The 847,680-nt window shown below is 41.5% G+C and overlaps 31 protein-coding genes and 2 long non-coding RNA genes across 129 annotated transcripts; 17 read left to right on the forward strand and 16 right to left on the reverse strand.

Moving 5' to 3' along the window:
* Positions 1 to 221: 221 nt before the first annotated feature.
* VWA3A (von Willebrand factor A domain containing 3A) lies at positions 222 to 44,365 on the reverse strand. Of its 27 annotated transcripts, none has more exons than XM_083800323.1 (37): positions 44,218 to 44,365; positions 43,360 to 43,444; positions 42,999 to 43,119; positions 42,072 to 42,196; positions 41,923 to 41,997; positions 40,474 to 40,528; positions 39,626 to 39,724; positions 38,486 to 38,592; positions 38,071 to 38,196; positions 36,649 to 36,757; positions 35,939 to 36,004; positions 35,342 to 35,467; positions 33,937 to 34,075; positions 33,744 to 33,847; positions 33,421 to 33,501; positions 31,192 to 31,286; positions 29,604 to 29,723; positions 28,657 to 28,731; positions 27,823 to 27,967; positions 26,650 to 26,848; positions 26,146 to 26,216; positions 25,035 to 25,193; positions 24,175 to 24,265; positions 22,936 to 23,046; positions 22,362 to 22,459; positions 22,059 to 22,211; positions 21,243 to 21,351; positions 19,797 to 19,941; positions 19,216 to 19,360; positions 17,985 to 18,136; positions 16,692 to 16,818; positions 16,020 to 16,117; positions 14,454 to 14,517; positions 11,954 to 13,214; positions 8,315 to 8,400; positions 2,146 to 2,327; positions 1,276 to 1,364 (listed from the first exon to the last, which is right to left on the reverse strand). In XM_083800323.1, the coding sequence occupies exons 2-34, from the start codon at positions 43,401 to 43,403 to the stop codon at positions 13,209 to 13,211; spliced, it is 3,540 nt and encodes a 1,179-aa protein (XP_083656449.1). In that variant the 5' UTR covers positions 43,404 to 43,444; positions 44,218 to 44,365; the 3' UTR covers positions 1,276 to 1,364; positions 2,146 to 2,327; positions 8,315 to 8,400; positions 11,954 to 13,208. The 27 variants fall into 27 exon arrangements, with proteins under 27 accessions (XP_083656446.1, XP_083656435.1, XP_083656449.1 ...); XM_083800321.1 differs by having other exon boundaries at positions 2,146 to 3,702; XM_083800322.1 differs by having other exon boundaries at positions 9,390 to 13,214.
* A 96-nt stretch (positions 44,366 to 44,461) lies between these two features.
* Positions 44,462 to 75,993, reverse strand: MOSMO (modulator of smoothened). Its single transcript, XM_083800406.1, has 3 exons — positions 75,387 to 75,993; positions 56,900 to 57,112; positions 44,462 to 48,294 (listed from the first exon to the last, which is right to left on the reverse strand). Exons 1-3 carry the CDS (start codon positions 75,490 to 75,492, stop codon positions 48,110 to 48,112), a joined length of 504 nt encoding a protein of 167 aa, XP_083656532.1. The 5' UTR covers positions 75,493 to 75,993; the 3' UTR covers positions 44,462 to 48,109.
* On the forward strand, positions 75,130 to 83,423 carry PDZD9 (PDZ domain containing 9). Of its 2 annotated transcripts, none has more exons than XM_083800398.1 (5): positions 75,130 to 75,478; positions 77,331 to 77,455; positions 79,638 to 79,814; positions 81,505 to 81,700; positions 82,690 to 83,423. In XM_083800398.1, exons 2-5 carry the CDS (start codon positions 77,428 to 77,430, stop codon positions 83,009 to 83,011), a joined length of 723 nt encoding a protein of 240 aa, XP_083656524.1. In that variant the 5' UTR covers positions 75,130 to 75,478; positions 77,331 to 77,427; the 3' UTR covers positions 83,012 to 83,423. The 2 variants fall into 2 exon arrangements, with proteins under 2 accessions (XP_083656524.1, XP_083656525.1); XM_083800399.1 differs by lacking the exon at positions 75,130 to 75,478 and adding an exon at positions 76,063 to 76,263.
* Positions 83,424 to 83,573: 150 nt separating this feature from the next.
* On the reverse strand, positions 83,574 to 94,477 carry UQCRC2 (ubiquinol-cytochrome c reductase core protein 2). Its single transcript, XM_083800382.1, has 14 exons — positions 94,282 to 94,477; positions 92,758 to 92,850; positions 92,497 to 92,646; positions 91,536 to 91,600; positions 90,471 to 90,527; positions 89,996 to 90,120; positions 89,385 to 89,482; positions 88,905 to 88,962; positions 88,626 to 88,721; positions 87,408 to 87,607; positions 87,058 to 87,138; positions 86,430 to 86,506; positions 84,634 to 84,787; positions 83,574 to 83,815 (listed from the first exon to the last, which is right to left on the reverse strand). Exons 1-14 carry the CDS (start codon positions 94,315 to 94,317, stop codon positions 83,732 to 83,734), a joined length of 1,374 nt encoding a protein of 457 aa, XP_083656508.1. The 5' UTR covers positions 94,318 to 94,477; the 3' UTR covers positions 83,574 to 83,731.
* Positions 94,478 to 94,835: 358 nt separating this feature from the next.
* Positions 94,836 to 106,217, forward strand: CRYM (crystallin mu). Its single transcript, XM_083800396.1, has 8 exons — positions 94,836 to 95,139; positions 95,383 to 95,533; positions 96,574 to 96,636; positions 99,209 to 99,310; positions 99,840 to 100,023; positions 102,175 to 102,296; positions 103,159 to 103,243; positions 103,918 to 106,217. The coding sequence occupies exons 1-8, from the start codon at positions 94,967 to 94,969 to the stop codon at positions 103,980 to 103,982; spliced, it is 945 nt and encodes a 314-aa protein (XP_083656522.1). The 5' UTR covers positions 94,836 to 94,966; the 3' UTR covers positions 103,983 to 106,217.
* Positions 106,218 to 108,992: 2,775 nt separating this feature from the next.
* On the reverse strand, positions 108,993 to 119,569 carry ANKS4B (ankyrin repeat and sterile alpha motif domain containing 4B). Its single transcript, XM_083800388.1, has 2 exons — positions 113,878 to 119,569; positions 108,993 to 110,675 (listed from the first exon to the last, which is right to left on the reverse strand). Exons 1-2 carry the CDS (start codon positions 114,039 to 114,041, stop codon positions 109,625 to 109,627), a joined length of 1,215 nt encoding a protein of 404 aa, XP_083656514.1. The 5' UTR covers positions 114,042 to 119,569; the 3' UTR covers positions 108,993 to 109,624.
* A 126-nt stretch (positions 119,570 to 119,695) lies between these two features.
* On the forward strand, positions 119,696 to 125,734 carry ZP2 (zona pellucida glycoprotein 2). Its single transcript, XM_083800358.1, has 18 exons — positions 119,696 to 119,863; positions 119,944 to 120,020; positions 120,174 to 120,257; positions 120,349 to 120,443; positions 121,256 to 121,414; positions 121,747 to 121,791; positions 122,029 to 122,193; positions 122,633 to 122,729; positions 122,802 to 122,983; positions 123,345 to 123,474; positions 123,652 to 123,833; positions 123,912 to 124,003; positions 124,111 to 124,235; positions 124,533 to 124,722; positions 124,985 to 125,120; positions 125,200 to 125,296; positions 125,381 to 125,467; positions 125,552 to 125,734. Exons 1-18 carry the CDS (start codon positions 119,817 to 119,819, stop codon positions 125,692 to 125,694), a joined length of 2,133 nt encoding a protein of 710 aa, XP_083656484.1. The 5' UTR covers positions 119,696 to 119,816; the 3' UTR covers positions 125,695 to 125,734.
* Positions 125,735 to 131,378: 5,644 nt separating this feature from the next.
* Positions 131,379 to 132,810, reverse strand: LOC310882146 (melanin-concentrating hormone receptor 1-like; the record flags this gene model as incomplete). The annotated part of the gene is made up of 1 exon (XM_083800487.1): positions 131,379 to 132,810. Exon 1 carries the CDS (start codon positions 132,339 to 132,341, stop codon positions 131,379 to 131,381), a length of 963 nt encoding a protein of 320 aa, XP_083656613.1. The 5' UTR covers positions 132,342 to 132,810.
* A 1,965-nt stretch (positions 132,811 to 134,775) lies between these two features.
* LDAF1 (lipid droplet assembly factor 1) lies at positions 134,776 to 140,256 on the reverse strand. 2 transcript variants are annotated; one of them, XM_083800510.1, is made up of 5 exons: positions 140,005 to 140,256; positions 138,611 to 138,749; positions 137,849 to 138,017; positions 136,894 to 137,032; positions 134,776 to 135,653 (listed from the first exon to the last, which is right to left on the reverse strand). In XM_083800510.1, exons 2-5 carry the CDS (start codon positions 138,680 to 138,682, stop codon positions 135,560 to 135,562), a joined length of 474 nt encoding a protein of 157 aa, XP_083656636.1. In that variant the 5' UTR covers positions 138,683 to 138,749; positions 140,005 to 140,256; the 3' UTR covers positions 134,776 to 135,559. The 2 variants fall into 2 exon arrangements, with proteins under 2 accessions (XP_083656636.1, XP_083656637.1); XM_083800511.1 differs by having other exon boundaries at positions 138,611 to 138,745; positions 140,005 to 140,207.
* On the forward strand, positions 138,756 to 204,992 carry DNAH3 (dynein axonemal heavy chain 3). 7 transcript variants are annotated; one of them, XM_083800419.1, is made up of 62 exons: positions 138,756 to 139,935; positions 141,380 to 141,545; positions 145,076 to 145,174; positions 147,295 to 147,520; positions 149,026 to 149,095; positions 150,162 to 150,351; positions 150,882 to 151,071; positions 151,601 to 151,796; positions 152,756 to 152,881; positions 154,254 to 154,449; positions 155,804 to 155,983; positions 156,689 to 156,825; positions 156,981 to 157,086; positions 157,671 to 157,849; positions 159,155 to 159,339; positions 160,550 to 160,673; positions 161,237 to 161,390; positions 162,641 to 162,785; positions 163,064 to 163,275; positions 163,571 to 163,662; positions 164,085 to 164,199; positions 164,761 to 164,877; positions 166,054 to 166,233; positions 167,609 to 167,745; positions 168,455 to 168,656; positions 169,496 to 169,588; positions 169,873 to 169,983; positions 170,945 to 171,059; positions 172,462 to 172,660; positions 173,344 to 173,452; positions 173,731 to 173,844; positions 175,063 to 175,239; positions 175,943 to 176,034; positions 176,469 to 176,688; positions 177,494 to 177,628; positions 178,824 to 178,935; positions 179,445 to 179,686; positions 180,301 to 180,401; positions 180,480 to 180,585; positions 181,904 to 182,033; positions 182,538 to 182,774; positions 183,143 to 183,246; positions 184,144 to 184,438; positions 184,902 to 185,081; positions 186,139 to 186,262; positions 186,354 to 186,510; positions 187,423 to 187,566; positions 188,216 to 188,882; positions 189,009 to 189,174; positions 189,522 to 189,738; positions 190,669 to 190,851; positions 191,731 to 191,929; positions 192,808 to 194,949; positions 196,207 to 196,432; positions 196,774 to 197,018; positions 197,877 to 197,993; positions 199,042 to 199,196; positions 199,978 to 200,145; positions 201,591 to 201,733; positions 202,312 to 202,516; positions 204,181 to 204,318; positions 204,502 to 204,992. In XM_083800419.1, exons 2-62 carry the CDS (start codon positions 141,501 to 141,503, stop codon positions 204,853 to 204,855), a joined length of 12,225 nt encoding a protein of 4,074 aa, XP_083656545.1. In that variant the 5' UTR covers positions 138,756 to 139,935; positions 141,380 to 141,500; the 3' UTR covers positions 204,856 to 204,992. The 7 variants fall into 7 exon arrangements, with proteins under 7 accessions (XP_083656545.1, XP_083656550.1, XP_083656548.1 ...); XM_083800422.1 differs by lacking the exon at positions 138,756 to 139,935 and adding an exon at positions 140,147 to 140,281; XM_083800421.1 differs by lacking the exon at positions 138,756 to 139,935 and adding an exon at positions 140,254 to 140,379.
* Positions 204,993 to 205,972: 980 nt separating this feature from the next.
* On the reverse strand, positions 205,973 to 221,410 carry LYRM1 (LYR motif containing 1). 6 transcript variants are annotated; one of them, XR_014572825.1, is made up of 6 exons: positions 221,224 to 221,364; positions 214,006 to 214,164; positions 212,875 to 212,967; positions 210,935 to 211,191; positions 210,299 to 210,484; positions 205,973 to 209,245 (listed from the first exon to the last, which is right to left on the reverse strand). XR_014572825.1 is itself a non-coding variant. In XM_083800507.1 (5 exons), exons 2-5 carry the CDS (start codon positions 219,479 to 219,481, stop codon positions 211,075 to 211,077), a joined length of 411 nt encoding a protein of 136 aa, XP_083656633.1. In that variant the 5' UTR covers positions 219,482 to 219,541; positions 221,224 to 221,354; the 3' UTR covers positions 207,671 to 211,074. The 6 variants fall into 6 exon arrangements, 3 of the variants coding, with proteins under 3 accessions (XP_083656633.1, XP_083656635.1, XP_083656634.1); XR_014572826.1 differs by having other exon boundaries at positions 210,299 to 211,191; XR_014572827.1 differs by lacking the exon at positions 221,224 to 221,364 and adding an exon at positions 219,440 to 219,541 and having other exon boundaries at positions 207,671 to 209,245; positions 210,299 to 211,191.
* On the forward strand, positions 221,317 to 247,033 carry DCUN1D3 (defective in cullin neddylation 1 domain containing 3). 7 transcript variants are annotated; one of them, XM_083800490.1, is made up of 5 exons: positions 221,321 to 221,456; positions 222,054 to 222,205; positions 231,532 to 231,608; positions 236,694 to 237,226; positions 239,069 to 247,033. In XM_083800490.1, the coding sequence occupies exons 4-5, from the start codon at positions 236,796 to 236,798 to the stop codon at positions 239,559 to 239,561; spliced, it is 924 nt and encodes a 307-aa protein (XP_083656616.1). In that variant the 5' UTR covers positions 221,321 to 221,456; positions 222,054 to 222,205; positions 231,532 to 231,608; positions 236,694 to 236,795; the 3' UTR covers positions 239,562 to 247,033. The 7 variants fall into 7 exon arrangements, with proteins under 7 accessions (XP_083656618.1, XP_083656614.1, XP_083656616.1 ...); XM_083800489.1 differs by having other exon boundaries at positions 222,054 to 222,187; XM_083800492.1 differs by lacking the exon at positions 222,054 to 222,205 and having other exon boundaries at positions 221,317 to 221,456; positions 231,532 to 231,817.
* A 1,591-nt stretch (positions 247,034 to 248,624) lies between these two features.
* REXO5 (RNA exonuclease 5) lies at positions 248,625 to 267,969 on the reverse strand. 4 transcript variants are annotated; one of them, XM_083800446.1, is made up of 20 exons: positions 262,776 to 262,899; positions 262,130 to 262,167; positions 261,597 to 261,718; positions 260,581 to 260,707; positions 259,618 to 259,705; positions 258,317 to 258,466; positions 258,074 to 258,162; positions 257,153 to 257,268; positions 256,171 to 256,309; positions 255,537 to 255,631; positions 254,632 to 254,734; positions 254,032 to 254,168; positions 253,600 to 253,708; positions 253,148 to 253,258; positions 252,882 to 253,019; positions 252,264 to 252,356; positions 251,563 to 251,782; positions 250,964 to 251,157; positions 250,236 to 250,345; positions 248,625 to 248,836 (listed from the first exon to the last, which is right to left on the reverse strand). In XM_083800446.1, exons 4-20 carry the CDS (start codon positions 260,644 to 260,646, stop codon positions 248,767 to 248,769), a joined length of 2,028 nt encoding a protein of 675 aa, XP_083656572.1. In that variant the 5' UTR covers positions 260,647 to 260,707; positions 261,597 to 261,718; positions 262,130 to 262,167; positions 262,776 to 262,899; the 3' UTR covers positions 248,625 to 248,766. The 4 variants fall into 4 exon arrangements, with proteins under 4 accessions (XP_083656572.1, XP_083656573.1, XP_083656571.1 ...); XM_083800447.1 differs by lacking the exons at positions 262,130 to 262,167; positions 262,776 to 262,899 and adding an exon at positions 267,852 to 267,969; XM_083800445.1 differs by lacking the exon at positions 262,130 to 262,167 and having other exon boundaries at positions 262,776 to 263,001.
* Positions 262,160 to 268,709, forward strand: ERI2 (ERI1 exoribonuclease family member 2). The gene is made up of 8 exons (XM_083800451.1): positions 262,160 to 262,322; positions 263,137 to 263,270; positions 263,417 to 263,544; positions 263,688 to 263,844; positions 264,535 to 264,635; positions 265,829 to 265,910; positions 266,595 to 266,683; positions 266,888 to 268,709. Exons 1-8 carry the CDS (start codon positions 262,279 to 262,281, stop codon positions 268,229 to 268,231), a joined length of 2,079 nt encoding a protein of 692 aa, XP_083656577.1. The 5' UTR covers positions 262,160 to 262,278; the 3' UTR covers positions 268,232 to 268,709.
* LOC310882333 (uncharacterized protein) lies at positions 268,704 to 339,673 on the reverse strand. Its single transcript, XM_083800953.1, has 46 exons — positions 339,564 to 339,673; positions 332,791 to 333,058; positions 332,338 to 332,548; positions 330,795 to 331,002; positions 329,796 to 329,939; positions 328,775 to 328,931; positions 327,764 to 327,843; positions 326,642 to 326,765; positions 325,915 to 325,995; positions 325,663 to 325,764; positions 324,646 to 324,773; positions 324,415 to 324,514; positions 323,676 to 323,795; positions 322,993 to 323,075; positions 298,502 to 298,636; positions 296,307 to 296,580; positions 295,652 to 295,862; positions 294,917 to 295,124; positions 292,904 to 293,047; positions 292,284 to 292,440; positions 290,531 to 290,610; positions 290,036 to 290,159; positions 289,595 to 289,675; positions 289,297 to 289,398; positions 288,170 to 288,297; positions 287,984 to 288,083; positions 287,283 to 287,402; positions 282,998 to 283,149; positions 282,799 to 282,896; positions 282,292 to 282,496; positions 280,077 to 280,127; positions 279,391 to 279,454; positions 279,073 to 279,241; positions 277,804 to 278,036; positions 276,234 to 276,444; positions 275,306 to 275,513; positions 274,929 to 275,072; positions 273,920 to 274,076; positions 272,933 to 273,012; positions 272,081 to 272,204; positions 271,424 to 271,504; positions 270,638 to 270,739; positions 270,053 to 270,180; positions 269,842 to 269,941; positions 269,294 to 269,413; positions 268,704 to 269,116 (listed from the first exon to the last, which is right to left on the reverse strand). The coding sequence occupies exons 2-46, from the start codon at positions 332,989 to 332,991 to the stop codon at positions 269,033 to 269,035; spliced, it is 6,114 nt and encodes a 2,037-aa protein (XP_083657079.1). The 5' UTR covers positions 332,992 to 333,058; positions 339,564 to 339,673; the 3' UTR covers positions 268,704 to 269,032.
* Positions 308,510 to 322,979, reverse strand: LOC310882137 (acyl-coenzyme A synthetase ACSM4, mitochondrial-like). Of its 8 annotated transcripts, none has more exons than XR_014572822.1 (16): positions 322,121 to 322,979; positions 320,589 to 320,700; positions 320,091 to 320,241; positions 318,534 to 318,799; positions 317,487 to 317,697; positions 316,871 to 317,078; positions 316,323 to 316,466; positions 315,396 to 315,552; positions 314,684 to 314,763; positions 313,777 to 313,900; positions 313,197 to 313,277; positions 313,008 to 313,109; positions 312,213 to 312,288; positions 311,453 to 311,552; positions 310,609 to 310,728; positions 308,510 to 309,800 (listed from the first exon to the last, which is right to left on the reverse strand). XR_014572822.1 is itself a non-coding variant. In XM_083800452.1 (16 exons), the coding sequence occupies exons 2-16, from the start codon at positions 320,625 to 320,627 to the stop codon at positions 309,714 to 309,716; spliced, it is 1,998 nt and encodes a 665-aa protein (XP_083656578.1). In that variant the 5' UTR covers positions 320,628 to 320,700; positions 322,121 to 322,979; the 3' UTR covers positions 308,510 to 309,713. The 8 variants fall into 8 exon arrangements, 7 of the variants coding, with proteins under 7 accessions (XP_083656578.1, XP_083656581.1, XP_083656579.1 ...); XM_083800452.1 differs by having other exon boundaries at positions 312,213 to 312,340; XM_083800455.1 differs by lacking the exon at positions 320,091 to 320,241 and having other exon boundaries at positions 312,213 to 312,340.
* PDILT (protein disulfide isomerase like, testis expressed) lies at positions 333,073 to 363,783 on the forward strand. The gene is made up of 11 exons (XM_083800512.1): positions 333,073 to 335,891; positions 346,410 to 346,616; positions 349,408 to 349,541; positions 351,548 to 351,685; positions 352,371 to 352,481; positions 353,768 to 353,893; positions 354,858 to 355,055; positions 355,365 to 355,485; positions 356,842 to 357,023; positions 360,767 to 360,856; positions 362,329 to 363,783. Exons 1-11 carry the CDS (start codon positions 335,693 to 335,695, stop codon positions 362,398 to 362,400), a joined length of 1,578 nt encoding a protein of 525 aa, XP_083656638.1. The 5' UTR covers positions 333,073 to 335,692; the 3' UTR covers positions 362,401 to 363,783.
* Positions 340,873 to 530,585, reverse strand: LOC310882150 (uncharacterized protein). Of its 5 annotated transcripts, XM_083800501.1 has the most exons (19): positions 527,303 to 530,585; positions 525,426 to 525,614; positions 501,680 to 501,795; positions 475,422 to 475,481; positions 444,896 to 444,966; positions 416,727 to 416,919; positions 407,290 to 407,451; positions 405,034 to 405,214; positions 402,872 to 403,005; positions 400,122 to 402,784; positions 397,127 to 397,290; positions 381,153 to 381,286; positions 350,560 to 350,746; positions 349,646 to 349,786; positions 347,603 to 347,696; positions 343,545 to 343,673; positions 343,013 to 343,198; positions 341,334 to 341,401; positions 340,873 to 341,014 (listed from the first exon to the last, which is right to left on the reverse strand). In XM_083800501.1, exons 3-8 carry the CDS (start codon positions 501,713 to 501,715, stop codon positions 405,140 to 405,142), a joined length of 597 nt encoding a protein of 198 aa, XP_083656627.1. In that variant the 5' UTR covers positions 501,716 to 501,795; positions 525,426 to 525,614; positions 527,303 to 530,585; the 3' UTR covers positions 340,873 to 341,014; positions 341,334 to 341,401; positions 343,013 to 343,198; positions 343,545 to 343,673; positions 347,603 to 347,696; positions 349,646 to 349,786; positions 350,560 to 350,746; positions 381,153 to 381,286; positions 397,127 to 397,290; positions 400,122 to 402,784; positions 402,872 to 403,005; positions 405,034 to 405,139. The 5 variants fall into 5 exon arrangements, with proteins under 5 accessions (XP_083656627.1, XP_083656630.1, XP_083656628.1 ...); XM_083800504.1 differs by lacking the exons at positions 475,422 to 475,481; positions 501,680 to 501,795; positions 525,426 to 525,614; positions 527,303 to 530,585 and adding an exon at positions 499,073 to 501,656 and having other exon boundaries at positions 416,727 to 416,784; XM_083800502.1 differs by lacking the exons at positions 475,422 to 475,481; positions 501,680 to 501,795; positions 525,426 to 525,614; positions 527,303 to 530,585 and adding an exon at positions 499,073 to 501,652.
* Positions 445,755 to 465,006, forward strand: GPR139 (G protein-coupled receptor 139). Of its 3 annotated transcripts, none has more exons than XM_083800481.1 (3): positions 445,755 to 445,984; positions 459,869 to 460,035; positions 461,984 to 464,293. In XM_083800481.1, exons 1-3 carry the CDS (start codon positions 445,864 to 445,866, stop codon positions 462,032 to 462,034), a joined length of 339 nt encoding a protein of 112 aa, XP_083656607.1. In that variant the 5' UTR covers positions 445,755 to 445,863; the 3' UTR covers positions 462,035 to 464,293. The 3 variants fall into 3 exon arrangements, with proteins under 3 accessions (XP_083656607.1, XP_083656605.1, XP_083656606.1); XM_083800480.1 differs by adding an exon at positions 448,530 to 448,687 and having other exon boundaries at positions 445,849 to 445,984; positions 459,869 to 465,006; XM_083800479.1 differs by having other exon boundaries at positions 445,763 to 445,984; positions 459,869 to 464,290.
* On the forward strand, positions 523,708 to 541,194 carry GPRC5B (G protein-coupled receptor class C group 5 member B). Its single transcript, XM_083800478.1, has 4 exons — positions 523,708 to 524,744; positions 530,595 to 531,608; positions 536,125 to 536,237; positions 537,624 to 541,194. Exons 2-4 carry the CDS (start codon positions 530,603 to 530,605, stop codon positions 537,666 to 537,668), a joined length of 1,164 nt encoding a protein of 387 aa, XP_083656604.1. The 5' UTR covers positions 523,708 to 524,744; positions 530,595 to 530,602; the 3' UTR covers positions 537,669 to 541,194.
* Positions 531,662 to 598,328, reverse strand: IQCK (IQ motif containing K). Of its 5 annotated transcripts, none has more exons than XM_083800499.1 (11): positions 598,273 to 598,328; positions 586,890 to 586,974; positions 586,695 to 586,795; positions 584,570 to 584,625; positions 582,743 to 582,881; positions 580,736 to 580,833; positions 574,556 to 574,608; positions 574,360 to 574,437; positions 563,846 to 563,930; positions 558,327 to 558,438; positions 555,392 to 556,867 (listed from the first exon to the last, which is right to left on the reverse strand). In XM_083800499.1, the coding sequence occupies exons 3-11, from the start codon at positions 586,738 to 586,740 to the stop codon at positions 556,767 to 556,769; spliced, it is 768 nt and encodes a 255-aa protein (XP_083656625.1). In that variant the 5' UTR covers positions 586,741 to 586,795; positions 586,890 to 586,974; positions 598,273 to 598,328; the 3' UTR covers positions 555,392 to 556,766. The 5 variants fall into 5 exon arrangements, with proteins under 5 accessions (XP_083656623.1, XP_083656625.1, XP_083656622.1 ...); XM_083800496.1 differs by lacking the exon at positions 598,273 to 598,328 and adding an exon at positions 592,761 to 593,116 and having other exon boundaries at positions 555,393 to 556,867; XM_083800498.1 differs by lacking the exons at positions 586,695 to 586,795; positions 586,890 to 586,974; positions 598,273 to 598,328 and adding exons at positions 585,332 to 585,429; positions 586,074 to 586,163 and having other exon boundaries at positions 555,393 to 556,867.
* On the forward strand, positions 586,104 to 598,007 carry KNOP1 (lysine rich nucleolar protein 1). Of its 10 annotated transcripts, none has more exons than XM_083800461.1 (7): positions 586,166 to 586,237; positions 586,705 to 586,767; positions 587,244 to 588,594; positions 592,552 to 592,620; positions 593,123 to 593,200; positions 595,582 to 595,929; positions 597,009 to 598,007. In XM_083800461.1, exons 1-6 carry the CDS (start codon positions 586,224 to 586,226, stop codon positions 595,891 to 595,893), a joined length of 1,887 nt encoding a protein of 628 aa, XP_083656587.1. In that variant the 5' UTR covers positions 586,166 to 586,223; the 3' UTR covers positions 595,894 to 595,929; positions 597,009 to 598,007. The 10 variants fall into 10 exon arrangements, with proteins under 10 accessions (XP_083656590.1, XP_083656586.1, XP_083656587.1 ...); XM_083800462.1 differs by having other exon boundaries at positions 597,030 to 598,007; XM_083800459.1 differs by lacking the exon at positions 597,009 to 598,007 and having other exon boundaries at positions 595,582 to 595,994.
* Positions 598,329 to 599,007: 679 nt separating the features above from the next.
* Positions 599,008 to 655,989, reverse strand: VPS35L (VPS35 endosomal protein sorting factor like). 2 transcript variants are annotated; one of them, XM_083800432.1, is made up of 31 exons: positions 655,868 to 655,989; positions 651,959 to 652,058; positions 650,849 to 651,016; positions 650,416 to 650,538; positions 650,046 to 650,070; positions 648,921 to 648,997; positions 647,805 to 647,933; positions 644,686 to 644,770; positions 643,601 to 643,660; positions 641,453 to 641,549; positions 641,016 to 641,063; positions 639,894 to 639,987; positions 637,918 to 637,995; positions 637,171 to 637,293; positions 635,908 to 635,954; positions 633,836 to 633,947; positions 633,483 to 633,599; positions 633,131 to 633,184; positions 632,647 to 632,727; positions 631,763 to 631,825; positions 630,653 to 630,738; positions 628,845 to 628,925; positions 626,117 to 626,180; positions 624,205 to 624,303; positions 623,282 to 623,359; positions 622,366 to 622,480; positions 610,075 to 610,214; positions 608,193 to 608,358; positions 607,293 to 607,411; positions 600,356 to 600,502; positions 599,008 to 599,769 (listed from the first exon to the last, which is right to left on the reverse strand). In XM_083800432.1, the coding sequence occupies exons 1-31, from the start codon at positions 655,882 to 655,884 to the stop codon at positions 599,671 to 599,673; spliced, it is 2,892 nt and encodes a 963-aa protein (XP_083656558.1). In that variant the 5' UTR covers positions 655,885 to 655,989; the 3' UTR covers positions 599,008 to 599,670. The 2 variants fall into 2 exon arrangements, with proteins under 2 accessions (XP_083656558.1, XP_083656559.1); XM_083800433.1 differs by lacking the exon at positions 655,868 to 655,989 and adding an exon at positions 655,372 to 655,591.
* Positions 655,990 to 656,026: 37 nt separating this feature from the next.
* CCP110 (centriolar coiled-coil protein 110) lies at positions 656,027 to 675,445 on the reverse strand. Of its 6 annotated transcripts, none has more exons than XM_083800427.1 (15): positions 675,316 to 675,445; positions 673,777 to 673,927; positions 672,300 to 672,428; positions 669,190 to 670,834; positions 668,076 to 668,200; positions 667,755 to 667,935; positions 666,457 to 666,596; positions 665,966 to 666,082; positions 665,584 to 665,685; positions 665,188 to 665,304; positions 664,605 to 664,684; positions 663,950 to 664,012; positions 663,346 to 663,405; positions 662,670 to 662,752; positions 656,027 to 658,347 (listed from the first exon to the last, which is right to left on the reverse strand). In XM_083800427.1, exons 2-15 carry the CDS (start codon positions 673,921 to 673,923, stop codon positions 658,295 to 658,297), a joined length of 3,042 nt encoding a protein of 1,013 aa, XP_083656553.1. In that variant the 5' UTR covers positions 673,924 to 673,927; positions 675,316 to 675,445; the 3' UTR covers positions 656,027 to 658,294. The 6 variants fall into 6 exon arrangements, with proteins under 6 accessions (XP_083656553.1, XP_083656552.1, XP_083656554.1 ...); XM_083800426.1 differs by lacking the exon at positions 675,316 to 675,445 and adding an exon at positions 674,604 to 674,728; XM_083800428.1 differs by lacking the exon at positions 675,316 to 675,445 and adding an exon at positions 674,475 to 674,595.
* A 150-nt stretch (positions 675,446 to 675,595) lies between these two features.
* Positions 675,596 to 682,833, forward strand: GDE1 (glycerophosphodiester phosphodiesterase 1). 3 transcript variants are annotated; one of them, XM_083800484.1, is made up of 6 exons: positions 675,596 to 676,000; positions 676,594 to 676,769; positions 678,095 to 678,200; positions 678,992 to 679,084; positions 679,716 to 679,927; positions 680,309 to 682,833. In XM_083800484.1, exons 1-6 carry the CDS (start codon positions 675,746 to 675,748, stop codon positions 680,454 to 680,456), a joined length of 990 nt encoding a protein of 329 aa, XP_083656610.1. In that variant the 5' UTR covers positions 675,596 to 675,745; the 3' UTR covers positions 680,457 to 682,833. The 3 variants fall into 3 exon arrangements, with proteins under 3 accessions (XP_083656610.1, XP_083656612.1, XP_083656611.1); XM_083800486.1 differs by having other exon boundaries at positions 675,697 to 676,000; positions 676,598 to 676,769; XM_083800485.1 differs by having other exon boundaries at positions 675,936 to 676,049.
* A 612-nt stretch (positions 682,834 to 683,445) lies between these two features.
* TMC5 (transmembrane channel like 5) lies at positions 683,446 to 717,315 on the reverse strand. Of its 8 annotated transcripts, XM_083800440.1 has the most exons (25): positions 713,316 to 713,968; positions 713,122 to 713,220; positions 711,637 to 711,657; positions 711,418 to 711,503; positions 703,157 to 703,318; positions 702,407 to 702,606; positions 701,897 to 702,001; positions 699,205 to 699,304; positions 698,504 to 698,594; positions 697,934 to 698,182; positions 696,538 to 696,689; positions 695,846 to 695,990; positions 695,110 to 695,265; positions 694,372 to 694,538; positions 693,667 to 693,745; positions 693,203 to 693,300; positions 691,388 to 691,483; positions 690,724 to 690,799; positions 689,275 to 689,408; positions 688,209 to 688,382; positions 686,949 to 687,027; positions 686,531 to 686,623; positions 684,790 to 684,888; positions 684,464 to 684,509; positions 683,446 to 683,897 (listed from the first exon to the last, which is right to left on the reverse strand). In XM_083800440.1, the coding sequence occupies exons 5-25, from the start codon at positions 703,228 to 703,230 to the stop codon at positions 683,803 to 683,805; spliced, it is 2,508 nt and encodes an 835-aa protein (XP_083656566.1). In that variant the 5' UTR covers positions 703,231 to 703,318; positions 711,418 to 711,503; positions 711,637 to 711,657; positions 713,122 to 713,220; positions 713,316 to 713,968; the 3' UTR covers positions 683,446 to 683,802. The 8 variants fall into 8 exon arrangements, with proteins under 8 accessions (XP_083656566.1, XP_083656565.1, XP_083656567.1 ...); XM_083800439.1 differs by having other exon boundaries at positions 713,122 to 713,968; XM_083800441.1 differs by lacking the exons at positions 711,418 to 711,503; positions 711,637 to 711,657; positions 713,122 to 713,220; positions 713,316 to 713,968 and adding an exon at positions 714,889 to 717,315.
* Positions 714,026 to 729,293, forward strand: TMC7 (transmembrane channel like 7). 2 transcript variants are annotated; one of them, XM_083800449.1, is made up of 16 exons: positions 714,026 to 714,222; positions 714,475 to 714,709; positions 717,350 to 717,498; positions 717,860 to 718,027; positions 718,224 to 718,309; positions 718,834 to 718,979; positions 719,456 to 719,603; positions 721,178 to 721,348; positions 722,510 to 722,667; positions 723,592 to 723,706; positions 724,220 to 724,317; positions 724,622 to 724,805; positions 725,659 to 725,789; positions 726,081 to 726,236; positions 726,998 to 727,076; positions 728,142 to 729,293. In XM_083800449.1, exons 1-16 carry the CDS (start codon positions 714,156 to 714,158, stop codon positions 728,199 to 728,201), a joined length of 2,151 nt encoding a protein of 716 aa, XP_083656575.1. In that variant the 5' UTR covers positions 714,026 to 714,155; the 3' UTR covers positions 728,202 to 729,293. The 2 variants fall into 2 exon arrangements, with proteins under 2 accessions (XP_083656575.1, XP_083656576.1); XM_083800450.1 differs by lacking the exon at positions 714,475 to 714,709 and having other exon boundaries at positions 714,113 to 714,222.
* Positions 729,294 to 729,619: 326 nt separating this feature from the next.
* COQ7 (coenzyme Q7, hydroxylase) lies at positions 729,620 to 733,531 on the forward strand. The gene is made up of 5 exons (XM_083800500.1): positions 729,620 to 729,918; positions 730,927 to 731,041; positions 731,153 to 731,292; positions 732,685 to 732,753; positions 733,399 to 733,531. Exons 1-5 carry the CDS (start codon positions 729,655 to 729,657, stop codon positions 733,474 to 733,476), a joined length of 666 nt encoding a protein of 221 aa, XP_083656626.1. The 5' UTR covers positions 729,620 to 729,654; the 3' UTR covers positions 733,477 to 733,531.
* Positions 733,532 to 752,114: 18,583 nt separating this feature from the next.
* On the forward strand, positions 752,115 to 757,406 carry ITPRIPL2 (ITPRIP like 2; the record flags this gene model as incomplete). Its single annotated transcript, XM_083800477.1, has 1 exon — positions 752,115 to 757,406. A coding segment is annotated over one exon (1,791 nt), but the record flags the coding sequence as incomplete, so codon positions are not given.
* Positions 757,407 to 757,565: 159 nt separating this feature from the next.
* Positions 757,566 to 806,642, forward strand: SYT17 (synaptotagmin 17). Of its 7 annotated transcripts, XM_083800471.1 has the most exons (9): positions 757,566 to 757,800; positions 765,182 to 765,387; positions 772,744 to 772,761; positions 774,125 to 774,273; positions 779,288 to 779,436; positions 779,860 to 780,479; positions 791,813 to 791,933; positions 792,742 to 792,897; positions 805,476 to 806,642. In XM_083800471.1, exons 1-9 carry the CDS (start codon positions 757,788 to 757,790, stop codon positions 805,670 to 805,672), a joined length of 1,629 nt encoding a protein of 542 aa, XP_083656597.1. In that variant the 5' UTR covers positions 757,566 to 757,787; the 3' UTR covers positions 805,673 to 806,642. The 7 variants fall into 7 exon arrangements, with proteins under 7 accessions (XP_083656597.1, XP_083656600.1, XP_083656596.1 ...); XM_083800474.1 differs by lacking the exon at positions 765,182 to 765,387 and having other exon boundaries at positions 757,566 to 757,839; XM_083800470.1 differs by lacking the exon at positions 757,566 to 757,800 and having other exon boundaries at positions 764,199 to 765,387.
* Positions 768,273 to 769,726, reverse strand: LOC310882157. Its single transcript, XR_014572829.1, has 2 exons — positions 769,605 to 769,726; positions 768,273 to 768,390 (listed from the first exon to the last, which is right to left on the reverse strand). It is a non-coding gene; the product is annotated as an uncharacterized lncRNA (long non-coding RNA).
* A 2,417-nt stretch (positions 806,643 to 809,059) lies between the features above and the next one.
* On the forward strand, positions 809,060 to 815,609 carry CLEC19A (C-type lectin domain containing 19A). Its single transcript, XM_083800506.1, has 5 exons — positions 809,060 to 809,216; positions 813,831 to 813,996; positions 814,407 to 814,500; positions 814,738 to 814,870; positions 815,335 to 815,609. The coding sequence occupies exons 1-5, from the start codon at positions 809,126 to 809,128 to the stop codon at positions 815,412 to 815,414; spliced, it is 564 nt and encodes a 187-aa protein (XP_083656632.1). The 5' UTR covers positions 809,060 to 809,125; the 3' UTR covers positions 815,415 to 815,609.
* Positions 815,610 to 830,494: 14,885 nt separating this feature from the next.
* On the forward strand, positions 830,495 to 840,017 carry LOC310882156. The gene is made up of 3 exons (XR_014572828.1): positions 830,495 to 831,403; positions 831,544 to 831,754; positions 838,180 to 840,017. It is a non-coding gene; the product is annotated as an uncharacterized lncRNA (long non-coding RNA).
* The last annotated feature ends 7,663 nt before the right edge of the window (positions 840,018 to 847,680 follow it).

An 847,680-nucleotide genomic window follows, 5' to 3' on the forward strand; every position in this document is an offset into this window, starting at 1 on the left:
TGACTATTTTTATTTATACATATTTTATTATCTTAACATGCTTGAAGTGTATAAAGGGTATAACGCTTTGGTGACAGTATTTCTATGTACGATGAGTAATGTGTCTGACTACTTTTACATTCAGATATAGTCTTTTCCTCTTACCCAAAAGTTTCATGTTATGTAGATATAAAGAAAAAATATAGAATTTTAGAGACATTATAATTACCTGAACTTAACAGGTATGATTATATTTTTGAATGCTTGGTATATCAAACATTTTATCCTTGAAGACTCCCTGACTTCTGATATATTAATGTCAAATAGATGTTAGCCCACTAGTCAGGAAAAAACAAATTAGAAGAGGAATATAAGAAAAGACTTGATTCTGCTTTTTAAATCCACTTTATTTCATGTTTAGGTCACAGTTATTCAGTAAAGACAGTAACTCATTACCATTTAAAACTTTTTTTTTGTTGTTACATAGATGATACGTTTAATTTTCTGTTCAGTTCTTTCCAACTTTTGTTGATTTTTTTTTTTTTAATCAGGGCATTCATATACAGCTATACTGACAAGGAACAGCATGCGTAAACCATCTGCTCTGTGGGTTCATCTACTTGGGAAGACTGATTAGAATATCATTCTAGGATAAGCAATTTCACAAGAGTTACCTGTCTGCGTGCTTTCTTCTGTACGAAAAGTGAGTTTATTCTACAATAATTGCTACCCTTTAAAAATGTACTCAAATTATACAACTGAAATGACTGGTATTCCAAATCATAATATACTTATAAGAAATTACTGCAGTTAATTTTCCCACCTAGACAACTCCTATTGTCTTGATTCCTTGCATGGCCTTTACACATTAGGATCTAGGCTCTTAAGTCCCCAAACTAATCCAGAGTACATACACCTAAAATCAATCAAACTAAGTCACTGTAAAGTGGGAGGCAAACCGGGTGCTTGCCACTCTACTTTAGGAATATGGACCCAATTCAATTATGGTTCTCTCATATTTGGAGTGGGTCCTGATAGCAACATCCCCATGCATGAAAGTAATTGCAGAAATCTTACAGCGGCTGGGCATAGGTTTGCTCTCAGTCATTTACACCAGGGTTCAGCAGAGACAATGCAGAACTGGCCATGATTGGCAACTGTCAGCTGCATCACTTCCAGGATGACAGAGAAATACTAGAAGAACAACAAAAAATGCATCCTGCAGCATGCAGTTACAGATTATTTTGCCATTGCCTAGTTAATTTTTTATAATTTTGTTTTTGTCATTTTTCTTACTTTCTGCTTCACTTTTTGGATTTCAGACACAGGGAACAAAGTAGCAGATTCTCCATGCTGTTATGCTGTTTCAACACAATGTCAGCTCACTAAATTCAATGAAATGAATAGCAGAACAAAGTGAAACTTATGAGCTCCTTATGTTGAAAAATATCCTGACATTTAAAAAATGAAAAATAATTCACGTTCCCAAACTAAATTTAAATTGGAAATAAAACTAAAACAGGTACACTTCCCTTGCTAAGGAAAATAAAATTTTCATCTCTAAATCATGCTACACAGTAGCTTTAAGCCATATAAAATTATTTCACCTTTTCTTCTGCAAAAAAGCACCTTTTTGTACACTGAAGTACACTGACAGCTAAAGTCAAACTTGTCACGTATACCATTAAAACATATTTTAAATTGGCATATATTTAAATACTGACAGCTGTCATTAATATCTCCTTACATTTTGTTTTAAGTTAGATGGAGGTTGTATCAAAAAGCATCTCACAAGTTTGAAGATCTTGCCAGAAATCTTTCTTAAAAAGCACTAATAGAATTAGTACATTTGTCAGCTTCATAGAATTAGAAAATTATTAACAATTTTTCAATGTATACAGTTGCATATAAGAAAAAAATATATATTTCCAGAATCAGTAGCTTCCTTGTTTCTCTAGATTTTGGAAGAGCTATTCTGACTTATTCATGCATGGTTACATCCTTGCATTCATAAGCATAGTTACGTCCTAAGCAGTTCATTTAGTATGAGTTCCTCTTAGCTCCCCTACTTGCATTTCAAATATTAGAAATGCAGAAATGACTTCCCCAAAGAAAGTTAGTCAAACATTTCAGATTTTTAAAAATAGCTAAAGAAGTAGTAAGTACCCTTGGTAGAATCCTGGATGTCAGTGTTATCCCCGTGCTTCCTGTCCAAGTAAGATGGTGAGACTTCTCTTTGCTGGACAATTAGTAACTTAAGGGCATCAGGTACTCTAGACAAACATCGAGATGTTCACGTGTGCTCAGGTCCTTTTGTTGTTCCTGCTCCTTTGTAGCTGGTGGCTGGGCTGGGAGCCAAAAAAGGGCAGGGCTTAATTTGTACATAATTTACGTTCCTTTTCAGGAAATAAATAAATAAATAAATGAAGATCTCCACATCAGATCCTTCTAAACATCTTACTGTTACCTGGTAAAACCATTGATAAGACACTAGACAGCACAAATATACTACTGTAACATCATTCTGTAGATAAGTTGTACTAGATCACTAAAATGTCTCAGCCAGGGTTCTTGAAAAGTACAAAGAAAAAGGTTCTTAAGAAAAACTGGAGAGAAAGTCTTAGCACTAGTGTTTGAAAACAGATCTCTCACAGTGTGAAACTTTGGTTGGATACATCTCATCTAATAGCAGGCTGAATGGAAGTATGTTTCCTTTCCACCTATGGTTTTCAATCTAAATTTGGATACAGAGAAGAAGGAAAAATCTTGTTTGACAAAGGTACTTTGCACTTTCATCCTGATTCTTCTATCTTCATCCCCAATCCAATTTTGTATTTGCAACGTAGGCGCAAGGTTTTGTTCTCTCACTTCCAGGATGAGTGAAGTACAGGCAGCAAACTAACTGGTACACAATAGAACAGGAAAAGACTTATTCTTAAATAGTGCATTTAAAATTTATTAATCAGTTAATTTATTATTATTATAGAAGTTCTCTGATCCTAGGATTTTAAAGCACTTTTAAAACACACATCCTTTTGCAAATTAAACAATAAGAAATCAAAGCCAACATTTTTAGATGGGTGTGTCTAAAATTAGGCCTCAAAGCAGTAGTTAAGATGCTAAAGAAACACTCCCAAATCTAAATATAAATGACTACAATTTTAAGTGTTGGCATGCTAGAAATATCTCAAGTTCATACGTGACTTTGCAATTTAAATGCAATTTAATGGTCACGTGTTGACAAGGACTCAGACTGACACCTAGGCAAATATATTTTAGCATAATATATATGCACTGAAGTCCTTGTAGTCTGCATTAGAACCTTTAAACCTGTCAAGCTAATTTGCACTTCTCAGGTTGCAAAATGAGTAACAAACCCAGCTCAGAGTAAAAGCCCCAGGAGTACAGAGTTCTTTTGGTTGAGATGGTCACAGCACTCAGATTTTATCATTTTGCCTGAGAAAGAAAGTGGCTATTCCATCCATTCCTAGACTACTAAAGAACTCCTCCACAAGTCAAAGCACCTGGTCAGCATATTCGTAGCATATCTATCCCTCATCGCTCAGTGAAAATAAACCAAGACTACTTTAACTTGACTTTGGGTTCCACCTTAGCCAGAAGAGCTTTTCAGAATGAGTGTTGTGTACCTCACCTGTTACTCTTATTCTCATAACACAGAAGAGAGGTGGCCATAATTTATTCACTGCATCCTGCTAAGTCTTTCTGAAAGAAACAGACGCTAAAGTTACAATGACAAATGCTGCCACGTTTAGACTTAAGTTTGTTTTTGGTCTTGAATCATAACTTATACAGTTGCCCTTTTCTACCTTTTCTCCTATAACCGCTCACAGTTCACGTAGGCAGACAGAAGTAAATAAGACAGCTGATACTTCCAGCAGATGACTGCATAAAATGCAACAGGAAGGACTACAACAGGAAGATTGCCAGTTTACACAGAGAAGGTCCACATTTCTGAAGTATCATGTTGGCTTATCAAAACGTTACTCACATCCAGAGTGTAAAGCAATGTTGAAATGTAATTGCCCTGTTTCATAGAGGACTCTAGTAAGCTTACACAAGCTGATTTTACTCACATGCTGATAGATTCACTGATAAATCTGAACTGAGTAAGGGTGAGTAGGGTTCAGGACGTGAGTAAGACGAGACACTGCATGTCTCCAGGATACAAAGAAATACCCTTGTCCCCATTGCTTGTTCCGTGGGCACGAGAGCTGAGTGTTGGATCACAGACAGGTACAGACAAGTATTAGCTCAGGGCCTAGGAGCCAGACGTGTGGAGACTGGAGATTGGCCCCTTTCATTCAGCAGCTCCCACTGCTGTCAGAGGTGTGCCAGTTCTGGACGCAGCTGGGAAGGAGCCTGTTTGGGAATTGGTGTTGTGCTCTCTCCAGCAGTGTTGACAAGGCCTCTAGATTCTCTCTGCTGCAGCAGACTTAACAGGTGCAGGTGCCAGTATAACACATAGATTAAATATAGATTTATCCGTATGTTTAAGAAATCTGTACAGAAACCTCAATTAAATCCTGATTAGGCTGATTTTGATGAAACACCAACTAGAGATGAGCACATATTTTTTCCTAACTGCTTATGACAATAATTTTATGTGCAAATTTAGATATACACAGGTGATGCAATTCTCTATTAAAAGAAGTTACATACTTTGAGGTCTTTATTCATCACATTAAATATAACTAGGGCTGATTTAACAAATAAGTAATCTCTCTATACTCTTGCAAAATGCGACCTCAATTATTTTACCAGTTCCCTATTCTGAAATATTTATCAGTTTTAAATGTTTTATTTCTCTACTTTACTGAAACCCCTTTTGTTCCTTTATTGCCAAAAGGATACATCGTTTATTTTCTTTGTATTGTTCCTTATTTTTCAGCCTATTCCTGGGCTTTTTATCATCAAAAGTAAAGGGCAAATTATGCAATAGATCACTTTAAAAGCATATTAGAAACAGAAAGCCAATCTAGAGAGAATGAGCAAATAATTGTGTTTGTATTTTACCTTAAGGCCTAGGCATTTCGTTTTTTGAGCCTACCGATTAGTAGTCTCCCAAACTTAGTTTTCCTTCAGAGGAGTCATCTCTCAGGCTATTATGTTTCATAGCACAGTCTGGAGAATGTGACACAAATCTACTTGCAAAGTTACATATCCACTACAGTCTTCAGTTCATCATTGAGGTGCAGGAAAAGACAATCCATAAAACTAGAAACAATTTTTAAAAAAGAACTAAAAATATTTGAAGGCTAAAAAAAAGCAAACCCCACAGCTATCAGGTTGAAAATATTATTTTTAATGTAACTGAAGATGAGAAATCACTAGAAGGATTTAAAGAGGGTGACAGGATAGGAAGATCATTTTTGCAGGAACATGCCAGTTCAACCTGAGCAAGGCAGGACTGCCTTTCCAGGCTGCAGAAAGGCAGTGCTCCAACTGCGAGGTAACAGGAACTTGCATGAGGGTTTATAATTGTGTGGAAGTTATTATACAGAAGGCAGCCTTTAACAGAGACGTAACCTTAGCATGAAGAACTAGAAAGAAGTCTGAGTTAACATGACAGCCGGATGTTTGGCCTGAGTCATAGGCAAGATGGTATGCTCTGGAGTGCCGAAGGGCAGAAGAATAGCAGAAAACCTTAAGAGACTAAGCTCTCTCTTAAAGCTATGTTGAGCTGGAAATGTCCAAGCTAAGGCAAGAACACAGGAGTGAGATATGAAAGGCTGAAGTAGGCATGTGAATTGTTCACAAAATGGTTATTGAGATTATCCAGAGAAAGAAGAGATAGCTTGATATAATTATAAAGAAGTTAAGGGTGGTGGATCTTCCTTATACCATATTCTGAAAGCAATTAAAGAGCCAGAGGGGAGAAAAAGGAGATGATGTAAGTGAGTAAAGGGAGAATAAGAAAGTGAGCAGGGGGCACTATATTGAAACCAGACACAATCCTGATCTTTGCTGTCCATACCCTAATATGTATGAGAACGATGAATTGGGGAGATTGCCTTCTCACCAGGAGACAGCCTCAGAAGTCCAGATAGTTAAAAGTACTGTCAGAAAACCTCACCGTTGTTTCTTTTCATCTTATTTCCTCTTACTGTAATCAGATCAAAAGCTGTTATGAGCAAAGAGGATAGTTGGCCAAATGAGGGTGTACAGTAGGGGAAAGGCTGATTGTGAGTGTCAGGAGTGATCAAAGAAGCTGCATGTTTGTGGCTATCTCCAGTGCCCTAAATTGCTGCCCTGTTGAAATGCTGCACTGCTGACTTTGGTTGGGTTCCTGTGCCTGAAGTTCTTTGTGGGAAGCAGGGTATGAGGGGATGTTACTATATCTGTCTGGATCTTCTCGCAGCATTAAATCAAAATTAAGTCATAGTATACACCCAGGCGAAGGAGCTAGGAAAAGTATGTAGCCTCCCTCTGTGACTTTACAGAGCAACCAGGGCCTGAAAGAGGGAAGGACCGAGAGACTAACATTAAAGGACTGGCGTCCTTGATACATGCTGCTTTTTGCTAAATTCTCTGGAGATTTTTTTCTAATCTTGATTTTCTAGAACTTGTCTTGCTTTCATACCACAATTTCCCCAGCTTTCACGTCACTGCTTTTAGTTTCAGCTAACAGTCATGATAGCTGAAACATCAACAAATGATACGATGTTTCATATGAAACATCATCAAATTTAGTATAAACAAAGTATATTATAATCAATTGCTGTTTGAGTTTTTTAGTTTTAAATGACCACATAAAAATCTTTACCACTTGACCTCAAATTACTTCCATAGAATAAAGTATAAAAAGTCCTTATGGAGAGTCTGAAGATCTGAAAGCCTGAGAGATTCTGGTAGCTTGAAGGTATGGCTACTCCTCTCTAGGTTTATGTACAAGAACCAGGAGTACAACACTTAGGAGTTTTTCAGCCTCTTTCTAAAACTGTCAGGAAAGCTGTCATTTTCAATAGGAAGAAATTACATTTGGCAAAAAACTTTTGTATGCACTATTTCTAATGCACTACCACTTCTTGACGCTTAATGAAAACAATTCCACGAGAAAGAAAGAAACAAAACCCTACAGTGCTCAAATAATCATCGTGAGCTGCAGGCTTTTCATCGAATAACCAGTCTAGTATGAAAATCTAAACTTACTTTTGTGTTATGCCCATTGTTCATATGTTGTATCTAGTCAAAAGGTATGAGTAACAGTAATCTTCAGTACCTCCAAGATAAGCAAAGAAATACATGTATATAAATTTAAGCTAATTGAAGTCTTAGGCTTTCACAGGCATAGACACAAGGAATATACAAGGGATGGCAAAGATCCAAAGGGGAGTATTACTTAGAATTATACTGTGCTCTCCCACTCAGATCCCTGTAGCAATTGGATAGTGTGCTTACTGACCAATGCAACAGCATCCTATTCTGCCCCCTACTCCTTTGGTTTATCCAGTTGTGCCTCTACATTACTGCTACTTAACAATTTGTGTTTTCTTTATAATACACTGTAACAATTTAGCTGAAATGAGTACAGCATAAAAATACCCTCTAATCATTTGACTTATTAAAAAATCTGTATCTAAAACCTAAATAAGTAGAGTTGTTCAGGCTCATAAGTGATTCTGAACACCTTGTGCACTTGTTCACATCCAGCTGCCCAGCCATATTCACTACTGACACAAACATATGATTTCAGAGTGGTAAGACTGGTTTGGACAGCGTACCGAATCTCTGATCCCCATTGCAACCCCAAAAATGTCTGGAAATACCTGTTGTAGGCTATAAGTACTTTTGTAGTCACTCTCTGTGACTACAAAAATCAATCATCGTTATAAAAAACACTGAGTCTAAATCAACAGAGAGCTGAGGGAAGTGAAGTGATAGTGGTGAAGTATTCAGGTTTTAAGTGAGATGACAGAAAAAGCATTTAAATCAGAATTGAAATCTGAAGGTCTTGCAACGTTAATAGAAAAGAGGAAAAAATGGAACTCTCCTCTAAACACCTCTATGCAACTTGCTGTGCATAGAATTTTCGCTTCAAAGAGAGGAATCATGGGATCTGAATTTGGGAGAGGACACTGAGAATATTTATTTTTCATATACATTTAATCAAATGCTAAACATTGCTACAGAACAAATATTTCTAAGGAATAAAATAGTTCTTAAAACTGTGTCACAATATTAATGCAAAACCAGATGTAAATTACCACCCAAAGTACACATCATAAATGCAACATTAAGTACTTTACGATAGTACAACATTCTTCACATTCCTTGCTCATTTAGAAAAGGAAGATACAGAGGCTGAACAACTTACCTGTGGTCATGCTGCAGTTTCATGCCAGAAGAGAGAAGACGCAGATTCTTATTCCCATTATTACACAAAACGCATATTTTCTATACCTAACACAGCAAAAGAACAATGGTTTGCTAAACTAAGTTAATCTCTCCTGGGCAGTTGAGTTCCTTCTGATTTTTTGATAGGCAAAAAGACAAAGCATTCATCACCGTGCACTTCAATAGTTTGCCTTTCATAAAGATACTTTTCTGTATAATAACAATGCAATTACATATTTCTGAATAACAGAATAGTTACTTATGCGCGTATATTGTTTAAAGCAATGACACTATGCTGTTTTGTTTCATGTTCTGCCATCTGTTAGTGGGTTTTTATTTTTAATATCATCAGATACAGTATTTCTAGAAGCAAGCATATCAAATACTTTAAACAGCTTTCTCAAAGTTTAAAAAATCAGGGTTTTCTATTATATTAATCAGACAGCTAGCTGCAAAGCTGAGAACTCAGATTGTTTTAAAATCCCTTAGATCTTCATTAGCAAAAATCTTACTCCATCCCTTCCTTTTTCCTGATCTTTGTGTATTTATTTGTTTTATGATTCAACATATTTCATCATTTCCTCTTGGAAGGAATAAAGCACACATGAATACTACAAAGCACAGCCTTGGAATGTGCCATATAAAATACTTGTCAAGTTAGGCTCTCGTTTACTCTGCATTTGTGGTTGCTTTGCATGCTGCAGAGTGATTTATATGCCAAATGAAATGGTAACTCAGAGGCTGCATTGACAAGGTAGGGTGTATTACAGGAAGAAACAAAGCAACTTGTAATAGCAATAATGGGCATGCCCTTTATCAGCTCTTAGGTTTGTTAGAAAGGGGGACAGTTTGTACAACGTTTAAAGGAAGGAATAAAAAATAAATGCATCATAAATAAAAACACTGCATTGTACTGAATAAAGGCATGTTTCTTTGTAGAGAACAGGGAGGAGAGTTTGCCTTCTTACATACAGGAGTCACAGAGAAAACTGAAAAATGCAGGAGCTATATATATATTAACACATGCAGATTTAAAAAGATTATGGAAGACAAACCCTAGCAGGTTTCCTTTTAATTCAAAGTTTTTCTGTTATTGCACTGGAAAAGAGAATTAGAGATCATCATTACTATTACATATTTTTTCATACCCATAAAAACACTGCAGGAGTTAAGAGGGCACAGGAGGTGGCTTAGGATAGATGGAAGAGAAGGATTTATTTTGCATAATGAGTCAGATATCTTTTAAAATCTTGTCATAATTTCTACTAAGTTTCATTTACAATTTTCTATTTACCTCTATTGTTACTATAACCCAGAAATTGTAACATAATATGCAGAATTGTCCAAGTAGGAAAGGAAAAAGGAAACACCCTCTAAAAGACACCAGGTTCTTAACCAATAAAGAACTACAAAGTAAAGAGCCTCAGTGCCATCTTAACTGTGGCCACAATGACAGAGGAAGCCCCTACCACTGAAAGCATGTAAACTTTTAGTCTACAAGGTCTGTCTATTTTACCTATCACACTCTGGGTAGAATTTAAGATTCTAAATGATGAAGCCTCATATGATAAGACAGGGATCATCAATTTCTTTGTACTGTAGTTCCATCAGTGCATTCGGTATAGATACCTAAACTCTAGATTCTATCTGTTATAAAAGACACAGGTAAAAAAGTAGGATATTTTCTGATGCTCGCAGGTTTCTGAAACTAGATTTTCCATTCTCTCTCTCAAAACTATTCAGAAATCAAATATCTAATAAGCATCTGCTTGAGGTTGTTTCACAGAGGACTGAAGTTTGACGGAATGAAATGTATCCTACATATATCTAACTGGTCAAGATGCATTAAAATGATCGAATGAAAATTCTTATTACTGAGTTGTACTAACACTTCTGGGTGCCTAAAATCTTGGAACTTTGTGGTTTCAAATCTAGAAAAACACTAAACAGAGATAATATGCCTACAAAACATGGATAAATTCTTACTGGACAGAATTCCATAGGGCAGAGCACAACACACACTTATTGCTGACTTCTTCCTTAGAAGCCGCATAAACTTGCTGGGGTTGTCTCAAGTTCAGGCATAGTTAGATGGATGAATTTACTGTCCCAAGCCATCTCCCCCTCTGCTGTCGGCTGTTTTCCCCCGAAGCAGGTATGGCTGAAGCACACACAAAGGAGTTCCTGAACTACCAGTTCATACTAAGCTAATACGAACATCTGCACTCACACAGAGGTTACCCATTCTTGCTATGAAGCCAGCAATCTTCTGATAAGGAGTTGAACACATCCTTCAGGGTAACAACTGGTTTAGCTGTTTGCCTTTAATTCACTACATGCAAATCAACATATTCAGTGAGTCACAGCAAAGACATTCACAAACAAGCTGGCAGAAAAATACACAGCTTTGTCAATTATAAAACTCCTCTTATATTATGGCTTGAATACAGTGAATTGCATTCCAGGAAGCATGAACCAGAAAAGCAAATGACATATACATGACAGATCAACATAGAAAAGCCATTAACAGAGCACTTGATTAACGTGGTCGTCATTGCTGACCCACCTCCTTAAAATGTTTTCCTGACTAAGTAGTCCTCAGATTGATGGGAGCAGGTAGGACTAGAGTTTCCGGGTAGGTAATAGGAAGGCGACAGAAACTGTATTTTAAAGGAAGGAGCTGCTCTGCAGGCAGCCGGACTGACCAACCTGCAAGACAAGGCTTCAGAAGCATGGAAAGAGAGGCTACACAGCTTGAAAACACTTCCAAAAGAAGTGAAGTTAGATGGGATGCAATGGCTAAATACTGCAACTCCCAACAGTTTTAGAGCTTCTGTGGTTACAAAAATTATAATGCAAGAATTTGTTCCTTACTTTCTTGTTGCATCTTTCTTGAACGGAAGGCTTAGGAACCCTTAGCTCACTCCACCAGCAAGAAGACAACTCACAAAATCCTAACATGTATTTAAGTCTACTGTCTGAACCTGGGAGTATGCTCAAGAGAATCAGAGCTATGAACAAATGACCAGTCTAAACTAATGCAAACAAACAAGAGATGAGATGAGTATTAGTGTATATTGCAGTGAACTTCGGATTACATAGATCCATTGATGATCAGTCTACGAGATATTGTTTAAACCATATTGTTTTGAATGAGTAAAATCTACAAAAAATAACAAATACCATACAGAAAAAAAGGCTGCGAATGAGAGGTGTGCCAGACTGCAATCTAACACAACACACAGAAATGTTCTGATTCTTACCCACATTTGCAAAATTTGTCATATGCATTACTATCTTACTTCATAAAGAGTCTATGATATCACTTAACGTACCTGCACAAGTATATTACCTTTTAAAGCCCTCTATAACAATATCAGAATATATGCTACAGCATTGTGACATTTCTTAAATCCTCCAAGGAATAAATAAGCATCTTTCCATCCCTTTTGTCATTAATCATCATCTAACATTTACATACATTCAATAAAAATGTAATCAGTCCTACTGATTTACAACCAAGATTTTCATATCAAAGCATCTTAGTAGTTACACACATACCAACACATATAAAATATACTAATAAAAATCACAGACAATGATACTTAGCATAAGACACCTTGTTAACTGCAGTATTCCACAGTAGGTTGGTACTAACAAGGAGGCAGGAGGCAGGTGGTGCAGAGCATACAAGGCTAAAAAGAGACTTTTATGATAGAAATAAGTTTTAATTCTTTATAGAGACAAAACAGATAGAGGAAAAAAAAAGAGAGTATCTCCCATATGAAATCATTCCCACCACATGGCACTCAGGACATGTGAATAGCTCCTGAATAAATTCACACCAAGTATCTGTATTTTGCATTCTGGATTGTTTTTCATTAAATATTACATATACTAAAACCTGAAATGAATTCCTAGACCTCTGAAGATAACACTAAACACCTACAAAATGCTAATGAAGTGTCATCACTGAATTCCTCATTACAAAAACATGTATTTCATAAATAAATTGGAAAAAAAAATGTGACTCGATACTGTAGTTAGCTTACATTTGATTTTCTTGTAATGGTACTGGAAAAAATTTTTAATCTTTCTATGGCAGGAAACGTAAGAATTTAATAGAATTACTTAGAAGACTGGCAGTGTCTGGTTATACAAACATAACCATGCTTTAAGAATATCAAGATATTTCTTGTTTGCATGTCTGAAGATTTCTGAATCATCCACTTTAATTCCTTCTCTACTGCCAACATAGAATGAAAAAGGTAGAAATAATTATTAGCAAACTTCTTTTGGCAAAAACATTCATTCCAAGCTTTGTTTTCTACACTAAGATTATTTCTTGGACTTCCTATTCAAAATTGGAGTACAGAATTCCCTTTCTAGTATCATAACCCTCTGTCACATCTGTTAGGGATAAGAGCACCAGCAAACAAGTTTCAAAGCAACTGCCAAAAAAGACATCTTTGGCATAACCACCAATTGATCGAAGCAATTACAAGGATGATGCAGTAAAATATTTTTTCCCAGCCTGAGGAGAAACAAGAGTTGTGATCCCTGTATAACTACTATATATAAATTCACTATATTTTCTAAAATTTGTATTAACCACGTTGGAAACTATCCTTTGCTTATGACTAGACTTTGGAGAGTGCAGGGCTTGATTTACTTCAAGTCTGCAAAACCTGCAAGTGAAGTAAATTAGCATCACTTATCATCTGTAATCTCTTCTCTGCCAGAAGTTTAGAGACAACAAAGAGTACATCTTTCCTCCTTCTGCTCGAGGCTGGAAGCTTTACGCATACAATTAAAGAGAAGGAGGCTAGTGGTATCACTCCAATCATCTTCGGCGTCCTTTGTTGGTATAAAATTTAATCCTACAAGTCAAGAACATGAATAATTTTTTAAATACAAAATCAAAATATATGAATCACATAAGCTCACCATCAGAACTGAAAAAATGGTACTGGAAAAACAATATAAATCAGTAACTTTAAATCTTCCTTATTTTTTTAATTGTGCTACAATGTTATGTAGTTTCTGAAGTACGTTAACAGGAATGTCTTCCTATACACTTTACAATCAGCAGTTTACCTCAGAAGGCTGAAAGACAAGAGATAGTTGTGGGACACTAGCCTCTGTTTCTACATGTCCACAACAACTTTCTTGCTACTACAGGATGGTTGTCCTGTTTCTTCTTCAAGCTTTAGTGGTCAGCCCTTATACTCTCAATTCTGCTCATATTTGACCAGATTCCAGGTTTTATACTCTACGAAGCAAGTCTTCTTAATCAGCAGGTCTGACTGGATTTTTTTCTTCCCTTTGAATGACTGGGCAGTAACGTAAACCAAAATACAAAGTACAGCTATAGAAACAGGGATCTTAAACACAGTCTCACCATACATCTGCCTTACCCAATCCTTGACGAACATCTCATCAGGCCCGAGTTCTTTACTACAACTCTCTCTGTAGTTGTCTGCCTGTCCATTTTTCCCTTCAAACAGCTCTGTGACAAATGCTTCTGTCAGCTCTTGCTTTTCTTGTTTAATCCTGAGAAAGCACTGTTGCATTCACAACCAGCAATTTCTCTTTTCCTGTATTTTTAATTTGCTAATTTAAAAGTAGCGGGTTGGCTCTGTGAGTGGTTTGATTTGTCCAGCTGCCTCTCCCACAATCTTGTAATAATAGTTCAGTGTTTGTTGAGGTTGTTTTTACTATTAACGTGATCTTTTTCCAATCAGACTTGCTCATTTAGCTGATAAAACATGCAGCCCATGTAGCACTTCTTATTACAGCCATTATATCTGGTCCTAACTCTCTCTCTAACATGCTTAGCTGCTTATTCTTAGAAGAAAACTAAACCATTAATAATAAATACACATGTGCCTAGCTTTGTTCACCCCAAACAACATACTTCTCTTTGAAGCGTTCTTTGTGTATTAGGTTATACTATGGAACTAGCTCAGCTAAGCACTAGAACCATTACAATGTTTTCAGCATTGGAAGTGTCATTCCTGCAACTTAATACACTTTACGTTACATTTACAAAACGTTGTCCTTCTATTGAGATATTTAAACAATGTGTAAGCTATGATCTATTTGTGGTGACTGTTTACCTGAGAACTTTTTTTAAAGACAGAATTGTCCTTTTGGTTCATATTCCAATTTTGTAGTAATAACCTGTTTGAAAGAAAAAATAAAACAAATAATTACAGCAGCTTTTCATGAACGTATATAGTAGCTTTATATGTCTGCTTAGCCATGTCCTTGTGTGACAGAAAATCTTTTGATTGCAGAGGTATAATGCATTTTAAAGCTCTTTAGAAATACTTTTGCTTGCTATTACTAACAAAGTGGTGCTTTCTGATTCTGGACTGGCAGTCAAGAAGCATTAACTATGAAGGAACATAAGGATCAATAAAATTTAACTGTCCTTCCCTTTTTGTTTCTAGGCAGGTATCAAACCTAACTCTAAATGACACTAGAAGCAGCAGGGAATGGTGTGCCACCTGAGCCAATTCAGTCTACTGAGATACAGTTGGCATGCAGTGCTAATGCAGTTATATTGCTCCAAGGAACTGACTTGGCTCATTTGGAGTCCACAGGGATACCTCTGCCTAACATCCCATTGTACTGTTATCTGTTACATTACTGTTAACAGAAAAAGGAAAAAGAAGCTTCATGCTAAGGGAGGATGCTGAAGAGAAGATAAGGAAGAGAAAACAAAGAAAAACCTGAAGAGTGTCTGGCAGAACATGCAGAGAGATAAGATAATTGGAAATTACAGTAAAGAAGGGAAGAGGGGAAGACACGGGACAAATTCTGGTAGGCCCAAGACTTAAAGGGGAAAGGAAGAAGATTAAGAGTCATATTATTTAGGAAAGCAGAAAGACTGAGATTAGGAGGTGAGGTCTTTGAGAGGAGAACAATCTTGTTAAATCCTTTGGTAAATCAGGACATGTAAGAGTGAAGAAGGTGGTTTAGGTAATCCTCCCAGGAAACGGTTAGTGGAAACTTTACAGGTCTTTAGAAGCAAAGAGAAAAGGAAATGGATAGTAACTTGAAAAGTAGATGGGTTGAGATGGGATTATTTCAGAACAGAAGATGTCACGTTATTTAATGGGACAACTTAATTCTACCAGGCAGAGAATGGATGGTGATGCAATTAGAGAAGTCAGGGTAAGGTAGGATAGAAGGAGCCCATGCAGATTTCAGAAAATAAAAAAATAATTTGTATTTCAGAGTAAGAGGTCAGACTAATGGAAGAGGTACTAAAAAGGTCATTTTATTTTTTCATAATATATACAAAGAGAAATACAATTATTTGGTAGATGATAGAACTCAGCAAGGAGATGAACAACTTCATGTCATTTCCCTTTGATATAGGAGATGGAGGGACCACAACTGAGAAAAAACAATAGCCTGGAAGTTTAACACATTGTTAGACCATTGCTCAGATCCTTTACTATGATGGTTGCTAATAGTGTAAAGACCATAAAACTGAATCTCTCTAAAGCAGACAATTCATTTGCATGTTCTTTTCCAAGCCTCAAAAAACCCTCTAAAACTGACAGTACAAGAAACAGCACTTCTTTTACAAATAGCAGATACTGACAGTCAGATATTCTTGTCTTTACTTTGTGAAATAAAAATGTAATTATTGAAAGATTCTTGATACTCACCTCAAAGATTTTGCCTGCTTTAAAAAACTTCTGGCTTTTGCTACTTCTTCAGTAAGTTTCTTTAAATCATCTCCTTCAAAGTAAGGGAAAACTGGATCCTAAAAACAGAATTAAAATATTCTGCTTTATCCTGCAACTACTTATTATTTTCAATTTCTACCAATTTAATTAATTGAGCTAAAACTCTACATCTCCTTGCCCCTATCTACTTGCAGAAGCCTTGGAATTACAAGGGGAGAGCAGAGCAACTCTGGATTGAATATGACTGCTCACTAATACTCTTTCCTACTGTGGCAATCACTAAGGTCTCTTGGTATAGCATTAATGTGCTATGTAAGAATTTTACAGTGACAAATGAAACAGAAGATGGTGAGGATAAAAAGGCACAGTAAAAGCTAAAGCTAGCTTAAAAACAGCGTCCAGATATAGGATGATTTTGCTTCTCTTTCAAAAACTATATTGCGTTATATACTTCTTTCAAAGGCTAGGCCACCTGGCCAAGGCAACTAGCAGACATACAAAACCAGATATTAAGATTTCTCCTTTTGGTTGCAATATAATGTATTTTGAGTCCTGTACTACTACTTCTAGTGATTTTTATTTTTTAAAATGCAGTTTTACTACAGATGAAGATTAAGTTGGAGTGAAACAAAACCAAACCATTTAACATACATCTTCACCATCAAACCCCTCCACCAACATTCGGTGTGCTGCTAACTGGCCATCCACATCTCCAAAACTGCAGTGGTAGCGCCCTCCTGTTTGGGACGCAAGCTTCTTCAGAAATTCATTAGCTTCTCTGTTAACAACAAAACAGTAAGTGACTCATGAAAATTATTTCTCTGAAAGCAACAACAATAAAAGAAACTTCTAAGCATTCCTCAAAAAGTATGATAACAAAACAAGCAGTTTGGAGGACATGATTATATATTTCTTTATCGTTTCTAATCTTCAAGAGTTAATGAAGAATATACTGTACCTAGTTGTCATAACCTCCGAAGACAGGTTATTTTTGAACATGAGGTTCAGTGTAATAACAGAATCAAAAAAAACAAAAACAAATCAGAAAACAGGTTGGCAAGGAAAAGGCAGCAATATTTCAGACAGGCTAAGAAAGCCAAAAGCTGGGAGACTCCATAAGGGAAAGGAACATTTTGTGCATGCCCCATAACTTGTTCTCTTGTCTAAGCCTCTATTGCTTGCCATTATCCAACATGTCCAATGACTAGTACAGTTGCTATTGTATTCTTATTACAAGTATGCTAAATAACACACTTTTACTGCCATGGCATTTTAGAGTCCTTTCTCTGAAGCACTAGCATTATAATAGTCTCAATTTAAGAACACAAAGGCTGAGTTCTTTAAGACCTGGGACAACTGCTGCATTTTGAGGTGGCAGAATAGTTATGTACCTATTCTGGACAGCTTGAAGAGGTGGTCTGTTTGGCTGTCTGCTCCCTGCATCACACAGCCACAGGTGAATGTGGAAGAGCACATACTTTCTGGTATTGTTGCATGGTCTCCAATTCTGGACCATGCAAAGAGCCCTCCAGAAGAGCATCCAGAGATGTATCTTCAACCCAGACTCCATCATGGTTGGCATTAACACTTTCCCAGTGCTCCTTATTCCAATTTAGCCTAGTCTATTATTTTTCATGCATCTCTAGGGAGGTATACATGAAAAATCACTGATAGAACTATACGAATGCTGCAGACTATGGATGCATATCACAACTCCATGTGTGTGAAGGCGGTTCTCTCAAGGACACAAGCTGTGGGAGATACAGGCCATGCGGCAATTACCTGTGTCAGAACAGCTTGCCCAGTTCCCACTTGAATGAATGCCTCGCTCAAACCTGTTGTTCAGTGAACTGAGCATATGGCATGCTCTGAGAATGCAGCCCTCTGACAATAAATAAACTAATAATTTTCATGATTGTTTTGATCTTGCAAAGTATCACATACCTGTCCGCACAGCTAAATGAAATTGTGTGGATTTTAATATCTTGTTTCTTTCTCAAACTTTCAATTTCTTTCAAAATCAGACTGCAACTGGTATCTGGTTTTCCATCAGTCAATACATACAGTGCCTCTATATCTTGGAAGCTGAGAGCTTTCTGAAAACCAGAAAACAAGCTAAAATAATTAGAACATTTATATGAAAAGCAATTCTTTAAAATGAAAACACTATTCCAATGATGTAAGACAGCCGTATAATTACCACTTCGTTAAGCAAGTTAGTATTGTCTTTTCACTAAGTATGAGAGAGATCAAGGATATAACTTTGTAAAAATAAACAAGTAGATAATTTGTACCATATGGCACTATAGTCACAAAAGCAGGACACCACCAAAAACTGACTCCTTGAAATAAGCTAAATAGATTCAAGTAAATAGATTCAGTTAACTGTTGTTGGAGAACTGCTGACAGAATATTTTTTCAGCCCACTTTGTGGGAGTAAAAGATGCTTAATGGCTGAAAATCAGGCTCATTAGGACCTGGACATTTTATATTATGAAAACTTGCTATGATAATTAGTTCAGTGGACATCTCTGCAATATAAACATGTCTTCTAATTCTACTGCACTTGATTTGCCAAGAATTCCAGAAAATTTATATGAAGATTCTCTAAAGGTATCTAGAACAAGAATCACTCATTTAGGGCACAATTTTTCTACTGATTTAAATTTTAAATCTTATGAAATTGCAAGTTCTTTCAGTCTATTTTAAATTGTTATTACTAGTTAATTTTTACACCAAGAATTTTTATAGAAGTTTCTTCATCTGCTACTGAAGTTCAAGAATCACACTCAATGCCTATGTGATTCTAACCACCATTACTTCTTTAAAATCCATGTTTGGCTCAGACCAGATGTATCATAACCACAATTGTACATAACCATCATTTTGAGGAATTGGCTATTTTCTCTCTCCATGACTGTTTGAACACAAAGATTAATGCAACTACTGACATTTCACATTTTTCCTAAACTCAGTATGAACAATGAATGTTTGTATTTTTGAGCCTTGTGGGCAGGAACAGTGGCTTAATTCCAGATCCATTTGGTGTTTTGAATACAAGAAGTGTTGTGTACTTTGGCCCAAATGTTTTCTAGTATATTATCAATCATATGGAAGTGTTTTATCAGCACAAGACTCTCTTTCTTCTCCAAAATATAGTACATAATTTACTAACCTGTAAAGCCATAAGGATACATGTATTACCATGAGCGTGGAATTTGGACACCCACTGTACAGCATCATGACATGTTTTATCAGTTGCCTGTACGAGATACTCCCTCCAGCTCTCTGTATTTTCTGAAAATCTCAGCAGGTTAAACCTGAGGAGAAAAATGACCAAAATATTTAAACCTAATCAATACTATCAGTCCCATTGGATAAGCTAGTTTTGAAACAGAAACAAAACCAAAAACCAAACAACCAGAAACAATCAAGAACCTATTATTGGAATAAGAACGTGTCAGAAAGCGTAACTCATTCTGCATCAACAGAAAGTCAATTGGAATGCTGAACCCAAAAGGTTAAACAGCATCAGCCTATGGCAAACATGGCACAAATCTTAGAGAGCTGAGAATTCCAAGCTGCTTAAAATGAAAAACAAAAGAAAAAGCACTAATGCCACGTGCATATTATGCACTAACATACAGTAATGACTTGTACTGTGTTTCAGTACTGTATTTTTAGTAATTACTACATAATCTTATTACATAAGAATAAGTAGTGCAGGTTTCAGCCTGTATCAGTAGTCTATCATACCTGACTTCATTTTTTCTCAGCTGTTCCCAGATAAGAGATGCAAGTTCTTTTGTGATATGTGGCAAATATGGGTCCATGGAACCAGAGGTATCAATTAAAACACAGACATTTGCTTCTAAAATGGTACCAAACAATCTTCGGCTTCCTGCATCAGATCATTCAAATGTCGTGTCATTACATAGGCTTATTTTGTTGAACATAAGATTGTATTGAGCATACAGTAAAACCTTCAGTCTTTAGGAGTTATTCTGGGCACACCTCTACATAATAAATTCTAACCTGTGTGGAAACTAAGCAGTTCAAGGGTTAGTGATAGAAAAGTTTTCTGCTATTACAAATCTAGTACTATCAAGCATTAATTACTAGCCAATTGTTACAACTTGCATTAAAAATGTGTAGCTCCTACTTTGCAACACAGAAAAAGATGAACGATTTCCTAACAAACATATTTATGAGCAACAGAGGGATCAAAATACTTATCACCAGCAGTGATGCTAAACTTCTAAATACGGCGTGTTCTTAGTAAAAGAACCAAAAAAGCTATTTTTTTTGTGTACATGATTGTGTTTCTTCTGTTGATGGAAAGCTTCTAACACTATGAACATCTACCTTGTATTCATGAACACAATACATAAAAATTAAAATTTTGCATCACGGCCATAATTATTTCACTGCAAGCTGGATGTATATCTACTGCATAGATGTTGAATTCTCTTATAGTCTTATTTTATCGTCATAAAAATACTTTTTAAAAACAGTTAAACAAAATAATAAGTAGATGATAACAATAAAACAGAACTTAAATGATTGTGATGATAAACTTACTTTTGCCTTTACATTTCTTGTGCAATTACAGTGTACAGACCTTTGTTATGATGACTGTCATAAACTGTGCTAAAGAACTTGCTAACTTTGGCCTACCCTGTGTTAGATACTTTGTCTTGCCCTACTCTTAGTGTTGGATACTAAATGCCAAAGACGTCTAGTGTGGAGGAGTCAAGAGGAAATGATTTGCAATTACGACATTAAGTTATTAAACATGTATTAGAAGGTCGAATAACTAGCACTGTCATTTAACCTACCACATTTGGGCTTGAGGTTAACAACTCATGTTAAAGGAGGCAGCTGGCATAACTCAAATCTATTGTTTAAAACTGTGTGTCAAGCTCACACTTCATTAATATTTTATCCACAAACAAAGGCTCACTGCTAAAATATTTTTTTAAAGAAAAAGAAGAACTTAGTTTCCAGTGCATAGTTGAAACTACAAGCAAACAAATGGAATTTTACAATTCTGCAGCTACAAATCACAGAATAGGCACAATAGCTCTTTGAACCTCATATTTGACGTCCAGACTTATTCAGACTAAACCCCACAGAAATAGTAGACAAGAAGATTTTATAAATGTTTAAATTCTGTTTTACAGTAAAGATGCACAGCACTACCTGACAGAAGCCATTGTATTCTTTGTAGATAGCGTTGCAACACCTTCTCCATTTGTTCAGTGTAGATTTCCAGTTGTTTAGATTGAACCTGCAGATGTTTCACAACCCCCTGGAAAATTCAGTTTGTACAATAGCATCTTACGTCAACAAGTATGAGCTCTGCGGCTATATATGCAGTATTAGCAACAGAAATCAGGGTGATTAGTTGTTTGCCTTTTTTTTTTTTGTCTTTAACTCTATGAAATAGTGTAAGAAAATTTCTATGGCTCTGTCACTACTAAGTAACTGGTTTACCTAAATTAGGAAAGCCTAGTTCTAATCTCAGCCAGTTGTATTGAGCAACAAAATTATATAATGTGGCTGGACAGGTGCTTACGTTGCATTCCTTCTGACATTTTTGTAGATAAAATAGACCAATAATACCCTGGACTTAACTTGCTTTGTTTCTCTGGTAATTGCACAAACCAAACCAATCAATATCCAACAGTTTCCTAGTTTCCACTCTCATATGATATTCCAAAGCCTTACTTACAAAGAAATTTTAAAATTATTATTCACGCTGGATGAGCAGAAGAGTTGCCATACATTCCAAAGATCCTATGCAGTTTGCATTTCAAATATGCTAAATATTTTTTGTGGTGAACAGAAAGCTAGAGAAAGTCTTCTATTAGCAGGGTGGTTTAGAACAGAAAATAATGGAGGAAAGTGGAAAACACACATTACATTGGCATGCCACAAACACTGATTATCATGCACTGTCTTTAGCAAATATAAAGCCTATCAACTGTGTAGGTATATGACATCTGCAAAACTTACATTGACTTCTACACTAGGGAATATAGTACAGTATTTTGCTGATACTTTCTTGTGCAGAGACTCCACAATTTTCTTTCGGTGAGTACAGCTTGGACCAAACATCAGTCTGGGCAATTCCAGTTTAAGTTTTTTAATACTGTACTTAGTCAGCCACTTGTAAGAAAAACAAACGGAGCAATTGGTTTTTAGTAAATATTAAAACTGCTTAAGTAATAACATGTTGTACAGAATCACAATTAAGACATTCACATAATTCATACTAAGAATTCTAAAATGGCTATTTATTGATAAGGAACAAAATACCTCTTTGCTTGAACAGATTTCCTCTTTTTTTGGCAATGTAACAGATGGAACACTCTTTCTTGTGCACATTGTCTTTGGATACTTTTGGTATACTGTACCTAGCAAGAAAATGAACAAAGTAGCATTGGGAACCTTAGGTTACTTCTTCATAGCCCTTCATACATGACTTCATAGCCCTTTTGAGGTTACATATTGGTAAAACAAAACAAAACAATACAAACAGCCAAACAAAAAGACACCTACTATTTCACACACAGATTTTCATTTGACAAAAATGGAAAGTTTCTATAAAAAAGTGACTTCTAAAGAAGCCATTTAGTTTTAAAAATTACCTTAAAAAATAAAATCTTCTACTCACCTAAGCCATGGCATTTTTCCTTAAAACATCTTTGACCAGAAGATCTCAAAGCACTTTACAAAAACCGATTAAAACACTCACTACTATTTGATAAATGAAACTCAATTCCATTCACTATTTAAAGCTCACTGATTATATGTGACTTTGCATCCAAACAGTTTGATAACGCAAAGACTGATAAAAAGGCTTCACCAATAATATCTTGGTAACACATACCCACATTTCTTCCTTTATCAGTATAAAATACTGACACAGAACACTCTGTCTGTTTCCTTGATTTATGTTTTCTTTTATTCTCAGTCTGAGGCCATTGTTTTGTTGTTTGTACTACAAACAAAAAAATACAAATGTTGGTTTAATTTAGCAAAGTGTAAAACTGACATGCAACCCAGTTCTTCAGTTCATAACTTCCTATTGCCACAATTATACATACTTAATTTTCTTAGATACTGGTCAAGAAAAATCCATATTATAGAACTAGTCATGTTCGTTTCATACAAATGGAACCATAATCTTTACGACTTATAAATTAGCATCAGGAAGAATGTCACATGGTATAACCTGAAAAGATTAGGGGCTCAGAAGAAGTATAGCATGTATTGGAAAAGCCAGTTATCATTGCACACAGTACCTCATATGCAAATATGAATCCAGATTTGTAAACATTGCTGTATAGCAATAAATCAATAGATATCAAGGCCCAAATTTAATGCAAAAAATCAAAACAGAACAAACAACAAGAAAAACACCTCTGCAGACGTTAACAAAGATGCAATGAACAAAGAATAGGAAAATTATAAAAATGGGGGAAAATTTTAAAAATGGGGGAGGAAGGAATTGGACTTTAATTAACCAACAGTGACTGGAATAAATTTAAGAACTGTTCTATATACCAGCAGTAGCTGCAAGAGACAGCACTGCAGATAACCTGATGTTTGTGTTGAAGTTTCCCTTCATTGCTGGATCATAAATAGAGCAGCATATTAATAACAATTGGTTACAAGAATATTAACAGAAATATTATATATTGAACTAGTAACATAAATCTCTGAATTGTTGAGCCTTTGATAAAAATGGAGTATGAATTGAAAACCAAGAAAAGTGAGGTTTTAATTATGTCTTCGGGGATATGATAAAAGGGGGGCTCTACTTTCCACCACACACACTTAAATTTCCTGATGCAGGATGAACGTTCAGTCAAATAACCTGGAAATTGTTATGCAGCTGGACACTGTTCCTTCCTCTCCCAACCTGTATGGAATCTAGATACATTACAACTAAAACTCATACAGAAGTATTTCAAAAACAACTCCAATGTTTCCTATCACTGACTACAGATTAAAATTGCTTATGTTTCTAAAAATTTAAGATTAAATCTCTCAAGTCTAATTTAATACTTTATTCTAAGCAAAAACCAAGCAAACTAAAGACAAAAAGCCCCTAATCCATACAGACCTGGTGGAATTTCTGCTTTTGCACTAGTAGGACGCCATGCCAATACTCCTATGGAAGTAGTTTTCTCTGTACTGTGGTTGTCTTTAATATACTATATAAGCATAGATAATAAAAAATAAAAAGTTTCAACCATATCATAATTACATAAATTATTCCAAACTGGAACTATCCTTCATTATTCCCTAATTCTTGTTTCACACTGTCTCTTCTGACTTCAGTCATTTATACTCCCAAGTAGTAAGCACTGGCACTGGCCAGATTTGCCCACTCTCTCAAAACAGATACATAAACTGTCAAAATTAACAAGGAAAGCATCAGCAAAGCCCAAGGGTCTCAGAAGTAGTATAACTCCATGGAAATAAGCACAGGGAGCAGGAAACAAATCCCAAATCCTATTTCTTGCTTTATATTACCTCTCTGTGTGGCCAAAGACATGCTACTCAGCTGCAGCTGTTTCATGTATACATGAACAGGATACCACAAAATTCAGTACTTCCTAGAAGGTCTTGCTAAATAGAAGTAATTTGGTAAAACACATTTCTGCTTTGCCTTTGCTTTTATTAAACACTAATTTTTTAAGGTCAGAGGAGGAATTAATTAGATAATTTTAGATACTACAATATTGTTTAATTACTACAATTCTACTTAATTAGCAGGATTTATTAAGATGTACTTCTCTGTTTACGTAGCACTTTGAATGCAAATTAAAATGTAAATTCAGAGTAGTATCACGGTACTGTTTTTACTTCCTTCAAATTTTCAGCCTAAGCACTTCTTTCACAAAGACCAGCATGAGCTGGGTAGAGTTGCTAATTAAAACAGACTGCATCTTAAAAATAAGACCGTGAAGAATTTCAAACCATTCTAGCCAGGCTCAGAGCTGTGGGTTTTGGAGATGGCAGCTTCTGTGGCTTTCTTTTCTCTTTTGTCACAAGCATATTTGAGCTTGCTTCTGGTACAAGTGGATTAGCAGACTGATTTCCTGAACGTTGCTTTAAGGATTCCACTAAGAATGCACACTGAAACGGAAGTTCACACTGTTCAGTAATTCATATACATGAAATTTAAGTAAATGACATTTCAAGGACAGACACCCTTTATTTTTAATTTTTACAGTAAATAAAACAAATAGAAAATGTACTAATATGGTGACGCTTAACGCCTCTAACTTCTTTGTACTGTGCTTCCTCAAACACATAGGAAGAAAATCCTCTGTGTTCTGAGCAAACATTCTAAAAGAAAATGCAATGCTACCTGCATCAAAACCAGAACAAATAGGAGGAGGATGAACCTAATACATTCGACTATTAAACTATAATATAAAATATGTCAAGATCCTATTGAGTATCCACTGACTTTTCTTTAAAAACAGAACCAAACAAAACAACAACAGATTTTTGTCTCAGACTTGCATTCAACAAATTGCTCTGACCTCCGGACAGGTAATTTCACTGTAAGTATCTTTCTCATCACACTTTTATAAGAAACAGCTATCATAATGCCAGGCTGGCCACACTGCCTCAGCAAATTTGTTGGATATCTTTGGGAAAAATTAAGTGCATTTAATATCGAGAGAGATTGTCTAGTTCTACACCCTTAGTACACTTTTGTGCCAATAACGCAATAACACTCCCTCTGCTGTGCTTTATAGGAGTAAATGAACAATTAATTCTACTTGAGAAGAACTCATCATAGGACTGGCCACAAAGACGAGAATCGCTTCAGTTGTAAACTGCTTATATTTGATAGAAAACCACAGACAGTCCAACACCAATCACTGCAGTGCTACTGTATAACTGCTTTCTAGTCCATGTTTACTCTACAGTGAACTATTCTCACATTCTAGAGTGTTTCTCCCCATCTTACAAGGGTTTTCATTTTGTCCAATTTTCTGCTCTGCCAGCTGAACAAACACTGTGGATTTTGTTTTTCTGAAGAAAAACGGAATTTAAAAAGATATATAATTCATACCTTTTGGGAGTAGTTGTTTGCTTTTTCAATTTCAGACACAATAACAGTGATATCATCACTTTCAAAAATACCTGATAATCAAATATACGCTAATCAGTATTTTTAAATGTAAAATATATATACATATATATATTTAAAGTATACAACAATTTGTAGAGCATGTCAAATATCAATGAAAAGAATCAGAAAACCTTCTTTTCCTGTATGCCAGGTAGTCTGGAGCTACTACACTAGTAAATAAATTTTAATTGTACATCTTTAAAATATCTACCAGAAAATACTGAATTTTAATAGAAAAAACAAATTCCTGCATTAACGATGCATTATAATATTCTACAAGACAGCTAAAAGCCTTTATCAAACTAAGACCTCTGTTTATATCTCAATATTAGTGTAGTATTATCACATCCTAAAAACTAAACAACTTGCTTGGGGGAAAATACATTAACACATATTATTTACTTAATTAAAAAGAACTAAGTGCTGGCTTTCTTTTTCATGTACCTGCTTCTCCAAACCAATGAAATCTCCCATTGGCTGCAGGTACTATTTCCTTAAAAGCGATGGCAGTTTCAGTTGGGTTAGCATAGCGGGCTGGAATAATCCCACTGGAGTCAACATCTTCCATTACACTGAACAGACAGACATGAAGCTGCAGATCAAAACCTCTGCAAACCTCAGCCATATAGGTACTGATTAAGTGCTGCAAAGCAAAAAAAAAAAATCAGTAGCGACCCTGTACCTCAGATGAACTCCCATCTATTCCACTGTTTCCTGAACTGATGAACAAACAGTGCCCAGCGTGTGCAATTCAGTGGAGGAATACACCCCGAGTAGCTGAATGCCTCCTTAAATCATGTATATACACAAAAGCTAATGCTGTTATTACTTGTGACAACACCAACTGCACTGCTGCAGCCAAGAAGTGAGTTGGGGTAGTTATGAGAATCAAAACCCCAAGGTGACGGTCTTCAAGCTACCCATGCACTGTAGCAAAGAAGTAGGGATGGAAATTACTCATCTGGACTTTCTGTATGCATCTTTCATTCTCTTGTTTTCTACATAGGCTTTTAACAATTTCTTGGGTTTGCCCAGAATTTCCAGAAGTTTAGTAACAAAGGCAAGACAGGCCTACTGTACACACATAGGTAAGCCAATTGGACTACTCTAAGTTCGGAAGTCCTAGGCAGTGCAAGTGGCTCAACAGCAACAGAGCACACACACTATGAAAATACATCCAAGCAGCGGACTACTGTTATTAAAAAGAGGAGGTGTTTCTATATAGTGTACTATGAAATTTCACTGTAAAATTATCTGTGGCTTTATATCATTATATCATAAGAAAATTATACAATACAAAAATCTGAGTGGGCTTCTTCAAATTAAGAAATACGCAGTGAATTGATAGCCACAGCTGGAGTGAGACTAAGATCTTAAAAACACTTCTAGAGTTTTCTGATTCACATATTATTAATAATTACTACCTCCAACACATAAATAGTGACTGCAGAAAGAAAAGTCTGAGATACCAACATTTGTGCTGGCTTAGATAAGTAAAGAAGTATTCCACCAACAAGCTATAGTGAGTAGCCAAAAGAGAAAAAAAAGATAAATACAGTTGAGATTAATTCTGATAGGAACTTTCGGAAGAGCTGTAAAACCTGTGATGATACTCACTGTTTCCTGGTCAGGTATTCCAGTAGTCAAGAGGTAAAGTCCTTGTGATTTGTGTTTATCTTTATATTTGAAGTCTACTTCCACAGCTCGCCTGAGAGCACTCATGAAATTTCTACTCCCTCTGCATTGCAAGCTCAACACCCACCTAAGAAGAAGTTTACAGTTCAAAGAATTGATCTAGAAAAGCTTTTGTTTCTGCATAAAGCAGTAAGAGAACTAAGAATCTTAACTAACACTGCTCTGGAGTCTGAAATTTTTGACAATGACAGCCAGTAAAACCAGATTATACATGGATCCAAATCACTTGTTCTAGTTTCTGTATTTCAACCATGACAAAGTAGTTTTTAAGATAAGAATCAAAGCACAGAGGTGAAGAAAAAATGTAAGAGCAGAACTGACAGGAATAAAAGAAAACCACGGATGTATAATGAAACCACTGAAGATATAATTCCATAGAGAAATGTGGGATTTGGTTCCAGTGTATGCAGGGAAAACCATGGTTTAAATTCCAGATCTAAACTGAATTTGAAATAGTTTTAAATTCTTCATGTAACCTGTGTTTCTTAAAACTTCTCTATTCATGTACATATGTATTCTGTATACATATGAAACACAAAGTCATTAGGACATACTAACTTTATGACACTGTTTTCACAACAAATCATCATAAACAATCACTGTAGAACAGTTCATGGCAAATTATTTTTGAGATATGGTAAACGTCAATTTTCTAAACTGTTTGCAATGCCAATTAATTATGTTTCTCTGTTATATCTGCTTCATGGTATCTATGTTCACGTAATTCAGAAGTATAAGAAAGTTATTTCATCCTACCTCCAAGCTTTTTGTAAGTTTTCTGGTTGGGAAGGAACTAGTTCCAGCTGCCAAGGCACAATGTCACTCCCAAATCTTTTACAGAATGATAATAGCAATTAATTTTCATAGAACAGAGAAAAGGACTGAATGAATTCTTAAAAAAAAAACGATTTGGGTTATTAAGAGGTAAAATTTTTCTATTTCAAATCATTTAGTTATTCCAATTTATCCATCACTCAGGGGTTGTCAGAATTTCAAAGCAGCGGGCCAGATTGCGTTTTTCTGTCTTGAACAGTATGCTAATGAGCTAGTAAAAGTTCAGCAGAAGACAGAAAGGCTTGCAATTAAAAAAAAAAAAAGAGCACCCACAAAACCAAACACCCCCCATACCCCAAACCAGTAACACTGAGATGCTGCCTTCATGACTCTGCTCTCCTCTCCTACCAAATTTGGAACTCCACGAGTTGTTGTCTCTCTTTTTTACCTGTCATTCAGGAACCTGCCAAGCTGCTGCTCAGCAGTTGTGCCATATATTTCTCACTACCAACATGAATACAGATTTTTAGTACTATTAAACAGTAAAGAAGTGTTGGAGTTACTGTGAAATTTAAAGGGCACTCTCAGTAATACTGAGAAACCTCCAAAACCCTCATCTAGTAAAAGTTTCTGCCATGTGAATTGATACTGTTGTTATGAACAATATAACAGAAAGAGAATTTGATCCAATTGGTTTCAGTGCCCCCTCCCCCCAAATGATTTTTAATTACTAATTTCGTCTCTGTACATCTGATCCATAAATCTATTCAATAAAATTATATCAGTGTTTCTCTTGCAACTATTTCATCATAAAATGTGAAATACAACCAGAAATCTAAAACATGCCCATTAGTAACTAGTCTATCAGCATCCTTCTTTCATTGCAAAGTTAAGAGTATTTTAAAAGATAGTCTTAAGTAGCTGCTTACGCTATAATATTGAAGTAATCCTTATCTGACATTTGTTCCTCAAGTAAAAGTCGCAAATAATGTTGGATATGGATGATGTACATAGAGTTTGTTGCTGATATATCAACAAGTATAACCACCCTGTATAAGAAACATGTTATTTGTCAAAAGAACTTAATTACATTTTTTTAAAATCTTCACTGCACTCCTTAGCTCACCAAGAAAAGCATCTACTAGCTATGTATAAAAATAGATAAAGACAATCAATATAAGAAAAAATAATCTGCAGAACATCAGGTGAGTTTTTTTTTAAAAATAATAACAGAAAATTCTGTCTTCCTTAGGCTATACAGTAATCAGGGTACTGGCACATGTATTGCCGTATTGGCTGTTGAACCCTAAACAGCTCCTCTTTCTTCTCTGTACTTGAATATCCAGAACATGGCTGAAACATGTGGGTGTTATCCAACAAGAAGAGTTGTTGGATAGTCCATTGTTCTTTCTCCAACCATCATTCAACAAACATATAATCACTCAAAGATAAATGGGAAGTTTTCTCCCAGCAAGTCCGTGATAGACAGGCTGCTCAGGTATCGACTGATTGATGTTATCTGGTACACGTTACCTGTTTTGAAGAAAAGTATTAATGATGATCACCTTCAGTATAGTCATGTATGAGATTGTGCTTGTAGACACAATGCAGGATGGTCAGTGTTAACAGACGGGATACCTTGGGAGCAGTGGTTATGAAAAAAATCACAGATGTGATGGACAGTGAGTGGGACAAGAGTTCCCAACACAATACAGTCACCAGATGGGCTAATTCAGTCCTGGACAAATGAACAAGGAGATCTCTAGTAACAGAGGCCTCAGCTATTTTGTTGTCTGAATTCATATTCACATTCAAAGTTTGTAAACCTAACAGTAAGAGCATTTATGCAACTGATGTTGGATGGGAGACCTCTGGTAAAGACACAGACACAATGTAAATAAACACTGTTATTGTTACTATTATTATTGAGGACGATCCTCAGACAAAGTCAGGTAAAGACCTCAAAACACACGCAGGGAAGTTTTTTTTTTTTTTGGTATATCTACACTGACATTTGCATCTGGCACTTGAATGCACCTTACTAAGTGGTGGAGGCAGAAGGTAGTTGGTACGTTGAAATCCATCTTCTGGTAAGAATCCATAAGAGGATGTGCAGAAATACTCTGGTATAAATACTAATAGCATGAGTTGAAACCTGATGTTAACACTACATTTGGCCAGAAACATCAGGTTCTGTTTGTGTGTGATTTAAGACAGAACATGTCCCAAAGGCTTACTCCCTAGAAAACTCAAATTTAAGAGTCTCATCCTGTAAATTGCACGGTTTTCTTGACTGACAATCATTGGATTTAGTAAATTCACTAGATTATTAAATACAGGAGTATCAGCATCTGTTGTCAAACATGGATTGCTTGCACTGGTTGTATCTGCAATTGCCACTTCTACATATGATTGTTTTCTCCTCTGTGTTCCTGAGTGCTCACTTAGACAAAAACCAAAGGTTGACAAATGAGAATCATCACCAATATACAGAATACGACTGTCAGAATACGATACCTCTTTTCACAAACACTTCCCCATATTCTTCTGCTAGCAACGGACAGCCAGTCTATTCGTTTTTCATATATTCTTACCATTTTAGCAAGGAGTTTCTGTGGATAAAATATAGAAAATTTAAGCCAAAAATAAATAAATAAATAAGTAGATCTTTTATTGACAAATTTTTAATCCAGAAGTAACAAGACAGCATAGTAATGAAAAATATTAATAATTCTCATTAATTTTGACAGTAGCATTTTATTCTTAGTAAAGATTAGAGAATACAGTCTATGAGATAAGCATGAAACGATAAAAACCAACAAATGATCTGAAGTCTCTTCACTTCTTCAAAAAAAAAGTTTCAGAACAGTTATTGCAAGCTTACGATTTCTTCAACAGCATTTTTAGGCAGTGTTTGTAATAAAACAGATCATTTCAAATAAAAACATGTAATTCTTTAACACAATATCAATTTGAAGACATTGGGGCACTTTGACCAAACTCCACAGAATATGACCTTTGCAAGCATATGCATGCACTAACATGCATGAGGTCAAATCAATCTAGAAAAGGACATGAAATTCAGAAAACAACTACAACATTAACACAGTTTTGGTGCACAAAACACGAGTATCTACCAGGAATCAAGAAGTCAGATGCTGCTTTCATGTCAGCCAGTTAAACTTTACAGTCAGACCGCAAAATAGAGTTCTACAGATTTCTTATCCCTCCTCCATTTTAAAGGAATATTTGTCCTGCCTGGAAACATTCTCATAGCCCTTCCTCAGTGGAGTAGTATGGAAGAGAGCAAAGAGAAAAGAACAGACCACTCTATAACGTATCTTGACTACCAATATCCCCAGGCAGCTTCTATTTCATTAAACTTCTCCTACTCTCTGATGCTTTGCATTCTTACCAAGGAAGAAATTCTCAAGAATCACTACTGCCTGTAAGAATTCCAGCTGCCTTCACTGTGTTACCGGTATATATATCTCCACTTCTTCCACACTCACAAGAGTACTCAAAGATCTTCAATATCCCATACAGTGTAAACATTCTCCTGGCATGACAGTAGTTTTAAGACTACCTATATAGTAATATTGACCATGGAAAATATCTAAAAATCCTAATCTGAATCTAAAAATCCTAATCTAAATCCAAAAATCCCTGACCTAATAATGTTTTTAATTCATATACAAGCTTGAACAGAAAACTCTAGTAACAGCCTTGCTATCCTCTTGAAGAAAGTCTGACAACTGCCAACCAGGCTGAAGGCAAATGCAAAACTGGGTAAGTTTGTGCAGCCAGTTCAGAAACTTAAGGTGAATGTGAGGGATGTCGGAAAACACTGTACAAAGCAGCTGGAAGGAGGCAGAAGGAAAAAAGTAAGAAGACATGTTAGAGCATTGTCTTAGACATCAATCTTATCTGTTCTTCAGACTGAACACAATTCCAGTTGTGCTTAACACAAATGAAGAACACCTTTTGGAATAAAGAGCTACTATAACCTGAGGCAACACAATCAGTAATTAAATCTTTGGTGTCTGTCTAGAGGGAAGCTTTAAAAGAGAGCTTTACAAACAGTGTTGTAGATGGCGACACTGGTGAATTCAATAAGAACAGGGAAATTCCTGATTAAATTTTGTTTGCTGCTATAAATGCCTTTGTGCATAATCTTTCATATCATGCGACATCTCTTATTTCATGTAACAATCATCCACGCTTGCTGCTACACTAATTCCTAGAATGCTCTTCTTGTATGCCTCCAGTCCTTCTTGGCCTAGCCAGTAACAATTAGCCATTCTTTTTCATAAGACTTGTTTGACTTCCAAAGAGATAAAATAGGAATTTCTTTTTTAATTATTAAACTAAGATGAAATGGGATAGTTTTGTTAAAGCAAGGAAGAGTCCTCTATTCCACTGTATCCTTTCGTTGTAAAGGTTATAAGATTCATACATATGGTATGGGTAAAATAACGTGAACATGCCCTTATACACAGATCATAAAATGCACGTTGCTATATTTATGAGCAATAAATAAACTATGAGTTCACCAATGAACTCCTTCTCTCACTTACCCGTCTACCACATCAAGCTAGGTCCCAAGTCCAGCCAGATGACTGCAGACTTGCATGGACAGCTGTCTGCATGTGAATCCCTGCAGTACTTATGTAACATGAAAATTCACATGAAATAATTAGATGATAATCTAGCCCTGATGAAGCCATGTCACTACAGACAACTCACCTGATAGTTGTATAATACTGGCAGGTCAACATGGATATTTTTCATAGTTCCATCATGCCATTCAAACTGCATCATCACTTTCTAGAAGGATAAATAATACTTTGTGTGTTTACAGAACCCTATAGGCTGCACTAGCATGGAATTCCTTCCTGAATTATTCTTAAGAATAATATAAGCATCTGGTTTGAATACACAACTCCAATTTCATTTAAAGCCTGAAGAATTTCATTATCTTGTAAAGCACCAATTTAGTTGGAAAAATAAAGCAGTAGAAAGAAAAAAACAATTTTAAAAAGAAGAAGAAACAGGTCCCCATCACTTGCCTCATGTAGAGTTGATGATACTGTTTTTTGAAGAATAGGTACAAATTCTTCCACAGGAGAGAAAGCATTGGGAGCCAAAACTTGATAAAGGTTTAACTTCTTAGCTATAGCAAGGAACAAAGAAATTAAATAAAACATGTTCTCCGTCTTTAATTCCTGTTTCATACCTGTTAAGCTTTCCTTTCTGTGCTACCTTTCAATCCATTTGTCTTTAACCAGTCTGTTGAGGTTTTGGCCAGGAAGCATGGTGTTTGAATAACTAATGGTCCTTCATGCTTTGGAGGCTTTGGTAGGAAGCTGGAAGTTGCTGTATTTGCAAATTCTGTGGAAACCTAAAATGGATTTTAAGAAAAACTCTTGCAAGTTTTAGTATACTTTTTTCTCCACCTTAATCCTCAATATCCAGCATACAATATTTGTTTTACTTTTGCTCACTGGAGTGCTGAGATTTCAATAATCAAAATACTTCAAAACTTGCTACCATTGGTCCTCCTAGAAATAGATTTTGTGGGACAGTGCTCCATTAAATTCACTTTATTGGCCACAATGCAAAAATCCACAGGGGAAATGAAAACATCATGGTCGTATGTACTGACTGGAAAGTAGCCAGTCGTTTCTCTAAGACAAGGCAGAAAAAGATCTTCATTATACACACACCGAATTATTCTCCATTTCCTACTTGCTCTAAGCATAGAGTCAAAGTGAAACATATTCTACTTCCATTCACACCAATGGAAACAAGTCAACAAACTCCTGTAGGGCATTAGAACTCTTACTTAAAAATGGGTAAGAGACCTTGCTTTTAAGAGTGGATGGAAGTTTGTGGAGATGCTTTTTCATGCATTTTCATGCTTTTTCATGGCTTTAGGTGACCAGCCATATGGAAGTTTGTGGAGATGCTTTTTCATGCATTTTCATGCTTTTTCATGGCTTTAGGTGACCAGCCATACAAGGGCACCTGATGGAAAATTTCACTCCCTATTTAAAAGCAAACTTGTCCACTTTACACAATTGCCTTCACACAATAGTGACAGAGAATAGACTATTTGGTTAATATAAAAATTCCTCCACAGCCATAGATTTGTAGAACAGTGCTGCCAAATTTTTAGCATAAAAGATTGGCAATCATATGTGAACTCGGCAAATTTCTAAAATTCCAGGCTTATGGACGTACAGAGATGAGAGTTAGGCAAAAGAGAGATGCATATTTCCATTTATGACCATCTGCACAGGGTGAAAGAAAGATACGAGTAAATAACCTATCAGAACAAAGCAGAACTAGAAATTCTCCAAACACTCCATAAAAAGAGGAAAAATCACAGGAGATTCTTTTACTTTCTCATCCAAAGTTCATCAAGAGCACTTTGAATTTATTTTATTGAAGAAAAGACATTTTGGAAAACATCTAGCAAAATGTCTCCTTTGCTAGTTTTGGCCTTGCTTTGCTCTTCCAATGGATGACCAAAATATAATACCTACGCTTTACTTATCACAATATCCAACTAACCACATACTTTTCTTTTTTCATATTGTGAACGCTAAGAAATTCTACCTCTGATACTTCAAAGCACATTTGAAAACAAAATATATACACATACATCTGCTATTCTACTGGTAAGCAAGCCACCAATTCGCCTTTGAAAGTTTTGTTTGATACTCTTGAGCAGGTCCTTAGCCTTCTGGGATTCTTGAAGTAGCAGATTAAGATCACTACTATCAGAAATCTGTATATATGAAAAAAAGGGGGAGAAAATAAGTTAACTACTATTCAAACACCAGCTAAGCACAGCTTTCTTATTTAATGGATATGCGTCCATATAGGACTGCCTGGCATTGCAGAATAGAACATAAATGTACCCAACACACTACATATAGAAGTTATTAAAAAAAATATATCATTTGATTATTGTTTTGAGTCAGTGTACAATAAACCCATCACTAGTTTCATCTCATCCATCAGCTTTGAGTCAGTGAGAAATATTTGCAATTTACAAGAACATTTTCAGTATTTTCAGTCACAGAAAGAATTAACCACAGGTTTATTGACCACATCCTCAGCACTTGTCAGACCAAGAATTTTGGAACCAGGTATTGCTATAAACTTATATGCAGATGATAAGTAGTTTACCTTCTTAGAGTAAAGAATCATCAAATAGATGAGAGAAAAATCCTTCACCTCTCTGGCTGTCACCTACCTCCCCCTTTGAAGAGTAGCAATGATAACGGCCTCTTATAAGTTCTGCAAGGTTCTTTAGAACTGCCTACATATATAAATAGGAAGAAAAATAATTACTTCAATTTGGTAATCTCTTTTGATAACATGGGTTGTTAGTATTCAATTCTCAACTAGAGATAGAGAAGAAATCTTTAAGATACATGTAGTGAGAAAGCCAAAGAGGTAAGATGTTTCCATTGCTTTTTAAAATAGGAGATGTTTTCACTTCTACTTTAAGAGCATGGCTGAAAAACTCAGTAAAGACATTTACAAAACAGGTAATAAGGAGCAATTTCATTCAGTGTGCTTATTCACAAGTTTATTCATTGCATTAAAATGCCAGTTACTTCCTTTGAAAGCAGGCTTGTGCTAGTCAGATCAAAGGTATATCACTGAAGTCAAGAAGTATAAATATTAGGCTTTGCTTCCTCTGCCCACATTTACTTCTTAAATCCTATGCTGTTTTATTTTCACATCATGGCTTTGTATGAACCAAGATGAATAAAAAGATGCTCCAAACAAGTTACTTCATTTGTGCAAATCTGCTCTGAAAAAAATACAACTCTAGATCAGGAAGTCTTTAATGAGTAGTTTAGCATCTCCACAAAGTATATGAGAGAAGACACTGCAGCTGGATAGGAAATAAATGAAAGGACACTGGAGGAAGTGAGTATCAACACAATTACTTACAAGAGCAGTGGGACTGCTGCAATCATATATAACAACATGAGCCAGAAGTTTTCTCCCCAGCATACATTGCTGAGCATAGTCAGCCAGTATTTCCAAAGGCTGATTAGTGCTGATGTTGATAAATAAATAAACCAGGAGGAAAAAAATAAAAAGATCTTAGCAATGACGGTAATGAAACAGGGTGGGGGGAAAGGCCATACTGTAGAAGAAAGGGAAGACAACAGTAAGGGGAAAGAAATTTGACCTCCCCTTCCCCTTTCAACAATTACTGAGGTACAACTACTGGAGTTTGAGTCTGTCCTGAAAATCTGAATGTTAATAAAAGCACTAGGATTCTCTTTTGCTTCATAACGACCTGTGGATGAATAAGTTCTAAGTTGTTTGTCGCTAGCCATGGAAGCTAAAAATCAGGAATTATGTTTTTGCCCCTTCAACAAACTTCAACAGAAAAGTCTTCAACACAGATCTTCAAGTGTATGTACCTAAGGATGTCCACTGCCTTCCAAAGGCACCAAATAAAGCAAAACTTTGCTTTGTGATTAGAATTTTCTGACCCCCCACAGCTTTCATTCCTGGAATTTTGGTGGCTCTCCATGGCTCATAAAAGCCTTTCCTTCCAGCTACATTTCTGCCAGGGACAGAAATTATGGAAATTTTCACTTCCACATACTATAAACTTCTGCTTTCAACATGTTCAAAGCAGACCCAAGCAAAACTTGGAATCTTTTAAATGAGCACTTTGTATTCAGTAAATTAGCTGAAATGTAATCTCAGTAAACCTTAAATATCCAACTTGCCAAGCTTACACCACCCCTTTTTTGCACTTTTAAAATAAATACAATGTATAAATACGGAGTACAGTAAAAATCCCAGAACCCTTACTGCAGCCTTTTTCTTGTAATCATGGCTCCAGTACTGCAAGTTTTCAAATGACAACAGTAGAACTGAAGAATTCAGTCCATAATTTACATAATCTCAGCAGTGCTTGTTGACTGGTTTCTTTTAATTAACCAGACATTTCAAGTTTTCCACCAGCACCACTAAGACCACAGAGTGAAGACTACCTTCCAAAGTTTAATGCTATTTTACAGCAAAATATAGCTACTCATCTAATCTCAGAAGTGCGGACCCTTTCAGTGAGATCTGCTGAAGAATTTTTATTGATGTAACACTAGAGCTAACAGACTCTCGGAAGATTACTGCATTAGCTAATCTGCAAATGAAAAAAGTAACTTCGTATTAGAAGAGATGAGATTTGTAAATAGCAAAAGTGGGAAGAACTAAAGAAATTCAGTGGTACCAACTTAAAAGATGTAAGACTTGAAACTTAAATTTTCTATTTATTTTTGTATCAAGTTCATATTCTTGTACTGATTCTGTATCCAAGTTAAAACTGGTTGTTAGAACAAATAATGGACTTACCAGCTTCCTACGATAATAACCAGAGAATTCAGCTCTTTCATTGTAAGGACATGTTTTAAGGCTTTCAGTAAATTGCAGCCTCCACCAGGGGCCAGCTGCTGTACCCACTGTCTTGCTTCACGTAGCCTATAGGAGGAAAAAAAAATGAAAAAAAAATATGCACACTCAATCTGCAGATGCTGAATAAAATAGACCATGAAGATTACTACAAACCACAGGGGCTGCTAAGACATTTTATACATGAACAATCAGTGTGAAATCACTAACTGCACTTCAAATTCATTCTTTTTTCCTCTTACGAATCACAACAGGCACAAGATGATGAACACTAATTATTATCTCCAGGAGACTGCTTTAATTACACAAAGACATTGTCTGAAACACCTTTATTTTACAGAGAAACTAACTTACTTACACATGAACATTGATGGTTTTTGGACTCTCCCACAGAGGTGAAATTTCTGTACCAAATGAGAGGCAATACAATTGCTTCTTATAACACAGCTGTTCATCTATTAAACACTAATAAATACAAAGTTTATTAATACATTACTATCCATGCTGCTACTAGTAGTTATTATGTAAAAGAATAAAAAGAGAAATTTACTAAAAATAGTTGCAGTAATGTTTTCAGCTCCTGCAGAGAAAAGCTTCCAAAGGAAGTCATACAGATTAAAGTATTTCCTAAGGAGTACTCAAACAAAACCTGCAAACTTACGGTAAACCAGCCAATTTGTTAATGAAGGCAGGGAACATTTGTTCTACTGATATTATTTTTTTCTCTTCAGTTGATGTGCATATGAAACAGAACATACTGATCTAGAAGGGGCATGCTCACCCACCAATAAATTACAAAAATGTTGAATACATATTCATGGATAGGGCTAAACAACAGACGAGGCATTAGGGCTAAGCCAAGCAAACTTGAGTTTTCTTAAAGCAGCTTCATTTAAAATGCACAAATGAAAAATGCAGAAAATACAAATCAATTTTAAATAATTCCTGATTGCAGTAAATAAAGTTCTACAAAGTTTCAAAATTAGAGCAAAACAGCTACGTGATACATTCCTTACTGTAAAAGTTTTATAAAAGAAAAGGGCACAATAAAGGACAAGTTTATTTGGGGACTTTGGGAAGCAATTAACTCACCAAATTTTTGACCAAAATTGTGATGTGCATCTTGTTTTGACAAAACATACAGGCATAAAAAACCTACACTTAATATACATAGCTTTGTGTACAACTTGGTTCTAGCTCTTAAGTTGTTTCTGTTAGACAAGTTTAGAATGATAGAGACTGCTGGTACAAGCACTGAGAAACTGCTAAAAGTTGGTATTATTATTATAGTAGGCAACGTCTAGAACCAAACAAACTCCAGTAACAAAAACTGTAATTCCAAAGATGTTTAAATATACTTCTTACAACAGAAAACTTCCACTGTATTGTACACTATGAATTCAAGCAGATTTTTCTTCCCCTTAGTTCTTTACTTGTAGTTATTCCGAGGCTTGATTATCATGTTATAATAGCCGAAGTCTGCTTTGCTATTACTTACCAAAAGGTCTTTCTGAAAATCCAGTAGTCGAGGTCTGTAGTTCATATCAGACACATCAACCACAAGTCCAACTTTGGTTCCTTTTACAAGGCCAAACACCTTGAACAAGAAAAGTCACTGTAAATATTAAGCTTACCTAAAGTTCAAAAATGTTTCTGTTTGTTCCGTACAATGCCATGGTAAATTCAAACACTACGTATTTATTTTCACTTTAAGCTCTCTAGCACAAAAATGAGATGGCGACAAAGACAAGAAAACAGGAGAGTACTGCTGGCTCACAGTTTATCCTTATCAGTGAGTCATATTGCCTCCCTTGCAAGACAATGTATTCATCGTTTGGGACAATAAAATCAGGACTTTGTGTATAGCTTCTTGGTCAGATTAAATCAAGCCATGTTGTGGAAGCTGGATTTTGGGATGCTGCTTGTTTCCCTGTCCTCTCTGAGAGGGAGTTATGTCTTTACCCATTTTTGACCATTAGCACTGCTAGGCACAGTAAGTGATTAACCAGCTGTGCAACAGAGGACACACTTGACCGAAAGACAGCTGCGTTCCAGTCAGAAGTTAAGCTCCCCTTCATCTGCTTCTGTTTAAATGGTACTGAGAGGCCCTGATTAAGATTGCTAAAAGAAAGACTAAATCTAGAAAGCAAAAAACCCACATATCAATGAAAGATCAACAAAAGTAATAAATTGTTGGGATAAGTAGCGCTGCATACAACATGAAACAGTAAATAATGAAAATACATAACATTTCTGGAAGCCACTTTTCACTAGTATTCAAAGGTTAATTTATTCTTTAATACTATAAAGAGTTCCCTTCTAAAAATATCCTGCAAAGTTAGTTACCTTTCTGCTGTCCTTCAACAGCCACTGAATTCGCTGCTGATATAGTTCAATCACCCTGACAAAAGGCATAGCACAGCTTTAGCCAAGACATTTTTTTGCATTCTGTATCAATGTAATATTGCACAATTTGTCTTTATCATGTCCTTTTTCTTGCAGATGCAAAATCACGTTTTGAAAATACTGTTTTCAGTATTTATACAAATAGTGGTTGCAGGGCTAACCATTTAAATACCCTTCCCTAAAGTTGCTTAATTGACTAACGTAGCTGGCTGAAAAAATGGATCACTGAAATGTTTTCTTATCAGTTTTATTATTTATTTATTCATTTTTTTTTCTACTGAGAGGAAGGAGAGCTGTGTTCACCATGTGTATGCATGAAGAAAAAAAGTTCAGGCAAAACTGAGCTAGTTCATCACACATAGCTTATTGCCAGGAGATATATTTAATACAAACTACACGATTGTTTAAACTGTTTAAGACACTCGTGAAATACAACTTTGTGATCGGAAGGCAGCACGTTCACTGAAGTTCTGGACTAAATGCAGCACAACTTTCAGCAATTTAATTTTAAAATAGGCATAAACTGAGGTAAAACAAAATACTTGCTGTCCCCAAACATTGCTTTATGTGAACCAACTTATTTTTAACACCTAGCGCATTGTTTTAACTATTTGGAGAATAAAAGGTTTCAATCAGCACTTCAAAGTAGGAAAAAATCTTTGCCTTGAAACATGAAAGCTACTTTTTTTAACCAGATTTGCTGACACTTTGGTTAGATGGCAGAGTACTGAAGAGGGACCTTCTGAAGATTCAGGATCTTCACGACTGACATAGCGAGGTATGCTGAAGTAATGGCACTCCTAGGCACAGTCTAACAAGTATTGTGAAGACTAGCAAAAATATTACTGTACAGCTTATTGAACCTATTCATTGAATGTCTTCCTCAATTTAAGTTTTCTTCATTTTATACATTTAAAATTCATTTGGTTGTTAACAATTTTCTAAGTATCTGCTACACAGGCTTTTTCCCTCCTGGTTCCAATTCAAACTACTTTCAACATTCCATTCCTTGAACAGAAAACTGAGCAATACTGCCTTTCATAACTACATACATGATTTGAAACTACTGTAAGTTGCAATAAACACAACACACATATATATAGTATTACCTGCGAAAAGTCAACAATTCACGAGCTGCCTTTCTAAAATCAGCTTCCTGCTTCAGTTCAAAACCTGATTGATAGACATATTCCCCCCCTCAAATAAAAAACCTCAGCTATACTGACACATAATCATCGCCTGCCTTGAATCTCAGCAGAAGGGATTTAATACTGATTTAATTCCCAGAGATAACAAATTAGGATTGAAGAAAGTACCTGTAAACACCTAAAGAAGAACAGGGATAAGGTATCAGTTAGTATCAAAATTATCAACAAGATCAAAACTTACTCAGAAAGTCTGGACTCAAAATTGGTAACAGTCTCTTCTGTAAACTCTATCTCTTCAACACCGTTTCTTGAATTCCTGGAACACTACGCATAATTAGCATCAGACACACACAGAAATCAGGACTAATTAAAGGGCAACATTGTACTTACAAAATAATATTGCCTTCATTCACCAGATGTTCTAATGTTAATTGCAAGGATTCTAAACTGTAGTTTCTTAGCCATTCTTCTGTGGTTTGTACCTTTTTTGACTGTATTTTCTTCATTTCTACTCTCTATAAATCAATTAAGAAAAAAATAAATGCAGTAGAAAAAATGAAATGTGCTGTTCAAATGCAACAAACATCTAAGTTCCAAGGACGGCTGCTGTGAGGCTGTACATAGTCAAAAACAATGTAATTGTAGGTAGTGCTACACAGCTACATTCAACAACCAGTAAATTTTAGGACAAGGGATAGCAAAAATACTCTGCAGTTGGGATAGGCCTACTACCTTATCTGTATTAAATATACACTAAGAAAAATAGGGCTGGAAAGCTCAGTGTTACCAGCGCGACTGAGTCAACATAGTCCAATATAACACAGTTAGTACACTATCTTGAATCTGGGATACAAAGTAAAAGAAGGTTTCAGAATACTCCAGATTGAGAGCTAAAGGAAAGAAAGAGTTTGGAGGAGGTAAGAAGGAAGACAAGAAATAGTTCAGCAAAAGAAATAAAAGAATATACCCTTGTGATTAACCAGAAAGGGAGAAAAATTAAGCATCTCCAACACCTGCCTCACAGATTCTGAAGGGGTATATACTGTCTTCCATTTTTCTAAAGAAAAACAGAGCAGCAACTTTCAATTTACTTTTATCATTTTGCCTGACCTGTTCACATACCGATTCATCTCTGCAGAAAAACGTCATGTGGACTCATGACTTTCGTGACTTTATCTATCACATTATCTGTATATATATGCCAATATATTCAAGGAGACGCATCAGTTGTATGTCAGTTTATTTATTCCACACTCTGTATTTATAGTGTGTGTGTTACTTCTCTAGTTGTTCCATTTAGCAGGAAAACTTGCCTACCAGCAGATCTTGTGTCTCATTAATATGCATTTCCAGCAATCCATTATCCAGTCCTAGATCGGACAGAGTAAAATCTTGCCATGGTGGATGATCACGCTGTACACTGGATTTTGTGGTCACACTACAAGACAATGAATTTTATGGGATGACTTAATTACCAATAATATTCTTGTACTGACACACAGCCTTTTAAAGTTTTTAATGTGGGAAGTGTTTTTATATTTTGCCATTTGTTTACACACTCCATTTGATATCTGATAAGTGTTTTGGAGGGATATACTGCATAGTTTATACAAGCTACGATTATTTTCTCTATATATACTTATGAAATCCCAATAGAATTTTGTAACAGTACCCTTACCCAACGTTTTCCAAAAACTGATCATTGTCCAACAATTGTGCCATTTTCCTGACGTGTGTTTATTCATTATATGAACAGACTTAGCCTTTAAAAAAAAAAGACAAGAGAAAATATTACAGTAAAATGCTTAAAATATACTATTCACAAAACATTGACAGCAACTTTTATATAATAATTACATTGCACGTAGGACAACAGAAAATTTAAAAGCAGTTGCAAAGAGGAGTCACAATTATCCATCTATAGAAAACGCATTTAGAAAATACTCTGGAATAGTTATTTGTTCAGGGGCTTTATGAAGTTAATTATATGTATGCACAGCTGCTGGGAGACAAGCGATACAGCTCAAGCAGAAAAAAATTACCAAAAGCAAAAGCCAGGGCTCTGCAGGTGAGCGTGAGCTGCAGGGACAAGAGGCAAGGAGCGGGCTGTGAGGCACAGACGTGAGTTGGGGGAGTTAGGTTGACAAAACTGGCACAGGACGGTCACAGAACCACCATCATAAAACCATCTAGGCTGGAAGTGGTCTTCAAGATCACCGAGTCCAACCATCAGTCTGACCTGTTGAGGCCTATCGCTGTTTTTTCACTTCACCGGGCTCTTCCAGCTCACCCCGTCCCAGCAGGTTCCAGAGAACCCCCTCCCCAACACCTCCTCTCACCACGGGCGGGAGAAAGGCCCCCTCAGCGCCCCCACCGGCCCGTTCCCTCCAGCACCTCCCCCCACCTCACGGGGACGGCTCTCCAGCCCCTTATCCCTCCTCCCCACCCCCGACAGCCCGTGTCCTCCCCGCGCTGCAGCCGAGAACCCCCCGCACCCCCTCAGCAGCAGCACCGCGAGGCGCCTCCCGGCCCTCACCCGCCCGTTCCGCCGTGCGGGCCGGGTACCGGCGGCGCGGAGCGGCCGGGAGCAGCCGTCCCCCGGCCCCGGCTGCACCTCCGCGTTACGGCGTTGCCGGTGGAGACGGGGCGGGCCCGGCGGGGCCGCTGCCGACCGCCAGAGGGCGGCGATGGGCGGGAAGCGCCCGCGGGGCGGCGGCGGCGTGTGAGGGGAAGGCACGCGCGCGAGGCGCCGGTTCCAGTCAGGGCAGCCGGGGCCGATCGCTTTAGTAGACAATTTATTTTGATAAACTTGCTCAATAACAAAAATACAAGTGAAGAAAATTATGTTCATTTTATACAGTTTGTATTAACATTTGTTCAGAGATCATTACTTGGAAAAAAAAATAAGTGTTCTAACCGATTAGAAAATAATCCTTGGTAAAGGTGGTGCGGGGTGGACGGAGGACTCAGACGGCCAGGCCTCGAGCAGGACAAGCGGCCTGGCAGACACTCTTTCCTTCATTATTGTCATCCTTCACAAAGTTTTTAAAGGACAGCTTTCATTTTTTCCCCCCTTCGTTTGTTGGGGCACACAGTAATCTACAAGTGTGTTCTGGAGTGGTTAAGTAACAGCTCTAAACACAGGTATTACAGAAGGGCCCCCATCTGGCCGTATTTACAGCAGCCAGGGGGTCAGGCTCAGGTGATGCTGCACCCTGCCAGCATCTCCCGTAAAGCAGGTATCACTTGCCAGCAAGGTAACAACTGACTGCAGAATATTAAATGGTTAGACTCATGTACTCAAGCATCCCACCCTCCTCTGAGAGGAATGGCTTCCAGCTTCCAAAGGATTTCAGATGAGCTCAACCATAACATTTATACAGACAAATTAACTAGTTTCCCTTCTGAAGGTATTTTAAGCTTCTGATTTCACGTGTTGTTAGGCAAATAAGTGACAAAGTGTGCACATTGGGATGGGCCATGAAATGTTTTAGAGAATGTTGAAGCGTAAGACTAAAGAATGTCTAGTGATGCATGAAATGAGCTGTCCTTCAAAAAGTTAAATATAATGGCTGGCAGAATTAGAAAAGTTTATGTAAACACTCACCATAAATATGGGATTACCTTTGGAGAAGATTCATATGGAAACATTTGCTTTTCATGAACTGAAAAAGTCTACAGATGTTTAGGCATGTTCAATACGAACTTCTTGTAGTTTAAAATTAAACCTCGTGCAAATAAAACCTATAAATAGTATTCAGCAGATTTTACAGTGATGCTCTTAGGTATGAAAAAGAATGCACACATCTTTCAAACAAAAGTAACAGACAAAAGTTTGACAAATGATTGCACCATAAGACAGTGTTTTATATACAGCTTACAAGATATGATTTTCTGCTATAAATTATTACTGTACTACATAGTACTTAGTGACTTCATTAAAAGCAACTGTTGACAGCTGTCTCTTAATTTACTGAGTGGAGGTTTTTTTTTATTTTTTTATTTTTTACAATGCAGATGGCTGTATCTATTTCTGGACTTGAAATGCTCAAATATTTAATCAAACAGCCAGCTAGTTAAATCTCCACTATTTAATAATTCATAGCAATAGCATTGGCAGATCAGAAAAATTTCCAGCCAGCCAGCCACAGACTGGCTATGCTCCAAGGTAAGTGTTCATGTTTTTTATTGCATGAGGATCCATTTAATCAAAGCCTAAATCAACCGTATACATGATGTTACTATATCCAAAATAGGTGAGGAAGAAGAATCTTAGCAGTCGAGAAACCTGCCCCCTTCACTCATGTTCCAGTTAAAAAACCTCCTAGAACTCTTTACAAGAGTGACATTCCTGAAAACAGAAGAGCTTTTCTGCATCAGAATTGCTAAGTTTTAGTCAATAGTTCAGCTTCCGGTACACCACCAATAACACTGAAAATTTAGACACATCCAGCAGCTTAACCTGGCATTTTATCTCTCTTCCACAACACTGCTAGAGGGAATTAGAGTATCTGTGCAGATGAAGGCTTAAGGAACCAAATTATCTGTAAAGCATCAGTTTTAAGTAGGTGCCTGGCTGTACTTACAGATTAGAGTAGTTGAGAAAAAAGCATTTTTTGAACACTTCCTTCTATCTGTGAGTGAACTAAGTGGAAAAAAAAGTCACTTAAAAAATGTTACAGTAGCAAATTTGTTCAAAACCATCAAAATGTGAACTATGAACTGTTTAATTCAGCAGAATCAGGGAGAAGTAAGAGGACCAGAGTCCTGTAGGATTTGAATGGCACAGAGTTTCAAAGAATTGTGCAAACTGTCTTATCAGCTTAAGTGTCTGAAGAGAAGTGATTATTTTGGAAGCTTCTGATTATTTCAATAACATTTTTAAAAGTGCCTATTAATGCAGTTCAAACAAGCTCCACAAAACAGAACTTGAAACGTACAATTTTTTGTTTGCTGTCATAATGGACCTCAGATAAAACCTTGGGCTAACTGGAAAATGAATATAGATAGTGCAGGCAGCTTTCCTGGGACACCAAGAAAAAATTTACTTTCTGCAAGTTTAGATTGAGTAGTAAATTATGACAATACCTATGGAGCCGTGCTGGAAAGTAAAACTGCTTTTCGTGAGGAATACTTCAGATTTGGATGGTCCTTAAATCCACATTTATAACTACTTCAGTGAATAAGGCATATACCATTTAAACAATTATACTGCTTTTTTTAGTAAAGGTGAATAAGTTCATCCATCTTTGCAGTGAAATAGCGTTTGCATTACTTTAAACACTGCATTTTACATGTGCTAGAGAAATGCTTATCTCTGCTGTAAACTGCAGTGCTTGAACTCATATGAATATCAATAATAACAATGTAGTAGAAAAAGAGACTTTCTATACAACAGTTGCTAATAATTTAAATAGTGTCAGTTTCCCCAAATTAGGATTTTAACTTTAAGGTATGACATGATCTCACCTTCTACCCTCATATACAAATAAATTACCATAAAAAGAACTTCAGCTTAACTTAAAATTGCACCTAGAAAGGCATGGGATCATTTGTACCTATTACAAAAACTGTTAAAATCAAGGGCTGCTACAAAGAATGAGGTAAACTGAAGACTCTCAGCTATGTGGCCTTCAGAGAAATGGCTTTTTTTCTATTGAGTTCTAGTTTTGCACACCACAGTGTTTTGCTAGCAAAGCGTTCTGAGTTCTTTTCCAGAAACCATTTGTGTATATATACATATATATATGTATATACACACCCACACATACACACACACACTGTATACTGCATCAGCAAAATATATATATATATTTATATATATATTTATATAAATATAAGGAAGAAATCCCCCTCTGAAATGTTCCTTAGTGTTTTTCTAGAGCTTATGGGGGAGGAGGGGATGTACGTCTTCTTGCTGTTACATATGTTTTGGAGAACAATTGATCTATTGGCTTCTTGGTGCAGTAATGCAAGATCGATCCATATTGGTGCCAAAGGCTTTGCGCATTAGAAGAAGGATGTAAAATACTAATCTCCTAATCAGTGAGGCCAGCCTCACTTGAATTCCTCTGCAACCCTCTGGTCTACAACAAAGTTCATAAATACTTTGACTTCTGAATCATTAGACGTTAAAAATGGGAACAGTACAGTAAGACGGGGCATTATGCTTCTCAGTGTAAAGCATTCTTCACTAGTTCCTATCACAGTGCAGACCTGACTGCATTAAATATGCTCAGGAGATTAGTCAACGTTGTCTGTATTTGGTTATGGGAAAGGCTCTCCTTTTTTCAATCCAAAGTGCATAGTGAGAATAAGTCAAAGCATTCCTTTTTCAGTAAGTGTTTAATAGTCATATCTAGGCATCCTCCCAAGAATGCAGTTCTGTGTCTCTTTTCCAAAATAAAGTCCCACAGTCCAGACATTCATCAGCCAGGTAAACAAACTTTGCCAGCAAATAGAAGTCCAACTATTGTAAAGAAAATGGATAAGACAAACAGTACATACGAAGACCCAACCACTGTATTATTGGGTAATTTATATGGTTGACCTCCAACTTCATTGATGTAAAATCCAATTGGAAATATTAGGGCTGCCATACAGAATAGAATCACTGCAAAGAAAAAGAAAAAGACAGTCACTGCTGTGACTCAGAAGAGTCAAAATATTTACAAATCCATAGAGCAGTATAGGAAAGCAAGCCAAGTATTCTGACCAAGCCTAAGAGCTGAGATATTCCTATACATAACTTGCTTGAAATGACTGAGTGTGCTCTACCTTGCTTTTAAAAGATCCATTATCTATCCCGAAGACAGACTAAAAGATCCCCATTTTAACAGTAATTTCAGCCTTGCTCACTGGATCATGAACTCTTTAAATAAATAAATTTAGAGGATGTACTTCTACCACCACCCATGAGTCTAATCACGAAGTTCATTACTCCTTCTAATTATTTTAGCCATTTCCTCCCCCGAAGTCAAGATAAACTAACATTCAACATTGAAGAAACTCATTTTTTAATCACTTGTCTTTTTCCAACTATAGTTGCTGTCTCCCATTCTTCCAAAATCTTTTTCTATCCAAGCTTTGTTAAAAATAGAAAACATTGTCATTATGGTTTCTTTTAGATTAAAATACAGCAGTTTCCTAAATTTATTTCATTTCTTAAGGAAACATTCATATATCCTTAAGATTTTCCATTGGAGTTCAAAGAAAGTTTTCTGATTCAATTTAATCTAAGCTTCTTAGCAAGAAACTTCAAGTTCAGACTCCATGAACTTAGAGAACCAAGCAATGACACTTATTTCACTTGAATAGTTGGACTTAGGTACATGGTTCATGTTTACAACTGACTCTGTGTAGATATACAAAAAACAGAACCCCTATTAAAGCCATTCATTAGAATTACACTACGGATTTCACAGGCCTTCAGATATTAAGTGACCAACACTTCTCACAGCACACTTCAGTACTCTGATCAAACCCAGTAAAGGATATCCAGCGTTGTAATCTTTCCCAGATGAGAACTCCAGTGTTCCTACAAGACGCCTCTGGATAAATAATCTTACTTAATTTGAACATAGCAAAATGCAGGGTTGTACAGCCTCAACCAAGGGAATGACTTCTCTAAGAGAGAAGAGACTCTTCACAAGAAAAAGGATTAGCTTTTAAGTTGGTTTGATTGCATATTCACGAATATAGCATTAGTTACTTTTTTGTTTTTAAATCAGTATTAGCACAACAGATTTTTTTTCCACTAGTTAAGTCAATGTCTAGTGCCTTACTGTTATTTCATTTATATATATTTCAACTTTATTTCAAACATTTGTTGTGAGTGGAACATGGTATCCCAATACTCATTCAACCAAATATAAATTACGTCTAAGGGCATGTCCCACCAACTATATACATACTCATCCCACCATCCCATATGATGCACAGCTCACACAAACATCTCTCAGTTCTCAATAACGCACACTACATACTAGTTCACTGAGTTTCCTCTCACTTAACAGACTGCTGCTTTTTATTTGTTAATAAGAAACACAGGTGCTGTCCTTGTCAGTACTCTCTTCTCTACCACTAAGACAACGAACTCTAGGGGTGCTGTTCCCTACTTGGGCTTCCTGCAATTCAAACAAGCAACAATTTAAAACAAACAAAAAAAACATACTAGTAATAGCCACAACCTTAATTACTGGCTCCTGTGCAAGTCAGCAGTACTCCAGATCTTTTTGTTTCCAAAAGGTACCTTAAATTCAGCAGCTCATCTGTCCTTACCAGGACAGTCTCTATTCTTTCCAAATGCAGAGATGATGGGTTAGAGCAGACTTAATAGTTTGTCAAGCAACTTCATTACTCTTCTTCCTGCCTAAATACATGTGCTCCTGTCTTTCCAGCTTTACAATGTTACATGCCCATACTAAAAACTTTATCAACTCCATGTTTATTCAAGATCAACTGCTTGTCTTTATGTATGTCACATCTTAATGCTTAGTTCTTGCAATTTGCATAGCACAGGTCTCAGCTTTGAGGAAAAATTCTCATGCTCTGTAGAAGAGACTAGTTATGGGCATGAAGAATCTGAATTCAAGAAATGTCCATGAAGAATTATGTATATGAACCAAAAGGCCAGTTTCATCACATGATGCACATCAGACTTTCAGCTGATCCTTGCATTCCTAAACATGAAGCAGCTTACACAATACCTTGAGTTGAATGCTGCCAACACAAGAATCAGCCTCTCTGCTTACTTATTTATTCCCCAGTAAGTATTTTAGTAAATAAAAATAAACTAAGTAATATGTATATACACGTTCCACTAGAGGGAGCTTGTGACTTGCTTTTAATATAACTACGCCAGCAGATTATGGAAGAAAAAGAGCACAAACTAATCTGGCAACTGCATAGTTACTGAATTCTTGCTCAGTGCTACCACATTAGACCATCTATTAAAACAAAATCAAAGAACTAGAAACCAGACATTAAACATTACACACGTTAAACATTAATCTAAAAGTTTTTATCTATTTTATTGGTCCACATAATTCCATACAACACAATCAAATCCTTAAAAGATTGTTTCCTCTTTTTTAATTGTATCTTAACCAGTAAATGGTTCATCTGAGGAGAGAAAGATCGGGTATATGTTTCTTGAGCAGATTTGTGTAAGCACAGAAGAGCTCTGTGTGTAAGTGGTCCAGAAAACAGTGGTTGATAATGCATACTTATTAATGCAACACATAATTAGTAACAGTTTCAACAATACTCTGAGGATGAGTCACATTATCATAACTCAGCATGTTTTCTATTACATCCAGTTTGTCCCTGAGGAGCATTCCAGTTATTTACCAAACTTCTATTAGATTTTTAACAAAAATGCACTTATAGGAAATAGCTTTATGATTCTGAAACAGCCACCTCCACTTCCAGGATTAAGTCTCCTTTGTTACTTTCAAGAACTACATAGCTGAAAAAGTTCTGATGGCGTCATGGATAAGGCTGAAGAATATATCTTTATTCTCTCCCCTACTGACCAATTGTTCTTTGAGGTGCATTGTACATACCTGCACCCACCAGCACTTCCAGGTCCGAGACCTGTTACTGGCATTGTACTGCCAAGCCAAAAATTTGCCCAGTATCTCATGTTCTTGTGGGAGGACAGAATAGGCAGGTACCTCAGCCCTCCCTCAGTTTGCAAGAGGAGAAAAAATAAATTCTGCAAATGCAGACTGTGAAGAATGCTAATGCACATACACGCTTCAAATGTTTGTTAAAGAAGTAACCAGCAGTCTTTTTTCTTCCAAATAACAGTGCACATGTTCTGCTGCAAGGGTTTCCAAGCAATTTTCCTTAGCATGGTCTAAGAATTTTTAATCTACTGAAAAACAGATTTCAAAGTCTGTCAGATTAGGAAGTCTAAGTTATCATCTCAAAAAATTGACATATTAAGAAAAAATGCGTGATTAATTAATTAAAAAGAGACAAAATCCAAGAAAGGAAGCACTGAGTTAACTTAGTGTATATATTCTTCTAGAATGCGAATTGCTGGCTAGAGCTGTGACACAAATGTAGCTTTCCAAATCTGGTCGTATCAGCTCAGCGAATTTCCAGCAAAATCTCCAGCAACCCATAAAGAACTTCTTCCTCAGGAGTATGTACTTATGATTTCAGGGAAAGTTTGCAGAAAAAGACACAATCATTACAGTTGCTATTAACAAAAATATTTAGGTAACAGAACACAATTTCTAGTCTGCTTCTGAATGTTGTCTGTCAAAAAAGGTCTAGATCCTTTAATTCTTAAGCTTGAAATTGTTTTGAGCATCCAGTGACAGTAACTTCAAAGAATCCAGAATAAAGTGTATTGAAAGAAGGAAAAGGCTATAGACTAGTCTTTAGGAGAGCATGGTACTACCTGCTTGTCTATTTTGAGATGCATAACATAGAAAGCAGCAGCTTGTACAAATCCTTTGTAACCCAAGAAGCCCTTTATTCACTCAGAAACACCAGGAACAAGTATTTGCAAGATAGCTAATACTAGTTAAGAATGTGATTGTCCTACTGTGTTTCTACTTGCATTCCAAAAATCAAGCCCGTTACACTCATGAACATGTAAATCCTCATACAAATGAGTAACAGACTCTCTGGTAACTGCTAGAAAAAAAGGTAGAATTATGATTTTCTATTCAGCATCTTTTCCCTTGATATATCTCAGAGAAGCACCTACACTTCAGTGGTGGTAACAGAATTAGTTCCTTTTCTAGCTGTAGTAGATGGTAGAGACCTGAATTTGTTTAAGATGTAAACAGACCTTGTAGGCTATTCTACGAATTCCTGCAACATTCAAGATTGTTATAATATACAGAATAGCATATAGGTGGCCTCCGCAGAGGATAAGCTCTGGATACAGTTCCTAATTATAGATCTTAACAGTATCTGTCCCAAGGACCACAAGAATTACAGCTTTAAAGATTTACCATAGGTTCGCCACATCCTATCTTCTAAAACAGAAGATGGCATAATGACCTGTAAAGGAAAGGGATTTAGATTAATTTGAAGCAGGACTAGCAAGAAAGGAGTAGTTTCAGAGATACATGGAACAATACCAAAGCCAGGTTTCTTGCCTGCTACCAACTTATGCCTCCCTGTCACAGGGCAGAATTAGTGATGAAGCAGTACAGAAGCTGGGATGGTAACAGCTCACACTTGAGCAACAGGTAAGTGATACCATGCAATGAATAGCTGACAGATCTTTGGTTGCCATCAACAGATGAGGCACAGCTGTGAGTCTGCAACTCCTCTTTTATTGAGGAAGCACACAAAGACCTGGGCAGTACAGAAATGAACACCAAGAAGGAATCTACTCTTCATTACATTGCATGAATTCAGCACTACAGTTAATGGGACTCAGAGAACAACAATAGTTCTGACAGCGTCTATGCCCAGGGTGACAATACCTATCACATCAGTAGGAATACTATGATTTTTGCAAGACTCTTCTCTACAGGAAGCATAGGAAAACTTCTGCATTTGCCTTTAGAAGACTTTTGTCACTCGTGCAGCGTGATCTGGAAGACTGAAATCTCTCTTCTGTCTGCAAAGACAGTTTGCAGAGAAGCCTGAAGGACAAGTTTCTACATAGTAAAGTCACCAATGGCTGAGGAAGGATGCAAATGCTGTGCTAGTAAATACTCTCAGGTGCATCCCTTTAAAAGTGTATACAGGAAAGCATATACATGAAATAAAAATTAAAATTTTGTCCTTTGCATGTCCCTTAGCTAAGGCAGACAAGATCACTTGGCAATAATTCATATTTAGTAGGTGCACTGTTGAAAAGTGTGTTATCCAAGATGACAAGACTACAAGCAAAAATTCCAGCAAAGATAAGGTACATAATATGGTTAACTTTTCTCCAAGCCTAATTTCTCAATATGATTAAGAAATCAAGGAGAGAAACAGTTTTTTGCTGAGGAAAAAGGCTCTGATTCTTACTTCAGGAGAGCTATTCCTCTGTGACCTTTGCTGGATACAAAAATAAAAGCAAGCAGGCTTCTCTGCCATAATCAGTAGTGCCAACAAACTGCTGAATACAGAGGGATGTGTGTGAAGAGTCACCCAAGAACCTATAGATCCCATCTACAGCCATAACTTGGGTAAAAAATGAAAGTGAAAATCAGACTGCAATAAAAGGTGATACCAACAGCCCAGATAAAGTCACCACAATCCAAAACAATGTCGAAAATCAATCTAATACTATCTTAATCTTTTAGTTGTAGCAGAAAAACTCTATCCTACCTTTGCTTCTCTTTGAAGGGGTTGGTATAGGCATGCCAAGCAACCAGCACTAGTTTATGACCTGGACTCTTCTTCCCTGAATTATCATACTGTGCTCTGTAAAGTGAGCAAAGGAACGAAGCGCTGAGGATGTTTGCACCAGTTTACTCTACAGACTTCGATCAATTGAGAAAAACATCAAATAGTCCCTTAGGGTCTTTCACATGATTATTACAAAATCAAGACAAAGAAATCAGGAAGCTTCTCTTTCCCTGCACAATGTTGTTAAACAGCTACAGGGAGCTGCGCTTCCAAGACTTTTCTCTTCTGCAAGGGAGGTCTTCATCCTCTTCCTCAAAAAGAGAGGTTATTTCAGATAGTTATCCAGGAATAAGAGTGAGACTCTCATCACTCTTCTGGATAGCATTCCACCCCCTTGAACAGAAGGGTATTTACGCAGGATCTGGAAACAAACTGACTCAACCCATCAGGGTCAAATTCCAGCATGAACTGGGCAAGACTGACCTCTTAGCAGGCCCTCCTTGCTACTGACAGAGTTGCAAGGAAAGGGCTGAGCAAAAGGATTCCTTTGCTGTTACATGATTTAATTTAGACCCCCCTTGCATTTGAAGAGAACAGAGCTGCCAGTCCCAGAGCGGCCTTTAGCAACCCCAGCAAACTTTGCTGCCACCTAAGACAGCACATCCTATGTCATGTTCAGAAAGTTCTGCAAGAATATCTACTAATTGCCTGTACTGAGCTGTGGAGTCTTGAAATCACCTGCAGAAGAGATGTAATACAATTATGAAGTTTTCTCTACCCCCTTCTACTGAGTTACCCATCTTTTCATAACACAGTACTCTGGCACTTCACAGGAAGGACCTGTTCATTGTAGTCCAAGTTAATTCCACAAGTCCACATGTTGCCTAATACCAATCTACAAATACTAAAAAATCTACAAAACTAATTTGTGTTGCCATTCAGTGAACCAGAGAATTTGTTCTTGTCTACCTCCTGAAAAATAAAGAACTCTGCCTTCCATTCACTTCTTTTCCCAAAGTGACTTTTCTTACAAGTGAGTCAAGCAATACAATTTCCCATCATCACTGTTAACAGGAACACAAAGGTCACAGAGTTGTACGTATTGGAGATGAATATCAAAGATGTTGAATTTCAGCAACACAGTCATATCTTAATAGAATTATAAGAAATTCTGAGTTGCAAGAGAAAAAAGTTAATATGCTTCATTATTAAACATAACAAAGACAAGTGCAGGTCCTTCTATATTTAGACCTTAATAATGGACCAGTTGCAAGCCCGAAGGCATCTACAGAAAAAAAGAGCTTTAGGTTACCAGAATTTTCAGCTGAACCACGCAAAGCTATAGAAAGCTAAAGATGCAAGATTTTGATTAATGGAGATATTTTAAAACACTAAAGTATGTAAAGCCCAAAATGCAAGTTGTGAATTAAAGAAAAAAACTCAGTAAATAAACCAACATATAGTACTAAAAAAAAAAACCACGCCATAAAACAAGCTTTGACTTTAGCTCACTGTAAGCATTTTAATCTTACATAGCATTTTGAGCTCAAACCCTCCCTGCATACATCAGATACACATGAAATATGTATAGATATACTATGGCAACTAGAAAAGTTGGGCTGTAATATTCAGTAATACTCATGTCTATTTTAGTCATTCACTTGAAAATAAAAGTCAATCACAATGAATACAGCATTTCAACAGCTCCACTGTCTGCAAAAGCTGCACTACCAATTTAATATGCTATGTAGCAAAGTTGTCAGAAGGACGGCTTTGACTGTACAAGTGCCTCAGCAAAGTGCCTCTGTTGAAGCTCAGCGCCTTTTTACATTATTCCCTCCCCCAAACAAACTTCAATCTCATTCATATTAGATGTCATAGAGTTCCATTAAACCTTATTTATGTCTGTGTAAACCACAAACTTGCATCTTCCAGTTAGTGTTCACACTACCTTTAGTGGTATGTCATAATTCAAGTCAATTTAAAAGCCCTCAGGTTTCCAGTTTTTTCATGCTGTCATCCCCACCATTAAGGCACCATTTCACAGTTGGCATAAGCCTGTAACACACACCAAGAAAAGGAAGTTTGAAAGTTACTCCCCTTACTTGTTACAACTATTTTTCATTTGCACTGAAGTAGCCACAGCATGTTTCCCCGTGCAGAAACACAGGGCTGCTAGAGGAGGCTCAGCCTGTGCTGGGAGGAATTATGCCAGTACTCATGCAGAGCAGAACCAAGGGAGGCAGAAAAACACTGGTACTAGTCCCTCTGCTAAAGCACTGCTGCGGGTCACAGGAAGAAAAAGTCTCAGTGCTGTGAAGCACAGCAGATGCTCTGCAGTGGGCAACCCTCCTGCATAGCCAATTAGGATGCAGATATTCCGAATAAAAAACCTGTTGTGAGCATCAAGCAGGACTGAACCAGCATCAACCCTGAATGAGGTATTCATGAGATACCTGAAAGAGGAATGGATTTCAGACTCTACTAAGTCTCAGATGCATCAACTGCTTTCTCTACCTAGCGGAGGGAATTTCCAGTCATTCCATTTTGCTAGGAGTAAGACTGGAGATATGGGTATGGGGAAGACACAACCTGGGACTGACCTCTTCCACCTCTGCTCATTTTCTTCAGCCAATTAACGGCACTCCTCAAGGAAGGTAAAGGGATCAGGGAATGCAACGCCTTCCTTTAATCTCACCTTGGGCCAACAGGCTATTAATCCCTCTCAATTATCAATCCCTCAATTTTTGAAGAATTTCTTTTTTCTCTCAGATGTGGTATTTGAAGAGAAAGAACGTTTTATATAGTAGGAACCCTACACATTGTTCCCTGACAACAGCGTTATTTTAGACTCCACCAGTTTATCCTGTGTACAGGTCAACTGTGTAGTTGAGGTCACTTACTTCCAGTGAAAGCTATCCAGCGGGCATATTTAGTAGCTTCTCTTCGCCAGTGGGAAGCCACCAGCAAACCACATGTGACAGTTAGTGAAATGATTCCCATAATGATGAAAAATAACGTAGTGACCCACTCAGGAGGCAGCCGTGGAGGAATACAGGTCCTGTCACGTCCATGGATGGTTTGACACTGTCGCACAAGGCCAACTGTGAGAGCACCTGAAAATACATAGCAGAGAGGCAAGTAAACTTTCAAAATCCTCTCTGAGGGGCGCTCAGCTGCAAATTGAATCTCAGATTTGTCTAGGTATAAGGGATTCTTTGATGAGCCCTAATAAGCCTTTCAAAGACAGAGGATAGGAGGGACATCTATCTTCATGTTCTTTCATCAAACCTTTGCACAAATTGAAGTGAGATGGCTACAGGCTGTACAAGCTGGTTCTTGAGTGGCAGTCGAGATCTAATCAAAGGGATAAAGCACTCCTATGAAGCCTACCACTATCAGCTAAAATGGTAGTGGAGGTGTAGAGTTACCTCATCTTTGGAAGAAAAAATACTTTTATAATCTGATAAAATGGGATGCAGCCCCCCTAACAGGTCTTAGTCTAATGCCTTTTTCTCTCATCTGTAAACACAGCTTTAATCCTCAAAGTCTTGCAGTAGAATGTCCATTTACTTCACATGAAGATTTTAAGAATGTTTTCCAAATAATCCACTTCTTGACAATAACTGTCTAAGAGTCAATTGACTTACATCTATTCTTTTGTCAGCTAACAAGAGTTACAACACACACCACCTGGGATATCTATACTACTAGCCAAAGAGATCCTAGGAAAAGAACGAGACTGGTACAGGAACTGTATTGTTTTGTCACAGTCCACCAGAGGAAAAAAACAACCAAATCATTTTAAAATTGTAGTTGACTCTTACAGTAGCAAACTGGAATGCAACCAACAGGCTGAGCCTAAGACATATCATGACAAGCAGAACTCTGTAAGTGACAGAAAATCAGATGTTTTCTATTAGATCCAAGTAAATCTGAGTTAGTAGCTATTTCAGTGCATCTGAGACTAATACATAAAGCAGCTTTTAGTAAGCTTTAATACTGAAGTTCTTTACCTGGAAAATTTTAATGCAACATTAACATGTAAGGTTAAAATCTATTTCTTCCTGCAACACTTAAGTCCTATATTCCTCAATTCTTCACAATTTTTCTTCTGACCTACTTCCTTAAATAATCACAATTGTCCTTTATCTAAATTAAAGTCATCAATGGATAGCATTAGAGTCAACACTTTCCTCCACAAATTATTTTAAACAGGTCAACTATAACATTATTTACTTAAAAATAGAGTGTGCAACTCAGAAAAAATGAAAGATTCACTGAAAGATTCAGAGATGTATTTTCATCTTGAGTAAAAGTTTGAGTAAAATCCTTAAAAATGTGTCAGTTACAAAACCCACTACTGCAAAACTGGCATTTTCTACTCCAGATATACAGCAATCGTACCATGGCTGCACACCAGGATTAATCAGAACTCAGCTAGAATTACACAAGCAGACTTGCACAGCCCACATGCCTGTATACTAGTTTTGCATGCAGGGCTTCTCAGTTCCTTTTTTGCAGCCTGCCATGTTTTCATTTTACATCAGCTGCCAGGGCAGAAGGGAGATGTGCACGTGTCCTTGATAGTCAAGCTCCCTGAAACACACACATATTGCAGAACCTCATACAAAACACTAAGTAGCTTGGGGATAAAGAGGCTATTCACTGCAGCATGACAGAACAATAAACTAATCCCAGTCGCTCTGCAAGAATAGGATTTAACATCAATTTTGCTGCCTTTATAGCAAAAGTCAGTTCTGTCTAAACTGAAGTTCTAAACTAAAGAATAACTTTTAAAAGTGTAAAAATTACATCATGAGCTCAAATATTTCCTGAATTCAGAGACAATAATTGAGCGCATTTTTAACTTTGACGAAAGCAACAGTGCTAAGGCTTTGAACCCTAAGCCTACAGACTCTTTGGAGGTCGAATGAGGGTAAGAAAAGGTTTGTGAACTATTTCTAAAGGTTCCATAAAGGTAACTAGGAGAAACAACCTCACTCATAAATTTCAAGTTCAAGATTAAGTTCACAATACCGGGTTATCTCACACAAACTGAGGGAGCACGAAGTTAAACCTCATAGCTTGCTCCCAGTGACAGATCTCCTGTTGAATGCAGACTTCAAAAGAAGAGCAGGTACAGAATAAATGAACGCTTGAGGCTGCAGAACCTCATACATGCCAGCCAGGATTATTCTGCTGGGCATATTCATACCTACACAGACATAAAATTTGATTCCATAAATAAGACTTTTCTTTGGTGTGTAAAAGGAGTATTTACTTGCCATAAAACTCTACAGAAGAGTGGGTTTACGTGGTATTTGATTATGTAGGTCCTGCTCTAAAGTCGGCAAGCAAACAGTTGCTAGGCAGCTGCCAATGATATATCTAGGTGTAGAAAATCTTGGTTACTCTTATCTGATTTACCACTGAAAGGAGGGACAGAGATACTATATTGGACAGTCTCCTCCTGCCTGCAGTTAGAGAACAGCCCAATAGTCCATCTCAAGCCGGTCATCAAGTTCCAATCTTACCCCTAGGAAAAAGGGGCTTTTAATCCTTCCTTCAGAACAATGCCAGCGTAACTGCTGAAAATCTAAGCACCACATGCAGCAGTAAAACAAACAGCAGAAATAATGCTAGTAGATAAAGCAGCTTAACCAGATACACTCTACAGCCCTAAAACACGTGCAGCAGAGTTAGCATGCCTGCCCATCCTCCAAAGCCCCAGACCTGCAGTGAGCTAGGAGGACAGCGTGGGCATGCTGAGGGCGGCTCCCCTCCCGTCACATCACATCCTCCCCCTCCGTAGCTTCCCAGACCAGCACTGCGCACCTCAGTACAGCCAGTGCAAGGAGTGATTAGTATATGCACTCAGAATTACTAAAAATGAGGCTCAGCCTTGATCAAAGCAGAGGATGCTGAATTGAGCAAATGTATGTGAAGTGGTCCTTAGTCTTTTCCAGTAAATCTATTCCCTAAAGTACCAGGGTGCTTCAGACACGTGAAACCGCCTTCCAACAGTGAGTCTGATCATAATCAGGACTCCACATTATACCAGTGAGAGATTTCATGATCACATTCCCACACTACCTTACCTTACTCCTCCAGACCTCCAGTAATGCTTATTCTGACACTGCTTTTTTTTTTTTTGTCTTAGCAGGATCACTAATAAAAAGGCTATTTAACAAATGCACTAAAATTTGGGAGCATCATCTATTTTATAATTAAGTTTCACAAAACCACAGAGAGACAGAGGGGGGAGAAGGCACCCCACCAAGGGCAGGCAAGCCCTAGGCTTTCCCATTCGAGCAGATGTGCCGCTGCGCTGAGCAGACCCACGAGTCCCATGCCAGCCCTGCCGATGCTGTGCCATCCCTCTCCTGTTTCCGTGGTAACTACAGAGCCACCAAGGAGGAAGCACACACTGCGGGGAGAAACAAAGATTGCTGCAGCCCTTTCACTCCCCCACCTCTCCATCACTTCTGAATTATTAACAGTGGCACAGCGAAACCACGTCTGGAAAGCAGGGGCATAATAGCAGCTGTTCAGATGTTTGCTGTTTATCTATTATTTGATTGTCAGGAATGTGCAGGATCAAGCATGCCACATGGACACAGCAGAGGTGCCAGTGACCTGCAGAGCTAACTGTGGCACAAGAATCAATTAATATGATAAAAGCATGAGGCAGTGAACGAGGTGGGGCTCAAGCATTGCAAAGTCAGAGCTCAGCAGCTACACTGTCACACGAACATACAAAGCACAAATCCTCAGAACTGCTTTTCCTCATAAAGCTTGGGACACCTGCCTGTCCCCTGCACTTCCCCCACTTGCAAATACTCTTTCCCCTTGTTTTAGAGATAACACTGTTCCTTGGGTTTAAATGCATCTGCAACCTTTTATATTCCCTGACAACAGATTCCTCACTTTTACCTTCCATATATTAACCACATCCTAAGCAACATGCTTATTACTAACATTAAATTAGTATTATGGACAAATACGCCTACTGAGGAAGTTAAAACAGTCAATTGCTCCACAACAGCCCACCCACCTGCCCTCCCTCCCTTGCAGTCCTGATGAGATGGAGTGCTTCTGCTAGAAACCCCAGTTGCATCTGCCTGACGATTTCTGCTCAAACTTCTTTTTAGCGTACAGTACATTTGTTATGTCATCTTTGCTAAGCAAAGAACATAGTTTACAGGGCTCCTAATGAGCCGCTGGAGATGTAAATCTTAGAGCACTGCCAATGTGGCAAGGACAATGTTTTATGTTTTAGTAATGAGCACAGTACATGGAGCTACGTTATTTGGGCACACTAAAACATTCATAGCTGCTGGTTAGGTAACAGTCACATGCCAGACAATGACATGTAAAATAAGGGCAGCTCAGTTAAGCCATTTCCTGCAACTTAACTGGGCCACAGACCAGGACAGGAGGAAATGAAATTATTCTTGGAAAGTTTCTAAGTTCTGTCCAATTAATAAACTTGAATGGAAAAGGGGCCAGGTCTACCTAAGTGGAGGAACAGACTGCAGCTGTCTAAGCACAGATGCAGCTCAGTACTTGATCCAAGCGGAAACTTGAAAAGTCTAAAGAGAATGCAGTGATTTGTTCATCGCAAACTAATTCCCTGTATCAAGTTCAGGTTAACCATCAAGTTGACTTTGGCCATCTTGCCTTTAACATGTCTGCTGCTCCTTGCCTGCAACCAAGCCTCTCTGACAGGTGAACGTTTTCAAAGTGAGCGAAGCATAGCCGAGGAATTCCTGAGAGGAACAAACAACAGAATAAGGTAAGAATGGTTCCAACACAACTGCCCGTAACAGCAAACAAGGAGGAAGTATTTCCAAGAAGATTTCTTTCCCCCCAAAGTAATTCAAAGAATTCTGCATTTTTTCCTTTTTTTTTTTTTTTTTTTTTAAGTGGGATGTTTCCCAGTCTTACATACCAAAATCATTTTCCTGCAATGGAAATTTTGTCACGTTGGAGCATTTGTAAATCACCGTACACACACAATTAACTGCAGCTAAGTAACTCTAAATGGAATAACACCTTTTTCTACACTTCTTTGCTTAAGTCATTGTTGTAGGACAGTATCTGGATTACCTAAATAACTATAAAGGGTATTGTAAAAGGATCAAATATAAGAATAGGATCAAGTGCCAATTTCCAATTAAGTATGAGAAAACCACATCTGCTACATAAATAATTACTTCTCTTGTGAGGAATGGGGCATAGTTTGAAGAGATGCTGTTTAGCACTTAGACCACTAAAATAACTTCAAGGTTACCATGCAAATCCTGTATTCGCACTGTGGTATGACAGATTGATTCTTTTACTGCAGATGATCCACTGTGTTGTTCAGTTAGTAGATAAGAAGTAACCAAGTTCTGACTCACTAAAATAAGATTTATGAATGTTAAAGGATGATTTAGAGAAAGGGTTAAAAGAACAACAGAGGATTAACTGCAAATGCACAGAATACAGAGGAGTGCAAAACACAATGGATTATGAGTTATCATTTCTGTACTTTGTATGCCAGATCTTAGGTTTTTGACTCCGTCTCTTGAATTATGTAACAGTTATGCTAACCTTGGAAGAAAAGTTTTAAGAGTTGATCATTTTGAAGCAGACCAGTATTATTTTATAATTTGACCTTTCTTCTGGTCATTTGATATGTCCCATAGATATTTATTGGTTCAAAACCCACATCTAAAAAGTATTTTTTACAATGTTGAAAGATCAGTTTTAATAAAGACCTAGATTTACTTGCAAAGTCCTTGCTTTACCTAGACTGAATCTTTTAAGAGCAAGTCAACATTGCAAGGTACATTATATAAGCTGCTATTTCTCTTCTACTCCATTTATCCCCTTCTCTGAACTCAGAATGTTCTTTACTTCTCAAACCAACTTTGAAACGCACTATTCTTATTGCACTAGAGATACATAAGGTGTTCCTTTGTCAGAAACTCTTATGAAAAACCACACATATTGGCAATAATAGATGAGGTAACTTCCCTAGCTTCAGTTTACTAGCTGTGATGAACCTATTAATTGAATTCTATTTAACAATCCAATACCCAGACAACTTAACTTATTAGGTACCATTTTTGACATTCTTTAGAAATCCAAAGTTTAATGACTTTTAAACAGAAGAATTCTCATTTTAAAGATCTAGTCAACGTTAAAGGGTCATGGTTTATCATGCAGCCTTGCTGCTGAAGACCATCTGGTGCCTGAATTGTCTCAAAAGTTTTCAATTCAGTATTTGTATGACGCCTAATTCAAACCAAATCCCCCTTCCACAAAAAACAGCCTTTTCCCTCCCTCCCACCACCCCCAGAGAGAAAAAAAATAGGGGCCGTATATTGGGGAAGATGACTTATGACTTAGTAGTATTAGAGAAATTTATTATTGCAGATGAAAATCGTTACGATATAGGAGTTTAAGTGGTGTTTAAATTGCAGACATTTGGACCAATAAGCAGTAAGTTTATTTCCGAATTCCAACATCCAAGGCTTTCAATGCCAGGCGTTTTTTATTATTATTTCCTTTAAAAAAAAAACAACAACAACAACAAAACCCAACAACAACAAGATGGACCACCACACATTGAAAGAGTTATCCTCAGGCAACAACACAGGAACAACTCTCCTGAGGACATAACAAAGGCTCTGAGCGTTCTCACATATCAGAGCCAAGAAATCTGCCCATGCCAAAGGTATTCTTTGCTACTTTGGAATACAGCATTAATTAAATGTTGGTAAACAGGATCTCTAATAAGTTGCATCCTTCTGGTTGTTTGTTGACACTATAAGCATTTGCACAATAGGACAGAGTTGTCAGTGAGGACTAGAATCTTGAGTTTCTCAAGTGGCAAGGGCCTGGCAAAAATACCTTGCTTTGTTTTAAAACAAATCAACAAAAAGCTTAAGGTTTTAACTTAAAAAGAAAAAATTAAACGAAATCTATAGTTATTTTCAGTCTTCCCTCAACCAAAATAGAGCTACTCAAATTTGACAAAATTGTGCCTAAAAAAAAGATCAAAGGCAGTGTCAATATTTAAGTGTTTTTCCCAGTCAGCTCTGCTAGTTTTATGCCATATGTTCAGTAGAAAGCCAGAAGCTGTGACACCTACAGCTGTTCTGCCGTTTAGCATCTGATGAGCTTCTGTGCTTTTGAAGAGCGTTATATTTGGCCTGTAACGCAATCCTTCTCCTCCCGTGCACCACGCAGTCCTACCCAGCCTCCTCAGAGCCCTCTGAAGTGGCACGGGCAGGCGGCTGAGCTGGGGGCTCGCCGAGGCCGGCCAGCACCTACAGGAGCCAGCAGCAGGCGGTGGCCGGGCTGGCTCAGTAACGGCAGCACCAGCTGGCCACAGGGCAGCACCACAGCCAGCGAGAGCACTGAAGTTCCCAATTGGCACTTCCTAGGGGATCACCTCCCACACTGGTGTCTTACACCAATCTGTTCGTGGGTTGGCAACAACCCTGTCCTGTTGGGTATCAGGACTGTCCGCTTTCAACTCCTTCTGCACATCTTGAAGTACCATTTCACCAAGTCATTTGACTTGTGGGCTCAGATGTCCAAGTGGATCAGGCCAGATGTACCACCACCAGCAAATCACACCAAGTAAAGCATCCTGTTGTTCTTTCTTTCTTTATTCAAGGAGGAGGAACATCTGTCAAACTTCCTGTTCGCAACCTAAAGCAATTTCACTGGCCTTGTGACAAGGGCATCCAAGGGGAGGATGAAAATTCAAGTTCTGGCCCTGCACTCAATACCGCACATTTTAAGAAATCAAAGTTGGGAGGAAAAAGGATCATTTTCCTGTCAGCCATAGCTGCTGCTGATCTCAGCTCTTGTCAGACAAGCTCTGAGAACACCCACTGGTCTGGCTCTTGCATGGTCTGACAAGCCTCCCAGTGGTGTAAGGTGAAAAGAGAGGTGTTAAAACTTATTTGCAAATTTTAGGTGTCTGCTCCTCAGAGGTTACAGGTCCAACAAAGAATATCTCCAATGAAGAATTTATTCTCTGTGAGTACAGCCTCGTGCTGAAAGACAGACTGACACACAACTTAAGTCCATACAATCTACCCTCAAGGACAGCCCGCAGTTTTCTAGCTGATTAACATTTTAAACTCTCCTAATTTAAAGGGTAGCTTTAACTTCTCAGGCAAATAAAAAAAATGCTTCTTTTGTAGTAATAATTCTCAATTTTAGGCATTTCCTCATTGCTCCCATCACAACAGAAACATTAAAAACAATGGAGAACAGGAAGGCAGGAAGCATAGGCAGAATTTATCCCATACTATAACTATATATATATATCCCGATATCCCTACTATATATATATATATATATATATATATAACTATACCCCATAGTTATATTTTTCTTTATCCATTTTCCTATGGGAAGTCCTTGTTTTAGAAACCTGCTGAATTTAAGGCTGGATTATTTAGGCAATTCGCACGTGTTGTCTGTGTGGTGATAACACTCCCTTATCACAAATCAGCATCTACAAATATAGACTGGAAGAGCCTGGAGACTTTCTTGGATAGAATAAGAGAAGACAGACTACTTCTGAACAGTTCACCTTGCACTTGACTGAGATAAAATGTGAGCCTCTGAACAGCAGGGCTCAGTCCCTTCTGAACAAGTGGGACTATTCTTAAAAAGCAATCAGATATTATATTGTGCTCCAAAAAGCCTATCTGCTCACATATGTTTATACAGTTGTTACGCTGACATTCTGAAACAGAAGCCTCTCTAATTTTAGATTCAATGTAAGCAGGCAAGAAATGCTCTGTCTTTATCATTAACTTCATCTTACCAAACACACACTTACAGAGCATTTACTTCAGATTATACTGGGCATGTGTCAACAGACTTCTGTTTGTAAAAGAGCAGCTACTGCTTCTAACTTTTACTCTATTTCACCCTTTTCACCTCTATTTCACATTTTTCATGTATTAAGCTTCAGGGTGCTTTTTGTAATTGCTGAATGATCCAATAGTATTCCACTGAAGATTTTATGAGACCACATTAGAAATCTTTGGCCATTTGATCTTTCCAGGTTTCCCGCACAATCTCGTTACATGGTTTTAAAACTGAATTAAGTGTGGGTTTAAAAAACGAAGTGAAACATGCTTCTTCCCACGTGAGTTTTTGCAATGAAGAACTACATCATTAACATATGAATTTAGGTGCATGATTAGTTTCAGAATGGAATTCAACCTAAGGAAAAAAAGGTTTTCCTTCACCCTTGTGGCTTCTCTTCCCCCACAGCATGCTACGCCTACAAAACTCCTTGCATTAACAGGCACAGAAGCTGCAGGGCATTTTCTCCTGTGTAAGAACAGAGATCAGATTCCTCCACTGTGGCAATTTTGGAGCTGACACTTCCACTACCACAGACTGTGGGAATAAAGTTGGTTGCTGTGTATGCTTTGGAAAAAATGAAGAAGGTAGCTCTGAATGCTGCAATTTAGAATATCTCTATTCTCTACAGAGAAGACTGCACAAAACAGTAAAAGCTTTGGGGATGCAAGCTAAAAAAATATTTGCAAGTCAAACAAGTCGCTTTCTGTGCGAAAGTCAGCTTTCAGGAAGCTTGAGGTCCGTGACAACCTCTCATTTTCATTGTCTTCACTTGCATTTGGTATAAGGACGTCACAATTAAAGGCTGCATGTTTGACATGTTAAGTTCACACTGATGAAGTTACAGATAAAATTGTTCCCCCTTGTACACTCGCTGTGCCTATCAAGGAGATCAGAGTCCATCTCATTTCAGATGTTTACAAAGATTATTACTGCAGAAAACAAACCATTTCATTGAAATATCTAAATAACATTAACATGTGTGCCATCAGTTAGAAAAGTGTAAAAATAACCTAGATTCAAAACAATTGTTTTGATGTTTTCGCAGCAAAGAAGTTCTGAAGAACACTAGACAACCAACTTATCCCATTCTTTATTATTCCGATACCATAACTACTCCTTAAAATACAACTGAATTATATAACTGGGGAGCAGGATGATAGTGGTAGGAAAGCAGGCAAGCTTCAAAGCCAGATTCATAGTTAATGCCGTAAGTAAACAGTGTCCCCAAGTCTACTCTTTGTCATCAACAGAAATTAAATCAAGAAACAAAAGTGCACAAGTCTGCAAAAACAAGAATGTCACTTAGTTTTTCTAGCATAAAGTTGCTAAGGTGACCAGTTTTGTGGAGGGGCTCCCTTTCAAAAATGGAATCACTCCTTTTTTCATAAACTTTGCTTCATAATATTTTTTTAAGACGTCCAGTACTACTTTTTCCGTTCTCAAGCCTCAGTGTTTCTTGGGACTATCCATACATTACTTTCACTTATGCCGTAACATTAAAGTATAATCCTATGCCACAAGGTTCTGCAAGGTTATGAAGAACCTGCAGATCTTACTGATTATCTACCTAAAAGTTATCCATTGTAGGAAACTAAAATTATTGTCGATGTTCCAGCTATCCAGTATGATGTTCCAGTAGTATCACTTCTGTTGCTCTAAAACACTATTTGCTACTTGTGAAGGATTTTCAGAAATTCTTGAGGAACAAATCTTGCTGCAAGTGTGCAAGCCTCATGCTCCTGAACCCATGAAGTAGATTAGAAATAACTTAGACTTAAAAATAACTTAGATTTCCTCTTTTAGGAAGCCTGCATGTTGAAGTGCACAGTTTATTTTCACAAAAACAGCAACAGCTTCTTTCCAAGACATAACAGAACAGCTAACTTTATGGCAGTCCAGGAGGATAACTGTGGTTCTGACCTGTAGATATAGCCATTAAACATCAGCTGGTGTAACGCCATTTTGAAAACAGACATCTTTCAGTTCTTACTGAACTTACAGGACAGATTCTGTCAATTCACTTCCCACAAACCACTATTCCTTGATGGTCACTCCATTAGTTTAAGCCAAGTGCAAAGCTGAGCCCTGCAGTGTCACATATGAGAATGAAAGACCCCTGGTCTTCTGACACACTGTCAGGAGGGGAACTCGCTTTGTCTCAGGAGTGAAGGCCACACTGGTCATTTGGTTTCCATTACAAGTGCTTCCACTGAAATTTCTGCATTTTCTTTCTTAAAATAATCTACACTTCTTGTGTATCATAGGCTGCCAAGAGCTGGAAGCAGTCACAGCAAGAGAAGAGGAAACCAGGCAAGAAGAAAACGTGGGCAATGACTGGAGAGCAACAAAACAGAAAACACAGGGATAAGAATGCTATAAACAGGGAAGTCAACTCCATGACGAGCATTACAAAGGTAAACAACTTGACTTTACTGCCTAAGAACACCGTAATTGATTAGTTTTTTTGGAAACACCGAGTTCAGAGACAGCTCAGCCCTACTAATGTAGTGCCCCAGTATCCACACAGAGAATTGCTTGCAGTCAAGTTCAAGGCATAATGTGAGATGTATTCAACTGGAAAAATATTTAAACTTAAGTGGATTATTAGCCATTACACCTTGAGAGACTGTCATCCTTAATAATCCCAAAGTGCTTTGGAAATTCCAGCACAGAACTGCACCTACCGTGAGGCTCTTGGGTAGCAGCCAACTGTTGCTTATCACACGACATTGCACAGATAGGAAACGATGGCCTCTAATATTGCAGTAAATCCCTGGGAGGCTTTAGATGCCAACACAAGGGAACATTTCAGTTCATCCCAAGGATGTGGACATAATAGACTATGTCTTGCTCAAAGAGAGGAAGCAACTCTACACACTCTGGAATTCTGAACCTCTGACTAGTGTTTCAGTGTGGATAGTGCTTCATATTTGATTAGCTTGCCCAGCAGACAAACCATCCGACCATGCTCCCTAAGGTACCCGAGAAAGCCCAACCTCTTGCAATCAATTCTACTTACAAGATTTAAAAAACATATACAAACATGATAACGCATAAATAGGAAATCAAATGCAATAAAATAGGAAGAAGCCAAGAGCTTCACCTTGAGAAAGGATCTAACCTACAGCTTAATTCCATATCGATTTATATGGAATTGGTAAATTTAAGTGTTTTGCCACTCCAATGCTCTAGCATGTCTTCCCTCTCCTTAAAACAGACACGTACCCTGCACAGATCCTCTTCTTGGCCATATCTCCAGTTTTTTCAGATCTGTGTATATCTCCATCAGTCAGAGGCTTGGGGAAGAAAAGTGAGATTGAGAAGGGCAGCTGGAGTACACAAAAGGGGACTGCAGCAAAGTTACCATAGAAATTTTTTCCTCCTGCATATAGTCCCCAATAAAAAGAGACTATGTCCATTAATTTGTAGGCACTGTAAATTACAATAAGAACTTTTAATTAAGCAATAATAAATTGATTTTAAAATCTGAAGTTTCATAAACTGTGAATTTATAATAATATATCACTCCCATATTACTTTGTACAAGAAATAAAAACAGCCTCCATATTGTATTTGTTCCACCATACTACAAACGTCATTTTCTATTTAATTCTAAAGCAGAAAGCAGCACTTAACCTCTACAAAGGTTAATACTCTTCCTTATCCATGAATTACTCTGGTTACATTTTTTTCTGAATTATGCAGATGTCAACAAATTCTGGAAAAGGATACTAGAACCAAGTGGAGAAGAACTCCTCCATAAGATGTAAATCCTAAATACCATACCACAAACAGGCAAGAAAAGTTAGTTCTCTCTACTTTGTTTCAAGACTATTAAAAAAAAAAAAAGAGGATGGAAAAAGTTGAGCTTGTGAGATACATATTAAAAATGTAGGTCAGGCTTAAAAGTTTGACCTACTGATCTTCTTTGCTTTGGCAGAAGTACAAATTGAGTTTACATAATGCTACTCACATGTAAGTGCTGGCTGGGAACTAAATGATACAAGTGTTTTTAATAAGCCTAAGTCTTTAACAGGATTCCATTTTTCAGTTTTCAAACAGTTTTAAATCCTTATTTTGTGGTACAAAAAGAATCAAAGCTTTGCTGATAGTGCTCACAGGCATTTCTGAGATAAAGAATACCAGCTCTGGTTTACTGACGAAAGAATTGCAGCACGACCATGACAACTTTCCAACATCCAAAGTCAGTCATGCCAGCTGCTAGATTTGAAAGGAAAATACATGTTACTGGATCCCAGATCTGTACTCTACAAATTATGTTTCTTACCTAATTTTTCAGTACTAGAGACTGAGGAATTCCACAGGATTTGGTGACACACAAACTAGCAGTTTTGTATGTTCAGACACTACTGAGAAAACAAAACATTCACCTAACACACAGAGTTAATTTGTATTTGTTAAAATGCAAATGTAAAACATCAGTTCCTCTATGGACAAAACCAACCAGATCTCTCATGCCTGCCCTGGCAAGCTCAAATAACCAGGCTGACACAGCTCTCTTTCAGGAGATTCTTCCTACACATAAAACAGTTCCATATGTTTAAATGTTGAGCAAGCACAAACTTAATTCATTACAACAATGCCTTACTATTAATTTTTCTCATGCCCTAAGGCCTGGTCAGTTGCAGAACCCAAACACAATTCAAGCCCTCTGCTTTGTCAGATTTTAACATCCACTTGAAAAACATCTAGTCATGAAATGGAATGGAAATGTTAAGGACAGCACTGCACTCCCGACGGAGACACATCTTCTAACAGACTGCTCTTGTCTTCAGACCACTTGGTCTCTACATTCTTTACCAGGCCTTACCAGTTCTTATTCAGTTTTGTTGGTGGTTTTTAGAGGCACTGGCAGCATCTCTAAACTGCAAGCACTGGTGCCTACATCTTAAGGCAGGTCCTGATTCCCTCGCTGCCCAGATCAGCAGCTTACCACAGAGCACCACCTCTGCCTGCCTGCTCACACACCTGGGGCACCTAAAGGGAAGTGTATTATTGGAAGTTGTATTCAAGAACCTGACTTCAAACACCTCTGATGTTCACAATGGCTTTGCAGATTGCTTTGCAGTAGTTGCCTCTTTCTAAGCCATGACAGCATGTAACTCTTCATTCTCTGTATCAGAGCATTCTTACATATTCACAGCACACATTCCAAACAAGTCAGTGGAAGGGCATATAACATCTCCTGTCACAGTGACTGCGTGTTATGGTGCAAAAGAAACAGAAAAAAAAAGGCATTTCAAAGAATTACTTCCTATCACGCCACATCATTTTCTGTTAACAAATGGAAGAAGCATGTTGTGGCTTGAGTATATTGCGAGGTATTTAACAGACGATCACCAGAACCCTTCTGAAAAGTCAGTTATACATAAATCAAAGAAAACAAAACATTATCTACTTCAGCACACAGCACAGTAATTGCTCTGTGGTACAGTTCCTCCACAGAGCAGCACGAAACATTACCAGGTTCTCAGCACAGACCCTGAAGGGCCATACTGATTTTTAAATATCTTATCGCTACATTTTCCAGCAGACAACTGCATTTAGAACAATGATACCAGCTGGAACTCAAAGTTCGTACCCTTTTTAAGTTGTTGATGCTTTATTTAGCAATACTGGTTGATTCAAGTACCTTCATGTGGCCTTGGGCTTGTTTCATGCATAGCCAGAGCTCCAATTAGAGAAAAACATTTCCATAGCAGTTTGATCTGAAACTCAGCAGGAGCTGGAAATCACCGCCAGGTCATATCACCTGCGATACCTCATAAGCTGATCCCAACAAAGCGACTGTTTGAAGTGTGGGGAGAAATTCCTCAGGAGGAGGTATCAAAAGTGGTGTAATAACACTGAACAGCAATCATCTCCTACATGGGTTAGAGCACTTCACAAGAGCAGGGAGTTAATGCCTCATTAACTGAGGAGCAGCCATTGGGCATAGCTTGCTCCATGGATGCCACTGACTCTGGAATCGTACTTCACAAATAACACAGCAACTGAGTATGCAAAACCAAGAATTACACAGAACATTTTGGAAGATACATGGAAAGTCAGCATTTGTAAGCAAAACAGAGACAAGTGAAACCCACAACTGACTGTCATACTGTTACTTGTACAGCATGGTACAAAAAGCTACAGAACATGGCAAGTATTTGCTTTAGAAACATCCACCAGAATTTAGCACCCTGAAATTCTGACATTGTTTTATTTAATGACTGCTACAGCAAAGGTACACTTTGTACTATAAATTGGAATCAAATGCACAATCACGCTACATAGAAAGGGATGACTAAGTCACATAAACAAATGGATAGCTTAACTTTCCGAAGGAGGATTTTGTTTGATTAAATTCTGTTGAATTATTTGACCTATTTAAAAAGCATTTCAAATCAACCCCCCACGTGTACAGCTTTTAACATGTCTAACTTCAACCATACGTGCTATTCATATCCTTTTACCTACAAAGGGATCAAGTGCTGATGCTAGAATAACTTGTATCCCCCCCCTTCCTCCCTTACTGAAGGCAAATATCAAAATCATTAAAGAGCATCCCACACAAAAAGGGAACATATGGAGATAAAACAATCCGCTTTTGAAATTCATTGCAGAAGTATACAGATACAAGAGCAAAATTCATTACTACTGAAATCAGTGGGAGTTTTGGAATTGACTTAAATTAAAGCCAACTCTGCCCTTATTTCTCACACAGAGCATCAGGTCACAAAGAAAAGGATGCCCGTGCAAGAAGACCGAGGTTTCCACATGGGAGTTATCAGTACTCTGTGCTTGTACACTACATGTAACTAAACCTCAATGAGAACTCTGAAATTTCATTTCCATCTTTCCTTTATAATCTTAAAGAAATACTTGAAGCCACGTGAAGGAACAAATCTTGCAAAAATACTTAAAGAAAAAGCACCAAATGAAGGCTTGGACCCATATCCAGGAAGGTGTATTTCCTCTCTGGCCTAACGACATATAAGCATCTGAAACCTTCAGTGCTCTCAGTTGTACTCAATTCCTCAGTTACAACACTGGAGAGGAAATTATATAGCCAACATTTTTCAATTGACTACAAAGCTTTTTTTAAGAGTAAGATTTAGGAGACAAATGAGCCCTGGTCTCCACATAACATAGGCTTCTTTAAACAAAATACATAAAACAATCTAGATTTTCCAGAAGAGTATTAAAGCAGCTCATCTGTTTTGCTATCCAATTTAGCAGAAAATCACCATTTCCACTGGAGTAAGATGTACATGCTGTTTAGCATTTGAATCAGATTTTTTTTTTTTTTTACCTGAGATATAAGCCCAGGTTTCCAATCTTAATGGCTGTAAACAGCTCCAAATGAGCTGGTACAGTGCTGTCTGCCCAGATTTGCAAGACCTCTGCTCCATGCAACGCTCAAAGAGCTGCAGTACCGAGCAGCCCAGGCTGCTTCACGCTGCCTTTCAGAATTCCGAGGACAGCAGCCACGCAGGGACAGCATTACTCTCCTTTCTCCTTGGCACTAGGCTGACTTGTGGAAGCAGAATCTAGAATCATTCCTATAGGAGACGAACCCAGGGACAGAGAGGTTAAGTAAAGAAACAGTTTCTTTCACCAGCTGAGGGCACAACGCTTCAAAACAGTACTTAGCTGTACGGATGGAAGTCAGAGGGATTGAATGCAGTTCAAGTGTGGTATTCTGCTAAGCATCCCTGAATCTCGCTAGCAGCTGCGACAGGGTTTATGGGCAGGGCAGCGTCTTCCTGGGCCCTCCTTCACGGCAGCCTCTGGCTACTGAATGGCACTCAAACACATTCCCCTCCTAAATCAATACTACAGTGTTTACTACAGGAAGTCCTCGATTCAATGGGCATCCGTGCACTTCCTTGCTTTGCCATTGGGGCAAAAGGCTCATTTGCAAAGCTCTAAGTACTGGGAATAAATGTTTACATTGCTTTTAACCAGAAGTCTCGTGATAGAGGACATCAAATCCCACATCAATAAAACCTACAAAATGGTCATTAAGGAAGCAGCCATATGACAGCTAGCTCTCCTTTGTGACTTTAAAAAGCCATCAACTTGTTTGGCTTCAAAACATAGCAAAGGAGCCAGTTTTAGGTCTGTCAAAATATAATTGAAGAAGTTAAGTGCTTCAGAAAAATCCCTACAGATTTCGTGTTTGCCAGCTTAATTAAAACCGAAACTTCTTTGTACCCCTAAAAGCAGTACAGGATAGGAATGGCACGATGATCCTCACGTAATCATCCATCAAGAGACTCAGAATTAATGATTTCTGGGCACAATACATCAAGAAGCAATTTTTGTTTTATGAGTAGGTATTAAACACTTTTCTTTAACAGAGATATCAGTGGGCTGTACTTAGCTCCACAAAGACCTCTTTTCTCCTCCCCACGAGCAACTTCTTCGAAACAGTTTTTATCTCACTTCTGTACAGGCTGAGAGAATCCAACATTTTCAACACTGCATAGGGTATATGAACACGAGGAAGGACTTAAGACAGATATACTTAAATGTTTCAAATGAAGATTATTTTATTTGACTTTAAGCACCTCAAGAAGGGCTCCTTGCTGCAGCACTGCTGCTAGGTGTACCTGTAAGAGGAAAGAACCAACTACTTTATGCAGGCATAGGCAGGAAGATCACGAGAATTAGCTATAGGGAGGAGTGAAAGCATCTAGGGAGATCCTGAGTGCTGAACTTTGGGAAGGGAAGGGACTCATTCCTCTCTGGACCAGGCAGGGAAAGCCAGGTTCTGTCCTAGGCAACTAGAAGCTAGTCAAGCAAGTCACAAAGATGAAGATAGCCTGGTCAGAGGGAATGCCCAGTCACCTGTCTCTAGTAGCCAACATTTTAAATATGCTACTTCATCAGAGGAAAGGAAATACAATCCCACCGAAAACAGCTCCATCCTCTCACAGACATTGAGCATCAGGCAAGATGCAAGACGGAGAAAGAAAACCTTTAAAGCCCTTTGCAAGAATTTACCACAGAAAGCTTTACCCCAGCACCCCTTTTCTCTATACCTATGGTTTGCTTGGAAATCAGAAGCGTAAGTCAGTTGGACCTGCAGCAGACCAGCCTGCCTCCCTGACAAGGAGACCGGGCTCCTCCGGGGCAGGACGTGAAGGAGCGGCTCCCCTCCTGTCACTCTGCCTGTCGCCTGGCACCACGCGTGTCCCACCGGCCGGCTGAACCGCTCACAGACACTAGGAAAAAGACGAGCAAAGAGCCTCGCTCTTCAGGGAACACAACGCCAGGCTCCAAACTAAAGCCAGGCGGGCTCTAGGCTCAGAAGCTGGCAAAAGCCAGCCTGCAGAGCACGTCCTGCGCACACACAAGAGGGGGGAGCAGGGTTTGCGCCTCCCCGCACCAGGCAGAGCGGCAGGACCCGACCCGCCGCTCCCAGAGGAGCGGGCACCGGCAGCCCCCAGCCCCCAGCCCCGGGCCGCTCGGGCCCCGCCGCCCCCTCACCCGCGGACTCCCCGGTGTTGATCCAGTCGGGGTTGGCCAGGCTGGCGATGGCGAAGATGTCGGCGGCCAGGAAGAGGCATCCTGAGATGATGGTCAGTTTGTCCATCTCCGGCGGCTCCCGCCTCCGCCCGGCTGCCTCCGCCCGGCTCCCCCCGCAGCGGGCCCGGGCCGGGGGCGCCTCACAGCCGCGGCTCCATGGGCCCCGCGCTCCCCGCGGCGGCGGCGGCGGCGCCACGAACGGGGCCCCCGGGCCGAGCCGGAAACGAACCCGGCGGGCGGGGGGGGGAGCGAGCGGCTGCTCCGGAAGGGAAACCCGCCGCCCTCGGGCCGCGCCGGGCCGGGCGGGGCTCACCGGGGAGGGAGGCCTTCAACAGGGGGCGGGACCTACCGCGGCCGTACCGGGAGCGGTGACCGGAGGGGGGCGTGGCCTCCGGGAGAGGGCGTGGCTTGCCCCGGGCTGCTGCCTGAGGCGCGTCCCCGCTGAGGGGCGGCGGTACCTGAGGGGGTTGTATTTCGGCCCCTCTGAGGCGCCCCAATCCCCCCTGACCCTCCCCAGTCCCCCCCCAGGGTATTTTTCACCTTTCAACCCGTTCTTCTTCCTGCCCCGAGCTGAAATTGCTGTCCCTGTACTGTGTTGGAAAAAAGAACTAACTCATCTTGTCCAGAACTCACCCGAATACCTCAGTTTTTCATGACAGGCTTTTCTGTGGGTTAACCCATACTGGAGGGAGAGGGAAATGCTTGGAGGCAGTTAAAAATGCTCCAAACGAGGGAAGGCAGCCCAGTTTTGGTCACAGCAACCACCCCATCGGTATTCTGACTCTGGCATGGCGATGTGAACTAATTGGCTTTCATCCAGCAATCCGCAAACCTACAGGTGCTTATAAAATACCCGATTGCATTCATGTTTTCTCCTATCAACAGCAAACACCCACCTGTTCGTACAAAGGAGTGGAGCTGGACGTATCTGAAAGCCAATCCGAACTGACCCAGATGCCAAGCAGGCGACCATGCAGTTTGTTTTTGTTTGTCTTTAATGCAGATGGCACGCTGTACCAACAAAAAGGAGATATTAGGAAAGTGAACTTAAAGTGTTCAACAGCAATCGGAGAGCCTTACTATTTTGAGGACAAGAGTTGTATTTATTCTCCTAGCCTCGAGAGATTTTCATAAGGGTGGAGAACATAATAGGGCTTTTGATGAAAAACAGCTGAAATTGTTTCCTTCTAACAGGGAACAATTGGTGTGTGGCAGAAGTGGTAGAATTGAGATTTTATTAAAAATATTTTAAAATCATATTGCACTAACAATGGGAATCCAGCAGTCTTGAAAAGAAGTTATTTCCAAGAATCATCTGTAACTATCCTTTAGTTAAACCAGCTTTAAGTGGTGTTTAAATAGTTTCAGTGCAAGCATTATGTAAAAGTCTGCCTCAAAATTAGTTTATCATTAAATAACTCAGCTTCACGGCAAAGGGAGTAAAGGAAGGGCGGGTAGAGAAGACACAGAAAAGGAAGATTTATTTAACGGGCTTCTGACACACAGACAAATCTGAAGTCAGAAATAGTGACAGAATACAGTCTTCATACCCTGCAGACTCTGTGGTCAGTTATTTAATTTTTCTCAGGTTTATTCAGAGGCAAACACATGCCAAAGGATGCTGTGTGAAGTACACAGATTCTCTGGAAAGTCTTGAGGCCCCGTGCAGGGCTGAGATACTGACAGACAGGCAACCTAAATTGAGTAACTCCTCCAGACTGCAGCAGTCCCCTGGGCGCAGCCACATCTTTGGCTCACACCACATGTCCCTGTGCCTGCATCTCTGACCAGCAGACTCCTGCTCACCCGGTGCGGGGGGCTCAGAATCTGCCTGCCCCAGCATTCTGAGCAGTTAGTAGGGGTTCAGGTGGCCTCCTTGTCTGCCAGTACACTCTTCCTCTACAGGTCATCATGGAGGCATAGTGCATTTCCAAGAGGCTCACCAAAGACCCACCTGCCCAGTGATTTTGACTGCATAGAAACATCTCTTTGCCTGGATTCAATGGAACGTAACCAGTCTTGGGCTACAGGTGGGGATGAAACTAAGGATGTTTCAATCTCTCTCTGTTTCTTTTTCCTCTTCATTTCCATCTCCTCACTCCTGTCCTGATACTGTTCTTCCAGTCCTATATTTCAGTAGTCTGAAGCCTCTGAAATCCTTCTATCAGTGTATCTCCTTCACAGAGTCCCATTGCCCCACATTTTCATAGTATCGAGATATTCCTGCTCTTGAGGTTGAGTATTTGGAGTGGAATCATAGGCAAATGACAAAAGGAAATGAAAGCTCTTCAGCAGAAGGGGACTGGATAAGATCCTGTGCTACTACCTGCAGAAACCGCAGAATTTAAGGGTGACCTTGAAGAAAATCAGTACAGTGTTAGGGGAACTGTAATGTAAATTCTGTGACAGAACAATGAGTAAATCAAGATAATTTCCTTAGAGACTAAATAGACTGATACCATGTATGGTTAAAGGAAAAAAGTCTGAAAGTGAAATCACAGCATTGTCTTTAAATGTTTTGTGGGCTTTGAATTAGTCACAGCTTTTATGGCTTTAAAACTATTATGCCCAGCAAGACAACTTAAATGAAAATAAACTTAAAATCAGGATTCTGGCTTCAAATTAGAGTTATCTGGATTTGTTAATAGCATTTTTTTTCCCCAGTGGTGATCATTTGCAGACCTACAACTGTTCAAGAATTTTAATAGAATTTGCTGAAAAGTTGTGGATAGAAAATGATATAAAGAAGCCCTGCATCTCAATATCATTTGTTTACCTTCATTGGCCTGGGAGTTAAGTACTCATCCTGGAAGTAGGAAATGAGCATTCAGTTCCCCCTTCTGGCTGAAGGAGATTGAAACACATGTATCGGAAAGAGCAAGAACACCCTGGGAAAGGCTTAAATCCCTTCCATTAATACTGCACCACTTTGCATAAATTCCTGAGCTGGTGAAAGAGTAGCAGGCCAGACATCTGACGTCTCAGAATTCTGAGACTGTGTTCCAGTGTCAGTCTTCCTTTGCTTTTCTTAAACAGCCCTGAAAATTAAATACTTCATTCAAATCAGATGTAGTACTCTACTCATCAACAACAAAAATCCCGTATTTGTCATGGGGAAGGAAAAGAAAATTCAAATTGTTTCTGCTTCCTTCTCTGTTTTTCAGTTCAGCAGCCAAACTGACAAATCACATGTTCACATTACTATGCTTTTAATCCTAATTTCTTATATTCTATGCTGTCAATTAGAGCCTGATCCAAAGATTTACAGAAGACATTGGAAAGGTGACGAAGGTTCCATATTTTACAAAAGGGAAAAATAGTGTGAATTTTCATTAAGTGATTTCAGACAGCTGGAGACAGACATCTCAAGCAGTTCAAGTTATTACCGTTAGAAGTAATATTTAGAGATTACTTAAAACAGAGCATTTTATAACTCATTTTTAACAGAAGATGGCTTATTTTAGGAATCTCAAGCATTTGTGTGTCAGTCTTAACTTCTCCTGGTTATTGATGAGGAGAATAGGCTTGAGAGATGGAGAACGTAGTTTATTACCCTATTATATTTCTTGGTGGAGATGCTAGGATAATGTCGTTTATATTGTATTACATGTATTATGCATTTTAACGGATAGTGGATGCTCAAGAGTATTTTATTTCTGCAGGTGCTAAGTATGGCAATTGCAGTTGCTTCTCTCATGTCAGCAGTAGGGTGTGAAACCAATCTGCTGGAAATTCATAAATCAATCTCCTCCGTAAATATTGATATGAAAAATTCCATTTTTGGTAGGAAGTCAATCCTTTCTTGAACTTCTTAACAGCTGACAGCTCCTCTGCTCTGTGATTCTGTACCCTGTTCTCTACTTTCCCTGAATATATCAGCCTTTGTCATGAATATTTAAGAGAAGTATTGGATTTTTTTTCTTGGTAAAAATGTGTGACTTTTAAGAAATAAGTTTCTAAATAAAAAATACTTTCAAGATATTTATTTGCAGAGAGCTAGTTTATGGAGTAAACTGACTTTTTTGAGTGTTGTTATTACAGCTTTTTGTCAGCTACTCAGCGGGCAATGCTTCTAAGAGAAGCAGTTAAGGATGAGGGACTTAACTGTTTAGACAATCAAGAATGGGTGCAGCCTCTGCTAAATGTCTCCTTAAACATTTTATTGAATAACGGTATCACAGTTTATTCAATTTTTCCCCTGGCTTTTCAAAGGACAATTACCAGCACTGGAAAGCATTACTCAGCACAGATGGACTACAGTATTAAAGGCAAATATTAGGACGGGCAAACAAGGATTGGGTCTTATAATCATCCAGAATGGACCATATCTCCAGATAATATGCCTGGTTGAGAAAAGCTCTGCAGCTAAAGATGGAAAGCTGAAACCAGGTAAAACAAAACAAAACAAAACAACAACGACAAAAAAACCACAACCAGTAATATTCAAATTTAATAGCATTAAAAATATTGCCATTCTGCATTTATGTTTCAGGCCTGTCTCTGATGTATTTACACTTACACACATCAGAAGAAACTCAATTTAAAAACCACAGAGCAAAGAAACTAGCACAAACTGTATAATGCTCAGTGCCAACATTCCATTGTAATGGAATACCTGTGATCTTAAAATAGCTGATACAGACGACTATTTCATAATCAGATCAAGGTTTAAATCTTTATATTATTCTACAGATAAAACATATTTCCGATTCATCAGCAGGTTTGTTCAAGAATAGTTTGTCTATTACCATTATATAGCAATGAGACTTCAATAATTTCTTTCTTTGTTCAGTGCATTGTTGTTCAAATAATTTCATTCTACAAATAATGCAAAACTTCCTGAGGGCTCGAAATTAATTTGCCTTACTGTTTGCTTTTTATTTCTCTTCATTTTACAAAATTGTTAGAAAGTAGTAATGGACTAATCTCTATGCTCTGACAACCCACGGAGACGTTCCCCTTTCTAAATGTTTTAAACCTGAAATGTGCCTTCCTCAAAATACCTTCACGCTGCAAGAGGTTATCCCAACACAAATCTTTAGGGGCCACTGAAGGATATTTAGCACAAAACTGATAGGTGAACTGAAAAGCTGGGTAGTGTATCAGACTATCAGTGTATAGATGCTGAAGCGGAGGCAAAACTATCTTATGTCTGCAATTCAAAGATAGCTTTGACTTGCCACAGCAGTGTTATCAGCATAGTATGTGCAGAAAATCAGAATTCTGAAATAATCCGTTAAACACCAGTAGTTTCTTGGAGATATTTTAAAATATAAGGACATTTATGACTATGTATTTTGAAACATGTAACTCGCATGATTTACCTTTCTGATTAAGTGAGGCTGAGAACTTACAGCTGTTGGTAAAAGGTTTTTCTGTTGCTTTTTTAGTACCTGCTATCTTGGTACTTGTTCCAGAATTTCATGTTTGTGCCCTAGCAGAACCAGTACCTTGCATCAAGCTAGAGTGGAGAGAAAGTGTGATGATAATGGAATAGGAGTAGCAGTTAATGGAAAAAGTGAATGAAAATATGGTTCAAATACAGGCATTTGTAACCCAAAAAGAGTTAAGAAAATAGAGGAAAGGGAGTGAAGCTCCTTGATCTGCTTATTATGGCAGCAGACAGCTGTACTGCTTATTTAAATTCCCTATGCTGTTCTGTTGCAGTTCAATACACGTTTATTAATAACTGCTCCTCTTCACAACAGGTAACGTTACTAATCAGAGAATTCACCATGGTACCTTTGTCTTCCCTAATAAAACCCCACAGAAATGCAAGGTAACACTGAATAGGTAATCTAAAGTACGGTACATTGACTCAGAAACATCCCGAAGCATGTAAGTCAACTGCAGCTTTCCTTAGTGTTGTAAAAAAGTTAGTTCTTGACAGAGCTGTTAAAGAACTTTTCTTTCATTAAAAAAGAAAGCAAAAGTAAAGTTGCATCCAGTTGAAGAGCTGCTAAACATGCATTAAAAAAAAAAGCAAAAATATAGCAATTAAGACTACCTATTTTGTAATATGGACATAAACTTGAGAAAGTCTTTAAAACTGATTGCTGTCAATTTTCTTCCTTGGCAGGTGATGTTCTAATAAAGATTGGACATGCTGACGTTTTAGGATGTACTCTGCAAGAGCTTGGGAAACTCCTGCTCAATATTCCTGTAGGGACTACTCTACAAATCAAGGTTTACAGAGATTTTATTGAAGTACCTCAACACTGGCAGAGCGCAGTTGAATTAATTCCTGAAGTAAAGCTTCCTGTGATGACAGCAGAGTAAGAAATAAGTGTTGTACATAACTAGAATTTCATACCTTGCTTATTAGTCTAGCAAGAAAGAGTGTTAGTTTTTTCATTTCAGGGGTCTGTAAAGATTTTTACTTTTTCTCATGGCGAATTGTAATTTGAAATATCAGAGATGTTTACTTTTCTAGTTTCATTCAAGACAGGGTCAGGATAAATATTATTTTAGACATTCCCCTTTCTCCACAGAAACCATAAAAATTCTGGTTTCCAATAATTCCCCTGAAGTCCATGAGGCCATATTAATTTGTAATAGCCAAGGATGTAGACACTTACAAGTAATCAATGATCTCAAGATGGAGGTCTTGCTAGAACCATGTTAAAAGCTAAACTGTTTCTTAATAACTCAAACTACTGACAGTGGCGAATAACATTTTAAATTCACTGTGAGGGGAAAAGCACATATCTTGGGAGAACCACTACATAAATACAGCAGCTTTTAAAACTGTATTGCTCGCAATCCTAAAGGTGGTTCATATAGCAAGTGTAATTAATCTAGATGGGATACATGGCAGTTACAAGTTTTCCTGAGGCACAAAGTTATAATAGAAAACCTCAGAGCTAAGGGAAGGAACCTAATTATGAAAAACAGATAATTAGGCTGGAACAGCCTAACAATGAGACAGAGAGGAAGCTCACGCATCAAAGGGCTTTCTAAAAGATTAAACCTCTAGGCTTATGTTTAAATAAATCAAAGTATTTACTATTCCAAAGGAGCAGAAAAACAGTAGCTTGCTTTTCTTTTGACCAAAGAACAGCTTAGCCACTAGAGTCCAAAGGAAACAGTGTGCAAAGGGCAATGGACAATAGCATTACTTTGGTATTAGAGCATCTACAGAACCAATGAACTTGTCTTTAGAACAAGTATTTGCAAAAAAAAAAAAGACTCCGTGATTAGGCAAGGTAACTAAATGACTAAGGGAATTATCACATCTGAGTAATTCCACACTGTATCCTTTCAGCACAAGTGAAGACACTGAGGACGAAGACACGGGGACCAGTAGTGATGATGATACAGACTCGGAAACTTTTCAGTATACATCTTCCCAGTCATCCTGTTCTGAGTTTACTCATGAATTACCATCAATATACAAGATTTGGTATGTATCTGATACAATCCAGACACTTACAGAAGGGAGAGACAGTGGGTGTGACATTGTTCTTCATAATGATGTTGACGCACTGTGCAATTCTGAGTTTGATGCTAGTGGTGTTGGACCTCCTTCATACCGGACTGTGGAAAACAGTGAGACCAGTTCCTCTTCTTCCCACTCTTCAGTATAAGACACAACCTGTCTGAAGGAATTTGCCTTTGCTTTGTAATAATTCAAAACTTTGACTTCTTCAAAAGTTGATTTTTTTTTAATACATGCCTAGACTTCCGAAAACACAGAAGTCCTAGCATATTTAAAATTACATGATAGCTATACAAATCTGTTTTAGCAGTGCCCTCCCACCTCTCAAAGGCCTCTATCAATGCTAGTTGTGGACAAGATGCTATGGAAACACTTCTACCTCTACTAGTCCCAGATGAATAGGAGTTGCAAGCTCTAAGAAGCTATAATATAGTTATTTTTGAAAGTAAGTTTCTTCATTTATGCAACACAAGGATGGTGCAGATACAAAGTTTATCAAGAGCTTTTCCTGTTCCTATACAAGAATACATAGACAACCAATAATGATTACAAGGTTTGTCTCGATCACAAGGATCATTTTTGACATACATATTTTTTATATCAACTAAAAGTTACCTTATTTTCTCACAGCAGTTTTATCTTCAACATACAAGGCCAGACTTACTAGCATTATAGATACCACCTTCAGTGAAAAAAATCAACACAAAGTGTATGAACTCAGCACTTTATTTAATGAGTGCAAGCCCACAATTACACCAGGTTAATTTCCTGAAAGAACTGAATTCATAAATAACAATGTAGTAATTTCTTTAGAACACAGGTGATTTATAGTTCAGGTCCATCATGAAACGGTATCCCAGCTTTGTTTTTACAATTCATCCAGAAAAGGAGTATTTCCCAAATCACCACTAGCTGCCATTGATTTCTTCCCACTGACAAACTTCTTTGCAGCCTGAAAACACACCAGAAAAATTGATGTAAGGATATATTCACTACAACAGAGTTTATCTTGCCACTCATAGCCTCAGTTTCAAGTCATTAAAAAAAATAAAAACGACTCCATGACCTACTATAGTAGGTCACCAAGTCAACAATTTTCCTTTGGCTGTCTAAGCTTACTTGCTCCTAATTCGGCTCCTCATTACTTTAAATAGGAATGGCAGAATGACAGCTAGCTATAAAAGGCATAAACTCTTTGAAAGTGGATATTCCCAGAATTCTAATTATACCACCACAAGATACAGTGGATCTGTCGTTATTACTAAAGCTATTGCTAGTTACCACTGCAACACAAGTAAGTGATGACTGGAAAAATAAGTTTTCTGTCTTAGAATTTCTCTCTGATGGATTTTTGGATGGAGTTTGCTTCAAGTATAAACTGCATTGCTATTCTGAATTACCTTGCTGCTATATCAGCTTATCACTGAAAGCCTAGTTGTTTTATTAAGCGCACCAAGTATTCTAGGCTCACGATTCCTACAAGTCTTAACACAGAAGTGCCCATACTGAAACTCAGCAAGTTTTCCTTTAATACTGGTTGGCAGTTTGGTACTCTCAGCTACACTGGCCTTATATAAATAAATACATTGCTCTTTAATTCAATTTAAAAGACTTTCTGTTAATAAAGGCCTCAAAAGATAGACAACTGGTATTTGTAAGCTAACTGCTTAAAAGAAAAGATGTGTGTTTTTTTAACAAACGAGCACCACTTTTGTATTAAAAACTTACATAGTGATTAAGGAACACCTGTACATGCTGACACATACTTACATTCACAACATCAGCAGTGGATACAGAGTCAATTTTTTGAGCAACAACAGATGGTGATGTGTGTGTGCCAGAAACCAATGACTCGGAGCCAATTTCATTCAGCAAACCTTCTGCAGATTCCACTGACATCAAATAGGTAGCTTTCAGCTGATTTCTGCCATCAAACGAAGCATTAACAAAGTGAGCACATAGGTCCTGTTATTACCACCCTTGCAAGTGCAATGAGTTTTTAGCGCAGAGTTTTTAGCACTTGACCTTTTCAAGATTTTGAAAGATTTTCCCTTTCAAGCATGGAAGGTTTCTATGGTTAGTAAAGAGGTACCACAAATAGTCAAAGCATGAAATCAACAGGGTAATGGAATACCACCTGCCTTGGAACGATCAGCCACCCCACACAATCAGGAGATCTCTAGCTCAAAATTTGTTTCTGTTTGAAGTAACTAATACAAGTACTTCACAAATTAGACAAAATAACCTATTAAGTTAAAAAATTAGGTTTGAAATTGATGCCTGCATCTTATCAAGAACTGATGTGTGTAGAGCAATTTTCTGGTAAAGCAGCAGTGATTGTAAATGTTCCTTGTAGAATAGTTCAATTTTCTGTGAAAAGACACCAGATTTATACTGTAATTTTTTTTTTCTTGGTATAGACAGTCTTACTGCTACTCAAGAAAATCTTAATGAAAAAAAGTTAAAGTGGCAGAAAATAGTTTATTTCAATAGAATAGGATTAGGTACCTTGCTATTTTTGACTGAATTGCAATACTCTACAAACATCACTGACCTTGAGTATTTTTTGTCACTCATATAAAACAAGTGTAAAACACAGAAAATATGTGAAGCAGTTACAGAAGTTAAAAAATAAGTAACTAAATAAATACCACCATACCAGTGTGTGCAACTCCCTAACACTAGGCAGCTTCTTAGCAGACATCCACACAACTAGTAATGCCAAACATAAAGGTACAGAATGTACCATTTAGCTACAAGTGACAGTGGAACAACCAGTCATGTCTAGCTTATGTATTCTGTAATCAAGATTTACATGGAGCCCTATACGCATTTCATATACACAGCAGACAGCATTTTCATTTTTCTACTTGCGTGAATCTGTACCGTATTGTATTGCCCAATTACAGCTTTAGAGGCTCAGTGCAGTTTAAACTCTGAGTAGCATTAAACACCACCTCACTAAATGTGCATAGCCCTCTGTAAATCAGGAACTCTAAAACTCTGCTATTATTGCACCTCTGACGGCAATTTTCCCCACCTCAAATGTTCCTAAGGGAAAAATATATTTAGAGCACTTGGATGTAGTATCACTAATTCAGTGCTTTACATTTGCAAACCCTCATTACTGCTATTCTTAGAAGACTCAGAAGGGCATAGTTGCTTAATATGACTGTTTTAGGAATTACTGCAGTGTCACCGTATAGGGAATTACCTAAACAATGCATTTTAGAATTCTAATTTAAGTGCCTTAGTAAAAGAGAGTATGATTAAAACAACATCATCTGTTGATGCTTGCAAATTTCTTATATCAAAACAGTTAGTTGAAAACATTAACATTTATTTAACAAGTTTTTATGAGGAAATACTGCTAGCAGAGAATTGGTGTAGCTTCAGGGAAAATAAAGTCTATTGGTAGTGCTTCAATTTTAACACAGAAAAGTAAACACTTCGTAACAGAAATAGTTACAGCACTATACAAGCTCTGCTGTACAGAATAGCCCAAGTGCTTGACAAGTGGATGCACATTAAGAAACCTCTCCATCACGAGATGGTTCTTTACTCACTTTGCCTTTGTGACATCTTCATCTGTGACACTGCCTTGAGCAATTGCCTTCATCTGGTTCAAAGCAGCTTTAATGACCTGAGAAAAATTAAATCACGTAGGACTTCTTCCAGCATTAAATTTAAACATGTTATTTCTATTATCTGACATTCAGAAAGACTTCGGGGAAAGCAGTTGATAGTAGTAGGATTGTTAGCTCAGCCTCAATGCTGAACAGCTTTAGAACAAAACTAAAAACACCCATAAAGGCCAAAACATGATTAAAAAAAGCTGTGTGGATCTGAATTGCGACACCATGTTAATTTATATGGCCTCACCATTTTTCAGAGTATTTAGTTCTGTCAGCTTAAAGAGCCGGCATGCTCATCACAATCTACTTAGGTTTAAAAATGTGAAGTCCTACAATCAGCAATCCATGGTACTTTACTAGCTCTAGTTCATGTTACACATTTATACTTCTCAGAAGTAAGTCTCATTGCCAGCCTGCAGAGATGTCATAACTGAACATGCAGCATTCTTATACAAAAAGCCAGATCAATTGTATATAAGAAGAATTAGTCTCTGCCTCAAGCCAAAGCACTATTTTGACAGTTAGGTTGTTAATACTTCAATTCTAATCGGCAACTCACCTGCCCAGCATCTTGAGCCTGGGATATGGTATAAAATCCAAAGAGCCCAGAATCAGAGTAATTAACATTAAATGCGGAAGCCTGAAAAACAAACATTATTATCTATTGTTTCAAGTATCAGAACAACTCAGTATTGAGCACAGGAAAGTTACTATAAGGATCCAAAATACTGGAATTCAGGAAGCTAGACTCCACCTGTGCAAAGGAAAGATCACACTGGAATGCCTTCTCTGAAATATTTTACCTTATGCAAGAATTAACTAATGAAGATTCTAGCTGGAAATAGTAACCTCTCAAAGGATAGCATGCATTTTGCTTAAAACATCAGTGTAGTAACCTTTTGAACTTACATCAAATGGCTGAGTAGTTGCTTTAGCAATACTCTGGTACAGTTTGCTGGTAACATTGCTTCCCCTCTTGATAAGGGGTCCAGCACCCAAAACATGCTGAAGGACACTGAACGCATTTGCGTCCTCACTTCCAACAGCAGCTCCTTCTGTTACAACAGCAGCGTGGACAAGGCTATCACCATTCTGTTCTCTGATTTCTCCTAAAAATACAGTAACAGAATAAAAGATAATGCAGCATTCAGTTATAAACTACTACGCATTCAGAGGTATGGAAAGCAAACACTTCTACCCAGGAGTTATTTTTGTGATGGAGAAGTCAGGTTGTGGAGTTACTGCATATGCAGTCAGAAAAGACAGAAAGAAGCTGTTAGTAAGCTGTAGGTCATCCTGTAGCTTCCTAATCATTAAACCCCCTTTATACTTACAACCCTAAGAGGTTGTTCTTAACACTTATTAAAACAAGCAAATACATTCCTTTGAAAAAAGCATTTAATAAAATCCTCTGCATTCAAAAAAAAAGTCTTGCAAGCATAAAACCAAGTACATTACTACACCTTATTTGAGCCTGATCCTAACCCACACCTACTACAAGATGACAAAACTCAGTGAGTCTCCAGATAACAAATACACAGAAAAAGTAGTGTACCCTCTGTTCATAAGAATATTCTGTTTTTATAGAAACTGAAGTTATATCATTCAAACCTCAAAACTTGATATTTTTCCATTTGTCTACTGAGTGATCTGATACCCCAGCTAAAGAACAGTGAGTGGCATTAGAACAAGATACTGCTCTGAAAGAGCTAAGCCTTGCTTTGTCTTTTATTAAACACTTAAGACAGTCTAACAGATCTTTCCTAACAGTCTCCGACTGATTCTAGACATTCTTAACCTACTCTCTACCTTTCCCAATTTTTAAGGGAATCTTCCCAAATATGCCAAGAAAAAACATATGCTAGCTTGTTTTTCCACTTTACAGAAAAGATGATCATGCAGGTAAAGCTTTATTGAAGATACAGGTTCTGTTTTATCCCAGGACCTTCCATGGTGGGGAGAAGGAAAATCCTCTGTTTATCTAGGTGGGAGATACCTCTCAACTGTTATTTCCCATGCAGAACATTTAGCACATCTATATAGTTTTCAACTGTAACTTTAAATAATACTACCTTTATAATAATCCCCCCAAATCATTCCGAACAGGTACAGGAAACATATACTTACCCCCTCGGTAGATAGCCTTTACACTAGAAGTACCAGCTCCACTTCGGATATTTAGAAACTGCTCTGCAACTTGCTTTAGGTTAGAGTGCTTTACACCTGCAATGCAATAGTTTATTTCAAGTAATGTCATGTTACTGAAAAACTATAGTACTGAAAAACTATAGCAGTTACATAACAGTGTTTTTAAATGTATCGTAACAATCTACTTCTCCGGAGAACTCAAATTTCTATAGTAGTTTTCCCTTATGAATTGCAGTGTCCATTAAAGAACATACATACCTATTCCTACAAGAGCCATTCTCGCACTTGTGAAATTGTTCTGTACAAAATGGTGAAGCTGCAACAGTAAAGTCACATTTTAGGGTATTTGTTATAAAGAACAAAAATGACAAGTGAGTTCCTGACATGCACTGTTCAGACCTTATACTTCCTAAAGCAACCGACTCCAATGTTTCCAAAAAGAACTGTCTACAGAACGTCATTTTACATGCTTTCCAGTGACAGCCACAAAACCCTTTTATACAAGACACATTTCATTGACAGCCTTACTATCAACAGAAAGCCACTGATGTTAACAACCTTTCTAAATGTGAATGTGAGTTCTAAACTCAATACTAAAAGCATCAAGGCTACAGATTAGTTTAACACCAGACTAATAAGATAATAAATACTTACTATATATTTGCTAAATTAATTTTCTCTGTCAAATATCAACTATCCTTGGAAAGAAAACTTAGACTTATAACACAAGAATCCTACCTGCTCAGATGTAATTTTTCCAACTCTGTAATCTGGACAATATAAGGGATTTGCTAAAGCAGTCTTGTAAGCTGCAGCATGCAAGTTTTCCAGCACTCCTAAGAGGAACAAAGTTTATGATTAACATAATAGCTCCTTTTAATGAAGATTATGAATGAATCTAAATGTTACACCAGTGACTGAGCTACGGTCCACTTCCACACTAAGGCATTCACCCACAAGATCTGCAATAGCAGGACTGTAATAGTCCAATAGTCATTGAGTTTTAGCTAAGTCCTTAAGCAACAGTCTGCAGACTTGTACCTTTTAAAAACACTAAACACTTGTAAATGCTCAATGCTTTTTGGCCTCATCAGCAAGCTGCAGATACAATCGGTTTTTGTTTGTTTTTCTTTTGGGATGGAGAGTAGTAAAAAACAGTAACTTTATATAGGAGATGGAAAAAATCATGGATTTGCTAAGAAGTCCCATAGCAACAGAAAGACCATACCTATCAACAGGGAAAGGGTGAAAAATGAAATGACCAGGTGACTAAGCAAAAGTTTTCCAAAGTTTGTCATTTTGAAGATACTCCCATGAAGCCAATACATTGGATCAGAAAATACACCTACCAACTTGAGGATTCTGAAATGCAACTGCTTTGTCAACTTTTAATTGTGGCTGAAGATCAGTTACTTCCCATCGTCTGAACTCTGGAGCTGTGGTGACATTAAGAAGGTACTCCATTACTGTATCACTAGAGAAAAAAGTTACAAAGGGATTAAACACCACAGAAGTAGCATGTATTTCTTTCCAAGTTGAAAGCAACTCAAACCAACGGATAAGGAACACATGAACAACAGAGTATGTCACTAAAGCCAGAGTAGTTATTAGCACTGCTGTATGACAGATGAGAATTCTAATTCAGTTCTGCCGCATTCATATGCTTGTAGGAGAAAAACAGGAGGTAAATATTAATGCAGTAATTTACTGATTTATTACCACGACATTAAAACTAGTGTAACTCCTACCCTTTAAAACGGTAAGTCTCTGCTTTACTAAAGAGCAATTAAAATTATTTGGTTTACAGTTTATCTGGATACCTACACATAGTCACGCAGGCATTCAACAGAATAAGTCATTTTCTCTCTCGTTGAGTACACGCTAAATGAGAAAAAATACAAAAGCCATTTTAGCAGAGAGCATACAAAGATGTGGACTTCTACACATATTCTCCCATTGTCTGAAACTTTCAGCAAGGTATTGACTAGAATACAAGTTAACCTTAACTCTGTTTCAGATGAATGTTTAAAGGAGCGATAATAGGAGCATTTTGATACACACACAGTCCTATAGCAGAAATAGATATACCTAAAACTCATGTCTTAGGTATTCAGGTAATAATAAGTATATTCAGGTTACAAGTTCCATGTGACTATCCAAATATAGGACACCATCATAATTCAAGGTAAAAAAAAAGAAAAAGAGCCAAAACATGAAAAGCCAAACATGAAAGCTGAAGAGCCAAACATGAAAAACGTGTATGAATAGCAAACAAGGTAATTTAGAAATGATTCTCTTTGGGCAGAAAACAGTCTTTTTCATTTGCTTCAACATATTTTTTTGCTTAACAAAAAGGGTAAAGTTTAGATTTATCTAAATCTGACTTTAACCAAATTCTACGTAAAATAATCGTACTGGTTAATTTCCAAGAAACAATGCAAGAAAGCAGGTACAGCTAGATCCCTCTTTTCTCTCTTAGGTTTTGTTCTCTAGGCTTTAAAGTCTCAAGTCACAAAATCCAGCAGCTGTTTGAATTGTTCCCAAAACTGCAGTATGAGTGTTATCTATTCACAAAAGAAGGGAAAAAATAATAATAATAAAAAAAATCAGCAGATCTCAGCAAGTTTAATCTTGAAGACTTAAAAGGCAGAAAGCACATTAAGCTTTCTGTACAAACCATAAAGCTATTATTTAAAACGCAAATCATGTGTGCGCTCTTGAACCTTAGTGAAATGAGGAGTACAAAAGTCATTCCTTGTCAATGTGCACCATTCCCACACTGAGCTTATCCACCTACATATTTTAATGCTTATTGTTTTAAGTTTCCTTTTGTCATGTAGCTTGTTTTTATCTTACCAAGATAGACTAGGTTTATGTGCGGTTACGAACCTTAGGCTACCCCCAACAGCTTCAATGCCACGAGTTATCCTGAAGGAAGATGCTCCTTTAGTAGTCTATTAAAAAAGAAATAGGAAAGAAAATACTTAAAATTATAGCTATTTTAAGAATAGATTTGCCTGAGGTGGTTCAGCACTCAGGCAGATTTGAAACAGTATCTGTTTCTTCATTTATATAGAAACCATTATATATGTAAGAAAAGTTAAGCCAACTTACTGCACCCTTACTCACAATCATTTCTATCATCCTCTCTGATTTTCCAATATAATTGCTCACATAGTTGCTCCCCAGCCCCGTTCCATGAGAATAATCCAAATTTCATCAAACATTTAATAGGATTTTTAACTTAAATAACCTTAACACAACCAGGACAATGAATGCCTATACATACTGTTAGGCTACAAGCTGTCTGCGGAAAGTGACTTCTGGCAGTGGTTAGGAAGGAAGTAATATGCAGCTGGGACATTATTTTTTTCCTGCCTGAAACTGAAGTAGATTGAGAACATTTCACAGCAGTCACTAGTGCTGAGTAACTGTCACAACCTGGCTGATGTGCAAGCATCTGCAGCTACAGCCAGATAACAACTGAGAAAAGCATAGAACAACAATTTGGAAACTTTCTACATACACACGCGAGTTTCTATCAGACATCTGAATTACCTTTTACTGCAGCTTAAGTAAAACAAGCTACATGCAGAGTTTAATATAGTTGAATTGTGTACATAGTTTAAGACACTATGAAAAAGTACAGAGCCAAATAAATAACATTGCCTTCCAGGAAGTAATTGCATTTTTCCTGCATTTAAGCCCAGCAACCAACTATCAACGTACATTGTTTTCTGCGCTGTATGATCACGTACACTTCATTTTACCATATCACCTCTTTTTGAAGCCATAAGCCTCCCACCATTTCATCCATCGACAAAAATAGTAACAGAGAATAAACACCTACCAAAGTAGATGCAAGACGAAGTAAGTGAGCAGTTCCCAAGTTACCAGTGGTTTCATATCTGCTGCCCGCTTTAATGAACACACCAATTCTTGAAGCTGGAGAAAAGTTTTCCAGAGATGCAATTACTAAGCCATTTGGTAATTTTGTGATCTGCATTAAAATAAAATTTGGTTTACTGATCCACTGGAAATACCGTCACAGGTCTTCTTTGACTGACTTATAAATAAATAAAAAGAGAAAAATACCAGTATTCATACTGACCTCCAGATCCTCAGACTCTGGAGATAATTTCACTCGTTCAGCAGTTGCTGATGGTGCAACTTTAGGAGCTACTTTCAGTGAGTACAGTCTCTTCTAGAGGATGAAGCATAAAAGAATGGATTTTCTGAATTAGTTCATCGTGTAACATTGTATACTGAAAACGCAAATGAATTTAAAGTTGAAATGCAATAAACAACTTCAAGTCCCACGTTAAACCAGTGATTTCCTTTTAAGTCCTCCAGTCACTTTTATGTCACTGTTGAAATCTGTGCAATGATTTATGTAAGGTCTCTGGAAGTTCAACAAATAGTACTTAGGAAAGCTGATTTTTCTTCTTTGTCATCCCGTAGTATGAATCTCTGTTGACGCTATATAGTCTGTAAAACTACTGTATAGGAATTAACTGAACAAATAGCTACAATAATCCCCATAAACGCAGGATAACTTCACAGATAACTTTATTTGGTACAGGCAGTTCAACTCAGAGTCAGAATATCAACCAATCTACACTGATTACTGAGCACAAACAGAACACAGATGCAAGTCCCCAAACTGCAGAGCAATAATTAGAAGTAGGCCTTCAAATTGAACAGGTGAACACAAAAGCCTTCCCTTCACTAGGTGGCAACTGAAATAACATTAATGTTGATTTCAAATCTTAAATGCTATTCCCTTCCACATTTTTTCTCTGTAAAATAAGTGTATTTATTGCTCTTCTCAAATAAAAGGAGAAAAATCTCATCCCCTTACATCTCAAAGTAAAAAATTGAGTGACAGGAACACCACTGCAGTCAGCGGGAGGGACAACAATGCTGGTACTCCCCTTACTTCACCACAGACACCGTTTAACATATTATGAGTCCAGAAAAAACTCCTTTCTTCCCTCACCACAAATTCGTTAAGACATCTAATCTTAACCTCTAAGCCTTCTTATTTATTAACAAGTAGTGTATGCCTAAAATTGACTTTGAAACACGCTGACACAGAAACTATCTGCCATCCCCTCAGGATGCTTCCAGCAGGCAGCTCCCCCAGGACGTGCTCCGGCCTCCCCGGGACGTTCTCCAGCACCACCCCGCCGCCAGGCTCCGCTCGCCAAGGGCATCACCTTGGCAGAAGCGCCCCAGGCCGAGCCGGTTCCCTGTAGAGCCGCACCGCCGGGAGGCCGCTCGCCCCCCTCCCCACCAAGCCGAGCCCCTGGGAGCCCCGGGAGAAGCCCCCGGCCCAGCAGGAGCTGCCTGGAGCCCCCCTCCGGGCCGGGCCCGCGGCCTGCCTGACCTTGAGCCGCCCCCTCCCGCTCCACTCCGCCGCTCGCTCTGCCCCGGCCCCGTCCTCCTGCCCCTGCCCCTCACGCGCAGCCCCACAGTTCTGCCCGCGCTGCCCGCCCGCTGCCCACCGACACGGCCCGGCCGGGCTCGCCGCCCCGAGGCCGGCCCTCAGCAGCCACCAAGACTCTGACAACCGCCCTGGCGTCCTCCTCCACCTCCCCGCCGCGACACACCGCACCCCTCAGCCCACGCTCACCGACAGAGCCGGCGCGACCCCCGCGAAGCCCCTCATCCTGCCGCGCCCCGCTGAGGAGAACAAGATGGCTGCCCCAGGGGAAGACTCTGCCTTCCCGGCACACCCTGCGCCGCCGCGACTTTCTAGCAAGCCAAGAGCGAAAACTCTACTGCTCGCGGTTACAGCTCCGCCTCAGGCGGGGGCAGTTGTGCGCATGCGCAGGCGGCAGCTGCCCGGCCGGGGGGGGGGGCGCATCTGCCCGGCCTGCGCGGGGCGCTGTGGGGCGCGCCGCCATCTTGGGGCTGTGGGGGGCCCTGGGCGCGCCGCCATTTTGGGGCTGTCGGGGGCCGAGGCGAGCCATGGAGCGGCTGTTCGGTGGCGCTCGCAGCCGCCCCGTCCCTCGGCAGTGCCTGAGGGGGGCCGGCGGCCGATCTCGGGGTTCTGGAGCTCGCTTAAGCCCCAGCGGGGCCGTTTCTCCGCCCGCTGTGTGTGTTGGGGGTGCGAGGCGCCTCAGCAGCGGGCGAGGACAACGGGAGGCGCGACCGTGCCCCGGGGGGCTGAGGGAGGGGGAGGCCGGGCCCGCGGGGCGGTGCTGCTGAGGGGCGGGGGGCGGTGGCAGCCGCCGGATACTTAGCGGCGGCTGGGGGGCAGAGCCTGATACCTCAGACCCGTGCCTCTGTCCGGTGCTTTGGTCCCGCCGCTCGCCATGGGCTCGGCTCCGCCCGTCTTCATCGGCTGCGAGGAGGTGGAGAAGCACCTGCACCGCGCCAGTCTCCTGCTGCCGGCGCTGGAGGCCGCCCTGGGCAACTTCTCGGCCGGGGCGGCGGGGGGCGTCGTGCAGCCCGTGCGCGCCGTGGTGCCGGTGCGGCCTCACGGCGGGTGAGGAGAGCGGGGCTGCTTCCCCGGGCTGCGAGGGGAACGGGCCGGGCAGGGGGTGATGCCTCCCGTGGCCGCTGTCAGAGGGAGGGGGTCGGGCCCGCAGCGGGGAAGGGGAGGGATCGATGAAATGAAAGCGTCGGGAAAAGGTGGTGGTACCCAGTTGTTGATTAACTTCCCCGTAAGCGCTTGATGTTAACCGTTTCGGTGTCTCGGATGCTGAAATTAAGTAATCCTCTTCGAAAGGTACCTGGGAGTTATGCCTGCTTACAGCGCCGCAGACGATGCTCTGACAACCAAGCTGGTGACTTTTTATGAGCACAAGAAAGATTCCTCTGTTCCCTCTCACCAAGCGACTGTCCTCTTGTTTGACCCAACCAACGGCTCTTTAAAAGCTGTGAGTTGAGTGCAACACTTCTGCATCCTCCTCTGTGAATGTTCTGCCAGCTCTTCCTTTTAATTTGTAGACGTTGAACTTCACTGGTGTAAACTGGTGTAAGTTTATCATTAGTAAAATGTGTTTGTGCCTAATTGGAATTTGGCCGGAGGTCTTACATCTTTCATGTGTGTTAAACAGTGCTCTGTGTCCTTTTGTCAGCTGTTTACTGTCATGTGTGGTTTGAAGGGAGTCTGGCTCCCAGGGTGACTAGAAGAGAGAGATGATCTGGAAAAGCTTACCTTGAATTTTGAAGGAAAAAACCTTGCTGAGTAAAGAATCTTGCACCATCTTAAGCCTAAATCTAAAGAGAAATGCAGTTGGTATCAAAGGGAATAGTATTCACGATCCTTTTTTTTTTTTTTTAAAGAATGTTGGCCATTTTAATTACACTGTTGTAATGATGATTATTAAAGGACAGAAACTGGTCATGAAAAGTATAATAGCCTTTCATTCTACACTGTATTGGCAAAACATCCTTTATCTTAAAGTCCCAAAAGTCATTTATACACAGCAATTAATACACTTTGAGACTGGGATGTCCCCCCATGCATGATACACACATGTAAGGAATTCCATGGTTCTCTGTCACCCTTCTGTTACAGAATAAGACAGTGCAGCTCAGGAATTACTGCTAGCTTGCGCTGGTCCCTGATTGTACCAGAGCGCAGAGTATTGCAGTTGTATCAATTCCTGTGCTGGAGACCCAGGGAAGTGCAGTGCAGCTGCATGTGAGTTAGGAGTAGCTCAACTTTGACCGCTTTTCACTCCATTTATGCTGGTGGAATGGCATGAAAGAACTGGAATAAGCAGAGAATCTGCCCGCCTTGTACTTGGGCTTCATGTGGTTTGTGGTTGCTGCAGTACTAATTACTGACCTTTATATTTTTGTCTATGCCCTTTAATATCACTTTATGCATATAATCCACAACTTGGTGAAAATATTGGGCATTTATTCATGTTTTTACTGTTTGTTTCAGTCTCATCTTGTTTTTTAAAAGGTTCTAGATGGCAGTGTCATTACAGCAAAACGAACCGCAGCAGTTTCTGCAATAGCTACCAAGGTATGTCTTCTATTTCTTAAATCAGAACAGAATCAGTTAGTGGTGTTATCACCACCATATATATATATACATTTATTTATATATAGAAAGTAACTACAGAGAGTGACATAAGTGTCTTTCACTGCATGTCAGTTTACTTCAAGTACAGCTTTAAATTAGAATTAAGTGTATGTACCTTCAGGGAAAACTTACAGCACAATTTTCTGGTTTAATTGTGTGAGTCCTGTTTGGCTTTAATATTTTGTATTTGATGGTACGAGGAATCTGTGCTGTGTTTTTGTGGTTCATTCTGCATACTCTTCAGGGATTTTGCTTTGGTTTCCTCTGATTTTTTGTTTTTTTTTTCTGTGCTTGACTTAACATGCTTCTTATGGCATTGGGTGTTAAAGCTGTGGTAACGTATTCAGTTTTGTTTAGATGTGTATTTTCTGCTGTGAGGTCAGTAGGGGTGGATTTCATTGGACCTGGAGAAAGAAGAAAAAAGTGTATTTCTAGGGGGGCAGTGTGTGTCCTCTTAAGGCAGATGATGTCTAAGATAGTTGGATGACTTGTCCAGTTGGTCAATTTCTTTGTCAGTGGAAGATGTCCAGATGACTAGCCCTGACTACAACCATAAACTTCCGTGTCTGAAAGACAAGTGATGTAAATCTTAGTGTATGTTGCTTTACATTGTTTCAGATGGAAATTGTTGCTCTCAAATTCTTTTTTAAAACAATATTTGGCTGGGCCCCTATCAGTGGGTAGAGAGCAAGTCACCTTCCATTGCGCAGCAGTATTTTAGTCTTCACCTCAAAGAATGAGGCAATAAGAGGGCCAGAGCTGAAAAATACTTTTGTTTTTCACCTGTCAGCTTTACATCAGACTGAAGGCTGACCTCACCACTTCGTTAGTGGCAGTCTTCATGCCAGCCTAAATCTATCCATGGCAATAGAACTAAACTGACATAAAATTGGAGTGAAGAACCTGTCCCCAAGAGCTTCCCAAGGGACAGAACAATTTAAAATGGATTCCTCAAACATTAGGTTATAGGCCCTCATTCATTTCATCTATTCTCTACTTAGACGGTTCTGACAGTTTTTACACAGTCAGGGCTCTGCTGGCCTCAGAGGAGTTTGGCTGTTAAAGGGACTTCAAGATCAGACCCTTCATTATTGTCTGCTGTTTTGGGAATTATTCAGGAGTGTTTGAGTTTAGCTCATAGTTGTCATCTTGCCCCCTTTATGGCATTCACTTTTTAAAGACCCAGTGCTTTTATGCAAGGAACCTTTGAAATAAGTGCTTCAGTGTCTTTGAAAGAAACATTAAAAAGAGTTCTTGCTACTGAAAAATGTGATCAATGAGATTTTTTTCAATTTTCTTGCAGCAGAATAAGTGTTGAGAGCCTACGCAGTTCAAAAGCTCTTTATTCAGAAGTGAGTGGCCACAGCAAATGCATAAACAAGACACAAGGATAGCTTAGGGCTGGACTCCAGCAGCCCTCTCTTCTCCCTTGCCAAGTAGTGGTGAATCACAGGCAAGAACTAAACCAGAAAACCAAAAACAACCATAAGTCTGAACTTCAATATTTTTTTTCACATTGCTGTTTTTACAGTACATGGTGCATACATACAGTTTTTAAGAAAATTCCTTTCTCAGGCTTCTAAATCAGGAGTTTCACCATCTGTTGTGTCTAGATCTAGAGATCATTGTATTTTGGGATACAGGATAAATATATGTAGCAATACAGGGTATCTGGGGAAATATTTTATGTATGAGGAAAAATGTTGAAAGGGCCCAGTGCTATCACAACTTCAAATGTGGACATGGGCAGTGTAGGAGAAAAGACAAAAAACAAGGGGTGAGAGGAACCTGAATGTAATGCGGTGTTGATATATGAGGGGGGAGGGAAAGAAAGGAGCTGGGGACGTCCCAGTAAAAGGACAGGTAGGAGGTGGCAGAGGGAAAGGGTATCACCACACTTGTTCAATCAGAATTACCTCTTGCGGTGCTAAATTCTGCTTGTGTTACAGTTTGTGACTTCACAACTGCAAAAGAAGGTTTATTTTGGGCCTGCCAGGAGCATTTTACACACACAGCTACCACTTTCACTACTGATAGCTTTTGGTATTGTGAGCCCTGTTTTCAGCCAGTACAGAACATCAACGCTACAGTTTTACACTTCATTAATCCCATAGATGTGATACATTATACTGATATTAGTGTGTGCTAAGGCCCCAGAATCCGTGTTAGTTCACGCTGTTGGATGTTAAGTCTGAATTTCAGACTTAACAAACCTAAACAATTCAAATCGAGAATCAAGCCAAGGGGTACTTTGGTGCTATTGACGCTAGCTTTTGCATTATCGTATATGTGTGTGTGTGTGTGTATATATATATATATGTATATAGTGGTTATTGAATATCGATTTCTATTACTAGGAATTTAATACTAGCTTTTGCACAAAACCATGATTTTTTTTGTTTAAATGGATTAAGATTACTGCTTTCTTTTTGTAGTATTTTAATATTTATTTCTTATATCTGTTAATATATTGTCTTACCTATGCTTTTTTTTTATGTTTGATACCATTTAGTTGTTAATGCCAGCTTTTGCAGAAGTGCTGTGCATTTTGGGAGCTGGTGTTCAAGCATATAGCCATTATGAAATCTTCATGGAGCTGTTTACATTTAAGGAGGTAATGGACACAACAGGGCACATTCATTTTTGTCTGTGACATTTCAGGAGCACATTTTATAAATAAAAGATGCTACAGACAAAGTTTCATGTAAGAGATTAATGGTATTTTTGATTCTGTTTATGCAGAGCACAGTAATACTATGAACATCTGTAAAATTTCGTGCTCAAATGTTGGTCCAAGCGTGTTGGAAACAAAGTCATGTTTCAGATGGCTTTTTTCTCTGAGAAAATCTTACTACGTATGCCATGTTTGAGTGAGCTTTCTGTGACTTTCCATTAAATGTATTTATTGGAAATACTTGGGTTTTATAAATACAGTTCGACAAGGAGCTGTTATTCTGGCATTGCAAAACAGCCATTCAAATGTAGCTGACCACCCATGGAATTTACTCACTTACATGATGACAGTGTTAAAGGGGAAGAAAAAAAGTTTAGGATGGATGTGACTGAAAACTGAAACAAAGTCTGTTCTGTTTCAACAAGGAGAAAATCTCCAGGCTGATCTGTTTTTCCTTTCTTCCTTGAAGGTCAGGATATGGAATCGCACAAAAGAGAATGCAGTGAAGTTTGCTAACTCAGTTAATGGTCCGGTGCAGGTCTGCTCTTCTGCTCAGGAGGCAGTTACAGGGGCTGATGTGATTATAACAGTCACCATGGCAACAACACCAATTTTATTTGGAGAGTGGGTAAAACCAGGTGCCCATATCAACGGTATGCTATGTTCTTGTCATTTAAAGGATGTATTTATTATCATGTATGTTCACGTGCACCATCTTTGCCGCTGTGTTGTTATTTCATGTTCACTTGCTCTCCATTTAAATAGCCTGTACAAAAATGTTATTTCCCAAGTGATTCCTGCTCAATCTGTTGTTTTGCTGGTAGCACTCATCCTTCTGTCATTCACTTTCATAAGCTCCTCTATTTGTCCATTTTGGGGCTGATCACATTGATTTTTACTGGAGTTAAAAAAAAAAATAAAAAATGCAGTAACCAAGTAAGAACCTCATAGTTTGACCTCTCATTATAGGGAGGTTTTTTTTTTTCCTGCCTTATGATGTTACCATGGTATTGTTTGGAGTTCCTGGACGTGGTCAGATTTGTTTATTTTTTTTAATTGTGGGCCTGATTCAGATGACCTTGTGAACTTTCCAAATGGCACGGTAATGAGGCAAAAGCAACTTGTCAAAGGGGACGATTTAAAGTAAGTTCCCACATTCCAGCAGCATCCTACCAATTTTTCAAACTCTATTTAGTCATTTGTCATTGAATGATGTCTGTGTTATGTCACGGCATGGTAGCCAGAAGTACAACCAAAATCAATTAAGATCTACAGTCACTGAAGCGACACATAACACAAAAAACCTTTTCCTTTCTTTGTCTTCTTTTCTTCTTTCTCCATTTAGGCATTCAGGCAACATGGAATCTGTTATTCCATAACAGTCAGACACTTTTAGAAAATGTTTGACTACAGTAAAACTTTCATTAACCTATGAAAAGTTTGTAATGATCTTTCTGTACTTAAGACAAATCAAGCAGTTTAACTTCTTTAGTTTTTCTAGGTATGTATAACCTGCTCAATTTGTACTACTTACAATGTTGCAAGGAGACAATAGGAGCTATAAGTTTAAAAATCCTTGTTAGTAAAATTCAGCTCTGTCTGCTTGTGCAGGTCTTTGCTGCAAACTACTTTGCTTCTGATCTGTTAAGGATAAATGAGGGATTGTTCAAATCTTATTTGTCTCTATAGACATGTAACATGAACGCATTCTGGATCAAATTCAAGGATGATAAAATTCAGGTCATTTGGCAACGATCTGATGAAAGAGGAGGAGGGTGCAAGAGATAATGGACAAAGGGAGATGGTTTTCTTATGGCTCAGCTACCCAGAGTGTCTGGCCAGGGATAATCATCTGACAAACATAAAATGTGTTAGAGAAGCTGTGTTAGTTAACTTTGTTTGGGGGGGACACACAAACAACCACCATCATTTAACTTGGCAGTCACAGAAACTGAGGCCACTGTCTGCAGAAGAGATGTAGTCTCTTTAACCTTAAGATTATCTTCCCTGAGTTGCCTTGCCAGATGATTGAGGTCTGTTCCAATGGTGCCTTATGTAAGCAGAAAAGAATAATTATGTCACACTTAAGTACTGGTGTCATTCTCAGTGCTGCTAACAAAGGCTTGTTTGTTTTGTACTTACACATACAGTTTCACATCCGTACAGAAATATAAAGGTATGTGATGAGGGAAGGCTGAGTGCTATCTCCCCTTCTCTGCCTTGTTAGCATTATTTGGTAGGAGCAGTTTGACTAATCTACCAAAGAGATGGAAACAGTGCCAGCGAAGAACCTCAGTTCTGTGAGATTCGCTTCACAGAGAGTTGCAGCTTAATGCTTCAGCAGGTTGAAGTGCAATGACCTATTGGTTCCAGTTGTTCTGGGTTCGCTTATGAGGATTACAAGACCTTTGTCAGCAGCAGCATCTAGCTGACTAGAGCTCAAGGTTGCTGTACATTTTAATGAACAGTAATGCTTTTGGAGGGTTGGACCCAATGTCATCTTTAACTGACGCTAATGGAAATTTAAGGCATTAGCACCTTACAGAAGCAGGCCATATACACCTCGGCATTACAGCTGAGGCCAGGTTGAGAGAAATCCCAGCCTTCACCAGTTGTTCAGGTGCATCCCGTTTTGTGTTGTTGTTTTTTTAAAACCAATGAGCATGTCACCAGTGATAATGTCAGACTGTATATTACATTTCCACAGTAATGTCCATTGTTAGTTCACACGTGTCTTTTGGACAAAACATGTTTTGAATTTGCTTTAAATATTCTTCCCAAGTTCATCAGTTTTATTGTCTTAGCTGTTGGAGCAAGCAGACCAGACTGGCGAGAACTGGATGATGAACTGATGAACAATTCTGTTCTGTTTGTGGATTCCAGAGAGGCTGCTCTTACTGAATCAGGAGATGTTATATTATCAAAGGTGAGGCTTTTTAAAATGAGGGACCTTCTCTTTGTGGCAGTTGGCTTGTGTTCGAAGTGAGCTAGTGTGGATGATGTGCTGCACTGAAATTTTTCAGAGCATCAGATGTGGCTGCTAGGAATTTCCAAGCACAGGCTGAAAGATAAAACAGATCTTGAATGGGAAATTCTGTGTATCTCTGATAGAACCATGTGCATTCATTATTAACCATTACATGGCACCATATGACATTAGCATACTTTCAACATTGGTCTTTGTGTACAAAGTATTGTTTTGAAAGATGTATGTTTCCTGCACCATTCAGTAGTTCTTGCATATTTTTCAAATCTTTTTGTTAAAACCTGTAAATTCTTTCCCATGAGATTTCAGTGTGACTGACACAAATCTGGCCTCTAGAGACTGGATGACAGAAGCCAAGCAGTTACTGATCTGCAGAAATTTGATGGGAAGAGACTATTTTAGGTTTATTGGAGTTTTCTTCTTCTAATATTTGTACAGAATGAATATGGTTTCCACTTCTGAGGTTTAATATAAGAGGGTCAGATAAAGTAAGGTATGTGAAGCCACGTCTCTTTTGTTGGATAGGTAACAAACTATCCACTGTGAAAAGCTTATTTACGGAGGAAACTCTGACAAATGTTTTTTCCCTGAAAAGCATTCCACTTCTCTGAGATTTCTTTCCAGTTTCTCTATTATTGATCTGAATACTGATCTGCTTTTCAACAGAAAGGAATCAGTTATGGGATAGCAGAACTGGAGGGGTTTCTTTTGAAGTCACTCAGAAAAAAAAAAGTTTTAATGTACATACGGATATTACATTTCTGTATAAATATATTTTTTTATAAATGTATTTTTTTCACAGGCGGAGATTTTTGCTGAGCTGGGAGAGGTACTGAAGGGTACAAAACCAGCCCTGCCTGAGAAAACAACAGTCTTTAAATCACTGGGTAAGCCCCTCCTATGTGCAAGCCTGACAGAAGACAATGCCTTGTTATTTATTAGGTCCCCCATGCGTGGGAAAACTGCTGATAATCTTTAAAACTGCAGTGGCAACACGTTCTCCAAAAGGAACTAGACTGTGATTTGCATTTTCCCTTATTTCACTTTTTATTGATTTAGCAGGACTGATGTAATAAAAAGAGATAAGAAAGCAAGCAAACAATGGGAAAAGTACCTTTTCCATTTCAGTTATTCAAAATGAGTGCAACGTTTATTAAGACAGCTCCAACGTGAATGTCCTGTTGTCATGCCTCTAAAGTCTGTCCAACCTACAGATAATGTGACAGTGCAGTGTAGAGTTGTGGCTGCCGTTTGGGGGAAGGAACAGGAGTGGTGATTAGTTACCATGTTCTGAGCTGCATGATGTATCTGAAAGGGTCAAACTGTGATGTAAACGCTGAATCAGAAAATCAGATTCATGCTATTACATTAACTTCATATCAGACACACAACAATTACATGGTGACAATAACTTTGAACATAACACTGAAGGTGTTTGGGTTGGGGAGTTAATCCTGTTCCTGTCCAATTAGATAACTTCCTAAGTCCTTCTGTTCCCTTCTGAAGCTATACTACTGCATACAGCTGAAGAGCTGTTTGAAGATGACTAATTCTCTTTCAGGGATGGCGGTTGAAGATACAGTAGCAGCAAAATTTGTTTATGATTCCTGGTCAGCTGCTAACTAAAGACAGAAGTCTACAATGCCAACGAGGCCATAAAATATGAAGAAAATCATTTGCACTTAGTTTCCTTGGATTTTTTGCTAACGAGAAAGGCAGCAATCCTGTTTGAATGCAGCCCTTCTGCAACTTTCAAGAATGAAAAGTAAAATGTCAAGTGTTTTCCAATGACAAGTGTTAGATACCTGCAGTATTACTAGTAAATGTATCTCATGTAAATGGCAAGTGTTAGATATTTGCATTGACACTAACAGGTATTTATGTATTTTGGTATAATTCTGGAATCAGTGCATTTCCTCCTTAATTATTTCTGTAGCAGGAATCTGGGGGTAGATTTCATGTTTCCAGAGGGGTAATTCTTACTGGGTAGAAGACAGCAGTTCAGAGAACAGAGTGATGTTTAATTGTGATGGTACTTCAAATAGCACTGTGGTTTCGGTACTACACGGGCAGTTACCTAGTCTTCAGTCTCTCCTGGGGACACAGCCCACCCAGGCTTAAGTACGCATCTTCCCTTCCAGATCAGGCTGGGGTCTAGAAGTCACCATCCTTACTTTCAGCCCCTGACAGCCCTCACTTCCTGCCCTCAGACCCGATTGATTTCCATTTAAGAGCACGCTCCTGAGTGGGACTTTTGTATTAAAAAATGATGCCTTCCCTATGGTTAGATGTGTTTCCATAAAAGACCTGGCTCAGGAAGGCTCAAAGAGTGCAAAATCGGAGCTACTATTATGTACATTTTAACTGGGAGGAAACTATATGCAGTACCTTTTTTAGTACATTCCTGTTTGGAGTTTTGCAATTTTCTTGTTGCAAGGAGTCATCCAAAATGTGAGCACTAAAAATGTTTTTTGACTTAACTTTTATCTGTATTCTCTTGGGAGATTTGCCTGTTAATCTATAGTGTTTGTAAGTTCTTTTCGAAGTTTCTTGAAGGTTGAAACAACGCTGAGTTCAGTGGGATAAACTTCAAGTATACAGGCAAATATTTTCAGCTTGGCTGTACCATGCACCATTTGGTAATTGTTCTTTCATGCCAGTGGGTATTTGCTGGAGCAGGAATTTCAATGATCCTTTCTTGCCAGAGGAGCCCAGGGATGTTCTACAGAAGAAGTTCCAGTTTTGTGCTGTTATGCAACTGCCTTACAAAAGATTGAGCATATGCTGAAAAATAGCCATTGCCCTGGAAACAAATTCTTGTCTCAAGCCAGAGTTGTGCCTTGTGAAATTTTATTTCGTCTTGCATATTATTTCATGTAGGCTATTCCTTCCTTCTGTAGAAGGATTAGATGACATAGAATAAATGGAGCAAGAGGAAGGAGGTTCAGAAGCAGTTAGTGTTAAAGCCTCTGATGGTGCGTAAGTAAGTGTAGAAGATGTTAATGAGTACAGTGCAGGTGTGGCGTAAGTAATACTCCAAATTATAAGCTTGGTGTAAATTAGTTGGAAAAAGCTAGTAAGTGGCAGAGTTTATAATGTGTACAATTTCAGCATGGAAGGATACCAGGCCAGTAAGTGAATGGGGCCAAAGGATATGTTCATGAGGATAAAAATTTAACTCCACTGATCTTATTTATATCAGTGGAAACAAGAACAGATATTTCTCTACTACCTTTTACACTTTTTAATTATAGCAAAGTTACCTGTGTATTTTTAGACGTGTTTTTTTCTTCATGTCATTCATGAAGCATTCAGAAACGTGCGTGTTGGCTGAGCCTGTTACTTCAGTGATGGAGAACTCCACTAGCATGAGGCAAATGTGACAGCCTTAGGTGTTCTGTAATTCAGGAACTGTATGGACACTTGCACTTACTATTTATAAGAAAATTATCAAAGTTCTGTGCCTGTATGGATCAAAATTTGTAATTTGAGATGAGGCACGGTGTTTGGGAAGCAGACATACGGTTTATTTTCACATGTACTTGTCTACAGACTATGCACTTTAAAAAGTAGATGGAACCAGTCCAAAGACCTGAGTCTGAAAACAGTGTTCTCAGCTTTCCTTGGCAATAGGAGGGTCTGGGAGCCTAGCTTCAGCATTTTACTTCTGAATTCTTGAAGAGTGTTCAATTCAATTACAGTGGAAGTTGCTTCTATGTCATCTTAGATTTTGGGGGGTGGGGGAAGGGTAAAAATAGTAGGCTTAATTTCCATGTTTTCTTCTCTTACAAATTAGTGTCTCAAGATTTGTGTAACTTGCATTTATGTTAAAAATAAATAGCTACTGCTGTTTGACTTTCATTTTGTTATCCATTGTTTGTTCTGGGTAGTGTTTTGAAGATCAGGAAGAAAGTAAGCTGTTGCAGTGACTGCTGTTACAGTAAATGTGATCACAATGTAAAGGGAAAAAGACAGACCGCTCTGCTCCATTGTGATACTCAGTTTTGCAGTCATTGTCCTGCATTGTACATTCCCTCCTCCTGATCTCTGTCCAGTGCAGAGTAATAAATCCTTAAAGAAAGAAAATCTTGTAGTTGGCAGAGCTGTGTTTGTGTGAGATCCCATGGTTTTACAATTGGCTTTGGATCGGACCATAAGATCGCACATGATACACGTCTCTCGTTGAATGTGCTGTATGAATGTTACTAAGGAGTGAGATCTAGGATTCACTAATTTAAATGCTTCCAAATTATAGAAGAAACAAAGAGGGTGGTGAAAAACTCGAGGGAAACAGCAAAGGGTGGGGGGAGGGGGAATGAAATGTGAGCATTCTTACTGTTTTTCCCCCTCTATTGTTCAACATGGCTGTTCTATGCCAGAGGCCGATTTCCAGGACCACCCTGCAAGAAAAGGGCTGGGAATATTTTACTGGAGTTTAAAATGGCAGCTGTATGGGGGCTTCCTCAGTTGCCTAAAAATCCATGGGGCATTCTCTGGGACTTAATATTCAGCCTCTACATGCGGCTCTAGGACAAAGGTCTTCTGTAGATCTTGTGCTCTATCTGCTAGCTCTGTAGAGTTACTGCAGATGCCTAAGGACACACTGAAACACACTGCATGCTTGTGACAACTGCATCAACCAAATTATGTGCAGGTAGTTTCAGCCATTCTCTCTGACTGTCAGAGGTCTTAGCAGTTAAGCAGGTTTACAGATGAATATGCAGAGAGAAATTTTCAGTGCAATTCAGAGATTCTCCCAATCTGGTACTCTTAAAGTATAATTTCTCCAAGTGCCTTTATGGGTACTCCATTTGGCTCTGGTCAGCCACAGGCACCTGCATGCTTAACAGAATCTTGGAAAATATTTCCCTGGATAAAAGGATCCAATCCAGTTGTTTAAAGTCTGGCTTTAAAGGTGCGTTATGCTCACCACCTTGTACTAGCGACAAGTCTTCAGAGCAGCAGTGCAGCTGTAGTCTCAACCTGTTCTCAGGGGAGGTAGAATTCAGCCAGGGGAGCTGCAGGGCAATGAGGCTGGGCTTGCTGCTTCCGTGGCTGCTGGGAGAAACAGGAGGGATCTCCCCCCTGCTCTGCTGAGGCTGGGAGCAGGGCGGGGAGAGGCCTGGCTTCCCCGGCAGTGACACAGACGTCCTAGCACTGGGGCTGTGGCTCTTACGCTGTTCTCAGCCACCTGCACCTGCAAGGAGTGGCTCGTTCCACCTTTGCCAAGAAGTAATTCTGCCTTGTACTCTGGCCAGCAGTGCAGGGGCTGCCTTAGAACTGCACAGAACAGTTCAAAGACCGTTTTCTTGTTTCCACTCAATTCCCTGACAGAATAGCAGTGGTGGCTCCACAGAGGCGGAGCTGCTCTGTGGTAAGGGTAGCCACTGACCAGGCCCTCCATGAGTGACACCGTTCACTGCTGGTGAGTTGTGGGAAGGTCACAAGCACTTGTTTAGGCAGCTAAATAGAGGGGCCGACTGGGGGTGAGAGTGCCAATCCTGAACGATGTCCAAGTTACATTGCAAAATAAATGGCTGTATAGCTTATCGGGTAGAGCAGGATGGGGAATGGGGTTGTAGGCCTAGTCAAGCAAACTGCCCTGCACTTTTACTTCAGTTGTGTGAGTGAGAATGATAGGGTTTGACCCTTCAAAATCCACTTGTCGTATACCCTTGAATACCAAAAGTTCATCGTTTGCTTCTTGTTTTGTTAAAAATTTGGGTGTTCCATAGCCAAACCCAAAACACCCCAGCAGGTTAATAACACAGAGGCTGAGGGATGCTGTCTGCTTTAATTGCTGTGCTGAACACAGCAGTCATCTGAGGTTGCATAGCATAAGATTTTGATGTGACTGCTTAATAGGAGAAAATATCAATGTGCTGAAGTACAGGAATCCAAGGAGAAAAGAATGCAGAATAAAGTCCAGCCAAGAAAAGGAATCATCATGAACAAATCAAAGAAATGAGATGTAGAAAGAAGGAACCATGAGAAATAGATAAATGATAAATAAATGTCCATAAATGGAGTATACTCTGAAGGAAGAAATCATAGATATATATAATAAAAAGATATAAAAAGAGATTTAAAGGTAAAAGTCCTGTTAATAATTGTGCTTCTAAAACCTCAGATGTTAGCCAGAGCATGGTTACTACAAAGCCTCATTAGATTCACAAGACAACAGGAATGATTAATTCATATCAGATAGTGCTGGCTTCCCAAGGGAACAGGTCCAAGACAGATGAAGAGAAGCCTGATGTGGGTGCCTCCGGATGGACTGTAAAGAACAGGAGCTTCCACAGAAGCGGTTTATTGTTTTCTTTCTCTTTCTCTTTTTTTTTTTTAGGTTCAGTGTATGTGTACCCAGTCACATGCCATTTTGAGGCTGAGGCTGAAAATGACCAACAGAAAATGCTGGATGAAAGAGCCATAGTTTCTGGGACTTTGCATGACAAATGTACCCTATAGGAACCAAGCTGAGGACATAGAAAAGATCAAAAACTTTGAAAATAAATCCTTAGCTTCTTGTAGTTAGAAGGATTGCATCTTGATGCCACTTAGGACATGATGGATGCTGGCAAATGGGTCCAGTGTAGTGATACAAGAGAAAAGAACGTGCAACTCACACCAAACATCTCTCGGCAAGGTACTTCATATATTTTTAAATTAATATAAATGCAGTAGCAAGAAGCCTGACTGACAAGAACACAAAACTTGCTGTAAATTACTCATATTTATATTAATTCAGCAGTTAGAAGAGTCAATAAGTCACAGCTGAAATCAAGGTTCAGATTCTGCTTCTAGCATACCATCACTACCAGGAAGGGCAGTTTGTAGCAACCTAACAGAAGTGAATGAGTGAATGGAGAAAACACAAAGCTCTCAAGATTTGGGAATGCTTTTTTTTTTTTTTTGTGGCTTTGGAGAAGAAGGGAAGGGTATTATTAAAGAATGTGGCATGTCTGGCCTTCAATAATATTTTAAGTTATTCAGACAAAAAGAAATCCAATCTCCATAAGAAGGGAGAAAAAGCTTTGAATCTAAAGCTTTTAGTTTTTTTACCTTCACATTCATTCTTTTTGGCAGAATGTGCTTGAATTAACATCCTGTGTACCACAGCCATCTATGTCTTTGGCCTTGCTATACATCCTAAAGCAATTGGTAACCTCTTTGCCTTTCACTTTAGCAGATGTCTGAAAAGAACTGCATGCTATTTTGAATCAGGAAAAGATAATCAGTGTGCAGGTTACAGCAACAGGTACATTGATTTATAAGCAAGTATCTACAGTCTTTCCAGGGTCCTTGAGAGCCTGTTTTCTTTTATTCACAGCATTCAGGACCTTCTTTCTTGGCCCCAGCTCTATCTGAATGCTTTGTAGATCTTCATCAGAACATAGCATCAGGGTGTCTAAATCTATTTTTTCCCTCATGAAGACTGGAAGAAACTCATCCAGCATCTGTGATGCCAGAAATACCTCAAGGGGTGTGTTTTCTGCTTCCTCATCATCCCAAATGAGTTCCTCCTCCTGCCAAGGGATATTAGCACCATTTTCAACATCATCTTCCCTGTCATTCTCAGCATTTTCATTCTGAAAGAGCTCACTGGACATTTTAAAGCTTATGACTTCTTTCTCAGAAGACATGCTTCCAGGATTTACATCTGCAGCCAAATTCCTTCCAAATACAATCTTGCCGAGACCTGGCCTCTGGAAAATAGAGAGCCGACTGTCATTGTCATTCAGTAATTCATCCTCTTCTTTCTCATCAAATAAATGCATCACACTTCTCCTATCCTTGTCATCTGCTTGGCCATTGCTTTGTGTTTCCTGGCTTCTTGTGCTACCAGCTGTCTTTTTTGTCCTCAGTTTGAAGGTATCTTTCAGATTTTTGGAGAAAGGAGTTGTTGTATTTGAAGTGAAGAGGCTAGGCATCTTTACCCTTGAGTGTGTCCCTTTGGAAGAGGTTACTGTGCCAACATTTTCTTTCATATAATTCCTGTTCATTTCATGTTGGTGTTTCTCTTGTCGCTTCTCACATTCCTTAATTTGTTTCTCCACATTCCTCTGGGCCTGGGCTTTTTGTTTGGAGACCTTCTTTGGGTTCAGCATGTTCTGCTCCGTGGCAGCTTTGTCCAGGATTCTGACGCATTCATGGCGATCTCTGCTGGCAGCCACCTCAAGAGGTGTGCGGAGGTCATTGTCCAGAGCAAATATATTGGCACCAAAGTTGATCAGAAAAGAAACGCAGTGGATGTGACCATTGCAAGCAGCATGATGGAGAGGAGTGCTCCCCCAGATGTCACATTTGTCTGGATCACCTCTGAGAAGGAAAATAGCACAGAATGAGCTGGACGTACCCAAGCATAACACTGCAGTGGAACTGAACAAATACTAAATGTTTACCTCAGCGTTGCTGTGAGGAGTACAGCACAAACAAAATGAGTCAGTTTAGCTCCATTCTGGAGATCGGTGCTGCACCTACTTACCTCAAGCACTGAGTATGCAGGCAAAAGGCTGCAGCTCTGACTACTCTGCCACAGACTGCTGAAAGCAGGCTTTGACTTATACTCATTGGAACTGGTTGCAAAACTGTTTCAACTGCTCCTGGGCAGAATATTTTAGAGGCTTTTGGGTGACTCTTTCCTTTTGCTTGTCAAACACAAGGACAATATTAGGAGGATTCTTCAGTGATTGCATTGATGCATATGTATTGTGTCCATACAGTCACTTCTTTAGCAGGTAATAGGTAAATGATTAGGAGTAAAGCCCTGATTACACATTTCTCTCCATTGCTGCTGGATTAAGCTGAGACTGATGCTACTGTTTTTCTTCATCACTTTTGTTCTCCTTAAGCTTCTTTTACTCAAGGGGTTTGGAAAGCAGAAGCTCATTTGAAAACAAAATACCATGTCTTTTCAATAAAATTTAAAGCCAGAGAACTTTTTAACTCTTGCACTGACTTCACATTGAGCTGGTGCTTGCGGACTAGAATTGGCTTGAATCTATTAATTCTTATTTGGTGGGATCAACATCAGCCATGGTTCCGATCAAAACTTGGGTCATCTGTGACCAACAGGTCAGGCAACCACAGTATTCCAAAGCCTTTAATAACCTTGGAAAAATTTACAAAGTCTTGGATATCTGTTCCATGGCAATTGCACCATGGATGAAATTGTACATACTATCACAAAATCTCCTTCAGGTGTTGGTCTCTGTCAATGAATATCTCTGGAAGAAAAAACACTAACATATTTGCTGAGGGCCAGTTCTGAGAACATCAGAATTCAACCTAAAATGCTACAGGCAAGTGGGAGACTAGAGGCCATGTAGAATTGAAGCACGCAGCTGCTTGTGTTGAGAAACAAGAGCAAGCCTGAGCAGGCCAGGCTCCGAGAGTGCAGGCATTTCTACAGGGAGGTGGCAGCTGAGCATCAAAGTTTTCCCACTTAGACATGTGGAAACCATGTGTACAAATTTCTGCTTTTGTGGCTGTACCCTGGGGAACTGCTGCAAAGTGTGCCAGATTCCTTCATTCCCACATTAGCAACTGTCTGCATTATCCTGGCCTTGGAAGGGCTGGGCCATCCATCCTCCCCAGGGCCCCTTCAGAGCTGTTTGAGGTCTGTTTTCCCTCTGGAGCCTGCCAGCCTTTGAGTCTCAAACAATTCACAAAACAGAGTGTCAATTCCCAGCTCAGGGGGACTTTGGACAAAGTTTTACATCTACTTTGGCATCTCTTACTCCTCTTCCACTGCTTTCTCAAGCACGAAGAAGGAAGCTCACACAAAAGAGAGCAGATCTGTTACTTGGTCTTGCCTCCATTCATGTGCCTTCAAAGCAGGCAGAGAAAACACCTCTTAATGTCTGGGAGACAAACTCTTACAAGATGAAAGGGATTATTTTTAATAGTGCTACATTTTCCAAGGGCTGAGTGTGTTGCAGGCTTCAGAGTCCTAAAATCTGCAACCACTAGAGAAAAAACATCCTGTATCTCAGTGCCTTTGTCAGAAAGCCTTCTTTGCTTCAAGGAAAGGATGGCTTCATTAAAAAAATTAAAATACTTTCTCAGAAGACACTGCCTGACTGCAGAACAGGTTGAACACCTTCCAAAGTTCAGCTTCTGCCAAGAGAACTACTGAGACTACAGCCATATCTCTGACAGCCTCAGCCTACTGATTGTATCAAGAAATCTTGGATTAAAATAGAAGTGGATGTATATGTTTGATAATTTTGAGAGCAATGCTATCCCAAAGTTGCCCTCTACCAAAAAAAAAAAAAAAAAGTGAGTTAAAAATACATTAAGTAACAAATAAATAGAAATTTCTTATCTTTGTGTCACCTGCTGTGACTTCTATGAGCATATATAGTAGAAGACATTTTTAACTCACATATTGAAAAGATTACTTAGTTATTTGTTCATTAGGTAGTCATTCTGTCTTCTAGATGTTCAGAGACCTTTACTGACTCTAGGTATTTCCTTGGACCTGCCTTAATTATACAAGTTGAAAAACTGCCAGTCTATTTTTGCTTTTCCTCGGGGACACAGCCATAGCTGTAGAGTCCAAAGGTCTTTTTTATTGTACTATTATAGCCACGCCTGAGCTCAATGAACCTTAAAGCACGTCTATGACAAACCCCTTTTTATTTTATATTTTCATTTCTATTTTTTTTTAAGAAAGTAACACTAAATATACCCAAATAGTTATTAAACTTTCCCTCCAATCTTCTTTAAACTGTTATGATTGAAAATGCAGGTTGATCTTCATCTCATTCCAGAAAGAATATTTTATGTACTGCATTTTCTTCTATTAAATCTTGCTAGAGAATCACGCCTTAAAAGGTAGACTTCAAGCAGAGAAAATACTGAGATGATATGTAGAGGTAATGGCCTTTTCAATAATACCTTTTTACTTAGTACATTTAAATGACAAAAAGAGAACTATTACTATTAGGAAAAAAAAAAACAAAACAAAACAAAACACAAAAACAGTAGAAAATCTTTTTTTTTTTTTCTTTTTCAGTTTGCAAGGACCCTACCCAAGTTCTGAAACAGTACTACAATTTTTAGTGTGATGGTAGTTGCTAATACTATAAAAAACAGAGAAATAACAATTTTAGATGTTACTGTCTCAAAACTATCAGTCGTGACTTGCCTCTGGAAAGCATTAAATCTTCTGGTGTCTAATACCTGCACTTTAGGAAGCAAATGAGATAGATTTTTTGCTAAAAATATTTCAGACAAGGCATTTACCTTTAAAGCCAGTTCCAAAGATATATAACCACAAAAGGCTGTTGGCCCACTTCTCCATTAGAGAGAGCTTCACCAACCCCATGTACAGACCCGTTTACAGGTTCTGGGCCTAAACCCGTGTGAATGAGGAGAAACAGTTCTTGGCAATGCATTGAAAGAAATGACCAGGATTTTCAGCCTTTTGGGTCTGGTGTCACGGCAGCATTAGAAATATACACTAATTATAGTTTTGAGCCACAAGTTCATGAGAAATGGAGGCTGATTCACTCACCCTCTCCGGCATATGACCTCTAGAGCTTCTAGATACCCGTGGTATGCTGCCAGAAGGGTGGGCGTCATCCCATCTTCATCTGAAGTATTAAGATCTTTTCTAGTGGCTTCTTTCAAAAGGTCCAGATTGCCATCAGCTGCTGCTTTGTGATACCTGCTCGACATTTTCAGTAACTTCTGGTTTCCTGAAGCAGCTCTGTCCAGACGGTACAGCTACCCTTCCATTACAGGGATAGTCCATTAATGATTACAAGTTGAGACGTCACCTTGAGGATGAATATGAGGAGGCAAAGTTCATCCTAGCAAACAACTGGAGTGCTGCAATAAGGCAGCGGTGTGGTGAATGCTTTCATTTCCTGAGGGGTGGCTCTGCTGCTTACCTCCCATTGCATATTTGTCTATTTAAACACAGAGGGGATTCATTCATCTTTTCCGTGTCTCAGCTGCTTTTCCAAACTTATTTATTCTGGGAAAACTGTCTTTGAAAGAAGCTTTAGCATTGATGTCAACGTGACCAGATTTCACCCTAAGTAAAAACAAATCCTTGAGTTTTGATAAGCTAAAATATTGTGTAACCTTCACCGGGGAAGCTGTTTGTAACCTGTCATTTATTTGGGTTACTGCATTTAAAAACAAGCCTCTCCCCCGCAAAGACAGCCACATCCATGAAGCGATTTGGTGCACGCAGACGGATGTGTGGGTGGAAGCAGGCCTGTCAGGGCCGGGAGGTGTTCGGCTAAGGCTGGCCAGCTGGTCCACAAGGCACAGTAGAGAAAACCACAGTCTCCAATCTTAACACACTTGGCAAATGTAAGCTCATCTAACTGGTACTGTAATCTCTATGTTTGGATGCAGGTGAAAAAATCGGAATGATTTCCTCAAGATGGCAGACGGAATTTAAGAAATAGAAACGTGATGGTCCTGAGCCCACTGCCCCACATGCACTGCAGTCCTCACCGTGGAACAGATCGGTCCAGTCCCATTTTCACACTTCCTGTCGTAGAAATTATTTACATTGATTTCAGCGGAGTTAAGGGCTACGCCTATGAGTGAAAGCTTGTAGAGTTAGACCACAATTCTAATGTTTAAGTTCAAAAGAATTGCTAAGAGAAAACCACATAAAAAGTCAGCTTTAACACAGTAGCTGAGAAGATATCAGTAGGTAAATAAAATGCCCCGGGCTGTGTGTTATTCTGGTCACGCTGACAACAGCTGCCAGCTCAGTGTTACTTTTTTGTCAAGCTGTTTTCCATGACTAACTGAATTAACCTGTATCTCAGAGAGAGTACTCTTGGCAATTAGCAGTGAGGTTCTGTTGCTTATTATGCCCCTGTTACAGAAGCGGTAGCGATTGCAAACCAGATCATTGTCTGAAATTGGTGCAATTACTGGATGGAGAGCCACCTCATTTACTTCCCATAATGCCACCCATGTAACGCACAGCAGACCTCTCCAAATGGGCTTTGTCTCATAATTATTTTCTCAGACAGGGACTGAAGAGCTCTTCAGGAACAAGCTTGTACCAACATTTTCCTCCACGTAGACAAGAAGAGCCTGTCAGGTCCTGTAACAGGTTTGAATCTCTGAATAAACAAGTCCAGGTAGGGGTAAGCTGAAGCTCTGGTTTTCCTTCATGCGGTCCACAGGCAGGGCTGCCCCAGTGCTGCCCGGCCCCCCGGGGTGGTGAGGAAGGGCTGTGCCTCACCCAAGCCCACCTCTCTCCTGCTGCAGGGGACAGTTACCCTCAGCTCTTGTCAGGTTCCTGGCACTGCTGTTTATACCTTTCTAAGAAAAACTGCAGTGATTTATTCTATTTTCTATTTAACCAGGCTCAGCACTGAGTTAAATTTACAGCTACTAGAAAAAAAATGAAAAAAAAAAGGTGCAGAACAAAGACAGGTAATACACACAGTTTTTACATATATTTTAGATTAGCTGTTTCTCAATGCCATCACATTTTATTTCCTTTACTTAATAAAGGGTATTATAATTTCTTTTACTCTCATGAGTGTAGAATGATCACCCTGGCATGTATTACCTATACCACCAGTGCCTGGTAGCAGAGAGGAGACAGCATTTTTTTCTTGTACGTTGACATCTTGCATTGTCGGTTACATCTATCAAAGTGAGTCAGTGGTAAAAGAGTCCTTTTTGTTTTCTTTTAATTATTGATTTCTACTATAGAATTATATTCTTTAGCTTTTCTGTTAACTAATTCATCACACAAAATATTGATCTCAGAGAGATTTTTGTCATTTAACATCTCAAAATATTTACTTCAGAAGAGAGTTGCTTTATATGATACTAAGTGGAAAATTATTGTTTTAAGTTTTAATTAGAGGTAAAGCAAAACCCACTTCAATTGGAGAGAGGCTGTAGGACTTTCTCATTATTTATGTCACAAAAGCAGGCATCACAAAAAAAAAAAAAGACCAAACAAAATCTCCATCTATTTCTAAACTCTTGGTATTTGTTTATTCTTGTCCCATCTAAAAACCTCAACTTAAAATGCAATAAATGATTCAATGTCAAATGAATTAAATTTCTCAGCCTGAATGGAGATGTGTCTTTTGAGAGCAACGCTCAAAATTGAGAACTTTTTAAAGTCTCTAAGTAGTTAGAATGAAGCCTTTCTTTTTGGGTCTGAAAAGAACTTCAAAACCATTCCACTTCCAATTGAAATGTCCTACCAGGCTCAGGAGAAACTCTGTTGTAATGGTACGTGTTGTAAACTAATGAATTATTTAACTAGCAGTTTTCTTTTGTTATTGGAATTTGCTACATATATGATTATTGTTCTATTTCTTTCAAGGACTATCTCAAAGAAAATATTGCCAGTTAAACAAACTATTTATCTAGTAATACTACAGCATCACTAGTTACGTTGTTCTAGATAATTCAGAGCCCTGTATTACTTGCCTGGGAGAAAAACAGCGAAGTTGTGCCATCTGTTTTGCATGAGGTATTATCTAGCACAACATTGCCTCATTGCAACTTTCATGGGCAATAAATGCAGGATGGTAAAGGCCATACAACGGGAGGCAAGTAAGTCTCTACTTGTCTAATGAGATTGCTGGAACTAATGGGCTTGGAGAAGAATGAGGTTGTTCACACAGGGTGACTGTGGCTACACAAATCAGAGATGATAGCAACATCTAAACAACCATAAAAAGGTATTTTTCACTCCTCACACAAGCAAAGCTCCCACTGCTGTGTCCAAGAACACCGTTGCTGTACGCGCTGTTTCCACAGAGAGGTTGTGTGTCCCCCCCCACCAGCGCTGGCTGAGACCCCATCCTGCAGTCATCTTTGCTCAGGTTGTGGGCTCCAGCCCTCGCCGTCTGCCTGCATGCAGCATTTCAGCAGCAAGGTCCCAGTTGATCGGGAAAGATGCATGAACTGGAAATTTTGCAAACCCAGCAAACCAAAGCCCTGTCTCTCTTCACCCTCACACCTCGACACCCGCCCACGCTGGGCATGTAAAAGCAGACTGGGGGACTTCTGTAGGGCTAGAAGCAGTGATGATGTTGTGTGACAGTGAATTGCTGTCTGAAATGCTGTCCTGCTGCTGCTATGTGACCCAAAGGCAGGCAAAACCCATGGGAATGTGCATCCGGGCTGAGATGATCTGTGTTCTCCAGTGTTGTTATGCAATGCCCCAGTGCTCAGCACTGATCTTGAGCAATGCCTTTTTTTTTTTTTTTTGCCGAAGTCAGAAACTCAAATAAGTAAACAAAGAAGAGGAACTGAAGAGGAGAACTTGCAGGTTTTTTCAGCAGAAAAGTAAGAGAGTCAAGGAGATAGTTTTGTGTTCCAGGACATGAATTAGATATTTAACCACATAACTCAGGCCATAGTTATTTTCACAGGTTCAGCAACTCAGAACAGGTGGAACTGAACTTTTTGAAAGGAGAAATGGCCGTGCTTTCTCTGCGGCTTGTGTTGCACACCCTGGAATTCAGACATGTTAAGTGAAGCAACAACCAATTATCCTAGCACATGCTGATGGATCACATCCTGCAATCTTACAAACTAGAATATTGATGTCAGGAGATGCTAACGTGCACTGCAGGGCAAATCCAGGTGACTATGGCAATCGCATTGCTCTAACTGTTAAATGCTGTTTGGTCCACCACTATCTTTCAGCTAACACAAGCCAGAATCTGTTACAAGCCATTTGGGAGCAGGCAAAACCCTCAGTTAATTCTAGCAGGCAAGGCCAGCCTGTCCTTCTGCTAATATACCTTGCGTTGTGTTGCATTTCTCCCCAGCTAGCAGCAACACTCAGACATGACCTGAGATGGAGCTTCTGCCGTGTAGCCACCAGCCCAGCATCAGCCAGCCTCCAGGAACATGACCTGCATCTCCCACCAACTGGATGAAGCTGTGAATCAGGCACGGGGAAACTGAACGGGTTTAACTTTGCATCAGATTTGACTCTGCCTGAAAGTACCTCGCTTGGGTAGTTTTACAGAGGGCGTGTACTTGAAACCCTTTTTTCCCCTACCGTGTTAAGTCCAAGCTAAATAAAAATAGATAAATAATGCAACAACCTAGCACACAGCTTCAGAATCTGTTTCATTAATTTTCGCTATAATCATGGCTTTTGAGAGCAGTGATTCCGATTGTAAAATAAATAAATAAAGGCACATGGTATACATTTTGTGAGTCCAGGGGTCTCTGGGAAGTTAATTTATTGCCAAAGCTTTGCTTCGTACTAATCCTATTGATGGCAAAAGCAGAAGTCCAAATTGTTTTTCTGCTACTAACATCAGCTGCTATTTACTCCAGTGTAGTTGCAGATCCTAGCTTTGAACAGTAACAGTCCAGAGCCTCCAGAGATCTTCCAGTCTAAAAATTGATACGTGACTTCTCACTTCCTTAACCTGCCACTCATGTTTTCCTCCTAATTAGATCTACTATCAGCATTGCAGATTTGTCCATGCAGGGGAACAAAATATTTTCAATTACATACAAATCTACCAGTGGAATTCTTTTAAATTATCAGAAAATTGAAGTGGCACAGTGTTGTGGTTTAACCCGGCTGGCAGCTAAACACCACACAGCCGTTCGCTCACCCTCCCCCCTCCCTCTCTGGGATGGGGGAGAGAAACGGGAAAGTGAAGCCGGTGAGTTGAGATAAAGACAGTTTATTAAGACAGGATTATAATAATAAAAATAATAATGATAGTGATAATGATAATAGTATTAATAATAATAATGTGTATGAAACAAGTGATGCACAATGCAATTGCTCACCACCCGCTGACCGATGCCCAGCCTATCCCCGAGCAGCCGGCCCCCCACCCCGGCCAGCCACCCCTATATATTGTTTAGCATGACGCCAGATGGTATGGAATACCCCTTTGGCCAGTTTGGGTCAGCTGTCCTGGGTCTGTCCCCTCCCAGCTCCTGCTGCACCCCCAGCCTGCTCGCTGGCAGGACAGAGCGAGAAGCCGAAAAGTCCTTGGCCTGGTGTAAACACTGCTCTGCAACAATTAAAACATCAGCATGTTATCAGCGCTCTTCTCATCCTAATCCAAAACATAGCACCCTACCAGCTACTAGGAGGGAAATTAACTCTGTCCTAACTGGAACCAGGACACACAGAAATCTCCTTTTAAAAAAAAATAGTTGACAAAAGATGTACATTTTTCTATGCAATATCTGGCAAGAGAATAAAGGGAGTAAATTTGGGGCAAGAAGAAAATGCCTTAAAACGGTATACAACAAACAGTGCCAAAGCTTTAGCATCACTTTAAGGTCTCCTATGAGCCCTCCTCCTCACCTCCTCACCACAAGCAGGCTACACCACAACAAGACACAGGTGCAAACTCTCTGTCCTTTAGGCAGCAGAAAGGCTGCACCTGTGTGGAGCCTGCACCAGGTCCTATATAACTCTGCCTGGGCAGCCCAGAGTAAGCTTGTGGTGGCAAAGAGATGTGGTTGTGTGTGGGGCAGCAGTGCTTTAGTGCACCAAGGATGTGGTGAGTGGGGTTTGGGTGTGGGATTGAGGAGCTGAGCTCTTTCCTCGCTGCTCTCTGACTTGCTTCTGTTGTGCTTGCAGGTTGCTGCTCCTCCTGTTTGTATTTTTGCTGCCCTTGGCCCCTTGTGCTGGTGGCCTGGGGGATCAGGATCTCTTAGGTAATAAGACCTCCCTGGACTGGTAGGGGTTTGGATGGGGTCTCTGTTTGCTTGGAGCTGCTTCTCCCTCTCCTGGTGTGAGAGAGGGCTCTGGGCTGGGGGTGCACCTCCAGGAGGGTGAGGGCAGAGCTGATTGTGGCCTTTGCTTTGCAGAGAGTGTGACCTGTCATACAGACAGGATGGAGGTTGAGTTTTCCAGAGAGCTTGGCAACTCTTCCTGGCAAGTGTATGCAGTAGGTAGGTATTGCTGCTGGCTTGGTCCTTTCCTCTGTAGCTTGGAAGTAGGTGGGTGCCTGCCTGCAGGACTGATCATTTGCCTTCTTCATAGATGTGAGTGGTGAGGAAATGGTGTCCTGTGACCACACTATGGATTATGAGAAGCTGTTGCTCAGTGTCCCACTTCTGAACTGCACTAGCCTGGAGGTAAAGGGAGTCTCTGTTCTACGAGTGTGCTGTTGATGTTTTCTGGTTGGTTTTTTCTTGGTCAGGATTGGATTTAAGAGGGTTTCTAGTACTAATTTGGTTTTCAGTCCTAATTTCATTCAGGAGTGGAAATGCCTGGGTTGGTCCAGGGGACTACTGACTTAAGCTGCAAAAATACTGTTGCCTGACTACTTATTCTTCTAGCTGTCCATTAAATGCTTTTGGATGCCACCATAAAAGCTGTGCTCTCCTGTAATAGAGTTGAGAGCTAGCTAAAATGATACCATGTAGGGAAGTAGATGAGGTCCAAGAATTGCATAGTACTTTATTTTTACATATGTATACTGATAGATCAAATAATGCAGATTATCCTCTCTTATGGTAGAGCAGTAACTGGGAGGCCACCCCAAACTGGCCTCAAAGGCAGAAGCTTTACAGCTATCAGTTGCTTCTAGGTATTAGAAATGCCCTCAGACTTCTGTGGGGTTTTGTGGTTGTTATCAATGTGTGGTACTTATTAATGTGCTTTTCAACAGCTGCTACTACAGCCCACTGGTCAGGCAGTCCTTGCAGCTTTCTAGCTTCTTGATTCCTGTATCTTTTAGAACTTTTTACTCTGCAGCCTAGTCTTGCGTACCCATGATTTTCTAGAGAATCCTTTTTCTGTCATAGAACTTCTAAAATAATGGTTAATCTTGTCCTTGCTCTGGTACAAATGCCTGAAATAACTCTAAGTTGGAGCAAGTCATAAAGACTTGTTTTTGTGCTGTGAGTCCTGCTTCTTTCTAATTAAAGTCTCCTGTTGCCTATAGCATGGTCAGCACCAGCTGAGACTGAGGCTGATGGTGAATGACACAATGGGAGAGGAGAAGAACATAACCTACAGCACTCACTGCAGTGTTGTCCATGCAGATGAAATCATTGCTCCTTTCTTTGCTGGTGCAACAAACTGTACAAAAGACTTCATGGCAGTAAGTAGAGGAATGGGAGTGCTATAGGTCTTTGTGAGGCAGGATGGCTGTCTGTCAGAACTGTGTGGCTGGGATCTGCAGAAAGCTCCAGCCAGCTTCAGGGAGGTCTGTTGGCTGTGTCCACCTTGGCATGACCCACAGCTCTTTGAAGAGCTAGTCAGCAAATTGACAGTAACAATGCACATGGTCTGGCTCCGGCCCTATTGAAGGGGGAACTGGGATGCTAAGGCCAGCTTCTGCTTTGGAACCTTGTAGCAGAGATTTCTCTTGAATGGTAAACTCATAACTATTGTCTGCTTGTGTTGTCTAACTCTTGTGCTTTTCTTTCTCAGGTTACCTTCCCAAGACTCATTCCAAGCTTCGATGATGAGCATACAGTAGGTGACCTTCTTACAAAAGGGAGGATGTGGGTGTGTCTTGGTTTTGAATCTAAACTGAGCCTAATGCTTTCAGGCTGGAATACTTGCATCTTGTTGGGAAGTCTAATTTGGTGCTATCAGTACTGTTAGCTTGAGTGTAGCATCTGCAAGGTGGCAGCCCTGCAGGATGAGGAACTAATGTTTTGCTGTTGTGTGGTTCTTTTCCTTCCTAAGGAAAGATTTCCTGCTTTGTAGGTTCCAGCAACTCCAATGACCTGGACTCTGACAATTGATGATGGAACCAGGGTACACCAGCTGAGCCTTGGGCAAGCCATGCAGCAAGGCTACAACTTTCTAGCTGATGGACACAACCTGATTTTTCAGGTGGCTTTTACTGCTACTGGAGTAGTCTCATACAAGGTAGGTGCACGAAGAGTTAGGACTGGGAACTACTTCTGCTCCTTCTGAGTCCGGACACCTTCCTCCTGTTGAAAGCACCTGTAGATGTCAGAGCTTATGTCATCAGATGTTGTATTTAGCTGGTGTGTGTGTATGAGTCTGTTAGACTTGACATAGTTGCCACTGAATTGTCCAGCCCTATAAAATGGGGGAATACAGTGTGTGCCTCAGATCAGCACAGCTGATAGGTGTCTACATAGTTGGGATTCCAGCTGCAGCCTGTCCCATGAGCATCTGACTAGCAGTGTCATGAGCAGATGCTTTCTGGAAGGGTGGGAAGAAACTGTTCAAGATATGTAAAGCAGCAGCCTTGGATCAGATATGATATACCAACCTGCAGGATTCATCCTATGATGGCTTGAGCTGAGTGCACTGTAATAGAGCTGTATATCTTTTGCAGCATGATGGCAAGGTGCTCTACACTGTGGCACTCAAGCTCACATACGGCCCTCCTGAACGTAGGTTGACTGTGGAGTCAAGAATGCTTTGTGCACCAGGTAATGCATGGAAGGTGGTCCTCCTCTGCCCTGAGGAGTAGGTGTTATATCTTAATGAGGCTGTCATTGCAGGTCCAGCAGTCTGTAATGGAACACACATGACTGTTGTCATCCCAGCCTTCCCAGGCACCCTTAAGGCTGTGGGTGTAGAGGATAAGACCATCCCAATGGACCAGCTCCAGGAAAATGGGATTGCTCTGGACACCAATAGAGGGGTCAAGCTGCATGTTAGCAGGGAAGTCCTGAAGTTCAGGGTGAGTTCAGATTCTGGGGTCCTGGGGGTTGGTGTGGTAACTCATGTAACTCATTTGTGTTGACTGGGAACATGGTCAAAGCTTTCTGTGCTAAGCATTGGTCAAGTCAGCTGTGTGCCCTGTGGCTGGCTGAGGGCAATTGTGGTTAAGGCAAATGTAAAACTGACCATGGCAGACAGCGATCACTCAAAGGTAACCCAGGTTTCATGAAGTATGCTCTCAAAAAGAGCTGGAGGTAGACTTTGACTAGCTGAGTGAAGAGCAATGTGGCCACAGGGCAAGTAAAAATAACTTTAATATGCATGTGTGTTAAAATGGACACCTGTATTTATACTACAGGAGAGTAATTGTTGTCTTCCAGCTACATGGGGAGAGCTGCCCAGGAGTTCAGTCCTACATGTCTGCCTTGAAACTGGCTTTTCAGTTCCATGGGGAGACAGTGGCAATGGTGATGCATCCAGAGTGTCCCTGTGACCAGCATATACCATTAGGTGAGTGACTCTGCAGTGGACTCAGCCCAGTCTGCTGCTCAGCTGGTAATACTTCCTCCAGGCTTGTTCTTGAGCTAGGCCTCCACAGGAAGGTACATCTCTAGCTAAAATACACTTGCTCTTGTCAGAGTGAGCCACCCCTGTCTGGGCATAATAACTCCTGTAAATCTGTTCCAGCTGCTGTATGCACCCAGGATGGGTACATGGATTTTGAAGTCCTTGCTGACAGTACTGTACCACCACTGGACTTGGATACTCTTAGGCTGAGAGACCCAGCATGCAAGCCAGCCTTTAAGTCCTCGTTGAATGACAGGGTTTGGTTTCATGTCCCACTGAGTGGGTGTGGAACCAGGTATTGGGTAAGTATGTTCCCAGGGCTAATGGGGAAGACTTCGTGCAGTGGGAATACCCTCACTAATGCTGTTGTTACTTCTCAGCTTGATGGAGAGAAGATCATTTATGAGAATGAGGTGAGGGCACTATGGGCAGACCTTCCATTGCGCAGGATCTCAAGGGACAGTGAATTCAGGTGTGTCTGGGTGCCTCTTTAGGTGGTAACTAGTTCTGGGTCTAGGTATCTTCTGTGTGAATGTGATAGTATGAATGTGATACTTACTTGCTCCCTCATTCTTACAGATTAACAGTTCTGTGCTCCTTCAGCAACGGTGATGCATCCCTTTCTGTAAGGGTAGACAACTTTCCTCCCCTGTCTTCTTCAATGAACCAAGGTCCCCTCTCCTTAGTTCTTCTAAGCTACCCAGGTAATGCTGACTCTAGTTTCAGATAGCTGGGGAAAAACTGAACCTTCTGGTGAGAGGGAGGGTATATGAGGGAGGGTATATAGGTGAACTGATGCTTGGACTTCCAGTGACTTTATATGCTTTCTTCTCCCATGCTACTTGAGGTAGGAAATCTATAGTCTTAAATCTATAGCTTAGTATCTGACTCTTGGACAAAGTGCAGCTGGCAGACTGGCTGGTCTTGAAGAGCTGTAGGCCAGTCTCTTCAGGACTCTGCACATTAACTTACCTACTAAGGTTCTGGCTTGTGCCTTGCAGAGGACTCCTACAGGCAGCCTTACCGTGATGATCAATACCCAATAGTAAGGTACCTACGGCAGCCCATCTTCCTGGAAGTGCAGGTCCTGAACCGCAATGACCCCAACCTTCATCTTGTATTGGATGACTGTTGGGCAACAGCATCACTAGATCCAAGCTCACTTCCCCAGTGGAATATTGTTGTTGATGGGTGAGTACTAGTGCCCTGTTGGCAGTGGGTGGCAAGATTCCCCTGACTCTTCCCTTACCACCACCTCTCTATAGAAACAGAGCCTCAGGTATAAGGGCTTTGCTAGAGGTGCACTTTCAGGCATCTTGGTGGCACCATCCTGGATATTTTGGAATTTGCAGGAGAATGGCAACATCTCTACATAGAAAGCTAGCCTGCTTCTGAAAAACAGATCTGGCCTATACTGTACTATTCTGACTTGCTTCTTCTTAACCATTGGCAGGTGTGAGTATGACTTGGACAGCTACAAGACTGTGTTTCATCCTGTGGGGCATGGTGTCAGCTACCCTAACTATCGTCAAAGGCTGGAAGTGAAGACTTTTGCCTTCATATCTAGTGACAAATCTCTCCCTGGCCTAGTAAGTGACACTACTTCTGCTTAAAACAATAAGTAGGACCAGTTATTTCTCTAAGTGATGGATCTGTGTTTTTTTTCAGGTGTACTTCCATTGCAGCGTCCTGATCTGTAACCGTTTCCAACCAGACTCCCCTCTGTGTGTGACAAAGTGTCCTAGACAATCTAGAAGCAAGAGAGGTAGTGTCTAAGCAGATGTTAGGCTGCACTGATTCAAGATAAACCTGCTGTACTATGAGGCTCATCTCTGCTATGTTATTGTAGAGAGTGGGATGCCAGGTGTGAACTCTGCTGTGGTGAGCTTGCGGGGTCCTGTTCTCCTTGTGCCGGAGGGATGGTCTGCAACCCAAGGTACTAAGCAAATGTTATGGTAACATATTGCTTAGTCTGAGGATGCAGCTTTTTACTGTACTTAACTTTCTTTTCCCTTTGTAGGGAATACTCTCAGCAAGGAAGTATGGGCTGGTGTTACAATGACTGCTGTTGCCACTCTCTGTCTGCTGGCCACAGTGCTGCTATTTTTGGCTGTTCTTAAATGCCTACAGAGAAGAGCATCAATGCTAAATGTAACATGTTAGTGCAATTTTCCAAATAAACTTGGAGTGATGTGATCCTTAACCCTTTCAGGAAAGGCTTTTATCTCTGGATTTTTTTGTATATTTCCTTGACAAGATAGATGTCTTGCTGAGCAGTGGTACTACTACACTATTTGGTCAGAAATCAAGCTGAAACCAGAACCAAAGCTTCTAAGATCCTTCATGTTGAGTAGGCAGTAACCTGTGACTGGCCATATGAAGCTTACTGTCTTTAAAGGTGACATTGAGAATCAAGTGGCTGTAAGAGACAAGTGAGCTCTATTTTTCTGAGGAGCTAAGGATTGTGTATCGGTAGCTTTTAAGATCATTATGGTTGATCTTTAACTACCCTTGAATTGTGGGCTTCAGAGATCACAAGATCTTTGAAGATAAGTGGGCCTCAGTAGTGGTATGCTGAACCCCTGGCTGCTCAGCTGTAGTTTGCAGCTGACCTTTTTTACCCCTGGATTAAAAGCTTTGTGGTGCCTTCCTAGGGGTGAGCTGTGGAACAGTTAATAAATGGGAACAGGGTTTTGGGGCCATCTACTTTAAAATAGGAAAGGTTGTGGGTGTGCTTACTTGCAGAGGGGTTACTGATGGAGGTTTTGGGACTAGTTTTTGTCTACAGGTGGATGAAACTACAGGGCTGCTTCTAGGAATAAGGTGCAGTGGAGCAAACAACCTTAGGTTACACTTGACACAGTGCTCTGATCCCCAGAAGTGCTGCTGCTGAGCACCTCTGCCCACAGTTGCTGTTTCCTGTTTGTCTTGCATCAGACTGCTGTCATTGCTATTGATTATTGATGAGCAGAGTACATTTTAGGCTCCAAGTTCAATGTTTCAAACTCATGTTTCTTGAGTCCTTACTAGTGTGTCTTACACTGACAGTTTATCCTGTGTCACAGAGTAGTAGTCATCCAGGGATAATCAAGTGCTTTGAAAAAAATGCCTTAAAAATAAGGCGCTATCTAACAATCATGAATAGGTTTGTTACTCAATAATGAACTTTTCCAGTTCCCTGTCACTTCGTAAGTGCTTCATACTAATTACATATTTTCAAGGTGTGCGTTTGGTAGGTCCATTTCAGGCTTGCTTTCTTGTGGCTCTCCTTCTGTCAGGGTAGAGTTCAGTGCAGCACATACATTGTCTACTATGTATTCTCTCTCTATCTTCTGTATACTTATGAAACTGCATACTGCTTTCCTCTTAATCTCTACTTATTAAGAAACTTAGTTTTACCTGTTACCTGTAAATCTAACTTCCTATTTGGTCTGGAATCTTCTATTGCTGTGTTACTTTATCACTGAATTTTACAGCCTATTTCCTTGAAGTGCTTATCAAATGCTCTTTTTTAAAAGAAATCCACATAAAGAAATCTACAGCTGATACTCTAGTGGCTGGCAGTTTCCTGACAGTTCCCTGACCATTTGTTGAGGATAGGGGGGAGTATGTAGTGTTAAGGCTGTTGAGAATTAAGGTGGAGGTGTTCCCTTGAAAAGGGTGGGTTGGGGGGAGAAGAATGGAAAAAGCAGCTGTTTTTTCACTGTAATGTACACACTGAAGTGTAAACAGCTGTGCAGAGAAATGGGAAAGAAAGCATTTGTACCTTTTTCCTTGGCTGGAAGGTACTCATAAAAACTATGTGGTAGTGAATCATGTTTGCTTTCTGATGTTTTTGTTACATGCAGATCCTCCTATCCTCCTACTCAGTACAGAACTGGAAAAATCAGATTTCAGTTTGGGTGCCAGGAGAGACTGAAGATCTCCCAAGTCTTCCTTGGGGGTTCCCTGCACTATTAGTATTCCCTTCTATCAAAAAAGCCTTGAATGATATAGGCTACTCACTTCTATTTCTAAAATATTCCTTTAGAAAGAAACTAATTTCCCTTCACATTTTAATCTAGATAAGGTAAACATTAAACACTACTGCATTGTAGAGAGCCAAGTAGGTTAACAGGGTATTTAACCTGTGAGCAGAGAATGGCAAATACCAATGCTACCTCAGAATTAATGATGCATCCTTTGAAGACTGGTTGTGCCATACTAATTAGATGGAATTTGATGTGGGTCTTATGTTATCTATTACAACAGTTGATACCCATTCTTACAGAATATAATCTGGATAAGCAAGAGACAGTTTTATGATGCTAAATGTTAACTTGCCATACTATTTTCCTCCTGCTGCTGTCATAAATAGTATGAGTATGTGGTTGGTTCCTTAATTTGCATAGTACATTCACTTGCTTTTGATTTATGCTGAAATGTTACTATATTTGTGAAATACTATTTCCTGCTTCTGCTGTCTCATGTGAAGGACATGAACTGTCATGAATTACCTTTCCACACTAAACCAATCAGTGGTAGTCCTGGAGTGCTTGGATTAATAAGGTTCACTTTAAAAGTACTGTATCTTCAGTATGAACATGTAAATTGTTCATATGTTTTGTTGCAGAGCAAAAGCACCGATGCCTAACACTACTAGTCACTAAAGAATTACTGCACTTTCAAGTAACGTAGGGAGGCTGTGTTTCTTAGTTTTGCTGTCCCATAAATGGACCCTAAAAGTGCTTGTACTAACTATTCTGGTATGAAAGGTGGTAGCACTTAGAGCTTCAGCAGGACATCAGATACAGTAAATCAGTGCTTTTGGTAAAAGGTCAGCTTATGTTTTTAAAAGTCACTGTATGGTAGTTTGCTGCTTTTAGTATAGGAAATGACAGCGCTGCCTGTAAATGTAACAGTCCATTTTCAGTCAGTTGAGGTGGTTCCAGGCATGCAATTAAGCTTTATTTTATATTCTGTACATATGACTTTACACAGTTAAGGAAATGGTGCATGAAAATACAATTGCGCAGAACAAAATGGAGAAGAATTAAAATGCTCTGCACTGTGGGTGTGGTAACTTGAGTTTGACTGTCTTACGCCTTGGAGTAAAGGGGGAGAATCATCACCAGAAGTCTAGCTCTGTATTCTGTGGGCATGTGGGACATCAGATGAAGTCGGCAGACAACTCTACTAATGCGAACTGTCAAGTCTTCAGTGCAGAAGTAGCATAGGAGTGGGGGACTCACCTGCTGCAGTCTCTTCACAATAAGCATTATTAATGAGTTATTTTGAATACATACAGGGATTTTTAGGGTATACTTTCCAAATATGTGAATTAATTCTGTGAGGGGAGCAGGAAGTTCTGAGAGAAAATAGAAAGGTTAATCACTGTCAATGGAAGCATAATGAAACTGTTTCAAATCAGAACCATTTATTTACAAGGTGTATTCACAATCTCTTACCAAGTTGATAAGGGTTAGGTTTGAAATGATTGAATGGGTTGTTTCATAGCAAGCAACCTTACTAAGGTTAAGTCCCATTGCTTTGGATTTTAGGTGTAACATGGAGTATTTATATCAATGATGGAATTCATACTCTTGTTCTTGTACTGAAACTGATAGTCTTACTGCTACATGAAAGTGCAAAGCAGAATCTTTTCTAGCTAGGTCACCATATTTACAGTAATGTTACATCCAGTGATAAGTAGATACTTCCTAGGATGATGGACCTCCAAGTACCATTCTCTCCTTTGCAGAGTTGTTCGGGGGGCAGCAGAAACAGCACAGCAGCCCTGCCTCTGGTTTTTAGCTAGCTGTTTTCTAATGCATCTTACATGAATTGTGAAGCAATAGCAACACTCAAGTAGTGTTGTTCCTGGCTGTCTACATTTCTTTTGTAGAAGCTAGTGAAAGTGGTACTTAGAGAAGAGGGGTTTATGTTGTTAACATAGCACTTATCTGTATGTGCTCTTGGCTTTTCTGAGCCAAACAAGGCTAATGTTCTTAATGTTTCTCCCTCCTCTCCTCTCATTCTGAAATGTGGGAAAAGATTAGTGCTTGTTTGGGTAGAGAAGCTTTTTCTCTCTGCTAGAATGGAGATCCAAACTCCATCTAGAACAACTAGGATTTACATAATGTTATGTAAGCTGTCACATGAGTATTTACCACTTGTCTTTTACAGAACAATATCCCCATAAATTGTTGCTTAAGTAGCTCATGTAATCACCTGGAAGGTCTCAGGAGCAAGGACCCTTGAAACACCTCACTTACCTATACCTTTACCTACAGCTAAAAGCTTGCTTTTGCTGTTTGACTTCTTCTATCCTTTGCACTATTTTTAATAGCTGGGGTGGTTATATAAGGAGGTGGAATACAGTGACAGCCCCACAGGTCAACTGAAGGTGGTTCTAGCCTGGTTCCTGTTTCTGGCTAATATCTGCTTGGGGGAAGGCTGTCAGACATGGCATATGAGAGGAGATCTGTCCCTAGTCTCCAAGAGGATTAACTTCATTATTCTCCCAGGGTGGTTCAATTCTGCTGTACTTGTGGACATCAAGAGGGAGTTTTGAAGTCTTAATGAAGCTAACCTATACAGAAGGGTATAGTGCAAATAATGGTGCAGCAAGAGGACAAAAATCAAAACTATTGCATGTGGAGACAGCAGATGGCAAGGAGGCATTTGCTACTGGATGTGTGGGCAAGGCTCTGAGTAGCTGGTTGAGAATCTGTTTCAAAGCTGTTGGCTGCAAACCTCCTCACAAGGGCTCAGGATGTTTGGAATACCCTGGGATATAAGGATGAGGGCTTTGAGAGCAGCCCTCTGAGGTAAGCTTCTTTCTGTAGTGGGGCCCACAAACCTTTAGGAGGCAATGCTGCTCAGAAGGCCTGAGTTGGTCATGCTGAGGAACCAGTTGGGCCTGGTACCACCATGGTGGAAAAAGCACCTGCTGTTTCCCTGCTGGGCTGCCTCTCTTCTGCGGGAAGCCAAGAGTTGAAACAAGACTTTAGTACCATCTCCACACCTCCCTTGCTCACAGCTGGACTTGTATTACTGTCCTTGCGTGGAGTAGCTGCCCCAGTCACGTCCTGCAAGCACCAGGCCATGATAGCTGCCCACCTCTGGTTCTGGGTTTGAGTCAGCTGGTTGAGAGCTGTTTGTGGGGTGTGTGGAAGTCTTCTCTGCTCCTGAAGCTTATCCTATGATAAGCCTGTGATATGGCCATACCTTAGCTCTATATTTTTCCAAGAGCAAAATGGACCATTGTAATAAAAAATTATTTTACATAATGAGGAACTTCACTGGACTGTTAAGTAATGTTAAAACCAGCAACACAAACTCATCATTTGAGGGATGACTTCTGTCTCCAGTAAAAATATGTGGTTTATGCTGACCTAGTTCTGTTGCTTCAGCATATCCCCTTTTGAAACCATGGTAATGTGGTGATGGTGCAGTACTGAAAGTAGCTCTTATTAAAAGGATATGTTGAGAAGCTTTGAAAGGAGCAGCTGATAAACATATAAACATCAGGGCAGCAGGAGAGAAACAGCTCCATGTCCTATTTCTAGCTGCTGGCAATTGAGAGTTCACAGCTTTGGCTCCTGATAAGTGCTGATGACAGAATGAATTACATAATGGAAAATCAATATAAAATGTAGAAGGAAATAGTGTGCCCAGACTCTGAGCTGAAATATATTTACTTGTTGCCCAAGTGGTGCCTTTAGTTTGTCTCCAGGTGAGGTGAAGACACATCCTCTGGGATAGTGCATGGTGCTTAATTTGCTAACTGCTGACTTCCATGTTTCCTCAGGAAAGGAGGAAAGTGACTGGGTAGTGTGGGCATACCGTCATTGCTGCATGACTTGTTACCTGTCAGAGACAGGCACCAAATGCCGTAGTGGCTGCCCTGACTCACTTGCATCCCCATGAATGTTTTTGCTCCCCTTTGGAGTGGCCTGTCCTGCAGCTGCTGGCCTTACAGGGACCCTAAGCTGCCTTGGAAAATTCTGTCCCAGGAGGATGTAGATAAAGGGATTCAGAAAACTGGCATAACTCAGGCTGATGGCCACATTGTAGGCATAGTGGAAAGGCAGGGTAGGGTGAGTCATGGCAAGCTGGGCCAGTTGTAGGAGGTGGAAAGGTGCCCAACAAACAAAGAAAGCTGCACAAATAGCAATTGCTGTACGGGTCAATTTCTTGGTTCGAGCAGCCCTTGTGCATCTTTGGCTCATCAGTGCTTCTGAGGACCTGGACATCTTGAGCAAGATCTTCCTGTAAGCCACTGTGATAAGGCCAAAAGGGATGGCAAAGGCCAGGAAGACCTGACAGAGACTGTACCAGTAAATGTCCCTCCGAGGGTCTGGCAAACAAATCCCACAGCCTAGCAGCCCTCCTGGCAGAGGGATGAGCTGAGCATACAACCACACAGGTGTAATACTGAGGAAGGAAAAGGCCCAGAGCACACAGATGACAACGATTGCCATAGGGGGCTTCCTGAAGCGAGTAGAGGTGAATGGGTAGACAGTGGCCAGGTAGTGGTCGATGGACATAGCAGTGAGAATGTAGGTGCTGGTGAACTGGCTGTTAGCATCCAGGGCAGTGATGACTGTGCACATCATCTCCCCAAAGTGCCAGGCTCCATCCCCAAGCAGCTGGTGGATGAGGAAGGGCATGCCCAGGAGGAAGAGCAGGTCTACCATGGAGAGACTGATGATGAAGATATCTGGGACGCTACTGCTAGGGCAAGATTTCTTAAAGACTATGCAGATAACCAGGCTCTTACCGATAATGCCGAACAAGGTGGGCATGATGAAGCTGCCATAGCTCATCCTGGTGAGGTCATCTGCAGAGATAAATTGCAGGCAAGAAAATAAGTCAGGTGTGCCAGGGCCACAGCTGAGGATATGCCTTCTAGATATTCTAACAGACAATGAGTGATCAGAATCAAAATGGTAATGGATTTCTTAGGCACACGTAAAGAGAAGATGCGCTTTGTGTATGCGGTTGTGTTCAACCACACAGGCACTTTCTCAGCAGCTTTCACAATCTTACAGACTGAATCAGATGTGTCTAATGAAATGTGCATACACCCACTCCTCCCTTCATATGAATGAACATTTAAACAATCAAATGAGAGAACACTGGTTTGTCATTCTGTATGTGTGGGTACACCTCTTCAGATGCATATATAAAACATTTTATGAATACATGCATTATCTGATGCATATGTTCAACTGTATGGATATTAGTATCCCTATTCAGGCTTTCAAAGCCATCTCAAATGACTTTTCTTCTTCCCACTGCCTTATACCTATCATTTATATATTTTCTACTTACCCATTTATTGCACTTACCAGACATAGAAAAGTTTTGAACAGCCTTGGAGTTGTTGGGGATAGAGATGTTCAAGCAGTCTGTGTGATTTGTCTTATAATCCATTCTTCAGTAAAAACTGGCCCCTACCAGCAGCTTCAAGATGCTGGTGTTTCGTATAGGAAAGAATAAAGGTTGCTGATTCCTCGGAGGTCTGTGGAGCTGCTCAGAAAGCTAATGCTCTAAGAATCAGCAGAAGCTGTTGATGTGGGTTAAAAAGCTGCTCCTGTGCTCCCTGCACCACCACCAGGCAAAACTGGTATCAGGATGTAATGAGTCAAAGTGCCTGTCATCAGGCTGTCAGTGGAGTGCTGGAAATGCAATTGCAGGGAGAGCAGAATTTCATTTTTAGTGTTGAAGGCAGTAATCAAGATCCACTGAGAGACTAAGCACTGGACTTGTGCTCTGGAGAAGCAAACGAGGACTGGAAGTAAATAAAATCCACTAATAAAATGATGGGCAGTAAGAATAGAGAGCACATCTTGCTTTTGGGGGGATAACTGAGCGTAACTTAACACAACATTATTCTGCAAAGAACCATGTTAAGCTAAAGTGCCTAAAACTTAGTTTGTGGAAAGACTTGCAAGTGGAGATTGGGGTTAATCTCTTTCGACCCTCAAATATGATCTTCCCAAAAGTGAAAAGGTATAAGCTGCGTAAGTATGTATGTGGAAATCAGCTATTTTGTGGCTATACCTGATCAGTTGCAGCACATTGGATAAACAGCATCATTATTTCCCTCCTGTGAAGTGTTTTCTCCATTTCAATTCATTTTGAGGTCTTAAGCATAGCATGGTAATAAAGTTGTAGGTTTCATTTTAGGCAGACTGATGGAAGAAAGTAGCAGATAAACAAGGGATTGATTTTCAAGGTGTACTTAAAATTACAATAATTTGGTATGTAATAAAGGCAGAACACTGGAGCCATTAAATAATTGAGGTGATGACTGTTATAATCAAGTCACATTGATCTCTGTCTTATTTCCCTCATAACAATTAGTTTGCTTGTAGCAGCCACTAAAGTCCTAGATTGAGGGCATTACTGTATAGACATTTGGAAAGTAAGATTAGACTCAAACTATATTCTGATGATTAGGGACAGCAGTCTAGTGAAAGGCAGGAAGGATTATATAATGATTAGAATGCTATTTCGAGGCTCATTTTTTCGCTAGCCATAACAATTTCTAGCACTTAAAAATAGTTCTTATTTCAGTACTTCACAGCTCTTAAAAGCAGGTACCGGTATTTGCACAAGGGATAATGCATACCATTTACCAGACACTGCAAAACACCTCTTTTCACCTCAGTTCTGCCAGCATACAACCTTGTTGGAGTCTCTTCATTTGCAAACATTGGTATCCTTCATTTTTTTTGCAGTCCTGTATACGCACTGGGAATGTGCGTTTGGGTTGTATTACCTACAGCTCTGATGTGCAGTCTTACCCCTGGGCAGCACCACACAGTTGTTAGTATGTCTTTCCATTATTCTACACACCAATCCTGATCTGCTGTAAACTGGTAAAGCTCTATTGTAATTGACAGCCACTGCAGATTTGATCAAGTGGAAATAACAGCAATGTAAAAAAACTGTGCCCATATACTCATATGAAACCTTTGTTCCATCTTTTAGATGGATTTCTCCAAGGTGTTTGTTATATAAACAGTACCACAGCACTAGCTTTTTTTTTACAAAGAGAAATAGAGAAAGCACACTTCTGTTTGTTTTGTTTTTTCCTCCTGCCACTTGAATATTTTTATCAGCTAGAAATTAAAAAAAAAATAATATCTGGGATAAAACTTTGAAGTATCTGAGAAAAGTGTTACCTACCTAGTAGGTTTTATCTTGAAAGGAAAACTTTTACCGTAAATAGAATATCATAAGACAACTTGGTTAAACAAACAACACTTTATTAAACTAATATAGTTAGATACTTTCTTAATGCTTAAAAATATTATAGCATTTGCAAAAATGGGAAAAGTTTAAATAAAGTACAAGGTTACAAATGAGAAGCAAAACAGGCAATTTAAATATTCAAAATAATATAACAAAACGCAAGACCAAATTGCACACCATTGATGTGATGAGGCAATGAGAACAAGGAAAATAACTCCTTCAGAAAAATGCAACATTTGAAGGTATATAAAAGCTTATACCACGAGTTAAGGTATGTTGTAACTCAATTTTTCTCTTAAAATATAAAGCATCAGCATGGCATGCTCACAGTATTTTAACAAAGGCTGTTAAGGCTTAAAAATATTTTTCAACATTCAAAAACATTTGATGTTCTGAGCTTTGTCACTTATGTATCAAAACGGCCCATGGCTGCATACAAATTTCAAAAGATAGTACATTTAAAACTCCAGTAACGAATGGCAAATCAAATACCCACCTACCCCTTTCACCTAATTGTCACCAACTTACTAGTGGCTGTTATTACATCCCTTTACCAAATCCTTTGGAACATCTCATCATGCACATAGACTTAATATCACAATGCACTGCTTAATAGGTATTCTTACTATTAGTTTTACAGTGACGGTATAAGATGCATATTGATTTTTTCACTTCCCATAAGGAGTGCACAGAGGTTGAATGCTCACCAAGTAAACAATTACATTGCAAAGGTCAGAATAGTACACTTATGTGCATATGAAGGAAATGGGGAGAATTCCACTTATTCGTTCTTTCCTTTGTTGGCAGAAAGATCCGTGACAGAAGGATTCTTCTGTGAAGAACTTCCATTAGCTTCTTGCTTTCTTATCTCACCTCTGTATACAACAGAAAAGAACGGTTTTACAGCCTGTTCTTTCATAAGATTATTGTCTTTTAACTTTCGCCTAAAAGCTGAGCAACATGAGACAGACCTATCTGAGACTCCTGGAACATTCACTGCTGGTCTACCAGAGTTCTCTCAAAAGGCACAGGAACATAAAAAGAGCGATCTTCCAGATGCTATCTGTTACATCAAAGTTGTATGATTGGTTTGTAGGCTGGGCTGTATATTAGAATATGCTATAGAAAAGTCTTTGCTGGAGATGGCTGGCAATATTAGGGACCTGGCAGCATGCCCTGGAGGAGTGGTACAGAGCCCTGGAACAAAGTCAAACACGCTGGGACTTGCACCATGGTCTTGTCTTACTGAAGGTATCATGGGCTCCACAGGCAGTTTTGTGTGGCCTTGAGAACTGTGTGGGAAGCACTGCTGTGATGGAGCAAACTGAGGAAGTCCAGGACAGAGCAGCTACAATTTTTCTTGCCCTCCCCTATGCTTAGGAATGATTGTCATTAATTCCCTTGTAGATGCTTAAGTGAGCAATAGATGGCACTCCAGCATAATCTGCTATTGCCTCTCACCTTTAGCCACTTGCTTAGTAAAAGCATGGCTAAGGCAATGCTGACTGAAGTAGGCCTCCAAGCCTCAAGTTCTGAGAGCACAGGGAGACATGACTGGCAATCAGCACATGTACAGAACCCAGCAAAGCGTGTCATTTCTATTATAGCCACACGCTTCCTTTTAACTACCCATCTACTTATCCTAAGGCTACAAGTAATTTTGGTCCAACATTCTGTGAATGCAGGTAAGCTGAGACAGCTGGGTATTACATCATATGGGAAGAACTTTGTGGCATACTTGAGGGAAAGCTTCATCCTCTAGGCAAGCTTGAAAGTGTGTTTTAATGACGTTTAAAGCATTATTTATTCTGAGACAAAAACATACCTTATTGTTTGATACTACAGTTACATTGTGTTTGCACATATACATTTGAAGACTTACTTCCTTTTTCTGAAGCAGCAGAGGCCACATATTAACACTCATCAAAATACATATTGATAACTAGCCATTTATGTTGAATATTAAATCACCAAGGTAGTCAAAGATGCTCTAGCATTAATTAACATTCATTAAACTAATCAAAAGTGGCTAACTGTTAAAGTAAATGAAGTAACCAATGTAATAGTGAAGTTGTAATTTGAAGTCAGACAATGGATCAAGACATTAATTATTACCTTGAAGCATACCAGTAGTTGACCAGAGTTGAAAGAACGATGTAACAAACACTCAGTACTCCAGAAACTCCAAGTGATAGGGCACCCAGGCCACACAGCACGCAAAGAAGGGCTATGCCACCTATGGATATTACAACACCTAATAAAAAAAATCAAGGTTGTTATTTAAACAAGTTTATATGTAAGTAAATTAGAAGAGCAGACATTCTACCACAATCCCAAATTCAAACCATTCAGAAAAATGGTCTACCGTTATCAGCCACTTAATAGCTAAGAGCCTCAGTCTAATAGGAAATCCCCAGACAGCACTCTGAAAGAGAACCACTCCTTCTAAGATTTATATTATTTATGTGAAGGGGAAGGAAGGTCTGCCGAAATCAGAGCAATGTTTTCTCAAGCTCTGCGTGCACCAATCTCAATGATCTGGAGTGATTATTTATCTCTATATACTGCACATTTTGTTAATACCTTATGCCATGCTAAAGCCTGTCATACACCTCCGAGTAGCCCATGAAGAACCTTCACTTTGGAGGTGAAGGGGCAAAGAAATTGTCAGTCATACTTTGCCAGAGATACACAGAATATCTAGAAGAAATCATACTTCAGAAAGTTTTAATGCCTGGCATATAAAATAAGACCACATTAAAAAAAATAAATAAATGCAAAATTGTCTTCCATAAAAGACTATATACTAGAACTATGCATGGTCAAGATAACTGGTTTAGCTCTGTCCAGGTGGTTGATATTAAACAGGGAAATAGGATTTCCCCTGTATAAACTACGGTTAATCAGATTAATCTTGTATTAAGAGTTTCACTACTGCTGAGAGCTAAGGACTACATACAGAAATCTTCAAACACTTGAACTGGGAATTCCAAAAGGAAGAAGAGAAAAAGGAGAAGTTGTCATGTCTTAAAAGGGAAAATGTAAATAAATGCATACTTGCTTACAGTACCTTCCATGACTATCACACCGATACAAGCCATTATGGCTGTCGTAACAATAAAAATCAGGAAAAATGCAACAGGAATAGCAGACACCGCAACAAACATCAGGAGTGATAAGGCAACAAAAGGATGGTCATCTAAATATAGGCCAACACGAGAATTCATAAATGCAACAACCTGTGGACAAAAGAAAAATATTTCAGATTTTGTTTTTATCTCATCACAGATAACTTTAAAAGGTCACAGCTACTTTAGTGAAAAATATGGGTAGCATCTTTTTCCAAGTCTGCAGCTTGAATAGAGGGCAACCATTGCCTTTAAATTTCACAGGCATGAGGACCTATTGCAAATACAGGTAACTGCATAGCAAACACCATCCTAACAAGGGCAGATGTGTTTCTCTTGGACTTTCCAGTTCCGTTCTTGCACAAGCTGTTATACCTATACACTACGATTTTACTGTCGGGGAGACATTTCTCTTCCTTTAGGGAAATAACCCATTTCACTAAAATGCCACTCTTCTGTCTCAAATAGTTATGACAGTAAATCAGAGTAACGAAGAATAGATATCCTGTTTTGTTAATTGTGGAAGGTGTGGGAAGCCAGACCTTCTCATAGGCTCCTCAGTGTTCACTTAAAAAAGGGAGTGCCAGTGTTCTCCATAAAACCAAAGTTTTGAAATTGCATTTAAATAAATTGGGGTGAGATATTCCAAGAGTTACAAAAGGAGTATATTATAAATGTTTTATAAAATTGTAATCCAGACCCACATTTGAGTTGCTGTGGATGGACTCCACCACAGAGTGCCATTGCTTCTGCAGCTCTTGCATTTCTTTAGACATGTTGTAATCCCCAGTGACAATTGTGAATCTTCTGAACAACCACTTCTCATTCAGCCATCCAACCTTCCTTAAAATTAAGGTAAAATTAGTAACACGGTCATGCAGATGTTTCCAGAAAATAAAGTTTTTCTCTTGCAAAAACAGAGAATGTACATTTCAGATGTTAAGGTCATCCACAGAGTTTAAAACTTCACTTTTACGAAAGTAAATCTAGTGCAGGGTGCTCCTCCCTGAAAACTCTTCTGAAACTCCCAAACCCAGAGACAAGTATGGATATAAAAGATAATTCTCACCTTCTTCCTTTATAACATTAACCCTGTATTTAACCATGAGGGTACTGAATCACCAGTAAAAAGTCAATTCTATCTATATAGACAATTATCACTACTAGTGTTGATAACTTCTAATACTTACAATAATGAGAGTTGTTTCTGTGAGTAGCCTGCTATTCAGAATTGAAACCACACCCTGTGCAGTTTCAAAACTCAACATGTAAAGGAAAAATATTTTCAAACACTGACCACGTTTATGACAATTTTTAAGCAACATCAGATCAAAAATCTTTTTGTTCCTACCTCAGAAAATGTAATCTGTTGTTAGGGAAGCCATTATCAGTGGAAGATTAAGAGATGTGTTTTCCTTATTTTAAATCTAAATATTCATCGTGTCAATGTTACATATATAAACATGCTATATGTATGTATACATGCTATATGTGTTTTTATACTTTCGTAATATATATGCATACACATATTTAATACTTATAGACGGTCCTTCCTTCTGTTTACACAGCATTTTTATACAAAAACGGTTTGTCCCTCGTTCCTAGCGCAACTCAGCACAGACACCCACAGGTGCGCGCCACCCGAGTCGCCCAGGCTCACGAATTTCACCCGGCGCGGCCCACCTACGGGGACGAGCGAATTGCTGCCCCTTGCACACCACCACCCCCGGCCTCCTCTCGGGCTTTGAAGCTGGGGTGAGCGAGGACCCGTCGCTCCTCGCCCGGCTCCTCACACCGCCGAGACCCGCCGCCGCTACCCGCCGCCCTCAAAGCGGGGCCCGGGGCGAGCGCAGCCCGCGGCGGGGCCGGGCCCAGGCCGCCGCCACCCGGGGCTCCGGGGCACAGCGCGGGGCCTCCCCGCGGGGCTCCGCTCCTCGGCACGGAGAAACCGGGCGGGGGCGGAGGCCGTTGCCCGACCGAGCCGGGGCGGTGGGGTCCGCCGGCCCGCGACCGCAGCCCCCGAGGCCGGGTGGGTTGGAGCGGGGCGGCGCCGCTCCCCGCTCGCCCTCCGCCGAGCTGGAGCCGGCCTCCCCCTCACCTGCGGCGGCTGCCCGCCGGGCCGCAGCCCCCCTCGGCCCTAAGCCCGGGCCCGGCCTGCCGGGGCTGAGGGAACCGCTGCTGCCGCCGCCTCCGCCGCTGTCTCCTCCCCGCGGGGGCCGGCGGAGCGGCGGGCAGGGCCGGGAGGCTGGAGGGGGGCCAGGGCTTCTCCCTCGTGTGGCACAGGCGGTATAGAGGATTTCAGCGAGGAAAGGGTTGAACACGCTTCCACACACCGCCCGAGGGTTTAGGGGAATTCATTTGCTTTTTATTTCCTGGTTTGTGCACTTTCGTGTCCCCTCAAGTGCTGCCCATCGCGGCCGGTCCCAGCATCCTGCCTCAGCAACTCGGGGCTGTGCATCCCCAGGGTTTCTGGGTAGGGTTTGCCCTTAGGGCACAAGTTGTATCCTTGAGTTTATTATTTTTTTTAATTTTAAATTTTTCCTATGCTGGAATTAAGAACAGAAAATGAGGATATCAGCAATGACCACACAGTTCTTCCCTCAGAGAAGTGTGGTGCTCAGGGGCTTGCTCAGCCCTTGGGGTGCCACAGGCCAGGCCAGGAGATGCACAGTGACTGCCTTGCTTCCGAGCTACAACTCATCTCGTGATGTACCAGAAATACATGCATGTTTATATTATAGAGAGAAAATTCTACCATCCACAGCTAGAGGGCTTTCTGCTGTTGGAGGCTATGAAGGCAATTTTGAGTGAATTGTGGCTGCACAGCTACAATTGGCTCCACAATGTAGTGGAGCTGCAGGGGTGAAACGCTTTGGCTGCCATAATCAACATGTTGTCAAAAGAAGCAGTCCTGCCTTCTCCTCTGTTTCTAGTTGCTTGTTCCCACATTTCCACCCAGTCCTGCTGCCTCCTTGGGTGTGTGGGTGGCCACGCGGCAAACCTGTCTGGGGAGGTGTGCCACGTGAGAAACTATTACTTAGAAAATCTGCTGGATTTTCAGCAAGAGCTGTGCACCATATGGTATCCCAGCACTTGTACTGGGATTAGGAAGGGCTCAGTTAGGTGTGTTGCACTACTGTTTGCGCTGGCTGCTTTCCAGGGCCATTATAATGGTGTTACATGCAAGCCTGAAACTTCAGTGATTTCCCAGGCTTTTGCTACATAGAATTCTTAATGCTGCAGTTTACAGTCAGAAATTACCAAAAGTTCATGTTTCTCCTGACTGCTTTAATGACTGGTTTTTGTTGGTGCCAAAAGGGGAGTATTGTAAAACTGACCATTACAAGTTTCATGATTATTTTTTAAAGGCAATGAAATAAATTGGATATTTAATTTGGAGCATGCTGTTATTATAAGGCAAAGATGACTTTTATAAAGTATGTTTTTTTAAAAAAAAAAATTTTTTTTTTTAGCCTATCACACTGTCCAAGGTTGGTATCTCTGAGGTGCTGGTTTCATTGAGCTCTGCAGATACAAGGATCTGTGCAGACAGATGGAGTAAAGGGGAGACTTGCATGTTAATGAACTTGGACCATGGGCTCTGAAGAGCACACCACAAGATTCTACAAGAAGAGGATGGTGAGGGCAAGTTTATTTTGCATGAACTATTAGTGTTTATATCTGATATTATTAAAGTGCATAGTATATTGGTATACCCAGTAGACTAGTGTATGTAAAATTGAATTTCAATTTGTTGATTTTATATAAATATATGTATTTTAAAGTGAACATAGGGAAAAACTAACTGGTAGTATTATAGTGTCACATAATCCATTGATAATGGCACTATAAAATGTAATGGCTCCACTGAGTTTGGAAGTATATTGGAGATTTTAAATTTCTGGCTGTTTTCAAAACATGACTTAGCTGCAGTTTTGGAGGTAGTCTTGTACGTTTTAGTAATTTATTTTCCTGCTATGTGTAACTGTATAATCTCTTTCCACATAAAATAACTGTTTTTAATGCTTCCCAAACAGCACAAGCAATTTATTTAACTTTAAAGGGCATGCATATAAAAACATCTGAGTTGTATGCAGAGAAACTATAGTTATCACAACTGTTGCTTAATTGAGATTGTCTTCTTGCCAGCATCATCTTGAATTAGCAGGAAGATATTCGTGTTGCAAAACAGCACCGAAGTGTTTGTAGGGTTACCTCATAAACTAGCCGAGTAATTTCTGTCTCCATCATTAGCAGTGCTGGCTGTTTACCCATGCAGTTGGCTTCTGTTTAAAGTGCAGCTTACCTTCTGGTAAAAACTTTGTGTGGCCAGGAAAGGACAATGTTTCACTCTCATCTTGACCTACTGCCATATACACAGAAAACAATGCTGCTGTACCAGGATAACATCCGTTCTCACATTTTACATAAAACAGGATGAAAAACAACATCCAAAGATGTTGGTGAAGAGTTTAAGTTAAAACGGAAGGTTTGCTGTGTTGGGCAGAATGCGTACAAGGCCTCTCTGGAGGGTCAGCGTAAGGAGACTGCACTAGATTTTATGTTGGATAGTAACAGCTCCCATTTGTAAAGAAATTTGAAGGAGGACACTTTCTCTCAGCACATAGTGACAATGGTGACTGTAAGGCAAATGCATACAGATCTAGAGGAATGGGGAGTACAAGTATCCTGATGTCTTTGATCTCTGGGGAGTTTGATTTTGAATGGTTTAAAAAAATTGTGGTGATGTTTGGATTCAAGATTTTGAATCTTTATTTTTTTTTCCCAGTTCTTCTTATGAAAAGTCAAGTTTATACTACCTTTCTTGTTCTGGGATCTCCCTTGCTGTGTACAGTGTTTTCATACAAATGTCAGAATATCTAAGATGTTTTAGGACTATGTTTTAGTAGCTTTTGGAGGTAAGATGAACCTGTTCTATTCCTCATCGGTTCCGCAACTGAGTCTTTGTGACCACAGCTTGGCGCAGCACAGCGCTGAAAGGAGCTGTTTTCTCAGCTCTGGGAAGACAGGGAGGAAATTCCTGTCTCCTAGCACCAGCTATGCTGTAACTGGGGCAACAAAGCCGAGGACTGAGAGGAAGAGAAAGCGTTGGAGAAGTCCACCTAGCTAGAGCAGGCAGAGGAACGGGTTACTAGGGCGTCTGCAGGTAGTTTTCCCTCTGACCCTGCTTACTCCTACACTCTGTGGTTGTTTAGGGCATGTGGGCCATATCTCTCTTTCTCTTCTCTCATTCCTTTGGACATGTTTATTTCTCATGGCAGTTAATGTACGGCTAAATCTGCTGTAAAGCACTACTGAGGATTCAGAGTCCCTGGTGCCTTAGAAGAGAGCAGGGAGTGGGGAGGAAAGAAACTGGAGAAAGTGGAGAGGGTAGGGTGGAAAAAATTGTGCTTGACAGATGTCTGGAGAGAGTAAGAAAGTGAAAAGTGAGCTTGAACAGGAAAAGAGACAAAAAGAAAGTGTGTGGTCTGGAGGGGAAAAAGGCCTAGTGTTGTAAGCAAGCAAGAAGAGAGCTAGGGGAGAGTTTTTTTTTCCTTGCAGTTGGGATAGGAAGCTGATTGTCTTGGTACCTTTTGTAGTACCAGAAATAGTTCTCTAACTCTTTTTCAGTGTGAGTAACTACCAGGATACTTATTTTGAGGGGGAGGACCGAAATCTTCTAAGCAAACAAAAAACAGGCTGATGAAAGACAAGGCAAAATGAAGCCAACACAGAGACCCAGGGTCCCAGGGGTAAGTTCTTTCCACTAGGACTTTGAAAGATTGATATCTTTTTCAAATTGGCCATTACCAGTGGCTTATGGTTTCACATTAAGAAGGACTCTATTTGAAGACACTCGTTCAATATTTTTTGGGCCTTAGCCTTTATTATAATATAATTTTTATTAATAATTCTGTTGCTCAAGTATTTAAGAAGCATTAACTCTTTAAATGGTTACGTAGCATATATATCAAGAGTTGCATTAGAATGTACAATGGTTTTCTTCATAACTCTTATACCTTTATGAATGAACAAGTCTACCAATAAACTGCACAGCTTATTCTGTAAAAGTACCCAAAAGCCCCATCCTTTAGTCATTAATCAAGGACAATTCATGTCATCTTTACTGAAGTATGCCTGGCAGTTATAATAATTTCTATGCGTCTGTGTGCATGCACACTGGGGAATACCAAGGAGATAAATCAGATCAGTCTTTTCTCAGATTTTATTTCTAAATGGGCTCTACTTTGATGTTGAGGAGAGCACAATTTTATTTGTATGAAAGCTAGATTTGGGCAGCCAGGTTTTCTAGTCATATATCAGAAATCAATTGCTATTTGCTGTAAATGTATTAGAAGTTATGTAAAAATGGTTATACTTTATTCAATCATAATTGTACGGGGTAAAAACTTTGTCTTTCATGGTGATTTAATGCAATGGCATTCAGATACCACATACTTCCACCTTTTTTTCTGGTAGTCTTACTGTGTATTTGGGAATTTATTCCTCATTAGTGTCTTAAACAAATATGGTTTAGGAAACTCTGAACAGACTAGGGCAGGATTTTCGCCGTATACTAAGGAAAATTGTGATTCAAAAACATCTCAAAAACACTGTGGGGCTAAGTAATTTTGAGAAAATACCCTTAGAAAATTTTACATGATACTATGGAAGGCTACCTCAAACTTTCATCTCCTTGAGGTGATGGAACATTGTCCTAAGATATATTAGGTATTCTGATGTTTGTATTTAAACATTTTGCAGAGCCCTCATGAACAATCTGTTCTTCCAGTGATCTGGCAGGCTTAATATTGTAATATTCACTGTTTATACATTACGTGGAGTTTTTAGTAGTGTATTCAACTAAAAGATTTAGAAACCTTTGAACTGTTTTCAGTGATATATAAATGTTTAAATGCTTTATTTTTTTTAATCTGACATCTATTAGTAACTAGATACATTATCAAATGACTACAAAGAAAAATGCAATCTGAAAGCCTGCTTTGCTGAGGAACTCCATCCGGAGAATGCCCATGTCCTTAACATCAGAAAAGTAGCCCTATTTCATTTTCAGTGTAAACTGAAAGTCCTTATTCTTTTTGGATGAACCTTTTTCAAAGCAATGTAATTCATAAATGCCTTTGAAAGTGTTTTTCATTTCTCTCTAGTCACAAAATGATTCAGTGTATAACATGAGCCATGCAAAACAGTTACCAGAGTTACCACCCATACCTGCTTCTTCAGCTACACCTTCAGATTTGTATCAGGTATGTGCGCTCTCCCCTTTTGCCAGGATATATGTTAAATTACATGTGCTAGAGTGACTTTAGGCATTATATAATACTAGGCCTTAGGAATTAAAGATGGGAAAAACTAATTAAATTACTCATGTTAAGTACTAAGGAGATCACTGGGTATTTTATTAGAGCTGCTCTTATTTAAAAAAAAGTGTTGTTGCAACTTCTATTATTATTTGGATACTAAACCGTGGCAATTTAAATGTTTGTTACAATATAGTTCATTATTATTTGCTGTTACATTTTGGTTTTAAAATATTTTTCATCCAAACAAATTGTGATTTTTTTCCTTTTTTTTTTTCCCAACATAAATATTTTATGGCAGAGCACAAAACAACTGAATTAGAATGCTGTTCCAAAAACAGCTGAGAGCTTGGCAGGTGCAGCACTGATCTGAACAAACAACTTGTACAGATGACACAAAGAAAAATTACATATGCCAGCACTTAATGGGAAGAAGAAGAGAGGGCTGGCGTTCCCTATCATATGTGCCTCCCAGTTGCTTATTTGGCTCATTTGTGTCACTACTTCAGTTTCTCTGAGATGTCTTTTATTAGTAAGCTACTGTTTGTGAATAAATTGTAATGGAAAATGTGTTATTTTGGACTTCATTTGAGATTAAGAAACTTTAACTGAAAATGTATATTTTTTAAAAGTGAAAATTATTTAATGAAATGCTGCATTAAAAACTTTTATTGTCATCAAAAACTCAATTAAACTTTCTGGGGACGTGTCAAAGTTTAAATACAACACAAGCTGATTTAGCCACTGAAATTTTTGTCACATAAGCACTAGATTTTTGCCAAGTGACTACACTCTCCAGAGAGAGAGCAGGCTTTTTGTGACCAATTTTTTGCCCAGGTGGTTCCCTTTGGTATTACCATTAAGAAGGCTTTGCATGCAGAAAGTTGTTCTATGTAGTGGGTAAGAAAGAATGTAGTTTTGAAAGCAGACCTAATTAGGAGAAGAGCTGAGAATTCAGAGTTTATGCTCAATTCAGCAATTCCTAAAGATAGCCAGTGACTTTCCTCAGAAGATCTCCAAATCTCCAAACTATTTTTAATTCTTTTATGAGTTCATACCCCAAAATTGTAATTCAGGGACCTACTCACCTGTCTAGTGTGTGCAGTGGAAGAAATGGAACTGAAATGATCCTGTGAACTTTCAGAAGCTATTTTAAGGAATATGGTTGCAGCAATAGTGTGAATGACTTTTTCTTTGCTGGTAAGATTAACCTTGTCAGTAAGAAGAATTCAAGGCAGAAGCAATAATCTTGCTTTACTGAGTCTTCCAGGATGACTGGAAGAAAGAGGAAGAAATGGGTAGTACAGATACAGTTGTGTTATTCCAACTAAGTAAAAAAAATCACTAAACCAGATGTAATACAGAAGCTAAATATGAATTTAAAATAAGAGCTATAGGCGCCATGATGTGAATTACATTAATTATTCTGTCTTACATGCATTTTCTCTCTTAGGGTATCTTCATTAAAAAAAACTTACTTTTCAAACCCACATCCCTTATGCCTGTGAGCTTCCTCATTAAAGTTTAGATCTCAGGACTGATAAAGAGCCAATCGATAGATACTAATTCACCTGAGAAGAAACATGGAATGAGTAGACAGAAGAAATCTGTTACAAATTGACATGGGAGAGAGAGAGAGATGAGAGCTGAATTTGTTAATTTGTATTATTGTTCAACTATTACAAGGATTGAGTATAGACATGATTAACAAACGCTTGAAGAATAATGAGTTTTCTAAATTTACCCAAATGTATGGTGAAGAAAAGAAGCAAGAGGGAGATGTGGGGAAGTAATGAGTACCAGATAATGTACTAATGCTTTCCTCTGATTTATTAAAAAAACAAAAACAAAAACAAAACAAAAACCATGAGTACTCCCACAAAAGAGTTGTATAAAATTTTTCTTACATGTATGTGGAGCATTGGGATCTAAAAAGAAATTGGTGGTCAAATGACTCTGACTCAGACTTGTTTATTTCATCTTTGTGTTGATATTTGTAGCTCTGAGTAGACTTAAAAATGCTGTGCTATGTAAAACTATGATTTCTTTTTTTATTCCCATTGCAGTTTGTCCTTAAAAGAAGATGTTATCCTCGTTTGATGCAACAAGCATCATGGACTTTGGCAGCTCCATTCAAAGAACAGAGTCACTACCGAAGCCCAAGTGACTCCATAGCTAATAATTATACTCCTACTGCACGGGATTTAAAACTGAAAAATCTTCACAAGTTAACATCCTCATCAATGACAAGGACATCACTGGGTTCAGCGGAATGGAGAACAGCCTCACCGTGTATCCACATTTGAACATGTTCATAGGTTTATCCTTGCTTGTTCTGTACATTACTTGTTTGTTAAAGCGTCATCTGGTGAAATCACTCTTCCCTAATAAATGCTTCCAAGCTTATTACCTCAGGGTCAGTATAGACAAATTGCCAAAAGCGTGCATTCATTTTAGTAAAAGTAAGGCCTAATAAATTTGTTAGATTCATCCTCCCAAATAATCACACAATTATTAGGAGGGAATTGTTTGCAAAGCAGAAAGTGAACAAGATGCAAGCTCTGATTGTTGTTAGAAGTAAAAATTGGTACCAGCAGCAAAATACGGAAACACATTGAACATACGCACCTCTAATGTTCATATTCATGAGTCTTGCATAGCACAATAAAATGGGGGACAGGCATCAAAATGTTCCTGTGAGGATCAACTCCAAGTAACATTACTTAATACACTTCTTCTGTCTAAACCACGCAGTAGAAGTTTGTGTTAGCAAAATGTATATGCACATGTAAGTCCTATGATATGAGATATTATATGCTGTTGATTTGATATAACATTGTGATATAATTCAGGTAAGGATATCAAGAGCTGTAATACTCTTGCTATTTAAGTTTACTGATCAAACATTCTACAAAAAGGTTGTTCAGGCTTTTAAATATCTTACCAGTTGCAGGTGTCAAATTAACTCCAATAATTAGTCTTCAAATTCTAGAACTAAGTTATTCATGAACTTTATTTCATTATTGTCTAATTACATGTCCTCTGTATCAAGGGAAGTCATCCGTACACTATTGCTTTCTGTATAACATTGTTCTGTGAAACTACTCATCCTACATTGTTGCTTTGCTTCTCTCAAGTGTTAGAAACTGTTTTTTTACCCCTGGGATAGATGACACATAATAGATTCAATATCTGCTTATTCCCCTTATACATCATTTAAGAAGGATTTGATTTTGTTCACTAGGTCTCTATGGTTTCTTAATTATACACCTGATTCTCCTACTCATTGTATTTCTATAGTACATGGGTGGGATGTGGGAAGCAGGTCGTGGTATGTTTCTTGGAGAAAATTCATAATGTATTAATTTTTTTAAAAGATGTGTTTATTTGTACACATGGTAATGATTTGTACTTCTCAGATTTTTCATATGCAATATATTCTGTGGAGCTATACATTATATTGAACTGCTTTTAAATTCAAAATATGAAGTCACAGGCCAGAAAACATGGTTTGTTCAGAGAGATATGTAAGCACTGAAGTCATAAGCGTGAGCTGAATGCTTTCCTAAACCTAGTTTTCAGTTTCAGACTCAGCAAGATTCTTTAACATGTGGTTTTAATGCCTTGCTAAATCCTAAGTCAGAACTGAGGACTTCTTTGTGATACTGCATTTGTCTGGTATTTCATTACCTGATGGAATTGATTTAGGTCTTTTTTTTTCTTTTTTTCTCCAATCTAAAATAATATCTTATTTGAAAAATATTCACTTATGTGATTTTCTTAACTGACACTTAAAGCTTCAAAAGATTTTGCACCTTCCAGGAAGAGATTCAAACTTGCACAGAGAAGTCAATGTGATTCTGATAGGTAATGTTCTGTAATAGTATAAAGATACAAATGATTACAGTCATTCTAGCTATTTGATTTGTGCTTTAATTTTTCTTTTGACTTGGATGCTATGTTAAGACTCCAAGTATGGAATGTTAAGTCTCTACAAAAATGTACGTGCATCGCTACTGAAATTTCATTGTGTTCTAAATGAGTAGCTTTCACTGCTTCTTTGTGGCAGGGCAAATTTCAGTCTTAGGCATGCTAACAAGGTCTTCCTTTTACAATGATTGACTTGAGAACCCAGAGTTTAGTTAATGGAGATGCAACTCTCAGTTATGCTGTCAGTGTTTAAATGCTCTGTAATGCTCCTGCGGTTATGCCAAATTGGGCACTCTTCTATAATGAGTGTGTGTATATATATATTTTTTTTGCTTGTATTCATCTGTAAAGTAGGAACAGAAATAGTCACCTGTGGAAGTGCTATGACAGTAACTGTCTTGCTCCATGGTAAGATAATGTGGTGATCTGTATCATAAAAATGACAAAATGGAAACTTAAATTCTTTTCAACTGAGGATGGGATTATGTGGAATAAATCAAGTATGGAGTGACAGTTTGTTGGCTGATTGTTGCTTATCCTGAGCAGCGTAGAGAAAAGATTTATAGAATATTGCATATAACCTGAGAGTGAAAACTGCAGTATAACATACATATGTGTGTGTATATATATATATATATATGCAAATGAGCCAATTTGAACTTTTGGTTCAGATTGTTAAGATTTTGGAAAGATAATCACCTGAAAATAGGTAAGATCTTGGGCAACCTACATAATAATGCAAGTAGGCCTGGCTCTGATAGAATTGCTTGTAAAATCTTGCTTGTCTCAGTGATATTGTACAATAGGAAAGTTTACATGATATTAAAATGATAGATTGTATTTCCTCTGTTAAAGTAATATGGTAAGTTACACAATTTTACTGAGTAATTGAAGTACTTCATCATAGGTCATACTTGTCCTCAGTGCAGTAGCTTATCGTTTGTCCACTTTAATTTAAGAATCCATTACAGCTTCTTTATTCTCTTATATTCTTTTGTTTCAGAAGTACACCAACATTGTTAAACAGTGTGGATCTCATTTCACTGTGTGTACCTGCTCATATGCCAGAATTACATGTTATACATTACACAGACAACCAACCATTGACTCCAGAAGAACAGTTTGTTGTCATGCACTTACATGAGGAGGAGATAAACAAGCAAGAAAATTCACCTTCAAGTAATGATATAGAGGTATTTACTTTTCGTTTTAAGGTTGAGAAAAGTAGCAGCAATAATCATCAGTGATATGTCTATAATCTCTTTACTTAAAAGTAGTTGAGAAGAGAATGCAGTGCAGGACGTTTAGAAGATGTAAATATGAATATTTAGCAACTGGCTGTTAATTTTTATTTCCTTTCCTATTTGTTTCTCTTCCTAGCTACTTAATGTGCTTCTTGTCCAAAGGGTTTGCAAGTAAAACTATCCTTCTAAATTCTTAACCTCTCACATTGTTGGCTTGTACTTCAGAGATCAGTAATTTAATATGCTGCACTTAATTTAATATATGCTTACCTCAAAATGTGCAAGTATTGTAAAAATGTCAGGCATTAACAGTGCTTTAAAAAGAACCAGGAGATAGACATAGCCAAAATCTGTGATATTCAAGCACCTTTTGATTGCAGAAAAGGTTCAAGTAATAGAAGGGACAAAAATATTTCATAGTAATTCATTATCTGTCAGAAACTTCCTACAATAAGCATAATTTAAACATTATTTTGTAGCGGTACTGTTACTACATACATAATGGAGTACAGGAAGACATGCTGGCACCTCAGGATAAGGAAGTGATGAATGTAATTTTAAAGCAAATTCCAGCTCATCTTCTTGCTAATCCATACCTGGAGAATTCACTTGTATGTTTAAAAGAGGAGATTAAGGCAGACTATCGTATCAGCCTCATGAAAGCTATTGGTAAGACTCATAATCTCTTAGCAATTCAGAATATGTAAACATTTATTGCACTTTAAGAGCAAGTCTCCGTTTTGTTCTTAGTGCCAGTGGAGAGTTCGTTTGGGGTCAGATAATATAGATCAGACTTTGAATATCACGTTTCCTAGATGCAATGGATGATTTCCGTTATATTAACATTTCTGTGTTTCACAAACATTTAAGAAGCTTTCTAAAAATCATGCTTGAAATGAAGGTATTTCTATCCCCAGTTAACAGACAAGGTGTTGAAGCGCTAAGTAGATGGCTTGGTAAGGTAGGATGAAAAGCCGTTTCTCCTGTCTCCCATTTTTAGAATCAGGACCAATCCTTGTTTTCTTATTCTGAAAAAACATCATAGTTAAGTTGGTAATTTGATTATTGTGCTGTACTTACTCCTAAAAACAAGATTAAAATGTAGAGAACTCTATGAGTTTATGAGCTATAGAGATCCTGTGTTTTCATATGTGGGTATGATGCAGTCTCACCGTGACATATATATGATTTGTTCCAGTTGATTACATCTTGATGGATCCGGCTGAGAGGGAGAGACTTCTAATTAGAAGTACCCCATGCCCTTTTCCCCAGAGAGTTATCCGTGCACCAGTCCCATGGCACAGCTCTTATGAAGAAGCAAAAAGCTGGAATGAAAACAATCTATTCACAGTGAATCCACTGATGTACACTTTGCAACAGCTTTGGCTTTCTGAGTAAGAAGTCTTGTTCATAGGATCACAATTAAATTGGGAATGTTCTCATTTAATGGCTCGATTAGAGTGCATCTGCTGACTTCTCTACGTATGCTGCTGAGGTCCTGGTGGGGGCAGTAGAGAGAAAATGAGTTCTCTTTTCTGAAGATTTTTTTTTTCTCAGTCTGTAGCAATCTCAGCCATCTCCACCTGCAGACTGTAAATGCAAGTGTGAATGTTTTACATGTCCACAGTGAAGAATGTGGATGTAGTGCTATGAAAAGGTCATCCTCTTTGTTAAAAGATGTTATCCCTAAATTGAGTCCATGCTCAATTAAATAGTAATTCAGAATTCTCATCTTCGTTCCTGAAGTTAACAAAAGAAAAGCATTCACATCTCTTTAAACTGAGTCCCTTTCAAACGTTTGTAGTTGGAAGTTGTACTGGGGGCTTTGGAAAACTGAGGCATTTTTTTCTTGTGAAGTTAATATGGTAGTTACTAATCCTGAGGACTGTTTTTTTTTTTTTTTCATTTAAATAACATTTGAAGTAGTTTAAGCTCTTGTTTGTTACAGACTGTAATGTATGCCATGTTGATGAAATTAAAAAAAAGATTTCCTCCTCAGGGTAGCCAGGATAGACAAGAAAGTACTCTGACTGTTTTAGAAAAATTAACACAATTTGAAATCTGACAAGTACAAAATGAAATTTATGAAGCCCTTTACATTTGCTAATAGCAAAAAACAATCAATCAAGCAAACAAAAAATATTAGAAATGGACTTGCTGGACAACTTAGCAGTGACAAGACATGCATCGACGAAAAATATTATTAGTACATACAGTACTTCCAACATATACATATATACACTACCTACAAGACTTTCTGACTATATTTCATAATAGTTTTTTGGTTTTATTTGTTTGTTTAATTTTAAACAGAGGTCCTTAAAGCATCTCATGTTTGTTTTACTTTCCATAGATATAGTTATCTAAGGTTTGTCCGCACTGAAGAAATGCTTTGTGGAGACCTACCACTGCTGCCTGCTGAATTTGTGGATGTCATTCACAGACACTGTGTGGAAGCTCGAGATATTCTTCAGAACAAGTCAGTGCCAACTGTAGTAACAGTAGATAGAGTATTTTAGGGTCTGATTTATGACAAGAACTGCACATAAATGTGCAGTTTTAAAAAATTTTGCCCTATAACATGAGAAACCAATAAATTGATTTGTACATAGAAGTGTTCAAATCCTAACTTCATTAATGTAAGTGAGGACACGATTACATTTTGGTTTCCATTTATATGGACTTCAGTTGCAAAATAAGGATTTTTAGGTATATGTTACAGATCCTCATCTAGGTAAAACAGAGCACAAAATTCTCATTGACTGCAGCAGCAGACTGCCATTCCCATACAGATCCAGAACCATACTGCTTTGAGTGGAATATTCTCTTAGTTTTAAAGGAGACCCACCTGCATCCTGAGGCCTTTCTGAAATATGAAAGAATTATTTTTCTCTTTGGCTTCATGCTGTTTGCAGAGGAGTGTGAAAGGGGAGCTGGCTGTGAATGGATACACTTCCTTTTACAAACTGTTTCTAGCTTCAGTTCACTGAAAATTCTTGTTAAGCCCTGTCCATTTCAAAGGATTTTCAGAAAATACGTTGAATGGCTTATGTTGATACCTAATAAATTCTATCCCGTGGTTCCCAGAGCCTCTAGAGTTCCTGTTTATTATATTTTATTATTTTTGTATTAACTAATATACATAATATATATACAAAATATACATATTTTTAAAAATAGGGAAAAACTGGAGAGCTTTTTTAAACAGATCTTAGATTAAGACGATGCTAGTCCCAACCAAAAGGCTGCCAAAGCAAAGGGATAAATAAATGATAGGGAAAAACATCTGGATCCTGAAAGAGCTTTTGGAACTGCAAGAGTGCTTGCACAAGAGCAAATGGGAATAAAGTGACTACAAATACAGGCAGATTGGAAATAAGAAGGTTTCTAACCATGAGAGGAAGGGAGGCTAAATCAGCCATTCATCTATAAAACTTGTGACAAGAAACACAACTTTTTTCATTATGGAAATAAATTAATATAAGAAAGAAATTCTATGAGGTAATAGGCCATGATAGTAGGGGGCATCGTTCTGCCACTTGATATCTTTTCCAGTCTCAAGGTTCCCACTTAATGGTAATCTTTTGTCACTACTGTTTCATCTATTCATATTAATTTAAACTAATAGTAGGGGCCCACGAAAACAAGTACCCTTAACTTAAAAAAATAAGTTTCCTCCAAGTCCTGGTAGATACAGTTTTATCTGACATGTAGTTATCAGTTCTTTGGTAGCTTTTTGGATTTTGATCATTCTTTGGGTAATTTCTGAGCTTCATTCATAGAATTCATTGCAAGGAGCAAGGTAAGACTAACAAGCTTTTAAAAACTTTGTATGTATTGCCTTCTTTTAGGTGGATCCCAACTTGTGCATCTATCTTCCTCGATGAGAAAAGGAAATGGCTAAATTTTGCTCCTCAAAATGACTATGACTCACCTCAGCAAATTGAAAGCTATTTTAGTTCAGTGGCGACTCTAATGTCCTTACAACTACGTGGAATGGTTGTTAACTCCTTGGAAGATCTTCTTGCATTTTTTATGATCTACAAGGTATATGCTGTGAGGTGTATCTATGCATATAGTTTTCAGTGTTACATAGAGACAATAATTCGTCCAGCTATAAAGTGTAATGCTCTTTGAAGGCTAAAATATTCTAGATCTTGTCTTAATAAAATATGTCTGCATCCTTCAAACTGTTCTGCCTACTAAGTGGATTTTTTGAGTGGTCAAGAACTGCTTACTCAAATAATCCTTTTGCAGGCCTAAGCTTATAATTAGCAGTTGTAAGAGTTTACAACTCTGTCTTGAATGGAAGTAGATTTCTTAATATTATTTTTCAGTTTTATCTGTTTTGGCCTTAACCTGGCAAAACACTCTGAAGTATTTTGTTCTGAAAGCACACAAATATTCCTTGAAGTAAAAAGTGTGCATAGTCATACACGTAATCCTTTGCAGAGATAATTTATGTATGTGGTGTCCCCATCTATGCCAGATGAGTGCCCTGTATTATTTCAAGTAACGCACTCAAATGTGAAAATAAACATTAGATTGTGAAAGTTTTCATCACTGGTTGCCTCTTAGTGGACATGAGTTCTTTAAGTATCAGATCACACAGGATCTGCCATGACAAGACAACATGAAACCTATTTAAACAGAATGAATGTGTCAGCTGAAATACCGCATTGCAACCAGAGGATCACACGCACAATCATAAAATCATAGGGTGGTTTGGGTTGGAAGGGGTCTTAGAGATAATCTAATTCCAACGCCCCTGCCATGGGCAGGGACACCTACAACTAGACCAGGTTGCTCAAAGCCCTATCCAACCTGGCAATGTGGTACACTATGTTGTCAAACTTACGATAGGCCTCACCTTGCATCTGGATGATGGTGCTGCTGCTGCTGCTTTTTTGTTTGTTTGAAATCATTATAGCATCTACATTATGATTCTAGTCATGGATTACGACTCAGTTACTGTAAAAGTAATTTAGGGGTAGTACAGTTCTTTTTAACCATACAAGACAATTAAAACAAACAAAAAAAAACCAACAACAAGGTCTTGTATTTGATGCTGGATTTTAGTTCTGATAGCATTATAGATTTTTTTTTTCTTTGAGTTTTGGTTCTGCATGGTAATTAGTGCTTTACTTCTGTTAGTTCAGTAAAAACTGAGGCAATTAGGCTTAGATCCAGTTTCCTAATTCCAGATGTTATAGATTCATTTAAGAGTTGGCCCTTCAAAATTTTATATAATGGGGCATCAGTGTTATGAACAAGAATCACTGAAGAAAATCCCATTGGTGCTGTACAGTTAAAAGTGGGGGGAATGTGAATATTTTTTAATTATTATTATATTTATCGCAAGTTTATTTGACATGTCCAATTTTAATTCTTTTTCCCTAAGGATGGGAGTGATTTTACAGAACCATACCAAGACATGCAGTTCTTTGTACCTCAAATGCTAATAGTCAAACTCAATGTGGAAGAACCCAAGATTGTCTTTGAGCCATCTTTGAAAGAATGTTGGGATTTGATCAGTCATTGCTTCAGGGAGATCCTACGAAGTGCAGAGGAACTTCCAAAGGTACTAGATAAATTAAAGCTGCATGCAAAATACAATGTGAATAAAAATTGTCTGTGATATAAAAATGAGGCAGAAAACTGCCATATACAGCATAAAGATGAGGGTCACATATCAGGAACTATGTGAACTTTTGTGATTATAGAAGATAGCATAGGAATTGTTATTTTTCTGATTCAAGTTTTAAAGTCCTGGTCTGATTTTTGTGTGTGTATAGTTTTCACAAACAAACTGCATATGTAACTGAGTGAAAATTTGTTCAGAGATTATTACTACCTTTGTTGCTACAGTTTTTCTTATAGTTTGTGTTTTTTGTTGTTGTTGTTGTTTCCTACAATAGAAATACTTTGTATACTTGGATGAGTTGCATTTGTTCCATTGTGCAGCACCCGTTGGGATACTTAAATGTTTCTACTTAAAATGAGAGGAACAGCCCATTTAAGTGCAAACATGGGGTCCAAGAGAGGTTATCAGTCCTTTAGTTGAATACTTATCTTGGCACTTTTAATGTAAATATCAATACCTCTGTATAGATTTTTTGTGTATATGTACTGGCTTAAGCATTCAAAATGTTTGAGCTCCATAGAATTGAAGGCCCAGGCTTGTGTTTACCAAATTATACATTTTTTGAAGTGGATGGTGAATGGATTAATATCTTATTTCCTCTGTTGTACATGCTATCACATTATTTGCAATGATTTCCTTCAGGTAGAAAAAATTCTCTTTCCACAATTAAAAAGAGATGATCTCACTCTCCGTACGGTCAAACCAGATGAATCGTTGGTTTCAGATTATGTGAACAAGCTTGAAATAATCTTTGAGAGCAACATACTTGGTCCACAGAAGTAAGTTTTTTCTGTTGGCTCTGTTGCCCATCCAAGTCCTCAGATTCATAACATTATCTCTTCAGCTCAAACGTTAAACAGTTTGAGCTGATTTGTTTCTTATTATAGAGAATCTTCGCATTGGGATCTTGTTGTTTTTGTGATCTGTATTTAAGGTATTTAAACGTGTACAAGAAATACAGCAATCTTTTGAACAACAGTGCACAGCAAGATGTTACAGATTTCTTGAAAGAAGGTCATTCTTTAGGAGCTTTGGCAGAGGTAATATGTAACTGACAACTGCTTACATGTTCATACAGCAGCTAACACATCACGCTTGACTTCGTAGTATATTGCTGTTCTAAAGAATTTCCGTTTGAATGGCTATGTTTGCCCTTGGGAACACTAGGGAATCCATTGCACTTTACATAGCCTCTTACTGTAGGGCTGCAGTAGCAATGGAGAAGGAGGTTTCTCTATGGCCTTCTTCTGTGGGTTTTGTTGGGTGAAATAGCCAGTGGAAGACTGCCCAGAGTATTTGTTGAATCTGAATCTTACTGGTCTTTTGATTGTCTTGTCCTTCGTCAGCCCTGTCTACTTTGTTTGCTGCATTCCTGAGTTAGCTTCTGGCTGAATACTTCCTTAAGCAACTTATGGTGTTCCTTAATATGGCATTTTATGGTGCAAGGCGTTCAGCCCTGAAATCTGTGGGCAGTAACTGAGCTCTGAAAATATATAAAAAGAAAAAAAATGTTGTCCCTTCTTCTGCTTGGAATATATTATCCACTTGCTGGATGGGAATTAATTAGCTGTTTCATCTATAAAGTTTAAGGAAAAACATCAGATTTATTCTTTTCCATTTGTAGAAGATCGACAGCTTAACAAAACTGAAAAGAGAGATTACGTCTATGCATGTTACTGTCCCTCTGGCCATGTTCTGTCTGGATTCTGTACAACTGAATGAGGAACTTTGCATTCGGACTCAAAATCTTAAGGATAGATTGATTGAATTTGAGGTGATGGAAAACAGAGAGTTAAATAAAAGGTACATGTTGTTGTCGCATGTTGTTGTCGTGCATGACTGTTGCTGTCTGCACAGACTAATGCTGTATATCTGTGTCTGAGATAACTTTATTCATCTACTGGCTTTTCTACCAGTGCTGGCCAGACAGGTGCAAGGAAACCAAACCAGTATCTAAAATTAACAGGTATAGAAATACTTGTAAATAAACACATAACTTAGTCTGTATAGGGTGTACATAAAGTTTAGACTGAAAATATGGTGTTGCTCTTTCCTCCTTGACTGACCTGCTAAGATTTGAGTTGAGGCCCTTGCTTTCCCTGCTGGCATCCAGCTAAAGCTACATGAAGAATGTACTATGGAGCTAAGTTTTTGTGGTGTCTCTGATTTATTTATTTATTCTGTTAGGGAAGTACTGGTCCTCATTTCTTATGATGGCAATTTTAAGTAAAAAATAAAATAAAAAACCTAAGGATATAATTTGGCTCCAGTGTAATGGGATAATCATGGTTCTGTGAATTAAAAGCAAACAAACAAATAACACAGTGGCACATAAATAATTATTTCACAGTGAATGGAAAGAGACAATAACCATTGTAAAAAAAAAGGGGGGGGGGGGGAGGTTCAACTCACTTGTCGGAAAAGCACCTCCAGGTGGAGATGAACTGCTCTTTAGCAGCGCCTCTGTCTCTGCTTACTGGGGAGGGAATCTAGGCAACAAGCTTATGCTGAACATCTAAGATTTGGAAGGCTTGAGCTGGTTTAAATCAACCTATTTGTGGTGTGGTTGCTGTTCACATGCCTGCTGTCTGTATAGATATTGGCAGTACTGAGCTAGAATCTGGAACAAGAAAATTTATAATTTTAACAAAGAGGAAAAATAATTTTTTCCCATGTGCAAACCAAATAAATAAATAAATGTGATTTTTTAATAATCTTCCTCTTTATAACTGTGTTTCATCCCATGCACTTAATTTTATTTTTGTGGGGTGATTGTGAGCTCTTGCTTACTGTATTCAATCATTGCTTTCTGCAGCAAGTCAGATCTTGAAAGAGGAAATTCTAGGCCTATGGGAAGTAAACTGTTAATATTCTGTTAATTGTATTATGGAACCAATGTAGTTATCACTTTATTATATATCAGTTCTTGTAAACATAGTAGGACAATAGAAATTATTGACAGAGTAAAATATCATCCTTAATAAATGCATGTCTGCTGTGTGAATACATCTGAACACTTACTGTTTAAAAGACAAACTTCATTAATAAGGTCTTGCATCTTACTTCATTTATGATCCCAGTAATATGTCTCTTTACTTTTTGTTGTAGACTTTGTGATGAATATAACGTAATTGCAAAGAGAATGAGTGAGCTGCCTCTGAATACTGAAGAGCTAGTGGAATTTGATGCATTCTTAAAGAAATCCAGTAAAGTTACTGCATCTAAATTGAGACAGGAGGTCTCTGAAGCGGCACGCAGACTGGAATTCCTCATGGACTATGCTGATCTTTCTAGTATGTCTCACTTACAGATTATGAAAGTCTCCACATGGAAGTGTTTATATATAGATACTGGGATAGATGTTGCATCGTCGAGAATGCTGATGAAAGACTGTGTACTGAGAAAACTCTGAAACATTTTCATAGAATAGGCAGTGATTCAAGCAGTACTATTTCATGTCATAATAATGAAATCAAGTAGTTTGCCCTTTGTGAAATCAGTAGGCTGTCCTTTGTGAAAGATATTTCTGCCTACTCTATCCAATGCTGCAGGGATTTTGAGGGAAATCATATGGTAGTTTGGAAATGTGAAATAATGCCCAGCAACAGTTTTTCAATATATGGAAGTGTAATGAATTTGTTTTATTGGAATACTAATTTTGGAGCAGGCTAATTATTAGAATATTTTTGCCCATGTTAAGAAATTCAATCAGCATCTTTACATTTTAATTTTTAGCAGATGTCATATTTCACAAACAATATTTTGAAGAAACTAACACCTGATGTACTCTCTATGCTTTTCTGAAGGATGAAACATACCCTCAGTGCCAGAAATACAAATGGCTCAATGCCATTCATTGGATTCTAGTGGAATTCCCAAGTGTATAAACTGGTGGAACTAGAAGCACAATGTATCCTAGTTCCACGTGATAAAAGTTTAGGCTGAGCAGAGGCTTCACGCAACATTTATTTTGCCAAAGGGTAATGAACTGAGTGTGCTGAACAAATAGACAAATATGAAGATGTAAATGTTGGCTCATTGTAGTTATTATGCTATTGCTGTTGTGAATAATTCAGCATTTACACATTGTGGACTAAATATGTTTGAAACATTACTTTTATCCACCTTGTTTAGATATTTTTTATATATTTGGTTTGGAATGGTCTGTGTCTTTATGTAGTTGGACTTAAATACAGTTTAACAGAATACATGTTCTGGAATAGTTGTTCTCACCAATTTCTGTCTAGCTAAGGTCTTATTCAGAGAATTTTACACTGTTCACTTGATTTTAGAGTCTAATCTGTTTCAGCAAGCAGTTCTTTTTGCAGTGAAGATAATGCTGTTAGAAGCTTGAAATACATGGCTTCTTGGAACGCTTATTTCTAACTCACGTATTCCTAAATACAGTTTTAGGTTTTTTGCTTACTCTTCACACCAACCATTCTATTAGATCGTTGCTTTATAGGTATTTTCTTCAAGATATCTATTTTGTTTTCTTTTTAGGTTATGACATACACCTGAATAGCATGGTTTTCCATTGGCCTAATAAGATTGAGATAATGTTTGATAACAGTAGAGATGAGTTGTATAGCAGGAGGAATCATATAGAGATGGTTTTGCTTGAAAGGTATGGTGTTAAGACATTTTCTTACACTGGATATTTCTAAAGAAAAGAAAATATCTGAAAATATCTCATCAGTAAAAGGATATCTCTTTTACCAGTAAAACTTGGAAAGTAGTTGAGAAAGTAGGGGAGAAACCTGGTTTGCAGTATTATGGAGGTTTCAGAAAAATATGTTTGATCAGGGTAGATTAGAATATTCCTATAATTAAACAGGTCTTAAAGGAGAAATGAAAGATATTGGTAGAATAGTCCTAATTTTGTCCTGTTATATTGCTAGGCTTGGCATTAAACATTTTCACAATGTTTTCACTCTTCCTTTATTTGCTTTAAGTGGTAAAAGTAGCAAATGTAAGTGAACTGAATTTGAAAATGAATTCTAATGCTGTTAAATGCATATGGTTGACATAACTGATAAACTAATGGGTTTTGACTGGAATCTCTACTTAGTTTACACTAGGACCGAGATCAGTTTTCATTTCACAGTGCTTGTTATAATTCATAAAATAACTGAAACCTGAAAAGGAATGAAACAGAACATCTTATTACTTTACCTATCTTTACCTCAGGATTTCTCAGTTTGATGAAACTCTTGAAGGTTATAATAGAGAAGTAGAAAGCTACAAAAAGCGGGATGTCATGACCATAGAAGAAATGAAGAACAATGTTGAGAAATTTAAAGAGTTAAATAAGAATCTAAATAATGCACTAGCAGAACTTGAGGTTAGTATTTTTGACAGGTATAAAGTGGGTTACAGTGTGTTGGATGAATGAATGTTTTTTTCCAGGTTCTGGACATATATTGTCAAGCTGGCTTTAAGATTCCCAAATTCACCAACAAATGGCCAATATCTTCTCGTCCCCATATACAGTACTAATGTTGAGCTGAAAAGCATATTTTCGGGGGGAATGTTTAGAGAGTTTTTTAAATTGAAATAGTGAATTTCAGTATTTCTAAACAGTCAGTAGTAGCAGGATACTATCCATGAAAAACAATTTTTCTGGCAGAGCTGATGAGGAGAACAATTAGGGAAGTGGTATTTTCCCTGAATTGTGGTTTGTGCTACTTGAGCTGCATTTAAGCCTCTTTCATTGTTCTCTAATTAAAAACAAATGCTCTCCAACTGTATGTATCATTTCCAGAAGTTGCCTATAAGCATTAATATATGTTTTCAGATGTTAGAAGGAAGCTGAACACTGAGATTCCTAGATTCTACTCGGGGCTCTTTAACCAATATGCTGTGTGGTTCTTGGCTGAATAGTTTCTTAGCTGTGCCTCTGTTGGGAAATGAGAATGGTTACCTTTGAGAGATCTCACAGGTATTGTGAGGCTTAATTAATGTTCTAAATCACAGTGAGATGATGAGATTTCTGCATATACGGAGCCTTAAGAATCAAGCTGTTAATTAAGACCTGCTCAAAAGAGAAAACTGGACCAATTAAATCAGTTTGGGATATAGATAAATTGCTACAATCCCTATATATCAAGAGCCTTAAACTGATTTAAAGGCATCCAGTGTATCTAGTTAGTTTGAGTTAACAGCATTGGTAAGTTGTAATGGTTAGAACAGAGTAAGTTATTAAGTTGGTGAAATTTCTTAATACATATTCACAATGAGATTTGTATCCACACAATTTAAATGACACCATGAACAGCTGAGTGAATACATGAAGTTAAAAATTACCTTGGATCTTCAAGTTTCTCTGTCTGCAACTCACATAGAATGATTAAAAGTCTATTTTTAAAACAGATATTTAAAATTATTCGAGTAGTAAAAACTACCAACAAATAACTAAGGGAATTTACAAGAACACAGTTATTTACCTGAAAGCCACAGGCTTAAGTCTACAAAACTGGCTGGTTTTGACATGTGAAAAAAAAAAATCCTATCCAACATTACTTAGTAAAAAGTTAAAAAGCAGTAGCAGGAATTTTTGATGGAAATATTTTTTTATTATTATTATCATTAAAGGCTATTAATAAAGAAGAGGAGTTACTTGAGCGGAATAAGAGTCAATTTCCCTTACTGCAAATTATAATCACAAACAAGCAACCCTTTGAACAACTTTGGTTAACAGCCTATGAATTTCATACCAAGTCTGAGGAATGGATGAATGGTGAGATACTGATGAAATGTGTCATTTTCAGTTAGTTAAGTAGAAGCTGAACGTGTTGCTTAGTTGTTGTAATAAAATAATTTTGAAGAAAGAAGCAGTGAAATCAATCAGTGAAATAAAATTGTTGACATGGATTTTGCATAAAGATTTTTTTGTAACACAAAAGATTTCCAGTTAAAGGAGAATGACTATAAATACCTGTAAATAAACCACCCTGATAATCCCCTTGTGCTGAATTACACTGCTTTTTTTTTTTTTTTTAATGTTGCTGTATTCAGGATCTCTCCAGAAATTGAATGCTGATGAAATTACTGAAGAAACTGGAAATATGTGGAGGACTATGTACAAGCTCAGTAAGAGTTTTCCAGATTTGGCTGGGCCTAGACGCTTAGCAGAAAGTACAAAATATAAACTTGATAAGTTTAAACAGCATCTTCCTGTCCTGTCAATTGCTTGCAATCGTGGAATGAAGGAGAGACATTGGGAGCAGGTATTTTAAACTCTACTTTAACTGTGGGGGTATCCTACCTCAGAAACTGACAGTTCAATGCAGTACTCCATATATTAGTAATAGTTCTGTATTTCACAATAAGATGATTCTGTATCCTGTCACTTAATAAATGCAGTTTTGAAATTTTTAATGGTACAGGCATGAGCTTCTTTGAATTAATGGCAAAAAAGCAAATTGGGGTGCTGCACTAATACTTTTTTAGCATTTTTGCCTTGCTGTTTACTAAGTCTGTTAGAAGCATCCACCTCAATAATAGATTTTTCTTTATTTTCAGATTAGTGAAATTATAGGATGTGAGATCAAACCCAATGAAACTACTACTCTTCTAAATATGCTGGAATTTGGACTCTCAAAATATATTGATCAGTAAGAAGCTTACTCTATTCTCAGTTTTTTTAGACGATCACGATATTTCGTATGTGAGATACAAAATTCTAGTTTTATTTTTTTTGTGTGTTGTTCAGAACTTCCATGTTTTCACAGCTATATCTTATTAAGATAGGGATGGAAGTGTCAGATGTCTTTGTGGAACCAAGACAACAAAACCCAGAATCATATTCCCAAACTGCTTAATTTCTGCATTTGGAATTTTCTGTCTCTATTTGTCTCCAAATTCATACTAATTTTTCTAACTTGGTGAGCCCAAAAGTGAATAAATATTTCCTGAAATAAGAGTGTGTGTTACTAACAGATATCCAAATGAAAGGGAAAGGTAGTCAGCTTTGCTTCTCTTCACTTCTGCTCCATTGCAAAAGTATTTCTGAGATACGTGTTTCATTCCAATTTAGGCTGGAACCTATTGGAGCAGCTGCAAGTAAGGAGTATTCTTTAGAGAAATCAATAGAGAAAATGAAATCAGAGTGGGTCAACATGCAGTTCAATCTGGTGAAATACAGGGATACTGTGAGTAAACATGAAATCCAGATACACATTGTTGAAATTAATTACTTCGATTCTCAATATCAGTTCAGAAATATTAGAGGGAAGTACTGCTGATACATTGTGGCATCATGGAAAGTGGTATCATACCTCAAAGCCTGGGCAAATGTATCCATTACTATTAGTGTGTGGTTAACTTTCAATCTCAACATATTAATCCTAACAAATCTGTGAGCCTGAGAGCTTCTGCAGTATTGTATGGAAAGGTGAACAGTAGTGAAATTTTAACTTGCCCAGAAGATATAGGAAATCACATACTGTGCAAAAGATTGTTATAAGTCACTAGCATCTCTGGCTAGCTTCCTATTCACAACACCAATCCATCTCTTGACCTTTTAAATAGAGATGTACAGGAGAGATATCATTTCATATCTTCAGACATATTGCAGACTTTGTGAGTGCCTTGCTACTTTCCTGCCTTCAGAGAAAAGGGGGGGGGCAGCAGGAAGCTGAATGAGTGTAAGATTGAAGAGCAGCTAAATAAGCAACTGCTATTTACCTTAGCAAAATATGATGTCTTTACAGAACAACAGCATCCTGTCAGCAGTTGATGACATCCAGCTTTTACTGGATGATCACATTGTTAAGACTCAGACAATGTGTGGCTCTCCCTTCATCAAACCAATTGAAGCTGAATGCCGGGTAAGGAAAAGCTGGTTTCATTGAGCTTCTGTGTTTCTCATAATATGATTTCTGTAAGTCCTTTCAGGTGTTTTGGCATGATAGAATGTTGTATAGTTTTTAACCATTTCTAAGGAATGCACATTTGTATCTTTATCTTTGATTGAAGTTTCCAGACAAAGGTATGCAAGGCTTGCTTTACAGCTAAAGAAAATATAATTTCATTGCTAATCTAGTCATTATATGTATTTTTTTTAGTTCATTGTCTTGGGTGGAGAAGTTAATTTAAACAAATCCTACTGTGTTGTGTAATAAGACACAGGTCTGTCATTTGTTAGAGATGATGTATTTGTAATCCTCTGGCATTGGCACAATACATAAGGCAGCAGGGAGGGGAAAGATCGAACCCACTATATAAAAGGCCTGCAAAATGGCATTTACTCAGTCTGCTGGCTACCTTGTCAAGGTATCTATTCACTGCTGATCAGATAGAAGTACACAGCTAGCATTTCAAAGAGTTTTTTTTTTTTTCCTAGAGAAAAAATGTGGCTTTACTTCTTCACTGCTGAAAAACAATCTTGTACAAGTACTTTAAAAGTTTCTAGCTCCTTTCGCATAGATTTTGCAAGTGTGTGTATGTGCTTCATTAAGGTATAAAATATCCTTTCATTCGATTGCTAGCTGTGGACATTAGCAGCCAAATCAACTCCTGTAAAGAAAATAACTTTGAAGAAAGCTGGAAGCATGAACTCTGTAGTCTCATATTCCTTCAGCCCTGAGTTGGAGAATTGTTTATCATAGAATCGTTAAGGTTGGAAAAGACCTTCAAGATCATCTGGTCTAATCAATTAGTTTGTAGAGAAACAGATGCAGAATCCACTCCTGAACTGTTGTTAAACAAGAAGTCATCCATCATACAAGTAATATTGATAGGACAACTTGTGGGACTACAATATGAGTTAGTGATGCATTATCAGTCCCTGAATGTTTAGGCCTTTCTAAAGAGGTTCTTTCCTGTAAGTCTGTAACAATACAGGAGAAACTGTTAGAGTGGTATGTTTCCAAAGTCCTGTAACAAAAAACACATAGGAATCCTTTAAGTTAGTAACTTGTGATTTTGTACTGTTGCTCTTCTAATCAATCTCCAGTTTTAAATGGCTGCTCATAATTCTTAAATATTAAATATTTTCAATACAGGCTTGGGAAGAGAAGCTGACTTTAATGCAAGATATTCTAGACAGCTGGTTAAAATGTCAGGCAACATGGTTGTATTTGGAACCAATTTTTAGTTCAGAAGACATTATAGCTCAAATGCCTGAGGAGGGCAGAAAGTTTGGGGTTGTGGATACATACTGGAAGGACATTATGGCACAAGTGGTAAGTGCTTGTATTCAATAAAGCATGTATTGGATACATATCTGATAACAGAATGATTGCTGTCATGAAGATGTACAAGCTTGCTTTTTTTTTTTTAGTTAGATATTTGTATTCAAGTCACAAGAAGGTCTAATGTGGAGTGGGAAAACCTTTACTAAAGCCTACCAAAATCTAGTCTTGCAATAAAAGTGGTAGATCATATCATTACTACTTTGAGGTTTCCGTAGAGGATGGATATTGCAGGATAAATTAGAGCTCAAGTAACGTTTTAATTCTAATTTTTCTGGCTTTTGTAGAGAAAAAAAAAGCCAGAAAATATACTTTCATACGTTTTTTTTCTGGCATTTTTCAGTTAAATGGTCAGAATTAGGTAGAAAGATGAATAATCTGTGCTTTCAAGATCTGCTTAAGAGTTCACTAGTAGTAAGTCTTCACTGTATACAGCCGGATTTTAGATTAGTCTTTTAAAGGCTCAGAGATTATTACAGCAACTAAATGGCTTATTTTCTTTTCTACCTTTCTCCTCCTCCTCCCACCCACCCTCCCTCTTTCTTTCAACCTTTCTGCCTTTGGGGTGATGCCCCATGTCTGTCAGTGTACAACAGACATTTGGATAATACCCTTAACAATATGCTTTAACTTTTGGTTAGCCCTGAAGTGGTCAGGCAGATTGACTCAATGATCTTTGTCTATTCAGCTGTTCTGTTCTGTTCTATTCTATTCTATGGTTATTAGAAACTTCGGTGAATATGTAGTGATCTGATAGTGTGTCAGGATAAGGTTACAGAATGATTTAGATTAGAAAAGATGTTTCAGGTCATCAAGTCCAACCATCAACCTGACCTACCAATTATGGGGATAGTAAATGACATTGGTTATTCTGTTCAGTTTTATACAACTAAGAAATTGGATAAGAGGCCAGATACTTAGTGGTAGTATGAGCTGAGATCTTCGTGAAAAACATTGGCAGTACATGATTGTGTGACAAAGATGTTGAAATAATCAGTATAACAAAACAGAAGCTGAGACCCGTCTAACAGCTTAGGCCAAATAATTTCCATGTGCTGTGACTGACAAAACTTAGATGTGAATGGAAAAAAAATGTAGCAAGCCCAAGATACAGAAGGAAGTGCCAAAAAAAATTAATTCCTATGAGTATTGTTGCTGTATTGTCTGTAAAGTTGAAATCGGTAAAAGTGTTTAAAAAGCAAAGCTATCAAATAATACATACATATTTAATAACATAAGGGCACACAACAGAGAAGAGTGTCTAGTTTTTATCCTCCTAAAACATAAGTGATTGATGATAACAATTTTTATGTATGAACATAATGTGACTTTTAGCAATTTCTGCTGTGTATTTGTTTTTATAAAGGTGAAAGACACAAGGGTGCTTGTGGCAACTGAACAGCCCATGATGTTAGACAGATTTCAGGAAGCAAATACTCTCTTAGAAGACATTCAGAAGGGGCTGAATACTTACTTGGAAAAGAAAAGATTATTTTTCCCAAGGTAAATTAATTAAGCAGGCCTAAATTAGAGATAAAAATCCAGAAGCTCTTTTAATTTATACTGAGCTGGTAAGTCTCATTTCATAAGCATGTGTGGGACGCAGTACCATGCAACAAGAAAAAAAAAAAAGAAAACCTGTTGTTTTTTCCAAATTTCCATTTATTTTCTCAGCTTCAGTTAAGTTTGCAGTGCCAGGGACAGGTGATAGTGGGGAAGCAAAAATCTGTCTAGCACAGCTTTAATTTAAGATTAGAAACACATCATCACTTCCAGGGCATTTTGAGGGAATTTGCTATTTTCCCATAACTGATTCGTAATTATCTCTCAGCCCTACTCTCTTTAGCTGTGCAGAGATTCATAGTACATTGGAGTTGTATATGATCACGAGGAACAAGATTCTGTGTTTTTACACAGAATTTTTTTATTAGCTGCACAGACGTACCTGGTATTTCCTGTGTGTTTGAAATGCTTGTTTTTTCTTCTCTGCATGAAAGGATGGTCACATTGAAATTTTGAAAAAACAGTGTCATTAATTTTATAATGTTAACAATAGCTTAGAAAAGAGATCTGATATGATAATTTCCCCTCTGTTATATTACTGTCCTAAGCAACAATAAAAACAATTTGATTTTTCTTGCTAACAGTAGAATTATAATGACAGTTTTCTTGTTTGGAAAGTTTATATTCATTAATTGTGTTTTCCTAACAGATTCTTTTTCCTGTCTAATGATGAACTGCTTGAAATACTCTCAGAAACAAAGGATCCCCTTAGAGTGCAGCCTCATTTAAAGAAGTGTTTCGAAGGAATTGCTAAACTGGAGTTCACGGAAGATCTGGAGATCCTAGGAATGATCAGTTCAGAGAAAGAAATTGTTCCTTTCATAGATAAAATCTATCCGATGAATGCAAAAGTAATTTTTTTTACTATGTTATTAAATTAATGTTTTGCCTAAAGTGTATTTTTTGGGGGGAATGAGATCCAAGGCATCTAGGATGAGATCATGAAAGGTGTTTCAGAAGTGAGAGTGCAGACCAGTGTTCTAGAACAAAAAGGAATTCCTACAAAAAGGAGTAAGATGTACCAAGTTTTTGGTAAATTAGTCTGGGCACTTTTCTACATCTTTACACACTATCTACTTTTAAGATGTTATTTACACACACACTATATTTACATACTTACAAATACATGTATACATATGTGCATTTATATATATATTTGCACAGCATGGCTAAAACACTGCGGAATGAAGGAAAAGATGAATGACTGCCACTGAGGAGTCAGAGCCTTAGTTCAAAGGGTAGCTGGGTATAAATTGTGGCATTTACCTGAAAGGAAGTTGTGGGGAGCTGGGGGTCAAACTCTCACAGGTAACTAGCAATAGGACTAGAGGGAATGGCCTCAAGTTGCGCCAGGGGAGTTTTAGGTTGGAAATTAGAAAAAATTTCTTCTCAGAAAGAACAGTCAGGCATTGGAATAGGTTGCCGAGGGAGGTGGTGGAGTTACTGTCCCTGGGGTTGTCTAAGGAAAGGTTGGATGTGGTACTTACAGACGTGGTTTAGTGGGTGACATTGGTAATAGGGTGATGGTTGGACCAGTGCCTGTCAAATTTGGATAATTTCCACCTATTTATCTCCCACAGAGGTCATAAGAAAGTATATTTAAGCCTAACATATTTCAAAGAATTTGCCCTTTAAAAAGAATATAATTAAGAAATGTTTACTGACTCTTAACTGTTTTTCCTGTTTGAAGGGCATGGTAGAAAAATGGCTTTTGCAAGTCGAGGAAATGATGCTGGCCAGTGTAAGACAAGTTCTTCAAGATGGTATAAAAGGATACATCGAGGTAATTATTCCTGAATTATAGTGTAAAGTAAGATTTCACAAGCAACTGTACATGAACAGATTGTTCACATTCTTCTTAACCAGGGAAACATGTTTGAAGCTAAGTGGAATCCATCTCTTCTTATTTAAAGTTTTATTTCTGATTTTCTTGGGGAAAAAGTAACAGAGCTAGTTCTCATTTATTTTTTGCATGAGACAAAATAAATTTGGGGAAAATAATTGTTATTAGTGCCATAATCGGATGTGTTTACATGACTTTGATTGGAATGGATCTTTATGTTTAAGGTTCCTCGAAAAACATGGGTACTTCAGTGGCCTGGACAGGTGGTTATTTGTGTTTCATCCATTTACTGGACAGAAGAAGTGTCTGAGGCTATAACAAAAGGAACTTTACGAGTAAGATTTTCTTCTACCATTCTATTAATTATTAAGACAAATTTGTTATTTTGCACAAGAGCCTTTCCTCATATGTTTGTGGTGCCTTTGTCATCAAAAAACTTTTACATAGCACTTTGTTGAGGCTGATGAAATGCACACTCAAGTAATGAAAATAATTTCTGTTGAATTCAGTGGGGTTTTGTCTGATCCTAATATAGGTGGGTGTATGAGGATTTATTTGGGGATTAAATCTGTCAGCAGATAGTTTGGGCTGCCTTTTAAATGTGAATAATAAAGTTTATTAAAACTTTATACCAAATACTGCATTTTAACGTTAGCTTTTTGTTTCCATATCTTTACTGAATATCTTAGATTTAACTTGCCTGTGTTGTTTAATACTAGTTGAAGATCTTATTTTGCATACTCAATCACAAAATTCCTGTCTGACCATTTCTTCAGTCTGGTGAGGTTCCTCTGAATGGCAACACACCTGTAGGGTCTATCAACCAGTCTTCCCAGATTTTGTATCATCTGGAGACTTGCTGAGGATGTACTCTGTCCTGTTGTCTAGGTCATTAATGAAAATTGAGACAGTGATATAAAATGTTTATAGTAAAGTGTGGAGAATCTTCGATTTATATTGATGTTATTAATTTACAATTTACTACAAATTTCCAGAAGTGAATCCAGATTCACTCAATAGAGTCTATACATTTCCTATGATAGAATTTTGGCGTTTCTATTAGGAAGAAAGAAAATACTTCTGTTTACATTATTTTCAAGCCATAAAGCTTTCTAAAGTGTTCATAGTAAAATAAAATGCCAGTATATGAAAAAGAATTTAAAACATTTGTGTAGTGCCAGGAGTTTGATTACTATATTCTGTTAGAGGGGCTGTTTCCAATGATTGCACCCATGGGAGTTCAGGAAATGCTAGCTACAACATTATACTAATGCCGGTGTTCTGTTTCTGTGACAGGATTTCTTGGAGAAGAGCAATCTACAAATTGGAGATATTGTTGAGTTAGTGAGAGGAAAGCTGTCCAGTGGAGCCCGGCTAACTCTTGGAGCTCTTACTGTCATTGACGTCCATGGTAAACGTGCAGTTGCTAGTACTCTAGGGCCATGCTTCTGTAGTTAGCTTGGTGAACTATTAGAGAGAAGCAGCTAGAATACTTTCTTCACCAAAAGGACCATGGCATAAAATGAGTTGGAGAGTTAACATTAAGTTTCTTTCGTTAATTCACAGAAGTTGAAAACTAGATATACTGGCTAGAATCATGCATGAACTAGCTAAGCTATTTATTTAGGCACAAGGACTTTAAGTAACCTTTGTGGGCTGCACAGTCTCAGTTCTTTTCTGATTGGCCTCCCTTTTTCTTCCAGCAGCAGGACTGATGAGGGAGGGAGACTACTTACCCTCTCACTGGGGAACAGCAGGTGGAATTCTTTAGCTTTGCTAGCATTTCTGCTGCTTGAAAGGAGTGGAATGGTGGTGTTCTATGCATTTAGAAGCTCTTCACAAACGTAAAGTTGGTACATATAGCATAGGTGCTGTTCTACCTCTATAGCTGGGAAAGGAAACGGCACCTTTGATCCTTGGGGGAATGGACACCCACTAGACTTAACTGCTGATGGGAGGCTCCTTAGAGGATTGAGACTAGAGGATTTAGATGTGTAGTTAATGATCAGAAAAACACAACAAATATATTATTTCAGCAATAATTGAAAAGGCAGAAGTTTAAAATTCTGCCTTAAAAATTTTATTCTATCCCTGTGAAACATTTTTATGCTGCTTAGATCATATAAGGGCATTAAAATAAAAATTATTTCACTTTTTATTTTGCCACATGAAGCTGCGATTTGTGAACTTTTTTTTGAGTGCTTCCAGTCTTTGTTTCTCTTCAGCTCAATTTAATATTTAATAACATTAAACTTGCTTCCTGGATTGTTCCTGTATATAAAGGAAGGAAGAAGAAAAAGTAAGCTTTTAACTTTAATATTTAAACATCATTCAGCATTCAACCATGCAACTGTGTAACTGTATTTATAGAGCCAAATTCTGTCTTAAACAACGTTCTTTTATTTCCTGTCTTTTTTCTGGTCTATATATCAGAGCGGAATTTGATCATGAGATTGGATTTTATATCCTACTAAGGATTTAAATGAAGCCTTGTTTTTCTCCTGCGCTAGTGGGAAACAAGTATCCCATGTGGGTTGTTTCAGCTACTGACTGTAAGCAGCCTTTACACTGTTATTGCATGGTGGGCTGATGGATGTTGCTCAGCCCACTGAGCACTGGAATCTAAATCAAACTAACCTGACTCCCTGTACAAAACGGATGGAGATTTCTTTCTAACATGAAATTCAACCTACTACTCTGAATGTTTATTTACATAATTATAAGTAAATGTTAGCTTATTTATACATTGTTTTAAGTAAACTAACATAGTAGAAATGTTTAGTTTTTAAAAAATAATCTCTCTTTATGTGCAGCTCGTGATGTGGTTGAAAAATTGGTTGAAGACAAAATCACAGATCTGAATGACTTCCAATGGATTTCTCAGCTGAGATACTACTGGGAAGAGAACGATATAATAGTGAGAATGATTACGACAGAAGCCAAATATGGATATGAGTATCTGGGCAATTCTTTACGTCTGGTTATAACACCACTAACAGATCGATGTTATAGGTAAAACCATGTTTAAGAATAACATATTTTTTTTTAGATTGGTCTATACTTAATTTCATTTGTTACAATTAATAATAGTAGGAACCTTAGCACCTAAGATTTTCCCGTAGGTTCTGGAGGCAGATTTTACATATCTTCTTTGTCCAGATATGGTACAATATTTACAATGTTTAGATTTCTACACCAGTAGAGCAATAATTTCTATAGTATCCAAGAATGTGCCTCTGAAAAAAGCTGGCAGATCATGGCACTGAAAATATAAAGAACTGTACAATAGCACTGGTCAATGCTTTCTCAGCCTTTTCTAAAAACTGGCTGCATTTATAAAGCCAGCCTCAGGTTCTTGTCATGGGGAGTGCTCTTTGATGAAAAGGTGTGTTTTTGCAAACTCTGACACTTTCCCTGTGGCACTGTGCATTTGTTTGTGCAACCGAGGATATGCAGAGTGGATGCATGTAATAAAAAGCGTTGACATTCCTTGTAGAACAATTGGATGAAAGCTTCTGCTTCTGGGAGTCATTTATGAGACAATAGTAGGTTGTTGGCGCAAGCTGTAAAGTTGGTAGGGAACAAGTAAATCATTTTCACGGGAACCTGTATAGGAAGAAAACTGACCCATTCCTTCAGAAGCAATCTGCCATTAGAAACCACTATTTCTATTGACTGTGTTCTTGTTTACATAGGACATTAATGGGTGCCTTGAAATTAAATCTTGGTGGTGCTCCAGAAGGACCTGCTGGGACTGGCAAAACAGAAACAACTAAAGATCTAGCAAAAGCACTAGCTAAGCAGGTACCAAAATATAATCTTTTGGTTTGGTTTGGTTTTTTTCTGGATACATAGATAGATCTTGCAATGTCATTCTTAATCAAGTACAGTTCATTCTCTACCTGTTCTTTATTCACAGAAATAGTTGGTAAGAAGCACATGTTTAGGAATGTGTCTATATGTTGTCCTAGTGTAGTCATCAAAAACTGGCAATAATAATCCCTTCCCATTTTAGACGCTAATGATTTTATAGTGGACTTTGCATTAATACTGAGAGATGTTCTCTGTGTGTTTTGTTGTAGTGTGTGGTCTTCAATTGCTCCGATGGTCTTGATTACAAGGCAATGGGCAAGTTCTTTAAAGGATTGGCACAGTCTGGTGCATGGTCCTGCTTTGATGAATTCAATAGAATTGAGGTAACTTTTCAACTCAGACAAGTAAAATGAGAAAGCTTTAATCTAAGACACAAGAAGTTCTAGATTTAGATATCACAGCATTATTGCCAATTTTCTACTTTTATTTTGTGATGTAGCCTCGTTGTTTTGATGATCAATGCCACTGAAGTAGGTACTTAGGTGACTGTTGTCGGAGCACATGCCTGCCTGTGCTGTGTTGCAGAAGTCTTGTGTTCTGGGTTTTCCAGGTGAAAAAAGAAAAAAACAAAACCACAAAAACAACAACCCTACTGACATCTGATTTCCACTTTTGTTTGTGACAATCATAGTTAATTTGACTCCAGAGCAACCCAGATTTTTGTTGGGAAAGAACTGTACACCTCTTTTCCTTGAGGCTGCATTTATCTATGTCTAACACAAGACAGACAAATCCCAGTGGAGGAATTCCTGTGATGGCTAGTTGAGTGTCACCGAGTGACCAGGTTAACTAACTGTGTAACCAGGTGCATCTAATCCCCTCCTTGGTATTGCTCTGATACATACACGCACACACACACACATATATGTATATGTGGGTGGGTGTGTATTTTTTTTGATTTTGTCAGTGATGACTTTAGACAAGTTTTATTGTTATTTTGATGGAGTTAGATTTAGATCAATATTAGTAAGTCTGGAAATTCCATGAAGATCAGTTTTGTATGTTTTAGTATCTTTAACATCTTAATTTCTCCATTTGTCTGCTGTAATTTGAATTCTCATGACTCAATTGTTAGCATTCACGTTTTCCAATATTCTGCTACTTTAATATATTAAAGTGCTGAGAATTAGCCCTAGGCTGCTTTATTCATTCCTTACGTTTCCCCTCAATTTGAAATATTGAGTAAATCAGTCTTACTGAAACCCCAAATTCTTCATGTAGTCTGAGGCAAAAGGCAAGTGCTTTTGGAGGCCTCCAGAGGGAGTTCCTGTCCACCTAAATTTAGTGTCTACATTCAGGAAGATCATCTGGAGGCTTTCAGAAGCCGCTGTTAATGTCTGTGCGTTGGTTGGATAGGGAATGGGGGGTACTAACTTTCAGAGGATTGCTTCAATAGGCAGCTAATATTTAGGCTCAGTTGTCAGACTAGGTATTACCTGGAGTGATTTTCACCTGGAGGAATGCAATATTTAGCCATCAAAATATATAAACAAAAGCATTTTCCATTGTCTGATGTTTTCCAATCTGTTCTGCCTTATTAGGTTGAAGTATTATCTGTAGCTGCTCAACAAATACTTAGTATACAGCAAGCCATTATTCGTAAACTCAAAACATTCATCTTTGAAGGCACAGAGATCTCTCTTAATCCTACCTGTGCTGTGTTTATCACAATGAATCCTGGGTATGCTGGACGGGCAGAGCTGCCTGATAATCTGAAGGTAAATCTGGAATTTTCATTTCTTCTGGAAATTAAACAGAATTTGCTGCTTCTTATCTACTTTAACAAGAAAAGAAAGACATCGATAAAGTATTAAAATGATATAACTTATTCTGCTCTGCTATTCACTAAGGTTTTATAAGTTCAGGGTTGTACAAAGTGCACAGACGAAAGGTCTCAGTCTGATAACACTGATACCTGTTCACAGCTTTAACCGTGCTCTCTTTATGTGGAAATTCTCCTAGTTTACAATCCTGAGAGTTCCAAATGCCAATTTAATTATAACTTTGCAAGTTCCTTAGACACTGCAGAGAGACTGATATGGTCCTAATTTTTTTCCCAGCTTTGGCATGCATTTTTTGCATGACCTTGTACAAAACATTAACCGTGCCATGTGCTAGTCTCTCTATTATGAAAGAGAGATGAATAATAACTCATTTCTGTCTATGAATAGTTCCTTAAGATTATGACTCTCTCTAAATATTTGTTCTTTCAGTGCTTATCACAGATCTCTTGATAAGATCACAGTTCTAGTAACAAATCTAATGCAACCTCATTTATGTTAGATAATTCCTAAAGTAATGAAAAAGGAACATGAAGTATAAAAGTTGATAAATTTACAGAAATACTATTCTTACAAAATAAGCACAAGTTATTACCGTATTACATACTGTAAAATTATCTCTTTCTTTTTATTCTTACAGGCGTTGTTTCGAACAGTTGCCATGATGGTTCCAGATTATGCTTTGATTGGAGAAATTTCACTTTATTCAATGGGATTTTTGGACTCTCGAAGGTAAGGCATGCTGAATATTCCAGTTTGATTGTGTCACCTCATTCCTATATAAGGCACATATGCATATACGCACCTTTTGAGGCATGGAATTCTGGAAGGCTGTCCATGTTCTGTTTCTTCAGAAAGTGCTTTTTAATTTCCTACTTTACAATCACTCCTCATTTACCACATACTTTTGACAGATATGTACCTCTACACAGAACCATTTGGAAAATGTATCGTAGCATCAAACAGAATTCCTAACTGGCGCACACATTCTCTGGCACGTCACAGTCTACAGTTTTGCTTCCTAGATGTTTTAGGCCATTTTACCAGTTTTACTAGTTGGTGGGTCTGATAATCACTGCAGTGACTTTGTGAATATAGGTACTTTACTTATTTTCTTTGCATGGTGAGATATTTTCATTCTACATGTGGTATTTTAATACCCACAGTCTTGCCCAGAAAATTGTTGCCACTTACCGTTTGTGCTCTGAGCAGCTGTCATCTCAGCATCACTACGATTATGGAATGCGTGCTGTTAAATCAGTCCTGACAGCAGCAGGAAACTTAAAACTGAAGTATCCAACTGAAAATGAAAGTGTATTGTTACTTCGGGCTTTGATGGATGTTAACCTTGCCAAATTCTTGGCACAGGATGTGCCATTGTTTCAGGTAAGCTGTCAGGTGGGTGTGTTTAAATTTTGTGATGATGAGGTCCATCAGAAGAACCTGCAGAAACAGGTTATCATGTTAATTTATAACAGTTTGATCACAATACAGCCATATTAGTGTACAGTTAATTCAGTCCACTGATCTGGATGCACTCTTGGGTTCTGTTGTAGCTCTTAGGTTATTCCATGAAATGTGTTATAAGATATCTTGCTAAAAGTCACTGTGTTGTTTCATTAATAGAAACCATTTTTTTGCAGTTTACGTTCTAGCTTTGTGCTGCAAAACAGGTGTAGACAAGTGAATTAGTCAATTAGAAATTTGAAGACAGAATGAAAGCAATGAAGTTTTGCTCATATGCTGCTTTCATGACTATGCTTCATGACTATGTTAAGCTACAGATCAACCAATATTAAATTAAAGACCCAAAAGCTAAGGTGCAAGCACAAATAGTCATCACGCTGAAATTTCAGAACACATACACTTTTATTTAATCTCTGAAATTCTTTCAGCCTCTTAGTTTCCTGCAATACATTTTTTGGTGCAAATTTGCAGAAGGTTAAGCTTTCTTCTACAATATCAATGTGTGTATGAAGATTGCAGGCATTCACTTATTTCTCATGCATGCAGAATACTTTCACAGCTATGTTTTGCACTGAGAAGTTAGTTTAGTCCAGCAAAAGACATTTCACCTTAAGTTCCTGCTACCTGTGTGAGTATTGTTTTACTTGTAGATTATTACACTTCAGGAATTTTCCCTTTTTGTATCTGTGTTTAAATAGTGTTCTATTCTGTCTTTCCTTAACAGGGTATCATATCTGACCTGTTCCCTGGAGTGGTTCTTCCTACACCTGACTATGACCTGTTTGTCAAGGCATTAACTGAAAATATTAAAAAAATGGATCTTCAACCTGTTCCATGGTTTATTGGAAAAATTATTCAGGTTTGTTTTCTTATACTTCTGGGGGGAAAAGAGTGTGAGAGCTGATGACTAAGAAATATTCTTCATTCACTCTCTGGCTGTGTCGTGAATGAATGAATAGCTAATTGTCTCCACGATCAGTTAAGATATTACAAACAGCATATTTTTACTGAGGAAAAAATCATGAAGAAAAAGCCTGCTTTGCTCATAGTGAATTTTGAATTCAGCCAGTTTGTGAAGGAGCTAACCCATGTAGCAACATCTTAGGTCTTAGGATTCAGGATAGAAAACTAAGCTGAATCTGTTAGTAACTGAGACAGCACAGCCTAGCAAATTGACCTCTGGACTGGAAGTCAGGCTCTGTTCCCAATTTTTCTTACAGTCCTCCTAGAGAAGTCTTAAAAGGGGTGATATTTTTCATCTTTGTTTATGCTTCACCTCCAGCTCTGTTTTCCCATTGTCTCCCATGTACTAGTATTAGTGACCTTTTAAAGAGGAGCAGAAATGCATGGCCTGGTGTTCCCTCCAACATCAGTTCAGACGTTAATGGGTTTATGCTGCTTTGCAAAGCATGCTTTATCTTTCATTTAAGTAGTGGTAGTATTAACTAGTAAAGGATTTAAGCTAAACCATAAAATAATCAGTTTTAATATCAACTGAGATAAAGAATATTTTCTTAGGTGTTCCTTTTAGGGTTCTGTTTGAAGATGTTCTGTTTGAAAGCTTTGACTTGAGTTAATCAAGTTCTGGTGGGGTGACTGAAGAAGTTACCACCCTTACTGTTCAAAGGCAGCCCTGGTGGAACCGGTTATATGAAAGATCCTTAGAACTGTAGTTTCAGTTCCTTTGTATTAGACTCATTGATAACCACTGATTTCAGTTTAGGCCTATACGTTGGACTGTGATCAGCAGAGTCTAGTGAGTGTAGTCACAGTTTATACAATGAAGCTGTTACACCTGAGGGATGACCTTTAGGAAAGAGAAAGGGAGGACAAGTAGGGGCAAGGACTTCTTAAATTATAACAGTGTGAATTGCCATAGTAATTTGCTTGCACTCTGATCTGGTTTAATGCTTCAGTCAGCCTTAATAAAGAGCAGATGTTTGGCTGATATTTTATCCAGTTGTGTCTGAATGCAGGAGAGATACCTATAGTTTCATGGACATTATGCTTATTTTTGAGCTACGCTAAAGATCAGTCTCTTGTCACTGTTACAGATATACGAAATGATGCTGGTGCGTCATGGTTTCATGATTGTTGGAGATCCTTTGGGTGGGAAGACCTGTGCGTACAAAGTGCTAGCTGGAGCCCTTGGTGATTTATGCGCAGGTAACATTGTTCAGCCACAAAATTAGAATCAACTTCATTTAATGATAAGTGTAATTTTTTTGTTTGTTTGTTTTCTTTGTAGAGACATACTGAAGTTGCTAGTCCTCCTGTATTCTGTTTACTCATCTATTTTTGTCTGGTACATTTTTCTGGAAGTTTTGTCTATATTTACTGGAATATTAAAACATACAAATGTGTTTACACTTTCTTGAATTTTGTTAAGCATTGTGTTTGTACATAATACTCTTGCAAAAGCAGGCTTTGATGGGGAAATTGTAAATACCTCCCATAAATGTATAAAATCTCTTCTGCTTTGTTCTTTCTTTTTTTTCGTGTGTTTTTGTATATTTCACTTTGCACTTTTGTTGTACAAGTAAAGGAAATTCTTACTTCCAAATGTCTTTCCTTTTTGCCTTGTGCTGCTAAAGTAGGATCCTTTCAGGAATGTTCTTAGTTGCTGAATTAAACTAACCTATCAGATTTTCTCATCTGTTTGTTGTCTTATACAGCAAAATCAATGGATGAATTTGCTGTTCAATACAAAGTTATTAATCCCAAAGCAATTACTATGGGACAGCTGTATGGCAGTTTTGATCCTGTAAGCCATGAGTGGACAGATGGGGTTCTTGCAAATGCCTTCCGGGCACAAGCATCTTCTACTACAGATGATCGAAAGTGGATTATATTTGATGGCCCAGTAGATGCAGTTTGGATAGAGAACATGAACACTGTGCTGGATGATAATAAAAAGGTAGCCTAACTTTTGCCAGTTACTGTATACTTGAACGTGTATACTTTATTGTAGTAGGAGCGGTATTATTACCATGGTGGTCAAAGGGCATAAAGACAATAAGGTACAAGCCTCGGGAAAAGCTGATGTGCTTAAAAGCATTGCTTTTTCCCTCAGTTATATGTTTTGCTTTAGTAGAAGATATTAAGCTGTTACTTCTCCCTAGAAGCCTTGTCTTGCTCTTATTTTATTGAAATGAGGTTGTTTATTGAGGCTTGTTTATTGGCCATTTTAGAAAAACAAAATAAGTAAACTCAGTTCTGGAACTGGAAAATGAACTTGCATAAATTACTTAGTAAACATATTAACTAAAGAAAAGCTGCAGGTCGTAATTGCTTTTCCTTACAGAGTTATTTAAAGATATAGCATTGTTCTCCCTGTTTCTGCAAGCCATTACAGTAACACGTGGAAAAGTTGAGGCAAGGTCAGATGATGTCCTGTGTTACAAGAGCACGCATGAGTGAATGAGAAGCGACACTAAGTAGAATGTTCAGTGATTGTATGACAGGCATTGCTTTGACTGAATGATCAGCACTGGCATGACTACTCACGTTTAAGTGATGCTTTCCTTCTAGCTATGCTTAATGAGTGGTGAAATAATTCAGATGAATTCAAAAATGAGTTTAATCTTTGAGCCAGCGGACTTAGAGGAGGCTTCTCCAGCAACTGTTAGCAGGTAATGTGAAAGCACTCAAACCTGAAGTGTCCCACTTTGCATGCCTATTCCTGTACCATAGTTGTTTGTTCTTCCCAGGTGTGGTATGATCTATATGGACCCACAGCAGTTAGGTTGGAAGCCACTGAAGGATTCCTACATGAATACACTGCCTCCAAATCTGCAGGAAGAACACCGAGAACTGGTGAGAGATTTAATATTTTTGGTGTAGGTTCCATTTAGCACATTAACTTTAAGGTGATGTTCAGTTTATCAACTTGAAAGCTGGCATGCAGAACCAAGCATATGATTCTTTCATGATTTATAGGGTGCCAGATCTACAAGAGGCTGTTGTAATTTATTTTGCAGTGATCGCTGTCAACCATTTTTGTAAGGAAAGTACATGAGAGCTGGAGATGCCATGAGTAACAGAAATACAGTGTGGGAGAAACTGAAAGATTTAAAATGTTTTGAACTCATTCTGTCTGAGACATTGAGAGTTCAGCTTGAGAAATACTTATTAATTATAATAATGTTATTATTATAGCTAAATCTTCAAAGGCTTAGTCACCTCAGGAATGCAAGCTAAATTGTCCTTCGTGTGTTGGTTGCTTGCATGAATAAGAGCTCTTTGTGTTGTGTGTTACATCTTCAGTACAGATGCAAATGAAAGTAGGTGTTTGTGGTAATCACCTATTAATTTCATCAAAATTCAAATTCTTGTTTATTGGTCATTAAAATCTAGTAAAAGAATAAGAAAAAAATATGTTTACAATTGGATTAGAGCTGAAGAAAGCTTTGATTTCTGTGATCCGACAAGATGCTTTGAGCTTTTGCAGGAAATTGGGACTAAATTCAAAAGAAATACAAAGACTATAAAAGCTCTTTATTGAAAAAGTCATCTTAGTTCATCAAAACAAATTATTTCTTAATTAGCAAATAAGTTAGTGCATCCTTTAGTGCGTCTCCTTGAGTACTAGTCCCTGTGAAGAGACTAGGTCACGGTTCCTTTCCTGTTTTCCCACTTGAATTCATGGAGTAGATACCACCAGCCTTGGTCACTAACTACCCCGATGCTGTAACACTCCTGCAGGTACGAGTCACTGCTTTCCAGAACTGCTATGGCACAGTAGCTATGCTGGGTACTCAGTAGAGGCCAATCCTTTTTAAAGGAGGATGAGGCCCATATGCTTATTCCCACTGGAATAATTTTGTTGTTGCTTATGCAAAGCAGTGGCCTCCTTAGGCTGAAGTACTCCTCTGCTGTCTGGACAACTAACTGGGTAGCAAGATTTCTGGTGAAAACTTCCCTTCACAGAAGCGGCTTGTTTTCACCATCAGATAATGACAGTGTGACTTTGTGATCACTTATGTACTGCCTCACAAAGGTTCTTTCCTGATCTTCTTTCCACCAGCTTGAAGAATTTCTGATACTTTGTGTTTTAATGAGAGAGAATTGGGGGACAATGGGAAATGTGGCAACTCCAGCATTGTTTTAAAGCCATTTTCTTTTCTCCTGGCAGGTGAATGACATGTTTATGTGGCTAGTAGAGCCCTGTTTAGAGTTTATTCACCATCATTGCAAAACCATAGTACAAACATCCTCTATTCATCTGACTTACAGCTTGATGAAACTTTATACTTCTCTGCTTGGTAAGTACCCTAAGCCTCATTCTTTTTATTTCAGTTTTTCTTTATTTCCTGTGTCCCGTAACAAGATGCAGATTATCAGATGCAAGGAAATACCAAAGGAATACCTTTACTGCCTGAGACCATATGACACAAATCTTTTCTTATGGATCAGTGTATTAATAATAGTGCTTTGACTACCATACAGAGCTTTCACACTGGGACATTGGTGTTATTACAAAACTGAACATGACTTTTGAGTGTATTCCATGTGTTTTGTTTGCAGTTTGCTAGCATTTGAAGAAAAAAACCACCACCAACAACAAAAAAAACAGACAATTTGTAATTGCTTCTCATTTATTTTTATTTGTAACTAGTATTTTACACAGACAAGGGCCTCACTATCTACATTGTTTTTCTTCCACTGAAGACAATGCTCTAAGTTTGCCTCAGAATACTTTTGCAAAGATGTGTTTTGGATTGGGACTTATGGTTGTTACTGGCATTTAACTAAAATTTGTGTTTTAGATGAAATAAAGCAACCTGAGGAAGAGGGGAAGGAAAGCATGTCTAGTCAGCAGATCACCTTGTGGCTGCAGGGGCTCCTCCTTTTTGCGTTGGTTTGGACAATTGGTGGGACCATTGATGCAGACAGCAGGAAGAAATTTGATTTGTTTTACCGCAACTTGCTAATGGGACAGGACGATGGAAACCCACGCCCTAAAAATGTGAAGCTTACCAGAAACAACATCTTCCCAGAAAAAGGTGCTTCTTCATAACTGTACTTGCCTGGCTTTTTATAAAGCAATAAGAAGACTCAGCACTTTAAGGGAGAATAGAATGCCTGTCAGATATTAAGTCTGCAGCAGAGCCACCATCTGCCAAGCCATAGGCTGCACAGTTGGGTGTCCTTTTAGCCAGGTGTAGCATATGCCTCATATACTCAAACAACGTAGCTGAATTTGACCTAAAATAATTTTGTGATGATAATGACAGTGGGGGGAGGAGGGTGTCTCATGAAAAAAAAGGCCTTCTTTATCTCACAGTGTTGGACATCTCACACTAAAATTATAGAAACTTATTTTTATTCTTTAATCAGATGGTTTTCATATGTTCTGTTTTTTAATTAACAGGGACTGTTTATGACTTTTACTTTTACAAGCATGGCAGTGGTCAATGGAACCTGTGGACAGATTATGTCACAAAAGAGGAACAAGTTATCTCCCCAAGCGCTAAGGTTTACATTGATATCTATCTTTATAGAAAATTATTATTTCGCTAAATGATTTAGAGGTTTAAATCAACTACCTTTGCTAACTCTGATTCTATTATATTAGGCTGTTTAATGTTTCAACAGCAACATTTCATTAATGTCTGTAGGCCCCTTTTCACCTTTGTATCTTAGTTCTGGTATGACTGATATCATGATACAGTATGCATTAATTAGAGAAACCAAGCAAAAACCTATACTACTTGCTTGGGATATGGTGGGCAGTACTGAGAGTCCTGGATACCCTTCATTTTCACAGAGTGGGACTTGCATTTTGATGGCATCTGTGAACTCAAGGGAAGTGTAGCACAGCAGAGATCTATCTATATGAAGTACTTATTCTGCAGGTGTCATTTCAAAATAACTTACATAATGTTTGTTCAGCTTTTCATCCCATTGTACTTGCAATTTTATTTTCTATTAAATACATGAGAAATGTAAGATTACATTTTATTTTGTTGTCTAAAATCTTTTCTTGATGACTAGCACACAGTGCACATTAATGAAAGTGGAAGATGGGGAAGAGAAAGAAATTTTCAAAGCTCCATGCCTTTCCCTTTGTACAACAGGGGGACAGAATTGAGCCATGCTTAGCCATGCAGTTCTCCTTCCAGGCTTTATATAGTGTCTATGAACCATAATACAGGTAAATACCAGTTGTGCTATTTAATGTATAAACACTGAAGAAGTGGTGCCATCTATGCTATATACCAGAACCTCATTATAGCCTAGATTTTCAGAGAAAAGAATTTCATCAGCGTACATTTGTGCTACAGGTTTCCTGTAGTTACATAAAAATATTCATGTAGGTTGTAATGTTAGATGTTTGATTTTCATGTGCTGTTTTACTTTCCTATGTAACAGGTGTCTGAGCTGATCATTCCAACAACGGAAACTGCCAGACAAGTGTTCTTTCTTAAAACATATGTGGAACATAACGTCCCTTTGCTTTTTGTGGGTCCCACTGGCACTGGAAAATCAGCTATAACAAACAATTTTCTACTACAACTTCCAAAGGAAAAATACATCCCAAGCTTCATCAACTTCTCTGCAAGAACCTCTGCTAACCAAACCCAAGACATTATTATGTCCAAGCTGGACAGAAGAAGAAAAGGATTATTTGGGCCTCCTCCAGGGAAAAAAGCTTTAATATTTGTGGGTAAGACCATTTTTTTCATGTTTTTATATAGTTCAAATTCTGTTTATAGGCAAAAGAAGTGATCCACTGAGATTAGTAATTTTGATTTGCCTCAGTGCTTTTTGTTATCTTTTCAGGCATCCAAGGAAGGATTAGCAGTGCCCCCTGCTGAAAGGTTTCTAACTGTTGAAGTGACAGTTGTCTTCAGATTAGTTAATTGACTCATTTTAAACGTGTTGCAGTGTGACACAAAATAAAATAAAACCAAATCACTAGCCACACTAAATTAAACCCTGATTTTTAAGCATGTCTGCAAATGTAATGTCATTTGATTATTGTTTTAATGCAAAGTAAGAATAACAAGATAGAACCTTTTTCTACCTCTATTTCATTTTTTTTTATCGTCTTCTTTGCTTTGCAAATAAAAAAGATATGATTCCTAAACATTCAGGATTTTTTTCCTCAGTACCTCTGTTTTCCATAGATGACCTAAACATGCCAGCAAAGGAAGTGTATGGAGCCCAGCCACCTATTGAGCTTCTCAGACAATGGATTGATCATGGTCACTGGTATGACAAGAAAGATACATCCAAGATTAATATCGTAGATGTGCTGCTTCTTTCAGCTATGGGTCCACCTGGGGGAGGCAGGAATGATATCACAGGTAGGAAATCTATAAAATATAGTGAAAAGTCTATATGAGCACGAGAGAAAAATGTGTCACTGTGGCAAGTAGTTATTTAATTGGCAGAAGTTAAGAGGCACATATGATTTTGCTGATGACAGATTCTCCATTTATCTATCACTTGTAAACCTTACAGGTACGCTCACTGTCTGGATTGCTCCAAAAAGAAGTATGTATACTCAAGGTCAAATGTATACCTTTTCAGGGGGAATTTAATCAACATTAGGAAACAAATGATGAAAGCTATATTAAACTTTGAGAAACAGACACTTTTTCCACTTTCTATTCTTTGGAAAGGGAAGAGAGCACATATTTTTGCCACGTCTCTCTGGCTACACTATCAATTCTCATCCAAAATCCTATCTCCTGCTGCTAAGATAGGCTGTCTGCATTTATTTACAAGCATGTTGTCTACAAATCTGTGATTCGTGTCATATTACCGTAAGGGAGGTTATATTTTCTGATGAAAAAGTTGTGTCAGTAAAAGCCTTAATGTAGCTACAGCTCCATCATTACAGTCATTTATGCTTCATATTAACACTCTAGTACGGGTATAACTGTATGCGTTCTGAGAAGGCATTATTAAAATAACTATTCTGATACAGCTAAATTTGTAAAATTTACTAGTGTATAGACTGAATATTTTAGATGAAGGCTGAGAACAAGGTGAGTTGCTTTTGTAAAGTTTTACTGTACCTTTACTTTTTGTAAAGTTTTACATGATTGTCAGGGCTAATGTGAGCTGAAATTTAAATTTGGGTAATAGTGTCCCTGTTGTAATGAAAAATCATGTTTTTCATATTAAAAACAGTCCTTTTAAGAGAAATACTGACATTAAATATAAACCAGTTGATATTGCTTTTGCATCACTGCTGGGGTAGAAATTTACCACAAACAATTGAAGAGCTGGAGCCAGATTCAAACATTCTTTGAGTCCATTTCTTGCGAAAGTCAATCCTAGACAAATGCTAGGTGAAAGGTGGAAAAGTGCTTGGATGTTGCTAGATTATTATTCATCTTTTTCTGTGTATTTCAGGACGCTTCATACGGCACTTGAATATTGTATCTATTTGTTCTTTTGATGACAACGTATTAACCAGGATTTTTACTGCAGTTGCTGATTGGCACTTTAGCAAAGGCTTTGAGTCGGTGTTTCTAAGGTGATGTGATATATTTCCTGTAATACTTTTTTCATCTTTTCTCCTGCAGTTTCTCTGCAATTCTTATATTGTATCTCTTTTCCCTCTTCAGACTGGGTAAGGTAATGGTCCAAGCAACAATGGTGATTTATAAAATGGCACTTGAAAATTTTCTCCCAACTCCTTCAAAATCTCATTATGTGTTTAATCTACGAGATTTTTCCCGGGTTATTAAAGGAGTGCTGCTCTGTCCACACACTCATGTGCAAGTAAGCTGTAGTTTAGTTATGTTGCTGTAAGAAAGAGGAATGGGAAAATCAAATTACTGGTGTAATATTAGTAAGCAAATGTCTCAGAATACATGAACTACGATTTCAATTGATTTACAAGGTTGTAAGTCAGGATAGCACTCGAATACCTTGCTCTGTATTTTCTGTCCATCTCTGACTGAGGGGAAACAGCTGTTACATTTGTTAATGTTCTTTGCATGTATTATAATTGTGCCCAGAGGTACAAGGTCCAACTCTTAAGGCCTGTACATCAAGTCACTTGTACTAAAAAAGTACACGTACTCAAGAAACAAATGTGGGAAGAGACTCAGTATCTGTTTTACAAATGGTGAGCTCATCAGTGAGCAAGTCAATTTAGCTCAGAATTTGGCTGTTGTAACATACTACAATTGAATACTGGCAGATGTGTAGAATTTTCATCCTTTGACTTTTTTTCCCTTCATTTTCAGTAAAACTTCATCTTAAAGGAATATTAAAAGTTCTGTTTCTACTGAGGGAATGTTTTGGTACAGGAACAGATTTAAATGTCTATTCAGAGTGCATCTTGGCCGGCAACAGAGTTTGAGTGGGGTAGGGTTAGAGCCCTTGTCTTAGCAAGTTTTATTCTTTACTTTATGTAGAAAAGGTGGGGAGATTTGATACAGGAAAGGAGAATGCATTGACATAACAGTCCCAGATTGTATTGGCAGGAAGGGTAAGATGGTCACTAGGTGAAGATGCCAATTAAGTTAGCAGATGCTGAGCCGTGCACCGAATAACTTGAAATTGAAAGATTCCCACCAAGATTAGTACAAGATATATCAGGTTGCAGATGAACATTTCTGTCCTTCTGTTTTCAGACAAATCCTGCCCAAACTATGTTTATATGTATTCTTGTATTTATATTTTCAGGATGAGGATAAACTGATCAGACTTTGGATTCATGAGATATACCGAGTTTTCTATGATCGCTTCGTTGATGAGGAGGACAGGAAGGTATTCTTTCATATGGTAGAAGAGACGACATCAAATAGCTTCAAGCAGAGCCTTGATAAGGTATTTTTCAGTAATGTGCTGGGCCTAAGAACGAGACTGATATATTTTCAGAAATATTTAAACGTTGAGATTGCATTAGTATTGGACACATTTTGTATGATTTCTATCACTGCATTTATAAGAGTTTGGATGGTCTTATATTTGTATTATGTATTATACATATTCTTGTGCAAATTAATAAAATTATATCTGCATGATTAATAACTTCAAAAGGATTCTGCATTGGTACAGGGGACTATCTGGAATAACTGTCTTACACTGTATATTTGTGCTCTTGCTTAACATACATTTGAATGAGCCACTGGGAGTAGCGGGTACATTTCTGAGAAAGCTTTTGGGAACTTGTCCTGTATGTGACAGCAAAATCCGCCTGTGAGATATGCACCGTGGAAACTTGCATGTCAGCCTATAGCATATTACCGCATTTAGGTGGTTCCTCCCTTCCCTTTCCTCACCTTTCCCCCACATTTCCGCCTCTCCTTTTCTTTCCTGTTTTCTTTTTTTTCTTCCAAACTAAGGTAATAACTAGAATAGCTGGAAAACAGTGCTTTCCACAGTATTATTATTACGTGGATGAGAATGATAAAGGCTTTAAGAAAAATATTCTACAATAGTCTGAATTATCTGTTGATTCTTGTCTTTTCTTTAGGTATTGAGTCATCTCTCACCTACTGGCAAGGTCTCTGATGATAATATTCGCAGCCTCTTCTTTGGAGACTATTTGAAGCCGGACAGTAATGTAAAAGTGTATGATGAAATTACAGACTTGAAGCAACTGACAACTGTGATGGAATACTACCTGGAGGAATACAACAATATCAGCAGAGCACCAATGTCCTTAGTCATGTTCAAGTTTGCTATTGAGCATATCTCAAGGATATGCAGGGTATTGAAACAGGATAACGGACATCTGTTGTTGGTGGGGATTGGTGGAAGTGGCCGACAAAGTGCTACCAAGCTAGCCACCTACATGAGTAGCTTTGAACTCTTTCAAATTGAAATTACAAAGTCCTATGGAATCAACGAATGGAAAGAAGATATCAAACAAGTGATGCTGAAAGCTGGTGTTGGTAACAAGGACATGTCCTTTTTGTTCTGTGATAATCAAATAAAGGATGAAGCATTTGTAGAAGACATCAACATGCTTTTAAATACTGGTGATGTGCCTAATATCTTTGCAGCTGATGAGAAAGCTGAAATTGTAGAGAAAATGCAAAGTGCAGCAAGGACAGAAAACAGGAAAATCGAAGCTACTCCTCTTGCTATGTACAATTTCTTTATTGAAAGGGTGAAGAAAAATTTGCATATTGTCTTAGGTCTGTATATAATGTGTTATTTCTTTGAATGTTTTTTTTTTCTGCTTCCTAACTGTGGACAAACTTGGTTAACAATCGTGTGGTTCTGTTTTTTTTTTTTTGTTTGTTTGTTTTGTTTTAATCTAGCAATGAGCCCTATTGGTGATGCATTTCGGAATCGATTACGGATGTTCCCTTCACTGATAAACTGTTGCACCATTGATTGGTTCCAAACCTGGCCTACAGATGCTTTGGAAATGGTTGCTAACAAGTTTTTAGAGGATGTTGAACTTGAAGATGACATTAGAAAAGAGTATGAGTTTATCTATCTATGAGTTTATCAAGAAACATATGAAGCATACCTCCCCCTTATTAAGCATAAATGACCAGGAAATTGTCCCTATAGATTGGCCAAGCTAAACCAATTCTGTGATTTCAGTGCAAGACAAAGATACCTAGATATATGTATCTGACGTTTCTGAAAGTCAGAACATTCTTTGAAAGGAGTCTAAAATATTTCATATAATGGGGATTAACAATTCTGCCTTCACTAACACTGATATAATTTCATAGGCTTAGAGTAATTTCCTCATAATTAATGTAAAAACAGATTATATAAACAGATTATATTTATGTATTAACAAGAAAAAATTTCTCCAGGGTTGTATCCATGTGCAAATATTTCCAAGAAAGTGTGAGAGTGCTCTCCATCAACTATTACAGTACACTGCGAAGACACAACTATGTAACACCAACTTCATACCTAGAATTGATTCTTACCTTTAAGACTCTGCTGAATAGCAAAAGGCAAGAAGTTGACATGATGAGAAATCGCTATCTTATGGGACTTCAAAAACTTGACTTTGCATCTTCACAAGTAAGTTTCAGATGAAAACACTAAATATATGGCATATGCATATTTTAGTGTGAGATCTGTATAAGGTGATTAAAACTTAAAAAAAAAAAAAAGTTAATTAAATTCCCTCTTCACTATATTCATGATGCTGTTGATAATTTTCTACAGAAAGCCATCATGAAGTTAGACTACTGCTTAGTCATTTAAACTTCGGATTATATCACTTAATACAAAGCTACATGAAGCTGATGGTACTCGTTGAATGTCAAAGGGAAAAACCTTACAGATTTCATTATTTTCTCAAAACTTTATATCTAGAATTCATGCCTTGGCATCCTAGTAGTTATTACACTTTATAAAATAGGGAAGAAGATGAAGAATATTGTAAGACATTAACAATATTGATTCCTGAGTAGAATCCCAGTAGAAAATTGATCAGGTTCAATGTAAACAGTACCCTCTTCAACCCATCTGATCCAGGGACTGATCTTTCCAAGATGTAAAGTAAGGGGGCTTCCAGGCACTTGCCTGATAAAGAAGAACATTCAGTTTGTAGCTGCTGCTGTCACTAATTCTGTTTCAATCCCAGTTTCTTTTGGATTTTATATTCCACCTGTGTAATAAAGGATTATTTGGGGTTCTATAAACTGAAACTGCCTGTAAAGAAAAAAAATATGATTGATCAGTGGTGAACTTAAGTGGTTCGTAAGAAAGGAAACATATTACATGGATGATTTAAAAACCCTCTTTAAAAATTCTATTCAGTTAAATAAAATAGCCCTAGTAGAAACAGGCCAGAGGAGTATTTTAATAATTATTTAAGATCTAATGTCCCTTTTTAGATTGTATTTAACATAGTGTCTTCTGATCTTTCTTCCTAAGACAGAAAGACGTGAAATGCATGCAGATGTTTATAAAGATTTCTTCTTGATTTCCTGTTATGTTCATCAGGTTTCAGAGATGCAGAAAGAATTGACTGCCCTTCAGCCTGAACTGATTCAGACTTCTGCAGAAACAGAAAAAATGATGATCCAGATCGAAAAGGAAACAATTGAAGTAGATGCAAAGAAGGAGCTTGTGTCAGCAGATGAAAAAGAGGCTAATGAAGCAGCAGCTGTTGCTAAAGCTATTAAGGTAGTGTGTAAGTGGTGGGTTCTAGCATCTTTCCAAGTAAATTTGAGTTGTCATGATGTGTTAATGGGATGATCCAAACTCTTAAAGTAACAAAGTTGCAAGAGATGATGAATGAGATGATCCTAATATATACAAGGTAAATTTTGGCTGCTTAGTGTATGATTGTATCTCACAGTACTGCATAGCTTCCCTTACTAGTTCATACCCCAAAAGCCAAATAGCTTTCATTTCTGTACTAACATATTCTGCTTCTCAACAGATTGAGTAATGAGTTTAGATTGTTTCCAGGCCCAGATATGGTTTGTTTAGAGTTAGCTGAGCTAAGCTGGCATAGCACTGCACAGAGCCCTCTTAGGTATAACCGAAGAGATATTGCCATAGCCAGATGTCTGTAGCACAGAATTTCCTGTGGGAAGATGCGGGATTCCTCAATATATTTTGTAACCGGTTGGAAATGCCAGTGATAGATAGATAATTACTGAGATCTGGGTACATGATAAAGAATTTAAGCTACATGGTATGTATTTTCTACCTGATCAGCATTCTAAGATTTAACTAAGAACAATTGTATCTAACCTGTATTTTAATTCTTTTTGTCAGACCAGAGAGACTATGAGCTTGAAAGTTTGTCTGGCTTTCTCAGCTATGAGTTGAGCTTATGAAAGTTATTAATTTCTCTACAAACCTTCCCTCTTTAAACTGCTCAGACAAATTATGAAAGTAGTTGTCTCTTTAAGAAACACAATCTTGTGAAGATTCCTTTTTATTAGGTACTTGCAGGCAGATAACATTCTCTGAGACCATATTGGAGAGGGATAATCAGATTGCAGACATGGTATTGTGTGAAGGGTTACAGGCATCTCCTCAATGTCTTAACAGGATGAATGTGAAGGAGACCTTGCTGAGGCCATGCCAGCTTTGGAGGCAGCACTTGCAGCTCTTGATACCCTGAATCCTTCAGACATTTCTCTTGTGAAATCCATGCAGAATCCACCTGGTCCTGTTAAGCTCGTCATGGAGAGTATCTGTGTCATGAAGGGAACTAAACCAGAGAGAAAGCCTGACCCAAGTGGCAGTGGTAATTACATGATATTTCTTATCCTTGCCCTAGGAATGGTTGAGGTACTGCAGTGTTGGACTAGTGAAGTGCTTTTAGTGTCAGTGCAGCCATGTGCACAAAAAGTGCATTTCTGTTAGCAATGACATAAAGCTACACTGAATAGCTAAGAACTTCTTTTACTGTTGTCAAATACTGTACTTGCTTGACTATTGCATAAGCCTTGTAGATATGGTCCCACTGGGTGCAAAGTCACATCTTCAACTTGCTTTTATCCAGTTTTGAGGTTGACATTGCCTTGAGGAGCTCCTGGAGCTGGAGGTGCACCATTCATCTGTGTTTTCCACTCTAAGTCCTGCTACTAAATGCTATCAAATATACTGGGAGACAGAATTCTAGCTGTCCCCCTGCCATAGGTAGTTACTCTAACAAACCCTTTTGTTGTGGATTATGTTATCATTGTGAGATTGTACAGGATTTATGAGGTAGGAAAAGAAAGAGACTCTTTTCTTTCACTTCTCTTTACCTTATGCCCCCACAATTCAACCCTTAATAACAGAAAATAAGAATTCTGTAAATTTGTCTTTCCTCCAAAACTGTCTCGCTTAGATTAGGAAATAACACTTTTGCATATGTGATAAGAGAGATTGTGTAATAATTTGTTTCCTTTGTTGATGTAGAATTATTATGTAATTAATAAATATGACATAGGTTAGTGATGCTGAAGTTCCTGTCTGAATTTCTTTAGGGGAGAATTTTCCAAAACTAGTTAACACTAGTAGCATAGTAAAATTCTGTTGCAAAATCATGATGTTAATTCTTCATGTTATGTTTCACGTATTTTTTTCACTTTGAACATGCATGACTTGAGCCTGATTTTAATATTATGTGTAATATAGGTAAAATGATAGAAGACTACTGGGGGCCCTCTAGAAAAATTCTTGGAGATCTGAAATTCCTTGAGAGCTTGAAGGCATATGACAAGGATAATATTCCTCCTGCTATAATGAAGAGAATTAGAGAGAGGTTTATCAATCATCCAGATTTTCAGCCAGCTGTCATAAAAAATGTATCATCAGCTTGTGAAGGACTATGCAAGTGGGTGCGAGCCATGGAGGTATATGACCGTGTTGCAAAAGTGGTTGCTCCAAAACGTGAACGTTTGAGAACTGCAGAAGAGTTACTGGATGTTCAAATGCAGAAGCTAAAAACGAAGCAAGCAGAACTTAAGGAGGTAGTTGATCGCCTCCAAGCTTTGAATGATGACTTTGAAAACATGAATGACCGGAAGAGAGAATTAGAAAATAATATTGAACTCTGCTCAAAAAAGCTTGTGAGAGCTGAACAACTAATTAGCGGTCTTGGTGGAGAGAAAGACAGGTGGACAGAAGCTGCACGATTATTAAGAATCCGGTACATAGACCTTACAGGAGATGTGTTGCTATCATCAGGAACGGTGGCTTATTTGGGAGCCTTTACTGTAGATTACCGTCTACAATGTCAAAAGCAATGGCAGGTTCTGTGCAATAAAAAGAACATACCGTGCTCCAGTGATTTTACCTTAAGTAATACATTGGGGGATCCAGTCAAAATCCGTGCATGGCAGATTGCTGGATTGCCAGTTGATTCTTTTTCCATTGATAATGGCATAATTGTTTCCAACTCAAGAAGATGGGCTTTAATGATAGATCCTCAAAGGCAAGCTAACAAGTGGGTAAAAAATATGGAGAAAACTAATAGGCTGTCAGTTATCAAATTATCTGACACACATTATGTTAGGACATTAGAAAATGCTATTCAGCTTGGAACACCAGTCTTGCTGGAAAATATTGGTGAAGAATTAGATGCCTTCATAGAACCCATTTTATTAAAGCTAACATTCAAACAACAAGGAGTAGAATACATGAAATTAGGGGAAAATATAATTGAATATTCAAAAGATTTCAGGTTTTACATAACAACCCGCTTAAGAAATCCTCATTATCTTCCTGAATTGGCTGTGAAAGTTTGTATACTCAACTTCATGATTACACCTTTGGGTCTTCAGGACCAACTTCTTGGAATTGTAGCTGCAAAGGAAAAGCCTGAACTAGAAGAAAAGAAAAATGAACTGATTGTAGAAAGTGCAGCCAACAAGAAACAATTAAAGGAAATAGAAGATAAAATCCTGGAGGTCCTTTCCAAGTCAGAAGGAAATATTTTAGAAGATGAAACAGCAATTAATATTTTGTCTTCATCCAAAGAGTTATCTGAAGAAATTTCTGAAAAGCAAAAAATTGCTTCTGCAACTGAAATGCAAATAGATTCTACTCGAGTAGGGTATAAGCCAGTTGCTCTTCATTCAGCTGTTGTCTTCTTCTGCATCTCTGATCTGGCAAACATTGAACCTATGTACCAGTATTCATTGATTTGGTTCATTAACTTGTATGTTCAATCCATTGCTAAAAGCCGAAAGAGTGAAGACCTAGAAGAGAGAATTAAAAATATAATTGAGCATTTCACAGTAAGCATCTATAATAATGTCTGTCGTTCACTGTTTGAGAAGGATAAACTGTTATTCTCCCTCCTTCTGACAGTAGGCATTATGAAGGGAAAAGACCAAATAGATGATGAAGTTTGGCGTTTCCTACTGACAGGAGGTGTTGCTCTTGATAATCCTCATCCCAATCCAGCTCCAGATTGGCTATCTGACAAATCGTGGGCTGAGCTCGTACGTGCATCTTCTCTGACAAACCTTAAGGGACTAATGGAACATGTAAGGGAAAATTTTTCGAAGTGGAAACTAATATATGACTCTGTAAGACCCCATGAAGAAAAATTCCCAGATGCATGGAGTATGTTAATGGGGTTAGATCGAATAGTTATTCTCAGATGTTTGAGACCTGACAAAATTGTTCCAGCAGTGCAGGAGTTTATTGTAGAAAGTATGGGAAGAACATTTATTGAACCACCTACTTTTGATCTTGGAAGAAGTTACAATGATTCCAATTGTTGTGCCCCTTTGATTTTTGTGTTATCACCAGGTGCTGATCCTATGGCAGGTGAGATTGACACTTAAAATCCTTTTTTTCTCTCATTAAATGACATTCTCTCGTTAAATGACAGTCCCTTCACCTGATCTTTAAAGTGTCTTTAAAGCGTCTTTAAAGCACAACACAGCAATGATGGAATAGCAAGCATTTGCATCTGCAAATGACACAAAAATTGCTAGAGGGTGGAATGCATGAAGTGGTGATGAAATATATGGATCTGTGAGCAGCAATTCAGAGGTCCGGATATTTTTAACATCCAGACCAGTTTATAATTTATGCTTATATTACAATTCCTCCAGTGAGTGTCTGGGAGTTGCTCCAGTCTTTGTAACAACCCCTTCCCCAGAAAGATTCCTCCCCTGTTACTAATTAAATGGTGCATATGGCCACAATGAAAAGCACATCTGTTAAATGTCCTTTAAAAAATAACCACCCAGATTATTTTTAAACCTGGTTTTCTGCCAAAACGATTGTAATGTGGATCTGTGCTGTAAGGAAGTATTTCCAGGAGGTACTGGCTTTGATAGTAAAGCAGTAGGATTACTTTCAAGCCAGATAATATAATTATAGAACAGCTTGAGTTGGAAGGGACCTTGAAGCCCATGCATTTCCACCCTGCTGCCACCCACTAGATCAGGTTGCCCAGGGCCTCATCCAACCTGGCCTTGAACACCTCCACGGATGGGGCATCCGCAGCTTCTCTGGGCAGCCTGTGCCAGTGCCTTACTGCCCTCTGAGTGAAGAATTTCTTCCTAACCTCTAATCTAAATCTCGCCTCTTTTAGTTTAAAACCATTCTTCCTTGTCCTGTCATTGTCTGCCCAAGCAAATAGTTGCTCTCCATCTTTTCTATAAGCCCCCTGTAAGTATTGAAGATCTAATGATTTGGTTCAAGCTCAATCCTATAAAAGAAACAGAGAGAGTAGACAGGAGTAGCACAGGCTGGAACTGAGCACTCAGGGCTGAAGAAAAGGGCAGGCATTTAACAGGGCTATTTTTTATTATTATTTTGTTGTGTTTTATTATTACTTTGCACATCTAAATTTTAGCATGTGCCTCAAAAACACAGGACTGATACAGAGTTCGATACTACTTGTAGGTTGTTGAGGTGTTGTTGTTTGTTTTGTTTTGTTTTCATTTAAGTAAAATATCTATTGACTTTTACACCTTCAATTACTTTTTCCATTTTGAAAATGATGAATGTAATATGGATCTACTTTCTAACAGATTTTGTCTTTCTTTGCGCTTGTGAAACTTGCCATCATAGGTTTGCTAAAATTTGCTGATGATGTTGGCATGGGAGGTACAAGCATTCAGACTATTTCACTTGGACAGGGACAGGGCCCAATAGCAGCAAAAATGATTTCTCAGGCTATTACTGATGGAACCTGGGTAGTGTTACAGAACTGCCATCTTGCAACCAGCTGGATGCCTGCTTTGGAAAAAATCTGTGAGGAAGTTATAGTGCCAGAGAATACCAATGACAAATTCAGGTAGGAGTTTTAATATTTTGCTCTTTTTATGTATTTCTTATTTGCTGAACACACTAGTAAAAACAAATGAAATTTAGTTTTTATGAATAACTACTTATAAGATTCATATTAATGTATAATAATAAAATAAAGATACCTAATCAGAATGTCATCTTTCTACCTGTTTAATATAATCTTCTTTATGCTTGCATTTTAGAACAAATTTAGATGTTATCATCATAGTTAAAGAAGTAAAACAAACAAAAAAAAACACAACAAACTTAGTCTTCTGCAAATCAATACTGAGGACTTGTCAATATCAATGATTTTTTGATAATATGCTTTTTTAAAATTCTTTGCAGATTGTGGTTAACCAGTTATCCATCAGAAAAGTTTCCTGTTAGTATCCTCCAGAATGGCATCAAAATGACAAATGAACCGCCGAAAGGGGTTAGAGCGAATCTTCTTCGATCATACCTTAATGACCCCATCTCTGACCCTGCATTCTTTAGCAGTTGCCAAAAGCCAGAAATATGGCAAAAAATGTTGTTTGGTCTGTGTTTTTTTCATGCTATTGTACAGGAAAGGAGAAACTTTGGCCCATTGGGTAAGGTTTAGATTATTTTGCATAGTTTCAAAAAGATTAGTAGTTTTGAAATGTATTATCGGAAACCCTCTGTAAAAAGCAATGTTGTTGTTAGCAGCATTGCAGGAGCGCAATCTGTATTGTGAAGAACATAATGAAGTTCAAAAGCTGTTATTTACAGGGATTCTTGTTCAGGCAAAGCTACTCTTGGAGCTACTAAAAGTGATACCCTTGGGGGGGAGGATTAGAAAGCATCAGTTTTCCAAGGAAATATATCATACAGTATTTGCATTAAATTATAGCTTACTAAATTATTATTAATTTAATACTGTGATGATCACTAACTACAGTAATTTATCAAATCCAGTTCTATTTTAAATTTTCATCTTTAAAGACATATCTTCAGTAGTGCCTTTGTGTGTACTTTTTTTAGCAAAGCTAGTGCATATGTTTACTTGGTGTAAAATCAAGTTTTGTGGCTGCTATGTGTTGTTAATAACACAACCGAAAAGATAAGTTATATATCAGTAAGTTTATCTCCAGATAGCAAAAGATTAGCTGAAAGTACCGAGTAGGTCTGTTCTCTACTTCAGGTAAAACACAGTGTTTCAGGAGTGAGCAATGCCAAATATCTATGCTGATGTTTCAATTGCATAGAATGATGGTTATAATGCCTTAGAATACAATACTGTTGTGGAGTCATATTTCTCAGTTGTACAATAAACAGCCTGGTAAATGCCAGGGCTTCATCTTGGTGTTATCCGGCAGCTGTGATTTTCAGCTCTGTAGTATTAGTGTAATACCAATACCATCATTTCCTGAGCATGGTTATCAGCACAGTGCACCATTTACTCTGTATATCTTTCCTGAATTGAACAGGTTGGAATATTCCGTACGAGTTCAATGAATCTGACCTTAGAATCAGTATGCGACAGATCCAGATGTTTCTGAATGAATATGAAGAGATCCCTTTTGAAGCTCTGACGTATCTAACAGGTATAGGTGTTGCACCCTCTAACATATATTGAGTTTGCTAGGCACTTTCAGTTGGTCCAGCGATAAACTGAGTGCTTGACAAATGTAGTAGATTCCATTCAAGTTTACTTTCTTGGTCTTCCACATAATGACAAGTTGGATCCCAAACCCTCAGATTTGATTGCTGTCTTGGCTTATATATAGCTAGAAGACTTACTAATGGTCCAGCAAACCTCCTTGTCTTTGTTTCATATATGTTAAAAAAAACATCAGTGGCCTCTGCTTCACCTTAGCTGATCAATATGTCAGATCCTGACACAGTAAGCATTGGTGATTTGCTATAGGATGTGATTATCCTCATCAGTTTAAAGCAGTAGCTGTTGACCTGTGTAAACAACTTAGTTGCTGTGGCAGTTCTCTTTCTCCAGAAAGACAGCTGCTTGTTGACATCTCCCTTGTCAACTCTATGATTCCTGATTTTTGCTATTATTATAATTAGCTTTATGAAGAAACAGTGTAGGGACGCAGGATTAGAGTAATAACTGTGAGCTTTTAGCTATTCCCTGGACTTTATATCTGTGAAAACCTTCACTCACTACTTCCCCATTTCTTGTCTCCAACCCCTTCTGTATATTTGTGATCCCTTGTTTTCTACTGTATGCATAAGTAATCAGCTTTGAGTTTGTGTGAAAGAAACAAGACAAGGATCAGCTATCTCTCACTGTTCAGATTCTGACAGTTGTAAAAATTCTTACCAATGAGAACTGCAAGCAAAACAGCTGTAATTTGAAACATGCCATTATTCATTGTGGCATGAGTAGCAGTTTCTCAGACCATCTCAGAGTGTTCCTTATCTTTCACCATCAGGACGCACAGATTGAGCTCACAGTCCCAAAGGTGTTACAGTGCCTAATTTCCATTGAATCATTGGAAGTGCAGTGCCCAAAATTTTTTGAAGATCTGGAGCTCCAGGATTTCAGCTTACTGGAGCAATACATTAGTGTAAAACAATTTTTATTTGTTCATTAACTTTAATCTTTTCATCCTGCTTTTCTCTGTCCTTTCGCAGGGGAATGTAACTACGGGGGAAGAGTAACAGATGATAAAGACAGGCGGCTTCTCCTGTCCCTTCTTTCTGTATTCTATAGCAAGGATATAGAGCAGGACAAGTATATGCTTGCACCTGGAGATGACTACTACATACCACCACATGGTCCGTATGAGGTGAGGAGATAGCAGATATAAATTCTCCCTGAATTGTTTTGAAAAAGTTTATCTACACTGCACTTTTATATGCTAAACACAACAAATAGAAACAACAACAACAACAACAACAAAACACGAGATCACAAGGCCATGCCACACTATACAATTTAAGTATGAAATATGAATCTGGTACTTAATATCTAACACACACCAACAGAGATGTAACAATGTACAGTATCTTCCAATATTCTGATGCATGTTGATGCAGAGAGCAACCTCTGTGCAGGTTTCCAGTACAGTTCTGGAAAACCAACAGGAGTCAGGCTTAAGGAATTTACAGGGTAGTTCGGTACTCTCTTGCAACCACTTTTGCCTCAATAGCAATGATCAGGGTGAGAAGGTAGAATGGCAGGTATTTTGTCCCCTTTTTCCCTTCTACCAGCTACACAGATATCACAAATAGGTGTGATTTGAGCACACTTATTTAGTCTGCAGTTGTAAGCGTTAAACTTTCCTTGCATGTTCTTTTATGTACATTTCTTTTCCATGCTTTCTCTTGCTACTTATACGAGGGTAGTAAGGCCAATTTCTCAGTGAGTCTTTGAGCCATTGAAAACTTTTATATATATATATATATATTTATATTTATCTGTGCAGCCTGGATGTCAATTCCTGGATGATTTAACTGGGAATTTACATGTGTGGTTCTAAATGGGAATGTCCTAATAAAGTTGGAATTACTGATCATTTATGAATATATTATTGCATGATTTCTGTTATTTAATTGTTTCTTTTACAGTCTTACATTGAATACCTAAGAAACTTACCAATTACAACACACCCTGAAGTGTTTGGGCTTCACGAAAATGCAGACATCACCAAGGATAACCAGGAGACTAATCAGCTTTTCAGTGGAGTGCTCCTGACCTTGCCTAGAGAAGCAGGGGGAGGTGGCAAGTCCCCTCAGGTAACTGGCGAAGAAAGATCAACCTGCAGCCTGGAAAAGTGCCCTTTCCCCTCATGCCCTGGTTCTCAGAATAATCCAACACCTCTCATCACATGAATGTTGTGTAGATGTGTAGAGAAGAGGGAGTTGATGCGTAGAGAAGTAAATGGATTTGAACTAGAAGAACCTTTAAAGATGGAAGATACAGTAAAGACTTTGTATTCGAATAGGTATATCTAGGTATTAAAATACCACACAACCCCACCTAGTTAAATAGAACATGTAATTTGAATAAGAAAGTTTCTGTCCATGTTTTATAACAGCACTTGAAGTGCTTCACTTCAGTCATGAATTGTAGTTAGAGCACAGTTAACAAGCACAGCTCCTAGAGAACCTCAAATCAAATCCCTCTCTAGGCACTTCTACAGTATGACATTCAATTTCGGTCTGCAAATTTGAATGTTAGAGGTTCATGTACTGGCCTGACATCAACCATTATTGTTTGCATGACTGTCCCTATCATCATTAGGGGATGGACTCCAGAGTGCTAGGAAATAATATCAAGCTAGTCAACTGTCAGGCAAGCAATATAGCAATAGCTAGAGGTGAAAGTCTTCTTCCTGGTGAAGTTTGTGCTATAATGGCACTTCCACTCTATTTTACTGCTCATCGAATGCTCAGTTTTTGAGGTATGATTTTCTGCTTTCACTTGGCTGCTTCAGTTTATACAGTCCCAGACTTAAATCTCTGTGTATGACTTGTGTGGCACAAAGACAGGCCAATCTGGCATAACGGAACTGTGTGAACCCAGACCTCACTGTTGTCTGCACCTCCACGGGACCTGTTTGTGAAGGTGCTGGGAACTTCTTTTTCTTCATCTTGTCCTAGTGGCTGAGGTTACTTGGGCCCTATCCATGCCCCTTTGAGATAGGTAAATGGCCTTTCATGCCCCCCTCAGAATTGATATCCTGTATTTTATACACACATGGATTCTAGAAAAATTGAATTGATGGAGCCTCATTTCTTGTGAGGGTGTATAGTGATTGTATTCTCTGATGTCTGATAATGCTGAAAATTAAGCTTCTCTCGTGGCTGGGATGTTCACATTTTCATTATTCCCATGCTGCATACTTTGTCTTTTCCTTCATTGTGGCAATAGTAGGATTATGCTCATCTGTCCTGCTGCCTGTTTCCTCAGAATTTGCCTAAAACCTTTTTTGCAAATTAAACTCCAATTGTTAACAAATGTAAAATTATTGAGAAGAGAAAAGGAGCAAGCAGGCACATGCAGAGACAAACAGGATGATGAACAAAGAGAGTATGATCATGTAAGCATTAGGAAAATGGACTAAAATACCTATGTGGTTATACAGCAAAAACATAAAGTCCGTACTGTTTTGAGGAATTTCTTGAATAGAAATAGGAAAAATGAAAAGTCCTAATTCACGGCAAGTTTGTGATTTCAGAAAACTGTTGAAGATTTGGCACAGGACATCCTAACCAAATTACCAAATGACTTTAATGTTAAAGAGGTTATGAAGATATACCCAGTACTTTATGAAGAGTCCATGAATACAGTTCTTAGGCAAGAACTGATCCGATTTAACAGGTATGGTTCAATGTTTTGTGTAGCATTACTAAGACTGAAAAATGCTTGTTTGTCAGTGCTAGCTGCTGACAAGCTTTAAACAGTTAAAAGCCTTTCACAATACATGTTTCTTAAGATGATAGATTATGCTTTGGATGAACCTTATTAGAAAAACCTGAAAGCTGCAGCTGAGTACCTGAATATAGAAACAGAACCTACTTTCGTGAGTGTGAACTTAAATCAGATTTGAATTTGTTTTGTTGAGATGGGGCAGCCTACATTATTCTTTTAAATTGATATCCATTCCCTTATATTCATAATACACTACATTATCTACTGTCAGAATCTTAAAACTCTTGTCATTTGATTTCTCTTGTCTAGAACAGGAATTTTCCCTATCTTTCTTTTCTGTATGTGTGTGTGTTTGTTTGCGTTTTCCAAGTTAAATAAGAGTTTTGATTACTACATGTGGGATAAAGATTTTCTGACAGGACATTCCCAAGCTTTGATCAGCCCTTCCTTCAAGTTGGAGTTGGAGGTCTATAGCCAGATAAAAGTATATGTTAATAATGAGGTGGCAATTTCTTTTTTATCTGAAGGCTTACTGAAGTTGTTCGGAGCAGCCTTGTTAATTTAGGCAAAGCCATCAAAGGGCAAGTGTTGATGTCATCTGAACTTGAAGATGTTTTCAACAGCATGCTAATGGGAAAAGTGCCATCAATGTGGGCTGTCAAATCCTATCCATCACTGAAGCTGCTGGGCAGCTATGTGTCTGATTTGCTCTGTCGTTTGAACTTCTTCCAGGTATGCTAAACTGAGACTGACAGGTCTAAAGACTGGGTAGTTGAAAGCTGAATGGATAAAATTTGTATTGGTACTGTCCTCACTCAACAGTACCCCCAGTAGCTCCAGATTGTGAATTATTTGTACACACGCATGACCAAATACACACTGCATTAATAGCACTGGAATATGCTGGGCCACTGTTCTGCAGGGCGAGTCAAGGAATATATTCTTTGGTGCTAGTCCAGTGCAGCATTTAGTAGTTTCAATTTTTTTACTTCTACAAGATGCATTTTATTTTGCATTGATGTCGTAATGACTCCTCTGCTCAAAGAACACTGAGCTAGGAGTAAAAATGCTTTAGAAACAAACCTATGGTGTATAAGAGGCACTATTAGATTTTATGTATGTGACTGTAAATTTCTCTGAAGTTAAGTAAACAGTGACACAACTTCCACATACCTTTTGAACAAGCTAATTGATTCTTTACTCAGCCTTCCATTATTTCCCTCACATTCTTAGCGTACTCATTAAATTGCTTAAAGTTTCAGATGTACCTTAAATTGCTGAGATACTGAGATGTAATGGAATCCCATGCAAATCACATGAGGAGAAACCTAAAAAGAAGCATCTGGAAGTCTTATATGAGCAGCAGTTTCATGTTTGCTGAATTACAGTACTATATCAGTTTTGTTTTTTTTTTTAACTTAACATAGCTCCTAATTGCTTAGACTGGTGTGGGGACATTGTGTCCTTGCCTTACTGCCTTTGTGATTTCCAGCAAAGATACTAGTCCAAGATCTCCTTGTCTGGCATCTTTGTACAGGAATGATATCCACTACAAGATTCTTATTTGTTGGCTGTAGTGATAGATCACCTTCATAGTGATAGTTAAAGATACTATGTGAGAAAATCCAACCTTTTTTCATGTTAGGAAATCTGGGTTTACAAGACTGTAAGAGAAGGTATATTGATAAAAGTATTCCTTATTTGCTTGTTTGCTTATTGCTGATTAGCATCTAGACTTATAGAATATCCTGAGTTGGAAGGGACCCATAAGGATCATTGAGTCCAACTCCTGGCACCACACAGGTCTACCAAAAAATTTAGACCACGTGACTAAGTGCACAGTCCAAACGCTTCTTAAACTCCAGCAGGCTTGGTGCAGTGACTACTTCCCTGGGAAGCCTGTTCCAGTGTGCGACAACCCTCTCAGTGAAGACTTATATTATTTATAACCATAATATGGTTATGCTACTTTCTGAAATTTCGTTCAGTAGTGCTGAGTTCCAGTTGTTGAATGAGTAATTATTTTTGTTACCATCTAAAATAACTGACTTAGGTAATTTGTATATATGTTTAGGGGCAACATTTAATATATATATATATGTATATATATAATATGCATTTATGTGTGTATATATATACATGTGTATATGTATATGTACACACACATATATATAATTTATAATATATATATACCTAATATATAAATATATATATAATATAAATTTATAATATATAAATATATACCTAATGGTAGTATCCAGAGGGTCCAATCAAAGCCCAGATCTTATTGTGCTGTTCAACTCTATCTCAGAAAAAGACAACCCTTTCTGGTGAATTTGCACAGTGAAGCCACAAAATGTATCTTTAATTCTGTTTTTTTTTCTTTCCATATTCAGGACTGGGTCATCAATGGGCCACCCACAGTCTTTTGGCTATCAGGATTCTACTTCACGCAGTCTTTTTTGACTGGTGTTTTACAAAACTATGCCAGAAAATACACCATACCAATTGACCATATTGGATTTGAATTTGAGGTAAGAAAATGCAGAGGAATTCTGTTTTTCTTGAACAGCTTGAAACACGTTCTGAAGCAGCAGGGAATAGAGTTTTCAAATGATAAGAAATTGTATTTAAATGAGTAATTTCGGATTATCACTTACAGGATTTAATATACTCCAGATAAAAATAAAATAAAGCAAATGGTTTCATCATTCCAGGTGATGAAAGAGGAGCACACAATGGAAAAAATGCCGGAAGATGGAGCTTATGTAAAAGGCCTTTTTTTGGAAGGTGCACGATGGGATAGAGACTCCTTGGTGATTGGAGAATCACTTCCAAAAATCCTTTATGATTCCTTACCCATAATTTGGCTGAAACCTGGAGAAAGTTCCAGATTTCGTCATATGAATATCTATTCATGCCCTGTATACAAGACAAGTGCAAGAAGAGGTGTCTTATCCACTACTGGCCACTCAACCAACTATGTTCTCTCAATTGAACTCCCTTCAGACAAGCCCCAGAAACACTGGATAAATCGAGGTGTGGCAGCACTATGCCAGTTAGATGACTGAGAGTATGCAAGTCAAAACACTCATATTTTGTAATTAAAAGATACACTTCACTCCCTAATGGCTGCCTTTTTTTTTTTTTTTTTTTAAACATCACTACCTTCTGCTGTCTTTAAAGCAGCTCCCAATTTCCTTTGTTTTTTTTTTTAGCCATTCTCAGCCACTAGCCAGAAGTGAGTGAAAATAGAACACTGGAAACAGATACTTATTTCAAAGGCCTGTGCTTTGTCTTGCAATACATCAGAATAAACAGAACTCCCATCAAGTTGTGTGCCATCCACATTATTGCAAATCTTGTGAAATTCTAATATTATCAGCTTGCTGTTGTCACAGCGCCTTTTTTCCCCCAATGAAATTGGGCCTAAAGAGTTTTGCTGCTAATTTTAATGGGAATCTAATCCAGAGCTCTTGCAAATGGGACTCTCTGGATTTGCCTACAACTTCTGTGTCCCAGGAATATATAGAGCAAAGAGGGAGGGCACAAGCATAGACTGCTCTCAACATGTAAAACTAATCCTCCACTAGAATTAACTGCCAGAGCTGTATTATAAAACTATAATATCTGGCACTCCTTGAACACGTGCCTCAGAATTTCCACGGAAGAATTCTATGTACCACATGCATTGGGAACCTGCCATTTCTCAGAGCAGTATACTTGTCTCATAATTTTTTAACTTTTTAATTTCAGTATTACTTACATACATATCCCAGGTGCCTGATAAATGCAGCTATGTTTCCTTTCTCCCATAGTCTCAGTTCACTTCTTTGTCTGGCCCTCTTGCATGTAAGACTAATAAACCACCTGATATTTTGTACTTAAGCCTTTCATCAGAGAAGCTCAAGGTAGCTTGCAAACATTAATTAAAAATAAAATAGCCTGAACATCTTCAAAGCGCTATGCAGTCATTAACTAATCCCCACAGCATGCCAAGATGGTACTAAAGATGGATCATTAGACTTTTTGTACACACAGTACAAGGGAAACACAAAGATCAAGGCAAGCATTTAAAAACAAAACAAAACAAACGCATAAACATCCACTAATTTCAGGTCTTGTTTTTTTTTTTTTTCATTGCCCAAATTGCAGCATTTTAATGACTTGCTTGAAGCCTCACAAAGTCAGAGATGTAGCTTTAATTCAGCAATTCCCAGTATCCTGCTACAGTGATGCTACTAGGAACTTATCTGTTCTGTCATGCTTAGCTGTTACAGGAGAGAAGTGTTCGTTATTGTTTTCTTAACCACTGGTTTGTTTTATGTAGCTATTCATTAAATAGCAACTTTTAAGAATGGCAACATACAGGTAAGCAAGAAGTAGTAAGTAGTATTACAGGTATGTTGTGCAGTGATCTACATAATGATATCCATAGCTAATTAGTACCAGTATCTTTATGTACCCTATTTGATGCCTCATAAGTAGTACAGTATGCAGGCATTCAGTGCATCATGATTGCTACATGGTGACTAGAGCAAAGATATCAGCAAGAACACTTAATGGATATTTGTTTTAATAAAGGGAACAGAGGTATACAGGTCTTTCAACTTACTGATAGGGAGAAACTATCTGTAACGATTCAGATGAAATTATGTTTGACACCTACAGCAAAGATAAAACTTGTCGTGTATGAATGTTACAACATGGTCACCCACATTGACATTTTTTGAGAAGAGAACTGTATTTCAGAAGATCTGTAAGTAAATTAATTAAAATTTCTCCTTTAAAAACATAATCCTTTGTTTTCTAAAAGTAACATGGACAGTTTTTAGTTTTCATATCATTAAAACTAACTGAAATTTAGTACATATTTAAACAAAGTGGTAATTATGATATTTTTGAATGGCTGCATCTAATTGTTGTGACTGTCAGATCACTGATTAGGTCACTGTGACATTAGAGATAACAAATCAGTCACCAGCCTGTTTGCACGCAGTCCAAGGAGGCTGGACCTGGCTGTAGATCTCTCCCTGTGGATCTGTCAGTTCAGTCACTGCTCTTGAAAGGAGCTTTCTTTTTACATTTGAGCTTATTCATGTAACTCACTCTGATCACTTAGTGTGAGAGAAGTTAAAATTTTAGGATTGAGTTTCTCCCTCCTTCTTTGGATAATGCTAGTTTTGCAAACAGTCCTCTAAATTAAGCCATTATAAATTAAAAGCCAGATTCACTAGTATGTGCTAGCTGAATTACATTTTTTTGAGATCAATTACTTTTGAACCATTGAAAAATATGGAGTCTGTTGTGTGGGTTTCTTTTTACTGTCTTTTTGTGAACAAACACAAGCTGATAGTTAATTAAATGACACAGCTGTGAGTCTTGTGAATATACAGTGGCTTTGCTACTACACTGCGTACAAAGGCCGTGTTGATATTCTAAAGGTTTTTGTGTGTTAATGTTTAGATTTGAGATTAAGATATCTCTTAGAACATATTTAAAGATGTAATTCAAGCTTTTGTAGATGTGACCAAAATATGTAGATAAGAGAGAAGTCCTTAAGAGAGGGTTCATTTATCTGTCATTTGCTATGTCCCCCTTTGCCAGGGATCAGGTACAGCTGAATTGCTTTAGTTGATGAATACTGAAGTCTTGAAGAAGTATGTGATTTCCTGGGCTGCCCTTACTATTAGAGAGAAAGCAGTGGAATTTACTCTGTTAGAGAGTTTTTTCCGTGATTCTTTTGATTCTTGAAAATGAACATCCTAACTTTTTGTTGAGCACTGTCTAGGCCTTCCTGAAGAATGATACACTGTCCAGACATTAGACTTCACAACCTTTCTTGGCTGAGATGCATTAAAAAAAAAAAAAAAGGCAACCCAACTGTTAGTTGGACCAACTTTAATTTCATTATAAAAAGGGAAAAAAAATGGACAGATTAAATTCCTTGTAGAAGTAGTACTAGAATTCTTGACTCTACAGGCTTACTATTTCCCTTTCTCAATTAGAAACTCTTATTAAACAAACCACACACACACACACAAACCCAACCTGTAATTATTACAAATCATAAATTCTCAGCCTTACTAATAACTCAAAGCAGATGGAAAAAAAATGCAGTATACAGGCATTACAGAACAAGAGAGATTTGTTCCTTAAAAACAGCAGATAGACTTTCAGCTGGGGATGCTGTAAGACAGGTGGGGTTAGTACATTTTCTCAGGAAATGCAAACTTTTCTTACACCTTATCTGTACAAAAGCTGCTTCAGAAATAGAAAGGGTTACATCTGATTTTAACACTGTTGGGCTTATAAAAGAAAATTATACAATGAGAAAGCAAAAAGACAACATAAAGGCCCCAAATTCTTCTACTGACAGGTTCCTGTAAGCTAGAATGTTTGGCTAATTAGAAAAAAATAGGGAAAGGTGCAGGTCTCTCCTGTAATTAGTATGCTTGAAATTGAATTCATAGGTATGATCGAGTAAGTGACTGTCCTGTTTGTGGATAAAAGATGGATATTACTGATATCAGTTCTGACAGATACGTAGTAGGGCCCCAGAAGAGTGAGGCTGCCTTATTTTCTCCAGATCTAAATGGGATTACAGGAGCAAACTTGCATTACTAGGAAGATGTATCAGATGACTGATTCGTTCTTAAACTCTGTTTTGTGATACTTCCCTTGGAATAGATTGGGTCACTGTGACAATTTAATCAGAATTTCTTCACCCCTAGAAAATATTGAGTGGGCACATTCAGGTGCCAAGTCTGACATCTGCTTAAATGATCATTGCAAATGTTAGTGTTAACCTTGGGTTTATAAGTGCTTGGCTTCATATGTTGTAACCTTTCTAATGATGGAGTTAGGGAGAGAATTTCCAGGGAAGAGATATTATTTGGATATTCAAGGCCACATGTCCTGTCAACAAATCACCCATGTATTGTCTACTAGTTAGCTTGTAGGAGAGTTCAGGAAGCTGACTCAGGTTTTATTTCTAAAGAATATCCAATTAATTTGACAGGTTATTATTCTAAAGCATCTCCTGACTAGCATGATAAATTGGAAAGAGACAGTATTTACTGGAAGGAGAGTAAGAGAAGCTAAGGAAGTACAGGACGGAGTGTACACTGACTGAATCCAGTGCATGACAAACTCTTAAGAACTCACAGGCATTTTAGTGCAGCATCTTTTTGCAATTAAAATTAATGTGTAGGAATACTTCTTGACAGAAGTTACATGGTCTTTGGAATTTAAAGGAGTACCAGTTGAGACATCTGCCGACCTTTGACCTCAAAAACAAAGGACTCTTGTTTGAGACTGGTTCTCTTGACTCATACAGTGTTTAGCTTGAGCTGTGAAAGAATGGCTTTGCTCTCCAGCCTTGACAATAGAGTTGATGTAGTCCTTCCTTTAGCTGAACAGCCTGAGGTTTTAACGAATTTCAGTCTTTGCCTCCTGGTGCTGGAAAGTGATGAGGATCAGTCAGCAGTTAATCATTTCTCAAACACTTACTTTGGAAAATTAATAGGCTGTTTAGCATTTAAAAGCATCTCAAATAATGTGATGCTGTTACAGAAGTTCAGCTTACTGGATTTTCAGTTAAACAAGTTGGATACTCATCTTAGTTTCTTTAGGCTACTTGAGCCTTTTTAAAAATTGAATATTTATATTTCCCTTCAGAAATAAACTTAAATTCATACTGTTATTTCAATTTGGTGTAAAGTGTCTGTAATTTTAGGGATGGATGCTCACTCAGGAAAGAGTTGTGACTATAACACAGACAGTAAATTTAGACTGCTTATTTACATGACTCCTTATTTGCCTGATGAGTCACAGCATCAGTATCTTCATTAGCCACATGAATTTTAAAAATTAAAAATATTAAAGTCATAGTTTCATGACAAAGAATAAGCCTAAGCTTCCATTCAAAATGCTTATCTCTACAAGGTTTGCTTTGGCTCAGCTGACATATCTCCACATTGGTGTTTCGGAACTAAGGACAGGAAAAGATTGTTTGGGAGCTTGTTTCAGTGAAGGACTAAGCAGCACATAATCATGTTATTTTTACTGTCTCTGTCTTTCACCCCCCTCTTCCTAGGTTAAAGGAGTTTTATTTTGTGTTTTCTTGGCATCAGTAAATTTGCAAAGCTCCCACTGACAGGCAAAACAATGGCATTCTACATGTTCAGCGCAAGGTACTTCCCACATAAGGCATTCCAAGGAAATAATTATATGGGAATAGATACCCTTGTGGACTGGAGCCATAAAAGGTAGTCAGAAATTGGGCTAGCCAGTACCTGTCATGCTGACTAGCTCTTCTCATTGTTTCCGTGTACTTTCTCATCTGCCTTTTTTTTTTCCACTCTTGAAAGTACATTCTTGGGGGAAGAACTGTCATTCTGTTCTGTATGTCATCAGTAAAAAACCTAACGCTAACATAATTGTTGAGAAAGTCAGGGTGCTGATTTTGTTGAAAGACTAAGCATGTAAAAATGCACAGTGAAGATTAATTACCTTAAGTTTGTTTCTGCAGTGATACCCTGAAGGGAAAGTTTTCAGTCAGTTCATACATGAGAACAGGAGGAATCCAACACTGGAATGTTTTGCTCTTAGTTGTGTAATGGGATTCCAAACTTTGCATTTCATCTCCATGCCCTCTCCAGAGGAAGGTGAAGCTGACACAGAGGCTCCACACCATTCCTGTGCAGTTTGCAAAAAGGAAAAAACAAACGGTGGCATTTCTGCTGTCTCTTTGCTCCTGTCCCTTTAGAAAATATATTTCACCATAAGGGCACTATGAAACCAGCACATTCCTCCAGGGTCAACAGGCACAGCAGGGACAGGAGAGGAAGGAGAGCAGCTGCATGTGGCAGTCACCACATTCCCACGTGAATTCATAAGCTCTCGAGGCACTGTGACTTCCCTTATTCTCCTGGACTTTCTTGCTTTTTGCTGACACAAGGCACTGCCTTGACTCAAAATTGAGCATATATAATCCTCAAACCTCCAAAGAACCCTGCTACAGATTAACAGAGTTTGAAAAACTGCTGTAATTTGTCCTGATGCCAAAGTAATCTTCGTATCACACCTCACTCCTTGAAAAGTGCTACTTTTATTGATGAGTCAATGGTTGAATAGTATTAGACCAACCTTATCCATCATATGCATTACATCAGTTAGCTTTCTGGCCTCAGGAAATGTGGGAGCAAGTGACCAAAACAGCTTCATTCACAGTTGTGCACACAAATCACCTGGATTATAGTCCAAACACATCACAGTTTAGTGATGGGTTATGAAATTTCATCATGGGATTTCAGGTATATTGGCTTAGAAATCTTCCTCAACTTTTCCTGCTGTCGAAATGTACGGCCTTGTTTATGGGCAAGACCCATAGGAGGCAGATGAATCTGGAAAAGAAAATCCCATCAGTTAGGTGTGAATGGAGAAACTACCAAAAAAAAACCCAAACCACCACCAACAACAAACAAAATCAAAACAAAAAAGTATGTATACAGACTAGATTTCTTTGAGCTTTAAATAATTTTCTCACATTTTGGAGAGGGTAACTGCACTGTCTTAAACCAGGTTTTTAGATTTCTAGGCAGAGAACTCTCTGAAGAGTGATTAGTAGCGTGACTTTGAGGCCTTAAACGTTGTGTTTATTAAAATCCTATATATTTTAAGCTTTAGTAACTCTGTTCTGCAGTTTGAGATGTTGAAATATGACTGCTGCCAATACTCCAGAACAGCAAGACCCAGAAAACCCTATACATTTCTGAGTAGAATTCTTAAAGCTTTAGTCATACCCAGCTAGCAAGCCACAAAATAACGCCAAGCTGTATGTATTGAAAGACTGCCTTCTTATTGTCACAATTATATATACTATATTCAAATGCACACTCAATGTCATTGATTCTACAAGCAGAAGGCTCGATAGGTGACAGGTTTTTCTTTTGATTGACAAAGTCTTTATACTTTTTAAGACTGGGAGTAGGAGTCATGCAGCTATATCCCCCTATAAGCAATTGAAAAAATGTAGGTGTTACCAGTCAGATGCTATTGTTGCTGAAACTATCACCCTTTAAGACAGCTGTTTAGGTGCAAATAGTAGTAAAATTACTGACTAAACCTGCAACAGACATTTCTGGAATCTGAAAAACAATGATCATCCAGTTTATGTGAGAGTGATGATGTAGGACTGATCCTTTAAGATTTAGAAGCTGCTGCAGAACTTATGTTTTGATGCCTGTTTCTAGGAGCACAGTTTGCCAGATGTGCATTGTTGTTCTGTATACTGGAGCAAAAGAGTGAGCCATATATGAAAGAGATGCTAAAAATGCCTATTCTAGGCAAGCATCCGATGAAGAAATAGATTAATTTGTACCATGACCAGCTTGATAATGAAACTATAGATGTGAAAATGCAAACTAATTAACAGGAGCAGGAAGGAAGTCTCTGTGGGATACAGCGTAAGGTAATACAGACAGAAATGACTGGACAATGAGGAACCTATATTGCATGGTGCAATAGAAGATACTGTTACAACTTCCAGCAGTTTCACTAATCTAAGGCATGTTTTTCTCTAGGAACAGGTGAAAAGAATCAGCAAGATAGGAAGGTGTTTTTATAAGACCTGACTTATGTCAGGGAGAACAGTTATGAGTAGCATAGGCTATGAAAATTATTACATCTATGGCAGATGTAATGTAATGAAGTATTCCGAGTCTGTTTTATTCTCTTTTAATTACGTGGAAAGATGATTAAATGGATTTGATTCTGTTACCATTTTTTTCTATGAGTCATTGGTCAGTCAAGGCTGTCTAAATATTCTCAGTCCCTGGGAGTTTAACTGAGACAACTACATTTAGGTTTTGACTCCCTGAGTAGAAATTAGCCAACTTAAAGCGAGAAAAGAAATGGAGAATGTTTCAATGTGCAGTTAGCTTATTTGGTTCTGATTTAGCACAGTGTTTAAATACAAGCTTATCTAAAAATGCAGTGTGCTGACACTAGTATGAACTTACGATTTTATTGTCAAGTGAGAGCTAAGTGGGTACTGATGAAGTCTTTGTGAATAGATTTATACTCACAGGTCTTGGGTAGGGGATGTTATAATGAAGTCCAATTTCTATTCTTGCCTCACATTCTTCTATGCACTGCTGAATCAACTTTGGATCTGTTACCTAAGATAATTCAGAGTTAAAAAATACATATATATATATATTTGTATAAGTACAACAACTAGCAGTTGGAAACTCAAGTGTAAATGATGTGGCACAGCCACATGACTTGCTTTTGGGCAATCCCAAGGATATAATGATTTTATTTTGCACATCCATAAAATTAACATTACCATTTGCCATGACTCAATAGTTCTAGGCATTTAAGGCCTAGAGGCTGTCAGAACTGACAGTATGGTATGAAAGGAGGGTTTTACCCAAACATGGTATTTTATCTGTAGAAACAATACACGTGTAAACTACCATTACATCCATGGAAAAGCACACTCACCCATTCATCACACTGCAAGGTAGCTAGAGGAGAAAAAGAGACTCTTTGGGCTACATTCTGTTATCATTCCATCAAGAAAATCCCTTTGAAGTCAGAAATTTGGTGTTAATTAGGACTTAATTTTTATTTTTGCATCAGTGGAATTTAGTCCCACACTGAAATGGGATGTAAAAGAGTATTATGACCTTGGATTACAAAAAGGACATCTGATTACCATGTAGTCTGTTTTGTCCCTTTTGTAAGAATTTTGAAATGTTGTCCTTAAGAAAAAATAAATGAGACTTTTATGAAAAGTGCCAATAATTGCTGCTTTGAAATTAGAAAAACAAGCATAAGATGCTACTGAGCACTGCTTGCCTTTGCATGGGTAATGATACACTTTGCTAGCTTTCTAAAAGATCAAAAGGTGCTTCAATTACATGGGCAGTATCTTTGGAATTAACTTATTTTTCTCCGAGTTTTTTAATGATATCTCTAGACCTTTTAGCCTTCTATAGGAGTTAAAGGTCTGAAATGGTTTGAGTTTTCTTATTAAATTTCACCCCTGAAATAATAAACTATAACTCAAATATACCTTATAATGTGTTATACCAGAATTTCTGGTGAAGGAAATTTGGGGAAATCATTCTTAAATTCATACCTCAGCATCCAGTCACTAAGAGAGTACAAAAATCATTCAGAAATTCAAATCTATAAGGACACCCACTTACATCTTTGTTTTTTCGGAACAATGTTTTGGCTTCCTTCTTAATGTAATCTTTCTCTTTAAGAGTTTCTTCTACCTGTCCTGATGCTGATTGCCATTTTTTGGCTATCCGGAATATCTTGCGGTAAAGGCCAAGAACTTCTTGTCGAGTAACTGGTGTCATCTAAAGAACAAACAAACAAAGAAAATAACACAAAAGTCCAAATTTGTACATGAACACTTGTTGCTAAAAAGGCCACCAAACCTAGTTTTTCACACAGTTGAATTAGTGTAAAAATATTTCCACCATCTAAAGATCTGCTGAGTCTTATGAGAAGAACTGAAATAGCTGTAAGCAATAATGAGCTGATGAAAGCTGAAGACTCGGTCCATTAAAGCATTTAAACTAATACTTAAATCTGCCTCCATTCAAACAGCTTGAGCTCCTGCTCAAAGTTAAGCACCTGCTGTAGTGCTTTGCTGAATCAGAGTCCTGGTTCCAGAATGGCCAGATTTTGTCTCCCTGCTATTTTGCAACAGACATTGGGCAAGTCACCGAAACTCTTACTGAGCGTCCCCTTTTCTATTGTAACAATGCTGACCCTGTCTTTGCAAAGTGCCTTGAGACCTGTGAATAAAGTATGTGATAAAACCACTACAATATTGCTGGAAACCAGTTTTGGTGTCAGGTGCCGAGAAGCTTGTTCATGATACCATTACGGTATGTAGTAACGATTCAGCCGGAGTTTGATGTGATGAAAAGGTGATGAAAGCAATGTTATTTAAGCACTGCAAGAGAGGCAGACTACCTGCAGATTTAGGAAAGTCCTGATTGTCTTGATTTTCAGAGAGCTAACTGCCTGCTGAGCCCCCTGAATCAGCCTCCAGGTGTGCTGGGAATCTTTATCAGAAATCAAAAGTGAAATCCTATTCTCATTCTATGTAAACGAGTACTTTGTCATGGAACTAGTGCCACAACTTCATCCCAGACCAGAAACATCCTGGAGACAAATGCACTGCTGGAGTAGCAAGACCGCTTCTTCCCCAGAGTCATATTCTACTCCACGTGGATTAGATTTGCTGAATCCATGACTTCTGCTTAAGGAATCATCAAAGGTACCTTACTGTCCAAAAGTAAAATGCAGCAGGACTGCAAAGTGAGTAAGTGTATGGGTGCAATGAGGAACAAGTGTCAAGGAGGGGACATCTGAAGGTCTCAGGATCCATTTGCCAACCTGGAGCTCTGGTTACTGTGGCTAAAGCTACCCTGAAATCAGACCTATGCGCTGGGAATCGCTCCTCCGAAGTTTGGAACAGGGTAATTCAGCCTGAACTGTCTTCTGGAGGAAGCACTCTCTGCCTTAGTGGTACAGGAAATCTGCAAAAACTTTGACAATGTGGATATTTTATCTCCCTGCAGTCTGTGGGAACTCCTGTTACTGTGGAAAGCACAAGAGCGTTTTAAATCAAGCCATACAGTTCTCAAGGGGCTGCAGCCGCTCTTGGGATAATATTGCAGCACAGCCCTCCTGTCGCTTCACACATTCACACGATCTTTCCCTTACCAAATTCGGTTACGGATGTTAACCTGAAGACCAGATTTGGCTCACAGTTCTTTTTGCTAAGAAAGCTAAACTTTTAACTCCTAGCCCTTTTTGTCTTAAGCATTGCCATGATCTAAAGAGTTGTTTCATGAACTCTGTTGTGGATCTGAAGAAGTATAGACATAAAACTATTTTTATCTGATTCTTAAGACAGAACATTATTATATTCATATTTTAAAACATTTAACCAATCATATATTTTCCCCACATATAAAAATGATCCTTCATACCCAGCACAAATTATTTCTAGAAAATGTTGAGGAAACGTATCTGCAATAAAGAAGATAGGTAGTCCCAACTCATCAAACACCTTGGAATGAATGCTTTGCTTTATCCACTCTACAGCTCCATTTCAGACAAATAAATAAATAAATAAATAGTCATACACAAAGCTATGCATGCACTTGTATCTGAAAAATCATCGCTTCCCTCTGCTGAGTGCATTATATTCCAGAGAATGAACAGCTCAGTTACGAGGGCTGACCTGGCACAAGCCGAGTCCCAGATCACGGCCTCACCTCCAGCCCCTCCTGGCCTCACCCCGCTGCTTTCATTCGAGGGCGTCACCTCTGGCGTTGCTGCTAATGCTGTTTGTTCCCTGATGACAGCTACTAAAAGGGAGTTCTGAACTGGAGAATTTGAGCTTAGGTTCTCATGTAATCCATAAAGCAAAAATAACAGGAATAATTTCAGGGGAAAATAAGTTTAGAATACAGGTTTAAACTCTGACCTATGCATCAGACAATTTCTGAGGCACAGCTCAGGGCCATGCATGCCCTTAGCTCGGAGCTGTAATCACACCTATTGCTTTTGGATTTTGTCTAAAAGTTTCAAACCAGCATTCTTTTTTTTTTTTTTTCCCATGGGTTGCTTCCACTCCTCCACCTTTTATTTACTTTTTCCTTTCTTTCATTTCCCAGTGTTGGAATGGATACAGGGCTGCACAGCCCCTCATCGAGATACTGGCTGCAGTTTTGCATGGTTGCTTCTCCTTCCTGCATATGATAGATGATGTAGAACACATTAAGCAGATTTCCAGGTATACTCATCAACCAGCTGCTCCCATAGGTGATTTTAGTCAACAATTTCTACATTACAGACCTGCTCATAAACCATTCCTGCAGAGATACGTAAATGAAGGTGTAAGGAGCTCTCCACGCCCTCACTATCGTGGGCAAGGATGAGAGAACAGTGGACGACATTCAAAGCATGGGTCAGACTCTGATCTCAGAGTGTAAACATGGAGTAATGCCACTGAGAGAGCAAAATTATTTTCAACATGGAACATCGTAAAAGAAATTGAAATTATTTTCTTTGGTATAAACAGAGCCCACACGGCCAGAAACGTAAGTGATGGTACAAGTCATGTGTTAGGTGCAATTTCATCAAGTGACGCTACTTGTATTAGTTTTGTGGGTGTGCAAAATGACTCTGAGTGGGACAGAAAGGAAGATAAGGGAAGCTTTCATGTCCTCTTACTTACTCATCTTGGCATTTAAATCATAATTATATTTCACATCTCTGGAATGCTAAGTGGATGTTACACCACTTTCCCACTAACATTCATCTTGTGGTAGTCACACCCATTGTTTAACTTCTACCACCCTTCATTTCATGGCAGAATTCAGCCCACAGATGTTAACCACAGGCGTTTTTGTCAAGAAGTACATGGCTATTGTATTATCTGAGCAAATCTCAGGTGTTGACTGCAACAAAACAAACAGGGAGAGGTCAAAGGTAGGTCTGCATGCACAAACATATCAATGGGAAAAGTGGCATGCTGGTTTTGAGCTGTTTGCTAGAGTTAAGCCTTTGGAAATACGCCAAGCATTGGCTTCCAAGTAAGCATCTGCTGGATGCTGAGGCAGAGCTCTGACAATGCAGCGTTGTATCGTTCTTTTGATCTACATGCAAACCCCTGTTATCAACATGCAGATCAAGCACATGAAACATCCCATTGTATCCAAACCTGCAAAGGAGGCTTGAGCACTTAATGAGTTACTGCATGATAAAAATGCAGATTTTTTTTTGTGTTAATTAAAACAAATAGTCCTTTAGACTATAAAACGCAATAGCAAGTTCTTCTTTCAGGAAACAAATACACATGCCTTTGGTTTTTTGGATGCTTTACACAAAAGTTCAATGATCTGAACAATCAGTGAAACACCTGTCTTTTGCTGTTTGCAGGTTTGCATAGAATTTACATTAGAAGTTTATTTAAAAAATAAAAAAGGAAGGAATCTGTCAGAGGCACTGTAAGGTGACCCCAACAGTGCAGAGTCAAAACGAAGACAGGACAGAGGGCAAGCTGCACAGATACCAAATACTCATATACGAGCAGCTAAATTAGAGCTGCTTCCCAGCGATGGATGCTTGGCTAAGAATGCATGTCCAGCACCTTCCTCCTACCTGCACAGCTCCTCTGCTGAAGGTGTAAGTCTATTTTATTTCATCCTTTCAAGTCAGTTATTAGCTACTCAAGTTAAACATCAAATCTGCCAGCAGTGAGTGTATAAAGGATTGTAGGAAACAAAGGGTGAAAGTAATAGCCCATGGAGAAAAGAAGGATATTCTAAAACATTTTATCTCTTCTTTTACATCCCAGCTAACTAGGGCATGCATTAGTAACGCACAGATGCTTAGCGCTGATGGTGAAACCACGTTTGCTCAGAGGAGAAGGTGGAAAAGAACCCTGCGTGCAATCATTTGAAAAGCACATTTGAACTTCTCAGCTGTGAAGTGTTTTATTTAGGACCAACACAACTTCTATTTGACAGCTAGGTTGCTACTGTCAAGGAGTCCTAAAGACACAATGACAAACTGCTGGGCTGATTGCTTATGGAAATAACTCAAAAGCACAATGTAGTGACGTTATAATATAGAACATGATCAGCTTCAGCCCGTATGAGAATCTCTACCTCATATTTTCAAATGTACCCTTTGGCTAACGTTTATTTGAAGAAACGCAAAAAACTGCATAGCTAAATTATACCACTTAGCTAAGCTAATGCAACAGATAATCAGTCACTCATTTCACAGCTATCCACAGCAACTGCAGGTCAGTAATCCGTATTCATGTTTTGTGCAAGTTTGCCAAAGCAAGTCCGCTGCTCTTAAGGGACAACAGCTGGCACCGTGAGTTCCTGTGGCACAAGGAGAAGAGAAGGAGCTATCACAGGAGCTATCACTCCTGTGATAGCTGCGCAGGTCACTACCTTCCAGAGATACTAAATTTCAAAATCCACTTTCCACAAAAGTCATTTAATCTTCTTCTACTCAAATCAAAGACGTAGTGGCTTTTGACAGCTAGTTCACTGCACACATTTGACCACATGTGAATGCATTCTGTAGTTAGCAAAGCGGCAACTTTGTCTGATTTTCATTTTTGATTGAATATTTTTACCTTTTTTATTTTTTTGATTCGGACAAAACCAAATCACAGTGAAGCTTCAATCACAGCTGAACTATTCCATTCAATCACAGCTAAAATATTCCATGGTGAATAACAAACTAAACTTCACATGGTGAAAAACAAACTAAAATGAAAGATTGTATTCTTCCACGATGACGTTACATTTTCATTTCTACCAGTGATGCAAAACCTTTACATTTCAAGAAATTTCCATTAAGGATTAATTTCATTTCAAGTATTTCTCATTGTTTCCATCTACTTGCTATGGTCATAAATCTAAGCAGATTTGGTGAAGAAGTTATTGAACCAAGTTGTTCAGTAATTGGGAAGCAAGGTGAGTTTCAAATGGTTTTACATTTTGTTATGCTAGTATCTTTCTGCTGGCAAACTGAAGTGATCTGAAACACTGAACACCTCTTAACTAGCCTAAGTCTTGTACTTACGCTGTTCAACAGCTGGGTTGAGAACTCCGCCATTCTATTCATGCCTGGGATTTTTGACTGAACTTGGATCTCTTTTAAGCTTTCTCCTACACATGGAGCAGCCTTTTGATCAGAAAAAGGAAACCAAATGCAAAGAGAATATAATTATATAGTAAAAGGAAGGGCTTGGATTTTATCACTGGTTTTCCCATGTAATTTCAAGTAGGTGAAAGTGCAGAAAATTAGGATTCTGTAACATTCTCTTCATTTGAATAAATGAAAATGGAAACCCTTAACTAGTTCCTTTAGATCACAGAGTTTTCATTCTCTTAGTCTGAGGCTGTTGAGGCATTATCTGGATTTTGTAGGACATACTCTTGCTCTGGGAGTGCCTCATGTGCTTCAGTAGCCTCAGGAAGAAAATACAAATGCTGACTTAGACTATGGAGAGGAGGATTTAAAGCAGAAAAAAATGCTTTAAATACTCACTAATTTTCTGTTAAAAGGCATATAGTTTCCAGTTAAATCCTAAAGCAATATGAACTTGTCTCTAGTGTCATGCAACCCTGTCACTCTTAATTTCATAGATTTAGAAATGTTTTCTCCTCGTATTTAGTTCTCTATTAGTCATAAACAGAGAAAGAGGTTTTAATGCAGTGCAACAAATTTAGCAGAGAAAATAAAGTCTCAGCTATCCTTGGATGGCCTTACTTATATAATATCGATGCATACAAAAATATAGCAACATAGACATAAAACCCAGCATACGTTTACTCACCTTATTCATACATTGGCTTTAAGCCAAATGCAACTGAGTGTATGAATACAAGTATTTCCCAGCACTGGAACCGCTCCCAAACTTGAGAACAGGTATAAATATTAATGCCAGCAGAGCAACAATCCTCCCTGCCCCCTTTCTCCTTTCATTCCTTGGTGCATTTAATAAAACTCCTTTTGTGAACACTGTGCTTCAGTTTCCAAACACTGCTGTGCCAAGACTTCCATACATATGCTACTAAAGATTTTTAGTCACAATTTGAGAGCTATAAGGAGGATATATTTTGAAAAAGATATTTGGTTTTTGGAAATCAAGTGTACAAATTTCATTCAAATTCTTATGTTTTGCTAAGTCTCACCAATATTTACATTTGACTGTCCTGGGTTGGCACATGGTTTTGGGGGCCTTCTGCCCCACGGACTGCAGCTGGAGCACTGAAACACAGCTGGGCACAGTGACACCTGCCCGAGTGCCCTCATATCTGTGGGAGAGGACACTCAGGGCAGGTGGTGTAAGGGATGGAGGACACCCTGGTCTATCTTGGACGTGACACTGCAGTCACTCCAGCACTCTGCAGGGAGCTGGGCAGGGGAGGAAGCAGCCACCTTCCCTGCCCTGCAGCCATGCTCCAAGGGGCAGGCAATGGCGCTGCAGGCAAGTGCAGGGTGCTGCGGAGCTCGACTGTGCCTGGCACTGCCAGTGCTAAAATCACACGATCACAAAACGGTTCGGGCTGGAAGGCACCGTAAAGTTCCCACCCCCTGCCCTGGGCAGGGACACCTCCAACTCAGCCCCGACCTCTGCCAGGGCCGGGCCAGCCACAGCCACAAAATGGCGGCGGCCGCCCCCTCCCCCCCGACCCGCCCGGCCGCCGGGGGGCGCTGCAGGCGGGGCACCCCCTGCCCCCTGCCGACTGGGGCGCAACCAACGCGTGCAGCAGGGGGGCAGCACTCCCAAACCTCCCCTTTCCCCCTCCCCCCCACCTTCTCCCCCGCGCCTCCTTCCCCCCCTTCCCCCCTTCCTTTACCTCCACGCCGCGGCTCTCCGCCACCGCTCTCCGCACCCTCCCCGCGGCGGCTCGGCCCCTCTCCACCCCCGTGGCGCTCCGGCGGTGGGCTGCGCCTCGCCCTTCCTGCCCTCACCGTGCGTGCGGCGTCGGGCACGCAGCCTCACGTCGCGCCGCGCCGCCAGCTGACTGCTAGCCTCCCGGAAGTGATGCGGGGAGGGGGGGAGGCCGGCCGCCTCGCCGGGAGCGCGGCGGTGAGTGAGGGAGCGGCGCTGCCGGGGGGGGGGGGGGCGCCGGGACCGGGGTCTCCGGGGGGCTCCGCGCCGCCCCTCGGCCCCGCTCGGGCGCTGAGGGGGCTCCCCCCGGCCGCCTGCCCCTGCTGCCGGGGCGTCCCGCAGCCCCGGGGCTCGCAGCCCCAGCGCGGAGCGGCCCCGTCCCGAGCGCTTCGGGCCGGCCGGGCCCGGGCCCGCGGGGCGCGTGAGGGGGCTGGGGGAGGGGAGGAGTGGGGCGGCCGGGCACGGGGCGGCTCTGCCCGGCTTTGTGCGGGCGGTCTGTGAGGCCCCTGAGGTGCTGTTACCCGCTGGGCACCGGGGGGATGAAAGGCAGAGGGAGCGGAGAGCGGAGGAGCCGGCTGCCCGGGCAGCCCTCGGTTGTTATTTTCCTTGTTTCAGCTTTTGCTCCCTCTCCTGAGCGCGTTTCGCTCCCCTCCTGCGCTCCTCCTGCCTGGGAGGGCTGGCGCGGGCCGCTCGCTCTGTGGGGCTGTGCTGACGCTAACAGGCCGCTTGCAACAACTTCTGCGTGGTCAGGGCTTGACGTGAACGTTGGTTGAAGGGATGTGTCTGTCCTGTCAGCGCCCTGGTCGCTGGATCGTCGTCTGAGCATCCTTTATGGAGTTAATGCTGCTGGTGTGCTGCCCTTCAAAGCGTTGTGTCGATAACTGAAGAGCCTGATGCCAAGTACTCAAATACACATCGATCCACAGCTGGTAACTTCTTTTTAAATGGTAACATCCACAGCATAATTTACAGGGGTAACAGTGTCAGTGCTCTGAAGGGCTATAGCAGTACAGACAAAAAGCACAGAGCTGACTGAACCTTTACAAAACCTGTTGACAGGCCTCAGTGGCTGTTGGAGGTTTGTTGCACGCTCTGTCTTTTCTGGGAGAACAGTTGATCAAAAGATATCTCTTCTAAACACATTCTGATTAGCTGTGTGAGAGCCTCTTTGTCAAACAGTTAATGTGTGACTAAGGTATTAGTGTTTTAGTTGGGATTGCAATGGACAGAGAGAAGGTCTGAGTGCTGGTGTTTCTTGGGCGCATCTGAAGTCTGCTGCATGCTTTTCTGGTGTAAGATACTCTTCAGAAGAGGAAACAGTCCCTTCATTAAGGCTGTGTGTGAAAGTAGGGAAATCTGCCTTCATGTTCTTGTCTATTCTGTAGTTTGTCTTTAAAACCTTGTACCTTCCCTGCACAGGCGTTACCTAATGGTTTGTGGAAAACCTTCGTAGCCCTTTGTGTGACAGGCAGCCTGAAGCCTAAAGCAAAGATTTCCTGCAGATCAGCAGAAAAGGAGAGCTTGTGATCTGTGTTGAATTAGTTCAGATTAGTATAACTGGCTTTACAACCTTACTGCAAATATCAGCTCTTGTAATGATTTCTGAAATTCTGATTATTTCCTAATAGCAAGTTCTATGTGGACATGAATTGTTATCATCCTTAAACAATATTGCAGAACTCTTAATGGGGCAAACTTACAGCTGTGATACTGTTTGACTGCTCGATGTGATGTTTTTGAAACTGCTTTCAGCTTGAGACTGATAACCTGCAACGTGATCTGTAATCTGCTCCTTTGAGGCTGAGTTAGGTGGCTACTCTGCAGGGTTTCTTGCTTTATTTTGGAGTCAAACACTGTCACGTTCATAGTAAGTTCTAGCCAATTTGTGTCAGCACTTCTTATAATTTGTTGATCTTGGAAATTCATTTTAATTACATCTTGTTTCTATTTAGCATTAAATAACATGAAAGAAAAAGATGATTTGGTGAATTAAGGCTGATTTTGCATCAAAACCCAGAACAGCTCTTTTGGAAGGCCTTAATTTAGTTATAGTAGTGTGTATTGAGGAAGAGAGGCTGCCAGAGCATTTGGTGGACTTCTAAGACAAAGGGACTTGTTCTGACAAATTTGTGTGCGGCTGAGGGGGAGGCTCAGTTCTGCTCATTTTTTTGGTTCACCTTAAGGACCAGGAAGAAAATTGTGTTATGTTGTGTGGATGTGTACTGGGGCAGGGGAATAACAAGTGGACAGAAAGGAGGTGGAGGAATGAGGGATAGACATGACTACTCCAACACTTTGAGCCTTGTGAACTTGTATTTCCTCATGGCAGAAAATGATGGTAGGGTGGTTTGGTATAAGCAGATGCAAGCTTGTGAGTCTGCAGGAATTTGAGTACCCCAGTACTGCTCAGAACTGTCCCACACTGTGGCACTCTCTTTTTTTTCTTGGGCATGGGGAAGTGTTCATCAGTGTAATTAATGTAGAGCCTCGGGGCGCTGTAAAACCCATCATCCTGTTGTTTTGGCTGTTTGTGAGAACTTTCGAAGCGCAGGAACAATGTCATTATTCCATTAGGCACGTGAGTCTGTAGTAATGAAGGGAACAGGAAAACTCCTCTGAGTAAGAAGAGACTGCAAAATGAGAGGTGTGGGATGTCAGAAAAACAGTGCTTTCTTTCATCCTCATCCTTAAAAATAAAAGAGGAGCTGAAGGTTGCCAGCCAGAACTTTTGGAGACTGAAAGCACAATTTGTAAACACTTGAGGGACTTGCTAGTCACAAGATAAGGGGGAACCCTCTAACAGCCTTCATCAGAATTCCCTGGCTGGGCTCCTTCTCTCTGGCTCTTTCTCCCTAGGGGTCTGCCTCTTATCTTGCTGGCTTCCTTTCCTTCATTGGCCTCTGACTAATAGGCTTTGTCTTGTGGTTACTGGAAGTCTAATAATTCCTTTTGTCTCTTCCCTCTTCCTCCTTTAAAAAATACTAGATTAAATGGCTCTAATGTTTTGCAGATTATCTGTGGTGGTGACATGGATTAATTGTATACTTGACTCTAACTTACTCAGCAGTAATGACATAGTAGCTTGACTCGAAACAATGGTAATTTCATGGCGACTTGCATTAGCAAATGTTGCCTTTCTGGTAACGAGCCACCTGCAATTTACTGCCTGTAAACACAGGACACTTGTAAGCTGTCTGTGCTGGCTGTCTTGGTGTCTTCTGTACCATCAGTCCAGAAGCAGTCTCAAGCACGTTGTGTGAAGCACTCGGCTCAGTCAGCTATCTTTTTTTTTTTTTTTAAGCTCTAGTTTGAGTCCAGTAATTACAGATCTGGGTTGAAGCCTTCCCAGGGAATGATCAGAAAATCCAAGGCTTGCGGACGTGCTTGCATTGTTTGCTTCTACCTCAGCTTCCCCCTTGCATGAAAAGGTTTTGAGGAGCTGCACAGCGGTCAGTAACTGGCCGTCAGCAAGAGGCTGGAGCACCCCGGGGTGTTGGTGGTTGGCAAAGCAGAGGGGAGCTCGCTTTGTCCTACCCCAGTGCCGTGTTCTTTGTGGTGACATAAGGAGCTTCTCCCTGTCACAGGTAGCTGTGGTGTGACGCTTCTACATTCTGATTTCAGTGTTGACCAGACCAGAGGAAATACAGGGGGAATAGGTGAATGAAAGCTTCGTGCCCTAAAGGTAATGTGAGAACAAGGCTGCTTAGACTTGGTATGTGCGTGTTTTATCCCTGTCTGGGGGGACAGCTCTCCCGTCAAATGAAGGAAGCAGAGAATTGAGTTTTTGTTTAATTGTAATTCTTCTTTATGTGAAGAGTGATGGTTAGGGGATGACTTAGTTGTATTAAAGAACTCTTTCTTGCAGGTAGGTGTACTGTAGAGAAACTAACAAAGGTATAGGTGGTAAGGCAGGATTCCAGTAAACAGAATGAGCTGTGATAATCTTCTGGTGTCTCAGGAAGAATAGTTAAAAATGCTGTTCTGTCTGTGACATCTGTTTTGTGAAAGACAAAACTTACTTAGCAAAATGTGAGAATGCTGTTACTGACCTTCTGTCACAGTGTTTTATTCCCAAAAAGTCAGGCTGCTGAAGACGGTATGACAGTCATAGTTATTTGTTGTCTCACTTTTCCTACTTAGTGTCTGTGGTTTTTTTAAACCAAAACGATTTTTGTGCTCCTGAAAAATACCAGTCTTATTTTTGCACCCAAGTAGTAGCAGCAAGTGACAGTTTTCATTTCTTACTCTGAATTTTTTTAGTGTAACGCAGCTTCTCCTTTTGCAGTTTTGAAACGTCTAATGCTGTCAGTCTTTTGTTTTAAAGTGAGAGGGAGAAAATCATCCTAGCACCTAATGGATATAGGAGGCGTGTGTAGCTTAGTAATAGACTCATAAATCCAAATGTCCTAGAACTTGGTCATATGCTGACTGTTCAGTATTTCATCACAAATGAGTCTGTGCAGAGATCCTTAAGTACTTTGGATCACCACTTAAATGGGTGGTCTAAAAATGCCAAAGGTCTTATATGTGAAGTATACCAGCTTCAAGCATAGTTGCCTGGGCCTGGAGTTAGTGATTATATTTCTTACAAGACACAAAGATAGATACCTATAAGCCTTGACAATTCTCTTAAATTGTTACTGAGCAAAATCAAGGGTAAGTCAAAACACATTTTAAAAGTGTGTTGGTCAAAGCTGCCACCGGACTTGCTAAGAGGAGCTGAGAGTCTTTGTTGTAACTGATGACCAAACTGAAGTATTCAAAGGATCTACTTTGAAGGTGTTGATACAGCTAGCATCTAAATAGTGCTGTATCCTTCGTACAGTGTGAAGTGCCCTGTAATAGGAAAGTCAGAACTAAGGTCTCTGTGGGTGGCTTTGTGTATTTTCTGCTTTAAAAACTACAGCTGGAGTTTTAAAAATCCAAGCACATGCTCTTAACATGCTTTTAGATTTCAGTTAGCTTTAGGCCTTTCACTTAGCGCAATTCTTTGTATGTAACTTAAATATTATTCCAATATTTACGTGGTCGGCTGGTCATGAAGTTCCTACACAGCCGTATGAAATGAGTGATTCTTCTGGCTGGCAGCCCGTAAACTACATTACACTTTACCAAGAAGGCTGGCGGTGCTTCTGTAAACGTCTTGTGAGCATCTGATGCCAGAAGTGACCTCAGGAGATGGTCTGGCTCTCGTCTCTGGGCCTGTCCCTGCTCTGGCCTGGTGGGTGGGTGTGTGGTTCGAGGTTCTCACGGCCGCCTTGAGACATGCTGGAGGTGGGACCCTGCTGACCAGAGCTGCTAGGAGGTCTTTCTGCTTGTGTGTGGTTCATGTAGTTTTCTTTGTTGTTGTGAGCAGTGGGAAATAGAAAGTTACTTGCTACATCACTTTTAAGCATATCTCATTATTACAGGAGTCACTTATTAGCTACCCAAATTACATTCGCTCAACCTACCATATGGAGGTACCTCAGCTGCTTCAGGATGAAGTCTGCCAGCCGAACGTGGAGCAAAAGAAAATCCACACACACTAAACTCAGTTTAAAAGAAAATGTTTTTCCATTGCAGAGTGTGTTGTAGATTGAGGTCTCAAAGTTATCCTGGTTTGGCTGCAGGACAGTCGCAGATTTCTGTAATTTACAGAATTGACTGAGGCAGAATAAAGTAAATATTTGTACCACAGCAACTCTCAGATGTTTACAGCGCAATGCATCTGTGTCAGATATCTGAGGATCACGGTTTCTGTCGGTTCCCTAAGCTGCAGCTTTGCTGTAGCGAGGTGAGCTGGCTGTGTCTGAGCACAAAGGAGCTCTTGCCCTGGCGTGTGCTGCTTCAGTGATTCATAATACATATCAAAGTGTTAAAGGTCTGTCATGCTGTGCACAAATTATGGTGAACCCTGGAAAAATGAGGAAGGAATATTGTTTTACAATCTTTTGCATGTTAAGGGAAAAAAGAAGTCATTAAATGATGATTTGCTTTCCTTGTAAGTGCTGGACATTGAAAGTTATATGGATTTTGGCAGGGAAGCGAGGGGAGGTTGATGGTTTCAGTAGATGGACATGAACTGCTCAGTGACTGAATCTTTGTTTTTTGAAATTGGTAGGTTCCAGCTCCTCCAGGTTTGAGTTACTTGCGGTGGAATACATGAGTTTGCTCGTGTAGAAGTATGTAAAGTTTGTACCAGGTGGGAAATTGGATGGAATCTGCTATGGGATCTGAGTTTGGCTTTCCTGAAAATTGGTAGTGTCGCCTCAAGTGGCTGCAACCTTTGACTGTCTTAACTTCCCCACTGTGTGTTGTCTTGCTCATAGCCTCAGTAGACTCCTAAAAACAAGTACTGCTGCTCTGTAAATTAGTTCATTAACTTATTTACATTACAGAACCACCTGGAGGCACCCTTCCAAGATTATACACTATTTAACTAACTGGACTTGGGTTTGCTCTGTGAAAATACAATAATCCTAACAAATCATTCCACCCACCTAATAAAATAGGATGAAGCATGTAGTAGGAAAGGATTTAAAACTTTTTAATGGGGCTAAGTGGAAAAGACAATGAAAAATAATCAGCATGTAAGGTATTGTGTGGTTAGAGAATGTAAAAGAAAGGGAGGGATTCAAGCATGATGCCTGTGTGTTGAAAAAGCTGTTTAAGGAATGTGCCTTCCACGAGCAAATGTAGTGAAGTACCTTTCCCTTCTCTTTCCCTATCACTTCTCACATTATTATTCATTTTTTCTTAAGCTAACCTCATACAATTAGCTGCACACAGCGAGCTACAGATCTGAAACATCTGTTCCAGTGTTTTCAGGCTTTTTTTTTCCCCATTGTGAACATGAAATGTTTTTATGCCCTGTGTCTTAGCAGGGTGCTCCTAGAGAGTGCAGAGAGTGGGTTTCTCCTGCTCGGTCTTGAACGGAAGGATCTCTGGTGACGTCTCGGGGCTGGATGTGAAGTGACAGCGCACGGCGTTGAGGTGTGGTTGTTAAAGGGGTTCTGGCCTGTATGCTGGGTGCTGTAGGGCTTGTCCAAGGCTGTCTTTGGAGGCTTGGTGGTAGCTCTGGCTCTTGGCGCTGAGAGCTGGCCCCTGACTGCCATTTAGCCTTCTGCCAGGTGGCAGCCAGAACTCCATGCGGTCCCCTACGCCTGTGTGAGTGCCTTCTGCTCTGATACAGGTGTGGTTTGCAGAGGCAAACCTTGTCCAGTCTGATCACATTTCTAAATACTGCGCTTTGATTCCAAAGCTCAAAGCAAGGCTCACCAGAAATGGTTTGTTAACCTGATTTGGGACAGGTCAGCAGCGTTCCCATCGGGATTCCCCCCGAGCCATAACCTGGCTCTAGTTCATTGACAGCTGCTGGAGCTGCAGGAAGCCTGACTAACTCGCAATTCTTTTTTTTTAACTAGTTGCAGCGGGACTTTCTTGCTTTTAGACTTCCTCTTGAGTAGTTTTGCCTGGTGGTCCTTCTGCGGCAGAGATGCAGAGCAGATGTGTTACAGCCTCGTGCTGGCGCGCTGCTCGGTAAGGGATGCAGTGAGGGGAGTTCGGGGCTTCTGAAAAACCATCACATGTCTGTCGTACCTGTGTCCAGGTGCTCGGGCTGAGGTAGTTTCACTGCAGGCTATGGCTTGGAATGAGCAGTTCCCATAATGTGATGGCTTTGGTAGAAGCTTTGTTCATGCTTTAATGTTTACTCACCAAGTGCGTAAATGCAGGGCAGGTGCAATGTTGATCCCGCTGAAGAGGGAGACAATACTGCTAACTCTTCACTGATTCCACACACAAAAAAAAAAACCAAAGAACTTTGCCTTTAGTAAGCGCACTACCAGCTCTTGCTCTTGAAAAGCAGCTGAGGACCAGCGTTCAGGCACCAGCAGCCTCAGGGCTGCGGCGTTTCTGTAGCGTGATCCTCTGGGTGCCGGTGCTCGGGAGAGTGCGGCTCACAGCAGGGAGCCAGGCACAGGTGCAGGAGGAAGGCAGGCGAGCCAAACAAGGGTCCTGGGGATGCTGAGGGCTTGCTTATTTTCCCTACAGACTGCTGCACGGGGTTGGTAACGAATGAGGGAGGCTGTTTGAGTTGCCGTAGCCTGATTCTTGTCTCATGCCAGCCAGGGGAGATGCTGTGTGACCACGGCACCGAGCCCTGCCTCTGGAGCCTCACCCAAGCACCAAACTCAGACCATGCAGGAGAGTGGCAATGCTGCTCCCCACCCCGCTGCATTCATCTCCCATGACATAGGCTGGAGTCAGTCTCAGCATCGCTCTGCTGTGATGACCTTTAAATACAGGCTTGAAGAGCTCCTCGTGTGTTTTCAACTAACTCATACAAACTTTTTATTCCGCGCCCTGTAATTGTGTTGTCACAGAAGTTTAGGCTTGCTGCTTATATTAAAAAAAAAATAAAGTGAAATGGACAGCTTGGTAGAATAAAAATTATAACAACAGAGGAAGAATTGTGGCTGGCAGTTCTGGCAGATGTTAAAATTCCTGGCTCTTGACTGTGTATCTACAGGTCAGCCAACGTGGAAACTACTTCAAACAACCTGGAAAACGTTTGGCTCTTGTGGAGTGGGGCTGAACTCCATCAGCTTCAGCTGCCTTTGAACCTGCAGTACGCATCAGTTCCAGTAAGGGCTGTAGTCTGCTGGAAATGTGGAATTGGTGGGTCAGAGGCGTCTTCCAGAGAAACACCGATCTGTTTGAGGAGCAGTTAGTTTGTTGCGTGAAGTTGCCATGACAATGCCGTTTTAAAATGAGAAGTGGGAGATGCTGCCTCTCCGCTATCTCAGCAGGCCCCTGGGGAAGGAGGCTGCACGCTGCCATGTTCTGCCCGTCTCTCCTTTGCTCCCCAGGTGATTTATAAAAGGAATTATTTAGTTGCAGGAGGCCAGAAAAATATTATCAGAGAGGTGCCAGATGTAGAATTTCATTACATTCAAGGGTTTGTGGGAAGCTGTGTTCACACAGAAGCCCGAGTTGGTGCTTGTGTTGTGCAGGGTGGCCTCTTTGGGAGGAGCGTGGTCTGAAAGAGCTGGGGGCTGCTGCTGGTATGCAGGGGGGCTTTGGAGGCAGAGGGTGTGAACCCACAGGGAATGGGCTGTTTGGAATGCCAGCCTCAAAGACAGTCGAAGAAGGATTCAGTGAGGTGTGTTTTTGCGCTGTGGTGTGTATTACAGCCAGAAGTACCACCCCGTCGTTCCTGCTGCTCTCAAAGCTTTTGGCTGCCTGTTTCCCTGGCTTGCCCCTTTTATAACAGCCTTGGCTTTATAACAGCCAACTAGGTTTTATTCTTGTTTGCTCAGCATATCTGAGTACAGGGCTTGAGTTTGGGGAAAACTCAGGTGATCTGGAGAATGGCACGTGCAATAGGAACCAGTCCTGTGGCTGACTTTCTACACCCATTCCCTGCTCTGCACTGAGGAAGGCACTGAAGCAGCTAACGTTCCCCCTCGTTTCCCAACAAGAATGTCTCATGTAAAAAGTCAGCGTGCAGAAAGGCAGCATTTGATCACCTCCCTGCTCCCTAGAAGTACTGAGAGCTGTAAAAACAAGCCTTTTGGTGGTAGTGTGACTGAGCAGAGGAGCTTTGCCGTCGCTTTCTTGTTTTTAGCTTTTTTCCTCGATCAGGTACGAACAGAAGTGTTGTCAAAGTGCTGTGGTTGTAGCCCGTGCTATACAAACCAGACGTACCTTTGTCTGTCGTCATCTCTTCGGAGCTTCTTACTTACATTAACAGAGCTGGGGACTTCAGAGAAGTGAAGCTGAGCCAACTGGACTGAACATGGGAAAACAAACATGGAAAAGAATGCACTAGAGAATGAAAAAAGAGTTACTTTCTAGACCGAAATCATGCTTTGCTAGGTAGCAGCTGTCTGGCATTCAGATTAAACAGCCGCTTGGCTAACATGCAGTGGCAGTGATAGCATGGCCTCTGGTTTGCCATGAGCACATGAAATGAGGAATTAACACTGCCCTGCTGAAAGCCATAAAGCTGTCTGGAAGTGTGTGTGTGTTTGCTTTTAACAAACATTTGAACTTGTCTGTTATATTCAGTACCTGATCTGTGCTTTCTATAATAACACATAGTGGCGTCAATGCTACTTAGTAAGTCCAAAAGTGAGGTAGTTTTGTAAAATGACTCTCTTAACAAACAGAATTGGGCTCTACAAGGTTTTATTAAATGCATAGTCACTACTGAGCAATTTGCTGGGTTTTATGGTTTTTGTAGTCTCTTTTAAATGTAAAGATTTGTGCGGTCCTCTTGTTTTTACAGTGTTCCATGTGGAACCCAGGGAACCTGAAGGAGGCTGCAAAAGCTAGTGGAATGATTCCCTGTGTAGCTGAAGCTATGTAAGTAGATGTTTGCTTACAAGGTCACTGGCACAGCACCAACTGTTAGAGCAGCGATTGCTTCTGGTTCAGCAGTTGCAATGATCCTCTTGTGCCTCCCCTATGGAAAGCTTTGTGTGTCTGTTCAGAGCTGGAAAAAGATGGGGCACCCATGATACTGTTCCCTACGCTCTGCTATTTTAGAAGTCATGCCTCCTTGCCCACAGAAGGTAAATAATGCACAGTGAAATTCTGTGAAATTCTTAAAGGCTCTGCCTGATTATTTGCAAAACATTGAGGCTTGGTTAAACTCCGGCAAATGTTGTCTTTGCCTTAGCTACTGAACCCCTACTTGGGAAGGGATTTAATGTGCGGCTGAGCTGTGTCCCCTTTTGTTATGCAGTTTCATAATCCTGTCTTTGAAGTCTTCTTGAATGTATGTATGTTTTTTTTTCCTGTTTCTTGATACTTGATACTTTTTGAAACTTGCTGTAAATACCTTGTGATGCAACCCTTTATTAAACAGCATAATGCTTGGCTGTGTTTTGTTATTCTCTGGACATAACCAATAATTTCTATTACTACAATAATGTTAGTCATTGAAGAAAAATACTGCGTAACTTAATATCCCCTTCACATTTTCACTTCTGCTAACTCTCCCCCACTGCAGTTCTGGTGTTTTCAGTTGAGCCACGGTGTGCTGCGTGTGACAGGGTTGTTACTGAGTCACTTTGTTGTGCTCCCTTCAGACCTTGGGTTATGTCTGATCTGGTCACTTGAAAATATTGGATAAAAACCAATTGCTTTGCAGCACTTGAAAAAAGAAAAAGAAAGAAAAAAAGAACAAAAACAAACAACCCAAGCATTAGCAAGGTCTCTCCCATCTCCTCTAGATTTTGTGTTTAATGTAGTGGGTGATACAGTTGTACATACCCTTTGTTCTTGGAGGGTGGCTTTCCTTTAGCTGGCGGCAGTTACCAGCACTAGTCTTCCTGTGTTTCCAGTTGCTTACTCCCTTCTAGAAAGGAATAGAGAACATCATTGTTGATCTCTGCTTAGCAGTTCCTGTTCTGGGGAAGATGGCCTCATGGGCATCTCGGTGATTCATATTTACTGTAGGTTATTACTCAATACTTGTCTGAGTAACCAGACTTCTCTGGGAGTACTGCCTCCTGTAGCGCTGAGTGTGTTCCAGTGCTAGCCCTGGATTTTGATCTTTACTACGAGAATGGCAAAACTGCCAATCAGTGCTGCCTTTTTTTGTTGCACTGACAAGTTGTATAAGCATGTTACAGTAATTTTGCTCTTAAGAACTGATTGTTTTGGGAATTGGTGCTTTGCCACCAGTCCAGTATAACCTTTGTATCACATAACAAAAGAACTTTATACTTGAAGTTCTCAATCCAGCTGGGAGAAACATGTCTGCACGTCTTTGTGCTAACTTCAGTGTAATCGGTGTGACCTAGACGTGACATTTGCTTTGCTCTACAGTTAAATGAGTAGCTCTGTTTGCTTTCAGGAAAGTGTTTTTTTTTTTTTTTAATGCTTGTTGAACACTGAGTTCCGTGCAGCTCCCGATGCTGCAATCAGATCCTTTCTCCATCCTTCCTTAACAAAAGGTTTGAGTTCTCCCACTTGTTTCTATCTCCTTCCGAGGCTCTTACTGCTTTCATGGCTTGAAACCTGAGTCACGTAGGAAGCGGAGGTGACTAGTAAGTGAAGTGGATCCAGCGAAAGCATTTTATAAAAGGGTAACTGATGGAGCGCCAAAAGACTTGTCTCTTACAAATCCAGATAAATTGACAAAGTGTCAGCGGATGCACCATGACTTTTTTTAGCGGTTTTTGCTATTTTGGGGGTGGAGTGCTTCAAAGTACACATGGCACACGGCATCAAGTTTCAGGTAGTAGAAAAGTGAGGAATTACAGCAACTATACTTGAGTATCTTCTGGTGTGTTTGATGAGCAGGATTGTGCTGTGAAAATCTCAGTCAGGTGGAGAAAGGAGGATTTCCATTGCTGCAAGGAAGAGCGATGCTAGCAGAGCTCTGGCAGTGGCAGCTCGTGGGAGCAGGAGCAGCCTCTGTAAGGCAGGTAGGCTGGGGTATAGGAAACTCCTCTGTTTAGAGGGGTGCGCTGCAGGGGACTTGCTTGACTTGCACTCCCTGGGTTAACGTTACTGTACTCTCCAGTGGGTTTCAGAAACAGCAGTGAGGACACTTCCTCAAGTATGGGTGTTAATAGTGCTGGCTGACCTTCCCTCTGTCTTCTCATGGCAGCAAACAACAGCAAAACTCCCGTTTCCTCATACTGATGATGTCACTTTGTAGATTTCAATGTTAGATTATTGTTATTAATACAAGCTGTTGTTAGGAAGCGTGGCACCATGAATCACTTTTGTTAGGCAAGTGTGTGGACAGAGCTTGTAAGTTAGTCTTGCAAACTGTCTTTCTTTTTTCAGATCTAAATGTGGATTACTAAAGTGAATTGGCTTAATCTGTCCATTGTGCTGCATGCGATTTGACATCTACCAGCTGCTTTAGAAGAAAGTACCATTTATTAATAGGCAGCTCTTCTTTAACCTGCCCATAGGGAAAAGCTGTTCCTAATCCACAACAGCTAGCAATTGCTGTTATATCTTTGACCAGAAAATTTTATAAACTGTCTAAACTCTGCTTTAAGCTCTATTGCTAGCTTTTAGATTTTTTTTTATTCTTTTACTTGCAGGCTGCACTTTAAAGAAAAACTTAGCCAAATTAGTGCCAGTTGCTTTTGAGAAGCTGATAGAAGAGCAAGAGTTAGTGTAGACTTAGCATTTGAATTCTGATTAATTTAAAGAAAAAAAGAAGGAAGGCTGATATGCCTAATAATACCCTATTTTGTTTTGGTGTAATGAAGAAATGACTGGTGCAGACTGAAGAAGGCAATGTTCCTCAGACATATTGATAGCAAGGAACCAGTGCCAGGCTGCAGTCTGCAATTCACAGAGTTGTGAAATACCAAGGAACCGGGAAATTCTTATGGGTTAGGTGAACATGCATATTTTAATGAATCATCTGAATACAAATTAATAAGAAATTATTCTCGACTAGGTTAAATTGAACTCTATTTGCCTATAAAAATTGTGTTCCCAGTTCATCTTTAAAGCAAGTTTATGAGAGGATGCGCCAGGTGTTTGTTTCTACCTGTTGCTTTAAAAAAAGTTATACAAATTCAAAGTGATTTTCTTTAATTGAAGAGTTGTTAAATGACTTTTGTTAATGTAGATTTCTAAGATGTCAGGTTAGGAAAATGCATAGTTCTTCCCCAATTCTGCACTCTGTTGCTCTGTTTTTTTTTCCTACCTTCTTCCCATTTCCATGCTCTCTGCAAAGTGACTTCAAATTATACCTGTGGACTGAGTGAAGCCTGTGAGGCTGACTTGGATGCTGTCAATAAAACAAGTAGTGAAGACTGTAGGAGTGTAGCTATTCTAAGATAAGCATTGGTTTAAACTGCAGGTTCATACTTGAAAACTTACTTTAAAAAAATGTATGGAGAGCCATGTAAGTTGTTTTTTTTTTGGTTGATTTTTTGAGGGATTTCTGTGATTTAGTCTGCAGTTATAGGGTTTGTTGTTGTGTGAGGAAACTACTTGATAGAGTTGTAGTTTGTGGGTTATTAACTTTAAAAAATAATTTTTTTAAAAAAAGAGGGGCTGGGAAACCAGGTAGCTGAAACCAGCATCTTGACTGTTTTAGTTGTACAGAAAAAAAGGAATCCTTTTTGGTCATGAAACTGCCTAAGTGCCGTTTTGCCAAAATAGGTATGATGGCTGAGAGAAGATGCATGCTTGTAGTCATAATTTCTGGAGAATTCATCTATTCTTGGTGCTCTTGTCCCAGATCGGCTTACAGCCTTAAATATGGAGTTCGGTCTCTGTGGAGCTTTCCCCAAGAAAGAATACAGAAAGACTGTCAGGACATCTGTTTTCTTCCTTTATATTTAGTTTTTATCTCTTTTCTTTTCTTGTTCTAATTCTGTAACCTGGAAGCAATAAACAAAAAGATGAAGGAAATCCAATTTTTGTGTTGGAGGCTTTTTCCTAACTGACAGCAGAGATGAAATGTGAGTAAATGGGTAAAGGAGGGCTGTGATAAGCAACTGCCTTCCCGGAGTTGATGTTTCTAAGAAATGGACTGTCTGTGGCATGGCTGCATGCTGATAGCATGGTGTCAGAGAGTTTGCTTGGGTTTAATGGGGATAACCTAGAGTCTGTTCCCCATGGGTGAAATACCTTTTCCAAATATGCAATGTTTTAGCATTATGATTTAGAAAAACAGTATGAAGGAATCATTTTGGCATTTTAATTTGGATTTTAAAGACTGAACTAGAATTACTACTTCTTATCTGTGCGTATGCCTTTCTGGAGAGTTTAATAAAAAAGGCCCCCTCTCCTTGTCTGTCTCATTACCTGGAGGAAGAGCGCACTGAAACAATGAATAATTACTTAAAAACCAAGCAAGTGTTGTCATCTTTCTGCAAGCATGTTCTTTGTGTTTCCAGAACAAAGATCTGGATTCCCAACTCTGTTAAAAAAAAAAACAAACAACAAACAAACAACAAACAAAAACAAACTTGTGCTGCTTTGCTAAAGGTACGGTTCTAGCTCGAGTCTGTGTCAGGTTGTCTCATCGCTGTCCCCGTGTTTCCCCCACCCAGTGCTTTGTTTCAGTGTTTTGTATTCTATAAATAAAACGCAGGTATACTTTTTTAAAACCATTTCCTTTAGAATATTTCTGGGTTAGAGTAGTCTGCCTTGATGAAGTCTGTACATGAATCAACCTCTTTGTAACCTATGTTGCAGTAAGAATTTTAGGAATTTCCTTTATTAGGGCCCATTAGTATACTGCAACCACTGAGTGAGCTGCATTGATTTCTAGGTGAAGCAGCCTGAAATTGCCTGAAATTTACAGCATGTGCCAACTTTCCGTACACTGCTCCTTTTCAGTACGCAAAACTTAAATATCCTGCAGTCTGTCTCTTACTGGTGAATGTTATCCCACATTTAATACTTACAATATTCTTTGTGGAGAAGCAGCTATTTCACTCTGAAACTGTTTTTCAGGTTAGTTGACTGCCGCTAATGGCATGGTGAAATGTGTTGAAGAGCAGCTGCGAGGGTGTCTGACGGCGAGGGGACTGCTCTAGAAGCTGGGCTTGCAACATCATGGGCCAGTGTGTCACAAAGTGTAAGAATCCTTCGTCCACCCTTGGCAGCAAAAATGGGGAAAGGGAATCTGGCAGCAAGTCGCACAGTAAGAGAAGCGCAGTCCACAAAGACGACCACGCTTCAGCTTGTGGGAAGTCTTCAGGAGATATACTCGTGAATGGGACAAAGAAAGCGGACACTGCTGTCGAGTCTAGCCAGCCTTCAACGTTTCCTGGGGATACAAAGAAAGACTCTGTCTCCAGTGCAGAAGAATCTTCACTCCAAAGGATTGGAGAGTTATTTAGGAGATACAAGGATGAACGGGAGGATGCCATACTGGAAGAAGGAATGGAACGATTTTGCAATGACCTCTGCGTTGATCCCACTGAATTTAAAGTGCTAGTTTTGGCTTGGAAATTCCAGGCTGCTACCATGTGCAAATTTACAAGGTTAGTTCTTGTAGAACTTGTAATTATTTTCATATGTTAAAGTATATCCTGTCATCTGTATGTCAGAGACAGCCTCATTAACTTCACTTAGTTATTTTTTCTAAGACTTGCATGTTGATCAAATTAATTCCTGCCGCTGCAGAAGAAATCTTTTGTGTTGTCCACTTCTTTTCCCCTCACAGTGGGTTTCAGAGCTGAAAATGTTTTTGGACGTTATGCTGCTAATGACGGACAACGTAGTGGCATTCTGAATGGATGTTAGTTTATTCTTGACTTACAAAACCAGTTTTTCTGTATCCGCCGTGGTCTTAATGATAAGATTGGACACTGAAAATCATTTTCGCTTTAAAATAATGTGAGATTCCTTAGTAATTGCTACTAACTCTGTTATCATTATGTGAAGAATGTAAAGCAGACTCCTTGCTAAGAATCGTTCTTGCCCAACCAGTGTTACATGTAATGTCTTTTTCCAAGGTTAATTTTCCTAAAGCACAGAGAAATGTTTCTGTGGTGGCTGGCAAGTGACTGGCATTTGAAGTGCTGTCTGTCTTTCTGGAAAAGGTTGTCTGTCAGTCAGCAGGCTCGTAGCATCAAGAATGCTATAGGAAGTGACAGAACAGCTAAAACTTAGCAGCAATCCCCTGCACCCCCCTCCAACATGACTACCCATCAGTCAATCCAGAGTGGTTTGAGTAATAACTTTTTATTCAGCTATAACTTTCAAAGTTACTTTGGTGTTCTGAGCCTTAAACCGAGCCTCTGTGTCTGAACACAGCTTCCCTGCGTCTGCAGAGGCGGTGTGGGTGTGTGCCACATAGACGAGTTACTCTGGGATGCCAACGGGGATTTGCTAGGGGCTGAAGGAGCAGGTACCTGCTAGCGTGGTAAAGGAGTCACAAGTAATGTCTATGATTTTGCACAGCAGCATGGTTTTTATTGGTGTTTTGATTTTCTTGGAGAGATGGCAATGCCAGTGGTGAGAGGGTACTTTTGTTCAGTGGCCTGCTCCATGATACTGGTGCAGGTTGAGTTCCATCACAGAAGGCAAGGCAGTCCTGTGGTCTGAGCTCTGTGCTCTCCTGCCTTCCCTCCAGCCCGTCCTGCATCAGAATCCGTGGTGTCGGTTAGTATAGCTGGTTACTGTACTGCAACACCTGACCATGGGCATTGGATAAATCTGTTAGCCACCTGCCCTCATGGCCGGATTATCGGGGGCTTCCTGAAGCACTGCTTTTGAAGCAGTTTGTATGTTGCCCTGTAGCCTGTGTTACGTGGTGCTGTGCTCTCTCAGCAGGTGCCTCCGCTGACCGTCGCAGTTGGCACCCCTTTTATTTTGCAGCACAGAAGAGCAACCAAACACTGAAGGAAAGCCACCCCGAACTACTTTCCCTTGCAAACGGCTCATCCAGAGCGTGGCACTTAGGCATAGGCGGTATCACATCGAGCTGCTTTGTATGTAGTGCTACAGGGAGCAAATGGTGTTCTCCAATGCGTTCAGCATTTTTTCTGTGGTAGATTTTACTTGTGTTTGTGGGTTTGTCTGTTTTTTTGTGAAAGGCACTGGGTATGGTAGTGTGAAGCAGTCAGAAAGCTGAGTTTTTCAGACGCTAGTAGAGGCCCAGCTAGGGCAGTGTGCGCGTTGTGAATGTTTTCCGAGCCAGCACAGGCTTTTTGGAAACGTCTCCTTCCCGTAGGTGTTGTTACCAAGCACTTTGTGCCACCTTGCTGGCGGCCGCTGTGTGTGTTGAGGTAACTCTTTCCCTGTGGCGTATCTGAGCGGAGATGGGAGGCACTCAGCACATGAGAGGCGTTCACACTAATTTCTCTTCTCTTGCTTAATAGGAAGGAGTTTTTTGAAGGCTGCAAAGCAATAAATGCGGACAGCATTGATGGCATTTGTGCAAGGTTCCCCAGCCTCTTAAACGAAGCCAAGCAGGAAGATAAATTTAAGGATCTCTACCGTTTCACCTTTCAGTTTGGCCTGGACTCTGAGGAAGGACAGAGGTCGCTACATCGGGAAATAGCCATTGCCCTTTGGAAATTAGTCTTCACCCAAAACAAACCCCCCATTTTGGACCAGTGGTTACACTTCCTAGTCGAGAACCCCTCAGGAATCAAGGGAATCTCCCGGGACACGTGGAACATGTTTTTAAATTTTACTCAGGTGATTGGACCAGACCTTAGCAACTACAGTGAAGACGAGGCGTGGCCGAGTCTCTTTGATACCTTTGTGGAGTGGGAAATGGAGCGAAGGAAAAAGGAAGAGGAAACCAAATGTATTGCATCTTCAGACACAGAGGGTCTGTGTACAGAAGAACAGACTTACAGCATTTAAGCAGTGGTGACAAAAGCAACCTGTTGCCCTTCATGAAATGTAAACTCTGGATGTTTCTGGAGATTACCAAGGCTCCAGATCTTTTCTACTTTACACCTTTTTCTGCCTTGTATTTGAAAGGGCTCTAAAATGCTGTATCATGTTTTAGGCACTTTCTTAATTTTGGTTATTCCTTTTATTCTTGCCCTGAAATATTTGACTCTGGCTACAAGTTAAGCATTCTTGGTTTCTTTTAAGACTTCAGATTAGTATAAGTAAGTCTGATATTTCTTGCACAATGTAGATCTTTTTTAGTTAGGTTAAATTAACATTGCTAAATTATACAGTGCCAGATTAAGTTTTTCATACTACATCTGTCAGGGCAGGTTTGTACTGTGTGTAGTGCTGTTTACATTGTTGAAATTTTAGGCTGTAATAATTTTAAGGTTTTATACCAAGACAAATAGCAGTGTTAACTGTTAACTATAAATGCATTAATCCCCTGGTAATAAGGCTCTTAAAAAAAAAAAAAAAGAAAAATTCCAACATAAGCAACAGCTTTTTGTAATATGGCTAATGCCCACTTCAAGCTAACTCTCAGCGATTGAGTCCAGATCATTCCTTTTTTTTCAGAGTTTCAAACTAAATGTTGGGATTGTTTTATAAAATTACTGTACCTGTCAGTCAACTGAGTGGTAGATGATGATTTGTATCTAAATCTCTTATACAACACATAATAAAAGAGCAGTACTACCTCAGTTTTATTGAAAGTGGACTTCTTGATGGAATTCCATTTTCTCTGGAAGTTGTATTTTTGTGGTTACACGAGAATATTTTTACTTGACTAAAAGAACCAAAGGTTCTGCTTCTTAAGTTTGTTAAACATTGACAGAAGCAACACACAAGCCCTAAGTCTTCAAGGAAAACTGTGGTATAATTCTGCTTTAATTTGTTTGATTTATACCTAAAGTATTATCTTACTTGTCTGGCAAGCACAGTACTTCTATGTAAGGAACTATCTTTTGCATTAATATTGATGAACCAATTTTTTTAAACCTATATTTAATTGCTAAATCGCAGTTAATACTCCACACTTGCTGGAGCAACAATATCGGCATCTGATGACAAAGTGAATTCTTAATGTGTTCTTGATGACAACAGTGTAGATGAGTCATTTTTAGACTGATTTGATAATATTTGGATAGGAGTCAATTTATTATTTTACAATGCCTGTATTGGGATTATTTGCCTGTTGAAACTGTTGTGACTTTAAAGGGAGTTTTATTAACACTGGTTGAAATTTTTTTGGTTATTGATGCTACCTTTTTTAATTTTAGTATGTCAACTTTTTTACACGTTTTGGTAAAAGAGATGATTGCCAAGGCTTTCTATTAAGCTAAGTATCAAATTCATTAAGCCAATACATTTACATTTTACACCCTTTCTTTTCAGAGCTGTATTTCAGGATCATAAAATGGCTTCAGTTAAAAAAAACAAAAGCAAACAAAACAACCCATAGCATCTAACGGCTTTTGTAAAGGTTTTAAAGCTAAAGGAAAACACAATTTTAAGTGGTGAGCATGTCCTTGGATCCCAGATAGCATGCATCGCCCAGAGGGGTCAGCAGAGAGGAGGAACTCCTGAAGCCTGACGCTGGCTCTGCTGGTGCACGGCCTGTGCAGTACCGTGGGTCTGAGGTCATAGATGAGTAACAAACCACGGCTGTCTAAAACTGCGTAAAAACAAACCCGCAAGCTGCAGACAGCATCTCTTTCACCTAGTAAAAGGAGAACTTGGTCCATGCTGCTTTTGGAAGCTCTTTCTGGGAGACGTGTTAAGCTGTGGAAAACAAAGCTAGTTCTAGCTGAGTGTTCCTTGGCAAGAGGGAAGCCCTGATCTTGGTTTATTGTAGGTGAATATGCCCGAAGCTTTGTCCCTGCTACTATCATCTTCCAAGCTACCCTGGCACAAGCGCTATTTGGCAGCAAAATCTTTGGCAAAACAGGCAGTAGCACTTGTGCTGGTATAATTGAATTTATGGTGAGACTTCTGCTGGTGCTGTTATTTAATTAAAAAAAAAAAAAGAAAAAAATAATCTCCAACAGAGGCTGCTTTGTTAGCAAAAGTTCCAGATGGAGACCTGATTTGACAGTAAATGACTGTATTAAGTTTGAGACTACTCATTCATTCAGCTATTAAATGCTTTGTTCATCACTTCATCTTTTTCCTAAAGGGAATTTTAAACCGTTCAGTGTGTGACAACTAACTGTTCAAATGAATACCCGGTGCATGTGGCAGCGGCTGCTACCGAGCTGTCTCTGAACTGCAGCAGCTCTGAAGGATCAGGGCTTGAGACCTTTAAGGCAGGCGTTTGTCTGGTCTGAACGTGGATTGCAGCAAGGAAATGATCTGATAGCATGGCAAGGTTTAGCCATTTTAGTGCAGCAAACATAATGCAGTTTCTTTTTCAGGACAGTGGTGGTGAATATACAGAAGGGAAAGTTTCCTTTCCCCTTGTAGGAAGAATCTCCGGCTCTCAGCAGCTCCTGCCCCGTGCTTTCAGTCTGAGAGGAAAGCCGTGCTCCTGTGCTGCTCTTCCAGCCCAGCAGGAGCAACTCCAGCCTGTTGGGTAAAATACGTGCAAAAATAGCCAAAATATCTACCTGGTAAAGAACCATTTATTTTCAGTCTAACCTCATTATTTACAGTACAGTTACAGAACACAAGCCAGGCCTGTGTCTGTTTTAAACTCCTGAGCCAGGAGCTACAGTTCAGGTGCAGCTCTGCCACGGTAGCGAAAGTGAAAGAGGGCACTGGGCCCACGCTGCATTGCCTGGTCCGTCTGTGGTCCTGAACTACAGCAGGCTGTGCTCTTCGGTGCTGGGGCAGTGCTGTGTTGTACGTGCTTCTGGGATGTCTTCAGCTATATTGGAGCCTCTGAAAATTGCTTGTTTAATGGTTAAGCTGTGAATATCTGTGGAACAGGCCAAATACATTCTCTCTCCCTTCTCACATAGTTTAAGTCTGTAATGTGTAGGTCACAGGACTGCAGTGATGCTGAAGTCCTTGAAACCATTGGAGCTATTTAATTTTTTTTATCAGAATATGCATTGGAAAACTTGATGCATGTAATGAATCTGCTGCAACTTGGGATAAATAACTAGGTAATTATATTATATAGATAGCTTTAGTAATATACTGGAAAACCGGTCTGATGTCCACACTGCGGCATTTTATTGCCTTCCCTTACGTGCAAAGAAATGCAACTCCTGTGAACTGTACTCCCTACTAGAACACTGACCGCTTGCACAGTGTTACAGTTTGCAATACCTTTAAATTTGGCTCCCAGGTTAACTGGAGGCTCAGCTGTGCCAATTCTTTTGGGGGGGGGGGGGGGGGTGTTTCAGAGGTCAAGGACTATTTATTGATTCATGTGAAGATTTGAAAGATTCCACCCATAGTTGGCCATGAAACGTGACTGAATGAAGTAATTGACATTGAACGTTAATTGTGAGTTTACTTGCTGCTGGTGCTATTCTATATGGAGAATTATAGCTTTTTAATACTGTGCAATTGTAATGAAAGAACCACAGGAAAAATAAATGAAGGTGTGGCAGAGAATCAGGTAGCTTAAGCCTGTGGCAGTTCGGTCCACCGAACAAGTGCTGACTCCCCGAGGCTGGCACAGCAGCTCTGCTCGTGAATCAGCCTCTGAACCACGGCAGCTTTTCAGCCAAGCACGTGTAAGCGCATGAAAGGCGTTTCCCCTGCTCTGCTGAAGAGACGTGACTTTGGGGTTGGTGAATAGCAGCTGCCCCTCTTCTGGAGCGGCAGCACCGCTATCGGGGTGGCCGGGCTGCTGCAGGCAGTGGTGGCCGTGCCTGGGTGAGTGCTGCCTGACTCCCTGCGTGTCCGCCAGAGCCTGAAGAACCTGTGGGTCCCAGGACAGGTACTGCCTGTTGTCACCTGCGTCCCCAGGCAGGGCTATGCACTGACTGGCGACCTTGGTGTTTTCATGATGCTGTCAGCATGAGTATCTTCCTTACACTTCTAAGCCTTGTTTAAAAAAAAACAAAACAGCAAAGTTAAACACTGCGTAGTTAATGGCCACCTCAGTCTGCTGTAATTTGTTGGCTGAGGTTACATCATTCCCATTCATTGGAAAATAATAGTCATTGTGAATTTCTGGGTCTGGCAGCCTTGTGTTCTGCAGCATGATCCCTTTTTTTTTTTTTTTTTTTTTTTTAGAAATCCTTGATAAATCGAGTGCCCAAATCTTGAAATGTGTGCATGTGAATTTAGCCTTTCATATTGAAAAGGAAGATGCTTAACCTGAAACTCAAAATTCTTCAGGGTAGTATTTCAGTATAGAGCAGAACATAAATATTGAGTCAGTTTTATTTTTTTCAAATGCATACGTAGTAAGAGCTAAGTATCTGCTTAAATTTTGTGTGCAAACCAAAACACCAGTGTTAAAATTTTCTCTCTGGACTATTGAAGATTGAATATTTGTTTTTTGATTGTCAGCTGAAGTGACATATGTGAGATTATAACTCGGAAGGCTGTAACTGCTTCACCATGAAGTATGTAGGTATCTCTACCTCTTGTTCTTAGACTTGAACAGTTTAAGGTTACCATCCTTTTCTCCCAGGATTTTATGCCTGGGTAAGTAAGATTTTTTAAAATTGACCCAAGTTAAGTATTATCTATATGCCATATTTCTTGGTATACTGCTTTTAACCTGCATGCACTCTCCCCTTTGAAAGGGAGCGAAGTCAAGTTGCAAACAAGTGTCAGTCCTCCGGGTGCTAGTTTTGGAGTGCGGTAGAGTGACTGGAGCTACACCACGTGTGGCTCAGGGGCTTTCATGTTCCTGCTCAGGCTGCCTGCACTGACAATACATTGAAGGTGGAGCAGCTGCTCCCCAGGAGGGAGCCATGTCGCTTTTTCATTTGCCCCTGAAAAACTTCAGAAACTCACCTGATGCTCTGCTGTAAGCGTATTTTTCTTTTGGTGAAAAATACAACGGCTTGTTCCATGTTGTGCTGTACTGGTAACAGCCAAAAAAAAATGGGGGGCTGCAAAAGTGTAAGGGCAACACACGTGTTCCCTCCCCCCTCTGAGGGCAGCACCTTCCTCATGATATGCTTAGAGCAGAGCTGGAGAGTTCACAAGTGCGTTGGAGATGCTGGGCTGGTTCCAGTGCTGTTTGCTCATTAATGCAGTTAGGTGGTGTCTCTTCCCTGCCACGCAGCTGCGCCCCTTGCTTTCCTCCCTGGAGGAGCCTACAGCACAACCGCTGTTATACAAAGTGAAATGGCTGGTCTGCAGCAAGTGCTGCCACAAGCTGCTGCTTCCAGTCCGAGGGCTGTGCTGCGGGGGGACTGCTTGCACTATGTGTACAGGCCCGCGTTTCAGGAGCCTGGGGGACTGGAGATGATAGGTAAAAGGAGCATGAACGTGCCGCTAACAGCTTGCCTTAAATCACTGATATTACAGCGGGCCCTCACTACTATTGCAATCCTCAGTCTTTCTGTAGTTAGGTTTCTAAATGTAACAGGTTCCGGAGGTTGTACAATTTTTCTATTTTTAAAAAGCTCCTGTCTTTGCGAAATTGCACTCTTCAGATGAGCCCTTTCTGGACAACACGTCATTTTACACACACACAACATACCTTAGTCTCCCATGGTCGTGCTGTAAACCCTCCCCTCCCTCACACCTGTAAATTATATTTGGCCTGAAGGTTGCCTGCTGTTGAAGCAGTGTGTTTACTTGAATGTTGCCGTTTTATGCAGTTACAGCTGCCGGCTCTTGTTCTTCTCTGGGCCCACGTGGCACCTCCGTGCAGGGGCAGCGGAGTTGGAGGCTGGTTGCTGGTTTTATACTCCCCCATGTAGTAAATGTTAGAGGACTTTGCATAATAGTGCTTAATATTTTGAAGCGGTGACTTTTTAGTCACGTTAAACATAGTTATCTTAAAAATATTCCTTCTTTCTTATCTGCAAGTTTGAAATAGTCTTTTGAAGAGGAAATGGGCTGGCAGGAGCAGCTGGACGGGCTCATGCTGTTAGTTGCTGAGTGTCTTGGGTTCCAGGAGTAGTGGCTGCAGTGTGCAGGGTTAGGGCCTAACCCAGGACTCCGGGGGCTGTACTGGCTGGTCCTGAGGGCATGAAGCAACCGCAAGTCATTAGCAGGCTGCAGGGAGGCGACTGTCAGCATGGGCGAGCTGATGCAGCTGGATTTCTTGGAGTACTTGCTTGTGGATCTCAGCCCCAATGTAGTCCTGTCATCCCTTATGGCAGGTATGCATTTTGATGGTATATTTGTTCCCAGAGAAGTAACTAACCAAGGAAACAGTGAAAGCACACCTTTGTGCAGCTTTCATTGACCTGCATGTGACTACAACTAGCTGACCAATCCCTCGGTTCCTCAGTAAACCCTCAAGGGTACATAGGATCAAATCTACTGTTCTCCGTGTCAGGAGCGATTTTGCCTTTTCAGACTTGCCAATAGATACCGTGTGTGATCCGATTCTGTCACTCTGGGAAACGATGAATGTATTGCTTGTCGTGGAGCAAACCATGCTTCCTCTTTTAGACAGCACGCTCCCAAGTGCTGTGTAAATGTAATGCTTGAAAATGGCTGGAGTAAATTCTGTTTCATGTAGGACCTTTTTATAAAGGGATGTGGCCAAATTTGAAAAAACAAGCTAGAGACAAAGTGGGAGAAGTTCAAGATGATGCATCTATACTGAGTCCCATTTGCTTTGTTGTTTTACAGTTACTTTTTGTGTATCAAATTTTGCTCACCATTATTGTCTGGAACAGAATGGAAACAGCATCTTACAGAATGTGCAATCTAAGGCACAATGCAAATAGGTTGTAATAAGAAGGTTGTCTTCACTTGATAGCAATCCTGAGTGCAATGTTCTTGTTGTGTTCCTTTTGAAAGAAAAGCATTAAGTGCAGTCTGAGGTTTTTCTTTACTTAAAAGCAAAGCATTGGTTTGTCCATTACTGACTTCTTGTGGAGTTTGTGCCAGATGTATATTAAATATTTTGGTGCTTTTTCTAATCCAGGCTGCCATTCATTTACCTGTGAGATTACTGTATGTATGTCTGTATATTTAAATGACCAAGCCCTTAAAGGAAAACAAAACACCACCACCAAAACCCAACAACCTTCAGTCACCATGTATCCTTACTACTGCAGCTTTGTAATGTTCCAGAGCTTCTGGGTTTCCTGTATTCCAGTGAAGTCTGAGGGAGGGAGGGGAGCAGCTAGAGAAACCTAATCCACTGGAAAGGGACCTTGCACGTTGTTCCGTGCATTACTGAACAAATGAGTAACTTTGTGGTGTTTACATAATGACACTTTGGTGTTCACTTTTTTGTGCTGAAGCTTTGTACAAAAATGTCTTATTTAACGCTGAAGTCCTTTTTACATTTTCAATTAAAAGGGGAAAAAAAATAATTATTTTCTCATGACTGTAAATAGGACTCTTGCTAGTTTTATTTGTAATCCACAGTTTCTCAAACAGGAATCTTGGATGCTTACTAGGCCTTCTCAGGCCTTGCTGGGACGTGACCACATCATTTTTAAGTGCATGTAGTGAAACCTAGCTGCTTTTGTTGGTGTCATTCAAGGCTGCAGTGCGTGTGTCTACAAGCAACTGCTGGATGTAAACAACTGTAACAGGAGTGTTCTTACGGAGGGATGAGCGCGGAGGTCAGGTCAGTCTGCCATTCACCCTAGGGGCCAGCTCACCCAGCTGACACCGTGGTCGCTGCTGCGCTCAGGTGAGCAGCGGGGCCTGGCAGTGCAGGACGAAGGACTGCCTGCTGCTCTGGTTTTATAGCGGCACTGTTGCCGGTGTCAGTGTAGTCATCCCCATTTGCAGTAGCTAAAGCCTAAGGCTGCCAGGCTCACTTGGCATGGATCCGTTTTGGTTTTAAAAGGGGGGAGAAACAAAAAAAAAAAAGGACAAGCTGCTTTCATCTTGTTTAATAAGAGCTTTCATTTCAAGAGCTTGGAAGGCTTTAAATTCTAGGTATGAGAAACACTGATGTGAGCATCTCCTACCCACTCACTAGCACTGCCTCTGCACGAGTGCTGCATTCGCCTTTCCCCACTATTTTTGCCTGCTCCTCCATGCAGCATCTCCCAACTTCTACGCCATAAATGGCTCTTTGCTCAAGAGCTGTGCAAAGCGAACTTGGGATTGAAAGTAGGAGGGTGTGATATTCTATCAGCTGTAATGCATCGTGTCTGAAATAATAACGCTTTCAAAGTTATCTCAGCCTATTCCCATTCATCCCAAGAAGTCCTTTGTCTTAAACTTGGTAACAAATGTTTCCTTTAACTTTTTTTTTCAATGTCCAAAGCTTGCCTAGGCATCCTTGTGCTTGCAAATTCAATTACCAAGAGATGGTCAAGCAGCCTTTATTTCTAGGTGGCAGTGGCTGCAAAGCACAGGTCTGAAGCTGTTCAGGCTGTAAACCATCTCATCCTACTGCTGGTCATGTACTGACTGTTACAGCAGCTCTGCACCCAGCTGCCCCTGAAACCATGTGTGACGTTCACACAGGTATGTGCATCCCCTAAGAGGGTCCTTGTCCCTCCCCCTGCAGCCACTGTAGTCTTTTTTTTTTTTTAAAGGGTGATGGAGGAGGAGAAAGTGGAGACTGTCCAAGAAGGATGAATCACCCATTCCTCCTTTCCATGGACTAAGTACAGTGCTTTCCCAGAATTGTTTGAGGAGCTGGCACAGCACCTTTCCAGAGAGCCATGCAATTCCCAAGAAGAGCTTTTAACTGCTGAGCAGCTGCTGCAGGTACTACAGTATCTTGGCTTACTGGTTTGTGGCCTCCAACATTTTGCTGAACACAACCCAGCTGGTATGTCAGGCTCCTGCAAGGAAACAACTTGCTGAATTAGAGCACAGAGCAACACTGATTGGGGGTTTTTGCAAAAACAGTGCCTCTGCTTTGCCCCCAGCTCTTCCATGAGCTCTTGCCTAGGTCACTGCCAGGGAAAATGCTATACCAAGAAGGGTTAACAGAAACAGTAGTATGCTTTTAAGACGTTTTGAATACCTTTTATTTTTAGACTTTATAAAAGATATAGTGAAAGCCTATTGTTCTCATGATAAGGGGTCTTTACAGAGACATCAATATTTAAAGTAATTAAGAATATCTTAACAAAAGATTGCTTTAAAAGTTGGCAGCTTAACAAGCACTGCTCCCTCTGTCATCTTTTATTCCCATCAGACCAAGGCCAGACTGCGATCCGTGTACGCTGCAACATAAACAAGAGATGTTATTTCTGTTCAGGGTAGCGTTGATGCCCAGAAGTTAGTTGGCCTAGCAGTAAGGAGCCAGGAAGCCCATGTGTCAGCACACTGAAAAACTGCAAGGTTGGGTTGTTCTTTGTTTTTTTTTTTCCCCCAGCCAACCATGAGTCATCATTATTTTAAACAAGAAGCCTGCTCTGACCTATCAGTCCTCTGGGAAACAGTAATTTGGGATCCTCACTTGGCAAGAAACCTCTTCCAGGCCTGGGAAGGTGCAACCCTTTTTCCCAAACTGTCCCAGACATGGCTGAGTTACGCTGAAGCAGTAGTTGATACCACCCTTATGCAAGAAAGCAGTTGTAGAGGGCTACATGCAATCAGCATTTGTCTAATGAGGGAAGAAATGCTGCTGCCTCATTTTGCATGCTATTATTCTTTGGTGTGATGGGAAACCAGCTAAATGCTGTTAAGGAAAAAAAAAATAAGGTTACCAACAACTGCCCAGTTAGAGCAGGCCATGCCAAGAGCAGGCTTTGGCACATACCCTTGCTGAAAGGGTTTGTCACAGGCACTGAGCCTAAGCAGCCTCTGGGCTTGGGATGCCTCCCCCCTGCAGGGACAGCGGTCACGAAGATAATACAGCATCAGGCGTCCTCTCCTCGGGAAGCTTTGCAGGTAAGAGGGGGGAGCTGGGCCTGGCTGCGTAGCCTGACAAAAGAGCTGCTGCTCTGGCTCCCTGCTTCTATAGCAGGGCCTGGCTCGTGTCTCCCCAAAGGCCTGGTGCCCCTTGTGTTGAAGATGAACTTCAAAAAGGCAGGGGTAGACATGACCCTTGTCTGGCTGGCTGAAGAGCAACGCTGAACAAACTGAGAGAAGACCGCTGAAATAAGAATGTATTCAGTAACTAAGGCCTTGCCTGGGAAAGATTCAATTTTCTTGTTAATAATTAAACAAGGAATGGCTATCCATGGCACTTCGGGCCCTTGGGAAATAAAGGGAGCCTACCCCCTGTGGAAGCATCCCTGCTATTACCCCTGAGGCCCAACACAACAACTTGCTCTTTCCTATGAAAGCATGGCAGGGTTTTTTTTTTTTCCCTCTTTCCCAAATCATGCTTTCATGTCCCTGACAGAAGAATGGAGTGAACCTGGATCCCTGAGCCATACTAAGGATGAAGCATGTAAGGCAGGGTACCACAAGACAACTGGTAGATGGTGCGGGGGAAGGAAGAGGGAGGGGTATGATTTTCTTTGGTTAACAAAATAACTTGACCCCATATAAAACACTACCAACAAATAGTAGAGCTTCTGAAGTGTGTTTCTCTCCATCCTTAAATGTCTTTTCTGCGAGGATGCTGCAGCGAGGGAAAGGAGAGGACTCCTAGCAAGACAAGGGGCAAGTTACCTGTTTGTTCCAGGAAAGAGAACAACGCACAAGGTATTCTTCTGCAGACTTCTATAAAGCTTTTTTATAATCTGGTCCAACTTCTTCACCTTTTTCCTTAGATCCTGCTCCTGTGTAACAGAATACAAGCCTTGAAATCCCCCGTTCTGCTGCAGATATGTCACAATCACATCTAAAAGTGTTTATGCGGTGACTCACCCTGGAGCCCTGTCAGGGATGAAAGGGGCGATTCTGTTTCTGGCTAGCATTGGGAAGGGCAACAGCCCCTCTGCAGGGAGAGCACACACCCTACTCACGGGGCACTGCAGCTTCCTCCAGTAAAAATGTGAGCTGCACCTAGATCTGTTCTTTCCGGTAGGCTACACAACTTGTTGTCTCTCTCCAACTTCCATACCCCTTCCTATACCTGTGCATTGCTCAGCGTGCTCTCAGGTGGGAGGCTGCAGTTCCTCTCTAGGGAACTCATTGTTCCATATGCCTGGGCTGTTTTTAGTTATACTGTACCCCACTAATGCCACGTTATCTCCTGGGATCTTACGTCTCCAAGCTGTCTTATGAAAACTGAGCCATGGCAGCCTCTGCACCAGCAGAAGATCCTACTGCTACATCCAGCTCTGTACCTAAGCCTCCTCCCAGTGACCACCTCTGGTTCCCAGGGCAGCACGCAGTTCAATGCCATTAACCTCGCTAACAAACTGCAACAAACACCAGCCTAGCCTTAAACTCACAGAGTCAGGTAGAGGTGCCGTCTTCTCACATAAGCTGTTTCCTACTTGCTTCTCCCTGCTGTGATTCATTTGCCAAATCCATCTCCAGAGGTGACCTGAAGCAAGCGCCTTCCTACTTCTTAACTTGCTGCCCTTCACAGCCCAGCTGTTTATAACTTCAAGGGCATCCACAGCACTTTGTGATGTCTGGAATTCTGAAAAAGAATGAGAAAGGGATCACCCTTTGCCAGTTATGTTGCCCTGTTCTTTGGCACCTGCAAGGCAGTGCTAAAAAGGTGGAGGGCTAAAGGGAAATGAGAAACTGAGATCACTGCAGTAAGCAGATGCTCATCCTGCAAACAGGTAAGTGTCAGACTAAAGAACTGCCAGTTAAATGCAAGACCACTCATCTGGCTGTTCTCCTCATTTTTTAGAGGTGATTACATGTCAGTGCAAAGCTGCACACTAGCCAGCTGTGCTTTCACCTGAGTATTTTAAATACTGTCACTTGGAGCAGACGTGAGTTTCAGTTGCTCTTGCCGTGTCACTGTGAATTTTCCAGTACTGCTGAACAAGCTTATTTGAAGGAAATAACCAGGCTGCATTGCAAAGCTACTTACTGAGGAAACAGCAGTTCCTGTGCCTTCCACTCTGGAGATCCTTTGGCAGGAACAGAGTTTCCAGGGCTTCCAGCTGGCTGAATTCTTCTTGCAAGTCTGTCTCTGTTAATGACTTCTTTAGACCCGCCACATAAATCACACCTTCATTTTCTATATCCAGTTCTAGTTCCTGTATCAGAACATCACAGTCCAGCGTTGCAGCAGAGACGGGTCTCTGAACCTGGGGTGGGTCCAACAGGAACAAACACAGCACATCAGCCAAAGCAGCTCTGTGTTCTGAGCTTCTGTTTTAAACGGTTCTGTCCAATTACCAAAATTCGGTTAGCTATTTTCCCTTCCGTGACCAATGTAATTAAGGAAGGCTAGATTAATTAGTCATGAAAGATATGTCTGTAATGCAGGACAATTAAGAATACTACGTATGTGGCATTTTAACACCCAGTTACTTGGCTCCTCATTTTTAAGACACAGTTGCCAGGTCAGAATGCTTTCTGACCCCCTTCTGCTGGCAGATGGGAAAGAAAGAGGGCAACAGCCATCTCCTTTCTGCCAGCGGCCCTAAATTGTCTAGGGACAGGGAGATGGCAACAGCACAGCCAGCCAGGGTTTGCCCAGACTCTATGTAGGCATTAAGAAGTGACATATTAGCCAGTATTCCTGTGCTACATGTAACTTGGGCTTTTGCTATTTACTTTGTTTACCTTAATGCAGGATCCTGCTACCTCAGCTCCATCTAGGCTTTCCACAGCAAGCTGAGCAGCTTCCAGCACTTCATATTGGACACAGACGTAGGGCTTGAAACAAGATAATACACTTCAGGTTTATGAATAATACACATTAGCCCTCCCCCTTTACAACTCAGGTCTCAATAAGTTGTGTGTTTTTTTGTTGTTTTTTTTTTTTTTTTTAAATAGGTTATAAAAAGGTGTGGGTTGGTAATACAGGTAACACTCCATATACTGTAGCTGTTTAAAAAACCTTCAATTAACTTGGTAATTATTAGCAACCTTGTTTTGTCACTAAAGACCTTAGCATATCAATGCTCTTGAAAGGAACAAAAATCATCTCGGTTTCACCAGTACTCAGTTAAAGCTCTCTAGCTTGAGCAGCACTTATGTCACATCAGCTGTGCTTATTCTTGTTGCTGCGTGCAGCAGCTTTTATACATGCTGAATTGTTGTAGCTCATGACCAAACAGCCAGAGGAAAAAAACAAAGGCAAAAGAAAGGTATTTAAGTGGTTCTCATCCACATCTATCCTAGAGATTACTCAGGACTTCACTGCCTGTCAACAAGCTGAATGCTTTGAGTGCCCCTCACCTGGTATGTTTCCGTTACCACTGTCAGAGACTGGATTGGCCCACACCTCCCAAATTCTTTTTTCACAGCCTTCAGGCAAAAACTTTCTTCAAAAGGACCTGCATAGACTGTCAGCATGTCAGTCAGCTTGCTTCTCACCTGTGGGAACACAGATTAGAGAAGGAACTTCACAAAGCAAAGGAACTACTAGATGCCTCCAGATACGCCTCTTTCCAAACTGAGCAATGAAGACTAGTCTTGCTCAGGAAAAAAAAAAAAAAAGGTACCTTTTCACAAAATCCAGCAAGAAGATGAGATGCAATGTACTCTGGACCCAAACTGAACTGAATGATACTGAATGTGGAGAGGGGAACATCTTCTAAGGCTCTCTGAAGAATCTGGAAGGAAAAGAGTACACATGGCTCAAAGAGGTGCAAGATAATTCTACTGCAAAAGACCAGAAACAAAGCTCTTGAATTTAGTTCTCTACTTTAATTGTCATTATTGTCCAAGGAAGCCCTCAGGCAGAAATTCTTCTTTAGTGAGTCATGAGAGGGTGATAGGGGATCAAAGCTTATTTCTGAAATAAGAAAATGGATTTAGCTAACCTGGCATTAACACTATTGCTAATGCTACTGTCAGCCAGCTTTTTAAAATAGGACTCATCAACCCACCCCCAGAACAAGAACTTCAAACTACTTTGAAGCTTGCTTAGACCAACCCACCCAAATCCATTCACCTGTTTGTTTGAAGTGCTCATGTTACTCTGACACAGGCCAGAAGAGTCCGCTTCCTGTCTGCCCAAAAGGAGAGGTTTTTGGCCGGTCACCTGCAAGCAGTCTAAAAAACTAGCAGAGAGAAAAAAAAAGCTGTGAATCACAGTAGTTATTGATATGGTGAGTTAAAAGCATGCAAGGAAGTGCCTGTCACTGAGAAATTATACAGTTCATTAAAGAAATCTTAAAGAATATTCTTGCCCTCAAGATCAAAAGCAGCCTGGAAAATGCTTTGTGAAATTTAAGATACTATTTCTGAAAAATTTTCAGTGCTACTCTACAATTATCTGTGTCTCTCTGAAGACACTGATGGCTTCTGAAAACATAAGACACTTCTTTGATTTCACTGAGGATTCAATCAAAGGAAAAACATGCATATCTGAGAATCTTATTACCATGGTTTGGATGGATGCGGAGGATCATTCGACTGCTTCTGGACTCTACATCCTTGTGGCTGTAACGCAGATTTGTTCTGTGAGACCTCAGTCAGTCTTTCAGCTGTCAGCAGCATTTCCAAATTTAGTTCTGCTACCTTGTGGAAGGAAGATGAGTAGATGGCTTTCATCTCAGCTAATTGGAGCTAACCGAGAAGCATGTGCCTTCTCTATGAGTCACCTAGGCACATTCCACACTAGTGGAGAAAGACAGACATTCATTTCTTGCCTTATTATTTCCTGTTGTCATTTTAAGCATGCAAAACTTAGAGCATCAACCAGCATGTCCAAAACATCCTCTCCAGAAACCAACAATACAAGGGGATTCATAAAACCTGCTGAATCGCTGCCAAAACATGCAAGGTCCCTCACTTCTTTATTTAGAAAAAAAATGATAGGCACTCCTGTAGGCTGCAAGTGTCTGAATCTTTCTTCCCCCAATACCCCTCTGCAAGATCAGCCCAATTTCTCTTATAAATTGGTAAGAGGATGGGCAAGAATACTTTTTCTTCATATACACAACTTGTATATTCTGCTATTAAAGACATTAGATATAGCTACCTTTGCTGGTCCTTGCTCAATAAAGAATTGAGCCAATTCCAATGCAGCTCTTGCATCTTCTGCAGGATCATGACCAAGCTTCTGGTCACACTGGATCTCCTTCCTAGGGCATCAAAATTAGGTGTACAGGCAGGTTATCTGTTTTTCCATACTGGCCAACATCTCGTCTTTTCTAAATTGGGTCTTTTTCAGGCAAAATAGCTTTCCCCTCTCCAAAAAGGATTTCAATTCTGTGCAGCAGTATTCTTGTGAAATATTCCCCAAAGTTACTGCAAGAAACATTTTTTGCAACATTGAGCAAAACACTGTTTACAGGGTTTGACAGAAGCAGCAGTAATACTTGGTACTCCGAGGCGTGATTATTTTTAATTTTGCTTTTTCCTTGACCAATGACCCAATGCACTGGCAGGGAGGCAACCTCCAATTCAGTGAGGTTTGGAGCTACAGAGTAAATGGTGCGTGCTGGATTGCTAAGATGTGCTACGATAGCTAGTATAGTAAGGGACATGATTAAGTCAGTAAATTATACTTCCATAAGTTAGCTTTTCTTTCTAGATAACTGCAACAGATCTCATTTATGTAAGCCAGAGTTCATTTGCTGCTCTACAATTTCATATAGTGGTAGAAGTGCAGAAAAGCTAGTTTTATGGTTCACATACAAACGAGCTCATTACTGGTTGTGTCATAGCATCCCTGCTCGCTCAAAGATAAGCCAATTTATTACACTGCCTGATGTTTCAAGCACACAGTAAACTCCTCTTTATTGTCTATTTGCACAGCCTGCTCTCCTTCCTTTTGAGTTTTATCAGAAAAAAAATTTCTCATCCTACTGGTGGAAGAGCAGGACCCTATAGCCCCCATAACAGTTTCTAATGCTTCCCATAACAAAGCAAGAATAATCTTACCCTAAAACAGCTTTGGCTAGAAATTTTAGCTTAAATCTTCGACCTTCATTTCTGGCAAAAAGCAACGAAGTATCAATAACACTAGGGTGGATCATCTGGAGGAGAGAAAACATCACCAGTTTAATTTAAGAACAGCACTCACACAGAATTGGGCAGTGACTCCATTATCTGTGCCTCTACCCTTTCATTTCAGTTGCCCATTTCTCACTGACAGGTAACTGGTTCGGACAAGAGAACACGTGGGAACCATGAAACAGGCCCAAATCTCCTTTCTAAAGGTCTGTTGGGAAGACCTAGGTTGGGTTGGAATGATTATGACTCAAGCATTTGAGATTGGTTAAATTCAGTACAGGAAGGACTTCAGTTCTTCCCATGACAGAGTGATCGAAAGCACCTGGCTGAAGCAGAAAGGTAAAGCTTCTCTTGCAACCTTCCTTCCTTTTGGGTTCTGAACAGCACCTTGCAGGTTTTATAGATGTAAGGGGAGTATTTCTCTTTTAAATCCTTACAGCCATAAAGCTATTCATAATGAAAAGCAATTAACAAGTGTTCACTAATTAAAAAACATAATTGGAACTTTTAGGCCTCAAATTAATAGCAGTTTTGGGAAAAATACTCGTAGAAGCATACTCACTTGCAAAGCCTGGAGATCAGCATTTAGAGAATGACCCACCAATACTGCATCATGCGGAAGTATTTTTTTTAATCTGCTTTGTACGTCTGGCAATCTTGTTTTCACTGGAAGCAGCATTTTCCTTGTGATTCCTGAGAATCTTCAAAACAGAAGGTGGATGGAGTACAAGCAGTGCATTAGCAACAGCACTTACTGGAGAACATTACAAGCAGGGTATGTAGAAAAAGAACCCAGTGTAACTAATGACAGAATGCAATTTACTGGTTCCTCTATAAGTGCATTCCAACATAAGAGGACATACTGCACAAATATTAAGCTGCTGCAGCTACCACATCTGTTTCAAAAGTTTGTTCTCTCTCACGCATAACTTAAAGTGATGCAGTTCTTAGCACCAGATAGCACAGGTAAGGAAATATTGTAAAGCTGACATGGAAGGAAATGCTTCCAAGTAACCTGAGGGAATTGGCACTTCACCTCCTGGATACATCCAGGCAAAGTCTTGGAGAAGACGTGGCTTGAATTTTGCCTTCTTTTATTATAATACTAAGCCCAGCCCTAGAGCTCTAAGTGAGCTGATGACCTGCACTGTTCATTTTCTACAGATGAGCAAACTTAGCTACAGAGCAGAGACCCAGACTGCAATCCCGTACTCTTACTCACCCTGTATCCGATTTTATATCCGGCAGTAAAGAGTAACCTGTACTGTGTATCATTAACCTGTAACAGAACTTTTCCTAGAACACTGCAGAATGATAATGCTTCTGTCTAGACATTGGGGCACTGCACAGCAGGGAGTGCATACATAACATTGGTTATTCTACCCACAAAGCACAAACTGGATTCTTAACACCAAGTAAAATACAGTAGACATCGGCGAGTAGACAAGTGTACAGACCAAAGTTTTCTGAAAGGTCCTGTGTTACAGGCTTGATTTGAAAGGCTTGTAGCTCTTGAAGAGATAAGAAACTTCAGTACGAGTCACCTGGTGCGGTAGTTCACTATTGTGCTTTCAGGTTTGACTAGTTCATTCAAGAGGCATTGACCCTGTGCATCCACCAAAGAGACACGAGTGACTTCATTCCCCCTTGCAGTCAGGCACTGTCAGGAAACAGCAGAGGCAGCTTTTGAATCAGCACAATGCTGCCATTCAACAACCTTAACTGAGATCTGCTTTGGCTACAGCCAACATCACTGCTAAGGAGTTGCTTTACTTAGAGATCTACCAGTTATAGCTTGCTTTATGTAGCACGCTTCATTTGAATTGTTAAATGCCCACCATAAACACAGCAAACATGCAGGCAAGCACAACACAAAGAAAGGCTTTACAAAGAAGTGCTGATTTCACAGAATCAGGTTGTACTCTGCACTGCAGGGCTGCAACTGACAGCACCATCACCAGAGAAGATAAATGTAATTTAAAAGTAGAGCCCAGATCGCATCGTTAGTCACTCAATGCTGATGCCGACTGGGCATCTCTGCAAGGCCAGAACTGCACTAAGAGAGGAATCCTTACCACAACATGCTGCTGGAAGAACTGGGATGGCTAAAGGGGTAGCAGAGAGACATCTCTGCATTCCCAAACTTTGGGGAGGGCTGGGAAAAAGAATTGTTAAAAAAATAAAGTCTCAGGAGTTACTGCAGCATTGGAGATAGACCTGGCAGTTCCAGATGCTGTTCTGAAAACCACCACGTAACTGAGCTCTCTGGTGCACTGCTCAGGAAGGACTTTGAGCCCTTCCTGTGGTTGTATTAACACTGGTACCATCACTGAAGGGACTGGCAGCAGATATTAATACATCAGAAGGGGTTTAATAAATACCCAGGGTGCCTGGCTCATTTTGGAATAGCTGCTTGAAGCTTGATTGCTTGACTATGCTTTGTAAGGTCACGTGTTTATTTTTACCATTTCACAATCCAGACCAAAGAGGGGGCTGCTGTCTGTCCTCTGCTGATCACACTCTGTATGCACATAACCCTTACAGCCAGGGGAGCCTAAAACGAAAAGACACCTGTGAACAAGACACAGACCTCTCTCTTCTAATAGTCATTATGTATCTTATATGACCAAACATATCATTAACTGGCAAAATTAAAAACAGACAAAAACCAAACCAACCCAACCAACCAAAAACTTCAGAAAACTGACCTTTCAGGGGATAATCATTTTTTTTCAGCTCTTTTGAAGTTAGAATGTACCTAGTAAGGCCTTGTTTTGATTCTCCGTATTTCCGGATGATGGGATCACATTGCAAGTCTGAGTTTTTAGGAATACATCCACTGCTAGTGGAAATCAAGCCTGTAACGTACAAAATCACCTGTCAAATTCAGATAGCTCTCCTTACTTGCAGTTTTCTGCATTAGTACGCACATTAAGAGGTTACACCATATCACAATAAAACACTACGTGGAACAATAAGCTGTATATACATATATATATATAAGGATAAATGATATATGCTGACATGTGACAGGGTACTTGAATCCTGCTCCCAGCTCAGCTACTGACAGCTGATTGTGAGCAAGTCACATCACAAGTCTGTCTCACATTCCTTTCAGTAAGAGAGAACGCTTTCCTCATAAGCATGACAGCATAGTCATCTGTTACCTCATGTAAGCTGTAAAAGAAGTACTTTTTATCTACTTTCCGTGTGAAATTCTTTCCCCAAAGTATTATTAGGAGAAAATGCACTCTGTGGCTCAAAAAGAAGCAAGCATTGAACTGACACCAGAATCCACAGCTGTATAAACTCTAACTATTTTGTAGGTGATTCTCTGCAGATTGCACTTAAAGAAAAATATACCTGACATCTCAGATCTGTGACTGTGCAGTAGGTTTACAGTCAGGATGCTAGAGGACTTTGTCAATACATTGAAAGCAACAGCTGTTCATTCTCCCATTTAGGACTGGAATTCAAGATTCTTTGTTACACTTCTAACAATTTCAGTGAAGTTCTCATGGTAGTCTCTTGCGGGTTTTGTACAAGCCCGTTGGATTACAATCACCTCTATAAAGAGTGTAAAAATAGGAGATCAGTTGTCAACATACCTGTTCTTTACCTTGATTTGCAGCTCAGTATAACAAAAGAAAACTACGAACAAATGAGTAAGTACTTAGCTTGAATCTAATTTCTATCTGTGTATCTATTATTAGACATATGTTACAATAAAACAATCACAAAATGGGTAATGAAGCATCAGAATTTTGGATTAAACTTACTAAAAAAAAAATCTGTTCTTTTTACATTTACTTGTGACAATGAGCCCAACAGAGAGTTACTGAACTAGTTAGGGGAACTAGCCTTTTGGCATAAGCTATTATACTTGTTTCTTTGTAAACAAGTTCACCATAGCAGCAAGCTGGGATTGCACAGCATGCAAAGCTATTAAATTACCCTTGAAAGTGAATCACTGTGACTGAAACGGATGATGCAAAGCCAAGCAAGATACCTTGTGCATTGTTTTGAGGTTTCATGTTTGCTCCTTCTCCATACAGGTTGGCTAGGAAGCTAGCTGAAGAAGGTGGTAATGTAAATCTCTGGAGAGAAAAAAAAAAAAAAAAAAAAGACGTTTTAGGAACTTTGAATCATAGCAGAAACATCAAGCATATAAGATGCCTTTTTATCCCCAAAGCAATAAAATTTAGAGAAAGATGGTTAAAAAAAAGTAGCAGAAGTATGTTGGGCATTTTCTTAGGAAAACAAAACAAGACACAAACCAAACATCTTATGATGATGCACACTATAGAATTCTTTGTACTAAGGAAAGATTTGCCTTCCCAGATATGACTGAGAATGCAAGTTTCAGACTTTCATTGATAGAAACTAAAGCAGTTCCAGACTTTCCAGTTAAGCCGTCATTTTGCGTTTGCTGCAGTTCAGAGAGAATTCTCTGGAAGTCCCAATCAAAGCACTTCTTTCTTCCTTCAAAAACGTTGCTTGTAGCTCAGAAAATTAAAGTAGTTATTTTAATAATCCTTTTGGGAAATGGGAGAAGTTTGATATAAAGTGTAAATTGTCAGAGTGAGATTTTTCAACCAGTGGGAATAGCATAACTCTGTTGAGATTCTCCTTACTCATACCTTAAAGTAAATTTCAAATCAACTGAGGTATTTTCAATCTCCCAGGCATCCTGAAGATGTTGGAAGTATAGAGGGCTGAAACACCAATGTATGCACATTTCACCTGGTAAGGCTTCAAAGACTTAAGTCTTGAAAATCTGTTTCCAATATTAAATCCCTGGCCTTTGTTCTGAGCTTACAAAGGCCACAAACAGATCCTCTCATTGCTTTGGGAGTCAAAGACAGACTCTTCCTATTGGAAAGACAATAATTTCACTGCAGCATTAATCACTGGGACATGCTTTAAGGATTGCAGGAATTTTAGTAGACATCAATATAGCTTGGGGACTTACATGCTGGAACACTTTTCTGAGGTGTTTGAACTGTAAATAGAATTTGTAGAAATGGAGTTGGCTCATCTCATGTAGAACAATAACCACAACCCCAGCCAGGTGGCTTTGGTGATAAATATGGCACCAGCTGCAATTAAAAAAAAAACAAAGAAATCAAAGCAAAACAATCATCAAGCACTCTTAAAAACAAACTTGGCACCAACCCAGCTTTTAGGTCAGTCAACGGCAAAGTGCCAAGTGACTTCAATGAGAAGAGGCTTTTAAAGCTTATCTCAACCAGCCACATATACCTAGAAGCAACATAACATGAGAGACAGAAAGGATGAATTGTAGCAAAATTCTGCTGCAGTACTATTTCAAGTCATAACTTACCCATCTCATTTATATGCATCAGAATAGGAATACATACAAGTAACTTCAGCTGTAATGATGCAGTCTAGTCAATCAAACTGAAGAATGAAATCACTTCATCAAAATGAAAGTTTCACAAAATCATTTTCTCTTTGACAGTAAAAATCCAAAGTGGAGCATTTTTACCTTTAGCTTTATTGCCAGATTTATTACATTTCACCATATTTACGCCATCCGAGGTTATATACACTCCTGAGCCTCCCACTTCCATTGCTGAGAAACTGCCCCAAAAAAGGGCAGTGATTAAAATGTCTTTCCCAAAACACTCTAGAGAAAACATTTCAATTATATCTGTCATGAAACGTTTTGCGTTAGTATTTTAACATCATTTTATTCCTCAATGTGTGAAGCTTCTGTACAACAAAATTGTTTAGTTTTTGGTAACTGCATGAAGCAAAGTTATGAAATGGTAGAATTTTTATCAGAGGAGAAATTCTGGTCTCTGGCCAAGTCTAACAAGAACCATATCTACACAATGCAGTCTGTCATTATGGGATCTGTGCTGCAAGGATTCTAAAACAAATGTTGCCTATGCTTTTAGGTAGGTTTTCACAGCATATGAGGACATAAGACAGGGTTGACTCCCAAATATGAAGGTGTTATACCTGGGCTGCGTGGCATTGTGGCATTTTCCCAAAGCTGCATACTTTAACAACTCATAAACCTGGTCATGGCTGATTTCACAGTCCTCACCAAATAAAGCTGCAGACAAGTGAGATGACTTTTCCTGCAAAAAGGAAAAGGCCAGTAAAGAAAGTTTCATGTGATCACACAAGTTTACAGAAAATGAAGTCAATTATACAGTAAAAGGAAATCATTTACCACTTGGGTGCAATCAACTACACGTAAAATAACTCTTCCATTCAATATGGACAAAAAGTTTCTTTCCAGATCACACTTCAATATAAATTTACTCTCAGTGTTTCAGTAACCCAGGTCCTCTAACTTTACAGATGTATTTTGTAACGATGAACATGTGAAGACATACATACTAAGGAGACTTAAGGTTACTTAATTTGCAAACATGATGTGCTACAGTCTCAACCCATTCACCCGCTTGCTGCTGTAGAGCTTTGGGCATTTATACAAGCGTTATATGTAGCCACTTGTTTTGTTGAAACCCATTTACTTCATTTACACTGTGTCATCTGCTTTGGTGGATGGATCTGCTGGCCTCTGCAGGAAAAAGAATGTTTCATTAACATGCAAGGAAGATACAGGAAAAAAGCATCAGACTAGATGCGATGAAATGAATGCTACCACACAACTCTGCACAACAGCTCTTTAATGATTCTAAAATCAAGAATTCTCCCAAGCTACTCAGCAAGCAGGTACGCTATTTTGGAGGCCTCTGCTGCCCATCTGCCCTGTTCCAATAGTGCTCTTTAGGCCTGTAAGTTTTTACGGATGTTCTTTTTTACCTAATGAAAAGACATCACGGCATACTGATGTCATAGCTGAAAAGAAAAAAAGCAGAAAAAAACCACAAACAAGCAGACAACACTACAGATCGAATCCCGCAGGGGGCTTATTCGGGCAGCTGCCTCGCTACCAGACAGTGTTTTCCCCAGCACGCTAACGAGCCTCGTGCTCGTTAGCTGTGGCAGAGCCTACCCCCCTGGGCTGGGCTGGTGCAATTTAAGGCCGTAGGTTAGAAGTTAAACAGAGGTGCCAGCCTCTGAGGCTCGAGCGGTCAAACCCCCGCTAGGAACAACTCGCGACACCATGGCCCTCAGCCTCTCGCTCCTCACGCCGACCCGGGGTTCCCCCCCCCGGCCGCCCACCTTCGCCTTGTGCCGGCCGCCCCGCTCCGTCCTGCTCCTCTTCCGAGCTGCCCCCAACCCCTCCGCGGCGCCGCCGGCCTCAGCGGGCCTCTTGCAGGCGTTCCCGCTGCCGGCCATGGCTCCGCTCCGGGCCGCGGGAGGTTTCCTCAGGGCCGGCCCCGCTCCGCCCCGCCCCGCCCGCTGCTCGGCGGGAAGCTCGAAATGGCGGCCGGCGGCCGGCGCTGAGGCGGGGATGGCCACCAAGCGCCTGGCCAGGTGCGGGCCGTCGGGCTGGGCACTGGGGAGCGCCCCGAGGGGGCTAGGAGGGGAGGCCGGGAGCGGGGCGAGGCGGGTGCTGAGGAGAGCCCGGTGCCGCCCGCAGGCAGCTGGGGCTGGCGAGGAGCAGCGGGCGGGCGCGGAGCGGAGCGGCGGCGGCGCAGCGCTTCGGGCACCTGGTGGTCGTGGACCTGGAGGCCACCTGCTGGCGGGGCGAGCGGCGCCACAGCCCCGAGATCAGTGAGTGGCGGCCCGCCGGGTCCTTGGCGCCGTGTTTGCCCTCCCCTGACGGCTCAGCCCGCGTTTAAGCGGACGGAATAACCTCTGTGAGCAGCTTTAACCTTTCTGGCCCTTTTTTCCCCCACCTCGTTTTGGTTTTGTCGCAGTTGAATTTCCAGCAGTCCTGCTAAACACTGCCACAGGAGAGATCGAAGCTGAGTTCCACACCTATGTCCAGCCCCAAGAGCATCCTGTGCTCTCCGAGTTCTGTACGGAACTGACCGGCATAACGCAGGTATAGTGCCGTTTAGTATGAAGTTAGAATTGCTACTTACTACTATTTTATGGAGACCTTTAAAGAGGGCTAAGGAGAAATAAGCCTCAAATAAATTTCAGTCCATATTAACACATACATATTTCTTCTTCTCTTTCATAAAGAATCAAGTCGATGAAGGGGTCCCTCTAAACATCTGTTTATCGCAGTTTTTGAAATGGATTCAAAAGATACAACAGGAGAAGAAAATTGTATTCAGTTCAGATATTCTAAATAATTCTACTTCAGAAGCAAAACCAGGTACTTTTGTCACTTGGACAGGTAGGTAAAAGTTTCATTTGATTTTTCTGCAAATTAATACCCATTAAAACTGAACATTTGGTGGTGCTAGTAAGATTGCATCTTCACTGCTAGGGAGTCAAAATCCTGTTAAATATTAGGGACGTGATATTGGGTAAGACTGAAAATATGAATACTGTTGAATTCTGACTTGTTCACTGCATATTTGTCTCTAGGGTTATCGCATTTTTCTGCTTTACATAGACTGCAATGTGTTGCCATTCTCAACAAGTGCAAATGATTTAGTGAGGTCTCCAAGATATTTATGCATCACAAAGTCAATGTTCACTAAGAACACGCGCTCACTTGTCGTCTTATCCCATTGCAGCAACTTAAGTGCTTTTCATGTCCAAAGGCTTCATGTGTCCTGTACGCATCTGTACAGGATGTTACTAGTACGTTGATTCATCTCTTTATGTAGGTTTTTAAGGCACGCTTAGGACAGCGATGGAAGTACAGCAGTACTGGTGACCTGCCCAATTAAATGTCTGTGCTCTGTATCTGGAGTTATCATGCAAACGGTTGCGTTTTTTCTTGCTGAAATTTTTTGTGGTTTTTTTTTGTTGTTGTTTTGTAACCTCTAGTTCATTGAGATGAGAAAGGCCTAATTGGAAGGCATCAGGACTAAAAAAATATAATAAATCCTTATTTGTTTTTGCTTTTTCTGTGCAGACTGGGACCTGGGTGTGTGCTTGCAGTATGAGTGTAAAAGGAAGCAGTTGCGAAAACCTGACATCTTAAATTCCTGGATTGATCTCAAAGCAACATATAAGGTGAGAAAAATCATTAGACTGAAACGCTTATACCCATGTTACCATCTCAAAGGCCAAGTATATCTAAACTAATAATGTATGTTCCAGCGTCTAGTTACCCCTTTGTTTTCTTTCTGTGTTATCACTCAATAACAAATTGCATGCTCTAGAATAGCGTGAATTTTAACAGAGTCTTAATGCTTGGAAAAGTATTGAGTGTTTCTGTTACATAAATGAATGATAATCCCAGAACATTTTTTTGAGCTGCTCTTCCTTTGCTGACATCTTTTGCTCTGATTGCTGCCTTAACTCCTGTTTTTCCTATGCTCTCCTTACTGCTTTACACTGCTGCATGGAAAATAGTGATCCTCATCTGTTTAGAAGGTACATATGGATATAGTATGGGAATTAAATATATACATATATATACACACTTTGACCAGAAAGTATATTCTGAACAGCATTAGTAATACTGGAAAATGAATATATATATATATATATATATATATATACGTATATAAAAATGAATTTATACTGAGAAGATGAAAGGCTTTGTGTATGTGTGTGTGTTTGTGGTGGTGGGATTTTTTTGGCTTGTTTTTTCATAGTCTACGTGGCAAAGAGTTCTGCCTTAGGGACTAATGGCACCTGGGTTCCCCTGTGTAGCCAGGGAAGCTTTCAAAGGTTTATCCAGGAGTCTTACCTGTCCACTGATACTTGGAGTTTAAGCAGCAGAATTAAGTCTCTAAAGATAAGCAGTGCAATTATAGGAGAAACAGGGAATATTAAGTGAGAAAAAGTACTATATTTGGCACATATATAAACTCTTTTTAATGCTTATACCTTTGCAATGTGCAATGGTTTAAATATTCAAGATAGTACTTATAATTGTATTCCCCACGGCTGTTGTTCTGTTAAAGCCTTCATCAATGTAAACTATAAAGTGCAAATGAAAATGAAATGAGGTTAGATAGAATGGATTAGTTTAAGGCTGGGAGAAGGGATTTATGGTTCTTTCCATTCTAATCTGTTACAGGGTAAGTCACATACTGAGTTATACTTATCTTCATTTTACAGTTATGATAAATATTTGATTTGCACAATGGCCTTGTGAGATGTACTATTTGTAAGGTGATATTTTTGAACTGTTTTTCACTCCACTGTGAAGGCGTTTTAAAATACTTTTTATTAACCACCTGCATGTTTTTCCCTAGGCCTTCTATAATAGAAAGCCTAAAGGACTAAATGGTGCTTTGCAGGATTTGGGGCTAACTTTTGCAGGACGGGAACATTCTGGTAAGCATGATATGATCATCCTCATTTTAATATATATACATATCTTTTATAAGACTAGATAGCTACTATTTAGCTTTAGTTAGCTAAACTAAACTAGCTAGTAATATCTACTAGTTAATACAAATCATAAATGTTACTTCCAGGCTATGCAATGTTCTGTTCAACAAAACCATCAAAGTAAGAAAAGACAGATTATTCAAAGATTAGTTTGTCATTTCTAACCTTGTGCTTTGTTTCAGAAATCTTTCCTAAAACTTTTGCCTGTATGTTGCACAAGATCAAGCTCTGGATTGCTAGGGTGCAAAAGAAAAAAGAGTGGGGGAAAGATAAGAAAACTTGATCTTCCCTGATAGGTCTGGACAGCTTATTAGTGTAAGAGAATACCAGCACAATGTGATTTTTTTAATTATTTTTTTTGACCTAGCTAATACAACTGAACCTGGATTTTGATAATTGTGGCTATATATTCAGCTGTATGGGTTGGTCCTTCAGATGTTTCAGCACAGGGGATTTTTTTTTTCTTTTTAACTTCCACTGCCCTTTTTTGAACTATATAACAGTGTCAGAATTATGTGAATCCATTTCATTTATGTAAGGTGTACCTAAATGTCACTTTTCCTCTAATAAGAACCATCCCCAGTAGTAGTTTAAAAGGAAGGCATTAATATAACCATGCTTTTGAAGGGTTGGATGATTCTCGGAATACTGCCCGTCTTGCTTGGAGGATGATTTGTGATGGATGTGTGTTGAAAATTACTAAATCTTTGGATAAGGTTAGTAACTATTTCGTATCTATCCTCCTACTTGTCTTATAGCCTGAAATACAGATGAAAGGTGAGCTATAACAAAATCAATATCTTGACTATGAATAATAATAATATCTCTAAGCTGACACACTTACTAGTTTTGTACATTGATTTCTAAAACTTCTTGGGTATTCACTCTCCAAAATCTTGTTTGATTTATGGACTCCCTAGGCATATCTGAAGAAGAATTTAATTTCTAGAACACTGAATGCAAACTTCACTGACAAGACTCCACTGGGAAGTAACAGCAAACCCGAAACATCCAGAGAGAGAACTTGTAAAACAAACTCTCTGGCAGAGAAAAACCACAACAGTATTGTGGGAATTATCATAAATTCTAAAGTACAAAATGAAGAACAGCAGACCACTTGTACCAATTCCTCTGCAGACATCCATGTTGCATCTAGCAGCAGCTTGAGGACTGACTTAAACAATCAAGCCCAAAGCTCTTTGTCAGTGTCTACTGACAGACTTCCTCTTCCTCTTGGACATGTGCAGCAATCTCACAGTAATTTATCAAGAGGCATTCAGCAAGGATTGAACAACGGGCATATTATGAGTACAACCAGATACAGCTTTCCAGTACATGGATCAGGACTAGTACTTGTCTCCACTACCATCTCCTCAGTTAACATCTCCACTGAGGATATCAGTACTAGTTCTGATTGTTTACCTCTGCTGGCTGACTGGGAAGATGTAGCTTTAATACCAGAATCTCAATCCGAACAAAAATCAGACTGTGTTGAATTTAAAGCTGGCTCAAGTATGGATATTTTAACAGTGTTTGAAGAAGAAACAATTCCAAAGCAATCAGCTGTGATGAGTTCAGATAATCAAAGTTCAGGGAAAACTGTTGTACCCGTGGAACCTCTCAAATCTATTATTTACAAAAGTCCTGATACTACTATCTATAATGTAGGAACAGTACAAGGGCAGACTTCAAATCTTTCAGCTTTTAAATTACCATCTGCAAAGGTAAATGCTATTTCATCACAATCAACATCAATGAAAAATAATTCTACTCCTTTTGAGGTTCCTAAAAGAAAGCCAACTAGTCCAAAAATGTTCCCACCAGCAAAGAAACGGTCTTTCTCTATATATAAAGAAAAAAATGCATCTTTTGATCATTCTTTACCTTTAAGAAGTTCAAACTTGTCCAAAGTGTCTCATGCCATTCTGAACTCCACAGTCAATCTGAATCAGTCTGTAACAGCTGTGAAAAATGAAAAACCAACTCCCCCTCTGTGTAACTGTGGTCGAAGAGCTAAAAGGCTGTATGTATCAAATGCTGGTCCAAATCATGGCAAAGCATTTTTTTGTTGTCCTGTTGGCAAGCATGACAGTAATAAGAAAGGTTGTGGATACTTCAAGTGGGAAAATGCCTTTCTAAAAGAGAAAACTAATGTTCTCACCCTGAATGCAGGTGCCTCAACCTCTCTTAGAACTTGCCCCAGTACTTTAGGAAATTCTTCCAACAAAAAACGTTTGTTCCTTAGGCCATCTATGAGAACTTGACATTTACTACTTTTTTTTGTCTTAATCTTTAATCGTTAGTTAACCATACTTAATATAACCAGGACAGTGTAATGATGTCGAATGTTTTCATCCCATTCTCAGAACGTGACATTGCTTGGTTAATGTGGATAAAAATTGAAATTGTTCAAGCATACAGAAATATTCATATATTATAAACTATATAATTAATGAAGTGTGAGAGAACAGAAAATACTAAATGCTAAAATTAGTATGAGCAGCTGTTATTATTTATACTGTATCATGTATTTTAAATTCTTTGCTAGTCTAGTCCTCAACACTTTAATGATGTAATTTTACTTGCACTATTTCTTCTAAATATACTTTTAGTGATTATAAGTATAACTTTGAAAATGTATTTATAAGTTGTCACACTTTTCAGAAGTGATTCTTGAAGCAAGTGTTCTTTTAAACTCTTTTTTTAATTATTTAAGTAACAATAAAGATAAAATGCCAGTGACACTTTCAAGTTTATTTAATGCATCTGTTGTACTCTTGACTACATGAGTTTTCCATTTCATTTGTATCAGTCTGTCTGCTTTTGTACTATGAGCTATTAGTGTAGCACCAGGGACAGCCGAATGCTGGGGATCAGGTAAGAATTTAGGAGTTGGACATGATGATCTTAGAGGTCTTTTCCAACCTAAATGATTCTATGAATTTATGAAAACCTAAACTAAGAAGGCCATAGTCTTTTACTCTACATTACCATGTAAATCAGCATTATCTTACTTTTGTTTAAAAACAAAAGACCTACTCTATAAAAAAAACAACAGAACTCTACTATTTTCTCCACTCCTTCTGGCGTAGTTCATTTCTTTGGATCTTCCCACTGACAGTTTTTGGCAACTGTTGAACGAACTCCATCTAATGGGAAAGGGAAGAAATTGCAATACAAAATAAGATACGCTTTACCTAAATTTTGACTTACTTAATCTCAGCAGCACAGCCTTATAAGCCATATAACAGTTGATACCTGCTATCAAATAATTCACTACCTGCTACTGAAAAATATTTAAAATATTGGGGTAATTGAAGACTCACCTTCCGAGGATACTTGTATGGAGCAGTAACTTTCTTAACATGGTCCTGTAGCTCTTTCATTATTTCTTCTGGATCACGTGAAACATAGTCAGATGTTAAAACAACAAAGGCTTTCACTACCTTAAAGGAACAATGGGTTAAATGTCAATGAAACACAGCACAACAGTAAGATTTGAAACATTAACCAAACACTTGCTGACAAAATGTAGAACAATGTATAGGGCTGATACAAACAGCTTTGCCAATATCTGCACATGCTGAATTTGTATGGACCGGAGGTAATTTATATACATTTACTAAAGACCCATAATTTTAAGTATTTGAATGTTAAGAAAAATTTTCAAATGGTGCTTTTGTTATATGTGATATTGGGGCAACTGTCTCAGGTCAGTTTTTCTGGCATGGAGGGATAGAGTAGAATGCCAACTTGAATTTATTTAGTTTAAAAAATTAATCACTGGGTAGACAAATACAGTGGAAAATGGGTTTCAACAGCTCTGGTATGCACAAAGCTACTTTTAGATATAAGCTTGTTTAACTTTGTTTACCTCTCCCCTGATGGGGTCTGGACTGCTGACTACTGCTGATTCCACCACTGCGGGATGCTCTAATAGGGCACTTTCTACTTCAAATGGTCCAATACGGTATCTTTAAAATGAAAGGTCTTTTTGAAACACACATTTGAAATACACATACCATCACACCTGAATCAGCTGTATTGTTCAAGTTTGAAGATGTATTATTACTCAGTTAAATTACCCAGCAGAAGTAATGACATCATCAGATCTTCCAACAAACCAGAAGTATCCGTCTTCATCCATAATCCCCCTGTCTCCAGTAACATAAAAATCCCCACGTATTGTTGCCTCTGTTTTCTCTGGATCATCCTGGTAAACATGAAATTGTATTTTATATAAAAACAGCTTGAAAAATACATTACATTGCATTCTAACATATTCAGTATATAAGTTATGGTAAAGCCAAATACTTTTCAGACTGGTCCATGTCATCATGTGCATCAAATTCAAGTGGGACACAAATAATGATGAATTATAATAAACATTCACCATTACTAATCCACAAAACTAAATCTGTCAAAGATTTCCCTTTTTATTAAGGAAATAACAATCAAAAGAAAGTGGATTTTAACTTGTTAGGCAAGACACTGTCATGGAATGACTAATTGTGTAAGTAGACTAAATAGCTGCATAAAAAAAATGGAAATCCCTCTTTCCTCCCCACAGGCTTTTATCCTTCTAAGTAGAGAATATGTATAGGAGGCATCAGATTCCTTGTGACAGAGATTTAACAGGACATCTGCTTTAATTGTAGTAGGGTTCTTACAGTATAGCAAGTAAAAAGAAAAGGCGGTCTTGTAGGTTTTACTCTGATGGCAATATCTCCTTCTTTTCCAGGAGACAGAATATTACCATTTTCATCTATAATCTGAAAATAAACAAAACACTGTTTTATTATCTTGGACTCAAAGTAGAAATCATTAAATTAAGATTATAGAATCTTGGTGCTCATTTAAAGTATTTAGTTGAAATATTTCCTGGAAAATTATTCGGAGCAGTAGAGGACAGGTCTTACCCTGACATTTCAAGTGTAAGATCACTACAAATCCACTGTATTTCACACTGGGTCTTTTATCTGAGGAATTCCAAATACTGTGCTAACATGTATTGAAGTTGGTAAGACCCCAGAAGACGATAAGCAATGGGGTGGGAAAACCTTAAGAACTGAAAGATACTAAAATCTTAAACAATATTGCAAATTGATCTAGTGCTAGAATCTGCATCAACAGTTTTGTTATCACCAGGAAATAACATTCGCTCCCACTCTTCCTTAACTTGGTAATTTAATTTCTGTCATTGCCTTAGCATTTGATATATAACCACCAGTTATCAGTAGGTTGCCATCTATGTAACCCTGTTGAGGCTGATACAACAGGGAGGTCTAGATGCTCACTTGGCACATTCAGTTTGGGACAGGAACATGCATTTCTTTTTCACTCTTTCATTTCCTGTTGAATGATGCTACACAGTACAACTCCATGTTAAAGCTTTCAAACCTCGCTCATGGAAAATGATTATTGAGAGAGAGACAGTGCCACCAGAGGTACAATACCTTGACATCATATGTTGGAGATGGTTTTCCCATAGAACCAGGCTTAATTTTCATTCCCTTAAAATTTGCACAGACGACCACCTGTAACAGATGTGTTTGTTTGTTTTTCTTTTCTTAATTAAATGACAACTTGTACATTCAGTCTTTACCTCAGGTTTAAAATACTCAGCTAACATTGCAAATTTCTATAAGAAATAATAACGGTCCTCATTATAATCATATATCCAATGATTAAACTTCTAGAAATAAAGTACGCCCTCGATATCTTGCCCACAGCTCCAAACAATGACAATGAATGTTCTAAAGATAGCTTTTAAAGCAGAATTTGGAATGCAGTAATGAGGAATATACCTCTTTTGTGTTAGTTCTCAAATCAAAGCTCACAAGAGTGAGTAACAGTGCTTGGATTTTCGGTGAAGACGTTACAGTTGTTCTAGGACTTTAAAAAAAACACTACGTTTTTCTACTGTTGCCTATCACAATTGACTTTGTAACTGTTGTGATAGTTGTGATGAATCGGTGTTGTTGGAATGTGCTGAAGGGATGAGGAGTATATAAACCAAATACAACCGTGTAATCGCTTTTTCTTGGCAACATGAATGGAATTTATTGTTGTATCTGTAAAGCATAATTTTTCATCTGTAAAGCTGTACATACTGTTTCTGTCTGTCCATAGGCTTCATGAACATCCAGCCCAGTCTGCACTTTCCATTTTTCCATCACATCGGGGTTGATCGGCTCCCCCCCACTCACACAGTGACGCAGACTTTTGAATGTATAGCTTGGTGGGAAAGAGAAATTAAATAACTGCCAGTTATCTATCTGTTATGTCCCATTCAATACTCTGTTCTGGTATTGTGGGAACCTTTCTACACAAAAATAAAAATTTTACTGAGAGCTATTAATTCTGTTTGAACTGTGTAGCACTGAACAGAAACAAATCTGAAAAAAAGGCAAACAAAAATGAAAAACACCTGTTTTACTCCTGTATTATTTGAAAATCTTACAATCAATATTGTGTTTCTAACCCTAGAAACTGAACTGGAGTCTAAACCGAAGAGGATTGATGAAATTCAACCCTAATGACAAAAAAAAAAAAAAAAAAAAAAGGCACAGGAGAGTTAAATGAGGCCGAAGAGTTTTTCATACATTTCACCAAGCTGTACTGACATACACTTCTTGTAGTGTGTATGACTGGGGAAACACAGTAGAAAAACAAAGGGAAGGAGAACGTGACTATAAAAGCACTTTGGAGGATAGGTTAAGCATGATACCATGATTATCTTATTATAGCTTCAGCTAAACTGCTTTTCACTGTTATTTATGAAATCTGAGGTGGCACCCTGACTCTTTCTGACTTTCTTTATCACACACAAGACTCAAGATGCTGAGAAATACACAGAGTTACTGTTACACCATTGTAAATCTGGAATAAAATCAAGGTGAGCTGAGCACTTGGTTCATTGTTTTGATCAAATCCACCACTAGAGGTACTCTGCTTTTTCTTACCTGGACAGTTTATGTTGCACAAACATTCGATATGCAGTTGGAGAAGAACAAAAGACAGTTATGGGGTATCTTGACAAACTCTAGAGAATTTAGAATAAGAAAAGTGAATGTTGCCAATACACTGAAACCCATGAAGTCTCATCTACATTATAAGAGATAATGTAATGATCTCTGTCTACATCGAGTTTATAAAACACATGAACAAAATGTTAGTGTCCAAAAAACAGTTAGTTCTATAGTTGCCAACACCAACATACAGAAGTTTTATCTAACTAGTTTCTTCTTCAAAACAGAATCTACATCATCTTTCAATTAATTCACCACACCAGAGTTTTGTGCTCTTGAAAGCTTTGCAGTCCTTGTTGCAGAGTTTCTTCATAACTGAAGGTTAAGTAGAAAACAAGTGAAACCATAAGGCTACTTTCTGAGATATTCTGTAGGAGTAAAACCAAGTGTTCTTCAACAGAGCCTAATGTTATCTAACAGTTTCCAGCCATCTAAGTAAAATAAATATGATGATGGTAGTCTTTTTCAAAGGACGAAGGGTTGTGTGTGGAGGACATAAGACAATATAACGTTGATGCCATTTGTTAAAGAAATTCAGCCTTGCTGCATCTTCACTCCTTAACATTGGATTACTTGGTGCAGGCAACTGAAATTCTCATTTATCTGTTATTATCACTTATTTTAATAACACCACTAAGTGCTCTGCAAATCCCAGTCCAATTTCTTTCGTGCTTCTTTCAGGCCTTAGAATGAATGTTTGCAAGCTTGCGCAGTAAAACCTGTTTTCAGCAGAGTATATGATTAAACTGTTCTGATGTCAATTGTGCTTTTATGTATCTGCAGCACTTAGTACTGAAATAATGACTTTATATTACCGTTGTGCTGCATGCTGCCCCCTGTGCACCACCAGGGGAAATGAAGGCTTTGACAAGACCAGCAAGCAAGAATAATGCTGTTTATTGCTGAGCCCTCCTCACTTACCTCAAAGACAGTAATTGGGTTGAACTGTGGCATTTTATGTACAAATACACATGCCCCTTGAATCCACGTTGAAAAAACACTGGTCCAAGATGCCTTTGCCCAGCCTGTGTCTGATGTGTTCCAAAATATATCTGAAGGAGTCAAGTCCAGCCAGTACCTGGTAACAAAAGGAAACACGGTTCACAATCTGTATTTGGCAGGAAAAAGACAAGCATTAAAACATCAACACAAGATATGTCATGGAGTCCCATCCAGCACTGTTTGTCTTGGGTAAATGACACTTAAAAATGGCTGAATTTCTGAGCACAACTGAGCCACAGCACAGTGAGGATGTCATCTGGACAGACTGATGTTGCATTTTTCTACAGGAAGTTATACTGATGGACAAGCAAACGCCACCTCAGAACGTGGTACTGTATGAATGTAAGATTGCCAGGGTTTCATTGAACACACTTTTAGAGATAAGGATTTTTTTGTTTGTTTGTTTACTTACTTTCACTTTGGTCTCTCCTGATTTGTTATTCCTTCCCAGTTTCAGTGAAGTGTACTGCCATATCAATTTTATAAACAACATTGCTTTATAAACGTAAGGATTCTGAACTATCAACATTTTGTTCCTGTGGGAGTTTTGTCTAATCTAGACGTGTGTGAGTTCAGTAACCTCACACCCACAGTTTTTTCTCTTTTATGATATAGACTTTATAAACTTGTGCTGATGTTCGGTTTGGGGTAATCGGTTAACCGTACACAATGAAGAAGTTATCAAAAGTTAAAGAAAACACTGAGAAGAAATTAGTAAGGCCATTTGACTGCTACATTCTATACATACTGGCTAGACTCAAAGTATGACTTGTTTCCCAGGAAAAACAAACAAACCTCGTTCAAAGTTAAAAGAATGATTGTTTTTTAAAAAAGTGAAACAAAGGCTTCTGGAAAAAAATCTTGTGTTTCTCTTCCTTCTGCCATGTGACCAGCTACACAAACATGTCTGCCAAAGTAATATCCATACCTTCCACTTACTGTGAGGCCAATACCACAGCTGCTGTGGGAATGTTCAGTCATTTTGGGGAATCCTGTAGTTCCACTGGTAAAATAGATGGCCATTGGATCTTGATGCTTTGTGGTCACACACTGGTGACTAGAAGGAGCATTTCTTTAAAATAAGCAAAACGATGAATAAAGTGATTTGAAAGTGTGACTTACATGCTCTCAAAAATGTTTAACTAAAGTTTTGCAGCAATCAGAAACATCAAAAACACTGACATTTTTCCATTGCGTAGCCCTAGAAGGATAGGAACATATTGGCACGTGCCAGCATTTCCTATTCAAAACAAACTAACATGTTTTTATTTTTGTTGTGGCACTTTCACAGTGGTGGTAACTCACTTCAGGAGATCTTTAAAGTTCAGCCATCCTTCTCTGTGGCCCTCTGACACAAGCAACTTGAATTTCAGAGACTGGCATTCAGCCCCAACTGAATCTACAGCTGGTGCCACAAAATCATCAGTGATGATGCACTTTGCCTTGGATTTCTGTAGTCGATAGAGAATGTCCTTCACTGTCAACTGCTGCGTGCCAGGAATCAGGACAGTTCCTAAAGGGGAGGAAGTAGAATGGAAAAAGAGCTTAAACATTTAATAATAATAATACTTGTACCTACAAGCAGACTTCAGCTTACCTAGTGCTTTTGAGTGAGACAAGGCAGTATTAAAGCAGGATTTGGCCCTACATTTGTAAATACACTGATTTATTTGATGGATTAAATTCTATGTGAGGGTTAGCACAAGTTACCCAATACTAGGCTGATCACAGGACACTAACAGAAATCAACAGAACAACTTTTCTTGTTTTGAAAACACCTCCACTGGACCATGCCTTCTCTCTGGACTCAATTTCTTTACTGGTAGACAGAGCTGTACCCTGCTAGTGTTTGTGAGGCACCAATACATTATAGGTTGTAAATTCTGGCAAGCTGAGTACGTAACAGATCCCACAGGGGAACATATGAAACACTTGGTTAAGTGTGGGTTAATTTCACTGCAAGTTTGCAAGAAGGTGCATTTGTGATTCATCACAAGCGCTGGAAAGAGAATGACAGAGGCACAAGGACTCGCAGGGTTTCCTTAACAGATAGAGCATGTGCAGAAGTCCTCCAAGTATCACAAAGATAAACTTGGCACGAAGGATGTTCTTGATCAGTGTGGCAATAGCTCATCTTCAACAGCATGTTTGTAGTTCTGATTGTGTTAAAAAGCAAGGATTGGCTTAAGTCATAATTTCTATACCTGTATGCTATTTGTATGCTTTTACCAACCTGTTCTCAAGCAAGCCACATTCACCAGCCACCACTCTGGGATCCGGGGCAGAATCAGAAGAACTCTGTCTCCCCGTTGCAGACCACAGACATTGGAGAGTACATTAGCTACTTTCCTGGAAAGGATTCCCAGCTCCTCAAAGCTCCATTTTATCTCTTCTCCATCACCATCTACCCACCATAACGCAGGATTTTTAGTTTTTTTTCCCTCCTGTAGAACAAAAGGGTGCAGTGTAAACACTTCTTTTTAGAAACATGCTGCCTTTAAGTCTGAGGAAGAAGAGCATTTACCAGTTATTCATTGCTGGAGAAATCTGGGGATGTAATTGAAATCTGCCACTGATTCCAAATGAGGCAAAGAATTCTCCTTCAGCATAAACAGCCTATGAATGTCATTTAAGAAATTAAATTTGTTTTCCTTTCCTGAGCTCACCATGTTACACTCTGAAGAGGTTGTACAACCTTTTGTTTCAGGCCATGAAAACAAAGCAGCTGATAAATATGGGTTCTTCTGGGCTGTGCCCCAGAGTTTCCCAAACCCTCAGAAGTCATTTCCAACTTCATCTGGAATTGGTCCTGTTTGGTAATTCTGAAAATTAAATCACAGGTTCAAAAGCATAGGCCCACACAGTGTGAACTGATGTGTGAAAAGTGAAATATATGTATACAATGTGCTCTAAAGGGGCCCAATGCATTTAGCAGTAGCACTGTGCAAGCCGCTTCTTGAACAAAACTCTCTGGGGCAAAAGAAATATGGTTTATTTTTAAATATTTGAAGGTACAGTAACTCTAAGGCTCATTTTTAGGAAGCAGATTTTAGCTGTGCACTTCAGAGGGCACCAGATGCTGTTTCTTGCTCCATTTACAGCCTGCCAAAATCTGTTTTTTCTGCAAAAGGAACAATTGCTCCCTTTGTGTCAGATAGGTGATACCTCTGCTCTGTTCCTGCTGCCAGGTGGACGTAACTATGTTTAGACCCTCATCATGAAGAACCTGAGCCTGCAAAACCAGTCCTACATCCACAGACTCGAGTTACATAACAGGATAGGTGATAGACCTATACTTTCTTTTTTCTCCCTGTTTTTCTCCTTTCCTTGTTTAGACCTCGTGTCTGTTTGGGCACTCAGTTTTCAGTTTTGTAGATATAAAGTCCCTGATGCAAAGATTTCTCAGTTGGGAAAGGATGGAGAGGTTTGACATTACACAGTATTATTCATTCTGTAGGCAGGCAATGAAATGTATGGAGGTCAAGTGATTTGGCCAGTACAACCAGACAGGGTGCAAGTCACAGCTGATGGTGGAACTAATGTGTGGTTTAGAGCGGTAAAAAGTCCATTGTCTCATTCTTGAAGCACCTGCTTACAGTCATTCTCACTGGAGTTACTGATTAAAACAATGAACTACTTGGACTCATGGACAGGACAGCATGTGGCCTACGGGATCTGCAGATTGAGAATGCATGAGATGATCATCAGATTATAATCAAGAGCATAACTCAGTGGTTTGGTTACTGGATTTGTCACTGACAGCATTAACTACTTCAGCATCTGAGAAACCACGGAACTGTTACCTTTTCTATTTCAGTCCATCTGTCCAGCACATCGCTTGCAAAGTTGAAGTACTCTGGCACCTCTGGTCTGTACTGTTGTTTCATGGCTTCATAACTAAAAGAGGTGGAAACCGTGTAGCTCTGGCTGCAAAGCTGGAGAGATTTTCTCAGGGCAGCACGCAGAGATACAGCACTTGGGACCTTCAGTAGAAAATGCATGGCAGCAACAATGGCTATAGCCTCTCCGAGAAATTCTGCAGTGACACAGATACAAACCTGGTATTAGCCACGTGGTTTCAGAACAGCTTTTATCATCACACAGTGCATACACTGGAATAACAGTAACTGTTAATTGGAATGCCTGCTGAGGACAGCTCTGGTTTTGCCACTGTGTAGCCCCTGCTCTCTCCTGACCATCATGCAGTTGAGATCCTGACCACACACTCAAGCAGCAGCACTCAGCCCCATCAGTGTGATAGCTTACCTGTTCACACTCCTTCCCTCCCCACAAGCCCTGCTGATCTGGTAGATCACATTGCAGTTACCTTATATAGCAGAGAGGTGCTGAAAGCTCTTAAACTGTGACTTCTGTAAATGAAATGTCTGCTACTGATTGACAACGCAGAAGTACCAGTGTGGACCAAGATGCCACAAAGATAATCCAACAATCCTGCGTTAGTTACTGGCTGACCAGTGTTACTTAGTACAAAGACATCTGTAGTTTTTCTAGTCTATCAGCACTGGGAATATGCTGTCTGCCAGGAATTAAATCAATGTAGGAAAGCCCTGAAAATAGTTTTAGTATTGATGTATGAAATACTATTTTGATGTGTGATCAGCAAAAAACACCATTTTATGAGATGGGGAAACTTTAAAAGACTCCCCGATAAAGGATCCAAAGTGTAGAGCCTTACTTCTGTAGGCTGAACTTCTGTAGCCTGAACTTAGCAGGAGGACTGAAAAATCTGAAGTCATTATTTTCATGCATTGTCAATTTTTATTTACAAAATAATATAAACAATGATAATTCCTTACTGAATTAATAATCATCCAGCTGCAAACCCATGTGATTTTAGTGATTCAATGAAGCAAAAAGACTTCTTTTCTTTTTCAATCTCTAACATTCAGTTTGTGTATGAAAAACACAGGAAAGAAACACAGCCAAATGAAAGATGCAGAGGAACAGGGAAAAGAGGGAATGTGGTCAGACAAGAAGCAAATCCATACTGTTCCAGTGCCAAAAAAGTGCCCTGGCCAGCAGCTTTCAGGGGTGGGTGGAGGGTCAGTTACCTTGTGAAAAAGCTGTCAGTCCCAATTTACTGCTTCTTGGCGTTGCACCAAAATGGAGTCCTCTCAGTGTTGAGATGCATCCCAGCTTTGACTTCACACACAGATCTTCGACTCCTGGCTGTGCACCTATTCTGGCACTGTCACTGCATTCAGTGACCGACTCCTGTGTTTGTTACATGTACTTTGGACTCACACAAAAGGCAGTCAAGTCCTGTCCAGTAAGAAGAGCGGACAAATTTCTGCAGAGCTCCAAGAGGGAGTAGAAAGTGAGAGGTTAAAATCTCTCCTATTTCTTTCTCCTCCCCTGCTCCCACTCACCAGCCCCTGGATAAAAACATACTTAAGACCTTGCTGCAACCAAATCACATCTGTTACATTCTGCCTAGGGCAACACAGGGAACAACAGCCTTATGATTAATTAATGGGCTGTGTGAGTACACTGCTGAGCAGGTAGCTTGGGGTACCTCAAGAAACCATAGCAGTTCAGCAATGATTGACAATGAGTATTGATTCCTGGGATGCTGCTGCTGGTGCCCTGACCAACTGTGTTAATGTGTACGCTAGAGACTTGCGAGGTTTTATAAGTGCTCTGCCTCATGTTCAGAGAACAAACAGTTAAGTTGTGCTCCAGCATTGCTGCCTCCTCTGCTCCTCTCCCACAGGAGAGATGGGAGGGAACATATGCCAACCCCTCTCTGTCCTGGCCACAGCAAGGCATCACTGCAGAGCCTGTCATCAATGTGGGCATGGCCATGGCATTGGTACATACTTTTGCCATCAGCCTCCGCTGCAAGGATGGCACTTGCCAGGGAGGTGGAGACAGCTGTAGCTTAAATTGAGGCACCAAGATTTTTTTGTAAGAGTTTGGCTGCTCAAGACCTAAGTCCTTCCTGCTGCATCTTCATTCTCTAAGGCCAGCAGAGAGATTGCTAACACCCATCAATGTGTTTGGAGCAAAACTGTCCTCTCAGTGCTGACCAGCAAGGGTGGCGCTGCAGTCTTACCTGGCATGTGCTTTTGCCTGCACTCCCTTCTGGGGTTCTGCCCATGTCAGTCTGTGACAAGCAGACAAAAAGGCAATGTTAACCAGCTCCCTGAAATGTTCATTGCAGCACAAAAAAAAAAAAAAGATTCAAAAGATTCCCCCAAACAACAAAGCTGCTCTCTACCTAGCAGTAAAGAAGGACCTGCAGTCTGCAGGAGCAACATTTTAAAAAGCTCTTTGAAATGCAAGCAACAAAATCCTCACAGAAGGCCAACAGCCTTAAAGGGATTCCCTACTCAGGTTGCATCACCCCAGAGGAGGCACAGAAGTAAACCAAACATGACAGCAACCAGCTTGTGATGTCAGTGAATGCGCCAGGAATACTTAGGAAGAAAAACCTTCCACAGTGACCAAAGTGTAAAAGAGGTGTAACTGTTTCTCTGTATTATTCTTTTGATAAAGCATAAAACTATTTTCCTGAGCACGGGCGGGTTTTTCCAAAGCCCTCAGCTCTCCTCACCACAGAAGCACCCTAGTTATGTTCTGCGTGGTGAATTGCATGTCCTCTGCACCGCTCACAGCTGCCTGCAGAAATCCTCCCTCCTGTGTGTCCTGGTTCCAGTTAGGACAGAGTTAAGTAGCTCATAGTAGCTGGTAGGGTGCTATGTTTTGGATTAGGATGAGAAGAGCGCTGATAACACGCTGATGTTTTAATTGTTGCAGAGCAGTGTTTACACCAGGCCAAGGACTTTTCGGCTTCTCGCTCTGTCCTGCCAGCGAGCAGGCTGGGGGTGCAGCAGGAGCTGGGAGGGGACAGACCCAGGACAGCTGACCCAAACTGGCCAAAGGGGCATTCCATACCATCTGACGTCATGCTAAACAATATATAGGGGTGGCTGGCCGGGGTGGGGGGCCGGCTGCTCGGGGATAGGCTGGGCATCGGTCAGCGGGTGGTGAGCAATTGCATTGTGCATCACTTGTTTTTTACATATTATTATTATTAATACTATTATCATTATCACTATTATTATTATTGTTATTATTATAATCCTGTCTTAATAAACTGTCTTTATCTCAACTCACCGGCTTCACTTTCCCGTTTCTCTCCCCCATCCCAGAGAGGGAGGGGGGAGGGTGAGCGAACGGCTGTGTGGTGTTTAGCTGCCAGCCGGGTTAAACCACAACACTGTGCCAGGCTGTCCCCACAGGCCCAGCTCCACAGACTATTGCTGCAACTCACCAGAACTTTGAGTCTTTCACACACCCCCAACCCAGCAAAGATTGCATGACTTTTAATTTACTTGTGATCAATAATCCCACCAAGGTATAACAATTGCTGTAGAGTTAAATGAGCCTCCAAGACTTTGCAGGAGCAAAGCTTTATATACAATGTAAATGTATTCTCCTGTTGCAGTTGTAACAGATAAATACTTCCATTCATTTATGAACTTTTTTCCCCTATTTTATCCTATGTGTAAATAACATGATAGTCCTGCCCCTAGTGCGGCCTCCTTAGCTCTGTCCTCTACCTGCTTTCACAAAATATCTTCATTTTTGATTGTCCAAAAAAGCTCAAGGGCTAACAGAGGGAGATGAGGCCCTCATGGACAGTAGTACACAGAAGCACCTTCCTTCAGAAACCAATGCTAAGTGGTGTGCATTTTTACTCTGGTAATACATTTTGAGTATTTCAAGGTTAAAATTACCTGTATGAGGAGTTTCTGTTTCAGCTGGCCCCTTTACACCATGAAAACTTCAGGAACTTGACAGGCCACTGAGGAAAGGGCCAAATAGCGGCTGTTCCTTCTGCTGGGGCGCACTCATCATGTGGAGGCAAAAAATAAAAAAAAAAAAAAAAGCAGGACTGAGGCCAGCTGGCTCCATCGCTCTTGAGTGGCAGCCAGCCCACTCCCGGGCCCACCTTGCCTCCTAATTCCACAATCATTAACACAAACCGAGCCTTTAATCCCGGGACTGAATTTCCAAGCACAGAAAAAGCAACCAAGACGAGCGACTTTACTCAGCGCCGGGAGCTCAGGCTACCCTGCATAGCCGCGACGTTCCCGGGTGGCCGTCCCTCCCGAGGTAACCCACCCACCCTTTCCCGGGGGCTTTATTTATTTTTATCCCCCGGGAGCGCCGCCTGGCCTCCTGCAGCCCGGGACAGGGGGGCCTGTGGCGAGGCCCGGCCGTGAGGCGGCGCCGCATGGTGCCCCGGGCGGGGCGGCGCTGACGCCATCGCGGTGCGCGGCGGCGGCGGGGCTGGTGTCGGTGTCTGCCGGTCGGTCGGTCCCGGTCCCGGTCCCAGTCCATGGCCACAGCGGAGCCGGTGGCGGCGCGGAAGCGGCGGCCCAAGGGCCACTTCGCGGCGGCGAGGGCCAAGCGGCCCCGCGGCGGCGGGCGACAGCTGGAGGCCGGCATGCGCGGCATCCTCATCACCTGCAACATGAACGAGCGCAAGTGCGTGGGGGAGGCCTACAGCCTGCTCGGCGAGTACGGGGACCTGCTCTACGGGCCCGAGCAGGTGCGTGCGGGCTGCCCCGGCGGTGACGGGCGTTCCCCTCGGCGTGGTGGTGGTAAGGGCCTGCCTGGGGGGGAGCGGCGCAGCCTTTCTGTCCCTAGCTGCACCCCGCAGTGCCCCCCGGGGGTGTCGGCTTCCACAAGTGAAGCCCTGTGTAGCCCACCTGGTGATGTGGCCCCTGCCGGGTTTTAAGCTTTCAGCACTTTTGCCCTGTACTTACCGAAGTAGGGACGTGCTTTGTGTGAACAGTTTTCAGATCCCGAGGAGCGGCTCTCTGGAAGCGAGAGGGAAGAGGATGAAGACGACGTTGAGGCTGCCCTGAAGAAGGAGGTCGATCAGATCCGCACCTCGACGGAGCAGAAGCTGCGGCGGTTCCAGTCGGTGGAGAGCGGCGCCAACAACGTGGTCTTCATCAGGACCCGGGGCATAGGTGGGACACAGACACTGTATGGTGCTGCAGGGATATGCTTCTCTGAACAGCATCGGTTACAGGCCGCAGTGTGGCTGCCCAGGAGCTTGTGTATGGCAGACAAAGAGAGTTTCTCCTTCCCTTTAACCTTCCTGCTGAATTCTGTCATAAACAGAGTTGCTAAAAGTAGAGGAGTCTGCTTTGACAAAATGATCCTCAGGTATCCAGGTCTGGTGTATTAAAACAATTCTCCCCAGTAAACAATTTGAGGCGGACCGCAGTGCAGCTAAGCATGCATTTTCCTGGCTTATTAAAGGGGGGGGGGGAAGCGCCTCCAGTTTGTTTCTCATACCTAGCTGTTTGTCTTTTAGAACCTGAAAACCTGGTGCACCATATATTAAAGGACATGCATGCCACTAAAAAGAAGAAAACAAGAGTCATTCTGCGCATGCTGCCCATTTCTGGAACTTGCAAGGCTTTTATGGAAGACATGAAAAAATACACGGAAACATTTTTTGAGCCCTGGTTTAAAGCCCCTAATAAGGGTACTTTCCAGATTGTTTACAAAGCTCGTAATAACAGTCATATGAGTAGGGAAGAAGTAATTAAGGAATTGGCAGGTATGTATAGATTTCACATAGAATGAAAACAAGTATAGAAGCAGCCACAATTGTGTGGATAACAGCCTAAGTCAGACTACTAAAAGAAAAGTTGTCTAAATGGGCATACGTATTTGTTGCTTAAAATCTGTATGTTGAATTACAAAAACTTCTCTGTGACTGTGAATACAACTTGATATCAGTGTGCCTTGTTGGTGCTGATGTCTTAAGAGGTGATGAGCAGAATAGCGTACAGTATTGAATTTAATTTGGCATGTTAGTTTCACATACTTTGAAAGGACTGCTATCAGGCATTTTCTCTGAATGCTATATTGAAATAAGATATTGCTATTTCCATTGAACGTACGACTCATAAAATAGCTCTGCCTTACTCAGGTATTTTGTTTCTTGATAATTGCAATGGGTTAATTTTTCAGTTACTGCAGTCCTACTGATGGTATCTTCTAATAGTTGTGCTCTGTTCGACTATTTTAAACAACTGCGATAACTAGCAATTAGTTACAACTAGGGGGGATGTTGTCTTCTCTAACTTTTATCCTTTTAGTAGTGTACACTGATGCTCTGAAACCATTTTTCCATCATTTTAAAAACTATATCTTGTTTTACAGGAATTGTGGGCAGCCTCAATCCAGAAAACAAAGTTGATCTTAATAACCCACAATATACAGTTGTGGTAGAAATAATAAAGAACGTCTGTTGCTTGAGTGTGGTGAGAGACTATGTTCTATTCAGAAAATACAATCTACAAGAGGTAGTAAAGAGCAACAAAGAAGATGCACAACAAAACCCATCAACTGTGACAGAAGAACAGAACTTGACAGTAGTAAAACCAGAAACCGAGGAGGAAAAGAGCTCAGAAGAAGTAAAACAAGAGAACAAGAGTGAAGGTGAAATACAAGCTGAGTCCAAGGGGAATGATACGCTGACAGTGTAGAAAATGTGGTAGAAAGATCAACACGATGGAAACCTGTTAAAAACGTTGCCCTAGAGTTCTGTAAGCGTGTTTTAAGGAGGAGAGTGGGTTTTGTTTTGAAATCTAGTTTTTAAAATCCACACGTGTAAGAATTTTAATGTTCACTGCAGGTGGAGCTGACTTTATACTGCAGATGTAAGAATGCTTCACCACTGGTGAAGTTTGCTGTCATTCTTCTACAGCTTGGTTCTGCATTGCTTTTTGTTAGCACAGAAAGCAGGTGTATTTGCATGCATACATAAATGCCACCAACCCAACACAGATTGACTCTGTTTTGTTATATCTGATAACTACAGAAATCAAAGGCAGTGCAGAATCAACTCTGTCAGGAAGTATTGACGAAAGTGAGAGATCTGAAGAAGACGGTTGCTTGCAGAGAGTTTCTAGGGAAGTGATTTGACAACTTGTGTGACTGCAGAACTCAGATATATTTTTCTATGTAAACAGCAGAATGAGCTAAAACTCCTGATCCTTTCCTGTATGAGAGAAGGTTGTATATACATATCCCTCTGCAAGGACGTGCTAAGTCTTGAAAGTGTATTGGAAGGACCGCTACGATCAAAATACTTGAATACTATGAGAGAATTTAGAATAATAGATTTGACTGTTCTACAACAGTAGAAGTACGGTGCAGGCATTGCAGATGGTTTTAGCAAAAGCTACATGTGTGTTTACATTAGCTGTGTATACAGCAGTTATTGGCTTATAACAAATGCTGTATGTGGTCACTGAACAGAATCCTTTCCGCTATTTTCTTGCAAACAGACTTTTGCTGCTCTTTCCAAAGACATAATCCTTGGGGGGGGCGGGGGGAGGGAGGGGTTGTTGGCAGAGGCTTATTAAGTCTTTGTTCTTATTGTTTCCTTAAGTTTCAAAATTTGAATTTAAAAACTGCTTGGAAATTTCTAATGAAAGAAGCTCTCCATGATAGCACATTGGATAAGGGGAAATAAATTTAATTTTTGATACAGTTTTAGCTTTACAATGTTAATTTTGTTTCATATTGAAAGTAATGTCAGTTTTTCTGTTGTCAGTTTGTTACAGCAGTTCTTTTGATATCACAGTGACTGTGGGGAAAAAAAAAAACAACAACCAAAAACCACAGCTATAACCTGCTTTACATTAGCATTTGGAGTATGCTTCCAGTACAACTGTCTAGCTTTAGTATTTCATTTCTAGTATAAAAGCCTGCGGGTTGCTAATGGGAAAAGCGTGTCTTGCTACTTGTCTTGGTTTAATGAAAAGGATTTGTTCAACTCAAAACAGTGTTTAATTTGTATTTTCCACTTCTGTCAAAACTGTTTTAGAAGCTGGAAAATTAAGAGAACTTTTTCCCTAGTCCTGTATCCCTTACCACCCATTTATTAAAAATATGCTTTCTTAACTGCGTCAGTGTTTTCCTTACGTTTTAAAGCTTTTGTGTATGGATTAAAACCAGCAATGTCTAGGTCACTCCTAGGAAAGAACCAGTAGAGACCAGACACAAAGGCCAACTGTGACTGTTTATTAGTGGCTGATGTTGGTGATCATGATTCAAGACCGCCTACTCATCTTATTACCAAGGACAAAGATGGATTCATCATGAATAGTGTTTTTTTTTTTTCCTTCTGCCTCTCACTCTTAGAGGTTTAGAATCTACAGGTCTTCAGAGGAAATGGCTGAATAACTGCCATCCCTTTGTCTAGTCTGTGTCTGACATACAGATGCTGCCTATGCTGCAGGCTTAGGATGTCCACATTTTTTTTTTTTTACTTCTGACATTTTTTCTTTTTTTTTTTTAATTTGCCCTTGCTGCACATTCATTTTTAACACACATATTTCTGAACCTGGAGGCTTTCAAGATGCATATAAATAGGGTGCTTAATTTGGATGTCTGCATGATCTATAGCCATTTCTGGGTACGTTATCACCTACTACTATGATTTCCTTATTAATAAGCTTCTTGTGAGTTAAGATATCTGGTCTCAAAGAATTAACAGACTGCTCCTTCACCTGGTAATCACTTCTACCATAATTCTGACAAGCGTTAGGCAGCTGGAAGATGCTGCATTTACACATGCTTTGCTAGGTATGTTTGATTCTATGATTTTTGTTAAATGAGCACAAACATTTAAGGACCATACAGTTGGGACTTTTTAAACCTTGTGCATTAGTACACATTCACTGCCTAGTGAGTGAAATACAATCCTATCTTGGTGCTTACAATTGTAATAGAAAATCTCCATTATAAGTGGAATCAATGGGGACAGTTTTTTTAGATTGCTTATCATAACTAAATCTGTCCCCACTCTTTGTTTCTCAGTTCACTCCGTCTGATTTTCCCAGTGATTGTCTTTGGCAGCTGCTCGACAAATTCAATCTGATTAAAAAGAGGGAAAAAAGTAAAATAAGCAGATTTCATTTATAGATTTTTGATTCAAAATAACATAGGTTTCCATTCTGTTTAATTTCAATAAGAATTTGGTGACTTGTAGAATAGTTCCAGTTTATTTTTCAGATTCTGTAGTGTCTATTATTTTCCACAGTCTTCCTGAAAATAGTATTTGTCATTTCTCTTGCATACCACATATTTGGGCTTTTTGGTTTGTTACTAAATTGGATGTTATGAACTGAGTCTAATCCTTCAGTTTCTAGCCTCTCTCCACTTTAAAAAAGTGATTGGAAGTTCTTATTTATTTTTTAACACACTCTTATTTACTTGCCTTTCTGGGGTACTTGTATGGAGCAGTGACTTTCTTGACATGATCTTGCAATTCACAGGCCAGTTTCTTTAGATCTTGTGTCTTAAAGGAAGGAGACAAGACCACAAAAGCTTTTACCACCTACAAAGGGAAAATAAACCAAAATTACAGCATTAATTAATCTAGAGCAACCTAGCAAATGAGGCAGTTAATTGCAAATAAATGAGTATTGCCTGTAGTATCAGCTTGCTGTTTCACACCTGTGCTGTAAACAAATTTAAAATTGTGACTAAATAATGTTTCTACTTTATAGTAACGAAGGTACTAAGTACCACAAGACAAGTTTCAAAAGCTGCTTCAAAATTTGTAAAAGTTCTGCAAAAGACTGTTATAAAGTTCTTCGATGCTGGGGCCTTTTCTGAAAAAATTTACATTGTTAAATTAAGGAATATAATTCTCCAGGCAGTAGGTGAAAGTGTACACCAATTCTTACCAGACTCACTTTTATATTCATTGTCATGTTCTTTAACAGACTAATGATTATATTGTCACTCAAAAAAAACATACATGGAATATGGGATATACAAACTACTGCTTCACTCCCTTTGAGTAAAGTGATGAAAAAGTTGTGATAGCTATACTAAGGGTCTTATGAATTCGGTGGCAACTGAGTGTAAACTGATGCAAGACACTTCATGAATGGAAGAGTGATCACTAATTACCTCGCCTCTGATGGGATCTGGGCTGCTGACAACAGCTGACTCAACAACAGCTGGGTGCTCTATCAGGGCACTCTCTACTTCAAATGGCCCAATACGATACCTAGGAGAGAGAAATTAAATGCTTAGATGAAAAGTATATAGTTATTTCTTAGACATTTCTTGGCACTTCAAGTGAAATCTACAAACCCAGAGGAGATGATGACATCATCAGATCTCCCCATAAACCATATATAACCATCCTCATCCATGCTCCCTCTGTCTCCAGTGATATAGAAGTTCCCACGGATTGTTGAAGCGGTTTTCACTGGATCATCCTGTTGAACAAGCAACAATTAAATACTCAAAATATTGGGAAGCCTTAAGCTTAGAGATGAGTTTTGCCACTTTGGACACTACCCATAATACCTTTCATTGCATTCTTTCTAAGAGCTTGTGCTTGTTTTTTCCACAAGGGAAAACTTATCACAATGGCACATACAGAAGTGAAGATCACACAGTAGGTCTGTTGAAGAAAGGGGGAGAGAATGGAGGTTTCATATCATGAATTCCTTGCTCAGTCCAAAAATAAATAGTTTATAATATTAAGAATATTTTACCCTGCCCCTATCACGGTAGCTGGATCTCAGATGGAACTTGAGAAATAGAAAATCACTGTCTCTATCTGGCCCTGATCAAGCTACTTTTCCCTTGGGGTGCTTATAACTGCACCCTGGTCGAGTCACCAAGTTTGAAGAAAAAAAACCATACATACAGCAGCACTATTGCTGTATACCTTTCTGGATGAAAAGGGATAAAGAATAATGGTGGGAGGAACAAATACATATACTCAGTATTTGTGCATAATTTGGGTCTACACTTTAAGAATCTCCTCTTGCCTTCTATGCTGTCTGTAATTATGAAGAAGAGATGGTGGGAGAAGCAAAAGACCAGTGTTTCTACACAAAAAAAAAGTAACATAGAAACTGCAGAGTTGCTCCCTCAAAATGCACTAGGGGTGAGTACACCCTCCACTAAATTTGAAGGAGAGGGCTTCAGTTTGGCAGCTTGTTTTGGATTAATTCTGTTACAGGAGTCAAGGTGGGATATGCTGGGGAAGCGTATGGGTGACCGTCTGAGGCTGAAGTTTGAATTGTTGCATGTTGCTGCCATTGGTACTTTAGCTAATTCCACTGAGTCAAAAAGTCACTGAAGTCAAAGCACTGTTAAGTCAAGAAGAGCCACAAGCCTTTTGTGCTGCACTTCTTCCTGTTGGTATAAATGTATATCATGCTGCAGGCCTGAACTGGCTCTCAGGAAATTCACTGTTGGCTTACCACGTATCGAGTGAAAAAAGTGAATGGCCGCTTGGCATCAATTTTGATAGCAATGTCTCCTTCTTTCCCAGGAGGCAGAACACTGCCTTTTTCATCTATAATCTGCAATAGAATAGGCAAATGGGTAGTTAGGTTTTCACATTTTAAGAACACCATGTTCTAAAACTAACCAACACAACAGCTTAACCACTCACAGCCCTGAATACCACCATATGGTACTGAAAGTTGTACTGTATGTTGCGCTTTCCCATTTTTCACTTCCTATGATAACAGCAAACAGAAAAGGAGATCACCATACCTGAACATCATAGGGGGGAGCTGCCTTGCCCAAGGAACCTGGCTTAATTTTCATTCCTTTCATATTTCCACATATCATTCCCTGTTGGAAAAGACAAACAACCAGCCCAGATGTTTTTCACTGTCATTGCTGAGGCTACTCCTGCTCTTGTACTGTGCCCACTGCTGAGCTAGCTTAAGATCTAAATCTGCCATCTGTGTAAGCCATAACATTTGAGGACTTCACTGAGAGTCTTCAACAAAAAGTCTATGACATTTTACAGCCAGTAAGCAAAACAATAAACCCTCCTGAAGGCAACTGCTACATATTTTAATGTCAGCTTTCTTTCTCAATATATATAGCCAAGTTCTGTATTTGCCAGGAGGAATGAGATATCTGAGTCCCCTGAGAGTCTCAAGTGATAGCTGAGCTGTAGCCCCTTACAAACGAGGGTGAACGTACGACTTCTGTTTGGCCATAGGCTTCATAGATATTCAGTCCTGTTTGGCTTTTCCACTGTTCCATCACTTCTGGGTTGACTGGTTCCCCTCCACTCAAACAGTGCTTCAGTGTCTTGAATGCGTACCTTCATAGACAGAGGACATTGCTGATATCAGAGGAAAGAAAGGCACAAATTCTGCTCTCCCTGACATCTGTATGTCCAACCCTGTGACTTCAGGGCATATTGAACTTTCTTAGAGCTAGGATTGAGAGAATGCCTAGAGGTATATTTATTGTGTAATGCCTCAGGGCAAAACATGCTCTGGGTTGGAGGTGGCAAAGGGTAGGTTTTGTCACCTCTCTGCAACGCTGAGGAAAAGGCTGCGCCTCCTGACAGTCCTTGCCTCCAACATAGAATTTCCACCACTCTGAGAGTTTAAGTAGAAAGCAATATTAAGGCCCAGGCAATAGCTTGTCTGGACATGGCATGGCCACTTGCTAACAGACGTGAGGTACCTGGTGAGGTCGTGCTGTACCAACATACGGTAGAGAGTTGGGGCGCTGCACAGAGTGGTCACTGGATACCTGCACAAGGTCTGACAAATTAAAAAGAAAATTAGAATTCAACAATATTGTTTTGGGAAAAAAAAAACCAAACAACTTGCTGCTAACGATTCATTTCTATTCCATATTAGGGCACAAATTGTAAAGCCTGACTGTAACCTCACTTAACATTGTAAGCCAAAGCAAAAAGAAGTCAAACCCACGAAGTAAAACAAAACAAAACAAAACAAACAAACAAACAAACAAAAACAACTGTGACTGTCAGTGTTGAGATAAGATACTACAGTGCTTAAAACACCTGCTGAAGAGGTGATACACTGTGGTAAATTGCTGGTGTTCATAGTTTGTCCTGATACTCACTTGAAGCACAAAGGACCATCCTTTTGTGTGAAAACCTGGCTGTAGAGGTACAACATAATTTCTGAAAGGGACTTCCGTAAAGCACACATTTCACCTTAGGACAAAGTCAGGCACTGCAAAATGGAGGCACCTAACATGAGAGGTTTCTTTTGAATATTTTGCCTATGTCCGTCTTTTATTTGATCTCACGCTGAAAAGAACTGCCACAAAGCTCCAGACATGCTGCAATTCCTCAGCAGTCCTGACAAAGTGCCTGCCATGCAGTACAATGTGCAGAGCCAAACCTCTGTAAGTCCAGGCTGGGTTGAGAGGAATGCGGTATTAAAAGGTTTTGGTGTTTTTTTTTGTTTGTTTGTTTGTTTGTTTGTTTTCAGGCTGGCACACTTATATATATATATTCCTTCTTTGGCTGGCACTGAACACAGAACATGAGTGCCTTGCTAGAAAAAGTAAAGATCTCAGCTGAGCCTCCTTTTTCTGATGCATCTTTTTTTCTCACCAATAACACCAGCAAATGATTCTCAATCACTCAGGTAGAAGAACTAAGCCATACTTTATATTTTTTAAACCTCACTTCTGCCTGCAGTGAAAGTTTGCTCAGAGGCAGGGGACAGGTAATGATAAACAAAAGCAAAGGGCAGACCTCTCATTTACCAGTCTTCACTCCAGTCACACCATGGGTAAAGCAGCCTCTAATGTCTACTTCATTTTGTGCAGAGATCTGATACCCCATGCACGTTGCAAGCAGATGTCAGCAAGGCTAAGAAATTTATTTAAAGAAACTAAAACCAAACTAACAACTACCATTTTGAAAAAGGAAATGGGATTAAAATGTCCAAATAAACCTCGTGGTGTTAGGAACGTACACTTTTCCACTTTGAGCCATTTAGGAATAGCACTCTCCCCTTTTTCTGTTGCAAGAGTAAATCTCAGATTAGCTTGAGAAGCTTGAAAATAATTTGATTTAGGAACAAGCCCATCTCACTACTTCATTGTTTTCCAGTGCTGACTTGTCTTTCTTAAGGGTCAGAGCATCTTAATTAAAATATTAATTTACATGTAATTCAGCTCATTTATCATTTCAATAGTGAAATACAGGAGGGGAGAGGTTTACGTAATACCAGTAACTCCTGCTGATCAGAAGCAGCTGGTAATATCCTATGCCCAAAAAAGTCATGCTGCAAAATCCTTCCTGTATTATATTCCTATTCAAAGCACAATCACCTTGTGGTTATGCCAATTTAAAACAGCTAATCCCATCAACCTAAGAGGCTTAGTTTTGTGTCCTGCCTGGAAAATAACATGAAATATGAGTAACTACTCATTGTAAGCATGGTGTTCTTACATTTAAGATTACTTTTGGATCAAACTGTGGCATGGCATGTACGAAAACGCATGTACCCTGGAACCATGGACCAAAAACATTCCCAATAGCTGCCTTTATCCAGCCAGTGTCTGACATGTTCCACACGATGTCTGAGGGAGTCAAATTCATCCAATATCTGTTAAAGACAAAGATGACCAGTATAAGGATAACTGCAAGTGGAAATCAAAAATGTGAGAGGTTTTGTGTGTTTTTATTTTTTTGGCCTATTTTTATTTTTTTGGCCATGCCTTTTTAAAGGCATGGTAAATTTGATCCAAAACTCAAGAGCTCAAATAAATGGTTTTTACCTATCCTTTATACTGATGGTAAACATAAAGAAAAATATATGGTATCCTTACTGAGTTTTCAAAATATGTTATTTTGCATGGATTACACGGCAAGCAGTTTCTAAAATGGTGCTTTATACCATGTCAAACAAGATCCTTGCTTCCTAGGTACAATTCAGCTGAAGAGACCACAAGAAATGACATGCACTGTATGTGAGAGCCTCATCATCTATCACAGTTTTATCATACAAAAATTCTTCTGTTTGCTTTGTATTTCAGAGCTGTAAAAGCATAATTAGCTCAATACTTCACCTTCCACAGATAAAAAAACCCAGACCAAAGCTTCCATAGGAATGTTCAACCATTTTGGGGAAGCCTGTGGTACCACTAGTAAAATAGATTGTCATTGGATCCTGGCTTCTTGTCTTCACGCAGTTATGGACAGCAGAGGCAGCCCTTGAAAAAAGGAAACATATGAAACAGTGAATGATGTTATTTGGCAGATTTAGCTTGGCTCCTTTAAGCAGGATTGTCTGTATAGTGAGGTGTTAGTGCTAAGAAACTACTGAGATTCCTTCACTCTTGCACTGCTAGTTCTGTATCAGTGTCGTTGATCTCGGTCTTTAACTTTTCTCTGTGTACATCTTCTCCACAGTTATACCCCCAACTGGCTCACTTTCCTTCACCTCCCATAACCATCAAGAGTTCCAGCATCTTGTGTTTGACCAAAGTATCCTCCAGAAAGCATATCCTCCAGCCTTAACGTGATTAGCTAAGGGCAGACCCACCATTTCAGGTGGTGGATGGTCCCACCAGTTAATTATCCTGGGGAAGCATGGGGATGCACAAATTCCTGGCAGTCTGGTCCATGACAGGGAGATATTTCTCATCCCGTAATGGGATGAGAAAGCAAAACCACTTCTTCTTCTGTGCCAGGATTGATGTTTGAAAAGGTTTTGCTTGGCACAGAAACACTGCCCATGCCTGGCCCCCACTGCGAGGTTGGGCTCAGGATGTCTGTCTTCGTGGGCCCGCTGTCTCCTCGTGCTGGCTGGCAGGTAGCCTCGCTGACAAGGTCCACAGCCCCCTGACCACCTCAGCAGCTGGCTAAGGCAGCTGAGGACATGGTGCTGGGAGGCCGGGCAGCTACCCCAGTAGGTAGGCAGGCTGCCAGCGATCTGGCGAGACAGCAAGCCCAGCAGGACAGCAGCCCAGCAGTCTGAGAAGACTGGGAGCCTGACAGCCGAGCAACCCTGGAGCCAGACAGCCAGCACTTTGCAAGGCAGCCATCTGGGGAAACCAGACAGCCTACCTGCCTGACCCCCAGTGGCAGCCTCTGTAGGACTGACACAGTTCCAGACAATATTCAGGTTTTATCAAATCAATTTTACCCACTGCCATGGACCTGAGCCCTGAACTATTAAGCCCAGCATGCAAGAGGATGCTTCAAATCCACTTGACAATGCTTTAGTAGCTCTAGGAGGTTTAAGAATGCAGTGTTACTGCTTTCTTTGTCATCCAGTTAAGCGGCACTGAGGTGGGTAATTGTTTGAAGGAAATACAGTGACAACCGGTAATGCTAGTTCAGACTTCAGTGGTTGTAAGAGTGCACAGAACATCTTACAAAGCTCTCAAAGTGACTAAAGAGCTTGTATTCCACCATGAAAGAATGTTTTTAGTTACACAGATGCTTTTAACAAAATGCCAGTTTGTAAAAATCACATCTAGGACCCTGAGCACATTGCAGCAGGATATTTTGCTTCCCTACCCTGTGGTGCTTCACCACCCCTTGTACAGTCCTGTGCACTGCAGTGAAAAGCTGTCTGTTGGGTGCCACTTCGGTAGCTGCATTTCAGTAGTGACTCAGGTGGATTTTTAAATGCATTAGGAACATTTTGCACTGTGCTCTTTTAGCTTTTCATAGTGAAATGCTATTCACGTAAGTCTTATCATCATCAAGTTTTAGGAATATGGATTGGAGTAATTTGTATAGAATATTTTTCTTTGAACTTTAGAGGGCAAATAGCCCGCAGCTGTCAATGAAAGACTTTCCTGTCCATTTTCACATATTATTTTCCCATATTATTTCATAGTCATATGAAACAAACCTAGATGTCCTAAGACTAAACTACACTTTTTTTTTTTTTAACTTAGCAATTTGGCTATTCCCAAATATTCTCTTTCTTTGTAGAACACTGACTAAATTGCCTTCCCTCCGCCCTCTCAAAGGTATTAGTTCATTAACAAGACACAAGTATGTGTTTAAACAATGAGAAATCTTCCATTTGAGGTAACAGTGATAGAGCTGAGGCAGAAAGCACGCACTTGAACAAATCACTGAAGTTAAGCCACTCAGCTCTTCTGCTTTCAGATACAATTAGCTTTGTTTTCAGAAACTGGCACTTGGATGCAACTGAGTCCACCGCAGGAGCAAGCTCATCAATTGTAACAATACACTTAGCCTTGGAAGCCAGCAATCTATAGCAAATGTCTTTTGCTGTCAGCTGTGTTGTCCCTGGGATGAAGACAACACCTGAAAGTACAATAAAACGGGAAACTTATTAGCTATTTTTCACTTTCAGCCCTGCTCACTTCATAGCTTCTTCTGATTTGTTGAATATCATCACCATTCAATCCAGAAATGAGATGAGGGTTAAACAAATCACACATCCCTTAACAGATTGACTCTGCTTCCACTTGAATACAGATGTGCAGATCTAAAGCACAAAATAGTTTCTGTTTCTAAGACACCCTTTGCTCCAGGCACAATGTAAGTAGAAGGTATAACTTCAGGGCAGTTAATGCTAGCAGCTTTAACATAAATCTGTTGAAATTAAATCAAATTGATTTCTAAATCATCACAAGCCACAAAAAGTGAAAGAAAACCAATGAAGGTAATTTCACCAGTCATAAGACACTACCCCTGTCAGCACCTTTGATTGTCAAATATTCAACCTACAAAGTCAGGTAAGAAATGTAACTGTTAAATGAATTGTTAACCAACTTTTGACACAGAAGGTAACAAGCAGTCCACAGACCATCAGGAATGATACAATTCACCTGTTCGCATACAAGCTGTATTCAGCAGCCACCACTCTGGGATTCTGGGTAGAATTACTATAATTCGGTCTCCTCTTTGCAGACCACACGGGCCAGAGAGCACATTGGCCACTTTTCGTGACTCAAAGCCCAGCTCTTCAAAGCTCCACTTCCTTTCACCTCCTTTTCCATTTATCCACCACAGAGCTGGGTTTGATGGTTCCTTTCGTTCCTAGAGACAATGCAAGAACAAGTGACATGCTGGTTACTTCCAAGATTCATGTAGTTCCTCTGGGACGCTTCAGGCAGTGCAATTCAACAATGTTATATATTCTAGGACAGGGCAAGGATCTTAAGCATGTGTTTAGTTTCGGTTTAAAAGAACCCTTTTCTAAGGCACATAAAAGTTTGTGTGTATATTTAGCTGATTTGCAATGCTCATAAATTACTTGGAGGCTTTTACAAACCCGGCACTTTGTCATAGATACAAAGCACCATGTCCCCTTTGATGCTGAAGCAAATTGACTGTCCTTTCCCTGCAAAGTAAGACATTAAACCAGAAAAAGGGGAGGAAATTCTGGTCCTGTTGAAGTCAGTGACAGTTTTAGACATGAATTTTGGGGATAAAGGCACAGTTTCATTTAAAATACTGAATCTGCAGGGTCGGAAATACTACCTTTTCTATTTGAGACCACTTGTCCAGCACATCACCTGCAAAATTGAAGTACTCAGGCACTTCCTGTTCACAACGACCGATGGCTTCATAATCTGAGAGATTCAAAGGTGCAAAAGTCTTACGACACTGGTGGAATAATCTGTAGAGTGTCTGGATTCTCCATGGAGACCGCAACACTTGAATTTCAAGTAAAATCTTCATGGCAAAACCAGATATATGTGGGCTTTTGGAGAGGATAACCACCAGAGCTATTTTTTTAATGATTATTTCCCTTCTAAAAGAGACAGAAAAATCAGTAATAGCATTATGATGTACACATTCCCAGCTGACTCCAAATAGATCAGATGTATACAGAGCAGTAAAGTCCACCTCTTCATGACACTTTATCCCACCTCTCCTTATGGTTAAGATAGAGTTCCAATAACCCTTTTAAGTCTTTTGGTTTTAAAGCTGTCCACAGGCTTCTCATAGAATTCCCCCTTGAGATGACAACTCCCATGCTGTCCAACCAAAGGATGGACTTGAAACTGTGGACACACCTCCTAAGAGTTTTTGGCATGTTGCATGCGAATAGTGTGTTTGGATGGGCACTACTGCAGTTATTTCTGTCAAAAACAGAACAAAACAAAAACAACAAAAAAACACCAAACCCCGGATAGCAGAAGCCAGTTTTTAGCCCACAATTAGAAAGGATGAACCCCGTGAACGCCTTCTATCACCCCACTGAACTGGTTGCTGAACTCAGTCCTAGAGATGCTTAGGGCTTAGGTTATTTGTTGTTTGGACATAACGCGCATGACAGAGTGAGAGACTGAAGCTGGTCATTGCTCCTGATGTTTACTATGGATCAGCACTGCAGGGAGGCCGAGGCTCATCAGTCCAAGAGCAGGTGCCAGCAGGGACAGCTCACACTAGGCACAGTCTCTCTGAATGTGCTGGGCATGGAAAGAGCTAGCAGAGCACCCTGCGATGAGCCCAGGGAGTTCCCACCTCATTAAACTGAAAGAATGAGAAAGACACCAATGAATCTGGTCCAGGGTGCTCTGCCATCTTTCTGCTTATCTTCAGATATTTCCATAGCCCATCTGTAAAGCTATTGCTCCTGTTTAAAAACCTCAACAGTAGCAAAACCTCTTGCTCTTGTGATGCCAGTAGCAACACAGACCTCTTCCAAATCATCTCTGGAATTTCTTTGTTTATGCCACCAAACAAAAGTATTCCAGAGATCCACGATGACCTCCTTGAAGTTAACCTAAAGACCAATCTGGTCTTTTTATAGCTCTTATCCTCCCATTACTATTCCCTGCTCCCATCTATGAGATTTACTGTGGCATCAGGTCCTCAATCCAGCTCTCCAATTGTCAGGGTTTGGATCCAATATTCCCATGTTGTAGGCACCACGGGAGTCTTACCTACCTATACAAGGCTACCAATTGCAAACACGGATTTGATTACAGGATGGCTGCCATCATCTGTCTCTGGTACTGGCCTTGGAATTCAGGACATAATGATCACGCACAACTATTCAAAGCCCAGGGTAATCACCAGCAAGCAGGGGCAAAGGAGCTGTGATGGAGTTTGTGCATTTAGCCAATATGCAAGAGAGGCAATAAATATCCATGCTGTTATTTTTTTGCTAAAGCAAAAAACACAAAGCAGAAGTATGTTCCACATTGCACTGTTTGCTCTCCTTTCCTTTTGTCCAAACAGAAGATTTGCAATCCACCCATGGCATTTACCTTAACATATTAGTCAGATAGCAAAGTATCATGAATAACTCAAAGGTGGTTTTTCACTTTCTCTTATTGATTTGCTTACTGGAATAATGTTTTTGCTACGTTTGTATTTATCCCTAAACATACACAGATGAACTTGGTTTCACAAAATAAAATAAAATTCATAGTTATGCATCACAATGAAAATACTTTGCAAAAGAGTGAAGCCAATTAGAGCTGTATGTATGGGAACATGGTGCTCACAGTACATTCAGTCTCAAAGACTAAAATAGAGAGGCTTTTTCTTTTTTAGATTTTTTTTTTACTCTGCTTATAACATATTGCTTCTTATCTTTATTCTTAACAGTTCATGAAAGAAAAGTCCAATTCCCAAACTCACAATAAATCAGTGAAAGCTGTGCAGAAATTGGCTACCACATTATTTTTCTCCCAGATCTGATACAGTGATTGGAGACTCACACCTGGAAAATGTTCTTCCAGAAAGAAGCTACTTCTTCAGTCTGCTTGACACAAAGCAGAAAAGTACAACTGCTCTCTGGTAGTCCACTTTCCTTCGTAAAAGTGAAAATCATATGAAGAAAGAGGAATAAAATGCTGCATTATAGATTTTTCTTTTAACATTAGCAGAAATCATCTTGCATATTTGAGAATAAGTGTTTTAACAATCACTAAATAAAAACTAATTTCTGAGGGCAATTGAATAGGTTGTCCTTACCTGGAGATGTTATTTGTGATCAGGTGAGACTTCTTTTAACTCTTACACACGTATCTTGTGTAGTAGTTGCTGGCAAGTATTGCCTGTAGCTCTCTGAGCAGTCATAGCCCTTCATTAGCATCACACATCACATTCTGTGGTGGGGATTATTTCCTCCTGAGAGTGAAGATTACATTTCACCAATTACCTTCTGAAGAAAGGCACAATTACTGAAAAAGTCGTGAGAAGACAGAAAGAGCACTGAGTACAAATGACCACATTTCTGGTTCACTGCCTTAGGAGAATGGATAATCCACCAAAGATTAATATATAACTCCATTCTATGGCACCAATTATTTTGGAAACTGCAACAGTAGGTCTTTCTTTTCAGGTCATGGAGTTAAACACAGTATGAGAATTGGTACAATAAAAATATGAAGATTTTCATAAACCTGGTGCTGATAAATGTCACCTGTAATATCTGACAGACAATTACATGAATAAAATATATGCAGTTCAGCCGTGTGTCATCAGTTCCGATCAATGAAAACTCAAGCTATAGAATCATTGCCATGAAACATGGTGACAAAGATGAGGTGAGACAAAGTCCACGCTCTGGAAGGTAGCAACACAATGTATGAACTATAGGTTTAGGAGAATCTACTATGATCACAGTACAGCATTTTAGTATTGCCACCTGGAACGCTGAGTCCAGCAAGGGGAAAATATTTATAAACTAAGACCTAACTAAATAAAGGATATACATAAGCATACATATAGACCATATAGCATATATAGACTGTATAGAAATACAGAGGAAATAAACTGTATGATTAAGGATCAGAGTCAGGAAACGACAAGAGATGATGCTAGAAACTAGCAGAGATAGCAGCTGTAATGGACTATGGAGAGGCAGAACCAAGCTGTTAGAGCCCATGCGTCTCTGCCATATCAATGTATGACTGATTCTTCATATAGACTGCTAAATTGCTACATGTTAGGAGTACCTGAAAGCTTTCAAGTCACTTTTGCAAACTGAACCTAAACTCTGAAATTACTCAGAGGTAAACTATCCAATCTGGCATCAGTGTCGTTGCACAAGTCAAGTACAGCCTCTCTCCCTGTCTATCGTGTCTTATTGTAGACCCAGAACCAACTCCCAGGCTAAATTCTGTAGAGTTCACTGTTAGGAGATTACCCTCCCCACCTTGGTAAACTACATACAACATAATGAAAAAGCATATACTCAAAGTTAAAGTAATTGTAGACTGTCCACCTCTCATTTTAACATTTTTTTAAAAAGGGTGTGCAGCAGAATTCCTGAAGTGACACTATTAGCTGACGTTATGGTAATGTGAAAAGAGAATTACTGCATTCTTCCGATTTGACTGCTATTTTAGTGGTTCTGCTTTTGCTCTTACCATTCTTCAGTCAAGAGCATGAACAAAGATAACTATGGATAGAGGTACATGGAAGCCCCTATACACAGTCAGAGAAATTAAGATGGACAGGACAATGATAAACACAGGGAATTCCTAGTAAAACCTGGAGAAAAACACTGTGTGGTGCTCAGTTCTTTGAATTTTCACTTCAAGAGCACATACAGTGAGATTCAGAGTAGGAACGTTTGGGTTGGGTATTGAGGAACTTCATGTCTTTATAGCAGGGCACAGCATCTTCTGTCTTCTCTCCCCACGGTGCAAATAATTTCTCAAATTCCTCACACTGCCTTGACTGGTAAGTGGCTTTTGAGTTGTATAACACACACACACACAAAAAAAAAAAAACAAACCAAACCAAACTAAAAAACAAAACAAACAAACAAAAAACAACCCACAAGTGTGCCACTCTGAACACATGGAGTTTCTAGCATATGAAAACAAGAGAGCCCATCTTCAATCCAGTTTGGAGAGACTGAAATCAATGAGTGAGTTTGCTCACACACTTGCAAGGCAGCCAGATTTGGCCCATTTCGCAGAGTAAACCGGGGTAAAATCCTAAGGGCAGTCAGGGGTTTACAGCAACAATTCGAGTGACATCCAACCTGGCTGGCCTGCATTCTGTCAATGCATTTTGAGACACAGCACAGCTGCTACTGTTTGGAGGTGTCCTTAACCGTTGTTCAGTGCAACAGTGATGGGCAATATACACACAGATAGGTCAGACAGGTAATTTGTCCTCTAAGTCCTAGAATAAACAAATAAAAAGTATGCCAAGCTTTTGACTGGACACAGCATACTGCAGCAGCTTTCTGCCAGCACACACAGAAAAAAAACACTTGACTGGTGATTTTTATGATAGCAGCGATGAAATCTGGAGAAGTTTCTCATTTGCTCACCAAAATGTAACTAGCTGCCCCCAGAAAGTAGGATTCAGAGCAGCTGTTGATGAGAATGTACTGGAGAGCATCCCAAGGTAGATAATGCAGTTCCAGTCTGACATCTCTGTTGCTTACTTCAAGTACAACACATTGGACAGGAGGTAGCCTAAAGACTTTCTCTCTGGAATGAATCACCAAAGGAATAATTAAAACAATATTATATATAAATAAAACCCCCAAATGTACCCCACACCTCTTTCAGTCACTTTTGTCATTTCCTGAAAAATATAATGCTCTCAGCATGCAAATAGTCCAGTGAGTGAGGTTTATTTTTCATTTCATGCCTAGTTCTGCTCCTACAGAAATCAATTTTCAGCTATCCCCTGGTTTCAGCAATGCAAGTTCAGATCCATTTAGACGGTTGTAATCTACAAGGATGCAGTATTTTGTGCATTTGATTTCTCTCTCTCTAAAAAAAAAGCAAAAAACAAAAAAACCCTCATGCAATTGCGTACTTAGTAGGTGGAAAGCAAAGCAATATTCATTTCAGAGCTTAAGGGTATGAAAGAGGTAAGTACTCTCCTGGCACAGCATCTCCTGGGACTTGTGTTTTTTTGTCAGTTAGTAACTCAATTAGTTGTCCTGAAAGGTCATCAACAGCTTCACTACATAGCATGTTTGTTATTTTTCCAAGCTCTTGAGACAACAGCAGACGTGCTCATGGGTACCACACAGTGGGTTTAGAGCAGAACCAGGACATTTTGAGATAAATAAACCTATTTTTTGGTTCACTGGTGTTTTTGTGTGCCCAGTAAACGCAGCAAGACTTGGTCATAAAGTTCAACAGCTATTTACGTCGTCTGAATCAAGAATAAAGAGTATGTGGGCTGTGTTGTAGCAGCACTGTTTGAGCTGCCAGTGCTATTGAGGGGTAACAAGAAATCTGAGATGCAACCTAGCAGGGATGAACTAAGCCTCTGCTGCTGCCATACCCACGTAACCGTGCTTGACTGTTATGGAAATACCTCGTAGTCTAAACTCACCACTCAGCCCAGAAAATCCTTGATCATATTTAATCCTGAAACTATATGTGACTGGCTAAAACTAATGTGGAAGTCTGATAATCAAAAACAATTAAAATTATTCTCACAGAATAGTGTTTGATACCTACTTGCAGTCATCCTAAAATTCATTGTGGCTTTCAGCAGTAACAATGCACATATGAAAATAAAAGCAAAAGCTAAAGGAAAGTCTTATTTGCCCTCTTCTTGTTACTTTCAATACAGTTTCTCTCACATATATTTAAAATCATAGGAAATATATTGCTTTAGAAACACCTCAAAGCACAAGAACAAAAATCAGCAGCTACTCTTGATTAGAAGGTTGTTCAACACCTCTTAAGACTGATAGGATGACAGAAGGCAGAAAAGCAATCCAGGATCAGCACATTCTGACTGGGAGCTCAGCAGCAAAGTTCTTTCTCATGCTTTGTTCCTTAGTTGCTTCCTTTGGATTTTCCCAGAGATCATCTTTGGCTGTTGAACAAGCTCCACCTAGTTTATAGAGAGATAACAACAGTACTTAGCAGTGTGACACAGCTGGACTGTTTTTCTTTTTTTTTGTGGCAAGCCTGCAATTTCAAAAGTTATGGGCTCTTTTGAGGATGAAGCAGGCAGGCCACACTCCAGCTCCAGTGCTTGACAAAAAATCCTTCGGGATTTTCCTATTCGGATTCAGGTTTTGTATCATTATAAAAATGCACTAATACATTGGTGAGTCCAACAGGCCCAATGTATATAGTGAGAACCCTGTAACTTCAGCAGAAAGGAAAACTCCTGGGTGAGATTTTCCCTTGTATTAGGAGTAATTTACACCACGAGAACAAGGCTTAGGGGAAACCCCACCCAGACCTGTTTGAAGACCAATATGGGCTAGTGCCAAAAAGCAAGAATTTGTTCTGGGATTATATTTTTAAGATTGTTTTAAAAACAATTACTTCCTAAAATCATAATTAGAATGTTAAAAAACTTCTTACAAAGAATAAATTGATTACAAGAACAATCTGATTTATTTGCTTCGAAGTGGATTACTTTGCCAAAACATATTCCAAATCTGAATGCACTTAAAAAGAATCAGATTCTGAAGCTGTGACCAGATTACATTATTCAACATATTTTTTATGGTTGCACTTAAAAATCCAATGCTATTTATAGTTATTCCATTCAAAAATGGGATTACATTTAAAATACTCAACCTGTTTTCCCTCTGCTCTAATTAAATCAACGAGAGAAAAAATTAATCTCCCAGAACAAAGCTGTTACTTAGGAAAAAGGAATGGAAATTTAAAACCATGTATTGATGCTGTTGAAACCCTGTCCAGAAAGTGAGGAAGCCAAAGGCAGACAGTGCAGTCCATTGATTTTTGGTGGGAACTGGTGCATCGTTGCTTAGCCAGATGGGGCTTATTCTGCTATCCTGGACAAACTGATCAAGTTTAACTCTGAACGTGGACGCCCTGGAGTTCTTTTCAACCATTCTAAATACACTACTTGTGGAGTTTGATTCCTGCAAAGGAAGCCCCACCTGTGAAGGCTGTACTACTGTTCACCTCTGCACAGTCCACTGACACCAGTAATGAGCTGTGAAAATCACGCTGCAATTCCCCAAAACCTGCTGTACCCTTTCAGCCTGACAATCTGGCACCAGAGAAAACTGTGACAACTCTGCTGAGGAACTCGACAGGCTATTGATTGTTAACAGCTGAGGCTCTCACCCGCACTGTTGTATGTAAACTCTCTGTTATTGTAAAATCTCAGCATCATCTTTGTTTGGTTAGTCAATGAAAATGTCTAGAAATACATTTAATATTTTATAGCTGTATTTAATTTGTAAAATCTGATTCTTGTGTTTAAACAAATTAAGCTAAATCTATGCTCGTAAGGACAATTTGATTAGATGAAGGAGCATTTAATTTCCCTGTACGTAATCACAGTGCAATCTGATACAGGTTCATCTGTAGTCTCCATGTAAGATCATCAGATCACATCGGCACAGGCCTATGATGTTCAACTAATTAGTGTTTACTTATACAGCTAGAATGTGGTCAGATTTTTCAAAGTTGCATTTCTAAAAATGATTAAAAGACACAGAGGTACCAGGAGAAAAAAGACAAAACTCTATTATTCAAAAATGTGAGCCGTTTGTATTTCTAAACTGATTATTAGGCTTGCTTAGAGTAGTTTTCACTTAAGGGTGCATTGCCAAGAACTACTTGTCTAATCAGAACTCATTGGTACTTGCCTTTCTCAGGTATTTGTAAGGTACAGCAACTGCTTTCACAAGCTTTTGCTGATGAAGAATTAATTTTTCAGGATCATGAAATGTAAATTCATGAGACAGAACAATAAAAACTTTTACCACCTCAACGAGAGAGATAGAGTTAGGCAACGCTCAGCAATTGATATCTTGATGAATAACATTCAAAAGAAAGACTAAGGTGAATAACTCAATTTTCTACAATCAAACTCCTTTCAAGCCAATGGAAATACAAGTTTCTAGGACAGATGCTGGATAATTTTCTGTACCTAGAGAGCAAATAAGAATTTGGTATCAAGAAGCAGAGCAGGCCAAGTAATTCTCACATCTTTGGTTCAGTGGTAAACCAAGCCAAATCAGACCAGCTATTCATGAACATCAACAGCTTTCTTTACTTTCTTTCCAGTAACATGAAAAAGGTAAATGACTGCAACTGATTTCAAACTGAAATACTTCATTCACCTCAAAACAGAAAACAGCAGAATTCTTTTGGTCAAATAAAATATTTGGAGTTAATATGATTCTTGTCTTAAATTTAAATCAATACTCAAAAATTATTTTGTTTCAAAATGAAAAAGTAAAATCTTTTGATTTTGACAACATCAGAATGTAATATTTTATTAAAAGAATGCTGTAAATGCAAAGCTGCAATCATTTGGAGTGATTTTTTTCGATACTGGTGTTTCTTGTAGGGGGATTAGCAAATCCAGAAACTTGTATCTGTGGGGCTTGGAGTTTCTCCTCATCTGAACCACTGAAGTGGCACCATGGCATAGTCTAGTTTGAGTTCAAAATTTTCTCCAAGGAACTTCTACTCTAGACATCTGTAAGGACATTTCCATTGTATGCGAGTGTCTGCAAACATACTGCTTTGGTCTGGCTGTTACATTTGTAGACATCTAACCTTATTTTTTCATTCTGCTGTCATGCCAGGGTGGTCCTGAGCAGCCTGGCAAAGTTCACAGAGGCCTTAAAAAGCTGAGGACCTTCATGCCCACAGCCTCACTCCCTCAGTGGGGACCTGACTTGAGAGCATGTAGCCATGTGAAGTGTGGACTTCTCAGCAGACTGAGACCTTGGTGAAACCAAATTTGACAACAGCATTTTGTTCTTTCTTCTTCTGGTAGAAATCATAATAAGCAAACTTCTTGCTTTTATGGGGGATTTGATTTCCTGTGCTTACAAAGGTTTCTATGTTCCCCTCAAAGCCCACGGGATTGTGCTGGAAGATAATTTTCCTTTGGATTTTAAGACTGTATGGTAGGAATCCACTAGGAAACAAGCAGCTGCTGGACACTGTTGCTCTGAGACGGCCAACAAAAGCTCAGACACTAATGATGAGCTTTTGATCTGCATCTTAAATCTAATATTTGAATGTGAAGGTTGAACTTGGCAAATTACCCCTTCTGTAACTGATCTTTTCAGTAATGAATCCTTCTTACACAGATTTACTTACAGTCATTTCATTTATAAATTGTGCTCATTTTTATTTGTACAGGGGGACTATTAAGACTCATACAAAGCATTAGCATAATAATTGGTTTTACATCAACAACATCAACAATCTAAAAAGCCTTATGAATAACTGAAAACAAACTCACCTAATTGCTGCTCTATTTTTCATTACAGCTTTACTCCAATTTTTTGTATTGTGGAAAAAGAGATGAAGTCATAGATCACTTATAAAATGTTCCTGCTCAATGGACTGGCTAAAATAACACACGAAAAGTCACAAAAATTGCCATCCAGCAAATCTGTGAGACCATGTTCCAAACACATTCTGGAAATGTGTTAAGGACTTCCAGACATAAAGCTAAATATTAACTTTCTTACTAATGCAAGCAAAGCAATTTTATGGGCTAAAATACACACAACACTATATATATGTCTATATATACACAGACACACAGTATGACTGTATACCTGTAATATTGAGTACACACTGTAACTTTCTACAACTGTTAGTTCTCATTGTCTATGACAGCATCATACATGAAAGGATCATTCCTCAATACTGCAGATAATCTCAAATTCTCACTGCATTTACCTCAGAGAGACTGTTAGAACAAAAGATGGGGTCTCATGCTCGTACCTCTCTCAAAAGTCTACTATTTCAAAATAATATTTAGTATACATATTGCTTGTGCTATTTAGTATTCTTATACTATGTGTAAGAATATTCCTTACAGTTTAAAAACTCCCCAAAAAATCACACTTGAACTTTGCATTGAGAATTCCACTCCTGGTTTGTGCTTGGAGTACAAGAGATACTCCATCAAAAGAAGGGAAAACCTACACATGGTTCTCATCCTACCAACATAAATGTGGATTTTGAATCTTGCTGAAATAAAACTTCTAGACCTTTATCTGTAGCAATGCATTTTCAGGACTTGTGCTGCCATGGTCCCAAACAAAAAACGAACAAGCAGACAAAAATTGATATAACCACTAAGGGGAAAAAAATAAAGAAGAACCTCTTCCCAGCTGAAACTGAAGTTTTGTCTCTTTATAAAACTTCAAAGGAAAGAAGTCATTTAAAACAACTGGAATCAGTTGTTTTACTTGTCTCCTATCCTTAGAACAGCTGTGTTGCCCATTCTAAACACACTTAAAACACCACAGAAAGAGTACAGGGCTACTTATCTTCTGAAGCAGGGGGAGAAGACCACGGAGTCCCAAGAACACAACAGCTTCTTCCTTATGATCCAGTTCTGTTTCTTTGAAATCCTAATATAACAGTATTGACTTTGCAGAAGTTCAGCAAAATATGCGGAGGCACTGGCAGCATTAACGCCTGGGGGAGCTTGATTTGCAACCTTACCATAGCAATGTACTTCTGTAATAAAGTCATCATGTTGCTTCCATAGGCTTTGGATGAGAAGCTAAAACCTCAGGAAATAAGCCATCAGAAAGCTAACAGGAAAAATATATTCAATACAGAACACCTTTTCAGATGCAGCTATTACATTATTTTATTGTCTCTAAAAATAACATTAAATTGAAGCTGGGCTATCACAGGACTGGAAAAGAGGCCTGAAAGACAAAGGCTGGTCTACTGAAAACAGTATTTTTCAGCTAGAATGATACAACCCAGTCAGATTTCAAACTTCATGGTTCCAAAAGACAGCCATGTGCTGGAGAGAGATTTTGCTTTCAACTGCTTGCATCTGTAAATCCACGTCTCCAAAATCATTCTGCACAGATTAGAGGAAATTTATTGGTGATTCTCTGGATCTTGGGAAGAGGACAGTTAAACAAACCATCTACCCTGAATACGAGACAGAAGAGTATAATGAACATCAATAATTAAGAGGTTGCTGCAGCATGGAGCAGGGTACCTCGCAGACTACAGCAGAATGAATAACCTGAAAATATGTTTGACTTTGATCCTAGCCCATTCATGCAAAAAAATGGGTACTAGAGAACAAGAAAGACCCATCTTCTAGAGTCAGCTAAATAAGGGATTGCAGTAGGTCATAGTTCGAGCACTGAAGCCTGGCAAAAACTATTCTAGCAAGACAAACTTGAATTTTGAGTCAAAAGACTCCTGACCCCACTGAAATCAGTGGTAGAACTGTTATGGTGGGTGTGGTACAGTTTCATTTAGACCTTTTCTAGGCTTTTAACTTTCCCAACTCTCAATTTAGCTGCTCGATTTTTGGGCCCTTACAATTTAGTGATGGAAGGAAAAAAAGAAAAAAAAAAGCAATCCCACCAACCCTCAAACATTCCTGGAGTTTAACGGCCCAAACAGCTAATTGCAGTGCCAGGGATAGTTTCTAGGGTCTCTGAGTTCCAACGCATACACCTGCTTATGATTATACTTTTTGCATCTGGCTGAGCATGCAATAGTAAAACAATGTCTGAAACCAAGCAGAAAGATCTAGAAGAGGCAGGGTCCCTGGAAGGTCCAGCAGTATGTGACTTTTAAGGGAAACTGAACTGGGTATAAATAAGAGCTTGAGGCAGCGATGAGTGACGTGCCAAAACAACTGCATTTAAGTAACTCATGACTAGTTTTACAATTATGTAATCTATACTTCTATAAATCTTGGGAGTGAAATAGTGAAAAGTGTTATGAAATCTCTGTGAAAGACTAAGTAGCATTAAAAAAATGAAGTGATTATCAGAAAAGAACTAAGTAAACATTGTATTTATTGATGATTCCTTTCATTTCAGCCGTTGCTGCTACATAAACTGTTTATTGTTTCATTGACATAACCAAAGTGTTTAAGCTCAAGAAACAAAATGCTTTATTTTCTCAAAATTAGCATTCTCCAAATCTCACTTTAAAACAGCGCAGTAGACACAGAACTCCAGGCAGTGAGACAGCTGTAGAAGACCTTCTTTCCTGCCCTGAGATGCTGCTGTGTTCTGGCAATTTCCTCTTATTTAATGAACACAAGAGGCCCACTGAAGACATTTTCATGATTTAATGAAAATTCATGCCAGAAAATAAAGTCTTTGAGTATATAAAATCAAAAAGCCTGAAGATGAACAGCTAAGAACTAATACAGCCTTAAAGCTTGGCCCACTATTGCATGTGCAACTGAAGGAACAGTATGTACACTACCGTACATGTTTCTTCATAAAGCTAAGAGCTAAACATTAAACTGACACGTGATCATCCAAACCAGATCACAGGAGTTTGTTCACTGGATTCACCTCTACCTACGTTGCAGAGAGAGCCTGGTCCTGCAGCAAGTGGCTAGTATGGCCAAGAGCCATGGTTTGTTCTACAAAGTGCGTCACTTGTCTAACAGCAAACTTTATTTTAAAGACCACCACAAGTGGTACGGGAGTTTTTGTCTATTGCATGTGAAGATCAGAATAGAGGGTGAGCAATGAAGCTACTGTCCATATTAGACAATATTTGCGGAAGAAGCATATGAGACACTGAGTATCAATAGAGGAGTCTTTCCATCAGTAAACGTTAGGAGGACTGCATTCACTTTAGAGCATGTGGCATTTAAGGACACATTTGAACACCTCAAAGTCATGTCTGTCTTTTTCTGCGACTTGGAACTATACGATCTGTATCAGCGATATCTCTTCACTGATTTTGGATGCTCCCTAAAAGAGAAGGATCACCAGCTAAGCTTGAGCTTTTGGATATTAAGAACTAGAATGGAATTGTATGCTTTGTTCGTCCTCCCAGCAGTGCTTCAGGAACTGAACCTGTGGCACTGACAGAAGTTTTGCAAGCATGTGCAAATACCATATTTCGGTATTATCTACAGGTTTTGATGCTCAGGCATTTGACAAAAACCAACTAGGCCAGTTGTAACAGAGAAATATAGCAACAGTGGAATGAAAGAAGTTCTGTTAAGTTCCAAACAATGTTACATCCGTCCCCACTCTTTATTCCTTAATTCATGCCTCTTAATCTTCCCAGTGATTGTCTTTGGCATCTGTTGGACAAATTCCACCTAAATAAAAAAGACAGAAGACAATGTATTATGTTCTCTGTAGAGTTGGTTTTCCAAGAAAGGCATTCAGGATATGTGGAAAACATGGAGGCTTCCCATCACTAAGAATGTCTTGCTTAAAGGATCAAGTCCATGCCAAATCAAGGCAGCACAATGCAAATCTTCTGTAAATTTCTTTGGCTGCCTAGATGGCCAAACATCTGTGTAGCTGCCTCCCAGCTAACCAAACTGGATACTCTAACAGAAGGATGAAGACCTAAACAATATCAGAGGACAGAAATGAGTGACAAAATGAAGAGAAAAGGGATGCTATTGGCACAAAGTCTTTAACCGTCCTTAGTTCCTACGCATTCTACACGTGTGAACTAAAGCACTGTTAACGGTAATTTTCTTGTAGTGTTGGGTTTTCTGAGAAACATGAAGTGCATCCTCCTGGACTTTCCTCTTATATGTAAACTGTGAGGACCATTGGATAAATATTTACTCAGACTTGGTCAAGTGCTACCCCTGAAGTCACTGGAGAGTGCATGGTTAAAGGCAAAATGCAAAAATGGAGAACTGCAATTGTGACCCTGACTTAGAACATGCAGATCTAACTAGGATATCATACAAAGCCTAGAAATATTTGTGAGGTTTAAACAAATACTTTACACAAACTATTGTTATTTAGGAAGATTTTTCTGGAGCCTGTGCTCTAGCTGATCCCCTACCACTGTCTTTTTCAGGTGAACAATGAAAATCCACATTATAATTCTCCCATGACTTATGGAAGGGTGCCCTAATTTAGTTTCTCCACAGAAACATTTACCTTTCTGGGATATTTATATGGAGCAGTAGTTTTCTTGACATGCTCCTGCAATTCACAAGCTAAGTGCTCCCGGTCGCTGGATGAAAAGGTGGCAGACAGGACCACAAATGCTTTCACAACCTGTAAGACAAGGTCAGCAAGAGTGATCTGGCACTGTCAGTTTTTAAGAGCTGATACATTGATTACCAGTAAGTAGTCATAACATGCAAGAGGTAGAAAGAGAAAAACCAGCACAGTGTATGAAATGGTTGTGCCCAGCTTCTGCACATGTACATGAAAAAGGAAAAGTTTTAAAAAAAACCTTTCCTGTCCCCATTACAGAGAAGGAGGATTTGCTCCATGGTCTCAGGGGGATGTAAAGAAGACAGGGGTAACAAGAAGTGTCTCAGCAGAGGCTGCCCAGAAGCTGAGGGACATTCTATTTCTCTGAAGTTCACACTGAGGACAGTAGGACTGTATCATCCCAGTGCAGGACTGTGCTTTTCCCACACAGGCAACCCAAGTCAAATGTTAGGGCAGTTAGAGTATAACTTTGAATATACCAAGACAGCCAGAAACAAAAATTTCAGTGTGTAGAAAGTGCTTGATAACAAGCAGGTCTGATGAGGGGAAAGCAAATGTCACTGTAATGCTCTCTACAGAGAAGACCCTCTTTGAGATGAACAAAAATTAAGAAGAGCAAAGGCATGTAAACAGGAAGAGGTTTGCCTGTCATCCCAAGTAGGATTATCCATGATGGCATGACTGCCTTACAGCTGTACATTACAGCAAAGGAACTTTGCTTTATATAGCTATATATTTAAACAAACATATTGCTTCCCCCATTGCTGTTCAGCATCACTACCTCTCCTCTGAGGGGATCTGGACTGCTGACAACAGCTGCTTCTGCTACTGCTGGGTGTTCCATCAGCGCACTCTCTACCTCGAATGGCCCAATGCGATACCTAGGTAAGGAAAGAACAATGAAGGATTTGATTTGATGAGCTGGAAAAACAGTACTAAATGTTTTGGCTTTTTAAAATTTGCATAGTGGAAAAAAAAACAACTACAGCTAATACAGGCAGAATGGGAAGGCTAGCTGTATTACAAGGTAGGAGCATTTCATGGTGATCATGTGGTAGAGGACTGCTGGCAGACAAGCAGTGGCTACCTCTCCATCTCTCCCCAACTCTCCTGGTGGCTCCTGAGCTGTGGCTACACCAACCCCGATAGCTGGGGTCTGCAGTACCTGCTGATGTCACATTACGGTATCACATCATACAATACCAAATTGTTTCATTTCAACATGTTTGCAAGAAAATGTTTCAATGCTCTTTGATAGAGGTGTCCTTCAATTTCAGCTAAAAAACAAACTAGATTAAAATCCCTCCACTGCCATTGGAATTTTTCACTGTGTTGAAACAGATGAGATGTTGCAGGGGAAATTGTTACAGATACATGACCAAGATGACACTGCTGGTCTATGGAAAACTAATAATAGATGTGAGCATTCATAAGGCAAGTGGACAATGCATTTCACAAAATCACTGTGTCAGAAGCTCACCAGAAGTGTAACACGTAAGACTATACAATAGCAGATTTAGAAAGGAAGCATGCAAACCAACCCTGAAGAAATGATGATGTCGTCATCTCTTCCAATAAACCAAAAATATCCATCTTCATCCATAGTCCCTCTGTCCCCTGTGACGTAAAAATCCCCACGCTCGCTTTCAGCAGTTTTCTTAGGATTATCCTTGAATTGGTTTACAAAGTCATTTAAATTTTTAGCATGTATCAGCTATGCATTATGCTATAACACATAAAATGCTAAATTAATTGGAACATAATTTTTTCAGTCAAGGCTCTTGAAGAATTTTACTGACATTGCTACAAAATACAATAAAACAGGTTTAAAAAAAACCAAACTGACTCTTGAAAAAAAATTAACTCAATCTCAAATAAATTATTCTCTTTGCTTTTCTAACATCCACCAATCCAAATAAGTGAATTACTCGGTTTTGCTCTAGATTTCTTGATCTTTTGGTCAATCCTTACCATAAATATTTATCTAGCTTTTCAGATAGTGTACAGTGAACATATGGTACTCCTCAGTGAGATCATGGTAAGTGGGGAGGATGTTAGGGAAATGTTTTAGGCTGGGTTTTCAAATCTGGGTTTTAAAGTTCTGGACCCAAAATCTGAATCAAAGAATAGGATGAAATGAAGTCTGGATCACATTTTTTCCCCTCTGTTCTCAACGGCATCTTCTCAGATTCTCTCTACTAAACCAGATTGCTTCTACAGGTCAGGACTGAAAGATGGGTCAGCAAACCTGAAAACTGGTGAAAAATATCGGGCCTTTATAATCCCTAAGGAACTGGAGATATTTTGGGGAGACTGCTGTTTTGGAAAATACTTACTATATATTCAGAGAACAAACCAAGTGGCCTTATAGGTTTGCTTCTGACAGCAATTTCCCCCTGTTGTCCTGGAGGCAGAATATTAGCATTTTTGTCTACAATCTAGAATGAAAAACAACATGTACTTGAGCCAAAAAAATAAACAACCCCCCAAACTGATGAAAAAAATCTAAAGAGTACCCAACAAACCTGAACATCAAAAAGGGGAGCCGCCTTTCCCATTGATCCAGGTTTAATCTTCATCCCCTTAAAAACAGAGCAGATTATTCCCTGAAAAATAAAAAGCAAAATAAAGATTTGTCACAGAAAACTGCTACATTCACATTCAATTCATTAAGTGTATTTTCCAGAATAATCTCAAATTAAGGAATTAAGATTCATAGGATCCTGTATATTAGTGCTGTATGGTAGAAACAAGTAAGATCAAGAAACAAAGAATCCTGTTCCACTAATTGCAAATCAGTGCCTCTACTAGCCAATCTTCTTCCTTACCTTCAGACTCTGCCCTTTTTGCTGTCACTGTCAATTAGAATTTGCTTAATGACATTTAAGGAAATATTAGAGCTCATCCCCTCCCAACTATCCATGTTTCTGGGTGATTCTGTGAGGACAACCGTGAAAATGCGTTCTGTCAGAGATTATCAGTAGAGGTGGTTACTGAAACAATCACAGAAACATGAAAGAATCAACAGTGTTCTTGAAACCAAAAGCATCATAAAGCAAAAAGGAATTACAAATATTTAGCAGAATATTGACACTATAGATGTACCGTTTCAGTCTGGCCATACACTTCATGGATGTCCAGCCCTGTCTGGCTTTTCCATTTTTCCATAACTTCTGGGTTTAGTGGCTCTCCTCCACTCATGCAGTGCTTCAGGTTCATGAATTTGTAACTTCACATGGAGTTAAAAGAACAAAGAGAAACACTTACATCTACCAAGTCAAAGAAGGAGCAGAAAAATAGCATGCAAGTGTAAGCAAATAACTCTGGAGTGCTGCTTATTGGGAGAGTTATTCCCATGAAATAGGGAAATCAAAGGACTCCTGATCCTTTGGCTCCCAATAAAGCAAGGATATCAGTCTTTACTCAACATTATAAAAAAGTAGTAGCACAGGTCGACACACATGGAAAACAAAGAAATTTTTTTTTTCTGAAGTCAGTTGGAATTTAAGCATAAGCCTGTAACTAACCCCAGATCAATTTGCTGAGCCAGGGGCCTGATTGCTGACCCTCAGCGAAAGTCCAAGTGAGAAAGTGCAAGAGAGAAGAAACAAATGGTGCCAGTTCATTTGTCAGTGAAACTGGAACAGAAGATGATGTACAACTGCTGCACCAAGTCAGTCCCCAGCAGTTATGTTAATGCTGACTTTCTAGGATAACAGCCCTTCCCAAAGCACGGACAATTAATGTGGTAATGAAAACTAGGACAGAATTTTACAGGCGCTCAGTTTCATACCCTCTGGGATTTGCTTACAAGTTCAGTAATGAAAAGTCTCAAGTTTCTCATGGAAAACATCAAGTTTCTCTATGTTTGATCATAAAGCTCAGCAAAACTCACAAATCTTGTATGACTGTCTTTTCATAAAGGATATTTTAAACTGAATTACTACTAGTTAAAAAGCCAGATCTGGGAGATCACTAAAGGGTAGTTAGGGTAGATAATCTCTTAACCTACCTGGAGAGATCATTTTGCACCAGCATGCGATACAATGTTGGAACACCAACCAGAGTGTCAATAGGGAATCTGCAGAGAGTCTAGTGAGTTAAACAAGATGACATATGAAGCTCAGACCAAAAAAAATCTGCTTTGTGTAAGTACAGTACACAGGTGATGTACAGTAGGGGACAAACGTAGCTCTCCCTTCCATGCAAGAGCACCAGATACTCTCTGTTGGGTAAGAAACTCTCCTACACTTGGCATAACAGGCTGAGAATCACAGTATGTTTGACTGGACAAAATCCCATGCTCACATCCCTACATAGCACCCAGACTGCACAGCTGGAAGCATGGGCAGAATAAGCCTGTCTACATTACTGGGATGTTTTCACTTTCATCTTGGCCAGTACAGAGAATCACTTCAGATTCAGTTTGCATTAATGCCAGGCAACATTACCTCCACAGTGACTGGAAATATATGTAAGCAATTAGTACTGCTTTTGGGATGATTTTCACTCATGTGCTCACCAGCTATGAGCAAAACATATGAGGGAATCTCAGGATTGGCCCCTTCTGTGTATATTAAAAACATGAATAGGGCTTTATGGAAAGGATACAGCATCTTGAATGCAACAGTGGACATAACCCTCAATAAATCTTTGTATGCAGTTAAGAATTATTTTTTGCTCCCTTTCTGCAGATTAACACATATGCATAATTTCTTCCTTACATTTAGGATGGTTGCTGATTCAATCTGTGGGAGCTGATGCACAAAGATGCATGATCCAAAAACCCAGGGATCAAAAACAGATGTCAGTGAAGTTAATATCCAGCCTGTGTCTGCTGTGCTCCATATTACATCTGATGGAGTCAAATCCAACCAGTACCTAACACAGGAGGGAAAAAAAAAGAATAAAAAGGTAATGGTAACTTTTTTTTTTTAATGAAAGAAAACTAAAAAAAAGAGCCATGTCCCTCCTCCCCACCCCTTACACACACACACCCTCCAAAAAAAAACCACCTTCTAATGAGCTACATGGGCATTGGCCACTCTCAGTAAGTTCATCTTATGAGCTAGCTCTGGGATAAAAGGGCACCTAAGGTTTAAGTACATGTTTGTACAAAGAAATATATACACATAAATGTATCATACAGATATGATGTCAGTCATAACATAGGATAGAGTAAGGGAAAGAACTCCAATAAAGTGAATTTACACTAGGGAGGAAGATAGAGCTGAAGCAGAAGCATGCATGGACGCTGTGTTACACACCAGATATTTCAGTTCTAAGTCTGCTGAGGGACCAGGATGATCCGTGTAACCAACATAAACTCTGACTCTCTTCATCCACACACATAACGAAACTTTTTATAGCCCAAACAGCATGATATCTTTCGGTACTGCACGCTAGAATATTCCCAGCTGATGGCTGTCCTTTGAACCACTCTAAAGAAAGGCTAGGAGATATTCATTGGAACATGGAAACACTGGGGCTGATCCTATCGCCTGGAAATCTGTCAGCATTTCAAACCCAATTGCAGAGGAAGAAGGACTGTGGCCATACAATTGAGTATTTCTTACTCAGTAACTTCTCATCAGTTCTACTACATGCAGCTCCAATTATCTCACATTCAACCAGGCTCAAACCTTTCATACCTTTCACTTAACAGGGGTCTGAAACCAAGACTACCATGGGAATGTTCAGTCATCTTTGGAGAACCTGTGGTTCCACTGGTGAAGAAGATATTCACTGAATCTTCAATCCTTGTTTTGACACAGGAATGGTCAGCAGATTGGTTTCTTTAAAACACAGAATGCAATTGTGACTTCAATGGTTACTTTACACAGGTTCCAGAATCTAATGATGGGTTACGCATTGCAACTTCTATTTCAAATAATCTTCACAGAAGCTTTTAACCAAACTAGATTAAATAATGTCAAGTTATGCTTTCCTCAGTGATAGACTTTCCCTTAGAAAGAAGAGGATAGAAACTTCCTGGAATAAGACTGCTGTTAGTAAACAACTGCTGTTAGCAAACAATTCTGATATGAAAACAACAATCAGGCAGTCATGCCTACTAAGCCACTAAGGCTTAATGTTATTGGATAAGTATTTTCAGTTGATGAATACTTCTAAATGAGCACTTATGGAGAACATGTCTACTTTCTGCATCATGACTGCAATGTCACTAATGCATACTCACTTGTACAGTTCACTGAAGTTTAGCCATCCCTCCCTACTGCCTTTGGACACGATCAGCTTGGTTTTCAGAAACTGGCACTCAGAAGCCACTGAGTCTACTGCGGGAGCCACTGTATCATCAGTAATGATGCACATGGCCTTTGAAGCCTGGAGTCGATATAATATGTCTTTGGCTGATAATTGGGACGTTCCTGGAATTAAGACAATTCCTGGAAGAGCAATAAAGTTAGTTTGGGATAACGTTTTTTACATCTGATCCTTTTCTAAGAATCTAAACTACTAACTATTCCCAAACCAACCTCTAAGATGAATTTGCCCTGACATTCCCAAGTCAGTTAACAGTGGAGTAATGCAGCTGCTGTGCTCTCCTGTAAGAAATGAATTGTGGACCTGTCTGCTGACCTCCATAACTCCCCATCTTCTGCCACCTCCATGATTCCAGGTCACCCATCCTATGGCACCTAGTGCAAATCCTTCAGGACTGCCTGCATAATTGGTAGCTAGGACACTTGCTAGATTATTAATTTATATTACTTCTCCTTTATAAACAATTCTTGATCCTCTCAGATGATTTAGTTTATTAACCAGTTTTACCACTCTCAGATATGCTCACTGACCTGCTCGCATACAAGCCACATTCACCAGCCACCATTCTGGGATTCGTGGCAGGACCACAATAATCCTGTCGCCCTTTTGCAGTCCACATACTTTAGTCAACACATTAGCCACTTTCCGTGACAGGAAGCCCAGCTCCTCAAAGCTCCACTTCACTTCTTCTCCTTTTCCACTTATCCACCAAAAAGCAGAGTTTGATGGTCTTTTTCCAGCCTGCAAAACATAGGGATTCAAAACAAAAACAGTTTCTTCCAAAAGGTCATGGAATTCTAAAGCACAAATATCTGCAAATTATGGAGCATTCAAGTGTTTCACAACTTGCACATGAGCTATTATTTCCCTTTTCCCTTTTTTAATGGGTACAAGACTTGTTATTGATCATGCTCAGATATTCCCAATAAACTGCCCTTTTCTGAATCTGAAATGTTTACCAGCCTGAGTGTCTCCAGACTCAAGTCCTAGTCTGAATCCTATTTCAGTTTAAGCTTCATGCTGAGCATTAATGCTCCAAAGAAGGTAACACTTAACATGCAACACTTGACCTCATATCCATGATATTCTGGATGGAGTTGTGGAATACTAATACACAGAAACTGCACAAACAGAGGACAAAATAAAACAGGACAATGCAGTATAACAGGACTAGCATGAAAACTCAGAGAGGAGTTAACCAGCTACAGGGCAGAATCTACCTTGGAACAAGGCAATTACATATTTGTGGGAGAAATTTCCCTGGTATGCACTATTATTGTTAAGCTACCCTTATTTTTATGATGCGAACATCTAATATTATGGCATGTGGAAAGAATAAGCGCAGCCATTCCAAGGTTAAATCAAAGTCATAAAGGTCTTACTAATGCTTCTTCTACCTACACAGAGAGCACCAAGGGTCAGAGACATTTTTAAAAAATAAAGCAAGCAGTGAGACTCTGTATCATTACCTAATGCAAATTAGTTTTAGCAACTTATTTTTTTTTTTAAATAAAAGCAAAACATATTTATTTCAAATGAATTAAAGGATCCTATCTGCACAACAAAAGATCATCTACCTTTTCAATTTCAGACCATTTGTCCAGTACATCACTTGCAAAGTTAAAGTACTTTGGTATTTCTTGTTCGCCCCGCCTGACAGCCTGATACTGTGAATACACATCAGAGGCAAGCAGCTTGGGGTGTCCATGGAAAGTCCTATACAGAGGTTTCTGAGTCCACAAGGATTTTAGAATTGGTAATTTGAATATCTTCATGGCAGAAGAAGATGGATGTAGATGCTGTAGACTACACAAGAAAGGTAATGGAATTGTTGCTATGAATCCTGCAACAAAAATGATGAAAAAGACAAGTATCACCTCGAAATTATCCAAAGAAAGATGATTCAGTTATGAACAGATTAATTATTAATGGAAGTCACTTAGGCGATTCGCAGCAAAACTGATGCTTCTAATAATTTCATTAAATGCAAAGTTCCCCAGCCTGCTTTCTTATATTTTGTATGAACAGCTTTTTAAGGACTTAATATACCGTCCTCATCTGGTATCTTTTCTGTAGCTTGGCTGAACCTTATAGATTCCCAATGTGCTCTTTAGGGCTGCTAATGGCCCACAACTCTCTTTAGTCAAACACAACATCAGCTTGTTATTGTCTACATTATAAGAAGGTTATTTGTTTTTACACCACTGCACTCAGTAGCTGATTCTCTGAGACTCCTTTTCCTTCACAAGAAACTAAAGGATATTTCCAGTTTCTGTTTCTTCACTGTAAATGCCCTCCCTTTTCCACCTGTACTCACCATAATAATCCTAAATGCTCTCAAGTCCAGTGACTTTCTTCCTTTCCTTGACTTTCTTCCTCTCCATTGCTATTTTTTCTTTTTTTTTCCTATTTTTTTCCCATCTTTATTGTTATTTTCAGCAGTCCAGAAGATTGCTTCAGAACCTTGCCAAACTGTCATTTTAATGCTATTTAGAAGCTTCTGTTAAACATACACGAACATTTTGAAGCATGGAGCAAAACCTGGTTTGTGTCTGGAAGAGCCTGCAGTCAGAGCAGGAGACAGTGGGGTCCTGGAAGGCTACAATGATTCTAAAATTGGGGCCCATCTATCGATTTTCCATTTTCAACTGCTACATGCAAATTACTAGGCTCATTACAAGCTACGGTGAATGACTGCTGATATACAGGTTATTTTCTTCCCTGTTCTTACAAGGATGAACCCATCTATCAGCTAGGAAAAAATTATAAATAAGCTCTTGATTGAATTCTTTTACATGTTAAATGTCTGTGGCCTGAGCAAAGCTGCAAAGACAGTGAGCTTTGCCCTTTGTCCCACATTTTTAAGTTAGTTTTGTATTCAGCACTCTAGTTACCTCGTCCCATATCCTCAACCATAACCACTTACCTCTGATGCACTGATCATGGTTTTTATAAAAAACTTTATTCCCCATGACAAAACAACTAATTTAACAGTGGAATTATTTCAATTTTTCTTCGCAGAAGCTCTTACAATAATAGTTAATCTTCCTATGAGGAGAATGAACCGAGATACCTGTGACTTTCACAACTTAATCTTTTCAATGATGTTTGACAGCATAAAAAATTGTGTGTACCAGATGCAGAATGTTTCATCATCTTGTTACACTTTGTGATCTTTGATGAAGAAAGAAATCTCATGAAGATATTAGAATCCTTCCAGATATGCACAAATGAGTTACTGGATATAGGCCGTACAGGAACTGTCGTGTACTTACACAAAACCTGCTGGAGTGTAATGCATGATCATTTCTGCCATGAAAAAAAACATTCAGTGACTGGTAATATCATTCTGGTAAAATCACTGCTGGGAAATAGCAATACCAGAGATCCTCAAAACAGTTACTGATTCTTCACTTCTAATTTGCTGAGCGAAGGCGAATTTCACAAAAATATTTAACCCAGTACATTTAACTCATTGCCTTTAACACAGTAGAATAAGCAAAGAGGCAAGGCGGAGCTCAGTGCCTGGAAGTCAGCACAGTCAAAGAGAAACATGCTCTTGGCTCAGCGGCTGACAGGAAGGGCTGAGATGGCGTTGCAAGAATTCCCCTGGGAGGTCTATGTTTGCTTACCCCCAGCAGGTCTGCCCGGCTCCAGTAATATCGGTTCATGATTATCAGCAGGGTTCCAGTATGAACAGAGTTACCTGCACCTCCAGAACCATCAACAATGTGGAGAACCAGACTGGATAAAAACAGAACAACTTGAATCACACTAAACATTTCGGTGACCAAAAAGAAAGTGCTTTGCTTAGATTTACAAAGCTCTCTCAAATAAAATTTGAATACATTTGAAAGACTGTTTTAAGAGAATATATAGCAGTAGCTTAAAAATGTAATTTTTCTGGAACGTTGGGTCTCCCATCCCCACCCCAAACAGATAATTTGGTAAAACCAACAGTAATTCATGGTGTACTCAAGGCTACACTGAGACTGTGGTAGAGAAATCCTGACCAGTTTTAAATAATCCTGTAAGGTATCATTTGCTCCAGAGGAAAAAACACTTGATTTTATATTCACCTCACATGATTCTACATCCTTAAGTGGCATCTTTTTCAGTAACAGTAGGTAAAACAGTGCTCAACTCAAAAAATAAATCCATTAAAATCAAAAGAACTAGGTTCACAGCAGTAAGGGGAATTTTTCCCTTGACAGTGAGAATCAGGTTCCCAAGGGGGTGTTTAATATACCGAATGGAAAGCAAAACGGATTGAAATCCAGCACATGCATTCAGATAACTACAGTATGTACCCCAGAGGGATTGTGACAAGCAACAGGAGAGCCATGTCATCTACTTCAGAATCAGGATTATTGAGCAGAAATTTAGAATTTAAGTGATATCTACATTTTAAATCAAAACCCTATTAAAAAGAACTGGTGGAAAAACTTCATGTAAGAAAAGGTTTTACTTTACTTTACCAGTGTTTTACTGGTAAAATATGGACTTTTAAATATCAAAAATGGATATTGGAATAATATATTTTTTAAAATACATTTTTAATTATTTTTCTTAAGAAAACATCCTTCAGTAAAATTACCAAGCTTTTTGTTAAATATAACCTTTCCTTGAGGTTGTGACCGCTACTGTTAATAATGATAAACAACTGATCTACTTTAATTCCTGTAACAGAAAGGCCTAATTATTTTGATTATTATTTTTAATAACATAGTAAGCCATTTTTCATTGCTCATTCTGCTTTAATTCTATGATTTAGTTAAAGCCTATAGATCTAAGAGCATTGTAAAGACAAAATATACACCACAACTGGTAAAGAGGAGACTGAGGACATTTAGGAACAATGTTCAAGACAGGAAAGGGTATTCAAAGCTAACAAAATGAAAAAGATTTTAAATTCAGGGTTCCCTAGTGGTCTGCCAAAATTTATGTGAAGTTTTACTGAGAAAAAGCCTTCAACAGTTCTTAACACTTTTACCTGCAAAATTAAAAATGAAAATGAAACAAGAAAATTGAGAAAAGGGCCCAGTAATGACAAAGTCCTCTGAATAGCTGCTAGAATCAGAAATTATTTTTCCTGATTTAGTACCAACTGCTTCTTCTCAGTGATTAGCACCACTGAAAATTCAGACAAACATGATTTACTGACCTGTTTGCTGTGGACACTACTGAGGATCTACTCCAGGCAGCTCAATCTTCAGTGGTTCATTCAGCTTTCAGGACATGTTTCCCAAAGAAGCACTGGGAAGATTGGAGATGCGAAGCCTGGACACACTAATCAAGAAGTACTTGGAGTGAAGCCCTTTCTACTTTATCATTTGCTTCTTTTGAAATAATGAGAACAGAACATAGTACAAAACTGACCAGGCAGTACAATTCTTTTCCATGGAGTAACCTTTTTCTTGTAATCATTTACACTGTTGTAAATTGTGTATAATTTGCACCTTAACCTGAAGCACTTTGTATATTCTCTTCTCCTCTTTTAACCATTTATGTAGATCACAAATTCATCAAGACAAGAAGTAGTTGAAGTTGTCTTTCTCCTTCCATCCAGAAAGAATTTGGGAATATTATAGTGACAGTTTTTAAAGAGGGAATATCACTTCATCATTGCATATACTCATTACAGGTAAAGATTTTTTTTATTAACTTATCATTTATTTGTAATAGTAAAAATTGTTGTAGACTTTTTTTTTTAATAAAGCTGCTGTTTATATTAATTCCAGTAAAAAATTAAACTTTTGTACACTCTTCAGTCTCTGCCTTCTCTCTTTCATTCTTCATTCATAATTACTTGCATCTTCTTCCTTCTGAAAATTTGTAGGTCAATGGTAAAAGTGGTTCTAATATCACATGTCCTCAAGTCACGTGAATGTTACCTCCTTTTTCTCCCCCCATAGCTTGTTCTTCCATACATTCTCTTAGTGCTCTGGGTCATGATAACATGCCAAGTCCAAACACTGCTATGGCTGGTATGGATGATGGAAATTTTCTCTTCTCCTCCATTTCCATTAATCTTACGCTTTTCCCCACTCTTTGTTCCTTAGAACCTTTCTCTGGATTTTCCCAGTAGCTGTCTTTGGCAGAGCCTGAACAAATTCCACCTGAATGACAAAAATGCATGCTCACTTTCAGCCAAGCAAATTCTGATTAATCTTTGAGATGCAAGGAAAGACATACCAATATTATAGATAGAGTAAAAAGCTGGGAAGCTGCACAGCTTGGGGGTGGGATGGTGAAATTCCTTACTACACATCTTAGCTGGGCTGCACAGGCAGTAATTGCAGGGGCAAGAACCACAGTCCTGAAGGTGTGTGTGCTTCAGCTATTACGAAAGCAAATTATTGTTGTTTTTCAACTCCTTTGATGCCAGCAGGAATTTCTACTTTGCTTTGGCTCAGAGTCTAAACAGAGCTCAAGGAAGGAATTGGTAAGAACGAATGCCTTGTCCATCAGAATCACTGTGAAAATCTTGTAATTCATGAAAGTAAGATTAGTCCCTGATAAAGATAAAGAACCACTTCCTCCTTTTGGGTTCTTTCTAGTGAAAACAGCAAACCCAGGGCTACAGCTGACTCTCTAATTTATTTTTATTTTATCTAACTATGTTTAAAGTGTAAGTCAGCAGTTGAAAAGGAACTGAGGCAGGACAAAAACAGTTCAGTTCCTGACACAATTAGAAGACCTTTTTGTAGTGTACTTACCTTTCTTGGATACTTGTAAGGAGCAGTCACCTTTTTGACATGTTGCTGAAGATCTTGAGTTAGTTTTTCTGGATCATGTGATACAAAAGCAGGAGCCAAAACAATGAAGGCTTTGACTACCTGTACCACAAAAGTTAAAGGACTCCATTAACTTCCAGATGTAGGAATAAAGGGATACTTTTGTTGCTAAAACTGAATACCAAAATATAAGAAAGCTTTTCTTAATCTCTTATGTCCTGGGCTATTGCTGTTTATTATGGAACGAGTTGTAATAAAGGACACATACTGAAGTACAGGGCTATTTGTTTCTTTGTTTTTTTCTCCACTTTTTTCTTCTTCTTAATTTTATACACTACTAAACTTTCTAAATGTTTTAGAACAGAAAAGAAAACAGCTAAAAGTTTCACCTCAATAAAAACATGTTGCAATGTTGAAACAACAACAACAAAAAGCTCTCTGCTACCATGTGCTTAGTGAAAAAACAGAAGGAGTAAAATCCCTAATACTATTTCTTAGACAAAAAGATGACACAATAGATTATTTTTTCCACCTCGGACTTATTGAGAGGAAAACGCTGAAATTCTGAGATGTGTCAAGGAATGTTTAATTTTTTTTTAACTCATTTTAATTTCAAATTTGCAACTTTTTCATTCCAAGGAAGCCTGGGATATATAGAGAACTTGATGCTTAGAATAAAATACATTTCTTTCCACATCTTTTTTTTTCTTTTCCTTTTTACCTCCCCTCGAATGGGATCAGGACTGCTGACAACAGCTGACTCCATGACTGCAGGGTGCTGTATTAAGGCACTTTCAACTTCAAAGGGACCAATACGATACCTAGGAGAAAACATAAATATGACAGCCATAGCAAGTTAGTCATTCAGCTGGTCTTTTGATATTGAATTTCGTGCTAAAAAACAGAACATTCTTACCGGGCAAACAATCAAATCTAAAAGCAACTGACTTACCCAGAAGAATTAATTATATCATCAGATCTTCCAACAAACCAGACATATCCTTCCTCATCCATAATCCCTCTGTCCCCAGTGACATAAAAGTTTCCAGACATGCATGCAGCAGTTTTCTCCGGATTATCCTGACAACAACCAACATTTCAAAAAAAGAAAAGTATATCTGATAGTTATTGGAATGTAATTCATTCACTTTAAAGTAGTGCTAAAAATGATCAAGGCTATTTTTTAGTTAGACTCAAAGTAATATATTTAATGCTATTTTATGTGTTCAATTAAAAAAAAGAGCCACTTTCATTAGCAGTATTGAACAGGCAATGCATGAGAGATGGCATTTGCATACACCTATTTTTTTTAGAAAAAAGGCTGCTATCCTTCAAAATGCCCATCCAACACAGCATTTTGCTAAAATATGTAATTCATTTTCTTCAGAGAAATGATTTTTTATTGCAGGGGGTCTCCACAATGATCTCCTGTCAATAGAAACTTTTCACCCCCGACCTTCAAGACGAAAGCGTAAATGAGGTGACCTACAAGAAAAACTTCATTAACTACACTTATCTATTTTTCTACATAAGTAAAAACAACTTGACAACATAAGACTTGATGAAACATTGAATATGTTAGTGATATTAAGGAGTAACGTATTTGTGCTCTTTGGAAACCCTCCCTGAGCTCTTGGCATATTAGAGAAGCCTTTATGGTTTTGCTTCGTTACTCTTTATCCAAGGATAGGGGTGGAAAGGAACAGAAGGGAGTGACGCACTGAATAGAAAGCCCGTAAAGCTAAGAGCCAGATACAGGTCTGGAACAAGGTACTTCCTGCTTCATGGTGCAAGATGCAGTAATATCCTGCCTGTGTGTTCTTGATCAGATGTACTGATCAAAGCTCTCACATAACCTAGTCAGACCCTCTGAAGATTCTGGATGAAATTCTTCTCCTCAGTAAGGTAATTTTGCCCTGGGTCTCTCTTGAGCTTCTCAGCTTGCGCAGAGAGGCTAACTCAGACTTACCATGTACTCAGAGAACATACAGAATGGTCGTTCAGGTTGAACTCGAATAGCGATGTTGCCTTCTTTTCCTACAGGCACAACAGTTCCATGGTCATCTATGATCTGCAGAAAGGACTTACCATTACTGCTTTGACTAGCTTTGAGAAATACTTGTGTTGTAACAAGTGAATGACAGACCAGGACACAGACAGCATTCCCCTTATGCACATACCCTAAACTGTAGCTGAGCTCAGATGTAGTGTATCAACATACCTGCACATCGTAAGGGGGAACAGCTTTTCCCAAAGAGCCAGGTTTAATTTTCATTCCTTTCATATTGGCACATATTGTAACCTGCATAACAGATATGTATTCATATTAGTGCAGCTTTTTCTAAGCTTTATTATCAGCTTGCATTAGGCGTGACACCTCTTCATGGCTTTGTAACAACCAGGACTGAATCAAGACTAAAGCGCCGTGGTTCTCCACCACATGAGAGAATGGTCAGCCCTGTGGAATGTGGTTGCTTTTGCTCAGTCTGAGCCAGTGGATTCTTCTGCAAACACCTGAATTTGCAAGATAGCAGATACAAGATGATCATGTCTTATTTCAATAAGGGGATAATTTACTTGGGACCATCTCAAAGATAAGTGGAGAGAATGCCTGAAATCTGACTCATAGTAGCTTCATTATGTTTGCTTACAGAATGGTCTGGGACGTGAACTGATTTAATTCTTCCCATCAGAAGCTCAAAGGGGCCAAGCTGATACCCAGAGCAAATTACTTTTTATTTTTTCTTTTTAAGCAAAGATGATGAAAAGCTCTACTACAAGTTATTTGATCTGAAGTAACTTCTAGTATGCTTTTTGCAAGGAGCTTCCTTTTAAAAAGAAGTTAATTTAAATGATTCTCACCTTTTCCATTGATTTATCAAAGCACATCGTGCCTTAGGTACTGTCACCTTTGGAATGGCATACTGTAGGAATTAAAATGAACGTACTGTTTCAGTCTGGCCATAGCCTTCATAGATATCCAGCCCTGTTTGGATTTTCCATTGCTCCATCACTTCAGGATTGAGTGCTTCCCCTCCAGATAAACAATGTTTCAGACTCATGAACTTGTAGCTTGAGAAGAATAGCAAATAAAATAATTTTCTTAATTTCTGAAAATAGCAGTGAATGGTTTTACCTGCGCAGCTTCCCTCAACTTTCAAATAAAGTATAACTGAAACTTTACAAGCTAGTTTGAAAATGACAATAATCATCCTGTTACACGCTCCTGGATTGAACTCCTAGATTGGTCATGTTACCACTGAGGGCAATGTGATTTCTCTCTGTGTCACTGGGAGTTGGTAAGAACAAAAAAGGATTTACAAATTTTGTCCGAAAAAAAGCAAGCAAAGGTGTTTTCTTGAAAGAACTGACCAGAGCAATCTGAACAAGCATGTCAGATGTTCTTGGAAAGCTGAATTAGGTGGCTATATCCCAACACCTAAGACCAAATCAAGAATTTTCTAAAGCAAAAGAAAGGTTAAATAGGAACACAGAGCCTGAGCTCTCTACTAAATTAGGGCTGGCTTTTTTCAGGATGAAAGACTTGTGCAAGAAGAGTAAGTACATCACTAAAGGTGTGAAAACTCCTTACAAATCACATTGACTACTTCTCATAAGCTGAATATTTTACAGCGTAACAAAACCAGTAGCAACTGCTGCCAGATAACTCTCAGCATGTGAAAGTCCTCTAAATGATCACTTCATTCTCAAGTATACAGAACAACTTCACTGTACTCCAACAGTTCCTGGATCCAGAGCTGTCTGAAATCCTCGTTGTCTTAAATTTAACTGTGAACCATAAGTTCAAAGGAAGTGATACCTTAAAACACATCTAATTTATTTCCTCTGTGCTGTTTTAAACAAGACCCCATTCCTGAAGCCTGAATGGCCGAAGGTGTGACTACATATTCTCATGTTTCAGAACACAGCCTTCTCTTCTGAGATCAAATTTTTGCTAATTAGTTTTCCTTTATCTGAAAAAATAAAACAACATAAGGCACTAAACAGCCAGAGCTGTCAGAGCATTATATCCCAGCCTCTCTGCTACCCTTGCAACAGATGTGCAGTACCTGCTCAGACAGTGTTGGACAAGCATGCGGTAGGCAGTGGGGGCAGTGCAAAAGGTGGTGATGGGGTATCTTGAGAGAGTCTAGAAAAAAAAGAAAGTTACCTTGCTGAAAAGAAAATGTAATGGTGAGTCTCACTTTGTAAGTGTCAGGTGATATTAACACGACTTATGTGCTAAAATGTTTGCAAAATGAAACTCCTACGAATGCCAGGTATATTCAACATTCAACAAAGAACTGTGAATGCCTGAGACATCCTGACCATGGAGTGGTTGTACCAGTCAATGCCACTGCTGTAGAAAAAAATAATACTTTCCGTCCAACAAAAATCACTCATGTGAATGAATGACCACTGAGAGTAGCTAGTAGTTCCATTTAAGACCCTTTCCTCCTTCCCAAGGCAATCGTGTCCTAGGCTCAAGGCAAAGTGAAAACAATGAATAAGAATGAAGCTTTTCAAGTTTGTTCCTGAGGAAGTCTGGGTCTCCCTTCCACACACGAGGCTGATGTTGAGGAGAACAGCCCAGCTATTTGGTTTTGTGAATCAGAGGGGAGGAATAGGCACACTGGCAACTCACAGAAAATTCAGGATAGCAGAACCCCAGTTCAGGTTCATACCCAACTCTTATGACTGGCCAATGCCCACCCCTCTCCCAAAGTACCTAGAAGTTCATATTCAAGCTTTGCTTTAGGCTAAGTATGGAACAGGACATCAGTGATCTTCAGTTAATTTTATCCTGCATCTTCCACCACATACCCTCCACCCTGTAGCCCTGTCACATGGCCTAACCAGGAGGGAAAACACTTGCTCCTCTAGCTTACTGGGCACCAAAGGGAGGGATAGTTGTTTGGGATGTGGGAAGTACCATGCTTGATGCTACAGAGCAGTTGGTACATATGCACTGAAATCTACCTTGTTTGCTTCATTTATGCAAAATGGAAATAAAGGTCAACAAAAATTAGCGTTATTTAAAAGATAAGTTATGCTTTCATTAAAAGAAATGTTATGCTTACCTCTGCAATAACTGCTGGTTTAAACTCTGGCAAACTGTGTACAAAAACACATGATCCATTGATCCATGGTGCAAAAACACTGCTCCAAGCTGCCTTTACCCAGCCAGTATCAGAGGTATTCCACATTATATCTGAGGGAGTCAAGTTCATCCAGTACCTGATAAAGCAGAAAGGGAAAAAATGCTTCATACAGTGTGAGAGACTCAGGCCCAAGTCACAGCACAATTAAAGAAAATGACAGGAGGCTTCCATTAGAACATGAAGTGTCAGCAAGTAGGGCTGTTTAGAAAGTTTGTAAGAATTTAAGAAAATCTTAAAACATTTTTTCCCTTTGTTTCCTCCTGTTTAATATTTCAAGTGTCTGTTTTTCTTCTGAACCGTGCAAAAGCATCCTTGGCCTTTGTTGCAGAATCTGGATCCAGACCAAAAGCTGAACAGATCATTTGGAACACATTTTCCTCACCTTGTGGGTTAGAGACATCAGCTAAATCCCAGATTATTTCTCTAGGAATTAAAACAAATTACTTCTGTTGACTCCACACCACCAACTTTCAACAGAGAATGCCTAGGGAAATGCATCTTTTGGTTTTCTCAAAATTTCTGACTCCTTGGGAAGTACAAATGAGAAAGATGCTCAGTGAAAGCAAACCATTGCCAAGCCAGATTCCAAGTGAACTGTGACTTGTAAGATACAATCTTGTGGTCCAAAGGCCTTTGGTTCTCAGGGAAGGCTTACATAATACTAAAGAACTCAACTTTATCTGGTTTTGCTATAAGGAGGCTCTCCTGACTGCTACTCTGCAGTCAGCCCTGTGAGTGATAAAATCCTGTGGCTTGATGATCTCAACTGAGTCTACGAAAGTTTTTAATAACCAGCGTTTCACCCTAAGAGGGGAAGGTGAGGAAGAAACAAGATCCTATGCTCACTAAACGCCTACATTTACTGTATTTTTTACTGTCCCATTTTCAATTAGTGATTGTATCACATAATCAGTACACTGGGAGCAACCACAAGCTATACCTGCCACTGGTTGCAAATCCGATGCCGTAACTGCCGTGAGACTGTACCACCATCTTTGGAGAACCTGTACTTCCACTAGTAAAATAGATCAGCATTGGGTCTCGACTTCTTGTCTTGACGCATTTGTGGTCAGCAGATGTCACCCTTCAGAAGAAACAGTATATGATAGCTATTACATTCCACGAAGGAAATACTATTTTTTAAGGTTTAGGAAATAAACAGGAAAATGATTGGCCCCAGCTATATGATCTCACAAAATAAATAGTTGCATCAGACAGCACACATAAGAGCTAGAGAGCACATTTGGCTACTCTCAAGTTTGCTCTGTATATCATAATTTTCACAACATGAGCACCTAGAGCATATTCCAGTGACTGCACACAATTATTTTGCAAGGGCTCTCAAAACACTTTTTGTAGAACAACAGGTAGATGCAAAAATAACTTCTGCCTCAACATATACTGTCTCCCACTTTAAAGTCAATGGGGGCCATATTCAGGCTATGATGCCAGGCAAAGTGGTCTTACAGACAAATTATACCATTTAAGTTCAAGATACCAACGAACTGTCAGACTGCCTGGGCTATCAAGACAGTCAAGGGAAGAAATAACTGACGCCATGTTAGTGGGGCACCAACAGATATTATGGCAATATTATCATCTCATTGAATTAAAGAGACATTAGGCTGGGCTCTAGAAAATGAGCACAAAACAACTGCAAGATTAGTACTCTGTGCATTTGTGTTGTGACTGCAGGTGGAAACAGAAACATTTTAGAAGCTGGCAAGTTGCTGAGTAAGGTGAAGCTCAAAAACCTGAGTTCAGCTCCCAGAAAGTATGCTGGAGGAATTTGTACTTAATGAAGTGATTACAGTGAGTTGGCAGAGGGATGGAAAAATGTAACTCATCTGTATTTAGGAATCCCAAAACTCAGCGACATCACCTGACTAACACAGCTTCTTTTATTTCACATAGATGTTGATAAAACAGCTGTACTCACGCAAAGAGTTCTTTGAGGTTCAGCCACCCATCTCGGCTCCCTTTGGCTACAATTAATTTGGTTTTCAGAAAACGGCATTCAGACATGACAGATTCTACTGCAGGTGCCAGTGTATCATTGGTAACGATGCACTTGGCCTTTGAAGCCTGGAGTCGGTATAAAATATCTTTGGCTGTTAATTGGGATGTTCCTGGAATAAAGACAATTCCTAGAAAAAAGCAACAAGCAATTCAGAAAATTCACCATTTATCTTTACGATGTTTACACAACATGACCCCAGTCACAGAAAAGCTGAGTTGCTTGCCAAGAACTTATTCTTTCAGAACAAGGAACAAAGTTTAACTCATGTTTTGAAGGCAGAGTTGGGTGAATTTGCGGTCAAGGAATGACCTGGCATAGACCCAACCTGCGAGATCTCATCTGGCTCTGAACAACCTCCAAAATCTGCAACACTGATGTTGAGTTTTGTGTCATCCACGTTAAAGGTATGTCTGATGAGTAAGATCTAGATTTAGACTGTTTTTAACACTTCCTTCATGGTCTGTAACTAAGTAAGGGAGTAGTGAAATTACCATCCACTTAAGTGTATAAGGCCAGCATTTGGATAATATTTACATGTGGCATAAAGCCATTGTTCATTTCAATAAGGAATTAATATCTCTGACATGGTATATAGACCTCAACAGATTGAGGTCAGGTAGTTTACACATACTGCTCAGTCAACACATCTGTCAAGCACAGATTAGTATTCTAATGTGAATAAATGTGAGTTTGGATAATGGGCACAATGTGCTTGAAATCACGTTTTCAGAAGGAAAAACAATTTTCTGGATTTCTATACCTCCTTTTCCCAAGAATTTCAATAGCCTACACCTACGTGATTGATTTCAGTCTTCCTACACCTTCATAGGTGTCTACTAAATTTCACAACTGGGAAACTGAAGCACTGAGCTACTGAATGATATTCCCATGTCATAGTTAAGAAAATCTTGGATACAATAGAACCGGATTCCCTGAGTCTCAGACTCATCTGCAACCTGCAAGAATCACAGAGCAAACAATACAAAAATACTTGATTGTGTCCCTGCTGATGCTGAATTGTTTTATAATGGATGTTTAGCAGACTAAAAATGAAATGGTTCAACTTCTTCTGAAGAATTTGGGAAACTAACAGTAGAACAGAAGAATATTGTACTGAATTAGAAACCACTGTAGTCATATAAATTAGTGCATTAAAACTGTTCATTCTGATAATGGGTCTGGTCAAGTTTGGCCTTAGGTTGTAAACATTTAATCTCCACTGTTTTCAACTGAGGATGCCGTTTAACTGAACAGTGTCTATTCAGCATCAAGTACAATGCTGTTTCGGTTCCTGTGTGGGTGCTGCCAACTCTCCTTCTATGTAAGAGAAGAATTGTACAGGGCAGAGCAGCTAATTCCTGCTCACTTTTTTTTTTATAGATATATATTGATTTAGCAATTTTTTTTCACATTTATTTATTTTCGTTCTTTCTGTGTCTAAGAAATCAATAAGGTTATTCACCTGCTCGCATACAGGCCACATTCAGTAGCCACCATTCAGGAACACGAGGCAGAACTGCTATAACTCTGTCTCCTCTCTGCAAGCCACATGTCTCAGAAAGTATATTAGCTGTTTTCCTGGACAGAAATCCCAACTCTTCAAAGCTCCACTTCACCTCTTCTCCTTCATCATTTACCCACCAAAAAGCTGGATTTGCTGGTCGTCTTCCATCCTAGAATGCAACAGAATATATTATAGATAACAAACCTTAAAAGGTTTATTTTTAATCCAAAATAACTCCAGACTAAGCAAATGATCCTTGGCCATCAGTCTCTTAGAGAGATACCCACATTTCTGACAAAGAAAATACTGCATTCTACTCTCCAGCTAATATTATACAGCATCCATAACGAAAATTTATTTGTATTATTTGAGATTTGTTCCAAAGTCTATGAAGTAGAAGAAAAACACTACCTTTTCAAGTTGCAACCACTTATCCAAGACATCACTTGCAAAGTTGAAATATTCTGGCAGTTCCTTTTCACACCGGTTTACAGAGTCATAGTATGAAATAATCTGAGATGTAAGAAGCCTGTTACATCCATGGAACAATCTGCAAGGCGACCTGAGGATCTGCAAGCACTGAGGAATCCAGGATTTAACAAATGACCTCATGATAAATGATGGTTTAGCAGACAGTGCGGAAAAAAATATCAGATGAACACCAACAGGGATCAGTCATCTGCAATGACAGAAAATACATCTAAAAACAGACAGATATTGGATGCTGTTGAGTTTGGGGTGTTGGAGAAATGAATCCAAATCAGCTCAAACAAATAGGTTGTTTGTGTGCCCTCCCTGCTTTCCCCACTATTTTATTTGATTCTTAAAATAAGTATTCCTCCTTTTCCAGAGACTGTAACTGTTTTTTCATTATAATCTGCCCTCTGCTTTTTCAGCTGATGAATAAATCTCATGTCCCATCTATAAAATTTCACTAGCCAGTTCTTTTCTAAATCTCTCTCTCTTGATTCTTGGAAGTTTTATATTTTACTTCGTCTGCTCACAGAAATGAAATGATCTACTGCTAAAAGTTAGGAAATGTGTTGAAGTAAGGAAACTGTTTATCCCACCGATTTAAACTCGTATATGTAACTATGTTATGTCTTGAATACACACTAGGTGGCGATTCCCCACACGAAAGCATATATCAATAAAACTGGTGAATATTTCCTTGCAAGTTCTATTTTTCTGGGGGGTATAGAATAAACACAAAATAAATAGTAGGCAAGCAAAGATGAAATTCCAAAGATTTCCATTTGCTTTTCACTTCATCTCAAGTGTGTGCCTTCAAGAAATACGTACATTGTAAAATATACTCACAAAGAAAATCCCACCACTTCTAGTCTTGCCCACACAACATGCAGGCTCATGTGGAAGAGACAGAACAGACAATACCGCAGTTATTTAAAGCCCAGCTTTGGAAGTCAAGAAAACCGGATCTTTGCTCCTGGATGCAAAATCTTCTGATTAAACTTGTTATGAGTTTAATCAAGTCCCTAAGGATCTAGCCACTCTGGGAGCCTGTGTCCTGGTAGGACTTGTGTGTGCTCCTCCTCTTATTCCAGCTTCCTTCCTGGAGGTTAGAAGACCATTCCAAATTGGTGTCTACTACCTGGTAGGAGGTTTTCAGGAGGAATTTGCTCCAATTGCTATTTGTTTCAGTGGCACACAGGGAAAAATCAACTCTGTAAGCAAATGGCTTTGTCACTCTACCTGTGTGTGCTCTGGGAGCCTTAAGCTGTGTTCTGGGGTAATTTACAACATGGTCTGTTCAGATTAAACATGCCTTGTTAGTTTTCCCCTGTTCTTCTGAAAGATGCTTTATACCCTCCCAGGATGTTACTTGGAAGACAGCTTCAAAAAAGAGATGAATAACTGACATTTTCTCTGTTACAAAGAGAAAACCACAAAGTCAAAAAGGAGACTCTTATCTTCCTGTTTTTTTTTTTTTTTTCCCTTTAGAACCTGATTACTGTATCTGTATTCGTGTGGCCTTATCTTGAAAGCAGCCTGAGTACACAGCTCCCTGATTTCATTAGGCACCCTGTACAAGCGCTAATCGGACAACTCTCAAGGTGCATTACAACCCAAAGCCTTTGAGATCCATAGAAAGTTCACCTAAAACCAAGCCCCACTCACACCAGGAATGAAAACAACCTAAACTGAGGCAATCTGCTATCACCAAGAAAATGGAGACTTACCAAATCAACCACAATTAGGAAGCCTCCTTCCCTTTAGCAGTACCCTCCTCATACCAAATTTTTCATCCTGTAGTCTAAGGGCATGAAGGAGCAAAGCTACACTTACACCTCCAGAGAGCAACTTCTTTAACTACAAATTTGGTTCTACTTATCTGGACCGACTGTCCTCAAGTCCCCTCAGTCCTCGCCCGCACCAGTGAAACAAATGCCAGAATACAGAATACAATTACAGGCTAGAAAATATTTTTGAAAATATTTTCAAAAATAACGATTTCTTAGTAAATGGCACCTTCTTAACCTTTTTATAAGGTATTTTTAGGAGGCATTAGAGTTCACAAACATAGTTGAAAGCTATCCTAAGAATAAAATAGTACATTTGATACCTTCAGTTTACTCTACAGATATTAGCTAATTGATGTGGGTCACAAGCCCTTCACGTTGCATGAAAATGGGCTACAAATGAGAATCAATGTCAAAATCCTCTGGTTTAACCTACAATGTAGACATTTTCCTTGAGCTGCAATGTGACATGACAGGAGCCTCACAGACAACACGCTGAAGAAACACAGACACTAAAAGTACATACACAAAGCAAGGAGAGTTCTTCCCTGATTTCAGCATACTCTGAATTGGATCTGTAAGAAGTAGCTCCCTAAGTGCCACAGACAACCAAATATTAATCAGAGGAGCAGCCACCAGATACTTTCCTAGGTACCTCACTTACTGTTTTGTCCGTAGCTCTGTGGTGGGTAACGGTAAGGGGAGCAGGGAGTCTAATTGGAAAGGTGCACTACGAATCAACTTGTCCTTCTGCAGGCATGTTTCCTCCCGTGCTCTCACCTTCTCGCCAGGCTTTTGTTCTGATTATTTATGGAAACAATAAACCCATTGTCTCCACAGTTGTTTTTCCAAACTGTACTAGAGATGAGGAGGTAATTAACTACATGAGCCTTCCAGTGGAAAGGTGGAGTTGGCTCCCCTGGTGGTAGACTTATCAACCTTATCAGCCCCTTAGTTTGGCTGATACAACAGCAGCCATTTGAGCAGCAAATACTGTGCTTAGTGCTCCTTTACTCCTTTCTTTTTCGGTAACTGAGTAAAGGCAGAGCAAGATGAAGACACGTCCGTCTTTCTTTCTGCCATTATTATTTTTCACAGCTTTCCCGGCTATAGACAGCATTGGCCCAAATGAAACAAAACTAAAGAAAGCCAAGCTCCCCAAAATAAAAAAGGAAAACAATGTACTCTTGCTGAAAAGGAGCAACTTTGACAGAGCATTGAAGGAAACAAAGTACCTACTGGTGGAGTTCTGTGAGTATCGTTTCTGCTGTCTCTTACCCTGCTAACTCTGCAGAGTACAGCTGATGCTGGGGCATCAAGGTACATTTGTTCTGCTGCTGCTTTGTCCTCCAGCAGTCCTTGTTTGATGTTCTCCATGTATCTATTTCTGACTATGGCTACAATCACTGATTGCTTTTTGAGGTGGTTAAATACCAGTCTGTTCTGTAAGACTGATATTGATACTAAGATGGGTCCACACACGCGGAGTTGTGACTTGGCATTCTCTGCTTCCGTTATCTAATTTTGTAAGGAGGTGGTTCACAGCAATAACAGGTGAGACTCCAGGTATTCAAAAATCAGAGATGGCTTTTCTCTCTTACATTTTCATCCATACCTTTTATTGAAGTTTTAGCAAGATAGCATCTCTCGTCTGTGTTTGGACTTCAGGGAATGGCTCTTTACAATATTTTAGTGTCTGTAATTGTATTATATAGTTCTGCAAGACTCTTTCCCTGAAATGCACTTGGTTAGGTGAAGGCAGATTTGAGGTTTTTCTATTACATTCATGTTCGTTCCTCATGGGGAAGAAACTTAGTGGGGTCTTTTGAGCAACTAACTTTGAGAGGTAGGTCTGGCCATCTGAGCCTTACAGAAAGTGTATCGCAAAAGCCAAAAAGTGTAGTGTTTGTCAGGGCTGCTTATCTGCTTGGCTTGGCTTACTGGTGGGCCAGTACTGGTACCACGGAAACAACAGGAGGCACGAGTGGGAGGACTGGGCCTCTCTGTGCAGTGACAGCTGGCTGCTAGATTGGCTTAGCTGGACTGAAAAACTGACTCTAAGGCCACGGTAGGGTCTCTTTGAATTGCCAAAAAAAATGTGTTGCCTCTCAAAAGCACAGTTCTGCACCCCTGGCCAGTGCCTAGTTAAATATTCACAAACCCATGCACAGAATGGCATCTGGAGTGACAGGGGACAAGGAGAGCCTGGCGCTGTGTAGCATGGTTTCCTGATCAAAGAAGGCTGGCTGAGTTCACAGCTCTTCTGAGTTCCATTGCCAGTGTCCCTGGTCTAGCCTGTATATGATTCTGTACGGCTCTCTAGAGAGCAGATGTTACTGTAGAGCAGATGCCACGGCAACCACTATGGATTCAGCTAGAGGGGAATTGTTTTACAGTAACATATTTTTAAAGATAGAACAAATATTGATGCTGTAAACGCTGACTGTGCATGGGTTTACCTGGGATCCTATGAGGACTACAGCCCTTTCATTAGTTTTCTGTTCCCACCATCCCAGCTCCAAACCTCTTGGGTTCCCAGTGCAGTCCCTGGAATAAGATAATAAACTGACTAAAACTTTTTTTAAACTAAAAGAGGGGAGATTTAGATTAGATGTGGTGAGGCACTGGCACAGGCTGCCCAGAGAAGCTGTGGATGTTCTATCTCTGGAAGTGTTCGAGGCCAGGTTAGGTGAGGCCCTGGGCAACCTGATCTAGTGGGTGGCAGGGGGGTCGACCAGGATGGGCATCAAGGTCCCTTCTAAGCAAGTCCTTCTGTGATTCTTTGCAGAGATGGGGTGGCCCTGGTTACTTCGCTCTCCTGCAGCCCCCCTCCAGGCCACAATAGGGTTTAGGTGTTCAAAAGGATTACGCAGCAAACCTCATTCTCAGTGAGACTGCACAAGTCTGAAGGATAGCATTGGTTTTGCACTGAAAATTTTTCCAGTGCATCTTGCTAGCTTGCTTCATACAACCCATCAGGGAGGCCAGTCTCACTCCACCCCTTCTCCAGATCACCACTTACATTCATGTTGAATTTCAACACATGGCCTTACAATTTCACATCTACATACCTTGTGCCTAGTGCTTTGCTGGACTAGAAGTGATCATTCAGCCTGCAGCAGGACTGAAATCAAAATGCATGGAGAGACGACATATTTCATATTAAATGCCAGGTACTATGGTTGGTGTGGAGGGAGATAGGGAGCCTTATAAGAGACAGCAGTTTAACTAAAAATGATGTAAATCTCCAGGTAGAGACAGCTCAGCCAAACAAGCAAGGAAGGACATTACTTATGGCAAGAACTTTTTCTGAGATAGGTTTAGTATGGAAGTTCATAATGATTATGGGCAACAGACTCCTCAGTCTGCATAAGACAGCAAAAGCTTTGTGTCTGTTCCTTGGGCTTGACCTTGCTTCACCCTGCTATCAACTGTGCTACATTCACTGAGCTCAGCACACACACCAACTCAGCCTTAAATTACACAAACATCTTGCAAACTAGCACTCCTCTGGAGGCAGGTAGGCATTACAGACAGGCACATACAGAAAACCCCAAATCTATCCTGAATTTGAAATGGATATTTGAAATTAAAGCAACATCTTAACTTTGCAGAAATACATTTGAGGATTAATGAAACTAAAATTAACTTTGGATCATACCAAACATTTCATTAATCCCAAAAGTGTTACAAAACTTCAAATATGTTTTAGAACTTTTAGAACAATCGCTCAGAAATGTATTATAAGCACTTAAATGACAAGTTTCAAAGTGCTGAAATTTATCAAGATTTTATTTAATTGTGCAGGGTTTAAAACTATTTGCCAAATTCACCCTGAAATTGTGAATTGCCTTGAGCCCTCTAAAGACACAGTATTTTGGTGAAAAAATAATTCATCCGGAAAAACAAAAAACAAACAAAAAACCTTTGTCAAGCTCTATTCTCAAGCTTTGTAAGAGCCTGAAAAAACAGGTTCTCTTGTCCCTACTTCAGAGTAGTTTGGGACCTCTCTCTGATACCCTATTGCCCTCACAACTGGGTTTCTTCAGATCCAAGGGACAGAGACACCCTTCCCCTGTACTCTGCACATTCTGAGAAGGTCAGAGATGAAACACTGCTCCCCAACCACACCTTGCACCAGTGATCCTCACTGCACTCTGGTTTGGATTCAAGGTCACCACATCTATCTGAAAGGCTTACTGAAAATTCATGGCTTGCCTTTCTAGCTACAAACCATAATGGCATCTACAGTCCCTGCAGAGAATTATGAAATCAATTACTAGACTGACAAGCTCCTCAGCTCAAGACGCATTACCTGGAAATCTCTGGCCTCAATATCAGCAGCTCCTTTTGGAGACCTGCCACTAAACAGCCTCTGGGACAGTGAAAAATCATCCTGCACTGAGGCACTGCCCTGGGATGTGTGAAACAATGTTCAGCCCACGTTGCTGAACAAGCTGGTTCGTTTGCTGTAATTTCCATTGCCACAGCAAGAGGAGTCTGAAGATGGGACATGCACATGAACAGAGAATCCATAAAGTACTAAAGTTTTATGCCCTACTCCTTAAAATAGGCTATGTAAACTATGCGAACATGGAATCACTCAGGAAGCTGTGATAATGAAAGACAAAGCAATTATCCCAAAACCACGCAGGGAATTTGTGAGGCTGCCAGGAATTAGTTTCAGAAATCCAGAATGAATATAAGAGCTGAGACCCTTCTCTTCTTGGCCTATTCTCAATCACCAAGGTGCAGTAAGAGAATGCAAAGGAAACCCACAATTCACAGAAAGTGGAATTTTGTACCAGGATAGAAAAAAGTGTGAGCTCCAAATTTTGATCCAAAGCTCTAGGATCTGCCTTAGGTCTATCTGTTAGGTGAAAACCCCAACCCTTTCCCCGCTTTATATCATTATCTACTTACCAGTCCCACAATATTTAATCAGGAAGAGCCTGCTCTGATGTCTTCTGTCCAGCGACTCCCAGACCCTCCTAATGCCCTTCAGCTCCACCCTCACTGTGTCGCAGATCTGCCTTCTTTCAGAAAAGGTTTAATATAAAAACATATGCTGATTCTCTGCCATGCAGGGTCAGTACTCTAGTGAGCTGAGCAAAGTACACTGGGCAAATACCGAGCATGGAAAAAAAGTAACGATCCAGAAATCCAGCACTCTCCTGCCCTCATCCCAGCTGCCTTCTGCAACAAGGAAGTAACTGAAGGGGCAGCATAAAGAAGGCAGGGGAGGTCAGAGGAACAGAGTTCCAGCTTCCATTTCCCTTTTTGTGAAGGAACACAGAACAATGTCTGAAAACAACATGAGCAGCACACGGCAGTGTGCGGAACAGTGCCTGTTCTTCTGGCCAAATTACATGCCCTTGGTGCACCCAATCTTGAAGCTCACATGAAAGGTGTCTCTCATTCTTCTGTAATCTATGGCACCTCCACTAATGTTTAAGCGATCACTCACAGGCCTACTAGCATAGGGAATACAGAGCACTTGCCACCAGCAGACAGAAGATCATACATCAGTGTTGTCTACACGGCAGAGTTCTACTATTTACACTATACGTTAATATAAACCCCTGCGGTGAATTGCATTGCAGAATATTGTTGCTTTTAAGTTTTACTTACACACCTTGGAAATCAAGATAATTAACAAATAAAAAATCCCAAGCACTTTGATGAAAATAGGGCACCACAGGGAGGATGGACTGTGTACACTTATAAACGAACACTACAAATACTACTGCACACTGCAACGAACTGTAACCATTTGAAGTCACAGATATAGAAGGAATAGTACAGCAATTGTGACCAAGCACAGTCTGCACAGGGTAAAACAACTGGCTTTCTAGGCTGCAAAAGCACATTAGTGGTGCACATTCAATTTTTCATCCCCAGGTCCTTCTTTGCAGAAGTGCTCTCAATCAGTTCTTCTCCCAGACTATACTGATACTGAGTATCACACCAACACAGGTGCAGGACCTTGCACTTAGCCTCACTGACCTTCATGAGGTTCACATGGGCCCACTTCTATAGTCTGTCAAGGTCCCTCTGTGTGACAGTTGGCACTAGTTTGCCTGTCTTATTTATCAGGGGGGTTACATTTTCTTTAGTTCGTAGTTTTATAACTTAAGGACAAACATACAAGTGGTACAGCAGTTGCATTGCTGCTTTGTTCTCTACGCACATTCCCATTTATTAAAAAAAAAGGTGACATTTACCTTTCCTAGCAGGTCTGTTACCCAGTGAGCCACCAGATCAGCTGTAGGATCCCTGCGGCCTGCGACTGACAATCTATGCTGAGATAATGACATTTAATAGGCACGATGGGGTGACTCAAAGACAAACACCTCCTTCTCAAGGCACAAAAGCTGAAAGTGATGTTACTGAAAAAAATGAGAAATTGCTGCCTGTGTGTATATATATAGTTCATGAAAAGGGAGATTTCTAGGAAGTAGGGGGAGCGCAACTGATTTAAAATCAGTGTATATAGACCAGATGGTCAACTCGCATAAGACCAACATCCAAAGCACACCCACTCATGTGCTAAGAACCAATTCCAGCATATAGCAGTCTCCTCAACACGTATGGCTGGTCTGGGTGAATAAAAACAGTTCAAAACCACCCTGAACAGTTATATCTTACAACTCAGCTTCATACAGGAAACTCCTAATGAAGTGTAAAGGATACTGGGATGTGGGTGCCTCATTCCTGTAGGCTTTGTTGAAAATCCGTGTGAGTCCCTAGGAGTAAATTGTCTGAAAAGAGACAATTTGTTTGCAAAATGTGCTTATAAAAATAAGCAAGACAGTGGAAATACACATTGAGACAGGTACAAGAGTCATTAGATGATGTTCTAGTTGCTTGCTGCAGACAATGATTAACATGCATTCCCTATGTAGATGTCTCTTCTACATGCTTATTTTATTGAATGTTCTGAGTAAGGATCCAAACTTTAGAATGATCTTCAGTGTTTGCATACCAGAAGACCTCAAGCAAACTACAAACTGCAAACATTAAATTAGCTCAGTTTAAAAGTACAGAGGTCAACACAGGAGGTTTTGGGCTGTGTTTTGCACTGTAGAATACAATGGTAACACTTTGAAGGTGAAATAAGAAAGTCTGCACCTGCAGCAAAATCAACATCGTGCTTTTCTGACTTCCACTCTAACACGTTAAACACAAAACCATTCTTCATCGTAGAAGTCTTCTACAGAGAAAATTACATATCTGTAGTGAAAACTGCAAAAGCAGCCTACGCAGGGAAAGATGAAAAGTAGGACTGCTGAAATGACTTTCTGACCATGCCAGAAACTAACAGCTAGGAAATCAGTATTTAGCATGACAACAAGCATATTCACAATGTCTGCAGCAATCACTGGACCATCGGTACAGACTGCCAAATGAAATTGGAGGCCTTCAGCATTAGCTAAAGAAGAAGGAACTCATCACGCTTTCATGTAAACTCACTTGAAGAATGCTTTAGGGTCATTAAACACATTTATGTATCAGCAAAAATCTCTGTATCTCTACCCACATTTCAATGTACTTTAGTTCAGTATATTGCACTACGAAATAAAGTAGTAGCTTACTCAGGTTATATGCTTCTACGCATTCCAAGAGAAATACTCTCTAAATACACCATTTCTGGTTCTCTTCCCACTTTTGCCATATCCATTTGGTGTGGCTTTGGGCAAAATATACTCAGACTCTCTCTAAGACAGAGATGGCATGTGACAATACCCTGCCTTGTTCTTGACAGTGATGCAGTAATGCTTTAAGTTCATCAGGAAAGCTGGACTGGTTCCTGACAAAACATTTTGTTTGCACAGAACAAAAATGCTGGTGGCTTGAGCTGTAAAAATCAGCATTTTTGACAGTCTGATTAAAAATCTGTAGTGCCTTTCAGTTTGTCAAGCTTTGCTTTCAATGTGTATGTGATTTCACGTTAACCTAGCTCTCTGTTCATGGAAAACAAAACTGACAAATTTCGAGTTGCTGACATATGAGACAGGTAAAATATAAAAAGTGCATTTAAATCCTCAAATACATAGACTTAGCTTAGAAAACGGAAAATATGGCAATCCTCCCACACCCCAAATCTTGTCTTTACGGAATGAGGGTGTATGTAAGATTTGTCCTACATGACCTTTAGAGGGAGGCATTCTTACAGCAGTTCTTAAAATAAGGGAAACTGCGGTCATCAGGGAAGGTGCTGAAAAATGTGATGCTGTTCTTCAGCATTTGCTGTCTGAGCAAAGTGGCTGCAGAAATGGTACTACAGACTCTCCCCTGCAAGTAATTTAAAAAGGTGATTGGTTGCGGCTCAATTTTTGTCAGAAAAAAAGTGTAGAAATTCAAGAGGATACCTCACAGTTGCTTTAACACGCATAGTTCTGTGGACCATTTTTCATCTTCCCATGTCTGAGTCAAGGAGTTTGAGTTGTACTCAGATGCTGGATAACGTATTTTCAGGATTTTCTTTGCTCATGCTCAAATTGTGCCAATCTGGTAAAATGTTCTTTTGGAGGTTCACATCTGTTTTGATGAGGACACTTCACAAAACAGCAATGACAGTGTGAGAGGGAATTCAGTGATGCTTCCAAAATACAGATCAAAAACACTATCTAGGAAAATAATAATAAAAAATTTAACAACCCCTTAAATTATGCTTCTCTGCTTATAAGAAAAATAAAACTACTTATAGTGAAGACATTCTCCCACTGTTAGTATAATGCTGTTCCTGAGCTGATGACATTTCAAGAGCCTCTCTTTTCTGGCAGCTGTGGCACAGCACACTGGTACACTGTGTGTGTGTGTGTGTGCATGGGGGGGTGTTTACATGGGCATTTCACCACCCAGGCACATCTTCCCTAGTGACCTTGCCACCATCTCTGTTACCTTTCATCTGCCCTTGTATATCTTCTGCTGGCACCCAGCTCTCCTCAAGTGTGGAGCCTGTGACCCCGTGCTAGCCTCAGCAGCTGCTTCCTCACCCCAACACCTGAAGCAATCGGTGCCAGTAAAAATCTGAAACAGAGGAAGCAAAACAAAACTCAAGAAAAGGCTCTAAATAAGAGGAGCGATGATTTCCTGCAACACTCAAGTGACTTGAAAAATAAAGCACCTGGGAAGCAAACAAAGAATGAGTGGAATAAAAAGGAACTGATGGAAAGCTGAAAAGGAGTCTAATCACTTGGGAAAGCCAGGGAAAGGTGTGTGATGGATGTTTCCACACGCTTGCTGGGTAGCCAAGGAAACAGTTTTTATCTGTCTGATGAAGGCGGCTGCTCACTCAGTGAACTTGTCTCACAGTTATCAGGTTAATGGTACTCAGACTTCTGGTCTCTGAGTGCACTGCTTATTTTTTAGGGGATGGAGGCATGCGCTTCTCCCAGTTCTGCCAGGAGCTACAAACTACCAAGCTCTCATTATCTAACAACACTAGCAATGTTACTAGCTACCTGCAATTCTGCCTATTCAGGCCAGTTGGTGATGAGAGATCATTCTTAAAACATTTTTTTTTTGTTTGGAATTGAAATGTTTCAGAGAAAAATGGATCTCCAAATCCCCCAGCCAAACTACATGCATATCTAACACCGAGAAAGCCTACTATTCCCTGCTTATTGGAAAGCCTCTAGGCATCTTCAGCTTCTCTGTCTGAAATTCACCAGCGATGTCTTCTGCACCTTCCCAAGAGAGTCCCACTTCACTGTGCAGTTAGCATCTTCCAAATTCCCCCCAGCTGTGACAAAACAGCTATGCAACCTTAGGTTATTAGGGAAAAAAGCCATTACATTGAAATAGCCTCTGGTGTAAACCATTGCCTTGGAATTAGCTAGAATTTTCGGATTCCTAATTGTTATGTGGCTTCCTGCTCGCTATTCCAGCTGCACTCCATCTCACACCCTCTCAGAAAGCCCCACAGTTCTGCCTAACTGTTCTGGGCTCACCCTGTCCGTGAGGTCGTTTTTTATCAGCACTCTTAAATTGCACAGCAACTACCCCATGTTTTATTAGAGTCATTTTAAGTAATGGTATTTCGTAACTGCTCAACAAGCACTGCCTCTAGAACCAGCAGTGGTTTTCTATGGTAGACATGCTGTGTCTCATGTTCACAGGTCAGAACTTCTATTAGGTATTGTGGTTTTCTGCAGTTTTATCTAGAGTATATTAAACTAGCCAAGATTGAGATACTACTCTATTTTTTTTTTAGAGACAACATATTACAAACTTGTTGGGAAAAACACTGATAAGAGCATTTTTATAATGAGGAAAAAGGAAATTGAAGTTAGGATAAAATCTCTTTAAAATCTCTGTAAAGTTGCAATAAAACTATTTGATGAAACAAGTTTTATAGGCAACTAGAACACAATTTGCTTTGGACTGATGGGCTAAGGCTCATTTACTTTATTCAGAGAAGTACCTTCTATTCAACACCATGCTGAGTGGCCCCTGAACAGACACTAACTTTTGTCCTGCTAACAAGAACCTCATTTGGCACATTAACAGCTGGAGCTGCTGTATCAATGCTTAAGAGCTCTGGGCCAAGATGGGTTCATGTGTAGAAGAATCTGGAAGGGTCTGTCAGGTTAATGTATTGAGAAAATAACATTATTTAATACTACTCCTCATGCTCCTCCCTGTAGCAGTTGGTGAGAAGAAAATGATTGATGGCTGGGATTCAGAGCAAGGATAACGATGAATAATGCAAGAAATGTAAATGAGCTCTAAGCTGGATTAGAGGTTTTTGTCTTTCTTTCATTTATTAGAATTCATACAGAAATGTTCATTCAATTCTTGGTTACAGTTGTATTGGGTGATGTCTTCATGAGGTAGGCTGTACAGAAGTGCATTTGTAATTTTGTGAAAGAGCAAGAGATAATTACTGTGTTAGATTTATGCTTTGGCACATAAGTGTGTAAGTATACATGTGAATGTAAATAACGTACATATACACACAAGAACACACAAATGTATGAAAGCAAGACTGAGTTTTTTCATTGGTTCCTATTTGAAAATTTTAATGATGAAACTGTTTGTGCCAAATCTAAAGAAAATGGGCAAAACCAACAAGAAAGGGTATCTCAGTTTTACAAGTTGCAAAGCTGTAAGCACCAGGCCTATACCACTTTACCTTTGAATGTGGAGCAGCGATATGCGACTAGTTGCTTTTCCCTTGTCCTTTCTTCATATTGGTGTAACCTACAACTTCACAGCACAGCCTAGGATGGCCCGTCTCCTTCCTCCAACCACAACTGCCATTCCAGCTACAGAAGGGGTGGCCCGTGGCCCCCAGAAACACCTGTTATTTTAGAACCACTGACAGTCTCTGAGAACATATTCTCTTATTCTCTCCTTCCTTCCTCCCTATCTTGAGAAAGTAGTTTCTGCACTACAGGAGTTTGCCTGAATGAAGTGCTTACAAAAACATTATCTTATCAAAGAGTCTTAATGCGAGTAATACCTCATTCAGCTTTGAAATCCTTTTAGAGCATATTCAAACCACTTTTTTCCCCTAGATCATTTCTTCCCAACAGGAGACTGTTGCAATCCTGTTGGTATTTCACTGTAGCTGGTCCAAGTACATGTGGAGTGATGAACAGTCAGAACCAATACAAAGAAGTAAAAAGATAATTTCTCATTTACTTGAGTCATAAATGACCTTATTCAACCCTTCCAGCTACTACTGACACAACAATTTCCACTGGAAAGCTTCGTGCTGCACCTTGTGTAACCCATTCTCTTTTGTTTGACCCTTTCCAGATGTTTTTTTATCTCAAGCATCTCAGAATTTGTCTGAAGAATTTGCTGAGGCTGCACGACAGCTTAAAAAAGAAGCTCCAAGAATCCAATTTGGCAAAATTGATGTCACGGACCAACACGATTTGAGGAAAGAATTTAACATTCGAGAGTTTCCAACTGTGAAATTTTTTGTGGATGGCAGCAGGGAAGATCCCATAGACTGCAAAGGTAAACTAACTCATGCACTGATAGTGACTGGATGTACCCATCTGTTATGCTGCTGAGAAGTACAACACGACTGATCAGATAAAGAATATGCAAGGTGCCAAATTGTTTTTGCCCTGGTATTAAACATGCAATTACCTCTGTATCCATATAAGAAATTCAATTTGAATGCATCTTCTAAGTTTATAACTAAATATGCTTCTCTATGTTTAGTTCACACAGTCAAACCCACTGCTGGTGTAATTGTACTCAGGACATAGAAACACCCCAAAAATGACGTATCCCCACATACTACAACAAAAATAAATAAGTCACACCAAACAAACTCGATCCCAAACCTGATCAGTTTGCAATTCTAGTAGTTCACTGAAATTTTCACAGTTAGCATGACTGCAGAAGTAGACTGGAGCAATACACTGTATTTAACAATGAATTCTGAACTCATTAGGTTCCTTAATATGCAGTTATACTTCCTAAACCAAAGAAAAGAACTTTGCAGTGTAGCCATCAGAGGGAGCTCATTTGTGGCTCAGAAAAAAACAATGGAATAGTCTGAAATCTTTTGTGGGGAGTCATTAAGCAAAGACAACAATATTGGAATAGGACTGACTTGAGCAATCCTGGGAAATCCTGGCCTCATTAGATCTTTTATTTTACTGCAAACGTATACATATTTTTCTCTCTTTTTCCCTTGAAATGGTAAATATTACAGAGTTGGCAAAAAATCATGACTTGGAAAAGGGTCAGTTCATACTCTGAGTAGGTACTTTTGAGTCACAAGTTTAATATAAATTAAAACAAAAAGGAGCATAAAGTTTGCCTCTTGAAACTGTACACAACTGAGTGCTTGGTTTTCTTAACTCCTGAGCCACTGTGTCTGCTGCAGCTGAAAGATGAACTTCTGTTAGAGGTGCAGACACATGAGAATGAAGTCTCTGATTACATCTATAGGGCTGACTTGAAAACATCATTTGAACTGGTAAACTTACTTGTCAGGTATTGTGAGAGCCAGTGAATACAAAGCACTGTAACACAAGATGCACACAGCCATCTCTCAGCACAGAGTTGCAATGTAAGGGACACCTACAAGCAAGACACAAGAAGTTACGAAACTGGCTTCTGTCCTGCAATTTGTATAAAGTAGCACGAACCATTCAGAGCACATGTACGGCCAATAATGAGTTAAATTACACTCTGTTGACTTGCTAAATGATTATGTGCAACAGCTAGTAAAATCTCACCTATCAGGTGTAACTTTTAAACCACTGAGAATCAGCAACTGAAAATGTTCGGCAACCACCTGAAGACTTCTTATACAAAACTCAAACTTCACCACGAAAGAAACTGCAGATCTTGCTTAAATCAAGAAATCCACTCAAGTACTTGATGGAAGAGAGCATTTTTGAATGATTGTCCTGACAACGGACACACAATGAGAGCCAAATTCTAGGCTTTGTAAAATCATCATTTATATCATCTCCGAGGCCAGAATTTGCCCAGAAAAAACAAAGTACAGGCTGTTTAAAGCAACCCAATATAAAGACTAACCACATGAAAAATATGCTGAGAGCTTATATTGCTGACACAAGCTGCAGAAGCTCAACTCTGCATTTAGGCAGCAGAAGCCAAGCACCGGGTGGCCACTAGATACTGCTCTGTGCTTTGCTCTGCAGCTTAGACACTTTTTAAGGCCAAACAGGCAGGCATCTGCTGAAAAGAAAAAATAAAGTATTTTAAACTAGTTGCAGTGCAGCCTGCTGCAAAATGACTTGATGGCAGTAAAATGGTCTGACTCAATTTTGACCTTGTCATATCGCTAAAATGCACAGCACCAGGACTTGCATCTTTGATAATCCACTTGTGCTGTACATCTTGACTCTGGCACTTCACAGCATACGGACATTTTTTTTTCATATACAATTTTCATTAACCCTTTGCTGGACTCTTGCTCTAGTCCATCCAGGACACCTTGCTCACAGAGATGAAGGCACTACTTTATGGCTGAGAGTTTCATCTGCCGAGCCTCAGTTTGTGGCTCCATTTCCCCTGAAAACACAATAGCTAGAACCTATTTTTAAAGAGACTCACGATTCCTAAAATTCCTGAAAGCCTGAGAAGAATTTACCAAATAAACAAAGTGAGTATGAACTCAGTAAAAATAGCAGCAGTAATTTGGATCCCAAAAGATGGAACTCTCCAGAATTAAATGACACCTTTGACAGATTTCGGCTTTGTTTCTCAAGTCTAAGCTGAGAAGTGAAGCTGCAATAGCACAGGGGAATTTTAACGTGCCTCTGTACCTATCAGATCTTCTGCAGCACCAAAGGAACAATTTTGACACCTAATTTAATTGAACAGACAGTTCAATAAAATCTGCAATTGGTTTGAAGTCATTTTGGATTAAGCCTCAGGTCGATAGCTGTTTATAACTTGCTATGATTTCGATTCACTTGTGGACACATGAAATGCTGCAGAGCAGATTTTCTGCTTTTCTTAATTTTCTCATCTCTGTTCTCCACCTGTGATCAAGCAGTTAAGTGGACATAGTCATTTGCAGATATCCCACAGAACAGCGTTCATTCACTGCTGATCTTCTAGAGCTGACAATAATTAAAATGCTGGCTAAAACCTGAGGTTGGATTTGGATGCTCAAGCCCACTTTGAATCAACTTTGCCCTCAGTCCATAGGAGTCCAAGTTCAGCATCTTTCTGCACCTCCACCACTTCTATTTTGATTGCTCAGAAAGGTGTCATTCATTTTGACAGTCATTTCAATTCTCTTTTCCTTCCACAGGAGTCAGACAGGCCTCAGCCTTTATTACATGGGTCAAAAGAAGAACAGGACCCAGCACAGTCTTAATCAACTCTACAGATCAGGCTGAAGCCATGATAAATGCTGACAATTTGGCAGTGATTGGCTTTTTTAAGGTAATTCGCTGGAAAACTCAAAAGGCTGGTTTCCATTCCACCTTTGGGATATATTGTTTGCCATTGCCACCAAATTCCACACATCCAAATGACCCAAAACTTGCCTGAAAAACTTCTTGTGCACTTGCAGCTTCCTTGCTGGCAGGGCAGCATGGGAGGCAGGAAAGTCCTCAACGCTGAGTAAGCACTGCATTGTAACAGCACTATTCTCATCAAAAATCCAAAACACAGCATCATACGAGTCTCTGCAAAGAAAATTAACTCTATCTCAGCCAAAGCCATGGCACCTAATCACAGCATTTCTATTCAAAGACAGTGAGTGTAAAATCATAGACATGAATAGTTGCAGGCAGGCTGCTGTGGTGAAGGAATGTTCCCTTCATGCTCAAGTCCATAAAAACCACAGTAAATATTGTCAAATACGCTGCAGTGCCTTTTCTTCATCTTTCCATTTGAAGATTTAAACAACTTCAGTGAGACCAAGGGGAGTGGAACTGAGCTCCATCAGTAACATGTTAACTGTTTTTTTAGCTCCTGCCAGCTAAGAAATCTGCATGAATTGGAAGTCATAAAATATTACACTGTGTATGATCCAACTCTTGTAGTTCTGTTTCAGGCAAAATCTACCTTCCAAAGCATAATAAGGTTTTCAGGATTTGGGACTGAATAATATAGAACAGTCAAAGCATAAAGTAAATATCAGCTGTCAAAGCATGCAGTCAAGAAGTCAGCAAAATAGGAATAGTTTTTTGCTGCTTTTTCAGTGTGTCCTTGAAGCCTTTATTACCTGAAACATTCAATCAACGCTCTAAAGAGACTTTTATTCTGGTAACTTTCTGCTCAGTTAAAAGCACAATGTCTGCACTCCTACCTGAACTGACAAGGTCCCAAATGTGCTGGCTACAGTGGAGAGACCATGTTTCATGGATGAGGAGAACAGGATTCATTACCAAATTGCCCTATAGTAACAGAAGTGATGAACACATAGAGCGTAACAGGACAAACTGGAAATACTCACAGTGCCCAGAATTTTGCTTTGCAGCAATCTGCTTGCAGCCATGTCTGAAGGAGGGCAGTTTTTCAATGCTGGGCCACATTAAGAAGCCCTTGCTACTACAGTGATGCTGGAGAATTTCCTGAAGCAGGCTGACAGCAGATAGTGCCTGCAGATGTGTTTGACTGGACACCATGGTTTTACTTGGAGGCTGAAATGACAATAGATGGTCATCAGTGTGAGCTACGGCATGTCAGAAATTTAGTGGGTGGAAGCTAACAAAATAATGTCCAAGTAAATAAAGAGCTGGATTTGGCCTTCTATTAGTCACAGATTGCTCACAAATATGAGTGCCAGAATGTATTGGGAGGTCTCAGCATATAAATTACTATTCAACTAGCATGAAATAATTGTCTGATTAAATCAAATCCAAAAGAGCTGCTGCCTTTCATCATGCTTATTAACTCTTAGTTTGAGGGTGGACAGCACAGTGACTACTTGACAGATGTAGGAACCAAGGTCCCTACTTTGAAGAGCCCTCGGTCACATCACCGAACACATCAGTCAGGTCCTCGTGCAAGCAGGGAGCCCTGTCTGCAATCCATGGCAGCCTGTCCATGTGGGTCCCTCCACAGCCGGGCAGACAAGCTGCAGCAGGGGAGTAGTCATCGGTGTGATCCTTCCGCAGCTGCTGAAGTCTCTGTAGAGCGTGGATGCCAGCAGAGTGCAGGGCAGATGAGATGAGCACAGGAAGGACAAAGGGAACCATACTCTACCCATATTGCCAGCCCATCTGACCCTAGCTGGAAAAGGGAATGCACTAGTGTTGTCACAGCACTCCTGTGATCTCCCCTGCGCTGAAGATCTCCCCCTGAACGTAATCAGGGCAAGCTATACCCATTCTACACTCATCTCACTTCACAAGCCTTTAGGGGCCTGCCTCACCTGTGGCTCTCACTCCTACACATACTAGCAGGATACTGGTTTTAATAAATTCTCTTTCTGGGAGTAGGAACTTTGCAATAACAGCATGGAAGTTTTCTGCGAGACTGCCAAAGATGTGCCAGAGATGCCTTTTGGGATGACAAGCAGAGAGGACGTCTGTGCTAACTATGGCATCCAAAAGAACACTTTTGTTGTATTTAAGAAGGTAGGAGTGCAAGCCTAGCAAGGTAAGGTGCAACAAGCTGCTGTGGCACTTTCAGGCTATAGACAGGCATTTGGATAATTTATTTAGGTTAAATAATTTCCTAGCTGAAATTCAAACAGCTTAACAAAACAAATACTCCATTTGCAGACCAGAGAGATTAGCAGGAAGCAAACACCAACCTTAGGATAACAGATATTTTCCATTTGTCTGCCCACACTCAGGTTCCTAGTTTATACTTAAAGCCATTTTACCCAGATCCCTATATTCTAAACCACCAATTATTAATTCACCTCTTTTCCTTTGAGTTGCTTTTGGTCAGGAATCTTCCAATCCACATCAGAAGTGGCCAACAGGAACAAATACACAGCAAATACACAACATTTAGGCTACAAAGTAATCAGATCAAGGACATCTGAAGTGGATGTGTCACAGACAGCATGTCTAGATATAGAAAAGTTCTCTTAGCATATAACATTACTGAGCAAATTAAAACTGTCAGCTGTATCTTGAATTTTAGCTATAGTCTTCTGTAATCTATGACATTTATTTTACAAGTTACAGAATTTCAGTTACTGAAGGTCATAAAACATCAAAGCTGAGAACAGCAGTATTTTAGATTATAATCAGTACCTTTATCCCTATAGTTGATATAGCCAACAACCTCAAACTTCACTATTTATCCAAGGGAAAACCTGTGCATAATGAAGTGCTTGAAGATGGCAGACAGAACAAACTGGATCTTACAAGGCTAATCAAAACCTTTACTTTGGATTTGGTCACTGAATATAATCTTGAGGTACGTTGTTTTTTCACTGTATTAACAAAAGCCACAGGAGAAGAACAGCCAGTAACATTTCACATCAACCTATGAGAAACCTCCCTATATTTCTTGTTGTTTTTTTTTTAGGCTATTACACTGCTACAGGCAGCATGTTATGAAACTGCTTATATGCCTTGACAAGTTAGTACCTGGAGTAGAAGGGATATTTGGCTATCATACTATATGCTTTTCCTCACTTGCTGCACCTCTTACATTATAGTAAAGAAAGGGTGGAGGAGTGTGGGGGGAAGACCCCTGCCCCCTGATGTAAAGCCTCCATATAAGAATTCAGGGGAGAGGGAAGAGTGCTGTCTCTCTTCCTAACAACAGCTGTTACCGTGAATGCTCTTTGAGCAGCAACTGTCAGCAGAGGAATGCATACAGAAAACAACTTAAGGAGCTCATCTGCTCCTAAATGTTTGAGACTTTTGTTTGACTAGGCCAGCCCAAAACAGATCTACAAACACCAGCAGAATCCAACAGGCAGCTCTTCCTCAAACCCAGACCAGAGGATGCATCCCTCTAGCAAGATGTTTCCTAAGGAGACAGGGAATGGCTGGTCAAGCTGTGAACCACTTGGACATAGAAATACCTCCGTCCTGCGGAGCCAGCACAATGCCCTGGGCTTTGTAGCAGCTAGGAGGGGTGGGACGGTGGAAGGTCAGTCTCTAGCCTGGCTCCAGCCTTTCCACTCCCATGCAGCAACCCGGTCCTCTGGGCTAAGACAAAGGAGAAAAATTGCAAGTAGGAGGGGAAAGACATGGAAATATCTGTTTGCATGAGGCAGTAACCCCTTGACCGATCATGGTGTGGCATGAGAAAGGGAAGCTCTGTCCAGGAAAGGAGATGTAGGCTGCTGATGCCACCCAGAAGTGAAGGAAGTGCCCCTGTCAGGTCTAGCTGTTGCAGCTGGGCCTCCCTGGGTAATGTTGCCTTTCACTTTCAGCACATCTTCAGCATTAATTCTTCAGCATGTGTTACACAGGAGGTCAGACTAAGAGATAACAGTTGCTTCTGACTGTAAAATCTATGAATAACGATGAGTTTTTTCCTGGAATACAAAAAATACTCAGCAGCTGATTCTTCTCACTCTATCTTCTCTAAAACAATGAAAGAAATCTCAGGGTTATGGAAATGATGGGGAACAGGGTCTTAAGAAGTAAAATTTGCAATAGCAGATCTGAATGACACTGGTATTCTGAGCCTCTGATTCACTGTTCTGCTTAAAAAGAATGGAACAGATGTTGAGTCTTGTTTCCCAGACATCTGTGAAGATTTTTGATGTCCCTGTCGAAAATCACATCCTGCTGTTCATCCCAACGAACTCAAAGACATTCAATGTGACTTATGAAAACTACAAGTCTGCTGCTATGGAATTTAGAGGGAAGGTTTGTAATAATGAATCCTGCTTTGCAAATACAAATGCCAAAAATCAACGGAAAAACACTCACCAATGTTGTTGCTAAAATTACATTGCTGTCAGCCTGTCTCTTAAGTCTATCAATCCCTTTAAAAGTTTCAGCAACTATTTTTCAGCTTGGGCTCTTAACAAAATGATCTGACAAATTCAAAGAATAAATTTCACTTCAGAATGATTCTTTAAAACACAAAGATCACAGAAACCAACACTGATTCCAGCTGCTCCCAATAAACCTGCTTCTGATTTTATGCATACAACTTTCTTGGAGCAACTTCCAACCAAAGATAGTTTCAGCAAGCTTCTGGCAATTTCTGCCAGCACCAGGCAACACCATTAAGACTGCAGGGTATTGCCTGAAGCCAGAGCTAGAATCAGGTAGAAAGCCTGAGAAATATTGCAAGGCACCTGTATAGCCTTGTCTGTAACACACAAGTGTCTGCAAACATCTACAGGCAGTCATAGATGAGTATTTCAGTTTCTATTGTCAGACACTGCGCTGCTACTCCTACTCTAAGTATGCTAAAGACTGAAGAATGATCATTTGTCTTACAAATAGCACACATGAATATTTAAAAAGACACATGGACTACATGTGTTTCAGCTCTTTTGTCCTGTGAAGATTTATTAAGAATGGCAGTAAGAGCTTTGAGCGGTAATTCAGAAGCGTTACTAAAATAATCGGTAGCAAACCACTATGCAAGGACAGAAGGAAAATCTCTGTTCCTTTTGGTTGCTTTAGCATTAATTAACATGGATCAAGGTATGATAAAGTTCACAGAGATGCTGCTTATTGGACTGAGATCAAAATTGGTTCTACACAATTGCTTGCATTTAAGGTTAGGTCCTAACCCACTGCCAAGCTCTATTTCTCTAAATTGTTATACCAAAGGTGGAAGACTCAACCAGATGCTTGACTCTTTCTCTATTATCAGATAACATTTGTCTTGGTGAATACTAACGAAACAAGGAATGGACGAGTTTTTGAGTATTTTCGCATCAGGGACGTTGATGTTCCCACTGTGAGAATCCTAAACCTGACAAGCAATGCAAAGTACAAAATGCCTGCAGATGAGGTGACTGTGGAGAACCTAAGACATTTTTGCCAGAGCTACCTAGATGGAAAAGCAAAGGTATGTTCATTACTAAGGAGATGAGATAAAAGAAGACTTTCAGACAGTCTAATATGTCTCTATTCAAGAGAGGGACAAACAATTCTAACCATCAACTATGCAGGGGTGCAAGACAGCAGTTCCCCACTCAAGGGAGAGCAGGGAATAGTGTGTGAAGGCCAGATAGGACATTGAGATATCAAAAAAATAACATACAGTAATGGTGGACATCAGGTAGAGAAAGGTCCCAGTGGTCTCACATTAACTTATCCTGGAGTAAAGTTTCTCAATGTTCCTTGCACTTTCACAGCAGTGTTTGTTTCTGCTTAGTTACATCTCTCCAGTGAAGAAATCACACAGGACTGGGACAAGATGCCAGTCAAAGTGCTTGTTGGGAAGAATTTCAACAGGATTGTCTTCAATAAGACCATGACTGTGTTTGTCATGTTTTGTAAGTGTCACTGTTGTATTCAAATATTAAGTTGCTTTAACATGATCAACTAGAAATGAAAAAAGAAAGCTCATGCTTACAGACCAAACTAGTCTTTGCACTTTACAGAAGTCATGCTTAACAAATTTTTGGTGTCTGATGAAAGCATTAAAGAATTTTTTTTCATATCTATGAAAACGCTGCAATACCTTGATGACTTAGGGTTGCACTGAGTAACACTGGATCCCTTAAATAAATATTTGTCAAGGCAATAACAAATCTCAGTGTTGAAAGAAAATGACACTAGAATGTCACGCTGTACAATGGAACATTATAACACGCACAGTATGAGTCAGTCTGTCTTCCGAGGACAGAGGGAGAGTTAAGTAAGGTTGTCTGGTTACAATGCTCTAGCATTAAATCCCGAAGAGGAGTTGCTAGATTAAGAAATCAAACTCCTTTTCCTCCTCTGTCTGCAAGGGAAGTAGCTTTCCCTGCTTGACCTTTCCCTGCAAGAAACCACTGCTCTATGCTGTACCAGCCAGCAGGGTTAGTTTGTGTCTTAATTAGTTTGATAGAGCAAACATACAGCATTTACAAAAATACAACATTAAATATAACATTAACAGAAATTCTTAAATGTAGCACAGTCCTGCAATCCTTGTTGTTGGCAGCACCCATTCTGTCCATTCGAGGTCACGCTACAGTACCACGAACAAGTAAGCTGCCATAATAGTGATGTAGGCAGGAACCAAACCACGTCCTCTAGAAACGAAAGGCTGGTAAATGGGATGTAGCATTTTCAGGAAAGTGCCCCAGAAATTTTAATTCCATCCAAACTGAGTACGACCACTCCTCTCATGACCAAAGGACTGTGATCATGTATGTTACTTAATGGCATGCTGGATTTGCCTTTTTGCCAACCTGGCAAGTGTGCAGTGCAAAACACCACCATAACTCTAACTCCTCCTTTCAGTACAACTACAGCACAATTTCTAAACACAGTTACTTTCAGTATGTGTAAAGCATTTTGTGCTTCTGACAAGTACCTCATCATGGAAATGATCTGAGTCTTACTGGGGCTGCGCTGGTTATCTAGCAGTCCTCTTCAACAGTCATATGACAAGTGTTTTGTGTTTGTTATAGTCATGAAAGGCTAGAAAGAGTTAAAGCAGTGCTGCTGCCAGAAGTGCATTAGAGAAGTAGCTAGTTATCCCTACATGAAAACTCATGAAGGGTGGGTGGTTTCCAGTAGAGACTGACCACAAGTTCACAATTCAAAACTCTGTTAAATTTTACAGGCTGAAGTGGGTACCACTGAGCACACCAGCGCATGCCCTTCCACCAGACTGTATACTTTTCCTTTTACATCTGCAGATGCCCCTTGGTCCCATGACTGCAGAAAACTCCTGCCAATCTGGGATCAGCTAGGAGAGAAATATCAAAATCGCAAAGACATAATCATTGCAAAGATAGATGTCACAGCAAATGACATCCTGTCAGTTGTGTTGGATCGCTATCCCTTCTTCAGACTGTTTCCTGCTGGAGCTGATTACCAGGTGAGAAGCTTTAGGGGAAGAATGGGATGGCACAGCTGCACACTGAGGGGTGGGTGGCTGGGTGTGCGCGCACAGATCACAGTGAACAAACACGTGAGAAAGGAGTCCTTTAAGCAAGAAGGCTTTGCTGCACATCTACACAAAACTGAATTCTTTGATGACAAGACCCTGATTTGGAGGGGAAACCCTTCTACCTTCTGCTAAGTGTGAGGCTGCGGCAAGAGCCCATGCACCATTTCCCATTGCAGACCTATGAAGTCATTGCTGCTCATATTCTACTGTTCAACAACCTGCAATCTGCCTGCTGGGTTCTAGCAGCAGTCAACTCGGAGCAAACTTAGAGCTCGCCTCCTCACCATTGCAAGAGATGTACAGTCTCAGAACTACTGGGTCTGTTGTTTCTGGAGCAAGTATGACTATAACCTCAATAATACTGGCATCCCTCTTGTTATATCCACTATATTTTCACAAAACCCAGATCTCAAATTTTTCTCCTATGCAGTTATGCCAGTAGTTTTATTTCATCCAGCCTCAATAGGGTTTTAGTATTTGTTGTCAAGACTAACGATCTTTAGAATATGCTACCTAATGCATCAGCTATGCTACAGAATAATCAGAAGATGCCACAGCTGAAAAAGAAAAATATTAGGCAAAGTTACATTCCTCCAACTACACAGATAATCTAATTAAAAAGAAAATATGTCTGAAGCCAAAATAAATTACATTCTAAGACGCTGCCATAATTAAGACATTACTAAGCTTTTCATTTTTCTTCTTAGTCCCAAACTTAAATTGAATTCTAAGACATTTGCCTATGTCCTCATTTAATCTTTTAGGCAGAGATTTTGCTCTCAGATGTGCATGCACAGCTTCTAATGAATTGAACTGTAGTCCTGCACACTCGCACCATGCTTAGTCTTTGCACAGAAGAGCAGAAACCCATTAAATGCTCATAATAAATGTCAGTTTGTCAAAAAATATCAGTAACAACTTTAACTATTAAGGGATAGTTTCACACTTAAAATACCCTAGAACTAAAGTGTGTTTGAAATCTGAAGTTCCCCCTCGTCTACCAGGCTTTTAGGCCAGTTCCCATGGCTTCAGAGATTTTAGCCTGCACCTGACTGCCCGTGCAGATGCCTGCGGTGGCTGACCGATGTGTTCTGTCCTCTTTCTTACTGCACTATATGAGCTGCTGGCCGCAGGCAATCAGAGATGAGCAGGGACATGCTCAAGCCATTAACACAAAAGCACTGCAATAGCTCTCAGCCACTTCCTACTCAACCAGCAGTTACACAGGGAATTCTTCCAACTACGCCTGTACTTTTCCAGAAGTTAACCAAGGCCAGGGTGCAGGTTACAAATGCAATATCCCAATGGGCCAAGACTCAAGAGTTCTCCCGTGTTTCGCACTGTATAGGCACTGCCCCAAATTTACAATCCCTGCTCCCTTACTCTGGCAATGAAAAGAGCAATGGAAGGGGCTGGGAACCCAAGAGAAACTGGTATGTGCAGAAGGAAGAAAAAGAGAAACAGGAAAAACATACAGTCCACCACCACCTGGTACAGCCTTGATTTCACACAGGCATCTTCTCCAGCCGTCCGTATTTTGCTAATGTTGGAAAAAAAACCCAAACATGAGCTTGTAATATCCTCTACTGATCCTTCACATTTTTTAAAGACTAAGGATGGACTGAAGGCTACTGCAGAAGCAGGTAGAACTCTAAAGATGGAATAACTATTAGAAGACTCTGCAAAGCACAGATAAATGCAAATAAAGGAGTCTGAACCGGCTCCTGATAAACCACTGGAAATGTGGCTAACATAACATGACCCATAGCTCATTTCTAGACTGGGTTATCATGTTCTCTGGCTACCAGAGCCCCCCTTACACCTCCTTAAAGGCAAAGCCATGGGCAGAACACAGTGCTGCACAGTCCCTTGCAAGCACTCTCACCTGATGAGACGAGATCAGAAACCACCCTCCTCCAGGCAGAAGCATCTGCTTGGTCTCCAAGCTACGACCAGCCTGCTTTCTAGTGGAGTGCCACTCTTTAGTCTAAGAAGAGGGCAGTTTCTTCTGAAATTAAAGACAAGTCACCCTCTTATTTTCAGTGGATGCAAAGCTAGATGGATTACTTTTTTTTTTTTTTTTTTTAAACCAGGAGCCATCTAGGGTTAACTGGAGCTAGACGAACTCAGACACCTATATAGCTGGGCATTTAAGCATGTGTCCAATTTTCCAAATTACCAACTCAGTGCTCCTATGTTTTTTTCATTCTCACTCCATTTAATAACCATTGGTTTCAGTATAAGGATGCTGAGCCTAACAGCTATTTATATCAATAGCTTGCATAGCTATCGATATAAAAAATTTTTGATGTCAAAAGCAAAAATCAACTCTCTCAGTGAGACAAAAAAGTTTACTCCTCCCCCATGGAACAATTAAATTTAGCACTTGGCTGTACACTGGGGAAGAGTTATAGTCAGAGCTGGAGGAACAAGGGAGTGAATCTGATGAGTTACATCAAGGAAGGAGTGACCAGGCATCATCTGAGCTCCATCTGTGAAGCAGATGAACAATTCACCCACTGTGTCATCCACTCCAAATGTGAGAGAAAAACATGCAGTTTTTCAGGCAGATTTTAAGATGATTCTATTTGTTTCTATGGATTAAGTGAGAAAAATAACATTTTCATACACTTTCGCACTGATTGCTCTAACGGGAAGTGTTGACACACATCCTCAGGTACTAGGGCAGGGATCAGCTGCTTCTCTGGCTTTACAGGTCTTTGGTCTGAGAAATTGCTATTCCTGCCGTCAGAGTTGATGAAAATCAAGATTCATCAGGGAATATTAATTGCCTCTGGAGGAATCAAATAATATTACTCAAGAAAGTTTGCAAACAAAAAATAACTTCAAGGCTGCAACACATTTTATTACACGAGAATACCTTACTGCACAGGGAGTATTAAAACTGTGTCTACATCTAGTGAATTCACTAGAGAATGGAGGTGTTTTCTTTATAGTCCTTTGAACTCACGTCAGGCATAGTAGCAACTAGGATAAAGTAACGTAGCATTACTGGTCTCCGTGGGAGTAAGTCAGCTTACCCCCAAGTGAGAATAGGCATCTGCCTATTTCTAAATATACTCAGCTAACAGCAGTCAATTTCCAATGTCACGCACATAAGCTTCTATAAATTTTTGTTGAAAGACTTGTGTAAAATCCTTTCAGACGTCCAGAGAACAACAGTATTTGAAAAAAATCTTTAAAATACAGTATGGTGCTCATACTTACTCAGAACATTTTAAAGCCCTAAATTCAAAGTGTTTCTTCCCTAAACTTTTTCATAAGAAAATCTTCAATAAATCTCCAACTTAAGATGGAAAATTAATGTCTCTGTTCACAGTCTTCCTCCTGTTCTTATTGAACGTTCAAGCTGTGGAACAGGTGGTACTTCTGGACTGTGGATTTTAAAACTGGTTCAGGATTTTGAGTTTCCATCAAAATCTTTATACAGCTTCTAATATCATGGCTGGAACTGTGATAGGCTCTGCTCTTCAAATATCTTGGAAATATTTAGCTGCTGTAACCCTGTCCTCACTTTTTATTTAAACTGAGCACCAAAGTCTAGAGCGTGGGCAATCTGAAACACTGAAATCTTTCAGTTTATTAGTTTGTTATTTCCAGCATTTTGTGTAGAAAGTTAAATGCTTTCCTAATCTTCAAACTCTTTGCAGGAAATGGCCTATGCTGGGGAGCATACCTTGGAGGCATTTTCTGAATTCTTAGAAGAACAAATCAAGACAAAGGCAGAAACAGGAGAAAAGGTAGGCCTTTGACCCTGACAATGACTGATCTGCTATGCGATCCGAGGCATGTTCATACCCTATATGGCCCACCCAAACTGGCAATAGCATAGCCCACGTGTAAGGGCTTCAGCCCTTGCTCACGTCAATGCTCAGATGGTTCTTATGAGCTCTCAGCCAGTTTCAAGCATACCAGCTTGGCAGGACCACGTTAGCTGCAGTCATACCACTGCCAGACAGGCATACACCCACTCACATCCTTGTTTTCATCACACAGAAGGCTCTTCTCCCACTGCTCATGGTACCCCTGAGCCTCTACATTAACACTGTACCACAAGGCAGGAAGGAACCTGCACCTTGACCAGTGTAAGCAAAACCTTGCCAGGATTTTAGCTGGAAAAAAAACTCCAGAAAACTGGTCTCAGCTACAGCTGGACTGGTTCAAACATCCACAATTATCTCATCGTGCTGCATTTAGCATGGTGTCCCTTCTTCGTAAAACAATAGCACAACTGAGACAGACATTGTACCCTCTCTTGGCCATCTGGTTAGGACAGCTGTCCAGTTCCTCAACTCTCATCTCCTGTCAGACCGGCTAACCATTAGCTGTCTCAGATCACACTCATCATTGATTCACTCCTGCCTTTACTGCTCAACTAGGTGCTTACAGACGGAGAGAAGTGACTAAATAATATCAGGAACCAGAAGTCTGCAGTGCAGGATCAGACATCTGACTCCGCCCAGTCAGTGTACGCTTCCACTTTCCAATACCCCAAGCCTAAGTTTGGTGTCTGCCTCCGTTGCATGTTCTTCAGTGATGATCTGTCTGCAACAGATCTGTTGAATTCCCCCCCTGGTCTTACGTACAATGCTACAGAGCTGTGTATATTCTGTCATCTCTTCTTCACACTTTATTTTGCATCAAACCGTAAGTATAAAAGCCCACTTGTGAAACACTACCCAGAAAACATGCTTTGTGTAGTAAAAGGGGTAGACAGCTGACATTTGCTCATCCGTTCATATTCTCCATCCTTACTAGACACTCTCCGAGTTTTCCCAGAAGAGTGCAGTATCAGAACTTTTGCAATACTGTGCTTGATATGAAGTCTCCTGTTGGAGTAACTTCCTCCTGACCTCAGAGTATTCCCAGACAGGATAAATGAGAAGGTAGTGTCTTCTGTAATTGCCCAGGAAATACTGTCGTATGCCCATTATCTTACCAAATGTGGTTTCCAAGTTCGTATTAAAACTTCACACAAAACCTCATCTATACTTCTCCATAAATCAGTCTCCGGGTGTGAAAACAAAACACATTGTTATCAACAGCAGCACTACTTCTTACCTCATTTACATGCCCTCAAGTTCCTTGGCTGAAATGATGAAAACACATTTCTTATCTTAAATTTTTTTTGAAAGTGAAGAATTACAAAAGCAATTCTCTTTGTGAACACGAGTAATAAACAGCTTTGCTCTTGCATTTGCTTTTTCAAAAGGATCCTTCAGGAGGAATCAAAGAGAATCTCAGCCAGAAAGAGACTGTAATAACAGAGAAAGAAGAACTCTAACAGTACAGAGAAAAAGAAAAATTCTGAGGATTGTGGGGAATCCTTCCTGGAAGGAATTCATTGCAAGAATGAATCATCTCAAGTGAACACAGAGCTGGACCAAAAAATAAAAGTAAAGACTTCAGTATCAGTTGCTTATTGTGTGACCTCTCTTCTGAATCCAATTTTACTAATAGTTTTATCAGGATCAGTTGTCTTCGGTTCTTAAAATATTATCAATTTTGCCTAAATAATACTATTACTATTAATATAACCACTTCTCATTTAGAAAAGTGTATGTGCCATGGTTGGTGAATCAATATATAATACTATTCTTGTTGAACAAAAAATGGAGCAGGTTTGCAAACAGTTAATCTCCCTTTAAAACAATAGGGCTGTCACAGGGTAAACGAGAGAGCAACTGCTCCTTGAAGCTAGAGGCTGTGCCCAAAGTGGCACCAATGGGCAGTTTGTGTTTATTTTGCTCATTATCAAGCAGCAGAAAATGGAGAAACTATAATAAAATTTAATTCCAGTAAGAAAACCACTATACCTAATAGACAAAGTCACTGGTATGATTCACATTTCAGTTAGGAGAGGTCCCCGAACCACCCCATGCAAGTTACACAACTGCAGCTAGTGAAACTGCTGGACAACAGTAATTTCTTCCTGCAAAGTCCAGATAAAGCAGAAATAAGTCTGAAAATTTGAAACCTTTTCTTGCAGAATTAGAGAGGGAAGATCATTTATTAATCATCCATTTCAAAAGCAGACTTCTAACATCTTTGTTCCCAACTTGTTAATGCCAATAAGCTATATTTCTATTTAAGCAGAAGAAAAAAAAAGGTGAAAACTTAGAAAATGAAGGAGGATTAGTCACTGCAGTAAAGAACACAGCACTGGAAGAACAGTGGCGAGCTCCTGCCTCGCCTCTCTGATGAAAGTCAGCAAGAGATGGACAATTTTGAACTACTGGACCTCCTATATTTTACAGCTATTTGCTAGAAAGCGCAGTTCAGAACAGATGGTTTGTTTGCCAGCCAGGCTGCAATGTGTAATTAAATACCCACACTTACAGATTTAAGATGAAATATCAACTTCTCTTTACTTCACAGCTCTTGCAAACAAATAGCACTCAACACGCAATGCTTTCACCTCTTGTGGCTGTTAGTTAGCCTTCAGTGATGAAGTGTTAATAACAAGGAGACAGAAAGTAAAACAGTTTATGTCAACACTTCCCAGGCACACTTTAATCTCTGCTGGAGCTAATCTTCATTGGGACTGCAATTAAATCCTCATAATCTGCCACTTGTAGAAGCATGTTCTGTGCAAGATCACCATTCCTAAGAGGATCTGCCTGAGTTTTGTGGGTGGACCCACTTGGACCTACTTTATCGAGCAGTTTTTAAGAGTACCTGAAATAGGTGAACATCACCGGTCAGATGGGCTCCACACACCGGTGTTTCTGCAAGCTGCAGCTCCCTCCTCTGTCACAGCAACATCACCTCAAGAGCAGAAGGGAGCCTCTCCCAGCTCCAGCTGGTGCCCTGCCGCCCACCTGCGTGGCTGCTGCAGGCTCCTGTACCTAAGCTTCCCTCAGGCATGAAGTTTCAAACTCGAGCGAATCTCAAGCTGCTATTTATTACTGCACAGATAACAAAACTGTTGCAGGCAAATGATAAACAGACAGATTATCGGTCAAATATCTGCTCCTTCTCTGTACAGTTATTTCAGATAGTCTGTATCTGCAACCCTTTTTCTTGTAAGGCCAATGAGGAATGCAAGCTAAACAGACCCTGGGGCTGTTCGTGCAGAAAGGAACCCAACAGCATCAGTGTATACACTATTAGAACCCCACAAACCATTGGGACAGGTGTCACTCCCCACAGCCGAGAAGGCAAAGCAGATTCCTGGCAGCAAAGTCACTCAGATTCCCAAGAATTTCAGCATGGCCAAGACCTCTCCCAGCCTATAGAGTAGAAGACCACAAATGGTCACCGTGCCTGGCAATGTCCTTTGGCACTTTAACCACCCACTGCCCTTTAGGAATCGAGGCTCACCTGTCTAAGTTTCTCCACTGGAAGCACATGAGGGCATTCAAGGTCCCTGCAGTGTCCCAGTCCCTTCCTGAGGTCAGTCCCACCACCCGGCCAGCTGGTTAGGTGGCAAACTGCAAGCACGGGAAAACCCACAGCATGTGTGTGCTCTACTTTCCTAAGCTTCATGAAGATATTTTTGACGATTCAAATATTCAAATTTACTTTTTGCCTCAAATTCTTTGGCAAAATGTTTTCATTTCTTACATTTCAAAAGACACTAAAGATAGCAATATCTAAAACTGGAAACTAGCTTAAGTCATGAGAGCAGATCTGAGAAATGCAGCCCACTCCTTCACTTCTAATTGTGAACCACAGCTGAGCTATTATTTAAAGCAAAATTCTTCTTCGAAGATGCCAAGTACTATTTAATTCTCCTGCTTTAAGGACAGAACAAGTTTTTGATAGAACTGCAACACCATGAGGTCAAATCGAAGTCTCACTTAGCAGCAACAACAAACCTCACGATCCCTGATACCAGGGTGCTGGTTCAGAAGAGATCAGCCTCTTTGCCACCAGCATCAGCTCCCATCCCAGCTGGGCAGCGTGGGATGCAGTTAACACCAGGTGCTTCTCAGCACCCTTGTCAGTTACAAAATCAAACATCACACAAACAGTTCTAGCACTAAGCATGCCAAAGCTCTTTTAATTATACACAAATGAAGAGGTCAGTTCTCTTGTGCACCTCAAACAAGCTCTCTGGGACGCTGCCAGTAGGGCCCTGCACAAAGTAAACGTGCTCACTGCTGGACATGGGCATTCACTAACGAACAGAAGCCCTTACCTGATGTCCTGGGAGATCAGATTAGAGAGTGAATGAGACGAACTGAATCCAGAAGAGGACGTGTCAGCGTGCCTTCCCTTTGCTGCTCTCAGCATGATGAAATTTGAATGGCAAGCAGCGTCACCAATATATTTTGAACAACTATTAAACACAGAAGCTATAATCTTTTAATTAGTTTATCCACAGAAAAACACAGCAAGCAATGTTCAGCACCACTCTATCTGGCAGATTGGTTTACCGTTCAAGATAATGAAAAAATATTAATTTTCACTGCTCCTACCCACTGTATGTGAGACTCAATCCAGAAGCTGCTATCTATCCTATTATAAGGTGCATGATGACATATTAATGAAAACATGTGCCATCTTGGCAAATGATGGTCTCATTTCTATTCCAGCCACTCAGATGTTGTATAAAGACAAGGGGCCAAGTGCGGACTCACCTGCCGTGCCCTGGTGCATGGCAAGAGGTACAAATCTACTTGATGGAGCATCTGGTAAAAGTCTGCCTGTAAGACACGGTCCTCCTGCGGTGTGACGTCTGTCTTGTTCCCAGCTGGGCTGGGTTCCTCCGGCCCTGGACCACAGCAGGATGTGCCCTCAGTGCCCACAAGTGGCCTTGCCTGGTCATTTTCCATCTGACCCAAGACAGTTCCAAAATATTTTACTGGAACCAAAATTTAAACCAGATTCAGCTGACCCACTAACTCACTTCCCCTATGATGCCAACCTCTGCCAGTTTAATAAACAAAACTTGCACTGCCTCTATGGTGGCTCCTCAACTGGCACAAGCAGAACTGAGTCCCAGAAGTTTAAAACTGAATCACTTTCTCAAGCTTTACTAAGTTAAATGCTATTTTACTATAGACTAAACAGGAGAGCATTTCATCATAACTGTGCTCAGACATTCTAAAAATTATTTAAATCCATGCAAAAAAAATCAATGTTTATTAATCAAATTTGTTCCTGTAAATGAGTATCAGTGAGCACACAAATATCACTGGTTTTTAATCATTTGAAAAATTTCCGCATGCACACAAATAAGCCCTATCAATTAAAACTGACAGGACTAAGTAAAGAGATATCAATGTGCACCGTCTATAGAGCTCATTTAATCTGTAGCACCAAGATGGTTTGGAGCCGTGGAAACAAAACTCTCAGCCAGGAATCTTACTTATAAAGGCATTCAAAATCAGTGTGAGGCATAGCAAAGATTAATAATAAAAAAAAAAGGGGTGCATTGTGAACTGTCCCCAAGAAATGCTGACTTTATTTTTTTTAAAACACTAAATGGCTGCCTATTCAGCCCTAAAATACAAGTTTTGAACACCTTGCAGATGGCAATTCACCTCATTAAGTTCTTTTCTTAAATCCTAAGGAAGAAAAATATGGTTCAGAATTGACAGTCATCCACAAACACTCAGATGCACAGTGAAAACAATCAGTCCTAAAGAGAACTGAATTATTCTTTTAGTCTCTACCACAGCTTCGTCCTAGCTTAAGTCCCCTGGAAGTACTCTCAGCGTGCATGCACATTTCTATCAAAACCAGCCTTCTGAACAGTCAGTGCAATTGTGCATTTGGATTAATCTCTTCTAATGTACAGTGGTTCTGTTTCTGTTGGTATGCTGTTGCCAGCTGAGCTAGGATGTTTGGGGACTAGTGTGACAAAGGCCAGGCAAAACTCTGCTGTTTCATTACTCTTGGAGGAGTCGGCTGTTTCACATGGCACACTACTGGATCCAGATGAACACACCTCCCCGTCGTGTCCTCAGCTACCAGGTTCACCTTGGAAAGTATTTGCTCTACGTGAAACATTAGCAGGGCTAGCACCACGCCAGATCTACTGCCCACTCCTGGCAGGAAGAGGAGGGACGGGCTCCTGACCCACAGCCGACGGGCAGAAGCTACGCCGAAGCTGAGGGATTTACTGAACGGGGACCCACGCTTCACAAGGCTGCATTTGTGCATCAGCGCTTACCCACCGTGCAGAGAACAAGCAACTAAAGCATCGTTTCCTCCACCTCCCCAGCAAGCCAGACCTTGCTGCATTTCATTTCAGCTCTCCTGGGCAAATACATGTTACCAATAGCTGCAGCCAGTGAATAATAAATATTAATAAAGCGTTTAATTGGAATCTTATTGAAAAGCACTTTCACCAGCACAGCTGGCAAGAGCCCCCTCGAACAAATGCTGTCTCCTTGCCAAGTACAGCATAGGTAGAATCGTAATTAGAGGCTACGGTATCCCCATGTGTAAACATCACTGCTCAAGCATGAGCTTTTCGAAGCATGTATTTAATAGACTGCGATAATGTGGGGCTTCTACCTAATTTTTCCTTCCCTGGCCTTGTTTTTGAGCAGGTGCTAAGTATTTCTCCTCTTCAGAGGCAAAGCTACCGGTTCATAAGCTGAGCTGCCTTCTTTATAGAGCTGGAGCAGGTTCTAGCTGGGAAGGTAGGATTTCTCCCTGCAGGACTGCCTAACCACTACCACACTGAGTGTAGCAGTCCCACAGCCCTCAGCATTCACAGCCAGGAGCCAGGAGCCCAGGCTTCTCACCAAAGACGGGAATTTCACTTCCAGTCAATGTAGCTGGTTGTGGCTCTGGTCCTTACTTTACTGAGGCAAAAAGAGGCTTGGCTCCTTAACCCACGTCCTCTTAAGTTCATCTCTGTATTTTGCACTCCAAGTTCTGTGCACTACCACTTACTTCAGCACTGAGTTTGAACTCGTGCCTTTCTTGCTCAGATGCCTCCTGCAAGCATAAGGGGGGAAAAAAGCTCTGCTGAAGGTGAAGTGAAAATTCCCCGACTTCAGTGGACCAAGGCAACCACAGTTGCATGGAGGACTGGCCACATTGCAAAACCCTGTATTGCTGTTTTACACGGGCTATACAGCAGCAAGTGCCTCACAGAATACTTGGTTTTATGTGTGGCGACTACAGCTTTTGTAAGAGCTAAGGGTGGGATTTAACCACCTTCCCAGTCACGTTAACTATATGCCTCTATACTATTTTTTTCTAGTCCTTGATAATTTCCCATGTAATCCTTTATTAAGGCTCAGTGAAGGAAGAGACTTGGACACTTTAGTCCACACTTGATTGACGATCTTTGCTGTAAATCCCTCTGTTTATTTGCTCAGAAGAAACCCTTGAACTAAGATGCTGGCTGGCATAAGAATTAATCAGAACATTTCCTCAGAGGGCACATCAGGGTGGAAATGTGAAGAATGTGCTCCTAAGCAACCAGGGGACTTCGTACTGGGTGGGGAAGATGGGTTTTTGTTGAGTAGTCATTGCTGAAAGTGAACAGTAGTTTGTGATATGTGAAAAGAAAATCCATTTGGATAAACTAATGTCTTCATTTTGAAATTCATTTCATTTTGTGACCTGAAGTCTCTTCTTCCAGCTGACAGCCACTGTGGTTTTTGTTTTTGAATGATCAAATCTTTGCATACAAATTCTCATTCTTACTGGAATCGTCCAAAGGACTTTTCCAAATCCATTTATTCTTTTATAATCTGGTTCCTAGTAATGTATTCGAGCCTAGTATTGACAACATTTCAGTCATACAGGCCAATGAGAAATAAGGCGGTATGACTTCAGGAAGAAAAAAAATCACTGAGTGGTAAACAATACAAATTTAAGGCCATCATTCAGCACAAGATTTGGAAGTGTCAGAAAAGCTAACCAAGCAGAGCTTAAGTGAGTGAGCTGGCAAGTAAAAAGGACACGATAAGCCTAACTTTCCAGGAAGCCAGCGCAGCAAGTTTCTTCATTAGCAATGCCCAAAGCACATCTGACTGCTCCATTAATGCCACCTGCTGGTAAACAGCAAGATCTTGTTCTTCTGTGTTGACTCCCTGGGGGACTCGCTGACCTGGGGACAGAACACGAGCACCACAGGGTCAAAGATCATACTTGGAAGGGAAGAGACCTCATGGGCAGCCCCCGTGAGGACCCTAGGGATCCCATCCCTGTATTCACATTACAGAAGTGTTCAACGAAGGTTCTACCAGATCATTCACATCCATATGTAACACTTACCAAGCTCTAGCATTTCTGGAAAGATCAGCTGAGCACTAAGTACATTTTCCAATAAATGCAAATAACCAGAGACTTCCAGTTAATTAAAGCTGACGGAGCTATTCACAAGAGGGGTAACTGGCCTGTTGGAAGTAGACTGATTGATGTATTTTTTCTTAAACTAAAACATTGAGACAAAAAAAATATTTCTGAAACGAAAAAAAAAGGGTCTCAAAAGTCTTTCCGTAGTGTCTTCCTGAGTGGTATTAAAATGTTTTGCCTAATTCTACAAATTTAAAACAACTGAACACCTGAAGACGTGCTACATGTGGGAAATATCTCTGGACTTTTTGGAGCTTTCAGGAGCAACAGAATTTCCAGCTGCTGGTTCTTCTCCATCTTATCGATTTGTTGATTTTTACATTCCTGTTGTAGGAGAGCTTTGATGACAACAGCAACAGGGTCTGACACGCTCTTCAACTGATGAAGCTAGGATGATTAATACACGTTGAAGACCAGATCATTATTTTTAGCTAATATGACTTGGTATTGTCCTAATTCAAATTCTGATTTTCATTTGCTCATGAACATGATTTGCTACTAAACGTTTTCAATTAAAAGTTGCTCAAGTTGTTGTGTTGGATCAACTTTCCACATTTCTGAGTCCATTTTTGACTAAAGAAGCTAACTTTCTCCTTAGAAAGGCAGAAAAAGGGTATGTTACAGTTTTACAGTTGTTCTCCATCACAGAAATGAGGGAGAGAGAGTTTGTGATTTCCCTGCACAAATCAGCTTTCTTTGTACGCAAACACCACTAATTACCTTCTCTTCATGCCTGAATATCAGAAAATTATCTATATTTAGCAGACTGAATGTAGCATTAGGAGTAGGATAAGGCTTCAGAGCAAGACACAAGTGTCTTCTTCAGAAGAATCCAGCATTTCTCAAAGTTTAATACTATCAATACATTCACTTACAGAAGAGAATGAATTTGATCAAAACTTCTGACACCCTTTCAATCTCATGGATTCTCAGCATCTCTTTTAGAGGACAACATGAAGACTTGTGTTCTATTTAAGTTACTCATTCTGCTGATATTACTTTTCAACCTCATACTCAAGCACGGCAGATAAGTGACACATCTTCATCATGTTCTATTCCTCCTCCTTCCCCATGTTCTTTTAGTGTCACAAAACAAAGAAAACACAGAGGGAAGGGCAGAGTGCATCCAGGAGATGCAACGGGGATGTGTGAAATGAAGAGCTACCCCAGGACTGGTGGAAGAGCAAACCACTGACTAAATGCTAGTGGTTTCCCAACATGGAAAACAAAATACATAGGGCATGATAAAAGAACATGAGAGGAGATGCATGCATGAAGAATAAGAGTACAAGTTTTATAAGAGGAGAGACGTTCTGCAGCTGACTGCTCCTCCATCCAGTCCTAAATACACAGTGATTCCATCTCTAAGACATATCACACACACAGAGGACCAACTATCAGTGCAAGCCACCCTGCACTGCTATATTCTGAGAAGAGCCTTCAGACTCCAGCATGGAATTATTTGTGTGATTTACAAGGCTGTGTTTTAGGGTAACAGTTTTAGTGTGGTTTTAATCAAAGCCCAGACTGCCAGACAGTGGAGAACATTCCAGCTGAACCTAAAGTGAAAGCTGCCAATAGGATAAAAAAAAACAATTCCCTGAAAAATTTTTGATCATGGGTTTTCTGTTAAAACTGTACAGTGTGCACCACTGATACATTACACCAGACTGTGCTGGGATATTTTTCCCTGAATCCATCAGTGTTCACATTGTCAGGAAATAGATTGAGCACAGCTGCGAGATCAGTACTTCCCCTTGTCTTGAGTGACAGGTATAACCCATGTTACAGCAGAGGAAGAACAGCCCTCATTCTCATTCTAGAAGTCACCAAGTCAGTTTTAGTTAGAAGTACTGCAATTATCCACTTTGCAATAGATAATTATCAGTGTTTCTAATTAAAGATAATTACAAAGTCCTGTACTGTTACCTATCTGAGATAACCTTTGCATCAAAATAAGACATGGCCCACACTTCCTTATTTGTGTTGCATAGTCATGGAGGTTCAGTGCACACCAAAAATATTTCATCTCTAGCCAGCTATACCAACGGCAGAAGTACAAACCTACACCAAAAGATACCCCTTGTAAAGCTTATGTCACTCAGAGAACTAGAATACATACATTAATTTGGGTTATGTAAGCAGAACCTACAAGGAAAATTTGCCAGGATGGTTACTGTCAAGCATTTTGTAGTAGAAAGGTCCAAGACTCTGCATAACAGACTATGTGACCCCCCATCTGAGTTGTTCATGTCCTGTTTATAACTTTTTCATATTTTTAATGACTTATTTATTCCATCAGTCGGTCTGCTAAAGAAGTTGTGGATCCAATAGCTCCCCATGTCTTTTCCCTATGCCATTTCAGCAAATGCCTTTTCAGCGTGACCCATGACACCTTCTGAAAATACCTCTAGTGTCTTGAGACAAGAGAACCCACAGCACTGCGAGCTATAGGGTCCTGCCACCACAACACCAACCACGGGGAGATATCTCTGAAAGAGCAATCGTTGTGAGCAGCAGATGCAGCAAGATGGTCAATCTGGTTAGCACGTGAATGTATTATCACACATTATCACACACAAATGTTATGTGTGTGTTATCACACACAACAGGCACCCAATTCTCTTTCTGCCTACTGGTATGCAGGGCAGGATTACCACAACACCAACCTAGTGACAGCAAAGTCAAAAGAGATTTTACAGAGATCACCAGCTACATAAATGAAGCTTTGACCACAGGAGCCAAGCCTATTTCAACAAATTTATGGCTACTGCTTTGAGGAATAGATCATCTGAGTACTGGTAGTGCAGGCATTTCATCTTTATCCCCCTCACAACAGTTCCTACTGCCTTGAGCCAGCCTGCTTTCTGAGACGAACCCTTCACCAAGTGCCTTTTAGCTTGGCCTGGTGGCCAACCATATCCTAGGCAGAGAAATCCCAGGCAATCACTCTCCTAAACAACCCCAAACTTCAGGGTGCAAGTGAAAGCGACCATGTCAGAGAACGATCTGTGCATCTGTCAGCATAAAAATTACATAGAGAATTACGTGATCAGAACAAGAGCTGCGTTTTCCAATCAACAATTTGTTCTTCGTTCTCTGACTACCCTGTCCCCAGGGCTGACCATTTTGAAGGTTTTCCACCCAGGATGAACCTGCCCATGTGTGCTTACAGCTGTTCCTTCAGTTTCTACATAATTTCCCTCCTTGCTTCAGCACAGCAACAGGAAGAGACAGTGATTGCTTCCAGACCGGGGCAGAGGAAGGGAACAGTGAGCTGTGATCAAGGACCTGGGTGGGAGATGTAGCCAGGGCAGCCGGGCGACCAAGCCTCCCAGGGCTGGCAAAGCAAGCGTTTTCCATCACGTGCTGCTCCCAACACCCGGCTTCAGTTCTAGCCTGAACTCTCCACAGCCCCTGTGACTTCAGCTGGGGGCAAGAGTTAAAGAAGCTCTTGGTCCCAGGCAGCCATTACATGACAGCAAAGGGTAAAGCATCTGCCAGAGGAGCTGAGCAAATTACAAGGAAGTTCGAATCAGTGTTATGGATGCTATCTTTAGCATAAATTCACACTACTGAATCTTGCAGTGGATCCATAAATCCATCATGTTTCAGAAGAACTTATAAAAATCTCATTCCTGAAGTAGCTGTCCTTTTCTGAAACAAGATGTTTAGTAGTGCAAAATCAAGCACTGGTTACCTTTGCCACAAGTACGTCAGGTATACGTGGTGTGGTGCCGTCAGTATCGCCTTGCCAGAACTCACTCCAAGAAGTGAGAGCAATACATAGCCATGGACAAATTGTGTTAAAAGCAAGGAGCATAACTGGCCTGTGACTAATTAAGAGTATTTACTGATGGTAACAGTACAAACAGCATTAAGCTTTGCCCCTTTGGTTGGTATAGGTTTTCAGATGAACGATACAGGGTATGGGATGCACAGACAAGCTACACAGATGTGCTTACTGCACAGCATAGTTCAAGTACAATGTATTTCCCATATTTAACGGATGTAACACTGGGTGTATTAGTTTAGTTACTCACACCAGCTGTCATTTACACTAACTGCTGTTCCTAAGGAGCTCAGCATAAGCACAAGCAAAGACCCAAACCAGAACGCTTCTCCCCACTGAAGTTACCACAGGTTCAAACACAGCAGCTGCCCAAATGAAGTGGCTATAGCATAAAACGGAGCACCAGCTTTCCTTTTAGGGGGTAATGAAACAGCAAGAAATGCTTTTCTGAGTTAAGATGAGAAACTCACCAAGGGTGAGCATGTGTGTGTTCTTAAATATAAAGAAGCTGTTAGCCTAAAGGATGAACCACATGAACTCCACAAGTTGGCAGAAGATTTACAGAGAGGCAAAGCTGCCAATTTACAGAGATCACCTCCTGGGGCATGCAGTCTACAGCAGTTATAATTTCTGAAAGAGGCTGTGGGAGTGCTATTAGAGGGAAGTGTCATTTCGAGTATAGGAACAAAATGCAAGAAATTATATTTGAATATCTAGGTTTGCTGACGGCTGATGTCTCTGCTGGTCAATACAAATGCATTTTGGAAGAAATAATGGTGCTTAAAATGCTAAAGTAAAGACCGATAATAACAGCAAGGAGATGCAAATCGTTCACCTTCTGAGGGGCATGATATAGCTGCCAGTGACACAGGGTATAATCCCTCCCCTCCCTGCTTCCAAGGGAAGCTGAGCGTGACAATCTCTTGCTGGTTTCTGGAGGAGAGCCACGGTGAGCTTGGTGGGCCATGAAGACCCTCGTTGAGGTCACAGCAGTTTTTGCAGGTGCCACGTCACAACCGCAGTCATTTGCACTTCCAATTTCTTTCCAGTCTCCCCTGCAACCAGAGCTCCGCAGCGCACAGAACAGAGCCCAGATCGCTTTCAAGGGAGAAATACCAGGCTAGGAACAGGAGGCTCATGGCATCAGCCCACCATCAGCACTGCCCAGCACAACATGAAGCAGGCTGCTGGTCACAAACTGAAGCCTACAGATCCAGCTATGCTGCTCCACTTCAAGCAGCTCCTGCCTCTGGAGCTGACCTAGGGCAGGACAAACAGGGCTTCCAAACCTGAAGCCATATACACTCCTTTGTACTTGTGGGATGGAGAACAATAAAGGACTGAACTAATCCCTTCATTCTTTGACAATGAACACATCTGTGATCTCCAGGTTTTCTAGAAACAAATGCTTCCTCTCTCCAAGCTGACCCTTGAACAAGAACAGCAAATACCCCCCCTACTACCCCCATGTGTTTTGTTAGCCCTCTCAGCTGCTTTCAGCTGTGGAGCAAAGCCTGTGCTGAAGGTCTCTGAAGGTCTTTGGAGCAGTATCTGAAGAAGCAAGAGCCCCATTAACACCATCACGTACTCGGAGAAGCTCAGTTACCAGAAGCATATGGTATGTTCCCAGGCACATTATACATCAGACTTCCACGGGTTCTGGAAGAGGAGATTTATGTTTAACCTCTTGTTTCCCCTACTGGCCTTTGATCTATTCCACTTGCTGGTAAATGGGCAATACAGCCAGGGAATGGCCACTGTCAGCTCCAGTCAAATTATGCAGGAAAAATAGTCTGCCTTTTCCTGAGAGAGGAACTTCATCCTCTCCTCTGAAGAGGGAGAAAATTTGTATTGACAGATTTGTCTCAGTCAGATAATATGGAAGCACATCTCTTACATGAGCCTAGATGTGTCTCTGGGAAAATGAGAGGGCACAACTGGAGTAGCTGTAGGCAAACAGATAAGGTCACTAGTAGCTTTGTACCTCCCTCTTTACACACTGAAGAAAGGTTTTCTGGCTCTGCATTAACACCCAGGAAGACTGAAATTATGTGGATTGAACTGTTACAAGCAACCTTACCAGAAACAGCACTCATTCTCAGACAAGCAGAGGACTCCTCTCCGCTTCCTGTATCACCTCAAACAGCAATCCTATGATTTACCAGGTGGTGCTTGGAGAAGTAGCTGTTTTCACTTAAACTGGTCCCTGACAGTTCCTGTGCTCTCATTAAGAGCATGTTTATGTTCACAGTGGGATGGGGACCTCCTCATTTGGCAGGTTAATGCACTATCAAGACCTTTTTAAATCAAGATCGCGCTTTTTCTTATTCAACTCTCAATCCCACAGGGGGGTTTCTGTTACCAGCTTGTTAACAGTGGTCTGGATCAAAACAATGTGGTGCCTGCAGCCAGATGGTCTGGCAGGAGGATTTCTGTCAGCTTACCCAGCAGTTTTCTGTGGCGTGAGGACTTCACTTACACACTGCAGTCACAGGAGAGGATGTTACTCTGCTAAGGGTATGCATCTTCAGGTAGGATACAGGTTAGGTAACACTGACACCACTGCATATTTCCAGGTTCTACCTCACCACTAGGAGTGTTGCATCAGTTTATCTCGAGCTCTGTTATGCTTAGGGTGTATCTACAAACCAAACCAAGTACACTGCAGTGATGTCTGAACTAGTAGCCATCACCCACGGGCCAAAGCCAGAAGCCAAATAACTGCATTAGCATGGAGTTGGGCCTGAAATTAAGCCCTAATGATTGCTAGCAGCTCACCTTACCATTGGGGTCATCTCCAGCTTGAGCCAGAGGCAAGCAATTATCTTGCTTTTGCAGTGCTCTGGAAAACCCTGTTGATATGCTGGGAAAGGAAGTTTCCTAGCTCAGGGGTTCCTCAAACCATAAGCATACCAAAAGCCCTCAGCAGAAGGGGCTCAGCCTGAGCTGTTTGCGCCAAGTGCTGCAGCAAAACTTCTGGGGTTGGGGAAGAGAAGTTTGGCTGAGCAGCTGAAAATCCTTACAGTCCAGATGCTGGCTTGTTCCATTAACACTGAAAGGTCAGGCCAGCACGAAGTTATGCTCTCTGTCTCACTGCTTTCAACCCACTCTTAATATTCTGAGGACTCTAGGCCTCCAGAACAAAAAATAATCAGAAATGACTTGATCTAAGAGTATGATGTCCAATCTTTGCTGGCCTCCGGGCAACACTACTGGGCCAGTAAGTGATAAACTGTTGCTGCATGCGACAGAATGCTTTCTCTGCCTTTTAACCTCGGCAGTAGCAACAGCAATGGCTTCCTACGGGTGGGAGCTGGAAGGAAGACTGCGGCTTTGTTTGGTGCAAGTCTGTTGACAGCTGTTCTCCTCCCAGGTGTGATCCAACACTGAAAACATACACACTAACTGCTTTGGTTTTTATATTTGGGAATCAAGAGCAGGAAGGTTAAAGTTAACTTTTGCTCTGGACCACGGCTGCACCCTGTTACTGATGCAGAATATATTTACAGGGCAATCTTGATGAGACTACAAGTAGCTCTTTTACACTGCTGTAATTTATGGAGGAGGAGGATCATCCGTAAAGGAGTCAGCCAGGGACAAAGTATTTTTCATGAAGCAGTTATGAAAAATGTGCTGTAGCTTGGGAGGGAAAAAACCCTCCAGAAGCGTGAAGCTATGTTCCAGTTCCTGCTGCCTTTCCTGCTTCATTCCCAAGGCTCACACCAGCCAGGCTGGCAGTCCTTCCCCTCTCTACCAGTAAATAAGCCTCCAGGTAACAAGGCACAGTGGTGCAACTGAGTACATTGTCAGAATTGATTCCTCCCAGCCCTTATGTTGACTTCTTGGCTTTACTTTATTCATTTAGTGCCTATGACTATTACAGCAGAATTACTATGTGTATTCTCCTTTGATCTAAACATCTCTACATAATGGTGAATTTAGACTACTTGACGGGGGAAGAAGAAAAGAACAGCAAATAATTTCATTCTTACAAAAGAATCTATTTGCAGGAGAACAGAGCTGGAAAATTACTGCCATTTTACTGTTTTGTTTGAATAATTTTCTGTAGGAGAATTTTAAATGCCTTGTGTATCAGTAAGGGGCAGCTGCTCCTTTTCCCAGATGGGTATTCTGGTATGAGGCACTGATACAATTTGGAAGATGGACTATTGACTGTTGTGAAATGATGCTGAAAATGATGCAAGCAATTTAATTCTCTAATGGCCTAAGGAAAGGAGGGAAAACTTTCTGGGCATTGTTTGACCTGCCTTATGAGAGGTTGAAAATCCTGTTCTGAGTAATCATAAGATGGATCTCATTTTATACATTTTGTTTTTATTCAGAAGCTGAAGGAAGTACTGAATCTCAATTTATAATTCTAGTTCCTTCCACTATTACTCAGAATGAATGGAGAGCACAGCTTCTGTTCCAAAAACTAAAATGCTTCAAGCCTTTAGATAACCTTCAAGAGAACTGCAAGATAGCCGTCAAAACTTTTCTGGTTCAATTAGAAGGCCAGCTTGCCTATAAAGGTAGGGGACTAGGATTCAGGAGATTTGTATTCCATTCTCAGTGCCACTACAAGTTTCCTGAGCAGGTCATTTAGCCTCATTAGAACTTGCTCCTCTCTAAGCACATTCTAGTTGCTTAAACTGCAAATTACTCAAGTAGAGGAGCACCTAACACTGTGTACCTGTAGCAGCCAGCAGAGTGGGGAACCACTGCACCGGGTAGCTGCACTCCAGCTCAATGTGATATTACCAACATAAAGACACCAAACAAGCTCCTCCCTGTTAGCACACCCTGACTGGACATTTCTCCCACTGTTCCACCAGCAGTCACTGCTGAACGTGCAGTGAGATGCTCTGAACAAAGCAGCAGGCTTGCAGCTTTAGTGATCTCCTTTCTGCATGAGGCCACACAAGGAAAAAGCCCAGGACCCAATACAACCTCGCTGGTTCACTCTGCCTTCCCTGTATCCATCACATGCTCCCTTTATAACAAGCCTTCAGGATAAACAATACCTCAACATTTTTGATTAAATGCTTTTCAAGCTCAAAGTCCCCAGCAAGCAAGCTAGTTTGGTCTGTGATATTGCATTATACAACAAGAATGATTGATTGAAACAAACCTTTTCCCTTTTCACTCCACAGCTATTTCCACAAGTATTTTGATTCTGGCAAGAAGTATGACATTATTGATTTGCTTCTGCACTGCTTGGTCTGGAGCCTCATCTGCAAAAGCATTATTCTTTATTGCTTCAATAATTTCACTGAGTGCAGAGAACTCCATTGTATTTTTTTTACTTAGCGTTTAGTGATTCTTTAAATTTTTTATGTGCTATGAAGCTGAGTATCAGCCATTTGCAGAAATGCACTGGAAGGTAACCAGAAATTCAGATGTCTCCATAGACATGGAACTACTACTCCTGCTGATGCAGAGCTCGCCACAAGAGGTTTTTTGCTTAGTCTGGGCACTGACAGCACACGGCATTCATGCAAGATTTTAAGTGATAAGAACGACTGGGAAGGGAAAGGAACTTATTCTGAACTCAGGACAGCACCACCTCCTGCACTGAAATGGCTCCTGGTCAGTAGAGGAAAAGTTTGATGCTTGAGCCAGACCCACAGCAGATCCTGGCAATGGGTCACTAAAAGCACATTCATTCTCACCCTTTCTTTTCAAACCCCTCTATTCATGGTGCTGAATGCAAAGGAAATTCCAGACTACTGAAGATCAAATCATACCTTGTCCATACATTGTTGGCAGATTTACAACTCTGGAACTGCCCAGGTAGCCTCTGGACATGTGCTGGGGACATTGAAACCAGAGCCCAACAGGCTCAGAAAATGGGTGCCAAGAGAAGGACCATTAGCAGGGCTCCACAAGTCAGGCTAACAGGCATTGATCCTAAAGACCACTTCCGCGTGGAGGAAGCTAACAGACTGACACTGCGCTCAGAAACATGCTGGGTGCTCCAAGCAGAGACACAGCTGTAGCCCACTCAAACTGAGGGAAGCCCAAGAAGACAAATACGGCATGGTGTGTCTTGAAGCAGGGGTCCGGTGGATCTGTCAAGGGGCCAAGACCTACCGGGAGAACTCTGCCTTTTCCTCACAGGCTGCTGCATCGTGTGTCAGCCACACGCTGCAACCCAGCTTGCAGGCTGAGGGCCAAAACAATTACAGTAAGACAGAAAACCTCCCACTCTCATTAGAGACATGAATGAGCTGTGATCTTCACGTTATGGAGCATTTTTAAGTTTCCAGGATAGTGCAACATACAGAGTTATTTAGCAGCCTGAAAAGGTCACATCTACTCTGCCTCCCACCACTGTTTACAGAGCACAGTAGGCAAATGCAATAGGTCATGTATTTTCATTCTGTAGATTTCAGGGAGAATTAGAAATTAGAAAGAAACATACTTGCAAAATAAAAAAACTGTGAATGGGACAAGCAGACAGGCAACGCATCCTCTTTCATATTTAAGTTCCCTTTCACTGGTCTTACGGGAGAAACACGGAACATTTTCCATATCTGAGGAATCAGACTCAAGCCTTGAATACTGAGCTGAGAACAAATCCCTGAACTAAGATTTCATTATACAACAGCCGCCCAGAAGCCATTTTGCACCTCAGTCTTTGCTTTATGACCTAAGAGATTAACAACTTCATACGAGGTGTCAGGCAGCGAGTTTGTAAAACCTAAACCCCAAAGCTTCTCTTTGTCAAGATGCTATCTTGTCTGTTTTGGACAGCAAAGGGTGTTCTTAAGAAAAAGACGGTATTATACCCTGAGATATTGCACTATTACACTTTATCAATGTATAGGCTTAGAACAGATTGTATGGTAATTTTCCCATACAGAGGATAAATATCAGCATTTAGAGGAAGGAGCACACTATACAATGTGCAATGCTGCAAGCATATGTTGAAACTCAATATATAAAATCTTTTTGCTCTCTCTCCAAGCAGCTGGATGATCTGATATAACACAGCTGACTTATTCCAGTCACCAAGGTCCTGCAATGCATGTCCATGCAGGGTGGAGGCAGAACTTAGTCCTAATAACCAATCCTACCCACTTCTGGGAATGCTTCACTAACCTCCTTCTCCACTTCAAGAATAAAATATTTTTTCAGAGCAATGGAAACTCCACCCCAAAGCCTCAAGCAAGCAACTTTTCCATGCAAAGACCTGGTCCTGCTTGAACGTGCAGAGCCAGGATTGCCAGCACAGCTATGCTCCCCCAGCGGGGCTCTGCTGAACCACTAGCTGCAAACACACCCACGGATGTGCTACTGAAAGGTTCAGGGCAAAGCTATATGAAAACAGTTCTGGTCTGTCCAAGTGAAAACTGGGTCCCACTGAAGTAAATGGAACTCTTCCTTCAGTCAAGAATTAGGCTCAGAATTAATCTTGTCATGCTTTCAAGATTGTCCCGGTGCATACTTCCTTGGTCGTGCGTTTTTTGACCTTATTTAAGAGACGTTTCAGTAGTTCTAATCTGCACATCTGTTCAATGCAACAACAGGGCAATCACAAAAAGCAATTTAAAATGATATTCTGGTATTTAGGGCTGACACATTCTTGCAGGTGACAGCTGTTTTGCCACATTGCCAACTACACAGCAAGCTTCATATCCAAGTGATAAGACGAAGGGAAATGGCCTCAAGTTGTGCCAGGCAAGGTTTAGGTTGGATATTAGGAGAAATTTCTTTCCTGAAAGGGTTGTGCAGCACTGGAAAAGGCTGCCCAGGGAAGTGGCTGAGTCACCATCCCTGGAGATCTTCGAGAAACATGCAGATATAGAACTTCATAGCATGGTTTAGTGGTGGACTTTAGTACTAGATTAGAGGTTGGACTAGATGAACTTAAAGGTCTTTTCCAACCTGAACAACTCTGTAAGTCCGTATTACACCCACAAAGAAAGTGTCCCGTAGCCCTGACAGGGCATAGGGTGGGCTCATCTTACCTCCAGCACTGCGAGCTCCGTGGCACATTTTCCTCACATACCAGCACCTCCATGCTTCTGGACGCAGATAGCATGCCCTTTCTTCCAGACACGTTTGCCACATACAGCATCGCTCCAGACACCACTGGGAGAAACTGAAAGTGGGGAGGGAGGTCAGGATGTTATTTTTGTCCTGTTTATCCCTTTATGATTTTATCCTAAGCCTTTAGTTTAAGGTGCACAATTCTTATTTCAGGGAAATCAGGGCCAGTTTTAAACTTAACAAAACAAAACCCTGCATTTCTTTTTCAACATCTAATGCAAACACTGCTGATAACAGCAGTATATTAACTGCCATCCTGCAGGACATCAGCCAACCCCAGACTAAGGGGGACATGACATTGCCTGTATTTTTGCTGTATCTAGTACCAATGAGACCACACCAAGAAGTCAGCATGTGCTCTGGCTCATGGCTGCTCTTCAAATCAACAGCCTACTAACACCTGCACAGTTTTACACCCTCTCTTCTGATTGGAACCTGCAGCAGAGTCAGTGTCATTGTGGCAAGTGGCTTCCCTGTCTCCAGCCCTGCTTATATTGTATTGAATTATGAACTTTAAGACCATCTCTCCACTGACTGATCAAATCTTTCTCTGCTGGGTGAGCTCAGGCTTTTAATTTTGTATCAGAAACAAATTAGGTCCTTAACCTGTAATGAACAGTAAGTTTACTGAACGACTGTAAGAGGTTTTTCTCTAGGAAGTTTTTAGAGCAAATCACTTAGTAAGTAAACTGCTAGAGTTCCTGTGAAATATTAAACATTTCATACTTGCATCATTCCAATAACACCACAGTTATTATAGAAGTAAGCTTTTTAAGCTCAGAGGTCAGTTTGAAGGGTTACATGATGCTCAGGCATTGTGATGCTCCCAAATCCAATTTCATATTCCCTTTTCTGCCCCCTGCCAAAAGTCTCACCTGCCAGTTGCTCACTCCTCGCTACCTTTAATAAAGCTCATTACTTTTAATACAGAAGCATTAGATTTCAGTGAGCAGATTTACCAGCCTGTTTTCTCCAGACTGTCCTGCTTGCTGTTTTTTCACCTCCAGAGTAAATGGCACATAAGTCCGTCAGAAGAACAGCAGCTCTTAATTTTTTTTGACACCTAGATGACTATTTTTAAGAGGGTCTACTTTCACAAGTTCATTTCATTCCCACTGCATTTCTGCTTTTATTTACAAGTATAGCACAAACCCATTCTGCCTGTTTTATCTGACTGTCATTTTGTTAGGAAGAGGTGCCGAGTGCTACATTTTCCATGAGTAAGTATTTCATAAAGTCTGCATTTCAGTTAGCCACTACACACTGATCAACCCTGACAGAACCCCATTTTTTAAATGGTCCCTGTTAAAAAAACAAACAAACAAACAAACAAACAAAAAACCCTCCAAATTACACTGACGTAGCACTGAGCATTTTGACTGCAGAGTGCTGTGGGAGCTGGTATAGCTTTTTTGTTCCGTTTGGACTTCAAATTAAGTAAGAGTACCTTGGCCCTTGATCACAGCTCTTCACAGTTAATGATACTGTGGTGATCTGGGATGAGCAACAACTAAGACAGAGCTTTGTGGACACCAGAATTTGGCCCCAGAATATAGTGAATTATTCTAGACTATTTCCGATGTTTCTTTTCTCCAACAAGTTTGCCAAGGGCTTGAAACAATTTAGCTTTTTTTAAGTTGGCACCAGAAGATCTCTCTGTTTCCATCAACAATTTACATGTATTCACAGCACATTTAACTAAGTAGATTTGGTTAGTGTTACACCTCATCTACTGAAGTCTGACTCTGTGGTTGTGGAGGAATTTAGATGTGGTGAATGATCAGACTCAATTTTCTATGAAATTCTAATTTTATTTTCACAGATTAGTGCTGATTCACATAGAAACATTTGAAAATGTGCTTACTATGTGCTTATTAGTATTTTTAAATTCAAGAGCTTCATCCACGCTGGAAAAACAGCCAGAAAAGACATTCAAGACAGGGATTATGAATTTTCTGACAGAAACTGAGTATCTGCTGAGCACAGACCCAGCTCCTACTGGGAAAGAACCAAAAAAATAAGAAAGGTAGCCCTAAATGAATTCAATGAATATTACAGACACTCAGAACCATTCACAATTGGACCGTTTGTGATCCAACTCTAATGTAAAGATACTGAAGATGTTCTAAGTTACTGCTCTAAGCAGCTTTTGCACGAGTCTTAACATCAGCACAGTATCAGCACTGTGGAGTTTCACGCTACTCCAGAGAAAGCAGAAGCCGCCTGCTAGCAGCATCATGCCTTGTATCATGCCCAGTTTTAATGATGGACTTCAGATGTTCTATGGTATCCCATAACATAAATAGATCAAAGCATGATAATTATTGTTAAACAGCTGTTTTCATAACAATTTATTTCCTTGTCAAGGCAAATTAAGGTAAGTTCCCAGTACTATTATCAGTAGTTTAGCTCTGTGCTCATTAGGAGTCATTTTCCTTAACGCTTTCCCTGCTTACTGTGAAATTCACTGTTGATTGAGACTTTCTTCATCATCTCACCTCTGCAGTTGGTATCAACAGACTCCTTGCAGTCATCTTTCTGCTTTAATGCTGTGTTAAGGATGCTCTGCAACCTGAGCCCCACATGTCAGTAAAGGCACTCTGACACTGCACATATTCTGCTCTTCGGAAACGAGACTGGAGGACACAGCTCTAGGAGGCTCCTGTTTGCCACTGTTGCCCTTTCACCCTCCCTGTTTCATTTAAAGACAATCTCTTATTATGCAGCCTTTTGATAATCTCTCGGCATATTCCAACATGGGTTCAAAACCAAAACCAATACAGAAATACACACCATTAACTGATAATTAAGAAGGATGACCAATTAAAGCCTAGCACTAGATCTATTGTGACTAAAACAGTACAGGAGGGTAATTAATGGCAGACTACAACGTTATTACAACACTAAAGCAGTGCAATCATGTGGGAATACTGAAATCCCTTGAATATGAGAATAATTCAAAAGCCAGCCTGTAAAAGCATCATCCAGTGAATGGGGCTGCAGATATAAGTTATGCTGAAAATCTGGAGAGTAGTAAAATCTCTTCATTTATTTCATTATCCTCTTTTCCACTGCATTGCATCCCTTCCCCAGTACAGTTCGTCTGTCAATTGTGTGGCAAAATTCACGTCCTTTTCCATCTAAATGGACTACGCTTCCAGCTAGCTCTCTGGTAAGAGAACGGTCTTCACACAAAGGTGCAGCGGCATGACATCTTGCCAAAAGAGAAGTCAACAAGAAACAATGGTCAGTTGACATTCCCAGGCCAACAATTTAGAGATGTTTTTATTATCCTTCCTTTGCCTACAAATTAATCTGTAAAATGGAGCCACAAGCTCTAGAAAGGTACCTCTAACCAAATCCAAGTTGAAATAATAAAAGAGGTTGAATCAAATCACTGTTTTGTAAGGGTTAGAAAAAATCTCACCTGAGCCACAAAATGAAGACAAAGTACTAAAATGACAGCTGGACTGGGAGATTTCCTTCTTTGCAAAATTAAGTAACTGTAGGCTTCAATTTTTAAGTGACTAAGTTGGGCCTGCTTCAATACACTTCTGCCTTTCTAACTGTACCTCTGTACTTAGCTATTTCCAGAAGGCCATAAAACATGTCCAAAGCAGGATGAGAAGCAGCAGCTATTTGAGAAGTCAGTGCTTGCAATAAATAATTAGAATTCTGAAAGGAAAAATCAAGCAAGTAAAAAGCTTCCTATGCAACAAGCCTACTCTTACCATACATGGAGTTATTCCCACACCCTATTCTACATACAGTTATATCCTGTAGCTGCCAACAGCAGGAAAGATGCTCGTAGACTTATGCAGGAGCTGCAGGCTAACAAGCCAGTGGTGGTATGTTAGACCTGGTGTCCATGAACACCTGTCTACAAGGAAGCTGAAGCTGGAAGCCAATGCTGTGGTAACGACTGGGGCACTGTAGCCAGGATTTATTGCTACTGCTACCTGAAATCTCCCCACTTGTCAAGGACAACTTTTTACAGGCAAAAATTCTTCATCCCACTGACAAGCTCAGTATCAGTCCCTTGCTCTCTGTACAACTACTCCCAACAGCTGGAAAAGGGTATTTTTCTCTTTTGTTTCAGAAGCATAATTAACACGGCACAGAAATCAAATAATCATCTACACGGTAAGAAATGAGAGGAAGTATTTTCTTTTAACTATTTTAGTTATCGTGACATATCAGGGGTGTTGGTTATAGGTCACTATGAGCTGAAGAAAAGCAATAGAAGCCAGGTTTTGCAAGTAGCATTGCCATCTATAGCAAGGCTTTGCATACGTATTTGCAAACAGCGATCTACATTTTCCACACATACAGGCTTTGGCAAAATCAGGACCTAAATAATTTCAGAAACAGGCTGCAACATCCACTTAATTACTGATATATCAAACAATGCTGAGTAAATTTTATGATGATCTTATTTTCTATCAGCATCGTATGAAAAATACACGCTATTTCTGAAGGGAGAGCAAAGCAGAATCATCAGTTTATTTTGAAGTTTAGTAGCATTGCAGTATATTCCCAAATCTATGTTTCCATCAGATCAAACATACCACACTTTAGGTTGGCATTTAATACAGATATTTGTAGCCTGCAGGAATAATAAATGAAACTAATTAAGTTTAATAATTCAAGAGAACCTGGCATGCCTGATTGCTACAAAAATGCTAATTATCTTTCTCTTCTTCCAGTACCCCCCGCCTCCCCAATATAAAGTTATACTGGAAATATCAAACAAATGTTTTAAGAAAAAAAGTAGCAATGGCAAGCAACTTCCAACACAGAAAACACCCTGGGTCAGGTTTGCAGCTGATGCAAACTTGAACAAAATCCTACAGATTTTGAAGGAGTAATGCCCGTTTTCATGAGGAATCAGCTTAGTCAAAGATTTATTTTTCTTATATGTCCTCACATTGGAAACAGGACCTGAAAATCTACCTTAGATATCACTAAATCCAAGTCAAGAGCTACAAAGCAGCAGAGACTTCAACTACTGAGATAGCTTTACTATTTGGTTCACGTGTGTTTGCACGCAGTAACTTTTAATGAAGATCTTCCTCTGCCGAAGTAAGTAGAACATATGAAAGCATCAGTATTTCTAAGAGACTACCCTTCTCCTTCCCCACATCCCCTTTCAGGACTATTACCAAAAACACAAATACAAATAAGTATGTAAAGCCTCTTAGACTGATGGATGTGCAATTCATCTGTTAATTGAAGTTAAAATTGAGAGAAGGCTTTGTCAACAGAAGTACTAGACACGAGGGAAAACGTGAAGATTTTGCCATGGACGCAAGTCGGGTACAGTGCAGCACTTCAGACTAGTAGTTACCCATGCAAGAAGTATTATGTAGGTTATTTCTTAGAATTAAGAAAATAAACAATCGCAGCTGCACCCATTCATTTTGTTCCAAAATCCACTCCCAGACAATGCTCTTTCGCCAAGGTGAAGAGTTAAGGAAAATACTCTAACAGATGATTAATTTCCATTGCAGTACAGTGAAAATCTTTAGAGCCAGAGGTTGACTTAGATTACCTTGCTAACTAATAAAGAGAGCTTTGTACAGGTTTTTAATTAGGTCGCCTAAAGCTCATTCTTCCTTCATTATTTATGATTCTTCTCCACAGTGTAATTACCACCAACACACACCATGTGCTAGTGAGAAGCAGAGCCATTTCCTCCTCCTGCTCAGGCATTTGTACCTAACGGTAATTGTATAAAGAGACTGCATGTGCAGACGTCATCTGCGCTCCTTTTTCAAACCTCTCTTTTCCTGGGACATCTACAAAACACTCACTAGGCAGACTGCTAAGGCTGCCCAGAGTAGTTATTAACCACAGCATTTCTTTTCACTGTCCATATCCATCTGGCATCCCTAGTTCGATAGAATCTCTTCCAGTCAAGGCTACTTTCTCCTGTACAGTGCCTACCATAGCGGGCCTTGAACAACAGTGACGGATTCTCAGCAGCATCATTAACGACACCATTTTTAATTTGTATAAGGAGATTTATAACGTCTGGTAGAACAACAGTGAACAAGGTTGCTCCCATATTCACGTTTTAAATTACAGGAGAAAGTACGTTTCACTTGCACACAGTGCGGGACACAGGAAGGGCTGCATAAAGAAAGTGAATTATTTACACGTTAAGCATTACCCACTTCAGCTGAGTTGCCTTTGCCCACTAAGTCCCATGTCTGCTCATTTACTACGACCATTGGGGAGACTGAGTTAAGCCGGCAAACACCAAAGCTTGTGCTAGACATGCACCTCACAGAGGACAGGTGAGTGGCACTGGGGAGCAGGCTGGGGGGAACAGTGCTGTGACATGCAAAAGAGGTATCAAAGCCAGGCAGCTCCACTTGAATCTCATGCTGTCATTATTTCTTGGCAAAGACAGCTACTGAATACAGGCAAGTAGAATCTAAGTCTGCATGCCACTAAAATTTATTTCCCAGGCTGAAAGGCTTGTTTGCCAAGTCTTCAATTATTGCATTCACTGCTTATCCCAGAGCATGCAGAGGCTCCACACCCTCCCCGGTACTCAGACTTGGGTGAGTTTGTGGGACAGGCATTGACATTTAATGCATTCTACCTCACTGTAGCTCTGCTGTGCAGATTTCTTCCTTTTCCTTAGCTGTGCCCAGAGAGAGCATTTAAGGCCAGCAATTCCATATGCACAGCACATCTTCTTTCTATTGTGTACTATGCTTTTTCAAAGTTTAATAAGCCTCTGAAAAAAATGAGCATTCCTGTTCAGTTGCATTTGGGTATAATGGAGATTTTTTTTATTTTTTGCAGGGGTTGAATTAATTCACTCTAGCACCCTGCCTATGCAGATATAGTGCTACCTCTACCCCTGCACATGGAAAAAACAATTTGTGGCATCATTGATTTGCATTGTAGCATCCCTGAAAGCCCTGTCACTGACTAAGCAACATCTTCGTATCCAAACAGCTCAAGAAGAACATCTCCAGCCAGTGAGGGGAAGTTTTTACTTTTATTTTTTAATCTTTGGTTTGGGGAAAAAGCTTATTAGTTTCAGGAATGACTTTCCTCCATGTACTTTACATACTGCTAATCATAAGAAAAACTGATGCTAGTCCACAGAAAAAGAAATTCCAGGGGAAAAAGAAAAAAAAGAACAACAACAACAACAATCACATTTGCTTCTTGCTTTAAAGCTTAGAAAAGGGTGGAGAAGGCAGGCACGAAGGCTGGCTATTTGACTATCTTAGGTCATATGGGACAACAGCTTCCCAGCAGGGACGCACAGGGTTGGTTTTCTGCTCACACTGGCATGCGAGGACCCTGCTGAAGGAGGGAGGAAGGACACTGCTACAGGGACATTTCTTTGCAGCATGGACAATAAGAAAGAACCGGGGCTAATGAGCCCCACAAAGCAGCTTCAAAGCTACAGTGAAAATATACTTTGTGGTTTTTCTGTCACATACCCACCAGAACCCACGCTCAGGGTCCCACCCAGCATTCTCAAGACTCTGTCATCTGCAACTGAAGTAATTATCCAAGGGGACACAGGTACAGGACAGATCAGTAAAACATGCCTACCTTGACACGTAGCTACTTCTTTTGTTCGGATGAGTATACTTCGGTAAATTGTGACTAAAACTGGACAGCAGAGAGGTCAGAGTGCAGGATGACCAGTAACAGGGAAGACTCTGTTTTCAAGAAATGCCAGGAGTTGCTAGAAATGACCCCCATCACTCAAGAGAGCTTTTTTCCAGATGTAAATGATGTAACTCCCAAATGATTCTTGTTAACATTTTGGTTACTTGCCTTTTGTGAAACTCCAACATACAGCTTTCATTGCTAGAACAGTGTCAGATCTTAATATGGAAGGTTTTATGTTTCTACAGGTAATTACTCAGCAGAAGTTTGGATTCAAGATTGAAGTCTTCAAAACATGCTAACTCCCCAGAGCATGGAATGCATCAGTGGGACTGCAACAAGAAGCTGCTCTGCTTAAGCCTGATATGCTAGAGCCTAAATTCTTGTTACAGATACTTAAAACCAAATTGCAGACACACTTCAAAGGAACAGAAAGGAAGACGGCTAATACAAGAATGTATGACCCCTTGAGATACCTTCTATTTTATTTTGCTCATGAAGGTCCCCAATCTAGAGTTTCTGATGACCAGTGAATCCTTCCTTCCTCACTGAGCTAACTAACACAGAAGTCTGCACATGCCCGCACACAACTCTAAAACAGGAAAGAAGCATTTACCCTTCTGAACCCCATGGACATGCAATGCACAGTAAGTTCTTGCCTATAAGCATTCAGCCATGTGCTTGCAGGGCTCCTGGCAATTCCTGTAATTGCCGTTAGTTGATTTACATGTCACATTCCGAGCTCTAGATATAAGAGCAGAAGTTGCCTGCAGGTTTGAATCCTTTCGGAACCACTGTATATCATGGCAGGGAAGGTAGATGAAACAGTTCTATGACAACAGAACAGCAGGAAGAAAGTTCCCTCCAGTAGTACTGCAGCTTCTGTTACATACATCAATGACTAATTTGGAATACTGTAACTTCACCTAGGCCAATACATTTGCATTGGGAAGAAAAATTATGCCAGTGTCTACACTAAGGCCTGTTTCCTGCTTGTTGCAGAAACAAGTGCCTTTTAAATACACATTGGTGAATTCAAAGCAAGCACGAAGAATATTGATATTCTCAGCCAGCCAACAATGAGACAGATTCCAATAGCATTACTGGCAGATTTGTGACAGTTTGTTACTTCAGTGGTGCTACTGGATGAAGCATGTACCACTCAGCACAAGTCTACCCAGTATTAGTTATTCACCCATTTCATTATGTGAAGGACCATCCTTTAAATTGCCAAAGGTATATTCAAAAGGCAATACATATGCAGAGTTATGGGCACGATCCTGCCAAATACTAGCACACAGCTTTCACTCACTACTCAGGATATCTTCTGTAATACCTCCTTAACTTTAAAGACATGCTTAAGTCTCAAAGAAGTTAGAATTAAAGGCCATTCTTTGAATAGATGTTTCTGTCTAGCACATCCGTCAGATGAGAGCTCTAGTACTTACCAACAATGCATGCTATTACTTATTGACTCACTGAAAAAAAGTTCCTTCAATACCTATTCATGCAAATTTTAATTATTTATTCAACATTAAACCTTTCATTAGGCTGTTCCTAGGAAGCAGGGCGAAGAGGGCTTTAGCAATACAGTCATAGACCCAAACCCTGTTAGAAAAATGACACTTTCACTTCAGTAGACTGACATATACCAATGTAGTTAATGTGATTCTTATGTTCTAAGTACAAAAAGATACTGCACTGGGTTTTGTAACACCCCTGATAATTGTTCATCAGAGCTGTAATTTGTACATGTATGCTACAGTTAAATCTGTACAGCAGTGTCTAAGAGAAAGTTTGCTGTTTACAGTAATGAGTATGTGACACTTTCATTTTTGCTACTATGAAATTTCTGTCAGAAAAAACTCATCCCTCATTTGCATCCAGTGCAGGGCAACAGACATTTCTTAATTTCATTTAAGAGTATGCTGAGGCAACTCCTGGAACAATGCGTTTGCAGTGCTGAAACACTGAACAAGCAGATGAACCATAGTAACAATTGCTTGTATTAATTACATACCAAGTTGACAGGCAGAGAACTGGACTCGCTGAATGCACACACGAACCTGTAGTATCTAGCACACACCAGCCTCTAGTATCTCACAATAAGCCTGCCAGAAGCATAAACAATGCTGTTCCCTGGGGTATTGCAAACTGCTATCCCCTTACATTTTTCTTCCAACAAACTTGTGCAGACTCCAAGGTACAAGATGGGCTGCAGAGAAATCAAATAATATAAACCATCATAAGCAAGAAAGGTGGCAAGCAAGAACAGTGATGAAAAGAGGAAAAATACTATTACATGCAAGTTGTCAAAAGAGTGATCAGAAAACAGATTTTAGACACTATGTGGAAAAAACAAAGAGCTAAAGATTAAAAGAGTACCACGGCTAGACCTTGATGACTTGAAAAGAGCTTACTTGAACTTGAATTGAAACAAAAACTCTCCCATTTATACTAGTAATGGAACAATAATCTAACCTCTGGGCAAAGTATGAGAGCAAGGCACATCAGAGATGAAGTGCAAGATGTGTAAATTCTAATACTTAGTCTTAGAAGTGAAATGATTTTTATCTGAGGAGGTTATTGTAAACAGTTTTATTTTAGTAGATTTTCAAAAGACAACTCCTACACACAAATGCATACAGGAACACGATACTTTTCTCTATCTGAACTTTGCCTTGACATAAGAAATACTGTGCGTCATTTATTTTAAAAAAGTTGGAAAACCAACTACTCTTAAAGCATAGCCATGCATTTCAACGTTTTATGCTTTTAAAATGCCAAAATAATCAACTGATCCCTCCTGTGAAAAGAAAAGCTACTGAGTCTCCTTCTGTGAAACTGGAAGCACAACCTGTGTGAGCTCATCTCTGCTTCACGCATTCAGAAATATGGACGAGCTCAATTCCAATGTTAATATCTACGGTCAAAGTAGTCTGTGCTTCTCTCACAAGCAGAAAAGAGAGAATATTCACAGAGACTCTTTTCAATAAGCAAAGATGTACCTGAATTGCTTTGGAGACTGATAATATTCACTATTTAAAATGACCGTGTAGGAATTGCTGTGGTAGAAATGCAGACAGCAGACAACATGGTGCAGTGAACTTCATGGGTGATGGTGATTGTCATTTTTAGGAATATTAAATTTCACAAGCCTCAGTGCTTTGCTCTGTGACATTGAGGCTAGCTGGAACAATGAACTAGCTCTTGCTAAAGACAACAACGTGACTCAAGGACAGCTGCTCATACTCAGCTCTGCTATTCAGGAACCATCCTAAACATAATACACTAGAAGAAAATGATAAACTCTCCTTATGCAATGGCCATTTAAATTCCCAGAACAGACTTCTGGAGTTCCAGTCCCTTTCTCCCATCTCTGAGGAACTCACCCAATGTGGTATCAGATCTGCAACATGAGCTAAGATACAGCTCAGGGACATGTTTTCTGTCAAGTATCACCAGCCATTTTCCTCCTCTTCTCTTCAGCAGAAATATTTGACCAAGCTGAACTGCATCACAACAAAAATATTGTTCATGAATTTTTTTCCCCCATAATATTATTATGTCCCTTTTTCTGCCATAAAGACCTGCAAAAACACTCTACCAGCAACATCCCTTTCCCCACAATCTTCTCCAATTTTCACTTCTTGGTTTAGCCTACTCAAGTCCAGGAAATAAAACAGGAGTTAAATAATTTTACCTTCAAACATTAAGATACTGAAAACATACATTAGAAAAAGGGAAAAGTCACAATAGGGATGTGGCTACAGACAGAAATCCTCCAGAGAGCACATCAGTAGAAGCTTGCTAATTTGCTGGGCCAATTTCTCTTTGCTTTTCTATTGCCTTAGATAAGCAACCAGAGGAGAAAGTAACTGGCACAGAACGCTAACTTCAGGCCCTCTGAGGGCTGGAGGAGCTCACGTATGGCACTCACCTGCTGCAAGGCAGCACCCGGTACCTGTGGCGCTGTCAACGCCCGCAAACACAGGAGCAATGCCGCCTTACCGCCACCAGCAGGCCGACGAGGACGGGCCGTCAGTTCAGGAGCCGGGCAGCACCGCCTGAGCCCCACAGCGGCCCGGCTGCCCGACGGCACCGGGCCTGGAAGAAGCGCGGCGCCTGCGCCTCCCTCAGCCGCTCCCGCCTCAGCCGCTCCCGCCTCAGCCGCTCCCGCCTCAGCCCCGGCCGTACCGTTGCGGCCGTGCCCATCCCCGCACGCACCGCCCTGGCGAGGCCCCTCAGCGTGGCCCAGCGACCTGCTCCTGTGACAGTTGGGTCATTCCCAGCATTTGCAGCTCCTTTCTCTGCCCTGTGTTTTCTTTACATCCCCCTTTCAGCCCATAATGGGCTCTCTCGTCCTTCACAACAGATTTCCTTCATCCTCTTGACACCTTTCTGACATCTTTCATCCAGTTCGTCATGTTGACACCTTTCTGGATTTAAGAAGCCCACAAAAAGCAACAAGCTGAAGGGAATTGAGAATAACAACACCAAAGCAAAGAGCCTAGTCAGTCTGTCCTAGATGTAAAAAGCAAAACCAGAACAAAACAAACAAACAAAAAACCACTAACTAATGAACAGTGATTTTCTCTTAACTGCCCCAGTTCTGGCTTCAGCTGGAGAGGTCTCCTCAACCTCGGTACTTGCTCCTTGTGGGCTTGCACTCTGCAAAGGGTTTGCTGACTCCTAAAACTAATGGAGATTTAAGGACAGCATCCTGATAACCTTTCCAATGTACCTGGAGAGATGTTGGTGCTTGCCCTTGAAAATTCTCCCCACAGAAACGTCTCATCTGCTCTATAGAAGACAGCAATAAATTCAGTGACATACTCAGCACGGACAGATCCCGGACCAAGTGTAATTTTACTGACATGCATGAAGTTACATCAGAATTGATTTACCCCACTAAGTTAGACTTCAGCTTGTTCTCCACATCCCTGTTGCCCTTCAAAATGGTGTGCGCAGTCAGCCTGCAAGGACAGTTTCACTGCTTGTTGAAACTCATTAAAATGTGCTCCCACCGCTGGGCAGAGCTGGCCCACATGCCCAAGCTTACCCAGTGCCTTTGGAGCTTGTTGAGGGTCTCACTCCACTGCCACTTGGCACATGCAGACAGGCTGTACAAAACCTTTGGCATGCCAGAGAAATGCAGACAGCTTTTCCTGAGATTGCTTTTGCAAGAGTTATAAAGCCTCCAGATCAGATCTGGAGCTTCTATTTCATGGAGACCCAAAGAATCTAAATAATTTTGGTGAGCATGCTCCTGCAAATCACTCACTTAAAAAAAGGGGGGAGGGAGGAGTTGACTTTCCAAAGTCGCTCTTCTTTTTGGTAGTGAGGCAGTGTGCCCTTGGCTTCTTCTGATCAGTGGGACATTCAGCAGTAAGCACTTTCTTTGAGTTTCATCAATATTTTCAAGAGATAGAAGAGAACTTCACTCCTTTTTGAGTACCACTCAGACTAAGATGAAAAGCTTGTGAAGCTGCCAATTACATAACCTGAACTGCCTTGTCAGTAAAGAGCTTTGCAGGATGCATTCTTGCTTCACAGGATGGAAATTCAGCTTTTATTCAAGTGGTTTGATTTGGTGACTTCACTGTTTAATGCATGTAGCTGCTGTGATCAATCAGAAGCAATAACTGAAAGGAAGGTTGCTCAGATTAATTCTCCTACCAGGAGAATGTGCTGAATATGCTCTATCCCCTGGATAACATGCCAGTGTGACCATTTCAAGACAAGGGTTGATGCAGACTGCACTGGAGACAACATATGCTTACCCTGCATGACAGAATCCCAAGCTGAGATATTGGACAGGCCACCAGTAGATTCCCACAGAGTAGGGGGCACATCAGATCTGGCCTGGAAGTTGTATAGCCATGTTTGTGCTGAATTGCATCCAGATTAGTAAAACATGTCTCCTGACTTACTAGTTTGGGCCTTCTACCAAGTCATAGACAGCCATACCGTTTCCCAGTCTAAAATGACTTGTATACAGCTGACTGGGTCACTCGGAAACAGCATTTCTTCTCTCCCTGATCAACATGGGTATGAGGTCTGGATTTGAGTGCCTTAGATTGCAAAGCCTTTGGGACAGGAACAGTCTCTTGCTTACAAGTCTGGGTGGTACCTTCCATTTTGTTGCCTCACTCATGAATGGGAATGCACAAGTGTTCCTAAGCTTGAATATGACAGCTTTTCCTTCTGTAAAATTAGATCAGAGCCGTTAAACTGCTGTTCTGACAGAAACTAAGAGAGAGAAAAACTATCAGTAAAATGTGTCCAAAGGAAAAACAATGCTGAGCTTATTAGCCAAGTTGCATGCAAGCTTAAAATTTATCAGTCTAGACCTGGAAATTTATGTTCAGAGCCACGAATTCAGAGTTAATTTATTATGCAGTAGATTTACAGCTCCACTGAGCTTAATGGGATTTGTTATTCTGTTAAATGGGCTTTTCCCTCAGAGCACCTTGTTTCATTAGACTATGTAACAGAGGTTTGCATGAATGAGGTGTGTAAACAATACAGCAACACACCAGCTGCCCCTTTGTTTTGTGCACTGTAGTGCTAATTCCTCTTACAGACTGTGGGTGCACGTGTACTGCACTCCATGCACAGGAGGGCATGCATGCACCGTGGTCATGGAGGCAAGAGGAGGCAGTGGGATTTCTCTTTGCTGAAAGCCAAGAAGAAGCTGCAAGGAATGTTACAGACCCCTTGAGAGAGGTTTTGACTTGCTAATGGTCTCCAGTGTGTTTAGAGTTCAAAATTGGACCTAGCTTGCTTGCACTGTGTTGACAACACATTCTCCATGAACCAGCTAGCATTTGGGGATGTGCCAGATGTATACAGAACTGTCTATAATTAAAAACACCTTGATTCATAGCAGTGTTAAGTGGATCTAACGAAATCAAGGCCCCGAGACTCTCTCTGTCTCCTGTAAAGTATCTAAAATTCAAGTGTCAAAACAGAGAAGTCCACAAGGTAGGAGGAAGGCCAAACTTCATTTCAGAGAGGTGAAGCCAAGGCAGTGAAATAGCACGTCACCCTGGTGAAAAATCCAGGAGCCAACCCAAGGCCTGCTTGTTCATTCAACACCTGAATGAAACTCCTTTTATGATGGTCCTCATAGGCTTCTACTCCAGTGTGCCCAGACTAGATACTGTTCTTCTCATGTCCATCTCTCTGATGAGAAAAGAGATCCTCCCTCTCCAGGGCTAATTGGAAAATGAATTTTTCCGTTAACTTTCATTTTTTTGTAACTGAGTTCTTTGCCATTCTGAGCAGCAAGTTGAGCGTAAATGCTATAACCCTTAGTCAGGCAATGCATCCATTAAGGAGACATTTTGCACTTTTTTATGATACGATTTTATACTACACAACTGACTGACCTTGATATTCCCACTGTTTACAATCATTTAATTTTCATACATAATATTATGATGTTTTCCAAGGAAAATTTATAAGTAATTTCAGCAGCTATTAGACATTGCCAGTGAAACTCCATTTATGATGAAGAACAGAATAAAACCCATGGAACTGTCAAGGAAAACAAGAAAGTCAATGTCTAAATTCTTGACAGCATCAATAACAACAAATCTAGTGTGAAATGGCATGAGTTTTCCCCAGATATCCATTTTGTAGCTTGTATAGAATAGAAATCTTGCTGAAAACAAAATTAATGTACAGAACAAGGACTGAACAAATTCATAAAAGCTGCAGAACTCAAAAAGAAATTCTTTCTTCCTCTGTTGCTTTCATTTGTGTGTATATTCATGACTGTGTGTAAATCTAAATACATTCATAAGCCTTAGGGCAATGTTGATTCAGAAACACAGAACAAAAATTAAAGAATCAATGACCTCTTGAAATAAATGATAGAACTCCCTTGATTTCAGCAGAGACAGAATTTTTCCCCAGCTATTTGGGCCAAACTTATAAACAGCCAAAAGAGAGTAAATTTGACCTTGGAAATCCAGTGAACAGGAGGAGAAAAATGGTCTTTGGATTGTCCATCTATTTGGTAAATCTTTCCTGAAAATGTATCAGACAACACTCCAAACTTGCTTCCCTACCCTCACCTCATTATAATCTGGTGAACCCTCTTTCTGTACTACCTCAGAGATAGGGGAAGCTCCTTACATAGATGTGTCAGTCCAGAGTTCAGTGAGGTAAATACATGTCTTAGTGTGAGATAAGCCAGATAAGAATTTACTTTCAAGATGTGACATAATTTCACACCTACTTTGCATTAGGAGTGTGCAGTGAGGGAATCAATGCAGGCCAGTTTATGTGGTGTACATCCCAGGTACCACACACTGCTTACTTCCATGTGGAGACAAGCCAGTATTTGTTATGACTCCATCTGTGAAGTTTTTTCTTCTCATTCTTATCCTTGCAGGTGCCATCCTGAGATATAAAGAAGAAACAGTGTCTTTTATTTCCAGATGGAGGCACTGAGAAAAAGAGAGACCATAATTCAACTTCTTTAATCTATACTGGTTTCAGGGCCTGAGTTACAGAGAACATAGATGTCATGAAGTGTGCAATGAAGCCTGCCAAGATATCTGTTGATCTCCCTTGGTGGCCCACCAGTGCCTGCATGACAGTGGTGTCCTTGCAATTTATGTAGCTGTAGCTGCTCTCGACCATGCACTGAAAAGCAAACTGGAGGTCAGCAGCAGCTCCCTCAGAGACCAAGAAGCCTGGATGATTTCACTGATGTTGCCTGTGCATATTGTTAAAGGACTGTGTTTGGAAGACGGCCTCAGAGGTCCCAGTCACTGCCTTGGCTCCATGGACTTGCCCACCCCAAGCCACCTAACCACAGCCTGGGGAGGGAGGCAGCAAGTCTGCACGGGGACAGACATTCTCTTGAACCCACAGGGGTTCCTGAAGTGGCCTGTGAGGATGGTCATGGCGTGGCATTGGCTTCCTGCACAGACCCTATACAGTTCCCTTGCATTTCTGGAAGTTTTGCACTCACTGCTATTCATCCTATATGTGTTGGATGATCCAGTCATCCCTAGCCAAGCTTGTCTACAGAGCCCAGAACCCCTGGCTGAGTGGGGCAAAGTGTCTGTAGTGGTACAGCATAGCAAAAGGCTACTCCATCTGCTTCATTGAGGAAAACAAGGTGCAGCAGGACAGGCACTGGCTCATTCCAGCAGGCTGCCTGATCCCACAGATGAACCTCCTTTCTACTGGCATGAGACCAGCTCTTCTCTCTCCTTGTTCCTGTGACACAGAGCTGCAGTAATACCAAACAGCCACCAGACAGGTAGGATTTAACACCCTCATAACGACAACGCTCTTCAGGCAGAATCAAAGCCACTGCAGAGCAAAGCCCTAGCTTAAGGTGGAATGATGCATGTGTGGGACAACCTGAACCGCTCTAATTTTTCTGGTATTTATGTTTCATTAGCTAGCAGTTCAGAATGGTTCTGGGAGTAAATCCCTCCTGGATGAGTCCCAAGGTCACTTCCATAGCTGCAGGACTAAGAAATGCACTGAAGCCTGGCCAGTTGATAATCTTCTGCCTCGCTCACACCAATTGAATCCTTTCTTCTTTTGGACGAACTTATCCCAGAGCTAGCTAGACTGTAGGCCCCTGTTAAATAATGATGATTATGTTCTTTTGCTCACTGCAGACAAAGAATTATAGCCCCTCATTTAGAACTCATTTCAAAACCATGAGATTCTGTAATTGAAAGTGGCTGAAGCTAATTTGATAACCCAGTTCTGAACACAGCCGACTAACTACTTTCCCTTTGTCCTTTCAGCAGTAATGGCCTTGTCAGGAAACTCTTCTGTGCTACTTTTAAGAGGGCAATTATGATGGAGGTTGAAAACTATTGTTCTGTGACAGGCTGCAATTTCAACATTACCTTCAGGTTTTCAGCAAGGCCAGGGGCATGGCAGAAGGTTCAAATGCCCTCCAGACACATCTGCCCACTGAAACAACTGCCCAGCACTCACTGTCTTGGATGACTGGCTCTAGAGCATGCCCCAAAATGCAGAGCTCCGTCCAGGAGCATGTCTGACACTTCCCAAGCCTACACCGATACGTGCTGGGTTCCCCCAGGGTGGATGGGAGGGAGAAGAGTGTCTCTGCCTTTATTCTTGCTGGTAGCTCCCTCAGACACACTGCACGGTTGACCCTTGCCAACTAAAATCCCTTTACAGGACACCTTGAAGGCTTCTCCTCACTCACAAGCACCTTCAGCTCACTGTACAGGGAGGCTGCACTAATGTTTAGATATAGCGAATGCCCCTCTTGGACAAAACAGGCAGGTCACACTTAGACTGCACAGGTGGGAAGGAGAGGAACTCTGTTTACCCTCACGAACAGCAGTACATGCACAGAATATGGCAGGGGCAAATTCATATTTTCACATGCACTGCTGACTGCATTGCTAAGTTCCTTTCAGTTAGGAATACACTCACAAGTGAAGAATAACCTGGCAATGCTTTCTGCCCTCGGAAGGGTCAAAACAGCCTAAACAGTCACTGCAACAAAAGCTAGAAGATAAAGCCTTAATCTGATGCCCGCCTAGTGCTCTACCTGCAAAACTGCTGACTCACTGCTTTGCTCTTGTGATTAACAGTCTTGACCACTGAACGCATTTACTGCGGTACAAGCATCAGTGCAAGAAGCCCCTTTTACCTCAAATTCCTGCCTGTCTCATTTTCATATCCTCGCCCAGGAGTGCAGTGGGTGCTGGAGATTAGAGCAGCTTTCTCTGTACACCACCTTTGCAGTGAGCACCAACAGGAATTTGCTAATTGCAAGATACATATCTTTGGTATCTAAGTAAATTTTTCTTGGTGTTTGTAGGATTCTAGGCCTTCCCCATGGTAAATGGAAGAAATGTAAATAAACAGCAAACATAGCCTAGAGCTGTGCTCAGGTTGCTCTGGCTGTTGTAATAATTAGCATAAGCAAATTGCTAAACTGTGTGCTGTGATAAAATGATGGATTACAGCTTGGAAGAAATCATTAACACATTGATTAGCAGCACATGCCTTCAAAATCACTATCTAAGCAAATTCTGAGGATTGTGTGAGCTTTGCAAATGTTACAAGCACTGCCTTCCATAATCAAGAATCAGGACATAATAATATATAAATCACTGAAATACAAAATTAAATTTTAACTATTAAAGTCAGTTCTCAAGTGTTTCTGATACATTCTGTAGCTGTTCACATGGGGTTCCTGTTCTGTGTCCCCCTGTACTCACAGAGAGGGGGCTGGAACCGTAGCTGCTTGAGGCAGGGTCTGACATGCAGGTATCTCCCTCCAGGTTTCCAGGTGCACATCCTCTTCCTTTTTTATCCATATCTCTGCTGCATTTATTCTAAGCAGTTGACAGCACTGGATGGTGAGATGCTGTGTCCGTACCATGAAGTGTATACCTCCTGGCACAGAAAAGGATAATTAATAAATATGTAAATAAATAATAGAACATGAATAGTAGCCTTTTTTGTTGTTGTTTATGATAGTTTTGCTTTGAATGTAGTGGGAATTTGATTCTCTTCTATCTGTTAAATGAAATGTTTCCCTGCACTTACATATCAAAAGGATTTCCTGACCAGTCTATGTGGTTCACTGGCAGCATCTGCTGCTAGGTATTCCCTCATGGTGGCTTTAATAATCAAAGCAGCTCTGCTTTTGCCAAAGCTAATAGCAAGAGACTTCGCTTCTCATTCAGCACAAGTGCTCAGTAGTTTATAAAATTACTTATTTGAATGGGTTTCCTTTTATTAGGATTAGCAGGCCAATCCCATCCCCCTCCCCACTCCTCCCCCCCTTGTTTTAAATAAGACGAGACACACATATTGAATTTTAATACATCATTGTAACAAAAATGTGTATGTCAATAGTGGCTACCTGCTGTGAAAAAGAAATATAGGAGCCTACCCCATAGCTCTATGTCAGCACGTTTACCTAATCCCAGAGGATTCCCAAATTCATTATCAGCAGTACATAAAATCAATACAAGGCTGTGATTTCACTTACTGACTTTGGGTACTGCCACAGTAGAGATTATACATGTAGGCCTTGCTGTGGTGGTTACAGACATAAAATAACACACATCTCACAAGCTCTGACAGCCAGGAAGATAAAGGCACGTCCAGAGCAGTGAAGTGCAGGGACACCAGAAGCTCCATTTGTGTTGCAGAAATGCTCGGTCTATTCCCTCCCCACCATTATTAACCCACTCAAAACTCCTAAGTGGTGGGGGAAGGAGTGGAGCCACAAGTTTGGTTGTTCTGATTATTTTACAGATCCTACCACACACAGCCAGGTCATAAGTATGTTTTTGGGTCCTGCAGTCGACTAGAATGGGAAGAAGAGAAAGAGCTGAAAAATGTTTGTAGTTCATTTGCCAGAGCTGAGTATCTCAGGGATTCCTCGACTTTCACTGTCAGATTAAATCATGGATGTGGAAACTAGTGACCAGTGACTCCAGGGTCTGCGTCTATAAATGAAAGAGTGTTTCAATAGGGGGGTAATTTATTTCACTTAAGTAAACCCACTGGTATTTGCTATGAATCTATTCGGTAAAATGCCCTTTTAATAAGTAAAAGAATACCTTTCAAAATCGCAGATTTGCAAATGTGATCTTCAATTCCTGTAGCTCCTGCTCCAGTTCAGTTCCAGCTGCAAGGCAGCTCTCAGAAATGAGAGACAAAGCGTTCTTCTCCAAGAAGAGTCCATTTTATGAGTGACTGGTTGTATGCTTAGCTGCTCACTGCTTCTCTCTCAAAATCTAGTATCTCACTGGATTTTTTTTTTAATTAATTGGGTACTTTTATACATAGTTCCAAGAGTTACCTCTCAGGACAGCATTAATTTTAATAGCATCTTAAAATGACAGATTCGAGATATGCCTCTAACAGTGAATATATGTAATTAATAGATTTTCTTCTTGCTGCACTTGCTTGGCACTACATTTGTCATGGCAGTGGTCCTGCTTTGGCACCATTCTCATCCATTCCTCATCCACTGATTTTTATTTCATAACATATCTTTCACTAGCAGTATAATTTCTGCATTGCCATAAAGGCAATGTCACATACTTACACTCTTCATAAACATTTACATCAGCATCTGTCTGTGTTAGACATCAAATATTCTTTTCTGGAGGAGTCTGCAGTTTCACCTGCTATTATGGTATATCATCTCCCAGAAACAGTCTCAGAAATATCTCTCACAAATTTAAGTGTCATAACTTGCCTGAACAGCCTTCACCTAAACAGATGGAGGAATTGTCCTGATTTTTTGGCAGCTATAAGGATTGTTCAGGCTGCAAGCAAAGTTGATGAATAACACGGCAACTAGCCCCTTTGCTAGACAGCCCCTCTCAGACCAGCCAGACTAACAGCCTAATAGTACAAGTCCTTATTTTCCCATTTTTATTCAGATTTTCCCATTTTTCCTTTTTTTCAAGAAGTCTGGAGAACATTGTTGGATTGTTGGTACCTGTTTGAAGAATACCTGATGTTTCACAGTGACACAAAGCAGCGCAGTACTCCTTAAATTTGTCTTCCATTTCCTTTGATTTAGAAAAGCTAGTCTGTTAAGACTAGCCTTTTTGTACTTATCCAAATGGGGTTTGCACCTAAAAGCTATGCAAGAGCAGAAACAGTTTGGTGCCCTTAGCCACAGAATAACGTAGATAGAGCAAATCTTAAACTCAGGAAAAACAATCACATTTCTCAGAATTGTTTGAGTGATTTCATTTCAGTACTTGCACACTTGTTTTGAGCACTGCCATGCTGGCAGTGGCCAAGAACGGCACAAGTCTGTGGAGCTGAAAGCACTCACTGCGCTCTCCTGCACGCTGCAGTGCTTTGGTTACCTGCTGTTCCATGATACTAGTGTTCCTTCTACAGCCACCTAGAATTAGATCAAACAAAGAAGAGGAAACAAAACCACTGACACATGCTTTACACTACAAAGTGATTGCTTCAATGTTTTACTTACTCAGGTTCGTCTGTCACTGGAGACCAGCAGCAGAATGCAGCCGAAGACCTGAGGCTATCCAGCTGGGACAAGGAGCAGATATTAAACAAAGTAGATACTGCAAAAGGGCTCCTGTTGTCTGGCCTATCTTCTTGCTGTTAAAAAAGCAATGGGACAGTGACATTCAGAGCAAGGGGAGGAATGCAAGGCAGTAAGGCTCATATGGCTCTGCGGGTTTCCCTTTCCTGGGCTGTTCACACCACTTCCCAGCCAGCACCTGCCAGCAGCTAGCGACCAGGAGCCAGCTCACGCCTACAGCAGTGAGAACAACTTCAGGCCGCATCACTCTTCTTAGGCAGAAGGATGTAAAATTGTCATGTGTTAAATATTCTAGTTGATGAAAAGCTTGTTCTATTGAAGCAATGCCATAACTACCTCTGACTTCAATGGAACAAGTATTTTTCCCATCCTTCCACTATCTTTCTGATCAGATCTCTGTTTTCTGTTGTCACCCATTCTTTTCCTCTGAGGCCTTCCCAAATGTTTTCAGAGGAAACAAAATGATTTTTGTATCTTCTAGTTTTAACACTCCTGTAATATAATTGTATTCTTTGTCCTAAAAGGAAACTCTGACAGTATGCGTTTCAGGTTTTCCATTTTGCGTAGTTCATTTTTGTAGGAATCAATAAAGGTCACGCTATTTAAAAATACCCAGCCTGACCAGAGTGCAGAAAAGACCACAGAACTGCTCAGGGTTTCCACAGCGATGCATGTTTTTGTTGCTTTTTTTTTTTTTTCTCAGTAGCAGATGGTAGGGCTGACATCTGCAAAAGCAAAGGGCACAGCTGGGTTACATCTCAGGTTATGGAAAGCAACAACATCTACTATGTGTCACCTGTTTGGACTACATAATTCACCTTTCTCTGAGAACAAAGTGCTTCCCCTATGCATAGAAAATGACTGCATGTTTCCTATTTATAACAAAAGTGATGCCTCATACCCCAGAGGAGACAGAAGAGCAATGGCCTATAATATTAACAACCAAGGATGACACTCGTAACAAAAAGCAAAGCTACCAACATTCAAGGTGTTTTCTGCATTCTGGAATTAAAACTCTTTTTGTGAAAGACGTTGTTAGCCTAAAAGCAGCAGTCGCTCTTTTGACAAAAAAAAGGCAAGGCCTTCTCCCATGGGAATGAATATGCTTCAGGATTAAAACCCTGTTTAAAGCAGTGAGGATGTTGGTGCCTGGCTGGAGCACTGCAGGGGAAGTGAGGGCAAAGAGGGTAGGGGGAATAAACGCCCACATGCCACGCATCCGGGTGGCTGTCCTCCCTCCCCAGCTGGCTGCAGGTACTGACACTCATTTGACTCAAATGGAGATGAAAACAGCTTTTGGTCCTAGTGACAGAGTTAGCAAGCAAACCGAAAGAGAGCATACAGTAAGTTTCAAACCACTGAAGAGAAACTGGTTTATTTTACATCGCACTCATTGTATTCTTTCTGGTTTTACTGTCCAGAATTAAAATGAAAAAGGTCTTTTCATAGCTCTGTTGTGATTCAGTCTGTGCCAAGTGCTTCCCAGTCTGGATTCCACCCCAGGTATTTTACTTCTGTGGCATTATTTGAATGTACTGACCAAAATATACAATATTGTAGATAAGGGACATCTGTGGAGAATTATATTCTTGAATGCAGAACAAACAGTTGATGCTGTCAGTTGCTCTAATCTCTGCACCAGCTATGTGCATTCAGAGCAGTTGATAATGCAATTTGGTGTTTCCCTGGAAGCAGGCGGAAGGGCATGCACTTTCAGAGGAATAGATGGCATGACTGCAAGAGCACCCCAAAGTTCAGTCCCACCCCCTTATTTGTACTGTATTAAAGATACTCTGAATGTGTGCTTTCTGTCAGGGACTTTTCTGCATGCTGTTGATAATGTCGCCTTGTTCAGAGGGGTCAGCGAGAGCAGTACAGAGTATTTTCCAATTAAATAGGCAGAATTACTTAGCTAAGTCCTTTTATTTAAAAAATAAAAAAAATTGCTTAACATCTCAGCAAAACAAGATCTCTTTGGCTTGATTCAATCTTGCATCTAAAAACAAAAAGGGCATGAATGTGAGTGGAATCCTGTTCTTGGAGTGAGAAATAAACCCAAAAGTGCTGTTAAGCCATTCTCTTACCTCTAGAAAAGCTGCCTCTAGATTTTAACTCCTGATGTCATAGCTCAGCACTGAATTGCTCATGCCTTGATCAGTTTTGATTTTTCATGTGATATATAGCATGGTCTCAGCAGTGCAGCACTACACAGCTTGATGTGAAACTGTAGGACTGCTCACAGACTTCAAGAGGGTCCAGGAAATCCTACAAAATAGCAATGAGACAGGATATAAGCAAAATCTGCAGTAGTTTTCCATGTATAAATAATTCACACTAAAGCTGTCCAATCACTGTCTTGTTATCATTTTATATATAGCTAATATTAGTAACTACAAAGAGAGTAATACTATACCATTAGACAAATGATCTCCATCCCCTAAATCAGCAAGGCAGTTGATACCCAGCTCATGTCAGCTACTGATAAGGAGAAATGACAAAGAGCAACAACAAAGCACAACATTTGGCAACATAGAAATATTTTTGTGGCCCAGATGAAAAAATCCAGAAGCAGGATTTTCACACATACCTCGTGCCTGTGGGTGTCCCTAGCCTCTAACTGGACTTGCAGAAATGGATGCTCTAGAAATTGGGAAAGCTCTCCCCATTCCTGTTTGTCAAAGCAAGACCTCTGTGACTGCAGCACTGAAGTGACTGCAGGCTGGGGCACCCTGGGCACCCCTCTCAAACAAGAAATCAAGGCATTGTCCTGTGAACTCAAAAGAAATTGGGATCTATATTAGAAAGACACTGTAACTACCATGGAGAACATCTCAGAAGTCAAAACACGTGTTTTAGCAGCCCAGGAACTTTGGGACCAGTGCTATCTCCAGCGACACCGGGAGGAAGGGCGCCAGGACCTCGTCCTCTATAGTTACAGGACAAGACCCTGAATTCCTGGCGTTTAGAAACAACAGAGCAGTCTCCAGCTGTTTTTCTTGTTTTCTCTGTCAGATGGAGAAACTTTTCCAAAGCAACTGCCTCGGCACAATAGATGGATGATGGCTTGCACAGTAGGGTAAGAGCAGGAAGCAATGAACTGGCTGGCTGGATTAATACCATCATTAAATAATAGCAATGTGTATTTCAGAGCCTCATTTTGCAGGGCTCCAGACCTCATTTTATGCTCTTGATTCAAGAGCATTGTAACAAGCCTGTACCTTACTTTGCGCTACTCTGTATTTTGTTCTTGAACACTCCTCTTCCTGCTGGTTAAGGACAGGGAATAATGGAGAAGTAAGCGCAACTATCTAGTGTGATGCTATCAGACACAGCATGGATGTAGCAATAAGCATTACGTGCCATCAGCATTCATTCTGCTTGAAAGACAGCTTCTCCCTTTGTGCAGTCCTGGCGTGCACCCTGCAACAACCCGGTCAGCGGGCAAAAAGGCAGGGCAGATTTCACAGGGAAGTTTACCTGATATTAACTCTTCATTAAGAGAACACTTTCCTGCTCCACTGTGTCATCGAGTGGGACACCCTCTCCCTTGCTTTGAACAGAAGTTGCCCCTGCTCAGCTGGGCTGCAGCCAGGGCTTATTGCCAGGCAGAGGGGAACAGGGCTGGTTGAAAGCACCTTCATGACTGCAGCAAGAGCTTCCCCTACCTTGGCCTCACTCAGGTGGGATGCAGGAGCAGGCTCAGTGGAAATCATCCGAGTAACGCTGTGAGCTAATGGCCAATTTTCAGCTGAAGTCAGTGATCATGGCTACTTCTCCCTAAAGTGGCCAGAGAACCTGTCCTGAGGGGACAGGCACGCAGCACCCCGAGATGCATGTCTCCTGGGCAGATATAACTGCATTTAGCTGAGGTCCTGTCCTCCTGGGCTGCCTGCAAAGGGCAGGGAGGTGCTCCTGCCTCTGAGCGCTGCATAATCATAATAAATGCATTTGCTGAAAGAAATTAAACAACAACAGGTGTCCTTCAGAGCCCGAAATGGCTGTTAAAAGAATTTACATTCGTGAATAAACAGCATGAGAAATTGTCTGACAGCTTCTCGTTATTAAAATTAAGACCTGCTTAATCCCTGCCAATGTCAGTGGGACCCAAGATGACCTGCTAAGTGCTGGTCACAAAAGTTAATGTTGCCTAAGGGAAGTTTTCGTGAAAGCAGCCTATTTAAATATATATATATATATATAATTTAAAAATATTTTGGAGTTGTCATTGCAGCACTTGAAGTCAATGGCAAAATCCCACAGCTTTCAGGGAAGCAACAAAGCAGAACTTGTAGAGACTGTCTGCAAGTGTCCTGTGCAAGAGCACAGTCTGGGGGACTTACACTGGGAGGAATTCTGGTCCTGTGCAGGCAGCCAGTTTCTTTCCCAGTTGGATGTGCTCCAGTAAACGGTGCCGGAGGCAGAAGCTGCACACCCACTTGGAGAAAATTCACTGATCTGCTATGTGGCCTCCACAGCACCTTGCCAGTCCTTTTTTTCTCTGCCTGTAAAACCAGGATGCCAGTGGTCATATATACTTTGAAAATTTAATACACTTGGAAAGTTTCTCCCTAGAGTTATTGTTAAATTACCCCATTTGACGTACAAGATGTCCCACAACACCATTGTTTTGGGTGAGGCCTTAAAGACAAACCCAGAGGCACATACCACGTATGTTCAATGAGGCTTACTGGAAGCGATCTCAAGTAAGGTGGGGAAGGTTTTATGCTGACAGCCTTTCCTTTCTGTGTCATATTTTGTTGCTACTCAAAAGTAAAGGATTGATAGGCAAAACAATCCATTTGCAGCAGATCTGTCAAAATGTAAAAATATTGATATTTGAAGATGCCTGCCCACATGTAAAAGTAAGTTAAAATCAACAGGGATAAATTAGAACTTCTCCAGCTATATAAATGTTACAATAACAGAGCCTTTAGTGCATAAAATCCTGTATGGCAGATGATAAAAATAGTTGAAATGTACTTTTTACTACAGTTATAAGAGGCAAGGTAAAATATCAACTTTCTCCCATTCTAAATTTTGAACAATATGTTATATTTCCACAGACACTGTTTTTCCAGAGTACTGGGAGTCCTACTGATGCCTGTTCTCGCGATCAGGCTCAAGCTCTGCTGCACCCACGCTGCTCCCCCTGGGGGACATCTCCCCAGGCTTGTCCCAGGAGCACAGAGAAGCACCAACTGATTTTTTTCTTTTACTAAATGAGATGCTACCATTGGGATAATACGTTTTTATTTACCTTTTCCTTCCAAAGTGCATGAAGCATTACTTTTCAATAACATATTTGTTACTCCTGGACCTATATTATACCTGCTCCTATCTTGCATTTCCCTTCTTGTTTTTCAGTGACTCTAGGAAGTTTCTAGCAGAGCTCCTTGCTCAAGCAAGTTGTCCTCCTGCATTTCCCTCTGATTATTTCATCGTCATGATGGCTGCCTGAGTTAGGCTGGAGGTAACAGAAGAACATGGTTTCCTGAGGAGCCGAAAACATGGTGTTACTCTGAACTTACCTCATGATTCCTGCCAGATCTTGGCCTGATAACTTCAAATCTTGATCATTAAATGAGGATAGCACTACCTCTCGGTCACGTTTCTGTTCCATTATAAATAAATATCACTCCTTTGTTACTTATAAAACTCTGTTAGTGACCCAAAGAAACTCTTTGTTCTTACAAGTGCCCAGTGACTGCCCACAGAAAGGGAACGAGCAGGTGACCAGCCTTGTAGCTTGTTTGAGAGTTCAGGTGTGGAGGATGATAGCAGGAAGAGAACAGAAAAAAATTCCTTTTCCAAGTGGCTGATGGACTTATTGGCAACCTCACGTTTGGCCAGGACTTGCCTGTGAGAGGTCGGTAGCTATTCCCTTGGGCCTGAGAAAATATTGCTTTAAATACTTAAGATGGACTCTCAGGCTATACATTCTTTGGAACAGTTATGCTATTCATGAGGAGTTGCTCAAATGAGACTTTTCAATTGCTTACATGAGAGGAAGCGTTTGGCAACCGGACAGAGAAAACCAGATTTTTTTCGGAGAAGCTTTATCCCAAAGTGCAATTGTTTTGTCACACATTTCTTTCTCTCTCTCAAGGTTGAAAAGTTTTTGGCAGCAAAAACTGTAGAGCTTGCAAAAGGCACGGGTTTCCAGCATGGCGTGTCAGATGAACCTAATGAGACAGATCCTTGGCAGCCGCAAATGAGTGCAGCCCCGTTGACAACACCACAGCAAGGCTGATTTACACTTGCGGAAGATAGGGCCCAATGTTTTAAACTTGGAGGCTGCCATTACAGCTCTGAATACAGCTTAATGCCTTTACTCTGTTTAAACAATGTGCACGATGCCATTGCCCTGAAGTGCGGTAATTGGATATTATACCATTCCAATAGTTTTGGTTGGCTTCTCCTTTCTCCTCATCTTTTTACTGTAAGCGTTCATGCAATTGCATGTAAATAGTTTTCTTTTATAGCTCTTGATTTAAAACGATTTTTTTAATACTATTTTCACTGCATCTGTTCCAGTTGATTATTAGGCCTGAGAACCAGAATCTGGCTGTAGTATTTTCTTGACTCGAGGCTGTTAATGGTCCTGGTGCTCAAAGGAGTGGGGACATGCTGCAGGTTAAGCCCTTCGGCCCGATCTGTGCCCGTGCAGCTGTATCATTAGGAACGCACAATGTGCTCTTGGTTGCATGCAAACTGAGCTCTCTTAAGCAGCACAGAAAAATATTTCCCTGCCTAGTAAATGAGGTTTTACAGCTTGTTTGGGATGTGAGATCTTGTGACCACATTGCTTCATTTTGGCCTGATAGATGGAGGGTCTAAAAATTTTACTTAAAATACCTGCTACTCACACCCACGTGCATTGGCATACATACATGCAAAACTGGGGATTTCCCATGCAAACAAATTTCCACATGCAAGCAAATGCTTAATTTGACAATGCAGCTTTGTGCTCTTAAAGATGCACACAAGTGGTTATAAACAATCCTAAACTGACAGGCATGAACAGTGCATGCAGATGTCTTACATAAACAGTAAGAGATCTGTGGAAGTGCTGTACAGGCGCAGTCATCCTTTGTTACTCCCTGGTAATATATGCCTAGCAAAAGTGGATTCTACAGCCTATTCTGTTTTCTTGAAAAGGCATGTCTCCCATTTTCACAGCTTTTTCTTGGCAGCAAGGTAATAATCAGGCCCTGAGTGCTAAGCAGAATTTTAAAAATCTATTTTTCATATTTATTAAAATTCCACGGTGTGTAGGCTCTCCAGAGAGTCATTAAATGATGAGTTCTTTATGCAAAATTTAATTTAACTAATTTCCTTATAAAACTCTCCATACAAAGCTTCCCAAAGTGTTTACCAGTGCAATAAACCATTACAGAGATTGTTTTAAGTCATTTGCCTCGAGACAAAATAGACATTTTGGAACATTTTGATTTCTGTCATCTAATAAATGAAGTGCTACAATTCTAAACTTAATATCTGGCATCCCCATTATTTTTCCTTGCTTTACATCCTTCCGAGAGGTTCACCATGACATGAAAAGATAAATTGTTGTAATATTTCCTGCACATAGGAAAACATTTATTTTTTCCCCCAAGTTTGTCTTTTCAAGATGACTTGGTGTAAGTCACCATATTTTTTTTCCTAAGTATGTTTAGTTTATAAAAGGGTGACCTCTAATTAGAGGTTAATTCACTGAATCTGAGAAATGTTCTATAATAAATGAGAAGTGTGGTTTGGACAGAGCCCCACTGGCTACGAACTGACCTTGTCCTTGATGTACGAGTGTCCAACAGACTTGACACTTCCTTAGTTTATTTAAAACATTGATGTTTTTAAGCTTGATCTTGTTTGTAGCTTTTATTGTATTTTTGATTATTCCTAACAATACCTTGCCAATATCTTATACTACAGTACAAACTCTTCCCATCATCACCAAAAATATTTTAATTGATGCAACTGAGAATCGTGCCAGCTGTCCTAGGCTGGACACACTGGCAGCTCATCATGACTTTACGCGTGACCAAAGCGCTCCAGCTAACTGCCTCCATCTGCTAAATCTGCGGTTTGCAGTAAACGTTGCTGTCGTCTTGACACTACGTCCAGCTTGTGGGACACAGCTTCTACTGCCTGGGACACATCCTCATGCCCTGTTTGGAACTGACCCAGTGTGTACTGCTCATCTCTCCCTTCACTGCACACCTTAGCTGCCATTGCCAGCACTAATTTTGGCAGTGTTAGAAAGATATTTCACCTGGTCTCACCAGCCATTATCACTGCCAAGAAGCCAAGCTCTCTTTGACCTTATTCTAGGGTTAGAGAAACAAACTGTAAAAAGTCCTTTTTGTGATCTTATCATTGCTTCTCAGTCTTGCCATCTAAATGTCAGCAAAAATGAACGCTTTACCTCAAACATGATCCCTGTGTCTCTCTATGAATACCTAGTGCTGTAGAGATGTTTAACCATTCCAGCTGCATTCATTCGTTCATTGCATATTATGTCACTTAGCTTCTTGAATGATTACAATTTTAAGACTCACATTGTATGGGTTGTAAACACATTTGACGCAGTTTCTCTGCTATTGAACATAAAACTGAGCTTGCAAATGGAGAAACACTAAGCCCAAGCAGACTTTGTATAAATAATATCATACTATACCAATGATACTCTGGAAAAGAATAAATGCAAGAGTTAACTGAGTTTCAATGCATGCTCACTAGATACACACAATTTTCCTGTACAGGGAAAACCATATTTCAAAACATAAGTTAAATAAGGTTAGAAGATTTTGCAGTCTTAAAACCTAATTTATATCTAGTGCAGTATATTTACATCATCCTTTGCTGAAAGTTCCCACTTGAAGGTTTAAAACTACTGTGTTTAGAGCAGCAAAAGCACCCTCGTTACCAGCCCAACGAGAGGTTACACCAGGCTTCAGGCAGTCTCACCTATGCCCTGTGAAACAGTTTGCAAGATACTTCACAAGAACATGCAGATCCTGCATCCTGATCTGTTGACTCCTCCTGTAACATCTTCAGTTTTAAGCACATTTTTATAATTCAGCAAGGGTTGTGTTAACCCACAGAAACCTTGCTGAGACTGCTATGATCCTTGCTCCAAAATGCTCCTGGACATCCAGTACTGCTACAGTTATTACACAGATATCTCAAAGGAGGGAATGAATGTCTAGCTACAGCCTTGAGCTTTGCTAGCATCTATAAGATGCTTTCACTGCCATATAGCTCAAGCCTCAGCCTGCTCTCAAACCTAGAGTCACTCACCAAACCTTAAAGTCATGTACTTTATGTACATATTATATCTGAAGACAACTCGGAGAAAGCTTTCCATTTGCCTTTTCAGAAAGTCTCAGCTCTTAACTGCTGCACGGATACATGCCAAAAAAATTCCTCTTTCACTAACAGGCTGTAGTCCTGAAACTGATACTAGAAATCATTCATTACTAGCAGTGTCAGAGGGTTACATCAGTGTGTTATAACTTCAGCACGATCTAAGGCTTTTTAATGAAACATCCCTATGCTCACCCATAACAATGTCATCTCTCTCAGCAATCTTTTAATTCAAAATGCATTGTCTGTTTTGGTATTTCAGGTTTAGTCTGACTGTACATATCAACACTACCAATGCATAATCAGAGCTTATGAAGCTAATTTGCCCAAAAAAGTGACTTTATACAAACAAAGTCAATGTTTGCATGCCTCAGTATCCGGTATATGCTCAGCTGCACTAAAAGTGGGTTCTGAATAAATGCGGGAAGAAGATAGCAAGAGCACCAGCTACTGAGTCATGCAAGCCCTAATTGTGTTTGCATAAAATCTACCTGATTGGCTCCCTAATGATGTAGGCCTCGAGTTTCCACTGATTGTATCTGCTTCTGCATTTGAATCGGAATATGCAGCCTCAATACCCATGTTTAGAAATATTTCGATACCTCCTCTAGGACAGGATATACATGAATTGGTAAAAGCGTGCCATGTGGTACTCTCTGGTTCAAAAGCAGCCTGTTCCTTCATTCTGGGAAGGTTTCCACCACCTCTCTGCCCCCTGTCCCTTTAAAAGCTCACTCACAGCTCTATCAGTTTGGAAGATTTCTGTAGATTTGCCTTGTATGAGGCCAAAGCTCCCTCTGAATACTACAGGCACAGCTCTCTCCATAGACCAGAGAGGTTTCATGTTCACTGCACTGGCTATGCCCACACTTTGCAGTACCTGAAAGAGCTGCCCTTCCTTTTGCCACGCTGTAAGAATCTTTGAGGAGCATAAATAAAAATTGAGTGTGAAAAAAAAAAACTCTTCAAAGCTCCATTTGGAGGATCTCAACTGTGATGCCTGGCTCTCAGTAGGAGTTTGAGGTAGTGCAGGAAAGAATTATATCAGAGTCAAGGTCTATCTTATAGCTAAGAGAAAGGCACACTACCCTTTGTATTGCAGTGTTATAATGAATAGAAGAAAATATATATGGAATGAAATTAACTGGAGCCTGTGGAGTTTCCTTTATTCAAGACTCAATTTAACTCACTGCTTTCTAAATAGATTACGGTTCTTGTATCTAGTTTTAAAAAAAAAAAAAAAAAAAAAGCCCTTTCACTGTCAGTAACTATAAAGCAGTCCTGGATTACATAGGAAATGTCTCAGCAGAATGCTAATAAAATGATGCAGTGAAGTATTTGAGGATGAGAACATACCTTTATATGAATAGCTGGGACTAACTTCATGTTGTATGATAGGAAAACATATGCAAATAACAAACACAGTCATTTGTTCCCCCCTTTTGTCATATTGGTAAAAATTCACTAGTACAGGGATCTCTGAGAAAGTCAACACTTTTCCCAAGAAAGGAATAGTGAAGGTGTTAGAATTAGCCAAAATTTCTATTATTTCTGTTTGATTAAGTAGATTAAGGGCTGAAGATCACTCAGTGCATCACAGTAGTGCTCCATATTTTATATTTCTACATGTAAGATCTGACCTTTACAGTCTGCTGAAGTATAGGAGCCAGCTCTCATCTGCTGTAAACTTGTACAACTCCAGCTGAAAATACTGGTTTATACCGAAATTACTGGCTTATACCACTTGAGCACTGGCCATGGAAGTCAGGATAGATACACATTGGAATTCCCACTGTGTACTTCCACAAACTGGGCTAATGATGGATGATCTTGTCATCTTCTCATTAGCTTTACATAAAGTGAATGCTTCCACTTATTTGCTTCTCAGGCTTTTCTAGCTTTGAAAATCTGCCTTGTAGCTGGCGAAGCATCATCAAGGCTACAAAATCTCTTTGAAGTGTGGCAGTATTCCTGCTCAGGATTTATGATTCCACCAGGTCAATGAGACTTTAGTTTAGGAACTGTATAGAACAAATATTACTAATGAATTCTACTCTTGAGAACCCCACTGCAAATCTGCTACAAGAGCCTGGATGGGTCATTAATCAGGTATCTTTGTTTTAGCGCTCTTTGGAAACTACTGTGAGAGTGGAATCACAGAAAAAAGATATGCAGAGCATCATTCCTCACTTTCAAAAACATTATTTACCAACCCATTAGGCCGTCAAAACAGCATCCAGATGTTACTGCAGCCCTTTCAGATCTTTATACATATGTCTCAATGCAGAGAAACTCAAGCTGAATACGTAATAGCAATTACAAGACACATCTGCAGGGCTCCTTATTCCATTTGAAAATTCGTCAGCTATTCTGTCTTTGCTTTGTTTGTGTTCTTGAAACATGATTTGGCAAAATAAATACAATCAGAGATCAGATCAACATTCTTTGTTGAAATGCACTGCCTTTCATTTATTTGATGGTATATACTGCTCCCTGTTTCACTGGGTTTCATTTCCATGTTAGTGAGCATTTGTGGTATTCATCACGGCTGCCAAATCTTGTACTTTACATCTTAGTATTGATCTTTATTTATTCTGCCCTTGATGAGGAATCCCAGAGTTAAAGACTCTCTGATCTCAGAGGCACAGCCTCCTCATGCATGTCATATATACTAGGCTGGTATCAGAGAAGAGCTGTACAAAATGCTCCTACCCAGGAGGAGGCTGATGGTGATGTTAATTCCCCCCTCTGCTCATCACTAGGGCTTTTCTCAGGAGAGACCTACTCCTTTGGTACATATTCAAACTCACTTTGTAGATTGGAATCTCATTCATACTCCCAGAATACACACTGAAGCAGTCCTTTGGGTCCAAAATACAGAGCACTACATAGTCCCTGCCGAAGAGCCAGGAAATAGCTGTGATATCACATGGCCTCCCAGAGGACAGCTTTGAGCACTGGAGTGATGCTCCCCGTGTGCTGCAGTTTCACAGCCATCCAAAACCCAGCGAGAGCAAGAGTGTAAACACAGCCCACTCATCCATCTTACACCAGAGCAGCAAAGTCAGCTATCTGCATGCCTGTGCATACTATTACTCGGTGCTGTTTATGCCGTTTACTGGGGGAAAAGCAAACAATACAGCAGTAGGCTAGAAAGGGAACTGAGTTCAGGTGACGGAGAACTACACTGAACCTGGCTTCAGAAGTTCAGTAGTGGAGGTAACACTTGGGTGGTAAAGTTAATGAAAGACACAAATTCCAGAAATGAGGATTACTGCACAGTCCACTCACTATTCTCCGAACTTTTCATCATATCCAGGGCTTACCTGAGAATATAAAATCCTCCTGAGCATGGAAAACTGAGACCTCTCTCCCCAACATTCACCTAGGGGAGAATCTAATTGCAGGGAAACGTAACACAAGCGGTGAGAAGACACAGACTTCTGCACCTGCATTTAACCTGACCGGTGAGTTCAGGTGTCAGTCGTGGGGTAGCACTGAGAAGGGAGCCTTATTGGAGTTCAGAGGAAAATGATTCATCAAGAGAGAGGTGAATAAGTCAGCCTGTCTTCCACTGATTTCAGTGGGATCAGGAATCTACTATAGGGCATGCCTTGATGACGACAAAGGGGATTATCAAGCCCATGGCTCTATGAAGAAATGGCAGTGCACACAGAAATCCATGAACAGAGCCCTCAATTAGAACAAGTCCTAAAATACTCTCTAAAAAAGACACCCATAGTCTATAGTTCAAGGATAACAACACCTTTCCCATCTTTAATCTTTTAATTTGCCTTTATCTGTGATTTTTGCTATCCTGGTCTCAGCTACACAGATCTGTCAGGATGATTTTGTCCTCCTCCATATTTTCTGATTTGGAACCACGACATGGGATACTTTAGAGGACTTAAAGCATATTTTTTTTTAAGTCTTGGTTTAAATGCGGTAGTGGAAACAACCCAGAACAGATCATAACTGTTGTAGCAAGCCTAAGTGAATGCCTGCCTTGTCAGCAGAAATCCAGCAACCCAGACACTGGTGACTCGATTTCAGTCTGCTTCCTAGGAGCTTCTGGCTGAATTTTTCTCTCCCCCCTGCAGTGGCAGTTTTTTAGACACTCATAAATCCTTTGTTGTTGTTGTTTTTCTCACCTAAACTCACCCTTTTTCAGGTATGAGTTCAACTACAAAACACGGCTTAGTCAGAGCTAACCCTTGCAGAGGAACGAAACCCTTTGACTACTAAAGAAGCAATTTGCCTATTCTCTCTTTGGCATAATGTGCAAATACCATGGCTACTATTATAAAGAGAGCCTAGTAACAAATCTATAGGCAGGACATAAAGTATTACACACAGCTCCACAAACTTCAGTGGGTCTCTAAATGCAAACTAGTCTAACTCGAATACACACCTGGATCATGGTGGTCGAGAGTCTTGACATCCACTTTTCAAAATGTCTTCGGGAAAATCTGTGGAGAATAATACCAGGAAACGACTTCCCATTCAAATATTTCCAAAGGCAGGCAGTTTGTTGGTGTTGAAGGCAGCCATTTGCACTCTCAGTGCGGTATTTTTGGTGTGTCTGCGGTGCTACGGCCCATGTGCTGTAAGTCACAGAATGAGATTAGCTGATATATATTTTCTTTATAAGCACAGAGCCATGGAAGCATGCAGTGCCTCTGAGGTCCAAAGCCCCGCAAAAATCATAGCCTGTAGGGAGTTACTTTTCTATAAGCATGTAGAATAATTGCTTTGTAGCCAGAATCTCTGATTTGAAAATGAGTTTTTTTTCTCATTTCATCATTCCCTTTATTAGGACACACACTAATCCTTGTCCCAGCAGGCACAGCCATGCACTCACCAGGGGTGACCTTCTGGGAGTGACCGCATTTACTTATCTATCTGTCATCCAGGATCTAAGAACTGCGGAGCATGCATGCTGTTTACAGCAAATAGCATTCATCATCCAAAAGACGGCCTTATTGTACTTGTATTAAACTATGTTAATTGCACCTAATGGGGGGAAACAGATCTAGCAGATAATGTCCTCAGCTGAAAGCTGGGGAGCTGAACCTGATTGCAACCTGATCACTTGTAGGGTGAAACTTTACCATTGGAACAAACAGCTTGAGTGACTTGGCTCTCAGGACAAGCAGCAACACATCTTTATGCTGTCTAGTCATTTTGACCATAATGACAAGTGAATGACATTATCTGGTGATGATCACACTTTCTTCTAGACAAATCTGAGCACTCGGATGAACATTAAGCTAATTTGATACACATTGATTGAGGATGAGGCTAGAGACAGTCATCCAGTTTCCCTGCGCTTCAGCTTCCCATTTGTAAAATGGATATAATATTTCTTCAGGGGTGATGCAAGGACAAGTGAGTTCAAATTTGCAAAGGTCTTCATAATTGTTACTGATGGGGGGGAGGCACAGCTCCAATACTGCTGTGATCTGATCGGGACAGCCCACTGCAGCCCTCCCCATAATACCACATACAAGATGCTTCGAAGTGCTATTCACCACGGGGGTGGACTGCCACCCTGTTAGCCCCACCCCATAATGTATATCTAATAGTTCTTTCTATGTGATTCTCATTTTTTTCATAATGTTCTATATACAACTATACTTGAGAGCTACAGATACGTTTAACCCCCAAACCACAGCCTCTTTTGTTGTATAACACAAAGTGATCTTGAATTCAGCCTCTTGTGCTACCTTAATCCAGCAAATCATCACAGTTCACATCTCTGAGCCTTGGGGTTTTCCATCCAGATAGGTTTGCAGATTAAAATTAGACTCCGTTCGTACCTAGCAGAAGAAGAACGGGTCCATATTTACAGGCTGATGAAGAATTGGTAATACAGTTTCTCTCTTTATCTCCTGAAATAATATTTAGCATCCAACCAAAACTACTCATGCAACTGAAAAAGTGAATATATCAACGTATAGACACATAAAGATGCCTACAAGAATTTCTGTTATTAGGTCAGTGCTAAGCTACCAGCTACAGAGGACTTTCGCTGTAGATGATGACCCTTACCTCACACTTAGGTCTGCAGCGAGTGAATCAAGAATGAATTCCTACAGACAAGGGGCATCTCTTCTAGAGGAGCTATTTCCGTGATTTCAGCAGAGCTGTCCTGAGCTGCACCAGCTGATGCAGCAGCTCACTGCGGTTACTTATGGTTGTAAATCTGCTGAATAAAATGCTCCAGAAGAAAAAAAAAAGTCTCAGTAATAACTTAATTATTTCAAAAGTTCCACTGTAAATCAGCAAGACTACCTATACGGGACTTTAGAGTGACCAGACTCGTAGCTTTGGGTTAGTTCATTAATGTCACGGAACAGCTGTGCTGTGGCTGCTCTGTGTATTTACCACACTGGTTGGAAAAGCATCTTACATGCTGCAGGTAATGTAGCTCTGTAGCTAGGCTTTCTAATAACCAGTGTTGCTTTGCAAAGATGTATGAAAGCTATAAAAAACAACAATACCTGCAGGTTCGTCTTTTATTATTTTTCCTTTGTAGAAAAGCAAACTCCAGCATATCAGCATACGCAAGAGCCAATAAAAATGGGGACCAGGACACAGGAGGCTCTTATGAATCAAATTAATAAATTCATGTAAATCTATGCCTACATTGTTATACTGATCTATGCAGATTCCTTTTGTTCATTTAAGATGCCACCAGGTTACTTGTGTCTGCACTAGGGGATCATCCCCCACCAGGCATTACTGATTTGCTCGGTAAGTGTCGCAACCCAAAGGCGAGCAACTGCAGCTAAGCTCACATTCATTTACTCCACAGCCCAGGCTTTATTTTACCTTCTGTCCAAACAGCATGCCATGACCACCGTGTTTACCTGTTTGACTTGCAGCGCCACCTCCGAATCTCCCCGGAACAGAGGCAAAATTCTGCTTTGTGTTAGTAAGAGGAGTCAGGACGTGCCACTGGGGAGCCTCACCTCTCCTACAGCCAGTTCCCAGAGGCCCGGGACAAGGAGATGTGTCCGCTGCAGGCTGAGATTTCGACCAGCTCCATTCTCACTTCAATCTCAAAATACTATATTCAATTACATAACTGAACTCATGTCTGATTTAGCCATATCTCATCAATGATTAAACAATTAAAGTTATTACTGCACTTCTATCTAATCCATGAGGCATCACAATGAAATAGCACATCAGGAAGAAATGGAAACAACGGAGCAGTTCTGGACAAAGGTCCAGCAGAAGGACGAAACCCTGACAGTGACATTTAACAAGCGCCTGCATTACCACTTTGAAGAGCTTCACTGTTTCAGGCTCCCCAGCTCCCTGCAGCTGGCAGACAAGATCATCATTATCAGTTACCAAATGCTGGTTTTCAGCGTGAAGCACAAAGTAGTGCAAGCATTGTACTAGGGAGGCTGAGGTGCGGCGGTTCGCTCCAGCAGCTGGGGCTGCCAGAGAGCTCCTTCACACTGCATGGAGCCTTCCCACACAGGTAACAGCGATCCCAATGCTCTGCACCCCCTGTGGTTTGGGCTGGATGGCTGAAAGGCGACGTTTCCTCCAGAGCAACTCAAAGCACAATGAAGTCAACAGAAGACTTCAGCTTTCAGGAGCCATCAGACCACGCTTTTGTTGCTGCAGTTGAGATCTGCACTGGAGATGCTTTGATGTAGCCAAGGGCATTCGGTGGCAAAGAATTACCAGTGAAACCACTGCACCCTTTGAGAATGCTTTTCACCTTTTGCCGCCAGAGGCCAGGTTTTACTGGCACGCCATAGCTCCAGCCTTCTCTCTCAGACATTTTGGAGATGTGGTCATTTAAGGACAAGGAGGAAGAATCAGTAATGTGCTGTCTTGGCAAGCCTCTGAGGCTCACCTCCATTTAAAAACTGCAATGGGCCAACCAAATACAAGAAAGTTTTCATTAAGCTGTTGCCAAAATGCATTTCACTGTTTTTAAAAGATCATACCCATGGTTAAAAAAAAAATTAAAAAATCCATGCAGAATTGTTAGTGAAATCTCTACAAGGAAATGTAAAACTACCATGCCTTTTTGAGATTTTCTAGAAATCTGGAGGGTGTTGAACTAAAATTCCTGGACCAAAATCCCTCCTTAAAGCTGCTATCCCAGGTAGCATTCATGCCACAGGCTCTCATCACCAGCTAGGATTAGATGCAGCCCAGGCAACAGATATTATTTGCCTAACTGGCAACAGCAAAACCCGAACCTTTTCCTTCAGTTCGCAGTTCACTCCATCTAAAGCCAATGCTCTACCACCAGTTTGGTTTGGTTAATTTTACCCTATTATTTCCCATAGTTGCCCAGCATAATTACCTGATCTATAATTTATGTTGTTATTCAGAGTAGTATAAATAGTTTACTTTATTTCTGCAAGAGCACAGCATGTCCAGATTGCATCAATATTTTATTTTTCTTTCTTTCTGTATGTATGTGGTTATCTAGGTGCTTACTAAGTATGGAATTATTACAATAGCTAAGAATAAGTTGCAACTGAAAAGATGAAAAAATAAGACTGGAAACAAAATGTGTCCCAGATGGTGTCTGCTCTATCTTTTGTGTCTGCTGAGTACCTTAAAGCAAGCATGGTTCCAGAGCATTTCCAAGGAGCTAAACCCACCTCTGTGGTGGCAGCGGCCAGGGACGTGACATCTTCCTTCAGAGAGCAGAGACTTTACAAGACACAGAGCTTTGTCCTAGAAATCCCTACCTTTCCAATGTCTTGCTGCTAACCTAAATACCTTCCCAAACCAATCTGCATCCAGCTCAGAAGATCCCCACTGGGTGCATACGAAGGCAAAGGAAACCTAAATGTAAATCACGTGGGGCCATGATACATTATTCTGATTAGTGGTGTCTCTTACATCTCCAGAAATTGTAACAACATTGTCTTAACTGGCAGGTTGGAATTGAACCACTTGTATTTTGCAGGGTTCTTAAAAGCAAATGAGATCCTTAAGGGAGTCTTTTTTAATCACCAATTTAAATTCCATCATCTTGACAGTGATAAAAAGTGACACCCAAAATTTAAGCAAGAAAGAAGGTTTGACAGGTTTCCTGGAATTCAAAGGAGCTTTATGCAAATAGGCATGTTTACAAGAAGGGAAACAACATCCTCATTTATTAAAAAGTGACTCGGGTAATTAAACAAAAATTGGAAAATTCTGTGTTGGTGCAATTTTATCGTAATGCAGCAAGACCATTAACAAATCCAGCCTTCTGATACATTACTTGGTGGTGGTAGCTTCTGAAGCATTTAGCTTTTAATGTCTGATTCCAGACTAAGTGGTCTAAATACATGCAGAAAGTAGCAGCAAGTTCCAGAAAGTTTATGAAACTGACCTTGCATCCTTGCAAATCACGAGTCTGAGCAGATTCAATTCAGAGTGCAAACACACTGTATGAATTGTTCAATCACATTTACTTTGGACCATGTAAAAGGAAAAAGAAGGGCTATGGATGGGATTTCCTGATAGATGGGACAAGGAAGACACAAGCAACACTGGTACATGCTACTCAGTTGCTCTGCAGATGGGCTGTGTGCATATGAAAGAAACTCTCCTGCTCTCAGAGAAGCTACGAGCTCTATCGTTAATGCTGTGTGCTTCATGTCTCACCGACACACAAAATTAAACAATGTGAATTATAATGCAGGTACATAATGTAAACCTCTATGTTAAAATCCTATACCCTCATTCAAAAATCACGGAACTTTTCCTTTTTACATAAAAAAATACTTACTGAAACCTCCTGGTATTCATGCAGAAATGCCAATGGATGATTTCAGCAAAACTCTTACCCTGCAGCTGCTCAAATATTGTGAAATTTTGAGAGAGAAACTGAAGGGTTTTTTGCCCCTCACCCCCCCCCCCTTTTTTTTTTTTCCTGTAATAGCTAATGGACAAGTAAAGGAGGAAAAGTTGAAGATCCAACATTTTAATGACAAATTGCATTGAACATTTTGGAGTTGCTTGCTCAGCCGTGGAGTTGGCTGAAATTTTGAGTAATCAATGGATTTTTAAAAAATCTAAAGAGCCAGTAAATAAATGCTAAAAAATCCCCTACTTTTAAAACATTTTTCCCCTGGGTCTTTTCCCTTCTACAGCATTTTCACAAGCTTCCCAAAACCCAATTCACTTCTCGAGCTCTCCAAGTACTGTAATACATTGTCACAGCTCTCCTGCAGCAGTACATCATCTTTCATGCCACTGTACAGCCACCATAAAGACAGCATCCCTTAGTAGGACTGCTGTCTTGATGTAATATAAATAATTATAACGACTGCTCAGAAGGGAAATTTCAAATCTCACAGTCCCTCACCTTCCCTTCAAGAAATAAAAGTGGTTCTGAAAAATGGAATAATATGATTTATATGCAATTTTATGTCTTTGAATTTTTTTTGAATTTCCCCCTGATTTTTCTAATACTAAATTGTAGTGTTACTATAGCCTATATACGGTACTTAAAGAACAAATGAGTACCGATGGGAGCAGTTTTCTGGGACGTATACATAGGCTTGTACGGGTAGCCCATCATTACTACAGTTAACATCACACAGTTCCCATCCCACTAGAATATTCAGGCACAAAGTACTGTGGGCAGCAAAGCAGCCGCCTGCCAGCAGACCATTAGTTAGCTCACGCCAGACACTACATACATTATTTGTGGCAGGCTTCTACTTTAAGAATAATGATAAAAAAGCTTGTAATGAGAAGAAGCCCCAAACGGTCCATCACTAGGAACCGCACGGCCTTTGCAAATGCTTCAGCCAGCCTGATGTGCTTGATTAAACCTGACACCAACTGGACAGAACACTGATGTCTCTGGCAAAACAACTCAATTTATTTAAGGGAAGATCATGTCCAACTTCCCAAATACCAGGAAGCTTCGGAGGAGGGGATCTCTTTGAGCCCAGGGCTGAGAGAGTTCACCACTATGAGGTGCACCTTGGTCTGTGGGTGGCTGCACTCAGAGTGCCCCTACCTACAGCCTGGGCGTACCAGAAGCCCCAGCCATGAGCACACAGAAAATACAGAAATACCCTGGGTCCTACAGAAATACCTGTGTCCTACAGAAATACACCAACAGCAGAGACCTGAGTCACTTCCACCTGCATTCGCCCCCAAACCAGGACTGCTGGTGCAAAACCATTGGGGTAGAAATGAATCATTTGGGCTGGGAAGCTGTCTGATTGCATCCCTGTGTCGCTGCCAAAAGCGCTGCCCCAAGAGGCATGGCACTGCAGGGCTGGGGCTCCTGCGTGAGCAGTGCCAGTCCTTGGGGTGACACGGCCACGCTGGGGGGATCCCTGCTGTTGGTACAAGTGTCCTGAGTCAACCGTATAGCAGGACTTCTGCACATACATGCCCCATGTACATGCATGTCTTGTAGAAAGAATCTAAAATTTTCAGCACTGAACATGGGGTGGGAAAGTGAATTTCAGGGTCCTAACATGATCATGGGAATGTGTTGGGTTATAGAAAACTGAGGATGTGCAGGAAAGCAAAATCTGAGCTTCACACTTCAAGGATTTTTTCCTTTGCTCCAGAGAGCTCGGGCCCTGCACAAAACAATGGTGTTTAGACTTCAGCACCAAGCGCTGCACAATTGATGGACTCAAGAATTACAAGCTGACGAGCGGATTTGGCATTCCCACAGCCAGAGCCCAAAGATTTATTGCACTGGAGCGGTGCACGTCAGTTTTCTTTCTCACTGGAGTCCCACAGCAGATTTATACGTGATGACATTAATTGAAAAGGAATAAAGCCAGGCTTTCTCCTAACGACTGGGGCCCCCGCGGCCGGCCTGCCTGGCAGCCAGCAGTGGCTCCTCGCTCGTCTCGGGCACCTGGCAGCCAGCACAGCCACACAGAGAAACGGGGTCACAGCTGGCCTCTTGCTTGAAGGATGCTCCAACCCGAATCTCAGCCAGCTGTTTCCGAGGAATCTATTAATCTTCCCCAGCTCTAACGCAACCCTAAAATACATCTCTTCCCTCGTGAGCTTCCCATGACCCAAATAGTTAATGATGTCTTCTCTACATTCCTAAGAGAAGATGGGCTTCCTCCTTGTAATTCAGACTAATGTCTGCTCTTCGGAGAAATATGAGAGCCCTCGCCCTGCTTTACACGAGTGCTTGTTTCTGTGACTTAACCAGGCTCTGCTCTGGTTGTTCGAGCCTTCCCGCTGCCATTGCCAATACTACACGAGAGCTAATCCACGTGTTTTGTTTTCTCGGGCATTTGCCAAGTTTGTGGTGAGTAAAGGCTACTAGAAAGAAAAACTTTAAAGCAAGCAGAGTGGAGTAAATAGCCAGCAAGCTGTTATATCTACCACGTGTTCAGAAATAAGTGGGAATTGTACTTGCTGATCTTTCTTGAAGGCAATGCTTCAGCAGGATCACAGCATCTGCTTGGATAAAATACAATTTAATCTCAGAAACAAGCTAATACTTTGCTCTCTGTATTTGAGCTAATCCTACCCTTAGCTAGGGACTACAGCAAAGGTGACGCTACGCAGCATCTCTGCAGATCCAGCCCTAAAGAAGCGGGGCCGGAGCCCTGCATCTCCCTGCCTCTTTGCTGCCTTGCCAGGAGAGGAATAACCTTCTTATTGCTTCCCCGGATCTATTGGCTTTTTGTTGTTTCCATTAACTTTTATGAGTTTAATAAACATGCCTGATTTTAAAAAATAAAGTATTCTCCCAGCCTGGCAAATTGGATTTTCCATCTAGTCCAAATGCAACAGCCGTTTTAAACTGCTCACCAAGAGAACTCACTGCAATGACACTTCTGAGCATTTCGTATTACTTCCCTGTGAGTAACATGTAGATGATTTGGAATACAGCCACTAAATTAATTGTGTTTATTGTTGTATAACCCCAGTGAAAAAGCAAAAATAGCAGAGAAAAATCATCATTACCAACATGATGACTTCTTAAAGTCTTTCCTGCCCAGCTGCTCATTGGCCAAATCTTAAACACGGTGACTCCGCTCATTAGTGCATTTGATCTATTTTATGATGGTAACAGTCAGACTTAAAAACAGCAAGGCAAATACAGCTACTTAATGATTCGTTACATAAAATCAGCTGGAAGTGTTAGTCAGGCCCCAGCCTCAGAAACATGTAAATGATGGCTATGAAAAGAAAGGTTTCATGGCCAGATATAACCTGGTCCCTTCCAGTTTTCCTTCAGAGCTCCCCAACCTCACAATTACCAGAGCACAGAGCTAGCTCAAAGTCACCTTTATTTAAGCAGCGGAGCTGCAATATGCGCATGTCCCTGCAGCCCCGGTTCTGCACCAAAGTCTGGCTGCATTAAAATAGGTGTGAGCCCTCCTGGAAACCTGAAAGGTCTTTGCAAGGACTGCAAGCATTACATGATTACAAGTAAGACGGCAGTTGAAAAAAAATCAAGCTAATTTCAGGACTGCAGGACCTGCAAAGCAGTCAGGCTGTCCAAAGAGCTCTAGAAAATGCGGCCGGATACAACAAGCTGCATAAATACTCACACGGGGCTCATTGCAGGCATGAGCAGGGGGGCATCATGAAGATGCAACTCCACTGACTTTCAATAGTTTCAGCAGTGAAAGAAGGAATTACTAAAAATCTGCATTCCTTTCTGAAAATACAGTATATATTTCAGTGCCTTTCTGGTAAGCCTAGAATTACCATTTAGGAACACCGGGATTTTTTTTCAGCCTCTGTGGAATCCTATTTTATCCAGCCTAGTCCAAAACACACCTAGGCTACCGCACGCCCAAGAAAAATGACACCGAGCATTTGATAGGAATTGAGCCGTCTTTCCTGATGGCTCCCAAGCCATTGCACTGGGGTGAGCTGTAATGAGATATGGGCAGGGAGATGAAGGCCTTCCCCTCTCCTCAGCTCATGTTCACATTAGTATTATAAACGCATTTTCCAGCAAAACCATATTTATTTGGCCCAGGGCCTAGGGCAAAAAATCTCAATCTGATGTTTAAATAATGACAAGCAATTTGCAGGATACTAGTAATCTTAGATCAATTGCCCACAAGCTGTTTAAAAAAATACAAAAAACCCTTCTCTGCACTGCTGAGGAGAACGCAAGTGGGCTGCAAAGCAGTGGGAAAATGGCTGAGCTGAGAGGGAACAGGGAATCAGCCCAACAGACTTCATGCTGTTGGGCAATGAGCAGCTGCAATCTGCTATTTAAAAGTCTACTTCCAGTGAAAACACTTGTCTTTACACCTGTAAACTGTACAGAGGAACTAGCTGCCTCACAACTATAGTCTTCCTTTGTGGTTTTGTTTTTTTGTTTATGTTAGTTATGAAAATATTTGGTATTTTGGGGATATTATAGCCTCATTTTATAATTTCCAAATCTCAGCATTGAGATTAACCCTGTCCCTCACTTCCGCTGTAGGTTTCTGTGAGCATTAGGCCACATCTTAATCAATACTAAACTGGACACCTTGTTGTTTGTTTTTTCTTCTGATTGCCATTGATCAGCTTAAGGTTTTGAATATCAAAATATTCCAGTAACAAACTTATAACTTTGTATTTTCAATACGTGAAGAAAAAGTGGCATTATACAAGTGCTACGGCTGTTATCCACCTACAGGCCCAGCTAACAAGAGCCCACTGTCATAAAGCCACATTACCAGACTTGATCAATAATCAGCTCTAAGGACAAAAATCAGAAGCAACCCTGCTGATCCCAGTGACATTTCAGTGCCTGAGGGTAAACAAGAGGCAAGTGTGGGGCTGTCTCTTTTCGATGGTCTGCAGCTTTCTGCCACTGCTAGCAAACAGCTTGGAGCTGGGTCAGGTACTCTGGCTACTGCAAAGGCCGTACGTGTCCCAGCCAAGTTGGACCCTTTACCTGGGGAATAGAAAGGCCCCAAGCACGGAGCTGTAGGGTCCCTTCCAGCAGTAATTCAGCCTAGCTGGAGACAGCCGACTTAATGCAATCTTAATGTGATAAACTGCTAACTTGATTGGATTCAATGAGATGTAAATTATTAGATTCAATAAGTACACAGAGACCATTTCACCTTACACTCTGCTCGGGAGGATTCTGCCTCCAGTCTCTTCATCACTCCCGTTAATTGCATACAATGCATCACGGGGATGGGAAAGGGCTGGGACTTAAGGTTGTCCTCTAACTCCCCACAAGCCAACACGGCGCTCCCTCCTGCAGAAACATTTCTTTTATTGTTAAAGAACTTTTTTTCAGAACAGCTGCAATCACGTATGGACACAGACTGATCTTCAGTATGGTCAATTCTGAACTAAAGAAAAACTACTAATCTAGATTTCTGGAAAATTCCCAAACACTTAAGCCAGAGAACGACTTCTCATGTGGACTTATTCCTAGTAACTACAAACTCTGTGGCAACAAGTAGACTTTTATAGCTTCTCATTCACTGAAAGATTCTTTAAAATCTGTTCTGCTTAGCACAGAAATCAGTGCTACTATTCCAAAAAAGGGGAAAAACGCATGGGACACCATGAAAATATGTACAGAGACATTCACAAAGATATGAGCCCAAACCAGTGTCTCTGAGCTTGTAAATCTCAAGTTGGATTTACATTCCCTTGTGGTTTTTAAGCATTTTGAAAGGATTTCTTCTTACAGCCTTCTCACATTCTGACTCAGACAAGTGATGTTTCCTAATTTTGTTTAACTGCAGTCTTTCTATTTGGAAAAAAAGCGCTGGCTCACACTTGCACTCTGCGTTGCACACCTTCCCTTCACCTTAATTTTTCCCTGTCTGCCATTTGGCAGTTTTTCTTTTTTACCACCCAATCTCCTCACACAGTATTTCAGAAGCTTCCAATTGACCGTGACATAATTTCTAAGTACTGCTACCTTTTCTGACAGCCTTTGCTGGGATGAAGGCACACTTCTGCCTTATAGATGTAGCTTTTGTCATTGAAAAAGTTCCACAGACGTTTCTTCTTTAATATACGGTCCTTCATTTTAAAAGCCTTTGAGAAGTAACTTAACATAGACAACACACAACCTCTTAGAACTATCACAAACAATGTCCTGCACTGCTTAGCAGAGACTGCAGGTATTCCTCCACTTCACGCATCTCTGAAGGAATCCTTTAAACAAAGTGCTCCTACCTGAATGTGCTGAGCAGTTTTACCCTGAATAATGGTCTGTCAAAATCACAGTCCTGATTGATGTGTTCAAAGGATGAGTTTATGGGTTCAAAACCAAATCAGAGTATTTAATTTCAGACTCCACACTTCATGTTGACTTTTTCATTTTGCCTTAGGGGAGCATTTCAGTTCCTGGCAGGATGGGATCCCAAATGCTGTTAAGAAATGTTCCCATATAACTCCCCAAACACAGCCGTTCAGGATGACATTCATGTCTCTGTGATTTTATCATGTGTTGCTATGACAAACGGTACCTGAGGAGTTACCACTGCAGAACAGACCCCTTGGAATACATCTGGTGGACAAAGCAAGGGATGCCCTGGTGCTCTGTAATGAAACAACAGTCAGCCCCCAACGCTATGCTTAATTTTTGGTTAATTATTGGCTAAATTTCTCCTGGCTTGGCACGGATCAGAGCTGGCCAGTGTCTGCCATCAGCTACGCCAGCTTTTCAGAGCCACAGCTGACACCATGCCAGGGACAGCAGCAGTGCCAGAGCCACCATGGACTAGCCCAGCAAATGTTTCGCAGCCTGATGGGGAGGTGGATTTGTCTCTTCCCTCTGTTAAGAAGCCAGTTTATCTGTGAGAAACGGCTGCTGGGTTGATAGTCTGGCCCTAGACGAGTGGAGCAGCCCACATTGTCCTTCTCATGGGGTTTTCAAACTGATGCCTCCCACTTTGAAGTTCTCTCTGCTTCTCCTCTTTCAACCTAACACGCGGTTTATGGACATTTCAATGTGCAGTTGCTAAGCAGTGGCATGGCTAAGAAGCCAGTAATATCGGCAGTATCTTTAAAATGACACTTCTGGGCAGGCAAGAGCTTCTCAGGCAGCTCCTTCTGCTCAGACTGGAACTGAGTTTCACGCTCCTTGCAGTTCTCAGAAATGCAACCTGCTGGCTGGCCTCGCTGGCGTTCTTGATCTCATTTATTTTCCAACGCTTGCACAGCCAGGTGAGTTGGGGAAGTAGAAATTACTCAGAGAAGTAGAGAGTAATTTCTTTTTCCATTCTCTGTGCTTCCATGCAGCCTTAGCTTGTTTTTTCCCCCTCTCCTTTTCCCTTTAATTAATTTATCCTTATCTCAACCCATGAGCCTTTTTTTTTCTTTCCAGCATACTTTCTTCTCCAACAATTCTTCTGAGGAGGGGGAGTGAGAGAGCGCATGTGGTGGAGTTCAGCTGCCCAGCAAGGTAAAAGCACCACAGCAGCCCAGATTAGAGCATCCCTTTGGGATCCAAAGCCAAGAATGAACAGCATGGACATACAGATAATTAGGGGCTGGTTCAACACAAAACACAGCTCTGCTGAAATCAAGAGACAAGAGAGAAGGAGGTGTGAGGAGTAATTGCTGCCCAAGGAGAGGGGTGCAGCCTGTGCAGGGAACTTGTTGAAGCATCTTCAGCATCTTTGGGGATTGGATTTAGGAAAAGAAGTCACAAAAGCAAGACATGGGGAAATCAATTTGGCTTGAGGAAGCAGTGCAGAGCACTTTGGGATTTGAGGTAGCTTCAAAGAGAAATAAAGCCTGAGCTGCTTTTCGCAGGCAGGATCTTTGCAGGCTTTGCCTCCAGAACACTAAATTCTGGTCCAGATCTGTGAATTTCCTTCCTGACTCCACACCACCACCCCGCTGCCATGTGCTACTGTGAAAGGTCAGGTAGAAGCATTAGAACATTGTTTTCCCTCAAAATTATTAATAGCCAGATCTGAGAAACCCAAAAGGAAGGCATAGAGCTCATTCTGCCATATTAACACAAATAAGGACTTTTATTTCCTATTGACTTATGTGTACTTAGCCCTGTTATCACCAGGTGTCAATGCACAGCCCCAAGGACAAGATTTGAGTCCAGCTTTAATTAGTTTACTGTAATGAGGTAAACCACGCTTCACCTTTCCAAGGAAGTCATTATTTGCACTCTTTCTGCTTCTCAGTACTTGCACCACCTTCTTCATTTGCGAGAGGGGTGAAGCGACCACCTGGTTCCTTCAGAAATGCAGCAGAAACAGTACAGTAAATACAGAAACGAGGACAAAATGCTACTGAAAATGATGCTATGGACCAGATGTAAGCCAAGGGTCATATCCAGTGACAGGACAAGCTGCCGTTAAGAAAAGCCACCTCATTACTGTCCCGCTTTGGCAGTGATGAGGCCAGCCAGCTGCTCTCTGACCCTTCAGACACAGCCCCGTGTATCCTTGATGCGCTGAGCATCCTGAACCTGACGTAGCTATTTCCAGCACACGGGGCACGGGGCACAGCAAGCTTCTCCCCTGCCCTGAACGCAGGGACATGAAGGATCCCCAGACTGGGGCTTCTTCCCAGAACTTTCCTTTAGCTCAGAGAGCTCACAGAGTTTAAAAACAGAATAAAATAATAAAGCCAGACCTTCAAAAATATCTAGGTATCAGTTTGTCTAGGACATTTAAGGGGGAGCTAGGGATGAAGGCAGCTAAGGGGCAAGTTTTCAGTTTTTATAAAGAAGTAGGCAAATTAAACATTTATTTCTAAAAAGGGGGCCTTTCTCTTTCACCGTGGTTCTGCTGTCACACCATGCTGGTCCCTGCAGGAGCAGGGACAGAGCAGCTCCCTCCCCCAGGGAGCAAAGGCCCTGTGACTCCTTTGGTGTTGGGGTCTCTGTGTGAAATAAGAACCAGTCCTCAAAACACACTCACAGGGGCTGTTGCCTAAGTGATTCTGAAAATCCCAACTGTCAGTCTGCTCTGTAGACACCTAAATATCTTTTAGAATCTTGCTCTATGTAAAAATGGAGTAAGACCCCCTCTGGCTTGGGGGATACTAAACAATCTGTTCCTGGAGATTTGCATTTATATTTTTTTTTCGGAAAACGTATTGCTGCTGCAAAAATTTATCTCAGGTTTTAAAACCACCTCAGCTATAAAAAAGGATAATATTAAGCAAGAGAGTCATGAAATAAGAATGATCAAATACTTTCAAGCCTTATCATCAATAAAACTGTAAAGTTAGCCACACCAGTTCACTTCAGGGCATGTGCTCACATTTAATTGAATGATTGTTTTAATTTTTCATTGTTTAAAACCACTCAACCACTTATCAAAAGCCAGTGCTGCTCTTACAGATGAGCACAAAAACTCCTCACTGGGCTACACAGAAAAGTCCGTACTTTTTCATGAAATTGGGTCCCTGTGAGAGCTGCAGCAGCACAACGAGACCCGTGGCTTTCCCTGGCCGAATGCCCACCAGCAGCCACATGGGACTGAGCCCCCCCCGGGGGCAATGCTGGCTGCAGGATGTCTCAGGCAGGGTCCCCGGCCACCCTCAGTGCACCCAGGGGAAGCCAAGGAAGCCCAGGTGTGCAGAAAGCACACCTTTGTGCATCTGATGGCGCTCAAATGGCTCCATGGGGACCATCACCCACTTTTATCAGAGGAAACTGGGGTGCTGTACTCTCTCCCAAACTTCCAAGAGGCTGTTTGCCTCTCTGGCTCCGTTATTGAATCTCAGAGGTTGAACTTCACATGAAATAATGCAGATACAGGATAAGCATCCTTCTCCAAATAGGTTTAGTATATGGATAGTTTCCTCTGGGGTCTGATGGTTCCTGCAAGCCTGGACAAGAGTTACAGCAACAAGTACCGGTACTGGCACAGGAAATGTGCCCGCTGCCTTGTTAATATGAGTGATGCCACCAGGGAATGCCCAGGAGGTCTGAAGTCCATACAGAAAGAGAGCCAGCCATCCCCACCCCAGAGACCTTCCATTCTACACAGTCATGGTGAAAACAAGAGGAAAGGCTTTTCTCACCCACGCAGCGGTACCACGGCTGTTACCTCCTCCATCAGCTGGCCACATCAGCCAAGGCGATCACCACCACAGTGGTGGTGATGGCAGAGCCGCAGGGGGACAAGGTCCGTTCCCTGCCACCTCACAAGGAGCACTGGCCGTGCTGCAGGAAGGGGAAAGGGGGCTCCAGTGCTGCTCCTGCCCCCCAGCCCTCCACACAACCCCAGCAATGTCTGCAGGGATGACAACACGAGGGAAAGCTCACGAGAAGAAGCCAGAGGAGCCAAATTCCCGTGTGGCGCTGCTGGGCTCAGCAGAGCACTTCAGTGCTCTCAAGTTTCTCAGTTTCCTCAGAAACTTAAAAATCCTTTCGAACCAGGGTTTTGATGTGTATTTAATTCCCTGCTGAGTAGACCTCGAAAGGTGAGGCATTCGAGTGAACCCAGTTGCAAGATAAGAAAACTAAAGCAAAGGAAATTGCATGCAACACTTGTACACGTACACATGCACCACCAGCTGCTTTCTTTAGGAAAGAGGAGGCTGGACTCTGAGAAAAGCTGGATTTTTCCACTGGTACTAAGGGCACAAGCCAGTTAAGTGAGTTCAAGGCCCAGTCTTAATCTGTTTTTTCCAGGGCAGCTTTCCCTGCAGTGTTCATCCCCAACAGACCAAGAGCTTGCCAGACAGATCTCCAAATTAAGAGTTGTGCATACAACGGGTGCATAATTTGAAAATCAAAACTTCTGCACCTTCCTTTTTTTTTTAATCATCCCCTATTGTTTCATTATCTTCTTTGTTTAATTTACTTTTTAAATAACAGCTTGATTCTGGAATGCAAACCCCATATCAAGGCAAAAGCTAGGATGCTTGAGAAAAATAATTCAGCTTCTCCAAAGCAAATGTCTACAGTTTCACTCCCAAAGTGTTTGCTGAATATCTTGTGAATTCACAGAGAGCTTCAGATCTGCTGAAACTGCAGTTGTTGGGCTTGGGGCTTAAAAAAAAACAAAAACCAAAAACCAAACCAAACCAACCAAACAAACAAAAAACACAACTTAGTATTCACTGAAAGCAACTTCCCATTATGAGACTGGTTCTGTCGTGTGACAGATTCTAAAACCATGAGATGTTAAACAATAACTGCAGGACTGCTCAGTCTCTGGACGACGAGCTTCTCCTGGCCCCTCAGCTGATCTGCGCAAGCTAATCTTTGCTGCTGTGCAGTACAGAAACTTATCTTTTCTTTAAAATGAAACTGAGAACCTTATGTAATTGAATGACTCCAGCATCAAATATTGCGATACAATCTCAATTTGGAAGCCTTGCAATTGCAGATGTCCTAGGGCTAAAACCTATCATTTCTCTGAGTCCGGGCTGTCTGGGTAGAATTACTGCGGGCTTTCCTTGGTACAGCAGATAGTGGAGGCTCCAGGGAACCAATTCCAGGTCCCCGATTCTCCTTCCCTTCTATGTTCTGTATTACTTTTAATAGTCCACTGTTTTGCCACTGTCAAGGAAACTACCACGGATTTAGAGTGAGCAAATGGATTCTCTCGTGCCACATTCCTGTGCATGAAATTCATCTTGTGCTCAGCAAAGACATGAGCAGAAGTGCAAGGGCCACATTCTCATGCGGATGCTCACTGAAGACTTCCTCACCTCTGGGGAACATGCTGTGGGGTTTTGCTTCTAGCAAAAACTACAAGCCTGCCCTTCCTCAACACTGCATGGCACAGACATGTTGGAATCACAGGAGATGCCCACTGGAGATGACAGCAGGGGCTGAGATGCACCCAAATTACACCAGATGGATGGTAACACTGAGGCAAGATGCTAATTCCTAAAATTATCAAATCCCTAGAGCCTCATGCAATACTATTTGTCTACATTAAGTCCTTGAGTGCAATTACCAGTGCTAATGGTTGCAGGGACAGATTCCAAAAGAATGTTATTTAAAACTTTCCGAACTGGAGGGTTTGGGATAATGCTAAAGCCAGGCAGAGAATCTCTAGAAAAGAAGACAAAAATGTGATTACAACTGGGCCATGCTCACTAGGCATTTTAAATTAAATGAATGTTATACCAGGACACAGAACCTTGAGAAGGAACAACCTGGATTTTTTTGCAAATGCTGCTGGTGGTTGATATCCAGACACTGGTCATTAGATCTAGTTTTATTACAGCCATAAAAGAAGTGAGTCAACAGCTTAGTCACATCAGGCCGGATATGCTTCAAGCACAGCCCAAATGAAAGAATGAAGTTAAACACCGAGAAATACAAAGTAATTAAAAAAGATTCCTAATACCTTCTTCCCTGAAACGGCAAGAGGTGAACACACGGGGCAGTCCTCGAGTAGGACTGTGTGGTGTCCGGAGGGAGAGCAGGACATGAATTTAAGGGAATGAAACTAGACGTATCAGTATGGCAACCTGTAGGCTAGCACTGCCAGCTGCCCTGGTGGCTTTCAAAAGTGTCAGGTAGCTTTGTCCTCAAAAAGTAACGCAGAGGTAGATACAGAATCTGATTCTTGTCTCACAGCGGCCTGTTAACTCCATTTGTGCAGAGACCTCCTCAGTACAGGCGGACACTGGCGGTGTGAAGGCTGTAGGACGGGGAAGCAGGTCAGCAGGCTCAACACGTCAGGTAAGGATGGAACGACCTCTCAGATGTGATCCAGAAGAGTCTGATGGATATATTAGAGCGTGATTTATTTATTTTAAATCGAACCGGTAACTAAGCGCTGATGCCCTCAGGAAGAGAAAAGAAAGATATGGTCATCAGGCTGGGGAGACAGCAAGGAAGGAAATCTTTGCAGACGAGTCAACAGGGTTGTGTAACTGCTGGACTAGAAAGTAGTCTTTTCTAGACAGCGTGGCAGATTTATGCCACTCCGGGCTTGACTCCAGAAGGCTGGAAAGTTGGAGCGAGCTTTTTAGAATGTCATTTTATTTCAGTGGGGTATATGATTAAGGCTCAAAACTGAAGGAGTTTAATGACACTACATCCCTGAGGGAAACATCAAATATATAGACACAATCACATGTGCCCTCCTATCTGATGGCAAGAAGTAGCACTTTTTATTCCAACTGAGAATGTGAATGGGACTGGGGTTTCGGGAATAACACACTGAAGAGCACCTCTCACGGTCATGGGGTGGGAGTCGGGACTGCTGCTCTGTTCCTGAATCCCCGGGGGCCATCAAAGGTCTGGACGTTGCTGATGTTGCTGTAGGCAACTAATAAGGTCTGCGCATCTGTTTTTCTGTTGCACATTTGCCATGTGCAAATAATGCTATTAACTCCTCCTTTGGGACCAGCAGATGAAATGGATGATATATTTGTACATGAGGAGGATTAATATGAGGAAAAGTGAGTATGCCACCAGAGGGCAGTGAATAAAACAGGTTGGTTTTTTGTTTGTAAGAGACAAGTTACAATGATAAAACAACCAAACCAGCTAAATTCTACACACACACACTGACAGACATCTCATGCTGGATTCACTGCTGGTTTATAGCAGGATGGGGCTGGAATGGTGTGGTGAGACTCAGCGGAGTTACACAGATACAAAATCAGTTGAAGGAAGTGCCAAGACAGTGCCTTGTGTTGGAACAGAGCCGTGAACATGTGTGAGAAGGGGAAACAACAACTTAGGGGGAAAACCTGCATCTAAATACACAGAGCCAAAGGCCTCCAGCAGAGGGAAAGCCGCCTCAGATACCCACCCCACATTATTCCAGTCACATAGCCAGGGACCCACATGAAGCTGCCTTAATCCTCACAGATCCTCCCCCCGTGGGCCACCCCCCTGCCCTGCTGGCACAGAGGGTTACCCCAGCCCCAGCCTTGCCCTTGCCACCAGCTTCTCCTGGAAAGGGGGAGCTCACACGGCTGCAGGGGACACCCCCATCAATTCTGTTCTTCTAATTCAATGGCTATTCTGCACCTGATCTGCTTGGGGCTGCTCTTGCAGTTGGAGCAGCTTTCCGAATCACTATGGGATATCCTTCCTATGGATTCAGAGAAGGTGGGGACCGCTTCTGCAGCTCTGCTGCGTTACTCCGCTTTGTCCTCAGAGTGCAATTACCCGAAACACAGAATCATAAGGCACAATTTACAATCCCTGCAGCTTTTGGGCATCCCAGTATATTGGCTTACAGATAGAATTTGAAGTAGGATACAGCAGATAGGCAGAGCACTCTAATTACAGATTTACATTAAGAGGAAAGTTTAAAAGCTAATAGGACATTATTAGAATAATGATCCCTAGCTGTTCTTCCAGCTGAACATCTGCCATTACTAATTAAAAACAAGTTAAAGTCAACCTGTTTAAAGAGAAATCAATATTTACGGAAACTAGATATGACTCTAGTGTTAGATGTGGTGCCGACCTACAAGAACCTCCCTACCTGCCATACCACATCTTTCAAAAAGTGCATTGGTTATAAACTGGTGCCGGTGCAAAAAGCGCCTTTGTAAAGCAGTCAGAAATCTGACTTATGTACGGCTTGTCTGTCTGCTTCATTAGTCAGCTGCCCAGTTTTAAAAGATTACCACATAAAATGGTACGATACCCACTTTCTGAGTTTAGGGTGTCATTTTTTCCAAAAGCAGGTTAGAAATTACATTTCAAGTGGCAGATGAAAATCATCTTCTTGCAGCCTCTGTCTTTCCTGTCTGCATCCCTGATTGCTATTGAACAGGGAGGCATTTTGTGGAAGTGCACTGAATCTGCATCAATCTAACTACATGGGAATGTAAGAGTAAATCCTAGAAGTGAAGGCATATGGTTACAGAGAGAAAACAATTAGGCAAAAAAATTACAATAGCAAATAGCTTTGAAATCCATTAGCTACCTCAAACTGAAAAACAAATGCTTTTTTCATCCGTCATTGTACAGCCATCACAAGGCAGAACAAACCCCTGAAAAGGAGGAAACGCTCGGCTGTCTGATCTGAAGTATCTTTTAAAATCAACCATGAGTATTGTGCAAGAGAAGTAACGTTCAGAAATATGCATGTTCATTCAAAGACTAAACAGTAAGTATCCAACCCATGGCTGTAGGTGCAGCACTCCAATGCTTGCGTGATTCCCCAGGAACTTGACAGAGCTACCAAGGGAGACACCTGCATTATCTGACCCAGGAGCACCAGTCAGTACAACCAGGGGAAAAGGGATGAAGTCCTGCTGCTTGCTTTGCTTTCCCCTCTCACATAAACCCAAGTCCACTGAAAAAAAATAAATTCAAGGCTGACTTTGGAATTTAATTCTGCCATTGGTCTGAACAAAGCCCTTGCACATCAACCTTCAGGAGCGGGCACATGACTATTTGCTATTTCACTGGAAATGTTGACCATTGATGACTTCCACAGACTCCAGGTAAAGATCAGTGGCCCCTTTGGAAGATAACATTCCATTTGTCAAGTATCTGGAAGAAAAGCTCTGCAGTCTAGTAAGTGCTCTAGTGTTCCCAGGCCAAGAGCAGTGGGAGAGAGAAGAGTCAATGGCAGAAGAGTCTCTGCTTTTATAGCAGTGCCCAAGTTGGACTTCAGGGGCCAATAGAAAACAATGTGTGACCTTGCATTTGTGATTTCCATGGACTGTATTATTAGAGACTTCAGTCTGGTGTATGTTTTTGCAGTGTGGGAGCAATAAAGAGCAAAGGCAAGAAATAAAGAGCCTCCGGGTGCTGACATAAAATTAAATCCTGACTTCTCTTTCAAGTTCAAGGTAGGAAAATCACTGCCATATGTCTTTGTCAAAAGTGTGCCCAAGCACTAATATCATCAAGGACAGCCACTTTTGCCATGTAATCTTACCACACTCCATATATCATCCAGAGCCACTGTGGACTAAGATGTAAAGCAAAGTGCTAAACCCTCTTCTAAACATGCTGGCAAGCAGGATTTGGCCCCATGTAAGTAACTCTGGATTATCGCTGCCTGATCCACAGGGAGACCAAATCTCCCTTCAGGGCAATATCTGATTAGAGAAGAAACAGTTGTCGGCCTCTAGGAAACTGCAAATCATTTTTTGTTCAAACCTACAGGGATTTTTCCAAGGCCTGCTGAGCCAATTTAAACAGGGAAAAAAAATCTGAGAACCCTGCAATAACATTCTCTGCAGTTTTCTAAAAGCCAGATCCCACTCATCCTACTCAGTGAAGCAATTTTACTGAAGCTAATGAAACTGGTCCCCACGTAGCAGATAGGCTTACTGCAGCTCTGCCACCATGCCCAGAGAGTCGCTTGATTGTCCCTGGTGAGTTGAACTGCAACACTTACTTTGCAGTTACATCACTCTCCCTGGAATACTGACAAGTTCAATTTTCTGTTTTCTGTTTTTTTTTTTTTGTTTTTTTTTTTACTCAGCGATATGTTCCAACATCTTTTCCTCCTGCTCTAGACTGAGGTAAGTGAGTTGCAGAATAAACATAAGGATATCAAAGCACTGCACCTGCCTGTAAAATGACATGAATTTAATCAAAACCATTTCTAGGTTCAGGGCTCAGACACACTACTGGTCTTGTTGCTCTTCCCCTAGGCAACTGCTCGTTGTGCCTCTAGTGTAGGCTTGTACATGCGTTTGATATCACCAGCAAGCGACCAACCGGAGATGTAGGGAGACTGCATTATTTGATTTCTGATTATGTAGAGCTTCCTTCTTTTTCCGTTCTCACTGGCTTTGTGGATTACAGGAAATCTTTGGCTAAACTGAGCCTGATTCTGCTTTTATGCCTCAAGGTAAATCAAAAGAAACTGAGGCACAGCCAGTGGAACTACATGAAGGTAAGACTGGATACAAAGCTCATTAGGGTTTTTCATAGCACTAATTTTTTGATAAGCACTAACTCTATCTAGAACAAATAAATAAATAAATATGAAAAGCCCAAAGCAGGAAAATGCATGTCCACTGACAGACAAATTACTCCTGCTGAAAATTTTAAATAAGAACCTTTACATCAAGGAAATAAAGCCACGTAGACAGGGGTTTTTATGGCACTTAGAGCATCCACCTGCAGAAAGGTATTTTTGCAGTGTTTGCTAAGTGTGATACCTCAAAATACCCGCTATACCTAGAAAGTGAGGAAAAAAAAAAAAAAGGATTTTGCTTCTGATACCTTTTGTAATGGTTACATCTAATTCAAAGTGCATCAGACAAGAAAAGAGTTCAAGGCAGCCAGACCCTTTAATCCAGTTAATTACTAGGGGGTATAGCATATGAAAGCCTTATGTAAAATGAGAAAGTAATCTTATTCTGCTCAGGCTGGCTGCTCAGTTGGTAGACGGGCAGAAGTTAACGAGGGGCCCTGCAATCTATTTAATTGACCAAAAGATCAGAGTATGCATCAGCCTTTTGTCCACAGAGCTCACTCCTTTGTGCCTCCCGGTCCTCCCCATGGAAAATGAAGGCATCTCTGCACGACGTTCCCTCAGCTCTGCCAGGCGCTCAGAAAGAAACCCCATGCGAGCCGGTGGAAGAGCTGCCTTCGCCGTCCAAGCTCCCACAGCTGCACGGCTCGCCTCTGTGCATGCCTGTGACAAGCACGCGAATGGCAGCCGCAACTTCTGACAAGACGGGCTCTGTAGGCTCCTCGTTAGCAGCCAGTGATGACGGCTCCGTATAGAAAACATTCCCTGCTCTCATGAAGAGGAGCATTGATTTGGCTGGCACTCATTACCCTCCAGTAAAGCAGAGGCATCAACAAGTAGATATGGGGAAGGATTATGTTTTCTTAAAGCGAAGAAGAGCCCCAAGTCTAAATAAAAATCGTACTGTTATCTTGAGATATAGAGGGTGAATTTAACTGGACGAACTACACGTGTCATTTGCATGCGAAACCCTAAACTACAAAATAAAGTACGTAACTTTGTGATCTGACCCTCAGATAAGGTTTAATGGGGTTTAGCAAGATGAATATGAATGTCTAGTTATGCTGCTAGTAACCAGTGTTCAATTTGAAATGTCTTTTGCATTCTAGTACAGACAAGGTAATTCACAGCATTTTCTTTTTTCAGGAAAGTAAAAAGGAGGCTTAGAAAAATCAGCTGCTAACCCAGATATACCCTGTGTCAATCGCAAATCCTGAAGTATAGTCCTAATATTTCTTCAAAAGACATACATCGATTTTGCAATAATTAGTACAAGTAACAGGTATAATTAATTTAAAACAAGATAATCTGATCTACATTCACCCTTTTACCCTTTTTCTTAGTATTCACAGGCTGAAATTCACTTCCGCTAAGTAGCAGAATAAGTTTCATTTCTATTTGTCACCAGTGCACTGCTAGGTTTGTGTGCATGCTACCTTTTCTACAGTTAAGCCATGCAGCATTTCAAGACCAAATGAAAAGATAAATATTTGAGTATTTAATTGGGATTTTTAAAAGTTGAATGATAGTAAAAATGCAAAGAATCTCTGTGACGTGAATGCCATGTGTTTTCTTTTCACCTTGAGAAGAGGACAAATTAGCTTCCATCTTTAGAAGTATTTGTCAAGTAGTTATATTTCGATCCTGATTTATTTATGTCTGAATCCAGCAAAGCACTTAAGTGTATGCTTATGCTAAACATATGAATTAGCCCCTTAACTTTGTAGTTAAGCATCATACAAGTACATCAGACAAGCATGGATTCTAGGTCTACAGAGCAATAGTATCTACCACCATTGATTCTCCTTACTTCCTTATCTTGCAGAAAGAGTCTAATTTATATTGTGACTAGGGGATTAATTTTATCTGAAACCCCTCCGATACGCTGACTGTTGCAAAAATAGCACAAATTTGTCGTAACCACTGCAAGCTGGACGGGTCATACTGAGTTTATCTCAACGCGCATTTCTGCCCCATATTTTCAGGGTGACCTGAAAAGAATACAAAGGAAAATCAGGTGTATCACCTACCAATTAAACCCAAACAAAACATGGTTACCCTCTGTTGTTTTGTAATGCTTCTTTAAAACAACAGATGCTAGGTTAAATCTCCTGTTCAGGCATTTATCACAGCTACTTTCTGTTCCCTTGGAAAATATACTCATAATAGTGCTCAAATGAATTACAATAAGATTTTTCAGTTGAAACCTAAAAGGGAGTTCAGGGAATAAACATTTAATTTTAGGGGGGAAAAAGCATTTAGCAGCTTTAAACATGTTTTCAGATGGCTCAGATTGGCAGGGCTCCATTGCAGCCACTGTTTGAGACCTTCAGGTCTCCAAGGAGCTACAAAGCCAAAGGATAAGCAGGTGTCTACAGTGGTACGAAACCGGCTGTGAAGGAAGTGGTATGAGGGTGCCGGCTGTGAACTAACAGAACAAGCTGAAGGAGCCATGACATACTCATGAGCTGGTCCCACAGCCTTCCCCTAGCAGTGGCCAACAGCGCAACAAAAACTTCTCACCTTAAAAATGAACAAATCTTCACTGCCCTCCTGTAAAACTGTCTATTCAGAGGCACTGATGAGGCCCCTGTAAAGAACTTTGATAATGACGTTTCCTTCTAATGGTTCTTATGAGAATGCTAGAAGGCCTTCCTCCCTTTGCAAGCCTGGAGAAACCTGCAGGACATTACTGAGAAAGACAGTCGGTTAACCCCAAAATAAAATTTGATTCAATTGACTCAATTGTTCTGCAGGTTAACAGTAAGAAAAGATGAGAATATTGAAGAAAGGGGTTTAATTGCAGCAAAATTATATACAAGCATCTAATGAAATGAAATATAATCTAAGACTCGCCAGTCTTACAGGTATCATTTGTTCTGCAGTAGCTCTGAGATGAATCCCTCCAGCACTGCTACACAGCTAAGAAAACCTTGATCAGGCCATAAACCAGTTTTCTTGCCAATGTCCCTTGCCTCTTGCAACTGCTAACCCCTTTTTTGGCCAATCTCTCTTCCTTTGTGAGACACCTCAACCTTTCCACTGCCTCTCCTAATCCCTCACACACAGATCATATATTAGTCTTCCATTTTCACCTTTGCTATCTTCCAAGCAAAACTCATACCGCTGTCCTCTAACAATATGACATTTAGTTCTTTCAGATGACTTGAGTCAACTCCTCGTTCCTCCTGAAGTCACCACTGCCTTGCTCCACAGCTTGAGAGGAAGGTGGTATATGTGACTAGCATGTCACTCGAGCTTTCTTCACTGCTTGTGAGTTTATAGGGAGACTCAGTTCCTCTGAAAAATATAAAGCTAAACCAGTTCAAGTGGCTCTAGAATTTTAAAAGCAAAGTATAAGCTCCTCTTATACAGTGTGTCATGCAAGAAATAAACTGCTCTTTGGAAAAGAATAAACATCACTCATTGAGCACATGACTGTTTATGAGATGAGAGTCAAAACTCCAGAGCCCTTCTCCTATCACTGTTATCCAAGAAGTAGACCACTGCCCTTCTCACTGCAGGCCTGATGATACACGTAAATGTCATCCCTTCGGAAAGTGGCTATAAAACAGTGAGGACATTAAAAATAAACATCTTTAAGTAGAAGCAAGCATTGTGGTTACTTCTGAATTGGCTTTATTGATGTTTCTTTACGTCTGAGGTTCTGTTACTGCAGAAGTCAGAGAGTAGAATAATCAAAATCATTTCATTTAGGCCAAAAATTTGTCTGAAGTTGTTTGAAGGACAAAAAAACAAACAAACAAAAAAAAATCAAATCATCTTTTACCCTCTGAACACAACAGCAATCTTCACAATCATTTACTTTGGGGCTTTCACTGACATATTCCAAATTATTTCATTAATTTGACCTCAGTGAAGCAAACGCAAATCAGACCTGGAAACCCGGTCCATTCTGCATTAGAAGCTCCTGGCTCACCACGAAATGTATCTGTTTCTGTGCAGATTTGCATGCAGGAAGGCAGAGAAGCTCTTCAATGAGCTTTAAACAAGTTAACTGAGCTACCAGAAGAAAAATCCTTTTCTCTTGCCTCTCCATTTGCAGGGCAGGGCAGAGGAAGGGTTAGTGAAAATGAACACATCTTCCAGTTTTTCCCTTTATACAAAGGAAACACATCAGATGCAACAGAGTCCCATGCAACTTGGAGACTGTAGTGAGAGTTCAAAGCAGAGAGATGGGAAAAGATTAATTTTCTTATGACCAAAAGTTCCCGGCATACAAGCAGCTACCTGAACCGTGCCCCGGAGACAACTCTAACTCTGAGGAAACTAATGCTACTATTATAGAAACCTCTCCAGGGAAGTCCTATTGCTCAGGATGTTTAAAACTAGGCCAGACAGAACAGTGGCAGAAGCACAATAGAAAATGGATGATGGCGACGCTTCCTTAGCCTCTAGCTTCTGCGGGATTTCACTTGTGTTAATCAGGAAGCTGAGGCCCACGGAGCTGCAAACCAAGTGTGTGAGGCATTCCAACCATCACTACCACAGTGCCAAGCCACTACTCCACTGCCATACCCTTCTTTTATACGTTTCTTTGCTGATAAACTTCACTTTGATTCAAAACAGTGAGTCATGCTTTCAGTCCTGCTGATGCATTTACGCTGCCTAAGAAAAGGTTCCAGGAATCACCACTTCACTTTCAGTAGGCAGTAAAAGATCTTTCCTCATCAGCTCTATTGCAGGAGCACAAGAAGAAACTATACTTTTTCAAATAACAAGAAGAAAACCTTTAGGTTAGAAATCTGGAAAAAACAGGAAGAGATGAATTCACAGGGCTTTGTATCTTATTATCACACCCACCACACACATTGTTTTATGCAACTCTGTGGGTTATTTGAATGAACTGGTTCAAAAGATTTCTTTTTAAAGGGGACACATTCACTTATAGGCCATACAAGCAGACTCTAACCATCTTTAAGGCTACATTCACAGAGACATCTACTGAAAAAGAAGAGGAAAAATGTATTCGTTTTCCAACATGTTTAACCTGAGATGCTTGACAACAGTTTAAGCACGGTTCAAAAAGTCCTCTTCTATTAAATATTTTAAGCATTTGAATAATCGCACGAAGTCTCCCAGCAAAGTAACTTACTCAAGTGTTCGCAGGATCAGAGCCTTGCTTGCCCCCTCTTTGTGTTTCCAAACAGAAGCTAAACCACCTTTCAAACAAGATCATGGAAACCCAAAGACATTCATGCTTTTGCTTAGTAACTCGATGATCTGTTATAGTTTTTGTCCTAATGGTGCTTTCTCATCTGTAACGCTCTTTTTATGCTGTATTATTATGCACAGAGCACATCTTTGCTTAGTTTTGCAAATCACACATTATGTTCTTATGCCTATCCCAACAGAACTGTTTCTTTGACAAACTCCACATACGTTACATACATACATACTCGCAGCCATAGAAATCAGTGGGATTCTTCCCACACACAGTGCCAGGCTGTGGACTTAAACCCCACGCACATTTGGTGATACAAACTTGTTTTCTGCCCAATGAAAGTGCACTGCAATTAAGCACCTATTTTATCATTAGACAACAACCTCCTGAACCTGTCAATACGCTGTCAGCCATCCAGCCCGCTAATCGGTAGCACAAAGTACTGTACTCCACCAGCTTAACACAACAATCTTACCTCCAAATCCTTTATTAATTACATGTACTTTATGTGCTGAAACACACAAATGCTATGGAATTGGTGGAGAACATTTTCAAAATCCCAGTTTCCCTTTTGCTTTGCCACACCTGAATTGCACGCGTTTCCTTAGGTCATGGGGGGAGCGCGGTGTCTTGCACTGCTGGCAGTCCAGGCGGTGCTGTGGGGAGGAGAGCGACAGTGTAATTAACCCCAGGTTTGTATTTCAATTTTACAGATGAAACCCCTCATGTAAGGGCTTACTACTTTCTTCCTGGCTGGTTTCGAAGCACAATACAGGGCTGACAGGCAGGTATGCCACCAATAAAACCTGTCAGAGCTTTTTCTTTTGCCCTGGTGATTGCACACTGACTTGGCAAAAAAATCCTTTTTCACAGAATCACAGAAACAGAGTCACAGATTGGCCGAGGTTGGAAGGGACCTCTGAAGATCACCCAGTCCAACCCACTGCCAAGCAGGATCACTCAGAGCACGTTGTGCAGAATGGCATCGAGGCAGGTTTCGAATATCTCCAGAGAAGGAGACTGCACAACCTCTCCGGGCAGCCTGTCCCAGCACTCTGTCACCCTCGCAGTACAGAAGTGCCCCCTCATATTGAGCCGGAACCTCCTGTGCTTCAGTTTGTGCCCGCTGCCTCTCCTCCTCTCACTGGGAAAACTAAAGAGAGACCGGCTGCATCCTCTCGACACCCTCCCCTATGTTTGCTGCCTTTCACTGAGGGAAGAGCTCGCTGGGTCTCCAACCCACCCGTGGCGCCAGGGGCCCTTCTCCTCTCCTCATCCCGCCTCGCCTCAGCAGCCGCGGTCCCGCCTCTGAGGGCGGCCGGGCCCCGTCCGGCGGGTGGCAGCGGCGGGGCCGGGGGGCGAGGCCGGGCCGCCTGAGGCAGGGGCTGGGGCTGGGGCTGGCCTCGCCCCCTGCCCGCCCCTCGGCCCTGCGCCGCCCGGCCGGGGGCGCTCCGTGAGGTGCCGGTGCCGGTTCCTCCCGCCGCGGGGGCCGCGCCGCCACCACCAAGCGTGTGAGGGGCGGGCGGGCGGCGGCAAGCGGGGAGAGCGGGTCGATGGAGCACAACCACCTCCACCTCCACAACGGCTCCCTCCTGGCGCACCACCGCTATGGCTGCGGCTTGGGGTACGCGCCCGTCGTCTACTACAGCCTGCTGCTATGCCTCGGGCTGCCAGGTGAGTGCCGCTCCCCGCCGCCAAGTTTGCGGGCTGCGGGCTCCGGGGGCTGCGGGATTCCTGCGGGGGGAGCCGCCGGGGTGCCCGCAGCCCGCCCGGTTCCCCTCGCCCCTCGGCATCCAGCCTCGGCCCGGAGCGAAGTTTCTGCCTCCACCATACACAAGGTGGAGCGACACCGGGCAGGAGGGCGCTGGGGCTGTCCCCTGTCACGCCGGGGGCAAGCAGAAGTGCGAGGGTCCGGGTTTTCTGGCTCTTTCCTGGAGGAGCTGGAGCGGGGAAGGAGCGCCCTGCCTGAGGCTCAGGGTTGGCCAGGCACCGGGCTTGGGAGCCCGTGGCCGGAGGCATCTGGAAAGTGTGCTCCTGGGGTCTGTGCTCCGCAGAGGTAATGGAAATGTCCACCCCGAGATCCCTGAGCACGGTACTGAGCTGGGCAGGCAGTCCCAGCTCGCTGCCACCAGCCTCCAGGCTGTGCGACCCGCAGCACTATTTCCCACTTAGAAAGGGGACAAAGACAAGGCGGAGCTGCTGGGGGAAGCAGAGGACGAGAAAAGCAAGAGAGACCCCAAAATGAGTGGGGAGGAAGGGAAGTTCCAGGCTTGGTGTGAACACCTGTGTGGCACCGCTGCCGCACACGGGTACCACGGCTCAAAACGCCCAGATGCCACACGAGTATCAAATCGGCATCCCTGTCTTGGCCGAGGACCCAGCAGGTTTTTCCTCCCGGGGGGCTGTCTGAGGCTGTCAGCGAGACAGTGCAGGACTGCAGGGAGCTGTGCCTGCAGCACCTCTTCTGCACTTACAGATGGGGGGCTTTGGCAGGCGGGTTAACATCAGGCTTACTCCCTGGCTCAGCTCTTCCAGCCTCAGAGTGACTTACAGCAATCCCAAGGACAGGCAGAATGAGTCGGGCAAAGTTAGAGCAATCGGCATTGCTGAGATGAGGCAGCATTCAAAGGGTGCAATTCGGGAGAGTTTGGTTGTGTCTAGCTACTGCTGCACGTTTAAAGTGGCATACAGATGGAAAGCAGCACTAGTAGTTAATAGTCTGCAATTTCTAGATGTTTTGTTCACCTTAATTTCTCTGGCTTAGAAAATAATATTCTCCAAGCAATTAATTCACAGAAAAAAATTTTAATCAGACATGAAGAGAAGCCTGCCTCTGAACAGCACATATGCAATTACCACTCTGCATATGAATTGATGTTCTTTGTGTTTTTCATTTCTCCCTGGCTTATAATTAAATTTTGAAGACTGGCTAATAGTTCAGAGAACTTGAAAGTTAAGTCCTGCATTTACCTACAGAGCATGCAGGGCACTGGCAAGTGTCTGTGCTCCACAGCATCAGTGAGCCTCAGCCCTGACCTGAAGGGACCCAGCCAGCAGGGCTGAGGAGGTGGTTTCCTCTTCATTGATTCCTCAGGGGCTGCTCAGATCTCCACAGTAATGACAGGCTCCGATTTCAGCATCTATCCTCTAGGAACTGACCAGGACCCTCTCAAGATTATCCAGTGAAGAAGTTGTCATGAGCGATCTGTGGCTAAGCTTGCCGTTGTATGTCTCTTAAATGGGGGAAAATCTTACGTGTGTAGACTAGAAAAATCACTTAATAAGCATTCTGCACATACTTGCACCAGCTCCCTAGGGATACTACATTGTAATTACAGACCTAATGCTGCCATTCTAAGAACATGCTTAAAATCAGTGAAGGATCCAAAGTAGCAGTGGTGACACGCATTTCTGAAGAGCTCAGACATCCGTTTGATTAGAGAACCAGCAATAGCGCTTAACAGAGCTAACCAAAACATTTGGTGGTGCAACACTGCTGAGCTCAGTGGATTTACATCAGGTGTTAGCACATCAGCTTGTTCGGTGCGTGTTATCTGAGGGTAACGTTGGCACTAACACCTGGAAACACTGTACACATACAGGATGCTGAGTAAATGCACAGTGTGCTGCATGCCTGAGGAACTTAAGATTCTCATCTTGACATTGCAAGAGATGAAAACTAGCGGGGTAAGTTTAGGGGAAGACTCATACAGCCAAGCTTCCTTGAGGATGTGGTATGGGGTGAGAACAGTGCTAAAGAGAGCTTTTTGTCTTTTAATTTCAAGCCACTCTACAGTTTTCTAACATTAGAAAACTCTAGAGGTAATGCACATATTTACCTGATAGACAAAGAGCCATGAAGTCTGTGGGATCTAAGTAACCAGCTTTGCAGGGTGCCAACAATTTGAGAGAAACATCGTGTAGGACCTGTCCTCAAACAGAGCACCAGTGCAGTGTTTTGCTGACATGGCAATGGTTAACTCCTTGCGACAAGTCTTGGACAGGACCGATGAGAGGGGAAAACATTTAACTGTTTTTGCCTTTTCTGCTCCGGTGCCTGAAGGAAATTTCACTAACTCAACAACTCCACTTTGAGGCCAAGCTATGCCAGGCCTGATTGTGTATGCAGAGAAAGCATCGCTTCCCTCACTTGTGTAACCCAGGCATCTGAGCAGATCCTTTTCTCAGCAGTGGCTCTTTCTCCCCTCCGTTCACCCAGGCACCATAAAGTCTGGAAAAGGCAGAGACAACAGAGGGAAAAGTGAACTCCCTTTGCCCTTCAGTGTAACGACAGTGCACACAGGGACAAGAGCGAGGCCGTCCCCTGCAGAGGCGCAGCAGCAGATGAACCACTGCACGCCAACCCTCCGCAGTCAGGTACCGCACACCGGGGTGGCTGCACCCCTGCACCCCTCCCAGACTGTGCCTTGTGCCCAGCTAAGGTTTGTTCTTTTCTCTCTAGGCACAGGCTGACAAGACAGAGAAACATACTGCTCTCTGAAACTCATTTTGAGTTCAGATGTGCAAATTCCTGTTCAGAGAGGTGGCTGGCAAGCACGTGGTCCCACCCCTGGGATGCTGTGGGAACAGACTGCACAGGACAGTGAGGAGCTGAGAGGCGGTGGTGCTGGAACTGGGGTGATGCTACCACAGCAGGGGCAGTACTACAATTCAGAGAGCTGTTCTGCAGCTCCAGCGCTGCTTTCCCTACACTCACCCCTTCTGTCAGCCAAGGAGGACCTCTGAAGCACCTCTGGTTGGCAGGGAGGCAAGAGAGGGGCTGCTGGAAGGCTTAATGGAGGCATTTCTTGATTTAGTTAGAGAAAATGTCAGAGAAAAGGTGTTGTTGAATGCGGGGGAGGGAATTGCTCTGATTCAGTCAAGGAGAAGGCTGGTGAGGTAGAAAGCAAAGAGCAACAAGTATCAACTCTCCGTCCGTCTCTTTGCCAGTGAGCTGCACAAAGCAGCTTCGCCAAAGAGCTCTGGCTGCGGCGGTGCCTCCAAACGCAGCCAGAAAGGTCAGGCACAGAAGCAGCAGTGCTCACTGCAGACAGCTGGCTTTGACCCTGATTCCTGCTTCGTGAGGAGATGCAGCAGCAACAGAATTGCCGTGCAATCCCTTTCCCCTTTGGGGGTATAGTGTATTGCTAAAAGGATGCGGTGGCAGCATTTCCTAGATCAGGGCCTGACCTGATCCATGCTTCCCGGGGTTTCCTCCTCCTGACAGTGCTGCGAGGCAGCGTGCAGGCTGGCTTCTTCACCGCATGATGTCTGGCTCACTTTGACACAAAGCACAGGGCGCGCGCCCAGCACCCTTAAGCCCTTGGGAGCTAACACTCACACAGGTGCCCCAGGGAAACACTTCTCCAAAGTGGCTGCTTGGAGAGTCTGTTCCACAGATGTTTCTTTCATTCATGCTTTAGGCTTCTGCTTAAAACCAACTTAAATGCAGATTCAGGACTTTGGAAGGCCGGGAAAGCAGTGGCAGAACACACGTGGCAGAAGGGTACCTCTGACTGGAGAGCACAAACAGGTAGCTTTTGTGTCAGACCTGCTGCTGAGCAAGGTGGCACGGAGATGGGGACAACCCAGGTCATTCAAGACCCGGCCGTGCACAGAGCACGCTCGGTGGGCTGCATGCAGAGGGGGAGAAGCTGTAGCCTGGACCTAGAGGAGTGTGTAAGCTCAGCAGGGGTGCCTACCCTTTTTAACATTGTCAGGGGAGGGTTACACCTTGCAGACCTTCCCCTAACAGCTGACAGCCGGCTGTCCTCACACAGCAAGGCCGATACTTTCTAGGGTGTCGGATTAGCACGCAGGTGCGTAACGTTTGCACTGCGCCTGTGCAAAATGCAGCATAGTCACAGGCAAGCTGAAATGATGGAGAAGTGGTCCTTCTGGAGCCTTTTCCCTGTGTGCAGCTTGGAGTAAGGAGGCTGTGCAGGGAGGCACGCAAGCCAGGGTAATGGTCCTGGCAGGGCACATACTGCTGGTGGGCTGTGGGTTGAGCATCCCTGATCCAAGAGAACAATGCCCTGTCTGCCTGGTAAAAGATCTGTGGCGCATATACGAAGTTTTTGTATATATTACAGACGTAAGCACAAATGGTACACGGCAGTTATCCAGGTCATTACTAGTTGGCTGACTTCTAGGAGCATTTGAGGTGGGAAGTGGAAGCAGACAGAGAGCGATGCAGGAGAGAACAGAACTGTGCAGAAGAGAGCAGCAGAGACAGGAGGTGGGAGAAGCAGCTGAGCATTCCCTTTGGGTTGCTGCCACTGGTAGAGTGGAAAAGAGGAAAGAATGCACAGAGGTCACCTGGGTGAAGTTCTACCAGATGACAAAAACTAAGAGCAAAAAATCTGATGAGGCATGACAATGTAAAGAAAGGAAGAGGGGAGGAGATGAGGTAGTGGTGTACATGGAACAAACAGAATGAAGCTGAGCGTGTGCACAGCACAGCACAGCTCCTTCAGCTCCACGGTGGTGTCAGGGGAACAGGACCTGAAGAGCTTTGCCATCTCTGTGCTTACCGGCATGACCCAGTTAGGAGGAGGAGTAGGCAGAGGGGCAGGTAGCAATGTGTGTTGGTGACAGGCAGCAGGTAGCAGCCAGTAAATACCAAAGCAGGCGGTAGGAAGGTGGACACGCTGCGTACTCACTCAGGAGCATCTTACCCATTTTGGATTTTTACTGTCTACTTAGTATATTCTTCTGCAACCCCAGTACAGGTTTCTGATTAAAGAGAGCATTTCCAACACCTCAATAAATAGCCCCTCATAACAACACACCTGAACAACAGAAGTACCAAAAGAAGAGCTGAAACTATGAGTGGGAGAATTGTTACATGCAGAGTTATGACTTTGAAAAACCAGCACTCTTCAGCTGCCGCTCATTAGAGAGACTTCACACAGTAAATAAGAACTGAACCCTCCTGAGGCCTGATTCAACCCCGATTTTATTCAAAGACCATACTTCCTTTGACTTAAAATCTGAATTGGACCCAAAGCCAGTACATCACATCCTGCTAAAGGAGAACAAATAAATTGGCAGAACTTTCACTCAGCTGTTAGAGCAACCAAAGGGCACTGCAGCACGGTACAGTAGCAAGGTGGACAGAGAAGGGAACAAAACTTCAGCCAACGCGCTTAAAATGAATCACTTCCTATTGTAAAATGAATGCTTTTTCTTTAAGGAAAGAAGAATCATTATGAAAAAGAATAGATTCATTACAGTGCTCCTGCACAGAAACAGTGACGGCAAGGCGTGCAGATGGAAGCTGTTTAGTTTGGTCCGTCTATCCGGAGACTGTGCCCACTTAAAGCCTTGCAGCCTGAAAGGAAGCGTATGGCAGAGCCCATGCTGATGCAGAAGAGGTCTTGATAGCGCATCTCTGAACACCACTACAAAGTACAACTGCTAACTTCAGTTTTGTTCTGCCACATTAGCAGGAAACAACGCAGTCAGGGCTGTAATGATAACGAGGTGCGGTACTGGGGAGGCTCAGTAGACTATGAAGTGCACAACCTTGTATGGCAGGCTGCAAAAATGGATTGGGAAGGAAAATCTCCGGAGGAGATTTTTCCTTGGTATGACAACGATACAAAAGAGAGAGCACAGCCAGTTTTCACTGTAGGTGGGTAATGCGGAGCCCCCAGTTGTTAAGAAGTCAAGCCATTCAGAAGCACTAGGCAGCCTAATACCCCGCTGTTCTTCATCCACCCCATTACTTAGTTCTCTCCTCCTCCTCCTCTTTCTGCTCCCCTCTGTAAAATCGGGGTGAATCAGCAGACACAAGCCAGCAGGAGAAAGCCTTCATCCGCACACGTCAAAACAATTTACTGTAGGCAGACAAACAAAACCGAGATTTCCTGACCTGATGCTCTCTCTGCATTCACAGGCCAAATGCAAAACAATCCCTAGGCACAAAGGCTTTCACCTCCTGTTTCAGGTGGTCTTTTTGAGACTTTAATCTCTTTTTCTATTAACTTTGAGACACAAAGAAAAGAAACAAAGCCAAAAATATTTCCTTGAGCACAGGGGACCTCACACACAGTTTTCATTCTTCACAGTAAAGATACATATTTATGTCAAGATCTTAAACTCCAAAATGCAGAGCACTGTCTGTGCCATTCAGGGGGTGACTGGGTAGGAGAAGGTTGTATTGGGTTGCTTCTCAGGACACCAGTACGGTCGTGCAGAGGGAATGAAGCAGAAGCAGCTAAGTAGGACCATGATTAGCAGTGTAGAAGACGGCCAAGAGGAGTTTTATCCCTTTAACCATGGAAGAGGAGATAAGCCTGCCTATTAACGCACCTAACAGATTTTTTTTTCACTGAAATTCTTTTGCATCATCTGAAACAGAGAGCCCCTGGACACTTTTCCAACTTTTCAATCATCGGGTGCGTTGACTGCATGGGTAGGTGCACTGAAGGTTGCTCTTGGTTTCGAGACAAATTGCCTGTCAGTCAGCTCCTTCCAACTAGGACGTTTCACAAACATTTGTGCATTCCAGATGTGGTTTGTTCAATGTCCAGGCTGGCACACTGAAGAGCAATGTATCTAGTGTGGATGTGGTATGTGCACAGTGGGGGAAATAAAGCCAAATTGGGATGGTTTTACATAGTCTGTAACTTCCTGCTTATTGTGTAAAGTTGGCATTGTCTCTGAGAAAGCTCAGCCATGGGGCTTGCAAGCACGAACTCCTGTAGTATTAGCTAATGCTTTAGGAAGACATGAAGACTTTGTTTTTAGAAAAACCGCAGTCAAAGGTAAAATCCTCTTAATTATTCATGTTCAGTAAAGAATTCATGATATTGCCCTTATGAAATCACCACGTCCCACTTCCATCCTAGTCATCCCATCAAATACCTTTGGCACTTAACTCAGTGCTCTGATGGTTGATTTCAAGCGTGTGGAATGGTTTTGTTATCCTCAAGCTCAAGTTACCCAGCTTGAGACCTCTAAAACTTTGCCGACAGCCCACATTCAGAAGCTCAGACACCTGCCAAGTGAGACACCCAAATTGCCTTGAAATTCTGTCTGTCCAGCTATGTCACATGAATAACCAAATCCCTTTTATGAGTTCTGCATTATTTTGCAGATTGCTTTTTCTCTTCCCAGCACAGATTTCCATTAAAAAGCTTTACTGCCCTAGTAGCGTGGTGCGAGGCTAGACGTTGAGATGAAAATTTTAGACATTTCCATCCTTGTTTAGGTGCCTCTGAGGAAGGCTTTGTGTGGGGAATGTTGAGGTCATTAGAGGCTTTCTGCACTGTAGGCCCATCTGAGGAAAGGGCATATCCTTGCCCGTCCTGTCTCACTATTGATCCAACATCCTTAAAAATGTCCAGCAACTTAACTCCTGCAAGGCCTATTTCTATTTGCATTTCCATCTGTGGTTTTGGAATGCATGAAAAGCCAGTTATTAGAAATATACAAATATACTTTGTGGTGTGTCCGTGAGGTGTTCTAGACTTATCGTTACAGCTCTGAAAACAAAAAACCATTATTAGTACCACCCTCGACACTTTTTCTGGAACCATACAGCTGTGTCACAAAAAAGAAGGGGAAAATATTCCCAAAAATTGTCTTTGAGAGATCATACCTGCTTGTGAATGGCTTGTGGTGCTGCTCTGGAGATTGCAGCAGAAGACCGTGGAGTGAAAGTAATGTTCTGGCCCAAACGCAGTCGCACAAATTAAGGGTAGACTCATCACATAGATGAAGAGGGTTAAGACAAGAAGAGGACAACCAGATCCCTCTGACATGAAAGCACGTGTCCCCACCAGTCAGTGTCTGCTGGGCCTCCATGCAGTCTTAGTCCAGTCTTCTTGCTGGCTGTTTTCATATTGCAAAAACGGTTTTATTTTATGAACACTAGGAGCAAAAGCCTACTCCAACTGTCTAGGAAACCCAAAAGCAATGCAATGTAATTACACCTGTCTGCCAGACAAGTTACTGCACTTAACAAGCCTGAGTGGTTGGCAAGGCTCAAAATGAATACAGGCCATTGGCGTCGCCGCACCATTACAGCGTCTGCGCCCTTGAAAACTGGAGGAAGTGCTTTTGGCTTGGTTAAAATCTTTCTCTGGCCTCAACGACCCAATTATGGCCAGTGCCAGCCATTGAGAAGAGTGCCCCATTCACTGTTCTTTCCCAAAGGTGCCTCAGTTAATAAACACTGTCACTGAGAAAAAACGATCCTGGAGGCCAGATCTCACTGTCAGAGTCTGGCTGGTGACACCAACTTGTTAATTCACCTGTGACTTGCAAGGGCAAGGCTATGCTACGTCTTCTCTGGCACCTGCTAAGTCTTCAGGTTAAAGGTTTCACTTCTGCCCTCCAACCTGGCATGGTCTGTCCACGCACATGGGATTTCTAAGCGCAAATCACACAAGAGCCTTTCTAGAAGGTGTGAAGCCTTCTCAAGTCGCAATCCTGCACGCACTCATGTTGTAGCTCTTGTGCTGCTCATTTTTTTGGCTTGGATCCTTCCCCATCCCGTGGGAGATGATGCATGCACCGGCAGTACAGGCTGATGGCTCTTCCCTCCCAGGGGTGAGTGGGTGCATACATCTCAGCAGCGCTCAGACAACTGAACAACAAATAAATCAATTCATTTTAAAATCAGTCCTCACAGGGACTCTCAGAGAAGGAAAAACTTGTATTGCACTAATTATATTCTATAAAGTATCTCTTTACACTTGGCAACTGTTTAAGAAAGGATCTCAGGATGTGATTATAAAGGAGAAGAACAAATTACATTAGGCATGAGCAGGCATCGCTTGAAAGGTTGTTCCCAGCTGCTGAAGTGCTGAGTCCGACCTATACCGTCTGCACGAGAAAAACATGGAACTGCCTTGTCCTCTTTAATGACAGATGAGATGCAGGGGTCATTTTAAAAAGAATATCTAACCAGCTACAGCCAGCATCCCTAATAAACAGATGTATACACTGCCATGGCATTTGTTTTTTAAAATCATTCCTGCCGTGTAGCCTCTGTCAGAAATCACCTGTTGTCATCAGTGTCTCCAGAGATCTCCCACACAAAGTAAAGGCTAAATGCCATTCGCATCTCAGGTCTGGTAACCACTGGCAAATGACTGTGTTAGTAACCGTGGTCAGATCAGCCTGCTGAACACAGTACATGTTTACATTTTAATATTGCCTCCTAGCTGAGGGGAAATCATCTATTCCCACCAAGCCAAAACATCCCTTTTTTCAGCATACATTTTTAGTATGTTGAAGTTAAAGTCACACTGTGTCAAACTATGAAAGAGGTGTGACTAACATATTTTTCCAAAGCAATTAAAATTTCATGTTCATAAACAGCCTATGTGCCAGTCAGGTGACTAATGCATGGCTGGTAGTTTCATACATTGCACAATGATTCGTAGGGATCCTAGCAACAACTGTATTTGGTAAAAGGTGTCCATTATATCCAGTGACCTAATGTTTATCACTCAGTAAGCGACCCTCATGGCTACTCCATTTAGGCAGTTTATGATCCTGAGCCACTGAACCACACAGTGGGCCTTATTCACAGCCCAGCAGCATTTCCACTTGTGTTGTAAAGGCTATTTCACCGCACAGCCTGCCACGTACATGCAAAACGCTCTCAATAAAAGAAACAAACCCAAGAAATATGCCTATTTCTTCTTCAGACGGATAAAATTGCTCTTGCTTAAGCTCACACAGTGATAATGGAAGGAGTTGTATGAATCCCCCCCAAAATCCATGGTCAGACACTATTAGAGCTATGACTGTAATCCACGAAACAAGGAGCTGGGGAAATAGCGATGCCTTTAGGTCGCAGGCACTGCTTTGAGGCAGCACAGAAGACTGCCCAGGTGCTGCAGGAGGCTCAGCGAGGCAGCGTGGCTTTGGTATGGAAAGCAAACCCAAACCCACACAAGAGCCAAGGTTACTGCTAAAGGACGATCCCTCTGATAACACAGGTTGCCATGTTCCGAGCAGCGCAGACTGATGGAGTTTGGGTGTCAGAGTCCTTCAGATGCTGTCTTTCAAAGGCAATAGATCCTTGCGATCAAAGGGGAAGAACCAAGACTCCACCATTTCTTACAGTTGCTTCTCATCATCTGCTAGTGACAACTCTTGAAGCTCCAGCCAGCAACTCCCTAATCAAGCCCCAGTTCTCAACTAAATATTTATAAATTCGAAATACTGCACTGCAGCAAGCAACGCTGGCATAAATTCCCATCTGTCATCCCCTAATCAACTCCCAGCACAGCGATCAATCTTTTTCAATTTCAGATTATCTCAACTACTTAATACCCAGAAAAAACACTGCAAGAAATGGATACTGCCGTCCAGAACAATTTAAGGGCACTGACCTATCCAGCAGCTGTAAGCTGCATGCATTTTATAGCACAGAGATATTTTTATATCTCCATTGTCATCCCAGTCTTCACCCCGACTACAATATTAGAACAAGAATTAGGGTAAATATGGTTAAAATGTGGTCTCTGTCTTAAACGCTCCTGTCCCCTTTCATCCGCAGTAGGTTGCCTTTGCCCACAGAGGAACTCGCAGGGCACTGAGTAGGCAGCCAGGAGTCACGAAGGTGATGGCGCAAGGGCACGGTTGTTCACGCGGAACAGCGTTCCCACCCATTCCCCATTTATCGAGCATTAGGCAGCATTTGAGGACACTCCAAGGGCTAACTTAACACTGGCTAGGAAATAGGCGAAGAACCAAATGAGACTTATTCATAGCTGCTCTGCCCTATAGAGCCTGCAGCAGGAGAAATACTCCCCAACCCTAAGCTACGACACTGCCACACCGGCAGCTTTCTGCTGCACCCCACTATATATCTGCTTTCACTAAGTCAATGACGTTACTGTATTTCATACCATCCAGCCAGAAAAAGCACTAATGTGATCCCAGGGAAAGCATTTCCAATACAAGATATTGTAACCCTTGCAGAAAAATTGGACAGAGCTTGCATGTACTTTTGTCAGATCAATTTTCTAATCCGGCTCACCAAGCAAAGCTTGCTGGCGTTAGACGGATAACTTGCATTTCAGTACATGCTGTTACTGCCGTTGCTGGGAACTCTGAGAAAGGTGGGGGAGAGGCGACAGGAAAGGCCTGCTCATAAATCTACTCCTGTAGGAAAAAAAGAAGGTGTAGGACCAAACAGCAGGGTCCCCAGAAAGGACAGAAGGGATGGGGAGTGATACTGCTGTGCCTGGGCACAGCGCAGCTCCAGCATCCCTGCAGGAGCTCCTCTGCAAGCGTGGCCAGAATTTACCAGCAGGGGCCAAAGTCCCCAGCTGTCCCTCTCACTGTGTGCAAGCTCCAGCTGCTGGAGTGAATCAAATCCAAAGGATTTAAAGCGGAGGTGAGCACCGTGGGTCACATCCAATATCTGCAAAGCCAAGCTATTCAGCCTGGCTAGCCAAAACCAACAGCGACTGGCACAGTCGAGTCAAATCCTCATACTCGAGGATTTCCTTGACAGTACATCACTCACCATACCTCTAGGGCTCATCAGCAGGCACAACAGGTGCATTTTGTAAGCAAGTAAGCAAAAAATGGCACAGCAGTTCTGAGTGCATCACCCCCCCGTCCGCTCTGAGCTGAAATCCATGAGGTTGCATTCCTGTTAACAGAGGATGGATTCAGGAAAATTCTCTTGAAGGTGATTTCAGACTACTGTTGGGAAGATTACATAATTTAACTTGGGGAAGGATTCAGTTGATTGTTGTTTTTGGTCTAGTTTTGTTCCAAGATACAAAATTAATAAATTCAGCTAATACAGAAATAGGTGACACTTATGAGGGCTATTACTCAAGATCATTCACTCTGCTGCAGTTCATTCCCCTGACGACAGAAATGTGCTCTCAGAAAGCAGACTTCTGAAGGCATTTGTGAAGGAGGAAGTTTTCTGCAGTACCAAGTAAAACAGTTTTAAAATGTGCATTTTCAGTTGTAGGACATAAGTCTCAGGTCACCGTTACTGTAATGCCTTTAACTTCCTTTCTCTCCAGTTTGAAGGAATCCTTACTATTATTGCTGATTTGTTTTGGGAAACCCATCAAAGCTTGCAGAAATGTTTGAAGCAGTGAACGCACAGAAGAGGTGATTTATAGAGCACTTATGAAAATGTCAAATACAAACATTTGGCAGTCTGTTATACTGTAAGCTAGTGCTCTGATTTTTAAGCACTACTTCAGGTATTCTAGCCAAGTGATTTAAACTTCTGATGGGAACAATCTTGCCTGTCTCCTTCCAGCCATGCTGCTATTAGGAACTACAGGATTTTTTGTCCTGATTCAAGACTACCCAGTAAGTTCCAGCAAACATAAGCAAGTAGTTAAAATTTGGCTACACCTTACTGCTAAAGCAAAGCTCTCAAGGACTGCAAGGCTTGTTCGTACCCATTGTGGGGAGCTCTGCCAGGCCGGGTGCTGTAGGACCAAGCCCTTTGTAGAGCATTTATATGCACTTACATATTTTAAAATCCCTTTTCAACCAGCCAGTAAAGTTTATCTTTAAGTTGAATAGCTGAGTCGCAGCTTTAGAAGTCTGAAACAAACCAGACAGTGAAAACAGCAAAGACAAGATACTGTAGTGCTTCACCGCATTATTATTTAAGTGTCATGGACCACTTCTAGGCATGGGTTAGGTGATGGGTCTGTGTTGTGGCCAGAGAGTTGCAAGCAGAAGCTTTTTCAGGAAACTCAGGGATGTTTACAGTTGTGCTGAGCCAGAACATCCATCATGTCTGATTTGACCAGCAGGATTTCCTTAAAGGCTGTATCACTCCAGAGGCAAAAGACCTTGTAAGCTGGGGAAGGAGCTGAGCTCTGAAGAGCAGCTCTGGATAAGCAAGCAGATCTTTGTTCCAGCGGTGGGAAGAGAGATGCTTCCCCAGAGCCCATCTGTAGGAGAGCAGGTCAGACAGGGCTGAGCTGCAGGAGGCACATCCTGGGCAGAGCTGGGAACTTCTCAAAGCCTTGCAAAGTGCCTCCAGGTCTCAGGAAGAGCCAGGGACACATGCTTCCCTGGGAGTCCTCCGATCAATGCAATCCCACTCAAGCCAGATACAGGGCCAGCTTGGGCACAGCAGGTAAGAGGAGAGCTGCTGTCCTACAGCAGCTGTCTCGGCAGCAAGTGCAACTCACTGCTCCCTCCTGCCACCCCACACATGGGTGGGGGCACCCAGCACCCCCTGCTCAGGATGCTCCTGCTGTGCCTGCAGCTGCAAGGCCAGCTCCGAGGGGGTGGCAGAGGGCTCCTGGATGCTGCCTAACCCCATATCAGGGCTGAAGGTCCCAGCTTTCTGTCACTTGACCTGGTGTGCAGGGACAAGGAGTGACAGTGTAAGGACAGCTGGGAGCAGGGCCGCATGCTCCTCTCAGCGTGACAGCTGCTCTGAGGGACCCAGCTGCAGCATTTTCCTTTTGGTTTCTTGGATTTTAATAAAGGTCATGTTGCCAAGCGTTTGAACAGAGCCACTGCTCCAAGCAATTGCTCAGAAAAGGTAACGTTATGTCTTAATGGCCTAACTGTGTGTTTCTGTCCCCACAGCAAACATCTTGACAGTCATCATCCTTTCCCAGCTCGTGGCTCGCAGGCAGAAGTCCTCCTATAACTATCTTCTAGCTCTAGCTGCTGCTGACATCCTGGTTCTCTTCTTCATCGTCTTTGTTGACTTCCTCATGGAAGATTTCATCTTAAATAAACAGATGCCTCAGGTACTGGACAAAATAATTGAGGTCTTGGAATTTTCTTCCATCCATACCTCCATTTGGATTACTGTTCCACTAACCATCGATAGGTATATAGCTGTGTGCCATCCGCTTAAGTATCATACAGTCTCCTACCCTGCTCGCACTCGAAAAGTCATTGTAAGTGTCTACATCACCTGCTTTTTGACCAGCATTCCCTACTACTGGTGGCCCAACATTTGGATTGAAGACTACATAAGCACATCAATGCATCACGTCCTCATCTGGATCCACTGCTTTACAGTTTACTTGGTGCCCTGCTCCATCTTCTTCATCCTTAATTCGATCATCGTGTACAAGCTGCGACGGAAGAGTAATTTCCGACTGCGAGGGTACTCCACAGGGAAAACAACAGCCATTTTGTTTACTATAACTTCTATTTTTGCCATACTCTGGGCACCAAGAATAATCATGATACTGTATCACCTCTATGTATCGCCTATAAACAACAGCTGGGTGGTACATATTGTGTCAGACATTGCCAATATGCTAGCATTGCTAAACACTGCAATTAATTTCTTCCTCTACTGTTTTATTAGCAAAAGATTTCGCACAATGGCAGCTGCCACACTGAAAGCCTTCTTTAAGTGTCAGAAGCAACCTGTGCAATTCTATACAAACCATAACTTTTCAATAACAAGCAGCCCTTGGATTTCCCCAGCCAACTCTCATTGCATCAAAATGCTTGTTTACCAGTATGATAAGAATGGAAAGCCTATAAAAATATCACCATGAAGAGGGCAATAGCTGGAGTTTCCAGGTGCAAGTTCTTTACAAGTGGTTACATCTTCAGGATGTAATCTGCTGAAATGGCTGTTTTAAAGAGTGGTCATTTGATTTCATTTCCCTGGGAGGCTGAGGGCAGATGAGACTGTTAGGAGGGAACAGGAGCACTTGATTTAGGAGCAAGAGCTAGAAGGCAAACGCCTCTGTCTCCTACATAGCATTTTGAACATGCTTCAGAGTTCAAGTCTTAGTGTTCAGTCGCTCTCAAATGTTTTGCATCCAAACACCAGTGCAGTCCAAAGTCTTTGGAGGGGGAAACCCACAACAGTGTTTAATTAAGACCTTTCAAAACCACCACCAAAGTCTTACTTGACCATGTAGTTCACCATCGACAGAGCAAATGGATGCTTTTAAGTACTGTGGAAGGTGCCATTTCTGTTGCGTGCACTTGCCAAAAATGTGTTCTTTCTGACATGAAATACCGCCACACGGACTTGCTGTCAAGACCTTTTGGCAGGAGGCAGTCTCTGAGACACGAACTGTGACAAGCCCTTTTTAGCTCATTTGAGCGAGCTCAAGGACCGATATATGGCCTGTTACAGCCTTGGCACGGAAAGCAACCCTGCAAGCTGCCAGTGTTCATATGTTTTAAGTTATTTGAGATGTGACCAAGACAGTGGAGCTTGAGGGAGGGAGGTTTCTAGAGCCAAGAACAAAAGCAGCATATTTTCCCAGCTATTTCAATTAAGGTGTCTAAAGACTTTCAAGTGTGAGGCCAAATCCTGCCTGATGCAGAGCTCCCACAGAAGCTGGTCCTGTGAGGTTTGGAGTGATTACAGCACTCAGATTCCTTGTTATCCAGTGAAGATTCTCAGTTATCCCCCATGTTCAGGCCTTTGGGAAATATATATATTTAAAACCTCAACCTAAGATTTTTTTTCCTGACAGATTATACCATCCTATTGCAGATTTGCAATTTAATTGTTAACAGACTATTTGTGAAAGAAATCCATTAAATCCGTTAAATACTCAACAGTAAAAGCATAGATCAGTTTCAAATATTTACCTTATTTAAAGCAGCTTAACTTCTCTTCCTCCACACTCAAAAAACAGCATCCCAGCAATGCTGGGTGTAGAAAATGAGATTTACAGAAAGGCTGAAAGGGCATTTCTTTTATCTCCTTTTTAGATCTTGGCATGTGGTCTCTCAGAATCACGTACCCCAGGTTTTTACTTATAATTGGGCACTTCGTACAGCCTTACTGACCAGGAGGGCAGACTTCCTTGCACGGTGAACACAAGCACAATTTGGTCAGTGAACACAGCAGCTTCTCAGTAACTGCAAATGAAACACAGCTCGGTGCTAGCAGTGTGTTTGTGTCTGTGCCCATCTCCATTACCAGCAGGGAGCTCGTGGTGCATCTAGGACTAACACGGTGATGTCCCCCAAGGAGGGATCCAGTCTATTCTGCTTTGGTGGGATCTGAGGGCTGAAGGCATCCCTCCACAACCTGGGTAGCTCATCTTTGGTGCACTATCACATCCTAAGAAATCTGCAGAAGTCCTGCTGAGGACAACAGCCTGGTTTCCTTCTGCCATGCGTTTGCACACCTACTCCTACTGGCATCCTGCAAGACCAAAACCCATCCCATACCTGAGCACGCTTTGGGAAGAAATGGTAGCAGAAGGCACAAGCCACAAAAAGTGGGGCCCCATGCAAAGGCTGGCTTATGGATGAAGGGGCTTTCTCAGGAAAAGTCAAGACTTCTCAGGTCGGTCAGGAGCAGCAGAGAGGGGACAGTGAGCAGGTGCCACCTGGTCCTCTCCCAGCAGCAGAGCCACCAGGCTGCAGCAGCGAGGGCCAGCCCACAGCCAGAGATGTTCAGCACTTCCCTGCTTGGTGCTCGAACACCCCTGGACTGTGCTGGTTAGAACCAGGAGAGGGGCATGGCTGGCAGAGCAAGAGCTGACCCTTGCCAACCTGGGCAACCAAAGGAATGCTACAAGCCTCAATCTCCCCAGACCCAGAGGGAAGCAAAGAACCCCCTCCTCTTCTAGGCTGTTTGTCCCTCTAATCTCAACAAACATCACACTTACTTGCAATAATAAAGCATAAAAGGGATGCTCAGCCTTGCTGTATTTATCACAGCAAGGTTAAAATGATTCCTCCCTTTACTAGGGTTTTACATAAATTCAGTCTGGTGGCCATGCCTTCTACCTGACTCAGAAACCTCTGTTCTTTGTGTCAGTTGATAGTAACCAAAGTTACCTTATGAAAAAGGTACTGTATGTTTCATTTGGGGGAAAACACTGTATTTATAACTTATTTTTATGCTAAACTTGTTATGAGGAATGCTAGTTTGAGTTACATGTGAATGAGTCTGAAGTGCAATATCTATATAGATCAGTGGTTCATTTTTGAGAATGTATCTATTGAAGAAATATTTATACAAGAAGTTCACTATTCTACTTAATATAATAGTAACCTTACAGAAAATAGTGAATGTTTAGGGCTTTTATTTATTAAAAAAATAAATTAAGTGCATGGCATATGCTGCCATACACATGATGTGATTTATCAGTTTTTGTAACATGATGTTTATCCTGCAAACTAGCAGTCATCTGATTTTTTCTTGTCCTGATGATGTATTTTTGTAAGTTACCATATTTAAAAATAAAATCTTTTTGTGTGAATATTTATTTCCAACTAAAAACAACTCATTAAAGTGTTGTAACTTCATTTGAAAAACAACTCAACCTTTTTCCATATCATTTTAGAAATGACACGGTGCAATTTTCATGTACAGTGAATTGGTCATTTCGTTTCTGATAATTTAGGGCTTTAAGAGCTTACTTCCAAAGCCCCTTGAAGTCAAAGGGAAGGTTGCTTGTGGCTTTTGTGGTTGATTTTTCCAATCCCCATCAATTTAAGAGGGCTTTGGATCAAGCCGTATCTTGTTAACAGATGTTTGAAGCCTTCTTAGAGTCCAGTTTGGATAATAAAGCCTTGACTTTTTAGTCTGCCATATGGGAGCTGCTGTTGATAATACTTGCCTTATTTTTGGTTTTGTGAAGCATCTTGCAATGACTGTTGCTAACTAGCCAATGTCTTGCTGTATTATTCATACCTCCTGATTTTCCAATAGTAAAAACTTAACCAAGCACATATAGTGTCATTATTTAGGGAAGTATCCTAGAGACAAAACCATCTTTGTTCTGTAGATGGTCTTTTGTACTCTAATTTATATTTCAAGCATCTACAATTAGAAAAATATGCTGTGAATGGACAGTTTTATGATTACTTATAGGCATATGTCCCTCCAGACCACAGCTAGGAACAAAGTACTTTTTAGATGAGTTGCTGGTATATAAAATTATGAGACCTATCACCTATTTAAATTGTGAATATTGATATTTTCATAAGTAGACAATATATTGTGTTTGACAGACTTGTTTGTATTATAATAAATTATGAGATGGTGCATAACTTATTACAGTGTTTGGAGCTATTGTGTCTGACTTATAGATTCTCATATACTTCTGTGTTTTTTTATACTTATGATACACTGCAAATAAGACCAGTCCTTGTGACAGTTACTGAGTAAAACACAGCCTTGGATTACAGGTGTTCATTCACTTGCTGCAAGTAAAAATCTGAAATGCATGATGTATGAACAACTACTGGCCCAATTCTTCTTTTTAAGTCAACATCTCAGCTGCTGTGAGTGTAGTTTAGCTGTTAAGGTCAACAAACTCCTGTCCCAAATACCAGTCCAAAGTTTGACCTGCAGAGATCATTTACATGTGACCAAAGTGGGTGTGATGCCAAGAAATTGTACTGCTGCCCACAAACATTGGAAGCATTGAAATATCCATGAAGTTGGGTCCGGAAGAACAAGACACAAACTCAAGTCCCAATACTGGTCAATGACAAAATCAATTTTGTAAACTTCCCTGCAGATAGGCTGTATTCAGTTAGAGGAGCTGGTGGAAATGGGACAAGTAGCAGTTTGATTCAAATCAGGGATCAAAAGGCATTAATAAAAAGGAAATACTCCCAGTCCACATGCCTGGGGATGCCCAGGGGCTGTGTGTTTTACAGGCCAGGCAACTCCTGTTCTGAGGGGAGCATCCAGAGCCCCCGCTCCATCAGCTGGTGATCCCAGACAGTCATTCATAGGGTCATTCATACATTCATTCCTGTACGGTACTCCAGTCTGTTCAAGTGATAAGGATCTGTCATGAAACACTGGACTTAAGGATTATATCTTGTTAAAGATGAACTTTATATCATAGCCTTTGCCAGAAGTAAGTGCAAAAAAAAAAAACCACCACAAAATGAGAAAAAGCCACCCATAATGGTAAAATACAAACTACTAGAGACTAACTGCATTACATTTTGACATAAGGGACAAGGCTTCTTGCCTGAGCAGCTGTATCATATCCCCACAGCCACAGGGGGCTTTGAGCCTGCTGGAGCCACCCACGCTGGGAGACAGGCTCCTAGCAGTTCATCAGCTTACAGAATTTTCCTCGAAACAAACCACGCTGTTTGCTGCTGCAATGGTGAGGCTCAAACTTCGCAGATTCCACAAAGCAGAATTTCTTCACCAAGTAGGTAACCAGGCCCAAAATAAACGTTTTAAGAAATAAGTGTTTTCAACTTGGTTTTCCCAGCTAATAGAAAATAATTTTAGCTCAAGTGACCTCAAGTTAAATTCATCTGAAAGACTAAAACCTTAATCACAGATTACTTTTTATTTCCTAAAAGGACAGTTTGATAAGCCAACTGAAGTGAGCTGGATTCAGGACCACAGGGACTGAGTGCGGAGGAAGCCCAACATTTCTTCAAATGAAAAATACCAACACCACCTAGAATTTGTACCCCAATCAAATGTAAAACTTTGTGAGATCAAGCTCCTTGCTTCTCCTAAGTAGTAGGACCTTAGATAATTAAAAGCAAGCAGAGAACAGAATAAAGAAAGTGATCAGAAAAGACATATCTCAGATTGAGAAGGGTCAAGGTAAACGTGAAAATTGCCCTGAAGAAAGCTGAGCCAGGTCTTGTGCAGGGCATTGCATTGCAAAAGGCTTGGTGGTCAAATTTGGTTTGTCAGCAATACAAAAAAATGTTTTCAGTCTAATGAAGTCAAAATTAGGAATGAACTAGATATAGTTTTAAAGCTAATGAAACTTCTGTTGGAATGTGTGCGTCAGGGCAGCCCAGTGCCAAAGGCAGGCTTGCAAGGATGCAGGCAAGGCAGGAGGGAGGGGAGCACAGGCAACCCAAGGGGTGTCAGGGCTGAGCCCAGAACCCCTCCAGCCTCCTCCCCGGACTATCGGAGGTGGATGGGGAATGGCACAGGTTTGCTGGGCTGTGCTGAAGCCACCGAGCACTGGCAGGTGTACGAGGTGTGATCTAGGTAATGTCGGACCCGCTCCCCAGTTCCCGCTGCGTGAACAGCTTTCGAACAGGTTTTAAAGGGCAGCAGCAAGGAGAGACAAATCAGTAGGAAAGGGACACTGCTGGAAGAGGTAGTGTTGGGTTTGATGGTGCTTATCAGGGAGTTGTTCCTCCAGGAGGAAGCCAGGGATCCGCCTGTCTCAGTATTTTCATTAACGGCTGCGGCATGCAAAGTACCGATAAAATGCAGAGATTATTAAAAAGGCATTGTACTGCCAGTGGAGGACTGAAGGAAAGGTATTTCATGTAGGAACCGGATGACCTTGAAGATTCAAGTGATAAAAATTGGATGAATTCAATAGTAATAAACACAAGGCTCTCTACTTGTCTGCCTGTAACAATGCATTTGCCATAAAACCTCAGTAGTCAGAAACAACCAAGAACCCAGTTGTGCCAGCTGGGCTTGAATGACAATGAGTCACCAACAGAAAGCAGCTGAAAAATCCCAGGATTTAATCAAAGACATTCTAAAGATACAGCAGAGTATTAATTGCATTTTGCAACTAATACTTACATGGAATATGCATATATATATATATCAATGGATAAATAGCAGTAGCCAGAGAAGAGCTTGATAAAGAAACAGAGCAGGAACAAGAATAAGTGGTTATGGACTTCCCTCAGGTACATTTACCCTTGAAGTCAGAAAATCGTCTCTACCAAAGCAGGGAGGCTTTGCAAAAGCCTGCCCAGAAGTCTGGATTTCCTCCGTGGCTTTAAATGGAGCTCAGTGGGTTCACAAACAGGATGGTGAGACGAAGCCAGCAACAGGATATGTCAAGGACCAGGCATCCTCAGAGCTGGCAGCCCCACACTCCGACCCTTCCCTGAGTCCCTGCACAGCTCAGCAGGTCCCTAAGGGCAGCAGCAGTGGCCCCCAAGCCCATTCCCACCTGGGCTGCTTCAGGGGACACACATCCAGCTCAAGAGGCAGGAAAGCCACTCGCTGCTTGTCAGAGCCACCCCAGCTACGGTGAACTTGGAAGCACACATAGGATGGCACAGACCAGGGCTAACACATTCCCTGTTGAACTAGCACTGACTTCTGTGTCAGCTGCTCAGGTCTTCAGAAACCTCTTTAAACCCACCAGAGGCAAATAAAAAACAGCCTCACTCAGACTTGAACTGTTAAATAATAATCCCACTCTTAGCAGGCTGGGGCTGGATTTGCCAGAGCTGCCTTTCTGACAGCATGCAATTAATCCCTGGGAGCTGCCAGACACAACAAGGGGGTTGAAAGGCTCCAGTCTTTTGTAATAAATAGGCATTGCAAATGAATTTACTATTAGCTGCCACAGTGGACCAAAGCAACATAAATATTTATTGTAATTACAAAAATGTGTTAAAAAAATTAAAGGCTTATGTCTTAGTGCCTCACAGACACTGGAAACCCTGCACCATGCATTTCTCACTCAGCAGCTTCACCATCGAGTCTGCTAGGAGCATGATACTGAATATCACAGGCAGAAGATCAGTACCAAAGGCCTTCAGCTGAGAGTGGCACCTCACACTGTCTGCTGCCAGAGCAAAATGAAGCTGCCACTGACCTGAGGATCTTGCAGCCAGAGAGGAAAGGAGCAGGAGAGGAGTGCCGGTGCATTTTTACTATCTTCATTTTGCAGATCAAGAAGTAAGGCACTGGGAGGAGCGATTGCCTCGCATTCCTCAAGTGAAAGAGCAGCAAAGGGACTCAGTGTCACAGGCCAGGTGGGCCCTGCTGGGTGAAGGCACCAGCAACTCACCACCCTCACAGAAGCAGCTCTGGGCTGAGCTCTCCCAGCTTTGTCCCCCTGGTACAGACAGCACCGACCTTCAGTGTTGCTGTGTTTCTGGGATAAAAAAGCAGACAAGAAGTCCAAACATGAGGTATGCTGCATTCGTGGGGAAAGCCATCAGAGCCTCTGGCTGCCTATCACACAAAACAGGTATTGGGACCACAAAACCACCCAGGGATGCAGCCAAAGCGAGCTGTGTTTTAACAACACTGCTTACAATGGCCTTAGCAGAGATCTTTCCCTGATTTTCTCATTTTCTCCTGTTTTTAAAGGATCGGGGGTAGAGGGGCTGTCCCCTTAATGAAGAAAAGGGCATGCACTGTGGGGTTTTTCCTCCTTTTTTCAATCTACTTAAGCATTCTGCAAAAAAGCTATGTAACTGAATTGGAGGCAGTTTCAGGGAAGGGATAATCACGCCAGTAACACAGAAGCAGCAGCGGAGGCACCACTCACATTGCCTCCTCTTCCAGCTGTATCACCGGGGGGGCTCCACTTCAACAGGAACAACCCAGCCCCAGCTCTGGATCCCCAAGAGGCCCTGCCAAACCAGGGGTGAATGGCATGAAATGCACGACTTGTTCCTTGCCACAGAAGAGGACAGCCCCAGTGTCCTAAATGGTTTCACGTCGGAGCAACATGGAAGTTCAGGAAGGCAATGCTGAGAGCAAACCCTAAAGCGTAAAGCACAGAGCCCAGGGGTGCAGAAACAGACCAGAAAATGCTACTATTTTTATTGCAAATTGTAGATATCAGGTGAATCATACCACACCTACATCTTCCTGATCAGTCTCTTTAAAATAGCATCCACTATTTTTTATCGTGAGTTTCAACAGTAGTTGTATGGAAAAAGTTAGCTGAAAGCTGCTTTATAGATCGCATCTGACTCAGGTTAGAGAAGTACAAAGTGCAGGTAAACAAGGTGCTACTTGAAGTCTTTTCCTCTGGATAGATCCAGAAAGAAAAGGCATTGCAAGGAGGGCTCAGCACAGCCATGCACGCCGGTACTCAGACAAAAGGTGGGTTTCTCTCCTGGTGCTCCACAAGCCAGCGGTGAGGATACAGCACCATGCCTGAGCACATGAAAACCACCAGTCCCACCATGCTCAACTCAAAATCATCCTACGATCTTACAGCTGCATTTATCCCCAAGGATCTCAGAGACAACTGGCCACAGCTGGCTGGTTAATCAGCAGCCTGCAGGAACAGACACACAGAATAAACAGATTTTCATTTAAGCCAATATTGCACTGGTGTGACCTTTTTCAAGAGTGCATATGTGTAAACTCCAGCAATCAACAGCACTACAGCTCAGCAGCTGCATGGGGGAAGGCTCGTGCCTGATAATTCACCTCTCCAAGGCAAACCTTGCAGACGCTGAGATGGGAGCAGTGCTTTGTGCCTGCGCGCACTGAGAGGGTGGTAGTGCTCATGGGGTGAAGATAAGGATACACATCTGCAGAATAGCTGAAGGAGAGACCTGCTTAACATGCAGAACCATCACGCTCAACACAAGCAATTGCTCCAGTGATTCAGAGTGGAGAATGAATAGGCAGGGGATGAAATTTACAGTTTAATTAAACTACTAGGAATTATCAAGAATGGGGGGAAATCAGGGAAATGGCACAGGGGAATCCACAGGCAGTGGCCATTTTGCTAAACTGTCTGCTAATACAGGAGTACATGAGTATTAATAAAAAAATCAAAATCCCCGAAAACATTAGTTGGGTCTCTGGGAGGGAGAAGCCCAGGAAGCAGACAAGAACGAGGCTGCCGTGGCACAGAGCAGCAGGAATGCTGGCGTTCCTCTGGGTCGAACAGAGGAATTCTACCAGACCCCTGCAGAGCTGAAGGGCAACACGGGCAGAGAAGGGGCTCCCCTCCAGGCTGTCTCACCACACAAGGGCACGGCTGATCTACAGCATGGCAATGGTGACCTGCAACAGGACCACAGCCCCAGAAAGGTCTTTCTGCAATCGCAGCCCCAACAATTGCTACAGCTGAAGAAAAACAAGTTTTTACCAGACTGGGAGGATGGAGCATCAAAGCAGCTCTCCAAAATCAGACATGGAAAGCATCCTGCTCTGGGTTGCAGGGGGAAAGGAATGGCCAGGAAGGAATGGTGGAGAGAGGAGTTTGAAGTCTCCTAAAAAGGGATAGGATAAAAGCACAGCAGGACAAGGCAGCATCACACATGAACAGCACACCCTAGCCCATATCAGACAGCCTCAACCAGCTCAACTTTCCTTCCAATGAAGGAGAGAACTTCGCTGTGTCCACACAGGGCCTGGAGGCATCTCAGCAGCTTCCCTCCCTCCACCAGCTGAGCTCTGCAAGCCACCGGGGTGCTCCTGTGCTCAGCAGGGCACCGCCTCTTATGAGCTCCATGGGCACCACTGAGGCAGTTACCTAGGCTAACACAGTTTGGTAGCTATAGCAATGAATGAGTTGAAGGATCAATAGGTGTAATTGCAATGAATAAAACTGCTGGAGTTAGCCAGACACTACTAGGATTGGAGCCTGGGAGCTGCTGTTCTTTTTGCTGCTCAGCAAAGCAGTTGTCCTGCTCATCCATTGATTGCATCTTTATTCTGACTTCCATCATTTACTTCCTTTCTGCCTGAAAGGGCCCATGCTCCCCACAGCCTGGGTATGCACAGCTGTAGCAAGTCTCCAGTTTGGACAACGGTCACACCACCCACTACACCTACTATCAAATTAATATCCTTGCACAATTCAAGGCATCGAGCCCTTGTTTGACAGGGCTTCCCAGAGCTACCTTGGGACCCCTGCTCTCTGTTCAGCCCTGTGCTCCTTCCACTTTGCCAGTTCACATTCTCCAGCTCTGCCCCTGCAAAGGGGCACCTGTGCTTGCTCTGCTCCCTGCATCCCACCCCAGCCCTGGCCAAAGCCCCTGGTCCATTCTGGGCTGGCAAGGGCCCAAGACCTTTAACAGATGTGCCAAAAAGCTGGCACCCTGCAGAAGAGCAGATATATTAAAACACCTCACCAGGAGCTCTGGAAAGAGCCATACAGGCAGCACCCAGCCCACACAGCCAGGGTCCTTCACTACCTGAGCAGCCCCTTTTCAGCACCACAGAGCCTTGTTGTGGTCCTCCCGTGCTCCACATCCATTTGGAGCAGCAGCACAAAGCCATCGAGAGACATTTCTGCTTCTCACTAGGAAAACCTGCAAACCTGCCCCACCACGGAATGATGTGGACATCCCACCATGGACTCACAGGACACAGAAGCAGTTTCTTACCCATATTTTCACAGCATTTAGTTCATCTCTTTTACTAACTGTAAAAAGAAAATCTGAACTGAAACATATGCTGAAAGGAAAATGTTTGGGCCAAGCAGCCATACATCTTCCAGAAAAGTCGGAGGGGGAGATTTGCCAAAAGAGGCTCTGCTGTTCTCCAGGCCAGAGGAAACCTCAGGAAGGGGCAGCAAGGGATAACTGGATCCCTAAAGACAGGGCAACTGGTGCTTGTTTGGTAACCACCCCACAGCTGCCAGACGGGGCAAGTGCTGTGACACACCAAGCTGGCGCACTGCAAGGTGTCCCCAGAGCAGGGACCTGCCACAGCCTGCTGGGTGCAGGCAGTGGCAGCAATGGCAATTAATCACTGATGCTAATGTACATTAAAAAATAAGCCATTTACCATTCACGTGTGTCTGCACTGGTTTTCCTCTTGAGCTTTGTAAAGCACAAGGGAGAAGTTACCAAATAGACCTCCCTGCTTTTCTCTTTTAAAGCTGTTTGTCATCATTTTCCCCGTCTGCTAAAACCTTGGGTAGATGTATGAGGACAAGTTATTTCTCTCAGCAGTGAGCCACCCCTCGTTGTGTCCACTTAGAGAGCTTTGGCTTACACTGAAGAGAGAAAGCCTCAGGTGGCAGGAGACCCAGCCCACCGGCACCCCTTCGTGCCTCCCTTCAGCAACATGGGACCTGCTTGTGGACCCAGGACCAGGTTTCTGAGCACAAAGCAGCCACCAGGCTCTGCTCCCCTCAGAGTCTGCACACCGCTGGTAGCCAAAGTGCTACACAAAGACAAGCCCCGCACAAGATGCGCTTGCTTTCAGATCCTAATGTAAACCAGGAACTCTTGGCATTTTCCCTCAAAACAAGTCTTACAGACATGGGAACAGCAGTGGAAGGTTTGATCTGCACCATGTGGCCACAGATTGTCATAAAAAAAAACAAACCACCACCCCCAAACCAGGCAAGATTCCCTCCTCTCGGCTTTAGACAGGGTAGAAATGCTGCTGGCTCAAAGATTTGCCTTTAAACCTCAATGTGATGGCACTTCACTACCAAAACCATTCCCAAAACTAATTGTGAAGGGAAATTGCTTCTCCAGCCCCACTCATGCTTGGGTGCCTCTAAGAAATCAGTCACAAGTAATGGCTTGACTAAGGGACAGCTGGAGAATTTTAATACTTTTTTTTATGACAAAAAGTGTATATAAAAACTTCACATAATTGATTGTCTCCCCATCTCTCCTTTATAGGAGAGGTTTATAAGGCTCCAAGAGCACAGACTGTACGCATGCTCTGGTCCTAAACCCACCAGAGCTTTCAGTTCGTGCAGACTGAAAAAGCTATTTTTGGAACCACACAGACCCTCATAACCTACAAAACTACATGGGTCCAGACCTGCTCTGTCTCCAGGTGCTCCATGGACGTGACCCTCAAGCACAAACACCCAGGACCCACCCAGGAGCTGCTGCCATCAGCACCCTGAGGAGGTGACCACAGCCTCCATTTTGTGTCCATTGTGCTGAACAACAGACATCGACACAAGGCCTTGCAGGAGGAAGCTTAGGCATGCCATCCCTTACCATACCCATTCCCTGTGTTACCTGTGTTCACACCAATTATTTTAACACCTTCTAACATTCAGGCTTCCATGCTTTCAAGGTAGCCAGGGCTGAACTGAACTGTAACTACAAAAATACCTTTTTCCATTTCTGAATTGGATACATTCAGGTGAAAAACTCCCTTCCAAAGATGGAATTGCAAATTATGCTTGGGAAAAAAAAATTTCCTGCTTCCCTCTTAACTTTACAGTGTGTGATACCAGGTTTTAAAGCTTTAGGTGTTCCAAGTGAAAATATTAACTACCAGATGGATTCAACAAAACTCATCTTCATATCCTCACAAGAGATTGAACATTGACAATTTACATTGCATGTGTTTTCTAGTAATTTCCTGGAACTTGGCTGGTTTGCACCCTACGTGCATCCTGCCCCCAGGGCCGTGGTTCCCTGCCCAGGCTGCCAGGCATCCTTCTCCCCACATGAGCCACCACCTCCCCACAGCCAGAGCAGGACCACAACGCGCTCCCTCCACAGCCATTTCCCTAACACATCTGTGGTCTACAAAGAGGAACACAGCCCCGTGTCTTGGTAGTCATTTATCACAGTGGGTATTAGGTAAGAATTTAAAAGCTGCATTTTCCTTACAGAAGGTATTCTGACCTTTTCCTCCAAGTCAGTTGGATATTTAGTGCTCCCAGCCTTACATGGAGCCACACAAGCCTTCTGCAGCCAGCCATTCAACTGCCTCAACACGAACCTCAGGGGCCATGAGAATTTGGCAGCCTCAAGCAGTTCTCGCATTATGGGTGAAGCAGGTGGAGAAATGGATTTTGCTTTTAGTTCTTAACACACCACAGCAGCCTCTCTTGGTTTGTGCGCCACCACCCAGACCCTGCCTCCCAGGAAAGCCATTTTGTGCACCTGCAAGTCTTGTCTCCTCAGTCAACACTAGCACATCCCCACCTGCCACGGGATGCTCATTGATGAAGTTTGTGATGCAGTTCAAACAGGCAGGGGCTCAAAAATATAAGTTGCTAATTTCCTGTCAACTCTCAGCTAAGCAATGAATGATCAGGAGAAGCAGCTTATCTGGATCAGCCCTTCCAGTCACAGACTCTCTTTGCCAAAACATCTGCCATCCCTAAACCCAATGTTTCCTTCACATAAATAAACAAACAGGAACTGAAAGCTGAATTAGTACAAAATCAAAGAACATGCTGATACATGAAGGTGCACTAATGCTTTGTGAATATAGTTTGCCACAACCTGTGCCCAGTGCTGAGGTTTCACTGCCCAGGTGGGACTCTCAGCAGGGACAGAGATCTGCTTCAAGACTTAGGGTTAGGACAGATGCTTGCTTTTCATACCTGGTTACTCCTGAGCAACACTGACACCACATTTTATAAATTTATAAATGCTTTGAGAACTGCTCTGATGTAGAAAACTGCCATAAGGATTACTGCAAACAGATGATCCACCATTAAGACACCTCTTTTAAGCAAAGGCCTGATTCCCAGAAGAGCCCTGCCTTTGACCAGGAGGCCACAAAACACATACAGGCCCTGTATGCAGACGAGTTGTGCTAAAGTCGGTGTGATCTGACAGTGCTGTACCAGACTGAATGTGCCTCCATCAATACTAAACAAAACACTAAAAATACAGCACGGTGTATGGTCACTTGGGTCAAATTTCTATGGGAAATACAATCAAGACTGTAGCTTAACTGTAGAAGTTATCTTTTTTTTTTTCCTCCAATGGTTTAAAGATTTAGGAAGAATTTTGCATATTTCCAAGGAACGTGTGCCAACATCCAGGTCAGCAATTCAGGTCACACTGGCCTTGTTATGCCGCTGTCTTCTGATCTGAAGTGAGCAGCTGGCACCAGAGGACGGGGCCTTAATACACAGCAAAAGCAGGTCAGGCACGGGGAGAGGCCAACTTCGTGCTAAGCTTTTTGCACTGAACACATGTGAAAGATGAGTATGAAAACACTCAGAGAAGCTACAAATGGACTGGAGGTTACTGACTGAAAATGGAGCCAGGGCTATAAAATCCTGGAGACCAGGACAGGGTGCACTTTTCCAAGATGGCTATTAACACATGGATACGAGTTTATGTCAAAACCCCTGGAGGAGAACAACCTTGCAAGTCCAGAGCCAACAAACATGATATTCAAGCACAAAAATAAGGTCTACAATTGCTCACTATCTTAAAGCACATCCAAGGCTTATAAGGAAAGCCAAGGAGACTAACTGCAGTTTTAACAATTTAATAGGGTAATTTTAAATTCTCATACATTAGAAAGGAGCACCTGAGATTTATTACATATCAAGAGCAGCGAGCATGCTGTGTCCCACTCTGCAGGTGCAACCCTGCCAGAAGTGACAATGGTAAAAATCACCAGTGAACCAGGAAGACCAGTCACTCTTTGGGGACCAGCTATTATCAAAAAACAGGTAAGTATTTAATTCCAACTTGTACTTAAAAAAACACATTTCTGGGGACAACAAAATGCCCAATTCCAAGAACACTTCACCGTCATTATACCATGCAGACAACTCACCTGGAGAAAAGCCACTTTCTGCAGCAAGTTTGGCAGGTGCCAGTAACTGGAGCAAAGTGTCTGCATGGAAGATGAGGAGGAATAACACATACAAAAGGTGCCAGTGAGGGAATTTAGGTTACTAAACAGCTCCTCCCAGTTTTGCCACTGAGTTCTCATGCAGCCCTGAACACCTCCCTCGAGTTCCCTCCCTCAGCTCTCAGAGGAAGCTGATCTCACCAGAAGCCTTTTAGGACACTATGATTTTCTTTGCATACTCAAGCATTTCACTTCTGCGAGATAAGTACCATAGACAAGAAAAAGATGCAGGAAATTATGCCAAATTACATCTCTTGATCAGTGACTTTGCTTCCTGGCTTCTCAGGGTCTTTAAGGCACTCCAGTGTTGTTGCTTATCACTGACATTCCTGACAGCGATTTCTATGCAGATTTCCCCACAAGTTATAATATTTTGATGACCTGCCTATAGAGCAGAGTCTGCTTCCCAACATGGGAACTCATTGACTGACTGCTGATGAGATAGATTTAGTTATTTCAAAATCAATTCTACAGGTATTTAAACACAAGTGCTAGAAATTCCTCTGCCCGATAAAATAGTCTTATTTTTCAATACATTCTGTTGCCTGTGTGAGACTACCATGAGGCTATTATTTGGAGATAAATACCTTGGTGGTGTGCAAAGCCTGCTGAAATGAACCTGATCTTTCCCAATATGTAAATAACCTAAAATGAAAGTGACGGACTTGCAGTTTAAGTGCTCAGGAGTTACAGCAGTAGGAGAAGCAGATATGTGAAGGTCAGACCAGCTCAGAGAGGTCAGCACAGTGTTTCCCACCAGACCTGGCACCTCACCAGCTCTTGGGGCACAGAATCTTCTAACCACACGTAAGCAGAAGTTACAGTGACTCCACTATCCTGAGCATAGCCACAGTCAGAGCAGATATCCTCCCACATCTGCATTTTCTAGCTACCTAGCATATGCAGAAGCTTCCTGCTACACTTCAGATACGTACACATGCACACCAAAGAGTTGTGATGCCAAGTGCACTGTCAGTGACTGCTACACTAATGAAATCCAACATGAGACAGTTACACTGCAGATCTGATCCTTCCACACGGCTGCTGGAGCTGAGTGCTCCAGATGGTACTTCTGGCACAGATTAATTCTGTTTGCCAGGGCCACCCCAGAAAACACTATGCCAGCATTGAGTTAATAAAACTAGCTGCTAGGCATGAAGGGTTAACAGTTCATCTAGAAAAATTAATTTATTCTCAAAACCCATTCTGTTGTAACTTACCAAGAGGAAAAAAGTTAAGCACTGTAAAATGGGCAGCAATAATTGCATTTCCTTAAGGACACGTCTGGCAGGAGGTTGCTATCTGTTTCACGAAGTACGTGACCATGATACTGTCATTTTGACAGCATCAATGTGTGTAGCCATTAATCTTAGAAGTTTAAAACCCATAAATCTGTTAAACCTACTGTCATTGATTAGGAATTACATTACTGCAACACACAGAAGCCTTTTAATTTTTTTTCCTCCAAAATGAATAAACAGGTCTGTTCAGTTTATCTTTTCTTATTAGTGATAAAGGGCAAAGCTGTTTCATGGCTATGCATCATTGTTTTGGAACAAAATCATACCTAAGAAGCTTGGGAGAGGGTGGAACGAGGAGGAAAAACAGGCTTCCAGAGTTGTAATGTAGCCTCACTACTTACCTTCTTTTCTCAAGAGTATCACCAAGACAGAATTTGTTAAGCCTTGAATCTCTCAAATTTGGTTGATAGGGACCCAACGAATAATCCAGTCGGCCTCCTCATGCAAGGAAGATAAGCATATCTGTTGTGTTAGATCTTTATTTGCTTGCCAATTTTTTTTTAATGCTCCTAGCTATTGGAAGTATTCCAGATTGATCAAGTTAGCAAGTGAAACGACCTTCCAAGACCACGTAGATAATTACTTCTCATTACAATAATGACTCAATAATTCACAGAAATGACTGGGAAATCCACTGCCTTTGACTGAATTTTGACATCTGGGTGCCATTAAAATGCAAAAACAGATGTGAACCTCAGCATACAAATAATTCCATTAAGGTCAGAGACTGATGTGCTGATAGCTCCACACACAAGTGTTCTCCTGGAGAGCCCCGACTCCACCTTCACTACAAAACTCCCCAGGATTTGGTGCGATCAGGTCACCACATCAACTTCGATTATTTGACAAGCAGGGGGAGAATGAGAGAAGCATACCAAGGTCTTTTTGATAATCAACTGTAAAATTGGGAACTACTGTCCAGATTTAACCATCTGTTCATTTTATTGGGTGGGGAGGTGCATATAAGAGAAAGCCTCTGAGAATAAGGGCTCATTAACAAGAGTTTTCTGGATGCTGTTTTTAAGAACAGCCAGTGGAAAACAAAGGGGAAAGCAAGCACCCACAGTTACATTCCCAAAGCAAAACCAGTGTTCCAGGTGCATTCTAGCAGTTCCTGCAGGAAACAAAGTACTAAAGGACTGAAATTTGGTTTTGCCTCTTCTTTCTGCACTGGTCTTCTATTGCAGTGCTCATCTTTCTTTTCTCCTTGTTTTAAGCAATGGTTAAACTCAACCAGCTCAGCAGAGTTTGGATGCAAGGACTGCTTTGGGTACTAATTAAATATAGCATATGTTCTCTTAGTAGTTGTTTACAGCTGGAAGATCAAATGGTTTTCTGAGACTTTGATCTTGATGCCTCTCCTTGAAAAAACACAGACAAGTTCAATGGACCTTCGCTGCAACTTCTAAGTGATGTTGTTGATTGGATGCAGTTCCCATTAATAGACCTGTATATCTTCAAGATGAGGAAACTAAGTCAGCTTTTCCACTCTGTATAAGAATATACTAACAATTAAGCTAAAATTGAATGGAAAGTCAGGGTACAATTCCCCAAAATGCAGCTTTGGAGAAGAAGTTAACCCAGCAGCCACTCAGTGGCTCATCCAAACCACAGGAGAGTTCAGTGATGCACTGAGGTGGGCTTCATCCTGTCCCTGCTCTGACACTCTGGCTGAGCTGGGAAAGGACTGACCACACCATCATTCCCACAACCACCCCAAAATGCAATAGCTCTTTTTATAAAAATAGAAAAAGACATCTTGCGTAGGAACTCTTATTGACACAAATGGGTCTTATGTAAGATTTTCGTAGTGGTTTTATACAGTTAACTTCAGGAAGATTTTCCTGACATTCTGTCTAAGCTCTTGCTCTCAGGACACAGTGCAGGTTGTGTAACTGAAATAGTCCCCAGGACGCAGACCAGCCAAAGAAAGCTATGGGAGACTGACAACAGTCAACAATTTAATTTGCCTGAGGGCTGGAAAGTCAGAGTAGTACAAGATCCTCTGAACACCAAGTGGCCTTAATAAATAGCCCCCTTCAGAATCATTACAGCTGAATCTTGCTTTTCACTGTATTACACAGACACTAGGAGTCACTTAGGAGCTCGCCAGCTCTCAAATTGGCCAACAAACCAAAGTCAATCCAATTGGAATTGGGATAGAAGCGTTTGCTAGAGTGAAGCGGACCATGAGAGATCAATAATATAGATCCTGGGACAAGTGAAAATTACTGTGTCTGCAGGAGGAAATAAATGAGAAAAAAGTCCCAAATCAATTATTGCCAGGTGCCAGAATCTGGGCGGGGTAAGAGGGGGGGGACAAAGTAAGACCAGGAATAACAAAAGAGTAGCCATGTATGTATGAAACAAGTAGACATGAGAAAAATATATATTTACTGTTTACATTCACAAGACCAACTCCCATTCCAGTCACACCACTCCTTTCATGGCTGTATCTGTGTGTAGAGAGGACACATGCATTTCATTCAAAGGGAACATGGGAAAAAACATGGTAAAAGATGGGAAGGCTCATTTCTGAAAATGCACCTTTCCAAAGAGCACAGACTGAGTAATACCTGAGCAATCATCACAGGGCTTGGAAGAGAAACACTACTCCCCTTGTTGAGAGGCAAGTTCAGATGCTAAGCACAGGATTTGATAACCCTTTCCCTGCAAAGAGAGACAGGTAAAAGCAGAAAGGTACTCTTAATCACCTACTAGCCAGTGGTGGAAAGTATGCCAAAGGATGGAGTTTTTCATACAGTTCAATACAGTGACCCTTACAAAAACAGAAGACGAGTAAAAATTGCAACTCCATGCTGAGGTCAAAGATTTTCAGCAATATCCAAACCCATGTTCAGGATAACCCCTTAATCACAGCTATGATCTATAATGCATGGGGTGGTATCACATGAAGTCAAATACTGTGAAACAGGGACTTCTGGAGGAACATTTGTTCCAATTGAACAGGTTCCCACTATTGCACAGACCTTAAATAGCAGCAGCATCTGCTTTCCTGCAGAGGCTGAAGAGTCACTGTGCTTTGGGCTTTAGGCATGTCAGTGGGGTACAGGGACATGTTAACAGCTGACACATGTTAAGTATGTGCAGCAGCAGCCTGGTAGACCTCTCCCAGCCAAACTCATACTGCAAGTTGGCCTTTACATGCCTTATCTCACATTCCTGTCTGTCAGAAATGTATTTTAGTTTTGAGGATACATGCTGATTTCTGTTCTGTGAAATACATACTACCATGGATTTGAATCTACAGGATCAAATTCCAGTAGCCTGCTTTCCAAATCACCTGATGGTGCCACGATTCAGACATGGGGAGAAGAGGGAAGGCTAATTCCATTTTGAGCGCTGTTCAGTTCACGCCCCAGAATAATTATGTATTTTATGGCTTATAGCTATGGGTTCAGCTGTTTTCTGTAGGTACCACCTCAGAGGGATCTACCTCCTGAGACACCACAACAATCAAGGGGTTTCATTTGCTCTCTCCACATGCTATAGCTAAACTTACTGAAGCAATAGGAGATCTTCTCAAGGACTGCAAAACAATTCAGAAAGGACCCTGATGAACTAATGCTCTGCCAATGACTAGAACCCTGCATTCCAGAGTTTCTCCATTTGTGCATTAGCCAACTGCTAAAGACAATTCCTCTGAAGTCCAGATTGCCAAGGACCCCAGCATTAGCAAGGCAGGGACAAATCCTGCCATCTTACCAGAGCCAGATTTTCAATAATTGCAACTTCAAGAAATCCCATGGACAATCTCTCCCAATTCAGAGAATTCCCACATCCCCCACCATCCCCCACCATCTGTCAAATTCATCTTCGCAGAATCGTTCTGAGTACAAATTACATGCCAGCAGCCATGAGCTGGCAGAGCCTGCACTGCACACACTGCACTCCTTGTATTTCCTTGTACATTAGCTGAGGCAACAGGATTGATGGATGCTTTCCCTGCACCAGATATGATTTCCATGCACCAGGCACATGTTTAGCAAGCTTTCTGGCAATGCCTATTCATCAGCAGCAGTATTAGTGCAGAGACAAGTGTCCTTCTTCAAACATATTGAAACCATGCCGACGTCAGCAAGACTGCATGGCTTCATCCGCAGCCATTTGTTGAGCTCTTCATTTCATTTACGTGAAGTTCAAAAGATCCAGCATTTTAGTATACTAACAGGATTTATCGTAGCATAAAGTTGCCGCTATAAAAAATGTAATAAAAGTTAAACCTAATGAATGTCTGAAATAAGAGTACCAACTAGTAAGTCAGAGGATTCCTCTGCCAGGACAATGCAGACTCACACAAGAATCTGCTCTAACATGCAATGCATAGCAAGGAAACCCCCAAAGCCCCCCTGGGCCCCTCAGTTTAAGCAGACGACATGCTGACATGCTGATAGAAGCCAGCCTAAGCATTTCAGCCCCAAGACAAGTAAGGGAGGATGCTTGATATGACAGGACAGCCTGCCTTTAACCCTTGCCCAGTACAGCCCATCCTTTCGTCTGAGAGAGGTTTGCCAAGCAGCAGAGGAGAGCACGAGTGCAAGCAGCTCATATTTAGGACCGTAACCTGTATGCAGCATCTGTTGCTCAGGATAACTGCCATGTGAGAGGGTCAGAGTTCCCAACCTCGCTGCTCCCTGGCTTAGCCCGGGTCCATATCCAACTCTCCATGCCCTGGGGCCACTCCACACTCTGAGGCACAGCCAGCCAGGTAGGAAGCCAGCACCCAAACCCAGACTCCTGAATCACAGCTCTGCCTTCAACTCCATGTCAAGGGGTAGAGAGACGCAGGGACAAACAGCAAGTGTACCACTTCATCTTTGATAATAGGGATTTAAAACAACTTTCCTGTGCATCTCTGACAAAACTCCCTCTCCAAACACCAAACCTGAATGCCTCAAGCCCAGGGCTCCTCCCTACAGATGCATAGCCCATCCTGGGGGTCCCTCTGCCAGCAGCCTGCAGCACGTGCTTCACCATGACACGTTCCGCTTTAATCCTGACTTATGCTAATGTTGCTTCTGGGATTGATTATTAGGACAAATTGCTTATTGGTGTCTCTCCAAATCAATATTTCACTGCCTCCAAACCACTCTGTGTCCTCCCCAGAGTGAAAGCCCATGTGAACTGCCCAGTAACTTCAGCAGCATTTCGGTAAAGGCCAGCAGGGCAGCTCCTCTAACAGGGTCAATAAATCTTTATGGATTTCAGTGAAGTTGCGCCGATTTACACTAGCTGAAGATTTGGACCAGCATCTTTCTCCACTAGAAGCCTAAAGAAGCTTTTATATTATTTTCAAGTCACCTATAAAGCAAGATCTGATGACATCTGCAGCGAGCAGATCTGCAGCCGTTCATTTTGAGTAGTTAGCAGCCCACACAGCAGCAAATCACCACTAATGTCTGCTTCTCACACCACAGGGCTGTAAAACAAAACCACCTCTTGATTAAGAGAATTGTATTCAGAATCACTGCAGCTGGCACTCCAGCCACGTCCACCAAGGTCAGCTCGATATTTCCTTGAACCCTTCCCCAGCTCCCCTTCATGTTCTCTGTCGGACCAGATGTAGCAAAGTATTTCCCACCCCCATGTGTGGGATGGAAAGCCCATGGCTTTGTAGGTTTTTCTGCTCACATCAGAGCCTGGGATGGGCAGGAGGTACCACGCAGGTCAGGGACTCCTGCAGTCTAGTGCTATCACGTGGAGCAGGAACAAACTCAGTTTTTACCACCCTTGTTTTAAAACAGAGATGAAGAGACTACTCAAAACAGACACGTGGGGCTGAAGAGGTTAAGCAATGACCTAAAAGCAATTCTGGCAGGTAAGTAGAAAGTGTGAAAGGACATCTCTTTTCTTTTGCTCTGGCAAGCCCCAGCTTCCAGTAGTTACCCTGGCAGACAGCACAGAAGACCTCTGTCATGGCCAGGATGATTTCCAGCAGTTTGGACCAAGGCATATTGAGCTTAAAGCTGGGAATACGTATATCACAGCTGGGAATACGTATATCATTTTTCCACTGCAGCCCTATGGATTTCACAGCTCTGTGCAGACCAGTTGAAACAGCCTACGATTTCATGAGCTTCTGCTAGCAAATTTGATGCTCTCAATTCTTTTTCAGGCTGTCAAGCTGACTTGGGTGAGCTATTGCTTCCTATCCAAAAGGAAACAGCTATGGGAAAACCTCGCACCTCTGTCAGCCAGCAACAGGCAGCCAGGGGAGCCAGCCCGTGTAAGCCTTGGGCTGCAGGCACCAGTGTCACTCCCTCCAAGCACCAACTGCTTCCACCTGTGACCACACCACACTCAGAGCATGGGACACCTTCCCTGCACTGTCACCTCACTATGAGTCTCCAGCAGCTCTGCCATCCCCTGCCAGGTCTATCCACAAAGGAGACCATCCATCCCGTTTCCCACAGAAGTGGGACTAAGATAAAAGCACACCACAGGGGAGGAAAGCTATTTAAGTTGGAGAGTTTTGCACCAGGCCATCCACCCTTAAACAGCCGTTATACCCTTCTGTATCATTCCAAGTTTTTGCCAGCCACTCCATCCCTCTGCAAAGAGCTCTCTTGCCCCAGGATGTAAACACTTGACAGGCTTTCCTAGAGAAAGCAATATCTTATTTTACAGGCAGCCCTCCCTGGCCAACACCTCCACCCAAAGGAGTGGGCCAGTTTAATGTAAAAAAACGACATGCAGTCCCCGTGAAGTCAGAACTTCCATAGTCCATCACAGCCCTGTTCGGCTGAACTATCATCTGAGCACTCATCACAGCAAAAACAAACCTCTCCCCAGCAGAAGTGCAGAAGGAGCTGTATTCTCCAGTGGAGGTTTGCAAGCAGGCAGATTTTTAATTAAGTGGAAAGGGCAGAATCCACAAAATGATTAAACATCTGCCAGGTGCTCACCCACTTGCCTGCTACTCACTGCAGATGGCCAGCTTTTAACCAAACTTGCTCTGAAGGCAGGGGACCAGCCTTGTCTCTTCAAATGATGCTTAAAAGACATTACAACCAAGCTTGTTCTATCTTCCTACCATGCTATAGATGTCTATAAGAGCTATTTTTTTTTTTTAATGTAATCTCAGAATGGACAAATACACTGGAAGACAGCAGCAGTACCTGGCTGCAGCCCCAGCCCTGGCCAGCTTTGCTGCAGATGCCCACAGACCCAGGTCTGGGCAAACACCCTCAGACCTGTACTGTAACCTGGCTGTGCCCAAAAAACAGAGTTGTTCCTAGCCTCATAAAAAAAAAAAAAAGAAAACTAATTTTATGCCAAACCTGTCCACATGCTGAGCAGTGGTGTGTTACAGGTCAGCGCTGGGGCCATGGCAGTTCACAGCCATGGAGGGAAGCAGCAGGAGGCCCCCTCGTGTGGCAGGGCCAGCCCCGGTGCAGCCAGAAGCACGGCACATTGCTGCACCCAGGACAAGCCTTATCCCAGCCCAGGCACCAGCAGAGCAAACCAAGCGTTCAGGCTTCAAACCTACCCAGTGCCACAGCCAAATGCATGCAGCACAACCTCCAGCAGCCCTACACCACCCAGGGCAGCAGGGCTGGGTTCAAGCTACGCTGGAGACCTATGAGGACTAGACCTGCGATGCTTTTGAATAAACACTGAGAACATACCTGCCTCGGGGCAGCAAACCAAGAGGTTTGTTCTCTTCTGTTTGCCCAAGTCACTGCATGCCCTGTCTCCGAAATGGCAGGAGGCATTGCAGAGCCCTCTGTTTGCTCTTAAGCACAGGCTGTACCGCAGCACTCCCCGCACAGCACTAGCGCTCATCACAATATTTGCCTTTAACACCCTAGCCTCTTTAACCACGCTGGTTGCGCCTCTGTCTGTCTAGCTGTCTCGTTACACATTATTCTGTTTGCACACAGGCTGTTAGTTCTTCGTGCTGCTCAGCACTGTCTTTGCAGAGCCTGTTCCCTGTGGATTGAGGCATACCATGTGAACAGCTTTTGCTTTATATCACCCCTCCTTTTTGCATTTAGCAGCATGCATCTGCCAAGGCAGGGGCTTATTCAGGCCAACATACTCTTATTGTACCAACTGTACACCAGTGCAGCAGAGCAAGCACCAGACTTAAGGTTTTAACATCTGGCAAAAAAATAGCCCAAGCTCAGAACTGGGGCCCAGCAGGATGATCCTGGAATACCCTGTTGCATCAATAGATGAAAGTGACCGCTGGAGGTGTGGGGACAGCCTACAGTCTTTGTCTAAGTTCGCACAGCAAACTTCATTTAAGTTTGCTACGTAAATCAGAGCCACACCTCCCAGCCAAGGAGACACCACCAGCGGAGAACTGGCTGTACAATAAAACCCTGTTTCCTCCAAACACAATATTCCCCTGAGCTTCGCAAGGAGCTGAGACTTTAGCACCCAATACTCTTACAAGCATAATGCCTTTTGAACACCCAAGGGCTCCTCTGCACCTCGGTTTTCAATCTGAATCTCATGCGTTCTGCAGTTGACACAACAGCACTGTGATTTGCTGCCCAAGCACACTGACACGTCACAACTTACCCAAAGGGTCTGGATAACGGCTGGAGAAGGAGGACATCAGCATTTCTGGATGTAGCTGTGCTTAGCATTCTTCCCTCCCACCTTTCCAAAGAGGGAAAATGCCTTGCCTGTGCCCCTGCAGGGTGGCCTACCCAGGCAAAGGACAGCCAATTCTCCCTGGTTTCTGTGCTCTGAGCCTGAACACTCGCCATCCACGGAGGTGACAGATGCATTCGTTCTTCCTCTTTGCCAGGCAATGAGATAAGAGCACTGGTCAGCGTCAAGTGCTCCTGAATAACAAATGCAGTTGGCATTGAGATTGCTGAGGCTGGTAAAGAATTCATTCATTCACTCAGCACATGTATTATCAATCATGATAGGTCAAGCACTGGAAAATATATTTCTAAAGCAGAATGCTTTTACTGTTCAAGCCTTATTATTTCTTCACACAGAGATAGCCAGAGGATCCCATCAAGAGCCTTCAGAAGCACAAAAGAAGCTCTTAAGCAGTGTTTTGTGCTATATGCTCTAGAAGGGAAAGTGATAATTAAGGCTTCTCAGAGATGCTCCAAGACTCATAGGGTGAGCTGTAATAAATACGCTGCCACGAGCTGTGGGTATGCTGAGCACCCCATTCCCCTCCTCAGGCTGGCTGTCAGGCTCACCTTGTCAGCCCCTGCCCATCCTCACACACCCAGCAGCTTTGCCTGGTTTAAGAACTGGATGCTCTCTTCTGTGTCAGCCTGTCCCAAAGGTTTGAAAGATGGAAACAAGGCAGCTTTAAGTGAGAAAGAAAATGTAGAGCAATGCCTAAGACCTCTTTGCCAGGCAACGCTATCTCAAAAGCCCTTACACAGCTAAAACCTTTGAAGGAAGTCTGTTGGCAACTAAATAGCTCTGGAAACAATCACCACATTTTATACATTCCTCTCATCCAGGAAAATGTTTCATTGGAAACATCATTGTGAGCCCCATGTAACACACATCCCCTGAAAGCCCCCGGCCATTATGGATTTCCCATTGGCATGAACCACAGCCTATCCTTTGTGAGTGGCTTTGGTTGGAAGCTGCACCCTAAAGCTTACTGAAAAGGGAAGACAGCCTATGCATTGCAGAGAAGGATTCCTCCTGCTTCTTTTGTTGGCTTTAATTCAGTAGTCAGCTCTGTGCAGAAAAGTACTTAGATATGCACCTAAATACTTGGCTGGTTTAGGTCATTATGAGGAATGTGATTCAGAGTTCAGTGTGAATGAGTTGTGTTCAAGTATCTGTCCTGGCCCAATATTTTCAGAAGGTGCTAAAGTACGGGTCCCACAGAAAGCTTCTTTCTTCCCCACACAACATGGCTGGTCATGAAGCCAAACACTTTAGTATATACACTGCTAATGGTTAGGTCAGAAGCGATCAAGTTAAATCCAAACTCCATTTGAATTTTTAGTCTTTACTATGGTTGCATATTTGCCTTAAAAGCCTGGTGATCATAAAGTCCCAGCCCCTCACTCAGTGAATTGGGGCACTCAGTCTGAAGCTGGGTATGCACAAGTGGGAAGAAAAGCTGTGAGCACTGCAGCTGAGCAGAGGTCTGATAAAAGAACAAATGCATCCTAGCTCCCAAACTGAAGAGAGTTTGGGCAGAATTCCTTATTTTGCAAGAGTGAGTTTATATTTAAGCTATTTAGCATTATTTCAGCTCTACGCAGCATTTGTGTTATATGCCCTGTTTAAATTAGTTTGGCCAACCAGTAAATCTGATAATTCAGGACTGAATATAACCAATTAGATTTGCTGTATGATACACCATAATCTGATCAAGCTGTCTCAAAGGATTTGACTTGTTAGCATTTCAAAAGCATAGGAGGTTTTTGAATAATTTATTACATTTCTTTCAAGCTCATCTTTGTTAATTCATTAAATGCAAAGATAAGACAGATGTTTTACAGAGACCTGTTCCATATATGTTTTAACTTCAATTGGTTTTCAAAGGCTCACCTTAGCTCAGCTGAAAGCAACAGGTGCTGAAAAAACTAGGAAGAGCTGAGGGATGTGTCTTTCGAAATTCAGGCCCAGAGATGTGGGGATTTCCCCTACCCTCCACTTCCTGAGAACACAGTTCACATTTACTCCTGCCTGGGGGGTTCCTGTCTCTGGCCTCGCTACCTCTCCCAAGTTCATTTTTAACACGTCCACTCATGGTTTCTGTTAGAAGCTACATTTCTTGCATCAGAGTCTCTGGAAGTAGAAACAGGAGCATGATTAAACAAATCCATATAACCACAATTCAATTTCCTTTTTTTTTTTTTTACCCTGCCTACTTCTCATCTTGCTAAGAAACAGACCTTTGGTCCTTCGCTACAACAGAAGTTGTTCCCAGGGAGGTGCCTTGCTTGCTCCCTTGCCTGTGTCTCAGGAGGACACCTTCTTCCATGGGTTATTTTTGGTCTGCTCTTTTTCTGCCCAGGAGCAAGTTATTCACCTGAGTTTTAAATGCCAGTGAACAAACTTTGAGTTCATTCAGAAGACAGCACGCATTCATTGACAGGGACTTAATTTCTGCACATCTACACTGCAGTCATCTGCAGATGGTGGCACTGATATATGCAAGCAAGTTTACAGACTTGCCAACAGGGATCAAAAGGGAAGAAATTGCTTGAAGATTTCCTGGAAGACAGCACTTCTGCTGCAAAAGATGTCCAAGTATGCCAGGTCAAGAGATTTTGACATGACTTGAGAAACGTTTGACGGAACTGAAGGCTACTTGAAAGCAAAATTGTATTAGCAAAGGCTACAGACACGCAGATGAGAACACTGTGACCCAGCAAGCACACTTCGTGTTGTGAATAAGCGTTACTTCTTTAAGGGAGGGTCGCACCCATCTGAGGAAGTTCCTGCTGTTGTCAGTTCAGTACCACGCTACCTGTTGAACCTTCATGGGAAGACAGCTATTTACACATACTTAAAACCAAGGCTGATAGCACTATTGCCCACCACACCAAACATCTCCATTTTAAGTCATCGGTAACTTCTGGGGGTCAGCAAGTGAAGTTTGGCAAAGCTACATGGCAAGCATCTGCAAACAAACTTTTGTATGCAGGCACATAGCAAGACAGCACTATAACACATATCCATAATAGTGCTCATGTGTGATATCGATCTAAAAAGAAATCTAATGATAAAGCCGGAATGATTTACCCATTTACCCATTCCTTAGTAATCTAGTTTTTTTCTTCTAATAAGCATTGAATTAACTCATTATCTACAAAGCAAATTCTGATCCAGGAAATTTATTTCATCTTTATTCCATTTTCAAAACCATCTGGAAGTGCATCACACAGATAAACTAGTATCAAAAATACATGGCTATTACTAATTATGGTATGCTATGCCATTTCCCACCACCTGCCAGTGATGACACAACATTACTCAAGAATGAAGCTTGATAAGCTCGATGAATAATATTTAGACTATTTTCTTCAGCCTGCAAATGATCTGTGAGCAGATTTGTTCTCCCCCTCCCCATATCTAAGTTATTTAAAATTAGTCATAATGATTTTGGTGACTAATTCCTGATCCATAACTTGTTTATGAGCACTGCATTGCAAGGGTTTGAGATTTGAAATTCAAATCTTTGGTGCACAATTTAGATTTGACAAGTAACTCAATAGCAGTTTACTCCCCAACTAGATGGGGAACAACAATCACCATCTCAGGATTAATATTTGCATTTGTAAACTCAAAGCTCACTTTCTACCGACTTCTAATAGTTCCTTACAGCTTGCTGCATTTCGTTCACTCCTTCACAGACCGAAGAATGCAGAAGCAGCACAAACAAATGAAGCTTGCAGGTAAAAGGTGGAAGAGGTAAGGAACTGCCTGAGGTTACTGCTATTGTTGAAGCTACTCCCCTAAAGCCAGAAAGATCCAGCAATTCCTGGCCTTGCTTCCAAATGGTACATTCACCTCTGGACCAGCGTAATCTAAGCCTTTCACAAGCACCTGTGGACAAAGGCAGAGACCTGAAAACAACTGCTCCAAGTGCATCTCATTCTTCTCACAGCCATCTCCCTGCATAGATAGGAATGGCCTCATTAAGCAAGCACTAATTTGATAAGAATTTAAAAGTGTACCGTTCACTGGATGAGGCCTTCAACTACCTTGCATGCCTCCAGTCTTTTATCCTCCCTAACATGTACCCATTTCATTTTGAAGGTGAACATATTTGAAAACAAAATATTTAAGCAAAGCATCTTCCACATGGGAGACAGCCCACTGAAGTCAAAGAGGAGCACTCCCACTATACCCAATGCCGTTTAGATACAAGCCCACATTTTGGGAGAATGTTCATCGCACTATAGATAAAATAAAACCATATCCCCCTCCCTCTGTAAGCCCTTACCAGTGCAGCACAGAACGTCTCCCACCTTCCACTCCTCTTCGGCATTTCCATCCAGCCCTGTCCAGCCAGAAACATTTCTCACCTCTTGAGTTTCTAGGTATCCTGTGACTGTTTTTCCCTCTTGGCTTTTATATCTACATACACTTATATCTATATGCACATATAGATGTTTTGAAGACAATTGCTTCCTCTCAATCTCCAGTGAAAGATTTTCCAGTCAGCATTGTTAAGAGTACAAAGACCACAACTGGGCCCACGGGCTGAGTACATGTGAAGGCCCCCGGTGAAGCTGCTTGGGGCAGTTAAGACCTATGGGTGCCCTCATGCCCCAACAGCCCCCAGCTGGCAGTAAGGCAACACCATCTGTACCTCCCCTGTCTCCAGATTACTGCCTGTAACCCCAGCCGCATCTCAAAATGCCATATTGCTCTCCCTACGGACTTTAGACTGCATAGCTTAGGAAGTTCAGAAGAGGCAAGCTATGACATGTCAGAACTGAGCCTCAGATAAATCCTCAGTTGAATTTGGGAATAAATTCTGTGGTAGAGAAACAGAGCACTGTTTGCATTGTGATGCAGCTGGCATCTTATTTTGTGATCCTGCGGAGAGTGGCCATCAAATACACTTCACTGCCACAAACATCAGTCAGCCTGGCAATGCATCATCAGAGCTTTGGAGCAGAGCCCTTGCAAGTCAAAGCTGCCACCTTCTAAGTGCTTTTCCCTGCCAAGCCATCAGCTTTGCCCACAGGCTTCACATCCATCCTCAAACCATGTTGTAGAACCTGCTCATTACAACATCCTGTGCTACAGACCCACTCGTAACTCCTGGGCACTCATCACCTTCGGGTATATCACATCTCATGTCCCAGGCATATTCTGAAGGAAGCTTAAAGACAAAACAGACACCCCCAGGAGAAGTAGTTCCAATCTATTCCCATGGAGCAGAACACAGGGAAGAGGTGCTCTGCTGGGATGGAGGAGCTGAGCACTGTGAAAACCCACCTCTGCAAACTGTGTGGGAGCTCACCTGCTGCCGCCTGGCCTCTGCAGGCAGCGACAGTATCTTGCAATCAAATATTTCTGGAAAGTAGCCTGTAGCTCAAGGTGGATGGAAAAAATCACCAGACAGCATTCACTGGCCTATATTTTATAGGAGGTCTGCAGTGCTCTAAAGGGATGATAAATGGAACCTCTGAGAAAGCTTTCACTTAACACAAACCAGATTGGCTGAACAGTAGAAGAAATAGCTTGTGAAGCAGCTGCCCCATCAAACTATTACCTGTCTCGTGGATAAGGTGCTGCACCATGCCATGTCACATCTCAGTCCACTTCTTATAGGACTGGTTATTTATACTGGATGAGACAAGCTGATCATAACAGCCCCTCCAGATCAAAGCTGATAAATGTGTCATTGTAGAAGTTACTAGAACTGCTGTGTTCTCCTGACAGCCCTGACGCAGGTACTTTGAAGCATATAGATATGTGCCATAACCAATATTAAACTTAATTTCTTAAAACACTAGAGAAGAGTTAAAGTTTTAATTTTGTCCTATTATTATGATTAAAGTACTTCTCACAACTTGCTAGTAGCATTTTCTTCATTAATACAGTAATTTCACTCATTAGTTTTCATCTGTAAGTCAGCTTCACTTATACCAGCACCTCTAAAAAAAAGGCTCACCTTGTAAAAAAATAAATGAATAAAAATGAGAACAACTACAGCCACTCTTCCCAATGAAAAGCAATCCTGTGATTCTACTCAGGAAGTTAATTCAGCCAAATGCTCCCAATTTGCAATTCTGTTTTAGCAAGATGAAACGCATGGGCCAAATTTCTCAGAATAGGACAGGACCACTTTGATGGAAGAGTTTTGTCTGGTAGAAATAGAGGAGCAGGGAAGCCTTCAAGGATAGCTAGAGTTCCAGTGGTTGCTTCACATATTTACTCACATGTCCCACCTCCTTCTCATAGAACGTGAAACAGTCACGTGCTTGCAAATTGCTTGGAAAAAAATCCAGAAAGCACCTGTCCTTATGTTCCTCAAGTGCTCAGGTCTCCAGCTTCATGCGACATTTCCCAACCAGCGTGCTACACCAGCTCTTCAGCTCTGTCAGGGTGACTCGTGCATCTAGACTTCTGGAGCCTATCTCATAGCCCACGAAAGCTTTTTGGATGGCAGGTCCAAGGCAACGTTGCCCATCCCTTCTGTAAACCCACTCAAAGGACCTGGCACAGCAAGCTGAGCACAGCAAGCAAGCTCTCCTTAAAGCAGTGCAGCTGAGTCCTCCAGGCTCACCTCAAACCCAAAGCTCAGAGGTGGGAATACCCACAGTCGAGGAAAGCTAGCTTGAGGGAAAACATACTGAACACGTCTAGGCAAGAGGAGGTGACCTGGGTGAGACTTGCTGCTGGCCCTGTAACAGCACAACAGCAGAGCACGAGGCTAGTTCCTGTCTGAGGTTACTGGGAAAGTCAGAGCTTCTGCCTTCTTGTGTATGACCTCTTCATTCCCAAATCCTAATTTATGTCTTCCTTACAGAGGAAAGTTTTCTTTAATGGAGAATAAAATAAATTAAGCTTTTAAAATCATTTTGGAAATCAAATGCTGCACCTGGCACAGTCATACACTGACAGCATGCATTTTACTGGCAGCAGCAAGTGGCTAAGGCTGCGAGGAGAACAAATTGGAAAGAACAAAACCCAAGGCGGAAGGTCCTTGGCAGTAGGACTGTGGCTGTAAATTTGATTCTTCTTGCCATGTTTGTACCCGAGAGAGGTGAAAGTCAAGAACTGGGACTTGGGTGACACTGCAGGGCTGGGAAGAGGATACAAGCTGCTACCTCTGATTAAAGGCTTGCCCCACAACCAGGATTACTCCACACAACAGCGGGGGAACAGAAGTCAGGGGCACTTCTGGTCCCAGCCGCTTTCATGGTTACACACCTGTCACCAACAGCGCCGCTCTTGGGGGATGCTGGGGTCTGCTCTGTACCTTCCCTGCCTGCCCTCATCACCCTCTGCCTTCCCCCAGCACAGTAAGGACCCAAACTTCAGCCCCATTAACTGCTTTACACAAATATCACAGTAGTTGATGGAATTAAGAAGGGGCTGCGTTTTTAACTGCTTTTTAGTTTTCTTTCCTGTTTCTCCCTGCCACCCTTCTTTTTTGCTCTGTTTTGCTCCCCGTGCTGGTAGGAAAGATGTTCTATCTCATTGGCTAGTTTCCATTTCTCTGAGAAAACTTAACATTTGCTTGAATACCTCCCTGTTCTCGGGGTCTTTAGTACAGTAACAGCAGCCACATGCTGAAGCACACGGGGTACCATCCATCCCAGCAACGATGTCCTCACAAGGCACAAGGTGAAAGACTCTAATCTTCACTATGAATTGTGAACTACTGTAAAGAGGCCTGAGGGGGAAAGGAAGGCAAAAAGACTCATCTGATTTGTTAGACCTTTGCAGCAGCTGCCAAACTATTATTGGTTTGGGGAACTACTGTGTCACTGTGCCCAGCTCTCCAGCCACACTTGCCCAGTAACATTACTCCTACTTGCAGAGCTTTCCACAGAGCTCCGGAAGAAAAGTCTGCCCTCAGACCACCACGCCACACACCTACCACCAGCATCAGGCCTGCACTAAGCAAGATGAAGGCAGAAACTTTAAGCAAATCAAAATGAACAAGTGACTGGCTTACCAAGAAACCCTTCACCATCCAGAGCCAGAAGGTCAACAGTAACAACAGCCTAAAATAGATGCTGCAGCAGTTCCAGTGCAGATTGAGTGTGGAACAAGGCACATTAATGCAGGGAGTCAGACCAGGCGCCCCTCCTGTTCTCAGCAGAGCAAGGGTCTGCAAAGAAGGAAGAACAGACCCAATCTTTCTTTGTATGGTTTCAGCTTGAGAAATTCCTCAGCAGCTCATCCTCTGCTCACAGACCCTGCCACCAGTTAGTCTTTGAGCCACCCAAGCTGTTGTTCCATGAAGACAGTCCCACACAAGAGCTATGGCAAGTCTGGGACCAAAAAAACAGTTCTTAAAATACTTGGGCTCTAGTTGCCAGAGCAACCAAAGCCAACCTCTTTAGAAAGTAGCTTAGGGAATTGAACTGAAAAGCCAGGAGAAGAGGGTAAGTAAAGAGCTGCAGAGAGCAGCAACTGAGTTTGGAAAAGTCAAATGGAGAAAGATTTTGGCAGAAGAGGTTTCAGCTTCTCTGCATGAGCCAGTTCCTGCTGCTGACCTAGAAAAGTTTGGAAAGAGGTAACAGGACGAGGTAGGAGGCCAGAGATCACGCAACAGGAAGCCCAAAGCACTGCTGATGCCCCCAGCTTCAAGAGCCACTAACTCAGAGGACTGGAAACATTGCAGATACCTGCAGATCCACCCACTCACACCCTAAACATCCTTCTGCTTCTTCTCTCCTTTTGCCCAACTCCCTCCAAGCTGAAAAAGGCCCACTTCTAACAAGCTGACGCACACCAACACATTGTGAATTTATACAACGTTTTGCATGTTATTGTGAACTAGTAGAAGTACAAGACATGCTCTTAGGTTATGAACGTTTCATGCAATACACCACAAATACAGTCACCCATCTATTTTACCTGCACATCACATCTTAAACTTCATGAAATTGTCTCATACCAGAGACACCAATTGTGATCACTTGCACATAAAGGCTATAGAAACAGCTTCTTTCTCAAAAATACATGTTCAGAAAACCTTCTAATTAAGACAAAATGTCTCATTGTCAAAGTAGTTGGGTCCCCCCAAACATCTTTAGATACAGACTTGGACTTCTCCAGGGCTTTACACATGAAGGGCTTTTGAAGAGCCAGAAAAGTCATCAGAACAATTTGTTCCTGGGGAGAGCAGCACTCCTGCCAGAGCAGCGTCCAGATTTCATTTGCGCAAGTCCCCATTCAGTTAAGAGCACCACTGACCACCAATCTATAAACCACACATCCCTGCTCTAAAGACAGTAACAAAGCTTGTAGCGCTTATAAGCCACAAACATTAAATTCTATGTACTGTTTATTTAAAAGCATCACAAGGTTCTCATTTGTGTGATTAACTACCTTTTCCGTGCTATAATCAAATGAAAAGCCCGGATCTCTACAGCCCCCTAAACACTTAAAATGATCAGTAAGAGCTAAATAAGAACTGCCTTCCATTTTACTTTCCATTTTTGTCTTTCCATATAGCTTTCTCCCCTACACAGCCCCCAGTGCCCCAGCAAGATGACATAAGTCTTTCCAGGACCTTAAAAGCATTTTCAGACCTATTTTAAGTCTGCTAAAGGCACCTTGTTAAATGTGTCTTCCCAGCTTCCTCAGCTGACCGCTGCCGAGGATGACTTCACTTCTAGGAGGGAGTTCATGTTTTATGTGGATGTCCATACAGAACACAAAAGATAGCAGAATAAGCATCCCACCACCAAGCCCCAGTGCTTTTTAATATAAGGTGTTAACACCCACAAGGATACATATATATATATATATATATAGGGGTTTGGGAATCAGCGAACACTTCTGTTGATGAGGAAGGCTGAACAGAACATGTTCAGGGTGATACCGCAAACATGGCACTTTAACCTCCTTACCACCTCCCTTAACAGCCAGGGGAACGCTGTGCATGACTCAAGTAAGGGTCAAGCACCGCACCTGAGCACATTTTGAGCTACCTTGAGCTGGAATTAATACAACAGGCAGAGCAGCAGGCAGCCTGCCTGGGAAGCGGGGAAGGTTCCTGACAAGCTACCTTGTGCTGATCTCTACTGCAGTCACACTGCTGACAGTAAATTAGCTGGCTCTGCTCAGGGAGGAAGCCCCCCAGTGACACTATTTCTTATTTGCCCTCAGACCCACCGTACTGATGCAGCGTGTCAGCTCCCCATTCATCAAGGCAGTACAACAGGAGACTATTAGCTCTGTTTGCTTGCTCTCATCTTACCTACTCCTCTGGGAAGGTTTTAAGCCTCCTAGCTCTTGCCATCAGCTGTCAAGATAATTGGAGCTATTGTTTATTGCAGCAAAGCACTTTGATTGACATCCTCATAGGAGTGCAGAGCAACTGTCCTGTGGCAGAACTGGAGAAAAGCGTATTAGTACCATTAGTTTTGAGGCTGGTAGAAGAACAAGGATGTTATTCCTCCTTTGGCTTCCCCCTTAGTTATTTAACAGATGACAATGCATTTTCTTGGCTTTAGCTTTAGGTAAAGTGGGTCAGACACTGACTGCTATTTCTTGATGTGATGTTACAACCAGAAAGTGAAGAACAAAGGCAAGCAAAGCTTGTTAGGAAGATACATTTAACACACTTTTATAAAGAGACCCAGTATCAGTTTTGGGAAGTGTCACCAGAACCTCAGGAGATTTACTAGGTCATTGCTTCTCAGTAATACACCAAACAAAGCAAGAACATCCACAGGTGACTTACAAACACCCTTCCACAGGTCAGAACCGCTCCTTTGTCTGGGTTCCATCTGAGCCTTCATGCTCTGCCTGTATGAAGCCACTTTGCTATGGCACAACCCCTTCAAGAGGGAAATAAGAACTCTGTGCTAATGAGGACAGACCTGCTTACACCAAAATGCAAGAGAAGTTGCTTTTACAGCTTAGAAAATAACATCCTAAAAGACAAAGTTTGGAACCAAAGCTGCAGAATCTTCCATAGTTTGAAGATTGTTTAAGGACATGAGATACTGTCAGGTGGTCATGCTCATCCAGGACAGGCATGGTTTTGCTTGAATCTCAGCTCTTTTTCCTCCATGCAGAAAATTAATACCTTTCCCAAAATGCCAAGGTGACATGGAAAAATGTCCTAAAGGCTCAGCTCTTATAAAATTATAATGAGCCTGATAAAGCAGCAAGTGTTTGGTAACCAGTGTTCTGTTCTTCAACAGATGTCGTGGTACGCAAGGTCTGACCCAGAGGCCAGGATCAGGCTCAGACAAAAGACCCTTCCTGAAAAAGTCACAGCCCTGCTCTGCATTTCCAACATGCATAAACAGAAAAACCTGTGCACAGCATCCGACCCCTCCAGATAAGATACTCTGCTGTGAACTCATTCTGAAGCTCCAGCCTGGATGCATTCAGCCTAAAGGAGCCTCTTCAATAGCTGCTCTTTTCTGCACCTTTTCTCCCACATACTTGGTGTAAGGCTGGTAGTACATCTCAGGTATTTTCTACCCTAGCAAAACATGGAGGAAAAATGGACCTCATTTTAAGGAGCATCCTCATCAGCAACAGAAAGACTCAATGGATATTTACTGTTTATAAAGGAAATAATTGGCTGGTCTGTGCTGTGCAGATTAGAGATTCTTCAAAGGTATAAAACTGAAGCTGGCACAAACCCAAAGACACTGTAGTTAGTTAAAAGGCATGAAGTAAGAAGAATTTTAATCAGAGGCACACTGATCCATTCCTAATTAACAATATGATGGGGTTCCCACTACAGCAGGGTGGCTTTGGGAAGAGGTGGGGAAAACAAGACTTTACTATAGTGCATAAGCATTTATATTTGATTTATGTTTATACTCAGGCTCAGCACAGAAAAGCAAATCCAGAAAACAAAGGAAACACCAGAGTTCATTAACACTGGAGCAGTTTTGGGGCTCCCCATTTTCTCTTCTCCCTCTGGAAGGTACCCAGAGCTCTCTGGTGTGTCACCACGAGCTGCAAGCTCTCCACCTCCCCCAGGGTGTCAGTGTCAGGACAGAGTGACCTGCACACATCCCACCTCCCAGCCACAGCACCAGGAACATTCAAGCCCTCTGCCCTTACACTGAGCTCTTTCTACAATAAAAACGGCGAGCCAGGTTATGACTAGCAACAGCCAAAGCTCACACAGCACTTCTTACACCTGCTTAACTGCATTGCCATGCTATGACCTGCCATGCGCTGCCCACACTGAAGGCAGGGGGTGGCTTGATCCCTTAGAAGACTTTAGCTCCCAGAGCAAGATGAGCATCTGCAATTAGCAGCACACATTGGTTTTGTATGCTGCCAGTGCCAGGGGAGCCACCTGTCAGAACAGCTCCAGCTGTTCTAATAAAGCTCAGACCTCCTGGCTAAAGGTTAGTCCCTTCTCAGACACACATCAGCACTTCAGGTGGCCTGGCTTTGTGGGCCACTTGCACAAAGGACTCTGCTTCCTTCATCCCTTTGTGATTTGATGTCACAAAGTGAATAACGAAAGAGGCTGAGCTGGAGGGTAGGGCTCAGCAGCACAGAGCCAGCTTCAGGCTAGAGATAACCCCTCCCCTGGGCCCAGCACCACTCCTCTTGGACAATGAACCACCCAGCATCACCACCAAGCCCTCCAGCAGCCTGAAAGCACATGTGCAAGTGCTCTGATCCAGGGTGCAGAGAGATGAGCGCGCACAGGATTTAGGATGGAGGAGCAGGCAGAGCATCAGTTCAGCACCCACAGGTAAGTCCATGCACCCCTCAGCTTGGCCAAGGCTGTCAGGACCAAAACTCCAAAGTTCCTTAGAAAAATTCCCAGAGCTGTCCCCCCTACTGTCCTTGCCATGCCTGCAGGACATCAGCTCAGGGCAGCACAGGCAGGAGTAGGTCCCAAGTCCCCAGAAGCCGGCAGCCAAGCAGTGGGAACATGGGGATCAGGAACACAGGCTCTGAGGCATTTTGAGTTTTTGCTTTTAAATACTGTCCAAAAGTTGTTCCTGGGCCTCACAGATCTGGTGATACAGCAGCGCCCTTCCCATTTCCCGCTAGCCGATATCCAGCCGACAGCATGTGCTCACCTGTCAGCACAGCCCGTTATCAGCTGTCATGTCTTATCGGCCCAGTCCAAGGCAGCAGCGTGCAGAATACCTGAGCTGCTCCCCGTAGCCCTGTTCCCTTTCCTGAAGCCACAGAGATGCTGAAGCCCAGACACGGCTTTCCTCAGCCTGCTGCTGCCCCACACTTCACCTCATGCAGGCATCATAAGAAATTCCGAGGGGGACCCAAACCCCAGCACTGTGTGCCCAGTGTAACAGCTCCTGCTGTGGGCTGGGGCACCCTGGCTCAGATGCTTGAGGAGCACAGCACCTCTCACCTCTGCTCAGTCCACCCTGAGGTGAGGTATCCCAATCCTCCTTTGCAATCCCTGTGTTCTATCGAGAAACTTCATCAGCATAACATCATATCACTTCGTCAATGTACAACTTCAAGCCATCAACATCAACCTGTAATGGTTTCTGCCAACAGCTGCCCTCCAGCACACAATCTCTTCACCAGGATCTTTTGCCACCCTCCCTCTGGACTTACCTACCTCACCACTCTTGTAGGCATTAGCTTTAGGTTTATTTATAGTTTGTTACAAGCCCTGAATAAAACACCCACCTGAGATAAGTTGAAGACACCCTTGCTAGGTACCATAACAGAAGCTGCAGCGAGCTGTAACGGCTCCTCTGGAAGCATTTCATGGCAGCACCAGGCAGCCCTTGAAGCACCACGCTGGGCCCCTGATATGTAGAGGCAGGACAGGTTAACGCAGCCAGGCCAACCAAAGCTGGGCAGCCAGCCTGCTCTTGCCAATTACCGACCCAGCATCACAACAGGAGGAGGGCAGGCCCCTGAGGCCAGCACCCTGTACTGGGACCAAGCCCAGCAGCACCAGGATCCTCTCTCACCCAGGTCATGTCCTGCAGCATAAGCTGGCTTGGGGCAGCAAAGGTCCCACTGATACCTGGGTAGAGGGTCAGGGCTGAATATTAAAAGGCACAATCAAATCACTTGTACTGCAGCACCCTGTAAAGAACATTTCCATGAGGAGAATCAGAAGACAACCCTGCAGCGTTAGACAGACCGTGCAACACAGAACAATACTCAGCAAATTGGTGCACATTGTAACAATGGGAAAGTCAAACCAAGTTAGATTAGAAAGGGTTTGTGGTTTCTTTTTTTTTTCAATCGTGAGATAACTGAATTAGGTGCCACCTCTCAATGAGCCTCCTCAAAAAGGGCAGCCCATCTCCTATGTCAATCACAGCATGCACTCTAGTTCAGACCAGACTGACAGGCCCTTAGCACAGCATTTACACTTCTCAAGGTCTTTTCGCCCATTTCCCATTCCTATTCAGAAGGAAAGGAGGTAAAAATGGGACAGCATCTTAATGCAGAGAACAGGGAACATTTGCATGAAATGAGATTGGAGAGGCTTTCAGCAGCAGACTGTTTCTGGGTAGATCAAGGTGCCCGCTGAACCACCTATTTCAGTGCATCAGAGCCTGAGTGTAAGGCCAGGTATTTTTGAAACCCTGGCCTTGACGAGACCATTTTTTCTCTTTTCTTCACCCTGAAACACTGGGACATCCGTGCTGTGCAACACCCTGCTAAGGCTAATGCAGCTGCCAGACTCCAACGCCTGCAGTCCATGTGGGAGCTGAACCATTCGTGCTCTCCCTGGGACCTCCACGGCCACACTGGGACAGGTGCCTGGAGCTTTGGGTGGTTTTGGTAAACCATCACCTGCTGTCAGACCTGTCACCCCCCCACGTCCCCAGGGACCTCAGTATCAGCTCATTAGGCACAGGAGACCACAGGGCAGCTGAGCAACACAAACAAGTGTCTGCCTCTGAACATAGCTCTTGCACACTGGACCCTGAAGAGTTCTCTTCCATGTGCTCCATGCCTCACCACGCTGAAAGATCACCTTCCACCCGTGGGGAGATACATTTCTTTGGTCAACAGCACTGACAGAAAGCTTCTCACCCAAGGGGATCTAACGAGCTGCAGCTTTCCTGGGCATGCCCTCTGCTAACAAATGACTGTACATTTAAAAAGAGCAGCTTGCAAGACACTCACTGTCAATGCTTCTCCTAAGGGAGGAGGAAGCAGGCCAGTGATTGCTGCTAGCCACGATACTCAGTGAATGCCTGGAAGGGTCAGAAAAGAAATAAGCACACAACACAGGTACTGGTGCTGAAGAGAACAGGTTACAGAACTGTCCTCTGGTGTGCTCGCCCTAAGCCCCTGCTTCTCAGAAAGCACAGCAAGAAGGAAGTGTTCCCCAGCCTCCGTCCCCGGGTCTCCTTCGGACATCCCTACTCTGAAGCTAAGGCTCACCCCTAACAATGCAATCATGAAGAGGAGCTGCACCACAGGAACGAAAGCTCAGGTGAGCTGGGACAAGGAGGCAACATCCAGCAAGCTCAAACTCACTCTGAAATAACAGCTACAGAAAGAAATGTTACACTCAGCCTTGCCAGCCAGTGTCATTAACACCAGGCAGCATTAAATACTTCTGCCAGCACGCACCGTTTTGATTTCAGTGCCTTTGCTACACTTTAGAGATGAAATAACCTTTTGGTACAAGGATGGGTCGGTCTGACTAACCAATTAGGAGGATGAACAAAGAGCAAAAATAGGAAGAAAGAAGCAACAAACCATGCCAATTATTTTTCCAGCTAATTTCAGATTCTCTCCATCCCCCACCTGATTCTCTAGCTTTGTCCCTTGCAGCATTTCCCCCATCACACACCAGTTTTTATCACTTCTGCCATTTGGTTTCTCAAGTTCCCCTCATCTAAACAGTGAAAACTTTATCTGTTTCTCCGTGAAATGAAGTTCCAGTGAACTATTTAGGAAGAGATGCCAAGCACATATCTTCCTGCTGACAGGTGAAGTCTGAGAAACTGCCTAATCATGGCCCTGACACCCTACATGACAGTCTATTCCAAGCATTAACTGATGCTCCATGGCATTAAAGAGATAGCGTAAGTTGTTTTTAAAAAGTTCCTGATGCCATATCTCTTTTCACATCTTTAACTACAACTGCCAAAAACTTCTGCTTACTCATCCACTGCTATTCTGCCACACGTTTTCTGAATGAGAAGGCAAACACTGAGCATATTTTAACCTATATAATCATGCACTGACATCAACAGCAGCAACTGCTCTAAAACACTGACATATTTTAAATTTTAGAGGGAAAGGAGCTTTTTGTACCATATTTCCACTGGTGTGCTTCCCAAGGAGGGGCATCAGGAGAGGCAAGTCTGGGTCAGCGCAGGGCCAGGCAGCAGGAGCTCACGGTGACTCTCAGAAGATGGACAAGCCTGAACCTGAGTAAGAAAAGCTTGCCTAAGTGTAAGGTAATGACATATCGGTCTATACTTACAGGAATACAATGGTAACAGGCTAATGTATTTATGGAATAAGTATAACCACCTCAGCAGCAATCCCAGGTTCTTCACACTGCACTGAGTCAGCCCCAGGCAGCTCTGGGGCTGCTCAGCAGCACGTGAGGGAAAGATGCACGGGCTCCTCCACATCACCTCGGGTCTCCCAGCTCAATGGCCACCCAGCACTGCTGCAGGGAGCGTCAGTGGGGGCAGCTGGGCACAAACCCAGCTTTCTGGGTCCATCAGGGAAGTACATTGACTTGGACAAACCCAGACGAGGAAAAGCTTGGCAGCTCATTTCCACCTGCTTTATCGATGTGGAGCTTCCTCCACACTCCCCAGACACTCGGGTGTTTGTGGACACCTTGGGTCAGCCCCACAGGTACACCCAGGCCTGCGTGCACACAGCACTGGAGCCCCTGCACAAGCTACCTGTTTTCCTAGGCTGGGATTACACCCAGGTTCAGAAGGTCATTCCGGGATTACACCCAGGCTTACGAAGCCATGCCTTGTTTCCAGCAGCACAACCCAGAGGACATAGAGCCCCATCAACTGCCAGGCCCTGCACCAGCATCACCCTGCTGAGTCAGCACAGATGAGCAGCATTTTTCTTTAGGACAGGTGCAACTGCCTTAAAAACCTGCAGCCAACTCCCAAACAGCGATGCCCACCAGCACACAGGGCTGCAAGCCCCCCTGCCCCATGCTGGTGCTGTCACCGCCAGCTTCGGGCAGCCCCGGGCCCCCGGCACGCTCCCCACGGCTTGTGGCAGAAGCACAGCACAATTTCTGTCTAATGACTTCTCCCCTGACAAAAGAATGTTTTGCATATGTTTGTCCTCATAACATAACAGCAAATTCTAATCAATCGCTAGTCAGTTAGAGCGGCTTCTCATTTTAATTAGTTTTGATAATTAGCCTTGAATTTTCTGCGCGCAGTCTATTATCACTCTTCAGCTCTATTTTTCTTTCCATCACTTTATGCTTTGTTCCTACAGGGAAATTCTAATGTTAAATATTTACAAGCAAAACACCCCCAGACAATATTGGTTTCTGCTTCCATAAAACTAGATTTTCTAGGGAACACTTTGATTAAAATATATTTTAATCACAATATCTTGTAAGAAAAAAAATTTCTGGAGCAGCTCTTGCTGCTGGTGGTGCCTGTCATTGTAAATATGTCCATGGAAACTTCTGTGGGCACAGGGTGGCTTTGAGCAAAGCAAGAGCTCATAGGAAAGCCCCTGTAATGCTGGAAGCAAGAAAGAAAAAGTCAGAAATAGAAAGTCAAGCAGGTAGAGGAAGAAATCTCCTTCCCCTTCCGCAAATTGCTGACAGAAGAGCTAATTACTCAGCAGGAGCGTGGGGTGCCGGGAGGGATGCAGAGGTGGCAGTGACATTCAGCAGCCGCGGTTTGCCCCTGCTGAGGTTAAGGCGCAGCCCCCAGCCTTGCTGCGAGCTGCCCCCCGCTCCTCGGGACAGGGGAGAGAGGGGAGAAGCTCCGAGGGCACACAGCACAGGGAGGCAGGGGCAAAGGGCAGCTCTGGTCTCCAGTTAATTATTCTGAGCATGAGGGGCTTGTGATGGAAAAGACAGCCTAAAGCTGTGGCAGAGGACGCCCCGGCAGGAGGCTGCCCTGACCTTGCCCGAGAAGCGCTCCCTCTCCCAGTCCCCTTGGGCAGCTCCCGAGCCCTGCACATCCTATCTCCTCACTCCTAATTCAATGGTGCCACCTAGTGCCACCGGCCCTGGCACAGGACAGCCCAACATTCCCTAAAGCAATGCTTTTCCTACACTCTCTTGGGCAAACTGGCTTCACCTGGGGTCCAACCTAGCACTCTTAGCGGACAGCCATTGAGGGGATGGGATCTGTCCCGCAACTGCACCGGTTGTGCTCAAGCAAGGGATCCATCAGGAGCAAACCCCCTGAGCTCCAGCTTGTTTCAGGCAGCTGTGGAAGTGTTCCTGCCCACCACGATTGTAGACTGTAACCTGACTTCCCGCTGCCTGCCTTCAGCCCAGTGTCTGCAGGGTTAGAGGAAGGATCACCCCACCACCGTACCTCGGCCAAGTTCACCACACTCTCGCAGGATGGCCAGCCACCGCTCGCAGCCCTCCAGGAGGACTGGACCACAAATGGCCAGCAATCAGATCAGATATAATAGGTTAAAAACCTACCTTACAGGCCTAAAAACCTGCAGAATGTAATTTAGCTGCCAGACCTCCCTGAATCACAGGCTTAACATCTTTAAGGGGGGCTGCAGGGCTGGATTTTGGGGGCTGGTGCAGGCACGCTGGGCCAAAAGGAAATGAGTCTGCAATGACACCAGCAAAGAGAGGCAAACCTCTGACAGGTCCATCCGTGGGAGGTTTGCATGTGACAAATGGAGTCATCGCTCAGATGACTGCAGCAGAGCCACATGAATAATGACACAGTTGCTCTGGGATTGTAAACAGCATCAATCCTGGATGAAGGAGCCAAGATCCCAACCACTGAGGTCTGCACAGAATAACAGGGTGTGTAAGCAAGCCCCAAAGTTGTGGTGCTTTGCATGAGGACGACCACGTGTAGAACCCTATAGGAGTTTAGTGTTCCCCTGTGTCCATACAGGCAGGGGCACAAGCCCCAAAACCAGGAGGCAGAGTGAAACCCCAGCCCCACAAGGACAACAGCCGTGGCTCACCGCTGCTCCTGTAAGGGCAGGATGCAAAAAAGACGAAGCAGCCTGGTTGTCCTGAAAGCTGTCCTGTGTGCCAAAGGCTGTCTCAAGACAAATTACTGCTCTATTCCCAGCTGGGCAGAGATTTCCCACTGGTCCCACCGTGCTACGAGTCACGGCTCAAAGGCCAAGTGCAGAACAAAGGAGACTAGCTGCCTCGCTGAGCTTTCTGCCTGCCCCACGAGTACAATAAAACCATCACTGCTACCAGCGCTCTCCCCCCAGGATGGTACTTCAGCCCAAGAAAATGAAGATCATTTTAACAGACAGTTCTTCAAACTGCATACAGTATTCAAGTCTTATCCTGAATGCAATGGGACTGAATCACCTAGAAAAATATTAACGTGAAAATAAAGCCAAAATGTTCTCGGTATTCCAAAGTGCGACCATGTAATTTCAACTAAATTAGGGTGAATTGATCTTGACATTATTTCCTCTACTTGGAGGTGGGATCAAATTTTACTGTCAGCATCAATTAGACAAACTGGTCACTTAATCGTGTATTTGTTCAAGGGCTCCCCTGGGTTTCTGAAGAAATCAACCTGAACAAATGAGATGAAAAGGAATCACTTCATTTCATAGCCTTGAAATACCAAGAACTGAAATTGTCCTTTTGTAAGGGAGTGGAGTTGGGTCTGAAAGATGAGGTGCCCGCTTAGATCAATGTCCTGGCCAACCAGCAGAGCATCATCAGCTCCGATCAATGCCTCACCTGCTGTTTGGATCTGTTAATAATTGGATTTGATCGAGGCTCTGAGAGGCTGTTCAGGGCTGCAGTGCAACTAATCTCAGAAATGTTTTCTGGTGACAGAAGTCAGAAAGGGGGCTGGATAGCAACTTGATGACCTACCGGGAAGGGAAATTCCATTTTCAACTTTTTATTTGGATGTGTTTTCATACTCTTCCCATTCTTGTCTTTAAGCACCATTCAAGAACAGCAAATTCATCTTGTAGCACAGGCTTCAAGGACGTGGTTCCCAGATGGATGGGCACACGGAGGACACGTGGGATGTTTGTGCAGGTCTGTGCCCATGCTCACAGCCCCTGACCATGGCAGGCAGCAGGGCCCTGCCGCTGCTCCCAGCTCCTGCCCCTTCCCGACCTGCTGTCCCTCCACTAGCACCTGTTCAGGACTAATGCCCCTGTAACTTGGCATCACACCATGGCGAGACTAGGCACAGGATATTCCCAACGTGTTTGAGGTTGGCAAGCAGGGAACAGGCCCATCAGTCCCACCCACAGAAAAACCCTGAGTGCTTCTAGGGACAGATGTCACAGCAGCGTGCCACAACAGAGCTTGGGGTAAATCACATCATTCCCATAGTCTTTCAGGTCAGGGACAGAGGACCAGCACATGCCACAGGTCAGAACCTCACCACCTCACTTATTACCTGAGCTCAATGTTCCCTGCATCCCCAGCCCTTGCTATGATGCAATTAAACCAGGTCCATAACTTCCCTCCACATCCCAGCTTTCTCAGCCAAGCAGATCTGTAAGCAGAAGATTTAAGTGAGCTTTGTCTAGCAATCAGAAAAGGATGTTCAGTGCCTAATAAGCAGAGAGTTGTAGTAGAAATTGATAATTCCTTCAGCAAACCAGCAACTCCCACACAGACAGGTCTTGCAGCCAGAGCTCACATGAGCCAAGAAGGAGGAGGCTCTTCCCTCCCCTGTGACGTGTAGGCTGCTGCATTTCCAGTAAATTGCTTGCTGTCCCAGAGTAAGAGAGTCTTGGCAGGTGTGAGCAGGCTGTGGTCCCCTTCGGAGCACAGGGCTGGCCCCATCCATCAGCACTGCCTGCCCAGGGCACTGGATGCTGCATGGAAGCTGAGCAGGAGGGATGGGGGCTTCTCCTGTTTCAGGGAGCGGTGGGCAAGCCTCCCTGGACAGTGACAGGCAGTGGGAGGACAGCAGGGGACACATGGCAGCCTTTAATACCTAGTGGCTCTTTTCGGGGCTTTGGAGGGAAAGAAGAATCTGTCCCTCCTGCCTCTTCCCCATCACAGCCCTGTTTGGCTTCTCCTTCCTTACAGTTTTGCTTCTAATAAATAGCAATTTTTTTATTTTTTTTTCCAGAAAGGAAAACCAAGAATTTGGCCCTTGTCCATCCTAACAAGCACAGACACCTGGCAGGGGTAATGGAAGACTCAAGCACTGAACCTTAAGAACCCCATCAGCATCCCAGACCCCCTCCTGCAGACCAGCAGCCCCTCAGCACCCCTGAGGGCACAGCATGCATCCTGAGGCTGCACTAGAGAAGCACACAGCAAGGCAGGAGAACAGACAAGAGCCTCTAAGTCAGGGTTGCTTCAGAGCCACCACTGAGCATGCCCTAGGCACAGGCACTGCTGGCTTTGCCTATGCACTTGCCAAGACTAAGAGAAGGAACAAAGTTTCCAGCCTATATATAAAAAAAATAAAATAGGTTTAGTTCACTTTCCCAGGGTCATTCTTTGGCACCCCATTAAGATCACTTGACTTGTTTGTGAAGGCATATGAATGTACCAGGTCTTCTGGGAGGAGAAGAAATAGAAGAACAATGCCAGTTTTAAACTACAGGGAAGGTAAGAAGCAAACTCACACACATTGGCCCCAGCAGCCTTTCAGAACCATGAACTGCACCAAGGTTTTCACATGGCCACCAACACCTGCTCAGTGCCACGCTGCGGTCTCAGCCTGACCCACAGCACATCCCCATAACCATTCCCCCACCAAAAAGGTGGGAGACCTCCACTGCTCACAGACTCTTTGTTAGCTTTGATCCCCCACAAGACTTATCAGATCTCATCAAAAGGAAATTGTCTCTAAAATCACACAGAAACGGTACCTGAGCATGGTGAGCAGAGCAGGTGCAGAGTTCACAGCCAGGTTCAAGCAAGAGTTGAGGTTATCATACAAGTCCAGGGCAACGAAGCAGCTCCTTGGCCAAGCAATGCATGTTGTGACTGAGCCAGAAACCAACAGTCTTACAAAATAGCTCAAAAGAAGGTAAAAACCCATGAACTGACCTTAAATAGAGCTCCCAGTCCACAGCTGGGGGAAGGGAAGGGCCCAGGTGAGGACAGATCAGGGTCCTTAGGACCAATTAGTGTGCTCAGGCCCTGACCTGCAGCTGCAGAAGAGGCTGCCCTACCCCAGACTGCAAGTGTTAGGTGACCTTTTGAGCTCCCCAGTGGCTGCAGAGCCAGGGTAAGGTCCATGCAATGGGCTCTTATCAGCCCTCCAGTAGGAGTGTAAGATTTAAAGAAGGGCATAGAGGAAAGCCAGGAGACAAGGAACATCCATTGAGGCATCCCATCAACGCAAGGGTGGCTCCCTTGCCAACACGAGTGTTCATTACAGCTCAAAGTGAAGGCCCTGCTGCCGTCAGCCCTAAAACCCACAGGTCTTCAACACCCTGAGACACCAAAAGCCCTGCCCATCTCGAGAAAGGACTCAACAACTTAAATAATATTTAGACAGAAAGAGGGCTGCCAGTGATCTAACACTTAACCGTGTGGTACAAGAAGAAGCTGGCTGAAGCCTCTGTGTTGATGGCACGTGCTGGCAGTGGCACAGCTACTCCCACGTCACAAGAGGTGGACCGCAGCAGTGGGGCCCATGTCAAGGCTGACATGAGTCTGCAGTGGGTGACAGCTGAGCTGCAAGAGCAGATGGATTAGATCAAGAGACTGGAGAAGTGGAAGAGCTGCAGGCTCCTTCTAGGCAGTGTCCTGTTGTGGCACTCCTCCCCTGAGGCTGCGGTCTGGGCAGCATAAATAACATAAAGCTGTTAGGAATAAACTGGAAAGCCAGGGAACATCTGTGCAGATCATAGAAACACTGCAGTTCAACTAGGAAACCAGGGAGGGGAAAGCATGGGGAGTAGGGTACGCTCTCTAAAACCTCTCTTCCTTACACGCGTTTAGCTTTTGGTGGCATTGCAGCACCATCTGTTGGAAATGCATTAAAATTGGCTAGCCTACACTCTGTTTTCAGCGATGCTGAGACATACACAAACCATTTCATGCTTATATGCATGAGTGGGCAGTCCGGGGATAGAAACCCTGATTCCCCAGGTCATCCCGATAGTTACTAACCAAAAGCTGGGCTAACCTGCAAGCTGCTGGCCTAGAGGAGGTGAGCTGGTAAATGTACATTTCCCCAGGCAGGCAACCTTCCTGAATCCCCACCAAATCTGGTGTCAGCCCCCACCTGGGTGGTCCCTCCTGCTGCTGAACCTGGTCACAGTGTACGTGTGAAGACACCTGGTTGTAACGAAGCCAGTCCTCAGCAGAGAACTGCCAGGCCAAGGAGTCTCACGAAGGAAAACTGGGCAAAGGTCACCATGCCCTGAGCTACAAGCTGCGCAGACAGCAGAGCTCATTGGAACCTGCATGGCAGACCACGAAATATTTGCTCTGTGGCCCAAATTTCGCCCGTTGTGACACCTTTGGTTGGTTGCAGTGTGGCCCTTACATCTAGAAAGGTTGACATAGCTGAAAGCACATGAAATATATGTGCAGTGAGGCTGTTCTCAAGGGAGATCTATGATTTATTACCTGCAATACAGTAGGATAGTCCAAGCATACAAACCTCCTTCCCCTCTCCCCACCTGCCAGCAGGCACAGTGCTGTTAAACCAGTGAGGCAACAGTGATGTCCGAGCAAGAGCGATACCTGGAGAGGAAGGTCTAGCGGTGATGACCTCGCAGTATGTCGAGAGAAGTCCACCTTTGGACTGGGCTGACAGTCCACGGCCTGCCCAGACAATTCTGAGCTTCTTTTTCACCGAGAAAAGCCTTTCTCAATGCAAAGTGTCATCTTCAAGGATATCAGCGCTATGGATCCTACCCTGGGGGATTAGCTCCCACAGCCAGAGCATATGCTTCACTGGGCATTTCTGCGTACGTCCTCTGCTGTGCACACACTGAGTCACTAAGCAAGCACTCATCCTTCTCCTCCTACCGCTGCAGTGGCAGAACGGGCCGTGCTGTGTGTCCTGCAGCTCAGTGAGGACATTTCTCTTAAAAATGTAACAAAAGCAACAGCTTTCCAAAGATTGCATCTTATTAACTGGGAGGCTTCATGGCCTCATTCCTCTCCCCTGCTTGCAGAGGCATTAACATATGGTTGCCTGTGGCCATCCAATGCAGGGGCTGCAGCAGGAGGGTTCCTGCTTCGCGTGCTGGAAGTCAGCAGCACCTGGGGTCACCGGACAGGCGAGCAGAATGCCGGAGCAGCCCACGAGGAACCTACTGAACCTTCTTCTGCTCCATTCCTGTCACCTGCAGCTCTACTGCTGCAAATAGATTCCTTCCCTGCATTCATCTACTGCCTTCCTTTCCAGTATTACTATTTTATGTAATTGGCCATGTCAAAAGAGCCCTTACATAACCACAGCCACCCTAGGCACATGTCTTGAAACACATGCATGCCTCCCTTCTCTGTCAGTTGCAATATTTTGCACATGGATGGACTCAACCCTTCTCCAGGAAATACTAAAAATAAAGAAAACACACTGTCAAGTATCAGGGATTCACTGAGCATGGCATAATAGTTTTTCTTGTCTCCCACAGATAGTATCTGTATGTTACAACACAGCAACATAGAGACAACATATGCCAGTAGAAAAATAACTTGCTTTGCTCATAGTCACCTTCTCTGCACTCAAGCAGAGCAAGATCTCTTAAGGAAAAAGCTTTTTTTTTTTTATCTTTGTAAGTGCCAAGCCATCCATACAGATCAAGGACCTGTACAGAGGCTAGAAACACTTCGGACAGGGTAATTTTAATCATCTAAGTGATTTCATTGATTTTCCCAGTGTACTTATGTAGCTAAATGAAACTGAACATTTGCATAACTGCTGCCCAAAATTTTACTGGCTAAAAGCATTGGCACAATAACATCCTGTGAGATCAGATCTATCACTGGCACAGAGAACCAAATTGACTCGTTCAGCACTCTGCTCGCACAGATCATTTGCAAGGGGCAGTGTCACTCACGGACAAAACAAGCTGGAGCCTGTTTGGCAACAGGAAAGTCAAGGAGCACTTTGGCACTGGCTGCAGGGAAAGCAAGATCATGGCCTAGATAACAAAGGTCATGGTTTGTTCGCAAAGCTAAGAGACATTTACTCCACCTAAGCAGTCACTGCAACCTTACTTCACTCTGACAGCAATACTACATTGTTTTTTTTTCTCTTCATCTCCTTAGTCTGCCACTGCTTTGCATGTGTGGTAGGCAGGTGTCTCTTCTCACCCCTAGCATCAGAAACTGCAAAGCTGCTAACTCCAGGTTTGTGCTAAAAGGAGCAAGGATCTGACTAAATCTGTTATGCTGATTTTGGCTGAGAGCCCTCATGCATGTTTCTGAGTGCTGAAGGCAAGCAGTTGTTTCCTCCTTTTTATAGTCAGCATTTCATTTTACGAGGCTCATTATCACAGCCCTTTAATGGCCACGTAGACTGCTAGAGTGTTGCCTGGCCTGAACATCGTCTTAATTTATGAGATGATGTCAAAGTCTTGGAGTTGTGAGGCCCTGCTGACATCAGTCCAGCTAATGATGGTCTTTTTGGATGGAAATTGTTTTAATTTTCTCTCAGGCAATGATCACAGATTGTATTAGGGAAAACGATGGTGACCATGGAGTCACCAGATAGAGGCCAGTCAGTTAGTAATCATTTACTCACAGGAATGACTTTTCCAGCTCAGTACTGAAGGTCACTGTGTATTGCCTCAACTGAAATAAATCCGCTTTTGCAGGGGCTGGCTCCACAGAGCGGAGAACTGACAGAGAAATGGGGAGATGGTGGCTTTCTTCTGCCTTGATCTGGGTAGGGCTGGGGGTGGCTAGGCCTGGAGAAGCACTGCTCCAAGCACAATTTTTTTTATTTTCATATTTTGATCATTTTCCTTTTTTTAAAACCAAAAGAATGTGGTTAGAGTAGAACTAAATACAAATAATTAATTTAGATGCTGGAAAAGTCACCACATTCAGGAAAACTGCTGTTTCAGGTAGCACAACCCAGCTAACCACCGAGTGACAGCCCTACCTGAGGTGCAGGGATCCACATGGCTGGTTGCTGGCTCTGGATGGAGTGCTGCTGTGACAAAAATCCACTTCTTGGCGGTGATAAATGGCTAAGGAGAAGCAGGCCTAACCCTGGCTCTGTCTCTGACAGAAACCACACTGCTCGGTATTCTGACAGAAAGTTTTCTGCCAGCTCTAGTGAAAATTCACCTCCCCTCCCCCTCCCTGCTTTTTTTCTCTGAAGAGCTCACTGCCTCACAAGCATTAATTAATTAAGTTCCTCACACACTTAAAATGCTTGCTGGAGGTAAGTAAGAGATTTAGGGATCGCTTCGCTGGCCACACGGCCTATGGCAGGACCGCTCCTGTCAGGAGCCATGTCCACCCCTAATGTCTGCTCCTGCCGCTTGGGCCCAAACACCTGACTGGTGCAGTCACCCCAGCAGAAATTACAGGAAAACGCGGGTCTGCATCCAGCTGTACGTGCTGGAGGGTTTGGAGACAGGAGGTGCAGCTACTGGGGTTTGTGTACATCCAGAACCTTCCTCCCAATGAGGAAAGTGTACGGGCTTTTTCTGCTTCAGCTGAGACTGCCAGCACATATTTCATCCGGACACTTCTGCAAACTATCAGTGGCCTGAGATAAGAAATCTGATGGAAGCTTTAGAAGCCCATTGCTCAGGATAATATAACCCTGACAGTTACTTTACCTAACAAGTTACACTTTGTGGAGTAAGAGAGAGACATTCTGAAGGACTAACAGGCCAAGCACTACTCTAAGCATTTTCTTCTACTGATAACACTGGGACAAGATACTGCATAAAATTTTGTCTTGCATTTTTCCAAAGCATATCATATTCTCCTAGTAGGTCTCAGTTAAAGCAAAACAAACATTGGGCAGGGGGAGGGAAATACAACAGCGTGTGCACAAAGCAGACCTCAACACAAGCCAAACCCTGCTTCTCTCCTGAAAGTGTCCTGAATTCCTGCAGCTCCTCCACGCCTCTGCTCCCAAAAGCACAGGACTGTTACAGAAGACTGCATGTGCTGAAATGCAGTGGTAAAAAGGATCAAGCACAGGAAATACCTAGTCATATTCACAAAAAAATGTATAGATTTGTTCATATGAGAGAAAACAGGGCTCACTTGTTTTCAAGCAGCACAGAAGTGAGGCCAGGCAACCTTGCCTCCCAGACACGAGCTGCAAGCTCTGATCTCAGATCTGTGTCCCTTTTCATGAGGAGTTCCCCGCACGGGGCAGCTCCATCAGCATGGCTACATGGAGACAGCAACCAGGCCCTAAGACCTCCCCCAGGACATCTGGTTATACAGAAGCACAATCATGCACTGATGTTCTCCTCATCCCAGAGAGGAGTCCTTTCATAGGGGAGGCTATTTAAGAGATGTATTCATTTCTCATCACACTGCAAAAGAAGTTTCCAACCAACCCAATAATTCTTCTAATGTGATCATGCTCTTGTGGAACCTCCTCTACCGAGGCTTATAAAGACCAGATTAAGCCTCACAAACAGCCCCAGTGGGGAGCAGTATTCATCTTGTTTCACTGAGAAGAGGAAGGGATCAGAGGCACAACGTGCCTTGCACAGAGCCTGCTAAGCAGTGGGAGACAAGGGGGGGGTTTAAGCATCTCCTTCTTTCTCCCTCGTCTCTGAGCCACCCATCCATATTCTCAGAAGTCATAACTGGGATTCAGGATCAGTATATCTTTGTGCAAACATGCAGAAAGGCAATTACATGAGACATTACTATAAACATGCTCTAATATCTCAGTCACACTGGGTGCTCAGCTACAGAAGAAACCAAGGGCAAGTCATCAGAACCAACCAACAGGGCCATCAGAAGGTCTCGGTGGAAGACAGCCTGCTGATTTCAGGAGAGGTGCTCAGTCCCTCAGTATGAGAAACATCATGTGCTCTTCCTGCTGACAGCAGGATTAGTAGGTAAGCTTTAAACGAATAACTTAGTAAACAAACTGCATGGTTTGGTGAAAGCCAGAAGTATCAACTTTGGCCAAAACTTGAGAAATTGTAGTCCTGAAAAAAGTTACTTTAAGGTTTTGCTTCCATGCATCCAGAAAGAAAATTTCTCCATTGAATTTCAATGTCCTGCTTTTGAACTGAGGAAGATTTTATTTTTTAGGCATTTAAAAAAGCCTGAAAAGGAACTGACTTTCTGGCTTATGTTAAAATGTTTGATTCACACAATTTTTTGTATGTATTTCGGTATGAAAAAGTCTCTTCATGATGAACAGAAAATAAAAAAACCTTTTAACAAAGTAGCTATCTTTTGTTGCCAGTCACCAGCTTCCCTGATGACCCCACAAATCCCCCTTGCTTACTCAACACTGCTCTTAGATTTTGCTGTGGTATCTTTAAACCTGCGCTTGGGCATTTTATTTTAATATCTCCATTTCCCACCTTCCTTTCCTTTCTCATGTGATCAATACCACAAGATCAAAGCATTGTGATTCTTTGTGGAACTGCACTTTTCAAATCAAAAGCTGGCTGTTTTCAAGTCTTCCTCAGCTATCTTTGTCAGCTTCCCAAATTCTGGGAAAGTAAAGCTAGGTCAAGTCAACAGCACAGCCTGTTACAGCACAAAGCACCCATCTGATGATGAACAAGTTATTTACATGCTGTTTCGCTCTTACAGCATCAGCTCTCCAGCCAAATACAACACTGTAAGGAGTAAAACAAAGCAACATTTCATCCTGCTCACTAAAGACCTTTATCTTCTGATGTTACAATGATAAACAACAGGCAAATGAAAATAACCTTCCCCCCAACATTAACAGAATAGTGGTTAAACCCAGATGCTTTTTTTTTTTTTTTTCTTCCCATATGGATATACAAATCCACCTGCCAGACTAGGGAAGTACAAATATTATGTCTGTACATAGCTGTGTGCAGCACCTGGACCTGTATTTGCAATACAAGTACATCTGGAAGCCTCTTGCCCAAAATCAGAAATAGGACTCTTCAGTTTACTAAGATGTAAAGTCAAGGTTTGAAAACACTTGAAGTGCCATCACACCTATGGGGCTTGCTAACTAAATGCAATGATACTTGTATAAATATTTGCAAAATCAAGATATCTTACAGGCACTTAAATATCCTGATCTACTGGTTTGCGGCAGCCCAATTTCTGCCCCACTGCAGAACTCCTGGTCCTGAGATCCAGCTGCAATCAGTATGAATTTGGGGTACACAGTCCAATAAATGCCTCAAGTCTAGGGATGCTACAGAGACAGCCTGTGTGCACACATTCAATTTAAACCAGAAACCTGCTTGTGCACCGCCTATTTGGATATCATTCTTTAAAGTCAAGAAGTTCAAGAAACTAAACTACTAATATTACTAAAACTAAATTTATAATTTTATTCCTGTTCAGTTCCTTCATCTTCTATTCCAAAGATGGAAAGGGCCTTTTATTTCTCCCTTCTGCAATACAAAACCCATACTAGAAACTGGACAAATGTGACCCTTTATGGCGAGGACTCTCAGAAACATCAGATGTTCTCCAAAGCCCCTTTGAACATTGGCCAGATTTGCAGCCCGACCCTGAACCTTAACAAAATAAAATTCCTCTGTACCTAGCATTTAGGAGGAACACCAGATGGCCAAGGGGAGGGGAGGAAAAGAAAGAGGCCACATTTTCACAGCTGTATTTGACAGGTACCTTTTCTAATAATAATCTGATGAATAACTGCAGTGGTCTGGCCATGCCTCGTGGTACTGGGAGTGACTCTTCAGAAGAAACAGCAGGCTGTCTGCAAGCAGTGCTCCCAGGCGCAGGAATGGTGTCCCCCGAAATGTTCCCCTGAAGTAATGCAGCAACAGCTCAGCTCACAGCGCAGTGAAACTGCTCAAACCAGGTGTCTCAGCACTGCAAACACAGACTCAGTGCTCCCAGGAGGGAAGGTCCCAGGCACTGCTGCTTAGGACCTGAGCTGGGGACCGGGGAGCGCTGGGTCTTATATCCTGCAAGGAGCCCCTGGGTGCTGGAGTTCAGCGTAGGAGACCACACAATTCCTACTCGCTCTGCTGAGTCCTGGGCAGATATCTAAGGAGGAAAGGCCTCAGGCTCTTCACTTTTGCTGACTGACTGCAGCAAACCGTGACCTGACAAGTCCAGGGGAGGCAGAGGATGGACCATGAAGTCCTGCCTGGGATGCAGGGGGGATCACTCTTGAGCCACCTCTCATGAGCACGTCTGTGGCTCCTGTAAAGAGGTCCTGCCACAGGAATGTCTCTGGTCTTTAACTACATCTGAGAATGTGACAGCAGTGGCATCCTGCACCAGAAAAGGGGGTGGAAGGACCCAGCTTGTCCAGAGCTTTGAATCAGATACATCTAAACCTCTCCATGGTGTGCTTCCTGAAGAAAACCAAAAAGGTTCTGAACTCCAATAGCCTGGTTTTATCTGAAAAAAAATCAAGAAACTTAACTTTCCGAACAAACTCAAAGTCAAACTATCAGTGACTGAACACACAGCTCTCTACAAATCCTATTTCAAGACTTGGCTGCAAGTCAGGGACGTTCTGAGCTGCAGCCAGTTGTGCCTGTCCACGTGGATCCCCAGGGAGCCCTGAGCCCAGCTGCCTTCTCCCCATTTCTCTTTGCAGTTTATCTTTGTGCCCGAGCTGTTCCTGGTGCTGGGCTGTGCTCCCGGTGTTTGCTCCCCTGCTCATCTCTCCTATCTTCCCTCTGAATGTGCTCAGTAGCACCCCAGAGAAAGGGCAATGGAGGTAACACCTGATCCAGTCTCTGCCTTAAGGAACACAAACATAAGAGAGGAGGGAAAAAAAAAAAAAAAAGGTACTGTTTGTTACAAAGGGCATGAAAGATCACTCTTTGAATCAACTCTTGCACTATACTACAGTCCAGTCCGACTTGTCCTACTCATGACATGAGATGGAAATGACTTCTAACGAGGGGTGGATGCTGTGCTGATTTTGCCTTACAGACCGCACCTTCTTCCAAGCTGCACAGTTGAGCTTGTAGGGCTCCTCCCCAGCCCAGGGCAGAGCTCCTAGGGGCGTCTGCAAAGGGACCTTCATATAACCCACAGAGGTGCTGCCCTAACAGAAGAGCTTCTCTCACCTTCCCCAACAAGCTCAGTCAAAAATGCTTTGCCTCTACCAGGTCCTAACCACAACTGCATGCAAAACTCAGCCCCAAGAGGTGAGGAAATGTTTATCATCATAACACAGAAATATGAGAGCCAGGAGGGAGCTCCTTTTTTGAGGGGAGGGGCAGGAGCAGGATCTGCCCTTCTCACTGCGATGGCCCTGTCACCAGAAAAATCAGAGTCCAGATAAGCTTCAGGTGATGAAATCTGTAACGCAGCACAAGGAATTCTTTTTGACCTTCAGTTCTCCCACTTAAGATACATCATCATGTTTTCACAGCTTGAGCAATCCCCGTTTGCTGGATTCGAGGCTTGTAATGTTTTTGCCCAAACTATTTCCTTCCTTCCAAAGCAGTAAGATCTGCTTATGACTCAGCCCTCAATAAAGCACACAGCAAGGACCATTAAAATGAGTGCGCAGTGCAGTGATAAAACTCGTAGGATACATTTTTGGGGCTGGAATCTTCCTTGCCCTTTATTTACCCCCCAAAAAAACATGAATTTGTGTCGTGTCTGGGTACAAAGTAAATCCACTGGAAAATGAGTAGTTTTAAAGGAAATACTTCTCCAATGGTGAGAGAACATCTCCATGTCATAAACAAAGTGATAGATGGGGCTGGAGAGGCTGCGCGATGGCCTCTGGAGAGGCAGCCCTCCTCAGCCTCCACAGCACTCACACAGACAGCGCTCCCAAACCATCCTCTGCCTGAATAAAGACATCACCAGCTTCAAGGAAATTATTTACTGAGAAGTGTGGGTGGATCACAGACAAGGAAGCCAGAGGGATTTTTCTAGTTTTGCATTCATAAATTTGAAAAAAAAAAGAGAGCATTTCAGGCAAAGGCTTGTGTTCTCAATGAAACTGGAAAGGCTGGGGCTGCTCACGGCTGACATCTGTGAGAGCTGGCTCCAGGGTCTCCTTGGCTGCGAGCCAGAGGTTTCTAAGCCATCTCAACACTGCATGGCCTTGAAGTGTTTTACTCTTTTACAACAGAGCATGAGTAATGGGCAGAGAAGCAACTTAGAGGGGAGGAAAATATCATTATCCTTCCTGTACGGGGGGGAAACTGAGACAGCATCCTCTGTTAATCCACCAGACCAATGACTCTCATGAAAAGCATTTGAAATCTGATCCTAAAATCTTTGAAATGACCCTTTTCATTGAATTCAGTGGAATTTCAGACTCTAACCTCTGTAAAGTTTTGTGGATTTTTTTTTAAACCTCCCACTTTCTTTCATAGGAGAGATGTCCAGGCATCTGGATGCATCTGGATGTTGTTCTCTGACAACAACTAAAGTTTGTAAGTGTCCAAGCACAGGAATGAAGTGAAGGAAAATAATGTACCCATTTCACAAAAAAAAAAAATAAAAAATAAAATAAAAAAGTAAGAAATAAATATACAGCCAGTTTAAACATATTCAGCACTACAAATTGACTCCAGACATGGTCAAAAAGTATTTTTAAAGTACAAGAAATCTATTTTTTAGAGATGCACACTAAGAGGCATATGAAAAACATCCTCTTTAAAGTTTCAGTATGACATACAGCAGTGAGCTTGAGGGTTACTTTAGATGTGCTTTCAGGCTGCAATACCCTTGTGTAACACCCAGGGAGATGAGGATAGTTGCCATGAAACTGCCTCAATGGCAGCAGCTTCCCTTTCCTATCAGCAATCCTGCAGAATGCCAGCAATACAGCTCAAGTACATATAAGAAAATATACAGATTTTAGAAAGAGCTATGCAGAGGGATGCTCCATCGGAATAAATGGTAAAGAGGCAGTTTAGCAGTTCAGCACCTGCTGTCCAGCTCAGCAACTCATTTCTGTGTCTTAAACAGAAGAAAAACCCATCTGAAGAGCATCTTTCAGGCAGTACATGCCTGCTGTCAGGTGTGGGGAGGAGCAGGGTCCTCCAACGGGGAGAACAGAGCACACCCCAGTCCCATAGTCCAGCCATGAACTCAGACCATCTCTCGTTTACATAGGTTGAGGTTCTGGCCCAAAGACTGGCAGAAAATGAGCCACCAGTGAAAAGAGATGTGAGGGAGGGGCTAGGACAGGCCTAAAAGAGCTTTTTAGAGCACTTCTCCTCCTTTCCTGTGAAAGCTACAGAGCAGATCTTCTGTAAAGGTCCTTTGATTCCCATTGAACTCTGCAGGGCAATACTGAGATCTGGCCCTTTCTTCAGGTCCTGTCGGATCCACAGCCTAATACAATGAAAATCCACCGCAGGCAGAATAGCTGTTTTTTTTGTTTGGTTTTGCCTTTCCCTTGAGTATTGGTTATGGCTTATTTTTAAACTACTGGTTGCTCTCATTAAGCTTACTGGGACAAGATTTGTCCCCCACTGTGATTAGATCTTGGTTTCCTTTGAAATATAACTCCACGAAACCTGGACATTTTACAAAACAGAAAGACTTTTGGGATCTTAATCTAGTTCCATTCACAGAATTACTGCTCTGTTTAGGATTAGATAAAGCAGGACCATCTCGGTGGTGACATTTTGAAAAAAAGCTGGATCTTTCACTCATCAGACTGTTCCTGAGATGCTGGAGAGCAGCTCGGTGGCCAGTAGGTGACAGTCTTTCCAACAGAAAAAACCTGGGCAGCTCACAAAGAGGGGTTGTTCCCTGTTCTGTCAGAATGTAAATGTTATTTATTTCTGCTTATACATATGGACAGTCCGCAACAGGGGGAGATATTTTTCAGCTAGCATGCCAGTAAAAGGTAAGGTCAGCAAAGCTCTTGAGTGTGGTTTCCTGACCTCCCAAGAGGAGATATGACAAAGGAGGACATTAACGGTACTGTAGATGAGGCACTAACACAACTCTTAGCTGCATTCAGAAAAAAAAAAATACCTTTACATCTCAGTGCAGGTTCAAGGCTAGCATAGTTAAAAAAATAAAAATAAAAAATCTTAAAAATCAAGCTCACATGAAACATAAGCACATTCAAGCTGGCACAGTCACACCAGCTGATACCTCCAATGTGAGAGAACAGCACGCAGAAAACCTGTATGTGCATTTTAGGTGGCTGCAACATTTTCTTTGCAGCAGCCCTAGGCAGGGCTTGTGTCTGGAACACAAACTCCTCCTATGAACACAGTCATGTGTCTACAACACAACTGCTTGCAGTGACCAAGACAACCTTTGTAGCAAAAGCTAAGAAAACATTCTCTTTGTTCATTTAGCCACTGTGCACATTACTTACTGGAATGGCTGAACCTTGTTTAAAATCCAAAGGAATAATAATAAAAAATAATAATAAAAAAATGCTGGAATGGATCAATAAGAACCATAATGAGTGATTTAAGGGAAACATGAAAACCCATGGGTAGAGCGAGGTTTTCTATTCCACAACCATTTAATTTACTTCCTAACGTAAAGCTGGCACTCTGAGACACCCCGCTGCACCCACCAGCGTCCACAGCTAATCTCCAGAAAGAAGCTCTATGGTGTCAAGCAGAAATTACCAGTTCTGGCAACGGTCACTAGCTCCCTGACACATGCAATTTTAAGGCAATGTTCTCAGGCCAGAAAGAGAAAGCCACACATCCTTTGTCTCATCAGACCTATTTTAACAGAACTGGGACTTTGCCTGAGCAAAGGTCAAGTACAAACTTTTAAAAACTGAATGGTTTGGCCAGCTGGAGAGGTATCTGTCTAGCTGGAGCCTCAGACAGCATGTAACTTCACAATTCCACAAGAGATGTACTTATTTAAATATCTATGGCAGCTTTTCCTTGTGAAATGAGGATTTGAAGGTATACGAAAATAAGATTTTTAACCACCTATGTCTGGTGCCACATAACATCTTGATCTGAATTGTGCATTAATCAAATTCTGCCAGGTGCATTCGATTTTAACTTGTCCATGTTTCTTTGCATCATTTATTCATCACTCATGTAGTAAAGAAATGTGTTGAGAAAACAAACAAATATCATATTGACTGCATTGTAAACTCGGCCTGTATTGCTGCTCTCTTGTCCTGGTGTTGAGAGCTGATTGCTAAGTGGTGAACACCCACTGCCTTTGCATATACTGCGAGTCAAGACAAGTGATGGGTAGGTGCAATGCTATAAAAAGCGTGTTGTTACCTTGGTTTGTCCAACCCAAGTTGAAAAACAGGTGCAATTGGGATCTGAATGTGGATGTGACATCCAACACCATGGCCCTTTGCCCACACTATCCATGCTGAGTACACCTTTCTTTTGTACTATGAATACAAGTTGTACTGGATTACATTTGTCTTTAATGTTTCAGTAATTCTTTCTCCTCCGTGTGTCCATCTCCTTCCTTTCATCCATCTTTTGCTTCCAATAGATTTCGAAACTCTTTTCTTCTTTCATTTCCCATTCTCCTCTTCTCCTCCCTGAATTTAACAGAGTCCTATGGACAGCAGACTCTGCCTTGGCAGTACAAGGAGCAATGTGTGAAACCCTCTGCAGTTATGGAGAAATCGTCTTGCAGTGGCCACACAAATCTTGCTGTCTCCTTGATGCTGCTAATCAATGACAGCATCAGGATTTGTATCTTGCCCTGATAAAAAGCAGGGCAAATATTAGGCAAATTAATCATGCTGCAGGGATTTGTGTAATGACAAGTACCTCTCTGCTTGTGGGTCAGAAATGGTGTAAATCAACCACATACTGGGGAAAGTCCATCCAGTGTCTCCTTCTTCTCTTCAGTTTTGTTCATCACTGGGGCATCTGAACATCTAGGAAGTGATACCACAGCCTGGTCCCCCTGTGATTAAGCCATGTGGATTGTCTCAGGGTCTTCTTCCAAAGACTGCTAGAAAGGAGGCTGCTTCATAGACTGAACTGTGCTCAGGAGGGCTGGCTTCATCTCACGTGGTGCAGTCCTGTGTCTGCCTGGGGCCTCTCTACATGCTCCCATAATGCAAAAAAAAAAAAAAAAAAAGCAATGCAGACTTAACAATCCCCACCATTTCCACGTACCTACTGCTGATCTTGTCATGAAATATTCTGCTTAAATTACACCGGCATGAGCACAGTCCCATGCTGGTAGGAGCCACAGAATCACTCTACCAAGTGTACAGGTTCTGCAGGACTTGCTGTACAACAAGAAAGCTGCTGGTGAAATACTGTTTGACAGCTTTTCAGGAAGCATGACACCCTCCTGGCTTGCTGAAGGGGAGGAGAGAATGGAGGATGGAAATTGTCTTTATCTCAGGTTGGGAGACAGAAGAAATTCTGAAATGAGGATGACAGGCTGTGGCAATACGGGTTTGGCGTTTGTTGATAGGTGAGTGCCATCCGCTCAGGGCTGCTGTAATGCGCTCTCGCTCTCTGCTGTCACGCACTGCTAAAAGCAGTGCTGCAGAAGAGAAAAATCTGGGGATATGCAGTGTCACACAGGCTCTGTTTACATATTGCCATAAGCTGGAAGTCAAATATTGGAAAAAGATAAAAACAGTATTTTTTTTTTAAGCTGAGCATAATATATGCCCAGTGTAAAGAAAAATAAGTATTATGTGGTTTTATTAGTCTTTCAGAGACAGACAAAAGCAATGAGTTTACTTCTTTTTAAGTCCTCTGCTCTGAGAAGTATTGCATGGCATAATCAGTTTTCTAAATTCCCCCTTTACCTGGGCCTTGCACATCTCACCCCTTCCCCAGCCTCCTCCGAGCAGCGCTCACATGCAGGCAGCCGCTGGCTGCAGCCACAGCAGGGTGCACTTCACGGGCAGTCCTAGCAAGTGGGGTAGGAGCTGGGAGCACCACTTTCAACCAGGGAATTCCTACGGCCCACCTGGCTCACAGCAGCTGCTCCACCCTTCTACCTTCTCATTCTCTTGGGGGAAGGAATGAGCTAGTGGTTTGCTGATGAAAATTCTTTTCCCCTTAATAAAAACATATTTTCAGAACATATTTTTAAAGTTAACTATCAGAAGAAAGTAATGCAAAGGGAGCTATGGTTTAGTCCAACTACTCCACAACAGTCCTTGGTAATTCTGTGTTCTATCCTTCACAGTTTCATGGCAGCTAATACTAAAAAAAATGCTTCATTGGGACAGAAATCAGGCTTATTTGTTAATGCTCCACCAGTAATTGTTGAGAGGAGCATTATTGTCCCTGCTCTGCCAGTAAAAGGCAAATGGAGGAGGCCATTTCCTTTACTGGTACCAAGAGTTGTGGTAGGGACACAGAGGGAAGGGAACAATGACAAAAATTTGCATTTGCTGAAGGGCTCAGTACATTGCTCCATTGTGAGCGGGCCAAGACCTTTATCACATGAATTCTTGTGATTCATCCTCCCCTCTGGTCTACCTCGCTGTATCCAGCGCGGTACAGAGAACTCTGTGTGTTTAAAGAAACACACATATACAAGAAGGTCTTTGCTTGTTACTGTAGTACGCAGGTGCTGGCTCACGCTCCCGAGCCGGAGCGGGGGTACAGGCGGAGCTGGTGAATCGGTACTTTTTACTCTCCTGCCAGGCTGCCGAGTGACCTTGGGCAGCTCACAGCCACTTCACTTCTCACTGCCTCAGTTTCTGTAAAATTTTCCTGGTTTACTTTGTATAGCGCGTAGATATCGACTGATGCAAGGGCAGGGTATTATTGCTTACATGTGACTCAAATAAAGCCAGTGCCTAAAATCCAGAATCAGCAAGGGAGAAAAGAGCAGAAACGTGAAATTGTTCTGTTGCAGCTGTTCTCCTCCTGCTGCCCAGCCTACACACAGGGAATCGCATTGCAACAGCACCATCTGATTTACCGCACGTCAGCTACCCTGAGAAGTTCAGGTAACCCCCCAGGACATAACAAGTGACATCTAAATGAACCCATGCATGCTAGCATGAGGCTGTTTAAAGGTTACAGATCTGTGTTGGAGAACACATTTCAGCAGTTTCCCTTTGAAAGGCTCTGAATATGGAAGACTGGCAAGATGCACAGCGCGCTACCCGCGGTCAGGAAGGACGGGTGTCCATCGCTTCCCACTGACAACGCCGTTGCACTTGTGTCTGCCCAGTTTCCCATTAGCAGTTTGAAAGCATCAAAACACTGACGCACAACACACAGCGGCTGCCAGTCACAGGGGCGTCGCACAGATGTACTCTAAAGGCTTAAAAGGCGGACAAGTTTCTGCTGTTCAATGAACATCCCCAACTGAAGCTGTCTTTCCCTGCTACAAATAACTCCTTCTGAAGTCTGCAGGAAGCCCTGTCCTGTGAACACAGCATCTGCTTTCGGAGGGGTTGCAGCTTTCCCAGAGCTGGGCTGTGCAGAAGCTGAGAAGGGGGACGTGAGCTGCTCATTGCGAGCTGGGAGGCACCGACCGGCTCCGAGCATCGCCTTTGCGGGGCCCCATGCGCTCACAGGGCCTATTCCTGAATTGTGCTGCATAAGCAACCTGGAAAATGTCGCTTGCTCAATACAGTTTCTCTCTTCTGAATGTCTAAGGTAGCAGCAGGTTGGACACGTGCATTGGAGGCAGATGGGGTGAATATTTCCAGCCCATCGCAAACCCCCAGCTGCCACGGAACTGCAAAGCCTGCCTCCCCTGATATCCCCAAACCAGCCGGAGGTGTGCACACGCAGCCGACGTGCCGGGATGGGTTTGCAGCCCGTATTTCTCGCACCCCGTCCGCACAGCCCCGGGGCGCGGAGGACCGCACGCCTGGGTGAAACACGGTGCTTGCTCCCCGTGCCCTGCGGTCCCTGCACCTCGCAGCAGCAATCCGGCCGGGCTGGGGGCGAGCCGTGCCGTGCCGGTGCCCGTGGAGGTGGATACGTGCCGAGCCGAGCCGTGCCGTGCCGGGGCGGGGCGGTGGGAGGGGGCTGGCCGCCGGGTCGGAGCGCAGCGGGGCGGAGGGTGCAGAGCAGGGCGGGCAGCGCACCGCTCCGTGCCGTGCCGTGCCGTGCCGGGGCCAGGCGCTCCATGAGCAGCCTCGGGGGGGCTCGGTGCTCGCAGGCTCCGGGATGTGACTTGCGGCGGGCAGGCGGACACAGCTGCCCCGCCGGCCTCGGCTGCAGCAGCCAGCGGGTGAGTGGTCCCCGGTCCCGGTCCCCGTTTCCCAGCCCCCGGCCCCCATTCCCCAGTTCCCGGCCCCCGGAGGTGCCGGCCCCGAGCTGTGCCCGCGGAATTAGCCCGGTGGCCGGCAGCAGACAGCAGACTGCAGGGAGTCCGGCAGAGGGATTAGGGTGGATATAGGGCAGGAGAGGGGGGCGGAGGAGGGGGCTGCCCCCGCCGGGAAGGGCTGGCGAGGAGGGGGCTTTGAGCCAGGCTGGGGGAGGGAGAGAGAGCCTGGGAGGACAGAGGGGAGAGGAAGGAGCGGGGGGCCGAAGGGGAGCGGGCTGGAGCGGGCTCGGTGCGGGCGGGGAGGAGGAGGCGGTGCGGGAGGATTAAGGGGGAGCGGGGAAGCGGCTGCAGGCGGGGAAGCGCCCGCCGGCACCGGGCGCTGTGCTCCGGGCCGGGCAACGGGACCGGGACCGGGACCGGAGGGAGAAGCCTTTTGCTGGCCCCTGGCTGCTCCTTTCTGCCCGGTCCCGGCCTCAGCTGGAAGGTGGGAGCCCCAGGTCGGGGTGCAGCGCGACTCGGGAGGGCTGAGCACCGCCAGCGGTTTAATTTCCACTTAATAAAAAGCCCTCCCTCTGTACTGCTTCTGCCCAAAGCTAAATAGCGATAGGATTTAGCACTTATGTGAACCCTTTGTTTACGCCTGACCTGATGTTTATCCCAAGGCTAACAGGATTTCCTGCCCGCTGAACCTCGACACCTCGGTGGGTTCTCGTTGCTGGAGCACGGAGCCTGTGCGGTGCTTTACATGCTGCTTATCAGCCGGGGATGTGGGTGCTGAGGTGTTGTCTCACTGCATCAGGGCCATCAGGTGAAGGGAACCCCTCCGTCACAAGGCTGTGACATGAAAAGAAACAGTTTTGAGAATTAGCAAAGCAAAGAAAAAACATTGATTGGTGTCATTGGTCGATAGTAGCATAATAAGACCAGATTTTGTAGTCATAAGCATTTAGGCACAGAGAATATACAGGGTCTGACCAAAGGAAATGGTGAGCACCTAGAACAGCTGAAAGATCATTTCATATAACATTCAGCATCGCAAAGTATTTCTAAATGAAAACACATCTTCCTACGTCTTTTGGAGTGGGGTCATGCTTTCTGTAGCTGTGAGCATTACGTGGGTTATTCCAACGCAGGGTAAATCTGAACCAGGGTTGTGTTTTTGCATACAAAGTGCAATTGTACTATTAATTATTATTCTAGAAATACATCTCCTCAGTAGTCTGATCTTGGCTTGGCTGTTGCTGCTCTGTTACCAGTCTTGGAGCTCATTCTTCAAATCTGATCAAAAGCAGCTGGCAGAGATCCCGTGTTGTGATTAATTCCTCGCTTGCTACCATCTCTCCACAACACTTGGTGGTGGGGGTGGTTTTCTTTGGAAATGCTACAGTGAACCAGTCTTTTGCCTGTGCATGGCAGAGCAGGTTACTATTTGTGCTACTACTGCTTTTATTTACTGGGCTGTTTTCCTTTTCTGAGATTGGATGCATTCTCCTGTATCAGCTGATTAACGTTAGGACTGTAAGAAGGGGATCGGACAATGCATCTAAGCGTAAATAACATAAACCTTTGCATGGTTACAGATTTATTCTTGCTATAGATATTCTCTAACAGCATACAGCAGTATGTGTTTGATTAGGTAAGAGATTTGCAGTCTTTGGTCAGAAGGCTTCAGCTCTTGAAAGCCTCGCTGATTTTTAACCATGACAACTTTTTGATGACAACTGTGAGATTTTTCTCTTTCTGCTCAGTTGCTTGCAATTGTACTTTGTACCGCTGGGGCAGCTCCGTGTCTGCCATTTCTGTACCGGTTCTCGCACTGTCCCCTACACCCGATAGCGCAGGGGACTTCACTCTGCTGCAAACAGCAGTTTGTGCTTGGTAACTGAGTACAGATTTTGGACTGAAAATTGAGGACTGGATTTGCAAGCCATCCTACTGTTTGTTTGCTGCTTATGCCTGAAATACCTAAAGCTCCTTGATTCATTTTATGTGCTTGTGATTGCTCTCGGGTCCAGGTATGTTGGCTTAACCAGTCGTACTGCAATTTGGAGGGGGATCTGGGGACAAAAAAAATCAAGCTGATTTCCTTCTGTATTAACAGTTTCATTCAGCTCTGCCGGAGATACGTTGGTGTCGCTGACTGTGTCTGTGCTGGAATGTTTCTGTGACATTTCTGCATTACTATTGCTGTAGCTCTCCGGTGGTAGTAGGAGTGAGGTGCCAGTCAAACAGAGAGCTATTGTTACTGCCGAGAGGTTGCGTAACTTTGCTGAGAGCTAATCTAGACATAAAGAGGTAAAAATACTACTCTCCTACAGTCACTGATTTATGTAGCTACTGGGAATAATAAGCAGAGACGAGATTCCGTAGTAAAATCGAGACGCACGGGCTTCTGCCTCTCCACCCACAACACAGGCTTGAGGAAGGCACTATATTAACAAGAAACCCATACTGATATACTTTCCTTTTCCAAAACAACTTTTCTGGAAAAAAAAGGCTTTATAGTTTTCTCTTTTACTTACTCAGTTTGTGGTTTCAGCTAAAGCTAAAACTTCAGTGTTGTAATGCAGTTTTTCCTCGTCTATGTACCGGTGAGAGTTCAGTGCTGAGTAACAGTGCTAGCAAGAGGTTTTGGGCTGGTATCATAATGGGGCTTGCATATTAATGTTGCCAGTTCTTACCTAGTCAGGCAGAAGTATGTAGTAAACTGGTTGCAAATGTGGCTATATATATAGCAGTGACAAGGAGAAGCTTCCTCATTTGGAGGAAGCCCAGTTTGAAAGCTTTGATGTAGAAAGCATCTACTGTTCAGCATGACTTGCTGACATGTGATGGGAATGTGATTGCACACCAAGAATACCTGTCAGCAATCCTAGAGATTTCTTGTTTTATACTGTAACTACATTGGAGCTTTCTAAGAGAACTACTGTTTATTTCTGTCGGCTCTCCCAAAAGTAATTTCACAGAGGGAAGAAACTTGGGAAAACTCCCGAGTTGAACATCTCTGAATATCTGTGTTTCCCTCTTTCCTAAAGAGACTACTCCTTCAAGCAGGGGAAAATACTCCAAATGTATTAACCCTCCCTTCGCAAACACTTCCAAATAGGAAGAGGAAACAAATGATGGGCTGACAATATGACTGCTTACCCATGCAGCACAATCTCCATGGAAACAGACTGTCCTAGAATAGCTCAATCACATGAGGGTTACATGACATGAATAAAGTAACCAGAAAACTGGAAAATATCTTAGAACTAGAGATACTTGCACTTAATTCATTACCCCCCAGGTCTTTGGAGAGCAGTGAATAAACAAAGCTAGTATTAAAACCAATTTAGTGCATGTATATCATCATTTTTAAGTGGTAGGGTAGTGGAAAATTAACATGATCCTCATTTAAAGGGCTGTTTATTGTTTCCAATTTAGGAGACATTGTTTGAGGATGAGTTTTGAGTAACTTTCCACATGACCTCCTGCTTCTTGAAATTGGTACCCATGGTTTGCAGCATTGCCTTAGATCCTAGTGGATTTCCTCCCTTTGTACCAGCAGGTGCTGACCATTCCCCACTTTTTTTTTTGGATGTTTTGGATATCCTAAAAAGTAAATGCACTAGTTGGAGTAAGAACCGCCTATGTGTAGAAGGGATTCCGAAGTTACCTTCAGAATGTTTCCTTCTAGTTAATTCTGTACTCGTAAAGAGATTTATCGAGCATAACAATTTTCAATAGGAAAATGAATATATTTCACTGATGATTAATTTTCTTTCTGTAAAGTCAGTGTTTTTACCGTGTTATGACAGTCACTGAGAAACCTGTTATACAAATCAGGTACAAATAAGTAAATCATCTACCATTTCACCATAAAGAAAATTACAGTTAGGTAGGAAAAAATCTTTAGTCATTAGCTGCAAGTCATTGTATCGTTAGAACATTTTAGCCCTTCCAACAGTGTGAGGATACTGTAATTTCCGTGGGCAGGCACAGCTCATTCATTACTCTTCTCTTGTTTGTCCAATGCCCTGTCACCTTATTTGTCACAGCTTCTGCTTCAGAGATGAAATTTTGTAATAAGCTTTTTTGTCTGTTGCATAAATGAAGACCATAAAGTCATTACGCATTTATATTAGCACATTTGCTGTCTTGGTTCCTCTAATAGGAAAGTGTAATTTCCATCATTCGTCTCCTGGCAGTAGCCTAAAATGGGCACTGTTCATTATTCAGCGAAAGGGGATGAACATTAGCTTAAAGATTGAGATTCTCAAGATTTAACTTTGCTTGTTACAGGATTATAATGCACCGGAAGAAAACCCATAGTGCTCATCTGTAATAGACACTGCACTGTTTTGTGCAGTGTGTGTAAATAGTTTTGGCACTGGTTAGGACTGATTATGTCCAATGTAACAACATTGCACTGTTACTTTAAACTATTTTCAACTCCTTAAAATTTTTGATGTTTTCATTAAACACATTTCTGATTTATAAAACACCTTTATATGAGTAATCATTTAGGGCTTTGTGTAAGTTGTAAAAAAGCTACTGATAGTGCCTCTGTTTTTTGCTGTGTATCTTAAACATGTCATGTGAGCTACATGAGTAACATTAGTGCCTGCTTCCATGGTGCTTTTCTTCCATACGTTCTCCATACATCATATAATGAAATTCTTATTCTGAGCATTTTCACCCAGGCATGCAGTTCATATCACTGAATGTAATCCTACTGAAATCTGCAGCACTTATTATGCAAGTGAAGGTTAACAGGATGAGGTTTCATATCTGGTACACGTGGTGTTTTCTCTCTCTGGGACAGATTGTTCATTTAAACGTTACATTTTTAACAATCTCCTGCTTTTCTAAGTAAAAGCAAATGGCGTAACATATATCTTTTTAAATCACCTAATTTGTGTTCTGCTTAAAACTAGGAATTTGTCTTGACTTGCTGGAATTTGTCCAGATTTTTGGTCCTGATGATTGAGCGTGATATGTGGTGTTCCTGGGGAGTTTACAATTATTCACTCTGTAGGCTGAGGAAAGTGATGCTCTGTTTTTTGTTGTTTGTTTCACTGAATGGCTTTAGATTTGCTAAGAAGCACAAAGAGACATTCATTTTTGATGAGTTGATTGATGACACTACATGTGTGCACCATTGTTGCAGAATATGAGATTTCTCCAGCCAACCATTCCCATTCGCAAATGCAATCTAATACCTGGGCTTTGGAAGAGGATGAAAGGAATGAATATCGTAACTGCCTATTGACTGAGGATGAAAACAAGATTTTCCTTTTAAAAAAAAAAAAAAGCCCAATGTTTATTTTCCTCAGACTTCTTTCTCTCTTTTTTTTTTAAAGAGGGGTGGGGATGGGGGGAGGGAGGAGAGAGGGGGTAACTCTATCATTATTCCAGTAAAGCAGCAAGCCTCCGAAATAGTCTAATTTGGATACAACTTACGCTTGTATCATGTCCAGTGCAATTCGCACATTCTTTAAGAAGCCAAATTTGAACAGTAAAATACTGTAGATAATGTATGATTTCACAACATGATAAATTGTTTCTTCTGGTCGCGTTTTAGGATATTTGCAGGGGTGGTGATGGGAAACGTTTTCTATCTATGCAAATGCAGTTTGCAGTCAGTGTACAAGGTAAAAGTAACTTTCTGGGAGGGCAGCACAAGGGGATAGGGGTAGGCTAATTCAGCTGGAAATTCAGTGCAAAAAAAAAAATGTAAACATGAGCTACTAAAACAGGCTGTACTTCCAATTCCTGTGAAATCCTCTAAAGTGACCTGTAGCTAAACAAACAAATGTTTTATTGTCTCAGACAGAAAAATGAAAACCTACCCAGCCATTGGTTTCTTCCTCCTCTTCGTGATCAGCTATGGCTCTTCTGAAAACTCCAGCACGCCGAGAGGGTGCGGACTGGATCTCCTCCCGCAGTACGTGTACCTGTGCGACCTGGATGCCATTTGGGGAATAGTTGTGGAGGCAGTTGCGGGAGCAGGTGTGCTGACAACGTTACTGCTGATGCTGATTTTGCTGGTGAGGCTGCCCTTCATCAAGGAGAAAGAGAAGAAGAGCCCCCTGGGAATGCACTTCCTCTTTCTTTTTGGGACTCTTGGACTGTTTGGGCTGACATTTGCTTTCATCATCCAAGAAGACGAAATGGTGTGCTCTACCCGAAGGTTTCTATGGGGAGTTATCTTCGCTTTGTGCTTCTCGTGCTTGCTAGCTCAAGCCTGGAGACTTCGTAGACTAGTTCGACATGGGAAAAGTCCATCTGGCTGGCATCTAGCTGGTGTGGCAATATGCCTGATGCTCGTTCAGGTCATTATTGCAACCGAGTGGTTAATACTAACAGTTGTCAGAGATAACAAGTTGGCCTGCAGCTACGAACCAATGGATTTTGCTATGGCTTTGATTTACGTTATGTTCCTGATGGTATTTACCATGGGGTTTTCTCTTTTCACTCTCTGTGGAAAGTTTAAGAAATGGAAGAAAAATGGAGTATGTCTCATTATAACACTTTTTTTTTCCATTCTGATTTGGGTAGCCTGGATGACTATGTACCTCTTTGGTAATGCTGAACTAAAGAGAAGAGACAAATGGAGTGATCCCACTCTTGCTATTGCACTGGTGTCCAGTGGTTGGGTGTTTGTTATTTTTCATGCTATCCCTGAGGTCCACTGTACCATCCTTCCATCACAGCAGGAAAACACTCCCAATTATTTTGATACTTCACAGCCAAGGATGCGTGAAACTGCTTTTGAGGAAGATATACAGCTTCCTCGAAGCTACATGGAAAATAAAGCCTTTTCAATGGATGAACATAATGCAGGTAAGAATTTACAATTTTTCTGTAGTAACAAAGAAAATAATCTGTATGAGATGTTTTTCAGGTATTCAGAACAAGGCTCATTACATTTATTTATTTTTACATTGCATATAGCTCACTTTTAAAATGTTTGTTAAGAAATCAATTAAGAAAATAGTAAAGGAAAAACAATACAGAAAATGTGTTTGGTTAGAATGAGTCTTGTTTTTTTTCATTGAAAAAATGAACAACACCAAAAGCAGAAGGAAAACACTGGAAATATAACTTCTGTTTTCAAATAACGTACATAACATTTTTGTCATTACTAACAACACTTTATATGAAGTATTTTTTTTAAAACCCAAGAAAAAAAATCAAGTAAGTTCTCCATGTTACAAAGTGTTCAGTCTCTTCAGCAACAAAATAATTATTACTAATCATACTACCATTAGCATAGTAATCATGCTACCAGTAATAGCATAGGACTTTGCTACTTTGTGACACTGGAGAAAAAAATGCAAGGTGGCATACAGGCAAGTTCAAAGACAGTTTTTGTCCTGAAGACTTTAACATGTGAACAGAATATGCAGAGACAGGTTTCAAGGTAATGGTTGCTTTCCTTGTCATAGCTGTTTGGTGACACAGAACAATGTGTGATGACACATAATGAAAATTTGCAATGAAAATGTTTGAGTGATTACCAAAAGGGCCAGAGCCAAACTGTTTGTTTAAGAGATCCAAACCATTGCTGAAAGTTTAACACATATCAGAAAATATACAGGGATGCTTATGTGACCGGTGATGTGACTAGCCTGATGGTGTTGTGTAGGGTAGGTTGTGTTCTGGTGAAGTCCCACAATTGGACAAAGGATTTTGGTACTACACAAACTGCTTTTTATTCACTGTAATTGAGACGAGAACTTTGGCATCCCAGCCAATGGCTATCCAGGCACTTTACCTTTGTTTTCATCTTTACGTATCATTGTTTTCCTCTGGTTTTGATATTTCCTCTGGATGTAGACCAGACACGTAGGAAAAGAGCACTCTTGTTTGTGACAGTGTCGGGTCAGAAAAGTATTTTCCCTCCATGTGCTTTAGCAGGAACTTTAAAGGTCTCCTCCTTGCATGGAAGCTTTGAACAGAAAGGAGTTAAGATCCTGTGAGTATGTAACGCAGGTAGTGATAAACAAAAGTCACGAGGATGAAAGAATGGTTATTTATTACTACTGTTCCAAAGAAGCAGAGGCAGCTTCACCGTAGACTGTTAGTGCACTCATCTTTCTTTCTTTTTTTTTTTTTTTTTTACTGCCCTCCAACTCCCATTAAATTAATCTCATAGTAAGGTAACTGCAGCGACTTCAGTGGAGTTACTTCTGACTAAGGCAGATATAAGAAGAAAATTGGATCTTTCACCCTGTACTATTCTCATTCATGCATACATAAAAAAAAAAAAAAAACTAGATCCTGTTTTATCTAGTCATTCAGTGATCAAGTTTTTTAGTGAAATGGATTAATGTATGATAGCTATAAAATAATTATAGTATGTATTATAGTGTAATTTATGATATGTTTTAATCTATCTGAATACAAAATAGATTTCCTTATCTGATACCCTTATTAATATTTATCATAATAAATGCACGTCTTTCCTATTCCCATGGCATGTGGAAGACGGATATGTTTTTAATAAACCAAAACAGATTCATTATTCTTTTTTACTGGTTCTCTAACTTATGTACAGAATTACAATGACAGGGTTTGGAGACAAAACCTACTCACATGGTAGAGAGTAGAAGTAACTTACTCACATGGTAGAGAGTAAAAGTAAATACAAGTAAAAGTATTCAAGTCACATATTATGGCTCCAAGTATTAATTTAAGTCACATCACTGCACTGATGGCTGTCAGTGGCTAAGCACCCAGAATCCATTAGCAATTGACTCTTTGCAGGTATATAGAGAATAATCTTTTCTGCTATTCGTTTAATTAATCTCAATTCAAGAATTTGTCTTTAAGAGTTTAGGAATTAAAGGAGGGATACTTTCTTCAATAATAATAATGACGTTTAAGAATAACAAAGATACGTAAATTTTGGAAGACATGATTTATGGTTGGACTTGGTGATGCTGAAGCTCTTTTCCAACCTAGGTGATTCTGTGATTCTCTGACTAGAAAACATCTTTTGGTTCCCTGACTGTAAAATTTGTTTAAATAAGTGGTTAGCTTTAAATGGAAAACATGTTTGGTTAAATGTATTTTCCATTAATTCATTCTGTATAAAGCAAATTTGCTTTCCTTTTTTTCTTTTAAGACTTTAATAAGCATTCTAAGAATCTGAATAATCTTTAAACTATAGGTTCAAATAAGCATATGGTCTCATAGTTTTTCCTTTTTCTCATTAAAAAACAGCTCCAAGTTATACATACCTACAAGAGCTGTTCTATTCCAGGAATACCATGAAGCATTAATAAAGCAAAACAGTTTTAAATTCAGTTATTTAAACAACATAGTAATCTGGGCTTTTAATATTCATGTGATAGATATGTTGAAATATCTACTTAGAAGAATTATTTTCATTCCCATGTCTTCTAGAAAATATTAGTAAAGTATTTAGAATCCCTGGAAACTGGCAACTTAAATGAATTCTCAGTGCTCTCTCAAAGTGCAATGCTCAATAACAGGGCAACTTCTGCAAGGCAAATAGGATTTGTCTTATACATGAAAAACCTGGATAAGAAATGTGGAGTGCTACAACTGTAAAGAAACCCAAGCCCAATAAGCTCTGTTACTGAATTTCATTTAATAACTTTTAGTACTAAAAGTCATCCTCTGAGCCAGTGCCTAAAAACAAAGCTAACTAAATTTAAAATGTGTGTTAAAAGGAGACTATGACATGACATTTACTCAAACCTTCTTGGCAACTTTCTCTCTGATTCTCATGTTGAAAATATTTTAGACTAACAGCAGTAATAGGGAAGGAAAACTTAGCAATCTGAAATTAAATTTACTGTCATTTAAAAATAGTTTTGAAATGAACATGTAAATTATATACTGAAACGTGTAAATGTTTTAATGGTCATATGCATTACAGAGAGATCTTTTTTCTTTGTGCGTACTATCAAATATCAGAGCAATCAGTTGTCTAACACACAATAAGAAGCAAAACTACAAAGAAGGAATACTACTGACCCTGAGGTAGTTAAATATAAAATAAAAGATATATAATTCTAGTGTAGAGGGTTTCATCTTTTGTCCTCTCAGTGTTCTGCAAAATGTATCTATATAGTGTGTGTATATATATAATCTTAAAATATAGAGCAGTTAAGGTTCTGTATATAATTAAAGAAAACAGCTGAGCAGTTGCAGAGCTGGATTTCTAAATATCTGTGCTAAATGAATACTATTCTTCAGCTCTGTGCACAACACCCAAAGAGAAGGGCAGCAGTGGACAGAGGAATGTGTATGGCAGTAGGATCTATTTAAATCTTGTTGCACACAGTGCAATGATATTAAATCCTGACTTCATTGAAGTTTATGCTGAAATTCCTCTAAACTTCAGTTCATCCTCAACTTCAGCTAGAGAGCTGAGTATTGTAATTTCAATTAAATCTCAGAGAAATTCTTGCCCCAGGTGCCAGATCCAGGCATGTTTCTATTTACCAGCTGACAGATGAGTATTGCCCGCTGTAACCGCTCAAGCAGCGTGTACAAATGAGCTCTGTTCCCTGGCCACATCTGAATTCAGTGAAGCCATTATTTACCCCTGTAGTAAAATAGAGTATGTGTGTGCCAGTCCCCGGACTGGTTTAGAGGGAAAGAAGCACATCCCTAACTACGCATCACTCATTCAGAATATACATCTTGAATCCAAACTTGTGCTGCAATTAATGGAGACACTAATGTAGTTCTGCTATAAACATTCAGAAGGACAGTCAGCATCTCTCTTGCCTCAGTTAATTGCCATGTTTAAGCTATTCGAAAGCAATATTTACTTCATATTTCTAGTTTCACAGAGTAAATATAATCTGAAACATCTGGAAAATCCTTATGTGCTCGTCATGCTGAAGTAATGCTCATGGGGACTGTGAGCATGCTTGCTGGCTCAAGCAATGTTTTGGATCTCTGTCCTCTGAGTTTGATAGAAAGCAAAGGGTAATATCATTTTACTTAACCCCACAGTATCCAGACTGATAGAGGAAGTATTTTGCAGAAAGCATTGTGCAAGATGCATCACAGGTTCACCGACTGAAGACATTAAACACCTGGTGAAATGAGACTAAGCAAAGTTTGAGAAACTTTTCCTGTTCCACAGCAAACAGTTAATTTTATGTAAAACTGATTTCTTTTCTGCAATCCATCCCCAATTCTGTACAAAAACCTGCTGTTCAAAAGCAATGTGAAAACTGGTATGGCAGCATAAAAGTTAAAATCAATGGCACAGTTCCCAGTAACTAAACTGGAAGATTAAACTTTTATGATTTCAAAGGAGATGCGCAGCTCTGACCGGGTTCTAAGAACAATCTCTCTTTTCTAAACACAGCGCTAAGGACGGCAGGATTTCGAAACGGCAGTTTGGGAAGCCGACCTAGTGCTCCCTTTAGAAGCAATGTTTATCAGCCAACTGAGATGGCAGTTGTACTAAATGGTGGGACTGTAAGTATCAAAACGTGATGATTTAAGAAATCTTTGCTTTGTACTGATACATATGCAACTGCTACTAATTGAAAAGCCTTCTGCATTTAGCTTATTCATAACAGGGTGAAAGCTGTAAATGAAAATTCAGGGAGCAAGTATGCATGTAATGCTCCTCTTCCCCTCTAGACAAGATGTAATTACAAAGTATTTCGTATTTCCTTCCTTAGCCATTCACATTTTGCATCGTAGCTTGGGTGAACCAAGTTCTTTGGTGACTCTACATGACCCCTTTGAACTACGCTTGTGTTAAGTTTGTTAACTAGTAAGTGACACAGTTTCCCACCTGATTTTTTTTCAACATTTTGTGAGTCACACAAGTGTTTCAAGCCAGTACTTTACTTTAAATAATAATCATTGTTGCAGATAACGGTGGTCTCTCACCTATCTTCCATTTTCTTGTAAAATGTCCATAATTCTTTGTAAGTTACATATGTGTGGATCTCTGTGAAAGAGATTCATAAAAAAAGGAGTATAGAATATTTTAATGATAACAACATAGATTTTTCTCTCTCAGGCAATAGTTTGGCATGCTGTTATTTGATAGACCTGTTTTTTGCAGCCTTGCAGTTGTAAGAATGGCTTAGTGATCTGATGCCAAACAGGCTTTCTAAATGTTTTTCGCATGATGTTTAATTTGCAGTTAAGAAATCACATATAGTAGGCATAATGTTGAAAAATAATTTTCATCCCCATGTTTTTTCATGCATACCAACATGCTTGTTAAAAATTTACCCATGAGCCAGTTTATACTCATGTGAGTTGGGCTTTTTTATTTTGAATCATGAGCTGATTCCATAACTCAGCCTCTACATTTAAAGCCAAAGAATGCTATCTGATTGCAGGTCTCTTCTTTTGTTTTTAATTAAGTACAGTTTTGTTTGGGTTTAGTAAGCAAGAGAGATTAGGTATGAGGATTCTGCAGTGTGGGTAATACAATGGGAAACATACTGACTTTAATAAAATGAGGCTTGTGCTTTGCTGTCAGTAATGAATAGCTTCCTTTTGATACTTGGATTCATCTGTTCCAGTGTTTTCTGATACCAGAATATGCAGCTCAGGAAAAAGGCAGTTTAAGGATGATAAGATGCTAGAGAATTTGTTTTGTTCTGAGGTGGATACAGAGCTTACTAGAGAGCATTAGATAGTAAAATGAGAGAGAAATGCATTTATAGTCATGGCTTTTACAGAGAGGTAAATGCACTGTATGGGTTGAACATGAGTTTCATTGCATCATTTTGCTCTGGAAATACGGGCTCTAAAGCTGACATGTACATGTAGCATGGTAACACTGATGTCTGAACACACTAGATCTCTCAGTTATGGGTTTATTATCCTTATTTGCAGATACCAACTGCTCCGCCAAGTTACACTGGACGACACCTCTGGTGAAAGGCTGTAGGCTGTAGAGAATAAGAATCCTTGTTGCAGATTTTGTTCCCTGGCAGTGTGTCTTTGAGGGAGGAATCCATAGCAGTACCAGAACAAAGCAACAGAACATCCAGGAGCTTGTGAAATCCTACAGAGGATTTTGTGTAAACGTGAACACCACTGAACTGATAAACTAATTGCAAAAACAAAATTGTAAGCCTGAAGCTGAATCTGATTTAAAATAGAAGTAGGCACACTTCAAAATGGAAGAGAGGGATATTGTATTCTGAAATGTAAGATATTCTCTTGTCTGTAACTAGTGTGCGAGGCAAGCCTGACTTTGGTTGCCAGCTGCTTGCAAAATACCCTCCTTTCACCTAAACTTAATTCACGTTGCCACAAAAGATTGCCACTACAGTGTGAAAACATACAGGATTTCTTTCCATTTTGCTCCTTTTACCTTCACTTCCAATGTCATGAAAAGTACCTTGTTTGCTTCATTATCTAGCTGTACTGTAACATCATGTAGCATCATGTGCAGTCAAGCATTGTCATTCTGTGGCAACTCAATTACCATTACACTGTAGGTTGATATTCTTCTCTTTAAAAAGCCTGTGTATGAAAGCAATTCTGGAGAGACAAAAGGTCTGTGCATGGTTTATGGGAGTTATGGAGCTTCTTGAGGCAGAGAAGAAGTGTAGGTCCAGCATAGTCAGCTCTCTCCAGAAGCCTGGAATCGGATTCCCTCTTATTCCTCAACCCCAGGTGCGAGCAGAGCCGCGCGCATTGTCACTTCTCCTACAGAAGAAGCCATGAAAAGAAACTTTGGAGGGATACGCTTTGCAAAGACTTAGCTGGGGAGAGAACGTGACTCGCGTTTGCCAGAAGTATGTTCGTTGTGATGGTGGATGATGGGCGACCCACCGCACGACACAAGCCGGTCTGGGCTGGTAGGCTGATACTGTCGAGCAGGAATTTGGTGGCAGCTGAAAAGTACTGATCACCTGTCAGGAGAAACTCAGCAGCATATAGGGTCAAGGCCTCTGTTTCTAATCCTTATTCATATGAGTAGTCCCATTGACTGCAGTTGTTTGTGCATTTAAATGTGGTTGTGCGTTTTAGTGCCTAGTGGGTAGAATCTCCTTTCTGGAGGTGGTTTGTCGTTGTTTTTGTTTCTTAAGGTGTTTTCTTCCTTTGTCCTCCCCCCCACCTCCACTTTTTTGAGTTGATATAAGGCAGAATTTCTCAAAGCTTTTTATCTTTGTTTTCTCCAGGTTATTTGAAAGGTTCCCATTGCCCATTGTTTGTGCCATGGTTTTCATTACGTTTAAGCAATCATTCCTTTATTTAACATTTAATACATATCAGACATTGAAAACATCATTGTATCTTCACTGTTTGGCCAATGTTAATCTTAGCTTTCCTCAATACTAAAAGCAAATTGTTTTTACTTGAGGGCATAGGAAACATATAACAAATAAACTTTGCATATGCTATAATAAAAATATATATTTTCAAACTAAAAAATATAATGTACAAATAACCGAATAGCTTAGTAGCTTCACAGAAAGAAGTTACTTGCTGTATACTGCAAAAGAAATAAGCATTTTATTTTTCAAGAGTCTTCCTGATTCTCCATGTACCTCCATTTCTACTGTATTAGGAACCTAGTCTTGCAGACTTGTACTCCCACGAGCAGTCTGGGTCTACATACAGGTACAGTGGCTGCAAGACCAGTCCCTACGTGTTGCACACAGATATATATGTGTATATATATATATATGAAAAAATATATATTGCCATTCTTGCCATGATCATCTTATAGGATTTTATTTCACAGCCCTTCTCCTCCAGAAGCAACAGTTTTCTGTCATGCATGAATAAAGGAGCACGTTAGCTCCATGTCAGATATTCCCCCCTGCCCTTCCCTCCTCAAGGCAAAGGAAGCATGTGCTTGTTGTAGGGATTGCTTATTTTATTTTGTGAGTAACTAGATGGCCTAGGTAACCAAGTAGGGTAGGGGTGGATATTGCATGCTATCCAGTGACTTAGAAATGCATTTTGCTTGTTAAAAGCAAAGCTTTGATCAAATAAGGTAACATTTATGATAGCAATAGTTACCCAGAAGTTGCATCATTTGGAATAATATAAAACCCCTTATCATCACTTGCCTGCAGGGTTTTGTTTTAAAAAAACATCAGAAAACTACTGTAAAAACATATAAGATGACCATGGCATAAATGGTAGTCCAGCTTTCTTTTAAAAGGTTTATCATGCTACAGCCGAGATTTATGAACTATGATACACATTTTACAGACCTTGGACAAAAACTGTATGAGATATAGTTCTCTTAAGAAGTAGTGTTTTTTTCTTTTTCTAGATGTGACTGAATTGATAAATAGAGTTCCCAATCCTGCTCATAATGAAGCTGACTGGAATTTAAGGCCTTATACAAAAATATGGCCAGATCCTACAATCTGCTATTCACATGACTACTGTCCTTAGTTGGTCACATGAACTATTCACACCATTGCAAAGTAGCAGGATTGGGCTTAATTTGTGGTGAAGGTGTGGCAATAGATTAGGAGGGTCTTTACTTTCCAACTTCATACAATTAGTAATAAGCAATTTTTTTGTAAGTCACTAGTTTGTTATGTAAAATGCCCCAAATAAAAATGTAATTGAAGAAAGGCACTTTTATGTTAACTTATATTTCTGTTACAGTAAACACATTGTTTACTTTTGCCTTTTATGAGTTATCTAGAATGTAGAGCATCTGTGAACAACATAAGTAAGTGTAAGCACAAGCCTTTCACTGTTCAGTTAATTTTACATAGCTTTTACACTATAAAAGCTACTATGTTGTCCCTTGATGGTATGTGCTTGTGGTGTTTCCATACAGAAATTGTAAAGCATCTGAAAAACAAGATTTATAATAACTGGCTTCTGATCAATGGCTAGAAGAGTCCAAAGCCATACTTCACAGGTCCTGTCCTGCTTTCAGAGGAGCTGAGGGTGTTTGACACTTGCCAGAAAATATGTAGCATCTTCAGAATAGCACTCTCAGTACATGCACTTGTTTCTACAAACAAGGTACATGAAATGTAGAGCTAGATGTTTCTGTTTTTAGTGTAAACACAGGCATCTTGGTTGGCTTTGGAGCTTGATGCCTTGGGCTTAACCAAAGGCAATGCAAAAGGGAGCACTGTAGCTTTTATAATAAAACAATTGGACTATTCTACCAACTTACATGATTACAAAGCAGGTGCTTTTTATTAATTGATGAGAGCTAAAGCTCATTTTTGATAGATAATATATTTATTAAATGTATTAATGTGTGTTTTATAACGTACCTTTTTTTCCCGCTGATTGTTGCATACTGGTATCTTATTAAGTACATCTTTAAAGGATTTTCAAGACAATCAATGTGTACCATGATGACTGTACATAAGTATACAAAACTACAAAGGTTGTAAAGCATGGGCAAATGTTTTATTTTCAAAATGCTGTTCTTAACGAGAATAAAGGCTTTACTATTTACTTACAATATTTGTGTTAACTTGGTGTTAAAATCCACCTTTTTTATTTCTGCAATATGAGCAAAGTTGAAATGAAGGAAACTCTCTCCTAAAGGTTAGGGCAAGATTCCTCTACCTTTGGTCACATTCCTATGCTTGCCCCTAGCTCTGGCACCTCTCAAACCCTCTGTGAGCCAGGCAAGCAGCTGAGCAGACAAGCTCCTAAAACTACAGCTAATTTTGATTCTTCCAGTTGGCTCAGCAGTTTCCTGAACCGGCTCAAGTGCTTGTAAAAAGGGAGGGGACAGGACCACAAAGCTGTGGTTGAAGAACACAGAACTGTGGCAACCCTGATGTTTTATCAGAGTTCTTCCTCAAAAAACATTTTGTTTTCCTGATCTGGTAAAACACCAGCATTGTGAAGCAGGAAAAAAAAAAGGGGGGGGTGGGTCCTGGTATAACAGTGCAGATGAAGTCTGCCTAAGTGACGGAATAAATTCATGTTGAACCACAGCAGCACTACCTGGTATCTGCATTTTATTATGCTTTTCTTGAAATTGACTGGGCCATTGTTGGACTTGTATGGAATTAGTCGGAGAACTGCAACTATCTTCTCTAACTGTGAAATTTTAAAGGTCTAAATAGGGCTAAGCTTGACAAGACCGAATTAAAAAATAATGAGGGGACTTTAGCAGGGGGCCCAATCCACTTTTTATTCTGCTTGCGCCTTATGTAAGTAAGTAAGTACACATAGGCGAGATCATTGAAAACACTGTCCCTGTGATCTTCGTTTTACACTTTCTCAGCACATGTGCTAAGCGATAACAAAAGGCCCTTCGAGTTTTCCTCTGAGAAATGCAGAGCAACCCTAGCTTTCCTTGCCTTCAGTTGGAATTGCAGAAACAGTGTTTCTGAAAATGTGACTGTTATGAGCAGAGCCTGAATTTGCACAAATTGCTGCAGCTCTGCAGAAGTCAGTAAAACAGCTCCAGTTTATGCTAACTAGAGAGCCCATTTATTTCATCCAGAGTTTTATGTCTATCAGAAAAGATTTTATGTGAGCATTCAGAAACACAAATAAATATGGACACAAAATTTGGCTAAATGTGCACAATTCCATCTGTTTCAACAAAATTTTGCTCATATTAAGACAGAATTTCATCTTGGCATGCTGGGCCCTTATGTAATCTCCTTTTGATTTACAACAATTCACATGTCAAAGTAAAACTGTAATGCTAATGTGTTTCTAAATCAGTACCACACAATTTAATCCATGTTTTGTGATACTGGTGCAACAACTAAAATTGAAATGGTGAATGCTTTTGTGTACGTTTTAAGTCTTGCAATTTGCTTCCCACTGCAACCATACAAAATAAAACATTCAATACTTAGCTTTCTAAAACATCCACAGAAATGAAAAAGTACACATCCATACTTCCCCAGCAAATACTCTGCTGTTCAATACAAGGGAGAAAAATCTCCCCACCCAACCCAGAAGACATTATTTCTATGCATGGCATTTTTTCTTTTAAGACAACTTCAGCCCTCAGATACTGGTACATAGTTCTCAGTGCCAGCTGTGGGAGTTGGGCATGTGTAGCTGAGGGCAGAGTTGTTTGCTAGGAAGAAATCACTGGATTGTTAAAAAATAAATAAATAAAAATGAAAGCAACTCTGAGTTTCTTGCTTTGAAGAATTTTCACTGAAAGTCAGCGATTAGTCATACGGTTCACCTAGTATGTAAATATATTTTTGCCATTAAGGACAACAAGCAAGGTCAATAAAGAATAGTTTTTCTATGTCTCAGTGGAAAGAAGAATGTTATCCATGTGATTGCAAAGGGTCTGCCAAATGGGAAAAATCAGTCAAACAAAGAGCACAGGGTTGCTTGCTGGAGTAAACAATTCTAAATGAACAAAAGCTCTACATAAAAGTAAAATGTCCCACCCCCCTAGTGAAAGCTGTTTTCAAAGCTCTGTATTCTTTCAGAGTGCTGTAATACAGATTAACCTAATGTTTTTCTTCTGCTGATACAACAGTCTGGTTCCTCAGTCTACTTCTGTGATAGAGCCTTCAGCTGTCATATTCTGTTCTTAATAGTTTAATATTTTACAAACCACTTTTTAACTTTTAAATATAAAAAGATGTTTATTCAGAAGATAGGTCTGTACTGTACACCTTTCACATCAAGCACATTTTTGGGGAATATTTATAAACATTACGTTAAAGGGAAAGAAGGCCAAACAAGCCCAAAAGTCACCTTTTTTACATACAGTTTCAGGAGAGTTTAGTTATTCTTCTGAGCTATGCAACTGTAAACAGCAAACAAAGAATTCTTGGTACATACCCAGAATATTGGGCTGCAACAGGCAAATGTGCTAATTTGTGGTGCTCAGAGTGCTACCGACCTGGAAGATCTCTGCTAGTAGAAAACATACTGGAAAGGGGATCTTTGATGAGGAGGAAGCACAGACGACGCCTTAGAAACCCCAGATATGACCATGGTGGCAAGATATCTAATTACCTAACCTTCCTTGGTGGTGAGGAGGCCTTTGCAAGTATTTCATAAAAATGCAACAAGTTCAGACACCCCCAGGCTCACACATGCTGTTCCATATTAGAATGAGCAGGTGTTTTAGGGAGCTTCTAGCTTTAGTCAGGGGCATCCACGTCTTATCATAACCTGTGTTACTTAAGCATAACAATTCTGAATCACATCACACTAAACAGGAAGCACAGGTTGTCAGCATGAATCTGGATTGCAGACAGTTATTTAAATAGCTTTCGACATACACTTGCTTCCTATGCAGACAGAAAAGATGTCCTCAGGATTCAGATAGGCTGGAAAGACAGGGAAAAAGGCTGCCTGGCTAAGTCCTTTCACTAGAAATTTCCATTGGAAAAATGTATTTTTCAGGTTGTGACACCTCAACTGAACTAACTTGCTCTGATATTTTTAAAGGCCTACGGAAGATCTTTAGTTGGCAGGTCAGCATAGCTCCCATGGAGCTTAGAACAATTTACATTAGCTGATAATCCAACACATTTTTTCAGACAACACGTATCTAGAGGCAGTGAATATTGTAAATGCCGATATGAACAATTAGCTTACCACTGTGCTACTCATATGCTGAATTTTAACCACTTAAGTCTTGGGAGTCCTGCCATTCGTTCAGCAGGAGCAAGAGGAAGACCCATCTCTATTTTCAATTGCCTTAAAAACATATTAAAGTTGAGCAGCACAGTTCCTGTTATATCTCTCTACCGCCTTAGTCACTGTGCAGTTCTGCTAGCAGATTACTGCCACTGCAGTGGCGTGGTTCTACTGCAATGGGGACAGCCTCTCTTTCTTTAGATTTCCTGCAGGCTGGGGAAAGGCATACGGACATAGCTGGGCAGAACAAACTGCCTGAGGATGCCACTTATGCAGGGGAGATTGCTGCTGCCAGTCGCAGGGCAGTGCCAATAAAACCATTCTCACTGGAAGCTGGATTCAGCTCCCAAAAGTTCACACACCTTATCTCCTAAGTTGTTTGCCTAACAGAATGCATGAAAAAGATCTACAGAGAATGCCTAATCATTCATTATGCATTCATAGGAGGTGTAAGGTAAGACTTAAACAGAAGTAAAACACGAGAATGGGAGGCACTATCACAGGATTTCATATTGTCTTGAAATATCAACTCCTGTTTCAAGACCTAAGACAGAGTACCTGAGACCCTTAGGTGCTATGACAGTAATTAAAAAAAAAAAAAAAAAAAGGGAAAGGAAAAAAAAGAAAAGCCCAAGCAAGAAAAAGTAGAGAACTTTTCAGGTGAATTTCTACAATTACTATTCAGGATGTGACACAACAGTATAAATGTGCAACTACATAAGATGTGCAACTACATAAGGCAAATAATCTCTCCCACAGGATCTAATGCATTCATAACAGTTTCATTGTTTCTTGAAGATTTACTCGTGATGCTCGCTTTTGAAATTGACAAATAGTATTGGGCATCTCACTTATTTCCAGTGTTATGGTTTCTATCTGCACAGGTCATAAGGTTTCTACTGTCAGTACAGTTGAAGTTGGTGGTGGTATACAGCTGTCACATTACTGATTTTAACGATTCTTATTTTAAAATGCAGCGTTAATCTGATTAAACCCCACTTTAGTCACACACGTTCTAAATCACACAACACTTCAACCCATCACTACAGTAAGAAGCACTAATGAAGACTGTGCTGAATTTCCTTGGAAGTGAGGTGAGGGTCTCTCCAAGCAGAACTGTTATATTTTTGACTTGCTGTTCCTACTTTAATAAAGTCGTCCGTTTGTTTGTTTGCCACGTTCCTTGGAAATGCAGCTCATTTAACACAGTTTATTGTATACGTGTTGCAATGTTGAGGCACAGATGACAGCTAAAAGAAGCACTGGCATTGAATGTATTTGTATTTACTGTTTGAGGCAACTCCTCAGAATAGGATTTTCAAAAATCTGCGAAACTCCTGTTAGACATTTGAGGATTGCCTGCTTAAGTCTTTGTCCTTTTTATCTATGCATTAAGTTCAAACATCTTTACCATCCATTTTCGAAAACAGAGGCAATTTTCCCTCATCTCAATGCACAAAAACAGAATCAGGACTGATGTTCTGGTTTAAGACTTGGCTGTTTCAGCCTAACAGTGAAGAAACTCTGACCTACTTTATACACTACTGTGTAATACAACTGGTTTGTGACAGTAGCTTATGAAAGGTTTATACACCCACACTCCTGATTTTGTTTAAATCGTAAGAACTATGAGAATTACATTTAGTAATTTAAACAAGTGAAAACAGTAATGAAAAATACCACAGACTCAGGCTGTAAGAAGATGAAAATCCATAAAAGAAAATCTATTGGAATAACTTATTAGCAAGGGCTTAGAGTAAAATATATATATAGAAAGGAGTTTCACCCCAGCCTCCCAATGAAATGCCAAAGAAGCCTGAACATGAAATTGGAGCTGCCAGCAATCTCTCTGAAATAAGACCTGACTTTTAAAGAGACAGCTCTTTATAAAGTGTGTATAATTTTAGCCTCTTACTACTGGAAGTTAACATGCAGGCAATTATTAGTGAAACCTTCCACTTCAGGAAACCTTCAGTCACTAGTAATAGCAAAGTGATATATTATAAAAAAGAAATATTTAAAAAAATAAAATACACTGAAACCTATGCCCACAGACATGCCTGCTACTCATGAACCTTAATGGAATCACCAGATCACTCATCAGATGATGCTTTTGAAAAAAGGACACAGAAAAGTGATAGGACAAACCTAATTCTCCAAAGCAACAACAGAGTTTGTAAAATACTTCGTCTTCCCGTAATTACATTTGCTGCAAAGGCACATATGAGGCAGCACCAAGTCTGAAATGAAAGCAGCAGAGCACAGGTGATGCCAGAGCAGCCCACCACCCAGAAAGCTTGCTTTCTGGTGACTGGTCTGCCCAAAATTTTTCCAAAATACCAGGCACATGCAGTCATGCTGGCTGCATTTAATTCCTTCAGAGAACAATGAATGTCAGGGAATTTGTTTATTCACTTAGGATCAAATTAGGGAAGTGTAAGCTGACATACAGGAGACCCCCAAACACCAACAACCAGCAATGGAGATGAGAAAAAGGGTTAAAAGATGTCTAGCAGTATTTGTGTATGTAATGCTACAAGGAGAAGCTGGGAGAGCTGGGGATATTCAGCCTGGAGAAGAGAAGGCTCTGAATGACCTTACTGCAGCCTTTCAGTACTCAAAAGGAACTTATAAAGAAGATAGAGAGCAACTTTTTACACGGGCGGACAGTGATAGATCAAGGGGAAGGGTTTTTAAACTAAAAGAGGGGAGATTTAGATTCAAGGTTAGGAGGAAATTCTTCCCTCAGAGGGTGGTGAAGCACTGGCACAGGCTGCCCAGAGAGGCTGTGGGCGCCCCATCCCTGGGGGTGTTCAAGGCCAGGCTGGATGGGATTTGGGCAACCCGGTCTGGTGGGTGGCAGGAGGAAGAACTGGATGGGCTTTAGGGTCCCTTCCAACCCAACCATTCTGTGGTTCTGTGAATACACAATGCTTTCCTAATATTTGGACAGAAAAGTTAAGAATTCATTATTCAAAATCTTTAAATTTGTTAAATATCTGGATGGCATTTTTCCCGTTCAAGGTGTACAAAGAGGAAAGCACTGACACCCATTAAACTACATGAACGACTGAGATGGACACCTGAGTTTAGGAGAGAACAAACTACAAAGAACTAGATATACTGGGGACTGTATGCTAATGACTGCCCAACTGTCCTCCAAAACACTCAGTGACCTGAGATCCATTAAAAGAAAGCCCCAGAAACACAACAGGTTAAGCAAGAAGATGCAGGACTCAGAGAAAAGCCCAGAAGGAAGGCAACCAGCACATCTTCAGTGGGAATCGATCAATGCGGGTTTTGCAAGTAAATACCTGAGATCGAAAAAGAGTCATGAAAATGGAAAGAAGCTGACAAGAAGCAGACAGAAATAATTCCAGAGTGCCAGGCCCCCAGCAACAAGCATTTGGGGAATTACAGGTAGAAGCCATTTGGGGCAGAAAACTAGAATGCCAGATTTGCTGGGCAGCTTCACAAATGCTGCACTTACACCCATGAATCCCTCTTCTTTCTGAGGCATTTCCTATGTGGAAAACATGGTAAGTTCTGTAAAGTCACTAAACGTAAACTCTCACAGACTAAACCAAGTGATCAGGTTAAAAAAAAAAATAAAAAAAAAAAGTTACATTAAAAAAGACACAAGTAATACCAAAGAGAAGCTTGAGGCAAGCAGCTTGAACGTTCTGCAATCTGTCATCTGCTTCTTCACTGATCTGCAAGTCATATTTTAAGGTTCCACTTGGTTCATGGTCCTTCTTCCCCTGTCTCCTATTTTTTTTTTCCTCAACCAAAAGAGTCTCAAGTCTAGCTTTGCTGCAGAAATATTTGGAGGTTTTACTTCTTACTTGATAGCTTCCTTTTCTTCAGGCTTTTATTAATTCATCTCGCAGTTAGAAACAAATTCACATACCTGAATACAACCCCCCTGAATTTTCAGTAAATATATAGCATTTTTTCACTACTATCTTGAAAAAGGCTAAAAGAAAAACCCTGCAAAGCCCATGAAGAATTTCTGCTCTCCTTTAAAACAGAAAAACAATCCAACAAAATATATTTCTATAATCACAGAACAAGCACCAAATTGCAATTGTCTTTTTTCCATTACAAATTATTATTAAAAACTGCAATGATGGGTAAAAGCACAATTATGGCACTGGAGGATTAGTTCAGACTTGTGCTGGCTGATAACTGCTGTGCCTGTGTAAGCTCAGTTCAGAAGATCACATATTTTGTAGCTTATCTAAATTGCCATCTTCAATTTTTTTCTCTTCCAAACATTCCCACTGTAGTTTCAGAAATGAAATGTTCCTGTAATCTTTGTAACTTTTCAGAGATGTCTGAGTCTGGGGTGTGGACCAATAAAGCAGAATCTACATCATGAGTCTTATGACTTTTATCACTACATTCTCAGCTGTTAGTGCCAAGATTAAACGTTCAGAAACATCCCAAGCATCTTGAATGAGGCTTGATGAAAAACACCACATACTCACTACTTTGTTCCTGGATTTTCTTTCATTTTTTAAAAAGAAATTGTAATGTCTTTTGTGTCACTGAAAGCTTAAATGTTTACTTTTATTTCAAAAGCAATAACATATATGAATCCATTTAAAATCATTTTGAATATAGCACCTTAGAAGTGTAAAACCATGGAATACAGGCAGGTCCCCACTTACAAGAGCTCCATAATGAGATGAATTAAAGAATTACAGCTACAGTTAAAGGAGGGCAGATGAAATTAAAAAAAATCACTTTAATATCACCTGAAAACATGACTAAATTTCAACCACCTTTGATCAAAGCGGAAAAAAAATACGAAAGGAGGAGACTGTCAAATAAAAATGATGAATTCCTTACATTTTATGGAGCTGAATTTTCATAAACCACAGAGGTACAGTTTTTAAGAGATTCATTAGCTACTCGGACTGCCTCTTAAGCTAATCCAACATTACCACCTACAGTACATTTAAAATATATTTTTAAACCCTAGCATAAGGTGCTCCATTTTCATATAACCCATTTTCGGTATTTTTTGGGGGAAACTACTCAGTCTGCAAACATGCAAGCAACTGTAACTTCTTTTATGGCCTCATTAGTAAGCATCTATTAGAGCACATGACTATATTCACAGGTTTGTTTATGAAATGAATTCCAAGAAGTTTCATTATGTAAATTTTTTTTTTTCTGGGACCAATTTTAATATTTTTCCCTTCCTCAATTCATTCTGTGGTGATATGACATCATTATGTAGTGCAATACGATTATGACACAGCCATCCTTCAAAAGTATGCAAACTAGACTTCCTCCGTTTGACTTGACTTGGTAAGCCTATTCAATTTTCAAATCCTACTTCATAATTCAGGTGGAGACACGTTACAGCTGTAGGAGTGACTGCATTTCCTTGCTTCTTGACAACGTGCATCTGTTCCTGCTCCAGCACAAGATGTGCTCCTAAAATATGCAGCCTATTCTCCCTTTTATCGGCAGCCTCATTCATGTTTTCAAGGATTTTCCAATGACAGAACACCTACATTTTGAGTTCTTCAGCACGTTGCTGGTTGCATCTTCCCAAGGGAAAAGTCTTTGTTTGCAAGCTCTCAGTATAGGTAAGTAATAACTTCTACTGCTAAAGGAGAAATACAGCTTGGAAATCAAATGGTGCGTAAAGGAATATTCCCTCCTGTATCTGGAAATCAACTCTCCCCACCTGCTGTGAAGATTATTTTGTTTCTCAGTTTGGTTTAAGTAGATTTTCCACACACTGTGTACATTCACTGCACCTTGCAAAGCCAAGACTATGGTTGACCTCTAAGAACTGGTAGCTAATAGGGTTGCAAAAATTTTTTTTAAAATATAAAACCAAGAATGTTTATTTTTTCTACTATTCCTCCTAAGAACAATGCTTTTTAAACATAAAAATTTACTAATTTTACCCAGGTAAGAAGAAGAAAGGAAAGCCCTTAGGAAAAAAAATAGCAGAAAGTACTAGACTGTGTGTGTAAAGAACTAATTTTTTCAACAGCACACCAGCAGAGAGAAATAATTGTTGTAGCAGTCTGTCTTTCACCTAAGCGATGCAGTAAGATTTAGGTATTTTCAAAAACAAAAGCCAAGTATTTTCAACTTCCTTTCATTGTACGACACATATGTTTTCATTTCCAGCAGTGTCTCATCAGTACTGCATCTGCAGAAGGTACTGCTCAGCATCACAATGGCATGGGTTTCATCCACTGCATGGAGGCACAGGCCTGATCGATCAGGCCATTAACCAAAGACCTATTTCTTTTTAAAAGCACTAAAGCAAAACCACATCTGGAGCTATGTGGGATACCAGCTAGAAAGCAAGAAAATGCAGCAAATTATGTCCAGTTTGAAATGGGTGTTTTAGGCTGCAGGTATTGACAAAATTAATATGGGCAGCCCTACATAAATGCAAGTTGGGAAAAGAAGCTCTCCTAAACAAACAATCTAATGGTAGATCAGTAGCCTCATGAAACCAAAAGCAGCCCTTCCTATGGTGTTTGCTACTGTCACATCCTGCCATGTACGATCCCAGACTACAGGCAGGTAAATGAAGCAGCTATTTGAATACATTTACATTAAAGTAATTTCAGCAAACTGGAATAAGGAAATCAGAAAGGCCATCATCTTCAGAAAAAAAAAAAAAGAAAACAAGCTCATTTACTGTTCACTCATATCCTTTGGAGGGTTTTTTGTTTGTTTGTTTTTAGTAGCAGTATTTTATGGTGAAGTGAATATTTTAATAAACTTTTGTAAAACATTTTGGAACAAATTTATCCCATCCGTTGTGCTAAACCAGTGGGGCTATACAGAGGAGGTTTCTCTTTCTCCCTACAAGCCTGACTCTGTAAGCCACTCAACTGAGCCTTCAGTGTTATGCTTCCCTCTACGCTTTCAGTCTGGAAGTAGAAACTGTTAAGAGTAAGTACTTTCACACCTTAAATATAGACCTTTTTTTGGAATGGAATTTTACAGCAGTGGAAGAGTGGAGCAAACAAAGTGCCAGCTAAGTATGTTATAGCTTTCTGATCTCAGGTAGAGGCTGAAAGAAACATACCTTTTTCTTTCCACTCAAAAAGAAATTTAGTAGCTCTATGTACTAAGAGTTCCACAGTCCTGCAGGATGCTATTCATTTCCCCACTTCCTTTTCTACAGTAATTTTTATGCAGTTTTCACACATTATATCCCAGAATACTCCTCAAAACTATCAATAACTAGTATAGAAGATATAAGGAAAGAAGAATAACGAGTTACAAAGTAAAAAAGAAAAAAAAAAAGAAAAGAGAGACAGAGGGAGATGCTTTTAAATGTGTTTTTTAGTGTGGGGAGAGTCAGTGGTTTATATGAGGTTACATTACATCGTGGCCTACCGAACCAAGCAGACATACCACGTAGGGTATGGTTTCATATGACACAGTAGGCACAGGACAGATTAGCTGATCCAAAAGCCAGCTGCCGTCACACGTGGGCAGTTTTCCTTGCCTCTATTACTGCTGCACCATTTCCCTTACACTGGAGCTGAGGGCTGTGTCATTACAGGGCCAGTCAGCTGAGCGGGCTGATCCAGCAGAACACTAACCCAGAGGCTGCAGCGCAGAGCTGGGAGCAGTGCTGTGGCAGGGCAGCCAGCTGAACCGACTCACCACAAACAGCCATGATTGTGAGAGCTGGGAAAAGGAAAGGATGGCAGAAACTGTGGTCAAGGAAGCACAGGACTACCTTTTCAATGGGCATGTTGTTGGTCACCCTAGCCACCCAAGAAAAATCATACTTCGGGTCCCTACTTAAAAAAAATAAACAAACAACACTCAAAAAATGTTTTGTTCGGGTTACATTCTAACAAAAACTGTAATTTCACTATTTGTTTCAATGATGATGAATACACTCACTGAAAATGAGAAAATAAATTAAGAATGCCTTTGGGCTTTTTTTTTTTTTTACGATATAAAGCCTTTGGACTTTTTTATTATGATACATCTACATTTATAACTTCCTTTTGATATCCTTTTTAAGCATCACACTGGTCAAGAACATACAAACATACTTTTATAAAATTATAAGTATCTGCCCGAAACATACCCGTGAAATAAGGTACATGTAGCATTGTGCTGAAAGCCACAACACAGCAGAATCTGACTGTTAGCTTGCATTTTGGCTGATATTTTCACAGAAGGTATGCTGATCTTTCTAGTAGTGTCAATAGAATCGCATTACTCCTTGAGTCAGCGTTTTCTAAAAGCTATTTGGCAGCTCACCATTCATCCCCTACAGTTAGATTCAACACTATTTACAGCATCTACTAAACAGAGTTAGAGTCGTATACAAATTTAAGAGAGACTTCATTGTTATTCTTAATGTAGTTAACTTTGTAATACATCGATATATTTGTTAAAAAAAGAGCTTTTCTCCTTTTTCTTTTGATCATGAATCCCATTGCTCTATTTGTGACATCTGAGTTTTTTGTAACAGCAAGCGCTTTGTCTGGTTTAATGCAAAGAGCTCAGTGGTTTAATTAAAGGGGAGATTTCACAGTAACTCAGTTCAACCAAATGCCTAGAAAGATGAGCTTGAAAGGTAGTTGTGTTGTGCTATTCATTACTGTATGAGCGCTCGGAACCCACTTCAGTGCAAAGCCAGCTGGGTTAGATTGAATCACTGATGAAGGCAGCTTTACCCAAACTTGTTGATTTTACAGTGAAACAGGGTTTAACAATGTTAATAAACAGCAGAATAATAATAGCAGAAATAAGAGCAGCTGGAGCACTAACAAAATTAATTAAGGCATTACAGCTGAGATTGATAATGAAAACCCCTGGACAGTAACTTCTTTAAGTAGTACAGCTGTTTCCAGATAGCCATCTGTCTGTGCCCCCCGGCTATTTTATGTACGGATACTCTTAAATTAACTTAGCAGGGCTCAGTTAAATCATTACAGAAACCATTTCATAATATTGCAACCTAATGTGATATAAACAATATGAATTAGCACTGGTTTAAGAAAAAAAATGAAAAGGAGCAATTTTACAACATACTTTGAAGTGGTGGAACAGCTGTGTGTCCTATAGTCCTAAAACAATTAATCTGATGACAGGAAAGCTCTATGGGGGTGATTAAAAGGAAATTTGTTTTTCCTTCTGAAATAATTGGTAAAGAAGGCAAAGGAAATCTTATCACTGCATTACTCTCCAACACAACCTAAGTACAGTTTATAGAAAAATTCACTTTCTTCAGAGACAGTTCTTTAAATGAATCCATCTGCCAAATGGTACAGCCGCTCCCCCTGTCCCCACTTTTCTTACTCCCAGCATTTTGAAGATGGCTTCATCTTATCTTCTGAAAACATACTTTGTATTTCAAAAAATATCTACTTGTATCTTGTGTTTTTTTTGAAGATATCTACATTTTTTAAAACTCTTATTAAACCGTAGTAAACAGGCTATGAAATCCCACAAAGACTTAAATAAAATGTTGGTCACTCTACCAAAATTTTCTTTACATATAGTTAGGTCTGCTAGAAGACAAGCACTTATGTTGGATTTTATTTTTCATTATTTCTGTATACTGGTACTAATTACTGTTTTATTTCATCTGCCAACTGTAAGTTACTAAAACTATGAATTCTGTATGCAAACACCCCACATATATATACACACATACAGATGCATTTTTTTTTCCTATTGTTATGTACTATTTCACTCCTCAGAATGAATTATTTTCAGCCATAAAATATCCCTTGAGCAATTGCATGGGTTGGTAAATGAAACCTGACTTTTGTGGATTAAAATTGCAATATAATATGAATAAATGTTTGGAAAATCTATGCGGCTCTCATAACAAATTGCTATCACAAAAAAAAAAAAATCATGACACTTCTGTTTTCGGTATTTGTACTAAAACATATACTGCACTGAAGAAAATTCTTCATGTTCTGACCATTTTGCAGTGAAGTGAAGCATTGACCAAAAAGTCCTGCATATAGCAAAGTGCAGACACAGAAAAGTGTGCCAGCTCATAACACTTTGCATTATATAATGCTGAAATAGCAAGGCAACCAAGGAGGCCATGATACATAAAGGAAGGTTTTGAACATGATGTCTTTTGAAAAATTACTCTTCTATGACAGCTTTAACTTTTCTTTTTCCTTTTTACAGATTTCATTGTGTGCAAATATTCCTAGCTGATACTTAACTGATTTTATTATTTAAAAAATTCTACTGTGAGGCTTCTGCAGACCATATTCACACTTAAGCCTTCACAGCTGAAATAGAACAGCCAGGAACAGCTTTGATTGTGGTCCCTGCTGTTGGCATAGACGTGCAGAACCATAAGGGTGTTGTCATTCATTACTGTCTTTGTTAGTTCTGGGCTGCCTCTCAGAGTATCTAAATACCCCCTCAAAGAAATCTACTCCTATTTGTACTGGCACCAGCACTGTTATCAATGCAGGCCAGTCCTTCTTATGCAAACAACAGTGAATACTGGGAAGGAGCACTGGAAGAATGTCATGCATTTTGGAGTGTATGCAGAACACCAACTAGTTCTGCCATCAGTGTTAGACAAGTAGGTTTCTCCATTGGATACTTTCTAGTGAACTGAGGTTTTAATACATACACTATAAATCTTCCAAGATCAAAATGAAAGCAGATTTCACTGGACATATTCCATTAAATATCACCACGCAGCTGAAGCTAGCCTGCAGGAGCTTCCATCCAGCTCACATTTTCCCTGGATATCACAAAGAATGGCTGTTTGGGCAGGAAAACACCTCCAACAGGAAACTGCTTTCCTCCCACTTGCAAACATGCAAACCACAGAACTATCCAGCGGCTGCTGCTGCTGTCACCATCTGTTAGCACAGGAAAAGCAGAACCGGAGTCAGACCTCCCTCTGTGTAAGAGCTTTGTCCGATGTACGTAAGCCGGGAGCAGTTGCTGAGGTTGTCCAGGCCCTGGGCATGGCGGATGCAGTACTAGGACGTGACTCTTGCATCTGCCAACATTAAATCACCTGGTGGTACCAGCCTGTGCATGTGATTGGCAGGTGAGCGCTGCAGATGACAAGAGGAGGAGGCACATAGAGGCAGCTTTTTAACAGCTTACCTTGTCCGACAGGATGACAGTTGCCACTGATTCATTTCGTATTATGTGATAAAATTTATTATTATGTGATTATGTAGATTACTTCAGAAATCCAGAGCAACGAGTTAAAACATTCACTTCCAGTACTGTCTGTTTGCAAGTGGGTTTAAATACTCTTCCACTTCACACAATAGAGGAGAAATTGTGGTACAACAGCACCATGTATTAAGACCTCTATTTGAAAGATTTATACTATAACTACTGCACCTTGTGTCCATTAGAAACATCCAGTAGGAATACCTACTCACCCAGTTGTGATTGCAGAAATAGTTGTTTTACATAGACTTCAGACTGCTTAACAGCAAACTTAACACTGAGAAACTGCAGCATTACCCTGACTGGATCTCTTAACTAGTGCTATCCAACAGCTATACAAGTGTAACTAGGAAACAATTGGAAAGAAGTTTAAGGAATCAAGGGCTTGTCAACAGGGAATCTTGAAAATATGGAGACCTTACCCATTTACAACTTTGTGTTTGCTGGTATTATGAAAATGTAGCCCATCTGGAATTGCCAGGATTTCACACACAAAAAATCTAGCATTAGTTTAAAATGTTGCTATTAGCCCCAAGCGCCTATTACATTTATTTTATATGAAGGAAAAACGACATCAAAATATGGAAAGCTGAAAACAAGGCGCTACTTTGTAATTCCAGTTGTTACAACGATTGTTATTAGTGACAGATTTCCCCCTTCACCTTTAGGCAAACTTTTCTACAGAAGATTACAAGCACAAAGGGAAATGTTTGGAACTTTCATGTCATCCTTTTAAGCCTGATCTACTTGTGACTGGATAGATAGACTCGATGCACAATAAAAAGTGAAAGAATAATTGCAGTGCATTAGGTTAATGACTTGACTGCTGCTAATTCCTTTGGCATTTACTGAGCATGGACTATTTTATAATTAAACTGCTTGGTAGAAAAGTTTCATTGTATCATTTATTAAAAAGCAGGACGATTTTGAAATTAGCAGTAGCCACAAAAGGTTTGACGACTAAAGTTACTGAAGAATTGCAAGACTCTAATTATATACAACAAGCCCTAATTGCTACAGCAGTGATATTAATAAGTACTCTTTATGTACGGACATCCTTACTGTAGTTTCTAAAACAAAGCATACTGTGAGAATGTCAAGCACTCAGTTCCAGAATACCCTATTTCGTATCTGTGCATGAATACAATAACTCCACATAATTAAGAAGAAGAATTAGCTTGCATACAAAATTCTGAAAGAAACAACATTTGAATGAAGCCGCAGTAGGAAAAATTCCATGTCTCAGCTTGGACTTTAAATGTCTAGGAATTGGGCATGTGGCTCAAGAAGTCTAACCAATAAAGCAGTGACAAGGCCTGTAGGTGCAGAGAAGAGAAACAGCTCCAAACGCTGACCTACAAATATGCAGTGCTTCAGTAAAAATGCCTAGGTCATTTGACAACACTGAGACCAAAAGTAACCCCCATTACGATGAAGCTGCCCAATTCCAGACTGCGCATCAGCGATTTTCTGCCTCTTGAAATCCAGAATTGTTGATTTTTCTGGATAATTGGCATCTAACCGACCAGCTCTCAGTATTTTTAAAAACTTTCACAGAAAACTGATTCTAAACTCCCTTACCCTACAAGAATTCAAAAGTAAATCTCTCTTTTCCCAGTGAAGTCCCACGAACGCCAGACTCCGAATTAGGCCACTGACCCTTTTGTGGTCTGAGCTGAGGAGGTCTAAGACTTGCCCCTGACTGTTAGCGCCTACCAATCATATGGAGGCTGGCATTTCTTCAGCTGTGAACAGTAACCAGCTATGAGAATACCACCCCAAATTCTGCTCCGTTTAACCAAGCTGTGGGCTTCTGAAAGGGATTATCCCTCTCTCCCCCAGCTCACTTCCTCTGCTGTGGTACATACAGGGATCACGTGGAAACGATGTTGTAGGAAACTAACACCAAAACCTCTCATTGATCCAAACCCATGGTGCACTTACACAATGGCTGAAATTGATGTAAGAGATACGGGGTGGGACACCCCTTCTGGCACGTCAGAATGAACGACCACACAATGGTGACTGGTAAAACAGAATTTTCCCTCTCAAGAGCTTACGAGTCATATAGCTGAATGACCTCTTCTACTGACTTGTAATTCACATCCCTACGTATATCACATGTGAGTCTAGCCACAGAGGCTGAAAAAATGTAGACTGGTTGAGGAGCTAGCGAATCCTCCTGCGTTGTTATTAGACAAAGAGAGCAGGCACAGAAAAATCATTATTATACCATCGTGCCTGAGTAAGTAAAGAATAACTTCAGCCCTGTCAGTAAGGCCTTGTCCACAATCAGAGCAAAAAGGAAACACAGTGCAGTGCTGGTTCTTAAAGGAACCTGGCCTCATATCCCTTGGCAATTATATATATATGTAAGAACAGTACTGGCCAACTTCTGTTATAAATAACTACAGGAAAATGCCAGTAGAACATTTACCAGATAGAAATACTGCAGTTTAGAAAAACTACAACACAACCTGTCTGGTAAAAATCAGTACTCAAATGTTGCATAGCTGGTAGAAGTTTAATCCTGCCCTAGGAAATACTGTGCCACTACATTATCGTAGTCCTGTGAAGTTACTGAGCTTTGGCCCTGTATCATACTTTCCATTGGCACTTTCTGCTAGACAAGCAACTAACTTACATAGTAACTGTAAAGAAATAGCCAGGCATTTCCGCCAGACATTGCCTTCTTTTGTCACTCATGATCAGTGTTCCACCGCGTGTCTTATTTCTTAATACAACTTGAAGTATAACAATTAAACATTTAATGTTAAAAAAAAAAAAATCATTACAGTAATTTAATCCACTTACCTTTGGCTTCCTGCTTAGTCCAGAATTCTTCCACTCTTTGAGAAATGTTTTCTTCCTCTCTCAACTGCTTTTGCCACTGACGTAGCTCTTGTACTTCTGTATCACAGCGGACCTGGAAAAGGAAAACAGAATATTCAACTAAAATTATGTACATCCGTGTTACCCAAGATGACAAGAGGTATTTTTTCTGTGGCTGGGTAAATATGTGACATACATCCTTTTTGCAGGGCTTGATATAAAAGTATGATCCCAGAGGTTTACAGTTTTCAGCTTAAACAGAAATAAAAGCCACGTAATTGACAAACTCCTTTGAAAACATAAATATGCCAATTAGGGGATCATTTTGATTACCGAGGACTCCTGAGAATGTGATTGCAGTGAGACACTCATTCTTTGAGTTAATTAAAATTTAAAGCATTATACTGAAGGGTATTAGTGCCTTTAGAAAACCACAACACTATAAAACCAGCCCATTGACCAACATAATAGAACAGAAGAGGCACATGAAGGGTCATACAGCAGGAAATTTATTCCAGCAAATTGATTCACACCTGCTACCAGCTGCAAATAGGCTTACCGACAGTCTCAGCCACACAATTTTCACAAACAGGAGAGCCATTAATCTGTTATTTAAAGTAATTGGAATGCATTACATGGTATCCATTCTTTAGCAATCACTCCTATGAAGAGCCTAATCCTGCTTCCATATAAAATGATAATAGTAATAGGCCTTGTCCCCATTTAAGTTGAATTCCTCTTTTATTGCTTTTGTACTGGTATGGATTCTACTAACATAAGAAAGAATTTAGCTTTTACCAGTCTACCTAAACTTGCTCTAAGCAAGACTTGATTAAATAGCAGTATGTTGCCTGTCATATACCTTGGCATTCACACAATTACTACCTCCAGTGTTCGAGCAAAAATCCAGAATAGATACCATCCCTTGGACAACAGCAGGAAGGGGACATGCTAGTATTTGCTTAAACAATGGGAAGTTTTTATTCTCTTAGAGTCACATTCAAATTATAATAGAATTATTTAAAATGGAGTTTCTGTTCTTTTTTTTCTAATTGCTACATAGATGAAATGTCATTACGCTTTACGACTTAATGTCCTAGTTATTCAGGCTGAAATTGCGTAACATGGTAGAAAGAAGCAGCAATAAGCTTGGTTTCTCCTGGACATGTTTCTACTTTCATGAAGCTGGCTACTTAAATTTTCTAGTGACTTTCTTATATTTATTTTATTCTTACATGATATGGTAATGAGTTTGCTGTGTGATTTGAACTCTATTACTCCACTCCATTACATCCCAGTTTTCACATGCTTTCCTGAAATGCACACAGCGCAAAAGAGAAGGATGCAGTTTTCCACTTGTTAAAAACATTAAACAAAACAATATGAATTATTTAGCAAAAGTATTCTTTCCACACAGAATTTCTCCTTTGTGGTGCAACCATGAAAGCAACAGACAGCAACTGTACTCTAAGCGTAGTTTTCAATCCACTTCAGAGAAGATAACTTGCCAGATTTCAGATATATATTTCAGTGCACTGACAGAGCAGAAATACAATGCAAGGTTGTGTGATCAATACAGGCAGGGAAGACTTTTACTTAGTGACTTGACATCAGATACCTCCCAGGCCTCTTAAAATATCCCATTATACTAATACAGGTATGTATTATCTTCTATAAAAGATATATTTAGTTCTTTCAAGGTTAATATAAAATTTTTAAAATTAATAACAAACATTAATGTTATTAGCTAAAAAAATCATATTATTTTTTAATTAAAACCATCAAATAATGTTTCAAAAATACAATATATTAATATATTAAAATACTGCAAGGTCCAATATCAAAACCAAGAAGTGAACGTGAGCTTCCAGATTTTTAGAAATGTGAAAGAAAAAGGAATGTAAATCTGTCACTTTCAGTAGAACAGGTGATAGGAACTTAGCAGAATCCTATCTACGTGTTCCAAATATTCTTAATGAACTCTAATTTAACATAGCTCTGATAATTTAGCAGAAAGTAGCCTCTATTTCGTAAATCAGAGTACAATTCTAGCATGATTAAAAAGCCATGACTCAGCAGCCAAATCTCCAGGTAAGTAATCTAAGGTTTAAATCTTGCCCAAACAACTGATGACTCTCCTGCAGATCAACAAAGCATGAAGCACTGAAGGAGTCTAACAAAGAACTGAGAGAAAGCCTAACGTGTCTCTTTAAAAACCCAAGTCACCCGACTGAATCTACACTTGCTGTTAAGAACAGCAAATATTTGCGTGACCTTCTAGGTTTCAGCCTTTGCTAGTCACCACACCTTCCTGGAAAGGAAAATAAATTATGACAGCAAAAGCACGAGAACGCTTTGTAAGACATAAAGATAAACCCACTTCAATTTGGATTTAATTTTTGCTCAAACGATATTTATACACAAAATAGCACTGAATATTTACCTAATGCTGTCCAGTCTAAGCTCCATAGTATTACAAGATTTATATAGTCAAAATACACTGTGTTCAATGCTAGGTTCAATGCTTGTATATTAAAAAAGGATAGCACTATGGAAGGATAACACTAAAGCTTTGGACAGAAACGTTAGAGAAAATTCTATTAATGAAAAATTCCTTCTGCCTAGAATAGTTATGCAAATTGTAAATATTAAAAAGACCCCCGAGACTAAATGGCAATAAGCACAGATTCAGCAGTAGAAGAGTGAAGATACACATTTTCTTGAATTGGAGAAGTGCCTGGAAAATTGATACCTACCTATCCAGGGTTTTCATCAGATATTGGAGTACTGCCTTGGCCCATGACAGATGAATGGAACATCAATAAAAGAGGATGTAAGAATTAAAGAGAAAAATCTGATGAAAGAGCTGTCAAAAGCCTTATTCCAGCTGTTCTTGCTTGCCTTAAAGAGACCTCTCAAGATGACATCTTCCTTTCTGATCTCCTCAGAGTACTATGCAAGACTGTTCTGGTGTGTCTCATATATACACGTGCAACAAATGACATTATCATTACTCCTTTGGACTACAGTGGTTACCCAATATTATGTTATTTATTCCTGGAACTTCAAGATTGTTTCCGCCAGGAATGGGAAACAGATAATTTTAATTAAAGTTTCTTTGGAGCAAGCCTTCATATTTGTAAATCAAGCACAAGATTTCCACAGTCACAATGGATGTGGCAACAGCAAACTGCCTTTTTGCTCAAAACCCCCTACACCTTTCTTTATGACAAGTTCTACACCCAGAAACCTTTTCCATTAGGGTCACACAATAGCTACTATCACTTCCTGGTGGCTTTCTTCTGCTTAGGTCCTAATCTAACATTCTGCAATCTAATTAGTTTTCTCCTTTTTACCAGAAAACGGTTATAGAAGTAATTGGATTGCTGTTTGTGTTTCAGAGTGCAGCCTAATGTTTCTGTAGCTAACACAGCTTTTTATTATGGGATTTAATTCTTGATTAAACTTGAAATAAGTACTCATAAATGTCTTTGTATGAAAGATTCTAGCAAAGACTTTGTGGATGACAGCTATTTATTATTATTACCACAACAAGTATTTTTCTGAAACCTGCTTCAGATAAGGATGTATGTACACTTTTAATTAACTTTTTGTTATCAGAAAGTGCTCAATATTCTGTACCTACAGGGTTCTTTTTCTTCACATAGAAAAATCCTTACTGCCTGACACCTTGTTTTTGCTGAATCTCATGTGGTTTTGATACTGGCACGTGCAGACAGCTACATGTGGCAGAAACAAGTGAAATATCCATGCAAAGATGCAATGCTCAGTCAGTTACAGAACTAAGTAAAGTCTACTGCCTAGATCAATATAGCTAACAAAGTATCTCAAAAATAGTGATTCCATACACGATGTGTCAATGAAAAATTACCAGCTGTGGCTTCTCACACATTATATGACATCATTTAAGAATAAAATTTAAAAAAATTTACAAGGTTCATGTCTGGGATATTTGTTTTAAAAGCATATCATCTGAACTATTTTCTAATTTTTTGGAATCTACTTTTATCATTACTGTGATGAATTCTCATTTAAATCAAAGATAACGTTACCCTGTGTAATAACTTGTTACTAATGATTTTGACTTTATATTCTGATTTTAATGTTAATTTTTAAAAGCCTAAGTTCTTTCAGCTCTAAGAAGTTAAAACATGTAACAGCCAATTTTATAGTCTGAGTTATTTTCTCTGTCTTCTGCTTTTTTAAGCTATAGTTACCCTCGCATTTCTAGGAACTGGTTTAAAATTTTCACCATAGTATTTATCATTCTAAATTTAACACGGTGAGAAGGGACAGTGCCCTTTGGAACCTCTGGTTGAAGCACAAGGTATCTGAGCAACCTTGCACTGCTCAGCTCTAATGGAACTGTTACTGGATGTTTGCCTTTGCAATAATCCACTGTGAGGATGCCTGCAGTGATATTGTCAATGCTAATTAATGTTAGTGTCAATGCCATCTCTGTTCAGAACAACAAAAAAATCAAGGAAAACGAAAAACAGCAACTGTCATAAAAATCTATCAGTCAAGAAGATCATTTCAGGATATTTCGTCACCTTTGTCTGCATGGCACATTAGAGTAGCAACTCTTATGTATTCATGCTTGTTAAAATAGTAAAGAACTTAACAGAGAATGTTTTGTTCTGACTGTGATTTAAAGAACAACTGATGTAGAGACAGAGATGCATTACTGTCCATCACAATGAAACTACTGCTATAGCTGGAGGCTATTTACAACCTTAAATTTTGAAAAAGGCAGTCAAAGATGCTTCTTTTGGATTTTAAGTCCATTTTTTCACAAAGCATGAAGGTGTTAGAGCCTTTCTAAGAAAGGCTTCCAGAATCTTTTCAGCATTTTCAAAATCATTTATATCGTACCCTAGGCTTAGCACTGCTGTCACACTCCAAAATAATAGTACAAGCCAATCTTCTTCAGAGTTAATTTATGTTCCTCTCTTTTCCCCCTCAAATTGGGGACCGCATTAGTGCTATATTACTAGTATGGCTTGCCATATCTGCTTACCATTTTGTTTTTCCTTTCCTTGAATAACAGCCTTTATTCCTTTCCTGTATCTCCTGTCTTGTTCTTTGTCTCAATTTTATCTTTGTTTCTATACGCTTCTATTTCTGTACAGACCTCACCAGTCCTCTTTGTGTACCTCTACACTCACTTAAATATCCCTGAATGAAGCCAAGTAACACTTTAGCAACTAGCCAAAGATCAACTCATTAAAAAAAAAAAATTGTTCCAACCTTCAGTGGATTTTATGAGGAAAACAGGGAGATTACATCAGCATAAACGCCTGTGAAGAAATTGTAGTCACCAGGCATAAGGCAGAGCAACATCCAAAGCCAATGAACCATGAGGGTCTCAACAGCTATTTATAGTATCCCCTACTTAAAATTTATGTAAGGATTTTCCCTACGGCCTTCACAGTCCTACAAATTCAACATCAAGCAAAGTAATTATAGATTACTCTTACCCGATAACCTCTCCAAAACGACTGGATTATTATGCTTGCTTCTTCTTCTGATAGGTGGAGAGACAGAGGCATTGGTTGCCTAGGACTAAAAAAAAATAAAAAATAAAAAATAAAAAATAATAGTATTTTGTAAAAGACAGCCTTTACAAGTAAATGACTGTCTTCTTTAGCAATATATTTTACACAAAAGAGAAAGGTTGTTCAGGTGCTTGAAACTTAAAATATCTTATTGCTCTGAGATACTGAGATAGAAGGTGCAAAGAATACCTCCTTTAAAAAATGTATCTTATGTACACTACAATCACTTCTTCCTTAAAACAGTAATATACAAACAGCATATCAAGTGCAGTAATCTTTCTTACTCTTCTACATGGATTTTGAATTCCTACCACTATGGTAGAGTTTGGGGGGGTGGTGGGAAGGGAGTGAGAGATGGAGACATGCCATTTGTAAAGCAGAAGAGGTTCTAGTATGCATGCAACAATGATCAAATTTATCACATAAATGTTTATACCTTAATTATTAAAATCATACAACATAAATACTTTTTAGTACATTCAGCTACCTTATAATTTCAGTTAAAAGTGAAATGTACTGAAAAATGAAAAAAACGATAATTGTGTAGGCATAAACATGCATCCATGCTCAGGAACATCTAAAGAGGCTCTTAAAAGGCTGAAATTTTACTTTTGATAATGTATACACATTGCTTGGTGATAAAAGAAAGGAACAGATATGTAAAGTTAACAATTTTCAGCCACAATATGCAGTAATTTGAGAGCATTTCTGGTGATTCTGTTGCAACTATTTTTAATGAGAAACTATAATTACCTTTCAGCCATCACTAACAAAAATTCAAATCACAGTATCAAGCCGTGCTTTGCAAAAAACATTTTCTATGGATGTTGATTTATTTCTCACATACATTAATCAAAACACATCTATCTGGAAGAGGAAACAATGTTAATTTATATGGATTTCTTTTATAATGAATATAATATGTAGTCTTAAAAGTCAATAGAGTAATATAGAGCAGTAATATTGCAATTTATGAAAAGACCATTTATAAGCAGTAGACTTGGCACAGTGTTAGAATGGCGCCACTCTCCCTGCATGGGACACGGACTGATCACAGCTTTGACTTGGAAGTCCACAACATGAGTTTGGATTCAGCAATGATTTGGATTTAACTACCAAATTTGTTTTTAATCAGTATTAGTCTTAAACTATGTTTACTTGAACAAAACTAGTGACACACGCAAACTCTGCAGGAATATTATTTATACTATTTATATTATAAAGACGCATATACTACGAAGACCATAGATAAACAAGCTATTCATCCAGTCCTGCACTTACTGGCTAAAGCATTACTTTTGCCGTTTCTTTAGGAAATATAAATATATTCCAGCTCAGGCTAGGAGGCTTGACAGCTTACATTTTCCTTTCACTTAATTTAATTTCTATTAGTCTCTGCCCTAGTAAGCTTCCTATGCTCTCTGCGGCCTTTCTCTTAGGGCTTGTCTTCACTGAAGGAACATTTCAACTTCGAGCACAACCTTAACTGTTACCTAGCGCTCTACTGACTACACCGTTTGAGTCAGTATACTCAGCTAAATTGGTCTCATCGTCATGTCAGCTGGGTTTTGGCCTACATTTATTTCCATGTGAAAGAAAAACTCAGTCTGTTTGGAAGAGTGGAAATAAGGCAAAAATAAAAAGAGGTCTTTACATTAAGCTAAACAGTTTTAGTTCTGTGAACATTAATTAGCATTTCTACCGCTCAAGGGAATTTATAAGTGCTATATAAGCAAGGCTTCCTGAGCTAACTCCTTCTGATAATCAGACTTAAAAATATGAAGTTGGACTGTGCTGGTTTGGCTGATAGGCTTTCATTCACTGTTCTATTTTTGATCTTTTTGAAAACCAAATCTTAGAGTGCAAAAATCACAGGAAGACCTACATATTTTACAGCAGTTATTTCAAAGACACTGAACTTTCCTAAGAAGGAATACATCTGCAAGGCCAACCCTAGCATTGCATTGCTTTCATTTATAAATTATGAAAGTATGTAGTTTAGAATCCCACACTAAATTTGAGAAACCAATATAAAATCAAGCATGAAAAATAGGACTTAATTTTCAGTATGACAGTCACTGGCAAATATCAATCATTTCAGCAGGGCAGCTTTAGAGAACAAAAGTCATATCAGGTCCATTTTTATCTAAGAGAATATATGCAATTGGCTTCAGGTCAAATAAAAATAGAATCTGAGCAGAGGTAATCACCCATCAGCAGTGAACAAGGAAAAGAGGGAATATGTCATTTGTGGCAGAAGACAGCTGTATGACTCCAAGAAGATTAAAACTGACAGTAAAATGCACGGTAGCTATATTCTGCTTATTCAGTCTTTGATTATGCACACTCTTAAATGTCCACACACTCAACATTTTAATATCTATTTTGATATATATAATATATTGCATAAAGTAAGTTGCACCTGTAAAAAAGTATCAATAAAATGTTTTTTCTTAAGTATATATTTTGCCAAATGTGCATAAAGCAGGCACTGACCAGAGGACAGTTAAATGCCAATAAACGTGTTTCTTGCTTTCTGAGCAATCAAGATTTTACAGATCCTGATTATGTGAGATACTTACTAATTACAGTACATTACGCAGGTGGAACATAGCACCCAGAAGAAATAAAAAAGACTTGCATTAAATAGATGTATGAGGTATTGAAAGATGTTCTTACTGAAGGCATGAAGTATCCATAAAAATTCTCTTATCCTGGGCAGACTACAGTCAAAAAAAACATGAAGATGGACTAACCATACTAGTTCCTTTCCTGTTAAAACGTGGTAACAAGAAACAAGTATACAGGCTCTATGCCATAACTGACAGATAATTGCTGTTAGAGCAACACTAGAGTTTTAAGATCCCTTGGTTCATTCAGCCCAGAGCAGAGCAGGCCGAGGGGAGGCCTCATGGCGGCCTGCAGCTCCCTCACGAGGGGAGCGGAGGGGCAGGTGCTGAGCTCTGCTCTCTGGGGACAGCGACAGGACCCGAGGGAACGGCATGGAGCTGGGACAGGGGAGGGTCAGGCTGGGGGTTAGGGAAAGGTTCTTCACCCAGAGGGTGGTCAGGCACTGGGACAGCTGCCCAGGGCAGTGGTCATGGCACTGAGCCTGATGGAGGTCAAGGAGCGTTTGGACAACGCTCTCAGACATAGGGTCTGATTTTGGGGTGGTCCTGTGTGGAGACAGGAGTTGGACTTGTGGGCCCCTTCCAAGTCATGAAATTCTATGATTCTATGTGTGTCTCATCTCCTCTTGGAGAGGATCTGGGTTTCTCAATGAACTTTCAAGGAGGGGGAAGAACCTCCATTTTCTTGTCAGCAAAACAGACAAGGAACCTGCTCCTGTTTGTCAGCAAACAAGGAGCAGGCTCACAGTCACACTGATGGACTCTGTATACAGTCAGTATTGTTGGGCAGTCCAAAAACCTCAGTTGTCACTAAGCTCCCATCTGTCCTACATATAGGTCTGATTCTTTCCTTGAAAAGGAAATATAAGAAAAAATTAATCAAGAAAAAATTCACCATGTGTAATTCAGGATTTTGTATTTGCTTTTTTAATTCCAATCCATTTCCTAACAGTAACAGAAAACCTCCAAATCTAACTACCAGTCTAGTCTTGCAGCAAGGTGCCTGCAGGACCACTGTGCTAGCTACAGAGCACCAGTACCTGTGACAGGATGGAGTGCAGGTGACAGTGAAGTACCCAGGTGCAGTCAATAAACGATGAGGGTTTTTCTCTCTTTTCAGAAAGCTAGTCTCTTGAAATAATGAAGTAACCCTTCACAACAAGCATCAGGCCCTCTGGAGGCCTGGAAGTTTCAAGATGACAGCCCAAACCACTCCACCTTTAATTTGACTGTGATGGTTATTGTTCCTGAATATTTATATCATGTATGAACACATGCAATGACAGAATCACTACAGAATTCATAATCTAAAAGACAAAAGAACAGACCAAAGAATAGGGAGAAATACAAGACAGACAAATAAATGAACATGGTGATCTCCTTAACTTTTAAAAAAGGATTCTGATAAAGTATTAGGTTTGGAAAGTACTTTTGATTGTTGGCCTAAACAATCAAAAGATTTTCTCTGTAAATTTGTCAAAGTAGATTTCTTTTATATTTCCAGTATTTCTTATTCCCACTCAGAGAATCTAGAAATACTATAGCCAAAAAATAATAATAATCTAGAAATGTTTTTTAAAAAAGGTCTATAGAATCTTTGCTTATACATACTATTAAGTATGTAATATCTACTTAAAAAGCAGGAAGACTACTGCTGACAGAAAGTGAGACCGAAGTACTGATTTATCTGACCTGGTATTTAAACGCAATTAGATATATTAACCACATATTACACTATCACTGCATGAGCCTCACAAGTTTCCAGGGAAAGATTCCTACAGACACTTGATAAAAATACTCCTGGAACATTTCCACAGGCCAAACTGAGCGTGAACTGAGACCTCTCTTAACATTATTAGTACTAACGCAACCATTTGACAGTCAGAAAGAAAACACTAACCACTGGTTTTCTTTTGCAGTAATCTAAATACACTATAATTAGAGAAAACATTTGAAGAAAAAAAATCCTTATTAAGAAAACATTTTTGTGCATTATGTGAAGGGCGTATTTCTGAAGGACTGTGAATGTGGGCATAATCCAGTTTAACTTTCTGAAGAAAGGAAGTGCAAATGAGCAGACGTTTTGAAGTGTGACTCCTGCTAACTGTCTGAACTCTTCTCTATCACCTTCTCCAAGTAACAGTTCCTTGATGTTGTCAATAGCTAAATGAAGATTAAAAAAATAAAAACACACAATATTTTGACCCCTTTTGCCTGCTTCTATTCTCTGAATCTTCCACAGCTTTGCTGGCTCATACTTTTTTATTTGAATACCCTCAAACATAAAGGCAATAGATTGTGAAGAAACAAAACATTTCGCTTTTAGATCACCTGTTTAATTGCTATCCCTCACAAATTTAAGAACAAAAAAATATGCAAATTTCAGTGTTGATTAATTTTATGGTTTTTGATGATATAAAAGGATGAATAAATCTAACGTAAAATACATTAGTGTCAGCTAGATATTCAACCCCTTCCACACCTGCATACTCACAGTGCTGGAAACCCCAAGAGTTTAGCCCTGCACTTGTTTCACCTCCAAAACATCTAGGAAAAAATATCTACTACATGTAGTTTCATTCAGGTTATTACCTACTTCTACGTAAAGACCTTAGAATGGGGACAATTTTGTGCATCCATTATCATCTATAACTGTAGTAGCAAAAAAAAAATATCTAGGTAAGTTATTGACATTTAGAAGTAAACAGTTACTGTCCCCAAAATATTACAGTACAATAAAACTATAAAAATACATTCAGAAATATTATCAAAGTGGTCATAATGATAATATGTATACAACTGTTAACATAAACAATTGATATAGTTATCTACCTATTTATAATGAAGGAAAGATGTAGTAAAAAGAAAAGATGGTATGGAACTAATGTGAGAAATTTGGTAAGTAGGGACGCAGAGTCATATAACAGAGAATGAGGTAGAACAGGTGAATGGTAACAAGAACAGAAGAGGACAAGAAAAGAAGAGGAGTAAGAGAAAGCACAGTAAGAAGACAAAATAACAACACAAGAAGTATCTTCTGTCTTAGCTTCTGTCTGAAAACTATAGTGGCTTTCTTCCCCCTTAATATGCTCTCTACACGTGCAGAACTTACCCATTTTAATGATAAAACTCAGCCCTCCCTTTGTTGCCTCAGTTATCTCCTTTGTGGGACCAATATTTATGCATTCCTTAAGAGTGTAGCCCTGGACTGAAGGAAACCAAACACAGACCTATTCCGAAGTCCACTGATGTCAGTGGAGAAATTTCCATTTATGTTTGTATACTTTAAATCAGACCTCATATCCTGTGAACATGAAAAATGAACAGCAGCATAAATAGTTTCCAATCAGTGCTCTAACAGCAACATTAGGAAGACATCACAAACCATTAATTCGTTTTCAATTTTCTCATTGCCATTTTGACAATCTTTACATAAATTAAGGCAAGTTATGATGCTGCATCAGGATTTGTAGCCATAAAACCTCAGTCTCATAAAACACCATTATGCAATATAAATATTTTATACATAAACTTTGTGAAGAAGTTCTGACAATGCAATTTTCCGAAACACTGTTTTTAAGTCAAAAATTTTCTCCTTCATTAACTTGAATTCTGCCACATTACTGGAATGTCAATTCTTTGCTTAGATCCACAAAGAATAAAATCCATACAGACATATTTGTTGGATTTTTCTATTATTATAAGTAAAGGTGCTGCTCATTACACTAAAAAAGGTAAAGCTCAAATTATTAAGAGAAAAACATAAAGAGAAAACATAATGCAAATGAAATCTATACTAAAAAAAGGCTAGCTTAGACATTGACCAGTGAAATACAAGTGTGCAGAAAGCAAAGCCTGTAGAAAATGGGCATATTATGGAAAGAAAGAAATCAGTCACCCATGCAAAATTACCCCTATTGGCCATCTGAGAACTGACAATGAAGTCAACTGTAAAGGCAGCTGAGACCAGCAGGCTTTGTCTAATTAGAATACCAGGAATGAATGAAGGGGAGAAAAAACAAAAATAAAAAACAAAAAAATCAATGTGTATAAATTCATATTGAGATATTTGGCAAAAAGCCACTCTTCAGATATAGTAATCATTTATAAACAAATAAATAATCTGTCCATTTCATTAAAGCAATGATAAATTTATTTGCTCTATATCTGCATATTTGTTTTGGTATACACAGATATTAAACCAGGAAATGTGACCTTCTGAACTGAGTATCAAGTAAATACCTTTATACAGAAAATGACGAAATGCAGATAAATCAACTCTTGCAAACAAATGTTTATTTATAAAAGGCTTCTTCAGTTCCTATAATCCCTGTAATATAAGCAAAGACTAATCTTCAAAAGCCAGAAAAATACACACAGTTATTCTTAACCCAGATCCATACACCATTTTCCTTCACTGAACGTAAGTTAGAAGATGAACTTGAACGATACTGTCATATTATTAAATTCATGTGACAGCATACTTTTCTAATGCCAGTATTTTTCAGAGCAGTGGAACATTTTTATTTAAAATTGTTTTCTACCTATTTCTTCCATTAATAGACTCAAGAGGGTTGGCTAATGATACTCCCGTGATGCTCAGAATCTCAGCCTATCAATGCTAGAAAAGCAAAGTTGAAGTAGGATCAGGGCATAAACACAGGTCAAGCTCTTTCCTTCTCCCTGATTCAGTATATACAGTCTGGTTACTTGTGATTGAGCTTCACTGCTATTCAACCAGAAACACCACTGGCAAATACTGATAAAAGGCAACTGTGTTCCTCATTAACATGTTTAAAGAAGGAGTGCAAAAACATCCAAAACTTTAATTAGATTTATTTATTTGACTATATCAGTGGGCTTGAATGTAGGATAGGGACATCAGTATGTATGCCAGTAAGTTTCCAAAAACTTTTGTTAGTTGCCAGTTAAAACTACAGTTTTCTGTCTTCTAAAAGGTACAGCTATCCTTTAAGACAACACAAACGCTTTGTGCTCTTCTGGAAGTGAAATGTAGATTACCAGTCAGCATTGAAGCTGCTCCTTCTCCTGCTTTTGAAATCTGCTTCAGTAATCAAGGATTCCCACGGGATATAATATTTTGTCAGTGCTGTTGGTATTATATGGGGCACAGCGGAAGACAAGGTAACTATACTAAGGCTTTTATCTACTGATGTCATAGCAATTACTGTAAATACTAAAGATGGAAACAAATTTGAAGTAATTTTACAAGCTTCTTCACCTACAGCAACCAGCTTTTGAAGCTAAAATGTTTGCATTCAAAATTCTGGAAGCTGATGCAGTGTTTGGCTCTCCCTTTAAAGAAAAAGTAGGCTGCAAGATCTCATTTAGAAACACATCATATGGGGAGTGAGGCTCATAAGACTGTGGCTTTGACTATTCTTAAAAAAAAATTAACTTCAAAGAAAAAAATGGAGGCACTGGAAGAGAGCCAAAAAAGAGTTATACTCAAGTATGGAATATATTAAAAAAGCTGGATCTCTGCTGAAGAAATATTTAACCTTCTTTTTTTGTTTTATTTATTTATTTATTTTTAAGCATGAAGACGGCTTCGCAATCATAAACCCTATTTTAATACAGTATAGAAATGTGTTCCTCTTTAACAGACCTTCCATTATGCTTTTCAAATTTCGACATGTAACTAAAAAATCAACAGAAGAGTTTACTCCTTAAACCTGTAGCAACACCTTTTTCTTCTGTTTCTTTATCATCTAAAAGTTTGGAATAAGGATGTTTCCCATCAAAATCTGACCAACAGTTTTTAGCATATTCTGTTACACATAGATCCTATTAAAACATAAAACCTGTACTACAGTTAAAAATGGAAGTGGCAATAAAATGTACGGATTCAATTACATTTTAAATGTCATATCCAGGACATAATAATAAATTCTTATTCCTATTTAATATTGCAATCTTTCAGTTTGCTCTAACAACGATTACTTCATAAGCAATACTTGTCAAGAAATCTGTAATTTTAATGTGCGTTCACAAAAAGTTGCTCTTTAATAAATTATTTTTAAAGGCCTAATTGTTTGGAGGATTTAAGATCAAGTGTGTATCAGTTTAAATAGCACTTTGACTCTTCAGTGTCCTTGTGGAGCTGTCACTACGTTATTCAGGAGCCCAAGTCCGAACAGAAGCTATGAGTCATTCAGGCTGTGATTCCACAGTGTATTTCTCTTGTTGGCAAAGCTGACTTAAGCAGTTCCTGCCACCACCTCTATATCTTACTGGCTCATTTGTTCTCTTCACCTTGCCCCAAGCCCTTCATTTTAATCTTTCATTTGTGCCAGTGCAAAGGCCTGCCTGGCTCCCAGGTGAACCAGATTGGAAAAACAATCTACAATCTAAACAGCTATACAAACCCCTCATATTTTGGCAGAGACATTTCTAGCTCAGAGGAGGTCCCTGATCAGAATAACCAAGCATCCTACCCAACAGGGTGATATCAGGCTGACTAGAAGCACGCTGAAGAACAGGAGAGAGCAGGGAACAACTTAGGTCACTTTTACTTCCACGAGGAAATGTTTGTAAAACTGATCTTTGTTATCTTAGGTACAGATGTCCATCCTCACAATTCAACGGTATCAGAATTCCCTTACTGTCCAATGGCTCTTCAGTATGCTGAAGAAATGAGTAGCACAACCCCACTGCATTAAACAGGAGTTTTGTTGGCAAGGCCAAGCGATTTAGAGAATGAAACTATTACAAGAGCCCCATCAGTGGTAGGTTTGAACAACAGTGGCTGGGCAGTACGATGTGGCAGCAGGTACCTGAACGTAACAGAGTTGAGATGAACTGAGTCATCACAGAAGGAAGCTCAGAAGCTTCTTACACAGCTTTGACTACATGACTACCTCTAAGGTAGCCAAAGGTAACTGTGCCTCAATCACCAATTTGTCTCCAAAGACAGTAAAAGCCAAGGAGCTTTCCTCTTGCTGGGTCAGTGACTCAAGGCTTAAAGCTTCTCCAAAGGATTTTATTCTAAGTTTCACATGACAGGAGTTCAAGAAAGCTCAATTTCCACTTAAGTAGCATAATGAAACAAACATGCCTGCAAAGATGCTCATCTCTAAGTTTTAACCAACCACCAATCTAGTCTCCAATTAAGTTTTCTAACAGAAAAATTCTTCCAAATCTAACCTTCATAATTTTTTTTATTCTCTCACTGTAGAGTATTACTTCACTTTTCTTCTTTTCTCATACAACAGCTAGATTGAAAACAAACTGCAACCTCAAGGAAAGTAACATATTCTCAAAACTGATGTGTAGCTTGGCTCTACAGGAATAATGAGGAACCTAAGACTGAGACTGCCAAAAGAAATGTTCATTTCTCAAATGCAAAGTCATAAATATCAGCATAAATGCATTCTAATGCCAAGGATTATTAAAGGTATTTTCAAAACTGCTGCTTACAGTTAGGGAAAGAATTTCTAGACTACGTATCCTCAAATATTTCCACAGCAACACTGAAAACATTGCTTTGTTCCTTAATAGAAAGATATTCATAATACTACCAGGCTATTCGAATGTCCCACACTCTGCAACAATTAAAATGTGTAAGAATTCTAAACCAATTTATCCGGGTACAATGCCGGTACAAAATACCTTGTAACTAATGCATGGCAAAGTTAGAAAGCATCACATAGTTCTCTGCTGCACACAATAAAGGGCTTTCAGAGGGGAAAATTATAATGCATTGAAGCTCTATTACTTTTTTGTAATAACAGGAGGAAAAGAATAAAAAGAGAAAAGGTTACTCTGAGTACTGCAATAACTTACTGGTCCTTTAGCCAGTCGTTAACAAAAGGAATGGAAAAGAATTCTGTGAATGACTCATCTTTCCTCTTTGGGTTGTGGCTGATAATAAAGAAAAAAAAAAGGAAACAACTCAGTTTAAATTGCAGCTATTCAATTTGTAAATTAATGTATTTGAATCACTGGGCATAATTAATAGTAAAAGCCATGATCAACTTACTTGTATAACCATTCAGTTAGGAAATCACAGGCAATAAATTTCGTCCTTTTTCTCTAAAGATAGAAGATAGTTTCAAATTATTTATTATCTTTGGACTGGTCACATGTTTTTACTAGTGGAGAGGAACAGAAGCTAAATTGACTGCTTTTATTAAATAAAATATACAGGACATTACTCTGTCTACTTTAATATTGCTACTGCCAACAGCCAGTGGCTCAGCCAAAATTTTAGACCTTTTGTGGAATGCTTTCAAGCCTACTCAAAAAATGAGTGAGAAAATTTTGCATATACTATCTTGATATTTGCTGCAGTATAGCTATAACAAATACCTCTGAAGGGTAATCTTTCTTAGTGGCAATCTCATTGCAAAGAAATTAACAGAACTCATATATGAAAATCTGTTGTAAATTACTTGCCATTTTGTTCATAGCTCTATTATCATACTTAAAATACTTCATAGATTCCAAGGCTTAGAAAGAACACTGTTAAATATTGTTTCCTCTTGCATGGAACCAGCTTGAAGGCGTTGTGCATACTTAGACAAACCCCCAAGCATATTGTATGGCTGCTCAGACAAAATTATCTGCTGGGTAGTCCAGAAAGGAAGGCACAAACCAAACACATGCACAACAACAATCACAGATACCGTACACATTACAATCAGGCAAAAAATTCAAAGTCTGGAGTCTTGGAGCAAAATGATTGTGCCCTTTGCTCCCAGTTCGGAGATATCTTCACCACTAAAGGGAATTTGGCAAAATGCTTTGCAGCTAGGTATCCTTAGAGACTCACGCAGCCAGGCCGTATTTAACTGGACTGCACTACATGCTATAAAATACTTTTTGAGTTCAAAATTCAAAGCATGAATTTTGATCAATACAGAATTGATTACAGCCTTTCTTTTCTTAGAGATTTCCTCTCCGCATTCCATCCTTGCAGATTAAGTGTACAAATGACTACAGGTGCTTATTCAGCATTTCAGAAACCAGAGTAGCCATGATACAGAAAACACAACCTAGACTGCTGGTCAGGATCACAGGATTTACCTAGTTTCTTCCAGACCACTCTTACACAAGCTGTGTTATGGACATACACAACCAGACAGTGAATACTAGAAGATACTTAGCCCCTGTTGAAGAGAGACATTGAGTGCTTTATCAAAATAACACCGTTTAGCAAAGAGAAAGGCTATCCCCACCCAGAAGGTAACACTTACCCTGTCAGATGGGGGACTCAACTGCAATTATTACTTTTTAGGAAGACAATTAAAACTGGTCAAATACATTTGTGAAACTGCTAGATATCATGAAAGAGGTTGGAGCTTTGAATAAATGTAAGAAATGATGGAAATACTGCCACTTGCTAAGAAAAGTAGAATAAATACGTAATCAGAGATTTAATGCATGAAGGATGACTTGATTCTAGGTATTACCTTCATCATATGTGTTACTCCCTGTGCTGCATGAGTATGAAGCAAAAAAAAATCTGAGGGATGTGAACAGAGGCAGAAAAGAAGTGCTCTATATGGCTTAATTCTTTCCACGGTTTGGGATATTAGCACATGACATAAATTGAGGGTCACTGTTGAATTCCAGCCACAAGTGAGTGGATGCGAAATGTTACGTGAGGTGCTGACTTCATGGTGAAGGACACGGGGTAGTCATGTAACTAGGGGATGACAACAGTGAGGTTTACAGCTAGATTGTTTGGCAGCCCTAGATAATTCCCCAGAAAGCATCTACTTTGCAAGGTGAATCTTATCATAGGTAGATACACGCTTGGGCGGCTTCCACAGAAAAGAAAGAAAACTGCTTTGAACATGACAACACAGCTATCAGTCCTGAACCCCATGTGTCTTGATGATCTCTTTCATGACAAAAAAACCTTCAGGGTTCATATAGAGCTCCATTACAGTGCTTGGCTGTACAGAAACACGCATCTCCCTAACGAGTTTTCACACTTGTCAGGATAATACCAGGCACTGTTCCTAGAAGCCAAACACCTAAGCTTTAAGAGACCAACACCTTCACCGGAGAGATTTCTACAGCTTATTTTAGATGATAAATGGACATTTTTTAATTGAACAGAATCTGAAAACAACCACGTCTGATCATCCTCATACAGCTATTCTCAATCACAGTACTAAACTGGGTCCCACTACTTAGTGAATTCTTTGAGAGAATAAATTCTATACTTTGACAACAAAATTCAATTTAATCTAGCAGTTGTAATTTAATCTGTTTTAAGCAAATTGTTTTTCCTTTGCAATGAATTTGCAGCAATCAGAACAGTGTTGTCAAAACAGTTATCAAAGGAAACAAATTCATTTTAGTTTATCCTTGTCAGATTCAGTGAGCTTATCAGGGAGGAATTCAATCTGAACATTTTTTCTTTTGTTATTTTTTTGCCAGGAAACAGTTCACTTTGTTAGTCAATTAAATCTTTAGTTGCACAGCAGTGAACATTTATAGAAGGAAAAAATGACATAAATTGACCTGTCTTTGACACATTCCTCCTATGCTACATGAATCAGGATAAACACAGGAAATATCTGCACAATGTGCATTGTTAACCTGCAGATGTCTTTGTGAACTAATTATAATCAGAATTCATTTTGCATTTTTCAGCTTAAGTATGATGTGCTTCGTAATAATCATGCAAAAATATTGGTGATCAGGACATTACAAAGTTATCACAAGATCATCTTCCATTCACTTTCCCTGATCTAACATACTTTAAAATAAAACATATTCCATATGATAGGTTAAAGGTTGGACTAGATGATCTTATAGGTCTTTTCCAACCTAAACGACCCTATGATTACAAAGTCTGTTACAGCAACCTCTTTCTGCAATTGCTAACCAGAAAGAAACATCAGTTATGATAATAAAAATGTTAAAACATTGATCAGTTTTGATTTTGAAAAATGAATGCATTACTGAAGTCTCATGAGAGCAAAGATTTAAGAAAATAGTCTTTCCCCCAGAGACGTTTGACAGCAGATAGGATAAAGCACAGGAGAAATTATGGTAGGAAAAAAACCCACACAATTCAGCATGGGAATACACTGGACAACCTAATAGGTCTCTTTCACTCCTAACTTAAAAATGAAGCTTCTGCAGATTGTTCTCATATTGCTGTTAGTTTGAAGTCTGCAAATATACCTGGAAGCTGATAGTTTTTCTAGGTTTTTGCTTTTCAGATTTTTTTATAGGTACTACATGGTGCAAAAAAAAAAAAAAAAAAAAGCCTATTTTAAACGAAATGTTTAAATTGCTATGTCACTTTCCAACTAAGACCTTGCAGATTTCTTTCCTACACAAATGACTACTTTCAGCATAACCTTTTCCCTTTCCTTTCCCGACTTTCCCTTTTGATTCTATAATTCTTCCTTCCCAGGCATGGATATCTCTGTTCTGATCTCTTCCTTGAATTCCTCAGTTGGTCCCATGATGCAATCTGCCTTACCCTAGTTTCAATTTCTAAACTCTCCTACTTGATTTTTCATTCTCTTCTCATTCTTCTTCATTCACCTTCAAAACACGAAGACCTTTAGTTACTCTCATAAAAAACATTATTCATTCTCCTTCAGAATTCTCTCTCTTCCTCCAGCCTTGTGCCACATTGACCGCAGTCATTTCTACTGTTCCTCCCTCTCTTCCACTGCTTCTTCCATTTATCTTCCACTGGTTTATTCTATTGGAGCTGCCCTTTGTAAAGGGTCTTTAATGACTTCTGTCTAGCCAAAATTCAAATACAGTATTCTGTTCTCATCCTTTATGATTTCAGTTAACTTTAATCACAGTTAATCATTTACCTCTGTTGTTCTCTCATGAATTCCATGAATCTTTCTACTCTTTGCTCTCTTCCTATTTTCAAAGCTATTTTCTGCTGTGTTCCCAAGAACCCGTCTCCCTGTCCTTAACTTTCTCCAGGGTGTCTAAGGGCTCTGCCGTTGATCCTAAAAATCAGTTCCATTTTAATGCAAGGTATGGCATGGTCTTTTCTTCAAATTCATACGGAACAACACACTTCTTATGAAATAACAGTATACTTAGAAATTACCCATTTAAGTCAGATAAGGAAACATAGTGTCCAAGCACAAATACCTGGACAGTAAAGGAAAAGAACACAAATATTCAGTTACATGGCAAGCATCAAGAGCTATTGTTTTACTAGTTATTGTTCAAAAGGAGGAGGAAATGATGTCATGGTTGAAAATGATCATCGGACATAAACTTGCTTTCCTAAACTTCCTTGACCAAGAGCAGGACATTTCTCCAAATTAAAACAAAAATCAGTCAGTGTCTTTTTGATAAGCTGTGCTATTTTTTATGAAGCATCTAGATATTAGAAAAGAATTGCTTAAACTTCACATTTGATTTTTTTTTTCTAGTTTACTATAAAGCAACACAGAAATGTACAAAAATCTATTTTGAGAACAGATACTTTCTAACCTATAGACCACTGAAACTCTGCAAAATATTTCCGATTAAAAATAGACAAAGTAATCTGAGATTTGTGCTGAGTTTGAAAACTAAAGTATTTCTGAGAATTCTCATATTTTGTATTAAGTGCTGGTTTATTGCTTTCAAAAATATGTAAGATCTCTTTAGGACAGTATTTTAAGCCAGCTTTAAGACTTCCCTTTTTTGTTAAAGGAGACCTGCTTCCTTAAAAAAATAATAAAAAAATATAAAATCAATATAAATTTCATTAAAAGTGTGATGAATAATATATATATGTTCAATCAAATCTGTTCTACGCCAGATAATTAAGTGTGATGGCAGGAATAATGTACAGAGATGTCATGCCATAATGGCATGCAGATGAACCACTTTCCTATTTCTCCTGTACTAATCACAAATTATAAACAGATACGCAATCATCTATAAACCAATCAGTTTTTAGACACAAATCTTGTGAAGAGTATGCAAAAATGGAAATAACATACTTTTATTAAAAATATAGAATTGGATTTGAAATGCAAGTTTGAGGTGTCCATTCAAGCACGGTAAGTGAATTTTGGTAAGTGAACTTGTGACTTTTTGGCTGTGCCAAGCACATGTAAGTCAGTGTCAAACTGTACATATGTAACCTTTACAAGTTCTTCCATGATGTCTATTGCCATATATATATAAGCCTGTAACAGGAATATGCCAGTAGTTGGAGCGGAGGTAGATTGAGACCTAAGATGATTAGTAACCCACACAAAATCATCCTCACATAGTTTTCATTTTGATCTATAACCCCAACAGCACAGACTGTTTTCCTCAGATATGCATCATGTACAAAAAGGGAGATACTTTCATTGTCAATTATATTAATTGCTCTTTATATTATGAAGCAAGTAAGAAGAGGTTCAGTTGCAGGCATAAAAACATAGAGGAGTAAAGCCTTACAATGAAAAGTGTTCATGACAAGCAAAAAGTAGGAAAGAAATAGAAAAAAAATTTCTTCCACAGTTGGAGAAAATAGTTGAAATGATGCAAACCCCACAAGTCCCAGTTCCTAATCTACCACTGAGTTAAGCTATGCTGATACAGTGAGCTTTATCTTGTAACAGTTCTCACGTATTTTTAAGCATTCCCAACATACAATTAAGAATGTCTCTCTAGATATGTTTACACACACACACACAAATTTGTAAATACATATAGAAGATTAAGATTTTTTAAAAGTACAATTTGTATAAGCTCATTAATGAAACTCTGCTTTCCACTTAAATTGAATTTATACAGAATTATAGAGCTAAAATAGAAAATACAACTATCTTAGGATGTTAGACCAGAAAAAGTAACACAGTTCATTTCATTACTCAGTTAAGTAAAATTAAAGTTCTTTACATCATCCTCATATGAGTGACATGTACAAATCTGAAAGGAAGCCTGTTTGTCTGGAATATTACACTACTTACGCTAGATGTAACTGAATATTTAAGGAGAATTAGGTGAAAGCTAGAGATTGGCATAATGACCAAGTGTGGTGAGTATGCAATCTGTTCTGAATTACCAGACAAAAGAACATTCCAGGCTGGCAAGATCCAAAACAACTCATGATATGTTATTTCATAGTATTGTCATCGGTTTTCTTGTAAAAGACTAAATAAAGAAATACAGCCTGTGAATTAAAAGGCTGTGACTTCCTGACAGCGATCTGAACTGAAAACTAAGAACTAACCTCAAAACACTTTTCCTTCTTTGCTTGATGTAGAAGTTCAGCCAGTCCGGGTAAGAGCACTGGAAAGATGTAATACTCTAAGTATTCTCGAGGAGAACCTGAGCAAAACAGCACAGCTTTCACTTAGAGGGAAGCACTTAGATATCACAAAATGACAAACATTAGATAACGTAAATCAAGTATCAGTCATTTTATCAATACCATTGCAGCTTGAACTATACACAGATTCTTTCAGTTTAGATACAGCCACAGATCTGTCTTCCCTTTCCTTCAGCCAAGAAGACATAGACTTGAGTAAATTTCAAACCAAAGGTGCATCAACGCTTCAAACTACAGTGTGCCTTAGAGATGTCAGACTAGTTTTAAATGAGTAAACTCAGATGCCAGAAGCAGCTTAGCATAGAAAATGAGGAGCAATGCAGACTAATTTACCCTTACAGGAAGAAAAGTAAATGAGCCTATGCTAAACTCAGTGCCATTACAGCTAGACCTCTCTGGGTATCTCTACTCATGCCTTTTACAATCTGCAGTAATACAGTTGGTTGTAAAACTCACTTTCTAGACAGAGGGAAAAAAGGTTGTATTTTAGTGGGGCTGTGACTTCTTTCTCACTACTTCCTACCCAGATCCTTCAGAAATTTGAACATTACTCCATATACCCAATTTTGCCACAGTGAAAGGTCTGTCTAGGTTGGCATCTCTCATTTGACTGCACTGCCCTTACCCCAAGGTCTACTTGCCATGCTTCCTAAGTGCTCGTGCACACTGGCGTCACTGAGTTCCATGCAAAAGAAGGCAGCTACAGTTGGCATCACAAAACCAAACCAAACCAAACCAAAAAGCAGTGGTGCTATTGTATATGTTCGACATATAGGCTAATGGTTAAACACTTCCCAAGAGACTCAAGTTGTGTTTCTTTCTCAGCTTTTCCCCACATTCCCATCTTCCCTAACAAGACCTTGCACCATTGACTTATAAACTGGTTTAAATCTATTCCTTACAATGAAAATACCACACATGTAGGAACTGAAGTTTACTGGGCCTGAGGGAACAGTGAGCATGACCCTGTAGGAAGCTGTAAGAGCCATCCTCTCCGAAAGGTGAACAAGATAGAACCTGTTAGGATCTCAGAGAAGCAGAGTTGGCTTACTGGCCTAAGCATTGTCCTCAATTTATAGCCAGACTGCCTGCCATTCAGTAAGTGTTCAGGTTTTAGTGTGTGTGCAGTAAAGATTAAGTCATGCAAGTTTCCTCTTCTGGCAACACACAGCTGAAACAGTGAATTTCCTTCTCTGCTACATATTTTTAATTGGTTCATATACTGCCAGAAAATGTTCATAATTGGAAGGACACTACATATACAAAAGCTGAGGGTAACACTGCTTCTGAGTAGCAACAGGAATTCCTAATGGGCAAGAATGAATGGAAGAGGTGAAACACAGAATGAGAAAGTGATGGAAAAAGGTGAAGAAAAAAAAAAGACAAATGTAGGACTAAAATGCATAATAAAAGTGACATCACTACTTCATAAATTGATAAAAAAATATAGAAGTTAAAAATGGAAGAACAAAACTTTAGAGCTGTTTCCATTCAAATCAGTTATGTCTTATTTGTAATCAATCGGGCACAGATAATATTTTGAAAGCAGTTTTCAGATTTAATTATCTGTTTAGTCTATTGATCCTAGTTTTTCATCATTAATTTAGAGGCAGAAATGTTTGTCTTTCTCTCATTTAAGTGGCCAAATAAAAAGTCAGTTTATCAGAAGAGAGTAGAACTACCTCAACAGCTAGACACTGTTACAGATTTCTAATGCGTACCATCTCATCTGAGCTTTCTTCCACTGACACAGAGCTCAAGCTGGCTCCCTGCATACAGACCAGCGCAAATTCCATTTCAGAAAAGGTATTGTAGCTGTTAACACTTTCAGTGCAACAAATGACAAATCCCTGCCAAATGTAAGAAAAATATTCACAGCAGAGTTCAAGAAAACGCACTCCTACTTACACATTTTTGGATCAGGTGGTTCTGGAAGAGGGGCTGCCTCGGGACTGGGAAGCAACTGTTGGACAACAGTATCAGCTGCAGGGGCTGAGTAAAATTGTCCCATACATAATGGCTGCAGCATTCCTGCTTCCAAAGACACCTGTTCAAGAAAAATGTAAGATAAATGTAACCTATAAAAATACCCCAATCAAACTGTAAAAAACATAGAACCAGTTCAACAGGAAGAACTATATAATGTCATTCAGTTAAAAAAAATAGTTCTAATTTCTAAACCAAATATTATTTCAGTATTTTCTGCATACTTAAAAAAAAATCAGTTTAATTTTTTTGTAGTTTCCATTTCAATAAAAAACATCCAAACCTAACAGAAAGTATGTGAATGTTTTTAAAAGAAGTTGTTGAGGTATCGTAGTTTAAAAAATAATTTAACCATTGTAAAAAATAGTAATTTTTTGAAAATTAAAATTGGCACTGTTTTCTGAATTATTATTTTTCCATTTAGATGCTTAAATATTTGTTTCTATATTGTTCAGAAGTCATGACATGCACCTTTTAAAGAAAATAAACTTTCCTTTTAAACAAAGCACAAGCAGACAAATTCAGAGCAGATGCAAATCCAAATCTTACGTTTCCCCATGCAGAACCAATTATAGACACCATGAAAAAAGATAGTTCACCATTTTACTTCTGTTTTTAGGAGCGCACAGACTGTTACAGTGAGCCAGAAGAGTACTCTTATTAGACAGTGAACTATAACTGTCACAGAAATTCAGATACCTCCTATTATACCCAAGAATGCACTAGCATTACATTTGGTATGAAAATGTGTTGTAAAAACTATGTCATCAGGCCACCAAACTTATTATACTCTGCATGTCAATGACTGCCATATCACATGCATTAGCATATACAAAGTTCATAAAATGATCCTTTTGGAAATTAAAAAAAGTACACATAAACATTAAAAAGATATACTATTACATTTTGACATTAAATGCGCAAATACATCGATAAATTATGCCCAGACTAATAAATGTCCCAAACAAAGCTCACCATTCCAATTTGATAATGTCCTGTAATGAAGCTCGTTTCACTTAGGGAAACAGGATACATTATATAAAGATCTATACCAACCAAGTATCAGACATTTTGAACTACAAGGTCTTGATTTTTAAAATAACAAAATAACCTAAATGCAGCGTAATAAGATAAAACATCTAAAAGATACCTAGCTTAAATGATATGTGATGCTCAAAATAATTAATTCTGCTGCTCACAGAAATGCTGGGGACAAAGAGATAAATGGGTTTGTCCTTCTTAAGTTACATACTGCTTCTGTCTGCCACACAAGTTTTCCTAGACTGATTTTACTTGGTCAAAATTAGACTTCAAACAAGTGTGATCAAGTTTAATTCTGCTGAGTTCAATCTCCACATCTAAGTGCCCTATCATGTATGTGAAACTGGGGTATAACTCCTTTGCTGTGCTTACTCCTCTTTTGCAACTCGGTCTGCTTGCGACACCACCAGAAAGAGATCCTTGCATACTTCTGACTCCTGCCTGCAAAGCAGACAGTCGTACCAAAGAGACAGTGAGCTGTACAAACCAAACACAGCTGGTAATCTAATTTTAGGACAGCAGTACCCAAGTTGCTTTAAATAAAAGCAATGATTTGGAATATTGCATTTTTTGATTCACAAAAGTTGTTTACAAAATGTAGTTTTGTTTTCATTTTCTGAATAAGACTACTCTGTGGGTACCTAATTTTCCCATTTAGTTATTTAAAATATGAAGCCTTATGAACATTTTTAAAAGAACTATACTCACGGATTGTTGTTTTGATTCAGGAATATCTGGAAACAGAGGCTGTTCTGCTTCATACTCTAAGAGTAAAAAGAAGTACAGCATTTATCCAAAAGACTTTAAAAACACTTATTTTTGTTTTAAATAAGTATTACTTTCTAAAGGTATTTATTCTAGTTTGAAACAATAAAAATCAGTATTTTTTAATAGGGAATCTAACGTGTTTAAACAAGGGAGAACTTTAAAGCCTCTTGCCTTGGTTTTAATTCAAGTTCAAGGTTCTAAGTGATAAAACAACCCTCTATTGGGAAAAAGATTTTTGACCAAAATAATAATTTAGGATATTTTAATGAAAGTAAAATGCAGATGCTTTCATGGCATTAATTGTTGGTTTTACTAGTATATAGTACTGCTTTTCAACTTCATCTATAAGCATTGAAATGCCCAAGACATTGCTAAGTTTTACTCTCTCCACTTGCAAAAAACAATGCAAAAGCAGTATATGACCCACTTACGTTAGAGTGAATCAGGATAAGAAAAAGAACAGAGAAGGACAATGGACCTGATATGAAAAAAAAAAAAGCCACCACATATAGATTACACAAAAACAGAAGACAGAAGACTCTTACAGGCAAAACCAGCAGGTTTACCATTCCACCATTTTAATTATGAGATTTACTGGCATCATCACTTCTGTAGGTAATACAGATGCCTCAGCTGAGTCACATTAGAACAAGAAACTTTATTCCTACATTACAAATGGCCATTTTTACGTGAAGAACCTACCTACTTTAAGGCATTGCAAAGCACTAAGGAAGAAAACATCATTTGGACACCACAGAACAACAGAGCTGGAGTCTCAGCTCCTGAACATTCTCAGTCACCTCAGATTAGGGGAAAAGACCAAGACTGTTATTAGAGTCAGGTTGTAATAATGTAAGTTTTGCCTTTGCTGAATACAAATGATAATAGCAATAATCCTGTCGCCTCTCTTGCTTTCCCAAGGCAGTAATCTAACTCCCTTGCCACCACAAAGCGCAGCGCTGAATTCACTTGTGGAGCAGACTACCACCTCGCCAAACAGACGCAATGCTGTTGCTTCCTTAGGCCTGCACTAACACTTTTGGCCCTACAGGCAGCACAGGACAGAAGCAGACACAAAGATTAAGTTTCTAAAAGATGTTGGCCATCAAAATAACGTTAATGCTCTTCAGTAGAAACACATTTGGAACTTGCTCTCAGCTGCCAGAAAGGGCTTTGTGGAGCAGGGGAGAATTTAGCAAAAAAGGCTTTTTTAGGCGGGACAGAATTTAGCAGAAGGGCTTCCTGAGACCAGAGGCTGCCTGCCCGGGGCCGGCTCTGCTGCCCTGCCCCTCAGCAGAGCTCGGAGCCGACCTCAGGGAGCCTGCCCCTGCCGCCACGGAGCGGCCGCGGGGCTGCGGAGCCGAGCCGTGCCGGTGCGGCCGCCCGGCAGGACACCATACCACAGCGGGCAGGCCCGGCTGCAAGGGGCGGCCGCGGCGCCCACCTGCGCACAGCTGCTGCCACAGGCCCAGCGGCCGCCCGCCCGCCGCCATGCCGCGCCGTGTCGCCACGGCAACCGCGCCGCCATTACCCGGGGCTGGAGGCGGCCCCGGCCCCGGCCCCCGTTCCCCTTCCGGGGCGGCGGGCGCTGCACATGGGCCGCGGCAGGTAAGCGGCGGCCTCCGCTGCCGGGTGCCAGCCCCCCCGCCCTGAGGGCTCCGCTGTGCCTGCGGGGCGTGTGAGGGGCTCGGAGGCGAGCGGAGGCGAGCGGAGGCGGGATAGAGCCGCCTAAAACCGGGAGCTGGAGGCGGTTTAGCCGCCCCCCGTGCTGGGAAGCACACGGTGCGGGGGGGGGGGGGGGTCAATTAAAATGGGGTTCGGCAGCGGGGATGTGCCCCGGCCCCTTCACGGGGCTGCTGGGGGTGTGGGAGGGCCCCGGGGCACACGGGTGCGGTGCTCCCCTCAGGACCGGGTCCTTAAAAAGAGCTCGACAAGGAGCACCTAAAGAAATTCTTCTGTGGATTAATTATTGGTTAAAAGATGGGAGCCAAAGCAGGCATAAATAGGGTTTTCAGCAGAGGGAGAGAGTGTTGCACGTGGGTCCCAAAGGCTTCTCTGCTCTAACCTGTTTGTAGGTGTAAGTGTCCCAAGAAAGGAAACAGGAAGGCCATGGAGCTGCAGGCAGGAGCAAATTCAAGGTGATGGCTGAAGTGCCTTGAAAGAATCCTGTGGAAATAAGTGGGAGATGAAGTGACGAGAAGTTCAACACACATAAATGAAAGAGCATACCTGTGTGGAAATCCGCCTTCACTATACTTACTGATTGATTTTATTTGTACGTATGTATCTTGTTAGGAAGGATTTCTGGAGCGTAGATATTTCTGTGAAAATGTCATGCTCAGCAGCTGTCAAAAAGACAAATAGAAAGTTAACAAAACTAACTAGGGCATCGCTAAGACAAAAAGTCACCCCTTCACCGTTCCAGTAACTATAGTTTCAGTGCTGCTGACAGTTCTGGTTCTTTCCATTGCAGAAAGCAGATTGTCCTTGACACTTTTTTCCAGGTTTGCAATCAGAGGTACTGAATGCTTTCAGAATAAAGGAATACCAAATAGGCTAGGATTTGCATCGTCATGTTGAACCTGTGCACTCACATCTTTATTTCATTTTTCAGAATGACAGTAAAGAGAAAGAAGAAACAAATTCATGAGGAACCTGCACAGAAAAAGAAAAGAGTGAAACGTAGTGGGAGCCAGACTATCATTAACATTGAGAAAGGTGTTCAGAGTGTCATTAAAGCAGGAGATGATGACTGGTTTGAGACAAAAACAAAGGCCAGGAAAAAGGAAAGTTTAAAAGAAGATGAATGTTTAGACCAATTAAGTCTGAAGAAGAAAAACAGAAAAAAGAAAGTTGGCTCTGAATTACCAAAAGAAACATGTTCAGAAAGCTTTGTGAATGTAGAAAGCCATCTGGATTTAGAACAACAAGAGGAATCAGAGGAACAAATTAAAGTTTTCAAAAAGAAGAGAAAAGATCGACGTCGTGCCTCCTCCTCACTGGAGAGTAATCATAGTAGTGATGTGGAGCTTTCAAATCATTATACAGATGGTACTCAGGGAAATGAACTTTTTTTCAAAAAAAGCGGAAAGAATGTCACTTTGAATTTGAAATTGGATAGTGAAGTAACTAAGAAAAAAAAGAAGAAAGATGTTTTTTCTTTAGCATTAGAGGACATCCAGGACAATGAATATAAACATTATAAAAAAGACTGTAAAAAAACAAACACACACATTTCAGAAGAAAAAGCTGTTATTGATAAAAGTCATGGAACAGATATTACTCAGAGTGATGAGGAAGGTTGTATGAGAAGAAAGAAGAGGAAGAAAAAGAAAAATAGGTCTGACTCCTTTTTACCTCCAGCAGGTAATCAAGACATCTGTGGAGTTCATGATAGACCCATTGCATTAAGTGACTTCAGAAAAAGACAAAAAAAGGAAATTACATTCACAGATAAAGAGGAAGAAGACACTACTGAGAACTCTGAAAGTATCAGACAGACCAAGAAGAAGAAGAAAAACAAGAAAAGCAAAGACATTTTCTCCTTAATGTGTGAAGATAAGCAAGAAGTTGAGTCTGAGCAGAAAGAGCTGTCTGGAAAAAAATGCTGGAAGAATAACAAGGATAATAGTGAAGTAACCAAGAAGAAGAAAAAGAAGAAGATTCAAAAGGACAAGGAAACAACTTACTCGGAAGTTTCTTTAAGCAATGACAACACATTTAACAGCCAAAAAATAATGCTATTAGAAAGCAACAAAAAGAACAAAGAGAGTGAAATGAAGCTAGCTGAATGTGTCACAGGGGACATTGTAGATACGGTATTATGCAATTCCAATCACATGCTCTGTGACAAAAAAAGGAAAAAAAGAAAAAAAGTACCCCAGGACTCTGCAGAAGAATCAGGTTCAAAAGCAAATATAAAACAGAAAAAAATCAAACGAGAAGACATGGGAAATGAGGCATCGGTAAGTTCTAAAGAAGGTATCTGTGCACCCTCCTGCTAAGGAATTGAAAGCATCTTACATCATCAGTTCCCTATTTTGCAGGCTGTTCTGCCTGTTCAGACCCGTCGGTTACACTAAGGTCAATGGGGGCCTCCTCTGGGTTTTTAGAAACAGCACACAGCATCAGATCATCTGTTGATTATAGCCCATAATATTTGTGAAACACAGGAAAGTTATTTGTTATGCCAGTGCTGTAGTAATTTAGTGCTTCGATTGTGAAAATACAAAATGCATAACTCGCTTAACAGCAAGTAGTGGAACAGAAAGAATGCTGGTATATACAGTTGTAAATGTTCTTGTCTCTTTCATTTTCTCTTTAAAAAGAGGTAACAATCATATAAAACAGGATTTTAATACTATGTCATTTAACCAGAGCAGGTACGTAACAGGGGTGGCATGAGTACCTCTAACTCAGACAGGCTCTTTTCCTTGAGACTTTGCTGCTGTTGCTACTGGAACTGCGTAGTGTTAGAAACCAAGGGGGGAATTTTAGCCAAAACATGTCATCTAACTTTGATGAAACTTAAGAGAAAATCCTAAATATAGAGTAGACCAAGAGCATTAATGTATAAATTGTGATAGAAAAGTACTAGGGAACACACTAAACAAAAACTAGAACACAAATTCTTAATTTGGAGGGGAAAAAAAACAACTATGCAAAACAAGAAATAAATAGTTTTTAAGAGCTGTGTAAATTTAACTCAAGGTAAATGGAACCGTATCCAGGCTGTTAAAGGAAATCTCATCCAAGAATCTTTGAGTACTGCTATTTCTAAGGTGAAGTAAGCACGGAGAGGAACTGATGAAATAATGGGGAGAACAGATCTGTTTGATGTATTTAAAAGATGAAAGATTTGAAATATGGGGGTTTATTCATAGTTTTCTGAAATTTAGACTATCAAGATGTCTAGACTAGCAGATGCTTTTTTTTTTTAACTTAGGTTTCTCCTTTTGACCTTTCAAAAGACAGGGTGGTTTTATTGCTGGGATATATCTTTTAATTAAATTTACATTGTCTTTTTGAGATGGTTGGACATTACTTGGGTTCTTGCAGCTGCTCATGTGTGTGGAGGCGAGATAAGCCTTACAATGATAAGTAACCTTCCTGATGGTGCTATCCAATTATGGAAAATGTAACAAATGCACTGCAAACTACTGAGCAGAAAGGGGGTAGGGTGGTGCACACTTTGTTCCTCTTCCCCATATTCAGCTCGGTACGTTATAAAAACTACTTCAGAGAAATTCTCAAGATTTCAAACTCTGGGTAACTTACTTTGTTCTAGAGAAATCTAGTTCCTGCCAGGCCAAAAGACACCACTGCAATAAATGGCTGATCATGTCAGTCTTGCATTTAATTGTGCCACAGTCCTGAACCATTTTCTAGGCTACACTGCATCACACACACTGCTGCATGCCTTGAAAAATCCTCTGTTGGGCTTCTGCAGCAAGCAGAGTAGCAAGTTTATGAAGATAGTGTGGAATGCTACCCGCTTCGTGTCAAAGATTCATGTTTTCCCCATTGGATACCATTACAGGCAACTCAAAGTAAGGAGGCTGAGATAATCCAGAGAGAGAAAAAAGACAGTTAATACAAAACATGTCAGTTAATACATAACATACACAGCATTAACTCTAAGATTGCTGTATGCTAACGTGGAAATTCTTGAGAAAAGTGAATGTGAATTGATTGCACCGACAGTGAACTTGTCACGTGCTGTCGTCACTTCTCAGGCTGCTGTGTGCTAAACCTTGATAGTATGGAGCAGGTGGCGTTCGGTCCCTTTGTTAAAATATGAAAACAGAGCTGACAGCTTCTGAAAATGTTTTGCCAATAATTATTTGTCACTACTAGCACTCCCTCAGTTTGCAGATATAACTGCGCTGCTTGTAGAACAGCACGGGCAGCTGGTACAAGCACACTGGGCTACCAGTCTGGAGCGTGTGGGAGGAGAACATATGCCAGCCATGGGCATCCAAGGCTCAGTCCTCTTTCACTTGAATGAATACTGCCACTGATGTCTGTGGGAACAGCCTGGGGTCTTGAACTTCTCAGTTTTTCTGTAGACATTAGACGGAAATAACTGTGAGAGTGAGCAAACACTGGTCCTTGTGGTTGGCAGGCGTTGTGCTTGGGTGGTCATTCTGGCAAGGACATTACCACTGTGCTTGCACAGGATCTTCTCCCTTGTAAGAAAGCACTCCTTGCTTCACAGCAGAGGTGCTACCACAGTGTCTGGCATGCCTTGTGTTTGAGAGACTTCATACTGTTAGGGAGTCCAAGAAGAGTCAAATGACAAGTACAACAAATGTATATCCAATGTTAAAGGGCCCAGTTTACTTCTTTGATTTTTTTATTTTATTTTTTTTTGTCTGCAGATAGCATAACCCTTCCATGTGTGAATATGTTCCCCTTCCAGGAAGTTTGAGGAAGAAGAGATCAGCTCACTCCCAGACAGGGATTTATTTTTGCCATTCGGTGACCTTCAGCTGGTCAAAAACATGCTGTGAATTAGCAAGGAAGGGGGCAAACCAATCCTTCTTGCTTGTCTGCCTCTTACCCTTCCAGCTAAAAAAAAAAAATCCAGTGCAGCTGTTTGCAGAATCTTGTCATGACAGTTCTCCTGCTTGTTTTAAGAGATCTGAAAAGACAGTACCAGGCCATCTAGAAGGTTTTTTCTTGTTGTTTTTTTTTCAGTTAAGAGAGTGAGCTCTCCTCATTGCAGACAGTATTCTCATTTCTGTAAATGGATATACTTGTGAGTGTGTGTGAAATCGGTGTGTAAAAGGTAGCTTGGAAAATGAGGTAAATCATTCACGGCCTTAAATAAAACTGTAAACCCTCAAAAAAGTAACAGCAGCTTCTGCTGACAGAAGTGTGTTACAAATCTTTTCCTTGTCTTAATGTTCCCTGGCTATTTCATGCTTGGATTATTGTGTTAGCTGTATCAATAGATCTTCCCTTTGGCTGCTTTTTCCAGGCTGGTCTAAAGCTTATGGCTCTAATTTACCACTATCCTGGGCTTAAAACTTACCTATTACACTGGGTGTCCAACAATCTTATCCTTACTACGAATTTGGAAAAGAAAGACCAAGGGCAGTGATCTAAAAACTCCAGTCAGTAGGAGCACAGGTTGCTGTAGGGCTGCACTGTGTGGAAGTTACCAGTAACTGCTTGTGGATTTACCTCCTGCCATCCTGCCCATCCATTCCTGCTGTAGCTGCTCTGTCTTTACCATCAGGTTCCTGTTCCTCACTCTCAAATGTGGAACTAATGTGCTGTTTGCTGCCATTGTCAGGGAAAGTTTATGTACGTGTCATGCCTCTCCCTATACTCTCCAGACTGGAAGCTCCTTAGGGACCATCACCTCTTCTGCATTTGTACAAGACAAGCATAAACCAGCGGTCTCTTGAGTGATTTTGTTTGTTTATTTTGAGTAGTGGCTAGTGGGAGCAACATGATCCAAGCTTGTCATGTGCATTTAGAGGGGCCATTATCTTACTGTTTGACAAATATCACTGGTTTAATTTTTTTCCCACTCTTTCTGCCCCTTATTTCAATTTCAGCTCCTACACAAGTCTTTAATTTGAAATGACCCTGTCTGTAAACGTTACTGTGCGTGCCAGTAATGTTGGCAGGTCCAGTTTTATGTGTGAATTTAAAATGTCCCTTATCCTTTTTGCTTAAAACAAAAAACAAACAAACAACCTCCCTAAATTTCTGTTGTGAAAGTTTTCTCTGGGAGAAAATCCCTCTAAAGAAATGCACGGGTTTAGTTGGCATTTCCAGCTTAGGTCTATTTCTTCTGGCCCCCAAGTAATACTGCATTGCTTAGTGTTTTTACTGTTTATTCTTGTATAAATTCTAATTAACAAGAATGGATAATAATATTTATACAAGGTTTTTTTCCCATTTTACAGGAACATATGGATGATGTAACTATTGTGCAGGAAAAAAAAGGAAACTGTGATGAAGTTAATATAGACAAGGTATGCTTTGTATTAATTATGTGTGATTTAAAGTGAATAAGTATTTAAGGTGTACCTAGAATTTGTAAGAAAAAGACTGCTTTGTTGCTAGTCTATGCCAGTATGTTCCTAAGTAGAGCTCTACTTAAAATGTGCTTTACCTCTTATGGGTTAAATCCAAAATGTACAGCTCCAGTCAATGTCAGAAGCTTCTAAGTAGCTTATTTGGTTAAATACAGGTTTCTCTGCCTCTCATCACTGTTAGCAGTTTCAGTGTAGCTGTTACCTGCAGTTAGAAGATTAAACATACCTGATACTACAAAACGTCCATTTAAAACAGCACAAGAAAAAGCATAGTTCTTAAGCTGCGTGTGAAAGGGGATCACATGCAACTTTTTAATTATCCTTGCAAAATACCGAAGATAAGTAACCATCTTATTCTTCCCTCCTCTTTTTACTTTGAATTAAATTGTCATTAAACACACTGAAGGCAGTGACTTTCGTTGATTTTTCTGCATGCTAGGCGAGGCGGCAGGCTCTACAAGAAGAAATTGATAGAGAATCTGGAAAAACTAAAGTTTATGGTTCCAAAATGCAAACGGTATGTATGACTTTAGACCTTGATCTGTTGGAAACAGTGTCCCAGAGCAAGTTCCTGAAAAAAAAAACACTGAAAATTGCAGTTTTCTGTATGCAGCTCATGCACGTGGCTTGGCACAACAGTTTGATTGTAAATTTCAGGTCATGCTATAGAACAAATTACATGCTTGAATGTAAGGTCATGCTATGGAACGAATACTAAGGCAATCTGGGAGCTGACCAGTGAAACTCCAGTGTGAGTTGGAATTGTTAGAGGTCTGATTCCCATCATCAGTCCTCCAAAGCAGCATTTTCTCTGATTCCTCTGGAGAACTAGCCACGGTGAATTGCTACAAAAATGTTTTCTGCTTACTGTGAAATATAAATGATTCTAGGCCATGGACATAGCTGTCACTGAATTTTATCTGAATTGCTATCTGGGAGAATTTGCAGACATTCAGAAATGAGGATGTACATGAAAAGGTGGAAGAGATGATAACTGACAATGCGTCTGTGATATCTACAGGCAGTACTCTCCTAACTTCTACATCTTTCTTCCACCTCTTTGAAAGATGATTCTTTATTCTTTGTTTTTGCATCTTACACAGCTTGCCTCCTGGCAGGGTTACCATACAATAATGTAGCTGTTCCAACAGTGTTCAGCAGAAGTAATAAGATTCAGGAGGAGAGAAAGCTTTGCTAATAATTAAGGATTCTTAGTTGTCTGCAAAACTGTGTTTCAGGAGTGCCAGTTTGCCTAGAAAGTAAGACCTCAACAAAATCCCAGAAATAACTCACGTACGTTCTTACGCAGTAGAAGGCAGACTGCCGTGAGCTGTGGAACTCTAACTACCTAATAGTCTATGAAATCACTGAGGAAAAATTACTTCTTTGGCAGGGGATCCCATTTCTTTGAGCTAATCTATCATTGTTTATTAGTACGTAGAAGAATACAAGCTATGAAAACTAAATCATGAGCTTCACAAGGAGTAAGCCTGAAATGCTGCAGCAAAAGTTATGTGTAGTGTTTGCCCTCAGTTCACTTAAAAAAAAAAATTACAGGGCTTGACAAGCATAATTATTTCTGCATCTGTGCAGATATCTGTCTCCCATTCCAAAGGGAGGACTATCATGTGTGCTTCTACGTCACAGACCTGGGCTTATACAGCAAGTTTTTTTTTTCTTTTATCAAAAGTATTATGGATAACTTTCTTTTATGAGAAGTATTCTGGCCTGTGATATTGAAGGATACTCCAGCCCTATATTTTTATAACTTATAAAACCTGCTACAGCTTGCCTGCAATATTGTGTAGCATGCTGTGTGTTGTGTTGGCTGTCTAGAGAATGACTGTTTCATACAAACTACAACTGTTCAGTTGGAAGGATTTCAGGCTTACATAAACACAGCACTAGATTCATTTTTTCCTTTGATGTAGCCAGATCAGTCTGCTTAATTATGATCAAGCATTCTTCCATTTAATATCACCCCCAATTTTAAAGAAAAAAGGGAGTAGCAGTTCTTGCCAAAAGTAGTTACAAATGACTGCATATCTCCTAGCTATAGCTCAGAAGTCAAATAAGATCCTTTGGTAATGAAGCATGGTCTTAGGTAAGCCAAAAGTTCATAAGCTTTCTAAATTGTACCCTGTATCTTGGGTTATACACAAACGCACAAGTGGTTGAATTCTGATTTTACTTGGATGTTACCTATAGTCTCAGAAAGGAGCCAATATCTGCAGGCAAGACAAAAATCCTGGAGTGAATTAGGTAAAGAATACGGTGAGAGGCAGTTACGGAAAGGGCAAACTGCAATGGAGGTGAGGTTTTAAGAGTATTACATTTAGTCCTCTCAGTTAAGGGTATGCCTTCAGTTTTTGCACCCTTGCAGTATAATTGCTAACTAGGGGGATGAGAATGCAATTGTTCCTTAATGCATATGAGCCAGATGGAATACCATCTCTTAAACTAATACAACAAAATAGTCTGGAAGCAACAGCTACCTACACAGGAAAATGAAAAGGTAACCGTGAAAGTGAGAAAAAGGTAAAACTTACAACTGTCCTAAAGTAAGAGAAATGACGGGGCAAGGTCTGGCACTCTGAGCTAGGGGAATATTATCCAGAGAGCAGAAAAGTCAGGTTTTCTAAAGACACAGGGAAGAGAGATTCTCAAAGTGCATCAAACTCTGTCTCTAGGTTAAATGAGCTGATACGCTAATGAAGATGCACCCATGCAGGGTTATGTCATTCTTTAATTACACCCTCCAAGACGTGAATGACTGCTTCCTAGCATTGTTAGCCCTGTCGGGTTCCGGTGGCTGGTTGTGTTCTCACGGTGCACAGCTGGAAATTGTCTTCCTTACTCAAGGTGGTATTTTAGTGTTTGTCTTGTTTTGTTTCACAGGATACAAAGATTGGCCAGTGGAGTACAGCTGCTTTTCAAAGTTCTGAGCGAGGAATGAAATTTCTTCGACTGATGGGTGGTTTTAAAAAGGGCTCTGCACCTACCCAGGATCTCTCAGCAACTACAAACAAACCGAACATGGCTCTGAACAAGGAAGGGGAGGAAAAATTACAGCAGGCTCTGAAGATGGAATTTGATAAAGCAATGGACTTGAAACAACATAGAAGAATCGGTCTTGGATTTCAACCTGCTGCCAACAAAAAAGTGTACATAGACAAATATACATCTAGATCTATAAAATTTGAAGATTAGAACTCTGAAGTAATAAAAGGAATGAAAATTCAATGGGTAAATTTCTTTTCACTTTTCACATTTTTTTTTAACTTGAAATAAAATTTGAAATGTTCAACAAATTTGACATGAGGCCTTTTTAGTACAAGTTTTCAGCTGAATGCTCCAGATTACGTGGAGCTGGGTCCTCACTTGAGCTCAACAGTAAGTTTTTGAAACCTTTACAATATTTTCTGCAGTCAAGACCCAGCCTCCCTCAAAGATATGTGGACAATGCCTACAAAAAGTTGAAACTTTTTTTTTAAAAAAAAAAAATGCTGATTTCATGGGCTTATTTTTAGCTACATCTTTGTGATTCAGAAGGATTTTAGCATTCTGTAAAATCTTCACATTCTTACACTCAATGAGTGGTTCAAAGTGATGGTTTCTTACTTTGAAGAAACACTACTGGTATGCCTACAGATTTGATCAGGAGAAACAACTCTGAAAGTGGGTTCTTAAATATTAGTATCTTCAATATAACAACAAATACTGTTGAACATCCTGTTTATTTTAACTGTGCAGTTTGATTTTTCAAGAAGCAGCTGTTACTTGTAAATAGAGCTAAATGCGTTGTGGATAGCAGCACCAAATATATGGATCTAGGCTTTCTAAATTATGGAAAGCAAGGTAATTTTAATAATATGCTTACTGAGTTCAGTATAAATCAGTTTGAATGAAATTTCTAATCTTCAGACTTCCAGACAACCCGCGCTCTGACTTTTAAGAGTACAAAGTATGTATGAGAGTGCATTTGTGTATGTTGTGTTCAGAACTTTAGGGTCCAAAGCAGTCTCAGTGTCTTGTGGGAAGTTACAGAGATAGTGGAAAACTGTCACATATTTTGTCACTGCGTGCCATCTGTTACAGGAGCTAGTGTTCCCTAAGTTTTGGTGTAGTTCTCGTTGTTGAGCAGGACCAGGTGACCATCTCGTGTCTATTCCTGCTGTAGTAATAGTGGCCTCCTTGCAGGGGAACCCCCCTATGCCCTAGCTCAGGTCATTCTCTCTAGTTAGCCAGCTCACTGTTTTCCTGCAGTTACCTATTCTTTTTCATAAGATTACGCCTACTAATCTGCTAATTTTCTTGTTCTAAAGCAACCTTACTTTCCACAATAGCCTTTTCAATTGGACTGCTCTACCTGAAAGCGGCTGACTCCTGGGAGAAAATACACTTGCAAAACAGCACTTGTTCCAGTGCATTTTGGGCAACTCCTAAGGGGAAATTAAAACTCACACAGAGGCTCCAGCATAAGCAGTTGCCATGAATTCTCTCCCATACCTGAGAAGGAGATGCTGAACCACTTCCTACAGGCTTGGCTTCAAGGAAACCATCACCTTTAAAGTGTTACTTAAAACCACCACTATGACAGCGTGAGCCTGATTTGCACCAGTGCTTCTCAAAGCTGTGTGACTGGCATCAGCCAGCCTTTCTAGGCTTCAGCTGTTGCTTTGCCTCAAGCAGTGGAGGCTCTGTTTACTGATTTAAGACAAATGCTTAATTCTGGCCCTCAACTGCTTGCCTAGCAAAGAAATAGTTATAAAGGAACAGGCAGGAAAATTTCAACGAATGACTTCCTTCGAGAAGAGTGGGACAGGTGAGCACGTACAGATTTCTGTTGCAGTGCCAGTCTTGGAGATGTAGTGACTGGCCTTCTTGCATTGCCACCAGTGAAGATGCTGAAGGTGGTGATAGTCCCGGACTTGCCTTTGGATGAGGACTTCTTTCTCCCCTTTGGGATCATATCATGTATAAATGCATTGCTCAACTTTCTGGCACCTTGCTCTTGATAACATTGTGCACGTGAAAATGTCATAGTTTGAAAAACAAGACAGACATCTGGGGAAAAATAACCTGTTCAAGCAGTCCAACTTGCTTTAGCCTGCATATTTAATATATATAGAAGATCAGGTCTATAGTGAGTGGAGTGCTTTAACTAGAATTAATTTTGCTCTCACATGGAAGTAAGCCAAAAGCAGTTGATTAGAGTGGTGGTGTTAGCTTCTAAGCTAGATGTTTTGAGTTTTCTCCTGATAACTAGAGCCTTCTGGATGTCACTGAGCTATTTTTGCACCAATAAAAACATCAGTAAAACATTTGAAAGCATTTCTCATGGCAGTCTTACATCAATAAATGAAGTTATACTGTGCTCAAAAGACAACAGGCAAAAATTGGTGTCTGTATGGTGAAAAGGAACAGCTGGGCCATTTATAAGCCTGCCGTAAGAGTTCCCATTCTACAGAATCTCCATACTGGGTTTGTAGCAGGACATTTGCCCCGGAGGGCAATTTCTGCCATACAACCGCTTCTCAGTGTGACCCACCTGGCTGTTTAGACAGCTCACAGTTTAATACCACTTACCCAGTTTGTGGGTTAAGTTCAACAGGAAGAATCGGCCACGTGCTGTTGAAGGTTGTTTTGTGCAGCTGCAGCAAGAAGGAAAGCTTAATTAAACTGAGGCATGATAATACATGCAGTACTGCCATATCATTACGTGTGTGCACTATACAGAATTATCTAAGGAAAGCCAGTATAATTAAGATGGACACTACAAGTTGGAAAGGTTCTCTATCGAGTTGATACTACTTCATAATTATCTTGTGTTTCTGCAATTTTACTCTGCATATATATATAGATACACATATATATAGTTTGTACAAGACTACGTTACCAAAGGGTCCTAGTTCAATTCCTTACAACCTGAACACAAAATGCGTATTTCATATGTACCTTGCTTCAGTAGCCACTGAATAGATGAAAACCATACAACAAGAACAAGATAGTAATTTGGGTGGTATTTATTAACAGCCTGCTAACTCCTTGAATATATGGTTCTAGCAGAATTGATTATATGTTTAACAAAATAAAACATTTTTGTGCAAATATATATCTCAATATATATGACTTAGCTCATTAAAATACTTACCACTTAGCAGAAGTAGCAATAGATGCAAGATCTCAACATGATTCCTTACCATGGGACAGAAGTGGTGAGAGTGAAATTTATTAGGAATAAAAGCAGTACATACAGCTAAATTACAGAATGGTAAGGTGATAAATTTGTATACACAAAGAAAATCCCCCAGAACAAATAGGTGAGCTGAAAATTGTTTTATTCCGTGATACAGTGTACTGGAGATCATGGAGTACTTTGCATACATTTCCATTTTCCTTTGCAAACAGTATTTAAAGATTCCCTCCATTTTACAAAACACCACTGAACTAAAATGAAAGCATAAACATGTCTGTGAGAATGTATGGTAGAAATTAGAACAGTAACATCTCAGCCATTTTTCTCTTTTACTGGAACTGACCAAACAAATGCTGGCAGCATCCCAAAGCAGAAAGATGACTTAGTAGGATTACTATATTGAAATACTGCTTTCTACACAGGAGAAAGACTATTCTGCAAGCAGGATGAAGTTTGGAGGCTGTGAATTGATCCGTGCAGATTATCTTCTTCCTTTGTCACTAAAATGACAACAGATTAGATTTGGAAAGGCTTTTGCAACCACAGAGGTTCAAAGTACCCTTTACTGAATCTAAATCGGATTTAAAATGAGTATATAATGGCAGATCTGGAAACAAATTCAGACTAAATTATTGCACTCAGAACAGTTTTACCTGTGTCAAAGTAAATCTGTCACACTGAGTAGAATTAAAATACACCGAGCTCCAGTCAAAACCAGAAGAATCAGTGATTTATAGCCTTGGCTACATGCTCACTTTACATATGACTCCTTGGAAAAGAGGCACTCATCAGGTTCTGGACTGCAGAGGAAGCCGAAGAGCCAAGTCTGCAAAGTGACTCATCTCAGGTTGTTTGCTTCGTCTCCTGATGTATTCTAGAGTTTTTACCTGGGTATGAAAAGAAAGGCATTTTGAGATTTTTTGTGTCTTTTCTTATTTCAGAACCTATCATGTATGCTACGTGAAGATATTTTAATAGACACTCCTGTGATTTTCCCTAAATTTCACTGGATATGCAACTGCTGGCATTTCTGACTCCAGAGCTCATTATCGTGTATATCTTCCTTAAGAAAGGCTCTAAAATGCCTACTTTTCAGGTTTATACCATGCAGTTCCTCCACTAAATAAAAATGCTCTGTTTCTTTTGAAATTTATGTTTTCTTTACTGTAAAGAAAAGTGCAGCACCCAACAATTCCAGGTCCTTTAACACGTGAAATAGTTTAAAAAATGCAAGAAAGATAGTAGACTATTCCAAATAAGATTAGTTGCTTATTCATTAAGAAGCATGAAAAAACACATTGTTTTTTAACCTAATTTACACATATTAAAAAAAAAAAAAAAAAGGACAGCGAGTTGTAAAGAGTTCATTCAGATTTATATCAGGATTTATATTATATTTTATTCAGATCAAGAAAGTAGTGCAGCCTTTTCCCAAATAAGGAGTTGGAAAAGAATCTCTGCAGTATTCCTTACCATAGTCTTGGTGTCAGCAAAGCCATGTTTCTGAGCAAGATTCCAGAGATTTACTGAAAGCTGGTTTAGTTTGTTGTTTCTTAGATCCCCATGAGCTAAAATAGTGTTAAATAAATAAAGTGCCAACTGGCTCTGTCGCTTCAGGGTCTATAATAAAAAAAAGAATTCCTGTATTATTATACAGTCACCCCAGCAAAATTTCTCCAAGTTCACTTACAAGTACAAGGGGCAGACACCCGTTCTGTAATACACAGCAATAATTACAGGCACAGAAACACAGACAGTTTGTACATTTCATTCAAAATACAACAAGAACCGATAATCACAAACCAACCTAAGTTTCTGCAAAATTAGACAAGACTCCTATATCTCACACCACTTCAGCACAGCATAGTATGTAGCTCTGACATTTTCAATTCAGGACTTCACACAATTGCATAGAAATCACTCTCCCACTAACCGACTTTGATCGGCATGACTTCACACTTTCTCCCTCAATTTTTGTTCTTTATTTTTTAGAGAGACCATGATCATCAGTCTAAGACTAGATGTATACAATTTCAAATTTTTCAACAATTCCTTCTATTTTTTCTTTCTTTTTTTTTTTTTTTTAATATATTAAGACATTTTCCTCCTGCTTTCTTCCACTGAAGCTTCGATGATACCAACGTACTTATACCATATTTGCATTTACTTTCCTTAAAATTGCTGAGGAAGGATCTTGAGGAGGACTTGTGCTCTACCCTGGAGGAGAGCCATGCCTTTGAGCCTCTGCAGGGGAGCTCTCAGGCACAGACAATTCTGCACTAAACTTACAGGGTACTCCCACCCCAAATTGGAGCGAGTGGAAAATAGAAGTAATAAAAATCCTATTGCAGATTTTGTCCATTCCTATGAAATGTTTTAAAAGGCTAGAAAGACAAATGATTATTGGATGCATCTGAGATGTAGTATGTATTTATACTGCTTTGCTGCAGCTGTCCTTTGGTTTTGGCTCAAGAAAGACCACTGAGAAAAGCAAAGCTCCATCTCACACAGAAACCGCAGCAGCAGGGTAGTAGATCTGTCAGCTCATCACCTTGATTAATGAATTTAATACTTCACTTTGGCCCTTGCAGTTAAATGTACGTTAGGGGTAGTGAATATACAGCGCTCAGATACAAAGCTACAGAGAGAACGAGGCATGGATTGGGAGAGAGGAGTGATAGCTGCAACTCGTGCTCTCCTGACACCGTACCAAGGCAGTCACACAGCCTCTGCCCTTTCCCTAAGGAACCGAAAGTAAATTAATTTCACTTCTCACTGCCAGCAGAAGAGAGGTCAGATGCTATTAATCAAAGAAATGGCACGCACTGAGCTATCAGTCCCCCAGATAAATATGAAAAAGGAGAAAGCTGTGCCATTAAAGAATTGTCTAACAAGAAAAGAGGACACAGGATGCTCCAAACAAGAAGCATAAGGCTGATACTGTACGTGAGCCACACGGCAGTACGTGCCGAGCAAATCTGACACAGCAGAAACCACACGTGCATACACACACGTGCAATGCCCAGAGCTGCTCAAGGCCCCAGGAGAAGTTCTCTAAACGCTAAATTAATTACATGGAACTACCACGACGACCGGTCTTCCTCTAACAGTTATCTACTTCGGCAATTTCCATCCCAGTAGCTCCAAAACTGGTTTACAGACCAAAACTACCACCATTAGTAAGGAAGTGTTGAACTGTACTCCTTACCAGCCAGAGAAACACAATCAGTCTCGTCCAGTAGTGACAGAAAGAGCAGAAATGCCACTCGGAAGCATAGTAAGAGTAGCAGCAGTTGTCAATGCTTAAATATTACTACAGTATTTCTCTTGTAGGACTAGCATCTTTGGGGAAAAAGCAGATACAGCACACTGCCTGCTAATCCAATGTTTGCCACGTTATTCACAAGGCAGCTTCCCTCCTGCCACATTCACCATATATGCTGAATTAACAAAATAAGGTGTTACCTATACATTTTTTTCCAATTGACACCTGTGCATCTTCTGCTGAAAATCACCTTCAGAGGGGTTCCTGGGAAGCAGTGGGTTGTATCCTCATAAGAAGCAGGACAGTTACTTTATTGGGCAGATTGCAAAAGCAGCTCTGCTCAAGGAGCCTGACTATCAACTAGCGAGGTTTTCTAGGCAGTACGAATACAAACATACCATCCGTTCTTTAAAGGACGACATTTTGACAAATTTGAAACATATGTACTTCTAAAAGCATCTAGAAACATGAAAAAGCTGGAAGAACGAGACGCACACTAACTCTCATCATACTGGGGACAGGTACAAGTCACAGACAGGATCTTGGCATCCCGTCACCAGTCACACAACGCAAGGCGAAGGGAAAGGGAGGCAGCGCAGGTATGGACTAAATCCCCTGTGTCTGCAAACTAACAGGAGTCAGAGAAGGCTTCAGGTGACGATGAGCAGCAATGTTTGTGCAGCACGGCACCACCCTCCAGCCCAGCACGCTGCCGACTCTGCTGGCCTCACGGAGACTGAATTGCGGGTGGCACTCCAGTGCAGGAGGAATTTACAGGCAGCAAGGATAAAGAACAACTCAGCTATTTGGCAACCACATACATCACGGGACTAACAATTCCCACACCAGAAAGAACTGCCAGCCTTCTAGGCACTGCCTTTTCCATAACTCTTGGGATAATGCTCATGACTATGAAACAAAATAATACATCATCCCATAATGTGATCCCCTGTATCCCAGCCCGTCCAAAGTGCAAAGTCTAAATTTCATACAGCTTATCAGAGAAAAATGGGATCTTTCATAAAAGAGACCATGTAACTCTGTTTTTCATGGTATGCTGGCTAGTGCTACAAATACACGTTCCTGTCTTTCAGAGAATTGTGCCAGACACCTCTGACATAAGGATACCGTGAGCTTTCTGCTGGAAAAGCCTTTGGGTATTTGGATACGTTGCTTCATCTGAAGGTAAATCTAGTCTGCTGCTGCTCCCATGGACAGCTTTAAAACAACTGGCTCGGAGAGTTGGTACCAGTCCATCTGTGGCAGCACAGAGCTCAGCATGGGCTGCAAAGCTGCTTCAGGGTACTAAATATATCGGTCTAGGCCGAGTCTCCATGCTGATATGGCATCTGTTTGCTAGGATTACCAGAGCTATCTAACCAGAAATTAATTCCAGCACCACTGTGATGCTGGTGGTTATGTCCTTGTGATCCACATCTAGATATGCCTGAATGAAGCCTTGACAGGCAGCCTTTCCTTTCCTTAAAAGCTCTGATGGGAAGCCCTTTGGGACCTTGTAACATCTGTTAGTTCACTGGAAAGAGCAGGAGCTGCATCAGGGAGGCCAGGTTGCCTTACACAACTACCCTAACGTGGGATAAATGAAGCCCCTAGCACAAACTGCAGCTCATGCAACGAGTTCATGTATAACAAAAGGGAATAATGACTTGGGCAGAGAAAGCAGCAACAACCAAGCTGCACCTGGGAACTCACAGACCATCCAAGAGGACATATGGCCCCTATTTCACCACTTTTCCAGCACACTAGGATGATCAGAAGAAAATGTGCCTTGTTTTGGACACAATCCTTAAAAAAGCAGTCCAAAAGCACCCCCCGGAATACTCAACTGGAGTACAAGTTGCAGTCCCTGCAGGCTCAGGGTGCAGTAACTCACTTTGTAGTGAAGGCAAGCTAAAATGTCTAAATCCCAGCTCTTAGACTGCCACCATGGTTGGTTCATCTCTATTTCAAAGTCATTAATTGATTTTTAAATCTTTCACTGTTCACGGTGCTGCTCACACCAGCTACATTTCTCTCTCTAAATGTAACCCAGCAAAAGATATGCTCCATGTGGAACTTGAGGCTTATAGAGGACCAGGCCATGCTTTCCAAAAACTATACTCAGTAATCCTGCTTTGGGCCATTAGCAAAATCCCGATTTATTTTGTTTTCCACCATTTATCTTACGAGCATGCAGAGGCAATGTTCCCAATCAAATTGTTTATAGTCTTTAAATTCCACCAGCATGTGGACAAGGGTGTAATAAAAACAAGTGGAGTTGCTGTGTGCTAGCTAGCTACAGTTCCTCGTGGCAATGCACCCATTCTTCTTTTCTTGTTGAGCCAGCAGCAAATGAGCTGCAAACATGCCAAAACAGGCACCTCCGCCATCTGCAATGTCTTTTGGAAACTGCAACAGGTAAATTCTCTTGCTTCCCTCTTCTCATAAGAGGAACAAAATGTTTAACCACCTTCAGAAAATGTTGGCCGAGGACACAAAATCCTTCAGGAAGAGCAAGATCTTTTCAATTTAAAGCACACCCAGACACAAAGGAGAACTCTGTCCAACTCTGCTTGTTGTTCAGTGCTCAAACACATGTGAAATTGACTGAAGTTTTTATAAGATTCACATTATAAACCTAAAAGTTAGCTGTGTTGAAAGGAGAAGCCTCCAAAGGGTACCCAGGAATTGCTTTCTCTTGCTCCATCTCTATACTTGCTATAAAAAGTCCAGTATCTATCACATGGCACATGGGAAGACTGCCATCATAACACGGCACTCACACAGCAACAACCACCTGCTCTTAATGTTTTGGATCAAAAGTGGCATTTGAAGAAAACACGCTCCATCTGGACATTTATCACTGAGCAGCGAGAGGCCAGGTATTTACATTTCTAAGAAACTTGGAGCTTAAGAGTAGCCTTCCACCCACCCCCACAGGGTAGAGAGAGGAATCACTGATACATACTCTCATCACCAGGAGCAGCTTGAACTTTACAGAACTGTCCAGAAGTGAAAATTTTAGTTCAAGCACTGCAACGTAGATGAAGGATTCTTCAATAACACAAAAAGATCACACTGTGTTAACACCAGATGCATTGTTCTCCTCCAAATTGCCATTTGGTGAAAGCATTTTATTATGAGAAAAATTTATTTTCCTTTATAGCTTTTAAAGCAAATGAACCAATAAAAACCCAGTGTAATCAGAGGCTTCTTCATTTAAATGAGCAGCCAAGCAGATGAACAATAAAAGGTCACTAACACCAAAGCAGTCCAAATGCCACAGTGATTTTATGATAGGTGCTGCTTTAGCACAAAGGGAGGTCTCTTTGACAATATTCTCGTCACCTCTATTTCTTCAGCAACAACAGCTTCCTCAGGAAAGTATTCATTCTTACATGACATTTTTTTACTGAAATCTCTCAAGGACTTTTACACAACAAAGCAAAATAAATGCTCCTCCTTGGTAAGTAGGGACAGACCTAGGAGTAAATCCAAGACCGCAGTGACAAAGGTAGGGCAAGGATCTACATCCATGCTGCTTAGCTTTAAATCCAGTTTTCTATGCAACAAATGCATCCGTGAAATAACATGGAATCTCATCACTTAAAGTATTAAGCTTAAAAGATGAAAAAAAGCCTTTCAGAAACCACAGATTTGAAGCCTTACAAACATTCTCATCTACATACTCCATGTAGGAATCAGAAGCAAAACCATCCCTAATATACAACCCAGAGTCCTATGCAAGGTGTCTTTTTTTGCTGTTATTGTGCCGAAAAAAAATATGCCACTCACTGTGGTCATACATACAGTGATGTAAAGGCATTACAGCAAAGGACTTGTTTCTCTTACATCTCTACTGTCTTTTAAGAAAAGGTAAGTAAGATAGTAATAGCAGTGAAAAGGCTCAACTTAGTATAGCGGCCTCCAAACATTCATCACATCATACATTCTGTAGAGGTAAACACTACAAGCTACTGTGCAAACAGGGTACTTTAAAAGTGCCATCAAATTATTATCTCCTGCCTTCCCATTTCAGTCTATGAGCCGCAAGATTGCAATCAATATAGAGTACTTTGGAAGGAGCGATTAGAAAGCTGTGGAGGGGCTCAATCTCAGAAACACGTATGTTAACAGAACAGTAAGTTCTTGTGATTTCAGTAATAGTCAAAACCAACAGTCATCTGTCTTTCACACCCAGTCAGTTAAGCTATATTTGATCCTTCAGGCCCTCTGAACTCCAATAAAGAAATCCAATCAACTACCAAAATAGTTTTCATTCTCTTATGTTGAATAAATATGACCTTGTACTAACATAACAGGGTAAAAAATGAACACATTTTCTCTCCCTCTGCACTTCTCATCCTAACGTCTGGGATCCAAAGCTTTTCCAAATTAAAGGAGGCTTCCATTGTATTTGACCCAGTAACAGACTAACAATGAATTCTCATTTTGTTCATTACGGAATTGGACATTTTTGGAAACAGCTGTCAAGAAAATATGGTTTATTTACAGAGAGAAAAAGGTGACAGCCAGGAGAAAACAAGCAGGATGGACAAGGAGCAGACCTTATACAGCAATCAAAGGAATGGCTGTGGCACTCAACTCCAATTCTCTAGCTTAGGCCAATGATTGCAACATGGAACTCAGCTGACCCTCATAATGAAAAAAAAAAGTTATGCCACATTGAGCATCATGTTTCCATAACCCACACTAACTGCCTTGAGTCCTAGTGTAATTTAAAACAAACTCTAACCTCATTACACTGCTCTGCAGACACCATTCTGTGCTACAGCAGAATTGCATCCTTTGGCACACCGCCACAATCAGTAGGACAGAGCCTCTGACATTTGTCACCTCTATCAGACTATCCAGGTACAGCATATGGTTAAGCAGTTAACTTTAGCCTGTATCTTAAAACATATTATAAACGCTATGTAATCTCTTTTGCATCATTAGATCTTTCTACCCCAAGTCTGCCTACATGATCAATTCCCTATTTTTAAATAAGTAAAACTAACTCCCTCTCATTGCAAAGTTCCCAGAGCTTTCTAAAAGACCAACCCTGGTCAAAAAGGTGGTCTGTTTATTCAATTTTAAAGTAGTTTCAGTTGTACATTAAATCCTGTTAAAGTAAGGACATACCTCTTCCTTTCCAAGGGTTTTGAGATGATCCAGGATCTGTGCTATCACTGTTTCACACAGTTTATTAATTTCAGCCAGGAACTTGGAGTCTCCACCATACAGGGTATCATTGGAATCAACTGCAGAGACAAACTGAAGCTTAGGTCTGGCTAAAGAGCTATGCATTTGTTTGCTACTGAAAACACCAGCGATTTATAGACCACCAGATTTGGAAGTTATAAAATGACCCTCCTCCGTGAAATGCAAACAAAACTATCTTATTTAAGAGACTGCCACTTGGTTTCCTACTTGATTTTAGGAACCTAACGCTGAAAAGAATCTCCTAGCTAAAAGCCAGTCCTTATTCCTGGATGCAGCCAGGTCCAAAAATGACTGCTAGTCCCAAATGCAAAGCAACAAATAGTGTCAATTTTCACATTTTCCTCGCTTTCATTAGTCTAGAAGAGTTTAGGCATCATCTTCAATGGCCGCAGGACTTGGCCAAACAGTTTATATTTTACCTAACACAAACAACAAGGTATTCAAATCATATTCTGAGAACTACCATTGTTAATAAATGCAAATGAAACACCAGTGAGAGATATAAATCAAGTTGATACTTTAGACTGAAAGAAAACACTCCATACATACAAAGTTTTAATATCTACTTGAAATGTTTATGGTTCTAAGTATTTGCATCACCATCACCATAAACAAAGTAAACCACTTTTCATAGATTTGCTTCAATAATAGACTAGACATCTGCTTGGCAGCCACCTCCCATGGTTATTTTAAATCCATTTCCACAGGAAAATAATCCATCGTGTAACATTTACTACCACTGATCTTCATTAGCAAGGTACAGCAATAATGCAAATTGCATGGTGGAACACACAATCCAGGGTCACCCTCATGTATTACCTTTATCTACATGGTAGATATATGTTTCTTGAGTCATTGCAGACAGCAGATGCAAAACATTAGTATAAATCCTGACTTTGTCATCGCTGTTATCCTCCCAAGTATAATCCTGGATCACATTTAGTAATCCTCGCACAAGAAATAACACTCCTTGTTCTGGGTGGTCCTATTGAAAAGAAGAAAAAGTCAAAAAAAAAAAAACAAAACAAAACCCCAACGGACCCCAAAACAAAATGAGGATTATTAGGGGCCATTTGGTATTTTAAAGTCACAATATTAACTCTATAAGAGCAAAAACTACGATACAATCAAAGCTCAACTCCTTTTCTGAAGTGTGCTTCCAGTAATTTATTTTAAAAAACATACGTTCCAGTTTCATTCTAAAATGACCATTTGATCTATAATAATAAACCTGATCTAGACAGCCTCCACAGACAAACTTTGAAATGCTTTGTTTTCTATCCATGGGGGAGTAGTGCAGAATTGTCAGCTTTTTAACAGCTAGGCCTGTAAAATTACACACTCAGAGTAGATTTTTTTTTTAATTCAAATAATGTCAGTAAGTTACAGAAGCACGTATATTACTCATAATTATGAGTTTTAGAAGAACACCTACACTGGGAAGTCAAAGTCACAGACAATCAACAATCTTTTAATATGAAAGGAATATAATTTTATAAAGACATCTGCTTTATATAAACCATAACTTTTTTTGCAAGCAGTTTTTGATACTTGCACCCAGCTTATTTCCAGCTCGCAGCTGGTGTAATGACACAAATGTTTGTAAGACAAGTCTCAATCCACTAGGGAAATTTTCTTCTGATTGTCTACCCTGTAAAGTAAATAGGAGAAATTACGGAAACTAATTTCTGAACCCTGGTATCTCATTGCAAGTTCTTCATTACTGAATCTAAGAGGATGGATCTCCCTCCTCCAGCTATCTGTTACTAGTCTGAGTCATTCCTCAGAGGAGCATCCAGTTCTGACACAACTTTCCTTCAACATCTTACTTCTGTAGTCAGTGGACTACACTGACACATCACAGTGGCAATGAGACTTTCCCCTTTAACAACACAGCACCTCCACGTTGCTCAAAATTGCTCAGGAGACCCCTTTCCACTGGAAAACGGAGAATAAGCTTCTCTAATTATGAGGATTCAGGCAGTAACACTATGCTGCTTCACCAAACACATAGTCAAAGAAAAGGGAGAATAAAAGAGGAAACTGTGAAGAGTGTTTCAGTGAAGAGGAAAGGGCTACTTCTTTGATGAAAAAAAACACCTTCAAACATTAAAACAAACAAACAAAAAAGCCACAAGAAAACAAAACCAAAAAAACATGCCATGATACTAAACCAATCCTTGCAGGGAAAACAGAATCTTCTCACAGAGGGCTAGAGCTGTTAACAGAGGGAGGTAAAATCTTCAGGTGTTTGGTTTCTATTGCAAATGAAATCTTGTGAGACAGAGGCCTCTCTTCCTTCTCTAAGATCAACAAAATACCTTGGTTATGTAAGTTTTATCTCAGATCTTTCAGGTTAGTTTACAATTTTTCCTCATCTTTTAACCAACAACACTACATTTTCTGGACTTGTGGTGAGGCATTTTTTGACGACCCATGGAAAGGAAAAACTGGAGGGCTAGATTCAATAAATATTAGCTGCTAATACACCCATGGCTTCAGCGCGCAGCACTCCTTGGCCAAAATTGTGAAGCAGCACGCTCCAGCTAATACTCAAGGAACTTGACATTTTTGTCTCATTGTACAATAAAGAGAAAAGTTCAAATTAAACCAGATCTACCGTAAACTTTTAAACAGGAAAGTTGCCTAGGCTGTGTGCTATTCATATATAGCACGCACACACACACAAAAAGCGACTTACCGGAACAACCAATAATGTGGAAAAAAAGTTACAAAGGAATTCCAAGAGGAAGGCGTCAGAAGGTCGCATCTTTCCATCGATACTGATCATTTTTGGCACTTCAGGAACAAGGCTCACTGCCGCTTTGAAAAAAGCATCAGCTACAAAATAAAAATATAGTTGCTGTTATAGTTATCACTCCAACTGCTAGAGCACTCAAGCCTATGATCTGATGGTTCTTACAGTTCGTTTCAAATAGACTCCAGAAAACGACCATATGCTTAACTGTAAAGAAACTCAAGACTCAGCAGTCAAAATCTGTGGTAATTCAAGCAATGCTGTTTTTCCAACAGAAGTTCCTACATCACTGGAGACTTCTGAAATTAACACTCTTCTACTTTACTTAACAGCAGAACATTGTTGTTTCAAGTATATGGCATATATGGAAAAAATAAAAACAAAATAAAAAAAGTCACACAATTCAAAATTAACTTGTCTAAAGAAACATTTATGCCAGGAGAATGGGGAACCAGAAAGGCGGTGGGGTCGTACATATTAGATCAGTCTAACTTGTTCACTAATCCATTCACAAAAGACTGTTAAAATCTTAAGGAAATGCAGCCTGAATATCTGACAGCAGCATTCTTTTACAATTTCTTGGCTACATTTCAAAACATCCAAGTTTCAAGTTATTTAGTCATATTCCCTTTCCAGATGTTTAGTTATATAATTGGAAGCATACTTCAGAGTTAATGCTATATTCATCTTTATTTTACAAGAACACAGACCGAAGCCATGAAACCAAATTTTAGCAAAGATAATTCTTGGCAAAAGACAAGAGGTGTTAGGCAGGGATGCAGATAACCACTAACAAGCATGCATGGTCATTTTCAGGAGCGCAGCTTGCTCTGGAAAAATTCGTTTGAGCACATGATACTCCAAGCAAATTTACTAAATATAGTACCATCTGATATCTAATTTAAGCTTATGAGGAATACCAGTGAAACATGTGCTTTGGAAAAACTAATTCTTCTGACTCTTATTTCGCTTCAGCATGTGAGTGTTTGAGAACTTCTGAACTTCTCAGTGCCTGCACACAGACTCCTTCAGTCAAACCTCGTATTTCCTTTTATCTTGCACGTTTAATTTGAGGTGAAGGAATGTTTTTTATTTATTTCAAAGAACATCTTAGTTTACACAGGCAACCCAAAGGAAGGTAAGTGATCTGTCCTTTCCTTTATTAGAGGAAGGAAAGCAGCAGCAGATGTTCATTCTAGCACAAGTAAATGAATTGCTATCATTTCCACAGTTGTCTCTGCAGAAAAAAAAAAGTACGTGCCCCACATCACCATATAATCAGAATGTATGACCAGACAAATGAGAAAGCATGTCTCAGAAAATAGTCTGCATGCCAAAGCATGCGTGTCTGTGCAGGGAACTTGCCTTCTGAAGTTATTTTGTAAGAGGACAGGAATGATCTGTGCAGCAGTCTCTACAACGAAACAGAAGAGCTGCAGAGTACCTCACACCTGCTCTCCCAGCCATCAGAGTCCTAGAGGTTCTCCTCAAAACTTACTTCAGCCCCAAACTAAAACCTCTCGTCTTCACAATGAACCACCGCAATTTGACCTGATTTACTCTTCTCGGCCTCCTGACATTGCTGAGAATAAGAACTGCCTCCTCCCTGGTTGAGACGAGCTACTTCATTAGATCTGCTGGTGACGGCAGCACTCCCAGCCCCACTTTGGAGGCTTGCTGGAGATGAGGAGAGACCCGTCCACACTACAGAAAGCTCAGCAGTCCCTGTCGTTGCAACAAGATCCTCAGTGCTTCCATTTTCTTCTTCCCTAACCACAGCAGCCACAGGGCTGCTGCATCCCTGCTGTGGATGCAAATGGAGATTTGACTGCCATCCTCTCAGACCCACCACTGCCGCTTGGTTGCAACCACAGAGCCCCCTGCAACTGTCACGCCTCAACACAAAGGGGACACTGCAGGGCTCTGGCTCCCTTGCGCTGGATTCTCCTTCTTTGCCTCGCCCTCCATGACCCCAATGCAGCAAGGTAAGGCAAAAAAGCAATATAACATAAAAGCAGTTAGTTGCATTTTCTGTCAATGAGGACATGCACATCCAGAAGTTCTGGCAAAGGGGAATACATGAATACGTTCATTCTGTTAAGAGTACTGCCAGCCTTTGCTAACCACAAAATTGCCCTTGTGCCGGAACACCTAAAGCATACTCAACCAAGGTGTGTGTACTTCATAAGAAGCAAAGAGAAAGTGATTTCACATTAATGCAAAGGTTTTATTAAAGATTTTGCAGAAAAGTAACTGTCTGCCAACCACTACCGCCCTATTGTTTTGTGGAAAAGTGACAGACTATGTATCACATGCTCCAAGTTTGGAGTAAAAGTTCATTTAGTAAGTTGTCATGGAAGCACTGGCTATTTTCTTAATAAGTATGAAAAAACATCAGTAATTTTGAATTACATTAATTATGAGGTTATGCAACAGTGCTTTCTCTGCATCTTTTAAAAGTCAATTTATAGAGCTATTACTGTAGACGTACTTCAAGATAAAACCACGCACCAGCTTTTCCTGGTTTCCAAAAGGTGCAAGAAGCAATCTTAAAAGCACCAAAAAAGCCACAGCGATGTTTTGTTCTTGATTAAAAACAAAACAAGAAAAAGATGAAAAAGTCTTCGTCTAATGAGGGATGCTGTATTCTTACCTACCAAAAGTAGGATCCTGCTTCCAAAGTGAACCACTGTTAGGTTGGTTAAGGGGAGAGCAGCCTGCTCATTACAACAAATCATCATGATAAAGTCTTCCCAGACTGCTGTTAATATCTTGTGCAGTGCACCGAACATGACAAACTTCACGCTTCGCTAAATTTATCCTTTCAGTGCAGCTCCTTCATTTGGGTTGACCATAATCCTATAAATCTTTCCCCTGAGCTTACGTGCTGACCTTCAGGCTAGGGAAACTAACAGTCACACCCAAGACAGCACTTCCAGTAATATTCTGCTACAGAAAAAACCAAGTGAGAAACCTGTTAATGTTTTGCTATATCAGTATTCATGATGGTACCTACATGCGTTTCTATGTATCAATCTTTGCATACAAAAAAATAACTTACATTGTATTTGCTGCATCTAGGACAGACGAGTAAATGGTACTAATTCAAGATTTCAGGCAAGCAAAAAACAAAACAAAACGAAAAACCCACACACCAAAAAACAGGGAGAAACAAAGCCATTAGAGATGGGAAAACAATTAAGCTCCTGAAGTATACCCTCAATGAGTAAAAGTGAGTAGGTTCGACATACCTACACAAACTATTTTTAGTCCCAGATACAGTTACAAAAGGCTAAGTCTATCCAAAGGACAAAAACAGGGACCATACAACATCATCTGCATTCCCTATCACCTTCATGTCCTACAACACTGTTAAGCCTATCCTTGTACTTCAAAGGTTTTGCTTCCACATCCAACAGATGTTGGAACTTGAATGAAGCCTTATACTCTAGTGCAAAAATGAATGGCAAGCAAGCAGGGTTTTTCACTGCTGTTGTTTTTAAATAAATTAGCACATTGCTGGTTTGATGACAAAGCACTGCAAACATTTGGAACTCTCTTAACATTGCTGAGGTCACTGTGATAGATTTCCCACATTATTGAAATGCGTTTTTCCCTTAAGCTATTGAGTTATTGAACATTTCCAGTACTAAAACCCTCTAAACATCACTCCCAATCCAGAAACTACAAATAATTATTTGAAGTAACAAAGATGAAATAAGCAAATGAATGCACTGCTGTTTGGTGAACTGGAATGTACCATGTTAATCCATACCGTGAATCAACCACACACAGAAATGTAATTATGTGGATGAAGCTTGCTACTGCCAGGTTGAGGAAAACCTTGATTATAAAACTGATTTTCGCAAGGCCTTAGTACTTCCCAACAAAGGCACACAGAGGCATAAAGTCATACATGGAGATCAAAGTCTGAGCAAAAACACTGGGTAAAAGAAGTTTTATTTTTAAGCTGTAATCAGTAAACACAAAAACAAAGGAGATAAAAAATACAACCACAAATTTCAGCCTGCCTCTCTAAATTCCATGTAATCTCTAAAGACTGTACAGTAAAATATCATCAGTCTTTATAGAGAACTCCACTAGTTGAAAAACAAACAAAACCACCACCACCAAAAACAAACAAACAAAAACCCCACCATGATACAACACTGAAGAGTCAGTATGGTTTTTGCAGAGAGAAATCATTCCTCCAATCCCCGAAGTTTCCCAAAGAACCTGGAAGTCTGTGTTAAGCGTTCCAGCCAAAGCAAATACTTGGATGTTTAAAAAGCATTTTACAATGCCCCTCCGGAAAAGGCTTTAAAAAAAAAAAAACCCTACCCTAAGGTGACAAAAGATAAGAAGGAAGTCCTCTTAAGGATTAATAACTTAGTAAAGGATGGGGTGGAGAGGGAAAAGAGCAGGAATAAGAGTTCTCAAAGTAGAGTGAAACGACTACTGAATTTCTTAAGGTCTTGCAGAAAGACACATCCTTCCGATGAGCTGGGAAGAGCAGTGAGCAGGGAGGTGACAATGTTTGCAGAGTACTCCGGAACATGACTGCAAGGAGTTGCAGATGGAGCTCATGATTCTGAGCAATAAAGCAGCAGATGAAATCTAATATTAGCAAGGCATGTGGGGAAAGAAACAGCACTTGCTATTACTATAGAAAGATAAGCTCTAAATAAGCTATTTACACTCACGAAAGATTTTGGAGTCATTATGGTTGGTTTCCTGAAGAATACACCCTGAACAGCTGTCAAAAAGGCAAGCAATTATAAGAATCATTAGGCCAGTCATGGAAAACTAAAGTGTCGTCGTATCATTTATATAGCTGATGTGCTTTTGTACCTAGAACACAGTCCTGACCTTCCCATTTCCAAAAGGATAAAGAGAAGATTAAAAAGGTGCTACAGCATGGATCTGTTTCCTCATTAGAAAAGATTACAAGGACAAAAATTCTTCAGGAACCTATCAACTTCAACTTCTCATAGGTAATGTAGAAAATGAACTGAGAATGATTGATCTAGTAGATCAGCTGCACTCACATTTCAAGAAAATCCAAAAAAAATCCCTGTGAAGTACATTTCCAAGTAGCACGTAACTGTGGAACTCAATGCAACATGAAGTTACAAAGGCCAAAAAGTAAAAACTGGTTACAAATTTAAATTCATAAGGATTGGTCCATCTGTTTTAATAAATACCATGGTCCCCAGGCACCCTGCACTGAAGGCTGTATTTAGACCAGCTCCAGCTGAAGGCTAGGACACATTGTGCTGCACAATCACCCCATGCAGCAACAAAGCCTCATGGAAGAGTGGCTGGAAGCTGCCTGGCAGAAAAGGACCCAGGGGTGCTGGCTGGCGGCCGGCTGACCACGAGCCAGCAGTGTGCCCAGGTGGCCAAGGAGGCCAAGGGCATCCTGGCCTGCATCAGAAGTAGTGCAGCCAACAGGGCTAGGGAATCACAGAATCACAGAATCGTCTAGGTTGGAAGAGACCTCCAAGATCATCTAGTCCAACCTCAGCCCTAACACTAACAAGTCCTACACTAAACCATATCACTAAGGGCTACATCTAAACGTCTTTTAAAGACCTCCAGGGATGGCGACTCAACCACCTCCCTGGGCAGTCCATTCCAATGCCTAACAACCATTTCAGTAAAGAAGTTCTTCCTAACATCCAACCTAAACCTCCCCTGTCACAACTTTCGCCTATTCCCCCTCGTCCTGTCACCAGGCACGTAGGAGAACAGACCAACCCCCACCTCTCTACAGCCTCCTTTAAGGTACCTGTAGAGAGCGATGAGGTCGCCCCTGAGCCTCCTCTTCTCGAGGCTAAACAACCCCAGCTCCCTCAGCCGCTCCTCATAAGACTTGTTCTCCTGACCCCTCACCAGCTTCGTTGCCCTTCTCTGGACGATGGAAATGATGGTCCCCTTGTACACAGCACTGGTGAGAGCACACCTTGAATATTTTGTTCAGTTTTGGGCTGCTCACTACAAGAAAGACATCGTGTTGCTGGAATGTGTTCCAGGGGATGGTGGGGAGACCTCATCACACTCTACAACTACCTGAAAGGAGACTGCCTCGAGATGAGCATCAGTCTCTTTTCTCAGATGACAGGTGAGAGGACACGAGGAACTGGCCTCAGGTTGTGCCGGGGGAAATTTAGCCTGGATATCAGGAAGGATTTCCTAACGGAAAGAGTGGTCAGGCACTGGAACACATTGCCCAGGGAAGTGGTGGAGTCGCCATCCCTGCAGGTGTTTAAGAGGCGTGTGAAGTGGCACTTCAGGACGTGATTTAGTGGACTTGAGTGGTAGGTGATGGTTGGACCTGATGATCCTAAGGGCCTTTTCCAACCTAAATGGCTTTACAGTTCTATACAACTATTGTTTTTCCTTCATGTTCCTGGGAAGTCCTCAAACCTAACTGTAACCAGAAAAAACTCTTTAGATTCTTATCTCTTTGAACTCTTTATGTCAAATCCTCTCTATATTCTTCACATCTATAAAGATTTTAGATTAGGAAGGAAATTTTACTAATAAAATTGTTCTCTAATAGTACTGAGAAAGTATGCTAAAATATGATTAGAGTATGATTTTAAAATACTCACTACTAATTCCATAGTACTCTTTCTCCAAAATGTGGCTGAAGCCTGACAAGTTTAGAGAATATTCATAGAAAAGTAACATTTTCTGAAGTAGAAAACGAAATAATTTTGCAATCCACTAGTGAAAATGTGTTTCGGTTACATTTAAAAAACAGCCCAATGAATATTTAGAAGTATGTTAAGCACTGTATGCTTCAGAATTAAAATCTGCATTTGTTAAAGCAAATATATGCATCAGTTGATTTTGGGGACAGACTCTCCATTTTTATCAAGTTTTTGTTTGACAACATTATGTTTTAAATAAGTCACACAGAATCAATTTAATTACTTTAATTCTGAAGCGAGGCAAGGATTTCACAAGCCTTTAAGATGAAAACACCACTCAACATGCATTACCAGAATGTTGCGTCATCTCTACCCACCTGCTGAATGCTGTGACCAATAATTAAAATCACGCTGTCTTGTTCTTTGACAGCCAAAAGCAGCATTTCCACAGGGAGGAAATATGTGCAATTAAAATAATACCTACGTCTCAAAATCCAAGAGTGACACAATGAAGCATGCATTTAATCTCAATTTAGTCCAAGCACTCCCTATGACAGAAGGCATGACTGATGAGAATTTATTATTCTATGCTGGCAGCATGCCTCTACAAAGCACAGTTCTGTGACTCAGTTAAATAAAAAGTAAAAAAATAAAAGAGAAAGCGCACACAATTTCTGTAAAATCTAGTGTCCTTCTTCCTAGGGTGGGCTCTTAATAGGCCCTCCAGAGATACAAGTAACGGATCCAGGAAAAAAATCCCCTAAAACTTTCTGTAATTATAGATTCATTTTATTTAAAGCACTCCTTGTGAGCTGGAGACAAAAGAGATGTTATTCATATTTAATACATTTTGAACAGCATACCTGGACAGACATCCACGTGGGTGAAGACTCACTGTACTAGATGGCCCTCCAAAAAAAGCTTAGTACAATCAAAGAACATAGTAGAAAGCTAATTCTGTTTCCCTACTCCTGCTCTGCAGTTCTTTCCAGCATTTGTTCCAGGTTATCACTGCAGGGAAGAGCAGGTAAACAAGAGACAGAGCCACTTGGAAGGCTCAGTAAAGATGTAAAGACTTTTTTTTTTTTTTTTAAGAGAAGGAATAATCAGAAGTTCCAGAAAAAAAAAATATATATTTTCCAATGTTGGACCTCAGAAGCAGACACAGGATCTGCATCCTTTGTAACAATTCATCTCAATATTTCTACCTGTGAGTCAAGTTAAAATAACCAAATTTTAAGCCCACATTGCCTACAGGATTCTTTGACATTTTCATATATGCTTGATGTGCAGAAATAATACATACTAGATCTGTGTTCAGGGAAATTCCTTGCATTTGTACAGTTAACTAAGGAAGTCATTTTCTGAATATTTCTTTCTAACAGCAATGGCAATTTCAGACGGTGTCCTTCCTCCCTCCAGATGTGGTATTACAACACTGTATTGTAGAACTGATCCAAAATAAAAATAAGGCTGTTTTTCTCTGATAGATTAGTTTTAATTTCTGTCCTCTCCCCACTGGTTTTATAGAACACACTAGGTTTAAAAACAATTTGTAAGTACTTTTGGAGCCTACGTCTCCAAACCACGCAATGAGTTTTGTCATTTTACATTCTTCATTGTCCTCTGCCAAAACTCTGAATGCTAACAGCTGTGTACAAGGTCAGTTTATTAATATTGGCCTTTTCATGCACCTACAAATTCATGTTTCTGACCCAATTTCACTTGTATTAAAGAAAATCTATTCCAAGAAAAATGACAGTTACAGTTCTAATACTTAAGTACTTGGGTGAGTTCAACCAAGCACCACACAGTTGCTTTGATTAACTTGTTGCCAAATCCCAGCAGGCAGTGCTTGGACCCAAAATGGAACAATTAGACACTGAGAGTCTCCTGCTGCTGCCCCTTCATACTGAGAATGAGACAGAATACAAACATCTTCAACTGTAACCGGGTTAGTTGTGGCTCTCCAGCTGATGGAGTTTATCAGTGCAATCCTCAGTTCAGCAGGTTTTATTCACTGTTACGATCTGTACATCCTCTTTATAAGAATCTTTTTAATTCCCCTTATCTACCTCAAGAGGTAACTTTACTCCCTTTTTGAGTTAGATACCTCAACAATTTAGAGAAAACATCCTATTATCTACAGAAGTCTACCCCGTAAAATTCAATTTTATTACATATTTAAGTGAAAACTCAACCAACTGAAATAACTAAACTCCCTGTAGGACTTTAAAATTAAAAAAAAAAATAATCCAAGAACTCAAGTTGCTAAACACAACAGCTGGAATTCTTGAAGAAAAACTACATGCACATATGCATGCCCTGCTACTGACTGAGCCATAAGATCAGGTACATTGCCTTCCAGTTTTATTTCCCTTCCCAATTTTGAACTGGTTAAGCTAGTTCTGATCAGGAATGAAATAAAGGTTACACATAAGACAAGATTTCACTTCCTAGCCTAATACTCTCATTAACTGCACCCTCTTAAAGCTTCATGCCGCATTGGTTTTAATAGATCAGCATCTATTTGGCATCAGTTAGCTGACTGGATTTGAATTTGCTGTTATGAATTAATCATTACTTCTTACACACATGAAATGCATTCTGTTAAGATGCAGATTAAACTGTGTTAAAAGTAATTTTCAAGAACACTTTAGCTGACTACAATAGACCAGAATATGCAAAGATAGCTCAGGAAAATGTCCGAAGGCTGGTGCCACTGTTGTCTAACTGTTTAACAAATGCTAAATTACTCATGCAAACGACATGTCTCTGAACACAAATTATGCCCCAAATAAATTTTCTAAGGAAGCAAAAAAGTGTTTAACAATAAAACCTTGCTAAATGAACCAAGTTATTGAACATCCACCAGTTTAGAACATGCTTCATTTCCACAAAAGCTGAGTTTGACCAAATGTTCCTCTCACTAGCTTGGGGGTCTAAAATTCAAAAAAGAGTGGTTAATAAATAAGCATTTTCAAGACTGACTTTGCATACACCTGCTACCTTAAAAGATTTCAGAACGGGAATGCCTATTCATTGTTTAGTGAGTGCACTGCATTCACATGTCAGACAACAGCTGTGCACATTCATAACCTCTCACACTGAAAAAAAAAGGACAGTTGCTGGGGCCCAGCAGTCTCAGTTAGACAAGACATGGGTCACAAAAATAGCAGAAAAGCAGTTTCGAAATTGAAAAAATTGTTAAATCACAGAGTTGGTCCCAACAGTAGCAAAGCACAGTCCTCAAAGATTGAATATTACAGAAAAACTGATTTGGATTTGTTTCCAACAATAGATGCACTGCAACACAGCAGCAACAACAAAAATTGATACAACAGAGAAGGTAAGCTGGTCAATTAAACTAAACACTATAGGAAGAAAAGAAGTCTATGTACAATAAAACTGCATAATACTAATTTCACAACAACCAACTTTGCAGATCTTTTATTTGAACAACATACTTGGACACAACAGAAAGCTTTACTCTAAATCCCTCGCCTTTGCTGTACAGACAGCACTGCATTCAAAACAAATAAATACAACAGCCATCCTGTACTAAAAAGTCATAATCAGCATCCTAAGTCAGCTTGTTTGTGCAGCTGGAATTTACTGGTAAATGCAGAGCTTGGAAAACATCAAACTGAAAAGGAAACCCAAGTAAGCGAATGAAAAGATATATTCACCTTTCATTCATACGACGTCGCAGAAGTCAGGCTGGGTAATGAATCCCTGCTCTGTCTCTACGTAAACAGGAATTTAGTCCCTGCAGTACGTTCCCTACAGCAGTATTAAAAGGCTATCTCAGACATTTCCACTGGCGGACCCATATCAAATTCCGATGCATCTCCTTACTTGAAAATCTATCCTTTTCAATATTCTGCGTGCATCTAATTTCTGGCAAGTTAAACCTACTTGAAGCATTCTCTCTTTACTTCCCATAGACAAGGCCTCTCCAAAGGTCTAATCTATGATTTTTGTGGCAGAGCACAAAAAAATCCAGCTACAATTTCAACTTTACCACGTTCACACCTTCCTCTGGCAAACATAAGAATGTTTTGTGACTTGAAGCAACAAAGCTTAGCTAACAAGACTTAAATACACTCAGCCTATGCTTCTTTTCTTCAAAAGAATGCCCGATTGACCTCTGCTTCAGTAACCATAAATATTCAGATGTGGCACAGCAGCACAATATTATCTGGCCCACCATACCACAGTGAGGCAAGGCGAGCACAAACTCACAGCCAGGTGAGCCATCAAGCATATAAAAGGGTCAGCCTGATAGGAAAAATGCAAACTCCAAATATCAAAATTGCCTGTGCACAATGTCAAATTCAGGTGGTTCACAATCAGATCAACTGTCACTTGTAAAAAATATACAGATATTTATGTGCACACACACAGTTCACCCTGAATTTTGAATATTCATTTCAGGAGCCCTAGCAACAACAAAACATGGTAGCAGTAAGAGCAGAATGAAACAAGTGCAGAACACACAAGGATAGTAATGATGTAGTGGTCATAGGTTAAAATCATCACAACAAAAATGTTTTTAATTGTCTCGTAAAGAAGCACAGAGCTAAAACACAGAATTAATAGCCACAAAGGATGTTGCGAAGTAATCCTGTGTGTTACTTTCACTGTTACATTGAGAAAAGCTATAAAAAAGCGTTCACCATTGGAAAGTACACATTTCAAGTTGATATTAGAATTGCAAAACAAAGTAGAAAGACAACATTTTGAAAAGGAAAAGAAAGATACTGGAAACAGTTAAAAGTAGGAGAAGACTTTCAGAATAGGTAACTGTCTCTCATTTACAATATGAACAAGAACAAGATCATGTTTAAATAGTGATACATAAGTAATGCTCATACTGTTGTCAGAGTAGCTTAATTTTTTTCCCCAAATCACCTTTTGTCAGAATTTCAAATCACTTAAGACTGAACAAACAGGATGGTCAAAAACTGTACTCAGGCCCTGTTTCAGCCAATAATTCAGATCAAAAAAAGAAAATACCTTTTTCATTCTTCACATTATCTGGTGTTACTTCTTCATTTCCTTCTGATACAGGGGCATATCTTTAGCTGAGTGTTTATCACTCCTGCGCTTTGATAGCAAGTTTCTAGTGTCATTGGCCTAAGTTTTAGATTTTTTCCAGCATTTTCCATGATTTTATCAGCCTGTGCACTACTACACAGATTAACTAGGTTCTTTCACAGTTAGGTTAAAGCATATTATTTGCTATTAGAGCACTTGGACAATTATGAAGGAGAAAAACATTCCATCTTCCCATAATTTTAAAGTTATTTAATTTAGGACAACCTGCCTCACATCCACAACTATGTTAAATAGAGTCAGCTGTCTTAGTTATTTACTCAACACAATTAGTGCTGAAACTGAAGAGTTGCTTTAATGTTACAAGTTTTCATTGTAACAGTGCTTAAAACAGGGCTGTATTTTAATTACATAATAAATATACTTATATGACTTATGTTTTCAACCAAGTTACTATTCACAGCTAGAAATATTTCTGAAATAGGAAAACCTTTAAGTAAATAAACTCTTGTCTTACCTTGTGAAAGGCACTGATTTGCCAGAGCAACCTGTCCAGAGTGTAGATACAGATTAAGGCGTGTGAAGATACTGCTCAGAGATGGAATTGTAATAAAGCAAAAGGCAACACAAGCCTAAAGCAAATAAAATAATAAAAAAATGAACAAAATTCCTAACTCAGCGTTACAGCAATCATTACTGATTATATACCTGATCAGGAAACAAAATCTGTAAATCAGTTTAGGGAAAGACTTTCCCTAAACAGCTAGTATTATGTTAAGTCCAAAATCAGCAACTTCAATTTTCTCTTTACTATTTCAATAATTATATTTACCATTAACGTTATTACTAATAGATTAGATCCAAATTTAGTCTGTGACTCTAGCTATAACAGTCCCTCTCAAGTAACCAGCTTGTAGCTCATGACCAAAACCTAACTAGCAAAGCAGATTTCTGGTCCTCAGGGACAAGTTGTGTATCAAACAGGTCACAGCAATGGCACTGTATGTTTGGGAGGAAGGAGATCTAGCACAACATGCTGCTGATGTAGACCCACTGGAGCAGCCGAAACATCTAGATGGAATAAGTGGCTCCCAGGCATACAGAACCTGGCTAATGTCACCTTAGCTATTCTCTGTCCAGGACATCACGTGCAGGTGCTGCCAACGAAAATCCATTCATTAACCACAGCATATGCAAACTCCTTCACAGTACATGAAGATGAAATTCATCTTAGTTGACATGTTTCAGGCAAGAAGATGGGAATCCAGAAAACTTGAATAGCCTGTGTGCATTTCAAAGCTCACATGACAATAGCTGCAGAGACTTAGAAGCACTAAAATCAAAAGGAGCACTTATATCATAGAATGACTTCCTTTAGAAGGGACCTTATCTGCTTAGAAGGCAGGCTCAAAATTCATTAGACTCGGACCTACCCTGACAAATGCAGCAGTCTTTCTGGAATGATTTCCTTTCATCACCTTTCTTGTTTCCATTGCTAGTTGGTTCACAGACTACACACGCACACACACACACACACAAAAAAAAAAAACAACAAAAGCAGAACATTAAGAAAAATGCACAGATTTATTAGGTCAGTTGCAAGTAAACTGCACATTTGACTGCATGCATTTAGAGAACAGAAACTGTCAAAAGGGACCCAGATATGGTGTTCCCACTGTATTATTTAGTTTTTACTTCCTTTCCACTTTGAGAATTCTAGTGACTGTTCCTTAAAGCAAATGTGATTCTGAAGGTTTGTCAAGGTAGATTTGTTGATTTATTCAAGATTTAGATCATCCCTTGTTTCCCAGCTGAAGTGCTGTCATCATTGCTTGCCTAGTACAGAAATCACCATTTCTAGCAAACTCATTTAGTAAAAAACAAAACAGGATTTAAAAGGATATACGATTTATCATATCATACAAAGGAATCGGATGCAGCAAGTGCTCACCTGTCATGTGACTCGATACAGAAAAGCAATTAAGCTTCCCAGTCACAGCAGGATTCTGACTATGTCTGCAGACCAGACACAGTCTAATCTCTTCTAGATGGAGGATTATAGAAGAGAGAACCCAAAATCTGAATGCATAAAAGTACTATTTATTTTATTGGCCATGAAATCTCTCCCAAGATAGCTAATTTTCTTTGTAGCAATGATAACATGCATCCGATTTTCAGAGTCAAGCAAGAACTTCAGTGAATTTGGGGTGATAAAAATGAGAGACGAGATCGAAGTCTACTTTTAAAACACCTGATATAAAGACTTCAAATACTGCACAATAATCTGGGCAGGGAAATGAGAGAACTGCAAATATAACCCTGAGTATTAAGATAATGTAGATAAACTATAGCTTACATGAATCAACTGGACTAGAACAGGCTCCAGATTGCAAAACATTGATCTGGCTTCAACATAGAAACTCAGCTGTTGTTCAAAGTCACGGCCAAATGAAACCTATAGAAGAAACAAAAATTTATTTTACCATTGTGCAAGCATTTAACTGCTTTCCAAGAAAAACCTGAAGGTTTTGCTGTTTTTTTTTGTTCACTTTCCACATGGTCTACTTAACAAACCAAATACTTATCAAGAATCAAAATTTATCTCCTAGATTTGTGAAAAGTACTTTGAAAATTAGCAGAATTCACGACACTATGGAACCAGGAATATAGGGTTGGTATAGACTATACTTAAATGAGAAAAAAAAACCACACAAAAAAAACACAGAAATAAATCAGTGAATCTGTATTCAGATTCCTAATTCCCAGTCATTACAGGGCCTCAAAGAAAAATGATAATTTTTGTAACTAGGTATACCAGTAACAAGAGTTTTTTTCCTCAAGTTTATTTATTAAATGTTTATATTGTATGGCAAAAGCCTGTAACCTTGCACGCTGGCAGGAAAGAAAAGTCAAAAACAGCCCTTGTGTGAGAACGCCCTACTTCCAACCCTTCGGATTTCAAAACTGAGCACTGTCAGCTAGAGTGTCTCAGCTGTCAATCAAAAGCCTAGCAAGAGAAAGTCTCCAGACAGTCTACATTTATGTATTGAAATGGATCACTTTTCTTCTAATGCGAGTAATGGTTGCATTATTCCTTATTTCTCAAGTCACACGTGAAAGAATTTTCCTTTTTTTCTGTAAAAACTTGCATTTAATCCATACAGTGAAAGATCAAAGGATCTGCACCAGATTGCACTGTTACAGGCAATCCTGCGTTACAGACCTAACTATCTTGCCTTTCTTATATTTGTGCAACTGCTGATTCTCTAGCCCTAGTCTTAAGAAAATTTCTCTAAAAATATAACATTTTCCACTAAAACCCCTGGCTGTAACAATGACTTATAACTACTTTTCCCTCCATATCTTAACGTATGCCTGTTTAAAAATTGTACCAAGTCATTTTGCTGCTCTGGGATTCTTACCCCCAGACATGACTGTAAAGCCACATCAAATATTATCCAATGTGCGAAATCCTCTAAAATTGTACATTATATTGCATATAACCCTTAATAAAGAAAAAAATATATTAAAAACATTCTATTATATAGCTAAATATGAAAACTGAAGAGAAAGCAACCATCTAGAGATAAATTCACAGAATTACAACAAAGAATAAAGGGGACAAATAGAGACAAAGCCTGTCAGCTTATTACTATACAAAGAAAAGCAAGATTGAAAGTACCTAGTTAGAGAATAAGAAGAGCAACAAAAACAAAAGCTTACAAATATCTCCCTAGAACAACCTGACATCTCAAACACAAGGGACGGGAACAAAATTTTTTACTGGGATTAGAAGGAGGGAAGGGTTAAAAATTAATTTCAAGACAACTGAAGTTTTAGCGGGACTACTGATTTAATGATAGAAATGATCTCATTTGTAAATAAGATAAATGGTCTCATTTAGGGATGGGTAGTGGGATTTCACAAAAGCGTGATCTCTCTGAGGCTGTAATATAAAGACTAATTACTGTTTAGCTTTTAAATACTTAGCTTGTTTTATATGAGATTAAAAAATAGCAGAAAAATGATTAAATATACATGTACAGTTTAAACTAACATACTGCACCATGCCAGCTTCACCACTGTATATTTCTTTCAACACTCACATACTTACTTCACTAAAATACACTGGTTGGGGTTTTCAACAGTCTTTGGCAAGTCATATACCGTCTCTAATTTAGTTACATAGGCACCTGTTTCTCATGGGGATCTCATGAAAGTCCAAGCTGTAAGGTACTCCCCAACACTTGCATACAATTGTCACTCACCATTTTTATGAATCCATTTATCAAAGCTGCTAACATTCTTTTCTCATCCTCAAGTGTCAGTGCACTATAACAGAAAATGTACATGGTAAATTTCTGAATATTGCTTAACTATTTATCTGTAAATGTTCAAATGATACATGCTAATTTATGCAATTTTATGTCTCTATAAATTATTTATTGCATACTAAGACCACTAATCTCATAACTTTAGTTATAAAATGAGAACAATTTTAATACACATATCTTCAAGTCAGCCATGCACCAAACTAAATTTCTAAATTTAAGAATTGTAACAATTGCAAAGTCTTTAGATTGTACAGAAACTTAGATTCGGCATGAACAGAAGCTAGCTAAGCTAAGGTTCTTAACTGCAGCAAGAAAATGGCTTCAGTCTTGTTACAACATGAGAACTTGAGTAGGAACTGGTTATAAAATCCTTAAGAAATTAGTAAAGCCATTTCTAGGAGAAAAATCATCCTATTAACAGGGAAAAGCTTTTAATATGCACTTAAAATAGTATATAATAGTCAATGTGTTTACTTTAGAAAAAACAATATTTACTTTTTTTTTTAATGACTAACCGTGTTACATAATTAAAAAATTGTCTTTAATATCACCTTGTTACTAAAACATCGAAAAGACAGCACTATAAGAACTTAGTAAACTGATACATAAAAACAAGATTCTTTTTACAATTATCAGGGATACCTATTCTATACAAAGAGTCTAAATCTTATTTGAAACAAATTTACATCACATGAAAATCCAGTAAATCAAACCTGTTTCACTGAAAATGGATAAATAAAAAGATAAATAACAATTAACTAATACAATTTAATCTTTCTACTATTATGTAGTTGGCTCCAGCTTTGAACTTTAGTGTAGCAATTACCATTTTCCTAGCGTAGACACCAGATGGGAAGAGGACAATAGTTTTATTATACAAATTCAGTAAAGGAAGAAAGAAAATCTCAGCATGATTAGCTCATTAGGGCACTGCCAATCAAGAGAGTCAACTGATGGGCTCTGAGAGGCTCAGAAGAGTTGTAATGGGATCTCCAGGTCAATTATAGGTTTCCAATTCAATTTTGAATCATACCACTGCCAGTCTAAAGGCTGTCACCCTCCAACAGCTGTTATTGGGTTAATGAGTCCTACACAATGGGCTGGGAATTTCCTGAACCAGGATGCAAAAATAGATGCAGGAGTTACTTTAACGTTGTTACAATTATGATGACTTGCCAATAAAAGATAACAGACAGAACCGAGCAAATGATGTACATCATCTTGTCTCAGCTAAAAGAACTGCTGGTTTAAGGAATTTTAAGGAGCTCCAAAAACTAGCAAAATTGTTTTGGCAAAATGTCAGAGGAAGTACCAAATATGGCTTGCCATATACTGCCTAATTTTTTTAATAAGTTGTTTTAGCTTCAATACATTCTTCTACTTAAAAGGTTGAAGAGGCTTTTAGTGCAACATACAGACAAATGCAGTGTTCTAACACAAAATAAAGCACTCAGACTGGTATAAATTGAAATTGCATGCCAAACCTGACTTTGTAATTGACAATAAATCTTGTACTCATGGCATATCAAGGCTGAGAAAGTTACAAGTTCATTTGAAGTGCCTGCCATACTAAGAGGCTCTGGGTTCAAACGAGAAAGTGTGCGCGCGGGGTAGTTCTTGCTCTTAAGAGATAAGATTATCACACTGGTAATTGTGGCTCTTTTTTCAGTCAGATGCAGATTTCTGTGTGATTTTTGGAAAATAAAAATAAAACAACCTACTAACCACATTTGTTTTCCACATTACACAGAAGCTTTTGAAGTTTGATTCACAAGTATCTGGCTCAATATTCTAAGACACTCTACTTGAAACTTACAAAAATGGAACAAAACTTAACTATTGTCATAGTCCCAAGTTTGGCGCACAGCCCCCCCCCCCCCCCCCCCCCCCTTTTTTTCTATTTATACATCTTTTAAATAAACATTAGCTGAAATTACAGGTACACTGTCAAGTCACAATTGCTGAGAACTTGGCATATCAGAAGGCATCTAGCACAGAAAATAAAAGGCCCTGACCTTTACACAACTGCCATTCAAACATGGGGTTTGCAACAGGGCACAAACTAGATCCCTAACAACCTCAGCACTCAGAACCAAGGGGAAAAGGGAAGAGGAGGATTTAGGGGAAAAGATGATTCAAAAGCTTCTCCCTTGTTTTAGGTTCCTTTACTGATGTTGCTAGAAGTCTTTCAGTTGTACTTTTAAAGATTTCACACCCCTTGTTAATGGCTGAAAGCAGGGTATAAAGGTATAAATTAAATATGGCAATCTGTGCTTTAATAGGTACATATTAATTTACATTAATTAACATATATTTAAAGCTCGTAAAGTCTCTTATTCACTATAACTCAGAGATGACACAGGTTTCATTCCCAGAAATATTTTTTTAAATGTACTTTTGAGTGTCTTTGCTTTACTAAAAACCTCTACAAAACTGCTGCTACTTCCCTTTTAAAATTCTGTTTCAGTATTCCATATAAAGCACTAATTAAGGAACAAATAGTATGTGTTACCACATCACCGCACAGCTCTTCCCGCACTACTAATTGGATTCATGTCTTAATCCACCATGAAAAAAACAGTCTCAGAAGTGTGAAACTGTACACCAAGCAGCCAAACTTTGCATAAATGATGGTTATTAATATGAGTAAAGTTAATCTTACTTCACAGAGTCATGCATTGTCTTGCAGATATGCAGAAGAGCATTGAGTATAACAGGATCCTTTGTAGATTCCTGCTGATGCCTATAAAATGTTTCAGAAAAAGTGATGAAAAATCCTGCACTGTCAAAATGAGAAACAATGAATAGCACACCCATTTAACGAGTAATTCCTACCAGCAATGCTGTAAGACACTAACAGTCTACAGAAGTTTTATATTTCTTTTTTTTTTTTTCTAGCCTTCAGGAATTCAAAGATCACATGGTTAACAGACGCAGAGTACTAATTAATACCAGTCAAGAAATTTTTATCTTAACACATGCAGCTTTACTGCCAAGCCATGGAATCTAACTTGTTAAGGGACACAACAAGCTAGACATGTGATAAGTTGAATCAATCTAAGAATGTCAAAACAAAACATTCCTAGATCTACCAAAAGTAATATAGTTTATCAGGTACTGATGAACAGACAGAACGGGTAAGTGTCATGCTTAGGTACAGAGGTACATGTGCACTACTAAGATGAGAAGACTCAGTGGGGGATCTCATCAGAATATATACATACAACCACCAAACCCAAAAGCATAGCTAAACATTTAGACAAATGGAGTAGATGCATAACATGGCAGTCAAGTGCCTGTCCTCTCTTATTTGGTACCTTGGTGGTAGAAAGTAACACGAATATAAATACTTGTTTTCCATACACAAAAAAGGCTCTTTGGCTACCTAGTATTAAAAGCTTTTCGTTTCAATTGCTTGAAAAGAAACATCAAAAATGCGTAAAAACTCAAAAGCAGGTTTCCCTGCTTTTAACTAGAACTGGTTATCACAAATTTAAACTTGTACCACATGGAGGACAGGACTGAAGGAATCAATGACCAGTGTGTCTGTTCATATACTGAGTATCTAACCCACTTAGGAACCTGCACAGCGTTTACCATTCCCAGTGCTTTTTCTGCTGTTTAAAGCTATCTGTGATTGTATTTCTCACAGTCGAATGCTGCAGGTTTTTGCTAAAAGGCTATTTCCTTATAAAGTTTCTGCTAACAAAAACTTGATCTTATTCTGAGACTGTGTTACATCAGTTCTATATTGGGCAGAAAATGATTATCTTTATATTCCCCAAACTAACAAATGATGAAAAAAAAAAACTGAAAAAAGAGCATTTTGAATGCATGATTTTTTTTTAATAAAAAGTAGAACTCAATCCAATCTCTCTCACTGAATTATCATAATTCAGCATCTGCCTGCAATATTGTTATTTAAAAATAAAAAAGTGATAATTTCTTTTTCAGAAAAACACCTGATAATTAATTGAAGAAGTCTGCTTGACTTTTACAATATTTGAAGATGAAGCCTCATCTTCGAAATTCATTTTCAGCTGGGGAAATATCCATTTTTTCCATGTAATGGAGCTTGTAACAAGAGTCTGTCTCTCCTCTCCTCCTCTTCTGTTACACCAAGGTAACAGTTCTGCACTGTGATATCAGATGAAATACAAAAACTTTTCATAGGCTAACTAAAGTGACATAAATTGAAAAAGGCTCAGGGAACAACTGATCTGTTGGTCAATAGCAAGTCAGCATCGATGTATTACTTCAACTTTAGCTTTCAATCATGACCAGTTAAGCAGTGAATCAATAGATTAACAAAACTGACACCTGATTTTTTTCCTTCTCCATAGCCTGGAACATCCTCAACAAGCTAAGTGGACTAAACTAAACACTGGCTCAGTCCATCTTCCCAAACAATCTTTCAATCCATTGCCCAAATCCTCCAGAGTGCATTTAATCTGAATAATCTCCACTTACTTAATAAAAGATTCCATAATGCACTTGCAAACCTCCACTCTCACATTCTCCTTCTGGAACATATCCAGAAATGGCAAAAATTTCTCCTGGAAGTACAAATATATAAATAAGTAAAATTAGGTATTTTTACAAACAACACATTAAAAGTATAAATATTTTGGATAAGTTTTATAATCATGGCTGGTTTATTGAAAATAATTTTAATCTTTTTTTGAAGACAGCAACTTATCTTGAAGAACCATCTTTCCATTCCATGAAAGAGGGAAACAAATGGCAAAGCACTGATGGCTGAAGGGTTTTACCAGTTTACTGACTGGAGCGATCCAAAATAAAATACTAAACTGTTTGAACCAAATGTTGTGAACTACTAAAAAGCAATCATACACTTGAAACAGCTTAACATCACTTGAAATTCAGACATCTTTGGGAAAAACATTAAGGTATTAAAACAATTAAAACAGGCCACATGCCTGTTTTCCATTGTGGATATATCCACGGCAACTTAAGAAGGTCCAGGACATTCACATTTTCTTCAAAGACAAGGGCTTACGTTGTTCAGACACTGAGATATGTAGTTTTGATATTGTCTCAAAAATATAGTGAAGGTAAGTTTTTCAGAATTATCTAAGTAACTTGTGAACAAGACTTGACTCCAAAGCCACAGTCAGTCTTCAATTTTATTCTTCAGTTGGTTTCAGCAATTTTACACCTGCTGTCTTCTTTCTTTTCTCTACCTCTTATGCATTCTCTTACCTAATTTTCACTTTGTTTCAATACCAAACTTAAACCCCATAACAGAACATAGAAACAATTATCAGCAATTACACAAACACACACGCACAAATAAATGGTATTTTATTTCCCACTGATTGTCTCTTATGCTGTAATAACAAAGTGTAGAAAATTGGAAAAGTGAAATTAAAATAATGAACATTGAGGTAGTAAGCAGCATAGAACTTCCAAGATGTTTCTGCACTTATCTACTTGATAAAAAGTCCTCTTGCCATGCTAATTTGAAAACAACTTAGATATGCAAATCAGGTTAGCTGTCTTGCAAAAACAGTGCAAAATAGTTCCTCCTAAAAACTTAGTAAGCATAACATTACTTACCACTGAAAAAAGCAGAGAGAAATCATAGATATAGGTAATAACTTTCTGAATAATTGACTGCAGCTAAAAAGAAAAAGAAGAAAAAAAGGAAAATGATTGTAATACTAGTTACATTACAACTATCTAAACCAGAGAGTATTCTTCTCTGATAATTTGTAGAAAACTGGTTTGGAAGGCACTTCAACTGTTCATTGATGCCACTTCTTTTCCCCTAAGCAGGATCAACTACAGCTATGCTACTCCTAGCAGATGTTTTTCCAACATACTCTTCAGAACTCATATGAAGTGAGAGGATGACCAGCCTACCCAGGCTTTATTTGTTCTTTACTTTCTATAGTTAGGAAGATTTTTCTGTTTTATAAGCTGCATCCTCTCCTGTTTGCTTGACTAAAACAAGAAGTACAGTTTGTTAGATTTTCTTCTGTAAGCACTTTTTCTACTCTCCAAGTAACCACAAAACACTTCTAGAACCTCTACAACTAATCGGTATCTCACCTGACATACAGTCTCAAGAACTGGACACTACGATCCACTGAAGCTTTAGCAATGTTAAGTAGACATAGATTTATCATTATTTATGTTTTACTTCTGTTCTCACAGGCTGCCATGATTGTTGATTTTCTTCAGTAGAATAATATTGTTGACTTGAGAATTAGATATTGCTACTTCTAAATACATAAATCATTGTTTTAACTTTTTTTCCTGGACTGAGAGAGAAAAAAAGTAACAAACCACAGCATTATATTGTTCCAAAAAGCTTCCCAAATCATAGACAGCCTTTAAAAATAATTATATTGTTTTAAGAGACATCAGAAATGTTTAAGAATCAGTTTAATCTAAGAAAATGCACAGATTTTACAGATTTGGAAAAATAAGTTATTTACCTGTGGGTAAGCATCTTCAAATGCTCGATCAGGAGTCATGTGTTTGATAATATCAGCCAACACCGTATTGACTTCTCGTTTCTGTGTAGCGAAAAATAGAAGTTGCGAAATACAGTAATAAAATCAGCATGTAAATCAAATGATTCAAAATCATTGGATAATTTATTCCCACTTGCCAGAGCATCAGCTTTCTACAGAACTCCAGTTAAGCAAGGAATTTTAGCTATAGTTCCGCTAAATTCTTAGTTAAATTGATCTGATAAAAGGTAAGAAATTTCATGCAGGGTTTAGGGGCATGAAAGACTGCTTCAAAGCCACATCTTTTGTCCCTATTCATCTTTCATGAAAGGAAATGCATTTTTCATACTCTAAACAAGCCCTACAGACATCTTACAGCTTTTCTGTTTTTAATACCAAGTTACTAATACAGGCACTTAGTCTGCATCAGAAAATCTTCAGAGGAAGCAAAGTAATTATCACTTACCTTAAAATGTCTGCATGTATACTCCACCCACACTTCAGCACAGTTGATATAATCCTAGAAATACATGTCTCTAATGACTACCAATATTTACAGGAAAGAAATATACGTGCAAAAATTACACTTAAAGTAATTACTCCTGAGGTATGATTCATGCAGACCTAAAGATCTAGCACTAATGACAAACTTCCACAACTGTACTGCTTATGTTTGTAAACAGAGGTCCTATTTTTTTGGCAACTTCATGTATCTAGAAAACGTAAACCATGCCATCAAAATATACAGCCTGCTGAACAATGGCTACAGTTTTACCCTGAGCAAAGGATCAGTAGTGAAACAACCGTCAGTAACTCACCTGTGGGTTCTTCAGCTTTGTTATAACCTTCCAGGCTTCATTTAATATTTGAAGGCGATCATTTTCAGGAGGATCAGCCAATGCCAAGTTTAATCCCAAAGAGCGAAAGAGGAGGTGCTGAAATATAATAAGAAATTTTAAATTTAAAGCACAAAATGCATGTTCGCCCAACACTCCTCTAGCAGGTACAGTGTGCAGAAAGATTGTTTGGATTCCCCTTCATTTAAATAACATGCAACTTATGTAGGCAACTAGTATAAATAGCGTACAGACAAAGTAAAAGAAAAGATAAAAGCAGATCGTAACTCAGCCAGACAAAAAATAAGTGTTATAAATTACCCCAGAAAAGTTACCTTTGGGAATCCAGATTCATCGCACTCTTTAATCATGCCAATGAAGTCCATAGACCTTGCAGCAATAAACTCTGCTCTGAAGGCTGACATTACTGAATTCAACAGCAGAGCACTACAATGAACATAAGACAAATCAATACAGTTCAACAGCAGTGAGAAGTTCTTGAAACCCACTCTCCTTTTTGACTACAGTACAGAAGTACACTTGGGCAGGGCAAATCTCTTTTAAGTTTTTCTTAAATCTCTTAAGTTTTTCTTAATCTCTTTTCTTAATCTCTTAAGTTTTTCTCACTGAATTAAAAAAATGTATGCATTATAAGAGTCAGTTTTCTAGTAGCAGCACTGTTATGGTTAAAATAAATCCAAACAGCAATTATACAGTAGTTGGCAGTGATATATTTAGATATTTATAACAAACTGTTTAGACCCATGTTTGTATTACTATTGATCCGAACTTAAATGGAGGATTCAACTCATTACTGTAAAACCCACTTTACTGATACTACTGTGCAAATATAGGAAACAAAATCTGCTATCATTCAAAAGGCAATTCCTTTGGGCAAACTCAGCCACGAGTTAGCACAGAAGCTGTCTCACAATCCAAGCAAGCTGTGTCCTTCACTATTCTGAAGCAGACGCTCTGAATATGAGGCAGTTTACCTTGAGGGAAATTGTACAGAGCACTTAAAATAGCCCAGCAACCCTCCTGTTTCTGACTGAGCATTAGTGGTCCCACTGCAGTTTGACTAGAATTTGCATTTTTTTTTCATTAGACAAGTACTTTGAGTTCACCAGGCATGTGCTTTGCAATATAGACAAGCAGGCTGTCACTTTTCACTTAGATGGTTGCAACACGGTTCTCGGAACATACTGAGATTATTTAAAGATTTATGGACTTATGTGACTTGCTTTGTGGTATTTTGACAGCCATGAGAAGACATAAAACCACAGAACTCCATTTTAAGGAAAACTATCACACTTTAAAGACCATCTCAACTGGATTATTCAATTTCCCAATAAAAGACGTCCCAAAAACATTTAATTGGAAAAAAACGCACCTCATTATACTCATCATTTTGTGCTTCCTTCAAAGAACAAATGATTACAAAGATGAGACACCTGGCCCATCTTTGGAACAGGATGCTAAAAATTGATTTAAAAATATGTTCCACAAAACAAACCAACACCTATACAAAATAATTAATACAGCAGAGTATGCGGATTATTTTACCTATATTACACAGAAAATAAACTCATGAACTCACACACACTCATAAAATAAAGTCTTTCCTTCATTTTTAAAATCACACTTTTACCCCAGCCCTTAGTTCAGTCACAGAATGCTAATGCTGGCAATTCCTCCTCTTTAAGTGATTAACATAATTTAGTTCCTCAGCCACTGCAGAACTAGACTGTACAAAGCACATCAGAAAAAAAAAAAAAAGGTAACTGAAAACCTTCATAGAACTCTGCCTACCTACCAAGTAAAATGAACAGAGATTAGCTCATGAGCAGGCCAAATCACATCCACATAGCTCAGAAAGCACATCCAAAACTTTCAATCTTCCTGAATTATTCACTTAATGTGATTAGCCTGCACACAGACTTCAAGGAGACATTCGGGTACTAATTTTAGTTTCGAAAAAAGCAGTCATCTAAATAGTCTTCCAAAGGTGCCAGCTGCTTTACAACTTCCCTTGCAAAATGAATGTATGGGCTAACTGTAACTAGTGTAGGCGAGAGGGGAAGGAAAGGAAGAAAATCAGAGAAAAATGAAGCATAACCAGGAATCAGAGACACGGCTGATAGAGAACACATTGTGCATCCTAAACTTTGGCTTAGGAGCAGCAACCGAGTTAAATTAATTTAACTTTTGCTCTACAAGTAATCTGCCACACTTTAGAATTCATCTCTGGAAAATAGATGTTCATAATTATGATTTAGTAAGCTACAGGAAGAACAAAAGCTATACTGTGCATCCAAGACACATTTTCAAAATGGAGAGAGTTTTATTACAGGGACTCATGGGCACTCATTACAGACTCACATCTTCTGGATTACATGATACTTACTTGTTCCCCAATTTTTTGCATCTCTCCATCATCTCAGTAAGCAGAACCTGTAAGAATTACTTACTAAAATTAGTAAGATTTCATAAATAAATTCAGCTTTAATCACTGTAGTAAAATCTACTAAAAGCTGTTTTAATTACCAACCCAACTCATTCCAATAATCCTGTCTTATCCTGTATTTACAGCACAAGCAAACAACAGTGTACTACAACATAAAACACACCTACTGGAATGGGTACAGTGACATTTTAATCAAAACCACTATTTTATGGAAGTCAAATTTGCAATCCTTCAGCCGTGCTATTTCTCAAAATGATTTCTATTTGCCACCAAGGTCAATTACCTCTGGCAAAAGAGGTGACTATTACAAACTCTCTTCTGTAGAATGCAGAACAGACTGACTTGAGACTAAAATAGCCTCTTGACTATGTTAAGCAATTACAAAGCTACAGTTTACCCAAATCATTTTTATATCTGCATGACAGAAAAAACTAATGAATTCAGGAAATAAAAATTAAACTAGCTAAAGGACAGCAAGAAACAAACAGACATACTGCCTATGAATTTAAAGTGGTCTAGTTTGGGCTTTGGGGAAACAAACAATCTTCCTGTACAAAAGAGAAAAGCAAGCAGTCAGATCCAGCCCCTTTATACTAACTTGTACACTCACATAAGTACTGACAGATTTTTTATTTTTCATTTTAAAAAGAAGGGTTAGAGAAAGGAAGGAAAGAGATTTAAATATTTGATACCACTGAATTACATAAGTTTTTCTTCCTCAGCTGCTTAAGCATTGTATTTTTAAGGGTTGTTTTTAATACTTTTTTTGTAATTCTAAATAATTCTATATTATCATTCCAAAGAAAAAACTCAAATCTGAATATTGTAACAGTAAAAAATTGAGCAGTTGAGCTGAAATTATGGTTGGTATTTTAAGTTGTGTCACTTACGATTCAGCGCATTTTGCCACAGAATTCTGCAATCTATAATAAAAGGCATTTATGTTGCCTAAACTTCAATTTCATATTTAATACTTATGCTTCTGTATTGGACACCTTCTCCACGAATTTCTAGCACAAAATACATGGTGTTTACATCAGATGCTTTCAGTGTCCTTAAGTTTTACGAAGCATTGCATCACTCCTTGCATTACGCAGTTAAACAGTGGGGAAAAATGTAGGAATGAGTTTATCAATTCTTTAGTAAAACTAGCTCTCTACTGCAACGCTGCCATTAGAACCAAGCATTAGCACACTTACTTACCTCAGGAGCACGGTATGCAATACACTGTAAAATCCAGTCTATAGCAGGAGAGTATAGAGTCAAATATAAAGGAATTTCCACACACTGTACTATCAGCTGATTCTGAACTGTGTCCCCATGAATCTATTGAAATAAAAAATACAAAAATACATTGCAGTGAAGAGGTACTTAATCAGAATTATGACAAATTTTGCTTATGAACTGAAACTATGACAAACAAGATCATAAGATTGGATACTAGGAATATTTTCCTAATCAAGGTTTAGACTGGATATTAGGAAGAATTTTTTCACAGACATGGTGGTCAAGCATTGGAACAGGCTGCCCTGAGAAGTGGTGGAGTTCCCAGCCCTGGAGGTATTTAAGAGATGTGTGGATGTGGCACTATGAGACATGGCTTAGTGATGGGACTTGGTAGCTCGCGTTGATGGTTGGACTTGATGATCTTGAAGGCCTTTTCCAACCTAAATGATTCTTTGATTCTATGATAAAGGTGCATAGACAATCTGAGGCATTCCTTGCTAGCTGGGCAAAATACCAAGCTCATAGCATACATTATTAAAGCACAGAAACAAATAGAGCAGCTGAAACTTAACCAGCATGAATGTAACGCTTCCTGTGCTACAACTGGGTACAGGAATATCCCTAAATCTCAATTTAAGAACTTGAAATTTTTTTGAAAAGTATATGGTAGTTTGGTTAAGAAGTATATTTATGTGATTCAGAAAATAAAAAACAATTGCTTACTTGTTTAAACGTTAGAAGAAAGTCAAAGAAATTTTTGTTAAGGCTTTCTTTGAGCTGAGGTGCCACTTCCATCCCAACCTGTATTAAAAGAGGAAGATTTTATTTGCATCTATCACCCGTGCTCCTCCCCCAATCGCAAGACAAAATATATTTTCCAGAGGAATATACCAAGTCACATCCATTAAAAAAAACAAACAATATTGAATCACATGCTTTTGATTATCTCCATGCTTGCTATTATAATCGAGTCCACTGGCAACTACTCTGAGGTAATTACAGCTGAATTTAAACACAGTTCTCACAACATCAATTCCATGTGTCTATAAGCAGTGAGGAAATACTAGTACTTGCATTGCAACCGCCTATATTCATTGTATTGCTTCATTCTTTCCACAGAATCAAAGATCTCGAATGAAAATATTAGCACAGATATAGAAATAGTACTGATAAATAATAAAGGTTATTGATATACACAAATACAAGGCCTACATAGTAAAGCTGGAACTGCAAAGGGAACAAATCCATACAGAACTCTTTTCAAGAACACAGAAAATGGCAAAAAATGAAAGCATGGCATAATACACGAAGTTAATAACTGTTCAGCCTTAAATAAATAAATGAATAAATAAATCTCAACAGATTAAGGATCCTCTCTTCAATCAGACTCAGATGTCTGAGTTTTGGGATCCCTGAACATTTGCAATTCCAGCTCACTTCATCACAAAGCCCACGTTACTGGCACAAACCCAAGCCAGTCATCTATCACTTTTCTTTACGTATCGTTTCCTTTCAAATTATGGGGCTAAAGAGAAATATGTCACCTCACTGCATACAGAACTGGTTCTCTGGTTTCACGCAAACGTTTATTCCCACATTTTACAATGCTGTGGCTTTAGACATCACTTACATCTGTACTACAGTTTTCCTATTTAAGGATTTATATTTTTGAAAATCTATTTTCACTGCAGAAAATCAGTGAAAATCCCCATCTTCAGTGGGAAGTATTAATATAGTGTGTGTACCTGGAATACAAAAGATTAAAAGCCTTTCAATTGAAAAACTATTAAGTTTTCTTATTTTAAGGAAAAGTCAGGATTTGAACAAATGATCCTTTATTTCAAGAAAGTTTTCACTATTTATTTTGTACACTCATCTTTATGAACAAAAAGGAGCGTGCTAAGCTCTTCCTCACTAATAATCTATTAACAGTAAGTGCAGTTATGTAGCCCTAACTCTTCTATGCATCTATTTTACCTGTATCAGGAGCAGTAAAAGCTAGACTAAGCTTATAAACTGTTTCATAAAAACTTCTGGGAACTTTGCACTATGTAGCAGGAATGATTAGGCTATGAGAAAAAAAATACAGGCATTACTGTAATTCAGGAATCAAACAAATTAAGCAGCTCATCTCTCAGAATAAAGCAGAGGCTAGCAGTTGCTTGCCGATGCAGGAATTCATATGCACACCCCTGAAGAGTATACCAAAAGCACACTGGACAGTTTATTCAGACATATCAAATATATCAACACAGGACAGATTTGTTGCAATTTATAACGGCAGCTGAATTTGTGCAAGTATTGCCAATTAACAGCCCTTATATTTTCCAGTTATAGTCAAGATCATCGCCACTACTTCAAAAATGTGTTTCACAAATACTTTTCCACTACTGATGACTTTTTGAATCATTTTAGGATCTCTTCTTGGGTAAGTATGTCTTGGCTTTTGCCCTACCTGAAGATAAAAAGCTGGCATAAGCAGCACATAAAATTAGTTTTTACATATTATAAAAACTTAAAGAAAGATCCCCCATTATTAAAACAAAGAGAATATATATTTTTTTGGTTTGTCTGAAGGAAGAGACAGGCTTCTGACTACTTCAGATAAAAATGGTAGTTACTTCTTTTTTCCCCCATAGCAGTAGAGCTAGCTGTAGTAAGTCTTTGATACAGATCTGAAGTGCTAAATGGTAGCCTACCCTGCAAAGGTATGCTCTCGCATAGACTGCGACCAGTGGATCTCCAATTCCTCTAATCATAGACGTTAATCGTGGGAGACACTCGGAAATCCCCCTGTTAAGATTTTTCAGAAATGAAAACGAGATTTAATATCTGGTAACTGAACTATACCACAGACAGATAACCTGAGTAGCTGCCCAGTAGACTGACAAGTGAGCATGAGTTATAGGAACACCTAGCAAAGGTGAAGCATATTAGCACAAAATTTTATTTCAAAAGTAAAATTCAACATGCATGCTAACAGATATCCTATATTTGAACTACACTATTTGCCATTAGGAGCTGCCCAGATAGCCAGGTTGTATGCTTGGATTGCAAGAAGTGCAAGTGAGAAATGCCTCCTCTAGTTTGGAGAAACAGCAGAGCTCTGGAAGGGCTGTAATTCAATGTGAAAAAAGCAACCACTTAAAGGACTGGCAGAACTCCTTGTATGTCCCATTTTCCCACAGGTTCTTTTTGACAGAGCTGTACTAGTACCTGGAGATGAGGCCCATCAATTCCAGTACAAGAACTGCCTTTCAGTGATAATGAAGTTGTCACTGTAGTAGCAATTTGGCTTACAACACTCATTTCAAAATTTAACTAAAAAGGACAATTACATGCAAAGGAACATTTTCAGCTCAGCAGTTGACACTGTTTGGCAACATATGAAGCTTATACCAAGACTTTCAACAGACAATGGTTCATTGCTCCTAAATTGTTCTTCCAACTCTGTCTCTACTAATATGACACATCAATATTTTCCCTTCAGTTTTCTCTTCCTTCTTTTTGCCTCACTTATCTCAACAATCTTGCTTTTCTCTCCACCATCTGAAGCCACTGGTTTCTAATTTGCAAACTCCTGGATGTCACAATTAAACACATATCCCAAACCTGCAAACACCACTGCATTCCAATCTGTACCGCAGTCCACTGTGAATTTACTCCATGGTATTATCACCACAAACTTAACTCAACTGCTTCTTCTCAGACCTATTAACACCTTACCCACTATTAATAATGGAACTTGCATGCTTAACTCCCTAAATTAGCTTATACGTCTGCCCATTCACTTCCTTCCCACAATTAACATTTACTCTTACATTTTGGATAGGAACTTATTGCACTTCAGTATGGCTGCTTCCACATAACTAAAATGAAGCCAAGTTAAGGAACAAAGTTGATGAACATGCCATTTAAAAACACAACACCAAAATTATAAACTGAAGACATATTGAACAAACTCCTTCAAGACTTTCTGTAATTAACCTCACCACACTTATTCTTTACAATTTGTGTAGAAGTTTTTCATTTATTCCCAGCTTTCACACATCCACTCTACCACCGACGTGCTGTTCAGAGCCAATAACTCAGCATTCAGTTTACTATTAAACATGATTCAAAGTTAAATGGAAAACATGCAGCCCCAAACAAACAAAACCAAGTTAGTATAAACAACAGATTACTGTGTGTCTTACTGCAGTAAACACGTTCATTTTTGGAAAGGTCTATGAAAAACCTGTCTCACTGACAAGGATACAATCTGGGAATGAGCTCTCTGATGGAAGCAATTTTGAAAAACCAGTTTAAGCATGTTTCTTTGGCAGTATCGTTAACGCTCTCTGGAGAAAAATTATCTGGGAAAAAAAAAAGAAACAGAAATAGGTACATTCTTTCTGGATACAAGCTGCTTTTCAGTCTAGATTTAAAACTGTATTCTCTTTCAGCAAGAAATTATGCACACCATAATAAATTAAGTAATATGCTTGATTCAGCTCTCTCTCGCAGCAGTAAGAACTCAGTATATAGGCAGCTAGAAAATACAACTTGCATTAAGTAACATATCAGAAGCTGAAGTCAAGCACCCAAAGCTAATCCTGGATCTGCTGCCTGAAAAATCTAACCCCTGCCTCCCCATAAAAGCAGAAATTATAAAATAATGGATAGGTAATCTATACCAAATGCATACATATACAGATGGTAGATGAGGTTTAAGCACTCTAATTATTTACTTGAGAAGTCTAATGTATTTTTAAAAGAATATTACTTAAAACCATATTGGAAGGAGCGGGCGATATTAAGCACAGAGAGAACACTTGCTTTTTTCACTAAGCACCTAGCACTGCAGTGCAGTCTCCTCATGAGCTCCAGGACTAATTACATCAGCTGCCAGCAGGAAAAAGCTGCCATCCCAGGGAGGAACAGATGGGTTATGGGGACAGCACTCTGGTCAGGTGGGCATGCAGTTGCATGGCAAACTGCCTCCTCTTTCTCTAGGATGCCTGAAACAGAAGGCAAAACGGGCTTCTGGTAACCCACCCGGCTCTGAATCAGGATGGCCGGGAAGGCTGAGTCCCTCTTCTCTCAGTGCTAAAGCTAAAGCTACAGCTTCTGCTGTGAATATCTGCTTATGAACTCCTTTTGAAGCAGATTTAGAAAGCAGTGGTCTCCCATCCCTGCTCTCAGAAGGTAAGAACGCCCTGTTCCACATAGAAGCGTCCCACTTCCAAGACTAGAGAAGCTGCGTTATAGATGCAGACTGAGCATAGGAAGTCACTCCTCCTCAGCTAGGACCAGAGGAGTTCTCAACCAACGTGGAGGTTGAGCCTGAAATCCCCTAGGGTTCACACAGCTGTGCACAGCAAGCACAGCAGAGATCTTCTTCCTCCCTCTCACTGCCATAGCTGCTCCAGAAGCTCCCACCAGCAATGCCCTGGGCAGCAATACAGCTGCAGCACGAGCTCAACTCTCCAGAACTGTGCTCAGTAATTAGGTTGTGGTACAGGAACTGTCTGCCCTCATTAATGTTTGTCAGATCTACAACGGCTAAATTGAAGGATTTACTGCAAGTTTATTTCAAACTTCAATATTGGTTGCTTTCAGGCTCTGGCTCAAATCCTATGGATTTAACTGCAACTTAATGTTACTGCTGCAATGCCAAGTACAGAATAAAAAAGTTTTGTGTTTCAGGATGAGGCCCTTAATACACTTCGTATACAAGGACATGCCCATATTTCAATAGAATGTTTAGGAGACTTCCTGAAGAGGTTCCTCCTTGTATACTTGTACTGTAACTGTCAAATTACACTTGTACATTGTTTTGGAATTTCAACTGAAAACATGAAAAGGGCCCAAGCTCAAAATATCACACTCGCTTAGTAAAGCGAGTGAACGCCTGCTTCCTCTTCCAAAATTCTTAATTAAAGCAAAATTATCAATAGTTTCCAGCATAACGACAAAAACATCTATTTACTGAGAACCAAGAGCCTCAGCTTTATTTTACCATTAACTTTAAGCTATTAAAAAACAGTACTTCCAGAAGAGAGCATATGCTAACAAAAAAAAGAGGTCTTCCTCATCTCATCTTGCCATTCATATTTAACTCTGTTTACTTATCGATCATTATTTGTGAACTCAAGTCTCAGGAAGACCCGGTTTATGTTTAGCAACACCAAAACCACGCACATTTTATTACACTTTAGGTATGTTCTTCACAGTTAAAATGTAAACTTGCATAATCATTGTGAATGGTGGAAGCTGTAAGAAACAGATATTATACTAAACTAAAAATTATTGCATTCAAAGCAGAACTTTTTTTCATGGGAGATACAGGCATGGGTTCCAGTTAACTGTCCTCAAATCAATTCAGACATGATTTACTCCAGCAGCACATTAGAAATAAAGTTACCTGACAGAGAGACACGATTGTCCATGCACATTGACAGAATTCTTTCATACACTAGTTTACCTGTTTCAAGAAAGAAGAAAACAATACAAGCCATTTTTAAACAGCAAAAACACTAAATGTTGATTCTTTCTCCAACATGCATTGAAATCATCTGGAAAAAAACTTTTTAGAATGCTAACATCATGCTGCCCTCTAGTGAAGCTGAAATCTTAATGGCCTGAGTTTAGCACTGCACACACACACAAAAAATGTATCTGGCTCCATAAAGTGCAGAGTAGCACGCAGGTCAGGTTTCTCCCAGGCCAGGGAAGGACAGCTGGTGTCCTGTCTTTGCAGGGTTTGGATATTATGTTATCTTCAGCAACTTTGCTGAAAGTAGGAAAGAACAAAGAGGAAGCAAGACCTGAAAAAACAATTGGTTCTATGTCACAGCATATCCTGCTGAACATCAATACCCTTCAACTTTGAATGCCATCATAAATTTTTTCCGTAACACAGTAGAAAAACAAGGAAGTCAGACAGAGTTGAATGACAATTTCACCTAAAAGATCATTTCAAAATGTAGTTACCAAATTATTTAATCTATTTTTATTATGTTTATCACTTCATAGTCCTCACTCAGCTAAAGAAAACTTTCAGACTTTCAGACAAATATAGAACGAAATATTAAGAGTCAAGAGGCTGTCAAAAGTATTTTCATAACAACTACAGCATTTTAGACACTGAAATTCAGAGATCATGTTTTTTCCTACAGTTTTGTTCTACATGTTCACTAAGACACAAAACACAGAACTGCTACAAGATTTGTATTTTGATTTTAAAGATTTCACTAATAAGAATTTCTGAACGATTGTATAACACATTTGTATCACTGGTTTCCAAGCATTTATGTTGGAAAACATTCACAGCAGAGCTATTTCAGCACTTTTACTACACCAAAAACAAAACAAAACCACACAAGCATAGCAAGTCACTGAGAAATCAAAGGTATTTTGTATTTTTTATTCAATGTTTTCTAGAATAACGAAAACATTATTTCATATTATTAACAACTGTGTAGTAAGTCTTGTAAATTAGATACTTACCAAAAGTATCAAGGATATCTGTAATTAAAACAAATTTACTTGGATAAAACTGGATTACAGTCGTATCTGAAAGAAGCTTAGAACACTACAAGGGAAAAAAAAAAACAAAAAAACATTTTTAGAGGACAATTCAGGTTTGTGTTTTCACTCCTGACAGACTGGACCAAATTAATATCTACAGATGGAAAGAATCAACATGAAGAACTATCCAGCAAAAAGCGCAAGAATCTCTAACATAATGAATCACACTACTCTGTATTTTTCAGGTTATTCTTCATTTCCAGCAGAGTGCCACAGATCTGTTTTTCCTTTATACAAGGTAATCCATACTGCAGAATTTCAGCTGACCCTGCAGACCTGTGCATTCATTCAGACAAGACAAATTGTCTTCCAGAAGCAGCATAAAAAGGCACTTTTCTAAAACAACTTTTTAAAGGGTATTATTCAGTTTCCTATCCTTGCCATAAGCATCCATACGAAAGACAAAATTTGATACAGAGTAAACTAAGAAAATATTTTAAAAGTTTAGCTAATGAGCTTTTAAACACATCTTTACAGTTCCCATAACGACTTCTAACATTTTGGAAACAAGCCACTTGGTCCATAGTCAGCTCTAGGGAGGAATCTGATCAATCACCACACCCGGGCACACAACGTGACTGAGGCACTTGGCCTACAATGACGGCTGGTGCAGAGTCACATCTGAAATGTACCAGTCAACTTAGTTCTAGCACTGCTGTATGCAAGTCCTGGTAGGAACACGTCAATTTACCATACGAACTTAAAACACACAGTGAGGAATTTAGATATTTATAAGATATTTAATCAAGCTATACCTTGTTTTCCAAGGTTATGCAAAAACTGCAGACTAAACTGCAGTCACAAACTTTGGCAGAAGTTTATTCACAAGAATCAGCTTCTGCCTGCAGAAGCAAATGACTGAGGGGAGAGCGCTCCACCTCATCCCTGCGTGAGCCCAACGTGTCTTCTCTGGTCTCTAGTTAAGACTGCCAAGTACAGCATTCTCTGCCATCTCCGCCCCTGCTTCAATGGGATAAGTAAATAAAGTGCAAGTTTTCACTGCATTCCAAAAATCCAGGAAGCAATGTGACAACTGCTTTGTTAAAACAAGTAAATCATAACATTTGAGCTTATTTCAATGACAGGCACCCTTAGTCTCTTTGCTTTATTATCAGGGATGAACTCAGGAGCGCACCAGAAAGACAGGTGAGTGCATTCACATCTTGCACCCAAAGAAAATCGTCCCTGCTGCGTGGTCAGTGAGGCACCCCCACAGAAAGGCAATTCAGTCGCTGGTTAGTGCCTCCACATCCCACGAACACGTACCACTGTTCTTAGAGCTCACACACATAATCAACTTATTTCAGCTTACTCTGAGTAAGTAGCTTAGCTTATTCAGTCTTGACAAGTAAAGCATCTTGTATAAAGGCACTTAGGAATTCACATGTAGCTACTGTGCTATAAATTCAGATCCTGTCTCAATAACCAGAACTCCTTCTGCACTCAAGCTCTTTAAAACTCTCACAGAGAGAATGAAGGTTCTGTCCCCATAGCCAAATAACTCACGTAATTCAATGATTAGTTCTGAAATCAAGATAGTTCTGGCACGCAAATTAAATTACTTTTTCCAGCTCAGTATACATTTCTGAAAATAATCAAAATATAAAAAAGCCAAACTTACTCATCCTATTGCAGACTGATGAGTATGTGACGCTAATAGTGATAGACTTCATGTATAATCACAGCCTGACGTCAAGGAAACTACTGAGCTTTCTATGAGGATACAAGATTTTTTAAATTATGCTATTTACTAAGAACCAGCAACAAGAAAAGTTCAGTCAGGTTTCTATCCTATCCTGCTTTATAAGTATAGGATTAACTATTAGTTATTTGGGAGACTCCTTTATGAAGGAGTCATTATGAAGGAGTCAGTTATTTTTGTGTTCGTGCTAGTTACCCAAGCACCTCTTTCATTCTTACCAGTCTTTCAATTAATGATGAGTATCTGCAGTACAAAATTCAAACACAAAGTGAACAATACATAGAGAGAAGCACATGCAATTTTGATACTACTTTCCTAAAATGAAGTACTGAACCCCATCTTTGAAATGATGTTATTTCAAAAACATTAGTGACACCATTTGTAAAATAATATTAAAAAGTATGAATGTGCAGATTATCAGTGCGAGACACTGTATATATATGTATTAGTGCACTGTAAATACAGTGCCTCCGTGTCCCTTTCTTCCTCCTCCAAAGACTCCTAATATTGTATTCTTTCTTTAAAGTATTCCCACACTTCACAAATGACATGATTTCTTTTTCAGAATAATTTGCTGATTTCATCATATTACAGTAGAACATTAGACACTTTAGGTTACATATCATTTTCTGACTTCCCTTTATTTACATTTCATTTCTTTTATTGTCTTTACCACAATTTAAGATGAAGTTGCTGCTAACAGTTTTCACAAGAGTATCCAGCATGAAAAAAAAAAAAAAAAATCCCAACTTTATATAACCCCTCTTGATGACTATTAGCATTACATCAGTTTTACAGCTTTTAAGGTTGTCATTATCTCCTCTGTCCTCTGATGCACTCTGCCTGTGGCATCTTTGAAAGGCCAAGCCAAACAAGAGAACATTTAATTGTCCCATTCCTCCCTGTGCCCCCTCACAGCCCATCACCTCAGATGAGACACAGAAAGAGGAAGACTGTAGAAAAGATTAAACAAACAAACAATGAGTTTTCTGCACTTTGCTAGGGTCCTATATCAGATCTGAACGGGGAACACTGACGGTTCAAAAAGACATTATCATACTAGGGTAGGGAAGAAGAGAAAAGGAAAGGAAATTCCAAGTCCTAGAGAAGTTGGTATTAACGACATGTTATTTATTATAATTCTCTTTAATCAGGTAAAAATTACAAATCTGTCTTTTGGCCACTCTTTTTAATGGAAATTACACCCCACATACCCTAAACAAAATCCTCAGAACTGCCACTTTATGTCCTTAACAATTATGTCCACAGAGCACTAAGAGCTAATAATGAGCAGGCAGGTAGCAAGCTGCAATTACTACAAAAATGTAACACTGACCTGAATGACTATTTTCAGAGCTTTTACTTTCTGATCAGAAGACCAAGCATCCTTTAAAGACTGGTTGAGTTCTTCAATTCGGTTCATGTAATCCTGCTGAGTCAAGTTCAACAGCTCTTTTTGTGACCCCTTGCAAGAAAACACAAGTCTAATTAATAAGAGAGGAAAGGAAGGGGAGAGTGAAGAAGAGGAAAGGGGAGATCCATTATTATAGAGTCAAATCAATGTGAAAAAAAGCAACTTATTAGAGAATTCCCTCACTTCCCCTTCTTAACTTTGTAATGGTCTTCAGTAAATGTACGAGCGACATTAAAAAAAATACTTTCAGGACAAATTCTGATCAATTTATTATCAAGCTGTATTACAAAACATATTTCATAATATCTGAATATCTAGAAACTACCAAAAGTAGAAACAATCACAGATGAAGAGAGAAAATGCAAATGCCGTTACAGTTTCACACAAGGCTACACCTTACCCTACAGTAAGGGATACTGTATTTTTCTACTCAAAGAATCCAATCCTTTATTTGTGATACATAACTATTATAACTGTGCCTGCTCAGGCAAAAGGCAAGCTGAAGTTAGTTAAGAAGTTTCAAAACAACATTATCCAAAGCAATTGTATCAGTAACCTACAGATTCAGGTTTTAGGAAAGTAAGTTACAGAACACTTCATCCTGATTCAGAAAAATGCTGCAGATTTAGAATAATTTGAAAACTCAGTGTTTCAACTAAACATGTAAACACAACATAATTATGTTCAGGTAGAAAACATGCAGCTTCCACAACCTAGAAACAGACAAAATTATCCAATGTTCAGAATGTTAGGCTCCATGAAGTTTTATAGCAGCTGCAGACCATAAACAGTACAAATGTTAATCAACATTGGCAAATCAGGTGAATTTTTGGATTACAAATTCTAGTGATATAAGATACAATGATTTGGCCTAAATTCTATAAAGGCTGAAGTTACAGTGGAGAATAGATTTATCTAAATAATGCATAAGCACATGCAGATTCGGGACCTTCTTAAAAAGTTTCACAGAAGATTTTTATTTTACCAGCTTATTTCACTTTTCAAACAGCAATGTAAATGGACCAAAACCTTTCTTACCTCTTCCAGATCATCCAGCTCTTCTAACCTAGTTCTCACTTTTTCAGAAACTGCTGAGCCAGTACTTGTACCTTTTCCTGTAAAGGGTTATATGTTTTAGACTTGGACTTCAAAAAGGAAACAAACCTGAAGGAGCTTGACAAACCCACACAACTAGTCAGTTTACATGACAGAAGCCAGGTAGTTTAATTCATTTGGTAGCTATTCCTCGAAGACAAACATTTAATCCTACCTACATCTGCTTCTTTTTAAAAAACAAACAAACAAAAAAACATTTTAATCCTACTTTCATTTGCTTTGGACATGGAAAGACAAGTAATCAAAACTGCATACAAATACAGCTTGAGATTTTCTTGCAAGTTTTGTTGGTACAGATAGAATGACTGGATAGAACCATAGGATAATTTAGGTCAGAAGAGCTCTCCAGAGGTCTTTGGCCAACTCCACTCCTCAAAGCAGGTCCAACTTTGAAGTTATAACAGGCTATCCAATCAATTTAATGATATGTAAGGACAGACTTTATACCCTCTCCAGACATCCTACTCCAGCTCTTGACCATTCTCATTCCAAAAAAGTATTTCATTTTATTCAGAAGCTTAAATGCTGCATGTTTACTCATACATAAAAATTCTGATTTACTAAGCAATCAGCTATGACTACAGAGCTCAGAATTGCTTCACTGGAAAAAATTATGAAAAATTTAAGATCTGGTTATTTTTCAAACTCTCAGCATACAGTTGAAATCATTTCACTTTCACTCCAGCAAGCAGGAGAGTTGATAAACGTGATCCTCAAAACATCATCAATACTCACTTTAAATGGAAAAAAGTTTTAAGCTACAGTGAAAGGCAGTGAATTCCATTTCCTTCCTCAACACGTAATCATGAATTCATTAGCCTACAGGAACTCAAGACAAGGTGGTTTGTTGGTTTATTTTCAGTAATCGTTTTAAGTAAAAATCCAGATGACTTATTCACAAAAAAGCATAGATCCAAGCATATATTGAAGGGTGTGTGGGTGTGCGTGTGTGGAAACCATATTTCAACTACTCCTAGTTACTAATCTGTCACTTGTATCCTACTTCAAGCAAAAACTCTTATTGTTGGATATAAAGAAACTGTTTACCTTTTTCAGATCCCATGTACAGATTCTGTGAAGAAACAGAAAATGCAGACTTTTAGAAAACATGTTCTCGCTAGCACTCCAAGAATGCACAGAGTAATAACATTGCTAATGAAGCCTCTAATAATTTAGAAAGGGACGTAAGACAGTTTATTTCTATTGTTACGAAAAGACAAAGCGATGGCTCCTAAATATCAACAGACTTTTGGTCTGAACAACCAATTAGAAGTGGAAGCTTGTGGTACAGCCTTCTACAGCATTAAAACTGAAATTTCGGAGAATATTTACTCAGGACAAAATCACAAAACAGCAGCATCCAAAATCCATTATAGGTCTAGTATAAATAAATAAAATTGGAGAAGCTGCCACTTACAATAGAGAGCTTCTCAGTTGTTGTGTATCTAGCAAGGATTTCACCACGTTTGCTTGACCATGGTTCAAAGTCACTTCCTACTGCTGGGCCATCATCTTTATCTCGTTTCTTTCGTGTGTTATCCTATGAGGAGAGAACGAGTGCAAATGTTAAATACAAATCTAGAAAAGAAGACTAATAAAGGTAAGATTGATGTTTAAAGTGCTTACTGATTGTTCCACGAGTTACTACATTAAAAAAAATATCCTATTTAAATAAATATACATCAACATAAAACAGGTAAATGGAAATACTTCCTTCTATTTATACCGTATGTTTTCTATTTACATTACACTTCTAATTGGTGAGACAAATATACATTATCGAGGGTTGGCTTTGTCATTTTGCTCTTTCTATTTAGCTGAGATAACTGTCCTACATTTTTAGTTATTACCATGGTAGCAGTAGTAATCACAGGATCTGCAGCTGCTGCAAATAATGACAAGGGATCGGTACCATCCAAAACACTGCTCAATGGATCCATCATAGAACTCGAAGAAGAAGAGGAGGTAGATGAAGTACTTCCTTTCCGACTCATTTTCTTGGTCTTGGATTCAGTAACCTGGAAGAAAAGTTCAAAACCATTTAACAAAAAGTCTTTGTCATCCCCCTCTTTTCTTCAGTAAATCATCAAAATATGGATTACGTACACTGAACTGTTGCAACGAAGCAAGGACCCATCTACAAGAAAGTCTTTGGAATCAGCATTGTCATTTAAATTGAAGCACTTCTTCTTCCCTCTGAATCTGGGAGAAGTCCCGTTACTTTTTTTTTTTCCCCCCTCTCCTTCTTCTCCATTCTGGGTGTACAGAACCCTAAGAACATCCATTCTAAATTTCTTTCTAGTATCTCTCTACTATTTTATCAGGTCCTCCCTCTCCTTCAACCTCTTTCTTGCTATTTCATTTCCTCTGCCAGTCTGATCTTTCCTTCACAATACGCAAACCTTGAACATCAAATCCGTTTTTAAGGACTTCATCTTATCCTCCCTGCTGACCTTCCCAAGTAGAAGCTGCTGTCCATTTATCATTCATTAGCGTATGAGTATCATCTCTTTGAAGCTTTTTTTTTGTACATCCGCATTTTTAAAAGCCTCTCATACACTGAGGTAGTGATAAATGTTTTAAAGCATACAGCTGACTGGAAGTTAACCCAAAACAAATCTTACATCAAGCAATTATGCAGGTTATTTGTAATGCAACAATTTGATTTCAAACTTATCCATTATTCAGCATTTAATGCAACCAATAAAACCCACAAGTTGTGATGCTGTATTAGTCAGAAGGAGACCATTTTTGATACGTAACAGGACCAGCAAATTTCTGTAAAGGACAAACAACAGAATAAACCTTCATGCCTCTAAAACAAAAGGCCACTAACACAGAAGGCAGCTAGTACCACCACCAGTTTCAAAGCCTTTCAATTTTAAAGGAACAGAAGTAAGGGCGGAACACAATCAGTTTTAATTTGCATTCATTTTCCAAACGCTCAAAAGGAAACTCACTGTAATGGGTTTTAACGGATGGTAGTCGCCAAAATCCACGGGTACGGATTCCAGTTTGCACATGTCAGATTCTGAAACATAGTTTCGTGATCTCGCATGCCTTAAAAGCAAGATTAAAAGGTAAGTATATATGCATATAAATAATCACATACTTATGATCAGAGAAACAGCTCTTATGTCTACATAGACGCAGGCATGTTTACAAAAAAAATGCATATTGGAAAGTTGGTCAATGGACAGACTAAAATTTCTCTTTACTTACAGTTACATAAACTAGAAGTGAAGAAATTTTACTTGCAACCATTCAACTGTATTCTCTCAGCTGTATTCTCTTCTGTTCCAATCAACACAAAAAGAGCAATTTAACCAAGCATATGACTGTGTGACAGGCTGATGGAGATTATTAAACACATCTTTTAAACTGAGCTGTCAGAGTGAAGGAAAAAGGTAAGTGTGAAAACACAAGGGAAGAAATCTGAGTGACTGTGCACAGATATAATGAGGGCCTGCACAGATTAATTTGTGTAGCTGCAAAGCTCTTTCATGGGAAATCTATTTCCATCTGTTCACTGTACTCATAATGAAAGTCAAAAAAGTAAAATGATGAGGAAAAAAACTATGAGTACTTGTATGCTTGCACTGTGGACAAGCCCTTGTATAAAAAGCCTTGCCTCTCCTACAAAATTAAGTATGTCATTAAGTGAAATAAATCACGAAACCACAGGCACTTCAATTTTTATTTCTAATCTGAAATTAAGAGAGAACCATCTGCATTTCTAATTTAAAAATGACTTGATTCCAGAAATCAACATAAATAAAAATATTGGAGTAAAGTAATGTTGCCACTAGGAACTAACAGTAATACATTTTGTCAACCACAGTTTAAGGACACTGCTCTTTTTTACAATACACCATCCATCCTATTTTTAATTGCTCAAATATAAATTTATATTTTAAAAGGCTTTTAAAGAACGCTTGACAATGTAGGAAGGCAGAAAAGGGGAAACCACAACTTCCCTGACTAGCACTGGTGACAACTTTAAAAGAGAATGAAGAGTTCCATGTGCTTTCTAATATCTCTTACAACACATCAGTATATGAAATGTATGTATGCAACAGTATGTTTTTTTAATGTATGCAACAGTAGTACTGTTAAAACAGGGAACTGAAAACACAAGGTCACAAAAATACATAGGACAGCTGCTTTCCCCAAACAAGTAACATCACAGCTACCACATGGTACCTTCCATCAGCTATAGCTGAGAACTAAGGCAGAAAGAGATCCAGGCAGTAACTACTACTATCTAAAAAAATATATTTCAAAAGGTTTTCTCTGCATTCCACCTGCCACAATTTCTTCATTTCTTTTTAAGTTTTGAGATGTACAGCACAGTCAATTGTTCTTTCCTGCTTCATTCAGAATCTTGAGAAAGATTATAGCATGCACTAAGGCCTTATGTTAGTAAAGCATCCATGAGTGAAAACAGTGGATATGCAAAGGTGTCTTGAATCGGGCTCCTAACAGAAACAAAACACTCACCCCACATAATATACATCCTTCCCACAAAATCTAATGCATATGGCTATTCCTACTCAGACACAAAGTCATTAGTACGAATTTCAGCTGTGTGAAGGAGCCAGCTCTAATATAAATACGTACTATACACCCCTCCATTTAAAAAAAAAAAAAAAAAAGTTGAATTTAAAAATCCTGTCCAAAAAACAGTTAAAGAGGAGTAAAATTCCCTCCTCAGCTCTCATGCCCTTGGTTCCTGTGGTACTGCAAGAATGCAGATGTCCAGGTAAAGCTTGCTCTTACCTAGAGTTCTAAGCAAAAGCAGGACAAAAAGGAAACTAAAAAAAGATGTCGACTGTATGCATCAGTCTTTACACGTGAATAGTCTCTGTAATTTACTATTGTCCCATGCTTCAATTATTCTCCTTATTCACTTACTTCATGGGTTAATTAGCATTTGGGTGAACAAACTTTCTGACAAACTCTGGCTTCCTAATTACGGGATTGCCATTGCTCTGTTACTGTTCTGCCAGTATTTCCATACCTCCTTTACTTATATTTCCACACCAACAGTAAAGAGAGACACTGCTCACAGCTCCCCCTTGGCACACCATTCCCAGGCCAAAATCAGTTGTATTCTGACCATACCATAAAGCATCACTGGGCATGCATACATGTCGAATGCACGTGTGGGAATGAAGAAGAGCTGTTTACGCCGTAAATAAGTCTTTAGAAAGTGCATTTACAATGTGATGAAGTGATCAACGCAGCTTGTAATGGAACTAATACGAGTAAGGAGTTGCCATGATGTTTTGCCTCTCCTCTAGGGAAAGCAGATTAAGCTCTCCTTTCTCGGCCACAGCAGCACAGCCAGCTTCCAGGAGAAAACAAGACTCAGGCCAAGTCAGGTTTTCACCTGCAGTGCATACAGCAGGATACGCCCCTGCCTGCAGGTACTCTCCCCACAGCAGTTTTCAACCTTTTTCCACACAGGAGGATTACTGCGGTTGCCATCAACCTTGAACACCTGCCAGATGGCCAGCCTCCTCATGGCAAATGGTACTTTTTCCTGGGACTGCTATTACCTTACCCCACAGGCTACTGGAGCTGTTTCAGCTCCCAGCCCGCCTGAAATCCAGGAGTTGCAGCCGTACCTGTTCCTTGCAGTTTCTGCAGGGTCACTAGGGCACACTACAGGCATACCAGCAATTCCAACAGCCACCTCATGGGTTACAACTGTCTTACACCCTCAGATTTTCTTAGCTGCGTAAATAGAAGTTCTAAATTCACTGCAGTGCAAAATGCTTTATTTTAAAAAGCATGGCTCTGACGTTGTAAAATTTCAACTGGTTTCATCAACAAACTTTTTCAGCTACAAATTATTTCCACTTTACATTAAATATAAGTGTTCACTCATGTTAATAACAAAAAAGAGATGACTTTCAGCATGAATATATACACATATAGAAAATTTATGTCAACCCAATAACTGCATTTTACTTTTCTTGATTCTATGTTAAGCTCGATTGCTAGTTTGCTCAGGACTCTAGTAAATCAGCTGCATCAGGAGAGCAAGCCTTCCAGAAACATAGCTTATTTATAACGAAAAATAAGTTTGGAGAAAAAGATAGCTACAAACATATTTTCCTTCACTCTGTCAGTGACAGAGCCCCCTTTATCCTTCCTCGCCATAACTACAAAGCGCAGCTTCCCCATCGGGATGCTGTGCTCCTGTGGAAACACTTCGTGTTGCTGCCTGGACTCTGCTTCTTCAGTGCGTGCCCACAACCACAGCAACCCCTCCCAGTGAGCTCGTGGAAGATAATTAATGGAAACTAAAGCTCTTGGTAGCAAATTTAAATTCTCTCCACAGAAATCTTCACCTCACGGTACCCACCAAGGCGGCTCCAACTCCTGCCCTGCTGGGGATCAACAGCGACATCCGCTGGGCACGACGAGACTGAACCTCCGTTATCTCCCCTGCCCCTTCCTCTTAGAGGGGCATCATAAAATCCATCGGGATCACACCAAGCCAGAAATGAACTGCTCTAAACTAATTATTTTGCTTACTCCGGGAAAATAAACAAAGAGGCCCATAAAGGCTCTCAGCAGCCCGCTCCCTCAGCCACCGCCCCCCTCAGCCGCTTTCCCCCCCGCCTCCCCCGGCAGCCTGAGGGGGGACCGCGGCGCCACGACCCCAGGGGACGCTCCAGGACCCCCCGCCGCCGCCTCAGCCCCCTCAGGCCCAGCGGCCCCGAACCCCGCCGGGGCTTCGCTTCCCGAGGGCTTCGCTCCCCGCCGCGCCCCCCTCACGGAGCCGCAGAGCCCGGCGGCCCCCTCAGGAGCCTCGGCCCCCGGCCCTGCCCGCCCCCGGCCCCCTCCCACAGGCTCACCAGGGGAAGGCGGCCATCTTGCCCCCCCGTCACGTGGTGCCGCGGCCGGGCCGAGCCTTCCGCCGCCATTTCCCGCCCCGCCCCATCCAAAGGCCCTGTCCTAATTCACGCCGCGATTTTCTTAAAATTAGGGGGAAAAACAAACAAACAGTACAGGTCTTTTGAAAGATCGCAGGTTTATTGTGCAATATGTTTAAGTAAAAAGCAAGACCGGTGAAAACGAAAGTACAAAAATAAATACACTTCTGTAATGATATTACAGTCGCACACAAAATAAAAAGATAAATTAAGTATGTATAAATAAAAAACACAGATCAAGTACAAAAAACAAATTCTGGCACTTGTCAAGAGAAAGGCCGCATGAAAGTTTATTAAAAACAAACGAAGTTGTGCTACAAGGCCTTATTACACACATTGGAAACATGCTTAAAGTAAAAGAGGCTCAGGTGTGAAACCTGACCTGAAGGTAAGCATTCAGTTTTACTCACACACTAAACCAATCTTTATGTCAACATATTGCCTATGCTAATAATAAATACAGTATATAAAACATCCTTTAAAAGCATCAGTCTTTAGCTCTGATATATCAACAGCAAGCTTTGCCACCTGCAGCACAGGTTACACTTGTCAGTATTTTTCCCCTTTGAGATGTTTTCCACTCCTGTTTCTGGAGTTTCCAAACAAAGGAAATCAAAACAGCATTTTGATAACTACTGAGTAAGCAGGAAGCTTGTCTCAGGCATTTTTTGGATTACATCTGAAATTTTAAAGAGCCGTAGAATTTATATGAAGGAGGCAGGTTCTCCAGTGGTGTAAACTGTTACATTTGCACCATTAGGGAAGGCACCCCAAAGCTTTCAAATAAAAGCTACAGCACAGAGCCACTGAGCAGTGACATCTTCAAAGTATTTAGGAAGCATTTTGCCTTTTCTACATAAGCAATCTGGTATCACTTGGTACAAAACATTTGTTTTTAACGACGTAACTAGCTGCAGAGGACACACTTACTGATAGAGGTCACAACTAGTGCCACAAGCAAGCCAATTTGTTCATCGCTGTCGCTGAAGATAACTCTCTTCATCCTACTATTAATCCTCCTTTTTACAGTTATTGTTTAACCCAATAGAACTTATCAGTCCTTTTTCTCCTTTATCAGTGTCCCTATGTTACAAAGCCTCCAAGGTTGCATTGTACTGATACCAGGAAGAAAACAAAATATAACCCATTTCACATTTAAGTAATCAGTTCCCTAGTGCTAGGGTAAAAGAGCAAAGAAGTGAGCACTGCAAAGACTTAAATAACCAAGCTTTTCCTCTGGTTTCTAATGTTAACATCCCATCACCAGTTCATTAAGAGAAAGAACTTAGAGACTTCCACTCCCCTCATGTTGAAGAATAATATCCATCAGTATGACAACCAAGACAAAATATGAACATGATATTTCAGTATTAGATTTTCTTAAATGAGAGACTGTTTTTCTTGGGTTTTGGTAGAGGTTTTTAACCCCCCCCCCCCCCCCGAGACCAGGAAACGTTATTTCAGTACAAGGGCTGTTAGATCATGGTACAAGAGAAACTGCTCAGAAAAACTGCAGATGTCAAAAAGAAAACATAAGGCATATGAATTATTATTATAGACAATCATGTGCAAGTCTGAAATGATAAAACAATTAAAATCTTGCCGTCTCATGTTTTTGTTGAACATATACTTCTCTTAATCTCGGCTAAAATTATTTCTGTAACAAAGTGCCACAGACAGGAAGGAAAAAAAATCATAGGACTTCCAGCACAATGGTTTGATCTACCATGTGCAGAAAGGGGCAGTTTCAGTACAGTCTTTGCAAGTACATCTGTCTGTCCAGTAGTTAATCTGGATCCGTATCTGTTCAATTCAGCAGCCATGAAGTTAGGTAATCGCATTTACACAAACACATCCAGAAAGGCTGCTGACAAATTCACTGACTGAAGAGCTCAGTTTTGTTTAAGGATTATATTTTTGCTTATTTAACTGATTTAACTTTATGGTATGAAACTAAAAATATATACGCGTGACTTATTTATGGTGGCAACCATACACAGAAATTGCAATTTGCAAAAATTTTATGAGAGATACAAGAATTACAGAGTGTTAAGTCATGAATTAACTTAATGTTGCTCTACGGTCTTCTTTAAATAACGTTATGAATCTTATGTGTACACAGTAGTATGAAGATCTAATAAGTTTAACATGCAATTTTCCACAGTATTAGAGCTTTGCAGCCCTTTATTACTTAAATATGATTGTATGAATATGTCATCATCTGGAAAAAACAAAGTATGTTTACCATTTCTGAATATACATATAAATTTAGGGCATGAAATACTTGAATCAGTGCTGAGAATGCCATCATTAAAAAATAGCCTGTTTATCCCAGCGAGTGCTGTCGTCTTAAATTGTCACAACATTTGGCTTCTTTCTTTGGGTTCTTCCTGCATATGCTCCTAAAAACAAAGTAGAAGTATTACCATTTCACAGTTGATACTGTTTTTTGCAACAAGATTATCTAGCAAATACAGCTGAAAAGACAAAATTTTAAAGCATTATTATATATTCAGTGCCTACTTTGAAAACGACACTTTTCATAATGTTACACTTGAAATGCCTTATGAACACGTAAGTGGAACAGGTTGCTAAAACTACTAGTAGGCTTGAAAGTAACATGTTCTAGTTTTTCCTTCCTCAGTAATTGTTCCATTGTCTCTTCTGCTAATCTAAAACATCTGCGACTATAATTCAGAAGTTTTTAAAAGGTAAGTCTGTTTGTAACATTACCAAGACAGATTAAATATGATTAACTATTCCATGTACTACTTTTAAACATAATATCAATTAAGAAAATACTATACCAAGTCAAATATTTAAGACAACTCTTTTCTTTTCCCACCTCCCATGTTAATAAACAAAGAGGTAGAGACAGAGCAAGAGTAATGCAAAGCATAGGAAGTTAACACTGTAAGTTGATCTTAGTATTTCTAATTATCTTCATTCTTGTTTCTTGGAATGTGGGCCTAAACTCTCTTCCTCAGACATCCACACACGACAACAGATCTCTCTTCTGTTACATTTGTTCTTAATGCATAGCAACTGCCCCCAAGATGAATAGTTTTCAGGTTCAGGAGAAACGTGTGCATGAGCCAGAGGGAAGCAAGTGTAAGGCATAGGCAAAATGTAAAGTTTCACTCTGACACTTTGATAGACTTCAATAAACTATTAAAAAAATAATATATGTGCCAGAGAATACTCAAATCTTAATAAAAGCAAACTGTCTTTTCAGGAGAACAGTTGCAGGTTTCCATATGTTGACAAACACAACCAGAATTAAAAGTGCAGTATGAATAACTTTATCAGGCAAAGCCCTTATAATAAAAAGAAAGCTGCTTAAGAGTAAAAAGTAAAATAAAAATCTCTCCACATGTAACAAATTTCTAAATATATACATATTTAGAAAGCCATATTACACTATGCATAGCACAATTATCTTCCAGTGATAAGGGTTTAGCACTGCAGGCTGCTAAAAAGAAGCACAATTCAGCATTCATTAGGTGCAGGAAGTTATTGAGAGTGTCCGGCAATGTGAGCAAACATTTATATGAAAGCAGTGAAAGTTATATCACATGGTGCAGAGCAGTGAAAATGGAAGACAGCCATGGAAAAGAAATAGTTACCAGGCAATTAAACAACTGTGACAAAGTAAGTGCCAGTCTTTTTTTTTTTTTTTTTTAAATGATTTTCAGTTACTAGCACAGTGCAAAGCAGCTTTGCAAATGCCCCCAGAGACCTTACCACAGCAGGATCCCTCACATCTGAACACTGTTTCCCACTACACAAAAAGGCATTCCCGCTGGCCCAGCACTCGCCGGTGCTGTACTCTTCAGCTCACCTGTGATCCCGTATGACAAACAACCAGGCTGACAAGCACGATGCTTTAGTAGTGCTTGAACACCACATAGTTTTGAATCAGCCCACCTTTAATAATGTTTTACTATTAGGAAATAAGTGGACATATTTCAAGTCAGTTTTCTCCCCCTGCCTAGTCCCTCCCTGTAAATGCCCTGCCTAGCACAGCTTGCAAGCTACTGACTGAGCATCATTACCCCATTAAAACAAAACCAAACAAACAAAAGGATGACTCTTCATAGATTTATTAGGTTCTCTCTTTAGTACAGACCTTTGGATTCAAGGAGTACATAACAAAAACTAAATTTAAGACCACCTATTAAAGAAAAATACCTTTGTGCTAGAAAAAGACACCAATCAGAGTGGTATCAGAACTACAAAGCACTTTGTTGACAGAAGTTAAAAGAACAGTCAAAAGAATGGGAAAAAAAAGTAGTTTGATGGCTATGTCACTGTCTTCTTCTGAAGTTGTTTCTCACACCTAGTTTGAATGCTTAAGGGACATCTGGAATATCTGTATTCTGCTAACCCTTCTTCCCTTTTGTCCCTCTAACAAGCTGCGAGTTAGGGATTTAACTGCGAGTTAGGGATGAACGAGGACAATAAACAAAATAGAAATATTATGGGTTAAGAGTTTGCAGACTTAACATAGTTACAGATATAAGTACGTCATTTCTTTTCAAATTGACTTGAGATTATAGTTTCTCAATGGTCTTGTTGCCTTACTACAGTTGACTTCCAAGAATCTCTCTTGAAAAGAAACTTACTTCACTAAAACCAAATATATTCAACATACTGCCAAACCTCTCACTATTCAAATTAATCCATATATAAAGAAAACCACATTAAATATATTCAACTTAAGGTATTCTTTATTATGCAAAGTTATGCAGATTTCTTTCATGCCAAACATTCCCCATCCAGTAATTTCAGAATGCCTTTCTACTACCCACGTGGTATAAGTAGTCTAACCTATTTAATACCAGTACTTCCACATGCTCTTTTATATACCACAGGAAATTAAGTGACATCAAAACACTAAACTGAGGTTATATTGTGTAACCAGAACTAGACAGCATACAACTGGTTAAATCATCTACTTCGTGTTCGAAGAAGGTCACTACAGGAGGCATTATACAGCTTTCCAGATAGTCAACAAATAGCAATAAAGAATGGAATTGAGAAATTTAGAGATGTATTCTAAAGGATTCCTTTAATTGCCTGGTACTAACTGTCAGGACTTAGATAATTACAACTAAGATAAACCTGGGGACTCAGCAGAGCAACACGCACTGCCAATGCAAGAGAGTGACAGAGAATGTTTTAACTGGATGTCAGACTTAAATGCAAAAAACACGATAGATCATCACACCCCAAGCATCAATTATATGAGACTGGGGAAGCATCCAGATCCCAAATCAATGCTAAGCTTGATACTGACACCATACTCTCATTACTCCTCTTGACAACTTCTGGAATATTGTAACTGGAAGGGTTATTGATTGGTTCATCAAACTTGCAAATAGTAACTGACATATGGTTACCTTTGCTTGCTACAGTTACATTGCTTACTTAATATTCTTCTTTCTATTTCAGAGAAATTATTTACAATCTTTGCTAATTTTGAGTGCAACTGAGTAACTGCCTTGCTGCACCTTAGTGGTGACAACATTGCCAGGAGAATTGGTAACTGAAAAATAAAACAAACCAACCTTGGTTGGAATCTCATCATTTACTCCTCCCCCCATCCCCTTTATTTGCTTTCAAAATGAAATGCTGAAGATGTATACGCATGGTTTCTTATTAGCGTATGTCCTTCTACAGCCACTTCTCTTGGCTTCACGAAGTACAAGGACAATCACTTCTGAGAAAACAGAACATTTGAACAGTGCACACTCTGTACTGAAGTATGGAGATACTCCCTATAGCATTGCTCCAGGTCAGCAGTAAATGCAGAATCTTCCTTCTAGGAAAGGTTTGATACTTAATACACAACGTTATTTCAGATCACCATGAGAAGGAGCTGAAATTCTACCACGTTATAGTTTGACTTCTTGAGCCCAAAAGTTCCTAATTGTTTTATACTTGACTTGTGGAACTCTCCTTTGAGAGCAAAGTGTCATAAAGATCTTAAACAGCTTTTAAAACTCCAAACCAACTCATCTGTTGATAAATAAAGGCTTGTCACTTAAGAAATTTGAAATCAGATTAGGAAATGGAAATTGCAAAAGATATTTCATAGTGTTTTATTCTCTTCATGCCTGAACAGGCTGAAAACAGAGAGGTCTGGCACTATTATCAAACCTTCTTATTAAAAAGGTAACCAACTGGTAATCTCTGTATGCAAGCTCAGGAATACTCCACTTTTGGAGTATTATTTTTGTCTCATTAAGACTCACACATTCTGTAAGATTCTACAGTAGAAACTTAAGTTTCAGCATATGGAGACTAAATGCCCACTGGCAAGTCTTCTGAAACTGTCCTGTCTTTGAAACAAAACCTATTGAAAGGACAAGTTACGCATGTACAGAACTGCAACGACACGATCGATCCAACTCTAGTTTGACTACTATTAGCCTCTCAAACAGTTACAGTGAATATATTTGGAAAAAATACTTATGGTTGGGCATCTGACAAGTGAAATCAAATGAGCTATGTAGTACATTCTATACCCCACATTTGCAGAACTTTACAGCGGATGGTTAAGTTACCAGTGCATGTCTGAAGAGACAGGTTAGATCTAGGACACAGCAAAGCAGGTGCGCAAGAAAAGGAAAACAATATACCCCCCATCTATTTTTTCTTGATACTAGTAATTTATTATTTATTATTTACTATACAATCCAAGCACCAATTTTCTACACACCTGGAACAGCCTTGTTAGACACTCTGCTCTCTGAGGCCTTCTTTCTATTTTGATCAACCCCCTTCATTGAGGTCTTAGGGGTTCTAATTAAATATAAAAGAGTTAATAAGTCACTTGCATCAATGTTGAAAGACCGTATCCAAAAATATAAAGACACTATCAAACTGTTTGGCATGAAATCATTTTTACACTGTCCCATATAGGCTCCTCCAGATGATCTTGGAGGTCTTTTCCAACCTTAATGATTCTCTGTGCACAACACCTATTGACATTATTAAGGCTTAAGAAGATACATTACGTAAGAGACCATCTCTCCAGAGAATTTTAAAACTCTGTTCAAGAAACTGATTCAGTTCAGATACTGTGGCATTACAGTCTACATTTAAAAATACATATATTTCATTAAGTGGAAGCAAAGCTTCATGGAATGAATGTTACAAATAGAAATGTCAAAACACGGTGTAAATGGAGACAATACACAAGAGGATGATAACACTAAGTATTTTCTTGCAGTATAAGGTAAAATAAAGCTTTATCACTCTCAAAATACCGTGAGAATTATTTTGCCTTTGAAAAACAGTTGCACCATTAAGTATAAATATTACTTCGAAATTACTGTGTTTTTGCACTATGCATTTACTTTTAATGTTAGGCCAAGAACATGCTGTGTCCTTACCCTTGTCTGCAAAGCAATCTATGAACTGGGGCATTCTGTCCTTGATTTGGTTGAAGTACTCTGTTAAAACACAAACTTCTATTAGTGCTTTTTCCCCTCTTAAAATAAAATAAAATAAAATAAAATAAAAATAAAAACAAAATAAAATAAAAATCTCACGAGGAATACTGAACTATGCATCATCTTTCACACAGAAAGTTTCAGAATGGCTAGAGGGCTGTGACATGTAGGCGAAAGTGGCAGGAATTAAAATTCCAGAGTAAAAATACTACTTTCACTAGCTATTTAAAGCAAAGACACACACACAAAAGAAAAGCTTAAGAGATACTAATAGTATATCTGAGAGAAACCTTGAATCTGAACATACAGAGTTACAACTGTAAACAAATAATTTCTGAACTGACTTTGAGGAAAATAAAAAAAAATATTTTTTCTAACTTTAGAAGTAATAACCCCTTTTCTCAGACCACACTAAATCCGATTTCATTAATGCCACAATAATGGCTAAAATCCAGCTGATTGATGTCAAACAAGCAACAAAGACCAAAGAATCTAACATCATAGATTCTTTAGAAGCATTGTAATACGAGTAATCTTCACTCACCGGCTTTCAGGACTTTTTTGTTTTATGATTATTTTTTTACTTGGCATTCCCATTTCTGAAGCCCTAGAGAAACAACAGCATTGAAGCATATTTAAGTTACAAAATCATCATGTAGGTCTTAAACATAAATAGCAAGAGAAAACCAGCAACAGAATCTACATCTACATATAATACTGCCAGAATAGTTCTACGGATTACCGCTTTTTACGCATGAGCAAGTGTAACACTTCTATTCTGTTCACTGCGTTGCAGTAGACAGATAATGTCTGCCACCATCCCAAAAATACTCCTTGCCAGAGATACTCTACCAAGTATCCCTCTTGCTAGGCACTTTGGAAAGGTTGATAAAATAACCTACAAAAATCAACCATAAATTGAGTGCACAGAGGTTGTTTTGATCGCCACTGAAATATGCTGTAAATGCACAACCTGGAACAACCATTTTGCCCACAGGGACAACAAGTCTCTCAAAAGTTAGACAGAACTGCTACAAGTGGTAACACACCACACGTCTGAAGCTTTTTTATTCATTCTTCTTAGGAGACATGTTGGTTTCCAAAGAATCTGTTTCTCCAAAAACTTATTTTCACTATTTCCTACTCTTCCTACCCATCCTCTTGCACCCTCCACCCACCAAAGGGAGAACTGCACATACTTCATGTACTTTTTCCTATCCAGAGATTTCTGCGTAGCTGTTGAAAGCGTTGCTCTCTCTCTTGGACTCTTTACTTTATCCTATAAAAGCAAAAACAACCAACAGCAACACTCATTACTGTTTTAATTGAGCTTAACCTCATCTGACCTGACCCTACTTTAAAACAAATAAATAAAAATATTGATATATTTTAAATTTCTCTCTTTTCAGTACAAAGTTCATGTTCAGGCTAAATCCAAGATTTCTATCTTCTTTAAAATCAAAGAATCTTCCTTATACTACCAGATTAAGAACGCTTGCGTGGCATAATAAATTCTTGAAGTCTGAAATTTTGTTATCACTTTCATCATGTTTTTCACTGTTTATTATGCCTACGCACTAAAAGTTTCAAGACAGATATCTCCTACTGCAGTGATTTTTATTATTATTTTTAACTTTTAATAATTACACGAGCACAATTTAACAATTAAGATTGTAAACTTTTTACTTCATCAGGAAGAGTCTCTTAAAAGCAAAATGATTCAGTATTTAAACTCTTAAAAAAAAAGAAAAAGCAGTTTACATTGTCATGACTATAACCCACCATTTGCCTAAGCATTTTCTCTTTACGAACTTCACGATCGTGACGCAGAATATTCATTCTTTCAGATGCCTCCATTGTAAAAAATATGTCATGGATGTCATACAGAGCAGCTCGCAGCTGGAAAGAATAGTTAAAAAATTCATAAAATAGTTAGCTTTCCCATGGTTTTGATCACCAAACTCCATTTAGACAAAACACTTTAAAAGGTAATTTAGAAATCCCTCTTAATGTGTCAGCAGAAAAATCTAATCTTTTCTTCACAGAGTTTACACTTTTTCTTTTGAATAAAGCCACTGTGAAAGTTTCTGGTATTTATACTACCACACATAAACAACCAACTTCTTTTTACAAAAGCAGAATAGCTAGGAAAGAAAAAGGAAGTTTAAATTATGTCACCTGAGCCATTACTCTTTCATGAAGGGATGCATCTTGTGCTGAAACACTTCCTCTTTTTAATGGGGCTTCAGACTGAAAATTCCTTATGAACTCCATAGTATCCTGGGGGAGAGGGGGAAATGAGATTAAGCACTGAGCATAATCCTTCACAACCAAGGAATCATCACAAACTTTTTGCGTAGTGCTGGTTGTCTTTTACTTGGACCTTATGACAGTAAGCAATGCAGCACTTAAACATGTTCAAATGGCAGATATTACTAAATTCTTCTGAAAGCAGAAAATGCATGATTTCAACTGTCAATTGACAATAGGAGAGAAAGAAAGATAAAAAGAACATACTCAACAGGAGGAGAAGCCACATAATTAAAAATGTGGATCTTACTTTTACAGTTTGCTTAAGATGTTTCAGTTTTTCTGTCTGCAGGAGTCTACGAGTAAGAAATCCCTTTGCCACAGCAGTTATCTTACTGAACTTCATTTGTATCTCTGGACTGAAAACCTTAAAAGAAAAGTAGCATTTTCTAAACACTGAATAAACAAAGCAGAAGTTAAGAATTATTTCTCAAATAACATCAGTTACTTAAGTTTTGAAGTAAGAAACAAGCTGTTGATAAGGGTAAAAAGTTTTGGCTAGGCCAGAAGTACCCACCACAGTATTAATTTAGCAGAAGCAATATACTGTTATATGATTATTTTGCATATATGAATAGCAAGAAAAACATACTATACAGTTGTCCCATGTAATTCAAGTCAATATAGGAAGGGACACCGAACTTTTCAGTGAAATTTATTACTACACAGCTATTACAAAATTGCCAGCGTCTTACAAAAATTAAAGGGCTTTTTAAGTTACAAATAAATCTTTTTCCTTACCTGAGTCCACCTAGTTTTGATCCTGTTACTTGGCCTAGATACTGAGGTTTTTATAACTCCACTACCCGATGGTCCCCAGAGGTAGAATGAAGTTTCACTTGTTGAAGTGAAGGTGTTAGGTGTTGTGGTATGAGCAAAACCTGCACGCAAAGCAGAGTGTATGGTTTAACACACAGATTTCTTTCCATAAAGTAATGACTATTCATGCAAATACACACAGAGCTCTATATACAAAAACAGATGCAATCATCATACTTCAGAACAAAACATAAGACAGCGCTCCATAAAAATAACTAATTAAGAAAAAAAGTTCAATCACACACATAAACTTAACTCAGGCTGCAGTCAGGAAGTCTTTTTGGAGAGAACAGAGAGGTTCCCAATGCTGTTAGCTATTCTTATTCAAATTGTGGACTATAATACTTACATATTGGGAGAAAAAATATCTGTATGCTACAGCATGAAAAAAATAAATCACTCACATAATATTAAAGTTGCTACACAAAATCTTATCCATAAAGCATCTCAAAGAAAGTGGTTTTGAAGTGTTTAATGCTGTTAACATGGAACCTAAAGATGAATATTAAACAATCCTAATCATATAGTTCAGCAATTTTACTCTCGAAGTTCCTTTGCTCTTCGCCTGTTAAAACATCAGATTTCCATCTGTGTTTGCAAAGTGCATGTTAAAACAGTGAAGAAACAGAACGCAGCTCAGAAGTAGCAACTTTGTTTACAAGGTCAATTACAGGCAAGAAGCAATCTGAAAATTTGATTCATTTCAGAGCAAAATTAGATAAACCAATGGAAAGAAAAACAACCATTTCATAACACACTGGAACAGGCAAGACATGCCATTGACTACTGCTGTACATCCTTACAGACAAGACCCCCTGGTAGAGCCCTTCTAATCCTCCCACACAAACAAGAGCACTAGACCGCAGCTACGTGGCATCAGGATGAACGTTCTGTGACACGATGCAAATTCATGTCCACATCCTTGACCAGATCAATTTACTTTTAACTTGCCTTCCTCAAATATTCCCCTTAACAACTCTATGCAGATGCAACACCTGGAACAGTACAAGAATGGCTGAAACTGCCACCCAGACAAACATGCAAAAGAAAATTTGTTTTACATATGCTGTCAGCAGCTGAAGGCAGCAGCTGTTGGTCAGGATCTGCTGACAAGAGGCCTGAACAGGAGCCCTGCTTCTATCAGTACAATGGGCAGTCACTCCAGTCAAGCACTGTAGAGAAAAACATACCACAATATCTAACTATATTCTAAGTTTTACCAATGCTGGTCGAGTTTGTGTTATGGACTGTCTCCAGCTGAGACTGCACGCTTTCCAGTAAGCCACTTTCGCTTTTTCTCCACTCCAACTCCATCCTGCTGTTAATGTTCACTTTGGAAATTTCTATTTCCGTTGTAGCAACCTTCTTTCCCTTCAGCTTCCTCTCCTGTTCTTCCAGTTCCTACAAAAGAAAGAATCAACTGTAAGACTAGTTTTCTAAGACTCCAAAGCAACAGAATATACATTTTAAAAACAACTGCTTCCTGACAAACTTCAACACGCTTGACTTTAGCTTGGAATTTTTCCTCTTTTTTGCTTTACCTTCTGCAGTTTCTCCTGTTCTCTCTCTTGTTCAGCTATCAGAATTGACAGTTGTTGTGCATGCTGTTCTTCAAGCCTCTTCCTCATTTCTTCAAACGCCAACATTTTAGTTTTTAAAATCTCTTCTGAGAAGATATATACAATACAAAGAATCAAGCATTAAACATTTTCTATGCAATCTTTGCCACAGATATACATGCTTTAACAGGAGTAATTTGCACCATCGGTAAAAAGCATGACATCTTTCACATAGAGCGGCCACTACGTATTGCAAGAACCTTGATATCAAGGTGCCACTATGTATTACAAAGAACTTTATCAGTTACTTCAGTCCTTCAGAATATTTGCATGTTCATATTTGCAGGACAAGCATGTGGATGGAACAGCAGTGGCACCAACTAAGCCTACATTAAAACATAGATGCAAAAAATCTAGTTCTGAGAAGAGCATACCTACACTCACTTGAGTTAAAAAAAAAAATACTTAAGCCACTTTGGCTTGACATGGTAGAGACACACACAAATGTAAGAGTCTTGAATTGGAAGAAAATACCTATACAATAATTTGCAACCTACCTTTTAAAAGGCATTTTCTTTTAATTTACATGGGGTATTTTAGTAGGCTTATTTATATCTAATGGAATATTATTTCTTATTAAAACTAAGTTCAAACTTCTACATTCAGATGAGAATTTAGTATTTTTTTGTGGTTAAATGACACCCTTGAGAATAAATACAGAATTCACCAAACTGAGAAACAATGTTTTATCCGACCCTTCCTCATAAATGATTTAATCAAGTATTTGTTACAAATAGGTGTTGTAAGACTTTTGACTCCAATCGACTCCTAAGTCAGCAATGACTCCATTCTGTAGCAGTTAGGAAAGGCTCAGGTAGAAAGTTAAATTTCAGAATTTGTCATTAAAAACCAGAGAAATAATGAGATTACTGAAAAAAGATAACTGACTAAATCAAACTTTTGTCTTTTGATATATATACTTCAAACCACCAATGACTACGTTATAACATTTTCAATTATCATTGTTTCTCCCTAAAAGATTTCTAAACTGAGAAGTAAGTTGAAGGAAAAACCCTCAACTACAGGAATCTTTTACCTTTTACTATACTTGAATCAGGAGCTGTGTTCTTGGTAATGTAAACTGATCCCACAGAATATTTCTGTTCTTGCAACCACTGCTTCTCTTGTTCTTCCATTCCAACTGTTACAGCACAGGGACTGTTTTCTTTTTGGCAATTGTCGGTGTCCAAATCAAGCCTACGTTTTACCTTTTCAAAGGTATTTTCCAGAAACTGCTCATTTGCCGGGGAAGCACTTGGAGTATCCATCTGCTGACGCATATGCTTGCTCTGTGTTAGCAGCGGGGATGGGTTTTCTACATCGTAAGATTTATTGAGTTCTACTGGAGAATTACATTTAGTATTTTCGAGCAAACTGGACGGTTTAGTTTCATGCACAGCTAGGAGCTTCTGTGATACCGTAGACTGACTGATGCCAAATGGCTCATTCAGTTTTGGAGCTGCAGTATTAGCAGCAGTCTCTACTTTATATGGTCCCCTGCTGTCCATCGCCACCTGTCCTTCCACTGTAGCAGACAACGGCCCCTTGCTTTCCAAAGGCCCAAAGGAATGTCGAATTGGTTTGCCAACCACCAACCCATCACAGGGAGCTGCAGAATTCCTGATGACACCAGGAACTCTGCCAGGGCAAAGCATAGAGAAGTCCACCATGAACTTAGGCACTGATTCAGACACATTATTTTTATCAGCAATATCTTGCATGATTAAATCCATCGCTCTCCCCTTGCCTTTAGGGCTCAATTCATAAGCATTCACAGGATTATTTATAACTATGTGTCCCATCGATAGAGGTCTTGGGCGTCTTCGGTGCATTTTAGGACTCATGCTTGGCTCTGGGCTTGGCAATTTGGTATACGATCCCATGAGGCTCCTGACAATGCTACTGTCACGATCAACCACAGAAGTATTTTTTAATTCTTCATCTGAATCTGAATCCACCAGCGGGGGTGTTCCAACTCTCATAGGAATGTCCACTTTAGAAAAACTGGATAAAGTTGACATACTTGTGTTATTGCTATGAGCAGAGGTACCTTGGAGAAGGGTATTTGATTTATTAAGACTGGGCTTATCAAGTGGCACAGCAGTGGAATTTCTGCCTGTAAGCTTCGCTCGCTCTTTCACAGAATCAGTTGTTTTAACTGCATCATTTTCTTTGTCTGAATGACTTTCACTCATACTCCTCTTTGAATTACTTTTTGAGCCACGCCTCGTTTGCTCTTTCTCTACGTACTCCCTGGATTTTTTCAGCAGGTTCTGAAGGCTCATTACATACGGATCTTGGACTTCCTTGTCAGATGATGGCACTGCTGCTCCCTCTTGCTTTTGCAAAGCGTGTGACACAAGCTTACTCTGCGTGCTGTCAGGAGATGCAGCCCTTGGACAAGGTATGTCTTCGGAGAAGCGACTCTCGCTTTGCTTTGAAAAAACGTTCTCTTCAGCTGCTTGAGCTTCTGTCACATTTGATGTCACTTGCCCCACCGTATCTGATGACACAAGTTCTGGAGTCTTTTCAAGCTCCGTGGGACCATGCTGTTTAGGAGAACATGGCAAACTGGCATCAGGTGGAGCTGTGAGGTCAGTCAAAGCTTTTGAGTCTGAAGCAGGGCACATATTCTCACCCTCCCCCGTGTTCACGTCATTTGCACTAGATCCCTTCCTGATCTGCAAATAAAAATTGAAAAATATCACATATTTTGGATGAAATCTCTGATTTTCAAATTAATGCAAACTTCATCTGCACTTAAAAGAGAATGCTACAACCTTAAAACCCATAAAAATTTTCAGTTTGAGTATTGCAAATTTCCTTCAAATTCCTTACAATATAAAGCTCCATGCAATGAGAAAAAGGCTACTGGAATTAAAATATAAATGTGGATAATGGTCCACTCAGAATTTTTAGTGATACAAAATATCTGAACGCAAAGATGCTTTTTTCTTCACACAGTAATTTGCATACATTCAAATAATTTTATGGCTTCAAATTATATTGCAAGATTCCTGTTAAAATATGAAATCGCGTTCATATTAAATAAGAAATGTAATTGAAAAAAATCAACATCAAATATAGATTAACCTACAGACAACTAAGAACAAATCAAAATAATTCCTAAAGGTAGTAGAGGAACTATATTTTTTTCATTTCTTTACTAATCCAGAGATGTGAAATATAACTTTTCAAGTACTTGTAAAAACAACTTTAGTTACATGTCATGCATTATGTAGCTTCTCTTTTATTTAAGTGAAAATTACATGGTACTTGTAGCCAGCATTTGGTTAAAATGATTTCCACACTTCCACACTAAAATACAGGTTATCCTACACGTTGCAACTCAATTATCAAGGGGACATCCTTGAAAAAAAAAAAAAAAAAAAGCTAAGGTTTTTGTACTGAACGTAAGTTCCTGATCTGCTCTTCATATCCCAAGTCAGGTGACTGTTGCCATGTGCGCTCCAGTAAACACTACGAGCTTGGTAACTTAGAGGTTTGCCACCTTAGTAACTCAACACACTCAGCATTATCTGTACCCATTCAATCAAAAGGTTAATTTAAAGGCTGTATTATAGCTATGTTACAAAGACAAATAATACTGCTTGATTAGATGTATTTAATATTCTTTTCAGTTAAAACCCTACTGAATTCATCACCGAAGAACCAAAGAAAAAAAAAATAGTTGCAGCAAAATTACAAAGCACCCAACAGAACTACAAGTTGTTTCAAAGGTAATTTTATTTCTGTAATCATAAAGTTGTATATATATACACACATTTTTCTATTAAACTACAGGTTTGCAAATAAAGCAAGCCAGTTGCTGTAACAACAGTAGTTTCGTTTGTTTGCTTTTATAATCTAGTTGCTTGAGAGTTACAAAAGCAACCGTCAGTTAGTGTAGTCTACCTTTTGCATACACCAAATCAGTGAAGAGCAAATCCCACACATTACAATGAATGTAGAGAATACTGCTAAATAATCAATCATCCGGTCACACAGCACAAATACTAGCAAATGCTGGTTCTTGAGAGTTAACCGCTATTAATTTCACTAGTGAATACCTAAATCCCAGCCCTTTCTCAAAACATATATAAGGAGATGTTTCCTCTAAAGCTATAAGAAGGGTTTGAACACTACCTGAACATTTTCTAGAATCTCCTGAACACGATTCAGTAAAGCTCTTTTCTTGGAGTTCTGTCTCCAGGTCTCTAGATCCAGTGCTTTCTGTTTATACTGCTCTATTTCCTTTTTCTTTTCAAAGTTCAGCTGCAAAACAGAGTGTAAGAAACATGGTTTATACCACTAAATGCAAGTTACAATACAGAATTACAAAAATAAATTAAAACCACAGAAACAAAGAACAGAAGAAAAACAACCACCTAAGCTGAGATTTTGCACACACTTTAAATGCCAATTTCTTTTTAACCAATTACACTTTTTTATGCAGTTGCACAAAAAGTCTTTTTTTGGCATACATGCTAATGAACATGAATTTAAAAGATAGTTTATAATTTTTTTATGAGCATTCCATGCTGCAATGCCAACTTCAAATGACACAGGACTGAGACTGCAGGACAGGTCTTTCCCAGTCCTCCACAGAGATGGGAGGTTTTGGCAGCCCTGTGACCAGCATTCCTACCTATGCTCAATCTATTAAGTTCTGTGAAGGACTAGCTTGCACTTGCCCTCTGAACCAGTGGTAAATTTCATGAGACAGAAAAAAAGAAATGTAAGCTAGCAAGTTTCTGGATCCTATCAAAAACTATATCAGAAAATCTTCCAAGTTACTACTTTAGAATATATAGTTTGGATAAAAGTCAAAACTAAATCTACAAAACCTCATCTCCAAAAAGTGGTTTCACAAAGTTCTCCAAAATTAAGTAGTTTCTAGCCAAATTATACATTTCTTCTATGATAATTCAAAAAATGTACCCATTTATAAATGAAAAATATTGCAATATATTCTTTTAATCTCTAATGTATATCTGCATCACAACTTTTGGAGATCATTGTCAGACACTCTCCATTCGTAGTTCTCATTACTGAAAGGAAGTCAGTTGCATTACACGAACTATCAACAGCTTTCTTATTGGCTCTGTTTAAATTAAGAATAGAATAGCTTTAACATAATTGATGAGCCTGTAAAATATATAAGAGGAAGGTGCAAATATATGAGGAAAAGAAGTATAATTAAAAGCTTTTTAACAACCTCAGTATTTCCTATTTCTACTGTCACATTATTATTTTTGGACAGTTTTAAACAAACAGATTATTTGATATTTGGAATGTCAATATAATATTAAAGTTAAGCCCAGCAGTAACATTTATCTATTTAACACTACAAATATTTTCACTCTCCATGTGAAAATAATAAATGAAGAATCAAGAAATGATAGCAGTCATTGAAACAAACAAACAGAAAAAAAAAACCACCAACCAACTGAAAAAAACTTACCCTTTACATTGTAAAATTAAAGCTAGGAATGCCTAGACTACGCTAAGCAGCAGGTCAGGTAATACCTTAAAACAGAACTGTACCTTCAGAAGCATCACTACACACATATCAAAGCACAGGTAACACACCAGGGAAGAAAAGAAAAAGAAGCCGCCTTACCAGGGGCGAAAGCACAGGAACTCCATGGAACTGAATGAAGGAGATATTTTTGTGCTGAACAATGAAAGAGGTTTCTGTCTTTATTGCCTCTTCCTGGATTCTGGAAAGATGCTTCTTACAGAATATTTCATAGTCCTCCATTTTCATCTAACTAAACAGCACAGAGCAATAAAATTAAGCTACTGTACTTCCAAGGCCATGAATAGAAAACAACAACGCAACTAATTTAAGTTTTTATGTCTGTATCACTGTATCTGGGAAACAAATGATACGTTAGAAATGTCACTTGATCTTTTTCCTGCCATTACGAAAAGCAGCAAAGCTAATTTGCTTATAAGATCTGCATATATGAGTGAAAAAACATGTTCAATCGCAGATACATTGATGAGACAAGCACTGAGATAACCCAGACACACACAATTACATGTGCTACAGGTAATCTTAACAATTTCCATCAAAGGCTAAACCTTTAAGGCCTCCCATCACCACCAGTTACTTCCCATCAGCCGTTTAAAAGAGACAACGCAGCTAAACTGAAACAATACTAATATTAAGTCCATATTAAGGCAAGACCAGCCTCGATATTCAGAGGGCTGACAGGAAGGTAGCTCACCCCACCACCCTCCTCCTTCAGGTTCCTCCTTCAGGTATCCCTGTAGCAACACAGACCAGCCCTTCCACCGAAAAAACAAACCAACCACCACAGCCCGGCTTCCTCAGGAGGCCCTGCCGGCGCTTCGTTCCCCTCGGCCCGTTCCTGCCGCCCTCCCCGAGCCCCCCCCCGGCCCCGGTCCCGCTGCCCCCCGCCGCCGCGGCCTGCCCGGTACCGCGCCGCGGCCGCTGCCCCTCACAGCCGCCGCCCGTCCCGGCACTACAACTCCCAGCGTGCTCCGCGCCCGCCGCCTTCCCTCGGGCCGGGAGAGCCCGGCGGGTGCCGGGCGGTGACAGGGCCGTACCGGGCGGGCAGGCGGTGACAAGGCGGGCAGGGGGGCGGCTCGCACCGCGCTCCGGCGCACGGCAGCCGCTTGGGGTGGGGGGAGCGCCTGGATCCCAGCAAGCACCCCGAGATGTGAAAGCTGGCTGCTAGAAACAGCTCCTTCGCCGCTGCTATCCCGCTCAATATTGCGTTTTATTTTTTAAATCTTCATCTTTAACCTTAAAAATGCCATCGTTTATCAAAATATTTTTAAATATGTAAGATGTTCCGTTAGTTGTTGTGTGTCTGTGCATACGTGTCTGGTTTTCCTTTGTGTACAGCTGGCACAAGCACAAAGCCACAGACAAAAAGAGCACCTGAGATGCTCAGCACCAGCGGGGACGCTGTGTGACAGACGTTGGTGTTAGCTGATTAGGATCCAATTCAGAAGCTTCCCTGGTACCTGTTCCGCTGCTGGTTGGAAAGCATTCCTCGCTACAGAGCGAGTTTCTCACATCGTACCCCAAATCCTTATTTATGTCAAGACAAACTGCCATCTCCTCTGCCTTTCTTATCCCACGTCAGACAAGCCCGTTTCTTTACCCTTCGCCCCGTTTCTTTACCCTTCACCCCGTTCTGTATCTCGTTGCTCCGATGCTTTCTGATGGATTTGGCTTTTGGCCTCTCATAGGATTGGGGCTCGCTCTGGGTGGGAGCAGGCGGAGCAGGCAGCTAGCTGGGAATATAACTGGAACATAATTAAGATTGTCAACGTTACGCTCCCAATTAGCTGACAGGACAAAACCAGACACACAAACCTCCAGCAACCCCCTGCGGAGCACCTTTCCCTCGGCCGCCCCCATTTGTTTATTTATTTGCTATTTCCCCCGAGACACGCCTGCACCACCCCGTATCTCCCGCAGCGCCCCCTAACCGCCACCGCCAGGCCTCACAGCCCGGGCCCGCCCCGCCTCCTCACGGCGCCGCCGCCATCGCCCCGGCGCTGAGGTGAGGCGGCGGGGCCTGGGGCTGCGCTCGCCCCGCGCCGCCGCCATGTTGTGCCGCGGGGACGGGCTGCTGGGCTCCCTCACGGCGCTGCTGGTGGCGCTGCTGGCGCTGAGCCGCAGCCCGGCGCTGTCGTGCGTGCTGCCGGCCGGCCTCTACCTGCTGCTGCACCTCTGCAGCCTGGAGCCCGCCGCCCCGCAGAGCGCCCAGCGCGTCCTCAAGCCCCGCGGCGCCGCCTCCCGCATCGCCCACCGCGGCGGGGCGCACGACGCGCCCGAGAACACGCTGGCGGCCATCCGACAGGTCAGCGCCGCCTCTCCGAGCCCTGCCCGGGGTCCTCGGGGGTCCCGGGGTGCGTTTGGCCCCGGACAGGTCGGGAGCGAAGCGGTCGGGGCGCACCGGGGCTGCGGGGAGCCTGGCGCTGCCCGTGTGGTGGGTGGGAGGCTGGAGTCGGGGGCAGGAGCGCAGCCCTCTGCGTTGGGGTAAGGCGTTGTCATCAGGTGTGCCGTCCCGAGTCGTAATAAAATATCTGAACTGAAGGCGTTCGCTGCCCTGCTTTTTAGAAGGTGACACAGCTTATGGAGTCGGGAGTTACTGAGCCAGAAGGAGAGAGCGGGCCTTTTTTCTGCATTTTATCCCGAAACAGTCCCAATCCTGACAGCAAGACATTATCACTTTGTCTGTAACATAGATTACATCCATTCAGCTGATCAACGAATGCTTCTCACAATAACTTGGGTAAAGCCTACCTTGTTTTGCAGATCAGGCTTACTGAAAAGAACATTAGTAGTTTATTACTTTTTAACAATACAAATGAATTATACCTGTGCCTATGTTAATTCTATGAAGCTGTCTCTTCTGTTGTGTAATTGACTTCCTCTTTCTCTCTTTTTAAGGCAGCTGAGAATGGAGCAACAGGTGTTGAGCTGGATCTTGAATTTACTGCGGATGGTGTTCCTATTCTAATGCATGATGAAACAGTAGAAAGAACAACTGATGGGTCTGGCAGACTGCGTGACTTGACTTTTGATGAAATTAGGAAGCTTAATCCATCTGCAAAACATAGGCTATGGTAAATGAAATATTGCTATTCTGAAACTATTGTTTCAACGGTAAAAATCCTTGATAAAATGATTGCTTTGATCAATTAAGTGTTAAAATTTGTGTAAATTTAAAACTTAAGAGTCCCATATGTTACTTTTCATTTTATTTTAGAGGCATATGAGACTATGTCTCCTTATCCGTCTTTGCAATAGGAGCAGTGAAGCAGAATCAAGATAATTTGGTTTCAAGGAGAAAATCTACTGGCATCTAATTGTTTATCTGTATATCAGCTTCCCCTAAAGTGACTGCAGAATATTAAAGAGACTGGGAGTTTCATTATCCGTCAATCTTGGCTTCAGTAATTACTTCTGAAATTCTATTCACATATATACCTTGACTGGTTGTGCTTTGGGGAATTTCTGATTTTAGAATTTCTAAACGTTGGGATTATATGGCTGGAAAGGAGCTATCAGACTGGGTAGTCTCAGACAGGACTGGTGACCCCACTTACTGATTAAGTCCGTTCCAGTACTAGGCAGGGAAAATTGTATGTTACTACTAAACCTTTGATAACAATGCAACTTCTACGGTATTATAAGTGAATCCATTTTAGAGTACGAACTTTTAGTGTGTGCTCCTTGTGTTTCTGGTACACTGCATGTAGTGTACTGTCTGTACAGACTCTTGTAAATGCACAACCAAGGAGTCTGTGGTACAAATAGCATCTTCCCAGTCTGTTACTGGAACAGTGGCCACCTGGGCAGCACAGTGAGAACTTCCACATAGGTGATCAGCTGTTGCTCACTGTCACCTTATCAGGAATAATTTATTGATGCGTGAAGCACGTTTATTGGTGTGTCCTACATCCTCAGCTTGTCCTACATCCTCAGCGTATTCTGCCAGGATCTGCATTTCTGTCTCAGGGCTAGGGAGCACAGTCAAAGCAGGGCAAAGTCGGTGGATAGGTTGTCAACGATGGGGATTGAATGCATATTTATTGTAGTTGAGACAGGACATTAGTGTTTCTGAGAACTGAGATTAGTGTTTCAGTGTGGGACACTGAGTCAGTGAACATCATATTAGACCTTGAATTTGGAAGGTTTTAGTTGTCTAGTGGGTTTCTGAGGGGAGGAGAGGCATACACGTACCCTTGTACGTTTGCAGCCTTTTACTGGATGAGAGAGCCGCTGTTACTAGTGGTGCTTGATCCTACCCCTAATCCTGGGGTATCAGCTTGCTGTATTTAGGAATCCCTAGGAAGCGGTTCTGTGTAGTTGGGGATGTATGTGTGTGTGTGCACACGTCCATGGGTATCTTGACAGCATTCCAGTGAGTAGTTCTCTGTTCCTACAGGAGCAAATTCCAGGGTGAAAAGGTACCAACTCTGAGAGAAGCTGTTGTGGAGTCTATGCATCACAACCTTACAATCTACTTCGACGTCAAAGGCCATGCAAATCAGGTACCGCTTACTGTACTATATATACTGTACTAAGACACCTCGTTTCACCCTTGCTTTGGGTTTTCACCCTCTTCTGATGGTCTCAAGCTGATACCTGTGGTACAGTCCTCTCTAACATGAGTGAAACTGGGTCTGCTACTTACGTAATGCAAAATGGGCCTGTCAAAACCAAAGACAATGTGTTCTTTCACCCTGTTCCTTTGACCCAGGAAGTGGCAACTTAAAATTAGAATGTGGCTTGTGAGTGTCGAGTTTAGCTCACATCACCATCACACAACAAAGCAAAGCAAATTCCCCGCCTGTGCTGAGGGGACCTAGTGTCTCATCTTCAGCTTCCAACTGGGGATCTCAATTGTCTGTAATTTGCATTACTGAGGAAGATACAGGTGATGAATCACTATCATTTTATGCAAGTTGAACTAGATGATTTATCATTACAATTTATGCAAGTTGAACTAGGTGATCTTTGAAGGCCCCTTCCAACTGAATATTTTATTCTAAGTTAATTTTTTTTATTCTAGCATAGCAAAATATGGAAATAAATTCATTTTTGCCCTTGAACAAAACCCTAGACAGTACTTCGGAATGTTTTCTGCAATATATTTAAGGGTATTTCAAACGCTAGAACAATGAGTAGCATTCTTAAACAGATTTTTTTTTTTTCCATTTCAATCTTGCTACATAAAACAGGAAAGTACTTTAAAGGGGGTTATTCTAAAATGACTTTGCTGTGTAAAGTAAATATATGTGTCTGTATAAATATAACAACTGTGTGTATCTCTAATTGGCAGGCAGTTGATGCCCTAAAACAACTCTACCTGGAATTTCCTCGTTTGTATAACAGCAGCATAGTCTGTTCTTTCATGCCAGATGTTGTTTATAAGGTGATGTTTCCTCAAAATTTATTTTGGATTTTTTTTAATTCTGTCTGGGAATTTCAGTAAGATATGCAACTTCCAGAGTACCTTCGAGTTGTTAAAACTGTGGAGACATTAAAACCACATGCAGCATAAATCATAAATCCTGCATAAATCTTATTAGATTGCTCTATGCTCATTAGATGCACATATTACGAATCTACAGCGATTCCCTCCATTCTGAAAGTGTGTCACCCTTACCGATGGCACATGACCAGGTATCTATGTGCAAGATAACTGACAAATACCATATTTTGGTGTAAATGTAGACTTTTCTTAAAACTGTTTCCTAATTTTTGTTGCTAAGGCTATTTATCACTTATTTTGTTGTGTTGCGTGACTGTTTTGCTCCAGCATTTTTTTAATTTTTATTTCTTACATAAGAGCAGTTGCTTATTAATTCCATTTTTAAGAAAACAACAGTACAGGATCATATACAGCTTTCTAAAAGTGTTACAAAAGGATCTGGGGGGAAAGGGGAGAAGGGTTGTGGTAGAGCTGCAAATTTAAGCTAGCAGTTTGTATCCAACCTCTCCCAATTTATGTTTAAAGCAACTTGGTTTTTGTTTGAATTAGTCTTTTTACCTTGATCTTCCAGATGAGACAAGCTGATAGAAATGTGGTAACAGCCCTGACACACAGGCCTTGGCACCTGAGTCATCTTGGAAATGGGACGCCTCGTTTCGATTCCTTCTGGAAACATTATTTATATATGATGATGGATGTCATTCTAGATTGGAGCCTACACAGTTTCTTATGGAGATTATGTGGGGTTTCAGCCTTCCTCATACAGAAAAATTTTGTTTCTCAGTGAGTGTTAAAGCTTGCTAATATATCAGGAGGCACTATCATTCACTAGAATAGTATGTTAATCAGTATGTTCTATTTAGTATTGTGTCAGGTTGTATATATGGTTTCTTTATTGCATGCTATTTTATTCTTTAAGCCTCTATCTTTTATTTTTACTTTATGTTACATGCTAAGTTTAATCTCAAAGGGAAAGAATACTGTTGCTTTTGCCTGTTTATAGTAGCAACACACACCAAAAAATGGCATGTTGCAAAAGATAATGCAACCATCATTCCTGATGGGTTACCACTGTAAGACTGAAACTCAATTTTAACCTTAGTGCTGTCTGTCTTGACTCTGATAGTGTCTGTCTTCCTCTTACAGTGTCTTTGTTCCTTTCAGAGATTATGTGAGGCACTGGTCTTCAAAAGGAATTCAGGTGGTTGCCTGGACAGTGAACACATTTGCAGAAAAAATATATTATGAAAACGTCCTTGAATCCAGCTACATCACAGACAGCTTGGTGGAAGACTGTGATCCTCATTACTAGGCCTGTGATTAATTATTCACCACCTTAAAGAAGCTCTCTTACTCAGGCAGGTCTGAATTTACCATCAAGACAGTATCCACTAATGCAGATGGGACTACTAATGATAGTTCTGGGAAGAGGAGGAACAGTATTTTACTTCTGCTATATGATCAGGTCTTGAATGCAGGAAAACTTTCTGGTGCAACACTGACCAAAGCTGACGTACAGCCAGTGGTGGTCTGGGGAAATCGCATTGTAATGTAAAAGGATCATTTTTGATAAGCTAACTGGGCAATCTCTGTATGTGCAGATTGCTTTATAATTCCAACTATTCCTTTGCTTTGTTTGAATCTTGGTTATAAAGTCATATCAGCCTTTTTGATGGCATAATGTAAAATTGCACTTTGATTCTAGTACTTGAAACAGTTTGTTCTATAACTGTGTAATAATTTGAGGTTTATTTATGGTATCTTAAAAGCATCTATACTATTGTTCTCAAAACAATGGTGAAAATGGTGCCAAAATAGAGGGCGAGTGTATTTCCCTCCTGCTGCATGGAAAAACGACTACGTTGCATCTTAATAGGGAAAGAAAAGCCAACAAACCATGTTTCTTGTGAAGACTATGAGAATTAATGATTAAAACTTGATTATCTTCTTATGCTCCAGTCTTTTTAAAAGCACCAAGGGAGGCTAGATTATTTCTTCTATTAATACTACACATGAATGTATTTATTTATAAAACCAAGGTACATACCAAATGCTGCTAGTGGTAGAATAAATAGAGCTGTCTTTTTTTCTTTGCAAATTGTTTGCATGATTGAAGGACATTCACAAGGATACGTAAGAATCTGTAACCCAGATTTAACCTGAAATCAAAAAAGAGTGCAGTCACAATAAACACATATCTGATAGCTTAAGGGTACAGTATACTTACCAGCTGTGCACTAGTAGATTGATGTAGTATGTCAAAATGAGTGCAGGTTGCTTGATATTTTTTCCTAAGTAAAACTCATAGGTGTTCTCATCACAGCTGCTGTTAATATGCCATGAACGATTTTGGCTCTGCTCTGGAAGGAGCTGGTAGTTAGAGAAGACTGTCGATGATTAGCAAAGAGCATAAAACTCATGTGGAGCCAGCCCCAACATACATGGGACCACCTGTTCTTAATAGCCATTATGTGGAAAATTTACTAAGTTTAATACTTTCATTTCAGAAGAATGTCATATTAATTTCAACAGAAATGAGGAATTCAAACATAACGGATTGGTTACCTGCTACAGGTTATTCAGATGTAATCTCACAAGCTACCTTAGACTGCACATGTAGCAGTGTGCATATTTGACTAGACAGTGTAATCATTTTGGTAAGGTAGATCCTTGTGCTGCGTAAGTGTTGTTGGTGCACTAAATCACCAGTGGAAAGAACTACACAATTGTCCCAATTAAGGTAAGTCCAGACTTTTGAATTAGTGGCAGATGAACTGCATCTTCCCCTTCATGTGTTAAGAGAATACTTGAATTTGGTTGGCACGGATGTTGCAAACTTCCTGGCATGTGCCATGCTTCAGGAAATCTTATCTTTCCAGTCTGTTTATAAAAGCTTTTTTGTTGTTGTTTTTGTGGGGTTTTTTGTTTTGTTTTTTTACTTCTATGAGTTGGATATTTGCTACAGCACATACTCTCTCTTGGAAGACAGCAGCAGAAGCAATTATAGTTGAACACATTAATGAGAAGATGAAATACGTTCTGGAAGTAGATAGCCTTGTACACTACCGCAGCTACACTGAGGGCTGCTCGAGGTGATGTCAAATGGACACTAACACTATTACACCACTTTTCAAGCAAACTTGCTACTCAGGCAACTAAGTGTAAGGCTATTTAGCCAATGAATGCTATCTTTTGCAACGGGTGATGAATTTTTATTTTATTTTTTGCTTTTATCTTAAGATATATATAAGCACAAAGAAACATAGGAGTAAGGAGGCATGCTGGATTCCTTGAGATGATGGGTTTTCTCGTCATGATTACGAGAACCTCTCCATGTCACTTTTCTACCAGGTACTGCAAAACCAACAGTCTCAGCCTTCTGGTGCACATCCTGTATCTGTGTCTGTTACTTATACCATCAGCTAGTTTCTGTCCAGCCCTGAGTTCTAACCTCTGTCTTTACTGCTGTGTTCTACAGTTGTTTTCAAATCTCTAATCAGAAGAGTTGGCTTAACGGCAAATGATCGTTTCTACAAAGGTCTGGTTTTTTTGTTGCTGCTCGGATTGCTGGTACTGCTGAATCTCGCTGTCCTCAGTGCCAACACTGGATCCACATTGAAATATTCACAGCCAGACTTCAGGGCTATGCATGCAGAAACAAATAATAAAATTGAATCTCTGGTCTTGCATGTAAATTTTGTCCTTTTTTCTATATCTCTTGTGTTTCTTTCTGGGTTGTCTTTAATGTAAATTATGAGCCTGAGAAACAGGTGTATCTCTTTCCTTGGCATTTTTATGTCCAAAGCAGCTAGGGAGGAATAAACCAGGCAAAACAAAACAAACCAAAGCTAAAAAAAAAAAAAAGCTAAGATTTATCATCATAGCAGAGTTGGGGCTATGAGTAAAAAGCAGCTGCACTGAATGTCTCAAAGTCACGTGATTAAAAAAAAAAGTCCCTGTTGTGTTACTTCCAATCCCTTCTTTACTGGAACAGAGGTCACAAACTTTTTTGTTCACAATGTTGTTTTACGCAGGTGAGATGTTTGATAAGAAGTCATTCTTAAAAAATAGAATTCATCAAGCTGGTTTTGAGTGAAATAAACCCTGTAAAAATGGCTCAGAAGAGTGAAGAGGGAATAAAAGCTTTACGGTCATTCATACAAGTTAGTCTACAGCTATTACAACGTCTCAATCATTCAAAACAACTGCACCTTAGTTTTATTTTCTTTTTATTTGACTGATACTCTACCTTTGGTTTAGATCAGATAAAAGCTGTTCAAACAATCTAACACACAAAAATAGTTTTAGATCAAAGCTTTTACTTAAAATCAGGCACAAATTTTCTTACATTTAGTCAACAACAAATGACTAGCTGTGGGGTGACCCTTACTGAAACAAGATAAAGACTTCCTCCAGGCTTGGCCATATTATCACCAGAATTTCACTACAAAACCAAACCAAACATGCAGTGCGTTCCCTGTCTTACAATAAACTGCCGGGAGGATGCATTTTGCAGTCTCCAATTTTTCTTCCATTTGGGGAGGAAAAAGTGGTTCTTTCAGTCCTTAATGTGAATCAGTATTGTTTTCTGCAGAACATCAATGACAACATTCACCACTGATTCTGCCTGCTCGCAGTTGGAAATCTACATCGTCTTCTTAATCTTCCCATTGTGCTGCTTGTCTGGCACGTAGAGCAAGTGCCACTGCTTCGGACACCCCTGGGCTGCTGCTGGGCTGGGATGTCTCCAAATCTATTTTTCACAAGAGAAGTAATGTTAACTGTGTTGATGTGGGTACAACAGCTGTCCTGTATTAGAAAGCCCCATGCTTTTTAAGTCTCATCTGTCAAATATTTAGAATGAAGGAACATGTTTGTATGAAGCAGGAATGGTTCAAGCTGCCAGGCAGGCTTCCGTAGGTGTTTTATTCTGGATGTACAATGTGCTAAGGCCTCTATGTTGTTAATAACCACTTCTGAAGTGGTTAAGTACTCATTTAATATGACACAATATTCTTTCCTACAGCTGGTCCCATAAGACAAAATGTCTCATTTACCCAAAGAAATTCAACTCAGGTATACTGAACCTTGAGATCAGCCTTCAGAAGTCTCCACCCAACATTGCAGCAAGCTAACAATAAGCTACCAACAGCAAGCGTTGGCCCCAGAAACAGAGTCTTTGTTTTCTCTTTATACAGGGTGCTAAAAGTCTGTCTGTTACCTCAATCTGTTTTATGCTGTGTCTATACTAAATCAAACATTTTTACTGAGCTGAGCTGACAAGAGTTACTTTCTCAGTGCTTAGCATTTGTTGCTTACCAGGTGGGAAGCCAGTCCCCTTCAAGATGCCAGCAGAATAGGGATACTGGAAACAAAATTCACAAGTAGATTTAAGTCAGTGTTTCCCTCGTGTGCTCATTATTGTATTTAATTATGCATTTCCTGTAACAAAATCATTCTCTCCAGATCTCAAGCAGGATTATGAACATAAATATGCCAACACCTATTCTGATTACATATTTTCATCTCTTCAATCTTTTAAAATGATCTCTACACATACAGTACTGTCTGTCCTCTTTGTCCAACGTACGCCCACAGTCTATATAGGGAAAACAAGCAGAGAATTCCTTCTTTGACTATCTCACCTCATTGTAGGATGCGTTTTGATTTCTGTCAAATGTCCTGCCTGGGTAGTTTGGCTCTTGCTGGGCACGTTGCATGGATGGGTGGTATGAAGCTCTTCCCTGAAAGACATTATATTTGACATTAGCAGTAATATATTATGTCTTCCAGTCCTGGCCTTATGGTCAGTACCCACATCCACATCTATTACCCGTGGTTTTGGGAGATGTTTAGAAGCCAAAAGGCAACCTGGCACACTTGTACCAGGGCCTGCCTGAGTTCCGAGGCACTGTCCTTTGTGCAGCCCAGGACTCCATCTCATAGTGACACAGAGATGCAGCCTTAGTGCTTTGCAAACTGCACAGTACTTTTTGTTAGATTATCACCTAGTCAGATAACGTCACAACCCCGATTTTATAAATGGGAGGGGTGGGGAAGGATCTGAGATAAAAAGGACCTAGGTGTTCACGGTTTGCCACCCACACAGAAATGAAATTTCAGTTTTTCCTTTTAAGACTCTTGTTTTTAGACACTATTGCTGGTAACACCTCTCTTTCTCGGACTGGCTTCTTTGACACCTTAAGAGTTATGCAGGTGATTTAGCTGTTATTAGAATACTTTATATTTCTTTATTCACAAATAACTAGATGGAACAGAAGCAGATACAGTTGTGCACAATAGAGCAAATACAGTGCTGGGACATAATACTGGATGCTGTGCAAAGGAGCCCGGTCTCTCTATGATGCCAAAAATGATACATGGAGCTTCCTGCCTTGAAGAGACTACTTTTATTTTGGTATTTTTGATTGTTATTGCAGTTATGTTAGCTTGTTTCCTTTCTCTTTTAGGGGAAGGGAAGCCTGGGGAGGCAGGATAACTGTGAGGACAAAGGTGCTTGTAACTTAGTGCCAATTATATGAGATTGTGGCAGGTGAGTACATGCCAGGGAAGAGTGTGGAGCAGACAGTGACATCCAGACCTACTTACTAGGAACTAACCTGAATGAACAGGTGGAGAAGAAAAAAAATGGTCTTATCTTACTTCAAATCTCTAAAATGGCAATGAGAAGTGGCAAAGAGCAAAGCAGCAACTGCAGATGACAAGCTGTTCTCCATGGGACAGGTACTTATTTGGGCCTAACAAACCCTTTTGTTGCCCAAGTACGTAGGTCAAAGAGTTTTCACTCAGCCTAAATGAAAACACTACACAGCACCTACATGTACACTAATCTGATGGTTCAGCAAGCACCACTGACTTGAAAAATAAATTTAATTTAAAGATGTTAGATGTCTATTGATGTTGTGTGGGATTTAAAATCAGGTTAGATCAGGGCACTCAGTTTAACTCGTCTGCAAAGGTGGGTGAGGAGGACACAAAACATAAACCTGTAAGGAAATCTAGAGTCAGTGGAGGAATGCAGCTTCCTTCTTAGTCTAGGCAAGGTTTAAGTGTGGCTGAACCCTTTTCTGACCATCACTACACCTAGATTAGAAATGTTTTCTTGCAGTTTCATAATCATAAATAATATTTGGTGAGGGGAAGGACCTTCTACATCCTCCCAAGTTAAATTCCTCTCTGGAGCAAGTAGGGAATTTCCCAGGTATCCTTTTGCTGGCTGGAGCTAACTAGCAAGCAAGCAATTTAGGTGAAGTTTTAAACACAGACATAGCTGAAAATGACATCCTATTTGCAAGACTAGAGAAATCCCATAGAATCGTAATGAGCATGTAATTGAAACAGGAGTATCTGAACTACGAAACTGACCTGCTGGTCTCGTCCTCTTGGTACAGATGGATTTTGTTTTGCCCTCTGTAGTAAATGGAGTTTTCGAAGTAAAAACATTTTATCTTTTCCTTCCTGTGGTCAAGAAATTCTTTATCATTAGCTGGAATGGAGTAATCATTAAGGGAGGCTCAAGGTCTGTGAGTAACCATTGACCAGAATACTCATTAAGATTCCTATTTAATCAGTCTATGAAGGGAGCTGCAGCAGCACAGCTTGGAAGTAAAAATTTTTTGCAACAACTCTATTTGTAAGTTTCCCTGCAACTGACATGCAGAAGGGCTTCCACCCTCCTCTGCATTGTTATAGGAGAAGCAGATTACAATTGCATAACAGAAGTATGAGAAAATCAACAAGGAAGCCAAACTTTAAACAAGATAAAGCTGAAAGATGAACTTACATTAACAATTTGATTACGTAAGAGCTTGACCATGGTCTTTCTTCCTTCTATTATTTGCCAGTAAAGATAAGTAATAATTCTAAAAAAAATAAATAAAGTGCAACAGATGAACACTCATACCCGTGTGTATTTCCTCCTAGTCACTGCTTAAACAGAAAGTTATCTTGTTCATTTTGTCCACTAGAAATTTAATAATATACACATGTATATGTCTGTATGTATATAATTGTATATCAAACGGCAAACATGAAATTGCTTTCTCTTGGAAAAGACCCAAAGGTTTACAGACTTACTCAAGATGAGAGGTACAATTAACGTAAGTAAACAATACAAGTTGCATTTAAGATAACAAACATGAACCTAATGTTCTTAACCAATTTTGTGTCATTTGCTTAGACACATTCATGGACATTAAATCACAACACTGAACACTTATTGTTTTCAGGCCAATTCTGGTTCCACTAGAATGGCTGGGAGCTTGTTTAATGCGAACAGGTTTGGGCTGTTACATGTGCACAGGCTATGATGGAAATAGCAAGTAGCACAGCTACAACTTCAAACCCTACCAGCAGGCAAATACCTTAAAGATGCACATGCAGGTTTTGCCAATATAATTCATTTCAGTCAGGAAGACACTATGTGAATTTACCTGAGATTAGCTGGATGTAGACGGCAACATACGTATTAGCATGTCCCGAAATAGTGTGCTCACTTTAACGTGCCACTTGTGTACCACCATGCCCTTCACCACAGTACCCCACAGTCAGAAAAGACAAAGAAAACACCTTCTGAACCTCCACTTTTTATATTGCCCAAGGTTCTAGTAGAGATCTAGCCTGTACTACCTGTGCTTGTGAATGATTTCTCTTTCCCTACTGATTTATACACTAATGAAAAAAGCAATTTCACCTGCCAACTGTACGCAGCATGTTCCCATTTGCTGATGTTCCTAAAGCTAAGTAAGCCAGTGGTATTAAGATCTGGAAGCCTAGGCATCACTAAACTAAAAGCATTCAATTGAAAGCAGCATATTCTATAGTTAGAATGAAGCTGGTTTGCAAAGAGCTTTGGCATCCTAACATAAAAGGAATAGATTTTATAACTTATTTATGTACTTCAAAGACATGATGTTCCTATTTATTAATCATTTCTGATGCTCTAGAATGTACTTTGCAACTCTGTTATGGAGAATGGCTATGACATAGCCAGGTTTTTCCACTTCAGGTCCTTTTCAAGTGCTTTTCATCAACAGATACTTACAGGAAAATGATGGAGAGGATGAAGAAGAAAAGTTCACTTGTAATTAAGTTGTTGTAGATCCACACTACCCATTTTGAGCCAGTGTAATTTTCCAGTATTTTTATCCACTCAGAGACTGCTGCAAACATAGAAGACAAACCTCTGAAAGGACCACATTCTTCTGAAGGTTTTAACCTGAAAGTGTGAGAAAACAACTATTTAAAGCTTCATTTACTAACATGATTTAGTTAAACACTTTGTTGATGAAGATGCTTGTTAGTTTGATATAGCCCTCCGTCCTCTTTGGAGCCTCAGGGAACTTCCATCATTTATGTCTGATTTTTCACTTGGGTCAACTCCCACACCTTAAAATGCCACCCCAATGTCCCCCTGAGACTACTGCAGCCAGAGATCTAAGACACCCTGCCGCAATGGATCTGCACCAACCTGTGTACATAACCTTGACCTAAATGTAACAAGTCAATCAGTGTAGCACAGCCTATAGCAATTTGAAAATCTGAATTTCCCAAGTTGCACAAAAGATGTGTAAAGGAACCATCATCCCACCTTGCCTTCCAGGACATGAGTCACTGCAAACTTTCAGTAACAACAAGCTGTGGTGAACTAAGGTAGTTTCCTTAGCAAAAATTAACATTTTCAGATAGACAGAAAGAGGAAAATATTATTTGCTTTGAAATTGAACTAATCTAGACAGTCATGGCCTATAACATTTAATAGGCCTGGTATGGCCTATAACATTTAATCCCAGGAACAGGCTGGGTCACAGAAATTTTTCAGGAGAAGGAAAGGACGAATCAAAGAATTTTCTCTGACATTTAAATAGAATACTAAAACTTGAAGGCAACAAAGTTTCCCCTCCCACTTTCTTGTGGGACAAGTTCTGCATTAACCATTTTTTTTTGCAAACTTTCAGAGCATGTTTTCAGAATACAAAACATCTCATGAACATTTGAAACCCTCCTTTAGCAATTAATACAAATCTGTCTACAGAACAATGCAGATTCTTCTGCCTGGTATAAGGTCACAGCGTAACATAGTGGAACTGAATGTCAGTGCTCTTCCCTACCTCCAGACAGTAACTGCAATGACAGACAGGACTCCAATGAGGGAAGGGAAAAACAGCAGGAACATGAAGAACGTTGTCATCTGAGCTGCTCTCCAGACTTGGCGAGGGGGTTGGCAATTCTTCATTAGGCTGACCTTTTAAGAGATGAAAATATACTCATTCTCAGAACAGTGTTACTTATCACTTTAAATGGATTTAAGTCAATACTACTGAAATTGTTGGAAGCAATTGCTGGAATAGCATCTATCAAAAGTTTCCAAGGACTTCTACTATAAGAACTTGATAGATATAGTGTAGTTTTAGAAAAAGAGTATAGTCTTTCAAATACTAAGAGGCAACATGAGTTTCTGATGGATTCTACAAGACTCCATTGGGTAGTTTGGTTTTGCAGCACACATGAACCCAATGTTCATGGTGATCAAAGGGCTGGAGCACCTGAAATGCTGAGAGAGCTGGGGATGTTCAGCTTGAAGAAGAGAAGGCTCCAGGCAGACCTCATCGCAGCCTTTCAGTACATAAAGGGGGCTTATAAAAAAGATGGAGAACAACTTTTTACATAGGCAGACAGCGATAGGACAAGGGGGAATGGTTTTAAACTAAAAGAGGGGAAATTTGGATTTGAGATTAGGGGGAAATTCTTCACTCAGAGGGTGGTGAGGCACTGGCACAGGCTGCCCAGAGAAGCTGTGGATGCCCCATCCCTGGGGGTGTTAGAGGCCAGAATGGATGGGATTTGGGCAGCCTGGTCTAGTGGGTGGCAGGGGGGTTGAACTGGATGGGCTTTAAGGTCCCTTCCAAACCAAGTGGTTCTGTGATATGATACAGGGAAGTTTGAATTGGTGCTTCTAGCTTTGTTATTCTGCATTCAACGCTACAAACTGTTCAGTCACCTAACAAGGAATCTGTTGTCTAATCACACTGCTGAGACAAAGAACTCTGAAAAGAAGAATTTCCACCATGATATTTAGCTGAATCACCCCACTTAGACCTAGATAACTCGGGGGGAGTAAACAGGTTGCTGGGGAACAGAAAGAGAATCCAAAATCACAGCAATAGCATGACTGTCTATATTGGCACATGCACTTAGTTAACGTACAGTTCATATGCATTATGCATATGAAATGCACATACCATTAGTTCTCTAGGCTTTAATTTTAGTCCTTTATTCTTTCTCCTTTCTAATTCCTATGCTTTCACACTTCTCCCCTCTCAAGTTTTACAGGTTTGCAATTCAAAGGTGTGCATCCAAATGTTGTTTCTTTAACCAGCCAACCAACAACAACAAAACAATAACAAAGCAACAACAACAAAACCAACCAAACTGCTCCCCTGGGCACAAAACCAGAGCGTCCAGACAAACCCAGCACTTTGACCCAATAAATCCTGCCCGTATTTCAAGCAGTGTAAATGGCATGGTACTGTATGATGAACACATGTAAAGCTTGTTACCTTTTTCGTGTAAAATACTATAAAAAATGATATCATCTGGATACCAGGCAGCAGAGGTGAGAAGAGAATACCAATCCTAACAGAAAAGATTTATAAGAAAAAATTACATCTTCACTATACACTACACAGTGCTCAGTGCACCAAAAATAGAAAGCATCAGACTATCTTCATATACAGTTAGTGTTTGGCTATTTGCAAATGTGTAATTATATTAATAGTGATCCTGTAACAGTAAGTTAGCCTTTAAAAACATGCAACTTTAAATGTACACATCTGTGTACACATCTGCAAAACTCATAATTGGAGTACTGCACTCATTCTCAGAAATAAGGAGGAAATAAGGCAGCTTTTCTGGTATTTAACACTGAGATTATTTCAACAGGAACACTATTCCAGTGGGGATTAAAACAAAACTTTTGGATATTCCTTTTACAGTTTTTTCCCAGACCAGGGACCACAATCTAAATTACTGTAATTATGCGAGTAATAATTTCAGTCACAGAACTGATGAGTCACAATCCTTACAAAAGTACTCAATATATATCATCTCTCACTTATCCTACACTTTCTTTCATGATGCAAAGCACCCATAAATGTTTGAATAGGGATGTTCCATGGTATTCCTACATGCAAACAAAGTTTTAGCTGTAAACTTACCACTTACCAGGTCAAAGTCTGTGCATAGATCAAATCTAAAACATTTCGTGCAATATCAAATTCTGGCACTCCCAGGCTTACACAGACTGTAGTTCCAATAATTCTGGAAAAAAAAATAGCATTTGTTAAATGGTAAAAACCTCTGCAAATGACCTCCTGAATGCATCACTGACAGGTTATTCAGGGGTTCCATTAACCACGACACACAAAGCAGCCACAGCTTGTTGATTAGACAGCACATCAAAATGAAACAGAAGAATCTGGCAAAAGCGAATTCCCATAACACACAGCAGGAGTAAGAAAGACTTAGAATATTTTTAATGCAAGACAAAAAAAAGACCAAAAGAAAAAAAAGGATTTATAACTATATCAGAAAAGTATGCTTACGCTTATGATTTAACAGTTGAAATGACAGTTTACCTCATTACAAAAACCTAACAGCTTTCCAGTTCCCGCCTCCTGAAAATTCTCAGCTTTAATAAAAAAAATGAATCTTCTAACCTGACATTTGCAACATATCCTAAAGCATATTCTACTTTAAACTAACCAAGGTGGCAGGTAACTGAGACACACAGGTAAGCAAGTACCCCAAGGATTCCTCCTGAGGACCAGTAATCTCATTTTATCACTTATTTTTTTCCTGAGCTGGGAAGATTCAGTTTCTGCTTTCTGTAGCAAGAACAGGGAGGATTTTGGTTACTGTCCCACCTTGCCTTGAGTAAAGGTCTGGGTACCACCTGATCAGCTGCATCATCAGCGTTTCAGGGCTGAGTTCCAGTTACTCTGAAGACATGCAAGTAATCAAATGTACTTGTACTTTTAACCTTTTATGGCTGTAAGTCTGATGCTTTCACACAGCTCAGTGGGGAACATTCATAATGGCTGATGACGCGGTTTTAGTACTGTGCCTTTTTGTGGGGAGGTGGTTTTCTGTCTAAACAGAATGATAACACCGGAGGATTAAAGTACACTGACAAGAGCTGTGAAGGGAAAGTCTTCAAGGGCTTCTCAACATTGCTTTGTGTTGATTCGACACAAAAGCCAAAGTCCTAACTTGTAAACCAATCTTGTTCTCATCACGTGCGAAGGGCAAACAATCATAAGGATCTCCTATATATAGCCAGGATCCCTAAATGTTCTATAGAGGTGGCAAGCATTTAGTACTCTATTGCTGTAGTCGTAAATAATGTTTAGCAGTAGGAAGGGACATGCAACAGATTACAGAATTAAATGAATTTTTTTTTTACATGTTTAGCTGAGCTTACTTTCAGTTAAAAATACTCTCTCACATACCACACTACAGACCTCTACACTTGGGAGTCATATTACATCCTTAATAAGACTGATTAAAATGAGATTTTAAACTTGCATGCACTCTGTAGAGTGTGATAACTAAAAGAAAAAACATTTACAGAGGGACATACCAAGAAAAGCCAGCAATGCATCTGTGTGCATGCAGAAAAGCAGGGTTTTCTGCTTGAGACACCTGGTCATTTGGCACCTGTTAAGGAGACCTACTGGAGTACAGTGTGACTCCTCCCTGCCTGTGTTTCCATCTCCAAAGAGAACAAGGACACACTGGGAGAGTAGAACAGTACACACTGTGACCTCTCCTAAGAAGGAGCTGGGATATACCCAAGGCACATACCCAGCTACCATGCCTGGTAGAGAGAACTGAGAAAGCTTCAGTTGTATCCCAGACATAATCCTGTTGGACCTCTCCTTTTCTCACACTGGAGGGGAAAAAGCATGCAAGCAACCAACCAAAAGAACTATGTCTTTGGCTAATGAATAAAAACAAGATTAGAAACATTGTACTCACCTTCGTAAAAATTCTCCAAAGAAAGAGCCAAGCAAACAAAATATGAAGTCAACCAGAATAAGACGATAGATATCTTGGCCAATCAGTGTTTCCCAGCACTTTAAGAGGTAGAAATAAATAAATAAATAAACATATCTGAAGTAAAAAATTACATGATTCTAACATTCCCAAATGCAAATGCTTGGGCATCTGAAATCTGGGCTATGGATCAAAGACTTGCTGGCACCCTAACTAGTCACAGTTGACCTCTCATTGAAGAATGCTGCAAACCAGCTGAGACTCAAATCGGGTGACTCATTCTCATACAGTTCATTTCTCTAGAGATTCTAATAAAGAAATGCTGGGGTGGGAAATTCAGCTGTCCAAAGGACTCCATGTACTTCTCTTTGCTGAAGCAGGCCTATTACCAAAGTGGTTCCTAATGAGTTATCATGGGTCAAAGATGCATACTTTTGAAATTTTACCTGGGACTTCGATTCCGCCACAATGTCAAGCCAGTAGTAGCACAGTATTCCAATAATCGATATTTTCAGGATGATGTTTCTACAAAGAAAAAGTACCAGTAACTGCACTGACAACTGCTGTGTAAGCTCACGGGAAGGAACAATGGTAGGATGGCCATTGGTCATGTTACTACCTTCTTACACACCAACAATAGCGCTGCACAGTGCCAGGACTAACAGGAGCTCTGGTGCCATGTTACTCTATTGTCCTGGCAGAAGTGAAGCCAGGTGTGACGACCTTGACACAGGCCTAAACATGCTACTGGACATGGGTGTGTGTGCTCCACAAGAGAGGAAGGCCTGAGGGGCACTGGTGGTAATGTAGTGTTAATTCCAGGCACCCGTAGCAAAGTTAGACCTGCTCACTCCTCGCTCCACTTCCCTTCCTTTCCCCAGGAGGTCCGCAGCCCACTAGGTATCTGTGGGAGCTACAAACAAAGCCAAGCCCAGAGTCACAGTGTTCCTAACTGGGAGGGGTACCCTGTCCTCAGGCAGAGAACACTCCGGAAGACTCACAGAAGGCAAACAGAAACCTTTGGAGAAGATGAATTCATGTGCTCCATACCTCCCTACTGCCCACCACACCATCCAGACATAGCTTGCAGTAAAAAGATGAGTCAGCCAACTTCAGGCAAAAAAACACTAAGAGCAGGGAGCAAAAAATACCTGGCAATAGTGACATATGTCCTATTTCTGGGATTCTGAAATTTCTCCAGGTGTCCAAGCCATGAGTAGAAGAATGGGATGAGCACATTGAGGAGAGATGCAACAATTGGTAGCACCAACATGGCAGCTTGGCTCTCCAGGTCATTTTCATGCCCTTCCTTAAACAGCTTTGAGAGAAGAAAAACAAAGAGAACCAACCCCAAACTTAGAACCTTTGCTGAAATGCTGCCACAAGTTGTGCCCACACACCTGACACGCATCTCTGAATGTTCTCTGATTAGAGGCTACCATGTTTTACTGGTCCATATCCAGCAGCACAATGACCCTCCCTTTCCACTGTGTTACATGGGACCACAGATGGAAGCCCCAGCTTAAAAGTTGTTCCAGGGCAAAGGAGAGGCAGTCCTTGATGAGGCTTCTTCTTGCACTTTCTTTCAAGGCCACCAGCTGCACTCTCTCTAAGCTGGACGCGGGTCCAGGCATGCAACTGCTGGGATGAAGTGGGAGATTTGCTCAGATCCCTCAGGTCCTACAGTCTTGCCGTAATCCCCAGTAGTGTGAGTCTTTGCAAACCAGCTTTTTAGGTACAGCAGAACGTGTGTGTGTATTGGCAGAAACAACACCCATGCTTTCCTACTGTCCCTAGTAGCGAACAGACCACAGCTTGCATTTTGTGTAAGAAAGACACCCATGTGGAAAAATACGTCTCCAAAAACAGGCTGCAAAGTCTGTCCTTACCTCTAGATTATTAATGGAGAGGAAGTAAACACCGGAACAAGCAGCCACTGCTATTCCCAGGGAAGCAGCCCAGGCACCAAGATGAAGAAGAATATGAACAAGTCTCTCTGTTACAGAAAAATTTTGAACTTCCTTGTTTACATCAGTGAGGCCTTCCTGCACGGAAACAAATGTTAATGAAGAATTGCTTAGTCAGCAGCATAAAGGAAAACCTGTTTCAAGTAACTACTTGAGAGACTGAATAAAAGATTTGTTTCTCTAGAAGATCAGCGCAGTAATATCCTGGGAAAATTAAATGGCCAATTTTGTGTTCCTGTCCTAAAAGTTGTTTCTCTCAACAGTTATGCTAATTTAACATTTAATATCATAAGTCTGCTTTTTGTCGACAAAATATTTAAACTGCAAAAAGGAAAAGAAAAAAAAAGCAATATTCTAGTATATATTTAATAGTCATAGAGATGCATTCAGTAGAACAAAAGCATTCATTCAGTAGAACAAAAGGATATAAATATTTATATGTAGCTCAAAGAGAAAAGAAAAACAAGTAGCTATGACAACTCCAGAAGTTCTAATCAAATGAAACTTAACAGCCAGGAAAACTTAAGTTTATTAGAAACACGACTAGCATGCCTGAGTCACTGTTCTGGAGACTTATTTGTGCATACATTCTGGCAGAGTGACCCAAGCATGCTAGTTATGCATCTTTGCACCTTTTTGCATCTCCTGGATTTTGTACCTTTACTTGTGTGCTGAGATTCTTTTGTTTCAGCTTAACAGCTTTTTCATTAGTTACATTGAAGTCCCAAGTGCAGAGAAGTTTGCTAGCATTTCCAGAGTATGTTTGAGGGTTAATGAAGTTCCTGCAGAAGGATTTTGCCATGCTGCAACAACAACAACAAAATTGAGATGCATAATGGGGAAATAGATCAAGTTTTCGCAACAGTAAAAGGGGGTGTGTGTGTGTGTGTGTGTGTGTGTGAATTTTTCAGTTCTTCCATCCCTTCCCTTGGCTAGCGGACCTATGTCAGAGCATCTCACATAAGAAGGCACGGAAAATAGATCTTAACGTAAGAGAAAACTCTCACACTTCTTTCTCCCAGTTGTTGCTGACAATCTTTACTTCATTGCTATTAGAAGGCCATGTCAATACCATATGTTATCAGCAGCAACAGATTACAAAAGGGAGATCATGCTGTAAATTGCTTTGAGCTGGGATTCACCTGCATGGCCCTCACTATTCTGCAGTTATTCTTCCTTCGCCTAATAAAAGTTTGGTGTATGAGACTGTCTTTTGAGCAGAATCTTCTGCTTAAACCTGAGACCTGGAAATAAGGACTTACAGAAACACACTCAGGTAATTATCACTGCCAGACATTTACATATTTTTTTGGCTAATATAAATGAAATAAGAATATATGATTAGTTTACCTGAACAACAAGATAAGCAAACAGATGACAAAATATATTCCAACAGTAAAAATATAGGCCAGCTGCATGTTGTAAGATGCACCATTCTCCGTTTTACTGATTGTAGCATTGGTGTAAAAGCCATAGTAGAGTACTGTTTGTTGAAAATAACCCTGAAAATATATGGACATCATTCAGAATATTTGCTAGTACCTGCATGTAGAGAGAAGTACCATCACCTGAAGCACAATTCAGATGTGGGAGCTGTCCCATTCCCAGCTGTAAAATCAGGTGTGATTAAATTTGTGAAAATTGAACCCTGTTTTCATTATATCAGCTATAAACTTCCATATTTTTGAGAACTTTTAGAGGTATATAAATGACTTGCATCATTTGGGATGATTGTGAGCATTCAATATGCTTTCAGGACTTGCTCTTCTCTGAAAATTCCTGAAGAGGGAAAGCATTAATCATTTATTTCTTCGGAGCAGTGTTCTGAACTGCCAAATTGTAACAACTGCAAAGGAACCAAGGAGGAAGCATGTGACATTCAATACGTGAGTTATTACATCACAGCTGACCTCCTGCAATGGTGACTGTACTTTGCAAAATTAAACAATGTTACTATAAAATACAGCACTTTAAAACCCAATTTTAGAAAGAAAGGGTGGACACCTTTCCTTTGAAAAAGAGCATTAGCAAGAGCAGAATGATGTTTATTAACCAGAGAAATCCTTCAACAACAATAAAATTGACACAATTTTTACAACTGTCAAAGACAGAAAAAAGAGTAAGTCTTCTCAGATCAAGTAGCTGATGAATACTACTAAACTTAGAGCAGTGCAAAATTTTTGTTTATAAATATCCTGGGATTTTATTCCCTGAATATAAAGATCTCCGCATAGTGAAAAGATCCTCCTGTCTACAGGGCACACTAAAGTTGGTGGGTTGCCACACAAAGATCTGTGCCCTCCTTGGAAGAATAAAGCTTTAGAAATAAGCAAAACTCACAGAAACATATACTGAAATCTGCACTGTATTTTTAAAGGAAAATCAGCATGGGAAAAACGTTCTGCTAAAGACTATTGTATCCGCCTCCAGAAGGCCTGACTTCCACTCCTTTCTAGAAGAACAATGAAAAAATCTTGATATATTGCTGAACACAGCAATCATTTGCAGTAAGACACATTCCTCAGAATGAGTTCCACCCTGGGTTAATGTTTGTTGTAGTTTCTTTTTATTTCAAATACATACTAACTATCATTTCTAGTCATATAAACATCTAACTCAATCTCTTAAGAAGAAATAATTGCTTTTTTACTTTGTCATGATTTTTAAAGTAGATCTGTTGCAGAGTAATAACATAAATCCAGATCTGTTGCAGAGTAATAACATAAATCCATTGTTACATACTTACAGCTCCAGTGAGCAGCTCCAGACCCGTGAATGAAAGGTTATTTGGTTCTGCTGCAATAAACTGAGGCACTGTGATGAAACTGAAGTTTATGAGGAATGAGAAGATGTTGAAACTTAGCAGCCACTTCAAGAAAATAAAATACGAAAGAACACTTGTTCCAAACTCGCCACCAATGATCTTCAGAGTCTTGTGCCATAACCACAGTTGGTGAAAATGTTCTGACAAGCTGTTTCTAAATCGTCGAAATGACTAAAGTACAAAAGATATGAGAGAGATGAACCTCAGCAAGCAGTCTTACACAGGGCTCAAATTCACATAATACAGACTCACATTTTTACAGCTCCATTTTGATGATAAGAACATATTTCCCCCACTACATGCGCTGTAAGATGCTGAACTGGTGTTCCTAATGGCTACTATAATGCAAGTCATTACTAATGAACACTGCAGCAATGAATTGGTTCTTTGGTAAGTAAGAAAGCAAGCTGCGAAATACTTCTGGAGACAGTAATAACACTGCAGCTGTAGTGGTTTACTTGATTGTGACTCACGGAAGTGTCTGACACTTACCACTTCTGTTCTGCGCAGACACTGTGTACAGCAGTCAAGTTGAGTACCACGTCTCCCTGATTTTTCTGTTATTTCTTTCAGAACATTATTCCTGAGGAAGAGCAGGGCAGAGGGTGACAAGCATTATAGTACAGGTTGTAATTAAAACAAGAAGCCAAAGAAGCTGCTGCAAACACATGTGCTCATGAATGTGGAGACAGTTCTAATGGTTGTTTTTGCATCAGCTGACACCATAGCTCTTGTCCATTACAAGCTGAGTTATGACAGCATATCCTAGCCCCTCCACTAACTCATTGATGGAAAATATATATATATATATTCACATATATTAAATAAATATATGTAACTAGACAAAATGATGGCTGAGATCATGTGGTCTGTTCTTCGTTTGCAATGGCCAACATCCAAGTTCCCTTTGAATAATAATCACAAGTCTTCCTGCATGCTGAAAGGCATTGCCTTGCTGTTTCATTTTATATTACATAAGAGATTCTTCTCACGTACAGAAAGGACGTTGAAACATCTTTAAATTATTTTTCCTTGCAAGATGTTAACTTTTAAAAAGTGAACAAAAAAGTACTTTCAGTTCTTTCATACTCAAAGTGACAAACTCAAGCTGAGCGGATGGCAACCTATGCTTGATAACTAGATGTCAACATTATACTGCTTGTAAAGCTAAACAGATAAACTTCTATTTTTACCTGATTTCTCTCTTTTTTTTCATGGTCTCTGGCATTTTCTGGATTGCTTTAATCCTTTCACGGGTGGACATACTTGCAAGATTTTCAACTAACTTTTCTTCTGCACAAAAAACATGAAAAATCCAAATTTTGGGATGATAAAACAGTAGTTTTTATTAAAAATCTGAAATTGATATAATAACATTCCCCACTTTCACTGCCACTAACATGTGGCAGGTTCTGAGACTTAATGATACTGCTCAGAATATCCTTACCAGTACCCTAATACAGATGTATGGAAATAGCACAATACTGAATGTTAAAAAATAAGTGTTACTCATCTACTGTTTGTTTAATGTTAATACAAGGAGCTGTAATATAAAGGAGGACACGATACTAACAAACTCCAAGGTTCTGGTCTATTGCTGATCATCATTTGATAGTTACATTTCTAAGACACTACGTAATGATTTGAAAGCTAGACTTTTGTGTTATTTATTCTATAATCTTAGTTGATGTTTGTATGAAATAGATAGTAAGGTATTACTTGGCAATCAGCTTGTTTTCACATGGCTGGAATTTGATGCTAATTCCATACATACAGTGACTGAAGACAATTCATTAGCTGGTCAAACATATCCTAATAAATTGTAAAAAGAAAAACTAAACTTTAGCCAAAAAAAAATCACACTGCACTGTGCTTCATTTATCATGGGACTTTAGTGTGCTACTGGAGTATAAAAGTTGAAGTATTAGCATTAACAAAAAAACAAGTTGCTCTCATAACCACAGAAAGACTGTTCACGCAATTCTGATGATAAACCAAGAACAGTGCCAACTAAACCTTCCTTGTGCAAGATGTTATTTAATATTAAACCACTTCTCTAAACTCCTACCTTCTTTGCACACTGGGTCTGTTTCAGACGGGGTGGAAAATGTCATGAAGATCTCTTCAGATGGCCTTCTATTTCTCTTCTGAATAAAGTTAGCTAAATAACATACACTGTCTAATAAGCCAGGATGCTCCTAGGCAAAATTGTCTTAGGACAATTTGACTTTCACAGAAAGAACTTAAAAATATACTCTTCAATCTCTCTACCTACATGCAAATGTACACTCTCCCTCTCACATGTTCCCTGGTCACGCCTGATGCAATTTTTCAGGTACACACTGGAAAAAATGGTATTGAGCCCAGTCTTCAGCTGTCACGGAAAACTGTCTCATCTAACCCATTCATAAACGTCCACATTGATTATTGAAGGTTTTCTTCCTAGGAGACACCTCCTCTCTTTCAAAATCCTTCTCCTGACTGAGAGATTGTTTCAGAATCACATTCAATCATGCTGAATATATGTATCAGCTTCCATTTCCCTGGGGCCAAATTGCAGCTGTTCTCAAGGTATTCCATATGTCAAGCTTCTTTCATCCAACTATTCAAACTTTATTCCTTAAATGCATCTATCTTCCAGCTATGATGCCAATGAGTTTAGCCACAGCTTTCCTTACTTTGTCTCCCCAGTAAGCTAACGGCCAATCTGCTCAACGTTACACCCCCCTTTTGAGCTCAACCCTCTAGTTTGGAAGGCCCCAACTGACTGAAGTGTCTGCTAGTTGATGCACACGTTGCAGGCCCCCAACCGGATTTACTATTTGGGTCTAAAGGTGTCCTGATGTTACTGTCATTTTTACTTTAAGCCAACTTCCTTTGTAGCTACTAAAACGAATCAGAAAAAGAAAAGCAATTGTATCTCCTTGTGGAGGTACTTCTTGAACTTTCAGCACCTACACATTTAACCTCTAGTTGATTATGTTGGAAATGCACACTCTCCTTCCTACCAGGTATTAAAAGCTATGGAAAAAGCTATGTTTGGAAATATCCTATCTCTATGGTCAGTTACAGAGCAAGACAATAAAATACCAATAAAATTTGTTACACCTTAATACAAACATGATTTTGCCAAATCATCTCTTTATGATCAAATTATCTCAAATAATCTCAAATTAAAGACCATGTTCCTATGATGAAAAGAGGAAAAAATAAAAATTTCTCACTATGAGAGCACAGAAAAATGGTTCTTTCAATGCATCTAGGTTACAATTGCAGAAAAGAACTCTTAGTTACATTCCAGAAGCAGCAGGCAGGAACCAAACTGACTGTAACAATAAGATTACAGGATATGGGAAGAACAGTTCCTACCCAGAAAATGAACAATAAACTGCTATGCTAGGCTAAAAGGGAACTCAGATTGTACTATTTCAGTCCACCTATATTTTAATGAACATAAATCTCGAATTACTGTTATAGTCCAGAATTTACTTTTAGACAACAGAGAGACAAATTCACTAAAAACAGTCTCAAAAAATGCATCCTATCCTCCCCTTATTTCCTTCTCCAATTAACCTTTTCAGATAACTGTATAAGTTGGGGGTTGTTTTATTTTTTATGTTGACCCACTTACCATGAGTTTGAGTTAAAATGGGTAGGTATTACAGCTTTCATTCCTCAAGGAACAAAGATCATCACTTTCAGAAAGATATTGAAAAATTCAGCTACAGTGATGTAGGATAGTAAAATAGAATTTGTGTGTTCTGATTCCTTTCATTATGTGAAAATCTTCATACCCGAACAAGAAGGCTTTTATAATTTTCATTATTTCATGGAGGGTGAGACTAACGTTCAGTATTCTGATTCACCACAATCCTTGTATCTTACCTTCTGATACATTGGAAAAACTGGAAGCATAGGGGCCATCCAATGGATGGAAGGGAGAAGGTGGGCTGTATGCCCATTCTGGCTCAGGCTCAAAGGAACGATTATCTGTTGAAGGGAATCAGAATTATACAGAAAGGCATGTGCTGCTATGGATTATTTACACACACACAATATCAGGCCTTTTGACCAAATACAGTTCTACTACAAATATGGAAGTATATCCTATTAAAAAAAATTCTCCCTCTTTACTATGTATATCCTACTGTTCAATGAATCATGCACTCCATAAAAGCCAGTATTTACCAATCTGTTACTACAATAGTTACTTGTTAATATATTATCAGAACTCCTTTCTAGGGAAAAAAAAAAAAAGGAAACAAAAACACTGCCACCAAGTACAAATATATGCAGACAGTTGAGCCTTCTGGAGCTACAGGACTCCCTCAGGACAGAGTGAGCCATAATTTGTTTCAGTGTTCATATAAATTTTTGATAGGAGAAATTACATACCATAGAATTTTCCATATGGACTTCTGCTTTGGACATCAGCTCTTGGAAAACTTTCTCTGTATTCAGAGTCATGTCTCACAGAGGCCATTGGTATGGCTGGAGAGTAATTCTCTCTTCTTCCATTGGGCTCTCTGTAGCTACCATATGGTGAAGAATCATAGGGGTTTTGGTGAGATAACAGATTCCTTTGAGATCTCCTGCTGTGTGAGCAATAAAAAGGAAAAACCTGAGTGCCATAAAACCTTTCAATAGATATCCCTAAAAAATTGTTACCTCTTATCATTAAATCTGAGTACAAACTCAGATACTAAGAGGTATTTTGTATTTAGAACTTCAACGTCATAACTCGGGTTTGGTCGTCAACTGAATTAGAAAGACTAAAACTTTCTCCACTGGAAATTAGCATGGATTCTGCCTAAACAGGAGTAAGTGCTTGGAAAATGAGAGGACATGCAAGATTATAACACACTGTGAAAATTACTGGAACTAAAAAATATCCATGATATCTATGCCATGAATCCTAAAATAAATTTAACTGATAAATTATGAACATGTAAAAAGCAAGCAAGCCATTTCTCTCAAATGCCACCTTCCTGATGACAGCTTTAAAAAATTGTGCCTGAGAATGCAAGCAAAAAGGAGGGATTAAAAGAACTTCACAAATCAAAACTCTGGAAAAAAGTTTCCCCTGCACATAAATAATTGCATTTCTTATGGCACAGTCACAACAACAGAATTAAATAAACTCACTTTCTATCAATTTCCAGTGTCTCTGAGAAGCGGTAGTCGGGATTTTCAAAAGCTTCATTGTAATAATAAGACATGATGAGTCTGTGGTTTGAGGGAAGAAATCTTCCTTATTTTTGTCTCTGCTGCTTCAGTAATATGTTCATGACAAGACGGATTTTAGACCTAATTACAAAACAGATGCATATACATATGAAATGGAAAGAAAGGAAGTTCATTTTAGCACAATAGTTAGATTATATCACTCTTCCAACAAGTAACATGAAACAATATAAATGGGAAATGGTTCTAATTTTGTTCTCTGATTTTATTCTACTTACCATTGAGAAATTAGGGTCCACGAGAAGTTGCAGGTAAAATGAGAACTATTTTTCTATAGCTATCTCTACAAAAAACTAAGGAACTTGAGCATGTTTCCCCAGCATTGACAGACAAGTAAGAACATGTTGAAACATTAAGGATAAAAATTCTCTTTCTTCTTCATACAGGAAAAGCCAGACATACAATTTTTCTCTGATCACTGTGACTCCAAAAACCAAAGAGCAGGTGAACTCTGCCCACTTCCCTCCTAGCAGCAGCACCTCTAAGCCTTAGTTGTGAACACAGGACACATTGGATTAATGTTGTGTACAGAGCCGACATTATTTAGAGAACCATTCATAATGAGGGCTCTTCTAATGACTTAATGTATTGATCTTGTAAATAGTTTCATTCTTAGCTTTATTTCTTACAGAGTGTTCCACTTTACCATTAAACAAACCAGACTTGTTCAGAGTTTAACTTTATTTACAAGAATGGGAGTATGCAGTTAAGCTAGCAAAAGGAGAACCTCATATTCAAATTAAAGACAGAATCCATATTAAACAAGCAATTCTTGAAATTATTCAGAAGTCATACTCAAAAAAAAAATGAAAAAGAAGCAATTTTTAGCATTTCCTCTTAAAGGCGTCATGCCAAGTTTGATAGCTGGAAAGATATCCAACAACAGGGAAGAAAAATAAAATAAAACCAAAGGACATGTCTGGCAAAATCTATCAGATGGCATGCTTTAATCTCAGCTCCACTCCTAGAAATGTAAAGCTGAATCTCATTTAACATTACCCTCTCAAACAGCTTTTCTGTCTTCAGTGGTTCTCACTTCTAATTTCTAGTGCAGTAAAGAAAGTATCACATGAAGAAAAGTATCTTCCAAATGGATAATTGTAGTGTCTTTTTAAGGCTTTTGAAGGCTTGTCAAAACCCTAACTCTTAAATTACTGTCGTGTCATTTACACACCTAAGGATTTTGGCAGATACTCTAAAATTATGCTGTGTGACATACATTTGTAAAACATTGTCCAGGTTTTGCACAATGACTTGCAAAGAGATCTGCCTGTAAACATAGATTATTGATTCTTACATTGTAATTAGAAAATTGTCTACGCTTTCATTATATCATGATGCAGCATGTTTTAATGATGTCCACATCTTCAGCAAATATTCAGTTAAAAAAAAAAAAAAAGCACACCAGGCAATTGGTATGTGCTCTATCACCCTTGGCTTCTGTAAATAATGGACTTTGATCCCTGCCAACAAGAAACTGTAAACACAGCCTTCCCTTGGTGAAACTTGTATTTTTCAGGCAAAAACCTACTGAGACAGGGTGAGATTCACATGTAACCAGGCAAGTAACAAGCAGAGTCTCCTCCCCCTATCCCCAAAGAAAACCAACAATCACTCCAGGAAATGTAAGAGTCTTACATGAAAAGTCATGGCAAGTTTTAATGTCCTGAGAGCTAAGCTTTCTTTGACAGAAAACCACTTAGCCCCTGATGAGCTTTTGAGAACTAGCTTACAATATATATGGAGTTTTATACAAACTATACAATATATATGGAGTTTTACACAAACTATTCAGGAATTAGCATGTTCTGTCCTTACACTCCATCAAAAAGCACAGAAACACAATTTTTGAAGAAGATAATGATGGCCTTCTGCAAGAATTTGCCTGGAAAACTAAATTTCCCTCTCTAAGAACATTTAGCATTTCAAACTGTAATGGAAAGCTAACTAAGAAAAGATGCCTTTCTGAGAGGAAGAAAATTCTGAGACAACTCTCTCAGACAACTCTCTTTGAAGAGTGCCCCAAAATACACTGGTTTCCCAGGAAGCCAAACTCTCGGTTTCAGCCATCCGGAAAGCTGGGAATCCTGCCAGCAAGGCAGCTGGAGAGTTGAGCACAGATCTAACCAGCTCATCAACTTGCCTGGTCTTCATTCAAACTGTAGAGAGATCAAACATTCAGACAGATAAACGTAGGATCTGTAGAACCAGCACTACCCAGAAGCGCTCTGTTCTGGTAGTAAGCATCACCCAGCTACACCAACCAGCCCACTAAAATGCACCCAACCAGAGGAAACAGATCAGCATGACTAAAAAATACATCCTTTACTTCTTTCTCTTACTCCTTTTGAAGACCTCTAGACCTTAGGCTTGCAAAAACACCCAAATAAGCCCAAGACAGACAGTCCATGGGCTCCATCATTATCCACTTTGTTTCCTTTGAGTTAAAAGATGCACTTTATGCCAAGATTTCTGCAAAAACCCACAGAGACATTTACAGTCTAAGAAGGAATCCAGCACGTGAAACAACACACTGTTTTTTCTGCACTCCTGAAGCTTAGAGGATTTTAAATAAATTCCCCACGTATGCTGAGACATTCAAATTTTTGCAGTTTGCTCCTGCAAAAACTAGAGATTTTTCTCTTGCTAGCTGAGAATATTAGATCCTAAACCTTGAATGGCATTTAGAGCGAGAACATGCATAATCCAAGTTTTTTGTCTGAGGCTGTACTTTCCCAAAGATTATTGTGATATCTGGTGCACACTGTGCTGCAGAGTGGGATGGAGGTGTGTGTGTGCATGCATGCTAAGGGTGTACAAGTGGCATGCCAGGGTTACACAGGTAGCACAGAGAGGGTGTACACACAGCACACCAATCCACCCTCTTCCTCCATCCCACGCCCAAAGACCATGAGAAACTTTTCCTATCAAATCAGGTACATACATTATTGGTTTGGTTTGTGGTTCGATATGCTGGCAGTTTATAAATTTCTGATCAGGTGTAGCTTGTTGGAAGGAACCAGAAGCACGTAATACTGAAGCTAAATCATCTCCTTCTCTTTGACCTATGGCTGGATCCAGTAAACCATAGCTCCAGGAACAGCTATGAGGTTTAGACTTAGGTTCCCCTTGAAAAAATTATTTTCCAGAAGGAAAAAAAATAAATAAAATAGCTGGAGAACAAAGGTTATGTATCAAGGAAAGAAAGCAGGAGCTTGACAAACCTTTTCAGGGTGGCATCTATTTTTTGGATGACATTTTGTACTTTGGCAAACAACTAAACAAATCTTGTGCTCTCCCTCTGGAGAACAGAACGGTTTAAGGTCAGTGGGCTTAAGAATCAAAGATATGTAAGTAAGGTACAGGATAGGTGGAGAAAGGGTGCTTTCCGCTTAAATCATTCAACACACTCTGTAATGATAGAGAACAGGAAACTCCAAGCAATGCAAACTTGCGCTTCTGGATCGATTCCCAGAAAAAAATAACTGCTTTCACGTCACAAACCAACAACCATGACAAAATATTCCAGGTTACTTTCACCTATTCCTGTTTGGGTAATTCACTGCTATAGGAACTAATCCTCTTTTAGAATATTAATCAAACAAACGTGACTGTCTTGCTAACTACACTTTGTCCTGGTATCAAGTTTCAGGAAAGCCATCTACACCTTCGAGTCATTTACCTGTAATCTCTCAATAACAAGAATTACATAAAGTAAATTCTACTTGTGCAAATCTTGTAGACAAATGCAAACGGTAAGTTGCGGAACTACATCATAGTTTACCTAACAGTGATGAATGAAGGGAATAGAATTCATGGAAAAAATGATTCATATGGTGGAATGTGTTCCTTTAGCATAAAGATCTTTTAATTTTGTAGGCTAGGACTGAACAGTACTTCCCCATTATATATGTTATTTTTATTCATGAACCCCTCTCCTGTCTAACATGTTCCACACAGCTTCAAACTGAGTATCAGATTGATTTCTGGAAGTGAAAAGTAAGCTTGAGAGTCAGACTGGAGTTAAAATTAGATTACATGTTGCATCAGTAACAAAGGTCTGGTACTAACCACTACTCTTCCACCATCTCTACCCCAACAGTTTCAAGGCAGCTGCAACAAACTAGGAAGTCTCTCAGAAATCTAAAGAGCCTGTGAGCTAAACAAGCACTCCATTTGAGAAAACCAGATCTTAAATTGACCTATTAGCAACGAAATAAGTGTGAATTATACAGGGAAGTGAAGGTTAGCTTTTATGCATATTGCAAAAGTACCCGGTCGGCACTGACAGGTGCCACCTCTTACTGGCTTTCCATTGTGTTTTTGTTGTGGTCACAACAGACAATAACAGAGCTTTATTATGGTAGACTTTCGGTCAGTTTCAGTAATGCAAACCACGCCTCAGCTACAAAAGATTTTCCCAGTGAAAGAGATGTGGTAGCAGCAAAGACTCGTTTGTTTACCACTGCAGAGTCAAATTACAGGTAAGAAAAATGGGAAGGGAAGGGTGACAGCATTACCATTACTGTCACAACGCTGTTACCTCTCCCAACACCTTGTTGAACTTCAAGCTCACAAAGGCAGGTATTTCCTAGTCCTACAGTTCAACGCTCCCTACCAGAATACAGATCCCATTCTCTTTGTCCCCTCCATCTCTTCTTGATGGGAGGAAGCAGGGCGCAGAGAGGCTGGGCAGGCTGGCAGGAGCAGACAGAACAGTGTCTGTCTGACAAGGGGACATCCTACTGCTGGACTATCTCTGCTGTCAGCTTATTGCTCCCAATGTTTCCAGCTACAGCTTCAGCCCGATGAGCTCAGCTTCTTATCTGCTGTATATCCATTTTTTACCTGCTCACTGGGTTGCCTTGTCCTTCCCATTTAGTATTCTTCTTGTTATTTCTTCCTACCCCAAAATATAGTAACACTACAACGTTTTCATCCTGTTTGTTTTGTTTGCAAGTTAATCTAATTCTATCATCTGTGGTTGCTTAGATAAGGCTTTTGGAGAAGGACTGACAGCTACTTAATCTTTGCAGGTCTCAAGCAGAATTCTACAGCTCTATCTGAGTTTAAATGCCTTCACAATAAACATGCTCCTTAAACATTAAAAAAAATTATTACAGCATATAGTTTAATTTCTGTGTCCAGTTAAGTGTCTTGAGAACTTGGCACACACTTCAAAATTTTTGCTTAATGGAAATGGGTTAAAACTCGGGTACTTCAAAGTACTCTCCCTGATCTAGCACACAAATACCTGCTCCTCCACCTAAAAAGGCTCACACAATCACAACTGTTATGGACTGAAGCACATACAGTGATGATTTTGTATTATCTAATTGTATTATCTGACCCTCTTAAGAGATCCTTTTGACAGCAAATCTCTTGTGCTTTGATGCTCTGTTGCTTTTATTTTCTTACCTCAAGTAGCCAACTTAATCCATTGGGAAACCTAAGCGTTGGGTGAAAAGGAGAAATCAGGGATGTACCTAACTACTAAAATTAGAATAGGGAACTAAAGAGTAAAAACAGTATACCTGGCAGACAGAGGAAAGATGATTAGCAAGAATAAGAAACTGTGAACAGAACTCTGCATTATTTTTGTGACACTTGAAAAACTTTACCTAGCTCATTGTCTGATCATTATCATGAAAAAAAAAAAAAGTCTAAGGCAAGCATCACTTCATACCTGTGCAAGTCAGTCTTGTGACTAAATTTCCTAACTACAAACTATCAGCTTCTTTGCATATGAGGACTAAATCTTGCTTTGCAAAACAAGTTTGTTAAGTCTGTCTACTAATCAAAACTACCAGCTACTCAGATCTGAAGGAAATGTCTAGTTACAAAAAAAAAAAAAAAAAAAAAAAAAAAGAAGCAGTTTTCAAGAGCACCTGTTTGGCATTGACTTTACTGCTTTCCATGGAAAGACAGCCTATTACACCTGGTCTATTAGAGTATTAGAGGCAGGAGATACAGATTACAACAGTTCCAATGTTTTGCTTTGTTTATTCTGTACGTGCAATGGACACCTATTATGTTTAAATGCAACCTTCGAATTATACTTTAATGAGCAGTATCAGTTACAGGAGTCTCATTCACAAGTTCACCTTATGAAAACTACATATACAGTCATTTTAAGTCAAAACAGTGTTTTGAAGACACACAATTTTGTTGATCTGACAAAAAGCTATTGTTCTGTTTGTAATTTTTAGCTTAACTTCCTGTTAGGATATTGTCATCTCATCCTATTTACACAGCTAGCACTTATGATGACCCTGAGGGAAAACAAAAGCTATTCACCATATTCTAGCAAGTCAACTAAGAAGCTAGAAAACATCTAGGAAGAACCAGTGAGCAGAGCAGAGAGTCAGTTCCATCACAGCTTTCTCCTAGCTCTTCAAAAGCCTTACATGCAGTTTTCAAATTGCTGGACAATTAATTTTGTACAAACTACTTATTTTTCCGGCAAAGCGAAGCTAAATTAGAATACAGTGTAACGCGTCAGTACATTAGGGCTCTACTCCTTAGTGAACATACAGAAGCTATGGACTATACAAGTCACAGTTAGAGTCTTTTTCACAAATTTATGAACAGGGACATCTCCACAAAGTGCTAGTGCCTGTTATGTCAGCCCATAGAGCAACACCACAACACCTCACCACTTTCATGGCAAGAAAAAAAGACCTCCCAGCATATGCATGTCTCACAAGTTTACTCTAGAAAGAAAAATAAAAGAGGTGAGAATATGAGGGAGAAAAAAGAATAAAGGAAAATAATTGATTGCTTTGTGCTAGGCCAAAACAGGACGCAATTTCCATTACATTGCTTAGTACGGAAGTCTGCTGCTGTCTTTGTCCTGTGTCAGGCTGTTCTATGTGGGCAGGGACTCACACAGCACCCACATCTGAGCCATCATTCTCGAGCACAGCTTCAGTTATACACTGGTGTGTAACACTACTACATGGAAAAGGATCAGGCCACTGAGTCCCATGAGTGGCAGAGGAGACTGTGGTGACACAAGGTCAGTGGAAGCAGAAGTTAGCACAGCCTCAACCCAGTAAAACTGACTCCTTGCAATTTGATTAACAAAGACTGTTTCAAAGGAACAGAGGTTTAGCAATGAATCTTGGATGTAAAGATTGGGCTTTGGATATAATCTTCTGCATGGAAGAGTTTAAACCTTTGTAGGTTTGGGATAAAGAGGGAAAAAAAAAAAAAAGTAATGCTGGGACTGAAGGAAAAGAGAGCGATGTTTAAGTAGTAAACCTGTGTGTTTTGAGGGTGTTACAGAATGCTAGACCACAAAGAACATGATTCTTAAATGGGAGATTTCCCTGCCTCTTTAACAACAACAACAAAACCAAAACCAAAACCAAACCAAACAAAAAAAGACTTCCCTTTACCTTCTACAATTTACGAAAATCGCAACCTGCTGTTCAGAAAATGCAGTGCCACATCCATTCACTAGCTAGCAGCCTCCAAACCACAAGCTGCACCTAGCAAGAGCAGACATTACGCTGCAAGCTGGTGATCGCAGCACGGCTGGTGCAACCCCTCACAGACTGGTGCGTGGCACACCCCATCACGCTGAACACATCAGGGAAGGCTGAAAATTGCTGTGGCAATCCCCTAAGGGATCGACCCTTCCAGCTGCAGCCAGCAGAAGCTCTTAAGTGACAAATGGGGAGCTGAAGCTGCGAGGTGCCACATAATTGGGCTGCCACCAAGGTGAGGACACCACTCCAGGTGACTGCTCACCTCCCACCTTGCAGAAGCCGGGCACATCCCCAAACACACATGCAGCCCAGCCTTCAGACTTATATTCCTCTACAGTAACAGCGAGCTTAGAAAACTGCAGCCAGCTGTCTGGCCGTTCAGGCGACTCCTCCAGCCCAAGGTGCAGAGAGAAACCACCGCCCAGCCCCACCATTGGAGAGCCGCTGCAAGGCTCTGAGGATCCCCTGGGGGCTCCCCATGCTGCCTCCACTGAAACCCCAGCGCAGCCCCGACCCCTCACCTGCTGCTGGCCACCCCACCTCCCGCAGCAGGCACCTGGGTCCCACACCCTGCCGGCTCTTCCCGCAGCCCCGGACCGCCTCCAGTGAAGTCCTGCTCCTGAGGCTTACGGAGAGGGAAGGAGCAAAACGATCGTTTTTTTGCTTTACCTGGTACAGAACACGTCACTTGATTTCCAGCTGATCTCCCAGGCACTCGCCTTCCTTCCAGGAGTTAACGCGTGCCTTGCTGTTGGCTCGGATCGCAATAGCAACGCAACAAAGGGACAGAAAGTAATTAGTTCTAGACGCGTGATGTGTTTACATTGATTGTTGGATTAATCATTTGTAGAGCAGAGAGAAAGAAATATCTTGACCTTGCATCTTTACCTGTATTGCAGGAAGGCTCATCTAGTGGTAAAAAAAAAAAAAAAAAAAGTGAGTTCACACTAAAGCTGGCAGTACTTAGCAGCTTCTGGGTGGGGGATTTCATACCAGCCTCACGCTGCTGAACTCTGTATGGAACATACAGAATTTCTTCACCTTTAGCATGATACATACCTCTCTGTTTTTTGTTTTGTTTTGTTTGTTTTTTTGTTTGTTTTTTTTTGACTAAAGATGCCCTTACCAGCCACTGGGGAATCAGTAACAAACCAATTTGCTCCATGTTCAGAAGCTGTGCTGTTGTAATGCCTGAGGATCACTTTTACTGAATGGATGGTGCTTTTCCAGCTCCTAAACTGGGTAAAACATGTCTATCCTGTACCAGGTGCATTCAACATAGAGTTGGGTGAAGTTTCCTGGTCCTACTTTATGTTTTGCCCAAAGCAACATTCCTGACGTGACTGCAGAGGACCTGTCTGTAGATCTCCTATACTGATCGGGGAGCTGCCTGCATGCGGCACAGACCACAGAGAAAACACAGGGTAGTTGAACACAAGAAGCCCCAGAATTAAACACTCACTAAGAACTTTTGTGAACCTTTAGTAGCCATTTTAAGCTGTGGCATTATGAAGAGGAATATGAAAGAAAAAATGTCCTGGAAACATGTTGTTGCTAAATGAGACAGTTGGATCTCCAGCGCTGTGGGAAATAATATATGGCACTGGCTTCTGTGCTCAGCACAGACTAAAAACTGCTACTTTTGTGAACAGGGTACACTGGACAAATAACACGAGAGAAGAAGCTGCTGCACTCCCTGTGTGACTGACAGACTCCAGCTCTATCACCCGCTCACATCTCCTCAGCGTGCTGCTCTTCCTGTTCTCACACCTAAAATTGCTGTGATCCTCAAAATTAACTGAAACATTGCCAAGGGCCTAAAAAGCTTTCTCTAGTGAAAAAGAAAGAATAGAGAATGTTCTCACAAAATTCCTGGGAAAGTTAATCTTGTTTCAATTTGTACAATCTTTATTTAAATTTGTTCTTACAGGGTCATTAACCCAACACTTTTCTACCTCACAGCATTTCAGAAAGGTAATCTTATTAATCAGCAAGTATATTACCTTTCTGCTTTTTATTCTTAGGGGTAAGAAAAGGAATAAAACCAAAAAGCAATATTGACAATATTAGTTATATTGTAGACAGATATACCAGCACGAAAACATGAATATCTACAAAATGTTCTTCTGAAAATTAGTTCAGTGCAATAAGGAAGTCACTGGTCTTTAATTACATCTCAGTATTCTCTGTATCTTTTTTCCTCTGCAAGTAATACATCAACTTATTAATCATAAACATGTACACCTAAATTACTTTGAGTACATTTAGATGTCAGCTTACAGTTTTATCATTAACATTTTATGGTTTTATTATGAAAAGTGATGTAGCCGTATAGATTCTTCTTGCTAATAAATCTATTTGAAGATCACATACCTGACATGATGACGCATAGGTGAGAGAAGTTAAAAAAACCTCCTTATTTATGTCTGATTCATCATCCTGAAACCTAACGATGATTCTTCTTAACAGCTACTGCAGGAAGTGGATGAGGAATATTCAGAAAAATCCAGTTATCTCTTTAACTACCAATAAAATACAGTAAGAAATGCCAGAAATGCTTTGCTTACTTTTTCTCACTGTTGAAACTACTGTAGGTTTCATTTTACTTAACACTTTTCCTCACATACACGGCATTTTCACACCGAAGGTAAGAATTCCTCCAAACAAGGTAGGGAGTTCAGCCGTATGATCTGACAGGACTTGACCAAATATCATTTTTAAAGGAGTTTTTACTGCACCTCGCTCTGTCATGTACCAGTAACAGAAGACAGGTAAACAAAACCCATCTCCAAGCCAATGCGCCTCAGCCTTGCCCTCACTCATGGGGTGTTTGGGCCTCACTTCACTCCAAAAAAAGGTTTTTATTAGTGTCTATATGCCGTTTGTTTCTTCATGTGATTACATGAAGGCTTACTTACACCAAGTAAGCCTTGGGTATGAGGAATGAAAAGACTTTAATGCCCCAAATTCTGAAATCCTTCTTTTCAACGTCCAAAGTGATGCCGAGGAGGGAGGGAAGCCCAATACCTCAGCCACGGTGCCGAGCTCCCTCTCCTCAGCCGCTCTCCTCACACCGCGGGGCTCCGCCTGGCAGGGGACGTGAGGAGAAGCCCCCCGCCGCCACCACCCCCTGCCCTCAGCCGGGGACAGCCGCTCCCTTGGGGACAGGGACGGGGACGGGGACGGGGATGGGGATAGGCACGTGAACGACCCCAACCTCAGCTCCCCAACCCCCGCAGCCCAGCCTGAGGGCGCCCTCTTCGGGCGAGGCGCCCCACGGAGGCGGCCCGGAGCGGGGAGCCTCGCCCCCGCCCCGCCAGCGGCCCCGGCCCCGCGGCAGCCTTCGCCTCACGACTCCGCAGCGCCCGGAAACGGCTGCGCCGGGCTGGGGCGGCCCCGGGAAGGCGATGAGCGGGTTCGGGGCCGCCGGAGAGCTGCCGGGCTGGGGGCCGGACGGCCCCAGCGGCCGAGGCGGTGAGGGAGCGGGGACGGGACGGGGCGGGCGGGCACCGCGCGTGGCCGGGACGGGTGAGGGCTGCGTGGGGACGGAGCGGCGGCGGGCGCCCGTGGTGAGGGAGCGGGGTGAGGGAGCAGCGCTGCCCCCGTCCCCCCTCAGCGCCCCGGGGTGCCGGAGGCTGTAACAGGGCTGCCCTCCCGGCTTGCCGGCCGGGTGCCATGTTTTGAGCGAGCTCTGCTCCTCACCGCCGTGCTTCCTCCGTCCCACAGAGATCTTTTTCCCCGAGGAGGCGCACGCGGCGGCACCTGCGGATTTCCTGCAGGAGCTGCCCAGCTACCGCTCCGTGCTGAGGCGCCGGGCCGGCCCCGGGGGAGGCCAGGACCCGCAGGGCTCGGTGGGGCCCCGAGCCGGAGAGGCGCGGGGGCCGCAGCCCGAGGGAGCCGAGCTGGCCGCTCGCCCCCTGAGGGAGCACGCCTTGAGCATCGCGGAGAAGAGGAGGTTAAGGTTAGTCTTCACGCGTTTTTTGAGTTTTTTAAAAGTTACACGCTGTTAAATATGTGTAATACACGTACGATGGGAGACAGAAATAGAATGGGGTTTAGTTGGCCCTGTGGGGTATGGCTTTGAAAATAAGTCCCCCAGGCTCTTCCCTCACAAGACAGGGCTCCCTGTCATATCCTCACCTGCGGAGGTGTGACTGGGGACTCTTGGCTGGCATTAAGGAGCATTTGACCCGCTGAGCTGGAAGAAAACAGTCAGAACTGCGCATTACCTGCGGCAGACAAACATGTTTCTGGCTTCTGAAACGATTCACTTCCTTCTGTTGCCTTGCCCTTTTAAGGGTCATTTGTCAGTAGGGTTAGCCCCTTCCCTTTCTGCTCTGTCTGCTGCTGTTCCTCAGTCCCTTTGCCAGTTTTCTCAAATACACTGTGCTTTCCCTGATGTGTCTCATTATGCCTGGAATGAACGTTTCGAGACCTTTTCTTTTCCTCACCCCTTCTTTTTTGTTCTCTGCCGTGAGCAGTTCCTGTCCTCTGGTGGTAACCCTCAGCCAGGGGTTGTGTGCTTTGCCCCGCCTGTGTCTCTGCTTGTATCCTGTCGTCTCCTGTCCTGCTGCTATCCTGAAAGCTCTTCTGGGGAGAGAGTCCATTACTTGGTTTTACAACATTACTGTCTAGGCACATTTGGACCTTTAGATCAGGTGCTTGGTAGTTGTGGTCATGAGCTGGGGAGAGGTGAAAGTACAAACAGATGCACCACAGAGAACCATTGCTTGCAAGAGCAGCTGGAAATGGGAAGGACCAGGTAGGGGTGGCTGGACCTGGGTAACAACTTTTGCTGCCTGTCTCTAGAGTAAAGCTTAACCCTGCAGATGGAACACAAGGAGCTGCAGATCTAGATCTAGATCATGATAAAGGAACATTCTCCATACGCCAAATTTTATTTAAAGTTGAGTGTATAAAGCTTGATTCCTCAATTAAAAAGGAACTGCAGTTCTGTGGCCATGGTGCTTGTTAGCAATGGAGTTGGGATGTCCTGAGCTTGTTTACAAGTTTCTAACACCATGGGATTCTGGTGGGGCTCCTTGGCTCCTCCGCAGATCAGTAATTGTGTGTGTATTGTGCAGCAGCTGCCAACACAAAATGCTTGATATAATAAATGCTGAATACTCAATGTCTGGAATGAATATGCAGCCCACGCCTGCATTTAAAATGCAAACACAAGCCAGATCGTTCTGTGAAGTGTTTGTTTAGAACATTGCATGCTGTAGCCTGTAGTTTCCATACAATGAAACCTTTTGTGAGTATTTACACTTAAAAATGAGATCATCTGCTGCTTTTTTGATTGCTGCAAGCAGGGTTTAATCAGGTTTCCTATCCAAATCCTAATTTCACATTCAGCTGAGTGGAATTAAATTAATATCACCTTAAGTTATGGAAACCACGTCAACATAGAGCACATGTGGCAGTAGCTGTGGTCGTGACACAGTACGCTGTTGTTCAGTGAGTCACTTATGCATATAAGTAGGGTTGTGTACAAACTATTAAAAAATCAGAGCCTTTGTCTTCTGCTCTAGTGCTCCTTCCTCATGGGTACTTAACTGCTGCCCTTCTTCGGGGGTGTCAGACTTTGGAACAGCATTTGCTGCAAACAAATCAGTTTTCAAGCTATGTTTCTGGGGGGCTGTCTGTTTTTAAGGTTTCTTAAAGAACAAAATGCAGTGAGCCACTCAGAATTCTCCTTGACACTGTTGCTGGCTATGTAGCAGTTTTTAAAATGAAAATGTATACACAGATTGTATAAAAATCTATGGGGAATTATTGAAAAATCACCAAAAATTGTAGACAATTTGTGGTCATCTTTGACATTTGTTTGCAGCTTATTCTTAGAATGGCTTACACCCGTACATATTTGGCAAAGAAACAATTTTTCAAAGTCATTGAGTTAGCAGTTTATAGTGAATTTTAGGAAAACAGAACCAGTAAAAGTTAATCATTTTTAAAACATTTGTTTTACATTATGCACAGAACTGTATAAAAACTAAAATGATAAAACCCAAATGGAATATTTAAACCTATTCATAGCTCTAGATAAGTTTTTTTTTAACTTTTTTTTTCCACAACATGTTTTGACCTTCATTCTGATTTTGAAATCTCTTGATTTCTTGATTTTCTAACAAAAAGATTAATTTTCTAGTGCATTTATAACATGAAAAGAGGGAAGGTAAATACTTTATAGAGATAAAAATTTTAAGAGCAACTTAGTAATGATATACTGGTTAGTTTTGAAGAATTTTCTCTTCCATTTCCAGCCATTTGTGAATATGAGATTGTTGACACCGACTTCTCAAAGATCCTGCCAGGAAGTACAGCTACGCGTTTTTTCTGTGTTGTCCTATTGTCAAGTTGATTATTTTTTCTAGGAGAGGCAAGTGTTTTCTATGAGAGGACTTGCTATATTTGAATTAACCTGATAACACAGTTAAGAAGAGGAACAAATGGGGGCAGCTAGCGTACGTTACTCCAGCTGCTAGCACTGCGATATCCCTCTGAAGGCTCCAGGCAGGCTCCGCTGCACTAGGTCCTGTTACATGCAATGAAAAAGTATTTCTTGTGCTCAGTAATTGTATTTCTTGTTTCTTAGGGATTATCAGCAGGCCGATATAAAATATTTATCTGGATGGAATCAGTGGAAAAGAACTAGTAGTAAATCATGGAAAAAAGTCCTCAAGGATATCAAGGAATCGTTATCTTACTTGCAGCTTTGGCGGCATGATATTCACAGCATAGAAGGTATTCACCTTCTTTTGGTTTCTCCTCTTTCAACTTGCTCTTTTATTAGTGGTTTTACATGTCAGATGTACCTGTATGGGTTAAACAGTTACCTGCTTCCCTTATTACTGGTGATGAGAAAGTGTTAACTGTATAAAATGGGGTAGATAGAAATATAATGGTGAAAGTGATTAAAAAGTCACATTGCCTTTTCTATTTCTAAAAGCCCACAGTGCTTAAAACTGGCTTTAGTAATGTTTCTTTACTACTGTTATATTATTATTATTATTATTGTTAGTGTAACTGAAATTCTAATCTGTTTGTACTTTTCAGTGATCTTTATCATCTTAATTAGTGATACACATGCTGCTTTTATTCCCAGGGAAATTTGGTACTGGCATCCAGTCCTACTTCTCCTTCCTCCGTTTTCTGGTCCTGCTGAATTTTTTAATATTTATCCTGATGTTTGGTTTTGTTACCCTTCCCACTGTCATCTCTAAATATGGAATTTTCAACAGTAGCTTTGCTAAAATTTCTCCAAAGAGCACAGGTAAACGTCTTCTCTATGTACTACTGTTTGTAAGATTTCCGTATGCCTTTAGCTTTTCCCTCACCCACCAGGACAGAGAAATATTGTGTTGTTTTTGTTTGTTTCCTGTAAGAACATGTCATCCTTGAATTAACTTGGTCTTGCAGTTTGGTGGGCATTACTACTAGAGTGACTTTTCCTGCCTTTCTTTTAACAGACTCTGTCTGCACAGTTTATACACCTAGTGGTAATAAGGGACTTGTTTACTTCTTTACTTACCTCAAAGATTTGCTCACTGGGACTGTAAGTAATTTCATTTTTTTTTCCTTTAAGTTTCAAATAACATGTAAAACACAAAAATATTTTACCTAAGGAATAGTGCTTTGATAATTTTGAAAAATGTTAAGGCATAGGCATCACTGGGTAAAATTAGCATTTATCCCTTGCCTGTGAGAAGGGCATTTTTAAATAGATTTTTACTGAGTGTCAAGCTTCATTGCACACTGCAGCCTGTGCTCTCTTTCCCAGTTGTTAAACGTTACATGATCTAGAGCATACCTCCCTTTTATGCTTTCTGTAGCTTGTTAGTGTCCCTGTCACAGAGTTGTTTGATTGGACAGGGGAGGGATTTTAAGTATGTAGCATCCACATGACAGTTAGAGGCGTGTCACTATTTAGAAGCTACAGACTGTTGTAGCTTGCTTGTGGCCCCAACAGAAATTTTAAATGTACAAAACGCTTGGTTCAAACCAGGTTGGATTGAGCCGAGCAGTTGTTGCTACTGTTATAAATTCTTTTTTAACAGTGTTCTTTGCATTTTCTCACAGGGATTCCTAGAAACAACAAGTTTGTTTTATGGCTATTACACAATAGATGCTGCGTTGCTCAGTATCGTGAGATACAACTTTCCACTAGCATACCTGCTGACTACATTTGCCTACCTTGCACTAAGTCTTGTCTGGATAATAAAAAGGTGAAGATGTTGGTATACTTCATTTACTGCTATGTGTTGCACAATTTACGTTGCGTTCTTGCTTGTAGGGAACACTGAATTACAGAACAGCTTTATATGGAAATGGAGAATCTTTTGAGGTTGCAACACCACAGTAGCCTTTGTCTGTTTTTTGGGGAGCTGAAACGGGGAGTAAGGAGAACACAACTCCAACAATATTTTATATATGTAAAAAGAGAAAGTATGACCGTGGCTAAACAGCACAGTGAATTAACCTGCGTTAGCCTCAGTTGACTTTGTTTGCTGCAGAACCACACGCTGAAATTTTCTAAGAAACTCAATGATACAATACAAATGTGCCTGGTTGCTCTTAGGGAATTGTTTAGTCTTTCAGCTAGGTTGCTTGAGCTGTAGGGTTTTTGTGTTTTGGGTTATTTTTGTTCCCTGTGACTAAAATATGTCTTTAATGAATGAAGTAAAGTTGTGTTTTTCTTTAGGTCTGTGTCAGGATTTAAGCAGAGTTTGGTGCATGATGAAGATCAGTTTCAGAGCTACTGTAACAAAGTCTTTGCAGGCTGGGACTTCTGCATTACAGATCTGAACGCAGCACGGCTAAAACATCGCAGCTTGCAGTATGAGCTCCAAGTAAGAATCTACTGTATTTTTTTACAACTACTGTTTAATATAACTTGGATGACTAAAAAGAGAGGTGTGTAACTGTGTAGGTAATGGAATAAGGATAAGAAGGACTGAAGGAGTTTATGCTGGGAGCCAGGGAACCACATCCTCTTGCATGCTTTCTAGGTAGCTGGAACTGTGGTGTAACATGACAAGAGTTGGTACTGATGTTGAAGGCCCTTCCCCCATTCACTGGGGACTGAAGCCAAACCTGTTTGCTGTTTATCTGCCTCTTCCTCACACTCCAACCGTGCTTCCTGTGTTAGTTTCTACGTAATGAAACAGGAAAAGCTATTCTAGTTGTGGGCAAAAAAAAAACTTCTACTGTCAGGAGTCAGTTTGAATATGTTGGATTGTAAGTCTGCAATGCGGTAGGCAGTTGTTAGGAGAGGAATAACATTCAGAAGGGATACTTCACAAATTCAGTGCATTGTTGTCATAAGAAGATGCTAAAATTTTTTCACTAGTTGTCTTTCACACACGTGCACATTCAAAACACTGAGGGAGCTAATAAATTTCCCAAATATCTTTAGAGAGCTCTGAAAGGCTTTTTTGGTGAAACCGGTTACCTTTTTTTTCTTTCCCATCTGTACACTGGAAGCGGAGGTTTGTGTAGTGAAACAGTGACCTCTAAAAAAAATATTTCCACCTCAAGCCACAAAGCTATAATTATTGATTTCATAAATTACAGTGAGTTGCTTTCCTCTCCTGTAAAGTTCAGTTGCCGTCTTCAGAGTTTTGTTTTTGTTTTTTAAATCTTCCAGCCAGAGCCAGACAGGCTCTTACTGCATTTTTGCCTCAATAACTCATATCTTAAAAAAACAACCAACCACCACCACCAAGAACAAAACAAAAAAGTTTGTCCCCTTTGTTTGAAGGAAATATTTGAAGTTCTGTTTCTTTGTTATATTTTTGTTTTGTTTGAAGTACTCTTTGAAGAAAATGAGTCCTCAGAAAATACCTGGATAATTTGTTTTTGTCCAGGTTATGTTGCCTTCACAGGCAGTACTCCATTTTCAGGAGTTAAGATGAAACATACAAAGTTTACTCGACTAGCTTCTCCAGGCTGGGCTTGTTTTTCTCTGTGTCAGCTTCCACTTGTCCTTCACAGAGTAGAACAAGTTTGAGTCATAACTCACCTTATGGAGATGAGAGGGACGGCCTGTTTCAGAGTTTAGTACCAGGCTATCTGAGACCAGTCTCTCAAAATAGACAAGTTGTCTTTATCAAGAAGATACGTTACTAATACAGTAGAGGTAATAGGATTACAGGATGCTTGTCTTTGGCTATGGGGCCCCCAGACTGAGGAGACAAACCACGCTGGGCTCCCACAGGGAGCTCCCATTCCTGCGTGGACATGTTTCTGGCAATGAATAGGCACTCTCAGTTCAGTCCATTTGGGCAGGCTGTGGAGTGACACTCCTAGAACAGGCTATAGATTTGTATATCACAGAGGCAGAACATCCCAGAAGTAGAAGATATAGTGTCAAAAGTTATATGCTGCATCAAAAAATGACACATTATTTTTCTTTTGTTTGTAGACAGACTTGGAGGAAGAAAGAATTAAACGAAAAATAGCTGACAGGACAATGAAAGAAAAGCTACGCATCTACTCTCTGAGAATATTTCTAAATATAATTGTTCTTGCAGTTTTATCGGGATGTTTTTACTCTATTTATAGAGCAACTGTCTTCTCTCAAGAAAAATCCAATGTAAGTATCAGACATGACCTTAGGACAGATTCAATTGAGTTTGGTGATTAGAGTAAGAGGAAGTGTTGTGAAAGAGTCAAGTATCTTAATATAGCACCTTTCACGTAATGGATCTGAAAACACTTGCTTTCTAAAAGGCCTGTACTTAACTAGTAGCAGAGAGTGAGAAGGATCAAGAAGCATGTGCAACAAAAAACACAACGATGTCTTCCTTTGATACAAAGGCTTCTGTCTCGAGTGCCTTGGAAGCAGCTGAAAAGAAAAGCAACCCTCACTTTCCTTGCCATGTAACTGTTCTCACATCTGTTATCTGCTATACAACCATTTGTGTGTCTGGGCAGTGATCTGACTCAGGGAACTGGGTCAAAACAAACTTCATTATGGTCAGTTTCTTGATCTGGTTCAGTGTTCAGCTGCAAAAACAAACAGTAAGGGAAAGGGAGAGCAAAGATTATGATCTGTGTCGTGGCTTGAGTTACAGCTGTGTGGTGAGACAGGAAGTCTTGGAGCAGGGAGCGCTTTGCAGAAGAAAAGGTTCTTGCATCAGTAGTGTAAGGAATACAGTTGATAGCATGTTCGCCCCTGGCAGGACAAACAAATAGGAAGAGTGATTCAGAAGCAGAACAGCATGAGCAACCAGCAGTTTAACAGTTTCACAACAGTATCTGAGTTCTCTGTAGGACCCCAGGGTTAAAGGATCCTAATAGAAATGGAGCTTTATGTATAAGGGTTGATATCTTGACTTTGCCTAAATTATTAGGTAGAGGAGCTTGTTAAAATGACGGGAAAGTCAGGGAGCTGATTGGCACCTGTAAGAATAACTTGAAAAGTGTTGGCATTTTGGCATAGGTCTAAAAGCTGTTAGATTTAGTGCTAGGCTAGGCGATATGGCCAGATGCAAGCCTTGGTGAAAACAGCCTCTTCCAACAGAAGCTTTGGGGAAGCACTAAAATATTCATAGCAGAAGGAAGGGAGAAGAAAGCAAGGGTGCGTAGCAGCAAACTGCAGAAACGGCAGTGGTCAGGCTTGTTCTAAATATAGGAGGAAGCTGAAGACAAAAAAGGTGCTACCTGAGTTCTGGGTAGGTATCTGAAAGGAGCACAATGTCAGAAACGTATCTGTGCATGTAGTGTCATCTTTCTCTCATCTCTTCTTGTACAGAACAGCAACGATGCGGACTCGCAGACTAATCTCTTAGTTCAGTATTTGCCTTCAATAGTGATCACATTGGCCAACTTCATTGCTCCTCAGATCTTTTCAATTCTGATCAGATTTGAAGATTACTCACCAGCCTTTGAAATCAAGCTGACACTGCTGAGGTAAAGATGGTTTTATTGTAGCCTGGGATGTTTGAACAACTTGTTCTTGAGAGGTTAGAGATATTGTAAACATTCCAATATCAAGACACAGAGAGGTTGGACACCCTGCAATGGAGGGCCTGGGCACTGTAAGCCAAGCAGGCATTGTTTGACTTAAGTTTCATTGGAAGTATTCATGTAAAATCTGGAAACAATCTCCTCTTTGGTGACAGTACAGTGCAGCCATTTAGTGTCCAAGTTTCTCTCTGTTCCATTTAGCTGTGTGATCTGGACATCTTCAACAATCTGAAAGTTTGTAGGGAAATTACTAGGGAAGTGCTGGCTGCAGAGCTGTCAATTCACACTGCTTTATGTGCAGCAGCTCCCTGGATGAGCAGTTGTGTGCGCACAGCAACCAGCTTCACTCATGCTGTACAGCAGCTCAAGGCAGAAGGTAAAAGTTTGGGGATAAAAGATACCTTAAAGTGACAGCATGAAGAACTGGAATTTGGCAGCTTAAGGTGGTAAGATCCAGACTGAAGCATCTGAACTCTGGTCAGGCCCCTGTGCTTTTTATTTCTGATGTGGCTTATTGTCTGTGAAGGCCTGAAGCCACCTAAGAGGAAAATGCTGCACACAGAGTTGTCGTCTGGCCTCTCAAAGTGTACTTGAGAGAATAGCAGCCCACTGTGGGTTGAAGAACAACAACTTAAAGGACTGATCTATGAGCAATACTGTGAAAAGTAACTAAGGGACTGTAGCCTGAAGGTGAAAAGTGATTTAACCTGTTACTAAAGAAAGCAAGCTTTATCTGCTTGGTTATTCTATTAAAGCTCTCGCATTCTGGGCTCTGTGCAGCTTTGTTGGGCTCCTATGCAAATTGAGTCAGGTGCCAGAATGGCTGTGTTTTGGTACGTTTAAAATTGGGTTTTGCTTTTCTTCCAGGTGTGTCTTTGTGCGGTTGGCCAATATTGGTGTTCTCTTGTTCTCGCTGTGGAGTCAGATCCACTGTGCCAATGACAGCTGTAAGGCCTGTGGATACAATTATGAACTTTATCCTGTAAGCAGATTTATCTTTATTCACAAGTTCAGATGATTAAAAACAAAGATTCTTTTTCCATGAGACTTGCCTGTTTAGAGGTATTCAGATTTGGACTTGAGTTTGTCATTCGTGTTGTACTTAGTGCTGCTTCTTACTGCTTAATGCAAACCAGTACAATTCTCATACAACTTCCATTTGTCTAAAACTCCGATTATCTTATTCCAATGACAGGTTTTTTATCTCAGACTTTCTGACTGACATGAAGTTTATTTGAGGTAGCTGTGTTTTGGAGACGGTTGTGTTACTGTCTTTTTGCTTCAATAAGACAAATTGTCTGTCTTCAAAAACAGACAAAAAGCATGGCTTGGAAGCTCTGAAAACACTTAAACGCTCTAGAAATGCAATTAATACAACTTGAACTTTATTGATGTTAACTGATTGAAAAGTGTATTGCTGTAGTGATTGACAGATTTTTTTTCCCCATTTGTTATTAGACTTATAATCCTGTTTTTTCCTGACTTGCTTTTATAGTGCTGGGAGTCTGCAGTTGGGCAAGAAATGTATAAGCTGTTGATATTTGATTTCATGATAATTCTTGCTGTGACACTTTTTATGGACTTTCCTAGGATGTAAGTATCTCTGCCTTTTGAGCATGCTTTTGCAAAAATGATTTATGAAATGTTTCTTTTTTCAATTATTAATTCCCTATATTTCTAACTCAATTACAAAATTTAAAATAAAACGTTTCTGGTGACTTGAGTACTTGTTTGCTATTCAGATGGAAGTAGTTTTTGATATTTGAATCTTCTTTAGACATTTTTATGTTGTGTGGTCTAATGCTTTAATGCTAAATTTCTGCACTCCAGATATCTCAGATGTGTTAGAATTCAGCTAAGCTCTAGAACTAATTATGTTTGTTTTGTTTGTTTTTAGGTTATTAGTTACTCATTGCTCTTGGAAGCCAGTTCAGTGGTGTGGTTTGCAGGAATTTGGGATTTCTGACAATGTCCTGGAAATCATTTACGGACAGACTATCTGCTGGATTGGAACCTTCTTTTCACCACTTCTTCCTGCAATAGCAACTATAAAATACTTCATCATCTTTTATGTTAAAAAGGTAATGAAGGTGTGTGGTAAATAAAATTGAGCAGCACATCTGTGGTTTGCTTTTGTTTTGTTTGTTTGGTTTTCAATACAGATATTTAGTTGATTTAAAACAAACAAAACCTTAAAAACAAAACAAAAAAACAAGGATGCAGTATATTGGAAATGAGGTAATAGAATTCCATTTTTTGTGTGGTTTTTTTTGCTTTTAAGACAAGGTAGAATTTTCCTTTGAGATCAAGCAAAACAGCACCTTAATGACTACATCATCAATATAATTCATGATGTTTTTTTAAAAGAATATCTTTTTATAGTAAAGGTAATAATATATAACAAATCATTGCAAAAAAAAGTGTTTACTGTCAACAGAGCTTTGAACTTGGACACAATTTTGCCAAGCTGCTACAAATTTGGAAGCAAAATGGGAAATGGAAGATGTATTAGATATGAGATGTGATTTCAGTGTATCAGAAGCTTTGCTCTATGATTAGACATCTCCTTCTGTGCAACAATTTCATATCAATCTCATTAATTTTGACAAGAGGGGAGATATTCAGTGAAGCTCTAGCAGATCAAAACTAAAGGCTGCGCCATAGATCATATACCATATGTCTGATGTCATTTGGCTCTGTGCAAGTGTGTGAGGCTCTCTGGATCAAACCCTTCCACAAAACAGGAGATGATGATTTATACTAGAATGTAAATCATTTTTGTCTTACCCCTTCTCAGTCCATCAAAGGAATGATGGTTACCTGCTAGCTGGTAGTGTATTTGAAGATGGGAAAATAGAGTTGGTGGGGGAGGTATATTTGCATGTATGTAGACAGATGTACCTGGCAATAGTCTTGCTCCCTTTTCCTCTCCAGATCAGCTTGATACATACGCGTAAGCCTCCAGGTAGGCCTATCAGAGCATCGAGTTCCAATTTTTTCTTCTTGGTGGTGCTGTTGATTGGGCTCGTCTTGGCTTTTATCCCTTTGGGAATCAGCATAGCACAGTAAGTGGCAATTTAACTTCTACGAAGTTGGTATTTGCTTTAAGGTTGTAATTTCCCTAGAAAACAGACACCATATACACTTGTAATGATAAATTAGAATAAAATACACTTGCATATAATGAAATCAAATTATTATGTAGTCCATATAAACAAAGGTTACTGGGTTTAAGATGAAGTACGCTTTTACCCCATTGGCAACAAGGCGCTGGGCTTGTGTTGGATTATTTTGTCTTTACATTTTGGTGTAGCATCTCCTTTCTGTTCTTTTTTTTTTTTTTTTTTTTTTGACAGTATCCCCTCCTCTAAAGCATGTGGGCCATTCAGGAATTTTAACACTTCGTGGGCAGTTGTTCCAGATACAATACTCGGGTTTCCGACAGGTCTACAGAAGGTCCTTAATGGCATAGCATCAGAAGCCTTTGCAGTACCCTTTTTTATGGTTGTCTGGTGAGTAGTGAGAAGACCTGATCTAGTCATGTAGCTGCATGGTTCATTTCCTTCCTTACTGAACTGATACCAAACAATTATTGGACCATATTGTCCATCTGCAGTCAAAGGCATCAAAGTATCTATGAAGCATCAGCTCTTTTGTCTTTGCCATTTATTCATGTTTGTCAGGTACTTTGTTCAGTTGGGTTTTGAATGTTGCTAAAAGGCGAGACTCTACAAGCTCTCTGAGCAACCTTTTCCAGTGTTTGGTTGCTCTTGCTGTAATATGGTGTTTGTTTGTTTGTTTTCTTGTGTTTAAATGGATTTTTTTTTTCATTTCAGTTTAATCTGACTGTTTTCAAGTATTTTCTTCAACTTCTATACTTGAGAAACCATGCAATTTACCTCAGACTCCACCCAGCCTTTTCTCCTGAATGTGTTCTCCTGAATTGAACCTGTTGCTGTGTACACAGGAAAAATCAAGCCCTCTTTTTTGTGTGTGTTTGGGTCTGTCTGAACACAACCTGTAAAATCTGGTAGAGGCCCTGCCTCTACATCTCCTAGAGTTCTATCCCAGACAACACAAATATCTCACAGGTGATTTTGAGCAGAGCTATGCCCTACCTAACCCAGCTCTGTGTTTATTTTTATTTATTTTTATTTCCCCAGTATTTTTCTCATATGGTCAAAACAATATTTCCTCTGATCCACAACAGCCTTTGTCTGATCAATTCTGTTTTGTATGATGCTAAAGTTTAATGTTGGTTTGTTGTTCGCAGCCTTATTATGTTCTATTTTATTGCCTTGGCTGGAGCCCATAAAAGAGTGGTTGAGCAGCTGAGGGAACAACTGGTTATGGTAAGATTTGACCTACTATCTTGTCTGTGCCCCCAAAATTTTCCTTGTTGTATCAGTAATCAGGCATGCAGAGGAACAACAATTTTCAAAGTCTTCTGGATATCTGGTGTTTGGACAGGCAGTGAAGAATGTTTTGCAGGTTACAAGGGAAAAATAACTGAAGTACAGAAGCATTTTTCAGTCTAGTTGGTTTGCTTAGCTATTAGCTGCAACTGTAGCCTCTAAGAAGTGGTGTCGCTGTTCTTTTTCTGTTGTCTTGCTTAAATCTACCCATATGCATGTATTTTCCTGCCAAACTAGAACCTCGACCTTGTGGCTCCTGTCTGTTCCACCATCTTATACAACCTCTGTCTCTGTTTCCTTCTCTACTGTCACAATCACCTAATTCACTACCCTTCTCTCCAGGCCTATATTTCTATTTTGTCACATCCAGTCTTACTCCTGAGTGTGGGTCCCAGCACTACCTGCAACAGGTACTCAAGGTGGAGTAAATCACCACTAACTAGTCTTCTGGAGAATGTTACTAGCGTAGATATACTTATTTGCCATCATCAAAATCTGTTGCCATCTACCAGTTTGATAGTGTTTGCAAACTGCTCTAGTCCAAATCTAACCTTTTTACTATTGCTCACTTTCTTAAGGAAGAATCTGGGTTTTGCGAAGTGCTTCTTTTAGATATGACACTTAACAATCTGTCCTTAGAAAAACAGTGTGCTGGAGAGAGATTTTTGAAGAGTATAATGGATTTAGGAGCAAAAGCCTTGCTGCTCTTGCTTTTTATTTTTGTTTGCTCACTGTTGTTAGGCTTCTCGGAAGTACAGTTTCAAAGATTTTGAGTAGGTCAGATGTTTCTACTAGACCCAAAGCAGAACTGTTAATGTGAGGTAAATGAATTCAAAACCATTGTAAACTTAAAATTGTTTAGGCAGGTGAGAGAGTGTTGTTAACTGCTAATTAGAGTACCATGTAGTGAGAGTACCAATTTATTCCTAATAAAGAAATAAGCTGTATATAGGTAACGTACTTCTTTTTATCTAGAGTGTACTTTGTATTCTGTCTTTCCAGGAGAGTCGTGACAAGTTGTTCCTAATCAGAAAAATAACAGAAGCTCAGAAGTGTACTTGAAAACCACAAAAAGCCAGAAGAACTTGACTTCCTGACACTCCTGGAATCACTAGGTAAGAAGAGAAGATCGGCATAATGTGAAAACTGCGAAGCTGACTGGCACTGTGGCACTGCATTCTCTGTCATGAATACTTCTTCATGTTGATTATGCTAGTAGGCCTTAAAGTTTCCAAGACTGGAATGTTGCTTATTTGTACTGTGTTAGACCCGTCCAAAAATTGTACAGTAGGACACTTACTGGTGCTGCAATTTCAAGGCTGTTAAGGTTTATGATAAGTCCCTGTTTTTTTCAGGTGTTTCTGGTAAAATATAATCAGAATTGAAACTTTTTAAAAAAGTTTGTACTGTTTTTATGAATTATGCTTTAAGAACTGGTGAGGGGAGAGGTGTGATTTTACATGTTTCCTACTCACTTATCTTATAAAACCAAAGCAAAGTGACTTAATGTCTGCATTTTGAAATAGTCCATAGGAGAAGAAACATGTAATGGGTTTGAAATCAGCTTTGTAAATTTTTAGAGAGACTTTGATATTTATTTTGCTCTGAGACAGTCAGGCCAGTTGAACACTAGATAAAATGGTTTAGAGAAAACCAGCAGAGGAGAGTTCTGCCTAAACTGTGAGTAGGGAGAAACCGGCAGCTGTCAGGTCACCAAGGGGTGTCCTCGCTGCCAGTCTCACGGGCATGGAGTAGCCTTTTTTAACATGTGTAAGGCTTTATTACTTGCCTTCATTCGTGTACAGATGTCTTGAAGCCTGCTCTTCTTGTTCTAAACTGTGAATATTTGAGAGTTATGCTATTTGTAATTAAAAATACAGCATTCAAAAACTTATATGCCAGTATCCTTTAAATTCTTAGTTAATTGAGGTGACGGAGCTGTGTGACTCAGAATACTGTTTCTAGGTAGCCTACTATTTTTAAAGATTGCTCTTCTCAAGAACTTGTGTAAAGAATGTGTACATAACTTGAAATTTCTGTCAGGACACTGGTAGTTGACATGAGATACGACGTTTGTTTTATGGAATGTTTTGTGATGTTCTCTGTCTTCATTTCTAAGAAATTAACGTGTAATAAATGAGTCTTCTTTTTAAACCTAATGGCTGACTTATTTTTAAGAAAAGTTCCATTGACGCCGTGGGATTTTATATATTTATTTTTCCCCCTTGTACCGTTGGCTGTGGTGAGGCGGGCCGGACCCCTCAGCCGGGTCCCGCCCAGCCGCGGGGCGCGGCCGCCCCCTCAGCAGCCCCCGCCCCCTCAGCACCGCCTTCTTCCCCCTCCGCCCGTCTTCCCCGTTCCCATGGCAACCAGCAGACGCCGCCTCTGACTGACAGCCCCGCTCTCCAATGCGGAGGCGTCGAGTAGCCAATGGGAGAGCGAGATGGGGCGGCGGGAGGCCGGCCCGCGGTGATGACGTCAGAGCTTCGCGACGCGAAGCGGCGGGGTCAGCAAAATGGCGGCGGCCGCGGCCCTGGCTCCGGCGCTGCGGCGCTCGCTGGGGCGGCCCCGGGGGGGCCTCGGGGGGAAGCCGCGGCCTTGGCCCGCCGCGGGGGGAGCTCCCAGGCCCCGCAGCACCGGGGCGGGCCCGGACGGCATCAACAAGGCCGTCGTGGACCGCATCATCCGGGTGGACCACGCCGGGGAGTACGGCGCCAACCGCATCTACGCCGGGCAGATGGCGGTGCTGGGCCGGTCGGCCGTGGGGCCCGTCATTCAGGTGGGCGCCCCGCAGGCAGCCCCCGCCCCGCCCCCAGCCGCCCGGGGAAGGTCACGGCTCCCCGAGCGCCGCGGCTGTCTGTCTTGTAGTCGGCGGTTAGGTTTATAAGAAGGGGGGGTTGTTCGGTAGGGGAATAGCAGCGTGTTGTCGCGGTGCTCTGACAAAAACGCTTGGAACGTAAAAAGAACTCTTATGTTGGCTATAACTGTCTTAGCTGAGAATCGTAGAACGGCTCTGGTTGAAGGGACCTCAGAGATCGTTTTGTTCCACCCTCCTGCCGCGGGCAGGGACGCCACCCACTGGATCAGGTTGCTCAAGGCCTCATCTAACTTGCTCTTGAATGCCTTCAGGGATGGGGCATCCACAGCCTCCCTGGGCAGTGCCTCTGCACCCTCTGAGTGAAGAATTTCCTCCTAACCTCTAATCTAAATCGCTACCCTTTTAGTTTAAAACCGTTCCCCTTGTCATGTCATTATCCGACTGAGCAAAGAGTTGCTCTCCATGTTTTTTGTAAGTCCCCTTTAAGTACTGAAAGGTTGCGGCGAGGTTCCCCCCTCTTCTGTAGGCTGAACAGCCCCAGCTCTCTCAGCCTTTCTTTATAGGACAGGTTCTCCAGCCCTCTGATCATCTTTGTGTGCCTCCTCTGGACCTGCTCTAGCAGCTCTGCATCCTTCTTGTGCTGGAGGCTCCAGCCCTGGACACAGTGATGCAAGTGGGGCCTCACAAGGGCAGAGCAGAGGGGGACAATCCCCTCCCTCGACCTGCCGGCCACTACTCTTTTGTTGCAGCCCAGGATGCAGCTGGCTTTCTGGGATGCAAGTGCATACTGCTGGCTCTTCACCTCCCCATCTTGCCCATTTCCTTTTTGTGATGTGAATAGTGTTGCCTTTACAGTCATAGTGTGTGACCTCAGCTGTTTAGTTTACTCTTTCATTTATTAGCTTTATTGGAAATGTTTAATTTTTTTGTTTTGGTCTTATGCTTTGCTGTGATTTTTCTTTGTTGCAGCAAATGTGGAATCAAGAAAAAGACCACTTGAAAAAGTTTAACGAGTTAATGATTGCCTACAGAGTTCGACCTACTGTTTTGCTGCCTTTCTGGAATGTAGCAGGTTTTGTTTTAGGTGAGTTTGTCATATTGTTGCTGGTTTTGCTTTATGAAATTTTTAAGTGCTTAAATTTTTCACATTGTTTCAGATTTCATTGTTTGCATATGTTTGGTACCCCAATCGCAGGGGCTGGAAGCGCTTTACTTGGAAAGAAAGGCGCGATGGCTTGCACAGTGGCAGTGGAAGAGAGCATATCGGATCACTATAACAGCCAGATCAGAACTCTTATGGAAGAAGATCCAGAAAAGTACAAGGAGCTGTTGCAGGTATTTAACCATGACTTGAAAACTAGCATAACAAATTCATTGAACTACATAACGTGACTTGACTCAGAAAACAATATGCTGACTGAATTTGCAGCATATCTTTCTTTGTTCTATCGTTTGGAATTCCAAGGTCAATAGAAACATTAGGATAAAAGGATGGCTGTTCCTTCAGCGACACTAAATTGATCGAGGAACAAGATTAAAATGTAAGATTAGCTTCAGCATGCTTTCATTAATTCATCACTCTCCGTTTGATTGGGAGAATTGTACTTAAATTTTGATTACTTTTAATTGAAAGGAAGGGTTTAGAGGAAAACAAGAAGAAAAAGCATGACTGCATAGTAACATTTTGCTTATACTGCATATGACTATGTCTAGTTTTGAACATTTCAGAGCACGGACGGAGCTAATGTTAGCTCTGCAAGAGAACTAGCTCCCAAGTACTTCCAGCATCAATGTGGGACACACTCCTGTAGAGTGCTTATGAGAGGCTTTCAAGTGTTGCATGTTCACCTCATTTGTGCTCTGGATGGTGGGAGCTTGCTCTAGGGCCTTTGTGCAGATTTCCAGCTCTCTGTTGACTGTTACTGTGTTCAGTTGTGCTTAGTTTAATGTTTAGCCAAGACTGCATCCTTCCAAATTGTTGTCTCAATACTGAAATAGGATTGGAAGTAATCAAATTGTGCTGATGCATGTGAGGAAAATGTTGCCCATGAAAATAAGGGCTAAGAACTGAGTGTGAAATACAGAGGAAAAAATCGAACAGCAAAATTATTCACAGTGTCAGTATGAGGAGGACCAGTAATGAAGGTAAAACCAAGGCAAACCCCTTGGGCAGGGACAGCACCTGAGTGTAAATTCTGAGCGTATTATTAAGCAGTCCTAATTATCTGTAGGTATCTCAAGAGGAAATTCTTTAAACCTTTTTGCACTAGTTGAAAAAATAGAGGAGAAAAATAGTGTTCTTTAGAGTATACTAAAATGGACAAAAGCCCTGTGGAGTTACAGGAAGGCACTGTTACTGATTGTCTGGCAAGGCAGGGACTTCAATTTTGTTAATTAAATTGTCAGTAACTGTTGTATGTGTGAAATTAGTGTTACAAGTCACTATGACTACAGGTTTTCTTAAAACGTCGAAAAAGACAGTGATATACTAAACCGTAGCTTAATTTTCTAAAGAATTTTTAGAACACTTGAATAGGTTTTAGGGGTGCTGTAAATAATCTCCTTCTTGGCCAATTGGAGGTTTAGGATTTTGAGAAGCTTTTGAGAGACTTGGGCCTCAGATGCCAGCCCCGGTGTATACAATGGCCAGCGGGATGTAGTTCTGTATTCTAGCTGCCTTGATTTCTCTGCAAAGTAAATTTACTAATTAACTGCTATTTTTTTAAGATAATAAAGCAATTTCGGGATGATGAACGGGAGCACCATGACATTGGGCTTGAACATGATGCCGAGGGAGTAAGTACAATGTTAACTGATGGGTGCTGTTAGCAAAGATCTAGGTGTGACACTCTTGTCTTCCTTATTCAGTGACTGTGACACAGCTTTTTCTTTGAGAAATAGAAAATAAGGGGCTTGATATTCTTTTCTAAAGATAAATATAAGAAAATGCTGACATAGCACGGCATCTTAGAGCTTTCATTTTTCTAGAACAGTTTGAATCTGTTGAAACTCATGTCAAGTGCTAGTGATTGTGTTTTCTTAAGACTTGTCCTATGGACAATAATGTTCTTATTTAAGTTTGGATTAAATATTTTTTAAAATACGGCTAATAAATGCTATTAATGCAGCTGGAAAATTGAGGCACCATCTTGATAAACACAACTACGATAGAAGGGGTGAAATACTGAAGTAAATTCTGTGCTCCCCTGAATATCAGAGGAGGAAGTTGTAGCTTCTTCACTTGTTTTTCCTCTTGGCTCATATTCGTAGTGAAATGGAATCATTACTTTAGAATTAATTTTTATTTGGTTTTCTCTAGGGTAGATTAGGCTAAAATATGGGTGAATTTTTAAAAATGTTTACTATTCCTTATGATAGATGTAGTTCAAAGACAACACCAGTCTACTAGGTGCATTTAATCTTTTATTCATTGTTTTACAGGCACCAGCTTATCCTGTTCTGAAGACAGTAATACAGCTTGGATGCAAAGCTGCAATATTTTTATCAGAAAGAATTTAGTGATATTTTCCATACTGTTTGTGGCAATAAACTGTGAAGCCAAAGATTATGAAAACTGTGGCAAGACTAAAATCTATTTTATTCAGGCTTTTAAAATGTTCTTCATTAAACACCTGATTCTGCTATCACGTTGAGTACTTGTTCAAAAGGTATCTACACTAAAGTCAGTTGAGCTGAATGTGAATGATGATAGAATTGGGTCTATGTGACGTAAACCTTATTCAGAAACTGTTCACAAGGTGGCAGTAAAATATGTTGTATATACATGATTTATATATATGTGTGTATAGAGAGTATGGGTATATAGAACATATACATGTATGAAAGTGGTAACTATCTTCTCTGTTGCCTTCAAATTTATACGTTCTTGAAATAAGCTGGAGCTCATTAGCTCATTTTAAAATGGTTAATACTTAATAAGTAGCATATTCTTGAGTTCTATTTTCAGGGTAAGTACATGAAGTCCTAGTAAGTATTTCTTTTCAGTTTCTCTTGAATAAAGATTGTTATTATAAGACTCTTATTTGAAGACTTGTTTGTGGGGTTTTTGTTGTTTTGTTTTGTTTTCTATTGGCTCAGTTCTGAATTCTTTTTAATTGAAGTTTTTCTTCCCTTGAATTTGTCCTGAGTGTGTGCACTATATGGGTGTATATAGCAGGAGAGAGCAACTTGGAGCACCTATGGAATTGCACTTAAATTTGAAAACTGTAAGAGAAAATTATCTTTGCCTCTAGTCTAGTCTTCAGTGGTTCTTGAATAGAAAGCTGTTGCTTTCTCAACTTTCAAACAATTTCTGCATGCTTCTTGCTGATATCCTGCCATGGACCGATGGGAATGCACAAGACAGAATTTTGCATATCTGCTCTGCTAAACTCTAATGAGATGATGAAAGTACAATGGAATTAGTATGTCTTAAACTAGTAGGGATGAAAAGGACTTCTTGCAAGATTGTATCCCTTGGTTGTTGGGTCTTAACAATGTACTAGCCAGGCGTAACTGAACAGGTCAGCTCTGGATGTGGGACGTAATGGATGAAAACCTAGCGGAAAAGGAAGGAACTAGAAACCAAGAAATAAAACAGTAGCAGTGTTGCCCATTACCGTAATAAGGAACGGGGCCACCATGCCATGGCAAATCTACACAATTATATTGAAGCTAAGTCGTTCTATTGAGTTGCTGTGCGATGGTTCCAGTCCTGTGTTGCTGACCAGTTCTATGTACTGACGTTGTAGCTGCTTTGAGACCAGAGGAGGAGAAGCAATGCTGAGGTGTGCGCAGGAACCCAGAACATCCTGTATCAGTGTGCTTGGTAAGCTTTCAGGCAGTATGTAATCCAGGTACCTCTCTGAGTTTGCCTTTTTGAGTAGTTCTGTTAGTGTTTGTAGGTACTGATCAGTGTGTAATTTGTCATGAAAGACTTCTTCAAGAGGATTATTTTCCCTTTTTTGTAAAGGAGCTTAGACTGAAAGAAAAATCTTAATATAGAAACTCCTGTAAGATTTATTATGACTGACGCTTTGTACATTCTTTGAGAATAATTTCTATCAAACCATCGCAAGGCTGGCCTGGTTATACTCAAACTGCAGATGTTATTTACATTGTCTAAACAAAGTAGTATTTGGTTCTCTATCAATGACTGGTTTGCACATCCACTGGAATAACGTAAGGAACTCAAAGCTAAATCACTGTTTTTTCAGGCACTACATAATAGCAGGGTAGCTCTAAGGCATTCTCATTCTTCTTGCCTGAGCCTCAGACAGTTGTGAGCAATAGGCATGTAAATGTGAATTTATTAAAGGTAGTGCCTGTTAAACTTAAGATGTCTTCCTGGCTTGACCAGTTCTTTGAACAAAAGTTAAATCTCTTGAATTTCTTACCTTAATTTCACTGAAACATTCATCTGGTTGCGTGTGGAAAATTCCTAAATTATTTGAAGAAGTGAGGAATTGGTATGAAGGAATAGTTAACTAAAGTGGCTAAGGAGGTAGCAAGTGGTGCTGAAAGAATGTGCAGCGCAGTCCTGTAAGCCATGGACTTTAATAATTGAGTAAAAAAAAAAAAAAGGAAAAAAATGGCTTGATGAATACTCTATTGTAAAGACTTTAATAACAGGGCAGCATGGGGCAGCACTGTCCATGATTAGATCAAGGAGGGAGAACAGTGTTTTGAATCAAAGCTGGGAGTCGCACACCCACACATACGGTGGTCCTGTGGTATAAACCGGGAGCCCTGAGCCAGCCAGCAGCCTGCTTTCTCAGCTGCTGCATCAGGATTGAATGCCAGTCAAGGTGTGTGCGGCGCTTTCCTAGATCGACAACACTGCCAAAGCCGGATATTCTCGATGGTGCTGGTCAGAGAGATTCTCTGAGGATGTCTGTGGTGCTGTTCGGGAATTTGCTGCTGGCACAGGAGGGTCCATGTGATCCTTTTCCCCAGCATGGGTGGCCTCTGGGACCATCACACACTGCTCATTTGGAGCAACACCATTTGAGAGACAAATCCCATTTTTAGTGAGTTTTGTTTGCCTGAAGAGTGGAAACATCAGTAAATCACTGTATGAGGTCATTGTGTTTGGCCATATCTGCAGTAACTGTGAAAGCATTCACAGCAAGTTCTTTGTCCTCAACAGCTGAAAACATCGTGGACATTTGAGGAGGCTGTCAGACAGTACTGCCGTCTCTAGCTGCGAGCATGAGGGAGGAATTGGGAGAACAACTCGGCTTTATGTTCGGGATCAGGATTTCTTCTTTTTACTGGAGCAGCATATTTGCACTCATCTGTTAGTGGGGGTGAGCTGTTCTGCCAATTTCATGGCTGTGCATTTCTGTTTGCTGCCAGTTACTCTTCACTTCCGTTATTATACATAGAAAATGGAGTCGCTTTCCATTTTTGTCATGCAAAGTGGACATTTTTTGCTTCAAAACCTATTTCAGGTTTTGAAAGACTACAAAAGGTGATAAAAGGCAACAAAAAGACATGTGGTGGTCAAGTGTGGTACAGAGCTTCTGCAAGGCTGTGCTGCTTTTTTTTGTATATTGTTTTCAGCCAGAACTAAAGCTGGCTGATGTCAGCCATCCCGGTAGAGGTTAATGGCATGCAGAATTCAAAGCGTATCACTTGTACGAGTCTGCTGTCGTAGTGACTCCCAGTGAACTCTGCTCTGGCTTGGGTCGTGCTGCCAGAGGAAAAGGAAGCTGGCTCAGACGGGGAGTCTGTGAAATGCTGCCTTTTCAAATCAGGGAGCAGGTGAGACAGCGGGGTCTTCGCAGTGCCTTTGGGTTGGGGGGAGCCTGAAGATAAACACATGATTTGTATCTCATAGTATGCAGTGAGATAAAATCCTTCCCCTCAGAGTAACAATGGCTTCTTGCAACTCCGCAGTAACACAGGACTTGATAGTTGTTTCCTCCTCCTTCAGTGAGGTGGGGGTCCCTGCATGCAGGGGGTCCGTGGTTTGTGCCTTGAGCTGAGCCTTCTCACGCTGCTTCTTGCCTTGGCTGGTGCTGCGACAGGGCTGGCCCCTGTTCCCCGAAGTTGCTCCCGATCAGGGATGCAGGCAATGCCATCTCTGGCAGGCTGGTGAGACAGCCAGCTGGTGTGGGTCTCGTGCCAAGCTTTCAGGGCTTTTCCTGGTGTTTTGAGAGCTCTGCACCATCCGCAGGCACAGCTGCTGGCTCTGGTAAGGGAAAGCCAAGCAAAGGGAAGCGGGCAGACAGCTGCAGCTCTGTCGTGCAAGCAAAGGATGGTTCTGCACGTTCCAAACAGCTCCAAAGATCTGCATCCCTTCAACTCCAGAGAGCTGCCAGGATGGCAAAGCTGTGTGATGCCACAGAGGCTTGGAGCTGGCTATAGGCAGGACGTGTTTTGGTCTCTTGCTGCCACAGCTAGGCTGAGCAAAAGCCAAATCCACGTGTCTGTGATTAATGTAACGATGCTGACATAAGCTGAACGGACGTTACGCCGCGAGTTATGTAAAATGGGGCTCATCGGATTGTTTGGCAGAGCGCTAGATCATTGTCTGAGATGATAAATATTACTGATAGAAGATGAATGCCAGATATAATGGGCTTGAGCTTTGTCTGGACTGAATCTGCGTGGCTTACTTGAGTGTAATAGAGCGAGGCTTGTTGTAGGTCGGATGAGGATGTGCCTCCAATTTATGCTGGTGATGACGTGGATTGTACCTCTTTGATTTTCCTTAGCATTTAGGGGCTTACTTAATCTGTGTGGTCCTTTCTGTCTGCCTGGTTTCTTGACTTCAGGGAAGATACCATTTCAGACTGGTGCCAATCACTCTTTGTCAGCAGCTTCGAATTTGTGGCATGTCACTTGCATTGAGTTCTGCAGGTATTTTCAGCTTAAGGACTTTAAAGGGAGAAGTCCAAAATATTGGCCAGGTTAAAGGAGGAATGTGTGATGATAGGAGAGCATTTAAAAGCACCATTCATTTTACCACTTCTTAATTCTGTTTCCCTGGAGTGACTGAGATGAAAAAACCTGAATAGATCTAAGGGAACAACAGCAGCTCTGCAGTTGAACTCCAGCCTAGAGTGGCAGATCTTAACTTGCATTGGAGAAAGCTTGTTGGCACTTACACCTGGAGCTGGGGGTGTGAGTTAGTGCTGAGCATCTGAATTAACAGTTAATTGGAACAGCGGTAACAGGTCTCTAAAACAACTTGACTGCATTCAAAGGAAAATTCTGCTCTCTGTCATTAAGTGCTTTCAATAATGCATCCTCCTGTTACCTTCAGGTGTTTTTGAGGAGTGTCACCTTATGATACTGTTTTACAGAGCAGGACCCAAATCTAGGCAGCGATTATCTGTGGTTATCTGAGATCTAAACAGATTCACATCAGTAAGTTTTACCTCTTTGTCAGTAACACAGTTTATGGCAGCATTTCATCATGTGAAGATGCAGATTAGTATACCTTTGATGCTATTAATGTTATGTGTGTGTGTATAATATATACGTACCTGTATGTTTGTTTGTTTATTTGTAGTAAATCTCTTTGTTTCACAAATTAAGGCCATTGCCCTGCCTTTACTTGTGCTCTATCTCAACTTGAAGTAAGTGGTGCTGTGCCGGGGGTGCTTCACGGCAGCGCTGCTTGGAGGGAGCTCTGGAGCTCATCCAGCCCAGCCTCCTGTGCCGGCAGCGCTGTGGCCACCAGCACTGATGTCCCTCAGCTGTGGTTTCATCTAACCAGGTCATGGAAACCTGCAAGGACAGAAATTCCACCGTTCCTCTGGGCAGCCTCTTGCGGTGCTGCACTGCCCTGCCAGTGATGCTTTTTTGTCCTGATGTCCATCCTGCACCTTCCAAGGTGGTGGCGGCTGCTGCTGTCCTGCAGCACCATGGAGAAGAGTGGCTCAGCCATCTGGGTAGGTACCCTTCGGAAAGTTGGAGGCTACTATTAGATCTCGCCTTCCCTGTGCGTGTGTCCCCCCTGAGCCTTTCACTAAGGAGCTACAGAAGGTAGCAGGACACACATGTCTTCTGTGCGGCTCCATCATTCCTGCTGCTTTTTCACTGCAGTTATGGCTTTCACAACAAAAGGTAGGAGCCAGTGGGACCGTGTGTTGAGGAAGGAGGGCACTGAGCAGTACGCTCCCCTTGCAGTGTGGTTCCTGAGCTGGCACAGAGGAATGCAAAAGCAAGAGACGGATCCAGTGACCAGCTTGGCTGTCTCCCATGCTGTTTGTTTTAGACTCCAGGCTTCAAACGAATGCCTGAAGCTGTTGTTTTTCCCTGCTGTTATTTTCTACCCAACTGTTTGCGTGTCAATGATTTGTTCTTTCATGTTACGTGCGCCTAGGATGTGTGGATTTATTGATGTGACGGTACAGATGGGCACGTGTACACCGAGGTAGCAATGAAAGCAAGCCAAACACATGCACTTTGTGTTTCTGCTGTGTAAAATACATTTTGTGGACTGCAGAATAAGAAAAGACAACTGGCACTAGAAGCACGTTTTTTTATGGCTGCTGGCCAGCCACCTGCCAGTGGCTGCTCGGTTCGGAGTGGAGGCAGCAGGGGCAGGGGGTGATAGCTTTGTGCAGCCTGTTCTGAAGGCACGCTCTGCCAGCTGCATTTCAGCAAGCTGTCATGGATTTCTCAAGTCAGTGGTTTGAGGATTGCTGGATAGTCAGGGACTGCTTACTGTGCATGCAAACGGCTAAAACGTTTCAAGGAGTGAGAAGCCTTTGCTTATAGGAGCAGACAGACACAGTGCCAAGGCAAACAACTTGATTGCATTCATCTTTGTATCTGGGTTAAAGTAAATTACTTATCTCGCTGATTGATCATTCCCTCTCTCTATCTCCCTCCCAGCAGGGAGGGGCCATGCTCCAGAGGTGGCACCTTGCTGCTCAGGAGGGAAGACACAAGTGCTTTGCTTTCCTGGGGCCAGTGTACCACTGCTAAAACCAGGGCAGAGCTCTTCTGCCCTGAGGGTTTCACAACTCACCTGCGGTCACCGAGCAGGTGAGGGGCAGAAATTCCTGGAAATATGCTTTGAGAGGAGTTGGGCCTCCTGGATGTCTGCACTACCTGTGCCACGTTCCTGATATCTCACAGAAATGTCCAGACTTGGCAGCTTTTTTGCATTTTTCACCCAGCAAAAGAACAGCAGTGGGACTTCAAGTCCCTGGTGAGGTTGTTCTGCGGGCACAGCTTAATGGCTTGCTTCCAGCCCTCACCTGGAAAGCTGACTGCTAACGATGGCTGAGGTGCTGCCTCTGCCTCTCGTCTTGTCAGCCCCCCTGGGTCTGACTTTGGGAGGAAAAATGCAGTGTGCCTGCAAACTTCTAGGGTGGCTGAAATGTGATTTTTAAAAAAAAAAAAAAAAAAGTAATAACTGTCCGCTCTTCAATTCCTCCCACTCAAATATCACAGCAATACTTGCTAATGAGAAATAATTACATCTCAATTTTAAGTGACACGAATACTGTTGTTTACATACAATGTGAGAATCTAGTAAGACATCAGGCATATGTTTAGGGGGATAATGCATGAGAAATGAGTTCTCTTGTCAGAGATCTGAGCCTTGTAAAGGAAGATGACAGCTACGTGTGTTTACAGACAAACTCTAGATCTGGTTATGTTATCGTTTGTCATAAATGCAGACACATGCGGCACAAGTACTAATACAGCATGAGCTGGAACATATGCTCCCCTCCTGCAGATGTGGCCTGAATCCTAATGCTCAGGGGATGTTTTGGGTTTGTGACCAGCAAGATGATTTGTACCGGTAAGCAGACACAAGCAACCTCGAGCCTTCCCGTGGATTGTAGCACAATCCATGGAAAAATCCCAAACGGAGCAGGCGAAGTACAGCCTGGCTTTCAGCTTGCGTTGCTGGCGGTTAATAACTGCTTCAGCAGCTATCTGGATCTGCCTGATGCATTGCGTGGCTGTGGTGTGGCAAAGGTTGGGATATAAATGCTTACTTGAAGTTGGGGCTTTGAAGTGACCTAATGCTTCGACATTTCTTTCCAATCAACTCATCATTGCCTGTAGGTTTGGTGTTTAGATGGAGGTGGTGAAATAAATTTCACACTTGCAATGGAGAAAGCCCTGTGTCGTGTTTACAGAGGGCTTCCTAATGACAAGAAATCCGTGGTTATACTTCACCTTTTTACATTCCCTGCTGCTGTCAAAATACGTGTGCCTTTGTTTTCAGCAGATGCATTTTAATATACCATTCATGTCATCTTGTACCGAGCACTTACTCCAGGCTGAGCTGCAATGAGTTAATAGTCAGCAGAACAAATACGCTCGTCTTTGATCCACTGGGGGTTGGAAAATTAAAAACAAACCAACCAACAAGTGAAAAGACACACCAAACCGTTTTGCTTGTGAAGACTTACTGTCACAGCTGAGAGAAACCAATAGAACAAATTGCGAGTGGGAGCTGCACGCGTGAGGTAGGAAAACACAGCATAAAGCCAAGAGGAGAGGTTTGAGGAGGACATTTTCTAATGGATAGCTGTTCACACTGTAAAACCACCGCAAACATTGGCGTGTCTGGCGGTTGTTGTGCCGCACTCTATTCGTACTCCAGGCTCGCCCTGCTCACCTTGGACATTGGTTTGGGGTTGGTTGGTTTGTTTGTTTATAGTTCATCTCCTCTCCAGTCAATGATAATGCATTCCTGTGAGCTCTATTGGAGGATGCTTTTCCATCATAGTGAAAGGATATAGGAAAGAAATATTTAATTTTACCCACTCACTACATGCAAGGAAGGAATACTATTTTTGCTTCCCTAAAGATGTAATGGGGTGTAGATTTTATTAGTGTGAGTTTGTAGCAAATAAAATAACTTGGTGATGATTTTTCCATTGAGCGACTAAATACAAAATAGATACAACTAAAACCAGGTTATATCTGTTCCTATTTTTTCCCCCTATATTCTTTGATCAATGATCTTGCTGGTTGGTTGGATGGGGGATGCCTGATTTTTGTACAAACACCTTCATTTGATTAATTTTATATTGTTATTTTTTTAGTCATCTAATCAGGCAGCTAAGTCAGGGCTGTAGCACGTGTGCAGCAGCCCACACAGCAGGAACCGAACCACAAATGATGGTGAGAGGACAGTGGAGGCAAATGGTGCCCAAGAAACCCATTGTTTCAAAATCGCTCATTCAAGGTATTTAGTGAACATTTCAAGTAAGATGAATTTCCAAAAGTTCATGAATGATTCATTAAAGCAAGGGAAATGAATTCAATGAGGCATTCATTCATCAGGAATAATTCATTGTGCTTTAATGTGTTTAGGAGTGATATTTAAAATGTATTTCCTAGGCTTATAACCAATAAACCTGACCTAGAAGCAGGATCTGTTATTTCAGAGCCAAAAGCTGGTGCTGAAACTGTCAGAACTGAAATCTCTCGGTGAGTTCAGAGGCAACCCTCGGTATTTTACATTTCTTGAACAACCCAAGCCTCCCCACGGAGATGAATTGTTAAAGCTCACATCCGATCAGCTCCCAGAACAGCTGTAACCACAACGGAGGAAAAGGTAAGGAAATTTCCAGTGTGTGTCTTTCAGTATCAAAGTGCTCTCAAATGGAGCTTGGGATTTGTCCAGCCCGAGGCGTCTGTCCCCAAGCCTTTGTCACCTGGCGCGCTGTGGCAGCCTCCAGAGCGGAGCTGTGGGAGGCGAATAGTGTGTATGGGGACAGTGTCGTGTCGTTTTAGGAGCTGCAATCTGGGCAGAAGTATTAGTTTCAGGTGGGCGACCATTCCTCTTTATTTTTCAATTCAGGCTTTTTGTTCTCAGGCCACCACGGACACCCCTAGTTTCTGCTGCCATGATGACCGCCAGGGCGTTGCAAGGGTGGCTGGTGAGGTCTGCTCTGCAGCGCTGCATCCGCTGTCCCTAGCATGTGATGCTATGAAGGTGCCTGACTGTTTCACTTGAACACTTTCAGCATGGTCTTTATTGCCCCATGCTTTCTCCAGACGTTTATGTCCCCTTTTATTTATGAGCGTGTCCTTTCTCCATTCAGAGGAGACCTAGTTATGAAGGTCCCAGAGGTGCGGGTGCCCCAGCTGCTTGGGAAAGCGATGTTTTGATGGGCACAGTGAGCCCAATGCTGGTGAGAAGCCTCATGTCGGTGGGAATGGGTACTGATGGTGCCAAGGAGGCCATCTCAGCATTCTCCTTACTCCTCTGGAAGGCGCCCTGCTGCCCCACCTGCAGAACCTCCCGCGCGTTTCTCGGAGTGCTGTGAGCTCTCATCCCCCACTTGCAGGTGTCACTTCAGAGATCAGCAAGGGAGGAGGGCGACAGAGCGTATTCCTGGAGGGAAAGCAGGAAACAGACCATGGCTGTGGGCTAGCTTGTTGTAGAGGCTGCTTGGGCTTGGTCTCGATCTCACTTACACAAGCCTGTGCTGAGCCTGTTGCTTTGGTGGCTTGGCTTTGCATTTGCGCCTGTGTGAGATGAGCAGGATGGCTTGCGCTTTGCAGTTCCAGGGAGCAAAGTGATGCTTTCTGTATGGCAAATGGAAAAAGTTGATTTAAATTCAATTAGGTAGGATGTGAAAGATGATCCTACCTCTGTTCAAGTGGTTGGCACTGTACTAATAAGGAAACCTATGACACCAGATGTAAAAATAGCTGTCATTTAATGAGCTCATCTAACTGGCCTTAAACAAAGACGGGGATATGCTGCACTTGCTGTATCACTAATGAGCTAATTGTGTTGCTTTGCATCGATCTGGGGAGCATTTAATCTTACTTAGAGGGTTGCAGCCTGAGAAATCAGTGCAGGGGATGCTGGAAGAGACCAGGCTTGGCTTTGCTGGTGGGGTTTTGGTGAATCCTCCCTGGACACACGGCTAAGCCCCAGGGTTGTGTTTTGGGGTCTTTGTGTGGTGCTGGCACAGGGGCCAGCACACAAAACCTGAGCACTTGGTAGAGCTCTGAGGCCCTGCTTTGTGCCAGTCATTGCAGAGATCCCGTTTGGAGGATGGGAAGGGATGGCAAAGGTGGAGGGATGGCATCATAAGGACGTGCATCACCTGTGCTGTGAGCCCCTTCAGAGTGAAGGGGTGAGAAACAGTGCTTGGTCAGGATCCTTTATCATTTTGGGGTTGCTTTTCCTTCTTTTGCCGCTTTCCTTTAAAGCTCTTAGCATTGTGCTCTTGGTCCTCAACAGGACCAGGTAAGGGTCTAGGACCAGGCTTCCTCAAGCTACCTCCACCCTCCAGCCCCACAGAATGAGAGCTGGGGGGCAGAGGGTCTGCTTTTTCCACCCTAATTGAAGAGTGTTGACGAGCAGGTTTCCCTGCGCAGATCCTTCCTCGCTCAGGCTTCCTGCCATGCTGTTTGTCCTTCTTTTCCCTGGGTGAGTGATCTGGTCCAGGCTCATCAGGAGTATTGGCTGAGCCGGGATTGTCCCGTTACAGGAGGCTGCAAGCCAGTAACAGTGTGCGACCCGATGTGCTGCTGATTCTGCGCGCTGGATTGCATTGCTTCATGGTCACAGCACCACCACAGGTTATTTGTCAGGCACAAAACCCCTTCTCTGATTTCAAACTTAGGGGTGTAAAAGCCCAAAGCTAAAAGACACCAGGAAGGCTGACAGCTGGGGCTGAGGCTGCCGCCCCCATAACAAACATCGCCAACGGGAGGCAGCGGCTGCTGCTCTTCAAAAGCTGTCAGTGACACGGACACATCCTCAGCGCCGCTGAAAACAGCAGGGAGCCTTGGTACAAGCCTGAGGTCTTGTTTCTAACTCCCTCACACTGTTGTTTTTATTTTTTTTTCAGAGCAGAAGTGATTTTGGTTTTCTGTTTGTTTGGTGGTCAAGGTAATCAGTACCTCTGAGGAGCTGTTTTTGCTGTGTAACGTGAGGCTTTCTGCCAGGACAAATTGACAAATGCTCGTGGATGGGATTTATGCAGGTGGTGGTGAAAGTGAGGGAAGCTTCAACATACTCTGCGAAAAGTTATATTTTAAATGTGGGAAAGAATGGGTGATGATCTGAGCACCCGTTCTGGCCTTGCTGCTCCCAAGTGGAGCGGGCCAGGCAGGGCTGACCTCCTGCTGCAGCCTGGTACCTTCGTAGGAGCTTTCTTGTACAAAAATGTGAACAGTAATGGTTTGGACTTCTGCTCTTTTCCCTAATTTCAACCAAATGGTTTGTGGAGTTAGTTGGAGTGGGAGTTCAGGACAAGCAGCATAGTTTTCTTGGAAAGCAAAGGGGAAAATGTGCTCTAGTAATTTGAGCAATAAATAGGCGGTTGAAACTGGCGTTCAATTCTCATTCCTAGGCTCCCTCTTTGCTAACAAACAAACATTAACAATCGAGACCAGTTTAAAATGTTCCAATCTTGCTAAATTGATTTTAAATCAATCAAATAGCAAAATAACCCCAAACTGGTGCAACAAAACTGTTATAATCCTCATTTAAATTACTCTGCTTTAATCAGCAAATTAGAAATCAGCTATGCGATCACTTTTCATTAGTTCAGCAGGTTACGGTGCATCTCAGGGAGAAGCAAATACAAGTTTAAGTGGCTTACCGTTAATTAAGCTAAACCATTGCAGTTGGTGATTAAATTTACATCTGAACGCACACATACCGAGGCTGTCTCCACAGCAGCATCAGCCTCACCTTCCTGGAGGATGTGGCTGCACGCTCCTGTCCCATACTCACAGCTTGGTGGGCAGAATTCAGCATGCAAGTGTACATTAATGTAGATATGTTTTTTTTCTTTGTTTTTGTTCCCATTTCATTGCCTTGCTGGAAACATACAGGCATGGCTTCCTGAACAGCAGTGTAAGGGGAAGGCATAAGTGCTGTGCTCACACGATCCCAAAAAGAGACCTTGAAGGCTTTCAAACAGCATGTGCCAACCTGGAGGTGAGCCCGCCGGTGCTCGTGCTGCTCACCAGCACGGAGCCAGGGTATTTCTGGCTATAATAAGGACTGCTTTGGACAAGAGAGTGTTGTGTGAATTATTCAGGAAGCTGTCCTTCTGCAGCAAGGAAATCCTGTATTGGGCTATACGTGGTTCATAGAAGCTGGGTCTGCTTGCAGACCTTCTGATTCAGTGTTATACCCTGCTGGTAGCTGGTGAGCAAACAGACTGGCAGAGGGGGCAGGAACATCCCACTTACAAAACAGGAAATATTTTAAGAGAGGACATGAGAGGACAAACTCCTGGATGTCCATGGGCATGCTCTGGAGGCCTGGATTGCTGAGTCTGACTGCTCTTCAAGACACTTTTTTTTTTTTTTTTTTTGTGGTTTATTGTACTTTTCTGCTTTAGACTGTTTAATAGCGTGTGGTATGAAGCAGCAGGTATAACCCACTCGCAGCTGTAGCTCCCTGCTGCAGGAAGGGATGCCCACATATTGCCTCCTGCACCTGCCACAGGCTACGTGTGCAGCTTGGGCTCCCCGGGGCAGGTACTGACATGGGACACCCGGCAGGGGTCTAAGGCTCGCACGTCAGGTACGTCGTGAAAGCACCAGACAAATGTCATCACCTGTGTGTGCCTTCTGCCTCTCTGCTCCTTTCTTCTGCCTGCCCAGACGGCGAGCTCTCTGATGCAGGCTGCTTTTCCCACGTCTCAGACAGTGTCTGGCATGCTGTAGCACTGACATATCAGTTACACAGATGTATGAAATACTGCTCTCGGTGGAAAACTTAATGGATGCTATATACCCAACGCTCCTTTTTGCCTCCACAAATCTCCCGCAGGGATGTCATGCAGATGGTATATACCGGGATGTCTATTTTTATCTCAGTGTTGTACATGATGAAGTGTAACATTATTCCTTATTTAGTGAACAGGATATCCTGCAGAGGGGGCATTCTGAAGCAAGTGTTTAGATAACATTTATTTAAACAATGGGTGATTTAAACAATGGTAGTAAAAATCAATGTTGTGGATTCTCTCTGTGATTTTGAGGCTATGGTTATTGGTGTATGACGTTATTTTTCTGGGGTATGCAATTGCTATTAAAAACCTCATCAACTTTTTTGTTGTTGTTTTATGCAGGAACAATAAGATTACTGCTTAAGTGAAAAACAAGGAGCATTAGCATTGTAACTTGCCAGCAGTGGAGTTTATAGATAATTTAATCCAAACAAATGAGCTGCTATTTCTCCAGGAGAGGCCGAAAACACATCGGAGAGCCACTCCAGAAGTAAATGCATTGCCTGTGGTCCAGCTCCCAGACACGGAGGGACGAATCACATCCCTGCTGCTTGTCCTCAAGTTCAATGTAACCTTGGTACTCAAAGTGACAAGAGGAGCAAAGCACTCCAGACAAGATAAAATGGTTTGTTTCCTTTCCTCTGTGATGGGCTGTAAAATGTGAACTACAGATCAACGGTGATAACGTGGATGAGCTGTTTCCATTGCAAAACAAATACAGCCCCTGCAGCATAATTTCAGTAGGATGGCAATGATGGGTAATGAGCAGCAATGCTTGCTGCTATTTGGTAACTGAAAGTAGTTTTGTGTTTACAACCCCTTTATTTCTGGTACAGCAGCCATCAGATGCTATTACCTTGTGGGAGCAGGTAGATGGAGTGAGTCTTAAACTGGCAATTTCCAAGTAAGCTCTTGACAGCAAAATTGGGCAGTTGCTCGCCCCTGTGAAGTCTCCTACCTCTGATGTACTCAGCTTTTTGCCTAAAGCTTTTTACCTGTGCTCAGAACACACGGAAGCAGCCAGGGTCCTGCAAAATAGTCCGTTGGCTATCCCTCATCAGCCCCCGGCTCTCCAGCTCTTGTCTTGCTGCTGGCTGAGGAGGTACCAGCTGGTAACTTTAACGATGGCAGTAAAAATCAGTGTTGCAGACTCGCTCTGGTCCTGATTTAAAGTCGTGGTTATTGGAGTACAAGCTGCTATTTTGTGGCTCAGGCAAGCCTGTCCCGGCGCTGCTGGCACATGCACAGAGCTTGTGCTTGCACTCTCATCTGGAGCAGCTGATGCACACTTGCTGCCAGATGGCCCCAGGCTCATGTCCCACCAGTGCAGGTGACATCTGGATTTCCTCTGTCCAGCGAAGCCTGCAGAGATAAATTCATGTAGGACTGGGTGGAGGCTGCAGCCTTTCCCCCGTACGCTGGTCCTGCAGTGCCAATGGCCGTGCTGCGAAGCTCGAGGGCAGTGGGTGCCCGGCACGGCCATGCAGGCTCCTGCAGGTGTGGCTGGCTGGCTGCTGAGTGTGGAGGGGCAGCTCCTCAAATCAGCCTCGCATGAAGACAGAGCGCAGGCTGGGTCAAAAATCAGTGTGCCTGTGGCAAAGACCTGAAGGCATGTGAAACACGTTGGGATTGAGGGTGTAAAAAAGCACAGGCTAGTGAAAATTGAAGCTATGGTCCAAAGGGTTCGTGTAGTTCAATGGTGTTTTGTAATAGGGCTTCTTAAAGGATAGGCTTCGTACCAGCACAGCAGTGCTTTTTAACCACTTCTGCTGTTTGTGGGTGCAGAACAAAGTGCTTGCAGTGATGGCTCACAGGCAATGAGTAGCATGATGAATGCTTTGATCTTCTTGTCCTGCTTTACCAAGAAATACAGGAAAGCGTGAAATAAGGAGTGTGGGGGAGAAAAGTGCTTTTCATTTCCTGTCTGTTTTCAAAAATCTGACTGCTGGAAGGACATTTCTGAGGAGCAAGGTTGTGACTTCAGCTGTCAGCAACATCCTCATGGAGCATGGAATTATTCTGCTCGGTGAGGTGTCATAGCATAGCCTATGCTTCCTTACCTTTTCATCTGCTTTATTTAAAAAAAATAAAATAAAAAATCCCGATTATAACTCCAAGGGTCAGTGTTGGAGCAGTAGCTCCCTGTAGTTCTCAAATATAATCTCAAGTCTCACTCTGGTTTGGCTGCTTGGGAATGAATTCAGGCTGCTTGGCCTTGGTTACCCAGTTTGACGTCGCAGCGTGTAGCATATTGGCTATTGAGCGTGAGCTTCTTTCTGGAAAGTACAGTTATGTACTCGAAGTAATGTTTTGTTTCACTTAAAGACAAATTACAAAAACATTTATGCAGCCTCTCTTGCACTTATTTCCCTGACTCATTCCTTCTTTTAACTCCTTTCTCAGATTGTTACATTTTCAGTTCACTGGGTTCAATCTCTCGCATCCAAGTGCTGCTGCTGTGCCTTAGCGGGGCCTCCCACAGCGTTGTGCAGATGCAGCTGTGTTGCAGAAATGCAGTTCGAACTCCATCACCTGAAATGAAACCACAAGCGATGTTTATATAGATGCTTCTTAAAGTTCTGCAAGCAGCTTCAAATCTCAGTAAACATTTACTAAACAAAGAGGAGCCAGGGATGATTGCCCTGTCTGTATTGACATCTGAGATGGAGCTAACAGACTGCCAGCAAAATACGTGTTTAAAAATGATCTTGAGTTATCTGTGCAGAAAGCAGCGGAGGAATTCTTGAGAAAACAACAGCAGTACAAGATCTGGACTTATGGTTGAGAAACGGTGACAGGAAAATGTTATGTAAAGGAGTCATGTCCTGAACTGTCAGACCAGCTCGGTGACTGGATTTGTGTGTTACTGCGTGGCAGGAGTTTCCTTGGCTGCAAATGTGCGATGCTGCTTGCAGATATCCAGGCGATCACAAACACCAGTCTTTCAGGAGCAGTTAACTCAATATGCTCATTTCTTGGTTTTAAGCATCGTCACCACAGGACTCTTGAAGCAAAAGTTAGTTAGGACACAGAGATGCATCCAAAAATACAGCTTGGCTAGAGTGGGCTTGGTACAAACCACAAGGGAGATGCCATGAGAGAGATGAGGAAAAGCAGGTCTGAAGAGATCATCAGGACCTGGCAGCGCCCTGAGGGAGAGGGTTGGGTAAGGAGGTCTCGGTGACAGACGAGTCCCGGAGGCCTAATGCGACTGCTGAAACCTCCTCTCGGTGAGTCTGGAGTACTGATGTGGGCTGCGGGCAGAAACGTGGAGGAATCTGATTTGCTCCTTCATAAGCATAACTAAAAAAAATGCAAATTACAAGCACGTGGACTGATGGCCATATGTTTTTAAATGTAGTAGGCTGTCATATCTATATTTTGTTTCACACCCAACACTTTATCTTGCTTATGGCTTCTATGCTGAGTGTTGAAGGTCAGAACCATAACCCGGTGACACAGAGCTGTGTACATCTCGCAGGTTAACTAATGATGCTGCCATTATTTTCCCCCTTGTCTCCTCTAGGACATAGGCTATTCCTCCCAGATTTTGGCCCACAGCTGCTCTCTGCAGCCCTGGCTGACCTGCACAGCTTGTCCAGTGAAGAGCAATAATTCCTCAGCTCTCCAGTTTCCCATGGCTCGGGTATTTGAGAAATTGAAGGGAACCACAGATGAAGAAGTGATTTATCCTGCTCCTCTGAGAGGCAACAAACTAGCGACACTTGTAGTTTCTATCGTTGGGGGTTTTACAAGCTCTATTATTCATATTTATTGCAGTAACCCTGCTTCCAGGGTGTTCTGCTTTCCAAGAGAAGTACCCATGTGAGCGGTTGCAGCAGTTGTGTTTGTACATCGCTCCTGTGGAGCAGGCTGCTCACACAACTGAATCTGCTTCACACCCTCTCCTCGTGCAGTGGACCTCAAAGGATTGTCAAGGGAGGGCTCAAACAAAGAAACTCTTTCTGTCAGACCGTCATTTTTGGCTGTGGTTGCTGATGTAAGGACCTTGTGACAGCCCAGCCATGCAGTCTGAAGCAATGTGTGCTTCCTTACATCTTCTGCAAACAAGTTCCCGATCCCTGGCCCACACTGTCTTCTCCTAAAAGCAAACCCTGCCACAAAAGCTTTATGTGAGTACTCCTACACCTGGCCCCACTTGCTCGGTCCCAGAACAGGGCCCAAACATTGGTGTTCTCGAGGGAACCAGGACAATCCTCATCAGGCTCAGCTCAAGACCCTCCAGCTCTTGGCAACAAAAGGCAGGGTTAACTATGAGCAACGTCTCCCTCGGTCAGCACGATTCGGTGCAATCTCCAGTCACATTGCCACTCGCTCCCCGCAGACCACAGCTTGCAAGGGAAAGGCGATGACACTGTCAGCAGTGCCGGAGGCTTTGCAAGCGCAGAGATGTTTCTGTGCCTGTCTTCCAACCTGTCTGGCTCTGCCGCTCGTGGGCTCAGGATGACTCCCGCCGTAGCCCTGGGTGTGTATTTCTGATGAATCTCAAATTCTCCCATCTGGTTTGTGCAGACAGCCGCCGTTAACGGCAGCAGGGCTGACATCATGGCAGCTGTCATACAGCAGGCAAGGAAACGGGCCCTGTGCAACACATGAATAACTTTTCCCAGGGTTATTTCTTCTTCCCTTTTAGTTTGTCAGCCGATGAGTGATTTGGGCAAAAGGGAGGGGAGGGGGAACGATCAAAACAAAACAAAGGAGGCTTTTTTCATGATTTGAATTAAGAGTCTGCAAGCAGCTATGGGTAAAGCAGCAGACCGCAATGCAAGCAGCATTAGTACAGCAGCCCGTCGGCACCCCAATGTATTGATGGCAACAACTTTGCTGTTCCGTAGGCACTGAGGCCCACGGAGCTGTGACCAACAATGACTCCCCTGCCACGGGGCTGACCTTTATCACTTTTATTTGTGGAAATAATGGACGGTGCTGAGCTCGTGATGCTGTCCCGCTGCCCTGGCCCCATTGCTCCCTAACCCCTTGACGGGGAGCTGCAGAATCACGCAGTTTTACACCAAACGTGTGCCCCAAAACGTTCTTTGGCCGTGATGGGGGCATGGCGAGATGGGTCTGAGGCTGCCTGCCAGAACCCTCAGGGGCAGGGGGCTGCTGGCCGAGGGGCTGGGGCTCTGCTCCGGGGGCATGTTGGTGTGAGGACATCTTCTGGCTGCGGTGCCGGGCTGTGAGGAGCTGGGGCGGGCTGTGAGGAACCGGGACAAGCCCTGAGGAACCGGGACGGGCCCTGAGGAGCCAGGACAGGCTGTGAGGAGCCGGGGCGGACCCCAAGGAACCGGGACGGGCCCTGAGGAGCCGGGGCGGTCCCTGAGGAGCCGGTACAGGCCCTGAGGAGCCGGGCCCGCCGGAGGCCCGGGCAGGAGCGGGCGGCGCCGCACCCCGCCCCGCGGGCGGCTCGGTGCCGGCCGGCCCCCGGGCTGACAACGCCCCCGGCCCTCTCTCGGCGGCCGGGCCCGTGGCATTTCCTCTGAGCTCACTCGGCGGCTGACGCGGCGCCGCTTCCCTCGGAAGAGGAAGCCTCGCAGCAAGCAGCGGCGGCGGCAGCAGGCAGGGGGGCGTGCGGCGGTGGGGAGCGGGGCGGCGGCGGCGCTGGGGGCGGCCGAAGGGGACGGCGGCGGCGGGGCCGGGCGCTCCCCGCCCGCAGGGCCGGGCGGCGGCCAGCATGGCCCGAGCCCCCGCCGCGCCCCGGCCGTGTCCGACAGCCTGGACGCGCGCGTCCTGTGGCCGCTGGCCACCTGCCTGTGCACCGCGCTGCTCTGCCTCTGCCAGGCCCCGCGGGGCCGAGCGGCGCCGGGCGAGGAGGAGGAGGAGGAGGAAGGCGCGGCGGAGGCGGGCTCCGTGCCGCTGCTGAAGGGCTCGGCGCTGCTGCTGCTGGTGGCGGTGCTGCTGGGCAGCCTGCTGGCCCGCTGCTGCGGCTCGGCGGGGGGCGCTCAGCGGCACGGCACGGGGTCGGGCTGGGGGGCTGCTGCGGCTCGGCGGGGAGCCCTGGAGGGGTTCCACGCCCGGCAGCTGCGGCTCTCGCCCCACGTCCTGGGGCACAGCAAGGCGCACGTCGGCCGGGTGGTGGCCGAGCTGGTGCGCGCTGCCAAGGCGCAGGGGCTGCAGCCCGGCCCGCTGGCCCTCAGCCTGCGAGGAGACTTCGTGCGCATCGGCAGCGCCTACGAGCAGCACAAGGTGCGAAGCCCAGACTGCTTCGACGTCCTGGTGCCTCTGCGCCTGCCGCCGCGCCTGGAGCCCGAGCCTCGACGGGACCTGGGGCCGGGATTGGGACCGGGAGCTGCCTTCGTGTGCGGGCTGCGGGCCCCTGCGGGGGCTGGTTGGCCACGCCGCTACCGGCCCTTCACTGAGGGCTTCTGCGTGGAGCCGCAGGGCCGCTGCCTACTCTCATCGGCGCTGGTGCTGCGCTGGTTCCAGGGCCACCTGCAGCGCTGCCTGGGCGCCGTGCGGTACCGGCTGCAGGAGCGCTGCCGCATCAGCCTATCGGCCTGCCCAGGGCGCCCACCGACGCTTCACATCTTGCCTTGCTCCGACTACGTGTGCTGCCACATCTCCATGGCTGTGCGCCTCATCCCCGCCATCCCCCTGGGCGACGCGCTCTACCTCACGGCCCTGCCGCCCGAGGGTCTGCAGGCAGCCCCGGCGCAGGAGGCCCTGTGGGGCCTGAACGCCTCGCGGCAGGAGCAGCGGCTGCTGAGCTGGTTGAAGGAGCAAGCCCCGGCCTCCTCCTGCCACCTCAAGTGCCTGCAGATTCTTAAGGGCCTGCGGGACCTCCGCAGGCAGGGCCTGGAGGAGCCGTTCTGCTCGCAGTGGGGCCGGGTGCTCTCCTCCTACGTGCTGAAGACGGCCCTCTTCTCCCTGCTGCTGCAGGGGCCCCTGGAGGCGTGGGATGAGCGGTTCCTGGTGGAGCGGCTGGAGGACCTGGTGATGTACCTCAGGGACTGCCTGCGCAAGCAGGTGCTGATGCATTTATTCCTGGGCAACACCAGCCTCCCCGAGGCGGTGGCGCTGCCCAGGTTCCTCAAGGAAGCCGCCCCTGTGAACTTGCTGGCTCCTTTCGACGGGCCCACGCTGGACATGGCCGCCTTCCAGCTGCTCTACACCTGGAGCCAGGCCCCGCACCTCATCAGGGTGTACAGCAGACCCCGGTACCTGCGGCCAACGCCTGCCCCGTGCCGGCACGTCGCCGAGGCCCGGCAGGAGCTGCATGGAGAGTGACCGACATTGCCCGCGTGCCCGTCTGCCCAGAGCCCACGTCTCCCCAAGGAAGGTGGGATCCGCTGAAATGTTCTGCGGTTTTGTCCCTGACCTGAGAAAACTAGGAAACCAAAGGCCGAGACTTAAGGAAATTGTGATTGCTTCAGTTTTTTAATCTCATCCTTGTTGGTTCGTGGAGAATTGTGAAATTTCTGGGGAAATGCCTTAGTGGGGAAGTGTTAAAGTTTGGTCAGCTCCAAGCAACAATTCTGGAAATTTGTCTTAACTTGTTGTTTTAGTGGCAAAATTGACCTTTTTCTGAGATTTGCTTTTTATCATACAAAATCCATTTGGGATTTAAAAATCCCATGAGTGCAAACAAAACCTCCTAATGTACCGAGATGCTCTTAAAATGAGATGAGCATTAGAGCATGGGTGCTGATCTCAGTTTGAAATGCTCAATGACATGATTTAAATTTCCTGTGTAATCTAATACATCATGCTGAATGGAAATATAATATGCATGCTAATGTGGCATCGAGGGAAGAAGTTAAACCTCTCTGATGTATGAAGAATCTAGTTGTGCCTTTCTGTGTTAAATGAAGGTTTTACTGAAGGATTGAAATATGGATAAAAAGAAACAAATAGCACTTTATTTTCACAAAGGCCTTCATTCTACCATAATTGGCTGCTCTAAATACTTGCTATGGAGGAGGCATTAGTATTTTCATAAACGGATGATGTTTGAGTCATCCCCAAGAAAACCTTCTTTTGACAGAAATACTCGGGAGTCCATTTGTGGGTTCTTGGTTTTGAACCTTTTTTTTTTTTTGAGTAACTTTTTCTCAGAATTTTCTTTAATACAAGGACCAACAACAAAACAAAGACATTTTATATTTGTTTTGGAACAAAGCTTCAACCAGTCCAAATCTCAGTGCTGTAAGCTGACTGCTGTGCCCTTGTGCTCTCCAGTAAGAGTGTGGTGGGATTTTTGGATTAATGCCTAGCCGGTTCTCTGACTGTGGCAGCGTTTTGACCAAATAACCTGATGGGATTTTCTAGTGCTGTGCTATAGCAAATCATTATCTTGTTGTGGGGAGGAGGAAGTAAAATATTTCAGGGCACTTGATAATTCTGTAGCACGATTTCATGGTACAGTGGGGCAGTCTTAGGCTATGGATTATGGTGTCTCCTAAATGTAAGCATCAGTGAGATAATTTCCACTTCTAGTGGAAAGATTGTTTGAGAACACCTCACATAGGGTCTTACTGGGCTGAACAGGCATCGTTTAACTGTTTGCTAAACTTCTCCCACTGGTCTTGGTGGTGAAGTTCAGCTTGAAGGAGTGCTTGGGCTTGTGGGCCTCTGCCTGGTTATGTCCTGGTCTCTGGAATAACCTGGCGAGGTGTAATGCAGCTCTGCAAGTGTCCTGTGTTCCTGGTACAGGAGCCTGATGTATCCTAGGGTGTCAGCAAACGCAGAATGGCAAATCTTTGCTTTAAGTTAAAACCTTGGGTCACCTGCTCAAGTATTTGATGTATTGAAAGCCAAAACCTGTTACTGAGTTGCTGATGCTCAGGATGTTAACATTTGCCTGATTACCCACTCTACTGTGTCCTAGGTGAGCAATCTGAAATGAATTATAAATTACTAAATGTAACTCCTGGGAACCTTCAGGATAACTTGAAATTACTAATACACTCCTCCTCTCCCTGATGTACATAGAGATACTGGTGTGCTTTATTCACAGTTCTATGCAACAAAGCACAAAACAAACATTTTTTTAAATCTATGAAGCTTTATAAAAAATTATTTTTCTAAATGGAAACACTCCCCAGGCAGATGTTTGCCTACTTCTGTCTGTATTTTTTTAAGTGCTCTTGCTATCTTATTTTCAGGTAATTATAGTGTAGGTCACACCCGCAAGTTGGGTTATTTTTATATATGAAGCGCTGTGCTTCTTTCTACAAATACGAATAGTGTATTTAAAGGTAGTACTGATCAAATGTTCTTTGCACATGGTATTTAAGGCTAAGTGAGCTACCTTGGTCAGTGGTGGTTTTTTTAGTTTGGTTGTTTTTTTTGTAGCAGACCATGATATGTACTGTTTCTGCAGACTTGTGTTATTTGTTGATTGAAATGAGATGCAGGTCTGCAGTCAATGGACTAGATGCAGGTCTGCCCGAAGGACTAGATGGCCAGTCCAGGGTACTGTGGCTGCCTGAGCTCATGACAAAAACACTCCAGCTGTTAATCCTGGCATCATAACCGCTTCAGTCAGCTGTTGGTTTGTTCACATCGCTGTGCATCCCTCTCTCTGAAAAGTGATCTTTTCTGTGAAAAGGGATGCGTGTTTGGTGTGGATTCTGTACTGGTGGGAGTCTGTAGTAGACCTGGTAAGAACTTTGTCATTAAAGTGTAGTAAAAGGAAGAGATGGTTGCATCAGGCAGTTCATGGCAAGGAGAGATGGAGAAAATAAATAGAAAATGAAAGTTGGGCTGAGGGGTGAGTGAGACTGATGGTAAACTCTCAGTGAAGACGCACTACAAATAAGCCAAGGGACATGGGGTTAAGGTTGGAGATCTATTGAGAGTTAGGCAGACTTGGGGTGGAGGGAAAAGAGATTTAACTGGGTGTTATTTTGACAGTATTTCGAAACCAATTGAATCCATCTGGGCAACCTTTCTTGAGGTGACCATGTGCATGCTGTTGGGTGAGGGCTGAGGAAGACCTCTAGACTAACTTGCAGCTCTGCTGGGCAGCTGAGACATTAAGTGTATTTTCTTTATCCGCTGCAAAGCGTGTTCATGAGTCTGATTGACAAAAGGAGCTGACGGAAGTTGGGTTCTGTTACACTGTTCATCATACTCCACAAGAAACGTGACAGTGGTAGGAACTGTAGTGTCCTGGTGCCATTATGGAGCCTTATCTGCAAGGAGGTGTGTAGAGAACTTGACCTGGCGATACTGTACTAAATACACCAAGGTTCTGAATATGTGCCATGTGTTAAGGTTGTAGCTGTTACAGTGTACTATAGGTTCAGCATGGTGGCCTCTGTACACGGAAACTGAAACGCAAATGCAGAAGAAAGAGCATGTTATTTAGCACTAATGTGGGTTCTTGGTTCTCTTTATCTGCAAGCTAATGTTACAGAGACTTCGTGCAAATGAAGTTGGTTTTATTGAACATTGGTTGGGACGGGGAGTCACACCTGCGAAAGAGTAAGTTTATTTGCCAAAATGCATATTGGCAATGCAATGGCAATGCCAAAATGCATATACGTGACTTCTCGTTGTATTGAAAAATAATATGTATTTCTCAAAGACATCATTATTTCTTATCTGACCAAATGTCTCAAAAACATTCCTCCTCTTTTGAATTTGAATCTCTACAGAGTAATGTAAATCTCAAATGTCTGTCTGCAATAGATGTTTTTGGTACAACTATTTTTGCTGGTTAATAATTAGACCAAAGATTAAACTAAAGTGTTTGGCTGCTATTGCTATTTTTTGTTTTGTTTTGTTTTCAAAAAAAAGTGTTTATAGACTCAAAATGTCAGCCCATTTTAATGAAACATTTATAAATTCATTTCCTATTTAATATCAAAATACATTTGCACTTTTATTGTTTCCATGAAGTTGGTGTTCTTGTTTTAATATTTCACTGTAGTAATAAACAGCTGTTTTAAAGCACCTGTGCCTCAAGATTGAAATTCCTTGTTGGTTTGTTTATTTTTTTTGTCTTAGTAAAAGCTACCCGCAGCTGTGAAACTGTGATCTGCAGGTTTATATGCTCTTCAGGAGGTGACTATTAAAGTGGCAAAACCATGGGAAACCAGGAAGTCCACGCCTTGGGAGTTGTGTAGAGAGATACGGGAGGAAAGCCAGGAGAGAGACTGGAGCATGGCTATCACAGGTGGTTGTGTTGCTGAATTCTGAAATGAAGCATGCTGAGGTTTGTGCCTGCAGTGCTCTGAGGTTAGGAAGGTATCGGTTCTTGCTTCCCCACCTTCTGTTTCGGGTCACTGCACAAAATCTGCTTTTCCTGGTGCTTACTGACGAGCTAGGACTTCATTTCACGGTATCTCTGTGAGCTTTGCAGCATGGCATGTACAAACTCGCCTCCGTTCCAAACCACGTAGGTTGTGCTTTATTAAATATGGAAAAAACTCCCGCTGAAGCCAGCAGGAGTTGAGTGGATGGACCAGCAAGTTACCTGTCCTTTACTACTCTTTGGTAAGAAGCCAGAATTAAACACTTGTGGCTTGTGCTGATTTTCCCTATTAATGAATGGAATAACAGCAAGATTTCTACGTTTTTGATCATTAAATCAAAGCTATGTTGCAAATAACTACCTCCAGATCTTTGTGTGCCTGCCTCTTACATTGCTGACGGTAGCTTCTCTAAGAGGGGCATCAAGCATTTTATAAAACTGAGGAAGTCCAGCTGGTTAATGGACTTCTCACTTGCAAACATTTAAGGAATATCAATTTTTTAGCGTCAACACTCACTCACCCAAGTCAGAACAGAGGAAGTGTATTTAGATCTTTACCTCTTTAATAAAATTATCTCATATTAATGGCTTCCTTTAAAAGCAGTAGCAAGTCTCTGGTCTCCATTAATTCCTTTCTCTGAAGTGTTTCTCCATTTGAATCCTCAGTTTCTATTCAGCAGAAAATCATCAGAGAAACATAGGGATTTTCTTTCATGATAAATCTGTTGTTAACCAAAAATTAACTGGCCTAAGGACTTGCATACTTGGTGTTTAAAGAAAAGCCCGTTTGCATCCAACTCATTGGATAAATTGTTTAAAATCCTTCCACCCCTGTGCAAATACCTCCCTTGTAATGCAGCCAAGGTCAGTAGTGAATTGCTGATTAAGTACTGCTAATGCGAGTTAAAGCTGCCTGGAGGGGAAAGGACTCTTATGTGTGCATCCAGTTTTCATAAGGCTTTTTTCATCCCATTTTTCAAAGAGTTCAGGCAGGAGAAACATGCTTTTCTAGGCTGTTTTATTTCCTGTGTCACATCTTTAAATGTCTGCCTCTTGAGTCTTCCTGAGGTAAGTGAAGTTCTGACTGATGATAATTAACTTGAGGAGCTGGCAGCAGAGCAGCCAGCCCCGTTCTTGTTGTGCTGATAGTGCTGGGAAGCTGCCATCAACATAAGGGCAAGGAACCTGCACCCCTCTAGGCTTGTGGATTCAGCTTCTGTGCTTGCTGATGCTCTCCTTGAGGGGTCTGAGTAGCTCACAACCCCAAAATCAGCAGGACATGGAGGGCTGGCACAGAGCTTCCTCTGCATTGTATTGCCATCTTGGATTTCTCAACCTGATGGTATGCCTAGTTAAGAGACTACCTATGCTCTTGTGTGTGTGCCTACAGTGTCCTATTTTAAATCCATACCCAAGAATTGGCACATTTGCAGCTGCTTTACAAGAGACTCAGAGCATTGTACTATGAAATCAGCAACAGAGCTGTAGATAACATATGCTCTGTATCTGCATGACAGTCTGTTAGTGTTCAAATAATGATTTACATGCAGAACTCTTAAAGGTTGTTACAAACGCATATGCATCAAATGTCACTGCGTACCAGTTTTCTGCGTTAAGGAAGCCTTTTTTTTTTTTTCCCTTTAAAGGACAGCAGTACTGATTCAGAGGTTTGGAAAATTTCTGTGTACTCAAGTTACAGGTCTGCATTTCTTGAAACCCCTGGGATTTTTTTCTTTTCTTTTTTTTTCTTTTTTTTTTTTTTCCCTAAAACCAGGACCAAAGCTGCATAAAGAATAAGCAGTTCTCTGGCTTGGACTGGGTTTAATAATGGCTTGCTGCTGTTTTCATGATACTTGTGGTCCTCTATAGATGTCTATCCCTGCCACAAAGCGTTTCCTCAATAATCTGGGCAGGAAAAAATGATGGGAGGTTAGGAATCAAGATGACAGAAGTGACAGGGATTATGTTGTGAAGGTTACTAGCTATCAAATTAAGGAAGAAAAATTCCTCTTGTGATAGATTCCTAGAGGAGAAAATGGCAGAGTTCTGTGACAAGTCTCTGTACTGATACAAACCCGCTGGCTGAAGACACAGAGGAAGAACAGCAAGACGTGACAGGATGGGCCATTTTTCCACTTCTATTTTAGTCCACTGCTTTCCAGTTTCAAGTCGGGGAGAAGAGAAACTTAGAGCTGAAATCGCTGGCAACCCAGCCGGCTTACCAGCCGTGCTGCAGGGCGAGGGAGAAGGCAACTCCCAGCTCTGGGTTCCCGTGTTTTACTCTACAGAACAAAGACGCTGAAGCACAATACTCCTATCGAGGGAGGGAGTCCTTGGGAACTGTTTGCTAATCCGTCTCCTCTCTATCCCACGTTATCACCTGGGATAACGTATTTTTTTTAGAAGAAAAGCACCTGTTGAAATTTAGGCCTTTCAGGTATTTTTATACACGCTGAAAACTGCTCTGGAGTTTGCTCATTCCTGCCGGCAAGGCATAGGTAACTGCTCCGCTTCCTGTGCAAGGGGAGTGCTGGAGCAGCAGCTACGGAGGAAATGAGTCATTCCTCTATTTCTGTTGCAAAAGACTTCTCTGCGCTGTACAATACATTTAGGAATATATTCTTAAGGCTTCTTGGAAGTTCACCCCCTAGGACCACGTTCAGGGGTTTAAGCACCAGCGTATTAACAGGCACGTTACAGACTTCCACTGGGTATTAAATAGGTTGTGCAGGCTTGGCTTCTCCACGGAGGTGTTTCCCAGGGTGTTCCTTGCGCAGTTAGTTCGTGCAGCTCAGCACCGGCTCCATCCACAGGCAGATGGGCTGCTGCCGAAGGGGTGGCTGGAGGGGGCTGTTTCGGTAGTGTGGCTTCAGAGCGCCTTATTTTGTCTTAAACCACTGAAGGCTTGTTTAAGTGCAATTGAAAAAGGAGAAACTTGCTAGTCATAAGGATTCTGAATCATGGGCACTTCTCCAAAAAGTATGTCTCTGCAGAGCCTGGAAGTGTTTTCCCAGAAGCTATCTGAGCTCACCAACCATCCAGACCCTACCAAAACTAAAAAAATCTCCTGAAAATTTAAAAAAAAAAAAAAAATTGGTTGGGGGGAAAGAAGAGCACATCAGTAGACTCTGGCAAACCATAAACCCGTGTCTGTACTTTTATTTCAGTGTGGTGTTTTCCAGAGATCTGCAACCACACATTAAACTGTCTCTTGGTAGGGTGACTGGTTTAAGAGGCATGATGCGTGTGAGGCAGAGCAAAATCTCCTCTGTGTGCCATCTCGCTGTTGCTGCGGTAGGTAGGTGACTAAATAAAGCAGATTGGCACTTCGTTGTACCTTCTGCCTGGAAAAGGCAGTGGTTCTTGGTAGGAATTTGTCAAATTGCATCCAGTTGGTTTTCAAATCTTGCAGGAGTTTAACTTGTTCAGGAACAAAGCAAGTCTTAGACAAAGCTTTTGTGTCTGCCAAAGGATGATGTTGAGGTTCTTCTAACAGTCTGCTTCTCTCTTTGCTCCTTGAGTGGCTGCCTGACCTGAAGTGCCGAGTCTTCAGGATTTTCTGCATGCTTTTACCTGGCTGAGAGTGCCAATTACAACAGCAGCAGTAATGCCATGAGGGCAGAGCAACTGCCCGTGGTGTTTACCCCTCATGTTTTACAGGTGCTCCTTGAAATGTTCATGCTTTCAGTATGAAGAGATGGTGGGCATCAGAGGGAGGGAGGCTGGTCACAAAACACCCTGACTGGTGTGGTCTATGCCTTGCAAACACTACATAGTCTCCAAGAGACCAACACATTGCTCCGGGCGAGGTGTGCCAGCCCACACTGCAGCCCATGCTCACCTGAAAGCCGCAGAGACGACGCAGGCCTCCAGAGCTTGTGTGAGTAACAGCACTTTAAATTTTCCTCTTGAAATAGTTCTCATTATCCACAATGTTTACAGGGGCATATGGGGCACATAATTAGCTTTCAATGCTCAAATAATTCTTCAAGGAAGATTGTTATAGACTTCCAAAACGATCTCTTTGTTTAGTGGCAATTAAGAGCTAATTATAATGAGATGCTGTGGGATGAAATTAGTATCCAACTTAGAGTGACAACAGAAATATCCATGTAGATAAGCTAGAGGGGAGATGGTGGGATAAAGGGGAAGGCAGCTTTGCTGCAAGGAGGAGGCAGGTGCATCACTTTGGAGCAAGCTGCAACTAACCCGACTGTCACCAGAAGAGTCTGCCCTCTCCAGGAAAAGTGGCAGCACTTCTGAGAGCTGCCTGTGATTTGCACGAACTTTTTCAGCCAGAGCTGTCAAGGTTTGTCACTTTTGTAGAAGACTGTGGTCTGAGCTCTGCTCCCCGCCATCTGAAATGTCACCTGGTGAAAGCATTGTTCCCCCAGCTCTGCCACCTGCTGCCTGAGGAACAGCCGCTTCAGTGGCAAAGTTCACCTTTTTGGTCGATAATAACCCTTATAACAAGACTTCCATATCTATGGGCTCTAGGAGCCCAACAGTTTGAGTATCTGTTTGTTAGACCATCACTGGAGCGGCTACTTGTGCATAGTACCTACAAGTGCACTGGTATTTTATTTGGATAAAAATTCTTGCTCTCAGTGGTTGGCAAACACAGCTGCCCTTGACATTCTCCTGTTCTGCTCCCTGGTCCCCTCATAAACAAGTGGGTGACAGCACACACACAGACAGTGCAATGTTGTGCTGGAAGCATGCGAGTGGCACAGAAAATTAATTTTGGGTGGGTAGCACAGTGCTCTGATTGAACACAGTAGCACAAGTGATCTGCTGTCCTGGCTGCCCTGTCATGCCTTTGCTCCTCGAGAGTGACTGGAGCTGGTTTTCAGCAGTTTTTCCCCTCTGTGATGGGTCAGGACTTGTGGAGGAGGCAGGCCCTTGCAGAGAAGGGAGCAGAAAATAACTCCCTTCTCCCTCCCGCACAGTATTTTCATAACCTTTTAATGGCATCCCGGAGGAACAGAGACAAGATGGTGACTGCGCTCTGCCTACAGCCGCTCCGTTTCTTCCAGCAGGGGAGGAGGTCAGGATGAGATAGGATTATTTTTTTTTTTTCCCTTCTTGGAAATTGATTTGTTCTGCTACTTAGGTCCCCTGTTCAACACTGTAGAAGAGATGCTGCAGGGAGGGAGACGAGCAAGCGTTGTGCCCTAGGGCTACTATGATACGTGGCTCCCGTAAAGTGCCCTTCTGAGGGCAGTGGGGCATGTAGTCAGTCACCCTTGATGGCAGGTGATAGTGTTTGAAATACTGGCACGGCAGGATGGGATGGTAGATGGGGCTCAGCCCACACCTGGAAGGAGCCAGGACAGTCCCTCAGCATCAGACATCTTTCCCAGCAGCATCCCTTCATCAGCTGTGAGCTGCGGGGTCCCAAATGGGAGGAGGAACATGGTGTGCTGCTGCCTATGTAATGCAGGGCCAAAACCAAGATCAAAAGTGCTACTGTCTAATCCTTAAAACAGGTGTCTGCAGCCAGACACCCAGCAGCAAGGACAGATTTTATGACCTGGGTTTTAGCAGACTGTTGCATATGATGTTGGCTCAGTCTGTGATGAAGACAGGTTTCCTTTCAAAGTATGCGTCTGAATCTGGACTGCAGTGAGCACAGTGCGTTCCTCTGCATGGTGATTTTGGTTTCCATTTATGTCCAGAGAAGAGATTCCTTGTGAGAAGGAAATTTTAGTTCAGAAGGGGCTTGGTTTGTTTCTGCTGGTTCCTTGTAGCTGGATTGAAGCTTCCCTCATCAGCTGAGCTATGTTCTAGCAAAAACACTGCAGGGAAACTCCTCGGAAGGGGGTATAAGGAGAAAGAATTGAACAACAGAAAAAGATGGATGAAACCAAGGTCCCTCCAAGCCAGAAATATTCAGTAATTCCATGTATTTCTTAGCCACAGCATTGCAGTGCTTTAGAATACAAATTACCTCTTTAACCCACGAAGTTAAGGTCTACTGTGTGATACTGTATTTGCACATCTGCTTAATGAGATGGGAAAACCAGATGTAACAGTCTCTGCTGGTGTGACAGGATGATTGTAAAAGGAGCCTTTTGCAATAAAAACAGTCCTGCCCTTTTGAACCTGTTGAATTGTGAAGAAGACACAGGCATGTTTTTGCAAATGATGATTTGGTATTTGCAACTAAATGATCCTAAACTCATCTCTGTAGCTCTTCCTTCGCGGCTCAGAAGCTGGTTTCATTGCTGTTGATTTTGTTTTTTTCCTAAGCCCTTAAGCAATCTCTTTTCTTCTGTTTTGGTCATTTGCTTCATAACTTAAAAGCTTTTCTCTTAGCAGCCGTATTTAAATGTTACTGGATAATTTTTGCTACATTTTACAGCTGTACAGCCCCGGGGCTCAGTTAAAAAGCTCTGCTGATTTAGTTGAAGAAACTGCATTTGACCACATCTGTTTCTGTGCTAACTTGCATCTCTAGGCCACTGTTGGAAAGGGGAAAGCTGTAGATGCCAATTCCTCCCCCTCCTCTTTTAGGTTTGTTACGGTTTTTAGTGTTCATGTGATTAGGAAAGAAATATTTTAAGATGCGACTTATTAGTGTGAATCAAATAGGAAGAGTCACAGCACAGTTATATGAAAGAACTTGCAGAGGATGAAACTGTTCTTCTAGAATAAGTCCTCTGTGAGTTTTTAGTGCAGCCCAAACTCTCAGCATTCATCTTACAATTTTATCTTTGAGTCCCAGAGAGATGACCTTGAGTGCATGAGAGACCGAGTTTGCCTTACTCTATAAAATTACACATCCTGGCTGTTGTAGAAGATACTCTCACGCTTTTAAGACTCGAGTATCTTTCTCTCTAAAGGTGTACAACTCTGGGGCCTCGGTTCAGCTCTTTGCTCAGCCCCGCTCACCGGCACTGTGCTGTGTCCCCTGGGGCTGGGAGCCCAGCTCTGCAGCTCCCTTGGGCTGGCACCATGTCCCTTGTGCTGCCAGCAAGCGGGGACACTGCTCCTCTGCTTCAGAAAGGCCAGTGGTGCTTGCTTCTCAGTCATTGTATTAAAACAAACACTAAGTAGAATTTTTCTATAAAAATAGATCTCACTTCCTTAGGAATTTGCTTCAGTGGGGACTGTGAGATATTCTCTCTCTAATGATTTATATTACAAAAATAGCTCTGTCCTGTGTCTGCAAACAGTTAGAAATGGGAGCTTGGAAAAGAAATCTAGCAGCTAACTCAGCAGCTATACAGCTTGAATAAACCAATCGTAAACAAAATGGATTATAAAAGCAACTGTAAAACTGAACTTCCTTTAAATACAGCATTCTCTCCTCGGAAGTCTGAAAATACCCCGGGCTTTTTTCATACTCCGTATCCAAGCGTTTTTGGCCTAAACGCAGGGAGCGAGTTCCAAGCAGAAGAGCCTGGCAGCGCTTTGCCTTCTCAATGGGACGCTTGCACTGCCGTGGCTGCACCGAGGCAGCAGGCCGGCCAGGCCGTGACGGGCCTGTCCTTACTGCGCAATCAGGTGGGTGAAAGAAAGTGGCCTTAAATTCATATTTACACTTGTGACTTAGCAGTTATGTTTCCCTTCAGCACTGCTGGCTGGCACACTTGGTTCGGGCCTAGTGACTACTGCAGGAGCCAAAAGCCACCGAGGGCCGCGCTCTGAGGGGACCAGGCTGCGGTCAGCACGTTGTGACCGAACGCAACTTAACCCAGTGGTGACGGGTTTCTTTTGAGCCAGAGATTGTATCCGAGGGCTTCATAAAATAATACGTGGTGCCTGCTTCCTCAGAGGCTGCGTGCCCTTTGGCTGTGTTTTTTTTATCAGTGTTTACTATAGAAATAGCTTGAGGAGATTATGCTGCGTCATTCGGTTCCCTGCCAGAATGTATGTTAAAGACACACTAGAAAATGTGAGTGCAAGACAGTAGCTGTAACTTCTGTGGCATGAGCTAGGACATTGTAAATTATGTGAGGCAAGGAAGATTTGAGGATTTTAGATCAAATTTACCCACTTTGTCTGGAGACTTAAGAAAAGAGAAAAATGTGCTTTTACCGGTATTGCCAATTAGGGAGCTGCCAGGTGGCTGGTTAATAACCCAGCTGTGCCGCAGAAGATGCAGAATCAGCAGAGGCTGTTAGTGGGGGAAGGCAGAGGAGTGCTTTGAGGGCACAGCAGCAGGCCAGGAAGAGCACAAGCTGCAAGAGATGTGACAGGAGAAAGATCCTGGGGCAGGTAGTGCCAAGCCAGAAGGGGCTAAGAGCTTAGGAACATCGCACAAAAGGAGGAGGGGAGTGTGATGAAATACAAATAAAAGTTTAGTCTCGCAGTCAGTGGACTTTAACGGGGCAGGCAGGTCCAGTCTCTGCTGGGACACAGCTGGGGGCAGAGGTAGGTGAGCAGAGCTTGCTGCTTTCTACTTTGGCAGCTGGAGCAGATCTGCTTTTCAGAGCCTGGCTTGCACTCCCCAGTAGAGGTACTTGCCCGCTTTTTTTCCCTGCTGTGTGCCACTTCACTGCTTGATGTCTGCATCAATCCCTGCCGTGCCACGAGCCGTGCTCTCTGTCTCTGCTGGGTGCAGGTCGCAGAGGACAGTCCTGCAGCTGGTGGTCCAGAGCTTTTGGAATGAAATCTCATGGACTTGCCTGATCAGGGTACAAACACCAAGGCAGAAAAAAGGCCTCAAAAACCACAGAGGGAAGCTGCGCTTCCATGAAACCAACAAGGAGACAAACGTGCTGCTAAAGGAGGCTCTGGAAGAGTGAATCTCAGATGCCTTTAGAGGGATGATGCTGTGGGGGAACAAAGCTAATCCTGCAATCAAAGGAGCATCTAGACTGTGGGCTGCCAACAGCAGCGGGGAAGCACCAGCTACCATGGCTTGCCATTTATAAAAACTTCTGGAGATAAGGGTCTTATTTTTAGGCAGAGTGGTAGCTGGCTATTCCAGCAGGCTCAAGCAATGACGATAAGGACCTGGCATATGAACAGCAGAGTAAGACATCTCATCTTATCTTGCACCGCCACTTTTCTCCTCACTTTCCCTGTTGCAGCAGAAAGCGGTGCCAATTGCTTTAGGAGGATTCAAATGAAAATCCTTAGAAGTAGCCCTCAGACTTCTTTCCTTTCCTTCCTTTCTCTGCTTTTTCCAAGTGATGCTCTTCTCTGTTAACTTAGAGGCATGAAGTAGCTGAAAGTCTTTGACTAGTGCTGGCAGGACACATGCAGACATGGCTCTCTGAATGCTGCTAGTCCTGATTTTGGTTTGCCTGAGAAGCTGCTGAACTCATTTCCTATGCTGGAGGTAGATTTTGCTACTTGCTTGGCTGGTTGTAGTGATTCAAGTGCATCCTCTGGATGTAGCTGATGCTATTCCCATTGTGTATTAATACAAGTAAGAAGAGAAATCTATCATTAAAAAAATAGTTTGTGAACACGGTGTTAATTACATTGTTTTCTGTGTTGAAATCTTGCATTTGTAAGCCTCACCATCTGCATTGCAGCCACTGCATGTGGGAAGCATGGAATGTGTCTTATCAGACACAGAGTGTGCACAGCAAAGGACATCCAAAGGTTATGTTGTCATCATGTCAAATGGGTCTGTTTATTCTGAATGCTGTAGAGGCAGAGCTTAATCAGAGCATCAGCCATATGCAGATTTGAAATTAGATTTTACAATAACCACCTGTCTGCTGTTCTGAATCCATCAGATTCTTTGGGTTAGAGCAGTGTTTGCCTATTGAATATATTTGCTGAGAGAATGTAATCTAAAAGCCTTCATGCAACAGCGTAAAAGGCACCTAAATGCATGTATATGTATGAGCGTGCAGTGGAGGCACATCTATCTTGAAGCTTTGTACTCCAGTCTGCTACTAAAGCACGTGAATTCATTCCCCATAACAATCAATAGCATTAGTGAAACCTCATGTAAACTTCATTCTTTTGCTCTCCTTTTTGGGTTCATGCTTTTACATGTGAGCCAAAGGGCCCATTGCCTCAGGACGAAGAAGAGCACTGATCCTGTGGACATACCAGGTACACCACAGCGAGCTCCGGTTTGTGAGGGAGGATGGCCACGGCATCGGGTCTTCCTCTCTCCTTTACGTTGTCAAAGGAGTAAGTACAAACGTGTGTGTGTTTGTACAGTGAAGCGTGTCATAGTTTTTGTGACTCACAGCATTATGGCTTTAAAGAGTCAAAAAAAAATCTGTCTTGAAAGTTTAAACCTCTCTCTACTACATTGTAACATGAAAAAAAATCCATGTGTTCACTTATTGCAAGCTGCATTAAGGCGGTGGTGAGTCAAGATGAGAAGAGCAGTGATATTCAAAGTAAAGACTGACATTTTAAACACTGGCACTTGGAAAGAGGCTGTGGAATGACAAAGAATCCAAGAGCGCAAATTGACAAACAGCTTGTACCACGGTTTAATCATACGCTCAAAACTGCCTGAAACAAAGTATTACAGTTTTTGTCTTGCTTATCTCCACTGTGGTAGTTCTTCTAGAGCAGTAGCTGCTCTCCCTGGGGAAAAAGAGAATTTATGTTTTTAACTGGGAGTAAGGCCCTTCCCACCCTTCCCACGGAAGTCAATGGGAGTTTTTCATTGAATTCAGTGAGAGCTTAAACGGTCCGTTAAATGAGATCAGTGGGGTGAGAGCCTTCCAAGTCCCCCAGACCAGCTCGCTGCCACAAGGAGCAGTAGCAACTCGTGTTTTTAGGCTGGTCAGCGTTCCGAACTGCAATTCATCGGAGCATTGGGCAGCAGGGACGTGGCTCCCAAATGCTTGGCCAGGCTGGGCTGCAAACCTCTGGCCTCGCTGCATCTGTGCTTTGCTCAGAGTGGCATGCTCGAGGCTGGCCACCAAAGTCCCCTTCGCCTTTCATCAGTGCTGCACAAACCAGGCCCTTTCCGCATCCCACGGTGAACATGTTGGGCACAAGAGGGATTTTCTTCTCCTCTCAACGCACACCTTTGCTCAAGGAAGGAAAGCAGGAAATTGCATTGCAATTTCTCATGCAAGGCACCCGTAGTTCTGGTCCTCTCCAAAGCTTGGGGCCAGGATCTGTCAGAAAATCTCCATCTGGGAGGCCGTTTCCCATTGAAGGTATGTCTTTGTGTGCTGGCAGCAGGATGGCTACGAGCCCCTGCCTGGTGGGCAGTCCTACATCTCCCCAAGGAGCGGCACATGGACATGGGAACTCTACTCCAACAGCACAAGCATTGGCTTTGTGCAGGGTTTTGCAGAAACCCGCGGGCTGGGGAGGTGCCAGCCAAAGAATTTCCTCTGAGGCTGTGGGCAGGAGCCTTCGTTTAGGGCGGCATGTAGGGAAGCTGTAATTTGTGTGCTGCCAAGGCGGTGCTCAAGAGGAACAGCCCCAAATCTCCACCTTTCCTGAGATTTCGTTTTGGGGAGACTGACCTCAAAATGGGCCACTTGCCTAACTGAGCTCCCTTTAAATGCTACCCAGGCCCAGCCACCCACTCGGTGGGGTTTGCCCGAGAGGTCCCATCGCTGGGCTGCACCCCATGCCCCCACCTCAGCCCGGGGACTGACCCCTCAGCAGGCGGGCACGAAGCCAAGCAGCGATGCTCAGCAGGGACCGTGGGCACCTTCCTCCAGCTCCTCCTCACCCGGGGAGACGCGAGCGTACGTGCTATAACTCCGTGCACTTAACCTCCTGCAACAACCGCGTCCCTGTCACAGCTCAGGTGCGTTTAGGGCATCTCCTCTTACCGTCAGCTCTTCGGGGGAAGGCACAGGCGCAACAACCGCCTTACCCAGCGCGGCCACGCCAGCTCCACACTTACATCCCTGGGCTTCTCCCGAGCGTCCCCCCGGGGTCCGAGGAGGGCTTCCCAGCCCTGAATTTCCACGCCGGGCCCTCTGGAGGTCAGTGTTTGCCCGTGCTGCGGCGGACCTGTTGCACCCGCGGGCAGCGCCGAGCCGTGCCGAGCCGTGCCGGGTGGCCGCCCGCCGGCTCCCCCCACCCCCGGAGCACGAAGCCCCCTCGCGTTTTCCCGACGAGCCGGGGATGGGGGGGCCTCGGTGGCGGCTCTCCCCGCCCTGACGGCGCCCCCCGGCCCCGCGGTGCCTTCGTGGCCGCCCCCTCCCCGCCCGGGGCGGTGCCGTGCCGTGCCGTGCCGTGCCGGGGGGCGCAGCGCGGCGCAGCGGAGCCCCGCGGAAGATGGCGTACATCCAGGTGGGTGCGGAGCGAAGGTGCTGAGGGGCAGAACCCGGCCTGGAGGGGGTCTGGGAGGGGGCAAGGGGGGGGGGGGGTGGCCGTGCGCTGTAGGCGCCGTCTGCGGGGCTGGGGCGCTGCGCGCTTGGTGCGCGCAACTTTGGGGGAACTTCTGGGGGCTCCGGGCAAGGAGGGCGGGGGGCTGGCAGCGAGACCCCGGCTTTCCGAGGTGCTCCGGACATCGCAGACAGCCCCGCTCTGTCCGTCGGTAGGAGCGGGCTGGCTCCGGGTGCGGGAGAGCCCCCCCCAAGGACTGGGTGCCTTGAGCCAAAGGGGGCTGCAGAAGCCCGCAGGCAGCCCGGGGGGTGGCGGTGCCTTTGGGAGCCCCCCCTGCCTGGGCATGGCCCGGTAGAGGCTGTGGAAGAGATGGGGAAACGAGCGCCCCCGGCTGCGGCCAGCCCGAGCCCCCCATAAGGCTGGGCTGAATTGGGGCGGTTTTTGTAAAATCCGGAGCGATTTTGTCCCTCCAGCCCTGCGGTTTCCAGCCGCTTGTTTTTCAGTCTCTGTAGCTCTGGAGGCTGCACCCCCAATTTTAAGATGAGCAGAGCGTTTCCAGCTGGAAGAGACGTCCGGGTGCTGGAGCTCTGCTAGAGCCCCCCGCTGCCCCCTGCCATCCGTGGCCGTTCCCCTCCTGCCATCCCCCTGTGGAGCAGGGGTCTCGGGGAGCGCCCCAGTGGCACCCCCGGGGCTGGTGCTGGCGGTGGTCACCCCCTTGTCCCCAGGCTGTGGCGCTGGGGTGGTGGGGCTGGGGGCACCCTGTTGTCCCCACGCTGCTGTGCTGGGTGTCGCAGGAGGGGCACAACATGGCCATCACTGATGGAGACCCCATCCCAGCATCACTGGGGGACACTGCCGTGTGCCTCGACCCTGCTCTGAGTGCTGACTTGGAGCAGATTTCCCTCCCGTGGGTGCTGCCGGGGGTGCTGGCCCCGTGCTGCCGTCTGTCACATCCTTCTGCAAGCCTCTGCCCTTCCCCAGCGCCCACCTCCTGCTCCGCGCTACTCAGGTGGATGCACGCAGCTGCTCCTGTTTGCTTTCCTTTCATGGGTCCCTGCCCTTATACCCTGTATGGCAGCGCTGACTTGTTTGTCCGTTTGCGCTGTAATGCCTAGCTCTTGTTATTTCTGCCCTCCCCTTTCCTGGCAGAGATTTCGGGGTGGTCACAGTCACTGTTATGGTGCCTGTGGCACTCGTGCTCCGTGGCTTGGTGGCACACGCGTGCGTTCTCCCATAACTGGTGGCTGGTGGTGGCCGCCAGCATGGCTGTGTGACACCAGCCTGCCCTGAGTCCCCACGGGCCGCTCGGAAATGCCACCTCTTTTGCTACGGCGTTTGATTGCGTGGCAGGAATCCAGCAGGTTCATTTTACAGCAATTTAAATATTCTTGTTGCAGCTTTGCTAAACCACCACCGCTTTGGCTGCGGCACCTTGGCTGCAAGTTCGCATTAATAAGGACTGATGAGCCCTTTAAACCGTTCAGGATTTCCTTAACCAGTTGGTCCACGGGTATCTAATTGCTCTTGTCACATTGCATTGCTGCATTTTCAGTCTCTAATTTTTGTTGCAAACAAGTGGCAGCCTTCGTGCCAAGTGCTGGTTTTGGAGAAGTTTGGAAGGGAGGCTTGTGCTGGAGGGCAGCCCGCGGAAGTGATCTTGGATCTGAACTCAACTTAGGCATCCTGGCTTCTTCATATAAGCCGGCTCTTGTCCATATTGTCCCTGAGCATAGTTTTGTACGCGTGGAAGGGTAGGGAAGAGGGGTTTTGGTTTTGCTTCTTTTTCTTTTTTTAGGGCTTCCCCTTTACAGAAGGACAGCCAGGACAATTAAGAAACTCTTAGTCATTAGCAAGAGAGAAAGGTAGGAAAAGCATTTCATCAGGCACGTGAAATGCTGCTAAATCTCTGTTTATAACTGAAGCAAGGTGGGTATAACGTTGCAAGGATGGCTTCGTGATTAAAACACTGGCTCGCGATAATTTCTTCCTTTGCTGTAGATTTTCTCTGTGCCTTCGGGGAAGTGGCTGCAGTGCAAGTGTTCAAGCTGGAGTGCGCGACGCAGGCTTTGAGCACTTGACTTCGGGTCTTCTCTCCTCCGAGTCAAGTCGGAGGGTGAGGCTGAAGAAGCCCGGCTACCTCGAGTGATGTGTGCACAACGGAGAGGTGCTCCTAGAAATGCTGCCTCTAACGAGCTGTCCTTGAAGCTCTGTTGATAAGGGCAGGATCTGGACGAAAGCCTTTTCCACCGCGGCATGTAACTGGAGCGTTTGGATGCGGTTCACTGTTGGCTGCAATTAGAGACAGGTTATTAGGAAAAAGCAAAGTGGTCGCACATGATAGCCCTTTAGCAAGGGAGCAATGAGCAGGATTTTCATGCTTCAGGATGGATTTGGGAGTTTCGCTCCTCAGGAAGCAGAGGGAGCTTAGCGGGACAGGGCTGGAAGCAGTAGAAGCTGGTGCCTGCCCTGGAGACCTTGCCTCCGCCGAACGTTGACCGTCCTGCCAGAAATTAAAGCCCATCCCAGTCTGGGGCATGAACATGGCAGAACATTTGAAGTTATTTGAGCATTGCTAACCTGTTTTTGTCTCTTTCATTTTGTTCCCCTTTGCTTCATCATGGATGTCTAAAAGGACAGTTGGAACCAATAAATGAGGTGAGTTAATCTGATGATTCACTCTCTGCTCTGTCTCCTCGCTCCATCCTGAGGGGATTGTCTCGTATTTTCTGACTCTTTACTGATGTCCTAGATATAAGTAATGCACCACATTCTGGGCTGGTAATTTTTAATTTATTTTTTTTGCAAGGCTCAGATATTGTTTATGGAAAAACTGTTTTACTGGAGCTTGAGAGATGTTCCTGTGGAGCCTTCTCTGCAGACCTGCATTCCCAAGAGAAATCACACCCTTAGTGCGGTGTGATAGCGCCCTTGTACCAAGTACTTTTGGGGGATATCTGTGGAGAAATGCTCACGCGCTTTATTTGTTCAGCTTCTAATGAACTTTCCAAGTTCCCATGCAGTTGTAAAGTGATTCCACTCTGGATGGGGACATGCTGTGCCCTCGCAGCTGTGTGTCCCCCAGGACCACAGAGCGATGCCCTTCATTGGCAGTGTCCTGGTGCTGCTCAGTAAGGCCTCTTACTGCAGAATCGGAGCTGGGATGGGTGGGAAATGGCCTCAGTTTGGGCTTTCTGCTCTGCTTGAAGCAAGCAGAGCTTTGGAGCAGGAGGAAGGCTGCGGGGATGGTGTGGGCATGGTGCAGCATCTGTCCTCCCTCCGATGGGGCGTGTGATGGGTTTGTGAAAGCAGAGGAGCACTGCTACAGGAAATGCTACTGGTGCCGCCATGGAAACCTCACAAATGAAATACTTTTTTAGGATAAGTAACTTAAAAAAAAATCATTGTAGGTTCTTCATTAAGTTAATCGTCCTAGCAGAGGGGAGGCACGCGGACAGTTTGCTTTTGCTAATCCATTTTGGCAGTGAATTTGTTGGGCTGTAATGCTGTATGCGAATGGATCATATGAATATTACATGCTGATATATCTACAGGGATGGAATGTATTCATGTTGCTATGTTAAGCTTTTCAAATTAAATAGACTCTTGCAGAATTAAGTTGGGGCTTTCACTTACCTTCTGGTTTAAATTCCTTTTGTTATACATTTGCCGATCTATTAGTTTGTTGATGTGTGTGGTAGAATAAGCATGATTCCACTCCAGCACGTTGTTACGCCATAGTGTTTTGCAAATCACCCTTTTGCCAACCTATGTAATAATACGTCACTACCAGAGGGAAAGTACCTGCCGTGAATGCTTATTTTCCTGCCTTGTTATGGCATCCCTGAAGTTGGATTAGTAACTGCACAGCACTTGTCTGTTGATATAGAGGGAATAAATATAGTTCTTTATAAATAAATACGTGCTGTTGCAGAAACACAAACATAAATACAGCTGAATGTTATTTCTCAGTAGCTATTGATGGGTTGTAATCTTGTACTTTGGTTTCCAATGGCTTCAGGGTCTGCTCGCTAGAATCTCGGATCTCTTGCTGTGCCGGTGGACTTGTAGAAATTGTTGTCAGAAGTGTTTCGACTGTAGCTGTTGTCAAACAAATGAAGATGAAGTTGAAATCCTGGGACCTTTTCCTGCTCAGACTCCAGCCTGGCTGTAAGTTTAGATGCACAATCTCACAGCTCTAACCGAAGGGTAGGGCTGTTCAGCTGCAGTGGGAAAGTTGATATGAAATGGCGAGAGGACTTTCAGAGTTCAGAGGATGCCATATCCTAAGGAAGGGTCTCCTGCTGAGGGTGGAAATGTAGGCTACTCAATGGCAAGGTAAAAACCAGCAGTCCCATTAGCTCAAATAATAACGGGAATCTGTAAAACACTTTCTGCTAGGTAAAACAGAAGTTAGCTTGTAAGTTAGCATAGCAAGCTAATTGTTGGGTTGGCATCTAAAGATGCTTTTCTTCCAAAGTCCTACTTCCTCTGCACATGGACCAGCCCTTTGGAGCATTTTAGCTTAGTTGAAATGCTGATGAGGTTGTTTCAGAAAATTTTCTTATTCTGGCATTAAGGTGGTTATAACCTAGGAAGATGAAAGGAATACCTCATATGAGTTCTAAGGGGAAATCCATCGACAGGTTCAATTAGCAAGACCTGATCTCTTACGTCACCTTAGTGATTTTCAAGATTTCCTCTTGAATCAGTAAAGAACGAGAGTGACAACACCGGGCTTTACCTGGTGCTTTGGCTGGTGCTTTTGCATACCTAATATAAAGAAAGGCAGTGATGTCTTCCCCATTTTACTCCCTCTCCTTGGGGAATCACAGAGGTGGCTGTGGAGGCTTTAGCGAAACCAGGAAGAAAATAGAGGTCTCCTGTATTTTAATGCTGGCTCTGTCTGCTGGGCTGGGCTGTCTTCTGCGAGGGCAGATGACTTGATGGAGATGGCTAAACCTCACTGTGTCCAGAAACCGGGGCACAGGAGTTGCCCAATTAGCACACCACAAGATGCTGAGATGTTGTGCCTGGGCGCTAAGGCACTCAGTTAATTTCATCCACCCTGTTAGGTCTGGAAGGTCTGTGTGCTGTGGCTGCACGAAATAAGTTGTTTCATGTTTAAATCACAGTCTTGTCTCTATACCTTCTTGAATCATGGTAGAATAGGATGGTAATTAATACTGAAGCAATAAAAATAGAAATGCTCGAGATGTGTTAGAGTGGTTTTTAAATTTGGAGCAGCATATTTAAGAGTCTGATATATGCCCAGAAATGGATTCACCTGCAATTAGTGGGAAATGGAAGCAAAATCAATGCTAAATAGGAAAGCATTTGGGCACAAGAGAACACAGCGATGAGGTAGCAGTATTGGACGTAGAAAGATTGCTGCAGAAACAATTACATACCTGGGAACAAGCAGCCAGGCTTGGTGCGAGAGGGTGCTTCAGAGCTGCTCCGCTCTGCTGGGGAGCAGAAGGGACACGACGGGCAGGTGGGGGGTGTCTGGCCCCCTGGGTTTGGGCTGCCGGCTCCTTCTGTCTGCCTCTAGGGCACTGTCAGCATGGAGGCTCTGCTCCTCTTGTGGCCTTAAAACTCAGGTGTGTGGTGACTTTGTGGATGAGCTGGACTTTGCCACAGGCTGAAAACACGGTGACCTTTGGACTCACAAAATGCTGTCTCCATCCTGTATTGTTTTCTCCCATTCCTGCTCCATCTGAAAGCCTTGGTGGTTAGTTTCTTGCAGTGACCAAAAGCAGAAGGCAGCACACTTAGGAAAAAAAGCCCGGTTCTTCAACCACGTCATGCTTCATGCTGCACTTACTGATGGACCTAGGACCCCCCAGCCTGGGTCACATCCCAGGGCTGTGTCTCCAGTGTCACATCTCTCTTTCCTTCCAGCTTCAGGCAGCCTGGTACAATTAGGGTCTCTCTGCTGTGCTGTAGCATTGAGAGAAGGCAAGTTCCCAAAGCCAGTGCTTGGGAAGGGCAGGCAGGACCCAAGTAATTGTGCTTGGAGTGGAGGCATGGATGCTGTCATGCCTTAGGATGACTGAATCACCATCTCCTCTGGTACTACTGTAAATCTCATGATCTCTAAGTGTGGCTGTTGACACATGTTGTTGTAGGGCTCTGCTTGCTGAAGAAGGCTGCTGGCTCCTGCTCCTCAGCAGGGATGGACCCAGGGGGGTGCCAGGAAGGATGGCGATGCTTTAAGCTTCTGGGCTGACCTTGCTGGAAAGCGGTGAGGCAGCCCCAAATGACTGGGGTGAGGAGGTGAGGAAGGAGCCGAAGAGATGCAACTGAGAGGAAAAGGAGAGAGGAGGAACTGTAGGGAAGCAAGGGTTTGGAAAATGAAGAGGAAAGGAGAGTAAAAGGCAGGAGACAGAAGTGATGTATTTTGTTTGTGGATCAGTAGGAGGGCTGCACTGTTTGTGCGTGTGGATTTAAGGTGGAAATGATGCTGCGCAGCCTCGGCTGGCGTGCAGCTCACAAGTTGAAGGTTTTTACTTTCATTTTGTTAATCTTACGCTTTCCAATCTCCTTATGCATTTTTGGGGGTAGGAGACAATGTCTGGGGTTAGATGTGTGAGCAGAGCAGCGGCTTGGAACTGGTCTCAGAATAACATGTTTAATGGGTGTGTTTTTAAAGTGCTCAGACATCTGTATATGCTAATTGATACACACACACTTTTTTTTTTTTAAAAAAAAAGAAGGCTTTTAGATTCAATGGAAACCTCTCAAGTGGAAGATGGATTTGATAACACTATTCTGCATTTATACATGCATTGAATTTGGGAGCAAATCAATTTATTGTATTCGCTGCTCACAGCCTGCAAGTGTTTTAAAACCAGATCTAGGTTTTCTGCTGAGATCTTTCATTGTTGCCACTTCTTCATGCACCCAGGATGCTGATACATGGAGAGTGCAGTTTGATCCTTCCCTACCTCCCCACTCGGTCCCCAGGGAAGAACTGATTTTATGGTCTTCATTTGCCTACTTAGCAAACACCTGAATGCCCGTGCTTGATAGCCTGTCCTTTGTGTTTTGCCAGAGGTTTTCCCTTTGGCAGCTGTGAGACACCTGATGTCCTGGAAATTCAGGAGGGGACTCTAAAGCTGCAAGCTGAAGCCTTTCCTCCTGGGAGGCTGTTGATTTTTCTCACTTCCTGAATTTTTTATAGTAGCCTCCAGTAGCAACTTAATAAATAAATAAATAAATAAAGTCTTACTGAATTGAGGCTAATTGTATTGACCTGAATGCATGGTAGCTGCTGCTGCTTGTTTCACAATGAGTGCTTGCATCCCAGTCCTTGCAAAAATGGGCTGGGAAGGAGGGTGTATGTCGGCACTGCCTGTTATGGAGTATTCTCCCTAAAAACCCAAAGATAAATGCTGCACACTCTGTGAGATTAAATTGAAATCAGAACGCGACTCCTCTTCCCAAAGGCTCTGATTAAACAGAAACAGAGCTGCTTTAACCAGAGCCAAAGTTTATTTGAGGAAAAATTATTGTGGCTCAGTAGCAATTTCCTTACTAAAGGTCATCTGTACGTTATTAACTCACTATTACGTTTACCCGTTGTAGAACATCTTTAATGCCTCTCTTCCTGATTCCCTTTTCACCCTGCCTTCTCCTCGTTTTGTGCATTTGCTTCTCAAACACAAAGATGTCCAAATGCTACATATGATTGTGCAGACCTGCATTTAGGCATGAAAAAGCTGTTTGTGTTCCTAGTGCTGATTGTATGTCAAACTGCATGGTGTGGATTGCCTTTAATGGGCTGCAGGATTGTGCAAATACTGCATGCCCTTTTTAATATAGGGTTTTGTTTTGATTCCTAGATTTGATTTGATGTGATTTATTTTTTGATGTGGATGAGTTGTATGAGTCTGGGTTGGTGAGTATTTGCATGTACGCTAGATCCTGCTGGGAATTTTGTGAATTTGGATAAGAAATTCTAGTTTAAGTCTATTTTATATTCAGGGGCCCTTTTCTATGAGTTTCCAACTTTTTTTTTCCAGAACATTTTTATTGCTGTAGTTCAGTCATTGATTGCTAGAGCGAATGATTCAACATACTTCATTTATACCCAGCCTGGCCATGAACATAGGATGAGTGAATCAGGAGCAAGGCTCAAGCGGTATTCCCCTTGCTTCGCTCATTTCACGCTGATGCTTTCCTCGTGATCTGCTGCTATTTTTCTGAGTACTCTGTCTCATGGATTAGTTTAGCATGATGGTTTACATGTCTCATGCCATTGCTTGATTTCATTTCCACCTGCAGATTTCTAGCAGTGGCTCGCCTCAGAAGGTGCAGCTGGGTTACTGCTGGCTCTTGCTCTTCTTCCAGCCAAAGCTGGGAGGCCCTGGCCCGTGGCGCAAACCACAGCAGCTGTGAGAAGTTGAGATTTTTAACTGAACTGCTGTTATAGATGAAAACTAAGCTGAGATGGGAATTGTATGCAGGCTTCTTTATGATCCAAGTCTCCTACTGAGTCTTCTCAAGGATGCTACAGCTCTCACTAACATTTACTTTGTTAGTGAGATCCTGCTGACTTCCCTCTGTCCCTTTCCTCCCTCACCAAGACCCCTGGGCAGCAAAATTCCTGTCTTTTGGGAGTCACCTCTGGTTTATGGAACCAGTTATTTAAAAAAAAGTCAATAGATAGCTGTTAATTAATCCTACTTATTGAGTTTTGAAACCTTGGTGTTGTATTGCAAAGTAATATTTTACTCAGAGAGGGATTCAGGTGTCTGAGCATGGTGGCTCCCATGCTAGTTATTTCCTGGTGATGGCCATGCTTCCAAAGGGTAGCTGTAGATTTACAGCAATAAGCTCATGTTATGAGGGCTTTATTTTTTCTTTTTTATTTTCCTCAAAGATGAATTCAGTATTGCTGATTGAGGTCCAAGTCACACGTGCCTCTGTAGCCTGTGTCACGCACTGGTGCTGATATGCTCTTGTTTGAAAGGCAAGCAGAAAGATAAAGCATCTCCCCTTTACATAGGCATGTAGTCAGTTGCTCAGCCTTTTGCTTGCCAAATAGATGTGAAGGAGATACCCTGCGGCATCCAGGGATGTGCACACAAGATTAGACACAGAATATCTGAATACGTTTTTATTCTGTATATAGTCCTTTTACTGGGCTGAATCACCTAAAGGTCTCTTGTTATAACAGGATAAGCAGCCAAAATGAGGACAAAGATGGAGACTCTGATAATACAATCAGTGAACTGCCTCCCACTCTTCAGGATGTTTCCCCTGACAGAAGGCGGTCATCTTCAGATGCATCACGGTCCACTTACAGCCTCACCAGGCGGATTTCAAGTAAGGTCGTCCTTCCAACATTAATGTAATTCTTGTGGAAAAAAAAAAAAAATCAGAGTGTATTGCCTGCTCTTTCGTCTCTTAGACAGGGAATCAAGTAGAGCTGAAGGTACATTGATTAAAATCTTATCCTGCTCTACAGGAGCACAGTGGAAGGGGCCAGTCCTGTTTTTCTTGCTGAAACGTGTGTGTGATGAAAAAATGGACAAGGTGAAAAATTTGTAGTTGAGGTTGCGCTGCAGCATAACTAAGGGTACTGTTAGTTGTTCGCAAATGTAATGGTGAAAAGTCCCACTTAGCAATGTTTGCTGTGCGAGGCATTGCACGGATACAGAGTAGCTGAACTCAAAGAACAACAATGTGACTTGGGCCTGTAATGAACTGAGTTTCTAATAATCATTTTTGTGCATTTTTCTCATTTAGGTTTAGAGTCGAGGAGGCCAAGTTCTCCATTAATTGACATTAAACCTATTGAGTTTGGAATAATAGGAGCCAAGAAAGAAATAGTTCAGCCAACTATCCTGCGGAAAACCTATAGCCCGGATGACTATTTTAGAAAATTTGAACCAAGACTGTACTCTCTTGACTCAAACAGCGATGATATGGACTCCTTGACAGATGAGGAAATCTTATCGAAGTACCAGCTGGGCATGCTGCACTTTAGCACTCAGTATGACCTGTTGCATAATTACCTAATAGTGCGAGTCATTGAGGCTAAGGACCTGCCTCCCCCGATTTCATACGACGGCTCAAGGCAAGATATGGCTCATTCCAACCCCTACGTGAAGATCTGCCTGCTTCCAGACCAGAAGAACTCCAAGCAGACCGGAGTTAAGCGCAAAACTCAGAACCCAGTGTTTGAAGAGAGGTACACATTTGAAATCCCATTTTTAGAAGCCCAGAGAAGAACTCTGCTTTTAACCGTAGTGGATTTTGACAAATTCTCACGCCATTGTGTTATTGGCAAAGTGTCAATGCCCTTGAGTGATGTAGACCTTGTGAAAGGCGGTCACTGGTGGAAAGCCCTTGTTCCTAGTTCTCAGGTAACAGAATTTATCAGATTATTGCCACATTTTTTCTCACTTTCTTTTTTTTTGTGTGTGTGTAGTTCCTTTGCTTGTTGGCAGTTGATACTATTTCTGATTAGTCATCGTCATCTTGTTAATACAGCATCTGCTGGGCTGAAATAACATTGGGCCTGTAGCTGGCCTTGTAGCTGTTCTACGGTGAGGTAGAGGAGCTGCCTTCTTTTATATTCAGAGGAGGTGGAATGACAGAAGATCTATGTCAACTCTAATGAGAACATATCAAAACTGCTTTGGAAATCTGCACCTTGTGGAAGATCTTTCTCGTCACTGCAGTGACCTGCATCTCTTCCCAGAGACTGCAGTGACACTGTCCCAGCTGGGTCACTCCTGTGGTTGTACACATGGAGAACCACTGGCACCAGTTCAGTAATGATCTGATGCAAAGAAGGTATATGGAAGACAAATCTATCCCAGAGCAAAAAATTGCAAGATAATTTTATTTGTGTCATGTCCCTGAAGGAAATTAAACTTGCCATAGATTATATCTGATGTACGTGGCCTGCTGCAGGTTTGGGTCTGCAGTTTTCTCTGGGTGGGATGGGAGAAGGTTGCAGAGGGTCCTCTCAGGATAGGGCCCCGGGCAGTGCCACCTCCTCTGCAGCAAGGGAAGGAGTTCTGAGATCTGAGCTTTGCAGCCAGGACCTGCCCTTAGCTACCAGATTTGCTTTTAGCACCATCACCTGCAGTGACCAATTTAAAAGCCAAGCCAAGAGCCAGGCATGGGTGTCCTACCTGTTTGTGCTAAGGATGGGAGTATCGCTGAAGGCTGGTCTAACATGGTTGCCCCTGTTTGTGTGTCACCAGCTCTGGGAGTGCATTTTCTAGGCCTTAGAGCCTTCGCTGAATCAAAAACCCCATGTGAACACTGACAGTTCACAGTTCCTTTGATTTTTGTGTGTCTACGAAAGGATGTCATAGCCAGAAGTGTTGGATGAGATGAAGGACAAATCAATGACCTTGCCTCTGTTTTATAGTGAGTCTGAGAGCATGATTTGAAATGGGAATTGTCATCAGGTGCTGGTGGGAAGAAAAGCAAGCCAGGCAGCATTTGTGTGCAGTCGGTGAGGTCTCTGCCCGGCTCTGGGCGCGCAGCGACTGGAGAGAGCTTTGTGCTTCCTCAGAGCTCAGGGAGAAGAGAAACAAGACCCTGATAACTGGAGGAGAGCTGGCTGGATTTGCTAGAGTAGAAACAGTGGCATTATGGGATTTGCCAGGACATTTTTTCATGCAAAAAGGAAAGATGTGAAAATTGAGTGCAAGTGAAAACCGTGGGCTCCCTGGTGTCTGTGCTGGGGTCTGCTTTGCATGATGGTTGGAGAGGCAGGGGCAAATGTGCATAAGGAAAATAAACAAGAACAGATATTCTTGGGCTCCCCTCACCACCTTTTTGCCCAAATGTTTATTCATGAATGCACGTGATTTTTTTTTTCTTTTTGGTACTAGTGGCTCATCATGGGCTCAGTATTGATGTATCTGAGAACAGAGGTCTCTTTGCATCCCTCTTATCCTCCCGTGACTCATGCCATGCGGCCTTGCTATTTATTTTTTTCTTTGCCTTTGCATGACAAACCTGTCTCTGCATTTTGCATCTCTTTATTAGTAACCTGGAGTCACTGCACAGCTAATGCCTACCCTGGTTCGCCAAGACCATCTCAGCCTTCACGTGCCTGGCCTGGAGCCAGCCCTTCCTCCAGCCTCTCCAAAGTTTCAGTGAAAGCTGCTGCTGCTTTCAGCAGTGCTGTCTGCTCCAGCAGGATTTCAGCTAAATTATTTATGCAGGAATTGGCATTTTGATTTTTGTAAAATTAAGGAGAAAAAGAAAACTCCCTGTGAATGGACAGGCTTAACCTTACAAGACTTTTCCCATAAGATAGCAAGCAGATAAAGTCAAATCTTAATTTAACCAAAAAGTCCTTTGCACCTTGGTTGGATAAGTGCCTTGTTTTGTGGCTTTAGTTAAGTGTTTTCTCATATTTCCTTGTTCTTTCTGGCTGGGTGCTAGCTAACTGGCAGAATGCAAAGAGAATAGCTGTGCTTGTACTAGGACATCCAGGCAGGATGTTTTATATCATTTTTCCATGTTCTGTCACTGATAAGGTTTTAAAGCTCATTGACTAGGGTTCATTTTCTGCTTGTGCAGATTAAAGATAAAAGCATCGATCAAAGGGTTAAAATAAATCCTGGAAGCAGTAAAACAATAAAGCTTATTACTTTGAAAATCTGCATTTTAATGCCTTTCAATAACAGTAATGCTTAGGCTAGAAATTTGTAATTTTTGTTTGCCAATTGACAGATTCTGCCTTTGACATGATAGATTTGACATGTTGACTTTTTTTCTTTTTAATACTTCTCATTTTTTTTTTTGCTTGGTTAGTTGTGGGGCAGCCTTTATTCACTTCTTGTTGACTGAATCTGGGGCTGCCCAAGTGCATTTTGTGTAGTGAGATCAGGATAGACTGGGACAGAGCAACCCACCGCCGCTGGTATTTTCTTTTACAGAAGGTATTGTGGGCTTCCTGAGAGCCAGACAGAGCAGCAGTGGTGCCACCCTGGTGATTAGGTGATGAAAACTTTCCGGGCTGGGCTGGCTTGCCCGGGGCGGCGAGGCTGAGCAGCAGCTGGCAGCAGCTCCACCACCAGTGATGGAGCCCGTGTTGAAGAAAGCTCTGCAACAGGTGCTTGTAAAACCAGCCACAGAGGGAGAGAAAGACAGACAGGCATAGATGAGAAATGTAGAGATGGAAGACAGAAAATATGTGGTGGTTTTTTTGTTTGTTTGTTTTTTAGCTGGTATTTATAGACAGAAGCGTGTTGAGATGGAGGGAAGTGAATGCAGGCGGCAGGAGCTGAGGAGAAGGGGTTTTGATTCATACCAATGGGGTGGGACGGGACGGGGTTTGCAGAAGAGCAGGGAAAGCAGCTTAAATGGGCTCAGCTAAGATAACCATCTGCTTTGCTACCTGGAAACCATTGCCAAGGTACAAGCTGATAGGGCGGGTGCTGAGCCCTGGTCCCACACTCACCATGAGCCCCATCAAGCCCAGAGGTGGGGTTGTGTCTCAGCACAGGACCACAAATGGGGTGCCAGCAGAGTTTTGGGGCACGCGGTGTTGGTGGGACAGGTGGCTGTCTCCCAAACTGAGCCATGGTCCAGCTCCTGCAGCAGCAACTCCATCGGCTGCACTGGGGTTGGACCAGGATAACCACCTGCAAGCCACACGATGGTGTGTGCAGCTCTCGGGTGGGCACAGGCACGGTGTGTTTGGTAGCAGAACGTCTCCATTACCCCCTCACAGAGCTGCTCGTTAACAGACAGCCTAAAAATTACCTTGGGTCTAGCCAGTCAGATGAACCGGACTGCTCATCATACCAGGATACAGACAGTTGTTATATCAGGAGCATATTGTGTCACCAGAGAAGCTGAATATGGGCGAGCAGCATGCTGTCCTCCTGAGGAATCAGCACAAGACGATACTCAGTGCTAAACATCAGGTGAAAGACTGCCTGTACAGAAGCACTTTTTGTGGTTTGGGAAGTGTGTGCAGCATTTGGTGGGATTGTGTCCAACACGGAGGCACAGGTGAGCTGCTGCCCAGTGTATGATCAGCGCCAGCGAATACGCAGAAGGTCTGACTCCTTGTAGAAATGTCAGTTTAGGTACTGCCAAATTCGTTATCCCTAGTAGTTCTGGATGACTTTTTTTTCTAGTATAATTAGAGTGTTTCTAAAGTGCAGTAGCTGTTCACGGAGGAGCACTGAGTCCAGTCCCCATAGGAACGCTCTGCGCTCCTTAAATATCCCCTTAAATGTGTGTGGCTTTGCTTAATTACCATGAATGAAGTTGGCAGCCCTTGCCGTGGCTGTGCTCAGATTCACACATTTCTCTGTTAAGATTAATTCCAAAACACATGTTCAGGACCCCAAGTTTTATTGACATATGATTCATTTCTCTTTTGGCAGATTTGAGTAGGCAGGAATAAACGTTTTAGACCAGCAGTAATGAGAGCTTGGAGATCATTCTGCAAAAGAAAAAAACTTGCGTGGTTGTAGTTGGGGAAAATAGCACAAAAATTCCTTCTCCCCTCAAATTAAGCCATTTATATAATAGAGGGGATAAGTATTGGACTTGCTTTTTTAACTTCATACTATGAGAGCAGTAGAGTGACAGTCTTTTAAGGAGCTGTCATCTTTGTCCATTCAAAACAGCATGTGCTGCACAAATAGCTCTCCTGTGGCAGGGCTCTACAGTTTTTGATTCCCATCTCAGGGATAAGCCTACGGCAAGCATTGTTCTGTTGTTCTTACCATGCCTTGCTTGGGAAGGAAAAGCAAGAAGGGAATCTGAAATTCAGGTAATGATTCACTTTGGGGCAGTTCTTTTGCACATTACCTTGAATTGTGGCGTGCAGGCAGGCGGCCCTGGCACGCTGCTTGGAGCCCAGCAGTTGTGCCTGCACCACGTTTTTTCTTGGCACTGACACTCCCGGGCTTGCCCACTGCAGTCTGAGAAGGAGCCATCCTTGGGGAACATGCTATGCTTTGCGTTTGATAGCACAGGGTATTATTAAAAAAACATGCCAGCACACATCTCTCATACAGGCGTAGGACAGATGGAAAGGTGTCCGGAGACTTTGTTCAGAGAGCCTTGGCGCAGTGTTTGGTTCAACCTCGTGTGTGTCGGCATGGAAGGGGGCTCCGTGCTGGTAAAACGGAGTTGCAGGAAATTAAATATGGAAGTGAGCATTGTCAGGGCTTTTTCCTTTTTTTTTTTTTTTAAAGCTGTCCAGAAGCTTAGCAGCTGCTTAATTAAAGGGGTGATGCAGAATCACTGCTGATGAACGTGGCTTGGATATGTATATCTACTTGCCCATTAATGGGATGCTGAAATCCAGCCGGTGGTTTGCCCGTGCCTGGCTGGAGGCAGGGTCTGGGGAGCTGCCACCACCCATGGGTGCCTGGTGCTGCGGGACGGTGGCGGTGGCCGTGGTGCAGCCTCAGCAGCAGCACAGCCGGCTCCGAGGTCTTCACACTCCCTTCCCAGCTGGCCTTGTCTCCTGACAACATTTCAGCTCTTAACCTGTGGTTGGTTGTAGTGTTTTGGCCTATGGCATTCTGCCGTTTTTCCTTGCATCTTTTCTCTATTTTAGGTCCATTCCAGATTTTTTTTTTTTGGTTGGTTGGTTTCCCCCCTTTTTGAGTCTTTAAAGCCCCAGCACTGGGAAGTTTTTCTTCCTGAACATTTTCTCTTTTTGCCCTCATCTGTCTCTTCTGCTTCCAGCTGTCACCTCAGTCACCTCCTCCCTTCACCCGTGTGTCAGTCACTCCTTGCCCTTTTTGCAGAGGACCGCGATGCTGCGGGGATTATTTTGTTGAGGCGGAGCCCAGAGGAGGTGCTGGTGCTCCCCGCAGAAAACCTTGCATCTTGTGCCCGGAGGCTTTTTCATGAGAGAGGCAAATCAGAGATACCTCCTCTTGCAGTTGCTGGTGGGAACAGGTGGCAGGTGGCCGTTCTGCTCCTGTTTCAGATTCCCAGATGGATCCTTGCTTTATGGCTGAAGCGTCAGGGCTGTTTGACTCGTACAGCCCAGGGATCCGGATCAGAAACAGTCCTTCCCCTAGGGACGGGTCCCTGGCCCTGTGGGCAGTTCCCCTCGCACTGCCTCCCCATGTGAGCTGAAAATGAGAAGCTGCTTCTCCTCGCTGGTGTCATTATAGAGGATGCTGATGGGTCTGGCAGAGCTGGGGGAACTGCTCCAGCCGCAGCATTGCTGCAGGTGCCACGCAGAGAGCAAACGCCTGCGAACCTCCCTTACCGCGAGGTCTGTGTCTACAGAAGCAGGACTTGTGCCACGGCTCCTCTACACGCGCCGTTCGTGAGCTGCTTTTGTCCTGTTGCCAGAAAGCTCAAAAGTATCAGAGAACCTCAAGATGGGCAGTATCTCCTGGGAGGGTGGGTGGGAATAAATGTTTCCTAATGGCCATGTGAATTTGCAAAGACTTTAGAAAGGATTTTGTGACTCTCTTCATTATGTATCTGCTCAGCCTGTTACACAGGTAACATTCTTCTCCATTGGTGTGTGTGTATATATATATCTGTCTATATATGTATATATGTGTGTGTATATATTTCAGGTTCTGGTCCTTAATAGCCCAGCCTTCCAGAAATAATTGCTGTGTGTCACGGGATGCTGTAGAGAGCCTGTTAGAGCAAACTGTTCTAAGCCATCAGTTTTCTGCTGTGCCTGGAGGTATCATCACAGATAACCTTGAGGAGGAAAATCAATCTGAAACTTCATTAGGAGCGTTGCATAGATGTCTGTGCTGATGTAATGTGCTCTGGTTCCCGTCGGGAACTGGGGAGAGTTTTTAGCTGCAGGATTTTGCTGGTGTTGTAGCAGTGCGAAATGAACAGCTGGGGGGGGGCTGCGAGTAAGGAATTGCCCTGATCCAAACAAGATGTGCAAGTGGCATTAATTAAAAACTCTTTTTCCCTTGGGACAGCCTTGTTGTGTTTCAGAGAGGACAGAAGAGGGAAAAAAAATATATCTTTTGTGTGTTTGGTTCAACCCAAGTAGTAAGGGTAGAAGATTCTGGATCAAGGCGAGCCCAAGGCTGGCTGTGAAATAGGCTGTGGAGGGAAACAGCCAGGAGTGAAATGTAAATGAGAGCTTCAGGAGAGTCTCAGACATCTAGGCTTGTGTCACTTAGGCACCTAATCAAACAGGAAATTGCTTTCCCAGGGTCATCTGGGATCTCGGCACAAATCAGCACGTCATCAGCATAATAATGGTAACTCAACCATGCCTTTGCGCAGCCGTGCCTGAGGGGCACCTCTGCACATTGTGTTCTGTGAACATCTTGTGTTCACATAGGCAAAACCAGCAGCGTTTCAGTTTTCCGATGCAAAGACGGAGGAAAAGGAAAATTCAGACACTTCCCCCCCTGCCATGACCAATGTGCCGGTGACACGTCTTGTGCTTAAGCTCGCATCCCTCTCTTCTGCGCTCAGCCGATACATGGGTGTGAGATTTGGGGAGGCTTCGGTGTGCCACAGAACAACAGCCGTGCTGCTGTGCCTGGAGTCTCCCCAGGAAAACATGTCTTGACGTTATTCTTGCTGATAAAAATACCTATGAACAGCATGGTGGCCACGGGGGTCAGTGGTTACGGCTGCGCAGTGTGGGTGCCCAAGCTCAGCAGGTCCGTGTGCTGGAGGAGCACCCTGGCCAGCCCTGCGGGCCCCACCAGCCACATGAGACCTCTACATCCATGCATCCATCCCTGAGCTGGGTCTCCTGCCCGTCCTGTAATGAGAAGGGTCCTTTTTGTCCATCGTACGGTGAACTCCAGAAGCTCCCCAGTTATCTCTGTTCTGCCTGCTGAGCACCGAGTCCTTTAAGCAGCTCCTCTGCCTACATCCCCATTTCCCTGTCCAACACAAAGTGTGCCATCAGCGTGCCTTAGTGAGGCTGTCACGTCAGCAAGGGCACACCTGGTGTGAGCTTGCTGGGGAAAGAGCGGGGAGCAAAAACCTGAGGAGGTGCACCTCCTTGTGCCTAGGGCTTCTTGGAGCACCCAGTTGGGTCCTTGCCTGTTGCTTAACAACGACGGCAAATGACAAGTGACCAAAGAACAGGGGAAGGCTGCTGAGTGTGGTTGGGCATCACAGGGTGGAGGTGCTCCTCCGATGTTCTGGGGAGAAACGCATGGTAGCTACCAACCACAGATGTTTTCTTGTGCGCTTGCTGTCCCCCTGGCCACTGTGGCAGGATTTGAGACATGTTTCCTAGATCATTGCAGCTAAAGTAGAAATAATGTGTTTATAGGATCAGAGGCAGTTCACTTCTCGAGTTAAGTGCTTTTAAAGGTCTGAGTCACTCATACTGTAAGCTATTCGGGGAGCTGGGTTTCCTTCTGAAAGCACCTTTTGTTATCACCAGGAACACTTTTGTTGTTCCGCCTTGCCATGGGGCTGCTTTGTTTTTGAGCACACTCATCCTGCCGTGGTCTTTCTGGGCTGGCTTGTACCTTACTTCCCCTAAGATAATTAGCAAAAATCTGGACACAGTTGAAAAGCAGCAAGAGACAGAAGGCACTACTGGGATTTGGGAATTTAAGCCTGAGCTGAGGCTCATTAAAGCCAGTTGTAGTCTTCTGACTTTGTTGGATCACACTTACAAAATATAGCGTTTTATATCTCTCCTCACTCAAATATATGCCCAAACAGTCAAAAAGGTTCTTGCGGAGCTGCCGATATCCCTGGTAGATTGGGTCCTGCTGAAAATCAGGGATTTAGCTTTACTTTTCCCCAGCAAGGTCTCATGTTGGGCAGCACCATGGTGCTTACATTGCAGGAGCTCTTTGAATAAACTTGGCTTGGCTTCAAGGGAACCTAGCCTGATTTTTGTGGGTGTAAAAAATGGAGCAATTTTGCTCCCATTGGCGCAGACCCTTGGGGGAGACCTGCGTGTCCCTGCTGAGCCTCCCCTCACCTCCCAGGGAGACCCCTTCCTGCAGCCTCTCCTTTGGCCAAAGGAGCCTCTTAATTCCTGCACGTCTTGGTTAAGGTCCACAGGTTCCACCATGGGTGGGTCCAGAAGTAATTACCCCAAATTTTAACGTGGGTCTCCAGCACTCTAAGTTTGAGGTGATCTGAAAAGTCCTACCTTCCTGCCCAGTGTCAGCCTGCCTCCTGGCTGTGTCAGGAACTTGATATTTACAGGCTAAACTGTTTGACTGTCTCTTCCCAGCTGGTAATAGCATCACTAATTAGTTTCCTAATTTGTGCTGTCTAAATGTACCTGAATTTCTAGGAATTAAAGTCTGCATAGAGCCCAGCACAGCAGTGAATGCGAGCAGAAAACAAGCCTGGATGCATTAAAAACGTTGTTGGTGTTATAAAAAAATGAGCTGAGGTTGAGGGATATCTCAGGCGGACCCCGTTTGTGTGCTGTGGGTGCTGAGTGCTTCGTTACCATGCTGGTAATAGATTTTACAAGCCAGGTGTGAACTTTGAGATTAGCCCTTGTGGTTTGTTAGCCAGGAGGGGGGAAGGAGAAGTCATCCCAAGAGACAGCATCGGGGTGGCTTTGTGCTGCCCATGGGCTCCTGGCCAGGTCTGCTACCATGGTCCTGCTTGGGGTCACCATTCTCAGTGATAAATGTGTCAGAGGTTTTGGGGGAAGATCAAAGCAAAGATGATAGAATTGGTCATTTAAATTACCTTGCATGTGATGCTGTCCTAGATTCCTAGATCCTTACCTTGTGCTACAGGTGGGCACAATGGTTTGTTTAGGTGTGGCTTGACCTTCCAAGGGTTGTGAGCACTGGGTATGTGTTGGGTCAGGTGCTGGGAAATGTATTTCTGATTGAAATAATTGAAAATACCATATTTTGAAGAGAACTGTGATGTGGGGCTTCATGAAGGCTGATGGAAGCAAGTTGCCTTCCAGGAAAAGCACAAGTACTGCAGCAGCAGCAGAACAGTTTGCAGCACATGGTGAATAGGAGTCCATGTGCTGTGTAATCACATCCTGCCACGTAATGCGACCCAAGAGATGCTGTGACGAAAAGCGTTAAGGTTAAGAAATCAGATGCTTTTTATGGCATGGGAGAGAGGCTGTAGGAAAGGTGCAGAGGTGCCATCAGGATGGCTAGTTGGGGGTTGATGCTGCTGGCGTGGCTTTGGGGCAGTTAAGTGTGTGAATAGGGCATGTGGTTTTGGCTTAGGATCAGGCAGCCTGTTGGCATATTTTCCATAGAAGGCAAATAAATAAATAAAAATAGATTGTATTGCATCGGAGGTGCAGGGCTCCCTCAGCCTGCCACCTGCTCCTGCATGCCGAGCGCATCCTGCTGCCTTTGCCGGGAGTAGTCAACGGGAACAGAGGAGACAAAATGCCTGGGGGAGAACTTTTAATATGATTACCTGACGTCAGATTTAGTGCTGGGCTTGTTAGGCGAGGAGCCGAATGGCCGGCGGGCAGCAGGAGCTGCTGGTGTGCTGCCTTCCTGCCAGGCAGTGGGTGCAGCCCCGCGCCACGCTGAGGACCTGGGTGCCTGGAGAGAATTTGGGTGCGCTCGTGTTCGCAGCTCTGCCTGGGGTGGGCACCGGGTGTGCTGACCCATCTGCTGATGAATTTGGTTCTTTGGGCCAGCTCAGGTTGTTGCTGTGTCTCAGAGCTTTTTTTTCTTTATTGCCTAGCCAGTCACTTTGTGATTTCTGTAATCTAATATTTGGGGCACCGTTAAAGATATTTAAGCCTTTTGCTATGATTGCAGTACCGCAGCAGCTCCTCTTCTCCTGTGAGCGGGCGGTGGCGGTCACGTCTTGGCTGGGCTTTGACTTACACTGCCATCAGGGATGCAGAGCTAGTGCTGGGCTCCTGCATGGACCTGGGACAAGTTTGAAGGAGCGGTGACCTGCCAGGGCAGGTGGGTGTGCTCTGCACCTCCAGCATTGCTTCCGTGTGCTTATTTTGCATCCGAGAACAGCAGCGTCTCTGAGCCACATTGTGCTAAGGGGAAGAGGTTGTTCTGTGCTGCCATGTCTGAGGAGCAGTGCTTTCAGTTCTCCATATTTATTTATTTATTTATTTTAATTCCTGTTTTTAAGCACCATTAAGTGAAAGGAAAAGAAATAACGCCTGAACAGCTATATTCAAGTGAAGCGATGGCTGTGATATAGCCTGACAAGAAGCAAGGGCAGGGTTAAGCTGGGCATGCAGCAGTGCATCCTGCTGTGGTCTCTGCATAGGACAGAGCCAGGTACCAAGGGGATGTCTCTGGATTTCTTCATGTGCCCCAGGGATGCATTAATCATCTCCTGCCTGAACCATACCTGAAGCTCCCAGGTGGCTGGTGGTGGTCCATGGGGGCCGGGGAGGGAGGAGAAGGCCTTCTCCAATGGGGTCCATGTTGTGTGCATTAATCAGGAGGTGAGGCTGATGGAACTACAGGTAGTTCCACCTGGAACTACTCAAAATGAAGGGGAGTAGAAATTACTGACCCTGTATTCATTCCTCCATATAGGTCCTCTTTGCAGTGTCTTCTGAAAAGCTGATGAGTGGTCAGAGGTTTAAGGAACAGATCTTTGTCTGGGGATAGTATTGTTTCTTGTTTCTGCTCAGCACAAGATACCACCAGATGGTTCTTGGTTGCAGCTTAGAGTGTGACTAAAATTTGTTTTTCAGGCACTCAGGCAAATGGGTTTTATTTAATTTATCTTCCTGCTCTTTTCTTCCCCTCCAAGCTTTGTTCTGAATTTCCACATTGCCTTTTCCCTGTAGAATGAAGTCGAGCTGGGGGAGCTGCTGTTGTCACTAAACTACCTACCCAGCGCAGGAAGACTGAACGTGGACATCATTAGAGCAAAACAGCTTCTTCAGACAGACATGAGCCAAGGTTCAGGTAAAGGGCAGGGTATTTCTCACATTACTCATGCACAGCTTGTATGTACTTCTAAAGCAGATCGACAGCAAGCCTGCAATTTGGGTGGGGACCCAAGAGGGTTTGGATGCTCAGTTCCTATTAATAGAAGGCAGCAGATATTCATTTTATATGTATAGCTACCAATAACCAGTGTCCAGAACATTTACCCTGAGCAAAAATAGAGAGTATGAATACCTTCATCTTGCTTAAAGTCAAAATCTCTGACCCAGAGCGAAGTGAGAAACCAGGAGCCCAGCCTACCCTGACGCTTCGTGCTGTTAAGGCAGCCCATTTAAGGCTGTGCTCTGTTTTGCAGGTGCCAAGCACTGCATGAATGTTAATATTGCAGTGGTTTTATTTAGGGTAACTAGCTGCTCTGGAGGCGATGTTCAGTTTTTACAGTGTCCATGCGTTGTTCCCTGCTGTTTCTGAGCTGGTAATTGCTTCATGCACATGTCCTGATGGGTTTTTGCCATGCTCCCTGCCCCAACTGCTGATGCTGCCAGAACATTGGCATTTTCCAGAAAGAGCAGTGCATTTGGTCTGAGTCGAGGCTGTCATTAATTGTGCTCAGCGTGGTTTTGGCAGGGAGCATTTTTGAGCCAGCTGCCTGACTTTTGTCTCTCCACTGTGTGGCGGTACGAGTCCTGCTCCTTTCCCAGTGCCATTCTCCAGCGTGGTCCAGCCCCACTCCCGCATGCCCAGCTGTGCAGAACCTTCCCGAACCAGAGCATCAGCTCACTGCACCAGTAACTTGCAGCCTGTGTTTTTTTCATATTTTTGTCAGATCCCTTTGTGAAAATTCAGCTTGTTCATGGATTGAAGTTAACCAAAACCAAGAAAACCTCCTGCATGCGAGGGACCATAGATCCCTTTTACAACGAGTCCTTCAGCTTCAAGGTTCCCCAAGAAGAACTGGAAAATGCCAGCTTGGTGTTCACAGGTAAATGTGCTGCCGTTATTGGTCTAGCATGGCCTTGGTTGTCTCCGAGGTGAATGAAGAAGTAGTTGCAGGTGTGCAGAGGAACCCGTGCAGGGTGGTGCCTGTCTGGTAACTGCGGTGCAACAGGCAACCAGCGCTGGAGTCTCCAGGGAAGCTCAGTCAGCATGCTGTCTTCTGCATAAGCCTTTCCCAGCTGAAGGCTGGAGCTGCTGGGGAAGCACCATGGCTGTTCTGTGCTTGATTGGTGCCATTGGGAACGGTTTTGTGCATTAATTATACTTCTTGGCAGTAGCCAACTTGACATAAAGTCAAAAATTGGACAAATGAGAGAGGAGCACTGAGTGATACTGAAGCCCAAGCATTGGCAAAGATAACTTTTGCCTGGGAGATTAGGCAGGTACAGGTGTTTGACACTGACATCACCTCTTCCATTAGTGGGTTCGTTCATATCTCTGTTTTTGAGAGGCTGGGATTTGGGGAAAAGCCCGGAGGAGCATCGCAGATGGGGTCCCCAGACCTCGCAGGTGCTAACCTCACATGAGAGCTCTGCCAGCACTGGAGATGCTTGGCTTGGATAGGAATTATTACTTTATATTGGTTCTGAATCTCTTATTTTTGTTCTCTAGCTATGAAAACGTTCAGTAGAAACTGGCACTTGGGTGTGCTGTTCAGAGCCAATGTAGCACAGTGTGGGGATGTGCTGTAGGCTGGGAGTTGGGCAGCTCTGGTAGAGCTGAGACAGCGTTGTGGACCTCCAGGCAGCGCTGCTGTAGAGACCGCTGTGGCTGCTGGCTTTTTCTGCTTCTCAATGGAAGTGTGGGACCCCCAGGAGGTGGTGGGTTTTCCTCCCACAGCACAACTTCACCGCAGGTGCCCAGGAGCTGGGTCCCAGTGGTGGATTTGGGGACATACCTGCACCCTTGGCCACTCTGGGTTCCTGTGCTTCCCAAACCTTTTTTTTACTTCTATTTTTCACAGCTTTCCACCCATTACTCACTGTCTTTTTGAAGAAGAGAAAGGAATCTGCATCTGAAAGAAAATATTTTGAAGTATTTTCTTACTTTATTTCTTACGTGGCAGATACAGGTGTCACAGCCTGCACACGAGCCTAATTCCAACCCATTAACTTGTTTCCAAACGTGTCATAGCAGAAGTGATGCTGATCAGTGATTTAAATCCTACCCTTCATGTACGAAAATTTCCTCAGCAAAAAGCCTAATTAATCACTGCTTTGCGTGCACATCTTTCTTGACTGTACCTTTCACGTGCAGTGATGAATTTGTTCTTGGAAGCTTCTGTCAGGTGCTCACGTGACAGATGTGAAATACTCTTTTTCTTTGTTTTCCCCTTTTTCTAAGAGAACAACAGAAGGCAAACAGTATCAGTTCTGCGCAATCAGGGAGGATGAGTGGAATGCAATGCTTCTCACAGCAGCTGATGAAGTTGGCATTGATGCGTGGATGCCTGATTTATTTTACTTTTTTGTTGTTGTGTGCAAATGGATGTATTTTAAAATAAGTCACTTGGAAGCTAGTTGATTCATAACCATACGTAATGCAGCCGGATCTCAGTGGCATGTCTTTTAAGTGGCACTTCGCTGTTAAGTAACGCGGTGCTTGCTTTGAAAGTTGCAATAAATAATCCAGAAATGTCAATGGCAGCTCCAGAGCTGGTGAGGAGTGCACAGAGGAGCAGCGGGGCCAAGTTCTTGTTGCTGCTGAGGGATGATGCGGGCATGGCATGGCTGTGGGCATCGTTGCTGCAGTTGGGACTCTGTTGTCTGATGGGAGGTGAGTGGTGCTGTGACCGTGGAGGTGGCCGTCTGGATGAGACGGGAAGGGATCAAGCAAAGAGACTGCCCAAGATCATGCAGCAAGTTGAGAGCAGCCTGAATCTGTCATTCCAGGAGAAACCAAAGCTCCATGCAGCTCCGTCCTGTCTCCAGCAGTAGCTGCTAGCAGGCACCAGTGGGAAGAGTCCAAAAGCCAAGTGTGTAGAGATCAGCTCAGGCACTCATGGGGTTTGTGGGCACCAGCATAGAGAGGTGTCACTCACATCGCTGTGTTTACAGTCTTCTGCTCGCTGGTCTGCTGTGAGCCTCCTGTCCGGTTAGCAGAGGAACCGAGACCTGTCCCATCATGAGGACGTTTGAGGAAGCCTGCGCAGACACCTGTGGCATCACGGGGATGTCGTGGTCCTGGGGACGTAGTGGTGGTGAAGGCTGAGAGCCATGTTCAGTCTCTGTACACTGGTGGAAGTGTGTCACCAGCAGGGACCGTGGCACTGATGGGTGAATCTTTGTGGTTTTAGTGAAATGAAAGTCCCGGGATGGGGAAGGCAGCATTCCCCACGTAGCCTGCTCTTGGCACGTTGGGGAAGCCGGTAAAGGGCTTTGGGATCTTCCATTACAAGACAACAAAGAACAAATGGTTGCCAAAGCAGAGGAGCTCTCTAGACCTCACAGCGTGAGGAGCACAGCTCAGGTCTTGTTGGTATTTTGCATCTCTACAAAGCAGGAGCACAAGCCACATTTTTGCTCTAGGTTGTTTTGTTTTGTTTTTGCTGAAATGGTGGTTCTTTTTGTTGTTTGTTTTGTGGGAGTTGATGTTTATTTTTTTATTTTTTCAATCCACAGCTCTAGTCCATTAGGTCAGTTAATTAAATTTGCTGTTGAGTCGAAGTCCAATTGAAAAGGAAAATAATCCTGCTTGAAGGGTGGCTGATGATGCTTTGAATGGATAGGGAGCTGCAAAAGCTGTTGCGGGAGCCAGAAATTGAGTATATCTTCAATAATTTAAAGGAGCCCTTTTTGTGGCTTCATATTTTGGACCCAGTCTGCAGCTGTCTTTATATTGGCTTGGCTTCATTTGAAGCCAGTGGAGCCGTGCCAGTCCCTATCAGCTGGGGCTCCTGCCTCCCTCTGTGTAGCTCCACCACAGAGTGATGCGCTATCTAGACAAAGTATGATTATTATTTTTTCCATGGTGGTGGCTTTTTTTTTTTTGTCTTGAATAGACTGTCTGGCTTTCAGTGCACTGTAATAACAATTTGTGCATGTTTTTCCTGTGGCTTTCCCAAAGACAGCGCATGCCAACCCTGAAAATGGGCAGCTCTCTAAAAGCCACCTCTCTGCTGTTTTCCTTGTGGTGTCCTGTCCTTTGGACTGACCGTGGGGTTGAAATATAGCCTCTGAGGGAGACAGGCAGTATGTGCCTCCAGGTCAGGGCACACAAACTGCCTTAGCTGAGGTTTGGGGCATTCTGGACCAGTTCTTAGATGTTTTATCCTCCTTGGGTATATCATCATTGTACACTGGAAATTGTTGGCATTTACAGACCAAAGTGCTTCTCCTTCCTTCTCCGTTGGGGCAGGGTCCCCTGTACAAGTTTTCTGTCTGCCTTCCCTTCTGTGCCTACCTCGGATGCTTGCTGGAGGTGTCACTGCCTCAGTGTCCCACCCTGATGCCTAAAATGAGGTGGGATGAGCTCAGGGGGAGGCTGTCTCCACCAGAATGTCAGCTGTACATGGCTTCTCGCCAAAAGAGGCTAAAACCAGGAAAATGATTGGTACTAGGTAAAAAGACAGTTAGTGAGGCAACACCTTGTGGGGAGGATGTTTGATTTTTAATTTACTCCACCAAACACCTTGTCTAGGTGATGAGCATCTGTTTCCAGATGGTGGCAGACAGGCACGTTTCGGTGTGGTGCTTTGTTCCGCGTGCTGCTTTTGGCAGCGTGGCCATGGGCCATCTTCTGCTTCGCTGCAGGCAGAATTTGTCTCTTGCAGACAAACAGGGCTTTCAAGGACATGTTCTCCTAGCCAGATATACCTGTGAACAAAGGCATTAATTGTTCCTTGTCCCTTGGTAAGGGGAGTGTGGAATTTGGTCCCAGCAGCAGGGCTGTCGGCTGCTGCCTTCCAGTGATGCTCTGAGGGCACTTCGGAGCACAGAAAGAGATATTTGAGGTGCAACGTCAGGGTCTGTGCTCCAAAGGGCTGGATGCTGGCGTGTAGAGGTGTGCTCTCCCCGCTGATGGGTTTTGGGCAGGCTGTCCTCTAAATCCCAGCCTAACCTTCCAAAAGCCCCGGCTGCACGGCAGGAGGTAAGATGACACCTGAAATCTGAGCACTGTGGTATTTTGTTAATGATTATAACATTGTTAATAACAATCGGCGGTAATGCTGTTTGCGTTGCAGCAAAGCCCAGATGGCCCAATAAAAACCACCAGAGCTCCGGGGCAAACCGCATCTTGGTGACTCGTTAACATCTTCTGAACGCTTACAGCTTGCAGGCACTTTATCTTCTGAACCATTTGTAGGATTTTATGAGTCTCTTCACTGTTCAGTATGCTTTAATGCTGATTTAGGACCAAGCTGTTTTTCTTTGTTCTTTTTTGTTTTGTTTGTTTGTTTTTTGAGTTCTCAAGGACTTGTTGTTGAACAGAGGGATATTGAACACCTACACCCGTGGTTTCAAGGGCTTCCACACACTATGGGGGCTCTGACAACAACACCAAGTGCTGTTACAATTCATGTCTTCAGCCCACAAGATCACGCTGATGCTTTATCCCGCGGCTCTAATTAACTTCCAGTTAATAGAGAGTGCTTAATTAAAATAACAGATTGCTGTTCAATAGTAATATACCTTGTTCCTCTACTGCCTCATTTTCCCTTTCCCTTGGCCTTTGGGAAAATTTAAGGACCATTTAATGAAATCTGAATTTTTAGAGGAAGAAAAATCCTTATCAGGATGTGTTGATAATGGTTTAGTTTGGGGTAGTTCAGTTTGCTTTGGCTGAAATGATTTCTTTTTGAGGAAATACTGCCTGCTGGAGCATATTCATTCCTTCTGCGCCATTACAGCGTGAGAAGGGAAGAACAGGGTCTCCCTTGAAATCCTGACTTCTTGCTGGAGGCGGATATTTCAGGTGGATCAAGGTCTGGAATAAGCAGTCACTAAAGGCACAGACAGACACTTGGGAGCACAGGCTCACAACTGTAGCCCTTTGCTCTTGTGGCTGGTGGAGATGGTCTGGTACAAACCCGTTTGATTTTGTACACTGTCTACTGAGTATTTTTTGCATGGTAGAAAATGGTTTGGGGTGCTCTTGATCCATGCGACAGTGTTTCTGGGACAGTTATTGGTGTAGCTGAAGGGGAGAGCAACTTTCACCAGGCAGAAAACCCTGGAGAGATGGGCCAAAGCTGAAGGTCTTCATCAGCACCACACCTTCCAGGTGAGCCAAAGCTAGGCAGACAGGCAAACTCTTGTACCGAAGGCTTAGAGATCCCAAATCCACGTTTACCCAAAGCAGCTTGAAATAAAACTAACTCATTCATCCTGGATGAGTGGTCAGACTCATGGTGTAGGCTTTGGAGACAGGGTGATGCTTTTGGTTTTTGCTGGGACTGCATGAGATTTTTAAGAGTCCCGGGAATGGGATGGAGACATATCGAGGCTTTTTAATGGTATTTTTTTAATTAACAGGCTGATTTCCAAATGTTCGAGTTAGCTGACCAGGTTGAAGGCAAATAATGGATTTGGCCTCAGGCTTCTCTGGAAATACGTGTGAATTTTGATTTGCCTGTCTGTATGTTGGCATCTGAAGGTCATGCTTTCATCATCTTCAGGTGCCCATTTGCAGGGATGGAAAACCCAATCTGTTTGGGGTCATTACACATCTAATTTCTGACTTGCTGCTTCAGATGCTGATCTCTTGTTTCTCCTATTGCTTTTTATTAAATATATATATATATATATATATTCAGGCACTGTCTTTTGCACACATGTATAGGGAAAAACTGTCCCCTTTAATAAGAATCAAATTCATTTTTTCTCTGTGCTGGCGCACAGGAATAAGAGGTGGCTTCTGATTTTTAGTGGTATCGTGTTGGGTACCATAATCTCTCTTAGATGAATAGATAGGCAATTTGCTGCTAGAAATTTTTTCTATTAGACCTGTGCTTCTGAAGCACTGTGGTATCTATATATTCCATATGTCAGGAATATATAAATATTGCAGGTCAGAAGTGGAATCTAATCTGTGTTTAAATCTGTGTAATCCTATTCTTAGTCAAAGTGAATAAAAAGAAAAACATTGATGTCAGCAGAGGATTTTCTCAGGATTTATACCTGTTTAATTTAGATCAGAAATTGGCCTTTGTGTCTGGCATTATAAAATACTAAATGCATTTATGCACTGGGCACCATATGGTTTGTGCCCAGCTCTAGCGAGAACAACGGTGCTGCTGCTTTGCTCCACACAACGTGACCCGGTAGGTCCTGCGAGGGCATCTCTGCTCTTGGGGTGATGGGACCAAGCAACCACACCCAGGATTATTATAAAAATAATCAGATACGACCTTGAGGCTGTGGGCAAGCTGTTGTGGTGAGAAGATACTGGTCTCCCTGTGATGCCAGGGGTCCGGCAGCCCCTGCCTGTACCGCATATTTGGGGCTGCTCAGGGAAGATGCTTGGAGCAGGGTTTAGCTTTTTGCACAGACTGTCCACTTTCATGAGTGAGACAGGATTAATAGTGGCGAGAGCACCAAGATGTTTGTGCTTCCCAAGCCAATCTGTTGCTTGCAAGCAAGGCAGAGTGAAGACTCTTCAATCTGACTGACCTTGTTAATAAGAAGTCTGTGCCTTCAGTATGTGCATCACTGCAGGCATGGCAGAATAGTATTTTTCTGGACGTCTCTAGAATTTTTTAGGAATCTTTTTTCTCCTAAGGAAAGAACCAAAACTTCCTTTCTCCAGGCCAACCTCCAGCACTCGCTGATTTTCCCAAGCCCATTAATTTAAACAGTCACGCCTCTTTCAACCTTGCTCCTTTATCTTGTTTTGCTCATGCCACGGTGAAAGAAATTGCTGAAGCGTCTCACTGGGTATAATCTTCCTGTGTATCAAATGAGGAGAAATCTGCTTGGCGCTAGCTGCTGAGGCGGCGGGGCAGCCTGGAGATGAAATGCCTGCGGCTGCCGGAGGTGCGGGAGCGCGCTGCCCCCCTCCCAGCTGGGATGCTTCTGCGCTGGGGCTTGCTGCCTTGTCTGCTTTGCCTCCAAAGCTATGAAAACTCGATTGCATCGAGGCATAATGCTCTGTGCTTAAATCTGACCTCTGTATTTCCATGTCTTAGTGTTTTTGTTTTGTTTTGTTTTTTCCCCCTCATTTGTTTCCAATGGTCCATCTATGACAGGTGAGGAGACTGGTAACGTGCTTGCCTTGCTGGCACAGGTTAGGAATTTGCTTTCTAACCACTGGGTATGAAATACTGTGCTGGTTAAATGCCCCTGACCTGGAAGGGATCTGAGCTGCCAGGGGGCTGAGCCCCGCAGCGCCCTTTGGGACAGCACACGCTTCTCTGGTCGCTGCTTTAATTTCTGCGTGTAACTTGGCTACTTGGAGCTCTGCTTTGATTAGATCTGTTTAATTAGAAAACAAATGATTGGACATGTAAGGAAAAAAAAAAGGGCTTTGTATAATCGATTTGCTGTTGTGAATGCCACAAAGTGCCGTTTACCAGGAGAAAGCCACGCAGGAGTTTGTAAATTGGTTTTGCCTCTTCTCAGTTGTCTGCACGTGCTCCAGCTGGAGCACTGGGGTTGCCCTTGCAGCAGGATGAGGAGAGAAAATGGTTTTCCAAAGAAAGTTCCCTTGAATTGGTGGTGGTTTCCCTGTGAAGCAGCAGATGGGTACGTGCATGGCTAGGATTTGGCCACGCGCTCGGTTGGTTCAGATTGCAGCTGCAGCTGGGCATCCACAGAGGATGAAGGAGATGCTGGGAAATGAGCTTCACATGCAAGTTGGAGCCTGGTGGAGATTAAATTGATAAATGTGAAGCCACCACACTTTAGGGGTTATTTGTTAGAGAATATTCTGTAAATAAGCTGATGGCAGACGTATAAATTGGGTCAAGGTGTTCTGCTTGATGTCTAACCTGAAGGAGAACACAGATGAAAAACCAGAGGCGGATTCCTGCTTGCCATTTGTCCCCTCTCTCGGAGTTGTGAGGTTCCACTTGCCTTGCAGGTAACTGATGGAGGAGGCTGGAGAAGTTATATTCTTCGTGCCCACCCGCTGCTGTGTGCTGGGATTTGTCCGCCAGCTCTGGGATTGGGTCTGGGGTCAGTGCCTGGGGGAGGCTCTGGGGCTGGGGCCCTGGGCCCAGCACGCCTGCAGGTGGCAGCAGGGGCGCTCAGCACCACGGTGCTGGGAAAAGCTCGGGCACATCTGGCCTGGGGCTTTCAGGGGATGCAGATGCTGCATGGTCCCAGCTAAGCAAGATGCTTCTGCAGATAGCTTAAGAAAATGTTGTGAGTTAGTACGTCTTCCTGGCTATTTCAGGGCTGCTGTTATGCTCAGTTAAAGGAGGAATTTATATTTGAAATGCCAGCTTAAACTTTACTGTGTGCATCGGTCATAAATCACTAATATCTTGCTGTCATGCTCTTCACAAGAACTTGTGTGGAAGTGTCAGCACAGAGGCAGAGGAAGGCAAAGGGCGTTTTGGCTGGATCCAGTGCCTGGGCTGACGCCGTCCAGGCAAACTCAGGGGTCAGAGGCAAGTGCCTGGTGGCACAGCAACAGGCAAAGCTGTCAACCGGTTAAAAGCAATTTGATGTGACAAAGGCTGGGAGGAGAGGAGGGAAAGCTCACACCAGAGCCAACTTTTGGAGTGATGGCGTCAGGCTGATGGCAGTTGTGGTTGTGTGGTTGTGCCCAGCCTGGCCCTGGGGCGCTATCCAGCCTGTCCTGTGCAGGAGCCCCGTGGGGAATGGGCCATCCTGTGGCTGCTGCACTGGTCCCTGCCCCAGGGCAAAGCTTCCCTGAGTACGCAGGCTGCCACTAGTTTGATATGGATCACTTAGGATCAATGCATCAATAAGCAGGTAGCATAGAAATGTTTGATTTACATCACAGTGCTTGTCCTCAAGAATTCAACCCTTTTAATGGACATGAGTGAACCCAATTTTCTTTTATATTTCAGCATTTCTACTAGAAAGAGATTATTTTTTTTAAGAAGTGTTTCTGATTCCAAATGCATCCCTCAGTAAAGAGCAGCTGCAGAAGGAATTGGTTTGACCTCTGCTTCCTTAATTGCTTTTTGCTCTGCGTTGGCCTGGAAATGGATGTTGCTATTGTGTAAGTTACTGCGATGGTGGAAAGAGAGCTGATGAGATCAGGTGTGTGGCTTCTGTCAGGAAAATAGGTTTCTTAACTGCAAAGCAGTGCCTACCTGTCCGCAACCAGAGGCCGGGTCACTCTGAAAGACCCACACGGTAATTACCTCATTGTCTGGTTCCGAGCAGCCCCACGGAGTTAGGAGCACATTTAGTCTGAAATCTCCTCTGAACTCCCTTTGGCCACTGGAAGGCAGTGCTCAGACCTCAGGCAGCGTGGCTCAGCCCGCTCGAGGCCTACCCACGGCCTGGAGCAGTGCCCGGCCGCTGGCCTGTGGGACCGGAGCTGCAGGGGCTCCTCTGCCTGGTGCAGGAGGTGAAAAGAGCCAGGGCTTTCCTCCTCCCGAGGTGGTGGCCGGCACACGCTGGTCGGTGCTTGAGGAAACAGTTCCTTGTTTGTTTGACTGAGAAAAGTAATGGCTGCAAGAGGAGTCAAGAATGGGAGTGGGTTGCTCCAGCCCACTGCGCATCGTGCACGACCAGCAGAGCCAGGCTCTGCTTTCAGCTTTCCTCACCTGGCTTTGTGGGCTTTTGCAGTCCTGCTTTCTGAGCTGTTCTTGGAAGAACCAGTGACAGCAACAGGGGAAATGGTGCTCTTGAGTGTGGGCAAAGGGAAGGGCTTATTTTTGCGATGGTGCTGTCAGCACCTGCTCCTGGGTAAGGTCCATGCGGGAGCTCCGTGTATCTGAACTGTAAGCAAACTTGCTCAGCAAACAATGGCCTTTTTGAGAGCGGAATAAAGCAATTAACCTCCAAGAAAGGCATGTCCTAGAATTTTAAAGGCTTGTGGATCTGGACTGTGGGCACACAAATGGCAGGTCATCTTTTGGGAAAGCTGCCATGGGAAACTGCAAGTCTGTAAACCTGTGTGGGATATAGTGCTGCTGCTTACGGTCCGCAGATGTGTTGTGAATAAGCATTTGGCCTTGAAAAACATCTCCTCTGTTCTTCAGCAGTAGGTCTACCTCTGTGGTATCTAAATCAGTTAATGATAGAAGCAACGACTCTTGTATAATTAGCACATTAATACCCTGAAGGAATCAGCATGCTAATTACCCAACAGGATGATATTAGAGGTCACATTCTCCAGTAGAGATGAGGGGATGAGTCCTATGGATTCAAACAGCTCCATTAGAAATGTAAAAAGCCTTCTCTGTTTAACAGGTAACACTTCTGGTGAGGTGCTTTACATTATAAGAATTCAAAATACTTGGATCAATGGTAAAATAAACTGTCCCAAAATGAGGAGCTGTAATGCACCTTCTCATTTTACAGTCCTGATGTGGATTATTTGTGAAGAATCAGTATGCCTGGGATACTTTTCCATTGCTAACTTAAACTGAGTAGTTGGTGGCTTTAAGACTTCATAGTTTGATTTGGTATCATCTTCTAGGATTAAGCTTCATCTTCTTTCATGCTTGAAATAAAGAAGGAGAAAAAAAAAAGGAAAAAAATAGGGAAGATTTGGGGGTACTTCTGTGTGATTTTATCATAATACTTGTTTTCTCTAGGATAATAAATCATAGCAGGTCATTTAGCATAGTCATGCTAGCTACATTTGTGATCCATTGCCTTGTAGGAGAGCTCATTATTAACTCTGGCAGGCTGCAAACTGGTTGGGAATGGACGGCTTAAAGTTCCTCAGCACATCCTCAGAAGGTGGCCGTTCCAAAGAGCACAGAGCTGTCCTCTGGACACTGGCACTTGCAGATGCACTCAGAGAGCTGATGGCATCACCTTGAGATAATTGGTGGTGGCAATCTGGGCAGGCGTGGACTTCCTAATGTGGGGAGGTACCTCTTTAACATGATCTGAGTTTTAATGCAATGTTATTATTGCATTAACTTGGAGAATTGCTGGGGACATGCGACGGTTTTGCTTGCGTGGCCAGGAGCATTGTGGTGTAGAGACAGCTGAGCTAGCAGTAAGTGGACTGGCCGTGATGCTGGACATGCCGTGGTGGCACAGAGCAGCCCGCATGGCTCCCGTGGACACAAGAGCACCATCTGTGCTGTTGCCAAAAATATCCCCAGGTTATTTGATGAGCAGAGCATCTCAGCCCTTAAACTGTATGTTTCAGAGCTGTCAGAAGGCATGAAGTGAGATGCAAGCTTGTGCGGCTTTGTTTTGGGACTGTACTAGCAGGCAGCACCTGAGTCACCCAGAGCAAGGTCCCATCCTGGTACAGCAGCTTGCAGTCAGCACTTGCATAAGGATGGAGATGGCAGATATGCTAGGTGGCATAATAAAGCAATATTAATTAATCACAGGATATATTATGATAGCAAATGCACCCCTAAATAGGGGCCAGGTGCCTGCTGCACAGTGACCTACCTGCCTGGAAGGGCGCATTTGGTACTGCCATGAGGGATCCTGGATTTGGCAGTGCTGGAGGGGCTCTGTGCCAGCACCCACCTTTGAACCTCCTCTGGCTGCACAAACCTGCATGGATTTTGGAGTCCCTGCAGACATTTGTTCTTAAAACTCCCCCTCTTTCATGGGAAAGGTTTTTAATCTTTAATATTCTAGCCAATGCCTGTGGATATCCTGGCTTCAGCTTTCGCAGACTTTTGGTTCAACTTTCTAACGATATGAAGCTTTATTTTTCAAAACACAAAGTGCTTTTATGCCTGTCCAACAGGAGTGTGCAGCATTTGCCTGGATCAGACCCGTAATTATAGTTTGCGGCTGTCTGCAAGCTTTTGTTCCGCGAGGCTGGGCTAATACAAAGGACGGGGCGTTAGGCTTGCATCCCTCCCTTGGTTACTTCCCTGGACTTTTAACAAGTGATAATTATGGAAAATTGGTTCTGTATAAACATCCTGCTGACAGCCTGTGTGTGTGTGATTCGTGTCTTTAATTTGGGAATGATACGATTATCGTTAGAAGGAGTCATTAACGTTTGCATTTGAAGGATGACAAGGATGTCATGCTCCAGAGAGTGATTCTTGTTCATTCACCCAGGTCTAGGCTGTACCGCATGTTTCAGCATCCCGGTGTGCCTGGACAAAGATTCCGGCTGTTCTTTAGAAGGTGTAATTGTTCACCATGTTCTTGCTAAATATCACCCTGGATTTGTGGGCCCTATTTGTTTGAGCTGTATTTTAATCTGTAGTACAGCTTCTCTTACTGCTTCCAAACTGCTCAGCAGGTCTTTTGAATGATTTTGAGGTGCTAAGCTACATGCCAAAAATTATGGTGTTCTACCATCCGTGTGTGGCAGGCGAGATGCTCACTATTAAGTGTGGATTTGGTCTTGGGGAGGCCACAGGAGCCTCCCCGTGTGGTGCTGGGGTGGCACAGCCACAGGAGATGGCCATCCTCAAGCAGGCAGGGCTCAGACTGGACGGGTGGTGCGCTTACCTTGACCTGTCCCCATTTCTGCTTCCTGCAGTGTACGGGCACAACGTGAAGAGCAGCAACGACTTCATCGGGAGGATCGTCATCGGCCAATACTCCACGGGTGCCCCCGAGTCCAACCACTGGCGCCGGATGCTCAACGCGCACCGGACGGCCGTGGAGCAGTGGCACAGCCTGCGCTCCCGGGAGGAGTGCGACCGCGTCTCCCCCGCGTCCCTGGAGGTGACATGAGCTGTGACACCAGCGGCAGCCAAACCAAGCAGGCGGACGAGGTGGGGGAAAAAAACCCCAACCACCAAAACACCCAACCTCACACCCACCCCACAGCAGCTCTATTGGACTGAAGCAGCTGCCGGTACCCGCCTGGCTGCACTGGCATCAGTGAAACCTCCGCAGCACCAACCATGTCCCACCGGGTCCCATGCCAGCAGCTCCCCTGGGGCCACCAGCGGCCTGGTCAGCAGGACCTGTTGCTACCCGCGTCCGGCTCCGGTGTTTTTTAGCGATGGAGAGCATCGTCCAGAGCAGGGCGGGCTGCAGGCGGAGGTGCCGGTGGACATGCCGAGATGGGGAAGAGTTTTGAGTTGCCTCCGCTCTCCTTACGGTCCAAATCCATGACTCGTCCTCTCAGAGATATACGTACCTGTGTGCTCTCGTTGGTGAACGTGGTAATTAGGCTAGGATGTTTTTTTAAATGGTAGAAGCTGTGGTGAAATCGATTCTGGCTCCAGTTTTGTCCTTGTACTCGTTTCAACAGAATTAAGCTCCTGTTAGTACGTGCCAGGCACACGCAGCCCCGTGCACGCGGGTCTGATGTACCGTCAGCAGTGAGGTCTGCCACTCTCCATAGCAGTCTGTGTGTGTCAAGTAGATACCGTGACGATATAGCGAAGTAAACGTCTCCAGTAGCACTTATACTTTCCAATACTTCCCTGTGTTGTGCAAAAGAAACCTGCTGTGGGGACTTTTGCGGTTAAGAACACCCAAAATGCACAATTTTAATTCCCTGACAGACTGCAGTGGCTCTTTCTGTGTTGTATGTTAACTGAGGTAGTTTTCGAGGTCACCACGTGAACTTAGCTGCAGTCAGGCTGTCCTGTTGGTTGCTTCTGTACATTTTTCTTTTTTTTTCCACAGCATATTGTCTGGTATGATGCAGACTGTATATTTATTGAAAATAAAAATCTATTTAATTGTGCCATGCATGCTGAGGTGGTACTTGTTGGCAGAGTTCATCGTTGTGTTGAGCTCAGTTACATCCATGGCACAAAGAAAGCTGGGAGGTTGGAGTTCACCCCTTCTTACTGCAGTGATCCCGGAATTATTTAGGGGAAACTGGGGCAGAGCTGGTGACCTGATGGCCAGCCCGGTGCCTTGCTCCTGCTGGGCAGGGCTCCCACCCAGTGTACATACACCTGAAGCAGAGGGGTCCAATGTGTGCGTTTGCACGGGGCTGTGGGTTTGTCCTCTGCAGGAGTAGGCCCCAAATTATTATGTAGTTTTAAAATTGCTTTATTTATCAACATTGTGTCTGCATGAAAATCTGTATCTTGCTTACAGCTCATTCACAAATCAAACTACAGAAGGATGTCACCTGCAAGGCAGCAGGGCTCAACACAGGACTTTCTGGATATTCATTTTGGAGAAGGAAGCCCGTCAGCTGTCTGACAGCCAACGCAAACATCAGTGCTCTGCAGCTGGGGAATAGGGGCACCCAGTTCCATGCTGGAGCCATGAAGTGCAAGCACGGAGACACTGCACAAGGAGATCTTTCTCACGGCACGTGAGCAGGGTGGTATCGGATGGAGCCAAACCCCTTGGGAGCTGTGAGCCCTTGTGTCTGTTTTCTGGTATTTGAGCGCCCACTGTCTTTGAGTGTTGTCGAACAGAAGCTCTTCAGCAGCAGGCATGATGGGTTTGAGCAGGGAAGGGATGATTCGGGTGCCTGTGGTTTCCTCCAGGAGATGTCCTCGCCTCCCTGCTTCAAGAAGCCATCTTGCAGCAGCTCCAGGGCAGAGCGCCGTGCGTCCCCAGGCACAGGGTGGCCTTGGTGGCCTCTCTGCCATGCCATCACTCACGTGCTGCACCTGGGGAAGCCCCTGGCTGCCCACCCGCACGGCACAGCTGCAATGCCTGGATCCCTCCCTGCTGCTCTCCAGCACAGCTGGCACGTTGGCAGCCCCAGCTGCAGGGACAGTGGTTGCCGCTGGGCTGCCCGTGGGTGTCCTTGCCGAGCTTCTCTGCCATGGGTGATGGATTTCAGTTCTGGTCTGTCTCTGCGAGTTAATGGTAATTCTGCAGGTGAAATTCCTCTCCTGTCCCACAGCAAGGGCAATAGCAAATCCTTCTCTTCTCTGGCTTTCCTCCCGGCTCATCTCATTGCTAAATCACGGTGCAGAGGGAGCCCTGGGCGAACACCCGGGAGGATGCTGACCTGTTCCTGCAGCTTGCAAAGGCTCAGGCAAGGGCTGGTGGTTTCAGCAGTCACTGGCCTCACTATTCTTTCACCTGTTGTCTATGGGCAGCAGCATGAGATTTGTGCTTTCCCTGAAGCCAACTTGAGACCCACCGTGTGCTTTGCTTAAGCACTGGAGATGGAAACTTTGAGTGAGGTAACACGTACCAGAGTTTTGTTCTACAGTTTGCTGATAATTGCCTATAATATCAGCTTTATCTGGGAATTGTGCACAGCTGAGAAGGGAGAAGGCATGCGATGGTCTTCTAATGTTAAGTCTGAACTCCTTCATTTGTAATAGTCTGGTGTATCAATAGACTTTTCCTTGAGCAGTATAGTTTTGGATCAGTATATGGAACTACAAATGAAAAGGGGAAGGAGTTTTCTTAAAACGTTTTATTTAATGCAAAGAAAATCTAATATAGGATCTCGTGAGCTGCTGTCTCTGGAATAAGCCTGGATACTTTACTGAAAACTTTGTGTCATCCCAAATTCTTTCTACTTGAATCCTGCCTGTAAAAACAGGAGTCGTCCCAACTCAAGTCCCAGAAAAAATTGAAAATGTTAATCTGTGGATGAGAATAGAATGGGACTGGCACTGACTGTGTTCCCAAGCAGCTCCTTCAGTGCTGGCTGAAGGCATAAATTGGAAGTGGAGCAGGGCTGTGGCGTTTCATAGCACGTGTGTGTATTCTGTTCCCCTTACCTGCGTGCTGTTCCTAAAGAAAGACTTGACACAAGATTTTTAAAAACTGAAGTTTATTTCCAAATACAGTTTTGCCCATGGAAAGGAGAAGTGGAAGAGCCTCCGTCCCATCGCTGTTTGTTGCTGCAGGCTGTCTGATGTTACAGGGCTGCATGAGCACGGTGCAGGCAGCGTGTGAGTGAATGGAGCAGGCTTGCTCCATAAAAAAAATTAAAGAAGGTGCAAGAAGAGGCGGCAAAGGATTTAAAAATATGAAGTAAAAGCCACGAAAACCATCTCCTCCTTGATCCTAGGGGGGAGAAACCCACAAAAAGCTTCTCCGCCTCGCTCCTGGGGTGGAGAAACCCACGAAAAGCATCTCTGCCTTGCTTCTGGAGTAGGGGGGGGACCTACGAAAAGCATCTTTCCCCCCCCGCTCGTGGGCCGTGGAGGGCGGAGGGCGGCAGCGGGGAGGTGCGGGGCGGTCCCTGCCCGCAGCCGCCCCCGTCCCGCAGCGGCCGCGGAGCCGCCCGGTGCCGCGGTGATGGGCTGGGGCCGCGCCGTGTGCGCGCTGCTGGCCGCCGGGCTGCTGGCCGCCGGGGCTTTCCCCCAGACCAACATCAAGATCAGCCAAGGTGAGTGCAAAGCGCCAGGAGGGGATGTAACCCCGCACCGCCCGTGCAGGGTGGGGATGGCCTCGTAGGGGGGTTTTAGGGGTCTTGGAGGGGCGGCAGCTGGCTCGGCAGTTTGTCTCGCTCCAGAAATCTCAGGCTTGCCTCGAAATCAACTTTCTTCTTCTCTTGGGTGCCGCAAGCAGCCCTGCTATCTCCCCTGGACGCTGAGGCTCTCTCCGCTGGCTTTGTGTGCAGGCAGCTGGGCTTTCACCCGTAGCGATGCGAGCTGCTGTGCCACGGTGCCAGAGGAGCACCTCCTGGCCCTGAAAAAAGGTCACCGATGTGAGATCCCCTCCTCATTCCCCGTTTCTTTTTCCTAAGCTGGTTGTAAGCCTGAAGCATGGCGTGGCGGCAGCCGCTCTGTGTCACTTTGGTTTCCTGCAAACTTTCTGATGGGGCTGGGGGGAGCGGGAGCCTGTGCTCATCGCGCGGTGCGCCCCATCACATTTACGGCTGCTGAGAGCAGGAAAGGACCCTTAAGTGTCGTTCAGAGACTTCGTGAGAAAAAGGAGCTATGGGTTTCCTCCCAGCTGGCCAATCTTCACCAGCACTAATTAAGGAGAAAAAATGCAAGATAACTCCTATCTGTTACTGCGAGCTGCAGGGGGGCGGCTGTGGCAGCCTTGCGTCTCCAAATGGATGTGGCAGAAGATTTTAATCTGTAGAGACAGCTTGGTTTTGTTACGGGCATTTAAAAGGCAAAACACGCTGTGTGAAGGGAAGTCACTTTTCCAACGTGCTTCAACAGCTGTTTAAAGTTTTATTTGGACATTTGTAACATGCGCTTAAAAACCCCACTTCAGTGTGTGTAAGGTACCATTGGGTCATTAAATGGTCTCCGTGTCCAGCAGTGGCTGCCCTCCCCTCCAGCTCCCTGCATCCCCCAGACACAAGGAGACCAAAAACCCTCCATGAGCTGCTTGTTTTGAATGTGGCCACTGAGCATGAGACTTTTTTACCTGTTAATGAAAGATCCGTGTTACAAATGGCACGAAGGTGGGGTTGTTCGTCAGTAACGAGCACGGTGTCAGTGTTAAGGACGTGCTCCTAAAGCCCTTGGTGACCTGAGGCATATCAGCATCACACGGTAGCACTGTCTTAGCCCCTGCTACGTGCTCCTGCCCCTCAAACTCCCCTTATTATTTGGTTTAAGTCAATAAGGAGGACGTGGGCTCTGCCTCAGGTGGCATTGTGCCACCCAACCCCCAGCCATGCTTCAGCCGGAGCCATCCTGGAGGGTCCTGGGCTGCCTGGTCCCGGCCCTGCAGTCTCAGCCCCCCCTCTGACTGCCCATCAGTCAGCAGCTCAGATGCAGGGTAGCTTTCTTTTTGAGGTCAGAAGGCAGCATCAGCTTACGGATGTGCCAGGAACGCGGTTTTAAGACCATGCACGTCAGTGAGGTCTCTCCTAGCACCTACAAGCTTTTGGTAAGCCGTCAGCTGCTGAACCGACCCTACCCACTGTCCAAAGCACTTCCGTGGAGCCGCATCCCCCCAGGGGTCTTCCCTACACGGACATCTCTCACCGACCCTGTCCTAGCCCCAGACTTTGTCTCTCAAAGCTACTGGCTGCCGGCGAAGCAGCACTCAGCCTTGGCGTGGAGCTGGTAGGGAAAAGCCTGCCCTTCACCTTCACTGATGAGGCAGGGAGTCGCGCAGTCGGTGCTTTGCTTCTTCAGTAGCATCCCGGGACAAAAAGGCTGATGGGACTGGACTGCCTGGGGTTTTCTCCCTCATTAATTTGTCACTGGAAAGCAGCCACTCGGGGAAGTGAAGCTTTCTGCCAGAGCTGTGTCAGACTCTACACAGCTCTGACATGGAGTTTTCCCAGTTAGGGGGATCCTGGTGCCTCTGAGCTGGGTTTCAGCAAATCACTAACTAGGAAGAGTCCAGTTGTATTGGCACCAAAACAAATTCAGAGAGCGCAGAGCTCTTTTTCTGACCCCAAATTCTTGTTTTCCAGCTTTTCTGGGTAAGTAAGTATTATCTGCCTGACACAGATCTTATCTTCAGCCAAGTTTAGACAAACGTTTTGCTGCTGCTGCATTTAAACACGTCCCTGGCCATAAAACTGCTGCACTGCAAACAGGCAAAGGGAGGACGGAAGGATTCGTACCCTCATTTTCTGCCAGAAATTTGGGGACAAAGGGATGGCAGGGACGTGGTCCCACGGGTGGTGGCTTTGCTGCAGGTGCGGCTCCAGCCCAGAGGAGCTGATGCTGCTGAGGGCAATGTTTTACTGGGACACTTAAAGGTGAGAATCTGGTCTGAATATCCCCCCCAATGCTTCCCCCCTTTCTTTTTACATCAAATATCACTATCAGCTGCTGGCTTAGGTTATGAGGTTTTCCTACAGAGCTGTGAGTATGCTCATACACACATGCATACAATTTCTTACGGCTTTCCTGCTAAAAATAGCCCCTGCAGTTCCCAGATCAGGGCAGCACCCCCAGTTGTTGCTGCCTGTAAATGTAAGAGCAGAAGTCCTCCTCCAAAGAGAGTGCCAAAGCCTCTGATCCTGACCCGACAGAGAGGATGCTAATTAAATGCTGACCTCCCTTCTTTTCCTTTTTGGTATATTTAACCTTAAATTCCTTCAGGCACCTCTGGTTCGCTGAAGCTCATCAAATTAATGCTACCTAATGGGAAGCAGCGCAGAATAACAAAGGAGGACTGTCTCCATCTCACACTAGGTTTTGGCTGCTCGGGACAAGGAGGGGGGTGCTGGGGGCCCACTGTGATTCACAGTGCCATGGGAAGGCAGGGAGCCGCTGGCCTCAGCCCCGTGAATTTTGCCACTGTGCTGCTGGAGGTGAAGAGTTCGTCGGGGCTTTTTACACCTCTATAAAAGAGCCAGTTGCTGGCCGTGTCTGTCTGCTGCAGCCCCGTCTCCTGGATCTGGCCCTCTGCCCCTGCCCCGGGCTGCTGGCGGTGGGGACAGGGGCCCTTGACCAGTGCCATGCCGCAGGAAATCACATCAGCTTGTGGCATTCCTGGTCCTTCTGCTCTGTTGGCACAACAGCAATAATTCGCCCTTCTGAGGGCTGTTCCAAGGGTTTTCCAGAGAAAGGCTGGCTGGATGTGTTTCTGAGCCCCACACCACCTCTGAGCTGCCTTTGGCTTTGCCAAGCTTCTCCCCTTGTTTCCAACCAGGCGTGCCTTGAGGTTACTCCTCAGAGGCTCTGCAGCCCCTCCGAGCTGCTCAAAGCCACGGCTCCTGCACGGAGCTGGGCAGGGGGGTGAAGCGGGGCTGCCTCGGATGTCAGGGGAACAAAACTGCTCTTTGCCTTTGTGGCTTGTCCTCTGCTGTGTGCTCTAAAGCAGCCTCAGGAGGGGTGTTTGGGAAATGCTCAGAGACCCTGTACCAAAGAGCTGATGAAACATGTAATTACCACTTGGAGCTGCTGGAGAAGAGTTCAGCTCCACTCAGCTTTGAATTCTTCTCATTTCTCCTTTTTCTCCATACCAACATTGCCTTCACTGCTACTACATCAAATGTGGCTGTTGGCAGGGATTCGCTCTGCCCACCAATGACCCGCGGTCACAGCGATTCCCCCCCAGGCCCTTCAACACAGGAGGCCCTTCAGCAGCGCCCTGACCTCTTTGGGCTTAAGTCTGTTACCTGCTTGGGTAGCTCGGTGGCATCTGCCTCTCCCAAGGACTCGGGGTGTGCCCTAACCCCTGCTCCCAGCACCATGGTTTCTCTGGCAGGACCCGGCAGGGATGCAGGAGCCATCTCTGGGGGAATTGGTGACACCCCAAGGCTCAAAAACCAGGAGCCCATTTACTACATGATTTTGGGCACCATTCATGTGTTAGTATTTGTCGGGGCGTAGTGTGTGCTCTGTATCCTCCCTTCTGCTCAGAGGAGGCTGGCAGAGGGACCCGTTAACACTGCTGCAGTGTTTATATTGTGCAAAGGCTCCAGAAATGCCTCCTGCACCCCCAAAATAGCCTCATCTGGGGGAGCTCCCCTGTCCTGCTGAAGAGCTGTGGTGGCTCTGTGGGGCCCCAGCTCTTATCTCCCAGGGAGGCAGATAGAGCGGCACCGCTCCCTGCGGCCTCCACGGGGCTATTTTTGGTCTAAAATCTAAGGCGTGCCTACATGCACGGCTGCCACCAGGCCAGGACAAGGGGGCGGCGAGGGTGGTTGCTGGGGGGGAGAGATGCGATCTGGTCTTATAGGAGGTGTGAGCAGGAGGGCAGTGCATGGCCACGACCCTGCAGCCCCAGCGCCAGCTCTGTCCTAGCACGGTGGCCCCAGTGCTGTCTGATGGAGGCGAGAGCAGCCCTTATCTTATCTGCAGTAGCACAAGTGAGTGCCTCCATTTAAAGCACCCCCTGCCTGAAGCCACATCAAACAGGCTTGCATTGCAAGCCTCCTGATTTTCCTAGGCATACACTAAAATTTGGAAACTTGTGGCTATTGCAAAATTTATTTTGGTTTTAGCTACCTTTTGCCTGGCTTCTGTAAAATCTGCTTTTTTCCCATGCATGTGGCTTTAGTTTGTTGGTGGGGAGCAGGGCTGGGCGCTGCTTCTCCTGTAGCACCTGCATGTCCTCTGCTCTGCCCCAGCCCTGCCGGAGCCCGTGCACGCCTACTCCTGCCCTCTCTTCTGGACAGAGTATGAAGGCCACTGCTACCGCTACTTCCCTGTCAACAAAACCTGGGCTGAAGCCGACCTCTACTGTGCTGAGTTTTCCATCGGCATCAGGTCAGCGAAGCTGGCCTCCATTCACAGGTGAGACCCGCGGGCATGTCCTCCTCCTGGGGAAGCAGGGATGCAGGCACGGTGCCACCGAGGCAGCACAACCTCTGTGCAACAACTGGGACAGGCCCGATGCCTTGGGCATGCAAAGATGGTGTAGGAAATGCCTTTAGCTGTGCTGGCAGGAGTAGTGCTATAATATTCCCCAAGTTCCCTGCAAAGTGCATTTTTTATCCTTGAAAAAGGGGTAGAGATCTAATACGATTATACACGCTCCTTCTCCCTCACCCTACACACCTTTTGCAAAGACCCAGCACCAAATCACCAGCAATCACAAAACAGGAGCCCATTTGTCCAGCCCGGGGGTGGAATATGAGGGGCATGTCCACGACCCTTTGCCTGCTGTAACCTTTCAACTGCTGTGTTTCGTGCTGTTTTGCCAGCTGGGAAGAAAATGTCTTTGTGTACGACCTGGTGAACAGCCGTGTGCCCGGCATCCCCACCGACATCTGGACGGGGCTCAACGACCTGCGGCAGGTGAGTGGCCCCTGCCTCTGCACCTGCAGCGGTCCCGGGCATCACCTGCAAAATTTATTGTAAAACTTCACTTCCCTGTAAGTTTTCAGCTGCACAACCCCAACGTGCTGCTTGGCCAGTTCTCCCCATGTCCCTGGGCTGTCTCGCACCCATCTCTGCTTGGGCACGTGGCCATGGGTGCCTGGGGGTTGGCAGCTCTGCAGTGGCCACATTTCTCCCTCTGCCTGTGCCCTGCAGGAGGGTAACTTCGAGTGGACGGATGGCTCCTCCTACGACTATAACTACTGGGACGGCAGCCAGCCCGACGACGGCATCCACTCCATCCCGGAGGAGGAGGACTGCGTGCAGATCTGGTACCGGGCCAGCAGCGGTAAGCGCGGCGCGCGGCGCTCAAGGGCGCGCTGAGTGCTCTTTGCATGTGAATAAATTCCAGCTGCTGCTCGGGCTTTTCTGGAGAGGCTGCTGGCAGGGTGGTGATTTGCATTTTAAATCTTTATTATTATTATTTTCTCTTTTTCTTTGTAGAGAAGGGTGTTTTCTTTGTAAACACACACACACACACACACGCTTTCCCTCTGCTTACAGCCCATCTCCTCTCCCAGAGCAGGAGGGGAACATCACTTTAGAGAACCCCTAAATTTAGTCAAAGGTCAAATTTTGTCATCTCTCCCTCCCACACATGGCCTGCTGAAAACCTGTCTCTTGGCCAGTGTCCCCTCCCTCACTCACACCACAGGCACTTGCTGAAGCACAGCGAGGCCTTGCCTGTGCCACAAGTCAAAACCCTGAAGGCCCTGAACCTCAATCCCCACTAACGCCTTGTTTTTGGGGCAGCGCTGCGCTCCTGGAATGACAACGCCTGCAGCCGAGCCTTCCCCTTCGTCTGCAAAATCCCCTCGCTGGCCCTGGACTGATCCTGCACCCCGGCTTTGTGCCACCTCAGCGGGGACGAGCCGGCCGGGACGTCACGGGATGGAGGAGGCCTCGTGCGCAGGCTGGAGCCGCGGAGCTCTCCCCGCAGGGAAGCGGTGACAGGAGGCGTGCTGCAGAGCAAAGGAGGACCCAGATTTAACCCTGGGGTTGGGTTTTAAATAAACTATTGCACCGTGTTGGAGGAAATCTGTTATTTTATCAATGCACCAAACCGTTAGGAAAAAAAAAAAAAAAAAGATTTTGTCTGCTGATGTGAGACGAGCAGGGAAAAGGTGTTGGTTTTCTGTTAAGTTACACAAAATGCCTCTGTGTTGTGGGCATTATTTTCTCCCTGCTGAAGTAAGTGATGGAGGTGGCTCTGGCTCTGTGGTGAGCAGGAGCTGGGGGGCAGCAGTGGGTTCCCCAACCTGCCCCCCTGGGACAAGCCTCATGCCTGGCCCTTGCCTCACCTGGAGACCCCAGGGCCGAGGGCAGGTGTGCAGCACTGGGCCACCAACACCCGATTTGGGCTGGGTGTGTGACAGGAGGGTGGCAGGGGGCTGACGTGTGCCAGCTGGGGGCGGCGGGGTGCTCTCACCCAGCAGGGGCATCGTTATGGGGGAGGCTCATCGGGGGGTGGTGGTTGTGTCTCAGTCGCTTGCTAGGGGTTGGCACCCTGCTTCTTGCATGTGTGTGGGGATCTGTGGGGTTTTGGTGAAACGGGCTGTGGGGGAGCCCAGCGGGGTGCCTGAGGGGAGAGCAGCGCTGTTGAGCTTCCTTAAAACATAAAATCAACAGCTAAATAATAATAATAATAAAGGAAAACAATATAAAGGAAAATAAAGATAGAATTAGAAGATAGATTAAATTATCAAATAAAAAATGAGAAAATAAAAAAGATAGAATTAAAAGATAGAATAGACAAATAAACTAATAAAAAATTAATAATAGTAATAACAAAAGACTAAATTAAAAAAAAAGAACAAAATAAGAAATAAAAAGAAAAAAAATACAAATAATGATAGAATAAAAAGAGAATTATAAAAAAATAAAAATGCTCTTCTCTCTCAGAGCATGCAGCTCTGTGAGGGCACCTCAGGCAGAAGCGGAGGAGCAGGAGGCAGGGGACAAGGGGAAGGGCTGGGGCTGGGGCTGGGCGCTGCCTAGTCAGGGTGAAGCAACTCGGTGTGGGTGGAAGGGAAGTGCCTGGAGCAGCTGGGCTGTGCTGTAAGGGGATATCTGCGTGTATGTGTATGCATATAACACACACACGTGCTAAACGGCATGTCTGTGCCTTTCGGCTGTGGGTAGGTTCGACTTTTTGCTGTTAAAGAGAAAATGTAATATTAATTCCTCCTAATTGCTTCCTATTAACTTGTCACTGGCATATAAAACATCATCGTTTTCACAGGTCCTTTGAATAGGACATATAGATAGATAGATAGATAGATAGATAGATAGAGATAGAGATTTCTTTCCCCACACAATAATAAAATAAGAAACCAAATTTCCTTCTCCTTTTAAAACCAGCTTCAAGGCATGGTGGCTTCTCTGGAGGTACAGGAGTTTCTCCACAGGGTGTCCCAGGCAGGGCAGGGACCTCTTGACACAAAACCAAGGCAAATCCCTTGTGAAGACGACTAAAAGCATCTACATAAAATTCTTTGGTCGCCCCTGATGTCACCATCTGAAACCCATAACATCTGAAAGCTCACACTTTCCAGAGTGATTACATCGGGTGCAATGAGGTAAATGGCAATGGGGCTGACACAGCTTCCCCCAGTGTCACTGCTGCTTCTGGCTAAACTGGGAGCTTGGAGAGAAAATGTGAAAGCTGGTGGGGGTAAGGCTGTGGTTGTTGGTGGGAACGTGTGTAGGAGCCAGTTTCTAAAATGAGGTAATGCTATCATCCCTGGTATGTATTTAAAAGATATACATTTTAAAATGTATTATATATATAAAATAAATTTGTATTTATATATAATATATATATAGGGAAGGCAAGGGAAAAATATATATGGGGAGAAAGTGTGTGCTGTTCAGGCTTTTCCAGCTCCCCTGTGCTCTGGGAATCACAGAGGCTGAGGAGGCCGAGGACTGTGTCCTCCTGGGCCTGTGGAGGCTGTGATGCTCAACCTGCTGGCTGGCCCTTCCAGCCAGCTTCTCTGCTTCTCTGCCCTTCCGAAGACCGGGGACCGGGGCTCAGTGCCATAATCCGCCCTGAAAATCAACCCCTCTGGCATCAGGGTGTGAGGTGGGGAATGCCTCGTGCCGCTGGGCTGTCCTGGCGCTGGGCTGGAGGCTGTGTCTTTCCTCGGTCACGGGTGCATGCGGAACCTCGCACCCCAGCAGGAACTCTTGGTTGAGACATGAGACGGACAGGAGGCAGGCACACGCTCAATGTTTTGTCAGCCTGCGAGATTCCAGAAGACAAAGCCCATTTATTTCCTCCAGGAGAGCAAACCTTCTCCGTTATTTGGTTAGTTATTGCTGCTGCATAGCCGGAGTGAGTCAACTGAGGAAGACTCACCCTGCTTCCCCATGGAGAACGGCCTTTGTGGGTTGGTTCCTTTGCTTTTCTTTTAGTGGCTAATGGGTCAGACAAATTGCTGTCCCCTGGAATTGGTGGCTGAGGAACAAATGGTGTTGAAGGGAACCAAAAGCATCTGGGCCGAAGAGGCTGCATCCTTGGGTGGGTGCTGTGAGCAGCCCCGCTCCTCAAAGGCACCATGGTCACTGATACATGGGTTAACCCATAAAATGATACCAGTTATTGTTGATACCATGCATGCATTACCTTCTCTCTGTGCTTTTCCTCCTCCTTTTATGTGTGAAAATAAAGTTTTTAGGATGGTTTTGGCATGTGGGGCAGGAAGTAATGTGTGTGGTTTCTCCAGGCCTGTGCTTCATCTGCCATCAGAAAACAATGCATACAGATAACAAGGGTTTGTAAAGAACCAGCTGTGGAAACAGGGCCTTCCTGGTTCCGACAAGTTTAGCAAAATGCTGGGCGCTGAAGGAGGCAGCTGGGTGCGGGCGGTGCTGGGCCTGGGGCTGGTGCTGCCTCCCCACTGCTGCTTCCCCTGTGCTCCTGTTCGGAGGAGCTGGGAGCTCAGCACCCCTCAAGCCAATAAACCCACTTTTCCCTGCAAGTGGCTTCAGACTTTTTGAAGGAAAGGTTTGACAAGTTCCCTTGGGAAAGTGTTTGAAGAGTTGGACCCTACAGTGACTAAAAATATTGCTAATGGGGAGAGCCTATGGAAGCTGTCAGCTCCAATCAATGTCTTCATTTCCAGGTAAAAAGAAGTGAACTTGCATGACCAGAAAGTTGGGGCCAGAGTTAATAAGGGCTTTGTTTTGCAAACCTCCCCTGCTTTCTCCCCAGGCTCCAGGATCCTTACTTTAAAAAGAAACCACACCTCTTCCATTGCTGGTGTCTTCTGTTTCACAGCAGTCAAATCCAACTCGTGAAACAAAAAAGGGAGTTTTCATCTCCCAGATGAACTCCTGGATCCATGGGGTCTGCTTGGTGGAGGATGAGATGTGCCCGTGCCCTTGGTGCTTTCCTGGCCGGGAGGAGCTGCAGCTCCTCAGGCTGAACATTTATTTTAATTTTTCTGAACATTTATTTTCTTTTTTTTTTCTGTGCCCCTGCCCGTGATCCCCAGTTGCCCTCTTGCCTTGTCTGTCTCTGCGTTGCTGGCTGCAGGCACTGGGAGGCTGGAGGCAGGGGACTCCCCCACGCTCCTCCACTTGCAAGCAGTGTATGCAGGAGGCTCCTGTTACCTCTCTGAGATTTTTAGGAGCTGAATATCTTCCTCTGTAACACATGAAACTCAGGATAAGCCAGTTGCATACACTGGGAGCAAACAAAATAATCACCTATTGGTGGCAAATGTCTTTGCCCTCCTGTACCCCATTTCTTGGTCTGTAGAGATAACGTTGTCCCCAGCTCTGGCATGACAGGCAGGATGCATGGGACTGCCTGGACCAACTGCCTTTTAATTCTCTTTTTCCTATCATTATTTTATTTTTATTTCTTGAAATTCACTGCTGGATGTCCAGGAGAGGAAGCTGTAAGGACAAGCTCCAGCCTCTGAGCCACCAAAACAGCTCATGGGTGCTGTGATGCGGGGAGGGCGGCAGGGGGCAGGGGCTGGGCTCAGTGCACTTGGTTTGTACAGCTGCGAGCAGCCTGCACCACCCTTTGCCAATGCCATTACATTTTGAAAACCTGGGATTATGCATAAAACCTTCCCAGAGTCCGGTTTGTCTTTGGTCTGTGCATCACACAAGCGTTTAGCACTTATGTGCGAGGTTGATAAGCCAAGCTCAGGGTTCTGAGAAGGCAAGCGCATTTTTTAAAGCCCTTCAGACTGCTGCTGCCCCAGGACAGGGGTGCGGCCATGTTCTGGAGCCATTTACAAGAAGGCATTGAGTAGGATGTGGCCCCTGAGCAGGAGACAGACTTTGGTGTATTGGGGGCTTCCCTTCTGTGTCGTGGCGGCTTTTGCCCGCACCGGGGGGTAACAGGGAAGGCATGGGCTTCCAGTGGAATCTGGCATGATGAAGAGCACCGGCCCCTGGGTTTGCAGCCCTTTTTGGTGTGGTGTAGACAGGGTGACCAGCTCTTTTACTAAATGCTTTCGCTTGGCAGGGACTTGGCACCTGGGCTGGAAACTTCCATTCCCGGTTGCAAATCATCAAGGCGCTGTTGATCAGATCTAATGAGGGAGTAATTGGTTCCTGCTGGTAAAGCCGGTCATCCTTGACGGTCACTGTGCCAGAAGGCAGGTGATGTGGTAGAAAAGGGAGTCACAGCTGGCACCAGCACAGTGAACTCACCAGAGCTGCTTAAAGAGGATGCTGCTGCAGCCGCCCTGCTGCTTTGCGTCCGCTGTGCCACCACCTCGGCCGGGGCTGCTCTCAGCAGGAGGAGGTGACACTCCTCGGGCTCCTTTGGGTGGTGTCCTCAGAGGGGGCTGTGCATGCAGAGCTCCTGCTGCACTGGCTAACCGGAGCTGTGTTTTGTCATCTGTTAAAATACCGTCCAGCTCTTGGGGTTGCCACGGCAACCGGATATTTGCTCATTTGTATTTCTTGAAAATTATTCTCGGCTGTTGATTGCGGTGTTTGTGGAGCTGCCTGTCAGGGTGCCGATGTACCGGCACTTGTCAGGGCTGTGCACGAGTGACTGGTATGGCTACAAAGCACATTTCCAAATGGAAACTTTGCTGGGGTGTGACGTGTGTTACATCCACATCCCCCTGCCCAGACCGGGTAACACAACCCCACGATCAGGGTGGGTTTACTCTGCTCATCCTGTCTGAAGTCTGCTCGTTGTATTGTGAAGTTGCTTGGGATAACAGTAAATCCAAGTTGCTGGAGACCTTGCTAAGGAAAGGAAAGGGTTTGCAGGAAGAGATTTCTTTTTTGCATTCTGTTAGCATGGAGAGGACTGCAATAAAATATCCTCATCTTGGTGCACTCAGAGGTCTGGGCGTGCTGCAGGGTAGGAAGGTGGGGAGGCTTAACCAGGAGGCAGGTTGGTGGATAACCATCACCTGTGTGATGGGGACAGGAGCTAGGGGCTGGAGGGTTATTTCTCAGGGGAAATAACCACCACCTTCAGCTTCCAGAGTGCCCGAAGGCTTTGTGGTCTGGGAAAGAGCCAGCCTGGATTAAATGTTCACTGATTTTCACTTGGTGGTGCAAAGCTGTGGAGCACCAGGGGAAAAAGGTGCTGCAGGACCAGCTCCAATGTTCAGAGGTGGCTGTTGAAGGGGATGGGGAAGGTGTTCTTATCCTGAAGAGGAAATTAATTTGATTTGGATGCTGTTTAGACTCAGTGGCCATTGGTTCATGAGAATCAATTTATCCACAGTCCAGTGGCAGTTTAAGAGCTCGGTGTTGGTTGTCAAGTACTTGTTTAACCGAGAAAATCCACTTGCCATTAATTCCTCTTTTATCTTGTTGAGATAATTAAATTGGGAGGTAGGACACTGCAGCAGGTCTACAGACAGAGGTTGTTTTGTGTCTGCCTGAGGAGGGAACACCCTGCCTGCAGCACAGGGGCATCCTTTCCCCATCGCCTCCTCCCTCTGGCTGGACCCATGGATCTGAATTTGAGGGCAGAGGGAGGGGAAGGCAACAGCAGAAGGGAAGGATAAAGCAAAGAAATGTGAGTCTTGTCATCAGGGCAGAGGGCAAATGCCCTCAGGAAGGGGTTGTGGTCTTTGTTAATCTCCAAAGCATCACAGAAAGTCATGGGCCCAAGTAACTGCTGAATGGGAATGATGAATGCATTCATCTAATACGGAAAGTTACCCTGGATTTAGCTGGGTTGTGAAAGCGATTACAATTCTATAGTAGCAGTAAGATTTATGGCTATAATGAAATCTTAAACGCCAGCTTTGTAACCTGCCCTGTTATCATGCGTTAACTCCTCACAAAGGCTGTGCTGTAGCTGTGCGGGGGAGCTGGCTGTCATTTTGCGTGTAACCCATCCAATCTCCCCTACATACTTGTGCCGATGAGGATTTCTGTATTATTTATCACCCTGGGCCCCACATGCATGCAAGCAGCATCACACAGGAGCAGGGAGCAGCTCCTGCTTGAGTGAGTGCAGGCAGAAACACAGGCAGGACACCGAAAGGGCTCGCTCTGATTTGACATTTTTGCGTGTATTCAGCATCTACCATTAACTCTTCCTCTATTGCATATTATTCCAGAAACCTGGGAACCTCAGCTACCTGGGAAGGTAGCTGAGAACCTGCAGGCATCCAAAGCATCGCTGTGCACATGGTGCCTTCCACCCCAGGGGCCACCAGGACGGGACTTTGGGAAAGATGGGGCAGCTTGTGGCTTTGGGTGAGGCAGGGCGAAGTGATGCTGAGTGACACTCACAGTTTCTTCCATTCCTGATTTTATTTTTTTTTTTTAGCATCCAGCCCTACAAGGCATGAAATGCCTCTCAGGGTGGGGATTTTAGCTCTAAAATGGAAACACTGCTAATGTCATCCAGCAGCACCAGCCACCCGTCCTCTCCCCCTTTGCCTTCTCCATTTTCTGGTTGAAACTGAACAAATCCCTCCCAAAAAAGCTGCCGTTTTCTTCAGATGGCTCAGTGCAGTGAATGACCCATTTTTCTTCTCAAATGAGTCATGGATCCTCCTATGAAAGATCTCATTATTAATATGCCATTTGGGGAATATATCTGAATTTTCCGGCAGTGGCTATGTCTCCACTCAGTGACGGAGCCTACACAATTAATGGCATATGCTAAATGGCTGCGCCCCATTGCAACTAAATTGGTATCTATGTAAGGGATTTTTTGAAGGATAGATTGCTTCTTTTATTTATTTATTTATTATTTTGAAATTTTTTAATGGGCACTTTTAGATGCAACATGCTTAATACTTGCATCCCTAGCATCAACACGATTTCCTCCAGCCACTTTTTGAATGGAGTTCTGGATGCTCAGAGCAGGAACCCATGAGAATGTTAATTAAGTACCACTTCCACAACTGCACTGTTAAGTTAGTTTCAGCTGTCACCGATGACTTATTGAATCTATTAGAGCTTGCACTCTGTACTTCTGGCTACCCTTTTTTTTTTTTTCCCAAGTTTCTTTAAATGATTTAGCCTGGAGTCCCAAGAGGTTCTAGTCACATCAGATTTGTCCAGGCAGTGGTTCTGTATGGAGATAAAATCCACTCCACAGGGTGGTTAAATCCACCTTTCGGCATCTCAGGAGAAGTGAGATCCCCCAGGACAGGACAAGAAGCACCCCAAATACTTTATTCAAGGTAGAACCTAACCTCCTGGAGCTCACCAAAAGATACACGGTTTGCCATGAGTGTTTTCTTGCTTGGACTCACTGTTAAAAACACAAAATCAAACCCAAGCCAGCGCTTGCAGCACAGCTCCGTTGTCACCTGGGTGAAGCAGAAGATTGGGATGCCAGGATGGAGAGCATCGGAGGTGGCTCTCATGGGGTCCACGTGTTTCCTCAGGGCAGGGAGGGAGGCAGAAGCCCATCAGCAGCCATGTGCCAGCTTTGCTGTCAGATGGACGTGGTTGTGCACCCTCCTTGAGCGCATGCTGTCACTCCTTGTCTCCATCCCAGGGTTTTAAAAAAACATTGCCATATGTCGCGCAAGCTATAGGCCACAGGAAATGAATCATGGCTCCCACTGCTGAAATGAGGCTGCCTCCAGCCTGAGTCTTGTCATCACCAGTAATATATGATCTTTATGGGCAGCAATGGGGCAGTCAGACCAGCACCAGACCAGCACCGCAGTCAGGCCAGGAAGGTAACCCTGGAAGAGTGGGGTCATACTTGCAGCATCTCTGGCCACCTATTTTCCTATTCCTTTGCCATCACCCAAACCGTTATGTGACCTGAATCTGGCCCAGTGGCCTCTTTCTGCTCTGTGAGGACTGCAAGACTAGGTGTAAACAAGACCCTATAGCTGGGAAAGGGCCAGCCAGCGAGTAAGCATGGAAGTACCCGGTGTGATTGTCAGTCTGCAGTTTGTGACTGGAGAACAAAAGCAATTTTCTCTCTTGTTCTCTGAATTGCCTTTGCAATGATTTATTTTATTTAAGTGGTTTGTCTCCGCTAGCTGATTTTGGGAACTGGGTTCTCCACTAAGGACAGTTTTTTTTCATGGAGCCCAATTCTGCACTGATTTACTTTGTGCCCCTCCACTGACTTCCCTGGAAATACCCAGGGTGTCAAATAGTGCCAGACTGAGAAAGGCTCCTATCTGCATCCTAACGTGATACTAAGTAAGCAGTTTGAAAACAAAGCCTGAAATCACTGCTATTAAGCCATGACTGCTGCTGGCCTCTGCCTGTTCTCGAAGGTTATAAATTGCGGCAGAGGATAACAATTTTCCCTGCTGGGGCTTTCTGCCTCCCCAGAAGGCTGGGTTCCTGGGGAACCCATGTTTATCCCAGAGGTCTGCCTTGGCCCTTTTGGGGATTAACGCCCTTGCAGCCACGGCAGGAGTCACAAACTTATGCTCTGAACATGTATTTCAGATGCAACACAAAAACTGCTAACACATCCCCAAAATCCAGGGTGTGGTGCCCATCACCTGCAGGTGCTGGGGTGGAGGTTGGAGCAAAATTGCTTCCCTGCAGCTTTTTGTTAAGCAAGCAGCTCAGCTGCCTGGTTTGTGTGAGCAATGCATCCCCGAGCACCGCCAGGACCAAAACGAAATGCCTGCCCCTATGAGTGAGGCTGAGAGACATTGCGCTTTCATTTTGCAAGGGACACAGTACGGATCATGTTTCCCGTGCAGGTTGCTGTAATGTTTGTTGCTGCCTGTCCCCTAGCAATGCTGCTGAGCTGTCAGCCGGGTTTGGCAGAGCAGTGCTGGGCTCTCCTTGGCTTTGCTGCTCCTCTGGGCAAGGCAGCATCCACCCCAGCCTGGTCACTGCTGGGAGCTTAGTGTCCAGCAGCTTGGGCAGCTCAGCCAGCATGGAAAATGCGGAGAGCAAGGAGGGGAAAGGATTACCAGTGACTGTGCGGCAGTCCTGCTCGCTGCCCATGCCTTGCCTGGCCTGGGGAGTGCTGTCATGGAAATTCAGCTCATCTGCAAGGAATCAAGGAGAAAATACTACACATAGTAGGCTCGGGATGTTCTGCCCCCTTTGATTTACAGTTAGTCCCAACCCCAGGTTCCTGATTTTGTAAAGAAAATCTGTGCTTTCAGCCTGTCTTTCCCCATGTGCATATGTACACTTGTATGTATGTAAGCCAGAGAGTAGCAGTTCAAGCTGTGACACCCTCACAGAGCAGAAAACCAAAACTGGAGCTGGGTGTAAGGAGCAGCTGGCATGTGACAAGCTTTTACTCTGATGAAAATGTCTGAGGCACCTTCTTTAAGCCAAAAGCCCCAAGGCAGCACTTCCCTTGGTGCCAGGTAAGGTGGCCACAACACAGCGGTATTTGTGGATGGAAACCCCTTGCTGCTCCTAATTAGTGATGTCACTAATTAATTTGTCCCAGGTGCTTCTCTCCCCAAATTTCCCACTGGTGCCAGGGGGCTGTTTGACTGAGGAAGGCGGTGCTCTGGTCCTGGGCACTGGCAGTCACCTGGCAGAGCCATGCGGGTAACAGGGGGTTTGCAGGGGCCGGCCGGGAAATGCTCAGCAAATGAGTGAAGCAGATTGACACGAGAAATGGATGCAGGTTAGGAGGAGGGGCAGGGGAAAGGCAAGTGGAATTAATTGCATTCACAACTTGGGGTGGATTTGCCACCTTGGGAAAGGGGAAAATCAAAGCTGAGCATTTTCTCTGTCTGCCACTGCACCTAACCCAGAGGCTGTGCTGGGAGCCGCACCACGCAGCGTGGCAGAGGATGCAACATCTCCTGAATGTCAAATCAGGCTGAGGGCAAATCCTGTTAACGTTTGAATTTTTTCCCTTTTTAAAAAACAATAGTAAAAAGGTCAAATAGCACTCAGAAGACCAAGAGCGAGTCCTTTCCTGCAGCTGCCTGGCTGGGCAGCCCCGTGCCCGCGGGGTGCCGGTGCGGACGCCCACGTGCCCGTGCCATCGTTACCGCTGGCTCTGCCACCAGTGGCCGTGGGTAACACCAGCCTCGTCGCTGCCCCTCGCAGCCCACCCAGCCCTGTGGCCATCAGTAGGTGAGATGGGTGGACGTGGCGGCCGCTGGGTTGGTCTGGAGCTGTACACATGTATGTGCATTTTTAGGGGAGAGGGAGCGTTGCGGCGGCACATATGTGAGAAAGTGCTGCCATCTTTTGGCTATGCAAATCAGGTGAGGCGTGGAGGAGATACACAGGAGTCCTGCAGCTACTTGTGTTGGCTGGGAGACTGCTGCTTGTGCGCCGCCTTGCTGTGTTTGGCGTGTTTTGCCCGTTATCCCCATGGCCATGTGTTATTCTCTTTACCGTGTGAAGTGACCCTGGGGGCAGAGACCCTGCCCCAGGCCCAGCGCTGGCTGGGGGGCTCACCAAAATGCTCTGTGGGGGCTCCACACAGCCCTGGCTGTGCCTCCAAGCAAACGTGCTGTTGTGTGGGACCACCAGCGTCCCCTTCCTTCCAAGCAAAACGCTTCACCAAGTCCCTATCCTGGTGTTTCACCCCAATGTGGATAAAGACTTTGTGTAAAACTGGGAATTACTTGTTGGATGATGGAAACTCCTGTTTGGTGTGGCGGCACATCTGGCACCGTGTAACAAGCATTTTCCCCTGGGTTTGTAAATGGAGTTTCCAACCAAGAAGTGAGCGCTGCATGGTACTTGTGCTGGCTGCTCTGTGTGTGCTGCCCAGGGCTGAATGGCAAATACTACCACTAAGTACAACAGACTTCAGAAATGAATTTTATTGCCCCCCCCAGTGATCACCAGAGACTTCACACATCCTGCTCTGCGTCCTCCCTTCCGTCGATAACCATGAGCCCCACCAGCTCCATTTCTCTCAAAGAGAACAGGTTATGTATGCTTTTACAGCTGCAGAGGGTGCTCGGTGGTGCAGCAGCCTTTCTTCTTCATTCATGTGGTTTCAGATAGCTCCTCTGTGGTTCTTTGCTTTTGAAAAGGGAAAAGAAAATGGAAATCATTGAAAAAAATATAAATGAATAGGGATGTGTGTAATAACAAGATAAATGGTCATTTGGATGGGCAGGCTGGTTTTCCCTGCAAGTAAGGTTTTATGGCTGTGGCTCATCCGTGGCCAGTTTTGCTCAAATATAAGGATCATTAGGTTTTTCAATTTTATAATTGCAAAAATAAGTCTTTTATAAGAAACATTAACCTTGCAAGTACTTCTTGGACAGAACATGAGCATGGCTGCTGATGCGGACTTGCAGTATCATGGCCAGGACTCTCCAGGCATAGCTGAAGTCATTGCCCCTTGAAAAACTCCCTCCATCCATACTTTTTGATGCTTACACCTGGATGGTTGTTTTGAACCTGTTAGTACTTAAAGCTGGAATAGTTGCATTGCACCCTTCCCATGGGGAGGCTGTTCGTGCTCACACAGCACTGCTGTACGTGTTGAAGTGAGGATAGAAAGGGAGAGGAGAAGAGGACAAAGGGCTAGCCAGGAACACAAGCCCCTGTGACGCCACGTGGTCACTGCAGCAGCTCCTGATTTCTTGGTGAGCAGTGGGGTTGAGAAAGGGCAAGCTGTGATGAGCTGCCGTGGCTCATTCACACCCATGGTTTTAGGAGATGCTACTTCTCGGAGGGGAAAAATATCAGTGTCTGAAAAATAATGTTTGAGGACTCAGTACGCTGAGGCTGAGCACCAGAAATGTGACCTGACAGCTCGAGATGAGCTGCTGCCCACGCTGCAGCATGGTGGTTAGATGTCTGAGGTCACTTTGTGCTGTTTGACCCCGTCCCTGGCCACGATGTGCTGGCAGCGGTGTTCGGTCCCCTCTGCAGCTCCCTGGGGTCGGGGTCCAGCCCGGCAGCTGTGACAAAATACCTCGTCCCCCTGTTTGGGGAGAACAGCCGTGAAAAAACAGCCCTGAAAAGCCATCGGGAGCGTTGACTCCGTCAGTCACCACTATGGTGACAAAGCTAATAATTGAGCAGCTTCGGGGGACAAAAGAAAGGAAGAAAAATTGCCTGGGGAGATGAGAAGGTCAAACAGTGCCAGATATTTTGTTGATGTAGATGTGATCCATTTGAACGTGACATCTCTGGCCGTGACACAAACTGATTCCCCAAATACGTGGCTGTCAATATATCACCTTTCCAATGCAGAAAAACAAATTTCAGCGATGCTGAACTGAAAGAGGGAGGGGGATCGGGGACGTGCTCAGAGCTAATATCCCATCGCTGAGGATATGAATGCCGAACAGGCACATTTCAGGCTGTTTTTCTTGCCTCTGCCCAAATCAACAGCGGTGAGTCATCACGGGCAGACGTTGTCAGCTGCCATGGCGTTCGCAGCGTCTCGCAGCGCCTGCTGCCCAAACCCGCTGCTTTCCAGCGCTGCTGGCAGGAGCAGGGCTGATTCTGGCCACACTCGGCACCAAAAAATCTGTTGGTTAACTGAAGTGTGGTTTCAGGAGCCAGAGACCTTGGGTTTTATTTCCAGTTGCAAAGCAAGCAGTGCCCTGCTCCTGCGCAGGGATGGGAGATGGGCAGAGATGGGGCAGGGGAGGGAGCCGGGAGCTGCCCGAGGCTGGCTGGGCTGTGCCGCAGCACCCTGTGGCCTGGAGGCAGGGTGGGGAAGCGGGGACTTCTCCCAGTGGTGCCCCAGGATGCGTTTGGGACACCTGCAGGGCATGGAGGTGCCTCATGGGGAGAGCAGCAGGGCTGGACAAGCCTTCTCCTCCCGGCCTCCTGCACTCCAGCGGGGACCAGGGGCTATCAGAAGAGCTGCAGGGGGTGGATGCGGCTGAGCAGCCCTTGCCGAGCAGCATGATGTGATGTAGAGGGAAAAGCAGAAAGCCTCGGTGCCTGTAGTTGTTTTCCAAGATCGAACAGCGCGGCCGAGCAAAGGTCAGGCGGTGGCTGGAGCCGGCTGGCGGGCTGTGCAGTACAGGTGCAGGTCGGTACCCGGGGCACGGCCAGAGATGGCAAACCATGATGAAACACGCTGGCAGGGCACAGTTCGGCTCGCTGCACTGAGATGTATTTCAGTAGCTTTGTCAGGGTTGGTCGAAATGCCCTTTTGCCTGGGAAGTCCTTGTCTCTGCAGCACCTCTCCGTCTCCTGCTGGGAAACGGGCTTGGCTTTAAGGGAGCAGAGCTGAAAGCTGCCGGGCACAGCTCGGCTTCTGGTCTGTGGAAGCACTGGTGCTGTCTGTGCCTGCACCCCCAGCAGAGCTGCACAGCCCAGGGTGCGGGGAGAAGGCGTCTCCCCATGGAGAAAGTGATGGGCTGATGTCCCCTGCTTGGGAACCACAGAGCTGGCAGCTAAGCAGGCAGGTGTCTCCTGCTCACGCACAGGCTCCACTCGCAGGAGATAAGGCTGCGTCAGAAGAGGAGACGTGCAGCAAGGCTGAATTAGCAAGGAGCTTGGTATGCTTTAGGTCTGCTGGTTACTGCAGCCTCAGGAATTTGCTAATTAGCTGTGTGGGACAGCTAATTATCTTGTCAGCCAGTCAGTCAAATAGTGATTCAGTTTAATCACACTTTTCTTATTTCTAAGCATGTTGGGCACTTCGGCTTCTCCCTGCACGCTGTGGTGCTGCAGCCCGTTCACCCAGCACTGCACGAAGGTGCCCTGGCATCCACCCGTGGTCCCGGGGGTGACACTGCACCCTTGTGTCAGAGCAAAACAGGACAAAATGTTGGGTTCAGGTTACATTTTCCTTTAAAAAAATATATATTTTCTTTTACATTCCACAGGACCCTGACTTACATCTCAAGGATGGAACCAAAAGACAAAACTCAAGCAAACAAGCTTTCAGCCTGCTGTACCAGGGTGGTAGTCTGCAAGGGCCAAAGCTAGCTGGAAAATAATAGCCCAAATATTTTTAATGAGAGACGTGGGTCTGAACCAGCTGTACAGAAATTTTTGTGTTCAGCAGGTGGCCTGGTTACCTCTGTCCCTGATCTCATCAGTCTCATATGCTTCCCACGGGCGTAAGTGAAGCTGCATGTGCTGGATGAAGCAGAAATTAATAGCTGGAAAATACATTTTTTCCACCTAGTTGGTAAACATTTTAGTCTGTGGGCTTAACCCTGCTCTGAGTAATGCCAAAGTAAATATGAAGTCTGTCTGGTGTGTTAGAGCTGCCCCAAGTGTAACAGGATGCAGTTTGGCCCCACATCCAACAAGGGACCCATGGCCTTTGCAGGAAAGGAAGCCCTGAACCCATGCTGCGTTTTCTCCCACATCAGTGTAAGAATTATTTCCCCCTCCTCTACTGAGCCAAGGGAGAGGGGAGTGACTTACATTATTAACGAATTGAGTCCTAATGAGGCTAATCACCAGCTAATTAAAGTCCTCCTATTAGCTATCCTGTGTTGCCTTGCCCTGATGAACGGCATGGGGAGTTCTCCAGCTGAAACAATTTCTTTGGAATACATTCCAAAATTAATTTAATATACAACGTCTGCTGGGACTGGGTGAGTCAGAGCACCGTGATGGGACTGTGAATGTGCTGCAATTTATTTGTACTGAAGTTTAAATAAGATTGATGGAGCCATAAAAATGTTATTGAAGAGACTTCACGGTGGAGCCTAGGGGGGAAATAAAGCCTAGCAACAGGCTTCTGATTTTGTAGCATCCTCCCACTGTGCTGGAGGGGTGCAGTGGTGGTAGGTCCTTTTTGTGGCTGGGTTTGGGTTTGCAGGGAGCTGTGGACAGCTGTAGGCTGGGGTGGGCCTCTGGGACCTGTGCACATGTATGCGGAGTCACCAGGAGAGCACAGGTGGCCCGAGGAGCTCTGGCAAGTAGAAGTTTATGGTCATCCTAATGCCTCTTATTGGCAAACACCTGGAGAACTGGTCCTAGGAGTACTTCCTTCCCTTCCACTCACTGAGAACCTGAACATGCCCTGATGGTTAAAGGGTAAAAATGCCTTCGACCAAGAGATGCAGGGAAAAGTTGCCAAACTCACTGCTCCCTTGAGTCATTTTTCAAAACATCCCAAGGCCAGAGAGTTCAAATCTCTTCCTGTATTCCTTGATACTTTGATAATTCCTTGATTGGTGATAAGACAGCAGAGCAGAAGCCCTTTGGCTGCCTGGGATGAGTCAAGGCTGTGGCAGGCAAAGGCAGTTTGGAGCAGACACCAGCAGATCTCGGCCTGCTCAATTCAGGTCTTGTGGGGAGCAGGACATTCAGAGGCGGCCTCAAGGGCTCCACAATATCTCTCGGAAAAGATCACTCGCATTTGTAAAGAAGAAACCACGATGCTTGTGCTGCTGGCAGAGGTGCTGGGGAGACCCTTTGCTAGAGCAGCTGACTGCAGGTGGGGAGTGAACCTCTGCGAGGTCCCTCCGGCCGCCCTGGGACTTCTGCTCCACGGTGCTTCCACCTCCAGGTAGGAGGGACGGGGCAAAAACCTGCCTGTAGGTGCCGTGCCTGAGTTCTAGAGAGGCTGTTTTTTTCCTTGCTCTAAGGCTGTCCCTCCAGGTCCCATTTTCTCCCCTTTCTTGCCCTCCTCTCCCCTCTCCTTCCCAGGTGCCGGTGCCCCTGTGCGACCAAACCCACGAGGGAACCAGGCCAGGCTGTCCATGAGACACAAGCGCTTCTGGAAGGAGAGCAAAAGAAACTGGGTGGATGGTATAATGAAAGTACAAAGGATTATTGGGTTTGGTTTGCTTTTCAAAGAGTAAGAAGCTCTTTCAAGTGTGCTGGGCTTCATTTATCACCCAGATACAGACCAGCACAGGCAAGTGCATTTGCAGTGCGAGATCTCTCGAAAGGTTTTCTTTGTACTTCACAGCTGGGAGGTATCAAACCCTCGGCTTTTTACCAAGCAATCAGAGTAACCCATGAAGGGGAGCAGTGAATACATTCATGGCAGCAGCAGCTACAAGCTGGGCATCCTGGTGCCACCCCACGCGTGACACTTGTCATGTTGTCACATCAGTGACAGGGATGGGTGATGAGAAACCTTCTGTAAAATGTTTATGGGCATTGTATTTTGGCTGAGCCCTCCTTCTGGGTTTGTAGAGAGGTTTTGTGAGATGGTGCATGTGGAGTGAATAGGTACAGGGCTTCTCACTTGGAAATCTCCTTCCAAGTGCGCTGAGATCTCAGTGTCGCTCTGAGCGAGGCAGGCCCAGGGCACGGCAGGATTTCCAGCCTGGATGTCTGTGTCATGGCCTGATAAAAAGCGCTGAAACAGGATCCTCCCGACTCTCCCTTTGAAACCTCGTGAGTCAGAAGTATGTTGACACATACTCATTTTATCAAAGCCTGGTATTTGTTTCACTGGCAGTGTTGATGCACTAGAGGCGCCGAGATCAAGCGCTGTGTGTTAATGGTGGGCTTGCTCTCGCTCCCACTGGAGGCAACGCTGGTATTTGGGAGATGAACGCACACCCACGCCCGGAGTATGTTTGCTGAGAAATTTATGGCCCTTTCCACAGCTCAGAGGTCATTTCCTCTGCAAGGGGTGTGAAAGTTTCTAGCTCTGCTCTTTCTACTTTTGTGTGTGTTTTTATGCTCGGTGAGGAAGTTGTTGGGAAGAGCGGGCAGCCAAATGGCCGGTGCCAAATTCCGCACCTTGTTCTCTCAGGAGAAGCGATGGAGCAGGAGAAAGCACGACAAAGGTGCTTGCTGGGGTTCCTGGAGGCACTGGTCTGTGGCTGTCTGCATGGGGGTGGCACAGGACCTGCTGCTTGTTGGGGTGCTCATCTCCCTCCGCTCCTTTGACCATGGGGCTCTTACTGCTGTCAAGAAGCTTTGCTTATCAGCTCCCTCAGGCCCCCGTTTTACCAGAAAGTGGTATTCGGAGGAGAGAAACGTCTGCGTTGCTGAAAGCAGCAGTCATCCTGAAGCGTGGGTGGTGGCTGCCCGGACTTTCCTGTTCCTGTGGTGGTGTAGCGAGGAGGAGGAGGATGCCCAGCGCCTGCGAGGAACCGGCCCTCCCTGCCCACAGCTCCCGCCACAGCACCATCCTACCCGCCACAGCCCTGCAGGGCAGGACAGGTTCTGCCAAAGCCCCAGATGTCATCTCTCGTTTCCAGTCATGTGCGTGGTTTTGTCAGTTTAATCCAATTGCTCCTTGTAACATCAGATTTGCTCAGGGCAGCCTTTCCCATCCAGGCACGGATGCAGCAGGGGTATCCCTGTGCCCTGCAGCATCGCCAAAGGCTGCCGTGGGGCTGCACCCGCCTTTGGGCACAGGCTGGGGCTGGATGTTCAGAAGCAGCATGTCAGAGGCTGCTGGCCGTGTCGGGGACCGCTGTCAGTCCCTGCTGCCGGTCCCTGGGGATGCCCGGAGGTGCTTGCCCGGGCTGCGGGCGGCAGCAAGGAGCCTGACGTCACCGCTTCGGGTGCTCATGCTGTCTCGCCTGCCAGAGCCTATTTTTAGAATTATCTCAGAAGTGCCTCCTCGCCAGGGTTTAGTTGCTTAGCAGCCGCCTCGTGGCTGGCGTGATTAGCACGGGAGCAGGCGGTTATTAATGCACATGTGCGGAGATTACCTTGCGGTTTCCACCATTCAGTCGCCGTCCGAAAATCTAGCATCTCGCAGGTGTGCAGGGCTGGGGATGTGCTTTTCGGCCTCCATCCCACCTTCCTTGGGTCTAAGTGTCCCCTGTCCCGTGCTCACCCCTTAAGCACAGCAGACCCCTTTCCTCCCTGCTTGGGGCCAGGCATCAAAACAGGGCTCGGGCTCCAAATATTCCTCTGGAAGTCCCCAACCTGCAGCCAAGAAAACACGAAGCACAAAAGATTGGCAGGATGCTCTGTTTATTCTTTAGTGAGCCATTTTACTTTCAGATCATCTGTTTTCTCTGACATATATAGAATTGCATGTTTCTCAAACTGCCTACCAAGATTGCTGGTGTCTCTGGGTGGAATTATGTTTGTCATAAAGTTGGTGATGCTCTTAGTCATAATAGGGCTCTCAGAAGACAAAGGGAGTTATTTTCTCAAATAGAAAAGTTTGGTACCTAAATTATATCTGCCCAAATTGATTAAATCAGATTGCTGAGCCACAGATAACCTTATAAATACATTAAGCTGAAGAAAAAAATCTTTTAAGTCTCCATGCCATGACAGACTTCTTTTAAAGCTAGAAAACCCTGAAATGAGTTACGGTAGGTAGAAAGGACTTTTAGGGACAGGTTTCCAAAATGGCAGGAGCCCAAGATGATGTACCGCTGTGAGCACATCCCAGCTGCTGCTGGCAGAGGAGTCCAAGAGCCTTGGGAAGCTCCTGTTGCAGCACTCATGTCTCAGAGCATGACTGCAGCATTCAAATCCAGGCCAGGGATCAGGTTCCTACACAAGGGAGGTGATCTCTGAAGATCTCTCCCTGTTCAGTCTCACTGTGTGTCTTATGCCCAGTTCCTCATCTGGAGCATCTCCAAGTCCCTCCTGGGCAGCAGGCAGGGATGAGAGGTGGGAGCACTGTCTCCCACCATGAAAGCCCTGTGGACATATACGTAATCCTAACGGTTTAGCACAAAAGGCAGAACCCAAGTATGAATTTTACCTTCTTTTTTACCTGCTTTGCCATCTCAGTCCACAGATTAGGTCCTATGTGCTTCCAGAAAGCCATCTCACCTCCTCCATGTAACTAAGAGTAATGGGCCACCAGCCTTGACAAACATCATCCAGGACCAAGGTGGGGACATGGCAGTGGGGCAGTCATGCCTTTCCTGCGGGTGATGGTGACACCAAAAGCCTTCCCTGTGCCCCCATCACTACCCAGCTGGCTGGGACAGAGCTCATGCAGCTTGAGGAGAAGTGAAATAGAGTGCTGCACCAAGGGGGAGGCGTGTCAGTCTGCTTACAGTTGGCACTCTAGAGTAATCCTTCATCACTTAGACATTAAATGGCAATTCCTGAGCTACTGGAAGCTCAGCGTTTCAGGAATATCAATCTCCCAAAGTGTGCTCGAGTGACGGAGCTGTTTCTTCTCCCTTTGTCCTCTGTGACCGAGGTGGACAGCGGGATGCAGAGGCAGGTGCTGAGCTGCTTTTCCTGTCCAGCCCCAGCAAAGGTGAATCTGGCAGGCCAACGGCCCCAGAGCCCAGGCCACAGCCATGCATTTCTGCCTGCAAAGATGGCATAGCATCGGATAATGTGGGACCTGAGCTCTTGGTGCTCTGTGAGCTACAGCTGCTCTTTTCCCCTGCCCATCACGTGCCACAGCTGAATCAGCCCAGCCGTCTGCACAGGCGTGCCCCGAGGTGATGCTGGAAAGGTTACTCCTTGGCTTTTTGCTCCTGTTAGTCACATCGGTGCCGGTGCCCGTATCGATTATTTTCAGACACCACACAATGTTAAAGCACCAAGCTGGAGCCCCTACACCCTGGTGCAGCAGCGTGGTAGGCGCTTCGCTTGCTTTTCTTCAAAGCAGCACACGCGATCAGGCCATGTATTTCAAAAAAACAGCCCTCACTGGGCCTTTTCCACATTTTTAATGAAACACTTTCTGCATTCAAATGCCTCTTGCCTCTCAGCTCTGTGTGACAGAGCCTTTGCTCTGCCACCTCCTGCCAGCTGGGAGAACATGGGTGCCGGCCCTGGGCCTCGGCTTTTCTCTTGATTTTGAAATCCATTTGGAATAAGAAATAATACTTAGGTGTTTGAGGGCAGAGCTTTATCCTACTCCTTGTTTGCTTAGTGCTTTTTACTTTGGCAAGCACACCAAGAGTGAGAAAGGAAGTGAGTGTTAACATTCGTCACACATTTTGTAATATTGCTTATAGAAAAGTAAATGCCAAGTGTACATATGCCATTTTATAAATAAACGCTTCTGGCAGGGAAAGGAGTTTTGTACCCAGTTAGGTGGCCTTTTTGATGTAAATGTGAGGAATGTGTGGTAATATTTGGCCATCTGCTGATGACAGCAAGAACTGCATGGCATAGCAGTCCCTTCCTGCTCGCTTCTGAGGGAGCGGAGGGTGCTGGGGTGGGCAGGACGAGGGGTCCTGGGAGCAGGTGCCCGTGGAGGTAACAGCATCTGTGGGATGACAGGTGAACAGAAGTCCCTTGTGCTTCCCCTCTGGGCACAGGCTATGGGATAGCAGGGATGGGAAGAAGGTGGAGGATGTTTCTGCTTGTGTCCAAGCCCTGGCAGCACTGATGCTTGTATTTCTGGGGCTGTGGGACATCCTGTCCCACGGGGCACCATGGGGTGTCTCAGCACCATCCTAGCTTCCTGGCTTTCCCTGTACATTGGGGAAAATGGGCTGAGCTCTGACACCCTTGAGCGGGAGGGTGATGAGGAGCTGGGCTGAGGGCAGAGCAACAAGAACCATACAGCAGTAGTGCAGGCAAAATTTGCCCAACTCCACTGAAGAACTGAAAGGAATTTGTAAAGGTTTAGTTGCTGGTTTTGTTTTGCCTGTGGCCGCTGTCCCATTTTACATGCCAGCATGTCACATAGGCGAAACCCGGTGCTATGCCCTTCACGATCCTTTCCTGCTCTCCTCCGATCATATGTGTGCATTGCAGGACGTTGGCATTGTGTTTGTACAAAATGGGCACATCCCAAAGGGTCCATAAGGGGATGTGAATTTACAGCCTTCCAGTGGATGGAGGCAGGTGAGCTTTGGCAAAATCTGATTATTTCATCCTCCTCCCGTTAGAGGGAGCCTGCAGAGGTTCTCATCCCTGCCACCCCAAGGTACCAGGGAGGTGAAAAACGAGGACTTGCCTTTTACACCCACACAAACATAACGGGTCAGGGAAGGTTTCTAGAAGAGATAGACCAAATAATAACACAGCCATTTTCTTCAGAACTTTCCTACTTTCCTCAAATCCTTCTCTGCTTAATTATTCCTGAATTTTCTCAGCACGGCCAGCATTTTGCCCTGAAAACCACCCAGCAGAGACGGGGGCACCTGGCATGGGTTGCACTGCCTGTCCTGCCCACATCCATCACTCCCTGGGCTCAGCTGCAGGCCGTGAGCCACAAACACAGGAGCACTCCTGCAGCCAGAGCTGGCACAGCTTCAGGGAAGGGGACAAGGACATGGCAGGGATGCTGGACTGGAGGAGTTCAGTAGGAACATGGTCAGTGGGCTGGCCAGCACCAGGCGTTTCTGGTTTGAGGAGCAATTTTGTGCATTGCTGCTGGCTTTCTTGGGGGCAGAAGGAGAAATCATCATCATCTGTCAAAAGTTACCACCTGAAGCCCCTTAGAGCTTGGTTGAGCCCAGGGTCATCCACTGCTGCACTGAATTCATGTCAGGTAGGGGTGCTGTTGTTGTTGTCTGTTAAATATGTGCATTTAATTCTTTACTTTCAACTTTCACCAGTTTGAAAACTGCTTTTATATTTGACAGGCAGCATGTTGGCTCACTTATGCTCGTTTGCTTTCCAACTCTTTTTTCGTTTAACATTTCTCATCGTCTCTCTGGAAGCTATTCAATCCTGCACCCTGTGACGGGGCAGATCCTCAGACTTGGAGCTGCACACTTTGGATGGGGGTGTTTGTTCAAGGGCTTTTAGCTTGGCTTTTTCTGAAGATGTGAATGACTTGAAAAATTTGGATCCAGATGCTGTTTAAAATGAGCGCAGCCAGGAATGTGTTTTGTTCAGAGTTCCCTCTAGTATGAAGAAGTTCAGCTGGTTTTCCTGTGGCACTTTATTGTCTGTTTGTTGCTTTTTTTCCTAGAGCAAAAATAAATGTTGTATATCAGAGGAATTGATAGAGATATCATACAGAAGAGCGAGGTACCTGTGTCAGAGCTACAGGATGTGTCTGTGCTATTGAATAGAGCTGCTGGGACAAATTCACTGTCTGACCTCTGGGGATGGGGTTTTCCTTTTGAGAAAAAAACTGTGCAATTCCTTTGCCCTACTGCTGGGTGGAAAGCTGTGCATCCTGCCTTATCACAATCTGTAATCCTAAAGGGGAATCTTCACTTGTGGCTAAGATCAGCCTGCAGCCTAAGAGCATTTGTGCCAATTGTGTTCTGATTTCCTCTCTCATTTGGTAGTTTAATAACAGCCTGGTCGCATTTAACCCTGCTGTTACACTTGTCACATCTGGTACAGAACGAATGTCTATCAGTTACAAAGCCTGAGATTAGGATACTCACAAATACTTTATTTTAATCTGAGTTCATAGTTGATATAATTAATGTTCTCCTTTCATATTTTCTTTTTTATTTTTATTTTTTAAAGAAAAAGCTCTGAAGAACAAGGGGAAGAGAAAAGGTAGTTGTGGGCTCGTGTTAGCGATCCCAATGATCACTGAGGTCTGCTTGAAATAGAACCCCGTCTGTGCCAGGCTATTTGGGCCGTGTTGATCTTCATGGGATTTTTCTAGCCTCAGGAAGAACTTGTGACTTCTGAAGGGCATGAGCAGCCCCCTGCAGGGAAAGGTGTCCTGCCTGCTTGTGCTGCAGGGAGCAGCTGAGCTGTATTTCAGGCTATTGCTCTCTGATCCAGAGGTGGCTGCACTGCACAACAGCAGGTGAAACCACAGCGTGGAGAACAGTGAGGTCAAACTGAAGCCTACGTCGAGGCACTTCTTGCCATGACACAAATGGTATTCCTCACACAACATGGACAAAATCTCTTCCAAGGCTTGTGAAGGCTGCCAGCCTTGCACACCTGGATGAAAGGCATTAGGAAAACCTCGCTGATTTTTCAGATGCGCTGCCTTTTCTGGGACTCGCTCTCACGCTGAAGGCACTCTGAGACTCTCTTCCAGTGGTGTGCATTTAATTGGCTTCACAGGCAGACACCTCATGCGATGCAGTCTGTCTTGCTGGCGGCTGGTGACATATTTTGCCATTGTTCTTTTTAATTTGGCAGATCAGTGTCTGCATGCGGTGCCCAGCATGGCCAAAGCCAAGGCACTGAGACACCTTGGTCTCTGGAAGAGAAACTTCCTCCAGGAGCAGGGGCAGCACTTGCAGCCTTGTGCTAATTACAAAACGACTTCTCTGTGTGTGTGCAGAAATGGAAAAATATGCCTAGAAAGGTAACAGGGATTAACAACATTGACTACAAGAAGATGATACATTGGATGAGCCCAAAGTCAACGTGATTACACTCTGCACTGCACCAGCAACTACATCCGTAGGATGAGGCCCAGCTCTCACTGGATTCATCCCTGCACCTTGGTGGCCCTCTCCCCCTTATGGGGGCAAACTGTGGCCCAAAATTACCTTCCAATGTTAGGCAGCAGCTGGCCTGGAGGAAGGTACAGCTCCTCGGCAGGCCTCCTGTCCTAGGAACCAGTTGCTTCTAGCCTAGAGATTATTGGGCCCCGGGTTTTGACCTGATTCCCCTTTTCTTTTTTATTTTACTTTTTTTTAAATTTCATCTGACTGCCGGTTACAAAGGTGAAAAACCCATCTGCTGACATTACTACAGAAAGATTCAGAGATTCTTCTTGGTTTCCAGGGAATACTGAAATCCTCAGTGCAGGGTATAGTCAGCTGGTGAGAGAGGGAGAGGGAGAGCTACTCAGCTGCCCTGTGGGATCTGCAGTCTTCAGCTAATAACCAAAGTAGGATATAACAATGGAATTAATTTTAAATTGCCTAAACAATCAAAGGGCCATTACTTCTTTTAATTACAAGAAAGCTGGAGGAATTAAATATGATTTAATTTCAATAAAATTTCAAGCTACCCAACTATGATTTTTATTTATTACAAAAGTGACAGAATGTTGTGCTATGCGATATTTCACCTGCCTGAGAACACTGTGCTTTATTTATCCTTGCCATTGACGTGACAAACCATGGCATGGACTTTTCTCAATACCCAGCACCTGCTTGAAGAATCAAACAGGGACTGACACTTTGTGTTTACATTACAGCCCCAAGCTTGCATGGCAGTACCTGTTCCCAGTGCCAACATCCACTGAGAACCCAGCACCTCTTTTTTTTTGTTTTGGTATCAGTTATTAACTACGGTTTTTAAACGCACAGACACACACCCCAAGTATCCTAGTCCCTTGCAGGGCATTGCTGACTGCAGGGCATGGCAAAGGGATGTGAGCGGGACATTTGGGCATGCCTGTGCCATAAAACCTTAATGAAATCTGGGGAAGTGGGGAGGGAAATGGGAACAAAAGGAACAGCTGGATCATTTGGTTGCTGGAGTGCTGCGTGCAAGCTGGGGAACAGCACAGCTGTAGAACATTTTTGGCTTGCTTCTTCCTGCTTTTTTGCCTTTGTAGTTGGAGTTTATTTTTTAGCTAGTATTTTTAGCATTATTGCGGTTCGGTAGTGTTTAACCTTGCTGCTATAATAACTGCTGCAGAAATTGTCAGGGGGGAATTTATTCTGTCTTCGTGAATATGTTTGTATAGCATGAAATAAAGAAGGCCCGAGGCAAGTTATTGAACAACAAGGAAAAGGCAAAATATTGACTCACCAATTCAGTAGGCATCATCTGCCTAGCATGCTGAACAAGGCAGGGTTCCTATAGAAAAATCTCATTTGATCATGTAATTAAGGAATGTCTCATAAGGCAAATAAACAGGAGGAATGCATATGATTGCAGGGCTTATAGTAAGCGTGGCAATTTTTGTATACTTGATTTTGCAGCTTGTTAACACACAGCATCTCTGGGTAGGCAAAAGAACTGACATGCAGACACACACATATTTCCAAGCGGTGTAAATGGGTGGTTTCATCGCTGATGTTAGCGGTTCCATCTATTCTCGTCTCGGTGCTTGTTGCTTTTATTTAGAGTAGCCCCCGTACGGCGTCCTGAGTCACCGTGGCAGGGGAGGACGGGAGGATCCAGCTTTAGCTTCTCGGTCCCATGCCTCGGTTGTTGTCAAGGAGACCTATCTCTGGCATACATCATCTCTGTGGTTTCTCATCTTAGCATGCTTTTCCATTGCTATGGAGACTATCAAAAACTCATTTAGCAACTCCCAGCGCCCCACTAGGGATGCGTATTTCATAACTCACTGCTCAGAACGTGGAGTGCTGTTTAATTTTTGGCCTCTCACCTGCACTGCCCAGCCTGGCTCCACAAGGGGCCGTCTGTGCTGAGACCTTCTGAACCGGTACAGCACAACTCGAAGGGCTGGGCTATAAAAGGGTGGCTTCAGCGGGGCCATTTCTGAAACTGGGACAAACCTTACATGTGGAAGGCATTCAGAGACTTGCCCTGGCTACTCGGCATGGCTATCCAAATACAAAACCCTCTACAGGTTGTCACCTTGTGTTCTGCTGAGCTCCCGTGCCGTTGCTATCTCTGGTAAAGAAGCCATTGCAGACGAACGAATACGTGTTTGCATGGTGTAGGAGAACTGTAGGACTGGAGACACTAAGGATTTCCTAATCATTCGTGTTGGGAGCATGTAAAAACAGGAAAAGTTGTTAAGGGATAAGCTTCCAGACAGCAAGAGGGACTGAACTTGCTGGGGTAATAGCAGAGAAGCTTGCGGACTCAAGGATCAGGGCAGAGAATGCAGGTGTGATGGTCCTTCATGGATGCCACATGAAGCAAAACAGGGAAGCAAACCAATGAAAGTGCCAAGATGATGGTGTAAAAGAGTGAAACAGAATGACTCTGTAGGCTGATGTTGCAGGGTAGGAGAGAGGGAGGCACGCAGCAGGGCTGGGGCATGGGGTACGCAGCGGGATGAGGATCTGCTAGTTGGTTTCACCAGTTCCCAAGACTGTCAGCGTCCTGATGCTGCAGGCAGAGGCTGCACCCTGCTCAGGGCAGTGTGTGGGGTAAAAAATCTGTAAAGTTGTGGTGCTTTGACCCCCAGTGAGCAGTGGGGCAGCTGCACTGGAAGCAGCAACAGCCTGGCAGGGGCTGGCTGGAGAAACCTAACTGCGCTGGCAGCGTGCACTTAAACCACTTTGGCCCATAAGAAAGCGTAGGCTGTTACTTAGAAAACCAAGACATAAGTAAAGTTACCATTTGGGGTTTACAGCAGCTGATATTTAGGAAAGCAGACACTGCTGGGCTGATGGTCAGTAAGCAGTGGGTTTGAACATACCAGAGACAAATCCTCACGACTCAGCCCAACAGGGACTCAATACCATGGAAAGACCCTTTGCAATCCATATGCAAGTGAGCAGGCAAAAATTAGACATAAATAGGGCAGCCTATTAAATAACAGAGTTGCACGTTCAAGGTGGGAGTTCCTGCTCCTTCCCTGAGCTCTGCAGCTCTCACAGAGATATGGCAGCTGAGGCTGCAGTTCCCAGCTCCCTGCCCTGTTTCCCCACTCCAGTGCCCAGCCTGACATATTAACATAATCCGCAACTCCGGTTTACATTAATATGTTGGTCTGTGCCCTGCAGTAACTCAGGAATAGATATGCTGTCATTTGGGTACTGGGCTAGAAGACCACAGGAGGGCTCTGAGGTGAGGACAGTAACTCCGTTACCCTCCCTAGACAAATCAGAGCCAACCCATATCCAGAAATCTATAAGGAGCCAGATATTCTCCAAATCATCACCTTAGTGCTATACAGACCTATAAATATTCAGCAGGTATTATGAACAGCTGAACCCTGCTAAAATAATTTAAATATATAAATAAAATGATGTAATTAATCAATTCAGGCATTTTAAAAAAATACATTAATTTACATATTTACTAAGGCACGTGATTTATAATGAAGTAGGGTTTGGGGAACGAAGAGGAATTACATGTATCCTGCCTCTTATGCAAATTGCTCTCTATTCACTGATTGAAAAAAAATCAGTGAGTTACATGTGAAGCTGCTTTAAGGTGGTGATGTGCATCTCCCTGAAGTGCATCGGGCTGCGTTTACGTACACCGGACTGTAGCCATGTCAGCAAAGTTCAGCACCCAGCTGTGCTGGTCTAGGAGGCATGCCCTGGGTTATCCTCAGGGAGTCACCACGCTGCAGTTGACACTCACAGGCAGAAGAAAATGAAAAGAGGAGGGAAACGCATTAAAAATATACCCCTGAAGGACTGATTTCAGTAGATCTTAGAAACGATGGGTTGCTTTGTAATTCACTGCAGTGTCATTTTTAATTATATGAAGTTCAAAATTTAGAGGACATTTCATTCGAACAGATGTGGGATTTTCATTTTGTTTTGTTTTTGCAACTTGTATTCCAGATTTAAAGTTGATTATGTTGCTCCAGATAGTGTGAGTGGAAATGTATGTGTATGTATGTAAACTGCATGCATTTCAGAGCGGTACCTGTGCTGAAACAGCAATTAACCTGTCCAGCTGAGGTTTGTGCTGCTGCGTTTCTGTGTCACTCTTCTGTCTTATCATGGGTTTTCTTCTCCGTGGTTAAATGCTTAGCTTGTCTGGTACCGTGTGTTGGTGAAAGGATTTATGGATTTGTGAGCAGGTCGTTAATGGGGTGTGTGGACTGGGTCTGCACGCATGAAGCTGAAATCCATTTATCTGGAGAGTAGGTGTTTTACTAATGGGCACATCAGACGTGGCATAAATGCAGTGCAGCTCCCAGTGTCAGTGTTTTACAAAAACATCTGAATGAATGAGCTGGGAGAGGAAAACATTGTCTGTTTTTATATTCAGCAAGCAAAAACAACAAGAAAAAGCACCATGATGAAGCACTATCCTTGCGCACCACTGATTACTTCAAGGTTAAATTTATTCATTCTGAATGGTCTCCGTATCTGTAAGACTGAAGAACAACGAGTTCAAGGAGCTGAGAGAATTAAGTAATTACAAACTGCAGACTGAAAACAATCTAATTAATATCTCAAGTAAGAATTTGGAGGAACCTAGACGACAGATGACAATAAATTTATGACACTTACTGATTACTTTGCAGCCGAATGAAAGGCCGGTCATGTTTGCTAAAGGTCCTAGGGGTTAAAGGACTACAAGCTGCCGTGCGCATCAGCTCCAGGAGCTGCGACCCCAAGGAGGACAGCTGTACTGCAAGGAATGGGGCTAAAGTGTGGCGTAGCCTACAGTCCAGAAAAACAAAGGGAGGGAGGGAAAGGCTGTGTTTAAGAGCTCACTCTGCTCCAAATGATGAGGCTCCCACTGTCTCCAGGCTCTTGAGCTCTTCTGTAGGAGAATTATTAAAATTAATGTTATGTTGTGCTCAGAGATCCCAACTAGGTCAAGGTCTTGCTCTGCTAAACATAAGCAAAGATGTCACTTCTGCCTAGAAAGCTTTAAAATTTAGAGTTTTGCAGAATAACATGTTTTTAGATTAAAATTAGTGGGGACTGAGGAATATCAATTAGGTGTAAATTGCCAAAAGGAGTTAAAAGAACGTGTAAATATAGCATGATGAGATCTGCTGTTTTCCTTCTGTTTCTTTCTGATTAAACCCTTGGAGTTTTCTCTGTAAACACGCAAAAGCTGAATTAAGAGAATTTTATGAGGGTTCTCAAATCAAAACCTGCAAATAGGGGAAAAAGCCAGAATTGAGGTTGAATATCAATAATGTAGAGTTTTTATGTGCAAGACCACTTACTCTTTTTTTCATCCTGGCCTGGGGATGAGTCAAAGCCGTGTATTGGAGGAAGCTGTGGTTTGTAAGGCTGCTGTTGCAGAAGCTGGAAATTGTAGTGATTTAGATATAGTACTCCAGGAAGATGATTTGTTGGTTATGATGCATGTGTGTTATTTAGGAAATCAGATTCTCTTTCATTTACTGCTAGACACCTCCCTCAAACCAAGCTTTTTGTGGGCTTAAATTGGTATAGTCTTTGCACTGAATGTATCTGGCAGTGGGAGACAATTTACTCTTTTGGTTCAGTTTGAATTGCATTGTGTCATTATTCAGATATGGCCGCAGCCTTCCTCACAAGAATAACATGCAATAACAGCTATGCAGGTGACATTTCAATCAGATTGTTCCTGGGGCCATAATTCCCCCTGGGGAGACTCTGAGCCCACCTGGGGCTGCTCTGGATTGAGCCAGGTGGCCATGGCCACAGGGACATCTGTCCACCAGAGCCCATACTGACGTCTTTGTAGCTCATGACCATGCAAAGTGGCATAAAAGGCTGATTTTTGGCTGCTTTCTTAAGGAAGCAGAAGTTACGTAGTCCCTTGACCAACTTTCGGGCCATGGGTTCTCTGATAATAATGCTTACACCCACTGCCAGCTCTGTAGTCAAAAGACTCGATGTGTGTTTCCACCAAAACGCCGTTCAGGACTGTGAGAAAAGCTAAGTGGGGCTTGAGAAATGTGTGCAGAATTGGCAGATGCTCTTGTATTTCACAACGAAAATCAGTCCCATGGAAGGCTGCCCAGGTTGGAGCAGTGTACTCTGGCGGATGGGGATCTGCTGCTTAAATCTCTCTCTGGCTCACCCCACGACTCCTCCCTATTGTGCTCTGATACTGTTTTGTTTTGTTTTGTTTCTGTCATAAAACCTGGTTATCCAGCTGTCACTCGAAGTATGACCCTGTGTGACGTCTCTAGCGATAACACCAATGTCTTTTCCTGAGACTGAGCAAAGACTGAGAGATATGGACTTGGTAATGTTGAGACCTGGAACACATGAAAAAAACAGGTAGGAAAATAAGCCTGGAAAAAGCAATTAAAATTAGAGAAGATTAAAGGACAAATACCTTGGGGGAGTTTACTGAGTGTTTTGCTTTTAATCGTACAACACCTCTTAGACCAATTTTTCTTTTAATTTTCACAGCTCTCTGCTATCAGCACCAAACTGAGCTAAATTAACAAGTTGGATTCATTACACCATCCAAACAAATTTCCCTAGGCTTATTATGCCTTAAGGGCTTGATACTTTCCTGGCAGCCTCTTTCAAATTGCCCCTTCAGCAAACATGATATAAACTTGGGTCTACTGAGCCTGAAAATTCATGTGGGAGGGCAGCTATTTCACTAGATGGAAGCTCTCAGATTCACTGGAAAGGTAACACAGCATCAAGTACACTATTAATTTTTTGAGGACTTCACTGTGTAAGTCTTGTACTCTTGGCATCCACACTAAGAGAAAAGTGCTTCTTGCTCCAACTTTGTCTTTTTCTGCAGTGCAGTACAGTTAACGCCAGCTCTGTTCCAGCTCTGTGCAGCATTTCGTAATATGCAATTTCTCATAAGTCCTGATTCAGCTTCTCATTCTTGCAGGATGCCGTATTTTTCATTAAGCTTCAGTCCAGGCTCCCCAGAAATAATGCAAATAGTACAAATCTCCCCAAACTGACCATCAAAAGAGCCAACTTGTGCAGTAATATGAATTAATCTGCAGCAGGTAAGAGAACACCCTGGGCAGGGCCGTGGGTATGGTGCGGAGGAAAGGGAGTGTGGTTGGAGCCCTACGGAACAAAAGAGAGGGGACTGCTGCTTGTGGCGCGCGTTTATTGGGCATGAGTAGAAGCATACTTTGTTCTCAGCCAGCGTTGTCTACCAATAGTATGTGAAATTGTTTCACAAAGACGTTGATTTTTCTGAGATGTTGGTAATTTTTTTTTTAACTGAGTTGCTCTGATGTTGTCAATTGAACTACATAAGACACTGCATGCATACCATGACTTTCCTCTGAGGCATTCTGTGTGAGTTCCAAAACTCTTAAGAGAATACTTGCAGTTTATGCTCTCCTGAAGACCAGCATGGAAACTACTACTTTGGGCTTTCTGTCTTTCTGCTTTTGCCCTGGCTGAAATTTAACAGACATAATATGACCAACTGTATGAACAAAAAAAGTTACTATTCTGCCATTTTTCCTTAGACATTTCAAGACCTAAATACTTCAAGACCTAAACCTGTTACAGTCTATGGATTTGTCGGGTCAACGTAAGTTGAACGACCACTTGTTTAGGTACCATTCACTTAAATGGAATGCTCAGTTCATGTATTATATATGACTGATGACTATTGCTGGTAGTATGCAAGTGGTGTCTAGAACACTTAAGATAGCATATAAATAATAAACAGCAAAACATCTAGATAATAAACAGAGCATCAAGAAACAGCTTATATGTACAACCAAGGACTTCTGTAGTCTGTAGTGTAACAACACTATAACGAACATCTGTGATAGGAACTCAAATATGTTCTCATATTCTGTATACAGAAGTATCTAATGCTACCTTACCTAGAGATGTAAAACACTCACCTCTTAAAATAATAGCCTTAAAGAAATCCAGTAAAGCAAAAATGTGAGTTGCAACAAAGTTAATTTATTATATCTATTGCACTGATGTAGAAGAATGCTGTTCAGTAAAAGGTATCCTCTAAAAGACCTTGAGGAAATAGAGCAGATGGCTCCATGTGCTATCCCACTTACGCTCAAAGTAGCTTAATAAATACTCAGAATAGTAAAATATTTTCCTTTGTCTTTTATGTAAAGAAAAGAAGGTAAGTGATTTTTGTTAGTATTCTATTCACGGTGCATTTACTAGGGAATTCTAAAATGTAAGACTGATGTGTTTTTTTTTTTTTTTCATTAAAAAGATTTTCAACACAAAACCCTAGAATGGTTCAATATACCTTGCTTTGGGGACTATTTTTCCTTGTATTTCTGTATTAATACACACTGAAGGATGCAGGAAGAAAAGCAGTTTGGGATGAAACAAAGTAGACCCCAATGCAGATTGCACCATTTGCTCGTGATACACAGTACCTTTGCTCAGCACTACTATCTCCATAGATAATTACACCTGCCGACATTTTTAATGAAGAGAACAGTAGGAGTCCTGAGGGACCTCCTGTGCATGCGCTGACGAGCTGTGCCTGCACCACCGGTACAATATG

This window comes from Anser anser, assembly GCF_964211835.1.
Source record: "Anser anser genome assembly, chromosome: 15".
Lineage (NCBI taxonomy): Eukaryota > Metazoa > Chordata > Aves > Anseriformes > Anatidae > Anser > Anser anser.

What these genes read in the sequence shown, in the direction of transcription:
- LOC310882150 (XM_083800501.1), bottom strand. Translation starts at nt 501,715, where the DNA reads ATGCCCCTCCTTGGGAAGCACACCAGTGGAAATATG. An exon ending in AGGAAACGCGTGCAATTCAG is followed by an intron (nt 416,920 to 444,895) that starts GTGTGGCAAAGC and finishes TGTGACTTACAG; the next exon opens with CACATGGGCCGTAGCACCGC. An exon ending in GGACCAGAATTCCTCCCAGT is followed by an intron (nt 405,215 to 407,289) that starts GTAAGTCCCCCA and finishes GCTATTTTGTAG; the next exon opens with GATTTCCTGGACCCTCTTGA.
- TMC5 (XM_083800441.1), bottom strand. Translation starts at nt 703,230, where the DNA reads ATGTCTTATTATTACAATGAAGCTTTTGAAAATCCCGACTACCGCTTC. An exon ending in ACATATGTCACTATTGCCAG is followed by an intron (nt 693,746 to 694,371) that starts GTATTTTTTGCT and finishes TTTTCTTTGTAG; the next exon opens with AAACATCATCCTGAAAATAT. An exon ending in TACGTAATCAAATTGTTAAT is followed by an intron (nt 686,624 to 686,948) that starts GTAAGTTCATCT and finishes TCTTGACCACAG; the next exon opens with GAAGGAAAAGATAAAATGTT.
- LDAF1 (XM_083800510.1), bottom strand. Translation starts at nt 138,682, where the DNA reads ATGTCTAAAGAAATGCAAGAGCTGCAGAAGCAATGGCACTCTGTGGTG. An exon ending in CGGTGTGATAGTCATGGAAG is followed by an intron (nt 137,033 to 137,848) that starts GTACTGTAAGCA and finishes TTTTTTTATTAG; the next exon opens with GTGTTGTAATATCCATAGGT. An exon ending in AACTACTGGTATGCTTCAAG is followed by an intron (nt 135,654 to 136,893) that starts GTAATAATTAAT and finishes TGTTGTATACAG; the next exon opens with AGGTGAGATAAGAAAGCAAG.
- CLEC19A (XM_083800506.1), top strand. Translation starts at nt 809,126, where the DNA reads ATGGGCTGGGGCCGCGCCGTGTGCGCGCTGCTGGCCGCCGGGCTGCTG. An exon ending in CAACATCAAGATCAGCCAAG is followed by an intron (nt 809,217 to 813,830) that starts GTGAGTGCAAAG and finishes GCTCTGCCCCAG; the next exon opens with CCCTGCCGGAGCCCGTGCAC. An exon ending in GGCTCAACGACCTGCGGCAG is followed by an intron (nt 814,501 to 814,737) that starts GTGAGTGGCCCC and finishes TGTGCCCTGCAG; the next exon opens with GAGGGTAACTTCGAGTGGAC.
- ANKS4B (XM_083800388.1), bottom strand. Translation starts at nt 114,041, where the DNA reads ATGTCGAGCAGGTATCACAAAGCAGCAGCTGATGGCAATCTGGACCTT. An exon ending in GAGGTCATATGCCGGAGAGG is followed by an intron (nt 110,676 to 113,877) that starts GTGAGTGAATCA and finishes TTTCCTTCTCAG; the next exon opens with AGGTGATCCAGACAAATGTG.
- VWA3A (XM_083800320.1), bottom strand. Translation starts at nt 43,403, where the DNA reads ATGGCACAATTGTTGGACAATGATCAGTTTTTGGAAAACGTTGG. An exon ending in TGTTGAAGGACAGCAGAAAG is followed by an intron (nt 39,725 to 40,473) that starts GTAACTAACTTT and finishes TTCTTGTTCAAG; the next exon opens with GTGTTTGGCCTTGTAAAAGG. An exon ending in TTACCAGTAGAATAGCAGAT is followed by an intron (nt 34,076 to 35,341) that starts GTATGTGTATAT and finishes AATCCATTTTAG; the next exon opens with GTTTCCACAGAATTTGCAAA.
- ERI2 (XM_083800451.1), top strand. Translation starts at nt 262,279, where the DNA reads ATGATTCTAAAATCAAGAATTCTCCCAAGCTACTCAGCAAGCAG. An exon ending in TACTTTTGTCACTTGGACAG is followed by an intron (nt 263,845 to 264,534) that starts GTAGGTAAAAGT and finishes TTTTCTGTGCAG; the next exon opens with ACTGGGACCTGGGTGTGTGC. An exon ending in TTACTAAATCTTTGGATAAG is followed by an intron (nt 266,684 to 266,887) that starts GTTAGTAACTAT and finishes TGGACTCCCTAG; the next exon opens with GCATATCTGAAGAAGAATTT.
- LOC310882333 (XM_083800953.1), bottom strand. Translation starts at nt 332,991, where the DNA reads ATGAGGTCATTTGTTAAATCCTGGATTCCTCAGTGCTTGCAGATCCTC. An exon ending in TTCCCCCTTACGATGTGCAG is followed by an intron (nt 325,765 to 325,914) that starts GTATGTTGATAC and finishes TCCTTTCTGCAG; the next exon opens with ATCATAGATGACCATGGAAC. An exon ending in CCTATGGCCAAACAGAAGTC is followed by an intron (nt 289,676 to 290,035) that starts GTACGTTCACCC and finishes CTTTTCCAACAG; the next exon opens with GGAATGATATGTGGAAATAT.
- ZP2 (XM_083800358.1), top strand. Translation starts at nt 119,817, where the DNA reads ATGTGGTTGTGTGTGGGGCAGCAGTGCTTTAGTGCACCAAGGATGTG. An exon ending in GTACAAAAGACTTCATGGCA is followed by an intron (nt 121,415 to 121,746) that starts GTAAGTAGAGGA and finishes TTTCTTTCTCAG; the next exon opens with GTTACCTTCCCAAGACTCAT. An exon ending in GGGAAGTCCTGAAGTTCAGG is followed by an intron (nt 122,984 to 123,344) that starts GTGAGTTCAGAT and finishes GTTGTCTTCCAG; the next exon opens with CTACATGGGGAGAGCTGCCC.
- DCUN1D3 (XM_083800492.1), top strand. Translation starts at nt 236,796, where the DNA reads ATGGGCCAGTGTGTCACAAAGTGTAAGAATCCTTCGTCCACCCTTGGC. An exon ending in ACCATGTGCAAATTTACAAG is followed by an intron (nt 237,227 to 239,068) that starts GTTAGTTCTTGT and finishes CTTGCTTAATAG; the next exon opens with GAAGGAGTTTTTTGAAGGCT.
- REXO5 (XM_083800445.1), bottom strand. Translation starts at nt 262,892, where the DNA reads ATGGCCGGCAGCGGGAACGCCTGCAAGAGGCCCGCTGAGGCCGGCGGC. An exon ending in GCGGCCGGCACAAGGCGAAG is followed by an intron (nt 261,719 to 262,775) that starts GTGGGCGGCCGG and finishes TCCTTTTTGCAG; the next exon opens with GAAAAGTCATCTCACTTGTC. An exon ending in TAGCAGGATCCTGCATTAAG is followed by an intron (nt 251,783 to 252,263) that starts GTAAACAAAGTA and finishes GACCCACCCCAG; the next exon opens with GTTCAGAGACCCGTCTCTGC.
- LOC310882137 (XM_083800452.1), bottom strand. Translation starts at nt 320,627, where the DNA reads ATGAACCGATATTACTGGAGCCGGGCAGACCTGCTGGGG. An exon ending in AATGGTCTGAAATTGAAAAG is followed by an intron (nt 317,698 to 318,533) that starts GTAGATGATCTT and finishes TATGTTTTGCAG; the next exon opens with GCTGGAAAAAGACCATCAAA. An exon ending in AACTTCAGTGAACTGTACAA is followed by an intron (nt 316,467 to 316,870) that starts GTGAGTATGCAT and finishes TGTGTTTTAAAG; the next exon opens with AAACCAATCTGCTGACCATT.
- SYT17 (XM_083800470.1), top strand. Translation starts at nt 765,136, where the DNA reads ATGGATTATAAAAGCAACTGTAAAACTGAACTTCCTTTAAATACAGCA. An exon ending in CCTCACCAGGCGGATTTCAA is followed by an intron (nt 779,437 to 779,859) that starts GTAAGGTCGTCC and finishes TTTCTCATTTAG; the next exon opens with GTTTAGAGTCGAGGAGGCCA. An exon ending in TGCCAGCTTGGTGTTCACAG is followed by an intron (nt 792,898 to 805,475) that starts GTAAATGTGCTG and finishes TGCTTCCTGCAG; the next exon opens with TGTACGGGCACAACGTGAAG.
- GPRC5B (XM_083800478.1), top strand. Translation starts at nt 530,603, where the DNA reads ATGAAAACCTACCCAGCCATTGGTTTCTTCCTCCTCTTCGTGATCAGC. An exon ending in AATGGATGAACATAATGCAG is followed by an intron (nt 531,609 to 536,124) that starts GTAAGAATTTAC and finishes TTCTAAACACAG; the next exon opens with CGCTAAGGACGGCAGGATTT. An exon ending in TTGTACTAAATGGTGGGACT is followed by an intron (nt 536,238 to 537,623) that starts GTAAGTATCAAA and finishes CCTTATTTGCAG; the next exon opens with ATACCAACTGCTCCGCCAAG.
- TMC7 (XM_083800449.1), top strand. Translation starts at nt 714,156, where the DNA reads ATGAGCGGGTTCGGGGCCGCCGGAGAGCTGCCGGGCTGGGGGCCGGAC. An exon ending in GCTTGCAGTATGAGCTCCAA is followed by an intron (nt 719,604 to 721,177) that starts GTAAGAATCTAC and finishes TTTTGTTTGTAG; the next exon opens with ACAGACTTGGAGGAAGAAAG. An exon ending in ATCAAGCTGACACTGCTGAG is followed by an intron (nt 722,668 to 723,591) that starts GTAAAGATGGTT and finishes CTTTTCTTCCAG; the next exon opens with GTGTGTCTTTGTGCGGTTGG.
- GDE1 (XM_083800484.1), top strand. Translation starts at nt 675,746, where the DNA reads ATGTTGTGCCGCGGGGACGGGCTGCTGGGCTCCCTCACGGCGCTGCTG. An exon ending in CGCTGGCGGCCATCCGACAG is followed by an intron (nt 676,001 to 676,593) that starts GTCAGCGCCGCC and finishes TCTCTTTTTAAG; the next exon opens with GCAGCTGAGAATGGAGCAAC. An exon ending in CAGAAAAATTTTGTTTCTCA is followed by an intron (nt 679,928 to 680,308) that starts GTGAGTGTTAAA and finishes TGTTCCTTTCAG; the next exon opens with AGATTATGTGAGGCACTGGT.
- CCP110 (XM_083800427.1), bottom strand. Translation starts at nt 673,923, where the DNA reads ATGAAAATGGAGGACTATGAAATATTCTGTAAGAAGCATCTTTCCAGA. An exon ending in GATAGGAAAAAGTACATGAA is followed by an intron (nt 664,013 to 664,604) that starts GTATGTGCAGTT and finishes TTGTTTCTCTAG; the next exon opens with GGCTTCAGAAATGGGAATGC. An exon ending in AGATTGCTTTGCAGACAAGG is followed by an intron (nt 662,753 to 663,345) that starts GTAAGGACACAG and finishes ATATTTAATTAG; the next exon opens with AACCCCTAAGACCTCAATGA.
- UQCRC2 (XM_083800382.1), bottom strand. Translation starts at nt 94,317, where the DNA reads ATGAGGGGCTTCGCGGGGGTCGCGCCGGCTCTGTCG. An exon ending in GGGTCGCGCCGGCTCTGTCG is followed by an intron (nt 92,851 to 94,281) that starts GTGAGCGTGGGC and finishes TTCATCCTCTAG; the next exon opens with AAGAGACTGTACTCACTGAA. An exon ending in AAAGGCTATCTACCGAGGGG is followed by an intron (nt 87,608 to 88,625) that starts GTAAGTATATGT and finishes CTGTATTTTTAG; the next exon opens with GAGAAATCAGAGAACAGAAT.
- VPS35L (XM_083800432.1), bottom strand. An exon ending in ATCCGTTAAAACCCATTACA is followed by an intron (nt 651,017 to 651,958) that starts GTGAGTTTCCTT and finishes CTTTTCTTCCAG; the next exon opens with GTTACTGAATCCAAGACCAA. An exon ending in AGAGAGCTCATTCCCAGATT is followed by an intron (nt 641,064 to 641,452) that starts GTATCCTTGTCA and finishes GCTTCATTTTAG; the next exon opens with TTATGTGGAAGCAGCCATAC.
- GPR139 (XM_083800479.1), top strand. Translation starts at nt 445,864, where the DNA reads ATGGAGCACAACCACCTCCACCTCCACAACGGCTCCCTCCTGGCGCAC. An exon ending in GCTATGCCTCGGGCTGCCAG is followed by an intron (nt 445,985 to 459,868) that starts GTGAGTGCCGCT and finishes CTGTCCCCACAG; the next exon opens with CAAACATCTTGACAGTCATC.
- KNOP1 (XM_083800461.1), top strand. An exon ending in ATGAAGTTAATATAGACAAG is followed by an intron (nt 592,621 to 593,122) that starts GTATGCTTTGTA and finishes TCTGCATGCTAG; the next exon opens with GCGAGGCGGCAGGCTCTACA. An exon ending in ATGGTTCCAAAATGCAAACG is followed by an intron (nt 593,201 to 595,581) that starts GTATGTATGACT and finishes TTTGTTTCACAG; the next exon opens with GATACAAAGATTGGCCAGTG.
- CRYM (XM_083800396.1), top strand. Translation starts at nt 94,967, where the DNA reads ATGGGCTCGGCTCCGCCCGTCTTCATCGGCTGCGAGGAGGTGGAGAAG. An exon ending in TTTCTGCAATAGCTACCAAG is followed by an intron (nt 96,637 to 99,208) that starts GTATGTCTTCTA and finishes GATACCATTTAG; the next exon opens with TTGTTAATGCCAGCTTTTGC. An exon ending in ACCAGGTGCCCATATCAACG is followed by an intron (nt 100,024 to 102,174) that starts GTATGCTATGTT and finishes TTATTGTCTTAG; the next exon opens with CTGTTGGAGCAAGCAGACCA.
- PDZD9 (XM_083800398.1), top strand. Translation starts at nt 77,428, where the DNA reads ATGGAACGTAACCAGTCTTGGGCTACAG. An exon ending in TAACCAGTCTTGGGCTACAG is followed by an intron (nt 77,456 to 79,637) that starts GTGGGGATGAAA and finishes GGCTTTTCAAAG; the next exon opens with GACAATTACCAGCACTGGAA. An exon ending in AGATGGAAAGCTGAAACCAG is followed by an intron (nt 79,815 to 81,504) that starts GTAAAACAAAAC and finishes CTTCCTTGGCAG; the next exon opens with GTGATGTTCTAATAAAGATT.
- LYRM1 (XM_083800507.1), bottom strand. Translation starts at nt 219,481, where the DNA reads ATGAATAGAATGGCGGAGTTCTCAACCCAGCTGTTGAACAGC. An exon ending in CAACCCAGCTGTTGAACAGC is followed by an intron (nt 214,165 to 219,439) that starts GTAAGTACAAGA and finishes TTTGTTCTTTAG; the next exon opens with ATGACACCAGTTACTCGACA. An exon ending in TGTTCCGAAAAAACAAAGAT is followed by an intron (nt 212,968 to 214,005) that starts GTAAGTGGGTGT and finishes GAATTATCTTAG; the next exon opens with GTAACAGATCCAAAGTTGAT.
- COQ7 (XM_083800500.1), top strand. Translation starts at nt 729,655, where the DNA reads ATGGCGGCGGCCGCGGCCCTGGCTCCGGCGCTGCGGCGCTCGCTGGGG. An exon ending in CCGTGGGGCCCGTCATTCAG is followed by an intron (nt 729,919 to 730,926) that starts GTGGGCGCCCCG and finishes TCTTTGTTGCAG; the next exon opens with CAAATGTGGAATCAAGAAAA. An exon ending in TGTAGCAGGTTTTGTTTTAG is followed by an intron (nt 731,042 to 731,152) that starts GTGAGTTTGTCA and finishes CCCCAATCGCAG; the next exon opens with GGGCTGGAAGCGCTTTACTT.
- IQCK (XM_083800495.1), bottom strand. Translation starts at nt 586,122, where the DNA reads ATGGCGGCGGGCGGGCGGCCGCTGGGCCTGTGGCAGCAGCTGTGCGCA. An exon ending in GTGGCAGCAGCTGTGCGCAG is followed by an intron (nt 584,626 to 586,073) that starts GTGGGCGCCGCG and finishes TTTTACTCTTAG; the next exon opens with AGTATGAAGCAGAACAGCCT. An exon ending in CGTTTTGGAGAGGTTATCGG is followed by an intron (nt 558,439 to 563,845) that starts GTAAGAGTAATC and finishes TTCCTTTTCCAG; the next exon opens with GTCCGCTGTGATACAGAAGT.
- PDILT (XM_083800512.1), top strand. Translation starts at nt 335,693, where the DNA reads ATGAAGACACGTCCGTCTTTCTTTCTGCCATTATTATTTTTCACAGCT. An exon ending in CAGTGATTGGCTTTTTTAAG is followed by an intron (nt 349,542 to 351,547) that starts GTAATTCGCTGG and finishes TTCTGGGAGTAG; the next exon opens with GAACTTTGCAATAACAGCAT. An exon ending in CTATGGAATTTAGAGGGAAG is followed by an intron (nt 353,894 to 354,857) that starts GTTTGTAATAAT and finishes CTCTATTATCAG; the next exon opens with ATAACATTTGTCTTGGTGAA.
- DNAH3 (XM_083800419.1), top strand. Translation starts at nt 141,501, where the DNA reads ATGGGCTCTGAAGAGCACACCACAAGATTCTACAAGAAGAGGATG. An exon ending in AGGAGAGACATTGGGAGCAG is followed by an intron (nt 163,276 to 163,570) that starts GTATTTTAAACT and finishes CTTTATTTTCAG; the next exon opens with ATTAGTGAAATTATAGGATG. An exon ending in AATACCAATGACAAATTCAG is followed by an intron (nt 196,433 to 196,773) that starts GTAGGAGTTTTA and finishes AATTCTTTGCAG; the next exon opens with ATTGTGGTTAACCAGTTATC.
- MOSMO (XM_083800406.1), bottom strand. Translation starts at nt 75,492, where the DNA reads ATGGACAAACTGACCATCATCTCAGGATGCCTCTTCCTGGCCGCCGAC. An exon ending in CAACACCGGGGAGTCCGCGG is followed by an intron (nt 57,113 to 75,386) that starts GTGAGGGGGCGG and finishes ATGTATTTTCAG; the next exon opens with GTGCTCTCACAGTTGGCCTT. An exon ending in CTGGATAGCTTTCACTGGAA is followed by an intron (nt 48,295 to 56,899) that starts GTAAGTGACCTC and finishes TTTTCTTTGCAG; the next exon opens with TGATTCTATTCTGTATGGCA.